Below are 1,153,433 nucleotides of genomic sequence, written 5' to 3'. Positions count from 1 at the left end.
TTAAAAATTACTTAAATTTTACATCTTGGCCTTGAGAAAAATCTGTAAGTAAAAATTCTGAGAACCTGGGAGGGTAGAGCGTTTTCTTCTCCTCTTCCATGCCCAGAAATCTTCGCAGAACACAGTGGTTTGTGTTTCAGCACATGGAGCCTTACCTACCGTCAGGATCCTCCAGTTACAGACAGCCACGGCTGGAAAGGCAGGAGACAGACTCCATCTTGATCATGTTAAGAGAGTTGTGCTGACATTAAACACTTGCGAAGCTTCCTCCTGCATGGCCGAGCCCCTCAGTCGCATCCCCGAAGTGGCTAGCGGGGTGTGCATCCTTCCCCAGACACACAGTTTGTGAACTCTCCTCTGTTTATCTTTTCTGCTTTTGTGCCTCCACTGAATGACTTCCTCCTCGCTGCTCCACGCTGGGAGCTTGGGCTACCATTTGGTTTTGATTAAAACCAGACAGCCCAACTCTGGAGAATTTAGGGAATAAGCTAATGGAAACTGCGAGTATGGCTTTAATTAGCGCATCAATTAATAATAGATGTTAGCTCGTCTTATAATAAGATGTCACAAGCGCAGATCTCAAATCATTTCTGGAAAGAATTCAGACCGGGTTTCTTCCTTTTATGATCCAGAATTCTCCCTTAGGGAAAGTGCAAGGGAGGAAAGGACTGTGGCCTTGGGACATGTAGGTTGTGGCCAGGCCAGTGGGACAGTTTCCTTGTTTACATCAGAGGAACAGGAAATAGCATCTCTCCATTTATCTTGTTCAGTTGAAATTGCTTCCTAATCTTTCCCTTTCACGTTAGTTACATTCAAAGGGTCCATTCTATACCTCTTGGTTACTTAACCAGTTTTTTTTTTTCTCCACTGAGTAGTGATTAGATGAATCCAATTATTGGGTCTATGGGAGAATTGTAGGTTTTTAGCTTGTCAGTCATGGGATGTGGGAGACTAATTCCAATACCCAAGTAAGAAGTAAGTATAACATCACATAATAAGATGCAAGAAATATTAAGCCGGAATATACCAACATCTGTCCTGCTCTCTGAAATTTAAGTGAAGTTTCACTGTTCACCTATATTCTTGGGTGGTCTCAAGTTTTACAAATTCATGGAGATCCTCCAATATCATAACGGCCATCTTCTATTTCTCTCTGAAAACACTATGGAGGTGATAATTCGATGAAGTATGATGCCATAGTCACTGCATCTTTCTTTCCAGGATAACTGAAATATCTCAAAAATAATGGAAAACATGATTTGGAGAAGAGTCGAACAAGAAAGACTTGAGTCATGCACAAACTGGAAAATGAGGCACGTTCTAATATAAATAAACTGGCAAGACTCACTATGGTGGCAAAGGTCTGGAATCCTAATGCGTGGGAGACAAATCAAGAGTCCAGGGTCAGCTTGTTCTACATAGAAAGGCCATGCCAACAAGAAAGAAAGGTGCTCAGTCACTGAAGGGCTTACCACAATGAGTGATCTCGGAACCTGAGGGTGATATCTGGAACTTACCTAAAAATATTTGGGTATGGAGAGATACTCATGTAACTTCAGTATAGGTGAGGCAGAGAAAGCAGAATTCCTGCAGCTCACTGGCTAGCCCTACTTAGTGAGTGCAAGTCCCATCAGAGAGTTTGATTACAAAAAATCTGGAAGTAGCACAGTGACACAAAGGTTTTCCTAGAACATGCACACACAAACACACACACATTCATGTATTCACAGACACCCGCACACACACACACACACACACACACACACACAATAAAAGCTAAAAGGAAAGAATGAACCCAACCTAGATATTTATTCCCCACACAAAATGTTGCCAGAGAGACTTAAAATTGTAGATGAAAAGTGTGTTAGTTAAAAATTGGATTGTTTCGATTATTTAAATTAAACAATCTTCAGTTGTACACAGACAGAAGTCCACTCATATACTCTCCTCTCACCCCTCTTTTCTCTGGTACTAAGGATTGAATTGAGCCCCTCCCACTAGACATGAGCTATAGTCCCAGTCCATCATTCATTCATTATTTAAAGTCTATTTATCCTCATATTTAAATCCTTCCACTGTCTCTGCTCTTCCCAATATTCTTTGTCCTTTTATTTTGTATATAAAGTACTAGGAAATAATTTTCTTCCAGGCATGTGATGGAAAGTGGCCAAGCCTACACTGCAGCCCAGTTCCTCTCCGTCCTGTGCTTTACTTTATCTGCATTAATTGCCTCTCTCGATGTCCACTAATCACTGTGTGAACCTGGGAAGACTTCTTAAATGTTCTGTGTTTCAGCTCTTCCTTAAAAATAGCCAGATTCTACGGAACTCACCAATTGGAGAACAGGACATGGCTTACGTGTGCCTGTGTCTATGTGCTTGTATTTGCTTCTTGAAGGAAAACCGCAGAGCAGAGTGGAGTGTGAACGGACAGGACGGCTCTCTTCTGTCTCTGTCTCTACCCCCACTATGCTATGCATTGGTTGCTCAGGGCCTCAAGAGTGCCCCATCTGTGCTTCTCAGTCAGCCTCCTCATGAATTCCATCATCTCGGGGATGCCATGACCTGGGTTCTCTCTGTCTCTGTGAACATGAACATACCACTCATCCCTGCTCAAATGCATCCGTGGGATGCCCTTTACACTCTCCTCAGTAAGTTTCTACTTAACACCAACTTCTCTTAAAAAAAAAAATCACTCTCATTATCTCTGTATTAGAAGCATTACTTGCTAGGTATTTCATCATATGCGTTTTTCATCTTTAGTTGCCAGGCTCTAAACAACTCCCAGAAGTTATGTTCTCATGAAGACATTTACAAACATGTGTATGAAGACAATGAGCTAACTTCCTCAGTACTCTGTACTGTGTAACGCTTGTAAGAAGAGGTTTAAAACATCTGTTCCCCCTTCTGTTTACAAATCTATACACTTTGCTCTCCTGAAAGTTTGCTCAATTCTCTCTACAAGATCAATTGTAAGACCAGGCACAAGGGCTATTAGAACAAGAAAGCAGACTATCAGGACTGCATCTGGCTCCACAGCTAACCACCATTACTATACAAGGTCCTAAGTATGAATGGTCAGTGCTGTCGGCTTAACAGAACCTACAGTCACCTAGGACTTGGACCTCTGGGCATGCCTGTGGGGTGTTATCTTATTATGACTGACGGGGGAAGACTCGTCTCAGTTGAGGGTAGAACATCCTCTGGGAAGGCAATTCTGGACTGTATAATGAGAGAGAGTGAGCTGAGCACCAAGAATCCTGAGCACAGTGCTCTCTGTTTCTTGACGACTATACAATGGTACCAGCTGCCTCACCTTCTTTCTTTCTTGTCTTCCCTGTCATGAGGCAATAGTTCAGTATCTTGAATGGTGAACCAAAACAAACCCTTCCTCCTTACAGTGGCTATTCCAGGGTCTGTCTGTCTGTCTGTCTGTCTGTCTGTCTGTCTGTCTATCTATCTATCTATCATCTATATATCATCACAGACCCTTTGGCCTATGCAAGACTTATTTTGAGCCTCAGTAACTATCAATTTTAGAAGTCAAGGAATTTGGACCCTGTAAAATGTTTAGACTTTAAGCTGGTATAGTGCTCGCTGACAGGTAAAATTACCTTTATTGTTTAAATTATTCATTTTGATCATTATACCTATCTTTTGGATTTTTTAAAAAGAATCTCTGGCTCTCAAACTTCAAGCTGCATATGTACATATGGAACAATTCTGTTGTAATGAGTGTGAGCTCTTTACAAGGACAAGAAAAGCAGGATTTAAAGAAATTTTCAAACTCTTCATGTAGTCCATTAACTGGAAGGCTTTAGGACTTTTCTAAGTAGACTTACCAAGTTTTATTTCTGTTGAAACTCTCTGAGAACTGTTGCGTGTTCTTCACATACAAGCCAGCATGTCACGTGACACATCTTTTCAATTTTAGGCATCCTAGTAAACATGTCATCATGTAGCTCTCTCCTTTCGGTTTCAATTTGCATTTCTTAATGATGAATGCTGAATTTTTAAATCTATTTTCATGGGCAGCTTCTTTGTTGCGTATTTGTGCATCTTTGATGAAAGTTCCTGTTTGAAGCTTTTGCCTATTTTTATATTTGTTGCTTATTTGTGTGCCTTTGATTAAAGTGCCTGTTCAAAACCTTTGCCTAATTTTAAAATTTGGACAGCCACTTCCCTAATTACTTTGTAAGGAGCCTGTAAATACTCTCCAAGCAGCGGCTACATCAGATTGCAGACTGGCAGATATTGTCCCAATATAGTTGCCTGTTTTCCTTCACACTCTCCCTCTTCCTTTCTCTGTCACACTCTCCTTTGTCCATTCTCCTTCACAAATTCCCTTTTTCATTCTTCTTCACTCTTTCTCTTGGAAGTAGGATTTTCACTTGTAATTTTAATAATGAACATGTTACTTATGCATTTAAAAAATTTTTTATGGATGGCCTCTGCTGTCACAGCAAAGAAATCTGCTTAATTCAAGCTAATAACAATTTCTTGTATATTTCATGCTAGAAATTTTATATTTTGGGGTTTTATGCTTAGGTTTCATGAAAAATGAAAGGTTTCCTTACTTTTGTATGGGATTATGAACCAAAGTTCAATGGAATCAAATAGAAGACCAGGACTTTAACCCACAAACCTATGAACACCTGATTTTCGATAAAGGAGCTAAAAGTATGCAATGGGAAAAAGAGAGCATCTTCAACAAATTGTGCTGGCAAAACTGGATGTCAGTCTGTAGAAGAATGAAAATAGATCCATGTCTATCTCCATGCACAAAACTCAAGTCCAAATGGATTAAAGACCTCAATATCAGTCCAAACACACTGAACCTGATAGAAGAGAAAGTGGGAAGTACTCTACAACACATGGGCACAGGAGAACACTTCCTACGTACAACCCCAGCAGCACAGACATTAAGGGCATCATTGAATAAATGGGACCTCCTGAGACTGAGAAGCTTCTGTAAAGCAAAGGACACTGTCACTAAGACAGAAAGGCAACCCACTGACTGGGAGAAGATCTTCATCAACCCCGCAACTGATAAAGGTCTGATCTCCAAAATATATAAAGAACTCAAGAAACTAGACCATAAAAGGCTAATCAACCCAATTATAAAATGGGACAAGGAGCTGAACAGAGAATTCTCAACAGAAGTTCAAATGGCCAAAAGACACTTAAGGTCATGCTCAACTTCCTTAGCTATCAGGGAAATGCAAATCAAGACAACTTTAAGATACCATCTTACACCTGTCAGAATGGCTAAAATCAAAAACACCAATGATAGCCTTTGCTGGAGAGGTTGTGGAGAAAGGGGTACACTCATCCATTGCTGGTGGGAATGCAAACTTGTGCAACCACTTTGGAAAGCAGTGTGGCGGTTTCTCTGGAAATTCGGGATCAACCTACCCCTGGACCCAGCAATACCACTCTTGGGAATATACCCAAGAGATGCCCTATCATACAACAAAAGTATATGCTCAACTATGTTCATAGCAGCATTGTTTGTAATAGCCAGAACCTGGAAACAACCTAGATGCCCTTCAATGGAAGAATGGATGAAGAAAGTATGGAATATATACATATTAGAGTACTACTCAGCAGTAAAAAACAATGACTTCTTGGATTTTGCATGCAAATGTGCAGAAATAGAAAACACTATCCTGAGTGAGGTAAGCCAGACCCAAAAAGAGGAACATGGGATGTACTCACTCATATTTGGTTTCTAGCCATAAATAAAGGACATTGAGCCTATAATTTGTGATCCTAGAGAAGCTAAATAAGAAGGTGAACCCAAAGAAAAACATATAGACATCCTCCTGGATATTAACCTTCCACAGACGATGAAAGGAGACAGAGACAGAGTCCCACATTGGAGCACCAGACTACAACCCCAAGGTCCAAACCAGGAGCAGAAGGAGAGAGAGCACGAGCAAGGAACTCAGGGCCATGAGGGGTGCACCCACATACTGAGACAAAGGGGATGTTCTTTCGGGAACTCACCAAGGCCAGCTGGACTGGGTCTGAAAAAGCATGGGATAATACCGGACTCACTGAATATAGCTGACATTGAGGACTGCTGAGAAGTCAAGAACAATGGCACTGGGTTTTGATCCTACTGCACATACTGGCTTTGTGGGAGCCTAGGTTGTTTGGATGTTCACCTCAATAGACCTGGAAGGAGGTGGGAGGTCCTTGGACTCCCCACAGGGCAGGGAACCCTGACTGCTCTTCGGGCTGATGAGAGAGGGGGAGTTGATTGGGGGACGGGGAGGGATAGGGGAGGCGGTCATGGGGAAGAGACAGAAATCTTTAATAAATAAATTAATAAAAAAAATCGGTATCTAATTGCTCCTAACTCTCCCGACACTCCTGTTCATAGAATTGTCTTTGCAACTTTGGCAATAACTGAGTAACCAGCTTTATAGAATTCTATTTCTTGACCTTTCCTTCTCTTCAGTTGATCTCCTTGTCCAGCTTTTATGAAACATCAGGCTGTGTCAATCATTATTGCTTTGTAGTTAGTTTCAAATTGACTGCTGCAAGTATTGCAACTCTGATTTTTCTTCTTCAAAATTATTTTGGATGATCCTGGATGGTTGCATTTCTGTAGGAAATCTAAAATGAGCTTATTCACCTCTATAAAAATAGCCTGTAGTAATTTGGTTGAAATTGTCATTAAGATCAATTGACAGCTGACTGACATCAGTGATATTAAATCTTATGTTCCATGAGTACAATGTATTTGTTTTTATTTATGTTTTATTTTGCACAATACTCGTGCCTTTCATGTAAACCTTATATATTTTGTCATGTTTTTCTCTTACTACATTGCACGTTGAGTGTGAGTATAAGTGGTTAGGGGTGTTCACGTTTCTAGTTGTTTACAGATACCACGTAGAAATACAATTCAGTTTTGAATATTGATTAACACTCTGCAAAACTCACCAACCTCAATAACCACTGAACATCTGGATGATGAGCTCTTTGATTGTCATGAACTGTGTAGCACTTAAGTTATTCTGAAAACACTGAAGTTCTCCAAAGGTTGTTTTATTCCCATCACATGAGTTCAAAAATCATCCTAGCATGTATGAGAAAAGCCTTCTCTATGGGTTCTAGTTAGGGCAATATGAGAACCAAAGGAGATCAAGAGGATAAAAATCAGAAAAGAAGAAGTCAAACTCTCACTCTTTGCTGATGATATGATAGTTTACATAGGGACCCCAAAATTTCTACCAAGGAATTTCTATAACTCTTAAATGCCTTCAGTAATGTAGCAGGATACAAGACTAACTTAAAAAAAAGCAGTATCCGTCCTTTACACAGATGATAAATGAACTGAGAAAGAAATCAGAGAAACATCACCCTTCACAATAGCCACAAATAACATAAAATATCTTGGAGTAATTCTAACTAACAAGTGGAAGACCTGTATGACAAAAACTTTAAATCTTTGAAGAAAGACATTGAAGAAGACACCAGAAAATGGAAAGATCTCCCATGCTTTGGGGCATGTAGAATTAACATAATAAAAACAGCAATCTTACCAAAAAGCAATCTACAGATTCAATTCAATTCCCATCAAAATCCCAGCAAAATTCTTCACAGACCTTGAAAGAATAATACTCAACTTCATATGGAAAAGCAAAAAACCCAAGATAGCTAAAATGATCCTGTACAATAAAGGAACTTCTGAAGGCATCACAGCCCCTGACTTCAAACTTTACTACAGAGCTAAAGTACTGAAAACAGCCTGATATTGGCATAAAAACAGACAGGAGGACCAAAGAAATTGAATTGAAGATACAGATATCAATCCACACACCTTTTATGGTCTAGTTTCTTGAGTTCTTTATATATTTTGGAGATCAGACCTTTGTCAGTTGCGGGGTTGGTGAAGATCTTCTCCCAGTCAGTGGGTTCCCTTTTTGTCTTAGTGACAGTGTCCTTTGCTTTACAGAAGCTTCTCAGTCTCAGGAGGTCCCATTTATTCAATGATGCCCTTAATGTCTGTGCTGCTGGGGTTATACGTAGGAAGTGGTCTCCTGTGCCCATGTGTTGATGAAAGGAGACAGAGACAGAGACCCACATTGGAGCACCGGACTGAAATCTCAAGGTCCAAATCAGGAGCAAAAGGAGAGAGAGCACAAGCAAGAAACTCAGGACCCCGAGGGGTGCACCCACACACTGAGATAATGGGGATGTTCTATCGGGAACTCACCAAGGCCAGCTGGCCTGGGTCTGAAAAAGCATGGGATAAAACCGGACTCGCTGACCATAGCAGACAATGAGGACTACTGAGAACTCAAGAACAATGGCAATGGGTTTTTGATCCTACTGCACGTACTGGCTTTGTGGGAGCCTAGGCAGTTTGGATGCTCACCTTACTAGACCGGAATGGAGGTGGGTGGTCCTTGGACTTCCCACAGGGCAGGGAACCCTGATTGCTCTTCGGGCTGACGATAGAGGGGGACTTGATTGGAGGAGGGGGAGGGAAATGGGAGGTGGTGGCGGGGAGGAGGCAGAAATCTTTAATAAATAAATTAATTAATTAAAAAAAGGGCATGGACACAGAAGGGAGGCACTAGTCAGGAAGAGAAAGGTGATCAGTGGGGTGGGGGAGACGGAGGAGGGTAATGGAAGTAGGTATGCTTAAAATACATTATGTATATGACAATACCAATGATATTATTATGTATAATTCATATGTGCTATGAAATACAGAATATAAATATAAATTTTTCTATAACTAAAAAAAAATCCACACACCTATGAACACATAATTTTTGACAAAGAACCTATGAACACATAATTTTTGACAAAGAAGCAAAAATATATGAAATGGAAAAAAAGAAATATTCAACAAATGGTTCTGTCATAACTGGATATCAACATGTAGAAACATGAAAATTGACCCGTATCTATCACCACACACAAATGTCAAGTCCAATGGATCAAATACCTCAATATAATACCAATCACACTGAACCTTATAGAAGAGAAAGTGAGAAGTACACTTGAATGCATTGGCACAGGAGATCACTTAATAAATATAAGTCCAGTAGCACAGACACTGAGAGAAACAATTAATAAATGGGACCTCCTGAAACTGAGAAGTTTCTCTAATGCAAAGGACATGGTCAACAAGACAAAACAACAGCCTACAGAATGGGAAAAGATCTTCGCCAACCCCACATTGGACAAAGGACTGATCTCCAAAATATACAAAAAACAACAACAACAACAACAAAAAAAACCTCAAGAAATTGATCATCAAAAGAACACATAATCCAATAAAAATTGGGGCACAGACCTAAACAGAGAACTCTCAAGAGATGAATCTAAAATGACTGAAAGACACTTAAGGAAATCTTCAACATCCTTAGCCATTAGAGAAATTCAAATCAAAACAACTCTGAGATTCTATCTTATACCTTTAAGAATGGCCAAGATCAAAAACACTGATGACAAATTATGCTGGAGAGGATATGGGATAAAGGGAACACTCCTGCATTGCTGGTGGGAGTGCAAGCTGGTACAACCACTTTGGATATCAGTATGGCGATTTCTCAGAAAATTAGGAAACAACCTACCTCGAGATCCAGCAATACCACTTTTGGGTATATTCCCAAAAGATGCTCAATTATACCACAAGGACATGTGCTCAACTATGTTCATAGCAGCATTATTTGTAATACCAGAACCGGGAAACAACCTAAATGCCCCTCGACTGAAGAATGTATAAGGGAAATGTGGTACATTTACACAATGGAGTACTACACAGCAGAAAAAAAATAATGACATATTGAAATTTGCAGACAAATTGATGGCTCTAGAAAACATCATATTGAGTATGGTATCCCAGACCCAGAAAGACAATTATCATATGTACTCACTCATAAGTGGCTTTTAGACATAAATCAAAGAAAAATCAGCCTACAATTCATAACCCCAGAGAAGCTAGACAACAAAGATGACATTAAGAGAGACATACATAGATCTAATCTACATGGGAAGTAGCAAAAGACAAGCTCTCCTGAGTAAATTGCTAGCATGGGGATTATCGAAGAGGGTAAAAGGGTAGGGGAGAGGTAGGGAGGGGAGCAAAGAAAAATATATAGATCAATAAAAATAATTTTTAAAAAGCCTTTTCTACTTGATAGAAGCCAATGAAGAGCATGATAGAGTTCAACAAGGCAATGGTTAAAGCCAGAGAATGCTCATGATTCATCAAGAAATAGAATGAAGAGAATCAGAAGAAGCATCTGTCTTTAAACAGAGTTGGCTAAATAGACTTATTACCTGCATGCTATTGTATTTAAGCTCTGGTTAGAAAAAAAAAGGTCAATTAAATTAATAGTTTCAAGTGCTTATGAGCAAGATGTGGTGTTGTGAGGGTTTCTAAGGAGAGTTGTTACAACTGTCTTATAAGCTGGTTTCTTTATAAATATTTAGACATTCATGGCATTTGAATTTGCTTTACTTTCCATTTTAGGTAAAGATCATTTTAAGGTTTCTTTTAGAATCCTTATTGCCATAAGTCATAAACTTAACATCTGCTTTGAGGGAAATAGCATCTCAGATGATCCAAACCACATTTAGCCATTGCCATTGTATTTTCCTCACACATTATTCGACCTCTAATCAAACTTAACTTATGCCCAGGGATACTGCAGGGAGAATTGCCGCCAGTGCATTCCAAAGCAGATTCTGAGATCTTGTATTAAGACGGGAGAGATTACTTCCTGCACGGTAGAAGGAAGGGCTACAAGAAGAAGAAACACCTGTCCTGCAAAAAGGCGACCTTCCTGATTCCAGCAAGCAAAGTGGAAGCGGCATCCAGGAATCGATTTTCCTGCATTGTGAATACATATTATCGTCCCATGAAGGAGGAGGTTCATATCATTCTGGCAGCAAACTCAAATCCCAATCCTTGTCATTGTATTCGAACAGGGCATAGTTAATGGCAGAAGGTCAGTGGGGATGGGACGCTGTCAGTAAATCACACTTTAACATCAGATTTAGTAGGTCCTTTGGTGTCTGTCTTTAGTCAGGCTGGATCAGTCGTTTTGATTAGTGTGAGCTATGGAGGAGGAGAATTGGGGTAGCTAGACTACGGGGCTCATCTGCCCAGCCGCATGCTGAGCAGCTGTGATGATATCCTGAGGCTCATAAGACAAGCAAGTCATTATTGCATCTGAGGGATCAAAGGAAAAAGGAAAGACAGAAATACTGCACAGCCTTATTGTTGCTGACTGGTATACACCTTTTTCTCCCCATGTCACATCCCCTAGTCATCTATGGTATTTGTCTACCAAACTTCTAGTGTCCAGAGAGCATCTATTAATACACCAGTTTTTAAGAGGCAATAGAGTTATGAGATAATGCAGAAAGAAATTTACTGCTGAATTGAAGACATTCTTGAAATGCAAACCACAAAGGAAATACCAAGTCGCTTCTCTAAGGGATGGGGGAAATTTGAAGCACAAGAAATTCCATTTCTGGTTTTTGACTTCATTCTCCGAAGACGCTTCTGTGATTCTTGGCTCTGGCTGTGTGTATGCGTGTGCATATGTGTAAGAGCTTATGTGGGTGGGTCTTTCCAGCTACACGTAGAAGACAGTTGAGCCAGACCACATGCCTATGAGTCAAAACTTCAGCCTGCATCTGTCTTAGGCTGTGAAGCTCTGGGTGTGACCTAACAGAACCTGGCAGGTTGTCTCAAGCGTTCTTTCAACACTTGAACCAGAATGCAGTAAATCAGATGACATGTTGTTCCAGATTTTTATTAGTACTCATATTTTAATAAAAAAGGAGGAGTGTGTTCTATGAAGATTTTTTAAAATACAAGAAAAATCTAGCTACAGATCCAAACTATTAAAGTCACAGGATGCATAGCTTACTTGATATTATAAAACTTTATATAAAATATTTGGGCATTAGGTGTGGAATGAACTGTGTCTCCTCCGAACTTCATATGTTGAAGCTGTAGTTTACCAGGTGATACAGTTTCTAGATGGTGTCCTTGAGAGGTAACTTGGTTAAAATGGAGTTGTAAATGTACCCCATGATGGTATTTGTATCCTCATAAGAAAGGGAAGATACTGCCCCACCCAGGACTCTCCTCTGCTATGTAATGACAGTGAGAAGGTGGGTAGATTCTTTGCCATTTACAGATAGTTCTTCACAGAGTTTCCAGTCTTGACATTTGTGAGCAATAAATGTCTTGTCATGCAATTCGCAATGCATCATTATGTTGTAGCTGTCTCAGCACACAAGTACAGAATTTTACACTAAGTCACAGAGTCTGGTGCCAGCCATGCAATGCTTAGTAGTAGTAGTAGGAAGAATGTTAGAGATAACAATGGTGGAGTTTGATTGATTATATCTGCTTTATTACTACCCAGAGGAAGGTCAACTGAGCTAGGATTAAAATTTTATCCTTCATTGTAATGTTAATGAGGCAGGTGATAAAAACAGGAGACATGCTCAACTCAGGGATCTCCAATTAAGATAATTCAAAACATTCTGCACTTATAAGCCTATCATATATTACAAATGCCAAAGAACTGGTGCTTACTTCTTCCAACTTTTAAAACAGGTCCTGTTAATGTCACCTTCACACATGGTAAGTGACCTGTCTAGTCACTCAGCTGGTGAGGGGTGAAACTTCCTCCCTCAGGACCTATGAAAGTTTCCTGGTCTCAGAACAGAAGCTCAACCGTCTCAGCTGACATTTTTCTTGAGACTCTTAAATCTGTGTTTTGATTTATTTGGTTTAACTAGAACTTGAAAAGGCTTCTTTACAATCCATAGAAGGCTTCCTCACCTGATGCCTCTTCCCAGGGTTGTAGGCACTGAGCTACTTTGCTTACTAGATAGAAAAAGAATTTAAAAAAAAAAGAATGGGAAAAGGGGGTGATGGGGAAGGTGACTTTAAAGATGATCAATGTCTATGGCTCCTCTTTATCTATTTCTTTCCTTTTAAATTTGCATGTAATTTAAGTTCTAGAATGAGAAAACCAGTATGAGCCTACACGGGTCTGTAATTTCTCATATTTAGTTATTCAGTGACCACTTCTCTGAGGACTATAGAGAGTGACCGCTTAAACCTGTCAGCAGTCCAGCAGGAAGGATCTACTATATGTTCCTTGGATGGACAAGGGAAGAGAGGCTGGAATGTTCAGTTGACTTGTCCATATTTGCCCCTGGGGATGGTGCATGGGAACCATCAGAGCATAGACTCCTGAATGCCCATTCTCCATGGCTCACTGTTGTATTCCTTGCTGACTTTCTACATTGCCGGCCTCCTCCCAACCATTCTAAATGATTGCACTCAAACTTTCCACAATTTTCTTTACAGCTACTTCAGATGTCCAACATAAACTGCAAGACACAAAAGTGAACAGAAGAAAACAACTATATTTAATGGCTGGTTATTGATGAGCTACACGAAAAGTCCTTTCTGACATGTGCTTGGTCACATAAAAGTGTTAGAAATAAATGGCAGAATAATTGTTAGATAAAGTTGGAGTGTTCAGGAGTACTTGAAATGCCAAGTGCCTTTAATAATCCTTCTATTAGACTACTAATTTGTATGAAGAGAAAAATAAAAGCACTGCAAAGCATCATGGTTGAAGGCAAAGACTGACACGTGAGCTGTGTGTATTGTGTGTGTATAATTAATATCTTATTTATGGCTCTGTTCGCACACACATACACACAAACACACAAACACATTCATATGTGCACAGAGAGAAAGAGAGCGGGATTTAAAGAATCATTAGAAATTCTGGAAAATATTAGAGTCTTGGTGATGGTGTGCTTTGTAATTTCTAAATTTTTCATAGTAAGAACACAATATATTCATAATGAAAGAGTGGAGTTTATTTGACGTTTCATTATTGGCCAAAGGAGTTTAGATATCTGATACAAATATCAAAGAATATTACATTAAATTGAATGATTTTTTGATATATTTATATAGCAAATATATGATATATTTGAAGTGTTTTATAAAATACTTAATGGTAAATTAATCATTGGTAGGGTGGTTTGAATGAGAATGGCCCCCATAGGCTCACATATTTGCATGCCTAGGCTCCAGAGAGTAGAATTGTTGAAAAAGATTAACAGGTGTGGCCTTTTTAGAGAAAGTATGGCTGTGTTGGAAGAACTGTGTCACTGTGGGCAGGCTTTCATGTTTCAAAAATTCTACATTAGATCCACTATCTTTCTCTTTCTCTCTCTCCTCTTTCTCTGCCTCTATTTCTGTCTCTTTGTCTCTCTACGTGTATGTCCCTCTCCCTATCTCTCTCTGTATCTCTGTGTGTCTCTTTCTCTTTCTGCTTGCTGCCTGAGAACCAGAACATAAAGTTCTCAAATACTCCTCTATACCATGACCACCTATCTGCTGCCATGTCTTCCCACCATGATGATAAGGGACCAAGCCTCCAAAACTGTAAGCAAGACCCAATTAAATGCTTTCCTTTATAAGAGCTGCCTTGGGCATGATATCTTTTCACAGCAACAGAACTCCAAGATAATTGGTATTTTTGATACTATTTTTGTGATTAAGACACTTTTTGACTACTTGGAATTTTATCCAATTCTTTGTGGGTCTAATGCCTCCAGATATTTTGCTTGTTGATAGAAATACAGAATCATTGTTTTCAGCAAGAATTTTTTGGACTATGACTACATCCCTACCCATGCTCTATGTTGTTGTGACACTGACATTCAGGTTTATAGTCTACAAACTATTGTTTATATAGATTAGTTTGGAGGAAAGAGACTTATTTTAGCAGCAGTGACAGCAGCAACAGAAAATAGTAAACAACATCTTCCTACTTTCACACCCATGATTCCAGGAGGAGGGAGCCATAGAATGTGATATCTCTATGAGGCGTATATCTGATTTACATCAAGGAAGACTGGAAAGTGTGATTTTATTTGGTGAAAAAATGGCTTCAGTCCAGAGCAATGACAAGGCTAGATCTGATCATAAGGTTGTAAGCATGGAGCTAGATCACAGAATTCAAAACCTAGTTTGAATGAGCTCAGAATAGAGGGCAAAAGATGTGTGTCTTATTGATGAGAGACTGTTTATCACTGTAAATATGGTGGCAGCCCAGAGACGGGACCCTTAAAACGAGGCAGACTAAAGTCTCATGAAATAGACAACTTTATTCAGAGCATCAGACAGTTTCTAGGCTGAGGGGTCAAGAAGAATCACATGAGTAAAACATACAATCAAAGAATAAACAATGTGGAGGGCAAACCGCACACCACGAAAACCTGTTTCTTCATAGAGGCATATAAACAAAAAATAATAGCCAGTTATAATGGATAACCTGAAGTAAACTTAATATTTGATACACTTGGAAGGAGCAGAAAAACACATTCCAAGAGCAATCTACGTTTTTAAAGAAACTGAGGTCACAAGATTCTTGTTTTCTTGGAGTTTTCTGACAAGCACGCCGGATTCCTCTCACAAAATTCTATTCTTGGACTGTGTTCCAACAAAAGGAGAATGAACATCTAAATAACAGACTTTTTTTTTTTTTTGGCATTTAATTGGCACATCTCTCTGTTATGCCGAACATCGGGCAATTGCTGTCCTGTCTTCTTTCACAAGGCCAGAGTTGAGCCCATGTAACGTGGTTTTATTTCACTCTACCATGGAACTCTTGGTTTCAAAACCATGGTCAAATTGTGTACAGTGACCTGGTCCCATTGGTTAGTTTTGGAGGTGAGATAAGGAACACATCATATATGTAGAGGTTCTTTAGTCCTCTCCCTTTAAGTCCTTTGCAACTGTGAAGTGCTATACCATCTGCACTTCAGAAATTATCTCAGAACTCTCAAAATGCTGGTGCAATGTTTCTGTGTTTTTGAAAAACACGTCATAATTGCATATTGTTGGAGATGAGGGAATTTTATGGAAAATCCTCCAAATTATTAACATCTTTCTTGTAAAGAAGCCAACATAGTACAAGAAGGGTTCATGAAAGCTGGGAATGATGCCATTAATTAGATGACATATGTCTACATCTTTAAGCTTCTATTTTAAACACATTAAAGGGGGAAAAAATCTCTGCAAATTTTCAAAAAGTATGAACAGAAACTCATGCTAGACAAGTTCTCATCTATTTTTAGACGAAGGAAATGATTCAAGAAAGTTAAAAACTCTATCTTTCCATTAACAGATAAGCAAGCGCTTCTTTCTCTTTTTATGTGTATATGTATATGACGGGTGTACGTTTATGTGTTTTCCCGTGTATGAGAGCATGTGTGTGGGGGGGTGCACAAGGGATGCATGTGGAGGTGAGAGGCTGACCTCAGTAATCTTTCTTGATGGAATGACTCTTCCATTTTGTCCATGGAGGCATGATCTCTCAGATCCATAGCTCACTATTAGATACATAGTCTCCCTTGCCACTGCCTTTGATAAGGCTGGAATTGCAATACTCACTCAGCTTTCCATGGGTTCTGATTATCCAAGCTCTGGTGCCCAAGTTTGTATGGTAAGTCCTTTAACTGCAGAGTTATGCCAGTCAGAGTATTCTTTTTTTTTGTACCTGTACTTTGTAGTTGTACTTTATACTTGTATTTTATAGTACTGTTTTTGACTGTGTTTTGTGCTTATGTTTGTTTATGTGCTTTGTAGCTGTTTGGTGACTGTGTCTTTTGGTTGTGTTTTGTGACTGTTTTTGTGGTGGTTTCTGTACCTGCATTTTGTAGTCTTGATGTATTTCTGCTTTCCATGCCATCTATAAGAAACTGAAACTCTGTAATGCGTTTTGTTTTTGTAAGATTGAATCAGTTTTGTGCCTCAGTGTACAGGACTATGAGTGACTACACGGAATCTCACTGATTGATAATATGTTCTCCTCTGGAGCATAATAAAACTTCGAAAACTATACAATGGAATGCTGAATATCCCACACCATTCTTCCTATCAAAACTAGCACAATTGCTTTGTGAAATGAGTCATTTTAAAGCAATGGGATGAAGTGTTAATGGAAAAGCTCATCTTGGGTATGAGACCGAGACAGAGTAAGCACTGGGTGGTGGTGTCTACTGACAGTGGTGAAGGGAATAACAGGAGTAGTAACAGAAGGGGTAGACACACATGTCACACATTGCTTACTATGTTCTGTACTCTTGGGTAAGCATATTGAAGCATTTATTTCATTTAGACCTCGCTAATCCATGACACAATAATAAAAATAATACTAGCTTATCACTAGCAGCTGAAAAATGCAGGGATATTAAACACTTATACCCTTATAAGTCCTCTGATGGTGTGGGTCCTCTCGAATGCTGGAATGTGTGAGCAGAGACGCTATGGGATTTACCCAAATATTGATGCTGTTTTGTCCCTACAGTTAAGGAAGGACATTTGCTGATGGAGGTCCCTCAGGAACCTATAGAATACCAAGTTTATAAACATAGGAAACACATAACTAGGATAGGCAAAACACTGAGACTAGCACTGAGTATAAAATATACCAACATTTTAATACTCCTGGGCCTGTGGATCTGGTGAGCACACACTAGTTGAGTGTGTGATGCTTGTTGGTAAATGTGAGCAAATTCTGTCCTCATTTCAGTAATTCTCTTGAAACACGGAGGCAGGATGGGGATAAGTAATCTCATACTCAGATATAGAAACATACAATACTAACATTCACTGAGTAGGTTGACTTTCCATTGACATGGCAAAAAAATACCGGAAGCAATTAACTCCTAAAGAGGGAGATTTTATTTTGAGTCATGGATTCAGAGATTTTAGTCTATGGTCACTTGATCATGTTGCTGTAAAATCATAGTCACACAGTACATTATGGTGGGAGCATATGGCAGAAAAGGCTCACCCTGGCGCATCCAGGAAGCAAAGACAGTGGGAAATGCTTCTTCTCAGGTCATGGCTACAATGACATAGCTTCATAACATTGGGATACCACCTTCTAAAGTTTCTACCAACTACCAATAGTGCCACTGGCTGGTGAGCAAACCTTTTGGTTAAGTGCCTTTGAGCAACATTGTAAATAGAAAGTATAGACTATATTTTACTGAAAGACTTTTGGGTGATCTAGAAAATAGGCAGATCTCCATCTTCCTTCATTGACTCCAACCCTCTGTAGTTGCCATAGTGCACAGGAGTAAGCAGCGCTTGGCAAAATTCCCTTCCCTCTGTGCTCCAGTTATGTGATAACAATGTTACCAACTATATCCTTTTGCCCATAAACGATCAGTCATCTCATAACATTTTCCTCCGTTTTATGATTCCTTCTCACTAAAATGTACATCTTATTTTCTCTGAGTGGTCATTTACATTTGTTTGAATTTCATAAGTAAGGCTTTGCCCTTTAAATCTTGGCAAACTATTATTATTCTGAATAATATTCTGAATAATTTCACCAATGTATCTTACATAAGTAGATTTTAACTAGATTATGGCAACCTTTTAATCCTTTTTTGTTCAATAGACCTGCAAATTGTGTTTTAGCGAGAGCTCAGATGATAAGAGAGAGAGTTGAGAACAGGTTCATAGGCCTCATTCTAATCCCCCACTTTGAGCTGGATGATGCTGTGCCTAGCATTCCCCCATGTTTTCATTTTGAGCCCATACTTTGCTTTAGATGTAATATTAGATCAATATACCCATGATCTTTGTAGAGACTCTTGTGTATGTGATGTGAGGTGAGTGGCACTGTTTTGTTTTGTGTGTGCATGCCCAATTTTTTTTAGAAAGTTACTACAAAGATAACCCTCTCTCCACTGTGTCATTATTTCACATATCTAAAGGATTATTATTTTTTCAAATCTCTTTGTGGTGATATTTTGTTTGTGCTTTCACAAATAAAGCTTGCCTTAAGATCAGAGTGCAGAGCTAGCCACACTAGCTAGCCATAGAGGCCAGGCATTGGTGGCACACACCTTTAATCCTGGGACTCAGGAAACAGAAGCAGATGGATTTTTGTGAGTTCAAGGTCATCCTGGACTAGACAAGATTTAAGCATTTTAAAAGAGAAACAGAGCCAAGTGATGTTGGCTCATGCCTTTAATCCCAGCACTAGGAAGGTGGAGACTGGATGTGATCTGACTGGGCAGAAAGAGGAATAGAAGGATAGAAGGCAGAAGGAGACAGGAGCTCAGCATTCAGTCTGAGGTTTCCTAGAGAGGACATTCATTCTGAAAATTTGTAGGGACAAGATACCCCATTCAGTCTGAGGATTTTGTAGAGATAAGAACTAGTAGCTGACTGCTCTGCTTCCCTGATCTTTCAGCTTTCAGTCCCTAATATCTAACCCAGGTTTTTATTATTAAGACTAATTAGAAATTGGGCTATATCTGTTGGCATCAAAACTAAACTGAATTTTAACAGTATGCTAATTTGCATCCGAATCAACTCTCCTTGGCAACAATGATGCCACTTTTTCTTTTGGTTTCTTATACACCTACACATATAGGAAGTAATTTAGCAAACTGGTCACTTAACTGTCAAACCTAACTATTTGCAAACCAGAAGTCAAATATGAGTTAATAGCCAAAAATGAATCAGCGACATTTTTCATGTCTTCTTGCTCATGGTCTTATTCCTCTTATTTAAAAAAGATATGCATGTATTAGGTACATTTTACACATTATATCATCGTTTGGAACAACTTTAGCTGTGCAGATAATCTACATACAGTAGATTAAACACAGTACTGAAGCAATGAGCAAGAGAATGGGAAGATGAACGCTGAGTGCAGAGATGGGACAAGGTAGAAGCAGACAGTGTGAATGAAGAGATAACAAAACACAGATTAAAATACTGAAAAGTATGGCAGCTGGGGCAGCTCAGAGATGGCATACCATCGTCCATGATTCGTGCTGCTGAGAATAATCACAGAACTTTAACACAGCAGAAAAATCAGCGTTCAAAATGATGAAACGGAAATTTTAGAGATATGCAAAGACCAATCGGTGCATTCTGTTTAACAAGGCGTGGGACCCGCATAGCTTGTTCTGGGAAACTGTGCATTAGCGCACTGGAAAACAATTTCACAGTTTTGTTGGGTAAGCTTTACTACTTGGGGAAATTCACCAGGGCAGCAAATTTCAGACTCTCTGTTCAGTAACACTGTTCGAATGGGGAATTCAATGGAGCCGTTCAGAATGAACACAGAGAAGCCACAGAGTGGGCACCCTAGGGTTCTGCATTGTCAGAACCCACACAGTAAGGATTTGGATTATGGTTCTTTGTTTATTGTATCCTGATGGACAGCCGAGTAGCAACGCATAGTAGGCACTTTCAAAAACGTGTGTGAACTTTGAATAGATGTGTACACAGCTAACTTTAAACCGCAATTCTTATAAAGAATACTGCATTTTAAATGTCCATTTTTAAGAGAACCAACATTTTGATGTCTTGTTTAAATGAGAGAGAACGTTACTGAGAATAAACAGGAAGTTCTTTAAAAAGGAGACTGACTCCCAGTGTTACTCAATGTTTTGTGGCCCAAACTGGGAATCACGGTAGCTTCTTACACTCCCAGATTGCATTGTGATGGATTGTGACACGGTTTATCTTTTTATTCTCCTCTGTTAAAACCTTGCTCTAATGTAAATTCGTTCTGGGATTCTAATGGAGTCTGCTTAATATCCACTGTCAAGGCCAGCTTTAATGCCAGACAGAGAGAACAGCTACTCACATGCCACTAGGGGTGCCAGGGCATTGAATTTAGGATTTGGATAGTAAAATTCTACATCTGGCAGAAAAATTTCTACTAAAAGCCGATTTCATATTTCAACAGTATTATTTGTTTATTATCATTGTTTATGGAATTGAAAACGGTTGTAACTATTATACTGGGATTAGCTGGGTGCCGTGACCCATGCCTGGAATCCCAGCACTTGGGGAATGAAGGTATGAGGATTAGGGGCTCAAATCCATGCTTAGCTAAATAATGAGTTCAAGGCCAGCTTTTGCTACAGAAGATCCTGCCCCTCCTCCCACATAAATTCACCCCCAAACCAAAACCCTGTTGGAATGTTAGTGCCCTGCTATCTTCTCATATATACAAAATGCTTCAAACCTTACAAACACGTTAAACTGTGGGCCACTTTTGCACCTTTACATTTCTTTATTTCTTTACTGTTTATAGACACATTGGGATCCCAGTCAAGCACAACAGTTGGGTTATCACCCAAGTGGTTGGCTTCTAGGATTTGCTAAGGAGAATAGGGAGAGGATGAAGAAAACAATATTATGGTATCTTAGAATTCTTATTGATTTTAAAGTTGAAAATAGTTTTTAAAACTCCATAGAGAATGTCCTATTTATAGGACTCATAGCTGGCTTGATGTATAATGGTTTTCTCATATTGGTCATTAATCTTTATTTCAGCAGTGACCACAGGTCACCATAAATTCTAAAGATTTATGGCACTTCATGGTTTGAAATTATTTGGCAATTTTTGTGCCTAAAGATTAAAAATAGACCAAGAATGTAAAAATTTGTTTTCCTTTGATCATTTGCAATGTTAAATGTTTATGAATATCAATCCTGAAAACTATTTCAATATGCTGGAGTATTTTAGATTATTATGAAAACCTAAGGCACAATCAGATTAGTTCTTGGGTATTGGATTCAACAGGGGAACTTTAAAAAATATTTAGCTGAATTTTACACAACTACATTATGGTACAAATTAAAATGACTTCCCAGTTTCTCATTTATGGTCTAGCGTGAGTCACCAACACACTATTCTGTTATTCTTATAGAACTATCATGAAACTGAAAATTGGCTAGAACTCTGCTCCCTTGGCCTTGAAAAACTCCATTTTGCACCCACTGGTTTTCAAAAAGGAAAACCAGGCATGCCACCAGATGGCATCTTAGGGACAGGGTCTCTGGAATACTATGTCCCAGGTTTCTTTCATTATTCATCTATGCCCTGGCCATGCTTAAGCATGCATGGGCAACCTGTTTATGGCAGTTCTCCAGTTGTTCCTATCCTGGACAGTCCTAGATGCTGGTGTTATTGTCATACCTAAGTTTCCACAGTCTTCCTTTGTGCTGTCTATCCAGCGTTTTTTGGGTCTTCCTCTTCGCCTTATCCCGTGCACTCCTCCAAGCAGTGCTATGTTCGGGTATCTGCCATCATTCATTCTCAAAACATGGCTGAAGTATCTCAGGTGCCGTTGCTGTATCCTGTAGTTTACTTCCTTCTGTAGATGGAAGTGTTTCTTAATATCATAGTTGCATAGCCTATCTCTTCACGTGATACCTAGAATCTTCCTGAGACACGCCATCTCAAGCACATGCAGCCGCTGTTCTGAAGAGTGTTTCATTGTCCAGGTTTCAGAGATGTAAAGAAGGCAGCTCAAGACAAGTGTCTCATAGACTTGCAATTTTGTTGTTGCCATTATGTCTCTTGCTGACCAAACCTTTGCTTGTGCCTGACATGCAGCCTTTGCTATCCCTATCCGCCTCTTGACATCAGAAATAGTTTCCTCCTTTGATCTGAGGTTTCCTCCCAGACAGACAAGGCTGACTGTTTATTTGATGTTCTGACTCTTTTATTACAATGTTAACATCCTTGTGTATCCTTCCCATGTGTTGTATCTCAGTCTTCTCGGTGTTTACTTTCATACCATGGTTTTCACTGACTTCCACCACTCTATTTGCCATGGCCTGCAGCTCATTTGGACTTTCAGCAAGTAGTGCTGTGTCATCAGCAAAACACAAGTTTTTGATTTGCCCACCTACTATTTGCACACCTATTGCCTCATCTCCCAGGGCTGTTGATATTATTAATTCCAGGAATATATTAAACAGTAGTGGTGAGAGGACACATTCCCGCAACACTCCTACAATTGTATTAAACTCACCACTTAGTTCTCCGCAGACTTTGACGGATGCAAAGTATCTATATAGGCATTTTCTAGTATCCTTATGATTTTCTCTAGGTACCTATAGAACCTCATTTTTTCCCAAAGTCCTTTTCATCCAAATACTATCAAATGCCTTCCTGACATTGATGTAACAGACATATAAATCTTTTTTAAATTCTTTGTATTTTTCTGCCAATTAACTCAAAGTGAAGATCTGATCTACTGTGTTCCTGTTAGCTGGGCTTCTGCTAGGATTTCCTCTCTTCTGCCCTTGATCCTTTGCAGGATTATGGAGAAGATCTTGCTGCTCTGGTACAACAAACTAATGCCCTTGTAATTGGAGCATTCCAGCATGTCCTTCTTCTTGTGTATGGGAATTATGACTGAGTGCTTCCATTCTGTGGGAATCACTTCATGTTCCCATATCTCTCTGAAGAGCCTGAAAAACGTGTAGGCTCCTGAGCCTATTTTAGCCACCCCCAGTTCCTCCAATGTGATGTCATCCACTCCCAGAACCCTTCTGTGTTTCACTCTCTTGATAGCTTCCTCTTCCCACTCCTATAAATATTTAATATTTCTTCATCATCTCTGGTGTTCGGGTGGCTGCCAAAGTGTTTCTTGTAGTCTACGCCGACAGCATTAGGGTCATTGTACAGGGTGCCTAAGTACAGTCTCCATATTTGCTTTACTTCCCCTGGTTCTGTTAATAAATGTGATCTTTTAATCAACTAAGTCTGGGGTACATATCTGGCACTTTTCCATCTGATAGCTCTGTAGATAAGATGTATTTTAATATGGAGTGTATCCTCTTAGACCTCTTTGCATATACCTTGTATATACAGCTCTCTCCTTCTTCACTCTTCTTTTGACATCCCTACATGGATAGTTGAGGTGCTTTTCTGCCTGTGGGTTGCCTATTTGTTTGCTCTCTATCTTCCTCTTTTCTTCTGCCAGGTTGATCATCTTGGAAGTAAGTCATTCTACTGGTGTTGCCCTTTTTGCATAACCAAGCGTCTCCTTTGAATCCTCCAGTGTAGCTCTTTTGATTTTCTCCCCTTTGCTTTCTATATTTGTAGAGGGTTGTCTAATGATTTCCCTCATCTTTTTTCCAGTGGTTCTCTTATACTCTCTCCATACAGCTGGGTTCATCAGTTGTTTACAATTGATTGTAGAGTCAGGCTTTCTGGAATACTATATCCCAGGTTTAGGCATTTCATTTTTCATATTTTTCATTAATTGTGCTTTCTGTCATCACTTGGCAAAAACCTCTACAATGCTGTACATTGTTAAAGCATGTCTATATGCTTTCTAAAACAGACATTACATATCTGAAAGTGAAGAAGCTGTTGGAGAAATTCTTTCTTCCTGAATTAACTTGTATATAGTTATAGGTTTCCGGATTAGTTATAACCACATGCTGAATGCCTATACCATGCAATTCTTTAAATTCTCTTGACAAATTAACTCTTTTTTATTTCATTTTGTTTTTTCAAGACAGGATTTATTTGTAGCTTTGGAGCCTGTCCTGGAGCTAGCTCTTGTAAACCAGGCCTCAAACTCACTGATATCTGCCTGCCTCTGCCTCCCGAGTGCTGGGATTAAAGTCTTGTGCCACCTCCACTTGGCAGACGAATTAACTATTGTTATTACATGCCACTGTTCAGTCAGCTGACAGGAGAGTTTCTATTTATATAGTGAGATGCTGGTGATGCAGTCAAAGCCTTGTATTGCTACAGAAGGTGCTTATTTATTGAGTTTATACCTTACATAAATAGCCAGTATCAGTTTATACTGTATGATGAACAACAGAGGTGATTTTCACTTATTTCTGAAGACTCTTTAACTTTTTTTGTTTTGTTTTTTTGAAAGCCAATGAGTTATTGAGCTTGCTTGCAGAACAGGGGTTCAGGATAGTTACAGATAGTTACAGGTGTTGTTGCGCTCACCCCTAAACAACAATATCACTGTAAAGTTTTACCTGATAATGAGATGTTACCTCACTGACATTGTGTCACAAGGTCCCCGATTCTAGAGTCTTAATAATTTATCTGACATTTTAATAGCTTTATGATTATGATTCCAAACTCAGCCTTCAGGTTGTATAAAACGCGTTCTCCCGCTATGAATTCACAGCTTAGGGAGCTGCTTACATCACAAACCACATTTTATAATTATTTAAGAGGCACATGAATGCTTTTGTCTTAGAGACAGCAGAACCTGGGATTGCAAAAAAATTCTATAAACCATTTCTCAGGTCTGAGAAATGATTCCTCTGATTTGTGGTTTCTGCCTTCCAAAGCACTGTGAAAACACTCTGAGGGCACTGTGAGAGCACTGTGAGGGGAGCACTGTGATGAGAGCATTGTGAGGGGAGCACTGTGAGAGCACTGTGAGGAGAGCACTGTGAGGAGAGCACTGTGAGGGGAGCACTATGAGGAGAGCACTGTGAGAAGAGCACTGTGAGAACACAGTGAGAGCACTGTGAGGGGAGCACTGTGAGGAGAGCACTGTGAGGAGAGCATTGTGAGGGGAGCACTGTGAGAGCACTGTGAGGAGAGCATTGTGAGAGCACTGTGAGGAGAGCACTGTGAGGAGAGCACTGTGAGGAGAGCACTGTGAGAGCACTGTGAGGAGAGCACTGTGAGGAGAGCACTGTGAGGAGAGCACTGTGAGGAGAGCACTATGAGAGCACTGTGAGGAGAGCACTGTGAGGAGAGCACTGTGAGGAGAGCACTGTGAGAGCACTGTGAGGAGAGCACTGTGAGGGGAGCACTGTGAGAGCACTATGAGAGTACTGTGAGGGGAGCACTGTGAGGAGAGCACTGTGAGGAGAGCACTGTGAGGAGAGCACTGTGAGGAGAGCACTGTGAGGGGAGCACTATGAGGGGAGCACTGTGAGAGCATTGTGAGGAGAGCACTGTGAGAGCACTGTGAGGGGAGCACTGTGAGGAGAGCACTGTGAGGAGAGCACTGTGAGGAGAGCACTGTGGGAGCATTATGAGAGAGAGCACTGTGCCTCCCTGGCGCTGTGACGACTTTAGGATTTTTTCTCCTGGCAGCTGGGGGTGGACATGCAACCTGAGTTAAAAAGCTTTACAAACCAAGATTGGGAAACCACATGTATTTTATTGCTTGCCGCTGTGGCAAAGTACCAAATCCTAAGACCCAGGCAGAGGTCTTGTGTTTTAGCCCACCGCATGTCTGAGCCCTCTTCTTTCCTGGCTCCTTCCTCCCTTGGCAGATGCTCCCCCAAGTCACTTTGAAGCACTTGCCATTTCCCCAAACACTTTCATATCTCTTCCGTTTTACACCTTTGCGTTCTTGAAATGTCTCTCCTTTTCTGGATGAGATTTCATCGTTTTCAAGACTTTGTCCAAATGTTAACAAGTCTCTAAGTTTTTCTAAAATATCTCATGGTTTAACATTGATTAATCTAAAAAGATCTTATGATTTCTGAGTAGTTATCAGAATATTTTCAAAATTCCAAGGTATTTAAAATAAATGATTTATTGTGAGGAATTAATATCAGCTTGTTTATCATTATCATTTATATACTTATTATTTGTCCACCTAACATGTCATCTATCTATCTATCTATCTCTCTCTCTCTCTCTCTCTCTCTCTATCTATCTATCTATCTATCTATCTATCTATCTATCTATCTATCTATCTTCTAATTTCTGTCATCTATCTATCATCTATTTATTTATATGCATCAATCTATTAAGCTACCTTTCTATACATATCGATCTATCAATCAACATATCTGCCTAATCTATCTATCTATTTCTCATCTATATCTTTGTTTAACATAAATATTTATTATTGTTCTTATAGTTTTTAGGGTTTAATATATCCCTCCCATACCATCCTACACTTTAATAAGCTAGCTTAAGCTAGCTCCCAATTTCTGAAACTTCAGGCTGCTATTCAATATGTCACGTGGCTGAACATAGTTGTGAAAATTTGAGAACAGTAACATTTTCAGAGTATTCAATGAACCAGTACTAAATTGAAATCAAATGTGTAAGGATTCCGAAGAGTTTCTGGCAGTGCTTGTCGGTGTAAGGTCATGTGACTTGACTTCACTTTGGTTGTGGACACACGACATTGTGTTGGTCATGCCATCATGCTATCCAAACCCATGAACGCTGTTTGAAACACTCTGGCTCACATGAAAGATTATTACTGTCCAGATTGAATGTTCTTCTCTATAATGGCTTCATTAACGTAGAACTTTAATATTTTCCTACGGATACTTCCTAGCATGTAAGTATCAAATTAGTATATCTCTCACTGTTTTCTGTTAGAATATTTGATTATAAAACCTGTTTGAGTTGATTCTAAGAGTGCACCACCATACTTACCTCATAATGAACATTTTAACATTCAGGAACTTCACTGATAGTATTTCTGTATATGTCATTCCACGGTGTAGGCTATACATTCAATATTAAGTTGAGTAAATGAAATAGCTTCAAGAGTGAAAAGCAAACAGAAATTTGACAGGTTGTGGTTATGGAACATTGAAATACGAGAGTCAAGACAGAGATTTTTGAAAAGCCTTAAAGCTGTGTGGAATATCAATCATATCTTCAGGACAATAAAAGGAAGAACATTGAAGGCATTTTCACAGATCTTCCTTAGTAATTTCTGTGAAATACTAGGATTGCTAAATTAATCATTTCTTTCTGATATCTATCCTTTATTATAGATTCATCATAGGTATTGAACCGACTTTAACAATTTGTCAAGACAGTGACGTCAGAGTGCTTGCTTCTAAGTAAAGCAAAGTAACTCCCAGTTAAACCCAAATTGATTCATACTCCCATTGCCTGGCATATAGTATATGCTTAATTAACATTGTGAAGTATTTATCTTCATTGCAAGAATAAAATGATGCGTGAATATTATTACTTATTTCAAAAGAGGTTGGCAATAGAAATTTGTAGTGGAGGCTTCAGGGGTCTGATTATCCTGCTCTGCACATATGAAATTTGCAAACTGTGGCTTTATTGGGAACTATGTCCTCAGAACATGCCACCATTTGATAGCATAGAAAACATATAGAACAATTTATTAATAACCAGAGAAAATGTTGGTAAAGCTACATAATATAGTCTGTTAGAGTTCGTTTTATTACCAGTGAATTCTTTGATGAGACGTAGGAAAGATCCCATATTTCTACCAGCAGAAACTCTCTTTTTAAAAAACAATAGGATCTAGGAAAACATGAGCATAGATTCAGTGGGTACAGAATTATGATTACTGAATTAGAGGGACAAGATTGATCTCTGTTACATATCCCTCTCCCACAACCTATAAAACATAAGGACTTTATCTTAATTTCAACTTTTGCCCTTTTCTTGTACTTATAGTTGATGAACTAAATGACTAGTCAGGAAATGAGACTCTACCTATGAAATCTCTTCTCTCTTCAGGGATGGCAGAAAACATCAGGAAAAGCACAAGAAGGAAACAGCATCCTAAAGAGAAACTAGTTTAAATCCGGTTTCTCAGGTAGCTAAAAGGCGGCATCCATATTTGAATAATCAAGCAGAGTGAGGTGGAGTTTGTGAGTGGCTGAAGTCAACAGTGAAGGACGGGAGAGGTTACCATGCTGCAAAATACTCGTTACTTATAAATTCCAAGTCTTTCTTTAGGAGCTCATCTCCCCATGAAAAATTACAAACTATTAGAAAGCCATTCCATGTGAGTTGAAAATCGTTTCAGCACACTCAATAAAGCAGAGGATGAGGTAAGCATATTTAATTTCTTCAACCCTACATCTCTGTTTCCACCATCTGTGCATCTGTATTTCCATGAACTAACCCAGTGAAGTCACACAGAAGCAGTGCTCTGTGCCAAATACATAGAGCTCATGCATGGGACACAACTCATCCCCAAACAGTTGATGTGTTAAGCAGCAGAGGAATTAGGTTTTTAAACCATGTTAAAGGATGTGGTAGAAAAACATCTGGAAAGGAACAGGTTGATTGGAATAGGGCTTCGTGGTTTCAAGAATGGAAGGGCGTACTAAGCCAGTCTCCCAAAGAACCCTAGTAGTGTTACTGCCAAAATAGACAAAGGCGGCTCAGGGATCTAATGCATTTGGCTTTTCTGGGATCACATAAAATCCCAGCACTTAAAGAGACAGGCTAACAATGCATTATCCTTGTTTTCATTTTTTAAATTTTCTATTATTTTCGAAAATGATTATTTAATGACTTGCCTCACAAATATATGTGAAGAGACAGAAACACTGACAGCCATTTAGGAAATAATGATGGTGCTAGTGATGGACTAGGAAGATACTACGTTTAGAGAAACACATCTTCCTCCTTTAAGGCTATACAAAAGTCAGGCAATCAACCATTCTCATGATAGCAATATACAGGCATGGACACAGAAGCAGAATTTTTGTGTGATTTCCTTGAGATATTTACGAGTGATTTAAATTTTAAAATGAATGGTGAAAACAATATATAAAATTTCTAGGGTGCTAAAGAAGGCATGCAATGGTCCCTGGGAATAATGAGAAGAAAGCCTCCTTAGGTAACAATTGAGGATTGTGACATCTTATTTTACCACAGTGAAAATCCTCACAGACAACACATGTACCTATGAACAGACCTGCCCCTCTTGATATCTATGTGAGCATAAATTATTGTTCAAATCTGAAACTGCTGGAAAAAGAGTGTCTTGACATGTCTATTGGATTTGACCAGCTGGTTTATAATTAGATTAGAACTCCAAATTTTACAGGGGGTAACAAGGTGGCTTTTAGGCTTTCATGGGCACTTAACGCTCTTTCAGAAGACCTGAGTTCACCTGTGGGGACCAGAGGAAAACTCAGTGAGTCTATTCTTCCTAGCTTTACGGACTCTGGATGGAGCTCAGGTAAGCAGGCTTCTGTTGTAAGTGTTTTTACCTGCAGAGCCATCGCACTGGTCATTGGTGGTCATTTTTTATCTGAATCATACCTTGTGGGATTTCCTCTGCTCTACCAAATCTTCTTCATTCTCCTCTGGGCTGCTAGGACACCAGTAATCATAGCTGTCATGATTTTTCCCTTGATCCACCTTTCCAGCCTCCTTGGATGGTTCCTCCTCAAAGTCCATCCCTTGGTGTTGTTATTCAGGACTTCTTTGCATCTTATATCCCAAATATGCTCCAACAAATGTTTTCTGTTCAGTGGCTTGGTGGACCAGCTGGCGGCTCATGACTTTGGAAAGTCCACATTGTCCTACAGACCCCTCCTTTGATCTGCAGATCATCCATCGGCATATCTACTTGAAATTCAGGTGTCTCAGTGGCATTTCAGAGGTGTAGTCTCCATTTGGCATTTCTAGTGATTTTGGTGATTTTTTTGTTTTTGTTTTTGGAATATTTTCTAGTTCTATGAATGGAGACTCATTTCTCCTGGCTTCTTATTTCCAACTCTTCATGTTTTCCTATCTCATTCCTAATCCTACCAAGAAATCTTTTAATTTCAAAATGGAAAATGTAACCATTTCCCGTCACTCTCGCTACTATTGTTATGATTGAAGGTACTTATTAACTCTTTCTTGAACTCTGTCTTCTTCTTTGTGCCTTAGCCTTGAATCTTCATTACCATTCCCGACAGGAATCCAGCCACAACAGTCAGAGGCAGCCTATCAGAATGTCGCTCAAATAGCTTAACCGTTTTTTTTTTTTTTAAATGTTCTTCAGAATAAAATTTAAAAGTTTACACTTACAAGGTCCTGTATGATTTGGGGTTCTCACCAACTATCTACTGACAATCTCCATTTCTTTTCATCTCTTTCAGGCCTCAGAGCCTCTCCTTGCTCTTTGCATACGCCTTTCACACTGCCAGCGGTGGAACATTCTGTTCGTGTTCTTTAACTCTTCTCCTCGATGTCCTTTGAGGGGTCCTCTATGAGCCCTATACTTACAATTATGAGACTACTCAGAACTCTCCAGAAGTCTTTGCTACCTAACAGTCTCTAATTTCATTTATTTATCATGCTCATTTTCCATGCCTTAGAATATAAACTCCATGCAGAAGCATCTTTATTATATGCCATAGTAATACACACAGGGGAAATATATTCAAAGAAAATAAATGCATGCCAGCCTTGGGACATAAACTTATTTGAAAAGAAATGGAATGGAGCAAAATTGGGTACTAATAAGCAGGTAGCTTTAATTTTAGCATTTATGACATGTTACATAAATATATATATTTTACTGTGGTAGTTTAAATCAGAAAATCCCCCATAAACACATGTATTTAGGTGTTTGGTCATAACTGTATTATAAGAATTAGGAGGTGCAGCCTTGTTGGAGAAGTCATGTCACTGGGTGTGCGCTTGGAGTTTCAGAAGTCAACACCAGGTCCAGTCTCGCTTTTACTACCTCCTGCATGAGGATTAGGATGTAAGCTCTTAGCTACTGCACCAGTGCTCTGCCTGCCTGCTGCCATGCTCCCAGCCATGATGGTCAAGGACTTACCTTCTGAAACTACAAGCAAGCCCCCAATTAAATGCCTTGTTCATGATGTTTCTTCACAGAAATAGAATAGTAATAAAGACATTTATTTATGTATGTATGGGTACTGTTGGGGTTAGGTAGACAGCATGTGAAATCCACGGCATGAATGAGGAGGTCAGAGGACAATTTGAAGGTGTCAATTTGCTCTTTACACCATGCAGTTCTTAAGAATTGAACTTAGGGTCTCACGTTTGGGGCAAGAGCCTTTATGCTCCGATCAGCCTGCTACTTTCTTGTTTTTGTTTGCTAAATAAGGAAAGACCCAATGATCACTAGAGATTATTTTGTTATGTATTAATGGCTATGTAGAACTATTAGTACAATTTTCCCCTCTGAACACTTAATATGATTTTTCAGCATAATAAAACATTTTATTAAGTTAAAGCTATAACTAAATTATTAAAAAAAAATTTACAAGAGAAGAGAGTGGCCTACCAGGTGACTGTGGCTGCGATATGCAGAGATACAGATGGAGGCAGGGGACAGTGCCTGAAGAAAGAGAAAGGAGACAGATGAAATGTAGGATTAGGGCAATACATGGTGGGGCTCTCTCATGCTCTAAAATAATGCTTCCCTACTTTCAATCTCCTTGGGAATCATCCACGGATAAGTTTCATGCTTTGGATTTTAGTTTAGTTCCTCTGGCTCTGTGATTCCATCCCCTTAAAAATGCAATTTCATCTTAGGTAATCGGATGATTCCTTAAGCCCTGGGCAATGTCCCCTTGGTACAGAATTGCTACCTTGGTTGTCGTCTGAAGGGCTCTAGAAGGCTCAGGTACAGTGGGCATGACAAAGATAGTGCAGGCAGGTCTTTCTCTTCCCCCCGCTTCCCTCTCCATGTAAACTAGATTACATCCTTAAAACTAGCCACCAAAATCTATTCCCTTATTTGGATGCTCCCCTACCCCCAGACAAGGTTTTTCCTTGGAACAGTTGTGGCTGTCCTGGAACTCACTCTGTAGACCACTGGACACTTTTTTATACCAGACTCATTTCTAAGACCAAGGTCCAGTTGTCAAAGTATTGAAGTCCAGCAATCAAAAAGCCCCCTTTTGACTACCCTAATCAACATGCTCAATCCAAACATACCACGAAATTCTGGGCTATTCTAACACAGACCTAATCATTTTTTTCAGATGTGCTTAGGAGATTTAAAATGGATGCTTCTTCTAAAATAGTCAGCTATTTTATGCTATTCAGGTGAAACAATGTAGAATAAATTATGTCCCACATGCAATGTTTTAAAAATTGAGAAAAAACACGTTTTTAAAAACTTTATTTTTGTTTACTTTTATGTGTATGTGTGTGTGTGTGTGCGCATGTGTGATGTGGGATTTCCCTATGTATGCTATGAATATGTTTTTATTGCCATTGGTTAATAAAGAAGCTGTTTCAGCCAATGGCTTCGCAGAGTAAGCCAGGCGGAAATCTGAATACTGATACATATATATATATATATATATATATATATATATATAGAGAGAGAGAGAGAGAGAGAGAGAGAGAGAGAGAAGGCAGAGTCAAGGAGATGCAATGTAGCTGTTAAAGGAGACAGACACAGAAACTTTACCCGGTAAACCACAACCTCCTGGCGATACACAGAATAATAGAAATGAGTTAAATTAAGATGTAAGAGCTAGTTAGGAATACGCCTAAGCTATTGGCCAGAGGGTGTTGTAATTAATATAGTTTCTTGTGTGATAATTCAGGTCTGGGCAGCTGAGAAACAAATGAGCAGTCTCTGCCTACACATGTGTTTGTGAGTCTGGTATGTATGCATGTGTGTGAAGGTGTCTTCAGAAACAAGAAAAGGGTGTCAGATCCTCTAGAGCTTAAATATTGTCACTTGTGCACCACCCCACAAGGGTGGTTGGACCCAATCTGACATCCTTTGGAATAATAGCAAGCACTCTCAGCAGCTGAGCCATCTCTTTAGCTCCCAGATGTATATTTAATTTAATATATTCCAATTCAAAAATAACTTTTAGATTTTATATCTTTTGAGTCACTCAACAAATATTAGGAAAGGAGTATGGAAGAGGGCACTGTTCATACTTCAGATACATTTTCATTTGAATTCACTGTTGTAGTGTTTAAAAAAAACCCTAATATGGAATAAAAAGAAGTAAGTCGACTCCTATTGAAAATATGATAGATAAGATAGATGTTGTCATTCATTTCTTGTGTTTAAAATAATGAGCACACTATGATGCTGTTTAACATATATGACTATAATATAGAATATAGATCTATTCACAAATAACATTTTTAAATCAAATACTATAATTTTATAAGTATATATAACTATACTTTATATATTCTTAAATATAATTCACATATTCTTAAACTGAGGAAGTAACTTTTATGTTTGTATTGGTGACTGTTCAGAGCATTTTTACATATGTAGTTTTGCTAATACTGTGGTTTGACTTTGCAGGCTAGGCAGAAGATAAATGTGAAACTTAGAAATCAGAAAGGCAAAACAGTTTTAAAGAATATATAACTCATAATGGTCTGAAAGTGGATATTAACCAAACTTTCATAGATTAAAACGTCTACTACGATGTGAAAGAAGGTGGAGTCAAAGGCTTCATTATTTGATCAGTGTCTTTATGCCAAAGGTCCCTGAGAGTTGCCTGCCTTCCCACTCTATGAGGACACGGTGTGAAAATACAGCTCCAGAAGCAGAAGTTGGGGCCTCACTGTACTGATTCTTCTGCAACCTTGACCATGAATTGCTAAGCTACTAGAACTGTGAGAAGATTTCTGTTCAGAAGCTGTGCTGTCTGTTTCGGATTGTTTCCAGCCTCAGTCCAATAAGACATGGTTAGGACTTCAACTACTTCAAGCCTATTATCTCTAATTGACCCCAAGTAAAGAAACCCCTATGCCAGTGGTTCTCAGCCTCCGTAATGCTGCGACCCTTTAATACAGTTCCTCATATTGTGATGACCGTAAAACTGTTTCACTGCTACTTCATAACTGTAACTTTACTGTTTACAAATTGTAATTTAAATATCTGATATACAGGATATCCGATATGTGACCCCCAAAGGGGTCACGACCCATAGGTTGAGAACCACAGCCCTGTGTTCAGGCTTTGCTATCTTGGTATTCAGCCTCACCTGGAGCATGTTGCTGCTGTCTCTGTTGCATTATGGGATTCTATATAAGTCAACATGAGGGAAGAAGTAGATTGTAATTCTTTCTTTTTGGAACCACTGGTTTTGGAGAGCTCTCATTTAACTAATCTCAATTAGTTTCTTTCTAGGTTAGCCAACACTTGTGATTTTTAGATCTCTCTGATAACAACTATTGATAGTGCTTTAAGACAGTTCTTCAAAGCATGCAAAGGATGCTTTAGACACCCAAAGTCCACAAGAGAAGGCGAATAACACGTAAAACAAAAATAACATATGGGTGGTATTAATTGCTTCTTACATTTAAGAACATGCTGTGTGTGAATTTGGATCCATTGGATGTCCTTCTTTTCATCCTGGGTGACATTTCCTCCTGTGGCTTGTTATTATAATGCTAACAACATTACATTGTCACAGAAGAGTGATGTTGGGAGGGCAATGGCTTTTACCTCAAGCCTGTTACCTCCAAATGGCCACAAAATGACAAGTGTTTGGTATTTAGGTGGACACTGTCATAAGAAAGGGGCAGACAAAGCAAAAGCAAGCCGACGGAGTCACAGGCATGGGTTTCATGACTTAGGTCTACACCTCTTAGTAAATAAAGGCCTTAGCAAGTTTGTTTCGGTGCATGAAATGGGGCCAGGGAAAAGACAAGAAGCAGCCTCTACGAGTGAGAACAAAGGCTGCTATTGTGAGATCTCAGTAGCATAACATACAAGCTTCAAATCCGAGCTCTGGTCAGTGTGATATAAAGGAAGCACTTCATTAGCTATCGCAGTGCATACCTCAGGCTTGTACCACATGGCGGCCATGCAGCAGGGGCATGGCCGCGAAGAATGAGCTATTCACTTCGCTCTCATAATCTTGCTCTGTTTCAGCTTGTTGGGTTGACAGCTTTCACGCTAAGCATAGCAGGCGCTAGAGAAACAGCCTTACATTCTTCGGTGATATAGTTTGTTTTTGGAAAATTCCTATCTAAAAAAGGAGATAAAATAACTTTCGCCTGTGAGCTCAATATATTACACTATATGTCCTTTCAGAGGGAGGGTCTGTTTTTATGATTACCGCGAACACTTTAATAAAATGATTTTATGGAAAGAGTGGCCTTGGATGAAATTATTTGCAATTTCAATGTTACTCAACCCTATGCAATCATATGAATATTCATTTGGCTGTGAAGGCTTGCTTTTTAAGTAGAAAATTACAGTAAAATGCTTTTGCAAGACATTGAGTGGTAGAAAAGGAATTTTACATAATAGTTTTCAGGAAAACCACTGTGAAGTCCAAGTCCATCATCTAGACCCTCAGATTCCTATAGTTCTCCAAAATAGAAAAGTATATCATTTAAATTCAGATTCAAAGCACCATTTTTGAATTCATTGTATACATCCTTTGTGTTTGGAAGGGAAATGCATTATATTAAGGTTCTTGCATATATTACTTCCTAGATTTGAAGGTATTCTTGAATAGTATTGTGAATTCTTGGGAATCTGATTGCCTTTAAAATCACACAGATTGCTGAGGATCATTCTGGACTTTAAGCACAAGGCAGTGGAGCTAAGGAAGACAGAACTTTATGCGTCGCAGAACAGATTCATCTTGGGTTGCACTTTTAGAATTATTAAAGCAAAGTAGTAAGAATGGTCACACAATTCAAACTCGTGCTTAACCAGTATTTCTTGCTAAATTGCTTTGTTGCCTCTAATTATGGAAATAATTACTTTCAAAGAATTTTTTTTTCAAAAAATTATCTGATAATCGGGTAGAACAATGGGAAATTATTGCTTTAATGCCTAAGATAATTAAATTTTCTGAAATACACCAATCAAGATATCTGAAAAGAACTGCAAGATATTTTTACTTTTATGTGTTTTCCAGTGAGAGCAATGTTTTCTTAACACAATTTCTTACTTGAATCATGAAAGACTAGTAACCACCCTGGGGGCTAGTCAAAAAAGTTTATGATAGAGTCTTCTCCAAAAGCTCCCGTGACCCTATTTATTTATTACTTAGTTTGACTTTTGAGGATTGAACTCAGTGTTTCGTACATATTTGGCTCTCTTATAAGCCACAGACTCACCCAGAAGATATCCTTAATTCACAATTAAGTCTCTATATTTAACAATTCTCATGCCTCTGAGGATACAAGTTGCTAGCAATTTTTATTCTAAATATCTACCCCAAAAGTACACTGCTTAATTATCCTTTAATCTGATTTCCACACAACCCAAATTCTCACATTTCAGTCTTGATCTCTAGCAACTCAGAATTCAGAATGTGACCTTATTTGGAGCCAGGGTCTTTACAGAGATAATCAAATTAAAATAAGGTCAGGAGGTTGTGCCTTAATCTCATATGGCTAACATCCTTGTGAAAAGAGGAATTTGGACATACAGCCATGTGTAGGGAAAGAATACAATGTGGTCATAAAAATGGCTATCTACAAATCAAAAAGAGAGTCTTGGGACAGATCCTTCCTGAAAGCACTTAGAAGAAAACAGTCCTAAAATTACCCTCATTTCATTGATAATTTTTTTTAAAAAAGAGAATTGAAATTATTTTCAGTTTTTCTAAAGACTGAGACAGTCATTGATTTGCCTTGTCCAACTTCAATGTGATGGTGGTTTCTGATTTTTTTTAACTGAAAGAAAACAAAAGAGGTAAAATTAGGAAGTTAAGTCAAATTATTAATTATGAATTGTTGTTATCTCATAAAACATAAAAGAAGACTGGGACATTCAAAATGCCTGGCTCAACATTTTCTTTATTAGTTTGAGGTATAACAGTAACAGGAAAGCAAATTTGTTTCTAAATATTTACTTTAAAATTGAGTATCATGTATTTAAGGATGATGCAAAAATAAAAACCTGTTACATTTTCAGAATTTTACTTAAAATTATTTGTATTCTCTCTGATGCTGAACAGTGGACGTAGGGATGTATATGAGGATGGTGTTCTGTTGAGCAAGACTCCCAGCCCTTAATCTTAGTTTTAAGAATGTAAATCTGGGAAAAGTAAATGATGCACTGAAAATATTAAACCAACATAGATGAGAAGCTTAACAGTTTTCATTGGAATGTTTTTATTAACTTACATGTTTTTCTGAAAGTCTAGCTATTTATCTATTTACACTATCAAAATTTTGCAGTAATATCTCATAGGGTAATTTTGTAAAATGACACCGGTCATTTGACTTCTTGTTTACAAATGTCAAAGCATTTCTAAACAACAAGACATTGTCTATAAATTTTACAAATCAGAACAAAGATAATATCTCATTTAGAAAATGGGGATGTTTTTAAGTTCAAAAATAAGTCACTTACCCTTTGAGGTAATCTTCAGTGAAATTAGATGAGACAATGTAATTAGAGATGACAGAGGTGACTGGCACAGCTTGGTGACACAGTTTGTTAAAATCCTGGAGGACCCAGAGGCAACCTCCAACTCCCAAAACAAAACAAAACAAAACAAAACAAAACAAAACAAAACATCTTTAAGGATCTAAAACCAAGTAGCCAGTCTAACTTGTGGATGTGATTGTATATCTAAAACTTATAGGAATAAAGGCAACAGAAAGAACTTTTTACATATAACATGGGTGACTTGAGAATGCAAAGATGGAACAAGAAAGATGCTTTGCATCCAGAGTCTGAAGATGTTTGCATGTATCTGCTTGTGGTTTCATGTGTTAAAATCCAAAGAACTGTGCACCAACACAATGAAGCCAATTAAATATGATGACTAGAACTATCAAAGCTTAGTACAATCTAAGAACAATTTGGGAAAAGACTGAACATTTTGATATAAAATGAAAACCTTTTAGTTTCATTAAATAAACAGCATAAGTAAATAAAAGGACTTAGGTCACAAAAAAATAAATCAGAATTTCAACAAAAAAAAGGTGTTTTTGAATGCTTTAAAATAACAGAAAAGTAAAAATAAAAGTTCTAAAGTAAAATGGGTAGAAGAAATGTGGTATGGGAAGTCCTTCTGTATATGTATTGCTTTTATTGGTTATTGAATAAGGAAGCTGCTTTGACCTGTGATAGGGCAGGATAGAGCTGGGGGAGGGCGACTATGCTGGGAGAAAGTAGGCAGAGTCGGTGAGAAGCCATGTAGCCACCAGAGGAGACAGACACACCCTGGAACCTTGCTGGTAGGCCACGACCTTGTGCTGACACACAGATTAACAGAAATGGGTTAAGATATAGAGCTAGCTAGCAATATGCCTAAGTGATTGGCCAAGCAGTGTTTTAATTAACACAGTTTCTGTAATTATTTCAGATCTGGTTGGCTGGGAAACAAACAAGCAGCATCCACCCACAGAAATTAATAACAATACACACAACAAAAGTATAAATGATCCTTATGTATATATAAATCTGCTTAACTTCACTAATAATAATAGAGGTTCATATTGCATCAAGATAAAATTAAAGACATGCAAATTGACAAAATCCCACAAAATATAATAAATGATGCATGAGCCATGCTCTGGAATAGGTCTTTTATAGTTTCAGGCTGAAATGTCCAAATGATAGTAGTTACCTAGAGCAATTGGAAAACTACATGTATCTTTAGTCTTCACAACAGTAATCTCACTATTAGGGATCATCTTGGATACACATTGCCAGAGATACAAAGAACAATAAGAAACTTTCCATCAGAATATGGTAATTCCTTACAATGGGAAACAATGTAATTATTGAGAGAAATAAGGAAGGCTATCTGTATGTTGCTTCTGGGTGACACCTTGAATATACTTTTAAGCAGTAAACAGTGTAAAAAGTGTGTAGAAATGTATACTGCTTTCTTTTTCCCAAACCAAACTAAATGATAAATTAATGATTTTTGAAACTATATCTAGTCAAAATAATGATAAGGACTGGATGTGAATGTGGGAGACATCTTGTGTGAAATGCCCTGAGAACATGGTTCTCCTTTATAGCTCCCATTTAGGGAGAGGGGGAAGGAAAAAAGGGGAGGGAGGGAAGGAAGATGGGAGTGTTAGATTTAACATTTGCTGAATATTTGCTAGTGAGATTGGCGAATGTGAGAATGTCTGGAATGACACTGAGTCTCAAGTCAGTAGTTTTCCATTGCCACCAACATAGATACGAACTTGTAAGGGGGAATGACATTAATTCAGAGAAATGAAAAATGCAATTTTTCTTTGTACATTTAGTAAGAGCTGTTTGTATAAATCTGAAGACATGATTCATAAGTTTGTATATAAGTCAGTTTAAGTATAAATAATTCTGTAACATAATTATTGAGACCCTGAACTATTATTTATTGAACTTTCTGGAACTTACATAAATATTTTCTTTCTGTCAATTCCATGAGTGATTTTTTTCATTTCCAGATTAAAAACAAGAAATGTTGAGTGCGTCTTACTGTATTTTACTCCTGTGACTCCTGACTGAGTTTGTGTTTGGTAAAGCCAGCGGAAGTCATCTATGTCCCTTAGTTGTGTATGAAGAGAGTTTGGGATAGAATGGGAGGCTGCAACTCCTTATTGCTCTTTCACTCTGTCTTTCTTGTTTTTTTTTGACTCACTTGAAATGCTCAATTAAGAAAAGAATAATAATCTGCAACATTCTGCTTGTTTACACTTTCTTCCTAATCTCTGAGAAACACAGAATGTGTCATTGCCACCGCTACAGAACAGTTGAAACTTTGTACACTTGGCCCTGATGATTCTCACATGTGAAAGTCAATAGCTACCTACATCTTCCCTTTGGTTTACAGACTGAGAAAAAATATTAGGGACAGAGATTTTCAAACAGAAATACACTGGAACTTCAGTTTGCAATCCAGTTGAAGAGTGTCACATAAAGGACAGCTCCTGTTTTTACAACTCAAACCTTGTCCTTTATCCTCACGAATATTATCTGACAGTGATAATATATTGCAGCAACTCTTCCTTAAACAAGTTATTAAGATGTTAAGATGCCCACAGCTCTTTATAAAGAAATTGATTAATTTTACAATTCTCTATTCAGATTTTCTGCTTCAGAGATAAAGCTATTCCTCTTTTAAACTGAGATAAATTTACATCATTGAAAAAAGAAAACCCAGGTTAGTCTGGGTGTTTAGCAGATTGAAACAATTACAGGGTGCATTGTAATTAAGATAAAGTCCTTGTTCAAGGGGAGGAAATGATGAATTGCATGGAAATATGAATGGGAGAATGAGGGAGAATTTTGAAATAAAAATTTAAAATAAAAATGTTATTTCTGTTAGAAATCCCTTAGAAAATGGGCTGGGGGAAAAAGAATTTGGAAAGTCCTTATCTTTAAAAGAAGGCTGGTCTCATTTTTCAGATGATCTTTGAATATTTCAGACAGTTGACCTTTCTAAAATAAGTCAGTGGGTGAAGACAAAGGGGGAGAGGTGTGAGGGAGGACGGAGGGAATATAACATGAGTTTGGGAGTCCATTTTCTTCTCTTTTTGCCATGTGTAGGTCCCAGGCTTATCGTCAAGCTTGCCAGCGTGGGCCTTAATATGCCAGGCTATCTGGGTCTGCGAGAATGTCGTTTAAAAGGCCTGAATAAAGGAATGTAATACGGGTAAAGGGCTACCTATGTTTGAAGACTGCAGAGGAGGGTACCTGGACTTTCTTAAACTGGAATTATGTATGCCACAAAACCCACTGCCCCTACGTAAATCGATATCCAACACCAGTCTTTATGCACGCTACCAGTCAATTCTTGAGCTGTTGCTTCTGCAGCCTTCAATTCCAAAGACTCAGCTGCACAGCACCCAGAAAAGAACTGGGAAGTCCTTCCTTTGGAAACGTGACTTAAAGGAGTAATAATCATAGCAAGACATACAGAGAGGAGGGCGCTGACCTGGCAGGTGGAGGAAACAACACCTAAGACTGTCGCGGTTTGGGGAAACGGCAAAGTCTTTGGAATCCTGGAGTGACTGCGCATGGGCCCTACCGTACATGTATTTTATACCTTTATACCCGTACTTCTGCTTTTATCCTAAGGCATGAATGCGAACAGCTTCTCTCTTGGCTCTAAGACAGGAATGATTTTGTTGCATACCCTAGCGAGCACTTTCTGTGAAAACTGTCTTCCTGAGGCAAGCCGCACTATTTCTTTCGTCACAGACCACTTGTCTGTCTCTGTGAAACTCACGTGTGTGCATAGCCGGTCTGATCTGGAGGGAAAGGAGTTTGAGGTCTTTTCCCTTGAATCACAGTGTTCTAAACAGCATTCCAGGCAGCCTAGGAGCTGAATAAAAGGGCTGTTGAGCCGGCCCAGGCAGCAGCGGGGGTGTGTGTGTGGGGGGGTGGAGGCAGGAAGCCAACAGAGACTACTCACTGCGCATGACCGGCGCGCGTTGCCATGGCAACCAGAAAAGGCGTACCCGGAAGTCTTGACGGCGGCGCCCAAAGACACCTAAGATCTTGCCCTGTGGGCTCATCTTTATTGATTCCAGGCCCATTTCTAACCAGAACAAAGCAGATGACGAACAGAGTCCGAGGCAATGGGATGGCCATCTACTCAAGAGCCGGGGGACTCAGAAGAGCAAGGAGGCCCGGCCCTGACGGACGTATGCGCTACTCAGCTTTCTGAAGAGATCCTCAGGTCCTGTACTGATGAGGTACTAAGTTCTGGTTCCCTCAGCTCCTCCGGGGAAGAGCAATCCTGTTCCCACAACTCTGAGAGCTCACTGGAGAGTGGGAAGCCGACTACAAGTTCAGGAGAACAAGACGAGCTGCCAGAACGTTCATTCTTACAGAAGGAAGAACATAGGCTGAGTGAAAAGTGGCTCAGCCACATCAAGGGCAAAGGAATTAATTTGGAAAGATACCAACCCCACAATAGACTCCCAACAGAAACTCCTGGGGGATCCGCCGAAGAACTGAATGCCCTCCAGTCTTTTTGTTCTCTTAAAGTAAACCTGATCCACCAGAGAGAAAATTCAAGAGCAAAGAAAAGCCCCAGGCACAAAAGGCTGCCGCTCAGACGGATTGCAGAGACTTCAGAGGTAGACGCTTTCAATTTCACTGTTCCTGATGAACTACTGAGCAGAATCTATTTGAAGAACACGAGGGCGACTCTAGCGCACATAGGGGCGGTTAAGCAGCATGTTTCTTCTCAGTGTCCCACTTGCAACAGCAAAAGGGCAGAGCTGGCTCAGTCTGACTTCCTGAGGCGCAGGAAGACTCTGCTGGAGTCGCTTCTGCTCCAAGAGAAAATAGACGAACACCTTCATACCACAGACTTTCTCACCCGTATTGGAGATGCACATCGGGGCTTCCCCAGGCCTTCAGATGATCCCAAGGTCATTTGGAAGAAAATGACTGAGAAAATTCAGACGGGGAGCCCCAGTTTTGGAAAGGCAGACGCAAAGCAGGTGTAAGATGGGTGTACAAGTACCCTACTGCTCTTCAGCCTACGTATCCAACCAGATGGGAGGCCTAATGGTGATATAGAATGTGCCCAGTCAGGGGATGGTGACTATTAATGATTAATGATAACAATGTGATGTGCGTATACATTCCTGTTGCGTATTTAAGTAATTACCATCGTTTGTAGAGGGAATTTAGAAATTAATGTAAGATTTTCTTTCTCTTCCTTCATGGTGGTCTAAACAATTCCATCCGATATATTTTGTACATTATGGAAAATAATTGGAGTAGCCATCAAGCCTTTATTATGTAGGAGAATGAAAGATCCTGGCAGTTTGGACTGGTGGTTGACAGTACAGAGAGAAAGAAGTAAACTGATGTAAAATAGTAAGGAAACATGAGTGGCTGCTTTTGTTGATGAAATGGCTGTGCGGATTTAATAAAAGCTAAATTTTAAAAAGGCACTAGCATTTTGACTAGGATACTTCCCTGACTGGTGGGTTTGATAATCGAATGAATGATAATTCCCTTAAGACAGTAGGCTGGTTAGTTTCTGTCAACTTGACAAAAATTAGAGTCACCTGGGAAGAGGGAACAATCAAATCAGTTGAGGAACAGCCTCTATCACACTGGCCTATGGGAATGTGGGTGGGGGGTGGTCATTTACTACTGGACTAATATTAATTTGGGAGGGTCTATACCACTGTACCAATGCTGTCCTTGGTCAGATAGTCTTGGGCTGTGTAACACATCAAGCTGACCAAGCTATGGAACATCAACTCAGTAAGTCTATTTTTCCATTCTTTGTGCTTTAGTGCTTTCCAAAAATGTTCTTGCCAGTTCTCTGTACCCCTCCATTGACAATAACCTGTAAGTTAAATAATTTCCTCTTCCAAGCTGGTTTTGCTTAATATTCCCCACCCCCGGCAACAAAAACCTAAACAATGCAGACTTTGGTTCTAGCGAGTGGGACGTTTCTGTGACAGACATGATCGTTTTTCTTGGGACTACCGTGGAAGGCTTTGAGAGCTTTGTGTTAGGAAAGGCCTCTGAGTCTTCAGGGCTTAATGACCTGTTGGGAGAGCTTGTACTATGGATGTGGTGAGAGAGGGCCAATGGTTGGAGGCCGGGCTTATAAAGCTTTAGAGAGAAGCAGAGACTATCAGGGATGCTTATGTGATATTCTGAATCAAGAGGTCAGCTGACATAAATGAGAATCACTTAGGAAGGGACTCTCAATTGAGGAATTGCCTTTATTACACTGGCCTAGGATGGGCATATCCTCAGACCACTTTCTTGATTAATGACCGATGTGGGAAGGCCCAGGTCACTGTGAGTGGTGCCGTCCTTGCGCAGATGGTACTGGGTTGTAACAAAGCAAGCTGAGAAACCCACTGCAAACAAGTCAGTAAGCAGCATTCCTCCATGGTCTTTGCTTCAGTTCCGGCCTTTAAGTCACTGCCTTGTGTTCTTCCCCTCACATCCCTAAATGGTGGATGTAAGCCGAACAAATCCTTTTCCCACCCTATTGTATTTTTTTGTTGTTGTTTTTTTTTTTTTCTCTTTTTTTTGGCTCTTCGAGACAGAGTTTCTCTGTGGTTTTGGAGCCTGTCCTGGAACTAGCTCTTGTAGACCAGGCTGGTCTCGAACTCACAGAGATCCGCCTGCCTCTGCCTCCTGAGTGCTGGGATTAAAGTCGTGTGCCAACACCGCCAGGCTCCTTTTTTTTTTTTTTTTTGTGAGTAATTTTATTCCAGCTAACGGAAGTCCAACACTCCAGACAGGAACACTAGAACATGGCAAATTTGAAGGAACTGGTTGACTATAACCCTTTATATCTAGGTAGTGTGAAATGTATTTGAGACATACATATCGAGAGTGGAAAATAAAACAGGTTATTTATACTACAATCAACAGGAAAGTTCTAGATGTTAGAATTCAAAGGGATTAGTAGGGAAATCATTGGTATGTGGCTGGAAATTGAAGCCACAGATGGGTGAACTTTTCTAGAAGTTAGGATATTAAACAGAAGTAGGGTTATTTCCAGCTTCTGAGAAAAGCCAACCACAAATGACTGGGGAAAATAATCATGTAAAAGTAAAGCAATGAAATAAAGAATATGAATATACACTGAGTGAAATGTTTAATTGCTGGCAGGGAAAAGGGTGAAGCTGAGGGAACACATAAAGTTGTTATAAAAATCCCTTTTTTTTATTTTTTATTTTTTTATTTTATTATTATTTTTTTTTTTTTGGTTTCTCTGTGGCTTTGGAGCCTGGCCTGGAACTAGCTCTGTAGACCAGGCTGGTCTCGAACTCACAGAGATCCGCCTGCCTCTGCCTCCCAAGTGCTGGGATTAAAGGCGTGCGCCACCATCGCCTGGCTAAAAATCCCTTTTGGTCATAATAATTTTGTGAATCTTCTGCTTGCACTAATTTCCAATCTCAGAAAACTGTCATTTTTTTTGAAGATTGCTGTGCTGTGAATGGGGAAATTACATGTATCTTGATAAGTCACATTCATGGTTTTATTTCTTTATAAAAACAATAAATGCTAGCATGGTGGCATTACCCTGAGATTGTTTTCTACATGTCATGTGTCTAACATATTTTTGTGAAAGAGAAATGAGTTTGCAAAGGTTAGCTCACAAGCTTCTGTAGCCAACGCCTTACAGTTTTATACTTTGAACTAAGCCTTACTTTGAGCTAAGCCTTCATTTATGTATAAATGATTTTTTTTTACTGGAAAATGTCTTCTTAGTCATTCATAAATAAGATGGAAAAAGTCATTGCCACTTACATAATAACTTTTCACTTGAAGGCCATATTACATCACACTGTCTCTTTGCCTCTCAATAGACTCACATTTTATACAATCAAAACCTCTGAATAATGTTCCATTTAGAATTTTCTGTAATTAAGGTCAAACTCTCTTCTATTCATCAGCCAATCTAGAAACCCTAAAGTCATCTTTCGTTTCCTCTTGTATAATCATCTCAACAGCACGCTGTTTCCAGCAACACTATCCGATTGGTTCTCTTCAGCATTTTTGACCATAACTGATTTCCCCGCCATTACCTCTCTTTGTGGAACCTTTAACTTTCTACTCCATATTTTTCTACTCTCCATATCTCCCTCCAGGTTTCAGTTATTTTTCTAATGCATGGTTTTTTTTTTAAAAAAAATAATTCTGTTAATTTAAAACAGAACAGCTCATAAGCATCCTCCTGAATATTAAACTTCATCAGGCGATGAAAGGAGACAGAGACAGAGACCCACATTGGAGCACCCGACTGAAATCTCAAGGTCCAAATCAGGAGCAGAAGGAGAGAGAGCACGAGCAAGAAACTCAAGACCGCGAGGGGTGCATCCACACACTGAGACAATGGGGATGTTCTATCGGGAACTCACCAAGGCCAGCTGGCCTGGGTCTGAAAAAGCATGGGATAAAACCGGACTTGCTGAACATAATGGACAATGAGGACTACTGAGAACTCAAGAACAATGGCAATGGGTTTTTGATCCTACTGCACGTACTGGCTTTGTGGGAGCCTAGGCAGTTTGGATGCTCACTTTACTAGACCAGAATGGAGGTGGGTGGTCCTGGGACTTCCCACAGGACAGGGAACCCTGATTGCTCTTCGGGCTGACAATGGAGGGGGACTTTATTGGGGGAGGGGGAGGGAAATGGGAGGCGGTGGCGGGGAGGAGGCAGAAATCTTTAATAAATAAATAAATAAAAAGAAAACAAATAAAACAGAACAGCTCGGATCAACCTGCCTCCATTACAGAAATAGTTCAAACTGATTGATAACTACACAGTGGTTCTTTCCCATCTGACCCACAGTTATCTTTCTAGGCTCTCTCTGCTGTATTCAAGCTTCTCTAAGGATTTGTCTTTCCTCAAGCTTTCCTGTTCTCTGTGCCAATATAATTTACATGTACAGATGTGGGTCATGTAAGCTGATGACTCGTTTTTAGTTAGCTTGCTCTTTATTACTTATTGTAATTTATATATTTTTGTAGTTTTAAGTAAGTACTATGTTTGCATGATCCTAGAGTCAAAGGATATGGAAAGGCTAGGTATGTAGGCTCTCGTCCTCATGACTACCATCCAATCCTGTTCTGCACTAGCCTACAAGTTTTTTGCACTTCCTATGTTTATCTGTCACTGATTTGAGTATACAGCAGCCATCCATCCATCTCAAGATAAGAACCCAAGACAGACTGAATTCAGGGAATTTGGGATTAATGATCTACTAGTAAGGGCAAAAGTATCTATTTTAACTCACAAAAAATTTAGTGTAAAATATTAGCGTGTAGTAGCCTAAGTAGTAATGTTTACCTGTGAACAATTTGGCTTCTTATATGTTCTTCCAATACTGTTTGAGCAAATACAAACACCAATGCTGTTTTGGTATATTGTCTTGTTGTAGTTTTGGTGATTATTGCTAATGGGCTCGGTCCTCAGTCTATGGAACTACTGGAAGATTGTAGAACCTTGATGGTAGGGCCTAGTGGAAAGAAGTTGAACACTGGAACTTTGTCCTTGAAAGGAGTTCTGGGAACTTCCTGTTTCCTTTCATTTCTGAGCCTGAGCCTTGAGTTGATCAATTCGCACCACCGCCATATACTCTGGTCTGATTTGTTACCCCACTATAGTCTTCAAAGCCTCAGGGAAAAAATGGGCTAGGACTGGATGGTTCATGTAGATTTTTTTGTTGAATGTAGAGTGATTCTTAGGAAACCAGTCAGGTAGACTTCTGGTTATGTCTACAAGGGTGTTGACAGAGAGGGGACTTGTATATAGCAGAATAACAGAAGAGGTAAAACCATCCCTATGTGTGGGCATCACCACTCCACAGACTGAACCAAAAAAGAAAAGAAAAGAAACTAAAAAATGAAGTAGAAAAACAGAAAGGCAGCCAGTGTGTGCAAGTTCTATTCCTTCTGAGTGCATTATGTCTGTTCTGCTGTCATCAACCATAGATAGCAGACCAGAGATAGCCTCAGTCTTTCTAGGAAATCTCACCAGCCAGTATATAGGAACATAAAGGCTTTTTTCTTCAAACTCATGTGCATCATTGGTCCTGTTTCTACCGAGACTTTTTCTTTCATTTGTTGAGAAGGTAATGGGTTATCTGTGTCTTCAGTATTCAGAGAGCCATTGTTTGAGCGGTAGAGCAATCTAATAAACCCACTTTTACAATTGCATATGTAACCTATTGGCTCTATTCTTCTAGGGAGTCTTTCCCAAATAAGCCAAAACAAAAACTCCACTCATTCTATTGCTGAATAATTGCCTGTTGTATGTGTAGTTTCCATTGTGTTTAATCTGTTTAATTGCAACAACAATAAGCTTGTGGTTGCTCTTTCATTAACGTAAATAGATCTGTTGTGAATGTGCCCTGTAAGTTTCTATTTAACCACCTGTTCCTCATTTTGTTTTATCTGTTCCTAGTTGTAATCAGGGTCACATGAGCGTGTGTGTGTGGGATCTCTACAAAGAATCAGGGTCTTTGTAAAAAGAGTTAGCTTTAACGTTTGTTAGAAACCGTGAAATGGTTTCCACAAACACAGCTGTATTTTACAGATTTTTCCCTCCAGAGATGCTCAGGTGTTCCAGTCTTCACTCTATTGACAACTCTTGCTTTTTTCATTTAAAAACATTGCAGGCATTTGTAGTGGGTGTGAAATGGTATTTTAATGATCTTTTAATTTTTCTGTTTAAATGTTCAATAATATGGAACAACTTCTCCTTTGCTTAATGGTCATTTGTATATCTATCTTCTTTGGAGAAATGTCTGATCAAATCCTTTAATCAATTAAAATTGGGCTCTTAGTAAATTTTGTTGAATTGTAAGACTTATGTAATTTACTATTAAATTACTCTCACGTATATGACTTGCAAATATATTGTTCTCATTCTGTGGGTTATCTATTTCTCTAGTCTTTTAAGCCCTCTGATGAATAAAACATGTAACTTTTATGAAGTCCAACTTACAATTTTTGTTCACCATTCTTCTGTGTTATATTAAGAATTCATTGCCATATCTAAGGAACTGCAGGTTTCCTTTGCTTTTTCTAATAATAATGGTATAGTTTAGTATCTTATGATGAAGCTTGGAGTTAAATTTGTCACGGCTTGACTGTGAGTCCCAGAATTTATGTGAAGAGGATTTCCTGAATTTGTATGTAAATACTATTTCGAAGTGGTGCTTTGGAGAGTGATTACGATTAGGTGAGTTCTCAAGGTCAAGACCCCTAGAAAGCATCCCTGGCTTTGAGGAAAGGGCTTGTGGTCTTGTCCAACTCAACTTCAGATGTCTTCCAGCCCACTGTAGCACAATCTTTGTGCTGTGGACTGTCCAGCCTACAGAACTACATTCTCATAAAGTATATAGTAAGTCTTAGATTTTTTTTGGGGGGGGGGAGACTAAAAGGTGTGCTCCCATGTGCATTTTTTAAGTTAAATTTTTGTTTATGGGCCCAATTTTATTATTTTACAGCTAGATATTTAGTCTTCTTGGTACCATTCTTACAGCTGGTCTCCTCCATCGTTGTGATTAGTCAACTGTGTAGAGGTGAGGATTTGGTTGTGAACTCTAGGCTATACTCCATTGGTCTCTGAGTCTGTTTTGTGTGTGTGTGCCCATGCACAAAGTTCATATATGTGAGTATGCGTATGTACGTGTCATTCAGAGGACAACCTCTGGAGTTGGTCCTTTTCTTACACCTTTTTTTTTTTGAGATAAGATTCCTTTGTTATTCATTGGTGAATATACAGAGATAGCTGGCCTCCTAGTTTGTGGGGGTTCTCCTGTCTCGACCTCCCACCTTGCCATAAGAGCTCTGGGACTGTAGACATAGGCTCCATACCTGGCTTTACATGCATTCTGCGGATTTGAACTTCAGACCTCACACTTGCATAGCATGCACTTTACACACTGATCCACAGCCCTGTGTCTATCCTTATGCCTGCAGCATGGTGCTTTATTATTAAGTGTGGAGTTACCTTTTAAAGTTAGGAGATGTTCAAGGTTTGATATCAAGAACCATAAAATTGTAAACCATTTCTTTCTAAGATTGTTTTTGCTATTAAGGTTTCTTGAGATTTCATACGATTTTTCAGGTGGATTTCTACCATTTATTGAACTCTCTTTCCTTGCTTTGGACCTATGCAGTTAATTAATACAACAATATTATTGATATTTAATAATAGTAATAATTACTCTATTACAATAATCTTATAATAGAATAAGGTATCTTTAAAAGATTTATTTTTATTATGTTTAATTATGTGTGTATGTGTGTCTATGTGTGGAGTATGTGCATATGAGCTCAGGTATCCTCGGATTTTGAGAGGAGGTATGATCTCCTCTGACACTAGAATTACAAGCATTTTTGAGCTGTGCACAAAAAGTGCTGGGAACAAAACCCAGTTCATCTTTGAAGGCAACACCTGGTAATAACTCCTGAGTTATGTTTTGTCTCCAAGGAGCAAAGTTTAACACTTAAACTGGGAAGAATTTCCCTTAATAAACTAAAAATGAATGAGCATCCTTTCTCCAAAACGTTTGTACCTTTGTCTAGGCGATTCTAGCATACCAAAAATGGTAAGTCCATCAGATCACATGGACAAAAACAATTGATTTTCCTGACATATTAAAAACGTGTCTGGCCACTTGGAATATCATTATACAAATATATTATCTGTATGTTATAATATATGGAGTATACAAAAATATCCTGTCCCCAGAAACAAGCCTTCAGAGTGAACATTTCTAGCATGAAACCCTTGAAACATAAATAAGTGATGTGCAATGACAGAAAGAAGAAACAGCTGCCTCATTCACATTCACATTCAAATCTCAGAATTATTTAGAAACGTGTGGCATGCCTAGTTCAAAACACATATAAATTAAACATGCTGGCTTATTTCTGATGAAGCCTAACATCATATCTCAGACCTTTCTGCAAGGACACGGTGAAGCAGATTACTAATAAACTGGAATTTGGACTCTCTAGGTATGGTCCTTTAATTTTTATCTGGGAGTGACAGATGAGAGGTAGGTACATGTATAGAGTATTTTAGAAATGAGAATGCAAATTGTAGTTCAACTTCTATTCTTAGTTGATAATACTATTTGGAACAGAGAATTCAAATATTTTCCAAATTGCAGTAGACTCAAATACCAGTGAAACTGGAGATAGCAAGGGAGTGGCCTGCATAGTAATAAGGCCTGATTTTGATGAACCCACTGTTTGCTGAGGTATTAATTGAGGCTTAGGAGAAGTATGATGTGGTCCTTTCATTCAAAGCTTCCTTTAGATGCCCAAACTAATAATGCCGTGCTTGCACTGAGAAGATATAAAAAGATTTAATAACTCCAAAATATGGGTTTTGGTGGGTGGGAGGGGTTTGGCAGGCTTTCAAATAGTTCTGGAATGACTTGAAGTCACTGAGACTGGCTTGGCTTTTATTATAGCTGACAGGAGGGGCTAAGATGATTCAATCAAGTGGGCTGTACCTTGCTTGGTTTGAACCTTCTACCAGTATTAACAAAAGCAACATCTTTTTCCTCGGAGATAAAATGGCAGCCTATAGAATGGGAACAGATCTTCACTAACCTCACATCAGACAGAGGGCTGATCTCCAAAATATACTAAGAACTCAAGAAATACGTCATCAAAAATACAAATAATCCAATAAAAAATGAGGTACAGACCTAGACAGAGAACTCTCAACAGACGAGTCTAAAATGGCTGCAAGACTCTTAAGGAAAAGTTTGCCTGACTGAAATGTGCTATGTTTAATTTAGTTAAATTTTAACATGCCATAATGGTGCTCTATGAGGCCAATAGCTTGTGATTGACTTGTGAGGGTAGTAAACGTTCCACTGAACATATTATTCACGAGCCAGTGCTGTGAATTTTGAGATGTGAAATGATTGTTATGGTTACCACTGTATTCCAGGTGGTTAAACGAGGCTTTGCATCATATTTAGTAAGTTCACAAATGTGTAAGTTGAAGTTAAATCACAGCTATTTCTCCAGCAATAGAGTCCTCTGGGTTTTTTTCCTCTCCCAAAGGAGGAAAACTTGGGTACGTTATTGTTGTTATCATTGGCTGGACTAGATAGCCAAAGAGTTGGCCGTGGTTCAAGATACTCTGAAAATGCATAACTGGAACAAGCTCTTGGCAAGAGAGAGAATCTAGAGATAAAATAGTCACCTGAACTTGGTTTATATTTGTTCCCATTGGATCTCATCCATAGTTGTTTGGCTTAAGGAACACAAAAGCAACTTTTTGATAGGCTCTACTGACAGACGTTTTGATGCTACATAGAAAGTCTAAAGATTTCCATTGTTGCTCATTTATAAACCCCAGGTAGTGAGGGCATTCGAGAGAGGGATGGCATTCTCTAATAACTTATCAACTAGCAAGAGTTGGGGAACAAAGAGGTCACCCTTTCCTGTAAATTCTAGAAGGCTCACATTGAGGTCCATCTCATTGCTATGTTTTTGTTTCAGTGGGGGTCCTTGCTGCCCTTGCTGAGCCCACAATGTAGTTTTCATGATCTGTGCAAAGCATGCAGTACCATGGGTTTGGACTTGGGAGGACCTCTCTACTCATGAATCACACTAATGTCATATGGTCTGCAAAGTCATTGTATTATGTCACAAATCCATGGGAACATTGTGGTAATCATGGGGTCTAGAGAACCTAGGATATAAAAGAAAAAGCTTCCAAGGGCTCACAGTGAAGGCATTTGTGTGGGTAGGGAAAGAACCAATAAGGAGCCTCTGTTTTGACACTTGAATGAATTCCAAAGCCTTCTCTTGTAGGGGATGCAGTTTAAAATGGGCCAACTTTTAAGAATATAAGCAGAATTTAGTGAAATTTATGAAAGGAATATGTGCTCTCCAAGATAAAAAGAATCCTAAACGATGCTGGGCTTCTGTAATCATTTGTGGTTTTAAACACATTCATTACTCATCTTTACTTTCTTCATGGGGGAGGATTGGGACCTGAATGTTCCCAAATCATTTTTCTCATTTTTATATTTTATAGTTTTTTGGTTATAATATAGTCACATCACTTCCCCCTTCCCTTTTCTCCCTCCACATCCTTCTACGTATCTTGTTCTCCTTCAAATCTGTGATATTTTCTTTATTGTTTATATTTATATCCATACATACATCTTTATGGATATTCACATGTATGTATTCTTCAATGCATAAATACAACTTTCTAAGTCTGTGTTTTCCTACTTGTATGTATATGTTTCAGGGCTGACCATTTGGTATCTGAATAGCTGAATGTTTTCCTCTTTCCTTGGGAAGACTATTTCTCCTGTTCTTAATATGCCTTAGTTGCCTGTAAGTCCTTGTTTAGGGCTGAGGCCTCAAGAGCGTTCCTCTATTTATGTTAGCATGTCTATTAGCATTAGTCTATGTGTTGTCAACATTTAGGCGGCATGTTGGTGAGACTTCATGTGTGTAGCTTCAGACATTTCCAGGAGTGATAATCTCACAGCAAACTCCCTCTTCCTATCGCTCTTACAATCTTTCCATCCCCTATTCCTCAATGGACCCTGTCCCTAAGTACAGGAGTTGTGTGTCGATGTATCCGTTAGGAGTGAGCAACACAACTGTGTGTTTTTTTATTGCTTGTCGTTTCTATAATTGCTTATGACTGTTACAAAGAGAAGTTTCCCTTATGACGGGCAAGAACTACCCTTTTCTTCCTGCCATTCTATACTGTCATCTCTGAACCTGTGAGTCAAAAGAAGTCTTTTCCCCCATGTTTTTCTCAGACACTCGATCACAGCAACCAATAGACTCAGCAAACTGCCCCTGTCATTGGGGTATATTGGAGCTTACTACCGTAAGTCACTTCATTAGAAAAAAAGATGCTCTTGTCACTCAGGATATTAAAAATGTCTTAGCAATGCCAAGTCAAAGGTCAGTGTTCAAAGCCTAATTACCAAAAGAGAAGGTATGCTCAGAACATATTTCTTAAGGTTCTTAAGAACTCTATAGCAACAACTAGACAAAAACAATATATATTGTTTCCCCCCAAGGCCTCTATAGAATAAGTGGCCAATGCCTTTTTGAGATATATAGCTGTAGGCAGGATAAGAGTTACCATTTTGTGCCTAGCATTAGTCACAGACAATCTGCAGTCCAACATACATGAATCAATCTGACATACACGGTTAGGTCTGGGCCAAGACACACAACCCAGGACCATCTGAAAAGAGGCCCTCATCCACTCCTCTTATGCCAATGGTCAACTTTTGATTTATGTTAATTAAATCTATTTCTGAAGCTTGGTAGGACTTAGCCAATGCAGCACAAAATAGCACAGTGCAAAGCACCCACACACTTGCCAGAGGGCACAGAGCCAGTCAGCAAGCCAGAGCCAATGAAACAAGACCCCCTCAGTGGCAGTGACTGTTGCCTAAATATTCAGCTCACGGTGCCAGTTATTGTTGTCATTGTGTAGAAATGAGATGGCCCCCTTTCAAATGCCAAGCCTGGTGAGTAATACTTGCGGATCAGTGCCTCTTCTCTATCTAACATGGTCGTGTTTAATTTGTCTCAGGCCTTGATGACCTGGTTGGATCTCTATTAAGAAGCTTTAACATTTCACAGTAGGCTTAGAACTCTTTCCTTCCTTCTGACACTCAGTGGAGATTAAAAAGTTTATTAGCATAGAATCAGATTTTGGGGGTTTTGCAAACAGGCTTTGAAAATGACAGGAGGCTAACTTGCCTACATTGTGATGAAGGGTAAGAGTAGGTGAGTTCCTGAGCTGGATCTTGTGTAGTTTCAACACCTCACTAGTGCTGAAGAAGCATCCTGGGTTTCAGTGCCATCTTTCCCAAGATATAAACTACAAGGAAAAGGGAATATGGAGCTGAACAATTATCAGGAATAAAACTGTATTCAGGCTCTTTAAAAACCCTTGCCAGTCTAGCAACTCTTAGTCATGAAATGGGGTGTCTGTCCCCAGGGAGTCTCCTTCCCTCTGAGTCAGATTCCCTAGTCTCCCATTGCTAGTTATTTTCTATAAATCTCTCCTTCAGCTATTCATTTTCTCCTTAGTTACTTATATTTAGAGTTGGGAACTTCAAATAGATAAATTACATTATTTAGAGGGGAAAATGAAGTATTTGGTTCCGAATAGGCATCTAACGGTTAGCTAATTCCAAACGGAACTCTTGAAATTCCATCTAAAACCACTTTTTTTGTCTCCATTTCTGTAAACAGAGTAATTATGTACCCGGGCATTTGGTCTGGACTGTCAGCAAAATCCTGGTATAAACTCTACTCTTTCTCCTTTGAGTTTTTGTTTGTTTTTACTTTACTCAACAGTTAACCCTACATTGTCTTCTAGCAAAATTTACAAATTTGACCCAATAAAATACATTGTATATACATTGTATCTTCCATTCGCCACTATTGTATGAGCCCAGACTATTGCCTTACATGTCCCAGCAGCTCTCTTTCTTAGATTCACAACTCCGCTTACCAGAGGCACTGTGGGCTCTCAGGTCTGAACTCTATCAGGACAAAAATAGACTGACGTGACTTAATTTCGACCTGCTTCTTTTCCCACCTTTTCATCTTCATTCTCTTCAACTTCCTCTTCCTAGCAAGAGGAATATTTATGTTTAGTGTAATTTAAAGCATGCACTTTAAGAGTGACCAGAAGAAAATAGATATGAAACTGAAAATGTGCTTGTTTGTGTATATATGTCGGTATGTGGATATTTACACGTTTGCTTGCATCTCTCTCTCTCTCTCTCTCTCTCTCTCTCTCTCTGGTGTGTGTGTGTAATTCTTAATACTATCAACTCAGAGATTTAATGGAATACTTTGCCTAGATTAGTGTTTCATCATCAGGTATTTTCTACCCATGTCCATGCCCATTTTTCAAGGGTGTTTTTACTAATCTGAAGACATTTTTATGTTTAATTTAAAAATTATAAAATTACTCTTAATTTTGACCTTATAGAATCTCTTGAAACTGGAATCTTAATTGAATCCTTCAAGTTCCTGACATAACTCAAGACAAGAAAACAGATGTGGTCTTTTAGGAAGAAGCCATGGTTTTTTTGGTGGAAGCAGCGAATTTCATTTGTCGCAGGTGAATACAGTAGAGCTTATCTGGGAGACAGAGGCAGAGCTACTCAAGTGAGAAGTGGGGATCTTGCCCAGGGCCACCTTCATACATACCAGTTCTTCACTGGTTGCATCCAAACTTTCTTGAAACTGCACAGATAAATAGTCTTCCTAGCCAATGCCTATTCCCTCCAATTCTCTTTCCAGAGACATTTGTATTGCAGTCTAATGTCCCTTTCTCCCATCTTTGTCTTTTTCTCTCCCACTAGGCTCTTGTACTATGTAACTTCATTTGATACAGCCATGTTTGCAGTACTCTATATGAAACACCTACATTTTCAATTAAAAATGCGTAATTGAGGAACTATTATTTTGGAAACCCTAGGAGACTGTGGGAGACACTGTATTTTACTTCTCAGCTCACTTAAAGGTCCTGGCAATGTTTGTCATCATTTGTTTTGTTGACATTTGAGCTGTAAATACAGCTTAAATACAGTCTCATTTTGAGGAACCAAGGGTAGAAGTTCGACATGCAAATTTTGGGGAATCATAATTCAAACCAGAAAAGGAGGAAATGAAGACAGAGAAATGAAATGCCCACCGTTTTATTTTGGTGAAGTCAGTGTAGAATCTTATTTGAAGAGCTTTTTTTTGCTGCTCACTAGACTTATCTGAGCAGCTTTTAAATTTTGCCTGTGCCTGGGATATCCTTTGAGCTATGACAGTTCTGCTTTTCTGGGCCAGAGAAGCAGGCAGTCACGATTGGTAACAGTGACTTCAGCGCATGGGATTGATTTATAACTGCACCAAAACCCAGCTGTGAAGCAATGTGCTTGAAGGCCAGTTTGGAGGCTTGTTTCGTGTATTCAAGGACTGAGGGAATAATGTTGGGGCTGGAGGGATGCCTCTGCATTCAGGAAAGGAAGAACAAGGACTAGAAAAAGGGGGGGGGGCATAGGAGGAGGAGGGGGAGTATGAGAAGAGATGGAGATGAGGCGGGGGTGTGGATGCTGATTTAAGGTTCAGGCATAACTCTCACCTACTACTCTGGGACCTTGTCTGTGTTCCCCACCATTATGATCATGGATTCACTGTAAGCAAGCCCCAATTAAATGTTTTCTGTTATAAGTCTTGATCATGGTGTCTCTTTACAGAAAAGAATAATAATTCTCTCTTTCTCTTTCTCTCTCTCTCTGTCACACACACACACACACACACACAAACTTAACCACATATACACAAACCCAAGAACATATACTTACATACAGATGTTGTGGAATATCATTTTAAGTGTGCAAAGTCACGTTATATATGTTTATGCTGCAGAGTATTACTTTACTGTGTAAAGGTGTGTCAAGTTTGTTTATGCTGCATTTGTTTAACAATGTAAAGATGTGTGTTTAATTACAAAACGATGAAAAGATGTGTTGTATGTTCACCTTGCCTGCCAAAGGCACCTGATGGCTCTAATAAACAGCTGAATGGCCAGTAGCTAGGCAGGAGAAAGGACAGGCAGGGCTGGTGGGCACAGAGAATAAATGCGAGAAGAAATCTAGGCTTGAGAGAGAAGAGAAAGGAAGAAGAGAGGAGAGAATGAGGGACATGCCTGGGGGTAAGAAGACAGGCAGACCCAGCCGGCCAGACATAAAGAAGCAGTGATATAGAGAGGTAAGGAAGGGAGTAAGCACTGAAGAAAAAGGTAGATAAAGAAAAACAGGTTAATATAAGTTAAAAGAGCTGGCCAGAAATGAGCTAAAGCTAATAGGCCAAGCATTCATAACTAATAATAAGTGTGTGTGTATCATGATTTGGGTGCTTGTTGGTGGCCCAAAAGAAAAAGACTCTCTCTCTCTCTATCTCTATCTCTCTCTCTCTCTCTCTCTCTCTCTCTCTCTCTCTCTCTCTCACGCACGCACGCACGCATGCACGCACGCATATATACACATTCACAAAACCAGCAGGTGGTCACCTGACTACACTGCAAACATTTGTAAGTACAGCTACAACTTCTATTAGAAGAGACAGAAGTTTGTGAGCGATCACTCTGCCAATCCCACATATCTGAAGCAAGAGAGGATTTCACCTTTTAAAGGGTGTGCTTCCATTGTAACTATAGCTAAAACAGAGAGATTGAAAACAGCTGGAATGTGTGTGTATTTTCACCTCCTCCATCTGGAACTTTTGTTTTTGGTTATCACAGACATTTTCCAAACAAGCCTCAGCTGAACAAAATGATAAATGTGGGAAAGACATGCATGCATGTATGGTTTTCTGTTTATTTGAAGAAATTTATAGAACACCAAGGATCGTGTGTTTTCAAATATAAAAGCAAACATTTGAACAGCACAAATAAAGTTGGACTTTGAAGAGTGATGTGACATTTATTTTACATTTTAAATTGAGCTGCCAACTCTTTAATCAGTTGGCCTTGTTTATCTAGAAAGAAGGAATAAAAACTTTAAATTGTTAGAACACTTACACAACCAAATATGTCACATTGTTTGAAGCTTCTATCAGCGTTTCTCTAAGGGTCTTCCTCCACTTTGCTTTTCCCCACTGAACCTGCTGCGGAGAGACACTCGGGTCAAGCCCAGTTATTGCTTTCACATTCTCCCTCTTCTGCTCTATTGGCCTGTGCTTGTATCAATGCGTCCTTCTTTAATAACATTGCCTCTATTGTATAGCAAGTCTCAAATCCTCGATCCTCATAACACAGATCTCCCTTCTCTCTGTGCTCTAGGGATTCAATCAAGGGTCTTGACCTTGCTAAAGAAGCATTTGTATCTGAGCTAGGTCGTCAGATCATTACCTCGCTTTTCCATGGGGCTTAAGAGCTCTGACTTTAAACCCTATCTCTGGCCCAAACCCTAAGTTCTCCTAAATGCAAGGGTAATCTGAATGGCCTTGACATTCCAGCCTAAGGATTGAATAGGAAAGACTAAAAGTAGACCATGGCAAAGAACACTGATGAGCAGTAAGAAGAGACTGGCAGAAATGGCAGAAACAAAATGAATAAACTTTGTGGCAAGGTGGCGAGAAAGGAAAAATTGCTGAGAAGCATGAGCTGCTGGGCGGGGCAGCCAGCAGAGAGTCCTGGCAAGGCTTGGAGAATGAGGAAGAATCTATTATTTAGAATTTTGTGGGTGTCATTGTGGTACATCTTTTGGCCCATTTTAGCTGCAAGCGACAGAAACAGAAGGATGGGAAAAATGAAACCCCAGAGGCAGCGGAGAAATAGGCGGGCTACGTCTCTCCAACATGTGACTACTATATATAAATTCATTCCATTTGTTCATTCCATGGACAAAGCTTGGGAATCTTTAATTGTACTAGATAACACAGCAATTAAATTAAAGTGCATTCCATAAAATGACAGAAAGGGTATCGAGCAAAAGTTCCCATAAAAATCTTGATATCATTTACATTGAACTTTTGGCTCAATGTAAGACAATTCGGAATTTACTGCTAACTTGATCTCAGCAGCTGTTTTCACAGAGACAAGAAATAGAGATCTGGGACTCGTGGTTAAGTGATGTTTATTAGACAAGGAGGGGTGTGGGGGCTGGGGGAGGTCATGGCTACTCTTTGGCTCTACGTTAAGAGAACTTCCTTTGTTTCACGAGGAAGTCCATAGCTTTTGACTGCACTTGAGGAAGGATAGGTTCACCTGCTTAACCAGCTAGACTGTCCTAGAGCAGTTGAGTGGGTGACAGACAGAATCAGATCGCCCTCACATTCCTGTAAGTAAAGCTGTTTTTCACAGTTCTGGACCATATCCATCCAACAGAAAACAATCTGATAGCAATTATGGCTTGCTAGCACACAGTGAGAAGTCAAATACCAGAGCCAACTCTCGCCAAGTCTTTGTGTTTTAACCGCACGATCCATATTCTTCATTAGGCTATCCTTCATCTGTCTAAACAACTGCCTGTTGGCAGTTTATAAAACTTAACTATTCTTAGCCCAGGCAAGGTTATGCATGCTCGGATTATAATAATAAAGTGGAGATGTGTATATATTATTTTTAAAATGCCAATTAAACTAAGCAGCAAAAACCATAACGAAATCCAAAACTGTTTGCAAGGACTGAACATCTATTTAGTACTGCAATAGCAAAGGACACCATATACCCATTTTTTTTTGTTTTTTTTTTTGTTTGTTTTGTTTTTTTTTTTTTTTTTTGTTTTTCGAGACAGGGTTTCTGTGTGGTTTTGGAGCCTGTCCTGGAATTAGCTCTGTAGACCAGGCTGGTCTCGAACTCACAGAGATCCACCTGCCTCTGCCTCCCGAGTGCTGGGATTAAATTTAAGGAGAAAATTTCTGGCAGTTCTGATACTGGCACTTTGTGGGACATTGCAAGTGCTCTCTCCTGGAGACATTCAAACGGAAGCTCACTTGAGCTGAAATGTTGCTTTTCTGAAGAACCCACCAGAAGCTGTATTGCATTGTAAATTATATTGTAAAAATATTTTTAACCTGTATTTATTTTAATTTTTGTGACCCTGAAGACAGTTTCATGTTGGTTGGCTATGTGCACATTTTTTATCTTGTGATTTCTGCTCCTGCTCAATCTTGTATTATGTGGAACAGTTTTGCTTTCTCACAGGCTAGTGAAATTGATTATCTCTTTTTCTCTAACAGATACTATAAGTCTACTTAAAACTTAAAGACTATTAAAATATGAGTAGTCCAATGAATTATTTCTAAAATTAGGAAGAAATAATTCCTTATACTCAGAATTTCAAAATTGTATGTATAGTGGTTTTTTGGGGGGCTGGGTGGGAGGGTACAGATACTGATGTTTATGTAGCATGTGGTTTTCTGTTTTGTGTAGATATATTCTTTTCAAATTGCGAAAGTGGGTATCTTTGTTTGAAAATACTATGGAAACCTTCCTGAAGTTTAAAATAAGCCCAACACATTCTTAAAATTCAAGTGTGTGTGTGTGTGTGTGGGGGGGTGTGTATTATTGGTATAAGTCCTAATAAATGTGCCATTGATTTTTTTGTGTAAACAGCAATCTTGTGATTACACAAGCTAAGATGGTTATGATGTGTCTAGATGTGATACACTTATGAGGTCAGCATTGTTTCTATAAGACTGTTACTGACTGCAGCAATCATATACACTATATGGCTATTTGTGAATTGTGTGTTTATATAGTATTACACATGCATATACAGGCATTGTACTGTTTTGTTTTCTTATTTTTGAATTTTCTTCGTACACATGTAAAAGTAGCTAGGAAATTAAATCTGTAGACTCTTCAGTGATGGCTGTGGGTGACAAAGACATCCTTCATGTGAGCATTGTCGCAATTCTATAGGTGCAAACTGGGATAAAACTAGAACATCGTGACAAAGACTGAAAAATTGAGAGGACATACTGTTGTGGAGATAATCTCAACATATAACAATGATAAAATCTGAATAAAAGTAAACAGGAAACTCAGCCCTAATACAACCAGACCGAAACAACAGAAAACCGCGATGAGCTGTGAAATGCAGGCCTCTTTGGATTGTTATTTTCATGACCATTGCTGTGATTGAATTCTAAAGGGCTGTTTCATTCCTAGTTCATGGCATTTCCTCATCTCCACACTTCCTCTTGTTCTTCCCATTATCTTCCCTCTTCCTTTCCTGCTCCGCTTTGCTTCAGTTCTTCAGTTTCCTGCGCAAATCTTCCCTTATGTCCTTGTGGCATTCACGACATTTTCTTTCCTTCTAGACCCCTTGGCTTTATGTCTCTACTTACGGTCTTTTCAAGTCAGCATTCCAAGCACCTTCAATATTCACTATGGCAAAATGGAGATTGTTGCAAAGGGCTTTCAAGAAATGGAGAAGCCGTCGTCTATTTTAAATTGTGTTCCTTCTGAAATTTCATGTAAAAGATATGGAAGGTCACCGTTTTATCATTTGTTTCAATTAGTATTGACTGATACGGAAATTCCTCTCAAATCTGACTATTGATTGAGACTTAATCCTTAGTCCCTAACTTTTTGTGGATTTGTTTATATCTTAAAAATTTCTTGTGCATGTGTGTGTATGTACATGCATGTGTGCACATGTGCCTTGTTGTTCATGAGATCAGAGGATAACATGTGACATTGACTTCTCTTCCCATCATCTGAGTTCCAGGAATCAAACCCAGGTGGTCGGGCTGGTCTCAAGTGGCCTCACCCACCAAGTCATTTTGCTGGTCTCATTGTGTGCTTTTCACATAGACCCTTCTCCCCATGTGGAGAAAAATGGGTTGTTTGGATTTCTGGTGCTGCCTTCCGGTTCATAGCCGGGTCATCTACATGGAATGATTTATCAGTGTTTGGGAGGTTGTGTTCATTAATGTCCAGTCACAATCATGAGCATTAAGGTCACCAAGAAAAACATACTGGATGTTCCTTGCCTCTCTTCCCCAAACAAAGGCACATTTAGAAGCCGATATTTGTTTCTTACTAAAATCACAAGGGTATTCTTTTTCAAAGCCAGCAGTGTTGTGAATGTCAGGTGTCATTCCCCTGACATATCTGATACAATGTTCATTTTATGGACGTTTATGGGCCATCATAACAACATCAATGATGAAAGTGTTTCTGTAGTATGGAAAAAATAGGAAATCATATAGAAATAACAGTTTTCCATAGTCCTAAAGATGTTTTTCCGTTCAGAATTTTGAATAAGTAGAAATTTCTCCCAATGCTCCATTCTTGTCTTTTAGAAAAGACTGTCCATACATGAGGTGGTTATCAAATGAATACTAAAATTTATCTTTTATGACAAAACTTGAAATATTTTTACAACCATTAAAAAAGCACTTGATAGAAAAAATGTGAGGTGCATACACAGGGTGGGTTGAACAGTGTTGTTTAGTTGAAGAAATCTGGGTCAGAGATACACTGGTAACCACTGGTGATACATATTTAATCATAAACATACCCTTAAATACAGAGATTACTAATTGTAAAAATATGTATCATGAACACAGTGCCAAAATTTGCATGTGTTTTACTGCATTGCAGTGTCTTAAAGATCTTCAACTAGATCAACAGTCGGTATTTTGTGTTTGTTTGTTTAGACTCATAAATGTTAAGTCAACTTAAAGACTGTGCTTATAGTAAGTCGAGAAGGAAATCTAAGATCACATTAGCAGACTAGAATTCTTATTGCTAAATATATCTAGAAATAAAAATAAATAAAGATATGAATCTTTCATGCCATCTACACATTCATACATACCTTCAACTTCTGTAAATTGTTAGGGAAAGACAAATAATTCCCTGAATTAAATGTCTTTAATATATGTACAAATAATGGTCTACTTTGGACTTCATGGCTGAAGTTAGATGACAGTGATACCAGTGACAGACAACAAATACTAAGTATGTTTCAGTAGAGCTCTTGTTTATGCAAATTTTAAGTGGTTGTGTCAAGTCTGAAAGTTGTTCTTTTACATAGAAGAGAAAACAGAACCTCTCAAAGGTGCTTCTGAACTTAATTACTACTCTACCTTCTTAAATTGGCAGGGAGATGATGTTGGGTACAGTTGAGGAAAGATGACCACCCCTGGCATATCTCTTATGGGCTCATGCTTATCCTCACTCAGCCCTCAAGTGGCTTTCATTTCTGCCATAGGCAGCCTGTGCAACTGTCCCAGTTCTGTTCACCCACTTTAACTTAGAGTCCCAGAGACCTTTGTAAAGGCAAATAACACGGTCAGTGTCAAGATACCCGTAGCAGAGGCATAGCTGAGATTCTGAAACTCTTGTGCCTGAATGAAAAATCGCATGCTTAAAGAGGAGATAGAAAACAGAAGGGCTTGCTGGGATTGATGTGGAGTTTCCCTTACTATTAAATTTCCTAGGTACCTCCAGGCTCCTACCAAAGTAACAACATCCTGGAATTAAATACAATCATCTATCACATCCCCACAAATCATAGTTAAGCTCAGAAATTGAAGCTCAACCATTTTTTTCTTAGCAAATATACTGTCACAGCCAAAGTCACAGCTATGCAAATTTTGTGAGCAGATATTACTTTATAGTCATAAACATTGTCCTATAGTGTTAAGTGACTGTAGAGTTTGGGTCACAATATACTTTCAGAACTGAGCTTATAAGTCATGTAATGTAGACACACAGTTTCCTCTTTTCCAATGTTAAATTGTTTGAAAAAAAAGGAACTATTTAGCCATCTTGTGCTCTATAAAAGTCTTCCGTGAAGGACAAGGGAAGTTTGGAGCGTGTGCATATCTTTATATGTCCTTCTGGTCTTCCACTGGTTTTGTGGTTATAGTTGTAGCATTTGTACTGTTGGAAACAAAAGTTCTCATTTAAATTATTGCCATGATTTTAACATTCTAATACAGATCACTGACATTTAACTTCGAAAAGAAATCAATGAAAGATATTTTCAGAGTGCAGTTCAAGTTTTTAGCATAGTTGATATTAGACAATATTACTCGCAAGGTGATATTACAAGAAAGTGTTTTCAGAAGAAATACTCTGTTTAGTTCCTTCCATTAATAATTGTAAACCACCCACTATTTCTGTAAACTCCTGTTTTGGCCATCCTAGTGAGTTATAGCATCATGTGAAATACATGGGTGAGTCACCACTTTATTTCTTGGGCTGTATTTCTCAGGACATCAATTTTACATACTTTAGGCTTTTAAGTCCTGTTAAAATAAACATGTATCATTATAGATACATATGTGTATATAATATGTTGTATGTAGCAGTATTTCACATTGTGACAAGTGTCATGTGTACATGTATAAATAGTGAACAATGAGTATTTGTATAGAATAACAGGTTGTGCAAACAGGTAAATTGTTAACCAGGCAACAACACAAGCTAACATGATAGCTAGAGTGTACACATGGTGAGGGAAGAATTTTTTTTTAATTTAATTCAAGTTTAGCATCTCATTCTTCTTCTGGGTTCCATATAAAATACAATTCCTGCAGGAGACTGAGAAAAAAAAACTTGTAGACACATTCTTATCTATTTTTATTTTGAATTGTTGTATCATATATAAAATAAGAGATGCAGGAGACAGCTAAATTTGGTCACCTTGTTATGGAATGCAGACATGAAAGTATTATTAACAACAAATAATTTTATACACAGAAAATAAAGTATTAAGATTCTAATTGTAACTTTTATTCTGCCACTATTGATCTCCCAATTTAGAAAAATTATTTTCTAAATAAATTTCCAGAGAATTTCTTAACCAAAAAGTGTAGAATTTTAAACAAATAATTAGCACAGAATTTTGTATTTAATTAGAATTATAAAAATGTGAGATATAAAGTAACTCAGAATTATTTAAAAGTAAAATGAGACTATATTTTCATCCCTCCCATTTTCTTGGCTGTGAAAGAGCGGTGTGAAGGATGTTCTACAAATTAGAGCTTGGATCAAGGGCAGCCATTTGTGGAGCAGGCTGAGCTGAGGACACATTGTTGATCCCGCCCATCTCTGTAGGGACTACTTAGACCAAAGTTCAGGCTTTGGACAATTACCCAAGCCAACAGATCTTTTCTTTGAAGAGTTTCCTGGAAAAATAAGATACAGGGGTGTCTGACAAATGATTCCCAGTGTCCCTTTGGAGCAATCTAATAGTTTCATCATTTGTTATGTTTATGAACGCCTAAACCTAAAATTATAAAATCATTCCCCTTGTTCAACTTCAAACTATAGATTGATCAACAAAGTACATTTACATGTTACTTATCCTTAAATAACTCATGATAAAACTTAGCAATGCATTTGTTGCTTTCAAACATTTGCTTCAATAATGTTTGGTAGATGCATCTCTTTCATTTTAATTTTTTTGAGGGCTTCATACATAAATTCTGAATCTACATGACTTCTGCCTCTTCTCCTCTTTTCATCCTTCCAAATTCATGATTTCTTTTAAAATTATTATATATGTGTATGCATGTGTATATATTTACATATATGTCTGTATATACACTCTTTAGAATCTATTTAATGTTTCTTTTCTGTATGCGTATCCAGACTGACTATGTGATATTGGAAAATCACATACTTTTAGAAGCCTCAGAACATGATACATAACTTTTCCTTAGTATAAATCATTACATCAACCTCTCATTACATCAATCAGCTAAAGTTTTGAAAAAAAAGTACATTTTTGTTCTCTTTTGATCTTGGCCACATTATAATTTTAAAACAATTCATTAGTTTGAATAAGAACTGTGAAATTATGTTAAATGAATTTAAAAATATTCTATAGGTTTAATTACTGATAAAAATCTGTACTCTTACTTGTTTCTCCAACTGAATGTATTAGGTAAAATGTTACTAAAATCTTAAATTAACTATCAGAAATAACGAAGAAGTAGCTAAAGTAAATTAACCAAGTAAAAATTCTGAATTAGAAAACAAATATACTGATTTTCAAAAGTTTGCTTCTAGATGAACACAGACAATATAAATACTATGTTATGTGCCATTAAGGTAAAATAAAACAAAACATTTATCAGACACAGAAAGATATCTTTCCAGTTGCAGGAAATATTAAAAATTATACATATGATTATATTAAACTTACATCAATAATTCAATGTACTCAGAGAAAATGAGTATGTCACAGAATTGTGATAAAAGTTATTTAAACACTGGAAAAAAAAAACTGCTAACCCAGTGCCCATGTGATACAGTTGGTAAGAATTTCTTTCTGAAATCACATGTTTCCTTCTATACTTTTAATAGTACTATTCAAAATATTTCAGATGATGAAAATATTTATAATTTCCTTCATAACTTTTTTCATAAGTCTAAGGATGACTTTTGTAAGCACCAAGAATGTATTGGAATGACTATGGAAGTTATTGAAGTCATTCATCCAGATAACTATAGACTGTCTTTTGGAGACATTCACAAGGATTTAAGTACATACACACACACACACACACACTCATATATATGTATATGTATCACAATTCATATATGTATATGTATCATATACTAAATATTTAGGCACTGAGAGATTTGCAAATTATAATGGTAACAAATCTATCAAATTTATATATAAATCTCATCCCAGATGGAAAAGCATCTTCTCTTTTTGTTAAAAATTTACAAGTTGATTGTATGTATATTGGATAAAGCAGTTCTTCAGAAGACCATTTTCCATTTTATATAATTCTTTTTTTTTTTTTTTTTTTTTGATTTTTCGAGACAGGGTTTCTCCGTAGCTTTTGGTTCCTGTTCTGGAACTAGCTCTTGTAGACCAGGCTGGCTTCGAACTCACAGAGATCCACCTGCCTCTGCCTCCCGAGTGCTGGGATTAAAGGCGTGCGCCACCACCGCCCGACTCATTTTATATAATTCTTGATAAAATACTGTCACCGTTGATGGGACCACACACTTGTGCAGCTACTACCAAAACCACTGTGGAGAGTTCTCAAAAGGCTAAAAATGAATCTTCCATATGACCAGCTATACTACTCCCTGCAATATACCCAAAGGATTCATCTTCCTACTCTATAGACATTTGTTTGGCCATTCTCATTGGTCCTCTATTCACAAAAGCTAGCAACCTAGATGTCCTTCAAATGATGAATGGACAGGGCAAATATGGTACAGATATACTATTCCATAAAGAAAACCCAAATCAGGAATTTGTAGGAAATGACTGGGATAGAATATATTAAGCTGAATGAAGTAATCCAGACCCCAAAAGACAAACAACATAGAGGGAGAGTGTGGGAAGAGGGATAAATAATAGTGAAAATGAAAAAAAGGCCACAGAGAAACATTATTTCATCTCTACTAAAAATGAGATGGTGGTCCTCTCCTCAAGAGCCAAGAGGACCTTGGGGTAGGGGAACCAGTGATTGATGAGAGGAAGCCAAGAGACTTTCAGAACAATATAGGCCACTGTGGTTGCCCTTGATTGCTCCCTAGAATTTGAGGGTATGACTCTGGCTGAAGACAGAACTTACTTTGGACAAAGAACTTGGAGAAGTCAAGTTGGATCTGACCTGATCTGGAAGTCTCCCTCCTAGGGACTAACACTCATACCATTCAGAGTGCTGTAAGCTGCCAAAGGAGAAAGAGAGCTAAAATTTCTCTCCAGCTGTAAAGCCTTTGAGCCACAGCAGTGACCAGCCTGGCAAGACACATCCAGGATTGTAATAGTGACACTTATATAATAGTGTAACCAGCGACCACTTGTGTTGGACTCCAGCTTGCTTTCCAGAAGGGGTTAAATCCACACCCTTCATCTCAACTCTCTGTAGCTGGCGAGGTCATGGACCCTGGAGGAGTACCCACTACTGCCACTTTTCCAAACCACTACATTTCCTAATTGTGTTCTAAATACTTATCCTTAAATTCACAGATAAATGGATACCTAGCTTCAACCCTAGTTCTTTTGAAGAAGATGGAGACCTAAGCAGAAATCCACAACTGGTCAAAATGCTCAGAACAACTGACTTTGGGCTGCCCGTCCACAACTGATACTGCTACAATGCAGTCTTAAGATGCACTGTGGAGAGGGAGGCAACAAGATTGCAGGAGACAGAGGAGCAGGACATCTGCTGTGAGATTAGCATCTTTTATTTACAACAGCGAGTTACACCGTGAAATCTTAATGATATGGTCATAGGTAAACAAGATCTTCTTGGTGACAATAGGAGTTGACATGCTGATGTGGATGGGGAAATCTCAATGCCCACTCCTAGATAAAGAGGTACAAGTGTGATTGGTTACTAGTTGCTAAGAAAGGGGGATTCATTCTTCAGAGATGAGCCCCTGAGAGATAATCCAAAACCAAGTGATCAGCTGTAAGTTCATATACACATGAGCTACCTTAAATAGACTCAGGAGGTGTGTGGGTAATGTGTGTGTGTGTGTGTGTGTGTGTGTGTGTGTGTGTGTTGGGAGGGGGTTGGTGAGTAGGGACACAGGAAGAATTGGAGGAGGGAGAATGGAGGGAGAAAGTGATATAGATACAATACTGGCATATGAATTTCTCTAAAAGACACAAAGGTTATTAAAAGCAGAGAGAATCTTGTACTTATGAAGCCTGTATCTGAGTAATGTCTATAATCTGAATATATTAGGCATCATCATATCACTGTTATCAAACATGACTTGTGTGAGATTGAAGACACTGTTTATTCTCTCTACTTGGAGAAACTGTCATAAATGGCAGTGTCCTTGAAGGCATAGCCCCTGTGATTGAATAGTGTCTTAGTTAGGGTTTCTATTGCCGCAACTAAACACCATGACCAAAGAGCAAGTTGGGGAGTAAAGGGTTTGTTAGGCTTATACATAAGCATTGCTGTTCATCACTGAAGGAAGTCAGGATAGGAAGTCAAACAGGGCAGGATTTCAGCAGGGGGAGCTGATGCAGAGGCCATGGAGGGTACTGTTTACTAGCTTATTTCCCATGGCTTGCTCAGCTTACCTTTTTTATGAAACTCAGAATCAGCAGCCCAGGGATGGCAGCACCCACCATGGGCCCATGGGCCCTCCCACATTGATCACTAAATGAGAAAATGCCTTACAGCTGGATCTCAAAGAGCCATTTCCTCAACTGGGGCTCCTTCCTCTGAGGACTCTAGTTTGTGTTATGTTGACACACAAAACCCAGCCAGTGCAACCAGAAAGCAGTTTTCTACATCTAGGAGTTGTACCAAAAATTCCACTCTGAGGAGCTTCACATTATTACCATAGTAACTCTGCTATTTACTCATGAATTTGTGTTGATGTGAGTGTATTCCAAAGACCACCCATTTCTTTAATAGCATTTCAGTTAAGTTGTAAAGTCCTTAAAGGCACAGATTATATAGAATTTCATAAACAAAAGCTTATGAAGAAGCCAGTTAAAGAATTCCTAGTGAAAACTATGACCTAAAGTACCAAAAAACTTTCTCAGTGGACTCTGTAGTCAACACACTACTGAAGGAAACAGCTATCCATGTCTTTTGAATTCCAGTATGTGAGATGAAATTGATGTTTCCCAGGGAGCCTAGCAACACAAAAATTTATGTTGCCTATCAATTTCTAACAGATCCTCAGCAGTCATTCTTTTAGCCCAACCCAGAAAGATGGATCTAGCTGATAAAGGAGCAATATAAAATATAATATTCCTTTACATGTTTGCTTTCTAATAAAAATGATTTGCTTTTCACTTGCTTTGATGCCTTTCAAATCCCCTATAATCAAGGATCTCTTCCATGTAAGCAAATTTGTTTTATCCTAAATCAAAGGAGTTGTCTCTAAAGTAAGGTTCCCCCACATTCATTTTAATTTCACACTGTGTACATAACTTCATTTATGGGCGCTAAGTAGTCAGGGTCTTTATTTTGTATTCATTTGTCTACTTAGAATGTCAATTTATTTTTTAAAAAAACTTCTCCAAATGTAGCTTATTCATTTGACATGCAGTGCTAACTTTAAAATCATAGTTTTCAATTAAATTCTTATGCCTTGATTAAATAGTACTTCTAAACAAATACACTTGGACATATCTAATGTACATATGTATGACTTTTTTCTTTTACATTGTGTGTGTGTGTGTGTGTGTGGTGTATGGTGTACATATTCTTGTGAATGGACCCCCTGGACACTTGGAGTTTAGGGGTTGGGTATTTTCTTCTGCAGCTTTCTGCTTTTTGCCTTGCTAAAGGATCTCTCACTGAACCAGAAGTTTGGATATTCAGCTAGACTGGATGGCTATTAAAATTCATGTCTCATTCTTTGAATGCTGGGGTTATAGGAACCAATCTCTCTTCTTTGTACAGCACACACTCTTACCTACCAGCCATCTCCCTGGCCCATCATACACTTTTAAAAGATGGGTTTTATCCCCTAGGTGCCTGACCTGTCTAGATTCAGGTTCCTGCCCACCCGAGCAGTGTTTGGGAATGGGTTCCGTCTCATGGAATAAGGCTTAAATTCAATCAGATATTGTTTGTATCCACAAGCTTTGTGCCACAAGCACATCTTTCAGGCAGATCATCACGGCAGATGGAAGATTTTGTAGCTGAATAACTCTTTACCCTTCTGCTTTGGTAGCATGCCGTCTGCCTTCCAGAACGATGAACACTAGTCCATTGGGTTGAAGGATAGGTAGGTGCCAGTCTGACTTTTCCATGTTCAATGAATTGTGTAGGAATTGTATTCAGCAATAGAGCTTTACCATCAGTTTGTAGAGAGCAACCAATAGTTTTGGCAATAGCCCAGGGTGTTTGGGAGTTCCTATGGGGCCCCTTTGGCCAGCAACTCAATTAGATGTAACTCATTGCTGGTACTAGAGGGAGGCTTCATTTGATGACCAGAGATACTATCTTATATTTTTGAGTCTAAATTCCAACTTGGGAAAATTATAATTTTAAATATTCTGCCCATTTGAGTTCTTAAACAATAGCACTTCAATTGTAGGGGAAAGAATCCAATTTTGCAAAGATGCTGGGTTTTTTTTTTTTTATATGTAAGTCACCTTTTTCATATTGCAAATATCAGAAAAGAAGCATCTTCCAGTCTGGTTGTTTACTGAAAACACTGCTGCTGTCATCAGTGCGCTTTATTGAAAGGCACAGGTGATGTAGTCCAGACAATTAAAAGACCTTTCTTTGGGTATGAGTCAGTGAATAAAGAAACAAAAGAAAGGGATAAAAGAATAATTCAAGCAAGCATTTTCTGAGAGAGATGACACATTTAATTTTTACTAAAATTTCCATTTTTAGAAAATGTATTTATATATAAGAAGACGATATCATTTGTCAACTGTGCTTGACAGTCAAGAAATAATATTTATATTTCATTTTGCAATTTTTTCCCTCTATATGGCTTCAACAAACCCACCATTTTTCAGAACCAATTGGATTTCAGTTAAAATTAAAGCACGTGACACTGAGTTATAATACCTGTTGATCTCAAATGCAAAAAAAAAAAAAAGCCACATACTCCTCAGTGACTCTTCAAGGCAGAAGAGGAAAGCATAGTGTAAAGTTGAATGTTAAAAACACAATCTGAGTTCAAGTAATTCCAGTCCTGAACCACAATTTACAAAAAGGTAAAAGAATCCAGAAGAACGTGTTAAAATTTATCACAGTACCACAGTCATCAACCTTTAGATATGAAACTTCTAAAACAAAAAACCTGCTTTTCAGTTCTCCACCCAACAAAATGTAGGCAAGAAGAGATAACAAGACTTAAAATTGAATGAATTATCAAATGGGTCTGATGAGGTAACTGAGAACTCTTTTCTGATTCTGATTTCAATGACGGTTTAGAAGGATATGATGTAGCAGGAGAACGTAAATGTCCTTCCTATTCTGAATTTCACAAGATCAAGGCAGGCATTTGTCAAACTGCTGTTCCACACTGCAGCATGACAAAGTGAACAGCTGGATTGCTAGATTGCTAGAGAATTATGTTTCAACACTCATCAATAATAAGACATGGTGTCCAGAATCATTTTGAAACATGTGAACCAGGACAAGTTGAAGGGGCTGCTTGGGGAACAAGGTGGCTTCATCTTGCATGATAATGCTGTTCTTACCACTTCCTTACCACTGCCCTCTTCATTTCTGTATGTGTATAAAATTAATATTTTCTTAGAATATTGAGAAAGATATATTTCCAAGTCACTAGATGAAAGTAATCTTTGGAGTTTGCACCTTACAATTTTGGGAAAGTGTCAAAGGGAGGATGATAGAATTTCTTTTTAAGAGAATTCATTCAGAGAAAAGTTTCTGCCGATAATATTATTTTCAGTTTGTCACCTCAGGCCATCTCCCATAGATAATTCCACTGCTTATAATGCTAGGTTAAAAAAATTAATTAGAGCATACCAGAAAGTACAATTTCTTAAGATTTTTAAGATACATTGGATAATATATTGGATAACACATCTTTTAATACAGCAGGAAAGGGCGTATTAATTCAGTTAAGGAAAATAAATGTGTTAAATCGTTCACATGGTGGGTAGTTTTGTTGATGTAGTTCCAGAATATCTTTTCTGGTAAAAATAAAAGGCATGCTAAGTAATATTTGTAGCTATGTATTTTCTCTGCCATTATTGTCTCTATGGGGAGTTAGGAGGTTGGGCTTCATTACCCCCATTTTCTATGGAAGCATTCATTTATTTAGTGATATCAGACAACATTCATTTATTCACATAGTGATATCAACGTTCATTCATGTTAGACACCAATCATTTCTCCACTAGGAATATTATATATATATATATATATATATATATATATATATATATATATATATATGACATATTGCTCATCATGTGAACATCTTCTTTCATTGCAAGCTCTGAACTATTAAAATAGCATGTTATATACTTGATTTACAGATTTGGCTATTTTAATTAATGATTATCACTAACTTCATACTTTAATATTTTATTTAATATCTCCTATAGGCTACAGATATAGAAGTAGAGGAAAAGTCATTGCATCAAGATGCAATACTTTAATAATTAGGGCATTGGATAATTTGTACAAATATTATCTTTTCTACACACTGATTGTTAAACAGCCTGATTAGTAAAACTCACTGTTTTTATCCTAAGACTTTGTTTAGAATTTCCTATGTGATGTTCAAACAGAAGGGAGGCAGATGAAGAGCAGAGATGGAACACCATAAAGATTAACTTGCTGTAGCATTGTCGCCCTTGCAAACCCGGATAGATAAGGTATTCATTATAAATAAAGGAAGACACAGAGCAAATTTTAATTAGTTATTCTGAAGGGTCCTTGCTCTCTTCATCAAATTGACAATTTAAATCTCCCTAGTATAAATGTTCAAGACCTTTGCCCTGTTTGCGAACAGCTAACCAAGTAAATGCAAGTGATTTTAAATTGGTCTGTGCAATTACTTTAGGGAGGCAAAAATCAGCTTACCCATTAGTGTTATAGGTTGGTGTAAGGAAAAACATGCTTTCCGTTCATCCAATTAGAAAGCAGCCTGCAAGGCAACCGATCATTTTATCTGTACTCTTAACTAAGCAGTTTTGAGTTTTAAAAAAGCTAACCTGGAATTCTGTAAGTCTATTTGGAATGCTTCTTAATTGTTGGAGGAGATAAACGACTTATTGGTAAAGATGAACAAATGCTATGAAAACGTTATGACAAGAAGAAGAATATAAAATTACATTTCTAAATCAATGTAACTACCAGCTTATATAAAGTTTACTTCACAAGAGAAGGAGTCTCAATAGGTCCGGAGTCAAATTCTCCAGCAAAATAATGGCTATGGAATTAAAAAAACAAAACGCAAAATCCAAACATCATCATAATTTAAACCAAATAAATATTTTCAGGGTGAACTATACAGCAGACATCATGTTCTCAAGCTATTTATGAAAGAGCATCAAGCCATGTTGATAGTCAAAATTTCCCTTCTCAATGTGAAAGCATTCCAGGTTTGAGATAAATACAGCTTCAGCCAATGCCAGATAGTGACACAGAATATATCAATTGCATATGTTTGTACTCATTTTGTACATATATATTTCCCTACCTGCAGAATTTATTTTCTTGAGTCAACTATTTTGAGTATTATTTCAGAATATTTCAACACGTAAATTCACTTGGCAATCTGCTGTGCATACTTTTGTTTAAAATGAGTAAAAGAAAAAGATTTACCTGGTTGATCTTCTGTGTTGGTCTGTAGCTGAGTAGAGCAAGTGGACTCCCTGGCAGTGCAAAGCAGTCATGAGTGAGCACAGGAGCCCTTTGAGAGGGCGGGGCTTGTCTCCAGCAGTGAATTCCCCAGGGACTCCAATGCAATCAGAGAATGCTATTGCAGACAATGAGACCATTCTCCATTTGCAGACCCTCGTTTTGTCTTTACTATCTTCTGTGGGTGTATTCATGCCTCGGTGGAACATATAGTTTACTGAAGTTTATGCTGTCAAGAAACCTTAAGCAATTCAGAGCTCAAACGTGTGTGTTTATATCCAGCACAAAGGAAACCTCTTTCCCTTTAAAGATAAGATACGCTGAAATTAGTACTGCATGAAAGGAAAATAAATCTTTATTTTTTTTTAACTTTTCTCATTGTTTATTTCATTACAGGCCAACCCTCCTGCCTCGCCCCCCTCTCCACCCCATTCAGCTGACAAGCAGAAAAAGGCTCCATTCTAAACAGTACAGGCACCATCTGATGGTCTTGGGATTTTCTAAAGGAATGTTTGTGGATGGAAATATCCAGTTTTTGCCTTGGAGGCTCTCGTGGTGGGAGTATTACTCTGTATTATTCTGTAGTTTTGGAGCCACCTTATCCAGTTGGGGCCAGTATTATATGACAGACCTTTCTTTTATATGATGGCTACATTTTGCATTTTCTTCAAAATTGTTCAGAAACTTATCTTGCATTTCTCTATTCCAAATCGTAAAATTTCACTTGATTGCCCAACAGTGCTCATGTCTAACATCTGTACGGTTCCTTTTAGCTGCTGTGGTGAATGCAGTACTTGGGTAACTCAGGAGGAAAACTTTATCAACTCACACTTCTCAGGGCACTACTCAGACCTAGAGTCATGGTATCAGCACCATCTTTCTGAGTGCTCTGACCTAGAATCCGTTCCAGGGCCTTTTAGCCTTGCTGTTTTTTTCTCTTCTTTTTCTTTTTTTCTTGCAATCTTTATATTCTTTGGCTTGTAGTGTGGCATCTGATCTCTCCCTTTACTATTATGCACCATTCTTTTATAAATGCCTGTCTCTGAGTTTTCTCTTTCTTTAAGATGCTGGCCACGCGACTCTGCTGACCTTATTTGAACTTGGTTACTTCTGCAGACTCTGCTTTCAATCAGGGGTACCTTCACAGCAAGGGAAGTTAGAAGTCAGATCTGAAGGGCTGAGTTGGGGGGATAAGAAATACAAATAACAAGGTCCTCCCACTTCTATCTAGGTCCAGGAAGGTGAATTTGGACTGCTCTTCAGTATTGAGAGGGAGGGGGAATGGAGTGGGAGGAGGGGGAGAGGGGGAGGAGAGTGGGGGGAGGGGGCAATGTGTGGGAGGAGGGGGAGGGAAATGGGAAATGGGGAGGAGGTGGAAATTTTAATTAAAAAAGAATAAAATAAATAAATAAAAAAGAAATACAAATAACAGCATTATCTTATACTTGTCTGCATATAAAATGTGTGCTACATATAGCATGGGGATTCCGTCATACATACGACAGATGGAAGAGCTCTGCTCCGCTGTCATTCACGTTTACTCCCCCAAGGCAGAGTGCTCCATTCAGATGAAGTACTCAGAGAACAAAGTCATTTCAATGACATCACCCATAAAACAAAAATGCAAATACTGGTACTCTCAGCTTGATTTCTTGGCTAAGCCTTTTCTCTAAGGCTTGGATGAAGTTTTTTTTTTTTGGTTTTTTTTTTTTTTTTTTTTTTTTTTTTTTGCAGATCTAGTTAGATGATGATGGGGCATTTACCACTCTGCCCATCTTCATTTTCAATCATCTGGAAGGTCGCTATGAGTTCCATTAGAGAAAATGCAGTCATGTTTATTTCCATGGCTGAATGCAGCTCTTGCTAGAATGTTAAATGGAAGCCACTTTAGGATAACAGGAGGAATAGATTTAGTTTATGCGAGTAAAAAATGAGCACATTAGGGAAGGCTACCAGGGTTATAGTCTGACTAAAATAGTAGCAATCAAATGTAGAAAAAGTGATGATGAACTGCCCAAATGAAGAGGAAGTAAGGCGGAGCATCATTAAAGGGAGGTCATGTGACTGTTGAGCCATTGCCTATAGACAGCATCCATACTACAACGTTTGCAGTAAGGCAAGAACACAAAGCCAAGTACTGGAGTGTCTTACTTAAATTCCAAAATTTTAATTTTATTATTACTATTATTGTTGTATTGTGTGTGTGATGTGTATACGGGAATGCATGTGTCACCGAGTGCATGTGGGGGTCAGATAACTACTTTATGGCACCCCTTCTCTCCATCCACCTTTACATGGGATCCAAGGAATGAATTCAGGTCCACAGACTTGATTGGTATGCATTTTACCTACTGAGCCATCTCACCAGCTCAACTTGGAAACTTTCTGTCTTGCTATGAAATGATAATAGCATGACCTGTTTGTGAGGCTTTAGCATACACCAGCTTTTGTCAGTTTCAAAATATCCTAAATATGGAGTTTCCTGTTAATGTGTTGATGGAACTGTCTTGTCTTCAAATTTGGACGAAAACTGTCACTGAATAGGCAGAGGGGTCACAGATCATATGTCTGACAGATCATATGTCAAACAAGCTGGTGTATGTTTTAATTTTATTTTACAAACTATGTGTGAATATCATTCAATTTACCCTAAATTATGGCTTTATAGTTGTAAATATAAATTGTTTTTTAAAGATGATAGTAAGATTCAATATTGAACCCAAACACCAAGGTACATACAAAAAAGTAATCTTATCTCATGCTAGTGAAAAAGTATGAGAGGTAAAGTACAGAAAGCTGTAGGGGTGTAAAATCTAGACCTGCAGAAGGGTCCAGAAGGGTCATATTCCATCTACACATTTCTGCCTTACTTACGTTGTGCACAACAGGGATATACTCATGGGCATGGAATGTGTATCTCATAATATTTTCAAGAAAATAAAAAACATTGATGCGGAAAAATATACAGCCGCAGTAACTTCCAAGGAAACACTAAATATTTCTTTATCAAAAGCTGGTTGTTACTGGAAATGGTGGTGCATGCCTGAATTCCCAACGCCTTGGGGTGGTAGAGGCAGGAGAAGTCCAGTGATATCTTCAGCTATATAGTGAGTTTGGGGCTAACCTGTGCTACATGAACCCTGGTCTCAAACAAAACAAAATAAAAATAAAACAACAACAACAACAACAACAACAACAAAACCAAAACAAAGACAACTTTTAAAACAAACAAACAAAAATCCCTGATACTTAAAAAAAATAAAAAAAGCATTTTTTTATTGAATTCAGTGGAAGTTACTATAGACATTCATGAACTAATGAAAATAAAATCATTCACTTTACTGCGGGAATGTGAGTACAATATTTGCACACTGACAAGTTCAAGTCTTCAGCATAGATGGTCTAAAGAAGGGAGAAATTTTGTTTTTGTTTTTTTCCTAAGAATACAAGTTACTTGGAGGAATATCTGCTATCTAGATTTTCAGAGGGTGGATCCAGCCTTTATCAGTCTTTCCATTGCTGTGACAGATTTCTGAGATTATCAGCAAAAGGTTTTAGACGTTACAATCAACAATTTATCAGATTGTTTGGGGCCTTTAAAGAGACAGCGCTCATGGCAAAAACACTGCTTTTTATGTCCAAGGAAAGGAAGAGAGTTAAAGACCAGGAATTTATAATCCCCTTAAAGGGGAATAGCCAGGGACCCAAAGACTGCCCACTAGGCTCTACCCCTTAAGGTCCCACCACCTTTCAATGGCAGGACACTGAAGGTCACACTTGTAAAGTAGCGGCCTTTGGGAAACACTCAAGGCCCCAGCTGTAGCACACAGATACCAAAGAAGAAATGGGAAACGGGGAGCAGGTGGAAATTTTAATTAAAAAAGAATAAAAAAAAAAAATAAAAAAAAAAAAAAAAAAAAAATACTTGATAAAAATCATCTGTATCCTGCCATCCAGAAACAGTAGGCCTGAATCTCCCAGGAAATGGATGGATAGACGACAGGGAAAGCAAAGTGGTATTTCCTACATTCCTAGGCTTGAGATTTATAACCACCATACTCTTTATGTCTCCTTGCCAGATGGCAGGAGATGCAGAAGAAAATTTACTTCCTTTGTGATACTGAAAGCATCTTCCCTCCTTTGGACAGGTAAAGCTTAAGACTAGATGTGAAATTCAGCCAGGGAGTGGCTTCTGTCTCTCTTGTCCCTACAGGGAAAAAATAAAATGAAGAGTTCCCAGTCAAAAAAAAAAAAAAAAAAAAAAAAAAAAAAAAAAAAAGAATTTCACTCACTGAGGCAGGAGCAATACAACAAGGAAGAGCAAAATCTTTCCGATTTTTTAACTTAGATTCTTATTTTCTTCTTTTTGTTGTACAAAGTTATTACTAAGATGTACATTAGAATTATGAATGACCTTAAGGTAGGAGTAGCCTGCAACACAGAGAAGATTGACTTGCCTCAAGACAATAGACAGGGGCAGTCGGATTATTCCCAATACCTGCAGGATGCTCCTTGAGCTAGAATTTGACCTGGTTCTTCTTCACTTTACCCCTAAGTCCTTGCTGCTATTGTTGCTTCTGGGTCCTGCCACATTGAGCTGAAAGCAGGGCACACGGCAGGGGAACTGTTACTTTTAGACCAGAGCAGCTTCCGTCTAGACTATGGAGCTCCTTGAAAAGATAGGAGGATCTCTAAAATTAACTGCAACAAGAGTAGACTCTGTAGATTTAACCAAAAAGAGAATACATGAAATTGGAAGTAGGAAGAGGAGAGAGATTGGAGGGGAGAGAATGGGGGATGAAGCTGATTGAAATACAGTACACACATGTATGAAATCTTAATAAGAAATAAAAGATTTGAAAATGGATATATGAAATGTTTTAAGCATCGAACTTGTGAGGATAAACTTTCAATTTTAAGAAGAGAAAGGATAAATATGTAAATATATAAAAATTAAATATATAAAATGTCTACATAAAAATGTTCCATCCTAGAATCTAAAATGTTCCTTATTATGCTATGTCACTGTGGAAAAACTACATTTTTTCTTAAATTTACATTATCTTTTAACTTTATAACATAATTATAGAAATGAAGATGAGGTTTTTTATACACTTTTATAGTTACTGAAGCACCATGTCCTTCACGCTTGAATTGGAAAGTACTTCTCAATAACCTGCAAAGTATTGTTTATGAAATCACTGTATTGTATGCCTTGGAAATCCTTTTTCAGCTCAAATACAAATTTACGGTACCATTTAACTGCTCTTCAGTATGGGAATAAATTTTTTTTCCATTTCTGAGTTCTGTGTTGCCATTATATTAAATTACTGTCTAACTGGTTTCCATCTACATTCAAGATTACCTTAATAGAAAATAACATTACTGCCCCAGGTCATTTTTTTCCTCGGATAAGTGGATTAGATACATATATTTTCTTATTGCTCCTTTAGGGAGATTTAATCTGGCAGCAACATTTTTTGTGTTAAACACTGGGTAAGAAGCCTTTCATCCATTACCTTCAGTGGCCAAGGAATACTTAGATGTTAATGGAATTACTTGATTCCATTTTGTACATGGATTAAAATAATCCTGTTTACTCGAAAGTGGAAAACCTTTTTGCATGGTTACCAGCTGCCATTCCGGTTGGGCTGCAACCGTTAGTGTGACAGAAAACACATAGGGTTCCAGAAAAAGCAGCACCTCTGCATGTACCTGGAACAGAAGACTCACAGGGTTCCAGAGGAAGCTGCACCTCTGTGTGTACCTGGAAGAAGTTTATTTTATGTTTGTAAGCAAACATTTTGGAGGCCATCTGAAGTCAAATGTCTTCCTTTGAATGTTAGGGAAAGAGAGCCGATTGTATCACAAACTACCATTGTTTTGTGGAATTTAAACTTTAGTAAGTTTGTTATCCCATCACTGAAGCCCAGTTATTAGAAGCCCTTGTGTCAAGGGACTGGAGAAAACTTTATTATTCCAACGATCCACTCAGTTCCTTCTGGAAAAGTCTACTGGACTAGTTTAATGTTACATGTTTTTGGTTCTTTTTTATTCCTTTATCCAGATTTTATTCACTGTTTCGTTAAAACAGCCTGTTCTCTTTTCCTGACTAGTAGGCACTATTTCGTCCTTAACGCTGCCTGGCCTCCCAGACAGAGGATAGCAAGCTGAATTCAGAAGGGAGGGTACAAAAAAAACTGCATTGGTGTGAATGTCACCCAGCAAAATGGAACCTTACTTGAGAGACTAGCCCCAAATCTGTTTATTCACACACACACACACACGCGGAACATATTTAGAGAACTCTAAAATTTTGAACGAATTCAGACTTCTGCTATTAATTGGTATCTTCTAAAATAATCATAGGAAAACAATCTTAAACGATTTTGTAATTTTTTTCCTTGAAATACTAAAAGAATAAAATTTTATCTAATAAAATGTATTGCATTACACAATTGCAGATATGTTCATGCATGTCTAGATAGTCTATATATCTCCAGAGTAGCTCTATGTATGTACAGTCTCTACACAGTTAAGGCAATTTGGTTTTAACTGTGTTTTTTTTTTTTTTTGGTCTGATTTACTAACTACCTGGAACTTAGAAAGGTTCAATTATTCTACCAGGCAGCTTGTAAGTTGTTCTTGTCTACACCCCTTCACCCATCCTGAGCTTGCAGCTGTCTTTGATCTTAACAATCACGGTATGACTGCAACATTGCAAATAGTCATGTCTGCATTAGGAAAGCTAATGAGTTTTCTAGAAGCCTCATGTAGCTTCCACGATGGAGAAAAGCTACTAGAATTGTTTGACACCATGAAGACTCCTCTGTTTGATGTTGGATGGTGAACAGGTGCGTCCCTAAGCCTCCCTATGCCTGGTGCTGTGAATAGGGAAAAGTAGAGCCTATGAATGTTGGTAGCAGCCTGAGTCGGCTTGCTCCCCACCACAGAGGACACATGTTGGAATTTCTTCTGACAAGGAATGCTTACTGCTTCTTGCAGCAGTTTAATGGTAATCTTCCCGGAAACATATACAACATCCATTTCCTGAAATAACTGTAACGATCATGGTGTTTCCTTTTTCTTTTGGTCAGAGATAGCATCGGCATGTTCAAAAAATGCTGCTTATATTCTACATCAATAAATACCCTATGTGCAGTTTATAATAAAATCATATCAAACACTTGGCAAACCAGGCAATGCATTTCTGTGAAAATGCAGTAGTTTAGGAAGTATTCCAGAAACTTAAGTTCTGGGTCTAAGGATGTATTTTAGTGAGGTTCAAACCCAGCACCACATAAAATTGGCCTAGCTGTGTTTGCCTATAATCACAGAACTCTGAAGACAGGAAGAGAAGAAGTTCAAGGTTATCCTCTGTTTTATGATGTGTTTGAAAAATGAGGCACGGTCTAAAAGAAAAAGGGAGGTAGAGAGAGACAGAGGCAACCAATCAATCAAAACAGACCAGCTTTGCCCTTTAACTAACCTTGAGAAATTAATTTTTTTTTGAGACAGGTTTTCTCTATAGCTTTGGATTCTGTCCTGGAACTAACTCTTGTAGACCAGATTGGCCTTGAGCTCAAAGAGATCCACCCGCCTCTGCCTCCCAAGTGCTGGGATTAAAGATGTGTGCCACCACCGCCTGGCAAGAAATTAATTTTTTAGAGATCCTATTTACTCAGGTAAGATAGGAATTCAACTGTGAGCACTAAATCACAGAAAGCATTTAGCATAATTTCTGGTACACACCAACAGTCCAGTAAATGTAACAAATACTGTCACATTTGCTTGGATATATTCATTCTTACCATGATGCAAATCAATGTATTTACATGTCTCTAGCAATGAACCTATTTCATGTGGGAAATATCTGAATTTCCATTTTCACATGCTATTAATTCAGACAAGTTGCCACTTCAAAATGGTTTACAATCTGGTACATTAGTAGACTAACTGAAGTGTGCGCTTAGATGTTAAAAACACCCTTTGTAGGCAGCTGTCACAAGCTGTATCTTAGGAGTTTCACTCACAATGCTTTGTACAAGTGAATCCCATGGATAGCCTACTAAAGCATGGTCTGAATGGGAGGGAGATGGTGATATTTCTAGGAAGGCAAAGGGTTTCATTTCTGCCCTCTGTGAGGTTAGCTGCATGCTTACTTCATCTAGGAGTGAAGGAAAGCTCACACCCTTCTCTGTGAAATAAATATCAGGTGTCCTGAGAGAAAAGCAATCTATCAGTAGTATTCTGAACCTGATTATCATTTTTAATAATGGGTTGTTTTAAAAAAACAGATAAAAGCATGATTATACATTACACTTTAGCTAGCAGGGTGAAGTGAATGCTGGTGTGTTTAGCTAATGGTTAAATTAATGTTTACTTAGGCACTGAAGGGTTCAGTTACAGCTCAGGGACCATACATTTTAAGGCTGATTTCCTACCCCGCGTCTTTGAAAGAGTTCACAGAAGAAAGGGATCAGCATATGTTTAGTCCATTGACTTAGGATAACAAACAATTGAAAACCTGAAAAAAAAAATCATTCTAAGTACCACTTAAAATAATGAAATCGGCTCTATTTACCACCACATTGAGCAGTAATTTAATTTGCTCTGTTGATGACTCTGGGGCAAAGTTACTTATGAAAATAACTAATCTGCTTTCTGCAGTTATTCCTAGAGGCTTATTTTACCTCCAAACATCCTTTGACAACTCATGTGTTAAGAGTGTAGCTTTACGGGATTTCATCAACAGAATAAAATTTCACAAGCTAGAATGATAGAAAATATTTAACGGTGAGGACATTTTCACTAAAATATTGGGTGGGCATATTGGTGATAATAAAAGGTGATGGGCAGCGCACTTGCGGCTGTAGGTACCTTATGCGTACTGAGATGGGCTGTCACTCTATATAGCCACACAGCAGGCGAGTTGTTATGAGTAACTCTTAACTTTCAGTAAGTAGGTAGCACAGATGTCTGGTTTTTGGCTCAAGACTAAATTAGATGCGGGTACATTAAGGAATGGCTCAGAGTCCGAGGCTGTTCCATCTTGTACAGATGGCACCTGACAGTTTCAATATCATCAGTTTATAGAAGAGGGCAGAAGCTAACAACCTAGCAGTTTGCTAACTCACTCCCACTAAAACTGCACTTTGATTTCAATAGTGCGACATGGGTAGAATATTTGACTTACATGGAAAGCAGAGGGAGTCTTGGAATGTGGTCCTTAGTTACCCACCAGCTTCTCTGACATGATTATATATCATGGGAGGGAGCTTCAGACATGATTGAGTAGCCCTATTTACTGATGTAATCAACCATATCAGCCCAAGAATGAAGAAGGAAGATCAGGGAAGGCAACACCTGGGTGACTTGTTAGAGAGTAGATATTTGTTCCACTTAAATCCAATAGAACCGAGATACTGGCAACTTTATAGCAATGTGGGGCATATTTTATGGTTCATTAAAAAGCTACGTCTAGAAGGCAGTATTGTGGCTGACTTCATCAGTAGAAGCTGTGTCCCGAGTCAAGCACATCCAAGAGAACTTGCCCCCTTCTTAGGAACGTTGACTATTGCTATCAGCATAGGTAGTCAGAAAGAAACAGTGAGTTTTCCCTTCTGTCTTAGTAATCATTAAAACGGACATTGTTTCTCACTATCTTCCTTACTGTCTAACTGGCTAGTTTGAAAAAAAATGTTAACAGGAAAAGGGCACATGGTGGAGAATTTTTATTTTTACTAATACTGTGGATTAGAAAGGAGGAAGCCCTTCTTATAGATTGATGAAAGTCATGCATTGACTAAAACTCCTCAGGCGATATCAATAGTTAAAAATGGAAATGAAATATAGTAGTCATGTAGACAAAAGACACATAAGAAAACCCAGTTCACAGGACTTATGCCACATTGGAGAAGAACAGAGAAAAATCCTACGCCAGAAGTAATGGCAACAGAAATTAATCCAAAAGATATCAACAATTTCCACTATAGCAGAAGTTCATGAATTTCAAACTCAAGAATGAAGTGCTCAAAGTAAAGCGTGAGTGTTCCCTGGGAATAAGGGCACCCTCATTCACCTCATTGCATTCAATACTCCGCAGTTCAAAACATATCAAGAAAAATGTCGTTCTGTGTGGAACATATACGGACATTCCTCTCTTCATTATTCCTCAAGCAATAGTATAGAACTGTAACACTTGTATTTTATGAAGAATTATAAGTAACTTGGAGATGAAGTGCTCAGGAGATTGTATGTCAAGTGCAATGCTTGAATTTTTTTTTCATACGAAGCTTGAGCATCTGTGAGGTTAGTTGTAGTCAGAGATTTATAGAAGCCATCCTTTATAGATGTTGAGGGACCTGTATTAGTTGAAGAAATGAACTAGAAAGTTCAAGGGAGGTGCCATTAAAATGATTCCATCTGACACCATTGACATGAAGTGGGAACAATTAAGGGGGTGTTATCTGAGGAAGTAGAGGAAAGACAAGCTTGAGGAAGATGAAGGAAGAGGGATAAAGAACAACGAGGATGATTTAAAAGCCACAGGGAAACATTATTTTATGTTTCATTAAAATAGAGATAATGTACATATGAGCATATATGTAGACATTTATAAATATTTTAAATGAAGTTATACCACTTGTGGTGATAATGTTCCTCCCAAAGCCATTCTAAACTATCTATACTTACATTCGCAGGTAAGTGTAGCTTTTACCGATCATCAAAGAAGCATCTTTTGAAGCTGAGAAACCGTTACAAAAATCCATAATTGTTTAAAGTGCAAAGAACAGCCGACTGTGAGATGCCAATCCCGGCAGACACATCTGAAGCACAATCTACATCTAAGTCTCCCAGAGCATAGAAGATCAGCACCATCACCAACTCCATTCTAACTATTTGTCCTTATACCCCCAGGAAAGTGTAGCTCTCACCTCTCAAGGAAAATTTTCTTTGCAGCAGATGGAGACCATCACAGTCCGTCAAAATGCAGATTTATGGATCCCAGGCCCAGTGTGCACATCTACAGTACATCTCAAGCACATAAGCGCTACAGAAAAGCACACCAACCGGCCTGAGGCTATTCTCCATGGAAGGGAAGTGGGGATAGCTAACCTCACTCTTCTAACTCACTTGATTCTTTGTTTTTTTTTTTTTTTTTTTTTACTCGAATTAAAATGAGATTAGAAGGAAACAATCCTTCCATGTAGTCCATACTGATGAGAAGAAAGCAGAATGAATTTCAGGAGCATAGTTAGCAGAATGTCCAACCCAATGGAGATGCCAGATGGATTCATAGTCTCTGACACACAATTTCCTCTCTCTAAGAAGAACTGTCTGAGAGGCCTCCTCTGAAATGAAGAATTAGATCTGTAAAGAGCCATAAGCAATTCCCATGATGATGAATATATAATTGTGTTTCAACTCGCAGTGTTTCACAGACTTGAGGACGTGAACACAGGCAAATGCATCAAAGAAGGTATGGACCAGGCATAGATGTTGAAACCATGCGAACAAATGCTTTAAAAAGAGTTTTAAAATTCACCCCTGCCTTATTTTTCATCTGCGGAAATGGAAAGCAAGAAGGCTTGGAAATTTTCCAGGACTGAGCTCCTTCACAGTCAACAATTGGCTCTTAAACTTACAAACTATTTGGAGCATGTGTTTTTCTTTGCTTGTTAGTTTTCCCACACTACAGATTTTCTAGATTTTGCTAATCCAAAGGCCTGGCTCATTTCTCTCTTGGCATCTTCGTGTATTTATTTCCTCCACAGATCAAATTCTCTGTCTAAATTAGTACATTTTTTTTTCTTGAAGAAAAAGGCAAATGCAAAAAAAAGAAAGCATACAAGTGGATCAACATTGCTGGGGCATGAACACAGCTCCAATCTCTTTTTATTTAAAATCATGCTAGAGTTATGGAGGAGAATTAATTTTTGAAAATCACAATTAGCTTCGGTTTGGCTTTTAAAATTTTAATTAAACTGAAATAATTGTTATTGCCTTGGAAACAGATGCACTCAGCTTGAACTATTTGTGGCAAGTGGGGAATAGGGAAAGACCAAAACTCAAAAGAGTTTTTCTTCCTCCCTCCCTCCCTTGCTTTCTTTATTATTTATCCTTTAAAAAATTTCATACATGTATATATATTATCTGTTGTCATAATCCCCCTTATACCACCCTCAAATAAGTTTTCCCTTTCTTGTCTTGGTTCACTGTGGGAAGAGAGAAAAGTTAGGAAATTGTCGGCTATATTAGATGGGGAAGGTGCAAGTGGTTTGGGGAGAATGCCACGGATGGCTGCCAAAGCCTCACTAGTCTGAACCAATCTTAACTCTGGAAAAATTGAAAGCTCCCAGGAGGGAGTGGAAGGGAGAAGTGGATTCTCTCATCCGTAGGCTGATAAACATAGGGCATGAGCCCTTCATAGGGCTTTTATTTGAAATGGCCACTGAAGCTACTTCTTGAAGCTCCTACTTGCTCCCTGAGGGATTTCTGGGGACCCTTATATCTGTCATAACCTCCTTCATCTCATGAGAACTTTGAATGGACAGCCTTAGACCCTATTATATGTGGAACATTGCTTAAATGAAGTATGAAGCATGGGATGTGTTTGTACTTAACAAATTTCATGCTCACATGGGTGTGCGAGCAAAGTCCTAAGAAACCTTCAGGAAGAATTGCAGTTAAATAGGTTAGAAGGCTTGGATTTGCTTCCTAATTGTTAATCACGCAATCACTCTAATCCTCCTTTCCAAATATTTGTTATGAGTTTTCATGGAACAAGAGTGGATGAGGAACAGCTCCCAGCTGGCTAGATTTATGCTAACTTGACAAAAGTTAGAAATATCTGAAAGAATAGAACCTCAGATGAGAAAATGTCTCTACTAGATCCAGTTGTAAGGCATTTTCTTAATTAGTGATTGATGGAAATGGCTTAGCCCATGGTTGGTTGTACCATTCTGGCCTGCTGGTTCTGGTTTCTATAAGGATGCAAACTGAGGAAGCCATGAGGAGCAAGCCAGTAAGAAGCACCGCTCCACGGCCTCTGCATCAGCTCCTGTCTTCAGATTGCTGCCCGGATTGAGTTTCTGTCCTGATTGCCTTCAGTGATGAAGAGTGATATGGAAGGGTAAGTCAAGTATACCCTTTCCTCCTCAAGCAGCTTTGGTCATGGCGTTTCATCACAGCAAGAGTAACCCTAAAGAAAATAAAGAATATCCTGATTGTCCTGATTAAATTAAGTTCAAGTCCAATTGCTAAAAGTAGAAGCTTAGGTTTAGATTTTTGTTTCCATCCAATGATGATATAATTATAGCACATCTATGTGAGATTGTTACCTCTATCATGGAACCAATGATTTCATAAGGAAAATTTTTTTAAAAAAATAACTAGCATGCTATATTTCTGCATTCAGTTTTCTTACCACACAACCTATGTGCTAAAGAGGATTGGGGATTTTCTTCTGCAGAAGCAAGCAAGAACATTTCCAGTGTTCATGGAATTTACTGTACACAGATTAATACTACAAGTGTGTCCACAAACACTCTCAACTCCACCTCCAGGGGTTGACCTTGATGACTCATAAACATGAGTTCTACCCATCGCCACGTGAGCAGTGAGAGCAGTCTATTGTAGTGTTGACTGCTGGCAAAGTTTGCCTCTGATGTTTACATACCCTTATGTCACTACTTGACTTGTTAGCTTTATCGCACCATATAAAAATCTGAAATAATCTGGATTATCAAGTGTTGCCACTTTTGGAATTTCCAGTGTGTGAACAATTGTCTGAGCTAGCCCATTATCATAGTAAACTACTCCACTCCTTTGCTGGGAAAGTGGAAAAAAGAATGATCCGTGGAACTCAGCTTCCCATCTGCCCTCCAAAGGCATGCCCACAATGATCAGAACTCTGCCTACTAGGTCCTGAGTCTTGGGGTTTCTACTACCTAAAAGGAGAACCAAGCTGGGGTCTAAGCCTTTAATACATGGGCCTTTGGGGAACTCTGAGGATATAAATGCACCTCACCTGCTTGAAAGCTTCTTCCTTCCACCTGGAGCCTTTCCTGTACCATAGCATTATTATCAGTCTATAAAATGATTCAAGGACACATATTTTTGTATCTATTACATTAAAAAACCCTAACATTGTCAAAAGGATGGGAAGCTAAATAAGCTAAATGACAGGTAGTTTGTGATTGACACTTTTAGATCAACATCCTTCTTTGGTTATTTCACTATTAGCTAGGAGTGAAGGCTTTCTTCTAATGTTGACTCTGATTCAAAGTGACTGAAGAGCTAATGTACGATTTAACATTTTTATGCTGCCCTGCTAGGCCTTCAGCATTTCAATGACAGATGAAACTCTGGCCAGGTTAAAGAAATCTTAGTCTTAGAATCATAAAACAGTGGGCTCAAGACATACTTTTATCAGCAAAGAGTGTGTTCTTAACTCCAGAATCTTAATCTTCAGACCTCAAACCCGTGAACATTCTCAAGTTCTTCCTCAAAAACACCACTAAATACTGGAATGTAGTTATGGCACTGGAGAAAGAACTCCCAAGCATGATGGCTGTGGCATTCCTGAGTCAAGAGTATTTATCAACAGTAATTTCTATTTTTATAAGTGTCTGGGTCCGTGTGCGTTTACATAAGTTGTTTATTACAGTGGGTCTCTTTGTGTTCTGCCCTGACAAGGGCAGACATAAGACTGTTTCCTTATCTTTTCAGTCTTCATTTGCACTGAGAGCAGGAACTCTGCAACTAATTTCTATAAGTTTCCCAAGTGCTTTTTAATGAAATATTTGTGTGTTCTACATAGAGATGCTCCAATTGTCAGAGTCATATATTGAAATAAGTTTATTCACTTTTATAATGTAAAGTCCTATTAATCAAAACAAAGCAAGTCTTAGCAATTTCAAATATTTAAAGAAAGTCAGTTTTATTATTTTTTCCATAAATGTATAGTAGTACAATTGTTATGAAATGAAACTCTTTACATAACACATTTAATGAATAATTGTGTGCTAGCAATATGGAATATGAAAATATTCAAGGAAAAATTTTAAAAACTGTACTGTGAATGGTTCAAATGTGTCTTACATGCAGAAATGAATTTTCCTGTAGCTCTCATAGTTTCAAGATTGAAAAGGTATTATTTCATAGTGCTGTAAATTTTAAAATGTCTAAAGCTCCTCACATTTGATGTGGTCAGTTTTCAAATATAAGATATTATAAAACATTGATGATTATTATTTGGGCGTCTTATGACCACACAAACCTATATTTATTTATTTGCTTTAAAGGCTTACATGACTTTTTTTTTTAAAATTAGAATGTATCTCACACATAGCACCACATAAAATTAATACAGCCCAAGTCTGTGTCTATTCTCCTAGTCAACTTCTGCTGCTATTTATATATAACTATCTGTGCTGGAGAGGAGCCCACATAGATTTTCTGTAGGCATCTAGACAGGGATAGACTATGCTGCCACTGAATGCAAATAATAATAAGTCCTTGATTTAGCTTAGTCACGAGCTTATTTTCTGCATATCAAATTCTTGACGTACTTCTCTTTCTGTCCAGAGGTCTTGTCTTCTCAGTAGTTATTGATTATGACAGTGTTCTCAGTTATTAATTGCTCGCTATTCTATTTTAGTATATTGCTTTCAGTCCTTCCCATTGAAAAATCAGGAGGTGTTTTTAGACTTAAATCTGAGTCCAGCTACGTGGTTTTCTTTGTCCATTAGGGTTTGGTAGAATGCTATTTTGAGCCTAGGCCTCTGGTGACTTTTGTACTTCTATTGGCTTTCCTGTATCTCCACTGTCACTATGGAAACAGGCTTCTTGGAGGATGAGAAGAACCATATTTGAGGCTAGACTCATGAGAAAAGATCAGGCAGCATATCCCTGTGACATAAGCAAGTCTGAGCCTCATACATGGGCCTGCTTGACAAGACCCCTAGTTCATTTCAATCAGATGCCCACTTTTATAGGAGACTGAGATTTTGTGCTTTATTGTTACACAGCAAAACTAACTGATAAAACTAAAAGGGAAAACTGATCATATTGAAAGGAGGAAAGACTATGTGATTAGTTTCTCAACATAAGTCTTCCACCCCTTACATTCAAATCATTTTAGTGTACTTGCTAGAATGTAAATATGTAATTCACACTCTGGATACACAGAATGAATCAGAATCTTTAGGGAAAGGTATCCAAAAAATGGTAAATATTTGCTATCTAATTAGTTAGGGTAAATATTGGAATTTGAAGTTGCATGGTTTTTCTATTTTAGGTGGTAGCAGCATCCTATTTCCCAGGACAAGTGTCAGAGGGTCACCTCTGGGGAGAATCTCTTGTTATCCTTTGTACATGGTTCCCAGTAAAAAGAGAAAAACAACTCAATGTAAAACATCACGGTAAATGAAAGCTTCTATGTCTGCTTTATAATCTGTATGTTATGTGCTCTAAGTCTTGGTGTGTTTTCTACTGTAGATACATCGGCTGATGAGAGCACACATGCCCTAAAGATGAAGTCCCAGAGGAACTCCCAGTGTTTAAATATTTCAACCCTCTTACATTGTATAAAGACTATTTTCAGTTCTTCATTTCATATACAAGGAATACGGAAAAGACTACATTTTATACTCATAGATGTGACTTTGATGTTGAGATAAACTTCGTTTATTTTTGTTTGAGTGTGGTTCATAAAACCCATGAAGTAGCTATCTGCATGACAGGCTTGGACACAATAAAAATTCACATCAGTTGAACTTCAGGCTATTTATTTCCTTGGATTCTATTAATTAAATTGAATTATAGTATTGTTCCTTCACATCTTGAAATATTAACAGACCCTTTTCTATACTTTTATTTTTATAATTGCAGACAATTGATCATTGTCTGAACTACTGTTTTAGTCAAATTTATTCAGAGACCCAGGGGAAGATTATAAAGAAAATTGCCTTCTATATTTAGAATTATATTATATAATGTATACATTAAATATATAGTTAAAAATATTTGCACATGCATTGTTGTGTGTGTGTGTATGTGTGTGTGTATGACAGTAAGACAGAGTGGAGGAGGGAAGGACGTCAAGTGGGAAATGGCTTATACAATTATTGAAGTTGCAAAGTTTCTACATCTGAGGTGACCATGCTGTAGACCCAGGAGGTGTGCTTTTTAGACCAGTACTTTGTTTGAAAACAGGAAAAAGACAATACACCAGGTTGATGGAAGTCAGAAAGAAAGAAAAACCTCCTATGCTTGGTCCCCTTTTTCCTCCAGTAAATCTACAATGCTTTGGACAATATCCACACAGATCACAGAAGTTAATTGATTTAGTCAATGAACTAATTCAAAAGTTAATATCATCCAGACACATCCTCACTGATACACTCAAAATAATGGTTAAGCAAATGTGTAGGCACTTTATGGTCCAGGCAAACTGAAATGAAAGTCAACATAAAATCATTCCATCTAAAACACACACATATCTATTTTTATGTTTACGCTACATATCCATGTTTGCTAGAGGCAAATGTATCTGAAGTAGACTATGCTCCTATCTGCAAATATAGAAATGTTAGATACTAGAAATGTGGTTTTCAAGCCTCACTGGACATAAATCATCAGAAATAAATGAAAGAAAGGACAGTTAAATTTCTTACTTTTATTTCCAATTTTTACTTTCTAAAAATATTTTTGTGCAGTGACTCTAATAAGATAAAGATCAAAAATTGGCTAGTTCGTAAGGAAGCAATAGACTCAGAGAAAACTGTCATATAAGAATCATGTACCCAGGGCATCTTTGAACACAGAATTCTAATATTTTTGCATCTACTGATTTAGCTTTTCACAATGTCTGTACTCTTTATAAAGTCTAATTGCTTGCAAAGCATAAGCAGGAATGCTGGGTTATGAATTAGATGGAGGAATGGAGGGAATAGCTAAACCTAAGATTTCGGATGAAGCTATCTTTTGCAGGAGGATAAAATTGCTTGCAGAGAGCACAGGCTGCTAAAGGAAAACCCCAATGCCAGATGTGGGCTACCTTTTTATGACTTGTTCATACGGAAGGCCCACGGGGCCACAAAAACAGCACAGGCTGTTGCTACTGCTCTTGATTGTTCGATACGATTATATGGGAACATTTCTTTCTGATGACAGCACACGCTTTGGTTCAGAACACTGAGAAATCAAACTGGAATTGTGCTAGAAGCTTCCTTCCCCCAGGCTGGTTGTCATAGTGCCAAATGATTCTATGCCCCCTGCTGGGGGAGAATTGTCATCAACAGTCTTATGCAGATATAGATCCTGTATGATGTGCATCCAACCTGGCAGGAAAGATGTGCCTTCTGGTGCAATAGTGGCATGACTACTATGGGGGTTAGCACATGCTTTCTGATTGAATTTAAAGTCCACTCCACGTGAACATGGACATAAGGTCATCTAATGGAGTACGGGCAATCTATCATGAGCAACACTCCCGAAGAAAGTGGACTTGCCCTCCATAGCCATCAACTGCTAATAGACCCTCAGTTACAGACAGGTAAGGCTCCATGAGTCTGTCTCTCCTCTGCTGGAATGCTGACTGGCCTGATCTTGACCAGGGCTTGTGTAGGCAGGCATAGCTGCTGTGGGTGCAAAACTGCCCTTATGCTGACAAACTCAGAAGACTCTCTTTTGTAGTGGACCTCTGTCTCTTCAATCATCTCATCCCCTTTGCCGGGATCCTCTTGAGGGCAACAGATTTGACACACATGTGCTGTTTATGTATAAATGAGTATATTCCTATCACTCATTCTCTGTACTCAACCAGGCGTGAGTCTGTGTATTCAGAGTCATCCACTACAAAATGCAGCTTCTTTTCTGAGGAATGAGAGCTGCACTAGCAGATGGGTATAACAATGGGTACTCAGAAGGCAATTTGGTACTAAGTCCGTTTAGCAAAATAATAGGATGTTCTTCTGTAGTGCATATGAGCTCACCAACCAAAGGTTCTTGGCCAGGTTTGTAGTATCAAACATGGGTTCCCTCCTTAAATCCAATTGGAAAGCTGGTTTTATCATGTGTTTTTTGTTTTAGCTGATTACATACTAGTTGGGCAAGTCTGCAAAGGTTTTTCTGTTTTAAAGTAACAAACAGTAAATACTGAAGACTCAATGCATCCTAAGGTCACATGGCCCCTACTACTCAGCCCCATGGCAGCACAAAGATGATAATATGCACAGTTGAAGCTTTCCAAAGACAAAAGTAGCAAAAGAGTAAACAAAGAAACAAAACCCAGCTATTTACAGGAATAGTCTGTAAACTGGATTTGATTCAAGAGTCACAGAGTTGTTGACCACAACCCTGGATGAAAAATCCCTTGTGAAATGTTTGTCTTGCCTGTTTCACTCAAGGACTAGAACTTTTTCTAATTTTTATAATAATGAATTGAATCTTCTCAAGTTTATCTTGATGACTTCTAATTGTATTTTTTGAGGCGGACAGAATATATATTCTGGCAATCTAGTTGTATGACTTAAAAATCTGGTGTAAGACTAGGGTTTGGGAAGAAACAGTGAGGAGTGGTTGGAAAATGACTGTATTTTAATCAGCATCATTTAGTCGCAAATAGGCAGAATCTCAATTTAAAAAAAACAACATATAAATCAAAGCCAAAAAGAGAAAAGAACATTCTTTTTTCACATCAGTTACAAAACAAAACCTAGATATCCAGGCAGAACAAAGCAAAATAGTATTTCTATAGATATGTCCCTACCTTGGGATTTTTTAAAAATTGTTTTTAATTTTTAGTACTTTGTGAATTTGTTTAAAATATTTTGATTTTATTCACTCCTCCACCTCCTCTCACAACTGCTTCTCCTTCTTTACACACAGAACTGTGTCCGCGTTTTGATTTTAACCCAATAATGCCAATTTGTGTGGTATCTTAGTTGAGGTTATAAATAGACTCTCATCGTTGGATGACCTAGATAACAGAGATTATTTGTTCTTTCAGAGTTCTGAGACTAGGGAATCGGAATGAATGGGTTAAGATGTGGGGCCTTTCCTCGGTCTAGTTAATGGTCATTCTCTTACTAGTTCACACTTCTGTGGCAGAGAGGAAGACAGAAGAAGAATGGTCTGAATCTTCTATGGAGTGCAGCAATTTCATCTGGAGTCTCACCCTTACAACCTCATTCCACATAAAAGACCCAACCCCAAATACTGTCACCGAGAGTTCAGCCTAAGAATTACAGGAAGACTATATGGCACCATGAAGCCTCTAATATCACCAGGACGAGTGAAGACGTGTTAGAGAGGCAGGAAAGAAGGAGGAGCAAAGAGATTTTTCTGTTGTTGTGACTTCTGTTTTGTTTCAGATTGGGGTTTTTTGTTTCTGCCTTTGTTATCTTGCTTGGTTACTTTGATTTGCCTCCTTATGTGGGGGTGTGTGGCAGAGATGAGGGGAGGATATAGGGGTACCAGGGATGAGCAGAATTAGGGTGCATAAAGTGAAACTCCCAAAGAGTCAATGAAGAAATTTTAAAAAAGAAAAGAACAACAGGAAGACAAACACTCAGTTCAGAGCACATTATCCTTCCCTTTTAGGTTAACCAATTTTAAGAAATCTGAAAGTAGCCCTCAACACTCCAAAGCTTAGATGTTACATGGTTATCTCATTCAACACTTAATTTTTTAAAAATCAGTGTTTTCAACAAAAGCGGTAATGAAGTCACCTGTTCTAGCTGAAATCAAGCCACCATGCCTTCTACCAAATTGTTTAAAGCGTGGCACAGTGGCCTGATATACTTCACAGACCTAAAATATATTAAATCCTAGCTCAAGCATACAGCATAGAAGTGTGGCGGTAGAAGGGTCAGCAGAGAAAAATCAACTGACACATAGTAAAGTCGGGGAGTGGATAAAGGATGGATGGAAGTAGCCACTGTCTACTCTTCACTGCCACGGGTGGGTGGATACAGCCAGTGTCTAACATCTACTGCCAGGCAATGAATTCATTTTTCATAGACTTACAAATAAACTTCAGGTTAAGTATATTTTAAAAGATTTGTAGTTGAACTATGCTGCAGGGTGATATAGAAAAATCACAGAAATATTCCAAAGATGGGTTCTGCCTCCCACCCTACTTTGTCAGCCTGAACCTGGGAGAACAGGCTCTAAACACGAAGTGGACTAAAGTCTCCTGCAGGAGCCAACTTTATTGAGAGCATCAGGCAATTTGTACCCGAGAGTTAAGGAGAGTCACCTGAGTAAAGCGTACAATCACAACGACAAATTGCATGTGACAAAAACCAAGTTTTTCCATGGAGGCTCATGAATAAAAACAGCTGTGACATCACGCCTATCTGCTCTACCTTGGAGGAGCATGAAAACACATTGTACGTGCTTCTGAAAGACTGAGGTCACAGGACTCTTGTCTTGTTTCTTGGAGTTTTCTCACAAGTTCCCAGAAATCATACACTGCTTCATTCTTGGATCATGTTCCGACAGGATCCATATTCAAGGGTGCTAATTATTCATAAGGTATTAATTTAGTTAACAGTGAGACAATGGCAGAGATGCTCCTCAGCTCACATGATGCTTATTAAACACCTTGGGAAAAACCAGCAGCAAGAATTATATATATTAAAAAAATACTGTTCTGTAAGATGCCAAAATAAAATTCTCTTCTGATAAGCAAATTCCTCCGAAACATGAATTTACAATATTGACAAAATTTAAGTGTTATGCTGACAAAAAATATCAATCTTAGTGAAAGTAAAATAGAGACGTAGCTAGAGTTTGGTTTACACTTGTTCCAGTGGTTACATAGTCCGCATGTTTACATTTATCCCCTGCCTGCTAATAAATATAGGTTTGGAATTAGCTGAGCAATTGGTTCCTTCCATCCTATTCTGTCCTTGCAGCTGTACGCGCCAAGCTCGCCTTCCTAGAATACGATGTCATTCTTTTAGTCCGCACAGGAATAACATCCACCAGATGGTGGCGAGGATACAAGCACGAAACCCAGATGCCAATATTTTCAAAACTTCATTTCTAATGATCTAAGATGAATGCATGCATGTGTCACCATGGCTAGCACTGAACCATATTTGGATTTAAATTGGGGGCAGTTGCACATGTTCTCTAGTCTTCAAATTGCTGGCCACTTAAAATCAGGGAAAGTAGACAGCGAGGACGTGGATCCATCTCAGGCAAACTTATCTGACTAAGAATCATGAAACTCGTGTGTTGGGGCTAAACAGCCATCATAGAACTGCATTTGTAAGCTGACGTTATTTAACAGAAACACATGTGGTGAGACTGGGGAGCCTCAACATATCTTCATGTGATGCCACTTGAAACAGTAAGTTAGTGACAGGATGAGTGAAATAAGTTCAAGAGATGACAGCCCTATTCCACTAGGCCCTGGTGTGAAAATACTGCCGGAATATTATGAAGTTCTGTGCAATAAATACAACATGGAAAAATGACAAAAAAAAAAAAGAGTTTGCTGTAGAAAATAGCAGCTGTGGCATACAGGGAGTGCTCACTACAAACAGAGATTGTTAAACTAGAGCAGAGACTTGGGAAGCACAAAGCATCCCCACAAGCTTGCCATGTGGATGTCTCTGTGAAGACATTAGGGACAGATGTCCTATTAACATAAACTTAAAACACCCTAATATTCATGTTGACTCATTACGAGATGGTCTTTCTTGGAAACCTGCCAACTTCCTGTGCAGGACAAGGAAGAGGAAAGGAAAAGATAGGAATATGGCAGATAGAATATATTCTCTCTATACTTTTATAGTGACCAAACAGGAAATGTAATTAAAATCTACTAGCACCTGTTATTTTTATACTTTGGAGAACCAATCATTTCTTCAATCAGTGTCTTTAACAGTTATGATTACACTCTTCATTTCGCTAATCAATAAAACTTAAAGACATCCCTAATCAATGAAAAACCCAAAGTCTAATTTACCAATGAACATAAAAATAAGTGGCAGCCCCGAATCCCTACAAGAATTTTCAATTCCAAAATTACGCATACTCAGTGTAGGTCTTTTTTTCAAAATGAAGATAGGAAAATTATTTTCCAGCTAAAATTCTATGCCCAGCCAAACTATAAATAAGAATGAGTGCAAAAGAAAAAGCATTTACAAGTGTGTATATTCTCAGAAATTTGGCATGCTATATATCCTGTCTTTGAAGTTTCAGAGAATAATTTTAGCAAAATGAATAAGATAAAGGCATGTTCAGTAAGAAGTGGCTCAATCTCAATGAAATAAGAGAACGTTCTAGATGGTCAGGCAGCAGCACCGGTATACTAGATTAATCCTGAAATAATGTGATTATCTTGGAGAAATCTTTCTATTGAAAATTTGGGAAGTGGAATTTGGGACAGCATACTATCTTATGTTGGGGTATACTGAAGTTGGACATTTGACTTTTATAAGAAAAAAATCATTATCTACAAAGTATGAATATAGAACAATCACTAATAGTGATAATGAAAAGTTATTTTTAGGTCTTCACCAATGACCCATTATAGCGATTAACAAAACCAAGCATATTAAGAATATTGTGAAGACCAGTGATATTAAAGTAAATGGAAAGTGTGTGGAATGAATGCAGTAGAGAAATGGATTCTGCAAGGAATCAAGTCCATATGACCACTAGTGTATCACAGAGGGATGAAACTAGTTATTTAAGTTAGCAACAGTAATTAGGGAAGAATCTGTAGGCAAAGTGATAAAAATAGCAGAGAAGTAGAAATATGTCTTATGTGAACTAATCTCTTCTCTATTATATCGGAAGGTCAGTAGATGATTTCTGTGGTAATTTTAAAAAAGCAGCACATGAGAGAAAACATAATTTTTTTTTAATCGGGGAAAATGAATGGGGAAAGGGGGGAAAGGGAGGGGGAGAAAATGCCTGTCTCTGGGAGGAGTGGCAGAAGAAAAGAGAGAGGGAGAAGTGAAGAGAGAGGGAGAAGGGTAGAGAGAGGGAGAAGGGTAGAGGGAGGGAGAGGGCAGAGAAGAAGAAGAGGGAGAGCCGGGGGGGAAGTGGGCAAGGACCACCTTTTAAAGGATACATAGCGTATGTGCTCAGAAGATGCTTTTTGTCGTTGCAGCTAAGGAAGCGTCCTGTCAGGACCTTAAGGGCAAACCTGTAGAAAGAGACTGCTCTTTTGTTTACTGACCACCCAGAATAATGACACAGAAACTATATTAATTACAGCACTGTTTGGCCTATGAGCTCAGGCTTCTTATTGGCTAGCTCTTATATCTTAAAATAACCCATTTCTAGGTTAGGTTCTGGCAACTGTCTCCTTTGGAAGCTACATGGCATCTCTTTGACTCTGCTTGCTCTTTCTCTATAGTCTTCCAGCCTGGGTATATTCTGTCCTTCCATAGGCCAAAGCAGCTTCTTTAACAAAACATATTCATAGCATACAGAGAGGAATCCCACATCACAGGCCAATACAAACACCTGATATTAAGAGTTTCTATAATTAATACACTGAATGACATGATTCTTAAAACAGATGTCAGTAAGCAGAATGGAGAACATCAAATGGTTCTTGCCTTTGAGAGCAAAATGGAGAAAGGCAGAGATCAGAAAACTAAACCTAAACTCTAATTTTTTCAGAAGTATTTGATTATTGGAAATCACATATATGTTTAAAATATTTTTGGATAGCCATATTTATTTCAAAGTTGTTATTTTATTAGCAGTGCATTTTCTTAACTATTAGCTTTTAGAAATCATTTGTTATAAATTGCTTTTTTGTAACATATTTTTTTTAAATATGTAACTCCAATGATTCCTTAGTAACATTAGAAAAATAGAGACATGATAGCAAGGGCAGCATTGGACAAAAGTACAGAAAAGGTGATGCTACTTTTGATGAACCCAAGCTCACAGGTTTATAACTGATAAAAGGAAACATTGTGCTACTTTTCTGCTATGAGCTTCAGTGGATATTTATCTTATTTGTGTGTTGTTTCTATTGCTAGGCAATAGAGATATTTATACAATTACATCACTGATTTTATTATTATGTTCTGGAAACTTTGATAATAAAAGGAGAACTCATTTCGTTCAGTAAGCTCAATTCAGAACAATTTCAGTTAAAAAAACATTTGGAAGAATCACAGAAGCAACCAGCCAAGAACTAATAAATATCACATGGACAATAAATTGCACAAGATTTGAATATAATCCATTCTTAGTTAGCATCAAATAATTATTCAGTGGTTTGGGATTTCCATTGACCATATACTAAGGATATTTAATATTTGTGATAAATCACATAAATATAAATTAAGTTTACATAATACCTACATACTATTGTTAGTTGAAATAATTTGTATAAAAGCCAAAAGGAGATGATCCTTTTTATTTAAGATTCTTTCTACCATTTGTACCAAGTGGTTAATATTATTGGCACACTCTATATTATAGAGCTCTGATATTGCACAAGCTGGATTGGCACATTCTTGTGTCTTGGCTAATCATAACACTCATGGCTTGTGACTGTGGAAACATGAACTTGACAGAAACCCAAGAACCTCTACATCTCTGAGGGACCAAGTGAAGGAACATGCAGATTCTGAATAAGGATATTTACTTTTTAATAAAATAGTAGGTTTTTATGAAATTTGGACTTCAATTAAATTTCTAGGCATATAACACATGCCCTTGCATCAAGATTTGCTATTTGAAATCCATTTTGATTTGCTTGCCTTGGGAAGCCTTCATAACATCCTCAATCCCCAGATCCATTTCTTTGATTTTGACTTATTTCTTCTTATCGTGACCTGGTCAGCTTCCACTTTTGATCCTTCTATGGAAAATTTATTGGCAATCCTTAGATAATTTTTTCAATGGGTAACAAGATGGAGACCACCCAACATTTGTTCAAGGATGGTTTCTGATTGAATTATCCTTTTAATATGCTTTAGCATATTTGATATAACTATTTTTGCAAGAAAATAGTTGTATATGAGCCTAAAATGTTCAAGTCTCATAAACACCAGATGGCTGTGGAATGGGAAACAAAAGGCATGTTTTAGGATGCTAGTCTGTGCTGCCATATGTTAACTGCATCTTTTATCTCTTTCTGTCATATGGTATCAAATTTTCATTTTTTGTGTATTTTGTAGTAATGTCATTTGGAATGATACCAATCATAATCAAATATTATACAATTTGTTACTATTTCTATATAACTAAATCATTAACCTGAAGTTATGAGATTCATAAAAAAAGGAAGCATTGAGAATTTGACTGATAGAGAAAGAAGGCAATGCTAATGAAGATAAGTTTCTTAGTAAATAAAGAGCACTAGAGAAGTCATCTAAGGGCACATTGAGCTTCTGTGATCCTTTAGGAATGTTGCTAAACTTCCCGCTGTCTTTGGCAAACAAACTTCGCATGTACTCTCCATATACAACACATATGATTGCACACTGGCATTCGGGATGTATTGAAAGGATTCAAGTTAGCAGTGAGACCATCTCAAACACACGTGAACTCATAATTACTATTATTCTTTTTCAGTTTATAATCAAATCTTTAAAATTTAAGCTATTTTTCAGTGTGCAATTCTTATTTACTCTTTCACTATGAGGTCACTGATGACTTGCAACTCTTTCTAGAAGGAACTACCTCTTGATAGTTGGCTCAGTTGTGGTAGTCTACACTAGGTATACCTGTCCACAGAGCTGAAGAAAGTCAAGGGTGCTTGTATGCAATGAACATTTTTATGTACTGTGCATGTGATTTTCTGACTTATTCTGCTCTTAAAATCTGCTTTGCATTTCCTAATTAACTCCAATGTAAAGAATTTCCTTGAGTAAATTATTTTTTAAATAATTAAAAAAACAGTTTAGATAAATGAGACCATTATAAAATTTGTCCAAAATCTCCAGACCACTGCTAAATTTCAGACAAACCGTATCACAGTGAGGCCCATTCCACTTGGAAAGTTATGGATTTAGCTTTAAGTTCAAGTAACAAGTACAAGAGATAAAATGGGTGGCTAAGGAAAGTCTAGAATGGGTTTCTCCATTTAGCTAAATGACTAAATTTATCAGAAAGAATTACAAAACTTTATGTGGAAAGGAAGCAGAAGCAGAATAAAAAATAAGAGCAAGACTGATGAGTCACGTGTCCTTCAGTCCTCAAATGGTTGTGGGCATTTTATGTCTTTTATTGCTTTCTCTAAACATTTTTAAAACATTGGTTAGATTATTTTTGGTAAAGGAGAGAAATAAATTTTAGGAGAGTAGTGGGACCTTTCATCAACAAGCAAATCCTTTTTGTTCTTTAATTGGAAAACTCAAGTAACACAATAAAAAGTTGAATCACACGGAACAGCAAAACTATTTCCAATCGTGTGTCTCTCCCATTTTTATCTTCTTCAAAGGCCTTTAGTGGACACAGGAACACAGCCTCAGTCCTCGTCAGAATGATAGGACAAAGGGATATTGAAAAGGGAAATAAAGAAAACAAACACAGTTCACAGTGTATGCTTCCCTATGCACAGTAGAGCAATCTTGCTAATAGAAATTCTGCCTGGCTCTAAATCAAAGGAGTTAGATAAGCAGTCCCTCCCGCCGCCCTGGGAAAAGGCAGACTGACTTGATTTTGCAATCTTCTCAGAAACTACTGTGGGAATGGCGAGATTACAAACGTGCTAAAGTTTAGGTCAGACGCAGGTCATCCACTCATTTGCACAAACCTTTAATAATCACCTACTATGTGCCGGGGCCTTGGACTATGAATAAAAAGTGCAGTTTCTGACCATAGGAGTCTCCGAGCCCATTGTCGGATGATCTGAAGCTGTGCAAGAGTGCTTTTTGGTAAGCTAGCAACAGGATTATCAAGAGAGCTTGGGTGGGGTGAGGAATGAACAATTCAATTAGATGGTGGGATTTGGGAAGCTCTTTAGCAGCAGAGTTGTAGGTGGTCCTTGAAGAGTAAACAGCGAAGGCAATTTAATAGGGTGGCTGGTGCCGGGTGGGGAGGAACAGGCCTTGACTCGTCAGCATGATTGGGCTTGGGCCACGATCTTCATAAAAAATCAGAGAAACATGCGCACTGACAACAGCAACAACAACCACAGCAAAATCGCCACCTCCAAGCTTCAACTCAATCAAACACTACAACGGCTTCATACGCGTGATTTCATTAACCCTCATGGCATCAGCTGACCGTTAGATATTACCCACATATCAGTAACAAGGAGACCAAATCCTGGAGTTTGGTCATGGCCAATTAAATCCTTATTTGTCTGGGGTGCTGTGATTAGTGTGGTTACTCACTACAGTTGTACAATTTTTAGACTCAGAAAGCCTAGAACCTATCTTGGCTAGCCAGAGAGAACACATCCACAAGTCTCTTTGTTGAGACATGGTCGAACAACATAGCTCAGGATGGCCACCAACATGAACTACCTCTGCTCTCTGCGTACTCAGTTACAGGGGTTTGCCATCACACCTGCCTGCATACATAGTTTTTGTTGCAAAGGAAAGGACAAAAAGCAAATTGAGCTCTGAGCTGGGTGAACCTGAAAAAGTTTCAGAGTCACTAAAACTATGTAATGTGGGCTGAAGCAAACAAACATTTCATGTTGACATTATTTGGCTCAGTAGTTTGTTTTTTCTTAGTGTGCTTAGAGACACTAAGACAGGGTCAACGAATCTGATTCTGTCAATAAAATCACAGTATGGGCAGAGTGCATGAAAAATATAAACAGAAGATGTCTTCAGCTACAGCTTTATTTGCCATGTGACTCTAATAGTGTCATAGCAACACCTGAGTTCAGAGAAAACTTATACTCACCTGTTAGATTAAAGTCCATTAAATATATACATCATGAGACTATTGAATTTGCCATGCACCCAACCGATAACTCTACAAGTTTAGTAATACCCAAAAGGTCAAAACCTTTAAACTGTTCTGACAACATAAACATTGCATTTTCACGTTGTCTTCTTTCCTTTTTAAAAAATTCTCTGAGACCAAGGCACCACACTGTTAAGCTAACCAGTTTTGAGTTTTGAAATTTGAGACTGCTGTTTAAAGGCCATTTTCTAATCATCCGATGATGGTGGAACTTTTGTCTAGTCCAGTGTGATTTAAAGTGGTTACGCAAGCATGTCTCTCTTCTGAAAGATGCTGTGTATGGTGGAAAGCCATGTCTATCCAGGGAAATTGATCCATCATGCCACTGTGTTACTATACCAAGGATGGGGAAGGGGGAGACTATCTATACATAGATGACAGTATGCAGAGGCGAGCTTTGTGGAGGTGTGTGTAGGAAGGAGGCACAAATGGCTGTTTATTTAATGTCCAATTGTGCTGGTTATTTTATTTTTAATTTTTTGATAACTTAGCACAAGCTAGATTTCACTCAGGAAGAGCTACCCTTCATTGAGAAGATACCCTTATCAAGTTGGGCTGTAGGAGTATCTATAAGCATTTTCTTGACTAAAGATTAATGTGGGAGGGCCCAGCCTACTGCGGACAATGCCACTCCTGGGAAACTGGTCCAAGAGGTAGAAGAAAGGTAGAGGAATGGGCACTCAGGAACCTATACAGAGAGCAGCAATCCTTCATGGTCTTCTGCTTTCAGGTTCTAGTTTTGACATCTTAGTCTAGCTTCCTTCAGTGGTGGAGACTGATGGGAGAGGGGAGAGGAGTTATTTGAAATTAAACCTTTTCTCCCCAAACTGGTTTTGATCAGTGTTTTATTCTTGCAATAGAAAACAAATGCATACACCAATCTAATTTTTTTTTTCTTGTTTCTTCCAAAGCCTGTCCCCATCCATCTTTTTGAAAACATCAGATTTCTTTCTATGTTTTCCGGTTTAGTTCTCAGGTGTTCAACTAGACCCTTGGCTCCCAGTGGCCTGCTTGCTCCATCATTGTGCTTCCTTATGAATTCTTAGTTCTTATCTCCCAACATAGCAATGGGATTCTTAAAGAGTCATTGTTAAAAATATTAGGATACTAGGGGAAAATGCATACTTTTCTAAGCCTCTACATGAAGATCATTAGCTGAGTTGGAATATTTTATCTTCTTCTCCCTGCCAAGTTCACAAACAGAGAGATGAAGATTTAAATTGGATTTAACATTCTTCCTTCCAACCATCCATTCATCTACCCGGTAGCTATGTATCCAGCTCTTATGACATAACCAGACACATTCCACATAGTACTAATGGAGTCTCTGACAGCGGAGCCTTTTTATATCTCTTACCATCTCCTTACTAACATGAGCTGCATTATTTTCCTATATAAATGACTCTCCTCATGTCTTCATTAATTATTCTCCCTCCAGCTAATCTTTTTGAGCACCATAGGCCAGCAGTGGGAGATGCTGCTCTGTTAAGTAGGACCAGCCTTTTTGAAACCAGGAAGGGCATCCTTCAGCAGAGATGTGGGGAAACCCAGCACAGACTACAAAAAGAAATAGCATTGCTAGCCTCATCTTCATTGTCATTACCTTTGCCAGGACCAAACAACTTAGCTTTAGCAATGCACTGTGTTCCTGGGATGTCTGGAACTTCACATTTCTGCAGCTTTTTCCTTGTCCGTATAAATTCCAAACGTGGCTCTGGATTGCTCTATCTATACAGCTCTTTTGACAAGAAAGAGGATGCCCACCTCAATTATCGAGGACTCTACAGTTCCTACTGGCTGACTTCCCTCCTGGGCAACTTTAGGGTGGACATAAACAAGACTTTCATCCACTTGCATTGTTTGATCACCAGTCAGATTCACTGCCTGCTCTATGGAGAGGATAAGCGGAGTTCCATGGCTAGCAGGAAGAAGACCACTGGAACCAAGGGTCTCTAATCTACATGAACATCCTTTAATACGAAGGAATAATGAGTGGGAAAAGATACATGCACAGGCAAAATTGTCACTGAAATCGAAGGTCTCCTTCATCTGTAACCTTCCTCCTTCAACTCTGTAGAGATGGGCAGGATACAAGGGGATCTGTGGGATGAACAGAGGACACAGGTAGGAAGCTCTGAAGCAATGCCCCCATGAGGGTGCCCAGCACCTGGCAGGGATGAGAGAACTATGAGACATAGACAGTATGTTGGAACAGCTCTGACTGGTGAATTAGATGGGAGGGCACTGCCTTTTACGTAGTAATTTAGAAAGAGGTACCTGTCACATCTCAAGGCTTCCCATCACGTGGGGACTAGTAGTTCCTAGGTTTTCAGCGGAGGAAGGGAAGAAAAGAAGGCTCACTGGCTTTCTTAGGATCATGGCTCAGAAGAGAAAGATGTTTCTCTCTCCTGCACACTGTTCGTGACTGCCATATGGTGATGTCCTCATTCAATGTGACCAAACCCTCCCAACAACAACTCCACTTTCTGGACGACAACACACATGCTTAGGGAACAGTTCATAGTTTTGTGACAGAAGAAAATGTACACTATGACATGGATCTCAATGTCATTGGGAAGCAATTTCAGTGTTTTCGTTGTGGTTTGCAGATTATTGCCTTATAAGCAACTCCAAAATTTTGTTGAAACCGCAGCATTTGGATGTTTATCCTTAAATGTTCAGAAAGTATAATGGCCTTGGCTGCAAACTAGCTCTCGTTTGGGAATTATTAAGCAATACAACCGAGCAATTCAACCCATCATTTATTGTTTACATCATGTTTATGTGTCTGAAACACACACGAAACAGTACAATGAAGTCATCCTTCAGCTGAAAACAGAAGAGGCTTGTCATAGAGCAGTTCTGACCTGCTTTCACGGGCCACTAAAGCTCATGGGAAACAAACAACGTATCAGCACACCGACTAATGCAAATTTTGTTGACATGGAATAAGATCTCCATAGCCAGTTTGGCACCTCAACGGAAAAATTTCAAAGCCGCTAAAGTGCTCTTAGTTTATCTTATGAAACAGCGCCATCTGGTGGCCAATCTTATATCATCCTTTCATGATATAAATTTGTGCAACTCTTTGAAAATTGTTCACATATAAAATACAGTAATATTATATTAAATAAAGGGTCCGTCACCACCTGGGTCTCAAGGATCTCCTGATCAAGAGAATTCTACCATCTTGTATCAGCATATATAAATTATTTAGTAGGGTCGAGGAGTGTTCGGTCAAACCGCTTTTAGCATGGTGCTATTATGTAAAAAAAATGCTGGACTCCAAGTTCTATCATTGGGGGGAGGGTTGAGTGAGAAAGAGGATGTCGGTTGAGAATTCGAATTATTATCCCTACTGCACAGGGAACGGGGCATGCCCTTGGTGGAACTGAGCCCCTAATGACAAAGCGACGTTCTCATTTACTAAAGAGGCTTGGAATTGTTCTAATTCGAGGAATTAGTAACAGCAGTTCGCACATTCTAACAGAAATATGCGCTGGCGTTCACCCGGAGTGCCTTCCCCCTTCTGATGAATAATCCGTAATTATTTAATCATAATTCTTGTCTGGTTATTCTTGATTTTAAGCTTCTCTGAAAGTCATCCTTGTTTATTTTGTGCATACAACGGGATAATCTTGCTTCTTTGATGTCTCACTTTGCCATGCCATTGGACGCCACCATGTAGCATGCTTCACATTGTCCTGAATTTCTGCTCTAAGGGATGAGGAAACATTTTGACTTTGCAGCAATTAGTTACTTCTCGCACAAAGCTCAGTTCTTTGCTGCGTTCAGTCACATAGGCAGCTAAAAAAAGCACATGGTCCTTTGGTGGCGAAGTTGTCTCTGTCCGGATGAGTTCTCTGGAGGACGGATCACTTGCTTTGTTCCTTGGCATTTAAAATCGTAGTGAAAACCACATAAACAAGGCCCTATTCACTAAGGTGTGGTACTTAGCTTTTGTTTCGTCTGGTCCTAGATTGAAATAAAATCAGGTTTCTTTATTGGCAGTCAAAGACCGGGCTCTGCAAATTTCTCCAAATGGGTATGAACTCTTAGAGAAATGTTTCACAGTTCAAAGATTGGCACCAGAGTCTGGTTTGTCAGGGAAAAAAAAAAAAAAAAAAAAAAAAAAAAAAAAAGGTTTCCTCCATAGTAAAGAGAACGTTTTACTGACTTAAAAATTTCTGCATGGTGTTTTCTACTTTGTTGGGACTAATTGAGTCCTGGCCTTCAGCTGCTATTCCCTGTCTAGAGCCTTCTAATTGAAGTTACTAGAAGCTGTGCTTTGCCTACAGGATCAGAGGATGGGATTTTCACCTGTTGGCCATTGACTGCAGTGTATTTAAGCCTCCATGGTGCTATTAAAGGGGGGCTTTTGGTACCAGTGTTGGAAGGTCTTTGTGTTGGTCTGTCTCTGTGTGTGAAGCTCGTGAACTGGGTTCTTGCGCATAGAGCGCAGATGGGGGGGGGGGGGGGCGCGGCGTGGTGCACGGCACTACTTCCCGTGTCAGGGGAACTGCTGTTGTGCCATTTGCTGGAAGTGACGGGGTTGTCACTGGAGACAAAAAGGCATCAGACCTGCATTAAAAAAAAAAAAAACTGAGTAAAATTTTTGAGCTAAAAATTGCGGCAAACTGCGCACGCCTTTAATCCCAGCACTCGGGAGGCAGAGGCAGGCGGATCTCTGGGAGTTCCAAGCCAGCCTGATCTACAAGCGCTAGTTCCGGCACAGGCACCAAAGCTACAGAGAAACACTGTCTCGAAAAACCAAAAAAAAAAAAAAAAAAAAACCAAAAAACAAAACAAAACAAACAAACAAAAAAACAACAACAAAAAACAGTTAATCACATCCTTTGAATATTCTGATATACTCATTCAACAAGAGCAACGAGGTGGTTCTGAACTAGAAGCCGTTCCAAAATGTATCAGAATATTGAAGAATTGCGGGGCAGTGTGTATTTATGTATTATTATTTGATAAAAGCACGAACCTAGTGTGTTTAAGCTTCCATATATTATCTAGACGATCTTTTTGTCAGTTATAGTTTGGATGCGAACTGTCTGTGAGGTGATTTTTTGGGGAAGAGGTACTGAAAACATGGGGAAGTTAGATCTAATCCGGGGTGCATCCTTAAGGTGCATCCTTCTCTGTGTCCTCTCCCTGTCTTTCTCAACTTGAGAGCTGGCAAATGAGGAAGCACATCCTCTGCCCTATGGTCCTGCCAACATGATGCTCTGCCCGTGTGTGGGGTCAACTAACGTGGACTGAAGCCATGAGCTGAAATAAACCTTTCTTGTAGAATGTCATAAATTTTATGGAGCGAGGAAAAGCCAACTCATGGAGACATCTTAGCTCTTCGCAGTGAAAGCTTGGGACAAGAGACTTGGTGACATTAAGGGCCTAATGTCCCTTAAATTATCTCCCTTCTATCTTGTGTGAAGTTATAACCTTAACCATATATTGATTTAATCATTTTACTTACATTTAAATGTCAAATTATAGTAACTGGATAGTGAGAGTCTGGGACCATGTGTTTTATTCATCTATTTTCTTATACTTAAAAGTGGGAATTGTGCTATTATGTTTTATTATCACCTCCCTTCTTAATACTCCAATGACTTTTGTCTATATTGTTTTATAATACTTATATGATTTAACCTCATATTTTCAATATAAAAGTATGCTGTAGATTTCCCATTTTAAAAGCCTGCTTAAAGTTACTCAGTATTATACCAGCCCCCATTTATGCCTACTTTGACAAGACAGATCTTTCTTTTTTCTAATTTGTTTATTGATTGTGTACACAGTATTCTGCCAGAATGTATGTTTACATGCCAGAAGAGGGCACCAGATCTCATTACAGATGGTTGTGAACCACCATGTGGTTAATGGTAATTGAACCCAGGACCTCTGGAAGAGCAGTCAGTGCCCTTAAGCACTGAGCAATCTCTCAAGGCCCAGAAAAAGGTCTTTTTTAGAGAAAGTAGTTGATAGTTGAAATCTTTGTTGATATCTAGGATATTTTAGTAAAACTGTTAAATGACTCAGTACCCCAGCAGTTTCTTCTACATAAAGAAGATGTCATTTATTTTTAGTGTAGTTATGAAGTCCATGGAAATACTCCTTCATTGCTAATATTCCGAAATAGAGAGATGTGTGTGTGTGTGTGTGTGTGACAGAGAGAGAGAGAGAGAGAGAGAGAGAGAGAGAGAGAGAGAGAGAGAGAGAGAGAGAGAGAGAGCAATTTGTCTTCCTCATTAGTATGAGAGTTTGAAGATTGGGGAGTATATTACCCATTCTTATCCCCAAAAGCTTATAGGAAGGCATGATATATATGTATAGTTTTATATGGATATAATTTCCCAATAACTTGACGTAGTTATGAGAAAAATAATGTCTAATCATTAAGAAAGATATGATTAGGAAAGTGAATATTTTCAAATGTTGAATTTTGATCCCAGTTAAATTCTTACCTAAGAAATATTTCAGTCAAATGCTTTTTCTTTGTTTTCCTAACTAATTGTTTTAATCTTCCAACAAGTCATTAAGCAAGGGAGTGTGTTAAATGTTTACAGAGGTGAACACTGGCTCATGGAGACAGTCTAACTGGACGGAACATCCAGGGTAGGGGTGGATTATCCTCCCATTCAACACTGATCAGAACGAAGTACTCTCTTCAGGCAGAATTGCTAACCACATTGGCTTGTGCTTTAGAAAAATGTATAGAACTTCCTTCTTATTTGTGCTGAGACTTTCAGAAATCAAATTATCTTGGAGTGAAGGGGGGCGTAAAAGAGGTCATGAGAGAAGAAAGCAGGAACTGGGTCCACGCTAATTTATGCAACAGGGAACAGAATTTCAAAGGAAGGAAAGTCTTCATTCAAAAAACTCGCACGAGTTTGCACTCGAGTGTGGCCATAGGCTCTTCCCAGAAACTTAGTAAGTATTTAGGAAACACAGAGTGAACTTTCTGAAATAGTGTGCAAGCCTGCAAGCCATTGCTATCCACAGTTGCCAACAACCCTCCTGCACTCTTCCGCTCCCTCCCTCCTCCTCATTGCTTCATGCATGAACTTACAAACTACAGCTCAGCTTCCATTCTGCAGAATGTTGTATATGCATATACATGTGTTAACACTCACATATACAGATATATAACAATATACACTTTTGTCCTTTGCTTTTTTGACATATTTCTTTGAAATTTATCTATATCAGTGTATATACCAAAGCTTTATTGCTTATTATTGTTGAGAATCAATCATAAACATGTAGATATAGTTAATTATTCTTACATGCGAACTTGGGTAATTTCTCTGTTTTATTTTGGTGTACTAGAACACTATGATATTACTTGATATTCTTTTACACATGATTGTCAGTTTTCTTCATCTGCAATAGAAACATATGTTCACAAAATAACTTCAGTTACTCACTTATACATACTATTTTATTTTTTACAATAAATGGCCTTGACTTGGACCATCAGATTGTTCTTCAGGTTCAGCATCCTAAGAAGAAAGGAACAGGGATCAGAAGAGAAAGAACAGATGTGAGTCCGTTCCACTTTGACTAAAGGTCAGAGAGGTTGAGGTTATTCTTGCTCTCTCAAAGTTGTTGGCAACAGGTTTGTCTACAAACAAGAAATCCTGACCTAGGGTGTGGCTAATTAGTATTTTGAGTAGGGAGTTAGATCTGCTCCAACTTGACCAAAGACCAGAAAATTCAAATCTATTCTTGCTCCTTCAAAGGAGATTGGCAGAAGATTCCAGGGAGTGGTTGCAATATACTTGGTCTAAGGGTATGGCCATGTCTTGTCCACACAACAGAGAACTTGACTGAGGATGCTTAGTTTATTCCTTATATCATGCAAATGAAATCTGTTGCCTCCCAGCTCCTTTTTCGGAGTAGAGTATATAAGCATGTGGAAAATAATTGCAGGCAACTTTAGTACTCACTGAATTTCCCTCCCAGTACTGTTCCGTGTTTCTGTCTTTTATTTCTCTTATATCTCATTCCTTCTGCTTAATAATTCTAATCCTCACCCTCCTACTCTGGAACATGCAAACCCCATCGAGAAAGGACCCTGAAAACATGGAAAGGTTGGGGCCAGAAAGTCTTACACAAGCTGTCTTATGCCAATCAGTCTGTTAATGAGTACCTATCATTTATATAGCTTTCAGGGGGAAATGGGACAGAGTCAGCAGGAAGCTATCACACAATGGGACAAAGTCAGTAGGAAGCTATGCAAGCAATGTTGCACGAAGGGAACATAGGCTATCTCAAGTGTGTCACAGACTGAGTGTTCAATGACTTTGTGACTGACAGCCAGCCAAGCTTGTACCTGCGTTTAGATGAGAAACAAAGTTCCATCCATATACAACAGGGCCTCAGGGAAAGTCCCAGACCTGTCTGACCCCGAACAATGAACAGCAGTCAGCTTCCTGTATCATGCCATTGACATTGGCAGATGAACCAGCCTGACAATGCTATTGATTTGTTTAGTTTGTTTAATTTCTTTCTACCACCTGATGATATTTGGCTTTTTTTAAATTCATAAGCTATGCTTTCTTTCCTTTGCTCTGTGACATTTCCTTCCCTATCACACACATTCACTCATTTTAAAAAGGTAATGAAAGATTCCTTTGCCCTTTGCCTCTGAAGATTTTACATTATGGAGTCAATAAAAGAAGTGCCAGACAAACTAACTATTACTGACATCCAAAATCTGAAGACTGGGACGTGCTGAGAAGACTTTAAGAAGAATCACTGCAGGCAGGGAGGACTGGAGGCAGCCCATGAAATAGTTGAACAGAAAACCTAAAATAAGCAAGCCTGGAAATATGCAGACCTCATTCATGTTTTCTACACTTTGGATTCAGAATGTCCCTAAAAGTCCATTCATGTTAAAGACTTGGTCCTTAGCTTGATGCTATTAGGAAATGCTGAGGCTTAGTAGGACATTTTAAGGCATTGGGGATGTGTCCAGGAAGAGGGCAGTAGGACTCTGTGCCTTCCCATTTCTGTGTTTCCAGTCCCAGCAATGGGAACAATTGGTTCTTTTGCATGTGCCCTGCCAGGAGGCGCTGACTTCTCACAGACTCCAAAGAATAAGGTCAACCAAACAGAGACCCAAACCCACAAAACCATGAACCTGTGAACCTGAGTAAGCCTCTTCTCTTTGTACTTAACTATTTCCATCCTCTCTCACTGTGACAGAAGGCTGAGAAATGCGGATTTTTATCAATGCCTCAGTCTAGTTATATAATCTCATGCAAAGTCACTCCTGACTACACCTATGATAGGTTGTAGGTGGGTACCACCCTCTTTTATGTTTGTAACTATTTAAAAATACCGGGGTTTTTTACTGTTCTGAATGTACAAATGGACATCCTTGAAACACGATGAAAATAAGAGCTTGTTCCACTTACACGAGGAACAAGTGGAGGCAATACTTCCATGACAGTTAATCATAATTGTCAACTCAACAGGAATTAGAATTTATGTTGTGACAAAGTCTCTGGATTGCTCTGTGAGAGATTATCTCAGTTAGGCTAGCTGAGGTGGGAGGTCTCACCTCATGAATGATACCATTCCATGGACTTGGATCCTTGAGAAAGAAACCTGGGTAAAATCCTTCACCCCTCTCTGCTTCTTGACAGTTGACCAAGTATGCCCAGAGGCTCTCTGCTCCTGTGGCCTACCTTCCGTGCCGTGTTGGGCAATTTCTCTTAGAATCAGAAGCCAAAACAAACACTTTTTTTAGAAGTTGCATTTATCAGAAATTTTGTCACAGCAATGAATCAAGTAACTAGTATAATTCTTCATGGAAGAATAAGATGGACTTGACATTGCTCTGTCCTTAACTTGGGTGAATAATAATGACACATGATGATTAATTTTCTATTCTAACCTGACTGTACATAAAATCACATACAAAAGTGGTTCTCATCTTTCCTAATACTGCAACCCTTTAATACAGTTCCTCATACTGCAGTGACCTCCCCCATCATGCAATTATATGTGTTGCTATTTCATAACTATAATTTTGTTGCTGTTATGAATCATAATCTACAGATATGTGTTTTCCAATGGTTTTCGGTGACCACAGGTTGAGAACTGCTGATCTGTAAGATATATCTCTACATATGTATGTCAGAGTCTTTCCAGGGAGATATAAGTGGGGGGACAGCCACACCCTGAATTCATCCCACAGGCTGGATCCCCAAATGGAATCAAAAGAACAATGAAGATAACAAGCTGAACACTGATCTCTCTGCTTTCTGATTATATGATTCACTGTCTGACGCTCTTGCCCTTGTATTATCCTACCATGATGGACTATATTCTGCTTCAAATGGTGAAGCAAAACTGAATATCTCGTTTCTTCATTGTTTCTGGCCAAGTATTTGATCAGAGCAATAAGAAAAATAGCTAACATACAAAACATATGTTTTACCATATGTATAGCTAGAGAGAGCAGAAATCTTAAGTGATAGTTTGAATAATACGGTGAGCCTTCTCACACATCCCCAAGTTTATAGAGCAGTGGTGGGCACTAATTCAGGAGATCTAGAACGTGCACTCACCATACTTAGAATATTGACCCTAGTCTTAAGTTTTTTAAAGATGATTTTTTTTCTGTAATGTTATAATAAAGCTGGTTCATGATAGATGAAACACTTTGCAAATGTATATGGGAAGAAGGCTAGGGTCTCTGTCACTTTTTTATAGGCAAACTATTTTCATAGACAAGCAAGAGTTTGCCTGAAACTTCCCAGAGATTTTTATTCCTCAGTTCCAAAGAACCAATTCATCTGACCACATTTGGCAGATGCTGGGAAGTTACTCTTTATTTTGTACATACTCTGCTGTGACAATGGACAAGGCAAGAGGGGACTGGGATTATCTATGTGTATTAATTTTCTCAATGCCACGATGAATACTCTAAAAAAGCAGCTTGAAGGGTTGATTTCTGTACCTGGGTTAAGAAGGGTACAATCCTCTCCCCCAGTTCTATTTAACATGAGTTTTAACATGCAGCAAAGGCAAGACTTCAGAAATGTAAGGCAGCTAGTTACATTGGATGTCCACAGATAGGAAACACAGTCTCTGTCACTGTATTCATTTTTATTCAGTTGAGTACCTCAGCCTACAGAATGATGCCATTCACACTGAAGGTAGGTCTTTCTTGCTCAATTCAACCTCCCTGCAAATGCCTAGCTTATTCTAAACCCAGTCAAGTTGGCAGTGAAGATTAATCATTACATCAAGAGTCAGCCACTCCAAATATCTATCATATTTTTAAATTTTAAAGTGGTCCTGCTGGTCTATAAGACTCTCCATGGTCTAGCCAAGAGTTACCTCACTGTGTAAACTAACAAAGATTCCTTTAGGGACTTTCCTAGTCCTTCAGATGAATTAGCCTCCTTGTAGTGATTTGAATGTAAAATGTCCCCTATAGGCTCATGTGTCTGCACACTTGAATCCCATTTGATGTAATTGTTTGATGAAGTATTTTAGTTACAGAAATGAGAAAAGTAACTAGTCCACGTGCCTCTACTATACTTGATCGCTTCTTACATATCCTCAGTAGTATTTATTCAGGTTCAATTTACTTTATGAAAATCCCCTCTCCCCATTCTATTTAACATGAATTTTACATCTTTAAAAGTACAGGCGGAGAACCATATAAAATACATGCTGTTTTATTTTTTATATTTGAGAGTGTGACTAATACATTCATATGTATTGTAGCAGGAAAAGCCATGACCTTATACATACTTTTATAGAAAAATTTTTTTTTAAAAAGAAAGTCAAAGGACTCTTAGCAGTACCCTGTTTAGAAGTCATATTCACCACTGTTGAATGGCATCTAAACTCCTTCCTTTGAGACCTACTAAAAAGGAGAATTTAACTATCCAAATAAAATAAATTTGACAGTTTAGCAATTATTAATCACAGAGACTATATTCACATAAACACTCCTGAACCAACTTTCCTAATATGATATCCAAACACATCTACATTGATTCTAATATCTTGTTCAGCTAATGTGTAGGCAGTTATGTGGATGAGACTTTATGGGCAGAGCTTCTTACATTACTGGGAATAACAATCTCATAACCAACTCTGGTTTTCTGACTCTTACAGTCTTTCCATCCTTCACTTCTGCAATAATCCCTCAGCCTTCGATGTGGAAGTTGTTTTGTAGACATACCTATTGGGAGTGGTCTTCACAACTCTGCATTTTGATTGGTTGTGATAATCTGTGATGGACTCTGTCTCCTGCATAGACTCCTCTGGTTTGCACCATTCGAAATATTGCACATAAACAGTTCACCCCCACCCGTTCTTTCAGATGAAAATATACACCCATGCTGAATCTGTTACTTCCTGTCTCATGGTGTCTTCTCCCAAACGCCAATTCCACTCTCCCTCCCTCTCTTCTTCCCTTCCTCTTTCTTTCTTTCTATCCAGTGCCAGGGATGAAACCCTGAGCCTTGTTCTTTCTAGACAAGTGCTTCATTACTGAGCTATCCCAAGCCCTCTTAGAGAAACAGAGCACTGAGACAGTCTAATATGATTAAAATCTAAACTCATTAGCAAGTGAGAGGACAAAAATAACAAAGTATAGTAATTTAGAAAAAAAAACCAGCTGAACATTGTGAAATATTTAGAACTGATAATGGAAAGTAAGAAACAGGGATAGAAATACCACATATATATATATATATATATATATATATATATATATATACTCAATTGTTATATAATGCTCACTGCAGAAATGAATCAAAGAAAAACTAAATGATTTAAAGCTGCCAGGATGAAAAATGGGTTACACAAAGAAGAATCGCAGCTAGATTGATGCTTTTCTTTCTAATAGCAATGAAGGAAGCACAATGCTTCGGAATAATAACTTTAAAGGAGAGAGATAAATTAACTATCAGTAGAGAATGGGAGACTTGGGAAAAATGTTTTGAGGATGAAGGTGAAATAAAAACCATTTCAGACAAATAAAAGCGGAGAATGTTTATTACGGCAGAATATACCTGAGCAACTTTAAGTGAGGGAGTTTCAGGAGAAGAGAAATGACTCACAAGAGAGGAGAGGCAAGCACAGCCAGCTGGAAGGTGGTCCAGGTGTAGGAAGCCTAAATATATAATAACTATATAAATTGATAATGCTGTGTGCTTTGGAATTAAAAGAGAAGACATAAAATATTGGATTTGGGAACTGTGTATTACAGGGCATTGAATAAGATTCCATTTACTGTGCAAAGTTTTGGTTGTTGTTGAAAGGTTTATAAACACTATTGGTATAGCTTGCTTTCCCACAGTGAGATTTGAGGCAAACGTGGAGGATGGGGCAATTCAGTCCTCAGCACGCAGCTGAGAGCCACAGGCGGCAGTATGCTATTTCCTAACAAGTACTTGACATTTTGGTGAGTTCCAGGACTGTGTGTCAAAGTGAAACCTTATCCAGTCTACACTCCATAAGCATCCTGAGGCACTGAGACCTGGGAGTGACTTCTTCCTGGCTCAGGTGTGTGTCTATGTGGGGAGCTGGGTGTCATTTTTCTAATTGCAGTGAGTGCAGGATCTCTAGGGGAGCATTTGCCCTTAGTCAAGGAGCAAACAGAGAAGAGACTATTTTTGGATGGACAATGTGAGGGAAAACCAATAAAAGACACAACAAAGGCTCCTTGCTCCATTTCATGACTTTAAGAAATTAAAATAGACCCCAGCTGTGCTTAGAGCAATTCTGAACCAGAGAACACTGCATATTATGGGAAAACAGAAAGAAAGAAAGAAAGAAAGAAAGAAAGAAAGAAAGAAAGAAAGAAAGAAGAAAACAGAGAGAGAGAGCGAGAGAGCGAGAGAGCGAGAGAGCGAGAGAGCGAGAGCGAGAGAGAGAGAGAGAGAGAGAGAGAGAGAGAGAGAGAGAGAGAAGGAAAAAGAAAGGTAGATCAGACCAAGATTAATCTTTGATCTACCTCTGTATTTGGGGCATGTACCGGAACGCACAATTTGTATTTCCTTGCAGGGCCTCCCCGTTCCAGGTGGTCAGTTTGGTCTGAACGCCTCCCATGGACAGGTGCCTTCTTCCAATTGCTGTCTTGGCACATGCTTGTGGCCTGGCAGTCTCTTCACTTACTTTATTTCCTAAAACTCTATTAAACCCCGACTCAAAGCCCAGACGTTTACTTTCTGATCTACAGAAACAAGTAACTTTGTATCCTATGCTTCAAGGGCAATATAAGCCCTTTAATAACCCAGAAAGGGTTTCATCACCCCCCCCCCCAGTTCTACATTTTCTCATTACCCACGGGATATAAAAAAGAAAAAGGATGCTTTTCACATTGATCTTCTTTGCTCTGAGCAGAATTCAGTCTTTGGTCCTACTTCAGAGACGAGAGCTGGTCCCCACACACCCAACAGTCTTCCTGGAAGCCTAAAAGTTCTCAGTTCACTTTCTGAGCAGCGTCGGGGAAGTGTGCCCCTCAGAGACTCATGTTAATTTGTTAAGTACAAATGTTCAGCTGCCTATCTGCTGGTTATCGGCACTTGCTCTGACAGTAATAGAATTTGCTTTCTATAAATATTCACCTGTAGCTCTCAAGGGAACTTCCTGCCATGAATGGCCTTGGTTTCCTTAGAGGAGACCATCCATCATACAGTGCAAGGAGAAAATAATAATTTCAAGGTAAAAATTTCCAAATCGATGGAACATTTATTTGAATTTTCATTTTCTTCCTTTTTTTTTCTCTCCTTTTCTCTCACCCCTCTTTCTTCTTCTCCCTGAATCCCTTCCTCTCTCCTGCCTTGCCTCTGTTCCTTTCTTGTTACTTCCCCACCCCTCTTCCTTCTCTTTGTTTTTTTTTCTACTTATTCTTTCTCTTTCTTCTCATTTCTCTCCCCTTTAGGATTTAATTCTAACTAGTCAGGTTCTTTACTGGGCTACATCCCAAGTTTCATTTTTCTTTCTTGAACCACAAGATTGCCAGAATTAAATACATTTCTATGAAAAATGTAAAACCTGGATAAAAAGCACAGACCAACGCCATACAGGAAGGTGTATTTTTCTTTTTTTGGTAACTAATACCCTTATTCTTTAACCAATAAAATACAGTTTCTAGGGATCTATTTTGTGAATGGTATGGGCTTCTGAGTTCCACGAAAATCTCTGACAGTGTTATATCTTCATAAACTTGAAATATCTGTCTGCTCAGGAAAAATTTGCTCTTCATTTAGAAATAATTACGAATGTATTAATTAAAGAGTCAGTCATTAAAAAAATCAATGAAAAAATAATAATTTGGCAATACTTTTCCTCCCAGGATGTTTTTTTCATTCTAAAAGTAACAAGGTACAATATATATAAAAATATATTATATACATATATACACAGCCCCATATATATATTTATATATACTGTCACATACATATATGCATATATACAGCATGTACATACATATATACACACATTTATATATAAAGTCTCTCTCTCACACACATACACACACACATATATACATATATATACATATATATATGTTATATATATGCACACAATAAATGGTGCATGTCCAGGTAATCAGTGAATAGTCAAACATAGAAGATTGACAGCACAGTCACATTTTATGAGTGCATTAGAATTTGAATCCCCTTTGATGCCATCTTGACGAATAACATAACAATTTTTCTTGTCTAGTGAATATACTCAAACAGAGTCATTATATACTCAGTGGCAGAGATAGTCATGAAGCTGTATGTATGTGTATGTTGATGTTATACCTAAGAGTGGACTTACATATTCCTGTGTATATGGATTTTCACATGAGTAGTTAGTTAGTCTACTAACTAGTAGTTACAGTGAGTATACCCACTGGTCCTAGAAGCCATGTAAGTTCTCATTGTTCTATTTCCTTGGCATGCTTGGGTGATGCTCTATTGTCCTTGACATGCTTGGGTGATGCCCTATTGTCCTTGACATACTTGAGTGATGCCATATTGTCCTTGGCATGCTTGGGTGATGCCCTATTGTCCTTGACATGCTTGGGTGATGCCATATTGTCCTTGGCATGCTTGTATTTGATCCCACATTTCCCTCTTGAGCTATGGTGATGGATAGATGATAATGGGTCATTAAGGATTTCGTTTGATTTTTTTCTAATAACATCATACTTTCAATTGATAATCTCTTTGTAACTCTTTCTGACTAAGCTATTGGCTATAAGTTTTCTTAATGATGTGTATATTTTCAGGTATTCCAGCTATGAAAATTTTCTTGACTAAATGCTTTGTATTGTGACTTTTATGTGGCATATTTTAATGAAACATTTTTATGTATTCTATATTCAGTTGATATTGTGCTTTAAGGTTAATGATTTTCATATTTTGTTTACAAATCTTTGATTACTTCAAGCCTGGAAAATGGAGAGTATTTCTACATTATCTTCTGAGGATTGTATTGTTTGGGTTTTCTTCCTTAACTTCAGCTCAGTTGGAAATTTTTTGTTTGTTTTTTGATTTTTGTTTTTTGTTTTTTGAGACAGGGTTTCTCTGTGTATCAGCCCTATCGATCCTGGAACTAGCTCTTGTAGACCAGGCTGGCCTCAGACTCACAAAGATTCGCCTACCTCTGCCTCCTGAGTGCTGGGATTGAAGGTACGTTCCACCACTGCCTGGCTTTTAAAACTATTGTTTGATGTTCACTTCTATCTTCTTCTGTACTGATACACAGGTTACAAAAAGTCCTCTGGTTCCCTTATCAGATGACTGGGAAGACTTCAATAAAGGTTTTGTTTTTAAAAAAATGATAGATATGGCAAAAAAGATTGAGAAGCAGTGAGAATTTTCTCTGGTTGGAACTTAAGACAACACTACGTATATGTGCTTGAATTAGCAACATCAATATGAGTTGCAATTATATCAGTTCTACTGAATTATACATATTACTGAATTTAGGTTGCTGTTCTGTTTCTTTTAATGTTTTCTGGTTTATCAGTGCACTGGCTGATACTGTTTGTCAATTTGAGACAAGTCAGAGTCATCAAAGAGGAAGAAGCCTCAGTTGAGGAAACAAGATCCAGCTGTAAGACATTTTCCATGTAGTGATCAGGGAGAAAGGGCTCAGCCCATGGTGGATTGTGCTATTCCTGGGTTAGTGGTCCTAAATTCTATAATGAGGCAGGCTGAGCAAGCCAACGGAAGCAAACCAGTAAGCAGCATACTTCCATGACCTCTGCATCAGCTCCTGCTTCTAGGTTCCATTCCTGCTTGAGTTCCTGTCTTAACTTCTTCCAATGAAGAGAAATTATTTGGAACTATAAGACAAATAACTCCTTTCTTCCCCAACTTGCTTTTTGTCTCATCACAGCAATAGAATCCATAAGACAATCAATTTTCATTACTGAATTCTTTTCTGTAATCAAGAACAATCTGATGTGTTAAGTAAATAATTAAAATTATAATTTTATCAATTAGAATATCTTTGTTCTGATGATTGCAATCTTGTATAAACAGAAATCTTTTAAATAAAAAATATAATTCCTTATGAAGTCAATACTATTTGTTTTGTGAGACCAATGTAGAGTGTGAATTTTAATTAGTGGCTCTACACATTATTTGAAAGGAAATAATTGGAAGAACCAAGCTCATTGAATTCATGGCATTTTACCTTGGTAAAAATCATGAAGAATTTACAAAAAAGGAATTTTAGTAGAAATAATATTAAAGTACTTATTATATGTTAAATCTCTTATGCTCCCATTTTGTTTTGAAGTAACATTTATAAATTAATAATTATTTTGTACATGTATTCTGATTTCTGGGAATATAATTACAACAAAACATAGCTAATATGAGTGATAAATGATTAAATCATAGGTAATTAGAATAAAGATACTGGGAATTTAAAGAATGAAAGATTAAGAATAAAAATAGCTTAGATGTAGACTTTTTAATAAACATTTTAACCAGTAATAGCATCTCAACAATTTTTTTTGTCTTATTAAAAATGATCTGGAAAAATCAAATATTTTGAAATATTTATTTAAAAACACACTTCACTTTTCCAGTATTATAATATTCCGATCTTTTCCCAGTGCTGTTTCCTTGTAAGCCCTGTTCCATGCCTACTTGACCTCAGAAGGGATTATCCATCAAACTGCAATGTGTCTCAAAACAGGCATGAAATATTTCCCTCAAAGTGCGTCTTCTCTCCATCCCTATGTTTAGTTTGAGATTCTAAAGGTCACTGGGTTTTATTGATCATCACACACCATCTCACCTGTTTTCATTGTCCCCCGTGAACACATTCAATGCAGCATTGATGTCACTATAATTTCTGTGCCGTCATCCACTCATTCCCAATCCATTCTTCAATACTGCTGAAGGGATTTGTTTTTAAGATAGCATTTGCATGAGGTCATGTTATGAATACATTTTTTTAATAAGTACATACTGAACATGAGTTGTGGGGTTTTAAAATTTACCCCTGCTCTTAGTAAAATGAGTTGAAGACAAACTATTCCTCGGTGCTGCCTGATGTTAGAGTCTGTGCTGGTTCTGCTTTCTCAAGGGGATCTTTGGTTAATCTGTAATTCTGCACTGTATTCTTTAATTCTATCTGTTATATAACACTGAGGGCAAATTTCTGGCTGTTGAACTGGAGCAGGTGAGAGCAAGTGAGAGAAAAGAGAGAGAGGGAGAGAGAGAGAGAGAGAGAGAGAGAGAGAGAGAGAGAGAGAGAGAGAGAAGGGAGGGAGAAATAGAGAGGGGAAATAGAAGTCAGAGCCAGTAACCATTCTTAATGATCTCAGCACTGCCTTATATGCCAGATTTAATGTTGCCATTCTTCAAAACCAGGAAGTGTATTTCATAGTTAGATAAAAATGCCATCTATTATTTGAAAAGTTGAGAGATTTATGCCTATAAAACCTATAATACAGGGTGCTTGAAAGATAGTTCAGTGGTTAGGAGTTCTGACTGTTCTTCTATAGGACCCAGGTTCAGGTCCCAGCACCCACATGGCAGCTCACAACTGTCTCTAACTCTACTTCCAGGGGATCCGATATTCTCACACAGAGATATATAAAGTCAAAACACCAAGGCACATGAAATAAAAAACGAATCACTAAAATTTTTTAAAGACCTATAATATACATTTCCTTATAGAGATGTTTAAGACCAACTGGGCTGGATAGATAAACCCTATTTCATCTTCCTAGCTGCTGTGATTATGACATTCACTAGCTCTCCTGGTTTGTGAAGGCTTTCTAAGAAATTTTAGGTGCATAATTATGGAGTAGGCAATGTGCCATCAAAATGTGCAAACAAGAGAGCTTGGCCTCAGTTTTGGGATGAGTGCTTGATTTTTTTAAGTAATTTTAATCTTTCTTCTTTCTCGTCTCCAGATTGATTTTGAACCATCAGACTTTAATAAACCTGCCATGAAATTCACTTTCAAATCCTCCCTCTAGAATTTACCTTATTAATGACATTTTTCTGAATTTTGTGTGGGGCTTCTCAATCTGATGTGGTTTATCTCTTGGAATGCTGCTGGGTTCCAGGTGTCCTGTCTTTCTTTTTTCTCACATTCTTACCACCGATACTTACCAGCACTACATACAGCTCACTGAGCTAGCATGTCTGAAAATCCAGGATTCTATTTTTAAAAGAGGCTGATGTGAGGTGTTCCTAGCATCACTGTGATTCCACGCAGGGCCTTGTATCTTTCTCATGTATCGTCAGTGGCTGACAGAGAGATATTTTGGTCTATACTGAGATTCACAGTAGAGACAGTAGAAGTCATAACAAGTTATGATAAAATAGTTTTTAATGAATCATTCTCTTCTACTCTCCCAATTACTGTCAGAAACAGATTCTCTGAGGAAGAACCTCATGAGAATAAAGTAAAGGAGGTTGTCATTATGAAATAGGGGTGCAGAATTTCTTCCCACAATAGGATCCACACTCTCATTACAAGGCTCCGTTTATTAGCTATTTATGTGCTACCAATCATTCAAAATTTTCCTAAATTAGGGTAGAAAATATGACTTTGTCAAATGAACTGTATGATCTTTCAACATTTTTATTGCAAGAAAGTCTTTGGAATCTGTGTTTCAACTGAAGAGCTTATACAAATTTAAGAAGAAAACACAGGAAGGTCATGTTGATTCTGAGAGTGCATGCGTTTTCTTTAAACAAGGCACACAATTACGAGAAGTGATTTGGTTTTGTTCTTGAAAATCAATCCAGTATTTGGAAATCTTTTCCTTACTAACATTTCTAATAGATTTCAAAGAGACAGTACACTTGCATTCTCTCTGTTTCTTCGTCTCTGTCTCTCTCATTCTCCCTCTCCTCTTATGTGTGTATTGAAATAGGGTCTTAAAATATAGTCTATCCTGGCCGTAAACTTGGCATCTCCCTGCCTCAAACTGCCTGCTGCCACTACAGCACCGATGTGGACACACCTCAGTTTTATTCAGGAACAAAGCTTTAAATTTTTTCCATATGCTTATTATATTGGTGTTAATCACAAAAGCTTGTCTAGTCTACCTAGCTAATCTACCTAGCAACAACCATCAACACACTGACAGTGTTACATACTAGCATAACGTTTTGTCACTCATAACATCAGAACTACTGACTGTGAGTAGATATGGGGCAAAAATGTTCCTCCAAGCAATCTTGATCATCCTGTCCCAGAACTTAGAAATCTGACTTCATTTTCTAATTTTCTAATTTTCTTCTAATTTTCTCAAATGTCCATTCAAAATGAGTTTACTGGGAAAAGCTTAAAGAAGAGACGCTTCCATTTTTATCATAATATGCCAACGTTACTTCAGTATTATGTAAACCATCTGAAGTGACTTGAATTTTTGATGAGCAATATTAGATAACAACTTAATGTTATCTAATGTGTTGAGATGCAAATTGCTACATATAGAGTGTACACCTGAAGACAGTCGAGATAAGACATACTTGTTTTTCTTCAACTATGTAAATAAATACTTTCCGTATCTACTGTGAATTCAAACACATCCCATCACTTTCATTCCATTGTCCCTTTTCCAATCAGAACATGAATGTAAAAGAAATGGGATATAGATTCTGTGCTTTTTATTATAAGTTACAATATGCTCCTATTATCTTAAAAGTGCTTTAATATTTTCTCTAATTAGAAAGTATGCTCTAGCCGAGCGATGGTGGCGCACGCCTTTAATCCCAGCACTCGGGAGGCAGAGGCAGGGGGATCTCTGTGAGTTCGAGACCAGCCTGGTCTACAGAGCTAGTTCCAGGACAGGCTCCAAAACTACAGAGAAACCCTGTCTCGAAAAACCAAAAAAAAAAAAAAAAAAAAAAAATAGTATGCTCTACAGATTGTCACTCCAGTTCCTTAGCATCACTCAAAAGTGACCATTCCAAGTCACAGGATCATTTGGGAACAAAGAATATATATATATATATATATATATATATATATATATATATATATATATATGTTGAATGTATGAATGTATTCATTTATTTTACATCCCGATGAAAATTTCCTCTCCTTCCTTTCCTTGCATTCCCTTCCCCACTTCCCTCTTTCCTCTTTCACCCACCCCATCTAATCCTCCCCGTTCCTGTTCAGACAGTGGCAGGCCTCCCGTGGGTATATACAAAGCACAGCTTATCCAGTTGCCATAGGACTAAGATCCTCCCATTGTATTGAGGCTGTGCAACAAAACCCAGAATGAGGAAAAGGTTCCCAAAAGTCAGTCAAAGGGTTAGGGATAGCCCCTGCTTCCACTGCTAGAAGCTGCAAAGTAGACAAGCTACACAACTGTCTCACATGTGTAGAGTGCCTTCGTCGATAGTGGGCAGGCTCCCTGACTGTTGGTATAGACTCTGTGAGCTCAGGTTAGTTGTGTCTGTGGGTTCCCTTGTGATGACCTTGACCCCCCAGCTCCTATAATCCTTCCTCCCTCTCTTCAACAGGATTCCCTGATGTAGGGCCCAATGCTTAGCTGTGGTCTCTACATTTATTTCCATCAGTTACTGGATGAAGCCTCTCTGACGACAATTGGGGTTGTCACCAATCTGTGAGTACAGCAGAATATCATTAGATATCGTTACATTGACTTTTTTTTCCTCCAGTTTTGTTTGGTTGTATCCTAGGTCTCTGAGCCATTTAGCCTCTGGGCCTTGCTATTCCAGGTAGTGTTGAGATGGGCTTGTTCTCATGGAATGGGTCTGAGGCTAGACTAGTCATTGGTTGGTTACTCCCACAATTTCTGTGCCTTCCCTGTTACCTGTCCTCTTTGGGTCTGTGAATTGTAGCTTGGTAATTCTTTACAGCTAATATCCAGTTATAAGTGAGTCCATACCGTGTTTGAATCTCTGAGTCTGGGTTACCTCACTCAGGATGATTTATTTTAATTCCATTCAGTTGACTACAATATTTCTTATTGTCATTGTCATGTTTTTAAAATCTGTGTAATACTCCAATATGTAAATGTACCACATTTGTAAAGTCCATTCTTTGATTGAGAGGCATCTAAGTTGTTTCTAGCTTCTGGCTGTTATGAATAATGCTGCTATGAACATAGTTGAGCAAATGTCCTTGTGGTATGATTAACCATCCTTTGGGTATATGCCCAAGAGTGGTATAGCTGGGTTTTGAAATAGATTCCCAAGTTTCTGATAAATCACTATATTGATTTTCAAAGTGACTGTAAAAGTCTATACTCTCATGAACTGGCTCTTTGGAGTCCATTTCCTATGGAGGGATACCATGTTCAGTCTAGATACAGGAGGGAGGGTCTTGGTCTTGCCCCAAGTGATGTGACAGACATTATTGACTCCCTAAGGGAGGTCTCACCCACACTGAGGAGTAGATGGTGGTGGGGTGGGGAGGAGGTGGGGGGAGTGGAAGGACAGGAGGGAGGGGGAACTGGAATTCATATGTAAAACAAGATTGTTTTAAAAATAAAAAAAAGAAAGGAAGGAAGAAAAAAGTTTGTACTACCACAGCAGTGGAGGAGAGTTCTCATTGATCTACATCCTCTCCAGAATAGGTTGTAAATTGTAATTTTGATCTTAGCCATTCTGACTGATGTAAGATGGAATCTCTCAGAGTTGTTTTGATTTGCATTTCCCTGTTGGCTAAGGATGCTGAACATTTCTTTAAACGTTTCTCTGCCATTTGAGAGTCTTCTGTTGAGAATTCAGTTTGGATCTCTACCCCATTTTAACTGAATTATTTGTTGGTTTGCTTTTTTTTTAGTGTCTAGTTTCTCGAGTTATTTATCTAATTTGGAATTTAGCCCTTGGTTTGATGTGGAGTTGGTGAAGATGTTTTTCCATTCTGCAGGCTGCTGTTTTGTCCTATTGGCAGTGTCTTTTGCTTCACAGAAGCTTTTCAGTTTCAGGAGGTCCCGTTTATTGATTGTTATGGCTTCAAAACTGAGCCTAGAAAAACTGATACACTTGGTGGTGGGTGAACTGAGGGGGTCACTCAAGACAAAGAATTAACAATGGTGCACAGAAGGCACAAGGAATGATGTACTGCAGACCAGGGTTTCAAGGAAAGGAAGTGTTCAGCTGGAATCTTGCTGTCACCTAGATACAATGACGACTTAATTGTGCACTGAATTTAGTTATACGGTGGTCACTGGCGATCTCGATCAATGCCATTTCAATGGAAAGAAATGATTAGAATTCTGTCTTAATAACTTAATAGCAGTAAATGAAGAAAGATTTACTCAACAAATATAAATAATAATTTGAGAAAATTTTGGTAGAAAAAGAACAAAAAACAGCAGGTCCACCGAATGCAGATCACATAGACTTCAGAGAGGTAATATTTGATATGAAGTAATATAAAGATAGGAAAGAAAGAATGAGAACTAGTAGCCTACTAAACAAAGGACAATTGTTGCTGGAGAGATGGGCCTGATACCAGGACTTTGGACTTTAAATTTTAGTGTGGACTCCACTGTGGAGGTTTTGGTTCATAGGCAAGGTGTAGAACCTCTAATTGCATTCCCTAACCTGCCCAAGGGCTGTGCACGATAATTTGATAACCCCTAAACTGGAGCCATTGTGTAGAAAAATTTCCTTTGTATTTTTGTAGAAATATTAGAAAATATAGGTATGCAGTTAGAGGAAAAATTTGAGGGAATTCATAGGAACAGTAGAGAAGCACAGGACAAACTGGAGGGGTTGAATGGGGACAGAACTCACCCACAGCGATAGAAGAGGATGGAAGCATTTGAATAAGTAAGAAGGTAGCAGGTATGATAAGACTTTGGAGAAGTTTTTTGTTTGCCTCAAGTTTCTTGGCTTAGCAGAATTGCAAGTTAGGTCACTAAGATGGAGAATAGAAAAAGAGGGGTTATATGTTTGAGGATAGAGTTGAAGTCCAAACAGTGTTTGGTGGATTTCTTTAAATAGACATTCTTTGCTAAAACAACGCATTTGCTTTGGGCCCTTATACAGAAACACAGAGTTTTTGTTCAATCACTGGGTTTTACTCAATGGTTCTCACTTATTTAAAATATATTTTAGCATTCCAATTTCCTAGGTTTCTATTTCCAACAAAGAGACATCACTATCTTTCTTAGACAGGCCTTGCGGGGTTATTTCCTGTCGAACTATAGCAAATCTAAAACATTAAAGTTCCATAGACCTTGGGGTTTATTCTGGAGACTTGATCTTTGTAATGGGCAGGGACTGCTTCATGCTTGCCTTCAGTGCACACCCATCCCTTCCTCAGTTAGTGAGCGACTGAGTTCTAAGGGGACAGATTTGGAGTATAACTGGGCCCCCAGCTACTGGAACTGTTGTGAGAGGTTTCTAGTTTATTTCCTGGCTGCCCAAGAGCTCAGACCAAAAATAATCACACAGAAACTGTGTTAATTAAATCAGTGCTTGGCTCATTAGCTCTAGCTTCTCATTGGCTAACTCTTACATATAAATTTAACCCATTTCCATTAATTGGAGTATCGCCACATCGCAGTGGCTTACGAGGTAAAGTTCCAGTGTCTGTCACTGTCAGGGCTACATAACTTCTCTCCGACCCCGCCTTCTTCCTCCCAGCATTCAGTTTAGTGTTCCCCACCTAACTCAGTTCTGCCCTGCTATAAGTCCAAAGCAGTTTCTTTATTCATTAAAGCTAATCATAGCATATAGTGGGGAATGCCACATTATGGAACAAGCTAACTGAAAACTGGCCTTAAAAACCAGTGTATTCATGTAATTCTAGATACAGAAAGCAAAGATCAAGAAGTTAGCAGAGTTGTTTCTTGCGAGCTGTGGGAGAGCCCACACAGGGATTTGCAAGCAATCCTTCATTTCCTTGTATATTTGATAGAATCTGATGGCATATTGAACCAGACATCCTGGCTGGTAGCTCTGGTTTTTATTATAGGTTATATTTTACTTTTTGACACATTGTAGGCTGAGATAGTAACTTTCAAGTCTGATTTTCCAGGATATCAAGTGAAGTACTATATTTTCCTTTATGCTGAGTATTTTTCTGGGTTATGTGCCCTTGGATTTATTGGGTGAAGTGCATGTCACGGTTGATGCAGATCACTAAGTTAAAAATCCGTATTAAAGCTAATGGAGAAAGAAGAAAATAACTAAGCGACCATCTCACTTTTAATGAGGAGTTTTTGAAAAGTTCTTATTGCTTTCCTTTGAGCATTCATAAATCAAATCTTTAATGCCCAATTTACAAGTTTAATTGGAAATATTGCAGACTATACTAGCAAGGTATTCCCATTTATAGCAATAACCCAAAGCTATAGGACTGGAGAGAGATTCCAAAGAGAAATATCATTTTAAGAAAACGGTTTTTAAAGCAAAACTATTTTTAATATACAAGAACATATTAAATAAAAAGTAGTCTTTTCCTTGTGTAGGCTGAGGAAACTAGTCCATACTTTTACTCATTGCTGCCAGGAAACAGGCATAATACAGCAAGTGTCTCAGGAAATCTTCTTTGGAGGAGAGCTGCCTAGAAGAGGATTACAGCTACAATGATAAGGAAACAATTGTCACTCACGCAGGAAGTGGAGGGCATTTGGTATTTTTTTTTTGTAGTTTTCACAGTTATTTTAATTTGTTCCTAGACACGTGTGGGCAGATATGATAGGCTGGACATATTCTAAGTGGATTTTCAGGCACAAGGAATGATGCACTGCAAACCAGGGTTTCAAGAAAAGGAAGTAAGTGTTCAGCTGTCATCCAGATGCAATGGTACACTGAATTTAGTCATGCGGTGATAGAAAAGTATTTGAAAACGCCCGGTAGGTGGCAGTCATGCTCTAATTATAAATGAAATATTTCCTACCGTTTCAGTTGGTTGCTGTCATGGGAGAGTATACTGATTTTCTGTTGCTTTTTTTGGTTGCACTGTGTTTTGAGACAGTCTCCATTTGCACTCCTGATAGGCCTGAAATTGATGCCCCTCCTTCAGCTTCCTGAGTGTTAGGATTGCTGTTTATTGTCACAGTTACAGCTTAAAAAACCAAAGAACAACATTTTTTGAAATATATCAAAAATATATGTGATATCAAAAATATCACATATAATAACTTAAGTAATATATATATATATGAGGGGTTTTTAAAGAGGTAAAGAAAAGAGGGATAGTGTAATTATAGTATAATCTCAAAAATAAAATAAATATTTAAGAAAAGGCTAATCCTCAGACAACACAGAATATTAAAATACATAAATGAATGAGCAGATATAGGGTAGAATATGAATTCTACCTTCAGTTACGTGCTTGCTGGTCCTGCAGAAGCAGAATGGTATATGATACATGGTGTAAAATATGTATGATGGATAATCATAATGGCCAACTTGAAAAAGATTTAGAATCACCACGAAAGTCAACCTCTGGGTATATCTGTTAGGGGCATACCTGCTTTTTTTATACTTGGTTAATAAAGGTGAGAATATCCACCATACTGTAGCAGCACCATTCCAATGCCTGGATACATTGTAATAAATAGGAAAAAAAAAACGAAAAAGAAAAAGGGAAAGGCAGGCTGAGAACCTCAGCTTTTGCTTGCCTCACTCTGCTTCTTAAGTGTTGGGGTAACAGGACCAGGTCCCATAACGCTCCTGCCATCAAGGTTTCTCCATCACGATGGACTATATATTCAAACTCTGAGTTAAAATAAAAGCTTCCATTCTTTAAAAAGTAGTAATACACATTGTGCAAAATATTCTCAAGACCAGAAACTATTTTCATATAATGAGTTAGTACTGTATCGGTTGCACTTGAACGATATATTTCTATGAAACCTTGAATGGAAAGGCTCAAGTATACTCTCCTAGGCTCACGTATATGGATATTTAGTTCCCAGTTGGGGCTGCTGTTTGCGGGTAGTTGTGGGACCTTACAAAGGTAGAACAAGGCTTAAGGAAGTATGCCAATGGAGGTGAACTTTGAGCATTTATAACCTGTCTCATTTCCTGTTCTCTCTCTCTGCTTCCTGCGTGTGAATGTAAACATGACTGGTCAGCTTCCTATCTAACCACCATGGCATACCTTTTATGACACAGAGACTCTATTTCTCTACAATAATAAGCTAAAATAAATCCTCTGTTCCTATAGCTACTCTTGGTCATGGTAATTTACTGCAGAAATGGAAGAGTAACCAATAGAGTTTGTTACAAGTGTTAATCATGTAAAGTAATTAAACAAAATTACTGACAATTAGAACACAAAATACTCTATCCTACCCATTATTTACCAAAAAAGATATTAAATGCATCTCTATTCAGATTAGTAACAATTTAGAATTTTGCCTCATTAATGTTAGACCCTACTTGTCAGCTAGAAATAGTTATTGTTTCTAAATCCTCTGAGGAGTGTGGCTGTCTACTAATGGTCCTGTTTTAAATAAAGGAATATTCAACTTGTTTTGGGATGCACATTGATAACTTGCTGTGTATGTTACATATTGGCAGCAAGGCGAGAAAAGATATTCTTAAAGCTTTAACTACATCCTGCTAAATCCCTCAGAAAATCACACCATATAGAAACCATGTGGATCACTCAAAATACTTAAATAGCATGAACACCAACCAATCAGAAGTAATGCTAGCAATAAACAATATCCTTGAGCATGCTGGAACATTCCAGGTGAAGTTTATCCCATATCATAATGATGACGATGATGATGATAATGACGATCCATCTCCTGAATATACTGAAAATAAGACATCGGGGATCCGCATCTATTTGGCAAATGGCAACTCGGGCTAAAATCCAGGCAGGCTCATTTAGTTTTAAACTTCTGTTAAGTGTGGAGGTGCACATCAGACTCCATGTGTTATCATAAGTAACAGTGGTTATTATTTTTTCCGCGGTTTTTGTTGCAAAAGAGAAACTGAAGAACCCACACAAATCCACAAGCCAACTAAATGGCGTTTCATACCCCCAGTCCATTTTCTTCAGCTCCATCAGAGATGGCTGCTTTAATCACAGGGCATTGATACCTAATAGCTTCAGACCCGGGTATTGTTCTGCATCGAGTCACCGTGTTAGCTTTTGTTCTCAAAATTCATGAAAAGTGGCAGCTATTTACCACTGCGACGGGGATTACAATGCCACCACAGAAAATAGAATTTCCGAAAAGAGGAAGTGAACTCTTGTGGGATGTAATAATAATTAGAGAGGCGAGGCTGGTGAGGGAATGGCAGGAGAAACCGTAGGTTTCAGAGGGAGGTGTGCAGCCACATGGTAGGCGACTTCACACTCCCTTTGTTTTCTAACTGAACTCTATTTTCTCATTAGGAGTGTTGAACTTCCTGATCATCAAACATTGCCTTTTCATCTCTTCAAAATGCAAAATAAATCCTTTCTCTTCCTGGGTTTGGCTTAATATTGATTAAACTTGTGGTATTTTCTGGCAGCCGCTGTGCCAGGTAAGCATTTAAAGGTGTTGAATTTTCACTGACTTAAAGTATGCATTCAAGAGATAACTGAGAAAGTGGAAGTGATATACCCACAGGCACAGAAGGAGGTGTTGTTGAGCTCTGTATTCCCATGTTTAACCACTCAGAATGATGACATGACCACAAGTGTCTGCTCTGAGATTATAGCCACAGCTTGATTCTCAGTCTTTGTCTTCCTTCTCTATGAACTTCTATACCTTAGAAACTAGTAACTTGGACAAAACAAGTCTGTAAAAAGTGTCCAATGACATAATGCATGTGTATACCAGTCAGCATTACTCATTTTTTAAATTACAATTTCCATAATGTGCTAAGCATGCAATGCAGAGAACACAAGTGTTTCCGTGAATGTCTCTCAGACAGTCTGTTTCCATTCTCTCGTTAATAACTATTCTGCTGTGTTGTCTTTGATGAGCAGGAGATCTCTTAGCTTATCCTTGCTCTAAAACACTCTATGCACTTGAGGATCTGTTTTCCTTTATTTAAGCTGAACGATCGCCTTAGATTTATCCATTTTGGTGGCTGTGACTTACACCATTTAGACGGTTGGAACCTTTCCAGATTCTTCCCTATGCTCTTCAGTTTCAGCTTTTAGAGACAGACAAACATTCATCATGGTTTCCCTCTTCCCGCTCTTTGACTGGATTTCCAGAGCTCAGCCTGGTCCTTGGGTGTAGATTTCTGTATCTGGTTCCATCAATTACTGGATGAAGACTTGATGATGATAGTTGCGGTATTCACCAATCTGATCACAGGAGAAGGTCAGTTCAAGCATCCTCTCTACCTTATTAGGAGTCTTCGCTGAGGTCATCCTTGTGGATACCTGGGGATTTCTGCAGCACCAGATTTCTCTCTAAACCCATAATGGCTCTGTGTATCAAGATACCTCTTTCATTTTTCTTGCACTCTGTCCTTCCTCCCACTCATCCATCCTGTTCCCTCATATTCTCTTTCCCCCATCCCATTCCCTTTTCTGCCCCCTCTCCGGTTCTTTTCATGAATAATACAAACTTTTTCTACCTAAAAATGTTTCTGTAAGTCTAGAAAACATATCATCATGCTATTACTGTCCCCAGGAAATTGACACATAGCCACAGAGAAAGATAATGTTAAATTTAATTTTTAGTTTTAAATGTTCTTCTTTTCCTTAAGTTTTTACTTGCAACTGTCTTAACTGCTGTTTAGTTCTAGGTCTTTATTGCATAAAAATATAGCGAGGCTGGCAAAAGTCTTCATATTCCTGAATCTAATTTCTTTCTTTAAAGGGCTGGGAAGTTTGATTATGTGAATTCTTAGAGGACTTCCAGGTAGAATTTAAGTATTGAAAATAAAGGCAATGTTTTTAATAATATTATTATTTTGATACATTGAATTTATATTTCACTTCTTTGTAAATAATAGAGCACTTTTTTTCTTTGCAGGTTAATGTAAACCTGCCCCTTCCTTATTCTTTTGTTTATCTTGGAGGCATTCCCACTTATATTTTAGCTCCCTGTGTAGTTTTTAATATTCACTGTAACCTTGATATGTTATTAAGAGTAGGACAGCCTTGGGTATGGCCTCAGGGCTGTAGCAAGGGAAACATCAGAGGTTCTCACTTGAAAGAATCAGGATATTCTCTATTATTTCTGCACTGCAATGATTCTGCCAGAGGGAAGAAGGTCATTATCTCTTGGCAGGATTTTCTTTTTTTTCCCTCCATTTTGTTTCAGCAACTTTACCTTTGAACCCCAGTGACTGAGCCTACAAGTTGGCTAAATCCCTCCGTGACTTTTTATCACATCATATGCAGCCTTCTTTCAAATGCCAGGTCAGGCGCATGTCTCCTTTGATGTCATAGTTGTAAAATGAAAAGTGGTACTTATCTGAGATAGAGCCTCGTCCTACCTTTCCATAAAACTTGATGCTTTACACATACTATTTTTATATTTCTGTAAAAAATAAGGTAGAGTAAGAAGGAGAGATGGGGAATCAGTGTTTGCAACTGCAGAAATCAAGAGACATACGTAGCAGAACGGTGCATTGAAAGGCCATTTCTTTTTCATCTCTGCATCATCAGATAAATTCACCATTCAAGAGATAAATGAGAATGTGGGAGCTATATACCCACAGGCATAGAAGGAGGTGTTGTTGAGCTCCGTATTCCCATGTTTAACCACTCAGAATGACGGCATGACCACAAGAGTCTGCTCTGAGATTATAGCCACAGCTTGATTCTCAGTCTTCGTCTTCCTTCTCTATGAACTTCTATACCTTAGAAACTAGTAACTTGGACAATATAAGTCTGTAAAAGATGTCCAATGACATAATGCATGTGTATACCAGTCAGCATTACTCATTTTTTAAATTACAATTTCCATAATGTCCTATTAAAATCAGCCAGGGAAATGGGTCTGGAATCTTTACAAGGTGTTTTTGTGCTATCAGAATCCACTCCTTGTCACCATACAACACTGTCTCCTTACTGATTTAGGTTTCAAAACAAACACACCTGAGTTATTTAGGAAGGAAGAGTGCCATGACTCATTAACTTGTGTAGTTCGCCATGTTTTGTGCTTCATTTCTTCAGATTTGTGTCTCTAACTGAGTCCTGCTAGTCTGAGATCAAAATGTGAATTTCCCACTACCAAGTTACCAAATTTATAGTTCAAGACTTATGTAATTTTTTAAACTTTCATAGAAATATATGATATCACAGAGCTTATTTTTTTCTCATATGATTTAAAAATGAGTTCTATAAAGAAATGTGTATCTAGTTGAATTGTTTCATATATAGAATTTACTGTTTTCCTAATAATAGACCAATGAAAGTGGGTGGTATGCCTTACAATAAACTTAAGGAATGATATCATAATTTTACTAGCTCTGGTTGGTTGACTAGGTTTACAATATCAGGAATAGTTTCCTTCTTGTTGAAAGGGTCTTAAGTCCACTAGGAGAGTTATTGGTAATGACAGAAAATACACCAATAAAGTACCACTAACATGATTTTCTAATGAACTGAATAGGAAAAACAGCAATAGACATGCCAAAATAGACAAGGGGATGCCTATGTAGCCTCTACCTTGCCTAAAGAATTATAGAAAACTTTACTAAAACATAAATCACACATTAAGCCCCACACACTAATAGTGGGAGACTTAAACCTCCCACACTTACCACTGAACATGTCAGCCCGCCAGAAACTTAACAAATAAGGTAACTAACAGGTGTTATGACTTAAATGACTTAACAGACATCTACAGAAAATTCCATCCAAACATAAAAGAATATACTTTCTTCACAGCACCTCAGGAAACCTTCTCAAAAACTGACCACATATTCAGTAGCAAAGCAAACCTCAACAGATAAAAAAAATGGAATAACTTCATATATCTTATCAGATCATTATGGCTTAAAGTTAGAATTCAGCAACAACACTAATTACGGAAAGCCCACAAACACATGGCAATAATGCTCACCTGAAACAACAATCCATCAAGGAAGAAATAAGAAAGACATAAAAGACTTCCTAAAGTTCAATGAAAATGACCACACAACATACCCAAACTTATGGGACACAATGAAAGCAGTGTTAAGAGTAAAGTTCACAGCACTAAATGCCTACAAAAAGAAGCTGAGAAAATCCCACACTAGCAAGTGAGCAGAACATCTGAAAGCACCAAGGGGGACTAGAATACAGGAAGTAGTCCAATTGAGAGCTGAAATCAGCAAAATAGAAATACAATCAGCAAAGAAAGCAATACAAGAATCAATGAGAGCATTTTTTTGAACAGTTCTACAGAATGCTCAATTTTGTGACCAAACAAGTTTTATATAGTCAAGTTTTAATGTAAAAATGATTCCATTTTTGAGATGACTTAGAAATTACTAAAAGAAAAATAATATATACCTTTCAGGACAAAAATAAAATTTGAAAAAAAATTATCTCTTTACAAACTAAAGGACCCAACATCCCAAGTGAGACATCTTTTATATGACTATCACACAAGGTTCAAGGACATTGTGGAAAAGCAAGCAGAAAGAAAACAAGAGCTGGGAGAATGGTATCCTTTGGACATGTCATGACCCTTGCACTTATGATCTCACAGCACCTATGAATACCTTATTAGGACAAAACTAGTCAATAATCTAGCATAGGCAGGGAAGGCTTTACCAAACTATCACGGAATCATAGGCAATTTAGTTTCTGGGGGAGAGGGGATAATTTTGGGTTGTGTAACTGTTGACAGGCTTCCTGTTCTCATGCATGTAGCAATAATGGGATTCACTATGTTATAAGAAAAAGGACATGAAGGTTGGAGGGGCAAGTGTTAGCATGTTCAGAGACAAAGCAAGGGAGGAATCTGGGGTGAGTAAGCTCAGGATATACTGTAAAAATGTAAAATTACCAAAGGGGTAGATGAAATAAAAAGCAGCTAGGCATGAAAGTTTGTTTTTGTAATCGTAGCCCTCTGGAGGTAGAACCAAGGAAGAACATGAGTTCAAAGCTACATGGTGAGGCCTTTCCTAAAAAAATTAACATCTTCTCAAGACATATAGGCAAAGGAATCCATATTATATCTCTTTATTAAATTTATTAAATGTATGTGAATGTCATGAGTTTTGATGGTATGATGGTTTGAATAGGAATGGTTCCCATAGATTAATGTGTTTCAATGCTTGGCCCATAGGGAACGGCTGTATTAGGACGTGTTGCCTTGTTGGAGTAGGTGTGACTTTAATGAAGGAAGTGTGTCATTGTGGGGCTGGGCTTTGAGGTCTCATATGCTCAAGATATACTCACTATGGCTCACAGAATCCTTCTACTGCCTTTGGATCAAGATGTTACAACTCTCAGCTACTTCTCCAGCACTTTATCTGCCTGTGCTTCTCATCATGATAATGTACTAACCCTCTGAAACTATAAGCCAGCCCCAGTTATATGTTTTCCTTTTTAAGAGTTGCTGTGGTCATGACATCTCTCCACAGCAATAGAAAGCCCAAGTAAGACAAATGGCTACAAGTAGGCACTGGTTTCTCATGCGCACAGTTTATTTATGAATATTCATAGATAACACAAGAACTTAGTGGCCAAATGTGTCATTGTTAGAGGCTTCTGACAGAGCTATTTGAATGAAGCTATATATCTCACAGATATATATTTAGTCATCTTTCTGTAAAGGAACAATATCACCTTCAGCAGACTCAGATGACTTCATACTCTACGTTTTTGAAGCACCATGTCTGCCTCTAGGCAATCTGAAAAGAATCATGAATCTAGTGTGTAAATACTTCACAGCTACTGACCTTTATTTCAATATCAAACAGCTATTTCTACACCATATATATCGTTTTCAAAGCAGTTTTTTTTTGTAAAAGAAAGCTTTTTTATTATTTGATGGAAGAAATTTTTCAATAAATTTTAAATATGAATTTCAGTGACATTGAAGAGTAACTATGAATGTTCTCCTTTCCTGTAGAAAAAAGAGTATTTTGAAATTTTCACCCCAATTGAAGCTACCTCAACATTTAAATATCAAATGTTTTGAACAAATGTACAAATTTTTAGCAAATATAAAAGATAAACAATGCAGTTTATCAGAATCCCATGTATCAAAATTTGTTTTCAAGGATATTGATACTAACACTGAAACTTAATCTTCTGTTACTCTTTATGTTGATTAACAAATAAGTCAGTTAAATACCTGCGTTACAGGGACAGTGGCTCCTTCACTGTGGAACAGAAACCAGGTTTAAATCTATCTATTTTAAATAATCAATGAAGGGATGATCTTTTGTTCCCTGGTGCATTTGGTTAAGAGTACCTGAGTCACCATTCCATAGACCCACTGCTGTCTCTCCATTGCAGTGGTCATTCAGGTGTATTAGCACCTCCTAGAAAGATCCTCTTTTGAAACACCAAAGCATGTAATATTCTTTATACCTCTCCTCTCTCTCTCTCTCTCTCTCTCTCTCTCTCTCTCTCTCTCTCTCTCTCTCCCTCTTTCTTTCCTTTTCTTTATTTCACATCTTTATTTCCTTTGGTAAGTAATATTTGTGTATCTTTAGGGGGCCCGGTATGAGCATTTGATATATCTCACATACGTAGAGTGTGTGAAGATCAATGCAGGATTACTAGCACTTCTATGTCATCAAACTTTTATCATTTCTATGTGTTGGATCTTTGGTTTAGTTATTTTTATTTCCTATATTTTCATAACCAAAAGCTGTCCTACTGTGTTACAGAAATCCAGAACCAATTCTTTTTTCTAATTGTGTGTTGGGTCCCATTTCGACTCCTTTCTATCATTCTCTATCATTCTTAATGTATAGCTAGAGGGTAGTTTCTGCCTCTTATCTCTATATCAGGCTGCCTTACTAATTTTTACAAATGAATGAGACATGTGTTGGGCTTATTTCTCTTAATAATATGGGATGAAGCTTCATCCATGTTGTAGCAATAACAGAACTCTTGCTTTTATACTGATTGATAACATTCCTATAATCCTATACCATATTTTAATTATTCATGTATCTGGTGATGACGGTCATGGGTGAACTACCTTTTGATAACCATAGATGTGCATTTGTCTGTATATATGATTGTTTTGATAAGTACAGGCTTGCATGTGTCTGTTGCTATAAGAGTTTTATTTCACTTGCAGATAATTTATGCTTTCTGAACACTGTTAAGATACAGAAGAATGGATTACACACTGAATATTTGCTTGCCGACAGGCTTCACATATGAAGTGACTGTAGAGACTACAGCTGAAGTTTCAATTTCCTGTCCCATAGAGAAACTGTAGCCACTGTAACATGGTCTTTGCAGCCTCATGGCCCAGCCTTTCTTCCACTCCAGTATTCCCTAAATCTACCGTTCTTAAAAAATTCTCAATGTCCTTAGCTTTAAGTACCTTCAGACAGAGTAAAGTTTCTAAAAGAGAAAGAAGGAACGGTGGAGGAAAGTTTCTTCTAGTCCAGTTTTAAACCAAAGCATAACCAGTGTGGGAGGGAAAGTACTGTTACTGATTACCCGATACAGAGATAACTGACGGGGATCACTCAGCTTTTCCTTACAGCCATCCTATTCTATAGCACATCTGCTCAAGCCTGCACGAACTACACAAAAGCTCATTGTCACCACTGTTTCCAAAGCTTCTTGAAGACTAAGAGTGAGAAACCATGAAGAAAGAAGCTGTTCTTTTATCCTCAATTCTTCTATATTTTCCTATGAATTCAGAACTTCATATATTCACAATGTATTTAGGTTAACCTCTGTTCTCAAGTATGTGAGATAGACAAAGTTTTGCTAATGGAGTTCATGTTTTAGTGTTGTGTCCCGAACAATGATATCTGGATTCTTCTCTTGTGACACACCTATAACCATTGTCCTGAACAATAAGGAGGTAAGACAGTGTTTTGTTCTAATAATAATATCCACCTTTAACATCATTTATGGTTTATCAGAGAAAGAGCTTCCTAATTACTCCACAAATTTCATTTTTGCTGTTAAGAGTTTTTGTCCTAATTTTCACTGCTCATAATTCCAAACCAAGCATATAGTTACTTATCCTCGCACAGAACATTTGAATAGGTTTAAACTTATTAAATAATGCTGGAGTATATATCATTTATCTTGTAGAAATTGGTTGCTTATAAATAAAGAAGCACACTTATTATTTTTCCACTTTAAAATATTTTTTTGTTTTGTTTAGTTTGTGCTAAGTTAAGCACATTCTCTCTTTCTCACATACACAAACACACATGCACACTCAAGAAGTCAGTTTTGTATTGGCCAACTATTCGTGAGCCTGTGATGTGCCTTGGGGTATGGTTAATATACTCAGTGTTGCTCCATTGAAGAAAATTGATCAGAGTAATTATCAATTGCAAGTAACTATTTGGTGAGGGGTGGGGCTGCTTTCTCACTTCTTTGTGTTGGAATTTTGTGTGGTTTGTATCTGTGTGGGTCTTTGCTTGCTGTTGCAATCTTTCTGCCCGCTCTTTCATGAAGATCCTGAGCTTTGGGGCAGCAGTGTGATATGCATTCTCATTTAGGTTTGAATATGCCACCATTTATAACTCTCTGCATGATGACCAGTTGAGGGTCTGTGTTAATTGTCATCTATCATTAGAAAAAACTCTGTAGAAGGTCAAAAAATTAATTGATTGTTCCATGGGTATAGCAATAAGCCACCAGGAGTTGTTTGGATACTATATTCACTTAGCATAATAGTAGTATTATATTTCCCCCTATGGCTGATGATTTATTTAGCAACAAACTTTGCACCCCAGGTGCCAGGCATCGGTTCTATCTGATGGAGCATCCTTATTAAACCCAGTCAAAAAGTGCTTGGTCACTTGTGTAATATTTGTACTGTTGTTGTAGCAGTAGGCATGTCTTGTTAGGCCAGTCATTATTGTAGCACATGAGCTTCACAGTTGGGAGAGACTTTTGTCTTCTGGTAGCATCTACAACAGTATAGAAACTAGTAAGTAGGGAATAAAGCACACAGGTAATTACAGCTTGATTTCTCTATATTCATCACTCAAGTATGTACTGTCTTCAGCAATGGGGTTTGGCCATCAAGTTCTATAAGGTAAACAATAGCAGTGGCAACAACATTCTCTATATTCCTGTTCAAAATAGTGCTTGGATTCTTAGAGCAAAATGGCAAACGAAAGAGGTCAAGAGGATACAACAGAAAAGGAAGAAGTCAAATTCTCCTTTTTTCCCGATGATGTGATTGTATATGTAAAACATCCTAATAAATCCATAAGAAAACTCATACAGATAATCAATACATTGAGCAAAGTAACAGCATACAAAATTAACAAACAAATATATCAGTAGCCTTCTTACAAATGATACACATGCTGAGAAAGGTATCAGGCAAAGACTTCTGTTTACAATAGCCTTAACAATTCTTGGAATATACCTAAAAATTAAAGACCTGTTTGATGAAAACTTTAAGAAATGAAGCAATTGCATTAGTGGTTCACACCTTTAATCCCAGCACTAAGGAGGCAGAGAAAGGTGAATCTCTGTGAATTTGAGGCCAGCCTGGTCTACAGAGACAGTTCTAGAACAGCCAGAAGTGTTACACAGAGAAGTCTTGTCTCTAAAAACCAAGAAAAAGAAGAAGAGAAAGAATAAGAATAAGGGGGCTGGAGAGATGGCTCAGTGGTTAAGAGCACTGCCTGCTCTTCCAAAGGTCCTGAGTTCAATTCCCAGCAACCACATGGTGGCTCACAACCATCTGTAATGAGGTCTGGTGCCCTCTTCTGGCCTGCAGACATACACACAGACAGAATATTGTATACATAATAAATAAATAAATATTTTAAAAAAAAGAATAAGAATAAGAAGAAAGGAAGGAGAAGAAGAAAGCTAAAAAATGAGATTAAAGACAGTACTAGGAAATGTGAAGACCTTCCAATAGGGTTACTATTGTAAAAATAATTATCCTATCAAAAGCAATTTACAGATTCAACATAATCCCTATCAAAATTACAATGAAATTGTTCATAGAAATTGTAAAGAAACCATAAATTTCAAATGGAAACACACAAAAAAATGATACCTAAAACAATCTTGAACAATAAAAGAATTGTCTGAAATCATATGGTTGTAAGTTCTACTACAGAAAAATATTTTAGAAAATGCAGCATGGTATTGGCATAAAAGTAAACATGCCAAACAATAGGATTGAATTGAGAACTGGGATATAAATCCAAGTACCTATGGTCACCTAGTTTTTGACAAAGATGCCAACAATGCACACTAGATAAAAGACAATACCTAAACAATTGGTACTGGTCAAACTGGGGAGATGCATAAAGAAGAATGAAATTAGAACGTAAGTAATTGTAAGTAATCATATTTAAAATAATGATCTGTGGAGTTTTATCTCTGATAATATCCATAATTACCCATGAAACAGTTAAAAGTATTTGCTGTGGAACAATTGTCTTCTACCTTGTAAAGATTTGTCGCTTATATTGCTTTAATAAAATGCTGATTGGCCAGTAGGCAGGCAGGAAATATAGATGGGGCAGAACAGGAGAATTCTGGGAAGAGGAAAGGCTAAGTTTGCAATCATCACCTAGATGCAGAGGAAGTAAATGAGAATGCATCACTGATAAAAGGTACCGAGCCACATGGCTAAAACAGACAAGAATTATGGCTTAATGTAGGATGTAAGAATTAATAAGAAGCCTGAGCTAATAGGACAAACAATTTATTATTAATGCAGGCCTCCATGTGTTTCTTTGGGACTGAATAGCTGCAGGATCGGGCAGGACAGAAACGTCTGGCAACAGGTGTTTCCAAGTCATTATCTTGAATTGAGAAGATATTGCCACTGTTGAATGTTTATTTGGTTAAGAGAACAAAGAGAATGTACGACGAGGCAGAATAATGGCTTTCTAATATATCCATCTTCTAATCTCCAAAAACTTGTCAATATGTTACCCTGCAGGTGTGATTAAGGCAAGGCTCTTAGGACAGGAGGTCACTCTGGAATATGCAGGTGATTCAAGAACAATCCCATGACCCTTCAAAGAGAACAAGGAGGTGAAAAGGAAGATCCTGTAACGGAAGCAGTATCTAGTGATGAGATATAAGCAGGACAAATTCCCAGGTGCTCAAGTGAATATTGCGGGGAGAGAAATGAACATGGCTGCAAAAGCCAAAGAAATGGGTTTTTCCCTGAAATTTACATATGGGAATTCTCAGGATTTCACATAATGAGACTAGTGCCAGACTTCTGGCCCTTCAGAGCTAGGATACAGCAAACTTATGGAGTTTGGAGCCTTGGCATCTTTCTAAAGGTAGTATAAAATGAGGGAAATAAAACTCAGGAATGTGATAGAAATAGCATGCTTAATATTAAAAGTTAAAAAAATAAAAAATTTAAAGTAGTTTTCTCTTTTGAAAAAGAAAATGCTTGAAACTTTCATTTCCGGTGATAAAAATAAAACCCTTTACTGATAGTATACAGGACTCTGAGAACTGAAAAGGAGTAAGGGAAAGTGGCATTAAAAGAATCCAGAGTTGGGAAGTGTGAGCATTTAACATATAATGAACTAGAAAAAAGATAGGTGACCAAGGGCAGTTAATCAGGAACTTGATTAAAAGGTATTCTATGAACTGTGAAAAGATTAGAATTTTATCGGAGACATTTTATCGTATTAATTGTGAGAATGGTATGATTTTTAAAGTACATTCTTAATGAGCTTTATTCTTCCTGAAGCATAGATAATGGATTGGTCAGAAGCAATATTGGGATGGAAAGACACACATTAAAAGGTTGTCAGAGTAATTAGAGTGTTGCTTATGTCTTTGGACTCAGAACAGTGAGGATGAACAGAAAGTTTCCGATTCATGATATGTTCAGAGACTGGAGTGTGCTGGTAAGTGGAGAAAGATGAAAAAGTCAAGGACAACACCAGGTGCCTTGCTTTAAGACACTAAAAGACAGCACTGAGACAGACAAGTTTTGTTACATACACAGAAGGAATTCAGTCTTAAACTTGCACAAGCTGACATGTGCTCTAAACCTTTGGATGGAGAGGAGCATCTTGATTAAAGTGGTGATTAGTGGTGAGTTTCAGGATTGCAGCCGAAGTGTGGAAACTCATAGCATGCTGGGTATATTTGGAATTTTGGAGGATATAAAATGATTTTTGTAGAGAATGATATTAAAAGATGATTAGAAATGACATCAGAAGAAGGGACCCCTGTTTGGGGAGGCTGCTTGTTCATTTTCTGGCCGCCTAGACTCCCAAAATAATCTCACAGAAATCTGTGTTAATTGCAACACTCTTTGGCCAATAGCTTAAGTGTATTGCTAACTAGCTCTTATATCCTAAACTAACCCATCTACATTAATCTGTTCATTACCACTAGTCATGGCCTACCAGCAAAGTTTCAGTGGGCTCCAGTGGAGGCATATCTCTAGCAGCTACATGGCTTCTCTCTAACTCTGCCTACTCTCTCCTCCTCTATCTGCTTGGAATCTCTGATTTGCCCTATTCTGCTAAGCCACTGGCCAAAAAAAGTTTTATTCATTAACCAATAAAAGCAAAACATAGAAGGACTTCCCACACTAGATCACAAAGGTGAACAGCAGAAAAATAAAAGAAAATTGCTTTGTAGGTTTGGAGCATTTGTTAATCACTATGGATTCTTTCCACCATTACTTATTTTTGAGCTACCAATTCCACACGCCTTTGAGACTGAGAAGGAGATGCACCTGATTTACTGGCTTTGATGGTGCAAAGTGACTTCAGGCCTCCGTGGTATTACCGAGGATCTTTGAAGGAGAAACAAATTCAATAGGTAGCATCGATGAAAAACAGCAAACTATGCATGAGAAGATCCATTTAGAGACTTTTACAAAATCAGGACAGAGGTAAAGAGTGCAGAGTTGGTAAGTTTGGATTGGTTTCCAGCTGGTACCACAGCTGTGTGATTTAAGCATTCAGTCAGTAGCCAATTGATATTAAAAGGGTTTGACAAGTGAGGTCACTAAAGAAAGATGGTGTCTGGGTGATTTCAGAGAAATGGGATCATCAACATAGGATGCAAATTCTGGACTTAAAGGCAAAGTCTTTTCTTATAAAAATGAAGAAACCAGGCAGTGGTGGCGCATGCCTTTAATCCCAGCACTCGGGAGGCAGAAGCACGTGGATCTTTATGAGTTTGAGGCCAGCCTGGTCTACGAGAGCTAGTTCCAAAACAGGAACCAAAGCTACAGAGAAACCCTGTCTCAAAATACCCCAATAAAGAAAAATAAAAATGGAAGGGATAGGCCAATGCAAGTTAAAAGGGCTTTGTGTGTTTATTGTAATATTTTGTAAGATATTCTTGTATTGATAGCTTATTTTGGTAAGAGATAAATATGAAGTTGAAGGAGAGGTGATGCAGTCTGGGATGTTATGGAGATTTCAAGTATGTAGAGAAGTTGCTGGGAACTGCTCCCTTGGTGAAGGAGGTGACACAAATTAATGCGAGAGTAAGTTTTTTTTTTTCTTATTTACTCTTTCAGTGTAGAAGGAGACAGAGAGCAATCAGATGTAAGCAGAGTTGGCCTTTATGAAATGTAGTAGTAGAAGTTCAATGAGGGTGAAGTGTGGTGCAGAGACTGCCACTTAGCCCCAAAATCATCACACAGAAACTGTATTAATTAAATCACTGCTTGGTCCATTAGCTCTAGCTTCTTATAGGGTAGCTCTTACATCTTAATCTAAGCCATTTTTATTAATCCGTATATTGTCTCGTGGCCGTGGCTTACTGGGGAAAGTTCTGGCATCTGTCTCCAGCAGGGCTACATGGTTTCTCTCTAACCCTGCCTTCTTTTTCTTAGCATTCAGCTTAATTTTCCCAACCTAGCTCTGTTCCCCTATAGCTCTGCTATAGGCCCCAAGCAGTTTCTTTATTTATCAATGGTAATCATAGCATATAGAGGAAAATCCCACATCACATTTCTTTTTCTGTTTAAATAAAAAAGGAAGTCCCCAGAATCAAATGTCTCCCTGTAATAAAAAATTTCAAAGATAACACAATAATGGACCTAATCCTGACTCTTTGTGAATTTTCCATCTTTATGTGGCTTGATTTTACTCTATTGCTTTTTCTACAAGTTTAATATTTGTTTTATTATTTTTACTCCTTTAATCTATGACTGTCTGTACTCTGACTTTTTAAAGGCCTTGTTTTACATTTATAAAAACATTTACTTTCTTTTTATAACTCTCTGAACTCTTTTTCTTCTCTCTACATACATTTATTCAACACTGTGACCCATTTAGAGGTCTTTTATGTCTGAATCTTTCCTATTGTGTATCGATAATTCTTTACTGTCCAGGAATGCTTCTTAAACTGCCAAGTGCTTCTTAAAACTTAAGCTGCACCATTGCCAGAAGAAATATGATACTTCCTGCTTTTCCTTCCCAGTCTGACATGGTGGAGCTGTTTGCTGCCTCTAAGAGCCATGCTCATAGCCCCATTTTTAGGCACACATCCAGTCTATGTTGCTATTAAGCAAGTTGTAGCACTCTGGTCACAAACACCATTTAAATGCTCTATAGCCAGTCCTCCGAAAAGAGCCAGGGCTGTTTGTGCTGGTGAACCAGGAAGACACCGTTTTATTTACTTATTTTTGGTTGTTTGTTTTGTTTTATTTTTAGAAGCTTCATTGGTCACCACAAGCCCATCTAGAAAAAAATTTTCATGACTACCTAAATCCATGCTTAACTGTTATTTTCTGTCTAGAATTCTTTCTGAGAAAGAAAATCTTTCTCAGATTTTTATGTGGATATAGTTACCCAGGTTGACAGTGACAATAGTGAAGAGGTTAAAAAATCATTTAGAGGGGATATTGAAAGGATATGGTGTGAATTTTTGCTGTATCAGAAAGCACGTAAAGATAGGTTGGGTTGCTAAATTCAAGCAGGAAAATTAAGGGAACTAAAATAAAAGATGCAATTATTTAAGAACTGTGATAGGCATGGAAAATTGTGGTCAGAAAGGTCAAAGGCCACATTGCAGGTAAAGGGCTAACTGGAAAACTAATTAGAGGATAATCAGTGCGAGAAGGTGAGAAAGTGGAGTGCAGCTGAAGGTAGTGGGAGGAAACAGCACAGGATTGCAACCCCAGAATTATGTACTGCCACTAAGGTGGCTACTGAAGTCAAGGGTGGTGGTGATTATGGTGATGATGATGATGGTGATGATGGGGGGTGAAGATGACACAGGAAACAATTATAAAGATTAGAAACTATTGCAAAAGAGGAAAATGGCCAGTGCATAAGCAATGACTCTGAAAGTCTTTCACTTTGAGTTCAAGACACAATTCTCTCTAGGACTTGTTGTTCTCCTGTTGAAAAAACGGAATATAAATGTTACAGGATAGGTGAAAATTGGAGGGGTTGTTAGTGGCTTTTCTTACTGGTGTACCAAATTTTCAGCAAAAAGAAATTTAAGGAAGAAAGGGATTGTTTTGCTCTTATTTTGTTCATAGTGGCAGAGAAAGCACAGTTGGGACTCCAGAATGGTAGGAGCAAGAGATTTAAGTCCTGTGATCAGGAAGCAGAGAGAGAGATGAATGCTGATGGCCCTCTCACTTTCTGCTGTGTATTCAGTCCATACCTTCAGCCCATAGAAAAGATCTGCTCATACTCAGTTAAATCTGTCTGGAAACACCCTCATAGGCTTGCAGAGTTCTAGTGCCTAGATGATTTCACTCAACTAGATAATCAAGACAAACTGTTGCAGAGCTGATTCTGATTTAATCCATAAAGTGAATATAACATTTGGCAAAATAGCAGCCTAACCATTTTCTGAAACTGCCGTCCTAGAATTTTTAGAATTTTTTTTTTTTTTTTGGTCAGAACACTTACCTTGTAATTTTCAGTTTCTAGCAGTCTCGGTGAATTTATATTGATAAAATTTAAGCTGTAAATATTCTCCTATATGCAAAATTGATACATAAGAGTTATGATGCCAGTTTAGACACCCTCTCCTCTATTGCTTAGTTTCTTAGCTGGGGCATCCCTGTGGGTTCTTGGGCATTTTTGTAGAGCCTGGATTCTTTCTAACTCCATAATGGCTTCCTCAATCAAGATATCTCTTTCCTTGCTTTCATATCTATTCCCTATGGATGTAAACCTTTGCTCAACCTAGATTTAGTAGGAAGAGCCTGGGACTTTACACAGGGCAGGGTGCATGGCCCTCTATTAGAATTGGCTGGGGTGGGGTGGGAGGGTCTATGGAGGGAGGGGGAGGGGAGTGGGAGGAGGGGATGGAGTGGAAATTTGGAAGAAAAAAGTTTAAATAAATAAATAAATAAATAAATAAAAGAGTTATGATGCTTTTAACTTTATTCCCAAATCTGTTGCTTTTATGATGTATGTGTGTGGGGAGGGGCAAGACCATATGTTCAGATGGAGTTTGTATCTTTTGAAGAAGGGTAGGGCATGATACAGGAGGAAGAAGAGGAATTTTTGTAGCCCACATCTGGGGTAATGTCACCTGACTGCTAAGCCATTTACAATATAAGCCTTTGGTTTGGGAGACTGAGTGTAGATCCACAAAGACTAATACACTCTGACTATTTGCAAATAACTAAATTGTGCCTTTTAACGCTGAATGTGTTTATTTTGAGTTAGTCATTAAATAAATTATTTTATTAAAGATATAATCTGTTTTTTCCTCAAAAGTCTGTTTCATTTTGCCATTCCCTGTTGTCACTGCCCTCCAGAAAAATTCATACTGACTTTAACAGCAAATGAATTAATAATAAATAAAGTTATTCTAGGAATAAGTTAATATTGATGACAAAGGTATTATCTTTAAAATATGTTTGAGAATGTTTTCCATGCATAAACTCATTTGTTTAAAGTTTTTGGACTGCTTCATTTAATATCTTATAGCAGAAGAAAAATTCACTATGTCAAATCAATTATGTAAAGAAGGTCTTTGTGATAAATACCCTCCCCCCCCAAAAAAAAATCTGTGGAAAAGGAAGAAGCAATATCTCTGCTCAGGTTTCAAAGGTTTGGTGTCACAGCTCCTTAGTTCCACCACTTTGTGTCTGTGGAGAGACAGACTGTCGTGGATGACTGTGGTGCTTGATACGTCAGAGTAACTCAGGAGAGGAGAGATGGGGTAGTTGCTGAGATCACCTGCCACTTTAACACATTATCCCCAATAGCCTTGCTTCCTTCCATCAGGCCCCACAGTTTAAAGTACCATCATTTCCCAATAGTTACTCAATCTGGCCACAAGCCTTCAGTACATAACTTTTGAGGAGGAAATTTAGTATTTGAATGATGATGACTTGGTAAAAAGTAATTCTCAGGGCTTTTGTGGTATTTGGAACAGGTATCACCTCACATTTCCACTAAAGGTACTTCGTATGTTTCTACAGATGCTGAATTTTATGTGAATTAATTAAGTTACATTTATGGTGGGGACAGTGCAGAGATTCAGAAGAAAGCACCACATCCTCAGACAGGTACAGCTGTGTGCGTAGTCAAATTTGTTTGGACTACTCAGTCCATAAAACAGGAACAGTGATAAAACCACAAAAGTTGGGGTGTGCTCAGGAAGCAGGAATGAAAGAACACAGAAATAAATGGAAAGAACATTATATATAAAAATATCATTACTTCTACAATAGAGAATGGGGTGTCCAACTGGCTGGCTTATCACTCACCTCTTGGTCAGCTCCACATAACTTTTTAAAATTTAGGCAAAAAAAAGTTGAATATTTTCCTGTCCTCCTATTTTTAAGACTTAAATTAAACTTCTGCTTGTCTGTCCCTAGCTTTAACTAACATGTGTCTGACTGATAGCAGAAGGTGAGATCGTTCCAATATCTCTTTATAATCTCTCCCCATTACCATTTTAAAACATGTTTCTAAGTTACAGATATTCAATTATAATTCCCTAAAGAAACTTACTTTGGTGGGTTACTAAACACACAGAAGTGCAAATTACTAAATTAATAATGCATGTTAGATACCACAAACAAAAATTTGTCCCTGTAGCCACTAATCTTTTTTAGGTGCATATTTAGTATTAAACAAACTATACTATGCAGTGTCAGCTTGAAATTTTTCTCTTGTTTGGGCTCTGCCTTGAGTTTCCTCCTGGAGGTTGTTAAAGGACCCTAGTTAGTGTTTCATGCTCATTGCGGTTTCTGTGACATATCTGAACTCAACTCAGCCAGAAAACTGTATTGCGAGTGTTGATATCCTATTCCATACTTAGTCGTAAATCTTGGGCAGGACAATTGTATATTTTTCAACATTGCACACAAGATAAAAAAAACCCTTCCCAGAACAAAGGCCAACCTATTCCCAAAAGCAGTGTTGAGACACAGGAAATAAAACAATGCCAGTTTAGCAACAGGGCCTTTCACCTAGAGCCTTCTCTTGACTCTTCCCTGGATGACTGGATGTCTTCCCAGCATGGCAGTTCTACAAAGGTATTTTCATTGCAGAATTATGGGAGCCAGATGGAACTCTCCAATAAGCAAACCAAAACCAAGGTCTTTCCTTCCTTTCTTTGTGTATATTTTAGCATTGCACGCTGCATTGTAGTCTCTACTTCTATCTGCTGATTAATAGTTAAAGAGTAATGCCAGCCCAGATTCACAAGAAGCCAGTAATGAAAAGGAATGAGTTACTGAAATGATATACAGATAATTTTAAACTGCACATATATACACCTAATATATGTATATGTATATGTATGTGTGTATATATATTATGAAGGTCTAATATATATATATGTATATATATTCTTAATAAGCTAGCATTTGCTGTGTTTTAATTGAGTAAGAAATCAAATATTGGATTGAATTATAGAATCACAGGAAGCATCCAGTTATTTCATCATTGATCAATTTCCTAAGAGCGTGGCTTTCATGGTTCACAAAGTAGGAAAAGAAAATGATAAGAAACTCATACACAAATAAGTTTTATGGTCTACCCATGAACAATTTTTGAAGGTCGCGGAGGTTTTCAACATCAAACTAACCTCCTCAGGAATTTCAGTAGAAAGCACGAAATGAAAGGATAGAGCCCGTATGTGACTTATAACGTAGTAGACCAGTCCAAATGAGGAGCAGAAGGAGGGAGAACATGAGCAAGGAAGTCAGGACCGCGAGGGGTGAGTCCACCCACGGAGACGGCAGGGCTGATATAATGGGAGCTCACCAAGGCCAGCTGGACTGGGACTGAACGAGCATGTGATCAAACCCGACTCTCTGAATGTGGCTAACAATGAGGGCTGACTGAGAAGCCAAGGACAGTGGCACTGGGTTTTGATTATTCTGCATGTACTGGCTTTGTGGGAGCCTAGTCTGTTTGGATGCTCACCTTCCTAGACCTGGATGGAGGGGGGAGGACCTTGGACTTCCCACAGAGCAGGGAACCCTGACTGCTCTTAGGACTGGAGAGGGAGCAGGAGGGGGAGTGAGAGGGAAATTTTTAATAAATAAAAAAAGACCAGTTGTTTAAAAACAAGGAGCCAAATAACAACCATAATATGGTACCTGTGGATTTACCATGGTTTGCTTAGTGGCCACTGTGAGGTTAATCTTGTAAATTTACAACAACTGTGTGCATTTCTCTTCATTGTTTTATGTCTTATAAATGTATACATGTACTTGAATCCTATTAGGCTTTTGTTTAGACATTAAAATGTCCATTGCAGTAATAATAACCTAAATTTCAAGAAGAAGAGAGATGTAAGAGAAGAGGTTGCCCATCTTGAATATGAGAGTTTTGAGTCATTGATAGTAAAGTCTACAACTTTCAATGTAGAATGCATTGGAAAAGGAGCAGAGAAAAATATATAGCTCAATAAAAACAATAAAAAATAAAATTAAAAAGAAAAGATCATGTATTTTCTATATACACCAAGAACTTAAAAATATATTAGGATTGGATAATTAGTGATATTCCCTAACATATGGCACACATTTGTATAAGCCATAGCTATTAAAATATCTCTGCCTACAGTAACTCTGACAGTACATACAATACCCGCAGAAACCCTAGCCAGACAAAACCCTAGCACAGAGGAAGGGACATGGGAAGGAATGAATCCAACTACAGATGAGGACCAATTAGTCTTTGATAGCAACCAGGAGAGGAAGAGAGAGGGGTTTTAAACCCACGTGATCCTTTGTAGCTTGATCATCCTAAAGCAGGCCCCGATCTGAAGACTAGCCTTGCAACACAAACTGGATTTGATAGGGAAAACAAATGAAGAAGTCTTCTCAGAACTTCCTGGAAGGGATGGGATAGGATTAGGAGGCCAGTAAGGGGAGGAGCTGAAGAGGGCAAATGTATTTAAGATACGTATATGAAACTGTCAAACAATTAACAGAATATTAAAGACCAAATATCTCTACTAAAACATAATATTCAGCTTTATCTATTGAGATAAGCATTTCACACTAATATTCAGCCTATACAGAGAAAAGTTGGGTCAGAAATTTAATGATGAGTGAGAAAATGTTCCTGATAATAAATTGGGTTTCTCCTATTATTTAGCTTAAACATTATCCTGGAGACACTTTCAATGCTTTAAAAACAAGTCTGACCCCCAGTATTCTGCACACTCTCTTATATTTTTCTTTAAAGTAACTAGACTTGATGGATTTGACTTCACGGAGCATGTCCTGGTTGCTGAAACTTAGAATTAAATCCAAACTATTACAGAAACTCCGAGGACTCCTATCATGTCAGAATGTATACCATAGCAAAGACGGTAATGATGCCATAAATTAAGGTTGTCATAGACCTCCCTAAAGCAGCTCCTAGCTTTAGCAAGATGCACAAGAAAACCACCTGTCAAAGCACTGATATAATTCTAGCGACTCTTCAGAATTCAGTTAGCGAAGGCTTAAATAATAGGAAAAAAATTGCATAGTCTTAGGAAGGAAAATTTCTTGACTCTTACTTGAACTTTCCCAGGTGCATATTTTTAAGTGCAGGAAAGTTTACCGGTTGTCATTTTAACTGGTAGAAATAATTCAGTTTCTCATAATCAAACGCACAGATGCAATTGCTTAACGTCTAATAACTCCTCTGATTGTCAGTTGAGCTTGCTTTATGAGCGTTTGGAAAGGTCATAAGGGAAGCAATTTCTACACTTGGTTTCTCTTAGCAATGGGTCTGCTGCCAGACACAGCCGCCAGAGGGCAGCAAACACAACTGCATTAAGAATGACTCAGCTAAGGGCCCCAGTGGTTTTCTATGGTGCAGCTTTGGCATGAGTTGCTTTTTTAGCCGATTCCCAACTTTTTATACTACTCAATAATTGCAAGTATAAATATTATTATTCCTAAAGCAAAGGTTGTGGTCTAATATATATGTAAGTGGTGATAAAAATAGGGGTAGTGTTTACTGACTGCTACTTTTTGCACTGGATATTGAACCTGGATTCTTTGTGACAGACTTGCCAGGAAGAACATCCATTGCCTAGTGGTGACCTGAAGATTAGGAACCATTTCTGTTTTAATTTACAGTGAGGAGAAATTAGGAAGAGCAATTGATCTTGTTTTCTGGTTACAGCCTGTCAATTGCCCTTATCTACTATAAAAGTTCTTGTCTTTCATAACATTTCTATGAAAGTAAACTGTTTGAATTTAGATTTTGAAGTTAGAACTTGTAATTCCGTAATTTGTTTAAGAATATTATAATTTATTAAGCCATTATTTGATCCAAGTAATTCTTGTCTTATACAATGTCCAGTTTGTGCATTGGTTTAGTACAATATTTGAAATAATTTTTACGATTTGAGGATATTGTGTAACATAGAAAATTCTATGATTAGAGAACAATGTTTTCTTGCAATTTAATTTAGTAATGTCCCTGCAGTTTATTGATCTGGGGACAGAAATTGTTCAATTGAAGTTCATTTCAAGGTATCAGTCATTATGGTAATTTAACACATTTTTCTTCCTAGCTGCCACCTGAAACTTGACATCATACATATGGATAAATGAGAGTAGTTGCTAGCCACAGCAATGTGCTGCTGGTAAATCTCAGGGCTGTGGGGACATTGCTATCCCCAGAGGGCATGTACAGAAGAGTGTCTGTTTTCTTTAAAAATTAATAATAATTTTCTCATTTATTCTACTGGATTATTTAGTTATCCTTCATCCCACGGCAAATTATAATTATTGACTTCTTTTTCACTTTTAAATGGCAATATTGATCATTCAGCAAGAATGCTCTTACTGTATGGTGAACAATCAATTTTAGAACTGAACAATTATAAAAATTATTCTTTTATTTTTGATATTATAATACAATTACATCAATTCCACTTCCCTTTGTTCCCCCGAGACCCTCCTGCATATCCCTCTTTACTTTTTTTTAAATGTATGCCCCCTTTTATTAGTTCTTGTTATGTGCATGTATGTACACTTACATGCATGTATATTCTTCTCTATAACCAGTTTGTTCTCTATAATGCTAACTATCTTTATGTGTTCAGGACTGACCATGCGGTGTTGGGTAACCAATTGGCGGAGGATTTTAAAGGAATGGGAACAAAGACACAATAAAGAGTTCCCGAAGGAAACTTGTATAACATGAAAAGTCAAAACTGCAAACATGGCAAGGAGCGGTAGCATGTTCCTGAATCCCAAGCAAGGGAGCACCATATATCATGCATCAAATGGATGCTCAAGAGATACTGAATCTCTATGTCTTTCAGCGGGATTTCTCACCCTCCTGAAATTGTATGAAGTAAATTTCTGTTGTTCATAAAAAGTCCATTCATGAAGAATGTGAGTTTTTTAAATCCATACTGATGCCTAGTTTTGACATTTGATAAATTATTAGTTTTTATGACTGATATTTTCACTTAACATAATCTCAAGGATCATACCACACGTCACTATTTTATGTCTTTGTTTCTCTGTTCCAACGTGTCACATGTTTTCACTCATTCATTGGTTCTTGACTGTTGTAAATACTCTACTGTGTATGATTGTAGGAAAGTTTGTGTGGGCTTATATGACCAGCTTTCTTGCGTATCTATGTAGGTACAGTATTGCTGTACTATATAGATTTTAATGTATAATGATTGTATAGATTAATGTATATAGATTGTATAGATTGTTTTGTTTGAGAATCTCTCTCTCTCTCTCCCTTTTATACACACACATTTTGGTTTCTCTCTCTACTCTGTCACTACTACCAGTCTTTTTAAAGATTCCTGATTTTAGTTTAACTTTGTGATCCATTTAGTTTTAAGTGTGTGATCAATGAGTTGGAATTATCCATTATAACCTGGTGAGGTCCATTCATCAGTTGTTACATAACTTAAATCAATGTTTGTCTTTCTCCCTGAACCTATCAGTGGAAGATAGTGAGCCCTTTCACCGCCATGCCTGAGTGTTGATTAGATCATTCTTGTCCAGAGTCTGGAGATTATCTGCAACTCCTGTAATTTCATGATTGCAGTGGCTGTGTCTCACCCTCCAAATCAATCAAAGATCTCATTGTAAGAATGGAAAATCTGAGAATAACAGAAAAGAAGATATGATACATGCTAAAAAAATACAGGTACAGATGAGAACTTTCTGAATAAATTTCTGTCATCAGAAAATGTGGCTAACAATGAACAAAGATGACCTCATGAAGCCAGAAGGCTAGTACACAAAACGGAAATGGTCAACAAAATGAAGAGAGAGCCTACAGAACTGGAAGAAATTCTTTGTCAATTATGTATCTCACAGAAGATTAATATCTATAATACATAAAGAATTAAAGAAAAGCAATACACCAAAACCAAGGGACAAACCAATTAAAAGTGGATTACAGATCTGAACAAATATATGAAATATTATGTGAAATATAATTTATTATTATTTTTATGACATAATTCTTTATTGACTCTTTTGTAATTTCACACCATGCACCCCAAGCCCACTCACGTCCCAGTCCCTCCAGATCTGCCCCTCACCCCTGCGGCATTGCCTCCAAAAGAACTCTCATCTAAAAGTAAATAAAAGCAAAACAAGACTAACAAAACAACCACTTTGCTTCTCTGTTTTTCATCATCCTAGTGGCATTGGGAGCTTTGGTGTGTCACACAGGATATCCCTTTGTTCAATCATCCCCGCTCTCAAAATGTTCATTACAATAAGTCATTGGTCTGTTCCAGCCTCTGGCACACCATCATCACCTGACCCTCATTGAAACTCATTTTGGCTCTCCTGCTGCTGCCCTGAGTCACGCGCAATTCTGCGCTTATTTTTCTGCAACACAAGTCCCTTCATGCACTCCAGCAGGTCCCAGATGCGGTAAGATTTTAGGGTGTGCCAAACCAAGTCCCAGGATTTGGATCTGGCTCATAGGTTAGGTCACTAAGACCGCCCTCCTCAGGCGAGCATAAGAGCCAGCTCTTCGAGGTCTATTCCACCTGGGACTGCTCTCCCACATCCATGGTGAGGTGTGGATCCATTCTTCGTGAGTGCAGAGAGCCGGATCTCCCGGTGGGGGCAAAACCAGCTCTCCTGCTGCAGTGTCCAGCAAGGGACAGGGACCAGCTATCCCAGAGCTATCCCAAAGCCAGTGAGGGGTCAGACTAGTTCAACATGGCCCTCAGATTTTAACACACATTTCCCTGTGATAGACTGGGTCATGGACTTGATCACAAACTCCATCTGCAGCAGGAGAGAGTAGAACAGGAAACTTTAGAAGCCACTGTGATCTCTTTAATCATTCAGTTTATTCAAAACTTTCAAAGAGTTTTTAAACACCAAATACCCCATGAATTTCATGAATGAATTGAGCAAAGGTATCTATGTAAAATTTTAAGTCTATTATTTTTATACACTTGCTTCTCTGACTGTTTCCTTTGCTCAGATGTAATAACCCTCCTGAGAACTCTTTGGCAAAATGTGCTCGGGTAACATAACAGCAATTATAATCTAATTTTTAGTTTTTCAATAGAATCACATCACCTGGTCTCTCTATGGTGAGGTGTTTGTGTGACCAACGATACCTGATCAAAACTACCTTTTCAATGATTACCTTTTGTGCTAACTACAGATTCTTGGACTTCAGACTGAAGCTGAGAAAAAAAATGTTTTTAAAATATGGTTCTTTTCAATTTGTTTATGCACACTTGCAAACACTGGTCTTAAATGTTCTGGTTAAATTTTACTCAGCATTCTGAGAAAGAACCAACACATGCCAGCACTGGGAGTTATTCCTCTCCACCTCAATTTTTCCTGTTGTTTCAAACTCAGAAGTGTGTTTGTGTGTGTGTGGAGTCTGACTAGTCAGGACAGCTCAGGTGCTCATTTCAGATGATTTACCACAATATAAGAGATATTTACTGTCTCCAATGACCATTTCTACCATGTAATAACGGACTTTGAAGGATTGCTTCCTTTTTTTTTTTTTTTTTTTTTTTTTTGATTTTCGAGATAGGGTTTCTCCGTAGCTTTTTTTGGTTCCTGTCCTGGAACTAGCTTTTGTAGACGAGGCTGGCCTCGAATTCACAGAGATCCGCCTGCCTCTGCCTCTTTTACTATCTATTCTTTGTCTTGTTATGAATAAATTTCATTATGATGTTCAGGTTCTATGCTAAAGATGTCAGTGCTATACTGGTCTAATCAAGATTGTATCTAAGCTGGGCAGTGGTGGTGCACACCTTTAATCCCAGCGCTTGGGAGGCAGAGGCAGGTGGATCTCTGTGAGTTCGAGGCCAGCCTGGTCTACAAGAGCTAGTTCTGGGACAGGCTCTTAAAAAAAACTACAGTGAAACCCTGTCTCAAAAAAAAAAAAAAAAGGTTTTGTTCTCTTCCTGTTTCTTTTTGTGGTGTGCACACGTATCTTTGCCTTTCCCCTCTTTCTTTCTCTTCTTCTTTTTCTACTCTCTCTCTCTGCCCCCCTTTTCCCTAACCCCCATAACCCCCTAAATAAACATTCAACATGTAAAAAAAAAAGAAAAAAAGATTGTATCTAAACACATACACATACCACACAATTTATCATCTATAATCGGCGGTTCATAATCAAACCAAAGGTAACACAAGGATGATATTGTGCTTTGAACTCTATTTTATTTTGTATATTTGCCATATAACTCTCTAAGGTACATCCTTTTATCACTTCAAGATACCCTTAGCCTTGTTTGAAGTTAGGTGGATAAAGAGAATAGCTCCAAATGGTAAAGCTCAAAGTTTGCACAATTGTGCAGGTTTCAAACATGGTCACACTGTGCTATAAGATGCTTTGGAACAAATCTTTATCCTTCAGTTTCTCATGATGATCAATATATTCAAATACAAAAAATAATTAATGAAAGGGAAGAACACAACATTGGGAGGAATCTATTGATCTTGTTTTCCCTTTCTCGTACGTTGAGATTGTAACAGAACAGCACTAGTTAGGAAAATTATGTTCATGCTTGTGAGTGAGTGGGATAATTTCATTATACTTTTGGATTATAAAACATGATATCTGAATACAAATTAATTTTCTTGGGACTCTGTGATATTGAATATTGTCAACTTGATAAAATCTAGAATAACCCAAGAAACAAACGTCTCTGGACATCTGTGAGAACGTATCTAGATTGGGCTAATGAAACGGGGCAGAACCTCCCCTCTGTGGGTGCAGCCATTCCATGGCCTGGGATACTGCAAAAGCAAAATTGAGAGAGCCAGCTGAGCAGCAGCACCCATCTCTCTCTTTTCTCTGGCTACAGATGTAACGTGACCAGTCAGTTTGTCACCTTGTTGCCATGATTTCCCTGGGAAAATTAACCCTTCCCACTACAAGTTGCTTCTCCTTAGGTATTTGATCATGGCAACAGAGATATAACTAAGATAGTCTCCAAGCTTGCAACATCATATGCAGGCAATGCCAGTTTACTAATGCTACTGTGTGACAATGCTTTAGACCAGCGGTTCCCAACCTATGTGTGGTGACATCTTTCGGTATATCTGATATTTCATTATGATTCATAACAGTAGCAAAATTAGAGATTTGAATAGCAACAAAATAATTTTATGGTCCTGGGTCACCATAACATGAAGAACTGTATTAAGGGGTCACAGAATAAAGAAGGTTAAGAACCACTGCTTTACATTGTCAATTGTTTTTTATTTTTTAAAAAATTCTTTAAACATACATGCTTCCTTTTTTGTTATACCTTTTAAGGAGATGCTTCAGTAACAGAAGAACAAACGTTTGAAGCCTAAATATATCCCTCTGATTTATGAGGCATATAAAAAATGAATGAACAGGGTCTAAGTAACAAGTCAACAAAATAAACAATAGTCCTCAGAGTTGTTCTTAATTCATTCACTGATTAATGGAACAATATTTCAGACACATAAACAAGTCACTCCAAATAAGATCTAAAATGCTTTCTATAAATCTTTTACATTGCAGCCACATAAATTTTGTTCCTTCAGTGTCCAAACCTTCCTGAATAACGGTCTGCATTTCCTGATTTATCTTGACTCAGCTATCAGAGGACAACGATTGTATCATTGTGAACCTGGCTAGTTTTATGTCAACTTGACACAGGGGAGAGTCATTTAGAAAGAGGGACTCTCAATTGAGAAAATGCCTCCACTAGATTGGTCTGTGGGCAAGCCTGTGGGTTATTTTCTTGCTTGATAATTGTTGTGGGTGGGTCAGCTCACTGGGAATGGTACCACTATTGGGAAAGTAGTCCCTGATGGTACAAGGTGGTTGGCTGAACAAACCATGAGCAAAAAGCTAGTAAGCACCACCCCTCAATAGCCTTTATATCAGCTCATGCTATAGGGTTCCCAGGCTTGAGCTCCTGCCCTGATTTCCATTCATCAGGTGGTATGACTGGAGAGCTGCAGGTAAAATAAACTCTTTCCTTCCTGCATTTCTTTGGGTCACGGTATTTTGTCACAGCAATAGAAACTCTGGCTAAGACAACAATCTGATGTATTTCAACTCCCTTTCATTTGACTGCTAGATACACTTACAATGGCTAGACCATTTTCAAAACTTGAATGCATTTAAAATATCTTGGGGCTACTTTTGGTAAGATGGTCACCTTACCAGAAAAATTTAAAGCTAATTTCACAACTAAAGTTTGTAGAAATGAAAATGAAATCAAATGGCTAGTGGTATAGATGACTGTGGATCTCACATCACCCAAAATCATTGATTCTCAACATGTGGGGTTTGACCCTCTTGTGGTTGACTGACCTTTTCACAGGAATCAATATCAGATATCCTGCATATCAGATATTTACATTACAACTCATAACAGTAGTAAAACTACAGTTAGGAAGTAGCAGTGGAAATAATTTTATGACCAGGGTTACCACAACATGAGGAACTATATTAAGGGGTCGGGTCACAGCATTAGTAAGGTTGAGATCCACTGCAAAAATCCCATTGAGGAATAATAAATAATTCAAGTTAGTTTTATTACTTAGAAGTATCATATTGTATGAAAGCTTCCACAATGATCACAATAAAATCTATTAAAAAGGAAATTGTTTTCTTAACACTTTATACTTTGATTGAGTATAATTTTATATGATAAACTAGAATTTTGCTCAGGAAACAAATTGTCAGTTTTAAGAGGCACATATAATAATCATGTGTGTTTTCTGTGTTCACTATATTTCAAAGCAGAATTTAATTGATCTCAAGATTCTAAAATTCAATGCAATATATAAAACCATATTCATGATTTGTCTAGAACAAAAAAGCAATTGTCTAGATTTAGCCTTTTGAGATCACAGTTGGCACATGAGTTGATTCTACCTGACTACATTAGAAGGGCTATGCTTTATCTGGATATGTTGACTTAATCTTTGCTGCTTCTTTTTAAGATGTAGCATCAGTATCATCAGTAAATGGAATACCAGAAACATTGGTAGGAAGAGGAGTGGAAAACAAAGGAATCAGCAGCTAAGCCAGCCCTTTGCTGAGATTTCCAGAAACTCCCCACTGCCTTTGCCAGCTTATTCTTCTGTTTTGTCTCTAGAGTGCTTCTGCCTCCTGTCGCTGTCTCTTCCAGTGTGTCATCTCTGCGACCACTACTGTTCTGAGTGGAGAAGACCTTCTGCTCTCTTAGTCCTTTCAGATTCCTGTGGCTTCTCAAGTCAACCCTGAGATGGCTTGCTGTCCTTTTAGGGGACAAAGTGATTCTTTTTTTCTTTTTTGAAATACCTTTGGCACAGGGCTGGCATTAGCCATAGAGTGGTGATAATGAGTCCCATGACACATTGTACATGAAATGTGATGTTATAGCAATCCGAGGGTAATGATTAAATCTAAAATTTCTAATTCATGTTGAGATGTTAATTCTACTTATCAAATACAAGTACAAAATAGTATTCATTATAGTTAAGAAGTGCAGACATGTAGCATTTATATTACAGTCAGTTGGGATAAATGTAAGTATTCTTGTGCCATGGTTTAACATAAAATATGCTCTACATGAAGGTTCATTTAATGAAAGACTTGTCCCCAGTGCTGGTGCTGTTTTGGGATGTGGTAGAAACTTTAAAAGTTGAGCTTGTTAGGAAAATGTAGATATTTGGGAGGGGCTGAGACTCTGAGAAAAGCTCATCCTTAATTCCATCTTGTGTCTCTCTCTCTATTTCTTGGCCACCTCAAGGTGAAAAACTTTATTCTCTCCTCCTGATTCCATGGAGTTTTGCCTCTTCACAGGCCCATAGCATCCCAACCAAGGACTGAAGCCTCTGACCCCATGAACCACAAGAAACTTGGTCTTACTTTTAAATAAAGGAATAGAAGTGAGAATCAGGCAATTCATGTAAGAAACTTGTGGAATAAGAAGAGAGATAGAAAACCAGGGCACTGCTGTATCCTAGAGATGAATGACTTATGCAATGATACTTCTTATCTCCTTCATCAAGCAGAGCCCAGGTTGAGCAGTCACATGTTGCTCTCAGTGGTTAGAGCCGGATTGATTCACAGTGTGTTGCTCTCTGGGTCCAGACCTGTACTGCAATAGCACGCTACTCTCAATTAGGGTCCAGAGCATGGTTGGAGCAATAGCATGCTGCTGTCATTGTCTACAGCCTGGTTTGAACAGTCCCATGCCACTTTCTAGGTCCAGAGGCTGGGTTGAGCAGTAGCTTGCTGCTCTTAGGCTGTGTTTAGAGATAAATGAAGAAGTAGCTTGCTCATCTCAGGAAGCATCAGAACTTAGAGTATGCAATAGCATACCACATTCTTGGATGCCTGAAAATTTTCAATGGGTTGCAGCTGACCATCATTGCTATGTCTTGATTTTCATGCAATTATATCTCTTGTTGTGCTATTTTGTGTTTATTTGGTGGAACAGAGTGGTAGTTCTGGTAAACCAAGTGCCTGGATTTCAGTTCCCCCAGTTATTCTGAATTCAGTTGTATGTGTTCTTCTAATGTTTTCTTCTTTGGGTTGTTTTGAATTTGCAAATTCAGTTTCTTGCACCTTTTCTTTTCTTTCCAGATTTGGAGGAAAAAAATAGTTGTCTTATGTCGATGTTCAGGGCACTGCTATTGTCAATGCTCTTCACCTTCAAGGGCCTCTTGTCTCTCTGACATTTGTCTCTAACCTTCTCCCATGCAGCAAACATTTGTGGAGCTTGAGAACCAGACTTTGGTTGGTAACGTATTTTTAAGACTCTGAAGTTTAGGCACTGTAATTTATGGCTCTTGTTACTTCAGTCAGATTGCAGATCACCTTCACAAAAATGACGGTGTAGATGTGCTGCAAGCTTGTTTGTCTGAATGAAATTTCCTTCCTCTTAAACATCATTTGCTTTTCCAGGATGGCACCATTTTGGCTTTGGGATATTTATCCTCTGTCACTCCTTATTCTTTCTGTGACAATAAAAAGCATTTTGAGATTTATCTCTATCTATCTTTCACAGAGGTAGATACATAGATTGGCATGTAGTTTACATATCTTTAGTCACAATATAAATAGAATTAGATAATAGGACTTTCTCCAGCCTTTTATTCATAGTGTAATATTTGGTAATACCCTTGATTTCACTACCTCAATTTCCTCACCAGTGATAAGGTGGTATTAGCTGTCAGCCTATTGTGTAAGACTTTTATAAGGGAGGTATATGAGAGAAGAATTTCAAAGCAAGATTGCTATATTCAACTAACTGGTAGTGTATCGTCCCAGATTTGAAGAGTATCTAGGATGGGTATTAAACATAAGATAAATATTAAAGGATTAACAAGATATTCACTCCATTCTTGCACTTCATAGCTGCTAAGAGCCAAAGGCAGTCCTGCACTATGCTTCCTATACAGTTTTTCCTCTGATGATTAATTGCAAACTTGTAGTAAAATTGCAGATTCCTGACTCCCTTTCTGGCTTGCTTAAAACATCCTTCTCATGTGTGTATATGCACTGTAGACGATTATGGCTTTGCTAATGACCCCTGCTAAATTTAATGCTCTGTGGCAGCTTACATGAAAAGTATCTGCTGTTGTGTATTGATCTTCACAAGGAAGGATATCAAACCACTCTACTCCTCTCAGTTTTACTTTCAAGGTCAGCTTGACTGACTTTGAAGATCAAGTTAAACGTTTTGGATTGCTATGTCCTTTTCCATTCCAAATTTCGTTAGTGCTGCAAGGCCATGAGTCTTAGATTCTTTCTCCTACCTGGATCTGTGGGCTCCTTCACCTTTGGAGGCTTTGCTTCTGCATGCCTTCCTGTCTGAAACGCAGTGACTTCTCAGCACTTCTCAGCGCATAGATGGTATTGAAGGTGGGTGTTGTTTGCTTGAATCATTTTCTGTTAGTTGACTAGTTTTAATAGAGGGTTGATTGCACATATAGAAGCACTCTGCAATTTTGTCAGTTTTTTCCTTTTTTTTTTTCTTTTCCTTTTTGGTATTGTTGTTCTATTTCTTCTGTTGTCTAGATCCCAAGAATTCCAAAGTTTTTCTATGTCGATGTCAATGTCATTATTTCATTCATAGGTAGTCTTTTCAAAAACCAGCCCAGAGCCACAGGGTAAGGGAAGGGCACTGGCTTATTCATGTAATTTTAAGCACACATTCCAGATAAATTTAAGTAGTAGTCTTTGTAAACATAATGTTGACTGGAAAGCCAGTTGAAGCAGGAACCCTGACAGCCTCACTTGTACCATGCAGATTTGCATTATTGGGCTATAGGCTTAATACATCAAAGACAACTTTCTTTCCCAGTGCTTTGAATGGGAAAGAAAACACATAATATTTTTAACTTCCTGCTGGCCTTCAGTGCACCATTCTATCCTTTAACCTAGCAAAAGAATCATTTAAATAGATCATCAACCAAGAATAATTTACAGATATTATTTACACTGTGTTTTAACTCAAGAGATTAAAAAAAATAGTCAACAATTATTTTTTTCATTATTAAAATCATGTACACATTTAACAGATAATATTTGATTGTTAGAGTATGGATGGGAGATAGTTTCTATATATAGGGATACTAAAAAGAGCAATATGCAGTTAATGAACATGCTTATAATGCAACATTAGTAAGTTAATCATTTAAAGAAAACCAGGATGGTGACTCAAGTTAATGTATCACTGGATGGCAAAAGCACACTCCCCCTGGAGAGCAGGCAGAAAGAAAGTGGGTTCTGACCTGGGACTCTACTGACTGTCAAGTATATGATATGGAGCAACTGACTACACCATATCCAATGATAGCAGGCTTGATGTGTCAATCAGTTTTAAGTCTTAAAATTTTCCTAACCACACTCCAAATGTCACACACACACTCAATTTAAATGGCTATTATTATTGACATTTAAGGAGAGTTTACATAAAGTATGAAATATCAAATAAGAATATATTTGTATGAGGCTATAGTGTTAGCGAAAGTTATGAATCAGTAATAGGAAAAACATTGAAAAGTTCTCCTAAGAGAATACATGGGTGATGTCACACAGAATTAGGGTGAATTATAAAGGGGACTTAAGAGTGATCAGATGAAGTGCAGAAGTAAAAATAGCAAAGACATGGTGATGAAAAGTTGTCTTAAGTCTTCTTCCATGGCCTTAGATAGTAGAGAAAGAGATTGATCTATCTATGAAGACTTGAAAGATATTTTGGAGAAAACACTTTGAGAAAATAAATCTTGAGGATATATATATATATATATATATATATATATATATATTCAGAGATTCTGAAGTAAGTAGATATCTGCAAATCTACATTAATCAGTTCTGTCTTTTTCCTAGGGCAGAAAATGATTCTAAAGGAGAAAACACGTGATCTCAAATGTCATGGTAAACTTGCTAAGGGCAAATTTCTTGGCAAGCAAACTATAGGCATTTGCTAGCAGAATAGTTAGTATGTATGGGACATCATCCCTGTTTTTCTAGTATCCTTTGCAGCAAAGAAATATAAGACAGGACATATGGATAAGTGTCATAGTAACTCTTTTAGCTGTGTGAGTATCATCACAAATGCAGTGAGTAGTATGTCTCTTTGGGTGTTAGATGTGTGACTTTATAAGTCACTTAGAACACTCATACCTTGCTGGAGGCTCAGAAAATAACTCAAGAATTGTATCTAGGGACTTAAAGCTTTATTTGCTTTCCCCAAATCTCACAATTACTCAAGTTGTTTAAATGCTAAGTAGGATTTAATACTGAGGAAGATCTTTGGTTTGAGTCTGACTTCTCAGTGAAATTATAAATATTCTTTGGATTTGAACATTGCACAGAAACTCACATCAAATGCACAAATTCTAACAGCTCAGAAGTTTTATTGATATTATTGCTTTTATGGCAAGCAAAAGAGATGATGGGATAATATTATAAAAACTTGATTCCAATTTGACTATCTACCATCCACTGTGTGAAACGGGAAAGAAAGAATGGGAATTACTGTGATAAAGTTTCTCGGTGAAATTGGTACGGGATCAATATAGACCCAAGGAATATAGTTACTTTGATAGCCCAGGACTACCAAGAAAAGGGAAAGTTAATTAAAAGCCCTTATCCACCCTCTGTGAGCGTGAATAGCTTTCGTGCAAACAAGACTAATAAGAATAAAAAGAGGTGGCATTAAAACTAAAAGCAGTAAGAACAGATTTTCCAGTATTAGGAAGATACTTATGCTCCCTTGATGGCCCGCAAGGATGCTATGCTCACTTGCTTATGAGTCAGTTATGACAACTAATAACTCAGAAAAATATTCACTGTGCTAGAGACCAGTTTGGGTAACCACAGAGTGGCAGAAGAGTTCTATATATTCAAGCATTAGGATATTTAAAACTCAAATGTCAGAAAAGCCTGTAGAAAAGCATGGAGATGTGTTTGTGGAAATGGTAATCAAACGAGTGTGTTATTATGTTGCTGACTGGAAGCGATTGTTTAAGTTTATTAGTGATTCCCTGAATGACTATAAACTTAACGAGTAAATGCATGTGAATGGTCTCACAACTGGCTGATGTGGGATTCACCTCTGTATGTCATGAATACCATTGGCTAATAAAGAAACTGCTTTGAGCCTATAGCAGAGCAGGGCAGAGCAGAACTAGGTGGGGAAAACTAAACTGAATGCTGTGAGAAAGAGGGTGGAGTCGAGAGAGAAGCCATGGAGCTGCCGCCAGAGACAGATATGCTGGAACTTTGATGGTAGGCCATGAGCCTCATGTTAAAATATAAAACACCGGAAATGGGTTAATTCTAGAGGTAAGAGCTAGCTAGCAATACACTTAAGTGATTGGCCGAGCAGTAATTCAAATAATACAGTTTTTGTGTGATTATTTCAGATGTCTGGGCAGCTGGGAAATGAACAAGCAGCCTCCTACAACAACTGGCAATTAAGAAGCTGTAGTTTTTAGTGGTAGTCAAACTCTAGCATAGATAATGTCCAGGTCCTTGGTGTTTATTTAAAAATAAAGTAAAGGACAGTTAAACACTGTAAAGGAACAAGGAGACTATTCAAAACAAAGCAATAAGACAGATAAAGGGATATGTTGCCAAGATTGACAGTGGGCCACATAAGTGCTGGTACTCAAGGGCCCCAAAGATTGTCTTGAACTTTGTTTTACAGCATTCAAGAGAAAGACTCCGATTACTGAGAACTTAGTTTGGCTGATTCCTATTTTAATTGACAGATTAAGTTATAGAAGCATTTCTCTACTTTTCATATTCTCTCCCATAATGCATCTGATTTTAATCATATGTCTACCCAACTCTGCATAGGCGTAAGATAAAAAATAGAGTTTCCCTAAATGCTCACTTAGAAGACACAGTTGATACGATTCCACACGTATCCAAAACCAGATCAGAAAGGATTAACCTTCTTATTTATTGACTCAGATGTAAAGAGATTATGACTGAATAGAATCTAAGTTTGACTGTTGATAAGAGTGGTTCAGAGAAGGTTGTATGTGTAGGTCAATGCAACTGGGAATTCTTGGCAATGAATGAATTGCTTGTTACATTTTCCAGAAAGGAATATATGAACGTAGGTTTCTCTTTCTTTTTTTCTTTCTTTCTTTCTTTCTTTCTTTCTTTCTTTCTTTCTTTCTTTCTTTCTTCCTTCCTTCCTTCCTTCCTTCCTTCCTTTCTTTCTTTCTTTCTTTCTTTCTTTCTTTCTTTCTTTCTATCTTTTTTGGTGTGTGTGTGCGTGTGTATGCATGTGCATAAACTAGAGATCAACTTATTGTGTCTTTCTCAGCACTCTCTGCCTCTTCAGTTATTTGAGTCAGTCTCTCACTGAATTTGAGCTCATCAATTTGTCAAGATTTTCTGCCCAACTTTCCCCAGGGATGTTCTTCCCTCTGCCTCCCCAACATGAGTATTATATTCACACACAGCCACATTTGTTTTTATGCTGGTTCTGGGGATCAAACAGAGGTCCTCCCACTTAGGAAAAGCACTTTGCCTGCTGAATCATCTCTGTGTCCCAAGAAATTAACTTACTAACTTCAAATTTCTAGTGCATAGATAAGTTTTTCAGTGTATGAGTTGTTCAAAATTTAAATATGTATTCAACTAATGGGTCAACTGAGGCTATACATAACACAAATCACCATTGTCCTACAAAGGATTCCTTTTCATAAACCTGTAAAATGCTTATAAAGCAAATAAAGCTTATCTGTATACCTCAAACAAAGAATGGTTGGTCCTAACCAAAGAAACACAATAATCAAGCTGCATGTCAAATAACTTGATATCTGATGTTTTACTGACTGGAGAGAATCACTGTGCTAGATTCATGTAGGGATCTTTAGAAATATCAGGATAAATTGATAACATGGGTGTGGTGTATAAGAAAAAGAAAACTAGAATCCTTAAATGAAATCCTTGAAAGAGAGGATAGATCTAATAAAAATGGGATGAGGGACAAGAATTTTAGAGACAATTGAGAATGGGAACCAAGCATCCCATCAGAAAGTGTGAGCAGTTTGCCAAAACACCTGCCAACATGTTCATGCAGTTATAGAAAAAGAAAATTCCAGAGTTCAGCATTAAGTTGCCCTCTTGTGTTACCATTTATTGGAATATTTGTTATTCCATTTAAATATAAATCCTAAACAATTATTAACTGTCAATTTGAAGGTAATTATTATAAGAAAATGTTTATAGGCATTATGATATCTTGGAAAAATAGCAGGATAAGAAAGTGTACAATATCAAAATGGATCAGATTTTGACAACACTTGTTGCTCATAAGTCTTCAAGGGTATTTTCTAAGCCCAAAGGAATCTGTATAATATCAGCTGCAGATTTACTGCCTTTTCACAATAATCATTTTGGAAACCCTTGAGAAAAATCCCATTAGTCTGGTTCTGTAGATAGAATGTTTTCTTCAATAACATCAGTTTTCCATATAAATACAGACTTGATGTACTATGGAGCAAATTAACAAGACAGATCATATACTTAGCCATTCATTTTCCTTTTCCACATATTTAATGTTTATTATATAAGCTCCTACAGACTTTAGAGAAATAATTTAAAATATCATTTATGTAATGTAAAGGAAACATCAAACAGGTCTGTTAAAAGCCTATTAAACTGATATTTTGCTACTTTAATCCTGCCCTCTTCCATGCTTGATTTTCAACAAACTAGTTATCCCATGTGTTTCTGTAGTGTATGGTTAGCCTGTCTGTATTCACCAAACTTCCTGTATTTGTAAATTGTTCCTTTTCTGTGATATTAGAGGATTTCTGGCCATTTTGTTTTCACGTACACTTCTTTCTTGTTCTTTATCTTTTCCCTTTGTGAACCTTAGACTATATAAGACCAAGAGCCATGACATCTTCCTGAGACTTTGTTTTCAGCTCTGTAATGTTTTCTCTTTTCTGTTTAGATCACAGTTAGAATTCTTTTATTTATTCTTCTCCTATATATTACATCCTGAGTGTAGTTTCTCTTCCTTCCTCTCCTCCCAGTGTTTCTCATACTTTTATTTCCCCCAGATCCATTTCCCTGAAGAAAAGGGGAGGCCTCCTAGGGTTATCAACCAAAGATGGCATATCAAGTTGCAATAAGATGAGGGACATTCCCTCATACTAAGGCTGGATGAGATAACCCTGTAGGAGGGAAAGGGTCCCAAAAGCTGGCACAAGAGTCAGAGATAGCCCCAATGTCCACAGTAGATTATTTTTAATTCACTTTCTCTATTGTTAATTTCAAAAGTAAAATTTTAAATTCTATTTTTAGAATTTAACTTGTAGAGGTTAACTTACATATTGTGACTTATAGCAGTTAATACATATTTTCTTAGTTTTCTAAGGTTTTCTGTCATTTATATGATGAGACATTTAACTTCTTAGACACATTTGCAAGAGGTGTTTTACAATTCAGAGATGTTTCTTTTGATTCTTAACTTATGTATCTTGATTAATATCCACAATGGTGGGCTTAATACGTTTTATACATGAATATTTTAATATTCCTCATATTTACCTCCAATCATTATTCTCTCATATTTTACCACCTCCTACTCCATCCCCCTAAGTAGTTCACCTCCTACTTCCCTGAAGTAGACTGAAACAGACTTCAAATATGAAAGATAATACATGATGTTTGTCTTTCTGCTGTCAGCTTATTTCACTTAAAGTGTTGGTCTTCTATTCTATGCTCTTTCTTGAAAACAAAATAATTTTGTTCTTTATGAAGAAAAGAGCATTTTGTTTGTATGGGATTCTCTTTCATTTTGTGACAAAAATATGCATCAGAAAAAATCTGGAGCAGAAATCACTTATTCATCTCACAGTCAGAGGGTCATGTTATAGCAAGTGTGTGTGTGTGTGTGTGTGTGTGCACGTGTGCACGTGTGCACATGCCTCACTGTGTGGGTGTGAGCAGAGCAGTGCACACTCTGGTACAAGTGAGATAGGGGAATCCTGGTGTTCTGATAGTTTTCTTCTCTTTTACTTTTTATTCTGCTTAAGCCTGCAGTATTTGTCAATCATTTTTCCTCACTAAACCCTCCCTAAGTATGTCCACTCCCACAGTACAGTGACTATCATCTTCTACATAATTCTAAATTGAGTCGAGCTGACACTATATAGGATTGGCCATAGTGAATTTACACCATATTTTCTTCATGTGTTCTCCTCTTGATGGGTATTTTTTGGCTATTTTGAAAAAGGCTGTAATAAACACGGATGTGCAAGTGTCTCTGTGGTAGGTTAGTTCAGGAGATTTCTGGATGATCTGTTATTTTTAACATTTAGCTCTCTTAATATTTGTTTCTATTGCCTATTTTTGTTTTTAATTAAAATGTTATTATTTGGTAATTTATATGTCAGTACTGTATTTACATTATTCTCAACCCTCTCACCTTCCTCAAATTTATGACCTGTTTAATTATTATTTACACATACACACACATACACACACACACACACACACACCAACCTAGTTCTTTTGCTGTTGTTTGTATGTATATTAGTGATGGCCATTTAGGATTGGGTGCTCTATCAGGGGACTTGTCCATGGAACAAACTGACTCTCCTCTCCACAGTCATTGATTGCCTGTAGCTATTTGTCTAAGCTATTTGTGAAAGATCTCACATCCAGGTTGGCATGCTCACTATGATTGTCCTTATTTTTGGGATTTCATGGATGAAGCTTATCTGACATGTCTAGAAGCTGCTACCCTGCAGCTGATGTTCTGGTCCTCTGACTCTTACAATCTTTCCCACCCTTCTGTGATCTTGCACAAGTCTTGTATAGAGGGGCTGTGTTGCATATGTGCCAGTTGGGATTGAACGTCCCATGCTTAGCTGACTTGTTATCTGAATTTTGATCAGTTTGGAATCTCTGTAATATTCTATATCAATTGAAGAAAGATGTTTCTGTTATGAAAGGTGAGAACTACGTTTATCTGTTGGTATAAGGATAAATATTTAGAATGCCGCTACAAATTTTATCACGTAATAAAAAGGCAGCAGTAGATTTATTTCTCTAGGTTATTGCCTTTGCATCTATCAGTTGTTGGCCTGGTTTACATAACCAGCCATAAATCCCCTCTAATTAAGTGGGTTTTAAGTTCAAATGGAAAACTGATGGTTAACCCCAAGATATTAATATTAGCAGTTATTGCTGCAATTGCACCATTGGGAATATTTTGTCAGATCAGTAATTGTTGTGGCTTATAAACTTTCCAGGTTGGTAGGACTATTGATTTTTTTCTCCCTTGTCAGTTTTCATAGCACCTTTCAGTACTCTGAGAGGTAATCTTCAGGGAAGCAGCCTCTTGGTCAGATACAGCTCAACTTCTCCAAGTCTCATGCCTGAAGTATTTGGTAACTTCAGCACCAGGGTCACAATTTCATTTAAAACAGGAGAACTAAGTCCTAAAATTTCCCAGCATAGTGTTTTGATAGAGTTTGCAATTCATAAAATCAGGTGGTAAATTCTAGACAAAATCTATGGCACTGGGTTGAGGAGATGGTACCGCAAGCTTGAAGAATACTAGGAACTTAATATTGATAACAAGATGCCAGAAGAAAATAGAGCCACAGAGAAAATTCCAGAGACCATCAGATTTGAGTTCACCCTAGTGTCAATCTGTGTGTTTGTGAGGAATCTGTAAGACTGAGAAGTCATGAGCTGAGAGCCTCAGAAGTGTACTACCTCACTGCCACACAAGGAGGGCTGCATAAAGAACCTTGTGTCTGTATGCTAACAGTGAAACATCCTGATCTCTGCAGCAGTAAGGACAATGCCGAGAATGTCCTTGACTCAACTGTGACTCCTAGAATGTCATACACATCATCAGCTTCACAACTTAAAACACATCAAAAGTGTCCAGGAAGTTTATGTTTAGTCCAGAGCAAAGATGAGGAAGATTTGTAGGAAAGCAAAATGCCTGCTGCCCAAATCAGTTAAAATCAGCAGTATTTGACATTTAGTAGAAATATAAAGAAACAAGTGAATAATAACTATAAAATGGAGGGAACCGATCGATTAATAGTGACTACGTGAAACAAAATGAGGCAAAAGGTGCTAGATGAAGAGAACGCATTAGAGATAGTATACTTTTGTGAAAGAAGAGAGCATCTTCACACATGTGTAACTGGGCTTCCCCAAGTAAGGATGTGTGTGCAGAGACCATGTGTGAAGAAATGACTGAAACCTCCCTGCATTTGTTGACAAATACATACCCACAACTGCAGGTTCAAAAAAATCCAAGTATAAAAAATAGCGATATGAAGGCAGGTAATAGCCAGATTGCCCCAAATCAATAAGAATATGACCAATTTTTGTCTAGGAGAGCAGACACAAGCCATGGCAGAATTTTGAAAACATCACTAAGAATGAATGAGAAATTGAGCAACATTTTTCAGTACCTTTAACAAGAGCAACATCTGATAGCTGACTACACTGTATTTAAAAGTCTTTCTAAACATGAAACAAAGCAAAGATTTTTTTTGGCTACATGATAATAATATTTTTTTTTAATTTTTGAGATTATTCCCTTATCTTGCTTCCTACCAAAACTCCCATTGTTCTCTTTCCAAGTCATAGCCTCTTTTTTCTACGCTATTAATGCATGCATATATGTATGTAAATATATATATATATTTCTAAATATAACTCGCTCAGTGTACAGAATGTTTTCAGAGATGATCATTTGGTACTGAATACCTAATTTGTGTGCTCTTCCCTGAGGACAGCTATTTCTCTCACTCTCGGCATTCCCTAGTTACCTGTAGTTCTTTAAAACAGGTATTTTTCAAGAACAATGTATCAACAGAGCTCCCATTAGGATTTGTGCAATTCTGTAGGAGAAGGAAAGTGAGGACAGATTGAAATATATCTTTACAACAGTTTGAAGGGCTTGGAGAAAGAACAACTGTATCAGGACATGGGTTTAGTCATTCGCTAAGAAGATTATGGCAAAGTATACACACTAAGTGATTCGCAAGCACAGAAACTCGGGTTTCCATAGGTTTGGAGGCCTAGACTTAAGTCAGTCATGAAAACATATATACACAAGTAACATTATATGTGTGTGTACATATTCTTTATATTTATATGTACATAAAAATGATTAATGAAATAAAGAGGCCTGGAAACTAAAAGAGAGCAATGAGGAGTGTTTGGATGGGTTTCGAGAAAGGAAAGCAAAGGGAAAAATTATGCAATTGTATTCAATCTCCAAGAGTAAAAGAAATGGTTGTGAAAAATCTCCCAAACCTTAGCTGTACTTTTTAGAGTAAATATTTGGTAATATAAGAGTGTTTTCAGAGAGCAAGCCCTTTCCAACCCTGAACTCACTGCTGGGGATTTTCCAGCTTAAGCCCCTGCAGGTGAAAGGCACAGAAAAAGTGATAGGTAGCTCTTTGTTGTTTGGTTTAAACATTTTTTTTCCAGAAAAAATATAGAAAATACACCCAGATTCTTGTCATCTTAGCTTTTGTGAGATGCTGTGTTTTTCATAAACAGGGCTTATCATTCCTGTTTCTGTATAGCCTGTGACCTTTAGGTATGCCTTCTTGCTTTGGATGTTAAAAACAAAACTATGTACATAATCAACACCATTTCTTATACTTCAAACATTAATAAAAATTTTCTGATAAAAAGGAGAACATCATTGTTTGGAATAGTTTAATCTTAACTAACTTCATTTTCATTAAGACTGTGTCTAGGCTTCCAAGACTACAATATAGACTTTTTGGAGAATAGTAACAAATGCATGACAATATACACATTTTTATTATTTTTTAAGTTTGTTTTAAAGACAATTGTTAAAATATAAGAGCAGCAATATATTCTTACTGTACCTAAGTATTCTGGATGTTATAATTTAAATAATTGTTTCTATGTCTGAAACATTTCAATATAAACCTATGTTTGTGGCTACAGTGATTATTATCTATGCTAGCTATTCTGAGAGATGGAAAAAACCACCTAGCAGGAACCTAGATTTTATATATTATTACCCTTACATATTTTCACATGAGTACATAAGAGTAACAGCAATTTTAAATTTCTTGGGAATAAAAATTTGGCTACTCAAAAATATATGACATCTCGTTTAGTGTTATAATTTAGAAACTCAAAAAGTATGACAGATTTCATGAAAAATGAATTATTTTGGCTCAGTGGTGCTCTTCAGAGAAAGCTCAATGATGCCTATCGAGATTGTGAGAAGAGTTCCCATACTAAGAAAAACATACAAGTAACAATCTCTAAACAAGATTATTATTTCTATTATTTCTCTTTCCAACAATCTCTGTACTAACTAATTCATATGTCTATGTCAATATTAAGTCAATAGTAGGAAGTGGGATAGAAATGATTAATTTTTGAAAAAAATCTTCACTTGAAAAAGTTATCATCTACCTTACAAAAATAATATTGCTTGTCTTCTGAAACAAGTATCATCTAGCATGCAAAGATAATACTACTTGCTTTCTTCATGCCCTCTGGTGCTGTGTGTCTTGTCCACAGTATGTTGGATTTCTCACCCCTAAATGAGAAATAACACACTGAACTTCTTTCATTTAATCACTCAGTCCCAACGTCAAGGTCCTACCCAATTTAACTAAAGGCATCCACCTCTAGAGTGTCCAGTCTGCAATCTGGTTAATGTTTTCTCTGTTCCACAGATTTCTGGAGAAAGAAGATATCCAAGTTCCTTGAACATCTTTAATACTTTTATGAAGATCCAGAGACTGTTTTAGCTTGTTACAGTCTTAAAGGGGAGATCTCAAAAATCTCATGAGAGAATTATTTGACTCCATTGACTTTATCCCAGACTATTCAGGTCAGAACTGCTTAACAGAGGCTAAAAAATGTAAACGCCCTGGGACTACCTGTTCAGCTAAAATTATTAATGATGAAATAAGAAGAAAGAACTTTTCCTGCAAGGCAAGGATAAATTGAGGTCAAAATTAAAATAATTCGGCGTTTATATAAATGTTTCTAAAAGTAGTTTGGAGTGTGTGTGTGTGTGTGCATGTGAGTGTGTGTCTGTGTGTCAGAGATAAACACCAAGTATCTTCCTTTGTTGTTTGACTTAATTTTAAAATAGAATCTCACAGTGCACCTGTAGCTCACCCAGTAGGAAGATTGGCTAGCTAATCAGCAAGTTAAGAGATCTTCCTGTGTCTGCCTCTCAGCTCTGGGATTCCAGGTTCACATCCCAAGCTTTCCTTTCTATGGGATCTAAAATTTCTCATGATTTCAGGGCTTGAGTAACAATGAGTCATCTCCCAAGTAATTACATAGTAATTTTTAGGCTTTGGTGTTCATTTCTTATGTCGTTCTTATCTTAAAAATCAAATTCTTTTTTTTTAACCATCCAAGATCCATCTGTATCCATCAGCTGAAAGATCAGTCAACTGTAATAAGTTCTGTCAATGACCTTATATCACCAACACTGTCACAATGAGAAAGAGAGAATAATAAAACTAAGTTCACAGGTTATTAAGCCAAGTCTGTTCAAACTGAAGAAGGACTGTGGGGTGAAATCTCAAGAGTAGATGAAGAAGCCAATGAGCAGCAGCAGACTGGGTGAGGTCTTCATTACACCGAATGTTGGGACTCTGAGGGAGAGCAGCAGGGAGCTCTCATAGTGATCAGGATCGTGGGTATCCAACAGCTCAAACTTCTGATAGAGCCATCTCTGACTGAACTGTTCACTGCCTGATCATAAGGCACATACTCTATAAATTCATTTCTTTTTATCAGTTTTGTTACAATAAACACTTGCATAGTCCTTCACATTAGAAGTTCACATATAAAACTCAAAATAAGGATTAACTATTCCACTCCTAAAACCGAGAATTTTTTTCCCTAGTACTCAATGTTTTGAATGTCACAGATGTAGTACATGCTTCTGTAAGTGTTTCCTTGAATCATCATGCAATTTACTGAATGCTTTCTATTTCCTCCTTATGAGAAAATGACCTTTGAAGCTTTGGGCACATTTTCCTGTATCTGGGTTGGGATATCTTAAGTAGGGAGAGGGGACGTGTGGAAAGCGAGAAGGAGGGGAAACTGTGGTCAGGATGTGTTGTGTGAGAGAAAAATCTATTTTAAATAAAAAATTAAAAAGAGTAAATTATTTAATGGAATTCTCTTTGCTTTCGTCTTTACTGGGATCCTGCCTACAGTTGGTTCATGTGGGAACGATTAGGAGTTCATTCTTTACCTCACATTGCCTTGTTTCATTGTCATTGTATGGGTAGCCTATGAGGCCATACGTAGCCAGAAGAAGAGGGAAAACATTAAACTAGCAAATTCTGTTTTTATTTTCCTCTTGCAATAGGAACCAAAGTTCTGGAAAAAAGACATTGCATTGCCCTTATTGCCAATTAGAAAATGTGTTTCCATTTGTATATTGCTTCTGGGCAAACAATTCAATAAAATTCCTTGCTTTCTATTTTCCCCTGATCTAGCTTCTGTAATTTTTATGTATCCTACTTGTCGCTAAGTAGTTTACAGTTATGGATCTATATCTTTTATTCTGTCCCATCTTATCCTGATAGCAAATTTTTATTTGTGTTACTTTTTTATTTCACATTAAAACTTTCATAAAACTTATACCATAAGGGCCAAATGCAAAGTCCTTCAATCTCTGAAATTGTTATAGATATGCACTCTACTGCATCCTCAAGCTGTTCTCTCCTCATCTATAATAAATCAAACAATCTTGCATTATCCTTCTTTCAAAATTACTTTAAATAAAATGTTTTTTTTTAAAAAAACTTTACACTAAAAGTATAATAAGGAAGTAAAGTGGTTTTTCAGCTTTAATCTCATGCTTCCTTTGATGATGCAAAATACGCTTTGTCTTTAAAGTAAGGTCAGAAACCAACCAAAGTTTGGAAATGGACATCACCCAGGATTGGGACGTTATTACCCTTGACAGATCCTGAGGCATGTATCACTTGTTAGATCTATTTGACTCAAAATGGCACTGCCACTCCAGAGTAACTAATCTTAGTCATAAGAAGATGAAACCATCTTTCCTAGACTACATGCTGAGAGTCACTCAGATCCTTGAAAGACTCTTTGGTGCCAAAATCTTTTCATAACTCTCCTAATGACCGTGTGAGGTCTTCTAAGGATATTCTTCTTCTCTTCAGTCATGGAAGCCAGTAGCTGATGCCCAAGAATAAAGGTGAGCGATGGAAATAGTGTAACATAGCTACTGTATTTCTAGTTACCCATTCAGCTAAATAATATGGTAAAAAATTATCATACGTGGGACAGCTAAGCACACTTGTGCTATATGAATGTTTACTAGAATGATCTGGGACAATGGGACCACAAGCATGACTTTGACAAATGAATGGATGAATTCTGTCTTTGATAGTGAACTATCAGACCAAATTAAATAGTGGCTAACCAGATCAAACATCTCACTGAAAGCATCTAAAGGCTTGCTGTGAAGTAAAACTCCATTGAATCCTTTAATGAAATAATGACCTGCTGGTCTTGAATAGAAACATCAGATGAGGCTGAAGGGAAAAATGAGAAGTGCCTCGCTTGTGAGACACAAAGCTGAAGATGGATGCTAAAAAGAAGTCCCACACTAGCTCAGAATTGAGTATCATAAAGGGTTATTTATTTAGGGGTAGACTCAGATCACAGTCCTCTACACAAACGGGGAACAGGAACCAAATTCAACAACTGGAAGAGAGAACATTTTACATCAATTTTTATAGTATAAGAGGCCACGCCCAAGTGGGCTGGTATCTTACAGACTATGGGCTGTGAGTGTTAGAGTTCCTACAGCACCAAGCCACGTTTGCCCCTGTTCTGTTTTCATGCTGTGTAGACCCTCTAAGGCTGCTTGCATTCTCTCTTTGCTGACTACTTCCCCTTACTCTCTCTGAATATTTTGTGCTATCAGGTAATAACTGTGTCAGAAAAATTCTAAATACAAATTCTCATCACATTAGAGAGATTTAACAGCATGAAGACAGAATGATTGTACAAGGAATTAGCTTTTCAGAAATATCTAACAGTAATAAAAAAGAATCCTTAGAGCATTTGGGTATGCAAATGAACGAGCAGTATAGATGCCCGAATCACTGGCCTACCATTGCGTACTGGTTATAGAGTTATGAGATATGTCTTTCACATTTCTTTATGTCTATCATTTTCTTTCTGCACCATCCAAAGGCTTCCATAACAAAAGCAAGAAATTGTTAATGGTGGCTACATCTTAGAGAGTGCTATCTCATGAAATCTAGTTATTACACTTTGTGCTTTTTCATCTAAAGACAAAGAAATACTGTAATCAGAGACTGTGCTTTTGTTTCCTGGTCGCCCAGACCTGAATAATCCCACAGAAACTATATTCTCTATATATTGTTTTAGTCGATGCTCCTGATTGACAGATGCCTCCCCCTATTAGGTGTTACTTTCTACTAAAGAAAGCTGCTTTAGCTAAATTAACAAACATTTCTCAAAAAATTCTGTGGCTTCAGTTCCTTAATAAAAAGAAACAAACTAATGGATTGTATCAGAAAAAAAAGGTCCATCTTTTTGTTCTTTGTAAGAAACACTTCATCGTTCCTGATAGACACCTTCTTATGAAGGATAGAAAAATCTATTCCAAAGAATTTTTAATCTATTCTGATAATCTGTTACTTTAAATTAGGTTGTTTAAACAATCTAGGCTTACGACATCTAGATACAATTGAAATGTAGTTTGTCATACAGGGTTCTTTTTGAGTTTCTAATTTATTGTTTTTAAATTTTATTATTATGTACTATTTTATCCTTTTATTGTTCTGTTTCCCAATTAATGCTTTCTTTTACTATAAAATTCCATTCACCACATGACAACCTTTCATGTGCTCACTTTCATTTTCTGCTAACCGTCAATAATATAAAGGCAAGAAGGCTTAGGCAGCTTATATTTAATGAACCTATTTTTTATCAATAGATTTGATGGAACTGTGGGTAATATTTAAAGAACTTGATTTTTGATGGATTTATGAATATTTCTTTTTGTATGAAAGCCTCCCAGTGTATAGTCATAACACCCTAGAGGTGCAGGCAGGAGGTTTAAATGTTAGAAAGTGAGTTCAAGGCAGCAGTCAGGGCTTCAGAGGTGGGCTTATCTAAAACAGCCTCCCCACCCCAAATCAATAATAAAGCAGCAACAGGAATACATTACACAGCCAAACAAACCACCAACTAGCCCCAGACAAATAGCCTAAGGAGGAAAAGCAAAAACAAACAAAACTAAAACATCCCTCCTTTAATATCTACAATATAGAAGCCACTTCCCATTCCACACTTAACTGTGTTCAAGATAACATAAATATTTATTTTTTCTCTATAAAATTTACAACTACCTATAAACAAGAAATAATTTTTATTTTAAAAGAAGAATTTAGTTTAAACTTATTTTTTTTTGTTGGAGGGAATCAAATATTAAATACTAAAGTTTGTCTGATGATTGGATCAAAGTGATTATATGAACAAATATTTTAAATGGTGCTCCCCTGTTCTCCTGAGACTATAACTAATTCCCTCTGTACTATAACTATAGTAAGACATAACTAATTCAAGAGAGGCATTGAGATATTTTTATCTTGGGATTTGCTAGTCACTGCCTAATTTTAACACCATTAATTTTAAAATTAAAATGAGTATTCCTGTTTTTCACAATTATCCAGACTTTTAGCTCAGAGGGATAGACCAAGGCAAGTAAGTTAAAAATGTTTCAAGTAGAACCAGGTTCTACTTGGGAGACTGGAAACAAAAACAGTAACTGATTTAAAAAAAAAAATCTCTATACGTAGAACGACTTCATATTGGCATCAATGGTGACAATTTTCGTACAAAAAATAAGCAAAAAGCAGGCATCTATATAATTTGATCAGGCTTGCACTTTGGAAAATAACATGGAGGTGAGATGCTGTAGAATATTTTTGGAATCCTGACAAATGTGTATGGGTGTGTAAATGGTATGGGTGTGCATTGATGCCACAAGCAGAAGAGCAAGGGAATAAAGGGTAAGAGAAGGACAGAGTATGAAATAAAATTGAGCAAGTGATTGTGAGAATTGGGGCCAAGATATAGATGCAGTTTAGCAGATGAGAGCTTCCCTACTATGTGTAAGGCCCTAGGCTTCATCTTATCCAGCACCTGTGATAGCTGGAACAAGAGCATGAAGTTTAACCATGCAAATAGAAGGAAATTAGAATCCTGTATGGGAGGTGAATGATGTATCTTCACTTGTTGCCATGTGGCTACTATTTCAGTGGGTAACTAAACATTTAGAGGTGTGGACTTTGAGTCCAGAAACTTTTCTAGTGTGTGACATTTTATTTTTTTTGGTTTGTTGTGGGGGTCGCCAGCCATCTCCCAAATAAATCACACATGGAGGCTTATTCTTACTTTTGAATGAAGGTTGGTCTGTTTCATTGATCTGCATGTATGTTGAGGAAGTAGTGAAGGAGACAGGATGCTGCTTTTACATTTTATTTTTTATTCTTATCATTCATATTTCTTCAATTTCTTTCGATGACAATCATGGGCCAGAAACAGGAGGTAAACAGGGCAGCTCTCTTTCCTACGTCTATTTCAGACCAATCTTCACACTTCATTCTATAACAGCAGTTTTAACACATTAAAGTGAAATCTATAATTTATAAATAAAGAGACTCCTAAGCCTCTCCATATAACTGTGCTTAGTAAAATAATTTTCCTTCCTTACATATCTTTTGGCTGGGTATTTTGTTTCAGCAATAAGAAAGGAATTAATGCGGGGGTTAAGTTAAAACTGTATGCCTAAAACCAAAGACTACTCTAACAATATTTAAAGTAAATAGAACATTTTACTTAAATATTTTAGCGGTCCCATTTTTTTTTTAACCAGAAAAATGAACATCACAAATAGAATGAGCAAATGTCCCTGTAGCTGGTCTGAAAACAAACAGAACCATTAATGACTGTTTGACAGCAAGAACTCTAGTCTGTATTTCTCTTTGCTCACTGCTGAGATAAAGTTTTATGGACCATCTTGAAAAATTGATACAATGGCCACAGATATTTTTCCATCACATGCTATTCCCTCAGGTCTTGTCGCACTTGCCATAAAACCATCTTCCCAGACACTTGATATTGCCAACTAAAGTGCTGTTAGGTTTTTATGCCTCTTAGTGATTGCTTCTTCCAACTCCCACTTACTTACTTACTTCTCTCTTTCCTTTACTTTTCTTTGCTTTCTTTCCTTTCTTCCTGCATGTCTGAGAATTGCTGCCCCTTAAATTGAATTTGGGGACAATAGACCATAAAATTTCCCTTTGTCTGAAAAAGCAAATCTCACCAAAAAAAAAAAAAAGATGCTTTGAGGCATTATTTCTAGTAATTAAAAAAAGAAAAATGCAATATTTTGAGATGTTATTTAAATATCAGAGAAAATACTCTTGCTTCTCATTATATGCTTCTTGATTTACATTCTGTATATTACTAAGTCACTGTCAGTTACCTGCTTCTTTTAACATTTAAAACTAATTAGCATTGTAAGTAATCTACCTACAATGTCCTAGGAAATCCTTTAAATACAGTTCAGAAATAAGAGAAGTAACAGCATCTTGTGAATCTGAGTTCCTTATGCTGAGACTCAGATCTCTATCTAGCTTCAGTTTATTTGTGTGGGAGACAAGGTCACTAAAATCAGGAGCTCACTTTTTATAGCGTTTGCAAATAACATTTGAGACTTTATGTCGACATAACTTCAAATATAACACTGACTGAGACTAATTTGAACAAGTCCATTTCATGAATATTATTGCATCTGTACAAAGTCTACGATTATGATAGCTCACAGTAAATACGTCAAAATGTAGGAAATTATGATGTGAATTAAGAAGACTGTTATAAAAGGATTTTTCTTGTTCGCATCCCCGACACTTTTGTTCCTCAGGCCAACTTCACTACATTTGTCCCTTTGCAGGTGAATTGCTTATGGTGCTCTACAAGTATGGCATATTGTCATTTGTCACTATTGTTAATATCTCCTGCACAGTCCCAAGCACCTTCAAGGAACTGTGTTATCTGGATTCCAAACCCTTCTCCCCCTACACCTATTTCATCCCGGAGGATGTCATCATCCACACTGAAAAGTGTTAGGGAACATTATTTTCAGGTGGGTGGCTTTAGTTTACGCTGCATTTGTTCAACTCTGTGAAGATGTGTTTCTGTGACCGTCTAAAATGCCTGATGGTCCTAATAAAGAGGTGAACTGCTAATAACAAGGTAGAAGTGGGCATAGGCAGGGCTGGAAGGCAGAGGGTATAGATAGAAGGAGAAATGAGGAAAAAGAACAAGGGAACAAAGAGAGGAGAACCTCAGGGGCCAACCACCCAGATGCACAGCAAATCATGGAGAAAGAAGTATTAAGAAAGGTATACAGAAATAGAGAGAGATAAAAGCCCAGAGGCAAAAGGTAGTTGGAGTAACATTAGATAAGAAAAACTGGCAAGAAGCAAAACAAGCTATGGCTCAAAAACAGATAAATAAATGAATGATAACCTGAGATGAAGACTTTGATATTCATGTATCATAGAAAGTTAAAAGAAAGGTACTGTCTTGAAAAATGAATTATCATCTAGTTGAGTTTCTCAAATAAGCAAGAGAAAGACAGGATGGTACATTGGTTGCATGGTTCTAACAGGCCTGAGAATGGCAAACACAGGCCCAAACCTGGCTAGCATGTTGCTGACAGGTTTTGCCTTTGACCTATCTCCTCCATTCACTCAACCTTGCTAAAGACCATTGTATTACATTCCTATAGGTAACCAACCACTAAGTTTTATTCCCTTATTGGGCTACTTCCTCCTCCTTAGGCTGACTACTGAGGTCCAGCAATCACAGTATTGAAGTCCAGCAATCAAAAGTCTCATTTTGACTACTCTAGTCAACATGCCCAATAAAAATTAAACACTTCATCCTAACACAAGGTTTCTTTCTTTTCCTTCTATAAATTGTCATTTGTCTCTTCTATGGGTCATACCTGTTTTCTCTCTATTCAGAGGCAGTCCCTTGTCCCTCTTGGGCAAATATCCTTTCCCCTTGTTCCTTTTGCTTCCATTCTTGTCCCTATCTCCTGTCTTTTTCTCTTATTCCTTCCTGCCCGCTGTCCTCCTTGAAGAAGCCCCCCTCCCCCCAGAGCAGGGACTTTTTACTAGATCCTGAAATAGGCACAAACCATACCCAACGACCTGTTGTCAACCAGAAGTTATCCTCCAGGAATGACCATACTCCCTAGAGTTAAACTGACGAAAGTGGGGAAGTGAGGAAATATTAAGGAATGCGGACACGATGTATCATTAATTGAGAATTAATCAGCTCCGGATATTTGAGTCTTGGGAAATAAAAGAAAGAGGTATTTTGAGTAAAAAAAAAACATATTTCATCCTTTCTGTCTTCCTATAGGTCTTTCTTCTTTCCCACTTTTTTTCCCACAATGCAAGCACATCTGTTCCTTAATTTTAAATATGCAATGAGATTATTATAAGATATCAAATGCAAAAGTTAATAGATCTCTGAATCTATCAGATGGAGATTCTCAGGCAAGACAGCTGAGCCCAAGCCCGAGTCACAGAGTCTGTTGCATTCCTGTTACCTTCAATAGAATCAGAAATTTCTACAATCTACCTGTGTTTGTGTAGTGTATTAGCTGTTATCCTAGTATTAATGCCCTTGATGTTGTGCCAAAAAAGGCAAGGAGCTAAATTGAAATAAAGCATAAAGCACTTAACCGTCTTACTCAGCAATCTCTAGTGCTTTTCTTTCAAACAGTGCTAAAACCATCCCCTGTGCATTGTCAAACACATGTGATACAGGTGAGAAATGAGCTTTCCTTAAGAAGTGGGCATGTGGACAAACAATGACTTACTGACTTTGCCTTTAAGCAATACAGGCACTTGCCCACTGTGATAAGTCAAGGCTGGAACTTCATTAATTTACATCCAAAGCTCTGAGCCACTGGAGATGCCATGTGCATATCCCAAGGCTGCAAAGCAACCTGCAGAACTGTATCAGAGAGGGCGGCAATTTTCTGATGCAGTGATAACATCACTTGCTGCCTAGTCGTACTACATAGAGGAACTGCTTTAGGAAATAGGCAACACCTCTAGAGAGAACAGACTGATCCTAATGATAACCAGGCTGATTTGTGAATCACTGTCAAAACAGAAACAAGGAACACAGGAAGGAAGCTCACCATTTTAATGTTCTTATGATATGCTGAAAATGAAAAAAATCAGCAAGCAATTTTGCTGGTCCTCATCATGGGACTCTGATTTAGCCAGGGGAATGGTTCATCTCAGATGGGAACTTTCTCACTGTGCCCTCTTCTCTTTAGATTTTTTTTTTTAATAATAGCATTCTCTGCAGAGATATCTTTAAAAGAAAATCATCTGGGGTTTTGCTGTCTAGAATATGAAAATACTGGTGTTCTAAATGCTGTCTATACTCAGGCAAGAAGGAGTGGACACACACCTGTAATATTACATACTAGGGCCTCCTCCATGGGCCTGGGATTCTATTTGTTATTAGAGTTTATTTTTGTCTTTCCTAGACGACTTTTGAAGTGCAAACTGTTAAATATACTCCTTTCCATATATTGCTCCTACCATAATAGATATTTCTCTTTTCATCAGTTAAGGACATTTCTCTTTTCACCAGCTAAGTGTAAGGAGTGGAAAACACATTATGAACTTCAATTGAAAAAGAATGAATGTAATACAGAAAAGTGGGTGTTTGTGGACTAAAGGGCGAGAGCAAAAAAGGAATCTTTGCAAGACATGTTGTGCCTGCTTCCGAAGCAGTGCCATTAGAGAAACAGCTGTTTCTAAAGTTGCCATCGAAGCTTCACAGGGCAGCAACTCATTCCCCAGCTCCCAAAAGAGCCAAAAAATAATACCTGGAATACCACTAACCTTATACTAATTCATTAAGTTTATTGAACTTTTTAACAGGACGTGAAGGGCTAACTGAAACTGTTTCCAATAGCTTCTTAATATACCTTATTTAACAGTATCACAGTGCATAGCTCAAGCAGGCACTCAACTCGAAATGCTGCTGTTTCATCTTCTTCAGGGCTGGGATTATATGGACGGATCACCACCTACTGATCAAAGTTATTTTTCATACCCAAAGTTTGAGGCCTTGACTTAATTAATGGCTCTATGGGAAGGTCTTTCTTCAATCATCTCTCAAAGTTTCTATAAACAAGGACATTAGTATGGAAAGCACAGCCTTTCAAAAATGGCGGGTAGTTTCTGACAGGTACCTTTTCCTGGAAGGTAAATGAATCTGGGTAAGTAATTTCCCCCAACTTCTGAGCCAGCATAATTCATTTATCTGCACTGCAACAATGGGAGGAACGGGAAAACTAGGATGCAGGTCTCTGGTAGAGACATGTTGCAAGGATTATGGGGGCTTTTTAAAGATTATTTATAACACAGTTAATGAAATGCTGGTGAAGTTTAGGGCATATTTCCTAAGGAAAAAATATTGTATTATAGCAAGGAGTCTCTAGTTTCATCTGTGTAAAATCCAATCTACCAGACATTACACTCTGAATCCTTCACACCCACGTTCAGCATTTCAATTTATCACTTCTATTCAGGGCAAGAATGAGCAAGCAGCTTGAACACTTGGATCATTTGTTCCCTTCCGACACCTAGAGTTTAATAGGCAAGCCTGGGTTGTCTCCAAGGAATAAGTAGTTGTGTATATCACCTGGCGCTGTCTTCTACATTGTGGGTGTGCAATGTACACTCACTGAGGAAATGCTTCAATCAGGAAATTACTTAAGATGAATACATACAGTTTTTTTTTTTTAAAGTATCAAAGTGTTCAGTAAATACTTTCAGCTGAATGAATTTTGTAACATACTGGCCAGGAACCTGGCCATGGCTGTTGCTTCCACAGTGAGCTTCAGGAACAGTTTTCTGCCTACAGATTCACGTGTGAGATTTCTTCATCTTGTTTATTGATGGCACCTGCCGGGTGACTTTCCCCAAGGTTATAGGTCATAATTAATACCCTTAAGCTGGCGAGGTAAAAGAAAACCCATGTTCAACTTGACTTCTCTTATTTAAGTATTCTTCTCTACCCGAGATATGTATTTTAAATGGGCTGTTGATCAATTACTGACGATTTTCCTGCAGGGACAGTATTAACAACGAGTCATCTTTTTTCTTTACCCGCCAAATCTCAACTCCCACATTCACTGCTATTTGTGTTACTACTGCAAAACAAACAAGGATTGAATTTTGGCTACTTTTCTGATTGCTTCGCTTCTTTAGTTTTGCTGAATTATAGATTAGTCAGATAAATTCCTTGTTATTGAGGGCATATCCATTTCATTTTCCTTTATGAAAATTACTGCTCCAATTCCCACCCTAGTGTTAACTTCATACCCATAGAGATATTTTAGAAAGCCTATACTGAAAGAGTTAGGTGTGTGTTTTAAAATCTCCACCTTAAACGAACCCAGGTGCATAGTGTTTCTTTTTCTATGTATCCATGCCTATAATAAACTTCAATTTCAAATTATGTGCAGTAAGAGTCACAAAATAAAATAAAAGAATAATTACATTAAAACTTTACAACACCACTTTAAACTTATCTATTTCTAGAATTTTCTATGTAATGTTTCGAGAACATACTTGATCAAAGGGAACTGAAAGCATGGAAAACAAGATGAAGGATAAGGAGAATTACCATCTAGGTTTATGTAAGTACCATCATAACCATAAATAAGAATATGTGCTAAGCTCCCAATTGTGCCTCTTTATAGTTTAACTCTACCTCGATTTCAAAGCTCTGAGAATCACCTATCTATTCTCTGTCATTATAGTTTTTTAGTGTTTAGGATGCCATATAAATGCAATTGGCTGGTATGCACTTGGAAATTCATTTGCCCAATGAGACTGACATTTGAAATTTCCCAGTGCACAAAGCATACCAGTTAGAGAAAAATAAGAGGAACAGTTTTCTCTGGTCTTGTGACTAAAACTACTTCCATACACCTATTTTCTATGTGTCACAATGACAGTTTATTATTTACGCCATGTAGGAAAGAAAGGAACTAAACCATGAATTATAGGACAGACTTTTAGAGCACTAGGCAGACTCAAGAAAGTACAATGTAGTTGAGTTGAGATATTTCATGGTGGCTTCTGAGTTCTGCTTTGGGGTGCTACAGAGGTTAGGTTACACAAGAAACTTTCCATTAAACTTCCATAGCCAAGCACTGTGGGATGTGAACAAAATGAACACAGGACTTCAAATTAGGAGACTTCTCATCTCTCTTTGAATCTCAAAGGAAGCCATGTTCCCAGTGGGTCAGGGATGGTGGGTGCAGACACAGCAAATCGTTACTGGATGGTTCTGGTTGCAGCAGAAGACCAGATACAGCAAGATATAATCCCCAAATTGAAGCAGTGGTGTGAAAAATATTTCGTGGGTACCTAAATCATTTGGAAAAATATTGGCAACATCTTTTTTGACTTGGTTTCTGAGCTCAGAAACATTAAAATGGACTTTCTCATCTACTGGTAAGTGGAACAATAATGTATTGTTATGTTGAAATATTCTCTTTAGTGTCCAAATTTCTTCTTAGTTGAAAGGGTAAAGGCAATGGAAATCCAAGAACTCTTATTATTAATTATCCTGTAAAGAATGCCACATAAGTTTAAAGTTTCTCCATCTGTAGTGCTAGTGTGAAACAGATAATATACAAATGACAAAGTCACAATATTAAAGATAAAGAGGGAAACAAGACAGTTCTGATTTTATTTTTTAGTTACTTAGGTCCCTATATATCCCAGATCTCAATTTTATCTCATAGTAAGAAATTTGACTAGAGTTATTCAATAGTGTTTGGACTGTCTAATTTATAAAATTTACATATAAAATATAAAAAACAATTTACTCTATCAATTTTAGAAACTGATACTTTATATCATAATCTTTGATCTTGTCTTATAAAATGGTTATAGAGATTATATACAAAGAAATACAAAATAGCTATCACCTTATTGAGAAATGTGTCTCCTAGGCTTGCAGTATTGACATTCTCCTGAGCAGAACACAGGGACAGCTTACCAATGCAATACTAGATTTTAAAGCCCAGTGATAGTTAGATGTCTCCTCATGTGGAATACCCCTCTGTGTGCTGTGAATATGTTTTATTACCATTGGCTGATAAAGAAGCTGCTATGGCCTACGGCAAGGCAGAATATAGCTAGGCAGGAAATCCAAGCAGAGATATAGGCAGAAAGAAGGTGGAGACAGGAGAGATGTCAGTGGCACTAGAGGAGTGAGATGCTAGGGCATTACCAGTAAACCACAAGGCATGTGGCAATACTCAGACTATCAGAAATGGGTTGGTTAATTTATAGGTAGAGCTAGCAAGTAAAAATAATATCAGATAAGGAAGCAGTACAAAACAATAAGTCATAAATCAAGGAATATAGCAAATAAATTGGTGAGAACATCAAGTTTCAGCAAAGTAGGAAATCATCTGCTATACTTTTAAGTAGTTATCTGATGACATCCTTAGGTTTTGGGTTGATGGGTTTATTGTATTTGGAAAATTTTACTTGCTCATCATAAGAATGATAAGTCTTTTATGTAATTATTTAAACACATAAAGAAGGCAAGAAGTTCTTATTCAGGCTGCTTGAGAGACCTCAAGATAATGCTGGCTCTAAATAAGCAACCTCATTCTACGTCGTCAGTCGGCCTTTGAGAATATTTAGCATATGGGTGTTATTTTTTTTGAAACTTCAGTTTGTAGCTACCGTCCAGGCTGCCTGGTTATGAGCACTGACCTTCCTCTGAGTTTGGGTCCTTTGATTCTTTTTCAGTTGGATCCAGTTCCTAACCTCATTTAAATGCACTCATAAGTAGAATTTTTTCTCTTCACTTTTAAAATCCCACCCCAGCCACTACCCGTTTAGCATGACAAGGTGGAAGATTCTGTTGTTAGACACCTTGCCCAGCCCTCACTTACATTAATTTACTCATAATCAAATTATTTCATGGTTTGAAAATTTAATGTATAACTAGAAAGGTTATCGTTGAAATCTTATTCGGTTTGCACTACAAGGAAAGACACTTATTCTGATTTTGATTGGATTATATCATAAAGCTTTTGGATGCCAAATAAGTCATTTATTTGGACGTTTTGAAGGATAAAGATAAATTATATCTGTCTCCCCTCTGAAGTTAATTTTGCAATTGAAAGAATTTTCTATATACTTTTATAGTTTTATTAGCATTTTATAGCATGTTTTATATTTGATAAAACTGCTTTACACTCATTTTAATTAGTTATTTCACATATATACATCAATTAGTTTCTGTAATGAAAAAAGGAAAGTCTAAACGATTTTGAAAAGCAAGATGTCGCATATGCATATAGATAAAGCTTTAATGACTTCCATCTGGGGATATTACCCAGCTTCACAAGTGGTTTTAGAAAAAAAATCATATGAATGACAAATGGATCCTGGTAGCTTCGTCAACTCACCCAGAGGAGCTTGGGATTGCTCAGTATTTAACCAATCTCTAGATTGCTTATGTAAATGAACATACTGGGTGGGGAGCGAAAAGAAAGAAAACCAAGGAATAACATATGTTCATGTTCTGTGCCCAATTTGATAATAAGAGAACCATTTGGTGTTCAAGAATACTAACTTACTGAGTAGCAGACCTGGATTTGGCCATGTAACAGCAGGATGGATCAGAAAGCAAAGGAGGCAAGTTCTCTAAAACTTGCTTCACCCGTGTGTGGTCACTGTGTCAATACTGGCTTCAAAGTTCTGTTTCAAAATTCAAATAAAATCTTTACCGGTATGAAGGGTTCAGCACAGTATGGGAGCTCCCATAGCACTATTTGCATTCATCCAAACATCTTTTTTAAAACAAGCTGTCACTCACTGCATAGCCCAAGCTAGCTTAACTCATCATCTCCTTTCTTCTCCTTTCTTAGTGCTGGACTACAGGTCTTTGCCAGCATTCTATCAATGAAAGCTTCCGTTTTTTTTTTTTTTTTTAGGTTTATGTTATTTTTAATAATGTATACAAGTATGTATCTGTTTGTAAGTTCTGTTCATGTGTTGCTTTCATTGGGTAATAAATAAAGAAATTGCTTTGGACCTGATAGGGCAGAACTTAGGTAGGCAGAGAAGACAGAACTGAATGCTGGGAAGAAGGGCAGAGTGGGAGATGCTATGGATCTTCTGCCTGAGACAGACACTGGTTAGAATCTTGCCAGTAAGCCACAGTCAAGTGGCGATACACAGATTAATAGAAATGGGTTAAATTAAGATGTAAGAATTAGCCAATAAGAAACTAGAGCTAATCTGCCAAGCAGCATTTTAATGAATACAGTTTCTGTGTGGTTATTTTGGGTGTAAGGTAGCCGGGCAGACGGGACAAAGAGCCCCCCTCTCCTTGTAAGAGTAAGTGCACACAATGAAGGAACCTGTGGATGCCAGACAAAGAAGTGAATCTCCTGGAGCTGAAACTATAGGATATCATGAGATCCTTAATGTGGGAACTGGGAACCAAACTCAGATCTTCTGCAAAAACAATGCATGGTCTTAATGGCTGAGTCATGTTGCCAACCTGAGTTTATTTCTTTTATGATGTAACCAGTGTTTTTGCCTTGATCTTAAGTTCTAGTTTTTATAAAAATAGTATTAGAACTGTTTTTAAATGACAAATGATATAGTAACTTTAATGTGTGTTAGAATCCATAAATATAAATTATTCAATATATAGCTCTTACAAAAGGTAGACCCAATCTCTCTGCCAAGAGGCTGTTTTATTTGTCCCATGATTCTAAACTTTCTTGTCTTCCAAATGGTCCAAGTAACCAAACTTGTCTTGTCAGAAAGTATAATTATATTTACAAACACACCTAAATAGGTAGAAATAGATACATGGAAAAGGTTCCAATCTCTTCTGCCTGATAAAATGAGCAGCTGCTCCCTCTTATGAAGGAGAGCAGTGTACGTGACCTAGGAGAGCTATCTTTATTTAGTGTGAGATTGATGGTGTCTTGTTGCCAAATGCAGCCAAGATTTATGTGACTGTCCCATAACTAATTCTTAGTACCATGGTGGTCTTCTAATTTTGCCATTTCTCTATTTTGAAATACAATCAATAATTAAGACCACCATTGGATTAAAGACAAGAATGTGGCTGATGAGCTGAAATCTGTTCCAGTCTAGGCAAGAGCTCATCAGGATCTCTTACATTTTTTTGCTGAATAGTTTTGTACACACGTATTTCTCAGGTTTATGGGGTATCTGGGTTACATAATACATATCACGCTTAGGGAACAAAAGGCTTTTTATTGCTGCTTGTGGTGGTTCTGGGATTTGAACCTTAGATTTTGGGAATGTGAGATAAGCACTGGACTGTAAGGCTCCTTCTTGCCCCTAAGCATATATGTTCTCTTCCATATGATGGCAATAGTCATCAAAGTTACATCCAGTGATGAATCATGAAAAAAACTGGCATTTTGAATTTACTTTTGGATAGCTATATATGATCTGGTTTATCGTGCTTGATTTTTATGTGATTTTACTTCCTTATTTGTAAAGAAACTTTTCTATATTCTATACAAAACCAAGACATAATGCATCCAATTTTTATCTGAAGTATTGTTGCAATAAAGTTGCATCTGCCACTTAAGATAGAAATAGCATAGAGTGAAAACAATAACGTGAATCTTCATCTATCCATAACCAATATTATTTAATGTACTAAGATTGTGCTGGGCACAGTAAAATGTAAATAATTAAGATTCTTCATGCAGAGTGCACATTTGAAACGGATGAAAATGTGTCTGGATGTAGTGCACTGCACTTGCTAATGTTTTTCATCATCACAGGGACCCTTCACGTAAGTCTGTCAGTTGCAATCCTAAAGGAGGTCTTGCCAGGGTTGTTATAGTCCTGGTTGGTATTGATATCCTATTTGTGCATGAACTTCTAGTGTACCTCTGACCTCTATTTGCATCAGACATAGCCTTTCTCATTCTCGTATATGGATCCTGAATGCACAAGTTGACACCTGCCACCGGAAATTGATTTTAGCATTTTGCCAAGTCAGTCTCAGTATTCATTCCCTTGCTGGCCCCGATTGTGCTGTTCTGCTTTTTGTCTCTATAGTTTTGATGATCTCATTTTTCTCTCATCAGTTTTTCTCCTTTCAGTAGAGACATTTACAGTTTATTCTTTTCCACACAACCACTGAAGGATAACAGGAAATGATGGAATGGTCTAAAAATGGACAGGGTGAGAGAATTACAGGAATATTACTTCCTTAAGGTTTTAAGAGAAATGGATAAAGAGTCCTTAAGGATACATTCATAGATATTGGTGGGATATGTGCATTCTTTGACCTTCATATTGAGGAAAAATAACTAACCAAATCCGTGAGAAACACATGTCTCAATTGAACAGTGAAAGTTTGGAATACTTAAGACTCACTCCACATTGAAAGCTTGAAAAGGCTTAATATTTAGGTTTCTTCAGGTGTTATTTCTTGGAGTAGCTCTAATTCCAGGACAAAATTGGATTCCATTGTCATCACTTGGCTAAAACCATCAAGAGACACTAAGACAGAAGACTATGAATATTATTCATAAAAGTCATCAAATAATTATCTATAGACGAAGCACAAGGTGCCTATTTCAACTTTAATTTCATAGAAATAACAATTTTATGTGTTTTACACAGTGTTTTTTATTTGTTTAAATCTTATAATTCTGTAAGTTAGTAATTGATATATTTATGTAGCATCATAAAAGACTAGATTTCTAGAGAGCTGAGCAAAACAGAACTATTTGTCAATTAAAGTATTACTGATTTGATGAAAGAAAAAAATTTTCAAAGAGACTCATTAAGAATTGACCAAAACAGTAAGCCAAGAAATAACATGGAACAAGAATGTTGCAGGTAAATAAATGTAAAGATATTCATCAACAATAACAATCCCTGATAACTGATTAGAAAAAGTGCACATGGACATGGTTCCATAATCATTCCTGGTGTAAAGAACTTTTGAAAAAATGAAAACTTTTCATACATTATGATGTTTGCCTTAGGAAAACAAGAGATTGATATATGGGGTCAAATTTTGAACTAATCTCAAGATTTCATACTCAGCGTGGGTCAGCTGGGTTCCAACTTAGAGAAATTATGCTGAAGTCATAGGAATACACCCCTACCTTTCCATTACTATCCTCCCCTCACACCGTGACACTGATGCTTATAGAATTATTACTATATTTCTTCGGGCTGGAGATTATATTAGCATGGTCCTCATTATTAATCAGGTTCAACACAAGGAAAAGAAGAAAAACTACACAGACCTATAGGTAATCTGAGGATTTATTAACTTATTTATTTCTAGAAACATCCATCCAGTGGTTTGGACATGAATAATTTTGTTTCTCAGTGAACAGGAGGGGAAAGTATCATAATTTTCTTTTCAAGTTCTGTAATATTTAGTATATGGGTTTCTTGAGTTCTAGTGACATTTATATTAAAGGTTTTCAGCACCATTTTGTTGAATTTCTGAATTAAAAATAGGATACATTTACAAGCCATGTGTAGGAATGCTCTTAAGATCATCAGAATGTAATAATGAAGCAGAATCCTGTGAGTGATTGGGAAAACTTACTGAATAATTTTACAGGAGATTATAGAGCTAGTTGTTGACTTAGGAATAATGTCATGCAGAGAACAAATGCAAATAATCTGACCTGGAACTGAACAGAATTACAAGGTATTAACCTGTGAGGTCTGGGCTCATTGCTCTCCAGTCCTTTGTGATATTATTTGATCCTAACTATTCTTCCTATTTAAATGGTTAAATGGTCGAGATGTGAAGTGATTCTTCCAAAGTCTTATCTTGTGTAGTTGTGAAAAATCTAAGGAAATAATACCTGACAGAAGGAAGCGGGTCATTTGGGATGTGTCTTTGTGGCTTGTACCATGTTCTCTGGCACTTTGTTTCTTTTCAGCCATGAGGTCAACAACTTTGGACCTATCTGTCCTATGACATTGGGACTTATGACATGCCAGATAGAATGGAATGGAGGCTGTGGGATCAAACAGCTGAAAAGATAAACAAAATTAACCTTCTCTGTCATATGGACATATGGATCCTCATACATTGTTGCTAGAAATGTAAAGTCATTCATTCAGTATGGAGTCATTATATGCATTGTTCACAAAACTAAAATTAAATCTACCATATATTTAGTTATCCCACTCCTTCTCCTTGATATTTAACCAAAAGGCTCAAAGTCAACCTATCCTAGAGGTGCCTGCACATCAGTAATGCAGCATTACTTACCATACCTAAGATATGCAACCCAGACTAGATGTCCACTAACAGAGAATGAATGGACGAAGGAACTGTATGGATACACAGTGGAGTTTTTTAGCCATAAGGAAGAACAAAGTTATATTGTTTTCAAAATAATGAACACATATAATGGACACAGATAGTAATAAACAAATAATCTAGTCTCAGGAAGACAGATATTGTACATTTTCTTTCATTTGCGGAGATAAAATATTTTATGTAGTTACACAAAAGCATGTATGCATATGTGTTGGGAAATTGGAAGTAAAAGCATCTAGAGGAAGAAAGGGGACTAATGGGAGAGGCAAGGGCCAAGCAGGCAGAGGGTGGGGTGTGCAGAGGGTGTGCTCATTGTACAATACACACCTGCATGAATGATAGCTATGGTTTTCTATTTCTGGGGGATCTTTACCTCTCCTCCCAGACCTGCCATATCTATTCTCTGTGAATTAAATTTTGCACCAACTGTTCATGATGAACGTGCAAAATGCTGTTTCCAGCATTGCATCTAAATATCTTCTTCACGTGTGCTAGTTAAAAGCAGTTAGAAAGAAAGCAAATAGAAAGCGCTAAACTCAGTGCTCCTTTGGGATGATTTGACTAGTGCAGCGAGGAAGTGACCTTCTGAATAGTAATTAAGAAAATACTCCCATTGAAACAAGAAGTGAGAGTAATGCTTTCTTTTATTTTCGCTTTAAAAATCTGTCCCTCTGAAGAGGATGGCACCGGACGGCAGCACGGTATATTTTGCTAATCACTTGGGAGATACACACATACATATACATATACATACATACATACATACATACATACATACATACATACATACATATATATATATATATATATATCAACACCTCCCTGCTTTCTTGAGTCTTTGTGGTTGTTCTCCTGTAAACTTTTTCTCTGAATTGTTGCGTTGATGCTGAAAACAATCCCATGACAAAAATCTCTCTCATATTAAAGACAAGGTCTTATTTCAAACTGAGAAAATAATTAGAAAGCCGACAGGAATTCCTTTGGGTACCATAGTGTTTGTAATGAGAAAATTGAACATCTCTGAAGCCAAAGGGCTTGGCCTTGGGAGCCTGGAAATGCTGTTTCTCTCTCTAGGGCGGGACACAGATGTCTATCATAGCACTTGTGGAACACAGTGCTCTCTTTCCTGCCCTGATATGCCAGTCAGTGCCTTTCTGATGTCTTGCTGCAGTATGTATTAGAGAAACTCCGAAGTCGTAATCCGTTTCAATATGTCTGGAAAAAGTCCAGATACAGGTGCATGAATTAAATCAGTTATTTGTGTATCTCTTCAAGCATGAAGTTCAAACTCACTGGAAGCCACAAATTATATGCTTGAGAGGTTTCTGTAATTTCTGAAAGATATGTACTTGACTGCTGGAAGAAGAGAAAGGACACACAGGAGCCAAGTTCACTCCTGTCTGCTGGCATCTCAGTGATGGCTCAGATAGCATCCCAAGCATAATTCTGAAGGGCAACAGACAAAGCAAGGGAAACAGTGCCATCATTCACTAATCTGAAATGTGCATGTCTATATGTATATATGTATTCTGTCTTAGTAGTCCTGGAAAAGGCCTGTAACTCTATTACATATTAGAATGTACATTTTTTGGAGGGGAGTTATTGTATTTTACCCATAATAGTAAGGAGTTAAGTTCTTGAAAGCAGTTCATTTACCAGCATCCAGGATATTAAAATTTTTAGAAATAATTATGAAATCTAAAAAATAAGATCACACATTCTGCAGAAGAGAGGAAGGAAGGATTGTAGGACCACGTGGTGTCAAAAACACCACAAGAAAACCCACAGAATCAACTAACCTAGAGTCATAGGGGCTCATAAAGATTGGTCCAACAACCAGGGATCCTGCATGGGACTGACTTGGGCCTTCTGCATATATGCTACAGCTGTGTAAGTTGATCTTCCTGTGAGGCCCATAAGAGCAGGGGCTGTCTCTGACTGTGTTGCCTGCTTTTGTGACCATTTCCTCCAAGTGGATTTGCCTCATTCAGCCTTAATAGAAGAGGAGGTGTTCACAAGAGCAGATCCCTTAGCCAATCACTTCTCAAGGCTGTTGTTACACTGGAGATGAGTTATTTTTTTTCTCAGAAACCGTGGGGGAACACAGTTTACTTTACTAAAAGTAAAGAATACTTTTAGTTATGATCATAAAATTTTAAAATATTCTCATCTTCTTCCTCCCGTCCCTCAGTCGCTTTCACACACAGGCACGTGCAGAAGGCAGAGCAAGTAGATTAGATTCTACCGTGTAATTATGAAGGAGGCACTTGGGGAGAAATTAATGTGGGTTGAGAGGAGGCTCAGGCCAGAAAAGATTCCTGGACTGTGATGAGGGGAAGGAGAAGACTTGTTTTTCATGCAACTGTCCTTCCTCTTTTCCTTTCTGTTCCTCCACACTTCTAGCCTGAAAGGATGCTGAGCCAGGAATGCCAGAAAATACAAACAAGGGCTTCTGAGTATCAGAAAAAAATCTCCTCAAAGGTAAAACTAGGATGTTACTAACATTGTATGCTCAAGGATAAAAAATTCATGGGCTGAGAGATACATATAAATCAGTGACTTTTCAAAGTATTTTTAATGTTTTTCAGATTATAGTATATGTATGTCCCCTTCCATTTCTTTTCTCCCTTCCATGTACTCTTCTTTCTCTCTTTCAAATTCATGGTCTCCTATCTTCTTGCGTGTGTGTGTGTGTGTACATATTCCTGATCAATCTATGTGATTTTACTTGCATATATATATATATATATATATATATATATATATATATATATCTCCTTTTAAGAAAATACTTCACCTGTTTAAATACAGGAAATCAGCATAAAAGAAGACAAAGACAACACAGAATTTATCTAGAACTGTTATGAAATAGGAAAGTCAAGCCTGAGCATATGTAGAACTGTCCAGTTCCGGAACCAGATAAATGTTTGTGAAAGGCAGGGAAGCTAGCATGAATTTTCCCTAAGGTGAGCAGCTGATACTTGAGCTTGTGTGAAGCTTCCTAAGGTTCCACCTTTAGTTTACTACAGCTTACATTTAGCTAAAGAGTTATTCACCACCGTTGAGAATGTTTGGCAAAGTGTTTTACCAAAGAGACATGCACACACTGTTGCAAAATTGAATGGAATGTAGTCGTGGTTGAGCCAGCAATGATCTTTCATTAAAGACCTTTCGAGATTTTGTTATGTTTTTCTAGTCTTTCCTAGTGTAGATAAGCTGAAGGCAAGGGTTCTACATTCTTTCTGTGAGCCAAGCCTTAAGCATTCAATTTGTATTTAATCAAATACGGAACACATTACTCCCCCTTTCCTACATTCAATGTATTTCTTTAAGATTTGCTATAACAAAACAATTGTTTTAAGGAATTTCTCAGCAGTGGTTTTCAATTGAAACACTGTTGAAGTGTTTGCGGGTAATACCCTTGAATCAACAACTAATAAAAGTACTTGGATTGTCTGTAGCTATTTTATAGTTAGCTTAAGTAGTTAGTATTATAGATGTGTTAGATATGTCCCTAGTCAAGAGCAACCTGGATTTTTTCTTAGACTACCTGTGATTCTCTTTATCCTCTGACATCACTGCAGCATTCAGATTGTACAGATACCAAAATATTCATACTCTTCAACTGAATTAAATCCTAGGCTTTCCTAATAAATAGGGAAAGACAAAAAAAAAAAAAAAAAAAAACCAGCCAGAGGTGTTAAAAATAATATACATGGCAGATCAGAGTTGAAAATACTGGGATGCCATGTCTGGCAGACGGCTCAGCAGTTAAGAGCACTGGCTGCTCTTCCAGAGGTCTTGAATTCCATTCCCAGCACCCACTTGGCTGTTTACAACTGTCGGTAGCTCCAGTTCTAGAGGATCTGACACCTTCATACAGACATACATACAAGCACAGCACCAGTGCACATAAAATAAGAATAAATAAATCATTAAAAAAGAAAATATGGGGATACGTTCTGAGAATAAAGACTGCATCTTGTCTCTGTGGGCAGAATGTACCTCAGTTGATATACCGTCTCCCCTTTGTGTGTTTCTATTTAACTGGAGAGCTAATGTTTATTTCTAATTTCTTAGCAACACTCTGGCAGCATTGAAGATCAGTGTGGTAAGGAAAAAGACAGATGGAGGGCAACTGAGAGCAATAGAACCTTGTCTGTCCTAGAGTGGTAGGGCACAATTAACGACTGAGCAAAGCCAGGGAGATAGAAACCTTTGGAAACACTTATTCATACAATAACAGTATTCAATTTAGGAGTTTGAATACTTTGAACACTACGATGTAAAGCTGGGGTTCATAGCTGAAGCACTGAGTGGAATTTATTTATGTGGCTAATCTATTTTTTCACTAAAATTTTTTGCTTACCTGACACTTCCATAAGAAAATTAAATGAAAAATTATGTGCAGTCAATAGTTTGTAGCATTTTTTCACATAGGTATAAATTATTGATAAGTACCAGCAAAAGAGGTTTATAAAATAAATTCTGGGAGGAAAAAAAAAGAAGGTTAGAATTACGATTTATTAGTTGTCAGAAGTAGAACAAAGTAAACAACTGTATCCTTCCAGAAGTTCAACTGCAACCACTTTTCTTGAATAAAATACAGTCTATAAATTATAGATACTCAAATACTATTTGAGCCTGATGAGTTTGATGATAAAACTGGAAAACAATTGCTTTGAGTTCTCCAATGGATGGAATAATTAATTTTTATATACTCAATCAGATAGTCATGTGTATTAGTGAATACCTTCCTTTGTAAGGGTCCATAATGGACACGAAGAATTTACTGATACTGATCAAATAGCAGCTCTCTATCAATACATTAGTGCTGTGCATTGTAATGCTTTTGTCTTGATAGTGTATAATATTAAAATATTTATGAAAATTGCCAATCATTTTTATTTAGGAAGCACTAATTTCATTAGTAGAATCACATAGGTAAGTCAGATGTTCAGATAAGCTTTAATGAGCACATAAGGAGATAAGGGTCTCTCTCGATTATAAGATTTTAATTGATAATTGGTTTGCCATACTTTTTTGAATACAGAAGTTAAATCAATTGGATATCGATCTTAATTTCTGAAGATCCTTACACGACAATTTTTATGTCAATTTCTGGAATTTTTTAACAGAAGCTGTTTTATAGTTAATTATAATTTTGCATGAAAGATAACATGAAGCATACATTATATATATGATACATTACACTCATAGGATAACCCTTTTCTTATAGACTACTTATTGATTTAATAGGTGTATATGGTGTGCAACAACCAGCACAAGATATAAGCTGGTCATGTTCACAAATACTTCCCTCTCTATGCCCCAGCACATTTTGTTGTAAACCTTTACATGGATCTGCATAACCAGGTTTTTTTTTGAGTCCTTTCTATCCATATAGATCATAGAAATCAAATGATAATATGCAGATTTCTGGATATTAGTATTTCTCATTTATTCTGATGGAACTGAAATCCATTCAAGGCATTGTGTATGTTGAGTGTGGCCTGCATTGTTTTGCTAGTGCAGTGATAAAACTCTGTGATTAAGAGCAACTTGGGGAGGAAAGGGTTTTTTTAGCTCATGCTCAGACACCATTCCTTCACCAAGGGTAACCAGGTCGGGAACTCAAGCAGGAACCCAGCGGCATGAACTTAGGCAGAAGCCATGGAGGAACACTGCTTATTGGCTTGTGACTAGCTCCGGACTTTAGACAAGGCAGAGCCATGGGTTGGGCCTCTCCACACAAATCATTAATTAAGAAAATGCCCCACAGACTTGTTTTCTGGTCAGTCTTTAGAGGCATTTTCTCTATTGAAGTTGCTCTTCCCAGATAATTCAAGTTTGTGCCAATTCTCAAAAACAACCAGTACAAAGTTGTTCAACCTTGCATTTTATTGACTGCTGTTCTATTTATGTAGATGAAATATTATAATTATTGTACACATACAAATAAAGGTAATAAAAAGCTTTTAAGATGAGGTGTGTTGTTTTATTTTCAAGTGTTTATAGGTTTTAATTTGTCTCTCTGTGCCTAATTTCCAACTTGAAATTATTCTAGCCAGAGAACCCATACCATTATTTCAATGTGGTAAGAGCTTTAATAGCCAGAATAGAATTTATTTGCATGAACAATGAGAAATTGTATGAAACAGTACACATATATTAAAAACAACTGTTTGATTTGGGTCAGATCATGTATCTCTTGATATTCTGGCTACCATTTCTATTAGTTATTAATATGATACACTTGTAAGCTCCCAGCAAAAACTATGGATTTGCTCATTTTTCTCTTGAGCTCTGTCAGTTAGTTTTGCATGTTTTGAGATCTTCTCCAAATGTTGCACAGGTTTTGAATGTTCTGTAGTCCTTGTTAATTCCTCTTGTCAGTATTATGTAGCATGACTCTTTTTCTCTAGATTGTTTTATTTGAAGTCAAATTTACCAGAAGTTTGCATAGCTCTTTCGGTTTTCAAATCAACATTACAACACATATGATTTTATTCCCCTTTACTTGAAAGTGTGTGGACTGTTGACTTTTGAGGTGTTTTATAGAGTCGCACACTGATTGATAGATGCAGGGCATTTCTTTTTCAATAAATAGTGGAAATGCATATTTAGTTTTGTTTTTGACACTAAGTCTTATTTTGTAGCTTAAGCAACCCTGAGGTTTAATCTCTAGCCCAGGCTGGTCTTGAACTTGTGACTCTCTTGCCTCTGCTTACTAAGTACTGGGATTACATGTATCAGTTGCTACACATATCTAGTATTTCTATTGGAATACTGAACTGTGCTGTAAATATTAGACATTTTATCTCCTGTATTCCTCTCTCTCTCTCTCTCTCTCTCTCTCTCTCTCTCTCTCTCTCATATATATATTTGTGAATTATTTAAAGTTTTAAAATTCTATTTATTTATAATGTTTTCCACTTATTTTTCTGTATATTTGGTTTTGTTGCTCTGAACATATAATAAATTATGTGCTTTATTATACTTTATGTTTCCTTATCTAAGCATTAACTTTTTCATTGTTTCATCTGTATTCCTTAAGTTTCAAGATAAATTCTGATAAGTAAATTTCTGTTTGAAAATCTTGTACTAGATGTCCATCTCTAGTGAAAAATAGATGATCTTCGGATAAGAGTTGAGAGATACATTGATGTCAATTTAGGAGAATAATAGAAGTGGATTCTTGCCTATGGTCTATGACGTGTCTAGCCATTATGTTTTGGCCCAGTAGTAGTGCTAATTATGAGTTTCATCTTGTCCAGTGAGACTTAAATCCAATCTGTGGTTGGTTACGTCCCCTGATATTTGCACCTCACTGGGCATGTCTGGCCAGGTCAGTCATTCTGTAACTTTCAAGGTTAAGAGACAGATATAATTGATGACTATTTTCATCATCTGAGAACATGTGTGGTACTGTCCAGCACATGAAAGTTTGTCAGTAAGGCACTTCCACAACAGTACCAGCTAGAGTTTGTCATGGTCTATGTGTTAAACATGTAGTGTGGTCAATAGTAGTGTCTTGACATTAAGGTCTATAAGTTTTTTATAGTTTTTCTGAGTAAGTTCTTTTTTATGGTTTTTAATTTTTATATGTTTCAAAATAATTATTCATCATTGATTACATATTGTTCGGATTCAGTATTTGAAATCATGTTGAGGTAAGTCTGCTGCAGACAGTAGATTATATTTGTTCATGGAAGTTTCGAGTTTAGTAGGAAGGCTTGGCATGACAGGCAAATTACAATTATCTTCTGGATTTCTCTTTCATATTTGGAGCCTGTGTCTCTAAATCTTTATTTTAGCAAGACGTCTGTTATTTAGATTTAGCATACTCTAATGATTTTTTCTAAACATGTCAATTTCTTTCATTGGTGGAAAATCATGGAATATGTAAATAGAGATTTGATTTGTATTCTGAGCATGGAAACTTTAGTTTGTTAAGTGACACAGACTAAGGATTGATCTTAACATCTATTAAGAACTGTAAGAATGGATATCTTGTTAAGTTTGTAAACTTTGTAAACTAATGAGAAAATATTTAGTTATTCACATTTGGTATGATAATTAGAAATCTTTTTCATTTAAATATCCTTCATTAGTTCATTAACTTTCTTTCATTCCTAATTTTCATGAGCTTTATAAAGACATTTTTAATTGAATAAGTATGATTTATGTCAAATACTTTATCAATGTAGATCAAGATTATTGTATGTCTTTCTAATATTTTACATTTTGATATTATATTATAAAAGATTTTTTTTACTTATTTATTTATTTTTATTCTTTTTTAATTAAAATTTCCACCTGCTCCCCATTTCCCATTTCCCTCCCCTCCTCCCAAATATTGCCCTCCCCCCACTTCCCTCCCCCTATCCCCACTCCTCTTCTCCTCCCCCCACTCCATTCCCCCTTCCTCTCGATACTGAAGAGCAGTCCAAATTCCCTGCCCTGCGGGAAGACCAAGGTCCTTCTATCTACGTCCAGAAAGGTGAGCGTCCAAACAGGCTAAGCTCCCACAAAGCCAGTTCATGTATTAGGATCGAAACCTAGTGCCATTGTCCTTGGCTTCTCATCAGTCTTCATTGACCGCCATGCTCAGAGAGTCCGGAATCAACCCATGCTTATTCAGTCCCAGACCAGCTGGCCTTGGTGGGCTCCCAATAAATCAGTTCCACTGTCACAGTGGGTGGGTGCATCCCTCGTGGTCCTGATTTTTTGCTCATGTTCTCCCTCCTTCTGCTCCTCATTTGGACCTTAAGAGCTCAGACCGTTGCTCCAAATTGAGACTCTGTCTCTACCTCGATCCATCGCCAGATGAAGGTTCTAAGGTGATATGCAAGATATTCATCAGTATAGGATAGGGTCATTTCAGGTTCCCTCTCCTTAGTTGCCCAAGGTACCAGCTGGGGACATATTCCTGGACACCTGCGAACCCCTCAAGAGTCAAGTCTCTTGCCAACCCTAAGATGGCTCCCTTAGATAGTATATATACTTCGCTGCTCCCGTATCCATCCTTCCTATATCCCAACCATCCCAATCCTCCGAGCTCCTCCCATCCTCCCCTTCTCATATTTCTCATCCCATTTCCCCTTTGCCCCATGCCACCTCACCCGCAAGTTCCCAGTTTTTGCCCTGGAATCTTGTCTACTTCCCCCTCTCCATGCGGATGACTATATGATTTTCTTTGGGTTCACTTTCTTATTTAGCTTCTATAGGATCACACATTATATGCTTAATGTCTTTTATTTTATGGCTAGAAACCGATTATGAGTGAGTACATCCCATGTTCCTCTTTTTGAGTCTGGGATACCTCACTCAGGATAGTGTTTTCTATTTCCATCCATTTGCACGCAAAATTCGAGAAGTCATTGTTTTTTACTGCTGAGTAGTACTCTAATATGTATATATTCCACACTTTCTTCATCCATTCCTTCATTGAAGGGCATCTAGGTTGTTTCCAGGTTTTGGCTATTACAAACAATGCTGCTATGAACATAGTTGAACAGATACTTTTGTCATTTGATGTGGCATCTCTTGGGTATATTCCCAATAGTGGTATTACTGGATCTTGGGGTAGGTTGATCCCAAATTTCCTGAGAAATCGCCACACTGATTTCCAAAGTGGTTGCACAAGTTTGCATTCCCACCAGCAATGAATGAGTGTGCCTCTTTCTCCACAACCTCTCCAGCAAAGGCTATCATTGGTATTCTTGATTTTAGCCATTCTGACAGGTGTAAGATGGTATCTCAAAGTTGTTTTAATTTGCATTTCCCTTATCGCTAAGGAGGTTGAGCATGACCTTAGGTGTCTTTTGGCCATTTGAATTTCTTCTGTTGAGAATTCTCTGTTCAGATCAGTGCCCCATTTTTTTATTGGGTTCATTAGCATTTTAAAGTTTAGTTTCTTGAGTTCTTTATATATTTTGGTGATCAGACCTTTGTCTGTTGCAGGGTTGGTGAAGATCTTCTCCCAGTCAGTGGGTTGCCTTTTTGTCTTAGTGACAGTGTCCTTTGCTTTACAGAAGCTACTCAGTTTCAGGAGGTCCCATTTATTCAATGTTGCCCTTGTAATGAGCTAATTATGTCTTCTTTGGATAAACCAACATGGTCTTTTCTTTAATCAGCTTTTCTCAACTCTGTCATAAACCTGACAAGAACAAGGAAAGATTATTTTTGCTGGCAGTTTCAATGCGGTCTGTCCATTATGGGAAGAAGACGGGCAGGTTATGAGACAGAGAAAGGGAACATTGGTGTTCTACTTATTATCCACAAGTTTCATTTTTATTCACTTGGGCCCTTTTTTATATCATGGTGCCATTCATCTTTAGTTCAGTTTTTTTTCTCCCCAATTAATCCTCTGGAAATACCATTACAGATTGATTCCGAGATGTTTGTTAATGCCACAGGTGATTTTATTGCTAATCAAATTAAAAGTCCTTAGCCATCATAGTAAGTTTATTTTTAATATAATGCTGCATTTAAGTTATTTTACTTTGGTTGTAGAATTTCAACTGTTCATGGGAGAAACTGTTCTTGCAAATATTTTTTTATTATTTTTATTATCTTTATTTGCTTGTGTGTATCTGTGTATGTATACACATGTGGGTACACACATCTGAGGAAGACAGAGAACAGCTGACAGGAGTTGGTTTACCTTCCATAATGTGGGTCTTGGGCATCAAATTCAAGGTTTCACTCTTGGCAGAAAGTACCTTTACCATCTCACTGGCTCCATTTTACTATTAAAACTACATGTTTATTTAATTTTTATAAATATGTTTTCCTACATATATATATGTGTGTGTGTGTGTGTGTGTGTGTGTGTGTGTATGCAGCATGTACATAAATGATGCCTTCAGAGATCAAAAAAGGGTGGTGGATCCCCTGGAACTGTAATTACAGATGGTTTTGAGCTTCTGTGGGGATGTTGGGAACAGAACACAAGTCTGAAAGAGCAGCACATGCTCTGCCCTCTTAGCTACCAGGTCCATCTTTTAAAGAATTGCCTATTAGAGTACCAACAGTCCATGGAATAAGTTGGGAAGCCCTTCCAGCCTTCAATTTCTGAAATAATATAGCTTGTAGAATGAGATTTATTTATTCATCCAATCTTTGATAGAATCCAGTAGCAATATCTTTATTATTCGCATACTCAGGAGTGCTTTACTACATTGTATGGTAGGTAGGTCTATTTTTAGTTTTTCACGAACCCTGCAAACTGGTTTCGATGGTTACTGTCCTGCTTCATATTTCTGCCACTGTCATATAAGAGTTACTCTCTCCCCTTTATCATCAGCATTTGGTGGTTTTTCTTTGTTTCATGATGCCAACAATTCCAAATAAGTTGAGACGGAATCTAATGGATTTTTATCTTGTAGATCTTGTCAAGCTAAAAGCGTCTAACATTTTTCATGACTTTATTATCTGTTTATACTCCTGAGACTATTGAGCCCATTTGCTCAGTTGTTTTTTGGATTATTTGGCCTTTTATTCTGTTTTGAGTTATTTATATATTCTGAATATCAGATGAATATCTGGAAAAGAATTTTTCCCATGATGTAGGCTCTCTTCACACCAATAACTGTTTCTTTGGTTGTTCCTAAGCTTTTAAATTTCATACAGTTCTATTGCTATTATAATCTTTTCTGAAAGTTCTTGCCTATGACTATGAATTGAAGTGTCTCCTCTGTTTTCTCATATAATCTTGGAAATTTCATGTGTTAAATTAAGGTCTTTGATGAATTTTGAATGGACTTTTGAACATAGTGAGAGGAATATAGTTCCACTTTCTGCAGTGAATATTCTATTTTCTCACACCATTTAGCAACAAGACTTCTTTTCAACATTTTTTGTCACATTTGTTCACTATCCAATAGCCTTAGCTGCATGGGCTCATTTCTTGGTCTGCTATATATAATACTGGTCTACGAGGTATGTGTGTGTGTCATTTGCTATTTTTGTTAGTACTATCATCCTTCTTGATGTCTGATGTAATATTTTAACCCTAATAAAAGTCAGAGGTTAAAAAGGCCAATACAACAGATTACATGAGTATCTGATGTCTCATTTGGGAATATTTTAAAGCTATATTTCATAAACTGAAAAATCTTAAAAGTGGATAAAATCCTTCAATTCTATTACTTTCAAGCTTGTTCAATAGAGTATAAACAACTTATATAAAATGACAGCAAGCAGTGAGATTGAAATGGTAACAAAATTCCCCCAATATGTTATGTTCAACATTATGCAGTTATCACTGATTGTGTCAATCCTTTTAAGAATTTATATTAGTGGCCCTTAAACTATGCTATAAAATCGAAAAGGGGGTTGCTTTTAAACATATTCTACGTCTTCAAAGGCTGTCTTACATTGATTTCAAAACTCAATAAGGACACAATTTAAAAAAATGTATACAACAATTTCCTTGATGAATTTAATAGTGAAATTTCACAACTGGACACCAGGAAGATAGTTCAATAAATCAAGTACATGTTGTATATGCATAGAGTATGAACCTAGGCCCCACCCACATAAATGGTGGTTGCCTAGCTATAGTACAGTCCTGGTAAGTTAGAGGCAGGATGATCCTTAGAGCTTGCTGGCTGGTCTCAATTGTTTCAGAGGAATCAGAGAGACCAGATCCAGTGAAAGATCCTTTCTGAAAATATCAGGAGGAAGGTGAGAGAGGAAGACACTGAGTTCTCTTTTGGCTTCTACATGAACTCAAATACAACACATACAACAAAACACAACACAATACAACACAACACACAACATACACACACACACACACCACTACCATCACCACTTTGAAATCTGAATTCAACAGCACTTTAAAGAAATCATACATGCTGACTGCGTTGGTTTCATTCTTGGGATGCAAAGCTTATTCAAGATATGTAAATCAATAAATATCATACATAATAAAAATAGAAGCAATGATAAAAATCATATGATCATTTCAACCTCATCAGTGGAAGCTTTGCAAAACTGAAGAGGTGGAAGAAGATATTAGAAGACAGAGCAACCTCTGCTCCATATGAATGGGCACAACAGTGGTGTGACAATGGCCATATATCCCAAAGTAACCTAGAGAGTCAATGCCATTCTCACAGAAGCAACAATGACATTCTTCCCCAAAATAGAAATATTTCATGTGAGAGCACTAAAAAAAAAAATGAACAGAAAGAGAAGTCCTGAACAATAAAAAGATACTCATAACATGAAACATATTTTAAAAATATTCCTTAACAATTCATTAGATCTTCAAATAATCTGTTGTAATATCCCTTTTAATATTTGTTTTTCACTAATTTGGCTCTCCTCTTTCTTTTGGATAATGTATCATGTCTATCATGGTTGTTTGTGTTTAAACAATCCTTGGTTTCATTGATCTTTCATGCTCTTTTTCTCCTCACTTCATTCAATTTTAAAATAATATTTATTATTTCTTTCCATAGATTAAATATACCGTGGTGACAAAATTAGGAGGTTCCTGTTGTTGGAGGAAGTGTGTCACAGTGGGGGTGTGCTTTGGTTGCCTGTGCTCAAGCTACACCCAATATGCCACACAATTTTTCCTTCTGCTGCCTATAGATCAAGATGTAGGACTCACTCCTTCTCCACTTTCATGTCTGCCTGAATGCCACCAAGCCCCACAATGATGATAACAGACTAAACCTCTGAAAATGTAAGCCTGTCCGAATAAAATGTTTTCCTATGTAAGAATTGGGTGGTGATGGTGTCTCTTCACAGCAATATAAACCCTAACTAAGACAGCAATTGGTATCAGGGACTGGGATATTGGTGTGATAGCCTTGACGATGTTTCTGTTGGGAGAAATTTGAACTTTGGTACTTTGGGTTAGGGAAGCAGCAGAATGCTTCAAGTTCTGTTTAATGCGTTTTACTAGATGGAACACGGAAGACAATGGTTCTGAGGGTGATTTGAACTGAGAGGCCTGGCTCCAAAGGATTCAGAGGAGAAGAACATTAGTATGTGGCCTAAAGACTGTTCTTGGGATATTTTGGTGATGAATGTGGCTGCTTTTTGCCCTTGTTATAAGAGTCTGCCTGAAGCTAAAGTGAAAAGATTTGGATTAATTCCACTGACAGAGGAAATCTCTAAACATCCTGGCATGGACCCTGTGATGTGTTTGAAAGTGTTAAATAAAGAAGATTTACAATGAAAAGAATAATCTCAACAAGTAAAAACACAAAATGTACAGACTGAGGAGAAAAGTGGAACCAGGAAGTAGAATGAAAGGAAGTCTCGTGTTCAAGGATAAAGAGATTAAGAAGTTAAATAAAGGGAGTAGTGACTTCAGGACACGACCCCACCCAGCTAAGCTTCCAACTTGTGAAAAGGAATTAAAGAATGGCTTAGGTCCATGCATGGTGCCACACACCTTTAATCTCAGTACTCAAGCAGCAGAGGCTGGCAGATCTCTGTTGAAGCCAGCCCGTTTTACAGAATGAGTTACAGGATAGTGAAGGTAACCATTAAAACAGAAAGTTGGTGAAGATGTGACGGAATGAGAAGGACTTGCTCCAGTCCCAGCAAACAGCAGAACTTGGCAGCTTTGTCAATTTGGTTCTGGCTTTGGAGTCAGGGGTAGAAGAAAAGAGTGGTGGGATCTCCCGAAGGAAAGCTGTTATCAGGCATGCCTCAGAGATGTCCCTGAAGGGAGGCCTAGAGACTCCAAGATGCAGGAGATTCTTGCCAAGGGAAGCTTATAACAGGGAATGGACCCAGTGCGAGAGAAAAGAAGTGTGCTGAAGTTAAAAAAGCTGAAAGAAATTGGAGATCTGAAGAGCGTTTTGACGTGTAGATTCAGAATTTGGAGTTTGTCGGGCTGGTTTTCAGTCTTGTTTTGTTCCAGTGTTTCCTCACTATGCTTCCTCCCTTGTCCCCAGGTTAGAATGGTGATGTACCTCCGGTGCCAAAGTATGTTTGAGGTATGTAAACTCCTTTCTGATTTTGATTTTCCAGGGGATTACAGTTAAGAGATTGCATGAATCCTAGAAGAGACTTTGAACTTTTATTTATTTATTTTCCTTTTTATATTACTTAAAAAAATACCAATTCAGATTCCAACTCCCTCCCTTCCTCCCACTCCTCTCCCTTTCTCTCCACAGACCCTCCCCCGACCCCTCCAACCCTAAGGGAGTGCCATGCACTCAGCCCTGTGGAAAGTCCAAGGCCCTCCCTACTACGTCTAAGTTGAGCAAGGTTTACATCCCAAGAGAATAGGATCCCATGAAGCCGGTATATGGAAGTAGAGACACATCCCATTGTCACTCTCAGTGGCCCCTCAATCTGCCCAGCTCATGAACATGCATGCAAAATTTCTCAGTAAAATTCTGGCAAACCTCATCCAAGAACACACCAAAAATCATCCATCATGACCAAGTAGGCTTCATTCCAGAGATGCAGGGCTGGTTCAGCATATGAAAATCAATCAATGTAATCCACCATGTAAATAAACTGAAAGAAAAAAAATATGATCATTTCATTGGATGCAGCCAGAGAGGGTGTTGGAAATCCAGATACTGAGTTACAGATGATCTCAAGAATCACTGTCATAAACATCAAACTCCTTCTCAGGATAGTAACTAGTTACAGTACATGGAGATATACAGAGGATTTCTTTGCCATACTGGCAGGCATACTTGCTTAGCACCCCAGAGTGCTCCTCTTCTAGTAACATCAAATTGACCTGAAAATTTTCTTTTTTAGAAGTGTATGTTCTGGGCTGGGAGGTGGTGGCGCCTGCTTTTAATCCTAGCAATAGGGAGACAGAGGTAAGCAGATCTCTGTGAGTTCGAGGCCAGCCTAGTCTGTAAGAGCTAGTTCTAGGACAGGCTCCAGAGACACCCTGTCTCAAGAAAAGAAAAGAAAACAAACAAACCAAAACCAAAACAACAACAACAACAAAAAAACCAAAAACCAGAAGTGTATATTCTACTATCTTTACTAAAATCCAGGCTACTTATTTAGTTTTTGTCGTGAGCATTGGTCTCAATGCTTTCAAGGAATACTTGGATAATTTAAATAGATGATCAGGTTTTTGGTTGTGATTTTTTAATATCACTTAATATTCACTTAAATAATTACCTGATGTGAGACAATCATCTCCGATTAATCCCTATCATTGGTAAACTTTGTTCTTTTGCTGTTTAACCAAAAGATAATTTTATTTACATTTCAGAAGTTCAGGGTTTTATTGCATCGAAGTTTATGATATCTTTTTTTTCCATTTATTTTTCTTATACTTATTATTTCCTTCTTTTTTAAATTTGCTTTTGTTTTACTAGTCTGACCATTTATTTCATTTGTATGAAAACTTTCTTCTTGCAACACTTGCATGTAGACTGACTTCACATCACCTGAATCAGACCAACTCTGAACAAATCAGAGCTATGGGATTTGTCATTTTTCTTTTGTGCCTTTTGTGCCTGGGATGCTTTAATAATCGTCATAACCTGTTGAAACCTTACCCTGGAAAGTGCAGTTAGAATCAGCTTCAATCCTCGCCTTTCTTGTTTTCACAATCACCCTGTAACGCCATGCTCTTATTTTCCCATGCCACATTATCATGAATTGATTTTGATAATTTAGTAAATAGTAAATGTATCTTATTTCTCCCAATGAAGTATAAATACACCACAGAAAGAGGTGCAGTTACATTCACTTTTCTATCCCCAGAGTCCCTATTAAAATATGGCACATTTGAATTGAGGTTGACCAAGATAAATATATGAAAACTGGAATTTCAAAAGAGCTAAGGAATGAATCATTATAAGTTTGAACCACTTGATTCTAGTATGGATGGAGCAGCTTAAATGGAGGATATTGCTTCTATCCCTTATTTACTTTGTCTGCAATGCAGGCATATTCACATCCACTTCTGATACTAGGGGGAAGACGAGGCTAAGCTGCAAACAGAAGATTCCACCTATTGTCCTTCATGATCTACTAAGAACCATATTTTTGGTGACTGCCCATCTGGAGAAAAGCCATCTTTCTGTCCCCAACTAGGTTGGGAAACTAGGTTCTGTGCCTCTCTAGCAGAGTAGTGATTATTTTCTATTTCATAGTTTACAATCAAAAAGTATCTCATGGGAAAGTGGTCTTCATTTTCACCACACATACATTTAGTTCTTAAAATTTGCCAACATGAGTGACACTTATTTCCTCTCTTTTGACTTCTTCAGTGTTGAGTCATCAAATACAATTGAGCTCTCACAGAGATAAATGGAAATGAACTGTCTGTGGAAAAAGAAGCAAGTTGACAGAAGGAAATTAAATGGAGCAAATATTTCTTTTAGAAATGGTATCTGTTCAGCATATCAGACTTTGAATGACTTGCAGTGGTACATGCTTATTTGAAATATAAAAATTTGCTAAAATAGTTTAAATATGTCTAGTGAATAGTATCTTGAAAACTTTTTCAAGGAATCTTGCTAAGACTAAAGAGGAGATACACAGAAGTGAAATATCAAAAGAGAGTAATAGGTTTCCTACATAATACAACAGATGCTAGTTTGGGGTTTTTAAGAATTACTCTGTAGATTACCGTACTGATAAAACAAGATCAAATGGTGAACAAAAATAATAATCTCTTGGAAGAAATCAAGAGAATAGTAACAAACAGACAAAAATAGTCATAGTAGTCTTCATAGCCATTTCCTGTTTGTACAGGAAAATGAATTTATTCTTATTATTTAAGTGTATTTAATGAGGCAGTACCAATGAAATTTTATTCAAGTGTTATATTGGGTCTTAAATGGTCCACAAAGATTCATAGGTTGAAGTCTTGGTCCCAACCTATGGCTTTTTGGAAATATAGCACCTTAAGGAGGCATGATCTGACAGGATCAATAGGACCATGCTCCTGGAGGGATTAGTGGGATCCTCCCTATTGTATTTGCACTTCCAACTACCACGATCAGGCTCATTTCATCACAAGCTACTCACCGTGCTGTTTCTGCCACCCAATGAAGGAATAAAAGAAATGAGAACACCAATAATTTGAAGGCTCCAAAACTGTGAGCCTAAAATAAACCCGCTCATCTTTTCAGTTATTTCAGGTATGTTGTTATGTAGATAAAGTTAGCACACCAGTCTTGATTCAGATTTTTCTGTTACAAAGTAGGGGATAGATATAACACAGTCTGTTGTATACCAGTATAACATGATGATTTTAAGACATGAACTTTTATGTCTTGAGAAGTAACCAGTTTTTTTTTAAAGTAAGCTTTTATTCATTCTTTGAGGATTTCAAACCCTATATTTAAACGTATTCATTCCTCTATCCCAAAGTTTCTCAAATCATCCTCTACCTACCAATCCAACATCATGTCCTCTCGTCCTCTCTCTCCTTCCCCCCTCCCTCCCTCCCTCCCTCCCTCCCTCCCTCCCTCCCTCCCTCCCTCCCTCTCTCTCTCTCTCTCTCTCTCTCTCTCTCCTTAAAGAAATAAAACAAAAACTAGCAATAAAACATGAAGGATTGTAGTTTTTTTTGGCTGACTACTGTGCATAGGAGCTGTCTTGGACTATAATTGGTAAGCCAGGTGTCACTCAATTGAAGAAAATTAAACTATGTCTTCCAAGAGTAATTAAATAATTAAATGCCAAAAGCTCCTTATCTAAGAAGTGTCTGACTTAATGCCTACTTTCTTTCCTTCCTACTAAGATTTTGTTTAGATTGAGCTTGTGCATAGCCATAGGTTCTTAGCCTCATCGACACAATCAGGTATTGGTTACATCTCACTGAAGTTGCCTAAATCCAATTGAATTGATGGTTGGCTACTTTCCACAGTATTCATGTTACTATTGTATCAATGGGAATATTCTGACAGGCTAATCATTATTGTAGCTCATTCATAGTGAACATAGCTAGGTGAGAATTATAAATACTTTTCTCCTCTTGGAGAATGTATAGCACCTTCTAGCACCACAAAAATTAGCCAGTCAGGTTAAAGATTCTTGTTGTGCACCAGCTGAGTTTCTATATATTCTCGGACCTAATTATATAGTATCCTCAGCAATAGGGTCTTAATATGAAGTTCTGGATAGTAACCAGTAGAATTCTATATAATATATTATTATGTTATATATTAAAACATATTCAACTGTATATATATATATATATATATTTGAAGCTTTTCAGGAGTAGGTATCTATATGCTTTGCTCTTAGTTATTTGTCCCTGTTCTTCCTCCTCTTTCCTCCTCTACCCTGCCACCTCATTCCTCGCTCCATTTTTCAAGAAAATGGAAATAGAATAGAGGATCATAAAAGGATAAAGGGGACAATGGAACAGGAAGGACTTAGTAAGAAGTAATCATTTTTAAAGAGGAAAATTGGTTGATTTTAAAGAAGGATAAAAATGATTTATACTTTGTTATTCAGGGCATATTTTCTCAAATGCAATAAAGTAAGTCTGTTCTGTCATAGCTTATAACTGTCAAGGATTGCTGTAAACATAACATTTAAATGTTCAGAAAAAAATCGAAACTCCTACTACCTATAATTTTTAGACAATTCAGTAGTATTATTAAAACACAACAATTCTGAGAGAATACTTTTCAAATGGTGAATATGTGGTATTGTAATATCATGTGTCACCAAAATTCAACATTCCAGGAGAGATCAAAGTATTTTAAGGTATCAGAGACTTAAAAATTAATTGAATTTTTTTTGCAGATTCTTTACAGAACTCACTGTTCAAGTAATGAGGACGTTATGAGGTTTAGTAGGAAGTCAAAGAAAATACATGATTATGTGAGAAAAGTCTGGTTGTGTAAAGAAAGATTTCCTTCATATATTTCAATGTGCACTATGTAGTCATATAATTAGTGCAAACAATTTAAGAAAATTGTTTTTATCAAAGGCAGAATTTATTTACAAGAATATACAACAATATTGTACAAGTTTAAAAATGGAGTTCTTTGTAATATAAGTATATTTTAAAACATTTATCAGTCTTCCTAATATGGTAAATGCCACTAAAACCTTTATAACCAACATACTTTGGGTAACTCCGTTGTGTTTCCTTTTTAGGTTTATTTATTTTTAATTTGTGTGTATGATTGTTTTGCCTTCACTCACATATGCCCAGCACACATACCTGTGAAATCTCCTGGAACAGGGGCTACAGATGGTCTTGAGCCACCATGTGCTTGCTGGGGATTGAATGTCAGTCCTTTGCCAGAGCAACATATATTCTTAACCACTGAGCCAATGCTCCAGTCCCATTCATCAATAAAGTTTTGAGTTGTTAGGGTCATGAAACAGAATGCTTCTTCAGAACATTAATGTTCTTCATCTGTGAAAACAATCTTGCAGAAGTTCTGCTTATAGTTTGAACCCCTCCCCCAAATAAGGCTCTGAGAGTAACATCAATTGATTTCATAGACTAGGCAAGATTAATTACTATACTCAGTTTTATTTCAGATACGCTGCTATGATCTTTCCTTTTGTGTTGCTGCAATTGTTGTGTTATGATTACTGATACTTTGGCTTATGATCTGTTAGCAAGGAATCTTCATCTGCAAGCCTTACCATTTATTGGTTTGATCATAGCCTTGTTGGCTGCATTATTTTCTTTGACCGGACAGAATACAGTCTCCTACTTCTGGTGATTAGTCAGCTATTAATTTTACAAGGAATCTTGTTAGATCAAGAATAAGTAGAAAGTTGTTTTTCTCTGGTTTGATTCAAGAGTCTCTTCTTGCCATGTGTTATTATCATTGTTTTTCTTCTCTGTGACTAAATAGTTTGAACAATTTTAGTATAGTTATTAACTGTTTGCATTTTCCCTTTATTACCCCCAGTTCAGTACCAACATCCATTTTAAATTACTCAGGTGGCTTTATCAAAGTTTATTTTCTTTCATATCTCTTTCTCTCTCTTTCAACCAACCAACCAACCAACCAACCAATCAATTTAAACCTCTTTTTTTTTCCCTTGCCACCCAAACTCTTATTTTCTGTTATCACCCACAACATGGGCAGCAGTTCTGAAAACATTTCCACTTGTTGTCTGAGGACTCCTGATGTCTTCACTATCTGAGGTTGGCATTTTGGTTATTATTTTATGTATTCTATGCTACATTTTTTCATCGAGTCAGGAAATCACAACTTAATACTCCTGACATTTGATTCCTTCACCTAAGTATTATTTATTTAATTATATCATTATTATACCTCCCAGAGACCACAGAAACAGTTTTATTAATCTTACCCCTGCCTATCATCCTTAAATTTATTCTTATACATTGAAAACAAAGTAATTTTTAAATTATTATTTATGTATTTACAACTCAACCACCGTTTCCACTTCTTTCCCACCTCCCTGTCACTCCTTGAAATCTCCTCTTGCATACCCCCATCCACTCCTCCTCCGTTACTATTTGGTAAAGGCCTGACCTCCCATGGATATCAACAAAACACAGCATATCAAGATCAAGTTGTAGTAAGAATAAGTATTGATATTTGAAAGTACCTATGCTCCTTCCCTGATGCCCAGACAGTTCTATCCCATCTTCCCCCTTCATTCTCCCTGTACCCCCTCCTATCCTTATGTTTTCTTTGCATTCTACCTGCACACACCATCCTATCTCCATATTTATGCTCCATTCTACTTGTACACACCATCATATTCCCATCTCTTCCCTCTATTCTACCTATGTCCACCTTGGTAGTTGTCTCTTTTCTTCTGGTCGATCTGCATACAGCATTGTATTCCCACCTTTTCCCTCCACGCTACCAGCACACCTCATCATACCCCTATGTTTCCTCTCCATTCCGCCTGTCCACACTGTACTATCCCTGTTTTCCCCCTTTAGACTACCTGTGCACACCATAACATTCCCTTCTTTCCTTCTGGTCTACATCTGTGCACCATCCTATCTCTTTCCCCTCTGTTCCTAGTCAGGCGCTGTGTGGATAACATAACCTCCCCCCTCCCCCCACTTGTAAGCGAGAACACATGCTGTTTGCCTTTATACTGCTGAGTGATTTCACTTTATTCCTTTGTGCATGTGTTGACAGCCTGCTCCTCACTGTCACTTTTAATAACCTCTTCAAAGAATTCACTTGACTTCACCATTTCTTCAGCTCGCATATCACTCTAGGAGAAATATTTGTATTTTGATGATTTATAACTCATAGGATTGTTTTTGCATCTCAGGTGGGACTGAAAGGGGCCTAGGCAAGTTTTGACAAAAATTTGATATATAATACAAGAGGACTTGAACTCTGAATGAAAACAAATCAAATCAGCTCTTATATTTTATTCTACTGACAACTATCACAAGTCAAATGTGATTCCTTAGCACTCGGGAGGCAGAGGCAGGCGGATCTCTGGGAGTTTGAGACCAGCCTGGTCTACAAGAGCTAGGTCCGGGACAGGCACTAAAGCTACAGAGAAACCCTGCCTCGAAAAACCAAAAAAAAAAAAAAAAAAGTGATTCCTTGTGAATTTAATTACCTGAAATGTCTCTCTTTGAAACTTGGAATAACAGTTTTGCTTCAGTAATAGTCAGGATATGTTTTTGAAATATGAATTTGTGATTTTCAAATCTTAAGTTCACACTTTGGTTGTCTAATTTTTAAAAATAAAATAGATTATGCAGAGTGAATCTTTGCCAGGAATTACATAATTAACCCAAGATACTTTAAACTGAAATTATAAAGCACTTAAGAAACTAATTTCTTGGAAAGTATTTTAGGCACTCCAGTGTTACCAAGGCTAATTACAATTATGATATTTCCTTAGAATATTGGGTATAATAAGCAAGAACATTTTTATCTAAAACAATATGAGTTCTCATGTTGACTACTGAAGTGCTAATTTCTATAAAAAATAAGAGGGAGAATCTATTACTTTACTCATTATTGTAAAAAAGAAGGATCTTGAGAAGAGGATTTATTTTGACTCATCGTGGGAGGGCTACAGTTCACCACTGGGGATGGGAGAAGACGTGGTGATGTGGCAGGTGGCAGCTGGTCACATAATGTCCTCATTCAAGATGTAGAGCAAGAAGAATCCTGGAGCTTAGCCGTCTTTCTTCTTTCTATTGGGGTTCAGCATCCCAGCCCACAGGATGTTACTGTTCAGATTCTGGGTAAGCAGAAACGTCTTTCTATAAACACATAGAGATGAATTTCCATGATAATTCTAAATCCTGTAAAATTGACAATGAAGATTAATTATCACAAAGAGAAATCTTAGAAATCATTTGTTTTCTAAAGTTTCTTACTCTAAAATAAGGGCTGTGACATTTCAAAAATTTAAAACATCAATTGTTTGCTCAATTCACCTCATGTTGTCTAAGTTTTCATATTTTAAAATCATGTTAAATGTGTAACTGATTATATTTGATCTTTTGTCCATCTATTTCTCAAAATTAAGTTCATCATTATCTAACCAAGATATCTTCTGTGGTTTTTCTTATCTTCAAACATCTCTCCACTTCAACCACACACACACACACACACACACACACACACACACACACACACACAAAGTCCTTTAACATTTTGGGCACTTACCACTATTCATAGTTACTCTTATATAAAAATAGATATTGATCTTTGGAAACTAGAGAAGTAGTGGGTATTACACCCTTAATCTCAGCACTCGGGAGGCAGACAGGCAGATCTCTGTGAGTTCAAGGACAACCTGGTCTACAGAGTGAGTTCTGGGACAGCCAAACATACATAGAGAAACCTAGTCTCAAAAAACTAAAACTTAAAAATAAAAATAAAATAAATAGAATTTAAAATAAAGCCATATAAAGATGAAAATACACAAAAAGTCTGGATACTATATGTTATTATGTAGTCTTTGAATTATTTGCTAGCAGAAGAAGGAATAACAGCTGCTAAAAGATATTTGATTACAAATCCTGCTGGATTAATAGAACATATATATTTTAAAAATGCCTCAATTTTAAAATTTATGTCAAAAGATACATTACTTTGGAGAAGAGATTTTGTTTTTGTTTCTACAGGACAGGAGAGGCTATGGTTCCATTCTGAATTAAGAAAAATCAGGTTTAACCATAAGCTAATTAAGAAGGTGAACCCAAAGAAAAACATTTAGGCGATGAATGGAGACAGAGACAAAGACCCACATTGGAGCACTGGACTGAAATCTCAAGGTCCAAATCAAGAGCAGGAGATAGAGCACGAGCCAGGAACTCAGGACCGCGAGGGGTGCACCCACACACTGAGACAATGGGGATGTTCTATCAGGAACTCACCAAGGCCAGCTGGCCTGGGTCTGAAAAAGCATGGGATAAAACCGGACTTGCTGAACATAATGGACAATGAGGACTACTGAGAACTCAAGAACAGTGGCAATGGGTTTTTGATCCTACTGCACGTACTGGCTTTGTGGGAGCCTAGGCAGTTTGGATGCTCACATTACTAGACCTGGATGGAGGTGGGTGGTCCTTGGACTTCCCACAGGGCAGGGAACCTGGATTATTCTTAGGGATGATGAGGGAGGGGGACTTGATGGGGGAGGGGGAGGGAAATGGGAGGTGGTGGTGGGGAGAAGGCAGAAATCTTTAATAAATAAATAGACAATAAAAAAAAAGAAAAATCAGGTTTGATCAAGGAAGACCCCCTGAGAAATTTCTGATAGCAGTGGATGTCCCAGGTGATCCAACATTTCAGAGGACCTCTGTTGGAGTTTCCCCTGAGTTCTACAAATTTCTATTCATCTCTATATTGAGATTACATTTTATTATATATGTGTGTGCTTTTCTGGCTTTCCCAATATTGTCCCTATAAGTGCCTTTTTTCACAAATGTGTGTATGTTTGTGATATATAATAAATATATATATAATAAGTATATATTTATATACATATGTATATATTTATATATTGATATATATGATTGAATATATGATGTATATGATAAATAGGGTATTTTTATCTAAAAATATATAAATGTATATATAAATTTTGATATTTTGTAGATTCACAAAATATGCAGACTATTCATAGAAACAATCCCAGCACTTGGGAGGCAGAGGCAGGCGGATCTCTGTGAGTTCGAGACCAGACTGGTCTATAGAGCTAGTTCCAGGACAGGCTCCAAAGCCACAGAGAAACCCCGTCTCGAAAAACCAAAAAAAAAAAAAAAAAAAAAAAAAAGAACAAAGTTGAAAATACCATATTCTATGATTTCTGAATATGCCATGAAGCAACAGGTATTGACGCAGCATGGTACAAGCATAAATATATTGGAACAGGCCAATATATATGTAAAGAATGTACAGAAATAAATCTATATATTTTCAGGTAGTAAATACAGCCATTTACAATGAAAAGGAAAACATCTTTAATTAGTGTAGTTGAAAAGCTATATGTCCACACGTGGATGTTAGTAATGAGATGTCTAATATTCATAATAAATGCAATAAACTAAAATTGTATTGAAGTGAAACATGAGATATGAAACTGTGTATCATTTCAAAACAAATGATATAAAACACTATTATAACAAGTGTTGAAAATGTAAAAAATGGAAAGTTATCTCTATGACACTAGTTTGAAGAATCATTTATTGGTGATGTCCTCAAAAATACAGCTAATTAAAACAAAATACTTAAATAAAATTATATTATTAGGAAATAATTTTACACCCCCCCCAGAATAGGCAGAAGTCATCTGCAAACCTAACATCTTATAATGAGTTGCTTTCCACGATAGATAAAGAAATCAAATAATTTATGCAAAATGAAGTGTTTTGAATTCAAAAGTGGGCAAAGAACCAGAATGAACATTTTTTCCACAGAAAATATACAGATGGCCAACATATGTATACAAAATTGTTCTGCATTGCTGCTCTTCAGAGAAATTTAATTTAAACTATAATATGATACAATGTCATATCTTTTACAATAGCTTCTAAAGATATCATGTTATGGTGAGGCTGCGAAGAGAAGGAAAACTTCTTGAATTTCAGTTGGGAAGAAGAATTAAAATACTTGCTATAAACTGCAGACTAGAAACATAATTTTGGTAGTCTGATTGTGTTACAAATAATTCAGGCTGTGTTCCTTTGTTAGAACAACAGAGAAATGCTTTTACTCTCATACTATGCTTTGGAAAGCAGTTATTAAATAACTTCTCTATTTTGAGAATGCAAAACCATCACACATAATACCCAGGTCTTTTGGAACAATGATGGTAATGGAATAGATATGTGGGTTGAAAAAAAAAAAGCTAATGAATGACAAATAATAAAATCAGTAATATGCAGAAAAATGACACAAAGATCTCATAGCACTGCAGGGACCATTGTTCTATATTTTACAGTTGTTTGTGACAAGCATTTCTTAACTTGTTAGGTGTATGGAAGTCTCTGGATAGCAACTTATGTATCCACAGAGAAGGCTGCCTCCAGGGCCTGAGGCTTCATTAGGAATTCTTTTCATTGTTAGATCAATTGTACTCAGTATAGGTGTTGCAAAGTGTTGTATGCATATATTTTCACCCTAACCAATTGATTCCTTAATTAATGTGTTTCTCTCTCATTTATTAATGAATTATTTGGTGAGTTGCCACACAAGTTCTTAGAAATATGGAATTGTATTATTGGGCAAAGTATCTAGACTAGACACTACTCTAGCAGTTTTCTTTCTTGTGTTTAATACAGACATCCACTGGGCATAGAAAGAAGTGATCTATACAGAAATTATGCAATGAAACAGATGTTGAAACTTTTATAATGTGTACTGGTGGGAAGCAGAAGAAAGTCATACCTGTCTCTGGTATAGTATATACCATTTCAGGAAGCCAACTGAAACACAGAATAAAAAATAAACAGGAACAGAAAGATATTTGAATAATATAGAGAAGTACATTAAATCATGAAATATAAATAAATCGTTAAAAGAAAGGCTGAAAGGCTAGGATGGGACTCATCAATGGTTTTAAAGACATAATGAATGTAGATTACAAAAAAATAAATGACACAAAGCCTTTGAATTTAAAAGATCACACTTTCCTTCATTCAAACAGGCTCCAGAAAACCTTTAGAATAGTTATACCAAAAAACTTTTTTTATGTACCCATTACACACACACACACACACACACACACACACACACACACACACACACACATTCGGTCATGCATGCACACAGAGGCAAATATGCACACATTTTCTCTACTGAAAGCCCCTCAGATCACTGAGGCAAACTGTACAAATCATTCATAAGTAAAAATATTCTAGAGTGTTTTGTGGCTTTCTTGAATACTAACCATTGGTTGAGCAGAACCAAAGAAAATCTTGTTATTTGTTGATCGACTGTTGGCTGTATAACTGGAGACTGTGTCATGTATCCAGATGAAGGTCACATTCCCTTGGTTTCAGTGTATTTGAAATACATTATTTAAAAATATAGATTTTTATTTGGAACTAAGGATCTCATTGTTTTAAGTAATAAAAATATAAAAAACAAAGATTTTTCGTATCTTAAAGGTAATTAATTCTGTGCCTCCTTTTTAAAACAACAACAGCAACAAAAAAAAATTAAATATAACTGCATCTTTTCCTTCCTCCAACCCCTCCTGTGCTTCCCCACTTCCTCTATAATTCCAGGCCTCTTTTCTTTTATCATATAAAAATATATAAATGAATACATACATATATAGCATATAAATTTATGAATACATAAATACAGCATTCTGAATCTGTTTAGTGTTTATCATGTGTATATGACTGTAGGCTTGACCACTTGGTATTGGATAACCCATTAAAGGGCTCATTCTTGAGAGAACTGGATAAGGGACAAGTTCTTCGCTCTTAGTATTATTACACTGGTCTGGAGACACACGAAATTTTACAATACTTTTATGTTCCCTAAGCATGTCCATGGATTTTTAAAATGCAAGAACTTGCTACTAAATACGATTCAAACATTTTTGGAGAGCAAACAATTTGCTTAGGAATGAACATACTTGTACTTCCACTTCATAATTTCCCCACCAAGTTATGTAGTGGAAGTCATGTAGAATGAGGCAGGAGTCAGCTCATCACAGAATTTAACTTTTGAAGTTGGCAAGAAGGAAGATCAGAATAAATAAAATGATTCATTAAAAATGCATTTTTTCCTGCATCTGATCTACAGTGGAAAGAAAAGAAAATGAATTTACATCTACTGTATAGATGTACATTATGGGAGACACTATGGGAAGCAGAAAGACAGCTGATTTGTCTGGAGACATCGTAGACCCGCTTTGATATTCATGCAGAGTCCTCATGCAAGCAAATTAAAAATGAAATTCTCCCAGGAGATTTGGGAAGTTGAAGGATGTAGTGAAATAGAGAGGGGGGAAAATGTTAGGTGGATTGTCTAAGAAGTTAGAGGGGATAAAACCTGATGGCTGGAGTGTAAATTTGTAAAATAGGTTGTAAAAATAATTCATCATTTTCTTTTAATTTAGATATCCTCTTATCCTGAAACCATCAGCTTTCCTACTCTTCGGCAAGCAACCTTACACAGAACCATACGTTTGCCAGGTGACATGTATAAGATTTTCATAGTAATCTTAATCAAAATAAGATAGAAGGAAGCAAACAACTCCATCCACATCAACAGAGATTCATAGATAATTCGTGATGTGCACTCACATGTTGTAACCTCATCCATCAGTGAAAGGCAATGTATTACAAGTATAAGTGCCAATAATATATTGAGACAGAAGCAGTCCTCAGAAAACTGTAGGGAACATGATACAATTTCATATAGTCTACTGAAGAAAGATTGGGAAACAGATTGTTTATAAGTAGCAGTGTGTGAGATCAATTTTTTCAAAAACTATTTTGCAAGACAAAGTTGAGAAAATCATTCTCTTCTGGAAAAAGAAGCAAACAGGACAGCAAGGGAGCTCATGGGAGTGATGAATAGCATTGCGTTATTATGTGAGACACTGAATTCAGAGATATAGATTTTATTTTCTGTATAGAAATATATACCTGCGTGTATAACTTGTGACATTACATAATGAAACCACTCAACATATGTTTCAGTTAAAAAGGAAGAAAAATGATAAAAAGCCTGAGATTGCGCTATGACTGGACATGGATAAATCTATGAGTGAGGCATGAAAAGTGAAAAAATTCAATACTAGGGTGTGCTTATAATTTCAAAGAAAGATGGGACTATATTTTCAAAGGACAAAACCATTTCCCAGAGGTTGGTTACACAACGAACCAGCATATTTAATGGTACCAGCGGAGAGATTAGTATTGGATGATAACATGTCAGTAATGAGTAGTGTCAGAAAGAGAGAATCAAGAGACAGGTGGTTGCTGTAGTTCAGTCTGAAGGGAGAAAGTAGGATTCAGTATTAAGATGCACTGGGTAATAAACTGCTGCACCATAGCAGTTCCTGCTGCATAGCTTGGGCTGTCTGCCCATCACAGGCAGCCCTTTTAACCCCCTAGCTACAAACTAAAAATTGTCCAAGAAAGGACAAAAACAAACAAAATGCTACCTTGTTGTGGAATATTCTTTTTTGCACACTGTGAAGATGCGTCTCGGCCATAACATCTTCTGACTGGTCTAACAAAGAGCTAAATGGCCAATAACTAGGACGAATAGGTTAGCCAGGATTTCTGGGTAGAGGGAAAAGGAGACGAGATGAATCTAAGCACAGGAGAGATGACAGAGAACAGGGAGAGGCAACAGGAGATGGAAGATGGAAGACAGACAAAAAAAAAAAACCCACAAGGCAAAATGGAGATTAATATAAATGGTTAAGTTATAGGAGATAATTGGACAAACCTAAGCTATAGGCTGAGCTTTCATAATCAATATTGTTATTAATTATGTCTTTTACTTATACCAGATCAAACCTGGTGACTCTAAACCTTGACGCAATCAAAGAATCCAATCAAGATTGTGTTTTCAGAGCAAATGAATGAGATACCACTGAAAACAGGTAGCCCAGGTGATCCAGCCTCTCAGAGTGCCTCCATTACAGTTTCCTTAGAGTTCTGCATCCAGAAGAGTTTCAAGTCTGCTGACTGTGATGGTCCAGCCTCACTGACTCTGATAGCCAGGATTGTGGATAAGCCTCACGCTTTCCCATTGCACAGAGACTGGGCAACAAATGTTATGATTAGCTCTCCCAGAACTCGACCATTATCCTAAATTTCTCAGAATCTACTAAAGATGCTGTTGCTCCCATACAAAAGAAAGAAGTCTAGAGAAAATGATGTCCACATTCCCAAGAGATGGGCAGGGAGGCTTTGGCCATTTGACAGATTATGAATGTTTGTTATCATTTAGAAGTGTTGGCTATAAATTTTTGGCCATTGTGAGGCAAATAGCTAAACAAAGGAGATAAGATTCACTTATCTCTTTCTGAAGGGAAGAGAGGGGTGTAGTATAGAAATGATAAAATAAATGTGTGGGTTGTTGAGTCTGCTTTTGAACAAAGACTAGTCTCAAATATTTTACATTTGTATGAATTTTTGTATACTGATACAAATTTAAGGTTATGTTTGCTATTGTGCAAATATGTTACTATTCTTGTTTAAGGTATTGTGCCTATGCAGCCCATTTGAAAAGGTAATGTAAAGTTTTAGTCCTTAAAGGATATTTAGGATAATAAAAAAATAAATCCAGCACAGTTTCAATTCTGAATATTTCTTCTACAGATTCTCTTCCACAGAAATTATAGAGAAAATAGGTGATATAGCATTCTGTTGAGATATGTAGTTCCTAACATACTTTACATGGTGAATTGCTACTAAACAACAAATTGCTAACTAATGCTCTATAAAAATACATTGATATAAATCAAAGACACTGTGAAAATGTGTCTTTGCCATGGTGCCTTCTGATAGGTTTAATCAAAAGCTGAATGGCCAATAGACAGGCAGGAAGAGGTTAGGTAGAACTTCTAGACAGAGAGAGAAGGAGAGAAGATGAATCTAGTCACGGGAGAGATGCCACAGAACACAAGAAGGGAACAGGAAGTGAGAGATGAAAGAGGGGTAAAAATGATGAGGAAAAAAATGTAGATTAATATGAATAGATTAAGAACTAGTTATAAGAGCTAGTTGGAAAATTCTATGTTGTAGACTGAGCTTTCATAATTAATAATAAGTCCCCATGTCTTTTTTTTTTTTTGTGAATTGGCAGTCCAAAGAGAAATTCTTCTATATGATCTTAAACTTCCATGAGATAAAACAGAAAAAAAGAAGAAAATATCACTTTTATTTTATTAATGGCCAAAACCCATCAAAAATAAAACACTGAGGCACTTTGAAGGAAAAGGGGGACAAGAAAAACTACATAAAACCCATACATGTGCGTCTGAGGCTGAGTGGCATCAAATTCTCTATTGATTTGTTGATCCCTTAAAATTCTTCACGTCAGTGCTATAATGAGCTTTGAGTTGTATCGATAATTTTTGTTTTATCTCCCCAAACAGAATCCTTCTCTTAATAACTTAGCCATTATCACTAGAAAAAAATACAAGAACTAGAATTCAATTATGTCTAGTTCCTTAGAAATGTCACAGCCCACGGGCAAGTCTTTGCAGTTACTTCTATTGATTTAAAGACACTTTTGTTTATCAATTTCTCAGAACATCTTGCAAGCTGTCTACATGGGTCTCACTACCTTACCAATAGCTTAGTTTCAGGTAACTTTTAATATTACATGCTTTGCTTTCTTTAAAACTGTGTTTTAAATCCAGCACAGTTTCAATTCTGAATATTTCTTCTACAGATTCTCTTCCACAGAAATTGTAGAGAAAATAGGTGACACAGCATTCTGTTGAGATACGTAGTTCCTAACGTACTTTACATGGTGAATTGATACTAAACAACAAATTGCTAACTAATGCTCTATAAAAATGCATTGATATAAATCATTTTCCATTCTGCCCTATTAAAATAATGCTGGCTTCTGGGGTGCCCTGTCTCTGCACATAACTTTAATGCTTTATTTCTTGGACGATTGCCTCCATATATCTTGATAATGCCATGCACTTGTGTGGTTTGTGAAGAGAGTTCCTGCTGATCATAATGACAGATGTTCTTCTCTTACCTTTTGGGAATTTAAAATACAACATATAAATGGTTAAGTATATTTCTTCTGTGGTTGAGTGAGTATGAATCTTCCTTAAGAATCTATAAAATGTGAGGCTCTGAAAAAAGTGCTTAGAGACAAGTGTCCCAAGGCCTCAGAGGCAATTGTCTGCATGATAGAAAAATATGTGAATCTAATCTGGCTTAAGGAAAAGTTTTCAAACAGCTAATACTATCAAAAGAAAGATGACAGTGTCAGGAGTGACATCATACCATAATACAACACATTACACCACATCTTTATATTTACAAAATAATGCCACTCTATTCATAAAAGAATTTCAACAGTGACTTTGTTTAATGGATGCTGAGAAAACAAAAGTTTTCATTTGATATAAAACACTCTTGTGCCAGTGAATAAAAATACAAAAGTTCTTTGTGACCTTTTTATTGACATGAGATACTTACTGTAAGTGCATTTAGTCAATATTCTCAACAACAGGTCATGTGCTTTATAAAGACATAGTAGAATTATGAGCAATGCTAATCTGAGCACTGGAATAATCACTGATAATAACATTTCTTTGTCTAGAGGGCAAGATTAATGTGATGTATAAAGGCAACATTTAGTTACTTAACTTGTTTGTTCAGTTTGAGCATTGTAAGTGGCTCACAAGCCTTCCCCCCCACTACATTTTCAACTTGGATGACAGTTTAACTGATAATCAAACTCTACATCTGTCCTTTCATGGCATTCAAGTAATAGAAATCAACACAAAACAACTTAAATAACAGCATAGGAAAATTAGCGGGGCTTTGTGATTACTTATGTGGAAAATCTAACTCTTGTTTGGAGCATAAAGATGTAGGGGATGTTGTTTTCTTGAAGTTAAACCAAAACCTTCTATCTTGATTGTAGAGGTAAGATAACAATACTGCCTAAGCCTTTCCCAAATGCAGAGGTAGGGAGAAGTTTCACTCCTCGCATGAAAAATCATTTCCATCAAAAATGTACTCCAAGTTCATCAATGGGTCTGTGGCAAATAGGCCACTTCTTTGGCAATCATCTGTTTCTTACCTAAGTATAAACCTTCCTCCTATTGCTCACCTGCTTTGGAGCAGCTCATGAATTTGCTCACACTGCATCATCTCCTTTCACCATCATTGCTCAGGTATTTTGGGTGGGGAGAACAATGGTCTCCTTGCTCTCTGTATTTTTTTAAATGTAACCTTGCCTGTTGTTCCTTCTTTCTCCACAGGCTAAGATTTTCACATTTTTTATTATATAAATGATCCTCTCTTTATGATAGTTCACTTCTTGATATTCTAATTCTGCAGTAGTGTAAAAAGCATACATACTTTAGAGGCTGAGCTTTCAAGCTCTGAATGTAGAGGGAGGCACTCTGACACACTCTTTCAATACTCGGGGATAGGGTCAGCACAATTCCAGTCAGTCTCGGATCTAAAGTAGAAGCATTCTGCATTGTACTCGTGCCTAAGCTTCTATGCTGAGTAAGGGAAAGGGGTATGGTAGGGCTTAGAAATAGCCTCATTCTAAGACCAGAAACACCTTCCCTTTCAACCATTAATACAGTGCTAGGATGCTTCTTATAACAGTGAAAAACACCTAGAACAGACACCACTACTTTCTCTCCCTTCTAATCACTCATACTTGCTACTTATGACTCCTAGCCTAGAGCTGTTCACAGTAGACCAATGACATCAGGTAACTGCTCCTACTGATGCCAGTTTGTTCCCCCAAATCTTTTCTCCTACTTAATCCTTCAGCTCAAAATCAGAAACCTTCTTATCCACATCTTCTTCTATTATCACTGGGGAACTCAATGTTTAGGAAATGATCCTCTTTCACCCATACCTGTATATTCTTTATTAAAAAGTCTCCTTGATCTCATGATTTATTGTTTGATTCTATTCTCTTTGTACTTGATGGATTGGCTATTTTATATCTGATCACCAATAAGAATAGTTGCCTGAAGATAAAATTTATGAAAGTAATCTCTGTGCTTATTCTATTCTTTTACTAGTATGAGCCCTCTACTTCAAATATTGCTTGCAGGCCCCCTCTTCATGTTGCACACACTGCAAAAAACCCTCACAGCTGTGGCCGTTCTTCAAATATTATCTTTTCATTTCAACAGAACCCTCAGTCTTCTTCCTAACATCCTTCCATGTATAACTACCAATTCCCAATCACATTTTAATATTCATATATGGGATTTCCAATTTCATATTAGCATTCAAAGATCACATGCAGGGAGGACTGTCTGGGGAGAAGGGAGGCAGCCAGAATGGTATATGGAGATGGAGGATAGGAATGGAGAAGGACAGTGAATGAGAACTATAAATCCATTATCAAGATGGATCACTTAAAATGTTAATAAAAATGGGGTCATCGGGGAAGGCAGCACTGAGAAGGGATTTGGATAAAGGCATGAGGAGGTGAGAGAGTGAAAACGCTGAGAATGAGAATCTCAGCCATTCAACATCTGCTATTTATATGTATATTTCATTTTTCTTTAATTTTCTCCATGCTATCCCTCAATAACCCTCTCTTCTAAAGCGCTACCCTTCTGTATTAGCCTTCATTCCCTACAGGTGTGAAGACTTCCTTTGTTAAACAGGTAATGCTTGAACATACCAGAGAGATGAGAAGTAGCCAAGCTAGGGAAGAAAATTGCATTTATAGTAAAAAGCAATTTTAAAGGCTGTGTTTCTGGAAATAACCTTATATGCTAAAGAAAGGGATATATAACTGGAGCATTAGGAGAAAGATGGAAACGGTAGGTAAGATTGGAAAGGTGGGCATCTTCCAGCTCCCTTTGGGAAATTTTCTTTTGACTTAAATAAGGAGTTTTCAGCATTTGTAATATTGCTATTTCAGACCTGATAAGACTTAATTGTGGGACCACCCTGTCAATTATAGGTTGTTCAGTCACATAGATAGCCTCTGCAAGATGTCAATGATACTCATCCCTGGCCCCATGAACCATTTAAAATATTTTAAATCATTGCTTTATCTCTCCTTTGAGTTAAAAACAAAAATATAAGCAACAAACAAAGAGACAAAACTTCTGAGAAATTTATTGGAATATTTCAAACAAGGGGACTACATCAGTTGTGTTTACAAGTTACCAGTTTTGCCTTTTTTTATTTTTTTTGAAGAATGAATCATTAAAATCAAAATTAGTGTCAAATAGAAAAAGAGGTCACACCTGTTCTTTAACTGTGGTGTGATGGGTTACAAACCAGTATACTTTGTATGATGGTGGACCGTTCAAATTGTGCTTGAAGTTACTAAAAATTCACTGAGATGTGTATAAGTTATCAGTAAAAATGTCCGGAAGAAGTTGCGTGGAAGGCATGAGCTTAGGGGAGATTTTAAGATTAAGCTAATTAAGTCACAAAACGTAAGGTATCAGAAGTTGTGTTGTCAATAGAATCAGTGAGCAAGGAGCCTTTTGTTTCTTCCAAGTTAAGTACTCTGAAAATTTAGACACATGACCTTACACCAAACTTAACTCAAAATGAACCAAGTAACTGTGTATAAAAACTTTAAATATAAGGCTCTTGAATATACTTCTCTGTGACCTTGTTAATCAATGGCTTCTTTGGTATTAGAAAAACAGTGACAAAGCCAAACAAAAATACATAAATTTTAATGCTTGGAATACTTATTTAAAGTGCTTCAAAGAGTGCTAAGACAAGACAAGACCATACAGTGTATTGGAGAACCCAATAGCAAGCTGTAGCATATGATTAAAGTTTAGACTATAAAAAAATAAAATGAGCCGGGCGGTGGTGGCGTACGCCTTTAATCCCAGCACTCGGGAGGCAGAGGCAGGAGGATCTCTGTGAGTTCGAGGCCAGCCTGGTCTACAAGAGCTAGTTTCAGGACAGGCACCAAAAACTACAGAGAAACCCTGTCTCGAAAATCCAAAAAAAAAAAAATTAAAATAAAATAAAATGATTGGTATAGAGAAATAAAATGAGAGACCCAATTAAAATTAGGCATCAGATTTTAAAATGTCTTTTCACCAAAGATGTTATAAAAGTTGCCAGTAAGCAATAAAATTCTAAAGCTCACCATTATTAGTCACTAGAGAAATTCAAAGCGAGACCTTTGTGAGATGCTACTTCATACCCACTAAGAAAACAGCAAAACATAGATGAACAGTAGCAAGCATTGATAAGGATGTAGGAAGAATGTGTCCTGAACATCAAGTATTGTTGATGTGGACGTGGAATCTGACAATGCCTTTGAAAAATAGCTTGGGATTTTCTGAAGCAATTGTGGATAGGATAATACCATCTACCAATTGTACTTCTAAATACATAGCTAAGATAACTGAAAATACACTTTCATGCAAAGATATAAAAAATATGAACAACATAGATTATGTATAATACTCAGTAAAAAGAAATAAGTAAATACCCACCACATGTAGACAGATAAAAAATGTTTACCCAGATCATCTAATTTTATTCAGAAATCAAATAGAAAGTCATGCTGTTTCATGCTAAAAGAATAGAAGGACCTAAAAATACTGCTAAACAAAAATAATGCTTTATCTCAAAGCCCACATTTGATGTATTTTTATGAAATGTTGAGAATACATAAACTCAAAGAGTGAATTAGTAGATGCCAAAAAGCAAGGAGGACAACAGAGGGAAAATGTCACTAGTGCATAATACATTTATTTTAGGAGGCAATAAAATGCTCTGCAATTAGATAGTGGTGATACTTATACAGGCTTTGTAAATATGATTCAATGAACTGTGTACTTTACAGGGTTTGTCATATGTGATCAATAAAATAGAAGTATTCATGAAGCTCCGGTAAGGCTCTTTGCCTAATGCCCACTCCCGGTTAATGAAAGAGTTATGTAGCAGCGAGAGGGGCTTTTGAACATTAGGTCGATTACAGCACAAGATCAAGTGAAACATAGTGACTCCCTATGTGGCCACAATGAACTCCTAATCACTGATCCTAACATATTTAAATACAGTCATGGACAGAGAAGATTCTGATTTGCCTTTCTCAGAGATGTACTGTGGGAGACAGGACAGTGTCCTCTCCAAAGATGGACTAAAGAGAAATCTAGAGGAGCTGTCTGGAAGGTACTGGTTTTCATGTGCACGGCCACCTGCTCACCATAACCCAGTTCTTTCACATGAATGTGAGCCAAGGAAAACTGAGTTGTTTGTACACAAGGAAAACATATTCATGAGGATAATGAATTTTGTGGACCTGAAACTTTTGAAGAAGACGGGAGGGGTCTGTAGTTTATTATGCATCTGTGGTTGCCCCTGGAATCTTTTCAAATCAGCCAGTGGCCAGGCAGAATTTGTCTCTCAGGAGTCTTCTTAATCTAACAACACAAGATCATAGCTGCCACAAAAGCAGTTTAATAGAAACAGAAATCCCCCCTTGAAATGGATGAGTTGTAGTATTCAAAGATAAAACTTCATCATGTCTAGCTACTATAAACTTAAATAGCTCTCATTCCACCGAGTCTATCATTTCTCTGACATTTACTGTCTTCAATATGGAAGCTTTTATTATTTTGTTTTGTTTTTGTAATGAAAACAACTGTACTATATAAATGTTTTGGTTTGGATATAGTAGCAAAATTAAAAGACATGATGCCTGAAAATTTCCCCAGAATGTTTAGCCATGCACTTATATACCAAACATACTATTTGATTAGTATAAAAAGGAGCAAATAAAAATTGCTACAGATGTGTTGTGCCTTTTTCTAGAATTTTGCTGAATGGATTGTTTTATTATGATGAGTTAGTTAAATAATCCAAAAGCTACTACACACTGAGAAACTTAGATTTGTAAAAAGAAGTGTCCAGGGAGCTAAAATAAAAGCAGATATAAAAACAGACTGAGAGCCTGGCGGTGGTGGCGCACGCCTTTAATCCCAGCACTTGGGAGGCAGAGGCAGGCGGATCTCTGTGAGTTCAAGGCCAGCCTGGTCTAAGAGCTAGTTCCAGGACAGGAACCAAAAAGCCGCGGAGACACCCTGTCTCGAAAAATCCAAACAAAACAAAACAAAACAAAACAACAACAACAAAAAAAACAGACAGAGTAGGCTTGCATGTTCATAAGTAAATTATTCAATTTATTGAATATGGATTACTGTTTTATTATCTGGATTAATATCAGTGCAGTTAATGGGACATTTCAACTCATAAGCATGTAAAAGTCCCCAAACAGAAGCCATACCTAATCATTTTGAACCTCATATCATGGAATCTCACTTAGAGAAATGTGATCTCACATAAATTTTCCTGGTATTTAAATAACTCTTGCAATTTTCTTGTCTTTTCAGTAGAATTCATTCACATTTTAATCAAAATATCTGTTAAAGCCATAGGGAAGGTGATCTAGCAAACATGCACTCCCCTTCTAGTAAATATTAGAAAAGATTATTTGCAATTAAATAAATGCATTTAATATTAGAGGGCCATTCTATATATTCATTTTTTTAAGGAACAGAAATAGTGCAAACTGTTACATTTATCTCATGCAGAAAGCTCAAAGAATCTTTAAAGGAGACCGTACTGTGTTGATCAACTAGTATATTTCTCTCAGTTTATAGTTGGAAATGTTAAATATGTTAACATGAAAATGCACCTTTTAAATAATTACATAAGAGTACTATAATATAAACTGGATAGACTATACTATAATATAAGTTAGAACTTGGAGTCAAGATAATAACCTAGGTCATCTGTTCTAACTTCAGAATTATTTACAGGTGACAAAATGGTGTCAATTTTTGTTGATTTGTTGATTTGACCGGATCATCCAATATCTACCACTTACAGGTTAGTCTATTGCTTATATCTTTATATAATTGAAAAATTAAACCTTCAAAAAGCCCTCTGTTATGTTGAAATATAAGTAATGACATGCAAAACACAGCTTTTCTCTAAACAATGTGAGAGAGATTTTTCCTAAGAGTGTGATAGCTTTAGGGAGCCGTGAAGGCACCATGCTCCATTGTGGAAGAGACAATAAGAACTTTTAAGAATTGTAGAGTGAAAGACAGTCACGCATCAATGCACCTGTCAAACACATTAGGGGAGGCAAGCTATAACTGAGGGAAGTGATCTCTTACATAGGTTTCAGATGTTATAGCAGTTTCTTCTTAGAGTTGGTGGAAGTTAGCTGTCTGCTAAATTTAACAATGCATCCCAAAGTTTAACCTTAAAAATACATCCCAAAGTTGAATCTAGCAGTCACAGCATTTTAGCTCGCGTCAGAAGTGGATATTAAATGACTACTAAAGAACGTAAAAACAGCTCCATGTAACTTTTTCTCTTAACCCACAGCACTCCCTCTTTCCGACTATAATGCTGTGGTGATATTTTGTTTGTTCTTTAACAAATAAAGCTTGCCTGAAGATCAGAGTACAGAACTATCCATACTGATTAGCCATAGAGGCCATGCTGTAGTGGCACACACCTTTACTCGGGAGACAGAGGCAGATGATTCTCTGTGAGTTCATGGCCTCCCTGGGCTACATGAAATTGAGTCTCTCTAAAAGAGAAACACAGCCAAGCAGTGGATTCAAGGAGATGCCATGTAGCTGCCAAAGAAGAAAGATGCCCAGAATTTTTACCAGTAGGTCATAGCCTCATGGCAGCACACAGATGAATAGAAATGGGTTAATTTATATTTAAGAGTTAGCCAGGAATATGACTAAGGTATTGACCAAGATGTGTTGTAATTAATATCACATCTATGTGATTATCTGGGTTTGGACTGTCAGGAGCAAAAGAGCAGTTTCCCCTTACATCTAGAACTTTTACCAGAAACCCCATTTAAAGGGTAAAGACATATACTAAACATTTTGTGTGAACCTGGGATTCCCTGGTTTTACCTTCTCCTATTCAAACTCCCTCTAGGGCATTTCTCTGGACACACTTGTAGTCTCTTACCAAAGGAGAGAGAAAAGAGAAATAGATTGCTAGCATCCTTTTTTTTGAGATGTAACCTGAGAGCTATGAAAACAATGTATAATGCTGAGACCGTTAACTACAACCCCCCCCTAAGGAAGCCCATATCCCTGTTTAGATAGCTTACTGCAATTCTCCATTGAGGTAACATCTCTTAAGGTTTTTAGTCATGTCTCCCTTACTCAATATCTTTTTTTTCTCCTAACTTTTGAATTTAAACCTGTATTAAAACAAATTTAATGAAATTTTCAACTCTACTTTATCACACTAGCTAGGTCAGAAGTTATTTTCTGTATCAAAGCCTCAAATTCTATTTTGGCATGATTCAAGGTTTCTAAAATGTAGGGGAACCCATTAGGTTGCTGAAAATAACAGTATGATTATTTTCTAGACTTTTAAAAACTTATTTATTCATTTGTTTTCATAAATGCTATCTTATCAACCTATCTTGATTTTTGGTGAATAAATATGTACATTTCTTTCTGGGAAAAACAATATAATTTCTTATTTATAGAGGATGCAGATGTTCTACATTTAGCTATTTTTCGAAGAGTGTTTTTTAAATTAGCACACATTATTACCACCAGGGTGTGGGAGATTGTCTGTTCCATCTCACAGTACAGGATGCTTTTGTAAATGAATATGTAATAAACTATCATTACATATTTAACTTCAGTTTTTTTTTTCTCCTGGAAAGTATAATGGTTTGAAGCATCTCAAATGAATGAGTTTCAAAAGATCAGTAAGATACAGGAATGAAGAAAATTATGAGAAAAAATTAAGCCAAAGCAGATTCTCCAAGTAACTAAACTACACCTGATTTTTGTTATGGGCTTGATTCCATTTAACTAGCCTCTCACGCTCTGAGTCATTATGTTAATTATTAGCTTCTTGGAATGATTCTTTCCATTTTTTTCTAGCAATGACCTTATTTTTCTAATATGTACACTATGGTCATTGCTATTAAGTTTACAATGGAGAAATCAGTATGGTGAGAAAATTGCTCTTTGAATTTTTTTTTTTACTTATTTATTTTTATTCTTTTTTAATTAAAATTTCCACCTGCTCCCCATTTCCCATTTCCCTCCCCTCCTCCCAAATATTGCCCTCCCCCCACTTCCCTCCCCCTATCCCCACTCCTCTTCTCCTCCCCCCACTCCATTCCCCCTCCCTCTCGATACTGAAGAGCAGTCCAAATTCCCTGCCCTGCGGGAAGACCAAGGTCCTTCTATCTACGTCCAGAAAGGTGAGCGTCCAAACAGGCTAAGCTCCCACAAAGCCAGATCATGTATTAGGATCGAAACCTAGTGCCATTGTCCTTGGCTTCTCATCAGTCTTCATTGACCGCCATGCTCAGAGAGTCCGGAATCAACCCATGCTTATTCAGTCCCAGACCAGCTGGCCTTGGTGGGCTCCCAATAAATCAGTTCCACTGTCACAGTGGGTGGGTGCATCCCTCGTGGTCCTGATTTTTTGCTCATGTTCTCCCTCCTTCTGCTCCTCATTTGGACCTTAAGAGCTCAGACCGTTGCTCCAAATTGAGACTCTGTCTCTACCTCGATCCATCGCCAGATGAAGGTTCTAAGGTGATATGCAAGATATTCATCAGTATAGGATAGGGTCATTTCAGGTTCCCTCTCCTTAGTTGCCCAAGGTACCAGCTGGGGACATATTCCTGGACACCTGCGAACCCCTCAAGAGTCAAGTCTCTTGCCAACCCTGCTCTTTGAATTTTGAGTGAGTGCCCCACTATAATATGCTCCCACACACAATCAGAATTGTTGTGGTATTGTCTTGAAAATTCCTTTGTGGCGCACGCCTTTAATCCCAGCACTCGGGAGGCAGAGGCAGGAGGATCTCTGTGAGTTCGAGGCCAGCCTGGTCTACAAGAGCTAGTTCCAGGACAGGCACCAAAGCTACAGAGAAACCCTGTCTCGAAAAACCAAAAAAAAAAAAAAAAAAAAAAAAAAAAAAAGAAAATTCCTTTGCAATTCTAACTGAGACACACAGAAAGAAATATGAGGTTGCTAAAGGGGGAAGAGATTCGCAATAGAAGCAAAATCACAAGGACTTTGTTAGAGAAAAAATAAACAAAATAAGATAACCTATCTACCTATCAGATACAGTGAAATAAAATCTATATTGTCTAAGTCTCTGTATCCATGTGAGAAGGTTTTTGTAAGATAACCATAACAGCCATAACAAAATGCTTCATAACTATATTCCACAGAAACTTCAGTCTCCCTCAAATTCATCTGCAATTATGCTGGGAGTTGCCAGGAAGCCTAGGAAGCCACAGGCTTTGCAGTCAATATTTTATTCCTCACATTTCTAGTGCTTTCAGGTTAGATGATAGTTATATTGACAAAAGAAGAGAATTTTACCTTATGCTTCAAATAACCTTTAATTATTATTTTTTTAAACCTGGGATGTTTACCATCTCTACAGTCTTTAATATGCATTATAATGAGCTCCTCCTTCTGAGCAGTGATGTACCTAGTTTCTAGCTTGTGGTTACAGATGTCTTTCAAAAGCTGATGGCTATTTTTTCAATCCACAGTGTTCATTTGTGCTATAAATAGAAATGTTTTATTATACACTTCTCTTATTGAAAAGTTACTCATGGTAAGCAGATGTCAATTCTAAATAATCAGTATTTCAGTAAGTATTTAACAAATCTTATCTATTCAAACTAAAATGCAAGGCATTAGTACACATTGTTAAGTCAAAGACAAAAATCACCCCAGATCCCATGGTACTGATATTTATATAACATTTATAGACAAAGATGAAAATTAAATTAAACAATATATAAAATGTACATGGTGAGAATTAAATGTAAAAAGGAAGTAGGGATTACTTGGGAGGTAAGTCAAGTATTTGAAATCATGTAAGTCACCAAAGACTTGGTTAGAGTATAGTAAACTCATGACTTAGTGGAATAAGCTTTTGAGGTTTTGGGGAAAAACATTTTGAATGAACAGGTTTACAGGTGGTTCAGCTGTGATGGGATTAAGAAAATGAGTCCAACGGTCAGATTGGTTTGGAGAAAGCTGTGGCTGGCAGGTAGGAAAAGAAGATAAATACAAACTATATGCACTAGAGCTCACAGAACTAGGGTAGGATTCCTATACTGAGGGGGACTTAGGATAATTTGAGGGTTTTGAATATAGCGATGATAGGGCTTAAATGAACACAGCTAAATGCAATCTGCATACTCTTTGAATGCAGATCATGAAGGCAAAGCTACAAGCAAAAAAGTCTTTTATGAAACTACTGAAGCAATATGGGTGGAGGATAAAGATGGTTTGGAACATGAATGCAGCAGTCAGGTCCTTAGAAGAAAATCATCCCACACTGGGTTGTAAGCATTATCATGATGTAAAATTCACTGGAGCTTCTTCAAAATGGTTATTTAATTTTCCATTGAGGGATTGACTTTTCAGTAGCAACATTTCCTTTCTTGCAAAACTTGGTATGTGTCGTGGTAAAATCTTTTGATTTTTCTGTGATATCCTTTAACATCAGCACAACTCTTGCTGATTAGTTTGCATTTATTCGCCTGTGTCTTTTACTCTGCCTTGTATACTGTGACTTTTATTTATACCCTAGCATGTCTTCTATTCCAAATATTTGCATTTTCCTGTTTCTTTTATTTTGACTTAGTATACGGTATATAACTTAATATATTTTTTCACATTTTTCTTAAAATAGCCTGTAGAGTTTTATGTGAATATCATTATCTAGTTTTATACTATTACTGCTATACATTTTCTTAATTTTTATCATTAAATGTAGTAAGTATGGGTAAAATAATAAATCTTAAGTGTCCAGTCTATGTAGTTAGAAGTACTATTCTTATAATTGCATAGTGAGTATTTCTTAAGTAAAGGTAAATAAATGAGTGGAATACACAAGTCCTTGTATAGATTTCTAGAGTCCTGGTTGTAGGTAGAGCACAAAAACATCTAAGTAAGAGCTGCTTAAAATATCCATCCCCTGTGTACTTTACACAGATCTTCCCGTGAGAAGGCATTCATGATTAGTCTATCCACGATGCTTTTTATGGGTTATGACTGTGTACAACGAGTCCATAAGTCAACATGGATATGCTCTTACATAAATCATAGCCCCTCAATTACAGTAAAAAAAGACGAGCATGGGAGAATCTACAATGTTGAGAACTCTGAAACTCATGCCTACCTAAAAACAAAATCATCTATGAAAATTGCTTGACTATTTTCCCTTCTCTGGGGACTGGAACTTCCTGAACGATGCTGAACCATACTTCCTCTGCTGCCATTCAATTCACTGGCATGCATCACTCTACCCTCCACAGAATCGAATTCTATTAGGCTATTGTTTTTCTTTATTAGTTCTATCAATCGACTTTTGAATTCAACCACATCATATTCTATTCATGGCTCTGCGGGTTTCTCTGTACTTCAGTTGTGTTTACTTAACTTTCTGGCAAAGTTGAAAGCACTTTCGGTTTAATATTGCAGCCACTTGTACATCTCCTCACTGAACTTGATACACAGAATTTTCTCAATATATTTCCTGTAAGCCTCAAGGTCAGTATTGTTCACACAAAGAACAAATGCCTAGAGAATCGCAGAACTGTTTGGTTCAGCCTTCAACTCTGCTTTGAGGAAAGCAGAGCATTGTGGATTTATGACAACTTATGCAAAGTTGCTTTCAGCACTGTGAAAGGATGTAAATGTGGTGAAAATGGCAATTTAAACAGCAGACACTGCTAGAATACACATCCCTTCTGTTTTCTGATGCTTAAGACCTCAACGGATTGCACAAAATGGAAAATAACCATAAGAGCCCTAATGTGACTGATAGAAAACATCACTTATTTCCCACGGAGAAACCTTTTTTAGAATCTCTGCTAAAGTTAAACATTTTCAAAAAACCCCACAAGGAATGTAGCATAAAAATTGACTTCTTGTGACACCCGTTAAAGGGGGGAAAGGAATATTTTACACCTTGGCAGTGTGAGGAAAACCTGGGAGTGTGACTAAAAGGCAATAAGAAAGGCTCTTCTGTTGGTGCCAACAAAGATTTCACACTCCCGTGTTTGCTGCCAATTCTATTTTAAATTATTGGCCTTCTGCTGTTAGAGAAATAGACGGAATATGTGGTCATGAATACTGTAGCCTTACATGTTGCTGGCAGTAGATATGTTCATTATTTGTAGTCCTCAAAATGATACACAACCATTGTTGTTAAGGGGATGTAAGATATGGAGGAGGAAACAAGGAGAAAATAAGAGGCAGAATTGCCACTTAGCATATTTTGATCTATTATTATAGCACAGTTTATAAAGACAGCATCTTGACTTTCTCCTTTGAAATTGTGCTCTAAAGGAACAGTTGTTTTCCTAGCTTCCTGAATCATTCTATGAAAATATACAATTTTAGGGATTACAGAGTGTCAGCAAGCAAACTGATAAAATATTATCTTCTTATAATATTTAAAATACTCTGATAAAAGTCTTTACCCACACCCCCTCCACATATTTATTTTTTTATTTTTTTATTTTTTTTTATTTTCGAGACAGGGTTTCTCCGTAGCTTTTTTTTTGGTTCCTGTCCTGGAACTAGCTCTTGTAGACCAGGCTGGCCTCGAACGCCCAGAGATCCGCCTGCCTCTGCCTCCCGAGTGCTGGGATTAAAGGCGTGCGCCACCACCGCCCGGCCCTCCACATAATTTTTATATGATGCATGTAAAACAAAATGTAAGCATCTGCAAGATAAGAGTCAAACTTACAAGTCAATAATGTCCTCAGTGGAAACAGGTAGGATTAAGTAATCCTAGCAGTAAGAAGATTTGATCTTTAATCTTACAACTTCTGTACTCATTTTATTTCTTTCTTCCCTCCAAACCCTTCCATGTATTCATTTTTGCTCTCTTTCAACTTCATGGCATACTTTACTTGTATTTACGTTTTCAGGACAGAACATTTGGTACTGGGTAACCGGTTGGTGTGCTCATTCGTAGAGAAGACTTATTTCTGCAGCTCTCCACATTCCTTAGTTGCCTGTAATTCTTTGTTTAGGGTTGAGGCTCTCTTTAGTTCCCTTTAGCATTTCTATTTTTGTCTGTGTTTAGCCCATGTGAGGTAATGTTTGTGAGATTTTATTGGTATAACTTCTACTAAATTTCTAGGAGACACAATCTTACAGAATACTCTCCTTTCTCTGGCTCTTACAAGGTTTCTACCCCTCTCTTTTCCACAGTGATACTTGAGCATTAGGTACAGAAATTATGTATTAGAAGTATCAGTTGAGACTGAGATCTACAACTCTGCATGTTGATTGATTGTGGTTTTCTATTTATTTGTTTGTTTGTTTGTTTGTATTTTGAGACAGGATTTCTCTGTAGCTTTGGAGCCTGTCCTGGAACTAGCTCTTGTAGCCCAGGTTGGCCTCAAACTCACAAAGATCCTCCTCCCTCTGCCTCCTGAGTGTTGGAATTAAAGGCGTTTGCCACTGACACCTGGCAGTTGTGGTTTTCCATAATGATCTGCATCTGTTGCAAATAGCAATTTCTTTAACAAGCGATGAGTACTAAACTTATCTGTGGATGTAAGGACAAATATTTAGAATGTAGATAGGGATTGTACTGGTTTCATAAAGTGCTGGCTCTAGGTTCTTTTAGGTTCTTTTCTGAGATTCATGACTTCCTTAGCCCTAGATAAATGGTTAGTTTTCAAGCACCAGGTACTGTTTCCCTATTAAGAAGGTCTAAAATCCAGTTAGAGAGCTGTTGGTTAAAAGGAGGCATGAATGCTACTATTGTGTACTTAAGGATATAGTGCCCTGCTGGTGTCACTACAGTTCATAGGCTTCATTCCTGAAGAGGACTGTTTGGTTCTTCCTCTCTTTTGGAAGCTCGCATGGTTCCTTCTGGTATCATGCAAAACAGTCTTCAGACGGGGGAATTTCAGGTCAGTTCAAACTCAGGCGCCTCTGGACCCTGTTTCTAAAGCACATGCTGTGTTCACCAGTAGGGACTTGCCTTCCAATCACAGGGTAACCAAAGGAAATAAAAAAGTAGGCAATGTTTTAGGAGTCTCTTGGACAACCCTGACCAAAAACTCAAAAAAGCCTTCTTATTCTTCATGTTGGAGTTTTTGTTAAATAGTCTCTGGCTCTTAGAAGGAACACTGTCAGCTCAGATGAGAAATTTTCTCTTAAATTGTGCATGTATATTTATAGAGACTTGTGTGTATGAGAGTGTTTGAGGGACATAGTTTATAGTAGGTTCCTGATTGCTGTTTCAGATATCTTACAGTTGCTTTTCTCTTTCCTTCTGCTCTTTCTTTCTCCCCCTCCCCTTTATTAATTAGCTCCCCCGCTTTTTCCTTTTCTTCTTTAGAACACTCATACTTTGATATTCCCCTATCTATAGCTTCCCATTCTGCAAAGGTAAAGATCCCCTTTTAATTTCCTTGTTTCTGCAGATACCCCAGGTTATATATTCATATCTGAACATTTAGAGCTAGCAGCCTCAGATTAAAGAGAACACATGATTCTTTCTTTCTAGGTCTGGGTTATCTCACTCAATACGATCTTTTGGACTTTCATCTCCAAAGGTTTCATTTTCAGTTGAAACTGTATGAAATGATGTTGGATACAATATTATTTTCTAGTGATTAAAATTTCATTGAATTTGCATGATTGCTTGGGGGAAGTAATTTCTAGGTGTAGAAATAATAAAGATTGCTTTCAAACATAGTATTTGGTAGAAGGCAAATACAGGAAAATTACCTACATGAGCATTTTTTTCATGTTACAGTGTTGAAATATGATGATGACTGGGGGAAGTTAAGGTTTAATGATTAAAGCAGTGTTTACTTCTGGTTGTATATTAGAGTTTTACATTATGGAAACCCAAACCATTTGATGTCTCCTTTTTGTTCAGTGAAGCAATAATTACTGTTTATTCCATTGTTTTCTCTAGTTGATTGAAAGTGTTTGTTTTATTTCTCTAGGAGTATATTATTATTGAATGCCTTGAGCTTATATGATTTCTCTGAAAGATTCATGTATTTATATATTTTACCCTGAGTCATTCATCTATCTTGTCTAACTTAAAACACTTACTGATTGGTATACCAATTATTTTAGTTTTAACAGACACTTTAATTTCAAACCATCGATTTTGTCCTATCCATGCATCACAGATTTAATAATGACATCCAAACACACTCACATACAAAGTTTTATCCTTCCACATGAATACATTTATTTGAATAGAGAGAGGACTTCTTTAACAGAATACAGAGCCTAGATTAAAAAATATTATCAATGAGTTTGTCTACATTAAACATAAAACTATTTTATTTAAAACCAATTTAACAAATATTTTAAAGGATATACACAATATCTGAAACTGAATTAGTGTCAATAATAGTTTATGAAATATTATATATCTAATATAATTCAAATTGAGACAAATGAACCACGGCTTTGCAAAAGAAAAGCACAAATGTCCTGTTTCTCAGTCTCATTAGTATTAAGCTTGAATAAAAAACATCATTAAATGCATATGACTTCTATTCATACCATTCATGGCAAATATTTACAAGTTATTCACTAATAAGATATTCTAGTATAGAAATACTTAAAAAACACACAACAGGAAATTGCATCCTTTCTTTTTTCCTTTTAGTTAAAGTAAAGATATTAATTTCTCAACAATCTTTATGTCCTCTCTTCAAAGGACTTTATTGATTCCTGTCAGATATTAATTACAATGGACAGGAGTCAAAGTGATAAGGCTAGATTTTAATCGGCAGTATATTTTAATAGGGAGTCAGGTCTGCTGGTGTGTAAAATTAACTTCAGTTTGTAGAGAGGTGACTGGATGCCTAAAATAAGGAAGATTAAGTGGACTACATTATCAGTGGGACATCACTAGTAAGGGAAAGATAAAATACCAGAGGTGGCCAGGGCAACTGAAACAGCTCCAACTAAGTCTGCTGTTTCATAATAATAAATATTAGGGTTGCATTCTCACACAGATTGATCAGCAGGTACCTTTTTGGGGGGTTAATTTCATTCCCCATGGATGTGTACCTAAAAAATGCACATTTAGTAAAAGGAGACTCAGTGTACATTAACGGAACAGTGGGATAATTCAAAATTATAAGCTCTTAAAATGGTAATTGTTTCCATCTCTGATGTGGAAGAGGCAGGGGAATAAAATCATTTATAGTGAGACTCTATAGTTTATTATTTATATAAAATGTCAACCTTTTAATTTGTTATGAAAGAAGAATGTCATTTCTCTTGTATAGTATGAAATTAATCTTTTGATGTATTTGAATCTTCTGCAGAAACAATGAAAACAAGTGCATTAGTTCAGGTTACTATTGCTGTGAGGAGACACCATGATCAACAAGTTGGAGAGAAAAGGATTTATTTGACTTACACCTCCAGCATTTCAGTTTATCACTGAAGAAAGTCACGACAGGAGCTCAAACACGTAGGAACCTGGAGGCAGAAACTGATGCAAAGGCCATGGAGGAGTCCTGGTCATGGCTTGCTCATCCTGTTTCTTATATAGAACCCAGAACCACTAGCTTAGGGGTAGCACTACTCACAATGGGCTGAGCTGTCCCTCATCCATCACTTAAGAAAATGTTCTACAGGCCTGCCTAGAGGCTGATCTTATGGAGGCATTCTTTTTTTTTTGAGGTTCTCTTTTCTCAGATGACTTTAGTTTGTGTCAGGTTGACATATAACTAGTCAGTACAGCAGATAGCTGGAAGAATGAACTGGGAGTGAAGCAAGGCTATGAACATTTAAAGCCTACCACCAGTGACGTATTTCCTCCAGCAAGGCTGTACCTTCTGAAGCGCTCATAGCCTTCCCTAGAATTACCACCAGCTGGCAATACTGTGTTAAATTCCTGAACCAATAGAGGACATTTACCATCCAAACCACAACACTAGTGTTTATTTTTCAGGGAGCCTTGAAAGAAACATGGCAGTCTGTCATTTGCTAAGAACTATTATGCATTTAATTTCCAATGCTCATATTATTTTATAAAATAAATATAATACAACAGATAACAAAACTTGAAGTATTATTAATATTTCTGGGGTCCATATGCTATTTTTATATATTTATACATCATGCAAACTATTTATAAATTCAACCATATACATAGCTTTAAACATTCATTGTTGCTTTTGGTAAAAATGTCTGTATTAATTTTGGTGTTTTTGCACTGTGCTATGCATTATTGTTACTTATAAGCATGTGGAACAACAACATATCTGGAATTAGAGTTAGGGACATGATTGTGAGGCCACCATGTGGGTGCTAAAAATGTAATCCAGGTCCTCTGTAAGAGCAACAAGTGATCACAATTTCTGACCATCTCTCCAGCCTCTTTCAGGTTTTTTTAGGAAGATGATTCTCTATTTTTCTTTCTAGTTAAGCATCTTTTTATATTGGGAATAGGGGGTGCTGGCTCTTGGAACATAGGAAGTTCACAAACCTAACAAAACTCAGGAATATTATGAAAGCTGCAGAACCTCCTAGGCTAATTCCTGATGTTATCTAAGCTGAAAAGGAAGAAACTCTTTGGTGGTGCTGCAATAAATTTATGCAGGGAAATTCAACCAAGCCGCTTTTGTGAGTTGTCAGCTCTGCTGAGTTGAGTTTTGATACATTTGCCTGAATCACTCTTGCTCCTATGAGTAGCTCCTCTCCCTTGATTCTGTAAGTGAACTTATTGGTTTACAAGCTAGATTTGAGTGGAAACAATTTTTATGTCTATTATTACTACCATCTCTTAGAGAATAGACATTTGGTCACATTTTCTCAAGAAAGTCACACAACTTGTCTCCATGCTGTAGTGTTTCATATGGATCTACTACCTTATATTATTGTAAATGGCATGTGCGCTCACTAGTTCCCTTTGCTCTATATACATCTTTAATCTGTTGTGATTTGACTATGAAGTACAGTCATGTAATTTTCTTCTCATGTCTTATTGCTTCAGCTAGTGCTTCAGACACTGTTTTGATAAGGAGTAGGCATAGTGGAGAGCCTTGTCTCATTTCTGATTTTAGCAAGATGACAATATGTTTTTCTCTATTTAGGATGATTTTGGATGTGTGTTATTTATAGTATTTATTATGTTGCTGTATACTTCCCATGGTACTGCTGTTTCTAGGACTTATCATGAGGGCATAGAGGATTTTGTGGAAATCCTTTCCTGTGTCTTTTGGGGATAAGAACCCATTGTTGAATAGATCACATACTTGAGTCATAGAACATGGTGAAATTAAGCTGGTATTGACTTGGAAGGTTCATTTTTCCTGGGTAGTTTTCATATTGCTAGAAAACATTACTATCACTACTGAGAACACTACTGAGAAATGAAAGTATTGATTAATCTCATCCTCTGTGAGTCCTGGGAACAGCGATAACCTGCCTGGCAGTATATGCCCATAATTGCAATAGTGGCATAAATCTCAATGAGTGGCCAATCATGTGCTGGTTTGATTTAAGGTCTGATTTACAGTAGTCAGCTCATAACTAGCATTGATATCTGGTCTAGAGCCTGTGTCTAGAATAGGCCTCCAAAAAACACTTACCAATATTAGTCTGCTGAAGGGTACTCTTCCTAAAGACATTTCATTGTGCACAGAGATTTGTGTGTTTGTTAAACTTACCAGAGAAAGTACCTTCTTCTTGTGGGTGTGGCCATTAACATAGGAACACACAACTAGTCAAGGGAGAGAGAACTAGGGATAGAAGACAGCTAAGTCTGAAGTAGGATATCTATATCATATGTATCCTCCCAGGGCTCAGGGAAGACGGGAAGGGCCAGATGAGGTGGGTGATTACAAGGAAACAGTATTTTCTAGACACGATGGGGCAATTGCACATATGAACTCACTGTAATAATGAGACAATGCACAAGACCCATGAGTGCTCAAGCTAGACAAAATTCTAGCATGGAGAAAGGAGATAGGTACAAAGTCCCAATTCTAGTTTAGGAACTGTTGGTAACTGATATCTGCGAGGAGAGGAAAAATTAGCTCTCTTTAAGGGTGTGGTTACTGGTAGGTCTAAAATGCTCCAGTAGATGGAGACATATCCAAGGGAATAAAGGCAGCACTAATCAGACCCAGTGGATTTTTAAAAACAGTTAACAGGACCATAAAATTCAGTGGGTAGGGAAAGAGGAATGCATCGGAGAGGAGCATATGGTGTAAAACTCTCAAAAACTTAATAAATTAGTTTTAAAGAAGGAGTTCCCCTTACAAATTCATGTATATAATATTGGTGCTGATATTTGAGAGGTACCTTTTTAGAAGATGGGGCCTAGATGGAAGGAAGGGATTATGTCACTGGGAGTGGGCCCTTCATCCTGTTTTGTCCTACATTAACTTTTCCTGTATCTTGTCTTGCCATTATTTTGCGAGCTGCTCAAATCCTCTCACACCGTCTTTACATGTTGGAATGACCCCAATAAACGTCAGATTTATCCTTAGATTATATCCTTCCCTTTCCTCTTCTCACTTCCCACTTGGTTTATCCAGCAACAAAATCCTATGGTATCAGTCCTATGCTGGTTCCACCCACACCACTTACCACCAACATTAGAAATAATGAGAAGGCAGCCATCAATACAAAAAACTGCCATTCAAAAATTATGAGAAATAAAAAAGGTTTAAAAAGATATGTTATGTTTTTGTATCTGTGTGTATGAATACAAAAGCTCTCATTAAAAAATTTGCAGCAACTTGAATACAGCATAGTCTGAGAAATTAATCTAAAATGATTCATTACAGAACCACAAAGATGCCCAAAGCTACATTAAATTGCAATAAGCCTATATTTTGTAAAGCTAACATGTTATTTATTTTAGATAGACTAAGTAAAAGATCATTTGTTAACTACCGAAAATTATTTATTTTATCACTTGGTGCTCAATGGGTTTTCTAAGCCACAAACTCTGAGACTGGCTGGTGGGTATAAGGAGAATGAGGGAATTCATTCAATATATTATTACTTCGGATCGGTGTGGTGATCAGGTCTGTGTACCAATGGATAGACACTGAACTTTAGTGATATTACATGAGACCCCATCACCATTCTTTTCCCCATCCCTGGAAACATGATACCTCTAACTAAAATCAAGATGTCCAACTTTTGTATACTAGTGTCTAACAACCCAAAAATGACATGCCATTTCTCTTTGTCTAAGTCCATTTAGAAAAAAAAACTAACAGGTAGCCATCAGAATCTAGTATTCTCAGAGATACAAAAATAAAGGATTGGCTTTGTCCTAAATATGACACCCGGGAAGCATAGCATGAGTTTTATTGCTATCAAATAGATATGCTGCCCACTTTACCCAAAAGAGCCACTTTAGAACGGATCATTCTCACTCTCTCAAGTAACAAGCAGAGTAAAGACAAATAAGCTTCTAGTGTGTTTTGGTCTCATAAGGAACGGGTCTTTTTGAGGACCTGATATTGATTTCAATTGTTGGAATTTGAATATTTGAATATTTGGTGTTGCTAAATGAGTTCATTGTTGATCCCATTTCATTCATGATTACTCCAGTGAGGCGCAGTTTGCCAATAATGGCCATGATACAGATTGGCTAATAACAATTTGCCAAGTAATTTTGCTTGTTGAATTATTCCATGCCTCTTTTGTCTTGTATGTTCCCTGGTGTGTGTGATCATATAATGTAAGTATCTTACATCCTCAGGTTTTTCTTATCTATTCTGTGTCAGTTGATGCAACTTTAAAAAGTTCCATCCAAGCTTAGATTGCTATAACATATGTGCCATAACGAAGGCTTATGGTGTATGCAATACACGACAATTGGTAAAGTATTCTGAAATTTCATATACTTAGTCCTGGAAGAATTAAAATAAATATGTATGTAGAATAATGCCCCTATGTTGGTATAAAAAGGCAGTGGGTTTTGCAAGAGGATGCATTATTATTAAAGCAACCTGCTATTCCCTAGAAGAGGATTGACCTTCACCCTTTGTATGTGTGATTTGTCCAGCCTCCTGATGAATGAGATATGCAGTAGAATCTTCCACTTTAATTGTTAGGCTTAGCCCTATAAATTATTTTTGCTACAAGGAAAATGAACAGGAATGATTTATACTGCTTATGTACAGACTGGGGACTTTCAGTGTGATTGTGACAGCTGCTTCTGACTTTCTTCTCTTCCAGAACAGTATAGAATATTGTGCTTCTGACTAGACTCATTCCTTCACTCCACTGCAGATTAACATAATTGATTATCAATCTGCCATCCACTCCCATAACACAAAATATTCCATGCTGCTGTTGCTATTGTCTCAAGTCGTTGATAGTTGGGAACTGATTTCCACTGTGGAAAAAAAAAAGAAAAACCTAGCTAAGAAACACTTTGATAGCATAAAAAAAAATCTATGTTAATTATGTTGTCACCAGGTGCCCTATCATTGCACCAGGGAATGAGACCAAATCAGTAGCGAAGTGTTGGCATTTGCCTTTGGCGGGTTGAACATAACAGCCATACCAAAATCATCCTGGATGAGGATCTAACTCCAGCACTGCTAGCACAGCCCCCATCCTGCTGTCAAGGTCCCCTTATCAGTAGGTCCACTGAGAAGCACCAGGATGGCTTACAAAACTAGGGTTCTCTGTGCTTGGTCTTTTGATGGGGAGATTCATCCTGGTGACAGTTCACTGGCTAGCATTGATAAGGGTTGAAAACAATTTTACAGTCTGTTTGTTTGATAGGTCTACAACTCACCTCAAATTCCATTATTAGTTTTCATTTTTTTTCAATTTTCTGACTAACTACTGTCCATTAATCAATAAAAGCATTGCAGACTGCATCTCTTCTTATTTGAAATCGTGAACCCCACTTTCCTAGTGACTGCCAGTTTAAAAAAAAAATCCCGTGCAAAATTTTCTTCAATACCATTTCTGGTGGACTATAGCATGACAGTCTTCCAATTCTGAGTGTTGAAATTTCTGAACAATATTATCTGGTAAACCAAAGTTCATGTTTGTTTTCTTTGATTTCTTCCTTTGTCAAATGGTTATGGGCAAGAATATGATCATTCTCATCTGGTATAGGATAAATACAGTAGTTACAGGTAGAATTGCATTTCTCTCTTGGAAGTGATACAGTTTAATGTGAGTTGATGGTCAAACTGATCAGACATGTTGATGAGAAGAAATGGCAAAACGTTGCAATGTAGTGCACACCCAAGTTCTTCAAGCTCTTCTGCATTTATCTGTGCGTTGCAGACATCCTCAGGCCCAGTCTTCTAAATACCCCCCTTTGCTCCACAGTGAAAAATTGCTAGACTCAGCCTATTCCATGATTCTGTAGATCAGCAAACACCTTACTTACTCTATGCATTTGAGATACATTATTATATGCTATCCACGGTCAACAACTCTATTTTCACTTGGCACAGTACCAAATGACAGGGTGCTTTTCACTTGCAGATGTCTGAGGATAAATGGATTATTCCTAAATGGTAGGGATCTGTGTTATTCATTCTAATGATAAGCCAACTACCAGGACACTTTTGATGTGGCCTAATTATTGAGTCCAAATTTTAGGTCAACTGTTCCTTATCAGGGAATAATTTTTTCTGACTATCAATTGAAACTGTCAAGTTTATGATTGCTAAAGAACCAATAAACACCAAGTTCTTCACAGTGACTGGCACAAGGTCAGCAACTTGCGTTCCCTGATATAGTCTTCCTACTACTAAAATTTACAAATATTTCTCTAGTCCCAGAAAATATTTGATTTCCATTCCATTTTCTTGTGTACATTTACTTTATTAAAGCAAATTGATGTCTTATTAATTCATCCTAATGATAGTCAATTACAGCATTGTCATCAACTTAAATGCTAGTAGTGAGAGATCAGCATGATTTAAGAGACCTTTTGACTTTATTCTGACATTGCTCTTAGGAAAATAAAGGTATACTTTATTGCTGCTGAGAAATGTGAAGATGCTGAATATGTAGTTTTACTGACAGGAGTGAAGAAGAGAACTCTCCTGCATACAAGAGACTGTGTGTATTCATAGCCCTGGAAAAGGCATATCTCCAGCAATATGGAAGTGATTGTTGCTATTAGATGATGAGAAAGTTTTGTGGTGATCTATTGTTCTTTTTGACCTGGCTTGTTTATAGTTGGTGCTGCTGCTGCTGCTGCTGCACAGGCTAACAGGCAATTAAGTTAATTAAGTTACGGTTTCATGGTAAGAATTGCCAGATGTTGTAGCTGATACTAGTCTTAGCATCTGGTCTAGAGCGCAGCTTACTTGCTCTCGTGACAGGAGTTAAACCATTGTTAGTGCTTACTTTTGCAACTCAGCCACGACAGAGCTTTAGAGAGCGATCACCCTGACACCCAAGAATTTCCTGACCTGCTTTGACTGGAGTCTTCACTGATCCTTTGCAGAAGGTAGATGTGTAGATCATTGTGCTTCATGTGTTTAATAGAGATAACCCAACATTTATTGTAGGCTAGGTGTGTAACTCTAGACAAGGAGATATCAGCATACTTTCTTAGTAGCTATAGGCTAGTAAGTCGAATTTCCCCATATCTAAGCAAATAAGGGGAGTTGGGGGTGTAATAATTAGCTGCCCATTTCAAAATGTTTAGCATTGGAAATCTTTCTCTGTTCCTTCAGCGAGCTCACAAATAACCACACAGACTTATTATTAGTTATGAAAGCTTAGCCTTGGTTTAAGCTTGTCCTACTAGTTCTTATATCTTAAACTAAGCTGTTTATTTTGTTGTGTGGCCTGTCATCTCATCTCTCCACTGTTCATGCTGCTTCCTCTTTGTCTAGCCAGTGTTTCCACCTTCTTCCCAGAGTCCTCTCTGCCCTGAAGTCCCACCTATACTTCCTGCCTAGCTATTGGCTGTTCACCTCTCTATTATACCAATCAGAGAAATACATTTTCACATAGTTTACAAATATCTCACAACAGGTTAGTCCATGGCTACTTTATCACAATGCATGGTTACTTCAGAAAGCATCTTGGTGCATGTGTTGGAGGAGAGCTACTTCTCACTTCTGGGTGACAGGAAGCAGAGAGAAGGGAAATTGTAGTTCTCAGTTAGCTTTATCTTTTCTACTTTCATATTATGTTGGCTGACAGCCTATGAGACCATACAACTCATATTTAGTGTGAAAATTCCCATTCACTTAATCCTTTTTGAAAATATATTTCCAGACACAACCACAGATGTCCTTACCATTCTCTAAGGTGGTTCTGTATGCAGTGACCTTTACAATGAAAAAGTAACTATTGTATAAAGTGAAAATAAGAATTCAGGAGCTCACTAATCTCTTACAAATGTTCTTTTTAACACAGTAAAGCAAATATTGAATCATAGTAATTACACACACGCATGATATATATATATATATCACATATATAAATGCAACTATCAAAATCACTTATATTTTATGTCTTCTGGTCTAGTGTAGAGTCCAATCATAGAGTACTTTGAGTCTATTGCTAACAGAAATTGGTGGCATCCAATAATGAATAACACATCTGGTCTATTACTCTTTTCCCCTCAAGTATTTCTATGAACTTCCAGTCTGGTTTATTCAAAATACATTTTGGTAGAGAAATTGAGGAAAAAAAATGACAGGTAAGATGATAACTAACTTGAAAGATGTAGTTTATCACTTATAGTCCTTGAGAAAGGAACACACTATGTACACACAAGGAAGCATCAGAGCTTGGTAGGATGCAGGAAGAGCTGAGGGACTCCGGAAAATAACTTCATTTGTGGTTTTAATAGTAGCATTTAAGACAATATGTACAGGTCTAGGATTGGTATTTTATAACTTTAGTTGGTTCCTGGGTGTAGGAGTTGCCTCTTATTGTCTGGCACCTGATCCAGGGTGTGCAGTTATTGTCATGGACAAAATTTTCCTTCAAAGGAGGTGACTGTATGTGCTCTCAGAATTAATTGGTTTATATTTGCAAATATGCTCCTAATTAAACTGTTGTCTGTGTCGGGAAATGCTTATCCTGGAGGAGTAGTTTTTAGATGTCTAAGCATCAAAATACAGAAAATAAAATAGCTTATTGAACATAAAAAACAAAACAAACAAAAAAACCAATAAGAAAAAATTAACAAAACCAAAGCAAAGCAATATAAATTATCCCAATCCCCCCACACATACACACTGAAAAGCAAATAACAATATAATGTTAAAAATAATAATAATATGTTATATTATTATCAATGATAAAATAAAAATATGATGGTAGTGCATGCCTCTAATTCTAGTACTCAGGAGGCAGAGGCAGGAGGATCTCTGAGTTGGAGGCCAGCCTGTTCGACAAGAGCTAGTTCCAGGACAGATTGGACTGTTAAACAGAGAAACCCTTTCTCACAAAGGAAAGAAAGAAAGAGAAAGAAAGAAAAATAAGAAAGAAAAGATAAGAAAAGAAGAAGAAAGGAAAGTACAGAACATTTTGTGTTCTGCCTTGGGTTATGATGCAGATTCTATATTTTGCTTTACTTTTGTTTAGAGGGAGAGAAATTATGAAATTGGATGTGGAGACAGGTGGATAGGATCTGGAAGAAATTGGGGAGTGGGAAATAATATGTTCATAACACACTGATTAAAAAATTTTAGATAGAAATTATTGCTATAAAAATCAACAATCAAAGCATCAAAATGTTTTATGCAAAGGGAAGCTAGTTCATCCCCGTCGTGAGCAGCACGCACACATTGGAAAGATAACACTTCTGAGAGATGGATTTGAGAAGATTTTGCTGTCTGTGATCTAGCATTTCTAAAACACAGTGTTTTAAATTTCATGTTTCTTTATATTAGTAAGTTATATTTTAGCACATATTTGTTGTTACTGTTTGAGGAATAAGCTTTTAAAAAGATTACTTTATGCTTAGTTGGGCACTCAGGACTCCACTTGTCATTTTCCTTGTTTATGCCCTCTAAGCTAGTCAGAAATAGCCACCTGACTTATAATCTTTACAATCAGGACTGTTGTCATAGCTACCAGTGCTTTAGCCACTTGACCTCCACCCATACAACAACACCATCTCAAGCTGCTGGTAGGGATAATTTGAGTTACAATGCTGCCGCACACCACAGAATTACCAGTGGTACCTACCCCTCAGGAAAGAGGTTGTTTCATCTCTTCTCAAATATATGAGTAGCTCAAAAAAGGAACTTATTTTGATGATTCTAAACCCTGAGAGGTGAGAAGCCTTGCTTCCCATTGCGTCTCAAGTCAGTAACTGTACTAGTCAATGCCTCGACTGGAAAAAAAAAAAAAGTCTCTCACAGCGAGGAAAGTTTAATAAATTGATTTTTGCACAGATGTGGGCAGGATAGAGTGAACGAATGAAGGGATATTGCAGTCTTTAAAATCAACAAAACTGTGTCACCTTCTAACACTTCAGCCCAAAATGGTGAGAGGAAAAGCTAATCTCCAAGCCATGATGTGCGTGAGTGTGGAAAAGGCTCAGACAAGGCCAACAGTCTACTAGAGGTGTACAGCATTTGGCATTGACTCCTCAGAAAGAAAGTCCACACATTTTTCAGATGGCTAAGGATGGCCCTTTAAGCTCTGCTCACAGCCTTCAACTGTTTTTCTAGTCCAAATTTGCTGATTTTGCCTTCCAACAAGAACAGCAAGGCCAAGCCTGTCAAAGCAATATCCCAATTTCTACCACCAATTTCTGTCTTAGTTGTGATATCACAACCAAGGAAATTTATGAACAAAAGCACTTAATTTGGTTTAAGACTTCAGAGTTATCATCCATAATGACTTACCAAAAACATGGGGACAGGAACAGATGTGATCTCATTTCTTGATCTGCAAGATTTCTACAACTATAGCACTTGGTAAATTGACTTTTCTCCAATGGAAGAACATGCTTCCAAGAATATTTGGGAAGCACAAATTTTTCTTGAAGGATTAAGAAAAATGTCACATGGTTGACTAGGTAGGGAAAGTATAGATAAATTAAGCAAGTTAGTTGGGAGAACTGGTGAATATAATCAAGACATATGCTATGAACTATCAGAGAACCAACAAAAACAACAGATTTAAGCAATAAAGCATAATATATGTTCTGTGTTTAATAATGATGATTTTTGATATATATCATTAAAATTCAAAAGACATCTATTCATTTGATTGCCAATAAAGTTTGCATTTTTTTCTGTTGATTACATTCTGAGTTAGGTCTGATTGTGAAGAACAGAGATGTTTATTGTCTTGAACAAACATAGACTTAGAAGAGCCACTGAGGTTTAAATTTTGTATTCTTCATTGTGATCACACAGTGAATATAATAATAATAATAATAATAATAACATATGACCATTAGTATTCAGATGTTTATAAATATGTTTAAATAATTTAGTACAATGGTATTAATACAGGAATACAGGAGTTTACTTTGGGGGCAATTCATAAATGAAGAGTTTATGTAATAACTTGAATATTTGAATTTAGACAGAAAGTTTCTATGTATGACTTAGGAGCTACTTTTAATGTTTTAATCCATAAAGACTCCCGGAATAAAAAGAATAGTTTTAATAGTTTCTTTCTCTTAAATTCCTCTGAATTTTAGAACAACTTTCTTCTGATAGACAAGATGGGTTTTTTGAAAAGTGAATGAGAGTTCAGCATTATTTAATAAAATGGAGTTAAATTCCCAGTTGAAACTCTGTAGAGAGTAAACACAAATGCAGGAACAGAATAAAACTCAGCAAGCTGCCTGGGGCCCTTTGAAATAGAGCAATGCTTGATTTCAGATAATGGCATCAGTGCAATGTGAACCTACACATCAGGCCTAGAGCTGGCTCCCCATAGGAAGTGACTCTTTGCACTTCACTTTCACTTAGACAGACTTTAAAACAACCTGTCAACATGCTAAAGTAGTTTGATCACTGCTTTTAAAAAACAGCCATTGTTTGACCCAATCTCAAGAGTTTCCAAATCTGATAAGAAAATTAACTAAATTAAAACTGGAACACCCAAATTTTTATTGTGAACATTTTTCTCTACTTAGTTAGGAGAAGACCGAGTATGACTGTCTTTCTAACTGGACACACATGGGAACTGCTAGGACCCAATTTTAATATTGACCAAGAACACTGGTTGAATATCCATGGTGTGGTTTAACTAACTTTTCTGTTATTTCACATATTAATGACCACCACCACAGTAGTAGAAATTAAATATTATTAAGTCTTCCTAATTTTTCTGAGAGAGATATCCCAGCATGCATTTGACCTGCATGATTTGTTTACTAGCTTTACTCTCTTTTTGCTTTCTCCTTTTCAGGTTACTCAGACTTGTTCCTCTACAGTGTGCCAATTTTTAGGTTTTGCTTTATGGTTGGATTTGGGGATAATCCACATGTACACATCCTCTTTCAAAGTGCAACGGAAGCCCTTTTCTTGTATTACCCTATGGGATACATGATAGCCACGATTCACATGAATTTTTCTGCTTCGTCTCTCAGAAGGACCTATACGTTTTATAATGACACAGAAATTGTAGAGACTTCCGCACAATCGTCTTTATTGCGGCAGTCTTCTCAATCGCCAGTTACAAGACGAGTCTCGGTACCTGTCAGTGGCCGGCTGGATGGCGAAAATGTGGTGCACTCACATGCTGAAGCTTTATTAGATCTGAAAGAACAAAATTACGGCTTTTATAAGAAAACTAATTAGTGTCCTTGGTGGCTCCCCATTATTGTGATAAAACACCATGACCAAAACCAACATGAGGCATAAGGGGGCTTATTTGGCATAACTTTCTATACTATGGTCTGTCACTGTGGGAAGCCGAGGAAGAACTCAAGGCAGGACCTGGGGGGGGGGGGGGAACTGAAGCAGAAATTAATTACGGAGGGATGCTGCTTTCTAGCTTACTCCCTATGACTTGTTCAGCTTGCTTTTCTATAACATCTAAAACTACCTGTCCAATTCCCCATGAGTGGGAAGGGGTCTCCTATATCATTCACTAACCAAGAAAATGCCAGATACATTTGTCCACAGGCAATCTGTTGGAAGCATTTTCTCATTTGAAATTCCTTTTCAATGGTAAATCTAGTTTGTTTCAAGTTGATAAAAACTAACTAGTACCACTGAGTTCATCACAATAAGAGAAATAATCTAGAGTAATAAAGATAATGTTGTTTCCTTTCTCATATGTAGAATGCACACTTATAAAAAAATAAAATATGAAATTTGAGCAGGGAATATTTGGGAGAAAGGAAAGAGAATAATGGGAGGAGAAAGGGATGCGGATGAAGAATATTAAAGTACAATATGTATATGTATAAAAACATCATAAGCCGGGCAGTGGTGGCGCACGCCTTTAATTCCAGCACTCAGGAGGCAGAGGCAGGTGGATCTCTGTGAGATCGAGGCTAGCCTGGTCTACAAAAGCTAGTTCCAGGACAGGAACCAAAAAAAGCTACGGAGAAACCCTGTCTCGAAAAATCAAAAAAAAAAATCATAATAAAATTCAGTAATGTAAGCTAACAAGGTGCCTAAAACTATGACAGTGTTGAAATGAGAAAATCATTTTGTTAAAAAATTTTCTGTGTTGCGAGAGTGCATAAAAGGTAATTGCTGTTGACAATGTAAAACCCTACAGAAGGCGCCATGGCTTCATAAAGCAATGGCACAGAAATTCACTCAGGTAGAATTTGGGATAAGAGGAAGAGCCACTTGCTTAATCTGGTTGTGTGATGCTTCTATTTGTGTAGTAATAAAAATATCTGTATTGGAGACACAGAAAGCAGCATATATTTATAACAAAATAATTTTCTGAGAAACGCTGTCTCGAAAAACTAAAAAAAAATTAATAATAATTTTCTGAAATTTGTCATAGAACCTTGAACCTACTTGGCATCCCTGTTGTTAGGCTGTCGGTAGACCCTCTAAGTGCCACTTTAACATCAAGCAGCCATGTAGTTTAGTGTGATCAAATACACACACACACACACACACACACACAATTTCCAGTAGTGAAAGTGAGAATGAAGTAGAATTAATTAATATTTATTTTAATTTAATTAACCAATTATCTATTTTGCTGTCAAAATGTGAAGACAGAAAGCACAAGCATTTCAATAACATTATGATATTTATATCCTATTTGAGTACCTCATGTAGTTTTTGAAGGTTATGATATTTATATTTCATATGTCATTGATATTGTACAAATAATTTAAATCCTCTAATTTGATTAAGATTTTAAATGAGTCAAATTAAAGTTACTTTAGACTAACAACCTTGTCAACTATGTTTATAAGCTTGACAGAAGTGCTTGGTCCAGGGCCTAAGAGATGGCTCAGTATTCAAAGCCACTGTGTCCAAGCCTGATGACATGACCTTTATTCCCAGAATTCACATTATGTAAAGTTAGAACCGAGTTTTACAAGTTGTCCTCTGACCTACACACCCACATACACACACAACACACACACACATACACACGCACACACACACACACACACACAGAGAGAGAGAGAGAGAGAGAGAGAGAGAGAGAGAGAGAGAAACTAAAACAAGTAGAAAAAGAAGGTTCTTATTTTGATTGTATCCTAATAGACATGAGAGAATTTTCCAAAATGTGTCATATTCTTGTCACTCAGACAGACAGCCTGCAGTGCATCAGTTTGTTTTTACAACACAGACATGAGGTGTTTTTAAGCATTACATACATGTTTATATATAAAAAAAGCTTTTGTTTGTCTTTTAAAGTCTCAAACAAAATTGTAGCTAAAAAAGTATCCTCTAAATTCCTCAGGCTCCTGCTAGGGGAAGAGGCGCACAGTGGCAATTAGGATGGTTAATCAGCTGGATTTGTCATCTAAAGGGGAAAAATCATTAACAAGACACTGGGTGGCCAATGACAGCTTACATACTTACAAATCACCAACTTGTCAGCTTCTTCGTTTAAAAGGAATCAGTTAAAACTGCTTGGATTTAGTTTTGATCTATGTCACTTTGCCCACAAGGTAGATGTTTGAAGCTTTGTCATGCAGGAAACTTTGATAAAAACCACCCTGTCTAAGATGCACTCACCTCTCTGCACTCCTTTGAGGTCTCATTCAACCTCAGCAGACACTTACAGATTCTTCCACAGCCCCTGGGCAGGGCTCAGTTCTCCCATGTGTCTGTCATACAGTACGAGGATCTATAACGACTCCTCTCAAGATTGTCATGTTCCACCACTGACCTTGGGAAACCAAAGCTTTCATGTGGGAAAGGTAGAAAATGATATAAGTGAAGCACAACACAAACCAAGACAAAATCAACAGTTAACCACACCCATAGCTAAAGGAATGATTTCAATCTTATCAGAGAAGGTTAATATCCACCTTGCAAATGGTCTTATTTTCGATTCTTTCCTTTTCCTTTTTCACTGTTCTGCTGTATTTGTTTTTTGTTTCATACATGTGTATCGTGCATTTAGGTTATAGTAACTTTCAACCCTTTCTCATGTCATTCTCTCTGTAAATACCACTTTTCTCTTTCACACAATTTCTTTCCTCACATTCATGTCTTCTTATATTGTTTTGAGGCCCAGTGAATTTAACAATGGTTTTCTGTTTGGTTTTGGAACTATTTATTCATAGGTGAATGATGAGTTCACTTGATTGGTACACAACTGAAAACAATGACTGTCCTTCAACCAGAACTGTCAATAGCCAGCAGATTAGCAAAGAGGATCTCATGAGTCTTAGTAGATAATTGACCATTGACGAGCACAGATTTCTTCAAGCTTATTGCAGGCCAGAGTGTTTACTACGGCATTGTAGCTGCGTGTACTGTGTCATCTAAACTAGACAGCACTTCGCAGCTCTTCTGCTTGTCTTCTAGATCCTATACAATTTCTGTGCCTTCTTCCATGATGTTTCCAAACTCTTACACAGTCTATTTTAAATCTAGGGTTTTTGGTTAAGCACTGAGCTATCATTTATTCTCAGTAATTTGAATGGCCCTGCGTCTCTGCACCCAGTTCCTTCCATTTGCAAAGAGGCTTCTCTGTTTAAAGCTGGGGGCAGCATTTGTCTCTGGATATACATAAATGTTTAAAAAGCATTTTGGCACCATGATAGTTAGCTAAATAGCAGAACTAAATTTGCCACGGGGCCTAAGACCTCCTCAGCCAAGAGTTTTTGATAATGATAAGAGGACCAGGCATAAATTTCCTTTTGTTGTGTTGAGCTCAAAACTCACCAGAGAATGATGGATACCCCCATATCAGTCTTGCTAGTATTGCAGTGGTTGGTACCTCTTGCCTGCCTAGTATATTGTGTTTATGGAGTTCATAGCTGCCTAAGATTGCTTATGTCTGTCCTTCAGCTGCTTGTGTAGCTTGCCAGTGCTGTGAAAGCTAGTCAGAGGAAGAAAGAATCAGCTGGGCTATAGCTTTTTTTTTTCTCAATACTTTCTTACCAATGTGTATAATGTCTTTTGCAATAGGATCTTATCAACTAGTTCTAATAGGCAACCAGGAAGAATGATAAGAGCCTATATTGTTTTATGGCCCTAGGGACTCCTTGTCTAAAAACTCACAACGAGGTATCTCACATTTGGCAAAAGACTCACAACAAGGTATCTCACATTTGGCACTGAGGTTTTTGTTTAATACCTATAGCTTTCTGAAGCAGCAATATCCAATCCTATGGAGTATCTCACTTTTAACTCTTTCTCATTTTTAAATTTTATATATGTACATATATATATATATATATATATATATATATATATATATATAGGACCAATTAAATACATAATTGGTCCTAGGTTCACATATGACTTCTGTTTTAGTAAGGGTTTCTATTGCTGTGTCTACAGAACTCTTATAAAGGAAAACATTAAAATGGGTTTGGCTTGCATGTTCAGAGGTTTAGTCCATTACCATCATGGTGGGAAGCATGGAAGAGCACCGCCTGACGTGGTGCTGAAGAAGGAGCTGAGAGTTCTGAAACCAGATTCATAAGCATCATGAACAGAGAGACGATGGGCCTGACTTGAGCATTTGAAATCTCAAAGCCCATTCCCAGTAACACACTTCCTCCAACAAGGCCACTAATTCCAACAAGACCAGATCTCCTAATAGTGTCACTCCCTACCAGACTGTGGGGGCCATTTTCTTTCAAACCACTCCAGATTTTAGCAGAATCTTTGTTTTGACATTTTCTCCCCTCATATTCCCTCATCCTCGCTCCCAGTCCTGTGCAAATTTTCTATACCTAGTATCTTCTTCTCTGTTTTCATAATGCATGTGTTCTGTGATACCTCTTCCATTAAATTATCCTCCAAATTAATGGCTTTTTTTATTTCTTAGCTTCTACATATACTCCAAGTTAATCACACAACTGTAAGTATTTGAAGCTAAAATCCACATCTAAGAGAAAACGTGAGGTTTCTCATTTTGGGTCTGAGTTACCTCACTCAGTATGATTTGTTCCATGTCCAGCAATTTACCTGCACACATGATAATGTAATTTTTCTTCACAATGAAACATAATCCCATATGTATCACATTTTCATTCTCCATTATATTAAGTTCCATTGCTGAACTGTGCTGATGAATTTTAACTGTCAGCTTGACACAACTTAGAATCACCTGGGGAGAAAGTCTTAATTAATAGTGAGGAACTCTCTAGACCAGAGTGACCTGTGCACATGTCTGTGGAGGACTGTCTTGATTGCTAATTGGTGTATGAAGACACAGATTTCTGTGAGTGGCACCATTGTCTAGGCTAGGCCTTGAGCTGTTCATGTTATTAATGAAGCAGGAGGCAGAGTGGATGTGTTAGCCTCTCTCTGATCATGACTATAGATGTCATATGACCACTTCTTCTCTCTGATCTCTGTAGATGACATATGGCCATTGCATCCAGCTGCCACCTCTGAAATTTCCCTGCCACGACAAACCATAACATAAAATTGTAAACCAAATAAAAACCCTTCTTCCCCCAAATTTCTTTTTATAGGAAACTTTATCATAGCAACAGAAATGAAGCTAAAATATAAGCTATCGTGAACAAAGCAGCAATGAATGGGGTTGAATATGTCTGTAGTAGGACACAGAAACCTTTGGGCATGTATCCATTGAGACTGGACCCCACAACTCTGCATTTTGATTGCTTGCAAACAACCATTAGATTGAATAACGTTCCGTGCAAATGGATTGGAATAATTAATTAATATTGTGAAAATGGGAAAATGGCCAGTCATAGCTTTTGTGAAGTCCTCTCTCTCTCTCTCTCTCTCTCTCTCTCTCTCTGTCTGTCTGTCTCTCTCTCTGTCTCTCTCTCTCTCTTTCTCCTAAGCTTTCCACAAGAAATTCTCTTCCTCAACTCTAGAAACTTATAAGTGGTAATAGCTTCAAACTATGCCTAGTAACTGCAGCTTCGCTATCTGATTGCTTTAAATTTTCTCCCATTTTCATTTTATTGTGTTAATTGAGAGAATGAACTGTAGTTCTTGACAAGGTCCAACTGACAGATCAACTTGTCATTGGGAAATTCTGGGCAGCAGTAAGTTAATCACTGCTATTAAATCAGTTAAATTGGTAACCATCACATATTTGGCTCCAGAACTTTGGCTCATTTGACTTAGAAACAAACTCTTTTGGATAGAGAATGGGTGATCAGAGCATGGAGGCAGGAAGAAGGGGTTCTGCTGTGAGTTCCTGCAAATGCTGTCATGCTCAATCGTAATCTAGGCAAGCTTGTAAGACATGGGCAAAGGAAAGTAGTAGCGGTCCCCATTTATGTGCTCATTGGAAAGTTGACTTTATGTGAGAAAAGAGGATGAAAATCAAGTATTCTGACAATATTTGATTTTTAGACACATGAGACTGTTTAATGCAAGTGTTGTCATGGTTCCCTACTCCGGCCAGACCTGTATCTTTATGGGAGAATTAATAAGTCACATTGCACAAACTTCCTGTGAAAATAAAATGCAACAACGTAAGCCAAACTTTCGGGACAGGTTACCTCCTCAGATGAGTGGAGCATTAAGTGGAAGCCATTGTTCATCTACTTGGCCTTCACAGACATGTTCATGGTTTAATTAATTGCATGTCCAGTCTAGGCCAATAGTAAAATGTCTAGGAAGACACGCCCTATGAATCTAGGTCTTAGCAACAGTCAAATTCCCTTATTTGGCTTTGCAGCTAGTCTCTTAGTTGGTGATCTCCACAGATTAAATTCATGCATGAAAGCTCTCTAATCAGGGAGTTGGTGCCGCCGGGAGCTTGGAGTATAACTTTGTGAAGTCATGTGGTTTGGTTTGTGATTAGACCTCAAGTTTACTTTTAACTTCCTTGGATGTTTTCTCATTAGAGTCTCTCATATGATTAATTTTAATTTTCTTTCCTGTTTACCTCCTGAGATAGTGTCATAATTCAAATTAAACCTTACAGTAACAGGTTTAATTGAAATTTCAGTAGGTAATAGTGCAAAATACTGCTGTCGAAAAAAATCATACATCTCATTTTTTTCTACATCCATAAATCTTCATTTTATCACTCTTTCCAGCTAAGACATATGCAATAAAATTCATAAGGTATGCATAAAGAAATAATAATTTGTCATTTTATGCACAAATTTGAATGGTAGGACCTATTCACAGACTAAAGATTTGGAGAATCAAAATTACAGTGAAATAACAAGAGTCAGATAATCACAGGAAAGCCGCTTGCTCTAAAAGATGTAAAAAAAAAGTGTTAACTAACATCTACAGTAGAAGAAGAGGGGAGGAAAGATAGTAGAAGGTTGGAAAACCCATTTTTGTGATTTTTGTGAGATCCTTGTTTCTGAGGAATGACAAAAGCCACACCCACAGGATTGTCTAAACATGAGCTGAAAAGGAACAACAGAAACACAGACCCACTAGCATGTACTGGGTAAAGCTTAGGAGGCCACAACCCTGCACAGAAAAGTACAACAGACAACTAAAAAATGTTGATAGTAGAGAAACAGTCTTCTCCATGTTGGTTATCCAATACCAAATGATCAGACCTGAAAAGATATATTCAAGTAGCATTACACAGACTAAGAAAGATGTATTTACCAATCTCTCCCCTCCTTCCACCCTCGCTTCTTTCTCTTTCTCAAAGGTTTCTATATTCAAGAATGCCTTGACCTCCCTATACAAACAAGGATGACTAAAAAAATCTCTGATCCTCCAGTGTCCACTTAAGGGCGGGAATGATGGTATTATGAATGTAATTATATGTATTTATTATGCATGTATGTGTAAACACAGGCATATATAAATACGTTTATGTATATGCACACACACACACACACACACACACACACACACACATATATATATATATATAAAACAATTATCAAAAAAGGATGCTGTGAAGAGCAAAGTGGAAGATATGGGAGGATTTGGAGGGCGAAAAGGGAAGGGGCAGAATGATATATTGTAATTAAAAATAAATAAATAAATAAACCTGCATTTGAGCTTTTGAAGCTAGTTGGCAGTTGGTAAAAGCACTCAAAACAGCTGAGATTATATGTTTCAAATAGGCTGATATTGAAAACTAAGTAAGAGTTTATCATTTGATATAAAAATGGTGCATCATCCACTGACCTCATAAGGGAAGATGGAATAATATAGAACTGTGAAAAAGAAAATGCTCTTTTCTTAGGTTGATCTTCGCCTAGCCAAATCCTGACAGTTACAAAGCAGAGAAATTATATATTTTTTGCATCACTTGCTATAGGATAGAAGGCCTAGAAATTGTTTTTAAATTAGATAATGCTACATGTGTATTATCAGCATGTTATACCAAAAAAAGCTGACTCCACAATTATGTAACACAGTAAGGAATTCAGTTAAAGAGAATGCTTAACTGAAGGTTAGCTAACAATGGTGCAAGAAAGATAAATAGACTTGAATACAGATAGCTGGCTTGTTTAAAGTTCATGTAAAGCAATTTCAACTATACATGTTAAATTCTTGTTTTTCCAGAATGGCCTAACCTTCTGAGGTGGGTCAGCAGTTGCTAGATGTGTTGTATGCTAATGCTTGAACCTTTGATCCAGGAGGACTGCATTCCCCGTTTCCTGATGTTTAATTAACAGCATTGTAGGCAAGGCAGGGTAGATAAACTTGGTTCCTTTAGAACTCTTCCATAGAAACATATTAGGTAGACAGAGAGTTGACCCCTGAAAGACTTGTAGCATGTTGCTTTAGATTACTGCGTGAAGTCTGACTACACAACATTTTACTTGAAAATGGACCATATCTATGATGCTGTCTATAATATGATAATACAGCCAAAAAATTCTAGCATCTGGTAATGTCACATCATAATGTCTTAACAACATAGAACAACATACTATACATGTCTGTGGTAGTTCCAGATGTTTAAAGCATAGCACACTCAACTTTGTATAGTGCACAACATTTATAATGATACAGAGCAGCACTAAGAATTAAATGTAGAACTTTGTATACACTATGAGTGTGATCAACCACTGAGCTGCATCATTGCCTTTTGGTCATTGCTTTAGAGTCTATTTCTTCAACTTAACATTGTTTACTGTGAAGTGTCTGCAAGGATTTGCAAGGGGGTCTTGTTACTGCGGCAGTAGCCACACAGGTTTCATGCTTGCCAAACCACTCAATTGCATCATTTTCTCATGGGTTTTGACTTACTCTCTCACAGATGATGTCTGCCATGCATTGTATAGATCTGTGCCTGACTCTATACATTAACAATTAAATAATTTCAATTCATTTTGTGACTTTCTTCAGCTATAATGGAATTTTACATTTATAATATATTATTTAAAGCTATTTATACCTGTGTATGTAGTTGCTAAATAAGCTTCCTCATTTTAGCAGGTATTTATGGCTTTTTAAATTTCTATATGCATACTAATATTGTCTATAAACAATGATAGTTTTTCCTTTTAAATCTTTTTTATTTAAAAAAATCTTTTTTATTTTAATCTATTCATTATTATTTTAGCATATATTACTTATATTAGTAAAAATTAATTTCCACTTTTTTCTGCTATGGTGCACTTTATATTGGCAGAAACTATAGGTGTTTTTTGATAGAAGCAACACACATAATGAAATGCATTATATATGATATTCAAGTATCATGGAGATTCAAGTAACATGCATTGCATTCATTCAATATTCAACTGATTTTTATAGAGCACAGAATAAAGCATTGAAAATTTAAAGCAAGTAATGGCTTATTTGTGAATCAAACTGACTTATTTGCTATGGAAAAACATAATTTTTTAAAAAAATAAATGGAAATATTATAAGGTTTTAAGTACCATTACTAATATTTAGATGTAATACAATGATTGACTGATAGTAGGAGTATGGCTTTATTTTATTTCCTTCCTTTTTAATTTTTCTTAAAATTTTTATTTATTTATTATTTATTTATTTCTATATTTATGGGACAGACTCTTATTGCATCATCCTGGTTGACCAAGAACTCACTAGTGGAATAGACTGGCTTTGAACTCACAAAGATATGCCTGCCTCTGCCTTTAATGGCAGGATTAAAGTTACCCGCATCATGCCTGGCTGAGCATGGCCTCTTTCTTTAGACTTTGTCGTCATTAGGACAGTCTGGTTTCCTTGCTTCTTCTCACCTGTCAATGTGTACACATGCCTTACATTGATTATAGTTCAGATTCATTGAGACAGAAACATTAATGCAAAAATTAAATGTATAATACATTTATTTCTTTATAGAGAGATTCTGGAAAATATCTAATTTGGAAAGAAATATTGAGTATAATGTGAACCTCAGAGAGAAACTTATGAACTGAAGATTTAGGGCAGATAAAGATTTGGGTCTAAAAAAGGATGCTCCAGATCTGAGGCCTGGGGTACCTCCCATCGAGAAGTTTGATATGAGAGGGGATTTCACAGTTTATGGAAACCACTTGTTTTCCTGAGGAAGAGCATGCTATGGACATGATATGACTCCCCCTCTTTCGTAAAGGAATGTGACTGACTATAGGATTCCTGTAGGGATAATGTGACATTATCTTAAGTATGCTTCCCAAACATGTGAGTTAGGAAAGATGCAGTCGTCTGAATCCATTCCCTTTTATTGTTGGTGTTCTTATTCATGTTCTTCCTGGGAAATGAATTACAGGGGAAATGTACAATGCATAATTACATAAAATCAGTTTAGACTTTGCCCTTCTAAATAGATAAGACATTATTCTCAGGGGAAAAAAAACCAAAAAAAAACTCAAAGCAGTTTCTTGCCTCAGGCCCAGAACCAGCCCCATTTAAAATCATAGCCATTGGCAAATAAGAATGAAAAACACACTATTTTATTTGGAGTCTCATCTGAACATTTAACCAATAATCATATGTGAGTAAATCTGTAGTTTTTTCCAAAGAGGGCTGTAGGAGCCCATAAAAGTGAATTTATTCCACCTTGATTAAAGGTCAGAGAGTTCAGACCTAGTCTTGCTCCTTCAAGGTTACACAACAGGATATTTTGACCTAGGCAACAGGATATTCTGTTCTAGGGTGTGATTACTTGACGTTTGGAGATGTGAGGGGGAAATTATTTGTTTGTTCTTTGTATTCTAGTAAAGATGTCTTTGGCTTTCCCCACTTTTTGTGATTTGAGTATGTAAGAACTTGGAGTAATAAACCTTGGGTAAATCACAGTACTCACTGGATTGAAGAAGGAGCGGTGGGCTGCGCTCTTGATTCTCTCTCTTGTCCCATGTCTATTTCTTTCTTAATCTTCACCCTTCCCTCCGGGTATGGAGGAATAAATTGGGCAGGATCTTAAGAGAGGATTTATTACTCATAGTTTTTCAATGCTTCATCCCACATTTGACAAGGAAGCAACTGTGTTACTTTCATCTCGTGCATAAATGATCATTTATACATCTTTACTTGGAGATGTGGAAAAAATGCCACAGGTTGTCACTTAATGCTAATTATTTTATTATGAAATTATTTTATTATGCTTAACTATTCCTTAAGAGGAAAAACTGCAGGTAAAATAGTATCAGTTGAGATCAAAGGCATTTTACTGATGGCTTTTACAAGGACAAGAATGTGTAACGAGCCGGGCGGTGGTGGCGCACGCCTTTAATCCCAGCACTGGGAGGCAGAGGCAGGCGGATCTCTGTGAGTTCGAGGCCAGCCTGGTCTACAAGAGCTAGTTCCAGGACAGGAACCAAAAGAAAAGAAAAAAAAGAATGTGTAATGACCAAGGGACAATTGTGGAGGAAACCACTCTCATAGAGTGAGAAGCGCCTAGAGAAACCATTGCTAAGGAAGTGGTGAGAGGGACCAGTAGCTGAGCATTCGTTGCAGAAGAACACATTCTCATGCAGTGAGATTGACCAACTGAGAAACAGATCACTTTACCAACATACCTGTTTAGATAACTCATGCGAGTTTTAAAATTCTCTAAACACACAGCTTTCTTTAAGGGTATTTTTCCTGGTCAGGTGATAGACAGGGCCATTTGGGTTTACTTTCAAGGGAGAGAGAAAAGCCTGTGCTTTTGTGCATTGCTCCAAGCTATCAGTATTAACTGAGTCTCAAGAAGCAGGGGCCAAAACTGTATGAGAGTGGTCCAATCTCAGTGACCGTCAGTAGTAGTAAGAGATCATCTATAGAATCAGAACACTTGACTTCAAATTCAGTCACTGAGATTGTTTAGTTGGGTAAGAAAATTTATTACTAAGTATTTTTTGACATATACTGTAAATCTTGTAAAGATTTCCTAAATGTTGTATTATGGGGAAGAAAACAAAAATGATTACAACCAAGTTTCCTCTAGTGGCAAAGATATATCCCCAGGGAATGCTATAGCCTTACATTCTACTCATATGTTTTTGTTGTTTACTTTTTGTGTATTTGTTGAATACTCTGTGTGTGTCTGGCATTGAGTGGAACACAGGGAGATATAAAAAGATTTAAGGCCGATTGGTAAGATTCACGGTAGCCAGTGAGTGGTTTTAAAATTCTTTGGGGAAAAAAAAAAAACAAGAACCCTCTATTACAGAATCTTATCGGTGCTCAGGTGGCCCAAGTACTATTTTTCAGTGTGAAACATGAGGAAACTTCCTAGGGCTTTATAAAAAGTACATTATTTTACCTTCTGAATTTAAAACTAAGTTCATTTCAGTTGTCAACTTTAATATTAAAAGAGAGCACTTTGCTTATCAGAACCAAAGAAGTCATATCACTCTTAAATAAATAACTGTCCATCACATCTATCTTCTCTTCAATCTGATTAAATTCTATTCTCTGAGGATCAACGGATTCTAATATTCCCTTTAAAAAGTCAGAGATTTTATCCTACAGCACGGATGAAATCAAATCCTTTAAGTAACTCCTGCTGAAACATTCCACAGAACATATATCTTGTGTAGAGTATTTCTGGATATTGGAAATACAAAGAGAGTTAAAACTTTATGTGCATGAGGAAAAGCATATTCTCTAAAATTGACTAATGCATAAGGCCATGATTTTTAACTAGTTACTAAAATTTTAATTTATTGCCTATAAATATCATTTTAATGGACTTGAAAATAAATTTTAAAATATATTCACTTACAATCCTTGTAGAAAAAGCTTTATAGTTTACTTTGAGGAAGAATAGGTATCTCAAAGAGTCATATATTTAATTAATAATTTTTTTATAAAAATAACCAGTCTTTAGGACAGTTTTAATACCATCAAGAAACTGAAGGAACCTAGAGAATTTTTAGTACAGCTGTTACAGGAACAAATATCCAAATCAAGTTTTCAAACTTAAATCTAAATTAATGGGCTAACATGTCTCTTTCATCATTACCCCAAGCCCAGAGTGCAGATGAGATAAATCTCAACAAGCACACAACAGCCCTCATCACCGATTTTTGAAATCTATGGAGTAGCTCAACTCCCCTAACCCCCCAAACTCTTTGTGTTTGTGCAGGTATTCTTTCATCTGCTGGCTTCATCACTGACCTTAAAACCCTGCCCCCTGTATAAGTCACAAAGTTGGAATCACACAGTATACAGCTGTGTATAATTGATTTCCTTTAGTAATATTTACTCCATGGCTTTTCATGGTTTGAGAGCTCATCTCTCCCTAGCACTGGACAATATTTAATTGTCTAGATGTAGAACAGTTTATCTTCCACACAGCAAAGACTATGTGAGAGGCTCAAAGTCTTCTTAATCACTAAGAAAGTTGTAACTTAAAGCTTTCAAATTTCCTGTGGAGACAAGACTTTCTCTAGACAAAAAACAAAACAAAAAAAAAAACAAAAAAAAACAAAAAAAAAAAAACAAGTAGAACAAATACTGGAATACATGATGAGGAACATACAATTATAAAAGACACTGAAATTTTCTGTCATCAAATTAGGTACATGTAATGTCTTATTATTCCACCTGCAATGAATGAGAACTTCTCCACTCTACATTCTAACCAACAGCTGGGTTCCATCAGTGTTTCTGACCCTGTGCATTTCAGTAAGAGTATAGAAGCCTAGTACTATAGCACTCACTTGTAGTTTTCCAGTGGCATATGCTGAGGGACACAGTTTCCATAGCATACCCTTCATTCAACAGTTACCATACACAAATCCTCCATTCAAAATTTTACATATGCAAACCTTGTAAGTGGAGACTGTTTTTTTTTTCAGCTGTTGAGACCTGAAACTACATTAATTACAACACTGCTTAGCCAATAGCTTAGACTTATTACTTAAATTAACCCATAATTCTTGTCTGTATTAGCCATGTGGCTTGGTATCTTTTATCAGTGAGGCATTCTCATCAAACTGAACTTTTCCTCTTCCTAAAATTCTCCTCTTTTGGTTGCCCTGCCTGTACTTCCTGCCTGGCTACTGGTCAATCAGTGTTTTATTAAAGCAATATGAGTGACAAATTTTTACAGGGTACAAGACCATTGTCCCACAGCAAAACCCTCCATTCAACATTTCCATATGCAAACCCTCCATTCAACATTTTCATATGCAAACCCTCCATTCAAGATTTTTCATATGCATACATTGCATTCACATACTCTTTCTGGTAATGTGTCTACTGTTCCCAGTAACAGCATTTGATACAAGAGTTCTGGATTGGCCCAACAGCTGTGGCTACTTGATTTTTAATCATTATTATTTAATGTTTTGTGCTAGAGAGATGGCTTAGTGGATAACAGCACTGTCTGCTCTTCCTAAAGGTACTGAGTTCAATTTCCAGCAACAATATGGTGGCTCACAACAATCTGTAATGAGATTTTGTGCCCTCTTGAGGAAGATACCTGGTCAGTAGCACTTATAACTTAGACCATAAAACTAAATATGGACAACTTCAACAGAACTGTCAATTACAGGCTGTCCATGCATGTTTCAGCATTTCCAGGACATAAATTTCATTCATTAATTTCAAATATCACATTTACTTTTTAAATGTTTTTTATTTTTATGGTTTTTATTTAATTTTTTATTTTTTTAATGTTTACTTTTCTTAGAATCCACTGCTCTGCTAACATCACTCACCTATCCTCATATATGGTGTATTTTTCCTACTAAATCTCTTAGCATATTAATCATATTTAATTTAAATTCCTAACCTAGTAATTCCAACTTCCCTGCCATGTCTGAAGCTCTATAGCTTTTGTGTCGCAGTGTGTCCTGCAATTATCTGAAAATAAAATACGATTTAATGAGCACTATAATCAGCACTAGGTTAGTTTCAGGAGATCGATGGTAATGTCTAAGGAGAGAAGAGACATTCCCTAGTCCTATCATTATGTTTGAAGCTTATGTTCTTGAGCTCATTACAAGTGCTTCTTGGGGTTGTTTCCCTCCTTTGGGGGAACAGAATATCTAGAGGTGGCCAGGTTTAGGCATCTCTCTTATCCAGCCAAGTTAGACTCACAAAGCTCTAGGAGGTTAGGCTATGGGAGATGGTTTCTTTGGAGACAACATTTACTAGAAAGAATGGAATACTCTGCTTTTTCCAAATGGTTGCTAGTTCCTACCTATTGGATGCACTGGTAATTTCTGTGGTCTTCACTATATAAATTTTGTGGGGGCCTTGGTTGTAAAACTCACAAAAGCATCATAAGGTTGCTGAACCATACGTTTGCCGGGGGCTTTAGCTCTTAGATTCTGCACACTTGGGACGCAGCCATGTATAAGTTGCAGTTTGGGCTTTTCTAGTCTGAGTCTGGGTAGTGAGTTTCTGCTTCAGTGAGTATTGAGCCTCTGCATCTCTCTTCCTATTTGTCCAGTGTATAGCAGAGTGCTTCTCTGGACAATTCTTGCTTTTCTAGTACATTTAAAAGAAGCTTTCTTCCTGTTATCTAGACAGAGTAATAACAGCTGAAAGCCCTAGCATGATATACTAGAAGTCACAAGTAAGATTTTTTAAAAGTGTGAGTACTTTTGCAAATGTTTGAACATGAGGCTCTAAATTATCCTGCCATATTGAGCAGATGTTCAAATTAATTTTATTCATTCTTTTACTGTTTGCCTATAAAGCAATGTGTTGTAACATACCATGAGGGGGCCCAACTCATGGCTGCTAAATGTGTGTGCATATAAGCAAGTTTATTATTTAATCACATTTCAAAAGGGTTTAAGTAAAAATCATTATTATTTAATTTGTTCCTCCTCATGTATCTGATATGTTCTTTTTTAATTTTCTTTTTACCACAGGCTTATTCTCCTCCAATAAGTGGAAAATTAATTTTATATTTGCCAATATGCTAACATAAGTGTGAAACGAGAATGTATGACGAATCGTGTAAAACTCTAAAACTCTTGGAAATGAGGGTCATACACAGACTTCCCAATTGATGAAATGAAAGAGAAAGCAGACTTTTAAGAGGACAACTCAACATGCAGTGAAGACTGTAAAAATCAAACAGTGTAGAGCTTCATGTAGGGATACCAAATTAGAAGTAATTATGATGAACAATTCCTGTGAATAAGGCAGCTGTGCACTGGAATAGTCATGAGAGAGTTTATGATTTCTGTCTATTAACTTGCCAATTGAAACAGTTTTCTTCCCTTTTATAAATCATGAGTGTTTACCACAATTTACTCAGTTACACAACAATTACTCACAAAATTAATTGGCATTCAGTTGCAATTTCAGCAGTTCGTCTTTGGCATAGTATGACAGAGTGGAGTTAATTAGCAACAATTAAAACAATTTTGTTTACCTTCAGTGCAGTGTTTATGGTGCGGTGTAGGGCTTTACTGTCAACACATCAGACGCAAATATCCGTGTCCCACCTCAAACTGACGAAAAATGAATACAGTACTTTGTGTGTGGGCAGACTTGAGCATGTGGATAAGAACTATTTTGTGTTTGTAAAGAAACAAGTGTGAGAAATATCCTGGGTTTCAACCAGGTGGAAATATTCCAACTACCCACCCTGTCTAGGCAGTGTGGAAACCATGACCGCTGTGATTTAGTTGTGACTGCCTTGGAAAACTATATTTGATGGTATGGAGAAAATAGAAGTACAAACAAATCTCCAAATGTAGGGTAGGGGAGAAAAAGGTTAACTGTGGAAGGGTTCAAGACTGAGACTCCTAGAGCAAAGGATAGGCTAACAAGAAAAGCGTGCGTATGTACTTGATGTGATTTTATATGCCATGGGATGCAGTTCAAGTGTCCTTTGGGCTACCTGAAATGATTTTGTATGCTATGGGATGTAGTCAGAGTTTTCTTTGGTCTGCCATCTCACAAATTATGAGAGGCAGAAGTCTAATTAATTGTCAATGTTTGCCCTTAGTTTAGGCTTGTTCTCAGCCAGCTTTTATAATTTAAGTTAACCCATTTATACTAATCTGTGTACTACCAAGTTGTTACCTTTCTCTCTACTGCCCATCCAGCTTCCCCGTGTCTCATTGGGGACTCTGCCTTTCTTCTTCCCCAAGTCCGCTCTGTCCCTGGAAGTCCTGCCTAAGCTCTTCCTGCCTAGCTATTGGCTGCTGCGCAGCTCTTTGTTAAACCAATTACAGTGACACATCTTTATACAGTGTAAAGAAATATTCTGCAACAATGGGAGACTTCAGAGGTGATGACAAAGACAAATGTGACTTAATGAAAATACAATGTCACCTAATGGGAAGACAAGTGTGACCTCATGGGAATACAATGTAACCTAATAGGAATACAATGTAACCTACTGGAAAGACAATTGTGACCTAATGGGAATAAGATGGGGTGGCAGATTTGATGAGTTTCTCTTTTCCTGTGTTTCCTTTTCTTTATCCTTTGCTCCATTACCCTCTGATACAGGGAGAACACTCACATATGGGAAACGTCAGAGAACACTTTGGTTGGTTGTCTTCTGTCTTAGGGTTTCTATTGCTGTGAAGAGACACTATGACCACTGCAAATCTTATAAAAGAAAACATTTAATTGAGGTGGCCTACATTTTCAGAGGTTTAGTCTTTTATCATCATGGCATGGCGTGGTGGCATGCAGGCAGACACGGTACTGTAGAAGTAACACTTAAGGACAACACAAAGTAAACTGAGATACTGGCTGGTACGTTGAGATCAGAAATCTCAAAGTCCACCTCCACAATGACCCACTTCCTCAAACAAGGCCACATCGACTCCTACAAGGCCACACCACCTAATATACCAGTCCCTTTAGGGACTGTTTTCTTTCAAACCACCACACCATTAACAGAAGAGAGAGGTGAGAGGCTGCTCTCTGTCAATTCTTGAGTTTCTTCAATTTCATAAGCCTCTCCCTTCCCCTTACTCCCTTAAGTATGAGAAAATAATATATTTAGGATCATTTTTTGAGACCCATGACTATAAAACTTCTGAATAAGTCAGGTGGTGGTGGCGCACACCTTTGATCTCAGCACTCAGAAGTCAGAGGCAGGCAGATTTCTGTGAGTGAGAGGCCAGCCTAGTCTGTAAGAGCTAGTTCCAGGACAGGCTTGAGAAACCCTGTCTGAGAGAGAAAGAGAGAGAGAGCGAGAACAGAGAAAGAGAAAAAAGGGTCGCTTTGAATTTGACTCAAACTATGTGTTTTATATATCATGGACAATTAACTAAGAAATGACAAAATTACAAACCACAGAATTCTCACCCCTTAAAAGAGCCAAAGAGATACAGCATGCTATGTAGACATTTGCAGTAGGATCTGAGAGCAGTAGTTAGGATTTATCACATGCATAGATTTGGGGAAATGCGTGTCTATTCCTTTTGGATCATGATCATGGAAGACACAAGAAAAAGTCTGGCTTGGTGAACAGGTGAGGTTGTTGTGGTTACTTAGGGAGCAAGGGTAAAGGTTACTTACAGGAGTATGAATGACTCAGAGACATATCTGGCTGTAAAACCCGTGTACATATTTAGAGCAGACAGAATCTACTTACTTTCAATTGTCTAAATTAAATCCCTTAAGAACTATGAACTAAGAGAATTATTTCTGTATTTTGCACAGAAAGAATTAAGTAAGCCTCTTAGTTTTAATTTGTACTTATGCAAAATATGGTATAATTAAGTATACAGTGAATGGACTAAAACAGAAAAAAGATGAATTTACATATGTTTTCTCAATGCTCCTTTCTGTGTAGACTATTTCATAAGCTTAAACTCAGTCAATATAAACTCTTATAACACATAAAGAAATAAAGAAGTTCAAGCAGCAGGCTCCAGTTAGTTTGTTTTAGGAATTCAAGGAGTAGATCCAAATCACATCAGTGTTTGAGCTAAATATATAAAATGATTTGGTCCTAACACTTAATACACAGACTCATCTCTTGGAGAAATTTTATACCAAGGTATTTGGAAAGGATTGCTCATGGACAACTCCACACCTTTCCCAGTACCCCTCTGTATACCACCAGAGGCTCCTTATATATTTTAATTATTTTAGCAAAATGTCAGTAAGTAGGAGCCAAATGAAACTATTACAAAGTGAATTTCCCTGGAAAGATTATCTGTTAGATCCTGGTTCTGGGCAGCACATCTCAAATTTTCACACATAGATAAGTGTATATTCCTAGATTCAAGAAATGAGAAAGATGGAAAACTTGTCCTTCAGGTTTTGTTATTCTTAAATGGACCATGCCTTGAGTTCTTTAAAATTATTGCTAAAAGTGTACATAGGAAAGAAGTTAGGTTTCATTAAAATATAGATAATGAAGTCTCAATTTCCTTCCATCAAATGAATGACTTATTGGATTCTTTGTACATAACAATCCTTGTTAGGAAATTAACCCAAAATACCAAAGACTACCACTTACAAGTAATACAACAGTATCTTTACTGAGAACACTTATTGTTATAGTTTGAATGGGTTGTCCAAAACTGATATTGAAACTTAATTACTACTGTGATGATGTGAGAGATTAAACTTTGAGACTCATTAGTTTGAGGGGCTCTGACCTCATGACTGGATTAGTGCAATTACATTATGCATAATGCATAACACATTCTGTTGAATTTTACCTTTCTTTTCTTAGACTTGATTTGTATATTTACATATGCTCTCTGTCTATGTGCAAGATGCCTTTCCCTTTCCAATACTTTAATAACAATGACCTCACTAGATGCAGCCTATTGACTTCAGGCTTGTGATCTTGCAGAATAATAAAACAAATACATTTGTATTGCTTATAATTTATCTTGCTTGTTAATAAAACAAGTGTGCTAAGATATTTACAAATTGAATTGGTTAGAAAATGCACGTGAAGGATTTCTCTAGCCAAAATAGGGTTAGCAAAGAGTCACTTGCTTAGTAGTTTCAAGTAATTTACTCAAGAGATCTGTGCTGTGTCATTTACATGACTGAAGTAGCTACATGCTCCTATGACTGTGAAAGTCAGTAACTGCTTAAATTATAGTTAATGGCAAAAGTTGAAGAATCAGAGAACTCCATGGAACCATGGAACGGAATATTCTTTCGAAAGGCCTTAGTGTTCTGTGAATACAGTTGAAAAATTCTAGCCGGGAACTTACTTACTCACTGGAAAGTGTAGGATAAATCACTATAGTGAAGGAGGTGTGCCAGTTTTTTTTTTTTTTTTTTTTTTTTTTTTTTTTTTTTACAACCTAACAGAAATGTAGACATATCTGGGAAGAAGGAGTCTTAATTGAGAAAATACATCCATAAGATTGACTTATAGGGAAGACTGTAGTTCATTTTCCTCACTGGTAGTTGATTAATAGTGGAAGGTATAGTCCATTGTAGAAGGTACCACTACTGGGCAGATGATCCTGGGGTGTATAAGAAAGCAGGTTGGGCAAACCATGAGGGCAAGCCAATAAGCAGCATTTCCATGGACTCGGTGCCAGTTTCTCCGTTAAATTGCTTCCCCCCAATCCCTCAGTGATGGAATGTGACTTGAGAATGTTAAGAAGAAAGAAATCCTGTCCTCCCCAAGTTGTGTTTGGTTATGTGTTTTATCTCAGCAATTTAAAGCTAATCCAGTCAGGATGGAAGATAGAGAAAAGGATAATTAACCCTGTAGTAAGGAGGCTGTTCGTTTCCCAGGTGCCCAGACTCCCAAAATAATCACATAGAAACTATATTATTTAAATCACTGCTTGACCCATTAGCTCTAGATTCTTATTCGGTAACTCTTACAACTTAATTTAACCCATGTCCATTAATCTGTGCATCACCACAAAGTCGTGGCCCTACCAGTAAAGTTTCAGCACATCTGTCTCCAGCGGCAGCTCCATGGCTTCTCCCCGACTCTGCCTTCTTCCTCCCAGAATTCAGTTTATTTTTTCCCTACCTAGCTCTATTCCCTGCACAGGACCTAGACAGTTTCTTTATTAACCAATGGTATTCACAGCACACAGCGGGGAATCCCACATCATAGCCCTTTCTTGCTGAGAGTAAACAGCTGGGGCTTCTGTTTCATTCTCTGTTAAGGAGGAGAAATCATTCAGGAATGGGAGAAAGACCTGGAAACTGAAAAGAAGTAAGGAAACTAAATTAGCTTGAGATCGTTTTTCCAGCTGAATTTTGGAGGGGTTAAATAATGTATGAACCAAAATCTAGCATGCCTGTACAGTGAAAAATTTGTAATAAACAAATCTCTTCCTCAGCCACTGGTTTACCTCTTCTGAGCCTTGAGAGAACCTGAGTGTTAGAGTAGGTGTGTGTTGTAGAAAGAGAGGCTCAAGCATGAAATTAAATTAAATTATTCCCTTTGTTCCTCTGGTTGCATCCTGTATTTTTAAGCTGCTTTGCCTGGGGCAGCTCAGGTAAATATCAGTGTGAATTTGTAAAGAACCAAACTATGCTTTTTAAACCTTTATCTGTATGTAAGTTTATATCTCATCATGAATTTTGAAAATCAAGTTTTATTTTTAAACAAGAACACGTGATTGATAATCAAGGTTTCCCTTTGACCTAAATTTTGTGCTGTGCACAAAAGCATGTGCACAGATTCAGAAGGGTTCAGAATCTTTATGTCATCTATATTGCAACAAACTAGATAATGGAAAGATTCCATTAAGGCCCAGATAACAACTTTCTGTGTCCCCTTTATTGCAATAAATCTCAGAATTATTGCTTGGCTTTGATCTAATGGAGGTGTATCTTTTATGTTTCTTTACTTGTGTTGTGGTTATACTTTAACCTCAGCCTGTTGTAAAGATGTATTCGCAAAAACAGTGTGATACAGGTTATGAAGGATGAATAACTACTCTATTTTATTTGAAAATATTTTTATATTCTGACTATGGTTCTCCCTCCCCCAAGTACTTGCAGATTCTTCCCACTCCACTTTCATCTGAATCCCCACCATTTCTTCCTTTCTTATTAGAAATCACCACTGGATGGAGGTGGGTGGTCCTTGGACCTCCCACAGGGCAGAGAAACCTGCTTGCTCTTTGGGCTGAGGAGGAAGGAAGACTTGATTGGGGGAGGGGGAGGGAATGGGAGGTGGTGGCGGGGAAGAGGCAGAAATCTTTAATAATTAAATTAATTAATTAATAAAAAAATCAGCAAGAAAAAAAAAAGAAATCACCACTGGACATCAAGAAAACCAAGGATCCAAGTTAAAAATGGTACAGATAGAAATAGAATTCTCAAAAGAGGAAATAGAAATGGCTGAGAAGCACTTAAAGAAATGTCTTTAGTCATCAAAATTAAGGAATGCGCAAATCAAAACTACTCTGAGATTTTTGTCTTACCCCAGTCAGACTAGACAAGATAAAAAAAAAAAAAAAACCCAAATGACTCCCCATGCTGGTGAGGATGAAGGGAATACTCATACATTGCTGGAGGAAGTACAAACTTGTACAGTCACTATGGAAATCAGTGGGGTTGCTCCCAAGGAAGCTGAAAACTTCACATCTAGGTAGATAATTCTTGGGCATATATCTAAAGGATATTACATTCTACCACAGAGACCTTTGCTCAGCGATGTTAATTGCTGCTCTATTCACAATAGCCTGAAACCAGAAATGGCCGAGATATCCAGCCATGGATGAATAGATTAAAATATATATATATATGGTATGTTTTCACAGTGGAATATTACTCAGCCACTGAAAATATTGAAATAAAGAATTTTTCCGGTAAATGGATGGAACTAGAAAAAAAAATCATCCAGAAGAAACCCAGATCCCCAAAGAAAAATCTGTTATATGTATTCTCTTATATGTAGATGTTGGCTGTTAAGTCTTAGATATACAAGTTACCATACATATAACCACAGAGGCTAGGTATTAAGTAATGGAGTCAAAGCAAAGGTTGAATCATCGTAGAAAAAGGAAATAGGATAGAGAGTTATCAATGGTTGAGGAGGATTGGATTGGAACAGGAGAGTCAAATGTGGAGAAAGAAGAAAGAGAGAGGTGTGTGAAGGAATAAGGGAAGGGACAGATAAAACTAAACACCATTACCCATTATCAAAGGTGCTCCATTGTATCCCCCAAACAACACAGGCAATTTTCAAGGCCATTGGTTGCTTTTTGCAAACTGATGGTAAGTCCCTATTGCTGAACACACCTACACAACTCATCGAACACAAAAATGCCAAGCTTGTGCCTACTTAGAGCCTTCACCAATACAGACTAGTGTCTTTGGTACTGAGAGGTACTCTGCAGGCTTCCGAATCAGAGAGGTAAACAGCAACCCAGCTACAAACTCTTCTGTCAACAATGACGACCTGCTGTCAACAATGACGACCTGCTTGCAAGATGCGCAAGAGTGATACAAAGCTTATGGGAGATCTATCCTTTTCCCATAGTCTCTTGTTCTATTCTTAACCTCTGTGGTTATACAGACTGCAACTTTTCAAGGACTTAACAATCATATTGGATAATAACCATGCCTAATATCTGAATGAATTTAGGACCCACTCCTCGTGACGGACACTAACCTCAACACTGCTTCCACGTTGATCACAAGAACTTAGAATTGCTAAGCCAGGGACCTATTTTTCTGCTAAAGGTACGTAGTGATAAAATTACTATTAAGAATATTTGGTTCCACTCACAGATCAGTGCTTTTCTCAGCCAGCATCACAGAAGCTCCCTCCTGTGGCTAGACATTCTTAACAGAGTCAGATACCTTGATGTTAAAGGAGGCCACTTGTTGGTTCCTAGTTGCTCAGCCAGAAATAATCACATAGAAACTATATTATACAAAGGGAGTTCCAGGACAGGCTCCAAAGCTACAGAGAAACCCTGTCTCAAAAAAAAAAAAAAATACTGCTAGGCCCATCAGATTTAGCTTCTTATTGGCTAACACGTATATCTTACTTTAACTCATTTCTAGTAATCTGTGTATCGCCACCTGGCTGTGACTTACCAGGTAAAGTTCTGGCAATTGTCTTCAGCGGGGCTCCATGGATTCTCCCTGACTCTGCCTCCTTTATCCCAGCTTTCAGTTTAGTTTTCCCTGCCTATCTAACTTTTGCCTGATCAACAGGCTAAGGCAGTTTTCTTATTCACCAATGGTATTCACAGCATACAGAGGGAAATCCCACATCACCTCGGAACATTTAGTCATATAATAGGATGTCTTCCTCACATTCCTCCCCCCTCAGGGTTCTTTTTTGGGAGGCAGAGTGGTGTGTAGATCAATCTGGAACTGTGTAGTAAAAGTTGTCCTGAGTTGTCAGTCCTATTTTCCCTCCCAAGTTCTAGAAACACAGGAATGTATCATCATATTTAGTTTTTCACACCTTTATGCCTGTGGCAAGAAAAGCATCAGCGTAGAAGAGCATGGCATGCATGGTACAGGGACTCTCTAAGGGTGATGGTAGAAGAACAAAGAGGAGGAGGAAGAAGAGAAGTAGGAGTTGGGAAGAGAGAGAAGAATGGGAAGCGTCAGGGCCATAATAAAGTCTTCAAAGTCACCCCCATAGTTGCATCTTCTTTTTTGAAGTCTGTTTCCTAGTAATCCTTTTTACATGATATCACGAGCAGATTAACCTCTGATAATGTGATGATCAGGTAGGTACTCAGGATCCGTACATCTTCTTTTCAGAGTCTGTTTCCTAGTAATCCTTTTTACATGATGTCATGAGCGGATTAACCACTGATAATGTTATGATCAGGTACTCAGGATCCAAATCACTCCTTAGTAGCTCCAATAGGGCCAAGCTTTATAAACAGGAAGATTTCAAGTGGCATTTCATTTCTTAACTACAATTCTAGAAATTTCTGAACACAAATAGTTTTAATGTGCAATTTTCAAGAAGACAATCAAACATGACATATTTTAGGGATTCTCCATCTAGAACAACAACAACAACAAAAACGCTTTAAATAGGGTTTTGTCATTTCTTCAAGAAGAGGAATGCATCTTCAGGGAAATGAAGGAGGAATGATTGCTTCTGCTTCCAGAGTGTCACTTCTGTTCCAGACTGCTTCATGCCCTTTATTAAGAAGAAAAAAAAACTGAAAACTTTCTAGTATTAAAACAAATCAAATCATTCAGTCAGCTGGGTGGGAACCACATAAGAGCAGCATAGTTGGACTGTTGTTAAAAACAATCCAGACTGTTTTTCCTGCTGCCCATCACAAGGTCACTTCTGTAACTGCAAAGGAAAGGAATATTTTTTTCTCACCAGCAAAAATTCAATTAACTCCTCAGGGACAGCAAGTGGGTGTTCTGTAATCCAATTCCATTCTGACATTATTTTCTGGAGATAGTGGCAGATATGCAGGTTAAGTGCTCAGTGTCAATACTATTCCTCTTTTGAGAATCCAGCCTGAGGCCCCAGGGGAGTTCATGATGCATTTTATCAAACAACTATAAATTAATGCTCTGTAAAATCTTCATTGGGTTGAATTAATTCTCGTGGCTCACAGAACTCAGGGGCATCCTGTTACTTATTTATACTTGAGTATAAGATAAAGAGTTCAGGAGAAGAAATGAGAGTTACAATTAGGAGAAGGAAGTTGTGGGAATGTTTGTAACCTCTCTGGATACATCTCTTCTGGGAGACCATGACTGTTTGTTCATTCAGAATATCTCAAGTCTCTCCTTTTGAGATTTTTCAGAAAGTTTATTGATAGTCATTAGTTTCTTAAATCACTGTCTGTTGAAGATCAACCTTTACTGCCATCTTTCTCCCCCCAAGAGGTTGGGAAATGGGGTTCAAATTTATATTATGCTGTCTGGATCTTTTCTGGGACTACTCCCCATCCTAAGGCAACTTAGAGGGGGTTTGTCCTTTCTGCACAAACAGAGGTTTGTCACATGAGCAATTCCAAATTTTAAGAGTTTGAGAGAGGAGTGGGGGCTAAATTAGATATTTGTGGCATAGTCCTACAGTTGTAAAGCAAAACTAAAAAAATAACAAAACAACCACAAGAAACCCAAAGAGTTTTTAAAGTTGAATTCATTGCTACTGGTGAAGAACACAAAAGACCAAAGGCACACACACACACACACACACACACACACACACACACACACACTCATGCATACATGCAAACATTTTCATAGTAGTACCCCAAATTCTTTTTTCATCAAGTAGAAACAAAATATTATTGGTAGGGAACTAGCTCATCATATCATTTATTTTCCTGACATCTAAATAAAGATTCTCTTTCCCCACTCTGGAAATCAGCAGCCTCTGATGTCATAAAAAGCACAAGTCCCTCACTTTCAGGGTGCTGGATAAGCACTGAAATACAGAGGTGCTTTTACATATAGCTTAATGTCATCATAGCATTTCTCAGTCTTTTCCCTAATTCTTCAGATCATAAAGATATCCGCGTTGTCTTTTAAGATATGCTATGTTCCCATAGGACCACTTCTTACACAGTAAAAGGCTCACAGCAGAGCTGACCTTTCTGTAGATCTCTCATTTTATGCTTGTTAGCAAGTTGTACATTTTTTTAGAGCTATCTTGCTGAGTGCATAAAGGCTGCAGGTCCGTTTTGATGGTTACAGAAGATACATTTCTCCAAAGCAAAGTGACCCTGGTTAACATGAAATACTGGAGAGTCCATACAGGAAGTAAATCTAGCCGGCCCATTCACAGTGATATCTAGTATTAACAGACGCAATGAAAGACAATCATAGGACATATTTCAGCAGAAAAAAAGATGCTTGGACTTATGAATGAAAAGTTAGAATAAGAAATTATGAGGACAGAATTAAAGGCATGGAAATGAATCAGTTTCGGTATTTTATTATTCATGGCCTGATTTGAAATGTCAAGTCTGGAGATACAAAACTATCAGTTCCATTTTACCTCCCTCATGAGGTATCTGTTCTATTGTCTTATTTTACAATGAAATTCAGTATGCTGCACTGCAGTTATACAAACTGAATGCATTGGATTTAATGCATGCTTCTGGTTACTATGCATTTAAATCATCTTAGTCTTCATCACCTTAAGGTCTTTTAGAGTTGGCATTTTTCTCTGTTTTACACACCGCTGTGCCCAGTGCCTAGTGCATTAGGTACACAGTAAATGCTTGCAACATTGGTGCTCTAATTCAGTCTCTCTCAAAGCATAGTTCAAGGACACTGGAGCATTCTTTCAGAGATTAGAAAGTTTTCTGTTAAAAGTGGTTTCACCCACTGTGACAGTGGAACTGATCTATTGGGAGCTCTTCAAGGCCAGCTGGACTGGGACTGAATAAGCATGGGTTGAAACTGGACTCTCTGAACATGGCAGACAATGAAGGCTGATGAGAAGCCAAGGACAATGGCACTAGGTTTCGATCCTAATACATGAACTGGCTTTGTGGGAGCTTAGCCTGTTTGGATGCTCACCTTCCTGGACCTGGATGGAAGTGGGAGGACCTTGGTCTTCCTGTAGGGCAGGGAATTTGGACTGCTCTTCAGTATCGAGAGGGAGGGGGAATGGACTGGGGGGAGGAGAAGAGGAGTGGGGATGGGGGAGGGGAGTGGGGGGAGGGGGCAATGTGTGGGAGGAGGGGAGGGAAATGGGAAACGGGGAGCAGTTGGAAATTTTAATTAAAAAAGAATAAAAAAAAATGAAAAAAAAAAAGAAATTTGAGAGCCATATCATAGTAGAACTGTATTTTAGGTATTTCAGTTCTGCATTACTGATATCATAGAGGGAAATCTTTTATTAAAGTCCTGAGGGACAGTGCTTGCGAAGAGACAATGTCACTCACAGGAAATAACCCACAAGGTTGTAGTTACAGTGAGAAAGTTCTATTGTGTGCCACCCCTAACCTAGCACAGGATCTGCTCTGTGCCTGTATGTGCTCCTAACAGGGGTCCTCTATGAGTCCATATTCCATTTATAAAATCATCTTTTTTAAAAAAAAAAAAAAGTTGGTGAAAAATGCTTTCCATTGCTTATTTTTATTTTCAAATTTTTCTTCATGCTTTTTGTATTTTTATAAGTTGATTATGTGTATATATGTTTGTAAGATATAATGGTTTTTATTTTCATATTTTGCTTCATGCTTTTTGTTTTTTTTACTTTGATTATGTTTATGTGTTTGTAAGTCTCTCACAAAATTACAAATAGAGTGATCATGCTGTCCAGAAATCTGACTACTAGATATGTATCCAAAGAAAAGAAAATGAAATTAATAATCAAAAAGACACAAGCATGCTCATGGTCATTGCAGCACTATTCGCAATGTGCAAGAAATGGAAACAACCTTAGTGTTCATTAGTGGATGGATGGATGGATAAAGAGAATTATATTATATATTCTTTTTCATCGTCATAATATATAAAATCTACATGTATCTCTAAGAAAATAATAAACACTTCAGGATCTCATTCATATATAAATCTACAGATCTTGAGTTCGTAGAATTTGAGTAGGACATTGGCTTGCCGAGGCTGGAAACCCTAGTGTGTAGGCAGGGATGGGAAATGTTGGCCAATATTACCAACGTAATTCTCATGTGTTACTGCACAATAGTGGCATTAGAGATAATTGTAATTAATATACCCCACATTTCCAAAAAGCTGGAAGAAAGAATTTTCAACATTTTAACACAAAGAAATCATGAATATTAGAGGAGATGAATAAAAATGAATTATTTAGGTGCTAATATTTATAAAATTAAAAGTTATAGTATATATATATATATATATATATATATATATATATATATATATATATTTCTAAACTTATCCCTGAATAGTTTACTACTCTCCAGAGGAAGACCACACATACAAGAATATTTGGACTGATAACCAGTGCTGAATGGTTTAAGGAAAACAGAAACAATGATGAATTGCAGGGTGTAAATCAAGGAAGAATTGGAGTTAGTGCTGGGGGATCATGAAACAAACTTGAAACTTTAAAAGAAATGAAGACAAAATTCAACTTTTTCTTAAAAAAATCAAAAACAAAGAAACAAATGATTGTTTAAATTCAGCATTGTTTATTTCCAAAACATATTTATAGCAGTGAAGCCCAGCTTTCCAATTATAGAAATTTTGAGAATGTGCTGAACAATTGCTCTCTTCATAAGGAAATTCTGAGATTGCTTTTCAAAAAGAATGTAGTTTTCAGAGGCCGTGGTTGTCATAATCTATCCTAAGGAAACAAACGTTGTATCAAGTGAAATTTGATTAGGTCTCCTTAATCAAAAATTCCTGCACTCAGTAACTCAATTTATAGTTAAAAGTTCTTGATCTGCACATTATTAATGCTCTTCAATCTTGCTTAAGAATTCTTATTTAAAGTAATTAATCTAGCATCTTATTCCTTCTAAAATTTGGAAATTATTGCCAACTTAATGTGTATAATTTTTAAGATTTAAGCTATGAAAACATATCTCCTCACATTCTTAGAACTATATATATTTTATTAATATAATTAGATAGTACAATATATAGTTTCATCTTTTCAAACTACTCTTTTTTTAAACAGAGTATTACAAAGGATGTACTTCTTTATGAATTCCCTAAGAGATGTCATAATGAATTCTCTTGTAAGTTAATATTTATTCCATATTTTGCCTTTTAAAAAGTTAAGTTTATGGTACTTTGTTTTTATTTTAAACTAGATCTGTGCACACTCTAGGAGCTATTAAGGCACAAATTACGATATCACTCTAAAAAAATCAACAGCTGCTGTCTGTTGAAGTGGGCAAGTGGCTAAAACTTCCCCAAATTTTCTTTATCCAAACTATAATACAGGGATAAAGAGGCAAACACAAAGATCCAGAATATTCACAGATTCTGAAAAGCATACTGAAGGCTATTGCACCACAGGTGAACTCAATTATATGCTTAAAACCCAATGATATTATTTAAAGCATCAAAAGACACTGAACGTGTGAAAGAGCGAAAAGTGAGCATAAGAGACAAAAGCGGAGGTAATTTAAAGGGATGGATAAAGATATATTTATATAGTATATCTATACATACTTTTACTTATAATATATATGCATGCAGGTACTATACATTACAAGTAGGTTCTCTGGTACGAATATATTTAGTGCTGTCTGTATGTTCATGGGTGTTGGAACATCTACCAGAGCATTAAAAATCTCTCAGGGCAAACATTTTCTAAGAAGATGACTCTCCTCATCCTAGCTTCAGACACAAGTGAGATTGCTTGAGCCCCACACTGAACTGTGATGGGATTTTGGCTGCAACTCTTGTGATTGCAGTATCAGCTGATGTGAGTTTATGTGTACAACTATGCTGTGCTGTCATGTCCAGCATGCTATGTACTTTTGTTCTCTCTGGCTCTTACAATCATTATGTCCCCTCTTCTGCAATGATCCCTGAGCCTCTTTGGACGGTATTTCGATATAATGAAAAAGGGCCAGCATGAGATTGCTTGGGAACCTAGTCCTCATTTCATGGACTCTTCTTGGAAGCTCAGATTTTTATTTTAGATAAATAATTCATTCATACATATCCATTTTACTTTGACATATTCATATGTCATATGCTAAGTGGAATGGAAGTCCAAAATAGCTTATGTTTATTTGTCATGTTAAGAATGTAGATCACAGCCGGGCAGTGGTGGCGCATGCCTTTAATCCCAGCACTCGGGAGGCAGAGGCTGGCGGATCTCTGTGAGTTCGAGACCAGCCTGGTCTACAAGAGCTAGTTCCAGGACAGGCTCCAAAACCACAGAGAAACCCTGTCTCGAAAAACTGAAAAAAAAAAAAAAAAAAAGAATGTAGATCACTACATTTAAATTACAATGGTATAATATTTTAGGACTTTGTGTGGTGGCTTGAGATTAACAAAGTCACATTGGGTAAATTCATTTTCTTTTAAGCGTTCAGCTTTCTAGTTAGTTCTTTACTAATATCATCCATATTTGAAAAAAGAGATCTGGTTCATAATTAGATGCCTTGCTAGACAAATATCTTCCCTATTCTCCTAAAATTCTAAGAAATAAGTAAAACTGTATGACAAGTGTAATAGTACAGTTGGTTCAAGTTATTTCAATGCCATTATAGACAAAGAATTAAAAAAAATGCAGTGAGTAAAACAGTGTATTCTATCATGTAATTCTCTCTAAAATATATTAAAACATTTAAACTTACCAGCTAAACCCATGTTTCTCTTTTAAGCTGTTTATGTCAAGGATTTTTTATCTGCAACAAGAAAGTTAAATGACATATTACCTTTAATAAGCCTGTAAAATTATAAAATGTAGGTAATCTTCCTAAGCATACTATTCATGCTATTCATAATGAATAATACAAACATTCCACAATCCATAAGTTAGCAATAAGCAGAGTCTTGAACTCTGGGATAGATAAAGGAGAAAATGTTAGAAGACATGATTATTAGTATCATCAATTTGTCCCTGGTTACCTGTTCACTCTGTGACAGCTTCTAAAATGAACTCACATGATCCTCACACTCAAGTTCTCCTGCCTTGTGAAATTCCTTTCCATTGAGTAATTTGTCTGATAGGTGCACTATTCGAATGTTGGGGGCAGATCACATCCACGTACAAATACAAATTCAATTTAATTGCTATAAATTTGTGAAGCAAAGTTGGGAGACCTTGGACATCTAGATGCATAAGGAAGAAAAGATAGTTATCCAGAAAGAATCACTAAGCTAAGAGAACTATGACTTATCATGACAAATCATCTGCTCAATAAATTTGACTATCTGAACATGTTTATATCTCTACTTAAAAATCAAAAGTGGCTTTGAAGTTGGACAATTTCTATCCTTCTTTAAATCCAAGCATGTTGTTAAAAGAAAAATTCAGAATTTCTGTTTCATATCAGGAGTTGTCTGGTATGGGACAGAAAGAAGAAATAATTTTTTCATTTGGTGTCTCAGATTATAAATAGTTTCATAAACTCATGTACCTATCTATGGCATGAAATCATCTTTCATAGCACAATGACAGCCAGACTAAAAATACAGTAGAAATAAAGGTCTCACAGCACAAATTTTAAAAGAAGTCACCTTTTTCTGCTCAACAAAAGCAAAAAGAAAAAAATGTGCAAGATTTATATAAGGAATAATTTGAAGAAGTTGCTATCATATTTTTGTTACTTGTAGCAAAAGAAATAATGTTAATAAAATAATGAAATCATCATCATATGCCCTGGGAATGCTTAAGCATGCATGGGCAGCCTGTTTATGGCGGTTCTTAAGTTGTCCCTATCCTGGGCAGTCCCAGATGCTTGTGGTATTTTCATACCCAAGGTTCCACAGTCTTCCTTTATGCTGTCTATCCAGTGTGATGTGGGCTTTCCTCTTTGCCTTATCCCATGAACTCCTCCAAGCAGTGCTATTTTCGGGTATCTGCCATTATTCATTCTCATAACGTGGCCAAAGTATCTCAAGCACCATTTCTGTATCCTGTAGTTTACTTCCTTCTGTAGATGGAGATGTTTTCTAATGTCATTGTTGTCCAGCCTATCTCTTCGTGTGACATCTATAATCTTGCTAAGACATGCCATCTCAAACACATTCAGTCGCTGTTCTGAGGAGTGTTTCATCGTCCAAATTTCAGAGTTGTAAAGAAGGCAGCTCAAGACAAGTGTCTCATACGCTTGTAATTTGTGGTTGCTGTTATGTCTCTTGTGACCATACCTTTTCTGGTGCCTAGAATGCATCCCTCTCTATCTCTATCTATCTCTTGACATCTCAAATAGAACTTCTTTGAACTGAGGTTTGAACACTCCAATTATATTTTGGAATATCCTATGACAAATGGAGATTTGAAACCATATTCTGGCCTGTCAGTGACCATTTTAGGTTGGAGTATACATTAAACAGAGCAACACATGTATTAAGACATTGAGACAGGGAAGAGGCATACAGCATCCTAGACCAGAGTAATGTTTATGTAAAATATGAAAATTTGATCGACAGGGAAAAGCCAAGTGGTTTTAGAGCTATAGTGTGGGAAATTAACAATGATCTTTCCCCTCAAATAATGAGCTAAATTACACCATCAGAATCAACAAGACCTACAAGGAGGGTATCTTCAAACTGATCAACAGAATTATGGAAGAAGAGCATAGTTAGGTAGGCAACATAGCTCTTTGGTCCCTTTTAGATAAAGGCACACAAGTATCTTTGAAGATACCATAAAGATGTTCTGCACTACTTCACAGAGTGGCCATTAGCATCAAGCAAAGAAACAAAACAACTGTTTCCATTTGGATACTTCAAAGGACAAAAACATGGCACATCTTTGTAAAATGCATTCCCATTTATCTGAAGGCAAGCCAGCCTGTTCATTGACACAACCCCAAGCCCTATCCTGGTTTCTCATTCAGTGCAGTTGGCAAAGACCTGTCTTGCATTAAAAATCATTATTTATTGCCACAAAACACAGAGTACTTAGAAATTGCTTCAGATATAAATATTCTGCATTTTAAGGTTTTCTTTCATGAAAATTAAGCAGGCCACCAAAGTTGCATATTTCAATAAAAGCAGCAGCAAGAAAGGGAATCACTAGACAGAAAAATCTCAAAAGCCGAATAGCAGAAAATCTTAAGGTAAATATAGACAGTTCCGTCAAGAGGAATGACAAAGCAACACAGAGCAAAACGCATGTTATTGGAACAAAGAAGAAAATGCCTTAGAAAGGATAAAAGTGAACAAAAGTCCATCAAATAACATAATGGATTTGAAAACAGAGTAAAAGAACTTCTCAGAATCTTGGGGTGACAGATTTTGCAGACTGCCCCCCTCAATTCGAGATCCCAGCTGTACTAAATGTTCTGAATAAGAACCCAAAGGAGAAAAAAGAGGAAAGTCAAGAACATTTTCTGGATTGGAAACTAGGCTTGAATCTATATTTGCAGTCTCCTGCTCTTGTCTCATGGGAACATAGAAGATGGACCTGCACTTGATTGTGGTTTGGCGTTATGAGAAAATAGCACTGGATACTGACAGAAGTCAGTTGGCTGCTAGAATGGCAACTAAATTTATTTTCAATGTTTGCTTTGCAAAATGGGTATCATGGGTGTGTGCGAGAAGTCTCTTAAGAGATACACATTTTGATCTGAAGAGGGAGGAAAACAAATTATTTGCCCAAAGGGAGGGAGTCTGTAGGCCTCCACAGAGCAAAAGTTGTAGGTAAAGAGAAATCTGCCTGACATTGAGCTTGGTATTGGCCTTTTCTTGCTTTCAGAGTGACAAACCAGAACTTACAGAATTAAAATCAAAGATCCAAGAATTTGTATGTAACCTTCGGCTTTCCTGGTCGTCCAGGAGGCTTAATGTAGATGCTGGGATTGATAGTCTTCTTAATTGTGTGGGTCAGTTCTTTATAGTAAACCATTCCTCTCTCTCTCTCTCTCTCTCTCTCTCTCTCTCTCTCTCTCTCTCTCTCTCCTTCCTTTCCTCTTCCTCCATTCCTTCCTTTCCTTTCTCCATTCCTCTCTATCAGACATAAAATGTTTCTGGGGAAAAGAAATGTTTTGTTCTCAGAGAGGAAGTGAACAGGAGGAAGAAAGGGAAATAGAGTTGGTTAATTTTATGAGCTAAATTGGATGGACTATGGATTACCAAAATATTAGGTTAAACACTCTTTGTATCAAGAATTTCCGAGTCAGATTGATAACTGAATTAGTAAAGCATATAAAGTAACTTGGTATCCCTGGTACTGGCGGCAGGCAGAGGGTTTATCAATTAGAGAAAGCATAAGCACCCCCATAACTTTCAACTACCCGGCTTTCAAGCTAAGAAATGCCCCACCTCTTGCCCTCCGCCTGGGACTGTCAATCCTGATGGGCCTGATCCCTTTGCATTGTTCTTTGTAGATCTTGAATATTGCCAGTTATCATAACCATTCCAGCCAGTTCCTTATGATAAATCTCTTTGTTCATTTCTGCTCTCTGGTGTATCCAGACTAATATAACAGAGAAATAAACAATAAAACAAAACGATACCATCTCATTACTTTTTATTATATGCACTAAATAGAGAAGATAGTTTGCTATCTAGTCTTAAGCAAGCTCATATATATCTCATATATATTTAGAATTCTGACAAGATATTGACAGACATCCAAAATAACAGGGTACTTGTAATCCACTATCTTCCCTTTTCCACACTCTGAACCAAGAAGTAATGTTAATGCCTATGGTCTCCATCTGAACTTTAGTAGCTTCTTTTAAAAAAAACAATGAAGCAAATAGTTTGTTAAAATTTGACTAACAAATTCTGAAGCTAATATGTGGATGAAGGAATCCTTGGTGTTTTTGTTCATGTTCTCAGTCATCAAATTTATTTCCCTGGAGAAAATAAGCGAAGAAAAATAGATTATGTACTAATGGATTAAAACCTCAAACCACAACAAATAAATTATAACATAACTTTTTAATAATATTGTCAAAATATTTTAGACGTGCCTATAATGACATGCTATGGAGATGTTAATATATGTCAGGTTAGTATTTAGCAATCATGTAGAATTATGCTACACATATCCATGACAGAATTGTTCTTGCAACATTTTATTTATTGCAGAATCTATATTGTTTACTTGGCGAGAAACTAGGAAAACCTTTTGCTGCGACTTTGTTATAGCTCAGTCTTTGACTTCGCAATTTAAAGTGTTGTTCACTGAGATTCAAGAGGTTTCTCAAGGAACAAAATTGCTCTAGACATCGCCCATAAACTTTGTAATATACTGAGCTTCATTTCACCTAAGACCTTAGCTTCCCCGGTAGCTGTTAAGCTTTTCCACTTGATAGAGAAAAGACTTTTGTGGATGGCATCGCCAAAGCTTTCTTTACTTTGTCCTGGAGTGGTTTGGTCCTGTTCCAAGGATTATTGATTATCTTTCCTCCTCTATATCCTCACAAAGAAAGCACATAAGGTAGAGAGGACACCTCCTGAAAAACCAGATTCCTCACAGAGATCATTCTGGTAAGAGATGTGTAGTGTGTGGCTGTATTAACTGAAATGATTTCAGCTTAATAATTATAACTCTGCTTTATTTTATTTTATTTACCAAATAAATGTAGTTAATATGATTTTATGAGAACAAATTAATAAAGGGTGATAACATGATGATGATTTATGGCATCTATTTAATCTCTCTTTGCTACATGTTCCTGTTTGCAATGAAGGCAAATTTGTAGATAATCGAGAACTCGTGAATCTTCTTACACTTGCATCAATAATATTAAGGGTATTTTCAGCACATATAAAGTACAAATTTCTATGAAACTATTAAACTTCAGGCTTCGAAATATCTCCCATGCATGTTTAGTCTCCTTGTTTTAGGGCAGTTGCTTAGCAACGAGTTTCTAAGGCCACACCTGGCTGAAATTTTTCAAAAATAATTTCCTGGATGGTTTTTATTTCTTGTTTCTAATCATTTATCATAGATACATTAATATTTACTCGCTGTGCCTCAGAGAGTAAATTTAGTTTAGCAGTAACACTAATTTTGTTTACTAATTTTTGAACTTGTATGGACTCCTCAGCTTTTTAATTATTCATTCAAAACATCACTTTTTGTTTTATTATGACACTGTTTATTCTCTATTTGTTTTTTCGAGACAAGGGTTTCTGGTTGTCCTGAAACTAGCTCTGTCCTAGAACCAGGCTGGCCTAGAACTCGTAAAGATCAGTCTGCCTCTGCCCCCCAGCCCTGGAATCAAACACATGTGGTACCACACCCAGCACTGTTTACTATCCTAGGAGAAATAGCCAGGTGGTGGTGGTGCAGGCCTTTAATCCCAGAACTTGGGAGGCAGAGGCAGGTGGATCTCTTTAAGTTTAAGGCAAGTCTGGTTAAAAAGAGATAGTTTCAGGACAGGCAACAAAGCTATTCAGGGAAACTGTTTAAAAAAATCACACATACATACATGCATGCATACAGTGTATGCATGCATGTATGTATGTAAAATCCCTGAGTTTTGCATATGCCAAAAGCTTTTATTTAGAGTTCTTATTTATTATTATTATTATTATTGTTATTGTTATTATTGGCTGATGCTGTGTTGTATGAGTGAAAGATAATAACTACAATACTTCAGTATTACTAAGTATAAGTCTTTATGTTTTGAAATTTTAAAAATGTTTAAATTATTTCAGTGTATTGTGTGTGTGTTATGTGTCTGTCTGTGTCTCTTTGTCTGTATATGTGCTGTTTGTGTTTCCCTGTCTCTGTGTCCATGACTGTATATGTATCTTATATGTGTGTGTGTGGTTTGTGTGTTTGAAAGGTAATTGTCAGTGTTTCAGAAACATTGAACTTTGCTTGGTTATAGCCCATGAAGCAGCTCCTAACCAGACAAGACAAACAAGAGCTTTTTTTTTTTTTTTTTTTTTTTTTTATTTCGAGACAGGGTTTCTCTATAGCTTTTTTGGTTCCTGTCCTGGAACTAGCTCTTGTAGACTAGGCTGGCCTAGAACTCACAGAGATCCGCCTGCCTCTGCCTCCCGAGTGCTGGGATTAAAGGCGTGTGCCACCCGCCCTGCAAGAACTTTTATCCCTACCCATCAGTAAAATCTTAGCTTTAAGCTGGAGCTTGTGAAATATAGCCAGATCATCATTTCCACTACTCTTCCATCCATTCTCAAGGACAGCCAGTCTCTTAATATTATATTAAATCTGCAAAGATCCTAAATTCTACTATGTTTCAAAATGTTATTGCTTTTCTAAACTTTTTTATTTTAAAGACATTATTTTCTACATATATAAATTTCTGTGAAAGTTATTTATACATTATTTTAAAGAACTGTACATAGTATTCAAATATGCAGGAGCTGTGGTGTCTTTTCACAATAGCAAACAATACATTTTTGGAAATTACTTTTACAAAATGATGATAATCAACTATGCAAAAATGAAAAAAAATGTATTAGTTATTAACCATAAAAAATCATTTCCTGCAACTCCCAAACACTCCTCCCCTTTTTTGTGGTACTGAATGACTGAAGGGATTTTCTGCCATCAAATGAGGGATAAGGTATGGATATATATATATATATATATATATATATATATATATATATGCGTGTGTGTACATATGTATACATATATGCTTATTTATATAATTATCCTACATCCATACTGTTTGGATGATAACTGATGTATTGATGAACTTCACACTCATTTCTTTGAATTGCTAAGTTGTTTCTAGTTCTTACCATTTAGAAATGCCTATCACAAAATCTACTATTCCCTCTCTACCAACTCACCAACACTGTAACGAAAAAAGCGTGGTGCAGGGTTTATTTTGCAGTGTCCATGTAACATAAGCTGTGTAATACTACAGTTTGTGACTGTGGAGATTTAGGAATAATAAGTGACAGTTCATGCTGGAGAGGATGTAATGCGACGGGAACATTCCTGTATTGCTGATGGGAGGACAAACTTTTCTAGCCACTTTGTAAGTCAGTGTAGTGGTTGCACAGAAAACTGGGTATCAATCTACCAAAAGACCCAGATATACCACTCTTGGGCATATAACCAAGGCTGCTCACTCATACCCCAAGGATGCCTGCTCCACTATGTTCATAGCAGCTTTATTTGTAATAGACTCAACCTGGAAAAAGCCTGGATTACCTTCAACTGAGGAATGGATAAAGAAAATGTGGTACACTTATACAATGGAATATTACTCAGTTATAAAAACAAAATCAAACCAGGAAATTTAAAGGGAAATGGATCGAACTAGAAAACATCGTACTGAGTGAGGTAACCGAGACTGAGAAAGACAAACCTAGTATTTACTCACCCCTAAGTGGATATGAGCTGTAAAACAAAGCATAACGCTGCTACAATTCAGGAGACTAGAGAACAAGGAGGTTTCATGATGGGATGCCTGTATCTCCCTGAGAAGGGGAAATAGAAGAGATTTTGTGAGTGGAATGAGGGCAGGTGGGGATAGGAACATGAATAATCAAATTCGGGTGTTGTGTTGTGGAGGGGTAGATGCTGAAAGAAACAATTAGAATGGGAAACTTTCACGGCCATGTAAAAACCTGGCACAAGGGAATATTCCAGGAATCCACAAGGATGACCCCAGCTAAGTGTCCTAGCAATAGCGGTTATGTAGCCTAAACTGGCCATTTTCTGTGACCAGATTGATGCTAGCCTATCTGTCATCAGAGAGACTTCTTCAAGCAACTGATAGAAACAGAATTCTGACCCACAGCCAAACACTAGGCAGAGTTCAGAAAATCATGCAGAAGAGGGGAAGAATGGATTCTAGGAGCCAGAAGGGTCAATGATACCACAAGAAAATGCACAGAATGAATCAATTAACCTGGGCTCAGAGGGGCTCACAGAGACTGAATTGACAACCAGGGAGCCTGAATGGGACTGACCTACACAGTCTGCATATTTAGCAGTTTTGTAAGTTGACCCTCTTGTGGGACTCCCATAAGAAAAGGAATCACTGCTATTTATTATTGGGAACACTTAACAATTAGAGTTTGGGAAGGCTAACCTTAGAAGCCTTATCCAAATACATTATATTCTTATTTACTTTGGATATTTTATCTACAGTTTATTGATGTATTTTATTGTTAGTTTATTTTTCCTAATGCACACCTTATTTATTAGGAATCCTATTGATCAAAATGTGTGCTGTAGTTTGACACACTTCTAGCAACTGAAATATAAAGGTAGACCAATATTATGGTGACTTTAAGATCTTCTTTGATTCCATGAGACCCATAGTTGGGGGCATTCCTATAATTATTCTGTGTTTCCCACATTTTCCAACAATTCAGTCATGAATCTTATCAGAATAGACAAGCATGAAATGAATTTTCTGCCATGGTTTATGAGCACCAGCAGAGTCCATAGTTCAGTAACAGCAGAAGATGCTGGCACTTGATGCTTAACTTGTTCCTTATATTTAAGGAAGCAAATCCCTTCGTGTGTTATTTTGGAGTTTCAAGGACTATGACTGTCTTAATTTTGGATCAATGGTTTTTCTCTGCTTTAAGTAGATGAATTTTTATTGTTCTTTTTGTTATTTGAAACCATTTACCAAGTTTTATGAATACACTTAGCTATTGTACCATTTATATTATTCTCAAAAAAGATAATGATTTGCATTAATCAAGTAGCTACCATTGTTTAAGACTGAATTAATTTTGATCTGTTTGTTTAATATTTGCTATTGACTATTTAAAGAATTAATTTAAATGGCATTACTGTGTTAATTTTAGAATACTGAAACAAGATTTCTTAATAAAGTCAACCACAGTAAGAAAAAAAACCCTTGTAAACAGTTTTTATTCTGTTACATTTATAAATACTACTAAAAGAATACGTAAGTGACCTACCTATATACATTACAAACAAATTACTAGATTGTCAAATTACATCTTCTCAGAATTATGTTGCAGCTTTCCCACACACTCATTAAATAATCATGGCTTATTTTTTAATTCAAGGAACTTAAATTCAAAAGCTTTGTATAAGAAGATTGCAAAGTAAATAATTTGCTTTTATTTTTATTTTAACTTTTGTGATTATTTTGAGGTCTTTAACAAATACCTACTTAAAATTTTTGAATTTTTATTTCCAATTGACAAATAATTTTGATTATTTATATATTAGAATGTTTCATTTTATTTCATGCACATTGAAAAATAATCATTCCAAGCTTATTATATGTCTTTCAGTTGAAATACATATTGAGACACATATTTTTATATTTTTAAATGAGTAAATTTGAAGTTCCTTCATAACTTTGATATCATATATTAAGAGTCACTGTATTTTGAAGTCAGTGAGAGTGGGTAGAGGAATCCCTGGATACAATTAGTTGAGGTACCTTAAGAGTTCTACTTTGACACACCTGTAATCCAAGCACTAGAAGGAGTTCAAGGCCAGTCTGGTCTACAAAGAATGTTCCAGGATAGCCAGGACCACATAGAGAAACCCCTTCTCAAACATGAAAAAGAAAAAAAAAACCCAAATACATAAAACTTCTACCTCTCATTCCCTTTATATTTTTAAAAAATATGATGGGAACAGCTTCTTTTTTGAGGCCATAGTCGGAGCAGATGAAAGTAGAGAGGGAGGGGGAATGGAGTGGGGGGAAGGGGAGAGGAGTTGGGTTAGGGGGAGAGAAGTGGGAGGAGGAGGGAAATGGGAGGCGGGGAGGAGGCAGAAATTGTTTCAACAAAAAAAGTAAATTAAAAAAAAATAAAAAAATAAAACTACTTTGGAACTTCAAAAAAAAAAAAAAAAAAAAAAAAAGAAAGAAAGAAAAACAAGGAAAGAGGCTACAAAATGATATTTCCTGAGTAGGACAGCAGGACAGTGACATCTCAAACTCACAGCTACTAACACGATCTACACAAGTCAGGCCTGATAGCACTCAGTTATAGATGGGGAGGGGGTTCACTGGGTCTTACCCCTGTCTATGGAACTAGTCACCTCTGAAAGCCTTTAGGAGAAGACAGAATATTACCTTTAATTATATGTTCATTGATTTAAACATGCAAAGTAGGAGAGAATTACAGAGTGTACAAAATACTCAGACCTATTTTGTCTCCAAGGGACTTATTTATACTTGACTGTGGATCAAAATTAAAATGTGAAAGAACAGATATTGCTATGGAATGAGTAAGAGCCAAGCTAGCAGGGAAAAACAAAACATCAAAGTACCAATTGCCAACAAGATGCTGAAAAACTGGAGTTCTCATTCACTATAAGCAGGCTTGAAAAATGGTTTAATACTCCAAGCAAGTATGCATTTAGCACAAAACAGCAGTTGCATTGGAGGAGTTCATAAAAATGTAGAAAACAATGACTATGCAAAGTTTATGGTTATTATTCATGATATGTTTATTTGTAGACAAGCAAATGATAAATAATTAACTTCCCTCTTTATAGCTGTGAATGTGTGGTGTAAAATCCATAGTGGGCAATATTACTCAACAGTTCAAAATACTGGATTAATAATACATGAGAAAACTACAATAGATCAAGGACAAGAATCTGCATTAAATAAAAACCAGTTCTAGACTCATACTGTGTGATTTCATTCAGTCAAGATTGCTGAAATGATGAAATCACAGAAATGGAAATGAAATTACGGGAAGAAAAGGAGTAGTGATGGGTTTGAGGACAAAGGGGAAGTAGAGACAATTTTCCTAGTGAAGAATTGCTTTTTCAGATTGTTACAAAAACGCTCTCAAGGGACAGGTTAGGTAGCACAGAATCAAATAAAAACATTAAGGAAGAAAACCCAGTCAGTAGCTTGAGCATTGAAACACTTTGTAACTTAGCATACATCATTCCTTTGGTAGGACTCCATGAGTTTTCAAAGACAATACGTAAATACATAGGAACCTCAAATGAACCTAAACATTAATCTTAAAAAATCCAAATATTCTTGAGAGAAGACTGTAATAAAAATTAATATTTTATAATATAAATGACTTGAACCAAAAATTAGCAATTCCAAATTATACAAGCAATGGTATTTGTATAAATGTACAGATATGCATATCTATAAGGAAAGGCTGTGAAAGAGAGACTAAGTTTTTTAAAGATACCTAATTGACAGCGAGAAGCATTACTTACTACTGAAATTTGTAATAAATGATGCAATCTGAAGAATATCTTTCTATTCCCCTGTAAACTAAAGCTAAACATTTAAGAAAGTTGGTATAACAGATTACTGATAGATTTTATTCTGTTCATGTAACAACAAGCACAATAATATGCAAATAAAGATAAAGAAGTAGTAGAAATAAAATATTAGGTTCCTTCAAAATTCTAAATATGGTCAATAAAAAGCCATATGATTTTGTATTATTAATTCAGTTTGAAAAAATAGTTTTAACTTCACTGTAAAGATTTTCATTGGCACTTAGCTGATTATTTTGAATAATGGAGGAGTGGGTCATGCTTATAAATTCATAGTATGTTCTGGAATTTATATTATGAGCGAGCAATTTATGTTCATTTTATTCTGATGAATTTTTGCAGTACAGAAACAAATGAAAATATGTTTTCTTCCTGAGAACTTAGAAGTTCTGTGCCTAAAAGTCATAAAAGGTATTCATCTTCCTCACTTAAAGTAAAAAGTGTCACCTCTTGGGCTGGACTGTGCTGTTTGCGGTGACATTTTTAAAGTTTTAAAGTAAACTTATTGTTATCAACTTTAGAAATTGTTCTATCAAATTACTTTTTTTCATCGTTCCTCAAGCTTTTGTAAGACTTACTTGACATACCATAACATACTTCTATTTTTTTCATATTCAAACTTAAGTTCTGTGTATTTTAAAAATCGTAACTGCCTGGATTGCTTCTTAAGCTTTAAATATATTTTTGTATAGTTGTGAACTAATAAATTATCAGCATGGATGAGTAAAGGGGAAAAGGATTGGAAGAAAAGACAGATCTATGAACCTGACTTTGATCTTAAAGTCAGAATTTTGCACAGATATTTTGTGCTTATCAGCGAATTGATTCTAAAGGTAGTAAGGAATGGCCATAACTCAAAACAGTCAGAAAATTTGAGGACATGAATGACTGTATGTACTTTAGTACCTGCTAGGAAAGCACAATAATCATAGTAGTGCAATCCTGGCAAAAGAGTAAGAAAGTCAATCAGTAAAATAGAACATAGAGCACAGAAATAGAATTGTTGGTTGTTCTACCATCAATACTTGACTGTGGATCAAAATTAAAATGTGAAAGAACAGATATTGCTGAAAGAAAACTACAATGAAAATAAGACAAATTTCAATAAAATTGTGTTGAAATTCTATATGAAAAACATAAATTTAGAGACATAATTTACACCTTTCACCAAAATAATTTCAAAATTAATCATGAGCTTAACAATGGACTGTAACCAATGAACTGAAAACAAGTAGGTGAAATTCAAAACTATGAAATTTCTAGAAGAGAACATGGGAAAATATTAGGTGCGAAATCTTTATTAGTGCACTGTCAAGAATAAAATCAATTAAAGAAAACATTTATAAGCCAGGCTTCACTAACATAAAAGTTTTCTGTTGTTTGAAAGATACTAATAAAGAACAAGAAGACAGAACAAAGAAATAAAATTAGAGAATATCTAAAATAATTTATCCAATAAAATTCTCCTACTCGGAACTTTAAAAGTTTAGTAGCAAGAAGATAGTCTACTTAAAGCATTAGATAAATTCCTGAACAACATTCACAAAAAGAGAACAGATACATGTAGCAGCTAAGCACCTACATCGCATATCACCAAATAAATTCAAATTAAAGCAATAGTGAAACACTGCTACGGAACTATCGAAGTGACCAGCATCCAGAATACTGAAAACACAAAAGGTCAACAAACATATTGAAGAACTTCTTTACTCTCAATATGAATGGAAAAGGTGCAGCTGCTTTGGAGAACATGTGTCTCTTACATGACTGACTTACCATATATTGTGTGATAATAAACCTCGGAACTGACAGGTTGTTGGAGCATGGACAGAAGAAATCTGCACTTGGAGTTTTAGAACAGCTTTATCCACAAGTAGTCTTAGGGGAATGGACAAATTTTAATATATATAAACAATGAAGAGTATGAGGAGCTGATTAGAGATGAGTTATCTGGTTAAGGAAAGACATGGAGGAAACAATATGCTTCGAATTTGTTGAAAAGATCAATCTCAAATGCATATAGTAAATTGCAAAAACAAATAATTCTTTTTAAAAGTTTGAAAAAATGAGCATTAAAAGATATAGAAGCAACTCTCCAAGTCAGTGTTTCAAACTGTGGGGTAAAGGGAACACTCCTCCATTGATGGTGGGAGTGCAAATTGGTACAGCCGCATGGACATCATTATGCAAATTTCTCAGAAAATTAGTTTACTTTTTAATTCACATCTGACTAATACACAAAAGTACAAAAGTGTGACATATTAGTAGAGGTGTCCTGTAATATTTTGATAATAAGTATGCTGTAATATCAGGGTATGTACATCTAGGCTCTCAAAAATTTATCAATTTGTCTTGGCAAAGGCAGTCACAATTCTTTCTTTTGCCTTTATATGATGCCCATTCAGATAGGATCACTTTCTCCTACCAACCTGCTGTCTAATAACACTTAATAACTTTTTATTTTATCTAAGTGCATCTTAGTACCCACTGACCAACCATTTTTGTTTTACTTATTTTGCAACAGTGTATTTTGCATTATATATATATATATATATGCTAGAGGGGTGTTTTATTGATGCTAGTATAAATGATAGTCATTAAATTGGTCTTTATGACATGATTGAAAGCTCCTAACCTAAAATTTAATGACCCCATATTTTTTATAAATAAATGTCCATTTGTGACAGTAGTACATAAAATGACAATTTATAAGTTTAAAAGGTTATATCCATTGGAAACATTAATGTATAATCTGATAAAAATGCATAAGGATATTTACATGTATTTGTTATGAGGATTTTTCATGGTGTCCTTTAACAAACTGAACTGATATTGCCTCTATGTTTTCTGGGTATCATTTTTTTTATTATTTACTTTTCTTAGTCCTGTTTTTACACTTTGCATGATGTGTTGCTGGTTTTATAAATCTTATATCAAAGAATTCTCTGTGAGGAGAGGCTATCATTGTAGAACAAAGATCAGAAAATATAGCATATTACTGTGTTTGGCATATTTGTTTGATATAAACATTGAGTGTTTTTATGCCACTTGGTTTGCAGCATTTTTGTTTGGAGCACTTACTTTACCCCCGTTTGCCATTTATGGCTAAATTCAGTACGTGTGTAGATGGTTTTCAATATGTTTGTATTTTCTCTAAAATTATATAAAAATAATGTAAACTTAGGATCTACAAGTGTTAAGATTTACACAAATAGAACCAAATAAATGCCCTCTTCATGATGCCTATTATTCTTGAGGTTTAAATCTTCAAAATAATTTTGAATTAAGGCAGAGCTTGAAGTTTTCTGCTTAATTAATAGGGTGACTAATGTGGATAAGAGTCTCTGTAGTCTACCGTGTGGCCCCAGCTAGATGGTATCCAGATAATAACCACCCAGAAGGAAAGGATGTTCAGATAAGTTTCTTGCCTGTTTAATTTGAATTTTGCCTGGCAAGTCTTCAACGGAAGCTGAAAGGGCTTTACAAAATATACAAGACAGGAAGAAAGGAAAGAAAAGAAATATAGTGTCAGACAAACAGGAACTAAAACGAAGATGGGAAAATGAAGAACTGTCTGGACCTATAAAATAGAACCATATGGGAGCAGTAGATCAGATCCATTCTGTTCCCAGAAAGACAAAAAATCACCTTCACACACATAGTCATGTCAGGAATTCACTGGGGAGGTTAAGTTTCTTTGCTGTTCCTCATGCTGGATCAGGCTGTCCTTTTAATTTGACGTGATAATGCATGTGAGATGCTTAAAATAGTGCATAACATATGCTAAGCATTATGCAAATGTCATCTCTTATCAGGCACAAGAATGCTAAGTGCATGGTGGGTAGGATAATCTGGTTTGAAAACTCTAGGAAGGGAAATATATTCTACATACTATTGCCATATTATTTCCATATCAGAATTACTTACAAAATAATAAATATCACACACACACTTCTAGAAAGACAGATATCTTTCCATATTCTGAACAAAATTAGAAAGAAGATTGTATGCCTCATATCTTATTCTTTCAAACTCTTACAAAAATCATTATTTAAAATTACTACACCGTCTGTTTCCCCAGAGGTGTTTTAATGTAAACAGTATTATCTTTGATGTGTTCTTCTGCTCAGCTAAATGTGACTAGTGAGACTGTCTGGGATTGTATTATTTCCCCCCCTTTAAAATGCCAAACTCCTTTTCCTTTATTAAAAAAACTAACATCATGATTTTTGACAACTGCACATAATGTATAATGTATTGAATGAAAGTTCCATAATTCCTTTGCCTCAATACATTTACAGAAGATTCAACGAGAATTGCCGCATCTTAAAATGCAATATGTATGATATATAAATATTGAACATGGAAATTAGAGTGAGACAATTTTAGGGAGAATAAGCACATTCTTTAATTTTTTGGAGAGTAAGAAATTTTGGCTTAATAAAAACATAAAATTCAGAGTATTCCAGTATGTTATAGTAAATGTCCATTGGTCAATATGTGTTGAAGATTCTGTGATTGAAGTTAGCTCATTTCTAAGTAAGATTAGTCATCTCAATTCTAATCACATTATAGAAATCAGAGCAGCAATAAATGCTTCCTTTAATTTTTTCTGTGTATTTAGATCCCTGAAAGAACTACACAGGTCATATTGCTATTTTAAAAAAATAAATATTATTAACAATTAAATTTAGTATTTCAGATGAGTATGTGTTCCAAACAGATCACAAAATGTAGTATTAGACTAGTACAAAAGTAATCAATGGTTGTTGTAAGGTTGAAATTTGCCTTTTGGTATTAGAATATACTCTTAATAAGTGGTTACACCATACATCATTGTAATACATATTTCTCACTTTGTATTTATTGATAAAGGCTTATTGTTTGCTACTAATTTTATACTATGGGGATGATGTTACACAAAAAGCAATTTTAAGTGAATTTTTTTTAACAAAATTTAATATGGGTCCTAAGGCAGAAGAAAAAGCTTGCATAATCAACACATTTATTACAGGAACTGTGAAGAATTATAATGTGCCATGGTGCTCAAGAAGTTTTGTAACAGACCAGGGTTCTGTGAAGACAAGTAATGCAATAACCAGCTAATGGAAGCCTACAACTGCAGTTGTCAGAGGATCCAAAAAAACCAGTGGGGGCCATCTAACTGTTCTTTATCACTATTAGTAACTAGAATGATGCAAAAGTTTGTTAAGTGGCTGTTCCTTCAACTAATCAAAATATTTTTAAAATAAATTCATAATTTGAAACTGACATCTCTCATATTATTCAACAATGAACCATTCACCTGCACGGAAAAGTGAATTCTGTATGGCAGCTAGTGCTGACCATCATAGAGGTTGGACCAAGAAGTTCCAATGGACTTCTCAGGGTGAAGCTTGTTTCAAAAGAAGGTAACGTTCACTGTTTGCTGCCAGTCAATCTACTTCGGCTCCACATCCCAGGAAAATGATTCATCCGTGAAACACATTCAACAAATTGATGAGATCCACCCCAAATGGCAATGTCTCAGCCAGCTCTGGTCAACAGAAATGGTTGAATTTCCTATAACAATGATGGATTGTATGTTACAAATCAACTTTCTAAAAATGGAACAAATTTGGGTATGAACTTTTTCTCGTCCACCACATTCACCTGATCTTTCAGACTCACTAGCACTTCTTTACTCATTCTGACTACTTTTTTTCCAAGGTTCCATAACCAGAATAATGAAAGAAATGCTTTCCAAGAATTAAGAGAATTCAGGAACACAAATTTATAATACAGGAACTAATAAATTCAATTTTTATTAGTGACTAAATATTGATTATAGTGATTCTATTCTTACTAATAAATATTTGTTTGGATATAACTAAAATTATTTTAAAAATGCAGTTTGAAACTCCAACACTTTTGTAGAAAGTTAATAGAATCTCTTTTTTTGCATTACATGTTCAGGTCTCTTTTACCAAATAATAAGATTAGCAGATATAATTCAACCCATAAACATGAGAAGAATTTATATGCATGCCTAGTTTCCTTTTTATTTGTTCCTGTAAAATGGAGAACGTGGCATGGAGATACAACATCCTACTTACTGCTTTATGCAGTGAGCATGGGAAAACTATTTGGGTTAGGGAAAAGGTTTGGCTTCACTGTTCCAGAAAGAGAAGCTCAAATTATTAGACTAGATAAGAGGACCTACCTAGAACAAATGTACAGACTGAGAAACAATGGGGTCAAGACAGAATCCTACAAGGAAATTGGTACGTGAAAAATAACAGGATAAATATGACACTGTACTCATTTTCAAATTTTTTAGTGTTTGGAATCACAAAGAACACTTTTAGACAGTTGGCATAAATAAAATCTTGTGGGTTCTTTGTCGTAAAAATTAGAAATGAAGAAAGTGAGTTTGACAGAGTGAATAGCTTACAGAAAGTTGAAGGGCAATTAGAAACTGGGTCCCACGTACAGAAAAGACTACTGAGTCAGAACAGAGAATGTTCCCTACTGTTGAAGACAATCGCACACTTTGAATCAAGGGCATGGGGGAATAGCATTGGTACTAAACTAGAAGTCTCCTTCCTGAGCACTAGCTCTAATAGGAGGAGTTATGAAAATTTTCAAAAGAGGGTAACAATCAAATTCTATACCCAGATGTAAAGCCTATGAACTAAACGACGATCAGAATGACATGATATTCTAAAAGTTACACTAGGGGCTCTTATATCTTGAGGGTACTTAGTGTCTACTTAAATGGATTTAAATCTTCATTCCTTGTATTGTAATTCCAGCCAAATACCTATGGCAGGTTAGTTCATGGACCTTAAAAGAAAACCCACTTCTGCCATTCTTTAAAACTGGTATAATTTCTAACTACATTTTAAATATTTATCCTCATACCTATAGATATATGTAGCTCTCACTCCTTATTAAAGGAGTCTCTCTCTCTCTCTCTCTCTCTCTCTCTCTCTCTCTCTCTCTCTCTCTCTTTTAGCTTCCTTTTTTTCAAGGCCTTAGGGAGTGCTGAGGAATTAGGTAAGTATTTGCTCTTTTGGATAATACAATACCCAAATCAGGAAGATTCATGTTAGGAAAAATATATTGGTGGTTCAGTGATGACTGTTATGGTCATATTTCAAAACATTGCAAAAATATGTTAATGATATGATTTAGGACTCTATCCAGTTTATTTTCTTCATTCAATATCTAATTTTGAAGATCATAAATGACATATATATATATATATATATATATAGGAATTCAATTGAAATGAAACTCTCAGCTGTCAATGTTTTCTGGATGCAGAAGAGATTTTACAAAGGTTGATGACATTTATAAAGCACTTTTGCATGGTAAATAATTTTGAATATTTGTAATTTGTAGACTTTACTTGTTAATTGCATAGCTACTTTTTAATGTGATATTTTGATAATGAACTCTACTGGACCAAATTTGTAGAAAACAAATTCATCCATTTAATATTGAAAAGTAAACCAGGTTTTTAAAAGAACAGGTAACAGTTGGATGTTCTGAAGAAACTTTAATGGCAGAGTTATTGACAGAGCTTTAGGCCAAAATCATCCTTTTTTATTTCTCCTTATAAACTAGTTACTAACATTCAAAAAATGGACACAGTGTACCAAAAGTTTTCTTGATGCCTAGATAGCATAAAATAATTTCAAAATGTTGACTATATGACATATGAAAAGAGATTAGAATGTCTTACATACAAATATGTTTTAAAATAATTGTTGATTTTTCCTTGTCTGCTTCTTAAAAAGGCAACAAAAATTTTAAATTACAAAGAATTTGAAGATTTTATTATAGTGTTCAGATATTGAGTGACTATAGTTAAATCTAAATTATGTAATTATAGTAATTAAGACTTGAACAGGCAGAACCTGTCCAATATAGTACATGTTGTATATATAAATTAGTAACAATTTAAGAACCTGAAATGTCACTTGTTGAATTTTAACATATTTGAAACTGATGTCTAGATTTTTTTTTTTTTTTTGGATTTTTCGAGACAGGGTTTCTCCGTAGCTTTTGGTTCCTGTCCTGGAACTAGCTCTTATAGACCAGGCTGCCCTCGAACTCACAGAGATCCGCCTGCCTCTGCCTCCCGAGTGCTGGGTGATGTCTACATTTACATTGGTAGAACTTATGAAAAAAATCACTCAAGTATTTCAAGTTATAGCTCCATCAGTATAGTCATTTCTTTTTCCAGTTTATATGTGTTGTCTTAATTAGTGGTTGAATCTACACCCTAGTAAGACTATTATATATTAAAGTATGATCACTTAGGCTTTCAAGGTGTGTCAGCAAGTATGAGTGCTTGCCACATAGTTTGGATACCTAAGTTTTATCCCAAGAACCAAGAAAGAAGGGGAGAACCAACTCCAGACAGTTATCCTGTGATCTTGTGACCCTCTACACTCAAATAAAATGAAATAAAAGTAAGTAACAAAACAAAACAATAACAACAAAAATATAACTTGAAAATGCATAATTCCATTAACCTATTAAACGCTGTAGCCTAGTCTCACAGTATATGACAGCACCTTGGCAACCAACCCTGATCACCTCACCCCTCTCAATTCCTCTCATATTCTTCTTACCTCCCTATACATATAACTTCATGCTTTCTCTTTATTGCTCTGTCTCTCACAAAAAAGAAAAAATACAGCAAAAATAGAAAAAACTGAATGTTAAAATAATCTAGCAAAAAAAAACTCACAATAAAATGAAAATAACAAAGGAAAACAGTAAGTGTCTGTGTCCACAGGTACACACACATCTCTAAAGAGAAAACCTTGTGTGTTTAACATTCCTGGTTTCCCTAGTGATTATCTGTGCATACAAGTATCCACATGCTTCCTACACAGCTCTATGGTAGCTCAGTGACTCTAGAATATTCCAGAAATGGATGTATAAAATAGTTTCCTAACAAGAACTTAGCAAAAGTAATTAACAATTTGATGTCTTATTTTTAATCTTCATTTCAATAATAAAAATGTAGTTATGTTCGCTAGTAAATTCAAAATAGAAATATTTGCGTTCATTAATAATAGTGTATATTTGGGGTTGGTAGAACATTAAAATTTTATTTCTAAATTATTTGCTTATTAATATTGAAGAATTCTAGAATTTTAGAATCAAATACAAATGTTCTCATTATGTCATAGAATAATATTGAGGGCATTTAGTTATAACATGGGGACAACAACAAGTTGTTCTGGGTATAGACAGAAGTTTCTGTCCTACCTGGTCTCACAACCGTTCAGTCACAAAGAAACACAGAGACCTATATTAATTATAAACTGTTTGGCCTATTAGCTCAGGTTTATTACTCTCTAGCTCTTACAACTTCAATTGGCCCCTAGTTCTTGTTAACATTTAGCCACGTGGTTTGGGTGTGACTGTGAAGCTCCCCTCTGGCACTTGTGTTACTCTGGAGATGCTCACTAATTTCCTTTGCTTCCTTGTGTACAAAATGCAGTTGTGATATAATCTTGTAAGTTCAATATACTGTTATACTCAAGTCAACCTCATTCATAAATTAGATTATAAAGCAAGTTGACTACCAACGTTGACTGTTATTGTGAGAATTTAGACTTTTCCATATTTTTCTTTCTGATATGTCATTTGTCAATGTGTTTACGATTTGCTTCTTATGACAGGGTTTTAAGAACCATATAATAGTTCTGTAAAAGTTAAGACAATGGCTGTCTCTGCTTTATTTTCAGAACACTCCACCCTCCCTTGTTATGAAAGAAGTTGAAAAAGTCTTGGCTCACAATTCATTTCTAGAAAAGACGCTACTTAACTTGAAAGATTTCTAATAGTCAGAGCCTTCATATCCTAAGATTCGACCACAGTCCAATTATTGACTTCAGACAGAAGAAACAAACCAACAAAGCATCTTCAGAAGTCAGTGTGTCATTATCATACCACATATGGGAAACCATAGCGATAGGGCTACTAAAATCAGAACCAATTGAGATCTATTTAAAGTGCATTACCTAAATATGTCATCATCTATTCTATGCAAATAAGACAGAAGGCTATACTTAAAAACACAAGAACCAGGATTAAATCCTATGTAGGAAATTTACCTGCTCATCCTCATGGATATTTGTGATTCTGCACCTGCTGTAAATTGCCTTCTCTTTGGTCTTCATGTGGCCAACCGTCAAACATTCTATTCTCCCAATATATTGATAAGATTCAACAAATGAAGCTTGCCTTCCCAACATCTTTAAGGAGATGAGTGTGACTAAAGTTGGAGCAGTTAGTCCTTCCTGGGTGGTAACACAGGCTCTGCAGAGACTAGCTGTCAGATTCCATGCTAGTAGTGACTCTGTGTCTCCGAGGACTAATGCCAAGCACAGACAAGCAAAAGTTACCAAGTTACTAACACAGCTGTGAGGCCAGGACTCCAACCCTGAAACAAACCAAGCTGTAAAAAAGAAAGGTGGGAAGGAAAGAAAGAAGGAAGTAGCTAGGAAGGGAGGGAGAAAGAGTAAGCACCACAGTAAATCCTTCAGGTAGATTAACTTCACAGCCCCCGAGTTCTGATGATGATAATAGCCTATGGAGTGGTGTGGGCAGCTCTGGGCCTTCCATTTGTTCTAGTTTATCTCATGCTGTGGTCAACTCACACTCAAAAAGAGCAATAATTTTTCTTTGCTGCTAGCTCAGGTCTGAGACTTATGGGCATGAATATATTAGCAACATCTGCCTCTGTTGGAGTTAGGGTTAAGAAAATTACAAGAAATGTCATAAAAAAGGATTATGCTATAAATTTTCTTATTTCCATTCATGTTATGCTTTCCAAGTGTGGAGGGAGATGAGTCAGTAAACACTGAGCAGAAAGATGTTACTCTGTATTCCATGTTTTGAAGCAAGATTAACCAAGGGAAAAGAATAAAACTATCACTTCCTAGACCAAGAAGACAAGTTACAGCCCTGGTAGCCTTATATAAACAGCATCATGTTTTATGACATTTAAGGGGTGCTGCAAGGAAGGAATTATTTCTGATAATATTTTAGTATGCTCTTAAATACTTAGAACAGATTTAGGATATTATTATATTTTAAAAAAAAAACCACAGCCCTTACTCATTTTGGCATATTTTCTACAAAAAAAAGTTACTAAAAAAACCAAGGCCAGTAAGTACACATCTCTGGAGAACCTGCTCAATATGCCATGTGTTATGTGAGTACTTTAAAGATCTCAGATATTTGTGGATAATTACAAATAAAAGCAGTTCTACTAACTACACTCACATTTATTTCTCTATTAGCAGAAAATCTTTCTATGTTTACTTTGGACATTGGATAAGATAAATCAGTCGTGCAAATGGTTTTATAAAATCTTAGAATATATGTGGAGAGAGCATATATAATCTTACATGATTCTACAAGAGACAATGATTTGAAATGAAGAGCGCAAGGAAGCACATCGCCCACTCAAGGCTCTCAGCAATGCAAGGGAATTGTACCAGCACAGGCTCTAAAGGACAAAAACTCAGATTCCAGGCCTATGTGTTTTGTGAGAAGTTTCCACTTCGAGATGCTAAGTGTCTGCCACCTGGGTAAGAAAGTTGATGACTGACAGGCCCTAGATACAATTAGCCAATTTTCTCTCACTCATCAAGGACTAGGAAAATACTTGTTGCTTCTTTAGTCCATTTATTAATTACATATTAATATTACTATTAAACAGTAGTCTCAAGTTAAACAAAATATTCTATGACAGTCTTCACTTGCAACATGACTTGAATCCTAAAACTATGGTGACTCAGTGGCCTGCACATGCATGGGTTCTTGAGGTCAATTCCCAGAACCATAAAATTAAAAAATTCTAATAATTCAAGTAAGCAGCTATAAATTAGTCATCCAAAGAATAATTCACAGATGACATGGACATACTGGTGACCATGCCAATGTGTGCTAGAGAATACCCAACATGGGCTTACTGCTAAATTCCTGCTAATAGTTGAATAAAAGAAATAGTGAGAAAAGCATTCTCATTCAATTCAACCAGCAAGTACCCAATACCCAATTTTTATGAGATATTACCTGTATTATTTAGGACTTAGGTGCATCTGAGAAGAATGGACGCTAATGTTGGTTTCAAGTAGCTATATAATCTTCAATATTTGACTTGCACCAATACCTAGGGATATGTGATTAGGACCCAAGAGAACCAGTCATACAGCTAATGATTTCTTTCTGTGTTGTTTTTGTATCCAGTTCTTTTTATACTATTTTTCTTACTGTGGGAAAAAAACACCAATATTTAAAATTTGAGTTCCTATAATTTTAAAAACATTTGTCTAAAATAATTTGTATAAATTAATAAGTATATATCCAAAACATTTTCAAAGAGGTATATTAAAATACGTTGACTAATGTAGTGTGAATGAAAGGTTTTGTGTGGAATAGTTGGGATACAATGGTGGTCGATGTCTTCTCCAATAGAGTCTTCTCTTTATTTTACTCCTCAGTCATGCTGATCACTCTTTACTGCTTATTTGACTAGATTTATAATCACGTAGAGGAATTCTAGGCTCTCCTGTGAGTATTTTTAATGACATTTAACTGAAGAGGAAAGACCCAACTGATAGAACAATGTGGGTGGCACCATACCGTTTTTTAAGTCCTAGACTAAATAAAATGGGAAAAGATTAGAAAGTGAAAAAAAAAGTACAAGACCATGCTTAGGATCTGTGTTATGGTAATAACTTTCTGTTAATAGAACACCCGAATAAAATGATCTAACAAGAAAAAAATGATCAATAAAAATTACAATTGGCTCATTGTCTAGAGGATCCCATGCATGATTGGCTCTTTGTTTTGGGGACTACGGTGATGCAGAGCACCATTGCAGAAGGTCTTTATAGAAGAAGCTGATGAACTCATGGGAGCCTTGAAACAAGGAAAGATATGAGTATCTTGTGGTCATGATATTCATTCAAGGGCTACTTCTCATCCAACTTCTTCCTATTGGCTTCTATAATAATAATACCTGAAAGTCAAAAACTGGGGACCAAGATAACACCAGGGCCTTTGGGAAACTTGCATCAAATTACAGTTAGATCCTTTTTTCTTTCATCAACCACTCTGGGAGCTTTTCTCACCTGCCTCACAGTTCACTTTGGGTTCTTTCAGCTGTGTTTACTTCATTGTGATAGGGGAAGACACAACACAAATAAATAACAGTCATCCCTCTGGTCTTGTCACATCAAGGTCAATGCTACGTCATGCCTGTGGTGTTAAATCCTATGTCCCTAATTTCCTGTTGCCCACATTGCCCTAATATTTGCTAACACAATTACTCAGCTATTTGCCAGTCAATGAGATGAATCAATAATGAAATGAACACATCTAATTACTTTTTTTTCTGTCATTGGAAAATTGATTTTCATCACAGAAATTAGACTTTCAAGAGTCTTAAAAAGGAAGAGAAGAAATAGTTTTTGCCAGTTTTTCCAAATAAACACATGAACAATTCTCTTGGCTGTTGCATGAATGCTGCATGTTAAATGAGTACAGGTGAAATCACTGTATTTTAATAACAGAATTTGGTTATTGTGTGCATTTGCCAGATGGTATGTGGAATTGGTAAAACCCATGTGTGGCTCTCTAACACAGTAGGTGTGTAAAACATACAACCCATGTTTTAAGAAGACATAATCCTACTTGTCATCTAATATGGACCCTAGGACTCTAGTTTTAGCATAAAGAACTCCATTTTTCTAGGCTAGGTATCTATCAAAACGTCACTGTGAACTATAATTTGCTTTCCATTTATTATATATCCAAACCAGTTCTTCAATCAGTTAGACGTGAAGTTCTGCAGACAACTCTTGCATAGTTGTGTTATTAACAATGGGGAGATTCAGCAAGCTAAGCAAACAATTAAACCAAATAGCTCTGTCAATCATTTTAGTGAAAAAAATTAATGAGTAGCAAAAGAATGCCAACTATATTTAAATGAGTCTTTTCCTAGTTGTGTACAGAGACATGGATGACCAAGAATAACTCAGCTGTCTTTGCATTTTTATAGGATGACAGGATATACTCTCATATTAATAATACATTGTGTTCCTGTCACTTGGTTAGATTAGTCACATCTTTTCAGAGGGTTATCCTCAAGAGATATTTGTAGCTAGATTCAACTTGCTTGTGTGTCTGCAGGTGGCCTGTTTAGAAAAACTGTGAATTTAAAATGGATTATTTTTTATGTAAGAGATAAAAGTTTTGAGTTTCAATCTACTTTCTTTCCCAAGATCTGTTTCTCTAAGAAAAAAGGAAAGGAAAAAAATAAAGAATATTATTGGGTGAGGGCTGACTAGCATTGTGGACTATTTGATTACATTATCTGTATTGGACTCTTCATCATCTTATTTTTACTATTTTCTTAAGGAGGAAGCATTGCAAAGACTCTTTGTTAAATATTACAAACAGTGACTTAGAAAAGGACCCTAGCGTAGATACACCTTTTTATTCTCTTTGCCTGGAAAGTGAAGTGTCCACCAAGAGCATACTTTCAGGTAGACCATCATCTGTGTATATCATGTGGTGATATACAGATTAATAGAAATGGGTTAAATCAAGATGTGAGAGTTAGCTAGTAAGAGGCTAGAACTAATGGGCCAAGCAGTGATTTAATTAATATAATTTCTATGTGGTTATTTCAGGGCTAAGCTAGCTGGGCAGCTGGGATGAACAAGTGGGCCTCTCTCCTACAGCAATGAAAATCATTTTTAAATTTAGCAGCAAACAACCTAAGTTCTTTTCTTTAGGTTGATATATTCTGTGTAAAGTTTAATGTGCATTTTATGATTAAGTGATAGAAAGTAGCAACCTAATCCAATGCAGTCAATAATATTTGTTATTCAAATGTTTTTAAACTTGTCTCTGCATGTATGTGTGTGGCGAGTGATATGCATATATGTGGGACAAGACACTGATATTGAATCTTTCCTTCTACCACTCTCCAACTTGTTTTAAGTCAAAGAATCTCAAGGAATGTGGTGTTCACCAATCTGGTCAGAGGAGCTCGCCAGCAAGGGCAAGAATTCTCCTGCCTCTGCAGTTTGTGATTGCAGTAAGACACTACTGCACCTGGCTTATTTCTTAGTGTGAGTGCTGGACAGCAAAACACAGATTCTTAAACTTGCACCATCTGCATTGTACTATCTACCCCACTCCTCTAAATATTATCCTATGATGCCAATCAATACCAGCATGAAAAGCACACTAAACTTTTGAAAAAATATGTTGTGAGAAAATATGATCTATTAAAGTAAGGAATGCTGGGCTTGGAGATGGAATATGGAATATGGTAAAAGAGAGAAAATATCTGCCACTAAAATTCATGTTTCTAGTCTCTTGAATATAATAACTCCATATTGCCTACATACAATTAAATCTTTTATTTATCACGGAAGCAAAACTAGGTCAATGTATGTCCTGAACAGTTATTTTTAATGGCAATTGTAATAAAGTATTAGATTTTACTTTTCCCTTCCAACCCCAAAACCTATATGGAAAAAGGAACTGAAGGGAGAAGCTTTTGGAAGGAGCAATAGTCAATTAGGCAGTGGCAGGGTTTTGTAAATTTTATGGAAACAATTTTTGATTGGACAGACCTTGGTCTAAGAAAAAGCCCATTGAACTGGAAGGGAAAATGTCCCACTAATGTATTCCGTCCTTGTGATATTCAGCTTGGGAAAGATGAAAATCCTGTGCTGTTACAGTTGTGCGGCATCAGCATGTAAATCAAGCCAACAGCTCGCAACAAGTAGCCAACAGCCATCTGTTTCAAGGCACATATCTTGTTATTAAGCTACGATTGCAATGCCTATAAGCATGATTTGAGTCACCGTTAATTAAACTCAAGATCACATCAATTATAGAGTTCTTCCTATCTAAATATAGGAAAATGATGATCTGGAAGTCCTGAACATGTCACTGTACCAAGTCCCGCCTTCCCTTGTGGTAGTGGCAAGACACTTCCTGAGCATCTACTACATATCCACGACATAGCTTAATGATTGCTTCCAGCTGCATTCTATTTAAGAACAATTGGCCTCATTTGGTTCTAACAAATTTGTTTATTCAAATATCGCCTATAATTCTTCCTGCTCTCTAATTCTCCTTTTATAACTCATGTTAGTTGCATTTCAAACCTGCCACTCTCTTTCAAGACTTTTAATATGTCTTTAATAATTTTTGTTCTTTTATTTCCTTATTCATTTTAGAGCTTAATATTTGCTTGCCCTAAAGTGATGAGTCCCGAGAGTTCTTGAGCTTGAATTTGGAGCTCAATGGCTTTTCACTGTGTCCTGATAGAACTTCCCATGATTCCTAAAAGATCCCAATCTATAACTGTAATGGAAGGCAGCTTGTTGCCTCTCACATCTTTGATTGGCTGGATTTGAAATTAACCTTTTTCTTTGTCCTAACAACTTGACCTTTACTCACTGGTTTTTGTACTCAAAAACGTGAATTTAAATGCAAGACTATTAACTTGTTCAAGAGGTAAATGTGTGTCAACCACATGCTTCCTTATGAGCCTTGTCTAATGAATAGGAACTGTGTACTGGTAGTTTTTAGAACAATGACCTAGGATTTGGAGAGGCAATAATTGCCTCCCAAACAATTTGTAAAATGACCAAGATAATCAAATGCAATGTCCAAACCCAAGAAGTTTCCAGACCTGAAAATAAGAGTGATATATATTGTGTTTACTCTTTTCCATCTTTTGAATCTTTATCCATTAGAAACAAAAATCTCATTAACGTTGAATCATGCTTTCTTCCCAAACATAGTTTCTTTGCCAATGTTCTCTATCTTTCAGATTTTAACTCATGTACTCTTGTTAGTCCTCTTACCCTGCAAAATATGTTTAATCAGCCATGTGTTCTTTCATAGATCCTGTTCTTTATTATTCCCCTTGAGTTTTACACATGCAACTTAGTTGTGATGACTTAGTTTGATCTTCACACCAGTATTTCATAAGGGCAGGAGCAGTTTTAATATATCTTTGTCATTTTAATACAAAGCCTCTCAAGTAACATCTAGTATCATTCACATGCACCATGTATGTATAGAAGGAAGCACACATGGCTTATCTGCATAGCCATGGCTGTTATGGAACTCACTCTGTAGACCAGGCTGGCAACAAACTCAAAGAACTGTCTGTCTCTACTTCTCAAATGCTGGGACATGCATGTGCCATTCTGGCCTTCTGTCTCTTCTTAAAGCAAACAATGTCAACCACTTATCTTCTGAAATAAGAATCTGAACATACCCAAAACCAGAGAGTAGCTAAGAAAATATTTTGGAATGAATAAATAAATACGTATCTTAATGTGTTTAATCTAATCTACAGAAAATGTTGAGCACACTCTTATACACAGATGTAACCTCAACTCTCTGTTAGTGCCTTCTTAGGATAATGCAGAAGAAATGCTAAAAATAATGCAAATATAGTTATACTTACAATAAAAACATCATAAAATTTTTATTTCCTTTTAGTTTAATTATTATTTTGTAATTTCATACATAAACACATTGTATTGAGAGCATATGTTTTCCTACTTCCCACAATTCTTGATGCAAATCCCTTACATGCACCTCTCCAGACACACATCATTTTCAATTTTATGTCTCCTTCTAATATTTTTGAAAGATCCACACAGAGTACAATTAGTGCAGGATATATCCTTATGGCTGTTGAGTGCTATTGACTGAGCATGGATATCAGCCACACTGCTGAAGAAAACTAAACTCTTCCTGTCCCAGTGACCATCAAGTGCCAACAGCTCCTCAACTAAGGGTGAGGCCACATGAACCACTTCTCTTTGCATACTGGAATGTTAAGTGGCTTGAAATTGTACAGGTGTTGTGCTGGCAACCACAGCTAATGCGAGTGTGTGTGTTCAAGGTCCTTGCATTGTCTGAAGACATTATTTTGGAATCTTGTCTGACTTTTGGTTCTTACAATCTTTCTGATCCTTTTTTTGTGATAGTACCTTGAGCTTTGAGGGGTTGTGAGACACAGATGTTTAATTATGGCTGAACACTCCATGATCATTTATTTTAATTATTTTTGAGTCTGTATTCATCCCCATCAGCTGCATAAAGAACCCGCTCTGATGAGAAGAGAGAGTTGCACTAATGGGTGTGTGCCTGGGTAAGTAGTTACAAGGTAGTTTGAAATGTCTTATAATTTTGAATATATAATATTTGATCTTTCTACTCTGTTTTTTTGTGTGTGAGTGTGTTTTCCTTTCATGTATGTCTGTGCATTTCATGGCTATATGGAGGCCAAAAGAGGGTACCATATCTTCTGGGACCAGAATGATTGTGGGCTGCTGTGTGGTTACTGGCACTAAATTCAGGAACCTCTTGACCGCTGAACCATCTTTCCAGCCCCTTGTTTTACTGTAATTCATTTTATTTTTCTTGTTAATAATTTTCTGACTCTTCAGGACACAATTAGTCGCATACTTTCTGAGTTCCAACATTACTGTGAACCATTTCCATCTTAATATTTTAAACACAATTAAACAATTATTATGTTTTTTTTTGTTGTTGTTGTTGTTTTTTTGGTTTTTTTTTGTTTTTTTTTTGTTTTGTTTTTCGAGACAGGGTTTCTCTGTAGCTTTGGTGCCTCTCCCGGAACTAGCTCTTGTAGACCAGGCTGGCCTCGAACTCCCAGAGATCCGCCTGCCTCTGCCTCCCAAGTGCTGGGATTAAAGGCGTGCGCCACCACCGCCCGGCTATAATATCTTTTTTTGTTTTGTTTTGTTTTTTGTTTTTTGTTTTTTTTTTTCGAGACAGGGTTTCTCTGTGGTTTTGGAGCCTGTCCTGGAACTAGCTCTTGTAGACCAGGCTGGTCTCGAACTCACAGAGATCCGCCTGCCTCTGCCTCCCAAGTGCTGGGATTAAAGGCGTGCGCCACCACCGCCCGGCCTAAACAATTATTATGTACCTCTATGTTGTCTACTAAAAAATGCTTAAGTAGAGGGTCTGTTATTAATCACCTTCACAAACTAACATAGTGCCTATAACTTAGGAATACATGAAAAAATCTAACAGTAGTAATTTCTCCTCACATGTAAGGGTATTTAGATTGCCTGAACCCCTAGATCGCACCACAGCGTAGGTGATGCAAGCTTATTGGGTTTTAATACACCCCAAGGTTGGCATATTGTCCCAGAATTAGTCTGATGGTTACATATGCTATATACAGCACATTCTTTGTATCACTGCTGTTTTGTTTTGAGACCCTTATTAAGTCAAATATGGCAATTGACACACTAGGCCTGTTGTGCTGTGTCAATCAGTCCACTTAATAACCTAGCCAGCATCTGCTTGACCAGAAAGCAGGAAAGCGTATAGCAAGGATGTATGTAACAAAGGGAACATTTACACGCCAGACACATTGCGCTGGGTGGTGTACATTACATTACTCAGTACAGTACATCTAGAAATTCTAAATAGTAACCTCTAGAATATTCTGTTTTATCTTTTCAAGATGATTATGCTTTCAGATGATTATATATAAATGAAAATACAAAAAGTGAAATTGTGCATCACTGGTGGTATATCTGTCATCAATACTATGATGGTTTGAATGAGAATGGCTCCCATAGACTCATTTTTGAGTGTTTAGGGGTGGCGTTAGGAGGTGTGGCCTTATTGGAGTACATGTGAAGGAATTTCACTAGGAGTGGAATTTGGAGTTTCAACAGTCCAAGCCAGGCCCAGTAGCTCCCTTCAGCTGCTTGCAGATCCAGATATAGAACTCTCAGCTATCTCTCCAGCGTCATATCTGCCTGGACGCCACCATGCTTTCTGCTATGACGATACTGGACTAAAGCTCTGAACTGTAAGCCAGCCCCAATTAAATGCCTTCTGTTTTAAGAGTCACCATGGTCATAGTGTCTCTTCACAGCAGCCTAACTTTGACTAAAACAAATACCATCATTTCTTTTTCTAATGAATTCCACCCTTATGAAATTTTTAATACAAACTATTTTCTCTTGGACATGCTTTGACTTTTGTTATTATTTCTTTAATTACAGGATATTGTTTAATTCCTTAGTTCATTTTTCTATGTTAGTTTGTTTGTCTAGTCATTTTATGTGTGTAGTATTGTGCTAGGGATACATATGTATATATGGCCTCCTGCCTAAGAAGGCTTAACTCAGAGTCAGTTGTCTTCCTTGATAGCTCTCTACCTTTTTACTATTTATTTACTTATGTGTTGTTTTGTTTGCTTTCTGAAACAGGGTCTCTCATTAAGCCAAAACCTGATTGGATTCTGCATGACTCCCTACTACCCAGGCTCTGTGATCCTGCCTCTGCTTCTCCAGTTCTGACTATTATGTGGGTTCTGATTTTCAGAGATCAGTTTCTCACGTAGACTTAGCCATCTCCACATCCCCTGCCACCTCAGTGACATAGCCCTTTTTCCTAGCTCAGTGACATAGAGACTAGGAAAATAGCTCTTCAAAAACAATTTGTTCTTAAAATAGACCAATGTGAACTTGTCACCTGGTCCAGGGCTCTGTTTTCCTTTATGCAAAGTGCTTGGATGCATTGTGGATCATGCTTTTTCTAGCTCATCTATTAAAAGCCATTAAAACAAAAGGAAGAATAATGATCTGAAGCTGTCTCTGCCCCTAGGACCTTCCGAGGGGACGTGGACCATGAGATGAGTTTCAGCTTTGCTAGTGCTGTAGTGAGCTGTCTGGTGTGGCTCTTAACAGAGCTAATACCACCTTTCACACATGCTTAATTAGATTTGATGTTTTATTTGTCTTCATTAAGAGGCAAATTAATTTTTAATTGAAAAAGAAAAGATTACTGCTCCACTGGATTATTAAAAAGAAGCCAACTTTTTCTTGCATAATTGTATAAGGAAGTTGTCATTAGAAATGATTAATGCCAGGGGCAATAATCTAACACCTGAAAGAAATCTCTTCCCTGGGGAGATAGAAAATATCAAATAGTTACCATTGAGAATTGTTTTATAATTCTTATTATGATGCACTTAGGATTAAAATGACTCCTTACTTTTCTTAAATGTATAAAAACATATTTCATTGTAGTACCTTTAAAGACAACCAGATTAGGTCAAAAGGCACTTAGTAAGACAGTGAACCATTTGTGTTTATTTCTCCCTTCTTTAATTTTTACTTTGTCACACAGCAGAAATGTTTTCATCTACAGCATGATTGAAAATATAAAACCAAGACAAGAAGCATAGTCTCAATTTAAGTACTGTAGAGTCAGGTCTGCAGAGATGGCTCAGCAGTTAAACTTTATTGCAAGTTTTGTTCCTGTCACTCTCATTGAATGGTTCAAAACCACCTCTCAGGGGATCTAATGCCTGCTTCTGATCTCCTCAATACTCACACGCATCGATACACATGAAAAAATAAATAAATCTTAAAAAATACCATACAACCATTCACTAAGAGATAACCATGTAAAATAAGTTGTTTTATAAGTAACTTACAAAGCTTCATGTTGAAGATACATAATGCATGAAAATGAGTAAGCAAAGAAAATATTTATTTTAAACTCATTGACTGAAACATTGCCCATTGTATAAAGATCTAGATGACCTTATAAGCTTCTTGCCCCTGGCACCTGAGTATGCAAATGAAGCACCATCGATGTTCTTGTTCCAAGCAATGATATATTACTGTATGAATCCAACCGCTCACTCCTCCTAGGACATAAATATTCCTTTCCTCCTCCACATAAACAGGTTGTCAACTGACACAGACTTACGGGTGTCTTTTCCCATTGTACTCATGGCCGCTAAGGATCTGCATTTGGCCCTACCGGCGCTAGGTCCATTTCCCCTCCTGACCACTGTGGAATCAGGCAGGGCTTGAGCCTGACCAAAGGCATTTGAGTAAGGTATGAGGATGGAAATTGTTCATCAAAACTTCCACTCCAATGGAAGCATGCCCCTAGGAGAAAAGCTGTCAAATAGAAGCCTATTGGAGGATTTACCTCCTTATTCACATTGCATTATATTAGGTATAATAATTTCTTTGGTTTTAGAGAAATACATTAGACTGAAATGTGAATTCAGAGGCTGGAGAGATGGTTCAGTGGTAAAGGCTCCTGCCATTAAGCCTAAAGATCTGATTTTATTCTGTGGCTTCATTATGGTTGAAGAAGAGAACTAAATACTATGAGTTGTCTTCTAACCTCCACCCATGCTCCTTGTATGCCTACACTACCATAAAAAATTAAATGAAATGTAACAAAAAAGGTGAGTATTTAAGAATTAGTAAAGGTCAGGTGGCTTAGAAATCAAATCACTTGCTGCTTAAGTCTGCAGAGGTGAGTTCCATCCCCGCACTCCATACAACTGTGGGACTAGAAACCACCCTTCTCTAAGCTGTTTGGCCAACTCATGTACTCCATGGCAAGCACATGCTTCCCAACAATACGCAGATAAAATGATAAACAAACAAATAAAGTTTAAAATAAGTAAAGAAGCCAGAAATTGTGTCTATCTTGATCAAAATTAGTGACTGTATTATTTACCCATGCATAAGAATTGCCTTTATGAAGCCTACCATGTCATGGGCTTTATAGATAAAGTATGGAAAGAGCAATACACATTATCATTCATGGAACAGACAATAGAATATCTAAAATTTCTACAGATAATATAATGTCAATCTAACATTCTTTCCTCAAATAACCAAAAGCAACAGAAGGCGAAGAAAATGGATGCCCTTTCCCGTCACCTGCCACCCGTGTCAGACTAGGAAGCTGACTCTCCTCCTTAGCAGCTTCATCACTTAAGAAAGATTTCCCTGCACCTCATCTGGGCAGCACAGTAGAGCTGACCCTACTTACAGAGGCGTTGGTGAATTGGCATCAAGAACATGAGTTTGAGAGATCTTGCCCCAACCCTTCTCTGCCATATGGTGGTGAGACCAGAGGAAGAACTTCCCTGGAGGTAATAAGAGAAGGAGAGCTGTTCCTGCCCCTTCCCAGCTACAAGTCTCAGAAGGGTACCACTGCATCTGGCATCTCATCTGGGCAATATGTGAAAGAGGCGACCCTGAGGGCATGAAAGAAGGAGAACTGGTCCCACCCATTGCTTACTGTTGCAAAGGGTGAACTAGCTAGGGAAATGCCTGGTTGTGAGAATGGAGAATTTGTGGGTTGACCAACCGGGCCCAGATCTAAGGTTATGTTTTGGTACAGCCCAGCATCCACCCCATCTGTGATCTGCTGGAGCCACGTGATGGGTCCTGCAGACCCAAAGCTGCAGAATCTCCACAGGATAACAAGGGTATATCCTAAAGGAGTCCCAGTGAGGGCCCAGTATTGATAATGTAGCAGAAGCAAGACCAATGACTCTTTGCATGAACACTTGCAAGCAAAGATATATGGATGTAAGGATAAGCTGTATGACTCACGGTGTCACATTACAGCTTCTATGACTGATTTTTTTTCTTTTTCTCCTAACTTTTATTTTATTTTACATTGGTTAGACTTTGCAAGGGCAGAGGGAACATGAAGGGATGGGGAGATGAATGGGATTGAGATGGATGATGTGAAAAACACAAAGAATAAATGAAAATAAAGATAAAAATAAATAAATAAATAAATAGAAAGAATAAGAATAATAAAAGAATAAATCTTTTTTTTTAATCAGACTCCAAATTAAAATAACATTCAATGATCTTAATATTCTGATTAAAGGCAGAGGTAGGTGATGAGAACACAAAGAAGAAAAGGATAATACAGACAAGTATGTGAGTTACGTGCCTCCTAATCCTCTTAAATTAAAATTCACAAGTCTTCAGACTCTTTAGACTGACTTGCCCACAGTCTGAGAACAAAGTGACCGCATCAGCACTGTCTGGAAAAAATCACCTGCATTTCCTTCCTTTGGCACCTAGCATTTAAGCCAACAGTTAAACCTTCTAGCTATTTTCACCATTTCTGTAAGGAAAATGGCATATTTTGCTCTGGAAGAGCATCTTGGAGTATATAATTTTAGGGTGTTCAGAATTTCTTGCCCTGAAAGGGTCAGCTTACAGCAAGAGGCTGCCAAACCCTCATTTGCTGTTGATTGGGTGATAGAGCCTGTTTGTGACTTTCTTGGTCAGGTGAAGATGATAACCGCCAGGTTAAGGTGAGAGTTCCTTAGTGTAGATCTCTAGACCCGGCTCTTAGAGGAAGTGATTTAAACAGAACCAATTGCAGTGAGAGACACTGTCTTTCTTTTCTGGAAATTCAGTTACCCAAGGGGCAGGAAGCAACAAGACAGCCAGCATTCAGAAGCTGTGGGTTCAAAAGATATTCCTCTAGATCTGTGTTCATGAATGTTGGTAGGTTTGAAACAAGCTTTTTATTTTTTCTTCTCCAAGGCTTCTTCGATCCATATATGGAAATGAGATATTAACTTCCATCATGAAAGCTATAACTGTTTCTATATGTGCACTCCTTTGACTCTTAGCTTAACTAGGAACTTACCTCCCACTTCTTCATAGTCTGAAACTTAATACACAGCTCACACATGGTGAGTATTGACTACCGGAGACTGACTGTGCGTGTCCTATTTAGGAGAAAGGCCACACTGGCCCTATAGATCTGACAGCCAATGAACACTTGAAAGGGGGTTGTGGGAAACCAACATCTGGAGTAAGGACTCTATGATTTGCCACATTTGCTCTTCTATTTTGAGCAAATTTAAGGAGTTATCTAAGCAATAACACCCCTAGAATAATAAAAAAAGACATAATGGCCTCAAACAACAGGAAATTTTAATAGTCTTATTCATATGAAGTTAAAAGAGAGATATCAAGTCGCACCTAATTTACCAACTTGTTTTTATTTATTATTTTTTTTTAAATTATTTTTATTCTTTTTTAATTAAAATTTCCACCTGTCCCCATTTCCCTCCCCCTCCTCCCAAATATTGCCCCTCCCCCCCACTCCCTTTTCCCCATCCCAACTCCTCTTCTCCTCCCCCCACTCCATTCCCCCTCCCTCTCAATACTGAAGAACAGTACAAATTCCCTGCCCTGCGGGAAGACCAAGGTCCTCCCACTTCTCTCTAGGTCCAGGAAGGTGAGCGTCCAAACAGGCTAAGCTCCCACAAAGCCAGTTCATGTATTAGGATTGAAACCTAGTGCCATTGTCCTTGGCTTCTCATCAGCCTTCATTGTCTGCCATGTTCAGAGAGTCCAGTTTCAACCCATGCTTATTCATTCCAGTCCAGCTGGCTTTGGTGGGCTCCCAATAAATCAGTTCCACTGTCACAGTGGGTGGGTGCACCCCTCATGGTCCTGACTTCCTTGCTCATGTTCTCCCTCCTTCTGCTCCTCATTTGGACCTTAAGAGCTCAGACTGTTGCTCCAAATTGAGTCTCTGTCTCTATCTCGATCCATCGCCAGATGAAGGTTCTAAGGTGATATGTAAGATATTCATCAGTATAGGATAGGATCATTTCAGGTTCCCTCTCCTCAGTTGCCCAAGGTACCAGCTGGGGACATCTCCCTGGACACCTGCAAGCCCCTCTAGAGTCAAGTCTCTTGCCAACCCTAAGATGGCTCCCTTAGTTAGGATATATACTTCGCTGCTCCGGTATCCATCCTTCCTATATCCTAACCATCCCAATCCCTCAAGCTCCTCCCTTCTCACGTTTCTCATCCCATTTCCCCTTAGCCCCAAGCCACCTCACCCGCTAGTTCCCAGTTTTTGCCTGGCAATCTTGTCTACTTCCCCTATCCAGGCGGATGACTATAAGATTTTCTTTGGGTTCACTTTCTTATTTAGCTTCTCTAGGATCACAAATTATATGCTCAATGTCCTTTATTTATGGCTAGAAACCAATTATGAGTGAGTACATCCCAAGTTCCTCTCTTTGGGTCTGGGATACCTCACTCAGGATAGTATTTGTTTCTAAACAAAGGCGCTATGTTGTCTTTGGGACCCACCTACTCTATTATAATCAGTTTTAGTTAATTATTTTAATACACAATGACTCTAGTTCCCAAACATTTACATTATGAAACACTGGCCATTGGGAATTAGGAAAATGTATTCAGAAGTTCAAATTAACACATAATGTACTTCAAAAACAGAAACATCTCAAGTATGCATTAACACTATAAACATGTGATTCTGTTGACTATGAGATGTTACTTGGTAATAAAAACAGTGATAAAGTATTCTATATTTTTTTAAAAAATTATATATGGGTTTTAAAATATGATTAATGAGTAAAAAATAGCAAAAAATTAAAAAGAATTTGCTTTGGATGATACCACAAATGCTCTAGAAAACACCAACTAAACTATGATGACAGAAATACCTATGTATTACAGTGGATACAGTAACTATGGGAATGTGTTGAGATCATAAAACATACTTAGGAAATTGACTATTTAAGGCATTTATTATCTTGACTGCTTTAGTGGTTTCAGAGGTTTATATTTAGTATATATATACATATATATGTATATATAAATGTATATATATATATACTCATTATATTATCTAAGTACCCAAATATTTTAGCATATAAGTTGTACAAGACAGGACTTACTGAGGAAATTGGGAATGTTGGGATCATAGCAGTGGGTAGAAGATGAGGGGAGAGGAAGGGAGGGGAGTTGAGAAAATACATAACTGAGATAGCATTCTTAAATAAACTTATAAAATATATGAGACTAAAATTTAAAACTTGATGAAGCATATGGTCATTTCTAAAGCTGTGGATAAACCACTGAATCATTCAGCATTTAATGAAACATTTTAGCACACTAGATAGAACATTTCGATCTATGAAGAATCTCAATATGAAACTTTGTGTATCTAAGTGTTTTAATAAATCTCTATCCTCCCAATGAAAGTTTCAAATGCAGTTAGTAAAATGCTATGGTTTAATAAGCACTATTTTGGTTTATAGAAGGGAAATTTCATTGATTTCCAATGAGATGGCAAAATGTAGGAGATCAAAGCATCACAATTGGTTTGGAGCAATGTGGTTGAGCAAGCAATAAAATTCTTGTAAAAGTCTCTTTCAGTTTTTAACTCATGATATAGAAACACGATTGCCAATGTGATATACTTTCCAAGCTGTTTAACCAACCAAGTTTGATGGTACATGTCTGTGCACTCAGGAGGCTGAAAGAGACATTGTGTGTTCAAGTGCAGTTTGGGATACTACTGAGATTGTCTCAAAAAACAAACAAACAAACAAACAAACAAACAAACAAACAAACAAAATCCCCTGAACAATACCTCCTCACAAAATATTTATCTGGTCAAGTTGTTAAAAAGTGCTTTACGTTTTTTTTTCAACAACAACAACAAAACCACTCTGATTTCTAGGGGATAACAGTGCCTATGTGAGCAATTGATTAACTGCTAGAAAGAGCATGCAACACAGAACATTTCTAATCATTCACGTTTCATACACTCCCAATGTTCTTTTCCACACATGTCTAAATTAGATGAGTTCTTTTGCTGCTATAACAAATAATACAACTCAGGGAAGTTTTAAACATTTTTAAGTTTTTACACTACAGTTCCGTAAGTGTTTATACTTACTGGTGTAGCTTGATGGAGCTACAGCTCTGCTTTGGATCTCAAAAGACAGACACCAGTTTTTCTTTCAGCCTACCAGTGTATCTTCTTTTTCTGGTGGTGATAGAATTCATTTGCATGGAGCAACCTTTTACAAGATTAACAACTTCGTGTTCCTTCTGTCCTTGCTCACTGTCTGCCCGGGTTCTTATATTCATTCCCTTCATCATCAAAGTCAGAACCAGTATGTTAATCTGTTCTCTGTCTATGCATCTGTGAGATCTATTCTCTATCTCAACTCTATGATTATTCTTTGTGCTGTATCCCTTTGACTCTAGCAAGATAAAGATCCTCTAATTGAAAGAGAAGATCTGATAAGATTCACATAGGTGAAAAAAAATTTTCTTAAATGTATATGTTAAGATTCTTTTATATAGAACATGTCTATGGTCTCAAGTGTTGGACATCTTTATACCTTTACAGGGTGACTTGTCTACTGGGAATGGTGGGGGTTACTAGGCTTTCCAAAATCTTTCTACTCTAGCTTTACCCATCAAGAAATTGTTATTGCTCAATAACCTTTTGATAAACAGAAGTGCAGGAATCAGTGTAACAGTTTTACATATGATACATAAAGGTTTATAACTGGATTTTTCCTAATTATATCAGACTAACCAATGTCACTTTCTCATACTTCTTGTATACCTATTCTAATATACATTTATCAGTCACTAAAGTTTTTCTCACTTCATATGATAAATAAATCAATACAATCTGGATATAATGCTTTCTCAGATCAGTTGCCTAATAAATACTATTTTCATTTCTTTATTAGTGCTCATTAATTTATTTTTAATTATTTCTCTAATTTTTAAAAATCTTATGTGAATAAGCATTTTCCATGCATGTCTGTACATAAATCACATGCTGCTTGCCTTTGTCCATAGAGATCAGAAGAGGATATAGGATCTCCTGAACTGGTGTTATGGGTGGCTTTTATCATAGGAGGGTTCTGGGAGTAGAATCTGAGTCCTCTGTAAGAAAAAAGAGTGATGTCAACTACTGAGACATCTCTCCAGCCCTGTGTATTTTTTAAATGCATATTTGCATTTTTAAATATCTGCATGTCATGTGTGGTTGGGGCATGCATTCATAAATGCAGCTGTCTTTCAGGCTAGGAAAGGATTATAGAATGACAATACAGGCATCATTGTTGGAAATCAAACTCAAGTCTGCTGCAAGAGCAGCAGATAGATACCCAAATGCTGAACTATTTCCTAGTCTCTCTCTTTACCTTATCTAAAGTTCTTCCTGCCTCTCTTTAACCATCTTTGTTAAAAACCCGTGGAAAACATTTTTTCAGGTGTCCATTATGGGACAATTATAGTTCCCATTAACCAATTTCTTTCCTAAAGTAGTCCATCATTTATAGTTTCATCACATATTCAGCTAATACAATTCTGGTCTATTTCTTTGTGTGTTACTGTTGCTATGACAACTTGAATGTGGTAATTCTTCAGAATAAAATAGGAAGCTGCATCACATTCTCCTGAGCCATCTCAGTATTATCCTGAACCTAAGTATCTTTTCAAAAAGGCTCGGGCTGAAGTCAGTTATTCCTTTCTGTAGATATAAGGGTCAGGAACTCTGAGAGGAAAGATGATTTTTACATTAGATATGGAATGTGTGATTATCTATCTTGCACTGACATCTCAGAAGGAAGGAAAAATGGTAATGTAGCTTCCATTTCTACCAGTGGGCAACTATTTCAATATAAAACAAAACACAGTGACACACAGACACAGATATACAAACACACACACAGGTACCAGATACACACACACACACACACACACACACACACACACACACACACACAGAAATTAGGCGGAGTCACAGTTCCTCACCTGGAACTCCAAAGCTCTAACTGCTTTGAAATCAAGAAGCTCCCAAAATTCATGTGACAGTAATATCTAATCCAAATACATTTTAGGAAAAAAGACAATAATACAAATTGATTTGGAGTCTTTATTTATACCTCATTGGCACTGACACAATGTTCTGCAGGAATTTTGGCACTGTTTTTCAAATGCTTTCATAGAATCTGAACAAACTGTATTATGACTTCATAATATCCTTTTAATATGTGGAAGGGAGAGAAAAGCTCAAACTCTGAATCACATCTATATGATGTGGGATTCCCCTCTGTATTCTGTGATTGCAATTAATGACTAATGAAACTGCTTTGGACCTATTACAGGGCAGAATGTAATAGGGGGGAAAAGGCAGAGACAGAGAGAAACCATGTAGCCCAGCCAAAGTGAGATGGAGCTTTACCCTGTAAGCAACAGCCACGTGGCGATTCACAGATTAATAGAAATGTGTTAAATTAAGATGTAAAAGCTAGCCAATAAGAAGCCAGAGTTAATGGGCCAAGCAGTGATTTAATTAATACAGTTTTTGTGTGACTATTTTGGGTCTGAGCTGCCAAGCAGCTGGAACCAACAAACGGTTCTTAAAAAAAAAAAAATTGGTACCCAACGTGATTAACTAAATCCATGTAAAAGCTGGGAGGTCTTAGTGGTGTCGGAGGTCCTTCTGTCTATGCATTGCTTTTATTGGTTTGTAAAAAAAATAAGTGGTTTGTCCTATAGCACGGGAGAAGGAAGGCAGAGTTTGAGATATGTCATAGAGCTACCACTGGGGATAGATGTGCTGAAACTTTGCTGGTAAGCCACGACCTTGTGGTTATGCAGAGATTAATGGAGATGAGATTAGTTAAGATGTGGGAATTAGCCAATAAGAAGCTAGAGCTAAAGGGCCAAACAGTGATTAAATCATTATATGATTTCAAGACAGAATGAGCAAAAAGGAGTTGGATGGCTTTCAAGATTCACTGACAATGGAAGCAGAAAAACAGGACAATACTGAAGGAAGTGATGGGGTTCAGATATTTGTTGTTTAAACAGTTACTCCCTCCCCCGTGGAAAACTTTACATGTTTGAAAGTTAAGGAGAGAAACAAATTCAGAAGAGAGAGGAAGAATGCTCCCGTGTCCTTGAAGATACGATGTAAGACACTGTGTATCCTGAAGAGATGGTTTTGATGGCCTTGGCAGCTGAGACAGGCACAGGAGGCACAGGAGGCAAAGCATGCCAGCTGACGCGATGTTAGCTGGGTACATGTGGATTTTGCTCTGAACCATTTCTAATGCATCGGGGAGATGAAACCAGACCACTGAGAATGGTCGGGCAGCCTGTTGACATTTGAGGAGAAGAGAGAACTGTCTAGCTAAAGGTTCGTGATTCTTATATTATCATCATAATAAAGCCTTTATTCTCTGCTCTTAAGAAATAGGGTATATACATAGGATGCCTTTGGTTAGTCTATTTTGTTAATGATTCTGATCTATAAACTCTAACCTGTCAATTATATCTAGCTTTGCATCAGCATGAAAACACAGAAGTATCTTTGAGAGAAGTTTGGTTAATTCCTGTGCACAGAGCCAAATCCCAATTCTTTTATCTATGATTTTATCCACATAATATGATCTTTCATAGTGAAGGATTCCTTAAACTTTGCTTATGAACATGTATGGATGGATTTATGGGGACAGCTAACCTTTATTTCCCTGCTAACAGAAATACTAGATTGACAGTGTTCTTCGATTCACAGAATATTTAAAGCTGGGAAACACAGGAGATCTTTGCATGTTATAGTGCTTTTATTTCATAAATGATAAAATAGAGTGGAAAAAAAAAGAACTGATAACTTTAAATAAATCCCGGATTTGCTGATGGACTTAAATATAGATTGATATATATGTAGATAGGTTTGCCTTCCTATAATTATTATCTTTTTTCTTAAATTTCTTTCTTCTTCAGGTTTACAATGAAATATTCAATTGCATGATCACATGCTTTATGCAGTCACAAAATTGTTTGCAAGTTATATTAAATATCCAGTGATTTTTGAGAAGAGTGTTCTGCTCTGCAGATGGTACCACTTGTGTGGGTTGAATGGCGACTTTATGTGCAGAGTGTATTCAAACCTGCTGGTATTATAAGCACATTGGAGTCTTTATAAACAACAGAGATACACAGATGCCCAGAGAAGCCATCTGAGGGTGGAACATGAGAAGCGAAACCCAGCCACTGACCGAAAAGTGACAATGTTTGTCAGAGAGAAGAAGCAGGATTTGGGACTCTTTAACACACAGAGTTTCCAGGGCGAGCTAATTTTGTTGGCATCTTGATTACTAGAGCCTCTTAAACTGTGAGTCTATAGCTTTCTCTTGTTTTTGTTTGTTTGTAGCTTTCTGTTGTTTTAAGCCACTCTGTCTGTGGTGTGGATCATGTCATAGAGTCACAGTGGACAGAGACAGATCCTTCAGATGTTCCCCTCCATTTCACACCAAGACTAGAGGATATAGTCTATCGTTATGTGTAGTTCGAGAAAAATGGCCCATAACATGGGAAAGACCATTATTTAACTAGTACCTAATCTATACCAGCAGCTTTTGCCTTAAATGTTTTAGCTCATTCATTGCAAAGCATCAGCATAGTGCCTGCATGTGTCACATAATGTCTTGTAAATGGATTGCTGCAAGGCCAGTCAGTTGGTACAGTGCTCGCTGTGCAAATATGAGGACATAAGTTTGAATAACCAGCACCCAAAGAAAACAAGAACAAAACCTGAGGTTGGCAGTGTGTGCCCGTAATCTTAAATTCAGGCTTGAATGAGAAAGCATAACATAAGCACTGAAGGAAAATCCCTAAATGACAAGTTCCTCTTATAAATTCAAGGGAAGAAGAGAGTGTAAGAAACAAGGAGATCAATTTAGAATTCAAGATACCATTGCAACATTGATGACTGAGCATTTATTCATTTCTAGACATACTTCCAGGACTGAAGAAATGGCTCAGCATTTACAGTCACACACTGCAGAGGATCTGAGTTCTGCTCCTAGCACCTATGTTTGGTAGCACACAAGTGACTTCAGCTCTAACCGCTGGGAATGTGTTGTGTATTTTTCTTATATCCTTTGGCACTACATCCACATGCACAAACCCACACACTGCATCCTTGGGATGATGATGACTGGGGGAAGTGGTATCACTTAAGGTTTTCAGTATTAAACCAGTAACATGACCTCAGAGTTTCCACATGTTTGCTTCTCACTTATTTTCAACCCCAAGAGGTGGCTCTTCCTCCTACAGGATTCAATAGAGTGAACTCACTAGAGTAAAATGTGAGATCTCCATTCTGAATAGCATCAAGTTGTCTGAGTTTGGGTCTGTACTTTAGAGTTTGAGGATCGTATGTCTCTTCATCTTTTATTTACAGAATTGTTTGCCTAGCAGCTCTAAGTATGTTTTTCCTTATGTACTTACTGAACTAGCCACGTTTACAGAACAGAATGCTAGAAATTAAGAATACTGGGAATTCGAGTTAGCAAGGAATTCCTTTATCTGCAGTCCTGATGGATGTATTGTGTTGCAGGTTGAGAAATTCATGACATCCATAATGATTTTTGAAATGGTGCATAGCATGAGTGTGGCCACCCAAAAGTGTAAATATTTACAAAGTTGGCACATTCATTTCTTACTGCTTGGCAGTGGTGCTTTGGCTTCAGTTTAACAATGTGTTCTTTAAGGATTAAAAACTAAGCAAGTATTTCCTGTCACCTAGAATTGTACCATATTGACACCATTCTCATTTTGTCAAGTTATAAATACAAAGCAAAAGAAGAGTATTCGGTAAGAAAGTGCACTAGGAGAAGATGTGAGAGGAGTGTGCACAGGTCTCATGATGGGAACAGTCAACCAAAATAAATCAGCATCAAGTGTTACATGTATTAGCTTGAGTTGATGTCTGTTAGAAAACAAAGCCAAAGGATGTAGAAGGTGAAAATGGTCGCAGGCTAAAATCACATCTAAGTGTGAGCAGCATGTGTGGGTTAGAATTATACTGAGCTTCTACTGTGAAGAGCAACAAATCAGAACTCAATCACTCAGAAAGCAGGGTCAAGGGCAATTCTCATCCTTACATTTTAGCAAATAGTAGGAAGAAAATGATTTTCTGTCATCTAAACACCGGTTTCCAGGAAAGTAAATCAACAACCAGCTTATGAAATGCATTCCAGGAAAAAATATTTGTCCTTGGGATAGTTTTTTTAAAGACTCAGAAAGCTCAAGCTTGGGGAAATTATAGGAAAATAGCTAACAGATGTCAAAAATAAAATCAATCAACAAACCAAAGATTTGGGTAATTGCATTGTAGACAAGTTGACACAAGGTTAATATTTATTGCTTATAATTTGTTTTACAAAATAACAGGCATAAGATAAATAAAGAATGAAGATAAGAGCCACTGTCAGACGAATAAATCATAATATTGGACATAAACAAATCCATCCAGGATGAATGCTGCAGTTCTATTATCTCAGATATTTGGACAGTGGAAGCATTGTACATTCAAAGCCAACCTGGATTTCAAAGTGTGTACAAAGCTAGCTGTCTCCATAGAATAGGACTGGGGATATAGCTCAGTGGCACAGGGCGTGCCTAGTGTGTGATTAGCCCTTATTTGATCACTCGTACTCCAGAAAGAGAAACACAAATCCAGTCAACAAGGTAACAATGGTAAATATACGGGAATGCTGAATAGTGCATAAAGACAACACTGTTAGACATGTGGCATAAAAAAGGGGGAAGGTGTAATTCTTTTGTCGTATGGAAATGAAAAATTCAAACAGGTACTTAGGCTATCACAATTATAAAGCAAAACCAAATATTATAAACTTACAGATAAATGAGTTGCTATGTATTACATAGTATTAGACTTACATCTGGTTATTTGTTCACATAGAGAAACAAGTAAGGATAATGATTTCTGTACAATTTATATTGGATAGTATTAGAATTAAAACAAATGTGAGGGATGATTCGCTTAAATAGCGAAATAAACAAAGAAAAGCAGCAAAAATAGACAGGAATGGCATACTCACTCTATTTTTTAAATGCCTAACTTTTTGTGCAAAAATAAATATATTCATCTGTTGAGTACATTAAAAAAATCAATAGTGAAAGCAGCATAGTATTCCAAAACTCTAGAATTTTCCCCTTTGGGAATGACATTCAGAATTAATATTTCTTCTTTTAATTACATATTTTATTTCTGTAGTCTAATTTTTCATAATAATATATTATTATTATGAAATTTCTCACAACTAGTCCAATCAGTTTTAAATATTTTCTATTACTAAATTACATAAATTAAATCTGAAAATAGTTTTTATTTTGAGGAGATGAAATGAACTTTATTCTGAAATAATATCAATGACCAATAGGAGAGTTCAGTATATAAGATGATTATCCCAAGCTTGTAGATCTGTAGGAACAACTTGACTAAAGGACTCACAAGTTATACTCTGACCTACCCACTCATACTGCAAAAAACAGACACACACACACACACACACACGATGTGGAATTCCTCTCTGCATACTGTGAATATGTTTTATTGCCATTGGCTAATAAAGAAGCTGTTTCAGCCAGTAGCTTAGCAGAATAGAGCAAGGAAGGAATTCCAAGCAGACAGAGGAGGAAAGAAGGTGGAGTCAGAGAGATGCCATGTAGCTGCTGAAGGAAACAGATACCTTCCCCACCCCTAAAATTGTGCCAGTAAACCACGACTCTCATGGTAAAAGACAAAATAATAAAAATGGGTTAATTTAAGGTAAAGGAGTTAGCTAGAAATATGCTTAAACATTGGCATTACAATTAATATAGTTTGTTTGATTATTTCAGGTCTGGGTGGCCGGGAACGAACAGGCAGCCTCTGCCAACAAACTGGCAACAATGTGGGTAACTACCACCACATTAAAACCTGAGAGAGCTTGAAAAGGAATTCTAGACACACACACACACACACACACACACACACACACACACACACAAAGCAGCGTTTAGTGCAGCTTCTTGGTAATGACTTTTTTTTTTCTTTTTTTTTTTAATTCCAGCACTCACTTGGGAGGCAGAGACAGGAGGATCTTTGTGAGTTCAAGGCCCAGCCTGGTCTACAAAAACTAGTTCCAGGACAGGCTCCAAACCTACAGAGAGACCCTGTCTCTAAAAAACCAAGAAAAAAAATGGTTCCCTGGTTCGGGCTGGCAAAATGACTTCTGACTCTTTGGGAAGGTCCGGGATTAAAGGCATGTGCCAGCACTGCCCAGCTCCTGGGAGCCATTTTTTTTTATTTTATTTATTTATTTTTTATTTATTTTTTTTTTAAAGAAGCTGCAGCAGGCTTTGCTGCCAGTGCTAAATCGGGAAGGCCTCTTTAAAAGGAGCTGTGGTGGCCCTGCTCGCGCCAGCAAACAGAGCCCATCAGAAAAGAAAAAAAAAAAATAAGTCACTCTGATTCTTCCTTCTTTCCTTCTCTGATTGCAAAATACTTAATTCTGACTTAATCTTTATTTAGTGTATGGGTCTTTACTTACAGGCACAACATATTAGTATTTAAGACACACAGACATTTTGCACTGTTTAGATCTGTTCTTAGTTGGAATCCAAGGTGCACCTTACTCTTATAAAGAAATAAAAACATTCAAATTGATTACTTAATATTACATGTTGAGAAAAAATAAATTAGATACCATATTCTCAAACCATTGATGTGCTCTTATATTCAAATTAAGAAATAATTTTAGCATTTGAAATATAAAAGGACTTATGGTGAAAATGCATTGCAGTAGGTTTACAAGGTACGTTTAAAGCATTGTGAAGAAGTTTTGAGTACAGAAGGGACTAACAGCAAAGCAAAAAGTTTAAAATTAAGTGTCTTAAAGGTTTTTTTTTTTGATTTCAGTAGAATGTAAGAGTATTCTAAAGTATTAGAAAGTGACAAATAGGAATACTGTTCCCAGAAGAAAGTGTGAAGGACACTTTATGCTAGTGTTAAGTTTTTAACACTTGCTGTATATGGGGTACAGTTGTCGTGCTGGGAATGAACTGCTCCTGTCATCATTTCTGTGCATGTATGAGGAGCATAGACTGCCAAGAAGCAACTCTCATCAAAACTGACTGCAACCTGCAGCCAGTCCAATGTCTCCTCTGTTCTCTCTCCCTCCCTCCCTCCCTCCCTCCCTCCCTCCCTCCCTCCCTCCCTCCCTCCCTCCCTCCCTCCCTCCCTCCCCCCCTCCCTCCCTCCCCCCCCCCCTCTCTCTCTCACACACACACACACACACACACACATCTCCTGGCAATCTGTCTGTCTAGTTTAGTGGTTCTCAACCTTTATAATGCAGTTCCCCTTTAATGCCGTTTCACATGTTGTTGTGACCAACAATTAAAATTATTTCATTGCTATTTCCTAATTGTTATTGTTATGAATCGTAATGCAGATATCCATGTTTTCTGGTGGTCTTAGGTTAACCTGGGAAAGGATCTTTCAACCCACAAAGGGATTGCGATCCACAAAAAGAGAAACACTGGTATAGTTGGTCATGGAGGTAAAATTTGTCCTGAGAGTCTCCTGTTTACTACTATCGCTGTTCTTAACATAACACTGTACTTTTGCTAGAAAAAAATTCTTGGGTTTTGGTAGAAAAAATTTCTTGGGTTTTTGTTGCTGTTTTTTTTTTTTTTGTTGTTTGTTTGTTTGATATTTGTTTCTTAGTTTGTTGTTCCGGGGTGATTTTGCCTTCTTACTTTTTTTAACATTTAAAAATGAAAAGGAAGTAAAAAAAGTCTATTGCTATGTCTGAAAGAAATTTCCAGAAAAATAAAATTTGATGATTAAAGCATGTCTATTACTTGGTAGCAAACAGTAGGATTTTCCTCATAAAGCAGGAGATGTAACACCTGTAGATCATAATATCTGTAATGAAAATGTGAACTCAATAACTGGAGTTAGAAAGTCGGGTGGAAAAGGGGAAATCAGAGGTCAAATGTTTATGCTAGGATAAGAAAAATCAGGATGGCATTTTAGGGGTGGGAGATAGGAATACAGCTGAGATAAAGGAACTCATGATCAGCTCAGTTTTGGTTTTTAATTTTTGAGTTTCAAATATTTGACTTTTAAAATTGACAGTGAGCTAACTCTAATTCATTCATGAAGATTCTTGAGGAATCAGAACGTGCATTGTGTTGCATCTCTAGTCCTAGATCCTAGAGTATATATACCATCCCTCGCCCTGTGTGTCTTCCCACATGCCTGTAGGGATATAGCCCCACCCATTAGGGGCGTGTTCGCCTCGGGCTAATGTTTACGGATAAATCTGCTGGGCGCCCGAGGCGAACACGCCCCCAATGGGTGGGGCTATATCCCTACATATGCCCCAGGATCTAAAACACACATTGCCGTTTCTCACCTACACTTTAGAGGAGCTCCATTTCAGCTCTCTGTCTTTTGCCATGTACAGCCAAATATTTCATTACAGAATTGATTTTACTTTCTCCTCCCTGGACACATCCCATACATACTACCCACCCAGCTGGACAACTGTTAAGTAGTTCTATAAATCTTTGTCCCACTCACTTGCCTCGCCACCATTCAAGGGAGGCATGGATAATTGATGCTGATGTAGTGTTGGCAGAAGATCTATTTCCCCCACCACAAGGAACTTTCCAAGTGTGCTGTTGAGTCCTCCCAACAGTTTCCAAATGATACATGGGAACTTGTGCTATTTAAAGAAGAAAGATTTCTGACAGTTTTAACTTGAGAACAAATCTATGACGAGCAGGTACGGAGTCTTCTTGTCAATGCCTCTCTGCAGCCCTGCAGCAGCTCAGCACCAGACTGCAGTGTGAGATCTCTGAACAAATTTTGTGTTCTCTTCGCTTATTACAATTGAACCACTGATATCACACAGACCTTTATTAGGACACTAGCTGATTTCCATTCGATCTGGCTCTCTGAGTCTCGTCAAGGGCAGGAACTTCATTTCATGGTTGTCTTAATAATAATGTTAGGCATGTCATCCCTTTTACTTTTTAAATATGGAAGCTAAACTGATACAATTGACTTAGTGCCTCCTTCTTGGATTTCTTAATGTAGTCTTAAATAGGATGACAACCAGATTTATGACTGGGGGCATGATCCAGCACTTAGAACAGAGTTGGGATGTGTGTTAAACTCTATTCCTGCTTCATCTTCTGCAATCCATGTGTGGTGTGAAAGATCACATGGCACTTGAGGTCTCAGAATCTCAGAAAAGGCAAATTATGCCTATTCAGGAAGCACCAGCCTCACAAAAATAGTTATCTACCAAGGTAGCTTTTTGTCTCACGTGTTTATTTTATATTACTAATTTGCATGTAAACCTGATATTGTTAAGCATTTACAGAAACAACTCTAGCAGCCTGCTACATAATTTAATCATAGTCAGTTTCTAGAACTAAGAAAAAGCACTTAAAGCCTTGTTAAGCATCTCTAATTGTGTCACTGACATCATTTACGCTTTAAAAATTTTCAGAGTAAATTAAGGATAATGAATCACAAACTTGAATATTATATTTCTGTAACATGAAATAAATCTTAGTAATAAAGGATTGAGTTAGAAGAAAGTCAAAAAGCTGGGCGGTGGTGGCGCACGCCTTTAATCCCAGCACTTGGGAGGCAGAGGCAGGTGGATCTTTGTGAGTTCGAGACCGACCTGGTCTACAAGAGCTAGTTCCTGGACAGGCTCCAAAACCACAGAGAAACCCTGTCTCGGAAAAAAAAAAAAAAAAAAAAAAAAAAAAAAAAAAAAAGAAGAAGAAGAAGAAAGTCAAAAGAGAGTACAACAAATTTTATAATAATCTAACATAAGCTATATCTTGGTTTTAAATGTAAAAGAAAATTTGTATAATTTTAAGACTACAATAGAATTTGTATGTCTTTCCTTTGGAGACGAGATCTTCTGGTCGCTCACTATGAGACTCTCTTTAAAGTGCACTTGAAGTTAAGAATCTTGATGAGCAAGGCAACTTTCACTACTCTACTGTGACAAGTGTTTTACCTGTCTCCAGCTTTAAGAGAATATTCTTCAGTAAACATTTTGTACACAGAGCTATTTGTATTTCCCATCTTCGTATACTTCACAAGGTACTAAGAGCAACTTTGGCTTGGATGCAGTATATTTTTTGTTCTCATGTTTACATTGCCATTATCAATAATGTTCAAGTTCTGTTATATTTTTTGATAAATGCTGTGAAATTATGATTTAATATAAAAACACTATTTTCATTTTCTGAGTTGATGCCAGATACCAGTCCAATATAAGGGAAATGTATGAGTAAGAAGTTTCATTATTGTATAAATAAATAGCATAGTATCTCTGTAATGTGGGAGGAAACCTTCCTGGTACATTTACAATTAAAAATAAGAGGATCCATTGTCTCCAGAAACAAAGATAATTTTAGACCAATTTTTGGCCTTTGGGCCAAAACTGACTGACACTATTTGTATGACAATAACAATTTTCTAATATATCAATGTTTGTATTTGATATCAAGAAACACATTTTATGCCCCTAGTAGGTGAAGATTTTATTATCCAAGAACAAATTATATTGTGTTCAAATCTGGACTAATATTATCTCTGGAAACATGATTGGCATATTTTCTGTCTATTTTGTTGTTCCATCTTTTGTTAAAACAGCATGCTCATTTTTGTTTGAGAGCCAAATGAGAACCTAGTTTTTCTCATGCTTAAAAATTCCAACCTTATATAAAAATAGGGCTAACACTGAATCCAAACATTGCCAGTTATGAATTGTATGTGTGGATAGGTCACTTGAAATCACTAGATTATGAACATGAATAATTGTGGAGATTTTAATGAGCTTTGCAATAATGCTATCAACAAACACTAAACTGTCAGCTATTGCATCTTGCACATATAGTCTCAACACTGAGCATGCAGAAAGCTGGAGGCTCATAAGTTTACAAACAGCTGGATAGGGATTTCCAGGCCACTGTGGGCTATTTATCTTGAACTTATTAACAAAGATACAAGCAAGGACAAACAAATAATTCATTGCCAGGATCATAATAAAGAACTATATTTAGATGGTCAACCTGATTTCATAACAATTCTTGCCAAGCCCCAAAGACTTTTAGAATCACACAAGCATCATAATGAAAGCAAATATCTTTCCCGAAACTCTTAAAAACAAGTTTAAAGAATGACCCTCCAACCTGTGGGTTGTGACCCTTTTAAAAGGGGTTGCATATCAGGTATCATACATGTCAGATATTTACATTATGATTTATAACAGTAGCAAAATTACAGTTATGAAGTAGCAATGAAATAATTTTATGGTTGGGGGTGACCGCAATGTGAGGAACAGCGTTCCAGTGTGTCCGCATTAGGACAGTTGAGAACCACTGCTCCAGAGTGAGTGTCAGTCAGAGTGAGTGTCTTCTTCAGCGGAAGCACATGCTCAGTGAAGCCTTTGTTCCCCTACATGTGTGCATAGGCTTGGCTTCCTCCGGGGATGCCTTGTTTATTCATTAAGCAATACTTTTTCCTTTCTAAATAAACATGTGCATCAAGAAAACTTGAGTTCTAGAAGTAAATACTTAGGACTTTACATCATTTACTGTATTTTGAGGCTCCTTTTGTGTCAGCTTTTACAAATGATACTTGGTCTACATAAACCATGAAAGCATTTATTCATATGTCTTCTGTCATTTTCTTTTTTTAAATTGTAATTTGCCTTTCTCAGTTTTTAGAATTAACTGCAGCGTAGAGCCAGCATTTAATTTTGTTTTGATTTATATTATTTAGGACTTAATTTCCTATGAATTACTATGTTTTATTCCTTGCTGTTCACTGAGTGTTGTTTATATATTATGGATTCTACTATATTTTTTCTGGATACAACCTACATTAAATGAGTTTTGCACATAGTGGAAAAAAAAAAAAAAGAATGACCCTTTCCTTTTTAGTGTGTTTTTGATATGACTTGTTTTATTTATTTGCTTGGTTTTCCTTTGATATTGATTAGGGCTTAGGTTTAATAGTCCATCATGATAAATTCTATGCTGGGATAAGTTTCAAAACTGAGCAAGAAAATAAGTATGAAGCAATAAGCTTGTTATAAAGTACCTCCATTATCTCCCAGAGCTCTGGAAAGATTCAGTGCACATTTTATGGACTCTTGCCTTCTTTACCTTTTTAAACCAAGAGAGTACTAAAACAGCTTCCCCACCATCATAGATCCAGTTGCCCAACCACGATGGGACACAATTCTTGCTAAAAACCAATTAGCTTTCACATAAATGACCAAGAATCCCCCTTTCATCTCTGTCCCTTGATGGCAATGTGGCTTTATCTCTTATAAACCAAAGAGTCCAAGGAAAAGTCTAAATGAAAGAGAGAAACCACTCTGTCTCATTGCTTCATAGAAGTGTGTCCAACAGAAGAGGTATCAGACCTGCTTTTATTTCCTAATTCAGAAACAATTTATGAACCTTTCCAAGGTACCACAATATACTTCAATAGCCAAGCTGTTTAGAAAATTGCTAAGGAAGAAATGCTGATCCCTAGTATGGAGTGACTCCCACTGAGTAATTATGACTTCTGGAGCAAGGAATGTTTTCTGTCTCTTTAAAAATGCCAAAGAGAAGGATGAACAAGTGGTTCTCTATATTGCCCAGTGTAACACAGGGCTTGGAGACAGGTTCATTTGGTCACAGAGTAAAGGCATCATAATATAGCTAACAACATTAGTCTTTTAAGTGACAAGTATCTAAACCTTATGATTTTTAGCACTTACTAAGTGTCTCCTAGGAGTCACACTTACACCAGAAAATTCTGTTTACTACAGAGCGACTTCTGTACCATAAAGAAAGGAAAATGGACGAGTAGTAAATTGCTCTAACCATTTCTCATTGGCATTCCTAACATCACTATATCCTCTTAAATGCAAGGAAGATTGAAAATGTGGTCAATGTGCTTTATGGTTGGCTATATTTTTCCTGGATAAATAACTTGCTTTCTATGAATATTCCTAAGTAAATGAGAACAGCAGGCATAACTCATTAATGATCCTCTTTCATCAAGAACATGCTTTTAATTTTATTAATCCATAAACATGTCTTTTCCTTGTGTGAAAGAAAAATAATATATTGTGTGTCAGAATTCAAACTCAAATACTGGATTTTGAAGAGCAGAAGCTGTGCTAAGAGCCTCAATGTTTGAAAATAATTTACTGTAAATTGACATATCTAAAATTATTAATGGCATAGTGAAGTCTTGTATGGCTAGCCTTGGCTTATGAACTTCCATGAGAGAGGTTGTAGTTCTTTCCTTCTTTGTGATTAATATTTTATAATTTTTTAAATCTAAAACTAATAGGATGTGATTTTGAGGAATAATGTTTCTAGACATTTGATGAAATAACTTTTTAATAAATATCACAGTGATTCTTTGGGGAATGATTTCTGTTTCTATGGTTAGTTTTTAAATGTATTACAGTTTAAAAAATCAAACCAAATTTGTGTTTGAGGTGAAATCTTACATTTAAAATTCAGAAGAAAGATGGACACTTGACAATATTAGCAACTTAAGATGAAATATGATGTTAATTTAAAAATATTGCTAGAATGAACTGCATTGAACTACTTATATGTTGACTCTATTTTTTCTTTTTTCACTCATTCATTAATTCATACTATAGCTATTAGATTATTGTATGCATATTAAGTTCTACAACTAATCAAAACTTTCAAAATAAAAAGTCTTAATTTATTTTTCATACACTCACTGATGTAACTTCAATAATGAAAAGAAGAATAATTTAATGCAGTAACAGACATATCCACAGCAGAGTAGCACAGCATGCAAGAAGGAGTTCAGATATTACACAGGGAGGCTTCACCTCAGCTGCGTGTCAACTGAGACGTCTCCCAGTGAGAGTTAACTAAATGAGCAGAGGGGATAAATTTCTTGTGCATCTTGTGCAGAAACACAGAGAGTTGGTTAAACATATAGTTTCATACATGGAGTAGCGAGCAAGAGCACTTACGGTACTGGTGAGAAACTAGAGAGTCCTCATTTATCCTAGAGTTTGGAATTTTGACACTTAGCAAGGGGATGAGGTAACGGTTAATGCATAGCTAACTATGACTAATTATAAAGAGGTTGACTTAATTATCATGTCTTAAATATATATTTTTTAAAAATGTGGACACAGTCTTTTGATTCAACATGCACAAAAGCTTCGTATCTTTATTTTTTAAAGACAAAGGTACTTGGCACAAGAAGTTTCTTGACCAGGTCTTAGAGTAACAATGATATGATTTATCATCATCAGAAGACAGGATTCTTCATTTTCTGAGGTAAGTTATCAGGGATATGACACATGTATTTTTGCACATTTCTAGTAATTCTATGAGAGTATTGTAAAACATGTTTTGATTATATATACCCCTGCCCTCTCTCTTCCTAGATCCACCCAGTATTCATAATGCCCACCCACTTTGTGACTTCTTGAAAAAAATCCATTTCCCAGCAGCTATCAATTGCCAATAGCTATTTATCTATGTGTGAGACTTTATGACCACTTCCCCTCTCCATGCTAAGATTTTGTCTGATTTGATCTTGTACAGGTCTTGTACGTTGTCACAACCACCATGAATTCAAGTGCATTTTCTCTGATGTTTCTGGAAAATGTTTTCTGGTCATCCACCACCTCTGGTTCATCTCTCCACTCCCTCTTCCGTCATGATCCTTAAGCCTTGGGGGGTTTGTGATGTCGATGTCTTATTTAGGACTGATTATTTCCTTCTCTCTTATTTCCTGAGCTTTCACCACTTGGTCCCCGAGTTAATTGCCATCTACTTCAAAAAGAATCTTCCTTGGTGAGCCTTGAAAACTACAACACCCTATTGAGATAGCAATACACCATAAGGAGTGAGTTTAATAGTATGTCCATTTAGCAGAGTAAAGTTGTTTTATTTCCTAATGTTTATGACCTATCTAACCACAGGTTATTGGTTCTGATAATGATTCAAGGAATAGAACCTGCAGAGTGGAGCTGTAAATCCAGTCAGAAAGTGGTTTGATACTCCCATGACATTTTTGTCACCTTTGCGCCAATATACATATCTTGTCAGTCCTGTCATTATTAACGCTTACAATTTTCACAACTGATAAGACTGATTATTACTTTTCCCCTCCAGTAGTGTGTGTTCTACATTTCATGACTATGTAAGTTAGTCAGTAGGGATTAAGATTCTTGATTAGAACAAGTACTTCATGTTCTATGTTTCAAGTAAATAGTGCCTTCAACAACAGGGTTTTACCATCAAATTTGTACACATTTATTTTCTCGACTATCTTTCTACTTCCAATATGATGTTGAATTATTAATAAGGAATATATACATACATATACATAAATATATAATATATAAAATATATAAATATAAATATATTTATGTATATATCACAGTTGTACATGTGTACGTTTACATATTTTCATATAACTGTAATGGTTGTAGATTTGCGAACATATAGTCTATGGCCAGAATATACTGTGCTTAGTTGTTCAGAAGAAGTCATTTGCCTTGTTCTCTCATTAGACAGAAAGTACTTCTATTGCAAGTGGCAGCTGTTCCTGTCTGCTGTGTAGGAAGTCAAGCATGGAAATGCCCTGTAGACTAGCCATTTCGTCTGCTTTGCTTATAGGAGACACCTGTGAATTACTTTGCTAATTTCTAACTTTTAAATCCGTCTTGGCTCCTACAACTTTTTAATCATTCTACATGCAGTAGAGATTTTATATCAAAGAAACAAATATTGAAGAAAAGGATGCCCTTTCAATTCAGTTAATCCTGATACACAAAAATACTTTGACCTATATTCATTCACAATATGTAAAGTAGAATATTAAGTTGAAATTCTGCTCATGATATTAAAAGGGTAACTTGGAGTAAACTAAATTTAAAGGTTTGAGCAAAGATTGACTCCTGATTCAATCATTCCTAAAACCAGGAGTAGCTCATAGAATTTTAACTCAGATAAAGCTCTTTATTAGAGATTTATCACAAAATCATACAAGGCCATAGTAGAATCCACTCAGTTAATCTTTCCTTTTCTGACTTTTTTCTATCATTCCATTTTATCATCTTCTTTTAGTTTCCTTTAATGCAGCTTTTACTTATTTGTATGTCAGTGTGTATAAAATGTGTGTATTAGGGAAAACTGAACTTAATGATTTTCATTTACTAATAGCTCTAACAGTCTTTCATATATATATATATGAGTAAGGCAGCTTAGTACAAGTAAAAAAAAAAAAAAAACAAACTGCTTTGTTTTTCCCAGAGCAGTGCTTCAATCACATTTCCTCAGCTCTTCATGGCTTTGGCTGATGTGTCTGACAGATCCCGTATGTATGAGTCTGGGTCACATCAGACAACAGATGGTACATTCAGCATTGAAATGCAAAAGAGTTTAATAAGTTGGTCTGTGCAGAGATACAGGTAGGCTTAAGAAGCCAAGGAGAAATCCTGAAGCGTCCAGGGCTTCTCACCAGTGGGCAATATTAAGCTGCTGGCCTTCATATGTCAAAATTGAGAAATGTGATCATGGTCCTGGAAGCAGAAAATTGTAAACAGGTACCCACAGGGGTTGGTAGCACAGGTAAGAAGCAAACTATCCAGCCATGCCCAACAAAGTTGGTATAAGAGGAAGCACTATGTTTAACAGGCAGGATATTCTTTCCTCCATCTCCCAGACCCTATTGCTTCCCGAAATAGATGAACTTAATCAGCAGAGGGTACAGGAACTCAGGCACTGAGGTGAGAAGTAGACAGCCTCATGGTCATGAACAAGACAACAAGAAGAAAAATGTGTTAGAAAATGTAAACATGGAATAAGCATCATAATGCAGCTTTTATCTTTATGAGGTTTATGCAATATTTTCTCTTGAACAAATCAGAGCATCTAATCTCAAACATACAAACATGAATATCCCGTTCAGCGAGTCAGAATTCTCTTTCACTCTGTTAGTATTGTCCCCAATGGCCTCACTATGTATAATCTTTTCCTGTCAGCCAGGAATCTTAGATCATGGAAAAATTGTTCCTAACATTCTTAGAGTGAACCTTCTGCAAGCCTGGCAAACTGCCTAAAACTTTAGTGGTATAGAGAGGTCGGGATGTTGCAATCCAGAGCCAGATTACAATGAATCTGTCGCTATCTTTATTCCCTTACTAAGCACTACTTGCCCACCTCTGTTTCCAGTCTACCATCCCTGAGACTATCAAGTGAAACATTTTGTAATCTATTAATAGACCAACAGCTTCCTTTGTTTTGTTACTATAAAAGTTGATGACACTGTTATCCCATTAGAACATGGAATTTGGGGTTTTCACAAACTGTGATCCTCTTATATTTGACTCCAGAATAAACTCATTTCTACCTCCTTTGAGGTGAGAACTGTGCTTTTTGCATCGACATCCGCATTGTTTTGTCTTCAGTTTTTTCCAGAAAGGGTCCTGTCTAAGGAATAGAGAGAAGTTAGAAGGACAGAGACCTTTTGCTCATTTAATTCTTATTCTTGACCTCATTCAACCAATAAATAGTTCTTATCACAACAAAAGCAAAAGTGATAGACTACTCAGTGGGAGAAAGAGAATTGGATGTGGTGAGCTATGCCCTTGACACAGATCATTACCCTCCACCCGAAGTTCTGAGAAGTTTCTCTGTTTCTGCATTTGCTTTCTTTGAAGATTTTGGTGGATGTCTCTGTGGATTAGCTAACTCTCCCTCTTCCCAAACTCTGTAATGGTAGAAAAGAAAGCAATGCCAGTGATTGATGCTCATGGAAATGTAAAGTGTGACACTTTAAATGCAATTGCTTGTCACCCTGGGGATTTTTCCTCTTTTGCCTGCATTCTTCATGTTCTTACAATTATTTTGTTGAGCAGCTTCTCCTTGAAAACATTTGTGTGCTCTCACCAAATCTCCTGTTAGCCGGTGAGATAAATTCTTTGAGTTTATTTTAGATTTTTTCCATTATCATTTATTTGTGGTACTTTGAATACAGGTCTCCTCTAAAATTTATGTTAATGTATAATTTTCACTGTAATAGTGTTAAGAGATGGGACATGTAATTTCAGAGGTGGAGGTTAGAAAAAGAAGTGAAGAATCACCAATTGCCTTGAAAAGCTCAGAAGCTGGGAATGCCATTTAGTACTGACCCAGTTGAACTCAATGATGAGTCTTTTATATCTTTTATCACATGAGATTTCTCCTAGTTTGCATTTTGTTTCTTCAATAAAACACGAAGCAAACCCAATTTGGGGAGAAAATGGTTTATTTCAGATGTAGTGCACAGTGGATGTCAGTACCTTAAAGTCTGACCCTTGCAACAGGAACCGAATCAAAGACTACAGAGAAACATGATTTTCTGGCTTGCTCAGCTGCCTTTCTTATGTAACTGCTCTGAGCCCTCTCATATCAATTAGAAACCTAGAAAACATCCCCCAGATAGGAGTCTAGGTTAGTCTGATGGAGGCAAATCCTCCATTGAGGATCCCTCTTCTTAAGTATGTCAAATTGGCAAATAAAGCTAACAATGACAGGTGAACAGTGTGTTAGCTGCAGCCAGCCTGCCTTAGCAGCAGTAGTGACGTCATCACCTGCTGTCAGGTGTGGTGCATTTTTAGCATCAGATAAGAACTGTGGTAGGTTGATCCCAAATTTCCTGAGAAACCGCCACACTGCTTTCCATAGTGGTTGCACAAGTTTGCATTCCCACCAGCAATGGATGAGTGTACCCCTTACTCCACATCCTCTCCAGCAAAGGCTATCGTTGGTGTTTTTGATTTTAGCCATTCTGACAGGTGTAAGATGGTATCTCAAAGTTGTTTTGATTTGCATTTCCCCGATTGCTAAGGAGTTGAACATGACCTTAAGTGTCTTTTGGCCATTTGAACTTCTTCTGTTGAGAATTCTCTGTTCAGTTCAGTGCCCCATTTTTTAATTGGGTTAATTAGCATTTTAACATCTAGCTTCTTGAGTTCTTTATATATTTTGGAGATCAGACCTTTGTCTGTTGCAGGGTTGGTGAAGATCTTCTCCCAGTCAGTGGGTTGCCTTTTTGTCTTAGTGACAGTGTCCTTTGCTTTTCAGAAGCTTCTCAGTTTCAGGAGGTCGGGATAAAACCGGACTTGCTGAACAGAGCGGACAATGAGGGCGAGGGCTGCAGAGAAGTCAAGAACAATGGCACTGGGTTTTGATCCTACTGCACATACTGGCTTTGTGGGAGCCTAGGCTGTTTGGATGCTCACCTTACTAGTCCTGGAAGGAGGTGGGAGATCCTTGGACTTCCCACAAGGCAGGGAACCCTGACTCCTCTTTGGGCTGCTGAGGGAGGGAGAGTTGATTGGGGGAGGGGGAGGGAAATGGGAGGCGGTGGCGGGGAGGAGGCAGAAATCTTTAATAAATAATAAAAAAAAGAACTGTGTACTTCAGTACAGAACTTTTGTGCCCCTAAAGGTGTCCATCTGTCACTTTTCCGTCTAGCCCCTTTTTGTTCCTCTCTTGCTCTCTTGCCTGATCTCCCTGTCTCTCTGTTTGTCTGCCTCTCTCATTTGCCCACTCTGAGATGGCCTTTTGCTTTTCTCCTCTGTCCCAATAAACCTCTTACACTAGATTTGTTTCACGTGGCATGTTCTTGTAGCATCATACCTTGGCAAGGCCTGACAAAGGTACCCAGTTTGCTGCTTTATCACGGTTCCCCTAACGAGGGGTGTAATCTGGAAATGATAATACTCTTTAATCATATGAAAATTTTGAGTAGACTATTGCTAAAAAGAATCTGTTAAACGGTTTATAAAATGGCAGAGATATGTATTGAAGCTGGCACAAGGTAACGTATCTCAGGGTTGGAGTCCAAACAATCAATCCCCGAGAGGCCATTGAGTAACTTCTGAAGGTGAATCCTTCCACTTCCAATAGAGACTCCAGGATATTGGAGATGCCAGGGACATTGTTGCAGGCATGGGATGAAGCTGGTTCAAGAGAGAACCCATATGCATGATAGGCAGGTGAGCTGGAAGGCTGTGCCAGCCTATGCCATTTAAAGCCAATTTCATCAATAAATGAGAAAAAAAAAGAAACAAAAGGGAAAGGAAAGGACATTTCCTCCTAGGTATGTCCTTCTCCTAGGTATGTCCTTCTCCGAGGTATGTCGGAGGAGAAAGGTCATTGTCGATTAAAGGGAGAGTCTAGGTCGGGGAGATCTGGGAGAGTCCAGAGTAGACATGACCAGACTGAGATGGACGAAGTAGGAGAGAGGGAGGGGGAGAAAGAGGAGAGAGAGAGGAATGAGGTGCTGCACTCAGCAGGACACAGGTGCAAAAAAGAATAGGCAGCTAAAATGGCTAGATTACAAAGGCCAGAGCTTCTGGGGGAAAGGGGCTCAGCCTCTGGACTGCAGAGTTCAGGGTAAAGGGTGGGGTGTGCCAATTATACCCAATCCCATTTTTTTTGAATAGTAATAAGCATCCAAAAATTCAATTGCTAGTTTACAACCTGTACATTGTTGGGGGGTGGTTCATTTTTAATGATTTTATTAAAGTCTGTTAGTATCTAATAATACATATGACAGATATGTCAGTTGAAATAAAAAATAAAATAGAAATGCCCCAAATCAATGAAAGCAGGTGTTGATTCTTTGACACGTAGTGAACTAATTGGAAGATTGTGGTAGGAAGACAAGGCTAACTTACTAAAATTGGAAATAAATTTTGGACACTAATATTGATTCCATACAAAAAAGTTATTACAGGGGAGTATTGTGAATATATATTGTGGCATCAAAAACTGAGATAGCTGGTAAAAATTACCACTCCTGGAAACACAAATCCTCCACATTCCGGAAGAAGACCACCGTAGCTGCAGCCCACAGGAAGCACACTGTTAGTTCCTGCGTCTTACTTATGATGGTTTTATATGCAAATTTATTCTTATTCCATCTCTCACATCAGTATAAAATATTGGGCAAAGGTCTGCAAATACCTCATTGTGTGACCACCTTCCTGGCAAAGCCTTCTCCTCTTACTTCTTCTAAGCAGAACTCTTCATCTTCAGAACAAAAGCTCTATTAAATTTTCTCTGTGTCCCACTGTCCTGCAGACAAGATTGACTCGGGTTTCTCCTTCAGCATACTGGGCAGAGCCCAGTGATATTTCTGACACCCACAGGAATTCTAATCTCATGATGTGTCTCGCTCCAAGCTTCTGACCCAATTACCTGCTACTGTTCAACTCGGTGGGTGTTAGATTTTTCTTTCTGACATTTCTCCCAATATGGAGACCAGGACTGTGAGTGTATAAAATACAATACAAACAAAATAAACAAAAGTGATTTTCATCTAAGGGCTTTACTATTAGGCTCTCTTAGAAAACAGAAAGGGTTTATTTGAAAATCAATATAAAATGTAACATGTTCGGAGATATCCTTATGTTACTCCATTTTGTGTATAAGCCTTTGTGTTTATCATTGTTTCTCGGGAGGAATACAAAGCAAAGCAGAACCAACACATTCACAACCATTTAAATAGTTTACCACAGGGGAGTTCTCTGTGTTTGATCTTAAATTTTACAGCACTTTGTCCCGAGACCACCCTATTCCTCCCCAGAAGCCCCTATGGATTTTCTCTGATTATGTGAAATCTAAGGTTTTCTGGTGGTTCTGGATTGCTGCATGTTACCTGGGAGCTACTCCCAGAAGTGTGCTCTGAGATTCCATCATGGATCCAGAGAGCAACCAGCTCCTGAGACAAAATCTATTGGTTGCAGGACTTATAGAATTTTGGGATCTGTGAACCCCCCAGATCCTGAATTTCTTGTAAACAACTTGTTTTCCCCTGATCTGAGTGCCTACAGCTGCTCTGAGCACGAGACCCCGAGGAGTTCCTGATGGCAGGAGAATGGTTTCCGGTGGGTTTGACTGGGGCTTGGCTATCAGTTAAGGATCCCTATATAAACTGCCCCTGGATACAATAAAGGGGGCAATCTTGGGGCATTTCTGGCAGCAAGAATGACCTGTGTCTCTGACTCTCTTTGTGTGTTTCAATCTCCAGCCTCTTGCCCACTTCACGAAGTGTATGCTGGCACACAGAGCACAGACCGGCGTGGTGCACTGCAATAGAACTCCTGAAAAATGCATTGCCCACATGTAGTCCAGCCCAGTTTCCCAAGTGCTTGAACTGTGCCTTCATTGATGGACCTGACTCCCAACATTTTCTATAGAATACCCTACTGCCAAATGCTGCTTACAAATAAATATGGGAGGGAGAACATGAGCAAGGAAGTCAGGACCGTGAAGGGTGCTTCTACCCACGGAGACGGTGGAACTGATCTAATGGGAGCTCACCAAAGCCAGCTGGACTGGGTTTGAACGAGCATGTGATCAAACCGGACTTTCTAAATGTGGCTGACAATGAGAATGGACTGAGAAGCCAATGATAATTACACTGGATTTTATTTCTACTGCATGTACTGGGTTTTGGGGAGCCTAGTCTGTTTGGATGCACACCTTCCTAGACCTGGATGGGGGGGAGGGCTTGGACTTCCCACAAGGCAAGACACCCTGACTTCTCTTATGTCTGGAGAATGAGGGGCAGGTGGAGTGAGAGGAGTGGGAGAGAAATGGGAAGATGGGAGGAGGTGGAAATTTTAAATAAATAAATAAAAATAATTTTGACAAAAAAAAAGAATAAAGAATCTGTTTCAGCCAGTGGCTTAGCAGAGTAGTGTTAGGCAGGAAAACTAAACTGAATGATGGGAGAAAAGAAGGCAGAGTCAGCGAGACACCATGGAACTGCCAGGGGAAGAGAGAGTCTCTAGGCTCAGGTCTAGTCTTATCTGGAAGATGTCTCCAGTCCTGAATGTGTGACCTACACAGATTCCCTGCAGACCTGTCCCCTGCTGTTCATATAATAATTCGGTTTTGTGCTCCCAGCTGTTATGGAGCAAATTAGATGATGTCCCAGCTACTGTTCTGATCCTATATATTTCCCTTCGCACTGGAATAAAATACTGAGGCAGTCTTATGAAAACCTGTTTCCATCATACTGGCAAGCCATCTGAATCCTCTTGCCAGGTTCTGCTTCCTCTTCCTGTCTCTTGGACTAGCAGCCAACAATCCCCCAAAAGAGGGAAACCCACATGCCTCCTCGATGCAACTTCTTTAAAACTCCCGAAGTCTGAGGTTTAGCCATTTGTCACTTAGTGAAGATAAATAGGGAAGCTGGCCAACTGCAACTCTACTCTCTGGATTGCTTCAGAACTTGCCCTCCGTGCCTCTCTGTTGAGGTGGTGGTTTTGTAGCCTTACAATATCCTTAGCAATAAATAAGTTTAAGTTGGGATGCTTTCCTGAACCACTTTAGCAAATTACTGAACCTAAAGAAGGGGAAAGGAACTTCTGAACTATAGCCCCTTTCTGGTAGAAGTACTGGGTAACCTGAGTTCTGCTTGTAGGAGAAAGGCATTACAGGACTCAGCTCTTGACCTACGTGGCCTGAGCTCATAACAGTGCTACAGCTGAATTGAATTACAAGATAAACCAGCTGGTGCAAGATGATTGCTTGCTACAGGAATGAGAGAGAAAAAGAAACACACAGAGAAAGATCATACATCTGGTCTCATAAGCAATAGTGTGAATATAGAGAAAACTGCTCATTTTGCTCTCCCTTCCTCTCCCTTCCTTCCTCTGTCTTTCTCTCCCCCCCTCCCAAATCTCCTTTTCAATAATGAACGTGTAAACCAAACCAGACATTATATTACAATGGTTTGCTGGCAAATAGTCTGAGGATCTGAAATAAAAGGATGCAAACAAACATTTGGAACCATTTTTTGAAGGTTAAGTGCAGCCGAGGAGTATACATTATCCTGGAACTGAAAGCCTTCCTTTGTTCTACTTAGGAGTAACATTTGAGAGACGTGCCAGGGTATAGACATTCTATTTTTGCTTTAAATATCTGGAGCAGTTTATAAGAATAAAGAAGAAAAAAGAAAATAATCACTGTTTTCCAGAATTACTCTTCTAATGGATACTGATTTGTTTTTGGAATCAATAAAGAACAATGTCACTTTCAGTGGATTGTAGGGATGAACTGTCCATATGGTTACATAGTAACAACATTAAAGGCTTTTTTTTTCCTCAACTAGACCAGTTCTTTACTGAATATTACAAAAGATAGAAGAAATAAAACATAAAATAGGGATAAATCAACAGAATTTCAGAACATATGAATTATTTACTAATCTCTTGATAAGCAAATTAATCTATTTTTAAATCATTTTTAGGTTCTTAGTTTCACTGGGTGTGAGTTTGAGAGGAAAAATAGAGTGAAGAATTTTTATCAGGTGTACATATTAAACTTAGTTTTATCAGCACATATATTCATGGACATAATATTTATCAGACAACACGTTATTAGAAAGGTCTCCATAAAAGGCTAGGATTCCCACAAACTTTTTTTTTTCCAGGAAGATAAATGAAATGATAGCACCTGAGTTCAGGTCCTCTTTGTTTGACTATCACATTTAATCATGGTTACACAGTAGCACCAAAATCAGGACAAAGTACAAGAATTACATGAGAGATCTTAAATGATATGGGCTCACTGCATGCTTTGTAAGAACTCAGTTCTGATAAAAGAATTCCAATTGCCAAAATTTTGCTGTGTTTCTGCCCAAAAGGCATAGACCTCACCCAAACTAAACAAAAGATACAATCGACTGATTTTTTTGAATAGATATGTTATCTGCAGTTCATATGAAGGAGTCCCTTTAAATAGAAAAATGTTGATTTTTTTTTACATAAAGCAGGATAGAATACAAAAGCACAGCTTTTGTAATTTTGGTAATTTTGCAATTGTACAAACATATTGCATAGTATGTGTAAGAAAATAGTTCCATTTATCATAGATCTATATATACAAGAAAACATTTACATGAAAGTTACAAAACAAAATAAATGAATCGTGGACCTGATTTAAAGAATTGTATAAATAAAGAAACAAACTCCAAACTGTGTATCTCCATTGATTGTAAATGTCCTTGCACACCAATAACCCTGTTTGGCATTTATTTATAAATATTCAAACAAAAGAAATATTAAGACTGGAGACCCAGAAAGAATCACAGTTCATTGTACCTCACATTCTTCCATGTTTGTTATCACTATCCCAAAGTCTGACCCACATCAACTAACACTTTAAAAATAGCCCTCTAGTTGTAGATGTACTTCAAATTAATTATATTTTCCAGAAATATTTTTGGCAAGCAATGAAATTTTAAACCCAAGTAAGTTAATCCATTCTGAGGCCATTTTGGGTGTAGTCTTTATATCCTGGTTTTAAGAACATTGAGGCATTTGTTACATAGGTATAAAAATAGGCAAAGCACACTACTGAAGTGTTCTTTCTAAAACTAAAGCAGCAACTAATGGCTGCAGCTCAGATTCCGGCAAGAGGCATGTTTCCTCCCTTTTGTCATAACCATAACCCTTTTTTTTTCTTTCAAGAAATGAGTAGAAGTAATAGTGGTCTAGAGTTAGATACAATAGAAATTCTGGTCTTTGGTCTTTGACATTTCAATGACTACTAGGCTGCAGTTTAAAGCAATAGCTACAATCGTGTCCAATGAGATCATTCATTAATTTATAATTGGAGATAAATGTGATATTATTTTACTTTTTTTGATAATGACATTCTGCAGTAATCAGTATAACAATGTATGCTAATGTATGCAGCAAATGATTTAATAAATGTCTAAGAAGGGTCACATGAGCAATTCTAATTAGACCAAAGCTACAAGCAGATAAGGTAACAATACCTCAGATGTACAAAACTCAAAAATGAGTTTGGTGATGACAGTTGTATATAGAAAATTGGGCCATTAAATACCTTCAAATATAATTTAATGAGATATTGACATTGTACAGTGTAAACTATAATGCTAACAGCATTATATATATACTCCTGGCTAATGCTACCTTACAAAGATCTACTATGTTTGCAATAAAGAAATTCATTAGAGATATTACTGTACCAATGGTGTGTTTGGAAAATGAAGCACTATCGAATTGAGATATTATAATGGTAGACCATGAAGGGACTTTATAGGTATGAAAATTTAGTACTTGGTTATATTGATAAAAAACCATTTTTTCAAATACCTATGAATTTTAGTTTTATGAAGGACAATACTAACAGCAGTAAGCAGGGTACATATATTTGACAGGTGTTATTTTTAAAGTCCTAAAGCAGTATTTAAAACGAGAGCCACAAACATTCTTCTTCTTAATATTATCCATATCACTGAACACATCGATCAAACATAATTTCCCCAAAGGGAACTGCTGTTCAATTGGTAAGGGCACAAATATGGAGAAAAATAATGGGAAGCTGAGAAGATTTGCTTTTAGACATGGACAAACATCTATTTAAGGAATTGATTATCACAAATTTGAGCATGGCAGAGTCGGATGAACTCAGAAAAAATCATTAAACATCTTAAGAGAATCAGTAGAATTAAGAGATGAACATGGCCACAGAGAACACCTAGCTTAATATACACTTTTCACAGAGAACTATACTGCAGCTAAAATGATTGAGTCTTTCTAAAGAAAATTTACATCATTACATGTAACCAGAACCCAATTTAGAATTTCTACCCATATTTTCAAAGATTTGGGGCACTATAGACTAAGATTTGAAAACTGTAGCATAATTGGACATTGTCAGTGTGTAAACTTAGAGAAATGATTATCTTCCATATTGTAAAACTGATAATTCACAATAAAAATCAAGACGAATAAGTATAGTGCTGAATATTGGAGATACTGATCAAATGGGACATGACATCATGAAAGTATATTTTGTTTGGTTTTTTAGTGTGTTTGGATTGTTTTGTAATTGTTTTTAAATTTCACTACTGAAGTATTATGAACTCAAAGTAGTAATATAAAGCATGTTCTTATATCTCCTTAAGCCCCAGAGAAACTGAACTTTAAAATGCACCTGAGTTTATCCACTTTTAAATCTAATTGAAATGCCAGAAATTTTCCTACTCCAGTTTCTCTTTTTCTTTTCTTGCCTGCAGGAGCTCAACTAGGAGTAACATCATGGCTTTATATGGTCTATATGACACACCTAAAAGTAAAAATAGTTTTTCAGGTGATGTAGAAAAGATAGACTTTGCATCGTTTAAATAAGCTACAGGGATTGTGTGTGTGTGTGTGTGTGTGTTCATTCTGTAAAACTGCATTTGGAAAGCAGTGGATAAATTTGTTCTTCAATTCCTGGACCTTTCTATCATTAAAGAAGCAAGAATTCTCTATTAGGGATTTAAAGACTTTAGAGTTTGTCTTCTAAGTGTCTAATAAAAGCTTATACATTGAGACTCTTGTACCTGAAGGATCTACAACAGTCAAGCAATCATTTCAAGCCATTCATTTAGTACTGTAGAAGGAAGTTATCTACAGCATTCTTTATTTAACAGGTATTTGAACGCTACTTGCACATTCTAAATATTCCACCTTTATGTCTGTACTTCCCAGAATATCTTTAAGTTGAAATTTTTGTCAGCCTTTTGTCTTTCTTTGTTTGTATTTTGTTGTTGTTTTGTTTTCATTTTCTTTTTTTTAATTTTGAGACTCTCTGTATAGCCTGACTGTCCTCGACTTCCCTATGCAGACAATGCTGACCTTAAACTCAGAGATCCTTCTGTTCTGCCTCCCAGGTGCTGGAACTAAAGGTGTGAGCCACCATTTCCAACCGTTCTTTTGTTCTTCACTTCTTTTTTTTCCTCACCATCGTTCCCTCTTGGCATCTTGTGCTATGCAGATAAATTCTTACTGCTCCCCCTTACCATGCAAAATGTATGTCCTTACAACCTGTTAGTGATAGAAGAAGCCTTCAGGGGATGTTTGATTCAATAATTTTGTTGTTTGTAAAGTGGTTGTTGTAAACTGAAACCTCGTGATATTCTCAGATTACCCATTCCAGCCTAATAAATGGATTAGTAAAAGACTTTAGAAACAAGAGAGGAATATGAATTACACGCATTAACACCCTCTGATCATGAAATTCTCTAATTGTTTTAATGTAGCATGGCTAAATTCCTGGCATGGCTCAAATTAATGCCTACTGTCTTTTTCACATAACAATGATCATCACTGCTGGGCGGTGGTGGCACACGCCTTTAATCCCAGCCCTCGGGAGGCAGAGGCAGGCGGATCTCTAAGAGTTCGAGGCCAGCCTGGTCTACAAGAGCTAGTTCCAGGACAGGAACCAAAAGCTACGGAGAAACCCTGTCTCGAAGAAAAAAAAAACAAAAAAAAACCCAAAAACAACAACAACAACAACAAAAAAAAACCAATGATCAGCACCCACGACTATCAAATTTCTTGTCTTATACACTGTGACTCTTTTGCAAAGATTAGTGTGCAAACTTCATATACGAAATTTTGTTAAAAATGAATTAAGCTCTCTGCTATGACTTTTCAAGCAATTATATATCTCAATTTTTATTTTGATATTAATTTACAGATCTTATAATAGCCCCAAAGCACAAGTCCAACACTACCTTAAAAATGATCAAAGTGAAATACCTTACAAAGGATTCTGCAGTGTGTGGAATTTGCTCAGTGATACACAGCCTTGTTTGGTACTAGAAATGCTGGGATTCTGAATGAGATAACTTTGGACAAATAGGTCACGTTGCCAGTTGCATTATCCAATTTTCTCATTTTTGCTACCCAAATTATTTCAACATGTTTCAATCATTTGCTTCACTCTGAGCTATAGAGAACAGAAATTTCAAAGATTCTGCAGTCACATAGTCCTGAAGGGTAACTTCCACTCACCTGCAAAGGATGTGCACAGGTGCAAGAAGGGAATGATGGGAAAATTAAGGACTTACCTTTTCGTCATTAAGTCACCATCGCAAACTAGGAACTCTAAAATGCCAGTTTATACCCTTGTATTCTGTTGGTTTCAAGAATCTGCGTTTAGGAGTACTTTGATGAACGAGTCTATAATCTTCTGCGGTTGTTTATTGGGAACTCGTTAACAAAAATGCACAGTGGGGAATGGAAAGCGCTAGGGTTCATGATGTCACAGTAACTTAACAGTCTAAGAAGAGGGACCAAATGCAAACAGCCAAAGAGAAGCATGACTAGTTTCCTCAACAGAGAAAGCACACATCCGACACTCTTCTGAAGGTTTGACTCTCTACCATTTTCTTTTCTGGAATTTATAACTTAATCACTAACTTTCTTAACTATGAACCTGAAATTAAAAGAAGGACACTAAATGTGAAGATGGTGTCTCAGTGGAAAGTGAACCTGTTCTCAGCATTATGAGTAACATCAATATTTAATTAGAAGCTGATTTAACTTTAGCAGTTAAAACTCAAGTTTAATGTAACTGGAGAAAACAAAAGAGAATCATGAAAACCTAAGGGTCAAGGACACCATGTATATTTTTAGAGATTTCTGATGGGTCCCACACTGTGAGTTTATCCCTCCTATCTTATATCGCAATTGTCCAGATGTTTTGTTAAAAGCAAGTGTGTCACATGCAATAGCCACATAAATATAAGGCCATCCAGATTTGACAAATGACAGCATAATGGCGTTTTTGTTAATTTTGTAAAGATTATATTGCTGAGAGCTTTCAAAATTATCTAATGTACAAAATTCCAGACTTAGTAGACAAAGAGTACCAACACATTGAGTTTAAAGAAACAAAAAAAACTCAGGGATTCTTGTCTTGTTTCATTTAGTTAAAAACCATATATTGAATTTAATTTTTTTAGTAAAGCAAGCATTACATAATGCTTCAGAATTTTAAAATTCGGGGATAAAAGTTTACGTCCAAAAAAGATGAATGGAAAATTGTGCTTCTGGACTGCAGAATTAGTTTTCTGACCGGGGTGGGGTGGGGTGGGTAAGCGTTTCATGTCACCATTGGATTGGGGAATTTCATCTGGGTTATGTGTTCGTGCACAGTTCGTAGCCAGGTTCTGCAAAAAATCTTAAAACTGTGTGCTTCACTCCCCGTAGCAAAGGCACCTAAGTTATTCTCCCTTTCGAGCAAATGTCATGATCCAGGTTTCCTGCTGAAGATGTCTTTCCCACTGCCCAGTGTTGAGTCGGTTGAGTCAGGAGAAGGTGGGCGCCAATCCCTGCTGATTCAGGACCAGTTTGCTCTGTGGTCCATCTGAAGAAGCTCCGCACTGATCACAGGGGAAACCGAGCAAAACCGTGAAGCAGACGGACGGGAACAAAAGGCTATTCTGGTGTGAGGAGGAGAAATCAGTTGCTTCAGCTCCACAAGCAGATGCTGCTGCTGGACTGACAGGTGGAGCCTACCCCAGCTGGAGAAAGGTAGAGTTTGCCATTGGGGCAGACGCACAGTTCATACACTGTCTGTCGAGAATTTGGGGAGGTGGGTGAAGAGGAGAAGGAACCGGTAGGTAGATTTCCCAGCCGGATTGTATCTGCATTTAGAAAAATCTAGGAAGAAAAAGGAAAAAAAAAATTATCTCAATTCATTTCAGCATGGTACCTTCCTCAGAGCCTTGCAGCTTGGTTTGGCAGCAGAGCCTATTGCTCACGGAGTCAACAAAACACCACAACAACAGCGCGCGCGCACACACACACATGCACGCACACACACACACACACACACACACAGCGGGGTGGGGGCAGCAAGAGAGACTGAATGGCTGTAGTAAAGGCTTTCCATTTAGGTTCTTCATCATGTCTTAGAATTATATAGAGAAAGAAGGATACCGTTTGGGCTGACTTTAATGAGGAGGGAGGAAATGAATTAAAAACATACTCCTTTACCAGTCTTTAAAATACTGGTGAGAAAGTGGTAAAAATCCTGTCTAAAACACCCAGAAAAGTCTCATAGTCCAAAGATCAGGTAACCTAGGAAATCCTGAGAACTAACAGATCATTATGCTTGAATTTTCTATTAAACGTTACCCGTTTTCGGCAACTAAGCAACTAATTTTTCAATTTGGGGAGGTATTTCACCTATTTAAAGATTTCTTACCCTGAGTCTTGATTTTGTAACTGCGTGTGTGCGCCCGCACACACAAGTACACCATTGTTCCCATGTGCGTGTCAGATGGCACTAACCACAGTTGGGTGTTGCCTTCCGCCTCTGATCCTGGGGATTGAACTCAGGTCATTAGACTTGACAGAATGTGCCTTTACCCATTAGGTTATCTCACTGGCCCCTAACTTATTCATAGTCATAGACTCCCAAAGCAGACAGGAGGATGACAGAGGAATCGATTTTCTCTTTTCTTGCCCCAGTAATTAGTCTTCGCTGCCATCCACATCCAGGTTACAATTCTCCCTGTCGAGTTATCGTGCTGTTAGGGTGAACTTTCTAGAAATGGGAATGGAACTGTGCTTATCTTGGATTCGACGGTATTTTATAGTTCTCCTCTCATTCCAAACAAAAACTGGATTTTCCCCCAGGTCAAACACCTTAAGTGCCCTACCCTGTTCTCCAACACCATCTGCTGCAACTGATCTTGCGCCTAATTTGGATTTTCCATGATTTAAACAAAGCACATGTCTCAGAGACATTTTATATTTTGTTCTTTCAGTCTGGGGCATTGGTTTAGCATACGTACACGTTTATATATGAAAATTTATAAAATTTCTATATATATATTAACTATATACTTCGGGAATATTTTAACTCATGTAAGTAGGGAATTTTCATTAATAAATCAGTTCACAGGGCGACTGCGATTTTGTCCCATCAGGCAGGGAACATCAGGTAGGAAGACTGAGGTATTTGTGACAACGCCACATTTCTGAGTCTCTCCAGGTGGCAGCATGGACTTGCCCACCTCTTTCTCTTTTGCCAAGGCAGTTACTCTGATACTGTTCACTTTCCAGCTTCCGAAATTGGTATGTCTGCTCTGTATAGCCCATAAAGTCCATCTTCCATCTGCTCGGAAACTGACCCCTGTGTCTAGAATCACACCCCAGAGCTTTGAACTCAGTGCCCCCATCTTCTCTTGAACAAGAATCATCTCATTCATTAATACCTGTCGAAAGCAGTGCTACTTGTCTCCTTGAAAATGTTAATCATTATTTTTTTTAATAAAAATCCTCCCGCACGAATACTCCACCATGCATGGTTGTTGTGTGTTATTGTACTGTGGATGCACTTGTATCTCTATAGCCCTTCATTTACAGTTATGATTCTTGTTTCCTTCCACGTCAAATTTGAAGTTCCTTGCAGCATTGAATCTAAAATGACATTGATTGTCCACAGAATACCCTTGAATTTTCAGTACAATTCTTTCTCTTCGTTTCAACTATTATGTTTAATGCCTGAATACAGGACCTGATGATATGAGGTAGTTTAGAATCTGTCTGAGTGTCGGGGATAACATATTAAATAGTGATCAATTTCTCTTTTGTAGTGCAGTTATTGTAGAACTCAGAAATAAAAACACACCAACATCAAAGTACTTATCCTTTCTTTTGAATTAATTTTTAATCAGATATATGAAAGTATAAAAATGTAGGTTAGTGGATGCTGTGTAATTTTCCACATATGCCTGCACTGTGTAATATTTAGCTCAGGGTATTTAGACACTCAGAGAACATTTTTTAGGTGGATACTTCCCAAATTTTGTCTTCAAGCCTTCTGAAATGTCTACACCATTATTGTTATATATAGTGACCCATTCCGACAACAGAAATATATCCAATATTCTTGTTCCTCTCTGGCTCTAACTTACCACAAACTAATCTATGGAAGAACCATTTTGAAAATTCAAATAGAAAAGGGAAAAGGGATGGTTTTCATTTTAGTGTTTAAAGCTAATGTTGAAGCAACAAGAATTTGGAGGCATATTTCCAACTGCCCTCGGAATGAATACTTCTTCAGTAGAAAATAAAAGGACCTTTCTAAAGCCATTATTTAAGAGTAATCAAGATTTCCAAAACTTGCAATTTCTCATGAAGCGGCTTCTTGTGTCTCATGCCTGAGACATTAAAGCAGAACCTTCAGCAGCCCAGGGTCATCCCTGCTTGGTCACTCACCTCTCCTTCTGTGGACTGCAAGTGCAGTTCCTTCCTGCAGGCAGCCTTGAAGTCACCTGCAGCTGCGCTCACCTGGACTCCACGTGGCGCTTCCATTATCAACGACCTGGTTGGTGATTCAAGCCTAAAGGAAGGCAACATATCAGTTACAAAAGAAAGACAACTCATAATAAACAGTAAAAAGGCATAAGGATTTAACTAATCTTTACACAAAGCCAGCAGGAATCCAAATCCTCACGATGTATTCCAAGGATTACAAACCCAGTTAAGTTTTAGGATATTTTTCATTACTTTATCTATTTTTTGACTCATTATAAAATCTTCATTTGTACTTATCAATTATTTACTCTCTGTATAATAATTTAATAACACTTTCTTATGTTAGTTCTCTTTATCAGGCCCCAAAGTAGGTCATCATGAGTTTGCATGTTTAAATCTTTAATATATTATCAATATTAATGATGAGGCCCTAATAAATAAATTGGCATAATTTAGCGTGTACATATTTTTTAATAAAGGGTTCCAAGTTTGTGAAGATAAAAACCTTAATGAAAATCATTAATATTGCAATCCTTCCAGAGTCCACCCTCAAAATTTTGAGAACTTGAAAATTTTCAAAAGGTGCATTAAAAATGTCAGAAATTAACATAACAAAGATCGCCATTTAACTTGGTGATTGACCTTCACTGGTTTATTGCAATGACTTCAAACTAAAGGAGTCAGTCTGTGGGAGAAAATCAAGGGACTGGGGATAATAATCAGCAGACAGCATCATAGAGTTACAAAACTCCAAGCAGGCAAAGTGGTGGGCACCAGCTGGTTGGTCTCTTTGAGGTTTTCTCTTCTGCTGCGGATGCAGGTGCCACATTTCTTTTCACCTCAGATATCAGAAAAAAGCATCCCGCAATCACAGTCTTTCTGTCATCAGGATCCAGAGTCTCCATTTACCTGAGGCAAGACCCAGAGCTGTTTTGCAGGGAGAACTCCATGAGATGAGTCTCCGAAGTGCAACCGCTCCACAGAGGAACCAAACTTAGAACCTTGAAGGCGGCATTCAAGAGGAGACTCATAATTTAAAAGTGATTTCAACAATTTTAAATATTGGCCTTTTTCCGCCTTCATTAACGAAAACGACTTCTAAACTTTAACTTCTATAGAGATCACTTAAATATCTTCATACTCTCACTGCAGCTGGGTTTTAGCTATACCTCCGTATTGTTATGAATTAAAACAGACCAGAAAATTTGAAAAAAATGAGTCTCATTATCTTAGCAAAATATTTTACTAACCTTTTCCATACATTATCAGAAATATAAAATCTTAATTTTCAAATTGTATTTTACAACCCTTATACAATACACAATAACACCTTGAGTAGCGTATCTGTATAGCCAGTGCCATCTTAGTGTTTCGTTGGATAACAATAACATTATTGAAATCACTCATGGTTGATATAACTGAATCATTTGAATAACAGTCGGATACGAACATACTTAAAATAACTTAATACCTTAAGACAGATTATATATTTTTTATTCATATATTTATTTTATAACCCATCCATAACCTTCCCTCATCTTCCTTCCTACTCCCTTCCCACTCTCATCCTCCACCTCCTCCCATCACCTAATCTCCTCTTCTTCCATCTCTGTCCTGAAGAAGGCAGGTCTCCCATGAGTATCAATAAAACATGGCATACAAATTTGCAGTAAGACTGAGCACATCCCTTGTATTAATGCTGGACAAGGTGACCCAGTATGAGGAATAGGGTTCCAAAAGTAAATATATAACTCCAATGTTCAATAAAAAAAAAAAAACTTGGTACATATATAAGTGAAAAGAAAAACAAATTTTGTCCAGTAATCAACATGATTCAACATATTTATGAAGAGTAGAGTCAAACTTATTTCTCATATAATCAATTTATATGTAAGATTTTCAAAGGCTTTATTTATGCTGTATTTGATGTTTAATAATATAACATTAAATATATTATGTATTCTGAAGGTTTGAAAATTTCTACTTTGATCTTTACTAAGTGATTAATCAGACAATGCTTGTTATATTCACATTTATTTTATGCACCAGATACTCATGCTAAAACTACCTAGAGTACTCTTTATTTAAAGGCTCAGTGTCCAAAATGTGTAAAGATTGGGAGCTCGGGGATATCAGCCAGTGGCAATGCCTCAGTTTCATCTGCTCTGAGTTGACAATTAGCATTTACTTTGCAAAATGAACAAAGTCACACCTGCGTTAAAGTTTCTGTGAACCTGATTGACTTGTTTGAATTTCCATGAGGGTAGAAAGTAGGAATGATACTGATCCAGAGTTAAATGGCCTTGGGTTTTTTTTTTTTCACTCCTTCAGTAGCTACCCACCACCCATTTCTGTGTATGGGCTAACATCATTACGACTATCAGGAAAATCATTTTGGAATTGCCTAGTTTTCCAGCAATACCCAAACTAAGAATGCCATCAGATAGCATCTCTAACAAATGACAGAAATGTCCCCTGGCTGCTGTACCCAGCAGACTGAGTCTTTCACTAATACATTTGAAAAGTGGTTCAAATTTCTTTTATTTATTAACACTACCATGGACAAAATCTCACAAAAGAATTTCCAACATTCAAATACAGCCTTTGGAGGAAGTCTGATTCCATAGTCCCAGGCATGGACACTCATATTTGGTTCAGAAATGTATTTTCCTTCAGATGAAAGATGAGTTTTTTGTTATTGCTAAAAGGTTTCAGTAACATGGCATATGCCAATGTGTGGTAACAAGTGGAAGGACAATATTTTGTGTTCTCTCTCTCTCTTACACACACACACTCCTCAAATATCTCCCCATGACCTTCCAATTTTTTGTTTATCTACTTATTGACCAGAACATCTTCACATATGGCAGAAACTGATAGAAATCATTTGGATTTCCTAAGCTTAAAGACATTTTGAAAAACTAGAGCCATTTTGCCTCAGTGAAATTGATTTTGAACATCCATATAAACGCTAACTGGAGGAAGGAAATGGACAATCATTGTTTACTTCTATCTGATACAGAACTACTTCCTTGATTTGTAGACAGGTAGATACAAAGGGAACCTAATAGAATGGTGAAAAGGGTTCTCAGTGTTCTTCCTAAGATCTGTCATAAATAATGGAATGCCTATTCTTTAGATATCAATGGTCTGTAGAAAAAACGGTAAATGTCTCAGAATAATTGTGTGCACAAGCTTCAACATTCAAAAAACCCAGGAGCAATTCATGGGAAATGAAGTCTGAAGGAAGATTGGCAACCTGTTAAGAGATGGCAGCTTGGGTCTATGAGGCATCCATTGACAAAATACCAACAAAAATGCTTTAGTGCTGAGCAAGCTCTTTGGTACAGTGACTAAAACCGAGGGGAAAATGAATCAGATTTACTGCCTTAGTTTTTGATACTCAGGGCATGAAGTTCAAACTTGTAAATTACATTTTCGGGGAATATTTTTTATCTGAAACAAGACTTTTTTTCTGAAAAGGTTCAATTACTAAATATTTGCATTGATGCATTGCCTGGTATGTTTAAACATTATCAAAATGGTAGAAATTTCACACTAATGCGAAATTCCTTAAGTAATTAAGACTTTGAATTAAATAAGTCTCAATTGTATCCTTTGCTAGTATTGATATAATTAAATGTGAAAATTGTAAAAAAATGCAACTGTTATTAAAATAGCACATTATGTTTTGAATAACAAGCAGCATTTAGACAAGTAATATACACAAAGAATTTAAAAAGAGAATTTAAAGAGTATGTGTGATGAAATTTGCTAGACTAGTTGGAGGATTTCTTGCATTTTTAATTTAATGTCGAACATAATAAGTGGTGGTCGTCAAATATTTCTTAAGCACATGAAAACTAAATCAATCTTAAGCATTTTGATAAGCTTTCCTGAATATGTAGTATAAATTTTTATAGGAAAATATCATGTAATATCATATTAGCCTGATGTATGGGTCCAGACATAAAACATCTCAAATTACCACTGGCCCTATTGTAAATGGGAGATTATTCACTTTTGTGAAAGAACATTTAGAGATGCAGATTATTTTAGTTATCTGCCTTCAGAATTTGTAATTGGATGCTTGACTAATTGGTTGCATGGAACTCTGTCCGGAGTTAGACATTATTTGCTGTATCTTTGTTGCATAGGTAAGAAGCCACTTCTTCATAGACTTTATATCAACAGGGTAATGTCCCTCAAGTATATCACAAGAGGAGTAAAAGTTTTCATATATTGATAATAATAAAACAAACCTTACACTTACTCAAACGTTTCATCACACTTTCCAAAGACATTAGAATGCTTACAATGAGTCCTCATTGTACATTATTGAACAGATAGATTTAGACAAAATTTTCAGGATTTGAAGTAATAGCATTAAAACAAGTCATGTCAGCTTATCAAAATAGAATGAAATTATGCATTTCATTCATATTACTATCTCCCAGGAACTTTTAGAAGCTGGTGCTTCTAGGAGCTAAAATATAAATTCAGGGTAGAAATTCACATAGAAAGACATTCCTTACATTGAACATGTAGATGCAAATTATAGCATCAAGCCAATTACTCCCATAGAGAAACAAAGGAGGAAATTGAAATATAAACTACTGAAACCAAATTATTGTGTGCAAAAGGAAACCAATCTCATGAGTGAATTTCACACAGGTATTAGAGTAAGAAAATATGAATGCTTCAAATGTCAATTGCTGCTGAAATTACTGGTGGTCAGTCAATGTACTCATAGTTTAAAGCATTTTTAAAAACTAAAGGATACAGTTCTCACAGTCTGTAGTTAGATTTTCCCTTCTCTAATAATGGGTTAGCCATATAATTATAGTAGTGTTTTATAAACTAACTTCTAATACTGAAATATTACTGTATAGTTAAACCATAATTATTACACTCATACTAAAAACTAGATGTCCTAATTATCTGTGTGTTACCTAAAACCTACTTAGACATTATGTTGGTTGCTTTATCTCTGGGTTATGCTGCAGGTGCAAGGATCCCTAAGTACCCAAAGTGATCTTGACTAAGCACAATATTAGAGACCTGAACCACTTCTTTTTTTATTTATTTATTAAAGATTTCTGCCTTCTCCCCGCCACCACCTCCCATTTCCCTCCTCCTCCCCCATCAAGTCCCCCTCCTTCATCATCCCTAAGAGTAATCCAGGTTCCCTGCCCTGTGGGAAGTCCAAGGACCACCCACTTCCATCCAGGTCTAGTAAGGTGAGCATCCAAACTGCCTACGCTCCCACAAAGCCAGTACGTGCAGCAGGATCAAAAACCCATTGCCATTGTTCTTGAGTTCTCAGTAGTCCTCATTGTCCATTGTGTTCAGCAAGTTCGGTTTTATCCCATGCTTTTTTCAGACCCAGGCCAGCTGGCCTTGGTGAGTTCCTGATAGAACATCCCCATTGTCTCAGTGTGTGGGTGCACCCCTCGCGGTCCTGAGTTCCTTGCTCGTGCTCTGTCTCCTGCTCTTGATTTGGACCTTGAGATTTCAGTCCAGTGCTCCAATGTTGGTCTTTGTCTCTGTCTCCTTTCATCGCCTAAATGTTTTTCTTTGGGTTCACCTTCTTAATTAGCTTCTCTAGGATCACGCATAATAGGCTCAACGTCCCCTATTCATGGCTAGAAACCAAATATGAGTGAGTACATCCCATGTTCCTCTTTTTGGGTCTGGCTCACCTCACTCAGGATAGTGTTTTCTATTTCCGTCCATTTGCCTGCAAAATTCAGGAAGTCATTGTTTTTTACTGCTGAGTAGTACTCTAATATGTATATATTCCATACTTTCTTCATCCATTCTTCCACTGAAGGGCATCTAGGTTGTTTCCAGGTTCTGGCTATTACAAACAATGCTGCTATGAACATAGTTGAGCATATACTTTTGTTGTATGATAGGGCATTTCTTGGGTATATTTCCAAGAGTGGTATTGCTGGGTTCGGGATCCACCTACCCCTGAACGACTTCCGACAAAGCTGCACTAAGCAGGCCAGAACTGACAGCACACCGCAATTGATACAGTGAAAGAAAACGTAGTTCATAAACAGATCGTTTTACTTGCACGATGATCTCACCTTGACAAGGGCAATGAAGTTATTCAGAGAGTTATTAAAACAGATAATACTGGGATAACTGGATATCTATATAGAAAAGTTAGCTTTAGTCTCTACCATATACTACCATATAGAAATTGAAATCATAAGGTTTTTTGATTTTTGTGGTTGGAGAGAGTGAAAGTGTCACAGGCCAAAGTGTATGGTAATTAGTGAATATTTAAAAGTATGTTTGATAATATTAAATTAAAATGTACTTTCAAAATTACCACCAGTGATGGATATATAATGGACTGGGAAATAATATCTACAACATGATGCATCAGAAATATCTGGTACCAGGACATTTGAAAAAAAGTCTCCCAGTACTTACAGAGTATGTGAACATGTCAGGAATTATACACAGTTGTTGGATAATTGCATGAAAGCATCTCATATTGTTACCTCTTGGATAAGAGCAAACAGAACAGAAAAGCAACATCAGCATGCTCCCTTTGCAATGACTTGAATCAGTATGATTGCTAACACCAAATATTGGTGAGACTAGACAGCCACTGACAATAATCACTTTGGTGGAAAACCATTAAGAAGTTTGGAAAGTTTTTTGGCAATTTGACATAAAGCCTAGCAAGCCGAAATGTCATACACAAATGTGCACATGTGTGTATATGTTTTTGAGTATATATAACATTATAATATTAAATAAAAGTGCACATATGCATATATAATATTGCTTTTATAGTGTTGCATATATACTTTTATCAGTATTTTGCAGTATAGTATTTTTGGCTATAGAAGACCCTAATGTGCAGAAATACTATCTTCAAATAAAACAAATAAGAACTGCAAGTACATTTACAGTTTCTATGAAACCTAGTACAGAAACCAGAAGATATTAAATCCTCATAAAACTCTGTTGAATAAGCTGTACAAATTTACATTTCCAACAACAGTTATTTATTCTCTATTGTATCTTATAAAGACTTATTCTGGAGAACAGACTCATGACTGTGTACTGCTTTATTTACTCAGCCCAAAAGATTTCACTTGCCTGATAAACATTGCATCAGTTAAAAGCACTTCCTGTTGAAAATTGTCAGGAATGTATGTCAAGATCTCAGACACTCTGTTTCAGATTTGAGTACACAGATGAATAATTAAATAGCCCAATTATCACTGTACTTTGTTTCTACTTCAGTTTTGCAATTTAAATTAGAAACACTCATCTTGGGAGTAGTCAGACTATTTTAGCATTAGATGATAAGTCATGCCTATTCAGTGTTAAAGTAACGGATAGTCAGTATAGAAAAAAAAATCAGAAACACCATATACTAGCTATGACTTATTTCGCACTTACACTTGCAAATGTTGAGACATCTGTAGGGCACCTAAAGTCATACGTAGTGCTATTCCTATAGTGATAGACTATAATTGGATGATACAACATACACATCATTACAAAAATTATAGATCCAAAATGATTACCTTAGGACTCAGAAATCAATATGAATGAATTAGTATCTTCTAATATATGCAGTTTATATTTAGGTATATCTTAATTTTGCACATACTGTTGAATGCTGAAGTCAAATTAATTCAACATTTAAATGGGAAAAAAACCATGTATCTTCCCAGAATACTGAAAATATGGATAGCATACATTGCGCATTGCTGAGATCAGATTGAACGCAACTATCTCACAAAGCCTTCACAGCTCCTGCCTGCTGGAAACTGCAAGCCATTTCCTCTAGCTCTCACATATTAATATTTGTGAGCCACCCGCTTTGAAAAGGACACGTGAGTATCTCAAGTATAGCTTAACATACATTGTCCAACATCTTCTCAATCCCACCTTCTGCTCCTAACTTCTAGAGGTCAGCTGGGTTTATATGTGACATGATTGATAATGTAGACTTACTGTATTTGTAAGCTACATTTAGACCAGTCTGCAACAATTGGCATTGATGCCATCCATATGTATCCCAAGGAGACTCTATTTTTTAGATAACATTAATTTAGTCACTGCCACATTATTTAAAGGCATTTTGTTACAATAATTAAAACTGACAACTACCTATAACACTACTACACGTGAGATACATTGTTTTCTGTTATGATATTAAGAATATGCAGAGAGCATGTGGGTCCTGCAAGCCAGGAGTGTGGGGAAGGATCACAGCTGTGCCAAGCATCCTAAATTCCTCCCAGTTATGAATGTGTTTGTGTATGTGTGAGAGACTATGCATATGTATGGACATGTGTGTTACTCATGTGTTGTAGCATATATAGCATGCATTTGCAAGTATATATGTGTGTGTTCACACATACAGATTTGTGCACACACATGTGAAAGCCAGAGAAGAACACTAAATGTTCTGCTTTATAACATATTATTTTATTTCTTGAATAAATGAAGACCCTCGAGACTAAAGTACAATAAAATTTGTTTTAGACACTACCATTAACATTTCTCAAACCCTCTAGTTTTGTATATAATATGGAGTTATTAGCTTGATTAAAATTAAAAATTAAAAATCACATAAAAATTATTACCACCCTCTGGTAATAATTGATAGACTGTTGAAACTGTGTTTCTCAATCAGTCAGAACAAAAGTCACAGAAAATAGCATAAAACTAGGAGATTCTGAATATGTTACTGTAAACATTACTGTTTCTGTACTCAAAGTTTCATCTCATTTTTCAAGTGGGTGACAAGGTAATCTACAGACTATGTAAAAAGACACTTAGACACCAACCCAGCCACAACCCTTCACTTACAATGTGTCCTACCTGAAATATATACTGGAACAATGGTGGTTCAGAGCTTGTGGAAGTGACCAACCAATGTTTGGTTTAACTTACGATTCATGCCTTAAGAGAGAATTCATTGTCTATGATGCCTATGTGGCCATGAATCAGAGACTTGATAGCTCAGTGAACCAAACACAACTGGCAAAACAGAACCAAGCAAACAAGAAAGGAGGAAAGAAGAAAGAAAAATGAAAGAAAAGATAGAAAACAAAGAAATGATTCCTAATGGTATTATGCTATACTTGTAGATATCCATGCCTTATCTATGCCTTATCTAGGTATCATCAGAGAGGTGTCCCCTCCAACAGTAGATGGGAGCCTGGGAGCCAATGCAGAGACGCATAGCCAGTCATGGAGGAACGGGGAGAGAGAGAGAGACACAGACAGAGAGAGACAGAGAGAGACAGAGAGACAGACACAGAGAGAGACAGAGGAGAGAGAGAGACAGAGAGACTAAATTGAATAAATTGGAGGTCTCCATTGGGTCTCTCCCCTCTGAGATCTGGGAACCGTATAAAAGACTGGGAGGAAAGACTGTAGGGGTCAAAGGAGGTGGAGAATACCATGAGAACATGAGCATTGAATCAACTAAACGGGGCTCACAGAGACTGAAGTGGCAAGCAAGGGGCCTGTATGGATCTGCATCGGGTTCTTTGCATGATATGTTGCAGCTGTTAGCTTGGTGTTTTTGTGAGGCTCCTAACAGTGGAAGCAGGTGCATCTCTGACTCTTTCACCTGTTCTTAAGTCTCTTTTCCTTCTATTGGATTGCTTTGTAAAGTCTCAACATGAGGCCTTTCCCCTTGCCTTACTGTATAATGTTTCATTCTGTTTGGTTGACATCTCTTAGAGGCCTGCACTTTCCTGGAGAGGAAATAGGGTTTGTGTGAATCTAGGTAAGAGGAGTGGCTCGGGATGGTGGGAGGCTGTGGTTGAGATGTATTATATGATAGAAAAATCTATTTTCAGTTTTAAAAAATGTCACCTCTATTTTCCATTTTCAACCATTTCTTTGCTTATTAAGTGCCAAAAAAGAGAACAATGATTTTTATGAAATAAAATGTGTGTATCTGCGTCTTTGTGTATGAATGTGTATTTGGTTTTTGTGTTGGTAGCGTATATACTGTTCATCTGCATGTGCACATGTGTTTGCTGACACATACACATTTGTCTACACATGTGTGCAGAAGCCAGAGAAGCACACTGAGTGTTTTGCTTTATCCCTTATTGGTTTATTCCTGTGAGACAGATCCTCTTTTTGAATCTATAATAGGCCAATGGTTAGGAAGTCATAGGATCTTCCTAATTTTCTACCCCACCTGCTGGGAATTCAGTCATATGCTGAGTCATGATTAGCCTCTTTACAGATGCTATTTGGTGCACTCACACCATCTTGTGAGTATTTCAAGGACTCTTCCTGTATAGGATATCTTTCTAAAGTAGGAATCACATGCCTTTTTATTTAAAATCTTACTCAGTTTTCTTAAGAAACCCTATCTCTGGTGCAGCTAACAATAATTATTTTAATATGTAATTTTGTGCCCTTATTGTTGCCTTTTACAAAACCCACTGCAGCAGATACATTTTAGAGTGTAATTTTTCTAATAGATATTAAGTAATCCATCTTGTTTCATCAAATGTTAATTTATTTGTTGAGTTAAGAATATTTGTGCAGTTGTTATGAATATTCTTTCCTTAGACAGAGTGCAGTACTGGGAATATTATACTGAGGTACCATGTCAGGACAAATCACTTCTAGATGTTTCTTGCAATGTTATTTGCTCTGTGTACCATCTACTTCACATGACTTGATCCACTGATATTCTCTCATGGTCTTTCTTCCTCCATTTCCTTTATTCCTGTTTATCTATCTATCTATCTATTTATCTATCTATCATCTATCTATCTATCTATCTATCTATCTATCTATCTATCTATCTATCATCTATATTTGATTTCCCAGGATACCTAATGTAGCCTGTACTCCTCTATACTTTCTTGATAACTGTCCTTTTCATTTTCTCAACTCTCATTAGTACATGTATTTTTGTGTTCGTATCATTTGTCTGGGGGAAATGGAAAAGTTAGAATGACTCATTATCTTGTCTTCAAATATTTGACTACTATGAAGTCATGGAATGTTGATTTACTTTTTCATGTGTAAAAGGTGGTAATTAGTAAGGGGAGGTTTTTTTTTTTGTTGTTGTTCAAGTTCACAGCACTAGCACCATGTTGTTTGTTCAAGTGTCAATGGTGTTCAATAGTGAGAGGAACTGTGACACGGTAGAAGAAGTACTTACCTGAGGTCCTGGGATGGCTCTGCTCTGATGTGAGGTGTTTCCACAGAGTGCCCAAATACTGCTCCTTCAGTTCCTGGAGACACAGGGACACAGCAGTCAGGATAAGCAAATACACACATACACAGTGGCTTTCATCTGATTCCATGTAATATTCTTCCCTCAACTGGAAACATCTTCAAGTCAATGGGAAATGTAACTTCTGAAAAGGACTTCAAGACAGAGCAAGATGAACCAAAGAAGGTGGATTTGAATACTCCATGTTAACTAATTTTAAGATTATTATTACTGCTTTAGATATAGACAAGTCACCTTCTACTCTAATCAAAGAACAAAAGTCCATCTCTTTTGTTGCTTCATTTCACAGCTAAGTGGATTTAGGAAACAGGATAGGCTGAAACACTTAGGTCAGATTTCCCCTATCTCCAAGGGCATGATGAAACTGCTGATGGTGAACTCAGGGCAGACAATGCTCGACATTTACAGACAGGTTTCAAACAGCACTTAGCCACTCTCTACCAGAGAGCTGTGCATAACTCCACAATACTTGGACTGCTGTGGCGTTAAGGCTCTGTCTAAAACTGAGAGCCACATTAATTTGTTTCATGATAGTTGAGTTCATCTGAGGTCATTGTTGTCTGAAGAGGTCAGGGAAACTCTTGTTCAGATAGTCGAGTGACATCTGATCTAACACACTTACTGACTGTTTGATTTTCCAGACTTCTAGAGCTTTGCTGCAATTTGAGTGAGAAAAAAAGTGTTCTTTGCTCTAAAAATGAAGCGAAGTATTTTTTCTTTTAAAGTTATAATGATTAAAATCACTTTGCAAAATAAAATTAATGCAAATGGTGACGTTTTTCGGAGTATACCTTATTCGCTTTGGATCTGTCTCCCTCATATATTTTGATATAACAATATCATGCTTATTTGATAAATGTCATGAGGGCTATATTAATAATACAATGCAGTTCAAAATTTTTCATTGAAGTGTGAACAAATATGACTGTACATACTGTGGCGGGATGTATAAAATGTGTCAATTCTGTGAGCAGGAATGGCATTGTAGGGTAAATTAGAGCAAGGGCTTAAAATATCATAAAATAGCAGATGACATAGGGAATGGATGAGATTTAATTAATGATCTTTTAAAATAAATAGTAAGGCACACCTGGAGGTGGAGTCATGGAGGAAGACAATTTTCAAGGATTAAAATATTATATCCCCAACATTATGACTCAGAGGCAAAATTATTTGTGTTTTGCCATGGTAAGTAAGCTCCTGGATCACAGATTTTACTTCCTGAACTAGAAGCTATTAGTACCCATCTATCTCTGAGCCTTAATAGATAGTTCTCCATGTAAGCAAAACTCTGTAGGAAACATACTGCTTGTTTTTTTTTTTCATGATTTTTAATAATTCAGAACATTCATTTGTTTAAAGGATTTATTCTTTTAATACTTTGATTCTGAAAATAGAAAAATCCTTAATATGGGTCCTAAAAGATAATATAATGATTTCAGCTAAGGTAACTAATAATTCTGTGATTTGACTGAGGGTGGCATTTGAAAGAATATCCCCAGATGCAGATTTACATATCTCAGGGAGAGTGACTGACATTTCAGTATAGACTGTAACATCCTGATAGGATGGCTATCCTTGAGCAAAGTTCAAATGCTAATCTCCACTACTGTGTGATTATGAAAATTTCCTAGACAAGGTGACAGAAATATGATTAGAGAAGAATGACAATATTTATTTTCCAACACTGTTATCAGTACAGAATCTGTATGCATGAAAGCAAAAGTAGAAAACAACCAAAACCGTTTGTTTGTAAGGATTAAATTCAAATTAGTGCAATGAGAAATGGGGGTGGGGAACATAAGAACAAGCACTAAGAAAATCCAGAGAATCATAATGTCAATCTTAAAAAACTCATATCCCACCAAATTGGAAAAATCTAAAAGAGATGGCTAATTTTCTCTTTACATATTACCTACCAAAGTTAAATCAAGATCAGATCAACAATTTAAACTGACCTATAACCCCTAATGAAATAGAAGCAATAATTTAAAAAATCTACCAAACAAATAATAAAATAAATAAAGCCCAGGTGTAGGTGGTTTCAGTGCCAAATTCTCTAAGGCCCCAAGAGAAGGGTTAAAACCAATACTCCTCAAGGTATTTTACAAAAGAGAAACAGAAGGAACACTTCTCAATTTGTTTCATGTGAATAGTTATCCTGATACTGAAACCACATAAGGAACCAACACAAAGAATGAATTATAGACTAATGTCCCTTATGAACCTTTGTACAAAATTTCTCAGAAAAGAAAAACTTGTAAGCTGAATTTAAGAATGCATCAAACAAAATCTTCTACCCTGATCAAGTAGGCTCCGTCCAAGAGATGAAGGGATGGTTCAACATAGAAAAACCTGTCAAGGTAATCTACGATATAAACTGAAAGACAAAAACCACATGATCATGTTTTTAGATGCCCAAAAGGCCTTTGCCAAAATCCAACACCTCTTCATGAAAAAGATCAGCGACATAAGGGATACACCTTAACATAATAAAGTGAGTTTTACAACAAACCCATTGTCCACATCAACCTAAGTAGAAAAAAATCAGTTCCACATAAATCAGGAACAAGGGAAGATTGTATACTTTATCCATATCTATTTAATATAGTACTTAAAGTCTTAGCTAGAGCAATACTAAACTGAAGATCAATGTGATATAATCTGAAAAGGAAGGAGTCAAAATACATGACTGAAACTAAAAATTCTACCAGGAATCTCTTACAGTTGATAAAAACTTTTTACAATGTAGCAGGATACAAAGTTAACTCATAATACGCAAGCCTTCCAATATACAAAGGGACAAACTGACCGAAAAAGAAATCAGGGAAAAATCACCTTTTACAATGGTCTCAAATAATATAAAATAAACTAAATTGCATTGTCAAGCAAGAGAAAGACATACATGATAAAACTTTAAGATATAAAGAAAGAAATAAAAGAAAATATAAAAAGATAGAAAGACCACCCATGTCCATGGATGGGTTTTATTAATATAGAAAAAATAGGTATCAAACCAAAAGAAATCTACAGATTCAGTGTAATTCCCATCAAAATTCTAACATAAATCTTGAAATGATAATTTTCAGCTTTAAACAGAAACATAAAAAACTAAGTATAACTAAAATAATCCTGATTAATAAAAAACTGCTGAAGGCATCACCATCTCCAACCTCAAGTGGTCCTGATACATGTAGAACGAAAATCACAACATTGACCCAGAAGCAGAGACACTGATCAACGGAATCAAACTGAAGACTCAGACTTAGGCAATAGTTAATAATCACTAAAATCATTTTTAGAGATGTCAGATCAAAACTATTCAATCAGGTACTCACTATAACCTTGGGAAATCAAATGCCAAATATTAATTTTCCTTCAATTAGGAATTCTCTCAAGTGTTAGACTGCTATATTTGTCAAATTTCACAGGCAACTGTTCTGTGTTTGAAATAAATAAGAAATCATTTTAATCTAATTTTTATTGCTTTCATGTGTTAGACACTAAATCAATTTGAACATTCAAATAAATTTAAATTGTATTCACATGAATCAAAAACTAAATAAGGCATTGTAAATTTTTTAGAAATGTTATTTGTAATAATTGATCATTATTTATTGGGGCACAGTAAAATTCTATTTGCCTCACTTCAAATATAACATGAACTTACATGACAAACTACAGAAAAATAGTATTATGCTAATTCATATGCATATGAATGTATAAGATGTGTGATAGGATATTATCTTTTATACATCTCTAAAATCACATTCAATGAAATAGAAATAACATTAAAATTAAATGTATCTATTTTTCATCCTCCCTCTCTTCCTCTTCCTCATAAATGAATAGCTGAAATGTTATTCTAAAAGTTATTTGTAATGAAACCTTATGTTTTAGTTTTTAAAAAATCTATTAGTATGGTTTTTGAATAGTTTCACAAACATTTTAAATCGGTCACTTTCAAAACAAACAATGCAAGACAAACATTGGGAACAACGTTCTCATCTTCCCTGAGATTATAAAATCACAAATGACCATGTCATCCATACCCCATACAGGCCACATGCTTAGGCAAAGTTGAATGGTATGAACTCTAATTCTGTGTTTGTATTTTTTAGTTTGGTTTGAAATTTTTCTCTTAATGTTTACTGTTTGATTTTCTTTTCTTGTGTTTTGTTGTTTCTTCACATACACACACACACACTCACAGAGAGAGAGAAGAGACAGAGAGAGAACTTGAGGTAGGGTGGATATGAAGGCGGGGAAGTGGGAAGGGCATAATAAAATATATTGTATAAAAAATTTCATAAAAATTTAAAGGAAAAGAAAATAAAAGCACAAATGCGAGAAAACATGGAGTAGGAATTTAGAAGCTGGAAAAGAAAAGGTATGATTTTTTTTATAAAGCCAGTACCATTCAGCCAACATGTGATTTGAAGATAGTGAAAAATGTTCCAAGCGTCTATCTTGTAAAATTAGAAATAAAGAACAGTTACATAAAAAAGAAATTGAAATATTACCAACAGGGAACTGTGACAACCAATTAGTAATTGCAAAACATACACACAATTCACTCCAAGTTCTATATTTTTCTTTTCTTTTTTTTTTTCCTTCTTCCTCTCTGCCTCCCGTCCCTCTTTTGTAGGAAACAAATCACTGCACTGCTTATGAGGGACAAAATCACGATCCTGGAGAGCTTTTCAACCCACACAAAGTGCATTCATGCAGATGTGTTCAGTTGAAGTTAGGATGAACATTCATTTTCACACGCCGTAGCGAGTTTGTTCCAGGACAGTGGTCAGCAGGATTATGAGGGTTCAGCTGATCCAAGGCTAAAATGAAGTCTTTCTCAATAGGCAACAGACCTTAGAAACTGCAAACTAAACTCATCCCTTCTGTTGTCATTCATTAGCTAGTGCCAAGATTTCAATGTTAATGGCCACTTCAAGGCATGGAGGTTCTGCTGAGGGCTATCTGTGATTTACTAGAATAGTTCAACTCACAGAATGCTCATGTTTCTTCACCTCTAATGTTACCAGAAGATCTGGCCAGTAAGTCAATCAGATCTTAAAGGTCTCAGTCCTGTTGCAGACATGCTTATTCTTGGTCTGGATGTATTGTATAAACAATGGATACCAACATATATAAAATGCATTAGAAACATGAGTGGGCAATAATAAAGGAGACACAAATCTAGTTCCTTCTGTCTGCCACTCAACACAGTATTAAATTCCTGGAAGCAGCTTAACCTGAGATATGATAAGAAGCAACGCTAATAAAACACTCTCTGCACTGAGGAATCAATGAATTACTGCAAATGAGTATTCTCATCAACTGCAAAATTGATACTCCTGGGCTGGAGAGATGGCTCAGAGGTTAAGAGCACTGACTGCTCTTCCAGAGGTCCTGAGTTCAATTCCAGCAACCACATAGTGGCTCACAACCATCTGTAATGAGATCTGGTGCCATCTTCTGGCATGCAGGCATACAGATAGAACACTGTATATATAATAAATAAATTTTTAAAATAATTGATACTCCTGTTCTGAATTAGATCATATGACATTAATTGAATTGTGATAAAGTTCTAACTTTTAAATAATTTGCTGCGCAATATATTTTCAAAATTTTTCTTTCTTGTTCTACTGTTTTTCTTTAAGTACTTTGAAATACCTGACAAACGACATTTATTACATTGAATTTCATATAATACATATTAAGTGGTGAAAATTATTTGATATAGTGACGTGCATTTTAGAGAAAGAAAAGGGAGAATAAAATGATAAAGAAATGTAAGACGTCTTCACAGGAAATGCTTTAAGAGCAAAAGTCATTTCACTAACACATAACATCATGATGCTTATTCACTCACTCTAATATCCATAGTAACCTTCACCATATGCTGCGCCATTACCATGTGCCAGGCATCATGAGAACGTGAATCAGCTCATGATACTTCAAAATAATTACTTCAAACTCAGAATATCCAGAAAGGTCTTATCATTATTACTCTCACATTTTATGGATGAGGAACTGATGCTTGAGATGATAATTACATTCAGAGTTACTGTAGCAGAAAGCATTGCACCTCCAATATGAAAGCACCTGGAAACGAGGATGTTTGAACCCTTCATCACTGTCTAGCCTGAACCTTCCACAGTTCACCTCCTTCCACTTTTACTCCACATGGTAGACATGGTTTCAGGGCACCAAAAATGCCTTTATCAGTCATGTGTTATCATTACTACAGTTTAACTTTTAAATAGCTCTGATTTTAGCTCTTAATGAGTCAGAGTTAAAATTTTCTTTTAAATCTTTAAAAAATATTGTTTGGTTTTCCAGTAATATAAGAAAACTGAGATGGATTTTCAAGTTGCATGTAAGCTCTTTCACTACCAGTGAGTATTGACATTTAATTAGTGTGTTGGTTAGACCTACATTTTGTGCCTTTTTCTATGGAAAGGTTATTGTTAAATACTTGTGTCCAATAACATTTGTTATTTCAGAATTACTAACTCTTATCATAGTGTCTGATTAGTAAAACTATTAGTATCAGTTTCAAATAAAAATTAGTGCTTCAAAAAAATTAGTGTTTCATGGTACCTGGTTATTTAAATTCTTCTTTAGTATAAATTTCATAAGTGATAGAAAACATTAATAATTTTGAAGGTACTGCTTTATAGTGAAATTTTAACTGACATAGATACATAAAGATATGCATATTATGTAATATTAGTGACATTTAATACAAGGAGACCTTATAATATAATTTTTAAATAAGGGGAAACTATCTCTTCAAACTTCATTTCATTATGTTAAAAAACCTTTCTTGAAGATATTTTAAAAATATGTAATATATAAAGGATTTCTGATAATCTTATAATGAAAGGAAAACACAAATATTTTACTTCTATTAAACTATAATATAAAGGTTTTCTGTGGCTGTGTATGGGAGTGTGATAGCTTTGATAAGACTTGAAGGAGACCTCATTTAAGGACCAACCAAAAGTTGGTATTCTCTAAAGGGAATATTGAATAGCAACCCATTAATTTTACTTTTGTTTTAGGATTTTAATATTATTAAGTCACTTAAAATATCCTAAATTTACTCCTTTTTACATGTATGATTATGTCTGTACTTCATGGTTGAGCAGTTGCCCAAGGAGGACAGAAAAGGCCGGAAGATGGTGATAAATCATTTGAGACTGTAGTTTCAGACAGTTGTGAGTCACTATGTTAATGTTGGAAGTAGAACTCATGTTCTATGCTAGAGAAGCACAAACCACTAAGTCATCTCTTTAGCCTCTATTAGGTCTCTTTTTCTTTTGAATGATAGATTTTTTTTAATATTTTGGCCTTTGTTAATGTTTTACCCAAATGCTTAGGATCCAGTAGAGTTTAGTTGCAATTGTTTATGTTACATGTACACCACAAACTCAGTTTTAAAATTACATAAATGGGATATGTAAATGACAAAGCAATTTCTATGTAGTAATGTTACAAAATATATTTTTCCATAAATCCTCTTTGTATAGACTTCACCCATGCTGGAGCACATGGTGTCTTGGTTAGATTTACTATTGCTATAATGAAACACAATGCCCATCACAACTTGGGGAGAAAAGGGTTTATTGAGTTTATACTTTCATATCACTATTCATTACTGAAGGAAGTCACAACAGGAACACAGACAAAGCTGAAACCTGGAGGCAGGAGCTGATACAAAGGCCATGAAGGGTTTAGGCTTACTAGCTTGTTCCCCATGGCATCCTCAGCCTTTTTCTTATAAGACCCAGGGCCACTCATCCAAGGATCGCCCCACCCATAATTGGCTGGACCCTCTCTCATTGATCACTAAGAAATTGTCTTAGGGCTTTGTTTACAGATGATCTTTTGGAGGTATTTTCTTAATTGAGGCTCATTCCTCTCTTAAGATTTTAGCTTGTGACAAGTTGACAAAAAACTAGCCAGTATACATGGTATGTGACAGCTTCAAGTCTATAACACAACACCCAACCCTGAGATTCCTGAGGTGTAAATCTCTTAACTCTTCAGTGGCCTGTAACATCCTTGACTTTTAGAGTCTAGTCATGTGTAATGCTATGTAAGAGAAAAATAAAACATATCTTGTCTAAGTTACTATTTGGTTGATATAAATAAAATTACTTTACAAAAATTAATAATATTTTATTTATTCTTTGACAATTTTATTCATATAAACAATGTATCTCCAACACATCCACCATACTTCAAATTTCTGCCTCCCTTCTTTTGTCCTGAACCACTACCCAAAGAATCCACCTCCTACGTTCATGACATCTTCTATTTTTTATAATCTACAGAGTTTAATTTATGCTGCCCATGCGCACAGAGTTGTGGGTCTATCCACAGAAACATGGCAAAAGAGCAGCACCATGACCTTGAATAAAAACAGTTCCTCCCACAGAAGCCAGAAACTGTCATGGAGTCACTTTATGCCTTCTCCCATTCCCTTCACTTTTAGTCATGGAGGTTTTTAACGACATCAGTTATGTAATAAGAAGTATAAATTTTCATTTGCTATCCATATAGCATTTTCTACTTGTTTATTGTCATTTTCATATTTTGACCTCTGCATTTTATTTTTTACAAGTACTTAACAAAATTAAAACACATGAGAACAGCAATGGCATTCCAAATTATAATTTTAATAGAAATTGCATCTGCAAGATACAAATTTGATCCAGAATTTGTCTTAATTTATTTTTACGTCTCTTTTCTTTATCCAAACCATACATGTTAAACATTAATAAAAATACTACTTAAAAGAAGAAAACTGGGACTGAAAAAAAAATCAAGCTTTCCCTAGTGTCTAAGGCAGAGTAACAGTAACTATGGCCCAACTGCCCAAGGAGATCATGCCCTGTGTCTTTTGTGAATATGTAGATAATGTATTATATGCGTTATGTTTCGTGAGAAATGGGGCTTGGCATATGTAATTCACATTTTTCTTCAGTGAACTAGGAGTATTTTCTGGATGTCCAGGTATCTGATAATCCAAACAGAATAGCACAGTATAACCAGCACCATTGTTCTGTCTAATTTTAGGTCAACATAATACAAGTTAAACTCATTTAGGGGACTATCCCCCAAAGAAAGGCATGTGGGTAAGTGTGTGGTGTATATTCTTGGTTAAAGATCAAGGTGGTAAGTTCTAGGCCACTGTGGATGGTGCTACTTTTTCTGGCTTGGTGACTCTGGGTGCAAACTGAGCAAGCCTTGGAGGGTAAGCTAATACGCACCATTACTTCACCGCTTCTGCATCAGCTCCTGCCTAGAGTTTCTGGCCCCAACTTCTCTGGATGATAGACTACAAATCAGAAGATGAAAAAAAGCTATCTCCTTGAGTTGCTTTTGGTTATAATGTTTTATCACAACAATAGAAACAATTATGATATCATCATATGAACTATTAAAAGGGGTTATTTTCCAGCTGTTGGAAGACAATGAAATAAGAAAAATTTGACAGAAGAGACGCTAAAGAAGACCACATTAAGAAAGAAGTTGAAGACACTCTGCCTGTAGACAGGATTCATTGAAACGTGTAAGAAGCAATGGTATCTTCTAAGATCCATAGCCATCATCCTCTTACCCACAGCAGGCAAGGAAAGAAAGTTATTGTAACAATGGCCACTAAAAGTGTGATGCCTAAGAAATGAAATAATTTATTTATGCTACAGCAAAGTTAATTATATCTTAAAGAATTTCCCTCGTCTAGCACATAAAGGAACTTTGAGCATCAAATGGAATCTGTTGACTATACTGAACAGAGAAGTTCCTTTTTAACAATTTGTAGTTTTAAAATTTGAAATTACTTCAACTATGTAAATTTCTCCTTCCCTTTCCTCCCTCCAACGCACTCCATGAACCTCTCTTTGCGCTATGCTTTCTCTTAAATTCATGGTCTCTATTACATTAACTGTTGAATTGGCAATCTGTATTAACATAATATATGAATAAATTAATATATATAAGCATAATATAATATATGTGTTTATGTATATATATGTATACCTCTAAATATATAAATACAACCTGCTCACAATTATAGGGTCTTTAGCATGCATATGATTTCAGGGCTTATAAATAATCTGGGGAGACAGGTCTTTCCTGGAGTAGGCTATCACATTCCCAGCATTCCTTAGTTGCCTGTAGTTTTTTGTCAGAATTCACATTGCCTTTTCATTATGAATGCTTTCAAGCTTTATAATTAGGCAGCTGCATTTTCAATATTTGCTTTAACAGAATAAAAATAAGAAACATTTCCTTGAGACCTTGGATAAAAATAAACCACAGAACCGTCTGCTAGCAAAGACCTCTGACAAAACAGCTTATTCGTGTTAGTGGCTGTGACTTGCATATGCACTTCAAAACTGGAACTCAATTTCCATTTAGAAGTTTGTAGGGCGTGGTTCCGTGTTGTCTCATGTCTCTGAAGTCTCCATCACCAGGAAGTTTAAGAAACAACTGGAAAGCTGAGATGAGTGATCATGTCAAGTGCATAAACCTCTAATGTGTCACTAGAGGAAATGAAGTGACCACACATCACTTTTCTTAGCACCTGATTTAGTCAGTACTCCCGCAGCTTTTCAGACAAACTACTTTTTTCCTGGGGTCTAAGTGGTACCACGTTCTCAGCATTTGAACAGCTCCGAGGAACAAAAGTCCTGCTTTAGAAAAGACTGGCAGTGAAGCTGACCTTATCACAGTGGGCTAATGCAATAGACAAGAACAGGGAAGTAGAAGCCAGGTAATGAAAGCAAACCAGGAAATATTGATTCCAGCCCAACACACTGTTTAATTTTAAAGACAGTTCCTCAGAAAATTCTTTCATGTGTTGTCAAACAAGCACGGGGACCTGTCTATCTTTCCAATCATTCCATTAGAAACACACAGGGTTGAAACGCTCTTGACTTTGCAGCAAACAGGAGGGCATCGGGAACATGTGGTTGCATTTCTCTCTCCTTCCAGACTGCCACATTTAATCGCTGCCATTTGGAGAACAGAGAGAGCGAGAGATACTTTGTCCTCACTCACTTCTCTCCTGTCTGCTTTCTGCCAACACAAAACAGATGTCTGCGTCCAATTAATCGTTTTCCTCCGACTTGAGGACTTTCACCTTCCCACGTCAGACTCATCTTTTACCTTCCTTTGTTTTCTAGGCTGCTATTGTGCACGGGCTACAAATGAAAGCGCTCCTTGCAGTTGATGGACACAGCCTGAAAGCACCGGATTTGAGTCTGCTGTGTTGAAAGGTTTATGTCCTTTATGTGCTTACAGGGCCTGAGAAGATAATTGCATTAGGTGATATCTAGAGTTCGTAGTCGGGAATACAAAACAAACAGAGTTTTAAAGATTTTATATTTGAACTAGAGTCTAACACCCCCTTTTATCAAGGAATGTCAAGGAATATCAAGAACAGATACACATTTTAGTCACTTTAAGCAAATTACTACCACGCAAAGCTAGGCCATTCAAGAGCAACTTGTTTCCAGATGGGACAGAGCAGGACTTTCTTGTTAAGGCCTTTCTGCTGTGCGGCTCCGCAGGACCTCTGGCTTAAAACTAAGAAGCTGTTCAAATGGGCTGCCAAAACTCTGAAACAATGGTCCACATTCTTTGCCTCTCTCAAATTGCTGTTCTCTTGGTTAGTTAGCTAAACTGTCTGGTCATCTTATATTTTGTGGCAGCAATAGAAAGTTAAAGTAGTCAAGTTCATGTTAGGGCGTGACCTCCAGTGTCTACACACCTATATTCTAAATAAGTTAACTACAATTATGTTAAAACCTATAAGCACCGTGATTTTGTCTCAGATCTATAGTCATTTTGTCTCAGATATACAGACATATCCCCTGTGTAAATCATCCACTTCCTTCTGAAACAAGAGTTCATCAAACATGTCATTATTCATAAAGTGAAAGAAAGTGAGAAAGGTTTCATCTTAATTTTAATTCCTATGGATATTGCTTGAATAGGAAATCTTTCATGCCACCAATTTACAATTCATAGAGATCCTTTGTCACACGTACTTTGAAGTCTTGTCGGAATAGTTACCTAATTTATATGGAGCACCCCGGAGTCCGTGTCTCTTTGTAGTGTTATTTGTCAAAAGACTGGAGCACTGCTTTAAAGTATATGTGAGGGGACCTGCCAATCCCTTGCCTTCATATTGTGTTCTATGCTCGGTCCAATTATCTCTCCTATGCATGTGAAATGATAACCTATATTTGTCTTTGATATTTTCATTTTAGGAGTGTTACAAGCAAGAATAAAGCTATTCTGAAGTTAATATATGGTAGTCTGGTAAAGAAGGAAGGATTTAGCATGAATTTGTATGTGTCTGTTTCTCTGTGTGTTGGGATATGTGTGTGTGTGTGTGTGTATTAGATATACAAAAATGTTGTCTAAGCTCAGTAGGCAGAGAAGCCATACACAAGAAGGGTTGTCTCTGGGGAAACAGGACAATGGACATAGGACCTTCAGATTTGTCACCTTTACTCATATTTTTTATGACAGCTAACTCAGTATTTTTAGTTGATTTGAGTGATACAACTTTATATATATATATATATGTGTGTGTGTGTGTGTGTGTGTGTGTGTATGAGAATTTTAGTCTCTGTTCTCCAACCACAATTAATGACTTTATTTGTAGTTATTTGAAAAGTAGATATATTATAAGATTGGCAACTAGGCTTTTGGGAAGGAAGCCAGAAATTATGTAAAGGAACTTCTATGGAATTTTGTATGCTTTTATTGGGTAAACAACATTGAAAGATCTCCATTACAGTACCTGTGACCTTCAGTTTCTCAGCCCCGATGGTTATCTCATCTTCATCTGCAGAAAACAGCACCCTGCCATCTTCACTTGCTCTCACTTCAAATCGTTTACACTGTGCCTCCACAGCCTCTGCTCCTGAAGTCAGAGGAAAGGTTTCAAAATCAAGCTGGGGTGCAGAACACCATTAGCATACATGATGTTTATAAAATACAACAATACACATAGCATTCATCTCATGCATCTTGGCTGCATGTTTTATATCAGAATGGACATTTTTAAGCTCTCATCCTTTTCAAAAGCCCCCAATTTCACTGAATATTTACAGACTAGATTAAATGGTCATATGTGTTAATTCTAAATGTTTAAGGTTGTTCTAATATAGGGTGCGTACTTAGCCAGAAATAAACACCTGATGTATCCACAAGGCAGACAATGCCTACTTTGATATCTACTGGAGATGAAGATTTGCCATTCATTTCACCTGGCAAGTGAGAGGCAGATGCTCAATAAATGGGACCCAAATGACTCACATCTCTTTGAAGTGCAGACTACAGAACTCAGATTATTCTAAAGAACCAATCCTTTGTGAATCTTAAATTATTCCACATTTCATAGATTTTAGTATAGATATCTTCTTACCATTTAATGCAAATGAATTTAAACCCATTTTATAATTAGTCTTGCAATGGATTTGTTTTCTATATTTTTGATAATTAATTTTCCATACTTTTTTACTTAAAATGTAAGCAACTTAACTACACTACTCTAAACAACTTAACTGTTCCAAAGTATAATTTAAAGTAGAAACAGGAATCCTTCCCATATGCCCCTCCCCACTCTCCTTCAAATTCATTGCCTCTTTTTAATAATATATAACATAATAATCTATATATTGGGGCTGGAGAGATGGCTCAATGGTTAAGAGCATTGCCTGCTCCTCCAAAGGTCCTGAGTTCAATTCCCAGCAACTACGTGGTGGCTCACAATCATCTGTAATGAGATCTGGTGGCCTCTTCAGACATACATACAGATAGAATATGTATACATAATAAATAATTTTTAAAAATCTATATATTATATTTATTACATAAACATATATATTTATACATACACATGTGTGTGTCCACACGTACATACATTCTTAGATATAACCTGTTCAGTCTGTATGATGTTACTCATGTGTATGTTTTCAGGGCAGATGATTTAGCACTGAAAAAACAATTGAGGAGTTAATCCCTCTGGTTAATCCCTCTTCCACTCCCAGATTTCCTCAATTCTTTGTAATTCTTTGTAATGAGGCCTCATGGGCTGTTCTCATCCATGTTGGCATGTTCCTTTGTGTAGTTCTTGTTCAGCTCATGTATGGGTAATCATGTCGGTGAGACTTTATGAGTGTAGTTTCTGATAGTACCATGAGACACGGTCTCACAGCAACTCCCTGATCCTCGGGCGCCTACAATTTTGTCACCTGATCTTTCACAAAACTACCTGTTGCTCTTTACTTTGGTTAAACTCAGAGATAGAAAGTAAGTCCCTGTTGCTGTGGACACTATATACTTGATAAAGAGGCCCTGGAGACTCCTCCTGAGTTGGAACTGTCCTGAATACTGCCTCTCTGAGGACTAGTTTTCATTGTACCAGAAGGTACCAAGCTTCCAAAGGTGAGAGGCAAGCAGTAGTCCTATCTAGCTATGAGGCCTATGAGGTACAACATCTAATATCATAACAGTATAACCCTAAAGGTACAGTAAGTGGCACACATAACTTAGGGCTAATCATTATGTCTCTAATTGAAATAGGATGCATTTAATAGAAGGGAAACCATTCCCGGTATGTAGTGGCATTTTATTTGTATTTTAATACATAAAGCTTGCCTGAAGATCAGAGAGAAAAACAGCTCGTTGGTTAGCCTTATAGTCCTGGCAGTGGTGACACACACCTTTAATCCCAATAGTCACACTAGTTGCCATAGAAATTGGGTGGTGCAAGCCTTTAATTCCAGTGGTGTACAACTTTAATCCAAGCCCTAGAGAGGATTATAAAATGGGAGGAGATAGCCCTCATTCTCACTCTCATTTTTGAGATTCCAGTAGGCAGGATCACCATTTTCATACTGAGGTTGAGGGAAGAGGTCGAGGTAAGAGCAAGTGTCTGGCTGCTTTGCTTTTCTGGTCTTCAGGTTGAACCTAAATACCAGTCTCAGAGCTTCTACAAATTGTGCTACACTGGCACTGGAACTGAGCTAACTACTCAGAGATAGTGAATTCATGGTAATTAGAGGACTATCTATAAGCAAAATTTACCTACCAATCATAATCACTAACAACAATCTATGACCTTTTGTACTTATAGACAGTGTAATTTTCACCTCTCTTTAAGAAAACTTATCTTTGCAACACATGGAAAACCACAATCAATTAAAATCATTTATCTTTTAAAAATAAAACATGTTTTCTTATAAAATTTAAAGATAATACTTAGGTAAATATTGAGGACTTACTGTCCATGATCATCCTCTTGATTTTGTGAATATTATTTTAGGAATTAGTATTCATTTGAATGTTTTGTTATCTAATTATAGTCTAACCTTGTATATTTGCAATCAGCCATTGTTGCACAGTAACTCAACTAAGAGATAGTCAAAACATTGAGGCCAGTGTGTTGACATTTAACTTCTAGGCTTATATATCTCTCTGTGTTTAAATCTGTTTCCAAGAGACTCAGTACACGTGCCTCCTTACAACAGGTACACATTGAGGCTCAATGGTCTGAGAGGCATCATAGAACTTCTACACATAAAACTCTAACAATATGCCATTTTATCATCTTCAGATATACACAATTGCTGAGATAAATTGATTAACAAGTTATATTTAATGGCATAGCCATATACTAGATAACTACACACATATGAAGGCATATGTGCTCTCACAGATTAGTAAGAATTTCCTAGGAATAGTGATTAATGTCTTTATTCAGAGGACACTATACAAATATTAAAATATTATATTGCATGTCACATAAGTTATTGCAAATAAACTATTAGAAATAAGCTATTAGAGACTTTATTAGGTTAGTGCCTGGCTCTGGAAAAGGGAGTTGAAATTTTAATTCATTAACATTAAATGAGCAAAGCCAAATAAGCAAACTGCACAATATTTATGCATGCAGAATAGATGAGATGCATCTAAGTTATAAATTAATGCATGCAAAAAATCATCCAATTGAAAAACAGATATAAAATTAATACTTCAGAGTATACTTTATCCACCATATTAGCATAATTACAGATGGCAGAATTGCAAGCAATTAGCAATGACTTGATAGTAAATAAATGTTTTATATCAGAAAATAATTATATAGCATCACATTTACATGCATTCCTTTTCTTTTCTACAAATGAATAAAAAGCAAAGCTATATAATTGGAGACACAATCAGTAATTGGGACTATCAATGTTTAACATTAAAATATTATAAATTATAATACTGCACTTAGTATTTTTGGTTTCCTATCATTTGCTTGCATCTAGTGTCTTTTTTTCTAAGGAAAGGTCAAGTTGTCCGAAAGTGTGATTGCATTAAGTAGAAAAAGACTATGAGCTACTGTGTTTGCATTTTCTACATTCAATTGAAAAAATACTAAAGCTGGAAATTTTTCTTTGATAAGAACATCTATGGGTGACTAAATAATACAGTTGCAAGAGATTTCTAGGCTCCCTTCAAGACTGATAAAAGAAAACTAAAGAGAGATTTCAGTGGTTATGTCTGCCTGTCTCTGTTATGTCTTTCTCAAATACTGTATGATCTCTTATTGCATCATACATACATCCTTTGAGATTTAATTTTATATGTGGTCAACATGTTCATGTTCTTGGATATCTTTAAGAGATTAGAAACTCCAACAACAAAACAAAACTCAGATTCACAATTCTTCATTCAGAAATTACTGTTTTAAAGTTACTATGTGTACAAATGAAATCTTAAAAACAAAATAATAGCAGCCCAATTATTATGCGGTGGACAAATAAATTCTAAAAACAAAAACAGTTGCAGTCACCATGGCGTTGCAGTGCTTTATAGCTACAGGTATCAAAAGGGCCACAAGGTGAAGAGTGAATGCCATCAAGCTGGCTCAGAGAGAGCATTAACGAACATACCAAGTTCATGTGGGACATGATGCGAGCATGTTGCTTTGAGCTCTGGGAGTAGTACTCCATGGACCTGCTCGGGATTTACAGGTACAAGCGTGCCATCATGGTAATCAAGAGGGTGGGGATACACAACCATTCCAAGAATAAGGGGAAGGAGCTGAGAAACAACCAACTGCCATGAGGAAAGGTGCAATTAAGGACTAACTGACCTTATCTGTTCCTCAGTAAACACTTATGCCCTGTGAGTGTGTAGACGCACATACAGACGCATGCACATACACACATGTGCACACACTGAACACCGTATATACAAAAGTATATATATATATATATATGTGTGTGTGTGTGTGTGTGTGTGTGTGTGTGTGTATGTGCATCTGTGTGTATATATGTATATATATACACACACACACACATTTCTGTGTGTGTATTTTCCTGAACATAAAATGAAAATAAATGTCCAAGTACACATATTCATCAGTATATGTTAAGCTTTGTTTTGTTTTATAGCATGAATGACATTAAAAATATACATGTAAAATGTATACTAGGAACGTCTGTCATAGGGGAAGATACATTAGTAAACAAAGAAGAGCAACCTCAAGCCAGGCTGGAGGGTTCTCTTCTCCAGACTCTGAAGTCTTCAGCATTTGTGATTCTCCTGGGGCCCTGTGAGAGTCATGTTTATCCCTCCTCCCTATAGCTGCTGACCTATGGATTAAGGCCACAGTTGCTCTTTGACTTCCAGGAACTAATATAGCAGTGGGAATACTCAAATTTAGGGGGTTACCTTTATGCTCCTGGTTCTCTTCCTGATAACACCTATCAGCCTTTGTCTAAACCAACAGTCATCAGCCTTTGTCTAAACCAACAGTCTGTATGAAGTTAGGTATTCCCCAGTAAAGGCTTACTTTTTAGTTGTGATGAAGGCCAATATTTGTCACCGTTTGTACCACTTCCTTACCTATAATTCATTATTCACACCTCTTGTTCTCCATTTTTATTTTAAAATCCACTAGGAAGTGGGCTGGCAAGTTGGGTTGTTAAGCACATTTGCTGCTCAAGCAGAGGAATGATATTTGATTCCCAATACGTAAAGGTGACTAGCAACAATCTGTAACTCTAGTTCTGGGGAATATTATGCCATTGCCTGGCCTCCATGGGCACTGCAGACATATAGTGCATTTACAAGGCAACAAAACCTTCACACATATAAAGTAAAAATAGATAAATCTTTAAAAAACCTAAAAATTATGCATATGAAAGTATGCAAATAATTTTACATAGCTCCCACTGGAGGAAATAGCTGCTACTATCAACATTGTTACCTTTCCTTAAGCAAATGTTTCTCCATCCTTGTCTCTGAGAAAACTTTAGTCTGCAGAATTGCTTATATCCATTTTTTCAACCATATATTTTTATGATTTAGAGTTTAGATTTAGAGCATATATTTTAGTTCATTAATATTTTAAAATATGTTTATTTAAACATAATGAATTGACATTTTAACTCCTGGTAAAAATGTTTCTCATCATTCTTTTCTTTCCATTTGTTATTTATGTGTGGTGTGCGCTTTTAAAATGCTTTCTTAGTTGTAATGCCTGAACATAGTTTTATTTCTTGTGTTAACTATACGTTTAAATTTTAATTTAGTTAAGAATTTAATAATTGTTCATTTTGTGTGTATCTCTCTGTCTCCTTTTCTCTCTCTGTCTCCTCTGACTCCCTGTGTATGCACATGTATGAGGCTTATTTAATTCAGAACTCATACCTTCTGAGTTCGAATCACATATTTGAAAAAGGCACTGTCAGTAATCACAAGGTTGTTGCGTGAAAATCTTAGTACTAGGCATGTGTTACTTCACAGGACTCACATATAATGGAAACTACCACAGTGTTGGAAACGGGTTTTATATTCATAATTCCAGGACGGGATATGCAAGCAGAAGTATTATATGGATATGGAAGCAGAAATATCCGGAGTTTAGGTTATTGTAAGAAAGAAGTTGCTGTGGTCCATATTTATAATACAATTAGAAAATTATTTCTGAATTCAAATCATCAGAAATATGAAGGAGACATTGACCTCTCTTTTCCCTAGCAGGCAAGTGGTCCCTGCCTCTTTCAGAACTCCAGGGACTGAAAAGTTGCAAGCAGTCCGATATATTACTGAGCCTAGGATGAGAAGGAAGGACAACCTCAAGGCTTAGGATATGTATTAGACAAAATTTGCATAGATAATTTGTGGTGGGGTCTAAGCTAGAAGAGCATGAAGATTGTACGAGACAATGTGACACAGAAGACAAGGATGTCCCAACACCAGGAACCTTAAGACCACCCTCTTCTACCAATTCTTACACCACCCGTTTCTTACATTTCTCTAAGTTGGCATCTCAGTTTTGTAGAATTGGATTTTGAGAACTGTTTCACATTTGCTGTTCTTTGCATTTGCAATTACACCGTGAAAATCCAGTTGTTGTTTTCTCCCCACAGCCATCGGCAGCCACTAGGTTAGTCAATGGATGGGCTACACATGACCCTGTCCTCACACAAAGAAACGCAAGAAAGGAAAGAAAGACAGGAACGAAAGAAGGGAGGAAGGAAGTCAGAAAGAAAGAAAGAAAGAAAGAAAGAAAGGAAGGAAGGAAGGAAGGAAGGAAGGAAGGAAGGAAGAAAGAAAGAAAGAATAGTGAAAAAAGAAGAAAGAAAGACAAAATAAAGAAAGAAGAAAAAGACAAAAGAAGGCAAGAAGGAAGGAAGTAGGGAGGGAAGGAGGGAGGAATGGCAGTTGTACAGCTGCTGCTTATACGAAGTCTCCATTATTAAAAACACAACTACTTTGGCTCTAGGATCTGAAGAAATCAAACAAAAAAGAAATAGAGTACCTCACTCTGGTGGGTGCTTGTAAAGTCAGAAGGGCCTATGAAGAAGAACACATAAAAGGAATCCCACACTAGCTCAACATTGAGAAATAGATAGCTATTTATTTAGGGGTAGACTCACAAATCAGAATCCGCTGCTTGAGCGGAGATCAGAAACCGGAATCTGCAACTGGAGCAGAGAGGCCGGAAAAGAGGTTGGACACATGCTCGATATGGGCATATATAGTATAAGAGGCCACACCCCAGAGGGCAGGTAATTACTAGCTGTAAGACTCCCTACAGCACCTCCCCCATTTGTTTAAATAAAAAAAGTTGTAAGCCTAATACAAAATTATATACAATAAGAACAAATATACTCAATAGTATCCTATCCTAACTAGTTTAAGTCTTGTATAAGTCATGAGAGGAAAGTAACTACAACTATCTAGTATTCAACCCCATCGAAGTTCTGAGAAAGGAAATATTACTTGAGTAAACAGGAAGTACAATCAAACAACTTCCAAACATGTGCAACAATGACAGAGACAACAGGCTACCTGGGAAAACCAAAAGGCTCTTTTGCAATGTTGAAGCAACCAACTTTGGCTAAAAACTAGAATAACTGACATACCATTTTCAGAGGCAGGAAATTTTTTAAAACTGTCTTATCATGTCTTGGCAAGATATAACACTCCTGCTTATCCATTTCCGGATATTACGTATTTTGTCAGTGGTTGAGGCATGGACATTTCTTTACCCAAAGGCATGTTTTGCCAAGAAGAAAACAAGTTCCAAGAGGTATGTCTTCGGTGCTCAACATTCTCTCAGGAATAAATTGGTGCTGCCAGGAGCACTCGTGTCTCACTTCAGCAGAACCCTAAGTTATTTAAATGTCATATTCTACAGCTCCTTGATGTGGTTGAAGATTACCTATATTTGCAGGATATAATCTCTATGTATCTAAAGAACCTGATTAGTCTAAATATAAATATGACAAACGTAGATGACTATTGATCTATAATCCTTAATATTTATATAACATAAAGACTAAGACTTCATATTAGAATATTATATAATAAACAATCGTGCAACAAATGAGGACAAATGACCTCAAAATATAAACAATGTATAAGTATCTTGATCAGAGGTAGAAACGTACATTGCTATATAATAAATATATGTTAATATATAAAAATATTTTAAACAGAGATAGAAGCATGCATGCATACAATATTCAATGTAATTTAACTTTGTATCAATATACAAATATTTATATCAATGTAATTGCCTATAAATGATAATTCAGAAATATTCACTTTATTACTCACTGTTATTATTAGTGTGAGTAAGCTAATACTAATCTATTATCCCATCCAATTCACCCACCCCTTTTTTTGTAAAGAGGTCCCTGAGATTAAGCAGAGTTTTCAAAAAAAAAACTGTCACTGCCCACCCTCTGGTCACATCCTCTGCATACACTACTATCAACATAACTGGCACAGTGTGCCTGTTAATTCAGTTGTGACACAGCTATTATGATTACATCCAACTGTTTCGTGATTGGATTTAATGTGCACGCCACAGGAAAAATGTCATGTTTTTCAGAAAAAAAAATTCCCATGAGGAGGCATAAAATAAGCAAATTCTTGTAAGTTGGAAACTTAATTTCTATTTGGATGAGTTCGATCCTGCCCTCATAGGTAATTATAAAATTATGTAATGTCCTTTACAGTTTCCCTTTAGCAATTCCTGAAACAAGGTCACATAATTGTGCTGAATAATACCCATGACCATGAATGAGGTCTTCTATAAGATATTTTTCCTCTAGATTTATATTGAATCTAGAAAGTTATCACATCTATTGGTCAAATTGTTTTTATCACTAGAGCTCTGTGATAGGGCCTGAAATCAATGATGGTAAAAGCTCTAGAAATTATCTTATTATTTAGGATTTTAGTGGAATTGCTTTGAGTTTCCCTCCACTTAATTTGATGTTGGCAATTGGCTTGCTGTATATTGCTTTCATTAGAATTAGGTATGTTTCCTGGTATCCCGGATCTCTCCAAGACTTTCATCATGAAGGGATTTTGAATGTATCAAAGACTTTTTAAGCACCCAATGATCGTGTGGATTTCTTCTTTCAGCTTGTTTATATGGTGGATTACATTGACGGATTTCCTTAATGTTGAGCCATCCCTGAAACTCTGGGATGAAGCCTAGTTGGTCAGGGAGGATTATCATATTGTCCTCTTGGATTCAGTTTGCCAATGTGTTTTATGGAGTATTAGGGCATCAATGTTTATGAGTGAAATTTGTTTGCAATTCTCTTTCTTTGTTGAATCTTTGTGTGGTATGGGTATCAGGATAACTGTGGCAGCATAGAAAGAATCTGGTAATGTTTCTACTGTTTATATTTTGTAGAATAATTTGAAGAGTATTGGTATTAGCTCTTCCTTGAAAGCATGGTAGAGTTATGTAAAAATACTATTAACTAATCTGCTTTTCCTCTTTCCTGAAGAGGTAACATCTGTTTTTTCTGTCTCTTTCCCTCCCTCCCTTCTTTCTCTCTTTCTCCCTTCCTTTTTACTAAATAAATTATATCCAAACTCACTCAAAAAAAAAAAAAAAAACTATTGGGTCCTGGACTTTTTTTTTTTCCCATTCTGTTAGCCTATGAATTGAAACCATTGGTATACAGAGATATTAATAACCAAAGATTGTTAATTTTTGTTCTTTCGTTGTTAGTGGTGGCAGTGTCTGTGTATGTGTATTGAGTTTTTATGTGTGTGTATGTGTGTTTGTGTGTTTCAATTCTTTGCATTTTGTTTGTGTGAGATTACCTATTGCCTGTGTTTCTGTGGGTGTAGTTAACTTTCTGAAGCTGGGATTTTCCTTTTTTTGTTGTTGTTGTTGTTTTGTTTTGTTGTTTTTGGGAGATAGGGTTTCACTGTGTGGCCTTGGCTATGCTGGAAATTACTCTGTGAACCATGCTGGGCTCAAACTCACAGAGATTCACCTGTCTCTGCCTCAGGGTACTGTGATTAAATACATGTACCACCACTGTCAGGCTTGCTTTTTCTTTCTCATACCTCTGGAGTGCTGGGGTTGTGGATATTACTTAAATTTGACTGTCATGAAATATCTTGCTTTTGCCACGTATAGCGATTGACAGTTTTACTTGGTATAGTAACTTGGGCTGGCATCTGTGATATCTTAGAGTCTATAAGAAAGCAGTCCAGACCCCTCTGGACTTTAGAGTCTCCATTGAGAAATCAGGTGTGATTCTAATAGGGTCTACCTTTATAGGTTACTTTAAACTTTTAATATTCTTTGTTTGTTCTGTGATTTTAGTGTTTAATTATTATGAGGAAAGAGGTCTTCTTTTTCTGGACCAATCCATTTGGTGTTCTGTAAATTTCTTGGTCCTTTATATGCATGTCCTTTAGGTGCGGCAAATTTTCTTCTATGACTTTGTTAAACATAGTCTCTGGTTTTATGAACTGGGTTTCTTCTCCTTCTTCTCTTCCAATTATTCTTATGTTTGGTCATTCCATAGTGTCCCAGATTTCCTGGATGTTTTTTATTAGAAATTTTTTAGATTTAACATTTCCTTGAACTGATGAATCTATATTTTCTATTGTGTCTTCAACGCCTGAGATTCTGTCTTGCATCTCTTGCATTCTGTTGGTGATGTTTCCATCTGTAATTTCTGTTTGGTTATCCAGATTTGCCATTTCCAGGATTCCCTTTGTGTTTGATTGCTTTTATTTCCATTTTTATGTCTTAAACAGTTTCCTTCACCTGTTTTTCATTGTTGAGTTTTTCTTGGCTTTCTTTGAGGTATTTATTGATTTCTTCCAATTTTTGGTTTTCTTTTCCCCAGTTTCTTTAAGAATGTTTTTCTAATCCTCTTCAAGAACTTCTATTTTCTTCATAATGTCATTTTCTTGTATTTTAGCTGTGTTGGATTGTTTGGGTCTTGCTGTTGTAGGATAGCTGGCATCTGGTACGCCATATTGCCTTTTCTGTTATTAGGCACCCAGATTTGGGATGATTATAGGTATAGGTGTTGATCCCTGCATTTGTCTTTGTTGGGTGGGTGGATTTTTTTCCCTTGTTTTCTCTTTCTTTCTTTTCTTTTTTTTTTTTTTTTGGTTTTCTAGCCTAAATGTCTAAGGATTTTTGGTGATTAGTATGTCTTGAGGTCCTGTGTGGTATCTGCTCTGTCGCTTTTGGGGACTAGCGTTCAGTATATCTGGCTTGGCCTCTGGGAAACCTAAAGTCTTCTTCGGAAGTTTTGGACAAGAATATGGCACCTTGGGGAGGAGGGGTGTAGTCTATGGTCCCTAAATCTACTCTGGCCTCTGGTCTCCAGTATAACTGCAGGGGCTGGGATCTAAGATCCAGCCAGTGATCTGGTAAAGCTTGAAGTTTGCTTTGATGTTTATATGCCTATGTTCCCTAGATCTGGCTTGGACTTTGGTCAAGTAGAAATCTTCTGAAGTTGTAGACCAGATTAGTTGTACCAGGGATACAGTTGCAGTCTGGGGTTGTTGGGCAGACTTAAAGGGTTTTGTGTAATGTGTTCTCTGAGCTTTCCTGGTGAAGCATGGCCTCAGGTAAAGAAGAAGTCTTCCTCCAAAGCAGCAGGCAAGCATAAAATGCCCAGGATTGTGGGGTGAAATTTGGATTTGTTGGAGACATATATAATGTTTTAATATTTTGTTTTTTATAAGCGTTTCTTGATTGTAAAGATAATTGGATATATCACTATTATAACTCAAACATTCTTAAAACTTATAAGGTATAAACATTTTATTATATTTTAATGCATATTTCCTCCTAATTATATCCAGTGTAATTAAGTTAGCTGTGATAGGTATACATTGCAGATATATTCAAGTAATCTTGAAATCTTATTGTACCAGTCAAATTATAAACACCATACCAAATTGTAAATTATTATTCTTAACTTTGGAAATTCATCTCGACAATTCATTGTATAAATATAATGATGATTATTTGTAAGGCATGAATTTATTTACTTTGTCTAATAAAAGAAAACCTTCATAGAAACCATTCCTGGTAGAAATCTGTATTCTTGAAACAGTCACCAAAACATTGCTTTCTTCCCTATGAAATGACTCACAATGTGTTTAAATTGCCATTCAAATATTATAATATAGACACTGATTTATGCTTATTGATACTTTAGGATTTTTAGGTTTCATATAACAACCTATATTGCTATTTAATCTGAATGATTGTAAAGTGTTCTATCTTCTCTATGAAGTTTATTTAGCCTGTAAACATGATTTATGGAGTTGAAGCAAGAGGACTTGTTAATAGGAACAACCTTCAAGGTAAACAATTTAGGAAATTATAAGACTTTGTTATTCTGTCAGCTAATGATAATAAACTGCTTTTCTGAGGTTTTTGTGATATTTTGTTGTGAATGCATTCGCTGATGGTTACATAAATACTTAAAATCCTTTGCTTTGAAAAGCTTAAATTATAGTGCCCAAAGAGGGACCAAAGCCTCTTTAGACTCTAGAGAAACAATGAGGTAGATGTTTGGATTAAAACCTTTGCTTTAAAAACGATCTGGTAGATTTTAATGATTTACTTCAGCAATTCTTTGCTGGTGCTTTGATCCCTGCGGCCAATCGGAAGAACAGATGCTGGAGTCCTCATCTGAAATCATTTTTCACTCTCAATTTGAAATAAAATACTGACATATATTGATTGTGTGGAATAAATGGCTTCTAGGTGATAATTCTATATGAAATGTGCTTTGGTTGTAGTAAATGACTTTCAGTTACTTTTCAGTAATCCCGAGTGCTGGGATTAAAGGCGTGTGCCACCACCGCCCGGCCTTCAGTTATTTTCTTAAGTAAACATACAAAGGGGTTCATTTAGGCTCACTGCTGGGGGGTAATGTGCATCACGGTCAGGAAATTCTGAGGGCAGGAGTATGGTATAGCTGGATAAATGTCTCTAAAGTCAGTAGGAAAGGAGAGATAAATGCAAGCCTTCACTTTAGTTTTCCCTTTTTATTAAGTTAAAGATTTAGATTCATGGAAATTGCTGCCTACAATTCTGTTTTGTCTTCCGCCAACTAACCTAATCTTTAGATTTTCTCATAGACCTGCCCACAGTTTGGTTTCCAAGTATACAACCAGGTTGACAATGAACACCGACCATCGCGCACTCCTTCTAGTCCTCTTTGTCATTCCTTCTGTCATCCTTACATTTCCACATTCCTATTATTTCCCTTTTCAATTCCTGTCCTTTACTTGTTTTCCTAGCTAACAAATATGATAGAAACCATATTCGAGGAAAGATGTGTGTCCAGTTAAGTACGAAGCTATTTCAGACATCATGGAGCTTTTAGTTGGTACCGGTGGCAAAGACCTTAAATACAGTTCCCTGGGATGCTAAGTTAAGAGATGGCAAGTCGAAGCCCTCCGTGGGCTTCAGAGAAAGTGCAATCAAACAGAACAAACAAATTAACAAACCAAGATAAAAAACAAATAAAGGAATAAAAAATAACTAGTGCTGTAGGTTAGTGATGAGTGTATACTTGCCATGGAGGGACCTGGGGGTCTAGTTCTAGTTTCTTAAATAAAAGGAAATAAAAGTTTAAATAGGAGTAGAAATAGCAGAAGGAGGAGGAGGGGAAAGAGGAGGATAAAAAATGAAATCATAGAGATTTTATATAACCACAATGCAAAATCTTTCAACAGCAGAATTTGAATATAAAAGTCATTATATTTAAAAGGGAAGGGATTCATTTTAAAATGCTCCACGAGAAAGCTTAGAAATGATAATGGCAAATTGTGAAATATTTCAAAATGAACAAGAGTTAAGTGTTGTTATCCACAAATTGTAAGAAACTACACTAAATTAGTACTTTCAGTCACATCGACAGTCTCAAATGATTATATTAAAAGTGAAGAAAAACTAAAAAAGCTACTGATCAAACATCTATGTTTAGAAGTTAGAAAATAAATGAAACAAAAAATTAGAAGCAAAATACAACTCTAAAAATGTAGATTATAAATTAATGATGAAGATGAGGGTAGATGTTAATATAATAGAATGCAACTATTGGGACTTATTATCAATGATGATAAAAGTAGATTATTATACCAACTAATAAAGTTCAGCAATCTGATAAACTTGATCACAAAAAGCAGAAGGAAATTAATAAGTATCAGTAATCAACAAAGAGCAGTTGCTATAGATTCTGAAGTGCTAACATAGTCTAAATACATTGTAATAACTTTATATAAGTAAACTGAAATTTTAATTAAGAGAAGTAGATTGTGGTCTCATATAGGTCACTCTTAGGACTTTGAGTATTAACCCAAAGATGATTATAATATTTTTGTGTGATAGGAATATAGGATTGTCATGTTAGTTTTAGGGCTCTAGTGCCACACTAAGTTTCTTTCCTTGTTGCTGCATATTTTCAGTGTTTTGCATATGGTTTGAAGAAAGTTTGTATTTCATTGTCATGTGGATATTTGATTTTTCCAACACCATTTATGAAGAGCCAATACTTTCCTAACACAAGGCCCTCTTGACAACTTCTCACCTAAATCGTTTTCATAAGGAAACAGTTTCTACTGCTTGAATGTTAGATGTGGGTTTTTATTATAATTAAATAGAATTCAAAACCGTGTCCATTAATACATAATTACATCTGATGCCTAAGCAAGAACTTGCTGTGAAAGGAATACTTGAAAATTTAATGAAGAAATTGTTTATAAATTTATACAGGGTGAGAGGTTTTTTATAATTAAAAATTTCACTAGGCGAATTTTTCTTTCAACAGTCTGACTAATACAAAGCTTGGGGAGATAGTGACACAAAATAATATGTTTCTTTCTATTTATTAATGAAAAATGTTTGGAAATAATGTGTCTTCTATATTAAAATGTAAAACCCAACTTAATTATTTCTCTTAGAATGAATAGATCAACCAGTTGTTTTTCTCTTGTGTATGAAATGATTGCCTGTTTTTATTTCGTGAAGCATTTAAGAGTTATGGACATGTAAATTTAAAGGTTCAGCTTTACTTTTTCCTTATAATCATGATATAGCAATATTCTTATACTTCTCAGAATTTTGAATAGCTTCCAATTACTTTTAATATTTAAAAATGTTCATAAAATAATTTTAAAGTGCTCAAATCCTTATATCCCAATCTTTAGAACAGGAGTAAGATGTGGTACACCTGGTGAAGCTGTTGATGTATTTAGGAAAAATTGATACTGTTGATAACAGTAACCTGAGTGTCTGTGGATACAATTTAACTTTATTTTAAAACAACTTACAAAGTGTATTTGCAAGTTTTGCGTTTTCTGGTTATTTTGTTTTTATTGTCTCCATGGTTCATTTTGTTTTTATTGTCTTCACCGCCCTTTTGCTCACAATATGCCCATATAATATCTTTTATAGATTCAGAAGAAAGATCTCCTATTATAATCCAATCTTTCAGTTTTTCTACATATTTCCTTTTATTATTCAATAATGTGGTTTCAATATTTTAGAATCCGTGACAACTTTAGTCCTCAGTTCACCCAGGTAAGGGTAAAAACGAACTAGTGTGACCAAACTTTTCACAACTCTAATAGTAACAAATGCCCCCATAGCTGTCCACCCTTTCCCTGTTTTTAAAATTGACTTTGATGCGTAGTGGATCTAAATAATGGAGAAAGATTTTAAACATAATATCAGAAAATTTGAAAGACTACATGATAAATTCTAAAATATTTTTATTTCTACTCATTTATTTCATATATTTAATGAAGACCTCTCAAACTTAAAAATGTATTTCTGGACAGTTCATACACCTGACTTCTGCCTATTTAGAACTTCTGGAACTTTCCCCCTTAAAACTGGATTTTGTTTATGGCTGAAATGCAGGCATGATAAGACCATGTCTCTCCCATATGGTTGGTCTGCTGCTTTCAAACTTGTAATCTCCACTTTGGGTGGTATTGCTGCTGTTGATGGTGTCTATCCATATAGATTTCAGAATTGAGGGGTACTTTACTTTTTCTTTTTAAGCTTTAATATTCAGTCCAAGACATAGTGGCACATGCCTTTAATTCCAACACTCAGAATGCAGAGGGAGTCAGATGTCTGTGACCTCAAGGCCAAACTTATCTACAGAGTTAGTTCTAGGATAGCCAGGTCTACACAGAGGAATGCCATCTTTAAAAAACAAACAAAAAATAATATTTAATATTCAACTTTACTTCTATTTTCTATTTGCTACTTTCTGTGTGGTATGATGTGGGGTGTGTGTGTGTATGTGTCTAAAAACTCTGAACCATTGTCTCAGTATAATCAGTGAAACTCTACTTCAACTCAATCTTCCTTTTTAACCCTCTAACCCTCTTAAGTGTTGGGATAGTAGATACAATCCCATCATGTGCAGCAACTTTGACCCTTGAGCCAAAATCTCTTGCTTCCGCACTCCACTCTGTCACTGGTAACCAACATTCCATTTTCATTTTTCATGAAGATTTTTTAAATTTTTTAAATTAAGCATGCAAGTAGGAATAAATGGTTTTTTGTTTTCCTGTGGCTAGTTCAACAGAAAACACCAAGATACAGCCCTCCAGATCCAGCCATGCTAGGTTAAATGACATAATTCCTTCCCTTTTAAATGTTGCATAGTATTACACTGTATTACACACACACACACACACACACACACACAATTCATCCTTCATCCACTGGAAGAAACTAAGATTTGTACCGTGCCTTGGATATTGTGAGCAAAAAAGTGCATTATATATATATATATATATATATATATATATATGAATATATGATATATATGAATCATATGTGTATCCTACTGTTAGATTAGAGTATTGCAAATCCACTTTTAGTAGATCTTCTACAGCATTGCATACTCGCAAACTCATTTATATTTCCACCTATATTATATATGTGTTTCTTTCTCCACTATCCACATCAATGTTTTGAACTTTCATTATTTTGACATTAGCTATTCTGGCAGGGCTGAAGTGTTCTCACTGTGCTAATTTTATTTACCTAATGATTAGTGAGGGTCCGCATTTTGATGTATTCCTTGATTATTTATAAGCCTTGTTTTGAAAATTTATATTTCTGGTTTTAATAAATCTATTCTTAATTTTTTTATCCTCCTGCCTCATCTTCCTAAGTTCGTGATCATAGGAATTCCCCACCAAGTCTGTTTTTTTTTTCATTTCATCTTAATGGGACATGATTTAGAACTATAATCATAATCTTGATTTATTTATATGTCACTGTACACATGACTGCAAAATAAATATGTAATTTTGAGCTGTGTACCCATCTCTGACCTGTGACTACATTACTAAAACAGAAGAATATGAACTGAAATATTCAGCTAACAATTTAATGATATCGATCTAACATTATTCAATTGGTTTTACATGCTAAACATCAAAATATACAAAGTTCACGTCTATAAATATGTTTATGTTCATTTGGAAAGCTTTGATTTCATTTATTGTAGTTTTCTGCATCATTGCACAGCCCTGCTCTTTGACTGAAAATATTGTTGACCCCTTTTTAACTATCAAGTAATTAGAGAAAGGCTAACAGAAACATAGGTGACTGACCCAGATCCCATTTAATATAAAATAAATTGTGATGAAAACTTTTTGCCACTCTTGAAAATTATAATTAAGTAAAACCTTAAAAATGCAATCAAGTACAATTGTACTCGTTGAAAGAATTCTGTAAGAGCAAAACATTATCTTGCAAAATCCTTATTGGGTGGTTTTTCACAGTAATGTCTACTATAGTATCATACTGTATTTAGTAGATTATCACACGCAGTGTTAGGAAAGTTTTGTATTTGAAATGAAGATAAAACAATTAAAGAGGAGCTGTTCTGTGCAAATAGTGTTCTGCATGATAATCTCCAGCATATACTCTCATCCAAAGATGGCCACACTCTTATTTATGATTTCTATAAAAAGCAATCTCATTTTAAGTAAATGTAAATAAGTATGTCATTTTAAAAATAACAATTTTATCTCTAATAAAGTTTTAATTTGATTCATAATCTAGTTTTTATTGAGGTCAATGTATACTTATTTTATATCTGCCTGAATTTATTCTGGTATGTTATAACTATATGAAGCTTAATGAGGAAAATCTTATCTTGAACAGCCTGTATTATTATATGCTCCTTTTGATGAATACAGAGTCATCATGGTAATTATGTTTTCACATAGTGATGAAAAGGCAGAGATACAGAAACACAACCAGAACACCAATGTCTTGGACATTGTGGCTCATCATATTTAATAACGATTTGGTCAAACAAATATGCTTCACTTGCAAGCAAGTGTGCTTTTAAAAACCTTACAAGCAGATATTATATAGATGGGGACATTTGACAATATGTGTAAAGATCTTTTGGTGGGAATGTAAGTTATATAAAATTAAGAAGAAAATATCATTTCCAAAAGTATAAAGAGAAATGCATACATAAGGGTCCAAATTATGACCATGCTAAAATATATTACTTAAAATTTATTTGTCTGAGTTATTCCATTTTATCATATGGTATACTGTTAAAGAGATGTTTTGTAAAAATTTCTTAAAAGTTTCAAATTTTGGTCAGGTGGTTGTGGTGCACACCTTTAATCCCAGTACTGGTGTGACAGAGGCAGGTGAACTCTTAGAGTTCAAGGCCAGGCTGGTCTTCAGAATGAGTTTTAGGACAGGCTCCAAAACTAACCAGAGAAACCCTGTCTCCAAAAACAAAACAAAAAAGTTACAAATTTTGAATCACTCATTTTATTCGAGTAATAGGACCTCAATTAATATTTTTATACTTCCACTGAAAGTCCATATAGTCTGAATTAATAAGATATTACAGAAAGGATCAAGAGTAAAATTCTCACCTATTAACTATGTTTCACTAGAGTGCTGAGTTAGATGTTGAAGGCTTATGTGAACATGACTGAAAATAACAAGAAATCATAATTTATTTCATAAAGAAATATTTTCTTCTGGTCAAATGGAATTTGGGGATTCAGCCTTACTCTCCCATTTGAAGCAATATCAAAACAAGAAATATTTAAAACTATGACTTCTAAGAGCTTGATGACAAAAACAAAACAATAGCATGGAGGCCCAAACAAGCTAATAACTCGCATTACTAGTACAGATTCCTGCATTAGGGGTGAGAAAAACCTTCTGACTGTATGAGAAAAAGAAATGAACCAACATAACATTTAAATGAGATAAAAATGTAAGAATGTTATTTAAGAGAGATGAATGAAATTATAAGAAATTTATTGTAAATGGTAGTTAACAGTCTTTGTGAGATTGTTGAAAAATTACTAAGACACAAATAAGGTGATACTCAAGGTTGTACATGCTCAGGCTTTAAACAAGGTTCGTTTTTTTCTCTCATTTAAATTCCCTATCCAGTTTTGAATATGACATAAGAAAACACCATAATTTCATATATAGCCATTGTAAGGACAAAAAGGGGTATCTCTTCTTTGCCTGTGGGTATGTTTTATCCTTTCTCTGAATGCCTCTCTTTCTGTTTACTCTGTGTATAAATTTACATTAAAATAGAATATCTATAGCACATCAAGGCTCAAGGAGACAAAAAGGAAGTGGAGGATGAAAGACTGCAAAAGCCATTTTTCTGGTGAGACTTGGAAAACATACTGTTTTCTGGATGTGACTTCACAATGCCACTACCAAATTTCCAACAACTCATTTTGCCTACGAACAAACTCATTTGGACAAGCCAGTCAATATCCCATAGAGAGAGAGAAAAAAAAAAACAAAAAACTGAACACAACTAGCAATTTTACAAATCAAATATTCTAATAAATTGGAGACATGAAGTAGTAGGTAAAGGGATGGCTGTATAAGCATAAATACTTGAGTTGGATCCCTATCACTCTTGAGAAAAGGTCTGCATGGTGGCACAAATACACATCTTCAGTGCCATCCCGGGGAGCTGAGGAGTGGGACCATGGACAAAGGCTGGAGGATACTTAAGGCATGCTGACAGCCAGAGCAGCCATTTGTGAGCTCCACATTCAGTGAGACCCGGGCACTGAGTCACAAAATATGGGGAAGAGAAATAGAAGGAGTCTTCTGTCACCAGATGCTGAACTCTCCATACCAACATGGGTATGCATAACAAAATATCTGCTTGTCTGTTCATACAAACGCAGACATACAGTAGCACATAATGAAGTCGCTTAAGATAGTCAGATAACATACTATTTGTATTCTTACATGTTAAGTAAAGACAGTAGAGAAATATTAAAATAATTTATTTTTAATTTTTGAACCAACAGAGAAAACTTTGGAGGTGCTGAAAAATCACCTCAATCCATAGCATACCATAGTCTCTCACCTATAGTGAGGGATTTTAGACAGTGCTGACTGGCATTGTATGTTAGTTATACTATAAGGGTTTGGTGTGTTCAGAACCAAGGATGTAGTAAACCTGGCTGAAACAACAAGGGCAAGTACAGAGGGAAACACCTGGGGTTAATTACTTGTGTGATTTCGAATTAGGGGTTGATCATAGTATTGCAGAATGTTCTTGCTATCGCTTTCTGTTTCACTACATTTACATTTAGTTTAACCTAGAGACAAAGAAGCTAGGGTTTAGATGAACTGTTGGTCGTTTGGTCTGAGCTCGAGACTTTAAAATATGTGAGGACAATAGACACTCGTGAGACATGCTGGAATAATGTGTGCAATGCAGTGTTCTCTGGCAGTGATGGGTAGGGGCAGTGAGCCACGGCTGCCGGTGTACTGTAGCTCAGCTATATACTTTGCTAGATTAGTGACAAGATGGATCTTTTTGACCTACAGTTTGGTAAGTTATGAAGGGATTCTCAGGCTGCAACTGCAATCATAATCAAAGGCTCATAAAAATTTAAAACATCAATTAGAAAGTACTTAGAGCAGAATGAATTTATCAGCACTAAGACCAGCCCAAGTCCACATGCATAATGCTTAGCATCTGTTTAAGAAAAGAGAAGAGTCAGAAGTTTATTACTTCAGTTTTCATTCAAAAACAACAGAAAGAGGAGCATATGAGCACATTAAATCCAAAGTTTTAGCAAAAGTGCACTTAGCAAAAAGAGAAACTAAAGTAGAAATCAATGAAATGGAAATGAGAAAAACATGGAAAATATCTATGAGAATATTGAAGGTTTGATAAGCGTTTAGCTAGATTGATAAGAGAAAGAAAATTTGAAACACAAATTTTTGTATCAGATGTTAAGTAAATTGCTTTTGCTACTTATTCAAAAATCAAAAAACTATAAACAAATTATGGCTACAAATTTGATAACACAAATGAAATGAAAAATTTTCTTGAAAGATGCAAAGTACCACAGTTGAGAAAAGATACGTCATTCCATATTCATGAAAGAAGCAAATTTTTACTTAGAGCTTTTTTCCATAGAGTTTTAAGGACTCATTTAAAAGACAAACAACACAATTTAAGAAGATCACCTCCAAATAGTCTATTTTTCACCATGAAAATGATACTTAATAAACCCCATGCAGATGCTCCCCAGATACTAATAGCTAATACAAATTCAATTCAGAAGCAAGGATTACTTATATACACTATTCCTAAAGAGGAAAGGAATGTGTCGACATTTTTTTTTCTACTTGAAGACAGTGGGACAGTGGTTTCAAGCAAATATAGTTGGGTCAGATGGACAACTCAGGGAGGCAAAGGTGCCTGCCCCGCAGCTCTGGCAGCCTGGGTTTAATCTGCAGATCACACATATAGGTAGCCGGAAAAAACTAACTGTACATTATGTCCTCATATCCTTATGCAGACACGGCCTGTGCATCTTCCCCACCAATAAAGTATAAAAGCTCTAAAAAAAAATTAACTACATAGTCCAACACCTACTATCTACCCAAGATAAATGAAAAGTTAAGGGACACACAAAAATTTGCCTACCAACAAGCCTAATTAGCTATATTGAAAACTAAATGTTACACATGGTCATTACCTGTTTAGTGAAGAGTCATGTGATAAAGACATTCAATTGATAGTATTGTCAAATGAAAGTACTAAAATGTTGATTCGTGTTGTAGTAGTGATGCAGCTTATTGATATTTGATTGATTTAAGGAAGTAGGGGAATGGATATGACTAACAAATGGCTACACATGGTGATAAATGTGCTTAAAAGAGGACTGAAGTATTGTAGTTCACCCAAGATTCACTAAAGATATTAACATATATGTTTTAAAAAGTAAATTTTAGCATTTAGTAAATTAAATACATGACATGAAGCAATTGAAAATTTCCCTAAGAAAAAATTAAGACTCAAATGACAAGCCTTATGTAGTCCTAAAATCTCCCCAAATACCACACAGCCATCTCATTAAGATGATCAGCAAGCACAACATGATAACATAAAAACTGAATCAATACAGTTACTCATTAAGGTAATGTAAATTAAAACCAGTATATATTTGCTAGAGTGGCAGAAATTTTTAAAAATATAATGGCTTTATTCTTCTGTGCAGACAGAATGAGTGCAAATGTTCATCTAGGAGGCAGTAAACAGTGTATGTTCCTGGCAAAACAGTTCTGCCATTTGGACTCAGAGGCACTTGTGCTCATCAAATGGAATCAGAATCCATAAGCGTATAGGAGATTTAATTCAGATCAAAAATTATTGTAAAATGGGGAAATGAACTATTCTCCTTTAACTGATGAACAGATAAACAAACCACAGTACAATCAAGAAACAAAATATGCTCAGCAGTAAAAAGGAACAAAGGAATAAAATTGCATACCAGTGCAATAATGTGAATGAGTGCAAATGAATTAAGTGAAACAAAAGAACTCAAACTATACATTGTACAATGACACTCACATCAGTTTCTAGAACTGACGAATCTGTGGGATCAGAGAACTGAGGAAATTCAGGGACATGATAGCTGCCTTGACTATTAAGGGCCTTGAAGATTACTTTTGTTAATCTTTTTGAGATTATAATTACAACATTTTCCCTTTTCTTTCAACAATCATGTATGTATGTATGTCTCCTTCTTTCTTTATTCTTTCTATCTCTACTTATCATCTATCTACCATATGTTTATCATCTATCTATCATCTATAATCATCTGCCATTTATCTACCATCTCTTTCATCTTTCACTATTATTTGCCTCTTATTTCTGTCATCTACTTCCTATGGCCTATAATTTATTAATCTATTTTTCTATCATTATCTATCATTTACCTATCTATCATTTATCTCTACCCTCTGGAAAAAAATCCAAATTATTGTCTATTATATGTTATTCAATATATTAAGCAAAGATTAACCTATAGTCCAAGGTAAAGAAGACTATTTCTTCCTTAAAGAGCTAGTATGCTTTATTGTATCAAAGAGAAAAATACAGTGATATAATAAGAATTTTTGTTGTTTGTAATCTGTGTTTTTAATCCAATTTCCCAGTCATCTTAAAACCAAATCTAATATTCAGTTCCAAATATTGGCATATTGTGGATGAATTGAGTGGTAAATTTTAAAATATTTTTCTTAGCTATGTTATTTCTTTAAAAAAATGCATTTTATCACACCTGATACTTTATATTTCAACAACAAGATTTGGAATCTAGTAGCATGATGCAGCCACTAAGAAATTAAACCACCTAATTTTGCTCATAATAACCTCTTATGAGAATTTCCTCATAGAGAAGTAATTTGAGGTTCAGATAGGTCAAGGAAACTGGTCAAGATTCTTTAGCTAATCACAGATGATATTAAAATTCATTTTCTTGTTAGCTTTCTCCATTCTACCATCTTCTAATTAAATACATTTAAAATTAAAAATATCTTTTTTGGAGAAATAAGTACATTAGGTTTCTAAATAAAGAATGTAACTTTATTTTTTTTTTTTACTTATTTATTTATATTCTTTTTTAATTAAAATTTCCACCTGCTCCCCATTTCCCATTTCCCTCCCCTCCTCCCAAATATTGCCCTCCCCCCACTTCCCTCCCCCTATCCCCACTCCTCTTCTCCTCCCCCCACTCCATTCCCCCTCCCTCTCGATACTGAAGAGCAGTCCAAATTCCCTGCCCTGCGGGAAGACCAAGGTCCTTCTATCTACGTCCAGAAAGGTGAGCGTCCAAACAGGCTAAGCTCCCACAAAGCCAGTTCATGTATTAGGATCGAAACCTAGTGCCATTGTCCTTGGCTTCTCATCAGTCTTCATTGACCGCCATGCTCAGAGAGTCCGGAATCAACCCATGCTTATTCAGTCCCAGACCAGCTGGCCTTGGTGGGCTCCCAATAAATCAGTTCCACTGTCACAGTGGGTGGGTGCATCCCTCGTGGTCCTGATTTTTTGCTCATGTTCTCCCTCCTTCTGCTCCTCATTTGGACCTTAAGAGCTCAGACCGTTGCTCCAAATTGAGACTCTGTCTCTACCTCGATCCATCGCCAGATGAAGGTTCTAAGGTGATATGCAAGATATTCATCAGTATAGGATAGGGTCATTTCAGGTTCCCTCTCCTTAGTTGCCCAGGGTACCAGCTGGGGACATATTCCTGGACACCTGCGAACCCCTCAAGAGTCAAGTCTCTTGCCAACCCTAAGATGGCTCCCTTAGATAGGATATATACTTCGCTGCTCCCGTATCCATCCTTCCTATATCCCAACCATCCCAATCCTCCGAGCTCCTCCCATCCTCCCCTTCTCATATTTCTCATCCCATTTCCCCTTTGCCCCATGCCACCTCACCCGCAAGTTCCCAGTTTTTGCCCTGGAATCTTGTCTACTTCCCCCTCTCCATGCGGATGACTATATGATTTTCTTTGGGTTCACTTTCTTATTTAGCTTCTATAGGGTCACACATTATATGCTTAATGTCTTTTATTTTATGGCTAGAAACCGATTATGAGTGAGTACATCCCATGTTCCTCTTTTTGAGTCTGGGATACCTCACTCAGGATAGTGTTTTCTATTTCCATCCATTTGCACGCAAAATTCGAGAAGTCATTGTTTTTTACTGCTGAGTAGTACTCTAATATGTATATATTCCACACTTTCTTCATCCATTCCTCCATTGAAGGGCATCTAGGTTGTTTCCAGGTTTTGGCTATTACAAACAATGCTGCTATGAACATAGTTGAACAGATACTTTTGTCATTTGATGTGGCATCTCTTGGGTATATTCCCAATAGTGGTATTACTGGATCTTGGGGTAGGTTGATCCCAAATTTCCTGAGGTCATGCTCAACCTCCTTAGCGATAAGGGAAATGCAAATTAAAACAACTTTGAGATACCATCTTACACCTGTCAGAATGGCTAAAATCAAGAACACCAATGATAGCCTTTGCTGGAGAGGTTGTGGAGAAAGAGGCACACTCATTCATTGCTGGTGGGAATGCAAACTTGTGCAACCACTTTGGAAATCAGTGTGGCGATTTCTCAAGAATGTAACTTTAATATTAGATTACAATATAAATTTAAAGTGGGGTGAAAACGAACATTGTTTTCATAGACATTTTGTGTTGATTATCTTTTGTCAACTTGACCCAATAGAGGCACCTGGGAGAAGGGAAACTAAATTGAGGAATTTCCTACACAAGACTGGTATGAGCCCAAGACTATGTGGACATCTTGAAAGGAGATGTCCAAGCTCACTGTAGGTTCTGCCACTCCTGAGTAGGTGATCTTGGATTGTATAAGAAAGAAAGCTGGGCATCAGAGGAAGCAATCCAGCAAACAGCTTTCCTCTATGGTTTGTTTTTTCATTCCTACCTTCAGGTTTCTGCCCCAAGTTCCTGTTTTGACTTCCTCCAGGGACTAACTGATACACGGAAATGTAAGATAAAATTAATCATTTTTCCATAAATTGCTTTTGAACATAGTGTTTATTACAGCAACAGAGAGCAAATTAAAACACATTTCCTAGCTTCAGCAAATTTGACTGTTTATATTATAGTATAATGTAATATAGAAAGTAAAATGTGTGTCATTTAGTCCTACATATTCAGCAAATAATTTGTTTTGAGAACTATGTACCTGTTGCACAGTCTGGCCATAATTCAACACTTTTATACCTTGCTGAATTAAAATAAATAAGTAAATATTATTAAATAATATAATACTTGAATGACCACATAAAATGATTCTTGTAAGATGTTAAAGAAAAAAATCTTAGCAGTTCTAAAAATTTATAGAAAAATTCTGCTATGTCATGGGAAAGATGTAAACCATTTGATATCTAATTTGTAATCATTTTTTAATTACAGTCACATTTTGGAGGATTTGGAAAATATGGCCTTGTGGCTCACAGTGTGACTTTTACTGAAAGTTAACTAACTACCAAACTTTTGCTAGAACCATCGTTGATTCCTGTTCATTTCCATGAATTCATTTCATGTCACTAGCTATCTTTTCTGGATGGTTTCCGATGGTCTCCTGTAACTGATTGAAACATAAATCCATACTCACATACTTCAGGACAGCAAAGCCATTTTATTTCCAGAAACAAGTGGTCTTTGTCCATCTCTGTTCCTCTCATTTTAGAGAATTCTTTTCTGTCTATGCCTTCCAGTGTTTGTATCTCATAACATGGAGATGGTGTGTGATCATAATGAGACAAGCAAATTGTCCAGATTGGCAGGTACCCCCCGGTGATAGGTACCTGTGGCTAAAAATTTATGTATAACTTTGGAACATGAAGGACTCTGTATAAACTTAGTCACTAGTCTTTTGTCTGGCTAATTTTGAGCGACAGTTTATAATAATAATAGCAGAGAAAACAATTTCCACAGAGTCTAGGAGAGGATGGCTACTCAAAACAGTTAATATTTAACATTTTCTATTTTTCTCCTTGGCTTAAATTAGTTTGAGATACAGTCTGGCTTTTTCACCAGAGTATGAAATTAAATGTCAATCAAGTTTCACTTAACTAGTTTCTCAATTTAAATAAGAGATTTGATAACCCTTGATGAAAATGTCTCTTCACTGATTGAGTTTCTTTATAATTAAGAGCTCTGTTCATCATTGTTTTAAAAACTATCCTCTCTGCAGTGAAACATCAGCAAGATCTGCCCCTATCTTTTCTGTCTTAAAAACAGAAATGTTGAATAAATAACATGGAAGTCAGGAAAGAAATTTTATTGCCCAAGATTTGGCCCTTAACATAAAGAAAGGGTTTATGCTTGTGCACATGGAGAAAACATTAGACAGAATTTCTATATTTGAGATTCCTACTCTTTTAAAATAATTCTTATTCAGTTAAAACCCATTTATTTAAAAACCTCCATCCTCAGTATGATTTTCTGCATGTGGGGAAATGGGTATTCCACTATTAAGTTGAAGGGAGATGATCCAACTAAGATGTCTACAAAGAATTTGTGAGCTTGTGTTATAAAATCAAATTTTTTTGATAAAACAGATTATAAAAACAGATTTCTGCCCACCATAGACTGCAAACTTACGTAGTTTTAGAAAAAGATCTCCTCCATCCTAACAGTTTAGCTTTTTTTTTATTATTGAAAAAATTTCCACCTTCTCCCCGCCTCCTATTTCCCTCCCCCTCCCCCCACTCCTTTCCCCCTCCCTCTCCAGTCCTAAGTACAAATGATGGGCAACTCATTCCGGGTAAGACTGGTGCAGCAACACTGAGTGTGAGCTGCTGATGGCAGCAATGAGCACAGTCCCTTTTCCCCTCACAAGATTTTCTTGCCACCGAAAAAGGTGAAATACACTAAAATTTCCTTATACACAGTGGGATGCTCTGTTAATGGCTCCTTCTCACAAAGAGAAAATGAAACTGAATTAAATCTAATCAAGTTTCATTTACTACAAAAGTCTAAATGCCCATATTCACTGTATTTCTAACTAACCATGTTTAGCTTATCATAACAAGGTGCCTTTATTGAACTCCATTATAGTGGAAGTTTGCCAGACAACCAATCAGCTCTATTGAAAGTTTCAGACTCTAAACTTCCATGCTGATTTCAAAGGAGAACAGATAATTCAAAAGAAATATACATAATTAACATGATTAACTAACATTTGAAAACATGGGTATCAGCTTTTAAGACATTAATTGCATTGATTTCAAGTAGAAATCTGGGAGCAGGAAACATTTAAAAGGTGGTAATTTAGGATGCAGTGTGGAAGTGAAATTACTCTAGTACAACGAGAAAATGTCTAAAATGACCACAGGGGTGAAAAAAAACAAAAACAAATGTGAACAGCAAAGAGCAAAACATTAGCAGCTTAAAAAAGAGATAAACAATGACAGCCCACTCCTTATCAAGTAGTCAAAGTGGTCGCTTTGCTTTACTGTACCAAAATCCTTATCAGATTGCAATGGATTTGGATAGTTCCACTCATATTTTATTAGAATGAAGGTGAGTGCTACTATTATTAGAGGTAAATTGTAGTCAAAGTGGTCGCTTTGCTTTAATGTACCAAAATCCTTATCAGATTGCAATGGATTTGGATAGTTGCACTCATATTTTATTAGAATGAAGGTGAGTGTTACTTTTATTAGATTTTATTAATCACATATAGATATTTGTTTGATCTTTAAAATAATTATTAAAAATCAATTTTATAATTCGCTGGAAGTTTATCCCACAAAAAAGTTCTTGTCTTTGCACCAAGCGTTTCCTCCACTGTTGTTAATACTAGTGTTACACATAATAATGGAATTTAATGAGAGGTAGTGGGAAGTGTTTCTCTAACTGTGTACAAAGTGGTTGATTTTAATTGAATAAACAAACAATAGAATGCTGTTTGAACATTTGCATCATGTTTTGTTGAATATATAATAAAAGAGGACATGTTTAGAATACAAAAGTAAAATGATAATATACATTTATATCCAATGAGAACTTAATTTTTATCAACATTGTTACTATTTATGTTTATGTGATAGACAAAATAGAAAGCTCTGTAATGGCTATATAGAATGATGTAGTCAGTGAGTAAATAAGTAGGAAGGATGTCAGTACTGACGCTTTTTGAATTTTGCACATTCATTAAACTGTGTGAGCTACTAAATTATAAATAGCTTAGCCCATATTACAAGATAGAATATTTACAAGAAAAAAACATTAATTTTTATGTGAGGAAATATGTCCTTCCCTCTTTCCTTTTAAGTAAAATGGTTGCTATGTCTTCAAGCTATAAAATAATCATTCAAACTTCTTCTGATACTTGATATGATTTTTTAAAATTATAAACACCATGTTTTGAAAATTTTATCACTATGTCCCTAAGTTATCTACGCTAATCTATAGTGATTTTAAATCATTCAATTTTGACAGGTTTCTTAGATTAGCACTATGTAATATATCCTTTATATTATTCTCAATTACTTCCAATTTATTTAGAATACTTACTTTGTTGTCCCAATTATAGAACGCCATTAGGATAAGTTATACATCACACCTGAGTCTTTGCAATAAACAGTAAATTATTTTTCTCTCTTGAGCATTTCCCAATACAGTCCAGCATCATCGTTATTGCATTTGACAGCATCTGTGGTTTTTGAAATCAGAGAGAAACTCAATTCCGTTTACTAGTACCGTCAATAGCAACAAAACATCTTTGAGAGAACCTTGTTCCCAAAGAGGGCACATGGCTTATCTTTATGGTCTCTTCGTTCTAAATGTATGCCCTGTACTGTGAAAAGGAACGCAGACCTCTGCTTTGGCTTTGATAGGCAGTTGTCATGGTGCTTATTTTGTCACTAGGGGTTGCTGAGGGGCATGGAATGATAAATGCAGCATTCTTTGTGGTGTAGTGCTCCACTTCTGTGGGAGAAAGCCGTTACAGTGTTTGTTTCCTGCAGTAGTAATATCGTCTTCGTATAGGAGTCTTACATCCCTTTCAGTTTTTCTAGTAGCAATCAGGAGTCAGCCATGTTTCCCATCACCCTTTCTCAGATGCTTCAGAGTAAATGGATTTGGTTGAGATGTCTTGTTTCTAGAGTTTCTGAGCATCTATCTAGAAGATAACATTTTGGTAAGACCAAGAATATAATGGCATCCAGGATGCTATTGTACGATGTACGATGCACGATTACTTCTCTGCCATCCAGTGAGACATTGTGATTTCTCCAATAAATTCTAGATCTCAGTCTTGGAAAGGACCAATCAGTCACTTCCTTTAAGTAACCTATATCACTCTGAGGTAACAATGAATAGTTATGCAAGATATTTCTGCATTATTAATTCTTGTTTCTTGAATATTTTGTCTCAGGTCTCATTCCTTTAGCAGGAGGTGTTGTGTACCAGATCGGACAGAGCAGAAGAACACAGTCAAGTCTTAGTATTTCTCCCTCCTCAAACCAACAGGAAGCCACACAGGATATCGCTTTTCCTACATGCATCACCAGAAATAACTTGAAAGTTTCTCTCAGAAGCAAAGGCAAATGGAAAGTTTGAGGGGGGAACTTTCTTCAACCTGTGTGCTAAGACTGACCGCCTCCTTACAAGTGAGCTCTTAATAACCCTGAAAAGAAAAATAGAAATAATAAAGAAAACCTAAAGTAGAAGTTGCCTACAAAGGTACAAGAAGTATAAAGAACTACAAACAGATTAAATCAGAAAAGAAAGTCCCCTCCCACATAATAATCAAAACACTAAATGAATAGAACGAAGAAAGAATACTAAAAGCTGCAAGGATAAAAGACATAGAGGCATGTCAATGCAGATCTGCTGGAGACACATCTGACTTTTCAATGGAGACAGAAGGACTTGGAAAGATGTGCTCTAGACTCTAAGGGACCACAAACCTTAGCGCAGACCACAGTTCCCAGGAAAAATTTCAAACATCACAGATGGAGAAAATAAGTTATTCCATGAAAGAGACAAATTTAAACCGTATCTATCTACAAATCCAGCCCTACAAGGGGTGATAGAAGGAAACTTTCTATCTAAGGGTGTGAACTATATCCTTGAAAACATAGGAAACACATAATCTCACACCAACAAAACCAAAAGAAAGGAAACACACACACATTCCATCACCACCACTGCAACCGCCACCACCAACAAAAACAAAATAACAATAATTAACAACTTTCAGTCATTGATGTCTCTCAATATCAACAGTCTTATTGCCCCCCCCCCCAAAGACACTAACTGGCAGAATGGACGTGAAACTAAAATCTGCCCTGTGAGATGAGAAGGTGAGAAGGTACACAATCTAGAGAGGCCAGAGGTATGATGAAATAAAAGTCAAAAGAGAGACATATAAAGCTATTTTAGATTCAAAGTATAGCACAAGTCACTAATCAGGACCTATGTGCATGTGCTATTTGTGTGCACAAATCAGGGGATGGGATAGGAAAGTGTCATGTGGGTGGGGTGGGGGGAAGCAGGGGAAGGCAGGCAGGGAGAGAAAATAAAAAATACAGATTTTCTCCAATTCTACATTCTGAAGTAGGAATTAATATGTTGTAAAACAATATATAAATTATTAACTTCTTTACCTCCCATGCATGGACACTTGGATATAAAATGACAATTGTTTGATTTCCTAGAGGCACTCAATGTTTAGTACAGTTTGACATTTCCGTTCTCAGCACAGTGTCCAATAAAAGTCAGCATCAACTGTATATTTGGTAAGTAAATGTAAACATTCCAAGACTGTAATAAGTATTCAGTGAGATGAACTAACATGTTTACTTAGCAAATACCAAACACCCTTGCATGTTTTGCTTTATTTAATTCTCAGAACAATTATAGAGGTCTTGAGAGGTCATATGGCTCTTAGTGGGGCCCTTCTTTATAAGGTTAAGTCCGGTTGTCGTGCTTGAGATGCTGTTTAGGTTGATACAATATAGACACTGTTTTTGCTTATGGGATTTTTTTTAATTTCATGGTAATTTTAACTTTTGTGCATAGAAATAACTACTAAGTCAGTCTCCATTCTGCAGCTGACACCACAGAGTGTGCGTTCTTCAAGATTGTCTCTATAGCACACCAAACAAATCACTAATTTTCACTTCCAAAGTTTATAGTTTTGTACTTAAAGCATTTATTCCACTATTTAACTTTTTATACAGACTCAACATGTCTCAATGTCTGTAAGGAATTAAACTTTGAATCTAAGAATATCATTTCTTTTCATTTAAAAGGATATTCCCTTAGTAACATCAAAGGTCATCATCCCTTTTTATTCTATTTTTATAGATACATGAAGTCATCCAGGTTATATCCTTTTTTATTTTTTTATTTATTTATTTGTTTTGGTTTTTCGAGACAGAGTTTCTCTGTGGTTTTGGAGCCTGTCCTGGAACTAGCTCTTGTAGACCAGGCTGGTCTCGAACTCACAGAGATCCGCCTGCCTCTGCCTCCCAAGTGCTGGGATTAAAGGCGTGCGCCACCACCGCCCGGCCTTATATCCTCTTTTAATAGCCTCAATCTGTCCACATCTTACTAATCTTATGTTGTACCAACTATTGTGTCTGTAAATTTTATATGCACATATGGGATTTTCTTAATCATTTTTATTTAGTTTTATTATTATTAGAGTTGCTTCATATTTGTTGGTTAACATAAGGAAAAACTAATAATTATAATAAATAAAATATATATCACAGGATTCGAATTGCTTTTTAGATGTTCAATAAATTCTCATGTGAGATAATTCAATTGATAGAGACATTAAATTCACAATTCATTTTTATGTTCATCTAAACCAGTCACATCTAGAATAATACATTTTTTTTAATCAGCATTAATGAACTATTGGCTTGTTAGAAAACTAAAAGGAAATAATTACCAAACCTTAATGTCCTGTCAGTAACTTGTTATGGGGCCATATGCTATGGGTAATTTAATTGTGCTTAACACCCTGCAGCAATCTCTCAAAGTCATGACCCAGAGAAGCACCTGCTGATGCTGATAAATCATTATAACCCTTAATAAACATAAAATTCTAGACATAAATAGTATGTGAGTTGATCATCCACAACACGTGGTTGTAAGTTAGAACAATAATGAATAAACAAAACTATCTTTTGCTGCTTTAGGACCAAACAATTGTTGAGAAACAACTGTCATATAAATGATAGCATCCAGCCCTTCTGGAACAGTAAGATGTGCTAACACCTTCTTGATAAACTCACTAAGTCATCAAAGCACCCTAAAAGTCAGAAAAAATGTCATGCCATTTATAGTCAGATTCTTGAGACACAGAAAATCTATGAAACTAACTAACCTAAATTCTTTTGTTTTTAAATTGACTTTTATTGAGCTCTCCATTTTTCTCTGACCCAAATTCTATGGTTTATGAATGGTAGCATGAGGTTTAGGATTGTGCAGTTAAACTCCAGAAATCGTTCTCTGATGCATTACTTTTCCTTCTAGGCTGGTAGAAATTAATGTTCAGTTTCTTGAAATATGTTTATAAGATTATCCTTGTATTGTCAGCTGAAGGATAACTTTCAGAATAGCAGTTCAGTTTGTCCTCCCATCCTGCCATCTCAACTTGCTCAGTTCCTTGCATGTGTACACTCAAAAGTGTCCCTTATACCCTTCAGGTTCTCAGCCTTGCTGTATTGTTTCCAAGGAACACAGCCTAAGTCTTCACTATGTGTTCCTTCCTGTGTTAGCTACCTTCTGAGCATCCATTCATTATTCTCTTTCCAATTTACATCAAGAAGCCTATTTTATGAGATACCTAGCCTCTCAAATTTTTTTTTAAAAAATTCAAACCAAGCTGGGCGGTGGTGCCACACACCTTTAATCCCAGCACTCGGGAGGCAGAGGCAGGAGGATCTCTGTGAGTTCGAGGCCAGCCTGGTCTACAAGAGCTAGTTCCAGGACAGGAACCAAAAAGAAACCCTGTCTCGAAAAATTCAAAAAAATAAAAAAATTCAAACCAAACATTGTCCAAATTATTTGCCCATTTGGTCACGCAGAGCCTACTTTGTTATCAGATAAGTTGTCGTATATCACTGTTTCCTCTTAACTCTAATTGTACTTAATAATGGTCCCAGAGTGCATGGCTAATACTGCTAAATGGTCTTTTTCCAAAGGTAGCAATTACAAAGTTATTTTCATTAAATAAAGGGGGTGAACATTCTAACTAAATATTAAAAATTCTTCCAAAGGTTCTCAATAAAATCGATCTTTCTATTAAATTGAGAAAAATGAAAGACAAAAATCAGGCTTGCTTTTCTGTTACACCATTAGCTCTGAAAAAAACATAGTACTGACAGGTAAGGGCTTAGTTAACATAGTGCAGGCACCGATTTCATGTGCTAGTGCATAAGTAGAAACATAATACACATAAAACCCCGTCTTTCATGATTTCATGTAAGTTATACCCTAAGGTTAAGGAAGTAATACAGGACTGACAAGTGGCTTTGGTTCCAGTGTATACTTCTAGCATTGATAACCCTGTGTAATTTCCACCATAATCAGTCACCACCCAGAAAATTTTCTTATGCTATTTCTCTATAGACCAGATACTCCCCCCACTATGTGATGATATCTGCATTTTTTTTCTTTATTTAAAATGCTGTGTGTTGGAGGGTTGTGCTTCAGCGTGGTAATGATGAGGCAGTGCCTACTATGAGGAACTTAGGAGTTCATTGAGGGTGTGCCCTGTAAGGAGACTCAACAAGTCCCTGGAAATCCTAGCTAGTCTTCAGTCACTTTTTGCCATCTCTTTCTGCTATATGACCTATCAATCCTGCGATACTTCTTTCTCAGTAGTGTACCTATCATGAGTCTCCCATAGTAGTAGATTGATGTTGTCACATTGACCTTGAAATTCTATAACCACATGACCTAAGTTAACCTTTGGTGTTTTTATGAAGTTACCCAGAATTGGATATCTTCTTACAGCAATAGTGCCACAAACAATACAGGTATGTATATGAGGTATGGAGAAGGAGATTATGTAGAACTCACATGCTGACCTCCACAGCACATTATTGAAAAGGCATGTAGACTACTCAACCACTTGGAACCAAAATGATTGATCAGAATGACCACTAACGGTATTGTGTTTCATTACATGACAATTTCATATCACTAGCCTTGCAAAAATGTCATGACACATCCAATATGTCCATATAAGAAAAATAGGAATAAATTATTCCATTCCTGAAATTTCCTACAATTTCCCTGACTTAAGACATGTGCAATGTCCTTTTCTATTGAAATTTGTTGTTAAGAAGCTAACCAAACCCTAGTGTCTCACATGTCTCTCGAGAAACCTGTATTCTCTCTTGAGTGTTTTCTCATGCTATAACACAACTTACTCCCAAATTCTTATTTAGTCTTATCCATGAATTATTTCTCTAAGTGTGAAAAGGCCCTTGAAACAAGGGTAGAGGTTTTAGTAGATCTTTTAATACCAATTCAGCTTCTCCCACCAACAATGTTTAGGAGATAATACCTCAGGCTCCTTTCCCCCATGGAAATGCCATATGGCATAACCATGTTTGGCATCTGGCCTAGGGTTCTATCACTTAAAATTCTGAGATAGGATTATTTCAGTGAGTTCAAGCTAACCTTGGATACATTGTGACAGCCTGCCTCCTCAAAACAAACAAAACCCATACACTATAAATTATTTGTTTCATTCAACATAATATACATTTTCCATTGCTGTTAATTAAGGCATACAAGCTCCATAGTACTACAGTGTAACTATGCATTTTATCTAAGGAATATTTGAACAATTGAGTTGTTTTAGAATTTGGACAGATGTAAATACCTATTTAATTTCATTGAACTAACACAAATTTTGATTTAGCCTGTACAAAGATCTAGCAATAGAATTTCCCAGTCACATATTTAAATGTATAGTAAGTAGCCAAAAGTTTTTTAGAGTGCCATTACAAAGGTTGCCAAAGCTTTATGTCCATTCTGTTGGTTACAATTTTTAATAAATTTTATATTTGTAATTACTGTGATTACAATATCTCAAAGCTTTACCGTGTAAATAATTATGCTTAATTTCTTAGTTTAAATTATTGAAGGCTTTATTCCCTAGATATAATGATCTAAACTCCTCTAATATCATTAGGATGCTGAAATATGTTTAAGATCGATTAAAAACTGTTCACTTACCAGGTGTGCAATGAACCTGATAATGAGAAACCCAGGGAATTCCATCAGAGCAATTATGGGAAGAAAAGAATGACTCTTCAGAACTACCCACTATCCTCTGCTCTTGGATTATTTTTATAAATAGTACAACAAGAGAAAAATTTGGTTTCCTATGTTTTATTTATTTGTCCTGAGGGGGTCATGATGGTCTCAAGTCCATTATATAGATAAGAATGATCTGTCTGTTTCCACTGTCCAAGTGCTAGGTTAATGGAGTGTGTGTTCATGGCAAAATATCATTAATTATCATGCTCCAATTGCTTTGTGCTGGGATTAAAGAAGCAGAATACTGATTATACATTACTACACCAATGGATTTGTAAACATTTACAAATCATATAGTAATGGTGTAAAATGAGAACAGAAAGAACCAAATAACCCATGAATAAAAGGTCAAAAAATGTCCTTTCCTCATAAAATTGTTGGATCGTTATCAAAAACAAATACCCAGAATCAGAATGAAATATTCTTGACTTCATTAAAACATACAGGCAAATATCTAGAGATAATAATGCAAAAAGCTTTGCAATGTAATTAAGACCTGCTTTGATATTTTAATTAAGCCATACTAATTCACTTAATGACTTAATGCCGGCCTGTGACTTCAGGATACTTCTAATTGTAGCTGAGGGGGAAGGATATCAAGTCCAAGTCAGTCTGGGCTATCTAAGAACTTTAGGCACAGGACCAGGAAGAAAGAAGAAGGGAAGAAGGGGGAATAGGAGGAGGAAGAAGAGGACGATGAACGTGAAGAGGAGGAGGAGAAAGGGGAAGAGAAGGAGAAGGGGTAAGAAGAGGAAGAGAAACAAGAAGAAGAAGAAGAAGAAGAAGAAGAAGAAGAAGAAGAAGAAGAAGAAGAAGAAGAAGAAGAAGAAGAAGAAGAAGAAGAAGAGCAGGAGTAGGAGGAGGAGGGAGAGGAGGAGGAGGAGGAGGAGGAGGAGGAGGAGGAGGAGGAGGAGGAGGAGGAGGCAGTTGCACCAACAGGGCAAGGATGGGCATGATGATCAGAGGTGGAATGCTTGCCTCCTATGAGCAGAGTTTTGGGTTTGATTCCCAGTCCTACAGACATCACAGAAATGAGAACAGAACTTAAATCTTAGAGAATTCGGATGAAAACTTTCCAATATTGTTTCATTATTGTTAACTGTGTACTATAAAGAGGCAAATAAAAGGAAACAGATGTTCTATTTTCTCCTTTTCCTCTGATCATTTTTTTTCAAATGCCCTTTATTCTTCTGATATACATAATATCTGACTTGGGAATTCTCCAAAACTACCCATAAGAACAACAACAGAAGACCAAAAAGATGACTCAGATGTTAAGAGTGTTCTAGACCTGGATGGAGGTGGGTGGTCCTTGGACCTCCCACAGGGCAGGGAACCCTGATTGCTCTTTGGGCTGATGAGGGAGAAAGATTTGATTGGGGGAGGGGGAGGGAAATGAGAGGCGGTGGCGGGGAAGAGGCAGAAATCTTTAATAAATAAATAAATAAATAAATAAATAAATAAATAAGAGTGTTTGTTGCTCTAGTTAATTTAAACTGGGTTCTTAGCACCTTCACCTGAGACCACACAACTCTCTTTACCTCCAGCTGGAGGAGTTTCTAAGCCTTCTTCAGGCTTCTCAGACATGTGTACATGGGGCATACATTCATAAAACATACACACATATACAGAGAATAAACCAATTAAACAATAGGAAGAATGAAGTATTAGAGAACGGCTACTATAGTTAATAGAGCTATACTAACATAAGTCACATTCACTCCCCAAGGCCTATCCTTCTTTTTATGATTGGCATTTAATAGCACTAACTAGTGATCTGGAAACAATATTCACAGTACCCTCCCAAATGTTATTTAGATACATACACACGTGTGTGTGTGTGTGTGTGTGTGTGTATGTGTGTGTACTATAATCATACATTTGTGAATTTTGTTCACCATTAACTGAATTTCCATAGAATTTTCTATTAAGGAAACCGCACAAAACTGTATATTCAATTAATTATGTGTTGAACACAAATCTTCCTTAAAACTTAGGTCTACAAGGGAAGATTTATTAAAAGCAAAGATTGGCCTAGTGACTAAACTTCAGAAAAATCAATTCTAGTTGCCATGTAGTCACAAGACCTAGTATCAAATCTAAAACATGAAACATAGTAGCATACTTTTGCATTTGGTTATCTTTATTTTTTTTTGTTCCATACAAAGCTTTGTGATTCTTCAACATGCATTTCAGTGCATGTCTTCTCAAAATTTAAGACAGTGAGCTTGAATCATCCTTTGAATAAAACATATTCTATTGTTACAGAGTTTAAAAAAAATCTTATCTGTCTAGCCATTGATTTCTCCATCATTGTAAATTTAGAAATAATTAGTTAGATTATATCTATTCAAATTAGTGTTAATTCTTTTTTTGGAACTACCAGCATCAAGCCTAAAACTGTGTCCTTGTTATTCATGTCTTTTAGCATTACACTTTGCTTCAGTATATTTCCTTTAGCCTTGCTATTTCCTTTACACATATATAATGGTGCTGACATCTGTAGGTACTGGTAATTTGGAGAAATGTGTCACTTATATGATGAGTTGTTAAAGAAGCATCATTTATCACTTGATCCCTTTGCCCTTAGTCCCAAATAGTCAATTTTCTCCTTTGAGAATGATAGATTACCACAGACTATACATTAAAGGTTATGTTCTGATTGAAAAGAGGGTAATTTCAGACTATTTTCTATCAGGGAAGGAATCCACTGACATTTTCTCATATTGTTCACTGATAACCATAGGAGTAGATATCAGTGCCTCTGGAACAATCTTTAGCAAGGTGACATGGAGCACTCCTAAGTGGAGATAGGCTAGCAGACCTGCGGTGATAGATCAAGAGACTGGGGAGCCTGGAAAGACAGAAGACAGAGCTTAAGAAGCAGTCACCAAAACTCTGTATGTTCAACTGTAGCCCAAAAAATTATACCTATTTTCCTGATTCTATGCTTTTATTTTTTTAAGTGATAATTTAACGAATACTTGGGTAAGCCTATCTTTTCTGTTTTAAAATAATACAATTTCAAAAACACTGTGAAAGTTTCACATTACATAAAAATGTGAGTGTCCATGTAACAGTTCAGGATTCACTTTTAAACTTCAGAACTTGAATGTCAGTGTTTTTCCTTCAAGTTCCTTAAATTAAACATCCTAATTTCTAAGCCTATCATCTTGCTCTTGAATATAATAGGCATCTGTTTCCACTTACATCTTTTCCATAATGATTAATTAATTTTAAACTTATTTACATCAACTTAACTAATATTAATAAGTTAATTAAACAATTAATAATGATCAAAATCAACAACACATTAATCACTTAAAGTTAACAGGTAGCATTAAACCTGAATAGATTTCATCTTTGATCTCTTCCCTAAGATTCCCATAACTTATGTTAAAGATAATATGCATTCCTATATGTAGGAAAATGTAGTTGTCCAAGACAATTACAATGTGTCTAAGTCATAGGAAAATAAGCCAAGGACAAAAACCATAAATTTATCACATGAGAGTAATATGTATCCTTCTAATTTTTATCTGTCCTACACCATCTGCAGTCAATTAAATGATTCCCAGGTGTTCATGATAATTGCTGTAACACAAGATTACATGTCACTTTATGGGTCTTTAAATATTTATTATAAAACCTTCATCTACATTTTTCTCATTCATCTAGGCACAAAACATGCTGATGTTTAGTAGCGACACACGAAAAGTTAATTGGCCTCGTTAAATTATTCTGTGGATTAAATTTCAATTAAAATCCTTTTTAAGAGCCAAGAATTGAAAAAAAAAACAGAATATCTAGGATTCTGACTTAGTTTTACATTCTTGACTAAAAAATGCTGCATACATGAACATAAGATGCATGAAAAAGACAAGGTCATTTTTGTTAGGATCACTGAACGTTGAGGAATGTAAGTTATCAGAAGGTTCATCAAACAATTTCCCACACTGAAGGTAAAAAGTAACCTTTTGCTTTTAACGTAGAGGAGAAGAGACATGGAGACAGTCTAGCATAACACGGTTATTTTGTCCATTAGGAACACCCAGAGGTTTGGCCAAGTGCTCAGAATTATTTATGTGTAGACCTACTGAAAATTTTAATCACTAGCATAAATACAACAATACTATATCCCAGGGAACATTGCAAACCTTTCATGGGAACTTTGTATTTTATTTTCTGAATCTATCGTAGGAGGTGCATCCTTGCATTATGTGAATGGGAGGCCGGTGGAGGTTCCTCCATCATCTGGGCCTCACATGGAGAGAATTTAGCCGACCAAATGCGGCTAATTGTTAAACCATATTTCCTTTAAAACTAGAAATTACTCTCTGTAGCATCTTTATATGTAGTACAAATCATATGAATTTACTTGTAATATTATGATTAGTGAAACTGTACATATCTGCACACCTTTTAACAGTTTTTCATTGAACTTATATCTTGAATCTCTATACCAGGTGAGTTATTATTCCTGTCCTGTGAGTTTGATTCGCTCCTAAGAATGCCTAGACAGAAAAGGCAAAAGTCTCTTTAGTCCTCTAAATTAGCCAGAATCATGTCTGCTACAGGAGCTGACTGCCATGACATTTACACTGTGTGGTGTTTAAAACTGCAAGCATGAACTAGAATATTGGGGGAAAACAGACAGAAGAAAGAAGAAAATTGTACTAAATACAAATATCACGTTGTTTACTATCTTGCAAATGGTACCTAGTTTTTTCTTATTGCCATGGAATCTAGCCTATTGAAAAACTCAGGGTCATATTCACACATTAATCACTGATAATAGCTGAAAATGAGAAAATCGGCTCAAAACAGGTATAAAACCACTGCTTTTTATTAATTGGAAATTAGCAATATAGAACGTAGCTAAATAATTCTTGAGAATGACACTAGCAGTGGCCAGAGGCTAATTCTTTCAAAATTCATTTTCCTAATTGATTAAAAATAAAGAAAAAAAAAAACCCAAAAGGTAAGATGCTATTTGAAGCACATGATTGTGGTTGTAAGCACCCCTTAAAAAAAGAAATATCCAGAATGATATTCAAGTTCTTACATGCCAAATTATCTTAATTGTTTCCTCAGATAATGATGCAGACTTGGCATGCTGGCAAGTGTCACTACGTGTATCACACTGTACAAATAGACATTGAAGGTCCTCAAGAGTCACTACTAACATTCAAGTCGGGGGGAGGGGTTACCTAATGTTTTGAAATAATTGTAAATAAGCTCTACTTATTAAGATTCTTCTTTGTTAAACTCGTCAGTTATCTTTCTATTTGAGTCCTTTATGTATAGACTGGATAATGTCACGAGAGAGTGAAAAACCAGTTAGCTTCATCCTCTGCCTTTGTGATTGTTAGACAGGAGTGACCTTAAGCTATAGGATATCTGTCTACCTCCAACACCCAGGTACAAGGATTCAAGATCATTTAATATATTATTACTCTCTATAAGTTAATATGCATTTTATCTTTGTTTATTGGCAGCTACAAAGGAAATTAAAAATAGAGGATTCAACAACAGTGTGCTCAAAACACCAGATTTTAGGTTAGTTTTCTTAATTTAAATGTATTTCTAATTGGCTATATAATTATTCATTAAAATTAAGCATCTTTTCTTTCCCTCTCTTTTTCTCTTTTCTCTCATTTGAATACTATTAATATTACATTGAAAGAGTTTGCAAGAATGGTTAAAATGCATACAAAATATATTCTTTGTATTCCATGCGTAAAAGCATGCAGATGGAATTTGTCTACACACCCTGTAATCAAACAGCTGCTTCATGCCACAGGCAGGAATCATACAACTATTTGACAGTGGATTTTACAATGTGGTCTGTGTGTTTTTAATTTATCTGTTGACAATTCCACTAAGAACCACTTCAGCTATCTTGAATTGAATGAAATAGAAAATTCTATTCTACTAAGTAGCTTTAACTATGAGTAAATATTGACTTGGAGAACGTCCTCATCTTAGAGCCAGTTCTTCAGGTCATCTTATACAATTTCAAAATGATCACAAATTGCCATTGACATTGCCATCAATGGTTTGATGATTTTGGCACACTAACGAATGCATAAAAATATTTTATTCCTTTAATTTTTAGTCAAATTACTTTAAGCCCCCTTTCATTTTTCTATTTGTTATTTAAAACCAAAACAAAACAATCTTTTTTCATTTTAGTACATATTCCAATTCCCACTTCCTCACTTCCTCCCATCCTCTCTGCCTTCCCCCTCACCCCACCCCACTCCCATCCACCCCTCAGAGAGGGTAAGGCACATTGCTTTGAGGAAGGATCAAGGCAGTCCCTATTACAACCATTCTGAGCAAGGTATTCATCCAAAGAGAATGGGTTCCAAAATGCCAATACAAGCACTAGGGATAAATCCTGGTCTCACTGACAGTGGCTTCAGTCTCCCCAGCCATGCAACTGTCACTCACATTTCGAGGGTTAGTTTAGTCCTATGCGAATCCTTCCCTGTCTGGCTGAAGCTGGTGAATTCCCATTAGCTCAGGTAAACTGTTTTAGTGGGTGTCCCCATCATGGTCTTGACCTCTTTGTTCATATTCTTACTTTCACTCTTCGACTGGACTTTGGGAGCTCAGCCCAGTGCTCCGTTGTGAATCTAAGCTCCTTTTCCTAAGTAATCTATTTTAATTTATCACAAAATATGCTATTAGAACAAATAATATATATTTCCCATCAAACTAATTATGTTACTTTATTAAAGCATATAATATATCAAAAATCTTATATTTCTGCAAAGAGGGTAGACATAGTTAATATTCCTACTTATAAATAGTAAATATTTTGTAATTATTATTTCTCTATAATTCAATTAGAAATATTGAAAAAATTAATTTCTCACTAAAATAGGATAATTAATTCCTCAAACTTAACCATCTCCCACTCTGTGAATATCACACGAATAATAGATGATGTAGCTAAATATAGAAATGCAGATAATAGCAATACAAATATGAGTGAAACAATGATAGCATTGTGCGATTTTATCACAGGCCATAAATATCATATCAAAATATTTAACATTACATGCATATCAAATATACATCATTTTATATAGTTACAACTGAGTTTTGATTTGTGTTTTTTTCTTATAAAAATTGATAAAATGTCAATAGCTAAATTAAAATTTATTTGATAACACAAATGAAACCACTTAGGAATGAGGCTTTTTCGCAGTTGTTAGATTGCCTAGCACGACGGAAGCCTTTGGTTAAATCCCTAGCAGTGCTTGCAGCATAAACAGAATGTGAAAGGTGGAGTCAAGAGGTCAAGGGTTCAAGCTTATCCTCAGCTACACAGCTAGTTTGAGGGCAGTCTAATCTATGTGACACCCTATTTCAGAAGGTGAAAGAAGTAAACAAACAGAAGTTCTGGTATTCTTTCTCTTTAATTTGTCTTTCAGATATCAAATCCTTCATATATAATCTTAACAAAAATGTCTGTCAGAAAAAGGAAGTACTAATATTTACTATAGTCAAAAATTTTACAATTGTTTATAGATATGTAATATTCATCAGAAAATACACAATATCAAAGAATATACAAGCATGTGATGCAAGGTACCGCCTGTGTTTTCTAAACCTATTTTGATATACTATGAAAATATTTCAATTAAAATAATACATTTTAAACTTAGGAGTAAAGAATTAGAGAAGGAACACAACTTCACATATTTCAGCTTGACCACAGAATCTAAAATGGAGTAAGACAGAATGAACAGACTTTACCTCCGAACACTCACCGACTGCCAGCTGTCCAGTGAGCTGCCCCAAGTGGTTTCTTGCGTTCACTGTTACATTCCTGTCAGACTGTAAGATGAGTGGACTGTCCTAGGAAACATGCATAAAACACATAAATCAAATCAAAGCATAGCTGCAACAGAGCACATGAAATCATGCTGTACGTGTTATATAAGTTTTCTTGATAAAAAGTAGGCGATTGTCTTAACATTTTCTTGAAGTGGGTAAAGAAATGGTGTCCAAAAATACAATTTTACAATGGATTGGAAAGCATTCGTGTTCATATCCAGGCATTAACCCTCTAATGACAGCATTTTCAATTCTACTGATGCCTCTTAATCAAGAGTATAAGCGACCCTACATCCGCTTTCTTAATGGTATGTAAGCTTGTTGACACAGATTCCATCGAATCCCAATAGGAAATTCTAAGTAAACTGCAGACTTTACTATTAAATGAAATTTCTTCATAACATCCTCCACTGATAACTGTGAGTACTGGTTGATTCAACTCATAAACTTCCTATCTACATTTTTTTTGTTAAAGCTCTTATCCCATGATTAGTTTACTTATTTCTTATTGTATTTACATGCTTGTTTTTTTTTTGTTTACTTGATTGTGTGCAAAATGACAAAATTGTGAAAGTCAGTGGCATATAGCTGCACCACCATCTTTCCTAGTGCAAACAGGAATTTTTTTGCTATGTGTTTATTAAGTAAGAAGCCTACACAATTAATTTTTATTACCTTGTTCAACTTCCTTATGTGGAAATGCTCTGTGAATTGTACAATGACTGAGACAAGGAAGCACAAGTTGTTTTACTGAATATTGTTTGTTTTTGTTTTCTTACATGTGTCCAACTAGATGCTTACCTCAGACTAATTTAGCACATAATAATAGTTCACTGAAGGGAAATACCATTGCCTAAGGATACTTCTTGTATAACTTTCAAATATCTACATCAGACAAGTAACATCATTTATGATCTAAATCAGAGTTAATCATTGATAAATTATGTATCTATTTATTCAAAAATAATTATTATTTATTGTACACAACATGATTTTATAGAGGCTTGGCTCTTTAAGTGATCAAAGCCCAATGACTTCCTTCAAGGAACTTTGAAAATTATAGAAAAACCTCCCTCTGAATTTTCTCTCCATTCCATTTTGTATATAACTTCTACATTACAGGCTTGTTTTATTTTCTTGTTTTAAAGTTGTATTTAGTTTTATGAATATAGCATGATATATTATATCATATTTTTTCTCATCCTTCAGCTCCTTCAGATCTTCTTCATTTCCATACCCATACAATTTCATATTCTTTCTTTTTAAAAAAAGTAAAGAGAAAGAAAAAAATGAAGCCACTGAAAATCAAAGTTTGATTTGTGCTGACCAACTACTTATCATGAGGGCGGAGTCTGCCCTGGAGTATGATTTATATACCTAGTGTCATTCCATTGAAGAAAAGTTATTTTCCCACTTAGAGACTTTTATTTTTAATAGCTTCTTGTCCAGTACAGGGACAAGTGCCAATTTTACTTCGTTCATCTGAGATCTTGTCTGCCTTTAACTTGTACAGGTCACAGTCTCTGTGATTTTCTTATGTGCATCTGCCATGTTTATCTGGAAAATACTGTTTCCTTAAAACTGTCCTCCAACTCTGGCTCTCCTAAAACTGTCTTGTCACTTATTTCCACATAGATTGCTGAGAATCTGTGTGAGGGTAGGGCTATGTTAAAGATATTCCATTTGTGACTAAACACTCCAAAATTTGTCACGCTCTACTCACTGTTCAGCTGTGGGACTCCGTGTTAATTACCATATCCTGCAAGAAGGCCCTCTGGTAAGTGCTGAGTGATACTTTGATCTCTGTATAGGTCATTAGGAGCCAGTTTTTTGCTATGTTCCTTTAGCGGATAATAGTAGTAGATATTCTTATAGGGCTCATGACCTATGTAGTCTCCAGTTCTTGGCCTCACTAACAGTACCACATATGGATTCCATATGTGTCATCTTTCCTGGCAGCTCCATGGCTTCTCCCTAACTCTGCCTCCTTTCTCCCAACATGCCATTTAGTTTTCCCCACCTACCTAATTCTGTCTTATCAACATACCAAGGCAGTTTCTTTATTCATTAACCAATGAAAGCAACGCATAGACAGAAGGACCTCCCACACCAAGGAATATGAATAATTATATATATTCAAACACACACAAACACAATACACACCATGACCACCACTACTGCCATCATCATCAACATCAACAATTAACAAAAAAAAAGTCCAAAAATTTGAAAGAGAGCAAGGAGTATACCTGGGAGGATATGGAGTTAGGAAAAAGAGAGGGGGAATATAGTAATTATAAACTTCAAATATGAAACTAAAGAATACCCAAAGTTAATGAAATGAATGACATGAGATGATGTTGATTATGTAGGGAGAGGGGATACTTAGTCATTACTGGTAGAAGTGCTAACTGTTAGAGCTACTTAGGAAATCATCATGGGAATTCATCGAAAGCTGAAAGTAAATCTACCACATAACACAGCTAAACCACTCTTGAGAATATACCCAAAGAAGTCTTCATCTACTACAGACATACTTGTTCATCAATGCTCACTGACACTCTGTTTATCATAGGAAGTGGAAACATCCTAGTTGTCCAAAACTCATTAATGAATAATGGAAATGTGCTACATCCACAGAGTTGTGATAATTCACCTGCTCTCAAAAAATAATTCAGACAAATAAATCAAATTAGAAACAACCATTCTAAGCAATTCAGAGAATAAAAGACAAATATCATCACGTTTTCTCTTATAGGTATATATTAGCTTTAATGCTTTTGATCTCTGTGTTTCATGTACATGTATTTTATATACAACAACCACCTAAATCCTGAGTATTATGATTTGGTATGTTTTATTTGACCATGCAGGAGGATACATTACAGACATTTCCAAAAGCTCTTGAGGACTCTATGCAAGTATGCAAGGAGATGATACTAAATATACACATATGTGAAATAATTCAAAACTCACAGCACTCATAAATATACCTTAGTGAAATGGGTTTTTCACATGCATACAAACTGAGATTTCACATGATCTTATTTTTAAAACAATTTCAAGAATCTAAAGAATATATTTATTCTGCTAAGATTTTGTTGAACAAAATGGCCATAGATAATTTCACTTTTGGTTTGACACTTATCCAAACTCAGATAATTTAGGTCGAAATGAAGTTTTATTTTTCTATTAAATATGATTAGAAGAAATGATATAATCATATTAAGATATTAAAATAAGAGAAATATTATAACATTAAAATAGAATTAAGTAAAAATATATCTAGTATTTCTCTGTAAGTATAATGGTAACAGACATCCATGTTTGAATACACTAAATTACTTTAAATTAATTACATCATTCCTACCACGTAACATGTGCAAATTCTGTTGACAGTACCTATTGTCCACCAAGTACTGTTTCTGGTAAAGTACTTATACCCAATAAGAACTCTTCAGTATTTGATAAGTACATAGAGTATATTTTTTGTAGCACATATACATATACAAAACAATTACATTCACACTGATAAAATACAATGTGGACATTTTAAAGAGTTCTATAAAAAGCGGCCATTAATTTTAAGGAGAGCAAAGAGGGTTATATGGAAGGGCATTGAAGGGTGAAAGGGAAGGGAGAAATGCTGTACTTAAAATACAATCTTAAAAATAAACATAAAAGAAATATACATTAAATAATAATCTGGATGCAGGAAATAAACCTAAATGTCCCTCATAATTCAAAAGTTGTGAATAATTGATTAGTCAAATTTGAATTTGCATTATTCTTACGTATTTGATATATAGTATTTTGCTTAGATCCATAAAATTTATGAGATTATTTGCTTTCATTTGAATTACTAAACATACTAAAAATGAACACATTGCAATAAAAGTACAACGGAAAGAATAAGATCCTGGTATGTTTAAGTAATGGGCTGTGGAAGTGTTACAAATATTGTAAGGTTTATTGCTGTGTGAAAGATCTTAAGAGGAAAGGAAAGGAAATTTAAAAGGCAACAGTCAACAGGCATTTCATCTGCTCTAATACAGAAATAGATGTGTTAGGACTACATGTTTAATCACTGTGCTTTTTTGTTTATAGGCTGTCAATTCACTTTTACCATCACCATAGGGATCCTATTGAATTTCTATCCCTGGCTCACTTCCTTCCTACTTATTCCACCAAATTTCCTCCCAGAATTAAATCTTTATATCTAGATCAAATTTTGACTATGGTAGCAACAGCAATCTTTGTACTCACTAAAAATATAAACAGAGCTATCAGGGGTGATGAGCAATTTTCTGCAATATACTCATGTGAATAAAATTGCATTATTATGCTGTTCTGATTTTTAAGTTCTGTTAAGCCAATATAGTTGCTGTGAGTACAGCATGTTCACTGGCAAATTACGTGGTGCTTTTTGTTCATAAATGATCAGAGTGATTACTTTCAAGCTAGGACCACCACTTATGCATCTTAGGACAAAATCATAACCTTTTATGCAATATCCACTGAATTCCAAATAAATGCATATATAATGGAAATGATGAGAACCTAGTTGAGTTGTCTAACAAGAATATGATCTTACACTCTATGCAATTGACAAGCCTATTAGTAGGTATATTTTTCTTCATTAATCAACAGTAAAATCATATTATTAACTTTAAAATTATGACATTTAGGTAATGTTACCATAAACAAAGTTTTAATACACATTTCATGTTCTCTTGTGACTTTTTCTTCAAAGGCATCTCTGTGACAAAAATGGTTGCAACTAATATTTTTTTGTATCAATTTTCTTATATAATTTCTTTATGTTTTCTTCTATTCCTGTGCTACAAAACTGAAAACACTAGTCCAGCCTTTGATATTAAAAACAGTCAGAGCACTATCCAATTACATTTTATGATTTCTATAAAAACAAAGGAGAAATATTGTAAGATATTAATCAAGGATCAACAATGATACTATTAGTGCTTTGAAAGAGTTTAAGTAGTCAAGGTGTTTACTGCACACTTCCCTAGCCTAGGAATCTGTTTTTATTAACACATTATGTTAAGCACATGACTGTAAGAATATGCAGCATTTATCAGAATATAAGGAAGAACATACTTCACTTACTCTGCCCAGATTTTCTCACTTAGATTATTTTCAACTCTTTATTCCTGAAAAGATTTTATTTTTAGTTATTCTAGATATTAATGCAATTACATCGTTCTCCTTTACCTTTCCTCCCTTCAAACCTTTCCTTGTATTTCCTGTTACTTTGCTCCAAATCAATTAGTTCTTAAATATTTTCTGTCTTTACTACTAAATAAAATCCCATGTTTGTAAGTAGCACATGTTCATTCTTCACTCCTCAGTAGATGGACATCTAGACTTGTCCATTTCCCAGCTATTATGAATAGAGAAGCAATGAACACAGAGCTGTAGATATCTCTGATGTACAGTATGGATACTTCAAGTACATTTGCAAGGGCAATATAGTGGAACATATCTATGTTTAGCTTTTTGAGGAAACTCCAGATTGTTTTAAATAGAGGTTGGACAAGTTCACATTTCCCCCAGAAGTGAATAAGATTTCCCTCTCTTTATATCCTCAAAAGTATTTAAAATTCTTTTAATTTTTAATATATTGAACATTATTATAGAAATAAGATTAATTCTTAATTTTAATTTGCTTTTTGTCCAATGACTAGCGTCACTAAACATTAAGAAATATACTGGCTATTTGTGTTTCCTCTTTGGAGAGTTTCATCCCATTCTCTATAAATTGTGTTGTTTGCTTTCTCCGTTTGTATTCATCATATTTATACATTTTACACACCAATCCTCTGTCATATGTAGGGTCACCAAGTATGTGACTCATTCTTTGTGCTGTTTATTCACTGTGGTCATGGCTTCATTTTCAGAAAATACTTTCCAATTTCATGAGATCCTACTTGATCAATTACTGACCTTATTTCCCTAATAACGTGAGTCCTTTTCAAAATGCCTTGAGTTGTACCTATATATTTAAGTCTACTCCTGCTTTTAGTATGCAGAGTTCAGCAGTCCAGGCCTAACACTGAGACTCAGATTCATGAGGAATTAACTTTTGTGCATGTCAAAAAAATTATGTAGTTCCATTTTTCTACATGTAGATATCCAGCTCTCATAATACTAGTTTATTAACCGGTTCCTATCTCCAAATGAGTTTTAGACAACTTTGTCAAAAATTAGATAGCTTGGGATTTGTTCCTCTTCTATTTTTTAATTTTTTTTTAATTTGAAATTGTAATTTAATTATGGTATTTCTCCCCATCTCTTTCTTCTGTCAAAACCCTCTTATACACCTTCAAATTTGTGTCATCTTTCACATTTCAATTGCACAGTTATGTGTATGTATATATTCATAAATATAGTCTGTTGAATATATATATATATTCATAAATATAACCTGTTTTTAATATTATGTTGCTTTTTTGGGTATTTTCAGAGCTGACAGTTTGCCACTGGACAATCAATTGGTGTGCTCTTTTCTGGGGAGAAATAACCCTTTGACAGTTTTACTCAGTTGTTCGTAGTATTGTGTTGTTTTAAGGACTCCTAGTCTTTTGCCCATCAAGTTTGTCGTGCTGATTAATTGGGAGCTTGGTAACAGTTTCAGAGGCTTAGCCCATGTCATCATGAAGGAGAGCATGGTGGGACATAGGCAGCCATAGTCTTGGAAAAGTAGCTTAGAGTTCTACATCCTGATCCTCAGGCAGCAGTGAAAGTTGCTGGGAATGGAATTGCCTTTTGAAAACTCAAAGACTACCCCTTGTAACATACTCTAATCATTCAAGTAGTGCTTTACCCAAGTTGACTAAGCAATCAAATAAATGACTTTTATAGAGACCATTTTTATTCCAACCACCACTCTTTATCATTTCTGTTCTTGAGAATATTTTGTGATAAATTACTTTTATTGATTTACTTATGATGAACTATATATCACTGGAAGGAAACAAAATTTATCATAATGAATGAATTTTCAAGGATTCTTGAATTTCACTTGCAAATACTTAAATATATATTATTGTTTATAATATGTTTTTGTGTCTATATTCACCTGGGAAATCAGTTATATTATTTTATTGTTTTTTTATTTTTCTGGTTTTGAATCTGGGTTATGCAGGTTCTTGGAGTTTAGAAGCTTACATTCCTTTTTCTTTTTCTTTAAAAAGAAAAACTTTTTTTTCATTATACATACCAATCCAAGTTCCCACTCTGTCCCCTCCTCCCATTACCTCCACATATCTTCCTATGCCACTCCTTTCCAATCCTCAGAGAGGGTAAGGCACATTGCTTTGGGGAAGGTCCAAGGCCCATTTTACTATATATAGGCCGAGCAAGGTATTATCCAAAGAGAATAGGTTCCCAAAATGGCAGTACAAGTGGTAGGGATAAATCCTGGTGCTACTGCCAGTGTTCTCCCAGTCTGCCCCAGCCATGCACCTGTCAACCACATTCAGAAGGACTAGTATAGTACCACTCAGGAGTAAAAAACAATAACATCTTGAATTTTGCATTCAAATGGATGGAATTAAAAAACACTATCCTGAATGAAGTAACCCAAACACAAAAAGATGAATATGGTATGTACTCTCTCTTAAGTGGATACTTGCTATAAACAAAGGATAATGAACCTATAGTTCATGATCCTAGAGAAGCTAGGTAATAAGAAAAGCATATTTAGATCCACCTGGAAAGTGGAAACAGATAAGATCACCTGAAATTCTTGGAAGTGTGGTGGTTGGGGGAGAAGGGAGGGTGGAGGAGGATGAGGAGGGAGAAAGAGAGGAGTAAGGAGAACTTGAGGAAATGGGAGAGTTGAGAAGGAGGAAGGACAGAGATGAAAGCAGGAAAATAGATATCTTGATTGAGGGAGCCATTATAGGGTTAGCAAGAAACGTGGTTCTAGAGAAATTCCCAGGAATCCACAGGGATGATCCCAGCTAAGACCCTAAGTATTAGAGGAGAGGGGACCCAATCTTGACTTGCCCTGTAGTCAGACTGATGAATATTTTAAATATCACCCGGAGAGGGAACCTGAAATGACCCTATCCTATACTGATGAATATCTTGCATATCACCTTAGAACCTTCATCTGGCGATGGATCGAGATAGAGACAGAGACCCAATCTGGAGCAACGGTCTGAGCTCTTAAGGTCCAAATGAGGAGCAGAAGGAGGGAGAACATGAGCAAGGAAATCAGGACCACGAGGGGTGCACCCACCCACTGTGACAGTGGAACTGATCTATTGGGAGCCCACCAAGGCCAGCTGGACTGGGACTGAATAAGCATGGATTGAAACTGGACTCTCTGAACATGGCGGACAATGAAGTCTGATGAGAAGCCAAGGACAATGGCACTAGGTTTCGATCCCAATACATGAACTGGCTTTGTGGGAGCTTAGCCTGTTTGGATGTTCACCTTCCTGGACCTAGAGAGAAGTGGGAGGACCTTGGTCTTCCCGCAGTGCAGGGAATTTGGACTGCTCTTCATATCGAGAGGGAGGGGGAATGGAGTGGGGGGAGGAGAAGAGGAGTGGGGATAGGGGGAGGGGAGTGAGGGAGGGGCAATATGTGGGAGGAGGGGGAGGGAAATGGGAAACGGGGAGCAGGTGGAATTTTTAATTAAAAAAAGAATAAAAATAAAGAAAGAAAGAAAGAAAGAAAGAAAGAAAGAAAGAAAGAAAGAAAGAGAAAAAAATATCACCATAGAGACTTCATCCAGCAACTGATGGAAACAGAGGCAGAGACCCACATCGGAGCACTGGACTGAGTCCCAAAGTCCAGTTGAAGAGTGAGAGGAGTAAGAATATGAGCAAAGGGGTCAAGACCAGGATGGGTTCAGTCACTAAATCAGTCTACCTGAGCTACTGGGAGCTCACCAACTCCAGCAGGCAGGGAAGAAGAAGCTTACATTTCTATGCTAGCCAATAATATGAGTTTTGTTATTAGTTTTTGAATATCTCATAGAATTCTGCTTGTAATCAATATGGCCAAACGTTTACTTTTAGATGGGGCATTTTAATTTCTAGTTCAGTTTTATTTATTGTTATAAGTTGTTTTGATTATGTATGCCCTCATGGATTTTTTTTACTTTATATGCATCTAGAAATCCAAATGTTTCTTTTAGACTTTGCTTGTTAGTGGAATATTAGTTATTGAGGTATATTCTCACAATTTTCTGCATTTCTTTGGTATATGATTGAATGACTCCTTTTCAATCTCTAATTATTTTAATTTTAGTCTTTTCTCTGTCCATTTGTTGTTCAAGCTAAGGGTCTGATAAACAAGGAACCAAGACTTTGTTTCACTGATTTTAGTACTATTTTTTGTCATTTCTGTGTTACTAATTTTTGTCCTGATCTTAACTATTTTCCTGTCTTTCTCCCCAGTCTACATATATTTATCTAACACTGTGACTCATTAAGAGGTCTTTTTTTTTATCTGAATCAGTATCTCTAATAATTCTCTGACCAAATGAGACTTTTAAGTTATTTATTGCTAAGCAGGCATAGCTAGGAACAACTCTATGATCCTCCCTAGTCCCACAAGGCAGAGGTCCTTTCACTGCCTCTGAGACAGCCAGGTGGGAGCCTCAACTCTGGTAACAAGTTGACCCATACTGCCACTAAGTAACTTGCAGCACGCTGCCCACAAACCACTTTCAATTGCTCAGTCCCCTGAAAGAACCAGAGTTCATGCTGGCAGCACAGACCAGGAAGCCGCTGTTTTGAAACCGTGGCTTTTTGTTTTATTTATTTTATTTTTTCTGCTACCCCTGAATCAGGAGGACCTCTCTTAAAGGTTCCAAAAAGCTCCTACTCACTGCAAGCAAACAGAGTCCATCTGAAAACATAAATACTTTTTTTTTTTAATGGATGTAGTCACCTATGTTGGCGCCAAATGTTGGCAGAGGCTGCTTTGCCTTGCTTCTTCTTGGCTGTGCATGCCCATGCTCCCACTGACAAATTCGTATCTAGAGTGTTGCCGTTGGGAACAGTTTTACCCATTGCTATCAATTATAGAAGATCCTTGGAATCAGCCCATCTCTATATCTTTCAAAGGTTTCAACTCAAGCTTTACCTATAGGTAGCCTTACAGAATGATTTTTCTTTTTTAATGAATAAGGACACTGGATGAAATAAATACTATGTTTCCTCCAAAAATTAAAGATTTATTTAAGTAAGATATTGCTATTTTTTATCAATTAGGTGAACAACAGTACAAGCAGTACCTCTTTTTCTTGGGCAGGATTTTTATCACCAGAGACATATCTTCTTTTATTTCCACTCGAGTCATTGTATCCATTTTCACTGTGGATGTACCTTCAATCTTTCTAGGACATTGCCTTTGTCCTAGCCCCAGGTATCACCTCTGTTCACTCTGCATGTTCAGTTCTACAGATTTGCACTATGCTAGGAAACAAAGTAAGATCCCCATGGCCTGGGTAGAATGTGAATCTATAAAGTGTGTCATAAAGAAGCTTCAGGGCATTTGGTGAAGGTCTTTTGTTACATACAAGTGGATAGACAATCTAAAGACTGCATAAGTGGTTATGATGGGTTTATACATATTTCATCCAGACAAGGTACAGTGACTGTCTGTTTTTAATCAACTAAATTAATGAATTCTTCTGGAATAGAAAAAATAATAATGAGTGTGCACATGTACGGGGGTGGGGAGACAAAAAGGTATAGAGACAAAGAGAGAATCTTAAGAATGTATTTCTATAGGAAAATAAAATTCATCTTTTAGGTATTTAATGAAAGAATCATAATAAAAAAACTTTTCATTAAGTTAGTTTACTTTTCTTCTCATGGAACTTGGCAATTGAGAAAAGTCAGTTTCCAGACTCTAATTTTCACTTTTTAAATGCAACACAGTTAAATGAGTAAGCCAAGTTTCTCAATAAGATGCATGTGCTTTCAACATGATCTTTAATTTCAAGAAGTGAAAGAGATAATGAGTTTTAGATTATTTTTCTTCAGAAATATCTTCATTTATATAGCTAAGTTTTCACCACTTGAAAAAAAATAAGCAAACAGCTTCTCTCTTTCAAACTAAAGTAGGCTCATTAAATCTTCAACTATTTGAAAATGCTAGAGCCAAGTTTTCAGTTTACTTTGCATCTGATTGTATACTGCAACTTATATAGTTTTGTCAGAATACATACATAAAGCATAATATAGAAATCTCTCAAATAAGTAACTTTTTCAAATAGCTACAAATTATAGGAAGTAATAGTAAAACTCTCTCACGGAATATGTGAGATATGTGAAGGTTGAAAATCTGAAGGGCAGACTATTTTATAAGAAGAATGTATTTAAAGTAAATTACTCACTTGCATAAAAATGAGCTAAGATGAATCAAATAAAGAAACTCAGAGTATGGCATATCACAAGAGATGTCCTGTTTACATAAATCATGTGCATATATTTGAACTCTGTTCCTCCTCATGATGAGATCAGTATGTCAAATTGTATATGAGTATCCTTAAAGAAATATAATGAGAAGAAAAGAAAACATCATTTTTCTGAATTTTTAAAAATTTTCTAAATTTTCCTAAAACAAAAATCATTTTGAAATATTTCTCATGACATGAAAGCCAAATCTTCAGACTAGTTTAACATATTATTAGGTTAACCTATAGATGTGTTTATTAGGATACATTTAGCCTCATTCTTTTTATTTTCCATTAAATAGACCAATTATACAACATACCAAAATTTTATTGAACATACAAGAACGAAAAGTTTATAGTCTTGCAACTCAGGCCCTACAATTCAAGTTGCAGCTCATGCCACCTGCCCATCTTGGTAAATTAACTGTATAGTTGGTCACTATAATATCCCAGGTCTAGTTATGGTCATGAAACTCATGGATCTGTCAAGGCTAGTGAGTTCCCAAGAAGCAAACCAGCTTGGTCATACCCACAGCTAAGGACAGATTTGGGTATCAAAGCATGCATGGCAGTGCTGACACAGCTAGGAGGCACATTTGAATGTTGTTTTGGTTACCACTGATTGAAATCACCCTGTTAATCCAATAAAAGAAAATAAATAAACCAACACTGAGTATCTGAAGAATGAACCTACAAACTTTTAATTCTTGGTCTTAAATCAGCCAAGCAAAGGCAATACCAGCAACAGAACCCACCTTCAATTCATCAAAGGCAATTTAGAATCTGATATCAAATAACTCATGCACATAGATTACATCACACAAAACTCAAACAATACAGAGGTTCAAAACTATGTTTTCCCTTAACTACGTACAGCATTAGAAATTTCCTCCAATGAGAACAAACTTGGTTGAACTCAGTACATATATTTTAAAAGAACAATCAAAAATGTATGCAAAGAACTCAAGGAGTTCAGAAAAGACAGGAACAGACACACTGATAATCACAGAAGCTCTGAGTAAAATTGTGAGCAAAACCCAAGAACATGCAAATGTGTCTAACTGACAATTCAGCCTTTGAAAACTGAATTATTTAAAGAGAAAAGGATACTTTAAAAAAACACATGCTCACACAAGACAGAATTAAAAATTAAATAACATAGAGACATCCTGGGAAAGTTTTATCAGTAGACTGGGTCAAAAGAAGGAAGACTATCAGAATTCGAAGAGAATGCAAAGTACTTAAAGGTAGACCACCAAATCAAAGAAAAGAAAACATTTCAGTAAAGCACACAAAGGGAAGATGCAAGAACTTTGAGGCATCACGAAAGGACAAATTTATGAATTACAGACACAAAAGGATCACAACAATTCCAAGTAGACTAGAACAAAAACTCCAAAAATAAGGGAAGTTAACTAAACTCATACAAATACAAGAAGCATACAAAACATCAACTAAATTTAACCAAAAAGAAACTTCCTATGGCATAGCACATTTACATATTAGGTATAGAGAACAAAGTGAAATTACGGAAAATAGTAAGGGACAAACAAGTCACATATAAAGGAAAATCTATGATAATAGCAGCTGACTTCCCAATATGCATGTTAAATGCAGAAGATACTGAAGCAATATACTCAATGTTCTAACATACCACAAATGTTGGCATATCCTACACTTAAGGGTGCAGGGTACCAAGTCAGGACAGCTCTCTGGGCTCCATGCAAAACTAAGGACTCCTTTTCCAGCAGGACTTTCTTCCTACCTGGATAATGTCTCTAGGCTCAGAGTCCTGACCTTATCTGGAAGCTGTCCCTAAGCCTGGGTCTCTCATGCTACACCTTTAACACAAATCTCTACAGACTTCTGCTCTTGCTGTGCATATAATAATTAGGTTTTGGGCTCCCAGCTTATGGTAGGACTATGCTGCCAAATACAAAATTTATGTAATATATATATATATATAGAACATATATCCTATGTATTTCCCCTCACTCTAGAATAATGCTGAGTTGTAACTCTGAAACAGTATCCTGGAAAATGTTTCTGCCATAGTCATAGGTCTTCTACTCCGTTTTCCTTGTGGCCTGGTGGCCAATGAACAACGGGGGGGTGGGGGCAGAGGAAGATCCCACACACAGATGCCAAATCAGTCTATTTTATCCAACAAAGACATCTATCTCAACGGAAAGAGAAAGAAAAACTTTCCATGATATAAACCTTTTAAAAGAATTCATGCACATGGATAAACCAGCCTTACAGAGAAGACCGGAAACAATACTTCGGACAGAAATAAGGAATAAGAATAATTAAGAGACTATAAAGAGAAAACAAAGAAATTTATAATTATTGAAACATAAAATATAACTCATAAGACAACACCAAAGAAATAACAAAATATAATCAATCTATTCACACCTGTCAATAGTAATTTTATATGTTAATTGCCTCACCTCCCTCAATTAAAAACAATAATTGGTTGTATTAATGAAAAAAATTCATCTCTCTGTTATCTACAAAAAATTTATCTCATCTTCAAGAACAAGCCTCAGTTAAAGTGAAAAGAAAAGAAACAAATATTCCAAGCAAATGGGAACCAAGCAGCAGCCATAAATATCCTAGTATCTAACTGCTGGAATCTCTGGCAAAAAGAGTGGGGGCGAGCAGAGCTGGACCTGCCAAACTCTCCCTGTGGCTGAATGGAATGGGGAATGTCATGACCCATGAAAGTCCTAACAGACCAAATCACAACATGGAGAGAACAGTCTCACACCAATATCCACTCTGACCTAGGGAGCTATTGGCAACAGTTGGTTGGTGTGAACATGGTCCATTTTCTCTAAATGTGTAGACCCTCGTAAGTCGACTATACTCAACATATGTGGGAGGCCACACATGCAAGAATATTTGATCAGCACAAACTGGGTTTTGTGGGGAAAAAAGATATTAAGATGTGTGGGAAAGAAAGGTGGGGGTCTGAAAAAATTGAGAAAAGGAACACGGATATAATAAAGTATATTATATGAAATTATCAAGGAATTTTTTGTAAACAACTGAATGCCCCTGTATGTCTTACTGCAGTGCTCCATGACTTTTTTTCTTTTCTGTTCTGGCACTAGAAACTCAGCTCAGGATTTTGCATACAGTGTGCACGGATGTTCTGTGACCGAGCTGCACCCATGGCCGTACTCAAATCACTTTAATTTTAGGCATTGTTCTGTTAACACAAGACTGGTAAGGAGATTTCACAGGACCATGTGCTGTTGTCTTCTTCTGCAGGTTTTGAATAGCTTCATCTAGACCCTAGAATCCAGCAATGCATGTTTTTGCAAGCCAGGCACATTTGCAAGAAAATATTAAACTTTTCTATTGTGCCTCAAAAGAAGCCAGAGAGAAGGTACAAATAGGTAAAATTACACTCTAACAAAAAGCATCTTTTTTTAAAGGTAGTCATTTCCAAACACTGGGTTGCTGACATTTGAATTAGATTCTAGTAGATTCAGAACTCAGTTGTGATAAGAATATGCTTAATATTTAAAAGTATAATTCTATTACATAATGATGTTAGTTTATTGATTCTATATGCTAACTTAATATATTGCTCATGGAAGAGTTCATAAAAGAAGGCTTTTATGACAAATCCCAATTGAAATTTCATTTCCATAAAATTCATCATGAATTTTATCACTCTGATAATTTATATCTTTTACTATTTTTAAAACACTATCTTCCATTAACTCTTAAGTGGTATCTCTAATGAATTTTCTCAATTCGCCACAAAGGGAATGCACATCAGATACGCATTGTAGCTTTTTGTGCTCTCTTTATCTTCTAACTTTATTTCATACTACCTACTTCTTCTATAGTGATGGATGACAGCTAAAGGCTTTACTCTTGTAGCTACTCTCTGTTTAGCTTTAATAGTCATCCTTTAAACCATACATTACAAGATCAGTTTGTTAATATGTATTTTTATTTGGCTACTAATTCAATAATTTTATTTACAAGCACAATAATTTTATAATTTTTAAAATTGCCATTTTATTAAATTTTTCCTTAAACATTAGTTGTCTGAACCTGAAATTTTAATTGCTGAAGTAATCGGATATCCATACTAGTTAATAACTGATTCTCTTGAATTTCAATTCTGGTGTTCAGCCTTTGTTGTTTGTTTAGTTTACAAATGATTTGTGTGAACTCTTTGGAGCCTGGTTTAAGGATAAAGGAAGCGTTCTTGTAGCAAAAGTTTGTATTGACTCCTATGATTTAAAATCAGGTAGTGAAATTCCAAGGAAATAACATATATTTAAGAGGACAGAACAAAGCAAACAAAAACACTGGTTTATTCCTACAATGTTTTTCTGAACTTTGGGCTACTCAGCTGCTCCCCAATCTTAAAAGTTGCAAATGAGAGACCTTACTAAACATGCTTAAGGGAAACTTATTAAAATGCTCATGAATCAGCTTTTATTTCTGGTTTCTTTCTTCACTTTAGACCTCTGGTTTTTCTATTTTCTTTTGCAAATTTAAAAGTTCAATTTTAAAAAGACCTTTTAAAATCCTTGTTGCAAGCAAATTGTCTACATCAATTGATTGCATAATCTTCATTCTGTAAATAGGATAGCATCCCAAATTCTCATTATGTAATATTTTTACAGAAAAAAATGGCCAGGCGGTGGTGGCGCACGCCTTTAATCCCAGCACTCGGGAGGCAGAGGCAGGCAGATCTCTGTGAGTTCGAGGACAGCCTGGTCTACAAGAGCTAGTTCCAGGACAGGAACCAAAAACTACGGAGAAACTCTGTCTCGAAAAATTAAAAAAAAAAAAATAAAGAAAAGAAAAGAAAAAAAAGAAAAAATAAAATAACAGTTCATAAACTAAATAAGTGCCTAAAGTAGAGATGATGGTTGAGAAAAGTAGACATGAAGTACACTACATTCTTTGATATTATGGCATGATGTTAGACAGGAAGAAGGTGTTTGGAAGAGTATGATATTTCTTTTTAGCAATGTCATTTATGTGTGTTTGCCTAGGCATACATATGGGGGAGAGAAATGTAAGGGGGGATTCCATTCTTCTTTGAGCATTTGGATCCATTTCTTAGTTGACATTGAGATCATAGGTAGAAAGATCCATCATTGTTGTCATGTAAAAGCATGGCAAGTTTCATATCACTATTTGGTTTCTAGATAATTTTATCAGTAACACCAATAGTTTATAATGGTATTTTACAGAAATACTAATTGATTTAAACATCTAGTCAACAGTTTTTGTGTGTCTTTAAAGCTAATCCATATTTAAGAGGTATTTTTATTGAGGAAGGATCGATATATCTTTTTATAAAACAAGTCTTTATATTAAAAATAGAAACCAGGACATTTCAAGCATAATAAATTAAATGAGTCAATACTGAATTAAAAAAATGTTCTACCAAAGTAAAGATGTGATGACATATAAGATATTAGGGAACCTTTTCCTAGTTGTAAAATGATGCTTTTATCAATCATTTTGTTACTCATAAAAATATAAAAATCCTGAAATTTTAATATCAGGCAGAGAAATAAAACATAAACAATTCTGCAAAAACTAGTTTTATAAACCAAAATATATCTTAAAGAATGCACTAAAATCTGTAAATAGTACTAAAAGCCTTTTAAAGCATGAAAAATAAGTATGCCCAAGCACTTGCATTTTTGTTTCTGTCTAATACTGAAAAAGGAAACCTTATTTTTAGTTTCTGGGCACTTAAAAAATTCTATAAACTGTTACAAAAATTTTATTGAATGATGAAAAGCAAATTCCTTGGCAAAATAGTTCCCATGATACTAGTGTTGATTTCTTTCAGATGCTAAAATACACTCATTTAATATATATATATATATATATATATATATATATATATATATATATATTTAAAAATTTGGACAAAGTTTATAGTTTTCTGCCATGTCTGTCCTAAACTTCTACCTAGTGGTATTGAAGGCAGGGTTATGTATTAAGGAAAGAGAATTTCTTACAGCATCAAAGTACACGAGGCAGGACTTAGAGTAATTGACTAGAATGGATGAGGTTCAGTTCACAGCACTGGGGAAATACATCAATTGGAATTTAATGAAACGAAATTTGTTTAAACAAGCTTTGTAAAATTATCTTGTTTCATATTCCTCTAAATCTTATTTCATTTCCCATGAAAATTTTACATTTTTGTGTATTTTACTTTTGACTTAAAATATTTGAATCTTATAACTATAGATATTTTACATTAACATAACAATATAAAATATTACCACTTTTATACTACTGTTCCAGTCATATATCAGCATAATGCATGTGTGTTTGTCTGTTTGGAAGAGGAAATATTTGTCTTTTTCTTTTGGAGGTTTTTATAATGCTCGTCCTTCATTATTCTAAATATAGTGGAACTATTCATTGAGAATATAAATTCTGGGGAGATCACACAGATTCAGTCTTTGACAGACTTTAGAATTAAGTAGATATCAATTTGCAAAATGTTCAGAATGACCAACCTCTGCATCTCCAATGAAAAGAGCTGAAGAAGAGCAAGGTGACAGGGAGGTGGGGACTCTGAGCTCCTCTTGTCTGTAATCCCAACTGTGTCATCTTCCTCTTCTGGTTTTTAGAATTCTTGGAGGAATATCCTATACATGTTTCAAAACATGGGAGATGTAAACCTCCACCGTACTTCCTTCTTCATGTCTGTCTTGCTCAGCCCTGTATTCTTTACTGCCTTATTCTTTCTGAATATCAATGCTTGGTAGCAGAAAAGAAGAACTCTCTCAATAATCATGTTGGTCATGATCTTCAGAGGTTTCAGATGATATTCTGAATCCTTGGATCTCTTATTGCCTCATACCCTCCTGGTACGTTGGTAGATGTTTTCATTACTAATATTTACATCACTTTGTCTTTTCTCCACTGCAAAAACACCAAGATGAATCTTTAAATTTATTTTCTCTAATACATGAGATTTTTTTAGACTGGCATACAGGCTGGGGCATACCTAGTAAACAGCGTCTTTCTACCAATAAAAAGTTCAAGGGTCCAGTCATGGTTCATCCCAAAAGGCTGAATGTCTCAGTTGGTCTTCAGTGTATGCCAGAACCCCAAAGCAGATGGGCTGAGTGCCAGTAAAGTGATGGGTTTGCCAGTAAGAGTGAGGGCAAGCAGGCAAAAAACAAAGGCTTCCTGCTTCCATGTCTGTATATAGGTTGGCACCGGAGGAATTGTCCAGAATACAGGTAGATTTTCCCACCTCAAAAATATCTGGATTGGAAGTGGATTTTTCTATTTCAAATTATTTATTTAAGAAAAACCTGCTGGGCGGTGGTGGCGTGTGCCTTTAATCCCAGCACTCGGGAAGCAGAGGCAGGCAGATCTTTGTGAATTCTAGGCCAGCCTGGTCTACAAGAGCTAGTTTCCAGGACAGGTTCCAAAGCCACAGAGAAACCCTGTCTCAAAAAATAAATAAATAAATAAATAAATAAATAAATAAAATAAAAAGAACGAAAAGAAAAAAAAATAAAAAGAAAAACCCCTCAATGTTGTACCCAGCTTCTTGGGTTTTAGTTAATGTAAGATGCAGTCAAAGTTTGCATCCAAGAATAACCACCACAAAGTGTTAAATGGTTTTGAAGATTTTTTTTAAACTGTATCTTTAAAAGTCAGAGAGTTATCAACATTTTCACAGATACTTAGATGAGGAAGAGGATGAGGATAATGATTTCGTTTTGCAGTTTGTTTAGAACAATGCAATCAGATAAGCAGCTAAGATGATGGAAGCAGCTGATAACAAACGCTGATAACTGGTAGCAGGATTATGGATGTGACAAAGGGATAGAAGAGTCAGTGTTCATGAGAATGCAACCTGATGCATAGCTTTTGAAATCAGTGTGGAGAATTCTCAAAGAACTACAAGTGGGTCTACCATAGAACCTGGCTATACAATTTCTTGGCATATATCTAAAGGACTCAACATCCTACCTCACAACTCTTTGCTTAGTCATCTTCATTGCCCTTCTATTCATAATAGCTAGAATAGAGAAGCAACCTAAAATTCCTTTAACTGCTGATTGATAGGAAAATATGGAAGTGAACACACAATTTCATTCAGCTCTAAAGAAGTGAAACCATGAGTTGATGCAACTAAAAAATGTTATCCTCGGTGAGGCCATCTACAACCAGAAAGATAAATGTCACATAATCTCTCTTATTTGTTGATTATAGCTCTGGATCTTTAGATGTGGGAGTATAACCTGAAGTAATATCAGAAACCAGAACCACGAGATATTGGGGAAGGAGTTCTAGGGGGCAGTACAATGGGGGGCACAGGTCTATTAGGGTGGAAGTGAGAAAGTAGGTGTGGCTTTACCTGGGGGGTAACACACACACACACACACACACAGAGAGAGAGAGAGAGAGAGAGAGAGAGAGAGAGAGAAGCAGGGAGGCAGACAGACAGGCACACACACACACACATTCAGTGAAAGAGAGAGAGAGAGAGAGAGAGAGAGAGAGAGAGAGAGAGAGAACGCCAAGGATGTTTGAAAAAGCAATAAAGTAGTATATTGTTTTACGTTTACTGAAAATATGGAACTTAAAATCATTATTTTCAGCTAACCTATTTATGTAAACGGGGTCATTGCACATTGGGTGATCATGTTTTCCCCATATGTCAATGATTATGTAATAGAAATCCCCAGTGTTTTACATGGGATACCTCACTTCAAGCTTTAACAGAATAGTGAAAAAAGTATCTCTAAAGAAGGGAGGCTGGGGCTGGAGAGGTGGCTCAGTGGTTAAGAGCATTGCCTGCGCTTCCAAAGGTCCTGAGTTCAATTCCCAGCAACCACATGGTGGCTCACAACCATCTGTAAAGAGGTCTGGCGCCCTCTTCTGCCTTTAGGCATACACACAAACAGAATATTGTATACATAATAAATAAATAAATATTTAAAAAAAATAAAGAAGGGAGGCTGCTTGACTGCCCCACCCCCATTTCCACCGCCAGAACTTAAGGGTAAGTTCTGAAGATACCGCATTTTTGTGCAGCAGAAGCACTGAATTGGTATTGACCTGGAAGCTCCTCCCTGAGGCCTAATCTATAAGAGAACCTTGAGGGAGCCATTATCGGGCTAGTAGGATACCTGGCACTAGGAAAATTCCCAGGAATCCAGCTAAGAATGACCCCAACTAAGACCCTAATCAGTCGAGGAGAGGGTCTCGAACTGGCCTCGCCCTGTAGTCAGACTAATGACTATCTTAAATGTCACCATAGAAACTTCATCCAGCAACTGATGGAAACAGAGGCAGAGACCCGCAGCAGAATACTGGGCTGAGTTTCCAAAGTTCAGTTGAAGAGAGGGAGGAGTGAGAATATGAACAATGAGGTCAAGACCATGATGGGAACACCTACTGAAACAGTTTACCTGAGCTATGGGAGCTCACCAACTCCAGCTGGACAGGGAAGGAGCCCGCATAGGACCAAGCTAAATACTCTGAATGCGGATGGAAGTTTGATGGCTGGGGTAGACGGCGGGACCACAGACAGTGCTACCAGGATTTATCCCTCGTACTTATACTGACTTTTGGAGCTATTCTATTTGGATGGATACCTTGCTCAGCCTAGATATAGTAGCGAGGGCCTTGGACCTTCCCCAAAACAATGCATCTTACCCTCTCTGAGGAGTGTGGGGCGGGTGTGAAGGGTAGGTCGAAGAAATGAGAGAAAGTGAGTGAGTGGGAACTGGGATTGGCATGTAAAATGAAAAATGATAGTTTTTTCTTTAAAAAAATAAAATAAATTTTATATACAAACACACACACACACACACACACACACACACACACAAGAGCACCTGAAGGTGCTATGCAAGCTGTCAAGGAAGAAAAACAAGGCATTCAGTTGTGGCTTATGTTTCTTAATATCTTTCAGGCAATTTTGTCATCTTAACATGTGACAATTATATATAGAAAGGTGGAAATAAAAAAAAAGAGAGAAGGCTCACCTTATAGGAATTATTAAAGACCATGACCTTATATTCTTCAGGTGGCCAAAGTTGCATCTAATAAGAGACTTCTAAAGTATGTAATATCAATGTAAAAGCAGGAAATGTTTCTAACTTTACAAAGAGCATAGTAAGGAGCCTAAATATCATCCTCTCAGGTCTATGGATTTTTGCTTGGTTGCAAAGTATGCTAGAAGTTAATTTGTATATTCGGACAATTTATACTGAACATTCTATTTTATAATAAAAGTAAATTCTCATGAAGTTTATCAAATTTACCAGAGATAAAACATATTCCTGGCTTATCAGGCAAGTGTATGAATATATGTCCACTAAGAGAATGACATAAGGAGGTGAAAAATCAGACACTTTTATAAAGAAGTCACTAGTTTTACAATGGAAAATTCTATGTAATGTTAAGTTTATGTGTCTCTGCTCTGACAACAGCTGTATTTTTCCTGTTGGTTCTCTTTCACACATACACAACAGGCTGATCTAAGCAAATAGTATAATTATCTATCATAAAACCCTGAACAGAAAGGCCAGGAATCTCTATTTACATTAACATATGGAAGCTAACAGTATTGATTGCAACAAAGAAGGAAGAGTAATATTGTCACTAGAGGCTACAAAATATGAGGCTAGAAGAACAAAGGGAAGCTGGATTGTGTTTGCACAATTAGCTGAGTGGAAAAAATACAGTATTGTATTTTACAACAATAGTTTCTGACAGAGCACTTCATATTTTATAAAGAATTAGAACACTATTCATTCAAAGATTTACAACACAAACTGATGAAAAAAACTTAAGCAATGAGATTTCTGATAATACTAACTTGATTATCATATGTTATACAGGTAGACTAAACCAACACAGTGAATCTAATTCTATGCCCAATGGTAATGCACATATAATGACATATAGTAATGAAAAGGTTGTTTGCACAACAAAGTAAAATGAGCAGAAATTTTAATTACAAGAAAGATAAAAGTGGGTCTTATTTAAACAAATAATCTTAATGTTATTGTCAAAGGTAACAGTTTGATAGTTTATCAGCATGTTATTAAGGGATGTCCTTGTAAATATTTCTGAGGAACTTGACGTTTTATAGATCGCCAATGCTTTCTATCATCTATAATAAGTTGTTTTGCATTTTCCTTAAGAATTTTTACTGAGCAGTGTTTATGATCTCGGTAGAACACCATCAAACAAGCCTGTTCATTTAGAACAATTCTAAGTCAAGCATATTGAGGGAACACTGTTTATATCTATTATGAAATTCTCCTATCAGTAACTTGATCAAAGTAAATTGTTGAGAATTTCAAATTAGTAACTTAATGATGACAAAGAAAAATCATCTCATTCTCAATTTAAGTATTCACTTTCTGGTAGAGTGGCAGTAATTATCATTTGCTCAGTCTATTTCCTGTTTGTGTGAGTACAGGATCTCTCACTAGATCACAGAAATAATGTATTAAAAACAACCTGGAGATTAAGACTGTCAGAGCATCTAAATGCAAGAACTTCAAGAACAGAGTAAAAAGTTATTGAAATCTCAAAGTAAAATATTCCTAATAATAAGGTAAGTATAGTGGGATATTGTTTATTATTCTTCTAAAATTATTTTATTCTTTGAATATTTCATAGACTCTTATTTGATCACATTCAGTCCTTACCTAATCCTGTCAGATATCCACCATCTCTACCTATTTAACTTTGAGTCTTGTTTTTTTTTTTTTCTAAACCAAATTTTGGAGTATTATTGTACAAGCTTGTACAGTCACTATGAAAATCAGTGTGATGACTCTTGAGGAAGCTGAGGATAGGCGTCCTCAGTGAGGTAACCCAGACTTCAAAAGGTTCTGTTATCTTTCTTCTTTGGCAGCTACATGATGTTTCCCTGATTCTGCTTTCTTTGGATTCAGTTTAGTTTTCCCCACGTACCTCTCTTCTGTCTTGCCATAAGCCAAAGAAGCTTCTTTATTAACCAATGGTAATAAAATATATTCACAGTGTACAGAGGGCAATCTCACATCACTCAGTCAAGTTCCTTTCCTTATAATAGGTCAGGAAACTCTGTGGAAAGGGGAGTGAAGATAGCAAGTGGAGATTTTTGACACAGCAGGACTAAGGAAGAACTCCCAGAGACTGTTGCATCACGCACAGGGCCTACATGGGTCTAAGAAGATGGGGTCATAGCATGAGTAGAGAAGTGGCATGATGCCCTGTCTAACCCAGAAGCTTCCTCAAATTGATAACCACTTGGAAATGAAAATTAGTTTTCTCCAATGTGGTCTTCCTGAATGTACACACCACAATTAAGGGCCCATAACTAGTAAATGGCAAACACAAAAAGAACTCAATAGTAATTTTTTTTTGAATTTTTTGCCTACAGTTATTTGGCTTTATTACTGTGATTCTGTTTGATGTTTTTATGACATAATTGCATTTCTCTTTCTGTGTGTGTGTTTGTATTTGTATTTGTGTCTCGTACTTTCTTTTTTCCTGTTCATTTGTTTGTTTTTGCCCTGGCCTGCTTGTTTTCTAAAGAGAAAGAGAGGAAGAGAAGAAAGATTGTAGCTTTTGGCTGCAGGAAGGTGAGGAGGATAATGAAGGAGTTGGGGGAGGGGAACCACAATCAGACTATATTGCAAGAAAAATTTCATTTTCAATAAAAATAAGAAAAAGAGTTTTCAAATGTTAACTCTGTTAACTCACTAGTGTGGGATTTTCCAAATTCTTTATGTAGGCATTTAGTTCTATGAACTTTCCTCTTAACACTGCTTTCATTATGTCTCATAAATTTGGTTATGTTATGTGGCCATTTTCATTTAATTTTAGGGAGTCTTTAATTTCTCCCTTTATTTCTTCCTTGAAGCACTGATGATTCAGTTGAGCATTGTTTATTTCCATGTGTTTGTGGGCTTTCTGGAATTAGTGTTGCTGCTGAATTCTAATTTTAAGCCACGGTGACCTGATAAGATACATTGGGTTATTGCATTTTTTTTCTTTTTGTTGAAGTTTGCTTTGTTACATAGAATGTGATCAAGTTTGAGAAGGTTCCATGAGGTGCTAAGAAGATATATTCTTTTCTGTTTGGGTGGAATATTCGACTGATATCTGTTAAGTTCATTTGAGTCATATCATCTGATAGTTCCCTTATTTCTCAGTTAATTTTCTGTCTGACTCACCTGTCCAGTGGTGAGAGTAGGGTGTTGAAGTCTCCCACTATTAGTGTGTGGAGTTTAATGTATTATTTAAGCTTTAGAGTGTTTCTTTTACATATGAGAGTGCCCTTGTTTTGGGGGCATAGATGTTCAATATTGAGATTTCCTCTTGATGGATTTTTTCCTATGATTAATATTAAATGTCCTTGTCTCTTTTGATTTATTTTAGTTTGAAATCTATTTTGTTAGATATCAGGATAGCTACACCAGCTTAAAAAAAATAAAAAAAGAAAGATTTAAAGTAATTTTTTTTTTGTTTGTTACTGCCATAAGCTAATGAAACACGGAAAGCAGTAAGGTTAAAGAGATGTTACGGTATGGCTTCTGAGTGACACATTTCTTTTGCCATGGATGGTCACAGGAATAGACTAAGCACAATAAAGTAAGCTTGCTTTACTGAAAAATGAACAATGGAGGAACATAATAAAAAATGAGAATCTGAAAGGCTGAAGACTTAATAAAATCATAATATAGGTAAACATTCATTTACAATACCTTCCCTTGCCTTATATTTTTCAATGATCTATGTACAATAGAAAAGTCTATATGTAGGAAATGGTTTACTCTATCTAATACAGTAGCAATTAGCTACAGAGAATTATTGAAGTAATAAATGGGAAAGTTAATTTTACATTTTACTTAATTTTAATTATTTAAAACTTAATATCCACTTTCAGCTAGTACCTTAGTATTAAAAATTACAGCACTAGTAATTCAGAACCATCCATTCTCATACTAAATGAATAAAAGTGTCCATCCTTTAAATTTCATATTTAACTTTAAAAACATTCACTCTTTATCTTAACACTCAATTTTTTCTTATATTTAGTCTTTGCTTTTGCACATATAATCCAGTTTTAAACCTCAAGAAACTTTGAATGAAAAATATAAACATCATTTATCATCAGAAAAGATAGCATGATAAATGGGATAAATCACAGAATTTTTTAAATGAATGCTGTATAGGCCATTTATAGCATTTATTCAAAAAGTAAAGGACATAGAACTCAGATGAAAATGAATTGCAATTGATATAATCTATACAATTAAACATTAACTAGGTCACAAAAAAAAAGAGAAAATGCAAGGCATCCCTTATTGTGACAGCTATATAAGACTCATCTGCATTGACTGCTTAGTTGACTTTTATTTGTTCTTTGTCTTTTTCTGTTTCTCAGAAAAGACTTAATGTAACTGTTTGTTTTTTACTCTTTTGGCTCTTAACACTTTTGGGGACCTACCACCCAGATCCCAAATAAATCACACACAGAGGCTTAATTCTTACTTAACGTGCAAAGCCATATCTTTCTGTAACTTAAAGTATCCCATCTACCTTGTGCCTCTGGACTTTTTCCTTTTATTACTTCCTTATATCTTACTTTCACTCCTACTACCATACTGACTGGGTGGCTGACCTCTAACATCCCCCTCACCTTATCTTGCTCCTTCCTTCTCCTAGATGTCTCTTCCTGTTTATTCTCTTTGCCTGCCAGCCCCGCTTATCCTTTCGCCTTCTTTGCTATTGGCCATTAAGCTCTTTATTGGGTCAATCAGGTGTTTTAGGTAGGCACAGTAACACAGCTTTACAGATTTAAACAAATCCAGCATAATAAACAAAAACAACATATTTTTAAATCATTAAACAAATGTTCCACAGCATAAACAAAGGTAATCCACCTTAAAATAATATGCCACATTTGAATTTATTGAAAACTCATCAATTTTCTAAGAAGACACATTTTCATATATTGTGATTTTATTTCATAAAGATTAACCCGTATCAGGGATCAGCTCGAAATTTCACCATAGCTTTTCATTCTGAGCAGATTTGCATCTAAGTATATTTGAGAATATAAAGTTAATGTCTCTAATACAATTTGGCCCAGTGTATTGACTTAATAAATAATTATACCATTGCTAGGTGTTAAGTGATTCCTGCATTTGCTGTGAGAAGTAATGCTAAGATAAATATTGTGAAGGGCAATTAATATGCAAATCTCTAAAGCCTCAGTACTCATATCCAGATGTGGGATCATGGTAGTTTTCTTGTCTCGGTGCTATATCTGAATTTTTATGAAGTGGCATTGTGCCTGAAGTGTATGTGCACCTGAGCAGGCTATCAGAAGCTGCAATCGCTTTGCATTGCTCACAGGTGTTTTAGGATCTTTTTAGGAGGGCTGCATATTCAATTTCAACTGTAGTTAATCACTAAATGTCAGACTATCACTGGGTCATTGACCTCTGTTCCAGGTATCTCTGACTATAGTAGGAAGAAGTATGAAAATATAGGTAAAAATTAATAAACAGAGTATTAGAACATGACACTATAAGCTTTGTCAACCCCACCACAAACATGATATATTGTTAATGTTACGTTATATTTTTATTACCATATTAATGAATGAAGACTTTTGACTGCACACTTTCCCAGAGTCAGACGGTGCTTGATACTTCAGTGTATTGGAGTATGTTTCTTTTGGGGGGCGGATAGGTAGCTTTTATATAATTTTGAACAATGTATAACTTTACGTGTAGCTGTTCTTTAAATATCTAGTTGTATTTAATATTTTCATTGTGTAAGATAAGATGAAAATTGGCTCTATCTGGAATAAATGTTTTTGATCAAATTTTACAAATTTAATTGAAACACATATGAGCTATGTTGTTTGGACATGTTATGTATTTATTTCTATGTAATTTTAAAGAAATTGTTAGTCCTGAGAACTATCTCAGTAAAAAGTTAAAATTAGCCTACTTAAAACAACTTTTCAGTGTCCCAGTTTAAAAATGAAGAGAAACATTTGAGACCAAAATACAAAAAGGTAAATGGGTATAAGGTAGTCTGATTAATTAAGTAAAGAGATTTTGTGTAGGATTCATAATGTACTGGTTTAAATCCTAATGCTGAAAAAAGTAGGAGAATGTAAAAAGAAAATGTTGCTAAAATACAGCATTTAAAATTCTCTCTGCTTTTTGAGTTTGGGTTCTTAATAACTGGACATTTCACATATTTTTATTAAAATTATACATCTCTTTTGCAACGAGGCATAAAAAACTGTCGTTAATTCAAAGAGATGCTGACAAAATAATTGACCATTTTGCTTTTAACTGTAATGTTTGAATGTGAATATCAAATTAGGAACAAATGAACTTAGCGTCGAATAAGAGTGCTACATAATTTCGAAATTTTTTGAAGGAATATTTTGACCACTAAAGTTTTTAACATGAAAATATTTTTATTGTTAATAATTCATGAAGATTTTAAATTGGAAAATATTCATAAAGAAATTAATAATAATTAAAATGGTTCTCAACCTTCTTAGAGCTGCGACCCTTTAATATAGTTTCTCATGGCATGGTGATCCTCAAACGTAAAAGCTATTTTTGCTGCTGCTTCTCAACTGTAATTTGGCTACTGTTATCTTAATTTGAATATATGACGTACAGGCTATCTGATATGTGACCCCTGCGAAAGAGTCCTTTGACCCCAAAGGGGTCATGATGCACAGGAGGAAACACCACTGGAAATTTTTTTTTCTGGTTCAGTCTCTTGGTGATTTAGGCTTAAACTTAATGATGCTATTTGAATTACAATATATTTATTTCTTTGAAAATAACTTACATTTTCTTTTCCTACTTGTGCATAAAATGTCTGTGGGCTTGAAATTGGGGAGAAGGTTTATTTCCCAGAAATGACTCTCTAGTTCCAAATATTTCTCTTACAGAGGATGCGCTTGCCATTTCCCTGAAAAGCTTTCGTGGCAGCGTTGCTCATTCATTTCCCTGTGACATTACCTGATGCGAGTCACATTAATATTTGGATTTTTGTAAACCAGGATGAAAGCTCCCTTACAGCATCACCTTCATTCTTTATGTTAATTGGCTGAGAATTTTTGTGTAATTATTCTTGTATTTTTAAACAGGAAAATCTAAAGATACAACCTCATAAACAATAAAACCTTAATTTCACACTTTTTCAGTTGCAATCCTTAACAAAGGTAAGAGCAGAGACAATGCTAAATGTAACACAGATATTAAACATGAGGACTGAGCAGAATTGTAATAACATGTCAGGCATGCAGTAATAAATGGTTTTCTTGATATTTTATCTCATGTCAATAACACAGTGAATTGTTTTAAAAGTGTAGATGATACATTTTTATTGTTTTGCATGGGAGAGTGAAATTATTTTAACAGACATGCTTGCAAATTTCTAACAAATAGTTAAGCTTCTCTCATGATGCTATTCATTTGAAACAGCAGTCAGGCTACAATTCTTTAGGGCATCTTTCTTATGTGGAATCCATGCCTCAATATATTCTGTTATTTATTGTGGAGGACCTCCTTGCATAGGTTAAAATCAAGTCGTAAGCACACAATTTCTGGTGCTATACTTTCAAGTGTTAGGAGAGTGAAATATGTTCTAAATATTTGTCATGAAGAAGCAAGGAGTGGGGTCCAGCAGAAAGCGTGTTCTGATCTCAGGTGAGAAACCACCTAGAAAATCCAATGTGATCTAACACCTGCCCATATTCTGCTACTCTTTAGATTGATTATTAATCTGGCAGAGTTGAAAAAGATAGTTGTTTTCCATCAATATTACATTCTATGAAATATTAAGATAGGCATCAGACCCTTGGTTTTAAACTCTGATGTCTTTTAAGTAGAATTAATTGACAACACTGCAAGGGGCTTGACTTCATAACAGAGGCTAAGGCAAAGGAAATGGAAAGCTCTGCAAACTAGTGTCTGTTATTTATTTTTCTTTCTGTCACGATTATGTGAGAGAGACTTCTCTTAATTTCTTCGCCTTGTTAGTGTATTAGAAAATAATCTCCTTCAAATTTTCTCCAAACACATTTCAATTTTGAGTTATGCTCATTAGGAGGTTTCTCAATATTAATTTTCACATTTTACAATATGTCCTTTCTTAATACACTTAGTTGAATCATTATTTAGAATTGTACTCAGGCATTCTAATGGAGCATATTGTTACTTAGACTATAATGCAACTCCAACAAAGATATTAATAATAATCTGAGCAGTATTGTCATCCTGCACTTATTTTCTCCCTAAGGGTTTTGACAAACAACTCTCTTTCTCATTTACTATATCACCACCAGACAATAGAGTTTAAACCAACAGAATGCACCAAGAATTCATCGGACACTCATAAGTGTAGGATTCAACAGGAATCTTTAGTATGAACTGCAAGCTTCTTGACTTCATGCTATAGCACAGAGAACATGGGGTGGCCAAACTATGTGTCTGGGGTTAACTCAATGCTAGGACTCCTGTTATATTTCAGCCAGTGATTCAAACAAATACCAAATTATTTCCGTAGCAAATTCTGAAATCTACCTGCTTGTAATTTTGTAAAACATTAACTGCAGTTCCTCCATTTATTTATTTGTTTGTTTGTTTATTTATTTATTTAAGATTTCTGCCTCCTCCCCGCCACCGCCTCCCATTTCCTTCTCCCTCCTCCAATAAACTCCCCCTCCCTCAGCAGCCCGAAGAGCAGTCAGGGTTCCCTGTCTTGTGGGAAGTCCAAGGATCTCCCACCTCCTTCCAGGTCTAGGAAGGTGAGCATCCAAACAGCCTAGGCTCCCACAAAGCCAGTACGTGCAGTAGGATCAAAACCCAGTGCCATTGTTTTTGACTACTCAGCAGCCCTCATTGTCCGCTATGTTCAGCGAGTCCGGTTTTATCCCATGCCTTTTTTTAGACCCAGTCCAGCTGGCCTTGGTGAGTTCCCGATAGACCATCCCCATTGTCTCAGTGTGTGGGTGCACCCCTCGCGGTCCTGAGTTCCTTGCTCGTGCTCTCTCTCCTTCTGCTCCTCATTTGGGCCTTGGGATTTCAACCAGGTGCTACAATGTGGGTCACTGTCTCTGTCTCCTTTCATCGCCTGATGAATGTTAATATCCAGGAGGATGACTATATGTTTTTTTTTTTTTGTTCACCTTCTTATTTAGCTTCTCTAGGATCACGACTTATAGACTCAATGTCCTTTATGGCTAGAAACCCATTATGAGTGAATACATCCCATGTTCCTCTTTTTGGGTCTGGCTTACCTCACTCAGGATAGTGTTTTCTATTTCCGTCCATTTGCATGCAAAATTCAAGAAGTCATTGTTTTTTACTGCTGAGTAGTACTCTAATATGTAGATATTCTATAATTTCTGCATCCATTCTTCCATTGTACATTTTAATCCCCTCAGTGTAATAACCTCTTCCATGTCTCTTCAGCTAAAACGTAATCAGAACTCAGTGAGTTCTCAGAATACTCTTGGGAAATTGAAAGTTGTTTTTTTTTTTTTTTGGAACATTTAATACAATCAAATGTATCATTCAAAAGCTTCATACACTTGTCTTCCTGTCTCTCTTCATCTTGATGATATGGTTTCTTTTGCATGAAAGGGTGGCTTTATTGCTTTTCTCCCTTTGGTCACACAATATTTCGAGGAGAAATGAATGGGACACTTTAACGTCACTAGTACTGTCTGGGGTATCTCTTCCAGTTGCTGTTGGGTGACTGTTTCCCTTAGTACCAGAGAATCCTTTCTTTCTCTTTTTTTTTCCTTTCTTTCCTTTTTCTTTTCTTTTTTTTGGTTTTTCGAGACAGGTGCCTATCCTGAAACTAGCTCTTATAGAACAGGCGGGCCTCGAGCTCACAGAGATCCACTTGCCTCTGCCTCCCAAGTGCTGGGATAGTTGTGCCACCACCAAACCGGCTCCAAGAGTCCTTTCTATAGGATTTGCATTACCCTTACTGAGATATTCACTTAGATGTCAAAGACATTAAAAGAGCACTCCACATTTTTTATTTGTATGCTAAATTCCAGGAGTGAAACCCTTTCTTCCTTTCAAATGGCTTATGGTGGGAAACACTGAACTCTAGAACTCTGAGATAGTGCAAATCATCACATCCTTAAGTTAAAATGAGTGTTTTACTTCCGTGCCAGAGGTGGGCATGATTCTCCCTTGGAGGGAAGCAGAACATACACATATGTGAAAATATTTCTCTAAAAAATGTCTCTCAAAAGTCCCTGTTTATGTCTGAAAGAAATTAGGAGCGGTGGTAATTATCTGACACCTCATTTTGAAACATTCATTGTAGCTTCACATACTACCTTTCAATGAGGCACGCTTTTACCTCACCTCCAACTGAAAACTTTGATGGACACAATTCTATTAAACCATCTTTTACAGCATCTCAGAGGTCATTTAGCTTTCACGCCAATGCTAAGCAGTGATCAAGGTGTTATTTTATTAAGATGTGATGGTTAATTTAATTTCCGTAACATTTATTCTGACTTTATTTTTCCCTTATGAATTCAACACAAGTATTTCAGCAACCAGGAAGAATGTGCACATGCATACTGCTGCATCCTGCCCTTTCCCTATGTTTTCTATTCCCACTGACTTAGTTCACCTCAAACAACATTGTATAATCATACTCAGTATCAGTTCATCGCTATTATTTATTTATGTATCTGCTTTATTATGTACTAGAGAGTCTATGAATAAATGAGGGAATGGGAGTAGAATGGATTAATAAGTCACCTTATTGGTAGTATGCAGGAAAGAAGAATTTGGGACATACTTTAGTAGACCATCAAAAGTAAATTGTTGGCTATCTAAATTATGTAGCATGGGTTATCGTCATTGATTTTTATCTATTGTAGCAGTCACTAGCAAACAACAACATAGCATCCTCATGGTCAGTTCCTTCCTATTCAACCTTCTGTCCTTTACTATAAAATTGTAGTCATTCAAATGCTATATATATATATTTCTCCTGACCAACTAACCTACGCAGAGTTATTGCTAGAGTCGACTGAAGTTCAAAAATTCTCCAAAGAAAACAGGATTTGCAGAGGCAGGTTAAGAGTTTGCTAAATTGTCTAGGCTGCTGTTTTCCAAACACTGTGTGCGTTCCCAATGTGGTAGACACATACTTGCTTCTAAATACTGTCAAATATTTCAGTTCCTGACTGTGAGACTATGTCATTAACAAATCATAAAAATGAGGCTGGTGTTCTGCCATGAGCTACCTCCACATTGGAATGTGCGATTGTGATACGCTTAATATATGAACAGAACTTCTGGGAGATAGTTGGTAATAGCCCTCAAGGTGTTCTTAAATAGTCTCCTGAACAGATCGCCTAGTAATTGCTCTCATGAAGGCCTGTAATATGACCCTCTCACTCCTAGTAATGGAGTGTGTCAAACAACTGGCTTTGGATCTAAGGCTTGAGCATCTAATGGGAAAATATCTCTGTCAAATATAATCATAGGAAGGTATTACTCCATTTTCTTTTTTAATGTACAATTTAACTTTAACTACCATTGTAGGTTGAAGTCCCCACAAATCAGGATCTAGAATAAAACTCATGTGCTGGTACTTCATTACCAATACAGTGTATCCTTAAGGAGCAGCAAGGAGGGATGTAAAAGCAGAGAGTTTGTTTTAGGCTTAATTTGAGAACTGAAATAAAGGAAGTTTCAAAATAGAACACATATAAATTTTACAAGATATTAAGTAATTTTGAATTTGTGAATTTCAGGCACATGAATTGACATCTTGGAATAAGCCACCCTCTCCTGTTGGATTATCTTTTCTTTTTAATTCATGCTGTAGTGAATAATCTTATTGTGGAAGTTGCCGGAATTAGAAAACCATGTAAATTCACTAGTTTATTCACAAGAGGATAAAAAAATTGAAATTACTTTATTAAGAGCAACATAAAAGTAACTATGGAAGAATAATTCATCAGTATAGATTGTTATCACAGCTTAGCGTTAGACTTAGCTACTTTCCATGAGCAAGTTTTTGCATGTTAAAATCACAAGTATTCTATCAAACAGATTATAGAGGAACATCAACTGTATCATCTCAAAAATTGTTGATAAGTTCCAGTGACCATCACTGTTATATTTACTGATTTTGAGATTTTAGTAAATATTTGTTAGCTCTGACGCCCGACTCATTTTTCATAATAATTTTGTTAACTTAGTTCTATTGGATAATAAAAATCAATGACCACCTTTGTAAACTTATTCTTTAATGTGTACTATATTGTAGTATCTCAGTTTTGGTCATTTGAGTTAGATCTATCCAAACTGCAAATACAATAAACTTTGACTCTTGCCACATGGTTTTTATTTTGAAAATATATTTTTGGATTGCAGAAATCTAGCTTAGAATTTATTTTTCAACCATGTGATTTTTGGTTGTGTTTAAGTTGGATTAAACTTTAATTAAGTGATTAAATAATACAATCCATTTTAATGGTGTAAGCACAGAATGATACACAAAATTTTGAATCACTGTCAATTATAGCAAAATAACTGTGGGTGTTAAAGTGTAATTGTTTACCTGTAAAACCACAAAATAACATATGAATCTTAATAAAAATATAATGAAGAATATTACATTAAAGTCCTAATGTCAAAAACTAGGCAAAAAAAAATCCCTGAAACTTGGTTGATGTTGTATATATTACAACATAGTAGCAAAGAAAAAGTGTGATTAACTGTTTCTGTAACCTCAGGGTAGCATTTTGATCTTCATCTAAGGCTTCTAAATTCCTCTTTAAAATTAAGGAATATGGCTACCAGTAAATTTCCTAAGGGAATAGATTATGTGATATTTTATCATTGGTACTACATACCTAACTCCTTGACATTTGCCCTAAGGACACCAAATATTGCAGAGATCAGTTATTTTTGTCACTTCAATCACAATAACTAGGAAATGAACACAATCTAAATGTTTTTCAAGTTACTAATGTACAATAAAAATGTGGTAAGTATATAGAGTGGAATTTTAATAGGGTATAAAGAAAAGTGAAATCATGAAATTTGCATGTAAAAGGATGTAATAGAAAACTATTATATACTGAGTGGGGTGACCCAAACACAGAAAGATGAATGACACATTATCTCTATTTGTGGATTTTAGATCTGGATCATTAAAGTTTAACTTTGTGTGTATAAGTTCCTGCAGAGATCAGAAATGTATAAATAAACCCTGGGTGTAACAGGAGGGAGGAATTTTGTAGAGGAGGATAAAAAAATGAGAAAAATGGGCTGAGGACTTTAAAAGAAGAAGGAGGGATATAATAAAGAGAAAAGGGGAGGAAGGAGAAATAAAGAAAACTAAAACTGTTTGAAAAAGTCATAGAAAGTATGTTTTTATATACCTAGTTAAAATTATAAAATTGTGTGTGTGTGTGTGTGTGTGTAGTTTAATGGGTGATATAAACAGATGATAATGTGATCCAAAAAGACCCAAAGATTACACAACAAAAACATCATGCCAATCAAGGGAAACCATCCCTTGTTGCTTAGAGGAGTTCAAGAGCCTCCCACAATAGTGTAGGTATTATTATTATTATTAATTATTATTATAGTAGTATTGGTTGGTTCCCCAGCACTGGAGTGGAATTCCCTACAGTTGTGGATCCCATAAACTTCAGACAGAGAACTAGGAAACATTGAGCTGAAACTTACCTGGAAATCTCTTCTTGAGGACAGATTATTAAACTATGGGGAGGTGATATGCAAATTTTCAAGGGAGAAGAGCAGATGTAAGGTCTGTGAACCACAGCTACCTTCAATGATGTAATTGGGCCACTTTAGTGTGGGGGTAAGTAACAGTTCTATAAGTGGATGGATATATGGCCTTCTCAATGGGAAAAAAAATCATGCCTGTTCCTGCAAACCTTGCCAAATATCCATGGATAAAGAGTTCAGAGTTCATAGACTCTAGAGAAGAACTTATTCCTATGGTTTTACAAAACTGTACAATTGCTAATTACATTCTAAATATTTACCCTTTTCCAATAGATAAATGTAGCTTTCACATTTTGGCAAAGAAGCTGCTTTTAGAAACAAATAGAAGCTACTACAACGATCAAAAACATCAAAATTTATAAAAGAAAAAGTGACCATGGGGTGCCTAGCCTCAAATGATACATTTACAATGCAACTTCTATAACTAATTCTTAAGTAAAATCATGGAAGAAAGGAGAAAAGACCGTGAGAACCAAATACCTAGATATATGCTAAGAGATAGGCTTCACAAATGAAATCTCAACAATATCACAAGACAATTGCCTAAATAAGACCTGCGTAATGACCCCCCTTGGCATTGTAATATGAGCAGTGGAAATTGCATCAGAGCACACTTGTAGTTGAATACCCTAGGCAATTAATGGCTTCTGTATACCATAATAACAACACTAAACATACTCATTAAATGTGCATGTGTGTGTGTGTTTGTGTGCATGTCTGTTTGGGGAGGAGAGTCTGTGTGTCCATGTATATGTGCTTGTGTGTTAAAAGGTCATTAGTTTTAGATTAAGCAAGGAGTGAACTGGGAGAGAAAGAGGATGGAAATGAGGTAAACGTAGTACCAATGTTTTAAATTATCAAAACATTAAAAGAAAGGGTAGGTGCTGAAGAGATGTCTCAGTGGTTAAGAACATTTGTTACTCTTGAAGAGAACCAGCTTTGGTTCCTACTAATCACATGATATAACAGCTCTCTGTAATTCCAGTTACAGGAATCTGACACCCCTTATTGGCCCTCATGGGCATTTGGCATGCATCCTGGGCACTTAAGATACATGCAAGCAAAGCACAGAAATACAGAAAAATAAATAAATGTGTTTAAAATTTTAAAAATTACAATTTAGTTATAAACTAAATAGAAATGTAAAGTTCAAATTGTTCTTAATCCTAGCAATTAATTTAGTTCTTTGGCCATCTGGGGTCTAAGCTATTCTTACAATAGTTTCCTTAATCTATTTGTTTGAAATTATAGGAGATAAACAAAGCTTACATCTTGGTTCCTGGAATATTGTTTTTTAATATTTAACAAACCTTTATCTTAAAATATAATCTTCATTTTTTCTTCCTTTCAGTGTAATTATAATAGAGGTTTGGGGGTTTAGCTTTTTTATTTCATCTTTAATGTTATAAGATTCAAAATAAACAACTTCATAAAAATAGAAAATTCTTCATAAGAAAAAGTTATATTTATTTCTTTAAGAAAATCTTAGTTAACCTTATCTATGACAGGGTCCTTTCTCAAGTACCAAAAGTGATATTTTACTTTGAAATATAATCTCTTACAGAAATGTCATAACTAATAACATTCAGACATAAAAAACTGAAAATAATAAACTTTCATTATTTTATCCATTATTTTACAAGTTCATGAATCACTTTTCTGAGCACCTTTGTCCTGATTAGTTTTATGTCACCTTGACAGAAGATATAGTCATTGGGAAAATGAACCCTCAAGTAACAAAATTCTTGTAACACACTGGGTTGTGCACAAACCTGTTAGACATTTTATTTTTATTAACAATTGATCTTGGAGGGCTCAGTTCAATGTGAATTGCTGCTACTCCTAGGCGGGTAGTTCTAACTTATGTAATAAAATAGAGTGAGTAAATCATGGAAATTCAGTAGGCAGAATTCCCCCCCATGGCTTCTGCTTTTAGTTCCTGCCCTAATGTCCCTCACCAATGGCCTATGTTCTGAGAGCTGTAAGATGAAATAAACTCTTCTCTTCATGTTCCTTTTGATTATGGTGTTTTATCACAGCAACAAAAATTCTAAGTAATTAAACCTTAATATATAAAGATAGTACCTTATTATCTACAAGTGACAAATAATGGGGAAATCCAGTAAAAATTTAGACAGCACTAAGGGAAGGGAAATAACACATGCAGAAAACCAAAGGTCAAAGACAGAAATAAACCCCAGGTGCACACAAACTCAGCATGTCTTGAAGAGAGGTGCAAGGCAGGTAATTAGGAAATATTCTGATATTGATGAAGCAAAAGGCAGCTCTGCATATGTTAGCTCCTAAAATAGTCCATGTTTATATTTACGTCATGGAAATATAAAGCAATCTGTTCTAGTGAATACTGTGGATGACATTTAACTTTGCATCAGGGTCAAATTCTTGATCTAGCACTTAATTGTCATGTGACGATAGACAAGGGTTTTTATTTTCTATTTGGAATTCTAGTTCCTTATTTACAAAATGAAACCATGTTCATAATAGTAGTAATATTAAGTAACTTCTTGAAGTTATTAAATCTATACTTAATACATTATATACAACAATTATCAAGCACATATTAATAGAATGTTAGGATTGCTTTTATTTTGTTTCAGTAGTTTTCAAATGAAACAATAGTAGAAAATATTAATACATAAGATGCATACACTTTCAAAATCTTTTTATGATGTTTTATGTTTCTAAATTCAGAGAATAGATCTATCAGCTTCATACCCAAAGGAAAACATCATAATAATTTTTCTCTAAGTTCATTTAGTGGTATGATAATATAAGGTTTCCCACTAACCTTATATAATTAACCAGGTCCATAACCTACCTAGTCTCAGGTTCTTGGCCTTATTTAATGTATAATATGGGTTAAGTCTTACAGAATAGGCATAAATACAAGTTAAAAAGTACAGTTGCTTAGTCCCACAGCATTTATGCAATTATTGTATCAATGTATCTTGCAGCCAGGTGACACTTGTAGCTCACAGGATTTGTTACTGAATGAGATCCATGATTATCTTTCTCTTTCATTGCATCTATAGTTCTCTATATCATTAAGAATATTAGTCATTAGGAAAGAAGCTTCTAGTTGAGTACCAGCTCCATTTCTCCTTATCCAGCAACATAAGGATACGGTGTGTTCAGCAATAAGGTCTAGCAGGTTGTGGAGGAAAACAAATATCACTTGCAATTTCCACTAATGTTCACCAGATGTCTATGGGACCTCTCTGGCCAATGACTGAAAAAATATAGTTCAATCCTGATACTGGCATTTATATTTGGTTGCATGTGATACATTGTTGAGGCACTATCTACCACATTGTTTTGTAACTTCATTTAAATTACTTCTATAAATGTATATATTTTAGGAAGTTTCTAGTGTAACATGTTTCAATATGGATTTCCAAAATGTCTTTTGTGTTAATTAATCCTCTTTGCATTCTCTCCTCTACCTTCTTTTCCAATTTCTCTCCTCCATTTAATCCACATATTCTAATTTCCCTGTCTTTCTATGAAACTATTCTATTTCCCCATTTTTAGAAGATTCTTTATACCAGACTCTGGTTCCATCCAAGCTGCCTAATCTGTGAGTATGTTGTGAATAATAAATACACATGCACACACGCACACAAAATATAGTGTTTAATGTCCATATGTATAAGAATATAAGCAATATGTAATATTCTGGGCATTCTTGGTCTGGGCTGCCCTACAACCTGTGAATTTCATTGTACTGACATTTAACTTATATTTTAATAAATAAAGCTTATCTTAAGATCAGAGACTAAAACAGTCAGTCATATAGACCTTGCAATGATGGCACACAACTTTAATCCGAGTTGCCACACTAGTTAGCCATAGATGTCAGGCAGTGGTGGTGCAAGCCTTTAATCCCACTACTAAAGAGGAATATAAGATGGGAGGAGACAGGACTCAGTTCAGTCTCATTCTGAGGATTCCTAGAGGCAAAAATCACCATTTCAGTTTGAGGTAGAGGTAAGAGTCAATGGCTGGCTGCTTTGTACTCTGATCTTCAAGTTGAACTCCAATATTATTCATGCTACATCTCATTTTTCTTAACAGCTGAAAAATATTCCATGTATCATATTTCCCTAATTTTTGCATCATCTTATGTGCATATATGCTGTTTCTAATCTGGCTATTATGAACAGAAAAGCAATGAACTTGGATGAGCAAATATATCTGCAAGATGGTATATGTATATGTCACAGATTGGTGTAGTTGGATATTATAGCAGATTTCTTTTCAGATATTTGAGGGCTCTCTACATTCATTTCTGAAGTTGCTGTACCAATTTGGCACTCCCACAAGCAATGAATAAATATTCCTAATTCCCTGCATTCATACTAGCAAATGTTATCATTTGTTTAATTAATCTTGGTCATTCTGCTTTGCATAAGACGAAATCTCAAAGTAATTTGAATTTTCATTTTTCTGAAGGCTAATGATGTAAAAAAATGTGTTTCAAAGCTCTTTCGTCTTTCATATTTTGAAAACTTTGTTTAACTCTATACTCTTCTTTTAATTGTGCTATTTATTATCTTGATATTCAGTGTTCTGAATTCTTGGGGTGTTTCTTTTCTTTTTATTTATTTATTTATTATGTATGTATGTATGTAGGTAGGTAGGTAGGTATTTATTTTTGAGACAGGGTATCTCTGCATAGCCCTGTCTGTCATAGAGCTTGCTCTATAGACAAACCTTTGTCTTGAACACAGAGATTTACCTTCATCTTCCTCCCTCGTGCTGGGCAATTTTTATGACAAGTTTTATTTGCCAGGTACATCAGTAATATAAAAACTCAACAAGAAAACAAAAATGCTATTTAATGAGTGTTCTAAACAATCATATACAAACGTCCATCGTTCTGAAATACTTACAGATTGTTCATGAGCATGGGAAAGTGCTATTAGACATCTGGAGATATACCAGTTAAGTCACAAAGAACTTCTACTTCAATTTCTTTAAAATTCTGGTAATAATGATGATGATGATGATGATGATACCTAGAATGTGAAGAGTTGATGATAATGTGCAACATCTAGAATTCTTCTGTATGTTTGACACCGTGTAAAATAAATATAGACTAATAAAAACAATTGAGATGATTACTCTTAAAAATGCTATCTCCTATATACAGTAATTCCTTTGTTAATTATTTGCATTAGTAAAATGAAAATGTCCATTCACTCAAAAACTGTACATCACTATTTGCTATACCAATTTTTTTGTTATTGCAAAAATTCTCTTTTGAATCAATTATGTAAGTGAAGTCCTGGAACACAGTAGGATGCTATGCAGAAACTGAATAAAGATTTATAATATTGATGGCTGCTACAAGATTAATGAATTACAACAGGTGCTTATGTCATATGGTTCCACTATCTATTTTGGAAATGATGTTGTAGCTGCCACACGTAAAAGTAATGGTATGTGAGAATCAGCAAAGCATAATTTACAGCTAAGAGTTTGTCCCTATTTCTTCACTTTCATATAATCTCTCAATTGCTTTATTGGATTTTAAAGTAATAGGTATTTGATGGAAACATCCTGCTTAGTTCTGATCTTGCAGTTCTCTGGAATGGTCTACAAAGACGAGGCATTTTTTTTTTTTTTTTGAGCATGTGCGTATTGCTGATTAGCCAGAATGGCTGGGTAAGGTTGGAAGTTGGCATCCTAGCAGATGCATGACCTAGAGTAAGCTGTTTAGCCTTTGTGAGTTCTGGATTTCTTGGTCTGCATGCTAGAAAAAGAGCAGCAACTGCAAAGAATGTCAGGCAACTAAGGAATGTTTAGAGAGAGAAAAATCATCTCTCCTAGGAAAGAGCACACCAATTGGTTATCCAAAAACAAATTGTCAGCCTTGAAAACACACGTAAAATTAATATTATGCAGATTGAACAGATTGCATTCTGAAATTTACATATATATACATATAAATATGCAATAACAATTAATGAAAAAGGTCCATGAATTTGAAAAACATCAAGTAGGGGCATTTGGGAGTATTTGTCAGAAGAAAATGGAACGGAGAAATGCTGTAATTATATACTCTCTTGAAAATTAGGATACAATTAATCTACTATATTTCAGTCAAGATGAATAAAAATAAATTATAAAGATGCTTATTAATGATAAGGTGATTTTATTTAAGAAAGAATGTGTGTGTGTGTTTATTTGTGTGTGTGTATGTGTGTTACAAATTTAGCTATATTCTGCAGCCATGACAGTAAACTTTTCTTGCTAGGATTTATTTTTATTCTTTACTGAAAATAACCAAAACATTTAGTAAATATTCACTTACTTGCTCTACAATTTTTAATTTGGAGTTAATTTCATCTGTATGAATAGGAAACTGAAGCTATTCAATATCTATATTCAAGCAAACACATATATTTTCCATTATTTACAGACAAAAATTTTGGGTAGCAGGAAGATCCTGTATGAAACAGAAAATAAAATAAAATCAAGATCTGTAAGTTGTTGAAAGGTGTGGATTTTTGAGTAGATGACAATTTGGGAATGTAAAACTACATTACTAAATAAAATATTAATATTTAGTGGATCAAATATTGAGACAGGTAGGATCAATAGGCATTATAAAAATCATCCTAATTTGAGATGTCTTCTGTGAAAAGATGATAGATAAAAATGAGTGGGCACAAATCTTTCTTTGACCGGTGTTTATTTTAATGTAGTATTAAACCAGAATATTAATCTTCATACAGCAATCAATATCAATAATTACTTTACCAATATAACTTTTGTGAGAATAATATGATCTCATAAATTATAAATGGGCTGAAAATAGCAAGAAAAGATGTCCTGTAAACCCTAGTAAACTCATATACCGCCTGTGTTGATACAATTACAAACACAGTATTTCTAACACTTGCACCAATTATTTTAGTAGTCCAGTCTGGTGATATTTTGATTCTACTTTAACAAATAAAGCTTGCATGAAGATCAGAGTACACTAACTAGCCATAGAGGCCAAGCAGTGGTGGCACATACCTTTAATTCCAGCACTCGGGAGACAGAGGGAGAAGGACCTCTGTGAATTTTAGATCACTCTGGTCTACACAAAATTGAATCAATTTAAAACAGAAACAGAACCAAGTGGCGGTGGGTCACACTTTTAATCCCAGCACTAGGGAGGTGGAGACTGGAAGTGATATATCTGGGCAGAGAGAGGAATAGAAGGCTGGAGGAGACAGGAGCTCAGGGTTCAGTCTGTGGTTTCAAAGCCATGGCATTTGGTACAAGGATTCCTAGAGATAGTTATTGGCTGTTCTGTTTCTCTGATCTTTCTGCATTTTTACCCCTATATCTAACTCAGGGATTTTATTATTATGACCAATTATAATTCATGCTACAGTGCAGTAAAGATCCATCATCCCTCATAAATAGGTTCCAAAATCTTTAAATCATATTCCAAGTTCTCTTATAAAACCATGCTAACAAAAGTATAGAAATTGTATCTAATTTTAAATTAAAAAATAAAACTCATCAAATTAAGCAAATTTAGCAAATGTCCATATATTTTAAACAAATTAGAAAAAAACAAAGTTCCATTATTTCTACAGCAAGTATTCATTATAAGTGAATCAAAATATCTTATTGGAGATTTTTACAAAGATGAGGCACATACAAGAAGGTGTGGTGATTGTTACTTGAGTCCTAACTTATGCTGAAATCCAACACATTAAATGCACATTTTAAGAGTCTGGAGACTTGTTTGCAAAAAGAATTACATTATCTAAGCTGCTGTTGTTAAAGGCTGTAATGGGCCAAAATAAAAGTTTGTTTTAAGTACAAATTGGGGGAAGATTACTAGTAATGCAATTCCTAAATTAACAAATACAGAAAAGGAGGAAGCAATGAACCCATACCTTTCAGTTCAAGAAATCTTATGTCATTACATTGATTTAGTACAGAATAAGGACAAAATAGTATCTCTTAGTAATTCTTAGAAGAGCAATAAAATAATAAATTAATAAAATAAAATAAGGATATGATCACTGGTAAAGTATGTATAGGCAAACAGCAGTAGTGGCAAACACATGCAGATACTAGAAGCAATTATCAGTAGATTGATCTGCAATTTTAGTAGGAGCCTTGTCTCTCTCAACAAAAAGGTGCATTTAAATTATAAAAGATTGCTTCATAATTATCCATAGTTTGTATGCTTTCTATGACACTTATTCCAAATACTAAGTGAGGAATTTGATGTGCATCAACTTGCTAGAACTCTAATATGTGAAAACCTATATGTGATTATTTACTTATGACTGAACTTTAATCAAAATAATATCCAAAGATGATTTTTCAATCTTCTTGATACTCGACTGGTTGGAAGCAGTTGTTCCCTATTTACCCTGGAGATAGTCTCCACTATCTATTTCTGGAAACACTACACCCTTGGCTTTCTTATATTACATTGGCTTATATTACTTCTTAGCTGGTCTTTCATTTTTTACTTCTTACCAAGACATTCAACACTACAGTAGCACTTTTTACATTTTCTATTTGCATTCGTTTAGAGTTTCTGTTCAATGTTTAATAACATGTGCAATTATGTCTATTCTCATGTGTATATAAGTATGCATGCATATTAGCATGTAAATTTAAAGCAAATTTATAGAGTTTATCTCTAACATGAAATGTAGATTCATTAAACTGTTTATATATCTATTAGACAGAAAGACTCCAAGATAAGCTCTTAATCTCCCTCTGTTTACATTCACGTTCATATCAATTTCTTCCTACCATACAAATCAAAGCAATGGTGTTATTATATTAAAATCTCTCCGTTTTCATCATAAATATAATTTTCTACTTGATCAAGCTGTACTTTCAAATCTGACTTTCTGATAATTATGCTGATGACAAAGTATTCATCAAAAGCTCCAAAATGCACAGTGCATGTGTTTATCTTTCTATAAATTGAGAATGATAATTATTTAGATGAGCATAATGATAACTTTAATTTTTTAACCCATACTTCATTTTACATTAATTACAATACTGTATTATTAAAATATTATGGGATGGTCTGAAATTTAATTTGCATGTTGAAATTGTGATGATTATAAGGCAGAAGGCTGAATTACAAACTCATGGTTCGAACACAGAAATTAAAATCCAGAGCCCTACAGGACGCTCACAGTCAGTTATAATAAACGTTATACACTCATTAGAATACAAAATTATTTGATCTACCTTGTAAATAAAAGCTTCATGACAAGACTTGGACAGTGAGAATATCAAAAAACATGTTCACGTAGAAGGAGAAATTATTGTGGAGTTGCATCTTTAGACAAAGAACTAAAGGCAACTAAAGATTTCTGGGGGAAGGAGAATTAATTCTACCAGAGATTAGCAACATTGTTGGTTGTCCAGTGCATAGTAGTCAGTGATGAAACCATAAACACATAGACAACAAAACCAGATGCAGCATTGCATTATATATATATATATATATACATACATATATATATATATGTATTTGTTTTGTGTTGGTTTTTGAGACAGGGTTTCTCTGTATAACAGCCCTGGCTGTCTTGGAACTAACTCTTATAGACCAGGCTGTTCTCAAATTAACAGAGTTCTTCTGGGATTAAAGGCATGTGCCACCAGTGCCCGGCAAATATACATTATAATATATATTATAATATATATATATAAACTGTATTGTTCACACATATATGATAGATGAAATGTGTGTGTGTGTGTGTCTGTGTGTGTCGGTAATAAATATAAAAGAGAGGATATCAACTTGACAGTGGGGTCATGGGAATAGTTCGAAGAAGGGTATCTAGAAAGTTTTGGAGGGAGGAAAGGGAGAGGAAAAAAAAAAGATATAATTCTGTTTCAATTAAAATAATTGTTTTAGAAAGCAAAAGATACCCAAGTTACATTCAGAATACAAGAAACTGTACTCTCTTTTATACAAGCAGAAAGGCCAATAAGGAACAGGAGTAGAAACTCATTCACAAAGCTAGTGGGAATCATTAAGTGATTAAACTCATTCACACAGCTAGTAGGACTCATTAAGTGATTACAAAGGGATTTGCAATGCTGCAAAGAAGATGGTAGGAAGAGGTTCTGAACAATGCACAGGGATTCCAGGAAACAGTAAAAGAAACCGTACTTCCAGCTGGGAAGCCAACACAAAATAAAGATAATATTTTTATGAAATCAAATGTACCTATCATTATGCTCCCAGCAGTAATTTTTATGACATTCGATAGATGATGATTAAATCTATCCTGAAAAAAATAATGCATAAATTTCAAAATGTTTTCAGTCCACTGATAGCAAACAACCAACTCTACTAATTGTAAGAGCACCCTTTAAATATAATTTGTGAGTCATTATGGATATATCAATAGAACATAATAGAGAGAAAAAGATATCTGGTAATGAAGTACAGAAGGTTAATGATGGAAACAGACTATTCAGATTATGGTATTGGGATCTATTGACTGTTCATGAAGAGACAGGATTAGATGGAGCTAAGGACAAAAGAAGCGAGGGGAGTATGGGGAAGGTGAGAGGTAAAAAAGAGATAAGGAAGAAGAGTCCCACCTCAGACTGTACACTAAAATTCAGAGAAGTTCCAAATCTATTTCTTCCTCACTACATAACAAATTAATCCACTTGGGTTTTTAATAATTCCAGTAGTTCGTGTGTTCACCAAAGGTCTAACACAAATTACAATCGGCATGGAAAATACAAAGTAGCAAGAGAAATGTCCTGAGATAGTCCAACTACCAGATCTGAGTGCTGCACAGGCCAGATTCTGGATAGATGGATAATCAATAGGACCCATAGAGTAACTTCAACCATGTCCTGGTAAAAGAGATTCAGGGATTTCTCAGACCCACAGATGACAGAGTATATCAGCTTGTATTTCTCTTCCTGCTCATCTCTGCAGCCCAATTTAAAAACTGCATAGTATTTGCATGGCTTAAGATTTCTCAAATAGTAAGTGCTAAATGACTTATTTTAGTATATACATGTATAACAATATTTATCTAAGCTTCATATAATTAATATTATAGTAGAGCAGAGGGATTAAGGTAAATTATAATATCCAAAAGAAGATCTAGAGATCTCTGGGAATTAAAATATTACTGCACATAAAACATAGGAATTATTGAGAACTTTGAATAAATTCACATGGAGAAAATAATTTCACAGAAGAGGAATTCTGGATGACAACTATATATAGTTCAAAGAAAACCACAACATATTTAAATAATCAGAGATACAGAGATGTAAGAAGGATTGCTTCCTCTGAAGTAAAGAACTAGGCAGTATGACTGAAAGCTAGTAGCTAAGCAGAGCCATAAGTATATGCACTATCAACTATTTGAAGTATGAGGCCAGAAGATTTCTGGAAAGAATAGTGTTACCTTCCTCACACTAACCAAACATCACCAGGAAAACAATACTAAAACTATCATGTCACACAAGAACAAAAATTTCTCTGAAAGGGAAAAAGTTAAACCTGATACTTCCCAGATCTCCAGATAAAACATTACATCAACAAAAGGAAAAAAATACCAGTTTGTTTTTTTGACAGTTTATGTCAAGAGTCAATGCAAATATTAATAGACAAATATTTACAAATCTGAAGAAAAGGAAAGTCTCATCACTAATATTCCCAGGAAACAACAAAAGCATCATTCTGACAAATTGATAGTTCAATAAAGAAGAAACAAGCAAATTAGTTAATATTGAATTAAAGCAAGGAGCCATCATAATGCTGAATGCCTACTGGACTGTTCACAGTAAAGAAAACGCTAGTAATAGCTGGGTACCATCTCTAGACCAGAGTGTTCAGGTAATAAAGCAGCAAAGCAGAATGTAAGTAAACTATGACAAAATCTGAATGATATTGTTACAAAGAAATAAAAGTGGGGAAGGAAAACAGATTTGGAAGGCAGTAATCACCTTAAATTACACTGCTGGGAGGTAACAAAAGCTGTGTGATATTAATTATGAAGCTAATGTACCCAACTTATTAATCATATTCATAATCATTAATCCCTAGCCATAAAGACGTTTTCCCACGCTATTATGCTAAAGATATACTTGAGATGTCAATTTTTCAATTGACTTTGTGTTTTTCTGTTAAATTCCATATTAATTTAAAATGGCATGCACATGTTTCAATTTACATATTTATTTTCTTTAGCATTTTACATTTGCAGAAATATAATTAGAGAACTGTGATGATGTTGATTAAATGTTAGGGTGCTATTGATTTTGTTGTTTTCCAGTGTAAAGATATCAGAATGATATATATTATTTGAAATTTGGATTAAATTGTACTACAAAATTCACAGATGTCTCAAAATTAAATATCCAGCTGCAAAATCATAAAGATATTGATGATGATAATAACTTAATTATGAATATATATATATATACACATATATACATAAAGGAAATAGAACCTGAAAAGGGGAGATTAGCTGTGGTACACAAAAGAGACAGAGAAAGAGCTACTCATGATGTTACATAGGCATAAATGTCACTTGTTGTGATAGCCTTGCCCATGTCTTTGTGTATGAACTATAGACAGACTCCAACACAAAAAGCACAAAACTAACGGTAACCAGAAGCATTGGACTCACATACGTGGACTTAGGAAGAGCAGAGCTGTTCATACTTTATTCACTCAGAAGTCTAAAGACTCAAGACTTTGTAGCCTTCCTATCTATATACTGGAGTTAGAATTATCTGGGGGTATCTGCTTACTACTAGCTTGTCATATACCATTTCTGTAAGAAGGAGAAATTTAAGTTCAGATTATTGACTAGGAAAAAAGTAATCAATATAACGTTGTTGTTCAGTTAGTCTCAGATGGTTACAGGCTCAAAAAAACAACACGATATCATTTTGACTGGTTAGATTCAGTAAAAATATATGTTACATGACCACATTAGCATCCTGCACAATTATGTTAAAACGTAATGGTCTTAATTTCCTGATATTCAAATATTTTTCCTAACGTGAGACCTTGTGACTTGAAGATATATGTGAAATATTATCAGGTATGATTTACCTACATTAACTCAAATTACACGGCCTTTTGTTTTCCTTATCTGGGCATTTAACTTCACAAATCTCCAGGAAGTGGTTCAACTGGGAAAATACTGATGAATATTTTTCAAATTTAAAAATTTGTAAAAGGCGTTGAATTCTAAGTATGTTTGTGCTAAATACAAGTTTTGGGGACTGCTTGGAAAGGTTTAATTTGAAAAAAATGAGTATGACAGAAAGTTTTTTGATAATAGAAGATATTTAAAGATGTCTGTAGTAATTGTGTGTGTGTGTGTGTGTGTGTGACAGCAGCTGGAGAGCGGTGAGTATGAGATGTTTCATAGGAAAGTTAACCAAGCCCATGTGTTATCAGATTATGTAATTTAATGTATGTTTGTCTACAGCTTTATTTTCTGTTCAGAAGAAATTTTGTTTTTATGTATAGGATTAAACTCATAAATAACTATAAAAACCACACCATCCCAAGTCCCATTATGGATCCCTGCTTGTCCTCAAACACATGGCAATAATCTTTCATCTGCTGGCTGTGCCGGGGCTACAGACTTGAGCCACCATGTCAAGCTACCTGAAAGTGATTTTAGATCCTTTCAGTTGGCATGATATAAAGAGGCAGCAGGCTGAAATGAATAGGGGAAACATACAAAAGTCAAAGTAATATTATATAAAATTTTCCAGCTTGCGATGAATCTTTTAAGATTTTTTTTAATTTAAACAGTTTTCCTTACCTAAATACTATAGGAATTTGGCAATTTTCTATAAATATGAATATACAGAGATGTATGAGAAGATTGGTCTGGTAGGAAGGTTTAGATGGTGAGGTACTAGACCAGTTGAGGGCCGCACATGGTTGAAGGAGAAACGTGACTCCCAAAATAAGTTCTCAGACCTCAGAGCCACACAGTGAAATGTGCATAAACACACACACACACACACACACACACACACACACACACACACCAAATCACAAATAACTGAAACAAAAAATAGGGGAAGATACCTCCAAGCATATATCTCAAAAAATATAATTAAATTGCGTGTCTACTATTGCTAGCGATCTGTGATCTTCTGACTCTAAGAGATAAGCATTTGAATCAATTCCTACCCTCATTGACTAGAAAATTAAAGTTGAGGAAAATTGTGTGACTGACATCATCAAACAGTGAAATTAATAAGCTTTACAACCAGATAAAACAACTGTATGTACTCAAAGACAAGAGAGTTCCGAGTATTGATTATAAAATAGATATTTTCCTTTAGTTTTTGGTGTATATGTATAGAGAAATCTCCTTTGTATTCTGTTATCAGTCCAGATGTCCATTGTGAACCCTGTGACCACCAGCTCCCGTGCTGCACATGGCTTTGCTTCTTAAATACCAGCAGGCAAAAGATAGAGACACAGAGATGTCCAGTAGCAAATAATGAGGTTGTGAACAAAGATTTCAACTCTCCTTTAGATGACTGACTTTGGAAATGTTTGTGAAGCTGAGATCACTTATTCTAGGCAGTGAGTACAACTGTCACTGTCTCACACGCATAGGTATTCACCATCATATGTGTTCCCTGGCAAATGACACAAATCAGTCTGGGTAACTTTAGAGGTAAGTCACCATTACTGTCTCTGGACTTACTAGTAGAATGCATTTAAAAGAAAAATATATATGTACTCATATCTGTGTGACCACACTTACCCTTTTTTCTAGGTTTAGTATTTTCTGATTTCTATAAGTAAGTTTTAATTTCTTTAATATCACTAAACTACTTAATAGTGACCAGTATAGAAGGTATTGGGGAAATGAATGAATAGCAGAACACACTAATGCGGTCAAGTTTTCATAAATAAAACTAATATCAAATATTAAATAGACATTTTTAAAGGTTAATCATTCAAGGTCAGGCATCAACAAATGTGCCTATTGTTTGATATCTGATTAAAGTCTGTAAAGTAATGTTAAACTAAATTTATGTTACTCAAAGTGTACTCACTAAGTCTATTCAATATTATGGATAGTTCATATATTATAAAAGTTGATAACACAATAATCCTAAGTAAAATTTAAAACAAATCCCTTTCATTCTACTTTCATATTAGTGGCAGAAATCTTAATGAAAATTATCCAAATTTTACCATAAAAATCTCCTAATTATTATTTTGATAAAACTGAGGCATTATTTTACTCTAAAATAATTTTATATGAGACAAATCTGTTTCTGTAACTTTAAATAATAATCTTTTCTTTTTGTCTTAATAAATTAATTTCCATAGATGTGTATCATAAAACATCCTGAGGGATAGGAGATAAACTGATGTCATAGACTATTTGATTCCTTCTAAGTAAAACTCTAAAGTCAAAGTGAGCAATCACTAAGCTAATTCTTTTCTCATTTAGCATGTTGCTATATGTGTAACATAGCATACACCCATACACCTAAAGGATAAATGCTCCAGCATTAGTTAAAATGATAAATTTAATTTCCTTTTACAGACTTCATGCTGTGCCTTGGAAACACATTTATATTTAAGGGGAAATGTATGATACACTGAATCCAAATAATCTATTTGTGCTTCTTGAGAAAACTTATAAATACCTCTTTTGCAAATGCTAACACCACATTTAACTTTGGATGACAGAGGAAGAAAGCAATTCAAAGGCTAAAAGCAGCACAGAGCCTCAGTACAAATGCTCTCTGATTTGCCAATTTGAAGCTAACTTGTTCTATTGTTCTTAAATTGATTCTTTTAGCTTCTTCACATAAGTCTTTAGCTTAAAGAAATTAAATGCAAAGGAAGGGGCTAAGGATATTGGATGCTCCTATGCCGAGTGAAAACATAAACTCTAAATTATCTTAGAGTAAGCCAAAGCCGTATCACATACCTTTCGGGAATGAATTTCTTTCACATACAATGGAAGTAGAAACTCAGATATACCTTCAAGTCGGATTCCCTTCTTGGTGACTCTCAGATTCCCCATACCATCCTACAAGCAATGAAATATAGTTCACTTTTAGGTTAATTAGAGAATGCGTATCTGGCCATTATTTTCTTAGGGCTAAATTGAGAAAACAGTGAGCTCAAATCTATGATGTTTTAAGAAAAGATGAGAGATTGGACTTAAGATCACAGCATTGTGCATGCAACAGAGGGCACTGTTGTTATGAGCAGGGAAGAAGATGGTAAAGAACCTGGTGGGCCTCTTGCTATGATTTATCTATGAATAAATACTTTCTTCATACTTTATATCAACTCTCTACTATACTCTCCTTGTTACCTATTATTCATAGTTTGCAAAGGTCTGATAATATTCTTAAGCATATAAGGCTTATATACATTTATCAACATTTCCATTTGTATGATAACTGTAACAACTAATTAATAATTGGAATCCTGGGGCATCTGAAGAAAAAATCATGAGGAAACACATGTCCTATCTAGCAAACATTTGTCTCTGTAAAAATTTCTATAGTTAAAATGATGTTAATGAGACAGAATTAAATCAGGGTTGTATCAGGAATTTTAGAGAGTGAACCCCATGTATAGTAAGAAAATGGCTATATAAAAATTTTTGAAAATGAATTTAGACAAGAAATGACTGTGAAGGGAGGAAAAATTTTCCTTACAGTGACATTTGAAAAAGAGCTAGCCTTTGCTTCCAGGTCATATATGGATTTTCTCCTTGGGGATATTTGAAGAGAAACAGCTGGGGATTTATGTGTCAAGGCCAAAGCAAGGAACACCTGATTGTTGTGCTAAAGATACTGTTCTTTAGTAACGTTATAAAAGAAGAAATGTAAAGGGCATGTAAACAGCTCACCAACTTGAGATGATTTGTGTGATGATGTGGGATTCCCTTCTGTATACTGTGATTACCATTAACAAATAAAGAGACTTCTTTGGACCTCTAGCAGGGCAGAACTTAGGCAGGGAAAACTAAACTGAATGTCAGAAGAAAGAAGGGCATAGGCAGAGAGAAGCTACAGAGCTGCTGCCAGAGACAGGGCCCTAAGTCTTGAGAAGAGAAAATTGATGACTGTTCACAAATGAAAAATTAGTTTACTCCAATGGAGTCTCACTGTGTACACAAATCACTCTTCAGGCCAGTCCCCATCTCCAGTAATAGATGGACAAGATGAAACAGACGCAGTGGGATGTTTAGAGGGTGCTTGTTTTATAATGCTTTGTTAGGTTGCCACACGCACCCTTACACGTGTTTGCACATATAATATGGTTTCCAACTTTTGTGTTTATGGGATTTCTGTGTGTTCAAACGTAAATTTCTCTGCAACTGTGTGTGTTTCTTGAGCATTTTCTTATACTATTTTTATTTGATTGTTTGTTTTGTGGTATACTGGTTTGTTTCTATTTTATCTATTATATTATTATATGTTATTATTATTATTATTATTATTATTATTATTATTTTAGATGTCTGTATCCTAATGAGAGAGCAAAAAAAATGGTGTGGATTCAGGTGGGTATGGATGATGTGGGATTTCCCTCAGTATGCTGTGATTACCATTGGTAAATAAAGGAACTGCTTTGGACCTATAGCAGAGCTATGGGGAACAGAGCTGGGGAGGGGCATACTGAGATGAATACTGGGAGAAGGGAGGTGGAATTAGAGAGAAGCCATGGAGCCCTGCTGGAGCCAGACAGAACTTCAGCTGGTAAGCCACAGCCATGTGGCAATACACAGATCAATAGAAATGGGTTAAATTAATATGTAAGAGTTAGCCAAAAAGAAGCTAGAGCTAATGGGCCAAGCAGTGATTTAAATAATATAGTTTCTATGTGATTATTTAATTCTGGCCAGCGGGAAGTCACAAGTGGCTCCCTCCTCCAACATATGGAAGTGGGAGTATCCTGAAGGAATTTGGGGAGGAAAAAATCATAATCATAATCATAATATATTATATTAAAATTCATTTTCAAAAAATATTGAAACATTTTTCAAACTTTTCTATGATATATAATCTAAATTACTCTATTGAAAAATAATTTTCTATTACCATGGAAAGAAAATGGTTTCTCAATCACAAAACCATTTAAGAAATGAAGGATGGTAATGTGGTAGGTCAGATAAGCTCACAATCATGTAACATATAGTATAAAATGGGTATTACCAATACATCCTTGAGAATGTAATCAAGAACCAAAGTACACAGAATGTGGCATATGGATGGAAGCATAATATATTTAAATTGTTATAACTCGAACATTACACATGTGAAAGTCCATATAAAATAATTCTGAGCATGGAATCGTTAGAATAAATATATTATCTCTGCAGTTGTGTTCAACAATGGGAAACCACTAGAAGACTCAGTCAGGAAAATAGTTTTATGATACTCTAAAATATATTATGTAGTGTTATTTGAAATCCACAGGAAAGCTGTGCTTAGGATTGTTTTTGCTTCCTGGGAACTACATTAGTGGTTATGACAGCCAAAGATCATGTGCAAACAAATTAGATTAAATGTGTTGGTATCAAAATGAACATTTTATTGGAAAATGGGGCAGCTGCAAATAGTCTTAGGAATTTGCCTTAAATGTAAATAAATAATAATGTTATATTCCCTAAAAATTGTCATCACCAATTGAGGGGCTGAAAGATTTCCACATGTTAATATTTTAATAAGTATATGCCCCCTAAAGGCTCGCTATTTCGTGATTGGCTCTTCCAACTGTGTTTGATAGAATGCCAGAATTAAAACTAGTGATAACAAGGACCCATTTTCAAGAATTTTAGAAATCATTGCATGATATATTTTAACTCAGAAATTTTAATATGCATGAACATATTAAACATGCTGTAGGATAAAGCAGTGTAGTTCGTTCTGCGCACATTTCCTCAGGCACCTCGTCCAACAGGGCCCCTATACATCCACCTCTTCAAGGCGGTCAAATAATATCCCTTTTATACCCTGTGGAAATTCTTGAGTAATCAATTGTATTTTACAAACGATGCCGCCAATCCATCAAATCCTGATGCTCTCCGCCAAAGAACTCCAAGAAAAAAAAAATTAAATGAGTCTTTAGAGTTCGTACATCTCCACAGACATTCCCTGAGAGGTTACATACAGCTTTCCACTCTGCCATAGTTCAGTTATCCTCAAGCACTGGAAGGAGTTGAAAATTACACAGATTTGCCTGTGTAGTGGATGTTACTTCTTATCAGTAAAAGGTCAGAGAGACATGTGGTCCCGAAGATGCTTCTGCTTTATCTCTCTATGAGCATAAATACACACACACACACACACACACACACTTGCACATATATCAGCCATCATAATTTGTTGTGTATCACATCTTACCTTGAACATATTACCATGTATGTGTGTTTACTTCTGGGTTCTTGAACACCAGAGTTTTATACATGTTAAGTTCTCACTCTGTCTCTTGTTCCCATCCCTAGACTTGTAACTTAAGGGCAAGACCTTAAGCAATAGTTAATCCATGGAAGCACTCCTTGAACTAAAGTCTTGTTTAGGAATTCCTTCAAGTCTCCTGAATGTGAAAGTCCATAAAGCCTTAAGTCCACTTAAAGAACTATAAGCAGCTAAGCAATGCTGGGAGTGAAGAAAAAGTTTTCTCCAGGAAAGAACACCGTAAGTGGTTTTACAATACCAAATCGCAAGCCCAGAATAAGCACATATAAATAATATTATACAGATTGAAGTAGTTGTATAGATGTACTTAGAAATATATATAGATATAAAATGTAAGCATTATGTGCATATGATGACAATTAATAAAAAAGAGGATATGAATTTGAAGGAAAGTAGGGAGGGTTACATGGAAATGTTTAGAGGGAAGAAAGGGAAGAACGGGAATGATGCAATAGTATAAAAATGTCTAAAAGTATGAGAAGGTTTATATATGTATATATGCATATGCATATATACATATATAAACATAAATAAATAAAACAGGCTGAGTAAGCAAATAATTAGCAGCCCTCATGGATTTGCACCTCCAGAAAACTTCCCTGCTTAAATTCCTGCCCTCCTCCCTAAGATGGTGGTTGCATGGAATTATATGAATAACTAAACCCTTTCATTTCAAGTTATCTATAGTTATGGTATTTTATCACAATAATAAAATGCATAACCTAAGCAATATGTTTATACTACTCAGATCTAAAATTCCAATAGAAAAGAATGTATAATTTTGTCCTATAGGTAGTAATATTATGAGAATATGTTATCCTGAAAATATAAATAAGCACAAATAAAAACAGTAATACTCTTGGAAGGATATCTTAGTGATCCATCTTTCTCTGAAGGATTTCTAAGACTGGCATTATCCAAAAACTTTTTTCTCCAAAGTTCAAATTCCCTTACTTATTTCTTAAGAACTTAACAACCAAGAAAATCTTCTATGTCTGTCATAGATAGCTCTGCTCTTTCAAGATTTAACATTACTGAGGAAAAACAATCATTATTGATGCCTTGGAAAACCCATATTCTAGCAACAACAAACAGCTCCTCTCCTAGCATGTGACTATATGGTATCGCTCTGAACACCAAGCTTTTTTACTTACTCATTAGACAGTGGGAGTAAGGACATCCCAGGTGCTTTCTTAACTCTCTGTGAATGCAGGATCTGTTTTTCTGAATGAATACTTTTGTTTTTCAACTGATGAAAACATTTTCAAATAAAACATGTCAATATTCACTTCTCCGAACCCACAACCAATGTATGCACAAATGAGAGCTAGTTGTAGTATAAACGGCAGGCTTTGTTATGAATTCTGTTTCAATATTGACTTGTGAAATATTCAAAATGCAGAAAGTATTTAAAATGTAAATAAAGGAAAAAGGAAGGTGAGGTAAGTCGCTACATAGCATACTAAATTTTCTGTAAATTTAAATACCACTCAGAAAATAAAATACAGAAATGAATTATTTCATTGTTCTATTATAATACTGTTGAGATTAGAAGATTAAATTGTAGGGTAATTTACTTAATCCATTATTAGAAGCTTAATCTTCTCCCATGATAAAAACATGACATTGAATCAATGTTCTCCAAATTTGAGTCTGATAATTTAATAAAATCCTGAGATCAAAAGATATAGTGAAATACAAGGATGTATGAGTGAGAATTACAATATTAGGGACACTGCTTAAGTGAATACAGATTCATTTGAAAATCAAATTTTATAATTTCTTTTGTGAAAGATATTTTAACTAACTATATGTCAAATAGGCATAAAGAAATAAAATTAAGCCATGCAGTGGTGGCACACACCTTTAATCCCAGCACTTGGGGGGCAGAGGCAGACGAATCTCTGTGAGTTCAATGCCAGCCTGGTCTACAAGAGCTAGTTCCAAAGCTACGGTGAAACCATGTCTCGAAATCCAAACCAAACAACAACAACAAAAAACCTAACTGATCTTAGAACAAAATATATTGTTAGATAAAAAGTTAGGTAGGATCAGCTGGAGAGATGGCTCAGTGGTTAAGAGCACTAACTGCTCTTCCAGAGGTCCTGAGATCAATTCCCAGCAACCACATGGTGGCTCACAGCCATCTATAATGAGACCTGGTGCCCCCTTCTGGCTTGCGGGCACACATGGAAGGAATGCTGTACACATAATAAATAAATAAATATTTTAACAAAAAAAGAAAAAAATGTTAGGCAGGAAAGCTAAGACAAGAAGTATTTTAAACTATGAAACTATTTTGAGTCAATATGAAAAGGGAGATATCAAATTAACTAACAGATTAGCTATTAGGGTCTAGAGTAATGGACAAAATAGCAATAATTTATTCTGCATTGCAAATATATGTATCTACCTTGCATATGTGTGAAACAAAACCAAAGATAGCTTTAAACTGGTACCTTTTTCCCCCCTCTCTCTAATTACATACTGATTAGACATGATTGTTTACAACAATAGCTTTTGATTCCATCTTAGCAGATGAGTTTTCCATTTTATTTCTTTACTTTCCATAATAAAATGTTTAGCCTAACACCTGCTCAAATAAACAAATCTCTTCTTAATCAATCAAAGAGAATACCAGCTCTCGCTATCTGCCAGAGGCTGGAGTTTACTATCAAAATTCTGCTGAGAGTTATCAAATTATTCTTTTTTGGAAAAAAAGCAGTCTAAGAGAAACACTTTTTCTTTTAGAAACCTACATTCTAGCATTTGATGAAGCCTGGCAGCCAAAAGGCTCCACATTGAGATAATATGAGTACAGCCACAGGCAACATTTCTACACAGAAGGGCACTTCAGTGCTCTGACCAACATTTTATTGAGGATTCCTGTAATAGCCAGCTGCACGCATTTCAGCTACTTTTAAGATTTTTCATAACACTTATATTGAGAATATCTGCTTGTTTCACCATTCAGTGTGTTCTGTATATGAGAACTGTGCTTATCATTTAGTAGTAGGATTCAAATACCGTACACCCCAAAAAACTAGTAATATTTTTCCTTATAATGCTCAAAAATGCATTTTCTTCTTCTTTTGGCTTATCATATTTAGTGTTTAGTTAGTCAAAAATAATGACAATATCTTTCATAATAAACATATTCTTCCATATAATTCAGTGTCTGCTATGGTGATTCAAGTCCAGGCATTTTATACACAAATAATTTCACAACTATTTTTAATGGAAGAATATATGACTACACACGGGTGTGTGTATGTGTATTGTGGAGGCCCAAACATTGTGAGTCTATTCTACCTTGTCTGAATACACTGAAGGTCAGAGAGTTTTAGCTTGCTCAAAAGTCGTTGACATCATCTTTGGCTACACACTCTGACCTAAGGTATGGTTACTTGGGGTTTTGGACATCAAGTCCATAGATGTGAATGTCTCCACACTGACCAAGGGTCAGAGAATTCAAGCATACTTCTGCTCCTTCTTTTGTAATAGGAGGTTTGACCTGGGAAGTGGCTGCCTTCAGGATATTTGGTCTATGGTGGGTTCACTGCCTAAAGAACAATGCCTTTCTCAAGGATTAATCACCTGATGTCACTGTTATTAGGAAAAGTAACTGTTCTGGCTGTCTTTTGCATCATGTTAAGACAGTCTTTTGTCTTCTTCTCCTTTTTGTATGGGGTATAAAAGTGTATGGAGAATTAAACATGGGCAAATTCAGCATTCACTGGTACTCCTTCCTAGCCTATCTTATGTTTCTGTTTTATTATTTTCATTTATGTCTTTCTTCTCTTTACTTATTTTTCTAATCCCCATGCTCTGACCCTTGTTTGTGGTATTCTTGTGGAAGCTCGTCTCTGACATTTTTAGGGGAAGAGCCTATTATTATTATTATGCTAAATGGACATAGTATTAAATAAATTTACAGTGTTTTATGCCAATACTTATAAATTAGGGCATCTCCAGGTCTTCATCGGAGAAGCTTTTTTTCTGAAATAGATGGTGATATACACAGAGATCAACACCTGATCAATATACAGAAAAAAAAGTTTCTAAACCCTGAATAAGATGTCAGTATAGCATGTACCCTGCTGAGAGGCTCAGGGATCATTAGGAAAGGGTTGGAGAAGATGACCTTAAGAGCAAGAGGTGGTAGGTAACTGGAATAAAACAGTATCATCTGATCACAACAGGGAACTTGTACATGTGAACTCACAAAGGCTGTGCTCCAATGCACAAGACTGTGAAACCCTGGCAAAACACCAACAGTGTTCAGAGGTGGGATCTTGTTCCACTCTGGCTCAGTAGCGACTGATAATTGATTGCTGTTGAAAAAAGGAGAATTGCTTTTCTTTAAGGTAGTGACAGCTGTTAAGTGAACCAAGCGTCAGAAAATTGTCCCATACCCAAGATTATTTGGGCAATATAAATTGAGTGGTAAGGGATTAAAAAAAAACAGACAGAAAGCTTGGTGGTGAGGGAGGTGGAGGTGGACCTAAAGATCTATAGGAGTTAAAGATCCATAAAGATCAATATGAACAAAAAATGTAAAATATTCTACCCTCTAGCCAGGGAAGCAGAGAAGCTATCTGCAGATATTCATCACTCCCTCTGCTCCACCAAATCAAACCTGCTAGTCTCATCCTCAGCTCTGCAGAACCCCTGATGAAGCCCCGTACCCATCCCCCACCTATCTCCAGTAAATCACTCAGACATTCCCCTGCTAATATCTCTTCCCCCATTCATTACTTTAGCCCAGACCCCAACTCCATCCAGAATTCTCTGGGAATGAACAAGGCAGTCTGCACAAGAAGGTGGGTAGGCTAGCTGAAGATCTTTAATTCCCCCAGGTCTTGTACCCAACTGCACAACAGAATACTAGCTACAATTTCCTTCCACTCAGACACCAACTCCAGCAGATGCTCCATGGGAACCCACTGGCCACTCAGAGCATGACCTTAGTGTAGAAGACTCACCTACTTAAGCCATAGAACCTGGGCAAGTCAAGCCGGTAGTGCCCAGCTTTCATGGTGCGGGGTGATTCTATGCAGGCTACTGGGGGAGAAGAGTAAACAACAATCTCATTCCGATGGAACTCTGTGAGTAACAGAAGTAACCTGGCAAGATAAGCTCAATGACTCAATAATGGTGTGAACACAATGGACATAACCAACTATTTCCTGGTTAGCTTTCAAAGCCTGCTTTACAAGATACAATTGGGATCTGGTATTTAGTCCATCTGAAATTTTGTGGTTTGCTGTGCTGTAGGCCTTGAGGAGCATCAAATACTATTATTGTGCTAAAGTAATATAATGTTAGATACAATATTAGAGTGTCTCTTAAGTTCTTAACTTGAGTAGTGCATCTCTTTCTTTTCAGAGAAGCATGTTCTTGGAGTAAGTTAATATAGATATCCATAAGTGGTTATTACACTGTTAAAGACTAGAGATTGAGCCATTCCAAGTACGGTTTCCATATCACACTTGTTTCCACATTGTTCAGGGACTGTGAGTGAAGAGAGAACAGAAAGACTGTAACACCTAGAAGCAATGGGTATCTGAATATTAAAATTATTTGCTGTGTATGACAGTCACATTAACTTACAATATTTGTGAGTGCAATCAGAAGATTGCACAAGTTCAAGCCATTCAAAAAAATAGAGAGGGGCTCATGAAGTTCCACCTCTAGTTATGGAGCTATTAGCTATTGTTGGCTGTTCTGGAAAGAGAGAAAGTAGTTGAGAGGCAACCCTTGTTCCAGAAGATGCTCCTATCCCCATACCTCCAAGCACTAAGTGGGTTCCGTGTGTTCAACAGAACAAGAAAGGAAAACAAGTGAGGTTGAAAGAGAAAAGAGGTGAAGGGAATGAGTTGGATCTCCACCCGAACCATAGACGGCATCCTTGTACCTGGTATGAGTGAAAGACAAACAACACTAAGATCCTTCAGCAAAAACCCAGACACATGAAAATTCCCCTATACATAAAAGTTTTAACACTTGAAATTGCATCTGTTGGTGGGAGCGACATGGAAGTTTATGTTTATCTGTTTCTCTGTTGCTATCTATACATATGTATAGTCAGCCTCCTTATCTCTAAGTTACATGCATACAAACCAGGGGGGCTAAATAATATGTAAAATGTTTTCCTCTTTTCTTTGCCTTTGTTCATAAACAATGTAGTACAACAATTCTTTCCTTATCTTTCATATTGCATTATTTCAATAAGTAATTGAGAGCTCAGCTATAAGTTGTATGTAAGCAGTATCTGTTACACTTACAAGAATGGATCCAATCATGGTTTATACAGGGTATCTGCTAATTATCTCCAGACTCAGAGAAAAAAATGTATGTGGGAATTATAGGCGAGAATATCCATATGGAAACATCCAGTTCCAACTGACCCGAGGCTTCATTCCCATCACAGTCTGGTGCTGTGCTTTAGGCTGTGAAATGGGCAGCACTAGTTCTTGTCTTCACCTCTTTTGTCTTGCCAGGTTTCTTAGTTTCTCTTTGCACACTGACAGATGGCCTTCCCAGGATGCTCACTGTAAGCAACAATGCCTTTTCCAACCATCTAGTTCACGGCCTCTCTCCAGTTGTCTGATGGGGGTTAAAGGGTCAAGAGCATCTCTCTGGTTTTCACTTTTTATGTCTCTCTTCAGAATACCCTACCTTCACTCTTGCTGTTAATGGTATACTTAATGCTGTTCTAAGATTTTCTTCTATCCTCTTCCTAGATTTTAGACATCAGATTTTTTTATCTTATTTTGTCATAATACCCTGAACAGCATTGAAATCTTTCTATAATTTTTACTAATAAAATATTTTCAGTTGACAGATATATATATATATATATATATATATATATATATATATACTTACCATATCAAATCATTGACATGTTAATCACCTTTTTTTGGATACTTTTGAAGATCTCTACCCCAATAAATAAGTATTAGAGAAAGCAAAAATGTGAATATTTTTTTATGAGGAAAAAAAGCTACCTTTTTTTTTGTAAATTCTTCCAAATGACAGTTTATATTTAAAATATTTTGTTTTGTTACATTTGTATTGTGTTTGCTGGTTTGTTTTGAGACATATTCTCCCTATATAGCTCAAGGTGGCCTCAAAGGGAATGCTCCTGCATCTGTCTCTCGATTGCTGGTATCACAGATGGGTATCACCATGTTCATTGTATATAATAATCTTAGTTATTGATATGTTCATTGTTTATCCACTTTGATGTTTAACACTGCTTGATTTTAGTTCTCTTGGCTATTCTTTTAGAACCAAACCATGCTTCTGCCCTGCTGTTGGTCTGGTTGTGGAGAGGGATTCTCATATTAATCTCTCTCCAGTATTACTCTGCCCAGAAGATTGTATGACCCATGTATTTAGAGAGGTCCAAACAGGGAACTCTGTCCTTGGCTCTATTGCCTGAAGTCCCACACTGCAGTATTCCATGCTCTTTCCGTGGAACAGCAACGTCCTCATGGCAATTATGTCAAACCACCTCTTCTCTCTGAGAAGTGCTATTCCATTCTTATACCAACATATATTGACCTTGACTTTATTCTCAGTAATATTTCTGGCTAGAAGGTTCCATCTCAAAATCTGTTTCTCAGGGCTCCCAACCTAGAATAATAATTCAGTAGGTAATTACATCACCAGATGTCACATGACTTATGCCTTTCCCCATGAAATTATTTGCTAATGAAAGCCATAAGCATCAGAATGTTGGAGGATTTTTCTATGTTACATAAAAGCTTGAAATTATTGTTACTGCCAACTAGCACTGTGTAGGCCAAGATCATGTGTTTGCTCTGAACCTTTACTCTCTGACATTCTAGCATTCTTCCTCAGAGGCAGTCACGCTGGCTAGGGTTTTTATGGTTGTCTTATATTATAATGTTCACTAAAGTCTATTACTCTAAGGTCCAGCAAAAGAGGCTATCAAAATAAAAGTGTTATCTCAAAAACTAAACAAAAAACTACAAAACAAAAAAGAGTTATGTTGGTAAATATTCCATTACACCGAGATTGCATTTGCATTAATTAAATAAAAGTGAACCTTGGGTCAGGATGCTCAGTTAGTAACTAGTTGACAGAGGTAAACATAGAGCATCAGAGGACATCCAAAGACTTAGAGAAATGGAACGGAAGTAGCCTGGAGAAATTTGGAGTGGCTCAGTTTCTTATGTTTTGGTGGAGCCCTTTGCAAGTTCTACTCAGCCTCTCTGAACTTGCAGGTTAACACCCCAGCCTTTGAATTTGGAGTCTTATTTAGAAATAGAACAAGAGAAATTTAGTTAAACCTACCATCAGCAGCAGAGATAAGACCAGCGCCTGCAGGAAGATAATTCCCCCAAACCTTGATCTCAGAGGCCAGGTCAATAACTGCCAAGACACAGTTGCTGGCTGAAGTAGCAGTAGATTAAGGCACAAGTGTTGTATTGAGGTTAACACAACTGCATTTCTATGTTGATGTATTTTGTATTTTGATACGATGTCAAACCTTGCTGTCACACGTGTGTGCATGTGTGTGTATGTGTGTGTGTGTAAAAAGAAAGGTAACTGCACTTTATGTCATTTTGAACAACTACTTGACTTTATTTTTTGATATATACCTTCCTTATTAATTTTAGTGAGACTATTTTTTCATGCTATATATTCTGATAATAGTTTTCACTCCCCCAATATTGTTTTCAATTTTTCTTTGGCTTTTATTCTATTTCATTTATTTTTCTTTTGTCGAATTTAGGAGAACTCTATTTTATTTTATTTTATTTTATTTTACTATGGCTAGTGGGTTCCATGGAAGCTATCATAGGTCTTATTTCAATGAACTGTATGAATAGCTTGACCAAGCTTATATACACATTTTCTGCTGGCAACTTGTAATAAACTTCATCTTTCTTTTTTTCACCTCCATTTTCTCTGTCATAGTATCAATTTTAAATGTTTATATTACCTTGCTATATCATTTGAGCTTCTATTAAAGAACAATTTACAGGAATATGGGTGAGAAAGATATATATGAATTTATGGAATATAAGACTACATTCAGAACACTTTAATAGCTTCCTGACAAATGCAAAAAGAAAAAATGAAAACATAAAGGACTTTAGGTTATTTTTATAAAAAAGAATATTTTCTGGGGATTATTCAATAATTTCTCCATAGTGTTCATCCAACGCAGTAGCCAGTTAATTTCTCTCCTCCAATGTGGTACAAATTGATGTTTTCCTGCTTGTGTTGCTTGCTGTTTTGTGTTTAGCATACTCATGATGCTGATGAAGACAAACTTGTAGTAGAATCAAGCAATAGATTTCCCACCCACTCAGTAATTTATACGAACATGGGCAAGGTGTTCATTAACTTTTATACCCATGAGTAAATGTAGATAATACCCTCAGCACAGGCTGATCGCAACAATAACTCAAAAAATGCACCAAATTTGTAGCACGATGCTATAAGTAATATCCCTGCAAAGAGTAGGAGCATTTCTTTGTAATATTCTTTAAGCAATGTGGCTGTTTGTAGTAACATTAGCAATTCAGATCTCAGTAATGTTTTCTTTCTATAATTATTAATGCCATTTGTCTTCTACCTGCCATTATTCTTGAAACCAAACCTTTGCTTTAAATCGATAAAAATAAAACATTTCTGAGCAAATCTAGGGTTGCCCTCCCCCGCCCTGCGCCTTTGCCATGCCTTTCTCAGGTCTTTTTGAGTATTTTGTGAAACTCATCATTTATTTTGCAATGTTCACCAAGAAACATGGCAGGTTGTTCAAAAACATAGATTACACCAGCATTTAAATATAGCTCTACATTTACAGTGCTATAAAATCCCTTAACATTTTAATTGTTTCCTCATGACAGATATGTGTGTGTGTATATATATGTATATATATATATAATATATATAATCTTAATATAGAATAAAATACAAACTATTCTAATTCAAAACCTGTTAATTTAAGTAACTGTCCTCAAGGAAATTTACACTATTGCAATTGATTTATGCATCTAATTAATAATCAGCCTCTGTTTCCTATCTTATTATTCACACACACTTGGTATTTAACATTATTCTCCCTACTAATAACGCATTTATCACACTGAACAAGGTCCTTAAATCCTGAATAAATAGCTCTAAAGAAAGATAACAAAATTTAGGCAGTGAAAAATGTAATCCTGCCACACATCTATTGGATTAGATTAGGTTAGGCAAGCACCAAAAATCAAGATAATTATATTCTATTTCATATTGTTTTGCTTTCTAAAATAAACAAAATTGTATTATTCTGTGGGTACTAGCATTTATCTATAAATAAATTCTTGTTTTAGTCAATTATAATGCATCCTAGTATTAGAGTATTAGATTTTAATTTAAAATTACAATTTATTGAACTACATCTACAAATGAGTCAAGATAGAATTTGTTAAGAATTAACTTTAAAGTTAAAAGTAAAATTGAGTAAATAATATTTATACTTCCTTCTAAATCTTAATTTGGAACGGGACCATATTTAATCAAAGCTTAAAAATTAAAGTATGGGTTTATATAAGAAGAGAGAAAGAGGCTAGGTGAATAGAACATGCTTATATAATTTGTTTTTAGGACCAGTCATTCTGGTACACACCTGTGTACAAGAATACACATGATGAAATGAAATGTCAAATTTTCAAAATGGGATGTTAAACTATGGCTAATGTTCATACAACCTACCTTTTTGTGTTAATACTATAAAGTACTTTTTTAACTTTAACAGAGTTAATATAGAAAAGTCAATATAAATATTAATTTATATATGTGAACATATAAAATTATATGCTTTATTTGTTTTTTAAAGTATAATTGAAGAAAAACCTTCAAACTCATTGATACTTCCTTTTGATAAGGCACATAATATATAAGAGTAGTTTAATCAAGCCAGAAATGATGAACTTTCAAACAAAGTGTGTAAGCCTTAGTACACAGGCTGTACTGTATATATATACATATATATATTAACAGAAATATATAGGAAAAAACAGTTCAAGGTTTTTCTTCTGTCCCACATGAAAATATATTGAAGGTACCAATCAATAGTGAATACTAGGTTTGAGTGCCATCTGTCTGTGGAGACAAGTTAAATGGGCTCATGTTTCCAACAAAAGGGTATCAAGGTCCCAACCTCATGAATTTCCTATTGCCAAGGCTAATTCTACAACCTATGACTTTCATGTTATAGTATATTTTATTCCATTCACATCTCACTGTTAACTCTCTTCCTCCAAACTAAATGTACCATGTTTTGAAACAATTGGCTTTGCTGACAAAACACTCTCCTGAATGTGATATAAGTTTTCCAGATATCTGTGAATCATGTTTATTCTATCAACACTCCCAAGTTAACATGAAAAATGGTTTGAAGAATGTGGGCAAGGTCCTGAGTTTGAGATATTGTTCTAAAACAAATCAATTCTATTTCTGTAGGCAAGTTACTTCTGACTCAGTTTCTTCATCTAAAAAGTAATATTAAAAACTGAAGAACATTTCCTCTTGATGCAGATGCTGTGTGAGTTGAAATTTTATTATGAGGTCTATGATAGTTTCCTATCCTCCTTGGCATGTCTACTATCCTTGTTCTTGTTTAGATTTTAGCAAATCAACCCACAAAGAACTAAAGGAAACAAAAAAATTCTCAGAGTGGCAGAAACGGTCTTTCTTAGAAAGGACCACAACAATTGGTTATGCAATGTGATCAATTCTAAATGCATGCATACAGGTAACATTTTACAAACTGAGCAGGTTATATTTAGGAATATAAATGCAGAAACATATACATAAAGTCATTCAGTGACACTTACTGAAAAAAGGGACATGAATTTGAAAGGGAGCAAGGATATGTAACTAGGAGGATGTGGAGGAAGCAAAGCGAAAGAATGATGTAATTATATTGTAATCTGTAAAATAAAAGAAAAAAACTTAAAAGCAGAAATTTATACATCTAAAAATGCTAGTATTAGTCAGTTATTTAACATGTACTTGTAGTTACAAATGAACTCCATCAAAATTAGATATTATTATTCTTATTTCATGACCAACATCAAAAGACATATCTCCTTGTGAATCTACTCTTGGCATCTTCTCTCAATTTCAAATACACTTCAGGGATGTAAATTTGTTTTATGACTCTAATAATTGTCTATCTACTACCTGCAATTCTGTATTCAAGATTCATACATATTATTTGTTTGTTTGTCTTTATTCCTTGCATATAAATATGTATTTTGCATGGGAATCTGATGCCAGTGGAGGTCAAAAAATGGCATTTGGATCCCTTGGAACTGTAGTCATGGCTAGTCTTGAGGTGTCTTTTGGATTCTAGAAACTGAACCTGTGTCTTCTGTAAAAACAGAAGTATTCTTAGCTGCCAAATCTCTTTTTATTCCCAGAACTAGGAGGACCTCAGAACTCTTTTGAAAACACAGTACAGTTTCCATTTGTGCAGCACATGAATCCATGCTGATTCACCATAGGCACCAATAGCTCGTAGAATAATTTCTTGCTCACAGAGCAGCCATTAACTTTGTCATCAGAGCATCTGCGACCACTTAAAAGAGCTGTGTAATATGAGGCCAGTTGATGATTTCTCACAGTAGGAGTAGATATGGAAGAACATAAAGCTATCGCCTGAAATCTCAGACAATCCTTATATCTCCTTTCTACTAATTTGTAATTCAGCCCACACTGCACTTGAGAGGTGACAGAGTACGCAGAATGTGGAAGGTAAACTGATGATGATAGATGTCACTATATAGCTAAAGGGTAGACAGCATCCATGCTGAGATGAGACTTTCTGGTCATCTGATGGGTGGATGGCTTAGGTTCCATTGTGAGTAGATCATTGTTCTGTACATAAGCCCAGTGAATTCAATTATTCTCCATTTTGGGCTTTTTCATATGTTCTCTTTAGCTTCTAAGCTGTATAGAGGAATTGGTAGTTTGTTAGTATCTCACCAGGGAAAGTACAGGCAACAAACAATTCAACATTTCTGAAATGGGTCATGTCATTCCCAGATTGGTATTAGTCATATTTTTAATGAATATACTCACTCACAAGAAAAATAACTTTCCAATTCATAATTTGGGGTCTAATTTTTATCCTCCTTCTCTTTCTGCATCTTTCTCTTGAATGTTTTTTCTCTTCTTAATTTTAAGAAGAGGTCTCACTAAAGTGTCCTGCCTGGTGTTGTTTTCATTCTGAATATCAATCAAGCACTGGACTGTGATCCTCCTGTCTCAGCCTCTCCAGAACCTAGGACAATTGGCCAGCACCATCAGGCATGGCTCAACATACTAATCTTCAAATCTTTGCAGAATACTGATATAGCATATGAAGGAGACACAATAACTGAAGTCAGGTAGAAAGAATAAAATATAACTCAGACATAACCTACATAACTTATTGACACAGAATTTAACTGGTGTCCAGCTAAAACCTTCACCCCTACTGACTAATTATAATTTCTTAAGACTGGTCATAATTTCTTTTGTGACTGAAACAACCTAAAACTTATATTAAATAATTTCCAAGGAATGAATACATTTTCAACACATGAGCGACAGAAATCATATTCACCTGTACATATTTCTCAGCATTGTTTTTCTTCATTTGTGGCAGTGAGCATGGATCATATGATATGTGTAGAGGTCAGAGGAAAACTTTTAGGGATTGGTTCTCTCCTTCTACCATGAGAATTTTAGGACCGGACCCTGGTCATAAGACTTGATAGCAAGCACATTTTACCCACTGGGACATCTCGTTGTTCCATTTCTCTGCATTTTTGCTAGTGCAGCATTGATAATGAATGTTTACTAAAAGTGTTAACAATTATTGATGCATTTTAATTTCAACTTAGAAAGTTAGCATTTTTATTGTTATAGGTGACTCATTTGTCCTAACTCTGTCCTTGAATTAAAATATGCTATTATTACGTCTAACTTACAATGTCAGTCTCTTCCCTGTTTATCGCACATTTTATTCATCCCCACAAGGTATGTACACTTTGTTGGTTTATAAGCCAGAAGCAGATGTTCTGTTATAACCATGTCAGAAACACAAGATAATTTATATCATCAATCAGCAGTAAAACAGAGACACAATTTTATTTGTACTTTAAATTCAGTGCGTATTCTCCATTCTCTTGACTTCAAATGAATTCAAAATTTAATTTTAGGCTATACCAAGCTAGTAACTAGGTTGACTTTTCTTCTGCATGAAGATGAAATCTGTTCCTCAGAGAGAGCAGAAGCTTTTATTCGTTGACAAATACTGGATGATTTCTTTTGCTTTTCTGATAACTTTTGATTTTAGATGTATCATTTTAACATCTCAGTGAAGTTACTTAATTTGACATTTAATTTGTTTCTTTGTAAAATTGTATAGTTATACATGCCATTTTAACAGGGAGATTTGAGAATGATAAACTTAGGAAAATGAATGATCTTTAGAAATTACTAAATACTAGAAAGGTGTAGGAGGCCCTTCTGTATTTTTACTGCTTTCATTGGTTGAATAAAGAAACTGCCTTGGCCTTTCAGTGGGGCAGACTTAGATAGGTGGAGTAGACAGAACCGAATGCTGGGAAGAAGGGCAGTGTGGTAGATGCCATGAATTTCTGGCCTGAGATGGACATAGGTTAGAATCTTGCCAGTAAGCCACAGTCACGTGGTGATACACAGATTTATTAGAAATGGGTTAAATCAAGATGTGAGAGTTAGCCAATAAGAAGTAAGAAATAAAGGGCCAGGTAGTGTTTAAATGAATAAAGTTTCTGTGTAATTATTTCAGGGCAAAGCTAGCTAGGTGGCTGGACACAGCTCGTGGCTCGTCTTTCAACACTGTAAAGTTTTAGGAAAATTGATAAATATATAATTTGATTGTCATTAACAAATCTTTTTTTTCAAGACAGGGTTTCTCTGTAGCTTTTGGAACCTGTCCTGGAACTTGCCATTGTAGACCAGGATATCTTCAAACTCACAGAGATCTGCCTGCCTCTGCCTCCCGAGTGCTGGAATTAAAGCATTTACTACCACCACCAGGTGTCATTAACAAATCTTATCAATTAAAGGTTCTCTTAGGAGCTCCAAGGTCTCAGGACCTGCCAATGTCTTGCATGCTAAGTTTATTTATTTGAGGTAGAATGCAAGAAAGTCTACATTCTAAGTACAAAAGATTTTTATTTACTTATATGCAAATCCATTATGATCAACAAATACAATATTCTTTTCCCAACTCTGATGTAATGTCTGTCTTTGAGGTTGAAGTGTGTTTCCTGTACACAGAAGGATGGATCCTGTTTTTGTATCCATTCTGTTAGCCTGAGTCTTTATATAAGTGAATTGAGACTTTCTCTATGGCTAGATTTATGTATGAGTATTATTTAAATATGATTTTTCATAGAATATCTTGTTTCTTCATCTATGATAATTGAAAGCATTGCTGGGTATATTAGTCTGGGCGAATCTGTGGTATTTAGTGTCTGCAGAAAGTACTTTATTTCAAACCATATCCAAATTTCTCAATCAGTTATACTAATATATAAATATCAACATTCAAATAAAAGAAAAATAAAAAGGAAAATTTTAGTGATAGACTGAAATAATTCTCTGGCATTGACACAAAATTACAGGCAAATGAACCTTAAATAAAGCGAATCACCAATTTATACTTACTGATTTTTTACTCTTTAATTTATTCATCAACTTCTATCACCACTAAACTGTGAGCTGCACACACACATTATCTATGTGTGTCCTCATTTCCCTGTTACCAGTGACAGAACTGTCACTAATTTTGAATGAACATTTCACCAACTGTGCAAAATAATAGATCAATATGCTATAATTATATTATATATTTTATATGATCATTTTCAAATTAGAACTTTTATTCCAAGTGGCTTAAACAAGGAAGAAAGATTTTGTAGATTTCAACTCTAACACACAGCTGTTAACTACCATTACTAAGTAGCCAATGAGACCATCCAAAGGCCAGCTTAGTCCATCATATTTACATTTTCTTTTAAATTCTCATTCATGTGCAAGATGGAGAACTGGAATATTGTATTTGTTGATCATAATGGGATATGCATAAATCAGAGTAATCAATCCATTTTTTTGGTGTGGGTGTATTACACTGTTTGTGTATCTTTGCCTCTCCACAGGTGATAATTGTGTTAAAAATGACCAAACTCTATTGGAAGGGATACGTCATAAGTACAAGAACAGATAGCTTACAATTAATAAATATAATTGTCAAATATATGTCTGGGGCTGAAGTTCAGTGGTGTAGTGTTTCTCACATGGTGACAACCTGTATTCAAAATGGTTTATTACTGAAGCAAACAAAAAATATATATACACCTAACAACATGAGGATAAGAATATAATGGAATTAGAAAATAGGAAGTGATGTATAGTGATATCTAGAATAAAACTGAAAATAATCCTTAACATGGTCACAGATTTTTTTTACTTATATGTGCATGAGATAACAATTAATGAAAGTAACCATTAGTTTTAAAGATAGATATGAGAGGTGTGCTCGAGGTTTTTCAGCTAGAAAAGGGATGGGAGAAATGTATTTCTATTATAATCTCAAAAATAAACATCCTTAGCCATCAGGGAAATGAAAATCAAAACAACTCTGAGATACCATCTTACACCATTCAGAATGGCTAAGATCAAAAACAGTGATGATAGCTTATGCTGGAGATGATGCGGGTAAGGGGAACACTACTCCATTGCTTGTGGGAATGCAAAATTGTACAGCCACTTTGGAAATCAGTATGGCAGTTTCTCAGAAAATTGGGAATCAACCTACTCCAAGATCCAGCAATAACATTCTTGGGAATATACCCAAAGGATGCTCAATCATATTACAAGGACATTTGCTCAACTATGTTCACAGCAGCATTATTTGTAATTGTCAGAACCTGGAAACAACGTAGGTGCCCCTCATCTGAAGAATGGATGAAAAAAATGTGTTGCATTTACACAATGGAGTACTACTCAGTGGGGAAAAGAAGGCATCTTGAAATTTGCATGCAAACGTGCCGCACACACCGCGCCCCAGTGTCTGCGCTCTATGCGCTGGCACCCAGTTCGCGAGCTTTGGGCAAGGGGGCTGGAGGTTAAAATACACAGACACACACAGACAGAGAGACAGAGACATGGGTCATTCTTGAATTCCCCAAGAATGCCCCCTATTGTGTTCAGGGGCAGATTATATAGAGATAGCCACACCCTCACCAAATCAACCAGAAACCACTCTCCTGCCATCAGGAACTCCTGAAGGTCTCGTGCTCAGAGCAGCTGTAGGCACTCAGATCAGGGGATTACAAGAAATTCAGAATCTGGGGTCTCACTTCTCCCAACGTCTCCCCCCTAAATATTTTATAAAACAGAAGACCCTCCTGACCACACAACCTTTTGGTCACTTTGATTGAACTTGTACTCAGGAGAGAGTGACAGTATCTCCTCAGGAGAATACTGGCTTTTAGGGAACACAAGAGAGCAATTTAAGCCTGTAAGACAGGTAGATTCAAATATCCCAGAGACTGTTGGTTCCTCATACTATTTCCCACACACCCTCTTCCCCTCAAGTGAACAGAGGTGAGTGACCATATCAGATTCGGGACTTTTAGGAGTGGCTTTGCCATGACCCCAGGAGCAGTCAGAAACTACTGCTCCTTCAACAGTCCCCTAAATAACATACCCCAGCTGCCATACCCCCGTGTCACATTCATTCTTGTCAGTTGAGTACATGGAAGACACCTTCTGGCTCGTGCACCTCTTTGGCTTCCCTAGCAGCCCAGCTGATCTTGCTTCTGCTAAGTGACCATATGCTGCATTCTCAAGAGTTGTCTGATCTTACACAGAATTCAGAAAGGAATGTCCATGGCAACAGCGTTAAGATCGCCAGCAATAGATATGCCTTCCACCGCAGCCACCTAGCAAAGCTCTGCTCCAGCTGCCTTCTAGCTTCAGCTGCATTCGTTCTGGGTCCAAACTGGTGCTTGAAGCAGAACTCAGGAAAGCAGGCTTGCTGCTCTGCAATCACTGAACTCTTTTCCAAAGCATGATATCCTTTGATCCAAATTCTGAAGTCAAAATACCTTTTTTTTTTATTAAAAAAACATTTTCTGCCTCCTCCCCGCCTCCCATTTCCCTCCCCCTTCTCCCGCCCCTCTCTCCCTCCCCTCACTCCTCTTCTCCTCCCTCTCCAGTCCGAAGAGCAGTCAGGGTTCCCTGACCTGTGGAAAGTCCAAAATACCTTTCTTAGCAGTTCCTAGAATCAAATGTCTTTCTCCAGTCCAGAACACAAAGAAAACACAATAAACATATCACACATCTGTATACATTCTATCTTTTTCCAATACATACGAACCCTCCGGCCAGGGACAACCCTGTTCGTTTACCCCTCTTTCTCAGTTGGATTCCACTTGCTGCCAAACCTAGCGAAGGATGTCAGGATTAACACATATACCCCAATCTACCCTCACCTTCTGAGGGCGACCTCTCAGCATTCCCTAGTTCCTGGTATCTTGGCTGGGACCTCCAATTACCATGCACACTGCGCCCCCGTGTCTGCGCTCTATGCACTGGCACTCAATTCGTGAGCTTCCGGCAAGGGGGATGGAGGTTAAAATACACAGACACACATAGACAGAGAGACAGAGACATGGGTCATTCTTGAATTTCCCAAGAATGCCCCCTTTATTGTGTTCAGATTATATAGAGATAGCCATACCCCCGCCAAATCCACCAGAAACCACTCTCCTGCCATCAGGAACTCCTGAAGGTCTCATGCTCAGAGCAGCTGTAGGCACTCAGATCAGGGGATTACAAGAAATTCAGGATCTGGGGTCTCGCTGCTCCCAACACAAATGAATGTAACTAGGGAAAAAAACCATTTTGAGTGAGGTAATCCAGACTCAGACCCAGAAAGACAAATTCACTCCTTAGTGGAATATTAGACATAAAGCAAAGAATAACCAAACTATAGTCCAAGACCCCAAAGAAGCTAGATAATAAGAAGAACCCTAAGAGAAACACACATGGATCCCCCTGAGAAGAGGAAATAGATAAGAGTCTATGAGAAAACTGGAGCATGGGAGTGGGGGGAGAAAGGAAGGCTGAAGGGGTGGGGGATAGGAGATCATGAGGGGAGAGTATGTTCAAGATGGGTGAAAGACAGAAAAGGAGAGCAAGGAAAGATACATTGATTTAGAGAGCCATTATGGAGCTAAAAAAAAAAAAATCAGGCACTAGGGAAATTCCCAGGAATCCAGAAGGATGACCCAAGCTAAGACACTAAGCAATAGTGGGGAGAGTGCCTGAATTGGCCTTTTCCTGTAATCAGACTTATGAGTACCTTAATTGTCATCACAGAACTTTCATCCAGCCATTGCTAGAAGTAGATGCAGAGATCCATAGTGAAGCACTGTTCTGAGCACCCAAATTTCAGTCGAAGAGAGGGAGGAATGATAATATGAGCAAAGGGGTTTAAGACCATGATGAAGATACCGACTGAAACAGTTTACCTGAGCTAATGGGAGCTCACTGACTATGGACTGACAACAGGTCAACCTACATAGGACAAAGCCAGGCTCTTTGAATGTAGGTAACAGTTGTGTGGCTGGGGCAGTCTGTGTGGCCACTGGCTGTGCAGGCAACTACTTGAACTGGCTTTTGGATCATCCCATTCTTTTTAAGGGATACCTTGCTCAGCCTAGAAATAGTAGGGAGGATCTTGTCCTACCTCACAGTGATGTGCTAGACTTTGTTGACTCCCCATGGAAATCCTTACCTTATTTGAGGAGTAGATGAAATATGGTGTGGGGGAAGGGGGAGTGACCAGAGGAGGGGAGGAAGTGGGAACTGGGTTTGATGTCTAAAATGAGGAAAGATTGACCAAGCCATGGTGGTACATGCCTTTAATCCCAGCACCCCAGAGACAGGCGTATCTCTGTGAGTTCGAGGCCAGCCTGGTCTACAAGACCAGTTCCAAAATAGGCACCAAAACTACAGAGAAACCCTATCTCAAAATACCAAAGAAATAAAATTAAAACAAGATGAGAAAAGATTGCTTTTAAGAAATAATAAATTAAATAATTAAAAATAAAAAGATTAAAATAGAAAAAAATGAAGAAGCAAATGTAGTTCTAAAATTGCAAATCTTTTTACATTAGGATTTGCACCTGAAAATAGTCCATTTTTAAAACAAATCATTGATTGTTATTTATATTTACACTTTTAAAGATAATATACATTATGTGTATAAGTAAATATTTTGATACTTTACAGCATTGAATTATGATTAAGCAATAATTTTAAAGACAATAACAAAATGATATGCATAGTAATGTTTCAGCAATATTTTTTCACAAGAAACACAAAATACTAAATATTAATCTGCCTAAATTTTAATAAGAAATACCAGGTCTCTCATATCTACTGACTATGACAACATGACAATGAATAATTTATTCTTTATTGCTAAATAGTGCCCATGATATGAATCCTGAGCAGCTAATTTAGTATGTAGTCTTTTAAAAAGAAATCGAGGTTGCTTGCATATTGGTGTTGATATTAATAAACTTCATCATTTGCTATATTTCTCTGTGTGCTTCACCTTTTATTGCTTTGGAGTAAATGTCTTAAGTACAGTTTTGTGCAGCTTTTGTCTAAGAAACTATCAAACTAATTTCAGGAATAGCAACTCACTCCCCAATTGTCAGCAAATGTGTGAGCATCTCGATTCTCCCCAGTCTCACTGTCATTGGATGTTACACTGGGTTTTTTGTTTGTTTGCTTTGTCTGTTTGTTCTGATTTTGCCATTGTTTTTAGCCATCCATGCAGCAGAGGAATATTTCATTATGCTCCATTTCTCTGATAGCTACTGATTCTGAACATTTTTTCATAAGCTTATTTATCAATTTTGTACCCTCTGGATTATCTTCTCATCATTTATATATTATCTTTTACACATGTCCAAATGGAATGCGCATTTAGTTGAGGACTTTTGAGAGATCTGAAAATACTGAAATTTTATGACTTCGAAGTTCCCATCGTTTTTCCTTTGACTGTTTTTCTGCATCAAGTCACAAACACACACACATTCATCTTTCTGCCTTCAGTGGTTTCTACTTCTAAGTTGTACATTCCAGTTCACGATTATTTTCATCTACTATTTATCTGGTATGAGGCTTGGGTCAAGGTTTGTTCATTGCTGTTCATAGTCAGGAAAACGCTTGCTCTCCTTCAACTTAATTGTTTATGTAGCTTTGTTGACAGGCAGATAATATTTGTGTAGCTTTCCTTAGACTTCTCTGTTCCCCTTCTTCATTTTTTCATTTTTTTTACTGCTTTTTAATATAATGTATGTACAAACTGTCAAGTGCCTTGTGAGCATAGTATAAACTACATAATAACCTGAATACAATGTATAATATATAGATACCTTATATATAATTTTCTCTCATATGTAGCATATACTAAATAGTGTGATTTCTCTCATATTACCTTTTCAGATTCTTTTAGCCATTATGTATTATATTAGACATTATAAAATTTAGAGCTGGTACCTTGGGCAACTGAGGAGAGGGAACCTGAAATGACCCTATCCTATACTGATGAATATCTTGCATATCACCTTAGAACCTTCATCTGGCGATGGATCGAGATAGAGACAGAGACCCAATTTGGAGCAACGGACTGAGCTCTTAAGGTCCAAATGAAGAGCAGAAGGAGGGAGAACATGAGCAAGGAAGTCAGGACCACGAGGGGTGCACCCACCCACTGTGACAGTGGAACTGATCTATTGGGAGCCCACCAAGGCCAGCTGGACTGGGACTGAATAAGCATGGGTTGAAACCGGACTCTCTGAACAAGGCGGACAATGAAGGCTGATGAGAAGCCAAGGACAATGGCACTAGGTTTCGATCCTAATACATGAACTGGTTTTGTGGGAGCTTAGTCTGTTTGGATGCTCACCTTCCTGGACCTAGATAGAAGTGGGAGGACCTTGGTCTTCCCGCAGGGCAGGGAATTTGGACTGCTCTTCAGTATCGAGAGGGAGGGGGAATGGAGTGGGGGGAGGAGAAGAGGAGTAGGGATAGGGGGAGGGGAGCGGGGGAGGGGCAATATGTGGGAGGAGGGGGAGGGAAATGGGAAACGGGGAGCAGGTGGAATTTTTAATTAAAAAAGAATAAAAATAAATAAAGAAAGAAAAAGAAAAAATGTCACCATAGAAGCTTCATCTAGCAACTGATGGAAACAAGGCAGAGACCCACAGTGGGGCACTGGGCTCAGGTCCCAAAACCCAACTGAGGAATGGGAGGAATGAGAATATATGAACAAGGAGGTCTAGACCTAGGTGCTACTTTTATCTTTATATTTACATCATCTTTTCTCCCTCCTTCTTTCTCTCCCTCCCTCCGTCTGTAACTTTGTCTCTCTCTGTCTCTCTCTGCCTCTCTCTCATTCTCTCTCACACACTCATACACACACACAAACACATACACACACATGCACACACACATCACTTTTATACTGTCTAACTTTTTGCTTTTTCTGTCAAATTTTGCTTTATTATGTAACTTCTTATTTATTGATTTGCAAACATTTTTAGAAAGACCAAATTGCTTAGGTTGTCTACTTACGTTTCTGTATTTGAAAAGTAATGTCAATATGATATACAGTTTCTTTGACAGGCAAAATATGCTCACTGTGAATGTAAAAATGTGTTGATAGTATCTACTCAAAATGGAGATATCTAGATATACACAGCTCAATATGTTATGATGAAAATTTCTAAAATGGTTTTATAGGTACTTCCATTTTTATGTAACTTGAAATGTGGGTGCTCATTTTTCATATAAACGTCAAGGCAACTTTTAAAATGGCAGTCTGCAGATGAGAGAATAGAATGAAATATACTCCACCTAATCTGATTCAAAATGCAAAACCATTGTTTTTAATTTCCATTCTGTTCCACAGCACTAAAGATAGCAGTAACTGATAGTTGCCATATTGCCCCCATGATGTAGGCAGGTTCTCCAATCCTACCTGGAGTATATGAGACCTTTCTTATCATGCGTTTTTATTCTCATCCTTTGTCCACTGACAGTTTTAGACACTGTATGTCTACAGACAGGAAATAAGGGGAAAATATTGACTTTCAGGTAATATACATGATATAAATAAATATATGTATAATAGATGTGAGAAAGTATAAATAACTACTTGTAATGTCTTTTAGGGCATATGCCACTGTAGATTTAGTTTTCTATAAATTTCTTAATAATTCTTGTATATTCAGCGTAAAATGTCTACTGAATATTTTTTTACAGATTTCAAGGAATTTATTCTTTAAATCAGGAAGAACTGGCCTTGTATGGAGTTTTTTTATTCTCTTGAAAGACAATGCTCTTTTTCTAGCAGCTTAAGCCTAGTTTGTGTCATAAAAGGAACTCTGAAAATATAGCTCATGTACATTTCACCTGTTTCTTACTTATTAAAAATTGGCATTTTAGGGACTGAATAGAAGGCTTAGTGGCTAGAAGAATGGGCTGTTCTTGCAGAGGACCCAGGTTCAGTTACCAGCATTCTTATCTTAGCTTGAAATGTTTAGTGCAAGGGATGACAGTCCTCGGCTGGGGCGTCTAGACTATATAAACCAGGGAAAAATAACTGAGTACTAGAAAGTATGTATTTATGACGTTCCTTTCTTGACTGTGAATGCAGTATGACCAGGGCCTTCAGACTTTTGGTGCAGAGACCATAATGAACTATACATCGACTGCTATGCTAAAAATAAGCCTCTTTCTCCTTATGCTGTTTTTATTCAAGTGTTTATCACATCAACGGGGCATGGTAACTAAGGCATAAATATTTGGTTAACTACAAAACAAAAAATTCACTGTTTCCAATGAAAATAAAATATCCTTACCAAGCATTATGTTTGCTTTGAGATATTATTCAAACAATAATAGCAGCCGTAACTACCTACAATGGGAACAACGACACCATTGGATCCCACCCAACTGTATTACTTACAATTGGAACAGATCATTTTGGTGTTATTTAATGTTAATCAGGTATATTTTAAAATCATCTGCTAGTAGTTCAAAATATATTAGAGTCGCATAATATGTAATTTATATGAGAGGGCATATATGAACTAACATTAATTTTAATAAAATAAACATCTATATCATACCCTCTATTTCCTTGACTCAGGTATTATAATAGGAAAGGGAGAGAAAGACTATAAAGTCTGACTTTGTAGGTAAAATCATGGAAACAGTGTGATTCAGACATCATAGGACAGATGCATATATAAACTCACAGCAAAGTAACTATGACAGCGTGGACAAGACCTGTGCAAGCTCAAGCCAGATATAAACTCCAGCATGGAGAGAGAAAGTAGGGGTAAGGTCCCATCTGATCTGAGGCGGTCTTGGCAGTTGATAGCTACTGGGAAAGGAAGAATCAGTTTTTTCAAGACTACAAATGTTGGTAGATCAATCACTATCCAGTGGATGACACAGATCCAAGCTGTATAAACAGCAGAAGTTAATTTTGCAGTGTTTGTTTCTAAAGAAGATGGGTGGATGGGGAAGTAGATGGGCCTAGGAGGAGTAAGAATGAACTGTGTGAATCTGACCAAAATATGTTAGATTTAATTCTCAAAGAACCCATAAAAGTAATTTTAAATTAGTAATTTTAATTTTGCCTAATCTTTATAATCTATTTCTTGCAAGGATTCTATTCAAGTTAATTATGTAGTTCACAGGATGAACCTCACAATATTAACAGGATAAAATAACTCTCGGGAAGAAAATGCAAAGTGACAATTTTCAACATTTGTTTTTATTTATTGAAAAATATGTGTTTTTTTAAATAGATTGAACTAATTGGATGATATATATATGTGTGTTTGTGTGTGTATATAATATGTAGGATATATTGGCCTAAAAACATCAAATATTCTGTAATTAATAATCATAAAAAGACCATATATCAACACATATAGGGGCTTTTCCATTTGATAGCTTAATTAGTTATTGAGTGGTTCAGAATATGTTATGAAATTTAAGGCATAGGAAAAAAAAAGACCAAATATAGACAAATTTAAAAAGTAATTTTTCTAGATGTAGATCTGATTATAGACCAGCATTTACTGAGAACACAATTTAATATGTGTTCAGGTTTAATTAACACTTCCCAGTAATTCAGCATTTTAATTCCCGTTACTGTGACTATAAATCTAATTGCAGAGTTCAGTTGGCTAGTTAGAAGAACCATTCATTCTCTTGAGGTGACATGCTGAAGATAACGGCTTGGCCAAGGAGAAGAAGGAAGGTTACCAATATTGAAGAGTCCCTGAGACAGAAGCACGGGTTACTAAGCTCCACTAGCATCAGAGCTTCATACACAAAGGCGTTTTTAATTTTAGTAGCTCATAAATAGGAGTAGGTACTTGATAGAGACACGTTGCCGAATATTATTCTAATTGGCTTATGTTTTCATAAATATTAAAAGCTAGAAAATATCAGATGCATTGCGTAGCATAATTATTGGCTTGTTGATCTATTCAAAGATTCTGAATGAGAAGGTATGAAGAATATTCATAGAGAAGACTGGGCTACGTCAGGTCCTGGAAGAAGGCGAGAAATGTAGAGAAGGTAATCAGAATGCATTGTGTACATGCATAAAACTAACAAAATCAAATTTTGTTACTAATAGCATGCATAACAAACCATAATTTAAGCAATAAAATTTTGAAACTGATAGAATTAAAGCACACGAATTCTAGTAAAGAGTTAATTAAATATGTGTACACCTGTCAGAAACTTTGGCAGCCATTCTCTACTCTCTCTGTTCCTCCAGGTTTTTTTTTTTTTTTTTTTTTTTTTTTTTTTTTTTTTTTTTTTTTTTTTTTTTTTTTTTTTTTCCCCAAAACAGGCTTTCCTTGTAGCTTTGGAGCTGTCTTGGAACTAGCTCATATAGACCAGGCTGGCCTCAAACTCACAGAGATCCGCCTGCCTCTGCCGCCTGAGTGCTGGAATTAAAGACGTGAGCCACCCCAGCCTGGCTAATTCCCCAGTTTTATCCCCAGCACTAAAGCAGAACACCCTTGGCAGTCTTCCCTGTGATCCTGCTTCCATCTCCTGTGGATCCCTTATCCTCCCCTTCTAATCATCTTCCCCTGATTTATTGTTTTGTTTGGAGTTCCCCAAATCCAGCAGGCACTCCCGGCTACCTCAAGGGCAAGAGATATGTGGAAGGTGGACCAATACCTCCCCTACTGCTCCTGAGATCCAATACCCCCATCTCTACCTCAGCTTTGTAGTTGAAAACTTGCTTGATCACCATCCCCAACAGATCACAAAGACCTTCCCCTCCAACCTTCCTTCCCTCAGTTTATCCCAGTATCTCAGTGTCCAACATCAGCAGGCATTTCCTGTGGATTCACCAGCTGAGCAGGTCAGGAAAACAAGCAACATAACCTGAAAAATCCAGAGAGGAACCATGGAACGAAACACCAAACCAACAAAGACAAATCCAGAAATAAGCACCTAGAATTATGATCACCCCAAACCCAGATGTACAGAAACCACTGTAAAAATAAAATAAATAACAGCCAGGGCAATATGTCCACAGTAGTATCCAGTTATCCTATGACAAGTGGCAACAAATATTGCAACATAGCTGAAGTACATGTAAAAGATCTTAAAATAAACTATATGAAGATGATACAGGTTCTCAAAGAGGAAAAGAATAAATCCCTTAATGAAATCCAGGAAAAAATGAAAAATATTTGAAGAAATGAATAAATCCCTTCAAGAAATCCAAGAAAACACAACAGTTCAATAAATGAATAAAATTGTTCAAGACACAAACTACAGAATCAATAATGAAAACTCAATCCAAAAGGATTTTAGAAATGAAAACTTTATGATTTTAGACAGGAAATACAGAGGAAAGCTTCACTGACAGAATACAAGAAATAGAATTGAGAAACTAGGGATTGATGAAATGATAGAATGAATGGAATTATCTGTCAAAGAAAATGTTAACTTGGAAAGAGCAACAACAAACCCCAAATAAAACAAAAAACAAACAAAATGAAAACAAAGAACATTTTTATTAAAACAACAACAAACTCTTGACATAAAACATCCAAGAAATCTGGAACACTATCAAAAAACAAAATCTAAGAAAAATAGACATAGAGGAAGAGGAATCCTGGCTCAAAGATCCAGAATATATTTTCCACAAAATCAAAGAAGAAAATTTTCTGAACCTAAAGAAGAAGATATCTATTAAGGTCCAGCAAGTGTATAGAACACAAAATCAATTTTACCAAAAAAGAAAGTCTCCTCACCACAAATAAAACATTTAACTTACAGAACAAAGAAAGAATGTTGAAAGCTACAATGGAAAAAGACAAAATAACATAAATGCAGGCTTATTAGTGTTACATCGGACTTCTCAAAGGATACTCAAAAAGTCAGAAGTTCCTGGACAGATATGTTGTAGACTTTATGAGGTCACAGATGCCAGCCAAGACTACTACACACTGCCAATTAATCAATTACCATAGATGGAGAAAACAAAACATTCCATGATAAAGTCAAATTTAAACAATATCTATCTACAAATCCAGCCCTGCAGAAGGCAGTAGAAGGAAAATTCTAAACTAAGCATTTAACCACAGTCATGGAAACACAATAAATGACCACATCATCAAAATCTAAAGAAGCACAAAGACTCAGAGAAACACACACATACCACAACCAGCACAACCACCACAAGAACCACCATTACTACAACAACAAAATATCAGTTACCTTGATACCCAAACCACATAAAAATTAAACAACAAAAAAGAATTTCAGACAAATTTCCCTTATGAACATAAATGCAAAAACTCAATCAAATATTCAAGCCAAATTGAAGAACATATCAAAAAGATTATCTACCATATTCAAATAGCCTTCATCCCAGAAATGCAGGAATGGTTTAACATATAAATATAAATAAATGTAAACCAGCATATAAACAAACTGAAAGAAAAGAATAAAATACATGATCATCTCATTAGATGCAGAAAAGGCCACTGGCAAACTTAAATTTAAAACTGCAGAATCAAACGATATGTTTGGAAAATGAGAATGCAGAAATAATTGCATGCTACTTGAGAGATGCTTTACTGGCTATGCAAAGCTCTTCAATATACTATCCTAAAAGGTGATTCAGATTATGAGCCTTTGGGATTTCCTTAACAATTGGGATTAAACGGGATCAGCCCTATTTTGTTGACTACAGAAGCATCCCTATTTCCCATCCCTAGTTCCTTTTTAATCTGTAGTCTTCTCTACAACTTCTTGAGCATGAGGGTTGCCTGTCAGAGTTCTCAGTTATGTGATTGCAGAAAATTATTGAATCCATGATGGGAGTCATAGAGACCTGTGATTTATATCTGTCCCATTAAAAATGCCGATCTCTGGTGGGTTATTATTGGAAAGAGCCTGGGTACAGTTTGTGACACTGAGTCTTTTCATATGGGATATGACTCTGACTCCAGGTACAAGCTGTCAGAATTTAATTGAATTTTAGAGTATCCAGCTGATGTCTGAGAATTAGCTGATGTAACAAAATATTCGGAGACATTTGATTAAGAAAAGCTGCGAACAAAATTAAGTCCTACATATTAATAGACAAAAGAAAGCTATCATAAGCTAAAAAGACCTTTTACAAGCACAACAGTGTTTCTTTGGCTGTGAAAAAAAAGGCTCTAGGGTAGTACTTGCTATTATTATTTTGCTAAATGGTCAAGTCATCAAATTACTTTCTAAATATTTATGTTTATATCCATGAATCGCTGATTGTATAAGCAGTTTCTTCTCCTTCTCTTTCTCTTTCTCCTTCTTTTTCTCAGAAGACAGTGAAATAGAAAGAGTAAAACTATTTTTTTCAAACGTTCACTTCTAATCCCTAGAGGTGAGCATTGCTAATAATTGGATATGGATGGAGTGTGTGTCCCTGAGGTGAATGAATTGGAGCCATGATTCTTAATGTGCTGAGGTGAGAGGTGATGAGGCCTTTAAGAGATAGAAGATAATGTGATAGTGACAGACATGTCCCCAGAAGAGCTTAATGTGGCTAGTGGGGAACATTTGATCTCTTCAAAGATTGCTGTTATGAAAACCTGAACTTATCCCTGAATTTCACTCTTGCTTTCCCATATTCTGCTTCCATAACTCTACACACCAAAGTGACACATAGTGAATAACACACTGATCAGATTCACTGTCCCTGCCAAGAACTACGAGCAAAATAAATTTGCTTCCTTTCTAAAGTTTTTTAGTCTCAGGTATTTCATTATACCAACCAAACTGGGATAATGCACCTATTTTAAATATTTTGTTGTGTTTCCTAATGATTTCTAATGAATTAATTTTTTAATTACAAAGACTCCTTCCTTGCATGAACCAGAATCATGACAGGATAAGTTCTTGGTGTCCTTCCTAACTGTCTGTGAGACAAACAAGTTTGGTTTTGTGTCATGGACTGATTTTTGCCTTGAATACCTCCAGAATTGGAAGTTTCAAATTATATAAATTCAATGACTGTTGTCTTTGTAATAAGTACAGTTATACTTTTGATCCAGTATTAGCCAGATCCTGCATACACTTTACAAAACAGTACCTGAGAACCCAAAGAATAGAGTTGGAATTAATTTCTAGTTTGAAAGTCATAAGTGTCTTTCAAGTATATATAAGTTCTGTGTACATAAACTAATGTAACACAGCATTAAATAGCTGAAATAATCCACTAAGAGCTAATAGAGAAGGATATGAATTGCTGTCCTTGCTGCCTATTTAGTACAAAGGTGGTTTTGCCATGGTCCATGACACAGCCTTTAAGAAATACAAACATTACAAGTAATTTATAGCCCCAAATTAGAAAGCATAAGTCCTTAAATGCATGAAGGAATCCAAGACTGAGAAGGTATGATTATAAGTGTTGAGACTAATCTGTGGGTTCTTATAACAAGTATTTTCATCATTTATACTAAAGAGTAATTGTGACTTTATTTTCTTAATTGGTAATATTCTTTGGCAAAACATCATTTGAAACCACCTAAAATAAATAAAAGACATGAGATAGTTAAGGAAGGTTGAAATGCATTCATTCTAGCTCATATATAACATTGCCTCACCAAGAATAAAATGTTGGAATTGGAAACAACACAAGCATTTTACTTTACTACTTTATTTATTGGAAAAGAGTCTCACTATAGAGTCACAAATGCCCTCAATCTAATGATTTGTTTGTCTCTTTCTCATATACTGGGATCAAAGTATGTACCACCAAGCCCATATTTAAGGTCACGTTATCATTGAAGAATAAACAGGTAATACCTTCTGACTACCCTGTTACATTTGACTTTAAATAAATACCATAGATGGAAAATTTCTTAACACCTGATTTTTGAGATTCAGATATCTTTATTAGGGAAAAACGGAAAAATTTAAAACAATATTAAAATAGATTATAAAATGTTCAAAATAGGAGAAATTTGCCAAATATCTTTCTCTTTTTATTTTTTTAATTTTATTCTCCCCCTTTATTTAACTGTAGATTCTTTTTTCAACCAATACAATCTGAATACAATTTCCCCTACCTGTATCTTCAGAGTTCCTCCCCGTGTTCTCTTCCAGCTGGACCCCCTCCCTTTATGTCTCTTATTAGAAAAGAACATGTTAATATCCACCAATAAGTGAGTAACCTCACTCAAGATGACTTCTTTCTAGTTCCATCAATTTGACTTCAAATTCCCTGATGTCATTGTTCCAAAAAGTTGGGTAATACTCTGTAAATGTACTACACTTTCATTATTCATGCTTTACTTGAGGGACATCTAGGTTGTTTCCAGGTTCTGAAAAATACTGCTACGAACTTAGCAGAGCAAGTGTTCTTATGGAGTGATTAAGCATCCTTTAATGCCCCAAAGTGGTATAGTTGGGTTTTGAGGTAGATTGATTCCCATTTTTCTGAGAAACCTCTATATTGATTTCCAAAGTGGTTGTACAAGTTTGTGCTTCCCCCAGCAATGGCCATGATGTGCTTAAAATTATTGAAAAATAATCACAGAATTATGAAACTTTTTCAAGTGAAATAGAAGTCGTAGTAAAAAAAGAGCTAAAAAAGAATGAACCTGTAAATATATCCTAGAACACTGACTAAACACTCAGCGTAGTGCTTCTAACTTCATCTTTGATTTTTTTTTTTTTTTTTTTTAAGTTTTTCGAGACAGAGTTTCTCTGTGGTTTTGGAGCCTGTCCTGGAACTAGCTCAGTAGACCAGGCTGGTCTCGAACTCACAGAGATCCACCTGCCTCTGCCTCCCAAGTGCTGAGATTAAAGGCGTGCGCCACCACCGCCCGGCTCATCTTTGATTTTTCTTTTTTTTTTTTAATTCAGTATAATTTTATTCTTTTTTAATTAAAATTTCCAACTGCTCTCCGTTTCCCATTTCCCTCCCCCTCCTCCCACATATTGCCCCCTCCCCCCACTCCCCTCCCCCTATCCCCACTCTTCTTCTCCTCCCCCCACTCCATTCCCCCTCCCTCTCGATACTGAAGAGCAGTCCAAATTCCCTGCCCTACAGGAAGACCAAGGTCCTCGCACTTCTATCTAGGTCCAGGAAGGTGAGCATCCAAACAGGCTAAGCTCCCACAAAGCCAGTTCATGTATTAGGATCGAAACCTAGTGCCATTGTCCTTGGCTTCTCATCAGCCTTCATTGATTTTTATCAGCCTGTTCTGGGTGATGTCTGGATCACTGCAGTCTTAAATGACAGCCACCTGTGTGTTCTGTCAATGTGGTGTCAATGAGCTTTTATCAAACACATTACTTCTGGATACTTGAAAAAACCATCATTACAACGAAAATGTTCAAAGTTCATGAGTCGAAGCTATTTGCTTATTAAATGTATTAAAACTAAGATACTGAAATTTATGTCCATGGAAATAAATGTATGCTTATGAATACAGAGGGTGGCATTTTGAATTTTGCGTATAATTTAGGCTCTGATTACAGTATTTTGATGAATTTTTTCTTACTTTGAATGAAATAAACCCGTATCTTGCAAAATTGGAATGGAATGGGAAGAGAATTATACACTAAAATCCAAGTGTGGGCGATTCTTTTAAAGGGAAAATATTTGAAGTCATATGTTAATATTTGCATAAAATAGTATTTGATGAGAAATAGTGTCCTTTGGAGATTAAAGTTGGAAAACTTTTATATTTCAAAATATGAGTTAGATTTAAATATAATAGTGTTCTCTTTGTAGCAGAACATGCTAAAATTATCTAACAATTTAAAGCATTTAAATATCTGGTTCTAATATTAAATTTAAACATATCAAAAGAGAGTAGCTTTTGCAAAAATATAGAAATTTCATCTCATTTTATTTTGGAATTTTGAGACAAGTTTCCTGAATCATTAGTTACTCTTGAATACACTATGAATTCAAGAATTACTTTGAAACTTTGATCCTCTTGCCTCTCTTTCCAGAGTGCTGGGGTTTTAAGTATGCATTACCACTTGCTGATTGTAAGGTTTCTGGCTCAGAGCTTTTTAGTCAAGTACTCTATCAACCGAATTACACCAATTTTTTTAATTACTAAAATAAATTCAACAGTGTAATAAACTCAATTGAATAGGTAGGCACATACCTTTCTAAATATAGCTAAGGACGCTGAGAATACAGCATGATAACACATGTGTGGTTGCCACACTGGTTACTGCAGAAGCATATTTGTGTAGTCAGACTGATTATACACGATGGAAATAAAGATCTACAATGTACATGAACTGAAATATAGCAGAGTTCCAATATGTGTTTGGGAGAAAATAGAGAATATAGAAGAAAGGATTTTGAAAGTAGGATTGAAATTCTTCAGAATTAAAGAAAAATGTTTATGATGAAAATAGCATATTGTGTTTTAAGTAGAAATAATATAACCAAACTCAAAGTATTTATCAAGTTGAACATGCTAAGCATGAAAGACAGAAATTTTAAACTAAGATCAGAGAAAAGTTGCGTTAAGAAAAGGTATAATAATCTCAAAAAAAATGGTCTTTCCAGTGAAAGAATTACAATGAATACAAACTTACAATAATTTATTTATTCAAGATATTTTTCACTGACTTAGTGAAACCCATAAAACCAATGAAGTAGAAAATAAAAAGCATTTTAGGTTTACTTGGAGTATGTGCCACAATGTTCTCATGGAAAATTAATTCTTTGGGTCATGATTCAAAGCAAGGGAAATCAAGCCTAGAAAGAAAAGCTGCCCAGGCAGAGGAAAGAGAATCCAAGAATCTTGTAAACATCTACCTAGAACTAAGAATTGAATGTAAGATTAAGGGTAAGTATTGACAAAAAAATACCTAAATTCAAAACAAAACAAAAGTGCCCAAAACATCACATCTGTTTTGTGTTTGTCAGCTACCCTTGGGCAAGGTGCCAGGTCTGAGGTGTAGTTGATATATCCAGCAACACTCTATTGGAGAAAACTGATATTTGCTTTTCCTGAAGGTATCAATTAAATACTGCAATGGGCTTTCATAGAAACACTTTTTATGTAAATATTAATATATCCTATATGGTGCATTTTATTATACATATTTAATACTTTATTTGTACCAATAGAACTAAAATGTAAATACATATTATATTTCAAACTATTTTGCGTTTCCCTTCAGTCCAATATCCTCAAATGTATTCATTATATTCAATAATCGCTGTAGGATATCACATGAGTACATATAGCTCCAATAATTGAGCCATGCCTGTCATTGTAAGGCTTGTCTAAAATGCTCATTCATTCATTGATTTAACCAAATCATTGAATCTACTCAGATACTCACTGAGAAAACATCTGTAAGTAAGTGCTCAGCTTTTCAAACTATCCTTGTGGCACTGCAAAGAAATTGAGAACACTTACCGCTGTAGAAGGAGTAGGGACTAAATTTGAGTGAAGAACTAGAAATATCTAATTTTCTTTAAAAAAGTGGACAGGATGATATAAAGAACATGTGGTGACCAGTGTATGGGAACGCTGTGCTAGCCACATGTGGGTGATATGGCAATAGGTATCATGAACATAATTGTCGGGTTTCTTGCATATATATCTGTCTACATACTCAATTTACCTAGTAGTGACATAGAAAGGTTCTTTATCCAGTTGAGAATCTTGACTTTCTCATCTAAAAACTGGCACAATGACAATTCTTACTTCAGACTTGTGAATTACATTAAAAGGCTTAGCAATATAAGGGTCATGAGTTACAGGACAGCTTGGATTACCTACAATGTGAATCAAAAAAGAATGCAAAAATATCAGGCAGGTTTTTATTTTTCATCTTCTTTTTGTTAGAAAGTGACATAGAATTCTACGGTAATTGCTAGCTATAATTATTCATATTTTTCTCCCACACTTTCTATATTTTTTCTGGCTCATTTAATTTGCTTTATGAAAAGCCTCTGAATTAACTCATATTTCCTCTAAGGTTGAGATTCATACATCCGACTTAGAACTGGCAATAATATTAATTCCATAGAAACAGGTGACGAAGATGTGGGAGAAGAAAAAAATGCCAGTCAAGCACACGAGAGGCAATGGATGAATCACAAAGGTTAGCAGGATTTTAACCATTTAGAAAAAGGATCTCCTGATAAAGGACATACTTTTCAAAGTGTCAGAGTCCATATGACACAGAATATATGTATGCTATTGCTAAGAACAACAGTGTCCCATGTTGCATGTGTGGTAACTCTAATTATGGCAACTCTAATAATGGGGAAAAAAAAACACCCATGTGAGGCAAAGCCCTGGTCTTCCTGTACAGGACCCATTTCAAAAAGTGCCTTTCAACATTTTGCTAACCTCACTCTCTTACCCATTCCTAAAAGATTGGAGTAATCCATTGAGTGAACACAACCATAAATTGGAGTGAGAAATGATACAAAGGAAGTATCAAAAAGAAGCTACTGGGTAAAGTTTAGGGATAAACAGATGATATTTGGCTTATAATGCTCATAAGCTTGCTAAAACGGGAGAGATAGCTGACATTTTAACTACTTTTAAATATATCCATCTCTCAAAGATTCTAATGACTTTTAGTGAGAAATGTTCATTTTTAAATGGGTCCTAAGAAATTAAAAGCAGGCTTTGCTTTCAATTTCTTGAATTTATGCATACTTAGAATAAAGGAATTATTTCAAAGGTAGGGCCAGGATATTGGTGTTATTTCTTTCTTTTCCTTGGCAGGTTTGACTCTACCAGTCTGGTTTTCTTTTTTTTTTTAACTTATTAAAAACTATTTTTCTTTATTTTATATAACAACCAGTTTCTTTTTCCCCCTCTCCTTCCATCCCTTCCCCCTTTGCAGCTACCCCCCATTCACTCCTCCCCTTCTCCATTCAGAAAGGAATAGGTCTCCCATGGGCCTGTGCAGGCTGGCTTTCTAACCCTTTATAACACTGTGAGCATCACCTTTAAGATCCAGCCTCAGACACTACCTAAGTCAATTCTCTTCTCTGATTCTTTTGGTTCCTATGAGAGCTGCAATTTGGAGTAAAAGTGAAGACCTCAAGCGGCCATATTTTCTGATTAATAAAATAAGAGATTCTTGAAATGGGTTTTCTATTGCTCTGCAGCCTTATTGTTGCTTGATTAAATTCTACAATAAACAACTGAAAGGGAATTAGGATGGCTGAGCAACCTGTTCATATCATGCTTTAATTTGCAACCAACTCCATGCTGACAACCAAAAGGATGAGATTAGTAAATCTTGGAGACCTTTGTATTTTTGCCCCTTCTTCTCTCTTTTGAGGTAGAACCATTTACTCATGGTTCCCTTATTGAATGCAAGCAGTTGGAAGAATGTTATCACTAAGTCACCAGAATCGTTCCATCTAAGTTCATGTAAAATAAAGATAGTTCACAAGATCAGCCAAAAAGGCCACTTCTAGACTAAGTGCTATACAGCTATCTCTCTGTACAGGCAAAACTATAACCTTGCATGTCCACAGCCCTGACTCTCTGGTTCTGAAAACGACAGAAACTTACTAATGCCCTTGAGCTAGGGACTAGAATTTCTATTCTCCCTGACTTAAAAGAAAAAAAAAAAAGTCCAATTTAATGTCTCAGAGGAAAGTGCACTTGTTACCAAATTGGAGATCTCAGTTATATTCCTGATATCTATATGATGGAAATAAAGAACTGTCAAAAGTTATGTTTTGAACTATTTATGCATGCTATTTTCTAAGTATATGCGTGTGCGTGAGGCACACACATACACACACACAGACAGAGAGAGAGAGAGAAACAGAGAGAAAGACACAGAGAGAAACACAGAGATACAGAAAAATGGAGAGTAAAAAATGAAAATAAACAAATGCAATAACATTTACCTTAAGAAATCAAACACTACGTTAAAGGATGATAAGCTTTTTTTGACTTGAATACAACTTCTATAGCTATGTTAAGGTTTTCAAGTTATTTGAAAAGTCTAGATTTAGTTTTCTCTTATTTAAAATGAGAACACTATGACCTATCTTAGTCTAGTGATCTGTAATATATAAAATACACCGGTCATGGGCTCTGGTTATCCATAGTTCTTTGTCACTACAAAATTTTCTCTTTTTGTTACATGTCCATCCTGGTTTCAAAGATTTTATGTTTGAGCTATCATATGCAATTTTAGATGAGTGTTCATTTTTGCCTGCATTGTCATGGAGAGCAAACTACAATTTCAAAATCAATGGGCTCTTAAGAGAAAAGTAAAATAAATTCCCAGGATTTTTAAAGTGTCTTCATGAAGCACTAAAAAACTCTACAAAGAATTACTTTTGGAGTAAACAGTGAGGTTATTTTTTTTTATTTATAAAGCGTTCAGAGTATTTTATTTAACTGAATTTGTATAGTGGTTGTATATTATTGTTATTAAACTACATGTGATTTAGTTAATAATAATCAGACCAAAACTCTGCATGATACCTGAACTCCAGGCACTCAGTAGTAGATGTCTTGGAAAGCAAACATTCATCCTAAGTCTGGCCAGTGCTAGCCTCTGTACCAATTTCTTTCTATTGAACACAATATGGGCATGGTCTACTTTTCACTCCAACAACCTTAATATCTTAATATAGGTCCTGGTGTTCTCATTTGAAAGAAGAGAAAACTGAGTCTAGAATGCTCAAGTTTTTAAAATTTTTAGAAAGCTACGGAAGTTGTATTAAACTAGAAGGTTGTAGCCCAAATTTAACACTAAAATGACTATTTTCCCACATAAAATTTGCTCATAATGACATACGGTAGTTTTAGTCTTTCTCTGCAATGAACATCAGTAAAACACACTGTTTGTGGTAGATATTTAAGAGCTTCTCAAAGAAGTAAGTTGATTATATTCTCTTTGATGTTTTAAACAGAGTGGTCACACTATAAAGATAACAACTGTCATATACTAAGTATTTCTTGTTCATTAGAGAGAACAGAATTATAATGGAGACAGAAAAAGAAAGCAATAGAGCGGAAGCAAAGAGAGAGGACAAAACAACCACAGAAATAATGAATTGGTGTACTTACCCTGAAAAATATACATCTGTGTCTAATAACTTCTATGTTAATTTAAAATAATTTGTCAATAGTTATCACCAGAAAAACTCAACCCTTCAGTAATGAGCTAGAATCCCTTTTTATGGTAAATCATAATTTGAATCTATGAGCCTAAGTTTCTATAAATAATTCTCAATTTCATTAATCAGTCTGTCTCCAAACAATGTTTACTCTTCTGGAAATTCAAAAGGTCAATTTCCCTCATAGTTTCTCGCTACAGAGTGTGTTATTTAAGCTTTGGAGATTGTATTTGCAATATTTATTTCCGATCCTATGTTTAAAGCAGCTGCAGCTGGAAGTCAAACTGTTAGCCTTGTCAATCCACATCTGTTTCCTCACTGCTTCAAAATCACTGGACCTCGCCAAGAAAGTCTACCTGTCAATTAAAAGCGCTTTGACAGCAATTTAGGAGAAGAGAAAAGGGAATTATGGCAGGTAAACATGTGCTGTGCAAAAAAATGCAAGGGAAAAAACAAAGCAGGCATTGAAGATGAATGAAGGAGACTCAAAAGTGATATATTTGTATCAGGACGAAAAGGCAACAGACAAGAAGAGATTTGTGAGGCAGGCACAGAGAAGCATTTATTTTTGCTCAGATTTTAATTTTACTCTCATATCAAAACAACTATATTTTCACAATGAACTGTACACATTCTTATTTGTTGGGCCCCTAAGTCATGTGTGTCTGCTCAGCATGTAGACACTTGCCACCAAGCATAGCGACCTGAGTATAAGTCTCAGAATCCGTAGAGTGAAAGGCAAAAAACAACTCCCATGCATTTTTCTGACTTCTATACATGGTCCATGCCAACACACTCACACGTGCACACACACAAGCACAATACACACAAACCATTGATCTTCATTTACATAGTATATTTTAATGTTTTCATCATACAAATATCCTACTCAGTGAGTATACAAAGCCATGCTACAGATTGTTTCCTAAAAAACACTCAATAACTGATAAATTGGCCATTTAAATATTAATTCTAACATAATAGCAGCGTATTTTATTAAAAGAGACACCATTTTAATGGCCTTGCAGGTTTCTAGTTTTGAATGAGGTAAAAGAAAATGTCAGAGAGAGATTTATGCAACCCAAGGAGTATTTTCCTTCATATAAATAATGCTAAATGATGAAAATGACATTTAGAATTTTAAATTAGGCAAGGAAATTTACACTTGAGGTTGTCATTTCAGATTAGGGGGTGTACTGTCTGTTTCAGAACCAGGCAGGGTCTTTTGGATGTGTTAATATTGAGGGTTTGTGAGAGCATTTGCCTTGAATCATGAAAAGACATATGGATTTTCTGCCTGTCTCTTTTTCTATGGTGCATTTATATTTTTTTATTTCTGCACCTGGCTCATGGTCCAGGTGTTTTCCTGCTCTCACCCACAGATCCAAGCCTGGCTTTTATCCTGCTCAGTGTGTAACTAACATGCACTCTGACAGGGTATCATTGCTATGAGCAAAGGGAGTCGCCTACATGGGACTAAAGGGGGTTAGGGCGACATTAGTGCCTGCACTCTTCTTTCTGTGTTCTATGTGGTATTGCGGCTGTCACTTTAAGTCCTTTGTGCTTTATAACTGGCCGAATAGCTTCTCCTCCAAGATTTAAGGTTCAGCCTGGACAGCCAGCTGCTTACTCCCAGACAGCACCTCCCCCTCTGCCCTTTGCTCTATTTTCCCCACTAACCTCTACTTCCCTTTCGTCAGTCTCTTAGATTGACTGCAGTTTCTTAGAGTACTCCATCTGACTTGCTTAGTCTTCATTTTATATATCTGTAATTTCCTATGTCGCACTCTCTATATTTAAACACATGGCACGAACTGTGTTGTGGGGATAATGTAGTTCAGCTATACAGAGGAATGTATTTCACTGTTTTAAGACAATGACGTAATTGTTCCTTTATGTATCCCTGACTACTATTTTTCTTACACATATTCAATTAAGATTTAAGTTGTTACACACACATAAAGCTCAATACCACTACAACATATTTTAACTTTGCAACTGTTTTCATTTACTGCAGTATCATTGGCTTGTAGATAATACAATCCTCACACTGGCATTTCAAATTTAGTGGGTAGACTAATATGCTTATAAGACACGGCTTAAGAAACAAGCTAGCCTACATTATGCCTGGTTGATACATTTAAAAATTGGTTAATTAAAGAATTAAATATGAAAAAATGAGGAAATAATTCAGGCTTTAAATTCCTGCTCATAAATCCTGGGATCTTACTGTGCTATACTATATATCTCCACATATTTTGTTACATAAAATGATGAAATATTTGCAAAGTTTTACTTTTGAATAAACTAGAACACTTGAGTACTGTGTCAGTACCTTTTTAACTTTTATGCCATTGGGGTTTTCTATTTAATGGGAACTAAGCTAGTATGGTTAAATATGGGTAGAAGGAGGTTGACACTTAGCAATAACCTAGAATCTCTGTATAAATTTTTTTATAGTCGAGGGAATAGCTGTTTGTAGAAGTCACTGCAAACAGTAGAGCGGGTAATTCAAGAATCCCTCCTTGTATAAACTTAGCCTTAGCTAAATCAGTCACAGGTGTCCATTTTCCTTCAGATCCTTGATCAGACCAAACCAAACCTCCTACACAAGAGCTCAGAATGCAATTTCTTCTGCTTGTATGCCTTTGAAAGTTTGATTTGTTCCTCTAACAAATGACTGCTCATTCTACTGTGTCACAGTGATGTCTGGATATAAAGTGGGGTCCTATCTAGTCATGTTAGCTACTATTTTATTAAAATAGTTTGTGCACAATGTATTATCTCCCATTAAACCAATGTGTGAAATAATTTATCACAAAGCTTACCTCATTGTTATTTTTTGCTGTTAGGATATGAATTCCATGAAATGAAAGATCTCACTGTTTCTTCACTATTGTTGGATTACCAAGTAAAGTACCACAGGACTTGCAGTAGACACTGAAATTTATGGAATGAATGTGACTTTTGAATCAGCATCATGTGAGAATGAATGAGATGTCTCTTATACGATATGAAATGAAAATTAGGCAGAGTTAAATAGAAACAATAATTTTGAACATATTCTATTTAAATATATAGATAAGAATGTTATACTTCAATACAGACCGATTATTATACAAAGTCTTAGACTGTTGGGAAATCTGTCATATAGCGGCTAAGCTCAATGCTTTTTAATTTAAAGAATATTTTATAATAAATACTCTTTAAAATGTTAAAACTCCTATATTATACTATAAATGCAAACCAAAGGTACAGCACATCACCATATCTCTCCATAAGTTAATGAAATAAATGCATAATTCATATGGCATATGCTTAACCTATTGAATAAGACTTGGTAGTGTTGGAATATTAAGAACTAAGGAAAAATCATCAAAAATGAGAAAATGTTCATTAACTACTGGAAGATCAGTGTAAATGATTGAAGTGAGTTCTACTCTTCCATTTTGTATCAATTAAATTAAATTACATTTTTGAAATGGGATCTTCACCTCACTTTTCCCTAAATAGCACTCCTACTTGGTATTTGAATTCCAAGTGTTGGGAAAAGGGACTTCTTGAAGCTCATGTCATTCTCTTCTACTTCTGCTCTCTTAAATAAAACTATCACAGTAGAGAGGTGGCGGAAGAAAGCTAATTAAGGATAAATAATGATATGACCCAATGGATGAGGAGGAAGAATAAAGATACTACTTTAGAAATTGATTGTAATTCATTTCACCCCATAATTCCCAATTTCCTCTTCTATTTCAATAGCCCATCTGGACTTCAGCTAACAGATTCAAAAAACAAGCAAACAACAAAACAAACAAACAAAATAAAAACAAAAAAGGAAAAAAATAAAAAAGAAATAAAGAACATGACCATGGAATTCATCAGTTATAGTGAAGTTATGAAGATTGTGCAAAAGGAATATTTACAAAGCAGTTACTCCTTAGAATTTCTACTCTGGTGCAGAATCATTAACTTTGGAGCATTTAATTAGCTTTAAGACCACAACACTTTTGCAAATTAATTAGCTGCTCAGAGATCTCAGGTAAATGTTCTCCATAGAACTTCCCAGTCCAGAAGTCGTTCTCTATACATCACCCCCATACATTACACTACAAATGTCCAATTGGCCACAAAAAAGATCATATAATCATCTGCATTGTTCTTATAATTCTCTGTATTGTAACAACAGGGCTCCACAGTGCACACTTCTCAAATAGAGGATCATGCATATTTGTTTCCTGACTGTGTCTTTAACATCCTTGACAACAAACCTATGTTGGGGTTAGAACTGACCTTCAGATACTTAAGTGTTGAGCCAGGCTTGGCTGAGCATGCCTAGCACTGGAAGGTAGGAGAAAGAGATCAGGGGTTCAAAGTCAGTTCGGGCTGAATAACACATTGAATCTCATTCTATTCAGACACATTAACTTAAAAGTGATTTTTCTGGATGGATAAAACAGAACCAAAAAAAAAAAAAAACAAAAAACAAAAACAAAACAATATGTGTTTTATGTTACCATGAAGTTCTAATGAACAAAGAGGGCAGTGATGCCAAGAGCGGACCTTACACCTGGACTTAAATCTCCAAGAAGTGATTGCCATCCTTTGTAAAATTCAATCTTTGAAAAACCTTAGGATATTTTTTTTTGTTAGAAACAGCAAAGAAAGAACCAAACATAAATGATTAATGTTTTCATGCTTTGTTTTATTCAATTTCAATCCTTTCTGACTTTTACTTCTTTTTGTTAATTTTGGAAAAGGAGTTCTTATTTTCTTTTAAGATTCTTATCAAAATAAATTTTTGTGATGTGTTCTGTAATAATCCTGTTCAAACCTAAATCTATTTTAGGAATAAGTATTTTTACTCCCCCCCCTTTTATTCTCTCTCTCTCTCTCTCTCTCTCTCTCTCTCTCTCTCTCTCTCTCTCTCCCTCTCTCCCTTGTTCAGAATTGCACCTAGAACTTTATAGGCATTTGGCATTTGGTCAGTGCTAGACTGTAGTCCCAGTCTCTTAAATATTCTTCCTATTAATATTGAAAACACTGATTTGTTAGAATATGCTCAAACTGTGAACTGCTATATGTTCTAAATATAATACCCCCTCCTCTGCTCTCCCTACTTTTCTGACCTTCATACTTCTCTTCTGTAGACCTACAATGGCTTATATCATGCTAACCAAGAGTCAGAACCAAAAGTGAATATTTGTGGGGGTACGGTGTGAATGTGTGTGAGGATAGGCTTATGGGGCTATGTTGTTTTGGGGGATTATGTATTTATTTGTGTGCACATTTGTTTGTATGTGTAGATATATTTATGAGTGTATCTGTGTATGTGTGCGTATCATGCATCAGTGGTGTGGCGGATATGAATGCATGTGAGTGTTTGTGTTTTAGGAATCATTCATTGGAGACCAGAATATTTGCACTATAGTGTTCTATTTCCTTCCAGAACTGTGTACCTTTGTTGGAAAACTGCATTAAATCAATGACCAAACCATCAAACTTTACATTGGTTCCCAATTCTGTGGTTTTAGCATTCATTTAACCTTTGGCATAAGTCATACCCTGTGAAGATAAACTTTTTGATTTTATACAATTTGAAGAAGTTGAATACATGACAATGATATATGTAATGTCAGAAAATGTTTATTATTTAGAAATATGAGACTTGAAATTAATTTCAAAACATTATAAAGAAAGAACAAAACTTGAATATATATATATATATATTATACATATACATGCATTCATAAAATATTTTGGAAGCTGGACATAAAATATAGCTCAGTACTGAGTCCATACCACACACCTATCAAGTCCTTGATGCAATACCTGGCATTGGAGAGAGAGAAAGAGAAAGAGAAAGAGAAAGAGAAAGAAAGAGAAAGAGAATGGGGGGGGAGAAATTAAGGTAAAATACTACGGGAGATACACTTCTAACTTATTATAATTATTTCTAACACATGCACAAACACACTCATATTCATACACAACTATATACACAACACTGATACACATAGACACACTGATATGTACACGAAGAGATACACACTAACACATGCATAACCTCCACACACATATCCACACACAATTACTCACACAAAGATATATATGGAAAGAGAGAGAGAGAATTTTAAACTACAAATTGATTTCGTAATCCTGAATAAAGGATCAGCTCCTCTTAACTCCCTATATATTTCATATATTTTTACTTTAATGCCCTCATGTACTAAAATTGGTCTGTCTCAGGAATAATTAGGATAATATCTTCCTGAAGAGTATTTTCCATTCATTTCCAGAGTCTCCATCTCTTGACCTTCTGACTGATGAAAGACTCAGATGAGGCCTGAGGGATTTTGGTTTATACTCCAGAACCTGCCTTGGAAAATGCTGGTAAAGAATGGGGTGCAATCACCCTGAAATATGAATTTTTTATAATTTTAGTGAGTTTCAAAAATACATTTTATGGTTTCCTTGAATATTAATGTAAGGTATAACAGTAAAACATACCTTGAAAATATTCACGATTCATTCATTTTCAATCATATAAATTACTCAATTACGTAGTAGTAGACAAATCTCCACACGAATATAAAATCCACTTTAATGTTAAACAGTAACAAGTAAAGGTGAGTGTAAGGACAACAGGAAAATGTAGAACAGGCCACCTCAAATCAGACTTGTCAGCACAGGTACAGAATCCTAACTTGTTCACAACACAGAAGAACAACAAGCGGTACTTCTCCAGGCTCAAATGCAACATACTTAAAGGGGGGAATTTAGTCAAGAAGTAAGGAACCATTTAGTTAGTAAAAGATTTGAGGAGATTCATTCTCATCAACTACTATAAAGCCAGTTTGTAATTTGTCACTGGAAGGTTTAACGTAATTGGCAGCCTACTTTGAAATTATTGTTTCTGGAAATGCTGGTTAATGTAGACACTTTACAATTAGGAATGTACTTCAAGGAAATCACTGTTATTCATTTCTTATGCCTTTAATAATATTTTGGAAAATTGTGTTTAATGGAGTGCTTGAAGATTTAGCAAAATTATACTGCTACTTATTTTTATTAATAGAAGATTGTTTTGTGAAGCCCTGAAGTAGAAAATTTCTTTAGTTTTAAAGAAATAACACTTGATTCATTCATTCCTTTGACATTGCTGAGAGAAATAATATTAAATAATGCCTCATAAATAATCACAGTCCATTTAAATACGAATACATTTAATCATATAGGTTACAATTTACATTATAATGATACCTTCAAATAGACATGATTATGTAATACATCAAATACACATGTGTTTGTCACATATTAGACAGACATGTGCATGTAACATATTCATCAGACATGTACTGTCAGAATGTTTCTAAGTGTATAAATTAAAGAGGAAAGTGGCTGAAAATATATTTAAGTAAATGTATATGTCTATCTCAAAATAGGAAACAATTTGAATGATTAATGAATACTTGAAGAAAATGAACTGTCATAAGCTCTGAAGGCAACAAAGAACCATTAACAGGGAAATGTACACAAAAATATAGAAATCTATTCTTCCACACAATAGAATTCCTGTATGTTAGATGACTTCTTTTATGTAAGTCTAGTTTCTCTGTATCTGATTCATTCTTATCACCTTTAAATAACAAAAGAAAAAACTGAATCTGCTAAATGTGTATATTTATTTAACATATATGTAAATTATTTATAGTAATATGTTTTGTTATATATAACTTACAGTGTATATTGTTATGTTATTAATGTATACATATGATACATTGTTTAACACATATACACATTATACACGCATGGTTTTGTTTGAATACTCGGTGAGAAAACATCATATAACATCATAAAGACACAACTAAGAAACACTTTAAATATTTGACAGAAATGTTTGCAGGACTTGCCTGCATAGGATTTCAGCAGATTCTTTGATGGTATTCTGACCAGTGTGGTATGAGAAAATGCAATTGTCCTCGTTCTCATAATCTACTCTTTGCTTGGCTGCTCTACTATAAACAATATACACCATGACAGGTGTATAGTATGTCACCTTGTCACATGTAAAGTATGTCACCACCCAAAGCTGATCTACTAAGAGAAGAGATGCAACCAAAAATTTTGATGTAATGAACAATGGGTAATAACAATAATTAAGCTGCATCCTAGATTTTTACTGGTGCTGACATCATAAAAAAATAGCCGTGTCTCTCTTTTTTTTTTGTTTCCTCTATCTTTGATAGAATGCTGTGGGGGATGGTAGTTAAAGAGGAGTAATCTACTTAAAAATGTATACCTTCTGTAGTTTCTAAGCCAGGAAAGGATTAAACAGGTGAAACCCTTTAACGCAACAAAAAATTATCAGGTCTCACTAATTACGAAGTGTGTGTAAACTTGGCACACCAAATTGTAAGAAGCCCTCCACCACCTAGTAGCTAAGCTGCTAAACTCAGCTGCTAATTTCTGTTTGTACGAGGTTGTTAAAATTGCATGCCCTCACCTCTGTAGGTGTCCCTTTCTTCTTTTTCTCTTTTTTAAGTTATCATGAATACTTTATGATAACCTTATGGGTATGAAGGTCTATTTTAATTTTTTCCACCTCCACTAAAATGAATTGTGCATGTTCTTGAATCTACTTTAGAGTATGCCTCTTAGAAATGTGTCATTCCATATGATTTTGTATAGTTCGTTGAAGTTTGGGGCATGAACGCACCTTAAAACTAATAAAAATCACTGAAGTGTGATTTTTCAAACCTACTCATCCCATATTAAGTCAATAAATATTTCACATCCTTAAAATGTGAGATAATGTCAGGCTGCTTCATGTCAAAAGTCTAATATTCTGTGGGTGAACGTGTGTCATGAGCCCTCCTTAGTTGACTTTTCTTTCATTTTCCTGCATTTTGTGCCACTGTCATTAACAGGATGCTTTCGATAATGCTACCTGTTCTCTGTTGCGTACTCACTTGAGTTTTGTGGCAGAATATGAGGATTGTCTAGAATTCCATGTCAGAATAGTCATTTTCCCTATGTGTGAATTAGTCATCAGATCAATCCATGCATGTGTCTCTGATATTTGGATTCACTAACACATATAGTGCTGAAACTTGAGCATGGACACTAAGACAATATCAGGACAAACTTTATGCACCTCGTCACCCTTCTGGTATCAGATCAAGACATAGGGACTTAGCCGGGCGATGGTGGCGCACGCCTTTAATCCCAGCACTCGGGAGGCAGAGGCAGGTGGATCTCTGTGAGTTCGAGACAAAGCCACAGAGAAACCCTGTCTCGAAAAACCAAAAAAAAAAAAAAAAAAAAAAAAGCCATAGGGACTTAAAGTAGAAGCCTAGATATCTACAAAACTTAGTTATGCAGGACCACAAGTTGATATGGGATTCCCCTCTTTATGCTGTGAATATGTTTTATTACCATTGGTTAATAAGGAAGCTGTTTTGGCCAATGGCTGAGCAGAGTAAAGCCTGGCAAGAAATCTGAAAAGATATATATATATAGAGAGAGAATAAGCGGAGTCAAATAAATGTCATGTAGCATCTGAAGGCAAAAGACCAGAATGCCAGAACTTTACCTGTAGGACACAGACTCATGGTGATACACAGATTAATAGAAATGGGTTAAATTAATATATGAGTTAGCCAGGAATATGCCTAACTTATTGGCCAAGGAATGTTGTGATTAATAAAGTTTCTATGTGATTCTTTGGATATGGTCGGCTGGGAACAAACAAGCAGCTTCTCTTATGAATATTATGTCATTTTTCCTTTTTAAAAATGTTTCTCTGTTACACATTTGCATTATTTTTAAGGAGTTGAGACAGTATTTCACTGTGTGTCCAGTGTATCTGACTGTTTTCTTTGGCTTCTCAAGTACAGCCATTATATGTATGTCTTACCATGTAAACCCCCCTTTTACTTTCTTTAACTCTTTCTTTTTGTACACACATATGCCCTGTCACACACACACACACACACACACACACACACACCTACATTTTATAAAAATAAGAAAAAAAAAGCTTAGTAAAAAATTGTTAGATAAGACTAGAGATATGGCTTAGTGGGCAAAATGCTTGCCATACATGTAGAAGATCTGATTCCTGATGTGCATAAATCACATAAAACCAAATGAGGTAGCACACATGTGTTGTAGAATATTATTTTAAAGTGTGTTATATTTGTGCTCTGAAACAGCTACTCAGTGACGTAAAGATGTGTTACTTTGGTCTATGCTGCGTTTGTTTACCCCTGTGATGCTGTGACTCTTTGCCTATCGAAAACACATGGAGGTCTAATAAAGAGCCAAACGGTCCATAATAAGGCAAGGAAAAGGAAAGGTGGGGCTGGCAGGCTGAGAGTATAAACAGGAGGAGAAATCCAGAGGAAGAAGGGAGAAAAGGAAGGAGCAAGGAGAGGACAAGGAGAGGAGGATGACAGGGACCAGCCACCCAGCCACACAGCAAGCCACCGAAAAGATGGAACATAAGATATACAAAAGAAAAGGAAGACAGGATAATTTAAATTATAAAAAGCTGCCTGGAAACAAGCCAAGCTAAAGCCAGGCATTCATAAGTAAGAATAAAACTCCGTGTGTGTTTGATTTATTTAGGACCTGGGTTGCGGGCTCCCCAAAAGTGCAAAGATTCAAAGGAATTTCTACTTTTCCAACTCTCCCTTTGCTCCCTTTGGAATACGAAGTCAAACACAGGCTACAGGCATGGTAACCATGTGCTCTTTCACTGAAGTATTCCTCAGAACATAAATTTCTGGTTTTAAATTCCATCTTATACCCTGTTTTTTATATTTATTTTTTGAACATTCACCATTATGGGATTGTATCGGCCATAGTTTCAGAACCAGTGAATTGAAATGCTTCAGTGATCCATAAGTAGATGAAAAATACAAACAAAAATCATTCCCCTAGTTTCATGGATGCTGGATAAATGCTTGGTTATTTGCGAAATGGATTCTGTCAGCTCTCTGATTGAATAACGTGTTCTATGGAATCTAGTTTGTTATGTAAATATAAATTTTATGTGCAACACATTGTGACAAGTTTTTGAAAAATATTTTGACAATGTAACAGACATGGCATTTTGTGCTTAAGATTTAGATTAGTATTATTTATTTCTAAAATGTTATTTCTCAGTCTTCAGTTGTATTTTTCAACTCTCCCTTTACAATATAAAAGTAAAAGTGAAGACTTCAGAAGACTAAGATACTAACATTTCAATATGAACTAATTTAAATATAAGGAATACGAAATAATAAAATGAAAAAGTACTCATCAAATATGATTGATTATTTTTCATAAATAACATACTTCAGGTAGTACTGAAAAAGCAAACAGGCCAGTAAAAAAAAAGTGCAAAAGGAAACTTCTCCTTCATGAAGATATATTATAAATTAGTCAATACTATAAAAGACTAAAATACATATTACATCAAATATTACAGAGACTATAAGACAGGTGGGGGTTCTGTGGATAATTAGCAGAGTATGAGAGTCATATAAGGTATGCTGTTGTGCTGTAAGCTTGGTTAACAGCAGGACTCTAGTGATGTTCATAGAAATGTGTCCATTCCCTGGTTGTGTAATCAAGAGAAATGAGACGAGGAAGTCGTGTCATAGAGATATTTGGGACTTGTGACTAATGGAGTTCGTTTACAAGAGGAGATGGCGGCCGAGATGCGAGGGGCTATAAACCTGAAACAGAGCTGTAACTTCTGCTTTAGTGACACTGGGAGTGTTCCTAAGATTGGAAATATAATCAGAAAATGAATAATTAATGCAATCTGGACGGGGCGGTAATGGGAGAAGGCACATAAAGACCATCACACTCTCAAAAGGAGAAGGGAGGTGATAAAAGCTGTCCTCAAGGTGTTGGCCTGGAAGGAATGACTTAAAGAGAGTGCAAAGAAGTGAAAACACATGTCAGGACGAATGAATGAAACGAGAGGAACAAGCTAACATAAGATAAAGTTTCAGGCTTGCATTCATTGTATTTTAGAATTCTTGTTTTCTCTTCCTGAGAATTTGCGTGTGGTCTATGTGTTGTTTCTCATAGTACTGGCTCAGTACTGTATGGAAGCAGCCATTTCTGAGTGAGCAAGAGCGTCAGAAGCAGCTTCAGGACTTCCCAAGTGGGAAGCAGGTGCAGGTGGAAGTTAGTCTCTCTTTGCCAGCATCATGATTCTCATGTGACATCTCTTAGGAATTCATGTTCAAAAGATGGAAGACATTCAGGCTACTAAGTTTTTTGAATGCTTTGGATCAGTACGTTAATTTTCATTGACTAGAAATGCTAGGGAATTTCCAGTTCACCATTCCTTACATTCCTTGGGCACTCTATTCTCTTAAAAGGTCAGAATATTCTTTTGGAAATTCCATCCAATTTTCCCTCTCCAGTTCCTTGGACCTACCATTCTCTGTTAATATGCTTTTAATTATAGGTTTAGGTTAGTCATTTTTTTGTACCACACAAGTAATAATCAAAGAAAGTTGAATATGGATAAAGAATCACAACTAATTTTGGAGTGTGAGGAAGTATAGACAGTCATATTCATATATAGTTACTTACACAAAATACATATACGTTTTTCATATATATGTTTTCTTACACTACTTTATACTTGCTACATATTTTCAATTGATTATTAGCTTAGACACTTTCCAATCAATTATCTTTTTCAGTAATAAAAATGTAAAATTTAAATACTGTTAGACATAATTTTGGGGGTTTATTATTTTATATGTCTAACAAATTCAGTGTAAAATGGGTCTTTTTAAATATATAAACATTTAGAAATTCTACTATCAAGAAAAAATTATGGGCGGTGGTGGCGCACACCTTTAATCCCTGCACTTGGGAGACAGAGGCAGGCGGATCTCTGTGAGTTCGAGACCAGCCTGGTCTACAAGAGCTAGTTCCAGTACAGGCTCCAAAACCACAGAGAAACCCTGTCTCAAAAAAAACAAAACACAAAAAAATATTTATTTATTTTTATTAAGAAATTTTTAATACAATTGTCTTTCATTTTACATAGCTATCCCACCTTCCACTCCTTACCCCTTCTGAGGAGTGGATGGTGGTGGAAGGTAGTATAGAGAGGAAAATGGAGCAGGAAAAGGGGAAGGAGTGGGAACAATAAATTTATTAATAACTACTTTAAAAACTCATACTCTTAAAGATTTTATTTAGTATTTGTTTATCCCAATCTTCAATAGTTTATTTTGAATTTATTATAGGGACTAGAATAAGCTGAAATCAAGTATTCAGATTTGAAAATTAGCAAATGCAGATTTAAACTATTTGCCCTGCTATAGTCATATTTTATTTATGTTTTAATAAATAAAGCTTGCATAAAGATCAGAAGGGCAAAGCTAAACCGCTAGAGGTTAGGCAGTGGTGACACACACCTTTACTTCCAGGTTTTGGGAGACAGAGGCAGATGGATCTCTGTGCGTTCAAGTCTACTCTGGGCTACACAAGATCAATGCAGAAACAAATCCAGGTGGTGGCGCCTCACACCTTTAATCTCAGCACTTGGGAGTCATACGCCTTTCATCTCAGTGCTGGGGAAATATAAAATTGGAGGAGAGAGAAGCTTAGTCTGCTTAGTCTGTGCTCACCCAGTCTTGGTAGTGGTAAACCCTTCTAGTGACTTAGTTGTTTTGCTTTTCTGGTTTTCGGGTTGAACCCCAGTATCTGGGATTTTATTATTATTGCTCCACCACACTCTAACTGTATGTATACTTGAGCAAGGCTGTGGTAGTGCACACATAGAGGAAGCAGGCACAAGAGTAGAAAGCAAGTTGAAGTCTTTACTTTTTTGTCACCATTAATGGATATAGGTCATGTTAAAATTTTAATGTCCTAGATGTATTTAAAATAATTTTAAAGTCTGCTCTGTTTTAACTGTTTCCAAGTCTATAATACAACTTCACAATAACAGGAGGTCACTTGTGAATTACAGAAACACATTTCCTCAGTTTATTGAAAATGCAGAGGCACATTTATTTCCTTCCTAGTAAAGGTACAGGAAAAGCCCCAGCCCTGGGCAAGTGGCTCTGAAGGAACTGCTTTGCCAGTACATCTACGTAAGCATCTTGGAGCGGAATTCATAACTTATGATCTGCTGGACTGATGAGCTGTGAACAGAAACAGAATCAATATGTTGTTGTAGACAGAAATGAATTGAACGTTTTGGAGCATAAACATGTTCTGGGAAGAAGGATTGATGCTACTGGAGCTGTAGATATGATTTCAGCTTAGATACAAATGGAAAAATAAATGATGTTTATTGAGTTAGTTTGTGCCTTTTAAACAAGGACTTAAAACAATAGGAGGGAATGAAAGACAAGCCAGGTGTGGTTGGGTCAGGAAAAGGTGATTGACATGAAGACTATCCAAGGACTTCCAGATAGTACTATTAACCAGAAACAGAAGACATCTAGCAGCATAGCTAGGGCATCATTAACACAACAGCAAATGAGAGTGGAGGAAGCATAAATGGACTAGATTAATTCTGAACATTTTAAAATAGCTACAGGACAGAGACAGAGGCTGGTCCTCAACTATGTGGTCTGGCACAGCTTATGGTTATGATACCCTATTTGTAAGCACAGTCTTTTCAAAAGTAGTTAAGTTAGAGGTCATGAGAGGAGATGGCACCGAATTAACCAGTATATAATGATCAGTGACCAAGGAATAACTGAGTTTCATGTGCATCTGTATGATTTCAACCAACTTACTTGACTTTGGTAAGCACACTTATTTTGTGTATACATTAAGAAATTTCACCACAAAATTTGTAATCTATAAACAGTTACAGTTTTTATTATAGCCAGTATATAATAATCAATATTAATATTTCATTTTGAAATCCCTCCTGAGCTTAATCAACTTCCAAATATAAAATAAAATAAATGTACATCACTCTAGTTTTCAGGGAATTAAAGGAAAGTCATATTTCAAAATTACTTCATGTAGAACACAGTGCCACATATCTGTAATACCACCAATTGAGAGCAAAAGCAAAAAGTTTGTGGGCTCAAAGTCAGCTGGGATACACCTTATCTCCCTTATCTTAAACATCAAAACAAAACCCACGAATAGTTAATGCATTATTTGTTAACTTAAGACATGAAACATTTGGACACCCATCATGTGTGCAATGTGTTGGGAATATATGTTGAAATCAATGCTATTTTCAAGGTATGTTGATGACAAGAACAGAATCATTAAACCTAAATGTGTTTTCAGGGGAAAAAGCCCTCCATTTGGGATAAATAGAGATAACCACCAACTAGTGAGATAAGTTTTAATCAGCATTTGTATAGGAAGAAAGGGCTGCTTGTTGGTTCCTGGCTGCTTAGCCCCAAAATAACCATACAGATACTGTATTAATTAAAATCACTGCTTGGTCCATTAGCTCTAGCTTCTTATTGACTATCTCTTACTTCTTAATTTAACCCATTTCTATTAATCTGTGTATCACCATGTGGCTGTGGCTTATCGACTAAAGTTCCAGTGGCTGTCTCTAGCGGGGTTACATGGCTTCTCTCTGACTTTGCCTCCTCTCTACCAGCATTCCATTTAGTTTTCCTTACCTAGCTCTGTTCTACCCTATCAGGGCAAGCAAGTTTCTTTATACATTAACCATTAAAAGCAACACATAGACAGAAGGACCTCCTACATAATTTCCCCTTTTCTGGTGCCAATTTTTATTAACAGGCCACTTGTTCATCCCGACTTCCCAGAACCAAAATAATCACACAGAAAATACATTAATTAAATCAGTTTGGTCCATTAGCTCTAGCTTCTTATTGGCTAACTCATATATTAATTTAACCCATCTCCATTAATCTTTGTATCACCACGTGACTGTGGCTTACATGGTAAAGTTCTCAGTTCCTGTCTCCTCTGGGCTACTCGGCTTTTCTTTCTGACTCCACCTCCTATCTCCAGCATTCTGCTTAGTTTTCCCTGCCTACCTCTATTCCCTGTGCAGGCCCAAGACAGTTTCTTTATTAACCAATGGTATACAGAGGGGAATCCCACATCACCTCCCCTTTCTGCTTAAATTAAAAGGAAAATTTTAATTTTAACATGATGAAATTATATATAGCAAAATCTGTATCAAGAAAGAATTACAATGTTTATTTTTATCATGACTAAGGAAAATTATATTATTACTATTTATTCTTCACACAAGATTTGTATTATGATCTTTCATGTGTTTTTAGTTTTGTGACAGATAACTGATCTATGTGAAATGTGGTAGCTTCCAACACCTCTCCAACAGTGCTATTTACAGATAATGTGCACTTCCTCTGCACTCCTCTCTCCTCTTATAAAAATAGCAGTCATCCTACAGGCTCTAATACAGCCACAGGTCCAATAGCAGAATGGATTGCTCAAGACTTTGCAAGTTCAGCCACTTGCATAAACAAATCAACAGTTGCTCTATGTTAGCTCTAATTGCCTGAACATATGGATTATTTCTGCGCAAGCTTTTGCTCTCCTGTTTGTATACATATCGCTTCCATTCTAATCACATAAAACATTTCTGCTAAAGTACCATGGCTGGAGGGTAGTTTTTGTAGAGCAACCTCAGACATAAATAAGAAAGCAAGACAAGCATAGCCTGGCCATAATTTCAAAACTATGCATTATAAATATGCAATTTAATTCCTCATGAAGCTAAATATTCACAAGAATGATTGAAGATCCTAGAGTATATGGAGTGTTTTACTGCCAAGAAATAAACAAAAGCTATGAGATTGGTCAAACTAGTTACTGTATAAACATTTACAGACTGACTACATAATTACAAAAGGTTATCTTACTTGTTTAGATATCATAGCTATGATGATACTTGAATGAAGGCAGTAATAGTAACAACATATAATTTTCCCCAAGCCTAAGTAATGGACATGTTTTGGAGAGATGGCTCTCCTTAGTGATGTAGCATGTTTCTCCAACTCCTAATAAAAGGGTTTGTGGCCTTTGAGATTATTTACACTCAAACATTAAATTAAGCTGTTTACATTAAAGTAAGCTAGATAATTGATGTGTTCTGTAAATAGCTTGGCATATAAATCCTAGCATTTATTCTAACAGATAGCCTACTGAAGAGTTTAAGAGCATTAAAATTTAGAAGTTATTAAACCATAAATAATTTTCTTAAATGATCACACATTATAAATAAGTTGTTCCAATTTTATAATTAATGAGTATTTTAGGAACTTACATGGATCAATTTTTCCAAAGATGGATTAGTAATCTCAGACTTCTACATGTTGTGAAGATAAGGTATAGTGGAGTTTATATATGTCTAATTATTAAAAATCAATTCCAGATAACTAAATTCTAGAATGTAACATTTATAAGATCAGTCATTATGGTCACACAAATGTATTATCAGAAGCTTTATTTATCACCTCATATGCTAAAACAAATGCCTTTAAATATGTTGGTCTAATTTTTTCATAGTTCATCTGGTTTTCATATCCAGATTATATTAGCAGTCACTAATTTTCTAGGGAGAAAAGAATTGCTATCTGCTTACATTAGCAAGAGATTAAGGACTGAGGGCTTATGGTTTTCCAACAAATTATATGTTACACCCATTAATATATACGTATATGTATATACATTCGTTACAATGAATAACAAATTAAACAAGAAATAGAAACATGAACACAGGATAAGGTCATTAAACACAGGTTACTTAGCTAAGTGACTGAGTGAGAGATTCAGAAATTGAATCTTAAGAGAAAAAATTCAGAGACACACGTAGGAATTTAAATTCAAGCTAAGTAACTGGGCATAATATCTGATTTTATGTTAGAAGTCATAAATCCAGGATTTCATACTGATTAAAGTAGAGGGGACTCTTACAAAACTAAAGGAGCATGTTTCAGCTAAATAATAATAATAAAGTAAATGTAATTGTTTCCCCTCAGTTTCCTACTGACTCTTCTATATGAATTATGTTCTTTGTCCAGACTGTATCAGACAAATGAACCCATTCTCATGTAAACTACCACCTATCCCAAAATTTGACACTTGAAGGGGTCTCTCACATTCAGTGCCTCATGATCACTGGAAAGCACAGTGAAACCCTTGCTCATTGGAGTTATTAGAGCATATGCTACAGGTCTGATAGTCATTATATCACTTACTGTAAGGAGACATTGCTGTTCCCCTTAATTATGAATAAAAGGGAAAACAAATCTGATCATCACAACAGGGACATCTACCCGCTGACATCTTTTGTTATCTCCCTGGTTTCAATTTTATCAAAGTAATTCTTTCTTCACCCATTTTCAAAACTTATTTCAGAAAGAATATAACTTGTTCTACTAAAGTTTATTACTTAGAATAACAATATAATGTAAGTGAGGGGATGCGATCAAGGGGAAGGAAGACTCATGAAAGGCTCTCTTGAGAATGAATGATTGAAGTGATAGGCTGACTGGATGGAGAGTGATGGAAACAAAAGGGGTAGTAAAGTCATTTTAAACACACAATGAACCAACAGTGATATCAGAACCTAAGAGAGAATAAATGAAAAAAAAATTTCAATCAGCCATTTAAATTTTCCAAGACAAAGTGGGCCACAAGGAGACAGGGATCACTTAAAGGCTGTTAATCTAACCCCAGTACCTGACAAAGACTGGTGCATCTGATTTCAATTAAATAAGTAGATGACAGAAAGGAGCACACAGGGATAGCAGAAGACACTCTATATTCTCAGGCTACTACCCTTATTAACATCTAAAAAGAACAACTAAGTGTAAAAGACTAGTGGAGATGAAGAAAGCTAAAGGCGAAAGAGCAGACCAAACAAAACTTTACATTTTCATTTTCCTGGGTTTACTTGATGTAGTTTAGACTTCAAGATAGAGTACTTCAAATCAGACTGTAGGAAGAAAAAAAAAACATAGCTTAAAATTGCAAATGTGGCCATAAGGACATCAGCTACACGCATGATTCAAACAGCCCAAATCAACCTCTTATACTGCAGATTGGCTATTCTGTTCCCACTGACCTTGCCATTTCAAAACACTTCATTTCAGAATTCAAGGAATTGGTTTAATATAAAATGCATTATTTTCAAATATCACAGCTATAAACACTGACTCATTTTTCCCAGATACTGCTAGTTCTTCAAAGAAAGTTTTTCAATATTCCTTGACATTCTAATCTAAAGAATGCTTATTTTATAAACGAGAACTCTTGCCAATAGCAGTATGTTTAAGAAGACGGATTGGACTCCCTTTTTAAATTTCTTCTTTGCAATAAAATAAAAATTCTTGGACATTACATAAAAGAAATATAATAAGATTCAGAAAGGTGAAGATGAGGTGACAGGGATCACTGGGTTCTCCAATGTGGGAGAATGGGAGAATGACAGAGAGATGCTATGAGCTTCCTCAGCTTGGCTTTTCTTCTAGCCTCATATATTCTATACATGGAAAATTTAAATGATGCTAAAAAACAAAAACAAAAACAAAAAAGGAGAAAAGAAAAGGTTATTGCAAAAGCTTTAGGCCATTACCCTATCGCCCCACTGTCAAACCACAGGGGCCCATTTCATTGCTGCAGCAATAGTTGAGAGCACACCCAAAATTCCACTACAGAATAAAGAGACCATCACCATGGTCCCTGCTGAGTGATGCCAGAGGCTAAAAATAGACATAGTGTTTACCCAGAGCAGAAAATGTTTTTCTCTCATGCCCCTCCTCTTTCTCTCTCTGTCTGTCTCTCTCCCCCACTCCTCTGTTTCTCTGGAGTCTTACAATGGCAGAAAGATTGAGTCTGAGTAAATCCATGCAAATCCTGACCTTATCCCATTATACTTCTCAGGTTCAAATCACGGTTGAATGGAGCAGAGGACATTCCTCATCTGGCAGGATAGTTTCAAAGGCAGACCGACAGATCCACACTTTTATAAAATCATATTCCATTTGTTCACGTTTTGATAGAAAATAAATTCTCATGCCAAGAACCAGGAATGAAAGAGCTAAACAGGAAAACACAACACCGAGAAGCATGAATTTAGTCTTCCCCAGGGATAGGCCCCCTAAGTGGTTATCTAACACTAAGTTGACAGCCCTAAAATCATCTACATATAAGAATCAGCAGGTTGTCTTTAGGCACGTATGAATACAAACATTTAAAAGTTATAATCAAAGAAGAAAACATTTACCAATTTGATAGGGAGTAAAGAAGGAACATTGGAATGGTTTGAGGGAGGGTATATAGGAGGATTTGGAGAGAGGAATGAGAAGAAAGGAAATGTAATTATGTTTTCACTAAGGGATTATTTTGGAGAGCAATGATCAAGTCTTAAATGTAAAGCATAATGACAGTTAAATTTTCCCGAAATTGTCCAAAACTCTGTTTCTCTAAAGTGTAAAAATGACAAAAATTCTTATTTTAATGAGAATTAAAGGGGTGTGGGGAGAATACTAGGGTGGAACCTTGTAAAATATCACTCAGAAAATATAGGGAAATAAAAACCAGCCAGCAGTAATGAAGGGAAATTAAGAGAAGCTGACACAATGACACCTTATTGAAAGTTTGATTTCCCTAATGAGGTGGATTTGAGTGACCTTCAGGTTCTGCAAATCTAAATAACTCCTATAACATACTTATTCAGAAACTTACAGTGACCTAATCTTCCACTTCTTTGTATAAATAACAAAGTGTATGATTTCTGAATTTCATAACAAGAGTATTTTTAGTTTTATAAGATGTTGGTGAGCTATTGTGCAGAGAGATTTTATAAATAACATGTGTATGTGCAGTTTAATGTGTGAAGGTAAGTGCATTGCACACATGTGGACGCTAGAGGGCCATGATGGAGTCTGTTTTTGACTTCCACATTGGTTTTGAGGCAGGGTCTCTCTTATTTTGCCGCTGTGATGCAACTTCAACTCTGGGAGATTCTCCCATCTCCACCTCCCACAGTATGGTGAGATTATAGTTACATGTCACTGTTTCTGCCATTATGAGGATGCTGAGGAACAAAAAATACCAGTTGTATCTGTGCAGCCATTAAGAAAATCAGTGTGATTAAATTTCAGAAAAGTAAAAGTAGGTATATTATATGACCCGACTACACCTCTATTCAACACACATCCAAGGGATTTGTCATCTACCCCGTAGATACCTACTACTCCTAAAACCTCTACTCATTTTCATTGCTGCTCTATTCACAATAGCTCAGACATGGAAATAACCTAATACAACCGAAATAAAGATGCATTCCATATCAACAATGGAATTCTATTTAGATGAAAAGAAAAAAACGGACTCATGAAATTTTCAGGAAATGGACGTAACTAAAGAGTATTACACTGAATGAGGAAAGACAGACCTAGAAAGACAAACACTGCGTGCTCTCTTTTATTTGTGTATCCTAACTGTGGGGTATATTTATAGGGAGAAAGGGAAGGAAGGACAATAATGAGGTAGATGGAGGAAGGAGGATTATATAACACTATATATAAGGATGATCAATAAAGCTAACAGTAATTGAAAAAGCCAGAGGAAAGTACTATTTTAATTACTTAAAAATTCATTTTAGATGGAAAGGTAGATAGATAGATAGAATCATTATATTTGTATGTATATATACATACACACATATATAATTTAAGTGAAGTTACACAACCTAGGATGATAATGTCCTCACCAGGAGCCATAGACTATCTAACATAAACCTTTTGTGACATAATGAGAAACTTCTCTGCTAACTATTGGTGAGGAGTGTACCCAAGACTCCCAAAACAATATAGACTATTATTTTTGCACTTGACTGCCTCACAGAACTTGAAGGCAAAACTTTATTGTTGAATACACAACACACTTTGGATGTAAGACTCCGAGGCATTGATAGAACTGACTTTGTAAGGGCGATTTCTCATAGTGTCCAATGGTGCCATGCAAGGTGGAAGGGAAAAAAATTAATTCTCAGTTCTAGTCAGAATTAAAGCTTATGAACTACAATAGCAAACAGCACAATATTATCCAGATGTGCAATAGTGACCTATATCTCAGGAGTAGCTAACATCCACCTAAAAGAGAGGAATTTGGTGGAATTCATGCTTGGTATTATAAACCCTACTAGTTACCTGCTGCTGGTCAAGCCATAGCACCTAGAGGAGATTTACTACTACAATTTTCTAAAATGGTATAATTTCCAAACTTCTACAATGCAATTTTCAGGCTGAACTGAATCCACTGTGCAAACAAATGTTACACATTTTATAAAAGTAAATAGTATAACAAACACTTTTCTACTTTCTTTATGGTTAAACATTGCCTTGATACCAAATAAGATATACTTGATGTGGAAAAATAACATTACTGATAAAACATATTTTGTATAGACCTGACAAGCTCTAGTAAAAATGCTAGCAAGCAGGATTAGTGATACAAAAACATACATTAAATAAACAGTTTTTCCTTATCTACCAGTCTGCTCCCACATTTTAAAATAATATAATATGTAGTAACAACTGATAAATACAAATTGTATATGTATATTCATGGTGCAGAAAACATACATTTATGATATTATTTTTCAAAAATAGAAATACAGTAGAGGAACTTGAACATTTAAAGAATTCTGGCACTTATTTAATTGATAATTAATGATTATCTTTCTTAAGACATAGATAGGTGTAGGAATGACCATTCTCATAGGTGAAGATATTGTTAAATTTACAGTCTATTAAGTCAGATAAAATCTGAGAGTCACAGAAAGACAAAGACTAAATGTTGCTATGTGTGGACTCCAAAAGTAAATGATCTGGCAGCTCAGGAGAACAGTGCAATAGTGCTTCAGAAGTTTAAAGAGTAGAGGAGAAAACAACTGGCCAACGGGTTCAAAATTTCAGACAGCAGAAACAGCTTTTAGAACTATTGCACAGCAAAATGTGTAGATGCATATTATGTATACATAATATAACTCAATGATTTTTTGCCACATGATTTGCTTTGTTTTGAACCTTTAAAAATAACTTATTTGTTTTTGTTTTATGTGCATTCATGATTTGCCTGTGTCTGTGTGAGTGTGTCAGATCTTGGAGTTACATACAATTGTAAGCTGCCTTGTGGGTGCTGAGATTGTACCTGGGTCTTTTTTCTTATTGTTTTCATTTTAAAGTTTTTATATAATTATTTTGATTTTATGTTTTTAATAAGAGAGTGGGAGGTGAGGACATGAGGAGGATTTGAGGGAAGGGAAATAAGATTAAAATATATATAAAACAAATTTTAACAAAAATATAATATATGCATTTCCAAATTGTTTGTCAGGTTGTTGGAGAACTGTCTGTGCATAATTGTTGGACAAATAGATCAGTTGTTAAGAGCATCTCTACTTGGTAGAGGCCCCGAGTTCAACTCCCAGCACCCATATATAGAATACCACAACCACCTATAACTTCAGTCCCAGAGGATGCTCGCCCTCTGAGCTCCTTGTCACCTGCTTTCACATGCATTTACCCACACCCAGACACACAGGCATGCACAAAATGAGAAATAAAATAAATCTGTAATATTGATAAAAAGGAAAAATTCTTCAAAACAATATGTTAAGGGAAGTCTTTGAAGTACTTGGTATGTTAACTAAATAAATTAGTTTACATTGGATTATAAAGTCTAATGTTTATACTTCAAACATTTATATGACTATGAATTATTAAATTTGGTTTCAAAATTATCTTTATGACTGCATGTTTCTAACACATCAAAATCATCAATATAAAAAGAATAATATATAAAGGCTAGAAGTACTCCCCTTCACATGTAGAAATTTAAAATATGATAACAGGAACATTTAATTGAGAATAAAGATGGATTTTCTAATAAGTTGTTTTAGATCAACTAGTTAAATGTTTGGAAAATGAGAAGAGTTTCCTCATCTTTTCAATTTATAAGAGATAATTCATCAAAATGTGTCAGACAAAACAGTGCTCAGTTGTGGGGACATGACAGTCAGTCCTAACCTCATGACACTGTGTTATTGCTGGCCTAGAAATGAACTGCTCTATCCTAGTCATTAGAATGTTCAGACCTGAGTTATAATTTATACAGTTCCTATGTGGGCTACAGAAACTTAATATGGAACCAGCCATTCTATGGAACCAGCCATTCCTTAAGGGCTGTTGACCTCTTGCTTTGGAATGCCTGAGAGATCCTGGAGGCTTGCAGCTGAGATAAGAATAAGGTAATGGGCTGTGAGGTGGTATCAGCTGTCAATTTGTTTCTGGAAAGCTTGCTGGTTGCTATAGGAAAGGGGTGAAATGGTCCTTTTATTACTATACAGCAAAAAAGTAAGAAACAACTAAGGGAAGTAAAACAACTTCGCTGCCCTGCTGTGGGTTCCAGAGATAACTGTAATACAGACCTTTCTGATGCTGTCTTTGAAACCCCACCTTAACACCCTCTTCAGCATGGCACGCTGTTTAGCTCTGACTGCTATCCTTCTACTAGCAGCAAGAATAAATTCTTTTAATCTAAACTTGAACTGAATCTAATTTTTTTTCTCTTTCCCTGTGGACTAGTGCTACAAAACTACACCCTATATTATACGAAGGAAATGGTAACAGAAAAATCTAGAGATGGTAAAGAAGAAATTGAAACTTTTATGATTGTCATACGGCTAGATTGTCTGCATAAAAATCTTAAAAGCACACACTAAAATTCAGAAATATTATGACATATTTTATAGCCTACTATAAAGTTATAATATAAAAGATAAACATTTATAAATCATATTTTTGATTATTATTACTGCATATAAAACACTAAAATTTTAAGTGTGGTATCAATTATAATCACTAAGTAAAAATGTAAATACATTGTTAAAAATCTATCAGTACTTGGACCCTGAAAAATATAAAACACCATAAAAGGAAGTTTTATATAAATAGGGATAGGGATACAATTAACTCAAAGGAGTGATTGTCTGACACGAACAGAGCTCTGAGTGAGTTCAGTCACCAAACAACATAAACTGGGAATAGTGACACATCTCTGTGATCCAGGCATGTAAGTGAGCAGAGGCAGGTACATTCCAAGTTCAAAGCTACCCTTCCCTACATACTGAGTTGATGACCAGTCTGAGGTACAGGAGATCAAGATCCTCTCTCAAGAACTAAAAATTGAAAAAGGAAATCTGCATAAATGGAACAATATACTACTTCGATAAATTTGAAGTTTAATCAGTAAAATTGAAAACCTTTTCAAAATAATATACTATGATAACAATTTAATGTGATTTCTGTCAAAACCTTAGCAAGAGGTTTTGAGATACTGGCACTATTCTAAAATGTGTGTTCATGTGAAAAGATTTTAGCACAGCTGAAACAGTTTGACCTGGAGGGATAAAGTGGTAGAAGTCAGTCTATTGTGTTTCAAGAACTCTTAATAAGGCTTCTACTATTTGTGGAGCTGTGGTGGTTTAAATAAAAATGGTCCCATATGCTCATGTGGGTGTGGCCTTGTTGGAAGAATTTTGTCATTGGAGGTGGAGCTTCAGGTTTCCGTAATACTTCAATAGAGAGAGTTTCAAGCTCTCTCATGCCAGGCACAGCCCCTCCCCTATGGATTAGGATGTAGCTCCCAGCTACTACTTCAGTGCCATGCATCTTTTGTCAGGACGATAGTAGACTAAGCCTCTGAAACAATCAGCAAACCACCAGCTAAATGTTTTGTTTTGTAAGAGTTGCCTTGGTCATGGTGTCTCTTTACAACAATAGAATAGTGACTAAGACAGGAGGTATAGGGAATATAATTTGATAAGAAACCCTGAAAGAGGCCGGGCGGTGGTAGCGCACGCCTTTAATCCCAGCACTTGGGAGGCAGAGGCAGGTGAATCTCTGTGAGTTCGAGACAGGCTCCAAAGCCACAGAGACACCCTGTCTCGAAAAACCAAAAAAAAAAAAAAAAAAAAAAAGAAACCCTGAAATAGACCTACCCAAAATCTGTCTGCCAATGTACTCAGGTGGTTTGCATTTACAGAGAAATCTAACTAGAAGGAAAATAGCATCATTACAGATAATTTTCATGGGGGGAACTGGTGATCCAAAACCTAACTAAATTAGCAAATTTATTTATAAAGACTTTGACTTGTTTCACATCTTTTGCAAATAGTAATGCATAATTTGTAAATAACAGTTAATAAAAATTAACTTACAAACCGGGCGGTGGTGGCACACGCTTTTAATCCCAGCACTTGAGAGGCAGAGGCAGGTGGATCTCTGGGAGTTCGAGGCCAGCCTGGTCTACAAGAGTTAGTTCCAGGACAGGAACCAAAAAGCTACGGAGAAACCCTGTCTCGAAAATAAAAAAATAAAAAAAATTAACTTACAATGACCTCAAATTAAAGATCTTTGCTCTGCTAAAGACTCTCTTAAAAGCAAGGAAGACAACCCAAGAACCAGTAGAAGTATTTCTAAATGTGCCTAGTGTATATCACATATAATGAACAGCCAGTTTAACCAAGATAGAAATAAAACAAAATATGCAGATCACTCAGCAGACACAGAAGTGAGAAGACTGTTGATAAGAGAAAAGAGCACTTGAGATACGTGTATCCTAAGCCAAGATGGAAATTAACAGCACAGTAGTTGCTCAGAGTGGTGTTGTATGCCTGGAATTTCACCCTCTGGAAATTGAAGTGAGAAAATTCTGGAGAGTTTTGAATCTAGTCTACTCTTTATAGAAAGACTTCCTTCACAAAGAGCTAATAGTAAACCACTGTAATAATTTCAGGCCTACATGAAAGCTAAGTAACAATAGAGAAGAAGGATGTTAAAAAATAAATCCCACACTAGCTCAGAATTGAGTATAATAAAAGGTTATTTATTTAGGGGTAGACTCACAGATCACAATCTTCTGCTCTAACAGGGAACAGCAACTGAATTCAGCAGCCAGGAAAGATGTGTGCTTTATATCTACATATATAGTATAAGAGGCCACGCCAAAGTGGGCAGGTAACTTAAAGGCTACTGGAGGTAGGAATTCCTACAGCATCTCCCCCTTTTGTTTAAATAAGAAAGTTCTAAGCCTAACACAAAGTTATATACAATAAGCACAAATATCAGGCATAAAATTTAGAATTACAACCAGCATAAACAATATCAATCAAGAAACATGTAATAAATGTCTCAATAATTATCTTATCCTCATGTGTTTAAGTCTTGTATAATAAATAACTTGGCCAAGCCATGAGAGGAAAGTTACTACAATTACCTATTCTTCAATGACATTGAAGACTCAAGAAGGGAGAATGCTAGTTAGTTCTTGGCCGCTTAGCTCCAAAATAATCACACAGATACTATATTATATTAAAGATTGCTTGGCCCATTAGCTCTACCTTCTTATTGGCTATCTCTTACATATTAATTTAACCCATTTCTAGTAATATGTGTATTGCCACGTGGCTATGGCTTACCAGCTGAAGTTCTGTTCAGTGGTGCTACATGGTTTCTCTCTACTCCACCTTCCTTCTCCCAACATTCAGTTTAGTTTCCCTGCCTACCTCTGTTCCCTGTGCATGTCAAAGACAGTTTCTTTTTTAACCAATGGTATTCACAGCATTCAGAGGGAAATCCCACATCAGAATAGTGATCACCAAATTCAGGCCAGGAAGAGATTAGTGTCACATTAATCAATGTTTGGAAACTGACAAGACTTCTGTGAAACAGCTCTGGTGATCTTACAATATAAAGCAAGCATTTGCAGGACAAACCTGCCTTTGTATCTCAATATTACTTCCAGAAAAATGAAAGCCTATTATGATTATGGAAGTATGATTTTGCTTTATTAATGTATATAATGACTTCATCAACTATAAAGACAAGCAGAATACACTGTAACTCCTCTTTTGGTGGCTGGCTTAAACAAAATGTGCAGCTGCCCTCATGCACTTTGATACTGCATACATTGCAAAGTATAAATGACTACTACTAAACATCAATGAATTTCTCTAGAGCATATGAACTACCCATATATCCATATCATGGCAGGAAACATGCGTTGGGTAGAAAATCCTGGGCTCCTAAGGTTCAGGGATTAAGAAAGGGGTTCAGTGGGTGACTAGATACTAGAAAGACTTTATGATGGTGACCTACTTCCTTCAGTTAGACCTCACTCCAAAAGAATGCATTCTCATAACACCAACAGAAAATTATGAATCATTTAGTATATTAGTCTTTTAATTTTATTTGAGACCTTGTCTTCTAAATATCTTTTCCATGTAATTGGATCCCTAACCTGGAAACTCAACCATCAATATGTGAATAAATCATTTTAGAACTTCTCTGCCCACATTATCTATGGCTTTGTTTTTAATTCACACACATTTAAGAAACACTTGCCATCACAGAAGATTTATTTTAGTGGTAATTGTGTGAGCAAAATGAAAACTGTGTTTTGATTTGCATTGTGCTGATTCAGGCTGCCCTTGAGTCAGCACACCTGCTGATGGAAATTAAATTCACTCACCACACAAACCAATACAAATGACAGCCATTGTGCTATTATTTTTTCTGAAGTGTAAAGTGAATTCTTTTAAGAGAGAAGCAGTAGTATGAAAAAAAATCCTTCAAATCTTTGTATTTATTATCTTGATTGAAATATGGCTTCCCATTAGTTTCAAAGTGGTTTAGTGGCAAACGATTAAATTCCATGCAAAAGTTTAGATCTTTGAAAATAATGAAATAAGGATAAAAAGTGGAAAGATACATAATTCACTGCCACTACAGTTTTCTAAGAAATACATTTTCCTAGAGATTATGTTTTTATCAAAAAGGTATTCCTCTAAAGTACAAGAATGCTAATCTGTATTAAGTCAAGTAGGATGCAAAATAGTCCACCTGGGCTCATCCAGCCTTACTTAGCAAGCACTTAGGTTCAACTATCTCAGTAATATATTTTATCATACCAGTATGAACCTACCAAAATGAGATTTCTGTTTTTAATCTATTGTATTTATTCTAGAGCTTTTGAACTCCCTGTGATGTTTAGCACAATATAACTATTTAGAAAATAAAATATATAAATATTGAGCCATTTAAATATTTGGCCAATATTAAATTTTAAGTTTCATATAGCCAAACACATAAAAAAGAGTTTCAGATATACCTTATTGAAATACCAGTAATATTAAAGTGTATATTAATAAATCATGAATGTAAATAAATGAATTTTTTCCATGAAAATTTGGTTTATAGCTAAGGAGTCATCCACAGAGAGCTGAAAGCCAAGATGTACCAGGCAGTGTGTTTAATTCCACAACCACTTAGCCCCTTAAGTCTGCAATACCAAATGTTGGCTTGAATTGATCAATTTTTTGTTTTTCTAGTTCTCCCTTTTATTGGGAATCATGTTTATAACTTAGATCTGATATAACCCCCCCCCATAGTCTGTGTATTAAAGGTTGGGTGACTATCTTATGATTGAGAGACCTGACACCATATAGACCTGAGTGGGCAAAAGTTAGGTCATCACTGGATATGGTTCTTTCATGATCATTGGCATTGTAGTACTTGCCTGTCACAGGCTCCCTCTAAGTTGTACATTGCTATCATAGGTTCAAAGTAATAACATTAAGAGGCCAGAGACTTGTACTGCTGAGTCCAGAAACTGAAATAACCATTTTCTCTCCACAAGAATATGTTTGTAAATTATTTTATCACAATTGCAGAAAGCTAATACAAGAGCTTTACAAGACACACACAAAATATTACTCCTATTCTTAAACACCATCTTCGTTCCTGAGAGCCAAAAAGAATATGCACTTAGAGATGAATTTATATAGGTTGGCATAGTCTATAAATGGGGTGAAAGTTAGGAAAGAAAAATCAGGGTGCCGGGCAGTGGCGCACGCCTTTAATCCCAGCACTTGGGAGGCAGAGGCAGGCAGATCTCTGTAAGTTCGAGACCAGCCTGGTCTACAAGAGCTAGTTCCAGGACAGGCTCCAAAACCACAGAGAAACCCTGTCTCGAAAAACCAAAAAAAAAAAAAAATCAGGGTAACCAGTGACAAATATGTTCATGTCATTGAAAAATACAACCTGTATGACACCAGTGACACTTACAACAGTGTGTAGGAGGCATAATACAGATACAAGAAAAACGAGGACTCAGGATCCACTGGCTGCAGTGGTTGCCTGGCAAACAATTAGTCTACATGGGTATTGGTACTATCTAAAGTGAGATTACATGATAAAATCCTGGAAATAAACTGCATAAGAGATCTTTTTTCTGATATTAAAGGACAACCTAACCACAATTATCTGAAAGTTCCAATTTTATCTGAGTTTTGCTCGTGTTGATTTAGAGGGTCCTGTTTGCTTGTTGTCTTCCATCCTCTCTTGTTCTTAGACTCTTCCTGCTTACTTTCTCTTTACAGGGTTCTTGAGGGGAAGGTGATTGTTGGATATATCCTATTTAGGATGAGTGTTCCAAGGTCTATAATTCTCTACAATGAAAATAGTTTGCTCTCCACAAACTGACAGCAAGACCCCATTGCTAAAGACAACACCTACACAACTCATTGAACATGGAGAAGTCAAGCTGGTGCCTACATAGAACCTTCACTACCTATGTCCTAGAGTCTTTTGCATAGGAAGATATTCTGCAAGCTTTCAGAAGAGGATTATAACCAGGCATAATCCTTTCAACTAAAATTGTGTCCTACCTACAAGATATGCTAGGGTAATGGTGACACAAAAATTAATGGAATTACCAACCAAGAACTTGTTTGACTTATGGCCCGCCCTCTCAGGAGATGGAGCTCACATCTGACACTGCTTGGATTATCAAGACTCGGATATTAGATAGCCCAGTGACTTAGGGTAAAACCAAATACTGCTGGTATTAAACAAATAAACAAAGAAACAAACTAAAACTATTGATAAAATAACTCCTCATAATATTGTGTTTCATCCATAGATTAGTGCCTTGTGTATTCATCATCAGAGAAGCTTCCTCCTGCAGCAGATGGGAACAAATATGGAAAAAGAAATCTACTTTCAATTAAGAAAAATAAGGTAGTGGACCTAATATGGACAGCACATGCTTCCCCCAGATAGTCTCTGTCACTAAAGTGAACAGTGTGAATGTAAACACCTTGTGCATGAAGTGGAAAAAAAAGGGTGTGAGCTGTAAAATGTGAAACCATAACATATATAATGCCTTTGTGCCAATATCCTGACAAGGCGTCAGAGAAAAATTACTTAAAGGAGGAAGGATTTATTATGTCTCATACTTTCAAAATCGGTGCTTGATCACCTCTATTTCCCTGGTCTGTGCTGAGGCAGAATATCATGATAATAATATTGGCTGGTAGAAGCTTTTCATTCATGGAAAAGAGGATTCAGAAAGGAAGGAAGGGAGGGACAGAGGGAAGAAGGAAATTGGAGAGGGGAAGGGAATGGGGAAAGATAGAGGTAAGAGAGTGAGAGAGACAGACAGACAGACAGACAGAGACAGACAAGCAGGCAGCAGGCAGAGATCACTAGCTGGCCTACTTTCTCTGTGCCTGCTTCCTGCCACCTCCCACTAATGCCTTCAGTGGCTTAACCTATTGACGAGGTCAGTGTTCTTATGATTCGTTCATTCCCGAAATCCCCCACTCTGAACAGTGTAAGACTTTAACACAACAGTTTGGGGAGCATTTCATATCCAAGCTATAACAGTTTTGTATCTAGGATTATAATCTATTAAATTCCATGGCTTCTTTAGAGAGAAAGGAAATATATTGAAAGTGAAGCTCCATATTTATTATGCCAAGGAAGCAAGGAGGAAATAAAAATCTCTGGCTTTCAGAGAGAAGTGGTGTGTAAAGGTCCAGAAAGGCCCTCTGTGTGTAACGAGTCCAAGATCCATGGTGTCCAAAATCTCAAAAATATCTTTGTGACAAGTTAATACCCCATCGATGAGTGCGGTTTATTTCTCAGCCAGTCTCCCTGGATCCTGTACAGAGAAGCCCTCTGGCGAATCCCTATATGCATACATTGGCCTGTGCCTATGCCTGTCTGATTTCAATCTGCACCAGAGAATTTAAGAAATAAAATTTTAAAATAGGCTTTGTGTTCGGGATAGCTCAACCCAACACAAAGGGTTACAAGGGTTGTGAGTAGCAGTGAATTAACTAAGCAGTTCTGGGAGAAAATGTCTGTACTGAGACATTATCTGTCTAATAGAGAGTGCCCCAATACTTTTGGTAGCAATTTGAAAGCAGCTGCAATTTTAAATGTATCATGTGAAATCACACCCTCCAGTGACCACTGCTATTTTATAGAATCGGACCAGTTCCTTTTATGTAGGAAGAAGTTTAGCAGTCAGTAAAACCACACCACCGTGACCACTTAGATTTTAATTTAACCTATTTTAAGATTCCCAGAAAGTTTAAACCTCTCATCTCTGTCATTATGATGGATTTCTGTGCCATTGCTACAGGGCGAAATCGTTTGCAGACACTCTCTGAAGTGCACACTAAGGACAGAATTACCTGAGCCCTCGCTCTATCTTTCCTGATGTGTGTATTCTTTTCAAGGATACTACAAAAGTGGTATTTCAAATCCCTCTAGCAACATCCACAGAATCATCATGGGGCGTGCGGAATATGGTTGCCTTATGAATATTCATAGCAGCACATGGCCCATTATGATTCAGTGTGCTGTGCAAAATACAGCTGCTTTCCTCTAAGCTCACCAGGAGAGCACAGGGTACTTGTTTTAAGTGGCCTCCAAGGTCAAAACTAGTTAGCTATTTTATAGTTAGAAAATTATCCATCTTGCTGTGCCTGCTTAAGGCTGGATCCCCTTTAATATATCCAGGGATCTACGAAAGTGGCCTTTCCCTTTTTGCTCTAAAATTGACCTATTCAAAGATTAACAAACCAAAAATAGATCCTGTAGAAACCACCCCCAACGTCCTTCATGTTTTCTGTCCTGTGTTCAATTTTATAAACATTTACAATACACAATGAGAAGCTTAGAGATTTTAAAGTAGAAAATTGACCATCAGCTAGTTGCCTACTATTAATAACAGAATGCACTGAGATGTCAAGGTTCTATGGTGCTGAGCAGAAATGGCAACGAATTAATAGGCAGATAACTTACCTTAGACTTTACCTTTTCTGTTTGAAAAAGTTACCTGTCCTTGTCTGGGTTTAGCACAGAAATAAAAAGAATATTAGCTCATCTTTAAATATTAGGAAAAAAATTGGTTTAGTAGGATAGGTATGCAAGATGCAGACTTAGAAAAGAGATGTAGAAGACATGGCTTCTCAAGAAATACAAAGATATCTGAAATTGCAACAGTAAATATAATATCGGATTCAAAAATGAGCAAAGGACTTATATGTCTCATCAAAGATAATTCATAGGTTTTCAGGGAGAGGAAAATATATCAAATATCAATTCATTGAAAATGGAAAAATAAAAACACAAAGCTGAGTGTTCTTTATATGACAAAGATGCTGCACCAATGACATCTCAACAATATAGTTGCATGCATAATACATGCATAAGGACTATATCAGATGGCATGCCCACATCAATAGGGAAATTCCATAAGGCCCCACATCTAGCTGTAGGTCCAACAATTTTTGAAGAGAAATCTATCTTCATGATTGAAGCCCTTAAAAGGTTATCCATATCAATAGTCAGCCCTAAATACATAAACATGTGAACAACAAGAACCGTACTCAATATGTATTATATATATATATATATGCCATATATATGCATTTATGTGTATGTCAGAAGGGTAGTGAGCAGTACTGGATTAATCTAGTATATATATGAGATGCATGCATACATACATATATATCAGTCTCTCGGTGTTTAGTAATAATAATTATAAAAGTGACATGAACTCAAGATAGATTGAGGGCCCATGGGTGGCATTAAAACTTATTTAAGTATATTTTACTCATTTATGAAATTATCAACAATTATAAAATTTAAAAGTATGAAATTCTGGCAACACAAGAGCTATAAAGATGGAGAGCAACGGTGTAGAAATTTTGCTGGTGGGGATACTATGTGGCACAATCATTGTGGAAGATCGGTTCTACTTTTTTACAAAACAAAACTTATACTTAACTTTAGATAATATAAATATTTTTATTTTATCCATTTCATTTGAAACTTCATGTTTAAATAAAATCATGTATATGAAAGTTTAGAGCAGGTGCATTCATAATACTCGCCAGCATTTGAAACTGACAAAGATGTACTCCAGCAGGTCAAAGAATACACTAATATGTATAGAGACAGTAGGACATTATTTTACAGAAATGGGAAATTAGCTGATCAAACAAAGAGAAAAGACTGAAAGGATTTATACTGATAGATAGAAGTGATTCTGATAATTATGTGTATTTTTAAATTTGAACCACAGGTCATTCTGAAAGAGGCAAATGGGTGGAGACAGAGAAAGGTTATTATGTTAGCAGTTGCAGGGAGTTAAACAGGGCTGGGAGTAGAGGTGGCAGTGAGCTGACTCAGCAGAGCACAGAGAATGTTTCTGGTTGTGGAACTCTATGTGTTGAAAGTTAGCTTTATGCACTCATTCAAACCTACAATGTGCTAGCTGAGTTTATGTCAGTCTGAGGCCATTTAGAATCCTTTTTGACCCGTGGGCTAGTCTGTGGTCCATTTTCTTGATTGATGATGTGATATGCCCCAGCCAACTCAGGATGGGGCCTCTAGGTTGCTGGCTCTGGGCACAAAGAATTAGCCTCAGCATGCTATGGGAGCAAGCCAGTATAAAGCATTCCTCCATAGCTACTGCTTTCAGTTCTTGCCTCCAGGTTCCTTTCTTAAGTTGTTACACTACCTCCCTCTGTGATGGAGTATAACCTGAGTTTTGGATGCTTAAAGAAACTTTTTCCTACTCAAATCACTTTTGATCATGGTGTCGTGGCACAATTATCACAGCGATGAAAACCCTCACTAAGATACTCAAATTCTGCTGATTGTATAATACAGAGGAGGCACAAATGCAAACTGCAAAGAGGGAATAGTTATACATTGTCAGCACAGGATCAGGCCAATAGCTAAACTATAACTCTGAGTAGAGTCTGAAAGAGGAGAAGGCTGTGTGGGGTAGGGAATAGAATACATATAGGGTTCTGTATAGCAGTGAAACAAATATTTTTCTAAAAGTACCATTTGCTAATAAAAGAAAGCCAAGAAGCCCAACAGAATATCTTCTTATATTAAATGAAGAACAATCATTCTCAGGTTTAATTTTGAACAAACTTTTGTTACTACCACAATTTTCTATTAATCTTATGAAGAACTTGTGATACAACTTTGCCTATGGATCATATATAAAATTTCCTAATTAAATTTTACTTTAAATCAGTAATCTCTTCAAAATTAATGGGTTTGTTTCAGTTGAGAGAAGCTGTCCCAAAGACTTATTGTACCTGTTTTAATAGTTATAATTCTTTTTGAAAAAAAATTAAATATCTGAGGATAGGTGAAAAGATACATTTTTATTAATTGTTTACATGTATGAATGTTATGTATGCATGCATGTCTGTGTACCAAATACATACCTGGTACCAGTAGGGATCACAAAAGTATGCCAGATTCCATGAACCTGAAGTTACAGATGATTATGAGTAACCATGTAAGTGCTGGGAACAGAACCTGTGCCCTCTGAAAGAGCAGTCAGTGCCCTTAACTTCTAAGCCATCACTTCACATCAGCGATAAACCTTTTAGATTTCTTACTACTTCTTCAAGTATTTTTAACATAAAATTTAATTTTATAACACTGACCAGAGCATATTTCCACATATTTTCTTTTCTGATTTGAGCAACAACATCTGATGTGGGATTCCCCTCTGTATACTGTGAATATGTTTCGTTGGTTAAAGAACATGTTTTATTGGTTAAAAAAGAAGCTGCCTTGGTCTATGACGGGACAGAATATGACCTGGCTGGAAGAGACATAGGGGGAGTAGGTGGAGTCAGAGAGACACTATGTAGCTGCCAAAGGAGACAGATGCCAGAACTTTACTAGTAAGTCACAGCCTTGTGGTCATATAAATACTAATAAAAATGGATTAATTTAAGATGTAAGACCTAGCTAGAAGTGTGCCCGAGCCATTGGACAAATGGCGCTGTAATTAATGTAGTTTCTGTGAGATTATTCTGCTCTGGTCAGCCGGGAAACCAAGAAGCAGTCTCTGCTTACAAACTTCCTTATGTATGGTACATTATTTAAAATAACTCGCATCCTGGAGATGAGAGATTGATAGAAAATTTTATGATATGAGTTTGGCTGAAGGTGATGAAGAGAAAAAACATCGTACGAAAAGAAGCTCCAATAATTCCTCATTTTCTTATTCAAGTTACAGATTTTAAAAGGTGGCAACCAATATTCATTTTCAGTGTGAGTACTAGACAATTTTTCATCCTCTGTGGTACCCTTAGCACATTATTGAAAGATTTTTTATTAAAAATTAACTTTCTAATTGCATTTTGACTTTCACCTATCCCGCTATTTTTCCCAAAGGCATATATATATATATGCTTGTAGAAACTTGATACAAGGGGAACTCCCATGAATCTACAAGGATGACCCTAGGTAAGATTTCTAGCAATCGTGGATAGTTAACCTGATACGGCCATCTCCTCTCATCAGATTAGAAAGCCTTGTCTGGTAACTGACAGAAACAGAAGCAGAGATCCACAGCCAAACAGTGGGCTGAGCCTAGGGAATTCTGTTTAGGAGAGGGAGGAAGGATTGTATGAACCAATGGGAATCAAGGGTCATCCCAAGGAAACCCAGAGAAACAATTAACTTGGGCTCATAGAAGCTCACAGACTATGGACCAACTGCTAGGGAGCCTTCATGGGACCTACCTAGGCTCTTTGCATATGTATGACAGTTGTGTGGCTTGGTTTACTTGTGGGAATCCTAGCAGTGAAAGCAGGGTGTGTCCCTAACACTTTACTTAGCTTCGGGGAACCTGTTACTAATGCTTGGTTGTCTTCCAAGCCTTAGTTCAAGACCAAGCAGCTTAGTCCTACCTTCTTGATATGCCATGCTTTGTTGACTCCCACGGGAGGACTGCCTCTTTCTGAACAGAGGCTGAGGAGGGGTGGTTTGGCAGAGGGAGGGGGAGCAGAAGGGAGGTGGGGGAGGAAATGGGACTGTGGGAAAAGGGAAGCTGTGGTTGGAATGTAAAATAAATTAAGAAAATAATTAATAAAAAAAGGCAGCTGGGAAATATACAGATCTTTCAATATGGAAATATAGCCTGAAATCACTTCCTGTTTGGCTTTATATTCTGACAGCTTCACTATGAATCAACATAATAAAACCACAAATATATTTAATCTTGCACGTGATTCACTCTATAAAATATCAGTGATAATAATAATGTATATTTACTAATTCCAATAGAAACTCCATAAACACGCTAAATGTTTTCTTACTCTAAAAAAGAACCATGGCATAAAGCAATCGCATTTTAAACAACACAATATCCCAGCAGTGCACTTATGAACTTCATAGCTCAACACCCGTGTTTTGGGATGGACACCTCCGGGATGAGCAACATGACCAACATGGTAAGACTTGGCTTCTCTGCAGGAACAGTTCAATACTAACTTTCTTGTGTCCAGAATCCATCCCATGTGAGACACTAACATTTTCCTATGTTCAGGTGCCAGTTTGAAGGAAAATTGGTTACCTCTGGACCACAGCTTCTGTGTGATGACTCTGAGTAAATACTTCTAATATGGTTTCACTGTAGTTTCCTTTATTTCAAAGGGCCAAAGGAAATACTTATTTAGAATAAGAAAAAAACCCACATGACATAAATATCCACAAGCAAAGTCACAAACACCATCTCCAAAACCAACAAAATATTTTTATAATAAAGTAGCTTTCAAGCATGACCATTTCTTCCAACATTTTTTGATCCCGATGTTTTACATAATAATATATTGACTACTAGAGCTCAAGTATTGAATACTGTTGTAGCAATTTACCTCCCAACCTTGAAGTAATTTCTATCAACTTTATTTGTCACCCTGTTACTTCTATTCCTTACTCCATTACTTTCCAATAAAAAACATTCTCTCAGTTCTTTAAATTATAGATAGCCTGAAGGGGACTGTAACTGAAATCAGGGGTCTGTAACTTTGGATTTGTTGTACTGAACTGCTCTATGTCATCCTCCCAAACGTTGTTTGAAGTGTGCTTTTTTAATTGAATGCTGATCTCAAAGGCTTCACTTTCCACGCAATACAACCTGGAATGAGGCGAATGAGCTAGTGGCTTTAAACGGTGGATATGACAATGTCACATTAGCAAGGTTTATAAAGACATATAACCATGGGAGTACCCTCTTAGGACTTGCCCCACAGCCTTGAAATGCTTGTTCAAAGAAAATACCATGACATTTCAACTTCTAAAGCTCCAAGGTCAATCTTCCAATTTGTGTGGCGAGCCGGACATAACAACTTCTGAGCACACTGGTATTAGGTCAGTGAGGCAAAGCAACTTTCCTACAGTGCAGTCATATGTGTCTCTAAAAGTCAGACCTGGGACAGTGTGGAGGCAGTGGTTCATTTCATATTCCCTTCTCAGTGGATGTGTGCTTCAGTGGGAGACATTGTATGACAGACAGAATATGAAGTAGCGTGGGAGAGGAGAATGGTTTCTTCGATGTGGTATGGTTAAAGAGATTACTATAGAGCAACTAGGACCACCATTAAACCCCCCCTTTTTGTACACATCATCTCAGCATGTCTAGCCAGAGATTGGGAGGCTCCTTATGCCTCAAGGCCTATAAAACAGTTTGGAAGGACAAGATTCACCATTTACCGGAAACCACAATTACAAGTGAGCCTGGAGCATCCTGGGAACACGGGGTAACTGATGTAAAAACTTAAAATCACGCTCATTTAAAGTGATGAAGAAGTTGCAGATCTTTCTCGTTTTTTTTTTTTTTTTTTTTTTTGGTAGCCTTTTTGGTGTATTTCTTAATGTGGCTTTTTTCTATTATTGACAATAGATTTCACAACTGATTCTTCACCCTCAGAAAAATAGCACCAATGGTGAAATCTAGGTTTTGCTTTCACAGATTCGTAATCCAAAATGTGATTTATACAGCGCGTCTTTACCTACCTCTAAAACATCTTAAAGCAGGCCTCCATCATTTGTGTTTCTCTCAGCATTACCTCTTGAGTTCCCAGAACAGCTAAGCAAATGCTGCTTTTCCTAAGCCAAAGCTCCAATTTCTCCACCTTTCTCTTACAAAATATTAAAAGGTATAAAAATCTCATGGTCATTTGAATTTCTTCTGTTGAGAATTCTCTGTTCAGATCAGTGCCCCATTTTTTTATTGGGTTCATTAGCATTTTAAAGTTTAGTTTCTTGAGTTCTTTATATATTTTGGTGATCAGACCTTTGTCTGTTGCAGGGTTGGTGAAGATCTTCTCCCAGTCAGTGGGTTGCCTTTTTGTCTTAGTGACAGTGTCCTTTGCTTTACAGAAGCTACTCAGTTTCAGGAGGTCCCATTTATTCAATGTTGCCCTTAATGTCTGTGCTGCTGGGGATAAACGTAGGAAGTGATCTCCTGTACCCATATGTTGTAGAGTACTTCCAACTTTTTCTTCTATCAGGTTCAGTGTGTTCAGACTAATATTGAGGTCTTTAATCCATTTGGACTTGAGTTTTGTGCATGGTGATAGATATGGATCTATTTTCATTCTTCTACACGTTGACAACCAGTTCTGCCAGCACCATTTGTTGAAGATGCTCTCTTTTTTCCATTGAATACTTTTAGCTCCTTTATCAAAAATTAGGTGTTCATAGGAAATGCAAATTAAAACAACTTTGAGATACCATCTTACACCTGTCAGAATGGCTAAAATCAAGAACACCAATGATAGCCTTTGCTGGAGAGGTTGTGGAGAAAGAGGCACACTCATTCATTGCTGGTGGGAATGCAAACTTGTGCAACCACTTTGGAAATCAGTGTGGCGATTTCTCAGGAAATTTGGGATCAACCTACCCCAAGATCCAGTAATACCACTATTGGGAATATACCCAAGAGATGCCACATCAAATGACAAAAGTATCTGTTCAACTATGTTCATAGCAGCATTGTTTGTAATAGCCAAAACCTGGAAACAACCTAGATGCCCTTCAATGGAGGAATGGATGAAGAAAGTGTGGAATATATACATATTAGAGTACTACTCAGCAGTAAAAAACAATGACTTCTCGAATTTTGCGTGCAAATGGATGGAAATAGAAAACACTATCCTGAGTGAGGTATCCCAGACTCAAAAAGAGGAACATGGGATGTACTCACTCATAATCGGTTTCTAGCCATAAAATAAAAGACATTAAGCATATAATGTGTGATCCTATAGAAGCTAAATAAGAAAGTGAACCCAAAGTAAATCATATAGTCATCCGCATGGAGAGGGGGAAGTAGACAAGATTCCAGGGCAAAAACTGGGAACTTGCGGGTGAGGTGGCATGGGGCAAAGGGGAAATGGGATGAGAAATATGAGAAGGGGAGGATGGGAGGAGCTCGGAGGATTGGGATGGTTGGGATATAGGAAGGATGGATACGGGAGCAGCGAAGTATATATCCTATCTAAGGGAGCCATCTTAGGGTTGGCAAGAGACTTGACTCTTGAGGGGTTCGCAGGTGTCCAGGAATATGTCCCCAGCTGGTACCTTGGGCAACTAAGGAGAGGGAACCTGAAATGACCCTATCCTATACTGATGAATATCTTGCATATCACCTTAGAACCTTCATCTGGCGATGGATCGACGTAGAGACAGAGTCTCAATTTGGAGCAACGGTCTGAGCTCTTAAGGTCCAAATGAGGAGCAGAAGGAGGGAGAACATGAGCAAAAAATCAGGACCACGAGGGATGCACCCACCCACTGTGACAGTGGAACTGATTTATTGGGAGCCCACCAAGGCCAGCTGGTCTGGGACTGAATAAGCATGGGTTGATTCCGGACTCTCTGAGCATGGCGGTCAATGAAGACTGATGAGAAGCCAAGGACAATGGCACTAGGTTTCGATCCTAATACATGAACTGGCTTCGTGGGAGCTTAGCCTGTTTGGACGCTCACCTTTCTGGACGTAGATAGAAGGACCTTGGTCTTCCCGCAGGGCAGGGAATTTGGACTGCTCTTCAGTATCGAGAGGGAGGGGGAATGGAGTGGGGGGAGGAGAAGAGGAGTGGGGATAGGGGGAGGGAAGTGGGGGGAGGGCAATATTTGGGAGGAGGGGAGGGAAATGGGAAATGGGGAGCAGGTGGAAATTTTAATTAAAAAAGAATAAAAATAAATAAATAAGTAAAAAAAAAAAAATCTCATGGTCAGGTCTATCAACAGCAATACCTCTGGTCCCCAGTACCAATTTCTGTCATGGCTATTCTTTGATGTTATGCAAAACACTGACCAAATATAAGCTGATAAGGAGAGAGTTTGTTTTACTTTACAGCTTACAGGTCATAATCCATTCAAGTCAAGGGAGGAACTACAGCAGAAGGTATGGAGGAATGCTACTTGCTGGCTTGTTCCCATGGCTTCCTTAGCTTGATTTCTTACATATTTAGGACCTCCTGTCCAGAGATTGTACCCATAGTTGGCTGGGCCTTTCCACATTAATCATTAGTTAGATTCTCCATGGACATTCACACTAGGAACTCTGATAGAGACAATTCTTCAATTAAGTTTCCCTCCTTCCAGATGAATTAGTTTGTGTTGATACCACAAAAACTAAATACAACAGTGTCCAAACAGAAGAAATGTCAAACTCAGACATTCAGGATGTAATATTTGAAACCCTAGCTTATTCTTTCCTGCTTGTCATTTAGGTAACAATTATAAAGTTATCATTGCTTAGCCAGAGTAAACAAGCACTTATGGAAAATATTCTACATTAAAGACACTGGAGAGAATTTGCTAAGACCTATCTGAGATATATGTTGCTCTTACTTTCCAATCAGGAACCCACACAGGAATTTATTCTAAAAGCATTTGAGATTAAGAAGAAAATGCAAATGTATGACATAGTGTGTTGATTGTCAATAATCATAAAACAGCATAGTTGCCTGAACGATTACTCTCTGGAAAGTGGTTGAATTAATTATGGCACATTAGTACAAAGGGGATACTTAGCAGTGTTAAAATGGAAATAAAGACAAGTTCCATTTAAAGACTATCTTGAACTAGGTGGTGGTGGCACATGCCTTTAATTTTAATCCCAGTACTCAGGAGGCAGAAACAAGCAGATCTCTGTGAGTTTGAGGACAGATGGTCTACAGAGGGAGTTCCAGGGCTAAACAGAGAAATCCTGTCTCTAAAAATAAGAGAAACTTAGTCTCTAAAAACCAGAGAGAGAGAGAGAGAGAGAGAGAGAGACTAGTTTAACCTGTAAGATACGTTAAGTGGAATAAAGTGTAAAAGGATCACTGTAGTAGTTTCCCTTTAATGTTAGAGTGACATTTCACATACTGCATGGCTACATTTGTATGAAGATTCTGGAATAATAATAAGTATTCAGAATAATCATATTGTGGTCACCTTTGAGATAACGATATTTCCCATTATGGAACATGAGGTATCTGTTTGATGATGCAAGTTACACCGCGATAATCATTGTGTACTTCTAAATAAATCTATGCAAATTAAACAATTATTATTCATTTTTCTCTTTTCCCAATTCATGGCTTAAAATTTTATTTGTTTCTATCAATCCCACTAGTTTAAATGCCACATTGTTTTTGAATACACACAATGTTCTCATTCATGAATGTTCTATTTCATTTAGCACAAAGATTCCTCAGATGTTTTCAGCAGCGAAATATTTTCTTTAACAGCTAAATAATATTTCACCACATATATCAGCTATTTTTGCCAGTTCATTCTTGGGTAATTTTATTGCTTGTACTTTGTTGCTATCATTCTCAAAACCACAGGTGTATAAATACAACTTCTAGAGCCTGCATCCGAATGCCACATACCTATTCAGACATAAACTTTTCACATTAATTTCCCATTTTATTTTATAATTTTACAGCGCACCTTTTTTACCTTCCTTTGGACAGCACACAGAACTTCCAATTTCTCTGCACTCTTCAGAAAACCCATCAATTCTGTCTTTGTTTTTAACAGTGGTTTTCACTTGCATTCCCCTGATGGGTATGGATGTGCAACACTGTTGACGAACATTCTCTAACGTACTTAGGTATTTCACACTTCTAATCTCATATTTTGCCAATTGTCTTTTTATTCTGCCATCATTGTCTTTTGATGAAAATTAATTAAAAATATTTGCAAGATTCCAACAGTCATTTTCTTTTCTGGTTGTCTATGTGTTTATTGCTGTGTTCAATAACTCAAGATGCAAAAGCAGGAAATGTTTGCCCTATGTTTACTCAAATATATCTATTATTAAAGGTCTTACAATCGGCATATTAATTTTGGGTTAGTTTTTGTTAAACTGTACAGAATATTCTAAACTTCATTCTTTGTCAGATGGACATACAATGGTCCCACCATTATAGCAAGTATCTTTTTGTTTTTACATCTATGTCAAGAAATACTTAGTTATGTGCAGAAGACCCAGTTCTACCTCTTGTTCCTTGCTGCACAGGATGAACTAGCCAGTGCAGTGCTGGAGTGCTCATGCTGGAGGTAAGGATGCTGAAGAGCTGGACGGTGGGGGAGCTGAGCAACCCTGCAACTACGGAGGCCCAGAATCAGGAAAATGAGTTGGCCCACTCCAACATTCCTCCCTGCTGTATGTAGTACCTGAAGAGGTCATACCTCTATATCCAAAGCTGCAGGGTGTCCACAACACAGGGCAACCACAATATTTTTAAGAGAAGTCCCAGTGAGGGCCCAGTACCAATAGTGTAGCAGAAATCAGAGGCCTGTAAGCAGACATTAAACACTTGCAAGTACAGATAATGGACTGAAGGATAGAGTGTGACTTGTATTGTACTACTACAGATTTTTCTTTTTCTTTTTTATTAAATCATAAATTGTACTTTATTTTAATTTTGGGGGGAGATACAAAGGGACTGGGAGATAAGTGGGTTTGAGATGCATGCTGTGAAAGCAGAAAGAATAAATTAAAAGTGAAAACAGTAAACTTTATGAAAAATATGACTTGATATTGTAATGTTTTATCTTAATAACTTCCAATCGTGATCCTAGTTTTAATTGCCAAGTCCACGCCTTCTAGAATTGTGTGATCAGAATCTGCCTAAGGGATTGCCTAGATCAGGATGGCTTGGAGGCATGTATGTGAGGGATTATTCTTATTTATGTATTTATTTAAATATGTTTTTAATTGAAATAGAATTCCATTACTTTTCTCCTCCAGCTTATTCCAGGTACCCTCTTTCCAACTCCTCACATGTTTTTTTCTTTGATTATTATTATTATATCCAGATATCTGCTGTGCAGTGAATTACATTTAAACAATTAGTAATTATCAAAATTATTTCTGCTGAAGAACAAGCATTTCTGTTAACTATAACACATGCCATGATATTTTAGTATCCTCTAAATATACAAATCAATATACTATTGTGCATGGAAATACTAAAGCTATTTTATTAAATACATTATATACAATAAATCTTTCATAGTTTGTATTATCATCAATGATATACTTTTTGCAAATGTGAATATATAAAATAATAAATTTATTTTGAAATTATATACTTTTTGATGTTTTAAAAATATTCCTTTTACATACCAAAGAAAATTCCTGCTCTTTCCCCTTTTCCTCTTCCCCTCACCTCCCCCTTCTTTGTGTAACCGACCTGGCTGTCCTAGAACTCTCTGTAAACTAGGTTGGCCTCAAACTCACAGAGTTCCATTTGTCTCTACCTCCTGAAAGCTGGGATTAAAGGTGTGCACCACTATTGCTCAGGCAAACTGTATACTTTTAATATACAGGATAAATTCTATATTTATCTATGCACTACTCAATGAATAGGCACACACACATGCACAAAACATAGCCACACATTCACATAAAATGAGATCTTAAATATTAGATGATAAACTTCACTGGTCATTATCAAAGGAACATTTTGCACCTATGGTCTTCATAATTCTATCTCAGTGACTAGTTATAATCTTCATTTATATAGAATTTTGAGTTCCTCTCATAAATGGAAAATAAATCATATAAAGTATCTTTATAGGAAAAATTAAGATATATCTATCCATTAGAATGAAAAAAAGAATATTCTGTCTATTGCATTCCACTCTAAAGAACCTGAAGCTATATTCAGAGGCTAAAATACTTAAATTTACTGTTAGATGTGGATTCACACTGAAAATCAATTACTTGTCCTTGACAAACCCTTTTATTATATCCAAATGATTTTAGCCACTAAAAAGATATTGAAAAAATTTTAAAGTCACAGACAGCATTAATCTTGTAAGTGCATCATTCCAAATGTGTGAGATAAATTTGAAAAGGTCAAATCCACTGTGAGTAGGTTGTTCTTTGGATTTCTTTATAGTTGAAGGAGCTGAATGCCAGCTGAGTCAAATATTCAAGCACACAAATTTCTTCCTATTTCCAATGTAGCATCATATGGTTGTTCTATTCAGTATGTTGGTTGCTGTTGTGGATTTAGAAAATGGAATGCTTCATCTTATAAAATGTTATTAGAAAAGAGCTCTAAATCTCATATTTTTAAATGAAAACTTAAAGGGCAAAAGATTATATTAAAGTATATTAAATTTATTTTCATTTTTATCACTCATTCCATTTATGATCACTAGTTTTTAAAACTATGTGTTATAGAACTCAAAGAAAAAAATCATAATATTGATATCAGTATACCATTAAAGAACCATGAAATCATATAAGGAAATAAAATACAGAGGCAGGCGAATCTCTGTGAGTTTAAGGCCAACATGGTCTACAAGGGTTAGTTGCAGAACAGGCTCCAAGGCTCGAAAGCTATAGAGAAACGCAGTCTTGAAAAACCATTAAAAAATGTATAAATGAAATAAGTTAAATTGGCAACAGGGGACTGGTATAGTTAAACAACCAAGGGTGAATTAAAACATATGACTCATGAAAGACAGAACATTTGTTTTGTGCCTCACTGTTCTGAGAAATTGCCTTCTATGACTCTCTATGCACAGACAGGAATAGAAACTTACTGACTCTATGCTAAATTATATTCCATTATACATTTCAAACTTGTAAATGCAGCTGTGACCCTACAGGGCACTAACAGCTCATACTTTGTGGTTTTCTTAGTAATTTCTGTAGAACTGATGTTGCTAGCAAATATTCTCCTCTAATTTATGATTTTTGTGCATTTCGCTTACTCCATTTCATATTTTCTTCATTTCTTTTTTGTTTAAATGTTGTAGACTACCTTAGGGTTATAAAGTATGAACTTATTTATATTTACTATATAAAATATTTCTATATGTAATTTTATATGGATTTTCACTGGTAGGTGACATTTTTATATTAATAAAGGAAAATTCAAAGCTGCTTGTAGAAGAAATTCTTTAAAATAAACTTTGGAATACTGAAGTACCTCAGTCTAAATATATGACTTTATGAGCTCATTAACTAATATTATTCATTGAAATTTAGTATGTACAATTTTAAGCTTCTTGCCATTATGAGTTGTTTTAATACTAGTGACTTTTATTATTCTATTAGTATTCTGAATTCTGTTTGGTAGTATAAGTGACACAATTATCTTCTCTTCTTAAATACTCCCTCAAAATAGCTTTATAATATTTTATTTTCCTTTTAGAGTTGATCACATATCAAAACTGCCTAAAGCAGTATGTGTATCAGGCTAATAAATACTTTAGCTGAGTCTACTACGATGAAAATATTGTTTAATTTCTAAATATTATAATTCTTTTGAATTGCTTTAAATTTTATGATAATAGCATATAATACACCAAGTAATCTTATGTTTAAAAATGTGAAAAGAGAGGTTGAAGATGTAAAAGTGCATCTCAAATTCTTTGACAGTTGCTAGAATGTATTTTACTAAAAAATTTCTTATCATCACCGATCTAGAATCTGTACTCAAATTCCAGGAGATAATATCCCTCTAACAATCTTTTTATTAATATTCCAGAAGTTCCTTCAAGATTACCAGTGCTCAAGAAAGCATTTTATGATGACTTGAAGACATAGATGTATTAGTATGTGAGGAACTACTAGGCTGATGCAATTGAAATGTATGGAACACTGAATGCTGTCTTGATGTGGCAAACAGGAACTCTATGTCTTTAATTTTAAAAAGACAGAATCATAAGGTCATTTTGGAAGACAGTTTGCCACTTTCTGACAAAACCTAGTATACTCTTTTTATATGAATTGATTATTCTGTTCTTTGTGTTTAGTTAACTGAGATAAATTATATCCTCACAAAAGCCTACAGTGAGATAATAGTTATCTTTGTGAATGATTCCCTAAAAGTAGAAGTTATCAAGATTTCCTTTAGATTACTGGGTAAACTGTAACAGTCCAAATAAGTGTAATTTGGTGTATAAAAGAAATGACTTTAACCCCCACTGGCCAGGATTCTCGGTGCTATAAGGTGCATTGCATTCTATCAGAGGAGAAATGTGGGCAGCAGCTCAACTACAAACCCTTCAATCTATAATGGTGCCTTCTACCAAGGTGGGCTAGTGCAACGGTGACACAGAGCTTGTAGGTATAAAGAAATAATAGCTGATTTGATTTAAGGGCCACTCCATGAGATGAAAATCAACTCAACACTGCATGGGTCATAAAGAACCTGAGACTAAGATCAGAATTCAAGTGTAAAACCAAATATTACTCTTCTATGATAGTAACATAGCAATAAAATATTCCCTAATGATATTCTGCTAAATTTTTGGATCAGGACCTTGCTCAACCATGGTTTGAGAGCCTTCCTTCTTCAGAAAGAGGGAAAAGATGCAGAGACCCACAGACAGATAGTATGCAGAGAGTAAGAAAACTCTGTATATCCAGTCCTAAATGAGATGTCTCTATCAACTCCTTTCCCCTGGGGCTCAGGAAACTCTGAATGGAAGTGGAGGCAGGAAATGGGAAGAGCCACAGGGATAGAGGAAACCAAAGAAACAAAGCCTTCCAAACAAAGCAGGACCAAAAGTCATATAAACTCACAGAAATTTAGAAAACAAACACAGGGCCAAGAGAGGTCTAAACCAGATGGGGTCCTAGAGTTGTAAGAAGTGGACATCTGTACCCATTCTTAAACCCAGAAACTATCTCAAATTGATAACTGCTTGCATATGAAAAGTTACTTTCTATAAAAAAAGTCTCACTGAGGAAATAAACTCTTGCTCTTAAGGGTGGTCATGGCCAGTAATAGATGTCTAGTAGTAAACAAATTTAACAGCATTTTTTGAGATTACCTCACTTTCCATCCGAGCTTTTTATTTTATGTTTCTTTCAATTTTATTTTTATTTTTACTTTACATTGTTTTATTTTAATTATTTAATTTCTCTACCCTACAATTTTTTCATTCTTTTTTTTTTTGTGTGTATGTTTTTTTGAGTCAGGGTTTCTCTGTAGCTTTGGAGGCTGTCCTGGAATTAGCTCTTGTAGATTAGCTGGCCTTGAACTCACAGAGATCCACCTGCCTCTGCCTTCTAAGTGCTGGGATTAAAGGCATGCCTCACCACCACCCTCCCCAGGCAAAGTTTGTCATTTTTATGTTATTCCTGAGTGTGCAAATGAATATGTCTCTGCATACATATTTACTTTTGTACCTTTTCTTGGGTTCTTTTCCTTCTCTTTTTTTGCCCTTTTTGTTTCATCTTAATATATTTTAGTTTTCTTTCTACCCCTTAGACTATTCATTTGCACTGTGTTAACATATGTATTGAGAGTGGATTAATAAAAATCTAAATGGTCAATATCTAGGCAAGGGGTATAGATGGAACTGTCATATGGAGAAAGTGCTGGGAAGAAGAAAAGGGAATCACCATCCATGTATTGAGGGAGCAGGATGTGCAGTAGAGAGTACAGGTAACCAAGCCAGGTAAAAGATAATAGATTAAAAGATATGAGTTAATTTAAGTTATAAGAGCTATTTAGAAACAAGCCTAAGCTATAGGACAAACTTTTATAATTAATAGTAACTCTCTGTGTCAGATTTGGGGGTTGTCAGTCCAAAAAAGTTTCCTTCAGTTGTACCTTTGAAGTTGTATTCCCTGGTGTTAATTCTGTTAAAAACGGTAGGGTACATTATTTTGGTAGCTTGTTTTCTGCCTCTCTATTTTTTAAAAAAAAGCAATATTTTGGTCAAAATTTTGAAGGTAAACCACCAACTAGCTGGAGCAACTGGGAAAGATTCCCTTTGTCCGTGACACCTCATTGAGGCGGCATATGTACTTGTGGGGAAAAGACAAGGCAAATTGAACCCAGGGAATCCCTCCACAAACATGTCATAGATAGCAATTGTGGGTTACAACATAAAGTTGAAGAGTAATCATTTAAGTCTTTTTAATAAGAAAAAGTAAAACAAAGACTGTAAGAATCAAGTTAGAATTAAATTGATTTTTTCCTGAAGTTCCTGACCAGAATCCTAAATTCCTCCTATGTTCACAAAAAACCAAAACAGTATTATCTTTCCCTGCTCCACTCACTTCCTTGTTTATCTGAGAGCATTTTTCACTCCTTCTCCCTTTCCTATTATTTTTAAGTCTTCATTGATGTGCAGAGCTCACACTTACTAATGAGACATAAATGATTTGACATCAATTCCTGATGTCCCTGTAACTATATCACTTCACCTCCACATATTCATCCAATTGCTCTCTGTCTATATTATGGATAAACTTCCTTTGCTCCTAAGATCAACTTTCTCCTTGTGGCTATGACCTTCTTCCTGTTAGAGACTCATGGTGAGTGATTGGTCCACAGATACCAATACTTTTCTCCTGCATCAGCAAAATTTCCTTTCTCTACGATACTCTACACAGCCACCCTGTTTGACTGTCAACAGTACCTTGAAGCTCAGTTTGTAACCTAAGTTAGCTGTTCACTCACTAAGTAATAACAGCCAATCACTCATTTAAAGTACCATTCCAGAAGTAACAGGCAAATACGGATTAATTTGATGTAGTATGGTTTGTTTTAAACTTTATTATTAAGGTGAAAAGTCACGTAGAGGCAGAAGTATGATCTCACCAAACCCTACTGAGCACTTCATGGGGGAATGATTAACACAAAGAGATAAAATGATAAAATAGGCTTTTAGCTACTAGCGGCATAGCATAAAAGATCTCAGTGTCACCTAAATACCTCATGCAGAACAGGAATGCTCATAGTTGGAGTTGCTTTGAGTCACTGAATCCAATACGTATCTTTCAGTTCTGATCAGTCCTGTGCCTGGTCACTGTGTAGTACTCTCTGAAATCTAGATATCTCTGTAAAGCCATTTTTAAAGTATAAATGCCTTTCTAATTCATAATCTCATGGTTTCATTCCAAAAACTTCCCTCAATTTTAGTCTAAATAGGAATAAGAAAGTATTCTACTCAAGTCTTATTAACATGCCTACAAGTGTGAACATTTTTTTAATACAATGCACAAAGAACATGCGACCTAATCAGAAAGAAAGTGGATAATGAATGTCACACAGTATGTGATATGGATTGATAACTCTATTTTCCTGTGAATTTCGCTTCCTCCTGCATGTACCCTGTTTGTTACAGATTATAGGTGAGTGATTGGAATCAAACTGTTTTTTTTTTTTCAAACTGTTTCTTTTGTGTTGTGGAATTTATTTTTTTACAGTTGTTAGTTTCTGGGCTGGGGGAGGCATATAATTTGAGGACAGTTTAAAAACCAGTCTATTTCTGTATCCTCAACTGGTTCTTATTTTAATCCTAGAGAGAATTTATTGCCAGGTCCTTTTGAGAATAATGGCCTTACACTTAAATTATAAGTATGTTTTCTCTTCACTTCAGATTTGCATACTATCCCCACATAGACGATAATCTTGTCTGTATAATTCCAGATTGGGTAAGTGTTTCCCAGGCATATTTTTCTTTTCTTTTTAAAATAAAAACATTAATCCAATATATTGTTTTTTTATTCTACTTAAGTTTATTTTATGTTCATTGGTATAAAGGTGTCAGATCCCCTAAAAGTGGAGTTACAGACAGCTGTGAGCTGCCATGTGGGTTCTGGGAATAGAACCTGGGTCCTCTGGAAGAAGCAATCAGTGCTCTTAACCACTGCTCCATCTCGCCAGTCTGCCATTCAATATATTCTGATCATAATTTGACCACCATCAGCCTCTCTTAGATCCTCTTGACCTCACCAATTATGAGCCCACAATGATTAATAATTGCAATGATGGATGTGTTTGTGTAATCTATTTTAATTATCCTTTTCAGACAATAGTAGTTTGTGTTTCCAGAGTACGTAAGGGATAAGATTCCCATTCCTCCATTCTTGAAGAGTTTTAAGAAGTGTACCATCATCTTGCAAAAATAGAATTTCACTTTTTTGAAGCCACTCAAAGACAGTGGAATGTCCTGACTTGAAGAGTCTGGAAAGTTGTATTGACTGTGATCATACGTATATATTTTTGTGTGTGTATGTATGTGTGTGTGAGAGAGAGAGAGAAAGATATAGAGACAGAGAGACAGAGACAGCAAATACATGCATGGACAGATGTACCTTTGCAAGTGCATGTCGAGATAATAAGAATTTGGTGTCTTCCTCTATTACTGTCCACCTTGTTACTGAGATAAGAATCTAAAGGACTTTCTTCCTGAAATCTAAGACTTGACCTGTTAATGTAGGTTGGCTGGCCAATGGACTTTGGATTTGTGTCCAGCTCTTCCGTTTATCAAGGTAACAGCATCAACAGCAGACATTTAATGGGTTTCAGGCCCTCTACTTAATCCTCATCTTGTTATCACCTGCTTCTAGCTCTTTGTGCTACATCAGACAAACATTTCAGACTACTATTAAAAGAAAAGCACTGCTGCACTAATGTTTACTTCATATTACATTTTGAGTAAATATTTGATAACACGTTCTGTATCATGTCATTGTGTGCAAAATAAAACTTTTTACCATTTATTACCTATTGAAAGATCATTGTAACTTTATCTACTCAGCCATGGGAAAGCAGGTGTCTTTAAATTTGTGATTCTCCTCCCTCAGTCTCCTTCTTACTGAGATTACAACTGTGTAACACCATACAAACATGCCATGCTCATGAGAAAAATTTGTATTATTTCTTTATCTCCAGCAATTATTCTATGACACATCAATAAAATTAAATTAAATAAATCCTGATTATATACACTGTTATTCACCAAATCTACAGCTTCAAAGATTTACACTGGTCTAGAACTTAATGTGTATTCTAGGATGTCTTCAGAGACATGGAAACCAATTTTTTTTTTACTTCTCCACTCTTAGAATTGTATATCAGAAATAAAAGTCATACACTAGTCACTAATTATTGAAACTGAATAGAGCATAACTTAATTTCCCCAAATATATTACCCCTTTAAGGCTATTCTCACTATAAAACATTAGAGAAATGCATATAAAATCTTACAGAAGTCGTCCTTTTACTTACAAATTAATTATAAGCAAATTGTTTTAGCAAGGTTATTTCTAAGAAGTGGCAGTTACATTATGAAGAAGAATGAGAATAACTTTAAAAATCCATAATTGTAAGTTATTGCTGTCCTCTTCACTGTGTCATAGCTGGCTTTTTACCAGCTATGAAATTACAAAATACATAAAAATAATCATTGTAAATTAAGCAAGAACTTTCTACATAAAAGGAGCACAATTGTAACTGTACGTAAGTTAATTAAGCTATGTAGTTACTGTGCCTGGTTTATTGTGGTGTGTGATGCTTTTACTTATTTGCATTTTTATAAATAATTAATTAAAAATATAAAGATACAAATATAAAAACGAAACTCCAACTGGCAAAGAAATTTGACAGAAAGAATTAGTATCTTTACAACAAAGACCACACTTATTCATAAGAATTAAGTTAGGTCTGTGTGTGTATGTATTAATGTGTGTTTGTTTGTGTGGTGAGAAGTAAACATGGAACAACTAACAATCTAATTGATTTCTATTTTATTGTGGGCAAATGTATTTACTAATTAATGATGTGGAAAGAAAGCATCATCTTACACAGGAGAGAAAGTGTGTCAATCTGACACCAGGAGGAGACATTCAGGCGCAGTAACAAGTGCATTTCCTAGGATCTCTTAACCGTAAACCACACCTGAGTATGATCCTATCTCCAACATAAATCTACCTGGATTGTAAAAGTAGAATTGCTTCTAAGTATATGACTGCTTGATATATAGTGTTACTTATTATAGGATAGAATTACAGACTTGCTGCATATTTTATCTAGGAAGCAGCAGTGTTCTTTGAGAGCGAAGCTGATTTTCTCAGAACTGCTATTTGAGTTACAGAAAGGCACAGTGCGGAAAGTAATATTTATGTATGCTGTTGCCACACTCTTTCCTTGTGTTTCAGCTCTCATCCCTCTCACTGAAGGGAAAATAAAACCAGTTTTCACATTAAATTTAAATTCACTGAGTCAAAGAGTTTGATCTAATCATCTGATTTGATAGTTATTATAAACCAGGCTGTGTTTGATGTATATTTCAGAAAAAAAAACATGCATTTTTTTGCTGATGTATTTAACCCAACATAACCCCACTATGCTCTTTTATTAATTAAATATTTTATTATTTGACATTTTATAAATTTATGTTGCTTATTTTGATCATATACATCCCAGCTCTTGTCATTTCCTATATCCTTCCTCAACACTTCTTCCCAGTTATATGTCCTTTTTTATTACTTAAATAAAACAACATGCTAGGTTCAATATGTGTTGGCTGTTTGTGAATGGTTTGGAGCGATCCACTGGAGTATGGCTGACAAAGAACAGCTTACTCTCTTACTTCATCAGCAATCAGTTTCTACAGACCCCCAGCTAGGGTGAAGGCTCATTAAACCTTCTCTTCCATGCTTAATACTAAATGGGCTGTGCTTGTGATGTTTTTTATTTTTCAAAAGCAATTACATATGCTGAAAGTTCATGAGGGCAGAGATCCTTCAATGTGTAGAAACACCATTTTGCTATGGTCCTCCATGGCTTCCAGTTCCTACACCTTTTCATCCTCCTCTTCTTGGATAGCCTCAAGCCTTGGGAAGAAAGGGCGATATATCTATTTGTATATTTGCCATTTTTGTCATATTTGTAGTTGAGTATTCCACAGAAACTTTTTCATTGCAATTTGATCAGATGTGAGTTTCTCCATTATCTAATAACTGTTGCATGAAGAAAACTTCTTCAATGAGGTTTTGAGAGTTCCACTAATATATAGACATAGAGATAAAAATTTTTAGGGCAGTTTCATTCTATGCTCACTTAGCAAAATAATAGCAATAAATTCAGCTATGGCCTTTTGAGATCCAATTCCTGAGTATCAAGCCTCTACTATATTTTCTTCTTGTAGAAAAGATGTTAAAAACAATCAGTAAGCAGTTGGCTATCCCATAACATAAATGCCACTATTATACTGATGGTACTCCAATCCTTTATTCAATATCAAGTATCTAGTTACAAATATTATACCATGTAGGGCCTTGTCCATCATGACACATCTCAAGTAATGAACTCCATCCCAACACTTGACAATTTTTTTTTGTTTTTTAAATTAGTTTTGAGACAGAATCTCACTATAAAGTTGAGGATAACACTGAGTTTGCAGATTTCCTGACTCTGACTCCCAAATGCTAGTATATGTATGTTTCACTACATTACTGAGATTAAAGGTATATAATAAATAAAATATTTATTTAAATATTTTATAAAAATAAAATAAAAGGTATAAAGAAATAAAATAATAAATAAAACCACAAGAAAGGTTTGTTTGATTGATTGATTGATCTGGTTCATTTGTATGGTTCTAATTTGTATTTTTCCTGTTTAATTTTTGATTTAAAGTAAGGATGCAAGTTATTAGATAATGTGGCATTCTAAAGATAAATTTTCTTTAGGTGACTCATTGTCTTTGCTGATAAAAAGATTCTATTGGACTTTTTCTGACCATCCATTATGTGAATTTCAGGTTTCAAAGTCAAATGTTCCAGCAGGAAGCAAGTATATTTACCCAATGAGCCATCTCAAAAGCTTCTTATTCTTACAATGAATTTATATTTAAGTGATATATTTTGATAATTTGGGTCATGTTTTACATACTATTATATACAAAAATACTACTATATACACATATGTACTACTTTATATAATACATAACAGGTTCCAGATCAGTCTGGGCTACATAGTGAGACTCATTCTTAAATAATAGATAAGTGTATAAATAAAGGAAGGAAGGGAGGGAGGGAGAGAGGGAGGGAGGGAGGGAGGGAGGAAGGGAGGAAGAAAGAAAAAATGAAGGGAAAATCATGGCTATATATGTTAAATATTAATTATTGTATAAGTATATATTATATATAATTGTATGTATATACATATATAATTCAGTCACTGTAAATGAAAACAGCCTTTTCTATAAATTAATACACATGTCCTAAATATATACAAATATATTCTTGGCTCAGAACATACAATCCTCAAGAGTAAACTATTGTACATCAAGGATGAATACTTTAGAATCTCATGTGATTCGTTATCAGTGTATACTTAAGATTTGTACACAGAGATTTCCAAGGTTCTTTGAAGCTAAGATCTCTAAAGGAAGACTGATTTTTTACAATATATTAAAATGTACTTGGGCCTTAAAGGATTTATGTACATTTCACTGAGAAAGGAATCATGAGATCTTGAAAATGCAAGCGCATTGTACTCCTTACTGGCTAAAACAAAGCTGCTCTCAATATAAACATATTTTGTGTATACATTTAAGCTCGTCTTCAGTACTTGAAATCCTTTTAAATTAAAGGAAGTAAGGAAAAGTTGAGGAAAATGAAAACAGGAAGAGAATATATCAACCTAAGGACTCAATGCTGTATATTGCAAACTGGTGTTGGGGTATTTCTTTAGCATAACATTTTAACAGTTCATCTGAGAGAATATACTTGATAGGATTAATTATAATTTTTTCTGTGTACATAGAAATAATGTTTACATTTTTTAAGAAAATCTAGGTACTATAAATGATCATTATCTACTTAGTTTTATAGTGATAAAATTCTGGCTATTCAAAAATACATTACAATTTCCCCTGTATCATTAAAGCATTTTAAACATTGTACTAGTTTAAAATTGCCACTTGTTCTTGATTTAATATGGGCTAATAGTTGAGATTCGGTGAAAACTGAAAACAGTGCACTTCAGTTGTTAATATCAACAACACAGAGAGCAGTTTATAAAATGAATATCATGAAAATCCTCTTCTATTACTTGAGCTTGTTGGAAAAAAAACAATAAATGTTTAGAGCATAAAATCGGGGATATCTAATGAACTGCTTCCCTAATACTTCCGACTGTTTTCTGGAATTTACAAGTTAATGACAACATGGATAGCAACTGGTGGGGCAAAGCCTAGTCTCATTAAAAACTACATGGGGCTATCTTCCAGTTGCATACTTCTGCAAGACAATGACTCAAAGTGTTGGGAAGCTGTAGACTGAATAGATGCAGTCCATGTGTCCGCATAAGAGATCTGTGTAACATCAGCATAATTATATACTTCCAATTGTCCACACACAGTATGCCTCTCATTTATCCCTTCAATAAAGGTATGCAAGAGACTTGGATTTAATTTTGCCACTGACATCAATGAGTAGATCAACATATTATAATCCCAAAGTCAAAGAATGTTCTAATTATAACAGTAAATAAATTTTAAAAAGATGAAAAAATGAGATAACACTGGACAAACATTTTAAAACATTACTTTCTTTAGTAGGCAACCATCAGAATACTGAGAAGCTAGAATTTAGTGAGGGCCATCAAGGTGGGTCAGGGACTTGGTGTCAAGCTAGAGGACCTGAGTTTGCTCAAAGACGGTAGAGGGAAGGAAAGAACTCCCACAGATGTCCTCTGTATCCATATGTATGACATAGTGTGTGAACATATGGACAGACACACACACTCACAAGGTGATGCAATGTTTTGAAAATATTTTTCTATACGAGAATTTTCTAACTTTTGCTGTACCACAAATTAGTTAATAACACACAAAAAACTTGAGACTGCTAGCCTACTGTGTACTGAAACATTTGTTTAACCTACTTTTAGGAGAGCATTGAAACAATAAAACTTACTTTTCTTAGATTTTTCCCATGCAATCGACTGTTCAACCTATGCTAATGCATAGCTGCAGTTTTAAGTTACGTACGCTTCCATGCCCAGATAATGCATGTGTATTATTTTATGAAATCTGCAAACACAAAAGTTGAAAGTAACTCCCTAAAATCTACCATAAAAGTTAAAAGTAAATATGTATGGCTATTGTTTGATAAACAATGATGATTGTGTTCTAGCTCAGTTGAGATTAGGTTGGAGCTAGCCACTTAATTAATCCCTTGTATAATTCTGTTATATATTTCTGTAAAGTATCCCATTCCTTTCCGATATAATGCTGTCTATGTTGTTCAATGAATAAAAAAGAGAATGAAACCCTTTCTTAGGAGCAAACAGATACAATCAATAACACACAGACACCACTAACACACAAAGGGATATAGGTCACGTACATTTGCATACAGACAGATACATTGGTACAGAAAGCTTTCAACTGGCCAAATATTCAAGCTCACACAATGAAAAGACAAAGAATGGAAGACACAGGGACATGATATCGATAATTCAAATTTGGATCCTCTGTTGGTTAAAGGACTCCAAGGGGAGACCTGCATTTTTTTCTGCAATGTGATACCAATACACTATTAGAGACTTTAAATTAATCACTAATGTTTTATCAAACACACATACACACACACGTCAATGAGCTAAATTCTGTGAAATAATGTGTCTTTCCTGGAGGAGGCTTACATGGGTAGAAGGCCAAACCTATAACAGGAGAAGATATTCGGCAGGTTAACAGGAAGTAAACAAAATGTTTGTTGATACAGGAAATGTATTCAGGTTTAAAAGAATAAACATGTGTTTTGTTATTGAGAAGCTAAGCTCCACTATTTTTTTATATTTCTTATGAGTGCATTATTTGAAATTGATATTAATACCAACAGTATAACTGGCATCTAATTTATGCAATGAAAACATCTATTGATTGGTCCTATGACTGCTAACTTTGTTCATAAGTACTGAATCTCTTTACACAAGTACATGGAATTTTCTCATTTATTTTTGTCTATCGGAGGAGGTTTGAGTTTATGTGAATATGTCACATTGTGCATGGGGACGTTAGAAGACATCATAGGACAGTCAGTTTTCTCCTTTCATGGGGACCAGAAATGTTGAAATCAGGACTTTAGTTTTTTAGCAAGGACCTTTACCTCTGAGCCATACCACACTCCAATTCATCATATTTAAATCACAACATAAATTATACTTTGTGCCATATGTACCTTATATACTCTTTGCTTTTTCATTTATGGCTGTCTTTAGCTTATATGAAAAGCATACTATTGATGGTATTGTCATGCAATCAAAACATCTGTTAGTTATAGGCTAATGTAAAATACTTTCATTCATAATAATTAATATTTTGTGGCATATATAAATATTTAACGGGAAATTTAAACATTATATCCCTACTCTCAAGTTCTAGCCAATAGCGCTTCTTGATGCTCTCTGTCTTCTGAAGCTCTACAAAACCCTTGAGAAGGGAGAACTTTGACTTAATAACTCAGCCATTATTTCTAGTATAAAACCAATGAGAAAACAAAAGGGGCAATAGAGAGCACTCTGGTGCAGAAGTATTCTTGGCACTGTTGAATTAAACATGGCTGGTTGAGGCCATACTGAAAGCGCTGTTTCATGTCTACTCTGCTAAAAAAGAAACATCAGTTCAGATAGAATGGATGATGACCTTTTATTTTTTGAGGTTCTAAACTCAGTATGTGTACTACAGGCATTTAAAACATGCTGCATTTTCAACTTTCATTTCATATCTTTTATCAGTGGTAATGTTTTGTAAAGAGCAGGGCTCTCCCTGCAGTCAGTATCTGACTGTGCAAGGAAATGCGGAAAAATTGATAGTTAAACGTAGCTTTTGAGAACTTTGAATAAAGACATCTTTCCAATTACTTTTAAACACTTCATTCTCTGGAAACTCAGAAGTTCTAAGAAAAATATTTCAGACAGTAGAAAGAAATAGCACATTTTCAAAAATCACTACGATTAATAGGATTTATAGATATTTGAATTTACATTATTTAATAGAATAAATAAGATTCATTTCAAACCATATATATATACTCACATGCACAAACATAGATGCATGCTTATCTTTTATTACCAATCTGAATTTGGTCTTGCTACAATGCATATTTATTTTAGACCAAAGTTGCTATTAATTAAAAAATAGTAACAATTTGTAGATTTTAAAATGCTGTATTGCTAATTTTGTTAATTATTTCCTTTAAATAATGGAGTTTTATCTTCATTTCTATGGGTTGCTTATTTTAGCTTCTCAAAGACAAATTATTCAGAAAGCAAGACCAAACATAGAATTTAGCAAACTGAATTTGTTGACTTCCATTATTTGCCTGATGTAATTTATTCTCTTTAGTAATAAAAATTAAAATCTCAGGGACAGGGTAAAGCTTATATTAATACTTTGTATCTGGCAGTCTGATGTCTATCTCTACAGAGTTAAATCAGGTGTTGGAGAGAAAACCTTCTGTGCCCTGGTCCTTTCCTGACCCTAGAAGTTACTTCTGATAGATAGCTCCCTGGCCCTTTTGAATAACTTCAAAACCAGGGGTGTAATTTCTTTTAATTTCCATCGTATCCACTCTTTTGTACCCTTCAAGTTGAGTATTTAATCCCTTTGAGTCTGTCTCTGTAACGGAGGAAAGTTTTCCATTTCCTACAATTCTCTCTGCTTAATACTCTTGCAACCTTCTTTCCTTTCCGGCACAAAGTCCAGGATACACTCTTACTCTCTGGAACCAGATATCTTTATAGTTCTTCACACCATACCTCTTATTAAACAGTAAAATTTGGGATCAATTTTATTTTATATGTACAAGCTGGATATGAGAAATATCATACAAATATTTACCTAGACACTTAAGTGAGATCAATAAGAGACACTGATATTATTTTATATTTACTATTTTGTGATCTAAAAATAAAATAATAAATTTCATGTTTTTTGATAAAATTCATAATTGTTTTTCAAAGTGTTCAACAAATTCATCAGATCTTTCTTATTTTAAACTTGGTGTATGTGTATATGATCTATGCATATTTTTATCTTGTTTAGATGCATAATGATCAGGGTATATGTACAATGTTTGTGTGTGAGTGCCCATGCCATCATACATTTGAATGTCAGAAGCAAACTTTATGAACATGGTCCTCTTCTAGAAACTACTAATGGGTTCCGAGAATGAGACTCCAGTCACCTGACTTATTTGTCTTGAACCTTTGACTGCTCGGGTATCTTGTTTGACCATCTCAGAAACCTTTACAAGAAAAAAACTTCTGATTTTGGATGATTATGGTTTCTGGTTATAGTTATCAACTTATACATAGATTTTCTTCCTTGTAAACTCATGGTCCAAACACAATACCAAATTTCGCCAAACAATAATTAACATGTATACTAGGTTGAAACATTTTAAAATGGTAACATTGGCTAATGTACAAAACATTACCTTGTATAACATTTATGTGCATGCATGTGAAAAATAATGATGTTAGCAATAAAAATCAACTTGATTAGTTTAGTCTGATATACAACACTTTAAAAATTGCAATTCAGTATCACGAAAGTCAAATACTCTTATGGAAAGAGATCGACTAGTCTTTGACATGTCAATATCTTTCATTCAAAAACACTGAGGTTAACCTTCATATTTAGCTTCTCTAGGATCACAAATTATAGGCTCAATGTCCTTTATTTATGGCTAGAAACCAATTATGAGTGAGTACATCCCATGTTCATCTTTTTGGGTCTGGGTTACCTAACTCAGGATAATGTTTTCTATTTCCATCCATTTGCATGCAAAATTCAAGACCTGGATGGAGGGGGGAGGACCTTGGACTGCTCTTCAGAGGGAGGGGCAATGGAGTGGGGGGAGGGGGGAGGAGGGGGGAGGGGGGAGAGGAGTGGAGGGAGGGAGAGAGCAGGGGGAGGAGGGGGAGGGAAATGGGAGGCGGGGAGGAGGCTGAAATTTTTTCAATAAAAAAATAAAATAAAATAAAAAACTGAGGTTAACCTAATAATTTCACTAGTCAGCAAATTATAAATTTGACAAACTCATCACTAACTCTTTGTTAAATAAACATCTCCACATTCTGCAAAACGTGCTGCCTTTTAGATGAGGATACGCTCTTCACTTGAGTGAATCACTTTTGTGTTCTGCCACTGAATTTTGTCATTTGAGCAGGTATAATTTCAAACCCACTTTTATCTGTTGCTTTATGAACTCTATATCCCAGTTTTATTTTATGTTATGTGTGTGAGCATTTATGCTGCATGCGTGTTTGTGTACCACCTGTGTGTGTGTGTGGTACTGAAGGAGTCCAGAAGAGTGTGTCAACTACTCTGAGACTAGAGTTACAGATAATTGAGAACCACCATGTGGTTGCTGGGAATTGAACTCAGATCCTCTAAAAGAGAAGCCAGTACAATTAACTGCTGAACCATCTCTCCAGATTCAAACTTTCTAGTTTTTTTTTTTTAAAATTCAGATACTAGCTTTGTTTTAAAAGTTATTATAAGCACACATTACACTTACCCTCTAAATATGGAGTAGCTCTGTGCAACTATGTGATTCAGACACAAAGGTACACACTATGCAGGCATGTATACATACAAGGCTGGCATCATTTGCTTGAGCATGTTGAGATCCCAGGAGTGCAGGGTTCGACCTAATTGACGCTATAGTAGAAGCTAAATTCAAACCGTGAGGTGTTTCATAAGTGATGATAATTAATAGAAAGTCAAGTTTCTATGATTTTTTCCCCTGAAAACTTGATATTAGCATCTCATCTTCATGTTTAATTAAGATAGAGGGAGGGAGAAAATTTAACAGGGAATGGAGGGTAATCACTGTGCCAAAAAACACACAGTTGGATTCTCTAGCCTTTAGCAGTCCCCTAATATTCTCAGGCAACCACGTTGTCTTTCACAGCACTAAAGTCCTTATTAAAGATACTATGTTTATTGATTAATTATTACAATAATTAGAACACAGTGCTCCCTGTATATGCGGTAAGTGCAGTGTTTAGGCTCTACATTGGGAGCCCATGAAACAGTACTATGGGCTTAAATTTCCTTGTGAGTCTACTCACAACTTAAAGGCAAAAGGGAATTAAAATAATAGTAGATTATATAAATGATTTGAAACCTGGAAATACGCTTTAGCTATGGCTCTTATCTTCGCATAGAGAGTATCATGTGTCTAAATTTATACGGACTGTTTTACCTGCTGTGGAACCATTAATTCCAGTCTTTATGCACAACCCTTTATGTTAGAAGGAGACTAATAGATGAGGAATGTGTAAAGGAAAGCAATTTCTTCTCAGAAAGAAGCATCAATTGCCTTTCCCAAGGTGAAAAGCCTTAGAGGCCTTTTAAGGCTCATAAAATGTTCAAGTACCTAAATTAGCTGCAATAAATTATGTAGTCTTCAATAAGACTTTACTACCTTATGGACTAAGCATTAAACTCAGAAGGTAATTATACATACATATATATCTTAATAATTTCAACGTATCTGTATGCATCCTAAAATAAGGTCGGAGCATCACTTTTCTCTCTGCTTATAGTTAAATTTAAATAAAGAGAAGTGCAAATATTAACAGATTTGAAGGTGTTATTATTAATGTTTAAACATGCTGCCCTGCTGATGGGAGGATTCAATGCTTACAAATACTGAAATACTTTCAATGTTGTCACATTCAGAGACTTGAGTGACTTTTAATGCAGACGAATAATGCAGAATTTTATAAATACTGGAATGAACATGTCAAATAAAGCAGCTGTATGACACGTAATAGTAATGACAATGACAAAAATAGATCTAACTCTTAAAAAATAGATAGCAAACATAAGCTAAATTCTTAAGTCGATGCTTAGGGTTTTTCCCCCTAGAATGCTGTGCTGAGATATATTCTCTCATGGAGCTCAAGTAGGCAAGGCTGGTTGTCTCTCTAGTTTCAGAATTCCACCTGCCTCTATGCTTTTAAAACAAGAGTCACAAGTGCGTTCCTTTCAAAACCTACATTCCTATCTTTAAATTTTATTTCTTTTATATTTATAAGACCATAATATCATTAGGTCATTTCCTTCTCTTTTACCCCTTCAAACCCTCCTGTATACTTCCCCTTCTCTCTTATAGATTCATTGCCTCTTTTCTCAGCATTTGTTCTCTCTCTCTCTCTCTCTCTCTCTCTCTCTCTCTCTCTCTCTCTCCCTCTCCCTCTCTCTCTCCTCTCTCCTAACTATAACCTGCTCAGTCTATATGTTATTTGCATACATGTTTTCAGAGCTGACTGTTTGGTCTTGGATAACCACTCATTTTACTCTTCTTGAGGAAGACTATTTCTTAGACTCTCAACACCTCTCAGTCGCTCGTCCACACTGTCCTTTTTCACATGAGTTCTAAGTGTTTGGATTGAGGTTCTCATGCCTTTTAAACAAGAATTTAACCAACTAATTTTTCCAGCCCCGTAGTGCTTTTAAGATCTTATTAAAACTTAGACAACACAAATAAATCTTACAAATTAATGCAGAAACAAAACTATTGAGTGTGTGATTAGAAAATTTAACTTCAAAATTATCTCTTATCTATTTATAAGATACAGGACATTTATATTTTAGTAGGAGTAATGTGTAGGTCTTCTTAATAGAACTGTAATATTAAAATTATTTTCTGAATCACTGAATACATTTTACAGGATTTTAGGCAGTAGCCAAATAATTGTGACTAATTTATTCTTTCTAATTTGCTACCAGCTTTTCCCCATGAAAAAATCATTCCCAGAAGAGTTAACAATGTATGCAAAAGTATTTTGGGGAAAGAAAATTCTTTTGCCAACAGTTAGAAAAAAATCAATTTTTTCATTTGATTTGCTTGAATACATTTGGGGTTCACCAACCTAAATATTGCCCTTCATAAACTAAAACAAGAATCAGAATGTTGCGAAAAATGAGCTGATTTTAAACAACATTTAGTTCATTTTCTTTTACAGAATGCATTTATTCAACAACTTCACATCCCAAGAATGTGCATAAGTACTTTGGTGACCTAAGAAGAAAATTAAAAATTTCTGAATCAATTACTCAATATATCTTTGTGCTTAGGACAATATACTGGAACAGAACTTTCTATCTTGAACTAACATATTTCCAGGACAGTAGTAGCCATGGCAATTTAATGACAATCTTTAAACAATGAAAGGCCTTGGAAATTTGACTACAGTTGCCTTTAGCTACTATTGTCCTCATGGCTATACCATATATCAGTTTGTAGTAGTAAAAATACTTTGCTACAACATGAATGAAATTTGTATGACTAATTAGAAATTAGAAGGAGAAAATACAATTTGTATTTTCCTTTGAATAAAGAGGAAGGAAATACTTCTTCCTTCCCTTCACTAAGAGCATTTTACTTACAAAAGATGCAGCTGTAAATTGTTTGTGCTCCTCCTAGATGAATGACAATCTTTTTAAAGGTAAGATGCATTTTGATAGCTTTACAGGTTAAAGACTTGAAATTCACTCAATTTTGGAAGATAAACTACAAGAAGTTGATTCCTTATATATCACTGTAATGTTTTCTCAGTAATGATACTGCTTCTTTCTCTTCTAATCTCCTTTCAACTTCCCTAAAATGCTGATAGACCTCACCATCAAACGAGATTCTATAACTAAAGGTGCATCCTCCATGCCACCTCTAAGTGAAGGAAAGCTGAGAGCAAGTGTTACAAAGTCAGCAAATATTGTTAGATGTTAATCTATTTAGGCTGGTGAATGCAAATATTCCAAACGAAGGACAATCTAAAACAAAACAAAGACACCGTGACTCTAACTTGTCTGTTATATGACCCTAGTTCTTTATAACACATTCCAAATAATTAAATTAAACAAATAATGGAGAGGCCTTAGAAAAGTAATTTAATATTCAATATGATATTAAAACAAATATTTGTTCCAATAAAACAAATGGCATCAACCACCCTCTATGACTTGCCCTGTGTTCCAAGATTATGTAGAAATGGGGTTGAGAAATATTCATAGACAAGTAGCCTGTCAAAAGTGGGGTCTTTTTAATGCTTTGTTTCTTTTGTTCATGTAGAATCATATATATGGAAGGGGACTAGAATTATGGGTGGGACTATTACTCATTCACCACTGGAGCTGCGGATATTACTGCTGCTCAGAAGGAAGAATCATGAGACCGACTCCATGATCTTGTTAAATGGTTATTATACCTTGATATTGTGGGTGGGTCTTAAGCTCCTATCATATAACTACACCTGTTGAAAGTGAAATTCTTATTATAGGGGATATGCTTGTAAGGCTCGGCTGTTTCTGGAAGGTGTCAAGGAATGAATAATATTTTTAAGTGGCCTCTAGGCATCAAGAGATGTTTCACCAACAGAAAGGAAGTTTATTTACTTAAGGTATGTAAACAATTCATTATCTGTAAATTGATGAATGTCAAGCTACAAATAAAATGCATATAAGAAGAGAAATACAAGATCATTTTTATAGATGTAGAAATGGTCTATGACAAGATTGAACTAGCTTTTGAGTAAATACTATGAAGCTTAAGTACTATAAGGAACACAACTTTCCGCGCACCGCGCCCCCTTGTCTGTGCTCTGTGTGCTGGCACCCAGTTCGCAAGGGGCTGGAAGTTAAAATACACAGACACACACAGAGAGACAGCGAATTCCCCAAGAATGCCCCCTTTATTGTGTTCAGTGGCAGATTATATAGAGATAGCCACACCCCAGTCAAACCCACCAGAAACCACTCTCCTGCCATCAGGAACTCCTGAAGGTCTCGTGCTCAGAACAGCTGTAGGCACTCAGATCAGGGGATTACAAGAAATTCAGGATCTGGGGTCTCACTGCTCCCAACAACAACTCACCATAATAAAGGCAACAGTGAACAATAATCTAATGGAATAAAGATCTAAAAGTATTTCCTCGAAAATCAGAAGTGATATGAGTACACAATCCCTTTCTCTTATAAATAATAAAGCATTAGCTAGAGAAATAATGCAAGAAAAAGTAATGAAACACAAAAGGTAGCAAAAAGAAAATGTACAGATGGCATGATTCCATGTTTAAAACACTCCGAAGACTTTGAGAAAACTCAGAGGTCTACCAAATCATAAAAAAGAGATGCCATGACCGGAAAGATGTCTCAGAAGATAAGCACACTGCATGGTTGTCCAGAGGACCAGTGTTTGATTCCCAGCATCGACTTATGATCACAAGCATCTGCGATTCCTGTTTGAGGGGATTTGTTGCCCTCTTCTGAACTCCACAGGCACAGAAGTGTTAGATAGACATAGATGTAGGCAAAACACCGATGCACATTAAAAACAGCAACAACCAAAAATGTGTAACTTATAAGTGGTTCTAAAAAAACTAGAAATAAGCCTAAACAGGTGATGAAAGATGAAAAATAGAATACTAAATAAAGAATTGAAAGGTACTAGAGGATACAAAGCCCCCCAATAATAAATTGCCAGAAAATCTTATGACAATGGCTAAACTACTAAGCTGACGGGCATATTCAATGTGATCTTCATTAAATGTGAGAACTAGAAAAATAGATCCCAAAACTTGTGTGGCAGCATAGAAGTCAGCAAGTGAGCAGGACAACTATAAACAAATAAAATAATTTTTGAGGCATCAAAATACCTAATCTCAAACTGCAGTGCAGAGCCATGATGACAATAGTGCATATAGACATGCAGACTAGTGGAGTAGATACATGACTCATATATACAGTCAGCCACATACTTGTGACAAAGATATCAAAAGCACAAGTTGGAGAGAAGACAGCTGTATAGGCATATGGAGACCCAAAAATGAGAGCCTGTTCTACCTTGTCTGAAGGTCAGAGAGTTTTCGCCTTAATTTTGCTATTTCAAAGTTGTTGACAACAAGGTGTGGCTACAAAACAAGATATCCTGACCTAGATTGTGGTTACTTGGTGTACTGGACATTAAGATGGCCCATATGGACGGATCTGCTCCACCTTGACCACAGGTCAGAGAAATGAAGCATACTTCTGTTTCTTCTTGTGAAATAGTAGGTTTGACCTAGGGAGTGGCTACCTTTAGGATACTTGACCTAGGGTGTGTTCACTGCCCCCAGACATCAAATACTTTTCTCAGGAATTAATGGCTTAGTATCTCAAATACTGAAACAAGTATCTGTTCTGGTTGTCCTCTGCGTTATGTTATAACAGCCTTTGCCTTCTTTCCTCATTTTGCACTGGGGTATTAAAGTTTTCTCATGAAAAATAATCATGAGAGAACTCAGAATGCAAAATTCAATATGCAGGAGGGACTGAGTTGCCCTCCCGGTACTTTCCTAGTCTTTGTGTTTCTTTTTTTATCTCTGTTCTTCCTACCTAATGTTTCTAATATCCATGTCGCTACCCTGGAACAAACCTGCCACAGCTAGGATAGCAACAGATGTCACCACAAAAGGTGGCTCATGATATAGGCATATTTGACATGTAAGTAGACGGCAGAAGGCTACAGAGGAGACATCTAAAACAGAGAATGAGAAATACTACATGTTTTCAATTCTAGGCAGAGTCTAGATTTAAAATATAGACATATAGACATAAAATCATCTGTAGAAGTAGGAAGGAAACTACTTGTGATAAAGAAGAAAACAGGGAATGGGAGGACAATCAGGGTGGGGGGTATAAAGTAAGACACATGATAATTTCAGAAAGAAATCCATTACCTTCGTGCTAACTAGAAAGATAAATGAGAATCCCTTAGTTTTTCTTTCATTTGGTGTTGAAAGGTGGAGATGAATGCATGAACACTCCTTAAGTGATTAACATGCCTCTGTGCAGAGTAGTGCTGGAATTGCACCCAAATTGAAGGCAAAGACAGAAAAAAATTGAAGGTAGAGCTATCAAGCTTTATTCTGCGTTTAGCTACACATCAGGAATCTGTAAGTGGAGAGCCATGCTTTTAGTATAAATACCCTCTATGTCTTTGCAGTGTTCAGAATGAGAAGGAAACAAAAACAAGTATTAAAGAATTTTCGGAGAAAATGGCATAAAGGTACTGTTCTTAATCCAGGTTCTTAAGTCAGATCTTGTAGTCAAGGCAACAAGGTTTGAATACCCTGGATACTGTAGTGACAGGAACCTGACGTGGGAGGTAGGAGCTGAACTTGACTCTTCTAGATAAAAGAACAAGCTCTGTTAATTGCTGAGCTGTTTGTTCAATATCAAGTAATTCCTATCATTGGAGAAACAAACATAGGGACAATCCAGCGAAATGCATCTTTGGATAATTGCCCTTCCTGTATGTAGAGCAAGCTTCAGAGTGCCGCCTACATTAAGGTCTTTGATTTAATTCTGGGATCTTTCCGCATCCTTCACCTCTGCAGTGTCTTCCTCAACAAAAAGTGCATGTATTAATGAAACGTCAGCAAAATTCTAACAAAATCAGAAGAAAATATCTATTATTGCCTATGTCAATATATTTTTGTCATTTTAGTACACTGTTGGGTTAAAGTAATATTTGTTCCTCAGTCACAGAATGAAAGAAAACTTCACAAATAGATATTTTGTTAATAAACTACTGTGTTGTTCAGCTAACCAGACTCATTTGCACACACTGCAGTCTTGACTTTGACTATAATAACCAAGTCTATAAATCTGAGTGCCTGTCTATAGTTCTCTGCAATGCACTCAATTATCGGGGCATGGAATTTAGCCCCAAAGGTGTATAGTTCACGTCTGTCCTTTAAAGACTCGTTCAATTAATGAGAGTACTAGTGACTTGATAGATTTCCTCCCTCAATGCTTCAAAAGATACTTTTAAAAACAATTAATTTCTTCTTGTCCAGCAGCATTTTAGTTAATATATGCAGCTGTATCAATACATCACAATCAATTTACATCTTCCATTAAGGAAATGTGTTGATTTGAATACCCACACCCAGTAAGCATGCTTTGAGTATGGGGGAACCAGAAGGCGCTATTTACTCCAACAACTTTCTTATAGGTATCAGATTTCGTCAATTTCAGAACTGCTGATTTGTAATAGAGTTTAATGCTCAAGTGCTGCGGTCGGGAAAGTCATGATCAGGACATCTTAGAAGCTGTCCTGATGAGAGTGCCATTTTTTTTCCAGAGAAGGAATTTTTACTAGAAAATACAGGTTGTTTACAGTTAGTTTATTTTGCCTATGAACTAGTCAAATTAAAATTTTAGGACATCCTGGCAAAGTGTAGTTTTCACTATTAGAAACATCCTTTAAAGGCTGGTGAGGTAGCTCTAATAATAAGGGCTTTAGTGATATATCAGGATTACATGATAGAAAGAGAAAGTTGACTCCCAAACACCGCTAAAATCCATACAAGTGTTGGTATGCATGTACCTGCATATGTGAGGAAATGTATACACACACACACACACATACACACTTAGACCCTCTCACACACATCATAAAGACACAGATAAAAATAATAACAATAAATAAAATAAAATGACAAGAAAAATATAAGGCATCATGGAATCTGAAAATGATGCGGCAAAATTATACACTGGGTGGTACAAAATATATGTGGACTTGTACGCACACACACACACACACATATATATATATAATTTGTCCCTAATTATATATTATACATACATTATTCCTAATATTTCAAATTCTAATATTCATGGGAAAAATTAGTCCAGGAATATAGCAGAAATTTGAAGATGAGTAGGTGACATCACATTTTGATTTAATGAAAACATCAATAAAGACATATTCCCATGCTGATAAAAACCATTTAATTGTTTCTTAGTTCATAGATTTTTTTTCTGAAACTAATATTATTATACTGATTTATTATAAATGTTTGATAGGAATAAGTGTTATACAAATAATTTACTGAAACTAGTATGTTTCTTGTGCATGTATTCAGACTTATGAAAAATGGTTTCACTCCAATTCTACTAATATATACAACTTAAAAATGAAAAATTGAATAATTAAGCAATAAACAACTTTCTTTTGATAACAGCCTTGTTTTCTGAAAGACTTCTGGAAGAATATTAAGATATTTCATAACTATACACATGAAAATGGTTTGACCGAGTCACTTTTTCTCTGTTGTAAGTACACACATGTTTCCATTTCTTTTGCCAGTTCTGTGCTGAGATCTGTGAACTAAACACCTGGGCTGCCACTAGTTTTTGGCTTCTTTATTTGACCCTGCAACTGATAAATTTGAATGTCTAGGTCATTGTGATGGTTTTATATATGCAAGATAAGTGCTCCTTATGCTTCTATTCTTTTCCTAAATATTTCAATTAATTGTAAGTTATAATATCTAAAGAAGTGCCATTTTACTTTTACATGTTTAGCTCTTATTGACATTTAAGCAGCACAAAGGTTATAAATTGCATGTTGCTTCTGGAATAAAACAATGTCTGCATTGATTTGTTTCTTGATTTCTAATGTTAGAACAAGTTTTAGAATATATTCTGCATCTGTAAAATAACCATAAAAGCATGTACTCTATTTTCTTGTTAATAAGTTTTATTCTAGAAATAATCTTGTCAATGTAATTTAATTTATAACTAATTATACTGAAAATATACAAGAATTTTTATATAAATACACTTCTCTGTAAATTTATGTTTGATTAATGGATTGACTGCATTCTTCTATTTCTAAAATACTTGTGGATGTTGCTTCTGGAAATTAAGGTAAACCATTTGATTTATATTTCTAATAATGGTCTCAGAGTGAGGCAGCTTTTAGGCATGATTAGGAGTATAATTTATTATAAAATATCTTGGTTGTTTTCAATTTGATAAGTAATTTGTTTTGTTTTCCATTAAAGATGAATGGTTCTGAGTGTATTTCAATTTGTTTCTATGTCATTTGTTACTTTTCAATTTGTTCCTGTGTTCTAACAACCTAACAAGAGAGAGTTCTTCAATTTAAGGATGCCAAATTCTCCATAACATGTATTATTATTTACAATTGTGTAAACTAATTTAATAATGACACCAGGTTGTATACTCAAGACGGTACTGGTCTTTTAATACTAAATAACACATATGTGCAAGGAATGGTATAAGAGGTCCATAGAACAAAGACAAGTTGTGAAAACGATCAATTTAATGACAGAAAAGCTAAGGTAGTTCTTTGACCATATGGTCACTGAAATTGGATTCTTAAAGAGACATATTGGTTGCCTGGAGCAACGGCTCTGTAGTGAAGAACACTTTTTGTTCTTACAGAGTCCCAGCACCCACATGGCTGCATACAACGAAATGCAACATTTATTCTAGGACATCTAACACCATGTAGCCATGATATTATGTACAACTTAGCAATAATATATCAAAACAAATGCTAACCTACGTCCCATAACCGAAGTAGCTTACTCATCATTCAGCAAGAATACACACATACATGTGTGTGTCCATAAACTTGTCTTTACCTAATTTTGATGCTTATAAAAATTAATAAGATTTATTGAATGCACGATTAAAAGATAAAGAGGTATGTATATTACAAAAGTAATATACTGTTGTTGTGTGATCAACTTCATTTTCATACTGATGCAGCTCAACTAGATGTAATTTGTAGTCATGTAAAGGTGAATAGTTCCCTCTTAGATCAGCAAAGCAGAAGAGATGAAAGAGATCAATATGGTATCTTGTGATATCTTAGCACAGAAAAACCTAAAATGTGGTATTGGTATATTTATTATTAATCTTCATATTTATCATGACAGTCAATTATACAATGTTACATGAAAGTGAGGATATTTCATTTATTTCAGTTTTCATAGCAGTTGGGAAATGATCTTATAGTTAAAAACTGTTTTTATAAAAAAAAAAAAAAACCACCTGTGATTTGAGGATATTACCAATGGCTGGCATGGTAAGCATCAGTGATAAAACAAGGAAAACACCCTGGATTCTTCTAAATAATTTTGTACTTTTTCAAAATATATTAATATTATTTAATAATGATGTCTGCTTAATTAACACAATTAACTGAAATTTCTACCAGCTTCTTTTGGGGCAATCATTAATCACTTCACATAGGTTATTTTGAAGCATGAAAGGCATCATTAACTATAGTCACACTACTGTGCAATAGAAAGTTGGAACTTATTTCTCCTGTCAATCTACAACTTAGTTGGAAGATTCTAACTTCTTTACCCTCTTTACTCTCTCTAGCCTCTGGTAATCATTCTCCTAGCTGCCTGTGAAGTACTTTATTTTTGCTGCAGTGTCAAAGTCACTTCATTTACCAAATGATTTCAGGCCCATCAATGTTCTTGTACAGGAAGAGAGGTTACCCTTTCCTATGCCTTCATTCAAAATGCATGTTGTTTATATTTCTGTCAAACTGACACAATCTGGTTTTCTGGGAAGGGGAAAATTTGGTTAAGAGAAATGACTCCTATTGGCAAGTCTATGGGGCATTTTCTTGATTAACGACTAATGTGCTAATTATGACCGATAATTAATGCTCACAGTGAATAGTACCACCAAGGGAAAGGTGGTCCTTGGTCGTATTAAGACCAAAGTGTGGGAGAAACCCAGAAATTGGTGTGACTTCAAGATCGCTGCTTCAGTTCTTGACTCCAGATTCCTGTCCTTGACTGACTCCCTTTCTTGGCTTCCCACAATGATGACTGTGACTTGAACAAATGATCCAAGTAAACCTTTTTCTTCCCAAATTGTTGTTGGTCATAGTTTTGTCACAGAAATATAAAACCAAATTGGGAGATATATAAATTTAACACTCCTTCACCGGAAGACAAAGAATCTCTATTTTTAACTGTGCAAACCGAAAATCAACCCCCTTTTTTTCTTCTTGTAATGGTTTACTTTTCATTTGTGTACCTGAAGAACATGTAAGAGAAGTAGTGTCTTGTTCTTGAAAGAATGCAGTCTTCTATTCTCTAAATTTTGGATGCTTGTTTCCTAGTCAGTGTTTATAAAATCCATTTCTTGAGTTGCATTATCCAAGCCTTATTTTCTCCTTCTTTCTTATTGGCAAAAGCTGAAGGGTAAACAAGGCACACCTGGGGGAAACCCATACCTACTTCATCAGGGCACACTTGCTTGGCTCTCTCTGTTTACAAACCCTGTTTTCCTGCTGACTACAGTTTTACTAATCCTCTGACCTCATAAAGCCTTCCAGGAACTGGCTTGCATGAGCAGTGTGAAATCAGATATGCCATATTGTTTAGCATCTGTTCCCAACTCCCCATGAAGTCCTCTTTGCAAAGAGCATAGGGCTGTCAGCTTCAATCACTCCGTAGTAAAACCCAGTAAGATGTGTTAGCCATATCCCGGGATTGCTTTTTATATAATACTACCTGTGAATGGAAGACTTAGATTTATAATTGCAAGGTCTAATTTTGATACGCCTATTTTCAAAAAGCTACATCTAATTTTTGCCCTAATATTATCATGATTGCTTCATGAGATCCGAATGTTAAATATGTCTCCCATCACAAAGAGTACATTTTTACCAGCCATTGTATGTGTACCATAGAAGGCTTACATAATTCTTTTGACATTTACTCCTCGAGCATGCCCATAATCTTTTCTTCATTGCAAACAATAATTAAATTTAAATATATTAGATTCTCTTTGTAGAGACTCATTTCTAAATTGTGTAAAGCACTTTGAAATTAATCCCTCTTTGGATTCCTTATGAGGCTAAATAAAGGAAAACTATTTTGTGAATCATGAAATCGCATTGACTGTATAGTAGATAATGACTGATTTTAGGCTTTCAAAACATAAACAATTTGAATAGTTCAACATCTTTAATCTGCCAAATGTTCAATTTGAGAGATATTAAAATAAATATATTTTTGTGCTCTGTATATAAAGACATTTGTATACTTGTTATAGTATTGCAATAATTATGTGAACACACATAAGCAATTAAATGCTCTTAAAAGGCCTAGGGGTAAAATAAAAATGAAGATGAAATAAATTTCATTAATCTATGATAGATAAATGATTTTTAGTCTTTTATTCCCCAAAGAATTCCAATATGTGTTGCTTATTCAAAAATTACAACTAACTTGAGGTCATTTATCAAGCAAATACAATAGTATTATTTATAATTTTTGTCAGGAAGACTGTTAGTTGACTTTGCCTCACCTTGTTGAGCACTAGTGTTAACTTAATATTCCACCAGCACAGCTTGATTCAGACCTTTTATATTAAATACTATTCTACAGAATAATTTATAGGACAAACTATTTAAAATATTTTAAGATAGAAAACAGATAATTTAGAAATAGTTATCTAGTTAGTTAGTGCTGCAAAGAGGCTCATTATGACATTATTGTGTACTGTCAACTGCAATATTTGAAAAGTACAATCCAATGTATTAATCATACAAATTCCTTAAATGGTTTGGGTATTGTATTTATTGACATAAAATAGCTTCTTCCTACACGTGGTACTTCCTGAAATTTGTAATAGGTGGTTAGTTTGAATAACATTATTCTTAAAAATGCATTTTCATTTTGAAAAAAAACAACTTCTCAAATACCTTGGACACCAGTCACTTAGGTTTCAGAGGAACTTTAGTGTTAAGTATAGTTAAGTGACTACTGGCTGGCACAGTAGCTAACATCATTCAGAGTGTAAACAGAACTCTTTTAACTCCAGGTCCAAACAAAAAAAACACAGACAGCTGAGGATAGAGAAACTATGTTGTAAGCCAGACTTATCATCTGAGAGACTGACTACTGCAGATGGCACTGACTCTAAGGCACTCCAGTAAGGGAAGATACAAGGGCAAGCATGTGTTGGGCCATCCTGGTCCAGGAAGCACAAAAGAAATTTATTCTCTCAGGGATGAAAGATAGTATTGGCTTGATGAGAAAATTGAGATGTCACCTAAAAATTGAAGTTATTGGGGAACAGAGTGTAAGATAGACTGGAGCAAGTCTGCCAGTGTCAAGAAAATAAAAGCAGAAATAGAGCCATGAAAACAAGTAGAGAAGCCATGCTCTCAAGTTCTTTCTTATTTAGCTGCCCAAACTCTCTTGACATTTTAATATTTCAGATGAGTAACTCTTTCTTTTCACTGCAGAATTTCTTTTTTTTTTTTGAGAAGGTAACCTTGCTTTAATTTTATTTAAATGTTACAGAGAAGATACTGTGTATTGAGACATCACCTTATGCCAGTAATGTTAGTTTTTATGTAACAGTTAAAATGGATGTAATTCCAATTTAAGATGAGGACAAAGTGGGGTGTTGTTTCTTAGAACTTGGAGAGTGCTCAGAGCAAACCAGCACTTTTAGTGGGAAACTTGTCTTGACTAGTTTGTCGCTAATTACTGCTAGCTAGACTAGTAGACTGCACTGCAGAATTTCTAAGTAGAACCATGCATTCATCTTTAGTTTTATCATCTTAATTAGGTGCTTTTCAATTCTCCCTTCTTTTCTCTTACCCGTCCGTGATTGATCTAGTCAACATACATTGGCCATGTATACTATGAAAAGAATTTTGCAAACATATGATAATGCAAGCATAATAATAAATAAGAAGCAGTTTTTAATTCTATTTTCTTTTCTAAAGGCCTTCACATTTAGAATAGGGAATTGTTAAATAAAGGGATAGAATGCAAACACAAAGAAGTTCAGTTTTGATCTACAAATAATCTTCTGTCTTAATGAAACAGGAAAAAGAATTAAGTTGAGTAATCTTCCTCCCACAGAGTACAGCCTTAGAGAAGACAATGGTTATGTCTTTTTCAAATCTCAGAGTCCATGACAGAAGTGAACATCTTAGACTGGTGTGACTGGTAGCAATATTTCTCCTGAAAAAGGCTTGATGAGCCTACTAATACTATCTCATTTTGGAAATAAGGTAGATGAAGGAATTGGTTTCTAAGATCATTATTAGCTATTTTAGTTTCTTTATTTCTGCTGCTGTGACAAACATGATAGAAGAAAATGTCTACTGGGCTTAATTCTCCAGGTTACTGTCTATCATATATCAAAGAAACCAAGGCAAAATCGAAGAAAAAAATAAAACATGTAGATGCTTGCTTGCTAGCTTGCTGCCTGTTTTCATTCAGCTTTCTTTACTCTTGCACAGTCCAGTACCCAGTCCATCCATGAAATCATGCCTCCCTTAATCATGGTGGGACTTCCCAATTCAATTTAATCAGTGATGCATTACCCAAGGACCAACAGGCTTTATAATTCCTCAGTGTTACTCTCTTCCTAGATTATTCTAGTGGTATCAAGTCGACAAATTAACCAATACATATAACAAATAAGATACTAAAGTGATAATGAGGTAATCTCTATTCAAGTTGCTTCTTTTTCACTAGGTCTCCTTATGATTAAAAACTCCAAGTAATATTGGATCCCTGTGCTTCTGCATTTGCCCAAACACTAAATATATTCTTTAATAAATTTGCTCACATAAACTGTATAAAGCATTTTATTTAGTGATCAAATTATAATATCAAAGTATCGCATCGTATAATTTAATTTTAAATATATTATTAATACAAATTTCAAATGCTAAGCTTGAATAAATTATTTATTTTTATACCTAATTTTAAAAAGATGTAAGTGACTAAAAAAATTCATTATGCTCCAATAAAAAGGAAGAAAGCAGTATCCTATGAATATACTTCTCTATAAACATCCTTGATTTTATGAAAAAAATAACATTTATTATATGTCATGTAATTAAAGATTTTATTTTGGCTCAGATGTTAATTGAGCCTTCAAGATTTCTCAGAATTTCCTCAAGTGAGGCCACACTGGCATTGAAATATAAAGATATAAAAATATAATCCCTGGGTCGATTAAGAAGGTGTGCTAGACAGTGTGACCAAATTCATCAGTTAAGGTTAAGGTGCATGATGCACACATACAAAATCAGCCAGAAATTTGTGTGCACATATGAAGGTGTATGGAAACTTTGTGTTGTTTTGCCAGACCTTATGAATTAAAAGCAGTTTCTAATAATATCATCATTAGTATTATTCAGAAAAACAGGAAATTTTGGAGGGTAGTAAACTGAAAATGTGTAAATATGGTTAAATAGATCCTACCATTAAAGATATTAAAATATATATCCATGCGGTCCTGGGGAAAATCTTCAATCCCAGAACATCAGAGACAGAGGCAGACAGATCCCTGTCAGTTCAAGACTAGTCTGGTCTACAAGAGCTAGTTCTTGGACAGACACCAAAGCTACACAGAGAAACCCTGACTTGAAGAACCAAAAAAAAAAAAAAAAAAAAAGAAAGAAAGAAAGAAATTAAAATAAAAATTTTAATATAGTCTACAAATTCTATATTTTTGTTACCAAATAATTTTGGCATTTTTAAAATTTTGAATTATAAATACATTTTTCCTTCCATTTCCTCCTTCCAAACTTTACCATATATCTCTCCTTGTTCTTTCAAAGTCATGACCATGTTTTTTATTAACTGTTATTGTGATTATATGTATATACATATATTCATAAGTATATTTTTGAAATGTATATTTTCAAGTGGATCATATGGACATTCTACTGTAATGGAAGACATTAACCATCTCAGTCATCAAATACTAACCTATTTGCAATCAGCATAATTAAAATCACTAAACATTTGATAATAAATTAAGTTAAAAGATATTATCATGAGACTTCAAAAACCAAACAAAAGTCCCCTTCTAGCAAGCGTCTTTGCTCTCGGAGGTGAGAGACCACAGTTTAATTGTAGAAGGGAACTGAAGACTCTTGTGGGCAGAGATCACTGTACTTGGCTATGGTTGATTCATCTTCACATGCTTCAGTGGCTGGACCTGCAAAATGACTGTCCTCTGGATCTGTCTTCATTCTCTGTGATTACTGTTTCCACTGAGTGTTCTGTTTAAGGCTAAAGCCTGCCTGCATTCTCTGCTTCCTCGGGGGACATGATTTTATCCATTTTATTGCCTGACCTATACATCTGGTGCTTCTTAATTCAGACTCTATGATCATACAATATCTTCTAAATCATCTATTAATTTACTTATTATAAATATAGAGTTGCTACTTATTGCCAGGTACTTGTTCATAATTTGTATATATATTAGAAATATTAACAATGTTTATGATTATGGATTCTGTTTTTCAAATATTAATATATATCAAATTATTTTAAATACCACCAATTTAAATAATTATTGATAGTGGAATCAAAGTGACATTGCCTAAAATGATTGTGTTTGCACCTATTTGTGTATGACTTTATAAGTAAATACAATTGAACACATGCATCACATCTAATCAGTATTATTATTGGGTGTTATTGAATCCTTTCCTTGTGCATAGTTATAGCTTCATTTTACATCTTCTTAACCCCCACATCATTCTCCACTAGGGGCTCACACTTTGATGTATCAATTCTACTTGTAAAGATTTAGTTCCGCCATTGAAAACGTACAACCTTTTACATTCAGAGTACAGATGTGCTTAGATTCATTCTCCAAGTCCTTAAACTATATCCCTATTGTTCACGTTCAGTTTCACTTACTAGTACATAAGATTGGGTGTCTGTAATCTTTTAAATGGTAATGTCCCTGAAAAGGTTCTACAAGGTTTGGGATGGCTTTTAGAAATCCCAAAGGGCCTGGGTGGAAAATTCATAGAATTAGACCATACTTTGTTCATGACTTTGCTTTCAGACTCTTCTTTAACTTTGGTTTTGGACACTTTTTAAAAAAATTCCAGTTTTTAAAACTAAGTATGCATCCTAAGGTTTGCTAATTATTTTTCTGCTCACTATAATTGAGAAAATATTCTAAGTCAGAAAAGCAGAGGAATAGGTTGGGAATAAAATGCAATTTGAGCAAGACAAGTATTGTTCATTCGATAAGCATTTATTCATTACTTTCTCTGATCACTATAAAATATCATTGGTGGAACAGCAGTTTGACTATTCATCAAATCAACTATCATTCATATTAAAAATAAATTTTTGGAGTAAACAGGCATAGAGTCAACTTTAAAATTGCAACTTTTATTATATATCTGGTTATATGGCATTATTCTGAAATGCTCTGCAGGCATTTTTGATTACTCTTAGGGAATTACTTAATTACTACAAGTAAGTTTATCAGAAATAATAATCTAATGTTTTGACAAATATTAAAGTGACTTTCTTTTATCATATGTATACTGATAAAAATTTACATCAAAATTTGGTATTAATAGGATATTCTGTGGCAAATTACAACAAATTATAATGGAATAGGAATAAAATACTAATGAGAACACACAGAGATACAAAATGTATTCACAATATTGAATACCTGAGTAATCAAATAGACATTACTGTAGAAAACTTTAAAATTTAATACGTCTCTAGTCATTTGCTTATTAAAAAAACTCACTGGTATGCATCAATGAAAAGTAAACCACTAGCAAATTAGTTCTAGAGAACCTTAGCAATCTAAGCAGAACATTATTCTGATCAAAAGAATTAATATCATTAATAATGCTCTTAAATATATAAGTAAGGTATTTGCAAGAATAAAATGTTATCTAATAATGTTAGTAAGGAAATCATTCATAATCAAGAATGTATGTGTGAAAATAGAAAGTAAATTAGAAAATCTATGCTAAAATTGTCCATAATCTCAAAGGCACATTGATTAATGTGTTATATAACTGTATAGTAACGAAATGAGGATAAATTTACACTATTACACAGGTCATGAAACTCATCTCCCCAAAGTCACATATCTAAGAATAGTTCTTTCCATCTAGAAATTGTCAACTTGCAATTGCTGCTTGAGATGTAGCTCAATTAGAAATATTGGTAATTTCTACAAGCATTAAATAGATTCCCAGTGGGTGAAATTATCTATATTCAGATAATATGATAGTAGCTATTAAAACAACATCAATACATCAATAAAAATGCTCATTATCTTATAATTGGCAGGAATTAACTAATTGCCAAATATTAAATTTCACGTATTACTTTCTGAAGTAAAATATTTAAGAATTATAAAATGTGAATATTATATTAAAAGCATTTGTTAAGCCTGAAACCTTATCCTGCATGAATAATTTTCTCTTTAACTAACTAACTTTTCTGTGATAAGTATAGTATCTAGCTAAACAATGTCTTAAAGATCACAATGCTGACAGAGAGTAGGAAATATTGAAGTATTAGGAGGTTATTTAAGTAAAATCTATTAGTAAACTAGTATAAAGAAGATAAGGGATGCCATAAGGAATATACTAATCTGGGAAAAAGAAACCTGACTTTGTGTCTTGCCATGGTATCTATATCATAAAAACAAATAAAAAACAAAACAAACAAAATCTTCAGTAGCAGTCAGTCTCGAGTTCATGAGTTTTCTCAAGCTTTGTTTAGTTGTCTCTGTAGTCTTTATGGGGCCAAAGTAGACCCTGCATATGTGAGAGACAATGATGAAGCTTGGACTGCCTGAGGGGCCCCTGAGACAGTAGGACCAGGATCTATTCCTGGTGCATGAGCTAGCTTGTAAGAGCCCATTTCCTATGATGGGATGCAGTGGGGAGGTGGTTGGTGCTGCTCCAAATTATGTGCCAGGCTTTGTTGATTCCCCATGGAAGCCTTTACCCATTGGGAGGAGTGGATGGGGGTGGGCTTGGGGGAGATGAAGGAGGGCAGGAGGAGAGTTGGGAGGGAGAACTGTGGTTGGAATATAAAATGAAATTAAAAAATAAAACTTCAACAGGCATTAATCTGGTCTTTGGTATCCATGACAGTTATATTGCTCATTCATCAAAGTTTGCCTCTGAGTTTAAACATCAGGGTCATAAGGTAATACCTGTGGGCTCAACATCAAGAAAAATAATTATTTTAGGTATGATAATAAAATCATATTTATGAGCTTACAGGGATGACAGCCATTTCTCAAACTAAGATAAATTTATGAAATAAAAAAAAAAAAACATTACTCTGTGGTGCACACCTTTAATTCCAGCACTCAGGAAGCAGAGGCAGGTGGATCTCTGAGTTTGAGGCCAGCATAATCTACAAGAATTAGTTCCAGAAAAGGCACCAAAGCTAGAAAGAAACCTTGTCTCAAAAAAACAACAAACCACAAATAAAATAAATTTAAATAATTTTAAAAGCAGGGTTGGGACAGTGAGTGAATCTTTCTCTGTATTTAAGCCAAAGAAGAAAATGATCCATATAAATTTTCTGTAGGAGCAGCATATTTAGCAAAACTGAATAATTTAGTTCAGAGTAGGATCATCTACAAATTTTTCTGTTTTGAAATTCCGTGTATCTCTAGGTATAGAAAGATGAGACAATATATGCATGTAATTTACTCTCATTGTGAGCATTGTCATTACTATTTGCTTTTCTCGTATGTTTTACACTCGCCTTTATTTATTTTAGAATGTTTATCTTGTGCTTCCAACTCACAATTATACTTTAAGAAGAAAATGTTAACAATATGTTCCAAATTTGTTACACAACTTTTGATTTATTTGGGACTTAGCTGATTTTTTAAAAATTTACTCTGTGAAGTATAGCTGTGGTTTAATATGCCAGTCTAGTTAAGTCAGAAGATACAGTCAACTGTTGGTCACCAGGTTCAGTGAAATACACAATTTGTCAAAACACACACACACACATATGATGGAGAGTAATTAAGGATTTATTAACAACTATTGACTTAGGCTTTAAAATGTGCTAGATCAAACAAATGAGAAAGAGTCAAGGTCCAAGGGGACCTTGTTCCTTTGTTTCTGGGTGATAAAAAAAGGAATTTAAAGATAGATTTTGGTGAATAGATATTTAAAATATACACTTAAGCATTAGAATAATTGAAAAAATAAAAACAATGAATTGATGAGTATTGGTATGCCTATGCGTGTCCAGTACAAAAGAGAGAGAGAGACAGACAAATATAATCAGAGTTACAGAGACACATAGAGATACAGAGACAGTCAGATGCTTAGAGATTTAGAGAGAGACAGATACAAAGAAGTAGGGATAGAGACAGATAGACAGAGAGACTTAGATACTTAGAGACTTAGAGAGAGAGAGAGAGAGAGAGAGAGAGAGAGAGAGAGAAAGGGATGAAAAAAAGAATATATGAAAGGAATAAAATGATATTTCTGTATATCAGAAAATCATAAGGATCAAAAGAACAGAACACTATGCAATAACAGAATGAGAAGTGGACAATGTACCATCAGCTGGGGTCATGTAACCAAAGTATTTTTAAATGGAAAAAAGAAACTGAACAACTAACTCAGATATTCACATCTAACTTCCTTGTGTTAAATTCCCTAAAATGTTTTTAAAAACAAGAAGAACAAAAAGAGAGATTTTAAAATTGAAACGAGACAGAAGGTAATTTCCCTATATAATTCGGAAAGTGATTTAAACTGTTTTACATGTCACAACTTCTAAAATCACACCAAAATAAAGGAGAGTGAGAAGCAGGGTCTAACCTAAACTTCATAAATTATGGCATTCTTCCAGGTTTACATCTTGTAGAGGAGCAAGGCAATAAACTCACTTTTGTTTTATTTTCACGTGAGAATTATTGTTTCTAATGGTGGCTGGGCTCAAAGATCAAGTGATGAAAATGAGCTTATCATGAGGATGTTTTCTTACCCTTCATGACTGTGGCCATTGTTCTGCCTGGTTTCCTGATGCCCAGTGCCAGTTAACTCTTGGGTATAAGTTAAGGTTTTATCATAGACAAGGTAGCACAATTGCAGTCCTGACTCACAAAGTTTCGGCCAGGTTCTCTGGATCTTTGTAATCCCAAGTCTTAGCCAAAACTCTTGGAAAAGAATTTTCATTTTGTGTCTCAGCAGTAGTGACCTCATCCAGGGCTTCAGAATGACAATGCAAGTGTTAAAGCTCATCATAATGAACTGATATTTCTTTGCAGCATACAAAGGAAACCTTGTTTCTCCAATATCAAATAGTTATTGCAAAGGATTTAGGGCATTTCCTTATATATTTCTGAACACTTTTCTGGTCTATATTTTTGATGCTATTCTATGTTCATGCTTTTTGGCAGATGTTGGAATCCTCAATAGTCAAGCAGTAGGTAAGACAAACACAAAAGTATTAGTTATTTCCTAATGCTACATAGATTTTCCTCTCATTTCCCCTCATATATGGAGTTGAAAGGACATTGAATAATCCAGGCACCCGACTCTTTTCTTCCTTTTTCTTTACTTTGTAACTTCTACAAGAGCAGTTGAACTTGTCTTTATAGCATTTTCTTTCTTACTACTAGCTTCTCTCCCCATTTCCCCATGCCTTCCCATGCTCTATCAACTAAAGAAGAGTTAAATAAAGGACAGTAGCATGAAAAGTATTTCAACACCACAAAGGAAATACCCTACTATGAAATGGATCACATTTGGCATTGCCATTGATTATACTTGGCCCCTGTAGGATTTGATATGGGAGATGACTATCACAAGGAACTGGATTTGTAAATTCTAAAAAGCTATATCAGATTAAAAGAAGCTAGAACAACAGGATAGATAATGATATAGTTCATCATCAGTGCAGGAGATTGTAGAAATGAAGACCACTACTGTGTAATGGAATATCTGAGACGTTCCCCATAAAATCATACTTTGAAAGTGTGACATCAATTGCTGCTGGTACTGATACGTTGTAGACCTTTCAGGAGATAAAAATCAGTCTGGAAAAATGTTCACGGGAGGTGAACATTTGAGTGCTATACATTGTCCCTGATTCTGTTCTATTCATATGGCGTAATAGTCCACCATGATTTGAATAACATTTGTCATTCATTTTCAGTGCCAGAGGCATGGTTTTTCCACCATGCATTTCTGTCTATTACAGATTGAAATTCTCAACTAAATATAATTAATCAAGAAAGTCTCCCATCCCTTAAATTGTCCTTATCAGATAAGTTTATATAGTAACATAACAGTAACTAGTAAAGGCAGTTAGATATCCTTAGCATCTTCCCTTATGAAGGAATGTACCTCAAAAGTATATTTGAAATAGCTGAAATATGGAGCAAACCTTGGTTACATCAATGAATGGATGGAAAGAAATGGTGCCACATTTATGCAACAGATTACTCTTATGAATTTTTAAAAAATGTATATTAAGTGTATCTGTGTTTTACTTGCATGTGAATCTATCACTCATGTGTACCTGAGACCCTGTAGGCCAGAAGAGAACATAAGATTTTCAGGTATTTAAGTTACAGGTCTGTGTGAGTCACAATCATGTGGGTGCTAGCAATTGAACCCAAGACTCTGGAAAAGCCAATAGTTCTCTTAAGTGCTGAGCAACCTCTCTAACCTCTGCAATAGATTTTTATTCCAACAAGAAGATGAATAAAGTATTGTAGATTTTTTAAAACTATATAAACTAGAGGTAATAAAGCAAATAGGTCAGACACTTTCTCACTCTTAAGAGTCTATGTTGGGCCAGGCAGTGGTGGTGCATGCCTTTAATCCCAGCACTTAGGAGGCAAACCCAGAGGAATCTCTGTGAGTTCAAGGCCAGCCAGGTCTACAGAGATAGTTCCAGGACAGTCTCCAAAGCTAAACAGAGAAACCCTGTCTAAAAACAACAAAAAAACTCTATTTGAAGGTAGAATAATGATTACTAATAATTGAGAAGAGACTCGAGAGGAGTAGAGAGGAGGTTGGATAAATAAATACAAAAGCAAAGTTTTGTAACCAGACTAAGTAGGTGACGGCTGAGTAAAGTTAATAGTAGCCTATTATTTATTTTATTTAGAACAAGGAGAGAAGCCTGCAAAGGCTACAAAGAAACTATACAGCTAGTAAATTTCTAATAGTAGTGATCAGGTGTTTGCAAACAGCTTGCATGTGTTTAATGTAATGATCTAGCTAGTATGTGAGTTAATACAGATCAATCAATTGGTTATTTCCACATTTTTGAAGGTGTTAATGCATATTTTAATTAAAACAGAATCATATCATTTTGCTCTTTCCGTTTCTTCTCTCAGGTCCCTGCCAGGTACCCTCACTCTAACCACCCTCATATGCTTTCAATCTCAAGCTAATTATATCTTTTTCCTCTGTTATTATTGTTACACACACATATATTGGATATGTATGCACAAATATATAAACATGACTTGCTGGACCCCTTTTTGTTGTATATGAGTATATAATTTCAGATCTGACTACTTCCTATTGGGTCACGAATAAGGGGGATTGCTCTGGCTAGTTTTGTGTCAACTTGACACAAATGAAATTCATCTGAGAGGATGGAATCTCAATTAAGAAGACACCTCATAAGATCAGGCTGTAGGCAATCAATTAGGTTGTTTTCCTAATTAGTGATTGATGTGAGAAACACCTCATGATGTGGAGACATCACAATGTGGCAAACACCATGATGAAAAATCATTGTCCTGAGAATTTTAGCTCAACACCTTGGTGACTGAGAGCCAAAATGCTTCATGGTTTATGCATTCTACAGCTAGTTTAGCCCGCACTGACGAAGCATAACTATTTTTAATTATGAATTGGAGTAATTATGAAATTAACGTTTTGGAGTTAGTATGCATGGTAATGAGTTTATTTGTGCGACTTTCATACATACATGCAATCCTACTTAGGTTTTGTTTATCCCCACCTAAAATGTCTGCCTTTGTCTCTCCATTTAGACTCTGATATTCATTTTTCTCCCCTTGCAAAATAGAAACTACTTCCGAGTCCATGCAGGTGCTAACTGGCAAGTGATATTGCTGGTTTATACCAAGCAGACAAAATGCTCAACTAAGAAGCGTAATCTACCAGTAAGCTAGAATTAACCAGACAAGCTCAATAATAATTGGAAAATGGAGAAAACTCACATGACCGGGGTCCAGCGAATACCACCTGCCGGGCAGAGAGAGAGAAAACTAGGGGCAAGCACCTGGATTCTCAGGTCCTTCTTCCTTGGCCCCCGGCGGCCACAACCTAGCCAAATGTGATTGGCTGAGTTTCCCCATTCTCTCTCTCTCTCTCTCTCTCTCTCTCTCTCTCTCTCTCTCTCTCTCTCTCTCTTGTCTAAACAAGATCAAACCAAACCCAATACAACTATATACAATAAGAATAGATACCAAATATAAAATTACAAGCAACAAACAATATTAAGCAAGAAACATATAACAAAAGTTTTACTAAGCATTCTATTTCAAGGAGTCTAAATAATATATTGAGTTTAGCTAAATCATGAGGAGGGTAACTACAATTATCTAATCTTTAACTTCATCAAAGATCTGAGAAGGGAAGTAATATTACTTGAGCAACCAGGAAGTACAAATGAGAAACTCCCCAAATGTGCAACAAATGACAGAGACAACTGACTACCTGGGCAATCACTCAAAGTCTCGTTTGTAATGTTGAGGCAAGGCCTAACATAACTGACATGCCATTTTCAAAGGCAAGAAACTTTTTAGAACTACCTTACCCTGTCTTGGCAGGATAAGACAATCCTGTTTTTATCCATTTACAGATACTCTGTATCTCTGTCAGTGGTCGAGGTACGGGCTTTTCTTTGCCCAAAGGCCAGTTCTGCCAAGAAGAAAACAAGCTCCAAGTGGAGTGCCTTTGTTGCTGAACATTCTCTCGGGAATAGAGTGGTGTTGTCAGGAGTGATTGTGTCTCACTACCACGGAATTCTAGGTTAGATTAAAGGCCATTTTCTATTGCTCTTTGAAGAGGTTGAAGATTATATTATCTATACTAAATATAATCTTTATGTATCTAAAGAACCTGATTATCCTAAATATAAATATGACAAACATAAATGACTTTGATTTATAGTTCTCAATACATATCTAACTTGAAGACTAAGAGAATTAACAACTGGGCAATAAATGAGGACAATGACCTCCAAATGTAAACAATGTATATCATTACATAAACAATATATAAGTATCCTAATCAGAGGTAGAAATGTACATTGCAAAATGGTAAATATATATATCAATACAATATATATCAATACATAAAAATGTTTTAAACAGAGGTAGAAGCATACTCGCATACAATATTCAATATAATTTAACTTTGTAAAAGCTCTGTGCTGCACAGAGAGAGAGAAAACAAGGGGAGGACACCTGGATTCCCAGGTCCTTCTTCCTTGGCCCCAGGCGGCCACACCCTAGCCAAATGTGATTGGCTGAGCTTCCCCATCAGTCAACAGACCATTTTAGAACAGACTTGCCAACCCCAAACCAGGCAGAAGATAGCTGTGTAGAACCCATTAATAATTCCAAAAATTAAACATTAAAACTAGAACTTGAAATCAGGCAAGGGTCTTGTGAAATAGAAATGTAGTTTTAGAAAGAAGAAATATAAATGACCAAACATAGTTGAAAAAAAAAAGATTAGCATCTTAGTCATCAGGAAAATGCAAGTTGTAACTACACTGAGATGATATCTCATCTCATGCTTCATAGTTATTATGAAGAAAATAAATACTGTTGAATGTATGGGGTAGAGAAACCTTTATACGCTGCTGGCAAGAATGGAAATAAGAGAAACTATGAACATTTAAAAAGTTACAAGCATGTATCATATGAATCTAGATGTCTTGATAAATATACCTTCGATTTAAACCATTTTAATAATGTTGAATCACTGACAATCTGACTATTTAGGGCTGCCATGACAGGATCTTTAAAGTCTCTTGCCTTGTGAAAAATAATCTAGGATCTATTTAATGAAATACAAATAAGAAATAATAGCAGCATCTAAAATCTGTTTGTGAATTTTAGTACCACCCTTTGGTATTGCATCCATTTGTATATATGTTAATCTGAATTACGAGTATAATAATAGTAACTGAAATAAAAAGTTATCTTAAGCACAGATAAGTTGGTGCATCAATGGTCACTGATCAGTCTCTGTTCACCAGATGAGCAGGATTTCTATCTGACTGCATGGCAGTTACCCACATAGTATTCTTTTAATATTATATTAGTCACACAGAAGTAGCCACTTTTGAATAAGTGGTAAGTAGTATTTTAAAATGGCAATTGTCTTGTATTGATTAAAGATTGCATATTTAGCTAAAATGCCAAATAATCCTATGTCACCTTCCTTAAGTAATTTCCCAGGATTCAGTCTACTGTTATGCTGAAATACTGTGAATCAAGCTACGAATTCTATGAATAAAAGGTATTGTTCTATTGTGTGCAAGATGACTCAAAAAGGGGGGGGGGAGAGAAAATAAAACCAAAACAAATGAACCAAAATAAAATAAAAAACCAATCTGTTGTGCGGTCTTTAGAGTTCTATTTTCTGCACATGTGCTATGAGAACCTGATCTGCTGTGCAATCTTTAGTTCTGTCTTCTGTGCCTGTGCTGTGAGAAGGGTCCTGCTCCCTATGTTGCCCTCTGAACTTCACAAATATAAATGCAGAGGCCATTCATACAATTTATTGATACATAAATAAATAAAGATTGAAAAAAAATTAAAAATTATTTTGGCATCCAGACAATCCTTTCCCACAGGGCAAGGAACCCTGATTGCTCTTAGGGATGACGAGGGAGGGGGACTTGATGGGGAAGGGGGAGGGAAATGGGAGGTGGTGGCGGGGAGAAGGCAGAAATCTTTAATAAATAAATAAATTTTAAAAAAAGAACTCCAGAGAGCACTATGTGGTTATTTATTAACAAATTGCATTATTAAAATATAATCCCTCCCCCAAAAAAAACCAAAAAAAATGATGTCTATTTCTGATTGTTTATTGTAACTGAATAAATAACAAAGTTAAAAAAAAATTCTTTTGGCTTCTTCTCCCCCAACCTTATATTTTCATGTTGAAAGTAGCAAAATATAGAAAATACATCAATGACATTTTGTCATAAGATGCCACTAATCATTATGTAAAATAAAGTTTTAATATCAAAACTTAATGCAAATGAAGCTCAATGAAATTATTCTTTTATGTGAATAATTATCAAATTATACTTATAAAGTAAAATTTATGAAATATAATTATTCATATCAACATTTATTTTTGTCATGGAATACTTATTAAATTGCTAAATGGGTTTCTACAAATGAAATAGTTCAAAGTTTGTTTTTCAAAATCAAGTTGCCGGAAGCCAGGAACAAAAATAAAAGGATTTTGAAAATCCAGACAACGAATTAAAAAGAATAGTGAATGAATTCCTAATCCAATGCGCCTGATTTACAGAGCGTGTTTTATATTCAAAACTTGAGACAGTTTTGTAATGATTCAGATGCTGTCTGAGCTAGTTTATTTCTCTCTGAGCTTTAGTCTGTGTTGCCAAAGTAGAAAAAGGCAAATGAGAACATTTAAAGCTCACTGATACTTGCAATACAGACATCATAATGTACCCATTTCTCTTCTTTTTCTCATGTATAACCACATGCCGATTACTACCTCTGTCTTTACTTGAAATATAAATTAAACATAACAGTAACTTATTGTAGAAACTCTTCAATGTGTTTTACTGCTTTGACCGAGGCCACTCTTGGGAAAAACAGTGGTCTTGCCCTGGATATCATTTTAAAATACAGTGAAGGCTTAATTTTATCCCCCACTTGTATGTGTGTTTGTGTGTGTGTGTATATGTGAGCACACTTGTGTGTGCATGTGTGTGTGTGTACATGCTTGCCCATGCATGTTAGAGACAATTTGCCCAGTTGTTACTCCCTTCTAGCATGTGTGCCCTGTAGGCCCTTGGCCTTAATAGCAAGTCCCTTAACTGCTGAGCCCCCTTGCTGGTCCCTAAATGACTTTCTCTATCCTTGTTCTCCTGCAGCACACCTTATATTCTAATGACCCTCCCGTTTGACATGGTGCGTACTGTTTATTGTCGCTTTTATAACATCATTTTTATAGCTTATTTCAGAAAAAAAAAATCCTACCACTTAGTAGTTGTTTGAATTGGGATAAAATGACTAAATTTTTCTTTATAAAGCCAGTGAAAGAAAATGTACTCCTGGGCTAAAACTAAGCATGAAAAATTCCATCTGAGAGGGACAATTTGTCAGAAAATTATGAGGAGGTGGAAACAGAGGGCTATAATGGAAGTGGTCCTGCCACATTAACTAAATCATTCACTATCATAAACTCTGTAATAAATCCACACACCACACTTCAGCTGTGCCCCTGCCTGCTGGAGGCACTCACCCGCAGAACAGTCTCTCTCCAGAAGGTGGTGCTCCACCTCACTCCATGGTGAGCACCTTGGGCCATGCACTGAGGAATGAATCAGGAAAATGGAAATGACAGTGTAGAAGGTTCACCAAACTCCAAGATCCTAGCTGAACTTCAGAGGGCTCTCACTGCAATCAGTTGCTTAAAACTCAGGAAGATTACATCCAAGCAGTCCAAAGCATAGACTGTAATCAGCGGCTAAAATGTGCTTTCTGGAAATCACTATATATTTTGTAAAGAAGGTATTAATAAGTGATAATGTCTTATGCATTAGTTGGACCATATATTTACACTAAAAGTGTTAATATTGGATAATAGTTGTAGAAGCCTGAGCTACAGGGCAGGTAAAAAGTCAGATGCAGCCACTTGCATTTGAAATCCAACACTCTTATCAGGGAGATGAGGGAGCCTGAGACAGGAGAATTTGTAGAAGCCTGAGAGCCAAGTTTGCCGGCAGTAAAAGAGAGCCCCACCTCAATGAAGCAGAAAGTGAGAACCAGCTCTCTATAAAGCTGCCCTTGTCTTCCACAGCTCAAAGCACTTTGCATGAACACACTCACACTTTGAAAATATACCACGGGGTTCTAGGCCATGAGACTTCAGAGAACATATCAGCCTTCAGCATCAGCCTTCATCTTCCCAACTGTGTATGATAGAGTTTAGTACATTATGCTGTTCAGTAATCTCTCAGTCTATGAAACACACAGTCTTGACAAATAAACTATATGCTTGTTTAATCTGAACTTTTGGCATCTTAAAATTTACTCTTTTATTTTTAAGTATTATAGCCTATGGGCTATAATTCAGAGCATTCTAAAAATAATTTACAGTACAGTATCACAACCCAGTTCTAATAGCAGCTGTTCTGTCTTCGCAGAAAATGCATCTACCATATGAACTAACCTTATCCTTGCTATAGAAGTTGACAAGAAGGAAATCTTAGACACGCAGAGTCTCAATAAGTAAGAAAATGAGTAAATGGTGAATAAATGTGTATCACTGATAATGTTAACGTGAGTGAACATGACGGCACAAACCTTGTGGGAAGCTTGCTTCATCCATACTGTGACCATGAAAGAAATTTGGAAGGTTTACAATCAAGAACAGATATTCCACTTAGGATCAAAAATAAAATTAACTATTGTATGTTTTAAATGGATTCTAAAGGGGAATTAGGTCTGTGGTAGAAGGACCCAAAGATCTGTGTTTTGACCATCCTAGCTTGGAAAATAAACAGTTTATTGTTAGGAAAATAGTGCTGACCCTTGACAGCATATCTGCTTCTCACAGTTTATAAAGTATTTTAAATACATGACCATTAAATTAGAATTTTATAAGAAATATTTAATACCTTTTTAATATAAAAAGGTATTTCACTCACAAAAATGTACCACATAAAAACAATTTTAATTATTAACCACTAGCAATGCTTGAGCTTAATATTTGTCATTATTCTCAGCTGATAAGTAATTCCTCACATACTATAAAAATTGACTTTAAGCTTTTGAAACAGGGTCACTGGTTTCATACTCGTTAAAGTTCTCTGCAATTAGTAGTAGTATCACTCTCTCAGAGAAGAAGAATCTGGAACTCAAGAGTAGTACAAAGTCACCCTGCTAAGTAGTCAGTCATGGCCTCTTGGTGCAAAGCTAATGACATTAAGTCTTCAAGACATTGTCAGCATCAATTAGGTCAACATATGCATTTACTTACTTATTCACATGCCTTCCTAGAAATTATTTTATCGGCCTTGGATTATTTTATTTCAGATGCATTAGAAAGGATAGAGTTAATTCAGGTGGTCTAGCCTATATCTCTCAGGATGGGTCAAAAAATGACGAAAAACAATAATATCCAATTCAAAGTTGTTAGTGTAATAGTTAGGAAGCACTTTTATTTCTTACTCATTTATTCAACAACTTAGTATAAGGTGCAGTAATATTATATCCATTTCAAAAAGTAAAAAGTTGAGCCACAATTTAATTAAGTGTAACACAGGAAATAGACAGACAGACAGACAGATAGACAAACAGCCAGACAAACAGATACACCAGGAACTAGACTAAGAAAGAAATGTTTGGCTTTGGGACCCATGCTTCTATTGTTATTTTACTGTTATCAACACTTCTCAGTGTTCTAGTTGGTGGAGTCTGGAGTCTAGAATCACACTTATTTTCTCTAGCATCAGGAGGCAGATTTCATATTTCTCGAGGGCTTGTAAACAAATAGGAAAACAAAGGATCCAGGGAGTTGTATAATTTACCAGTGACTGCCAGTCTGTGGAGATAATTACTTCATCTTTTGTCAAGACAGAGGAAGTGTTATTAAAGTATCTGAAATCAAATAAAATACTGTGTGTGTGTGCATGTGTGTGTCTGTGTGTGTGTGCATGTGTATGTGTGTGTGTGTCTGTGTGTGTGCATGTGTATGTGTGTGTGTGTGTGTGTGCAGAAAATTCTCATGTTCACAGTTTCCACTGTTGGAATCTGCATCTAATAAAATCAAAGAATCTATTTTCACAGACAATTATCTTCCTCAAGCACTTTGGAGTTCCGGTAGGGAATAACCATATTTATTCTCCCACCACACAAAATAGTTAGTTTGAGTGAAAGAAAGTCCTGGAGCTATGTCCTTTGTCAAGAGAAGGAGAGGAGATTCCAACTAACACTAAATGGATTGCAGTTTGAAGTAGCTTTCCTAAAGTACTTTTTTATTTCTGCTTTACTGAGAGAAAAAGAGAAGCATTAAATCAGAGATCTCTCTGTAACATAAACTGGATTTTTATTAATCACAAATGTTCAGCCCCATAGAAAATAATACACAGTGTAAATGCCTATCAGAGACAAATATAAGGCACTTTTGCTATATTCTGAGATTTAGTATTCACTACTATGCAAGGGACAGGTGACAAGGGCAGAAAATAGAAGTATATTTTGATCACTAGTCATTAAATACCAATGCAACATATTAAATCCTATCACAAGAATATCCATATGAATAAAGATATGAATTTTAGAAAAAGAAAAAAAGTGTGACAGAAAGGGAGAGAGAAATCAACAGAAATATCAAGAGTAGCCTTGAAATAAGGCATCTGATCTGAGATTTAAGTTTAAGGTTAGTTTCCCTGGTCCTTGTCTCTAAAGTGTTAAATTTGTAATGACAATCAAAAAAAAAAAAAAAACCACTTCAGGAACAAAATTTGGTGTTAAATCTCAAGGTTTTTAGACTTGTAATTTAGTCGCAGTATTTACTTAACCTGGTATCTGTGTACCTCCCATCAATAGTGATCTATGGGGAGGTTTGAAGGATCATCATTTGTGATGGGAAATTAAACAACCAAACAAAAATATTACAAAGTAAACCTACTATTAAGAGGATAAATAATCATGGGAGATTTATTCTGAGAAATTTACAATAGTAAATAGAAAAACTGCATTTTATCCATTCAGGGGTAAGAGCTTTTTGTTCTATAAAAGTTATATTTTGTCTAGAGTGTAGGAACACAATAATAAAAACAAACTAACTGTAATAAATATGATAAGGAAAAAAATAATAAAGCAAATAATAAACCTGTAGTTACTTCAGATTTCAACTTCCAATATAACTGCCTTCATCTTTACATACTAGCTATAATAAAAGATAAAAGAAGATAGAAAATTTCCCTTAAAAGTGATTTGATTTAGAGACTGTGGAGACTACATGAAAATAAGTTTTGCAAGGAAAGAGTAACTAGCAAGAGCATATTGTAGGTGTATTTAGCCTTATCAGATAGATTGATGAGAGTGCTAAAAGCTGTCTCTAGGCTAATGATGAAGACAAAACACTACTGGTCTCAAGAGTGACATGGGAAGAGATGATACTCTAACAATTGATTAAAAAAACCAAAAGGTTTTAAACTTGGAGATGTTTTTATGAATAAATATACATAATATTTATAATCTGAACTGCAGAAGTACTTTAAAGAAATTAAAACATGACAGAGAAATAAGAAATTACTCTATAGCCTAAATCATAAAGTATAAAAAATATCCTGAAATGATTGTTTATCTTGAACTTATATAACATTTAATATTTGAAATAAAGAATAGCAGGTGATGAAGTTTATTTTCAACAAAGTATTTTTACTATTTATTCTGATTTTAGGCATTAAAGGAAAATTCACTTAAGGATTTATGTAAAATGTCTATAAAATATTAATGAGTAAATAAATTTTTAATAAATAACTGTTTAAAAAATAGATAAAACAATAAATAACAAATTCATATCAGATTAAGATAATGGAACCAATATGTAGTATCAGAACGTAGCTATTGGGAGACTACATCAAAATATGAGGAGGATACTAAAAATGCTGCAATTCAGTAACTTGGCTTAATGCTCTATCATTATAAGAATGATTTGAGCATATTCTAAATGTCAAGTAGATGTGGTATTTTGAAAATGACACTAGCAATATATAGATGTTTGAATTATGTATTGCACAGGTCCACTTTAATTCAAAATGACTAAAATACTCAAACCTCTTTTCCTTAGGGCTTCCTTTTAACCAGAATTCATTCAACTAATCATATCACTCTTCAGATATGTATTTGAAAAGTCTACATTAGCTGCTTATTTTAATTATTTTCAAGAGAGCATTATTAGTTTCTCCATCATGAAGTTTATCATTGTGGGATTCCTTTACACTTACTAGGTGGCATTTATAACCTCATTCTTTAAAAAAATATTTGTTATTCATTAGTGATAATTTCATACCTGTATAGAATATATTTTGAATACATTCATCCCCCATCTACCTTTCCAAATTTCCCCATGCCTCATTACTAACTACTTGTCATATCCTATAAAATTATATGACAGGAGATATATATCAACAACTTTCATTGTCATTATTATTAAGATAAATACTTCATGGTTACATAAAGCATTTTCAGTTTTCAAATACAAAGTTGATTTACTTAGAGTGGGATCTGAAGCAAGAAGAGCATTGCGTAAGCTGAAAGACTGTTAGATAGACTTTTTAAGCTCCTTAATTTGTATCGAAGAGTGAAGGTATACCAATTATCTACTGATATCAGCAAAGCCTCTTGCAGCTGGATTCCACTGATCATGGGAAAATGAGATTTACTGCCCCATTTTAACTCAGTCCTATTATTATTAACTCTCAAAGCCAGGAAATTATGATTTTTATCTCTCCTGTTCTTTTCACCCTGCAGTATCAACTCATTTCCTTTGTCTTGGCTTTCTGCTACTGGGCATCTCAATAAGCAGAATGATTTGATTTGTTACCAAATGAGAACTTGGAGTTAATAAGGTCACATCAATCACATGGACCATGAGCTTTACTAGTCATAATGATGTTATTTAACCAACATCATAAAACATGCTCTTGCGTAGACTGGTTCTGATGAAAACACTCTATTTTGAAAACAATAACATATCTACTTTGCTCAAATAAAGAATGTTAACAGGAGCAATCCCCAACATTCCCTGTGTAATGGAAGATAGCAGTTATGAAGAAAATGAATGCATTTTGTATAGACCAGTAAGACTCTCCAAAGAATTTACATGTTACTTTCTGTTCTTTATCTACAACTATGTCTGGTATACACTTGGTAAAGGAAGCCACAACACTGTACTAAGAAAGCAAAGTCTTCACTTTTACTTCTCTATGTGAGAGGATTATAAACTAGCTCAGAGTTTTCAATTGTATTTAACTTAATCTATTCTATTTAAGACTGCAACAATATACAGTGACTTAAATTCCAAATTTCTCTGAAAATTATGACTAACTATATTGGGGCAGATTGGTAATTAGAAATATTATCTTGACACAGTTGTAGCTTCATTTGCATAAGGCCGTATGCAAAACTCAAAAGTTAAAAAAGGACAGTTTTCTATTTTAATACAGGTAAGACCGAGATTTAAACAGTAAATGAAGAAAAGTGCAGTGAATCAAAACAAGACCATGAGAAAAAAGAAAATTATCATTTTTCATTAACCCCAAGACTATGTTGCAATACAGTGGCATTTAAATTTGGACCAACTGGGGATCAAATTATGTAGCTCCATGGGTGCCAGAAACCCTAGGGTTTACAAGAATCCTGAAGACACAGGTGATGCTTTCATTTACAACCCAAGAATGGCTTTGTAGGCCTTTATGTCAGCATGGGACAATGCCTAGGAGTCTGAGGCACGCATCCATGTAATTATGTGGTTAGCATACTTTATAATAAATTTTAAAATGTTCTAGAAGCTAACCTGGCTTGAAGCTAAGCATTCCCACATTGTGCTCCCCTGGACAGAGCAAGACTTTCTAGCGTGGCAGAGATCATCTGCTCTTTCATGAACATTGAAAGATGGCTCTTGATAGAAGAAACCACACTGTTAATTCAAAATAGTTAGAAATAGTATTTATTCTTTCATTAAAAGATATTTAAGCTGCTACTTTAATTCTAATCACATGGTATGTGGGGAAATACTTATACCTCCATAGCAATTATATTTTAATTACATTTTGGCTTAAGATTTTTAATAATAAAATAATATACATTGGTCAGTTCCCCTAACTTGTAAATGCAATTCTTATTATGTAATATATATATATATAACATGAGTATCTTATATTTATATGTAATGCTTATATAATATATACATATATGTTTGATATTATTTGGCTTTGAATTATTGAGGAAATAATTTTGGAAAATACCATTAGTATACATTAGTTTAGCTGGTACTTACTTAAAATACAAGAAAATTTTCTTCAGAGGTTTAAACATGTCATTTACCATGCAATGAATCAATCAATAGTGCAGACACTAGGGAAAGTACAGAGTACAGAATACAAATTCCATGCCCAAATTTTTCGAAACAGCACGAGAAACTAGGCCAGGAAATGGACAATGGTATGTTTTAGATACATTACCAGTAACTCTGAGAGAAAAACTACTTCTCAACCTCATCCCCTACAGAATTCCCTTCCCTGACCTAAGACCATTGATTCCAAAACATTTCTAAAATACATTTTGTTTATTTGTTTTAGAAAAGCATGAAAACACATGAGTTTCCCATTTGCCTAGGTTTTCTCTTTATAGTTTATGTCTATTTTCTGCAACTGTGATGTTTCAGAACAAATGGAATAATTTCTGGGCTTATTTTTCTGTGAATATCGTTTCTTAGTCTGTTATCTGAAACTTTGTTTATCTTGGGTGGTAGGTTATGCCACCTGCCCACCTGGGTTCCGTCTGCACCTGTGGGCAACATCCTACACTGTGACATGATGCTAGGCTCATTCCCACGTGGAGATTGTATTTCAGTGTAGAATACTGCACTAACAAATGAGAAAGGGCTTTTTGTTGTCATCGTTAAGTATCCAGTAGAGTTTAAAAAGTAATAAACAACCAGTCTGATACATGGAATTCAACGAAGTCAAACTAGCCAAATTTAGGTTTCCCTTTTAAAACGTAGGGAATATGAATAAGAAAGTGTAAGTAGCAAGATATACCAACCCGTCTTGAAAGATATCTGAATTGTGTGAGCAAAGACACAACAGACTGGCTTAAAAAAAGTCCTGAAATGTTCAAGTCCTGAGTTTGAAAATATAAACCGAGCTAAGTTAGACCTTTCTAAGATGCCAAGTTTTTCTTATGCTAGTCACATTATAGATTTATTATACAATTCATTAACATGAAACAACAGAATCACTTTGCTATTAAGCTATTACTAACCATAAAATAATTTCACTTCTAGCCTATTTGTATTTCACCTTCTACACACCGAGCACAAGCTCAAAAGAATGGAATGACCTTGACAGGTCAGTTAACTCATGATCCATTTATTACAGGAAAATGTCCATGCCTTAAAGGGCAAATAAAGATAAATATAGAATAACGAACTATTTCAAGAATAATCCAAATGTAATATTTTAGAATATTATTTTTTAAAAGGCTTCTTTTTGTTGTTCAAGTGTAACAAGGATTTATTAATGTTTATTATATAAACACATACTAAGTTGTTTATGAATCAAGCTACTCTTCTATTATTATAATCAAAATTTTCCAGTCCTAAATGACAGGTAGAATATCATATGCACATCAAATATAACTTTGTTCAAAGTAATTCTAAAGTAAAATATATGATAACTTTGGAAACTTAATGGCAAATACTTGTAAAGAATAAAATGAACCATTTGCAGTAGAAAATGACAATAAAGTAAGACCATCTTTGATCCCAAAGCAATAGATGTAAAATCATGGTGGTACTTACCACAGTGAAATTCATAACCTTCAATATCCATATTGTCATGGCTAAGTTAACTATCATGGTAACCAACAGCAGAAGGACAAAGAAGTATAAGCACCTCTTTCGCCATCCATAAATCCCCACAGGGTAAAGTTGTGCATTCTCAGTTCTCTGCAGGTTATTCTGCTGTGTCGCTAGTATATATTGTTCTCGTGTCATCTGGAAAGAAAGAGAGAAAGGAAGAAAGAGAACAGGAGAAAAGGAGGAAGTGATGATGGTGTGAAGGAAGAAGATGGAGGGAGATGTTTGGTGAAGGGAAAGTAGGAAGGCAAGTAAGCACGAAAAGGAAATTAGGGGTGAGGAGAAGAAGGTGAGGGGGTGGTTGAACAAGGTAGGTATGAAGGAAGGGAAGGTGCAAATTTTATAGGGCAGACAAGCAAGGGGAGGGAGTACACAGAGAGGGAGGGAAAAAACAAGGAAGAGGGAGAAGAGAAAGGGAGGAGAGAGAAAGATTAATATTAAGCCAATCTTTAGTTTTTATATTTAAAATGTATAAGTCAGCTTAAAGATAATCAGTGAATACTAATTATTTCTGCGTATTTGAAATGGAACAACAAACCCTCAAATTTTTCTCATCAATGTTATCAGCACAACCTTTCAGTTGACTCCCCCATAAGATACACACTATTTCCAGGCATATCTATTTAATTCTCACAAAGCACTTTTCTTTTTTGAGTCAATGGACTCTCAGAATTGAGTCCTGGGGTCTATGACTCAGCATTTCTATGCATCCCAAGATTCTTTACCTTTCTCTGAAAAGACAGCACATGAATTGCTAAGTGTATATCTTTACATGAAAATATCAGCAGGCTGACAAGAAAGTATGGGAGGAAACCACAACTATATCCCAGAGTACACTGGCATGGATTTAGATATTTTCTAAGTTTCATACCTTTATGTAATAAATTTTGTCCGTATCACCCTCCCATTCCCTCTGCCACGTCCCCCTCCTGCTGACAACTATTCCCCAGCAAGTCCACATCCTAAAGTGTTCTAAAGTATCTGTGACCCACCGAGTTTAATTAGATCTTTTGCTGAAGGGTTGGTAGAGCGTCATCTATTCAAGGGAAATTTATCAATGGACACACCACTGAAGAAAATGGCACTTCCTCCCTTTCACATGCTAATTCACAAAACTTTAATTCAGAACTTTGTTGCTTATTTGAGATATATTGAAATTTGTTGAAAAATATGGACTCTTCAAAGAACCCCAAGTACCACACAATGGAATAATGGTGTGAACAAAAGATAGTTGTGGGAAAGGGAAGATGGTATTTCTTGGTAATAAACGAATTAAGGCATAAAATTATTTTCAAAGGACAATAACTTGCTTATTGCCTTGGAAGCTATAATCAAGGGTAAACAAATCAAAGACAGTTTTCTAAAATAAATCTTAGAAAATAGCATCAGTATCTACTAATAAAATTTTTATCCTTTTAAAATTTTATATATCATGATTTTTGAATAGAAATGTAATAGTTTAACTTATATTTATGTCCCAAACATATTAATTATCATTTGTATTTCAATTAAGAATTAATGAATATTTAAAATAATAGATAATAAATTATACAAAAGATACTGCTTTATAAAATAGCTTACCTATTTTAAAAATAATTTACTATTAACTTTTGTATTATTTATTATCTATTATTTTAAACCTTTATTAATTCTTAATTGAAATATAAAGCAGTAAAAGACTCATTAAGAGTGTCTGCTTCTAACAATTATAAAAATAAATCTAGAATCAAAAACTAAAAAAAGTATCATTGAATTAAGCTTGTCTGTTGTTGATTATCATTTTAACTGGGCAAAGGTATGTTACATTTTTTTATGCTGCAGAATATTACCTTAACTGTGTAAAGGTGAGTAACTTTGGTTTATGCTGCATTTGTTTAATTATATAAAGATGTGTTGCATTTGCTTCTCCTTGGCTGCCTAAGGCACCTGATTGGTCTAATAAGGAAGCTGAGAGGCCAGTACCTAGGCATGAGAAAGATTGGGCGGGGCTGCCAGGAAGAAAGAACAAATAGCAGGAGAAATCTAGGCTCTCCAGAAGGAAGAAAAAGAAAATAGGGAGGAGAGAACAAAGATAAAACGTCCTGGTCAAGAAGCCAGGCAGCCAGACACAGAAATAACAAGAAAATATCTAAACGTAATCAGCCCTACAGCAAAAGGTAAATAAAGAGATACAGGTTTATTTAAGTTTAAAGAGCTAGACAGAAATGTGCCTAAGCTGAAATGAGAAATCAAAACTAATGATAAGTCTTTGTGTCATGATTGTGAGCTGGTTGGTGCCCAAAAAGTCTAGGTATACTTGTCTTTATCTATCTATGGAGTCAGGAGTCTTTTCTGAAATAAGACTTGACACAAATACTTTAGAGCATATACACTACCAAAATACAAAAATACAATATGGTTATGGGTGCCTATTGAAGGTTTTTTTTTTTTTTTTTTTTTTTTTTTTTTTTTTTTTTGCTAAATAGGAAATTCAAGTATTTACAAGTTTAGAAAGCTTTTTGTGACCGAAATAATATGGTATTAGTCATCACAGTAGAAGATATTAACAGCTCACAGCTCCAAAGTTGAATCCTCACACCAGCTGTCTGGACACACTGTCCAATATCTTGGGATTCTATGATCAAGAAAAATAATAGAAATATACTTTCCATTCATTCTGAATTTTCATTCCAACTACCCCCCCCTAAAAATGCAAAGAAATATAGTTTGAGTGTGCCTCATCCAAAATACTTGGGACCAGAAATACTTTTGAATTTTTAATTCAAAAATTAATTTTAATTCAGAAATAAATTTGGAATTTCTGTGACTTTGTAATGTTTGTCTTTATTTATGAAATATGGAATCAATGCCAAGTGTAAACTTTATTGGTACTTCTAATACACTTAATATAGATGAGAAAGCAAATCAAGACATTTTAGTACCCATGTATTGGACTGAGACAGGATTTGAGGTGTAGAATTTTCCACCTTGTTTACCATATTGACTGTAAAATGATCAGTTCGTCCTCCTATTGAAGAGTACAGAGTGAAAGACTGTCACTGTTTCCTGAGAGTCCATCATAGCATAACAAATCTCTGGCGCTTTTACTTATTCTTTTTCTTTGGCAATATGAATTCAATACTCTCAAAAAGAACTCCCCTTCTTTTGGCAACTTAAGCTAATCAGGATTTTCTCTGTCTAGATTTTATACTCCTTTTGCACAACTATCTCGCTTACACAAAAACCATTAGAATCCTTCAAAAGCCTAATCACTCCTAATTTCATAACCCCAAGCATCAATCTTCTTAGGTAAGAAACTGGTATCTCTGAATAAGGTAAAGGGATCTAAGTGATTCTCCCTGTAATTCAAAGCAGAACTACTTTAACTCTGGATTTTTTTCTTTCTCCGAAATAAAATAAAATCACCTTCAAAATTCTAATAATGGAATACAATTGTCATCAAGGCATTTAAAGCTTAAATCAAAGATGTATGGGCAAATCAAACGATATTTTGTGAGTTTTCAATTATTCCATTCAAAGGTGTAAATATATGTTTTCAAGTCTAGTTATTCTCCATGTCTCTTATAAAACAGAGCTCATTGTAAAACAGAAAAGAATGATTAATCAAGAGAAACTTAGCAAGATTCATGACTAATCATGCAACCCTGGGAGATTCTGGTGAAGCGTTTTCAGCTAAATGAGAAAGAAATTACTTAGAGCAACAAAGTCCATTTATTATCTATTCAGAGAGGTAGAGGACTGCAGAAGGGGCTAATCATCTAAACTAGTTTAACATAGGGATAAACTAAGTATCCCAACATATGTATCATGGGTATTAAAGTATTTTGAATAGGTTACCATAATCGGAAACAGAGGTAAAAGTGGCAAAAAGTAGGTTTTAGTTTAATCAAATGTTTATGAATTGACAGTTACTTGCAGGGTTATTTCATTATTTAGACATTTAAGGATTTAATATACTGTGAAAATTATAGTAAAAACAAATAAAAAGTAAGCTGTCAAAAACAACATGATTGAAGAAAATAACTATAATAATACAGGGCAAATTGCAGTCCACATGTATTATATAGTATTAGATATAATACAAAATAATACTCATTGTTAAGATAAATTATAAACATTAAACAAAGATATAGAATGCCTCACAAGGAAGTAACAGAGGAGTCTAAAATTATGAATGTCTTGTAAGAGAGGTTAATTTCTGTAAGCTTTTACAGACTTAGAATGCACTAACTACAAAGTTAAGACTAATCTGACAACTTTTGAGAAACAAGAAGAACAATCACATCAGTTTAGACCTAAGAATGTGGAATCAGTCAGGCTTTGGAGGATTAGCTTGGGATCAATTCAAGTTCACACCCAGCACAAGAGATAAAGAAAGGAAAATAAAAGAGGAAAAGCAATACAGGAGTAAGTCATACTTGTGGTGATAAAATTGGGCTCAAAGAATAACTCACTTGATAGTTGATAAATTGGAAGTGATGACAAAGAACCAGCCACACACTAAGGTCATAAGAAGTATATGCTTATAATAGATAACTCAGTACCTATCCCTTGATCCTAGTCACTAGGATTCTGGTGCTGAGAAACAGACAAGAATAATTGGGAATGGAATTCACTTTACTCAATTTCATTCATCAGGTGCCTGCCTCAGATGCCATAAATCAACCTTGTCTTCATTATTCCTACAGGCTTATTTCTACCAACTTCCTTCACTTAGATGTCAATGCCTTGGACCTAGATCTGTAGGGGGTGGTACAATCTTCAGTTTCATACCCAAATAATTATTCCATTGTTTTCATGAGGTTTGATTATCATTTATAAATGTATATGAAGTAAAGAAGAAACAAGTTAATTCTTTTCAACTGGGATGTCTCTCTCTATAAACAGGAAGAGCGGGAAATATTAGACCTAAATCATATCCATGAGACTAAAGAGAGAAAACAAGGACATTTTCTAACAACTAAGACCATTATTTTAAATTATTAAAACTAACACCAAAACCAATTGAATAATGTTCCATTTTATTACCTACAACGGAGTGGTAATTATATATAAGAAGGACTAAAATATATTACTAAAATGTATGCCATTGTGACATATCCCTCTATCCTCATTATCCTATCTAAGAGGGGGTTGAGACTAGATAAATGGTTGTGAGAACTGATAATTGAAAAAGATAATTGTAGGCCATACCTCTTTATTTTCTGGATTTCCTCATGACATGGAAAAGGAATCCAGGCATTTGATGCACACATATCTACAGCTCTTATAACACACACACACACATACAAACACACAAACACACACCACACATGCAAGTGCACACACACACTCATGTTTTCAAGTTGCATGCAAAACATAGAAAGAATACAGATATTGAGGCCATATATAGGCCAGTGATAATCTGATGATAAAGATAAACATAGAATCAAATCATAGTTAGAAGTAATATTCAGAACTGAAATCATAGTTTTCAGAGTATCACATTTAACAGTTTTATTATACAAATCACATAAACATGGGCTGTAATGTAGAGAATTAAGCATAGGACTGCAAGGAATACATAAATTAGATGCTTATTCTCTACACAACTTTGATTCCATTACTATAAATATAAACGAGACATCTAATTTCTATTCTACCTGTGTTTCCTGTTAAAGGAAAACTGAATATGAGAGAGAAGCATGAGTCTTATGCTAGGTAATTTGGATATTTTTTTTAATGTTGGATTATGAAGACAGCACTGGCAAGCTAAAATAATAATATGCAACATTCTTGCCACCATAAAAAAATTTTATTACAATTATAAAGCCCCAGAAATTCCACTCTGGGAAAACTTATATTTCAGACATCATAATTCATGTTAGTGTCACTGTTCACTGTGTGTCTATGGTGTTAGACTGAGGACTACAGTTGTCTGACTTTGATTCTATCAAGGAGTGGAGCACAGCAGTCTCAATAGATGACTTGACTTCTGTGCTGAGTTAGTAGCAATCCCAGTGCACTCAAATCACGGTTTGTGACCTGGGGCTAGTTACTTAGCTACTGGCTGTTCCATTTTCTCCAATTCTCACATGAATATTACACTGACTTATATAAAGATAATTTGGGAGTTGGAAAGTAGGATGTTAAAGTGCCCTTTTCACTTTAAATAGAAAAAACGAAAAACTTTAAAATTTTTATCTTCTACCTTATAGCTAGTTTTCTCTGGCTTAACTGTTCTATAAGTATTATTATTATTATTATTATTTTTACTGGAGTTAATTGTAAATGGCAGCAGTAAAATACAGTTTTAAGGGCAAAATGCTTGAAGTGTCCAATTTATGTGATTTGAACTTTACACACTAAAAACATTTTTGTTTTTTTCTCCATGAAAATGAGACTCTAAACAGCTACTAATGCAGAGAGAAACTGAAAGCAATACAGTAAAGTCTACTTAGCTTAGCAATTCAAACATATCTCTGCCTATGAGACTTAATTCACAAGGGCACATTTCAATAAAACGGTAGTCAAAAATATGCTGTTTAAGAAAAATATGCATTTATGCTGGTATGTTTTTTTAAGTTATTTTGTGGAAAATATTGGAGTCACTGCTCTATAGTATTAGGAATCAAAGGTCATTGCAGTTGAATTTCAAGAGTTCTGAAAGATAGAGCAGTCAGATTGGTTTCCTCTTGGGGTGGGTAAGAGAAGAATCTTGTCAAATTAAAGAGAAGCCAGAATGGGCACTAAAAGGATGTTTATCTCCAGGCAAATAAATGTTATTAAAATATGAGCATTTCTAAAGGGAAGGCTCAGTAACCTACCATCATGATTGGCTTATCTTGTAAATCCTGAACTCTAAATCAAGCATCATCATTAAACAATTTTCACTCAGAATTCAATTAGGTGAAAATCTAATTTCAGTTTTGATAATTACCTAGCACATCTTTAGTCCTTTAATATGACAGTGGATTTAGTTGTTGAACTTGATGATGGCTGAATTCTTAGATTTTCTTTATTAAAGATAGAAAAAAATGGCCATTAAAGTTACTTTAAAAAATGTCTGAGGTTTTATGATCACTATTTGTTTTATCGGCACCAAGAACTAAAACAACCAAGACAGTCTTATGTACTATTTTTTTTTAAGACTTCAAGCAAGAGTTGCCTGTTGGCAAGGACTATGGCCTCACACAGCATGGGCAGTAGAGACCTGGATGGAGGGGGGAGGGCCTTGGACTGCCCATAGGGCAGGGAACCCTGACTGCTCTTTGGACTGGAGAGGGAGGGGGAGGGGAGTGGGGAGTGGGAAGTGGGGGGAGGGAAAAAGGAGGGGGGGAGGAGGCGAAAATTTTTAAGTAAAAAAAATTAATAAATATATTGCTTTTAAATAAGCTTGCTACTATAAGGTATTTTTAGAAATCAAAATTAAAAAGGTTAAAAATTAAAAAAAAAGAATAATGGGTTAATTCAAGTTGTAAGAGATAGTAAGTAATAAACTTAAGCAATAGGCCAATTAATATAAGCCTCTGTGTGTTTATTTGGGACTGAACATCTGCAGAACTGTGCAGGACAGAAACTTTCATTGACAAATGAATTTGTCAATAACATCCAAATCCCAGTTTCCCTTCTCTCCTCTCATCTCATTTTCTCTTCCCTCCCTTCTCCCCCCTAGTCCACTCCTTTTCTGTTTCTGTTTGGAAAGGGGCTGGCTTGCCATGGGTTTCAGCAAAACATGGCCTATCAAGTTGTTGTAAGACTAAGGTCCTCCCTTTGTATTAAAACTGAGCAAAGCATTCCAGTACGAGAAATAGATGCCCAAGAACCAGCCAAAGCATTAGGTACAGCCCTTCCAGTCATTGTTAGGAGTCCCACAAATAAACCAAGTTACACAACTGACATATATATGTATAGGGCTTAGTTCAGCATCATGCAGGTTCCCTGGTTGTTGGTTCAATCTCTGCAAGGTTAGCTGTTACTGTAAATTTTCTTTTGAAATCCTTGACCCGTCTGGCTTCTACAGTCTTTCCTTCTTCTCTACCATACTTTACTGAAAGTCATTTTTCTATTTTGAGTCAGTAACAATTCAAGGAATAAATGTGCATTATTTGTCTTTTAGACAAAATAAGGTCACTTTAGTAAACATGTCTTAGTATAGCTTTTGCTACTTAAAATGGTTTGGCAGAGATGATCAGGTGGAGAGAATCAAAATATGGCTTAAATTAACATTTTCTTAGGACATTAGTACATATTGATTATCAAAATATAGAAAATAAAAGAATTTGCTTGATAATTGAGGTTTAATTGTCTTTACTGTTTTATCGGTTTATATGTAACAAGCTAGATCGAACTCTTCTCTTTCTGGCCTTTCATGGGGACCATAAAGGAGAACACAGACACACAGACAGATGAGTGGAACCATAAAGGAGATCATGGTCTATGAGATGGGAGATTGCTTTAACCATCATTCCTTATACTAATACAGATAGGCACACCTGTATCATGTATGTAGTTTGCCTTCATACCCATCATACACATCGTTTTATGGTCCCAGTAACCTGACTAGGGAAATACGGGTTGAAAAAGGACAGGTACATTTACAGACACTTGGGGAGAGTATACTCAAGAACCTACTATGTAACAAGCTGGGATCTCAGAGAGCCTATTATCCATAGCAGGAGAGTGTTAGTGGAGTTACTGAAGGTTAGTTTATCTCCCTGAGAGGACAATGTAGGTGAGGAGTCTACAGATGCAGTCAGCCAAGAAGAGGAAGGTGTACTTTCCAGTTTCTTCACACTCTGCCAATATCTGCACAGCAACCAGAGAAAGGCTATGCAAATTCCCATGGGTCTGAGGCCTTGGCCTGAATTACACATTAACTCAGGACTTCATCTTCTCCCTACACAACTACTCAGGGCTTCGTCAAACCAATCCACACAGCAAAGGTAGAAAATAAAAGAGAAATATTGATGACATTTTATCATCTGTTCTGTTCTCCTCCTGTTGTTTTACATCCCAACTTAAGCATACTTTTTGTGTGAGTTTGAAAAGAATAAAAAGATAACAATAGAAACAGTATTGGTTTCTGGCTGTTATACCTAATTTGGGTTTTAAGGTATATTTATAATGTACTCTTGTGATGCTTATTAAAGGCTCACTTGATCATAATTCACTTCTTATTACCTTATATTCAAGCACAGAAGTAATCATAAGATGAAAAATATTTGAAATTTAAATTCACTTTTGGAATATGCCAGGATCACTGCTAGACATTTAGATGGTAACTTATAGGGAGAATTTAGCTGAAGTACAGATGAATCTCAATTCAGTTAAAGTAAAGAATAGACTTTGGGTGTAGTCTATTCTTAGTAACACTTAGTACCACATAGTACCACTTAGTATACTTGTATTGCATTTATGGATTTCATTAAGTAATTTGATGAATATCTGATGGTTGAATGGATGAGTGAATATGTATGTAAAGGGCATGACCCAGGAAAATAGAAACCTATTTTAGGAAAGAGTGAGAGGAAACTGAATCATATGTGACTCAACACAGCAATTTGCAATCATAATAATACTTTTTAATTTTGCAAATTGAAAACATTGTAGGTGTCTCAAGTCATTTATTAATATTGGAACAAATGATCTTGAACCTTTTAGAGACTGTTGTCTTTAAAACCATATATCTAATTGGCATTTCAATTATCATTCCAAGTCCTGGCCCACAATTATTATGGATTAAAAATTTTCTGGGTCACATTAAATTTAAAATTCGGTTAATTCATCAGCATAATATTGCAGATTTATTGTGGCCAAGTCCTGAAAAATCACTGGAGCAAAAACTATTAGCTTTATTAAGGTGCGGAGGTTATAACTAATTCTTGTGTGAATTTGACTTGGGAGACATGAAGAAATGTATACTCACCCTAGAGCATCACAGAAGACATAATGCATGATTCTATCAAAATCCATATTGGCGAAGTCATGTGTTTACTGACATCTCTTACAGAATCATGTGTGAAAGGTGACTTATGGGAGAATGGATGTCTGGAAGACATCTACAGAACTGAGAAATCTACCTTAAGAAGGGAGAGGATTCATGAAAGGTACACCTTGGCACTTCCCGCACAGCTGGACTCTGTTACATTGAGCAATCTCCCTCTCAGCAATTGCTTGCTGATTTAAGAATGTTAGTGAGAGTGCCTTTCAAATCTTTTAACCTTCTCAGCTTCTTAAAGTTTTCTGATATATTAACTTACTAAATTTTCTAATTGTGTTAGCTCCTCAAATCTTTATCCCCTTCCTCCACCAGGAAAAAATAATTACTAGAAATCTTTAGGATCCATAGCCATCTATCTAGCTTATTTTTTATATATACACTTTACTATTCCACGAGTGCATGTGTGCATGTGTGTGTGTGTGTGTTAATGTTAGCATGGTAAGAACTCAATGAAAACCTAAGCTTCAATAAACCAGAAAAACATGAGGAGATGGACAACAGAGTTTCATATGCAGGAAGAAGTTAAGAGATACTCAACCATCTCATTTGAGATACAGTGCAGAGATAGCTCAGGTAGCAGAAAAGAGATCCAAGGTCAAGTGAAACCAGGAACTGAGAGAAGCAGGTTTCCATGGACATGGGAATTTGTGTGTCTCTAAAGAAACATTATTATTTTTCAACCAGACCTCTCACTTCATTTTGCATAGAATGGTTTTCACAGATATATATGATTAAGTTTTTCTTTTTCTTCGTGGTATCTATTGCCTACCTCTGAGTTAAATATTGATTTGCTTAATTTTGGTTCTTTCCATTGAAACTGATGTCATATAAGGACAGGACATGAGTTGTTCACACTTATTACCATGGTATAGAAAAAGTCGATGCTTAATAACATTATAGAATAACTAAATAATGTGGTTTTTGATGCTATTATGCAACTAGCAGATGCTCAATAATATTGGACTGAATTAATTTGTCATTGCTCCTTCATTTTTAAGGCATATACTTTTCAATAATAATATCAAACATAGGTGTTGTGGGAATTCATTCAGCCAATAGCTGGTATCTGGAGGCCAAAGAACGGGGTAGACTCCATAAAGTCTTAATATTTTACTGTCCATTTTACTATATGCTATTATATCATTCTAAACATTTATTTCTTCTTTATTAGTCATTTCCTCATCTGGGTGTAAATTCATTAAAACACATGAATATTAGATGTGTCAATATATACTAATAATTTAGATGTATTTTTATGACTTATTTCTAAATATTTAGGCAATGCAGTAAATTTCTAAAATTTCCAGACTCATAGATTTTGAAAAGGAACACATTATTTGTTGATACAAATATACATCTTTTGAACCTAGAAATCATTGTACAGATTATCTATCCACAATCGGTTCCTCTGTCCTGTGGATGAAACCAGGACTGTATACACATCAGGCAAGCACTACACCTTAGTGTTGCATCTGCCGTTCCATTTTTAGCATGTGGTTTTTCATAGCCCCTTGTTTAGTTCCACAGGCAAAGTTTGTGAAATATGAAGACCCACTCTGTGAAGCTGCAGGTTATGTACAGGCAAGCATAACTTCCAATTGTGTAGTATCCTTAGAAGAGTCAGAAATGGTAAGTACTAGTTAAAATGGTCCCCATGTAAATATAACCATGGAGATAGTAAGTACATCTAACTTAATAGTTTTGGTTGACTGGCATATATGCATTCATAGATAATAAAAGGATTTAAGCGCTGAACTGTTGAATGTGTTTCCCCACAGACAAGCTGACCGGTTGCACCCAACTTCCTGTGGTGGCTCCGTCGGGTCATCATCCATTTGGCTCTGGGATTAGATAGAACCACACAATTTCTTCAAAGATTTGAATGGAGAATGAATTCCCTAATTCTTTCAGTGTATGAGCTGTTTTGTGCCAAAAATCTAAAAAATTGAATATTTATAGAGATTCACCTTTTCAAGAGTCTGAGAGGTCTATACTATAAGTTATAAAGGCCTAATTCTGGCCACTACCTAATGATTATAAAGCCCTTAACCATGTTATAAAGAGGGGAAGGTTTTGATTGTATCACCTGGCTTAAATTAATCTAAATTTCTTCAGCCAAAACCAAGTAAAATATTGGAAGTGTGATTACACACACACACACACATGAAAATATACACAGTCATGTGATGTTTGTTACCTGTTCATTTGATAAATAATCCTTATTTATTAATCATACTATCTTAGATAAAAGTATATTGAATAAATTTGAACATAAATTATAATAAAATTATTTAATTAAAGTAAAACTAATATAAAAGTGAGATATGCAAATTTTTTAAAGTTTATCACTTTAACAAATAGTATAATATTAACTAGATTAATCTTCTAATAGAGAATTAGTTTAAAATCAGCAGCATATTCTCATATCATGTACTTTGTATATCCACAGAAGTGACAACTCTCTCCCAGACACTTTAACTCAGAGCTTGCTTTATAATCCATTAAACTAATGTTTCTATGTTTTTCTGCCAGAACCTGAAACAAATGAAGTAATTTATTACTTACTTGTGCCTACTCAAATAAAGTTCTCTAACATATTAGCCTAGAATCCTTTTTTAGGATGATCACCTTCAAGGGATAGGGACTTCACAAAAGATGTTACTAATGGCAATTGTATGCATTTGCCATATGCCTTATGTCTATGGCCTGGAGTTAGGACAGATGTTGAGGCTGAGAATGATCTCATCCTTACCCAGCCCAGAAAAAAGTCTTATTATTGCCATACTTCTTATTTTAATTGTAATAACAGTGATATTCAGAGAGGTTAGAAAATTTCTCCTACTGCAAATGAGAGAAGATGCAAAAAGTGAGTTAATGCTACAATATCATGTGACCAAGGTAAAGACCATAGCCCAAGCTACTTCTCTTATTTATCCATGACTCCTCTACCTAAATATCAGAATCCCCTTTGTGTAATTAACAGGTCAAACTTCAAGAGAGTTAACAGACCCAAAGTCAAACACATAAACAAATATATTAAGTTTATTTTGATTAATGTCTGTAGATTGATATTGTAGTTATGATGCTATTTAAAATATTGTTCCAATAGTTTTCATGTATTTCTCCTATGTGTAAAATTTGGTCAGTTATATATCTACATACATACACATATATTTATATAATAATGACTATTTCCTCCATTTCCAGGAGTTACATAGCTTGTATCTGTGAATAAATATACAAAAATCTGAATCTGTGCTTCTCCCCCACCAAGACACTGTAAATTGGGCAGTAGGGCAGTAGAGCAATTAACTTCTGTGGCAAATATAATTTTTCTTGTGAGTGAGTAAACATGACACAGAACAGACTTCGCTAACATCCAAAGACATCCATTCTCTCTTACATGAGTTCGCAACTTTTCTTGGTATTTCACATGGAAATCCAGTTTTTTCACTCTAGTAAAAATATTGTTTCTGGGCGGTAGTGGCACACGCCTTTAATCCCAGCACTGGGGAGACAGAGGCAGGTGGATTTCTGTGAGTTCGCTGGCAGCCTGGTCTATTAGTGCTAGTTCCAGGACAGGCACCAAAGCTACTCAGAGAAACCCTGTCTCAACAAAACAAAAATTAAAAACAAACAAAATAAAACCATATTGCTAGCACCTTTCCCAAAAATAAAAAGGAAAAAAAAAAGAAATGTAATATGTGTTTCTGAACTAAAGATAAACTAGATCATGTTGACATATCTTTTGTGGAAATGAATGGTGGAAAGGAAGTGACTTTTAAGGTAAGATTTGGAATTGAAACTAATTTTACTTGAACAGATTGCAAGTATCACATCATTATTAAATTATTAGAAAACTCAGATTAGTGAGATCCACATGTTTCCATTCCTCCATATTTCCACTTGCTGGTCTTTATTTTCTGAGCAGTTTTCTGTTGCTGGAGGTTGAGGGAATGAAGGATGGAGCTCCCACTGTGCTCCTCTAGGTCTCTGTCTCCATCTCTCCCACTGTCTTCTGTGTTATCTCAGTGTATACATACATATGTGTATGTGTTTATTATCTATAGTTGATCATCGAAATAAAAATGAGACGAAGTAAAAAAAAAATTACAACAAACTTTGTAGATATCTCCCGGCAAAAAGTACACTTCCAGTACACCTAGTCAAAAGGAAATTTGCCACATTGTATAATGATTTAAAAAAGGGAGCAAGATTTAAAAATACCATCTCTGATGGGAGACAGTTCACTGAAGACACACGAGGAAGGGGAAAAATTCATATTCCCATTTCAAACTTCATAAGGATGTTTTGTACAAACAGTCAATTAAGATAAGCAGGAGATTTCTCACAATTCAGTAATTCATTCCTAGAGACAAACATCAGAGGAACATCTGTGTTTGAATGCAATTTAACTACTGTCTGTTTTAATAATGGATCTGAAAGGAGAAAAGTTGGAACTGGTCAGATGTCAACAAAACGGAATACTACTAGTATGATCCATCCTAGAAAGAAGTACATAGGAAAACCTGTGAAATTATTTTTTTTACCATGATACCTACATGAATTGAATTTTTTAAAAAAACATTCTAACCTAAAAAAAAAAAAAAGTTAAGTCACTGTAGTTAGTAAGGAAAAAGGACCTAAAGAGAAAGCTGCTAAGTTGTTTATGAACGTTATCATGAAGACAGGCCCTGGGATAAAAAGGGTTAGAATTTTAGTGGCCCAAATCCAGAATTGACAGGCTTGCAATCTTTCATGAAGAACTTACAGGAAACATTGCTGTGCTCTCACACATTCTTGGTTTTTCTTCTTCTTTTTTATTCTTGCATACAACACATGTCAACTGCAGTTTCTCCTTCTTCCATTTGTCCCAGTCCCTTCCCTGCCTCCTTTCTTTCCCAGAACCAGTGACCCGATTTCCCTTCAGAAAAGAGCTGGTGTTCCAGGAATTGCAACAGAACAGGACATTACAAGATGCAATAAGACTAGGCACAAGCTTTCATATCATGGCTGTTGGAGGCAACACACTAGGAGGAAAGGGGGTCCCTTTAGCAACACATGAAACTGTAAATAAAGATGCTTATAACAAACCCCTGCCCTTTTCAGCATAGAGCCTGACCTCAAGACTGCTCCATGAACACAGAGTTGAACACCATATTACCAAGAACCACAGCAGCTCCATCTTGGTAGGTGTGTTAGGGGTTACCGCAAGAGGAAGCTATAAGCTAGCCATGCATAAGCGAGAATAAATAGTGTGGTGTAGTGACCAGCCAGCAAGGAATCTGCAAGGTTGAAGACTAGTGACCCAGTAAGTGGCAGACAGTGGTGGATGGCTTCTAACACAGTAGGTCCAAGACGAAAGGAGTAGGGGTTCTTCAACCACACCCCACTGGGAAGCCAGCATGCGAACATAACAGAATCAGCTCCTAGTTGGAACCATGAAACAGGCACAGTATGTGGGACTCTAACTGGTCAGCTATGAAGATTTCCTCAGTCTCTGTTCCTTGACTGCTCTTAGATACTATTAAAAAATACTCCAACAAAAAAGTTTGCTTACATTTTCCTATCTTGTGGCCACTCTTACTCTTGTGATGTCTTTTCACTCTTTGATATCTCACAATTTAAAGTTTGTTTCCACTTTGTCTATGGATATCCATGTCCTTGATCTACACCAGCATGAAATAACAAAGGAGAACCACTATCTTAGATTTGGGAACTAGTTAACTTTTGGGGCCCTCAGATCTCTGTGTCAAACAACTAAACTATTACCTTTCTCCCCTTTTATAATTTTATTTAAATTTCTTTTCTGTTATCTTATGGCATGTGAGACCATTTACAAATTTACTGCAAGGCTCTAATTTTTTCTTAAAAAATACAATCATTTGTGGCTTTGGATGCCAGCTCAGTCAGTTAAGTGCTTGTCTGGCACACATGAAGCCCTAAATTCAATCTTCCATAATCCACACTTTTTTTAATGCCATGCATGGTAGCAGTCTTGTAATACCAGTAACGGGGAAAAAGAGACAGGTGGCTATCTGGAGCTTACTCGACACCAGCTAGCTTAGTGAACAAATTCTACTCAGTAAGAGGCCCTTTATCCATAATCAATATGAATGTGAACCGAGGAAAGACAAGCCAAGACTGTCCTCTGACCGCCACAGCCACGTTTAGCCTTAGGTTTGCACATATACTTGTGTATATGCAATTGAATAATACACACATACACTCTTCCTACACACACATGCATGCATGTACTTTCATGCACATAGATGCAGTGAGTTGAATGTATTTAAAAATTTCAGAAAGAATATATAAATATATATAGCCTGGAGAAAGAGATTGATATTTGAGAAGCACATTAGGTAATAAATAGAAGAGATTTATGAGTTTGCTGTCCAAAAGGAAAATGTTCTGTGGAGGAGGTGAGATCTCCTAATAGAAGACAGATGCTGGATGCTGATAACACGATTGACACAGAGGATACCTGCATTCACTATAGGACAAGGAGACTCCAATGAGTAAGTGGTCCAAGAACAGTGGTCCAAGATGAGCTCGATGTGAGTATCAGATACTCAGGGACGACTATGAAAGGAAAGATGGTGCTCTGAATAACTTTGGAGAATTACTTCAGGGCTGCTTTGGACATTTCCTGTTTGTAGGTATTTCCTCCTGACTGAAACATTCCTTCTTAGCAAACCGAGGAGACCCACAAGATGTAGAAACAAATAAACTAATAGGATACATAGGCCCCATTTTCCAAGGTTATAAAAACAGTAAACTGTTACTAGGAGAGTTGAGATATTTTTTTTTTTTTTGTGGAGGTGCATGAACATTGTACAGGGAGTGCCAGTGGTGTGGCTTTCTAGTGTCATTATCCATTCTGGAATTGTCTTATTGTTTATGTGACAACCTTCAGACAACCATGATCCTGTAAGTAAACCTCTGTACATATTCCTATAGGTATTCTCTCATCTGTTCTCCTGTAAGTAAGTCCAATAAACTCATAAGGTCTCCAAACTAGATTTGGGTGGAATATTTCCTATGGTCTGTCCTACAAGTCGTAATGTAAACTCATACTGCAAATTTTGGGAAAATAATAAGTATGATGATAAATTATCGAGGATCAGTACTGTTTGGATAATCAGTGAGTAAAGGAACTTGTTGACAAGCTGAGTTGAGTTTGATCTCTAGCATTCATCTAGTCCAAGAAGATAACAGATTCGTGACATCCCAAAGTTATCTTTGCATATACAGAGGACACACACACACATGTTCACATGTGCACACACACAAACATGTGTGAAAAATTGAGGATAAACTTTTTATAGCATGAGAGGCAGTGAAAAAACTTTAAAAGCAGAAAGGTAGCATGAAAATAGAATCTTATTTTTATTTATCAGAAAACATTAGTTTTCTTAGAAGATGGATGTTCCTGGTCATGTCAAGAGTCTGTATTAGCTGACATGAGGTATCTAAGTGCACTATGAAAGGTAGGTCTTGAATGGATGAGAAAATTAGTTGACCCAGGCTTAGACCCAGTATAGATAGTATTTCTCCATGATTTCTCCTTCATATTACTGCATTAAGTTACTGCCTTAAATTCCTGCAATGGTAAATTTCAAGATAAAGGGACCCCTTTCCACCCCATGTTGCCTTTGGTTATGGCGTTTATCACAGCAATGGAAAGCAAACAAGAACAGACACTTAGCGCACATGCATATTATTCACATGTGGTTACTGAATATTTCCATGTCCAAAACTGTTCACCCATAGAATTATATTTAGAAAGAATAGTCTGTTTGATTAAAATACATGTACAATATTACTGTATTTATGAAAAACCGAGGTTATAATGATGTATACTGTATATTTTTATTTTCTCCAGTATCTTTAAATGTCCTGATCCTCTCATTTATTCCTAATGATAATACACAGCCATAAACAGTTTACTGTTGTTATGATAAAATGAAGATTAGTGAGATCAGGTACAAATTATATTTACTACTTGTAGTTAATAGCCTACTAATAGTAATAAGCTGATTTTAGTGTCTGTCTGCTCTGTGGTTACTTGTTTCATACAGCAAGAATAGACTTGTTATTTTTAGTAAATGTTAACTTCTCAAATGCACTTCATATGATTTACAAAACTTAGATTTTATTTTAGTCATTCAAATCCCATTTAACTGTCTCTTAGCAACTTGAAAAATCTTAGTAATGAAATAAATGGAGAGATGGCATTTGCATTTCAATTTTATTTACAAACTCAGTATAATAACTCTAAATTATGTGAAGATTCATTCCTCAGTTTTGTGCTACGCAATTTTGGTAAGGACTCTGTAAGTGACATTCTTCCTGGCTGATCAAGTAAGCATGATTGATCTTTCTCTCCCTTTCACATCTTTTTGTGTTGGAAAGAATCTGCCTGCTCTCCTGTTTGTATGAATACATTTCAAAACAGGGAGGTGTGCATCATGTGTTGTTCAGCCACCACATCCTCAGTGTGCCCTCTCCTCATGTTTTCAATATAATGCTTATCTACCTATATTAGAATCAATCCAGGGGAGTTGCACTGAGCTGTGCCCTATTTCATTCTAATCTGCTAGACTAAAGACACTGTGAAGAACAGGTGCATACAGGCATGCTTGAGGGATTAAGCAAATATCTCCAGGTTGCTGTTATCAGAAGACTGCATTGAGGGATCCATGCATCAGGGATGCAAAATGAGTTGTTAAAAAGGCTGGATTCAAATTCACTTATGCCAGTCTATGCTTTTGTACAGATGAATTAAAAGTGATTTGAGTCAAGTCTCTTGCCAACCCTAAGATGGCTCCCTTAGATAGGATATATACTTCGCTGCTCCCGTATCCACCCTTCCTATATCCCAACCATCCCAATACCCCGAGCTCCTCCCATCCTCCCCTTCTCATGTTTCTCATCCCATTTCCCCTTTGCCCCATGCCACCTCACCCGCAAGTTCCCAGTTTTTGCCCTGCAATCTTGTCTACTTCCCCTCTCCAGGCAGATGACTATACGATTTTCTTTGGGTTCACTTTCTTATTTAGCTTCTCTAGGATCACAAATTATATGCTCAATGTCCTTTATTTATGGCTAGAAACCGATTATGAGTGAGTACATCCCATGTTCCTCTTTTTGGGTCTGGTATACTTGACTCTAGAGGGGTTCGCAGGTGTCCAGGGAGATGTCCCCAGCTGGTACCTTGGGCAACTGAGGAGAGGGAACCTGAAATGATCCTATCCTATACTAATGAATATCTTACATATCACCTTAGAACCTTCATCTGGCAATGGATCGAGGTAGAGACAGAGACTCAATTTGGAGCAACGGTCTGAGCTCTTAAGGCCCAAATGAGGAGCAGAAGGAGGAAGAACATGAGCAAGGAAATCAGGACCACGAGGGATGCACCCATCCACTGTGACAGTGGAACTGATTTATTGGGAGCCCACCAAGGCCAGCTGGTCTGGGACTGAATAAGCATGGGTTGAAACTGGACTCTCTGAGCATGGCGGACAATAAAGGCTGATGAGAAGCCAAGGACAATGGCACTAGGTTTCGAGCCTAATACATGAACTGGCTTTGTGGGAGCTTAGCCTGTTTAGACGCTCACCTTGCTGGACGTAGATAGAAGACCTTCGTCTTCTCGCAGGGCAGAGAATTTGGACTGCTCTTCAGTATCGAGAGGGAGGGGGAATGGTGTGGGGGGAGGAGAAGAGTAGTGGGGATAGGGGGAGGGGGCAATATTTGGGAGGAGGGGAGGGAAATGGGAAACGGGGAGCAGGTGGAAATTTTAATTAAAAAAGAATAAAAAAAAGTGATTTGATCCACAGTAGCTTAGCAAACATACACTTACTGCACGTACCAATACCATCTATTTTCAACACAATGACCTTGATGTGCACTGCAATTAAGTGAACTCTATGGTTCATAGGGGACCAATAAATTATGAGACACATTCACCTTCCTCATCACACTATTTACACTTCACCTGGAAGATCAATGATATCTATTTAATCAAAATTATATCAGCTAGTCAGGGTAAGAATGAATATGTGTGTGTGTGTGTGTGTGTGTGTGTGTGTGTGTGTATGAGAGGCATGCAAATAGCAGATTTGTATAGTAGAGAAATAGAAAAGAAAAGGAACTGATAACCAACAAATCTATCTACCCTATTGCCATTATCTGGTGTAACTCAGTATCAAGTACCTGGGAATCATTTTAACCGTGTGCACATATTAACCCTTTCTCATATGTAGATCTTTGTGCCTGACCTTTGAAGAGGAAGTTGCCTCGAGGCTATCAGGTAAACATAGGTCAACACTAGAGAAGACTCTGCCCTCTTCTCTCCTTCCCAGATACTTGGTTTTCTGAGGATATTCTCTCTGTACCATAGCAACCCATTTCCTCTAGCTATGGAACGGAACAACATAAGTTCTTTCCTCTAGAATTATAATGCAAAGCATATTAATATTTACGGGCTCACTCTCCAGGAACTGGGAGACAGAAAAAGTGAATATGCTTTAGAGTTAAGATGACTATTATGTGAATGACTGCTGATGAGTTCAAGGATATGAAGAAGCCAGTGTTAGAAATCTCACTAATTCATAAAGAGGAAGAAACTGATAATATCAGTGAATCACCTCCAAATAATTATCGCATAAAGACAAACATTTGTGTTCATTAGCCTATGAAAGAAGAACTTGGCACACAAGGGCCCAGAACAGTTCCTAGGAGTTAATATCTTTGAAAGCAAATGGATTATGAAATATTTTTTTACCAAATAATATCAGATTGTACATTTATAACTATTTAATTAACTTCCATTGTTAAAATATATGATTTTTTGCATAGATAACTCTCTTTTGGGATCTACGGATGTGTTCTCTACATTTTGACAAAGTTGTCTAGATTTACTTTACATATTTAAATGGGGTTTTCTTGTTTTGCTTCTAGTAATGTCATTATTTACAAATCACAAACTCACCACAAAGGCTTAAATAATTAATTGTGGTTTTACTTCCTAGCAGCAGAAATAATTGTACTTAGAACATAGTTCAACTCATCATTTCTCATTTACATTCTGTTATCTTAAGTATCAACAAGAAATGTTATGACTCATCACAAATACTTAACACTTTACTTAATGATTTGTCCTTTTAGGGTACAAAGGAATAAATGAGACAGAGTGTGTTTAGGTGAATAGTAAACACATGCTAAAATGTCACATTTGTTTAAAGTCCGAGATATTCTCTCTCTCTCTCTCTCTCTCTCTCTCTCTCTCTCTCTCTCTCTCTTTCTCTGTCCTTTGGGGGATTTTATTTAGAAAAAATAAATTGTTATCCTCTTTCCCCCTGTGTGGTACTGAAATCTGAACATCCATAAGCAGGAGAGAAATCTGGTCCTCATTGTTCTCATTGCTGTGGTTTGGAGTGCTCACCTGATTCTTTTAACAGATTTTGTCTACTTTCTTTAATCTACCTACCAACATCTTAGGAAGACTAATGAAGGATAGAGTTTGTACTCAATTTGTAAAATTGGTTCTACCTGATATGATACTTCTAATCCACTTATTAGAGTCACAAAGCCAAAAACTTTGAAAGCACCAGGGTAAACTTCTTAATATTACATTGAAGTTTCATTTTCTATGATATTTGACTCTTCTATTTGAAGCATGACAAATATTAGGGTTCAATATGAAGACCAGAAGAACAAAGCAGCCAACCACTGGCTCTGACTTTGACCTCAGTCTGACATTGGTGTTCCTGCCCCCAGGAAATTTCAGAATGAGACTAATACTGAGAACTGTCTCCTCCCATTTTATAATCTTCTCTAGTTCTGGGATTAAGACTGTGGACCACCACCGCCTGGTTTCTGTGGCAAGTTAGTGTTGCTACTGGGATTAAGGATGTGTATCATTGTGGCTACTGGGATTAAAGGTGTTGATCATTGCTGCCTGGCCTGTAAAGCTGGCCAGTGTGGCTGTTTTACTTTTCTGATCTTCGGGCAAGCTTTATTTATTATAATATAAATAAAATGCTCCTACATCTATTAGCACAAATTACTTGATACAGACAACTTTTTTAAATAGTAATATTAAAGACTGTGAACATTAAGTCACATCCATATTGCTCATATAATTAGGGATCCGATGAGAACGAGACTTAGATATACAGTTTGTAAGGAAAGTTGGCCTCATCCACAGATGTTTCCAACTCCTTCTGAATACTTGAGTTTTTCTCAGGGATCTCAGCCAGCCTTAAACATGTTGAAAATGCCATTGTGGAATTCGCTATGAGCCCCACTGTGAAAACCATAGAATGTACTAGAGTCGACCAAATAGTTGTACTCAGGGTTCTGTTCAGTAGCCTTTGCATTCTCAGCATTTCCATTGATAAGAGACAATGAAGTTCCTTCACCTCCATAGCTAAGAGACAATGGAGGCAGGGATTTTGATTTGCCATCCTGCAGTCTCAAACCTAATTCCATGCCAAAACGACTATCCAGCTGTTTAGCTTCTAGGATCTGGAGCCAGGTTCTTTGAGGCTGAGTTCCAGCTCTGATGTCTTGATACTTTAATATTGATTATCTACTCAATTTAATTCAAAAGTACGGGTGAGGATAGTTCTAGAGACAATTAATTCCTGACTGCTCCATGCTAATGAATGGGTCTATTTACTGATGGCATTGGGAAGTGGGGGGGAGTTGGGTAAAATGTAGGAAGTGAGGCCTGGATAGATAAAGTAGATAGGTTATTGGGGTATGTCTTTGAAGGCCATGGAAGGTCTTCTCTATCCCTTCTGTCTGTTTCCTTGCTGCCAGAGAGTGAATTGCTGTATTATGGCACACCCTTCTCACAATGGAACGGATACCTCCAAAACCAGAACCACAATACTAATTCCTCCCTTTACATCATTTTCTCAGATATTTGCCAGCAGCAGAAGTCATGGGCGCTACCTTGATATACCCACATATTCTTGATTCCTTTATCTCTGTCAATAAGGACACCAAGAGCTAGTCCCTGTAGGTGGAGCTAAGAGAGAAGGGGGAGGGATGAGAAAATACGACATAAAAGATCTTGTATAATATCTTGGTTAGCTTTTTGTCAAGTTAACACAACCTAGAGTTATTTGAGAAGAGGAAACTTCAATTAAGAAAATACCTCCATCAGATCGATCTGTTAGCAAATCTGTGGACATCTTTATCATTAATAATTGATGTCCGAGTAAGTCTGGGACCTCTGAGGGAGTAGATCTGAGCTAGGAACTCTGCGGGTCCGGGAACATTAGAGTCTGGGACTTCTAAGGAAGTGTACCAGAGTCAGAGACCTTTACGGGACTAAGCCCAGCCAGGGACCTCCACAGAACTGGAGCCAGACCAGGTACATTTACGAAAATAGGGCCTAGGCTGGATCAAGCCTAAGACAGATAACTCCACAGTAGCAGGTGTAAGGAAGCAATAGCTGAGGAAGTAGGCTGGAACAAGAGACCTCTGTAGGTTCAGGCATGAGTCCAGGACTTCCGAAGAAGTAGGCCTGAGTCTGGAACCTCTAATGGAGTAGGCAGGAAGCAGATACCTCTGCAGGCCCAGGCATAAGTCTAGGACCTATGAGGGAGTAAACCTGAGCCAGGACCTTTGTAGGTCTGGTCATGAGTCTGGGATCTCTGAGAAAAGAAACTGGAACCATAGACTTCTGCAGGTCTGGTACACAAATCCGGAACCTGTGAAAGAGGAGGTCAGAGCCAGGATCTCTGCCAGAGCATCCTCAGCAGAAAGAGCCCCAAGTGATCAATCTCACATCAAACGGTTGTAACACTTAGAGCAAAGGCCCTAAATAAAGATACCTTTTTTAACAACACGGGAAGAAAAATGGAGAAAGTGCAAATTATAGGACATTTCAGTGTACTATAGTCATTTTAATTACAATTATCTAAATAAAATTATTGAGAAAATATGATGGAAAACATTATTAAAAATTTCCAAATAAATGAGAACAGCAACAAAACTGAATTCACACAGAAAAAAGAATTAGTAGCAAGACTTGAACTTTTAGAAATCAACTTCATCTATCAACAAATAAATTAAAATAAAACATGGTAGTTTAATTGCCGGGGAAATATCATGGTAAATAATTATTTTTCTATAATTCATTAATTTGCAGTGCAGATGCTTTTAAACAGCCAAAGCAGGTGTGTGGCACAAGGACAGAAAAAGGCTTCTAATGCACAAGTCTGTCCTGATCAATTTGGAGATGCTGTCTGGGGAGATGAATGGAGAGCACTCCTCCTAGGTTCCAGGGGATGGCATGCCATGATTGATTACAGGATAGAAGCCTGACTCACTCAAGTACAATTGCCTCGATCTACCACGCTTTCTTCATTTCAAAGGAGAAGTAAATTAAACATTAGCACCGTCATTTCAGTGGAAAATGTCTTTTCTGAGAACCACAGCTGATGTGTCACACAACCTACATACACACCATACAAGACATAGGCTAGACAGTACGTTTTGTCATACAGGTCTTTCTCCTGTGTGTGATGATGATGATGATGATGATGATGATGATGATGATGATGATGATGTTCTGCTCAGTATCCATTACTGACTGTTATAGTAGGGACCAGCCTCATAAGCTCACTCAAAGCTTTGAGCAGGAGGGATTAGGCTGCTGGACTTGGTATAGGTTAATATACTCTAGATTGCCCAGAGATAAAATGACTCACTAATGACATGCATGGCATTAATTCCAAGCGCAGCTCCGCCAAATGTGGCGCACTTGCCATGACCACAACTGTACATCATACCACGTATCCTGGAAGAGAGGAAGTGAGGAGGGTGTGATAAACACATCAATTTTGTAATAAATTGTGGTAAATCATCAATTTCTGTTTACCCCAATGTAGTTAGTGAGCAAAAAAGAAAAACTCAAGTTTCCTTCCTTAAAAAACCTTCAAATATTCTGTTTCTTATAATACTTCAGAAAATAAAGTATATATACATACACTTGCAATTTTTATATTATAGCATATACTTATAGTGTGGGAAAACTACATTTTCAGGAACTTATACTTCACATTAAACTCCTTTCAATCTAATCATATTCTATAAATTTACCAAAAAATGAAAATATTTCTATTTGGCTTTAAGACTTTCCATGTAATAAAAAGTATTTATTGTTAATCAATGAGCAAATGCCCATTTGTACATCTACTCAGCTATTATCTCCAAATTACTTTACTATCTTTCAAAACAACCTATGAAAAACAGGTACAATATTTACATATTTTGTTTTATTTATTCAGGTTTCCATTCTCCTTTAAAAGACTCAATCTGAGCCTGAAATTATACAATATCCCTTAAATTATATCTGGACCTATATAAAATATTCTCTTTTGTCTCAGCATGACTCTGATAAGATATAAAAGTTCACTTTCCTTTCTTGTTCTCAAGTTATTAATGTCTTATTAATATTTAATATTAATGTTAGTTATGGACTTTGGCTTGAAATGTATGTTTTAGAGTTTGAAGATTTGTATTGCTGAAGTGTGGCTGGCTATAAGACTTTACATCTGAGGGAAAAAATTGAGTATAAAGAAATAAGCACTGAAAATTTGAAGTTGAATAGATCCTAAAGAGGGAAAGGAGGATGTCAACAGGCAAGAGGCATGGTCAACTATGACACTCATGGCCTTTTCATTATGCAGCTGAGAAATACGGGGTAAATGGGCTGTTACTTTATGTTGCAGACTTGAATTAGACTTGGGAGGGATTATATGTCAGGTGAAAGTGTTTAAATTTAATATGTAACATGTTTTTGGGGGGAGTGGTTAAGAGCATTGCCTGCTCTTCCAAAAGTCCTGAGTTCAATTCCCAGCAACCACATGGTGGCTCACAACCATCTATAATGAGGTCTGGTGCCCTCTTCTGGCCTGCAGACATACACACAGATAGAATATTGTATACATAACAAATAAATAAATAAATATTTTAAAAAATTTAATATGAAAACAATTTACACATGTAAAAAGAAGAGAGGAAGAATTAGAGCTGCTAGTAGTCAGATAAACAGTACTAATAATATTACAATATAAATAGAATTTATAAACAAGTGAGGATTTGGGTGTAAGAAAAATAAGACAAGTAAGAAAATTAGGTACTGTGGAGATGGCTCAGTGACTAGAGTATTTGGTGAGTATGAGGATTCAAGTCTCACTACTCGGAAGCAGAGAAGGAGAATCCCAGAATTGGCAAGCCCTGAGTTCAACAAGAGACCATGGCTCCATGAATAACTAAAATAGTCATTGAAGAGACACCTTGGACCAGCCTCTAATCTCTGCATGCACACACTTACATATGCACCCACAGACACTTTTATGAACATGGCACAGCCAGCCGTGAATTCATGAATAAAACTGATTATACTACAATGGATTTTAAGCGAATGGTAAAATCGTGGATTATTTAGAGATAGCCAAGATAAATGTAATTTTTTGTTCAGTATATCTAAAACAAATCCTATAATATAATGGAATTTATGTCCTGGAAATGCTGAAGCATGTATGAGCAGCCCGTATATGGCAGTTCTTTTGAACTTGTCCATATTGGATTTCATGGTCTAAGTTGATGAGTATGACTGAGCAGGTCTCTTTTTCAAGAGGCACCAGATCATATGGTTTTAAGGACCTTTGAAAGAGCAGGCAGTGCTCTTAAGCACTGTGTCATCTCTCCAGCTCCGTATAATAGAATAGAATTTCATAGTTTATAAAGAAAGCAGGTAAAGCCAGTGAATAACTTTTGGGATAAGTGTTGGATTAGACGCTTTTGGGCATAATGTTGTGTGATCAAAATAAATGATTACTAATAGAATACTCATTTATACTTAAAGAAAATAAGCGAGGTGAAATTCACTTAAAGTTTTTTGCTAAACAATTTGTAAGAGTTATGCAACTGAGTTTTCAAAATTCTTGAAACAGATTCATTTTTATCGGTGCGGCCAACAATAGGTGTTTTCAATCTGTGGGTCTGACCTCCACAGGAGTCACATATCAGATAGCCTGCATATCTTATATTTACATTAAGATTCATAAAAGTAGAAAAATTACAGTTATGAAGTATCAAGAAATAACTTTATGGTTGGGCTTCACTATAACGTGAGGAACTATATGAAAAGGTCACAGTGTTAGGAAGGCTGAGTACCACTGGCCTACAGGAAATAGGATAACTCTAATTAACTTAAGTCTCCATGCAAGGAAAAGAATGCTTAAAAGTCACATAATAAGTGTGAAAGAGCTCTGAAAATGTCATGATTTAAGTAACTCATGAACTTAGACACCTTTATCAAAAAGCATCAGCCTTTAATAATGCGGGCAATGAGGAAGCTGCTAAAGATTATCGTTAGCATTTAAAGAACGATTCTTTAAATTCTTATATATATATATATATATATATATATATATATACAGTTATTTCCCCTATCAAATATAAACCAACCTCTCTTATCATTTATGCAAGCACATTCAACTCAGTCCCTCAGTGGCAGCTCAGTTATTGACAGGCCTTTAAATGATTAGACTTCATAATCTTCCTTTTTTTTCTTGTGTTATAATCCTCAAGATCCTTTAAAAGCCCTCTAAAATGATAGCTTCTGATGCCTCTACTGCTTTCTTCTGTCTTTGTTATAAGGATACTGGGGTGGTTTACTAACTCAACATCTCTCATATCGCACATCCTATGATTTCTTTAAACCTTTAATGCTTGCTATTTTTAAAACGATTAAATGCATAGCTGAGTCCAAAAAAAATAATTCTAAAATGTATTTTAGTATGTTTTACTTTATTCTCACCCTGCAAAGGTTATTATCTTTACCAAAAATATTTAAATATATTAAATAACTATGTCAAATCCATGTAAAAATTAAATATATATTTATATGGAAATACCATGTACATCCCATTAATACGCATACCTTTTGTGTTTTTATGTACTAATTAAGTAAGTTAATTGAAAAATAATGTTACAATAGCATGGAACTACATATTAATTTAGAAAGTTGTTATTAAATTTGCCCTATTGAAGTTAAAATTTTTATACTTGATTCTATGCTCTATTTAGAGAGCAAATAAATAAGGAGGGGATACTCTATTCCTGCTTAAAGATGACCTGAATAAGGATGACACCATCAGACATGCTATCATGAATATGGGAAAATCTCATGGCTATACCCCTAAACAAAACTACAGACAACTGTTACTGACAAAGGGGGAAATAGTCATTCTCAGAGACAAGCCCTTTTATATAGCTTACACAATTCCATGTGGTCATCAATGACATCATAAAAGCAACACTAACTGGACTCTGCGGGTTGTGTTTATATTTTTGTGCGTTTATACAGATATAATAAGAATTAAAGAAAAGGGGGACATTAATTTAAAAAGCGATGGTGTACAAGAAAGGGTGGGATGGAAGAAAGGAAGGGCCCTTAAGATTTGATTATATTTGAATTAAAATAAATACAAATCAGCATAAATTGTATACTATTTTCTGTAGATTTCTATAATGGCATATAATTTTAATGTATTTATTACATTTATTTACTCATTACTTATTTGTGCATGGGTCAGGTGTGGGTGCACACATGTCACAGTGAGAACGTGTAGCTCCGAGGACAACATGTAGGAGTCAGGGCTCACCTTCCCTCATCCTGGCCCTAGGAACAGAACACAGAATGAGAGGCAGGCAGAAGTGCTTTTATACACTGAACCATCGCATCAAGATGAAACTACATTATATTTATATAAAGTCTGACATCAGAGGCCTCTACAACTATTAGAAAACAAACCAACTCACATAGTATGCAGAGATCTTACAACTCTCGCGTAAGGTTTATAATTCTATAGGGCATTGCTCCAGACTCTTCTGGGTATGTATTTTTTTAATAAGATACAGGGGTCAGTAGTTTCTTATTGTGATCTATTTTATTGATTGTTTTACAAGTCACACAGTTATATTAAAAACTTTGGAGATATAATTCTAAGAATTTTGACAAATGCCTGTAAATATATGAATACTGTCCCAAAGCGAGAGACCATATCTAAGCTAAAACTTTCTTAGCCCTCTGTAAAACCGCATTCATGGCACCCACAGGCTTGATTTCTGTATCTTGATTTTTTATTGGCTTACTTAAAACCTTCTTCTTTTCATCTTTTTAAAATTATTTTTCTTTTAATTTTTATTTAACTTTTATAGTAAACCCAAGGCTCACACACTAAGCTCATGCCGGTATCTCAATCTCAAGCCCCAACCATGTCCTTATGGTTTCAAATCACCGAAAGTCATCTAAAGAAAAAAACAAAACAACAAAAAAGCTTATGATCCCAGCTTCTTCTTTGTTTTAGTATACATGTTTCTGGAGTTCTTTGGGCAAAGCAGTTTCTTTTTATTGCTAAGTAAAATGAAAAGGAAAATTTGTTTATTCATTCACTAGCTGACAGAAGTTTGGCTTGCTTCCAACTTTTAGTGACTATAAATAAAACTCTTATGAATATTAATATAAATTGTTCTGTATGGATCTATGAATCCATTTCCCTTGGGTAAACATCTAGGAATGCTTCTAGCTTGGCTGCGTTTTAATTGTATATTTAATTTGGTAATAAACAACCAACCCACATCTGTCTTTTTTTTTTTTTAATCTGAAACATCTTTAGTAATGGGAAATGGCCCCAATATTGATGAAAAAAATAACAACAGTGAGAACGCTGAGCACAGACTCATCTTGGTTTGGATACCCTCTATTGGCTCATGCATTTAAACCCTGGGACAAAGTCAGTGGCACTGTTTGAGGAGGTTATAGAACATTTAGAAGGTGGGGTCTGGCTGGCAGAAGTGTGTCACTGAGTTGGACTTTGGGATTTCATAACCTCACCCAATTTTGGTCCTTTTTTTTTTTTTTTGAGTATTGAAAATGCGGTCTTTTGGCTTCTGCTCTTAATGCAAGCTTCCAAGGCTTCCTGTCATTATGTATTCTCTTTGTAATAGGCAGATAAACTTTGGTCATGGTAATCACAACAGTAAAATGACTAATGCAGCCATGCACATTACAGAACTACCTTTGTCTCGGAGCTGTAGAGTCCCTGAGCCTGAGCTAATTTTGAACAGCTTTTAAGTCATCTTTTGCTTATATTATATGTGTGTTTAGAATGCCCTTTTTCTACTTAAGTTCACAGTATAAGGGCATTTTATATATGATTGAACATGACTTAGAGGAAAATTCTGCAGGAAAGTCACATCTCGGAAAAGAAAAATGAACAACTCAGAGCAAGGATCATTCAGTAGGTGATACATATCACAGAGTAAGAAGAGATCTTTCTCTTTATCTCAGTTACTGATAAAAGTTGAAATCATATTCAAAGAGTTAATTATTCTTGGTTGTCTAAAAAAATAAAGAGTACACATTGTATTCAGAGATCTGTTAAAAAAAAACTTTGAGACATCTTTGCTGTTGGATATTTCTTTACACTGTATGAAGATATGTCATTGTGACTGGTGTAATAAAGAGCTGGATAGCCAATAGGTAGGTGGGGGAGAACAGGTGGAACTTTTTGGGAAAGAGAGAACACAGGGAGGAAGGAAGTGCATGACGGACGCCAGGGAAACAGAGGGTGTCAAACATGCAGAACAAAGGAGAGGTAATCCATGTGGCAGAATGCAGATTAATAGAAATAGGCAAATTTAAGTTTAAGAGCTAGCTGAGAAAGTAAATGTAAATGATTAATGAACAGAATAAATAAATGATAGTCAAATTAATTTAAAAGCGTAGGCTAACTTTCTGTATTAGCCATGGTTCTTTGGAGGAGCATGACCTATAAATTACACACACATACACACACACGTATGTGTGTGTGTGTATGTATGTATACATATATGCATGCATGCATGTATGTATGTATGTATGTATGTATGTATGTATTCCAGCTAGTCCAGCAGCTTTTACCAACAGAAGATCTCATAGTTGTTCAAACCATGAGCCTGCTGTCTTATTTAGTCTTCCCTGTAAACCAAAATCCCAACCAAAATCCCAACAGTGTAATCTCTAATGCCAGTGATGGAATGCACTTGCCAGGGAGAGCCAGAGTAAATAAGCAAAGAGAGCAAATTTTCTTATTCCATGCCCTTTACACAGGCTGCCACGGAAAGTGTGGTCCAGATTAATGGTGAATCTTCCTATCTCAAAAGATCCTGATTAAAACTGCATCTTCTCACTTCAAACGATTTAATTAAAAAACAAAATCCTTCGCAGGTGTTCCCATACACTTGAATTTTAGCTAATTCCAGATGTAACCAATTGACCACCAAGAATTGCCATCACATTTTCTTAAAATGAAACAGCACATGACTAACTTATTAAAAGCTCTCAATTGAATAGTAGTGAAGCTTAGAACTAGAGAACTTGCATTGCCTGTGCGATGCTCCGAGTTTGATTTCTCTCACTACAGTGAAAGAAAAGGAAAAAGAAGAGAAACTTGTGTGAATTTGTGTTCCCTTAGAAAAGATCATTTCTAATATGTAGTGGATAAACTATATACGGAGTAGTTAATCACATTCCCAGTGCCAGGTGTGGTTTCCCTCTTGATGAGCAGGTCTGAAGTCCAACTAGAGATTGATGGTCACTGAGAAAGTATGCATGCCACTATTGCACTCTTAGCGTTAGTACCATGCTGGCCATTGATATGGTTCATAAGTGTCATAGCTTGGTGGGACTGTTGGTTGCCTCCATCTTTGTAGCTTGCATGGAACCTTCTGGCATGATGAAACTTGTCCTCAGAGAGGGGCGTTTAGGTCAATTTCAGCTCAGGCATCTCTGTGCTCTGTTTCTGAAGTATATGGTGCCTTTGGAAATTGGGGCTTGCCTCCCACCACTGGGGGGAGGGCAACCTGGGTAACTACTGAGGGAATGTGTAGTCATGGATATAGAAGAGAATCTGAAACTACTAATTTACTAAGTCAGTATAAACTACCAAAAATCTATAAACATTTGTCCTGATTCCCATAGATATCAGTGATCTTCATCTCTCACAAAGAAACTTTTCCCTTCTTTTCTAAAACTTTTAATTTAATTTACCTCCCAATTGCAGTTTCCCATCCCTCCTCTCCTCCTCTTCTCTCCCTCCTGCCTCTCCTCTACTCCATCCACTCCCCCTCTGTCTCCATTAAGAAAGGGCACCACTACCGGCCCCAAGATCCCAGTAATACCACTATTGGGAATATATCCAAGAGATGCCCCATCAAATGACAAAAGTATCTGTTCAACTATGTTCATAGCAGCATTGTTTGTAATAGCCAAAACCTGGAAACAACCTAGATGCCCTTCAATGGAGGAATGGATGAAGAAAGTGTGGAATATATACATATTAGAGTACTACTCAGCAGTAAAAAACAATGACTTCTCGAATTTTGCGTGCAAATGGATGGAAATAGAAGACACTATCCTGAGTGAGGTATCCCAGACCCAAAAAGAGGAACATGGGATGTACTCACTCATAATCGGTTTCTAGCCATAAATAAAAGACATTGAGCATATAATTTGTGATCCTAGAGAAGTTAAATAAGAAAGTGAACCCAAAGAAAATCATATAGTCATCCGCATGGAGAGGGGAAGTAGACAAGATTCCAGGGCAAAAACTGGGAACTTGCGGGTGAGGTGGCATGGGGCAAAGGGGAAATGGGATGAGAAACATGAGAAGGGGAGGATGGGAGGAGCTCGGGGGATTGGGATGGTTGGGATATAGGAAGGGAGGATACGGGAGCAGCGAAGTATATATCCTATCTAAGGGAGCCATCTTAGGATTGGCAAGAGACTTGACTCTAGAGGGGTTCGCAGGTGTCCAGGGAGATGTCCCCAGCTGGTACCTTGGGCAACTAAGGAGAGGGAACCTGAAATGATCCTATCCTATACTGATGAATATCTTGCATATCACCTTAGAACCTTCATCTGGCGATGGATCGAGATAGAGACAGAGTCTCACTTGGAGCAACGGTCTGAGCTCTCAAGGTCCAAATGAGGAGCAGAAGGAGGGAGAACATGAGCAAGGAAATCAGGACCACGAGGGATGCACCCACCCACTGTGACAGTGGAACTGATTTATTGGGAGCCCACCAACGCCAGCTGGTCTGGGACTGAATAAGCATGGGTTGAAACAGGACTCTCTGAGCATGGCGGTCAATGAAGGCTGATGAGAACCCAAGGTCAATGGCACTAGGTTTCGATCCTAACACATGAACCGGCTTTGTGGGAGCTTAGCCTGTTTAGACGCTCACCTTCCTGGACGTAGATAGAAGACCTTCGTCTTCCCGCAGGGCAGAGAATTTGGACTGCTCTTCAGTATCGAGTGGGAGGGGGCATGGGGTGGGGGGAGGAGAAGAGGAGTGGGGATAGGGGGAGGGGAGTGGGGGGAGGGGGCAATATTTGGGAGGAGGGGAGAGGAATGGGAAACGGGGAGCAGGTGGAAATTTTAATTAAAAAAAAATAAGAACTAGTTAATAATAAGTCTGAGCTAAAGGCCAAACCGTTTATAATTAAAAAAAAAAAAAAAAAAAAAGAAAGGGCAGACCTCTCAGGAGCATCAACAAAGCATGGCTCATCAAGTTGACGCAGGACCAAGCTCTTTTCCCTATATCAAGGCTTGCCACGGCAACTCACCATGGGGGATAGGTTCCCAAAATCTAGTTTAAGCACCATGAATCGGTCCTGATCCCACTGGTAGGAGCCCCATGAACAGACCAAGCTACACAAATGTCACATACATTCAGAGGGCCTAGGTTGGTCCAATGCAGGATCCCTTTATATCTTTTTTAGTAGACAGAAGCCACACCACACAAAAAATAAACAACAACAACAACAAAAAACATAAACAAGTGAAAAAACACAACCATTACAATTCCGAGTTGTGGGAGCACAGTCCCAAATGGATGATATTTACAAAACACTCCCACGCCTACGGCTCATAGAACACTGTTGAAGAGGGGGCAGAAAGACTGTAAGAGCTAGCAGTCCATTGAGCTTGCTGTGAGGTTCATCTCACCAACATTAACATTACTGCCCAAGTCTGAGCTGAACAAGGACAGCATCAATGGATGAGACACAAAAAGAGAAAAACCAGTGAGGCTTCCACCATACAGCTGAGGAATACAGGGAGCAGGAGTGATAGACTTCCCCAGGGAAGAGCATATAATTTCGTTATCCAATACGAAATGGTCAGTTTTGAATATTATGACCAAACAGAGACTTGTGCAAAGTTACAAAATACTAAATGACAGGTGTGACTAAAGACAAAGACTTAAGTTCCCCAAACCTTATGTACTTTTTATAAGTAATGACCAAAAGTGATAGAACCATACCTAATAAAATCTCTACAATCTGTGGCTCTATAATCTTATTGTTAAATTTTGGGTATTTCTCTGGCATCTCCAGGGATAGCAATAGCAGCCTATTTATGGACCAGACAGTTTCTTTCCCTAAACTGTCTAACAATTAACTAATTGTGTCCTCTCTAAGTGAACCACTTGCATGTTATTCAGCTAATATTTTCAATTATTATTCTCCTTTGCAGAGTGACTGTGTATTCTCGGTTAAATGTTACTTGAGTTATAAATGTGTTTTTGAAAATTTGCAGGGAACCCTTTAAATTGCCGTTTAGAATATAGAAAAGTTTCATTACCTTTAAAATGGAAATATACAAAGCAGCAGCAGCATCTTGCTGGAGTCATTTCAATATTTGTTTTTCCTTCTTGAGTTCAAATTTGGTGATACACATGATAACATAAGTGGATATTGATATACTCCACTGGTGCTTTCTAACTCATTTCTCCAGTGATGAATGGGAATGAGACCCAAAATTTAAAGTGTTAGCTACAACTGTGCAATTTCCTACATAATTTTAATGCTTGAAAGTTGAATAATTTAGAGATGATAAAGTTTAGCTAATAAAAGTCACTTTGACATCAGTCAACAGGACTTAAGTCAGCATGTCTCTGATCCTGCCGTTTTTGGGCTTTACACTGTCAGTTGTAATTTTACTTCCCTGCTAAGTCGATACAATTATATTACTACAGGGACTTCATTACAGCCACAGGGAAGACAGCAGCTGAGGTATACAATTTTCTTCCTATGAGGCCAGCAATACTAAACCATTATGGGAACAATGGTCTACAAAAGTACCATAAAAGATGCTGTCTTAAATATTGTTATGCCATTAAATCATCCAGTAAAAGATACAAAGTCATTAAAAATTAGGAAAAAAAAATGAAGAGCAGGGAATTTTTTTTTCCATCTGTCTGATTGGGCTGTGGGGGTTGCTATAAATATGATATTTCTAGCTTTTCATTTAAAAGTAATTTAGAGGTTGTTTTATATTGGATCTTTGGAATTTTAGTGTTCACTTTGAAGAATCTAAAATTTATGAGGATTGGATAGGTTGCACATAAATTATTAATGACATGGTTTCTGATTATATACATATAATAGTATAAATTTCAGAATTAGCATTCCTGTCCTCATATTGGTTTCTTATAATGTGGCATTAGAACTTTCCTTTTAGACTCCACTCGAAGAGTATATCCTAAGATTCATATTCATGACTCCATTTTTCACCTTCATGCGAATTTCCTCCTGGTTTTTGGTCAGCTTAGTTTTGTCACTTGAAAATTGTTTTCTATCCATTGGCTTTGAGTAATATGTCTTGTACACATTTTTGGATCTTCAAATACCTACTATATTTTACCAATTCCTTTTACTAAAGAAACCATCAACCAAAACAACATCAAAACAACAAAGAAATTACCATTTTCTTCCAACAAACCAAAGAATAATAATCATAAAACCCCCTTTACACAAAATCCTAAGAAACCTTCATGAAAAGTCTCTGTTTTGTGCTACATCAATGTTCCACTGAATTTTTCTGAGTGGTAATTAGTGATCACATGGTAAGTTCAATTCAGGCATTGAAACATTAGTGACGGAAATAAGCTTGTCCCAAGAAGGTATACAGAGCTCAGTTGAGTTGGCAAATAAATAAATCCCTGAAACACAGGACAATGCACCTCACAGTGTTCTCTAGTCTAATTATGGGATGTATCTATGATTGAATATTTCATTTATCCATTTAGTCAGAGCATCTACAATGTATGAATCTACTACAGGCTTTATTTATTTGTTTCTACCAATGGATTAAGTATAGGAAGACAAAAGCAGATGCCTAGAAGGGTGCAAGAAAAAGACCATTACCAAATGTTTACAGATAAACTTCAGAGCAGAAAAGTCAAAGGCAAGGGATTTTTCCCTTAGTTTTGGAAGGAAAGCAGATCTTCTGATACCTTGCCCTTCAACTTCTTTCTTTCCTTATGATAAGACTATTGATTTGTGTTCATTGAAACCTCTTAGTTATGATCTTTGTCATATTCAGAAATGAATATGCTTCTTTCCAAAAAAAATAAAATAATTTCCTGTGTCCACATACTGTGACCATTTTTTAATTATTATTATTTATTTATTCTTTTTTAATTAAAATTTCCACCTGCTCCCCGTTTCCCATTTCCCTCCCCCTCCTCCCACATATTGCCCCCTCCCTCCACTCCCCTCCCCCTATCCCCACTCCTCTTCTCCTCCCCCCACTCCATTCCACCTCCCTCTCAATACTGAAGAGCAGTCCAAATTCCCTGCCCTGCGGGAAGACCAAGGTCCTCCCACTTCTATCTAGGTCCAGGAAGGTGAGCATCTAAACAGGCTAAGCTCCCACAAAGCCAGTTCATGTATTAGGATCGAAACCTAGTGCCATTGTCCTTGGCTTCTCATCAGCCTTCATTGTCTGCCACGTTCAGAGAGTTCAGTTTCAACCCATGCTTATTCAGTCCCAGTCCAGCTGGCCTTGGTGGGCTCCCAATAGATCAATTCCACTGTCACAGTGGGTGGGTGCACCCCTCGTGGTCCTGACTTCCTTGTTCATGTTCTCCCTCCTTCTGCTCCTCATTTGGACCTTCAGAGCTCAGACCGTTGCTCCAAATTGAGTCTCTGTCTCTATCTCGATCCATTGCCAGATGAAGGTTCTAAGGTGTATATAAGATATTCATCAGTATAGGATAGGGTCATTTCAGGTTCCCTCTCCTCAGTTGCCCAAGGTACCAGCTGGGGACATCTCCGTGGACACCTGTGAGCCCCTCTAGAGTATGTTTGCAGTTCTGAAAGTGCCTGTTTCAAAGCACTGAGATGTCCTGAAGATAAAAAGTTAAACAACCTACATAAGATAAAAGATGAAAAAAATAAAAATTCCATTTTGTTGAACAATAACTGTTTATTGAAGGATATACTGGTGATAATACAATGGACTAGATTTCACTCCTAGATTTCTCCTTCAAGGGAACAAGCGGAATTTGTCAAAAGGGTTATTATTTGATAAGGCAACACTTTAGAGTCTTGATATCTATCAGAATCACTTAGAAAGTTGTTTTCTTAACTGCAGATGGCTGAGTGCCATCATCAGAGTTTAGAATGAGAGTCAAAGAATTTGCATCTTTATAAGATTCTGGAGGATGTTGGCATGGTCCCTCCAGGGAATAACCTTGAAAAGCAGGGATGTAGCAGCAGGAGCATGCTAGTGAGCTGAGTCGAGCTCATAGAGGCATTCAGTCACTTATAGACACTTCTTCTTTGCAGTGGCAATCACCCTCTTTCTTTCTAAATTACACAGCACTGCTGACACATATTTCTATAATACAGCTAGATGAAACTAGATGAACTATTATTTATTAACTTTAGTGAATAATCTTAAGTACAAAACAAATGTTTTGCCAACTAGAATAAGGGATATTTGTTATTTTCTGTCCTCTGTATTTTCTGGTAATAAGCTACAGTTTCACATTATAAATCTGTGGTATGTGAAATTTGTCATGCACAATCTCTAAGTAAGAGCAGTTTAAATCAAAGCATTAAAGTACTCGGCTCCCACATTCAAAAACACAGAATGATCATCATCAATGGGATCTGTGTAACTTTTGCGCACATACACACAGGCACTAGTAAACATTCTGGTAGAATTTTGTCCATGTGTTAGTTTGGTGCAAGGAATTGAACTTAAGTCCTTGCATGTGTAGGTAAGGACTTTACCATGGTGTTATATTCCCAGCCTCACGTCTCATATTTCTTCATATTTTGAAAAGTAACCATGTATGACTATTTATTGGACATGGCCAATAAATATTTACTCCATCTCTTGGCAGGAAACTATGAAGTTGCATGACAATGAGAGAAGATGCAGCCTGCTACTAATCTTTATTGCTGTGTTTGAAAATGATTGAATGGCTCACTCAGATTTTCACAAATTTTAATTGTTGGATAATCCAAACAAATGTCTAAATAGTGAATATTTCCTTGAAGTTGTAACTTGATAAGGTATCAAAACAAGTAAGTCTGTGAGAATGAGTATACCTGCATAAATATAAGTATCCTACAGCCACACCTAGACCCTATTGTACCCCTTCCCTACACTCAGGCAGGCCAAGTTCAGGGCTGCCAGATGAACTGATCCTTAAGGAATACTGTGATTAGAAAATGTGTCTGGACGAAAGAACTCTTTGCTGAAGGCTAGTGACTCTTCTCCATCTCAAAGAGTTACATCAATCAGAAGCTTGTAGACTTTGAGAAACTCTCCAGTCTGACTCCTACTCCACTATCAGAAAGGTGTCAACATCCTTAACTTCTAACTCACTCCCACTATTGATACTCTGTTACCTGGATTTGGTGAGAGATATGTGCAGGAAAACTATGAAAGACAAGATTCTTCCTTCTTTCCTCCCTCCCTCCCTCCCTCCCTCCCTCCCTCCCTCCCTCCCTCCCTCCCTCCTAAAAGTCTCTGTCCTAAAAGTTCACAGAGAAAAATAGTGGCAAAGCTTTTGTTATTAGCACATTAAACTACTATTCTCGCGGTTTTTTAAATTTTATTTATTTTATTTTTCTTTTTTAAAAGGGAAATAAACTATCTTTTGACATTTTATATACCAGTCCCAGTGCCCCCCCCCATCTTCCCATTCCTGCCACATGTCCTCCACCCCATACCCCATCCAATCCTCAGAAAGGGTAAGGCACATTGTTTTGGGGAAGGTTCAAGGCCCTCCCTACTATAACTTGGCAGAGCAAGGTATCCATCCAAAGAGAATAGGAATTCAAAAAGCCAGTATAAGCAGTAGGGATAATTTGTAGTGCCACTGGCAGTGGCCCTCAGTCTGCCCCAGACATATCACTGTCACCCACATTCAGAGGGACTAGTTTGGTCCTATGCTTGTTCCTTCCCAGTCTAGCTGTAGTTGGTAAGCTCCCAGTAGCTCGGGAAAACTATTGCAGTGGGTGAACCCATCATGGTCTTGACCTCTTTTCTTATATTCTCACTCCTCCCACTCTACAACTGGACTTTGGGAGCTCAGTCTAGTGCTCCAATGTGGGTCTCTGCCTCTGTTTCCATCAGTTGCTAGATGAAGATTCTATGGTGAGGTTTAAGATATTTATCAATCTAAATACAGGTCAAGGCCAGTTTAGGCACCCTCTCCTCTGTTGCTTAGGGTCTTATCTGGGGTTATTCTTGTGGATTCCTGGGAATTTCTCTAGTTGTCAGGTTTCTTGCTACTTTCATTGTGGTTCCCGCAATCAAGATATCTCTTTCCTTGCTCTCATCTCTGTCCTTCTTCCATATTGACTATCCCATTCCTCAGGTTCTTTCCCCCCTCCTCTTGTAGCCTCCTCCTCCCCTTCTACTTCTCCCTCCATCCCCCAAGCTCCCAATTTTGTCAGGTGATCTTATCTATTTCCCCTTTCTACGTGTATCTGTGTGTGTTTTTCTTGTTACTTAACTTCTCTGGTATCATGAACTAGAGGCTCACTATCCTTTGCTTTACAGCTAGTATCCCCTTTTAATGAGTACATACCATTTGCATCTTCAACAAATGGTGCTGGCTTAACTGGATGTCAACCTGTAGAAGAATGAAAATATATCCATATCTACCCCCATGCACTGAACTAAAGTCCAAATGGATTAAAGACCTCAATAGAAATCCAACCACACTGAACCTGATAGAAGAGAAAGTGGGAAGTATCCTTTAATGCATGGGCACAGGAGACCACTTCCTGAATAAAACCCCAGAATCATAGACACTGTGAACAACAATAAATAAATGGGACCTCCTGACACTGAGAAGCTTCCGTACAGCAAAGGACACAGCAAATAAGACAAAAGGCCACCTACTAAATGGGAAAAGATATTCACCAATCCCACATCAGACAGACAACTGATCTGTAAAATATATAAAGAACTCAAGAATCTTTTTTTTTAATGAAGTTTTGGGCAGTGGTAGTGCATGTAGTTAATCTAAGCACTTGAGAGGCAGAAGCCTGTAAATCTCTGAGTTCAAGGTCAGCCTGGTTGGTTACAGAGCAAGTTGCAAAATGACCAGTGATACACAGGGAAACCTTGCTTCAAAGACAAAAAATAATAATAAAAATAAGCAAAAGCAAAATAAGAAACAAACAAAAACAGAAACAAATGAATTTCTGTTAATATAACAATTGTACAAAGCTATATATGCATTTCACTGAAGGAAAAAAAAAGCTAAGTTGTCTCATCTATGGAAAAAATAACAGAACCACTCAAAATAAATGGAGGGTGCACATTCAGGAAGTCAAGACAGCTCGTGGCCCTGAACCTCATCAATTCCCAGCGTTGGAATAACAGGCAGTATAAAACGTGCCACCTTCAGATAGATGGACTTCGAATTCTCCAGACAGGTTGAGGTTTTATCTCACTTAGTATCTGTCATAATGATAGGTGGGCATATGCCCAGCAGTGTTTGTAAGCCTTTCATGTTAATGGATTGATAGTCCCAGATACAGCTCTTTATGGCTGACTTCTGGCAAACAGTTTTACAGATGTCTCCCCAATTACAGGATGGCAAAGAGGAAGCCTGCGTTGACTTCATTTTTGTCTAGTGCCTAGGAAGGTATAACCACAAAGGATATCCCCGAGCATACAGGAAGGAAGGCATCAATGCCCTTGGACACAGCATTCCGATAAGAAATAACTTCTTAATCATCCATTCAGAAACTCAATTTCACAATTAACCAATGACAAGGCACCAGCTATGTTTTTATACGTAGGGGTTTCTATGTGTTTTAAAGGACTGTATAACTTTTTTTCTAATAAAGTGTATGTTGCGTATTGTTTCTCCTCTTTGTTAATTAAAGCAGGGTAGTGTAGGAGTTAATAACTATAGTCATTTCATAAACACAAAATTATTGCTGTTGATAAAATATCTGGTTTCCATTAGGAATCAGTAAGTGCCAGAAATCTTTATCCCCCCAAGTGAAAAATAAATACTAAATCATAGTCATGGATTATACAACATTTCAAGCAAATCGCCCTTGCTACACAGGTATCTTCTGATACCACATGTTCAACCCATAAACTGTTAGCAATCTTTAATCTCTCAGGCATATTATGAGATCATCTTATCGATTCTTTTTCATTTATTTTCCTAGAAAGAACTTTTTAAGACTTTAGATTTCTCCTTTCCTTTCTTTAGTCACGTTGGGAGCTTTTCCCCCTTAAACCTTCAGCCCTATCTGATGCTGGGCCTTGGCTTAGATTTTAGCCAGAGGTTCACCTTCTTCTTCTCTCACACTATTAGGCTATTTCTAGTCTCAGGTGTTTCCATAGACACATATATAAGAATCTAGGCCGCCTCTCTCACAATGCTTATTCACTCATATAATCATCGTAGAAATCTTCAAGTCACCAATATCTCCTTCTTACAATATTCAATTTGAAACACACTTTCATTCTCCTACTTTTTAGATTAAGTTTCTTTTAATCTAAATACCATGTAACACATTTACTTTTCTTTGAGGGGGCAGTTCACTGATTCCACCAACATCCCTGCTACTTCGTCATCTTCTTTACACCAACAATAGAAGCAATGCTGGATATTAGAATCTGTGCCATAAGCACATACTCATGCCTTTTGTTCCTCCCACCCAGGCCTTTTTCTGTTACCTTGTTTAAACCTGCCTCAATATTGAAATTAAGTTATTCTGACTGTTCAGCAAAGGAAACCTCAGAGGCAAAGGAGGTAAGACAGATGAATGTTTTAGCTAATCTCACAATTACAATCTTCATTGCTTCCAGATGTAATGACGCGCACATCTTTGAGCCCTGCAATTAGGAGGCAGAGGCAGGTGATGCAATGTAAGTTCAAGGCCAGCTTGGTCTGCATAATGAATTCCAGGACAGTTAGAGCTTCGGAAATGAGAGACCTTATTTCAAAAATAAATCTAATAATAATAATATAACAACAAAAATTAATGTCACTGTCTTTTAGTTTTCTTTCATTGTTCTCTTATGGATATATTCAGCCAAGTGACTTTTGTATGTATGCTTCTTCTCTAATATAACTTTATATTATTTTACTCTTTTGGGAGAATACTTAATAGGTTGGAAAATGGCTTACCAAGCCTCCTTCCTCTCTATCTCAAGACAGACTTTCATCTGAACCTCCTCTTTACTTCCTTTAGTAGATAATACATGTTTGGTTCTCCTTTTCACTAACAATGGGACCCAGTATCTTGTCTGGGTTGGCAGTTGTCTCTCTACATAAAATCTCCTGTAGTCCTACAAACATGCTTCATGTTGGTACTCTTGTGGAAGGAGAACTCTTGGCTTCACAGGGGTGGCACTGTCCTCTACCACCTTTTGCCTCAACTTCATTTCACATGAATGAAAACCTGCAATATACATTTAAAAATTGATGCGAAGAATTTTGATCAATTTGTAATGCTCACATTTTGTTTTAAAGCTCATTATTATTCAAGTTTTATCCTCAGCCATGGAACAAAATATTCCTTCATGCACACATCTTTATTTCATTTGGGGAGCAATCAAGATATTCTTCTTTTAATTTAAATTATACACCAACACTGCCACCCATGTACCTCTGCTATACTGAAAAGCACTACAAGTATCCTACTAAACTTCTGAACCTTCTAAGTACTTTCTCTCCATCCCACCATTCCTGTGTAAAGTAAACACTGTTATAGTTCTACATTTATGAGAGAAACTTTTATGACTTCCAGCTGTGAATGAGAACTTCTAGACTTTGTTTCTTCCCTTGGATATTTTATGAAGTTACAGTGAATTAAGTCACTTAGTTTTATCTATCATAATACCAAAACATAAATGCAAAAACTTCTCATGCATTTATAGGCTTTTATAATTTCTTTTCTATTGAACTATCATGTTAGGAATTTTTAAAATTTTTAATTAGGGTTACATGTGGGAGTCTTTGTTTGGGTATTTACTCAAAATGAGTTCAGGTACTCTCAGAGTACAGAAGAGGGCACTGAAGTCACAGGTAGCCATGTTCTGCCTGAGACAGTTGTTGGGACCTGAACTGAAATTCTCTAAGAAAGCATCAAGCACTGGCAGGGGATGAGCCATCTTCTAGTTCCACTAGCATTGTATGAAATATAGGAGATGGTGCATTCCTGTCTACACTTTCTTGCATCCATGACAATGATTTCCTCTAATGCTTAAGTTTAGATGGCAATTATATGTATGTTAAAATACATTATAATTTGGGATTGATTCATTTAATGCCAATAATAATAAAAATAACTATTCAAAGAATCACTATAAGGTTGACTTCTTGGAGTTGATTTTCTTATTTGAATACAACTTACCATGCCAAGAATATTAGATAGTGTCTGCAATTTTAGTGCTTTGCTGAGGTTATAGGTGAGAGTATCTATCTATCTATCTATCTATCTATCTATCTATCTATCTATCTATCTATCTATCTACCTACCTACCTACCTACCTACCTACCTACCTACCTACCTATCTATCTATCTATCTATCTATCTATCTATCTATCTATCTACCTACCTACTTACCTATTTGCTCAACAGAGCCCATATGAGAAAAATCAATAGGATTGTATGGTATTGTTGTATTTGGAAGAGAAATAGAAGGAAACATCTTTTTTTTTTATGTTTCAGGTCCTCTGCTATTAGATTTACACACACCCCTTAATAAATTCCTCAATCCTTATGATGCTGTCCTATAGAAATTCTGCTTCAGAAAAATTGCTCTCTAGTCATATAGTCAAGAGAAAAAAGACATTTCTTATATACAGACATTCTCCATCAAAAATGTAATGAATTTAAGTGATATGTATGAGGTTCACACAAACTTTGCTTAATTAGCCATGACTGTAGCAAAACACAGGTGAGCCAACTACACATGTTTTAACTTACAATCTCCTGTTTCCTTCAGGACCCTTGGCAAGTTTCAGTCATTCTTTGTAATTACTCTATAAACACAGATGATATTCTCTCACTGATTCTTTTATAAAATAATTTACATGTTTTACATAATACCATCAATTTCTCAGTAGTGGTATTTATTCTGGCAAAATGATTCAGATAATTTGCTGTGCAATCGCAACTGAGAATTCAAGTGAAATTGATCGAGAAAACCACCAACTCCACAACCACAAAACTGTCTTCTGACCACATTCGTGCCGTGTATGCTCACACACACACACACACACACACACACACACCATGATTTGGTACAGTAATAAATTTTAAAACTGTGGTCAATAGCCTTGCTAATAATTTAAGCATCTTGAGAATCACTATTTTAAACAGTGTACCTGTCTTATGTCATGATTACTATTTTTCAGCTAAAGGATTAGTTAGGCATAAAAAAATGTAGTATAAAGGAATCAAGCCACTGTTGAAGGAATGGGTTTGTAGATATACTAAACATAGTAGTATGAGGGTACTGCAATCTGTATGTCAGGTTCAAAGAAATAGAACCCACAGGAATAGGAAGCATTACATCAGCCAGAAAAGATTCAAAGTGACTTTAATTCAGAGTGTTTGTGAGGGTCTCATATTAATGTCACTTAAGACAGGGTTACTTTTAGGAGGTCATCTCAGAGTATCTTTAAAAAAGTCAATCCAAATCTTTCATTTGGAAAATCACTCATTTAGAGATAACACACATTCGACTTTTATAATCCAGAAAAGTATTTGTATATTAGGCACCTAGCTAGCAAAGAGAGAATTAGTGACTCTCAATTCAATACTAACTGAAGGTAACACATTATTTTACAGGAACTTTGAACTGAATCTGTGATATCTCAAGTATGTAGAGTTACAAAGCAAACTATTTTTGAAAATAGACAATTGAACAAACATCAAGGTACAACAATCATTTTCCTTTTTTATTTAGATTTCTTTCTAAACAAATATTTTTATTAAAGATTTTTGAAGGAAGTTAAGCACCAAGTGTCTAAATGAAATGACTGTGACTTCAAGCATTTAACAAAATATTAAGTTAAATAAGCCATTACAGTTATTTTAGGAATTTTAAGTTAAAATTATAAACCTTCATTTAGGTTTTTATTGTCCAATAGAGCAAATGCAATTTGTATATGATTGTCTATTTTTTTTCCACAAGCATAAGATTTGCACCGTTAGAAGACATGATATATATTCTTCATTTGTCATAGAGTCTAAGTGAATATTCAGCATATTTGTGATAAATTCCACCTTTTGATTTAGTTCCCTGAGGTCAGCAATTGAGATCTATCTTTGTTTTCTGCTCTTCATACTAGATTCAATTTGTTGTTACTGTTCAAAATCTAGATGCTGAAGTGATTTATGAAAACATGACCTGCTGTTCCTGTTTTCAAGCTAAGACTACATTATCACTGACATCAGATTATTCTTGTAGGAAGAGAAAAGATAGTGCTAAAAATAATTCCATTTCCTTGCCTATTCAGCAAAACAAAAGCTGAGAAATCATACTGTTTGATTCCTAAACATTATTTATGTCTGCTATTTACTTCAAATGCCTTATCCCTTTAACTCTTAAAATCTTGTGAGATATATAGAAAACATTAATGTTGTATAAGAATGTCATTTTCAGGATGACACAAGGTACAAATTGACTCTTACAGAACAGACATGATAAAACACTTTCATTCTGGCACAAAATTCACTTGATTGTCAGGGGATACCTATAGCATTCTCCTTTGTTGAGAGGAATTGTGGGACCCTGAGTGAGTGAATAATGCCAAGGTGAATATTGACACCTGTCGTGGGTTTACAGATGTGATCCCAATAGGGAAGACAGATTTTTCTCACCTGTGCATTAGTGCTTGAAATATAGAGTCATTTTAACTATTAAGAGACAGCCACATATTTCTGGGAAGAGCATCATATATGGTGTAATAAACTGAGAATGGCGTTGACTTTGCGGGCTCTTATTTTCTACGGACAGGTATGAGACAGCAGAGTTTCAGAAGGACCACATTCCTCCAGGAGACTATAATTAATGCAATGAAATGCCATAATGGAGAGAATAGTGTCTAGATTTAGCTACTTTAAGGGAAGACTATGAGAATGATCTTTAATTAAAGAAAAATATAGCCCAGTGAGAATTGTTTATAACTTCTACCTAACTACATTTTAATGTGGCCTTTGATGTTAGAAAAAGAAATCTGCTTATCAAAGGAAAAAAGAAATACAGAGCTACTGTTTGACCTCTTTAAACTTTTGACTTTCATCTTAGTTCAGAAAAATGCCTTGATCCTAGACTGCTCAATGTCAAAGACCCCAAGAATCAAAATGACTAATAATAAATGTAATAAATGTCAAATGTTTTATTTGAATTATCAAAATGTAATTTAACTCTATTATTACTCTTAGTATGATTTTCTCCCCAATCTTGAAACAAAATTAATTGTTTGTACGTGTTGATTATATCATCAAATTAGTAGTTCAAAATGTTAAACAAAAGAATGTTTGTATTAGCTTTCTTGCAAGTATCTTCTAGCAATGTGAATTCTAAACCTAACAACAAAATATTTTCTCTGCTAGAAATAAAACATGCCCCCCCACAAATATCTTGCACGTCATTGGTTTTACTTGATATGAAGGGAAAATAACTACTTCAAATTTCCATTTCTGGTTCAACCAATGGTTCTTTAAGATGCATTCATTCATAAGCATCATCATGAAGATAAGAGTAGTGCTGTGGAATAATCCTTTTGTACCTGTAAATATTTAATAAAGTATAGGTGTGGTGACCAAACTAAGGATACTGGCATAAAGGACATAGTCAGGAGAGTCACAAAGAGACCCAGAGAAGCAAGATGGGAATGCTGTCCTGAGAAATGGTATCAAGTCATGTGACAAGGCATAGATAAGAAACATGGATTAAATTAAATGTAAGAGTCAGCTAGTATTAAGCCTGAGCTATCAGCCTAGCATTTGTAATTAATACAAGCCTCAGTGTGCTTATTTGGGAGTAATTGCAGGGCAGGAAACTCTGCATAAAAGGTAGGACTGAATACTTGAAATAGGAAACAGAATAGAAAATTTTATTTACCACTAGGAAGAAAATGAATAGTATCCATATTTTCGCTGAACTATAAAAGTAGAGATCCAGTCCTTAAGTCAGTATCTTATACAAACACTGTTTCTACAACAGTATGCTATTATTTGCATTTTATTATATAATTAGGAAGTACCAAAAGATGGGGAAATTATCAATTTATAGTCTAATAGTTCTAGAATTAAACTTCAATCATTCTATTATTTGATGATTTTGTTCCCCCATTCTCTCATTTGTAAAAGTGCATATTAAATTGTTTCACCCAATTTCCTTGGCAAGTTAACAAAATTATAAATGTATACATTAAAAAGTAATCAAATGTTATCGAGCCAAGGAAATAATATTTTATCTCTGGCATTCACTGTAAAAATTAGACATGGCATCTCTTTTTCTCATTAAATTAATTGCCTTCAGATTTTGATTTTTGAGCAGCTATATTTTTTAACCTCTGAACCATGCTCATCAGAAAGAAACATGTCTTCCCCCTTGAGGGCCTATGAAGAACTTAATTTATAACAACATTAATTCAGTTAATTGAATGATTTGATAAATGTTTTTGTCTAAAATAGTCCATTTCCTAACAGATTATTTTGTTCTCTCTAGTCACCGTGACACTCAAGGAGGAGACTTTGGCAGTAGTCATTCACTACACGCATTCTTGAATGCTGTCCAATTCAGAACAAGTCCAACTACCTAATCAAACTGAGTCATTTAAAATACACAGTGTGCAGAAGATGTGGGAATTATAAAACAGAAAGTGTTATTAATTCCAACTTGTGAGATCTATAAGATCAGGAGAAGAAAACAGGCGTGTCTGAGCCTATTTTCTGTTCACATGTTTTGGATTCCTCAATTATCACTGACAAATGAAAGCACACACAATGAACACCCATGTGCTTAGTGTCATTCACAAACACATCTACCAACAATTAGTAGATAATAAGACACAGTGGACTGTTATCCTCCAAACATAATACCTGACATGTAAAGCTCACTGATCATCCTAGGTGCAGTGGTAGCAAGATCGTAAGACCCAGAAGTAGTGAGCTTTTGTAGAAAATCGTTATTTGCTGGACATTAAAGAGCACACGTGAGCTCACAACAGCTGTTTCTTCATGAACAAGAGTTCAGAAAATCGAGTCAATCAAAATGAGTCATGAACTTATAATACCATCACTACCTGAGAAGCTATTGAAAATTTCTGGCTGCTAGGGTTTGGGAAGTTTTCTGTAGTGATGAACCTCCTAAAAGACTACCTGTTTTCCATTCCATGGTCCTATACACTTGCTCACACAGACAGCATTGTGTGGACTCAGTGTCTTAAAAAACAAATAAAAGAAAGAGCAGAAGAGAGGGCATTGAGCTAGACAAACAAAGGAGGAGACGGGAGGAACTGGAGGAGAGGAAATGGATTTGATTAGTATATTCAATGCAATCATTAAATCTACAGTAAAGAATTTTAAAATTGCAGAGTAATCAAATAATTTTGCATTTCAAATAAAGGATAAATAAATTTTAAAAGTTAAAAATTTACAGTATTATTGTGCATGTTAGTTTTGTCAACTTGACACAAACTAAAGTTACCTCGCAAGAAGAGACCACAACTGAGAAATTGCTACATCAGATTGATTTGAGGGCATATGTCTGGCAAATTTCTTTGATATGAGAGGACATTCCAGTGCAGGTAGTCCACTCCTATGTGTGTGTCTTGGTTATTTAAAAAAGCAATCTGAGCAAGAATTAATGACAGAAATGCCATAATTTGAAAGAAAGTAAAGACTATATGGAAAGGTGTGGACAAGAAAAGGGAAAATGATGCAATTATATTATAATCCAAAAAAATTTAAAAAGTAACTTAGAGGAGTAGAGGGACATGAAACTTTAATCAGAATATATTGGATAAAAACATCTATTTTCAGTAAAAGAAAACTAAAATTATTCTAAGGAGAATATATTAACAACTTAGAAAGAAAGGGGTGAAGAAGGGAAAGAAGGAAGGAAAAAGAGTGAGTCATGGAGAACAAGGTAGTAGAGATAGTAGGGAGGAGAAGCCCCTCATATTCTCTGCTTCAGCTTTGCCTCCAGGTTCTTAGGTCTCTTTTCCTCCTGCCTTGCCTCCCCTGATAATGGACTTCTTCACCCAGAAGCATAAGATGAATAACTTGTTTCCTCTTCATGTGGTTTTGGTTCAGGTTTTTATCATGGGATAAGAAACCTAACTAGGTCAGTTATTCTAAAATATTTAAAGACTGAGGACTACTGAGAACTCAAGAACAATGGCAATGGGTTTTTGATCCTACTGCTCATACTGGCTTGGTGGGAGCCTAGGCAGTTTGGATGCTCACCTTACTAGACCTGGATGGAGGTGGGTGGTCCTTGGACTTCCCACAGGGCAGGGAACCCGGATTACTCTTAGGGATGATGAGGGAGGGGGACTTGATGGGGGAGGGGGAGGGAAATGGGAGGTGGTGGCGGGGAGAAGGCAGAAATCTTTAATAAATAAATAAACAATAAAAAATAAAAAATAAAAAAAAAGACTGAAGCTGCCGCGCATCGTGCCCCCGTGTCTGCGCTCTGTGCGCTGGCACTCAGTTCTCAAGCTTCGGGCAAGGGGGCTGGAGGTTAAAATACACAGACACAGACAGAGAGACAACGACACGGTCATCATCAAATTCCCCAAGAACGCCCCCTTTATTGTGTTCAGGGGCAGATTATATAGAGATAGCCACGCCCCAGCCAAACCCACCAGAAACCACTCTCCTGCCATCAGGAACTCCTGAAGGTCTCGTGCTCAGAGCAGCTGTAAACACTCAGATCAGGGGATTACAAGAAATTCAGGATCTGGGGTCTCACTGCTCCCAACATGAAGCTACACATTGAACCGGGATATTTATATAAGAATCACTGTTCTTACCAGAAGAGAAAAAACTTAATTTTCTTAATATTTCCAGTGAGCAATAGAAAAATCATGTGGTTCAAATAAGGAGCACTAAGATTGCACCATCATTGTTCAGTAGCCATAGGAAAAGTACAAGTATATCCTTATACATTCTCACTTGATCGTGTTGAGCACCACAAAGACAATCACATTAAAACGTATCCTAAAGCAATGGTTTCCAAATGTAGCATATCAAAAGTTGCATATGGAAGAAAGAAAACATAGCGGCACATCCTTTTCAATTTAAACTTTTACTTAAAGCCTCTTTAAAATATATGCTAACTGAAAGCAAGCTGGATTTAAACCTGCCATTCGGAAGTTTTGGTCTTTATAATAACCACCCACAAAAGATCTGCCCTTTGTCAAGATCATCGCACTTACAGTAATAGTAAAACTCGTTCAACAATGTATTTGAAGTTGCTTCCAGTGGATATATAACGGGAAAGAAACTCAAAGCAAATAACTCTACTTCAATCTCATTGTCATCATAGAAAAATTGATTCTTGATGCTATTTTTTACAATGATGTGATCAAATATTTGTTTCTTTTATGAAATATTTTTAAACTTCTGATGAATTATGTATAATTTTATTTTTAGACAATGTAATTAGAAGAACTTAATGGTTGCCTCAGTTAAATATAGATTCCATCTGAGATTGAAATAATGTGGAAATCAAATCCTTTTATGATTTGAATAAGCAAGATTTTGCCTATGGCAATATTTTGTTCATTTATTTGCTTTCATATTACCTTATTTCCATATTATACAATGTCAGAGTTATTATTGCAATAAAATAGGATACAGTTTTTGGTGAAAATTACCTTAGAACAGTAAAAAAATTACCAGAATTTCAAGTAATAGTGTCTTTCACCAGATGTTTATAATTTATATCAAGTTCATTTAAAGGATACTATTAGGCACATGATAATATTTTTTCTAGCTAAACTACATTAGACTTGGCATGATCAAAAGTGCTGAGTAAAATATTAAATTCAATTTAAACTTTTGAGCTCCATTTTATTCATTCATAAATACTACATGAGATTGACAGATATGGGAAGAGTGGCAACATGAAATCCAGTATTTAAACTAAGTACAAAAAAGGCCATAATATTGAAAAGATGGAAAAATTCTTCATGGGAGGATTTGAGTAGGAGAAGAGGAAAGGTAATTAATGATATAATAAAATCTCAAAAGATAAAGACTAAATAATAAAATTAATACAGGCTAGCTAGCAAAGTTGACTGTCTTGGTAAAACAGTAGAATGCTGATGATGGTAAACCAGCTGCTTTTTGATTGGATGGAGCATGTTCCACAAAAGAGATTTCATACTTGGTCTTTATATTAAAACTTTCCATTGGAGTTTGATGGTACCATGCGTGAGTACACAAATGAAGGCAATAACTCATTATTTTCATGAATCTGTGAATAGATCATCAACTGTGGGTGATAAATTCCAGATATCTATGCTAGTCATGGTTGACTGTTAATGGCCTCATTATTCTTTAGACAGTACAATTATCTATAGTCCTTGATGATTTTTTGATTGTAATGACTATTGCCAAGAAGGCATTTCTGAACCCTATCTACCATCTTTTAACTCTTACATTCTTCTCACCTTCTCTTTCTAAATGTTCCCTGAGTTTTAGAAAAGATGATATACATGCATACATCTCTCTTTTAGGTATGAACATTCAACCACCACATAGTCTCAGCCCTGAATATAGCATAAATATCTGCATTCACAACAGTTCACTGGAAGGAGAGGTTATTTGATAATGGTAATTATCTGTGAGAAGCTAAGGTCATTGTAGAATTGTGGGCAGAAAGATTATATGAATCAAAGTATTAGAGGCTTTGCTGTGAGATTGTGTCTCTTAGGAATATCAGGAGCTACCCTCATAAAGTCTCACCAATATAAATACCTAAACATGAGATGATAAGGAACAGTGACACTAGACATGCTAAAGTAGATGGAAGAAATTACAGAAAGGCCTTAACCCTAGACAGAAGACTATAGGTACCTAAAGTATATGGAAAAGGGAGGAAGGGTATAACCCAGGGTAGAGCATCGCAGGTGGCTATACGTTTATGAATAGACAGTCTTTAAAACACACATACAGGTAACACTACATATAATGAATCGGTTGCATTTATATGTCTATCTATCTGTCTGTCTGTCTGTCTGTCTGTCTATCTGTCATCTCTTTCGTCTTTTTCTCATTCTGTGTGCATGTGACTGTGTTTAGCATCTATTAACAAAGAGGCCATAAATTCGAAAGTGAGAAAGCAAGGTTACATGGGAGATTTTGGAGGAAGGAAGGGGAAGGGAAGAAAATATGCAATTACATTATAATCCTACAAGATTAAAAAAATAGAAAAAAATGTATTTAAGAGGAAATTCCATATTGTGTCAGTTTAGGTTAAGAAAAGAATTAAATTATTCCAAAGGTCTGTAACCTCCACCACCATTAACTTTGAATGAATATACAATGATTCCTTCAATGGATTATGCAATAAATCAAAAACAAAGAGGTGGTGTACTACTGCCATGGAATTACATCTTTCCTGGAAGGTTGGTATTATCATTCAAAAGTTTCATGTATAGGTAAGACCATCAATAGCTTCTCAACCTCAGAGTGTCTACAGGACATCCAAGCACTATGGAAGAGCAGTCACGGAACCTCAATTTAAGATTGACATAAATATTTTTATATTCAGTCTGAACACAAAATATACACTTTTCTTCCAAAAAGCTTTAAATTTGAGAGACTGAGGTAAACTTTTTTTCCGTTTTTAAAGTATTATTTTCTTCTGTTTCTATAAATGCAACATAGGCTAGGGAGCTGTTTGTGGAAGGAAAATGTGGCTTATAAATGCTATGTTGTTAATAAAAATTCTGAAATATTAGATTCTTAGAGTTGCTTCATACTCCATTTAATATTTATTACCAAAAGTAACAAAAAGCATAAAATCATCTCCTTTACAAAGACAATTAAATAGTCTCCTAAATGATTGCAAGCTAAATTCTAAGGTCATGTCTAAAAGATTATCTACTAGGATCAAGTTGGCTTCATCATAGAGATACAAGAAGGGTTCAATATTTATAAACTGAAAAATGTAATCCACCACACAAGTGGACTCAAGAACAGAAACCATATAATCATATCATTAGATGCAGAAAAGTCATTCAACAAAATAAAACATCCTTACATGATGAAAGTTCTGGAGGATCTAGGAATACAAAGCATTCTTAACATAAGAAATAAATATAAAACCAGACCAGCACCAATGTTTTGATAAATGGAGAAATCAGGATATAATAGGAGTGTTCCAACTCTCTTAAATTCTGTTCAATATAGTATTTAAAATTAAAAAAAAAACTTTTGAAATTACTCAACATATTTACCCATCAAGGAAATTCTAATTAAAACTACTTTGATTATTAGTTTTACACCAACCAAAATGACTAGCATTTATGTAGAATAGAAAACAAAAGTTGGTTAGTTGATGAGAATAAGAAACACCAATGTACTGTTACTGGAAATTCAAAATGGTGCAGCTGTTATGGAAATCAGTGTGGAGGTTTAGAAAACTAGAAGTAAATCTATCATATTATTTACTGCACCACTCTTGACCTAAACCCGAAGTACTCTCTTTTATTATATAAAGACACATGCTCATTCATGTTTATAGCTACTGTAGTAGTAGCAGTTAGGTTACAGAAATACTCTAGATGAATATCTGATGATTGGAAAATGAAGATGTAATATATATATATACAACAAAACTTATTCAGCTGTAAAGAAAAGGGATATTATGAGTTTTACAGTTGAAAGTATGGAATATACATATATTATACTGAGTGAGGTAACCAAGACCCAGAAAGACAAAATCTTAACCATAATTGGATTTTAACATTTGGAATTTTAGATTTGTGTATTTAATTTATTACTTAATAGAACCCAGGAAACTAGAAGATGGTTATTATCATTGTGGAGAAGAAATGGCTGAACAAAGATGATATGAGGGGGGAAATGTGAATAATAACAAATAAGTGTAAGTCTGAAGAGGAATGGATGGGTTGACAGAGAAGATGTTTGGGGGAGGGATAATTGATACTAAGAATGCTTGAAAATGCTCTATGGAAAGCTGCTATTATATGAGCTGCTTAAGTACACACACACACACACACACACACACACACACACACCTTTCAAGGCTTAGAGACTATCATCAAAAAAGCAGTAGAAATATTATACAAGTCAAACGTGGTTGAAGACCAGACCAAAACAGTGTCTTCTAGACTTAATAGGGCATTTTCAATAATTAACTCACAGCAACAGTGGCTGCTTGAACAAGACTTGCCCCATTGCCAACATTCTAGCATGAAATATGAAGAATATTTTTTTTCATGGTTAATTGCTTTGGAGGAAGTTTTCTGTAAAGATGTGGCTTCTTTTAGGACAATTATGCTACTGTGAATAGCCCCAAATTAAGAAGAATATAAACAGCACAAAATGCAACCGATAGTTAATTATATAATAAAAAGAAAGACTATATGAATCTGGGGAGGGATAGAGAGGTAAGGTTCATTTAAGAGTAATTAAGGAGAGAAATTACAATTAATAGATTTAAATTCATGAAATCCTCAAAAATTAAAATAAGAATACTGTATCACAAATTAATAAAATCAAAATGAGTAAATGAGGAATTTACAACCTGCCAAGGCTTTGGATGAGGGCTCAGTAATGCTAAAAATTACGGTTTTATTATTGGTCTTCTCATTAGTTTATCGTAGTAACCCAGGATTAACTTAACTGAGGTCTCTCCAGGTTACTGATGAATCTTTATAAAGTATAAGAGATCTGTTATAAGGTCTCTGTTATCCTGACACTCGATGTGTCAGCATACAGGACTCAAGACTGTCTTTTTCTGGATGAACCATGGGAATAGCTAAACTATATGGAAGAAAGCTCAGTAAAGTTAGGGAGACAGGGGAGAAGCCAAGGTGACCTTGGTGAATTTTCAACAGGCATTAATTACATCCATCATCACATTTAAAGGATGAAAGACTTTTGATTCTGAAATAACCATGGAGGAAACTAGTCACCTGGCAGCTATCTAATCAACTAGACTGACAATAAAAGGTCAGTTTCAGTCAAAATTCCAGAATCAGTAGTGGACACATTAAGCGTACTGCCAATGATGAAAGAGAAGAAATGGGCAGTATCTCTGGACATCTACAGATCAACACTGGCAATACACCTGTTCACAAAACACATCTGACACAGAAAAGAAGGAGTCGGCAGTAGCAGCACAAAGGCAGTCACTGACAATGAACGTTATTGCTGTTCTGTAGAATCCATTCATTTTTCCAGCACCCCTCCTGCCATTACCTTCTTTTTATTTATTTATTTATTCATTAAAGATTTCTGCCTCCTCCCCGCCACCTCCCATTTACTTCCTCCTCCCCCAATCAACTCCCCCTCCCTCAGCAGTCCAAAGAGCAGTCAGGGTTCCCTGCCCTGTGGGAAGTCCAAGGACCTCCCACCTCCTTCCAGGTCTAGTAAGGTGAGCATCCAAACAGCCTAGGCTCCCACAAAGCCAGTACGTGATGTAGGATCAAAACCCAGTGCCATTGTTCTTGACCTCTCAGCAGCCCTCATTGAACCGGACTCTCTGCCATTACCTTCTTGAGTTGGAAAGTTTGCCTCCAACTCTCACTGGAAGAACATGAAAGGAGAAAGATAGGGGAAACTATCTTTCCCTACATAAAAATATTCTATTATGTGAGTTTTGGAGACACACTCTTTCAGGCTCTTAGAGTATTTTCTTCCTAAGTTTCTACTCTTAATTTCATTTTCCTACATCCCACATTATGTCTTCATCATCCATCCTCTGTTTTGCAACATTGACAAAAATGGTAATGAAGATGGTAGCTGTATTGTTTTTGGGTTAGTTTGGGTTTGGATTTGTGTTACAGGATTGTAGTAAGAAGCAAAAGATAAAACATATTACCTTAGCAAATACACACAAACCACAAAGCAAAAATAGGCAAGCTATAATTAATATTAATTGAGTTTATTGGCTTATTTTATTTTTTTAAAGATTAATGCTAGCCTTTTGGGGTTTTATGAATAACACTTTTGTTAAATATTACAATATTTCAGTCTCTACTACTGTGATAAGAAGGATATTTAGTTAAAATGAGTTTGATTTCAGAACTAAGTCTTGGTGATACATGCATGCACAATTTGTGATCTCTCACTTTGTGTTGTATAATCTCATTGTGAATGACTTTCCTTTCTTTTCACTTTTTTGATAAAGGATCTCACTATGTAGCTTTGGCTGTAATGGAACTTTCTATACGGTTAAGATTAGCCTTGCACTCATAGATACCTGCCTACTTCTGTGTCCAGAGTGCTGGAATTCAAGGTATGAGTCCAGCTGAATTTTCACATATAAAAGTATCATTTCTCCAGAAATCATTGACTTTATAAATTTGTCAATATTCCCTGAAAAAAAATAATTGTAACATGTTCATTTCCCTAAAGCAGTCAATATTTTAGAAAATGTAACAAAGTGTATCATGTAAATTTAGGTATATAACAATGTTAAGAATCATAGATGCAAAAAATGAAGATATTTCAATCCCAGGCATCTGAACAGTGAGAATTTATTTGTCTCAATGAATAAGGTTTGCAAATTACGCCTTGGTTTAATTATTAAATTTTGACTATCATTCTGCACACCTAATCTGTTGAACTATGTCCAGAAACAGTTTATATAGAGCTGAGAGTTGTTAGGAAAGCCAAATGATAATTGGTAAGCTTAACTTTGAAATTAGCATCTGTACACCTCAGAGATCTTGATATTTTTTTCTTAACCAGTAGCTACTACTTGAGTCTTATAACTAAAACTTACAGCCTATGATACTTTCTTCAAAGAAGTAGCTTATTTCTATGATTGATATTTTAGGTGAAATTATTATATCAGCAATTTGTTAACAAATTGGTAAATCAACCATTCATAAACAAGGGAATTTAAAATGTATGCATTTAGCAAAGGATATTTATTTTACTCTTTCTTGAAAAACTATGTTCACTATAAAAGTCTTCTAAATGGTAAATGGGAAAACATTTTCTTTCTAAAATTTCTAGTGTTCCAGTTCAAGGCCTATGTGCCATTATGCCCAGCTGCATTTTCACACTGTTTAGAAAAACAATGTGCAAAATTTATTTTATTTTTTAATATATTTCATAAAGCAATATTTCCAGATATAGGTATAACTTCAGAATTCAATACTGTATAAAACTAAAAACATATCAAATAAGTTGCAGGGAACGTGTTTAGTAAGGATGGGAGATATTAGAAGAGATCTTGCCTAATAGACAAACTGAAGATTTGAATTTAATCCCCAACACTGCCAAACAAAAACACAGTATGCTTACAGTCATGTTAGGTGGTCATCTCATAGCCAGCAAGCAAGAAGAAAGAAAAATGGTTTTGTTACAAAAGATTGTTACACATCAGGCAAAGTAACACACCTTGGTATCTATACAGAATGGATACCCTCAATAATAAATGTAAATTCATGTAAATTATTTGGACTTAAAACCTTTGGATATAAGAGAATGCAAGTGATAGAATGAGAAAGGTAAAGTACAGGAGTAGGATTTTATTTGGGAAGGGGCAGAGATTTCAAAACAGACAGTGAGCAAGGAAAGAAGAGTAAACAACCAGAATGTTTGAAAAAGCCCTAAGAAATAATGTTAGTTTATAGTTACCAAAAACTATATGTAATATATATATAATATCAAACATAAATAATATATATATATATGCCTTTAATGAAGTTGTTCTACTTGGGTTAATAATGCTCCCCCAAGAGTCTAGTCTATCAAAACCCAAGCATCAGGCATGAGAAACCTTCATCAGTTGTTAATCAGAGGAGTGAATCTAAGAGACACTCCAGACCGTCCAGGCTCCTAGTGTTGCCCTTTTTGACTCCCTGATATTGAAGGTAATTCCCTATTGTTGAAGACAACACATAATTCAGAGGTAGGACTGGGAAGATTCAAATTGGAATGGACCTAAAAAACAGCCTCCTGAGCTCTAGCTATAATGGCATCAAGAAGCACTATGCAAGCTGCCAAGGAGGGAAGCAATCAATAGTTGTATCAAGCTGTGATGCCTATTAACCACAACAATGACCATTATGGCACAATAACCCTAAGGGTGCAATGATTTTGCTCATATCTTCATGGTAAACAACAGCTGTCTAATTGAACTTAAGGTCTTCACAACAGGAGAGTAATGATTCCTTCTCCCAGAAACCTAGCCAACTACCTGGGGCTAGTGAGGTCACGGATAGAGCACCCCCATACCTCAACATTAGTAGATCAGCATACTTCCTAACTGCATTTAAACACTTACATTTATAACCGCTATATGTATAGCTGTTACTACTCAGCAAAGACTTCTCTTTGCATGAGAAAACTATAACAGAACAAACTGTAGAGATCAATGGATTGTGGTAGCCCAAAGAGAATACCTCGAGAACATGACAGAGTTTACTTAACAGGGATCATATGGGCTCAGAGAGACTAAAGAAGCAAATATGGGGTCTGTAAGGTTTTGTTTCAGTTCCTCTGTTTATATGTTATAGCTATTAGCTTGTTGTTTTGTGAGACCTAACAGTGGAGTGGGTTTGTCTCGGACTATTTGCCTGTTCTTGGGACTCTTTTCCTCTTATTGGGTTGTGTTGCCCACCCTTGATATGAGGGGTTTCACTTTGAATTTTTGGTTGCTGTCTCTTGGAGGACTGAGAGAGGGAAACTGATCAAGATGTATTGTATGAAAGAAGAATCCATTTCCCTTTTTATTTTCAAGTTGTGTTTACATTTGTTCTTCCTCGCATAAGTAATTGGCACTCTTTAATAGTGGAATACTGTTGGGTTCAGTATTGGCAGACCAGCAGTGACTTGCTTAAAATATAATTTTACACCTTTTTATAACTCATGTTTATTGTCCTAGGTGAAGATGACTTTTATGCAGAAATGGCCAGAGACGATGTAACTTTAGCTGCATTTGCCCTCAGAGAACTGTGGGTTTGAAGTGAATGTTTGCGCCCATGTGAATTATGGAAAGTTACAATTCTGCTTTATAGGCATATTTTTTCTATGTGCAGCATTTTCCCTATGCATCACAAAGAATCTATTTTCAGTTCCAAACAAACAAACACTAATGAATCTAAAGTTCAAGGGATACTGCAGAAGAAAAGACTATGAAGGCTAGAAAAGTCAGAAGAAAAGGAGATTGCTGTGAGATTGTGTCTCCTAGAACTGATAGGGAAAACTCACCAATGAAATCTAAACAATATATAAGACCTGAACAATGTTTCCACAAATAAAACTGGTACCTTGGAAGAGAAATTGCATGGGGAACACAGAGAATTACAGATAGTAAAGAATTGCTACGACAAGAAGAATTAGTCCTTCTATGATGAGTCCCCTCTCCAATGCAAAGTGGGTCAACCCTGAAATTATAGATATTCAAACAACAGTAAATGGACTCTGCAGGCCATATTTATGTATTTACGTGTACAAATTTATGAGCTACATCTGTGTGTGTGTGTATCTGTGTGTGTGTGTGTGTATGTGTGTGTGTGCAAAACAATAATAAGGAAAGAAGCCAAGATACTAGATAGTGAATGGGGTAAACACTGGAGAAGTTGAAATGATGGGACATGGGATTGATTGGAGGGATTAAAGGAAAGGATGAATATTATTAATTATATTTTAACTAAAATCAAACTTTAAAAGAAGAATAGAAAACATTGGTAATTCTTAATGTTTGAGAGCAAACCATGTGTTTCATTCAGAGGAGTTTGGGAGAAAAATTAGTTTTCAAGTCTTGGATTTCAAATTCAGATTTCGAAAAGCATTAGCTATGAAACTTAATTTCTCATATGTAAGACCAAGCAAACTTTCTGTTTCTTTTTCCTGAAATATGAAAAGGGGATTTTTAAGAGTTATAGTATGAAGCTGGGATTCATAAGCCATGCGCTTCACACACTGGTCCTAGAATTTGAATAATCCCGAGCAGGATTCTTTTTCCAAGGAATAAATGCAGAATTTTATTGCTAAAGAATGAAGATATTAAACAGCAACAAAGACAAATGAACACAAAAATTTGTAGCACAGAGTGTATTACATCAGCTAGGAGGCCTCAAACAGAGGCAGCACTCTGCCCCATTCCAAAAGTGCATATACTAAAAGATTGCAGTGCGTTACACTCTTAGCTATGGGGCCTCACTGATGGCTCCCAGTGGATATGTGAGATTTTACCTATGCTCCAAATTTAGATTTTAATTTATAATTGCCTTTACAAGCTAGAAGTTTTAATTTTTTTCTTTCCAAAAGGTATACCTTTAATCATTTGTTAATTCTGTGTTATTGAGCAGAATTAATGTAAGGATTATCCATCTATGTTTGGAACCATTCTTATATGAATAATGGATAAAAATGGCTCATTGCAAATGTATGATACTGCCTGTTTGGATAATTAGTAAAGATTGCTCTTCATGGGCCATGAAATGCAGGTAATGTAGACCAAAAGCGCTGAATAAAAATTTCATAATGATATACTTTTGCAAATCCTGTTCCGTTTGTCATTTGTTCAACAGGAACAATTTAATATGTTATTTCTAGCTACCCTTAATTATTGAAAACAAATCTTCTAAATCACAGTGTTCGCACAATTTGCAACTGTATAGTCCATTAGGTGATGTAAATTATATGTAAAACACACTCAGTAATTATACCCTGAGGCAAAGAAAAAGTTTGTGTGATTATTAAGAAAGTGCAAAAGCTACAATAAACTTTAAAGTATCCTTCTAAACCCCTGTTTAAATTGTGAAATTAAATTCAGTGAAAAAGAAAACTGGCCACTATCCCTTAAGATAAGAAATAAAGGAACTAATATAATACAAACTCTGGAGGATGCCACGATTCCCACAACCTTTGCAAGACCAACCACTGAGAGCAAGAGGGAGTTGAAATTGAACTCAGTGCATGTCCACATGGCTGCAGAGGAGACAAGACTTCAGACACAAATGTTAAAAACTCCACCAAATTTTCTTGAATCGTTCTGCAACTTATAAATATTCAGAACTATAAATTATAGAAAAGGTTATGGATAAAAAGTGAAGTTGAAGTATAATCTAAGGAAATTGGTTACCCTCTCTGGAAAAAAAAAAATATCTAGAGTGAAACGAGAGTGATATATCGGACATGAATAGTGTCAACTTATGGTACCCAAAGCTTTAAGAAAGGAAAACTCGGAATTAAGCAAATGCTAGGCTTATCTTGATTTGACACTAAATAAAGTATGTTTCAATACATGAAGATAACATGAACATGACTAATATTTTCATATCAACTGGTTAGTTTTAAACTAAAATAATTAAATATAAAGAATCAGTTCAGTCACTGGCTTCAGTGTGTAAAGCCTACCCATCCTCATTTGAAAATGTATAGTGAATTATGGTATAGACACTAAATGCAAATCTTCAAGAGTAAACTAAATCATTTGGAACAACTATCTTAATATATTTGTTGAGAGCAAGTGTTTTATACAGAAATTGTGCAGATAAACTCGTTTATCTTCAGTTGGAGAGAAAGATTCAACATAAGGGCCAGAAATCAAACAGGCAATGAGTATAATCAAAAAACAAAAAAAGAGATTTCATTTCAGTCAGAGAGAATTTAAGAGTCTAGAATATGCCTGTATGTGCTTTGTGTGTGTGCACATATGTTTTGTGTATTTGTATTTTGGTTCCTTATTTAAAATGCCATGACCTTTTTTCTTGTTTTCTCTGGTTCTCTAATGCTTTACTTTTCCACTGGTATCATCATTCTAAATCCACATTATACCCAGGAGCATGAATGTTAAAAGAATTCTGTTGTATAATTTAACAAATCATGTAATTCATGAAATTACTGCAGTATCAGGCATATGGAAAATTTAATTCAAACTACTTTGTATGGTCCAGGAAAATCATCTAAAACATCTCTACCCAGATGTCAGGCAACCTTTGTAAACAGCCTTGGGAAAGAAGAACTCCTTATTCTATAAGGCAATCAATTGCATTTCCAGGCACCTTTAACTTAGACCAGATACAGAAGGAATCTTCTAAAAATACTGCAGTGGTCACTGAATGATATTGATATTCCACATAAAGAGACTCAAAAATTTTACTGTTAGTAATATAGAAAGCTGCATAATATTTACCTTTATATGCCAGCATAAACCTCAGTTGCTTTCAAGGGTTTTAATAATCTAGGTGGGTGAAAGTAACATGGTTGCCTATACAATGACTTTCTCCTATCTCCAATTAAGTTCATATAGCATTTTTTTTCTGGCTACCTTAATGTATATAGCTTTATTGACATTTCTTCTGTGTGTAAAAGATGTCATGGTAGAGGAGTGTGGTTGATTTTATTTTGAGGTCTTTGATCCATTTGGACTTGAGTTTTGTGCATGGTAATAAACATGGATCTATTTGCATTCTTTTACATGTCAACATTCAGTGATGCCAGCACCTTTTGTTGAAGATGCTTTCTTTTTTTTTTCCATTTTATAATTTTAGCTTCTTTGTCAAAAATCAGAGGTTCTCAGGTTGATATCCAGGACTTCGATTCAATTCTATTGGTCATCCTTTCTGTTTTTATGCCAATATTAGGCTGTTTTCATTACTGTAGCTCTGTAATAGAGTTTGAAGTAGGGGATGGTGATGCCTTCAGAAGTTCCTTTATTGTACAGGATTGTTTTGGTATCCTATTTAATACTCTTTCATGATAAAGAACTTGGAGAAAGCAAGGATACAAGAAACAAACCTAACCATAATAAAGGCAATATGCAGCAAGCCAATAGCAAACATCAAACTAAATGGAGAGAAACTCAAAGCGATCTCATTGAAATCAGGAACAAAACAAGGTTATCCACATAGTACTTGCAGTTCTAATTAAAGCAATAAGACATGTGTGTGTGTGTGTGTGTGTGTGTGTGTGTGTATAACCCCAAAAATTCTACCAGAGAACTCCTACAAACAATAAATACCTTCAGCAATGTAGCAGGGTACAAGATTAACTCAAAATATCAGTAGCCCTCTTATATACAGATTATAAATGGGCTAAGAAAGAAATCAGAGAAACATCACCCTTTACAATAGCCACAAATAACATAGAATATCTTGGTTTTTTATTATTGATTTTTATTGAGCTCTACATTTTTTTTCTCTGCTCCCCTGCCTGCCTCTCCCCTCCCCTTCAACCCTCTCCTAAGGTTTCCATGCTCCCAATTTACTCAGGAGATCTTGTTTTTTTCTACTACCCATGTATGTATATCTCTCCTAGGGTCTTCATTGTTCCCTAAGTTCTCTGGGATTGTGAAACTCTGGCCAAATAATTGGAAGATTTGAATGACAAGAAGCATAAATATTTGAAGAAAGAAATCGAAGAAGACATCAGAATATGGAAAGATCTCTCATGCTCTTGGATAGATAGGATTAACAATGAAAATGGAAATCTTACTAAAAGCAATCTACAAATTCAATGCAATACCCATCAAAATCTCACCAAAATTTTCACAGATCTTGAAAGAACAATACTAGACTTCATATAGCATTTTATTTGATTCTCTCTTCCATAGTCTTTGAATATAGCTTATTATACAGTCATGCTCTGTGGGCTCAAGATAGGGATAATCCAGATATATATGTAAAGAAAACACCTCCACATGAAATACATTCTAAGCAAGATGTATTAATGGAACTTTGTAATAAAAGAAGCTATTACTCTCAACTTCCATTTTAGTATTTAATTTTAGTCACTAAATTCTTTAAGAATGCCAAAAAGTGAGAGAAATTAGGAGATGGCTTTATGCTTGGCATTCCTTTTAAAATGAAGTTAAGAAATATTACATTAGTTTCTGTTATTTATAACTATCAATTATACTAGGATCCTAGAAAATTCCGGTGTGACTGTACAAGTCCTTTTTAAAATTTGGAGAATTATTTTACTGTTCCATGTTCTCACTTTTCTTTTATTCATACCTTTTTATGTCTCTTTTTATTGAAAATATAGTTTTCTCTCATACCATACATTCCACAGGTTTCCTTCCCTTCGCTCCCCCAGCTTCCTTCAGAAAATATCAGACATCCATGAGACAAAAACCAAATATAATAAAACAAGATACAGTAAGACAAGGGGGAAGATATGCCTTTTTTTTTTCTGAGGCTGGACAAAGAAAAGGCGAAAGAGTCAGAGATACCCCCAGTCCTGCTCTTAGGAGTCCCACAAAATACAGCAAGCTGACTGCCATATATATATGCAGAGGGTCTGGTGCTTGCCGCTTCAGTCTCTGTGAACCTATGGGAGCTGGTGCTCTTGGTGAAAAATAAGATTCTATCTACTAGAAAATGCTGAGCTTTATGGTGTACCTTGGATAAATATATTTTGGCCAAAAACCCAAAGCCTCTTGATTCCAAGATCCATACCTTAACCAAAAATGGATTTGAAGTTTAGAGTACAAGAAATAAATGCATAGTGGATAATATAAAGGAAATGTCAAGCAATAGTAATGATGGTAGGTGAGGCTTCAAGAATGAGTAGTGCTTAGTTTTGAGAAGTAAGAGAATGCCAGGTAAGGAGAATATGGAGACAGAAATCGTGAATGACAGAAAAGGTCTTAAATCTGTCTACTACAAAGAAATAGTGTATGTCTGCAAGCATTTGGGACACAAAATGTGGAATGGTTTCTCAGTGCATGTGTATGTACAACTTTAAGGCAATGTTATGTTCACAGGTAAGAGCTTATTCTGTTATTCTAAACTTTTGTTAGAAAAAGGTTTTCAGTTTATCAAATAAAGATCTTTAAGCCCAGATCCACTTGTCCTTTATTTTCATAGTAAAATCATAGTTTTCTATTAGATTTCAAATCATGTACTAATCTCATGGTTTTTCTTTGTCCAGCAAATATTTACAAAACCACTGTTGTGAATGAAACTTTGCTAAAGATACTAAAATCTACCATTATAACGATCATATTTTATAAAATGAGTGATAAGTGCCCTACTGTGCTCGATAGGTACTTTATGGAATTAAGTATAGCAGGGTAAGTTTGAGAGATAATTTGAATAATTAGAAATGAGGTGAATGTAAGCCTTACTATTAGAGTGCCTGATTTGAATCCTGACTCAAAGGACTTGAAGAATTATAAGGAAGAACACAGGCTCAGCAGGGAGGCTGTAAAGCAAGAATATTTCTGTATTCCAAGAAGCACAAAGGACCAGGATGTTGGGAAGATAATATTAGGACAAAACCACACACACACACACAAAAAAAAAAAAACCTGGAGAAGATCAGGAAGCACCCTACATTGATGTACAGTCATCAGTAAGACTGTGTTAGATTCTGTACAAAGAATTTGTGTCATAGAATTGAATTGTAGACAGGCTGATAACAAGATAGGACTTGGGAGGTTCATCAGAAAGAAAATAAAGTATCTCAGGCAAGAGAGGATGCATATATATTCAGAGTAAAGGCCACAAAAAAACACCACGAGATGTAGAGGGCTTAGCCTGTCATAATTTTAAGGTAGAGCACAAAATATGACTATTTGCAGTGAGAGTCTAGGAAAACAAAATAGTCAACGATGAAGCCAAAACTTGGCCAAGGCAAACAGAGAAACCCACTAAGAGTGTATTAAGCTCAAGACAAAATGGAACAGAATATGTCCTGTGTACAAAAAAATAGTTTTGTGGGTTTTTTTTTAATATCTAAGTGGATATAAGAATCTGGATTTTGAGGCTTTTGATCTTTAGATAAAATGTTTTGAGATAGAACTGTGGTTTAGAGGTTTTTTAGGAGATATATCACTGAGTAAAGTTTCAGAGCTTTGTACAAACTCTGAAGAAAATAGGCACCAAGACTCAGCCTCAGAAATCTCCAAAGGGAAGATTCTCAGCAGGAGAGAAACTAGCAAAGGACTGAGATGAAGTACCTGATGAACTTGGAAGTACAGGTTGTCCTAACAGCCAAAAATAAAATGAGTGAAGGAAAAGCAGTACGCAACTATCAAGAACTGCTGACTGTCAAATAAGGTTGTCTTCTGAGAGCAGACTGCATCTAGAATCATCAAGAACCACTTCACAACATCAGTGCTTCTATGGTTCCTGAGGCAAGCCCGTCATCTCTCTTACTACTTCTTTGTACTCTAGCACTGTGATTGAAAGTAGGCATTCTGAGTTCAGATGTAGTGTTCTTTCATCATGAGAGGTAAATCTAAGGAAATCCAGAGAAGCTCATTATTTAGATCAGGTACAATCAAAAGCGTGATAAAAAATAAAAGTTATTGCATAAATATATGACATATAGTTTTTATTTCTTTACGTTTTTGAGATAAGGTATTTGATAACTCAAAATAATTTATAAGCAGAAAAATCATAGGAAAATTGTTTAGGTTACATGACTGGGTAACACTTAAAAGAGAAAATAATGCTGCTATATAAGAATAATTTTTTAAAGTGCATTAGGAATCAAGGGAACTATTAGGAATTTAAATATAACATCATTTATGGATTAACTTGCTTAAATTTTCTAAATAAAATTAGAGAAATATTTTAAAATAAATCATTTTATGTATGTTTTCATAGTTGAGAACTGAAATATAAGCAGCAAATATACTTAATTCTCTTTTTCTTATTTTCCACTTGAGACTAAATGAGTCTAGTCAATATCTTTAACATCATATATGAAAGAATGTATGAGAACTAAAAGGGTTATGCCTTTCCTGACAGCTCTGAGCTCAGAATTCCCTCAGGAAACAAACTGAAACAAGTACTACACTCAGGCATCTTATCAGAGCCCTGTTCATCACCCCTGACCTGATGAACGCCTACAGAACTGAATGAAGACATGTGAATGTAACATGGAAAACAGCCATTCAATACAAAACAAAAATTTACACCAAAATTGAAATGCCAATGAAGTAGCTTTAAAGCCATCTTCTTAGCGTATTAGTTTAGACCAAAACATTATTAGCAAAGGTAAATCCCAAAAATGATGAATGAGTGTTTTTGTAATAAAAGGAAAGATTTTCCTTTGTAATGTAAAACATTCTGTAAGCGTCAAGCATCCTGACAATCCCACACCAAATGAATATGCAGACCTCTGATTAATGAAGGGAGTAAGAGTAATTAATATTTTCTTTCCAGCAGATTGGAGGGGAAAAAAATCAGGCAGAAACCAAAGGTTTTATCAATTCTGTTCTGTCTTTTTTTTCAACATAAACTCAAATACAGTTGTATGTTTTAGTCTCTTTAGCTAATGTATCTGATGTGTTATCAACAGTATGGATAATGTACATTTGTAATATTTTTAGTCTTTGAAAAGAGGATTGCTTTCAGCATGTGTTACCTGTTGGGGTGATGGAATACAGTTGCGGTGTCTGGATCTTACTTTTGCATGCTGATACAGTTAATAACTTAGACGGTAACAGAAAATGTTAAACACCTGATGGTTTGAGTATTCCCAGGATCCTCTGGTCTATTCTCCAGCTATTACTCTGGGACATTTCTGTATAATAGAACTAGACATTTCTAATTGGCCACTGCTTTAGTGCTTTTTAATCTATATTTTCCCTGTAACTTAGCTTATGTTCTAATTAATTCTAACAAGGTCTTAGTCTAGTCCCCGGTGTATGAAATCTATTGTGATTTATAGTATATTTAATACATATGTGCCTCTCTCAGTCTTCATGCACCTACATATGCATTCACTTTGTCTAGTGTGGTGTGTGCACAGGTAAGAGTCCCATGAAAGACACAAGAGTGAAAAGTTGGATTCTGGTCAATGGCTGCTTCTACTGCAATTCTTCAGAATTCTCTAAACGATGTTCATGAATTTTAATTAATTTTAAGGTTTGTGATTTCTAGAAAGTTATATCTCCTGAGTCTTAATATCAATGTGCTATACTAGTTGCTGATAAATTAAATTCTTAGGGCAGTTTAGCATAAAAGTTTGTGGGATTTTCAAATTAAGGTAACCAAGAAATACTGAATTAAAATAAATAATTCTCAGTGTATAGACATATCAAAGGTTTTCCCAAATGCAGATTCATGATAAGAAGAAAACAATTTATAAGGAAACAAATATCATTCTCGTAATTAAACTCCTCCTTATCCTGTGGATAAGGGAGAAATCCAGAAGGCATATAATGTTGAGTCCCAATCCTTAGATATATTCTTTTGTGAAAAGAATGTTGGTCCTGTGAGACAGTTTTTAAAATTGTTAAAAGTTTGTGTTAACATTTGATAAACATGCCTGTCCTCTCTATGCATTGGTTGGCAGTTCACTGATAAGACAGTTGTTAGGACATGGCACATTCTGCAATGGCTCTCTTCTATGTTTGGTTCCATAACTTAACGATAAGTTATTGTTCTTACAGGGGAACTGAAATGGTTGCTAACACACCGCAATACATCTTGATTAGATTGTCTACTATGAAACTTCATAATTGATTACTGTTTTCTTTCTATGGATCATCCTGTGACATTTACAGGAACAGCTTTGCCTGAAACACAGCCACTGGGTGCAGCAAACTAGCTTCTTTTCTTTATTTTGCTGTCTTATATTTATTTTTATGTTTTAGATCAAGCTCAGCATCTTATATATTCTGAGAACGCACTCAGCCACTTCGCTACATTCCGGGCTCAGGCTCCTGTAGAAGGAAAATAGAGTGTCCACAACAATTCATCTTAAGATTGAAGTGGCAGAATATATATATTTTAGGATATAATATTTTTTTGATCCTGTGGTTTGTTTACTTACCACTTTGTGAGCGTAAACTGGGCAGATTGAATGTGAGAGCAAACAGCACTGAAGCTTCATAGCAAATGAAAATTTAAGCTGTCAATATGTGACCAACGCTCACAAGTGCACAGTCTTCGAATACTTCTCAAAGTTTAAATTCTATATACCATAGCAGCATCTTACACAATACTGGCATAGATAAATTACATGGTGTTTCATTCACTTGAAGATGACATTCAAGGCAGCAGAATTATCATAACCTTAAAATGTCAAACCAGAATTCACAGTAGTCTGGAAAACTTAAAAATGAATTGGAATCCATAAATTAATGTGAAATAAAATGAAATGGGTTTAGATAGAACAAAAAGTGTAATTCAATTCACAGGGAAGAGCTGCTCACTATTGTTCCAGCAAATGTTGAACAAATACTGTCTCACAGCCTAAAATTTTAACAAAAAGCCAAAAGATTCACTGAATCAGGATTAAACTTCACTATTAGCTTCTTCTAAATGGTATTTTTCTTTAAAAAAATGAATGGTTAGGATTTATTAATTTAATTATGTGTAGGCACAAGTATCTACATGTAGGTATTCACATTGAATTGAGCCTACAAGGTATCAGTGGTGAGGCAGAGGAATCCGAGGACCTGGAGCTGGAGGGTTAAAGAAGATTCTGGGATCCCTGTCATATTTACTAGGAACAGAACTCAGACCCTCTGATGGGCAACAAGTGCTTTTAACTATGGAGCCGTCTACCCACTCCAGGTGTGGTCTTATATTGCATTTTTAACATCTTACTTTAGGATAGCATTCATTTTATTCTATTCTATTTATTTTTTTTTGAGAAGAGCCTGTGTAGCTCAAATTCACCGTGAATCTGAGGGTGTCCTTGAATTACTGATCTAACTGTGGGAATAGGAGCTGTCTTCAACTCTTTTATTGACCTTTCAGACTCTCCTCCTCTTGACTCACCTTGACTAGCCTCAATATATGGGGAGGGGTTTAGTCTTACTGAAACTTGATATACTTTATCTGTTGATTTTTGTGAGAGAGGTCCCCTTTTCTGAACAGAAATAGAGGAGAAAGATCCTTGCCCTTTTCACATTGCTCTGATTTTAAGTAACCCTATATATAGAGGAGTTCCAAATTGCATTACTAGTCATGGGTCTCTGAATAATTTGACCTGTCTTGTCAGAAATTCATGAAAATGCAACTAAAACCCAACACTGAGGTTATTAATCCTTCTGGACTTAACATTTTAAGTCAATATTTCCTGATTTTCCAAGTCAAATTAATTAAGTCAGAAGGCTTGAAAGGATGCTGAAAATATCTTTGAGTTTTCCCCTTCCTTCCCCATATCTCCACACTCTTTCACATGCTTTTGATTCTGGTGAGTGAAGTTTCTTGAAGTAGTTTTGGTTAAGTATGAATTTAATTTGTCAAAATGCTTTCTTTAACAGATATTTCTCTACAAAATAGGCTATATACTCTGAACATAATTTTATCTTCTTGTGTTTTAACAATATGGTTAATAGTTTCCTTAACCTCTTTCTAGACAAAGAAATCCCATTCCTTAGGCCAGGGAGTATCTCCTCACATTTATTCTGAGCTCTCATCTCAACAGGCACTCAAACACTTCAAAGCAGCAGAGAGCTGAGTACTGTCTCTGTTGACTGACTATAGTTTTTTTTTCCCTGATGAGATTAATCATTTAATGAACAACAATGATATTTTTGATGAATATCTTCTTGCCACCATATAGAAATAAGACCATAAGCCGGGCGGTGGTGGGGCACGCCTTTAATCCCAGCACTCTGGAGGCAGAGGCAGGCGGATCTCTGTGAGTTCGAGGCCAGCCTGGTCTAGAAGAGCTAGTTCCAGGACAGGAACCAAAAAAGCTACGAAGAAACCCTGTCTCGAAAATAAAAAAAAAAAAAAAAAGTGGATATTCAACAAGCATTGCTATTATAAAACAGTTAATGCATTTCTAGGGAAATCTCACAATTCATGTGTTTTCTAGTTTGCTGTTTGTTGTGATTAAATACTCTAAGCAAAAACTAATTGAGGGAATAGGAGGTTGATTTCATCACACTTCAAGGTATCACTATGGGTATGTGCCGATTTCTAACCGAGTCCACAAAAGTACTGGATCCTCTAAAACTTTAGTTACAGGTTGGCATGTAATATCCAACATGGGTGCTAGGAAAAATGGCAAGTACTTTTAATCTCTGATCCACCGCTCAAGTCCTCAGTTACCCTTGCTAGACAACCCTGTTTGGCTAAGACAGCGGACTGGTCCCACCTAGATCACTTATATCACGAATATGGCTTATAGACATGCTCACAGGTCTACCTAATGCAGGTTATCTCTCAACTGAGAGACTCTCTGATGATCTTCTGATGAAGCAGGTTAACAATTGCACTTAACTAGGAGCATTTGCATTATGCCCAAAGGAAAGACTTACTACAGATTCCATATCATAAGGAATAAGATACCAAAGAAAAGTTAGATCCCATTTAATAAAAGCTGGGAAAATAGCTAGTCAGTGAACATTCAGTTAAGAGTCACAGGAGGTAGCAATCCATTTGTCTTACACTAATATATGCTTTCTAAGTGCTATCTGAGAAGGTCCATTAAGAATGACTTTTTCTCAATCTCCCACTATTAGTGATAAGCACACAAATCAAGAGTAATACAAGCTTTTAAGAGCCCTATTCTCAAAAAAAAAAAAAGGAATGCATTACTGAATGGGAATATTAGGAATTATCAAGGGAATAAATCTATCCAGTCTTACTGCTCTTTTATGGTTGTTCTTCTTCAGAAAAAAAAATATTTCACAATATAGCCCAGTAGCCTAGAGTAGCCTAGTGGAAGTAACAGACAGGATAACCTTAGCTAAATTTAAATATTTACTGACTATATATATATATATATATATATATATATGTATAATAATATTCTGTTTTATGTTTATAACTAAAATTTAATTCAAGCACAGGAAAATCATCCAGAATATTGCTCTTTACACATAAGTCTGAAAAAATTCTCAAAATAATGCCCACATCAATCCTATGGTGAGGAAGGAAATGTTTTTCATAAAAAATGTGGTTTTATTTTCAAGTGGAGGAAAATCCCAAAGACATAATGACATTCTGTATTTATAACAGGCCATGGTGAACATCACTGTACTTGAAGAGATAAACTCAGACATTGCCAACAGATAGAAGTCCCTGATTCAACTTAGAAGAGAAAAATAAATGATCAAACCTACTTCATTTTCACTCACGTGAGGAATATTTACTGTTGTAGTAATGCTAAATCTAAAAAAAAATATAAACTCTCCTTTAAAACAATCATTTCTAATCAATTTTATTGGAATCTAAGTTTTTATAAACAATATATGAAGAAATAGTGATCTTGAGAGAATATAGAGATAACAATTATATTGAGCATCCTATTAATCAGAGTATTATGTTTTCTGACACTTGGTGGATGCCTGAAAGGCTGAATCTCATTAATCCCAACAAATGAATGTCTTTTTTTCTCTTAGGTTACCATGTAGCATGCACTTGGCTTCAACTTTGCAGCCTGACATACAGATCTTGCATGAATTTCTTTTTACTTTACAATTTAGTGGAGAGAAGATTCTCTTCTTTCCATATTAAATAAATTAATAAAAAAATTAGGACCTAACATTTTCACCTAAAGCCGGCCCTTTGCAGTTCTCATCTGTCATTCACAAATTTTCGTGACTATTACTCTAGGGATTCAAGACCATTATTTGGTAAATTGAGAAATACCTGAATTCAAGCACTATGATATAAGTCAATGACTAGCTTTGATACTAATTATGGCTGCTAAATATTAAAGAGTGGGTTGTTACAAATATGAATACATATATGCTATATATAAAAATGAAATCTTGGTAATATTTCAAAACAACCTCACAGTACAAAATTGATTCCCATACAGACCGCATTGTAAGAATTTCTTGAGACTATAATATAATTGCATCATTTAATTACCCACTTTCCCTAGGTACTTAGTTATTATTTTTAGAAAACAAAATTAATGTGTGATATAGAAGAATATAATACATATATTAAATGGATGAGAATAATTTATATAACACTATTCTAGGATTTTAGTCATCTCAGAGGTTACAAGTCACTGTACTCTTAATGCTCTTTATCCTTTGTCTCTGGATTTTGAAATAAAGGATTAATTGTATTCAGCATAATGTTCAACATCATTCAGGTGTTATTATCTGCAATATTGACAACACTGTTTTTACTTTAAAGTGTCCAATTTTATGTTCTTTTTTGAATGACCTGAGAGCTATTGCTCTGAAAATCCTGTATAAACAATGAACCCCCCCTTTGGTGCCTTCAGGCTACTAAAATTTTGGAGTAATGTCATCATTTCCAATAATTCTTATACCTACAGGAATAACAATTGCACGTGAATGTATTCTAGTGCAATTCTACTCATTGCAAGCTTGTTAGTAAAAAGGAGCACAGTACAAAATACCAAAGACGATAATAATATTCAGACTAAGCCTAGAACAAAAGCTACCTGCTTCCTATAGGTGAAAAGCTGCAGGTGAAGAACCTGCAAAAGTGACCTACAGAGTCTCTATTTTACTGCTCATTACTCTTGAAATGAAAGAGAGAATTGCTATAGTATGTCGGTACAATTCTCTGGAGAGTGTTTTAATAATGGAAAAATACCAAGAGCATTAACTAATGGTAAAACTCAAATGTGAGTGCTTCATTGTGCTTTGTCAGTTTAGGAGCAGACTGAAAAAATAATGGAATAAAATCACTTAAAGTGTGTATCAGGGCTGTGAAGTTGGCACAGCAGTGAAAAGTGCTACAAGTGAGACAGTCTGAGTTTGACCCTGTACCTCATATAAATCAGCAGGTGTGGTTGCTGGTATCGATAATTACAACACTCCTGGGCTGAGATGGGAGGCAGAGATAGCATGGTTGGATGATATCTTGGGCTCATGGGTCATCTAGCCTGAAATGTAAAGCTCAGGAACAGAAAAACACAAACAAAACAGTAGAGAACCTCTTGAAACATGGTGGAAGGAAAAACCACCTCTAAATACCTCTAAATGTTGTTTATGAACCTACATGTGTGTGCACTTCTCTCTCTCCCACACATACACACACACAGAAGAGGGGGGCACACTCATAGGCACATATAAAAATATCTACTAAATAAAAGAATTTTTATAATATTGGTGGATCAATTAAGTATCACATTAGTATCATTAATATCTTTAACAGCTGTGTGTTTAAATGATTCTTCGTTCATAAAATTTAAATTAAGCACCAACTAAACAAACTAAATACAAAACCACATTATCACCTCATTAGATGCAGAAAAGTCCTCTAGGCAAATCATCATCCCTTCATGATAAAAACCCTAGAGAGACTATGGACACATCCCTCAATATAATAATGACAATATATAGCAGGCCCATAGCCACTATCAACTACAATGTGGAGAAATTAAAATTTTTTTCACTAAAATCAACATAGTTCTTGAAGAGTTAGCTAGACAATGAAGAGTTAGCGGACAATGAAGGCAGATGAGAAGCCAAGGACAATGGCACTAGGCTTCGATCCTAATACATGAACTGGCTTTGTGGGAGCTTAGCCTGTTTAGACGCTCACCTTCCTGGACGTAGATAGAAGACCTTCGTCTTCCCGCAGGGCAGAGAATTTGGACTGCTCTTCAGTATCGAGAGGGAGGGGGAATGGTGTGGGGGGAGGAGAAGAGGAGTGGGGATAGGGGGAGGGGATTGGGGGGAGGGGGCAATATTTGGGAGGAGGGGAGGGAAATGGGAAACGGGGAGCAGGTGGAAATTTTAATTAAAAAAGAATAAAAAATAAATAAAAAGGAAAAAAAATAAAAAAAAATAGATTCAGTAGTACATCATTAAAAGACAGAATCCTGGTGAAACTTTTACCTGATATTGGGTGGACCTCATCTTTGGAGGCCCTGTTACAGTAGGTACAATTACCATGAGCACACTGTTTCCACGGCTATATTATTCTTAGAAGATGGCATTTGGCAGTCCTTATCCAAATCCTTTGCCTCTGAAGCTTTCTTTGGCCCTCTTCCCTCAGTTTTAAAGGAGGTGGCATTTGGCATTAATGTACTTTATGTGACTGAGGTCTCAACCATCTTTATTCTCAGCATCTTTCACAGCTATGAGTCTCCTCATTCATCTGTGTTCACTGCAAACAGAGGTTCCACTAGGTAAGGCCTTCGTATATGGGTATAAAAATAAAATTCGAAGGGAGTTGGTGCTTTGTTAATTTAGCTAAGCAGCCACAGCAGGTTCCAGTTAGAGCCTAAAGACTACTTAGTCACATTGCCTTTTGATGCACTTTCTTATATTAGGCATGGATTCATTCCTGTGGTGTTGGGTTCAAATTTTATCAAATAGTGGTTGGTTATATCACAGCCATGTCATGACTGCACCAAATTCAGATCCTCTTCAAGACCATCAAGTGGTCTTAATCTTTGAACTATTGCTCCAGCCCCAAACTGGTAAATTATTAACGCCTTATGGTTAATGGGCAACCAGATGACTCGTAAAAACCTTTATTGTTTTAGGAGGCCTCTGAAGCTGTCCTGACCAACAATTCCTATAGAGGTATCCTCTAATTGGCATAGGGACCTTTGTTAGTGATTCATTACTGTTAATACCAGAACTGCCTAGCCTTATAGGGTACCTATCTTTTAACACTCTTTTATGTTTTTAATTGGATTTCCAAATAGTATGTTTCTGCATGGCTTTTAAAATATGCTTTTAAATTTGATTAACCCTCCCCACACTCATATTCCATGAAAAAGATGAAGGAATGGCATCTTGCTGTGTTCCCTCTGGTGAACTCAGCAGGCTCTACTGGATAATTCCAAACCCAATACTTTAGAAGTAACCGTAATTAAACAACAAAAAGCATTGGAAATGGAAAAAAAATTTATTCAGAATAAGGAGGCTCATAATGCAATGAAGTTTAATTAAGACATGAGAGGAGTAACCAGGATGCATTATATACACAAATAAAATTATCAAGAAATAAAATTAATTAGGAAACCAAAATAGATTTTAAGTAGTGAAAAACTACAGAACCAGTAAGGAAATAAGAAGCTCAGCCATGCCACTTATAAGGATATTTAATAACACGATTTCAAATCCAGCAGAATGTTGGATATAAAGCAACTCTTTCTTTTGGTCAGTTTTCTAGAAAAGGAATTATTGTCAATTTAATTATCAGAAATGAAACTATTGTATTATTTCTTCTTACTTCATTAAATAATATCATTAAAATAATTTCAAGCATGCTCTTTTATTTTGATGCCAATGGGGCACAAAGAGTAAACCCATTTTAACGTGTTATTTAATTGAATATTTTCTGATAGAAATATGTATCATCTTAAAATTAATCTTGATCAAATAGGTTCTAAAAGCTCCTTATCTTAAATTCTGTTCGTTTGTTTGTTTTTGATGATAATACCATTTGCTTAAAGTATCATGTGAAGAAAAGACTTGGAGGAAATACTAACAAGAAATAGAAGAGAAGGTTATGCACCAAGCAATAACAGAAAATACCTTTAATATTACCTTATACATATCTTGTATTTAGAGAACAAGGATATTTTACACGATCTTTTTTATTCTTGACTAATGGAAAGAGAAAATAATAGCCATCTTTAAAGTATTAGAAATTAGGCATTTAAGGATGAATATTAACTCTTATAATAGACGATGCCTCTATAGGGAAACATTCACAAAGTCAACAGAAATGTCACTAAGGGTTAATCCAGCTGTTCTCTTTGTCTAAAGAGCATTTGAAATTATAATAGAAGACCAGTCATTAAAAACATAAAATTATTGCCGGGCGGTGGTGGCGCACGCCTTTAATCCCAGCACTTGGGAGGCAGAAGCAGGCTGATCTCTGTGAGTTCGAGACCAGCCTGGTCTACAGAGCTAGTTCCAGGACATGCTCCAAAGCCACAGAGAAACCCTGTCTCGAAAACCAAACAAACAAACAAACAAACAAACAAAAAAAAGTAAAAAACATAAAATTATTTATGTGTAACCCAAAGCCAAATCTAATTAGATTGATAAATTTCAAGTGGTTAGTTCCAAATCATATATACAGAAGCAACACTAAAGTAAACAGGAGATTGTATTTACTCATACAGATTCATATGTGTGAATTCATACATATATCTAACAGTAAGAATTTTAAAAAAGGAGCCCGTGAATTTGAGAGAAGGAGTGAGTAAGGGACTAAATAGAAGGTTTTGAATAGAGAAAAGGGAAGAGAGAGATGATTTAATTAAATATTTATTTGAAAAATTAAAATTGTGTGTGAAAATATTTTACTGTAGACAAAAATAGAGTAAAATAATTTCACATGGTGTATCACAAAAAGTCTATCATTTTAATATTAGTCAGAACAAGGGCCTTGAAACAAAAATTAATAAAACTTAAGTTATCCTACAGCATGCTAAAATAGAACTCAGCATGTCTCACTAATTTTGTATACTATGAGAAACACATAGCATAATTTTCCTTGAGTAACATCTTATTGATCGACTGTGACTTTAGGGCTGTTTCCTTTAATCATCTGAGTTTTATATCTTGCTACTCAGAAGAAGGCAAAAGAAAAGGAAACAACGTTTTCTAAACAAAATTGTTCAGGTATTATTCCATTGAATATTTGGTAAGTGTTAATGACCTAATGTCAAGTTATTCCCCCAATTATTAATTATTGGATGTTTAGAAGAAGGAACTTAGTAGAGCTGAGTTGACATTTTATTGTGAGTGTTTTCTCTACAGAAAGGTCAGGGTTCTCCTTTATATCGTATTTGTGAGGAGTTTCCTCTTGACTTTAGTTTATGTTTGGAGGTTGTAGGCAAGGACTACTACATCAATGGCCCACAGTCCACAACCCCAGAGAACCTAGACTACAAAGAGGATCTTAACAGGGAAATATATAAATCTATATAGGAAGGAGAAAAAGAAACGATCTCCTGAGTAAATTGGGAGCATGGGGGTTGTAAAAGAAGGTAGAAAAGGAGAGGGGAAGAAGGGAGAAGAAAATGTGTAGCACAATAAAAACAATAAAACAAATAAACCAGAGCTAAAGGATGTGTCATAACAAGTAAGAAAGAGCATGGAAACAAAGTTAGTATGTTTATGACTTGTACTCTATTTAACCTAGTTCGTTAGTTATTACAGTTCTATTAACATTGAAATAAATGTTAATGATGCAAAGTATAATCAAAGAAATCATACTATGTCTTGTTAATGGTGAAATCTTGAGTACTACAAGTATGCTTAAGAGGATATATATTTATACCAGAATTTAGTACAAATGACTTAAAGCAAAATATATCTTATATTTTATCAAACTATATACTGTATAACACAAATGTAATTAATAAATGCAGATTTATTTAGTGTTTGTAATTATATTTAACCTTAGACAATTTCATGAGTCTGTGTAATTAGCAGCTATTTCTCAGTTCTTCCTTGCCAATAGTAATCACACATATGGCTAAGAATATTACCATAATTAATTTCATCCTGCTAAAGCTTACCTTTAAATCTAAAACATGTGTGAAGTGAGCAAAATATTAATTAGATGTGAACTGATTTTAATAATTTGATCTTATCTATGCAGGAAGGAATTGAGTTTGTAAAATATTGTGGTAACATTTTGGAAAATATTTCAGTATATTATTTATGTAAAAGCACAGTCAAATATTATTTCATAATTGATAGTACTATTCTTAAATAGTACAAGAAAAAAGGAACTTGAACTTACTATTTTTAAAAGATATTTTGGTCAATATGTCTTCAAACTGTAAGTATTTAATTGCTGATATACTACCTGGTCATATCTATTTCTTTTTTTCCTTTGTAAATTGATTTTATAATATAATTGTTATTTATAATTTATGTGTATTTTCTTTTGGCCTGGATGTATTCCTGTGTAACATATGTGTACCCATGCCTGTGGAGGCCAGAAGAGGTTGTCAGTTGTCTGGTCTCCTTTTGCTATCTGAAGAAGTAGAGCACACAGAGAAAAAGTGACACATCAGGGACAAGAATCATTAAATAAGCATGCTCTTTGTCAAAGTAGACATGTCTACAAACTGATCCAAGAATCTCAGTAGAGTTTATGTTAAAGAATGCTTTCAGGAAAGGGATGTGTTAATTTATATATTTGATTCTTAGAGATTAACATATCTTTAATTTCAAACAATATGATAAACAAGTGAATAAATTGTTACATCTGATATTGATAAAGATAGACCAAGCTATCTAGCAATAACAAAGAGACCAATATCTAGACAGTATCAGGATTAAACATGATGAACATCTAGGTTGTATCCACGTAGGCTTCAGGCAGACAGATAATGTCTGCTGTTTATGCCATAGCTTATTGGAGGAGGGTCAAAAGAAGGTCAGAGTCAGAGAGATGCCATATATCCCCACTGGAGACCAGATGCTGGAATTTCAGCTGGTAAGAAACAGTCACGTGGCAATACACAGATTAATAGAAATGGGTTAAATTAATATGCAAGAGTTAGCCAATAAGAAGCTAGAGCTAATGGGCTAAGCAGTGATTTAATTAATATGGTTTCTGTGTGATTATTTCGGTTCTGGGTGCCTGGGATGAACAAGCGGCCTCCATCTCCAACAGTAACTATCACATCTTAATGCACTGCCCTTTTGTTTGTCAGTAGCAGAAAGGGAGATAGTTTACTAAACAACTGACTTGTAATGGCCTCAAAGAAGAACTAAGAGGAGTCCTCTCACATTTCTTTGGCCACAGCTATCTGCACTGCCTCTAACCAACTGTAAAAAAGTCTGAGAAATCAGGGAAGATCAGACACCCAGTACCTGCCAACTACCTCTACTGCGTCAGTTGAATATATTAAGTTATTGATTTACAGCTGTCAAAGTCTTTATGTTATCTAATTGTCTGTATCTTTATGTTTATCAATAATCTAGTGTTCTATCATGGTTTTAAATACTAAATAATAATCAATCATATTTAAAGGCATTTGAAAATTCTTCCGTGTAACTGATCAACAATCACACAGTTGCTAAACATAGCTAATGAGAGTATGTACTATTGTTAATGATGAGGAGTCAGGAACTACACTCTGGTGTTTTCCATTGACCCAGTGATACTAAATTCATTCACTTGCATCCTAGATGCCTCTTTTATAACTAAACAGAAGGAGGGAGGACATGAGCAAGGAAGTCAGGACCGTGAGGGGTGAGTCCACCCACGGACACGGTCTGACTGGTCTAATGGGAGCTCACAAAGGCCAGCTGGACTGGAACTGAACGAGCATGTGATCAAACTGGACTCTCTGAATGTGGCTGACAATGAGGGCTGACTGAGAAGCCAATGATAATGGCACCGGGTTTTGATTCTACTGCATGTACTGGCTTTTTGGGAGGCCTAGTCTGTTTGGATGCACACCTTCCTAGATGGAGTGGGGAGGGCTTTGGACTTCCCACAGGGCAGGGCACCATGACTTCTCTTAGGACTGGAGAGGGGAAGGGAGGGAGTGAGAGGGAAATGGGAGGAGGTGGAAATTTTTAATAAATAAATAAATTAAAAAAAAATAAAGTCACAAATAATCTCACTATGAACTTATTGCTTTTTCTAAAACTAAAAAATATATAATAAATATCAACAAATTATCATCTTTAACTAGAAAACTTCATTGGTATCATTGGTAAGCAATTATTTTAGTTAACTGACTCTAAAAAGGCATAGATTCACAGAAGTTTGAACTGTGATAGCTCAAAAACATCATTTTCTCTACAGAAAGCATTGTTTACACAGGCTTTTATCGCCTATAAAATTAAATCCTTGCTCTACCAATTTGTGCAAGGAATGTCTACAAAAGCACATAAATTACTCATAATTCCAATGTGCCTTTATATTTTTGAGCAAGTAGTCAGCACATAGTAGTTTGTTATATTTGTGTCATGCATTGCTGAATATGTCACCATTATGAATGCAATACATGATTTGGATGGAGGTTTCCTTACTTTAACTATACAATCATCAGGAAGATGGCTCCTGAGACATACTGCACTAATCTCTCATCTATGATGTCAGCAGGGTATTATTCATTCCTGTGTTGTCTTTACAGTGATGGAGAAAATAAGACACAAAGGATTTTGATAAATTCTTTAGATCACAAGAGACACAGTTATAAGCAGATGTTAATTTTGTGTTGAGGCTTTTCATGTATATGACTTAGAAACCCTTTTAAATGGAAAATAAATACTCAAAATTTTATAGAAATGTTTTGAGGAACAGTGATTTGTACCATGATAGGTTAGAAAACAGTACAAAAGAGGCATGTGTTGTGATATAGAATGAAATTCTTCAAGTCCTAGAGAAAGTGAGAAACAAAAAATATAGGATTATTGAATCACTTGTTGAAATTTGGGGCATAGAACAATAACAAATTAAATTAAAAATTGTATATAAAATTCAATGCAGTCTTCAGAGTGCTATGGTGATATATATATATATATATATATATATATATATATATATATATATATATATAATCAGCTCCATTCTGGGTGTTTACACTAAGATTTATAACAGAAATGCAGGAGACAGAGATTGTTCGGTAGTTAATAGCAGTGGTTGCTCTTCCACAGAACTTGAGTTTGGTTTCAAGCACCCACAGGGCAGATGAAGACTATAGGCCTTTCCTAAAAAAATTTTGTTTTTGTTTTTATTGGCAACAAAATTTTATTTGGTAATATTAGAATACATCAAGAAAACTTGTAAAAACATATTCAAATTATAATTCTTTTTTATTTTTATAATTAATATATTTATTGAACAATGAGAACTGAATCCAAAAAATGCATTTTAAAATCTATTAATATAATAGAAAATTTCAAACATTTATACTTTAATTCAGTTCTTTTATTTGAAATTTACACTTCAAATAAGTCTTTTTTTACCTGCTCTACTATGCTCTCTACCTTTGATTCACTTACATTATAGATCAATGAAAATGGAACCCTTCTGTCTATAGTATAGCAGTGATTTGTAGACAGAAGTTTCTGTCCTGCCTGGTCCCACAGCCATTCGGTCCCAAAGAAACACACATAGGTTTATATAAATAATAAAATGTTGTATTATTAGCTCAAGCTTATTATTAACTATCTCTTACAAGTTAAATTAACCCATAATTGTTGTCTATGTCTAGCCATGTAGATTGGTTCCTTTTCCAGTAAGACATTTTCATCTTGCTTCCTCTGCTTCTGACTGGTGACTGACTCTCTGCCTTTCCCCTTCTCAGAAGTCTCTTAGTCTGGTTGTCCCACCTATACTTTCTGCCTGACAACTCTCCAATTAGCATTTTATTAAACTAACATGAGTGACAATCTTTACAGAATAAAGGAGCATTATTCCACAGCAGTGATTAAACACTGCCAGCAATAAAACGTTGACAATTATGATGATCTATTTTTGTTTTCAGCTTGGTTGGATTGAAAAGCCCCTAGGAGATTATTTAAGCACAACCTAGGTGATTTTCTGAGAACTCATATCCCAGACTAGAGGCCAAGGAGGGAATAAAAAGAGGAAAAATTAGGGCAAGTCTAAAGGTTCAATGAATAAAACACTTACCATGTAAGTATGAACTTGATTTTTAATCAATTTAGTCTTTAAAGTCATGCACATAGGGCACACCTATAATCTCAGTTTTCTGTGGCAAGATGGGAGACAGAGATGCAGAAAATCCCACAAAAGCTTGATGGCCAAGTAGCCAGATTTATGCAGCAATGAACATATTGCTACTTTGAAGCTGAATTGACAATTATTGCAAGTATTACTCAGTGACTAGCATAGTAACTACGATTAAAACTGACAGAAAGTTATGCACTCCCCATTCTCACATGCCAAAACAGACAATAAAGATACTGTTTCAAACAGGGTGGAAAACTATATCCAAAAACTGAGGTTGTATTCTGACTGAGTATATAACATAACAGAGAGGGGGAGGGGAGAAAGGGAGAGAGGGAAGAGAGAGAGAGAGAATGTGAGTGAGACAGAGGGAGAGAGAGAAGGAAATGAAAAAAAGGAAAAATAGAAAACACATGCTCTCTCTCTTATCTCCCTAGCCACCATCGTGTCCAATGCTGTAATAAACCACACCTTTTCAGAAGTTGAACGAAAAACTGAATTTTCTCTTTCTTTCAAGTTGACTTGTCAAGTATTAAGTCTTAGTGACTAGAGTAGTAACTTGGTAACAAAAGAGAAAAACAAAACAAAACAAAATAAGAGAATTATGCATTTCCATCTTCACATGCCAAAAAGAAAACCTTGAATTGCTCTTGTCCTGGTCTCCTCTCTCAGATGTCAATACAGACTCTTTCAAGGTGTTCAATTGTAACCTTGCCATCGTTCTTGCTGTTCCCCTTCATATCTCCCAACAAAGGTACGCTCTACTTATTTACTAAGGTAGAAAAGAATGGGGCCAACTGTTTTCCTCATTAGATGGTGGCTTCATCCTATGAGTGCAATGCTTTTCTTCTTGGCCTCATACATTCAGTCTCGCGTCTTTCTCTCAACATTCAACAAGAAACAATGCAATTGTGTTTTTGAGATCGTAATGCTTCTCTCTCCCAATTGATTTTACTATTGCTGTCAATGGAGCTACAGGTTCCTATTGTTTGTTTAATACCATGAGGTTCTGTATGAGATTTCACAGTAGTTAATCTCTTTTATTCTATGAAGCCTCACACTTTGGTGTTCTCATTATTACTCTTTCCCTAGGATTAACTAATCTCTGAGTTCATTGCCATATCCCAATATTAACCCTAAGTCTCAACTCTTCCCATACATCTGGCTGACGTTCTTCTCATTTGGAATTATAAAACTAGAGTTTTACTCATTTTTCACTGTCTACATTCACTACAGTGTATCCAGAGGAGCATGGATTTCTCCCCCCAGTACTTAGAATGTTTAGAATTATGGGAAAAGGTAGGAATGCAGAAATGAAGGAAACAGATAGGAGAAAAGTCTTGAGAACTTTCTTGATGTACTGTAAGCAATTTATACTAAGAAAGCATGCAATGTAAAAACAAATCTGTGGTCATTATTCATTTTCACTAGTCCAGCAGGGAACATTAAAGACTCTGTTTCATACAAGGTAGAAACTAGAAACTAGAACACTCTGTGGTTTTTATTTATCTTATTTGATATACACAGATATAGAGACACTCCACTGAACACTGAACTTTGGGCACGGTATGGCTGTCACACACATGACAGGATTATGATTCCTTCACATAGTCTGCACACTTGTGGGCTCATCAGCATCCTCTGATTAACAGAGAAAGACTTGTACATTGCTACTCCATTTATGGCAAGAAATTAAGTGTTTTATAAACAGTACAAAGCAAGTCAGAATTTTAATTATGTGTAAGGTGACTCTATATTTATTTTTAAGTATCTATAAATATCTTGTGGCCTCCTCACATGAAACCATTCTCTAGTAGGAATTATTCATAATGTAATAAATCCAGATACCTATGTATTGTATCAATAATAAAATAAGGATAATAGTAACTAAAATTATGTTATTTCAAAATTTTTGGAGTCCTCATAGTCACAGTGACAGACCCTACATAGCAATGAGGCCCCAAACAGTTTGTAGTCATTTAAAACAAAAAAAAATTACTAAGATATTGATCTCAGAACTGGTATTATTGTCAACAGTTTTCAGTTAAATCAACCACTTGCTTTGTGTTCCTTGTATTTGACAATGGTTATATACAAAAGACATTTTCAGTGTTACTAATTGTTTTGTCTTCCCTAGCCTTACATCTTCAGTTCCCTACTTCCATACCTCCAGGTATCTCACAATGTAAATTTATTCAGAAATTCAACAAGTTTATATTGGATTCTGTGAAGTGGGTTCTTGGCCCAAATCCAGCAAAACTATTATCTTTGGAATGATGAAATATAATCACAGGGGAACTTGTATGCTCACTGGCAGAGATGAGTCAGACTGTGAGTTACAAGACTAGGGATATCTATGCTCCCAGAAGATGGTGGGAGGCATGGAATCATTCTTCCCCACAGCTCCCGTTAGTAACCATACCTGACAAAAAGTTACAAAGCAAGTTTAAACACTGTATGTGTACAAAAGGTGCTAATGAATGGTAATATGAGAAAATGGCTCTTATAACTGGATTCAGTTAGATCTCTCAGAAGCTCTCAGAAGGGAGGCTCATTTGAGTTTTCCTCTGAATGAGAGAAGTCCATAAAATTGTATTAATGTCAGATGAAATATTAAGTAAACTAGAAGGTCTTACCAAGCAATTAGTCTTAGGATTCTCAAATAAAAAAATAAAGAAAGGAGAAATATAATTATTAAATTAAAAAAGTAAGAACATGATGTTCATGAGAAAATAATTATTTTTTTTGCTCTGTTTTCCCATAAGTGACAAGAAATGGAAATTCCACAGAGTCATTGTTTATTTACTTTGTCATTTTTAGAGTTGCTATGATGAAACACAGTGAGCAAATATGTGGGAAGGAAGGGGTTCATTCAGCTAAATTTTTTTTACCTTGGAGTCCACCTTTGTAGGAATTCAGGGCAGAACTCATATAGGGGAAGTACCTGGAGGCAGGAACTGATGCTGCCATGGATGGAGTCACGCCTCTTACTGGCTTGCATCCCATGACTTGCTCATCCTGATTTCTCACAGAACCCAGGACTACCAGCGTAGGGATAACACTACTCACAATAGGTAGTGTTTGCCACCTCATAGACTCCTGTACAGGCATAAGCTATCTGAATTTGGTATCTGAAAATAACTAGAATAGCGACAGGAGAAGTGTTTAGTGATTAAGACTACTGCTGCTCTTGCAGAGGATTGAAATTGATTCTCAGGATTAACTATGAATGGCTCACAATCATATATGCACATGCATGCACACAAACACACACACACAAATAAAAATAAATCACTTAGACTAATAACTAGAAGAGATCAGAGTATTGACTCATAATCAGATATTTCTATCTATGTGACTATTTCAATTCTAAAAGAATAACTTTTAAAATTAGTTGAAGAAATGTGAACTCTAACCATGTTTTCCTTACAATTAAAATGCACCTTAAAATAAATGCAGTTTGTGAGAATAAATTAATATCTTAACATATGCCATTTTATGGGGCTAAAGGAAAAACATGCCATAACTAAACCTTTTTTGGAATTGGTGAGTGCAAACTTTACAGCAGAATCTGAAATTTTCATTTTTGTTAATATTTGTGGCTAATAATTTTACTTATATTCTGACACCCATAGTTTGTGTACCTTTATATAATGTCTTACCATCAGGTTTCTTCCTGTGAGTTTTAGGATTTACAAAGCATTTAATTGTGATGATTCAATGGAATGGTGCCATTAGAAAAACATAGAGCATATTGCATGTACTTATTAAAGTGAGTTTTCTTTTTTATGAGGTTATATTTTATTTCAAATTGAAACAACACATTCCTTCATGTCATAGTATTATATAGCAGTATTTTTCTTTCACTTAAACATTAAAATCAGCTTTTTATACTTTTATGCATATTCATGTGATCTACACTCATAAACAAGGATGAGTGTAGGTTCCACAGAACTTCCAAATATGGGTCTTGGGAACCTGAACATTGTCTTTTTCAAGAGCAGCAAAAACTTTATAGCCTTTTGAATGATCTCTCCAGCTCCAGAACACATCCTTATTTTTTAATTTTATTTGAACTATATATTTTTATTTAAAAGAAAATTTATGAAATATATTTTATAATGATGGATGTAGCTCACTCTTGATTATTTTGTTTCCTTCTTTAATCTAATGACATTTTATTAGCACCTACATTTTACCTCTGACCCCTAAAGAAAAAACAAACAAAGCAACTTTCCTTGAAAGGAAATTAGAGAATATCAGAAAATAAGAACTCTTTTTTCTTTCATATAAATCAAGAAAATCTTAATGAGATTAGAGTCTACTAATGCAACGTAAAAGAGTTCAGAGAATTAAAAACTATACTTTCCCACTTAAATACACAATGGAGGGAGCTAAGAGGATGTGTTCAAATTCTATCAGCCTTCTTTTCTTTGAATTATTAAGTCAACAGTGTCTAAATATGATTGAAACTCAAAAACAGGCATTGTTGTGTCACTGAGGACAGAGAAGGCATATTCAGTAAAACTGGAAGACAAAGGCCACCCTGCCTCTGAACCATTTCCTATCACAGCTTGTAGATTCGCGTAAATGACATTCAATAACCATAACTATGTTAGAATCCCTTAAGCAGTGGGTCATTCCTTGTTCATTTTGTGCTCAGAAGACTGCTAAAATTGAAATAAAGTATATATATTTAATTAAGTTGCATAGAAGTATAAGGTAGTTAGTAAAGTTCAAAATATTGGATCTAAACCATATGAATTCAAGTAGAAAATAGGAATTTGAGTTGGCAAACAAATGTAGCCTTTGTCTAATCACCATGACTCTATTGAGAATAAGTTTTCCAAATATCAATTGAGTTGACTCTAAAAGAAACTAGCCTGTTACCAACCAGTATACGGGTTATTAGATGAATGAATTCAGAACAGCCCATCATAGACAATCTTTCTACTGATATAAGTTCACATAATTAAAATCAAAGAATGAACATTTTAAATCAGTAATTGTATTGCTTGCATTAATAACCAGGATTGTATTAGCATGGCCACAGTGAATTGTCTGCTCGGAGAACATGTTCAAAGAACGGCTGTTATCATCCCTGCTAAATGGCGAGACCACCCCGGTCCAAAGCTCTCTGCCATATGGATCACAAACAGGCAATCTGCCTCTGGAATCAAATCACTTTGGCCCTCTGCCTGGCACAGGAAGCCTTGGCAAGCTATCTTTAAGATAATTTAGTTTTGAAGGAAGGCAATAAATGACTTTAAAATGGCTTATAATTCCATTAGCACAGTAGATAGCATGTAGTAATTGTTCAATAAATATCAGTTATTTACAATATTATTTTATATAGCAGTATATTGCTATCCTTTGCTCAAATCAAATTTAATTGTGGCTTTATTTTTTTCCTGTAGTCTATTATGGATCTCTAGAATTTAATAAATGGAGCAGAAGGGGGAAAAAAAGGTGCATATGCACATCTCGCTTTTTTTTCATTTAAATGCTTTTGTGTGAATTTCTACTAATAGCCACTTAAGGCTCAAAGACCCTTTAATCTAATTAAATGAACTACAAGATTGAACATATGTGGGTGGTTAGGGTTGAAAAGACTGCACTGCCTCTTACAGCCTCCTACCTATAGACTAGTACCTATAGACTGGTACCTATAGACTGGTACCTATAGACTGGTACCTGTAGACTGGCATTAACAAAGGGAGCAGTCTCAACCTCAGGGGACTCTGTCCTTCTGTCATCAAAGCTTTTGCACTTAGTTCTAATCGGAAAGGAAAAAAATATGTTCTCACTGTAATTTATGCCAAACTTAAGTTGTATCAGTATAGTAACCCTAGCCAAAAGGTTTTGAGGAGGCTATGGAGAACACGCCATCTTCATCATTAAGAGAACAGGGACACCTTCATTATTAAGGCTTGGAAGCAGCAACAGTGAGAAGATGACCCTGACCACTGGGCAAACATCAGGTCTTTTATGCTTTCTATATTTTCCTTAGCAGCTTCTCAGCATCCGATGCTTCGGGCAGATATTCATATGATTTTCAAATGGTCTCACAAATACTTTGCCTACATCCAAATTCCACATAATATCTATCCCATTATGAAAATGTCTGCTGGACATTAAATCCAAAAAATCATAAACAACTCCTCTCCTATAGCTAATTTCCACATTGATTCTTCTGTGGGTCACTGTCAACAACAGGCTATTGAGCTAACAAAACCTAACACATGCTGTAAATTAATTAATATTTCTAATTTGATGGTAACTGGTAACCAGCTAAAGAGAATAACAAAAATATGTCTTTTCAACCTATCAATCGTTTGTCTGCTTTTTAAAAAAACAGCAGGTGTTAAAGGCTGTAAAAAGTAAATCAGAAATAATGTGTCAATTATATCTTATCAGCACACAGATAAGTGCACAAGGATTTTGTCTGGCTTTGAGGGCAGATAAACCAAAACATGTTTATCAGTATTTTGGATTTGATAAAAAAAAAAGGTAGAAGTTATTTTCTCAATAGCCTGATGGAGAGACAAGGACATATCTTTACTTCTAAGATTTGAAAAGAAAAAAAAAAAAAGAAAAGAAAACAGAAAAGAATTGAATTAAAGTATAAGTTTCTGAAAGAAGAAGATAACAAAACTAGGTGCATTTAATCAATCCGTATCCTGCCTCAGAGAACAGAAGTCTATATTACTGCTGAGATCTACAGATTTGGGGGTATTTGTAGCAACTCCTCTGTCTATATTCCTTAAAAAACTAACTCTATCTAAGTACATATGAAACTAATCTTTAATAAACCCTAAAGGCTCTCTCTCTGTGTCTCTCTCTCTCTGTTTGTGTGTGCGTGAGCACACACACATGTTTGAAAAATATTGATATTCATATTTGATTGAAAGAACTGACTGTAATCCCCCCAAAAATTAAGTGGGCACTATTTCCTAAGCTCAACTTTTTAACTTTTCTAAGATTTATAACTTGTAAACAAGATGATCAGATGGACAAATCCCACCCATAAAGTCATTTTCTTGCGTTCTCTTTAGAGCTTCTCATGATGCCATGTATGGCTCACATACATGAAGAGGGAAGTCACAAACACATGGGCTCTTGGTCTTGTGGTATAGGACTCATACATACATGAAAGGAGAAATCACAGCTATATGTGCCCTCAGTCTTCTGTCATCATAAAGGTTCATCACCACACAACAGTACATTTCCAGAAATGTGTTTGTAATGTAACTAAAAAGCATGCAAATGGTAGCAAAATATATTACTTTATGTTTCTCATACTATGTGTGATAACTATTAGTGGTGCCCAGTTTATACCACAAAGATACACCACTTTTTTTAAATTATTTGAGTTATATAATCACAGCATGCTGAATTACCATCACTATTAAGTATATATTTTGTTTATATTGTGTTAGGGTAGAATGTTGTCATTTTAGAATAAATAAAACATAGTTCCTATAAACAAAGCTTAGTCCTGGAGATCCAAACATTTAAATGAGAAGCGAGACAGATAGATAAAAATAATTACCAGTAACTTGCTTTATATTTTTGTATACAAGAGTTGCTTAGCTCTTTTTAAGATATAAAGCTCATAAGGCAGCCATCATTCATTTTTCAAATAAAATTATCATGTCAGTCAGCAAAAATCTAAGTTAAAATCACAGCTATCATTGATTATACAATATCTTGTTCTAATTAAAAAGTGATACCACACTCAATTTCGTTTGACTTTTTTGTTTGTTTTAGTAACTAAGACCTCAGGTTCTTCAGTTTATTAGATCAAAATTTCATGTTAAATATGGGTGTTTGATGCCTTTCTCAAGAAAATTAAGACTTTATGTCCAACATAAACCTATAATCAGCAACTCACTCAATTCTGTTTTCATCTTCATAACTTATTTTAAATATGCAAGGTTTCACTACTCTTTCCATTACAATCATAACATAGACTTTCATTTCTGATAAAAATGATATATTAATACGCTAGGCTGGAATTCTGAGGAATTATGAACATGTGAGAGAGTCGTATACCAGCAAATGAGTTTACCTAGAAAAATTTGCAGGAGGCCAATATCATGTAGTATTTTTATACTGCATTCTTTATGAAATTTTTTTGTTGAGGACTATTTGGAAAATAATGCACAATTTTAATGCATACTAATTCATGATCAACACATTGTTAAAGAATTAAGGCCATGCTCATGCTTTATTACTTATATTTACACTATTATTATTATCTATTCATGCCTCAGTGTTTATGAATAACTGATAGCTTGTCTCCAGATCAACATCTATTTCTTCTCCTTAAGACTCTTTTTATTCTGTTTTCACGAGTAGTTATTTCTCATAAATATGAGAGTTCGTCAGTTGCCTTCTGAGTAATTTACTTAGCATAACCTCTCCCAGGTTCCTTCTCATTATTTCTGATGACAGGATTGCTTTTCTTTTGTTCTGAGTCATGTTTCATTGTGCATATAATTTTTTATTTAAAACAGTTAATCCATCAATAGATAGCTATGATGCTTCTATACCTGGAGTACAGTTAGTAAAGCCACAAAGGGTGGGGATACCTCTTTTTGATACAGATATAAACTCTGAAGTAGGGTTGCTGGGTCCATAGAGAAAACTAGTCAATGCATTATACAGTGAGAGACCTTGGAATACTCCACACTAAGTGGGATGTCTCTCAAATTCTTCCCCTTAGAACTCAGGGAACTCCATAGAGGCAGAGGCAGAAAGAGTGGAAGAGGTGATGGAGGATTTTGAGAAGACAAGCACTCTAAATTAACATGAGAAAAGTTCTCACGAACTTCCAGAGACTAAAGCAGAATTCAAAGGACCTACACTGCCTGTGTGTACCAGGTCCTCTGCATATATACTGTGGCTTCCAGATTAGGATTTATTTTATTTTATTTTATTTTCATTTTTAATGACAACCCCTGTTCCCTCTTCCTCCCCTCCTTCTGCTCTCCTCACCTATCCCACCTACTCCTCGGAGGGGTAAAGCCTCCCTTGGAGAATCAGCAAAGTCTGGCATCCAAGTTGAGGCAGGACCAAGCTCCTCACCCCTGTATCAAGGCTGAGAAAGTTATATCACCATAGGGAATGGCCTCCAAAAGGCCAGTTCATGCAGCTTGGATTAGTCTTGGTCCCACGGCCAGTTCCCCCATCCCAACACATCAAGCCACAAACTGTCACCCACATTCGGATGGCTTAGTAGTCTTATGGGAATGCTGAGTATTGAAATGAGTGGGTTTTGGTTCTTTTTCCTTTTCATGGAATCTATTCCATTTATTGTTTTGTCTTGTTCAACTTCAGTGTGATTTTTTCTTGTTATATTTTATTTAGTTATATTTTAAAATTATTTTCAGAAGCCTATTGTTTTCTAGTGGGAGACAGGAAGTGAGTAGATCTGGGTAAGAATGGAGGTGGGGAAGAACTGTGAGGAGTAGGGGGAGGGGAAACTGTAATCAGCATATATTACATGGATAAAGAATATATTTTCAATAAAAGGAAAAAGAAAAATACTGAGCAAAAAAGATAAAGGGCAGAGATACTATAAATTGCATATGCATTTAAATAAAACATGAGCCAGAGTTTGGTTACTGAAGTGAGTGGGGTAGCATTCATGATTATTGTGTAGCCATAAAATCGTACCTTCAGTTCTAGGTCACAAGACTCTATACTTTAAAGGGCAAATGAAATTGTCCACTGATCTTGAACCAAGTGATTTTAGGTACAATTGGATCTTTCTACATAATCTGGGTTTTATTTAATTTCAATTTTAGTTAGTAGGAAAAAAATTCTATCATGCTGGAAGGAGGAAGACAGTGGTAAGAAAATCGAGTATGAATGAAGACATAGTGTTATCAAAGAGCATATTATTCATAATCCACTGGTAAAATCACATGTATCATGTCCATCAAAGAACACCAAGAGAAAACCCAGTTACCTTCTTTATCATTTACACAATAATCCATTGAGGAATTTTGAGTAACAAAGTTAATCTTGGTACTAATAGTTATAAGGTGGGAAAAATAAACTTCTTTAGTTTGGTACCAAAACTTGATGAAATGTCTCAGTGAAGAGTTTGTAGAGATAAATTACATATATATTTGTTGTGATCTATTAAAGGAAGAAGTATCTTTGTTTATGTAGTTTATTATACATGTTTTCTTTCAATAACAACAACAAAATAAAAGGTATATCCAATTAATTAAAAAAAATGATGGCAAGTCAGTGATAAAACTGGGGTTTACTCAGTTCTTGTTACAGATTCTTTCCTGTGTTAATGATGAAATAACATACATTTTTTAGTGAGTACACAGATTGGAGGCATACGAGCTATTGGACTTGAAGGAGGAAGGCTTTGATTAAAGATACACAGCTATGTGCTCATTCTTCAGCTGGCGCCAACACATTATTCTTCTCGATCTTCAGTTCACCTGGATTTAAGCAACTCATACTTTCCCTGAACCCCTGTTCAGATTCAGGAAGGACCGACTCACCCATCTTTAAGACTTATTTCCTGCATGACTTCTCTAAATGTTGGGAAATGTATAGGTGAGAAACTGATGGGTTCCTCAGTGGTGCAGGGTGATATCAGACATATCAATGCCCTCTTGTGCCCTTCTCTGCAGTGACATTTCATAACAGCGTCAATTTGAGAGTTATAATTTATTTAACAGGCGTCCCTTATCAGGTGTGAAAATAAACCTATGTTTTTAACAGATGGCATGACATAATGTGATTTTAAGTTTTACCCATGAAAGAAAAAATCTTTTACTTTGAAAGGCATTATATATTCCACGATGCCTATTTTAACAAATTACTATGCAGGTTTTTGAAAAGGATTAGAGGGCAGTGCAAACACAATTAAATTTCCTCAAGGAGGACTTCTTTTAGGACTTTTTATTACAAACTCCGCATTAGGGATCCCTACTGTGATAAAGCAGGGATTAGAGAAACTATAATTAAGAAGGTAAACATGAAAACCTATATATTAAGCATGAGTCATTTATAGTCTTTGTATATGATCCCTGCATATTCACCTCCTAATCATATTCATTCTGATAAATTTAGTGATGTAATGGGAGGAAATATACCTTGAATTATCTCTAAGCCAAGTCACATGCAAAAGAAAAATAAAATCCCAGGTCAAATAAATCATCTAATTCTCTTATTACTTATAAATATTAATTGGATGCTGTGTATGCTCATATATTCTATTTCAGGAGTAAGTTTTCTCAGTAGGAACATGTTAACGTGATTAACTTTTAAATGCCCTAACATCCTTTCCTGTGTAAGTTCCTAGCTCTTTCTTGTTTTCTTTCTTTTTTCTTTGATGTGATAAAAAAACCTCAACATAAACAAAGGAGAAAGGCTTTTTGAGTTCATAGTTCAGGATCTGGTACATCGTGGTGGGAAAATTAAGGTAACATGATCTGTCAACATCTTTTCTCCTTGTGTTACAAATGAACGGTGAATGCAAGTTCAGTTTCCCTTCTACACTTATAATGATCCAGGGCTTCAGTTAAGCAATGACATCATACGCAGTGGAGGTTCTTCCTAGTTCAAATCACAGAATCAAGAAAACCTCCCACAAACTTGTTCAGAACCCCATTTTTCAAGTGATTCTTGATCCTATCTAGTCAGCAGTGTTAAACAGTACTGTTTCTTATAACTGGATTTCTAAAACATGAAGACATAGCTACCCTGAAAACTACTTTCAGCATAAATATTGCAGTTCTTACCTGTAGATATAGCTGTGAACTTGTTCCTACTGGAAATGAGAGAAGAGCACTGGATTTAAGATATGTGTGTATTACTAAAAGCTCTTGGAATGTTATTCATCATTTACATCTCTGGAACATCTATTGTCCCAACAGTAACATGTATTAAATAGAAACCACTAACCTCACTTTTAAATACTATATTTTCTATTCAATTAAGCTGCCAACCATGATAATTTTGAATGGATAGCTTTCTAGTAAGATATCATTTCCTAACAAATGAATATTCTACATCTGATATTAAAGTATTTTTATAAGCTTTATTTATGTATTTGTTTATTTATATGTATTTTGATTGCATGCAAGTCTGTGCACTACATACATGAGGTACTTTCAGAGACCAGAGAGGATGTTGAATCTCTTAAGTCTGGAGTTATGAAAGATTATAAACTGCCATGGAGTGCTGGAAACTGGACCTGAGTCTCATGAGAGAGCAACAGTGGTCTTAATAGCTGAGCCATCATCTCTCCATCCCCCAATATCTCATCTGTGATAAACCAACTGTAACATTTGTTAGATGATCAGTTTTACTATTTTAAGAATGTTCTTTGAAGAAAGTTCAGGTATTTAACTTAGAGGAGTTAACTTGATCTAAAGTTCTTTCCTTCTAAGTGTTCACAACATTCCTCACTGAGGGCTATTTGGCTACATCATTCAAGAAGGATTCAAAGGCGAATGAGGAAGTTGCTAGCTCTAATAGCATACAATTCACCTGTGGAAATTCCCTTAAAAGGATCAATAACAAAGGCTTTCTCAGGGAAGAACTAACTGAATGGGAAGAAAGATGCAAGAGAAGCTTTTAGAAATGAATAATCCCATTGTGAAGTGGGTGATGTGTCAGTCATGTGTCATAGAGGTTTCTACCTTCTAAACTTGGACATACCCGTTCCTTCTAGTTTAGCTTCCAAAACTCCTTTAACAATGTCTTTACGTGATATTCTCTCTCTCTCTCTCTCTCTCTCTCTCTCTCTCTCTCCCCCCCCTCTCTCTCCCCCCTCTCTCCCCTCTCTCCATTTTTACCCGTTAACTGAATGAGTAAATGGACTTTTTCAGTGATCACATCATTAAAGGGCAGATAATAACACTTTAGTCTCTCTGGGTCCACAGTGTTTGTAGTGTTCCACTTCGGTTTTATAGAGAGAAAAGAGACAAACAGAAACAAATTAGTTTGCCTGTGTTCAAGCCAAACATAATTTACCAAACACAGACAATGGGAAGAAATTACCCTGAAGGCTTTCTTTTCTCAAGATCCTCTAAATAGGCACTTTTAAAACTGTGATTTGAAAACTCTTATGAAGTTTAGTAACTGAATATGAGTATCACAGAAAAAAAATGTGGCAACATTAAGAGCATCGTGAATTAAGAATAATTCTTAAGGATAAACAATAATTCAAAACCAAGTTTGTATGAATCAGGGGTGTTTCTGGAACAGCTGGCCAGTGCTTCATCATTGCAAGCTACATTCTAAACACACATGCACATTTGAAATGTGTGTGCCCTAACTCCACATGACACAACTGAATTCTCCATTAAATGCTCTAAGATTGAGATGATTGTTTCTTGTGAATTGCAGAGTTTTCACAGAACATACAAAATTCCTTTTCTGATAGAGGCAGAATGTTCTAAATGTGTAAAATAAAGACAATATTTTCCTACATTATTCTTAGCATGTTAGAATATTAGGTGTGAATATTTTCAGTCTGTTTCTCATTTGAATTTCATAAAAATATTTAATAAACGTTGGAACATTGGCTTGAGAATATGAAAGAACTTTCAACAATTCCTAAATGAGCCTTAAACATATTTCTGCCATTTTTATTTCATATTTCTGTTAAGTAGCGTTCTTAGCATTGATGATTACAAGATCAAAATATTAATCGGCTCTGAGACACATTGAAGATGTTTGATCCTGTTATATGAATTACTCAGCAAAGATTTAATGTATTATACAAAAATAAACAAGGACAAGCATATAATTTATATGCAAATATGTTTTTGTCTTTAATAAATTATACGGCTCTATTGAAGCCCGGAGGAAGTAAAGTTCTGAGTGCATGTGATTGTGTGTCATGATCTGGCCCTGTCTAGTTTCAAGGCCTCAGACCCATGAGATACTGGCTGAAGTTCTTCCCAGGTGAGGCTCAAAGCAGTGACAAAGCCTTTCTTTGGGCCAAGTAAGGTTGTCAACGGTATGTACAATTCTGCATATTTACTACTAGTTGACTACTGTGTCCTGAAACAAGCAGCTGCTTCTCCTCCCCCCGAATGTTCATAGCCTGAAACTCTGTGGTACAGAGACAGTCTACTGGGATTAACTCCTCCTATGTGCTGTACCCAACATGCATGCTGAGGTTCCATGTGTGGAATACTTGGTGCTACTACTTCTGAGTCAGCACCACCCACCTGACCCCAGCTTTTCTGTACATATGTCTGTTTGTCTATCCTTTCTTCATTCTCTCACCACCTCTAGTCAGGCTTCAATAACACAAGCCTCGTTGTCCCCAGTTATCAATACTAAAGTTACATTCTATCTAGGAATTATTTGAAATGTATTTCTCTATAATTTGCCAGGTTGTGTTGGAGATGCTGTAAAAAATAAAGAATGAGAGAAAGAAAGATTTTTTTCTATTACTAATTTCTATTTCTAATTTCTAGTACTCTTTTTGTTTTGTTTTGTTTTGTTTTGTTTTTCAAGACAGGGTTTCTCTGTAGCTTTTGGTTCCATTCCTGGAACTAGGTCTTCTAGACCAGACTGGCCTCAAACTCACAGAGATCTGCCTGCCTCTACCTCCTGAGTGCTGGGATTAAAGGCGTGCGCCACCACCGCCTGGCCTCTAGTACTCTTAAATAAGGTCATGAGTGAAAAATTTTTAAAAAGGCTTGAACAAGATTACGTACTTTGAATGTCTTGAGGTGCTACATCTTTTACCACCCTTTATATTAGACCTTACTATCCACTATGTACTCTTGTTATATGTCCGGTCATGCACTACATTGTAGTATATTCATTAAGTTCTGACTTATTTATCTTGTGATGAGAATGGTGTAAATGTCAAAAATATGTACTTATATATGTAATACACTAGTGAACAAGTAAGAATACAACATGGAAAAGTCAAATATTGAATAAAATAGAAGCAAGATTATCTAATTTAGATACTAGGGAAAAAGAATTTGATTAGCTCATGTGCTTAGGTTTAGTCAATCATGATGTCAAAGTCACAGAAAAAGGAACTAGAAGAAACAGGTCACATTATGTCCACAATCAGAAGAAAACGAATGAATGTATTTATAGTAATCATCTTTTTTCCATCCATCTTTATCCAGCCTTACATCCCTTACTTAGGTAATCACAATGGTCAAACTGGTCAGGCTTTAAAACATCAAACTTGCAATCAAGATAATTGCTCACAGATACGCACAGAGTTCTATCTCCAGTTGACTAAATTTTATCAAGTTGGCAATTGTTATTAACCATTCTGACTCCACTCTATGTCAACAACTTGAACATTTCATTTTTAAGCAGTAACTTTCCACTCCTTGCTCTAAAGATTCAAGCTTATCTCATAACATATAGTTCAAAGAGATTCAAATGCCATAATATATAACAATTCCATAACTTTAAAAATCCTGAATCCCTTAAATTTGATTTCCTATAAAAATTCAAGCTGTGTTATTATATTTCAACATATAATAATTGCATGGAATAAAACATACCTACTAAAAATTAGAAGAATTGCTGTCTTTTTTAAATTTATTCTTTTATTGAAAAAATTTTCGCCTCCTCTCTGCCTCCCATTTCCCTCCCCCTCCTCCCCCTCTCCCCCTCTCGCCACCCCTCTTCCCCTCCCCCCACTCCATTCCCCCTCCCTCTCCGATCCTACTGCATGAACTGACTTTGTGGGAGCCTATCCCGTTTGGATGCTCACCTTCCTGGACCTGGATGGAGGGGGGAGGACCTTGGACTTCCCATAGGGCAGGGAATCCGGAATTGCTGTGTCTTGAGGTAGATTATTACTTAATCTGAGAAACTGCCATACTGATTTCCAAAGCAGCTGTACAAGTTTGCATTCCCACCAGCAATGGAGGAGTGTTCCCCTTACTCAACATCCTCTCCCACCTAAGCTGCCATTAGTGTTTTTGATTATATCCATTCTGACAGGTGTAAGATGTTTTCTCGGAGCTGTTTTGATTTTCATTTACTGGATGGATACAGATGTTGAGTAATTCCTTAAGGGTCTTTAAGCTCTTTGAGAGTCCTCTGTTGAGAATTCTCTGTTTCGATCTTTACTCCTTTTTTAAATTTAATATTTTGGTTTTTTGATGTCTGGTTTCCTGAATATTTGTATGCTTTGCCCTTCTCAACCTAGATTCTGGGAAAAGGACGTCCATGGTCCTACTTCAAAGTGACATGATAGACTTTTTTGAATCTTCATGGGAGCCCTCAGCTGAATATTGACTCAAGTAATGATTTTTGTTTGATAAAACATAAAAGAAATAATTGTTGTACTGAGTTTCATTGAAGTACGAGAAAAACTGTGAAATAGAATAAAAGTACAAGCCAAAAACTAAGGGGAGATCCCTCTAAAGGACACATGTGGAAAAAAGAAATTCTACAAAATATGTCACCGCTACAGTCAATGCTAAGGAGGAAACACCAAGGTAGCATCAATATCATACGCAGAGAGAACTTAGTTCAGACCCTTGCAGGCCCCAAGTTTGCTGCTTCAGGTCTGTGAGTCCATAGAAGCCCTGCTTAGCTGATTAGGTTAGCCATGTTCTCCTGGTGTCCTTCTTGCCCTCTGATACCTTTCTTCCATCTCTCCTGCATTGTTTCCAGAACTCTGAGGGGAGATAGCAGATAGACACTACCAATTTATATATATATATATATATATATATATATATATATATATATATATATATATATATTGGTTTTTCGAGACAGGGTTTCTCTGTAGCTTTGGTGCCCGTTCCGGAACTAGCTCTTGTAGACCAGGCTGGCCTCGAACTCCCAGAGATCCGCCTGCCTCTGCCCCCAGAGCGCTGGGATTAAAGGCTTGTGCCACCACCGCCCAGCCCAATTTATACTCTTTCTCACCACACGATGTTTGGTTGTGAATCTCTGCATCCTCTCCCATTTGCTGCCAGAGCGAACCTCTCTGATGACAAATGGACAAGGCACCAAGCTATGAGTGTAGCCAAATAGCACTTGGAATCACCAGAGCATTAAATGTGCTCAAAACCAAAGAGAAGTTGTCAGGGAATAGTTCAGATGATCATAATTATAATTAAATTTGTGATAACAACCTGTTTAATATTTATCACATATCAGGATTTTATATTAACAAAATAATGGCAATTTGTATAAGATGGCCACAACCTTTTAAATAACACTTTAAAATGTTAAAAGAATATCACAAAGAAAAATTATAAAGAAATTTAATCATTATAAAAATAAATACATGAACAAAATTTCATAAAATTAATCCCTGGGGCTTGGAGGATTATCTCTCAGAAAGCCCTTATCTCACAAAGATAATAACCTGTTTACAGATCACTGTAGCCCCTAAATCTGAGTTCAGGGTTATAAACCATAATCCCAGTACTGTGAGGAAGGAGGCAGCCAGATCCCTGGTCTTGATGGCCAGCCAGTTTTACAGAACTGATAAAATTCAGGAACTTAGTAAGAGGCCTTACTTCACAAAGGGAAGGTAAAGAAGTGACTAAGGTAGACACCCATGGTTGACGCCTGGACTCAACATGCATGTACAAACCAGGACATGCAGTCACACAGAAATGCAAAAAATGAAAAAATAATGTTCTTTATATTGAAGGACAAGTGTTTGTCTTAGAAAATAAATATAATGTAGACTACTTTTTACCATAAAAGTGAAAATAGAAAATATATTTTCTTCCCAAATTCACTAAGTCATCTGTTCTACTGTCAAAGAGCTCAATCTTGATTTATGTTGCCTGGACTCTGTGCACTTCAATAGTTGAAAACGGTTCCTAGCATGCACATGGCTCTGGGTTCAGTCACCAGTACTTAAAGTGAAAGTTATTTATATAAAACAATAATGGAAGCTTACAGTCCTTCTACCTTAGATGACTACACTACAAAAAGTAATACAACCCAGGAGTAGAACGTGAGCTAATTTTACCTTCAGAGACATTCAATGGATATTAACACTTGCAAACTTCAGGTCAAATATTGGAGAGATTTTTCTTTTGATCCATGAATTGTTATGTAACTAGAATTCAGCTCCTCTTATAATTCAGTGTATCAGCAACTATAAAACTTAATTTATTCTAAAATTGTACATTTTCCAGTTCTTGACATTGTTGATGTCTCTTAATTTATACATGCTCTATGTTTAAGATAAGGTATGTTTTAGCTCTAATTGTTGTGACTATTTGGTGGTATATATTGAAGCTGTGTATGACAAAGTCTTAAGAGGTGATAAATCACAGCATGCCACTTCTGCACAGGTAAATTAGATGTTTTTCTGATAAGATTATCCATTGATTTGCTTTGTGAAGCGATGATATACATTTTTGAAATAATTGAAAGCCTAAATATATTCATTCCGTTTATAAGGTAATTTTCTCAGATTCTAAGTGATCATTTAACCCACTTACCATAATACTTCTCTTTAAAGATCAGATTGCCTTTTTTGTACTGCATTAAACACTGTAAAAGGAAGCATATGGGGTTGTGCTATCACGGTCCTCCTACCCACCAAGAATTTCATAAGTACTTTCTTTGTGAGTGAAGGATCACTGGGATTTTGTTGTTAGTGGCTATTGCACTTTCTTCTGCTGAACGTGCTGTGGAACATGGAGATGTTTCCACTGTAACAGGAAAGGTCTCCAAGGAGAAGAACACGATAACTTATTTGTTGCTCCTGCTCTTACAGTTGTTTGAAAAAGGGCAGCCTGCCAACCCCCCAGGTGATGGGTGTTGTGTGTTTTGGAGGTCATCCACAAGCTAAAATTTTTCCTCCTTTGTAAGATTTTACTTTAGGCTATAATGAAGTTTTGTGGTTGGTACTGTCAATACTTCATTTACAGCTATACTGACTAAGCAACAAAAAATGTTTTTTTTTCTATTTGAAAATTATCCTGTTGATTATAGGATCACATTATTTCCATCGGAAGCGTCCTTCTTAAAAGGAAAGAATCATGACAGATACTCTTTAAAATAATTCAATGAGTTATTTATTTTATTTAAAATAATTATAATTGATAAATTCCTGTGGCCTTTCAGATAACATTCAGTTTTATGGGTAGGAATCATATATTTACATTCTTATTGAATTATTTCCTTCTAGGCTTCACTCTGATAATTGTTTGTATTCTTTTGTGAATAAACCCACATTCACTTAATCCTGGTACAACTTTTATACATGATTTTGCCCTCAAATATACTCAGAGCTCCCTGTTACATCCTTAATTTTTGTTTCAAATGACATGTTAGAATAAGTAACTTTAAATCTATTTATTTAATAAAGTATTCACAACTGGGACAATTGCTTTATTAAGAATGCCAGATCCATTTTCATCCACTCAACTTTGTGTCCAATGGGGATGTTCTATCAGGAACTCACCAAGGCCAGCTGGCCTGGGTCTGAAAAAGCATGGGATAAAACCGGACTTGCTGAACATAATGGACAATGAGGACTACTGAGAACTCAAGAACAATGGCAATGGGTTTTTGATCCTACTGCACGTACTGGCTTTGTGGGAGCCTAGGCAGTTTGGATGCTCACCTTACTAGACCTGGATGGAGGTGGGTGGTCCTTGGACTTCCCACAGAGCAGGGAACCCGGATTACTCTTAGGGATGATGAGGGAGGGGGACTTGATGGGGGAGGGGGAGGGAAATGGGAGGTGGTGGCGGGGAGAAGGCAGAAATCTTTAATACATAAATAAACAATAAAAAAAGAAATTTAAGACCAGTTTTTGCTGCCTATTTTTGTATGCTAGGAAATGAATAAGGTTTTTTTTTTCAGAGTTGTGGGTCAGTGAATTCTCATAGCTTTACCATTACATGCTAGTAACCTTTGCTCTTGATAACCATCCGAAACTTGACAGTGACAGCCTATTTCAGAAGACAGCACATATTTAAGTCACAGAAATTGGAGAAGTCAAGCTGGTATTGAATCAGGAGTTTCATCTCCACTGACTAGCTTTCATAGCGCTGGAAGAGCTATGCTCACTATTAGAGAACAAAAGTCATCAATAATCTTACACAGTGCCGAACTCTGTGAGCTACAACAATGAGGAGCCTAGCAGAATAGCCCATTTTGTAGAATGATGGCATGAGTAACATTGGAGTAACTAACCACTTTCTGATTGGACTTAAGTCAGACTCTCCAAGATGAAATTCACACCTGCCACCAACATCAGGACAAGACCTCTTGGATGGATAGGTCACACGTCTTAGTGGAGAACATCCTATTATTATTTTGCTGAATGGATATAGTGTTAAATCACTTCATAATGACTTGCCATTAAGAGACAGAGGTATTGAATGACTACAAATAAATTCTGTTTTCTACATGCAGCAGAACCTCTATAGATATGAATTCATAGAGATTTTGATAATATCCAAGAGAATTGTTCAAGGACAATACAGACAAAATCTGAGCATGGAGAGAAATTTTGGCATACTTCTAATTATGGAGGCATTAATTTTGTTACAGCTGGAAGAGGACACATTTGTTTTCTCTAGGAATGTAGTTCTCTTGTGACAACCATGCTCCAGTAGAGACCAGAAAGTCCTAGAACAGGTAGCAGACATTTGTCTTGAGGATTTTTAATTGACACAAAGTTGAGTAGATGAAAAGGGGTCTGGAAATCTTAATAAAGTAATTATCCCAGTGGGGAGCACTTCATTAAATAAATAGATTTAAAGTTACTTAACTTTATTCTAACTTTCTACTAACCAAGAGGTAACTTAATTTGAGTAAATCTCTTTCATAAAGTACTGATGGATATATCTGTGTGTGTGTGTGTGTAAGTAAGTGTGAATATATGTGTATGTCATTCACACAAATTAAAAATTACAAAATGATATATAGTTGAAAATTATCTTCTAGTCAGGTCAAAACTTTAGGACATATTTTGCAATATTTTTATGTAAAACAGTTTAACAGAAGTCATCTCATGTGAAGTCATTGCAAAATTTCTTGTTATCAAAAACAAGCAGTGATTTCTACTATGTTGTCAATTGTTATGTCCTTTTAATATACATCACAGCTTTTACTGAGAAGTATGTGTAGGGGAATTAGTTCTCTTATCTGCTCCTGGTCATCTGTGAAATATGCAAAGGCAATTCCATTGGAATTTAATTCTTAGTTGTGCACCCAGATTTTGTCCATGTTTTGGCATGTGCAATTAGTTATAATTTATAATTGTTCAAAATGAGTAATTTGAAATGTATGGGGAAAATCAACAGTAATTTGATTGTAACATGAGATTCATTTGTTTATAATTGATTTAAACTATCTGAATTTTACACAAATGTAAGCCTCCTAACACTGATGATTTTAGAAGAAATTACATCTTCAAGCAATATTTGTGCTAGGCCACTTTTGTATTCTATAATAAGGAGCTGTCACATGTGAACGGAATAGATAAAGTAATAAAGAACACTACCTGAAGAAATACATTGCTGGTTGCATGTAAATTTGGGTAGACACTACCAATTAAATAGTAAGAATTATAAAGAACATTTATTTTTCATATATTAAGCCGTGTTTAATATGTATCTAAAATATTAAATAAAAGGCCACCTTTCAAGGTGAACAACATTTGATATGCTTACTGTAATTCTTAAGATCAAGTAAATCCTATTAAATATCTGAATTTATTGAATGACACGTGTGATACAAACTGTGTGATGAAAAAGTGGACATAAGTTTGAAAAAGACCAAGGAGGGGTATATAGGAGGACTAGGATGGAGGAAAAGATAGAGGAAAATTATGTAATTATATTAGATTAGTAAAATAAAAAATAAAATTTAAACAAAATATTAGTTGTTATTTGTATTTTTTTTTTTAATTTTAGACGCAGTCTCTTTAAGTAGCTCTGGCTATTCTGAAAGTCAATATGTCTGTGTACACCAGGGTGACCTAAAGGAAGCAAAAATCTGCCTGCCTCTGTCTCCCAAGTGGTGGAATTAAAAACATGTGACTCTAATCCTGGAAAACTAAAAATAAACCAAGAAGCAATTAAATTTAAAAAATGAGAAAAAAGAGCCAAATTATTGAATCATAGTGTTCCTGTAAGACAGTCATTTATTTATTTTAATGTAATGTTACTTAAAATACCTCAGCCAAAACATTCTATATTGAAAATTGATCTACTTCAATTTATATAAATATAATCTTATTTTGGATGTAGTAAATACAATTTTAAAATGTTATAATTTCTATATAATTATAGAATTGAAAATACCACCCTTATCCAAGGCATTGCTCTCACCTAAATTCAAAAATATATTCTACTAGTTTTACTTTATAAAATCAGGGTATTTGAATTTTTGGTTCTATTTATGAACCATTACTTTTTATACAAATTTTTAAAAGCAAGATTAAAGTGATTACACAATATTTATCTACTAGTTCTTCCTAAAAACTCTTGACAAGCTTTAAAAATAACTTAAAAATACATTGTTGAGGCCGGGCGGTGGTGGCGCACGCCTTTAATCCCAGCACTCAGGAGGCAGAGGCAGGCGGATCTTTGGGAGTTCGAGGCCAGCCTGGTCTACAAGAGCTAGTTCCAGGACAGGCACAAAGCTACAGAGAAACCCTGTCTCGAACAACCAAAAAAAAAAACAAAACAAAACAAAAAAATACATTGTTGAAATAAATAAAGGCACTTGAAAATTAGAAAATTCACAACAAATAAAATGAATTTGTGATTAAACAGCAAGAAAATTATGTAGTGTGATTTGAATTTTACAATGTTATTTTTATGTTTGATAATATAATAATGGATTGCTAGTGCTAAGCAATTTATTTATTTATTTATTTGTTTATTTATTTATTTATTTTGGGTTTTTGATACAGGGTTTCTCTGTGTAACATTGGAGTCTATCCTAGAATTCGCTCTGTAAACCAAGCTGGCATCAAACTCACAGAGATCTGCCTCCTGAATGCTGGGATTAAAGGCATCTGCCACCACCACCTGGCTGTGATAATACTTTTATTATGACCTAAAGCCTTATTTCAATGATTTTAGAACATTATTTCAATTGGCAAAAACATTCAAGACATTATTTTTTAAATGTACAAATAAAATTAAGTGACTACAAACACAAATATTCATGAATATTTCAAGAAATCCCAGCACAGCTTACAAATTACTATGAAAACAACAGAACCCCACCCCCAAAGAGCATTGTCTGTGAAATGAAAATACACAAGATAAACTATTTGAGAGTTGGTGCATGAGAAAGAAGGTGAATAAGGAAAATATGTAGGCTGGTCGAGAAAGGAAATAACAAATACAAACCAGAGTGACACAAAAACACATGAAAATATAATTATTTTCATCAGTTTGCAGGCTAACTGAAAAAAGACAAGAAAAAAAATAATTTTGAGCTTTAACTGAAAAGGATCTACCGTATCTCCGGGTCTTTTGGCAAAGCCTCTGGTCTCTCTCCATCTTGACACGCTAGGATGAAACTGGGCAACTTTCTCTGCAGACCGGCCTCTGAATCTCAGGCTGGGCAGGATTCCTGGTGATAACCAGTCAGTGGGCATCAAGTGAACTCGGACTTACTTTGCTGGTGGCTTCGTGAACGACAACTGCCCTCAGGCTGGCTCAGTGGAAGACCTGGGTAGGTGCGTGCTATTCCTCGTGGGTTTTGGCCTCCCTGAAGATAATTCATTGAGAGGTTCCATTGGATTGACAGAGAAAAGCTGTGCAGCTTCATCTTAACATGTCAAGATGATGACTTTTTTCTCTGCACACTGGGTTGGGTTGAGAAGGGAACCTACCAAAGATCATCTTTAGCAACCATTTTAACACAGGAGTCAAACTTGAAAAGAAATGGAAATCTCCAAATGTCAAAAGATAGCAACAAGAGAAATAACAGCCAAACTCAAGCATATTTTCTATCTATTAGAATCCCCAAAGAAGAGGTGAATCTGTGGAAGTCACAGTTGATTTTATAATTTAGTTTGTGAAGTCCTTACTGGTTGACTTCAAAACCTATTTTCAAAAAGAAACCTAATTAGACCTCTGATATGTAACATTTTAGATCTTTATCATATTTTAGTATATCTTAAATATATTTTGCATTATAAATATGACATATAACTTAAATATTACATTCCTAATTAACTTCCAAATGTTACAATTGTTTTTACACTTAAAGAAGCAATAAAAATACAATTTCAAGCTAAAATTTAAGTACTTTAATTTTTCATTTAATTAATACTAACTAATACATATGACCTGACAGTAGTTTGGTACTAATTAACATTGTTGCTCCTTAAAAAAAAAAGGTTCTCATAACTCTTTGCTTGTTTTCAGCAATAATTTTGATGGAGATATATTTGGAGTTTTCTATGATGCTAGGGGTTTTGTTGATTCTATCATAATTACACTCTAGACTTAGTGCATTCTATGACATACAGAAGTGCACCTCTTTACCAGTAGAGATAACTTGTCTTAGAGAAGTCTTTGAATTAAATTGCAATGAGGGACTACTTATTGTTATGCTGCTTGTATCTGTAGTGACATCTTTGCTGTCACTCTCAGTTCTCTAAGACCTAAGGAGAAGAGAGCATACTTATCTGTGGCAAGAGGGACAACTGTTTAAAGTAAGCAGTATGGTTGGAACTGGAAGACATTATGCTAAGTGAAACAAGCTAAACTCAGTATGAATAGTGCCTCATAATGAAAACAAAAACTAAATTAAGTCAAGTAAGAGGCAGACAGCACATTAGCAGGGTCTGTGTTCATGAAGTCGGACCAAAAGTAGAAGTGTGCAGGGGCATCATCAAGTCATCACGTATGTACAAAATTCCATTAATATATTTAATATGAGTTTAAATGAATGCTTTAACACCACTCAATGCTTCCTGAAGGAATGGATAAAGAAATGAATGCTATTGATCTGAACAAAATGGGTGAGAAGAATATAGATGGAGGGGGGAGGACCTTGGACTGTCCCCAGAGCAGGGCACCCTGACTGCTCTTTGGACTGGAGAGGGAGGGGGAGGGGAGTGAGGTGTGGGGGTTGGGGGGAGGGGGAGGGAAAAGGGAGGCAGGGAGGAGGTGGAAATTTTTAAATAAAAAAATTAATAAAAAAAATAAAATAAATTGAAGGGAATTTTAAACAACTCATTAAAAGTGATTTCAGCAAGCAGTAACTGTGTGCCCCAAAATGCACCGCTGTGACTTCATCAGGCATTGACAGTTGTAACATGACCACCCTGATCTCTGGCAAACATAAAGGCACTGATGAAGAGTAACGCATGAATTCTCATATCTCTGTATATGGAGAAATTGTGTCTCAAAACTGATGAAGAATTAAAGATCAGAGCGGTATTACCCTTGAGGAGCACTAAGCACAGACATGACAGAAAGAAAAATTGGAATTATTTAAAAAAATACTTTATAAAACAATGGCGTTCAGTTCTATTTCTGCTCTGTGCTTACAAAAGTACTGCATGAGGAGCTGGAAAGGTGGTGAACTAGTCCCTCTGAATGTGGGTAACAGTTATGTAACTTGGAGAGTCTGTGGTGCTACTGACGGTGAGACCAGAATTTATTCCCGGTGCCTGAACTGACTTTTAAAGCCAAACCCGTATGGAGGGATACCTTACTCAAGCTCAGTACAGTGGGGAAGGTCTTGGTCTTGCCTCAACTTGACATGCCAGACTTTGTTGGTCCCCCATGGAAAGCTTTAACCTTTCTGAGGAGTGAATGGAATTTTGTGGGGAAAGGTGAGGTTGAATGGGAGGGCAGAAGGAGGGAGAACTGTGGTTGGTACATAAAATGAAAAGAAAAAAAACTTTAAAATAAAATAATATAAATACTTGAACCTTGTTAATTGTCTTCTACAGTAGTAACATGTGATATTAAGGTTAAAAGTTATCCTAACCTGCTTATTTCAATTCTCTAGAGAATTCATATTACTCCTAATGTGTTTATGTGTTTCATATAGAAATGATTAGTTTAGTTCTAGTATTCAAGAATTTTTTTTTTTTTTTTTTTTTTTTTTTTTTTTTTTTTTTTTTTTTTGGCTATTGAAACTGCATCTTCCTAAATGCTTGCTTTCTTCCTGGTATAGATGTTGACACTCTATCACAGTGGTAAAAGTGAGTTAGACATTTAATATCCCTTTAAACTAAAGCCTCTCTAAACTGGGTGATTTAATTAACAGATAATTAAATACCAAATATGAGAACTTTGGGGACTAACACATTGAAGCTTTATCAGGATGAAAGATGTTTACATGTTCCACAGAGATTCCTCTCCAACTGAATGAAACTGGGAATTGCAAGCAAAGCAAAGCAAAGCAAGAGTCAGCTGATAACAAGCTGTTCATTAAAGCATTAGCTTCCCTGAGGTTAAAAAAAATGTCAAAATCTCTCGGCTCACACAGTCATAGAAAAATAATTACAGAGCAAAAAGAATGTTGCTTGCCTTTGTAATAAGAGGCCAAATTACTATAAATAATATTCTACATGGTTTGTAGAAAATTTACATTTCTAACCATTTTATTTTACAGCATTTTATTTTATGGGTTTTATCATTATGAATTATCTTTGTTAAAATGGTCTTAGATACTTTCACATTTTTTTCTCCTTTTATTCTGATGAACAACATGGATTATTTGTAGATTTATCTTTTCAAAGTGGAAACGTCTCTGGGAATATAGTGATAAAGTTTAGAAGACAATAAGAAGACAAGAAATATTATCCAGCTTTTTACAGTAAATTAATTGTAACTCAATAATTATTGATATTTCAATGGAGTAAAAAAAACTCCTATGGTTTAGTTGTATGAGTCTTCTGTAATATTGCAGTAGACAGGGAGAAATAAAGTTCTAGAGTATTAATGAATTGTCAATATTATGTAATAATTATAATAAGTAACATTAAAATTCTACTTGTGTCTTTGTTAATATAAAATATGAAAGCTAACTGGATAGCTATGGATCCACGTCATTCAGTTCAATGGTTTGTCATGGATACTGTTTGGTTAGGAGAGAACAATCAAGAGCTAGTTCCAGGACAGGCTCCAAAGCCACAGAGAAACCCTGTCTCAACAAACAAACAAACAAAAAAATTGTCTTTTTCTACACACTAGACATGGATTTGGCAAATCTCTCTGAGCCTTTTCTCCATTTGACATGAAGATAAGAGTCCTCATATGTAGTTCCTATTCATATGACTACCTAGAATATTAAATGAGACAACTGATTTCATTTACTTTCTTTTATTCAGAGGATTGTAATGTAACTATATTTTCTCTTCCCTTTCTTCCCTCCAAACACTCCTATATACCCCTCCTTGGTCCCTTTAAAATTCAAGGCCTCCTTTTTCATTAATTTTTGTTGCATGTATCTTTCTTGCATATATTTAATTATCGATCCTATCTATCTATCTATCTATCTATCTATCTATCTATCTATCTATCATCTATCTATCTATCTATCTATCTATCTATCTATCTATCTATCTTATCCATAATGCTACTCATATGTATGTTTTCAGGGCTGACCATGTGGTATTGCATAAACAATCGGCAGTTCTTTTTGTGGGTGAGGCCTGGCTGACTTTTCTCCATCCTCTCTGGCTATCTATGGCTGTCACCTTTGTTCATGTTTGAGACAATTCATTCAAAACAATCAAGAAAAGCTCCGAATTTATTAGATTACTTATTTTACCAGATTAATTTATTCAGAAAATACTGGAATCTGAATCTCTAGGCTAAGTGCTAATACACACATTTGTACAATTTCCACAGTTAAGTATGTGTGTCCTGATTCTAATGAATATATGACTGTTTAGTGAATTCAATATTTAGCTTCTGTCTTTCTTTTTACTCCATCCCTTGCCCAATGGTTACTTTTGAATATATTTAAAATGTAACTAAGAATTTCTCTTCTTTCTTATAGCCAGTCAGCTCAGCCTGTTATAAATGCTGGAGTTTCTCACACTTCAAATATTACATTATAATACATACCTCTGCCTCCAAAAGTTTGATTTTAAACATCTTATTTTATATTCAACACAACAATGTCTTTTTCCATCTCACCCCAATGCTCCTCAATATCTGATCTTTTTAGAATTCATAATCATTCTCTAGCTTATTCTTTGGTCAAACCCTCTGTTTATTACCACTCCACACACCAAAAAAAAAAAAGTTTTTGCATTTCTGTCGCTGGGTATTTGTTGAATGTTCAATCTGCTGCTGAGAATTGTTTTCATTTTGAAAGGACAACATTTCAAATTTTGCCATGTAACCTTTTAGAATAAATAGCTAGGAAGCCTGAGAAAACCCTTTGCTGTTTAATGACCACTCCATATTCAAGGAATCATCTTCTGAAAGGTCAAACAAAAGGCAGATGTGGTCCTTTTCTTACTAAAAGTAAAATCTTACTGAGTTTTAGGCCTTGGAACGTGATCCAATTTGTTTCCAGGTGAAATTACTACTTATGACCTCCACGAGGTGGAGCATAATTCTGAATGCACTGAGCCCAACAGCTGGTCTCAATCCATGAATGGAGTCTCTGACTGGACAAGATGTTTCTCTTTTCAACTTGTGAAACTTGAGGCTAAGCTTTGGAATACAATGACTTGCAATGTCATAATAAGAATCGTAAGTACTGAAAAACTAACAGCATTTGAATGAAGTTTACTTCATTAAACCCTAATTGACAAACATAGTTTACAGTAGCAAGAGCTCAATAATTAAGAAAACTTGGCGCAAGGGGGAAAATGTTTCTACAGAAATGCTGCTAATTAGTAAACTAAATTGTTATTTTAATTTGCATATGTTTTGCATTCAATATGTGTGAGAAATCACGAGTATTTATGTTATCATTCATATATGACCACAGTTACACTGTTACATGTATATATGTTTATGTGTAGGATTTTAAGTATATGGCATGGGTTTATGTACCTTAACCTTAGGAGGAGGGGTCAAGGTAACACTTCTGTAATCCCCATTATAAATCAGCAATATGCTTTTCTCTTTAAGTTACCCACACAACTGGTAACTTAAGAAAAGGAGATAAAACAAAGAGCAAATGTGATAGCTTCAATATAATCACATGTATTAATCATCATGTGGAGCTGGGAAAATAAAGATAGGTTAATTAGGGAATTCAGAAAATCTTAAAGAATGGATACTCAGCCCAAAAATATTGTAGGGCTATACATATGTTGTAGACAGAATAAAACAACATAATATTACAAAGGTTGAGACAGGGAAGATAAACCAACCCTCCAGTAATCATTAAATGTCTTTGAAATTTAGTTTACATGACTATAGAGGTGAGAAAATTCTTTTTCCCTTTGAACTAAATGGTAATAAAACCACTTAATGACAACAAAATTAGCTTGATATATATTATATGTTGCTGAATATTTGTTTACTCTGTGAGGATGTGTCTTTGCCAAAGCAATTTCTGATTGGTTTAGTACAGAACTTCATGGCCAATAGCTAGGCAGAAAGAAGTTAGTCCGGACTTCCAGGGCCAGAGAGGACTCAGAGAAGAAGAAAGGCAGAGTTTCCAGCCAGACACAGAGGAAGCAGGATGGGAAGTACGGAGTAAACTATCAACCCATGAAAAAGAATGTATAATAAAATATAGGGTGTAAGTTAAGTTATAATAACTAGTTAGGAACAAGCCTAAGCTAATGCTGAGCTATTATAATTAATAATAAGTCTCCATGTCGTTTTTTGTGAGGTGGTACCAAAAAGAAAAATCCATCTACAATTTCCCATAGTTTCCGATTCTTTTTTTTTTTTTTTTGATTTTCGAGACAGGGTTTCTCTGTAGTTTTTGGGTTCCTGTCCTGGAACTAGCTCTTGTAGACCAGGCTGGCCTCGAACTCACAGAGATCCGCCTGCCTCTGCCTCCCGAGTGCTGGGATTAAAGGCGTGCGCCATACTTTCTTCATCCATTCTTCCATTGAAGGACATCTAGGTTGTTTCCAGGTTCTGGCAATTACAAACAATGCTGCTATGAACATAGTTGAGCATATACTTTTGTTGTATGTTTGGGCATCTCTTGGGTATATTCCCAATAGTGGTATTGCTGGGTCAAGAGGTAGGTTGAACCCGACTTTCCTGAGAAACCGCCACACTGCTTTCCAAAGTGGTTGCACAAGTTTGCATTCCCACCAGCAATAAAAAAAAAAAAAAAAAAAAAAAAAAAAAAAAAAACCATTGCCATAGGGGTACACTCATCCATTGCTGGTGGGAATGCAAACTTGTGCAACCACTTTGGAAAGCAGTGTGGCGGTTTCTCAGGAAATTCGGGATCAACCTACCCCTGGAAAAAAAAAAGAGAAAAAAAAAATAAAAAAAAATAAAGGTGTGCGCCACCACCGCCCGGCTAGTTTCCGATTCTTTTGCCTGAATATATACAGAAAATGTTATTGCATGTTCCTAAATTTAGCCCCCATCACATTGCCTGTAGGCAAAGCCTGCAGGGCACTTTTTTTGATTCATGATAGATGTACAGGGACCCAGCTCTTTGGAGGATGTGCCACCCCTGGGCATGTAATTCTAGGTGTTCGGAGAAAGCAGACTGAGCAGGCCAGTAATCAGCATCTTCCAAGGTCCCTTCTTCGGATTTTTTTTTTTTTTGGTTTTTCGAGACAGGGTTTCTCTGTGGTTTTGGAGCCTGTCCTGGAACTAGCTCTGTAGACCAGGCTGGTCTCGAACTCACAGAGATCCACCTGCCTCTGCCTCCCAAGTGCTGGGATTAAAGGCGTGCGCCACCACTGCCAGGCCCTTCTTCGGATTTTGAGTTTCTGTACAGTGCACCCTCAGTGCATGAACTGTAAATGATAAATAAACCTTATGTCCAGAAATTGAAAACAAACTCAAACGATTATCTCAGATTAAATAAATGCAACTGTAATATCCTCCTTCTCTAATCAACTGTCACAGAATCCTGGCACAAACTAGTATAGTATAAAGCAGAAAATTGTTAAACACATGGACACACACACACACACACACGGAATATATTACTAATATTTCAGAATCCAAGTCAGGCAATATACACGGTTGTCTTCCAGGAGCTTGCCACTAGTCTATGTTTCTAGTGGCATTGTTAGAAATGGATAGTAGTTTTATCATGGATTACACTGATGCACACAAATACTCAAACTCACAATCAATTGCATGTGATAAGTATAAATTATTCCTTTGTGACTTCTATGTTGTCTTATGGCCCAGCGAATACTGACGCCCATGGGCATTAAAGCTACCTCAGTCAACCTCCTTGCACCCATTCTTGTGAAAGAAACCAGATATACTTTGTAAGGAATGTCAGTGGAACCATGTCTTAAACTGTTGTGCACTTGGGGCTGAGTTAATTCTTATCTGAATTTTCCCTCTAAAATTTTGTTATGTTTAAATATGACTGAAGTAAAATGATCATGGCCAGTCTCTAGAAATCTTGGTTATGATAAAATTGTATCGACCCAAGTTTCGTTCTTGTCTCTTTGTGGATCTTTTTCTCCCTGCCTGCTGTAAAGCCTGCCTGGGAATCACCACAGTTTATAATTTACCGAATATAATAATATACATAAAAACAACATAAGTAACACTTATTTTAATCAAAGGATGACTGCAGCCACCAAAGTCTATATTCAGAAGGAAATCGTATCAAAGATTAAGGAATAGAAGGAAATAGGGGAAAAACTTAAAAATAATTAGTAAGGAGAAAGAATAGTTAAGGACTGCTAGGTAACTGAAAGACAGTAGCATAAAGAGAATCCCAGGAATGCACAACTAATTCCTTTACATTATCTGCATTTTATATATTTAGCCTCAGATTTAGTTCACTTATTTAAAACTTTTAAATTTAATTTGCTAATAAAATTATAGAAAAAAAGACAGTGGGGACACAGAAACCATAGAGGACAAGACTTAGGCATAAGTTATTCAGGACAAATTTTCATGTGGGGTTTTCCATCAAAGAGAAAGGCAATTGAAAATTGAATGTTATAAGAAAGACACATCACCGAAGGTATTTGCTAAGTGAAATTGTGCAAATGTTGAAAGCTTCCAGAGGAGTTCAGGCTTTTAACTCTCGTTTATATCATTGTGAATCATTTGGGAAGAGATTGGGAAAAGGAACAGACAATGCTTTCGTTGGTGGAAATGGTGAAAGCATTCTGACTTTGAAAATCAATATGCTTTCTTCCACAACTGTTTGTAAGTTCCTGTCTAAATTGATGTGTCATTCTGGCTTCACTAAGACCCTCTGCTCAGTACCTGCCCTACACAGATGGATGAGGACAGGGAGAAACAGCCGCTGAGGTGGCATTGCTGTAATCTTAGCACCACAAATGCTATAAGCCAATGCTGCCGCCAGTAATGCAACTCCACTTCTTTTTCGTTTAAGCCCACACTCTAGCTGAACTAATCCATACATCCTGGTCTTCCAAATTCTGCTTCCTGCTTAGTAAAGTTTTTCCTTTTCTATTTTCACCAAACAAACAAACAAACAAAACACAATCATAGCCGAGTTCACTTCAGCTACTACTATGACACCCATCATATACTGCCTGCAGTAGACTAGAATTCTTACTATTCATAGACAGTCCCTAATCATGAGCCTCAGTGTGAGCCAGGCCCACCCACTTTTATCTGCTCACTCAGTTTGTAAGAAATCTGTACTCTCTTACATGATCACCTTTCTTCCTTATTCCTCTTAAAATATTTAAAACAAAACATTTTTTTCCAAAAATCATGATAGAACAATCTATATTTTACAATGTGATGTTTCTTTGTTATTTTACATACCAACCCCAGTTTCTACTCCCACCCATCTCCCCCCTTCCATTCCACCATCCATTCATCAGAGAGAATACCCTTGGAGAGTATTCAAAGTATGGTTTATGAAGTTGAGGCAGAACTAAGCCCTACTCCCCCTCTCCTTATCAAGATTGAGCAAGGTATCCCATCATAGGAAATGGGCTCCAAAAAGCCAGTTCAGGCACTTGTCCCATTGCCAGAGTGCTGCTCCTCAACAGATAAAGCCACATAACTGTCACCCACATTCAGAGGATCTAGTTTATTATTAGTCTGTTCAATTCTTTTCTCTCCTCTTCTGCATTCTTATTTAGATTCAATGAGTCAACATTTTAGATTCCAAAAATGAATGAGATCATGCAATACTTGTTTTCTCATGTTTGGGTTAAAAGAACATTATCCAGTTTAGCATATCACAGATGAAAGGATTGCATTGTGGTTTTTGGCAAAATAGTATGTCATTATGTGTTTATCGCGAGTTAATCATTCCATCCGTTGACAGACACAGGTTGAATTCATGTTTTGGTGATATAATGCTGCCTCTAACATTGTGATTTTCTCTAGTCCATTCTTGTATTTCCTAGTCCTGAAAGATGACATTTCCAAATTCATCACTAAAGGGTAACTCACACCGATATGCAGAGTATTAAAGTATTAAAACCCTTTTAATGTTCTGAGTCTTATGAAAGGGCAACATTGTTTGCCCAGTTGCTCTAGTGAACCATTATGAAACAAACAAAGCCATTGGATGCGTCCATAAATTCCGCTGCCCTCTTTATATGTGCCTGCATATGTATGTGTCTTTCCATCTACAATCTGATTAGTTCCAATATCTTAGAAGCACTGCCACTACCATCTTGGCGGAGTTATCCATCATTTTCACCTGGATTGATGAAATAGTTTCAAAACAGGTCTTCATAGGTATATTTTAAAAACAATCAGTATAAATTTTAAAATTGTATTATGTTATATAGCTATATCAGTATGAACATTCTCCATGTCCCTATTACAATCAAAACTCAACACAAGGTTATTTTGAATCATAGCTCAATCTAAGAATATTCTTACTTGACCTCCCACTAGCTAGCACTGTTTTCACCATGGCAAGTCCCAAGCGTATTTAGCCAGTATATTTGCTCCCCTCTTCCCCTGGGTGGTTTATTATAGTTCTTTGACTGATTTGACCTTTTCCCCAGGACTCTCCTCAAGCAATGTGCCACACGACATATACTGCTTCTAAGCATTGTAAAAATTATCTATGGAATGCTCCATTTTAAAATGCTGCTGAATTATTTTTCACAATAGCTAATGATGACAGATGTAATTCATAGACACTCTAAGAGAGAGATATCGCTGTTCTACACTGATATGCAGAAGATAATTAATGTGTATTGAATAACTAATTAAATGGCATTGGACATTTTGCAAATAAAAATTCATGTGAATTTCTGAAAGCTTTGTGGACAGTAGCTGGAAAAAGTATCCACTGAATCAGTTAGATAAAATGCTTTAGTGGCTGTGGCCACTTCATAATACTGTTTGATTGAAGAGCCATATCAAGCAATTTGCACTTTTAGTTATTAATCTGAAAACCAAGAATAAAAGAGAGTTGATGAATCATACCAGTTATAGAAAATTACTAATTTAATAAGCAACTCATTAAAATTTGCTATGGTGGCTCAGAAGTTTAATGAGCAGAAATTTTCCCTCTAATTTCTCTAAAGCTGTGAGAGACCAGTAAATTAATATGACACTTTAGTAACAGTGATTTTTTTTCTTACTTTTTCTTCATGAGTTCCTTTATTGTCTCACTAATAGCATCCATTGTACGGTGTATTTGAAATTGCTAAAACAGTACACAGTATATATTAAAACTTGAAAAGTTTTATCTCTATAGAAACTAGACAGGGTTTCTCTGTGGTTTTGGAGCCTGTCCTGGAACTAGCTCTTGTAGACCAGGCTGGACTTGAACTCACAGAGATTCGCCTGCCTCTGCCTCCCGAGTGTATTTTTTTCTTTTATATGTTTTGCTTACATGTTTGTGTACTCCATGCATGCAGTGCCAACATTGGCCAGAAGATGGCATGGATCCCCTGTGTTGTCATGTGGATTCAGGAATCAAAGTCCTATGGAGGAGCTACTGCTCTTCATCGCTGAGCCATCTCTCCAGCCCCATATTCAAAGATCATTAAAATGTGTCTATCTGAGAAAGGTAGGACATCTCTTTCTTTACTATAACACCAAATCCATCTAACCAGTTTTTAAAATTATAACTAATTATTTATTTGTGTACATTAATATCACTCCTAAATCATTATACCATTATACCTCAAAGGAAATATGAAATATTGAGAGTATAGCATTAAGGTCCATCATTACAATCAAAGTGTCTTACTTGTTATTCTACTTGTAAATTTCTTATTTCTTCCATCTCTTGTCAAGTTTTGAAGATGTGTTTGAAACTCCTTGAAAGATGTTTGTGGATGAGAATAGTATTTTCTCAAAATCATATAGTTAAAATAAAGATAGAATTCATTGCATAGCTACAGTCCTAGATAGTTAGATACATCTCTCCAAGGTTCAGTTTCTCAGTATTTAAAATGCATATGTCTGTTAAGGAGAATTGTTACATGGTTCAACTTTATCTATTTTCACTAAGTGCACAAAATATCTTGTTTTCTCCCTATCCAATATCATATATCTGAAATAATAATACATTCTTCCAATCATCAGAAAAAAGTATTTATTATACATAAAATAAACATAATTTCCAATATAATGACAGACACATGAAAATCTTATCATTCAAACACCAGAATAGAATTGAAACAATTTGTCAGTTTTCATTATCAATACTAGCAGAAATGAAACTAAACTGAAAAATCTCCCAAAACTCCCAGTAACTCAATGTTTTAGTAATCTGTCTCTATAATGAATACCTGTGAGAGACAATTTAGGAAACAGAAAACTAGTTTTCTCTCACAGTGTTTGAGGTCCTGTCTCTGATTGGTAATTCTACTGTTCTGACCATTAGCCAGACAGCACATCATATCAGGTAGTGGTTGAGGCAGGGAACAAAGTCTTCGTTCATGACCATGGAGTAAAAGATGAAAAGAAAAATCAATCCTAATGCAACTATACTCTGGAAAAGCACATCCCCAGTGACCTGAAGACCTTCTTGGAAGCCACATACCTATGGCTCCACCACCTGCCATCAGTATCAAGTTAGATGTAGTTCTTTTAACTTAGGCCTTTTGCAATGTTTCTTACCTGAATTTTATACTTGAGACGCACAAGCAGAGAACCTTGTTATAGCAAAGAGATCTCAAAGCATAGATTTTTAGGGTTCCAGAGAGTTCCTAATTAAAATATGGTTCAAAGGTGGTTTTTGAATATTAAGATGGTTTGTGAGTAATATGTAGTAAATAGACACCATATGTCAGATTTTTTAATAAATGAATTAAAAGCAGGCAATGTTTTCAGTGTGTCATGAAAAATGAGGATAATAATCAATGCTTTAGAGTATTGTAAATTTTTTTGTTTTTTCAAGACAAAGTTTCTCTTTAGCTTTAGAGCCTGTCCTAGAACTATTTCTTGTAGACCAGGCTGGCTTTGAATTCACAGAGATCTGTCTGCCTCTGCCTCCTGAGTGCTGGGATTAAAGGCTTTTGCCACCATAGCCTGGCACTTTAGAGCATTTTAGGTTGCCAGTATTTTTTTAAGTAGTGTGTACATGTTTACTTTCCATATGCCTATAAACATTAATCTTCATGTTTGTGTTAGATTTGTAACACTATTTAATATATTAATATAATAATGGGCTTTGTTTTGGATGATGCTTTTAGATTAAATTGCTTGAAGCTGATCAAGCTAAGCTTGACTGGATTGTGAGACTAGGAATAATATCACACAGCTGAAATGCATTTTAGACTTACATTGTCAACTTACAATGGATTTACTAGGACTTAATTTTATCGTAAGTTGAAGAATCTGTATACTTAGAAATATCTTCAATTGCAAATACTTAAACGTATGAATATTAAAATCAGCATTACATGACTGATGATTGAATAGATTAATCCAGGGTTAATTCAGTTGGAAGACCTTTTAAAATATACCTTTATGCCACACAGCAGTAACAAATACCTATTCTGAGAACAAATGGATATGTTATTTTGATAAGAAAGTTAGAATACATAGCTTTAAGATCAATTATATTCATAAAACACTTTCTATACTTGCAAATAGGATCATGAAGAACACACTTTTTTTTGTTGTTGTGGGAGGCTGTTGTTGGTTCTTGGATGCTGAGCCCAGAAATAATCACACAGAAACTACATTATTTAAATCACTACTTGGCCAATCATTAAGCAAATTAATAGCTAGCTCTTATATCTTTGGCTAACCTATTTCTTTTTTTATATGTTTTATCTTATTTTTCTTTACATTTTATATTATTTTTGTTGATTTTATTAAACTATATATTTTTTTTCTGCTCCCCTCTCTTCCTCTCCCCTTCTACCCTCTACAGTGGTCCCCATGCTCCAAATTTACTCAGGAGATCTTATCTTTTTCTATTTCCCATGCAGACTAGATACATGTATGTCTCTCTTAGGGTCCTTATTACTGTCTATGTTTCTCTGGGATTGTGAATTGTAGGCTGTTTTTCTTAGCTTTATGTCTAAAAACCACTTATGAGTGAGTATATATGATATTTGTCTTTCTGGGTCTGTGTTATCTCAATCAATATGATGTTTTCTAGCTCAATTCATTTGCCTGCAAATTTCAAGTTGTCGTTATTTTTTTAATCTGTGTAGTACTCCATTGTGTAAATGTACCACATCTTCCTTATCCATTCTTTGGTCAAGGAGCACTTAGGTTGTCTACAGGTTCTGTCTATGACAAACAGTATTGCTATGAACATAGTTGAGCACATGTGCTTGTGGTATGATTGAGCATCCTTTGGATATATACCCAAAAGTTGTACTGCTGGGTCTTGAGGAAGGTTGTTTTCTAATTTTTTGAGAAATCACCATACTGATATCCAAAGGGGTTGTACCAGTTTGCATACCTACCAGCAATGCAGGAGAGTTTCTTTTATCCAACACCCTCTCCTGCTAAAGTTGTCATCGGTGTTTTTGATTTTGGAAATTCTTATAGATGTAAGATGGAATCTCAGAGGTTTTTTTTTTTTTGATTTGCTTTTCCCTGAAAGCTAAGGATGCTGAACATTTTCTTAAGTGTCTTTCAGTCATTTTAGATTCCTCTGTTGAGAGTTCTTTGTTTAGGTCTATTAATCTGTATATCATCATGTGGCTGTGGCTTACAGAAAATTTCTAGTGCATCTGTCTTTAGTGGAGGCTACATGATGTCACAAAAATCTGTCTTCTTTCTCCCAGCATTCAGTTTAGATTCCCCCGCCCCTGCCTTGCTGTACTCTTCTCTAACATAGGCAACTTCTTTATTCATTAACCAATAAAAGCAGGACATATACAGAAGGACCTCCCAAACCACTTTTAGGGCTTTGAAAGTAGAGATTTCTGATCTTGGCTATGACACATAAATTACATAACTATAATAAAATTAATCTCTCAAGCTTTGTTTTTACTCTATTAATTATCCTTAGTATTATAAGTCTGTCATATATATATTCACATGGAGTTTTTATATTTTCTAAACCTTGACTTAAATTAGTATTTAAATTGAATTCTAACTATAGATTTGATAGCTTTTGTCAATTTGCCACAAACTAGAGTTATCTGAGGACAAGAAAACAAAAGCTCAACCGTGGAATCCCTCCATGAGATTAGCATGTGAGAAAGCCTGTGGAACTTTTTTTTTTTTTATTTCTAATAAGTGTAGAAGGGCCCTGCCCACTGTATCTGGTGTCATATCTAGGTTGTTGGGGTTGAACTGTTTAAGGAAAATAGCTGAACAAGAAAGAGGAATGAGGTTGGTAAGTGGCTTTATCGTGATCTTTGTTTCAATGCCTCAAAGTTCATGCATTGGCTTCCTTCAGTGATGAACTATGATGGAGGTGTAAGCTTAAATAAGGGACTTTCTTTCCATGTTGCTTTTGGTCATATGGTTTATCAGAGCAAGAGACAACAATTTAAAATGGTTTTAAAATGCTATCATATATATATATATATATATACACACACACACACATATATATATCATTGGGGAAAACAAAATAACAAAACAAAATAACAGGTTACAACTATACAATATACAGGTAGTATATGGTTATATGAAATTATGAAAACATAACACATACAGCAACATTAGTAATTCAAAGACAAATGTTTCCTAACCTCACTCATATATAGGTTATTAAATTTTTGATATAAATATAGAAAATATAACAGTGAAGTAAGTAGGCAGGGACAACAAGAAAGGAAGCAAAGAGATGTTAGACAACAGATAAGAATTAAATTGATGAAAGAAATAAAGTCTGGTGTTCTCTGGCATAGTCGGAATGACTGCAAGCAATAATAGTAATCCTTATTTCAAAGCAGAAAAGAAGATTTTAAATGTTTCCTTCAAAAGGAAATGATAAATATTTGAAGTTATACAGCAAATACCTCCATTGAAATATTATATTACATGCTTGGTATGTATACTTACTTTAGGGTGTATTGTGTGTGTCTGTGAGTGTGTGTGTGTGTTTGATGTTCCAGAAATCAGGGTCACTACGGAAACAAATTACACTACAGAATTCAGTGTAGGCTTCTTGAGCTAGAAAAATGAAGACTTATCTCAATCAATCAGAAATTTCCAACAGACACTAACTGGAGACATTAAGACTTCTTCCTTATTATTCTACTGTAAATGTAGTTTCAGTGTGCTGTTTCTAAAAACATGTTACAAATGCATTTCATTCTCATTCCTCAGTGACAGCTTCATCTGGTTTCTTTTGTTGCCTAAAATGTGAAGAAACTGCTGGTTGATCAAATAAATTCTAAAGAGATGTTTTAATGTGCCGGAATTTATCTTTCAACATTTTCACGTTCTTTCACTTAAATTGTATATCAATCTCTTTTTGTACATTGTGTTTTTAACCAAGGCACCAGTAAAGTTACTGTGTTAATTCTAATCTTTTCATAAAGGTACCAGGCTGCAGGATATGAGGCTAAAATTTAAGGCTCATAATTTCAGTGGGGATATTATATTCAAATGAAATTTGAGCAAAATATTAAGGAAAATCACCACTTATTAAGAAACAAATGCTAATTGCTGTCTCTTGGATGGTTATAATTCCCCTTATTTTTACTAGTTTTTTGATAATTTCACACAATGTGTTTTGATCTTATTAATTCCTTCTTCTACATTCTTTTTTTCAGAATTCCACCCAAAGGAGTCCTTTGTTTTGTTTTCTTTGTTTGTTTTTGTGTCCATCAAATACAATTTTTGTTGCCCATATGTTTTTGGAAATGTGACCTTCCACTGAAGCAGATGGAACCAATTCTCTTGGTATGTGCTCCAATGAGTGAAAGAGCATTTCTTTGATTCTAACCCCAATCCATTCTCTTATATAGGTCACTTTAAGACTCAGCACATAAAACATAAGGAAAGATGAAACCCAGAAGTTTTGTTTTCTGCTTATTGGTTTCACTACCAAATTCTGATTTGACACCTGAAAACTCTAAATCTTTAGGTAAACATTACCTTACTTTATTTTCATTCTGTGAAGATTCTTTTGGGTTTTCTATACTGTTGTTGCTAATACAACATTTTCAAGAATAACAGCTTCAATTTGTGACGATGTTCTTTAAACACAAGCCAATTAAAAGACTGCCCAGCACTGCCAAGACACAACACTTTCTCAAGAACAGAACATCTGGGTGACAAATTTATTAATTTGCTAAACTACTAAGTGGGCCTCTCAGTGCTCGTTTTTACTAAAAAGTAATTAACTAGGTACAGTAAAAGGCTCACAGGTCTATTAGAAGTGTTTCCTGGGAATTTAAATAAATTAGCTATGATTAGAACTAATGAAATCTCTACTAATACTAAGTTTAACTGCATCAGTTGCTCAGACAAGATACTTATTATTTTCATAGCAAACTTGAAAGATTAAAAAAATGACCAAGACTAGCAAAGTCAGACTTAAAAGAACCATAGTTTTGTATATTGATTTATATTTACAGATATTTTGATCAACTGTTTAAAATAAAATATTACAGTTTTATGCAACAGTTACTACCACTAACCAAAAAAAAAATAGAAATCAAGTGTGTATAAAGTGAAAGGAATTGGAGAGTGATGACAAGCTAAAATTAGGACACACAGGGACAAATTCTACCTGTCCAGACACCATTGCTTGTATGGTTTCTAATTGAATTATTCTGGACTAATCTTCTGGAATAATATACCAAGAATATTTTTTAAAACTTTTTATTGATTTCATTGAGCCATGTATTTTTTTCCCAGTCCCCTCTCTTCCTCTTCTTTCCCCTTAGACTCTCTTCAATGGTCCCCATGCTCCCAATTTACTCAGGAGATCTTGTCTTTTTCTACTTCCCACATAGATTAGGTCCATGTATGTCTTTCTTAGGGTCCCCATTGTTGTCTAGGTTCTCTGGGATTGTGAATTGTAGGTGGGTTTTTCTTTATGTCTAAAAGCCACTTATGAGTGAGTACATATGACATTTGTCTTTCTGGGTCTGAGTTACCTCACTCAATGTGTTTTCTAGCTCCATCTATTTGCCTGCAAATTTCAAGATGTCATTATTTTTTTTCTGCTGTGTCAAGAGGCATTTAGGTTGTTTCCAGGTTTTGGCTATGACAAACAATGCTAACATGAACAAAGTTGAGCACATGTCCTTGTGGTACAATTGAGCATCCCTTGGGTACATACCCAAAAGTGGTATTACTGGGTCTTGAGGTAGGTTGTTTCCTATTTTTCTCAGAAATCACCATACTGATATTCAAAGGGGCTGTACCACTAAAAGAAAGAATTAATAAATGGGACCTCCTGAAACTGAGAATTTTCTGTAAAGCAAAGGACATGATCAACAAAACAAAATGGTAGCCTACAGAATGGAAAAAGATCTTCACAACCCCACATCAGACAGAGTATATCTCCAAATATACAAAGAAATTGGTCATCAATATAACAAATAAACCAATAAAAAATGGGTTACAGATGTAAACAGACAACTCTCAATAGAGAAATCTAAAATGGCTGAAAGACATCTAAGGAAATGCTCAACATACTTAGCCTTCAGAAAAATGTAAATAAAAACAACCCTGAGATTCCATCTTACACCTGTAAGAATGGCAAAGATCAAAAACACTTGTGACAACTTATGGTTGAGAGGTTGTGGTGTAATGGGAAAACTCCTCCATTGTTGTGGTAGTGCTAACTAGTATATACCAAGAATTTATGTGTCCATGTATTTTGTTTACTCCTGACCATGAAGAGGGGAGTTAACATGGAAATAAAAAATATGATTCTACAGTTACAGTTATTTTCACTGCCCCAGCCTAAAGAAAAATTAATAAATAGTGTATAATAATAAATCACATCCATAGATACCCAGTCCTTCATCAATATAAGCAATAATATCTGTGCTTATTTGGCACAGTGACTGTGGAAAGCCGTCTCATAAAATACTCTTTTATTTGGTACAACCAGTTTCTTAAGGATACTAATAGAGGCAAAAATAAAACAAATAAAGAAAAAGGCAAACAAACAAAAAAAGTCTTACTATTTTCAACCACAATTTAAGAATTAATGAAAATGCTCATAAAATTTTATAAGGAAAAATAACACATCATAGTGAAACTGAAGTAGAAAATTCACTTAAACTTGTAGATTCCATTGAGCCCAAAATTAATAATAGAAGGTATTATAAAACAAACTCATATTATGGAAAGAAATATGCCTTTATTATTTTAGATTAATGCCTTAAATTTTAAAGTTTAAAGCATTATTAATTGATATGCTCCATTTGTAATAGTGTAAACTACCTGTGGTACAGTTTTTTAATTTTTCTTTTGTAGTATGCTTTATTGTATAGATGGCTAGCAGTTATTAACTGAATATACCTAAATTAAAATAATGTTTAAAAATAAAATGTTGTAACCATGAAAGTAAGTCAATAAAATTCACAAAGAGAGAACAGGTGAAAATAATCATGTCATCGGGTTGCACAGCGGAGGAATTAATGAGATTGCAGATGCGTTTGATCTCTTCAGCAGGGAAAGGGGAGTTTCTCCACAGTGGTAGCTGATGCAGATATGTGGCATTTTCTTCTCTTAGAAATGGTCAAATTTTAAGAGGTGTTCACATTTGAGGTGCACAGAAGAATGAACATAGAAGTGAAAAAGAGAGAACAGAAACTAGACATAAAACCAAGAGTTGAAAAAACCAAGAGCCTAGTGCCCTGCTTCCCTGTTATTTGTCGTCATTTGTTTATTTTTGTGATATTGAGGATCAAACCCAAAATACCCTGTATATTAGGCAAGTTCTGACCTCTAACTATGTCATCAATCTGAGATATTTTTGTGAGTTATCTTGAGTTAATATTCAAAGTCATGAACAAAATATATTTTGTCTCATAATGCTTAGTCTGGGCATTTTTTAACCTTTCATTTTGTTTAAAAAATTTGGATTTGAGTAGGTAGGGAGGTGTGGCATATCTGAGAATAGTTGAGGGTGGGGAAATCCTAATAAGAATATATTTTAATGCCAGGCACACACCTTTAATCCCAGCACTCGGGAGGGAGGCAGATACTGGTGGATCTCTGTGAGTTCAAGGCCTGCCTAGTCTACAAGAGCTAGTTCCAGGTCAGGCTCCAAAGCTACAGAGAAACCCTGTTCAAAAAACTAAAAGAAATATATTATATAACAAAAATTATTTTAATAAAAATATCCTTGTACCATTATTTATTTTAATAACTTACAGTTTCATACTTATACTGGTATCATATAGTATGGAAATAAAGACTTTGACTCTACAAAACTGAATGGATATTTATCATTGTTTAGGTGTATTCAAAACTGTTTTGTTTATTAGAGTTATATTTTAAAATTGAGCTAAAATTTTCACAAATGACATACAAAACTAAAAGTATTGGCTTACAAAATTTCATAATTGAGATTATCCAATATTATTCTTTCAATTTTCTTAGATTATAATATTTCCATTGAGTTTATGCAATCTCTCTGCATCAAATAAAATTAATATTGTATCTATTTTTAGGTAAAATTCAGGAAACTTTAAATCACAAACTAAGTTACAACCAGGTGGTGCTCAGTAGCTTAGAAGCTTTACTAGAGCTCGAAGTACTTATTTATTTCAATATTTACCTCATCATTTCAATTAAAGAATTAAATAATTAATATGTAACTAATTATTGTGATATATTTTATAGTATTTATTCTTTTTTTTGATTTCTCATGACAGAGTTCCTCTGTGTAACAGTCTTAGCTCTCCTTAAACTTGCTTTGTAAAGCAGGTTGGCCTTGAACTCAGGGATCTGCTTGCCTTTCCCTCCCAAGTGCTAAAATTAAAGACATGCAGCACCATTACTCAGCTAAAATATATACTTTTAACTGTTTCCCTCCATACAAATGTATTTATATATTTATATTTGTAAACATACATATGGGCATATATATATACATACATATATATATATATATATATATACACAAAAAATGTTGATGACCTTACAAAATAAACATGTTTGTTTCATTTGCAACCTCGAGTTTAGGAGGCTTGAAAGATGTCCCAGTAGGTAAGAGCATTAGCTATTCTTGTAGAGGACAAGGCTCAGTTCTTGTAACGTTTAGTAACTTCAGTTCCAGGGGATTAGACAACCTCTTCTGACCTCTTGGGGCACCAGATTCATACTACATATTGTGCACAGAAATATATCCAAACACTTAAAATAAATTAATTTTTAAAAGTATTTAAAAAGAAAAATTCCATGGCTCATATGAAAAGCAGATCCTGGTCACCATCATACCTAGGATTGCAAAACTGTGAGGTGTAAGACATGAAACTTGTTAAGACTTTCTCACCACTAGACTTGTTCAGGTTTACTGAGGGACTCCATCTCAAGGAAAAATGGCAGGAAATGACAAAAGAGAGCACTCAGCATCTACTTCTGGCCTACACATACATACCGTCATAAAAATGAATACACTTGCACATACATGTGTGCATAAAATCTACACCAAAATGCACACACACATACACACAAAGTGATACTTTATTTTTTATATATTATATATTTTTTTCCTTTTACTGATTCTTTCTGGATTTCACATTATGCATTCTGATCCTGCTTATGTCCCCACCCTTACACATCCACCCTCTGCGACAGCAACCTCTCCCCAAAACAAAACAGAATTTCAAAGGAAAACCTAAAACCAACAAAACAAAAACAGAAAACAGAAAAATCTCATGGTAGCTGCACTATGATCCGCTGAGGCACATAGTTTACCCCTTAGTCTATTTGTCTTTACTTTCAAGAGTTCATTACCACAAGTCATTGGTCTGGTTTCAGCTGCACCACTATCAATGGACTGTGATTGTGGCTCCTCCTGGATTTCCTGTGGCTGTTCTGTTTCACGGAAGTTCTGCTGTTTTGAATCTGTACATTTGTCCCCTTTTGTTTTTTAATTTTGGTTTACAGTTGATGATTTTCATCACTCCTTAAAAACCGAATAACCCATAGCTTGTTGTTAATAGAATAAAACATAAAACAAAAAAGTCACTAAGAGCAAGAGTGACTAACATGTATTAATCATATTTGTGTTTGATTAATATCAGTGTATTTTTTTATTGCAACAGAAACAAAGGCTATAAATAAGTGTCCTAAATAAGTACTAGCAGCTGCTGTGTGTAAATGCCCCTCTGAATTTCAAGGTTATATAGACAGCGATGGCTAAACTCCGTGGTTCATAAGCAATGAACCCTGAATGTTGGGAAATGGGGGTTTAGGAAGGAGGGGTTTCATTTGGGATGAAGGGGACACAAGGGAAGGTATAGGAAGAAAGTCATAAGAATGTGTTATATGCATATATGAAACTGTCAATGAACTAATCTATGTAATAAGAAAAGCTATCAATGAAAAAGGGAGGACAATCTCATTTTGATCTCTCGCTGTCATCATGAATAAGTTAGTGATTGGGCTGGTTTGACCCCTTTATGAAGAAAAACCATTACTAGGGTATTGAAGTACGTTAAAAAGGATGGACTACTGCTCTGGAATAATCCTCCTCTACACTATAAACATGTGCTACTCTCATTGGTTAATAAAAGCTGACAGGTAGGTATCTGGGCAGTAAGTTAGGCAGGAAATTCAAATTGGAAATGATGGGAAGAAGGAGGGCAAAATCAGAGAGACACCAGCCAGCTTCCCAGAAACAGAATGCATAAAAAATGAGGTAACAAGCTATGAGCAACATGACAAAGCATTAATAGAAATATGGGTTAATTTATGTGTAAAAAACCTGAGCTACCAACTGAGTATTTATAAATAATATTAAGTCTGTGTGGTAATTTGGAACCAGGGTGGGGAGTGGGCAGTCAGCACCTGAAAACTGCACCCTACAGACTTCAGACTAATTCTGGGCCTCACATGGACACTTGTTCTTCCTTTTGCTCCTACATCATGGAACAGAAAGAAGGCCTCTAGAGTTCGTATCTCTGTCTTGATTGGTCCATCACTGTAACAGAAATAAACCACTATTCAACATAAATCATCCTGTCATATAAATCTGGAATATTGGTAGAAAATCCTCTTAGATAGGTATAAAATAGTCAAAACAGCCTTAAAATGAACAGACTAACCTTAAGACAATTGCTGTACACAATAGTCCAGAAAATTTGATTAAGTACTACACATAACCAAATGACTTGGTGATGTCTTGACCTTTTTAGGAAGTCAAATCACTTCATCAGAATTTCCCATCATGAAAAATTTGCATTTGAATTATAGCCTTGAATTCTCTGGTCTACCATGATTAATGATAGCCTATAAGTTAGTTAGAAAAGCAACTGCTGGCATTACAGAAATGGACACTTTTTAGAAAATCCTTCTCATTATTTCTTGTCTCTTTCCTTTTCCATTGAAATGCTTCTTTCATTACAGCTTCCTGATATTTAATAAAAATTCATGTACTCAAGAAAGCTCTCTTTGCAGAGTAAATAAGTTATAAATAGCCAAATACTCAAAAGTCTATTACTATGGGAAATACAGGAAACAAGATATACTGTTCAAGGAAAAAATCATAATTTCATTCTCCTTTTCATGCCTGATAAAGCTCATGGTAAAACTCTTGGGTATCTATCACTGGCTATAATTGGATTTATAAAAAATAAAAGTCACAGTAATTGTAGAACTAAAGTACAATAAAATATCCTTTATTTCTGATAAAAAAATCAAATTGAAGAGAGTTAAATGTTACCAATTTTCCATTTTCGAAGAAACCCTTTTAAGAACTTAGTTTTCTTTAAATAAGTTTCTATTGGATTCTGAAGTACACTATGTTAGCATCCTTTAATTACCTTCTATAGACAAATGCCGACCAACTGTGGTTCACAAATGAAGCCTGACTTTCTGATTTATAAAAATTGAGGCAAGATAATGCAGCCATTCTAGTGCTTTGTTATTGTTCTGTCTCCATTGCAGCAAAGATTTTATGTAAGATGACAAAGGATCTACCATGTAACCCATAAATGACGGAACAGTCCCTATATCAACTATATCAACAAAACAAAGGGCAAGTTCTTGGTGTTTTAGCAAATATCTTGAGAAATGTTATAGCTTGACTGTTTTGTACCCTTCAGGCTATCACAAGCTGGAAACTTAGATCCCAGTAGTGCAGTGTATTAAGTAGAGAAAGATTTTAGCACCACCCTCATAAGTGGATGAAAGCCACTGAATAGAATGAACTTGCCTGCCTTGCACTGTGATGCCTGCCAGCAAGTTCAGCCCACGTGAAGTAAAAGGATCTGAAGTTCAAGGTCACCCTAGGTTGCTTAGAAAGATCAAGGCCCATGACACTCTGTTTCTAATAATCTAAAGGGAATGGCAGGGCACAAGAAGGGAAATTGGAAGTGAGATTTTTCTCTTCAGTTATTTCTCCCTCCCCTTTTTATACAATATATTGTTTTCATACAATATATTCTGATCAAGATATCCCCACTCACGACTCCTAGTACCTCCACAACTCCACAACAACACAACCTTTCTCTCTCTTCCAAAAATAAACAGGTAAACAAACAATAACAAAACATAGTAAACATAAAGAGACAGAGAGAGAACAAAAGACACACATGCACATATACCAAAATACATAAAAGCATATTTGGAAACCATACTATAGAAGCAAAAGGCCAGTAATGAAGACATGAAATTAGAAAACAAAGGAATGGGAAAAAATGTCTACAAAATACTGTTGACTTATTTTTCTTCTTCTTCTTTTTTTTTTTTTTGATTCTCTGTATCTAACACATGAGAACACAGTTAGAAAATGTTCATATGCTGGCATATGCTGGTGACTTGAATCTGAACTTTTTTTTTTTTTTTTGGATTTTTGAGACAGGGTTTCTCTGTAGCTTTTTTTTAAAAAAAAAAAAAAAACATGGGTAAGCTCTTTATTAGATCTCCCTATCCCTTAATATTCATTTAAATGATTCCCAAACCACAATTTTCATAACAATAACATCTATAATTACAATGATAGTATGAGTAATAAAACTGATAACAATTCACCAAGTATTTAGCTTATATTGGGAATTATACACGCAGCATGTACTATTTCCCACATCTTTTAGGAAAGCTATATCATTCGCCTTAGTTACAGATGAAGGATCTGAAGAGCAACTTATTTAAATCACTTGAAAATTTTTCCAGGACTAGGAAATGTTGGACCTTAGGTTTCACTTCTAGTGTTTTTTGTTTGTTCTATTATGCTGGCATCATTATACCATACACACAGTATTATATATCACAGTATTATATACACACATTACCGGGTCCTAGTTCACCACCGCCCTGCTGAGCCTGAACTTCTTTAACTCCAGAAACGAAAGAGAAAAAAATTCTGTTCTTAAGTGTCAAGGCGGTTATGTTGTTAGAATGTCACAAAATGAATTTAGTCATGCTCATATGTTCTACATGAGCATTGACTGTTCTACTCACATCTATTAGGATTATGCCAATTAAATTTCTGAAAGTGTCCTTTTCAAGATCTTATCTGTCCATTAAATTGGTGAACCTAAGTCTGCCATTGGTTATTAACATCCTGTCTTGTGTCTTCGGTGCTTGGCATGACTGAATTTCTCTCATTGAGACACTCTTTCTAGACTTAGATACTTCTGTTGCTTGGCAACAAGATCTTATAATCTTCCTTATCATTTGTTTGTCTCACACTAATTTCATTTGGCTTTCATTTCCTTAATCATTTTTACTCATATAACCACATACAGTGATTGCCATGTATTTTTTTGTAATTTCATCTTGTTGCATGGCTTAGAAGATTAGCTATATATAACCTGGAGAATAGACATATTTTGTAATTTTATGTCAGTTCCTCCCCAATATCTATAATTCATTTTCTATCTGCCCAATAGACATTTTACTTGGATGCTCCAATTAACCCCTCAAATAATATAATTTGATACACTGAACAGATATCAAATATAATAAATGTTGATTAAATTTGTGAAATTATGTTATGTTAGTTTGGAAAATCGATGAACTGCTTTGAAAAGTACACTCTAATAATGCTTTCTTTAAGATATAGATAAAAAGGTAGTTGTAGAATTTTAAAATATAAAAAGATACTATGATTATAACTAGATTATAACTAAATAAAAGGACCACATTCTAAATATGAAATATGTTACAATGTGTCACAGACTGGCTTGTTACTCATAATGTTCTTTACTCAGAATCTTTGGAGTACAAATTATAAAAGTATATTAAATAAGAAGATGGATAGCAAATGGACAGACAGACACACAGATGACTAATAGACTTCTTATTCTTTCTACAATGAAGGGCATGATAGATGTTTATTTGCATGAATGAGGAAACAAAATTTATTATATTTTCTTAATACTAATATCAGAACCAGATATGATTTAATCTTTGAGTACACCAAGTGTGAATTCAGTTGAAAACAAGTACATTATTCAAACTTGACTCATTCACAGTGTAAATGTCAAATTCATTCACATTTTTCTTTGTTTCTATTTAACCTGCTAGGTTCAGAAGAAATGTGTGACTGTTGACTCCAAAATAAGAACACCAGAAGAAAACACAGTTTCTTTGCAAATGTGTGTTCACTTGATGATTTCTTTAAACTATTTTATCCCAGGCTAATAGAATACACAAAATGCTATCAAGATGCTTAAATTATGTTCTTATTCTTTCTGGGAGGTATAAAATGGAAAGGGAAAAAAGCAGACGGAACAGAAGAAAAGACTCATTTTTTTTTCCTTTCTCTTCTTTGTATGTAGACCACAATATGTCACCATTTCAACAAACAATCTTAAACAGAACATCTTTCATATTGTAATAACATCTACCAAAATAGTAGGTTACATAAGGATATATGAGTGTGATATTATGTAGGTACTGTGGTCAGTTAATGAGAACACTTGAATCAACTAATGCAGGGAAAAACAACAAAGAAACAAACCATACACACACACACACAAAATGACCTAACGAAACTTACTCCTTGAATTTTTAAGTGTTTACTGAACCTGTGAAAATGGCACTGAAACCATTAGTTAGCATCTGAATGAACAATGATATTTTTAAAGTCCTGATAGAACCAGAAATAAAACTAAAAACTTCTACTTAGACAGTCATTGCATTCTAATATGTGAAATGTGATTTAGGAGAAGTATATTCTATCACAAAGAATTTTCTTCATATATGTGTTTTCTTTGTGTTAATAAGACTATGTGTTTAAATATATATGTGTGTAAATTATGCACATTTATATGTGTTTATCTATTAATATGCATATTAAATATATTATGCAGTATTAAGATCAAACTGAAATACAGCATAATCAAGAAATGAGCTTTCTAAAACTCACAGTCAAGCATGCTCACACACTGGTCACTCCTGTCACCTCTGGTTCACCGCTTTTATGGCAGCACAGGGGTCACTGAAAGTGTGAAAGGATGGTAACAAGTCACCTCTATTAAAAAATAAATGGCCTAACGCAATGAATATTTTATCCTCACTCTTGATAATAAGGAACAATTGCTTAAAGTTAATGAAATCTTGAAAGAAGAGTATTTCAGCTAAATTTTATTGAATGATGGAAACAAAAAAAATACATCATCCTACACATTAATTCTAGCTTGAAAGTGTGATTACAGAGGAAGGTCATTGTTTGACCTTTTACTGAACGTTTGTCCTGTACTGCTACCTAGAAACAATATGAGAAACAGAGGTTAGGATAAGTAAATATGTATGAATAATCTAATACTTTATTCATTTTTAAATATTTCAAATATAAAAGCCAATTTTGGATTTTGGAATATTAAAGATATTAATGAAGGTAATATTACTACTATTACAAGCTTGTGAAATTTATTTTAGGACTTGAAACATGATACAGAGTTAATATTCCTATTTTGTTTCCAAAGAAAACATCTCCAGTCTTGTGTTTGAGGGAGTACTAGTATCGAGAAACTAGTCAGTCTCTTTTAAATCTTTGATGCTAAATTGTGACTAAATTCAGAATGAGAAAACTTGCAGTGGATCATGTCTAAAACATACAACTGAATAACTGAAAAAAGAAAAATTAGTTTAAGGAAATTGAAAAAAAATCACATAGTGTATGCAACTGATCATCGATATATGGTATGTATACACACATACACACATACGGTATCTTAAAAAGGTTTGCAGTAGTCAAATAAGGAAGGTCAGTAAATGTTAACGTACACTAATAAATAGGATATTCCTTGTCAAACTGTAGATATTCAAATAATAGATACTCAAATATTATAGGAATAATTTACAATTTAGAAATTGAAAGTGGAAACATAATTATGAACCCATCATCTGTGACTACCTGCAGGCACATACAATACATGGAGTAAGAGAGAGGCTATGTAGAGCCCCGGGAATCCCACTGGGGAAGAGGTGGGAAGATTGTAAGAATCAGAGTCGTGGTGGACACCAAGAGAACATGATCTTCTGAATGAACAAAGCAAAGCACACAGTGGCTCACAGAGACTGAATCAGCAAGTGCCGATATCTCCTTGGGGACCTCCAATTGCCTCGCACCGCCCCCCCCCCCCCCCCCCCCCCCCGTGTCTGTGCTCTGTGCGCTAGAACCCAATTCGCAAGCTTCGGGCAAGAGGCTGGAGGTTGAGAACACAGACGCAGAGACAGACCAAGACGCAGACATTTTAACACTGATACCAAAGCCCCCAAAATGCCCCCTTTATTGTGTTCAAGGGCAGATTATATAGAGATAGCCACGCCCCAGCCAAACCCACCAGAAACCACTCTCCTGCCATCAGGAACTCCCGTAGGTCTCGTGCTAAGAGCAGCTGTAGGCACTCAGATCAGGGGAAAACAAATTGTTTACAAGAAATTCAGGATCTGGGGTCTCACTGCTCCCAACAAGCAAGTACAGCGCCTACACGAATCTGCACCAGATCCTATGTGTTATATAAACAATTATAGTAGCTATCAGCGTAGTGTATTTATGGGACTCTTGACTGTGAGAATATATGGCTACTGGACTCTTGTACCTGCTCATGGGACTCCTCCCCCTGTTGCGTTGCTGTGTCCAATTTACACCTTATAGTGTTTGCATCATCTTATTATATTTTATTTTATTATATTTGGTTGTTGTCTCATAGAAGCCTATTCTTTTTTAGTGAGAGACATGACCGGAGTAGATATGGAGGGGAGAGGAGGTGAAGAGGAACTGTGAGCAGTATGTTCTATGAGAAAAGAATTGATTTTCAATAAAAGAAAATATTTAAATTAAAAAAAGAAGCAACTGACCAATAAAAAGGACTTGATTTTAAATATAAACAGCAACATATATGAGTTTCAAATACACTATCCTGAGTAAGGAAACTAGTTGAAAGGGGCTACCTACTATGTGCTTCTATTTATGATATTCCAGAAATAGCAAATCTTCCAGGAAAAGATATGGTTGTGTTAGTCAGGAACTGGGTATGGAGAATGCGCAGAGTATGAGGTATAAGGAGAAAACATTCTTACTGTTAGATTAGGAGTCCTGCTCTGAAAGACTGCCTTCCAGGGTTCAGGTCAGAAGTCACAGAACAGTGAAAGGAATTTAGAGTAGCTCTAATGTGAAGGAAACGGCTCATAGCTGTGCTGTTCTGGTCATGTCTCTTTATTGTTCTGCCTCTATTCTAATTCTCCTGTCGTGATTGCAATTCCTCTTAGCTTCTTTGCTTCTCTTACAGGAGACCTGAAGCAATAATAATAATAATAATAATAATAATAATAATAATAATAATAATAATAATATACGCATTACACCACCTTTGGTCAAAAGCACAAAAGGGGAAGTGATAAGTAGCTGAGCCATTTACCATGGATGACAAGATATCAAAGTTTCAGGAGTAAGACTGTTGTGAGAGCCTTGTGAGGCAGTAAGATCAGTGACAAACTTTGAGACAAAGGTCTGTTGCCAGCTAGGAGTGGCAAGCAAAGAATTAACATACTTTATTTCAGGTGCTTTCTGTAGTCACCTTGGTTAGACACCTGTGATTCTGACCTTGTGCATAGCTATAAAGTTTTAAACTTACGATCTCTATAAAGGCCTTTACTCAAGTTTGAACTTGCTCTGTGGTAAAAATGAGCTAGTTGTGTGTGGTTATCACTATTTTCTTGTGTTAGTCTGAGCGAAAAAAACAAGATAGGCTTTTAAGTGTCTACACCCATGTGGAACAATAGATCTAGTTATGAAACATACCCTAGTATTTTTCTATATGACAAAATTATACAGCTAAATGATAAGGCATCTTTCTAACCATCCACACATGTTTATGCCCATAAGATTGGGATGCAAACATGAGATTACATGCACACATTACATGAAAATGAATGGTAATGTTGAGATATCATAGCGGATACTGCATAGATAAAATTACACATGAAAGGGAACAGTTTACAGAGTCAGAGATCCATAAGCTTAACTGATGGGGTACCCCATCAGAGAATTAATTCCTCTAGTGGTTTGACGTCTTAATTATTAATTGCTATAACCTATAATCGCATCATAGTCTGCAATAGCTTTTGACAATCACTTCTGATGCTTTCTGAAATAACAAAATATCCCATTATGATTGTGCCAATGTTCTCCTTGAATATTATTGTTTACATGTTTTTGTTCTCAATTTATAAAGCAGCGAATGAGAGTCCTCAAAAATGTAACTCTTCCAACGGTATACACAAGATAAAATTAGGGACATAGTCACCACCTCAAAAGGGAGGTGGGGGCACTGTGGGAAGAAACAGGTTAGCAGAGAACGAGTGTGAAAGGAGAAGGTAATTAGCAGAGATATGTGATCATAGTATTTTATATGTGCAAAATAGTCTAAATTAGAAGAAATTTAAAGGGCAACTGGTAGAAATTTGTACACAATTTCAAAATCAGGAAAAAACAGTTTCAAAAAGGAGAAATAACAAAATCATAATGCTCATTCATAGGAATATTTTGGAAAAGTAATCAAAAGATTTAGAAATATTTAGATATTTGAAAACTAATGCATTATTAAAATTTATTTAATATATAAACCTGCCTAAGTATCATTTTGCACAAGGCAAACTAATTCAGAAATAATCAAAAATACAATTTCTGTGTGATTATTTTGGGGCTAAGTGGCCAAGAACTAACTAGAACCCTCCCTACTGCAGATAATTCTTTCTCTCTTTTTTTTTTTTTTTTTTTTTTTAGGAAGAATGCATGTATTTGTTTATTGAGTAAATATTTGTTGCATGTCTGTTTTGTTCTGAGTTCATTCTGACATTTTTTTTTAAAGCAACAAAAACAGAGTTTAATGAATTTTTGTTTTACATTTAGTGTTTGATTCACTTTGCACTAATTTTTGTGTATGGTATAAAGTAAAGTACATTTTATTTCACATGTGAATATCCTGCTTTCTCGTATCTTTTATTTAAAAGTCTGTTCTTTTTAAGACTTTTGGCTAGTCATGGTACCCTTTTTGTTTTTTTTGTTTTTTTTTTTTCTTTTACTTATTTATTTATTTTTATTCTTTTTTAATTAAAATTTCCACCTGCTCCCCATTTCCCATTTCCCTCCCCTCCTCCCAAATATTGCCCTCCCCCCACTTCCCTCCCCCTATCCCCACTCCTCTTCTCCTCCCCCCACTCCATTCCCCCTCCCTCTCGATACTGAAGAGCAGTCCAAATTCCCTGCCCTGCAGGAAGACCAAGGTCCTTCTATCTACGTCCAGAAAGGTGAGCGTCCGGGAATGTCCCCCAACACAAGAGAAATAATGTGCTGTGAAAATAACTTATCAAGAATATTTCTGAGAAGTTCCCAACTGAAAATTTCTACAAAAAGTTGAATCAGTAACTAGATATACATCCATATAATAAAATGATAATTAGAAAGTAAAATCTTACACATTTAGAGAGACACATACACATGGCTCCTACTCAAATATTGGATACTTGGTATTTCCATTTACATGAAATTCAAGGACAGTAAGATTAATCCATTGTCTTATAATGCACTGAATTTTACTTATTTGGGGTCAATATAGTCTAGAAAGAGACATGCTAGAATTTACTAAGGTGAGATTTTAATGGTTTTGATCATTGCTACTTGCTGGTATGTACAATTTTCAAAACTCATAGCACTAAATACTGGAATTCTCCAAATTCTATTTTCATATATACATATTGCTAAAGTACTAGGGACTTAGTATCTAAATTCAAGATATTTATAGCATCCTTATATTTTGTAAAAGACGAAACTTGTAAACCTAACCATACTTACAAAATAGAATAAAACAAAACAAAGGAATAAAACTAAAAGGGCAGGAGAGAAAGACTAAAGAATAAAATGAATCTCCAGATAAATGATGGATTTTACAAGGTTACTGGTTTTACAGAAGCAACAGAAAACAAACCAGAAGTAAAAGTTTAAAGAACAGTATTTTAGATATCTAAAATACTAACAAAGCAATTTTAACGCTATGTTATTAAAGTTTTAAGCCACATTTGAAAAAATGAACAAAAATTGGCATTAGGAGTTAAGAGAATAAGAACACAATCCAATCTGCACAAAATGTCACTAGGTAATATTTATTAATATGTCCCATGTGAATGAGGATCTCTAAAGGGAAAAATCCTAGGAAGTTAAATAAATCCTCACAAGGAAACAATACCCAGACAATTGTATTATTATGGTAAATTCCAAATAAGCATCAAAAATAAAGCAACATGCATGTTTCATCCTGATGATTCTAGATTCATTTCTGAGAAAGTGTTTCCATGTGAAAAACTATCACATAACTCTTCTTAATAGTATAGTCACATCTTGAAAAGTCGATTCTCAGCAGCTAATATAGTGATCAAGCTTTAAAACATTATATAATGTGGTCACTAAATCAAATCAAAGATTCAAGATAGGAGCCACATAAGTAAAATTAATTTTATGATTAGCCTTTCTCATTTCCCAAGGGAAATTCTGTTCATATTTATAATAGGAAAAGACACATGAATACTAGCTGTTTTAATATCACCAATGCCAAATCTCTAGGTTTCTTCTGATTTTTTGAGGTTTTATTACTGTCTGTTTTTTTTTTTTTTTTTGTGGTATGTTGAGGAGCCTCATGTTGGTTCCATTCTCTCCTTCTACTCCTTCTACCTTTATGTGGGTTCAGCGACTTGAGCTCAGGTCATCAGAAAGGTGCAGCACACATTTTTACTTTCTTGTCCATCTTGGTGTTCTTAAATTATACTTCTACTCCAATGTTCCCAGAGACTGATATAACCATTCTGAGTCACAACACTGCTTTATGACTGCTAGCAAAGCATTCAGCAGCAGATACTTGGCTCTGATGAACTTACACTACCCTTTAATTTTATAATATTATATACCTTTATATTTTGCAGGGTAAGGACTCACCATTTAGTGTGAAAATTTGGGAGTTGATACCTCTTGAGGAGATAGTTAATAATAAATGAAATCAGGAGAACAAAGGCAGAATCTAAGAGGAATGAGTCTTTGAAGTAAAAGAAAAAAAAATACCAGAGGTGAAGGACAGCATGGACCAGTAGCCTGAAATAATTATGGTGGCATGCATCCCAGCAGATGACATCCTCCTGTCTGTTACTTTGTTGGGCAATTCTAAAAGACTAACTAATATATTTATTTGTAAATATACTTCTACAGTTATTTTAGCTGAATAAAAGTGCTTTATGTATCTTCACATAGCTGTCAGTCTTTGACTGTCGGCATATGAAATGTTCCTCATCATCACAATTGGAAGGGCCATCTTCTGACATATCACAAGAAGTGTTATGATCCACAGGCAATTTCTCAATTTTGATAAATTCATGAATTCAAACAAATATTGATATATGCAAAAACAAATAGAAAAATAAAGGGACCTACTTAGAATATCTAACTCTAAATGGTGAAGAGAGGTAGATGAAATGGCATATGCATTGCATATGCCATTATGAAGTGATGGGGTAAGACTGACAGAAGGATAACAAAAATTATTAAAATTACTAAAACTTATAAAATACTGCTTCTGCATATTAATGCTTCTCTCATACTTAAGTTTTTGTATTGAAGAGACTTTAAAGCATTAATGGTTCTTTTACACTACTGGACTGGGGATACAAATTAGGACCAGCACTAACCTTTGAATTATATGAATCATTTGGTTGACAGGTTTGTCATCTGGAGAGGAGAGCACCAGACACTGGAACTGGGATTGATCACCCAAACCTTCCATGGAATATCATTATGATACTTGCAATCTGGTAATAGTTTCCTCTTTTTGTTTATTACTCAGGACTTCTGCCAGTATCAAAATAAATACCCAAAATTTATTTTAAACAAGAGACCATCAATTTGAAATAGAGCATTGAGGAGTATATGGATTTGGAAAGAGAGAAATGATGTTTTATAATCTCAAAATTAAAAGAACTCCTAAAGGATGATAAAGAAGTATTTGTTGAATTAAAGTCAATAAATGTTTATAAATACAAAATTAACAACCACGTTCAAATGACTGACTTAAGTAATAATGAGAAGTATCAGTCCACTCCTAGTTTCTTTCATCTGGATTATTCTCTTAATACATATCACAGAAAATTAAACACAATTTCTCTTTCTAAGTTGTTCAGCCAATCTGAATGTGACTCCTCTCGACTGTACTTCGGCAAAAGATTCTTTGATTTCTCTTTTTAATAATTCTACACTCATTTTTGCTCATTATGGAGCTAAGTACTCTATGGATCCCACATGGCGAATCCCATGACTATTCCGTTCTCTAGACGCCTAATGGGAACGATGACGCTGAAGTGGGACAAGAGTGCTTAAGACGCCGAGAATTGTAAGGAACCTCAGAGATAACTGTGCCTCAAGTTGAACTTGTGGCGCCTCTTCATTAGACAGAGCGGTGTGCTTCTGTGCTCTAGGTTAGTGTTTGCAGAGTTTCAGTGTCTTCGGATTATTTAAAGGATGGCAGACTCCAATTCTTCTGTGCATGGCACTTATACCCACTAGAACTCACTTTTCAGTCTCGTTGCCCATCCTTGTTCTCAGCTCTCATTCTAATCAAAGAAGACAACGCCTTTGCAGCTCTGCCGAGGAATAACAAAATCTGAAAATATCTCTTTCCCTCCCACTCATGATTCTTCTGGCACTCTATATTTAGCATTCCACTTGCTTGTATCTCAGAACAATAGCCAAAAATATGAACAAATAAACAATCAAAGTAGACAATGATCCTGTCTAGATTAAATAGAATAGTGGTGGAGAAAAAAAATGTTCCGAAGTATTTCACTTCTCGAAGCCTCTGGATGCTAGTGAAGTCTAATCATGTGGCAACATTTCCATCAGTGAAAATGTATGAATGCTAGGCTCCTGCCAATGTATCATAGACATAGTCAAGAAAGCAGAAGACAAAGAGAAAAGTTAGGAAGAATAAATGTGGCTTATTGATATTTTCCAAGAGAATGATTTAGCAAGTTACTTACCACCTTGAAAGAATTCCTTACCAAACAGAGTTTAACATACAGAAGCTGGTGTGCATAACAACAACAACAAAAAAAAACTTTATATGAAAGAGCTTCACATTATTACTTACTTGGAGTGTGAATGAGTCAATGCAATTAGTGGGCCTAGGTTATAAAGGAAGATATAATACAAATTGTTTTTCGAGTTCCACTTCTGTCATGGATCATTTTGGTCGGGTGATGAATTTCTTAGATTTAATTGCCTATTTTAATGTGTAGTTTAAGCACAAGAAGCTAAGCACTGTACTGTTTTCCATGATGATACTGTAATCAGTGATACAGTTGTGATAGCTTAGATACTATTTTTTAAGTTACATCTTAAATTTGACAATTCTAGAAATATATTACTTCTGTGCATTGGGTAGATTATAACTGAAACTGTGCATAGCCTGGAATTCAGTCTTCATTAGGTCTGCCATCTTCCTATACCTAGCAAACAAATCTCCTTTAAGCATGCCATTCACATTCATATCTGTCTACCCAAAATTCATAGATCTCTTGCTACCATGGGTCTCATATTTAGGCTCTTGCTGCTGGAAGATTTTATGAGCCTCAAAACTCTTTCTTCTTTCTTCATGTACTACTTTGCCCTAGTAATTCAAATTCCTGATATGCTTAAGTTGAAAATAAAGATCTGGCATGATTAATTTTCAGTGAATAGTTATATTTTGTAAAAATCCTTCCTTATTTTGTGAGTATTAGTTCCAGCTTGTTTACAGAAATTTCGTAAGTTAATCTCTATAAATGTTATGTATTAATCTCTATGAATACCTATCATAAGGGAAGCTAGAGAATTTCAAGAACAATCATAGTTTTCAAATATTTTGATAAGGAGTCAGTGACCTCAAGGTTAATTTTAAGTCAGTTGTAAAATCTTGATACAAAACAGAATAAGTTAAAAGCAATTTCAAGGCCTTGAAATTATTTGTGTTAAATATAGACTTGTGGCTACTTTATTTCTCTCATCTTAGATAGACACTCAACTCTATAGTGAATCAAAAAATAGAGTGGCATTAAAAAGATTTTTTTTTCTCTGAACTCTTCAGCCCATAAGTCTGTAAATGGAGATGTTGAACCAGTTTTCTCAGCCATTGTGTGTACCATTTATGTTCCTTGAAAAGCCTTTGACATAATAACAGAAGCAGCAATCATGGAAACTGTTACAGATCAAGAAGTCAGAGTAGAGCATTGTAGGGCCCTGACATAAATTTATGGAATAAAACAGCAAATGTTGAAATGCATTGTGATTGCGGTCGTCAGCTCAAAACAAGGTATGACAAGGTTATGCTCCGTTAGAAGCAGTGAATTCCTACAAGTGGGAGTTAAGGCAGAAAAAATTGTGAGCAGAAGACAAAGTATCTGTACAAATAAAATCTGTACCAAACATCATTGTAGTAAGGAAAGTTTAGACTTAAGACTTCAGGATTTTGGAAACTTAAATTTAAGTATACTGTGTTGATTTGATTAATAATTGCCCTGTAGGTTCATACATTTAAATTCATAATTAGCAAAAAGCCTAGAACTGTTTGAAAGGATTAAGAGGTATGACATTGTTGGGGTTTGTTTGAGGGGTATCAAAAGCCCAAGGCAAGCCCGGCACAGTCTCCCTCCAACCCCGATCACTCACTCATCCTGCTTCCTGTGCAGCCGGATGGAGCTCTTATCCAGCTACCAGTTCCAGGGTCCTAAGTGTCCCAATGTGTCAAGTCATGATGGTAATAGACTGGACACCTGAAACCGTAAAGGAGTTCCCAATTCAATGTTTTCTTTTATATATTTATAGTTGCTTTGTGCATGGTGTCTCTTCACGGCAATAGAACCATGACCAAGACATTGAATTCAGTTTAAATGAGGTTCAAAGAGATTCAATAGCAAAATACATGCATTTGCTTTGGAAATTTTGCATACCTTGGTATCTCATTGTGTTATCAAAGAGTTATAGCAATAGCAGGTAACTCAAAACCTCAATTTGTTGTCATATTCTCTTAGTGCATTCAACTTTTGAAATTCAAAGATGTTATCTATATCAACACATTCTCTAAATATTTTTCCTACAAAGCACAAACATCTCTGAAATATATAGTAGATGATTAAGAAGTGCAACATTTTATTCTTTTAACTCTAGAAATAGTTCCACTCAAATTATTTCACCACTTATTATAATATCAAATTTAATAAATTTTAAACAATCACAAAAAAAGATTATGAACACGACTCTTCTCATTTGTCTTGATTTGGAAATGGTTACTCTGGTTCATTAAGTATTTGATTAGTCACTACTTGATATATAAGTTCTAGAGGAACAACACATTCAGAACAGTCAGAAGACAGTGATTAACTTAGTTTAGCCACATAAATACAAGCATAGGGGACATGAACACAGAGGACAGTGACTAAAATCTCTGTCTTTAAAACTCAAAGCTAGGACTCGATATTCTTATGAAAAGTTGAATTTGATTCTTTCATGGAAACATTGCTAATGCCTAGCTCTTCCTCATGCTATCTAGATAAATTGCATATTTTTCTGAATTAGGTATTATATTAAAATAAATATATTTTTTATTTTGTTTGACAGATATTCTTGCTAATATCTATATAGCTAATGTTGACTTGGAACTCACTAGGCATCCAAAGGTGACCGGCAACATTAGAGTCCTTGCCTTTGCCTCTCAGATACTAGAATTACAGGTGCCTACAATTGTATCTGAATTAATATAAGTCTAATACATATTTATCTATTTTTCATTCTATGACAAAACATCCAACAGAAACAGCTTAAGTGGGAGAATATTCATTTTGGCTAATAATTTTAGAGGGTCCTCATGCATTGTCACCTTATAAGAAAGACAGAGTAGAAGACTCTGTTTTCAGAGGTAAGGTCATAAGATGCAGATAGTCATATTATATATGGCCAGGAAGTACAAACCAGACAAAGATATAGTCTTAAAGGCACACTCCTTTACTGTATTACTACCAACAATGGCAATCACCTAAAGACTTCACAGCCTTTAAAAAGTAACATAAATCATGATCAAAATACTCAAAACTAAGCTTATATGGGGCATTTCAGATACAAACAATAACAGTAAACCATGCCACAAAAGCACTATTGATATCTTTTATGCTGTTTAAGAAGCCCGAGGGTAGGAATAGAATCTTCATGAGAAAGAAATTGTTTTGGGGTGATAGCACCAATATATGTGAAGCCATTCCAGAACAAATGGATTAAAATGAGGAAGGAGCAGGGCAAGGGAAATATAGCATATTATTTGGAAATTTTGATAAGTGTATTTTAATACAGAGACTGCAAGCATGTTGAGACATGAAGAAATAACATTTCAAGATTTAATTTCTACCATGAATTCAGTCTATTAGTATCTCTAGTTTTAAAATAATACTGCTAGGTTTTTAATATAATCAGTTATATATATTCTATCTAGCTTTGAGAATCTATACATATTTGTAGAATTTCAACTAAATTATTGCTTGTTCTGGTTTCAGTATTCTAAAAATGTGTCAGCTGATGTAATTAAATTTGGATAATGCGTGCCAGATTCTGCTTAAATGGGAGCTTTTACATATTTGTTAGTCCTTAATCACTTTATTCTTTATTATATTAAGGTTACTTATCTTGAAACACCCCAAAAGCAAACTAGCAACAAGCAAAAATAAATGAATGACACATTTCTTTTGTATTTATTTTTATTGAAAATAGGTTCTTCTCTTTTATAATACATTACAACCACAGTGACACCTCCCTTCCTTACTCCCTGTTCCCTAACCTCCTCTATCTCTCAGACACATGCCCCTTCTGTTTCTCTTTAGAAAAGAACATTTCTTGAAGAAACGAGTTTCTGAGTGACATATCCTCTGTTCAATGGAGATCAAGCAATTTAGTTTCACAAAATTATGTTTCGAAGTTTTAATGAATGAAATTCAAGACTTGGAATCCTAGATGTTCATTGGAAGCACGTTCATATGCCCCATCTTGCTGGTTGTAGTTCTAGGGTTTTTTTTTTTTTCCCACTGAGAACACAACTTTCTTTAGCATGGTCAGTCTTCTGTGGAAGGTGACCTTCATTTGTGCTAATTTTCCATAAAGTACATTAAATAATCCAGCATTTAAAATCTTCCAGGAACACCAAATCAAAAGACACAGATACCTATAACTAGCATAACTATGAATAATACTGCCTAAGAAGTTGACAGACTTCTTCAAGAAGATTTGTGGATTGTGAAAATTTATAAATATGTTAACTGTGGAATATAGCCCAACTCTCATCTGTTAATTTTCCTGGAAATTCCTTAATAGCTCTATTTTATTTACTAATGATCTCTGAATGTGAGGGAGTGGATAGTTGGTGGTATGGTTTACTCGGGAAACTGCAGAATTCCTAAGTAACATGGAAATCTCGGTAGTAAGTACATTTAGGATACATGATAACGGCAAATTAATCTATAAATATTGAATCTTCATAAAGTATAGAGTGCAAAATAAAAATATAGCATATAGGTGACACGTATATATGACACGTATATATACACGTATATATATGTATATGTATAATTTATACCCATGTTCAGTGTTAGACAATACTATATCTAAGTCATCTAACCAGAGATTTTACGTAATTGTAATTCACTTCGAGCTAACATACCCATGCATTCAAACAGACTTTAAGATCAATTACTCTGACTTCCATTTCAGACACTGAGTTCAATTTTCTCTTTTTTTAGTTTCTCTTTTTAAATGAATTCAAGAATAATCCAACAGATGAAGAATATAATTTCATAAATCTACCTAATTCTAAACAAAATTTTACATTTTAAACCTGATCATAATTGTTCAGTTTTAGTATAAATGCTCATTCTTCTATTAGAACAAGACTCCATTTCAGTACAACCATGCATACAATGAAGAAAATAAGTCCTATGGATGGTATGCTAGTAGTTAAATTATTTAAAATTAATCTTCTTACTAAGAGGCAGAACACGGAAAGAGTACTACTAAACACCGGGACGTGAACTCTGTTTATGCTCTACGGGGAATAGCTACATAGTTACTAAAGTGAGCATTGGGAGCTTCCATGTTATCCAATAAAATTCTACCACATCAAAGCATTCGCATGCCACCCACAGGGATGATATGCCATATCCTAATCAGCATACAGTAAGTAGCAGCTGCATGTGCACATGGTCTCCTTTATTCCAGGGCCAGCATACCTGTCAGCCATTTTCCAAGGCAGGTATTTAACAATTACATTTATATTTGACAGTTAAGAAAAGTGGAAGATCATATTACAGTGGAGATCACCGACTGCAACTATCCAGCCTTATGAACCTTAGGTATGGGTTGTTTTCTGCTGTCTCAACTGTAATTTTAAAGTCATCCACTTTGAAACACCTCTTGAAAACGATCTGAAAATCATGCAAATCAAAGATTTGGTGGCATTGGATACTTACCTTCTTAAGCAAGGTAGTGGGAAAGCTTCAAATTGACAGTCCCAGAAGCACAATCTGCACCGGAACTGATGCTGACTTAGTCTGCTCTACACCATGGCCACCTTATTAGCAATCACAGATCTATCCATGAGTAGGATGCATGTTTGTATTTTCCTTCCATTTTGTTTCATAAGCAAGTCCCTCTGGCTGAAGTTCTACTTCACAAACTACCAAAGGAGTTAAGAAATCGCTTTCTTTTTAGTGGGACCCTGTGGATGGCTCATAAACAGACATTTGGTAAGTTGGCAAAATATTGTACTATGAATGTCCACTAATGATGCCCCATTGTTTTTAAATCTCCTTCCCAGTGTGGAGCTGCACTAATTAAGAGCTGACATTGACATAAGTTGAGTTCCTGAGGTGCCACACAGTGAATTTTCGTCAACTCGGTGCAATCTTGGTCACTCAGGGATTGCTAGACTGCTTACAATGTATTATCGATGACATAGGGGAATAAAATTTTATTTCATTAAAGTATTCTCCCCACTTCTTCCTGAGATGATTTGAGTTCCTTCTCAAGAGATATTTTTAATCATCTTGCAAAAGTGCTATACAGATATAATGACATACCAAGCCAGAGAGTCATCATGTTCTCTATACAGCAATTCTTTTGTCAGTAACATGTAGACAACATGGATAATTCATGCTAAAGCATATACGCGGTCCTACAATAAACACCACCCATAAACAATATCTTCAAAGAATAATAGAGGCAGATTTAATTGTGAAATAAAAAGAAAACTGCTAATGGATTTCCTGGTTAATTTTAATAATTAGAAAAACAGAAGTTGAACTTCTGTCTTCACGTTTTAAAATGAGGTGTGTATAATTATTCAGGGGGATCAGCCCAGGGTTGTTTTCTTGCTTTGAGAAGAGTTGAGAGTTTCTTTCTATTGTAGCCAAATCTTCCTGGGAATCACACTGTATTTTGAAAACTGTTCATTGCTACAGGTCTTGCCCTGTAGTCAGACTGATGATTATCTTAAATATCAACATAGAACCTTCATCCAGTAACTAATGGAGAGGCAGAGACCCACATTGGAGCACTGAACTGAGCTCCCAAAGTCCAGGTGAAGAGTGGGAGGAATGAGAATATGAGCAAAGAGGTCAAGACCATGATGGGTTCATCCACTGAAATAGCCTACCTGAGATAATGGGGGCTCACCAACACCAGCCGGACTGGAAAAGGAACAAGCATAGGACCAAACTAATCCCTCTGAAAGTGAGTGACATTTGTATGACTGGGGCAGACTGTGGGGCCACTGGCAGTGACACCAGGATTTATTCCTCCTGCTGTACTGGCTTTTTGGGAGCCTATTCTCTTTGTATGTATACCTTGCTCATCCTAGATATAGTAGGGAGGGCGTTGGACCTTCCTTAAAGCAATGTGCCTTATCCTCTCTGAGGAGGAAATGGAGGGTGGTGTGGGGAAGGGGGGTAAGTGGAGGGAATGGAAGTGCCGAGGGAATGGGAACTTGGATTGGGTATGTATAATGAAAAAAGTTATTTTGTTTTCTTTTTTAAATGAATAAATAAATAAATAAATAGAACTAAATAGATTTTAGGACCATTAACCAAGAAACAAACTACTAATCCTTTTTATGGGGGCTGTTACAAAGAAAGGTTCAAAACCCTTCCTCAAACTGTTCCATTCTGTGTTGTCTCTTCACAATATATGGTGCATTAATCATTTTATATTTTGTAATGGAAAATGTTAACATTCCCAAATTAATTGAAAGGATTTTAGCTTATTTACTGCACAACATTTTATGTCAATAATTAATATGTGTTTTCAATACAAACATGAACATTATTTTACTTCACAGACCACCTAAATGTGTAATTATATTACCTTAATGGTTGTTTTTACAACATTGCTAGACCAGGTCGGCAATAAACCATCTTAGCACCATGTGAAAGATAAAGATATTTTCCTAAATTGCTTTTCCAGAATCACATTTTGAAGGAAAATTAAATGTGGTCTTTGAACACTTTAAATCATTCAATAAAGTCAAAGTATCATTGAGATATGAAAAGACTTAATTATTTTGGTAAATCTTAATTAAATCACCAAAAAATGGAGTACCAACATCACATCCAGTTTTTCCTTACTAACTTGATTTAAACTTCTTTTTCTAAAGCTTCCTTAACACCCATGTAAACTTGATGTTTCATAATTGAAACCAGTCAAACATTCCCATCTGTTCATTTACATATACAGTGTATATAAAGCATAATTATTTATTGATCTCTGATAACAATGCTATTAAAATGATAACTAGATCACTGCATTTAGAGGAATGACTAGATTTAACTGCATAAATATTCATATATTCTAGAGAGGAGACCTGGGTCTAAAGTTTATATACCACACTAACAATCCAAACATGCAATTCAAATAAACCATCTGCAAAACACTGATGATCCATCTGTGCAGATATTTAAACACTGACAACACAGGTGAGCAGTCACCATAAATCCCTCAAATTAAAATGCATAAGCACATATGTGCAGCTCACACACATACACCTCAATCACTGACATTAGTTCTGCACAATTACTAAGCTCGAAATTCAACATTGAAAGTCTAATTGTGAATGCTGCATTTCCTTAGTCTCTTCTCTACAAATAAAGAGGAATTTTTAAGCATCATCCTTCAATAAAACAAAGACCAAGAGGAATAATAAAGTTACACCACCTGTTTACAGCATAGGAAATGTAAGTGAGACAGAGCGGCAGACCGGGCTGTATACTTTATGTAATTGAATATTCACTTTAGTATTTTTCTGTGCTTCTTAATAAACACATATATGCTTTTAAATACTTTGTACTTAGCAAAATGTATAGTCCGTATATTTTATGTAGACACAACCAGGATAAAAATTTCAACTGGTGCTCTGATTCTGTATCTGAAAATTGAATGCAGAGAGATGGATGTTATCAAAGCATATGTTTCTCTTATAAAAGGATGTAAATTACATAAATGTTTAGTTTTTATTTGTTATTACAATATTGAGTTTCTCCCTAAGCATAGAAATTAAAAAGAAATAATGGAAGGTTATTTTTTAAGAATAAAGGACAAGCACTTCAAATTGTTCATGCATTTACTTGGAATCATTTCTCCACAGCTATAGACATCCAACAAGTCCCAGACAGATCACAAAGATTGTTTCAAGAAGCAATCAACACTGAAATATAAATCCAATATTGTCAAACAGTTTATGATACATAATTAGTGACTACAATGTTTGCTTTATATACTATGTTTATCTATTCACTGAGTAGTGATTTAAAGATGGAGTCACAATTTAGTAGGGTACTATGATTTAAACTGATACTAATTCACACACATAGGGTATATATATGCAATAGTATCTTCAATTCCGCTTTTAAAATTTTCTCCTACATGATTATGTGCTTTTCCTGCATTTTTGCATATGCACCTGATAAATATAACTGTTTATTTTTCTCTCTGTTCACATAAGCAGTTGTGTAATCTGTGGTCTAAAATTATGCAGTCATTCATCTGCCTTAGTAATCCTGTGTGTCTATCACCCATGAAGTTACCATGGATGAGGCAGATAGATAAGGATAACACCTAAGGAGATTTATCCTTTATTTCTTTGTCCTGCCCTTCATGCTTGTACTCATTCCTCGACTCCAATGCTACAATCAAAATCTTTTCTCTACCCAAGTCTGCTTTTGTATACTCAATTTATAATGTTATGATTTTCTTACATCTCACTAGCAATTTCTTGCAGAAGGATAATTACTGTTAGAGACAGACGTCACAGACATGTATTCTCACCTGGTGTCTAATTAGAAACTTAATCATTCCTGAGAAATTTGTTTCACCAGTCAATGTGTAAAATTCCACATTAAGAGTTCAAGGCCTTGGATATACTGCAACACTGATGATGTTAAGCTCCCCTTAGACCAAAAAAATGTTTGATAGGTACAAAGTCTAATGCCGCTTAAACTAACATTGAATTGCTCAGCCATCATCAAAGTAGCTTCCTCTGTAGTAGAATGGAATAAATAGAGAGACACACAACTGGACAATGTCCAGAGGGTTTGAGACCTTGGAACACCCGGTTTTAAGTGGAATGTTTCCATCTAATATCTTGGGACCTGGATTAGAATCATTAAGGAATCATGCAATTATTTATTTCAGCTGGGTGTGTGGGAGGGGGTCAGAGGGAAGCATTGGAGCTAGTAGGTATAATGTGGAAAAAAATAAAATACATAGCCTTATTAATATGTGTTTATGCATACAAATAGATGCAAATGAATCCTGTGTTGTGCAAAGATGTTTTAGCAGGAAATTAAGTTATCTCTAGGGACCGAACTGGACATATGTGAAAAGAAACATTCACATTTTGTTTGATTTTTTAAAAGTTCTAGTTGTTTCCAAAAATTTAAAAAGATCACAATCATTTTCTATGTTACCTTAATGTGTTTCTCTTTAATGCTAGTTCTCAAAATTTATTTCTTAAACCTTCATTTGATTTGTGGCTCCTCACAAAAGTCAACCACAGTACATTTGCTATCTCAGGGTAGCTTCAGGAAGTTTATTCCACTAAACATGATGATCTTTCTCTGAAAGCCCAGACTATACTCTTCCACATCATGTCCAATAAACAGCACCTAATGATTTCTTGCTAGGTAAGCTATTAACATTCATGGAGAGTCTATTACTGGAGTTGATTACCTTGTGTATCAAAGTGACAGATCTCCAGCCCTGATGGGAGTATTTCAGCTCCCAAGTACCCATGGCCAATTAATCCCTTATGAATCTGACCAGACTTATCCAGTTGTGACAGCTATGAATGTGTGTCAGCTCTCCTTGATAAAGGACACCACAGTATTTAAACTCACATTAGTATCTGTAGAGAGGCCTTTGCATTATGACTCTAAGGTTATTTTTTTTCTAAAGAAAAAACTTCATAACCACCCCAGTGAGGTATTGGACCAGGATCAACGGAGCACAAACTTAGCTCTGAAGCAAATGCCATTTTTACTTAAAAACTTGTGTTCATAAATGTCATTCAGTGAAAGTCTGTAATGATCGAATAGTGGTTTTGTAGGTAGCAGCAGGGCTTATGTATAACACAAATGCACAATGTGCCTAGAGTTCTCTGTTTCTATGGCAACTACAATCATCTCAAATTGAACAGATTCTGCAAATGAATGATTCTTCTGCTTGTAAATAATGATATTAACTGTAGCTGTTTTCTGACTCTTAGGATATAACCAACGCACAATAAGTTAATCCCTGTGTGTTGTGTTTTTCACTCAATAAATAAAGGAAGAAATCACTACCCAAATCTATTGTATAAATAATTCATGAATGTTGCTGGTTAACAGCTACCCAGGATAGAGGGGTCATGGATCTTGGAGGACAACCTTAAAATACTACTTTACTCTAGCAGCTTAATTTCTAAATATATTCTAAATATTTATCATTATCCCCACAGGTAAGTGGAGGTCTGACCCTCATTGAAAAAACTTCTCTTTGCAACAATGGACACTATTATAGAAAACTAAAGTTGATTAAAATGCATAGTTGTGGAGCCCAGTCAGTCCTAACTGCTATTTGTACAACACAACTCCTGCCCCTAAGGCCCAGGAATTACTACAGAAGAGATGGAGGAAAGACTGGCAGAGGCAGGAAACAGGAAGTTTACTGTGAGATGGTGTCTCCTAGAGATGCCAGAAACTGCATTCATTAGGTCTAACCAATATAGTTACCTAAACATGATCTGAACAAGGAGGAGAACAGTAGACAGGCTATCTAACAGGGAAGGGTAGATCTCAGGAATGTTCATCCCTAGAAAATGATCTATAGCCAAGAAAAGAAAGCTGAGAGCAGGTGAAATCATTTTTACCAGCGAAGATCAGTCCATATGGTTACTAAATACCAAATGTTCACCCCTGACAACACCTATATTCAAGTAACATTATATGGACTGAGAAAGATTCTATTTATATATTTAGGAACACCACACACACACACACATGCACACAAACACAGCAACAGCAGCAGCAGCAACTACAGAAAGAGAAGTCAGAAACTTCATAAAGTTTATAAGTGAGAATAAATTTCTTTTGGTACCAGTGAAGGTTTCAAAGGAGGATAAGAAATGGAGAAATGAAATTATAAGATTATAATCACAAAAATATTTAAATAAAATAAATAAATTTTATTTATAATAAATAAAATAAATTTATTTATTAAAATAAATTTATCATTTTGTGAAGACTAATGGGAATACAAATGATTTTAGTTAATAAAATTATGAAAGTATCTGTCTCCTTTTAAAAGTAGTAGATAGAAATAATAATTGTGGCTATACATATTCTATAATATATTTTAATAGCAAAGTAAATTATTTGAAGGAATTTCTGTAAAGGAATATTTCCTAATTAGTTGACATTGGCATTTGTGAGTCACTTATATCAAAATATCTAGTCTTTGTTCATCTGAAATTCAAAATTCACAAGGGCTGTATTTTCTTATTCACTAAATATGACAAACAGAATAATCCCAATTAATTAGGGAATGTGTCAGAGGGTTGATTTCCACAAGAGGATGTGTGTTCAAAGCGGTATTAAATGTAGTCAAGAAAAGATGGTAGGTGTCAGAGATTCAAGTAGATTATTCTAGTAATGTGAATCTATTATTTTCACAAGATGATTCTCTAATCAATGCCTCTTATCCATTTGTATGTTAAAAATAATTAAATATAGTTCTTCTTTCACCGTGCTTTATGATTTATTTAATATAAGGAAAAGCAAGTTTTAAGAGTTTACAGACACACACACATGCACAAAACAAAACATGCTAACAAAAAATCTGAAAACCATATAAATAAAGATATCATTTCTCTATTAAAATAATCCAGTTGATGTATCAGTATTTAAAATAATACTAAAGGTCTCATTAAAGACTCTTAAGTATTTAACCAATATCAGAAAATACTTTTTATGAAAAACAATTACTCAAAATGCTTGTAGGAAAGTGTAATGTCTTGTTTTGGTCCATCTGCAGATTGTCTCATGAGGAAATACAGATGTTTCTAATACAGAAACACCTCTAACTCCTAAGCCTAAAGTTATCCATAGTTATATGGATAACTATGACCATCCATAGTTATCTTAATGTGTCTGTCATTCCAGCTAAAAAGTCAATCTGCACCAAGTTCACTAACTCATGAAGACACTCCTGCCAGCATAGTTCCAGCAGACTGAAATCCCTAACAGGAAGCTTTCCCCAGAAGGAACCTGATGAGGTAAGTAGAAGCCAAATAAGGGTGAATGCTGCACGAGCATGGAACACTATAAACACCCTTGGGTTTCAGCTGAAAAAGTTCAATATGCAACAGTGATTTCATATGCATATATTCATACTGAGTGCTTGTTTTCTTGATGTTGGAAAATAGCTGAGAATAGAAAATTGGTGGGGGTGCAATTTATTAACTGATACATCCCATTACCAATAATTCTACAAATCTCAGTACAGAAGAATGACTAATTCCATCACATTTGTGAACTATGACATTTTCTTTGCATATGATTTGCACATTAACTGGTTTTTGTTTAGATCAATGCAGTTGAAAGCTATGAAAGAAACTAGTAAGATAAAGAAGATAATATAATAAAAGATTTGTGAAACTCTCACCTTTCTCTTTGTTGTGAGCAGAGACCGATATATGGCAGATTTGCTTTCATAGTACATAGTCAAAAATGCTCATATAGTGAAACAAACAGTCTTGGGGGATGAGATAGTATCTCCTCCCGAACAAGATTTGTTTAATGTCTACTATAAAAGGGAAAATAAAGTCAGCAGCAGAAAGATGACTCACAGTCCTTTGCAAAATATTAAATTTTCTTTGAAGTTGGGGGATAGCTCAGTTGGGAGATGACTTGCCTAACACGCACAAGACCTAAATTTTATCTCAGAACCCACATAAAAAGTTAAGAATGACCGTGAGCACTTGTAATTCTAGTGTTGGGAGACAGGGGCAGGCAATTGCTGAAAGTCATAGGCCAGTAATCCCAGCAGACTTGGGGAAGTCCTAGTAAGTGAAAGCTTCAGTCTAAAAAAAAAAAAAAAAAAAAAAAAAAAAAAGCCGCAGATGACACCTGAGAAATGACACCCAGGGTTGTCCTTGGGCTCCTCTGCTTGCATAGCAGTGTATGAACACATACATAGATACACCTACACACACACCCATGCATTCAGAAAATTCAGCAATGCACACAGCTTATTTTGCATTAACAACATTTCTCAAGATGTCATATTTTAGAGCTGAGGTTTTGTAATATCCTTTTAACATCTTCCCCAGGTAACATATACGCTTCATCTCCAATCTCAACAACATTCTCACTGATATCAGAAGAGTCCTCAAATGCCTTGTTCACAGATAACTGCTACACAACACACTGCAAGTATCTTGAGGAAATGGATTTTGTCTGCTTCTTTACCTCTTCTGGAGTGTTAATTCAGGATGAAGCAAACTGTTAGGACAATTTATCATATGAACTGTTATAGTGACATAGTACAAAGTGCCTTTATTTATGCTGTATCTAGAGATGAGTTCAACCTGTCACCCTCATGAAAGACCTCCTTAGTATATTACTTCTATATAGAGTGAAGGTCTGGAAGAAAAGTCTTCAGGACAGTCTCTAAGGTACAACTGAATAAATAATTTCTAAGTTTAGTTCTTATCTCCAGGTTAAGTATAACTCAACAAATTTATAACTCCTAAGCATGTTTGTGAGAATCCTGGAGATATAGTGTTACAGGGCTATCATGAAGAAGATATCATAACAGCATAATACTTAAGGTAAAGTGAGCATGAATACAAACTAAAAGAAAGTCTTTACTTGCTGGGTCCAGGAAGCAGAAACTTAACCTGTGCTATTACTTCATATAGGTTTGTATGAATGTGAGAGCCTTAAAAACTATGAATCAAAAACAATGAAGCAAAAAAAATCATTCAAAAACGTAATGGATTTATTTATTATGTATACAACATTCTGCCTTGATGTATGCCCACACGCCAGAGGAGGGTGCCAGATCTCAGTACAGATGGTTGTGAGCCACCATGGGGTTGCTGGGAATTGAACTCAGGACCTCTGGAAGAGCAGCCAGTGCTCTTAACCTCTGAGCCATCTCTCCAGCAAATGTAATGGATTTGAGGTGTTTCTGAGGCACTCACCCATGCTACATATTGACTCCAGTGTGCACTATGATGTCACTGAAGCCTTGCTGTTGAACACACAACATGCAAGGTGTGAACTGCAAGTTTCAGTGAGCCATGCAATGCTATTAAGCATGACCCCTAGAGCCCCCACTCACATTTAAGACTATTGTTTTCTACAAGTTGATGTCTTTTTTACTAAACATAAAGTTTTCCACTGATATAAACATAATGATTTGATAATGGAATTCAAGACAGCCAATACTTTCCCACTGCCATTCCTCATCAGGTATCAAATTAGTGCTTCTTAAAATAACAAAAAAAGTTTAGTGTATCTTTGGAAGTTATTATTGTGGAGCATTTGATTTTAAAAAATTGATGTTCTAATGGTTATATTTCATAAAGGAATATTTAGAAACTTTGACCTGAAATTGGGAGAGACCTTACAACAATTTCTGAACATTCCCTAAACCTGCTTTTGACATTTTGTATTATGTATTTATTTTAAAATGTGTTTTCAACATTGAGGATTGTGAAATCAAAACTATGATCAATTTGACAAGGTCTGAAGACATTTCACTTCCTTCTACAGTCTTAAAGTTCAACCAGGTTTTAATTCTTGCTGAAAAATAGCTAATACATCTAGGTTTTTAAAACAGACATTTGATGTAGGAGGTCCGGGACGAGCAAGCCACCCTCCTTGACACACACATTTACCTTCAACTTCAGTAGAATAAAAAATATATCCTAACCAAGAAATTGCTTAAAATAAACTTGATATTTAATTACTGGTAAAGATTAGGTTTATATACTTTAAAAGTAAAAGTCCTCAATAATAGTTTAAGAAGACCCAATTGTAGGTTTATATAGCTTCTTAACAAAGTCATTATACTAAAATTGATTCATAACTTGTAAATGAATGAGACTGAAGAGATGATTGAAAATATGGGTTATATTGTTTGAGTCAAGATAAAATATGTGACATAGTAAAAGAATGAAGAAGGTAGCATTGGATTTGAATGCCCATCATCTCTGATCTGCCTTTGGATGTCTCTTCCTAGTGCTGTCCGTTCCAGAGCCTTGAAAGAACTCATGCCCCAGGAGTCGTATTTATACATAGAAACGAATTTCTAAGTATTAGTTTTTATCAAATGTACAAGGGACATGGTTGATGTCAGGTATGGCAGGGAAGCTATTAGACAGCAAGAGAGTGTTGGAAGAGGGACACAAATATCAAAGCAGAGCAGACAAATCAATCACCTTGAAAAGCTCCCCCAAACCAGACTTAAGATGATGAAAAAGAATCACACTTTCAGAGAAAAAAATGGCACATAGGAATGAATATATAATACTAGAACTTCTAAAAATACCATCTTACACAAAGGCATAAGGAGACGAGATGAGAAAAGGCTGACAGACAACCTCAAAACATAACCCACAAAATCATGTCTTAATTGCAGAAGCAACAGCAGATCCTTAAAAGGTATTCATGTAAGTTACCACGTGTCCAAATAAGTCATCAGTCATAATTGAGTAGTGGAATAAACTTGCATAATGTCTCTTGATGTGATGAAAAAGTAAAAGCTCACCATTGCCTAAAAAGCTTTCCTGTCAAAACCGATCTTCCAGTGCTACTTTATAAAGGAACTGGTTTAATTTTTTCAACCACATCCATTTCCTGTAAAAGTATTGTAGGAGAGTCATGGCTATTCATGAAAGGGACCTCCTGTCACAGTAGTGAGTGGAAAAACAGTACCTTAAGTGGATTTGTAGTAAATAAAAAATACACATGAATAACTAAGTTTTTTGAATAAAATCTAAATATCATTGAGGAAATAGTAATCACATTACTTTTATCTAATATAATAATTTCACAAAACACATGCTAAAATGTTTATAGATAAGAAGACAGGGTCCTTGCCATTTACATAAAATGTACTGTGTGTGCACAAAGTGTATATATATTTTTTAATTATAAAGACTGTCTATTGTATTTTTATTTTCCTATAATCATTGTCCCTATTTTTATTATATGATAAAATAACATTAAATCTCTCTATAAGGGTAGTAGGAATTATCTAGCAACCAGGGATTCAATCTAGTATGAAAGCCTAGGTCTCCAACTCTCTGACACCCCACCATCATTGCATTTCTAGCTAATATCACCCCTACCTAACTTTAGAATCTGCTGTTGATTTCCATTAATTAAGTAGTTACCCCACCAATCAAAAACAGCCCAGTCAAATATTTGAATATACTTCATAACCTTTAAGGGATATGATTCAGAATAAATAGAATGAGATTCATTCTGTGTCAAATGATTGCATTTTAAATTTTCTGAAGCACAAATTTCAGTTATATAAAATATTAATGTATAAATATAACACTTTCGTTTATAATATGACATAGAAATGGGTACTAAAGAGACTCATAACTAAAGTCTTTAAGTATATTTTAATCCTGTTGCTATGAGACTAAAATTTCCCATCCTGTCTGTTCTTATGTATATCACCTTTTGCCATAGACTTCTTGAAAACTGAGAGGCCGAGAGGTAGAGAGCACAAATGTATTAACCTTTATATTTTCTATGGGGCTGACAAGTGTATAGCAAGAAAGAGCCAGTTAAACATAAAGCTACTAAGCAAGAGCCATACAATTGCAATTACCAAAAAACAAAACACTTAATTGAAAAGTATTTTAAAAAAAGAAATGGTATAAACTATTTAAGATTATGATCACAAAGGGAGGAAAATCACAATCACGATGAAGACCAGCTGTCACATGAATGTCTTCCCTCAAACACAGATAAATTTCTTATCAGTGTCTTATCCTGCAAAAAAATGAAACCAAGTTAACGAAAAGGATCAGTACAAAATACTTGAACTTAAGCATTTGTACTGAGAAGACACTGTCAGTTTTATCACAACTGTCAATCTTATATCACTGACTACTTATTGAAAAATGCTGTAATATTCACTTTTAATTAAACTAAGTATGAGAAAATGAATTTCATAGGTATATCTATAATATTGTTTATTAGGAGTGTATGTTATTCTGAGAGAATATTCTATTGAAAGAGTGCATTTGTTTGTTCACAAAATGATCTTTTTAAGAAAAATGAACTTTGTATGTTTAAGGGAGTGAATTCAAAATGCTAGGCAGGAATTTACCATAATCTTTGATCTATAAAAACTCAGTAAGTATTTAGTCAAGAAGAGGATAATAGTTGTTGCATGTTTAAAGCTACAATTTGCATTAATTTAAAATTGTTTTAATAGCAAAAAATTTCTATAGTGAAACAAAAGAAACTTTAAAATACTTGTTTTTTTCAAACATGCACTATTAAAACTCTCCAACTGCAGAAAAAATGTTCAATGTTATAAACTATGATAATTTGTGTTTAAACAATTTCTCACTCTTCCTTCGCTTTGAGTTCCACCTGTCAATATGTGTAATGTATCACCTTGTCTTGGCTTTCATCCAGTCTAAGCTCTGCCTAATGGCATGTGGCTAAGTGAATCTACGGCCTTGGACTCCATTAACTCTACAAGATTCTTTGTGTCCTCAACAATGATTGCTTTCATATTTCTATGAGATAGGATCTTGTTTAACTCAATTCAAATTCTCTATATAGTTCATGCTATTTTGGGACTTCCAAGAATCTTTCTGCCTCCATCTCTTGAATGCTATGATTTAGACATGTGCTAAGATGACCAGAAAAGTGTTTGGAAATTCTAGCATCATCAGTCTCTTCTGTTACTCCCTCTGTGTGTCTCTCTCTGTCTCTCTCTAGGTGAGAAAATGACAGCAAGAAAATAAAGAAAATGAACCTACCAAATAGATCTAACTTCTCATGGAAAATGAAGTCTATCAAAAAAAAAAAAAAAGGCGGGCAGTGGTTGGTGGTGCACGCCTTTAACCCCAGCACTTGGGAGGCAGAGGCAGGCGGATCTCTGTGAGTTCGAGACCAGCCTGGTCTACAAGAGTTAGTTCCAGGACAGGCTCCAAAACCACAGAGAAACCCTGTCTCGAAAAACCAAAAAAAGAAAAAAAAAAAAAAAAAAAAACCCTTTGGAGAATAAGTGGAGAGCAGGTGGAAAAAGATATACAATGATAATGATGAGAATAAAATAATAAAAATAACACTGAATAATGTGAAAATAGTAAGAGACTTTTGAGTCTTTATCAAATCTCTCCCTTCAAAATACATGAATAGATTAATAAGATTTAGAAACACTGTGACACCAGGAAAGATGGATAAATTCAAGGAAATAGCATTTTCCAGACATAAAGGCCTGAGGAGCATATGAACTTCTAGAGACTATGACTGCATTCACAAGAAATGCCCACATTACCACTGAACACAATCCCAGCACACCCCCAACCCTAACCAGGCTATTTACAATAGATATTTTCTGGAAAATGAGAAAATACAATTTTTCCAAAGGGGTATCACTGAGTAAGTCAGCAAGACTTCAGGGTAGGCCACATGCCAAGTAGTGGACCAACACACACACACACACACACAGAAACACACACACACAATAGTGTCTTCACTGAATTTATTATCAATTTAAAGCACTCATATAGGAAGATGTTTCACTAGTTCATGCTAGTTTAGTTTTAATGAGTTCTTATTAATGATGGAAACAAGTGAAAATACTTCTGCAAATATTTAGGTTTCAATAAAAGAGTTTTAATATTAATTATTTTACATGCTCGAACTAGGTTCAGCATATCTTTTGAGTAGTAAGAAAAGAATTTCAGTTACTCTAATGAGCCTTGAATATTATAAAGTATATTTTTCATATATGTGTTATTCACTCTCATATTTTGTGCGAGAACAGATGATACATTCACTTGTTCAAGAAAAAAGCCATACTGGCTGGTTGTGGTGGCTCACACTTTTAATGCCAGTATTTGAGAGAAAAAGGCAGGAGAATCTCTGAGTTAAAGCACAGCCTGGTATACAGAGAGATTTCCAGGGATCCAGACTGCAGAAAGAATCCCTGTACAACCAACCAAACACACACACACACACACACACACACACACACTTAACTAATATTCAATGCCAGAAAAGTGTTATTAGTGAAAAGAATAAGACATTGTATCAACCATCAAGAAAGAGTTCATGGTTCAGCAGATGAGACAGATTCACTGACAGCAACACTGGATGACAAAAGGCATTGTATTAACGACAGAAAGAAATAGACCCAAGCCCGAAGAACCTGGGAAACAATAAAAGCAACAAACAAACAACAACAAAAACCCTAAGTAATACCTTTTAAAATATATCAGATAATTAAAAATATATTACAGAACAAGGCAAACTTTACAGACAAACGGAAGACAATTCCAGAAAAAGAAACAGATTCATAAGAACTCATATATACTCAATAACCTCTCTTTTGAATTAAGCGAACAAAGTATAATGTTAGAGAACCATCAATGTAAGGATGAAATCTGATGTGAACCGTGGATTATAATGTGATGTAAAGATTTGGGACCTTAATCTGTTGAATAACAATGATCACAAGAGGATTTTAAAAAAAATAAGTCAAATTTGAGGAGCTGAGGGCAAGAGTTCAGTGAAGTGAGAAAGAAGATCGAAGAGTTTAAATCATGAATATATAGAGAACCTTGAGCAAGAAAGAGCTCTTTCTCTGAGAATGATGGGAACAAAATCCAGAAATCCCAGGAGTGCAAAGGCACAGAAGACATCCTCAAACATAACATCATAACTGCTGTGAGTCAGATGAGGTATTCATGGGTCTCATTTATTACTTTTTATTTCATCTAAATATTAAACTACTGACTTATAGAGCTATCCTAATAGTGTCTTTCAGTGACTAGATTCTTAGTTTCCATCATGTGTTGGGAGTCACAAATGTTGGTATCCCATGAAACTACTGATAACAACTTCATGATTGTGTAGGAGGGCAGACAGTGTGAAGAACTTGCAAAGCTTTACACCAGTGAGATAGCTCAGTGGATAAAGCCCATTGGCATTGATCTGTATGTAACCTGTGCTTGATTCCCCAAGATACAATAGCTGAAGGAAAAAAGAAGCAATTACTGCACATTGTCCTCTGATGCACAAATCTGTGTGGTATATAGGGATATCTATATACCTACACACAAAAATAAATAAAATGTTTCAAGTAGTAAAATAGCACATTTCATTAGACCACATGTAATGTAAAATAAATGCTGAAATGAAACATAATCAGAAAATGGTAATATATTAAGTATAAAGTTATAATAAAAGCTTATAAATTTAATAGCATCTTCTAAAATCATTTTAAAATAAAGTGAATGTGAGTCACTGTCATATGCTATTTAGGGAATTGCAGATTCCTATACTATTTATTTAACATAAGAATTGTTATCAGAGATGTATACTACACACATACAGTGAGAGAGAGAGAGAGAGAGAGAGAGAGAGAGAGAGAGAGAGAGAGAAGAGAGAAGAGAGAAACACAAAGAAATTCATAACGTTAAAATTTTATACTATAAAGCAACAGGCTAATTACTCAAATAACCAGACTGTTGTATTCATAATTATGGACTGAATTGAACTTCTTGTGGATCACATCCTCTACCATCAACTTAAAATGATATAAGGCAAAACTTTTATTTGCCTTTAAATGAATTATCATGCCAATGTTAGTATTTTCTTGTCAATGAAACTATATGAGTTCTTATCACATATATGAGTTATTTTTAATGGCTGTATAATAAAGTGACATATTATTGGCATATATATTTAAAATGATGAAAAAAATAATTGATCATTATGGTAATGTTTAATCAATGAACTTTCTAAATAAGTTTATAATGAAATGAACTCTGATACAGTGAAGTATTCTCTTCTTTCCATGAAAATGGTGTAAATAGAAAGGGAAGCATAGTATTCTATCATTGAGGAGGGAAATATTTATAATGTTCAGAACCAAATAAAATATTGTAATGAGTTATTTACACAGAGAAAAGTTATGAGTTCCAGAAATGACTAGAATCAATATGCTGTTGTAATAATTGGTAATATTAAAACACCTTAGATATTCTGTTTGATTTCATGTAACAAATTGTAATAGGCATTGGTTTCAATATTTTAAGAAATAATTACTTGGATAAAATGCTTTCTTTCATATTTACTGAAGAGCTAATCCATTACAACTTTAAAATTTCCAAGAAAATTATGATATTTTTCAGCAAGTTTTAAATACTTTTTGGCCCTTCATTCTGGGACATCTGAATTTATTGCTTTTCAAACATAATATTAATTTGTATTTTTCTTCTGTATTCAGTCATGAAAACAAAACAGATGAAAATGAGAAAATCCTTTGGTTTTTTGCTCAGGTTCCTATTACAATCAATAAGAACACTATACATCCAAATGGAGAAAAAAACTAAGCCGCATAGAATCACCATTTCAAACTCTTCTAGCCCCTACTTCAGGAAAGATACTCTATTCTTAGAAAGAGGTTTAACTTTAGAATACATATATCATTAAAAGTCTAAGGTCTCCTAATTTTCCCCTGTACACCCCACATCATGGTGCATTCTAGCAGCCCCAAGGGAGAGAAAAAAAGCATTCTCTAGTGCACAGAACTGTGGGGCTGCTATGGTATTTGTGTTCTTTGAATTAAGCATAAATCAACACAGCTTCCAGGCAAGGGGAAAGAAAAGCTTTTCAACTCACGTGCCTCAGTGTCTCTAAAAAGAAAAACCAAGGTCAAAAGGGACATAAGAGAATTTAAGTTAGGAGAAAAGCAGAAATAACATTAATTGACTGAAAAGAGCAGTTGAAATGCCACCTGGGCATCAATCCCTTTCCACAATTGCTGTGATTAACTAATCAAGTAAACATTATCCAAGTAGTCGAGGTTAACAGAACATGAGCCTCATGAGCCATTAGAATTAATTGACATATTTACAGAGATAAGAATATTTTTCCCATCAACCACTCTGCTAGGACATATTTTACAAGATAAAATAAAGAGCTAGATCAATGAACTGAAGTTTTATACCTGCAGTATCTTATTTTGTTTCCTTTCAGTGTTTATTCTTTTCCACAATTGAAAGGAAGAAATAAATGAAAATTGTTTTGGCAGACCCTCTCAGCTATCTTTTTTATCTCATCTCCAGTACTCTGTGCCAGCCTCTAATCCAGAAACACTTTCTTTCAGGGAACCCCAGTGACCATGATGGTATGAGGATAGAGTAGAAAATTTTCACAATCTGACCTTTCCTCCATTAGAATATCTCTAATCTCACTCTCGGCCCTGTTTAATGCTGCTTACAGATGCCCCTCCTTCTAGCCCAACACCATTCAGCTTTTGGTGTGGATCCCAGATACCTTACATCATGCTATTGTTATTTAGAAATTCAATTAATATTGGATACTCATATTTGTGTCCCTTACTGTCCCTTACTAGAGAATTAATCCAGCGAGTTGGGATTAAATATTTCTCCTCATCTGGACTCTCCCAATGGTTAGGAAATCAGTAACATTGAAATAATTTGTAGAAGTATTTGAGAATTATTATGAATAACATAGATATTTCCCCTTGTCTTAGAAGACCTTTCCAGCTTCCCATGTTGTGCTTCTCTGGCTTTGATATTGCTGAAAGCGCTGAAAGCTCACTGGCTTGTAATGTCATTAATGAACCAATGATCCTCATTAGCACAAAAGCAATGCATATAAGCCAACATGAACTATTGCTATCCTTTCAAAAGCTCCCTAATCTCTTATTATCCTTGATGTTTTGCTTCCTAATTACTTCTTGAATCATCTCATTACCTATTAAGCACTCATTTAATTACATTGAGATACTGGTTATAGTAAGGGGCTTTGAAGGTTTTAATCTTATAGACAAAGAAACTATCATTGTAGTGACTTTGATTCAAACACAAAATGAAAGAAAATACTCAGATTAAAAAAATGCTCAAGGGTGTAGGGACATAGTCATCATTAGAGTAGACTAATTTGTAAAGATAGATGCACAACAACAGGAAAAATGAGCATTAGATTTTGCATTTTCAGCAAAGCCCTCTGCTTCTCAAACATAATGATGCACACAGGTCAGTTGAAGATTTGTTTTAATACTTTTACTATTTGGTACCAAATCCCATTGTGAATATCAGTGAGTCTAGACTATAGGGTCTTTTCAGCACTAAACAGTCAACTGGTAAACTGTGTTCTTCTAAGTTGCAATAGTGAATAATTTGGAAACAGTTGCTTTATATATTTTTACTCACAGTAAAATTGTCTATTATACTCCACACAGAATTATTCACCTGGCTTATATTTTCATATTTTTTTTATATTTTAAGATGAATCTTGATGTGGGATGACCTTCTATATATGTGTTGCTTTCACTGGCTAATTAATAAAGTTGTGTTTTGGCAAACAAAATAAATGCGGCTACCAAGAAGTTGTGCTTGGCTTCCATTTTTGAGGATCTAGAAACTCTCCTTTATTTTTTAAGCTTTTTTAGGTCTTATGTGAATCCATGCCCCACGCTGGGTGCCATTTTTTAAAGGGAGCCTGCTCATTAGTTTCCAGTCTGCCCTGACCTGAATTATTACACAGAAATTAAATTAATTAGAACACTGTTTGACCAATAGCTTAGGAGTTTTCCTACCTACCTCGTATATCTTAAATTAACACATTTCTATTAATCTGTGTATCTCCACAAGGGTGTGGCCTACCGCTAAGTTTCTGGCATCTGCTCCTTTGGCAGCTACATAGCATCTTTCTGATCTGCCTACCCTTCTCTCTCTACATCTCTCTTCAGATTTCCTGCCTAGCTTTACTCTGCTAAGCAATTGGCTGAAACTGCTTTGTTCATTAGCCAATAAAAGCAACACATATACAGAAGGGTGTCACATATCAGAATCTGTGAATGACATGTGTTTGGGGCTCTCTCCCTCCTATTATCTCTGTCTCTGTCTCTCTCTTTCTCCTTTCTATTTCATAGCTCTCATGAGGAAAAGAATAATTAATGTGCCCTTGTTTTATATGTGTTATTATAAACCATAGGTATTATAACATATCAACATATAGAAAGGTATTTAATAATGCATATTAATATAAACACAAGTATCTTAAGTTTAATATTAAAATTTAATATGCAGTATTACAAGTAATGATTTTCATTCTTCTTTGCAAGAATGAAAGAGTGAAGAATGTCTAATAGGTCCACTGTATACCACCAACCGTGACATTGAGCATTATCTACATTGATATAAGTGGGAAAAGACCGTTGTCAAAAGTGACTTTTTCCAAGCCAAGCAAATGCCATCTTGGAAAGTTCACTTACAGCCCGTCCCTTGTAGAAAGTTCATTTAAGCCAGACTTGGACATGGGATCTTGGAAGGAGATTCTTATGTAAGAATCTGGCTGTTCACTACCACCTGACAACTCTGCATATGACCTGTGATGGGCTGAGAGTCTATAGAAGAAAGAGAGATCCAGAACAGGGGCAGTTCTTACACTGCATGCAGTTATGAATAAGCCAACAGCTTTGTGTGTAAGGCCTTTCAGGTTTAGACAGTTGTGGGAGGGATGAAAACATTTCTGTAAATAACTCCTCACCTATGTTCTATAAAAAAAAAATACAGTGATCTTGTGGGTTCCTCCTACATTCTGTAAGAAAACCCAATGATCTCATTGATTTGTCCTATGCTCTGTAAGAAAACTCAATGATCTCAATTCATCTGGAGTGAATGTAGATGAACTCATGCATTTATTTGTTGGTTTTTGAGACCTCGATGAAGGGGTAGACATTGCTCATGTTTAACTACTGGGTGGAAATTTTAGCAACAGATGAGCATCAACAAATAATCTGTTAAGTGGAAGACAACGGATCACATAAAGCTTCAACATGTAGAAAAGATTCATGTAACTGGGTGATGTAAGAAGTCATATGTGATCTTAAACTTATACATCCTTCATCTCACTATGTTCAGCATGGGATAAGAAAATACTATCACATGTACACATTATAGAATGGCTGTGCTTACAAGTCAATAAATTGTGAGAGAGAATGAAAAGGTGAACCCTAAATTCTTTATAAAATTTAAAATGTGATAGTTTGATCATATTTCTTATTTTCTCATTGAAATGTGAAAAAATATCTGAAAAGTAAAAGTGGATACTTTTTCCTTTTGCTAAATTACAAAGTAAATTGAGTGTGAAACTGGCAGAGAGAGACAACTAGCAGGCAAATCAGAGAATAAATTTTGTCTTTTCATATACTCCCTTGGAGAATAGGTAGTAGAGTAAAATATATAACTGAACTTGATGACACCCAAATGTGACATTTGACAGCTTCAGGGAGAGTCAGATATAGTCCAGCTTGTACTGAATGTGTAAGGAGGTAATAAATTTCCCATATGGTGAATCTCTACAGTGCACGCAATGGGTTATTTTACATAGATTAAGTTCCATCAAAGCTGCAGGATGTGAAACACCAAAGCTTCTCAGAATAAATTTACTCTTAAATAATCTAGAAAATGTCACTAAAACTTTAATATTTAGACATGAATTAGAATAACCAAGTACAAAGTATGACTGTATTGTGTCAGAAATCATAACATATACCAATGTTCTATTTAAAATATGACAAGTTGGTTGTTTTAAAAGAAACAAATGGATAACAAATATGTAAGTATCCATTAAATGGTACAGTGAGAAACGATTCTTATCATAAATTAATAATATCAAAAATTACCATAGACCTTTTCAAATACTACAAAATTCCTTCCCGCAACTTTGCTAAAAGAATTTATCATTTTCAGCTTGATAATTCATTCAGTCAGGGTTTGTGTATTCCAATTAGACAATGCGTATTATCTGATGTACTCTGAAGGGCTTCATTACTATTCTAATAAAAGTAATGTGGGAAATGGAGTACATCTATAACCATCACATCATGTGGGGGTGTTCTATGCAAGGTATTTAGAAAGCATGAAACTTTAAATGGTTGTAACTATCTGCATGTCTATGTGCCTGGCACATGTATGAGATTGATGGTTGCTGTGGGACAATGGTCTTGTACCCTGTCATTTGTACTGTTTTAATAAAATGTTGATTGGCCAGTAGTCAGGCAGGAAGTAGAGGCAGGGCGATTAGGCAGGAAGTAGATGCAGGATGACGAGAACCGGAGAATTCTGTGAAGAGGAAAGACTCAGACAACTCAGACTCAGAGAACGCAAGATGAGAATGCTTCACTGATAAAGGCACCAAGCCACGTGACTAACACAGGCAAAAATATTGGATTAATGTAGGATGTAAGGTTTAATAAGAAGCCTGAGCTAGTAGGCCAACTAGTTTATACTTAATGTAAGCCTCTGTGGGTTTCTTTGGGACTGAACGGTTGTAGGACCTGGCAAGACATCTGCCAACAGACAGTGATAATGAAACCAATGTTGCAAAATGCTCACTAAATATGAGTCCAGAACATACAAATGCTTTCTTAACTTTTCTTGTAATATATATATATATATATATATATATATATATATATATATATATAATTTAATGTTTGAAATAACTTCATTTTCCCTCAAAGCAACCAGCACATTTCTTTAAAAATATTATAAATGATATGAGTTCTTAGGACTTTATGAAACTTACAGTTGCACCTTAAAATATATCACTCTTTCATCTAAATTTTAGAACATTATTTCTAAGGAGAGTGTGCTGATAACTCACAGTTTTGAGTGGGTTTCATTATATTCATGAATGATTCAAATTATATGAACAACTATATGTGAAGTTTTTCTTAGAAAAATAGTTTATACTTTTATTAGAAATCTGTGACCCCAGACAATTCCATCATTTCTATGTTCATTGGCATCCACTGCATTCCTTTATGTTAGCATGTTAATTTGTATTCTGTGTCTCTAAACTCAACTAAGGATTTTTGAATAGCATGTAATTATGGTGAAGGATTATTGCTGTACAGTAAAAGTTTCTTTCTAGATTTTATAAAATAGAGGTTGTGAGGGTGTCTTCTTTGTAGAGTAAATAAAACAAGAAAACGTGACCCTCAGTGTTCTCTGAAGAAGAGAAAACATACTGAGTATTGAGAAATCTGAATAACCTGCATTTGCAGGTATTCTAACACTATGATGGATCACAGCAAGTAATATAGAGGATGGACATCCATGCTGAAATTAACATTTTGTTCCATAATCTGGTGGATGGCAGAGAAGGAACGGGAGGAGAAAGAGACAGAAAAAAAAAATGTAAGTGGTATTTTCTGTCCTACCAGCCAGGTCCCAAATAACTACACAGAGACTTTATATTAATTACAAAGTTTGGCTGATATCTTAGGTTTCTTTATTAGCTAGCTTTTATAACTTAATTTAACTCATCTCTCATCTCTATTAATCTATGTGTTGCCCGGAGGCTCATTTACCTCTTGTACTTATTTACCATACTGCTCATTCTGTGTCTTATGGTGTCTTCTTCTCAGACTCCACCTTTCACTTGTCCTCCTAGCATCCTCTTAGTCTGGTTCTGCTGTGTATCTTATCCTCCCCAGCTAAATGCCAGTCAGCTTCTTTATTAAACCTATCGCAATGACATATATTAAGTATGTAAAGGAATATTCCACAGGAAAATATAAAATTTTTCCAGGTAAGCTTACAAGAAGCTAATTAATGGTTCTTAGAAATTCAACTAAACCCCATTAAACATCCATTTTGTTTTTCAGTCTCTGAATAAAGTAGGTCAGAGTTGTTTTATTAAATGTTAATCTAATAAGTTAATAATAATTTATGTGGAATTATTTAATATGTAGCCTGTGATGTATTATTTAATAAAGTTATATAATAATATAATAAATAAGCTAATATTTTACTAAATATTACTAAAATATTAAAGATACTTAAGTATCTTAAATTTACTTTCCTTAGTTTTTTAAACCATTTATTTGATTAAATTATAGTATTTCTGTATCTGGAAGTTGTGTTAACTATATTAAATTTTTCTTTTGAAATGGTACCTTTAACGTATTTAGAAATATTTTTTAAAAAGTCAAATACGTGTTAATAAAATGGATAATCAAGAGTTTTCCTTGACAAAGAAACTGTGAATACAGGTAAATAGGTATTACTTTGAAATTAATGTCCACAGTATTTAGTTTTAACAGCTATCATTTCCTCACTACTCTTCTCCCTTAAAATAAGATTTTCCCCCTTAAAATATGATTTTTTTACAATTTATCAAACTTTTATTTAGCAGTAATATATTAAAATCACTGATTTATCTATTTTACTCACTCAATATTAATAATGTTTTATAAAGAGTGACTATGTTTGCAGAATGTACTACGCTACTTGTTGAGACACTGGGGGAACATATTTAATGTTGTCATACACTGATAGTGATATATTTAACACATAACTTCACTCATTTCAATCCAGATTCCATATCCATAATGTAACAGTTTGTCTACCTGATTGCTGTGAATGCTCTCATGAAGAAAATTCATAGGTTAATTTTATTAATATCTACTAAGCACTACCTTAACGTAAAGTAAGTTGTCAACATCATTAAAGGTAAAAGTCTGTCACCTTAATGAGGAAAATCAGATCTAGTTAAGGTATCCTTTATTTATTGCAGAAGACACAAAATCATGTTGTGTATATCTCTGTGAACATGCTGAACTGTTAAATGAATTTTTAAAATCTTTTTTTCTTAAAATTTATTTATTTATTCATTTGTATCTTGTATGGTTGTAGTATTTCTTGTTCCACACTACTGAATCTAAAGTTCAAATTTCTGTTTTGCAGAAAAAAATACAACATTTTTGTAGTTATAAAAGAATTTACCATGTGAAATCACACAGAACAATTTATTAGAGTTTTGGAATCTGCTGTAAACATGGATAAGAATGCTAATTGTGTATCATATTAGCAGACAAGTGCATTTAGGTGAAATAGTAAGATTAGCATACTGAATGTAATAAAGGGGAACAGAAATAACATGAGCTTTTAAGAACACTACACATGAACCTTCTCATGTTCAGTTGGTCATATTATAAGCTGACAAGAGACATTGTTCAAATACATGCATCCTGTAGATATGGCCATAAATGTTATTATCATCCATTTGATTCAAAAGAGAATGGTGTCTCATCTAATATCAAAGTGAAATGTGCATAAATTTTTCATTTTATTATTTGTTACTAGGGTTTATAAGTGCACAAAATATTATCCAACTTATGGTTGCTATTGTTATAAAGCAATGCCTTGACCTAAAGCAAGCAGGGGAGGAAAGGGTTTGCTGCTTTCCTTTTCATATCACAGCACATATTTTAGAGATGTCAGGGAAGGAACTTAAGCAGGAACCTGTTAATAGGATTCAAGCAGGCATACAGTATAAAGCAGCACACAAGTTATTCTCATAGTAAGCTCAAGACACAACTGCTACTGAGTCTCTTCATTGCATCAGAAATTGTTCAATGATATAAATCTATGCATTCACATTTGTATAGGCAAATGCAATACTGTTACTTCAAGGAAGAAAAGTCAAATATACAACATTTCAGAAGTTTTTGAATGAATACATAACTCAGGTAAGTTCACTCAATAATTTGATTCAACAACTATTTGAAAATGAACAAGAACTTCTGAACTGAAGCAGGTTGTAATTTCGCAGATTATTTTGGCAGGCACTGAATGAAGATAATCCCATTAGTTTATTTAATATGGGTGCACTTTTGAAATTTTGTTGTAGTTCACAAATGTGTGGCTTTTGATATAACATTTCTGAGAAATCTATCTAAAAAGTTAATGGAATAAGCATTAAAATATTAAGCTGTATGAAAATATTTCCTGTTATAATGCTGTAATGTAAAAGTAATCTAGTAAATACTAATTTTCTAAAAATGTTAAAATATTTAGCAAACTAATATATTTCCTTAGTTAGCCTCTCTATGTAAATATATATGCATATTTTTATATGCACACACACATGTCTACAGCTTTTCCAACCCACCTACAAAATATTTTCTGTAAAAAAGATGTCAAAAAATAAAACAATCTGTAGGTGTTCAAGTCGCTCATATCCAGAGATCTAGCATTTCTGTATATTGTAATTTCTTTATTCTCTCAAGTTAACTTAAATCTATTCTAATTTACTTATAGTGCTCAACATGATGTAAAAGTCATATACATGGACATTATACATTATTATTTAGTTAAATATAGTAAATACTTGTACAGATGCATTTCAGGACTTTGTTTTGAATTTTGAGATTACTGGACTTCACATAAGTAGTGGCAATTGAGGTAGAGAGTTGCTGTTTAACATGTGTACATTAAGACAAACAAAAGCATGTATACAAGTAAAAAACATGCATGCACATATATGTACATATGTATATGTACACATTGGAATACTTGATGATTTCACAGTAATTGTATACTTTGCATTATTAAAAAACAAGATATCATCAACTCCTCTCAAAACCATTTTCTTTCACTTTAGAAAATTACCAAGTCTATCGCCTCCTTCAAATCTTCTGCATGATACAAACCTGCACACACTGGTATTCTCTGACAGCTGCAAAACCCCAGAGAATCTTATATGCATTTTACTTTGCGGTTTTGATTCAACTCCCAATAACCTCTGTGAAGCAATAGCAATTCGTTTCATTAAGTAGTCCTCAACCTACGTTAAATTAAATGCCCTGTGGACTTTCTAACTCAAAAACTAGGACACAATAAACTTTCTGTCTTCTTTTCATGGAAATGATACAGAAAGGTTACCTAAATCAGCTCTAGCTAAACTCTTGCAGTGTAAAGACCATGATTTAAAGAGAAGTTAAATGACAGAATAAATAGTGATATGATGCACTTGATAATCACAAGAGTTTATAGAGATGCTCAGCTATATGATAAAACCGGTTCCCAATGAATGCAAACCATTAGATAATGCAGGATTTTATAGATCAAATTCTTTGTCCCCCATGGTCTTAAAATGACAACCTTATATAAAAATAAACAAGGGATATACTTATATTTACACATCAGTGGAACATTGATTTCCCATTAAAATAGAGTATGTAAAATATTATTATGTGCCTCTAAAACATATGATTTAGAACATTTAATAATCATTTTTGTTATTATTGTTCTGGCAGTCTAGCAATATTGAGTAGGCTGACCTTAGAAATAGGCTTCTGCTTCCACCTCCCACGTTCCCCAAAGTGCTAACATGCACAGCTAAATTCTTATTAATGACGGTGAATTTAGAATCTATATACACATACCAATTCATAAATATTCGTAAAATCTTGACATTGTTTTGATTGTTGAAACAGACTTTCTACTCATCTATAAGAAAAACAACTCTTGATGTTAAGGACCTACTTAAAACTTATAATCATTAATTGTCTAAAGGGGCAACTCTCTTCTATCTTATTTATGCTTTGGAGGATAATTGCCTTCATTGTTTATCACGAGGGATGCACCCACCCACTGTGACAGTGGAACTGATTTATTGGGAGCCCACCAAGGCCAGCTGGTCTGGGACTGAATAAGCATGGGTTGATTCCGGACTCTCTGAGCATGGCGGTCAATGAAGACTGATGAGAAGCCAAGGACAATGGCACTAGGTTTCGATCCTAATACATGAACTGGCTTTGTGGGAGCTTAGCCTGTTTGGACGCTCACCTTTCTGGACGTAGATAGAAGGACCTTGGTCTTCCCGCAGGGCAGGGAATTTGGACTGCTCTTCAGTATCGAGAGGGAGGGGGAATGGAGTGGGGGGAGGAGAAGAGGAGTGGGGATAGGGGGAGGGAAGTGGGGGGAGGGCAATATTTGGGAGGAGGGGAGGGAAATGGGAAATGGAGAGCAGGTGGAAATTTTAATTAAAAAAGAATAAAAATAAATAAATAAGTAAAAAAAAAACGATTCAGTAAATGATTTATTTGCACTCATTTTACTTGAGTTATTAGTATCTTACAAAAAGAGATTATTTCTTCCCTTTTTCTGTCCTTCCTTCCATGCTTTCAAGTTGGTGTGGTATTCTTGTTTGCTTTTTATTTTTTGTTCCTTTTGCCTTTTCTCCATGATTTTTCCATTGCTTTGTGTTGTGACACATCCTTGCTCTTGGATCTGGAAGCTGAGTGAGCAGCCTTTCCTTTCACTGCATCATCTCTGTTGGTTGTCACAAGAAGCTTTCTAATTCTACATGTACGTGGTGTGTTAATGTTCTTCAAAAATGTTTCTCCAACTCAGTTTTACTTTGGACACTTAACGCATTGTTACTCCATCACCACTTGAGTGCTATCATATTATAATTACATAATTATAATATAAAATACTTTAAGCAGAATACTTTATGGAGCATGCCATTCTCTCACTCTGCCATTGTTTGCCCTTTTCAGGAAAACTAAGCCATAGTGAACAGTGTTTCAAAAGTTTCAGAACAGCTATCTTTCTCAAGATTTGTTGTTGCCATCTCAAACCATACTTAAAAATATTGAGTTGATTTTCTACTCATTCTGATTGTCATTTAACTCTCACCTTCTTATGAAAATAAATCGAAAAAAGGGGCACAGATGAAAACAATATCCCTAGAAGACCCAGCATTTTGTATTTTGGGCACTTATATATGTGGAGACTGTTATCAGAATACCTGAGAGGGATAGAGGTGATTACATCAACCTCAGCCATGGCACAGCTTCCAGTTTCAGAAAAGCAGCAGTGGAAGCTTGACAAAACCGAAAGAAGAAATCTTCAAACATATGAAGGAAAATGCTTTTCAGATAATAGTACTTTATCTGATGAACTATAAAATCCATTAGGGAGCACCACAATGCCATTTTCAGATGAACATCTTTTTAGATATCTCATCAGATTCTTCTTACTAAGATATGAGAGAAGAGTTTGGTTTTATGAAATCTGGGAGAAAATTTCCCTTATAAAGTAAATAACAAATATGGGATTATACAATAAGGATTTATAAAACTAAGATGGAAGAACTGAATGCTTCATCAAAATGTTGGGGAAGCTCTGGAAAGAAGACTCCAGGGGACAGGTGCTAACTACCTGCCTTGATGACCCAAGTTTCTGAGTTAGATTCCTGGAACCCACATCATAAAAGTAGAGAACCGACTCCCACGTGTTCAGTATCTTCCACAATCATGCCAAGATGCCCCCTCCCTCTCCCTCTCCCTCTGCCTCTCTCTCTCTCCCTCCCCTCCCTCCCTCCCTCTCTCTCTCCCTCTCTCTCTCTCTTTCTCTCTCTCTCTCTCTCTCTCTCTCTCTCTCTCTCTCTCTCTCTCTCTCTCTCACACACACACACACACACAGAGATAAAAAATAAAAGTAGTGTAATGTTTTATGATTTAACATAGAACATCGTTTGATAGAAGTAGTTTTGCATCTGGTGCCTTTCACCATATGGTCATCTGGATCCTGCTCATTTTGAGAATAATAAAAGTTTTAAACTAGACAGATACATCAAATGAAGTAATGTATTAGTTAATTAGTTAATGATGATCCTCTGGTCCTGGACAGTGGGAAGTAAGTTTTATTTTAAAGTAGAGACAATTTGTATTGTATGACAAACACACAAGTTAGCAGAAGGCACTTCCATCTGCCTCGGAGTTAAACTCTAAGATTAATTAAAATATGCTCCTCAGTGCAGTGTCCATATAAAACATTAGATAATCATTATTACTGCTTTGAGGAGTACCCTTATCATTATTTGTGAGATTACTTTTAGAAAACTCTTCTCTTTTATATACAGAATTAAAACTCATAACCTGGATTGGTTATGTCTCTGCCTTCATATACTGACAGAGTTTTATGAGGCTGCGGGTTTGTTGACTAGAACCATACAAGATAAAGAAATCAAATGATGAAACACCATCTTTTCTTACAACAATAAAGAAATGTTGTAAACCCAGTGTCTTACAGGTTCCTTTATCAGAAGTTTCTGTACTCTCCTCAGTGCAACAGTTTGCTATTCTAGAATTCATCCTGCAGAATTCTCAAAGTGTTTATAACACAGGGTTTTGCCACTCAGATGGTCTTCCTAGACAAGCAGACAACTTTTTGTCTTTTTTTGTCCCAAAAGCTCATGTGTTAGAAAACTATTCCTTAGCACAAAGGACTTGGAGTCCAATGAGACCTCGTGAGTGGCACTAGGCTGCTGACACCTCACTGCTCTAGGGATGAATGTCCATCTTTTGAGAGAGGGATAAGAATCCAAGAACTGTTTGATTGTCTAGAAGGTTGATTGGTACAATGTGAGTTTGACTTCCATTATTTGCTGTCTTTAACTTTTAGAATGAAAGTCCTTTAATGCCCTCTGTTCACCTTGTGCCTCCCTCCTCACTAATTTCACTACCAGCATGGACCTTCCAAAACTGGAAAAATCTTTTTAATATAGAACTCAGGGATACATTGTTATTTCACAAAGAAATCAAATTTAGACAAACAGTCAATCTACATTATCTTTGCCTGTACTCTGATCTCCAGAAAAAACAATGCACATAAGGAATGCTTAAGTTACCTCTGAGATCAAGTGAACAAGAATCCAAAAATATTAGAGACAATAATTTTGAAATGGATTAACAGCTTTTGCTGAGCTATCTTGATAAAGCACACCCCCATCACAGAAGACATTATACAATATATGCTATATTTAGAGAACTTAAATGATGCTACAGGAAAACAAGAGTATAGACTAGAGTGTACCCCATGAGCATCTCATTCCCATGTTATTAAGGTTATAGATTACCTCATGATTACTTATGAAGCATACTATCAGAAAACCATTTCTGTTATAAAGTCAAAGATCAGGTAGATCAAATGATTGCTTTATTACTGAAGCTTCTACCAAACATAAAGGACTAAGAATGACTTTATTAGGAAGGTGGGTAGTTGAGGTCTACAGCATTTCCTGATTATATACAAGGATCCATGTTCAATGCAGAATAATTAATTAAAACATTTTATGATTTTTATCGAATCATTTTTGTGGTCCTCAGTGAAAGAAGCTCTAGGAGACACCAAGTTAGAACTGGTTTACTGACACTGTGGTCATTAGAAACTCTTTATTCTTCCATCTTATTAAGAGTCTTTAATCATTGCCCTCAATGATATAATGCAGCTTTAGGACTAGCAAGGGATGTGGAGGTCCAGAGTTAAGAATCCCCTTGCCATCTGAAAAGCTGAAGCACCAAAGTAAGAAAACTGAATTTAAAAGGAGAGGAAGCAATGGTGCAGGCTCAGCTGCTCTAATGGAGATCTAGACACATTGGCATCAAGTAAGTAACATGACTACACTCAGCTGGCAAATGCCACAGAACCTATACAAAACACAATTAGTTCTCTAAAGCTTAGAAAAATAGTGGCGGTTACATTGAAACTGATTATATAAATTTTAATCAGAAAATGAAAATATGTGCCTAGCTTAATTACTGAGAATGACTCTCAGAGAACCCCTGTGTTAATGAAAAGCAAAGGGTGTCACGAAAATGTTAAATATATTAATACAGCATATATACAATCAATTATGTTGTTTCAAATGCAAATACAAAGGAATGTTTAAAGTAATAAAAAGAAAGGTCTGAGATATTCATAATTTCTTTGGTAAAACATTTATATGTTCAGGTAGTGTGTTTTTTCAATTGTTTGTTTTAAGAAAAACTTAACCATAAGCACCCAAGATACATGTCAAGAGGATGTGTATAAATTTAGATTGATTTTTAACATGTTTTCAAGTCACTTAAGGGGGAAAAAGCATATGAAATTTATGAAATTGTTTTACTAGAGGAAAAAAATAGAAGCAAGAAGAGTTCAGAGATGTTGACCGGAAATGATGTATTTTAACTATTTATCAGATCATCGTAGCATAATTTCTATTATATACAGCTAGCCTCTGTCAAAACAATCTGATCTACTATTGAATAAAGTATGCATTTTTTAAAATTTATTTAACTGTGCACTAATAAATAAAAACTTGAAGATATATTGATATTAAAAAGAGCAAGGATCCTGGTCAGTCTAAAAACAAAGTACTGATACAAATATTTGAAGCAAAGAGGAAGAAAAAATTTTCTTAGTAACTAAATTTAGAGTTATTTCTTTAACACAGGGTCTCACTATATAGCCTGGAGATCTGGGTGGCCTAAAGATCACTATATAGATGTACTCAGCTCACAGATATCCACATTAAAGGCCTGTACCACCACATTTGACTTCAAAGTCACTTTTAATAAGTAGTGTTTATTTTCTGCTACCTAATGTGGAATTCTCCTCTGTATGCAATGGATATATTTTATTGCCATGGGTTAATAAAGAAGCTGCTTCCGGCCCATGGCTGAACAGTGTAAAGCCAGGCAGAAAATCCGAACAAAGATGTAGAGAGAGTGTAGGCAGTGTCAAGGAGTTGCCTTGCAGCTGCTGAAGGAGATAGACACCCCATAATATTACTGGTAAATGATGAGCCTCGTGGTAAAATATAAAATGATAGGAATGGGTTAATTTAAGATATAAGAGTTAGTTAATAAGATGCCTGAACTAATAGTCCAAGCAGTGATGTAATTAATATAGTTTCTGTGCGATTATTTGCATGTGTGCGCACGGGAACAGTCTCAGTCTACAGTAACCTTTTAAAAATAACCCAGATATTCAGTGGGTTAGCAATACTGTTGCAATTTATTTTAAAATATCAAGAAGAGAAATTATACAATGCAACAAGACTCCCATAGGACATTTATTGGAAGAGGAGAGAGAAGGAGCAGAGAAGGGGACAGAGAGGGGCATAAAGACCAATCCCTGGGGACAAAGGTAGTAAAAAAAAGTTAGAAGACTCAGACAGAAAGGGAGAGAGAGAGAGAGAGAGAGAGAGAGAGAGAGAGAGAGAGAGAGAGAGAAAGATGAAGTGGGCAAGGCCCGCCTTTTAAAAGGGAATGTAGCAAGTAAGCACAGCAAGTGCTTCTATTGGTTACAACTTAGGACATATCCTGTTAGGACCCCAAAGGCATTTCAAAGGTATTTCAGCAAATACATTCATGAAGGGAAAAGGAAAATATTGGTCAGTTTTAGATATAGAAGTGACAACAAATGAAGTATTTTGAAACCTTAAATATCAAGCTGAGGTTCTAGATATTTAAGAAGCTTTACCTTCAACCTTAACTAATATGAATCCATCTCTGTGCCGGGGACAGCTAGAGTTAGCACGAAGAAAAGAGAAACTAAGATCATTTCCTGTGACTTCCTATAAAAATCTGATGCCACTTATTTTAGGAGTTTCTCAAACTACAGAAGCTAACAAACACTATGAAGCAGAGATTTGCTGTAGGAAATTCTACAACCAGTAGCCTTTAAGTTACCTGCCTACTGGGGCATGGACGCTTATATTATTTATGCCTATGTAAAGCATGTAACTGGCCTCTTTTTCAGCTGCGGAATTTGGTTGCTGTTCTCCATTCCAGCAGAGGATTCTGATTTGTGAGTTTACCCCTAAATAAATAACCATTTATTATTCTCAATTCTGAGCTAGTGTGGGATTTCTTTTAAGCGTCCTTCTTCAGGGATTGCTTTAAGTGCCTGTTTATTTATCTGATAAGCTTCTTGTTGAGCAGTAACAAGAATATAACATAATATATTTAAAGTCACTAGCAGAGAAACTTGGAGAATCAACTTTAGAAGTCTGTCATCACTCCCTTTTACACTGAGAATTTGTAAAAGAAATGTAAGTTTACAGATGTTATACAATTTAAAGTTTGATTAAAAAATGTTCTTATTAGTGTTTAAAAATGAGTTTCAAGTTTTAATCTAATATTCTGTGTAGCATGATTTCTAATTGGTTTTAATAATAAAAAATCCTGAGTCAGATATAGAGGTAAATGTTGAAAAATTGGAGAAGCAGAATAGCAGCTACTAGATTTTTTTCCTTCTACACAATCTTCAAACCTATAAAACACAGGCTAACAGAATGGCTACAAAAACAGCATCCATTCTGCTGCATAAAAGAAACACACATTGACCTCAAAGACAGACATTACCTTAGAGGAAAAGTTTGGGAAAAGAGTTTCCAATCAAATGTAGATAAAAAACAAGCAGGTGTGGCTATCCCAATAACTAACAAAATAGACTTTGAAATGAAATTAATCAAAAGAGATGGAGAGGAACATTTCATACTTATTACAGGAAAAATCCACGATGAAATTTCAATCATGAATATCTATGCCCCAAATAAAGAGCACCCACATATGTAAAAGAAATATCACTAAAGCTTAAATCGCACATCAAACTACACACACTGATAGTCAGAGACTTCAAAACCCCCGTCTTACCAATGGACAGGCCAGATAGATAGAAACTTACCAGAGAAATAAGAGAAGTAACAGATGTCATGATTCAAATGCACTTAACAGACTTCTATAGAACATTTAACCCAAATACAAAAGAATATATATTCTTCTCAACACCTCATGGAAACAACTCTAAAATTGAGCACATACTCAGTAACAAAGCAAACCTCAACAAATAAAAAAAAAAAAACCTGTATCTTATTAGGTCACCCTGGCTTAAAGTTAGAATTCAACAACACTAACTACGGAAGGTCTATAGACTCATGGAAATTGAACAGTGTTCAATTGAATCGCCTCTGAATCAAGGAAGAAATAAAAAAAAGAAACTAAAAACTTCCTAGAATTTAGCAAAAATGAAAGCAAACATACCCAAAACTATGTGGCACTTTGAAAGACATGCTAATAGGAAAGTTCATAGCATTAAGTGCCTACATAAAGTAAGTAGATAAATCTCACACTTCAGCTAAACAGCACACCTAAAAGTTCTAGAACAAAAAGAAGCAGACTCACCCAGGAGGAGTGGATGACAGTAGATTGTTTGGTTCGATATTTTTTGGCTAGACTGACAGCGGGGGAACTGGCCTAAGACTAAACTTAGCCCCCTGAATGTGAGTGGCAGTTGTAAGGCCAGGGCACTCTGTGGGATCACCTGCAGTGGGACCAGGACTTATGCCTACTGTCTGAACTGGTTCTTTGGAGCCCATTCTCTTAGGAGGGATGTCTTGCTCAGCCTGGAAATGGTGGAGAGGGCCTTGATCCTGGCTCAGAGATAGACTTTGTTGACTTTCCATAGGAAACCTTGTCCTCTCAGGGGAGTGGGTGGAGGATGGGGTGGGAGCCAAGGTGAAGCGAGTGGGAGGAAGGTAGAGAGTGGGAACTAGAACTGGCATCTAAAATGAGAAAAGCTTGTTTCTTTTTTAAAAAAAATAAATTTAAAAAATAAGTTATAATTATGATATTGAATTTTTTGTCAAATATGCCTTAATGATTCATATTTTGTGTTCATTTGATTGAATTCAGTTCTTCATTCAATGTCTTCACTATAAGTAAATGTCATACACTGAAATTTACAAGAGCAATCTATTCTATAAAATTCCATTTTCATACCTTTATGTGTATATCACATTATATGTATCATCACATTACTTAGTATAAATAACAAGTAAAAGTGCTAAAAGAAATTTGTAAAGCATCAGTCTAGTAATTTTCTTTATGAAATTAAAGTTCATATAGACAAAGAGACCAGATATGAAACAATCTGCTTGAAATAATATTCTCACAAAGAGACACAATATATTTGAGTTTGTACTTTGCATCATGCTCCAACTTCAAAATTTGTTCTTCTTAGAACATAAGCCAGAGAAGAAAACGTTATTGCTGTAGTTATTGTGTGCATTATATAATTGCATTGAAGAGATTCGGGAAAAGTACATTAAATTGCCATCGTCTCCTCTTCCCAAAGGCACAACCTCTGACTATTGGAACCACAATCCATGATCAAAAGTAGTAATTACTGACTTCAGAACTACATAAAGAGCTATTGGCTGAATTTATTCTCAAAGCTACTGCTTTAATTATTTCTTAGGTGAAGTATTACCCCGGAAATTAATATGTTTTAGTGGAATTACAATGAAAGTATTGCTGTCTTTTCGATTGCGTATAAGCATTTTATGTTTAAATAAATTTAATTATTTTCTTTTTTTATTCTTCAAATGACAAGGACAGCTCTAGCACAGGCTTTAAAATGGCCTTCAGATCCATCTGCTTATTTATTTTACTCAACCTCACTCTTTGATTTAATATGGTTAATCTCCTTCTCTTCTCCTTTAGCCCCTTCTCTTCTGCCAGTCCCCCAGCCCACCCCGATTGCCTCCTCTGCCTCTTTCTCTTTGTTCTCCATTTATACTTCTGAGTCACGAATTTAGATCTGAACTAGGATCTTTATCTGCAACACAAGGATGAGATTCTTCTCTAGATTCTTAGGTAATAATCATAGAAAAAGGCTGTAGGTACAGTAAGAGCACCCCATTGAATAGGGGAATCACTGAAAATTACTAAAACATTTTTGACGAACTCACTGATATGTCTAGAGACTGTTAAACTGTGTAAAACCTAACAAGAATACAAAGAGTTGACAGTGGATGAAAATTCAATTGTCTATTCAGTGTTATGTAAATCCTGCAGTTATTCTGGCCTCTGGAATATACATACTAAAATGCACATGTTTGACAGAAAGGTAACAGTGCAGCCTAGGGTGTGGTTCCAATGAATCTCTCTGGAAAGAATCTCATTCTGAAGTTTAACTCTTCCTAAGATGCTAATTCAGCTGAATTCTTCAACTAATTTGCGACTTCAGTATCTTCGAATCACACCATAACCTAAATGCCTTCCCAATATCATATGGTCTATATGCTGTTAAACTAATAAAGAAATGGAAGCCCCTTGTTATCTGTGGGTATTAACACTAATGAATGACCCAATCGACTCTACAGGCAGTTAAAATGATGATTTTGCCTTCACAGTCCTATGTGTCCTCTGGAAAATTTAACTTGGAATCACCAGGCTGGTCTAGTGAAGATTGAGAGTAAACCATCACAATCTGCAAACCTTCTAAAGTGCCCAAAAACTGACACTGGAGACTAGATTAGAGAGCAGCACCCCACAGATAGAAAAATAATTGACCTGCTATCCACCCTGTTATCTGAGACTGCATAAGTGCATGGTTCTTGCGAAGATTGGGGAAAGCAACGCAGGCTAGCATTTCATTTCTTCTCCGACAAAGTTTCTGGATCTTCAGACAAAAAGAATAAGACAGTAGCGTTTTGAAAGATAAAGAATAGAAGCTTGGATAAAGAGAATTTTACGAAAGAAAAATCTAACCCCTAATCTCTCTTCCAAAGCACAACACAATAGAATTGTTCAGAATGTGATAATCTCTCCCCTTTTCTTGCTTCTGATAATTCTCATTTTAAAGCTAAGATTCAGCAGAGTATAGCAATTTGTTTTATTAACTGAAGCAATTTATCCCCACAAGACAATCTGTCAGTGGTCAATCTTGCTTAATCTTTGATTGCTCTGGGTACTTTGAGAGGACAAGCATGGCTATGTAGACCAGGTTATTCTGTGGAACCATTTATTTACTATAGCAGAGCATCTAGCTTCTCTATTTCTTCCTTCATATTTTTGTTTGTCTGTTCTGAAACAAATAAAAATAAAATGGAAAGAAAATGCTCCATTTCCCCCTTTCTTTATTGTAAAAATGTCAAAAATTAAAATTTTCATTATCTTGAAACATCTTGTGTAATGTGGGTTTTGTTGCTCATTTTGTTTGTTTGCTTGTGACAGGTTTCTGTAGCTTACGCCAGGCTTGAGTTTACTATGAAGCTAAATATGACTTTGAATCCCTAGCCCCCTTGCCTTTTTCTCCTATTTGATGGATTATAAGAACGGGATACCTCATCTTGCTATATATAATAGTGCTCTTGTTGATGAGAGGCTCATACCTGTACATAACGTGTCTTGGTTATATCAGCTCTCCACTGTCCCCTTTCTACTCCCTTCAGAATCCTCCTCCCTGTGTCACATCTCCTTTTCAACTCCATGTTGCATACTTAGTGTTTCCCCTATGTACAGCCCCTCCCCTTCTTTCCCCTCCTCCCCCTCTTTCTCTTTGTTCTTTATTTGTACTTCTGAGTCAGTAGTTTAGATCGGCACATGATTTTTTTTTCTATGTTAGGTTACATTTGTAAACATTGTGTTATAAAAGCTTCTTAGGTCATTCACACTCTTGATTTCTTCATGTGCCGACTTAATGAATTAATGAATTGATTGACTAGCTGACTATTGATTGTTTTAGTCATTTAGAAATATATTTAATGCTGGAAAAATACTATGTAGTTTCCAAACATTGTTTCCATTTGTCTTACAGGTCAATATACTGTTTTGTATCTGTAGGCTGGCTTTATTGATATGACAGAAATGTTTTGCATTACTCAGGAACATTGGGCACTGTAGTTGTACTGATTGATAATACATTTGTTGGTAATTTTCTAGATTTTAATAACTGGAATCTGGTCAATGTGTGCAGCCATTTCTTTAGAGTTCAAGGAGAAGCCAGTAATTTGTCACTTGCTCTGCCTGTTTAGGTACATCTTTCCTCCAGGGCAACTCTACATTTCTCTAAAAGGTTTACTTGTTTCGTTTAAATCACCACTCTTCTTGTTTTTGGTATTTCTGAATAATTGTTTAACTATGTGAGGATGTATTGCATTTGTATATGCTGTACTTGTTTAGATGTGTAAAGATGTGTTACTGTTTCTCTTTGACTGCCAAGCACACCTGATTGACCTAATAAAAAATTGATTAGCCAATATCTAAGCAGAGGAGGGATAAGCAAGGCTTCCAGATAGAGAAAAAAAGGGAGCCAGCCAGTCATGTGCCGGCCAGTCCACCATGCGTCAACCCCTGGTTGGGGCTAGCCAGCCTGTAACCAACCAGTCAGATATGGAAAAAGCAGGAAAGCAGGATGGACTGCACATACATGAGGTAAATAAGCCTTGGGGAAGCACACAGATCAGAAATAAGTTGATTTAAATTTAAAAAATGTTATCTAGAAACAAGTCTAAGCTAAGGTCAAACATTTATAATTAATAAGTCTCTGTTTCACGATTTAGTGACTGGTGGCTCAAGCAAACCAGTTTCATTTGGTAGCCAACATGGGGCACATATTTCTACATAGGGCTTAAGAAAAATCGGGGAGGGAGAAAAGAAAAAGTAAATAAAATGACATGACTTTCTTGTAGTCTAGTGATTATAGCTTATAGAGGTATGACTTTACAGTAGAGGGAGCACTTGACCATCCAGCAATTTAAGTAGAAATAAAAAGATAAGTAAAAACACCTGTCACAGTATAAACACCAAATTCCTAGAGCTGGGGTAGTTAAATGAATCTCTGGTTATACATGTTCACAATTAAACTCAGTTTTCAGCCATGCACGAAGGCAAGATGCCATTTCTCTTGGACTAGAACAGGGTAGAGCCTACTGCCGGTGTTAAACTGCATGGCGAATTTAAGATTTGACTCACATGGCTAGAGTAAGCAGGCCTAAAAAACATTAGGGAAGAAAACATTTAAAGATGAGAAGTGCTCAGGGAGTCTGGATCTTGTATGGGGCTGTGCTGACTTTGAAGTCTTTGAATGCTGATGAGTGAAAGACAGCCGTTGAGAGACATGGGATTCTAAAAGGGTCTCCTGAAATAAACCTACACATACCACATACTTTAAGATTGTTTAAACTTTAAATTGGATTTCAGAAAATGTATTGCATTGAGGGAGAAGTTATGCTTTTGTTTCCAAATGAAAGACTATGGATTCCTTCAAGGTTAATAGAGATCAGGTTTGATCAGGGGAGAACACCTGAAAGTCTTGACTGAAGACGTAAAGAAATAAACCAAGAAAAGCTACAAGGAAGGTGACATATATAATGATCCCTCTACATGGAAACAATTCTAGGATTGAACAAATTTTTCAACCAGTTTTCCCAAGACATGACCATTATCTCAATTTTCTCAGGGTTTCCTGGGGATATCATCGTCCACAGAAAGTAGGAAGAAGTCTAGAGAATATAATACACACATTCCCTAGACTTGGGATTGGTTGTTGCTCATTTGATAGGTTATAGATTAAGTGAGAATGTAGGAATTTAGGATAAAAAGACAACTATAAGCCTCAAATATTTTACATTGGTGTAAATTTTTGTATATTGATACAAATTTAATGTCGTTATTGTTTACACTGTACTTAAGTTTCTACTCTTGTTCAAAGTCAACACGACACAATCCAGACTCCTTGTATATTTCTTATCTTTGAATGCTTTTTCTTTATGTTACTTTATTCATTAAATTCTTTATTTTTAAAACTATTTATTTTTTCTATGACTATTCATGCCCATTTTTTTCTTTCCTAAGTGCTTACACATATTTTTAAACACACTGTAATGAATATGTAACACATTTTAAAATATAATTTGTAATTAAGAAATGCAGGTTAGTAGTCATCTATAATAATCAAATTCAAACTTGTAGTCATGTAATAGGTATATATTCAAGGATAAACATATTTTATAGATATGTGATCTTCAAATACTTCAGACACCTACAGAAGATGACATTTAAGATGTTTAATAATCTAAGACGTTTCATGACAGTGAAACACATCTGCTCCTGTGAGTATCAGTCTACTTCATAAAATGATGATGAGCATCAAAAACCTCCATATGTTGTTTCTTTATGATGATGTGGTATTCTTCTCTGTATGCTATGAACATGTTTTATTACCATTGGTCAGTAGAAGCTGTTTTGGCCTATGGCAAAGCAGTATAGTGCCAGGTTGGATGAGATAAATAGAGAAAGTAGGTGAAGGAGAAGCCACATAGCCAAAGAAGAAAGATGCCAGAACAGAAATTTACTTGGTAAGTCACAGCCTCATGGCTATATACAAATTAATAGAAATGGGTTAATTTAAGATGTAAGAGATATTTAACAAGAAGCCTGAGCTAATAGGCCAAACACTGTTGTAAATAATATAGTTTCTGTGTGATTGTTCATGTTTGGGCAACCAAGAAACAGATGAGCAGCCTCCAGCTACAGGTAAGGCCTCACATTGGAAGTCAACTAAATCTTTTCCATCATCTCCCCTGTGCCTAGGCTGAGCAAGGTATCCCTCCATAGAGAAGGAGCTCCACTAAATCAGTATATGCATGAAAATTAGATCTTTGTGTCACTGCTAGTGGCTCCATATACTGCCCAAACCAAACCATTGTCCCCTGTATTTACGGGATCTAGTTCAATCCTATGTAGGCTCCCTAGTCCTCAGTCCAGAGTCAGTAATTTCCCACTAGGTTGGGTCTGATTCTTTGGGCTTCTCCACAATGGTCTTATCCACTTTGTTGATATTATTCTTCCTCTCTCACTTTGATTGTACTCAAGAAAAGTGATTGATAATTTGCAGAGATCTGCCTGCCTCTATCCCCCAAAGTACTGTGATTAAAGGCATGTGCCACCACTGCCCAGCCTAATGTGTGTTTCCAATGAGTACTTAATTGTGTTATGCTTTCTTGAGGCATGTAAAAACTCATCAATGGTTATAATCTATCAGTGGTAGAACACAGCAACAGGAAAAATAGTTACAAGAAAAAATGGTGATGGCAATAATCATAACTATGTTGAAATGTTAGGGTTTTCTTATCACAGCACTCAGAACAATTGTTATACTGTTAGAGCGCTTGTGAAGATGATGGTACAAACTCTCTTGCCTGGTAAGAGCAATCATCAATCTCCATTATATTCATATTCATTCATATTCATATATGTGTGTGTGTATGTGTATGGAAAAAGAGGTACAGTTAATGTTAAAAACGATCAACTGTATGATTGACAAAGACCAGGGAATGGATTCTTTCACCAAGTTTGAACAAAATTACTTCAAAACTTGACTGTATTTTTGGTAATATTACTGATGAATATCCTCAAATTTATAATCCATGGTAAAAATATCACCTAAAAATGAAACAAAGATTACCTGGACTTAATACAAGTTATTTATTATTAGGGAAGACCAGGAAGCAGCTTAGACATAAGATGGACAAGAACAGATTTACATGGTGCTGCCTACATTATGTATAACATATATTCACTAATGAGTGATAACCTGGTTCTGTCTAATAAGATCCCTTATTGCAGTAGAAGTAAAATTAAATATATTTCATAAAATTCAAATGAATTTAAAATTTTTAATGAAAATAATCATAGTGGTCTCATGAAGAGGGCGTGAAAATGACTCTTCTGGTAATCCTGTGCCTCAAGCTTAGAACAAAACTATGTGGGTATATTGGCTCTTGGAAAACTCTAATAGATTTCAACTCCTCCTTTGAGAGAAACATCAACAGTTCCCACCTTGAGTAATGGTACTTATTCCAATTAAGATGCTAAAGACTGTTACGTTAAATTTTATTCATCTGAATTCAAATACTATTAATTTTTAAATAGTTCTTGTATATTTTCTTTAAGCAACTGTTATCAGTGCATTTTCATTGCATTTCTAAATGTAAATACTCAGTCTGGGCATAATGTTTAGCAAGATAATACCTAATAAATATGTGTAAAGGCTTAGATTTGTTCCTGAGCACCAACTGACCCTGACTAAAGAAAAGTCAATAGATAATCTCTAATTATTTTCCATATATGATGGAATATTATAGAAGATAAAATGTAAATATCATAGTAAGTATAATAATATGCATAGAGTATTTATAAATAGAAAACACTTTAATAATAGTGAAGTAATGTAACAGCAAGATATTCATGTTTTGAAAGGGGAAATAATATGCTAGCATACACCTGTGCTCACATAATTGCTTCTTAAGCAGAAATGCAGCCACGTGGAATTAGCCTGATATCGTAACCAGGCATCCACAGAGTCACATTGAATAAAGTAGTTGCAGGTGGACTAGGGCCAAGCAGTGGAACTTGTCAGCTGGATAGGGAAACACCCTTTTAATGGCATTCGATGATGCAGCTTGTAAAGTTCTAGAAAGACCACACAACACAAGTATGTGACTGCTGGGTAATTAAGTACCCCATGTATGTGTGTGAGTGTACATGTACGTGCGCACACGTGTGTGTGTTATAATTTGGATGGGGTGGGGACATCTGACCTGCTGACTGACACAGATTCAGGAAGGATGAATTCAAAATATAAGATTATCTTCAAATACACTGATAGATTGTCCTGAGCATTGTGGTAGATGATTTGATTTGAAAGTCCCTGCTCCTCAAATGCTTCCACTCAAAGTGAATAAGGAACAAATGCGTTTGTAGATGACCTAAGATAAAGGGGTTCCCTGTACTCCAGGCAGCTGTACTGCATTCTTCTGGAACAGAACAAAAATGAGCTGATAAGTGTGATCGACTGTACAGGAGAAGGTGGTTTGTAACAGAGAGAAAGGGAGAAAAAACTATCCAGTGGCCTTTTCATAATCTCTGTTTGGATTTGCCAAATTTTATGATGTCAGCTTTGTTTCATGCCCTAACAAATCATCAAGAAAACAGGAAGAATAGGCAATCACCTGGAATATTTGGAGATCATCTCCTTTAAACAAAGTACAAAAGAACAGAACTTTCTGTTCCAGTTTATCTGTTCCCCACATACAGAACCTGGAAGGAAACTGTTTTTTTCCCTTGGGTCTTGGTAGTAAGAAGCTGCTTGTTCATCCTGGCCACCCAGAACCAAAATAATCACCCAGAAACGATATTAAGACACTGCTTGGCCCATTAGCTCTAGCTTCTTATTGGATAGCTTTTACATTTTAATTTAACCCATTTCTATTAATCTCTTTATCACCACGAGGTCATGGCCTACCAGCAAAGTTTCAGCACATCTATCTCCAGTGGCTCCATGGTGTCTCTCTGACTCTGCCCTTCTTTCTCTCAGCATTCAGTTCAGGCCTCCTTGCCTACCTAAGTTCTGTCCTATCAACAGGGCAAAGCAGTTTCTTTATTCATTAATGGTAATCACAGCTCACAGAGGGGACTCCCACATCACGTCTTCATTTCCATTCCCTACTAAAGATATTCTCTTTCTCTTTGTAATTTGGTGAAACATCTCAGGAACTACAATAGAAAAAAAAAATATTTTCCTTAACCTGCTTCCCTCTGTCCATTATTGTAATCTGGGGCAATTCTGTAGATGTCTCTGAAATGGCATTTCTCTCAAGTTAATAATGAATTTACTTAAAGTTATGTCACTTGTGCCTGAATAGTTTTACTTCAATCCCCAATCAAAGAAATTCATCTTTCCACGATATGTTCCTATACGTTGGTTTTTCTTATTGTACTCCAGTATTTTGTGTTTTACATAGATGGATGCTACTTATCCCCTCCATAAATAATTGACTACTGATATGATGGGGCATTTGGTATCTTGGACCTATATATAATTTTCAACAAAACGAAAACTTTTCTACTAGATTTTAAAATAAGTATTGTAGTTCCTTTTGGATTTGTTGGTGGAAACTTGTATGGTATTAACCCAGAAGATAGCCTATTTACTCGTGTTTCTTTGCAGCAATATAAATCTAATTGTAGTTCAAACCTGCATACTCTCCCTCCACTCACTGAAACTAAACTGTGTTTATGAAACACAAAAGTTTTTGTAGGATCTTGCCTTTCCCCTGTTTTTACAGCACATCTCAAAGCTTGAAATTCTGCTTTTCTGCTTTTCTAGATCATTAATGAAAGTGTTAATTAAGACGGGGCCCAGGAACAATCCTTGAGGCACCCTGCTAGACACTTGCTCTAATTTAATATCCCACCACTTATCATCACTTAGGTTTGGTGTGCTGAAGCCAGTCTGAGCTTGGCCAAACAACTAAATCTCAGTGAGTCACAGGGAAGCTGGCTGTGTGAATGCATTTGAATTCCTCAGGCTAGAAGTCACTCTTGCTCCATTCTGCGGGAGACTGCTTTATGTAAAGTGCTGGAAAAGAGTTTTCATTGAAATACTAGTCACAAAGCATTAATGTATTGTATTTCTATAATAAGAGTTGTGGAATCGAATCTGATAGTCAATATCTACAGGTTAATGGTTGAGATCAAGTTTCCAAAGACATGCTATATTTTATCCCAACATAAATAGCCTTACATATGTAATTTCAAGCAAAGCATCTGAAATAACAATTCCTTCCCTGGGTAACTCTATTATTCCCCCAGGTCTTGTATTTTAATTAATGCAATCCAATGTCATTAACTCATGGCTCCCATTGCTTATCTTTGTTCCTCATATTTTGTCCCACCCTTCAGTAGGTATCTTAACTTACAATGGCCTATTACACTGCTTAGTGTGACACCTTAAAACCGAAATTTTGACCTCTAGACAGATTATTTTTGGCTAATAAAGAAAAATCATAAATATCTAGTTAATTTCTGAGTTTGCTAAACTATGATATGTCTAGTTTTCTGATGAGAAAAGAAAATAAACAGAAAATACATGCTATGGTACCAAGTGAATTGAGAGGCCATTAAGATATGATGAGTGGTTAGGAAGGCTAATTGGAATTTATAATGCTGACACAAAGATTCAAATGACGTGAGGAAAACGATCCATGATGGGGTCTCTTTAGGCAAAGAGGATATCAAATAAAGAACATGGGTTTATATTTGTTGTTCATATTTATATCAGAGTAGCCAATGCTCTCCTGAGCGATTGAGGACTCTAACCAAAATTTGGCCTGGCTTATTCATTGTTACGTTTTAGAAATCTTTTGTTGATACTTTAGTCAGCCATTGCCTGTGTAATCGTCATGGTGACAAATCTAATTTATATAATGTCCTTCCTTTAATCATTAGGAGCAGTTTTGTGTTCATTCTTATTTGTGTAGTACTTAGTCACATGTGTCCCTAAGAGAAGATATAGAGAGATGTAGGAAAGCAGACGCCAGTGCACTCAGAGATGCCAACAAGGGTTACAGAACAAATGTCAAGTTTGGGCAAGATTGTGGATAACATCAGCAAGGGAAAGCAGATGTTAGAAACCTGACTGGGAATTCTAAACAAAATGTAAGGGCAAAGTTAAGATAAAGCTTCACCTTCCTGGACCTAGATAGAAGTGGGAGGACCTTGGTCTTCCCGCAGGGCAGGGAATTTGGACTGCTCTTCAGTATGGAGAGGGAGGGGCAATATTTGGGAGGAGGGGGAGGGAAATGGGAAATGGGGAGCAGGTGGAAATTTTAATTAAAAAAGAATAAAAATAAATTAAAAAAACAAACCTTCAAATGAGCTGCTTCATACCAAGCAGAGACTCTGGAGAGTTTAAGGAAAATGAATAAACGCACTTGCTTTTGCTCTAGAAGAGTAGACCTACAAAAGGATAGAAGGAGGCTGAGCTCAGGAACAGCTGACAGACTAAAGTAATATTGCAAAGATAGGTCATCGTAATGCTATCATTAAAATAATGCTATCATGACCATCAGGGCATGCAGGAGTAATATTCAAACTGTATTTTTGAGAGTGCAAGTAAAAAGATTGGATTGGGAGGGAGAAAACGGGTAAATGGTAACCACAAAGTTTTAAGCTTGAGTAACTGGGCAAGGAAAGAAAATTCTAGTTTTACTAAGAGAGGGAAAGTTGAGATAGGATCCATTTCTGGAGGCAGATAGGAAGGATTCTGATGACAAATAGGATACTGAAAGTAAATCAAGGGATAATGAGAAAGTATAAATAGATATGTATTGTTACAGTTATACATTTATAACTCAAACTGGTTATCTTTTACAAAATTGTAATAAATATCTGATAGAAATGAATAAAGTAAAGGAAAGATTCATCCCATGTCATGATTTCATAGATTTAGAAGCAGAACACAGTCCTCTTGTTCTGGGCGTGGGTTAGTGCATTACATCAGAAGAGAAAAGCATTGTAGGAATAACTTTTCTCACGGCAGTTAGAAGGAGAGAGAGAGAGAGAGAGAGAGAGAGAGAGAGAGAGAGACAGAGAGAGAGAGAGAGAGAGAGAGAGAGAGAGAGAGAAGTACAGGGAAGGCTAGGGCAGAATAGCATCTCCAAGACATCTTTCCAGTTACCTACATCCTGTCACTTTCTTTTCTACCTCCAAAAGACATCCTCATACTTGGCCCTATCTATAAAAGACTTCCTCTCACTTGATCCTACCTCCAATAGATATCCTCTGATTTGGTCCTACCTCTAAAAGACATCCTCTTACTTTGTTCCACCTCCATAAGTTTCCAGCATTTTTTTTTCTGTGTTACTGCTTCTCTTCAAAGCTATAAACTGGGGAAAGAGCTTCCTTGGTCAGCCACATGCTAAAGGAGTTGATGACACAAAATACCTTTGCTGTTAACTATGGATGGGAAAAATAAATAATAATAGGAATGTGGATATTCAGTTGATTATGTAATACTATAAGCTGTAATAAAATTACAAATAAAATGTAAATAGACATACAACATTATATCAATGAAGCAAAAAATTTAACATCATTCTCACTACTCTGTAACAACTCCATTTATAGCACTATCATTGAAATTTGCATGTCATGAAGTTATGATAAAACGTATTGTCTACTTACTTTGTAGTACTTTATATAATCAGCCAATGATTCACATGCGTTTACTACCACTTCTCAAGTACCACTTTATAATTCACCACAGCCATCCAAAATGGCATGAACCCATTTTTTCTCTCTGCTTTTCACATTATCTCTTAATAACCTCACAAAGGGAGATTCCAAGTGCTTGGAATTATTGAAATCAGCCAAGTGCTCTGTTAATCATTTCTCACTTTACTGAGCCTTACTCACTAGCTTTATCTGTATTGTGTTATTAACTGTAGGCCCTCTTATTACTTTTCAAACTAATCATAACAAAGTCAACCATTTTAATACTCTTAACTAAATTCCTGAAACTATAGTGATTGTCATGAACCCTTCTGAAACCTCACTGTCATCACCCTACCGTGGTGCTTGAGGCAGCTGAGTCATCAGCGAGTCTTCAATGCATGAGTGAGCAACCGCAAGGGCAAAAAGGAAATAGCCTTTTCTTTGTTCCCCTAATACATTGACTGGATCACTGCCAAGCAATCTGCCACGTTGCAGTAAAAATTTCCAAAGAAAAGCCATAGTAGGATCCCTGCACTTTCTGTATTCATGGCACAAGTAATCCAGGGTAACTAAACAAATCTTAATTCTGCATCACTGGAATTTTACAAAGACTTCAAATAATGAGATACATTATTAAAAAAAAGTGAGCATTAGAGTAAAAGATTTTCAATAAAAGATGATTAATATGATTTACAGTCTAAGTACCTACCCCAAATTAAAGCAGACCACACTCAAAAATTTTTAACTCAATAGATATAGATATTAATCAGAGTTCAGGAGAGAACCCTTGCCAACCACTATATGTTAGGAGATAGTACTAAAATTCAAATCACAAACTAATGATAACAAAGGCTATATCTTATTTAAGTGCAAATTAATTATGTTTCAGTGGTAAGAGTGAATTTAAAGGAGGACATCATACCAATGTTCAGTGTCCAATCAGAACTATTGTATTGATTAAATTCTAAGAAACATAAATTTGTACATAGGTAAAGGGTTTATTATTATTATTATTATTATTATTATTATTATTACTCATGTTGTATTATGTAGTACTAGAATCTAAACTCAGCCTCTCATACATATTAGGCAAGTACCATGTCATTGTAAAACATCTAAAATAATTAATAAATATTTAAAAAATGTCACAGAACATGTTGAAGAATAGAACTTTTGGATTTATTGAGTATTAGATGTTTGAATCACCTTTCTCTCTCTGACATAATAAAAAAGAAACAAATCTCATGCTGAAAAGAAGGCCCAATTATTAGAAGCACTGGCTACTCTTGCATAGAACTGGGGCTCCATTCCCAACACCCATATGACAGCTGAAAATTGTACCTTCAGTTCCACAGGATCTGGACACTGTCTTATGGAATATACAGGCATGAGGCATACACATGGTACACACAAATAAACATAAACAAGACACCCATGCAATTAAAGATAAATTAACTTTTGAAAAAGTAAATTATTTGAAATAATAGTATTACTGCACAAGCAGAAAATCAGTGTATAATGTGGGAACAACCATGCCAGGCACACCAACTGAAAATTGACCAAAATGTTCAAATTAGCTGGAAGAAAACACATTAAAATGATTGTGAACTGCATCACATATGTTTTCAAGTTTATGAAGAGGCAAGGAAAATATTTTTAAAAATCTAATTAAATATATAGGGTTCAAAATAACATAATCTGTGAAAAATTTAGAGCATGAAATTGATGCGTATTTTGATATTAAGAAAAAATAAATAGGTTAATGAGAGATCACTAGGGAAAAAGACAAAATAAAATATATAGAGGAAAGATGTTTGCCAGATTAAGCAATTAGGAAGAAAGACCAAAATTTACTAGGAACATGTTTTAAATATAAAGACAGAACTGACAAAAGATTATAGAAAAGGATATGGCATGAATAACTAAATGTCCCCAAAGAGAGAAACGATGGTTATATTAATGTCATGTAAAGTAGAATAGAAAGAAAATACTACCAGGTATAAAAAGAGGACATGCTAGGCTATGTGTTGTGTCCCATGCACTTGGGCAGCCTGATAAACATAATAAGTTCATGGTCAACTTGTCATTGAGACCCTGTCTAATAAAAAGAAATTCTCCACAAAAGGGTCATTTCTTAAGGTCACAGGAGTAAATTAATCTACAAATATTACAACTCTTAATATTCATATGACCAATCATAGAGTGTTAAGATAAGTAATGCATAAATGTAATAACAAAAATATATCCTATAATTGTAATAAAAAATTAACAAACAGCACTATAAGTGATTAACAGTGGGAAAAACATCCTTCACTGTTATTACCAAATTAAAACCGGCTTTCAACCAACATAGCTCATCTCATATACAATGTCTTTACCAGCTGAATACTTGTGCTTCAAAAAGTATTCACTACAAACCTCACTTTTTATCTCAAGACACAAGGTAATTAAGTTAGTAAAACTTAGACCTTACAAGAAGTTACTTCATGAAGATAAATATGAAAGTTCATGAAACAGGAAATAAAACAGTATATATAGAAAAGTATAAAAGCAGGCTCACTAATGGGAAAAAGAAATTCATAACTGGGCCAAATTTTTGAGAGAGAAAAAGAAGAAAATATACATTATCAATGCTAAGAATAAGTAAGGTTATATCATTATTATTTTCAATACAATAATTGAAATATAAATGAAAAATAAATGATATTACAAAACAACCTCAGAACAATAAATTTAAACTTGACACAGATATGGATAAAATAAATTTATTTTAGAGCAGAATTATTAAATTAAAGTTACTGTAGAAGTAAAAGAAAATTTAATAGTTATATATATACATACATACACACACACACACGCACATGGCTTTTGGGAGTTTATTCCTCATACTAAGTTACTTTGCCCTGCTTTAATACAAGAAGAGGTGCTTAGATTTACTCTAACTTGATATGACATGCTTGTTGATACCGATGGGAGGGTTCCCCTTTCTAAAAATAAACAGAGGAGGAGTTGATGGAGAGGTGGTGGGAAGAGGGAATTGAAGGAGATGAATGAGGGAAAATTGATATAAAATAAATGAATAAATTTAATTTAAAAATACATCACACACAATGTCAAAAGTTGTTTTAAGATAAATGTTTTTATGGGAAAAATCAGAAAAATGACTTCACTGATGAACTTATTAAACATTGAAAAAAATGAATTCTACATAAATATCTTCAAAAATTAAGAGTGAATAACTGTTCCTCAGTTTATTAAATATGGTCAGTACTCTCAGTAACATTAACATGATACTGGCACTGTCATAAAAGAATATAGGTAAACATCTTCCATAAACACTAAACATACAAACTGCTTTCTGACCCTGGAGGCCCAAAGCCATTCAGACATTTCCCTTTCCTTTTGGCTGCCCACCAGAACTAGTTGATAAATAAGACCCTGTTACTGAAGACACCATACCTACATTGCAGAATATGGTGAAATTATGCCATAACTGTGCTAGCTATCCCACTAATGGCTATCCTTAATAATGCAAGAAAGTGTTATTTAGACTCCTCGGGTAGAAGCAGGGCTCTTACAAATCTCTTAACCTATGAACTAAAATGTTAATCTTCAGAGCAAGATGTATGCATTGGTGCAACAGCGGCACATCTGTTATGGGGGTAACCATCGCTTACTGTCTGGTTCTGTGGTCTATCCCATGACCTCAAACAGGCCTAACAATCTTAAAACTGAGAACTCAAATTTGAGGACTACTACCATCTTATTAACAATGTAACAAAACTCCAGCACAATTAATGAATTTGCAGAATATAAAGTTGAATCATTAATAGGTGGAACAATTTGGGAAAATCAGAAATACTTCCAGATAAACAGGGACATCTCATACAAAGATCTGGGGCATTCCTTCGAGAAAGGATAATGTGTCAAAAGATGGGGTTGGAAAAACTGGGTATTCTTATACAAGATGAAATTTTATCTTCCACTAGGTAATACCTGGGAATTTATAAGCTAATTTAAGTACTGAAGGTATAAGATTTTTAAGAGAAACTAAAGGATAAAACTTTGTCTTATTACATTTGACAAAGGTTTCTTAGGCAAGGTTTCTAAAACATAGCCTATAAAAGAATTAAACGGACTCCCCAAAATTGAACTTCGATTCTTTGAAAGCTACTGTTAAGAAAGTTTAAATACAACCCTAGAGTGAATGAAGCTCAGGTCACTGTACCAGACAAACCCTTTGCATCTATAAGTATACAGGACTACCAACTCAGTAAGAAGAAACTCAACAATTCACTTAAAACTTCAGTTAAATTCTTAGTTTATTAAGGAATGTATATGAATAGCGAATGGCTAAGCAGAAGAAAAGATCGCTACCCTTATACATGAATAAAACCACAATGAAACGCTACAATGTTTCATGCACAGTGAAATGTATGCATGTTGTAATACTTTTAACTCAGGAAGTATGTCTACTAATGGAGAACATGATAAAAAGTGGACATCATATATATTACAGTGTTAATGTGTAAACTAGTAAATTTATTTTGCAAACAAGTTTTGCTGTGTTCTTAAATGTGAAACACACATCTACTACAAGACCTTTCGTAATTCTCCTTGTAACTTCAGAAAATATAAATATATGAAAGTTCAAGTTTTTCCTCACTATTTCACATGGAAGCACTTTTTCAAATAACCCACAGTTTAGAAAAGTTATGGAGCAGGAAAAGTAAAATTAGAGTTAAAAGAGTAGATGACAGAAAGGAGGTAGAAATACTGGATAAATAATAAAAATCACCCCTTGTGTAAAAAAAATATATGGAAACCTAATATATATATATATATATATATATATATGTTGTGTGTGTGTACATATATACATACACGCACATGATGTTATCCTATAACATAGGAACAGTTACTCCACAAGGCAACCAAAGTTTACATATAAAAAAATTCTCAGTCAGAAATGAAGTTCTTCTCTGGGAGTTATTGACGAGTGATGTCCCACAAACCGCAAACATTTCAGATTATTGCCCATACCATTGGATACCCTCAGAAATTGATGGTATGGCCCTATTTCTAGAACTATGACATGTGTAAACATAAATCATTCAGAAGTTAAGTTTGTATTGAGCTAGAAGCTTCATCACTCCTAGCTGATTTCATAATGCTGGGCTGCAATTGTACTACTGGAAGAGAAAAGAAATCATCGAATCAGTTGTGAATCCTGATGACTACAGTAATAACTGGTCTGACAAGACATGTCCACAGGTACAGTAGTGGCATTACCATATAGAAATAACTAACCAGTTTAAAACCAGATTCAAGTCCCACTCCACAAGGTGCAATACATACCTAGCACCATTATCAGGCCAAGAACCACTGATTAGGCAGGTTATAGACCAGAGGCAAGAATCTCCTACTGTTATCCTCCTAAATGGCATATATTAAATCACTGTCTAATAACTTATCATTATACCCATCGCCCAATGCATTTTCCAGCTCTCACCTGAGAAACATCTACATGCAGTAGATTATAGCTAACATAGAGACCCGCAACTGAGAACAGGAGAATGAAAAATGCTCAGACATAAATGAAAAACATGAACTACACATCTTCCTCCCATGGCTCAGGGATTATGAGGAAGAATAGATGGAAAGAGTCTAAGAGCCAGTGGTGATGGATGACAACAAGGAAACAATATCTTCTGGAGAGAGCAAAGCAGCTAAACATATGAATACACAATGGTTGTGACATATGCAGAAGTCACTCCAACTTCCAGCATAGAGAGGGGAATTGGGAAAGAAACCCAATGTGTTGTCATTGGCAACTATTAGTTACAGGTAGGAGAGAGTAAATTTTTTCTAAAATTGGCCGTCCTGGTGAGTTGATCACCCTAAAATGATCTTTATAGATAAAACAAACAAACAAACAAACAAAAAGCAAAAATAAAAACCTCCTTTAAAGGGTATAAGTTAGGTAGAGAAGAGATTAGACCTGGGAAGAGTTTTATGAGGAGAGAAAACATAGTTAGAATGGGAAGTAGACTCTCAAAGTATTGAAAAAATATTAAAAAGAATAAACTAACTGTGTATGGTAGTGCACACCCATCATCTCAGCACTCAAATGTCAGAGAATGGAAGGTTTCTATAAACTTGAGGCCAGCCATATCTACCTAGAAAATTCCAGTACAGCCAAGGAAAAATAGTGTTACCTTGTCTCAAAAAAACTTCTAAAAATTAATTAGCTAAAAATTTACCAAAATTATACATAAAGTTGATGAATTTAATATTAAAATATTGTTTTAAATTTCAGAACATCACATGCATATATATTAGGCAATGAAATATTGCTCAATAATAAACATTATACATGATCAGTACACAACTTCATGAATTAATCTTAAAATATTCAGGATAAGTGGATAGAATCAGACAATGTAGCTTGGAAAGTAGTATTTATGATATGTAGATATAGAAAAACAAAATGTAACCCAAACTGTCACAATAGAACACATGTATCAGCCTGAAGCTAGAAACTGCCAGGCTTTAGATGAAACACCCTCTGAGGACCTGGTAGAGAAAGCAAATTGCAGGTTTTCTCCAATTTCTTGACTCTTCTTTTCCTCCTAGAATGAAGTTGCTTTCTGCATAAGATAATGGGTTTTAATGATGAAAAACCATGTGTTCTCTAAAATGCACAAAATATCAGAAAAGATTATTATATTTATCTTAATGTATTCTTTTAAATGAGATAATATACTTCAGCAATATACCATTAACCACTTTTATTTCAAATAAAATGTTTCTGGTTCCTAATCTTTCTTGATCAGATTTAAAAATAAATTTTTTTCTTGCAACAATTTCTTTTGAGATTAAAAACACAAATCTGAATAACAGTAGTTTTTACAGTGCTGCAAAATAATTTCTCTCAATATTTGGAGATAGAATAGCTTTACTTATAATACTAGTCAATCATTTGGGAAGCAGGGACACTGCGCCAAGACTTTAAAAATACGGTTTCCAAACCATTGATGAATTTTTAATAGCTGATATAAAATATCCAAAGGCTTTTTTCATTAACATACACCTACTTATAAGAGACTTTGTCTTCCTAAATATGAGGAATATCTTCAGCTGTAACTTCAGGAGAGAAGTGGTCTATCATGTGTGGCTAAATAAAAATTTAATCAAAGTAGAAATTTTATTCGACAAAAGTTGCTGTTAGGCTCATAGTCCTGTAGAAATGCATTGCCAACAATTGTCTGAAAACATTCTAGAATTTAGTTATTTTTCATCTCAATTGAACATATTATTGACTTTTTCCTTCATACCAGATGCCTCCAGTCTTCCCATCAAACATCTTGTCTTTTTCATTTCTGTTCATATTTAGTTTTTGGCAACCACTGCTTGTGTAATTATAATATGTTGGTGCAGGTCCAAAATAGGAAAAATTACAAAATACAAAATTTTCATTTGGCTCACCTCCCAGCCCTGGTGTTTCAGAGGGTAATAGCATTTGTCTCCATCAAAGACTTTCCTAGAGCGCTTCAGTATTTTTCTGGGGTTTTCCTTAGCTCAAATTCTGCTAAACTGATCGCTTCTAAGCATATTGGTAAATTCTTCTCTGGGACTTTGACTTTACCAGTAGTAAGCACCACTGTTAGGACAGCAGATTTGTGTTGCTCAGAATTGCAACCACAATTTCCACCACACCGAACTGTTTCTGAAAACGAGAGATAGTGCCTTCCAGTAACGCCTTTCTCATCATAAATGAAACCAGTGCTCATGTATGATGTCAGCACAGTAATAGTATACATGTATACTATAAAACGTGTCATTTACAATTTGAAATACCCTGTAGATTCTAACTCTCACAAATAATAACAAGTTATTTTCTCTTTATAACATTCAATGTTAAAGAATAAAGAAGAAATCGTAACAGAGGCACTCATGTGGTCCAACACTTGGCTTCTTGGGAGAAAGGGGAGCTTCCAGATAGAGGTTGAATATTAGATTTGTCATCTCACCTGAAGCATGCTGGCCATTCCAGTCCAACACACGCAGTTCCCTTTGAACCTACGCTGGATGGACCCACAAGGTCTCATGTGGTAAAAGGCTAGGACACTTGCTCTTTCTGACCAGGCAGTGCTGTGGCTGATTAATATCCACCCAAAGCCACAATCACCTTCTGATCTGAGGAGCAGGTGACGTAGGGTTTCTGGAGGCTCTTGACAAAGTACGCAAATATAGCGAACAACACGGGATACAAAAGAAAAGAAGAAATCAGTCGCTGAATTGGCTGGATTTTTCCTTTTAAAAATTAAACTTAAATGACTCATCATCACTTGTGACAATGTTGAATAATTAATTATCACACGGGCTTTGCATAAAAACTTATATTATTTCTCAGTGAAAAGTTTATGAAAGGAAAGAACAAGAGATGAAAACACGAGCAAATGCCTATTACAGACAGAATTTAATTTTCTCTCCTATTTCTTCAGCTAAAGCAAACTGATTTATTTATAACAATCAATGATTTTGTGACATTGTAGTTGACTCAAATCCTCCATTCCTCCTTGCCACTAGAGAGCACACTAACTTCCAAGCATTTGTTTTAGGCTGAAAGTCGATTGATCCACAACTTTTCAGTTTTCTAGCAGAAATATTTTGTTTGATTTCCTTGGTTTTTATATATTCTAACTCAATGTACAATAAAGACACTAGCCCAGTTACCAAAATCAGCTAAAATGCATTATTTTCACCTTACTCGTTATATTTATCTCACAATCATCATTATTCAAGAAGTGAATGAAACCGCAAGCATTTTTGCCTTCCACATATTAGGCTCAACAAACAGGTGAAATTTAAGAAATTATTTTAAACATTAACAAAATTATACATTAATTCATATTACAGAAAATAAGTTAATACAAGAAAAGTAGTAAACATATAATCTTAATTTACTTAAGTTTCTCTATTTCTCACCAAGAAAAGAAAGAGCCAAAAATATAAAAGTATACATACAAATTTTGATACTAGTACAATAAATTATAAGTAAACATTTTAATTCATTCAAATATAGATACAATAAATTTAGTACTTTTTACTTTTTGTTTAAAAAATCAGGAAAGTATTTTCCTTATTCTTGCATAGTCTTTCTACATATAATTGTGGCAAAAGTAAAATATCTTAAACCTACACAAGTATCTATGCTAGCAAATGAAACAAACAAAAATTTATTAATTTTTGTTACTTTCTGACATTTTCATTATTTCAGGAATACAGACAAGGATTGTATTTGTTTATCATTTACATTTAATTTGTAGTATATTCTATTCAAATAGACTATATCACTTCTCTCCTTCTTTTCTTTTTTGGAGCCTCTCCCAGCAAATTTTCTCTTGAGACCCTCTCATACCCATTACTTTTAAGACAAAAGCCACTTTTATTAGTATTACTGATGAATATGTGTGTGCACAAACATATATATGAAAGGCTTATTTTCTTTCTCCAGCAGTCATTAGAATAATTTATTTTTATTTATGGTTAAGGGTGTCTTATTTGTCTGTATGTCTGTGCTTCAACTGCTATCAGAGGACAGAAGAGGAGGAGTCAAATCCCCTGGACCAAGAATTCCAAATGGTTTTAGACACCATGTGGGTGCTAGCTATTGGACTCAGGTCCACTGTCAGAGCTACAGTACTTTTAACCACTGAGCCACCTCTCTGATCCCTGCTTCTATCATTTCCGTATGAAGGTAATGTTATCATTGGTCAACCTATATAAAAAGAAAACACATTGGCTGCATCTGTAAGAATTCCAGAATAGGTCTCTTTTCAGCCTTCTTTGTAGTCGATCAAATGCCCTCCATAGTCATATAGATATACAGCTTGTTACTGGGGTCTGGTCAGTTTCTGGAAGTGCTTCTCTTGGAAAGTTCTTTCCTTACTTATCTGGCATCTGTGTATTCCTGGATTCTGCCATAATCACGTTTACAGGTGTCTCTATCCTTGATATGTAACGTACAACTTCTTAACATAGGCTAATTCTTACTCCTCACTAATGGTTTCAAGTTAAAAACAGTACCCTTGTCTGGATGTTTCCTGGTTGTATGTTTTCATGCTGGTCATTTGGTATTGAATAACCAACTGTTGTTCTCTTCCCTGCTTCTTCTTCTCTTAACATCTTTAGTCACCCAGAGTTGTTTGTGTGGGCTTGAGGCTTTTTGGGCTTGGTCCCAATGACTTTGACATATTTATTGGTTTTTGTATTTAGAAATATATATGCCTATACATATATGTGTATAGCAACAAATAATGAAAAATGGAGACCATGGATTTGAAAGAGAGCAAGGAGAGGCAAATGGGAGGGTTGTAGAGCAGCAACCTATAGTTTGCAAACATTTAACAAATCTCTATGTCCAAAAATATTTACATTATGATTTACAGCAGTAGAAAAACTATAGTTATGAAGTAGCAACACATTAATTTTGTGACTGGATGTCACCACACTTGAGGAACTGTATTAAAGAGCTGCAGCATTAGGAAGGTTGAGAACCACTAACTTAAAAGGGAAGGGGAAGTGATAAGGGGTACTTATATTATAATCTCAGAAAATAAAAGAAATAATTGCGTGTACAAGTCAGTTTTTTCTTTCCTGTTTTTGAGCCAGGCTCACATACTGCAGCCCAGCCAGACCTGAAATTCACAACAATCTTATCCCGTCCTTCCAAGTGCTGAGACTGTAGGTGTAAGCCACTGTGCATTGCCTTCTGCCAGTTTCGTAATTTTACTCTTTAGCAAAATGTAGTTGTTTTAATCTTCATTGATTCGATTCCTCTTAAAATTATAGATCTTATAACTGAACCTGCTTTAACTGCATTTACAAGACTCTTACAAGGAATTGAATAAATATTCTTAAATATGAGTAAAAAAAACAAAAAAAGAAATAATTCTTAAAAATTCAGTTGGAAAGAAGGGTTTGGGTGAAAATAGGAGGGGGATAAAATAAAATAATGAGTGATGAAAATGATCTAAGAACTCTGTTAATGTGTGGCAGGGTAAGATTATGAAAGAATAGCTAAAACAATCAGAGCAATAAATACGTGCAGTAGGAACTCCTTCAGTCAGTAGCCTTTAAGATACTAGCCCTCTTGGGTGTGGCCTCTTATACTATAAATGCCAATGTAAAGTGGGCACTTGCTCTCTCTCCCAGCTTCTGGAATCAGTTCCTGTTCCATGTTTATGCAGAAGACTGTGATCTGTGAGTCAACCTCTAAATAAATAACGTTTTATTATACTCAATGCTGAGCTAGTGTGGGATTATGTCACAACTTCCATTATCATTTGATGCCCACGTTGTGCGTCTAATTGCAGGTGGAGGCCACTAGATCATTCCAGGCCACCTAGACTCGAAATAAGCACACAGCAACTGTATTAATTAAATCACTGCTGGATCTATTGCTTAAGTGTTTTTCTAGATAATTCTTGTATCTTAAACTAACCCATTTCCATTAATCTATGTATCACCACATGCTGTGGCTACTGGCAAGTTTCCAGCATGTCTGTCTCCTGTCGAGGTTACATGGTGTCTCACTGACTCCACCTACTTCCTCCTACTATTCAGTTTTGTTTTCCAGCCTAGCTCCATTTCGCTAAGTCACTGGCCAAAACAGCTTCTTTATTAACCAATTGCAATAAAACATATTCAGAACATACAGAGGGGAATCCCACATCAAATAACTATTTTTTTTTCTAAAGTACCACATTTCCCTCTCAGGTTGGAGAATAAATTATAGTCATTTGATTCACCTTATAAACAGCACTGGCTTGGAGGCCTGCTTTTTGCCTCTCATATCTAGGCATTCATATCAACCACGAAGTGGCATTTCCAACACAGACAAACTGAAGCCAAGTCCCAGAAGTTATCAGAAATACTGAAAGGAAGCATATGGTGAGACTGCAGCTGTATTATTGCAAAAACCCACAGAGGCAAGAATCTTAGGAATTTTTCCCAGAAATGTACCCTCCTTGGTTTTCATGATTGTGAAGGCAGTGTGTGCCTTGGAACAAAATGGTCACGTCATGTTCCAAGCAGCCGTGTGATAGTTTTTTGCCAGCATGTAATTCACTTGATAGAATTTGAAGGCTTTCATTTTTGTGACTTACACTCTTGGTGATTTGATATTAGGTTACAATAGGAACAGGCCCAACTTTTTGCCAAGGGCCTCCCTGAATTTTTCAAGAGTTTTCAGGTGATAGCAAACAGCACTCTGCTCCAGTTGCTGACAGTTCAGTTACTGTCTGAAGTACGTAATTTCTCCAGCATTTCTACTTGAAGTGTTTATACTTCTGACCAGCACTTTTAAAAGATGAACTGAAATAAAACATATTGTAAAATGTAGAGAGGAAGATTAAGAATGAGGCTTGTCCTGAAAATATAGCTTTAATTCTAAAATGTTAAGAATTGAGCAATATTTTCACTGACTATTGCTCTTAAAGCATGACTTATCTACATGGACTTTTGCATGATTTGAATTTGCATATGCCATTTCTCTTACTTGATTTCAAATATCCAAGTATGATACACAAATCTTTACAAAAACTTTCCAAGTTATCAAGTTTTTCAAATTTTTGTTTTATCCCTTTCAATAATTTTCCTTTTGTACTGACATTTTGCTTTTTGTGGCCTATCTCTGTGTTTGTTCTATAATATATGGAAATGAAAATCCAAGGGAAAGCTACACTGCATTTGCATTTTGCTGAAAAATTTCAGGGGATGTGTATACATGTATGTCATGGGAAGGGATGGGCCTTTCTATTCCAACATGCGGTAATAAGTTGCGTGAACCTCAGAGAAAAACATAGTTGCCTGCTGTAGTAAATAGTTACACATCAAGTTGTACCTGTTGTCTGTGATATCTCATCCTTCAACTAATAAGACTTAAGAGGTCACAATCAACAGTCATTGACTGAAAAGTAGCTCTCCATTTACCTTTCTCCGTACTTAGAAACCTTACTGTAAGAACAAGTTTCATGTATATAATGGCAATCACTACTAAAATGCAAGATCCCCAAGAAGAACCTGAGCTATTTTCAATTCTTAACAATAGCCCATTATTGCTAACCAGCTCATTTTCAAGAAAGCACCAGCTAGCAATGACTCAGTCCAAGAAAATACTCAAGCAGACTGTGTAGAGAAAACAGGCGGCATAGGGTGTAGGAAGCCTGGCAGCTGGAAGTCATCAGAGAACTAAGGAAGGAGAGCCAAGAAGGGTGGGGAGCATGTGCACTGCTCAGCAGCCTGAGAGTAATCTGATCTGGCAGCCTGGGTCTTTGCAAGTATATTTCATACTTACGTAGCAGCAACTTTTGTGTAAAACCAGTTCCCCCTTAAATTAGTTAGACATATATCCTTTGTGTTGGATGGAGGATGGAGGGTGACTGAACCTGATCACAAAGTACAAACTTTAATTCAGAATCTCCTGCCGTATTGAAATGCAAGGATGGGCTTAAAGATTTGTCAATTGCTTTACATAGCCTTTGCACTTTCTCAATGTGTGGTTTCACTGGACAAGAGTCACCTTTGGTCCAGTCAATTCTGTAATAATGCAATAACCATAGCCTTCTTTTAGGGTGGAGACAGTCACTACAGTTTCCTCAGCTTGGGCAGCTCAGTGGTCTTGCAACAATGTATTCGTTAGCCTGTGCTCAGATGATATGATCCTAAATTTGTCCTAGTACACTGCTGATTCTCTCTTGAATTTTCTAACAGTTTTATATTTCAATGTGCTATTTCTTTTGAAAAGACAATGGTCATTTTCATGGACATATGAGTTATACCTATTACAGAAAGATTCAAACAAATCTGTAAGGTAATTTCAGCAGCAAGAACATATGACATCTAAATTTAGAGTAAGAGTATGTTTTCATTAACAACTGAAATTTCTATACAATGAGGAAAACTTGTTTATGAGAACCATAAATGATAAAATAATCCAATGAATGTCCACTGACACATTTTCCTTATGTTAACAAGTCATACTGAAAATGATGACGTAGACATGGAGAGCTATGAAAATCCATCATTCCCTTTTGTGACAGTCTGCTCTTTATTCATGAAAAGAAGTTTGTTAGTAGCATGTACATATATTATCAATTGAAACAGAAAGTGTAGAACGAGATTTGTGCAGCAATTTTGCTGTTCTGTTAAGTCTGAAACACACATGCATATAGATGCTATAAGTATTTAATCATATATATCAGTGATTTCTGCTTAGCAGTTAAATGTTCATATAAATTAATTTGAATTTGACATTATGATATATAAAGATGAGTGGCAATATTTATAAAATGATTTGAAATATTAAATTTTTTTGGCATGGAGTAAGTTTAAATAGCAAATCAAAACACCTTGATTAGTTCAGAGAGTACCTTCTGAAAGAAAGGGAAGGGTGGTTGTTTAGGAGCCTTGATTTTGAACCGGGGTGTTTTTGCTTTCATTTTTCAGTGGGATTTACAAATTTTGTTCTTTGTACTTGTAGATTATGCTCCAAAATTCACAGGTCATATGTGATGTTCAGGAAGACTATCAATATATCATCACATCTATGGTGAGGGCTAGAAGATCATTTAAATAAATCTTATGATTTGAAGCAAGGCTGTGAAAACCTGTCATTTTTCTGGTGGTAACTTCCCTCTGACATGACTCCTCCCACTTCCACCATTGCAGGTTTGTATTTTGCAGACTGATGACTTTTTTACAGTGTTATCCTTATATATCTCTATGTGGCTATGGCCCCAATGGGAAAAATGTAGAACATAGTGTCCATGAATAATTTTGAATGAACAAATTATATGAGAAGGCTAGCCAAATAGAAACAATCTTAAAATTATATAAAGAAATGAGACTGACAGTTCTTTTGTTCTGTAAAAAGTAAGGTCTATGATGATAGCATCTTTCATTTATATAAAAATAGTAAGTATCCACAGTGAAAAACATTTCTTGAACATTCTTTCCAGTTTGCTCTTAGCATAACGTGACTATTAAGGAAAGCCTGTAATGAGAAGAACTGGCATGGCGATTTCATTAGTTTCTATTGGCCTTTCCTCTCTTTATTACCAATGAGAGCAGAAAGGAATCTGCCTTCCCAGCCAACATCTCTGCTGCAGGATGCAGGAGCCCATCATCAGAGACACCAGACTCAGGGAGGGATGTTTCCACCATGCAAAGCAACAGAGCTCTTGCTCCCTCCATCTGCTCTAGCAGACTCATTACAAGGCTGACTCTGAACTCCTACTATCATTTCAAGCCAGAAGGAGATAATGAGAAAGGCTGTTCATTGAACTCACAAAGATCTTATTCTTTATTGAGATAATTGAGGAGCTAAGATTTGAGGTCATCACTGGAATCTTCATCTCACACATTTAAAATACCAGAAATACCAACTTGCCCGTGTTTGCCCTGCCAGGGTCTGATGTGTAGAATTTCCACTGTGTACCTCCCATCTTCCGACAGGGCTATCCCTGCAGATAGCCTTGCTGCCTAGCGGTGGTGATATGATTCTCATAGGTAATCTAACTAGTGAAATCTCTATTTTTAACACTGAATCAGTGACTGAGTCACCCAAGAACTAGAGAAAAATAGCACTGATCCTCTTAGCAAATACCAGGTCTTTCTAACTTTAAAGTATCTGAACAGAGAAATCACCTACCCTGAGGAAAGATTTTTCTCTACTGGGTGAAGTCTTCTGTAGGTCAAGTGTTGCTGATGATGCCAGCTTAAGAACCTGCTCTAGGAGGGGAATGACAACCCTCCTGGATAAGGCTAAGTAGATGGAATAACCCACATGATTCACAGACTTACTTGTACATACAGAAATATGCTAATGAAGTCATCAGGTAAATGCTATTTTTGATGAGTAAAGACACATTTCTTTTGCTCCACATGACCATTTTGCTCTTCTTAAGATGACACTCTGCCCAGTACAAAGTATTTCCTAAGATATTTAAGAAGTTACAAATTATCAGTAGAAAGCCTATGATAAGAACACGGGCTTCTCTTTGGCTTCTCCTATTCATAACAACAAAATCCTTATAGTGAAAATGGTTTACTATTTCAACACATTCTTGAACTAATGTATTATCTGGAAATCAAGAACAAAAATGCATTTGTATCCTAGAAGGGAGATGTAAAGAGTTTCTTACCCTTTCCTTATTACCCCAACCAACTTCAACTTTTTTTGTCATCTTCTTATTTTAGCCTAGTTTTGCCACATAGGAAAATTTCTCCCCCATAACCTTAACCTAAGTAGCTTAGTGAAAACTGTGAGATTACTAAATAGGGAGATGAACCCATAGCTGAACATCCTATTTAACACTACAAATGTCGTATAAAGATGCAGGGATATGATTTTGATATGCAGAATACTCAGTCATATATGATCAAACATGTACTCATGTGAGTATTATCACAAAGCCCACCATCTTCCTTCTTAAAATTACTTAATGAAAATTAACATCTGCCCATCTCACCTGAAACTAGAGTCTTGGTGACTTGCGTTGATAAATGAATGAACTACAAAAAAAAAAATGATGTTACTTAGTTGTAGAATTTACACAAAAGTCATAAAATAGCAAAAACTAGAGACATGAACAATGAATGAAATTCTACCACATTAAAAAGAAAATTTCTCCAATCCTAGACTCTAATCAAATGAGTTGAAACAGTTTATTTTCTTTTGTAGTACAATACTTATCTCCCAGTGAGAAGAAAAGTCTCAAAGATATATTCAAGACAATGGGAAACAAATTATGGAAATTGCTTGTAGATTATGCATTGTTCTTCACCATAATACATAGCTCAAAATATAGTTTTTGCATTTACATTATAGAACTAGAAATTTTAATTTATATTTACTATTCTGTTTACAACTTTACCAACTTAAAACATGGAGATGTATTAACAAATGCCATAAATCTTAGTGATAGACAGAGAATACATACAGTTTCCCACTCAGGTTCCTTTTGCAAGGTATGGATGTCCAGTCCTCCTATATTCAATCTGAAGGCCTGCTTGTCTCTTTTACATTTGCCATAGCCCCTACTTGGGTGATAGGAAGATTCTATCCTTCCCTAGTGTATGAAAATCTGCTCCCTGCCTTCCTTCCCTAAGCTGGAACTGTAGCACGCGTATTTTTTTTTAACTGAGATTTTTGAGAGACTTCTACCTGTTATCTTTGTTAGAAATTTTTCCTGTATTTCTCATATTAGTTAAGAAATAAATATCATCATAGTATTTAAATGGAAAAAGTGTTTAATATTTCCTGCTGCCTTAAAGTTTATTTATTCTCCTTGGCATTTGTATTCCTTATACTTGTCATTTTTTACAAATGATTATTGATTTCCCTCCCTCGCTTTCCCTGATTTACCTTCCTTAGTCCTTCTCAGCCACTTATTTCCTCCTATTTAACTTTCCACTCATACATCCCAGCCACCCGACATTTCCCCTCGGTCCACTCCTGCCAGTCCTCCCCCACCCCAACTTCCAGGCTTCCACAGACTCACTGCTCCTCTGATGGAGGAAGGTCATTGGTTAAATAATAAAGAAACTGCCTAGGCCCATTTATAGGCCAAACCTTAGGTGGGTGGAGTAAACAGAAGAGAATGCTGGGAGAAAGAAGCCGAGTGAGGAGTCGCCATGATTCTCCCACTCCAGACAGACGCAGGTTAAGATCCTCCCTGGTAAGCCAGCTCGTGGGGCTACACAGAATATTAGAAATGGGTTAGATCAATATATAAGAGCTAGCCAATAAGAGGCTGGAGTTAATGGGCCAAGCAGTGTTTAAAAGAATACAGTTTCCGTGTAATTATTTCGGGGCATAAGCTAGCCATGCGGGGGGCTGGGTGCCGGGGACGCAGCCCCGCCGCCCTTATTACAACAGAGTGGCACCCAACGTGCTAATGAACTCCACGTAAAACCTGAGAGGGCTTGAAAAGGAGAGAGAGAAAATTTTACACTCCTCCATTTCCTTTCAGAAAAGTAGAGCCTCTCAGATATATCACATGAATGGCATAGCAGGTTAAAAGGCACAAACCCTCATGTCAAGCCTGGACTGAGCACACAAGTATGAAGAAAAGAATCACAAGACAGGGTAAAAGAGTCAGAGATGCCCCCACTCCCACTATTAGGCATCCAACAAAAAAGAATTTACATAGGCATAATATATAGGCAAAGGACCTAAGTAAGACCCATAGAAGGTTTGTAACTGTTCCTTCATTTTCTGTGAGCTCCTACTAGCCCTCCTTAACTGATTCTTGGGTTGTCCTGGATCCCTCTGTCTTCTAAAATCCCTCATTCTCCTCTTTGGTTGGCTCTATATTCCAGTTTAACACTGTTCTGACTCTGAACAAACTTTTTACCTAGTGATGGTCCTAGTGACTTTGACATTTTTCTTCTATGTGTGTTTCTGCTTCCTCAAACGTTGCCTGCCCCGTCTCTTTGTAATGGTACTCAAAACTTCATTGACTTAATTTCTTCTTTCTCTGTGATCAGAAAAAGGAGCACAATGAACTCTTAGGAAGTTCCCGATTTGTAGATGCAGATACCAAGGTGAGTTAACTCTGGCCACCTGAAGGATGTGGCACATCTGTTTGTCCTTTGAATGCACACACTGGCATCTTTCATTTCATATACTCTTACTTATTTTGGAACCCACTGGATAGTGATGTTCAGAAGGTGTTCCTCAGAAATGACTTCTGCGGCATGGAGCCGTGGTCTTGCCGTTTCACGTGCACTTGGTGAGGAAGCTAATTGAAGGAATCATCTGGTGAAACACTTGTAAAAGGAGAATTCTTTTGCAAAGCAAATATTAACTGTTAATTTATATTAAAATATGCCAATGGTAGTGCTTACCACCAAGAAGTTCTTAAGGGACTACTCTGTGTAAAGTGTTTCTCCAAGCACCTAACTCAAAAAAATTGCTCTTTCTGGAGAAAAATGCATTGCTGATGATTTAAGATGTTAATTTTGATTTTATTTTATAGAAGAATGTTAATAAAATTCTATTTGCTTTCTGACTTAAACCTTGCAGCATAAAGTTAGGAAAAGAATTTCCACAGGTAGCATACTAATATTAAATTTCCTCTGTTTCAGGCAAAATGCAATAAAATATTCCTATGATTAAAATAAAGGATGTTGTGTTGCTATTTCTGTCTCTTTAAATTTGGGGCATCATTTTGGCACTTTCTCCTCTGCCTGAGTAACGATAATTTTTTTAAAAAAAGGACTGTAGTTAACTGTATTATTGGTTTTAAAATAATTCCTTTCCCAGGTATAAATGAGATGAATTTTTCCTATAGATTTAGAATTAAAGTTGTTATTTCTCTTTGGTTAATTTAGTATCAACTCTCAGAATTCAATAACAAACATTATTATTATTTTGATATTCTAATTGTAAAGAAGAAAAGGCATACTCAGTCTAATCTTATTGGTTCCTATTCTTCTAAAGACATAATACACCAGCTTCAGAATTTCCATATATACTACACTTGGATGTTGCAAACTCCCTGGCATACTGAAGACTATTCTGTGGGAAGAGAGATGATGAGATACAGGAATAGAGCAGAGGAAGGATGCTCCTAGCTGCTGCCTGCATGTCAGCTAGTACCATGACCATTTACTTATTCAATTTACTTACCAAGCAGTGAACTTTCTATAGCTTTCACTTTTATATTGCTACTATACTAAATGAGTAGAATAAGAATTAATGAAGAGACTAAATCAGGCGGCTGACTGCCTTTTACAAAATTATTTAATTTACATCTAAATATTGTTTTACATAGACCAAATCAAGTCTTTTAGAAGGTATTGGCAATGAGCACAGTGTGAAGCTATAGAAGCTATAATATTTGTAATCTGCTATGCAAATATCATTTCATAAGGAACCTCAAGGCTCCACAGTTTTAGTATCTGAAATATCATAATATAACACCTCATCTACTGCTTTTCCAAGATATTCACAAGTATCTCTAGTGCTGTCTATAAATGTAAGTATTTTTGTTATAAAATGTATGCTATTAATATCTAGAATGGCTGAAGAAACACATTATTTAATTGGAATTACACCCTGGTTATAGAATCAGCCTCTTTCATGAAAATGAAACGTAGGCCTCGGGGAAAGAAGTCTCTTCATCCCTGATTAGCAGAGTAGAATTTAGAGATGTGCAAGGCATTTTTTATAAAACACAATGTGTGCATAACTGCCTCTTAGACCCCAGTATAACCAGAGGGCACTGAATATCCTTACATTTCAACCAAATGTCCTTACTTTTCTTGAAAATACCACATAAAGATGAAGTAGAGAAAACTATAAATTACTTTATGCAGCTAATGAGCTGGTTTCAGCCTTCTAGGCTAAGGTCTTGTTATCTCAGTCACTTTAAAAAATCACTCTGCCTCTTAGCATGCCAGCCTGACTGTAGTAGAACATGAAAAACATAAAATAAAATTTGTTTTTTATATTTTGGCTTTGGAGCCTACCCTTTAACGTCTGAGCCATCTCTCCTGTCTAAAATTTGTCTTTTAAAACTACTAAAATTTGCAGGGATGAAGTGTGCTGGTCTTGGGAATCAGATTCAATGAAAACATCAATTTTTACTTGAATAGCTGTCTTTAAACATTTGATCAATTAGATGAATTAGGAATGATTTCAGAGATCAGGTAGATTTCTGACCTAAGTTACAGTCTGTCAAAGTTAGGCTAACTTTTTTAGGAGCTGTTTTAATATAGTGCCTAAATAATGGGGCAAGGATATAACATAAGGTAAGATGCTTCTAGTGAAAGACATGGTCAAGTCTGGTTCACGACTTAAAGACCAGCATTGCTTTACTGTGAGACTGAGATAAAAATCCTGATAACCCTTAAAGGCTGTTCTACCTTCCTTACAATGGCTGTGCATTTAGCACTAGAGGCCCAAGGGCTCAGGCCATAGCCTAGAGGGAATTCAGTCTCCAGAGACAATGATTCTGTTGCTGCCTTTAAAAGCAGTTTTATCTAAATCTCTATCATTTTAATAAAACTCAAGATTCAAAGGTTAGGGTGAAAACCTACAAACTCAGAGAGGTAGAGTAGCAACTGGCTAACTTTCTCTCTTCATTGGCGTCCTGGAAGCCTCTCTCCTTACACATGCCCCAAGTAAAAACAAAACAAAACAAAACCCTATGCTCTGCTCCTCCTTGTTACTTCCTGTCAACTAGCTGCTAACGCCACCTCTCTGAGCTCAGGTTAATTTTATTTATTTAACACAAATGCAATACATCTTAACATCGTTAAAGAAATGCAGCCTAAACAAATGTAGCACAGTTTAGCCAAGTTAAGGACATATTTTACAACACAAAAGACTATTTTTTTTAATGTTATAAGATAAAAATGTCATAAATGGACAAATATTAGAGGCATATACAAATTTAACCTCATTACTATAATAAAGAATAACTATTTTGTCCCATATTTCATAGTTGTCATCATATTGAGTTGTTGATTGCATCTAAGATATTCTATGGGTTATAGATTTCACTACTGATCTTAAATGACCTCAGAATGCATAACTATCCCTAGAAAATGACTTTCTGGAATTCTGATAGATTCAAAAGAAATACAAGTGTTCCTCGTTAAAGATCAAGAGGAGTGGTTTCTCAGGGGTCAATTTAGAAAAGCTCACGGGTGAATTAGACTAACTTCAGAACAGAAATTCTACCTTTAGTCTAGGCTAGAGCTCAGCCCTAGGCCAGGTAAGATGAGATGAAGTGGGTTTTCACAGTTATTCTATGAGTGACCTTCAGCTACCATGGCTTGGTCTGCATTCATTCACATATTCTTTAAAGGACACTGCCTTAGCATTAACAACACTAGGTGTGATGCATCCTTAATTAGGAAAAGAAACTCAGAATGGAGCTTATATTTTAGGTCAGTGACATTTACAAATTCTATTGCTATCATTTATTTTCTTCTTCCTGGCTCCTGAATCTACTAGAAATCTATAACTCAATTAAAAATAAAGACTGCGTGATTGTCTGTGGTGTTATCAAAGTCATAAAGGTTAGCGACAAATAGGAAAAAAATAATGATAAATGCCAAATGTGAGAAAGCACAGTGTCTAGATATATTCTCTAACATAGAATTGTTTGAGAACTCAGCTATCTGTGGAAGTCTAGCTCCATTTCCTTACGGAAATGATCCTCTGCAATGTGATCTTTCAGTTCTCCCCGGAAGGAGTTCATTTATTTCAACACCTTTATGCAGAAATTGTTCTTATTACAACCACTCTGCCAATCCTGCTACACTGCTTAATTAGACATAATGACTTACTGGGAACTTTCAAAAAGTCAATTGTCCCAAGCCTCTGTGTTCTATGGGACTTGGCACATCATTCTTCCATGGACTCTCATAGAAACACCTCTCTATAGACTAACTGCAATTTTATAAACAGAAATGTTTACAAATAAAATTGCCTAAATAGGCTTTTTACAAAGCAACACAAATTACTTTTCAACTTTGACTAAATGGATCACAGTGAGGAAAGAAAATAGACATAATTTTTCTTTTGTTTTAATTAGATGTCTCTCTTGGTATGTATTGCTTTTATTGGTTAGTGAATAAAGTTGCTTTAAGTCAATGGCTTAACAGAGTAAAGCCATGTGGGAAATACAAACAGAGTTGTAGAGAGAGAGAGAGAGTAGGCAGTCAGGGAGAAGCCATGTAGCTGCTGCAGGAGACCGACACCTCTACCAGCGCCCACCAAAACTTTGCTGGTAGGCCACTACCTTGTGTTGATGCACAGATTTATGGAGATGGGTTAGTTTAGGATATCAGAGCTATCTGTAAAATATGCTTAAGCTATTGGCCAAACAATATTACAAATAATATGTTTTCTGTGAGATTATCTGGTCTGAGCAGCCGGGAATGAATGAACAGCCCCTGAATATATATATTGCTTTTTTATGACATCTTATCCAGACTGAATTGGTAAACTTCCTCAGTGACAACAATGGGGACCACTTGCACATCTGTCATGCACAATTTCCAATGAATGTATACAAGACTCGTTCATTGGAAATGGAATTAAAAGTTTTAAAAAGAATGTATTTCTCCCCTATAAGATAGAATCTCAAAATGACACACCAGATATCTGACTTTGATATTTTATTTCTATTTCTCTTCATCAGTCATCAGCAGCCTATTTACTACTGTGAAACAAATTTCAGATGTAACTAAATCCCCAAAGCAATTGATTTGGGGAATATGATGTTACACTGGTTGAACCTGACCTACTTAAGTGAACCAGTCTTTCAAAGGAATATAGCTCTACTAGGAAAAATCCAAAGCACAAGAAAGTATCTCAGTCCTTTGTTGCTGCTATAAACTAAGATTGGATAAGTTTAGCAACAGCAACAACAATGAAATCATTTTATTCTCAACTTATTTCTATCAGTCCTGGAGATTGCGCTATGTAAATTCAAGTTCAGTTTAAGGGTTTGCTAAGGGCCTAATCATCTTCCAAGTTTAGAGAGGAAACATATTTCATTCCCTAGAAGTTTCCAGTTTCTGGTTATGATAAACAAAGCTCCTATGAACATAGTTGAGCACATATTCTTGTGGCACAAGGACCCTAAGAGAGACATACACGATCTAATCTACATGGGAAGTAGTAAAAGACAAGAACCCTGATAAATTGGGATCATGGTTACCTTGGGAGAGGGTTGAAGGGGAAAGGAGAGGTAGGGAGGGGAATAGAGAAAAATGTGGAACTCAATAAAAGTAACAATAATAATAATAAATTAATTAAAAAAGAAATAGGAGATGGAAATTCTTTTGTAAGTTGAAAAAGGCAAGAATGGAGTTTAGTCCCAGGAAACTGGAAACAAGATGCCACTGAAAGCAGGCAGAGAGAGGACTTTACAGCTCATAAATAAGTTCTGCTACACGTATATAAATTCAGAAGAGAACTCCACAGTCCAAATTAAGAATGCGTTCTATCAACACTTCAGTTTTGATGACATAAGAGCCTAAAATGATAGGCCATTTCAAATCTATCCATTTTTGATCTATCCACTGAGTTGATAATGGTTGTTAATTTAAGACGCTGTGTGTGCTGTGCTTTTCTTATAAGGTAATCCAGGAAAGCACAGGGCAAAAAGACACAAAATGCAGCCTAGTAGCTACAGATAGGTAGATCACAGGGTTACATTACAACAGAACATTGTGTGACATTAAAAGAGTAAGGGATGTAACCACCATAAAGCAGGACTGACTAGCATGGCACAGCTGACCTGGCTTCATTACCTTCTCTGTGTGATTAGCCTTACAAACTGGAAGGCTGAAAGCACATACTGCATGTAATGTCCCATCAGAATAACCCATATAGGGCTACAAAATGGAATAATCCTACTCCAGGAAAATTCTGATACATCCCTGGAATCCCTTATGCTGTCTCTGAGTTAAATGATGAAAATTCTTTCCTCAATTTGAGTTCACACAGTAAGCAAACTTTGCAAAAGTCAGTGATGCTTCTATCCTGAGAAGGTCTGCATGCAACACTTAGTGGGTGCTGTGGCTTGGTGTAAACTCCTATCTGATCCTTACTGATTCTTACCTCTGTATTGCTTCCTTGGAGGTGACAATAGCCTGGAAACACTGGGTAGAGGTTTTATTCTGCTCACCTTATTTGTTTTACCTTCCACCATTAGAAACAATAGAAAGCCAAAACATGAATAATGTGGCTGAACCGAGAACTAGCCTTTTAGGTTGATGAAATTTGGGGCCCTATAATGAAACACAAACAATGTGTGCAACATTAACAAATATATATATATATATATATATATATATATATATATATATATATATATTGATATAAAAAGCCTAAGAAGTTTATGCCAGTTTACTACATGATTGTAGTTAGGAATCAAAAAATAAAATGTCACATATTAATATAGCCAATAAAACTCTATAGTTTCTTCATTTGAGAAATGAGGAGTTAGGACCAGTTATCTCCAGAATTTATTTCAAGTCAAGGGTCCAAAATTTAAGTAACTGGAGAGTAACTGTACGTGCCATGATAGAGAGAAAAAGAATAGTAGTCAGAAAAAGAGAAAATACGTTGGATTAAGTTCTAGCTTTATAACAAACAAGAGGCACAGTCTTGAGAGAACTATTTTATATTGGGACACTCATTCTATTGTTTGGAAAATAAAACAACATTATTCTAGCCTAAAGCTCTTTGCAAAGATCAAAAGGGTTCTTCTGGGAGTTGACATTCAGAAGGGCAGAATGATAAATTCTCCCGTTCTCCCAACTATAGCAATGTAGTACAACTAATGCAGACAAACCTCTTCAGAACTCTTGGAATCAACAAGAGTGAAGAGTGTCCATGTCCTCTCAACCCTGGAATTCTTAGAATTCTTAAAGCAAGTAACAATTTGGTTAAACATTTAGATGTTGTAATTTCCAGGATAATAGAAAATTCATAGGACAGACTAATCAGTAGTTAAAGAAGTAAATACATGGCAGTAATGTGAAAATGATTAAAATAGGAATTTATAATCCAAGGGATGCAGGAAAAGTTTGAACAAGTTTTAAGAAAGAAGATAAAAATAATTTCCAAGTACTTAACTTAACCTTCCTTCTGAAACGAGGAAAAGTTTAATACTCAGAACTAATTAGAAGCAAATCAAGTTAAATATTGAAAGATCATAAAGGTTTGTCTTCACACACATATGCACAGGCACCGACATGAACACATGCAAACACACACACAGCTATTTTTACACATTAGCAATGGACACTTTATAAAATTAGTGAAAGTATACCTTTAATAATAAAAGTAATACAATACACAAAATAAGTTAAGCAAGAAGTTCAAAACTGAAAAGGGTGTCATACTTAATGAAAATCAGTAAATATCCTGAAAGTTCTGACATTACTGTGAGATACTGTAAATTAAAAGACAAAATATTCATTTAAGTATGATGCATATTAAGGTATCAGATCTTAAAGCTGATGTTCATAGTTAGATAATAACTTTTAATATCCCATAATCTATTTTAACAGTTTGCCAGAAATTTATAAACATCAAAATAGACAATTTTTCTTTAAAAGTCTTCCAACTCTCAGTTTTAAAACCAAGTATAAATTATAGCAAACAGGACAATATAGTACTGGCATTAAGATACACACACAGGTGAATAGAATAGAATTAGAAAGCATTTCTGCACCATTATAAATTGATGCATTTCTTAAGAAAAAACAATGAAGTGAATTATAATTCTAGCAACTTGCCATGATTCTAGTGATTCAAAGTCTCTTTCAGTTGGCATTACACTTATGAAGTTTCGTTCCTACTTTGACCATGAATTTGGGAGCTTTTACTGATTCAGAACTGAGACAGAACCTTTTCTCAACATCTGCAGGACAGTGGTTCTCAATCTTCCTAAGGCTATAACACTTTAATACAGTTCCTCAGGTGGTGGTGGCCCCCAACCATAAAATCATTTTGTTGCTATTTCAGTACTATAATTTTACTACTGTTACAAATTGTAATGTTAATATCAAATATGCAGGATATCTGGTATGTGATTCCTCTGAAAGGATCATGTGACCCACAAAGGGATCGTGACCCATAGGTTGGGAGTTCTACTCCAGGAGAACAAGCAGAAGAGGAGTCTGCCTTCCAAATGATTGGCTTCTGTGCTCCATGCGCTAAGTAGACAAGCTGTAATCTAAGTGCACACTGTTCTTCACTGGAACAAATAAAACACCCTCACAAAAGCAGGGGCAGGTTTTTACATGAAATTGAAGCTAGTTGTTTCTACTACTAGTTGAAGCAGAGCAGTTGTTTCTACTCCTCTTTTTCTTTAGGGTTAACCTCAATTCTAAATAGATACTTAGTATCGATTAGTATAAAGTTTTCTAAAATAGTCTCATTTTAAGAACCTGCTGTATTTTAGATAAATGCAACCTAGAACATCCCTAGAGTTAGCAGATATATTTCCTGTGATAAATCATAATGAGGAATTCCAACAGAGGAAGAAGGGGGTGATTTGGGCATCAAGGGAGATTTGCATGTTTTATTAACCAGATGAGGGTCCTGAGCAGCACAGTAGATCTGATACAGTTTGCATTTGCCCTGCATTCTTGGATTCATTGGGCTTGAGGAGAGATGACCTCTATGCAATATCAAAGTTGAATGTTAATGTCTTCCCCATTGGTGTGACAATGTAAAGGATGCTGTTGAATGAAGAAACACATTGATATGGAATCAATTTCAGAAGATCTGTGCCACGATCAATAGGAGGAGCAGAGCAAATGAAATCACTAAGTAGAATGATTTCCATATGGCTTGGTACGAAAAAAAAAAAACCGAAAACTAAATAAAGAATCTCGAAAGCTATGCCCCACCAATAATGCAGCTTACAGAAAACATTAGCAATAAAAAAGAGGAGAGAGATTTCTGCTTCAACCAAAAGAAAAAGAGGTTCAAAGAGCAACTGACCTGAGTGCACTGCTAAGGAAGGTCAAGCAACTCCAGCACTGTGAACTACACATTTTTTTACATAGGGGAGATTAGGTGTTGTTTTTGGAGATTAGGTGTGTTGTGTTGCTAATTTTTGTAATTAGGAAAAGAAACGAGTTCATGGCTAAAAGAAATTTCATCTTGTAAAAATAGTCAGAGAGATAAAATGAATAGGTCATGTAAATCTTGATCACATATATAGCAATATATATAACTAGATTAATTATATATATAGTTATAATATATAATAAATATATATATATATTGCTAGATATAAATAACTAGATTAATTATTTAATGCTTTAAAGGGAGCAGAGGAAGATGCCCTAGAACTACAGTTCACTGAGAGTTGCTTTAATTGGATGCTGGGAGATAACTCTGGTACATTCACAAAAATCCTTCAGTTGCCTCTCATAAGGTATTAGTTTACATTACATAACATTAGAGTACACACCAGTCATTTGCTAAAAGCGTATGATGGTTAAGTCTGAGCATTTGCTATTATATAGTGCTTACCTCTAAAATCCTTTATTTCACTCATGAGAACACAAGAAATATTCCAAAACACTGTGAACATATTTGTTGATACTAATTCTAATAATAAAAGCTTTTCTCTATATGGCTCTGTGAAACAGTTTTGTCACCTAACTGCAATGAAGAACTTGGAGAAGGGGTTATTGCATTTACAGTTTTAGGAAGTTTTAGCTCAGTTTTGGACTTTTGATGAGACACTGCATTATAGCATATACACATGGCTAGGCAGATTTGTCATCTGAGAGTTGATCGTGGAAGGTACCAGAGACATGTATTCTCTTTCACAGACCCAAGCACCTCTCATAAGGCTAGGCCTTTAAAGGTCCACAGTACATAACAACAGCACTGATTAGAATATTATTTTCAGCTATGTTTCTTTTGTTTACACTTCATTTGATTAACTGTGAAGCTGTGATTCTTGTCTAAAACACCTGATGGTCCTAATAAACAGATGAATGGCAAGGATAGGTTAGGCTAGCAGATAGAACTATAAAAGAAGTGGGGAGGAGAACAAATAACAAGAGAACAAGGAGAAGAGGACATCAAGGGCCAGGCATCCAGCTACACAGCAAGCTACACAAAAAGAAGTAGCAAAAGGTATACAGGAATAGAGAAAGATAAAAGCCCAGAGGCAAAAAATAGTTGGGATAATATAAATTAAGAAAAGCTAGCAAGAAACAAGCCAAGCTAAGGCCAGGCATTCATAACTAAAAATAAGCGTCTGTGTGTGATTTATTTCAGAGCTGGGTGTCAGACCCCTCAAAAAGCCAAAAGAATAAAACAAAACATAACAGATTTGAGAACCAAGTCTTTGGGGATCATCAAACATTAAAACTACAACAGCATCATTGATTTATAATAATTATCGATGACACAGTGTCCCAGTCATTGGTACATTCATCGTATTTTGTTTACAAGCAGATTAGCTACTCTATTCTTTTCTCTATATTTTTGATTTACAGTGACACTCGTCCACTCAATATACCCTGTCACTGGTTATGTTCTCAAGACAATAGACTCTGAGGAGGAACTGGTATGAAAGAATATTTATTGGACTTGCCCCAAGGAAAGAAGGGAGTGGAAGGAAACAAATCTGGGTAGACAAAAGTACAGCCGAGATGTAGAACTTTGAACTCTCAAACAAGAAGAAGAATTCCACATTCGTCAAGGCTCATTAGAGTCTTTCTACACTGTCCTCGTGGCTGGGACTCTATATCGTAATCACTGTCTGTCACTGGATAAGAGGTCTTGAGCAAATTGGCTTTCTCTGTTGGAGGCAACACTTGGCACCTGATATTTGATAATTATCTTAGCTTATATGACGGTGTTGTAGTAATTCCTTATAAGGACATTTGAATAAACCACTGGATAAATTTTTTATGTATTTAATTACATAAAATGCATTGTGGTATTCTTTTTTTGTTCTACCAACTTCCAACGTATCTCTACCAGATTTATCTTTATTGATAGTAGCACATCATTTTCTTCTTACCCAGCATATATTAGGATATCAACTAAATAATTGAACTGAACTGTTATGGAGCCAACCATTTGTTTGATCATCCTTAAATATCATATGGGGAGTTTAGCAAAAACTAATTACTCTTGATCATTAGACAGACTGATTTAAAAGACCAAGGCAAGAGATAATTTGCAGCATCAGGTTGAATAAACAATCATGGTGTTTTGCTAAGAGTCTGATTAATTCTAAATATAAATGTCTTGTTTAGTATGCACCATACTGTGTGCAGGCAATGTGCACTTTTCCTTAAGTGCTTTTTGAGCTAGTCAGGTTCTTCACACATAGGCTGAGTGTACTGTAAAACATACATAGACATCAAGTTTAGGAGTAATGGTCACCTAATAAACTTATAAATCTGTAATCCAAAATTACTGTAAGACAAATTAACTACTTCTTTCAACAGTATACTAGAAATCAGTATGATTTTCAGTCTTGTGTGATTTTTTTTTCTTGATAGGAGAATGGTAAAACTAATAGAGTGGGTATCAACTTTTGCTAGGCATTTTGTCTATATTATATTTTAGTTTATTTTAAAGAAAACCTGAACTCCACGTAGAAACGAAGTTTTGTTCATGGTATTTAAAGGTCAATTTTCAGACAAAAAAAAAACTGACAATCTCCAAATATATCACAAAATGTATAAAACCCTGTAACTCCCTTAGGTAGTAAAATATGATTAGATAGTTAGGATCTCTGTAAATGTCATCATTTTTGGTATCTATTTTTTTCATTTATTTTATGTTACAAATGAACTTCACAGTCTATCTAATAGTAAACGAAAAAATGCCAAGCTTGATTCTTCACTACTCTGTCTCTTCAGTGTCCTTGCTCTGCAATATTTAACACGCAGCACATCCATCTCCAGATGGGCTCCCCCTCACCTCTGACATCTACATGACCTTTGCTTTTCTACAAGGTCAGAGAATTTTTCATCCTCAGCCTTGACTTCTCCCTTCTCTCAGGAAATCTCAATTTGCATTGTTTATATGCATTAGAATCTCACCTTTTGTGGAAATCTTTACTCATATTCAGTACTTGAATTTACATATCAAATGGATTAAGTGTTTCTAACATAGATTTCCACAGTGGCGGCAACTTTCCTTAATGTTTTCCCTTGGTAACACATAACGCTCTCTACTTATTATGTTCATGTATTTATTTGTTACATGGAGAAAGAAGATAAATTTGTTCAGCTCCATATCTTTGGAAGCAGCATAGTGCTTGATTTATAGAAAAGTAAATTAAGGACCACCTGGTTGCAGTCCAAGCACTATATCATTACCTATAGGTTATGCATATATGCTAACAATATTTATAATTTCAGGGTTCTTTGCCTTGATTTCTGAATGTGCTACAAATTCCATTGTGCAAAACATACAATTGACTAGATCAGGCCTTTCTTTGATTAAAAAAAAAGTCAAAACAAGAGGAAGGATCTTCTCAATATATGTTCACTTCTGACCTTTTTTATACAACTAAAACAAAGAAAATTAAAGGTCCTTGTCTTGGATCTGATGTGGCCTTGCTGTCTCACCTGAAACCCTTAGGCAGGAGGAGATTTTGTTATAATATTCCACAGCAGGGCTTGCCACATCAAAGAAGCCTATTAAATACAGGACTGATTTTAATATACAGTATTAAGAAATCCAAGCAAATGCTATGGTTATCTTGTTGGTTTTAATTAGTATTTTTTAAAGAAATAGTTGCAGACTATTATGAATAATGCTGCTATGAACATAATTGAGCAAGTGTCCTTGAGGTATGATTGAGTACCCTTTCGGTATATACCCAAGAGTGGTATTGCTGCATCTTGAGATAGATTGATTCCTAATTATCTTAGAAACTTGATTTTCTAAGTGACTGTACAAATTTGCACTCCCACCAACAGTGGAGGAGTGTTCCCCTTACTCCATATCCTGTTCAAAATAAGCTATCATCAGTGTTTTTGATCTTAGCCATTCTGACAGGAGTAAGATCGTATCTTGGAGTTGGTTTGACTTGCATTTCCCTGATGAAAAAGGATGTTGAGCAATTCCTTATATGTCTTTCAGCCATTTGAAATTCTTCTATGAATTCTCTGTTTAGATATGTACTTCATTTTAAAAATTGTATTATTTGGTATTTTAATGTCTTGTTTTTTGATTTCTTTAAATATTTTGAAGATCAGCCGAGTTGGTTAAGATCTTTTCCCGTTCTGTAGGCTGTTATTTTGTCTTATTGACAGTGTCCTTTGCCTTACATAAGCATCTCAGTTTTAGGAAGTTCCATTAATTGCTGTTCTGAGTATATGTTCTATTGGTGTTATATTTAGGAAATTGTCTCCTGTGCCATTGCATTCAAGACTACTTCCCATTTTCTTGTCTATCAAATTCAGTATAACTCATTTTATGTTGAGATCTTTGATCCACTTGAACTTATGCTTGTGCAGGGCTATAGATATAGAGCTATTTTCAATCGTATTCACAAGAGCCAGAAAATGAAAACAACCTAGATGCCTCTCACCAAAGAACGGATAAAGAAAATGTGCTGTATGTATACAATGGTGTATTACTCAGTGGTAAAAACAAAACAAAACAATGACATCATAAAATTTTCAGACAAATAAATGGAACCTGAAAAACATCATCTTGAGTGAGGTAACCCAGACCCAGAAAGACAAACATGGTGTGTACCCATTCATAAGTGGATATTATATGTAAAGCAAAGGACAACCAGGCTGCAATCCACAGCCCCAGAGAAGCTAGGTAATAAGAAGTGACTCATAGAAGCCCCTGGGAAGGAGAAATCCATGAGATCTCCTGGGTAAATTGGGAGGGGGGAGGGGGAAGAGTGGAGGGAATGAGAATTGGAACATGAGTCATCTGGATGGTCCAGTTGACAGAAGAACAGATAGGGAGAGCAACGAAAGAGATATCTTGATAGAGGGAGTGGTATTGAGGTAGAGAAAAACCTGGTATCAGGAAAATTCCCAGAAAACTACAAGAATGACTTCAGGTAGGAGTATTAGCAATAGTGGAGAGGGTGTCTGAAGTGGTCTTCTGTAATCAGATTGGTGACTACCATAATAGTCATCATAGAACCTTCATCCAGTAACTGATGGAGGCAGGCATTGGAAATCTAAGCACTGGGCTGAACTCCTGGAGTCCATCTGAAGAGACTGAGGGGGGATTATGTGAGCAAGGGGCCTGGGAGGTCAAGCTCATGCTGGTGAAACTTACAGGGAGAACTGACTAGAGCTCTTGGGAGTTCATGGACTCCAGACTGACAGCTAGGAGCCTGCATGGGACTGGCCTAGGCTCTCTGATTGTGCAATTGTGGGTGACAGATGTGGAGCTTGGTCTGTTTGTGGGGCTCCTAGCAGTGGTACCAGGATCTGTCCCTGGTTCATGAGCTGACTTTTTGGCACCCATTCCCTATGGTGGAATGCCTTGCTCAGCCTTGATGCAGGGGGAGGGGTTTGGACTGCCTCAACTTGTTATGCCAGGTTTTGTAGTTGACTACCCATGGGAGACCTTACACTTTCTGAGGAGTGGGTTGCTGCGGGGAGGGAGTGTAGAAAGGAGTTGGGAAAAGGAAACAGGAGGAGAGGAGGCAGGAGAAACTGTGGTTGGTATGTACAGAAAATTAAAACAAAATTAAAATAAAAAAGAGACAGTCGCAGGATATTTTTTTTTTGCTGTGTTTCTAGAACAGTGTAGCTCATTACACTAATATCAGGCAGTGTGTGGAAGAAGAGATAAATTTACTGAACTTTATTCATGTCTTATTTTTTGTCTATGTGAATACAGCAGAAACAAAATGACTTTGCACTTATCTCTGTGGTAGGTCAGAGGGTCTTTTAGAAATATGCCGAGGAATGGTATAATGGTATAATTAGACCATACAGTAGCTCAATTTTTAATAATTCTAAAACCCTGTCTACTGATTTCCACAATGGCTATTGCAGTTTATACCTTCACCAGCACCTAAGAAGGGCACCTCTATCCCATCTATAGCCTCACTATAGCCTCACTCTTTAGCCTTTGCTGTTGTTTATTTTCCCCTCTGACTTGTTGGAGTTGGAATCGCAAAATGGTTTAAATTTTTACTTCCCTGGTGACTAAAGGATCTTAATGCTAAAAGAAAAATAAACAAATAAATATTTATTGTCCATGTCTTTCTTTGAGAACTGCCGGTTTATTTCATTAGCCCACTTGTTCAAAGACAGGAGGTTGTATTGTTTGGATGTTTTCTTTTTCTTTTTTTATTCTTTTGTTATGTGTAATTTTTTCTTATATGGAGATCCTAGGTTTTAAAAAATATTTTACTATTGAAAAATTCCATACATATATGCAATGTATTCCAGATCTTGATTCCACTATAAATATATATATATATATATATATATATATATATATATATATATATATAGAGAGAGAGAGAGAGAGAGAGAGAGAGAGCAATGGGAAGGGAATAAACTATGAGACTAAGAAGAGGGAACAAGAGAACAAGAGGAGCTGGGGTGGGAAGAAGGGAAAAAATGATTGTGACAGATGAGGAAATGGGAATGTTCAACAGGAGAAGGGCATAGAGAAGAAAGGGAAGAATAAACTAAAACAAATTTATGTGGAAACAAGTAATAATAATAAAACCTAATATATGTATGCTAAAATAATATCTTTTAAAACCTATGAAAAATGTTATTTTTTCTTTTCTACTAATTGTTAAAATTACTTTACTATATTTTGGTAACTTAATTTTTATATAAACATAAATAAAACTATGAATACCAACAAAGTTAGCAAAAACATTATTCACACATACTATTACAATCTATATATTAGAATTTCAGCATATTGCTTTTGAATTCACCTCCTTGCAAGAAAACTTACATTGCTTATATTATTTTAAACTTTTTGTTTGAAATTTCTTCTGTTTACATTACCTTCTCTGAAAATATAGTTTTATTTACTGTGAATAACTGCACCTTTTGAAATGAAACTTTAGTATTGAACAGTTTTTTGATTATTTTCTATAATTTTTTTACAACTAGAAATTTCCCATCTCTTAAGAAATACTTGTTGGGGCCTTATGTGTACTAAGTATTGTTTATATTAATACCAAAGTAAACAACAAAGAAGTCAAATTTTTTGCCCTCATAGGACTTAGGTCATACTTTAAAAATGAAAAACTGTACATGATAATGTAATATTTGACACATTAGAGAGGAATGCTAAAAAGGGTGGCAGGAAAGGAAATGTCTGAAATGGTCAAACATTAGATTGAGATGCTCAGAGATCTCCCTGCTATGAGTATTTAAGCAAACCCCACATTGTGGGATGGATTTACTGAAAAAGAGAAAGGACATTTTAAGGAAAAGCATAATCAAATTCAGAGAATTCCTGTCTTGTTCAAGAAACAGAAAGAAAACACACACACACACACAGTTTTCTGAATAGGAATCATTATTAAGAAGAGCATGATGGTTTGGTCTACATCAAGGGATCTTCTTTCGATCCCCAAACTTTCACAGTCCCGTTTGCAATGCACTTAGGGACAAATGGTTAGCTCCCATGCCCATGGAAATAGATTCTAAGACCTCTGACCTACAGTGTTAAATCTAGAGAAGATGGTGCTGGAGAAGCTACACAAGAAGAGAATAGGAAGATAACTGTGACCAGAGTACTTCAGAGACTGGAGAGAGACATGGTTAATTCTGAATTTATTGCCATATCAAATATATGTTAGAAGTAGATAATGAGGGCCCTGGTGAAATGATTCATTGGGTTAGTAATCTTGCCTCTAATCCTGGCAACATGAATTTAATCCCCCCAAATCCATAAGGCCCATGAATTGTCTTCTGACCTCATATGTGCACTATGACATGCCCACCCCACATATAGATGAAGAAAGGAAGGGAGGGAGAGATGGAGGGGGAAAGGGAAGGAGGGAAGAAAAAGAAAATAGTAGAATCTAGTGTGATGCCAAGCTTTTGCATTTGAGCAGCTTAAGACAGCATGCTCTATTTATGAGATGGTCGGGTTTTGAGACAAGCAGGTTGCCCGGGACATTACCATTCTTTTAGCTCTTTCCATTTGATATCCAAGTATTGATGCTAAATAGGCAATGAAATGAACTTATCTGGAATTCAAAAAAGTTCTGAATAGTGGTACAATTCTTCATCACACAGATTAATTTTTTTTGTTTGTTTTTTTTGTTTGTTTGTTTGTTTTTCGAAACAGGGTTTCTCTGTGGTTTTGGAGCCTGTCCTGGAACTAGCTCTTGTAGACCAGGCTGGTCTTGAACTCACAGAGATCCACTTGCCTCTGCCTCCCAAGTGCTGGGATTAAAGGCGTGCGCCACCACTGCCCGGCTACAGATTAAATTTTAAATCAATGTGTTTACTTACATATATCTCTATAGTTTCATCTTTTTCTTTCAATAATAACTCTTCATAAGATATTGAGTTTGGAAATTCTGACTCAATCATTCAAAATGTCTTCCCAAACACTGTGCCTATTTCAATTTTCTGTATAGATAATCATCTCACATATTTTATATGTTAATTTAAATACAAATTACATACATATATACATATATAAATACAGTTTTCACTTGTATTTTAAAATTCTTTGCATAATTGCTGAACATATGTTTGGTTAGAAATCCAATGGAAATGATTCCATCAAAACCAGTAAAATCTACTAAAATATACAGATATAGGTATAAATTTGCACATATGCATAAATATGCAGACAATCATGTTGCAAACTTAAAGAGTTTTGGTAGAGTGCATGAAAGGTATAGAAAGATCAACAGTTTTGGCCTAGATAAAAAATAGAGTTCTAGCTGGGTGGTGGTGGTACAGGCCTTTAATCCCAGCACTCGGGAGGTGGAGGCAGGTTCTACAAGAGCTAGTTCCAGGACAGGCTCCAAAGCTACCGAGAAGCCCTGTCTTGAAAAAAACAAGAAAAAATAAATAGAGTTTTAAATATTTAAGTAATGATTAAAAAAATAAAATACTGAAAAACTGTCAGCCATTTAATTGTAAAAATGCAGGTTTTTTCATAACCTTTCAAAAGCAACTAACAAAAGTATTTTTCTGTTTGGAAACTGATTTTGAGTCTGTTTAAAATAGATTTTAATAAGGCTGCATAATAAAGAAATACTTACTCAGTTTAACATACAATTATATTTAAAAACTAAAGCAAAGGGTGGTATACCAACTGCAAACTATATAACTTTACTGACAAGACCTATCCCTTATTTAAATTAGTATATAGTAAAGCAAATATCACCAACTAGATAAAATGAGAGAACTAAGCAAATAATGTAATGTACTTATTTTATGCTATTTAAATAATATGACATTTTACATTCTAATAAACACAAGATATGTAATTAGTTTACTATGTCAAAGTGTAACCAAATTTTTTAGTTGGAAAATCTTCGGCACCAGTTCCTTTAGTTGAGTCAATCCTTTTCTAGAACTGTGCAGTACCAGATAGAGTCTCTTATTTGTCTTCCTCAAAAGTATAGTAGTAAAATTAAGCATAATTATACATACATATAATCTTACTAAGGTGGAGAAGGATAATGATTTGAGGCCAGTCTGGGGTACATAGCTTGACTCTGTGTGTGTGTGTGTGTGTGTGTGTGTGTGTATAAATAACTTAAGGAATGAACTAAATAATCATACAAATAACAGTATTTTACCATGTAAATTTATTTTTAACATATCATTATGGCTATGGTTTACCATATTATTTAAAATAGCAAGGCACCTTATTATAAAACCTTTCTCCTGATAAAAATTGGTATTCATTTCAGACAATCATCTAATGCATTCAAAGTATTATTTAGCACATTTGTCTACTTTCACGCTGTGCACAAATTAGTGTGCCTTTTTTGACTTCCCCAAACTCTTTCCTCCACCCCAATAATTTTCCTTAGAATGCTTACAATCAGTATAATTTTGATATCTATTGTACATTCTTCTGCTTCAATTTAAATCACTTAATTCATGCCACCTCTGATTCAAAGGAAAAATGTCAACATTACAAAATATCCTCATAATATCAATATGTGGTATACATAGCAAGAAACTATTTGTGATTTACACCCCATCAGCTTTCTTTCTCCAAACTCAGCTTTATTTAGAGAACACTGGCAATAAATGGAAGATTGATAAAAATCCCAGAGAAAGGACACCATTTCAATGTGATGTTTTAAAATGTGTATTTAATAATATACTCTTAATTTTAATGTTACAAAGGTAATTAGAAAATCCTGAGAGAGGCCAGACAGTTCATGGAACCTGTTTTATATTAATTATTAGCTTTCTGTGTTGACAATAATCATATGCAAAAATCAACAATGGGGAGATGTAAAGAATAACAGTTGGGGTAAGAGATTAAACTTGTCTCCAAGTGCTCATCTGCAAAGCAATGAGAATAAGGTCCCCAAAATCCATAAACATGAGGTGAGTACTAACTCAGAAAAATAGGAATGTTTCGAAGATACATGTTGATTCACAACATTAATATAATCCTTTCAAAGAAGTTTGTATTTCCAGTCAGAATTTATTACATTTTTTTATTTCTTAGTGTTTTTTGATGTCCAAACAATTTTTAGACACTTGAGGGAGACTGTACCCTTCTTTTTCTGAGACTTCTCCATTATGGTGATATGTTTTCAAATAGAGCTTTGGTGTCCAGTTAATGTGTTATGTTTAGACAGCTGCTGGATTTGAGAACACCATAGCATATGGAACCTTATTTTTCTACTGATGACTCTGTCATCCAATTCTATGATAAAATGTGTAAATTAAAGAGATTGAATCTTCCTGCAATGAAATATAAAAAATAATTTAATTATTCTGTTAGTTTAATTCTATAAAACATAATTGTAAAATATGGATAGTGTGAGGGAGACAGAGAATATGCCTCATTAAAAATGAACAATATAGAAATATTAAAAATTGCAAAGAATCTACACCACCTTTCTTTTTTGGGTAAAGTCAACACACTGTTTCTTACAAAATCAAAGTTAAATGTTTATTTGGTTTATCATTCATTATCCTAATAAGGTTCACATTGCTTAATCTTACATGTTAACTGAAGAATTGTACTACATAAAAAAATAAGTTATTTCCACATAGATTTATATTTGAACTTAGGAAAATATTTGAAGTATAATATTTTAGTACTTTTATGATGAATTTGGAATTTTACTATTAAGTCATTAATTTATATGTATCTTTTCCATGTCTTGTGAATCATATTGTCTTCTTTTTTGCAAAAATCATGAGGAAGATGGCCTATCCCGCCACTTACAAACATAGTATCATGTAATCTTAAAATCTTGATGTTACTCAGTGGTAATTTCAGTTTTTACATCCCAAGAAAAAGTCCTAGTCCATTTTTGATTATAATGAAGTTATTGTTCTTGTGGTCAGTTTAATGACAGAAATTCCCAGTTGAGCTCTGTGAATATGCTGCTTGCTTGGAAAATAACTACAAAAACGGGGTTGAGGTCATTCATGGTATTTTCCGAGATTATCCAAGTCGGTATGGATTATTTACATAAACCCTTAAAACTGGAAAAAAAAAACTTTAAGGTCAGAGAAAAAAAGTAATTTGACGGCTTTGATCAAAGCTATAGCTGGCTTTAAAGATGGAGGATGTTTTTAAATATGGAAAACTGTGGGAAGTTTGACTCATCAGTAGATTAAAAAAAATAAAGTTTAGGAAGGGAAGAATTTATTTTGGCCTATTGTCCAGATTGTACAGCCATGCATAGTCCAGATTGTACAATGCATTGTATAGTCATGACAGTGAAAATACCAGGGTAGCAATGCAGTAACTGCCCCAATTTCTCTGTTCTATACAGTCCTGGATCTCAACCCATAGAATGATGCTACTGTTGACATTCAGGCATTATGCTGGCCTGCCCTCAGGGTCCTCAACTGCAGTCATTGAGAGCACTCCTTGTGCGCATGTGCTTGTTAGGATTCAGGGTCTTGGCGAGGTCTGTTATCAGCCAGAGCCACTCACTGTGAGCATGTACTATAGTTATATCCCTTCATGAAAGGCCAAACTTTCTCACCCCCCCTTTCTCTTTTCCTGCCCAGCTCCAGAAATTTGTCTGTCTCTTTTCCATCCATATCTGTGTTTCTCCCCCATCCCCCGCCCCCAGCAGCTGGCCAACAACAACAGCCCCAATCATTCAAGGCAGCTCTTCGTACATCACTTAACATTAACTAGAGAATCCCTTACAGCCTCATAGATGATTCTAGAGCCCATCAAACTGGCAGTGTTAACCATCACAGCTTCCGTCTATGGAGTGCGGAAAGGGTTTCTTTTAGTCTCGGTATCAATTGTATTTGGCCTAGTGAGATCTCTGCCATGCTTCTGACCAAGAAGCATAGGGAAATGATCCCACATGGTTTCAAATCACTACACTTGGGCCAAATTTTTACAACAGCAATAGAAAAGATGGAAACTTTAAAAAAAATCTTATTTTTATGTTTTAGAAGAAATTGTATCATATTTTATCGGTATTTATACTAAACTGTGAAGAATTAGTAACTTCCATCTGATCACATAACTTTGCTGCATACGTGTATAAATATTATTATCACCTGTTAAGGAAGGATCTGAATGAGTAGCGCATAAGCAATACTAAGAATCATGCTGTGACGAATCTGTGCTCAAACGATGATAATATGATAATTATAATTGTGCAACTACAAATATCACAAAAATCCGTAAAACATGGTAAGTAAAGTACTTCCCCGTTTTTCGCTACCGTAGAGAAATAAAACAAGACCTTGGTAATCATTTATTCATAAGACTGTGGTATTTTTGTATAGTATTAAAACTCGGAAAGACATACTGAGTGATTTTCTCTTCAGTTGCTTTCATTCTTCTATCACATGGCTCTTTCCCCGCCTTTTGCTTTTACGCATTTTGCCAGACCCTGCACTGTAAAGCCTTATCATGAGTATCTGCATGAGAAGGAACTGGTAGTTGAGTTGAGCTGTCTTTTATAAAGGACTCAAGTCACTCCACAGAAAATAAGGAAAACCTTTAACACATGTAGATTTATAAAGCTTCCATCCATGCTATGCTTCTGAGTTCTAAGACTCAAAAAATTCAAGTATAAAACATTCATTGAACACAAGAGATATGGAACTGCCCCGTCTTACCCAGCCTTTGTCTAGAAAATATTAATGTTCAAATAAAGAAATACTGTCAGAAATATTCTTAAGCCACTACAGTTAAAGATATGGATGACTGTCCTAGATGCTGAATTGGGTGTCTTTAAATAACATGCTTCAAAAATACACCCATTCATTATTAGAATGTAAATGGTACAAGTTTAAGGGAAGAGCTTGTCTCTACTTTTCCACTTCTTAATAAAAATTAAAAGAGCCGGGCCATGGCAGCTCATGCTTTTAATCCTAGCACATGGGAGGCAGGCTGAGGCAGGTGAGTCTGGCTAAATTTAAGGCCAGATTGGTCTACAAAACTAGTTCCTAGAAAGCCCGGATGGAAAATGGAAAATACGCCCCCCCGCCACAAAAAAAAATGGATAAATTTAATATTTTGGAGGAGTAAATAAACTAAATCGATTAATTAGAACATGCTCTAACATAATTAGTAATGTGAGGGATACAGAATATTCTAATTCTCCTTGAAAACATATCAACTCTTTTACCAGTACAATAAAAAATATCAAAGTTTTTTCAATCTCTCTAGGTTTTTAAAACCATAAAAAAGGAAAATAACAGGGTCAATAGCATTATTTTGACAGGGCTACTGAAGAAAAGAAACGAGATATTCATTCATTCCCACTATGAATCCCAGCTATCCTCACACATCCTACTTCCTCAGAGTTGTGAAGGGTAGAATTACAATTATGTGTTACCACAATCATGCTATGTGAATATTTTAAGGTAAAGTCTCTATCTAAGTCAACAAAATTATGGTTAACAACTTATTAATGAAAAATATATGTGATATTCTTCTGGATGTTTTTGTTTAAAATATGCAAAGAGTAAAAACTACAGTGTAGGGAATATAAATAGATGCATTATTCTACACAGAATCAACCTATAGCTTTATTTCTCTGATGTACCCCTTATACTTTATGTAACATCCTGCAGAACAACACACTGCAACTTGGGATAATGCCTTCTTTTAGTTTTAACAGAATTAACCTTTCTTCAGTGTGTATACATTGAAGAAGTTACCAAAATGTCTCCATAGTTTATTCCATTTTATAGATCTAATTAGAATCTATTGACATTTTTATTTTTCATCATTTAAGTCACAATTCCTGGAAGATGATAAACATTTGGGTCTTATTAAGACATGAAGAATATACCTTTGAACATTGTACTGCTGTATAACAGAGAAGTAGTTCCACGCATTAAAATATATTTGCTTGTGTGTCTATATCTCTTCTTATCTGTATCTGATTGATTCACAAGTATGTCTTCTCAATCTCTTCCTATTCATTTCTGTTTATTCATATTATACTTGAAAAATGGATATATTTGAGTATATCCTTCTGGATACTATAGTGGCCACAATGGGGTAAAGTAGTTTTAGAGGATAAGTATTCTCCTTTCTCGAGAGGCATACAAAGTACTGATAAAGAAAGACACTAGCTCCAGTGTGGTGAACCTCACTAGCCAGGCATACCATCCTTCTCTCAAGTTAACCGCAGCGCCCGAGTTTCAGCTAGAATATTCTACAAAGAAAGAGGCTGAGTGACAGCAATCTGTGACTTTCTCTGTGGCTCCTGGCTTCAGCCTCTTCCTTCTACTCAGGACAGTCCTGCCTCAGCCACTATATTCTAAAGAAGCATTTGAAGTGTCTTCAAAGATAAAGCTGAAGCACACCTCCCTTCAGACACAGGTGTGGGAAGTACCCCAGTGATTAAATGTGTTCATGTATGTTAGTGATGATGCTGTCACTTATGAATTTTTTAAGATAAAAGTGAATTAGATGAAAATACTTGAATAAAATATGTGCAAGTCAAAAAAAAAAAAAAAAGAAAGACGCAGGATCATACTGAAGAGAAAAACCAAAAACAAACACGGTTCATATTTGTAAACTGTATCTTCTGGCAAGGCACACTGAAGAAGCAAATTTTGAGCTGAGTTTAAATGAAGGGGTGGAGGAATCCAAAGAGCAATAGGAAGAAGTATTTCTGTACTGAGAACAGACTGGGCCACGAGGAAGCAATATGCAGGGACAGCTGAGAATGCATCTGATTATCAGGAAGCAAGCAATGTGGGTTATCAAGGAAGATTTGGCATGCCACTGATAAACAATTGGCACTATTCTGAGCATTGAGAAACAATTGATATGATTAGGTTATGATCTTAAAATAATCTCTTGGTTTCAGCATGAAGAATAAATTGAAATTGCAAAAATAATGCAAAACACTGCAGTTGGATTTGTGTGACAGAAATAGACATGAAACAATTTCAGAATATGTATGAGTTAGAATCAAAAAGATTGTTAAATGGATTACATAGGAGATGTGAGGGAGAGTCAAATTTAAGAATAATTCTCTGTCATCTGGTGTAATATCAGGAGTAGAAATATCAGTTGCAGGACAGTTAATGCTGCTGTGGACTAGCTTATCATATGTACAATAATGATTTAGAGTTTGGAAATGACAGTGAAGCTAAATGTATGAAATATATTCATGATAATTGTAGGTAGTGACATAATGGATATAGGAGTGAAACATGAAATTCATTCTAGAGAAACAAATGCGGTATAACTTTAGCTCATAATAATTCCCTCCATTGTAATGAGGAAACTGCAGTATATGGAGACAAATATGCCAAACTGACCAGGTAAATTTGAATGGGATGGTACTTCTCAGCAACATTTCTGTTATTTTAAAAAGAAGGAGCTATTTTCTTTATAAAGGAATTGTAATTGCATTCCTAAAGTGACTTACTGGTGTCATAAAACAGAGAAAAATAAAAAATAGTGCTCATGTGAAATCTTCATCCGCACTGGTTAGCATTCACGCTCTGGAAGATGCTATGTGTGCTACTGGAAGATGTCAACTCTGAGAACTACAGTAATGATCAACCTGTCAAGACATGCAAACTGGTGCAATAGCGGCATGGATGTTCAGGTAGTAACCAACCGTTTTCTGATTGGACTTCAGTCTTGATTTACAAGTTGGAATATGCAGTTTGAACCTTTTGGGGCCAAAAATCTGGTGGATAAGTCATGGGCCCTAGAGGAAAGCCTAACTCTATCACTCTGCTGAAAAGGTAGATTACAGGGACTTCTAATGATTTTTGATCATATGTACAGATTATTACACCTTTAAAACCTCATTAAGAGAAGCATCTTTTTGGTAAAGATGACAAATAACCAGAAAAACTACAAGTGTTCAGGGCACAAACACACACAAAAAAATTTAAAAAGGGAGTAAAATGAAATGAGAGGTTACAGAGCCAATTGCAATGGATGACTACAAGGAAACATATTTTTTTTGGAGGGGGGTCACAGCAGGGCAGATGGCCATATGAGTTTGCAGTTCCTATTCTATCATGCACAAATCCCTTGCATAATCAACCTAAACAAAATCTTAGTTTGACAACATGAGGTAAAAAATGAAGGCTTAAACTTATCTAAGTAAGTACTGACAACTGAAAGTTGCTATGAGATAAATATTTGATTTCTTTTAAAGATACAATCCTTGGTGGATTGACCATACACTAGCTGAATCCACACATCCAAGAATATATGGGCAGCACCAATCATACTTGCTGGGTTTAAAGGTAACAAGAACACAACATTGAGAGGATTGTGAAGGATAGTGGCAATAAGAGATTAGTCAAAGGATTTGTTAATATGATTGAAACTCTTTGCACAGAGTATAAATTAAATAACGAAGAGAAAGAATCCTTTTTAATTCAGACTTTTATAAAATAAAATTAAATATTAGGAGAAGTTGTTAGATAAAATGTTCTGTAATTCTTACAACAACTTACTATCTCAGCTTATACTTTCAGTTCTCTTTTTTCTATAGCCTGCTCCCCAATCTGCTAGTCCCCTTTCTCTCTTCCTTTCTCAGTCCATCCAGTATTCATAAAGCAACTAGGACATTTTGAAGATACATAAGATGAATAAAAGATTTCTGACCCTAAGGTTGCATAGACCAGTTAAAAAAGTTTTGTTCACCATAACAAAAGAGCAAAATAGAGGAGTTAAAGATAGCTCTAAGCTCCACAAAACTCCTTCACTCTATTTCCACGATAAAAAAAAATAATAATCCTCTGGATATAGCCTCTTTAACATTCTATAGCATTCCTGGCTCCAGCAAAGCTTCTGTGGTTTCCATCTTCTCCTTCATCATGGAGTAATACCTGATCCAGAACACAGATTCTGTTCACTGGTAAAATTGTGTTCTTTTAACTTGGAATATATATTTGCAAAGATGTGTAGTAGAGTCACTTCAGGGAAGATGGAATAGAAGAAAAGAGGAAGAAGGAAGGAAGGGATGAAAGAAAAAGTGATGAGAGGAAGGAAGGAACAAAAGATCCAGCAGAGAGAGCAAGGAGATGAGACAAGACATGTTGAAAATTATATTATATTAAATATAATATCAAATTAAATAGATAAAGTTTTTCTTGCCGATGGCCTGTTATTAATCAGAGCACAGACAGAGTTTCTGCTGTGAAAAGCTATGATATGGTACATTGTCCACATTTTTTGAAAGACCATTCAATGAACCATATTATTCTACAGTTACTACTTAGAAGACATACTTTATCTCTTCTATTTTAAATATTAAAGCCATTCTCCACATTTATTCAAGCCAAAAGTGATATTTTGTGATATTCAACTATCAGCCAATAAAAACACCAGCTAACACAAAAAACTTTGATTCCAAAACAACCTGGATCATATCTTAATTGAATGCCTTGATTGTACCTATTAACTCATACATATTAGTCAACTTATTTATAAGTGTTGAAATATTGAAGGCCATTCATCTCAGACTTAATATTAAATTCATTTTCTATTTAGAACAATGAAGCTCACCTTGAAATTTGCTTCTACATAATTTACTTCTACATAGGAATAGTATATAAAAGATATGTTATCACTGAAGTCAGGTAAAAACAAAAATACAAGTTAAATTCACTCAATAGTTATAGCCAGTTAATGTGATTTCTCCCCATTGGATAACATATTTGAATGCTTGGTCCCCATTTAGTAAAACTAGTTGGGAAGGATTAGGAGGTGTGGTCTTATTGGAGGAGGTTCATTACCTTACATGGCCTTTGAGGTTTTAAAAGCATTGACTATTCCATGTAGTTACCTCTCCCTAGTACTTATGGATCAATGTAAGCTCTCAGGTATTGCTCCAGTGCCATGGCACCAGTCTGCCTGGAGATGTGATCCCAGCCATGATAGTCATGGACTCACTCTCTGAATCTCTCAGTCCTTCTTTAAATATTTCCCTTTCATCATTGTGCTTTGTCACAGCAGAAGAAAATCATGAATAGCATTGCATATTTTCCAAATTTTTAAAGGAAAGATAAAAATTTCGGATCCTCCCTTTAAAAGACACCTCCCACAGTGGCACCTTATAGGAATATTAAAAATGGACTTTTACGTTTTATTTGTATGATTTTATTCTGAATGAAAAGTTTGGAGATCAGTAATATTTTTCTCTAGAAAATATTATCTAAATATCTCCCAGTACAAGGTTTGAAATACAATTTGCCAATACCATGGTTGTCATTATAAGAAATTTCTCAAAGAAACTTTTGATTATTCATACTCAAAATCTTGGCACAGTTTGAGCATACCTATAAGTTCAAGTGAATGTGTGGACTGTGAAATCTGGGAATCAATTTGCAATTTATAGCTAGGAGAAACTTCTATCATATAGCTAATAAACTCTAAATGTAGGAAACAAACACACACACACACACAAAAACTGAACTAAAATGTCCCCCAGTGATGACTCACTGGTGATGACAACTTTGTGAGGAGCTGAATGAGCAGAAATAATCTGACCATTATTCAAAGCTGAATCTTTCAAACAAGACTGATGAGTCACGACACTCAAGGTCATTGGTTATTTAGGACCTGAGAGAATTTCCTGTGACGATAAGAAGACAAGACACAGGCAGAATACAATGTAGTAATATAAAAATTTCCTTTTGACAATAGGGCATTGAGAGTTGCCACTAACAGTGTACCTGCTTTAAAATTCAAATACCGTTAGTCAGAATTGTACTTTAAGGATAATGTAAATGCAGTGTAGGAAGGACTAGAGATTACTGATGCAGATCATGTGAAGATGTCATCAAGCTGTGCAAGCAATGTGCCAGACACACACAAATAGTGTGCTCAGAAGATCGTACATATTAAACAAATGATACACTTTTAGTTTACTCATGTGAACGAGATGGAGCCATAGAACCATACATGAGAAGAAAGTCTCTATAATCAGTGAAAATAAAACCAAATCAAGCACAGAATGTTAATTGTTCTTTACATGTAATAGCAAGAATAAATACTGCTCTTCAAATTTCAGGAGGAATCAAAGGCAATCATTAATTGATATAGCCTAACTTTAGATTAATAATAATATTGATAAAGGTACCTTATTTCAAAATTGTTTGCTCAGTAAATGGCTAAGAATACATTTGATTGACTGATGACCTACTTCATTTTGTATGTCTGGCAGGACACGACAAAAGATTTACAAAACCCAGACCTGCCATTTTAATTCTGGATGGCTTATATCCAAGCCAATGGCCCACCTCCATCTCTTCCCTTCTTCCACCCAATGTCTGTTTTCTCAATTTTTTACTGGTTTACCTAATCTTCTGTATTAGTCTTTTTTATTTTTAATTTGTTTTTAGGAGAATATTTTATTTCTGTTGCTTACACTAACTTTGAAGAAAAATAGTTCAGGCTGTCCTCAAACTTGCAATGCTCCTCAGTCTTATTATTACACACTCATAGCTGTTTTTAATTTCCACTGCCATGGCTATTTTTCTGTTCTCTGAGTGAACACTTCCTTTTAGCATTTCCAGGCTCTTTTATACCAGGGAAGATTGTAGGGTTGCACCAACATGCCCTGCTAGGGTAATTTTAATGAACTGTAACTTTTAAAAGCCTGACAGGACAACAAACAGAAAGTGTAAGTGAGGTATTATGGTGCCTGTTAAGAAGTGTTTCAAATTATTTAATTATTTGCACTATTTATTGAAGAATAAGAAAGTAAATAAAAAAATACCAAGATGAGAATTAGAAGATATGAGCCATTAAAATCATTAAAAATTAGAAAAGTTTCAAATAGTCTTAACAAAGAAAGATATTGTCCGAGGAAACAGAATTTGGAAGATTTATACCCATGCAAGTCAGCTTAATATGGCTATAGCAAATGATTAAGGTAAATCAGGGTATGGTGAAGAAAGGCAGAAGAGTTCATTCTGTTCTGGTGTTGGTCTTTGGACCTGGTGACTTTTGGACCTGTTCATAGGCAACTCATCATCAGGAAGACCACAAGAAAAAGCCAAACTGTCCACCTCAGGTTAGGATGAAGAGAAAAAGAGGAACAGTCCAACACCAGTCCTCCAACAGTGCCAAACCAGGGTCCGAGACTTTAACACAGGGCCCTTAAGTTCCCATTCTAAGTCGAAAGTCTATTCATAACCTTAGTTATTAGTTACTGTGCAATTGGGAGTCAGTTTAGGGTTAGTAGGTGAACTCCATACTAGAGAAGGAGATGACCTAGAAATGATAGAAAGTACACATGTAGGACGTAGGCAAACGACAAAATATTTAAATATACACAATACACAGAAATTTTAAAAAGATATACCAAACACAAGTTTATCCTTTTTCTGTTAGTTAGCAAAATTTTAAACCAGGAATTTTTAAACTGTTCAATAGTAAGTAATATATGGTGAAATGACTTTTTGGTATCTAGAACAATAATAACAACAACAAAATCCCAAAGTTAACATTATTAATTTTTAAAATAGTCAAAGATGTCTTCAATCATTGCACCTTAATAATTCTGTGAATATACTTATCATTAAAGACATTAAAGACACATGAAAAAGAAAACTATGTAGTTTAAACTGTTGCTCTCTGTTTTCCCTGAAAATAGAAACTGCTGATATTATAAAATAATTCATTTTTTGAATACAGCCTTGTGTGCAATCATGTGTGTATATACATGTATGTGCATGTGTATGTGTGTGTGCCTGTGTCACACCACACAAGTGGAAGTGAAAAGACCTTGCAGGAATTGCTTCTCTCTACATTATATCAGGTCTGAAGAAGGGAAGTCCATTTTCCAACAACCTTCCCTGCTATATCATCTCAAGGAACCAAGAAAAGGTTTCGTAAAACTCTCACCCCAAATCACATAATTTATAAAGAAAAAAATAAAATTCTACTTATTCCAAATTAAATTCTTTTTTATCTATCAAAAACTTGATAGACAAATTTTAGTATAAATGAGTTTTCTTAGAGTAGTATATCAGGTATTTAGTTTTGTGAAATAATCAAAACATGACCTCTACTCATGGAGCTCTCTTGCTTAACCAAGAGTGAAATTTAAAGCTTAAATTTTCTCATATAAATAAAACACACACAAAAATAGCATCCTTATGCACATGTGCGCACCTTCATATGAATATTTACATTGGAAGCACGTTCCTGAAGAAGATACTGTGTCTGCCTAAGAAGAAAGAGGGGTGATGTAAAGGACATGGTTCGAGTATAAAATACAAATTTTAGAAGGCAAAGAAATGGTTTTCAAAGATGCGTGTTTCTGTATATCATTCCCTAAGTTTAATTAAAATCTGCAATTCTTTGTTATAATAATAAAGAAAATAAAAGACTAATTATATATTAAAGAGATTAGTTCTAAATTCCTTTGTATAAGACCTATAATTTCTAGCAGTATGTTTTAAAATGTCCCCTATGACTTTATATAAAGAATGAATTGTGCAAGTCAGAAAAATAATTATAAATACATAATGAAATTCCAACATAGAAAATGAATATTTTATAAATAATACTTATCAAATATTGTTAAAATAGATAACTTTTAAACAAATAGGTACAAAGTTTACAAAAAAGAAAATTTCTGAAAAACAGATTTGTATTTACCCACTGATTACAGTCAAGTTATGTTGAATACTGAATTCTGTGCAGGTATACACGGTCAAACGTCCTTTTTATCTGCTTCATTGTTTTCAAATGAGGAAAATTTACATTGTTTCACATAATGTTTAATATAAAAACAATTTTATGGCTGATAAATGGTTTTAATTTCATTATGATAAAAACCTCAAATACGCCAGGCAATGGTGGCACACGCCTTTAATCCCAGCACTCGGGAGGCAGAGGCAGGCGGATCTCTGTGAGTTTGAGACCAGCCTGGTCTACAGAGCTAGTTCCAGGACAGGCTCCAAAGCCACAGAGAAACCCTGTCTCAAAAAAAGAAAAAAAACCACAAATACTTGAACTAAAACTAAAATGCCTCTTCAGTCTTCAATACTAAGAATACATAACTTGGAATGATGATTGGGGCACAGAGACACACAGGCTACTGCTCAGAGACCAACAGGAAGCCTCCAGTACATGTGCAATGTTTTTTTCTAGTCATAGAGAATGGTCCTTCGCCTACCTTGGGTAATACTGAAAAGACATCACCTTCTATGTATACACATCACAGGAGAATCAGCACAACACTAAATCAGAGAACACTGTCACTATGGACTGAGTCTGTTTTCAATACATTCATTGCAGAAAAAATTTATATTTCTGCCACTCAGAGAATTTATAGTAATTCAATAACCTTAAATTAATTATGTCTATCTCATAAACAACTCAAAATGCCCCATAAAATTTTCATTCACTTTTTTCTTTTCCTTAGGAGTATGATGTTAGCTTTATACATGTCAGTGACTCATTGAAATATAAATCATCTGTCTATAAAATCACAATAATTTTGTTTATGGAGACACCTTCATAATACAATGCTCATTATTTTTCAATGTATCTCCTTGGTATGTAAATTTAAATATTTATAAGTATTGTTTCAATATGACTATGACCTCATATAGCCATCAGCAAACACTCTCTCCATAGCTTTTGTCTTTAATAAGAATAAAAACCTTTGTGTCCCATTAGGATATAGTTTCCCTCTCTCTGTTCTGGGATCTAACTCAACCTTATGTTGGCCAATAGGTGAATATCAGGATGATAGAGAGTATTAGTTATTAAAAATCAGTAAAAATGAAGAAAGTTTCAGTCATATAGGGACAGTCTTCTACCATATCGGGGCATAATCATAAGACACCAAATTTAGAAAGATGCATGCCTGTGCTAATCCACTTGTTTTGATTATAACAAATTCCTGAATGAAGTCAGAAACTATCTTTTCTAAAACAAGGTTTTTAAAACAATGCTCATATATTCCAACCCCTATAGCAAAATATTACCAGTTTCAAATAATGTTTAAACTGAATATCTCTTGGAGGGCACAGATATAAAATATAAAGGAAACTTGTAATTTATCCAATAAATATTTATCTGTGGTCATCATAAAAAGTACTGTGGTTATGCTGTAGTCCCCATAAAGCTGGGCTCCTTTAATCTATTTGATGAACAAGAAAAGTCAGGAATGATCAAGTCACAGATTTGTATCTTGATTCAGAGAAGAGGGTCTCTGAATTTAATCACACATGCTCACTTACATGAGTATTTACACAACTCTCTCTTCAGTACCAAACTCTGCCCCTGCTAAAATTTGGACACATGCACATAGGAGCAAAGCTAAATGATCTCAAAAGGTTACATGTGAATATATATGTATATGTGTGTGTGTCTAGCAATAATGTTTAGAGAAGACAACATACATTTGTGAGGGGGATGCAGAATTGGAAAGGGGAGAGATAGGGACCTGAGTGATATAGATACAATGCTCATCTATGAAATTCATTAAAATCTACTAAAAATTATAATTTTTTATACTCTGAAGCACCAAAAATTGTACTGCATTTACATGAGACACACTGGCTACTGATTTTACAAGTCCATCATCATGTTCTCTAAAGTTTTATTGTAGGTAAGATCATCACCATAATTTAATTCATAAAATTCTAAGGACAAGGTTCATAAACTTTTTTATCAGTTTCTGGTAACAGAAAACACAATGCTTGATGTAAAATATAAGCTTTACTCATGAGTCAATTTTTCCAGAACAAGAAGTTTAAAAATCAGTTATGTGGTCTTGATTGCATATCACATCAAATTTATAGGATTAATTCATAATACAGTTAATCAATTTACATTGTCTCAGGCTATTCCCTTAGATCAATTATTTTAACTTTTAAGTAACAGACACAAAAGCGAAGAAGCATTGTTATAGGCACTCACATGCCTCCCAGAAATAAATTGTTAATTCTGAAAACTATTGAAGAATTCATTGAATCCAATAACCTAATCACCAAAATTTTCTTTTCAACAATCTCTTATTTTATTTTTAAATAATATTTTACTTATTCTTTGACAATATAATGCAATATGTAATTGATGACATATTGTTATCAATATTCTTCATTTCATCTCCTCCAGGATGTCCCTGATAACAGTCATCCTTCCTTCCCATCTCTACCCAGATGCCTTCCTGCTGCGCACCGCGCCCTCCGTGTCTGCGCTCTGGAGGTTAAAATATACAGACACCACACAGACAGAGAGACAGCGACAGGGGTCATCCTTGAATTCCCCAAGAATGCCCCCTTTATTGTGCTCGCAGATTATATAGAGATAGCCACGCCCCAGCCAAACCCACCAGAAACCACTCTCCTGCTATCAGGAACTCCTGAAGGTCTCCTGCTTGGAGCAGCTGTAGGCACTCAGATCAGGGAATTACAAGAAATACAGGATCTGGGGTCTCACTGCTCCCAACACCTCCCCACTACTTAACCCTCTCACCTTTATAGTCTCTCCTTCTCTTAAAAAACAAAAACAGTAAAGTTAAATTAAAAATAAAATCTTGGTGTCCAGTCTGTTATAGTTGACTACTTCTGATCATGATGCTTTCTTTGGAGTATGATTAATAAATCCAATAGTTCTCATTTTTAAGAGTTATGTTTCTTTGTTTTGCAATTCATTGCCTTACAAAGTAATTGATCATATTTTAATATTATAATACCTTTTTATTTATCAATTGGAATCTGTCTGAAAATGTATTTACTTTTTTCAACTTCTAATGATACCTTCTAAATTTTCCTATGTGTGACTTAATTACATTCAACAGTATTTTCATGAAACTTTATTTATTATTATTTTTTATGTTAGTATGACTTAATTATTATTTTAATATTTTATATAAATAAGTCTAAGAAATTATTTACTAAAATATGTTCAAATTTTAGGTTAGACATATGACAGATTTTATCATAGGACAAGGTATTACACAATTAAACCAAATGAAATTAGTAATACTGTCCCCTCCTCTGGATATTTTTTGTCCATCTAATGCTTTGCAATGTCCCTCAATTCAGCCATTTGTAAACCACTAAGATTTCATATGTTCTCAGACAAAGTCGATCTACAGTGGCCGCACATTTTAGGCCATGCACTCTAGTATCATCCAAAAGCTGTACTCTGCTTTTTAATAACCACTCTACCCCATTAATTTATGGTCTTCTGACATTCAATTCACCTCTACAATTTTTTTTTTACCTAAAATTATGAATCAAGATTTATTTAGATTTTGGGTGAGGTTCTTTTCTAAAGAGTTCTGCTGATATCTACTGAAGTCTCTGATAGCATGGTAGGAGTTTCTTATCCTTTTGACACACAATAACCAGCGTATCTTCTAGTGGTTTCCATTGTTTTGTGCTCATATGGTTACCCGAGAAGCAAAGGAAGGTTCTAGGGAGAAACCTCAGTTGGTAAAATGCCCGCCACATAAGCATGAGGATCTGAGTTGAGTTTGGGTCCCAGCATTGAGAGGGTAAGGATGACCTTGGGGCCCCAATGACATATTCTGCCCACCCTCTCTTCCTATCTCTTGTGTGTATGGTGTGTGTGTGTGTGTGTGTGTGTGTGTATGGAGGGCAGCAGTTGAGATCAGCTGTCTTGGTTGTTTTCAATCCCAGCATCCTGTTTTGAGATTGGGTTTCCACTGAACCTGAGGTTCACAGACTGGCTAGACTGGCGTGCCAGTGAGCCCTAGAGATTTTTTTCGCTTTGTCTCCTCAAAGCTGGGCTTACAGACGCATCAGGATTTTATGAAGGTGCTGGGACCCAAACTCAGATCCTCATGCTTGTGTGGCAGGCATTTCACCTCTACAATTTTAAAACCTAAACTTCACTTGAAGTTCTCTGAGGTTTACTAATTGACTGTTGTATCTAAAAATAATAATTTAAAATTCACTTTACTTTTTTAATATTTTGCTTTAAGATATATTATTTCAAAGAAAAAAACTATTGGGCACTATTCATTCTTTTTCAAACTTCCATCATTTTCAAAATCAAAGTTTATTCTTCTATGTACTCATTTTAATTTTTGATAAATGTTGGTAAAGATAAACTCCCAATATGATATTACAGTATCTCTCTATCTTACAATGATGTTTGCACAAACACATAAGAATATATTTTTCCTGCTTATTAAAAGCATTACACAGCAAATATTAACATTTCGTACTAAAATTTTCAAAACTATGCCTCAAAAATATGTAAAGTTTTCCTCTGGAAATTTTAATATAGGGTTCTAGTCCCTCTTTTGTGAGAATGTGATATTTTATGAATGATACCAGCCATTGCAAAGATAGGTTGATAGCCTGGGCTGTTGGTTCCTTACAGAACTTGATTAATAATGCTTCTAATTTATATTTTATTTGTCTGTCACTATTGTGGAAATGATAATGGTGGCATCTGAAAAATCAGGGAGTTTCTTTATGCTGTCACTTCACTGTTTTCATTTAAAGATGAGAACATTTTTAGGAAGTGAAAAATAGACTATGTCAAAGTAGGTCTCAGCAATAGTTAATATTGATTTTCCTTGATAGGATCCAGAACCGACAGAGACAGTCCTCTGAGCATGCCTGTGATAGGTTAGTGAGATTAGATTATATTCAGTGGTAAGACATACTTTAATGATGGGTGCTATATTTCAACAGACTGAAGAACTGGGTTGAATATAAAGGTAAAAGCAAGCTGACCACAAATCAATCTCTCTCTCTCTCTCTCTCTCTCTCTCCTATCTGTAATGCAATGTCAGCAGCTGCTTCTAGTGCCTGCCAAGATGAAGTCACAATGGCTGACTGTATCCAGCAACCATGAGCCAGAGTAAAGGTTTCTTTCCTTAGGGTGCTTTTGTCAGGAATTTGAATACAGTCTGTGATTGAGCCACAAATTTAAAGAAGATATGACAAAAATGTCCAGTAATAGATGGTCTATGGCTGATGCGGAGACTTATCATTGGTTATAGCATTGAGAACAAGTATCTTGCATTTCAAATTCTGAGTGGGACATTTATAGTAAGGGCTGCACAGCAAAGGTTGTAAGGAAAACAGGAAGGAATTAAAGAGTCAATATATACCTATACATACATACGTGTGTGTGTGTGTGTGTGTGTGTGTGTGTTGGTGTACAGAGAGAAAGCAGGAGAAAGATATAAGGACGTGAAGTTGTAACAGGTAAGTGTTGGGCATGGCTCGTGTGTAGGTGGAAAAAATGGTGGTTGAATATGATCCAAGTATATTACCTACATGCTTGAAATTCTCAAAAATTAAATAAAATTTTATAAGTGCAGCAACACTGAATGGACTCAAGAGGTTGATAGTTTTATGACTATTTCTTTATATGTTAAAATAACAATGGTGAGGAAGAGACTGCCATGCATTTTTTAGGGTAGAGGCATGGAAGGGGTAAAAGTAGAGAAGGGCAGTAGAAATGATGTAAATATATTTTGACTAAAAATTTAAAAATAATTGGCAATATATAGTAGGAAAACTATTTTAAATTTTGTAAGAATGAAGCCGCTATCTTGTGAGTAGTAAATTGGTCTTACTTTCATTATAATAATACAAGTTAAATGGGTTTTTCTACATGTATGATTTGTGTTTTGACTAAATGATGGGATAGAAGTACTTATCCTGTCTTCATTAGACATGACATATTCTGACTCTTCGACACATAGCAAGTTCAGTTTCATGCTTTCATAGGGTTGGCAGTTCTGCACATGAATCCTACCAGACGCAACCTCATTCCAGCATGAAGAGGCTTCAAAAAGGAATTGGCCCATAAATTTTCCCTTTGGAAGAAAAAAAAATGTTATCTTTCTTCAGCATACAAATATTTAAATTTTATTTGTTAATACATGCTTATAACTATGCATATTTTAGAATATAGATTTTAATGCATCATTTCACATTTAGACAAACAACATTTGCACACGTCAAACAAAGAGGACATAAGAAGGAATATGACACAGATGTTTCCAAATTGTCAGGGTGACTTGCTTGTCAAATCGTATTTCTAACTCATGTACCATGTCTGTCAAGACAGAACAGTGTAGAGATACGCTGGAAGTCAGCACTCACCTGAGAAAGACCAAAGAAAAGTGTCATAAATGATGACACACTGATAGAGCTTGGTGGAGGTTTGGCATATCACTATTTGTCAGAACCTACAACTTCCAAAAATTGATGAAAAATGAAAGTTGTCTTGAATATGATTTCAACAGCAAATGAGATTCATCCTTCTATCTCTTAGAGGACCATCTGCAATGTTTCTTATTGCATTAGATTTGGTGCTAAATTTTCCATGAGCTCCATTAAAAACATAGCTAACGCCCAACACTGGAAGAGTCAATCAAATAGTTACTTTCACATTCTTGTCTTGGTTATAGTGAACTGCTCTATTTTCTGAAGATACTATGAAAAATTTAAATAATGAATGTGCTTTTAAATAAATGTGATCACTGTAACGGACTGGATAGAAAAGCAGACGACTGAAAGTGTGTATGTGTTGGCAAATATCGTCATGAACCATATTTAGTTTAATTAATAATAGGGAAAATAGTTTCCAAATATTTTAAGGCATTCTTTAATAGGCAAGGTTTCTAAACTAAATAGCTAGGGATGAGGTATAGGAGGAGTTGTAGGAAGGAAAGAAAAGAGAAAAAAAATGATATAATTCTATTTTTGTTTAAAGATATTTGTATGAATCTAAAATGAAAATATAATTATCCAATTAATGCAGAAATTGTATGGGAATCAAGTGTACAAGTGTACACTCAGTCTTGAAATCTGAATTTTCCAATGCAGTGCTTTCTACATGTCTTTCTGAAAACCACATGGTCTTTTTTTTTTAAAGCTCTAAATATGTGGTAACTACTTTCTTAATGTTTCATTTTTATCTTTGTACACTATTGACAGCAAAGGTAAACATAACAGTAACATTGATATTAACGTATCTTATAATTGTTTTAATGAGAAGCATTCATCATACAGGCTTAAACATGTTTCATGAGAACATGCTACACAATAGTCTGACACAAGTCTGCAACAGGTGGGGAGCATAGAAAGTCTCTCTTGCTGCCTCAGGCTGCATTATACTTGATCCAATTTTTATAACATTAAATAAAATGCCATTTTCTTTGTGCATAAGTTTAATAAAGAATAAATCTGTAAAATTTTGAATTTAATAACAAATGCCAAATCATTTCTAATTAGAAATCTAATTTAATGGCACCAGGCAGGAATAGCAACAAGCATTTCTTTTTCTAAGTGACTTGAAAATCAATACAGATTCTCATTCAATTGGGGTGATAAAAGTGAAGTTTCCTTGGTTCAGAGCCATTCCCGGAAATCTGATTTACAAAAGTGTCAAAAGACTAGAACAACCAAGTTTGTAGAAAAACATAAAAAATAATTTCTACATGAGGATGTCCTTGCTAATTTTCATTTTTAAGCCAAACTTATTCCATTGATTTGTGTGTGCATGCACATATACAGTTTACTGTGGCTGTGCACATGCCACAACGTGCATGTTTAAGTCAGAGAACAACTTTTAGAAGTCTCTTCTCTCCATCCATCATACGGATACTGGGGTTCGAAGTCAAGTCATTAGGTTTTGTAGAAAATACCTTTACATACTGAGCCATCTCACTGGCTGAGTACCAATGTATTTTTTTTTAATATTTAAAGATTATTTATTCATTTACATACAAACCAAAGTTCCCCCTCCCTTCCCTCCTGCTCCACTCCTACCCCCTCCCCAATCCACCCACCATTCACAGTTCCAAAAGGGAAAATAGAAAAAAAAATGGCCAGAGAAATGGTTTAGCTCTTTAAAAAGGCAGCCACCACTCTGAGAAACTAGGTTTGATACTCAGAACACATTTGGCCCTTCCTAACAGTTCCAGGTCATCCTTTGCCCTCTTCTGGCCACTAGAGAAACTGCATGTATGTAGTATACAGACATTCATGCAAACAAAATATCCATACAGACAAAATATTGAAAATATTAGAAAAAATAGAAAAGGATAAAGGAAAGATCACTGCTACAGTACTTAATAAGGAACTGAAGATTGATCATAGCTTTATTATTGTGTGTCTGAGAACTGAAGCCCTGGCCTCACATCTGCAAGTCAAGCATTCTACCACTGAGCTACGTCTTACTTCTGAGACAATGTTTCATACTAGGTAAATCTATTCTGAGAAATTAAGTAAACTACAGTAATTTCCATATTGAATGTTTGCATTCATATGGTACACTTGGTATATAATGGGAATTAACTGAAGTTATGAACAAAAGTCAAATAATAAAATAGCAGCGGGTATATCTTTGAGTCCTCTTCAAGGCCCTCTCGACATCCTTCACAATGGATAGTATGTTTTCTTCCCATCAGGCTGACATGTGTCTATGCTCCTCGAGACATCTGCATGGTCTTATGTTGGGAGAAGTTTCACTATGGACTAGAACAACATGGCTAAATAATAAAGGCTATTTGTCAAGCATTGCTTGGAAGCAGGTAAAACACTGAGCAGGGCTACAGTGATGTATATTGAGTTATTTTAGTTACAGTACCTCCTACTAGGATGGTAATTTGAAATCTAAACAAGAAAAATCTTCAATAACTAGGACACGTAGAACAATTATAAAATACTTACATTCAAATATATTCCAACAGTCTTATCAAATGAATAGATAAAACTAGGGGAAGTTGGATTTCGCCAGAAACATTAATTGTGCCTCTGTACAATTTCAGAAGACAAATTTCTCTCTGTGCATACTGGGGAGCTCTTTAGGCAACTATGATACCTGCACTTCAGACACATCACATTCTAGAAGAATCTGCTTCGTGGTTGGGCATTAGCCCAACTGTCTCTCTGTGAGGCTCTGAGGTTTGTCACTCAGGCCTTTGCAAGGACAAGACTGGTGGAAAGGCAGCGACATTCAAACTAAGCATGATGCGTGTTTGCTGCCTCTCATGTGTTTCTTGCTCCAGTACAGCAGTTCTTTCTCAGCCTGGGAAAATTCTTTGCATATATCCTACTGTTTCCCTATCTCCTTATCCTAAAAGCTTAGAGACATAACAAGTATGATTAGCTAGAAGAGTTTTAAAAGTTCCATCTGTCTTACATAAAAAGCACAATACAAGGATAGCTATGAAAATTAAAATCTACTTGAACATGTGTATCAGTTATTGAGGTAAATTAACTGGAGAGTCTGAGCACTCTTAAAAAATAAAACCTTCAATCTAAGAATCTTAATAAACTCTAGATAATTTTGTTCTGTAGCAAATTGGACAAGAAGTTATATTTAAAAGGTGCGACTATATTTTGCATTTAAATTATAAAGTTAAAACGTGATATGTTGATATACCTAAAGACCTATACAGATCAAAAATGTATTTGCATATTAGGCAGCTTTCAGAAATTTGTAACAACATGGAATCACTGGTATATAAACAATTGATCAAATATTTACAATCTTTGCTATCCTGACTAATACCTTAGAATGATGAAATATGTATAAACAGAAATATGTAAATGCCATTTAAGCATTACTTACAGATCCCCAAAAGACAATATTTATCATTGCTCCATTTATAAAGGTTTGCTTACACTGGGTAGAAAATCTACCAGAATATAATTAATTTGAAGAATGAAGAGAGATGTTTTAAGAACAATATCAAATAATGCTTAAAATTTGGAAAAGTCATTGTATTTTTTTATATCTACCAATGACTTCACCATGTGAGCAAGTCATATCTGCCATCAGAAACTATTCAGTTTTAAAAGCCTCTGTTTCCCACGTGAATTTATGTCTCAATAAGCTCTTCTTTAAAACCAAAAAACACTTGAGGATAAAAGCATAATCTATGAGATGGTGTCACAAATTTAAAAACATTTTAGCTGGGCAGTGGTGGCACATGTCTTTAATCCCAGAACTTGTGAGGCAAAGACAGTCATATCTCTGTGAGTTCCAGGTCATCCTGAAAATATTATTTGATATGCTCATTATTCCTATTATTGTACATATGTAACATAGGTCTATTGTCACGAGTACACGTATTCATCTGAGACATATTACAGAATCATGAATAATTTCTTTTTTTTTTTTTTTTTTGGTTTTTCGAGACAGGGTTTCTCTGTGGTTTTGGAGCCTGTCCTGGAACTAGCTCTTGTAGACCAGGCTGGTCTCGAACTCACAGAGATCCGCCTGCCTCTGCCTCCCGAGTGCTGGGATTAAAGGCGTGCGCCACCACCGCCCGGCTCAGAATCATGAATAATTTCTAAAGAAAAATTTATAGGTCTCAGAGGGCAGGGTTGGACATTGAGTTGCTCAGGAATCTACAGCCAGATTTGTGTATAAAAATGTAATTCAATGTCAGGGAAAAAAATGTCACACTCAAAATTTGACTTTCCACTTAGCAATAAAATTTGTGAGTGGTCATCACTACTTAGATGGCTTGGCTATATCAAGCTCATTAGGGAAAACGTGCCTTGGTGTAGGTAGCTGGTATAGCTCTTAGCTAACCAGCACAAACAGCACACACATTACCAAGCAAATCCCTCACTGCCTGATTCATCAGTCATAATTTATCAGCTTTGTGGGAGCAAGTGGGCTCACGGCCATGTGATGACTGTGACCAATTTTACATAATGCCCTGCGGGCAATAATAATAAAAAGTGAAAAAGTGAAGATTCTGAAAACAAAGAGGTAGTCCATTTAAGAGTGCAAGTCTTACATGCTGCCGTGCGATTATTTCCTCTAGTCTTATTATAACTTTAGCCAAATAGAAGGAAAATCTACTGATGAAATCCTGACTGTAAAATGCATTCCTAAATCCAAGTTTGTTTGTTTTCTTTTATTGCAAAGTTTAATCAATAACAGCACTGGGTCAGAGAAACTGTTCAAATAAACCGTATTATATAATACTGTAATCAGGTTCTTTATTTTAGTTTTTAACTAAGTGAGACGTCTTTCAGGGAGACATATTCTGGTTATCTATTAATTCCCAGGAAAGGCCTTTTGTTGAAAAATGACCAGCACAATGCAGATTTGTGTCAGCTCGAAACAATTTGTGAATAGATCACTTACATTTCACCTTATTTCCATATATAAGAACTCCCGCAAAAATCTCACTAGGGCTAAAAAGAAAGAAGTAAAATAAAGGTCATGCATTCTTATGTGTGCATTTGTCTGATGCATACACATTCTGACTGCATTTGAAAAGAACAAAAGCATTGATATATTTTTCTTTCTACTTGGTGTCATCTGTACTTTTATTACACATTAAACTAATTAGGAAGTGAATATAACATCGTAAATAAAAATGAATAATGAAGTAACAGTAAAACATTTGCTTGAATATTGGCATTTCAGGGAACTGTCAGTTCTATCAGCTCACATTACACTTCCTTGTCAAGACAGTAAGGTAATTATAATGATACTTGCTATTATTTCATTTAAGCATGATAAATATATTCATTAAATGGACCTCAAAAACTGTCCTCTTGGAAACCCAAATGCATACTAGAGCCAGAGTTTTTATTAACATGATTGCTTAGTTTTGTACTTCAGATTCAGAAAAAAAAAATGCAGTGAGTTCTCAGGAGGCATTTGAGGTGAAGCGTCTGTGTCCCTTCTTCCCCGTTTCCTGTAAGGAAGACTGTAGATGATTACAATGCCTCTATGCGATGCAACAGCAGCAGAAATCAGGATCACCATGGTAACATTTGTTGACTTTGTCCTGCCAGTTCAAGGAATAAGGCCTGCAGTTCCAGGTGGTGTAAGTTAAGCACAGCTTTCTCTCTTGATACAGAGCATAGCTTACATGTATCTCCCTAAATACTGAGAGTCTCTCACAGCACCATTTAAAAAGCAACATCATTTAGTTTTCTCAAGAATGCTAAGAGGTATCATTACATTCGTTAGAAATGGGGAGTCTTCATTTGAAGCTTAGGGATATTTGATTATAGACAAAATAAATAATAGTGAACATTCAATAAAATGAAGCAATTTAATGGATCATTTTGAAAAATCAATTCTTTATTTTTACAGTTTCACCATACACATTTTTTATTCTAATTTTCAGCCAATAATTGTGGCTCTTAATATATTTGGAGAACACTTCATTGTTGTTCTGGAAGGCACAGAAGCCTCAACACCACCTTTGGTATTCTGGCTACATCTGGGGCTGTAGTTGTATGGGGTCATAAATACAGGCCATAACACTGAAAGAAAAAAAAATGAGGGGTATATGGAAAGTTTTGGAGGGAATGATGTGATTACAGTATAGTCTTAAAATATAAAAGAATAAAAAAAATAGGTAGAGCTGTCTTCAGCAAATCACATCAGGCTCTCTCTCTTTAAGAACAGCATGCAGTGCATGCTTGGTGCCAAAAGACAGCTAGGCAAATTTTATTAAGACGTTTTGACAACTGTGACTTCACACACAAATGTGATTAATCAACATGGAAGCAGCATATGCTTTGGTTAGCAACATAGACCTCAAAGGAAGACTGGGCATTCCAAATCTTTCCTGCTGTGCTATCTCTGAGACCTCCAGTGTTATTTGATCTTTTTTATGTGGCATTGAGAATAATTGTGAATTATATCCGTATGAAGTTATTGTCATTATTCAAAGAATTCTTATTTTAAAGTACTTAGAACAGAGCATTTATCCTTGGTAATACTTAAATTTTCTAAATAAAATTATCACAGATGACAATATGGTGCATGCTGTGTCTTGTTTCCATCCTGAAAAAAAAACATAAATAAAAGTAGAACAATGCCATGAATCTTATTGCTTTTGGTAGACTATTTATGCTTTCAAAAGTAAATGAATTAAGCAATAACTTTGATTGTATTGTAGCCTATGAGTGTTGGAACAGGTTTTCCTCTCTGTTGGATAGCTTGTCAGTTACTTAGAGTAGAGCCTCAGAACATCACCACAACCCAAAGCAAAGTGGTACTATAATAAGACACAAAAATGCAGCTGATGATTCATGGGCCACCTGCCAGCAAAGCAGTCACATCACACATCCACTGTCAGGAGAAAAAAGATATCTGGACAACCTTGCTCAAAGGGCTGCTATTATGATAAGTTCTGAACTGAATGCAAACCTGAATATAAAGGAAGGAAACAGTCTATTGAAGTGGTGGTGTGAACAGCATAGAGATCAGATGAACCTCCTTTCAATTGTTTAAAGAATAACTCATAATATGGGAATCAGAAGAGAACTTATGAATCTAGGACATGAGGGGACTCGGACCAAGAAATAGTAGAGAGAAGGCTATCAAAATCTTTGAATAGAGTCCCAGGGAAGGCTGATAAGCAAAAAGGTATCAACACAGAATTAAAGACTCTCCCTTAACACAGAGAACAAGGTGAACAGAATCCAAGTTGCACAGTAAAACAATTTAACTTTGATAAGGTTTGATCATTAGAATATTTACATTACACCTAACAGGCTTCATTAACTCTACATACTTGAGAATTTATTTTCCAAGAGAATCTGAGTGATGGGTTCTAAAAGACTCGTGGTTGTGATATTTGCCTCAACTGAAAAAAGAGACTCAGCAGTTAGGTTGGTAGACTATAGGCAATTGCCTCTTGTGTCAGAATAACCCACTTCCAACTACTTATGACTATTTGGAAACAGTCATATTCACGTACTGTAACTTCTAACATGCCTAAAGGCCATGAGGGTCTCAAGCACACAGTGAAAGGGTTTAGGGTTCCTCCAAATTTAGCTTTTAATTTTCTTTTAGGACGGTCCTCCATGAGCATGCCCAGACACAGACCATAATCCCCACAAGAAGGGGTCTACTTCAGACCCCAGATAATCTATGGTGTGGTAGAGGATTTCCTGAATAGTAAACATGTTCAGTTCAGATGAAAAATCAGACACCTGATTATGTCCTCATGATCCAGTGATCTTAGAAAATTTCTTCATTGCAAATGGAGAAAGAAGTAATGGCTACCTAAAAAGTAACTTTGAGGATTAGATTGTATAATGCTGGTACGTAGTATTAAAAAAAAAAAAAAAAACAGTTATGTGCTCTCTCATTCTCTCAATCCACTTGTGTTATAGACAACTATCTCCAATAAGCATCTCATTCTCAGACCAACACCTTGAATCATCTAGTCACACCATCAAAGTGCAAACAAAGCAGGCAGGATTTGTTTTCAAATGAGTTACACTTGCCTCTGACATTATTTTCTGTACAAAGGGTCAGAACCAGTTAGAGCATTCCAGTATCCTTTGTTCAACTAAAAATAATCCTTTAAAAGTTAGGAGACAGAATGATCAAATGATATAATCAATTGGACTATTAATTTGAACATGGGGGCCAGAAAGATGGCACCGCAGGTAAGAGTACTTGCTTCCGCTGCAGAATCCTGGGGCATGGTGGCTCATAACAGTCTGTAACTCCAGTTACAGGAAATCTAATGACTTCTACTGGCCTAGAAGACATGAATGTGCAAGTGGGACATAGACATACATGCAGCAAAGCAACCACACACAAAAATAAATAAAATGAAATTAAAACATCACACTATCTGTAAGCTTTTCCTTTTCTAAACATTATCAATCCATGAAAATATATTTTATGCGAAACTAAGCAATTATAAAATTTTTGATGACTTAGAAACATTCAACTCACAATTTCATCATTTCACTATTGTTGAATCTATTTTCCTTAGTAACATCATGTTGATGAAACTTGGAGTGAAGCCAAGTGCTACTTAATCCCTGCTGTGACTGCTGTACTTCAAATACCCCTTAGTCAGCCGGAGACCTTGGTGGACCAGATGTGTGATACATAACAGCTTGAAAAATGAAAAGAATGCAAAGAGACTCATTACAAATGTTGTTTGTGGTAAACTTATAACTGGGGTATACCATTTGGTTCTTGCTCACGAGGTTTCATACCATATATTTCACACAGCTGGATTAAATACAGTTAGTCAGAAATCCTACCCACTTATTTAAAACAGCACCTATCCCATTAAACATATTTGTCTTCTGAACAAAAACTATATGTACTCAGTCAATATAATTTGAAGACACAGCAAATGAAGTGAATATAGGCTTTTTCAACTTCAAGAGTTCCCAAACAAGTTAATTAGAACTTTTCTTTCATAATTTAAAAGTATAAAATTTTAAACCATAGGTTCATTAGGGCTATTCCCTAGAACCTTGTATGATAATAATATAGGCAATGTATGATTATCATCTAAATTATAAAAATTTATGTCCTCATGATAAAATAACTCAAAAGTAACAAAAATGTACTAAATATGGAGAAGAAGAAGGGAGAAAGCACACTGAAAAGAAGTGAACTGAGGACCCAGTTGCCACAATTCAAAAAAAGAGCAACACAGTTTCTGGGAGGGGGTTATTTATTACTCATGATTATGAATTTTGATTCAACCAAGAAGGATGAATGAAATATTTTCTTCACTTTCCCACACAGGTTATATTAGCTGTCATAATGAATTGAGCTTCTACACATGTCCCTTATCTTGGTTTTGGGTTTGGGTCTTTTTCCTAACTGTATGTTTGAAAGGACATTTTCTAATACGAGAAGAACTACGAGAGTAACTAAAATTGTCTAGTTACTCTAGAATTCAAGTTTGGTTGATTCTCATTTTTCTTAAAACTACAAAATCATGTTAGTGTCTAGAAAAGTTGGTGACTGAACATCCTCTCATCCATCCTTGACTTGACAGAATTTGTTCTGTTACCTATTATGTTGTTTCTATTACAAATAAGTAGATTTTACTCAAATGCACATATTTGGCTCCCTTAATAACTACAGATTTTTTTTTAAAAAAAAAGACAAATTTGTCTGGATGCATTCCTCAGATCACAAGGGCAGCAGAGGCTGGCTTCAAGGAGATGTCATATAAATGTGATAGCAATACTGTTTTAGTTTTACCCATCATTCTCTAAATAGTTTCAGAAAGGCATATTATACAGCAAGTAAAAGTTATTTCTTTTGTGATCCTGAACAAAAGTCTCAGTAGGCTTATATTAAATTTGTCTCTTTCTATTCAATGTATTTAAAATAATTTAACTTAAATACATTTAAATAATTTTGTCATATTGTATGCATGCATGCTTCTATCTATGCTTAAGATATTTTGCATATTGGTGCAATTTTAGCATTTCTTTTTCATATTGCTCTATACATTTCTACCTTTGATTAAGGTACTTATATATTATTGACATTTTAAGGTCATTGTTCTCATTTGGTTCCCATTTTTAAAGATTGTTTAATTTTTTAACACGAAGTCTTAGTCTTTAAGCAATATAGGTGTTAAGAATTACAGATAGTCATCCATATTTGTCATACTTATAGTTAGACTAGCCAGTTTCTTTAGATACATGTTATATTTCACGTGGATAGGTAATCTTCAAACACTTCAAAGAACTATAGAATATGACATCCAAATCACTTAGGGTTCTGTTGATGAGAGATACTATTGCTCCTGGCACCACCATCTATTCCCTAGATAATGTTGGGCACCAAAGACACTCCACTTAGAGCTTGTATTTTTCTTGGCAAAACTGACCTTTGGTCAAAGAACTGCCTCTGCCTTGACCACTGACAAAATACATGATGTCCAGACTGGACAAGCAGAATATAAGCAAAAAGACTACTAAACCTTGCCAAGACAGGGTAAAACAGTTTTTCAAATTTCCCTGCCTCTGAAAATGGTCTGTGAGTTACTTTGGGCCTTAGCCAAAGTTAGTTGCCCCAACATTGCAAATGAGACTTTGGGTATTTCCTAGGTAGTCAGTTGTCTCTGTCATTTCTTGCACATTTGTAAGTTACTTGATTACACTTCTGCTTACTCAAGTAGTATTATTTCCATATTCAGTTCTTTGATGGGTTGAACACTAGATAGTCATAGTTACTTTCTTCTCATGACTTAGCCAAGTCAATTTTAATGTCCTTCGGATAGGATAATTATTAAAACACTTAGCATCTGTTTCTTATTTGATGTTGTTCATGCTGGTTGTAATTCTAATTTTGAAGTATCATTCTGTTTCTTATTTTTTTCTGGACAATACTTGATATCTGTTCGTATTGTATATAGTTTTTTTTTTTTAATTAGGCTTAGAACTCTCTTATTTAGACAAAAGGGGGAGATACTGTGGGAACTATTTTAGCCAATAGTCTTTAAGATATCAGCCCATTTTGGGCTTGGTCTCAAGTACTATAAATGAAACAAAAAGCAGGCATAGGCCTCTTGGCTGCTAGATTTGTTCCCAGTTCCCAGAGCATTCAGAGGACTGGAGATCACTACTCATTCTGTGAGTTTAACCCCAGATTTTTTTTAAAAAAAAAAAAAAAAAAAAAAAAAAAAAAAAAAAAAAACTTTGCTATACTCTTTCGAGGCTATTGTGGAACTCGTTTGTATGCCAACAATCTTCTGACCTCATAAGAGATTTTTTAATTGTGTCTTTGCATTTGAAATGATTTGAGAAGACAACTTTCTCACAGAGGTAAACAGGTACTCCAGTTTTATTTAATTCTAGATGTACTCAAGTTGACAGAAAAGATCAGTCATCATAATCGATAAGGGAGGGGAAATTAATCTTTCCTGGAATGAGCCCTCTATTTGGTTATTCATTGCCAAATGATCATATTCATATAAGCAATCTTAAAGAGACTCAGCAGAATATATATATATATATTCTAAGAAAAAGACCATCAATTTGAGTATGTATGAGGAAGTAAGAGGGTGAAATCAGAGGTTCCAGAGGGAGGAAAGACAGTGGTAAATGATATAATTCTATTTTAATCTTTGAAAAACTGGTGGGAGGAAGAAAAATAACAATGAAAATACAATTAGAAATAAGAAAGGGTTCAAGTCTTATTTGAGGGGACTGCTGAAATGATTTCATTGTAATGGTTCCATATCTTGTAATATGATAGCATATCAAAAAGACATGCAATAATTTGATGTAAGAAAAAATGCAGAGCATTTCATTTAAGAATTAAAATATTTTTTGACTCAATGGTCTTTCTGTCAACAATCAATGCATTATCCATAAATGGAGGCAGGGTTTCCTGAGTCATGACAGAATGGAGCAGAATAGGTGTAGGCATTTTACTAGTGTCACATTTGATGGCTTTTAGACATCCCCAGAACCTCAGCATAAGTGAAATATTCTTCAGTAAAAATCAACTTCTTCCCTTGGCCTCAACTAAGAGGTGGCCATGTGTGGTTCTTCCAGCACTGGTTGGATGCCTTTACCTAAGGCACTTACAGGAATTAGTCCTCCTTAGGGCTCACCACTGCCTTCTTTGCTGTGAGAAAATATGTATGAAAGCCCTGTCCCACGTGCATTTATCATCTGCCAGGGATTCTCTGAGTAATAAATAAATTAATACCAGTGACACAACTGCAGATAGAAGACTGACTCCATAGAACTTATAACCACTAATATTGTTGGGATGATCACAAGGCTTGGGATTTCCAATTCAGTTATTCATTCTCCCCCCCCCTCCTCATTTATCTTTACTTATTTATTGTTCTTTTGGTTTTCTGAGACAAGGTTTCTCTGTCTAATAGCCCTGGCTGTCCTGGAACTCACTATGTAGAAAAGGCTGGCCTCTAACTTACAGAGATCCACCTCACCTGCTGCCTGAGTGCTAGGATTAAAGGCATGTGCCACCAGTGCCTGGTTCCAATTTATCCTCAATGCAGAAATGTTTCTTGTGCTACTGACTATGTCTATGTTACATAGACATTTTATAATCTGGAGAGCATTCTTATAGCCTGGAGAGCAGTAGAATAATTGACTAATGATATGAGTTACCATTAAAGGGAAGACAAATAAAACAAAATCAAAACTCTGACCAGAACAGGAAAATACACATTACCTGATATATGAAATTTACTTATCACCATTATTTTGCCTTCAATTTAGTCTTAAGTACACTATTAAAGAGTACAAAACCTGAGGAATAATTCATTCATACAGTTTTTGTTCTTTTCAATTCTCAATATCAGAAAAGAATTTCTCATTATTTTTAATAATAAGAAAATCATTATTCAAATTAACACTGAAATATAGAATCACAATAAATTCTAAAGGTCTAAGAGGTTTGAAGATATTTCTTCACTTAGAAATTGTAACCACGTAAGCATTGTACTGCCTGAAGATTTTATTTAATATAAAGAGAGTTGTATTTATTTAAATATGGAGTAATGAGTGTCTAACCTGCCTATTAAACCATCTGACATATACATATTTTCCCAATCCCAAATGTCTACCTTTAAAAGGAAGTTGACTATATCCAATTTGTGAATGCACACTTCAAAATGTCCCGAGTGTAAAAAGACTGTACGGCTTATATAAAGAGAGACAGGTTTGCTATAGATAAGAGGAGACTGAATGGTTATTAGGCTAAGAAAGCCCACATACCAAATTTATAGTCTCACCCACACGCATGGTGGGGTTTTAACCTTGACAATGTTAGTAAAACAATAAAACAAATATTCTCTAAACAGCAGCAGATCTGAAACATCAGCAAGCAAACCCATCTATCATAGAAGGGTAGGTCTCGAAAGACACATGATTACAAACAAAAGAATATGTTGACCTATCCTAATGTTTCTAAAGAAGCAAGCATACATAATAGACCCCATTATTGTTTTTCAAAATCAAATTTGGGGATCTGCTTTGGCATGATTATTTATATGAAAATAGTTAAAAATCACCTTGGATGACATTCCCAGTGGACTGAGGGTTTGAACTCAGTACTTCACAGTTAATTAACATCTTTAGTGGCCAGTAAAGGCAGTGACTCAATGTTATGAGTATGTGGAATTTGGCACAAGCAATTGTTCATCATTATTTCAGCAGAATGTCAAATACAAGATAGGACTTAGAGTTGATGTCTGTCATGGATTAAATAATTATGGCCAGGAACCTATCTGCTGGTATTTTTAAACAACAGTTTTTCACTGTTTTGAGTATGCGTTTTTAGTATTATTTCCTGGCACCAGAGCTAAATCTGGGAATCCCTGCAAATTGGGTAAAGGTTAATTTAGACACTTAGAGGTGTTTGGAGTCTCAGTGCTGTTCTTTATTAGCCTGGGAATTATTCATAAACCAGAGGAGTTTAAGAATTAAAGGTAATTTGCTTGCATGAATCATTTGCTCAATTTTCTCAAATTTTTTTTCATTCTCTCAGGTCTGAAAGTGATGAGGTTTTTATGTAGAGCATTCTGATAAGATATTGGCTGCATGACTCCCTTCACCATCTAAAGTTAATTTTCCCTCAAATGTTTGTGGGTTCTTGATCACACAATCTGCACAGCTCATTTAATGTCAGCCACATAGCTGGAGAAAGTCGCATTGTATTTACATATCATTCGTAGGAAAATGTCACAAAATCCAAGGCATTTTATGCATTTTTAGTAAATTTTGTTATTTCTGTTTATCCTGAGTTCTTACAATATTTTGTTTGAACAATACATAATTATAATGATGCAGCATTTTTAAATGAGATTGATCTTGGTCCTTGGGTTTATTTTGTAACTGTCCTAGCAAAGCATCTGCATGTTCTTCTTGTTCCCTTAACACCATGACTGGATAATCCAGGAGCAATAACCGAGTGGCATGCAGCCTCGACAAAACATTCTGGAAATCCAATGTTTATTCATTAAAAATCTAATTAATATTGAACATATCAGTGTGAGCTATGCATACTCTTAGATCACTTTCTTTTTATATTTATTTATTTATGTTTATTTGATATTTTTAAAAAAGAGAACAAACCATCTTTTTTTTCATTTTATATACCATTCTCAGTTCCCAATCTTTCTTCTCCTCCCAATCCCTCCACCTGCCCCCCCCCCCCCCATTCATCCCCAATCTGCTCCTCAGAAAGGATAAGACACATTGCTTTGGGGAAGGACCAAGGCCCCCCTACTATATCTAGACTGAGCAAAATATCCATATAAAGAGAATGGTTCCTGAAAAGCCAGTAAAAGCAGTAGGAATAAATACTGGTACCACTGCTAGTCACCCCCACAGTCGGCCCCAGCCATGCAACTGTCACCCAAATTCAGAAGATCTAGTTTGGTCCTATGTTGGTTCCTTCCCAGCTGGAGTTGGTGAGCTCACATTAGCTCAGGTAAAAGTTTCGGTGGGTGTATTCATCATGGTCTTGATCTCTTTGCTCATATTCTCATTCTTCCACTCTTCAGCTGGACTTTGGGAGCTAGGCCAGTGTTCCAGTGTGGGTCTCTGCCCTGTTTTTATCAGTTGCTGGATAAAGGTTCTATAATGACATTTAAGATATTCATCAATCTGATTACAGAGCAAGGCCAGTTCAGGCACCCTCCTCTGTTGCTTAGGGTCTTAGTTAAGATCATCCTTGTGGATTTCTGGAAATTTCTCTAGTGCCAGGTTTATTGCTAGTCCCATAATGGCTACCTCGAAATCTTTTGTTTTGCTCTTATCTCTGCCCTTTCTCCATCTCGTTCTCTCAAGTTCTCCTTCCTCTTCCCATTTTCTCCTCCTCTTCAACTCTACACTCTTCTTCTTCCTTCCCTTCTACCCCCACCCCCATGCTTGCAATTTTATCAGGTGATCTTGTCTGTTTCCCCTTCCCAGGTGGATCTATATGAGGGTTCACTGTGTTACTTAGCCTCTCTAGGCATGTTCTACAGGTTCAATATCTTTTGCTTTACAGGTAGTGTCTACCTATGAGTGAGTACACACCATGTTCATCTTTCTGGGTCTGAGTAACCTCACTCAAAATGTTTTTATTTCTAGTTCCATCAATTTTCATGCAAATTTCAAGATGCTGTTGCTTTTTACTGCTGACTAGCAGTATTACTCCGTTGTGTAAATATACCACATTTTCTTTATCTACTCATCATTTGAGGGGCATCTAGGTTGTTTCCAGGTTCTAGCTATTAAATTAATGCTGTTATGATCATTTTCAAATATTCCATTTGAATATTAAATAAATGCTTGTGACCTAAGATGATGGAATACTGTAAAATCAATATAATATGCAACATTTTAATTAAAAATCATTAAAATTGGTTTTTTCATGGTAATAATATTTTCTTGAATTTCTTTAGTAAGTAATTTCCCGAAATTCTAATTGACTTTTCTGAATAAACTGCTGGTTTGGGCTTTTTTTATTTACATTTTTGCAAAAGTTGCAAAAGTTCCCAGTTTGCTTCTAGTTTTCTTCCATTAAACTATAATATAATATTCTTTATTCATATCAAAGAAAAAAAGTTGTTTACACCCTCATATAACTGATAGAATACCAAAATATCTCTGTATCAAGCTGCAAGGGATGCAATAGAGTTGACTCTTCATGCGCTATAGTCTGAGTGGAGAATTTGGCATTCCAAAATATCAGTTAGTTAATTGTAAGAAGTAGAGGGCAATGAAAGGAGCAGTATTTCATATTAGCAACGAAAAGAAAAAGTGCAGGACTGTGCAATGTGGTTAAATGAGAGTAGACAGACAGGAATAAAAGAAGTGAGAAGGGGTTTATATGGAACCAGTTCTGAGACAGATGGATGACATACCAGAAGAGGGTGATGATCTTGGCAGGATTACAGACAAGAGGGACCCAAAGCTGTGCTATCCTAACGCCACTTAAACTGTTCTCATCACAGATGAATAGATTTTTCTGAACATTTTGTAAATGATTTCTACTTAATTCTAAGGACAATAATTATGAACAATTATGTGTGATCTTCCCATACTTCACTTCATCCACATGGAACTCTGGCCAACTGTATTATTTGGACAGGACTTGTTCATGTAGATACATTTTATCTGATGCTGACAGAACTGTTTTAGGTATTGTAATAATTAATTTGATATAATGTTTTTTTAATTATTTAATTATTTCTAAGTAATTGCATGTGCTACTATTGAACACTAATTAATATCTATCAACTTTTATATACAAATTAAACATCTTGATATCCTAATAGAACACAAAACATCTTCCAAGCCGGGCGGTGGTGGCGCATGCCTTTAATCCCAGCACTTGGGAGGCAGAGGCAGGCGGATCTTTGTGAGTTCGAGACCAGCCTGGTCTACAAGAGCTAGTTCCAGGACAGGCTCCAAAACCACAGAGAAACCCTGTCTCAAAAAAAAAAAAAATCTTCCAAGTTTTTGCTAATTTTCTGGATTTTATCTGTTTTTATTCTCATATACTATATCCTGATGATGGTTTTCCCTTCATATTTTCCTCACAGTTCCTCCTTACTTCCCCTCTCATTCAGGTCCACTCCCTTTTGGTCTCACATGAGAGAGCAAGTAGGCTTTTAATGGATAATAATAAAATATAACGTAATAAACAAATGCTAAAACATCAGAGTTGGGCAAAACAAACAAATAGAAGGAAAAGAGCCCAAAAGAAGGCACAAGAATAAAATAACTACTTGGTATCACATTCAGGAATCCTATAAATACACTAAACTCCATGTCATAATATGCTGTGGGAAAATGCTCTTGTACACACTAAAGATTTATCACTTGTATTGGTTTAATAAAACACTGACTGGCCTATAGCAAGGCAGGAACTATAGCCATGGTGACATACTAGGTGAATTCTGGGAAGAGGAAAGGCATAGACATAGTCATCAGCTAACCACAGAGGAAGCAAGATGAGAATGCTTTACTGAGAAAAGGTACCAAGTCATGTGGCGAAACATAGACAAGAATCATGGGTTAAGTTGTAAGAGCAGTTAGCAATAAGCCTGAGCAACAGGCCAAATAGTTTATAATTAATATAAACCTCAGTGTGTTTATTTGGGACTGAACAGTTGCAGGGCCAGAAAGGACAGAAACTTCTGTCTACAAAAACATGCATGCCAAGGACCTTATATGGACCATGCAGGCCCTGTGCATGCTGCTGCAGTCTCTCTGAGTTCATCTGAACGTTGATAAGGTTGATTTATAAAGCCTTGTTTCCTTAGCGTCCTCCATCCTCTCTGGCTCTTACTGCACTTCCCCTTCGAGTGAAGTTCTCTCAGTGCTGAGGGAAGGAATTTGTAGAAACATATGACTTAGGGCTGAGTGATCTAAGATATCTTATTATCAGCACAATGATTGGCCATGGGTTTCTAATGTTAATGCTACCCATATAAAGGACAATGTAAAAACTTGAGTTAAATAGAAAGTATCAGGTAATGAAAGATTATGAAATTTTATACACACACACAATGTCATAAACTTGAGCAATATTGTTGCTTCATTTAAATATATTCCCACCAAGAAAAAACATAGGTCCAGATGGTTTTTCAGGTCAGCTTAGTTCTAGCAAACATTCAAGACACAAATAATTCCAACCTTGTACCAATTCAACCATAAGTAACATATTTTGGATCTAAAAATGCTGTAACTTTTAAAAATCACTTTAAAAAGAATGACCACCTTAACCCATGAATGTGTGTATATATATACTTTCTATAAGAAGCATTTTACCAAGCAACTATTTTGCTCATTTTATTTTTAAAGTTTATATAATAAATTCACAAATAAATACGTATTTTAGGTGATTAAATTTATATACTGAATAATTGGAGGCATAGTTAATGCATAGCACGGAGAAAATACCTGTGTATATTATTAAGATTTTAAAGACATAGTATTAAATTACTGAAAACATTAACCCTGAAAGTTAAGTCATTTTTTAACATGTCAGTAATAAAAACTATAAAGGTATCTGTTTAAAATCAGTAAAAACAAACTGAGTTTGATGATACATGTTTACATTAATCATATTGGAGTCAGGGAACTTATTTGGTGAGAAGGTGGTACAGGACTTGTGGGCATGGCCAACCAACGTCTGGTTTATCTTGAGGTACAAACCACTAGAGAGAGCCTATACCCCACACAGCCTGGATGGGCAGCAAAGACTGGATACTTAGAGACCTATACTAGGTCATGATCAGGGAGGCTTCCTCCAGCAGCAGTTGAATATGAGTGCCTAGATGTACAGTCAGACACTGCAGAAATAAAGAGTCTAACATGAAGGTCTCCATAGGGTCCAAAGGCTCAGAGATTCAGAACCCAGCAGAAGATCATGAAGAAAGATTGGAGGAGTCAGAAGAAATGGACGACACCAAGATAACATGGCCCAGAATCAACTAAGCAGAGCTCACACAGGCTCATAGGGACGCATGGGTTTCTGCAGGGTTCTGCAACAGGTCCTCTGTACATATGTTATACTGTTAGCTTGGTATTTTGCTAAGACTCCTAACTCTTTTGCTTGCCTTTCAGACTGTTTTTCTTCTGATGGTTTGCGTCATTCAGCCTCAATATGAGGACTTATGCCTTTTCGTTGCATCTTTTTTGTTCTCTTTTGCTATCTTCTCTTGGAGGCCTGCACTTTTCTGAAAAGGAAATGGAGGGTATGTTTATTTGGGAGAGGAGTGAGAGGCAGCCAGAACCTAAAATAAAAGGGAAACTATGCCTGGGATACATTTCATGAGAAATGTATCTATTTTCAATTTAAAAGAAGGAAAATCCTACTTAGAAATGTTTTCTCTGATTTCAAATGATTTAGAAAAGTAGATCGACTATTTAGAATATTTTATTAAACAATATTGAAAACAAAACAAATTGCAACCTTGAACTAGCTTCTAATAACCATTTCAAAGTTGTTTTGTTTCTTTCTATAAATAATTAGTACCTGTCAGTTACAAATGTTAAAATTCATCTCTTATTTACCATGTACTCACATAATTTCTTTTGTTTTACATCACATTTTAGGAAACTGTAATGGGAATGTTAAACATCTGCTTATTTCACTGTGTCTCCATCCAGCTGTGCTCAGAGCAGACATTACTAATAGAGTATGATTTTCTCCTGCATGGAGCCTATCCTGCTTTGGTGACCTCCAGTAGGCACCTCAACTCTAGCAAAATAGGACCAAATCAAACAGTAGCTACTCCACCAAGGCAATCAGCTTCAGCCAGCACCCCACACAGGCATCTCATTAAAGAACTATGGGGTCTCACCAGGTTCTTTAATCCTTTCCAGAATTTATATTATGATTTATCACTACATCAACCTTATATGTTCTCAGCCAATTTAGATGAGATTCCAGTAAACACTGAGGGCTAAAAGAGGCATTTGAGCTTAACTTAAGCCGAGCTTTGTCAAAATAACTATCAGTTGGATTTTGCAAGCTAAAGTTTCTTGAATCCCAAATTACCTTGTGAAGATATCTAAGTCTGCAGTTAAATTTAAGAAATAAAAATTTAAAAAACCACCTAGGATCTCTAAGAACCTACAACCATGTTCTCAACACATTTTCCAAAGTATGGTCAAAGTTCACATTTATAAAAATATAATTGTTAGGAATCCATGAGTTCCAAGTTTTGTATGTCACAGAATAACACAGACAGACAGACACACACACACACAAACACACATACGCTGAAACAAATTTAGTGAAAAATGAAGGACAACAAAGTTTTTACATATAAAGTTAAACAAAATATAATAAAACTAATAAATTAAACAATTTTCTCTGAATTAATTAAATGATACTCTAAACTTAAAATCATTATCATCTTTTGAAACTGGACAACTGACAAATTGCTATCATATTGATCCTATGGACATATTTAGTTTTGCTAAAATCCAGCAAAAATTTATCACTAATCCAGAGATACATTTCATGTGAAGATATAAATGTTCCAGGTAATATAAAAATTGTAATCACTGAAGTGATGTACTCTTTACAATATCCATTTTGTTTACTTCTTGACTACAGCTGTTTCCTAAAATTTAAATTTTAAAGTTGACTTCAACTCAAAGAGTCATTACTTCTGTCTCTTTCAAGTTAAATAAGACACGAATGGTGTGGTACTGATGGAGAAACACGTATGTGAGTGCATGTGCACTTACACAGTAGACACCTACCAGAATTGGGTCAATTATGTAATTATGTAACCTTTATTTTCATTACTAATGTCCACAAAGTACAACTGTAATAATTTTTGAAATTCGGAGATGCCAAGGAGAAGCTAAAAATGCTTCTTTTATTAGAAGAGGTGAAATTCTCAAATTAAGGAAAGAAATATATTATACATAATCACTAAGATTTACTTTGAGGGCAAACTGGTGAAACTGAGAGAAAGGAAAAAGAAATTCTCTTTAGGATGGCTACCCAGTTGTTCATGGCTAATAGAAATATAGAAAGTGAAACCATGCATAATATGTGGGCAGAATATTAAAGACATGGAAAATATAATTTAAAAAGAGATAATAAAATGAGAGAAAAATTTTGCAACACATATGATCCAAAGAGAATCACATTGCCAATAACTGGACTTGTGATCCTCTTAAGAAGAAAGAACTCATACTTACACCATGACCTTAGCCCACTGCATGAGGCTGGTGAGATCGTGAACCCTAGAGGAGAACCTACTCCTGTCCTTTCCCCAAACCACTGCAATTTCTACCTGCATTCTAAATATTCATCCTCATCCTCACACAGAAGTGTAGTGCTCAGCCCTCACCAAAGAAGCTTCTTTTGGCTACAGGTGGAGGTCATTACAGAAAGCCACAAGTGGTCAAATTGCAGAGATCAACAAACTGTGGGGTGCCTTTCCCCTGGCAACACTTTTGTAAATTACAGTTAATCTATATACTTAAGTCTTAGGGAACATCACAGAAGAGGTGCCAGAAATAATGTAAGGCTCAGAGGGCCAGAACAACTGCTATGAGATAGGTTATTATTTAAAAAAAAATAATATGGAAAGCCAAAAATTTGAGGGCTAGGATGGTAGCATAGGTAGCTCTTATATTTCATAGAAGGGGAAGTGAGGAGCGATTGTGATCAAATCACTTTTATGAAATTCTCAAAATATTAATAAAATATATCATAAATTATACATTTATGTTAAGCATATCAATGGATTTTATGAGTTAAGGAGAAATATAAATATTTAAATAAATATAAAAATTTCAAGTAATAAAGTAATAAAAATGGAAATAAAAATTTCAGCTTTCAAAGCTGTCTAAGCCACGGAAACAATTATTGACCATTATTTAGGCAAAGAGAACAAAAAAAATCAGTGTGATGACATGAGGCTTTCATATATGCATTGTGAGTAGATGTAGAATATATTACAATAATATATAATAAATAATATATAATAATAATTACGTTAGGAATTATTTCATCTTTGGGAAACTATCCTATTGTTTTAAAAGTGGTAGCACAAATGAATTTATAATTAAGGCTATTAATAGAAGCATTGTTTACTGAGGAAGGAAAGAATAAGCAGATAATAAGAAATTAAATGATCATTATAATATCCTGAAATTATTTGTATAATTAGTAGAAAACTATAAGTTACAAAGAAGCATTTAAAGTATGTTTCAACCTTTACTGCTGCTATTAAAATTCTGACATAATATGAAGAAACTATGGGATATGAAGCAAATATTTTAGCTCTATAATGTATATTTATATGAAATATGCTTTTGACAATGACCATGAAAGTTAAAAGTAGTATAAAAAAGTTACAATAAAAATTGCCCAAATTGCACAAAGTAGTATTTGTTTCTAAATAAAATATGCTACCTTGTGTTTTAGTACGTGTTTAATATCCTATTATTGGTTTTTATCACTAGGAAATCCAGGTAGCAGACACAGCTTGTGCTTAGGCAGTTTCTATAGAAACTTGTTATGCTGCTGAGTAGTGTCTGGTTACAGGGCCTTGCTCCAGATCTTAGGGTATGAGAACATAGGTGAGATGCTTCGCAGGACAGGCAGAGACTCAACCAAGTGAGACACATAAAAATCAGGATGCTAATATATTAATTTAAATATAATTTTCAGTAGAATAAAATCACAATTGTATCTTATTGATAGTGAAGCATAACAGTGACTATTATTTTAATTGTCTGGAGAAATTAGAATATAAAAATAGTATATAATTAGTAGTAATTACCAAATAGTTGTTGTGATTTTAATAGACTAGAGAAACTGAAATCCAAAGTTTTTCTAAAAGATGACATCAATGGGAAATAAGATCATGACTCAAATGATGACCTGATGCCTAAATGATCATAATCATATATATGTATGTATGTGTACACAAATGTGTGTGTGTGTGTGATATAACCTGCCATCATTTGACCAAGAATGGCACCTATGGGATATTGTCTTTGAATACTCAGCCCACAGTTAGTAGCACTGATTGGGAAGGATTAGGTGGCGTGGTGTGGTCTTGTTGGAAGAGATATGCCACTGGGTATGGGCACTGAAGTTTCAAAAGACTCAACCATTCTCAGTGGCCTCTTGATACATACTGTTGTGGATGAAGATGTAGGCTTGCAGCTCTTTCTTTACTCCCCCATTATGGACTGTAATGATCTGAAACCATAAGCCAAAGGCTCTCTCCTGTAAGTTGCCTTGCCCAAGGTGGTTTATCATAGCAACAGAAAACTGACTACGACACATTACCACATTACCAAGGTCAGAATTCTTTCATGTAACTGAGGCCATTTGCCAATAACACTGATTGATGCTGTGGTTTTCTTACACTTTTAAAGGAGAAGCTATCTTCTATTCCTCGTTTTAAGATTCTTATGGGCACTTTCTTGTTCTTTCCTACACACTGATAACAGACTATATTACAAGTCTTCAGAGAATGTTGTTTAACACATGTACCCATATTTTTAGATTGATTGTTGAATCATGACTCCTTTTTCCAGACATATTCAACTCTTATATCTTCTAACCAAGAAAAATAAAACATTATTTACAATAAATTGTCAAAGTATGGTAATATTTCAATAGGATTCACAGAATACAGCAAAAGTGATTCACAGCATTGCATTCAAAATACTTTTACTGCTCCCCCGACTCTAAATCTCGGCTATTTAAGTGTCGCCGAGGGATCCATTGTCAAAGATATAAAGAAGAACCTCTGAATGAGTTTGGAAACAGCATTTTAAAATGGGACTATTTACTTGAAAGGAATAAAAAAAAAATGGTACTTTAATCTTCTGCCTTAAGTCTGTAGCAGAATGCCCGGCAAACCGCTTCTGTTGCTCCAAGTCTACCAAACAGGCACTAAACGATACTAAGCGCTCACCATTCTGGCCTCCGAACTCGTGATCCTCCTGCCTCTGCCTCCTTCAGCAAATCCTACCGGCGTGCGCCACCACAACCGGCACCATTCTGAATCCAAGTACTAATACTTTGAAATGACAAAATGTTTAGTCTCCATAGGGATGTGCAGGCACCCACGTGGGGCTTTTTGACCTCCTCTAGAGGGAATCCAGGTGGCAGAAATTCTATCTCTCTCTTACCCTGCCAGTTCAATGAGAAACGAAGGGAAAAGCTACTGCATTTGTTATCTAAATGAGAATCAGAAAAAATTAGGTCTTCTTTGCCAGCTTTTTTGAATCTTCTAGGGTCTATAGTCTGAAGCTCATTGGCTTTGCTACCTTTTGGCAAATTTCAGTGACTCTTGTGACTTATTTTTTTTTTAATTTTTTTTATTCTTTTTTAATTAAAATTTCCACCTGCTCCCCGTTTCCCATTTCCCTCCCCTCCTCCCAAATATTGCCCCCTCCCCCCAGTCCCCTCCCCCTATCCCCACTCTTCTTCTCCTCCCCCCACACCATTCCCCCTCCCTCTCGATACTGGAGAGCAGTCCAAATTCTCTGCCCTGCGGGAAGACGAAGGTCTTCTATCTATGTCCAGGACTTATTATAGCAACTTTCTTTAATAGTTTATAACCCATTGTCTGTTCAGAGACAATAGAATTAATCCTATTTTCATCTAGAATTCTAACTTACTCCATAATAATTCCCAAAGAAAAGTAAATCATTAAACAAACTAATGATGTCATGGGCCATGCGCCCAGGAAAATTACAAGACAATGCTATCCTTATTATTCAAATATTCTCCACTATTTCACCTCTTTATGATCATTTTACCAGCAATATATGCTTTTTCTTACCATAACTTAATCATAACTTTATTGTATACAAGCATGAAATCTCTGGATAAATACTACACACTTAATATCATATTTGTGACCATGCTTTTCACATTGTGATGTATATTCAAGTATAATGTATCTACTACATTTTTAGATCCAAAGAAGACAAAGTGATGGGATATGAAACAATTTTTAAAGGTAAGTAATTTTTGGATGAGTATTTTAATCCACGAATGAATGAAATCAGAAAAAAGTATCATAATGTAAATAATACAAAAAGGCTTGCTGACAGAATTGGATTAAAGAGAGATTTTGAGGGGAGCAGGAGAAGAGAGAGCTCAGTGATTAACAACACTTCTACAGGATATAAATCCTGGTCCCATGGTCAGTAGCCCCACAGACTGCTTTGGTTCTCCCTCAAAGTGATGTGCCTGACTTTGTTGAGTCCTCCTGGGAAGCCTTACCCTCTCTGAGGATTTCATATGGGTGGGGTCGGGTAAAGGTGAGAGGAGTGAGAGAAGAAGGAGTGGGAACTGGGATTAGTATGTAGAATGGGAAATGATTGCTTTAAAAACAAATAAATAAATAGCATCAAGTCTGGGCTCTATCACCTACATAAAATCTCACATTGTTTATAATTCCAATTCCTCAGATTTGACCTTGGCTGCCACCAGACATGCACATATTCCAAATACATGCAAACAGGCAAAATACTTATGAGCATAATATAAAACACATAAATATAAAAAATCTGATTATGAACTGAAAATTTTATTAATAATATAATACAGTCTTAATATGAGTTTTTCAAATATTTCTATTCAATGGAATATTTTTACCGCCGAGTCTGGAAGCCTTCTCTTAAAAGAATTGTGCTTCTGCTTGCTTCTAGCTAAGAGAGGCCATCCGAGAAAATGTTGCTGCCAAAAAGCCATGATTAACTCTGTTCTTTTCTGTCTGAACTTTCTCAGATTTTACGTGGATATAGTCGACAGCATTGGCACATCTATCTGTTGGGGGAGGCTGCCCAGACTGCCAAAATAATCACACAGAAACTATGTTATTTGCAATACTGTTTGGCCAATAGTTTAAGCTTATTTCTGAATTACTCTTATACTTTAAATTAACCCATTTCTATTAATCTGTGTATTTCCACATGGCTGTGACTTACTGGCAAGGTTCTGGCCAGGTTACTGGCACGTCTGTCCCTGGTGGCGGCTAGATGGTTTCTTTCTGACTTTTTAAGCTGCTTGGAACTCCTGCCTTGCCCTATTCTTCTAAGACACTGGCCAAACCATATTTGTTAATTAACTAAAGAACACATATACAGATGGATTTCTCACACCAATTCTCTATTTAGGGAAGTACTTACCAAGGCTCATTTTCTCATACTTTGCTAATCCAAAGGTATACCACAGTGCTGGCTGCGCTTGTCATTTACAGCAGGTCACTTTTGCAAATTATTCTGTTTCTCTATCTGTTTCCAGTATTAACACATGCATTTTGGGGCTCAACATCTCACTTATAAACTTCCTGGTAAGAATTGAAGTTTCTTTTTTTTTCTTTTTCTTTTTCTTTTATTTTTTATTTTTTGATTTCTGCTGCATACCCATCTCAGTGAATGTTCTTATATTAAGCCAGCATAAACATCAGATAACAAGAATTGGACCCCTTCATACTGAAACATGAATCTTTAAGAGATTTGTATTTCTGCTCCTTTCTATAGTATTTAAGGATATAAAATAAACTGAGAAAACAAAGCAAATACTTTGGTATGTTTTTATTAAAATTCCTCTCTAGGATAAAAAAGCCACCTCAACCACATCACTCTACAGTTTGATTGAACTTTGAGTAGAGATAGTTCTGTATATCTCAATAGTGACAGTGCAAGTGTTTGAGGAAGGACAAATTGATCTTGCCACAAGATGAAGAAATGGTACCAGGACAGAAGTAAATATCTTGGAAGCCATTCAAATTCCCTAATGGACCATTAGCAAACACTGAGAGGTACAGCTTTTGATTTGGGTGGATGACAATGCTTTTATTCAGTGGCTAAAACCAGAGAGATAAATCCTGGCATTGCACTGCACCAGAATAAACATACCACACTATTGTTTGTTTTTTCTTAAAATTCTGCATTTTCTCTGATGTGGATAACCCTTACAAGACTTAAAACTCTTAGAATTTTACTCTTTGCATCTCCATAGAAAAGTGTCATGGAAATGGACTGGGAGGAGTGACTCAAGAGTTAACATGGCTTTGAAAGTGTCCTCTATATAAAAGGTCTTTATATTGTTCCTAAAAGCACAGTGACTCTGCAATGCAAATAAGTTTTAGGAGACAGAGCAAGAGCAAATATCATTAAGTATTTTGTTCTCTGTGTTTAATCCATTATAGATGATACTTGGAAGAGACGCACAGAATATGATACCATCTCACAATTATACTCTAACTTTAATATATGAGACATTAAGGTACCTGATTTCACATCAATTCTTCTACAAGCACAGCATTAATATTTTAATAAACCATTTGCTTTGCCTCGTGGGCAGCTACTGCAGAACGAGAATATTTGTATAAAATTTATCATATTAAATTTGAAAATCTGATGATGTGAGTTGATGCAATTATCTTAGTTTTTCCTTTCTCCCCTAGAGCTGTATCTAACGGTACCTGATGCTATTTAGAAAGTATTTTTGTGCTGTTTAGAAAACTAAACTTCTGAGACCTCTCTTTCACAGATGAGATAAAAGAGAATCCTACCATTACCACAAGAGTTTATCAGGTATAGTATCAGAAGAGTTAAACTCTTATTAGGGGTTATCTTGAGATGATCCATGATAAAATTTGCTTAATGCAAATATATAGGAAAATATCACTCCCCTTTTTCTTCTTTATGTTCTTATTCAATATTTACTAGTTGTTTGAGATTTAAACCATGTTAGAGACAAACTCTAAACTTGATAAAATTAAGTGTTAACTTTCGACCACTGTAAAATCAATGACTATAATTTAAGAGACTACTTAAATAATAAAAATTATTCTCTCCACTTCAAAACAAATCTAATGTTTGTGCAAATCGAAAAATGTGGACGAATGATTTTTCCCACTTTACCTTTCTCACATGAGAAGAAAAAGCAACCCAAAGTCACCCTTTTATAAACCTGCTTCCCTTTGTCTCTTTATATTTTGCGATTTTAAACATTTTATGCATTCTCTCATGTGTGAGTGTGCATGCTTGTGTACACATGTGTATTGTATGGCACGTGATTGAAAATGCCCACACAGGCTAGAAGAAGGTATTGATTCCCTGACTAAAGATACAAGAGATTGTGAGCTGCCCAACTTGAACACTAAGAAGCAAACTCTCATTCTCCCAAGAACAACAATTGACCTCAACTACTGAGAAATCTCTTTAGTCTGTGTACTGTGGTTTTTAAAAGCAGATAGTATGCTATCTCTCTTACTTTCCTCACACCATATTTATTCTTTAACTTGCTCCCTATGTTTTCTTTATTTTCTCCTCAATGAAATGGTTCCTGTTTAAATCTCTATCTACTGATAACTCTACATATTAGACAGATGCTTCCATCGTTACATTGTTTTTGTTCTTGAACATGTTTCACTGGGTCATATTACAGAGCTCCAACAGATTCTCTTCTTCTGACTTCTCTGAGAAGATAGCCAGCATGTAGGTGTTTTGCTCATTTTTATGTTTCTTTTCTATCTTACTATATATTTCAAATTTTACTTTGTTTTAGATTTTTCCTGTTCCAATGTCTTTTAAAAGTATGAATTTCTTAAATTATTCTTTTTTTTATAGTTTTGAACTTGCTTCATTATCAATACAGAATACAAAATCTAATGTTGAAGGGAGATTTCTTGTTTCAAGATATACTCACACTAGCAAGACTAAACATTAGCAAAGTTTTATATAATCTGATAGGAACTGTAAGTGCTAACAGTCATGCTTGAGATGCATTAACAGTTGCTGCAGAAGAAAGCTGATTTATGTAAGAGACACTGATGACAACCCTTGATAAATGTTTAGGAACTATTTGTCATACTATACAATTTGTGAAAGATGGGATTACAACTGTGCTAAGCAAACAAAAATTTAAAGATACTTTTTTTTTATCAGATTCCACATTATATAGTGTTCACAAGTGTAAGAATTTTTTTAACAGAAGTAACATACACTATCTATAATAAAATGCCTTACTAAATGATTCTGGGTCTAAGCATTCTTTATGGTACAGGGGGTGCCTTGGTGTTGGTGCGATACGATAAAATCAAAGAATTTCTCAACATTTATATTGGAGGTAGTTCATCAGGAGATTAAATTGAGACTATGCATATTTCTAATGTAAAAAACATGAAAATTACATAGCTGCCATTTGTATATATTTTGATAGTGTGTTACTACTGTCAATGTCTTTTACAGTGTTTATTCTGCAATAAAGAAAATACTTTTTCAAGATTTTAGCATTAAAAGTCAGAACAAAATGGGTTTCTTCCCACTTAGACCCAGAATCATTTAGTAAGGCATTTTATTATAGATAGTGTATGTTACTACTGTTAAATTATTCTTAATTTGTGGATTACTGATCTTATCTATGTCTCATGATCCCAGAGTGAGTTCATAGATATGCACTCATGATTTTAAAATGCATAGATGAGGAATAGATAGATAGATAGATAGATAGATAGATAGATAGATAGATAATAGACAGACAGACAGACAGATAGATGATAGGTGGATAGATGTTAGATAGATAGGCATGTAGGTAGATGGATGAATGAGTAGATGGATGGATAGATAGATAATATAGATAAATGGATAAACAGACAGAGAGAATTGATAGATAACAGACAGACAGATCCATAAAGTGTCTTTTCCTAATTGATATATGCTCATAATACTTTTCTCACAGTTGCAATTTCTGTAATTTGTAATTTGAAACTCAAACTTAACTGAGAAAAACAACTAGTATATTATATTATATTATATTATATTATATATATATATATATATTGCCAAGGTTGGAGTACAATCTGGGCTTTACCATTTCCTCTCAAATATGTGAGTGCATTTAATATTAAATAACTCCTTTAAATAAAATTAGTACTAGGTGTGATGAAGTATGTAGCAGAATATGCTGAACAGATTATCTAGACAAATATAAATGCTTTTGCATTTGTGATGTAGAAGGAATGTAGGAAAACTTAAAAAAAGATAGAACAGGAGTCAGAACTAAGCACATGTTTCTTTAAAAGAATAATCTTCAATATATGTATTGGGAAAGGAGTTACTCTGCAGAAGGGAAGATTGATCTCGCTGCACATGACTGATTTGTCGAGAACATGGAGATTTATTATTATAAGAAGTTATTACTTTAGGAAATTGAAGATAAAATCAATACTTCCAAAGATCATAAAACCCTGGCATGAATTGAACACTGAAGGCAAGATATTTTATTGGTACATTAGGGCATTTGTATTTGAGGAACTGTAGAGGTCATTTTGTTGGCATTCTTCATTTTAATATTGGTTTAGATAAATTGGTTTCTTTATATCATTTCTGAGTTTTTAACACTATATGTTACTTTGTATTTACTTACAAAGATTGTTTTTGCTGTTGTTGTATTACTATGATAATGAAACCAAGACAGTTCTGGAAAGAAGCTCATTACATGCACTTTCTCAGGGTGTGGTTGTACATGCTTTCAGTCCCAGCAACTCATGAGGCAGAGGCAAGCACTTATCTATGAATGTAAGACCAACCGGGACTGCATCACAAGTCCCAGGACATAAATATCTTTTCTCAGGAAAATGAGTGTCCATACAGGTAATATAATAATTCCTCATAAAAACCAAAAATCATGTTTCATCCAAAAATAATATAAGGACGTTTATTAAAATATGATAAGTTAATGTTCTTCATTCATTCTAAACCACTCATTTTTAATGAAAATAAATGCAAGCTAGGTCTTTCTCGTGAAATAAAGTATATGAGAAGACATCAAGTTTTCTTAGCATTTTATCTTTTCCAAATACTGCATCTGTTTCCCTATTAAAACCTTTCAAAACATACTCAGTAAACAAGAATTCACATAATTCTAACAAGTCTTAAAACATTGGAACTTCCTCTGTTGATTTTGCTGAGATTAATTCCATCTTCTGGTACACCCAGTAAATAGTCACTTTATGACTTATCTTGCAGATGATTAAAAATGAGATAAGAATAATAAATGTAAGAGATAAGTGTAATAATAAATGTAAGAGGGTAAGGCGCATTGCTGTGGGGAAGGTTCAAGGCCCTCTCTACTATTTCTATGCTGAGCATGGTATCCATCAAAGAGAATGGGTTACCAAAAAGCCAAAACAAGCAGTAAGGATGACTCCTGGTACCACTGCCAATGGCCCCTCAATCTTCCCCAGCCATATAACTGTTACTTACATTCAGAGGGCCTAGTTTGGTCCTATGATGGTTTCTTCTCTGTCCGGCTAGAGTTGGTGAGCTCCCATTAGGTCAGGTAAACTATAACAGTTGCTGTCCCCATCATGGTCTTGACTTCTTTGCTCATATTCTCACTCCTTCAACTGGACTTTGGCAGCTCAGTCCAGTGCTCTAATGCTGAACTCTGCCTCTCTTTCCATCAGTTGTTGGATGAAGGTTCTATGATGGCATTTGAGATATTCATCAATCTGACTACAGGGCAAGGCCAGTTCAGCATCCTCTCCATTATTTCTTAGGGTCTTATCTGAAGTCATCCTTGTGGATTCCTGCGAATTTCTCTAGTGTCAGGTTTCTTGTTAGCCCCATAATGGCTCCATCAATCAAAATATTCCTTTCCTTGCTCTCATGTCTGTCCTTCCTCCATCTCGACTATCCTGTTCCCTCAAGTTATCCTCCCCAACTCCCCTTCTCCCTTCTTCTTCCCTTTCTGCCCAAAGGTGGTTGTTAACTCATAAGTTAAGTAACCTTTAGCTTTGATAAATTTAAAGTATATTGATATTATATCAAGTTTATATTTCTTAGCTTTTACAATTTACTGAATTAGTAGGCATATTAGATTGACGTTAAAAGTCCTGATTTGATATTTACAAAGTGTTCCTATCATTTCTTAGCCCTATAAAAGTGGTCATTTTCTTTAAGCAAATTTCTGGATGTTAAAAATGAAATGAGTTCCTCATGGTGGCAATCCACAAAAGAGCTGCAAGTCCCTAGATCATAGGTTGTCTGACTCCAATATTTTACTATTTTGGGTACCACAGTTCTAGAAAATACTATGTACATAGTTGGGTAAAAAAAATGAGAAGAATATGATGAAAGAATTACTTACTGCTTCCCAGGTATCAGTAAGTTTGCTTCAGTTTTTTTTTTTTCCTGATCTCAAAAAAAAAAAAAATATATATATATATATATATATATATATATATATATATATATATATATGACAGTCTATAAGGACTCAGGAGGTAGTCTTCATGACACCAGCTCTGGTAAAATAGCACTATGAAAAAAATACTAAGCCGGGCAATGGTGGCGCACGCCTTTAATCCCAGCACTCGGGAGGCAGAGGCAGGTGGATCTTTGTGAGTTCAAGACCAGCCTGGTCTACAAGAGCTAGTTCCAGGACAGGCTCCAAAACCACAGAGAAACCCTGTCTCAAAAAAAAAAAAAAAAAAAAAGAACACCACTCTAAAGCCAGATGCCCTTGTCCTCAATGCTTCTTTACCACGTACACACCATTTTGCTTTAGTCTCTTTCTAACTCCCAGGTTTCCCATTTGTAACATATGGAGAATAATATTTTCTCTAGAATATTAAATATGAGAATTAAATAAACACATACCAATTGTTAAGAGTTTAGAACAGCACATAATTTGATATGTAATAAACATGAAAATTAAATAAACACATACCAGTTAAGAGTTTAGAACACTCTTTGATATGTAACACAAGGAAATGTTCATAATTACTGCATCATAATTTCAGTTTTCATCATTTAATATAATAATTATATTAAACATGAAGCTCATTCTTACTAGCAATACATAGGCCTTTAAGTGAGAGACACAGGATTCCTAACAGTTTTTGTTTCACTATTGTTTTATAGTACCACTGGTGAGTTTACTGCTGAGTTAAGTAAATGCTTTGTGTAGCATATGGGAGTTACATGATAGATACAATGGTGTTGGACAAATAGAATTTATGCCTTAATATGCTCTTGACATGATACTTGATTTAGCCTTAAAAAAACAAGAACTTTACTCTTCTGGGTACAATAAAATGTACAGTCTGTGCATGTTTTTTATAAATATAAAAGATTCATTAGGGGCTGCAAATATGGCTTGGTGAAAGATCTCTCGATTAACCTATGGGAATCACTGAGATGAATCCCCAGTTTTGCCAAAATAAAATAAGAAAATATCTCATTAATTTATTATATGAAGTTTTCTTTGATTTGCTATTATTTGCCAAGTACAGTGCTGGATATTTAAGGTGCAAGTTTTTAGTATTAACATAAAATGAAATAAAAATTGTCATTAAGTTTGAGATTCCATACAACTAAGACAGTGCATCTAGATATGCAGATGGCCCTCAACTGCCTTCCAAGGTCTATGAAGCACATGTGGGCCTGTTTTCTCACTGAGAAGTGTGGGCCCTGAGGCCTGTTGTAGCCAGTGTAAGAAGATGCAGAAGTCATGTAATTTAGCTTTCCACAACTACAGCTTCAAATTCTGAAGTTGACAGCCAATAAACTACTTTCTGTGCTGAGATTATATAATCAGAACTGTAGCACATCTAATAAAAACACAGAGACAGAAATTAGGGTTCAACCTGAAAACCAGAAAAAAAAAGCAGCCATGTTACTAGAGAAGTCTTACCTGTGCCAAGGCTGGGCAACTCTAAACTAAGCAGCCTAAGCCTTTCCCTCCCTCCATTTTCTATTTCCTCTAGTGCTGGCATTAAAGGAATGTGACTCCCTAGGAGTGGGATTAAAGGTATGAGCCACCACCACCTAGATTTGTTTCTGCACTGATCTTGTGTAGCTCAGAGTATCCTTGAACACACAAAGATCCATCTGTCTGTCTCCCAAATCCTGGGATTAAAGGTGTGTCACCATTACCTGACCTCTAATAGCTTTAGTTTTGCCTCTGGTCTTCAGGCAAGATTTATTTATTAAAGTACACATAATATACCACTGTACAGAACTCATGTAAATTACAGGTGTGTAAGCATATGTATATAATAGCAGTGATAAGGAGACATAGGCAGGAGTTTGAGGCGACAATTCTTGCTGGACAAGCCAATCTAGCCAATACAATGGTGAATCCCAGGTTCAAGGAGAGATCATATCTCAAATAAAAGCAATAGAGGGAGACATGTGAAGTCAATTTCTAACCCCCAAATGCACTGTGCATGGGTGTATACCCCCCAAGGGTGCATATGTATGTTTATAATACATGCAAATCAAAAGCAACACTAAATAAAACAAAAAAATTCTTGAACTTTTTTGTGAGATTCTACGTATGACTCCTCTCAGTCCTTTTCACTCACTACTCCTTGAAAGCATGATGGAATAACGACTATAACTTGTAACAGTTTCAACAGCTCACAATGAAATCATGTATTCTTTTATAATTCCACAGCTTAATGCTGACAAGCCCATGTGAGCTTTGGAGGGAATCTTCTCCAGATCTTCCACAGATAGAACTGACATCTTCAGTGTTGGCTGGACCTTAAGGTAAAATGGATGGAATGAAGTGTTCCTGTTCTTGACTAAAAAACTGATGGAAACAGAGTGTGTTGTACCATCATTGTTCTGATAGTGAGCTGTCACAGTCTATTAGAATAAAAACAAGATCTCCTGAGTAAATTGGGAGCATGGGCAACTTAAGGGAGGGTTGATGGGGAGGGAAAAGGCAGGGAAGGGAGCAGAGAAAATGTAGAGCTCAATAAACATCAATTTAAAAAAAAAAAAAGAAACCTAATCCATAGACGTGTAAAAGCCTATAAACAAGGGATTTCCCAACAGGTGCTCTTTTGTGCTATTACTATGTAACTGAATAAACACAACATTTTTTCATAGTTTTACTTTATGTGTAATTAAGAGTCTCAGAAAAAACATGGGATAAAACCGGACTCGCTGAACATAATGGACAATGAGGACTACTAAGAACTCAAGAGCAATGGCAATGGTTTTTTTTTTAATTAATGAATTTATTTAATTATTAAAGATTTCTGCCTCTTCCCTGCCACCACCTCCCATTCCCTCCCCCTCCCCAAATCAAGTCTTCCTCCCTCCTCAGCCCAAAGAGCAAGCAGGTTTCTCTGCCCTGTGGGAGGTCCAAGGACCACCCACCTCCACCCAGGTCTATTAAGGTGAGCATCCAAACTACCTGGGCTCCCACAAAGCCATTACGTGCAATAGGATCAAGAACCCATTGCCATTGTTCTTCAGTTCTCAGTAGTCCTCATTGTCCGTTATGTTCAGCGAGGCCGGTTTTGTCCCACGCTTTTTCAGACCCCGGCCAGCTGGCCTTGGTGAGTTCCCGATAGAACATCCCCATTGCCTCAGTGTGTGGGTGCACCCCTCGCGGTCCTGAGTTCCTTGCTCGTGCTCTCTCTCCTTCTGCTCCTCCTTTGGATCGTGAGACTTCAGTCCAGTGCTCCAATGTTGGTCTCTGTCTCTGTCTTCTTTCATCGCCTGATGAAGGTTAATATTCAGGAGGACGCTTATATGTTTTTCTTTGGGTTCACCTTCTTATTTAGCTTCTCTAGAATCACGAATTATAGACCGTAAAAGGTTAATCAATCCAATTATAAAATGGGGCACTGAGCTGAACAGAGACTTTTCAACAGAAGAAGTTCAAATGGCCAAAAGACACTTAAGATCGTGCTCAACTTCCTTAGCAATCAGGGAAATGCAAATCAAGACAACATTAAGATACCATCTTACACCTGTCAGAATGGCTAAAATCAAAAACACCAATGATAGCCTCTGCTGGAGAGGTTGTGGAGAAAGGGGCACTCTCATCCATTGCTGGTGGGAATGCAAACTTGTGCAACCACTTTGGAAAGCAGTGTGGCGGTTTTTCAGGAAAGTCGGGTTCAACCTACCTCTCAACCCAGCAATACCACTATTGGGAATATACCCAAGAGATGCCCAAACATACAACAAAAGTATATGCTCAACTATGTTCATAGCAGCATTGTTTGTAATAGCCAGAACCTGGAAACAACCTAGATGCCCTTCAATGGAAGAATGGATGAAGAAAGTATGGAATATATACATATTAGAGTACTACTCAGCAGTAAAAAACAATGACTTCTTGAATTTTGCATACAAATGGACGGAAATAGAAAACACTATCCTGAGTGAGTTAAGCCAGACCCAAAAAGAGGAACATGGGATGTACTCACTCATATTTGGTTTCTAGGCAATGGGTTTTTGATCCTACTGCATGTACTGGCTTTGTGGGAGCCTAGGCAGTTTGGATGCTCACCTTCCTAGACCTGGATGGAGGTGGGTGGTCCTTGGACTTCCCACAGGGCAGGGAACCTGGATTACTCTTAGGGATGACAAGGGAGGGGGACTTAATGGGGGAAGGGGAGGGAAATGGGAGGTGGTGGCAGGGAGAAGGCAGAAATCTTTAATAAATAAATAAATTAATTAATTAAAAAAAAGACAAAAAAAAGAGTCTCAGAAATTTAAAGAGCCTTTTGGTACTCCTAAGTCATGACCCAACTATCTTCATATTTAATGGCCATTCCCGTTTTCTCTACGATGGATCAACAATGCATTCATCTCCAAACACTGTCATATAGAAGTTTTAAGAAACCTCATTTCTTGTGAGCTCATTCTTTGTCTCATCCTTACATTGTCAAGAACAACCACAGTAATATGCTTAGCTGTCTTGTGTTTTCCATATCATCTTGGTCTTCTCTATGAGCCTACTGATTTGTCATTCCAAATACCCTGGTTATCAGCTACAGGTTGGAGCCTATTCATTGAGAGAATATGCTGTGAGAATCATTGTACATCTCTCTTCCAACATTCTTGTAACTATATAATTGCTCAGCGAAGTGACAATTCAGTGATAGTGAACATCTCCATGTTTTGGATAATAAGATTTTTTTATTACAAAATGGCTTTATCATTAGTGTGTGAACATTCATGCTGTTCTATATTTGCATTAATGTTTACACTGTCACTATTATTCAGTCTTTCCAATCTGTTAGAGGTATAATCATGTTAGTATGTGTTACATTTTTGTTTTCCTAATTACAACAGAGTTTAATTAACAGTTGAGTGACATGTATACTCTCACTTTCTAAGTATTTTTAAGAGTTGTTAATCGATCTGAGGTTCCCTTATTTGATTAAGAAAAGCTTTCTCAGTATTTATACATAATATAAATTTCAGTTTTGAATTATGTACAAGCCTAAAATCCTCTATAAGTTTTAGCATTACCTATACCTTTTTCAGATTGAAATTTATTTTGGCTGTTTTTGATTGATTGTTTTACACAAATAGAGACTGAACCAAGTCTCGGAGACACTAAACAAATGCTGTTTCTTTGGGTTCTATCCTACCATTCACCAATTAGCAGTTGTAAATGTAATTAAATTTCATGTGTTTATGTCTGTATGTGATATATTTGCATGGTACACTCGTGCCACAACATCTATGTGGAAGGAAGTCAGAGGATAAATTGGATATCAGTCTTTAACTTCTACAGGGTATTCTGTTGTTTGCCATATTGCTGTGTTTGATAGGCTAGGTCCCTCTACTTATGCATCAAGAACTTTGCCCACTAATCCATCTCTCAAGGCCCAAATTTTAATTTTAATGTTGTTGAACATATCAGTGCTATCCAAATGTGAATGGGGCTTTTCTAAAACCCATATAATTTTAATATATTGACATTTAGAAATGACTTGAAATTCTTTAGTGCTTAATGTGGATCATTAATTTAAAGCGACTTTTCTCAGAATCTCAATATCTATAATCCAAATTTTGTGTATTTTTCACAAATATGCAATATTGTTTATAGACTGTAATTCAGGAACTATTAAATTTATTGTTTAGATGTTTGCAGTTTAACTGTTTTAGTGTTTGTCACACAAGGTTGCAAATAGAAGAAAAATGCAAGATGGACTGTAAATTTCATCCACAGAATATATTATGTTAGTTAGAAACAACATTATTAACATGGTTAGTTCTTAGTAAATTTTATACCTGTATATTATGAATTCTGTTTACCATGTACTTACACACTATTTTCTCTCCCTCTCTCCCTTCATCTCCACCCATTCATTTCTAAGTGCTTTTTCCTTCCTGGCTATTATTTATAGTGCCTGGAAATGCTGGGCAGGTTACTGGGGAAGAAAAGACATGGACAATGTTTCCAAGGTAATAATACTGAGTCTAAGATACTCACCTGCTAAGCAACAAACCCACTCCGTGACTAAAATCCTCTGCCATAAAACGTATTATTTGAGGAATACAAGTTATGTAAAGGCAATCGGGAAATGTCGTTTATCTTTCATTGTTTTTTCAGATTTCTACAGTAAAATATGTATAGAGTGTAAGCTCACGCACAAGGCTAACATATTATCTTCATGTTGCTAAGTTAATAAAATAGTAATATGTTTCTACTGTTTGACTTTTAGGAAGGATGGTAATAATTATTTTGTATTACTTTGGTTTAATTACATGTGTTTTTAAATTGAGAGTGAATATTTTCCTCAGGTATATATATATATCTGTAAACAAACATAAAATTGTGCACATACATGTATGTCTATTTATAATTAAGGAAAATGAACCACAAATCCTCATGTTTACAATACAGGAAAATATAATAATTTTAAAGCTGTTTGTGATTAAAATAATTTTAAGGATAGTAAGAAAATTACTTTGAAAAAAAAGAAAATTACTTTGATAACTACCTGCAAAGCTATCTTTTCATAAAATTAACTATAATTGTTATTGTTAAATACTTTCTGTGAATATGGAAAATTTTATCTATATTTTAATGTAACTAAGCAGGCAAACATGCAACAGATGGTGAGCTCTTCCAGTTAAATTCATGTATAGTACATAAGCATTCAAAATGCAAATATAATTAAATTTTAGCATCTCAAACATTACAGTTACAACAAAACTTTAGTGGTGAATATATTCAAAAGAACTTCAAAATGTTTAGGTAAGTTTATACATATTTACATTATGTAGATTTATTTTATAAAATGTACTTCAACTGAATTTTAATATTTTCACATTAAATCATTTAATTCTCTTTATTTTGAGAAATTATTTTGACAAAGGTATACATTTTGTATTTCATATACATATCCACTTTGCAGCTCTGAATTTTATATAATACTTATATAATTTTCAATGAGATAAAACTATCTTGCTTCCCATGTTTCATTGAAATAAACTGCTCACTTTATTACATATATAATGTCTGGATACATTGACTTATAGCCTCTCAGTTTATGTATGTTTATAGCAATTATTTAAAGACTGTTTCAAATGATATCACATCTCAAATCCAACATAAATATTGTAAATAAAATTTATAGTATGAAATGATCTTATTTTCATGTTGGAGGCTATAATTGAACACATATAATTCTAACTGCTTGTTGCACTGAAACCTAATATTTGTATAGTGTGTAGTTATTCATTTATCAAAGGAAATAACAACAGTACTGACTGAAAAAAATCTCATGTCAATGGTTGAGTAACTCATTATCACACTTTAACATTCTGAATCAACAATCCTAAGAAAATAAACAACAGCATTCCAAAGTCACAAACCAGTTTGTCATATACATATTCATTTTTAGTGTAGCATGTTACTCATGTGTTTTAAATATTCTTTAATGTGTTTTAAATATTCTTTCAGGTGAAGTTGGATAAGCTTAATTTGAATCGTTAGCTTTTGTTTTCTTACATTTTTGTGAACAAAACCCATACTAGTTTATTTTTTATTATCAATAGTGTTTTTTTAATCCAGAAAAAAAATAGTAATGTAAATTTGCCGAGATATTTGAATTAAACGACTCAAACTACTAGCCTTCTTTAAAAGATTTAATATTGTATCTGAACAACATTTTCCTGAATGAATAAAAATATTTGTGATAAATTTTTCTAGTGGATTATTCAGCAAACCAAAAGGATGCGAAGGCCTGACATGTAGGTCATGAGTTAAAGGTGCTTATTGCTTCTGCATAGGATCTGGGTTTAGTTCTCAGCACCTATGGCACACAAATACCTGTAATTCCAAGAACTCTAAACCCCTCTTCTGACATCTGTGGACACTTCACGCAAGTACACAGCACTTCCACACAGATACACATGTGTACATAACAAAAATAAAATAAAAAGCAAGCATTTAACTCTATTAATCGCCTATCTCTGAAATTTCTTGGTGCTACCATTGGTTGATTACTTTGGATTCCAACAGTCAATCAGAAGTGTAGTTTCAAAATAATAACACAGAGACTTATTATTAATTTTAAATACTCAGCTGGTAGCTTAGTCTTGTTTTCACCTAGCTCTTATAACTTAAATTAACCAATTTCTATTAATCTATGTGTTGCCTTTAGGTTTGTTTACCTCATCTTTTTACTACCCTTCCTACTCTGCATCTCATTCCATCTCCTGCTGACTCTATCCTTCTATCCAGCATTCTCTCTGCCCCCACAATTCTGCCTAGCTATTGGCCAATCATCTTTTTATTAACAATGAGAGCAATACATCTTTACAGTGTACAGAAGGATTATTCTGCAGCACAGAAATCTCTCCAGATTTACCATTTTTACCACTATTCCAGTATCCATTACTGCAAAAGAAGGCACATAATGACGAAGACAAGAAGTGAAGCCTGAAATACATGTCAAAACTATAATATGAGGTAAAGACTCTGCAGCATTCTTAGAGCATTAGCCCCTATATCCATAGCTGTTTGGTAGCACTTCTCCAATAACAATACATGTTTTCCAACTAACGGAAGCATTGTAGAGACTCTACTTATGTATTGTAAGCAATTGGGTCAGTTGCTTTTACAATTCATTCTACAATTTTCTTGGCTTAATCATTTGCTTTCAGATCCCTAGTTAAGGTACTCAGCGTATGAGTAGCTTCTACTAGTATTCTTTGTTGGATTTCAAATGTTTAAGAAGATACTGCTGAAAGCAGAAGCTATCACTTGAGACTGTGATTCAAAGAAAATATTTCCAGTCAAATCTTCACTGTCTGAGAGTGATGCAAAGAATGAACATTTTGAACTCCACCCAAAGCAGTTGAAGAACATGATCTTCACATTCAATCTTGAATATCACCCCCCCCCTTGTGTCTGCTAGCACATACAGATGCCAGAGTACTAGGTGACATGATGTGCAATACCAGGACATAAAAGAACTAATTTATCTTTATAACAGAAAATTGAGACATCTATGTGAAATACTCCAGATGCACTATATTATGTGATTAATCACAGGCCATAAATACAGTACTACTTTGTCTAGACTAAAGAAATACCAAAAGAAGATCACTTATAGAGTATCAACCAGTGGTTATTATTGTCTAATATGTTAATTATATAAATTAGTAATAGTACTTAGTAGACTCTAAAGCAAGTTTATTGCTAAGAATAGAGAATCATGTGGCACCTGAGCAAATTTTATTCTATTCAAAACAGAACACATTGCTTTTCTATTTTAAGAAAAAGAAACAAATTGGAAATACACACACACACATATATATATACACATTTACACAAACATATACACACCATGGGAATATACCATACACACACACACATGAGCACACACATGCAAACACACACATATACACATGTACCTCAGACATATCTACACAAGTGACTATACCACACACACACATGTGCACACACAGCAAACACACACACCATACACATACACAAAGCACACACACATACATGCATGCACACACACACACACACATACACATATTTTGAAAAATCACTTTTATCAGAGGAGAAAATGTTTGTCCTTCCGAGAGTATTCTATTATTAGCTGACCATGTTAGGTCTAAGTTGCTTGGCAGCCAGGTGAGAATCAATGTTTCAGTGATGCCTGAACTGCACTGATTTATGCCTTTTAATCTCTGTGTGCATTTTGTCCATTAATACTCTTAAAGAATCTGCTGACCTTTCCAGTTCCATCACTTTTCTTTCATCAAAGTTTTTTGATTAGTAAGTCCTTCCAAATTCTAAGAACCATCCTAGATTCAAATGTACTTACAGCAAATGCTAAATGCAAGAACAGTGAACTTCTCTGGGAAACGTAAGAAAATATAATTGCTTCTCAATGTAAAAGTTAAAAGATAAGGAACAGCTGTAGAAGGACACAAAATAAATTACACATGCCACCATGGGATGGCCAAAAGCAATAATGGAGAGGTTCCCTTTAAACTCCAATTAGTACAAGTAGGTGGGTAGTTTGAGTAACACAGTGGACTTCTTGGAATTTCTGTTCCATGCTGATTTCCTAGTTTTAGTCATAAGCTATAAAACTCATCTTACAATTTACTCAGGCTCCTAAGTACTCACTACCCACTTTCAAAAATAACTTTTATATTAACCTTCAATTCATTTCTATATGCTTCTTTTCTGACTTTCAAGACCACATATTAAACATCATGAATATAGACTCAAAGAAGTGCAAAAGAAAGAGGAGGTGAGAAAAAAATGTTTATCTTTTAACATCAAAGAAGACATTGAAATCTCTCAATGATATGTTAGCCGTATGGCCACCAGGTTTGACCTTATTTTCCTTCTTCTGAATTTTCCTTAAAGTATGGAGCTTTCTTATAAAGACCACAGTTTGTACATACAGGCAAACTACTTTACATAGAGCACCCTGAGTTTATGAAAAGACATGACACCTCAAGTTAACAGTCATTGCCTTTCCTGAATAGGATTACAAAGAAAGGCAAAAATCATATATAGGCTATCACATTTATAAATGCTGGGGCAATCTATGCACACAAAATAAATTAACATTCTATTTTTATCTGTTGATAATTTAAATGCCATAGAATTCTCAAAATAATACTAGGAAAATACATTGAATTATCTAATTTGAGCATTTATTGATATATTTTATTTGTGAACTACACAAATATTTTCCACTTTAAAGATGCAGAAATCCACTTTAGTATATTTGGCATGGCAGCTACGTAAGAACAGTAATACAGTCACTAATCATTTAAGTAAATGCTAGGTCGACTGGATTTTATGTAAAAGATTGACACAGAGATTATTGTTTAAATAGAAGGATTAAAAAATAATAAGGGCAAAGCAAAGCCTGATTTTTGAACTTGGGTAAGTATTCCTCAGAAATATATCCATCAGAGACAAGATGGGCAGCCCAAGAGAGTAATTTCTGCCATGTATTGTGAGAACAGTTTGTTCTTTTCAATTGCAGACACACAGAAAAGCGAAAATTCACGTAAAAATATTGCCAGCAACAGAGGATAAGCCCTGTTCTAGTAAAAAAAAAAAAAAAGTTTCCTCAGGGTTTGATTTAGGCAAAACTGTGGAGTAGGAGGCAGAACCAGACAAGAGTGGGGGAAATTCTTGGACTTAAAGGTTTGGTTTTATTGAATTTTTGAAAAAAAACAAAAACATGGCCATATAAATTTGGCCAAGACTTAATTTCTTATAGTTTAGCTTGATTGTTGTAAGACTAAGTAGGTCTGAATCTCCTAAGAAGTAATTACAAGACACCTGCAATGTGAATCTATCTTTGGAACTGAACACACCCACATGACACTTTGTACTGCAAGTGAGTAACTGTTTCTAAATCCTAGTGAACATTCGGCTTGGTGTTTCATTACCTAATGCCTCAAGACACCATCTAACCCATAATTCCAGAATTGACTCATGATCTGGTACTGTATGTAAAACTTTTCTTTACATATTTTTTTACTACATTAAAATTCGACAGCACTGGTTAGCTGCATAATGGTTTACATTTCTGGTAGAAATTTAGTTCAGTCAACAAACAACATTGCATTGTGTTATATTCAGGGAAAGCGGTAATACACAGAAATAACAAAGTGAAAATGGATTGGGAAATTTCACATTTTTGAAAATGTGAACTCCTAACGAGGTATAAGGGTTTTCTCCAAATATTTAAAAGAGTATCGTTCTGAAATTCAAGTTCAATATAGAAGAGCTAACTCTTTAAAGAAATGTAGAGAAAATACTTGCACATGGTTTTGCTCACAGCCTCAATCAAATTCTGCTTACTACTTAAGGAAGAACGAACAGGTTCTGTCGTCTTCAATTCTCATAGTGTCCTTTAAATTAATTCATTTATTTTTATTATATTCAGAAGTCAAATGTTTTACTTATTATATTTTCAGCTCAGGAAAAAAATGACTTTAAACTTATTTAGTATTGTCCCTATCTGACACATAGCACATAGGTTTGCTAAAGGTTATGAGTACATCAAACCCTTCTTTAATTCCTATGCAAAGGTTACAGAACCAAGAATAAAATAAATTAATCCCATAAACTACACAATGAAAAGAATAGAATAAGCACATCTTTCTGTTTATTAACAGTTTTGGCTCAACACAAGTCCCCTCCACATTCTTTATGTCAGAGACTCTGTCACTCTTAGAAGGATTTGATCATCAAAAGTTACTGTCGTGATCTAGCCATTGTTTTTAAGTTGTAGTACAACATGTAAATCTATCACAATAAACCTATAGAAAAAATCTTATTTTTATTTTATGACATCATGAAGCATAAAAAGATATTGTCCTAATATACATCTATGAGTTTTGTTCACTTCTAATTTCTTTCTTGGATTCCTCAAAAAGCTTCTGAAAAAAGTTTAACTCCAAGCCTATGTCTTTATAGTTTCATATATGTATTGTGATTGTACTGTTTTTCTCTAAATTACATGAAAACAAATTGGAGAAGCATTTGCATGTGAGAATTCAATTAAAAAAAACTCTGAGTATGAACAGGAGCTTGGGAGTATAGGGTGCAGATTAGGAAGAAAGATGCTGTGAATTTAGCTCCCAATCTGCAATGACATGGCCCTGAGAACTGATCCTGAATTGGCAAAGTGAAATGATCCTTCAAAATCCTACAGTTGAGAAATATTGGATATAATTGCTTTTCCATAGAGCAGCTCCCTGAAGTTCAGATCAGACTCTAGAATTATTATCGAGGGGCTGTTAGGTTCTAGTAAGTCCCAGCTCTCAGGAACTGGCATTGATTCCTCAAGGAAGGATTTGTGAAATACCACAACACCTACTACTCATGAGAAAGTGAGGGAGAACGTGATGCCATCCCTATAATAACACACATATTTAGTGTCTTTCAAACTAAGTGAAGTTTGCAATGCTAAGGCCCCTCACATTTCACAGGGGAGTAGAAATTAATGGCTCACTGACTTTTATCACATCTTCCGTCTTGCACACCCAATAGAAAACTCATTTTTATCTATTCTTCTTGAAGCAATATTTGAGTAAACCAAATCTGGTTTTGGAGATACAGAAATAACAATATGTCAGGACCATCTACATTTTTGAGATGATCCTTTGAGGACATTATTCTATGGCCACGGTTGCCCAAAGACAAGAAGTCACTAACTATTTTAACTTGACATGATTGTGAATCTTATTCTTTGAGATCTCTTCCTTAATATTGCATCTAAATTTGCTCTACCCAAAGCATCAGGTAAGATAATTAATTTCAGCTGAGCTATGACAGTACACACCTTTAATCCCAGCACTCGGGAGGCAGAGGCAGGCAGATCTCTGTGAGTTTGAGGCCACCCTGGTCTACAGAGCTAGTTCCACGACTGGCACCTTAGCTACTAGGAAACCCTGTCTCACAAAAAAGATATTTAATTTCTAAAGTATAATCTATAATGCCTTTACTGAGTTTTTAATCTCCTTACTCCAGCTGGTCCTCCCTCTAGCACAGCACCTCCGTTGCCTCTGGTTACTGTGCTCTTTCCCTATTTTCCATGCTATGTTATATTCGTTTTGCTGCTAACTTCACCAAACTTTTTATCTCTTGCATCAAATGCCCTTTGGGTCACTTATGGGATGGAGTCTTTCTCTGATTTATGTCACTATTCAATTAACATCTGATACACCATCAGGGAATTAACACTATCCAATCATAGTAGACATGTATTCCCCAGATTTCAAACAAAATACTAAAGATAACCTTGAAATGATAACAAAGAATTCATAACTTAAATTTGTATGTCCACAGCAAACAACTAAGGAACTTCAAGGAGGTCAGTTGATCTTTGCTGGAGTTGGCCACTCCCCTCACATAGCTTCTTCCACTCTATCATTTCCAATCATGAATATATTTAGGAAGCTTTGTTATGAAATGAAAATGCACCACAATGTATCCATCGTGTATAGAATTTATTTCAATAGAATTGAGTCCAACTCAGACAAGACATTATAGTAAGCATAAATATAAAATATATAAATTTATAAGTCTCCACAGATTTGTTAAAATTATTGTGCACCTCTAAAGAATGAATTATTCTCAGAATCTGCACTTCATATTACTCTTGCCTTCAATATATTCCAGTGATTTGTAGTATTTTGTCTTGATACTATCAAACAGATAGTTCACCACATAATATTATATATTATAGTATGATTTTGTGACAGATTGATTAAAATCACCTGAATAGATCTCCTGGGAACATTGAGAATCTCAGCATTTTATGTCAACTTCTAACTTAGATTTATAGGCAGACATCCTGATTTAAAAAAAAGAAGTATCTGTAAAAATTTGATATAAACTATGAAATAAACCCAAACTGATGATTTTAGTTAACATGCCACTAAATATTTATTTTATAGATGATAATAGACTACAGGAGATAAGAATATCATATTACATTCACTAGGGATGTGAACAATATGATATTCCCTGTTAAACCAGGCAATAGATTTGTAAAATGTAGTCTCAATGCTATACAAAATATTTGTGTAATATATTGAGAAAAAATGAACAAAAATAAGTAATAATAGTTTGGCAAAACAAAATTGGCACCAGAAAGACATTCCTAGTAAAAAGGACTCCTCCCAAAGTTAGAGTAAAATATTGTTGGTTGTGATTCATAAGCAGTTCAAGGCATAAAAATCTCAGTTTGTGATTTAACTTGTAGTTCTACTCTTGGTAATGATTGGGAGCCAAGCATTTCATAGCTGAAGAAATTCTAAATATATTCATTTAGGGACATAAATTGTATCTTACAATACCTTTTTTTCTCACAAGTACTATTGTCCTGTTCAAATTAAATGTAGAAAATTTCAGTGTACACTCTTCCATTGGGCAAATTCAGCAGAATTTCTTTTTTCTGCTCTTTATTGTTTTATTTGTTATTTTTGACACGATTATGGAAGACAAAAAAAAACCTAGTGTAAGAAAAGTATGAGTGAATTATGTATTAAACTAAAATGATTAACTGTCAAGTGTTAAAAACAGGTGTGGGAAGGAAAATATTCTCACGGAGGATGATATTGTACAGCCATTAATATGTAATACATTTTTGCAATTTCATAATGTTGAATCACACACACACATATGTGTAGTTTTCATTTTTTTAAAAAATTATTACATTTTTCTTATGTTCTATAAAATTTATTCATCATAGTATTTTTTTTGATTCTCTGAAAAAAGTTGATTTCTTACTGCTGAATGCCATTTTGAGAAATAAGATTGATTTTGTTTAACAATCATTCATCTAAATGTTGCTATCACTAGTTCTGGTATGACTTTGTATCCATATGACTATATATGTAAATCGCAATATCTGCTGATTCTTGTATTTAAAATGACATATATATTGGCCATCGTTACACTGAAAAACAAATTTAGTAGACAAAAAGTAACAGCAAGGGCTGGAGAGATGGCTCAGTGGTTAAGAGCACTGACTGCTCTTCCAGAAGTCATGAGTTCAATTCCCAGCAACCACATGGTGGCTTACAGCCATCTATAATGAGACCTGGCTCCCCCTTCTGGCTTGTGGGCACACATGGAAGGAATGCTGTATACATAATAAATAAATAAATATTTTTAAAAAAAAAGTAACAGCAAGTAATGTACTTTCTATCTCATCAAATTAAGGGAGCCCAAGTAGGCTTTACTATTTCACCATGCTCCTGTTTGGCATGTGCCAGAGTTATTCTCTAGTTTTGAAGATGCCCATCTATGTCCACTTTAAGGAAAGAGAAGAGCATACCCAATTGTCTCCAGTGTGTTTTATTTGTTTATTTGTTTATCAGAAAGTTTGTAATGTGTCTTTATATTGCTAACACAACAAATTATACCGATAAATTTAAAATGGTAAGCCAAACTTGTATTTGTGGGTTACATCCCATTCAGTTATTACATATTTTGAATTTTGTAAAAAAAAAAATTCTGTGGATTCTGTGACTATTTTCATGAGGCATATTGAACTATAATTTTCTTTCTGCTTTGCATATCTTGACTTTATAAGCCAAATTATATTTTCTTCCTTTAAAATTTTTGTGAAGCTCATATATTGAATTCATATTATTTCTTCCTAAATTACATATTTACTCAGTGAAATTAAACAAATTGTATTATTTCACAATAGATATTAGAAATGCTTAGCATAAAACTATTCAAAATAGCCTGTTAATTTTCTCTATTTCTGTTGTTATATTTCCATTTTCAATCCTGATAAATGTAATGATTTCTGACATTTCTCTCCCCTTTTCCTAATTAATCTAACTTTTTGTATGACCAAAATATTTTACTATATATTTTACTTTCTTCTCTTTGTGTATTCACCTTTTAAAAGCTTTTTATTAATTTTATTTTATTAAAATATAATTATGTGATTTCCTCTCCACTCGTCTCCTCCCAAAGTGAGTTCTTTAAGCAGCTCAGTTTAAACGTTGTTGTTTAAGCAAGACTGGTGAGCCCCACCTATATGTTATCTTGTTCCTTCTTGGTCTACTTCTCTTTGCTCTCCCTTTTCCCTTTCTGTTCCTACTACGGCTACCTTATAATTCTTTATCATTCTGGTTCATCATCTCGATAATCTTGCTTGCTGCACATCTCTACATTGTCTTTGTAACTGCATTAGGGTTCGCTGTAATCATCATTAACTTATTACATTCTAGATTAAAGAAATGTTATGACTTTTAATGCAGTTTAAGAGGAAAGACATAGTGTGTGCCTACATATCCACCACTAGTCATTATACTCTTGTCATATATTTTAGTTATATATATATATATATATATATATATATATATATATATATATATATATATCATACTCTCCACAGAACATTGCTAATAATGACATTTGAATAGTCAATATTGCTTTAGAGAAATGTGCAAAATAATGGAGTATTTTGCATATCCACACATTTGCTCATCATTTCCACTCTTGTTCATTGCTGTAGATATATTTTCCTTTCTATAACTGTTGTCCTTATGTTTGTTCATGCGATAATTTATTCCCGATTCTAAATATGAACACTAACTTGTTCTGTATCAGATATTTGAACACTCCCAAATGATATTTGTTTTATGTTTCAAATACTGTACCTAAAAAAAAGTGTTAATCCTTTTGAGCCATGCTTTATTTGATTAAAATGAAGGAAGACCAAATAGACATAATGATTCCTAACATTTAGACAAGAAGTTTTGTGTACTCTATCCAAGACAAAATAAATCACGATTTTATTCCATTTGGCAGATGGAAAGAAGCACAACTCTTAGCTCTACATAAATATTAGATATTATTACTTATCATTGTTCTAGGAATTCCTCTCCTCAAATTTACACAAATGTGTATCGATCAAGCTGCACATTGAAGGGGTATCCCTCTATTTTTTCAGTCTCTCTCTGAAAATGCTTCCTAGAAATTCCAACAGTTTTGTTTCCCTTAGACTGCAGTTTCTCAAGCCCAGGCATCTCTCTGGTCTCTTGACTCTCTTTGTACTGTTCTTCAGCTTTGGAGCTTATTCAGGGAACCAAAGAACATTAACAAAATAAACAATTTATTTAGCCTTCAGTCTCTCGGGAACCAGTACCTTTCACTGCCTTGCACATTGACTTTAAAATTATTATTTTATATTTGTCTATTATTTTTGCTTTAACTCACAAAGTTCATTTGGTTCGTGTTATATCACACTATGTAAAAGACAAAAATGAGGTTACTGGTCTATTATTTTTCTTCTGTAGGAGGAGTGAAGATTATCAGTTTTATAGATATTTATTGTATCCTTTCTTTTTTGGGTACTAATTGGGATCCTCATTCAGCCAATGGCCTTTAAGAGGCTGGACCAAGTTGGGCATGACTTTGTGTACCAAAAAGTACGCCTCTGCATCTCTCTGCATCTCTCTCTCTCTCTCTCTCTCTCTCTCTCTCTCTCTCTCTCTCTCTCCACTCTCATACCTGGATGCTATATTCTGTTCCTGTTCACCATTGTGATTTCTGATACCCCCCCTTAAATAAAGAACGTCCCATTCTACTCTATTCAGAGCTAGTTTGGAATTACTTTATTTGCACTCCTCTTTATGTGGCCACCGAACATGGGAATGAGTCCACATTTACAGGGAGTCCATGTTTATGGGGACTCACCTGTAAGTTCACCTCCCCAAGCCCCCAGAGCGTTCTCCTGTTGGTCAGCCTAAGCACATTTCTTGCCCATGGCCCACCTGCTGCCTCCTTGTACACTGACCTTCCCTGCCTGCCGCAAGCTGCATTTTTTTTTTCACACGGTGATACCCGCAGCATTATTATATCTGCAGGCTGCACACAATGTGACTTGTGACGGATAGAAAGCTTTGTTTTTTGGGTTTTTTGTTTTGTTTTGTTTTGTTTTTTTCTAATTTTGACCACCAGAATCTCTCTCCATGTACAGAATCGCTTTAATTGTTCTTAAATTTGTCACACAAAGCATATTTGTTATTATATAAACAGGGAAACTGTATGCTGGTCACATCTTTCTTTTGTCTCTCTGACATGGGATTGCAAATGTGTCTCCTGCTGGCCAACAAAGATTATTACACCCCATTTCACTGAAATTTCCAAAATGAGGTAAGTAAATTAATAAATTTGAAAGCTATATAATTACAGACAATATTACCATTGAGAAATTTAATAACCATTTTGCTTACAGTGTAGATGGTATTCTTCAAGGCTAATGTGATTTTTCTTATACATCCATTTATTTGATTTTGAGGGTTAGCTTTTGTTTTTCATATTGTATTCTTAAGAAAACTGGTTTAATAACAGAGCCAAGAACAAGGTACATTTAGAAATGATAGTCTTCATAGACTAATAATGAACAAATGGCTGAAAAAATAAAACCATTGAAAAGGATAACATTATTTGTCAGACAAGATTCAATCCATGTAAGGCAGTGCTGAGAAATTATCTGAAAAATTCATACTGTTGAATTTAGCAATTAAAATCTGTTAGGTTAATGAATAGGGTATCTCTCAATCAAGGCAATATGCACACCATCCAAATAACATCCAAAGAAGAGACGTTAAGCTTACTGGACAAATTTTATACCTTGGAATCATATGTGCAGAATAAGCACCAGAAGCTAAATGAATCAATGAGGACACTAGAACTATATACAAAACAGGAGATTCAGACTTTACAAAGGGAGTGCTAAAAAGAATTGAAACAATTGAGAAAATTATTGACCTGATGAGCAGGGAGAGAAGGTACAGGAACGGAATTTTCGTTCGTCAATGTGTGTCAGAGGCAGGGATGGCTTATTCAGGGTTCTAGCTACTTATACAGTCATCTCTTTCAGAATACTGTTGACAAGACCCAAGGCAGGGTGTGTAGCAAAGAATCATTCTACCACTAACTTATATCTACTGCCTGATATACTGGATTCTGTATGGAAAAACAAGATTATCTTGTCTAACAGACTTTAATGACTGGTACTCTGGGTGAAAAAATAATTTGACTATCTCTATTACTGTGATGAAAAAGACGAATAAAACAACTTGGGGCTATTTTGTCATACATGTCCTTATCATGATTGATCATGAAGACAAGTCAGGAGAGAAGGCAGAAACCTTGATGCAGGAATTGAAGCAGAGGCTGTGTAGGAATGCTGCTTACTGTCTTACTCACACAGTTTCCTTACATTGTTTCGTATACCACTCAGGACTACCTGACCATGTTCCACATCAATCATTAATCCAGAAAATACCCCAAAGACTTATTTATGGACCAATCTAATGGATGCCTTTTTTAAATTGTGGTTCCTCTTCCTTGGTGACTCTAGTTTTTCCAAGTTGAACAACAACAAAAAAATGTGAACATGCTTTGGTCTTGTTCAAGGTTCTGGTTAAATGTATATCTAATATAGTTAACTTAGAAACTTTAGAGTGTTTTGAGACCATGCATTTTCATCATTGATTAACCTATGTGATTCTGAAAAGAGATTTTCTCAAACTGAGCACTTGAAAATAGAATGTTCCAGGCATTTGCCAATTGTTGTTTTAAGAGCATTTACCTGTTTCGCATTTCCCTGGGCATAACTGGATAAGTATGTCTCTGTATCATTGTCTGAACCATATTTTCATCTGCAATAGTTCCAGAACTATTTAATCCATTTTTTATTTAAAAGTAACTTTACACATATTTATGATCTTGAAACAGCCTTTTCTTTATCATTGGTTTTCTTTATAAATATAAATACTAGTTAATGATAAATTATAGTCTGAAAGTTACTCATAAGATAATTTGGTTTGCTATTAGTTTTATGTAATTTTATAAAGCAAACTATTTTCCACTTTTTGATACTTTTGTATGAGTCAACGTTCTTGTATAGATATATACCATAAAGCATGGATTGAATTTAAAGTATTTTGGTGAGAAAATGTAAACTTGAAAAGAGACAAGGTACCAGCTCTAGTAATATATTTTTGCTCAACATATCTAAAATATTATCATCTTAAAATATAGTCAACACAAAGTAAATAGCAAAGTTATACATTCTATTTTAATAGTAAAAAATCAAAACACAGTATGGGTTTAAATTTATTTAATTGTTGGACTCTGGACCCATAAATAGACAAAGTATGCATAGAATTCTGACCAGTCATTAATTTATATTTTATATCGTAACACATCTCGATTACACTGATTACTTTTTAAGAACTCAATTGTTATGTCAGGCTATTACCTACACTGTATGATATGGTATGTCTAGATAATCATTTTGAGAGAAATTTTAATAACAGTAGAAACATATTTTCTCAGCCTTCTACAAGACCACAATTTATTCTAATGAATGATCAGATTTATAAAATAAGGACCTTAAAAAGGTGAATAAAGCATCGTTCTGAATGGATTCATACAAAAACAACATCCATTTGAATTTCCATAAGATATGATTATCTTAGTCCTTCATAAAATATCCATACTTGGTTTTACTGAAACCAGTACTACTTCCAGTTATTTAAATTGAAATGGCATGCCAGGTAGTGTTGATGAATGCCTTTAATTCCAGCACTTGGAGGCCATAGGCAGGCAGATCTATGTGATATTGAAGCCAGCCTGGTCTACAGAGTGAGTGCCAGGACAGGCTCCAAAGCTACACAGGGAAAGCTTGTCTTGAAATACAAACAAACAAACAAATAAATAAATAGTATGATATGCCTATATTGAAGACTGTTAGTCATTGGGTATAGAGTAATATAAAATAACCCCGACTCTCTTATCAAATTTATATGTGTGTACTTGTATTGTGTATGCACTGAATTCATATATGAGTGCGTATGTGGAAACCAGATTTCAATATTAGGTGTCTTACACTACTGTTCTGCAGCTTAGTGCATTTCTGAGTTAGTTTATATTTTAATTTGAGGACTTCACATGTAAGTATACCATTTCATCCTCTCTACTCCTGTTTTCCTTCTCTAACTCCTCTCATGAACCACAAATTGTCTCCTCTCAAATTCATGATTTTTTCTTCATATAAATATGAAAAGAGAGAAGAGAAAGACAGAGAGAAAGAGACAGAGAGAGAGAGACAGAGAGAGAGACAGAGAGAGAGACAGAGAGAGAGAAATTAGTTTTGCCTTTATTTTCATGTGTTTAAAGCTGACTGCTTAGGTCAGGAGTCCTTTCCTTGATGATGATGATGATGATGATGATGATGATGTTAATGATGATGAGGAGGAAGAGGAGGAGGAGGAGGAGGAAGAAAGAAAGAAAGAAAGAAAGAAAGAAAGAAAGAAAGAAAGAAAGAAAGAGAAAGAAAGAAAGAAAGAAAGGAGATGGGATAGAGAGAAGAAAGGAAGGACAAAAGAATGAAAGAAAGGAAAAAAGAAAAAGAATAAAATGGTTCTCCTTCCCTCAGAAGCTCTTTATTGCATCAAAGAAGCTTCTTTGTGGGAGATAAAAAATATTAGAGAGAATTATATCAAACAAATGTGGAAAATAGGTGGTCATGTAAGTCTTGTTACAAATGGGGTCTCTATAGCAAAACACACTCATTGTTTTGAGTACACAAGTGTTCAACAAGACACTTGAGTCTCTCTCTCTCTCTCTCTCTCTCTCTCTCTCTCTCTCTCTCTCTCTCTCTCTCTTCCTCCTTCCTTCTCTATCTTCCCCCTCCTCCTCCCTCTCTCCCTTATTCCTTTCCCTCCCACAATTCTCACCCTTCTCTGTGTTCTACCTACATTACTGTTATAGACCTGCACATTATTAATATTAGGACACTGTTTTACCCATGGGTGTAGGGGAACCAAGTTTTTCTGCTTACATGGCAAACACTTTTCCTACTGAGTGATCTTCCAGTCACAGATACACCAATTTTTATGAGTAACACTCTTATGCCTGAATTCCTTCATTGACTATAAAAATAACTTTTATTGCTTCAAAATATGCTTTGAAAATAAAGTGAAATGAAAAGGTGTAAATATGCAAAATATAAAAATTAGAAGGTAATCTATAGAATCTAGAAATAAAATGAATATTTTAAGCTAATGAAGCTATCTTTAACGTTTTCCTGCACTTGATCAACCTAAGTACCTTTCTTTCTGACTGGTACCTCACTCTTCTTCCAGATTTACTTTAGGCAACTTTTAATTCTTCATCCCTTTTCTGCTCTTGGATGTATATTTCTTTATAGAAATCTTGCCCCCTTTTCAGCTCATAACCACATTTCTCAAAAATGTAGTAGTACCAGTTATTTGAAGCTCTGATTTCATGGTAGACTGTAACCAGCTCTCATCACGGGAGTCTCAAGTAACTATTTGTCTCACCGGTAGAAGCTGTGGGCACAATGCTGGGGGTATAAAAGTATCACAGAGATTTTATTTCTGCTCTGAGTAAAGATAATGGCCAAACATAGATGGCCCTTCACACCTCAGCACTATACATCCCTTCACCCTGAAATCTGTATCCTCATTTCATCTAGAAGTTGTGCTCAGTCTAGCTCTACCCTCTTCTATCATGAACTTTTCAAATATAGGCTCCATCTATACTTCCATTTACTTTTCTGTCTTTGGCAGCACATAAGCGAAATTTTCCCACCAGCTGATAGAAATACAGATTTTAATCATTAAGCATTGCCATCTGTCACAATTCATTCTTCATAAGGCAGTCACCACACAACCAAATCTCTGAGAGAAGCAAACATGACATTGTGGGATTTTCTCCTAGATTTTCTGATGTTTGTAGAAGAGATAAGGGTACCACTGTAAGAGTTCCTAACTTAGAGTAGTGAGGACATTATGTGAGGTGGCCTCTTTATCTACTATATGCCTTTAGTTTCATTTTACTTACATTTACTTTGATGAAATATCAGTACATTTCTGTTTATTTTGATGGTTTCTTACATCCAATGTATTGGAATTATATTCATTCCATGTGATCATCTGTTCCCCCTTTAACTGCTCTCTGAACCTTTTGTTTTTCATCTAATCATCTAATGGATACATTATTAGAAAAAGTAAAATTTCTTTCTCAGCAACTATTAACAATCATTAACCCCTCAAGAACAGATGGAGTCCATATTCTTTGCAGAGTTCCTATTGGTTATCCACACTAACCAAGTGAATCCATGTTTTTTTGTTTGTTTCTGTTTAATTCATATCAGTTTTATAGTCCTAATATGAAATGCTACATTTTGTAAGTCTGATGTGGAGTTTCACATTTGCAAGAGGAAATGAATTAGAAAATATTCCCTGAGGGTAAAAACGATGTGCAATTTCCCTCCACCTATAAAGCAGCTGCTGGCAGCCCTTGCTGACTTGCAAATCATTAGCAAATGCTTCAGCACATCTTTTTACTTGTTGACATTGTGCAAAGTCAGCTCTTGAACTGCCTGTGACTGCTACAATCATGATTGGCTCTTCAAATTTTTATTGTAGAAAATGATATTAGAAGTATAAACTAGACAATGTTTGATTCTACCTTTACAAATTTTTACTCTCTTAAAAACAACAAAAAAAACTTTATGTGTTATATGTAATGATGTTGAATATTCATCTGCTGTCTCAAAATTAGAGATGTCAAAGCACCACCTTTTTCATCAAGCTACACCCAGAAAGAGGAAGAGCTAATATGATGAGCATCTGCCAGGAGCTAATGCATTGATTCACACACTCCTATAAACATAATCACCAATAATACTTGTTCAGCTCCCCAAGCCTAGGATACCACTTATACCAATTACATACCAATGACTGTTGGAGATACGCAGTTTGTGACTTTTTGAAGCTCCAAGTTATACTTTGATACTAAGAGGTGTACCATAGTAGGAACCAATATACTTAAATTCTGTGCTTAGTATCATGATTTCATGAGATTTCTTACCACCATGCTGTGAGGTATAATTCTGCTATAAGTTATAGTCTATAAATACTATATTGAAAAAACACTTGGAAAGAAAATAACTTTTTTAAACTAGATGATTAAAAATGATGAATGATGAGGAGATTCAATGAAAATGAAAAGAGTTGTTTCGTGTCTATGTTCTAGTTAACACAGTGTTTGGATTAGTTGACTGGAACTTGAAATTCCCATACATTTGAAGTGGGAAATGAATCATCAGGGTGTCTTTTTATTATATCTCTAAGTGTTGAGTCCCCAAAAAGACCATATTGAGAACAACTGCTTTATCTAAACGACAAGTGTCTGACCATCCTCATCAAAGGATATTGAAAAGTATCTTCCTTGTTTCAATCAAAAAAAATTAAAAGCTATAAAGTAATGTCATATACAATCTGAAAAATTCACAATAAAGTCCACATTCATCTCTATGAAAGGAAAGGAGACTGACTGCTTCAATCTCGCACTGAAATATCAGCTTTGCACTATTAGCATTGAATACTCAGCTTGAGTTAAGAGGTGCCAGAGTGTTGGGAGCAGTGACACCCCAGATCCTGAATTTCTTGTAATCCCCTGATCTGAGTACCTACAGCTGTTCTGAGCATGAGACCTTCAGGAGTTCCTGATGGCAGGAGAGTTGTTTCATGCTGGGGCATGGTTATCTCTATATAATCTGCCCTGAACACAATAAAGGGGGCGTTCTTGGGGAATTCAAGGATGATCCGTGTCACTGTCTCTGTGTGTCTGTATATTTTAACCCCAACCCCTTGCCCGAAGCTGGGTAACTGGGTTCAAGCGCACCGAGTGCAGACACGGGGGCACGGTGCACGAAACCAGAGTGTCTTTAAAAACCCATTATACACTGCAAAAATGCAATAAATAATTTAAAAAAAGAGGGAGGGGGGGGAGAACATATAGGAGCAGTATCTGACATTTCTGACATTTATTTTTATGTCTAAGACAGGGAAGAACATATGGTTCAAAGATAATACACTAGATGTCCCAAACTACCATGAGTAAGGAAATGCTGGAATTTCTGTTAGGATGTGATATATTTTTACCTTATTGGTAATAAGTTTCTTTACTCCTTCCTGTTAGTTTAGACCCATTTCCATCTTTTCAATGATTAATAAAACTCATATACAAATTCTTAAATGTTAATCTTCCCACTTTTTAAATGTTACTGCTAAACTAGTAACATTCACCTTCCTTAGGTATCTGACTTGTGACTTACTGTATCTATCCAAGCACTATGTTAGCCTGCTATAAATACTTCAGATATAGTTATCTCTATGTCCCTTTCAAAAATTCTGCTTCTAGGTATGAGGCTTCTGATGACAAAAGAAAGGTCAAAACACATCTTAATGAAAGAAGTATGAGTCTAGTGAGCAAGATGACCACTTCACCATTTCCCGAACACTATAAAATAGATACATAGTGCAATAATGGTACAGGTGGAGCTTATACCACTTTCTCCAGTGGTAATCTTGGGTTAAATGCTTCTCTTACTTTAAATTCATGATTAGAGAACATCTTCACTAATTTCACTTGGAAAGTTAAGAATCATAAAACACTACACGAAGGCCAAATTTAGCCCCTAACCTACCATCTGCAGTGACTTAAATTTTCTTTTAAATGTGGTTGAGATATATTATTGCATTTAAGATTAATGTGGTCTAAGATTATTTGCCATTATCACTTTCTTCATGCAAACTATATTTCAAATACATTAAGACATCTGGGGATAATTGATCCAACCAATTCTAGATATTTATGCTTTCTCTCTTGTACCCATGTTAATAAAAATTTAACATATAGAATGTGTTTAATAGGTATGATATATTATATATATTAAACACACACAAGTTTTTCTGACAATCTTGGGTGCAGAAACATAAGTTAAACTTCTGTGCTTGAAAATTTATTAATGGCAGTGATTGTATCTTTTTCAACATTAAGTTTCCACACTGCCCCTCCATATATATATATATATATATATATATATATATATATATATATATATATGTGGCAATGTGTACTCTACTAGGCACTGTGTCTCCCATATAAAGAATAGAGACTGGTAATAGAAAGTCATCACAAAATGAATAACTGCTAAGTCAGTGACCTGCTTACCTTGCACCAAGCACTGAACAGGTATTTAATACTAACACTTATTTTATCCCTGGTTTTAAACAGCATCTCTTTAGTACTTGTAGCAGAAATATTATTTTTTTTCATCCAGGTCTTCTTAATATCGCTTGCTTTTTTATAATGAGAGTTTCTTCTTTGCAGAGCACAATAGAAAGTGTTTTATATGTTGTTTCATTTAAGCTTAATGACATAATCATTTGCATATTAAACAGAGAAGAATAAAGAGAGGACAAAAGTATAAAAATACAGAAAGTTTGCCTGAAGCTTTATGGTGTTCTCAGAAGACTTTGGTAGAGTGCATAGCTTTGAACCAAGGTCAACCTTGATGCCCGAGCCCTCTCCCCTACATTTTAAAATAACAAAATCTCTATGTTCTTAAAATGTGCATTGGCAATGAATATCAAGTACACAATAGTCTAATTCTTGTCCTTTAAAAATCAATAAAATATATTGTACATGTATGGGTGTATATCTCGTGTAATCATTGCTGGTTTTCATGTGTTTAGCAGGATTTCACTTACAACATGCAGCTCAACTCCTAAGGTTGACCTAATATTTGCAACATTCTTTCTCTCAGTTATTCTACACAAATTCTGTTTCACATGTACTTCCCTCATTTTAGACATTCCACTTATTTTAAGTTTAACTTACTATTGAAACTTATATCTTCTTGTCTTTCCTTTGCCCTCCCACAAGAATGCGTCAGCGTGGCCCTGTATACCAGCTTCTATAGCTGGTATCTATGTTTGAGTTTTCTGCCTGGGCTCTAGCTGCCAGGTTATCTGAAGCATGTCTCCAGATCTTTGCTTTCTCAGTACATTTTATGGAAATAAGCCCTATATTTAATAAAGTAGGGCTTTGTGTTCACCTATTCTTTTGTAACACCGAGGGATCCAAATGAATCAATTACTTGTTTCCTGCCATGAATGAATCCTATTTCCTCACAATTACAGCAGTAAAAAGATAATAAAAGGGATTAAAACATTATCAGTTATAAAATGGCACTAATGGCATAAAATGGCAAAGGATAGGAAGGAGACTATTAGGAGGGCAGAGTAGGGAGAAGTAAAGAGGGGGAAGGATGAGAATAGCCAAAGATTAAGGTATACTTGTAAAACACTGTTTTTATGAACTCCACCACCACAAGCAGGTAATAGACCCCTATCAAGTATCATTATATTTTGTAGGACAAACATCAATATATTAAAGCTTATCCTGGTTGGTTTTTGGAATCACTCAATTGTACATTCAAGCACATCTGTATGAAATTATTTGCATCTATATTTCAAAAATCAGGACCTAGAAAACTTGTAGTCCCTAAAAACTAAATGTTCTAGAAGAAAATTGGAGGTAATTCAGGATGCTTATATAACCCCTTTTGGAAACTTAATGGATATGCTCTTTCTGCTGGACTAATTTAGTCTCTCTTTTCAATGTTAGTAGCTACCTCATTATCTGTTTTGAAAAAAAAATCACTTTAGGGAATGAATGACGCCGACCTTAAGTGTAGCCTTTATTGTAGAAGATTTTTTTAGTGCTCTTGACTCTTAGACAGTGCTGATAATACCAGCACCTACAATACAAAACCAGCCCATTTATATTTTTCTGTGTGAGAGACTCTCAACTTACGTATTTCTAGATAGTTTATTCTGGTTATTAGCTTGTGAATAAGTAGTAGTAGTCTGAGGAAAGTGGGAAAAAATAGCCTTAAAGTAAACCTAGCGATTGGATGGTACATTGGAAGACTTGGAACAATGGATTTCATACATCTAGTCTCTATTAATATCTTCCCTATATTTATTATGCTAAACACAAAGCATATTTGGAAAATATTTTTGAAATTTATAAGTTCATTTCCTGCTACACCAGTATGTTCAATGCGTCTAATGATGTAGAAAGGTTTAGTAGAATCTATACGGGAGTAAGTACATGAAGTCTTGAAATTTCTCGTGGCTAGACATGGGTATCCTGTGGAATGTTTGGGTATATTGTAGGACATAAGGAAAGAACAGCCTCACTAATTTAAAAGGCAATTTCTTGTCTTGGTCCTATTGTTCCCACCCACTCAAGAGTATTTTTTAACTAGATGAGACATTGAGACACAGAACACAGCCTAGCAGCAAATACATGAGAAGAAAGCCACTTCTCATAGACCAATATAGCCTGGATAGACCAGTAAAAAGTGAGCCATTACATCTTTACAGTTTAATTTGTATTAGAAGTATGAGGTATCATTATTTATCTATAATTACTCAAATAAGTGTCAAACATCTAATTTGCCATCTATCTAGCTATGCATGTGTGCATTGTTGACATTCTCACATCCTAAAGTTTTCTTCTCAACTACACCTCTATTTCTCCCAACATCTCATTACTTAACAGCCTGATAACTTCAGTGGAACCACAATGATGCACAAAGATTCCTAGACAAAGCTGCCCAATTTCAAGTCTTATACAAATATGATTTGAATAAAGCTGCCTACTATACTCATTCATCTGCCGTTGATTTTCACCTGGTCTAAAGAAAATAGAAAGTATTCTAATATAGAAAGAAAGCTTTCTGATCGTTTCCTATAAAATCTCCTTAGCCAAGCAGCTCACACACCTTCTCTTCCAGTAAAGCATGCCCATTTTTCTCAACCCCAAATTAAATTGGTTTCTTAAGATTTTGCAAGTTGTATTATCATTTGAATGTAAGTCGCAACCCTATTTTTATCTTCCACCTGCATTAAAATGATGCATAAATGAAAGGAGTAAAATTCAGGTTTGTTTTAGACGCACTCCTGTGACTCACTGAGTGGGGAATGACCCAGTAAAATCTTACTGCCTCATGAAGCTAAGTTAATTCTGCAGGTTTTCTCCATGCGAAGGATAGAGGAATCCAGGATATGTTTCTCCTGAAAAATCACCAGCATTGAATTTCTTTAACTATTTAATAGGGCATTAAAAACTTAAATTAGAGTAATATTTCTTTATCTATTTTTTATGTCAAAAATACGGTGACTTGCAGTCATGTAATACAAAATTAGTTAGCTCCAATTAGCATTATTATTAAATACGGTTATGAACAGTGCATAGATACACAAACATAAAAGACATAAATGCATAATGATAAACCATTCTTACATATTCTAGTAAGTAAGGCCCACCAATTCTTTCCAACACAATATGTTTTCTATTTGGAAATGTAACAGCTGGGGGAGGGTTATTCTCTGTTTGAAAAACAGCATTTGAATGATGAGATAGCAGCTCAATGGTAGAGCACCTGCTTTACATGTACTGAAATGCTGGCTTGAGCCTGGGGCAGGCTCTGAAGAGGAAGAAGAAGGGGAATGAGGAGGAAGACTAGGGCAGTAGTGGAAAAAGGACAGAAAATATCACTTTAAATGAAGGTGATTTTGTGTGAAAATAAAAGTAAGAACGAACAGAGTATTTGTAGCTTGAAAATAGGGTTGTGCTTCATCACCTCCAGTGACCGGGTGAAAAACTAGCCAATATTCAATATATCCATGAGCAGGATCTTTAATTGCATGTAAAGCTAAGATTAAAACTTACTTCATAATTTGTAAAATGTGTAATTTAAAGGAAACTCTTTAATTTCATTGAAACTTATATTTTTCTACTCCTATAGAGTTTGAAATACTAATGACTTTCTCAGAAGGCTATAAAAAGAGTGTGATGTGATAATATTTGTTGAAATATTCAATATGATGCTCAAAAGGTTAATTGCTAATTTCTCATCCCTTCTCAGAGAGAATAGGGTAATAAAATTCTCTGAACAGTCTGTGGAGTCATTGCTTTGTTCCACTATGGAGAGTTCCAGTCATCAAAACTTGGGGACATCTGGAAATGGCTCTCCATCTTCTCATGTCCCTGTGTTGACCTTTTGAAGATACACCATTATTTAAAACCATTTTGACTTCGCAGAATGTAACTCAGGCTGAACTATGGAAAGTCTTGAAGGCATTGATTGTTACAATGTAAGTGCTCAACATAATAGGGCCTCCATTGCTACAAAGAATTAAAACACAACTTAGAATTGAGGGCATTATTCTTGGTTTCTCAAAGTCAAGATAGAATTGTGAGAGACACTGAAGCTGGTAGATATGGTGTACAAATGTAGCTCTAACATGTGGATCCAATAATTAAAAGACACTATCTCATCCTTATCACTTTATTAACTGTTTCCTGTTCTTCTTTCTATTCCTCACACAGCTGTTAAGGACCACAGATAGTGGTGACAAATGGGTCAGGGAGAATCTCAGCCCCTCAGAGAAGGCGCTTATTTCCTGTGTCTTTGTTTCTATAAAACATCAGAGTGAAAATATGCCACAGGGTTGTTATGAAAATTAAATAAATCAATCCATGCTAACAATTCTCAGAACATATTAAGTATTATGTAAGTGACAATGCTTATTTCCTGTATTCTTTGATGCCATAAATTATGAAATGCCCACAACAGTCCTCTGAGATAAGTTTAATTATTATAATTTTGAAAGCATGAAGCTAGGGAAAGTTAGTTGCATTTCTGAAACAAGACAAACAGCAAAGCACAACTTTGAGACTCATTTCTGTACAGACTTCGTTTCTTCATATTTTAAAATTCATTCTAAACATTGACCAGTTTTGTATGTCAAAGTTTTCTTCTTTAGCATCTTTACATAGTTAACCCAACAAAATTAGGTTTTATTAGAAACACATCATGAAGTGTTCTTTAATGCATATTCCTTCTTTTATTGTTTTTATTTTTTTTAAGAATTAGACTAAATGTTGTGGTAGGGATAAGTGTTTCTCATGAGCTCAGGTTCTAGAGGGTTGGTTCCCAGATTTGAATGTTAATGATCATAGATACGTTAATGATCACACCTTTTATAGTGTAGCTTACTAAGAAGAAATTAGGCATGTACTTGAAAGGGATATTCAAAATGAGAACATCTCTCTTCCACAAGATAAGCAACTTTCTCCACCCACACAGTGATGTGTTGTAGTACACCAACTGACTGTGGCATAAAATCTCCAAAACCATGAGCCAAAGCTAACAGTTTTCCTCCTGTGAAATGACTTCGCCCAGGTGCTTACAGCCTGAACCCAGCACACTGGATCTCTGACTTACAATGTCACATGTGAGTGGAGAAGATTTTAATTATTTGTCCAACTTGTAATTCCGCTGTTGTCAAATTAACTTCAAGAGCATCCCTCCTTTTATTAAAGTAATTGTACAGATAAGGATGCATATAGAATTATGTAAGGTATCCACATGGACAATATTCAAACCAGTATTGTTTCATTTTTATTTTCCAATCCTCTTGAATTATATTGAGGTAGGATCACCTGTAATTTCACCTCTAATGATTTTACCTGTAATGATTTCACTTTTATTGCTTTCACCTGTAATGTTTTCTGCATGATTGGGGATACATAACTCCAATCCCATTATGATGCATAAAAAGTAAAAGTCCATTGATATAATAGACTACTATTCACATTTCCAAGGATATTTTGCTAAATTGCACATTTTTATAAATTTTATAAATTTTAGAGTTTTTTCATGTCTCTTATTTTTATTTACAAATTTTCATTTCTCCATTTGTTTGCTAAGAAAACAATTATGCGTGGAGGCTGGAAGTTGCCTCAGTGGTTCCAAGTGTTTGCTCTGTAATGAGAACCTGAGATTGAGCCCCAGCACCCACTGTAGCAAGCAAGGCTTCCCACAAGTGCCTGCAACTCCAGCTGTACCACAAATTTACACGAGCATATGTATAAACATACTCACACCCTCAATCACACAATACATGCCCACAAACACAAATAATTATCTGAAATGTATATTTTTAGTCTTCAGAGTACCATGAAACTGAGTTTTGCTGCTCTTGTTGTTGAGAAATATCTACACTGTCATTTGAAAATAGATTGTGAGTTGTTGGAAGTCTATGGATTTATCTATGTGATCTAGCAATTTATTTATAGTCAGGGTAACTTTTTGATAATAAGTACATTTCTACTAATATAATTTGAATTATACTGATTTAAATACCAACATAATAATGTTGGTATTTTATCTCATACTCTTCCAGAATAATTTTGCATTAAACAAAAATTAAATTTCTCTTATTAGAGCATATATTTACTTTTAGATTTCTAGTTAGTACAGTATTGGATTTTGTGTTCTGAGTTTTCCACAGTATTATTTCTTTCTATTAGCTTATAGAAAGTTTAAATGTTTGGGTTGCTTGTTGAAATTTCTGAATACATCATATATGGAATTCAGAAGGACAATGTTGACCTCTTTTCCTTCCAAAATATCAGGGTTCTTTCTTTGGCAGTGGTGTCCATTGCATTATATTTTCTTTCATTCCAAGCCTTCACTTATTGAAAAATAAGTAAATATTCAATGTTCAAATATGAAAATCAATTTGTGTGAATACATTTTGCAACTTACACTGTCTCTACCTGTAGACAAGTAATATATTAAAACTGAAGGAAAATTATATCACTTTGCCTTTTTTTGTATTCTCCCTTGGGACAGAAGAATAAAGTATCTACAATTGTACAGCTTCCCTAAGCTGGTGACAGCATTAGCCTGCTCCCAGACTGTTTTCTGTGTGGAAAGGCTCATCTTTATGTTTTCTTTCACCAAAAGAGAAAAGACAATATTGCACTCTTTCTCAAACCCAAATTATACACAAGGAGTCAACTTATTTCAGGCCACTTTCCATCATGGGAGGAGCAAAGGGGACTAAAACTTTATGAGAAAACTAGGGACTCAAATGTCCAGAGAGTTAGAGCCTGACCTCAATGTCTTGAATTGCAATTCAAAGTAAACAGAAAGCTGTTCAGTATGCAGAATGTGCGCTTAATGTATTCCATTCCGTTCACTGCCAGAAGTGAATTGTTGCATTGTGTGCAAGTCAAAGATCCAGGAGGGATTCAGGGATGGAATGTGTGGAGGGCATCACAGTAGCCCATCTAGGGCATCAGGAAAAAAATAATACAGACAGTATTGCAAGGCCAGGTAGCTGAATCACAGCCTGAAACATCACTGAAATATAAAGCCTCCTTGTAAGCTCTTAGAATTATTTATGAACAATAAAACTTTAAGTCAAAAAATAAGTGAAATTCTCTCAATTAAATAAATGCAAGAGAGGAAGAAGGAAAAAAACTGAGGACTTTTGGACTTTGATGAAATAACCAAGCACTGTGATGTTCTAAAATAAACAGAACAGTGGGATCTGAATTAGAAAGAAACTGCATTAAATACAATAGGATAAAATTATTTTTGTTTTATACTGTGAACTATAATCAATAAAATGGTAGTATTGCTCTGTTAAATAAGTGTATTATTGGCGTTTTTATAGTAAATTGCAGAAAATGTATTCTTACATACAGAAAAAAATTATCTCCTAGGATACAAAGTTAAATGGAGGCCACTGTGAAGAGATGTATAAGTTTTACTTCCACTGTTTCTTGCACAGTCCTATGAAATGTTTGGTCATGCTGTTCAAATCCATGGAGGTAATTAGACGTCTAAAATTCTGATTGTACAATGATCTAGATTTCATTAACTATGATTCCCTTTGGGTAATATAAACTTTTAAACAGTGTTTCAGTCTGTATAGTACAAATACCAAACTATTTATTCAGTGATTTTACATTAGAGATAAGTAACCTGAAATTTCTTTTTTTTTTTTTTTTTTTTTTTTTTTTGGTTTTTCGAGACAGGGTTTCTCTGTGGTTTTGGAGCCTGTCCTGTAACTAGCTCTTGTAGACCAGGCTGGTCTCGAACTCACAGAGATCCGCCTGCCTCTGCCTCCCGAGTGCTGGGATTAAAGGCGTGCGCCACCACCGCCCGGCCGTAACCTGAAATTTCATGAAGAAATTATTGTAAGTGAAAGATGACCATTTTTCATATTTTATATCTTTATTTGTATATTTATGAATATTTGTGTGGGTTTCTCTGTGTGTTTACAGGTGTCATAGAGATCAAAGATGTTGGATCCCTGGACTAGAGTTCGAGGCACCTGTGAGCCTCCAAAAGTAGATTCTGTGAACCGAACTCACATCTGCTGGGGCAGTGGTTCTCAATCTTCCTAATCCTGCAACCCTTTAACACATATCCCTCAACCATAACAGTAATGTTGCCACAGTTATGGATCATAATGTAAATAATTATGGAAAAAGAGGTTTGCCCAAAGAGTTACCAACCACAATTGAGAGCCACTGATCAAGAAGAACAGTGTATACTCACAGTTGACCCATCTCTCTCCCTGGCCTAAGGTAACAATTTTTCATATGATTCTTTCCCAGGCAATTGAGATACAGATGTAGAGGGCAAACTTTCACAATCTGTTTAAATGATGAAATCTATTTGAATTGTACATTAATTAGTACATCGTTTTATTACGCAGTATAGTGGAACATCTGCTATCAACACTGCTGTTTTACACAGATGTTTAAAACTGATGAATATGTAGGTACAATTATAAATGTTAATTGATGGACAATAATAACATAACTTCTTTAAAATAGTATTTTAAAATGTATTTATTTTATACTTCAATGTCGGAAGGTCAAGTTTTAATCCCATTTTACATTGGAATAGTATATTAAAGACTAATATTCTATTAGTGAAAAATGACTGTAATTAGGAATGTGTGCTTGTACAGTTGGTGGAGTTTTTGTCTATATGTCTAAAGGTTATGAAATTGAAAAACTGTCTTATTTATAAGAATATATAAAGAGTTTTCAAGTGGAACTTGATATATCATGTAGGCCAAAATATTAATGTTTTCCAATGAAGGGTTTGTGCAGAAGAGGAAATGTTCAAAAGAGGAATAAAAGTATTCAATCATCAATATACTATTCATAAAGTCAAGACAATAATATATCACCTCTTACATAATTTAGTTATTGCACAGCCCATTTTTTTTTTTTATTTTTCATCGCTGAGAGCAAAGCTGAAGGCCATGAGCTTCTGAGGCAGTTGCTATACTATTGAATTAAGTCCCTGACCTCTATGATACATCCTATGTAATTACTTAGTTCCACTCACCTGCCAAAATTCGGTACTCGGGAAATAATTTGCTAATATTACTACACCTAAATACTACAGACATTGCATTAAGCAAATATTGATGCTGTTAACATTTCAGTTAGACTGCACAAAAATCCCATTGGTAATTACTTTCTGCTAATATATTTTCATTTTTAACTTACATACCCAGGCATTTCTCTCTAGAATATGATAAAACTATACCAAAAGTCCTTTAGGACTATAGCCTTTGATCATGGATGTCTTTATTGTAAGAGACTTACCTGCATTATTAATTTTCACAATCTAATTAAATCAAAACCATTTACACTTTTAATTTGAAATTGTATTGCTTCTTAATTAACCAAATGGAGGATAAGGTAATTAATTTTCAGGAAACAATTTTACTGCATAAAGTTAAATATCAATTAATATGTGTATTAAATTGCCAGAAGTGTTTTGAAAAATTAATTTGTTCCTAAACTTTCAGAGCAGTAGAAATTTCATCACTGTAGTCTCAATGTCAGGCAATTCACAAATAAAACACAGAGTGAATATAATTACAATAATCATTGAGAACATAATTACATTTCTGTTTATCAATTCTTCTTTGAGTGTTCCGTCTTAATTTTAAGGTATAGGTAGGCAAACCTATGACTACTAATTTTTATAAATATAAATCACAATGTAAAAGTATTATTTAAGGTGATATTTGTCACTCCATCCATTCTACAGAAAAGCAAAATCTGTGTCATCAGAAAAGTGGAACTAGTTTATCTGGCAAAATGATAAAATCTATAATTTATAAGTGTTAATAGAAACAAACATTCCACCTTCACAAAATCATCTGTAGAAAAACAGAACAACTTCCCAACAATGCTGCCCCATCTTCCAAAAATATAATCTACTTTCTATAGTGAATAGTGTTTAAATAAAACCAAAAATGGGAACATTGCTTACTTAGAATCCAAAGATGAGTATAGATTTGCATTACCCAATACCTGTCCTTGCTTCTCTTTACTCTTTTTATTATAACATTTATTACTTGCATATATATATATATTTTGTATTTTGTTTCCTTTTCTCTAAGGTATAATTCACCATATTTAAAATAAACTTTTTGCTTCTCTATAGCTAGTAAAATTATTTTAATACCCTTTAAATACACCACAATGAACAAAAATTAAAATACAACTATTATTCTAACATGTGTCCAGAGAATTTCTCAGCTACATTTCCTAGGTTTTTCAGTGTATCTTAATACAAATGTTTGTTGCCAAAAGTAAAATATACAGTAAAGAAATCTTAATTTTGAAATGGTTTTGTAAGAAATATGATAGGATAACAGTTTGCATATTTGAACTAATTTTAACTTTTTGTTTATTCTAAATATGGGAAAAATTTCCCAAGTCTATGTACTTATTGAATCACAATATTCAAGGCAGAGAGGTTTCCATAAGTGGTAACAAAATACTAATTGCTTAAAATAGATTTTCAAGAAAGTATTTTGTCATTCCATTGGCTTTTAATACTGTCCTGGACTCTTTCCAGGGAATCAGACAGTTGAACTGCAGATTTACATTGCTCCCTCCTGCCCACCAACTCCAATCCCTTAGCCTATTCACAGCTCTGATACATACCACCATCCGTGTTCTCTACCTCAACTTTGGGCCTCATCTTCAAATAATCACACAAATTTTTCTCTTCCAAACTTCCCTCCCCACCAGTCCTGATATCCCAGCTCCCATCTCCAGCAGGCATTCCCAAGAACGCCATAGCCAACCTGCCAGAGAAGCAAGTAGGCCAGCAAAGTAGGAAAGCTAGTTTTAGATTTCCCTCCTTTTTCCCTTCCACATCCAATCCCTGATCTGAGTGAAAGTCTCAAGTAGATTAGGCAGAAAGCATTAGGAGCAAAGGCAGGTAAATATACATGAGACACCCAGCCTTGAGAGGAATAAGTAGGTCAGAGGACCTGGGACAAAGTTAGGGTGCAGAGAGCAATGGGATTGAGCAAACCACTTGTTGAAGGGATGGAAGGTGGGACTATGTATATATTTGCCAGTATTTGGGGCTTTTCCCCCTCTTCATATGGGAAATTGTTAGAGACAGATTTGGGTAGTTCATGATATCACCTCACCTGGATTTCAATGTGATGACTGTAAATGTTGTCTTAATTTTACACTAATAATGAGCCTAGTCATGATTGGTCTTTGGTTTGCAGTCATTCCAGCTGAGAACCTAAGGCATAACCTTGATCTGTCTGTAGTGAGAATCTATCAGACCCTGAGTGTATTTAATTTATAGTTCCCAAGGTATATTCTCACTGTGTGTAGGTTTTAGTTTATATTAAAGTAAATTCATACCTAACTTTCAATGAACAGAAAACATTTTCTGGCCTCTTCATATAATATATCCTATCATTGGCTAATATGAATCTCGTATGTCTTCAAATATTGCTCAGTCACTCAGTAATATTATATTTATTCACATGGTACTAAAGATCCACAAGGTAAGTGAACTGCACATTGTGTATGTGTGTTTGAATATGTGCATTTGTGTGTGTGTAATGTAGTGTAGTATATATCTGTGTAATTCACTATTATGCCTACAACACCTAGATTAATGCATAGCATATCCCTTTTAAATATTCAATATATACTTCTTGAAAGAATACATTTATGTTATCCCTTGTATAAAATTCTGAGGAGGCTCTTTATGTTTTTAGAAAACTTCCAAGCTTCAGTTTTTCATGTAATGTACAACTAAATCTTAAAATAATAAACTAGAGTAATCTTTCATATTTATTGGAAGCTTTTTCTAGGATTTTTATCTAATGTGAGCAGTTGTCTTGTGGATTAAACATCAAAAAAGAACAAAAAGGAGAAAGCAGGTGGGCTCAGGAAATGAGAAATTAAATACCACAATCATATACTATACAAATAGGTAGTGAGAAGTGACAAAAATCAATAAAGAAGACCATCAGTGACCTGTGGTCCACATTGTTGTTTTTAATCAAAACATGAATGATATATCAATATAGTTTACATATCTCTCCATGGTATCATTGTGAGGAATGGATTACCAGGATGAGAGATAAAAGACATGAACAGTACATAACTTGGGGACTATTCAGAGAGTAAAGAAACTGAGTGATAACAAAAGATGGTGAAAGAATAAAGATTAAAAGAAAATGTTTTTAAAATTAGGCACAAAATTTGAGGGAGTAGCCAACCACTGCTAGAGTTGATTAAAGGACCACTCCAAGAGAAGGAGCCCATAACCAATAGTTTAGATAATCAAGTATTAGAAACTAGATAGTCTAGATACTAACAGTAAAACCAAATACTTCTTGTCAAAAAAAGTATCAATAAATTTACTACTAATGATATTCTGATTTATGTATCTATCAGTGTTTTTCCCAGTCATCATCAGAGAGGCTTCCTCCATCAGCAGATGGGAAAAGATGCAAAGACCAGCTAGATATTACACACAGAGAGTCTCAATGAGAGTTCTCCATCAAATCCTTCCCCTCAAAGCTCACGGAGCCCTGCTGAAGAGGAGGCAGAAAGATTGCAAGAGCCAGAGGTGGTGGAGGATGCCAGGAAAACAAGGCCGTCTGAATCAATTAAACAGGACACATATGAGCTCACATAGAATGAAGCAGCAAGCACAGGCCTCCATGAGTTTGTACCAGGTTATCTACATATTTATTATTGCTATTAGCTTAGTATTTTTATGGGACTTCTGACTGTGAGAATGAGTAGGTCTCTGACTCTTACACCAGCTCTTAGGACAGTTTTCCTCCTGTTGGATTGTCATGTCCAACGTTGGTATGATAGTTTTTGCTTCATCTTATGTTATGCCATCCTTGTTTATTTTTAGAAGCCTGTTCTTTTCTAATGAGAGACAGATAGGGAGTGAATCTGGATGTAAGGGGTGGTAGGAGGAACTGGGAGGAGTAGAGGAAGGACAAACTATAATCCGGATATATTTCATGAGAAAATAATCTATTTTCTTTAAGAGGGAAAAAATATGAGGACTACTGAGAACTGAAGAACAATGGCAATGGGTTCTTGATCCTATTGCATGTAATGGCTTTGTGGGAGCCCAGGTAGTTTGGATGCTCACCTTAATAGACCTGGATGGAGGTGGGTGGTCCTTGGACCTCCCACAGGGCAGAGAAACCTGCTTGCTCTTTGGGCTGAGGAGGAAGGAAGACTTGATTGGGGGAGGGGGAGGGAATGGGAGGTGGTGGCGGGGAAGAGGCAGAAATCTTTAATAATTAAATTAATTAATTAATAAAAAAATCAGCAAGAAAAAAAATAAATAAAAAAAAAGAAAAAAAAAAGAAAAAATAAAGATTGAAATACTCATTCATACAAAAGTTCAGGCTTGAGATTTGAACAACAGCAAACTATTTCTAGATTTTAAAACATTCATTTTTCTCTCACATGTGCTTAGATAACTGGTACAGTCACAAAGGTGTGACTACCGTGATACTTCTCACTACACTCATGGTCTTAAAAACGTCTAGCAGATTTTCTAAGTCACAGTTAAGTTAAAAAGTACAAAAACGACACGGGGAGTAGTCTCCTGGACCTCTCTATTCTCAATAACAAAGTCTTACACCATCCCAACACGACACTGAAAAATGCTCTGTGTCAAGCAATAACTCGCCGAAGTGTGCTTCTCTGTGTATTGCAATTATTTAAAACTCACTTAGCAAGATTTAGAGACAATGCATCTTCTTCCCTAGGTTTGTAACTGGTATGTTATCAGTTTAGACTCAATTATATTCATGCCAATCGATACCATCATAACTGCTATAAGGAATGAGGCATTTACTGTTCATATTCATCTGCAACTGTGTAGGTGTGGTGGGATTTCTCTTTTCTAAGTCCTTTTCTATCACTTCTTTTTTTTTCTTATTAGACTTGAATCCACCTTTATAATTCTGATGTTTATGGCTCAAGATTTCATTATTATTACATACTTTACAGGCATTCTCTTTCAGTATAGTCATGTAGTGTGAGCACCTTCACTTTATCTCTCTCTTCTGATATCTCTTGACTCCACTTCTACCTCTCCCTCTCTCTGTCTGTCTCTGTCTCTCTCTCTCACACACACACATACACACACAAACACATACCATACACATTCACTGCTATATTTTCTTTGTGTTGTTTGTGTGACTACATTCATGTTTGCTTATGTGTACATGTATAGACTTGAACCTGCATATGTGTGTAGGTGGATATAGAATAAGAGCAGTTGAAGGACACTATGTAGCTACCAAAGGAACAGCATGCTGCACCGGTAAGCCACAACCTCATGGCGATACACAGATTAATAGAAATGGGTTAATTTAATGTGTAGGAGCTAGCTAGGAATACACCTAAGTCACTGGCCAAACATTGCTGTAATTGATATAGTTTCTATGTGAAAAGAAAGCACAATGACCATCTACAGAAGACAGAGTACAACTTCAGGTATTATTCATCAGCATTCAACACACTTCCTTAAGACAGAATATATAATGACCTAGAATTCACCAAACACACTAGGCAGCAGAACAGTGAGGCACAAGGATAGACCTATTCTGTCTGTTTTAAGAGTTGAGATTACAAACACACACTTATATGATGATATTTTTATATGAGTTCTTTCTTTTAGTTCATGTGTCCATGCATGCAAAATGAGCACTTTAATACTTGGCTGTCTCCCCATTACTCCATTTACTTATTTATTGGGAGAATAATGCTGACTTCTAGATTTCTTTAAAATTATTAAGACTTTAGTCAGTGATGAAATATTATTCTTGTTTAAAACTCATGTAAATGCTTTAATGGATTACTACAGCAAGTGGCTAAGAGTAGTTTCCATAAACCTTTCCAATGAAGCATGCATTATCCCATTTGAAGAAAAGTTTTATTGAAGCGGTAAGAACATCTTGGTATACAAGTAGCACAGTTTTGTAAATGGATGAATTACTAAGAAAGATTAAAGCAGAAATACATTAGCATGCAGTTCCCCTTTATCGTGGTGAAATTTATGCAAAGATCATACAATACAGCTGCTATGCTTCACGTGAAAGTTAATTAGATGTTATTAATATGTGATGATATTAATCAGGATCCTCAGCTTGCGATTATTTTCTGCACCAGTATCTATGAGGCATCATTATGCTCAAGATTTGTGCTCTTAGAAATTGTACCTATCATGTCTCCACTTTCAACATGTGAGGTAAAGAAATGAAACATCCCAATTGTGTTCCCTCTCTTTTGTCAAAAATACCAGAAAGATTCAGAAAAGGAACAGAGCAGCCACTAAATGACTGTACCTATTTCAAACACAATAGGAAGGGAATGTGGGCTGTGAAAAATCATTAATACTTAAAGACCAAAAAGCATTAACCTAGAGAGAGAGGTTTGAGGGAGTATACTTGGGTAAACATCTTTTCTAGACTACTCAGAAGAAAACAGTTAAAAACTGTTGATGGTAAAACAGGCTTGGTTAACTTAGATAAAACCATTTCTTTTCCTTCATGAAAATATAAATACACATTAATGAAAAATTACTTCTAGATAAACTGAAAGGTTGTGATTATAATATCTCTAATGAGAAAAATTATTTGTTGCCTATATCTACTCTCAGGTAAGTTATTGTAAAAGGCAATAGCAAGGCATGACTAATTACACAGAGGGTGTGTATTCCCATTTAATTCTTAAAGAAATTAACTTCATGGCCCTTTAAGGATCTTCTTTACTAAGGAAGTTGATGTTTCACACAGTTTTCTTTCAGATGTAAGAAAGGAATTTTACTAGGTTTATATCACTATAGAAAGACAATTATTATTATTATTATGAATCTTCTTTGGCATAGATTTCCAGTTATAATTTACAACAAGGATGTAGATGCCGTCATACATGAAATATACTTTTACACTCAAACTCAGTTCTAGTCTCTGTATAACTTGATTTTGTCTTTTGAATCATTGTTTTCCAAAACCATGCAGACTGGTCATAAACTTTTACAGTTAAGAAATTTGCCTCTTTTCTTTTAGAATTGCTAATATCATAGGCAGTAACTAACACATTCAGCTTTTGTTATCATTGTAAGATTAAATAATGATATTCTAAAGGTAGACATCATCCTCGCCATCAGTCCTGGTTATTGAGCATAAGGGTTTATTAATGAACCAATGGTTTATTGATTAGAGGGAATTTAGCTAGGTGGGGTGGTTCATACCTGTAATTTCAGCATCCAGGAGGCTGAGGCAGAAGTACCCTTATGATTATGAGACCATCCTGGGTACACAGTGAGTCTCGGATTATTCTGAACTGAAGTTGAGGCTCTATGTCAAAAAATAGCAAAAAGTATTATTAATTTTATAATCTTGAGTAAGTGTTGGTACATATGTTAGGAAACTGACCAGTTTCTTCAAATGAAACTTGTGTTGCTTATGGAATTGAAGGAATTAAGGAAGTCCTTCAATTAAATAATTGAAAGAGGTAATTAAAGTGGACTCTAAACCAACCTGACTGATACTGGATATTAATAAACAAATTCACCCATAAGATAAGTATATGAGTACACTCAATAGATCACGTGAAGTGGCTTTCTGTGTTTCTCTATGTGTATCCAGAGATAGAGGCCTCAAAAGATCATATTAACAAAACTCCTTAAACCTATGGCCCCAGGTCCCTGGAAAACCAAAAGTGATTCTTTCTGTTACAGCAACTCCAGTAAGCTCAAAATATAGCCAATGCTATTAAAAACAGACCAGCTTCAAACTCATCCCAGTAATGCAGGTGAGAAGCAGAAAAGAAAATGAATCTTAGACAGCAACTCTAGCTATGTTACAGCGCATGGAGCTTGGTGCCAGAAAAGCTTGCTGCTAAAAGATGTTCAATCATACTACAAAGACATTTGTTCAACTATGTTCATTGCAGCATTATTTGTAACTGCCAGAACCCGGAAACAACCTAGAAGTCCTCAACCAAAGAATGGATGAAGAACCATAGAATGGATTAAGAAAATGTGATACATTTACACAGTAGAGTACTACTCAGGGAAAAACAAACAAACAAACAAACAATGACATCTTTAAATTTGCACACAAATGGATGGAACTAGCAAACACCATCCTGAGTGAGGCAACCCTGATCCAGAAAGATGAACATGGTATGTACTCACCCCTAAGTGGATACTAAATATAAACAAAGGATATTGAGCCTATAGTTCATGATCCTAGAGAAGCTAAGTAACAAGGTAAACCTAAGAAAAGCATATATAGACCCACCTGGAAAGTCGAAATAGACAAGTTTGCCTGAAAAAAAAAAATGGGAACATAGGGTGGAGGAGAAGGGAGGATGGAAGGGCAAGAGGAGAGAAGAAGGGGGGGGGAATTTAGAAAACAGGATAGTGGAGATGGAGAAAGAACAGAGATGAGAGCAAGGAAAGAGGTATTATGATTGAGGGAGCCATTATGGGACTAGCAAGAAACCTGGCTCTAGAGAAATTCCCAGGAATCCATAAGGATGACCCCAGCTAAGACCCTAAGCAATAGAGCAGAGGGTGCCTGAACTGTCCTTGCCCTGTAGTCAGAAGGATGAATATCTTAAATATCACCATAGAACCTGCATTCAGCAAGTGATGGAAACAGAGGAAGAATCCCACAGAGGAGCACAGGACTGAGCTGCCAAAGTCCAGTTGAAGAGTGGGAGGAGTGAGAATATTAGCAAAGAGGTCAAGACCATGATGGGTTCACCCACTGAAACAGTCTTCCTGAACTAATGGGAGCTCACCAACACCAGCTGGATATGGAAGGAACAAGCATAGGACCAAACTAGACCCTCTGAATGTTGGTGACAGTTACTTGGCTGGGGCAAAATGTGGGGCCACTGGCATGGCACTAGAATTTATTCCTACTCCTTGTACTAGCTTTTAGGAAACCCATTCTCTTTGGATGGATACCTTGTTCAGCCTAGATATAGTAGGGAGGGTCATGGACCTTCCCCAAAGCAATGTGCCTTACCCTCTCTGGGAAGTGGTGGGGTAGAGTGGTCAGTGGAGGGAATCGGAGAAGGGGAGGGAATGGGAATTTGGATTGAAATGTATAGTGAAAAAAGATTGTTTTCTTTTTTAAAACAGTTAAGTAGTGTTGATTTCTCCTACTTTTATTTAGTTGTTTTTTTTTCTCTTCTCCTTCCCACATAATATTTGGTTACCTACAAGATTGCTTAGGATTTTTATAGGAATTTTGCCAAACATATGTGCCAATTTAGGAAAAACTAACATTTTTAATATGTTGAGTTTTTCAATCCATAAATATGTCTTTTTATTGATATGACCTAATTTGAATTTTTCATTAGTATTTAGTCATTTTAAAATACAAGTCCTATATATGATTTCCTTAAAAAATAATTAGTCCTGCAGTATTAGTAAAGAAAGAAAAATGGCATATATATGTGTGTATATAGATAGATTATAGATACAGATAAAGATATATATGTTAAATATAGGACATATATCATGAATTGTAAATTGACTTTATTACTACTTACATTTTCCATTTTTGTAATAACCATGAAAAAAGAAAACAACTGGAAGGAGGAGTTAATTTAGTCTCAGAGCTTGACGAGATAGTCAATCATATCAAGGTATTCATGGATATAAGTATGTATATAGCTGGTCACACTGTTCCTGCAGTCAGGCACCGAAGAAAGGTGAACGATAAAATTCTGCTAACTTTCTTCCTTTTTATGTAGACAAAGGATGTATTCCCTATACAGCTAAATCTTTTCAGAAAAAGTCTCAAAGGTGTGTTTCCATGGTGATACTAAATATCCAGCAAAGTCAACAATGAGCATTAATGATCATATATACATGAAAGTAGAGGCAAAGTTATTTGGGAAAAAAAGAAGTAGATTAGGTAAATATCTATAGCACATTCAATACATGAATAAAACATTTTTATGAAACTGGTCAGTGTGTTCAATATATGTACATGAATAAAAAATCAGTTTCAATGAATTTGAAAACGAAAAATTTTAGCGTCTACCTTCACCCTCTGGCCTCTGATTGATGGAGGAATTTTGCCTTTTGCGAGTGAAGCATCTCAGTTTTAGCAGAATTTTGTTTATTATACTGTGATTTAAACAATTGATGGTAATATTGATAATTATTATTCATCGAGCTTTACTATAATCACATAGCATTACTATTATCATTCCGAAAACATTGAAATGAGAGCCCAGAGAAATGAACAGATTGCTGCTGGTTGTCTACTTTTTAAAAAGTCAAAACTTTACAGAACCAGACCATGTAACTTCTTTTAAATCTAACTTAAAAGAAGTCAATAGAGTTAGAGAGTTTATAAAGGACAAAACAAATAAATCCATTCTTTTCAGAATTGATGGGCAGAGTTTCCTTGGAAGTGGTACACAGATAGGATAAACAATGACTAACAAGGCACAGAGAATAATCACAGACACAGAGTCACGGCTTTGGAATACCAAAACCATTGACAACATTAAGTCAAGAACTAAAATGTGTTATAAAAAAGAAGAGAAAAACAGAACTGAAAGATAGTCATTTTTATTTGTTAAGAAGTATTTATTATAACACATTTATTAAGAAGTATTTTTGACAGAATTTGCAACTTCAAGCAAAGATGAAACAGTAAGAACTTGACTAACGTATGTTTTATTTGTATGGTTAGGGTGCCTGAAAGAAAAGATGTCTGAATCAACTCTGGGATTAGCCTAGAAACAGGAAACAGTTTCCAGATGGCAATAACAGGTTGTTGTAAGTTCCATGAAACACTAGGAAACTTCGAGGGGAAGCAAGCAGAAGAGTACTGCAAAGGAATATCATCCCAAGGACACACACATCCCTTTCAATGCCTTGTGCATCCGTCTCAGGCCACTGCTTCCCTTTACATTTTGTCCATTTAAATGAATCTAGTACAATCACTGACACAACAAATGTTCTCTCCTGCACCAAGAGATATTCCTTACCATTCAAGGGTAATTATCTTGTAGAAACAGATGTGTGTCAAGTGCTTCAACTCTTTGCTTAAATGATTGCTAGCCAGATAGGGCATATACAAGAGTACACTAAGTTGCACTAACACGGAATTGATACTTTGTTGTTCTAATAAATGGTTTATTATATTTAGGTATGACCCTTGTTTCCGTAATCTCTCCAAGACCTTTATCATAAAGTGGTGTTGAATTTTGTCGAATGCTTTTTCAGCATCTAATGAAATGATCATATGTTTTTTTCATTCAGTTTATTTATATGGTGGATAACATTGATAGATTTGCGTATGTTGAACAAGCCCTGCATCTCTGGGATGAAACCTGCTTGATCTTAATGGATAATTTTTCTAATATGTTCTTGGATTCGGTTTGCCAGTATTTTATTGAGAATTTTTGCGTTGATGTTCATAAGTAATATAGGCCTGTAATTCTCTTTCTTGGTTGGGTCTTTGTGTGGTTTTGGTATCAGGGTAACTGTAGCTTCATAAAAGGAGTTTGGCAATGACTCTTCTGTTTCTATATTGTGCAACACATTAAGGAGTATAGGTATTAGCTCTTCTTGGAAGTTCTGGTAGAATTCTGCATTGAAACCATCTGGTCCTGGGCTTTTTTTGGAAGGGAGATTTTTGATAACAGTTTCTAATTCTTCGTGACTAACAGGTCTATTTAGATCGTTTACCTGGTCTTGGTTTAGCTTTGGTATATGGTACTTATCTAAAAAAATGTCCATTTCTTTTGAAGTTTCCAGTTTTGTGGCATACAGGCTCTTGTAGTAAGATCTAATGATTCTCTGAATTTCCTCTGTGTCTGTGGTTATGTCCCCCTTTTCATTTCTGATCTTATTTATTTGCGTGTTCTCTCTCTGTCGTTTAATTAGTTTGGATAGGGGTTTGTGGATCTTGTTGATTTTCTCCAAGAACCAACTTTTTGTTTCATTGATTCTTTGGACTGTTTTCTGTTTCTATTTTGTTGATTTCCACCCTCAGTTTGATTATTTCCAGTCTTCTACTCCTCCTGGGCACATCTGCTTCCTTTTTTGTAGAGCTTTCAGGTGTGCTGTTAAGTCCCTAATGTATGCTTTCTCCGTTTTCTTTAAGTGGGCACTTAGTGCTATGAACTTTCCTCTTAGCAAGCACTGCTTTCATCGTGTCCCACAGGTTTGAGTATGCTGTCTCTTTGTTTTCATTAAAATCACGGAAGACTTTAATTTCTTTCTTAATTTCTTCCTTGACCCAGGTGTGGTTCAGTAGTTGACTGTTCAGTTTCCATGAGTTTGTCGGCTTTCTGGGGATAGCATTGTTGTTGCCTTCTAACTTTAATCCGTGGTGATATGATAAGACACAAAAAGCTATTTACAGCAAGCCGACAGCTAACATTAAATTAAACGGAAAAAAACTCAAAGTCATCCCACTAAAATCAGGAATACAACAAGGATGTCCTCTCTCTCCATACCTCTTCAATATAGTTCTTGAAGTTCTAGCAATAGCAACAAGACAACATAAGGGGATCAAGGGGATTCGTATTGGAAAGGAAGAAGTTAAGCTTTCGTTATTTGCAGATGATATGATAGTATACATAAGCTACCCAAAAACTCTACCAAAGAACTCCTACAGCTGATAAATACCTTTGGTAATGTGGCAGGATACAAGATCAGCTCCAAAAATTCAGTTGCCTTCCTATACACTAAGAATAAGGAAGCAGAGAGGGAAATCAGAGAAGCATCACCTTTCATGATAGCCACAAATAGCATAAAATATCTTGGGGTAACTCTGACCAAGGAAGTGAAAGATCTATTTGACAAGAACTTTAAGTCTTTGAAGAAAGAAATTGAAGAGGACACCAGAAAATGGAAGGATCTCCCTTGCTCTTGGATTGGGAGGATCAACATAGTAAAAATGGCAATTCTACGAAAACCATTCTATAGATTCAATGCAATCCCCATCAAAATCCCATCAAAATTCTTCACAGATCTGGAGAAGACAATAATCAACTTTATATGGAAAACCAAAAAACCAGGATAGCCAAAACAATCTTATACAATAAAGGATCGTCAGGAGGCATTACCATCCCTGACTTCAAACTCTATTACAGAGCTACAGTATTGAAAACAATTTGGTATTGGCATAAAAACAGAGAAGTTGACCAATGGAATCGAATAGAAGACCCTGACTTTAGCCCACAAACCTATGAACACCTGATTTTCGATAAAGGAGCTAAAAGTATACAATGGAAAAAAGAGAGCATCTTCAACAAATTGTGCTGGCAAAACTGGATGTCAATCTGTAGAAGAATGAAAATAGATCCATATATATCACCATGCACAAAACTCAAGTCCAAATGGATTAAAGACCTCAATATCAGTCCGAACACACTGAACCTGATGGAAGAGAAAGTGGGAAGTACTCTACAACACATGGGCACAGGAGACCACTTCCTACGTATAACCCCAGCAGCACAGACACTAAGGGCATCATTGAACAAATGGGACCTCCTGAGACTGAGAAGCTTCTGTAAAGCAAAGGACACTGTCACTAAGACAAAAAGGCAACCCACTGACTGGGAGAAGATCTTCACCAACCCCACAACTGACAAAGGTCTGATCTCCAAAATATATAAAGAACTCAAGAAACTAGACTGTAAAAAACTAATCAACCCAATTATAAAATGGGGCACTGAGCTGGACAGAGAATTCTCAACAGAAGAAGTTCAAATGGCCAAAAGACACTTAAGATCATGCTCAACTTCCTTAGCGATCAGGGAAATGCAAATCAAGACAACTTTAAGATACCATCTTACACCTGTCAGAATGGCTAAAATAAAAAACACCAATGATAGCCTCTGTTGGAGAGGTTGTGGAGAAAGGGGTACACTCATCCATTGCTGGTGGGAATGCAAACTTGTGCAACCACTTTGGAAAGCAGTATGGCGGTTTCTCAGGAAATTCGGGATCAACCTACCCCTGGACCCAGCAATACCACTCTTGGGAATATACCCAAGAGATGCCCTATCATACAACAAAAGTATATGCTCAACTATGTTCACAGCAGCATTGTTTGTAATAGCCAGAACCTGGAAACAATCTAGATGCCCTTCAATGGAAGAATGGATGAAGAAAGTATGGAATATATACATATTAGAGTACTACTCAGCAGTAAAAAACAATGACTTCTTGAATTTTGCATACAAATGGACGGAAATAGAAAACACTATCCTGAGTGAGGTAAGCCAGACCCAAAAAGAGGAACATGGGATGTACTCACTCATATTTGGTTTCTAGCCATAAATAAAGGACATTGAGCCTATAATTCATGATCCTAGAGAAGCTAAATAAGTAGGTGAACCCAAAGAAAAACATATAAGCATCCTCCTGAATATTAACCTTCATCAGGCGATGGAAGGAGACAGAGACCCACATTGGAGCACCGGACTGAAATCTCAAGGTCCAAATCAGGAGCAGAAGAAGAGAGAGCACAAGCAAAGAACTCGAGACCGTGAGGGGTGCACCTACACACTGAGACAATGGGGATGTTCTATCGGGTACTCTCCAAGGCCAGGTGGCCTGGGTCTGAAAAAGCATGGGGTAAAACCGGACTCGCTGAACATAATGGACAATGAGGACTGCTGAGAAGTCAAGAACAATGACACTTGGTTTTTGATCCTACCGCATGTACTGGCTTTGTGGGAGCCTAGTCAGTTTGGATGCTCACCTTACTAGACCTGGATGGAGGTGGGTGGTCCTTGGAATTCCCACAGGACAGGGAACCCTGATTGCTCTTTGGGCTGATGAGGGAGGGAGACTTAATCGGGGGAGGGGGAGGGAAATGGGAGGCAGTGGAGGGGAAGAGGCAGAAATCTTTAAGAAATAAATAAATAAATAAATAAATAAATAATAAAAAGAAAAAAAAGAATAAATAAATAAAATATGATTGACAGAATAAAAAAATGGTTTATCTGAATCACTGGAAAGTAAGTAAGGAAAACTCAGCGTTCAAGCGGTAGAAAGTGGCATAATGTACCTATAATTAGGGCAAATTGTACAAACTAATTATGTTGTAGAACTCTTTGATAAATGAGATCAGTTGTCCACTGTTCTTAATATTTCAATAGTGGGATGAGAGGTGGTTCAAAGGGATGGTAATTCCCGAACAAGCATATAGACCTGACTTCAGATCCCAATCCAGTCAAACTTTTAAACTCTAGGTACATCAAGAAACTCTGAATCAAAATAACAATAACAAATGAAAATAATAAATGTAGAGAATAATAAAAGAAGAAACCAGACATCATCTTGAGGACCCCACATGCAGACACACACAGAAGTGTATGCCCACACATGAGCATATAAAACCTCACTCTAATATTCAAATATAATCTCTAATAACTACCTAAAATATGTAATTGGTGTGATTATTAATTAATAAAACCCTCAGGAAATCTAGTAATATAAAATACAGATTGCTTGTAATATATCTCATACAAATCAGTAATTCTTCAATAGATTATGGGTTTAATGAGCTGAAGTGTTGAGAATCTAGGATGTAGTTAAACTACATGTGGAAACAGAATGCTAGCCTTACAAATAGTATACAACAAGGAATCCCCACGTGACTATGGGAATGAAATGATTATTTTTAACATATGCTTCCATGTAGTTCAAGTGCAGATTCTCAGTGCTACCTTCCCTCGTTCTTTTCTGATTTAGCCTTTCTGAAGAGGTAGGTTAGAACAACTTTCTCCAAACACTCCCCAGAACTTGCTCCTGGTGTGTGTTTGTGCACTCGAGTTGAGCATAAGATTTCTCTACTGTGATCCTTTAAGGTAGCCTTTGACTGAATGCTAGAGGGGATGGGATTTCATTGGGAAAGGAGCCTTCACTCACTACTTAGTATTACTTTTACTGAGAGAATGCATGCAATTCTCCACAAAAAGTAGCAGTTTCTGACTTTGCTAGGCACAGGCATTTTCCGAAGGATGAAGTCTTCATTGTAACGTTGTTTACACGCTTAAGTAATGTATAATGTTTAGAAATAAGGAAGTGATATTCCTGGTAGATCCCAGACTCTGTAACTGACTTTCTCTCCCAGAAACCAGGCTATGTTCCTGCATTCTGTTACTTAGAACAAGACCTGATAATTTGCTGAGACTAAAGTCTCAATGGGAAAAGTAAATCACCCTCTGCCCTTTGCCTGCCAGACAGGTGTATAGTGCTACTTACTGCCTGCTTTCCTGTCAGGTAGGTTAGGTCCCACTAAGTTATATGGTGTAAAATTTTCTGCCGCCCCTGAAAACCTCTGAGAGTCATTTGCTCAGGGAATTTGAAGTCTCATTTCTTTAGATTGTATCATGCTAGAAATGGCAGCCATCTCTCTAAAGTTGCTCTGCTCCAGGTTTTAAAAATGAAGGTTTTATTCCCCCCCCCCCCACAAATCAAGGCCACCATACTGGCTACTACATGCTGTTGAATCTCTCCCATTGGTCTTCCTCACCAGACCTGCTGGCTCATAGTCATTGTAAGACTTTGGCTCCTAATAAAATACATTCTAGAGGGTAATCTTTTGTCAGCACCTTCTCCAAACATGCATTTTAAAATATGGCAATTATACCTGCATATTCAGATTTTTTAACATAAAAGATAGTCCCTGTTCCTATTCTACAGCCTCATAATTCATTATATCTACATTTTCTCACAGCATTGGAACCCCCCGACGATTCTGTTTTTAAATCCTCAGGGTATCAACTCAGGAGTTATAGCACAACCACTGAATTTTGACTAATATTCATACTTCTTTCCTACTCTCCAAGAGAAGAAATGCAAGCTATAGAACTGCCAAGAACAATTTACATCCCAGAGTGCAGGAAACTTTATCTAATATCAAGGGAACACTATAGGCTAATATCAAGGGAACACTGCAGAGAGATACAGTGTATTCCTGAATGTTCCATAATATTTAGCTATATGGTAAGAGGATTCAGGCAGAGCTTCACTCGAACAGCTGAACAGTTCTGGAGGTTACCAAAGAATGACCAGGGACTTCAACAGAGAATAATGCAATAAACATTGCTATGTTTGTACTGGGCACTAAAAAAAATACATACCATAGACATGTCTGGGGTCCTTCTTAGAATACTATACCATATTTTATAAATTATAAATAGACAGTAGAAATTGTTTCATCTGTATCTCTCCTCTTTCCCACATACCTAAGTTTAAATATAAAAGTATAATCAAAACTGGGAATATCAGTGGTAGAATCAACCTAGGCTATGCCACTATTACAGAAGATATTGCTAATGACATGATAAGTTTAGAAAGGTCAAATAGTTAAATTTTCATGATTCATTATCAGAGAATTTAATTTTGATGACAGAAGTCCCTATTCCATTGTACATTATGTGTAGAAATTAAAAATATAACATACCATAGCAGTTATTTCCAGAAGCCTAAAATGTCACGCTACAATATTACATCTAAACCTTATAAGATCAGAACAATTTTATTTTAGGAACCTGGTAGTAACATTAAAAAAAAAGACTAGTTAAGGCTTTGGATAGTATGTTTAAATATCAGTGAGCATTCATCTTGGTTTTGAAGATTCTAAAATCAAGAATACACAAAGTGTAGTTATATAGCTGAATTCTTTAGAGACAGTATGGTAAAAAAAAAATGTCTGTTTTAGAGACAGAATGTGGGGATATGAATCCTGACTTAAATTGAAGCACATACAGTCCTGTAATAAGTTAACATAAAATGTTGTAAACATGATTCCAGGTGTATTTTCGGTTTGAGAACATTATCACTGCTGCAATTATTTTGCCAATATTTGGCATCCTGACAAGTCTTGGTGCTGAAGCAGAACATGAGATTATCGAAATTCTTCTATCCCATGGTACAGCTCAGGAAAAGGAGACCATGAGTTCATAGGCACAGAGAGAATACATTGCCAAGGAACTTTCAAAGCACAATTTAGTTTTGATTCAGATATCCAATGAAGCTGGGATAGTACATGATTATGATCATTTGTCTACCCTACCAAAAAAACATAGTAGCTAAGCACTGTCCAAAGTAACAATAAAACAAATGTCAAGAATTAGCAAATTTGAAGTAAAGACAGAAACATTTAGGACTCTATAGGGCTTGCATTTCTTCTGAGATTGGACAAAAGATTCACTTTTTGGAAAAAACAAAACCAAAGCCAAAATCACAAGTAAGGATCTGTGATAAGATTTTCTTTTAATCTATATATATTTTCATAGATAAGTCAGAAAATGTTAATTATGATTATTCTAGTCTGTTTTCATAAAATATAATATTGGAACTTGTCCCATTAGGGAATTTTAAATATGCTATTTTACATATCTTTGCAATTCAAAAGACACTGGTGAAGTGTTGACCTTTGTATACTAAAACATCAAAGGGTAAAATGACCTACCATTCATTTGAAGGAACAAATTATGTTACTTTTCAAAGAAAGGAAACGATAATTCTTCAGACTAAGAAGGAACTGTTGCATGTTGTTTATATAAATGTATCAACAAGATTGACAAAAAATAAAAATAAAACATTGACTAAAGGAAAAGTGTCCTATTGTATAAAAGCAATCAGCATTTCTAAGGAGTAGGGAATGGCCCTACCTTAAAACACAACACACAAACAATATAAAACTCCTTTTTATAACAACCAGACAAACAAAATGTTCTAAATGTTAACATTTCCACCTCAAGTACCAAAGCATATTTAAACAAGAAACTGATTTCCTGGATTAAGATGATATTTTATTGATGTGGTATGTGTTCATGTGTGTTCTAGTGTGTAGAGACTATATGTGTATGTGCACACAGACACGCATCTGGAGGGCTAAGGTCTATACCTGGTATATGTCTGTATTATTTTCAGTTTACTATGTTTTATTTTGATGTCAAATTACAAAAAAAATAATACAAAATGTGGTGTTAAAATAAAACAGTTAAATTTAGTTCTGGAAATTTTCTGAGATTTAAAAAAAATACTTTAGGATTTTTTTAACTCAATTTAAGCAATGTAATTCTACAAACTATGATTCTAATTTTTCATGGTTAGTGGTATACTGAGAAGTAAATCAGAAACCAAAGTTAGAGCAACAATCTCTCTGGCATGAGATAAATGGATTCTGGTCTTGGCATTCATTTACTGCTAATATTAAATATATTTCTGTTTCTCATTCTTTGTCTACAGAATTCTTACAAATGAGTATTAAATTCATGTTATTTTTATTATTATGAATTTGTGTTATTTTGTTTCACTTTTATTTCTTATAGAATGTTTCAAATTTTAATAAAGACACGGTATATTTTTAAAAAATCATAGTTGGGAAAAAACTTCAAAGGCTACTTAACTGTACTTCCTTGACGCAATATTTTAATTGCTAAATGTAAAACCCGAGAAAAAACATATAGGCTATCAAAGAAGTAGTGGGGCAGAAGAGGAATTAAAGCTGAAAATGGACATGTTTCTGCAATAAACAAAATATTATTGGTTACTTTTTTATTTTATTTTTGAACACCATAATATAATCACTTCTCCCTTTCATTTTATCCCTTTTACTTTTCCATATACCATCCCTGTTCTCAAAACGATAATTAGGCATAAGCCATCCCCAGTGTAGATTTGAGAACCACATTAACAGGTCAACAGCTTTGTCACTAGAGGCATATTGTACTGTTTGTATTTACATACCCTATTATAAACCATATAATGTCCTTCTTAAGGTAAATATTTATTTTTGAATGATCTTGAATTATATTCAAGAGATTGTCAATTTTAGATGTTCATGCCCATCTGTTTAGCTCAATGTATAATTGGAAGCCATACCACCATCAGGTGAGGCTGATAAGAGGTTCCCAGGTGAAAAAAAGATCAACTTAATAAAAACCATATAGATAATCAATCCTAAGAGAAAGATTCTGAGTCTGAAGGAAACTCTGAGGCACTTGCATTTTAATTCCTGGAATGCACTCACCACTCTTTCAGAACTCTGTATAGTTAGCAGATTCATAGTGTGAGTAGATGATATTTCCTTTAAAGATAAGCCATTGCATATTCCTCTTTTATTCTTAAAATAATTGGACTAATGCATCTTAAAATAATTCTATCCATGGATAATTACACAGCCAAGCTTAAAAAACACAGCACATTTTGAAAAGTCTTCCTTTTTTTTCATTTAAGTCATAAAAGATCTTTTGCACTCCATTTGAGAGACAATATATTAGCTTATTTTTGACTTAATTTATTTTATAAAGGTAGCTGATATTATTTCAGAAAGGAATTGTTACCTCCTAACAACAAGAATAGTGTTAGTTTGTTGTTCTTAACATTAAGAAAAATTGGCCTTGAAATTCAGATTCTACTTGAAAAGTATAAACTATTTTCTCTAAAGAAAAAGTGGAAAGAAGACTACTTCTCAAGCAAATAACTCATAAATGGTTGCTTTATTTCTATTTAAGTAATTCTTAACTCATTATTTTAGTATTTATTCTATTGATAACTCAGAAATATTTAAACAGCATTATTAGTTTCTACAATTTTACTGAACTGTAGGACTCTAGTACAACCATTAAATAGAAACATGCAAGGAAAATATTACATATTTCAGAATTACACTAAATAAGTATTATGCAGGAATATATATGTATAATAGAATAACTATTGTACAGGATCCATTTCTTAATTTTAATTTATAAAAGTTAAGACTATTTATAGCTGTGCACTGTATCTTTGGGGAATTGGCTTTCTTAATGTAGACAATGGCTTCAAGTACTGATGATACTCAAACCTAGAAACAGACATTTCCACTGTATATCCCTTGTTAAGTATAATGTTTGTTCCACCTTAGTTGAGCACTAAACATAAAATGTGATGGTAAAACTGTGGGAGCCGAGAACGCAGGCCATTTGCCACATTTGTCTGAAGGTCCTAGTAGCCATGGGACTAACTGGTGCAATTGGCACCGTCCTAAAAGAATGTGGTCGCCTAGCTCCTTTGATAGTAAAGCAAATCTGGCGCCATCCAGAGTCTCAGGATATGCTAATGTGGTTCTGCTCCTTCTGCTGTAATCATGAGGTCACCTGGGGAAGAGGTGTTTTCAGCCTACTTGACCAAATGGACATAAGCAAGAGGAGACTTAAGTATCCCCCCCACACACACTCACAGCTACCTAGGAAACAGAATGCTAATGAGGCTTTTGTTACCTCCCTCCCTCATCAGTTTAAGTTGATATAAAAGCAGTGTGAAAAATAAATGCAGGTGAATTTCAGGATCTGAATAATCCCTGAAGCTCCCTCCTGATACTGTTGTGTGAATTGTGTCTTCATTTTTCCCACGCCTCTATGCTGGTAAACTGGTTTTATTGTTTGAAATTTACAAATAGATGTATCCCTGGCATAGTATACTCTGCATAATTCTGCATACAATTTTTAAAACTTTTCTTATGAATTCCATACCTTTCATCTTTTCTTTAAAAGAAGCATTTTGTGTTTGTTTTGGCAATCCTAATCCTGGTATTATGGCTTTGAACCTTGAATGCCTTATTTAAAATATGGAACAACATAATTATAAACACAGCGGTACCCTGGCAATGGGTCTGCCAGGAAAGCTGCTAGAAGGAGGGTAAGATGCGAGCATGGCTATGCCAGACCACTGCTCCGATGACACTAGGGGGAACACAGACAGAACTCATCACAATAATTACCAGAGCTGCAATTCTAAACTTGAGTTTGGTTAAGTCTGGATATTTCCTTCAATATTTCCTGATGTTGGCTTCAAGCCATTAAACACATAGAGACACACACAAAAGTAAAATTTAATATGTGGGTGCACCCCTCGCCCACACACTGAGGCAATGGGGATGTTCTATCGGGAACTCACCAAGGCCAGCTGGCCGGGGACTGAAAAAGCATGGGACAAAACCGGTCTCGCTGAACATAATGGACAATGAGGACTACTGAGAACTGAAGAACAATGGCAATGGGTTCTTGATCCTATTGCATGTAATGGCTTTGTGGGAGCCCAGGTAGTTTGGATGCTCACCTTAATAGACCTGGATGGAGGTGGGTGGTCCTTGGACCTCCCACAGGGCAGAGAAACCTGCTTGCTCTTTGGGCTGAGGAGGAAGGAAGACTTGATTGGGGGAGGGGGAGGGAATGGGAGGTGGTGGCGGGGAAGAGGCAGAAATCTTTAATAATTTAATTAATTAATTAATAAAAAATCAAAAAAAATTAATATGTGTAATACTGCATTTATATTCATATTTGCACCCATTTTCAAGAAGGTCTAATTTAATATATGATAAAGATTTCAGTTGGGACATTAATTCACTAAGTTATTAAAATTATCCTTTTAAATAATTGCAATTAATTGCATTTATATACTGCAATGACCATGTAGGAGGTGGTTGGAATAAAACTTATGACAGGCTGATGAGAAATCCAGGACTGGCCTTCCAGGAAATCAGCAGGAACTTAGATGGAAAACTCAGAGCTGCAAAGTTAAAGTCTGGTCTGTATTCACATAGGGATTGTCATAAGTCTATATTGCATAGAAAGCACTGTAGCAGTGGGAGTCTTATCTGCCAGAAAGTCCTGGTTATGCCACTTGGGCTAACATAGACCCTATGCCAAAGATAATTTACAAGATGTCATTCCCTATGCATAGTAATTTTTAAAAGTAATTCTTTTTGTACACCTGAGTGGCACAGAAGCCCATGTCCTGCCATCTATACCTGTACAGTTCTTTACCTAAGATACAACTATGTATTCACCAGTGAATCACAAGCAACCGAGGGCTAGAAATATCATGAGCATCTTTTTTTGAGTAAAAAAAAAAACCACAAAATCAATAACATATTCACTTGCCCTACACATTCACACACACCGAGAGAGAGACAGAGAGACAGACAGAGAGAGAGAGAGAGAGAGAGAGAGAGAGAGAGAGAGAGAGAGAATTTAAATTGTCCTAACTCTGATCTCAAGTTTACTGTAGGGGTATCCTAGGCTGAATTGGTCTAATGCTGTATCCTGGGTATTACAGGCATGTGTTATCATGTAATCCTGAGATTATAGGCATGTGCTATCCTTCTCATGTTTCAATGGACTTTCTTTCTCTTCTTTCCTTCCTTTCTAAATTACATTCTTTGTCTTTTCAAAGTTGAATAGAATTGAAAATGACATTTCAGGTTTCTCTAAGAAATGTCTTCAAGTTTTGAATGAATGGCTTACAAAACAGTTCAATGACCATGGGGGGGGGGATATATAATATATATATATATAGTGGTAAGATAGCTGTTTTGGATATGCAAATCCTGGGTTCAAGCCTCAAGATTAGTAACAAAACAAGTAAAAATTTTTATCAACAGTGTTCCTCTAAATACTCAAATTTAAGAAGAAAAGGAAGAAGATAAGTTGGGATCCCCCAAATTGTTGTTATATGTAAATATAAATTAGGCAAAAGCCAAAATTTCTCAAAAAAGTATCTAAAAGTAGTCATTCATTAGAGCCCATGAAGCAGTGACAATTACATGATAATGTAAGTCATTATATATCCAAATTTTTATACTAGATTTTAAAACAAACTACATCAATTTTGAACAAATGTGTATTTCATCTTAGTAACGTCTAAATATTACTAAACATTTTGTCAAAGACTATTACATAATGGTCTATCACTATGTTCTTTGCAAAAAATACATTTTTGTTACCATTGAAAATATTTTATGCAAAATATTTTTGATAAAATTAAATCAAAGTTACATTGGATATGAAATATAATAACATAAGTGATATTGACACTAATAAAAACAAAACATATTTTAAAGTACACATATATGATAAATTCATTCTGATCTCATATATCTGCAGTGATTACTAACAGGAAACTAACCAAGCAAAACATTGATATCTCTAATTGCCATACGTTGTGGTTTTATAGAAAATGGCCCCCAAAGAGAGTGAAAGTATTAGGAGGTGTGGCCTTGCTGGAATAGCTGTGGCCTTGGAGGAAGTGTGTTACTGTGGAGGCAGGCTTTGGGGTCTCATATATGCTCAAGATACCACCCAGTGTCTTAACTCACTTCCTGTTTCCTGCCTATCAACATGGCTATCAGCTCCAGCACCATGTCTGCCTACATGCCACTATGTTGTACTGTGATGATAATAGACTAAATCTCTTAAAATATAAACCACCCCAATTAAATGTCTTTCCTTTATAAGAGTTGCTATATCTCTTTACTGCAAGCAGAAACCTAAGACAGCATACATGCTTGTATCTGCTTTTGAAGTTGCATTTAAAATTCCCTGTATATTACCTTATTTTATTGTCAGAATTCTATTGAAGCTTATCTTTTCCTGAACTAATGGATTGTGTTTAGAGAGATATTTTCTAATTATTACCCATATTTTATTAATCTGGCAGGTGAAAGTCTGAATTAATATTGATTCTTTCCTTTATAAAAACTGTGTAAACACATTTGTAATGCCTGAGATGGCATTTAGTTTTATTTCATTGTTAATTATCATGCGACATCTAGGCTTTTCAAAGTCATATTTTCCTGAGGTACATATTTTAAAAAGCTAGCTTAAAGAAATTGTGACTGGTGCCAACTTCCTAGAAACGGGATGCATTTTTAGGGGACTAAGTTTTAGTTTAAATTTCAAAATGAAAGACAGTGTGCACTAGAGAAAAAAAAGTCACACATGGCATAGTAGTTTTTTTTCTTTGAAACAGGAGCCAACTTATCTGTCATATTTAATTATTATATGCACAGATGAATCGCTTTGAGATATGAAAATCTAGATTGTGTGGATTATCTCAATACATTTCTCTTTGGGGCTACTGAAATAAAATTCATAGTTATGAACCCTTATGAACAAGAAAGCAGATTGAAAATAAAATGATCTGAATAATGGAATCATAAAGTTGCTATGGTGGAAAGAACTTCTTTGAAAATGTATTTTATTCTCATGAATTGAAGTGGGTGCATTTAATCTTTCCCTTACCATCTATAATACAAAGAAATATGTAGCCTCAAACAGCTCCTCAAAGGCACTTGAAAATTACTTAATACCAATTTCCTTTCCTTAATATACTCCTTCCCTTCCTCCTTCTTACCTCCCTCTCCTTCCCTCCTGCTCTTCGCGTCCTTTCTTTTTCCTGACTGGTTTCTGATCCAGTGATTCTCATATATGCATATTTTCAGAAAATTGATGCCTTGGAAAAAGAGAAAAGCTAACTTAAAACATTCACAGAATAAAACCAGAATCAGAACTGGCATGTCTTTTTTTTCAAATTTTTATCAGCATACTTGCCAGCTCAATGCATTTGGGACAATACTTTAAACTTAGTGATACTTAGATTTCCTCATTGCAGGATTACTCAAAAGGTGTAAAACATAAAGAGCATCTACAATGTTACAACCTGAAAAAGAAAACTAGAAGTTACTGTTAAGGATAGATATAAACACACTTTAAAGTTACCTTGACCAGACAGACTGGAATTGGCTAATGATGCATGTTTGCGGAATGTTCATATAGAAAGCAGCCACATTTTACTAGAATAGTTATCTCATGCATGCAAATGCTTTGCTGTCACTTTTGTTTAGTGGTTTGGTTTGGTTTTAGAAAGGACGTGTGTTTCATCAGACAGTATCACACAGCATGGTCCAGGCTGGTCAGGAACTTTCTCTATAGGCCCTGCTCTTCTTGAAATCCCAGGAATCCTCCTACACTGTACTCCTAAGTACTAATGCTATGTACTGTACTGTGACTACAGATGAGAACCACCTTAACCAAATAATTCTAATTCATAATCACGATGGCTCCAGAAGAAACAAAGTTTATCAGGAAGCCTCATTTGGGGATGAATCCTCAACAAGGCAAAGCTTTGTTTCTCAAGTGTAGTTCAAATGACAACAATATTGGTTTGCTCCAATAACTCACTTTGGGAATGATAAAAGTTAATGATGCTAAAAGAGATTGGTCTCAAAAATGTCTTCTAGGATGTAACATAATAACCCAGGGGCTATGCATCATTGATGTGATTTGCTGAAACTACCAGTGTTCATAGAATTTCATGTAAAACAGTGAAGAAATGGCCCAACGTCCCTGTTCACAAACTGGTCTGAATCTACGAAGGCTACAGCAGGTGGCTATAACGAGTCCTGCAGGGTGCTGACTCTGGAAAATGGTTTATGGAAAGATACATATTCAAATGGTACTTTTGCTTTGCTCAGAAAAGGTGGCTTTCACATATGCTTTCTTGTAGAGGAAAGCTGATTGTGATGTCTTTCTTCAGTGAGCATACAAGTAAGCTCTTCTTATGCTTACCGCTGAGTGTGTCTCAGTGTGGCTGTTCTAATTAGTTTAACTTTCCAATGTGCTTAAGATTCAGATTCAGGGCAGAAGCTACCTGATCCTGGAGTCAACTGTCTATAGCATTTGCCCACTCAACACATGTTCCTTCCATGATTCCTCAGCTAAAAGCAGGTCCATAAGCTATGCTTTCCAAGCACAGTCACACCAATATTGTAGGTAGTTCTCTGACATACTGTACATATTGATTTAGGAAAGAGTTCCTTCTTGTTAGGGACAAGCATAGGAATATGCTCGCAATTCTTTGGTACAATTAATCTTATGCAATGATTAAATGTGATTTTTTTCCAGTTACTGCAATAAAGCAGTAGTGACCTCCAGTGCTATTATTTTGTAGTCTTCCACTGGATTCCCAGTTTGCCCATGCTTTTGACACTCTGACATTCTACAAATGACACCCATCCAACAGTTAACAAAGTTTCTGCTCACTTGCATGTCTCAGAAGGATCCTGTCTTTGGAGTAGGTGAATACATCAGTACCAGAGTAGAAATAGCTGTGCCCCCTTCCTATCACACTGTCAGTGCATTCACAAAACCATGCCCTGTGCGATATATAGAAGACAGACAGAGAAAATAAAGCAGTCTCATCCATGGGGTTAGACAATAGATGTGTCCATTATATGGGTAGAATTAATCTGGCTGATGAAAAGGATCAAGACCCCACTATTCAATAACTGTTTCATAAAATATTCTTCAGTGCACTTGAAAATATTTGAAAAAAATATTTGTTTGAAAAAAATCAGTCTCTGGTTGCAAGCCTGGATTTGAGTTTGTTTCTAAAACTTGACATCAGAATCACTTATTTTCACCTCTCTGGGATTCAGTCATTTCATCAGCATGGAAATGAAAAATAAAATGTCCCTTTATGGACCTCTAGCTAAGACCAACTGAAAATAATCACTGTTCCTACATCAGAGGATTTGGGTGTAAGATTTTATTTCCCCCTTTTTAAATTAAAAATAGATTAATTTCTCATACAATATATTCTGATTACAGTTTCCATTCCCAGTTTCTCCACACCTCCCTTGCACTCGGGATCTACTCCTTTTGTATTTCTCATTTAAAAAGAGCAGACTTCTAAGAGATAGCAATCAAACAGTACAAAATAAAATATAAGATAAAGCAAAACCCATCACATCATCACATTGAAGTTGGACAAGGCAAATCAACAGAAGGAAAAGATGCCCCCAAGAGAAGACATGAGAATCAGAGATCCACTCCTTCACATACCCATCAGTCCCATAAAAATATTGAACTGAATGCTATACTATATACACAGAGGACCTGGTGCAAACCCATTCAGGTCATCTTCTTGCTGTAGCAGTTTCTGTGGGTTCATATGAGCTTTGCTCAGTAAGTTAAAAAAGAGGCAATGATTTGTCATGATAACCTATGGTTTGTGGAGGGAAAGAGCAGAAGTTGAAATCAGCAGATTTCTGACACTTCCCAGAGCTAGGAGAGTTCAGTGTGTGTTATGAAGATAAGAATGCTTGGGAAGTAGAGGGCGCTGTTAACTTTTGGCTGATTTCCTATGGGAACATTAAAGCTCTTTATGGAGGTGAGTTCTGCTGGGCTACAGAAGGACTTACTGTCACATGGATTCTCCTTCAAAGCTAAGGAAGTTCCATGAGAGTAGTTCTTCCTATTTTAGCCCCACCTCTCCTATTTATGGAAAGGGCCTGACTCATGATTGTTAACATCAGAAGATGCTAATATGGGTAGACAGCATTCTCGAGTCTGCTGTCCATGTCTGCTTGGCTTGAGAAGGGATGCTTTCTCTGCTGTTCATGTATGTGTTTAAGTGAAATACAGGTTGGGCTTGGGTCAAATGATTTCAGCTCAGCCTGGAAGCAGATGTATAAAAGAAATCTCACTGGGACACTACAAGTAAGCCATGTCCTTCTATCTAGATTTGATCAGCAATAAACCTGGCATTTGTAGGTTCAATTACCTGTGTCTAGAAACTCTCTTACAACAGAATTAGACCTCATGCCTATCTGTAAGGGGAAGTCAAGAAGCAAGTATTCTACCTAGGATATATTAGGCTTCAAGGCAGTTGGCTATTTCAAGTAGGCACATAGGGATAATACTGAATTTAGGGTAGACATTAGTAGCAAACAGGATAATAATTGTTCGTATATAAAAATGCAAAAATCTGGATGTGCCATTTTTACATGAAAGTATATTTCAGGGATATTTGGCATAAATCAAATGAATTATAGCAACAATGGTTAAAAGAACTGTACTTCTTTCCTGAACAAGATTAGATTCTCCAAAGTGGATCTGTGTCACCAGCCCTAAATCAAGATCTCTCTGAGTCATGCTACCCTAGCAGGTCTTTTGGGGTACTTCATGAGAGACTCTCCACTAGCGATTCATCCTGGCTTGCTCAAGGCAACTGATTTGATACAGATAGAATTCAATTAGAATCCCACACACTTCACCTCTGACTCATCTAAGGTGCTCATTGTCATAGTAATTGAAGACATCTGTCCTACTGAACAATGCAGGAACAAGCTTGTACAGTTCAATCAACCACTGAAAAAATCACTACCTCCTGTCAAGTTGAGCTAAGAATGAAGGCTGGAGACTGAGTCAAATGTCTTTATAAGAAATGTTGAAGCATGCTCTCTATGGTCCTTGCTGCCATTATTTATTGATTAAAATGCATTGATTGTCAGTTCGTAATCAGATTCCATTATTATGCATGACTTAATAATATTAAATGAAATAATAGAACATATTTGTTTTCCAACAGAATGGTTTCCAATTTATCTTATCATAAGATATTCCTTTTTTTTTCATGGTCAGTATCATTCCTGTTCAATTATTAGGTAAATGTTACCATAAAAAGTGGGAACTAATTAACACAGCAGTGATTGTTTACAATATTCATAAATGCTTAGGCATTAAATATCATTATAAATATTAATAAATTTTATTGAAACTTAAAAATTTAGTTAAAATATGATCTGATTAGTTAATACAAGAAAGTATGATATTATTTTTAATAAAACTATACATGAAAAATACAGAATTATACTAGGTTCTCTTTATAATTTTTTATTAGAATGGTTAAATCTATCTACATATTAGTTTTGTTAGGTAGCATAAGTGTAAAACCTTTGACTTTATCAACTCAATGATTAAAATGATTGGGTTTTAATTTTAGTAAAAATTTTAAAATAGTCAAAAAATTAGAAGCTATTTTATTTCTAAAATTGTTCATATAAAAATGTGGTACATTTACACAGTGGTGTATTACTCATCTGTTAAGAACAAGAACATTAAGAAATCTGAAGGCAAATAAATAGGTTGAACTAGAAAAAAGTCATCTTGAGTGAGGAAACCCAGACCAAGAAAAATATGTACTCACGATATATTGATATTAGCTGCAAAATAAATGGTAACTATGCTACAAACCACAGACCCAGAGATATTAGGTAGCAAGAAGGGTTCTTGTGGGTACACCCAGATCTTGTGGGAAAAGAAATAGATTTTGTGCGTGGACTGAGTGCAGGTGTGGATGGGTACATGAGCAATCAGTTGGGGAGGGTAAAGAGGGGTAGAGTTCTGAGGGGTACCACTCACTGGTGGGTGGCATTTTGGGGTTCAGTGGAAGCCAAACACAAGGAAATCTACCAAGGGTCTATGGTGAGGACCCCAGATTAAACTCCTAGTCATAGAACACAAGTAGCCAGAACAGGACATTTGTGATCAGCCTGGTGCCTGAACCAATTGTCATCAGAGAGGCATTATCCAGCAGCTGATCTAGACAGATGCAGAAACCCACAAGCAAACAGCAGAGATTGGGAATCCTGAAGAAGTGGGGGAGATATGGGTGTAAGAGCCAGAGGGGTCAAGGGCACCACAAGAAAACTCGCAGAATCATCTAAACTGGAATCAATAATAAGGGAGCCTGCATGAGCTTGACCCTGGCACTCCGCATATATATGACAGGTGTGTATCTTGGTCCTCTTATGTGACTCCTAACAGCAGGAACAGGGGTTGTTTCTGACTCTTATACTTGCTATTTAGACCCTACACTTCATTCTGGGTCATTTTGCCCAGACTTAAGATGGGAAAGCGCTCAGTCTTACTGCATTTGATATATCATGTTTTATCGATACTCATGGGAGACTTGTCCTTTCTTGGATGAAGACAGAAGAAGAGGGGATGGGAGAGAGGGAGTGAGGGATAGGGGGTGGATAGGGGAGGAATTGGGAGGAGAGAATGAGGGGTAGGCTGCAGCTGGGATGTAAAATAGATGAACAAAAAGAATAACAATTAAAAAATATTTGTCCCCAACTCCTATTCTCACCCCTGGAACTTCTTTCCTTCTTGCCAATTGACATGCATTTGGTGTTGCTCCTCTGGCAATTGTTAGAGTTGTCCTGACACAACATAGGCATCCTCTCAATGTCCCTTGCTTTTGTCATTGTTTTATTAAAATATATCCATTGTCTGTTAACAAAAAATAATAACTTTAACTTCTGAATTAATCTCACTTAAACTCTATTACTGTGCATGAATGGATGGTATTAAATAAGATGATGGACATTCTTATTTTGAAAAATGAGTTATAATTTATTTTAATTGTAAAGTTCTACATTTTCATTAAAGTCGGTATTCTATCTGTCAAGTTCTTATCTAATGTATGTTAATAAGCAATGTAGCTGAGACAGGTCTACTTCAATCGTGAGAACTGCATATAATATCGTTGTTTCAGATATGAAAAGTCCCGTGAAATTCTCATGTGTTGATGGCTTTTTTTCTGAAGTTTATGGTGTTAGTGAAAGGTGATAAGGTATATAGGCACTAACTTCGTTAGTGGGATAATGTACTCTGAGTTCATATTATACAAGACATTATGAGTTGATCCTGGGCAGGGCAAGGTGACTGAAGGGGTGCCTTTGAGAGTGGGAACTTGGTTCTGGCTCACTGTTTGTATCTTGGTCCTGTTCGTCTCATTCTCCTAGTTGCTAGCAGGGAATTAGCTTCACTACGTCACACCCTGTTCACTATGGTTTTCTGCCTCACTTATCATGGTCTTAATGATCTAAAACTCATTATCATAAATAAATAAGTCTTCCTCCAAGTCATTCCCCCTACATACTAGGTCATAATGATGAAATCCAGATGACATATGCTAGTAATTCTATGGATTTAACGTTTTAACATCTCATCTCCTTCTGTCTCTATAACCTTTCCAAGAAAGACCCCCTGGTGACCCCAATTTACAGATGCATGACAATGAAAGGAAAATGTAAACATGTATACAAATTAAATTTATATTTTAATCTTTACAACAATATCATATCCTGGCTCTGGAAGTACAATACATGGTTTCACAAGGAGATAGACTCAAAACTTTCAAAGCAACTGGGTCAACACAACATTGGAAATTCCAAGTTTTACTATGACATTTGCAGGATATGCTGCATTAGACATAAGTGAATTTTTAGCATTTTGAGTGTCTTTCCATTTTGCTGGGACAGAAAGGAACTAAAATATTAAATAACATTGTGAATGTCTCAGTCAGTAAGTTATTATTTTAAGAGTAAAATGTATTGAAATTTACATTGAATTCTATTGGTGAAATTTACTAAGATATTTTATAAATCAAACAAAATTTCATTTATCTTTACATACAATCAGTATGTCAAATAACAAGAGGCAGAAATATAGAAATAATAACAATAACTTCCAGTGGCTTCTCACAATTACAAAACAAATCTAAGTGTTTATTACTTGACATTCAAAAATTTTGAGCAAAGCTTCTACTTTCCACATTTAATCCATGAGCAATATAAGTAAGGACTCACCTTTGAGCATCTTAAGGTTCACAACCTCACATAGTAAAGCCATAGGTTCAGACAGAAATCCTACACAGGTAAAGTAGATAAGATTTATTGACTATACACTAAATGACCCATGACTATTGTGGCCTTTGTTTTTCAATGATTGGAATAATTACCCAATCAGCTATCATTTTTTTCCAGAATGCAGTAACAGTTATTTCTTTCTGCAACCAACTGTCATCTGTTTCTATTCTATAAGCTACAAAAACATATCATCAAATTTCTTGAAAACAGAACATGAAATAGAACACATAGCATGTGAGGGTATTTTTATGATATTGATCAAGTTCATAAATTTTGTACATAATCCAAAGACATAATTATCAATAATTATGAAGGATATTAAAGTGAACTGTGCAATATGGTAGAAGGTAAAAAATTCTACAGAAAAAAAAGGAATAATTCAAGCAGGGTAACTAGCACTAAGATACTGTGAATACAGAAGAAGTAATTTTCTGGGGCATTGGCGTAGGTGGTCAAAGCCCTTAGCATCAACAGAAGTAGATCCAAAAAAAATATGGGAAGATCCTGAAGTATCATGCTTGAGTTTCAAAGCAAATGCTTAAACAAGATCTAAAAAAAAATGTTGGAACAAGATAGTGATGAAATAATACTTGCTAGAACCCACTGAATAGTAATAATAATAATATCTAGATTAAATTGAATATTTATGTGAGAGAATTTCATGATTAAATTTTGCCTAATAGTATTGTCTAAATTTATTAGGATCAGATCATATTCTGGGCCTATTCTAAGAAATTTCATATTAAATTTAAGATAAATATAAGCAGACAAAATATAATATGAGCTTTATTATACCTGCTAAAAATCTCTCTTCTTTCTTTTTTTTTTTTTTTTTTTTTTTTTTTGGATTTTTCGAGACAGGGTTTCTCCGTGGCTTTTGGTTCCTGTCTTGGAACTAGCTCTTCTAGACCAGGCTGGCCTCGAACTCACAGAGATCCGCCTGCCTCTGCCTCCCGAGTGCTGGGATTAAAGGTGTGCGCCACCACCGCCCGGCTTTCTCTTCATTTTTAAAGAAATATTGTATATGGTTTATATTATATATAATATATTTTACATAATATAGAATTCCATCTTGTATAAATATATTATATAGTTTATATGTTATATAGATATATTATTTATATATATACTTAGAGATAGCTCTGTGTGTGTGTGTAGTTTCTTTTTCTTTTTTCTTTTTGGTTTTTCACTTCTGAACACAATTTTTTATTGATTTTTTAGCTCTACATAAAGCAAAGAAAACCAGCCCACAAATTACAATCCCAGAGAACCTAGACAACAATGAGGACCCTAAGAGAGACATACATGGATCTAATCTACATGGGAAGAAGAAAAAGACAAAATCTACTGAGTAAATGTGAAGGATAGGGACATTGGAAGAGACTTGAAGGGCAGGGGAGTAGCAGAGAGGGGAGCAGAGAAAAAAATGTAGTTTCTTTTTCTAATCGAGCAAAGAGAGTCTTATCTTTACATAATTTTGGTGTGGGAGGTCCTTCTGTCTGTGTGTCGCTTTCGTAGTTTAATGAATAAAAATATTTCCTTGGCCTGTTGATAGGGAAGAAGTTAGGTAGGCGGGAACAGTTAGGCACAATGCTGGGAGAAGGAAGGTCGGGAGAGAGACACCATGAAGCTGCCAGAGTCAGACATGCTGAATCTTTCCCACTAAGCCACTCCCACGTGGCGATATATAGATTAATAGAAATGGATTAAATTAATGTAAGAGTTAGCCAATAAGAAGCTAGAGCTAATAGGCCAAACAGTGATTTAATTAATGCAGTTTCTGTGTGATTATTTCGGTTCTGGGCAGCCAGGATGAACTATCAGGCCTCCTCCTACACAATTTGATCTTTACATATTTTCTTTTCTTCCTTCTACAGTTACACAGAGTATAAAAAAGCAAACCTTTCTCACTTAGCTATATTTTTCTTGTGCCAGTTGAGAAGACTCTTAAGAACAGGAACATGTTTATCTCTGACTTTTTTGCCTTTTTTGGGACTATGCTCATATGAGTTCCCTTGTCAAGACTCAATACGAGGGTGCCTTATCTTACCACTATTTGCTGTTTTGTGAAGTTTGGATGCCATCTTTGAAGGCCTTTTCTTTTCTGAATGGGAATGGAGGAGCAGTGGATCTGGGGAGAAAAGAATGTGTCTCTTCCTAGATAAATAAAAAACATAAAATTTAATTATCAAATGACATATTTTCTTTTGAGGCCATTGATCTTGCAAAGCAAAGTAGTCTATTTGTTTGGTTTCTTTAATAATGTAGTATGTGAGTTTAAATAAGAGATGTCCCCTACAGGATCATGAGTCTTTCTCTATATTTGGTCCTGAGCTGATGGTAATGTTTTTTAATGTTGTTTTTTAGGCAGTACATCCTCCTTGGAAGCAGTGAGCTTCTAGGATTATCCCACTTAGACCGTAGAACAAAGCTCAGTTTCCTGTTCTATTTGAGATCTTTATTACTCAAACAGAAAGAAGTAAGTTGCATCTGTTGTACAGTTCTGTCTTATGGAACTAGCCTCTACCATGCCTTCTCCTCCAAAATGGACTGTGTACCTTAAACTGTGACCCAGAATAAACCCTCTTTCCTTAAGTTGTTTCTTTGGGACCTTTACTTATATTAAATAGAAAATTAGCTATTTCAGGACTTGTAGGAAGAATTTGGAATTTTTATTATTATACCAAATTCAATTTGAATAATCGAAGCTTTCCATTAGGTAGTCCAATAAAGTAGAAAATTTTCAGATTACTTGCTTTATCTTCAAAATATTTTAAAAATGTTCTTAATGTTTCTAGAAAAAAAATGAAGCTATGATAAGAAGAAACTATTTTCTGAACATCCTACAATTTTTTATTTGTTTTCAAGCACTGCCATTTCATAAGAGGGAAGAACTTTAAATTTTCAATGATTAGGAGATTTTGTTATAACTTTGCAGTGGTTATTTTCCAGAAAGGAGAAAAACAAAAATCACAGATAAAGATTAAAAGAAGGAAAAAAAAAAAGAGAAAGAAACACAGACAAAAATCTGCCATTGTTTATCAATGTAAATCAGGGACAAGTTCAAACAAAAGTACAATGATTTTCATTTCTATATATTGTCAACCGTGTTGTCCAGCTGTTCGCAGATACCACCCCAGCACGGTGCACAGCTGTGACACAGATGGGAATGGATTGCCAATCAGAACTTGGCTTGAGAAATCCGTAGCCCTAACCATTCCCTGATAAAGCCTCTGTGTCAGTCTGCTTCCGTTATTGTCTGCTGGAATAAGCATAGACCGTACCACTAAAGACATTATACACATCTCCATTAGATTTAGTTATACATTATTTTAGAATAATGAAAAGCTCCAGACTTCTTTCATCTCTCATTGAGACACTAGTGGAGTAGACATATGATATAGAGTATGGCAGAGATTTATAACAGGTCCCTGGTGTTTCATTCAGTCATCAGAAGTTTTATTGATGGTCATTTCTCTTAGCTCTTTGGCAAAGGAAATTGGTTCTGTTCTAAGGGATGGAGGCAGCTCCCAATGAGAGACTTCACAGAAGAGCATGGTTGCTGTGGTTATTGTTTAAAGACGGAATGAAATCTGGTCTCCCTGATGGTCATTGTCTATAAGACATAAAAATGGCCACTTTCAGGAGATTTTAGTGCTCTTTAAAACTCACACCCTTCAGCCATCATTGTTGTTAAATATTTTTTTAATCCTTCACTTAAGGCACTGCAGTGTGCACCTACATTTTATAATTCCAAGATATCCAAATAAAGGAGTCCATTCTCCCTTCTAGAAAGCATTAGAGTTTTCTTCAAATACTATCGAACAACTCCATGTTTTATTTTATACAAATTATATATGGTTTTATGTATTTTAGTTAAAATATATTTTAGTTAAAATCACAATTTATCCAAGATTAAATTTAAAAATAGAATGAAAATTCTACCTTGTACATGATTATGGAACTCTACTTTGAAAGCTCATAACAGAAGTCGTGTAAAACTTAATTCATTATGAGTAAAATTTTCCTTCTCAAGAATATTCTATGGTATCTTCTTGTAATAATACTTATATTTGAAGATAAGAGAAATCATGGACAATGAAGTATCATTTCATCCGTAGACAAACGGCATTACAAGATATAAAGTTGAGGCCTGGAATATGCCTTAACCAGACAGTATCTTCCGATTACAAATCATTAAATCTTTTGTCTATATTTAATCAGCATCCTCATTTTTACCCCATGAGCTGAAAATAAATATGTTTTACTACGATTTTTAATACAGAAAACAGAAAAGGCAGCATAACTATCACGTAAATTTTAAGATGCAGGATGCAGATTATGTTTGAGATATGTTTAGTATTCTGAATTTGATACCATCCTTAATATGTGATTATTACATCTATTGTGCATGAAACCCATGAAAGACTAATTCTTAACACTTATATATTGAGGTGAAATTAGAAAAGACATAGAAATCTATGTATCTTGTCAAAAATACACATATAGTAAATAAAGTGGGGACAGGGTTTGAACCCATTTGTTTTCTGACTTTAGTATCCCCTTTCCTCAACATTATTCAGTAGGACTATGATTGCTTTGTTCTACTTATAGAGTACTTAAGAGATTATAATAATCCTTATTTAACTAGTCAAACACTAAGGACTTAAATTATATATATATATATATATACATCATAATTTAGGATGAAGCTTGTTCCTGACCTTACCCTAATATCTGTACAGCTTTAATGATGTTTAAAAACTCATGGAGTCTCTTTGCCTTTTAAGGGTCTATAACTCATCACTTTCATCATAATCATTCTATCCTAATAAAGGTACTTGTTGTATAAGTCCGTTTGGTTACTTTGGTATAGTGGGTAAAATATGAACCCTGGAAATGATGTGAAAATTTGCACATGCAGTGACCTCAACTCATTTGTTTTCTAGATGCATGGGGAAGGTGCTTCTTTTCTTTATAATGTTAGGATTTGAGTATCAAACCCAAGGATTACAATATTCTTTTTCACAGATTAGTGACATCAAATCAGGTGGGATGCTTTAAAAAAAATCTTATTTTACATACCAATTCTAGTTCCCTCTCCCTCCTGTCCTCCTACCCCCTCCACCTTCTCTCCACCCCACTATCCATCCTCTCTTCAGAGAAGGGGAGTCAACAAAGTCTGTCACATCACTGTATCTAGGCTGAGCAAGGTATCCCTCACTGCCCTTCCCCTGTAATCCTGAAAATCACACTTCCTATGCAGAATTCAAATTTTCTGAATGAGTCTAAATTTTTTTTAAAAAAAGCATTTGTCTGCATTCTGATAAGCCAAACAAGACATAACTATCTGTTTACCAATGCCTAAGAAAAGATGATACTGTAAATATCTCACAGTAGAAATTTCTGTGGATAAAACCTTTATTTACAGATAATCTAGACATGATTCATATGCTATTTAAACTTATGAGCAAGCACTATTCCATGAACAGAAAATATTTATCACCTTACTTTAATTGTCTTGGACTTTCTGGAAACCAATTGTTAGAATAGAAAAGAATTGAAATATGATTGAATGCTACTTAAAACTAGAACTTTTCAGAAAAAAATCAGATATGTAGGGTCATCTTTGTGGAAAAGTTTTGCATCTGAGTAAGTTTTAAAATACATATAATGGGCTTTTTGATTGTAGAGTTTTTCATGGAAAGTATGTGTATATGTCTGTATGTGCATATATGTGTTTGTGTGCTTTTATGTGTGCATGTGTTTGTGTATGTGTGCATGCATATATGTGTATATGTGTGTATTTGTTAATGTGTTTGTGTATTTGTGTTTGTGTACATGTATGTTACAAGGAGAGGGTCCATTGCTTATCACGTTGCCCGGCTAGCTTACACCTGAAATAACCACACAGAAATGTATTCATTAAAACACTACTTGGCCCATTAGCTCTATTTCTTCTGACTAATTCTTACATGTAAGTTTAACTCACTTCTATTAATCTGTGTTTCATTGCCATGTGAATGAGGTATACCGGCAAGATTCTAACTGTGTCTCTCTCAGGCAGGAGATTCATGGCGTCTCTCACTCTGCCCTTTTTTTCCAGCATTCAGTTCTGTCTTCTCAGCCTACCTAAGTCCTGCCCTATCAGGCCTAAAGCAGTTTCTTTATTCATTAGCAAATGAAAGCAACACATGAACAGTCGAACCTCCTACACCACATGTATGAGTCTATGTGCATGTATGCATGCATGCATATTTGTATATGTATATGTGTAATTGTGACTGTGTTTTTATGTATATATATGTGTGTATGTATGTATGTATTTGTGTATATATGTGTGCATATGTTTGTGTATGAATTCATGTATATATGTGTGTGGTTCGATACATATATGTATGTCTATGTGCATGTATGTGTGTGCACATGCATCTATGTATGTGTATGTGTCTATTTGTGGTGTGTGTTTGTGTATGTGTAAGAGTGCATGTATGTGTCTGTATGTTTATGTGTGTCCATATATGTGTGCACGTGTATGTGTACATGCATATATGTGTACATTTGTGTGTATTTGTGTGTGTATGTTTTTTTTTGTGTGTGTGTGTGTATTTATACCCATGTGCAAAATACCTTACTGGTAAATTAACCTGAGCTTTCTTAATCAAATCAAGGCACCTTTTGTTGCATGACAAGTGCAAGTTGAAAACAATCCTCAGTGAATTTTTACTTTTTTCCATTTACTCCATGAACAAAAAAAAATACATTGTTATTTGAGGACTTAGAGAGCAATCTAGAAATCCCTTGTCCATTGTAGAATAATAACAGAAACACTGAAGCCAATTTTTGTTTTGTTACAAGTTTATCAATTTTTGATTATGCTTTCACTGTTTTGAGTAGCAGCATTTCAAGCCAAAGCCGTTATAATCTATTTCAACACACCAAAGCTATCATCATGCTCTCGGAAAATAATGGCTTCCATGCGATGGTTATAATAGATCATCCTGAATTAGAAATCCTTTATGTAGTCGCTTTCAAAGCAAGCGAGTGATCTGAAATGGAATGCATGTCTCTTTGTTCCATTCAGTGTCATAGAGTTTCAATTCAAAAATAGTTTCCTAAGTACTAATCCTGGGCCAGGCACTGTTCTTAGTATGAGTGGCAAGAAAAGATCAAAGCCATGGTGTTGGAACCCTATTCTCTTGTTAAGGAGATGGACAAAAAATCACAGCACAGAGTGATCTGTGCAGCATCAATGATGTACACAAGGTATAGAAATAACACGGATGTTTCAGTAATCTCCATGAGGAATTAGTCCCCAAATTAGAGACAATATACAAAACAGTATTTAGGAGGGATTCTGAAGGTTGAATAAGAGTTTTCCTAACACCAAAAGCATTCTTTTTCCATTATCCATAGTTCGAGTTCTATCTTCAGCTAATATACAGTGAAAATGTTTCCAACTTATAGTGATAAAATGTAGTGATTTTAAAATAATGTTGTGACCATTTTAACAGCACTTTAAGATTCCAAATTTTTATGGTAATGGACCAAAACTTTTCGAGATCAGTCTTCATGTAAAGGAGTAGATTTTAGCTGTTCAAAGTGCCCAGGTGATTAAAAGAAATACTAAGGGCTGTAAAGCCTGAACAAAATGAAAGATCAATATCATCTGATATGCTGACCTCCCTCGTCTCCCTTACATTAAACATTTATTGAATACCTGCCATATCCAGGGAACCATCCCAAGCTCATAGAATCTCAAGGTAACTCTCATTTGCGAGTTTAATGTGTGGTCAGGAGGAGAATTTTCATAGGGTGATGATGTGGTGACACTGACTCTGTTGAGAGGCACAGTCAGGAGGAATGCGACCCAAAGAATGGAGAGCCACACAGGGCTTCCTGGGAGAAGGCCGTCCATATAAGGATAAAGGGAAAAACTCAGACTGGACAACTGCAGGAAAGGCTACGTCTGATGCCAGTATCAACAGATTGAACAATACTATAAAGAGATGTAGTCTCTGGAGCATCATTCAGGAAAGAAACCCACTTTTTATTTCAGATCATCAAAATTTACCACCTCCAGAGCATTTTTTATTTAAAGGTATAAATTATGTCATTTAGAACACCCTATTAGAAAAAGAATTCTTAAATTCAATCTGTTTGAATGTAGCTTTAGTTTAGATAGCATATTTGGGTCTTTAGTCTTAGTGGATGAAGCTGTTAATTTATGAAATAATCTTAAAGTGGCTTTAATAATCTTAAAATGCGTTTACTACTATTTACAATTACAACACGGTCTTTGGGGTTGGCCGGTGCATTTCAACTAGAGGATCCAAAGATATTATAGAAATATTGTCATATTTTATTCAACGGTCTTCCCCTTTTCAGCAGATAAAGAGTGTTGAATCTGAACCTAGTCCACTAAGAAGCTGTTTATTTTGCATTAAGCTAAGATCTGAGAAAACAAAATCCATAATGTCAATGATGGCTAATGCTTGTTGAGACCTTACAACATTTTCTCCACCGCCGAAGAGCTTTACATGTATTAATTCATTCAATTGTCACTAGGCAGTCAACAAGTAAACTTAAGTTCCCCGGCCACTGAGGACCTCACTGGCATTTTATTTTAGGAAAAGAGCTCTTGTCAGCATTGAAAAGAGTCTCCTTGTCAATGATCATTGCTTCATTATTCACGGGATAATGTCATCTATATCAGTTATGCTCTAAAAAGCAAGAATAAATATTTAAATGTTGTGGGTGCAACCAGTCAACAGGAAACACAGCGATGTTATAATTTGTCCTTTGACATGATAACTTTGAGCTGCTCAGACTTCTTTTTAATTGTTTTAATATGACGTCACTCTAAAACTTCTGCATGCCATTTTCACTGTCTACACACTCTGTGAATGTATTCTAAATGCACCACACATTCACCCGGCTTCATTTTGGTATACGATACATGGAGAAAGAGTATGATTGGGAGTTTCATGAGTTCAAATTCCAAACTTTGTATCTAAAATGGACCTTACTAAAATAATATTAATTTGATATTCTCTTTAAATCACAAGAAGGAGCACTGGGCTATGCAGCACTCAAATTTCACAGAAGTATCAATCAGTAATCATTCCTGAGCACAAAAGCTAAGGGGGCTGAACAGAAATAGACTCATGTGGATTTCATGGACATAGGGACTATGCTTTGATCCATGACAGACCCTATGTATGAAAGTGGCTCCATAAAATTATAACAACTTTCAAATTGTTTTATTTAATATTAATATATACATATAATTATGACCAAATTCACCCCCATTTTTTCCTTTCTAATTTTCCTCTATCCTAACTGCCTCTTTCCCCTCCCATATTTATGTTGCTTTCTATTTCCATTCTCTTAGAACCATTGAATCCATTTAGTGCTACTTGCAAGGCATGAGTGCCTGACCATCTGTTAGAACATGGGAGGTTTCTTGGTGACTTTATTCCTGACTCTTCTTCCCTTAGCAGTCACCAATTTTCAATAGTCCTCAGACAGGAGTGGGGCTACATAATCCCATTCCCCATTTCATTCTTGGATTTTGGTTGACTTGACCTTGTGTAAGACTTCTATATGCAGTTACAGCCCCTATTAGCTCATGTGTGTGACTGATCTACCATGTCTAATAAGTACTCCTGCACAGTGATTATCAACTATTGGAGATTACAATAATTCTGTCTTCTGCAGTGAGGATTTCTGATCCTTGGGGAACAGACATAAGGTTATTCCCATTAAGACTGAGGATTCCAGTTGTAAGTCAATTACTATTTAATGCAAAGGGGATCTTATCCGATGAGTGTTGAGAGATGATCTAATCTATAGGCATAATGAAATGTCTTTAGGAGTCAGTCAATAGTGTGGCCCATAAGCAGAGTATCAATAGCAGGTTCTTCTCTAGTGGCTAATATCTTTCTAGACACAGATTTTAGGTACTGTGCCAAATATAGGTTCTATCTTGTGGAACAGATCTTAAGTCCAATAAGAAAGGAAAACATTCATGAAAATATTGCACCAGTGGGCATATCTTACCAGATGAGTAGTTGTTGTGACTCCTAGGCTTTCCATCTGGTAAAACTGCTGATAATTTTTCTTCCCCTGTATCATAAAAAAACCTTCCTGCACTATGAAAGCTATCCAGGTGAAATAAAGATTCCAGTTCAATATCAGCTTAATTTCTCCATGTCCTGTGGTGTTGTAAGCATTAAGGTCTTACAATCAAGTTCTGCAGGGTAACCAAGGGCAATGACAGTAGCCTTTACTGTTTTAGTGGTGGGTCTATGGGAGGCCATTGACCAGCTCAAAAAGAGGAAACCATGCCTGGCACTGAACTTTGATTTGACATCCCATGGTGTCTTATCACTTCACTATTGCAGAGTAACTCAATTTAAACCCTATTAACATATGTTGGTATATGCATATGTACATGTATTTTAAGAAGTTTTTATGGTAAGTTTCCATAAGGCAATTTTAAAGGTCTTTAATTTTAATTATCCACCCCTATTCTCTACTAAGTCCCCCAATTTCACACCCCATTTGACCCTTCTTATTGCATCTTTCTCCATTTCCTCTCCCCCTTCTGTCTTGAAATCCTCTCAAGTAGACCCTTATTAGTTTACTGCCTTCTAGTATTAGGTCTGCCCATTCAAACACACATGTCTAAAGATTAAAAGCTGGCATTCATATCTGAGAGAGCACATGTGGCATTTGTCTTTCTGAATCTTGGTTACCTCCCTCACATGATTATTTCCAGATTCATTCATTCCTTAACATCATAGCACAAAGACAATGATATTGCTAAACTATTTGTGTAGATGCTGATTTAAACAAATCACTACATTCCAAGTCTATAAAAATATAGCACATATTATTCTGTAAATATTTAATACCTGAAAATAATTGTACTTATGACAAATGTCTATTATCACCACATATATTTACTATACCTAGCTTTTATATCATTTTAGAGCATTCTTCTCTTATCTATACATAAAAATTTACTTTCAAGTGGTGTGACACATTATGCTTGGAGCACCTTCATATACCTCATGTTTATCATTCCCTGATTACCAAGAGGCCACATAGAGTGACTGACCTACTCCTTACTGATTTGGGTAAAACCACACTATGGAACTCCCACTGTGATAAAATCACCCTATCTAGTATTTCTCAGAACATAGTCCTGCTGTTAAGTAATACATTATTATGTGAAAAAAATGTATTTGAAGAAGGTCAGAAATAGAGATTTAAGAGACAAACAACCCTTTCTCAACTGCAAACCCTGCCCACCAGGAAAAGTAGAGGCAATTGAGTTACAGATTTTGTCTTTCACTTCAACTCCATGCCTGTGCCACTGAAATCCCTCATTATAGAAGCAAAGTCCAGGCAGATTCTTGCAGCAATAGATCTCACACTACCTCTGAGGAATCTAGCTACTAGATAAGCATTTATTCCTGCATGCTACAGAATGAATTCAGTAGATAAAATCTTCAAATTACTTTTTATAGTTCCACTGCCCAATAGAGTATCTACAGTTCCATGTATGAGATTAGAATATAACATATAGCATTCTAAATTAGTTTCTTCACATCAACTTTAATGTCAGGCTGGCCACGGGCTCCCAGTCAGTCCCATGACTAGGAGCCCAAGATTCAGGATTACACTAGAAGGCCATAGTACTAAGCAAGTGTTCTCATACACAGACATGTAATTCTAGAGATAAAAAGTATGGTAAGTGATATTATTTGGTTACAATGGTGCTCTTGTGCTGGAAATTTGACCCTTTTCTGGTAGAGTCACTCATTGAGAGGTGATAGGTCATAAGGACCCTGACCTCATCAGTGGATCAAACCATTGATGAACCACTAACTCATGCTATTCTTTACAGTTAGCAAGATATAGACCAAGTTAGAAAAAGGTAGGTCCCTGGGGTCTTTTTTGGCATTCTCCACACCCTCTCAGTGCCCAAGAACTTTATCTCATCTTTTCTAGCTTCTTTGGGCTGACAATTTCCCGCTACCAAGCATCCCTGATAACATATTTTTTCTTCACATGGAGGTCAAAAGAATGGAACAAGCTTTCTCTAGTTTGTATTTTTTGAAACTATGAGTCAAATTAAAACTTGCTTCTTAAGTTGTTCCTCTTGAATGTTTATCACATCATTGAAAATCTGACTAGCACAGAAAAAAAAATGGCTCTGGAAATTGAATACTGCTGTTATTGCAACTGACCATATCATGTGGAAGTTTCAGAAATTGGTTTACAAGAAATTTTAAAAGTCTAGTGTGTTGTATGCAAATCCTAATAATCAATTTGATAGGATCTCAGAGAAGCAGATGTTGAAGGAATACTATTAAATTTTCTTTGTTATACAAAGAGATCTATAAATTAAAGGCAAATGCTATCAAACTATACTGATATTTTTTTTCTTAAAATACAAAGAAACTAGCATAAAATTTGTATGGAACCAGGAGACTTAGCCTAACAGGAAAATGGAAGAGAAAAAAAAGCTGAGATATAAATCTACACATTAATAGTCAGTTTAATTTTGACAAAACTTCTGAGAGCATGCAGTAGGGAAAGGGATCATAGCTCAAGGTAATAAACAGTAGGGTAATAGAGGAAAACAGAGTTTTATTCAGGAAGGAGCCCCAAATATACATAAGATGCTACAACATATGCAGACATACATACAACACATAGACACATGCACACAGACAAATATGCATGTATGTATATATACACATACAAACACACAGACAAACAATGGCAAAGGATTAGGAAAACATTTCCCCAAAGAAAACATACTATTCCATTTAAGTATATTAAAATATACTCATATTTTAATACATTAATGAATATTAGTAAAATACAATAAATAAAATTTATATTTCCTGACCTTATTTAAAAGTAATAAAATTGTTTATATTATTTAAATGTTAAAACTTATGTATACTGATCGTTTTTTGATAAAAATCAATTAAATATATGTTTATCATAATCTTTAAAGTATTAATTACTCTGAGAACTAGATATTTAAATTTTAGTTATAATGTATACCTATTTTGTGTAAATACATATATTTCGTGATAAATTTGGATTTTATACTTAGTATATAACATTATTTTCATATTACAAAATTTTAATGTATTCTAAACCCTATATTATACACTCTTTAAAGCCATGCACTATGTCTCTATTTTAATTTTAACTTTACGTGTTTGATGCATTTATTTGCCAAAAAGTAAACAATCAGCATGCAGTTGAAGATCTTAAGAATGTAATTTAGTATCACATAGGTGAAGTGATTCTGTCATTCTGTTCACACATGAGCTGCAATGTGCGTTCATATAGAAAGAAACTTATTCAAAGATAAATGTGTAGATCCAGTTGAGTTAATAGACATCTCAGTAATGGTGCTTTAAAGAAAGCAATAGTTTAGAACCATATTATACTATCCATTATTAGTATCACAGAAACTTAATTCAAATTTTGTAAATTCAATATATTCATGACTATATGAGTCATTATTAGAATAAAAGAAAACTATTTAAATTGCTTTTATAAGTACATTAAATATATTCAAAATTATGTAAGGATACTTGGTAGGTTTCAAATAGTAAACTATAATAGTCATAATATATAATTGCTTCAAAATGTGCATAAACAGAATAGAAATTCAGCTTTTAAATTGTCATATAAGAAAACCTATATCTTCAAGTAATGATAAACGTAGCTCTATCATACTCCCCCGCTTTGTTGTTTTAAAAACCATTTGTTTTGATTGGTGGTATCTATCTATTCAAGTTTGAGATTAGCCCTATGGCGGTCTGAGAGTTCAGAAACACATGGTCAAAAATTACACCACACACACACACACACACACACACACACAATGTTAGTTCAGAAGAGGGTACAGATTCCCTGGGGCTGGAGTCACGAACCATTGGAAGCTGTCTAATCTGGACACTAGGAACCAACTCAGGTGTTCTGCAACACAAGGAGGAATTCTTAACTTCTAAGCCATCACTCCAGCCCCAATCATAATATTTTATACAGACTTCTTTACATGACTTTCTTCTTTATATGTTTTAAATTAAGTACTTAATTTTGGATGGCAATTATGCAGTTATGCACATACATTGAGTCAATCAGACAATGATGTAAAAGCCATCCTCATCAGTTTGAAACAGTTGTCTTGGAAATGTACACACTGACTTTAAACATTCTGTGGATTTTCTTGCTTGAAAACAAGGATAAACCTATTTTATTTTAAGATCTAAGTATGTATGAACAAAAAGTTTTCCAGATGGACGATCCTTGAAGGAGGAGCCCTGGATGGCCCCGATTCCAACATCAGTGAAGTATGTATTCTGGCCATTTAAAATCCAAAAACTATAGTACATGAAAGAACTAGCCAAAGGGACCAAGAACAGGCACATCAGAACAGATTCTGCTTATTTTTAGCTGCTACTTTGAAACGCCCCTAAATATGCTCTCAGCTGTGACACTGAGTCAGTGCTGCACATACATTATATGGAAACTGGTAAATGGAGATTAGTGTTTAAGTTAATGTCTATAGGCCTTGGGTTTACTTTTGACTCAGCTTTTCCTGTTAGTTTATTTGGGGCATGATGAAAGAATGTTGATTTTGTGAGGATGGACATTGGTGTACAAAAGATAGTGAGGATTCTGCCTTCCGTCCGACTTCACGGTTCAAGTTTGTAACCTGGGTATTCAAAGGGTACAGGTAGGCGTTCAAGGTCGGTCTGAACCACACATTGAATTCAAGGCCATGATGTATTAATGAGGCTCATTGAGGAGGGGAGTAAGAAAGTGGGTAGAGAAAGAGAGACACATAGGCAGGAGAGAGAATTAGAGAAAGACACAAACAGAGACAGATAAGAAAAATGAAAAATGGGAGAAGGATGGGGAGGAGGAGGAAGGGCAGGAAATAATTCTGACATTATGACAATCTTTTACACGTCGATCACCAATATAAAATCTACTCACCATCTACATTTTAAAAACCCTTCATTTCTTTGGATGTTCTCTGTTGAAGGAAGGAAAGAAAAGCAGAGCCCAACTCAGCACCAGTTTCCTTCCTGGGTGCCTCTCTTCCTGGATCTACAGCCTACAGGTCTCTCCCTCTCTGGGATTCACACTTTCACAGTTAACAATGCTTTATATCAGACCACAGAATGGGGTGTTGCCAAGCCTGCTGTAGCACTGCAAAGTAATCTACCCCCAATGTGTCACAAACCAATTCCCTTGTGTTTGTTTATTATATTCCCTCAAAATTAGGAAGATTTGATTTTTCCCAAAAATGACTAACAAATACATATTTTATAAGTGACATATCAAATCCAAACCCAGATCATAATACAGGTAGATGCATTGCTACCTTTAAAGTCTGCATCTCTACTGAAAATTCTAGGTATCCCTTTCTTTTAGAACTACTAACTTGTGCCAAAATATTTATAGACACAAGGTGATGCTTAATATACTGAGAAACCCTGCTTCAGACCTGGAAAAATGATATTTGCTATTACACTACTTTCTCTTTTCTATATGAGACAAGGTTTTTCTCAGTCACACCATGTCTCCAGTTTGAGAAGCAAGAAGAAAATACAGCTTTGTTTCATCTAAAGACATAGCATGTTTTATTTTATTAGATGTTTGATGCAATGCCCTCTACAAAGGACGGGTGTCAGTGGTTTCTCAGAGGCTGATCTGTGCTTCCCTATTAAATACTTGGCTACTTGTGCTAATTTCCATCACCACTTGACACTTAACCCATGATGCACATTGCCATGGTAACACACTCCAACTGCTGATATTTTTCAATGACTTCCCAACCTTTAGTTTGCAGGCCTGAGATTTTCATTTACTAAAAAGGACAGGAAAATTTTTTAAATCTCTTTTTATAAAAATTGAACAATATTTTTTTAAATCTCTTTAAGTAGAAGATTGTGGAAGTTTCCAAAGATACTCCAAGGTTGGGAAAGTCATATGAATAGTTGGATTGACTCTATTAATTTTCTTGGTGGTTTATATTCTATATAATTTTCAATTATTTTTATTCTTAGATAAATTCATACTAGTCTATTTCAAATGACTTATCACATAGATAATTGACATCAAACATGAAAGCATAGCCTGCTTTTGAATGTATTTAAATAAACCATGTTTTTCTGACATAATAAAATGAAGGTAAATTAAATAACAAAAGGAAAAGAAAAGGATGCTTTAATAGGTTGAAATGTATTTAAAAATAGCATATAAACTTATTTAAAATACAAAAGAAATTAAAGTACATTTTCTAAAGTATAATGATCTACCTTAAAGTTGAAAATAATTTATTAGCAAGTGTTTCCTCGGGAGGAAACACTTTTTTTTTTTTTTTGATTTTCGAGACAGGATTTCTCCGAAGCTTTTGGTTCCTGTCCTTGAACTAGCTCTTGTAGACCAGGCTGGCCTCAAACTCACAGAGATCCGCCTGCCTCTGCCTCCCAAGAGCTGGGATTAAAGGCGTGCCCCACGACCGCCTGGCAACACTTTTGTTCTTTAGAGTGATAATGAGACAATATTTCATGCAACAAGCTGGTTTGTCAGAAAATTCAAACAATACCTATTTCAATGAATTGTGATGCTCAATGTTATGGCAAAAAGAGCACTTCATTTGTATGTTAATTAATAAAGCTTGCCTGAAGACCAAAGAGTAAAATAGCCCCATTAGTCAGCCTTACCGACCAGGTGATAATGGTAATACACACTTTTAATCCCAGTAGTACCACTAGTTGCCATAGTAACCAGGCAGTACATGCCTTTAATATCTGAGGTGCATGCCTTTAATCCCAACCCTAGAGGGTATTATAAAACAGGAGGAGACAACTCTCAGGCATAGTTTCATTCTGAGATTTCTGGAGGCAGTATCACCATTTTGGATGAGATAGAGGTAAGAACCAGCAACTGGCTGTTTTACTTTTTGGATCTTCAGGTTGATCCCTGAGCTTTTGGCTTTTGTTAATAGTGCTTCAATTCAAGACTCTATTTTCCTGAGATTAAATTGCAACATTGTTTTCTTCTCTTTCCTCACTCTAAATCTTCCCATATACCCATTCCCAATCTCTTTCAAATTTATTGCCTCTTTTTTCACTAATTGTTATTGAAGAGAGAGAGAAATATATATCCAAAGTTATTTATTTAATTGAGATGCACTTTCTGTAATCTAGTCTGAAACAAAACTGCCACAACTTGCTATTACAATATATTATATTCATAGCATTGCAAGCTATTATTTCACGCAATTAAAGAGTCTAGGATTATCTTCACAAATATACTCACTCTGAATTTTATCTCCAAAGTAGTTCTGTTTTCATAAGAGATTGGTTTCTTATGTCACCTATTTATGTAATATTACTTATATGTAAGATATTCATCAGTATAGGATAGGATCATTTCAGGTTCCCTCTCCTCAGTTGCCAAAGGTACCAGCTGGGGACATCTCCCTGGACACCTGCAAGCCCCTCTAGAGTCAAGTCTCTTGCCAACCCTAAGATGGCTCCCTTAGTTAGGATATATACTTCGCTGCTCCCATATCCACCCTTCCTATATCCCAACCATCCCAATCCCTCAAGCTCCTCCCATCCTCCCCTTCTCACGTTTCTCATCCCATTTCCTCTTAGCCCCAAGCCACCTCACCCGCAAGTTCCCAGTTTTTGCCCGGCAATCTTGTCTACTTCCCCTATCCAGGCGGATGACTATACGATTTTCTTTGGGTTCACTTTCTTATTTAGCTTCTCTAGGATCACAAATTATATGCTCAATGTCCTTTATTTATGGCTAGAAACCAATTATGAGTGAGTACATCCCATGTTCCTCTTTTGGGGTCTGGGATACCTCACTCAGGATAGCGTTTTCTATTTCCATCCATTTGCATGCAAAATTCGAGAAGTCATTGTTTTACCGCTGAGTAGTACTCTAATATGTATATATTCCACACTTTCTTCATCCATTCATTATGCAGTAAGGGCTGACTGTTTGACACTGGATAACCAGTTGCTGTGCTCTTCCCTGTAGAAAAATCACCTCTCCTGCTTCCAGCTTTCCTCGGTTGCCTGTAGTTTTTTGTGTAGAGATGAGGTCTTGTGGGATTTTCACCACTGTCTGCTGTTCATTTGTGCCATCCCGGTTCAGTTCTTCATGTGAAAGCCCCACACACTGAGTAGTGAAACACCATTCAGCTGTGCTTTCAAAGGGCAAAGCTGGCAACATTATCAGGTGGTGTGCCTGTGGCCCCTGTCCACCTGCTCCTACAGGACTCTCCCCTGGAAACAGTGTGATCAATACGCCAGTCCTCCTCCCACAATTCCAAGCACTCCAGACAACTCAATCTCTGTGCCTTCATATTACTGCAATGCTGATTTATGCAATAAAGCTTTTATTTATACCTTTGTCTATATCATGTATATATTCTCAGAAGTATGCAATTGAAAACCAAATGATAGACTAGATTAAAAACAATTTTTGCTTTGCACATGTCCTTTTTGTAGTAGCACACTGTTTAGCCTGGCTTTTTATCAGTTCAACCCTGTATGTCTTCCCATTTCTATTAAGTCAGTTAGATTTCAAAAATCACTTTGCATTGTGGTTTATTGACTTATTAATTGTCCCACTGGGAAAATAGAAATTCTTTGGTAAGCATCGGTTATGTAATTTTCTATTAAGCCCTTGATAGATTCATCTGATTCTTTTTATTCAATGTAATTCATTTACAAGTACATTAAAATAGATGATTATTCACTTTCTTGCAGAAAGGTATATGGAATCATAATTTATTGGGTAAACAAATGAAACTCTAAATATTTCTGAAAATCTTTCATTAACAAAAGGAAGTTTGTTAATTATTGAAATTTGTGTTTAGTTTAGAAAATGTTGGCTGAGATTCTTGTTGTATGAAAATCACTCACCTAGGAGGTGTGAGATTGAAAAAAAATTATAATGATAATTAGGAGTTAATGATGATTAGGGGTTAATTAATCTCCACATGGTCTCAGAAAGTTTGGTTAGGCTAAAGAAACCGATCTCTTATGAAAACAGAACTACTTTGGAGATAAAATTCAGAATGAGTTTATTTGTGGAGATAATCCTAGACTCTTTTTTTTTTTTTTTTTTTTTTGGTTTTTCGAGACAGGATTTCTCTGTAGCTTTGGTGCCTGTTCCAGAACTAGCTCTTGTATACCAGGCTGGCCTCAAACTCACAGAGATCCGCCTGCCTCTGCCTCCCGAGTGCTCGGATTAAAAGCATGTGCCACCACCGCCCGGCAATCCTAGACTCTTTAATTGCATGAAATAATAGCTTGCAATGCTATGAATATAATATATTGTAATAGCAAGTTGTGGCAGTTGTTTCAGACTAGATTACAGAAAGTGCATCTCAATTAAATAAATAACTTTGGATTCATGGCTTTTGGGCTCACATAAGATATTGGACATACCTGTTGGATATTAGATGTGTAACTGGTGTGCACAAGAAATATTTAGAGGTTTTACATTTATTTACTGTTGCATATTGCACTTAAAGTTAATACATATAATAGAGCCATCAATAGAAGACCACATGCCCAGATTTTACTTCAAGGCAAAACATATAGCAAACATATCTTGACAGTGACAAAGCATACTACAAGCATGCTGCAACTAAGATAGATTTAGAGACTTGAACATTTTGCAGAATCAACAGAAAGAAAGCCTTTTGTGAGCAGTTATTTATAATGTGTGAGTGAAATATCTTTGTTATATAATATAACATAATAATCTATAATATATACATACATACATACATCCTCCTGAAAGGAAATTATAACAACGCTCTATAGACAGGTGCAAGGATAAATGAAGTTGGTTGTGCAAGTGTTGATATTTTTAGTCTCATGTTGTCACGTTTGCCTACATGCTCTTTAACTCAGTAACACTCAACTCTTCTTTTCTTTCATATGAATCGCAGTACTTTGAGTGCAAGCTTGAAATGAGACCAGTAGCTAGTTGAGTGACGGAGTAATTTCCCAATGTCATGCTTGTGCATATCACTTAATTTCAATTATCTATGCTTGTTTGTGTTTATATCTTGCCCTTTCAGACAGGCAACCAGAATGACTGCATTGATATGTACCCTGGTGCTCTGCTCCCCTGACAAAACTGATTCTCTGACTAGAGTTGAAGGCTCCTTCCATCAGCCAAATTGATTGCAACTGACATTTGACAAAGTGGCTAATCAGAGCAGTCGTCAGTTCCCTTCAGTGCCGAAGCTCCACAATCAGACAGACTCTCATTGGCCAAAGAGACACCAAATTGGAAAAAGAAAAGGACCAGGAATAGTCTACAGCACACTCAATAAGGAGATGAACTAACATCCAGACACAAGTCAATAGATGTTATCCCTGCATTAAATGTTTCTTAACACAAATGCTTGTGAATTGCAGTCTTTAATATCCAACTTTGTAGTAATTCCATATAAACCTCATTCTCAAAAATAAATTCTTTAATAGGCCTATTCACCTTGAACGAGGTGCTGAGTCTTGGTTTCAATCTGATATTCACTGTAAAAGTAAGATTATGTTAGTGTATTATAGTGCTTCATTTATTTGTTTGTTTGCTTATTTATGCATCTATTTATTTATCTGAAACAAGGTCTCATGTATCCCCTGCTGGATCAGTTTCTACCTGAAGTTGCATGGATTATAGAAATATACCCTATCTCATTTGCTGGGGCCTACGAAAGTTATCCAGGGTCTCATTTATGCTAAATAAGTAGATCATGACCTGAGCTCCATCACCATTCCAGAATACACTTAATAAAAGCTAAAGTAAAGCATGTGTATACTATACTTAAAATTGGTACTTTTCATATATATAGTAACTCACAAAAATTCATAAATACTGGAAGTACAATTATTAGGTTTATTAGTATGAAGAATTAGTCGAAGTATAATTTCCCATCAACTAAATGAAAATGGAAGATAACTCCAAAAAATCAACTATCATTTATTTCCTTCCTGATTTACATCCATAGATCTTTTGTATTCCTTACTTTTCAATAAATGGCACCCATTATAAATCTTATGATTAATTTGGTTGCTTAAAGTATTCCAAATATGTTTCCCTGAATTTGCCTTAGTTTCCCTTTGCTTTGATCCTTTCATTTTTGAGCATTATATTATTTTACAGTGTAAAAAGACTTAATTCTTCTGGCCCAGGGAAAGAGTAATGGTTTCTATGACTGGAGAATGGTGTCAAAAACTGGAATCAGAGTGACAGATCTGTTCATTGCTGTTGATGTGTGATTGCTCAAGGGGTCTCTCAGGAGGCAGAGCAAGGATACAGATAACAGAGACAAGAATACAGAAACAGATGTTAATATTGTTACAATTAATCGCATGTCCTGGGGTGTATGTTATTCTTCCCCATTTATTTGTTATTTGCAAGTCTGTCTTTTAATATTGAGGAAATATACTTCTTACTCTTAGTTTCACTGATTTAAAAGAAAAAGAACATTAAAACATAGTAATTTACACTACTCTTAATATCTAGAGCCATAAATCTCTTAAATAAGAACTTAATATTTAAAAATAATTCATTTTATATAAAACATTTACTCACAAATGTAAGTGGAAAATATATTTTCTTTGTTCATAGATATTGATGTATCTACTGTCCCTTTTGTCTTCAGCCTTAATAGGTTTATTTTTATGGATCTTTATATATATGAAAATAAAATAAAATTATGCTAGCCATATTATTTTTCTAAATGGTGATCATTTAGCATTTTTAAAGGTCTATAGATTTTTGGACAAAAGCACTAACCACGTACTCAACATTCCTATTATCATTTTTAATATTTCCCTTGTCCCGTAAGTTCTACTTGTGTCTTTTCCAAGGTTAATTCTATTTTCAAGGGGAAAAGTGTGCAGAACTCTTTCTCCGTAGATTTCTCTTTCATATATTTCTTGAGAGTGTATTTCATTGTTGTTTATGTGTGGGCTTGAATGAAAGTCAATATTTGGACATCAAAGACTTTTGACATGAAAATAAAAATAAATTATATCCAAAAATATTTATAATTTGTGAAGACTAAAGGCTGTTTCTTAAATGTATGAAGAAACACCTCAAAAATGCTATTGAGTATACAAAAAGTTTTGCACTATGACTTATTTCATTAAAATCTTACAATATTTTTCTTTCATACAAAATTAACAAAGGTCAAATAATTTTACTGAAATTTAGGTATGGAAGCAATATTTTTGAAGCATTTTTCTAAAATATTCAGTTTCCCTAAATCTCCAAAGTGCTTTTTAAATATTCAAGGTACTCAGGTATGATATCTAAAATATCAAAACTGTGGGCTCCAATTAATTAAAAAATTGAATGTTGTTTTATTCCACCAAGGAGGAATGAGGGTGTAGTTACACTCAAAAATAAATCATAATTCAACAGTATAAAAAGTTCAATGATTGAAGTATTGGACCTAAAATCTTATTGGCTCTAATGGACTTATTTCTCCAGCTCTACCATATGTAACACAAAAAGATTTTATCAGGGACACAAGCGAACTCCATTCCCGATTTCCTTGGTAGTTATCATAGTTACTAGTATTTTTAATATTCTTGATCTCTGTACAACTGGGCTGTATATTTAAAGATAGTCTTTCCTGTGGTATCTTTAGGCATTCTAACACTACAGCATGGTTTCAACCTTCAACTTTGTTTTACGGTCCTTCATTCCTGGGACTTCTACTGCAATGGAGACTACCTTCACCACTGGCCTCTCCTGAGCTCTATAAACGTCAGGACGCAGCTGCTCTCAGTGACATTTTTTGTCTTCAAAATCAGTACCATCCGGGAGACCTTTTCACATTCCCACGTTCGCCTGCCATCACAGTGTACACCCTTGGGCTCTTGTGAACCACAGCTTCTGTATGCTGACCCTTAGGAAATGCTTCCCAGAAGACTTTTCCTCAATGATACTGGTCCCCTCTTAATCACATCTGACATTTCAGTCCTCACTAATTAGCAGCTGTTGTCTCAGCAAAGCAAACATCTCTTCTTAGCAGTTCTAGTACCTTGTTAATGGAAGCTGACTCTTCAGTTCCATCTGAATCACATAGTCTTAATATAAAATATAGCATCAATGACACCAGTAGAGTCTTTGCTTCTCTCTGAAACTTCACAAGTTAGGCCTTTACTCTCTGCATCATTCTCAAAATTCTTAGCATCCAAGATCCTGCAGATTAGCCCATTAAGCTCACAGCACTCATTGACTTTCCTCGTACAGAATTCCAAAACTCCTACAAACTTTTCCGAAACAGCATGGCAAGGTCTATCAGAGCAATAATCTACTCCATGGTCCAAATTTCTGACTTAGAGTTTGTATTACTGTGATAAAATATCATGAAGCAAAGCAAATTGGGGAGGAGAGGGTTTACTTAGTTAATTTGCTCTCCCACATCAAGTCCATCACTGAAGGAAGTCAGAGGAAAAACTCAAGATAAGAACCTGGAAGCCAGAACTGAAGCACAAGCCATAGGGAGAGCTGCCTAAGGCCTTACTCCCTGAGGCTTCCTCAGATTGCTTTCTTATACACTCGGTACCATCTGTGAATTGATGACAGAATCTGCAATGGGCAGGGTTTTCTCTCATAAATCACTTATTAAGAAAAGTCCCCAGAGGATTTCTTACAGACAAATCTGCCTGGATCATTTTTTCTACTGAGGTATATTCTTCCTCAGTTATTCTAGCTTCTGTCAAATCATCAAAAGAGCTGCCATGGAAGGTTATTGATGAGTGATTTTTAAAATATTTTCCACAGAGATGCCAATGACAAATTTTGTAAGACAACCTTTTGTGAAGGGAAGACCCAATAATGGAAGCTGAATTAGAGTGAATGAAGATAGATATCTCGTGGGACTTGGAAGGAGGCATGCTATCACAACAATATGTTGATTCTGAGTAGTAAAGTTAACAAGAGTTAAGGAAAGAATAGGTGTTGCTTCATTTGATTGCTAGGTAAGAGTTACTATTGTATTTGTGCATGATTATGGAAAAGCTTTAGAGAAAATTTTCTCTCCATTTTCATTATATACCAAATAGCCCCATTTTGGGGAATTGAATATCACTTATAATATGTTATGAAGTCAATAAACATCATACATGTGTAGTTCAATAACTCATTGACATTCAATTAATAGAGTATCTATCATGGTGGTGTTTTAGGTTTGATAGTCACATTACTGACAATTACTTTCTTCTCCAAGTGTTTCTCTAACCCATGATGAGTCAAGCAAGCCTCCAAGAGTGGGTCTGACTCAAAGGGAACAGTTCATCTGGTCCAAACGATCTGCAGGACAGAAAGAACAAACACTAGGGAGGATCCATGGGATGGAGAGTAAACAAGAAATAGTAAACAGTCTCTACCAACCTGGACTTTTGCTCAACATGTGAACTTTAGTATTAGTGATAGTATTAGTGATGATCCAACAAAGATCATCAAGAAGACCTTGAGAAGCTGTGCTTGCTAAGCTCTTCTGACTCAGTCACATGCTTGTGATGCTCAATAAAGCCTGGGAGCAAAACAGATCGCTGCCCTTGAGTTATGTTTCCATTCACAAACCCTGGCTGATGCTCTGGGCTTAGTTCCTTAGGCCTTTGAATTTCCATATATCTGAAAGCTTTGCTTCCTTTGACTTGTCTTGTTCCAACAATCTCTGCCATCTTTTATTTTTCTAATAACTAAATCTTTCATTTGAATGAAATAAACTGATGTTGGAGCTTGATAACCACTTGCAATGATGAGATGCCCTTCTGCTGTTCATTTTGAAAACTATTTTTAAAAATGCACATCAGCAGATCTTTGTCCCTGAGCAATTTAAATCCTCTCTGAAGGGATTAGCCTGAAATGTCTTTTTTCGTAGAACAGTCCTTTCAGACCCTTACCCTGAGCTCAGATCCGGCCTTGTTATTCATATAACACTAATCACAAGGACTCTTTCCTTCCAGACTCTTATATCTAAGCGTCCTTTGTGCCTTTCACTGTGGACATGATTTCTTCCTATCATCTTGTTTTTTCCCATAGACTTTTCTGAGCAGAATTGAGAAGAACATGCTATTGTATTGTGCTCTATTATGAATATTAATGAGGAAAAATAATGACTTACCTTTCTATATGTATTATATTATAATGCTGCAGCTTGATGATAGGAACTTATATTTTGTCATCTTACCACAATGCCAAACCCAGTGAAAAATAAACAATAGAGTCAAGCAAAGGAGAGCAAAACAAAACAAAATAATCCAACAACCCCAAAAAGAAGTTAAATAATAAATAAATGGAAGCAAATCTGTTTTCTGTTTACTTTGTCTTAATATGACAAATTAAAGTAAAAATGACAGTATCTAAACCAGAAACAATATACCATATTTCTTATTTTATAATCTTCTATTAATCTGAACACTTTTCTTCTCTCCTTAATAGATTACCCTGTCATATTCACAGCTGGCCAACAGAAACTTTGCAAAATTTGATGTCTATGCAGGTTAATGGTGAGCTAAAACGCCAGCATTCTTATGCCTCTGCTCCATTAAACCCACCATCCTGGTGACTTGGACTGTGTAAAATTTATTTTTAAGAAGCACCCAGATTGTGCCAGGGTCAGCAAAACAGTACCTGTTAGTCATCACGGACCCAGCTCAGCTCGTGGAGCTATTGCTCAGCATACTGACAGGCAAGGCTTCTGACAAACAAGCTGAAGGTGAAGGACAAACGTGTAAACGGTGGAATAGAGCCATGTAACCGCCACCCTGCCAGATTGGGTGTATGAGGCTCTAAGGATGCAAGGTCACACAGCCAACTGTCCTGATGGGAGTGTGGTCTGCAGTGCCCTTAATTGGATGTACATGCTTTGGCATCGCTGTGCCCTTATTAGCTCCATGTGGGCTGATCAGCACTAGGCGGGAGCACAGCACTTTCAGGGTAGGAGCATATGGGAAGTGCAGATGTTCCAAAGGTGGCTTCACACCACAAGCAGCCAGTGCACCTCCTTAATGAATTAACATAGCTTCTCTTGATCAAGAATAAACAGGAAGCATCTAAATGAATTCTTCTTGGTGAATGGTTCTAGTAGCTTCACTTTCAAAGACAAGTGACTTTCTTCTCTTATTGGGCATCATGACTGTAAAAATCGTAATGTTCCTGAAGCCCATAAACACTTTATGACTAAAAGAAAAGATCATCAGTAGTATTAATAAGATAGATAAGCAAAGATTCTCCAGGTAGGCCAAGTTAAAACAATCCAAATAGCCCCAGACTTTATATGTGTGTGTGTGTGTATGTGTGTATTTATATACATATACATATATATTATCTTTATATTAAAAAATTCATGAAGCATCTATAGCAAATTAGAAATATTGAAGGATAATGGATACAAACAACTGAAGGTCTAAAATAGTATTTACTTTCTTTTTGTTTTTAAATGATTTCTCTAAGACACTCAAAGAAAGTGGTACTGTTACATTTTAGTGGAAATAGTGCATCAGTAATTAACAAGAAAATTTTACATAGTGATAATGCCTTAACAAAAGCAAACCCAAGTAATATGTGCTGTACATACTATTTTGGGTTTTTGTTTTAGAAAGAGTGAAAATACACATTATGTTGTATATTGTTAGACTTCAGGTTTGTCCTTTTTCATACTCAGGTTTGATATGAAAAAGATGGCCCAGTCCCTGGAGAGATAGTTCAGTGGTTAAGTGCGCTGGCTGTTCTTCCAGAGGACCAGGGTTCAATTCCCAGCACCCACATGGTAACTCTGGTTCCAGGGGACTAGACCCCATCATGTAGACATATATGTAGGCAAAACACCAATGTACATAAATTAAAAATAAATCTTAAAAAGAAAACTGATGTGGGATGCCCCTCGGTATGTTGTGAATATGTTTAATTAACATTGGTTAATAAAAAAGTTTTCTTTGGCCTATGGCAGGGCAGAATACAGCTAGGCAAGCAAGCCAAACTGAATGCAGGGAGAAAGAAGGCAGAATTGTGAGAGAAGACAAATGTGAGGTAACAAGCCACAAGCTTCATGGTAAACTATAGACTACTAGAAATGGGTTAAGATATAAGAGCTAGTTAGTAATAATCTTGAGGTAATAGGCCAAACATTTTGTAATTAATATTAAGCATCAGATTGGTTATCCAGGAAATGGTGGGTGTAAGAAAAATGTCTACTTAGAGGAAAAAAAGAAAAAGAAAAAAATGGCCCAGCTGGGAGCATGCCACCCACAAACAGAAACAGGAAGCTGAAATAAACTCAATTGTATTCTTTGTTTGTTTGTTTGTTTTTTGTTGTAATTTGAGACAGGTTTTCTGTGTAGCTTTGGAGCCTATCCTGGGACTAGCTCTTGTACACTACGCTGCGCTGGTCTTTAACTCAAAGAGATCCACCTGCCTCTGCCTCCAGAGTGCTTGAATTAAAGGCATGTGCCACCACAGCCTAGCCTCGACTATATTTTATTTGTAATTAACAAAGAAAGAATTAGGAATCATTGTGGCAGCTATGATTGTTTCAGTTGGTTTTCCTATCCAGGTACAATTTCTGTACTTTATTGTTGGCACTGCATGAAACAGATATAACATGAGCTTTTGCTTATAATAGTAAATTCTACCATATGAGTTAAAACAATTTAATTATCTACATACTTGATATTTACCAAAATTTTAACAGATTTTCCAAACACATTTAAGTGCTATCTGATGAAAATTATCAGATAATCTTTTAATCCACTTCCTATGTCCTTGGAGCGCACCCACTCAGATATTTCCTTCTGTTTATTCTCAACAGATCCTTGATGGTTCTAGAACATCCTGTCAACATCTCTGTTGTGGGATTGCATTTCGTAGTTCCCATGTCTTCTTTTGACAAAAATCGAATGCCAAATAATGTTCACCAAACACAGACATTGCAGCAATTTGTTAAATTTTCTTTATACATCTGCAACTCAAAATTGGTTGATTGCCAACAGTATAGCATCATTTATAGTGTTTTTTATTATCAGACACAAAAAACATAAGAAACTATATTTTCAATTTGAAAGGAGAATATGCATCATATTTGCATAAAATATATTGCAAAAGATATATTGCCATAAATTTTGAATTATAGTTTATTTAAAATGGCACTTTGCTTCATATATTTGCATCTTTATCTAATCATTTTATCAAAATACCAATTTCTGTCATTCTCAAAATATTATTAATAAGTTTAAAATGCCTATGCTTGTTACTTTTTATTTTCTATTTTGTAGCTTTTTTAAGGAATTAGATAATTTTAAGTTAACAAAATGGTAGTTTATATAATTAACAGCAAAATGTTATATTGAATGTTATCTATGATGGAGCAAATAACCTGAGTTTATACTTAAAATTAATTGTCAATATTAAATTTTACTAAAATTTAATCTTCCTACATTACTGATTATTTCTAATTTTTATTTGTATAGCTTAATTCTCAACATATATGATCAGAATAAAAGCATATGATTAGTAAATAATTAGCTTGTAAACCCGTTAGTATGTTATAAGTAGTTAATATGAATGCCTTCCTTAGATAGATCAGAGGGTTCCTGATTTATGTAACAAGCATTTTCCAAGGCATTCTCACTTTAAGGGCAAATCAGCTTCTTTGTGTTCCTCCTACCAAACCAGGCGAAAGTAGAATAGAACAATACATATTGAGAGAGGCAACAGCTTAGCTCTGAGGACCCCTAGAGGAGACTTCTTACAGCGAATGCTAACTACCCACACTGTTGTGAGCTCTTTATCAGCATCATCATGGGCATATGTCTGCAATATGCAACCTTTAATAAGAGAAATATTCTTCTTTGGAGACAATGAGCAGATTTGTATGTTTTCCTTGTGATCTATATTTTGTGGACATTTCTCCTCTGAACAGAGTTCTATTGCCTTTTCTGTTATTTTACCAAGCACTTAAATTAGGTAAATTTAGGCTAAGAAAAACATCTCCTAGGCAATAAGTCCTAAAATCAACACCTCCAGAAGATCATTGGATACTCCACGGCAACATTATGAATAACTTTTCTTTCCAACACTATTGAGAAAGCAAAATCTTTAAAGCCTCTATACTACATTGTGACTGTCTTGATGCTGACTTTGCACATAAGTACAGCTCATTACTTTACCACATAACATTACCACTCATCTTTAGAAATTATTGTTAAGAATCTACATTTAATAAAATGCTTTATTATTTATTATTGTAGCACCAGTGAAAGAATACAAGCAATCTTATCCAAGTAATGATGCAAATAATATGAGCTAAAGTCATAAAGAAAATCAGAAAATAAAGACATTTCTATGATGATGGCATCATATGAGGCTGTGATGAAAACTTAGTAAAGTGCCTCTCATGCACTATGTAGACCTGATTTCACATCTCCAATAGTCATGCAGACCCAGGCACAGTAGCTGGCATATGAAGTCCAGGGTTGTGAACTAGAGTTTAACGTATTCTGGAAACTTATTAGCCATCCACTTAATCAAATCAACTAAGTCTAGATTCGGTGAGTAATCAGGTCTCGAAAAGCTGAGTGATAGGAAGGGTATACTTCTATAGAAGTAGTTGGCCAGAAAGATCTCGTTGAGACATCCATTCTATTGGCTATTTCCGAAGCTATCGTTTGCCCTAAGAACTTGCCGGCAAGAACCTGTTACTGAAGATGCTATATACTTGAATCATAAAACATGAAAATAAAACTAGTATTAACCTGTAACCTTCATCATTACTAGACAGTTTCCATTATGTTGAAACGTATTATATACACTACCAGAAGATAAAAGTAGTAACCAATTATACCTAACTTTGAACCTGGTGCTCTACACTAAATGACTGGACTGACGAGTTATTATCACCATGAAATAGTGGCATAAATATCAGAGAAATAACCAATCACTGTTTGACTGTATTTATTTAGGTCCCACTCCACTAGACGAAATCTACCCCTGGTACCATTATTTGCCCACTAACTTATGACTAGACAGTTTATGGATCTTAGTAGAGAGTCCATGTCTATTATTTGCTAAATGGACATTGTATTAAACTGACTCCTAATAATTTCTCATTGTACCCTTTGATCAGTGCATTTCTCTACCTTCGCCAGAAAACCTCCTATTTTCAGTAAAAGGTGATTAATATAGAGACCAGAACTGCAGAAGATACAGAGAATAAAAGACAGCAGAATAATTGCCCCTAAGTGAAACACATATATTATACAAAAGTACTCCAAAAGCTCAGAAGAGGGATTGGAAAGATTGTAAGAGCCAGAAGAAGTGAATAACTACAAGAATACATGGTATTAGGACACAGCAGGCAAACTAAATGCCAGGTATCTCACAGACAGTTCACGCTCCACCAATTTCTCCCACATATGAACGGCCTAGTTTGGTCCCATGGGGGTTTCACAGTTGTCGGTCTAACTTCTAAAGAACAAATAAAACTAAGGTGTAGGCTAAGGAATTCAGAAAGATACTGAGTTCAAACTAACATCATACACATGTACATACACTCACACAATTACGTAGCACACAGACACACATACAAACATACATACATTTTTGAACTGAAATTTAGGGCTTATAACAAAAACTATTGCATCAAGAAACTTTTTTGATACCATGTTTCTCTAAAAAGAGGCTCATCACCTCATTTTCAAAATAATCGTGGCATTCTGGTTTTGCTGTTTAATTTTTATGAATTTGGCACAAAGATAGATATATCTATGAAAAAGGAATCTCAACTGAAGAAACATATCCATCACGTTGGCATGCGGTATGTCTGTGAGTCATTTTTATTTTACTTGTTAACTGATGTAGGAGGGTCATACAACTGTGCCTACTGCCGTTCTTGAGCAGGTTGGCCTGGGCTATGTAAGATAGGTCAGGAGAGCAAGAGGTAAGAAGCATTCTTCCATATTTTTGTGTCCATTTCATTTCTTGTATGGATGTTTTTACCTTGAGTTTCTGCCTTGAATACCCTTGATGGTGGACCCTTTCATTCTTCAAGTTGTCTTTGGTTCTAGTGCTTATCAGAGCAACATAAATATAAGTAGAACACTAGTTAATTTAAAGCATAAAATACATCAAATTTAGTTCATGCAGGAAGCATGTAAATAGATCTATATCATTCGTGTGTGTGTGTTACTTATTCCGATATGAAAGGATCACACTTAGGAAATCTCCACATTCTGAGGAGATTCCATAGTATATGAATTTGCTCATATTTAAAATAATAAATTTAAATTTTCTAGTAACAGTTTAGTTTGTAAAAAGTTTTAATATTTTGAAATTAAAATATAATTGTATCATTTCCTCCTTCTCTCTCCTCCCTCCATGTTTTCCAATGCACCATGCCTTTTATATCTCACAAATTCATGACCTCTATTTTTTATTTTGCACACACCTATACATATCTACCAGCTGCTCCTTTGCTTATATTGTTACCTGTATGTATATGATTTCAGAGACAGTAACTTGGGAATAGACAACTTAGTCTGGGGGCATGCCTCATGGGAAGAGTGTTTCATTTCTACTTCTCTCAACATTGCTAGGTACATAGCCTATATTTCTTTGTCAAAAGCAGAAGCCTCCTGTGATTTCCTTCTTCCACATCAGCATGTCTATTGGTGTTGTGCTTGTTCAAGTCTTCTTTAGGCGCTCTGGGTAGAGCTTCCCTCACACTTCAAGGAGAAAAAATCTCAGAACAAACTTTCTGTTTCTCTGGCTCCTACCATATTACTGCCCCTCTTCCACTATTTTCCCTGAGCTTTAGGTGGAGTAGTATTGTCCATGTACCAGTTTTAAAATATAAAGACCTCAGATTACAGAAAGTGAAAAAGAAATAGTTATTATTAACATATATAAAAATGATCAAATTTTATTTCAAAATTGTACACAATGAAAGTTTAAGCAAGGTGATTATTTTGCATAGATTAATTCTCCTATTAAATATATTACTGCACATATGTGTATGTGGTATATATACATGTTTGTGTGTTTGAGTGAATATTAAGTCTATGTAGCACTGTGCAAGAATTTCACTCTCTATAGTGGTCCTCAAATGAAATTCCAGTGCTTGGTTATTGTACATATTTGTGCCGCTATTACAATAGTGGCCACATGTTGCTTGGCAGATTGGTATTTTGGTTCTTTTGTTCACAGCTGGTGAACACATTTGATGAGTTTTCTTCCTAATACCCTTCAGAGTACCCCTATCAGCTTCTGAGCCTAAGAAAGATAGCAAGCAAGGAAGAAGTTTCTAGAATGTTACAACTTGATTCTCTTTTATACTGTAACATAGATACTTGATTTCTTCAGCAATAGAATTTTATCAATGAGTTCTGGTGAACAAAAAAATAATGACAAGAGCCTATATTATTTGGGGGCCACTGGGTACTCCTAGTCCAACACCTCATAAAGAGGAATCACACACATGACACAGAGAGTTTTATTTAATAAATCTTGACTTTTGGTGATAGCGATATAACACTTTTAACTTTAGTTTTTCATATAATTCGAAGAGAAACACATCAGGCAAAGCTACTATTTTGAGTTTAAATTGAAATGGTGAAATTGAATGCTTCAATTTGAATTGTAGAATAATTTTAAATGACATCTCGTGTGTACTATAACAATCCTAAAGTTCAGAATCCTCTGTAGTTAGTATAGGTTGGTAAAGGTGCAGAAGAGCAAAATGTGTTAAAGGACACTCAGTTTCTGCTTTTCTATGAATACTTAAGAATGAGACCAAAACTCATAGAATACTGCATAGTGGGATTCATCAAAGAACAAGATAACAAGAATGTCAATACTTAAAAAATTACTTTCATCATATTTAAAGATGGTTTAAAGACATTGAGCAACATTTCCGCATTTGCTTTTAAAAATGATTGTAGAGAAGAAATCAAAAGTAAACTTTCTCCAGTCCAAGAACAAAGAAGTATCATTGTTTAGTGAATGTATTCCTACAGGTATCCTGAATTTCACTTTTTTTTTCTTTAGAGTCTTTTGGGATTAAAATAAGGGGCTAGGAAAATTACTATAATGCATTAACAATCTAAACTATGATATCCCAGTGAGAACAACAACGTGTAATATCCACACTCGCAACACCAGAACGTGATTGCTTTGTTGATTGCTTATATTGTCCCTGTTCTGGTAGGATAATTTTGCAGAGCATTTAAAAAAGGTTACAAACATAATAATTTCTTACGAGAAAAAAAAAACTGTTACATTAACAAGAAAGCAACAATATTGTTTCAAAAACAATTTAAGAAAATTCTACTGACAAATCACTTTGCAATAATTTAAGTTTTATTACAACGAAAGATAGCCCTACTTATTTGGTTTTGACCATCAACAGTCTCTTAAAAATCCATTTGCATATGCAGTTCCTTTTAATGCACTTCAACTTCTGCCATATCTGTAGCATCTTCATTAATCAGAAATGACTTCAGACATTGTTTTTTCAAACACTTAAATTACTTTTATACACATAGTAATTTACAAGGACCAGTGAATCAGGCTATGTAACTGGTTATGGCTACAGTAATATCAAAGAACCTGAGACAATATTCATATGAGGTCATGGAGTATTTCCACTTAAATCTAAACCATTAGAATTTTTTTAAATTAGTTTACTGAAATTTCTATCAAGAAAGAATTTAAAATGCTTCACATTTTGAATTTCAGCACAGTTGCCTTTTGCCTTGATCTGAGATGTTACAAACACACAATTTATATTAAAGTTATTTTATTTTTTCTGATTTTTATTCTGGTCCATATAGTATATGTCAGGACTTCAACTAGACTCAGATTTGCTCCATTGTAAGACACACCCTCCAGTTTGCCTCATGCATCATCTCTGTAACTATTTTTAAAACCCACCGTTGCCCTGTGATTTTCAACTCCACAAATTATATTCTCAAAATTTTCTTTGTGGCCGGGCGGTGGTGGCACACGCCATTAATCCCAGCACTCGGGAGGCAGAGGCAGGGGGATCTCTGTGAGTTTGAGGCCAGCCTGGTCTACAAGAGCTAGTTCCAGGACAGGCTCCAAAGCTACAGAGAAATGCTGTCTCGAAAAACAAAAACAAAAAAAAAAAAAAAAAAAAAATTTCTTTGTGACTCTAACTATATTAACATTTTACTTAAAGATTCTAAACTCAGATATTTGGGTGGTTATTAAATAATCGACATTAATTCAAAAGTAAAAATGTATAAATACATGAAACATAATTCATCATTTAATTCCTTAGGCCTCCATGAATGGATGTTCCTATCTTCTGTTATCAATTACTAAATGTTCATTTTAATATTTTCTTTATTCACCTATACATACATAAATGTATCCTACTCAATATTTTATGTTCATTTTTATCACTGTGTTGATAAAAATTAGTAGTAGCAGTTTGCCTGAAGCAAAGGCCTCTATTTTGAGATCTGCATTTTGTTTACAGCCATCTTAAAGTTCACAAGTAAGATATTCACCTTTGCAATCAAGTTCTGGACCTAGGACATTAGCCTAGTGAGACATCCAGACACCAGGCTTTTAGAAAACATTAGCATTTTCCTTTGTTAGTCAACAATCACAGATGCTCAGTATTTACCTATCAAGTAGGGATGTCTCCAGGCATGCCAGCTGTCCTGACACCCTTTCCTTCCCACCTTGTCCATTTGCTATACAACAGCTTCTGAGAAATAATAAACCGGGTGGTTTGATCAGAAATACTCTCTTGCCGTCATTTCTTGTGTCTCTTGCTCTTCCATTCCTCTCTCCTAGGTTTGTCAGGGACCACCGTTCTCATCCCGCTGGCCAGAATAGTAGTTAATTTTATCTTTATTTTTCCTATGCTACCTAAATGGTTATCAACTTTCCATATCTCCAGTCTTGATTTCTTAAGATTGACTCTATACAACACCAGTGTAAGAAAAATACAGATTAAAAAAAAAATACAGATATTATGTCAACCATTCAGGTCAGAACACTGATCAAATCTTGGCCTTCTTGACATCAACACACAGTTCTTAACTTTTGTAATATGAGTCAAATGCTACTATAATCCAAATAGTACAGGCACCCATACACACCCAACCAGATAGAATTTCCCCAATTATTGATCATTCTTCTTTGCTTGTGACTGGCTTTGTGTTACTTTCTACTTTGGTTTTGCCAGATTTTCTAATGCACAAGTGAATTTTATCACTAACTTTTGGGTTTCTTTTCAAGGTATATTGTAGATGGAGCTGTGGGCCGGCCTGGGAGCTGCGGGCTGTGTTCCTGCCGCCCCAGCTCCTGATAGCCTGGCTAGCTTATGCCCCAAAATAACGACACATAAATTGTATTCATTTAAACCCTGCTTGGCCCATTTCTATTCATGTGTGTAGCACCCCAAGGTGCGCTTACCGGGAAGATTCTAGCCTACGTCCATCCTGGGTTGGAGCTTCATCGCATCTGCCCCAGAGAGCAGAGCTATGAGTCTGAGCTTACTTCCTCTTCCTCCCAGCATTCTGTTCTGTTTACTCCACCTACCTATATTCTAACCTATGAGGGCCAAGCAGTTTCTTTATTTTTTAACCAATGACCTTCCTCCATCAGCATATTTTAAATACCCATTCTAGGTAAAGATTTTCTTTCTCTGATACATCAGGGTTAGTAATAAACCTTCACTTAGTTTATAAATTTTGTGCCATTATTTCCCATATGATATTACAAATACTGAAATATTTATCTAATTTTATGAATAAGTCTTGAAAATCAAAATGTCTATGTCTACTAACCTAATACTTTATAGCACTAACATATGGTAGTGGAATAATTTTGAATGATTAGATATTTTACACACATTTACTCACATTACACATATCATAACTAAAATTGGTGTTGTTCAAACTTTATTCTAACACGTTTGTGTATTTTTTTTTACTCTCCTGTAACTTCTAGATTATTTTTAGACTCACATTTCTCTTCTTTCATAGTATGACAATTGTTATGAGAAATTAACATGAAAATCTTATTTTTCTTCATTTGAAAATTTTGTTTGATATATTATATATTTATGTAATGAATTTTAGTCATTTTATCCCTTTCTCCTTTCTTATTTCAGTCTTTGAAACACAGTTTTCCAATAAGTCTTCAAATTACATGGCATCTTTTCATATTTGATTCTCTACAGTCAGTTAAAATTTTTTCCTTGATCATAGGTTATATTTATCTAGATAATATTCTCTGAAATAAGCTTTATAGTTGGGTTTTTATTTTCAGGTTTATTTACATTTAACTTAGCCTTTTAGGATTCTTCTAATAGTTTTTATGATTTTTTCTTGTTCTATTTTGGATCTTTATGTATCTTAAATTTAAAATAAAGATATGTTTTAAATTTAAAATGTCCTATAAAGATATTCAATTACTTCTACTTCCATTTAGAAATAATCTTTATACACTGAATATGTTACTTTTCTAATTTTGACTTTCTTTTTTTAAAAAATGCATCCCTGTGCTTTTTGACTATCTTATTTCTATAATGTAATTCCAAATTCTATAATCCAGCCTCTCACTTGAATTTTAATCCATAAAAATTTGACACTAAGCCTAATAAAATATCACTAAGGTTTATTATAGATGGGAGGCAGTAATGTTTCTCTCTGTAGCAAAAAATATCTTGCACATACAAGAAAATATATCTCCCTCAAAAGTAACATCTCTATACATGTCTCCATTTGTTGACGACTTTGGTCAATATGTCTAATCAGTATCTAAATAAAAATAACATCTGTATAGTACTAAAGGAAAAGAACGATATCTGATATGTTATCAGTCACACACAACATTTCTAATGCTAAATATGTATAGTGAGTTATGTATAAATGTCTATAATTTAACAATCAGAAATGGTTATGCCTGCTTAAGTAATTTTGTCAGACTTGGTGTCTTACCCTTGAATTCCCAGAGTCAGAAGCATGAGTGTTGAGGAACACTGTGAGTTTGAGGCAGGCCTGGGATACATAATAATCTCTAGGCTGCTTCTCACTACTAAATGAAATCTTGTTGAGAGGGGAGGGAGGTTGGAGCAGCTGAGGGGTGGAGAGAGGGACAACTTCTGTTGAGATGTAATATATGAGAGAATAATAAATAAATAATCACTGAGCCTACTTCTTACTTCCTGCATGTGCACACTCTTGTGTACCCCTAGTGATTCTTGATGGGAAGACCCTACTGCTAAAGTTACCAAAGCTCTGAGTTACGAAAATGGAGAAATGAAACTGGCACAGATCTGGAAGATTCAACTCTATCATGTAGCTGTCATAATGTTGAAGTTTTGAGCTACTCACTTTGAAATGAAAAGTAATTCGCGGTCTTACCTAGCTGCGAACCCGTGAACCACACAACCTACTGACCTGACAAAATATTACCCACCAGTGTAGATGCGACATAAACGTTATGAGAGCCACTAACCATTTTCTAATCGGATTTAAGATTTGATCCACAAAAGGAAATCTCATACTTTACAGAGTTAACTGTTCCAAAACTCCATAGCTGCCTATGCCACGGGCACTAGGGGAAAACCTAATATTATAATTCTGTTAAATGGTCACAGTAAGAAACTGGTACCCGCCGGGCTGTGGTGGTGCAGGCCTTTAATCCCAGCATTTGGGAGGCAGAGGCAGGCAGAGCTCTGATTTCTGTGAGTTCGAAGCCAGCCTGATCTACAAGAGCTAGTTCCAGGACAGGCTCCAAAGCCACATAGAAACCCTGACTCTAAAAACAAACATACAAACAAACAAACAAAGAAAAAACAAAACAAACAAACAAAAACCAGAAACTGGTCCCCTAATTTTACATCTTCATACCTGAACGTTTATACATTTATCAAGGTAGCTTTTTTTTTTTTTTTAGAGCAGATGGTGATTAATGCAGAGTACCCAAACTAGTAACTTGCCGAAAATACAATACAGTGGGGGTATTTAGCTACAAATGGAACATGTACTTCATACTCCTCTCCCCCAAAAGTAGGAGAGATGATCGCAGAAGAGGGGAGAGAACGATTGTAAGACCCATAGGTCTTATATGTCTATAGTGGAACAGCATTTGTAAGATGTGACAGCATATTTACACACGAACTCAGAGCAGTGTGATTGCAAGCATAAGACTTACAAGAGGCCAATATGGACAAAATTCAACATGGATGGGGAAGGGCTCATGAAGCCCATTCCCAGCTGAGGAACTATTGGCGACTGAGGGCTGTTTGAGGAAGAAAGAGTCAGTTTTCTTCGCGGGTACAACAGAACCTGAGAGGCCACACATGCTCTTGTAGATTACCCTAGGTTTCTGATTGCCATGTCAAAGAGATTTAAATTTATAGGACTATCAACCTGGCTAAACAATATTCCAATTCAGTATCTTTCTGCAATGTTCTCCAGTAACAAAGAATTTCAGTTAATATTAAAGTTAATAGATGAAGCAATTTATTAAACACTTCCTGATGTCACAGACTATGCTAAATGTTTGGATTTATTATCTTGTTTAATTCCATATAATCTAAGAAATAGTCCATTTGGGCTACTGTTATAAGTGAGAACATTAATATTCAGGGATTTCATATAATTTATCATAAATCACACAGCTAGAAAGCTTGCTATGCTGTGTTTATAATTACGCTCTTTCAAAGAATATTCCTTTGTATGCAATGTTTGTAAAGAATATCTGAAATATAATATGCAAACTTGAGAATAATGAACTAATTTTATAAGAAGAAGGTATTCATTTGTCACAATATTTGAAGACATATTAACTTAATTTAATATATTTTCCTAATTTATTGAATTTTTTACTTAAACTTCTTTTTATTATTCACCATCAGCCTACTAAAAGTAACAAGGCAGAACCTGAATATAGATAGTTGTTAATTTCTTTGGGTCCAGAATTCCCTATAGTCTCAAATTTACGTGTTCCTATTGTTAGCATTGGTACTCTCATTTTTCAGCTTTTGTATTTATTTTTATTAAACTGTAGAACAAAATACAATGAAAGCTCTATCCAGAAAAATTAAATGCTATTTAATAAAAAGATATGACCAAGACTGAAGTGTACTCACAGACAGAACCAGGGCAGATGATTCCTTCTTCATACTTTGGGTAAAATCCATATGATCCAAATACATAGTGATAAAGTTTTTATGTAATAAATTATGACATCCAGATTTTGGAAGGCATGTTGCTTGATGTCGCACATTAAATATCATCTATAAGGCTTAACAAAAATTTGTCAATATCCAATTGATATTATTTTGCCCTAATTTGCAAACGTTCATCTTTTTTTTCTGACATTCTTTTCGGTTGAAGCAACACAGAAGTTAACTTAGCCTAGCTATTTTGGAACAGAAATCTCTGGCTACTTTTCCTGTGCCCCCTGTTAACTTCAGTGTGACTTCCTATTAGAATAATTCCTTTTATATCACTGAAAATAGGAGGGTGGAAATGGAACCCAGACCTCTCCCATGCTGGGTTATTGCCTTCTCACAGAGTCTTTCTAGCCCTTTAGATTTGGGATCACTGTCTTTTCCGTTGTACTATTTATATCTATTAGTCACAGAATTCAAATTTTATTTCAAACTCATTGTCATCTCTAACATCTGCATGTATTTGGGGCATCTTGGCATATTATTAACACGAGTCACTTAACCGCAATTATAAAAACAGCAGCTGTCCTTTTGTCAGTTTTCATTGTCAATATGATTGGGTTTATAATCACCTTGGTGATGTAGAAACATCCCCAGATGCCTCTGTGAGGGCTTTTCCAGGCATGCTTGAGACACTGAACTAAGACCTATTTGCAAATGTACATGATGCCAAGAAAAGGAAAAGAGGACAGCTGAGTACTGACATTACCCTTCTTCCCCTTGCCCTCTAAGAACTTTACGCTTCTGCTTCACTACATTTTAACACGATGATACACTGCATCATCTGACATTAAGAGCTCAATTACATCTTTCTTTCTTTAAGTTATCTCCACTGAATTCATTATTATAATAAACAAAAGGTAACTTACACTCATCCCCTCCGGGATTGCTGATATAAATAGTAAACGATGCATTTACAACCCCAAATGTAGGCCTTTCTTGTGTCTAATGTGCATGAAACTTGTGCTTCTAGCTGGGGATATATGTATCTCAGTGGGTATAATGCTTGCCTGTCATAAATTTCTGGGTTCAATCTCCAGTACTGCTTAAAACAAGGAGTTATGGTACATGCCTCTATTTTCAACACTAGAAATTTAGAGGAAGAAAGATAAGTAATTCAAAATTCTGTTTGCCTACTGACTACATAGAAAGGGTTCTATAAACCTGGAATAATGATATTCTGTCTCAAAATATCATCTATTTTGTATAAGCCATCCCTTTATATGCACATATGTATTTCACATTATGTGATTCTTGATCAGGCATGTGTGATGTGGGATGCCCTTCTATATATGTGCTGCTTCCATTGGTTTATGAAAGCTCTTTTGGCCAGTGGCTTAGCAGAGTAAAGCCAGGCAGGACTGAGACAGAGAGAGAAGAGACTAGGCAGAGTAAAGGAGAAAGATGCCAGAATATTACCAGTAAGGCACAGCCTCAGGGTAAAATATAAAATAATAGAAATGGGTTAATTTGAGATGTAAGAGCTAGCTAGGAATATGCCTAAGCTGTTGGCCAGTGTTGTAATTAGTTTTGTGCAATTATTCAGGTCTGGATGTCTATGAATGAAAGCACACATGTACATATGGCTAAGGTATCTATCTATACATACATAAACAGTCATATGCACCTGGGTGAAAAGACAGAAAGAGGAACCAATTCAGTGCTTTCAGTGTTTAGCTTCTCTACTTGCCAGTACTTAGCAAAACTGTCAACACATAGACAGACTCTTCCTAGTGTGACATGAGAAGTTGCTTTCCTTTCTGTACGACACACCGCTCTGTACTAAGTCTCCAAAGAAAGACACTACAAGTTTTGATTATCCAAGTAGTTTTTGCTCACAGCAAGCTTCAAAGAACTCCTCTGGTAACCATAATTACAATTTCGAAATCACTGCAATACATAAATAATTGCATTGAAAATTATAAACAGTAGCTCCATTTTTATTATATCCTGCAAGCTTAATTGTAAGCTTCTCTTCCCTAAACCCATCTTTTTATGTAAGGGTAAATGGAGACAGCATCCATACCTGCATCTTTATTTCTTTGTTCTATTCTCTGATAATAGGCAGCTGGTATTTTGAGGACATGAAAATTTTCTTGTAGCAGCAAGACATTTATAAACTTAAAATTGGAATGAAGATGTCATAATTTACTAGTACTTGAGTTTAAGGTAATAGACTTAGTTGCGCTAACAATGAATGTCTAAGTACTCAGAGGAAAGAATGTTAGTAGTACAAATTGCATCGGGCCCATGGGCTTTCAAGAAGACTTTGAAATCCTTTAGCTTGCATATGAAAATTTATTGCAAATGGATTTTTTCCAGCATAGGGATGTTACTTAAAGAGCAATTCAAGGCTCAGTGTGATATTTAGATTTAATATTTTACAAGCTTTACAGTTAACTTATTTTAACTCCTTGAAATTCAAATGTAATATAGTCTTCTAGCAGAATGGGTATATCAGTCATCTAACTGTTGGTTTTAAAGATCAACACAGTAAGTAGTAAAGCGGAAAAAGAACAGGATTTGCTTCTTAATCATTGAGATTCTCCCATAGATATTCTTGTTGACAAAAATTGCCCCAACCAAACTACAAATACTTATCCAAATGGAGAAGGAACAAAATACATCTTTCTTATTAAGGATAGGATATGAATGTAGCATGTAAGTGTCAGGTTCCCAACCTAGGAGATAACTAAAAAGACATTCATATTTCCCATTATTAATACTTATGTTTCATAATGGAAAAACCCATCTTGTCATAAAAACTTGACTCATAGAAAATGTGCATCTCATCCTAGATATGGGGAAGAGGGCCTTGGTCCTGTCTCAGGTGATATGACAGGCTTTGTTGACTCCCCATGGGAGGTTTCATCCTCTCTGAGGAATGGATGGGTAGTGGGGTGGGGGGGGGGAAATCAGGGGAACAGGAGTAGGGGAAAGAAAGGGACCTAGGGTTGATAAGTAAAATAAAAAAAGAAAAAGAAAATGTGCATCTCACCAAAGTGAAACTTAATTTTAAATTAAATTAAACATTTTTCCATCTTTTCTCCTCCTATGCAGCCAGCTATTCCCATAAATGTCAAACCGTAATTTTAGTGGCCACAAGATCTGTCTTGAACAATGAAGTTCAACTCAAGGACTATAGAAAAATTCCAGTTTTTCGCACAAAATGCAATCTTGTATTATTTTCTAAGAGGAGCCCATTATTGATACACCAGACTCTTCCCTGAAGAAAAAGGCACTTAAAGGGAATGCCTGGAAAAAAAATTCAAAAGAAGCCAACTGTCAAATTCCAGTGAGCCATCAGCAATACCATGGCCAAGAAGAATAGGAAACCAGAAGTTAGAAAATCTCAGAGAGAATCAGCTATCAGCACTGCAAAGAAGCAAAAAGGGCTGAGAGAGCAAGTAAGAAGAATAAACTGCTGCAGCGAAGGCTCTCACAAACACGAGAAGCAAGCAAGACTATAAAACCACTCCTGAGTTGGCAGATAATGCCAAACTGGTCAATCAAACTTTTAAATTAATATCCATCTATGAAAAGAAAAGAAGGAAAAACAAGAAAAAAAACAAATGCAGGGAGGAAGGAAAGAAGGAAGGAAAGACGGAATTGAGTGACATAAAGGGAAAATTTAGAAGCTAAGGCAGAAAGAGTGCCAAGAATTCAAGGTCAGTCTGTTCTATAGGGTTAAGATATTTTTTATTTTCTTTAAAGATGCATTTATAGCTTAAGCCACTCAATTCCTAGATTTGTTATAATATTTTTTAAAGTTTAAAAGTATAGTAAAACCCACAGCAAAATCCTATTACAGCTGACCCATATCTTCCTGCTGTGGCATTCTGAATTCTTCACTTGTCATGATTTTCTCTACACAGATGATTGTGAGAAAGCTTTTACCTTGTCTTAAATATACAACTCCTCAACATCCTCATCATGACTTACACCATAACATAAGGCTAAATATTAATTTTGTTGCTCTTTTTGTTAAGCTGTATAAAAGTCAGATATGGAAAACTAAGTGTGTGATAGAGGTCAGGGAACCGAGGAAGGAAATGTATCAAGACTAGTAAAACCCTGAATGGACTAAAGATCACAATTGAAACTTGAAAAAGAAAATATAAGCATTCAAGGGTAAGAATGAAAAGTCATTATAATAAAACACACATGCTTGATAATTGTACTAGGTAGGTTATATTATGAAAATAAACCAAACTCCATGTACACAGTGGTCATCTTTCAATCCAAACACATACATATTATACCATGAAATGCAAAATTCATTCTAGAAGATGATATATAAATCTTAATTTTTTTCCCCAGGACCCACCAAAAGCTTCAAAACTGTATTCTGAATTATAATCCCCAAAGATGCAGCTCTAAAGTGTCTGAGAGTGATGTTGTAAACCACTGAAGCTAAGTGTGTTATGCTAAGATCTGACGAGGGAGAGCCATCTTAAAGACGGTGTTATATTCTGTTTCTTGCAACATTATCAAGACTTGTCCTCAAGTGAGCATCCTAAAAGGATCACAGACCACACAGGGTGGTGTTATTGACTGAACAGAGGTAGGAGACAGCAACTATATTGGCCACTCTGGGACTTTTTTGTGTACTACAGGTGTTTTTAATTCAGAAAAAGACTCCTTTATAGCTGTCTTAATAATTAAATCATCCTCACAACAGCCAATAAGAAACAGACAATATTGCTTTCCCATACTTTCAGTTTCTAGTAGAAACCTAATTGTGATTTTTTAAAGTATGTATTGAGTGAATGCATTGTTACTTTTCTTATTGCTAAAACAAAATAACCGCCAAAGCTAACTTAAGTGATAAATCCTGTGCTTGTGTTTACTGCACCATGTAGTCTATCACAGGGAGAGGGGAGTCAAAGGGACAGGACCTTGAGACAGATCACATTCCATCCACAGTAAGGAAGTAGAGATAGATTAATGTTAGTGTTCATTTCAGTTTCTGCTTTTCACTCATCTCAGAAACATACCCAAAGATCTAAGTTGATCTTTCGACTTAACCAACCAAACCTAGAAAGTTCCTCAAATATAGAACCAGATGCCCCAGATACTCTCAAGCTGACAATCATTATTAACCAACACAATGACAGAGAATTACAAAGTGAAAAGAGAGAGAAACACAGAGAGACAGAGAGTAAATATATTACATTGTTTATTATTGCTGAATAATAATTCATAGCGATTGACTGTAGGATACTAATAAATCACGACAACTTGAAATGGTCAATTTCACATACTATCTTGGCTATTTTGTGGTGCTTAGAAAATGCATTGATCTTTATCACGTGGGTGGGAATTATTCAAACTCTTGAGTTCTGGTGCAGAGACTTGAGTTTGCTGTATAAGGAAGATTTTACCTCATAAATTAAAAACCAGAAACTCTCTGATGTTCCCCATGTCTTCAGTTTTATACCTGCAATCTTCCACAATTCTATAAACTAACATCTGAAAATATTTCTGTTCACATGCTCTCTTTCTCTATTCTCTGTCTATTGCACTATATTCCCCCTCTAACAAGAGAGAGATATCTAAACACACACACACACACACACACACACACATCTCCAAAGCAAAGACACTCTCCATTACTTTATAGTAACAGTTTATATCCAGCGTTCCTTAATATAGTACATAGGAATTAGTTGTTTAATCCATTTATCGCTCTTCCCCTCCTCTCCTGCTAAGAACTTTCCTTTGCCATCTAAAAGTGATATTTTTCTCCAAATTATGGAATAACTTTTAAATATGGACCTATGTCCATATTATGTCCTTTAATTATGATAGGAAATATATGCTTTTACAGTTACTAATTGAATTAGGCAGTTTCTCACCCTGCAGCATGCCAACTCTGTCCTCAATCTACTGATGTTATGTGCTGATTGGCCCATTACTCAGTGTTACAAGTCAGTCTTTGGAACAGATTGGAAATGTCTGAGAACACACTCAGCACTGAACCCAATAGTTGGCCAAGATAGCCTAAATAAATACTACATTAGTTTGTTGAATAGCCATAGCTTTTCAGATTTAATTTAAAGATTTTGGCAAAAAGTTCCACAGAATCCCAGGGAAATTAACATTTAGTTTGAAGTCATCTTTCAGAACTGAACTATGCAAAATAATACATTTTTTAATGACATGTAGCTTCAATGTTCAGCATTTAGACAAAAAATATAAACTATCATGAACACTTAGAGATAGGTTTCTAGGCTAAGAAATCCATTCCCCAGATTTTGTATGAATCTGAATAATTTAGGAATAGCACTTATTTAAATTCAAAAATACCATCCATTTTTAAAATGTCTTGACATTTTATAGGGTCGTTTACTTTTAAAGCATACTGAAATTTAAGAAGGAGATGATTATGATGATAGCCTCTGTAAGTATCTTTGGAAAGTAACATAGTAATATAACTAGGTGGGTTATTTCTAGCCGTACACAGAACCCTCAACTTATCAAATGAGAAAACTAAAGCCAGAGGACTTCAGAGATGTCACCAAATGTGCCACTCCAGTCAATGAGTGTCTGCTCTAGCTCTCTGCCTTGCAGAGTTCCATCTAGTTCCCTCTCTTGACAGTTTGACCCGATGTCTTTTGCTTACTCAAGACACTACCACAAGCTATTGACACCTACAAAGGCAATTATACAAATGCTTTCAGTGTCAAATACAAAAAAGGCAAGAGCTTCTAACTTTTTACATATATTGGTAATTAGAGATGTTTTCCTGATATGAAGTCTAATTCAGAAAAATAATTTTGTCTACTAGCAAGCATTATAGAGCAATTAATGTATTAATGAATCATTAAACATTAGACAGAAATATGAATAATTTGATATATTCCAACCAAAAGGAAATTTTCAACATATTTTAGATTAGACACGTATTGATTCTTCTATAGGACAGGTATTGCATAGGGATGAAGTATTAAGACATGGCCTTTGCACTGTGTTTTACCATAAAATACTAAAATTATGAACTCATATATCATATAGAAAATACATATCCTTTTTCTCTCCCCAAATCAAGTGGAAACACATCAAATATTTGGCCATTTTATGATTTACATTGTTGTTTGTTTTTGCCAGTTGTGGCAACTTTTCAGAACTTTGGGGAAACTGAGTCATTATAACAAGGAAAGAAGCAATAAAAAGAGAAATCTAATTCCAGATGGTTGTGAGCCCAGTGTGGTTGCTTGGAATTGAACTCAGGACCTATGGAAGAGCAGTCAGTGTCTTTGATCCCTGAGCCAAGAAATGAGAATGAGGAAAGAGATATTTTGATTGAGAGAGTCATTAATGGGCTAGAAACAAAACTGGTTCTAGAGAAATTCCCAGAAATACACAAGTATTACCCCAGTTAAGACCTTAAGCAATAGAGGAGAGGGTGCCTGAACTGGCCTTGCCCTGTAGTCAGACTGATTAATATCTTAAATATCACCATAGAACCTTCATCAAGCAACTGATGAAAATAGACGCGAAGACCTGTATCAGAGCACTGTACTAAGCTTCCAAAGTCCAGTTTTAGAGTTGGAGTAGTAAAAATATTAGCAAAGAGGTCAATACCGTGATGGATACACTCACTGAAACAGTTCACCTGAGCTAATGGGAACTCATCAACTCCAGCTGGACAGGGAAGGAACCCGCATGAGTCCAAACTAGTTCTGCTGAATGTGGCTGACAGTTGTATGACTGGGGAAGACTGTGGAGCCACTGGCAATGGCACCAGGATTTATCCCTACTGCTTATACTGACATTTTGGGAACCTATTCTCTTTGGATGGATACTTTGCTCAGCCTAGATATATTAGGGAGGGCCTTGGACCTTCCCCAAAACAGTGTGTCTTACCCTCTCTGAGGAGTGAATCAGGGGTGGGGTAGGGTGATAGGTAGAGGGAATGGGGGGAGAGGAGGGAGTGGGAACTGGGATTGGTATTTGAAATGCAAAAATATAGTTAGTTTTCTCTTTAAAAAAATTTAAAAAGGAAAATCTATATACAAGAGAGCTCTGGGTGCATGTGGTGACCAGAAAGCAATTGGAAGAAGACAGAGTCAGAAAAGAGAAGTGGGGAGCAATGAGGAAATGAGAATGAGAGGGGAAAAGGGATGAGCAATGTGATCACAGAGAGAGGGAGAGACAGAGACAGAGAGAATGGTTAGTAGCAGGAGTCACAAAGAAAGATATCTAGAGGAAAATGGACAGCAGAAGCTCACATACTGCTTAGAATTCAGTGACCACATAATTCTACCTCACGCTCAACCTATCACCATTTTCTCCCCACTCAGGAGGAAGGCTAACTTTTAGCTTCAGTTCTCTGTCTTTCTTCATGTGATCCACTCTAACCTTTCTCTAAGTTTTAGGTTGCCTCTTTTCTGCCTTTCATCATACCTATCACCAGCACAAAAAAAAACCAAAAAAAAAAACAAAAAACACACACACACACACACACACACACAGACAAGAGACAGAATGTGATCAGAATGTGATCTTAGGTCAACTACGCTGTGGAACTACTTTGGGAGATCAGTAAATATCTACCCTTCACTTTGCCTGCCTACCCATTCTCTATACAAGTCCAACCATGCTGTTGACCGAAACTCCATTCTCTGTCCTGAACCCGTGTCCTCTCAAAGCTCTTTTTCTGTGTCTTACAGAGAGGAAAATATGGAATAATCTCTTCCACTGCTACCTCCCAAAAAGGAACATCATTTGGCAAAGATTTTCTTAGAAAATGCCTCATTTCAATCAATTGGGAGTTTAAAAGCTATGAGATTTGACAAGTTGCATATTCCTACATAATTATAACATGTCTCCTGCAGAGTTTTAAGCTAGGAAGCCAAATGCAAAGTGATTTTAGCAACTTGAAATGTTAAATTGCTTGTTTGGAATGTTCCTTATGGAGACTGTTGTGTAATGAAATGGATTCTTTTAATAAAAGGAAAAGTCAGAAGTTCACTCAATGGATTTTAGGATCCATTTGACCCAATGCTATTGCATCATTAATAGGCATTAAATGGCTTCCAAGTTAAATACACTTACAGAAATCACTTAAAAATAAGAATATGACAAGAAATAAATTAAAGCAATTGAGCTGTTAGCATTAAACACACCCATGGATTTGAATTTAAGTGCCTTGTATGGATTCGCAATAGTTATAGCTGTAATTTGGAATGCTGTGGTTGGCACAATTTCCACTATAAAATAATAAAAATAAGAGGTTACTGCAAGAATTGGATTATCATAAGCATTAGATAATTTGCCTATTAAAATATCATGGTATGGCCCAGCAGACAGCAGCCAACAAAAGAAACAGTTCTTGTGTGTGCACAGGACAAAGAAAAATTTCCTTCTTTCTCGTTTACCAGCACCATTACGACATCATCTGTTTCCATCATCATCATCATCATTATCTTCCTTCTATGCTCTGCTGCAATAACTGTCTCAAGTTTCACTTTGAACTTTAGTGGGATTCTCAAGAAAAGCTATATATTTTGTATGACTTCTCTTGGTTGAAAATGTTCCAAATCACTGACTGTCAACGTGTTAGTTGTCACCTCTTTGGGGGCCAGATGACCCTTTCACAGGGGTCGCCTAGGATCATCAGAATACACAAATATATACATTATTATTTTTTACATAATTCTTTTTTGCTGCCTGACTTCCACAAAGTTATCAGATGGGTATGGTATTCTTCAAATATGGTGTCTTCTAGATTTTTTACTTTAATCTTAGAGGTGGATCCTTTTGTATACTAAGATAGGAATTTCCATTATCCATATATCACTATTTACTAATTGCTCATAAGTATATCCTTTGGTTATATATCCAACAGCCTTTTGCTTATACTTTAATACTTTATAAACATTCGGCTTGCTTTGGTCTAAACCAGTGTTTCTCAACATGTTGGTTGTGACCTCTTCAAGGGTCAAATGATCCCTTCACAAGGGTTGCCTAAGATCATTGGAAAACACAAATATTTATATGATGATTTTTAACACTAGCAAAATTACTGTTATGAGGTAGCAATGAAAATAATTTGAAGGTTGGAGGTCGCCACAAAATGAGGAATTTTATTTAAGGGTCACAGCATCAGGAATGTGGGGAGTGACTGGAACTCTATACTTTTTCTTGGGAGACATACAGGCCTGGTTCTGTTCTCTATTATTTTACAGTTAACTATAAAAATAGCTTATTATTTCTGTTGCACAAACTATAGATAGCTATTATTTTCTGTATGTCTGAGAAGATAAAATCTCCTTTAAAAATCATTAGTTTGTTGGAAAATGACTCTATTAAAAACAATGGAAATTTTCAGAATATTTTAGTATCTTGTTTCTGAGTATTCACCTATTTCTAAAACTTTTTCTTGCATTGTTCAATTGTGTTCTGATCCATGGTATTATTGTTTTTATTCAGAAATTATTACCAGAGTGGGCATTTGTTGCATGTATCTTCTCTTTCAATTCTCTGACTGTTCATTTATGTACAATTTCTTCTATACTCTTTCTTCCAGTAGTCTTCTTCACAAATCCTCCATCACTTCTTTTGTTATTGAGCTTATTTACTTTTGTGTGTCCTCTTTTTGAAGATAGTTTTCAATTTCTTCTAATCTTTTTTTTTGCAGAGTGAGGTTACATATTTATTTAGTGAACTATGGAGGGGAAAGAGAGAAGGAGGAAAGAGCAGAGAGGCAGAGAGAGATAGAGATAGATAGATAGATAGATAGATAGATAGATAGATAGATAGATAGATAGATAGATAGATAGATAGATAGATAGATACATAGATAGATAGATAGATAGATAGATAGATAGATAGATAGATAGATAGATAGATAGATAGATGATAGACAGACAGACAGACAGATAGACAATTCCTTTTAATCTTTAATGGGATATTTGTGGCAGAGGCAAACAATAACTTCTGACCATGCTCTGGAAGAGAGTCAGTGACAACCCTAATGATACACAATGTCTATTATGGATGTGAGTCTTAGAACATTTTTATCAAACTCTCCAGGACAGTTCACAATGCCACACCACAGAACCCTTCTTAATCCATCATTACTCAATGTCTGTGCACAGAAGAGTGTACAGAGCAGGCCAATCATGTGATAATTCTGATCCAAAGAGCAGGATATGAGATAGGTTGGATTGTACTCTTCTTCCATACTAGAGCATCCCTATTGGAGAATCAAAACCTTTGAAGAGATGATAAAGATTAAAAGAAACCACTGATGTGGGCCCTAATATACTGATTGATTTCTTCCTAATAGAGATTAAAACATATTTACGAAGATGCAGAGGGAAACTATACTTGGCAAGAGGGTACACAAAGGACCCTGCTAACATTTCCCCTTGAACTTGCAACCTCCAGAATCATCAGAAAATAAATCTCTACTACTTTATTCAAGTTCCATGATATTTTCCAGGTGGACCCTAGAAAATAAATGCACTATTCTTCCTAAAAGTTACTTTCCACTTTAATTTCCAATTTACTGTATCATATCCTGAGGCCTTATCACAACCAAAAATAGACTTCATTGTCCTTGTAGGGCTTTCCTCATTTACTAAGTTTTGGGGTTAAAAGTCTACAATTTTGTTAAAAGTTGAATTTTTATTACAATCTCATATTCTTGCAGATGTAGTTTAATTTCAGATTATAAAGGGAAGGTAAACATTCCCTATTTACAGTTGTAAAGTTAGAAGGATAGAAATGCTTTGGTTTTGGTTTTCTGTGTTTGCTTCATTTTCAAATATCTTAGTTGTTTATCTTATAAATAAATATAACTTGTGAAAGATAGCTGGGAGAAAACAAACCTGAACTGGGGAACATAAAATAGAGAAGGGTAAAGTTGGAAAAATAAATAAAAATATGGACTGTTACTATTACCTTTAAAAATTAGACATAAGATATCTAGGAAATGTTGAACCTCTGTATAATAAATAGTATTCAGGTAGTGATAGAACGTGCCTTTAATCACAGCACTCAGAGGCAGAAGCAGGCCGGATCTACAGAATGAGTTCTAGAAAAGCCAGTACTGTCACACAGAGAAACCCTGTTTCGAAAAACCAAACAACAACAACAAAATGTGAAAAGGATGCTAATGTCTACAGTCTTTTCCTTTTTTTAGGGTTTTAGGATCAGGTAGCCTCACAGACTAACATAGAAAAGGCAATTTACTCTGTGTATCCAGGACAGCGAATGCACCAGACAGGTTCAGTAGGAAAAGAAAGATGAAAAAGCAAGAATCCTCAGAAAATATTGACTGCTAAGAAGTAGAGAGCTGGAGAGAGAGAACAAAAATATATACCATTATTTCCTGGATGAATTGAAGAAATACAGTACCTCACACACTTGGTTAGATTTATAACTTTTGATATTCCTGTATCTCAACTAGAATATACTTCACTTAAGGATGAATACCGTATTTTAAATACTTTATGTATTTTTCAGAAACGAAGTATTTTAGACTTTGTTTGAGTCTTTCTCCTAGAATACTGTTACCCTCCATAGGTGTTCAATACCTATATCTTAACCCATTAACATCTGTTTATACATAGACAATGCAGAACAAATCCAAAAAATTAGAAAGGATGGATCCATATAGAAGGAGGGGGAGGTAACAGAAGGTAATTTCCAAATTCCCGAATTATATAAATAACCAAATCCATTACTGAAGCAGACCAAGAGAAATGTCTGTTCCTATCATACTCTGGGACACATGTCACAGAGTATGTAAATGTTCAGTGCAGAGTCACAGCAGGGTGAGCTGGAAGTAGAAATTAGGTTTCAATACTTATTTGTCTAAAATTTGCATCTATTATTCCTGAGAAGACCTTTGTTTCCACGGGGTTGCTCATTTGTACCTTCTTATCAAGTCAATATGACCTAAAGAACCATTAAGCGGGCTCTAATTGAATAAAGCAACAGTTCCTTCATTATTGCTCAGTTGACTTTCTGTCATTAATGAAAATGACCTTACTTTGAAAAGCTGACTTTGAAGATCATTATAGATGAGATGACGACTCAGACAGTACTTAACGTTCTGGCATGCTTTTTCAACACTGGAGATCATAGCGCTAGATTTCACAGTCTGTTTTAAGCTTATTTATTCATCTGATTTATTTTCACATACAAAGTAGTGTTTGAGAACGAGAACATTCTCATAGCTATCGCGTATGGACTAATCTAATAGGTAAAATTTCTGCCATTATAAGTAGAAGGACAAATCTTAACACTAAGAAAAGTAAATTAGATTAATAGATGTCACTGACGATTTTCAAGTATGCTATAAGGGAAAGGAAGCTGTATAATATAACTATTCCTATCGATTGTACACCTTTGTCCAGTTAACTACAAATATATTGATCTGCTTTGTTATAAATGCTAAAAAATAATAGTTTTGTACTTTCTAGGCAACAATTAACATACAATCAACCATTTTTATTTAGCAAAAAAAGAGCATTACTAATTTTATGCATATAATTTATCCAGTCTAAATTTTCCTCATTAAAATAAAATGGGTAAATTATGTTCCTTATAATAATCTCCTTGGTATCCTTTTTACCTAGTATGGCCTTTATTCAGATACTATGCTCATACGTAAGCAGATATAATGATACAGTAGTATTATGACTGTTTTCTGTTATAATGTTTCTAAAGTTTAATTTTTTATATGAAATTCTGGATGTTTCATGGTCCTTGACTCTTCCAATTGCTTTGTCTCAGTTCTTTGTAGTCAGTGATCAGTAAAAGAGTCACAAAACAATTTCATAATCACAAGCACACCAATATCTAGGGTTACATGGCTTGTCTCTGCTAAGCCATTTTCTGTTAAGAAGAATGCAGGTTCTGGATGGCATGTGAGTATTTATCTTCTGCTCTGTGCTCTCCCTGGTTCCCTTCCTGTGGTCTTTAAAAGCAACATGGAGGCTTTATTCTCATGTTGAGCATTTATGACGGATGTTCATGATGCTTCCCAAACACTTCTAAAATTGAGGTAATATGAATTTATTAAATACTTAAACCTTTGATGAACTATGATATGACAGTCCAAAGATATTTGATAAATACAACTGTTTATTCAAATAAGTAAAATAAATGTGTGACCTTACCAAATAAGCTATTGATAGCAAAGAAGATCACAATACTGGAGGCCTTCCTAAGAAAATATGGTCTATGTCTGAAGCATATTTTTGGTTACTAACCTAAAATACCATGTGAATTTCACTTCGAAGATACACCAATGTGTGACATTTATAAGTTGAATATAGACTTTGTGTTGTAACCACATGAAATGCTTCTCTTCTTTCTTTAGCTCTTTTGGCAATGTAAGTGTAATTCACGGACAGCATTTATAATTATGTGCTCAATCTCCAAATCACAAGAGACCAAGTCATCTGATAGATATACATTACCTAATTTTATCCACAAAATGCTCCCTGGAGATCTTTGCAATCAATTATCTCGGTTTTGATAAAGAAAAATGAGATTTTCAGAGGTTAAATAACTTAGACAAATCAATTTATCATCCCCAATCTTTGGTTTCCATTTCTGAAAAAGATGAAGATTTAAATTTTCAGTAGAGGTATTATCAATTTCAGGAATTTATGAGGGTACTAAATAGGATATGTGTCAATATTTGCTCAGGAATTTTAATTAATGTAATTTCTTCACCCTGGCAAAAAATAATTCCTGATACCTTATAACTATAAACTTTGAGGAGAATATATGCTACTTCATGTGTGAGTACTACTATAGCTACCAACATTGGTTCCCAGTATTTTTCTCTCTTATCTATATAATTCCCCAAGTTTAAATTAATTATTCTCCCCAAAAAGGACTTTTTTCACAAAAGTCAACACATTCTTTATTATATTATATTATATTATATTATATTATATTATATTATTATATTATATTATATATAAATGAGGTAAGTCTGTGCCATTCTTGTCTATGTAGACACCCAGCAATTCCTACCCTACTATAAGATGTACTGATCACAAATGATTCAAAATGGGAGGTTTTAATTTCCTATCTAGTTGCTGATCTAAAATGAAATTATATTCCCCTGTAAAAATAAAATCCCTTACATATATTTTATTAAGTCTGTTTTTAGAGCCCAGTAATCTTAGGAAATATGAGTTGTTTGCAATGATATTGAATAATCAAATGTAAACTTAGTAAGAGTCTATAGGGAAAAAAACGCCAGTAGATGAGGCAGGTTGAAGATGGTGTGTTATAACAAACAAAATAGTAATGTCTCGGGGCCTCTGAAAGATAACTTATCCTACAGTGTTTCAGCAGTGAAACTGTGTTCAGATATCAGAAAAACATCTTTTCATACTCTTAAAAATACACTACAGCCGTGAAAGGCACATGAAAGTTTAAAACTGTGCATGTACCTTAGTCCTCTCGTTTCCTCTCTGGCAGACTTTGTGCGTCTCTGCTTCTGAGTTGATTCCACACCCACTGAAAAACAATTATTTGGATGCACACACTACATCATTTAATCATACTATTCTTTGATCCATCTTCACATGCACTAGCCAAATAAGAATCCAAAAAATAAAAATAAAAAAAATAAAAATAAAAATAAAAACTCCTTCCCCAAATCTCTCCTATATGTAGGCTCTCAATCATTTTTGGATTACAGGGATACTCTCTACCTCTCTCTGAAGGACTTTATTTTCTGTGTGTCCTTTCTTTGTGGAGAATTATTATTATGACCAATAATAATTATTATGATCAATTATTCTACCAGCTAGATGAAATCCAACCACACAAGTGAATGTCTAAATTTTGGATCTTGCATATTTCCTAGTAAGAATGAGGTATTTTTTAGTCGTCTTATGGCAAGCACTGGAGATAAGGAATGATATTATTATATTTATATTATTATATTTAATAAGGCCTTAGACAGAAGAATGTGAGTTTTGGATTCCAAATGGGACTCATTGCATGCTATATAGGCCTTTCTTCAGTTAGTTGATATGTTAAATTGAATTAGTCACTAATAATTACCATAACAAAACTAATGAACTTGTACAAATTCATAAAATCAGGATGTTTATTTAGCACATACATCAGGACACTCAAAGAAAGTGATATCCTCTGAGCTCTGTGATGACCACAATGTAAATGAACATAGTAAAAATCACACAGGAAGCCAAGAAGAAAGGGAATAGCCACACTTACTCTGTTATCAGCCACCTCTTGTGAGAAATCATTCAAGTACCTTAATTCCTCCCAAGGTCTATGTCTCTTGCACTTCCATGAACTGCCTCCTTTGCCCTAGTTCTTAAATGTCTTCCTACATCTTAAAATCATGATACTCAGGACTGTTTCTAAGCCATGATCTCTGAAGGGACATTCAGTCAAGCCATAGCAAAAACACAGCATTTGTGCTTCTACTGTCTCAGGAGTTTACAATGAGTTTTAAATCTCACTAAATAAAATAGCCTTAGAAAGTACATGTGGCCAACACATCATTCCTCAAAACCGTTAACTCGTGATCCCGCTAAGTGTAGTAAAGTCCACCCATCAAAAACTCAGGGGTGTTTTGTCTGAGGCTGAGAGACCACAACTCTTTGTTTTTCATCACACTTTGATGTAAACGTGGAGAAATCTAGATGGGAGGTATCACTGCTAATATACCTACTGTAAAGACAGAATTAGGACAGGTTCTCCAAAACTCAAGGTTGCCTTTTCTCTATGCATTGCTTTCAGCATACTTTGATAATATTGGTGGTTAAGATAAATTCTGGCAGCAAAGCACATTTTGGTGGTTTCAAGGGATTTTTGGATGAAGTTATGGTCAGTGGCTTGTCTTTAGAGAAAATTTCTTATACAGGGTACATGAAATAACTCATTAGGAAAAAAACAGCATTAGTTTAGTGATATGGATTTTACTTTCAGATGTACTGATGTAAATTTCCTCTCATTTAAGATTCAACTAAGCTTATAACACACTAAAACTCAAAAGCTTAGAAAATGGTACTGAAGATGAGAATCGAGATGTTAAATTAAAATGTCATTTTCTTCAAGCAAGATGTTGGTATTCCTATGATATGTATTTGTGAAATTTCTTGCAACTTACCATATAAATTAGCATTAGACATTCTTCTGGACCTTTTTTCTAACACTGACTGGGATAATAAATTGTTTTGGTCACTTAAATTACCATAACAAAAACAAACGAGCTTAGGTGTCAACATAAAGGGATGTTTATATAGCTCACATTTAGGCCACTAGTGTCAGCTGAGCTCTGATGACCTCAATGCAGATGGACACAGAAAAGATCACACAGGAAACCAAAGAAGGTTTCTAATTTCTAGTTACTAACCTTACTACAGAGTTTATGTGACATCTTTTTTCTCATCTCATGTTCATGCAGCAGGGAAAATATAAAAGAAAGACAGTAATATCCACAATATTTACTGTACTTCTCATATATTTCTTAAAAAAACACTCTCACCGAATACAGAAATGATCTCACATTAGAATGCCATTTTCTGAGTATGCACATTCTGTCCAATGCCTGTGATATTTCATGCACGTTGTTTTGATTATATTATTGATCAGTCATGTTTTACACAAGGAAATTAGGTAAGAAACATATTTTACTTTGTACATTCAATAAGCTTATATTGTGATGTGAGCTCTCCCAACTATGGCTTAAGAATAAGTTACTTAAGCAAAACTTAAAATTCAATTGCTCTTTTCCAATTATTGTGAAATTCTATTTAAATGTGTTATTTTTAAAATATGAACATACCTTTTCTGTAACCATTTCAGAAAAGTCTGTTCTATTTTTTTGTTACAAAATGATTTTGGTTCTCTTTCTTCAATAAAGATCAATTGCAATATATATTTCACAAAATGGAAACATTATGGAATAAATTTTAGAGACAAGATTTTTTTAGATATAATGAATAATATTTTCATAAAATATCCATTAGAAACAAAACAGGAGCATAAGAGGGCCACCGTCTAAAAAACACAGAGCCAAGAAAGAATATTGCTCTGTCTTGATACATGAATGTCCCTTTTTCCTTATATGCTATATCATGCTCTTTGAAGTGCATGTCATGAAACATACATATCAGTCTTATAGATCAGCCCAAGATTTAAGGGTGCAGTGCCTCCAAGCCTTCGTCCAAGTACAGTCAATGGCATAGCTTTGCTTCATGTGGCATCTGCAACAATAATCATAAGCTAAAGATATTTTACCTTTAGCTTTTCTTTTGTAAGTTATGGGGAATTGAAAGATGGCACTTAGAAAAAGTTTTTATTTACTCTTCTAGTTATTAAAAACCTTTGATCTATACTTGTGTCCATGTAAGTCACTCGCAGGAAATGTACTTCATTGTCATTACCAATAGAAGAAAAATGTTAAAGGCACTGAAAACTCGCCTTTAAAATGTTGGTTATTTACCATAGATTTATATTATAAATATTTAGTCTATATCAACAAAACTAATGATATAATCTGTATATATTTTGCTGTTTCTTTTGCTTATTTTTTATTTAATTTTTTGTAACAGTCTCAATATGTAAACCAGGCTGGTTTTGAACTTAAAATCCACTGGTCCCATCTTCCCACATACTGGGATTGCTGGAATATACCACCATACAAAACTACAGATAGACTGTTCAATAATTTGACGTAATCATTCATATATAAAACCCATAGTTAGAGGATATTTATTCCTTTAATTTAGCTATCTCCTTTTAGTCTATTGTTAGAACAAGTGGATTATATATGAGCAGATATTCTAACGAGCATAATATTCATTTGACTATTTCTCCTGCCTGACTAGAACTTAGACAACTAAAATTTAATTATTGAATTAAATTAATACATACTTTTTAATGACTGTTTTAGTCAGTGTATTAGTAACTTGTCTTATTGCTTTGAGAAAATATCTGACAAATATGACTTTCAGGGGGAAGCATTTTTTTTTATTTATAGTTTGAGAAGAAAAGTCACTCACTGTAGGGGGAGTCTTGACAGGAAACTCTGATGTGGTTGATAATACTCTTTCTATAGTTAGGGATCAGAAAGTGCCAACTCATTTTGTGACTCACTTGGTTGTTCATACTCTTTCTGCAGTCAGAGAGCAGAAAGTGCTAACTCATGGTGTGATTCACTTGACTGATCACACTCTTTCTGTAGTCAGGAAGAAGAAAGTGTAACTTGTGGTGTGACTCGCTTGGCCAATCACACTCTTCCTGTAGTCAGGAAGCAGAAAGTGTTGACTTGTGGTGTGACTCACTTTCTTCCTTTTAATCTAGTCTAAATCCCCAATCCATGAAACGGATCTACCTATAGTCACAGTGAGTTTTCCTACTCTACTTACCTACTCTAAGTAATTCCTCACAGGTATACCAAGAAGCTTGATTATTAATAATTCTAGATTCAGTCATTGGCAATTTTATCCATCACAGCCAGTATCACATATTATTGATGTGATAAAAATAACTAAGAATTTAATGAAGGACAAACTGATTCTGGTTCAGAGTTTGAAAGGTAATCAACCTATGATAGACATGAAGTCAGGAACACTGGAATGGCCCACAGAGTTAAAATGTTGCAGAGAGTGAGCAGAGATTGACTGCATTTCTTATTTTCTTTCCTTTTTGTTCTACAGCCTCTGGAGTGAAGTAGTTCACACTCTGGGGAGGCATCTCCAGCTTGGTTAATTCTTCATGAAAACACCTGTTAGAAACAAGCATTCATACTATGTTGATCTAAGCACTTCATAGATCAGTTAGATGGTAACCCAGATTAACATTCCCAGGGTTGGGAGTAGAGTCCAGTTACTAACATGCTTGATGAACACGGAGAAAGTCCTTAATTTGATCCCACACTGCATGCATCAAGCACTGAAGTAGATGCCAGGAAGGAAAGACAGGAGGACAAGAACTTTAAGGTAAACCTTGGCAATTTGAGGCTGGTCTGAGGTATGTGAAGCCCTCTCTAAAAATATAAACAAAACCAGACAGCATCCTCTAAAATTTCCAAGACTGACACACATCATTCTCTTCTTCATTTTTAAAATACATGACAAAAAATAATTTTTAACTAGTAGTGATATTCCTTCAATAAAGAACACTTTACTTTTGTCAAATTTATAGTAAGATTGAGAAGTAAAACAGAATATAACTGAGAATTCTGGCTTTAAGTTCCTCATAAACATGACTCTGTGACTTTTGATGTATTTGTCCTTAAATGAAATGCTTAATCTCTGTGGGTCGAATTCTCACCCACAAGTATATTGCCAAGAACTGAGGCAATAGACAGAAAGTGCTTACAGCAGTGGCTTACACTTAGGGAGTACTTAATAATATTAGGCATTGTATTTTATCAGCACAGCTGTCAAAATTTGGGACTGCTGGTTTAATTTGTGGATGAAGTTATTGCTGAGTGAATTCGTATTTTGTTCAGAGGAGAATTAATAAGGAAGGAACAATTCAGCTTTTAGATATTGTTTGACAAAATATGGGACACACATATGGCATTTGCTAATACAGTTCTCACCCCACCTAAATTCAAAGTCTGTGGACTAATGCGATAAAGAAAACTGTTTGAAATTTATATTTGGACTCATATCTCATTACTCAACATTTTCTTATTGCTGACTTTTCATTTATAGCCAGAGTACATTTAAAATGGAAATCTATTTCTCAGGGAAAAATATTGGCTGAATTTTACAGTTTGCAGGCAAAGGTCATAAGGTCATAATATCCTTAAGAAGAAAATGCAATTTATCACAATTTCCCATTTATTCAAATACTAAGCCAAAGATGATAAGACATGTAGTGATGACATACAGAAAATACATATTTCAGTCAAACCATATGCCTATTCTTAAAATTAACACCCTTAAATGTAGTTCTCAAGACAAGTCAGTGTCTATGGATTTCTCCACATTTGGACATCATGGTGATATCTGGCAATAAATCTTATTAGCAAAACTCAGTAGGGGATGGGGGACCTTTAAGCCCCACCCTAAAAAGATCTTACGAGGTAGTAAACAGGAGGTACTGAGTCCAAACCAATGCCTACACCTCAGAAACACAGTTCAGACTTAAGTGTGCCCTAAAAGAGCTCTCATCTTAGTAATTAAGTAGAAGATTAAGAGACAGAAAAACTGATTAATCAGGACTTTAGTATGGAAGAGCTTAAACGGAGGCCAAGAAGGAAGGAAAACCCAAGGGTTGCTAAAATGCAAACAGACGGTTAACAGTGTATAGGTCAGTAACAGACCTGGCTGGGGACTAATCACACCAACACCAGTTTTCCTCCCCTTTGCATCTTCATGCCAAAGAGGTACAAAAGACTCTGAACAGTAAAAAAGGTTGCATAGTTAATTTAAGAGACTAGAAAATTAAGAGTGAATTTCCAGGGGATGCGACAAGTGTCCAAAGTAAATCTGAACATCTTCATTGAGGATGACAGGTGACCTCATATTTTCCGTGAATAATTAAGGCTGATTACTTTGATTCTGCATGTTCAATTTGTGACATCTACTTGATTGACAATGACACAGTTAGAAGAGAAAATAGTGTTATTCTAATAACTGTTTTCATATTAGAGTGTTTGGCTTAATTACCATAGACATATTTGAATTGATAGGGTAGCCATTTTTCTTAAGGAGTTCTTGCTTTTTTTAACCCTTTTCAACAAAGGTGGGCAGGAGGATAGTTATACACAGTCAATACATTTTCTGACCAAGATAATTAAATAAAAGGTTCTTCCAAATATAGGGAAAATAGGTAATATTTTTCAATATTTTAAAAAATTATTTATTTTACTTTTTGAGATTATTGTTTAACTACACCATTACCCTCTACTCTTTCCTCCCTTCAAATATTCCCATATATGCCTCCTAGCTCTTTTTCTAATTCATGTCCAATTTTCCTTGCCTATTGTTACAAAACACACACACACACAAACACACACACACACTGCTAAATAGATAATCACAACAAGCTCTTTGTTAGACATCATATACTTCAGACACAGGGCCGAGAGGCTCCTGACCTGGAAAGGATTCAGTAATTTTTACATTTGCTTTCCTTTAATTAAATCCTCACCATTCCAGAAGAATGGTGAGGATTTAATTACAATTACATACTGAGATGTGACACTTTCAATAGATATGCTGCAAATTTTATCTGATATATGCTTCAAGTACACTTGAATTAAAATCCAAATATACATTATAAATCAGAATTGCTGGATCACTTCATGAAAGATCATATCTGAATTCTGGCATGAATCTTTCAAGATACCTGCCAGATATGAAATTCAAAATCTTTAGACAAGGATTGGAGAAAGGCACACTCAGTAAAACACTAGTCACACATGCATGTGGACCTGAGTTTACAATTTTTCAACACATCTAAAAATCCCTGAACAGTGGCACATGCCTATAACATCACAAATTGGGGAGCAGACATAACAGAACACATGAAGGTCTTTGGTTAGGCAGTACAGCAGAATCTGTGAGGTTCGAGTTCACTGAGTAACAATGCCTCAATTAGAAATAAATAATAAACTAATATATAAAACCAGCAACAATAATGGAAAGGCATTTGATATGTGTCAACTTCTGACCCACATCTGTCCACATTAGCAGATGCACCACATGTATGCACACAGCCCCATGCTAGCAAATACACATCTTTAAAAAAGGTAATGCTATCATTATTACTCACCCCACTACAATGTAGGCCCACAGCCATAAATATTCATTACTGTGCAAACAGTCATCCAAAGACCACTGTTTATACCCAAGACCTGAAGATTGTGTATATAAAAAGTAGCATAATTTGATCAGTAAACTTACCAAACTTACAGTCATAGTATATAAATACCATGAGGCTTAGTAAATGTCACCTTAGAAAGTATTCTAATTTTCTAATATTTGATATGAACACCGGACTCAGTGACAACTATGAGCTGCTATCTCCAGTCCTAATTTTAACATTGTTAACTGTTCCACCTGGATTAGTAGGCTCAATCCTTAGAAAACTGAATCTAACACGGGATACAATAACTATTGCTTTCCAGTTTTCAGTGGTTACATGAAAATGTGTCTTTACTTCTACTGCTGAACCACTAAAGGATGCTCATTTAGTGTTTACCATTATTTGGAAGTGAGAAATAATTTAATGAAATATAGCCAGCTTGTGAATTGAAGGAGAAAAGGGAAAGGAGAAAAAAAAAATCTCATTTGCATATGCTGAATGAATATTCATTGTTTTTCATGCAGAGAAGAGAAATAAATTCTTCAAGATGCTTTGTACAATGACATCTGGATACTTGAGAACTAAAAGACACCTGCCAATGGTAAATTCATTTTATCAATCTTCTTAATATGATTCTTAATGCAAAAAATGTAAGGACTAGGAAAACTACATTTCTTTTTTAATTGCTTTAGGCCATATCTTAATTTCTGTGTATTATAAATTAACCAAGCTGTAAAATCCATTTCACAAGAAGAGAATTGACACAGGCATTACTATGTTTCAGAAAGGAAAATCAGTCAGAGATTTCAAGGAACCAGTTTCTAGTTCTTGAATTGTACTGCTAATAGCAAATAAAGACATTTAAACAAAACTTAACCGTCTACAGAATATTGTTTGAAGACTAAAGATCACTAGCAGTCACACATCACACATGTTACACAGGGGTACTTACTATCACATTGTCCAGGGACTATCACACCTTTCTTTGTAGTTGCTTTGACTTTTTGTTGTTGTTTTTTTGTTTGTTTGTTTGTTTTTGTTTTTGTAGGTGAGTAAGCCTTTGTCAGAAAAAAAAAATCCCTACTTAAAATCTCAAACAGGCCTTGGTAGTTCATGCTCTTTGGTAATAATAAAAATCCAATAAACACTTCTCTGTGACTTGAAAAAGTATTAGGCTTTCTTAGACCGAGGTAACATCATATACCATGTTTGTATTGGTTTATGTTAGAGCCCTTGCTAGCTCTCACAGAACTTCATGTATGTACAAACCTAAGTGGTGGCTCCTGTGTGAGCTCTGAGTCATAATATTCGCCTCCAGAAACTGAAGGTGAGTCATCTAAGTCCATAGAAGGGGATGTTTGATAGATCAATTCAGAACTGTGCTTTCATATTCTATCCGGCACCAGGAGAGTGTTGTATTTCATATTTTACACACACAGAGCCAAAGTTCACATTTTGGTGGCATGTTCAGCATAATTATTGCTTAAAATGGAAACCAGAGCTTATTTTCTATTAATTTTACCAGTGATAATACTCCTGTAGGAAAAGTAAATATCTGTAATATTAATTGAGATGCATAATTTCCTAATTTTGTATTTGCTTTAAATTAGAAGTTGATTTTTCTTCCTCTGTTGGGAAATTGTAGCCTAGTACCACAAACTTATTGTGCCTTAAAATGAAAAGTTGTGCTTCATTGTATTATTTTATCCTTCTGGTCAATTAATTTGAGGTAATTTGATATGGTAACCAAAAAGAAAATTTGAAAATTGATCTCAGAATTTTCAGCTCTCTGAAAAATGGTCTTTTCATTAAACATTCTGCATATATATTTCATGCATTAATTAAGATGTGAACTTAGAAGAATATAAAAACATTTCATTGTCAATGATTAATATTTTAGTATCTCATGCCTACTAGAGCCTTTATTTAGCAACATAAAAAAGTGCACAACACATAGGTAGGAGAGATCTCTTCTTCAACTAAAATTTTGATACCTATGTAAAAACCAGGCTGATTTACAATACTAACTAATGCAAAACACAAGAGATGAAAAATAATAAATTAAGGACAGGACAGTTGGATGGAATATGACATGCATCTCCTTTTCTTTTGGAGAATCTCTGAAGAGATGTCTGAGCTGGAACCAACAGACATGAAAAAGCTTATCTTATGTAATGAGTTATAAAAAGAAAAAAGAAACAGACATAAAAATGCAGTTAATTAAAGAAAGACTAGAACATTCCAAACACATGGAAGGAACTGAGGTGGCAACACTGTACATAGGAGTGGAACCTGAACTAAACCAGGATCTCAGTTCTCACACTGTTTACACCATCAGCTCTGCAGAGTAAATCTGTAAGACTCACTTGTCCTGTAAACACATTATGAGAAAAATGTTTTCATCACAAGTTATGTCGAATTTTCATCCATTTAGTATACTTTCCATTTGTATCTTACTAGGTTTATTTTTACATTTGTAAATTATTGTTTAATACTTTAAATGCATTTTAGCTATTTATTTTATTTTAGGCAATAAAAAACTAGATCCTTAACTACATAGGACTTCATGTGTTTTTGCAAAATAAATATCCACTCTCCACAATCTCCCAACTTTTTCTGTTACCATGTAAAGCTCACTAGACTGAAAATCCCTGTCAACTCTCATGACACTTAGGTGTCCTATGCATAAGTTTTGAAGGGAGCAAGCAAAGTTTACACAGGATAAGGGCAATCACGGTTTACATTTCAAACCTTTTTAATTTTTAATGAATTGCAATTTCAGAGCTGACAAATCAAACACAAAATAAATTTATTCTTAGAGACTCAATAATTTGTATTCCTAGGAAAATCTAACTGAAACTATGGCACCTCTGTAAAAATCAGGCTGATTTTCAATAATAACCAAGTTTTGTCATAATAAAATTTATTTTGTGAACTAAATTTAAAGCTGATAAACTGATTCTGGAGATTTAACACCTCCGTACTTTGGCCAATTAATTCTTAACTGACTTTGAGAGGTGTGGCAAGAGACAGAGTGTGCACTGCCTTTCAGCAATGTCAACTTAACATCAGGAGCTTTATTCAGTAGTTGAGGAAACAAACTCAGCTGGCTCCTCTCATAAGAGGAATAATTCATTTCGCTCCAAGAGCATTTGTGAACTGAAAAATCATACAATCAATTCCCAAACTTGAACACTCTCTGCTTTACAAGGAGGAACTTCTGGCAATGCTGGGAGGGCCATAGGCAAAAACCAGAATTGTCCCAAGCAGACATGAATGTATAATCTTTTAAAAATGAAAAGTATGCCTAGAAAGCCTTTGGTCTTACACTTTATAGTGTGAAAGACATTAAGCTATATTAATTATAAACATCCTTATGAAGCAGCATAAAGCATACTATGTTCTTCTAATATAAAAAATAAAAATCACCCAGAAGATAACAAAGGAAAAAAATTTATATGATGTTAGGATTAAGATAATGCTTTAGACATAAAACCAATAACAAACTTAAACTATAAAAGGGAAGAACACATTTTAGGTTAAATTAAAAATATATTCTCTATAATAAATATCGAAAAGGAAATATGAAAGGCAATGTATGGTGATGGGAGAAAGTATTGCAAGCCACACATCTAACATAAACCTCTAAAGTGAATCCTCCATTTAAAGTCAATAACCAAAAGAAACAGCATTGAAAATTGAGTTCACTATATGAAGAAATGACTATAATGGCTATAATTGAAACAATTGACAATCACAAATCCTACAGGGGAAGCAAAAAGTAATCTTCATTCATCACTGAAAGCTGATGTCATGGGAATTGATAAAAGAATACTTGAAGATAATTGGTAAATTTTTATAGATCTGAATTTACAAATGAGCTTCTGCTGTAGGAAGTCCTACAGCCAGTAGTTGCCTGTCCATTGGGACGTGGCTTCTTATACTATTTATGCCTATGTAGACAATGTGTCCAGCCTCTCTTCAGTTACTGATCTCCATTCTAGCAGAGGATTCTGATTTGTGAGTCCACCCCTAAATAAATAACCATCTATTTCTCAATTCTGATCTAGTGTGGGATTTCTTCTAAGAATTCTTATTCAAGCTTCCAATTTAACCCAGCAATTAATGAATCTATCAGTTAAGTGCCAAAATGATCAGAACAAAAAAAAATATCCACAGAATCATCAACTCACCAAGGTTTTCCTTTATTTATAACTATCCAGACTTGGAAACACCAATCAATATACTGTGTAAAATGATATCATTATTCCCTATTCCTTCTTGCTGCCTGCCATGTTTCACCCCAATCCAACGTGTTCTTCGACATTGGAATTAACAGCAAGTATCTGGTCTATGTCTCCTTCAAGCTGTTTGCGGACAAAATCCCAAAGACAGCAGAAAAAAAATTCATGTTCTGGGAATTGGAGATAAAGGATTGGGTTAAGATTTCTCCTTTCAGAGAATTATTTCAGGGTTTATGTGCCATGGTGGTGACTTCACATGCCATGATGGCATTGTAGGCGAGCCCATCTCTGGGGAAAAATTTGAGGATGAGAACTTCATCCTGAAGCATGCAGGCCCTGCCATCTTATCCATGGCAAATCCTGAACTGAACACAAATGATTCCTCGTGTTTTCATCTACGCCACAAGACTGAGTGACTGGATGGCAAATGTGGGCTTTATGGAGGAGAAAGGAGTAATGAACATTGTAGAAACAATAGAGGCTTTAGGTACAGAAAGACAAGACCAACAAGAGGATCACATTGGTACCTGTGAAAAACTCTAACCCTTTTGACTTGGTTGAATTTTTAACTACCAGACGGTTTTTTTCTGTAGTTCAAGAACCCCCAAGCCATATGCTTGCAATATTCCATAATATCACCTCTCACTGACGTTTTGGCTTCTATAGCTTCTTCATTCCCCTCCAAGTCTATCTGGATTGCAGAGTTAAGTCCATGGTTATGAAAAAGATCATAATAAGAAAAATATTTACAAGGTGTACCACATATGTCATTACATATCACTCAGCAATAAGAAGAAAACTGTATATACCACTCTTGGACATATGCCTAAAAGACTCCACATCTTACTACAGAGAAGCTTGCTCACCCATGCTTAAGGTTGCTCTATTCATAATAGTCATAAATTGGGCTGGAGAGTTGTCTCAGTGGTTAAGAGTGCTTGTTCTTTCACAGGGCCCAGGTTCTATTCCCAGTACCCATATGGAAGCTTACTACGTCCTTGGTCAGCAGGCATTCATGTAGTCCAAAACACTCACACACACACACACATACACACACACACACACACACAAATAAGAGTAAAATAAATCTAAATAAATCCATGGCAAGATAAGAACTAATGAGGAGGCTCCCACATTCTCTCTGGGATGGTGAGAGGAACTTGCAGACTTACGGCTTGGAGTTCCCCTCAGCTCTTGAGGACCACAGTTACAGTACAGGAGCAGAGAGCTGGTTCTCCCATGGGATCAGTGGAGCTGCTGGTGACTCTGTCTTGTAGTCATTGTACATGGATTTGATTTAATAAAATAAAACAGTCCTAAAGATTCTTACTTTACTAATGGTTAAGGTTACTGAAGTGTTTTTGAGGCATGGCTTAGGATTTTTTTATTTCTCCTACTGAGAACTGTCTGCTCATAAAAGGTACAATGCAGTACTCATCTTGATGAGCATTTGTGCACACACATGTTATATATGCAAGAATACTTTCTGTGTATTCTGCCAGGCATGCTAACCCACAGGGCTCTTCTGTCTTCACTTCCGATTGCAACATGGGAACAGTAGGTTAGAGCCGCCAGCTGCTTCAGATTTTACACAGGTCCTGAGAATCTGAACTCCCACCTACATGATTGTATGGCAAATCCTTTATCCACTGAGCCTCCTCCTTGGTCCATGGAACTTTGTTTTTTAAGTAAAAAGAAACTAAGGAATGTAGGCAAAGAATAGACAGAAGAATATTAATCTGGCTTAAGTATAAAGTCAGATGTGCCCTAGTGTAAGAAATTAAGGAAAATAATACAAAGAGGATCAAAGGTTAAAATTATGAAATCTAAAATTAATAAGAGATAAACTGAAAAAAAGTTGGCTTATTAAATAGGCTAAATATTCCTAGGGTACTGAGAAAAATAAAAGGAAAGCAGGCTACACATTAAGAAAATATAATATCCAATTAGAGACGTAAAATGCATAAATACAAAGAAAATAGAACACATTGTAACCATTGTGTACTGAGTGTCAGAAACTCTACACAAAAAGCAACACAGACAGTGGAAATATTCCTTTTAGGCTGCAATATTAAGGGTAAGATAAGAATGACTTGGCATTTTCATGATTTGTTTTAAAATCTGGACAATCCTATTTCTTGCCCAGAGTAACCTTTCTAGTGCTTCTCTAACAGAGATGAGCTGTTCCCACTTCTCAATTAGGAAATTGTCAGGAGTGTTATTATGATTTTGTCTCAACCTGTCAATTCTTTCTCAATTTAATACTCTATTTCTGGGGTCAGCCTCCAAACAATTCCCTGGGAGTCTGACTTTCCATCTAGGCCACCCAGAGATTAATTATGTAATATAGTATCTTTTTACAGTATCTCTGTTATTACAGGCTGGTCTTGGGAGCAATTGGCATTTGAAGGGACATGTTTGAACCAATAAATGGAGGTTACAGAGGCACTTTCAAAATCATATATCAGTTACTGATCTGTGAGAGGGAAAGGACATAGGAACATATTTGATGTGTATGTGTAGCCAATGCTTTCTAAAAAGAATTTGAGCAAAGACAGTTATTCATATATTTAGAGAGTGTTAAAAGTATAAAATAAATTATCTTGAGCAATTTTAACCATTTGAAATGGCAAAGAGAGAGTGTTCTGTGTGCTCTTCCCAAAATGTTTCTATAAACATTTTATTAAGGAATTGATGTTGATATAGGCTAGCTAATAACAATATATTAACATCTCTCAATTTGAGCTTAGCAAGTGTAAGTTCTGATTCAAACTGCCACCCAATTAAAACTTTTCTGTTTTGTAGTCACAAATAGCAGGTAAATACAAATGAATTCTTTGCAAACACTTTTTGTCTTAGACAGAAAATGAGCAGTGGTTGTTGCTGTTCTTGAGATATCACCAAACTGTCATCAGATGTTTGAAATTGTTTTTCCTTTATGTCCCAACGAAATGAAAAAGCCTATTTTATCAAATTATTACTAATTGCTTGTCATTTCAAACTCTTTTGCCAACCCGATATTGTTTAATTACCACCTTTGCTATGAAATTATTTTCTGTTATCAGCCATTCATATTCATATGAAAAAAGTTTGTACATGCCTTTGAACATTTTCCTATTAATTAGGTGTTTGCTATTGGCTGCAAGTATTCTTTGTGTATTAAATTAACGAAGACTATTGACACTCACTTCCTTGACTTTGTTCGTTAGTTTTCTACTGCAATTGTTCCTAATTATGGTCAAATTCCCCAGTCTTACAAATCGCTTCTCAGTTTTATATTTATAGCTTAAAAACATGTGACAAGTTCCCAGAAACAATTTTTAAAAGAAATCAAAACATTTTATTTTATTTTATCGTCTATTTTTATTTTATGTGCACATTTTGCCTTCATGTGTATCTGTGTGAAGGTGTCAGAACTTTTGAAGAAGGAATTGCCAACAGTTGTGAGATGATACGTGGGTACTGGGAATTGAACCCTGGTCCACTGGTAGAGCAGTCAGTTCTCTTAACTGCTAAGCCATCTCTCCCACCCAAGGCATTTTACTTTATACCCTTTACTTTTTATTCACTATTTTGCTGTAGCATAAAAGTAAAATTTTACTTTAACATTTTGCTAAAACTTGGCCAATCTTTTCACATAATTACTTAGTATTCCATTTTTATCATATATGTAAACATTTATTTGGAATGATTTCCAGATAATCTTGAATAGCTTTAATGTATTACTTCTTTGAGTAGCAATTTCAAACTTTACAAATTATAATGAGATTGTACTATATTTTAATGACAATGATAATTATCTGTCTCCTTTCATTATACATGTTATTTGCAAAACTCCAAATGCTTGATTTTTTTTCATATTAACATTGATAAAACTTTAATATTGTAAAGCTGCTACAGATGTTCATGAATTGGTTTTGAGGTGATAGTTTTGTTGATGTGTTTAAGCATGCATATATGCATATATATGCTTGGATAAAATTACTCTCACATCAAAAATCTCAGTTATATGTCTCAATTAAAACATAAATTTATCTTCTGTAATTTTTTCTAGGATGTATGATCCACATAGAATGAATATTTGTAAATTATTTTGATATTATGAATGGAAATTTTCCATCTACTATATTTATTACATATGAACTATTAACTTATTATTTTTCATAATTTAAAAGACAAAATTTTACTAAAATTTCTTACTTTATTACAGTTATATCTGTATCGGTGTTTCTTAGACTTTCCATATATATCATACAAAAGATCAAAAAATCTCACTAACACACGGTATCTAACCCCATTCATCTTTTTCTCTCATCTCACTGTGGAGGTGAAATTCTCTAGCAATTTTACACTAATAGTAGTAAAAAATAGTCACCATTCTCATTTCCAACTCTTCTTTGAAATCTCTATTATAATTATTATGAGGTTTTTGTGTGCCAGGGGAAAAATCTATGCCTTTCTTTCTAGCGCATTAATATTTTTGCTAAGATTTCTGAACTTAAAATATGATGCTATCATTTTCCCCTTTAACTTTCCTTATTTTAGCCCCTCCCATGCCCACTTGCTCTCCCTTTTTCAATTGCATGGCCTTTTGCCTCTTTTTCTGTGGTGTGTGTGTGTGTGTGTGTGTGTGTGTGTGTGTTAGCGTGAATTTCATTTATATGTTCTGGAATTTTGCCTTGATATATGGCAAAGATCTAAACTTGTGTTTCTAACAGGTACAATAAGATTTTATCACATGGTTTTTTGTTTTGCTTTGTTTCTATTGTTGTTTTTTTGTTATTGTTTTGTTTTTGTTTGTTTGCATTCAAGACAGGGGTTTTATATGTAACAGCAACTATGTAGATCAGTTTAGCATCAAACTCAGAGGTATGCCTGTCTCTGCCTACTGAGTACTCACTCTTATGATGTGTTGATATTTTACCAGAGCCTGATATGTAAGTTTATAATTTTATAGGTAGCTATTCAGAGGTAACCGTAGATTACTTTTTCTCATATAGTTTTTATAGATTTATCATTCTCTCTGTAATAAAAGTTCTAGCCTGACAGTGGTAATACACACCTTTAATCCCAGCACTCGGGAGGCAGAGGCAGGCGGATCTCTGTGAGTTCGAGACCAGCCTGGTCTACAAGAGCTAGTTCCAGGACAGGCTCCAAAACCACAGAGAAACCCTGTCTCGAAAAACCAAAAAAAAAAAAAAAGAAAGAAAGAAAGAAAGAAAGAAAGAAAAGAAAAAAGAGAGGCTGAAATGTTCTATAAGATTATTTCTGAACTGTTACAACCTTTCTTTGGACAGGGACAGTCTGAATTGCACATAGTTCTCTACACTCTACCGTTTTTAGATAATTTGCTTGAACACACTGAGCTGTTCTGGGTACTTCTCCTCTTTGAAAAGATTCCCCATTTTGTACAAGGCCATGTGTGTCTTCTGAGTTTAATTTTCTGGTACTTATGTCCACTTAGAAATTTCCATTTTATTCACTCTTTGTACTTGGACAGACATAAATAAAGCATAATTATAGAAGCCATTTAATTTCCTCTTTAGCTGTGAGTATCCTATTTCATTCCCAATCCATATGTTTGTTGAACTCTCAGAAATACCACTAGTTGTCTTTTCTTTGCCCCATCCCTTGCCTCGAGAAAATGCTTTTTACCAACTCTACATTTTATTATATTTTCATTTTATTTTCAATATTTTATTACTTCTATTTCCTATAAGTACTTATCATTGCTGTACTTACAACTTTAAATTTGAAGTTCTAATTGATCTGTCAAATGACCTTTTACTGGAAATACATATCTTGAACATGCATTTTTCAAGTGTTTTAATGGACAACACACTCCAGAAAAGGTATTTTATGGCAGAGGAGATTAAGCACAAGGCTGCTCACTGCTAAGGCTGCCGTTTTGTGCTGAATGTCCTGAGGGCTGAAAGGAAAAAAAAATATATCTGTAATCCCTTTTCTGCCTAGCAGTTGGAAAGCTCTGCAAATGAAGGGAAATGGTTCTTGAACGTTTGGTAACGTATATCTATATATCCAACAAGCAACCAAGAGCAGCTATCCTGTGGACTCAGGATGCAAAGTAGGTAAGAAAAAGAATTCTAAAACAAATTGATGTATGAAACAAAAAAAGTGTTTGTTCTTACCAAGGTTTAAAAAGGCAGCTTGGATTTCCAGTCCCAGGGATACACCTACTACATCTGAGACCCTTATTTATACCTTAGTTTCTTCAATATGCATTGCAAACAAAGAAATCATTTAAAAATCAAAAGATGAATAGAAACCGTTATTATGAATGCAGTTTACATTTTATTTTATTTTATTATTATTATTATTTTTTTTTTTTTTTTTTTTTTGGTTTTTCAAGACAGGGTTTCTCTGTAGCTTTGGTGCCCGTCCTGGAACTTGCTCTTGTAGACCAGGCTGGCCTCGAACTCACAGAGATCCGCCTGACTCTGCCTCCCGAGTGCTGGGATTAAAGGCGTGCGCCACCACCGCCTGACTACAGTTTACATTTTAAAGTGCATACATTACTATGTTCCCTGGCGTAAGCTCAAGGAATGAACACTACATGGAATGCTTTTCTCATTTTGATGGAACCAGAAAATAAGCCTAGTGTCTACTATACTTAATGTATAGCTACAGATATAGGCTTAGAATTAGAAATGACTAAACAAGAGAAAACAAGTGAACAAAAGTAAATAAAAAGATGTATTGGACTTCAATTTCCTCCACTTTGATGGCTGTTAATAAGGAACTTGGCCAAAGTTATACATGATTAGAAGTAAATATAACTGAAAAGTCGTGAAGGCAAGAAAGAATCAAAGCCTTTAGCACCTAGCAAAGGAAACAGCTTGATGTTCTTGATGTTCTTGGCAATGTGAGCAAAGCTGCATCCTGCAGAAACAGGAGCAGAAAGTGATGCCTCCTCCATTTCTTCCATTGTTTTTAGGGGCTTCCAGAGTCTCTGGGTCCGTGATTTTTATAAGTTCATTTAATCTGAGTATTTTGAGCATGGCTGAGCAAGAGGAAAAATATGTTTACTACAAATTGACCATGAAATACTAAGACATTAGTGACACAGCAATTTGTTTATAGTGATGGACAGATATAAGAGTAAATCTGATTGATTTCGAAGGAAAGCTACATTGCAAGCAATTCGATGACACAATCAGATAAGTACTAGAGCAGTTAGAACTTATTGAAAGATGCAGTCCATCAGGGAAACACAAACAAACCACACTACTTCCAAGATGTCAATGTAAGTGCTCAACTGTTACAGACCAAATCAATGAATGCATATGAGACACTTATGCACACAGCAGGTCCTATATGCAGGTTAGTTTTTATTATCATTGCTATTGTTATAATTCTTAAAATCACTGGACATTTGAAACTCATATGATTATTCTTATAACATCTGGAGACTTTTATTGGAAGAGAGCTTGGCCTGCTAGAAGCCCAGCATTTTATTTATTCAGATGCGATATCTTTGTGAGCTCTAATCATTTATTAAAGCTATGTATTAGCTACTAATACTTGTTAGCTTAGAAACATGAACCAGCCCTTGCTTTCATGAAAAGCGTTGCTTATATGATCAATACACAGGGGAGGTGAAGTGATTCATATGTCCTATCCTTCCAATGGCTTGTTACGTGGTTGTCATTAAAATAGTTCTTCAAAGAAATGTAGGCTAGCTTAAAATCAAAACATTTCCATGGTATAACAATACTCAGTCACAAATGAACAGCGGAATGTCTGCACAAAAGGAATCACAATTACCAAATGGATTAAAATATTAATGACTGTAAGAATTTAAATAGATGTGAGAAATAGCACTGGTTGAACTAAGCTGGAGATCATGCCAACATCAATTGCTCCCTCTGCAACAAGCCAGAGACTGAATAACTAAGGTCCTGAAGACATATGGTGTGGGTTGAAAATGTTAAATTGGCTATTGCTCTCTGAAACAGTCCCAGGCAATACACGAACAAGTTAGAGGCTGTGCTCCATCAAGGCATTATTTAAGGAGACATCATATGACCAAACTAGGTTTACAGACCATAATTTGCTAACATCTGTACCACAGTCATAAAACAGTGCTCAATTTCACAATCTAGGTATTATGCATCTAGTTATTTAAAATTTAATCTTTATGGCCCACAACCTTACAACCAGGGGAGAACTGGTCCAGAGGACATAGGTGTAGAAGAGATGGCTCTGTTCCTCACCCAAAGAAGTGGCCCCAGTGACCTGGACTAAACAGTTCAGCTTCCACCCAGGCCCACATCCAGGGGCTTGGGCTGGCCCACCCTAACATCTACCCTGTTGGAGCCCATGAAAGGATTGAACTATACAATGATATCTGCAGGATCTCCATGAGTCAGGATAGCAATGGGTTACCCAAGATGGTTTTACTGAGGACCCAGTAATGATGGTGTACCAGAAACTAGACACCTTGTACAAGACCAATGACTTATTACAATGAATAATTGCAAGTAAGGCTGATTGAATAAAAGGATACACTGTGACAAACCATGACTCTCAATGCCACTAAGACAAATGAAGAGATGTTGTGGAGATGGGAAAGATGGAGGAGCAAAAAGATTTACTGTTTGATTTTTTTTGCTAGTTTGTTTGGTTGATTGGTTTGCTTTAGTTTTATTTTTTTTTAAATTTTGGGGGTATACTGCAAAGATGAGGGCCAGATATAAGGGAACTTGGATATGAGAAGAATTGGGGTACATGAAGTAAAATTCAGAAAGAAGCAATAGAGATTATGTTTCAAAAAAAAGGTAATCTCTAATAGAAAACAGAAGAATGTAACCTCATTAGAGAATTAGTATGAACATTTTTCTCAACAGTATATTCCATATATATGTGGATCAGATTAGAATACAAAAGTTATGAGTTTTGCACAAATCTTTTTGTAAACATTCTCTACTGATACATCAAAATAACGAAATCTTAAATTGGCATTAAGTATCCAAAACTAAATTTTCTCCATATGTAATACAACTCAACAAGACACAGGTAAATGTTTAGAAATACAGATAAAAATGGCTTTGGATCAACTTAGAAATGCGGAGCAGATGTTATGAAAACTCCTTTGGCTGAGTGACAAACCCTACTCCATTAAAACTCATTACATGATTGCCTCTTAATAACTCTGATCTAAGAGCAGGCTGACAGGAAGAGAGAAGGATGCATTACTGGAAGTGATGCTCAAAGAACACCAATGGTAGAGCAAAGAAAGAAGTAAAGTTCTCAGCTTTATACCAATGGATCCCACTTGTTTGCTCTATGTTGAAACATTTTTGTTTAATACTGCATCATTTTTCTCATTGCCAAAATGTCAGCAGCTTATTATAAGGGGACTTAAAACCTACAAATGGCTTAGGCATGGATGTCAAATAACAGTAGAATTTATTGTTTAAGAAACTAACGGCCCTTTGCAGTACAGTATAAAACCCTAATGCAGCAGAAGCTTCCTAAAATGCATACATTTATGAAGGTGATTTAAAGGAAATTCTCAAATAATGGGGAAGAAAGAGCTCCAACTGGACATCTCTTGTCACCAAAAGAAGTTTCCAATACCAGGAGTGGTTTACATCTAATTGAGCTGTTAGCCGATTGGGTCTCATGAGAATCAACAAGAAACTCATGCTGATGCAAAGACTATATAGGTTGCTCTCCACAAAATGCCAGCAAGGCCTCATTGCTAAAGGCAGCATCTATATAACTCATTTACCATAGACAGGGCAAGCTCATGCCTACATAGAGCCCTTACCCCTACCTGTTAGCTTCTTTGATATAGGAAGGTACTCTACATGCTACCAATGGAGAAATATAAACACCAACTCAGTCACAAAATCCTGCATCAACAATGGTCTCCTGCCTGCAAGATATGCTAGGACAATGGTGGCCAAAAGATTGTGGGAGTAACCACCCAACATCCAATTTGACTTAAGGCCCATTCCATCATGGAATCTATACAAAAAATGGCTTGGGTGGCCAAGAACCTGACATAAGATAGCTCAGAGACCTAGGGTTAAACCAAATACTACTGGTCTAAAGAAAAAGGAAACACACACACACATACAAATGAACACTGAAACGACATTTTGCTGAACTCATAGATCAGTATAAAGCTCAGCCACTATCAAAGAAGCTTTGTCTTGAAGCAAATGGGAACAAATATAGAGACCCACAGCCAGATAGTATATTGAATACTCAGCCCTAAATAGGATGTCGCCATCTAATCCCTCTTTTTTTTTTTTTTTTAATCATCTAATCCCTCTTTTTAGAGCTCAGGAAACCCTCTGGAAAAGAAGGCAGAAATAATGTGAATCCAAAAGGGAGGAAAGACTCTAAGAAAACAAGTTCTGCCGCAGGCCCTCTGGGTGTACATCATGGCTTCCTGAGTATACATTATGGAATTCCTAGGTGTGTGAGAGAGTGTGTCTCTGATTCTTGTGCCTTCTCTGGGACTCTTTTATTTCTGTTTATTCTATTGCAATGTGTTAGACTTTATTTTAACTTATTATATTTTATAAAATGCTATTATTATCCCTTAGAAGCTTGTTTTCAAATGAGAGACAGAAAGGGAGTGGATCTGTATGGGATGGGAGGAAAGGAGAAGGTGGGAGGAGTAGAAGTAGGGAAAATCATAATCAGGATATATTATATGAGAAAAATATATCACCAGTAAAAGGAAAAAATCAAAGAAAGAAAAGAAATAATTCAGATATAATCACAAACACATACTATTCATAAGAGTATAACTTTAAGGGTACAAAGTGCATTTTTTTCTTCTACATGGGTCATTATAAGATAGACATGCTCATAAATTTTCATGGTATCATTCAGTCTGCCTCATCCAAAAGCAGTCATAGTAATGCTAAAGTCCAATTTCTATGAAATTGCACTTTCTAACAATCTATTTCAGTTATTTCACCTATTATATAATGTGTACTATCTGTTATTAATTTACATGGCCATGATTGGTTTTGTTTTTCATTTCTGGGGACCAAAGTCAAGATTTTGTTTGTGAATACAAAGCTATCATTCCACCACCCAGACAGATTTTGACCCTTTACTGTTCCCTTATCCAATTTCTTTAACCTAGAGATCAAATATCTATGATGGGGAAATAGAAGAAAATAAGAAGTTATGACTATAATCTCTGGATTGAAATGTATAAATTGTGTAACATTATATGGTTTACAACTTTCCTGAATATTTCAGCGCTAAGACATAGGAAATAATCCTTAATCTATTTTTTCCACATGTTTATTACGAGAATCTCACAAGATGTCAGACTTAAAAATAGGTGAAATGCTGAGGAACGATGCCCAAAAATGGGTTATTATTATTTCCTATCCCATCATTTATATAAAAAATACAAAACTTGATGATTTAAGAGCTCAAGAAAAAAACCCTTGCCACTTTTATAAACAATGATACATAAACTGTAGACCAGAACTAAGACCAAAGATCACCAGGTAGGATTCAGTCTCCAGATAAACCCTAGATAGTAATAATTACATCCAGCATGGAAGGGCAGAATTTCCAAAACTATGAATTGTCCACTTGCTTCAGCAGATTCTCATGCTGTACTTTGTTATTTAGGAGAGAATTAAAAGCTCCAAGACTCATTAAAATAAGAGGTTTACATACTACACAACAAGTTTTATATAGAGAATGAAACAACTAATGTTGGGAGCAGTGAGGCCCCAGATCCTGAATTTCTTGTAATCCCCTGATCTGAGTGCCTACAGCCACTCTGAGCACGAGACCTTCAGGAGTTCCTGATGGCAGGAGAGTGGTTTCTGGTGGGGTTGGCTGGGGCGTGGCTATCTCTATATAATCTGCCCCTGAACACAATAAAGGGGGCATTCTTGGGGAATTCAAGGATGACCCGTGTCGCTGTCTCTCTGTCTGTGTGTGTCTGTGTATTTTAACCTCCAGCCCCTTGTCTGAAGCTCGCGAACTGGGTGCCAGCGCACAGACCGCAGACACGGGGGCGCGGTGTGCGGCAAACTAAGTCATAAAATATTTTGACATCTGAAATTCAATCAATAAATCAGGAGTTTGAAGGTATCTTATTTGTCTGATTACAATATAACAAGGGTTAAGGCCTTTAAAAACACACACGTGCATTTTATATATAAAATATTAAGATACTACATACATAGTATCTGTGAGTGTGTGTGTGTGTGTGTGTGTGTGTGTGTGTGTATGAGAGAGGGAGAGGGAGGGAGAGGGAGAATGGCAATTGTAAGCTACATCAGTAGATGATTCACAGGGTCTTTTTTCCAATCATTAACTGGTCAATTGCAAATAGCACTGAAACTATGGTGTCAGAAGTACATTACAGAAGGACTATCCCTCACCCCCAACCTGATATTCATGAGTATGTATTTGAAAAAGGCATCCTAAGTATAAGCCTTCCTATTATGACAGGTTATTATCCCCATATGACAACCTTGAAGATCAGCTTCAAATACCTGCTATGGCAATGGTTTTTAAAGCAAGTTTAGATATATACCAGATGAAATCATGCGTGTGATAGAAAGAAAAGTCTGCGACTTTATTCTTGACATGCCCTTTCTAAATTATAAACTAGACTTATTCACTCCAGTTCACTGCTATATTTAAGAAACTATTGAGCAATTGCATATGCAAAAATTATAATTTGATGTTTTTTCAGGGGTGCATTTTATGTTTAAGCTTTAGTCTTATCTTCCTTTCTGCGTGCAATGAACCATTTATTATATTCTACATATTCTAAATAAAGCAAAGCTATTAGAAATAACAATAAGTAATAATACACTTTTACTAGAGTAAACAGCTTAAAATAGCAAACAATTCCTCTGAATGCCATCTTCATATTATGTTAAAAAGTACCCTAAGCATATTAAAATCAGGTTAGAATATTTTTAGATTAGAAGACAGCTATGTTTTCCACTTGTTGCCATGTATCTCGGTCTTTATTGACACGGTTCTATGTGTCTTTTTGTCGGTGACCATATATTCTGCCCTTAGAAGTGGTACCCCGTTCTACACCATCTTTAGGTTCCATCTTCGCTCATCATGATCCTGAATTTTCTCCATCTCCTCATCATATCTCTGGTCCACCTTTATTTATTTATTAACAAAGTTTTCTGATCCTGGTGAAGAAAAGTAAACACCAAATCACATTTTATGCATTTTTTAAAAAATCCCTATGTTTTTATATAAGATCATCTAATTGCAAGAGGCTGTGTGTGAGCACATTTGGAGTTGCTAGAATTTCATACAATTATAGTTTACCTTCATGACTACTAAATGAGTTTTATGATATCTTATACCTGTGGGATTTTACTCCAATATTATCACATATGTAGTCTCAGTATGAGGATATATTTGCCTCCAACTAGATTAATTGATTAATCTAAGTCATTTAATACTACTGTTATCAAAGAATTTTCTTTTTAAAGTGGCACTAAGTTTCAGATGTATAGAAAAGCTTATCTTTGTTCTTCAATTTACCAATCGTCTCCATCTATACATTGATAGTGTTAGCAACGTGGTATTAAAGTTGGAAAATCCTGTCTATTGATGCAGTAGATAAAGATTTCTACAAAGCCTAAGTTCTGCCCTCTGAGATAATGAATTGGCATGCTAGGCACATCACCCTGCCTTGAGTTTATCTCACGAAGCTATTATCTCTTCCATTTCTATACTATATAGTCAGAACAGTTTCAAAGAAGAGATTTGCAGTTGCTTTCCCAAATTCTTTTAAACTCCGTAGCATTAAATCACAGTCCTATTTGTTTTATTTGAATACTTGGCAAGACAATTTCTTCTTAACGATATTGTGGTGGTAACTCTCAACCCTGGGAACTAATCCAAATAATAGCCTCAGAAGATGGCCTGCTTCGGTCTCTAATCTAAAGCATCACTACCCTGACAGCAGCCCTCCTGGGAATCCTGTCAGATTTCATTTATCTGAACATACTGGATAAGTGAAGCAGCGGATAAGTGCTCTGAAATAACCACTTTCTCCACATTTTCACCGGGTTGCCACAATGATTGTGTAATGGGTATATAAGCCAGTTAATAAGAACCCTCACTGAATCTATAATACAATTCCATCTGAGTCTCATTTGGTTACTGTAAGCCATCTTCTCAATTGAAAGCTATTTGATAGCTACACAAACCAGTAGCACAGGAAAAGTATCCCATTTCTTCGCATCTCACCAGGAACCCTCTTTCTCAGTCCCAGAGCTCCCTAATCTCTTTTAATAAAGGACAGCAAATGACATTACTTACAGGACTAGAAAGTACATTGGCTGTTGGCCCATAATTAACACATTCTGGAGCCCTTCATTGTAACTTCAGAGGTTATAAGATGTGGCATGAAGTAAATTATCCTCCCTAATATCAAAACGAATCATTGAACACCGGAGTCAATCCTGGTGGGAAAAATCCCTAAGCATAAGATGATTTACTAACCTCTTTGTTGAGGAAGGAAAACCAATGAACAATCTGTGTATAAACAATAAGGTAGAAATTTATGGTACAGGAAATGTGTGCACGAAGCATTAGATTGTACCCTCAAGGAATTGACAAAATCAGTCTCTAGAAAGATTATTGGCCTATACCAGAGGTAGATCAGAGGTAGTTCATTGAAAAATTAGGGTAAGTTGTAAATGTTCACATTTAATGTAATATATATATATATATATATATGGAGTTTGAAGTATTTTGACTATATTATTAAAAATAAAACTCACAGAAACAAACAGTTATGACTATCAATCATTAAGAGCATCTTGTAGCTTAATTTCCTCTCCAAAGTTATCACATGATTCGCAAGATTCTTCACCTTTGACCCACTGAAAACCAGACACATGGAGAAGGGACAGGGCCTCTAGTTCTCTGTTAGGCTGGGAAATAATTCTTTTTGTTATCTGGAAAAGCTGAGCTGCCAAAGTGAGTAGTATTATGGTCTGTAGCTTACAGTGTACAGTGAAATTAAATCGACCCAAACACATCCCTCCCCAAAATCTTCCAGCAGATATCTGTCACCCAGTAGCTATCTGGTACGACACTACAACTTTAATATTAAAGTTTCTGAGGTTCGGTGCCCTTCTGCTGTTACATGAGAATCATAGGTATAGCACAGATGTCAACCTTCATAATAATCTCATTTTGCAATAATTTTTAACTTTAGGTATCCCTGTAAGTTTCTTCCAAGTCAATTTCTCAAAACAAAACCAGCAGACGCCACCACTCATTTGGCTCTTTCTCCTTGGGAAATACAAGGAAATGTGTTTTAAAGATGCTTTTTATTTATTCTCATTAATTATCATAGTAAGGACTTCTTTATGAAATTTAATTGATATCTTTTTTGATAACATTTTACTGTATCTTTTATGTAATATTTTTTCTAGGGAAACATGTTTCACCTGACATTCCATATTTTAAGTTCCATACCCCCTGATTTGGCTAAAAACTGAAAATTGGTACAAAATACTGTATCTTCATTAAGCATGTATATTTATTTCTATCTCTGTGTATGTATGTATATTATTTGCATATTGCTGGTATATTTTGGTTCCAACTTTGGATTCTCTGTGGGGTTTTTGTATCTGTGCATGTGTATGTATGTATGTGTGTTTGTCTTTGTATGTTTTTGAATGAGCATGTGTGCGGTTTTTTTTTAAAATAGAGAAACAGTTGTGTAAGAGTGATCAGAATATATTATATGTAAAATATAATATGCAGTAATGTATTGTGGGACACATGGTTTTATGTGTGTTTGTGTGAATGTTTGCAGGAGAGAGAATTTGTGTATATGTGTGTGATTGCATTTGTATGTGTGTGCATCTTTGTGTGTGAATGTGCATGTGAGTATGTTTTTGACTGTATGAGTGTGTGTGAGGATGTATATATATATGTGTGTGTGTGTGTGTGTGTGTGTGTAAAAGAAGTGTGTGTGTGTGTTCATGCAGAGGCCAAGAGTAATGTTGATTTTTTTCCTTTAAACTGATTTGTATTCATTATTTATCTTTCTTTTCTTAATGAAAAATACTTTTCATATAATATATTCTGATCATTCTTGTCCACCCAACTCTCTAAAAAACAAAAAAAATCAGAAAATTCACACACATTCACACACCCTTTAACTAATAAATACAGGAAGACAGACACAAATACATAAACAAACTCACAGAGAATCCAAAGTTAAACCAAAATATACAAGCAAAAGACCAAAAAGATAAAGTTTTTTAAAATGTTCCAATAAAGCAGTATGAGACAGCAATCTACAAAAATATCATTGAGTTCATATTCATTTTGTGTTAGTAGCCTCAGTAGTAGTAGCCTCAAACTACTACTGATCCTGGGGTCTATTCTGAAGTATAATTAAATCCAGTGAATTTTCTTGGGAGAAAACTCTTTTCTTTTGCAAGTGGGCACCAATTACAGATAGGTCGTTAGTTAAGGATGTTCACTTCCCTCTCTCATTGATGGAGGTTAGTCTGACTTTAAGCTGTGCAGCCTTGTATGTGTTGAGGGTCTTTCTTAACCATCCTCTACTTGATACATTGAAGGAGAGTTTATCATTTTAAGCCAAAGTTTGCCAACTTTCTACTCTATCAAATTAGCTTGCTCTAGGAATTCTATGTCTCTATCTCCTGGGTTCTAGAATTACAGACAGGCTGCTGTAGTAGGTATGTGGGTATGTGGCTTCTGGTTAGGTCAACTCTGGCCTGCACACTTAGGTAGTAAATCTCTTACCTACTGATCAATTTTTTTCAGCCCCTAGACTGTTTTCCCTTGCCATTATTCCTCAGAAACTCTATAACATAACAATTACTTATAATGCACATGCATTTTATTGTGATAAGTCATATAGAAACGATTTCAAGTGTGCAGGAGCATGTGAGGGAGTTATATGCAAACACTGCACTATTTTATGAGAGATTTGAATATTTGAAATTTTTTTCATCCACAGAAATTTCTGGAGCCAATGCACAAACCATACTGAGGCAGAACTATTTTCAGTAATATTTTGCTTTATAACAATAAAATAGTTTTAGAATTACAGACTATGTCAGTTACAAAATTTCCTAAGTAATCTAAAAGGTTAAAATAAATTAAAATTCTTCAGCTAGTTGATGTAGAGAATATCAACATCCTAATGATCTTATTATATTATCTTCTCATTTATTTAATAAATATTTGATTGCTACCTTATAAGGTACAGAATCTCCTAAGAAAAACAGATAAACACTCTTGCTCTCAGGTTCTGTCATTAGAAATAGAAAATGTCCTGGAAGTAGAGAATGCATAGGAATTGTAGTTAGGCAGAATAGAAGAATGGTTAGCCATTGAATCACAGTGAATAGAATGAAATAACATTATAGAAATAACATTATAAAAATCCATAAGGGCAAAGGCAACAACGTTCTAGGCAAAATATTTGTCATGTGACAACAGAATAACGCACCAAAGTTTAAAGATTTAAAAATATTAGTTAATTAAGTTATAATAGCTAGTTAGAAACAAACCTAAACTAAAGACCTAGCTTTCATAAGTAATAAGTTTCCATGTGACTATTTGTGAGCTGACAGCCGAAAGAAAAGTTTTGACAACACATGTATATGTCATAAGAAAAAAAACGTGGTTACCCTTGGGAAACAATTTTTGGCAAGGGAGAAATTAATATTATGGAAATTTAGATGACAAACCTTAATTATTGATGTACTGCAATGGTTTATTACAACCCAGCTATGCACTTCAACTCAGTTATGGTTGTGCAGATGAACAGTTCTGAACAAGTAGATGCTGTATGAAATGCCAAGGCAACTCTCCTAACTATGAATAGTCATGGATTAATTTAAAATAGAAAATAATTTGAAAATAAGCTTTCTTGAAATCTAAACTATGGTGAATGTCTATTCATTTGAAGGTTTCCTCTTCACTTGCAAAGCAACGTGCCAAGATATCAGCCACGCTCCTCATCCTCAGCCAGCTCTGACTAGTTCTGTGGTTGCACTGTTGCTTTTATGCCAATTCAATATTTTTTTTAAATTATTAGGAGCTGAACACTGGCAAGGAATGCCAAGAGGGAAAAATAAGATCAAACAATATGAATGGGCTTTAGTTCTAATGCATTCATTACCAAGAGAATGCAATTATGATCTTTAAAAATGAGTAGTCATTTACATGAAAGAAACCCACAAATTTTTTTTTCCAAAGGAAATCTGAACAAAATTTTATTTAGTGCTCTAAGATTTCGGCACTGTCCTTGGAAAAAATCTAAATCAAGTGTAAAATAGAAACAATATTAACTAATGGTAATGTAATTGTTGGTTTAATAAAATATACTCAAATATTCTATTTTCTGAAAGTTGGTATTATAATGCTGAACTAAAATGAATCTGCAAGAATTCATATTTATGCTATGAATGTTAACCTTTTTTTCTAATATCTTTGTCTGGCAGGTACATTTTAATTTATAAATTACTTCTTTTAATACTTCCTTCAATTAAATAAAGGTGGCCAGGTGGTAGCGTGCAAACCTTTAATCCCAGCACTTAGGAGACAGAGGTAGGTGGATCTCTACAAGTTCGAGGCCAACCTGGTTTACAACAGCAAGTTTCAGGATAACTAGGATTGTAACACAGAGAAGCCCTGTCTTTAAAAACCAAATTAAATAATAAAATAAAATAAAGGTAATTGAAATACACACTAAAGTATTGGCAATATTTTACTTTTAAAAAGAAAGAAAATTATTTGGATGTAATTGCTATTTTGTGGTGATGTTCACCTTAACTTTCTACACTCATTTCTGCTTATGTATCTGAGACTACCCACATTCCCTTCTGATCTAGGTGCTGGGGTTCTGAATGGTACCTTCTTCCTGGAAAAGGCTTAGTCATCCTCAAAGGAATACATTTACAATGACCTCCTTGTGAAACTTCTCTGATGCCCTCATGAAGAATTAATGACTCTTGTTTCTGATCCCATCAAGCATTCTTATTATACCTTTGACTGTAAGTTCAAAGCTAACTGCAAAACACCATGTCTAAAGTAGCTACGTTGTTTCTGTCATCAACTATAATCTTAAAATATCAACCTCAGTAGGTATACAGATGTGATAGTTACATGAATATATTTAGATAAATAAGACCTATACATATATATTCATCAGTTCATGTCTAAGAGGCCATAATATATCACCGTTCATTCCTGTGATGCAATGATCATAGTGCTTGTACTGTTATTTGGTTTTCAAAAGTCTATAAGTGATGGATAGCACAGTAAATAGCAATAGTAATATGCTAATGAGATTATCAATACCCTCATATACCCACTTTCTGTTGCTAAAGAGGTTGAGTACATAAAAGAAAAGTTTACTTGTTCCCTAGTTGTAGATGTTAAGGGTATGGTGTCCATACCAACTGGGCTCCAATAGGGATTTTATGGAAAGTGGCATGTGATTGAGCACATCCCGGGGGTGATAGATTGCATGGTAATATGGTAGAAAGATTAAAAAGACATACATCACTTCTGTACAATGAAATGCCCCTTTGGGATCTAACACAGGTCCCATTGTTGAGGACTGGCCTTAGAGCAGTCTCTTCAACAACCGTAAGAACTCCTTCTGCACTTTATCTCTTAGAGGTTCTATACCTCTACCTGACACATATGGGGACCATATTTCCTATAGATGAACTTGCGAGGCCACATTCAAAGCATAATGATGATGCAGAATTTAAAATTCTACATATATATTAACTAAGAGCAACAGATCTAAGGGACATTTATGTCTGTAGAGTTACGATTCCCAGTAAGAAAAAATATTCCTAAAAGCTTAGATTTATAAAATTCATTGCTTCTTATTCTATAGAATAAAAAATCATTAAAACAAACTTTTACTAATTAATTTAATAAGCACTTATTGATAAGTTATCAATGGGTACTGAACAAGGGGAAATCCTGGGCAGACAAATAAGAACATTGCACCATCTATTCTCAAGAATAATTTGTGCAGTTTGGTAGACAAGAAGGATCTACGAACAACTAACGCTGAGTGGCAGTAAGTTTATGCCACACTAAAGGTACAAAAATGATACTAGAAAACTAATCTAGGGAGCTTCAGATATGCCATATGCAATCCACCATGGAATACAAGAAGCAAACAATGCGAAAGAAGGTTCTTTATGGCATGTCCCAGGGTTAAGGATGACTTAAAAATGAGGAATTTATGGAAGTAAATCTAAAGTTGATCATAGAGAAACACCATCTCTATTTTTGGAAAGCTCCTTCAACTATAACATGAAGGAAAATCAGGATTGAGAAGAGTCACAGGGCAGAGAGCAAGCCTTGCTCAGGATCTAAGGAGAAAAATCCTCAGATGGCATTTGCACCACATGCAAATGTCTAAACATGTTGTAAGGTCTAAATTATACAACATTTTAATTTTTTGAAATTTGCAATCTTCAATGGAATAATGTTCAATTTAAATTTTTTTAACAACACATGTTTTCAGTTACCTAGTCTTTTCATTTTAAGTGTGTTTATTTATCGTTTCAGATTATAATGTAAGTGCAACAGTTCACCCTTCCCTCCAGACCTTACCATGTACCCCCTCAAGCTTTCAGGGCCTCTTTTTCACTAATTTTTTTGCATGCATATATGCATCAATTAACACTCATCATATGGCACCATATCTAGATCTATAGGGTTGTTAATGATCCCTAAACACAAGCTTCATCCACTAAGATTTTATGTTGATAAAGAAATGTATGCTTAATATAAAATACCACAGTAAAGATTTAAGCACTATTATAAATAAATGATAAAATATGAGTGAGCATTCAGATGAGAAATCTAAAGAACAGCCATATGCCTTTTTACATACATTTGGAATTTGAATGCAATATTTCAAGGTTGACTAGACCAACTATAGAGGGCAGTTCTGAGGTTATTGGAGTCTCTGAATTCATCCTTGGGAGCTTTAATATGCAGGATCAGGAACATAATGTTTTCTTCCTATACACAAAACTTTCACAATATTCTTCTGAAATAATAATATAAAACCGAGTTTTTTTCCATCTCATTGCATTTATATTTATATATTATGAGTACTTCTTGGATATTTAAATAAATTTAAAATTGCCCATAGAAAGTAAATGGCAAACCACATGCAATTCATTTACCAAAGTCTGTGTTGCATATAAACAGTATATTCACGATTTGAAAGAAAATATAATTCAATATTCATATTAATGCTATCAACACAGGAAAAATAGAAATTTAAAGTAAAGAAACACAGAATCTAACTTTTACATTCTCAATTTTGACATGTAATTTTTCAACCCTTACAATCCTCTAAAATAGCTATTTATATTCTATTTTCTTCCTAAATTTAACTATGCGTTTTCCCATATGAAACTCAGAAAGCTGACCTACAAAACAAAAAGAAATTTCAGGGAAATGACAGAGGCCCAAGATACACGAGGCTATTATTCAAGCTGAAAATAAGTCTGTTTTTTTTTTTAATAATAGACCCTCCTTTTAAATATAGTATGTGCCAGGATCTGCCTGCTCTCTTGTTTTGTGCATGCCACCATGGCCCCTAGCCTACAAGAGCTGAACCACTTTCGAGATACAGAGTCTATGGTCATTCTCACCCACTGGAAAACAGAAAAGTCCCTGCTCATGCTCTCAATCTTACATCTGATTTCTTAATTCAGCTATACTTAGATGCTCTAAGTGTAAATTGTATCTTATTTCAGAAAGTAGTGTCTTCCCCACACAAACGTCAAAATTTGGATTTTGAACATGTCTCTGTACCCTTTCTCTGAGGTTTAAATCCCAGCCCCATCCTGAGATCCTGCTGCCTAAGGTAATCATCCTTATGCAAACATTTTTGCTGGGCAACTGGCACTCTTAGACTCCCTTGCTTTGAGCTCTCTCCTGTGCCTCTAGAACCTAAGATTCGTCCTCAAAATTCTGTCACCAAAGCCCACTCTTTTGTACTACCTACTACTGTCAGAACCGTGTGATATTGGGGTAGGTGGGTGGACATTATTGTGAAGATTAAGACATCCTTCATTTCTCCTTCTAGAAATGACTTATTGAAAACATACTTCCCCCATAAAAACATTAACAGGAATCACACACGCTCTTGTTATCTATCCCAGACCGTCCAAGTATTAGTTCTGTGCATTATCTATGTCTAACAGATCAGTCATTGAAAAAACAATGCTTATTAACCAAACTTTGTTTCCATAATTCTCGCCTTCCCTCAGGCCTCCAAATTGGCCCCACCTGCATACATAGCTCACTCTTGGCTACTTTGAAGAATAAAGTGATAGTGGTAAACACTATCAAGTCTATGGTCAGATAAAACCACTTTTCCTTAACTTCTAAGACTGGTTGATCCCAGTCTTGCTTTGAACCCTGTGAAAGGAAAGCCCTTGTTGATGAAGCCTGGATATGAGCAGGTAGAGATCTCCTTGCTGTTTCACTATGTATTACAATATTCCTTTAGCTTGCTCTTGCCATAAGTCATCCTTATGGTTGTCTGTACTTGAGGTTTCCTTTGTTTTGTTTGACTCCAGTCAATAAACTTTCTACCTATATAGCTAAGGAGGCTGGGCTCCTTGAACTTACAGTAGCTCTGTCTCTTATCTTCACTAATCACACCTCATTTTACATGTGGCTTTCCAACTATACCTAGAGAATGTTCTGCAGGTCTATTAAACACACAAAAAAAATTTAAATCTTGAAAATCTTTATACTGCCAGTTATTGGCATTCAGTTCATAATTTTTGATTAGTCAAAAATTGAAAGTAACAATATACAATGGAATTCTTTTCACAAAATCTTCATCCAAGATGCCCTGGACTCATTGCCACCAAATTTTACTATCTTATACATTTGGATTAAGAGGTCTAAGAATTGAAAGTAAATTAGCAGATATTCCAAGCAAAAAAAGAAACAAAGTGAAAAACATCTGAGTCTCAATGCTTGTGAGGAATATTGATTGCTATCCATGTCTGAGCCACACCCATAAAAACGCACCAGCATGACTTCCCAAACGTGAACTGAACCAGAATGATACCAAAGGACATGCCAAAGTGGATTAGGAAAAGTCTACAAGGCCTCAACCCTATACAAAGAACTCTAGAAAAATGAAGAAAGCTAGGAACAGAAGTGGTTACCCACATGGAAGAGCGCAATTGGTTTCCCAATGCCAACTGTCAGTCCTGAAAATATCCACAGAAATAACCTTATATGAACTAAACAGGTCATATTTAAGAATATATATATATATATACAAAAGTGTATGAGTTAAAGAAAAATTAGTGAATAAAAAAGAGACCATAAATTTGATGAAGAATAGAGAAGGGTATTGAGAGGGTTTGAAGGTAAGAAAGGGAAGACAAAAACGCCGTGATCTCAAAAATTCAAAACAAAAATGTATCATTGTATCATTCAAATATAAAGTTGGAAAAGCTTTGAGAATGCAAGCTTTGCTTCAGATAAATTCAGAGATATATTTCTTTAAAAAAAAATCACAGTTCTCCCTAAAATTTCTTTGTAAAAATGGCATTACTTTAATTCTCTTTTCAGGAAGTTGCTAGGCTCAAATGGCATAGAAAACACCTGGGAAGCAGCCAGCATACCTTTGTGGCATTGCCTCTGCTGGGGCTTGTCTTGCAAAGTCAGATAAATATACTTGCAAATATGCATCATACATATACATATGCATGTAGTTAGTAATCTTGGTATGTTAAAAAGATTGGTAATGCACACAGCATGACTAAGCAGGCCAAGGCATGAATTGTTCTTGCCTCTCTACCCATCATGAGGCATCACCTTCTGATTGACACTGATGTTGCCTGAAATGATGACGGAATACCTGAAGGAGAAGGTAACTTTCCCCCCACTCAACCCTCCTTGTTTATAAAGGTTCCTGGCAGGCTGCATAGACTGAGCCTTCTGTAGGCAGAGAGGAGGTGCTGAGGCACTTGCACACTATTTTTGCGATTAAAAGCTCCAGTTTAGGAACTAGAGACATAGCTAATGAGTAGAGTGCTTGCTGTGCCACCAAATCTACTTGAATTATGATGCCCAGCCACCTATGCAGAAGTGTGTGCAAAGGCAAGCATCTGCAGCCCCAGTGCTGAGGTCGGAGGCAAGAAAAGTTCAGGAGCATTTGAAGGGAGCACACTGAACAAGCCACACAGATAACAACAACTAACCAACACATAGCAGGAAGGTATGTCCCGTGTAATCAGTAAACAAACGCTCCAGGGAGCTAAAGTGCGCTGTGATAAACAGGTCTTTGAAAAGTTTCTCATCTCAGGAGGGTGAAGTTTCTTTTGTGAAAGAAATACTTCACTTCTGCTAAATTATTACTGGTTAATTTGTTTAAATTTCTATCAATGTCGGTTACTTTAAAAATAAATGACATAATATGTTTACGTCAATCCTGTTGAAAATCTTTTCTATAGATGTCAAAGTAAATAATTGTAAACACTAGAATCAGTGGTTATATGCCAAAATTGTGCACACTGCCTAAAATCACATTGTTAAGACTTTTGAACATTCATAACATTTCTACAGGAAAGATCTAAATGACAAAGTCATTTGTAAATATATCAAGATGAAGATAGTTTTACTACTTAATATGTTTCAACATCTTTCCATCTGTTTTACAATTGTTGATTGAGTGTTATCTGCCAATCATGGTAAGGTCTTCAAAAATGAATGAGTCAAGATGTTTGCAATTTCCAAATCTTTCTTAAAATAAAATATGCATACAAAGTAAATGCCAGAATTCACATTTAAATGTATGAAAGTTGATCACTAATAAATACTATTCATATGGAGCCAGTATAAATAATACCTTAGGAAGCACTAGATCCTTCTCATTAATATGACCACATATGTTATTTATATGTTTCATGTCCAAAATGAGTTAACTAGATATGTTCTAATTCTCTTTGGTTTTTATTTGTTTTGTTGGTTTTGTATTTTAGCTTGCTTCTTAGTTTTAACATTTTAGCCAAACTTCAAATTAACTCCACATTTCGATAGATTGTCAAGTATATCAGCATTGTACTTTTTAAAACATTTATGAACTTCTAGGTTTATACAAAAAAAAAACACTTTAAAGGGAACAAATTTTTCATCAATGGAATATTACCTTCTCATTAAAACATTGTTACTGGAAGTGACTGGACCAAGCTGCATTCATCATATGCAACACCAAGGGACAAACTCTTGCATTACCTTGTAGAGTCAGCCATGAGCCTGGCACTGAAAATGCCCTAAAATTATTTTCACTTGAACCAAGTTTTGAAAAGGCAAAGATTTGCTTTGCCTGAAAGAACTCTTAGTGCTTCATCTTTTTAAATTTTAATCTGTCCTACTTTATGACAAGACATTAGCTAATACTCTTTTATGAAATGAATGCCTTGATGTTAATTACCAAGCAACTCTTTCATTTGTAATAAAGCTAAGCAATTTAACACCTTCCATTCACTTTCTAGAACAAATGCATAATCATATTTCTTTTAGTGCATTGGTGGAAGTACATAAAAGCCCTGGAAATTGTTCATTTTGCTTACATGAAGCTGTTAGCCTCACTAATTATAAGTCATTGTTTTGCTATTATTTTTTTCATACAATTTCTTTCAACATTGCAATTGATTTAGCAAGAACTATACACACTTGGGAGCGGCTAAAGAAGGAAAGAGACTCAACGGTAATTGGAAAGCATGCTCTATGTCTGCTCATTCCTCAGACCCACTGCACGATTCCCTCCCTTGTCCGTAGGTATCTGGATAATGGCTGTCTTTCTGTGTTCACTGTACCTAATTGCTCATGAAGATACTCATTGTCTCCCTGTGGTGGTTTGAAAGGAATGGCCCCCAATGGGAGTGGCACTATTAAGATGTATGACCTTGTTGGAGCAGAAATGGCCTTGTTGAAGAAAGTGTGTCACTGTGGGAGTGGGCTTTCAGGACTTCTATGCTTAACCTATGCCCAGTGTTACAGATCACCTGTTACCTACAGATCAAGCCGTAGAACTCTCAGCTGCTTCTCCAACCACCTGCCATAATGAGAATGGACTAAACCTTTGAATTGTAATCCCCCTAATTAAATATTTTCCTTTATGAGAGTTGCAATGTTTGTGGTCTTTTCACAGCAATAGAAACACTAAGACATTCCCTGTCTTCTCTTCTACCAAGGCTTCCTGTCCTCGGGATCTGGATGCCATAATTTGAATGTCACTACCAAAACTTCCAAATTTAATTTGCAATGGGAGGTGGTATGAGATGAAATAAGGTGTAAATGTTATATCAAGCCTTATGAGTTCTGCCCTTGTGAGTAAATTTACATTCACCCATAGAATAATGAACTAAGAGTAAATGGTTTGCCTCCTGGGTTCTACACTACATTCCTGTTAAGCATTGACTCGAGTATGTATTCCTCTTGCCATATGATGTCCTGTGTTGTTTCAGGTCCCTCAAAATATCCCTCCAGCAATAAGAGTTTCATGACACCGGCCTCTAAATCTTGAACTATGAGTTGAACAGGAACCAATTATAAATAGTATCTTGGTTAGGTTGGAAATTTGTGTCCACTTATCAGTGCTAGGATTTTGACTGATTTAACTTGTACAGTCTCACATATGCTGTCACAGTGTCTATGAAGTCCCAACTGTGTCAACCCTGTTGTGTCTGATAGAAGCTGTTATCTTGGAGTCATCTGCCATGTCTGACTATTGTAAAATGTATGCTAGTTCCCTGAGCCTTGAGGGAGGAGTTTGATGAAAATATCTCAATGCTGAGTGTTTCAAAGTTGCCTAGTCTCCATACAGTCAAATTGTGGATGTCTATATTAATTTCTACCTACTGTAAATTCTGCTGAGCAGTGAGTGATGAACTGATTTATGGATATAGCAGTGTACCATTAGGAGTCACTTCATTGCTATGTTCCTTTACCAGAATAATAATAGTAGATTTTCCATTAGGGTCCACAAGCTATTTAGTCTCGGGTCCTTGGCTACTTTAGCAATGTCAAATATGGATTCCAACTCATGGGGTGAGCCTTTAATCCAATCAGAATATTTTTGGATACTTCCAAATCTTTTGTGCCAAAATTGTTCCTCTAGTATATCTTACAGGCAAGTGTCCATTTCAGGTTGCAAGGTTAGTATCTTGGTGAAATAAAGATTACTTTTCTCCTCTAGTAGAATTCCAGAGGGACCATCATCCATCCCCATGAATGCTAGGTAGCAAGGGTAAAGCTTCATCAGCTAAATTTCTTCATGTTCAATGGCATAATCAAAAATAGGCCCTTACAATCAGGTTATAGAGACTAACCAATAGCCTTGACAATAACTTGGAATATTTGGGCAGAAGGTCATCTGTAGGACACCTTTGGCCAAGGACTCAACAATTTATAACCCATTCATGGCACTGGAAATTTTAGTTGGTGCCATAAATTGTGAAATTATGAGATCTGAAAGGAAATGGATATAATTAGAAACAATTATCCTGAAGGGGGTATCACAGACCCAAAAGATAAATATTGTATGTTTTCCCTTATATTGCTCTGTACCTTTAATAAATTAAAGGAACTAAAAACACAGTCAAAGAAACAGATCTAAATAAAAAGTTTCTAATAGAAGAATAAAAATGATTAGTAAATACCTCAAAAAGTGCATATCATCCTTAGCAACTAAGACAATGCAAATTAAAACAACTTCAAGATTCCAATTCAACTCAATCAGTATCAACAATACAACTGACAAAAAATACTTAGTGAGGTTGTGGTTAAAGAGGAATCCACATTCACTGTTGGAAGAAAGGCAATTTGATTCAGCCACACTAGAAGTCAATATAGAAAAATGTCAAAAAGAAATCTGAAAGTAAATATAAAATGTGACCCATCTCTGTAATTCCTGGGAATATGACCAAGCGACTAGACATCGTATTCCATAGACACTTGCTCAGCAATGTTAATAGTTTCCCTATTCACAACAGCTAGGAAATAGAAACAACCTAAATGCCCTTAAATAGATAAATAGGTAATGAAAATGTGGCAAATATATACAATGCAGTACTATTCACTGATAAAGAAAAATGAAGTCGCTATATTTGCAGGTAAGGAAAAGGACTTAGAGAAGATTTTAAGTGACTTAGAGGACAAAAGCTTCACGCTCTGTCTCATCTGTGGTTACTGGCTTCAAATCCTCAGATGGAATTATATAACCTCAGGTAACCACTGAAACGTGGAAAGTATAGAGGGACCGTAAAGTTGAGGGGGGATAACAGGACACTGATAATATAAAGTGGGAAGCAGAATAATAAGGAAAAGGGGAGGTTAATAGATAATGTGGTACAATTAACACCAAGGTTATGCAATGAATTCTAAAGGAGCCATATTATAGTCTGTTTACCAAAAATCATACACTAAACATATAAGTGAATAGATAGGCAGATAGACAGATATATTAATATATATTTTAAAGGAAGTTAAGCCATCTGGCCTGGCAATTCTTCCCACAAGAACCACAGAGAAACAAACAAACAAGTAAGCAAAAACCAGTACCAGGGACTAGAATCATCCTTTTGAAGAGTTGGTCAGGGAAGTCTCAGTGACTCCACAAACAACATAGATTTTAATGTAGTCCTTGCTTATCCCTCAGGCTTGAGGGTAGGAATTTATTGCTGAATATACCACATATTTAGGACACAGGGCTCAGATGATTAAACCTGAATTTAATCTGAAAACCTCTTTCCTGTAGTCTACCTTTCATGGTTCCAGAAAATACACAAGTTATCAAGGGAAAAAAAAGCAGTTAACTAGTTCTACCCATCTACAATACCTATAAATGATAACAATTAAATAGCATGGTAAACTTAAATATACATATATACGTATATACACATACTTTACATTTACACATAAATAATTTATATAGCTTATAACTTTAATATAATTTCTATAACTTATAAATTATATATATATATATGAGTGGTATTTACATGTCAGTGGCAATCTAGTTGCCTAATTGAACTTACAGCCCACTCAACAGGAGAAAACCATGCCTTATACTGAAAACCTAGCCAGCTTCCTAAACCGTAGAATAGAACCTAACAGTTAGCATCACTTTAGGAGACCAAAATAGCTCTTGATTGTCTTCTAAAACTTAGACTTATCCTCATAGAACAGTTAGCTACCACCTCTCATCAAAGGAGCTTCTCAGTGTAGCAATTGAAGACAATCATGGAGAATTACTATTGGACACAGTGCAGAAATCAATGGATCATGAAGAATCCAAACCCTGGTGGATACATCTCTATCACAGAGCCTGCACCTGTTGCTCAGGGAACATCCTGGAATGGGGGCATAAAGATGGTAGGAGCCAGAATACCAGAAAGTCTCTTGTGGGACATTCACTCCTTAAAATGGGTTGTAAAGAAGAGAGAAGCAACAACAACATCATGGATATGCTAATGTGGGAGGGGAAAGGTTTTCCTGGGCCCCACCGCCAGACAGAGAACTATGGGCGCAACTGTTGATTAAAGGAAAGGAGAATAGGTCTCTCCCAGCCGTGAGACTCCTCATTGCTTAACTAATATGGAACTACAGAGGGGTCAGCCTTGAAACCATACACACAAACAACAAAAACAGACTCAACATCATTAATACATAATTTTATTATATATTTACTATATAAATATATATAATTAGGTGGTTATACGTTTTGTGTGCATGTTTATAAAAAATATAGTCGAAGAGAAAGAAGCTACCAACTTGAGAGTCGAGGGACATAGAAGAGGGATTTGAGGGAGGTTAACTGAGAGGAGCTGGCAGGAGAAAAGGAAAAATGGAAGTGTGCCATTTTATTTCAATTAAAAACATTAATTAATAGCTAAGTTTGAAAAGCAGCAGTAGATGTGAAATCCTTTCCGAGTCTCCTCTTACTATTTGTTATATTGACTTGCTGAGCCCATGCTATCCTCATAACTTTTTTTTTTCTTTCTTTCTTTTTTGTTTTTTCGAGACAGGGTTTCTCTGTAGCTTTGGTGCCCGTCCCGGAACTAGCTCTTGTAGACCAGGCAGGCCTCGAACTCCCAGAGATCCGCCTGCCTCTACCTCCCGAGTGCTGGGATTGACTTTTTAAAACACTCTTCTTTACAGATTGCTTTTTCCTAATTGCTGCATCAGCTCTATCTGCAGTTTCACTCATGAGAAAAGAAAAAAAGAAAAAAAAAAAAAACTAACAGCAGCAACAAAACATCTACCACCTTACCATGCAGAAAGATTTTTTTCTGTGCTTTGTTTCAATGCGTGAGTTAAATGTAACTGCCAAGCGCACCGCGCCACTGTTGTCTGAGCTCTGTGCGCTGGCACCCAGTTTGCCAGCTTCGGGCAAGGAAAGGGAGCTGGAGGTTAAAATACACAAACATTTTTTTTTTTTTTTTTTGACAGTGACACGGGTCATCCTTGAATTCCCCAAGAATGCCCCCTTTATTGTGGTCAGGGGCAGATTATATAGAGATAGCCACGCCCCAGCCAAACCCACCAGAAACCACTCTCCTGCCATCAGGAACTCCTGAAGGTCTCAGGCTTGGAGCAGCTGTAGGCACTGAGATCAGGGGTTTACAAGAAATTCAGGATCTGGGGACTCACTGCTCCCAACATGTAACTCCAAGAGCAAAACAAACTTCAGTGCTTCACATCAAATTAAGACAAGATAGACTGTATCCAAGGGATTGGCAGCTGAGTCTGTATTATCTCTGTGCAGGAAAGGGACATGGTTGGATTCTTAATTACAAATTTCAGTGGACAGTATTAATATCAACGTTTGGAAAAGTTAATAATTTCCCTTTCTAATTTTCCATAAAAAAATCTATTTTTTAGCAAGAGTAGAATAGGACATCTATTCCAAGTCTCTGTTATTTAATACTATCAATGAAAATAAAACCAATCTAGGAAATTAATATTAAGCATATTAGATTTGGCAGCTTTATCTTTTAAGCATGTGCTGATTAACATCTACAATATACTTGATTAAGGCAGATGACTGAGGCCAATTAATTTTGTATTTCGCCTTTGTGAGGATATTTCATAAATATTTTAGCATCTTTTTAAATCAGCCTTATTATCTGCATTTATACTGCTTTTCCATTTATAGTAAGATGAAAACTAGAGAGAGAGTCATCCTGGCATCAGCTGAGACAGCTTTGGGTAATGTTGTCTCGCAGTCTTACCTGAGGCATTAAAGTGTTGGAGCACGGGGAATATTGGATACAGGGTTTATTTTGTAACTTTGAATATTTGGTTTTAAACCCTTAAAGACAAACTCAATTATACCTCTTCATTTCTCAATGACAGGGATATGGTGTGGAGTCTGTCATTAGACAATTTCACCTTTTATGAGCATCGCTGAGAATACTTACAAAAGTTGGCTAAGATATTATTAAATGCATAATCTGACTATGCCATAAGTGAAACAGGAGGCCCATGACTAAACAAAATTTTGTTATGTGGCACACGACTTACGTAGTCAATGAATTCCTAGAGAATCCAATTTATATTATGTGTCAAAGCCATGCCTATGAAGAGTCATAGTCTCTAAGCAGAAAGTCTTTACAGATATAAGTAAAAGGTTTCTAAACAATATTAAAGTACATTTATTTTTTTCATTTTCAGAATAAAATTTGTTCAATTTTAAGATATTACTTGAAACAGAAAACTTATAGTATGGCTATATAATAAGAATGAAAACACTCGTAACATAACACACTCCTCTTGGGATATATGTGCACCACTGAAGGACTTATACCTAATTGTATATCATACAAGTAAAACCTCTATGAAATATTTTTATAGAAAGTTTTATGGATGATGCTTTTAAAATCATATTCTTAAACCTGAAAAAGTCCAAAAGTGAACACCTATGTTAGAACTCTTAATATATAAATATGCTTTTTGAGTCTTGCTGGGGGTTTGTGTGCAGTTTCTTTAAAATACATAAGAGCATGAAACAATTTTATTCAATGTCTGGTTATCTTTTTGGATAGACAGTACTATAAACTGTATTTTTAGAAAATTTTACTGCCGGAGTTTGAACCAGACTTCATTGAGACACTTAGCTTATAAATGCCCAGCATGTGGTCTCATACCAATTTCAGGTTTGGAAAAGTCAATGGTCTGGTGATTGACTCATTCCAAATTAGAGATAAATTATGGTTCTGAAGATTCAATGTACTGTTTATTTTTCTGTTCTATTAGGTGAATTGAACATTTCCTAGATGCAACTATTTTAACAATATTTTCTCCCAGAAATACAACTGAAAACTTTCAGATAAATAAACACTTCAAAGGAAGCAGATCTGCTTCAATTGAATCATTTTCACTGATTTGGTATTTTAATCTAGTTTTCATTCGAAAGCAGAGCTATGTGGTGACAGATCATAGGAATATGACATTCCATAATTCTTCCATTTACAATTTCCAAGCATATGAAGGAAACAAAGTTACCTTGTCAAAAAGATTCAGCAGCTTATTAAAATGTGCAGAAATCTGTGTATACTGTTTTCTAAACATTTACCAACTCTATAAGATGGGCTGCATGCAAATGAAAAATGCTGTCAGCATTGTTACAGTACAGGAGGCAGCTTCTAGGAATCCTGGTCACTCCCTGAACCATAGCTCCTTATTTTTGGTGGAATGAATAGCCTTACAAAATAAGGCATAGAATGTTTACTCTCTTTCCATGTTCATTATGCAGGGCCAGGATAGCTTCAATATGATTTATCTCGATCACTGCCTTATAACTTAAAAATAAGAGCATTGTGTGGCTCATACTTTAAACCATCTTGGAAAACATCTTAGGGTCTAGACATTTGCATGTGCTCTCGTCTATGTAGCAGGTGTCAGTCACATTCACACAAGATAAGTAACATCCCCTCACGGAAGTGTTATTTCTGATTGGTAAATGGAATGAATGGAGGAACTCATTTGGGAAGTACAGCCAGAGTAGTGTCTTTGCCTTAGGAGGTGGAATCAAAAGGAAGATTTGAACTGAAGGCATAGAAGACAGAGTTTAAAACAGAAATGTATAATCTAAGTTAGATTAAGAAAATTCCAGGTAGATAAATCAAATTGTTTTGTACCATCATTATAGACATATCTACCATTAGATAAACTTGCATTTATGCTGAGGTTAAGCAGGACCAATGTTGAATATTTTGCTTTTCTACATATGTTTCCCAATACTTTCCTTCCAGCCCAACAAATGAGGTAAATAAGCATCTGTATGAACAAAACATACAGTGGTCATGTTTCCTGAGAGTTAAGCTGTCCCCTGGTATGTGCTTTTAAATGAGAGAATTATCACCAAACCCAAATAATGATCCACTTCCTTGTACAAAGCTCTCTATGCTAATGCTTCCTACTTTTTCTGAATGAAAGATTTATAGGGCTTTGGGAGATGCCTCAGTTGGGAAAGTACCTGTAATGCAAACAAGAAGACCTAAGTTTTCTGATTCTCAGAATGCGTGTCAAATTTAGTCCTGCTAGCACAAGGTCCAGGCTGTAGAAGTAAAGATAGGTGGATCTCCAGAGCTCATGGGCTAGTAAACCTAGGCAATCAGTGAACAGCAGGTTCAGTGACAGACTATGTTTCAAAATAAATAAATAAAGCGGAATACGGTAGAATAACGCACATGATATCAGCTTTCAGTCTCTGTATGGATAATGGTCAGGAAGAAAGTTAAACAAAGGAGATTAGATCCAGAGTTCTTGTTTTGAAAAGAAAAAAAAAAAAAAGGAAAGTTATGTGGGATAATGCTCTTGTACCCTGTAAAGATTGGTCATTTGTATTGGTTTAATAAAACACTGATTGGTCAGTAGCCAGTCAGGAAGCATAGGTGGGGTGACCAGACTAAGAGAATTCTGGGAAAAGGAAAGACTCAGTCTTCAATCATCAGCCCAAAGCAGAGGAAGCAAGATGAGAATGTTACACAGAGGAAAGATACCAAGACATGTGGCTAAATATAGATAAGAATTATAGGTTAATTTACATTGTAGGAGCTAGTTAATAATACTCCTGAGCTAATAGACTAATCAGTTTATAATTAATACAAGCCACTGTGTTTTTTTTCTGGGGGGGGTACTGAAGAGCTTCAGGACTAAGTAGGACAGAAACTTCCTTCTACATACATGTTTATACACACACCAAAACATATATAGGCATGTACACACAAAGGCATATATGCAGAAAACACATAAATAAGTAAATAATCAGTAGAAAGCCTTGCAAATAATCAATACCAAATCTACTGTGGGGAAAGTGAAGAGACCTACTGTACTGTTTACACATTAGGTATGCTGTCCCTAAATCGTCAGGAATAAAAAGAAAAAAACCTCACCAGAGTGTCATAAAGATGTTACTATTTACTCATAAAGAAGTCAGTTTTCCTTATTTAAATTTTCACTGTTTCTGTCAATGAATTTGTTTTTAATAAATACAGTTTGTGATGTGGATTTTAGGTTTATGACATATTATTTTGGAATTTATATTAGAGACTATAAAATAGTATTGAAGATCCTCTTTGTTATTAAAGATATCCTAGAAATGACCATGTTATAATCACTGAAATTGCACCATAATGTGTCACATTCTAGCAATCACTGTAATAGTCATTACTACTTTGAGCTGATTAAATCCTAAGGCAGGTTTTAGCAGAAAATTTCAGTATTACTGTTTATGTGTTAACCTGGTAGGTAGTCTATGGTTTAAGATCTTACTTAGAACCTTTGAACAATATAAAAACAGCAGGAGCTAAATATAGTGGTATTCTTGAGTACTTTTTCTCCCTGGGTAGATTTAATCTATATAAAATTCAATATCCTGGTCTTTAAGTAAGTAGAAATAATTTTCACCATTAAGAATTAAGTAAAATAGTATATACTAAGAATTGACCACCTATTAGTGATTCAGCAAATGTGACGTGCCAACTAATTTTACTACTATTAATTCTAAAAGTCCAAATATTATGTCACTGCCCTCCCTATAATGATTTTATAAATATTTAAATAACATAAATAACCATATGATTTATGTCCTCCATCAGTAGTGGTGTATATATATCTTCATTAGCTTCAGAGGGTAGCTTTTGTTTACTCTGAACTTTACCTGTTATCTGTCAAGGACAGTTCACACAACCTGTCTGTATCCCAAATTACATCTATTTCTATGTTCTGGGTTATACTCAGCAGAGTGGAAATTGAGTGTGAAGAGAAACACAAGTCTTTTGTCAGTCATTGCCATGATGAGTTGTATAGAACTGCAGAAGTAATAACCACCCAATTAGTAACAAGAAGCTGACATAGCATTGATCTAAAGGTCTATTTAAGCAATAAAGAAGGTGTGGTACAGAAATGAATGTGTAGGAGGTAGGAAATTACACACCTCCATTTCTTCTAAGGCTTCTTGGTAGTGAAAAAAGTTCTGAGGTCCTAGCAAGACTTCTGCCTGTGCAAACATTCCAGCAGGCAGGTGCTTGTGTTGATCTCTGCAATGATCTCTGTGTACTGGGTGATGTACCATTGATGACTGTGTGTAGGGAGCTGCCAGGATTAAGGAAGTGAGAGGAGGGAGTGAGGAAGAAAAAAAATCTATTTGAAAATTCAACTTTGAACTAAGAGAGACAATTTTATGAAGTCTTTCTATGAGATGTCAGCACCTTAGATAATACATCATCATGAGTATTTTTTTATTAAGTTTTATATTTAAGATGTGAAAATAGATTTATTTGATGTGGGAGTCCCCTCTGTGTGCTGTGATTACCATTAATGAATAAGGAAACTGCCTTGGCCTGTTGATAGGGCAGAACTTTTTGCTCCAGTCATCATGCCTGCTGCTTGCTACCATGCCCCTCCCCCCACTATAACAAACTACTGTCTTTAACATAAGCCTAATTTAATTCTCCTACAAGTTTCCCTGACCATGACATTTTGTTACAGCAAAGTAATTAATAGAATGTGGGATGTTGGTACATTTTTGTAGATTTGATTCTTTATATGTCAAATTGGAAGATTCCAATGCCCCAGCGTGTTCCTTTTAAGCCCATTAAATTCAGGATGATATTAAGGAAAACGACACAATTTTGCTTGAGAGTAGGGATTACATCATATTTATTCATTCAAAGCATACCTTGTATGCCGTCTATGGTGCAGAGTTGTCTGAGTTGAGTTAGTACAGTGGTAGATAAATTATAAGCATGTGAAGCCACAGTAGCATCTTGCTAGTCTGGAAAGTGGTACTGCACCTCTGCTGCCCACCACCTGCCAATCAACCTGGCAAAGATTTCAGATATGCCAACCTTCACCTGCATCCCTGTCTTATTTACAAAAATAGGACAACTTCAAACGGTAAGAAATTACCAGGAATAGGTGGGGTTGGGAAGGGGGGGGAAAGCGAGGAGGGAGCAGGAGAAGAGAGAGTGGGAACAGTTGAAGGTGTGTAAAAATGAATAAAAAAAATTAAAAAATTAAAGTTAAAAAATAAAAATTCTGATTTTTCCACCACTTACTAAAAAATACTATTCATTAGATTAATAAGTAGATTATGATGAGGTTGTATTGTCCTACAATATTTCATGACTAATTACTTTCCTTTGCTAGGTACATTTTCAGTTGCTAAGGAACCAGATATCACAGCCATGGCTATCAACAGAACCATATGTGTATAATGTAAGAATAATTATGAGACAGCTCCTGAAAAAATGTAAGCCATGGACATTAGAAGTAAGGAGAAGTTAATTAGCTCACCTGTTTCAAACACAACATAAAGTCTGATTGCCCCCACAAGGAATATTTATCTGGGAAGGACCTTATATATTAGTATACCATTCTGCTTCTCTAGACAGTAAAACTCTAGCCCATAGACGTTTAAATGCTTTTCTACTAAAGGAATATATGATCATACTTGTATAGAAAGCAGAGTGATGTCTCTAAGACACAACAAGGTAAGTATACTAGGAAGCAGAAATAGAACGTGCTCAGAAAAACAAAAGGGGGCTGGGTAGTAGTGGTGCACACCTATAATCCCTGCACTCAGGAGACAGAGGCAGGCAGATTTCTGAGTTTGAGGTCAGTCTGGTCTACAGAGTAGGGTTCAGGACAGCCAGAGATACACAGAGAAACCCTGTCTTGAAAAACAAAAGAAAACCAGTAGGGGAAATATTGCACTCATCATATTCTAGTCTCTAGTTCTGAAGGGGTATACTGGGTAGAGCTGATTCATAAGAATTTAATCCAGCACCCTTTACATAATGTTTGTTATAAATTACATTTTTCTGAAAACCATAACTAATTTTAAAGATATTTAATTTAATAATGCTGTCACTACATCTGATACTTGTTGACTTCTCTTAATATTATCAGTATAATCTGCTACTTATCTGTATCATTATGTTACTTGGACTTAATATAATATGCACTTCATTTCTTCTGTCAAGGTACCATGAAACATTAGCTGTCAGCATCTTTGACTTAGTGAAATAAAAAGTGATATGTAATCAGAAAATCGATTTCCACAGGGTTGATGTCACAGTTTTTGGCAGTCTTATATATAAACTACTTCAAAAGTATTGCTGTATTTTTTCCTCCATTTCATTTTGTTCTTTACTGTACAGATCTATACAGCTTTAAAACTACTCCTGTTATTTTTTATATTTCATGATACTTTAAACATTGACTTCTTCCCTTTTTAAAGGCATGTATTTTCAACGCAGCATGTTTAGAAAGTGGCTCTGCAATGTTATTCCATTTATTTATTTACTTATTTATTTTATTTATTGAGACATGCTTTGCCTTTGTAGAAATATGATTCATCTCAATAGGCTGACATCCATCCTCTTAGAAGTAATTAGCTTCTGTCAGTTTCCAGTGTCACTAACTACACATGGAGGTTCGCTCATCTTAATTATTTCTTTGCCTAGCATTTTCTAGTGCGCTGCACCCACTGTTCCATTAAAGCCCACATTTCACCCTCTGTTTATAATCTCTACATTCACGGGGAGTTTTTCAAAGCAATAGAAATCAGATTTGTTTAACATGACCAATACCTGTGACCAGTAAACTCTCCTCTCAGTTTTCACATACTGTGTTGTACTAGATTTTCAAATTTCTGCACAGGGTCACTGGATATCTGTTGGTCAAGTGTGGCCATCTCTCGTCAGGATTTCTGACATCTCTGTGAAGGTGTGCTAATTACACATTCTCTTTTCTGCCTGTTTTGATTGGCTGTTAAGTTAGGTGATCCAGTGATAAAGCTAACCAAACATATCACAAAAAATTAAATATAAGTTAATAAGAAATTATTCTCAGAGATAGAAAGCTGTCAGTAAAGTTACATTAAAGAGAGTGAAAGTATAGTGAGGGAGACCAAGCTAGGATGCCACTGATTCCTTTGAAAACCCAGATCTGCTAAATGGAAAACAGGAGTGATGAAGCTTCTTCTTTCTTTCCTCCTAGAGAATGACAATAGAGATACACAGATGTGATGAGGCAGAAAATACCTAAACAACATAGCTGAGAAATGTGTCACTCCTGCAAGATAAAAGACATGTTTTTATTCCTCTGCCTGCTCAGAATTGAATCAAATAACAAAATGAAATAAACAGATAAACAGAAGGTTAGAGGCAGGACCATGGAGCTGAAGCATCTTCTCTGTCAACTCCATCTGTTCCATTGGTGCCTGTGAATTCATGAAGATTTAGGAAGCTTACAAACACTGAAAAACTTGAAATCTGTGATGGAAAAGGATGTAGAAAAATAACTAAGTGAAGTATTTGAAAGAAACATTAGATCTGGTTGTGAAAGGGGATTATACTATAACCAAAGAAGAAAAGAACTTACTCTTACGCCGTGTTCACAGGAAAATGACAGCATTGCATACAAGGTTTTTATATATGCAAGAATATACAATCATACTTTGTTCTTTGGAATACAAAAGAACTCAATTTTTAACATTTCAGGATCAAAGTTCTTGAAAAAATGAGAAATATAGTTAGCTGAGTACTTTGTTTACTTTGAATTACAGTTTTGGAGAATTTTGCCCAATTTTTTTTCTATGTATGAATATAATAACTAAAGGTTCTTTAGGGTTGAAAGAAACTTTAGGTAGAAAAAGAATATAAAACAACTACTCATTTGCATTACAGTTCTCAGAGTATTATTTTTCTTTTAAATTATATATGAATTAATTTGGAATGAAACTGTATAAAAGCAATAACAAATGCATGAAATTCTAAGTTATTCTTTAATATCTGCTTATTTATTATCTTAATAAATGTCATTTTGTTGGAATATCATACGTTAATTCAATTCAATTAAAACTGCACAGCAATATAAGAGAAACACAATTAATCACCCCAAAAGTTCTAACATAGATTCTCAGGAAAAAATAATACATCAAGTGTTCTTCGGTAGATAATTTCCCTGTGAGTCTGTGAGAAACAGTAGTCATTAAACTTAATCTAGATAATCTTGAAGCTGTCTCTCAACTCTGAGGTTAGAAATTATCCAATGTGTGTGTCTGTTTTCAATGTTCATTGCTGAAACAGTGTACCTAATACATGAGCGTTGTTGGTTGAACAATAATTTTAAGCTCGATCCAGCTAAACTCTGGAGCCCCAGAATCTGCTTCAGACATTGGTGAGTTGATGTCTCTCGCTCCCTGACCTACCCTCATCTCTCACAAAAATAGAAAAGGAAAATACAAAACATGAAAAGAAAGAAATTGGGGGAAGAAACCTCATGTCCCGGGTTGGATTTGTGTTGTTGGGTAAAATAAAGCCCTGCAAAGAACACTTAAGAAAAAAAGCCCTATCAGAAGCTCTTCCACAATTCCCCTTGACTGCAGGGGAGCCACCCAGACGGGACCCCAGCACAGACAGATACTGGGAAATGATGGAGTTCTGCTCTCAGAGAGATATTTTGATGTGGAAGGTAGAAATTGTGAAGAAGTATTAATTTTCTCATATAATATGTAACATAAATTACTGGTCTTTTAACTCCTGAACAGACTTTATAAGATGTGCCCTGCATTTTCATTTACTCATAATAGATTTAGGCTTCTTCGCCTTGCTTTTGGCAAAGAAGTGACTGTCTAAGTAGGGGGACCAGAAGACCTACTTTGACCCTTCATTCTAATTTATGGTTGTGTTTTTTCATTCTCAGAACAGTCCTGAATTGGCTTATAATCACAGTGTCTCTTATACCAAGGTCAATAGCAAGGCCACATTTTGGAACGGTTTTCTACTTGACTAATTCTTTGCATCAATACATTTGTAAAATTAATCACGAGCATTACTACCTTTTAAATAAGTGCATACAGCATCTCTCTCTCATTTTGACAACAACAATGAAGTGAATAATTGGAGACAATAGTAGCTGGGACAAGCTGAAGTTTTGATAATCATTATACTGACACAACACACTGAGTTGAGTATTCCATCAATGGTCAGTGAGCTTTATTTTAAAGAAGAGATGCTTAGATGCCAGCCTTGATTTGTGTTCATTTCCTGCCTTCCCATAAAAGTATGCTAAGGGGCCGGGCAGTGGTAGCGCATGCCTTTAATCCCAGCACTCGGGAGGCAGAGGCAGGCAGATCTCTGGGAGTTCGAGGCCAGCCTGGTCTACAAGAGTTAGTTCCGGAAGGGCACCAAAGCTACAGAGAAACCCTGTCTCGAAAAACAAAACAAAGAAACAAACAAACAAAACAAACAAAAAAAAGTATGCTAAGGGTGTTGCCCTGTGACCCCACGTGTTATAGCATGACCACTTCCTCCATAATTAATTACCAATCCAAAGGTTAAAGCAGTTTTCTCAGGAGTTGGAAGAATGACAGTGTGCTCCCTTAATATCCTGTGTCTCTTATCAGTCAACAACTTTTGCCTGACTAGTACAACTGCTGAATTCACTATATTCTTGAGCCTCAATTATAATGTGGTTGGTAGGTGAGAAGACATCAGTAATGTTCCAATTTCAAGAGTTTGTCAAGAGGCAGGATGGCTTGTTCGCCCAGCAAGCCTAGATGTTTGAGTTATAAACAAATTTCACACATAAGCTATTACAAAAATTGACTGTTGGATGCCATAACAAGATTAACTCCCAACATGTTAGGTTCCAGGAAAGGGGATTGAGAAGTAACCGTATCAGTGTGTGTCTTATCAAAACCTGACAGAGGATGGAAGAAGGTGGTTGAGAGAGAGAGGTGGCCAGGGAGGAAGAGGGAGAAAGAGCTAATTAGGCAATAAACTCACACCTGCACTAGAACCAGGGGCATTATCAAACATACAGCATGCATGCATCATTCCATAAAAACCAAAGCAAAACGAATACAGCAAGTGCTCCAAGCAGAACAGAGATGGGCTCTGGTACATCATTGTAAGAAGGAAAACAAGGAAATTCTCAGCATCCCTCAATAGTCCCTGCATTAAGGAAGTAATCAGTGGTCATAGACACCGCATTCTATCTCAGAATGGAAAAGTTCTCAAAGCTAAATTGAAAAGAGGAGCAATTATTTTCTAATTGCCATTGTTCGGTCAATAACACATTAATTATGGTGATCTTTAATGATGATCCCAGTTCCCATTAGAGAGACAGTCAATAGGCAATAAGACGGTGCTGAAATTTAACAATTCATTGGTCACTATGGTACTCTCATGCCACCATATAAATTGTTTACAAGACAGAAAATATAACTTAACTTCTTAAAATTGTGTCCACACGATAGAATATTCAGCACACTTTTATAGACCAACCATGACAGGTTGAAAAATATCTAGAGAAGGGGGAGAAGTCAGTCTCCTCTAGCCCCTATATTTTTTTATTTTCCCAATTTCTTGAGGTTCTAGTTAATTTAATATGCTCCAGAAATCCTCTCAGTTTAGAAAGCAATTTTAAGATGTGGATGAAATCAACATTGAAATATCACTTTTCATTTGTCATAGAGAAGTGTAAAATGTTTGTAGGAGCCAACTGCATCAAGGTTGGGGAAGGGAGGCACCCCCAAAGAATGTTCACATTTTGAAATGTATATTCCTGACTCAGCTATTCCACTTCTAAAAATACACACTATGAGACAAAATAGACACTATCAGACAAAATATATATATTATTGTATCTTTTTGCTAATAACAAATAGCTAGAAACTAAAGGGGAAAAAGATATTAACAGGAATCTGGAAAGATGGAACACTTTTTGAAGATATACAGAAGAGCCATTAAAACAATTATATGCCTGATTTGAATATATTGAAAAATACTGTAGTATGTTGGAAGATTAAAAAGCTATAAAGTAAGCACTCATAAAAAACATTCATTAGGAAAAGTCTTGAAGTATAGGTATGAAGTATAATACATGAAATGATATATAATGTCCAGTGAAAATCATAAATGCCTTTACTAATAAATTTAAAAATTGCTAAATAATAAAATAGTCATTATACCTATGCCTAAATATATAGTTACAATTCTCATAACTGTACTATACTTAAGTCTGCTGGTCATTTATAGCAATGATGTTCTTAACCAACAGAACTAACTAGATAGTCATAACAACTCATTTGATGGATGAACTAGATCATTCAGAAGAGCCCCTTTTCAAAATCCCAGTATCTTTCATTCTATTAATCATAGTAAAATCTAAATGAACTCATTCTCATCATCTGGCCAATTCATATATAACCATTCCTATTTCTAACACACAAACACAGTTATGGACAAAAGATTCAGTTGTGCTAATGACAGACCCTGTCTCTGAGATTTTTTGCAGATTTGTTCTTCGATTCTCAACAAAGTAGATGGAAGTTATAGGAACACTGAATTTATAAAGTAATAAATAAGTAAATTACCTAAAAATAACACCACTTTTGCAATTCAAACATTAATTTTCCATGAGAGTGCTAGTTTTATAATTCTCAGACCACTCCTGGCTTTAAAATAATCTTCTGTGGTAGAGCCTATTCATCCATGCGTAAACCATATCTACTAGGAAAAAAATGTGAAATGCTAAGAAAAATGACATTAAACAGACCTTATCTTTGAAATTGTAGTTGGTTTGAAATATATCCCTTACAAAATAAAAATCCAAACATTATGGAGAATTTAAATTATTTTCATTTCTTCTTGAAGAATCCCTTGTGCACCTATGTTTATTTGTTGGTTGATTTGTTAAGGATGAGGAGTCCTCAGGTAGATTGGAAGTATATAGACATCTAATAACGAAGGGTCTCAAGCTGTTAGAAGTGCAGATCAGGGTGTAAAAATCACAGAAAATGAGCTACTTTTCTAACAGTAGAAGAATAAATCAAGACAATAACTTCTGCTGAATGATGAGCTAAGTGAGTTCTTTCAGGAAGAAAATATATACACATAACAAAAAATGCCCTTTGAAAGTCTCAGGCTTAGAATACCTGGAATTATAGGATAAGACACAGAAGTCAGCAGCATGGATAAAGCTCAGTAGGAAAGAAGCCAAGGGGGAGAACATGCTGGAACAGCAAGACCTAGTTTAAGAACATCCTGAGGTATAGCAAGATCATATATTTGCAATCTCCCAACATCAGAATTAAAAGCATCAAGAAAGAACTACAATGGAGGCAGAATGTTGTATACATAATAAATAAATAAAATCTTTAAAAAAATACATGGTAGTATAACAAGAGAAACAATCATCAGCATGTTAGAAAATTATAATGCACAGGATGAAGAAAAAAAGAAAAAAAATATAAATTACTGTTATATAGGAGGACTTCACTTTTCAATTAATTTAACTTCTCTGCTTAAGAGTATTATTGAGGCTGTCCATAGTGTACAAATACACACACACACATACACACACACACACCTACACACAAACATGTACACACACATGGATTGTACTCATAACACTATTCAGTATTTCAATTATGAACAAGTTCGAGCAAAATATTTACTCTTCCTGAGTATCTAGGATCAATTAATCAAGTAGTATTCAATATTACAGTGTTTGACAGCACATGTATTAAAAATTAAGTCCTGCTTGAGTCACAAATGAAAGATGATCAAATTCTACTGAGAACGTTGGAGAACACAGCCATCCATTGATATCTACTTGAGGAGACTTGCTTTGAAAGTTGAACTGCAAGCAATTTCTAATGAAAGCTAGGAGTATTTTATAATTCAAATAAGACCATTGCCAACCTAGTGCTCCTGTATTTATATTCTGCCAGAATTTGCATAAAAGCTACAGTCCCTTAGGGAAAACTTTGCAATGCCTTGCCAAAATCCATAAAAACATTCTTATATTGACCCAGGAATTCCACCTTCTGGACTCTCCTTTAGTTAGACAGTCTCGCAGTAACACAACAGATGGATTCACAAAAATGTTAAACACAGCCATGTTTACCAACCAGCTGTCATAACTGATCCAAAAGTTTGGCTTGAAAAACAATAGTTCGTCTATAACAAGAAGGTTCTTTGCCAACAGCAAAATGGCACATAAAAATATACAACATATTTAAAATGTATGTATGATGTATGATAAGAGTTGTCAGTGTTTACCAGGCAACATACACCATAAAATGTGTTAAGAAAAACATGTATGCTTTTATAAACAAAGAGAGGTGTATAAATGATGATTGAAAAAAGCCATCCAAAAGAGGGAATTAAAACAACAGGTGTACAGTGGCATGCTGAGGTTGTGACCATGGGTGAATATTGGAAAACAAAGAAGAAAATCAGAAACACAGTAAAATCCAGAGAAAGACAATAGCATGGTAGGAGAAATCTACCCAGGCTTCACAGCTAAGGAAAGCCAATTGTCCCCTTTACTGGGATGAACAAGAATCTCTCATCAGAGATCCTGGCAATGCTAACTGGGAGCCTAGCTAGATGTGCAAAGCAAAAGCAATAGTTAACATAGAAATTCATTTTAAAAAGTTATCAAAATGCAAGGAATAAGTGTCAGTATGATGTTAATCTACAAATGGGACACATATCACTCCCCCCTCAGTGTAGAGTAGGGGAAGGGAAGAACAGTGCTTTGTGGGTGTGACAGGACCACTACATTCATCAGCTCATAGCAGTGATTGTTGTCTACACAAAAACTGCCCACCATCCCGGTAGTCAGTATTCTAGCATGGAATGAGGAGGGGCTCATGATCGCCCAGTCCTGAGGATCTATTGGTCTATTGACAGTTAATGACTTCTTGGAGAAAAAGAGTCAGTTTTCTTCAAGGGTGAGGTCCATGGTAGGTTAAGCATGCTCCAGTGGATGGAGCATATGAGTATATGGGCACCAGAATCTGGAATTGATGAGTTACCAAAAGAAAGGAAAAAAAAGGATACAATGTTAGGAGAAAGTGGGAAATGGAGGTGAATCTGAGAGAGATGTGGGGGAAGTCTGGGACAAATGATTAAAATATAATGTATAAAATTCTAAATGATTAATAAAATTATTATGTTAAAAACAATGAATGCAAGTCAAAAGCATTTTATCTTGAGCCATCAGCATGGTTTAGTGGGTAAGGTTACACACCAACAAATCTGATGACCTGAGTTCAGTCCCCGGTACCTATAAGACAGAAGAGAACAAACTCCCACAGTTGTTCACAATTGTCCACAATTGTCCTTTCACTTTCACATGTGCACTGTGGCACATGTGTATCATAACACACGCGCTTGTATGCTCATAAACAAACAAACAAATGAACAAGTAAATATTAACTTTTATTTAAAGGGTATCATGTATCAAACCAGGTTTCCTTTCAAATAATAAAAAAAGAATAACCCAAGATAATCAGGAAGTGGGGAAATTGATGACATCAGACCAGATTTTGTGATCATCACAGGAGTCCCCATCCAAAAAAAGAGATGTAGTTATCATCATGATAGCTTGATGTCAAAACTCAAATCCCGCCGGGCGGTGGTGGCGCACGCCTTTAATCCCAGCACTTGGGAGGCAGAGGCAGGCGGATCTCTGTGAGTTCGAGACCAGCCTGGTCTACAAGAGCTAGTTCCAGGACAGGCTCCAAAACCACAGAGAAACCCTGTCTCGAAAAACCAAAAAAAAAAAAAAAAACAAAAAAAAAAACAAAAAAAAACTCAAATCCCACTAGACCAGTAAGTACTCAAAAGATATGCTAAAGAACATCAAATGTCATCAGTGCAAAAAGACACCGAACTACAAAGAAAAATATAATCACAAATGAGACAATGGAAAAAATAGTCAAAACAAATAGAAGAAAATAAACAATTTAAGAGACACACAGGAGACTAAAACTTGACTCCTATTTTCCATCCTGTACAAACCTCACTTAAAATACACTGAAGACCATATTGTTAGTTCTGAAATTCTGAATTTCTAGAGGAGGTATTTCAAGACTGTGGAAAAGGCAATAGTTTTCTGTATAGAACTCCCAGAGCACTGAAAACAGAAGCCAAACCTGGCATATGGGACTATATCAAATTAAGGAGATGAGTGCATTAAAAGGGGAAATGATCCATAGAGCAAAGAAAAAACCCTCGGGTGAAATAAAATACTTGCTAGCAATTCCTCTGATCAAGGGCTAATATTTAGAGTATACAAAGAACTCAGGAAACAGCCTTTACCAAAAAGTGATCTCTCTTTAAAAATTAGCAAATTACCCAAATGTGTCCTTCTCAATTGAAGAAATACAAGTGAACAGTAAACTTGTGAGATTATTGGTATCTTTTCAGCTATCAGCAAAATGCTTATCAAACTTTAAAGAGACAACAGATCAGTGTAGAATGGCTAGTAATAAGGATTTAATAAAAAAAAAATAAACACTGGCAGGGATGAAAAAAAAAAGGAATGGGTACACCTTGTTAGCAATTCCGTAAATTAGTACAGTCATTATGGAAAACAGTGTGGTTTCCCCATATACCTGAAAATAGAACTACTAAATGATCTAATTACCTAACTCCTAGAAATGCATACAACCAAATTAAGTCAGCACACAGAAATGACGTCTGCATAGCAGTTTATTTGGGCATTATTCACAATAGTTAGCTATCCACCAATAGAAGTATGGATGTATTGATTGAGGAAACATGGCAAGTATGCATAATAGAGTACTATCAAGCTATGACCGAGAATAAATCTTACCATTTGTAGCAAAACAGATGTAACTAGAGAACATCATTCAGCAAAATAAATCACATGTACAGCTGCATGAATATCTCGTTTCCCTTCAGATATTGGGGGAGGAGCACAGGAAGCCACAACTGCTTCAAAACAAAACAGTGATTATTATGAATTAGGAAGTGTGCCCGGGTAAACTATTACATAGATAAAACAAAGAGAAATTCTAAAACATTGACAAACATTTCTAAATAGTATGTTTATAAGTAACTATGTTTCGTTGAGTTTTATAATTTCCTTCACTGAGTTATATACACTTTTCATGGAAAAATAAATTAATCAAAATCCTCAAGAATTTATTTTTATAGTTTTAATTATGTGTATGCAAATGTGTCTCTGAGTGAAGGTGCCTATGGAGACCATGGGCTTTGGATCTCCTGCAGTTACAGTTATAGGAAATTGTAAGTCATCCTGACCTGGGTGCTAGGTATAAAACATGGGTCCTCTGGAAGAGCAGTAAGTGCTCATAGCAGCTAAACTATCTTTTTAGCCCAAAATTAATCAAAATCTCAATTCATTCATAAGCTAATGAAGTTAGCATCTGTTTTCAGTGCTATGGGAGTTCTATCCAGAAGACTATTACCTTTTCCATAGTGTTTTAAATTCAAAGAATAAAGGTGCTCAAAGACTGAAGTTTTATTCCACCTGGTACATTAAATTAGAGTTGAATTAATGATCCCCATAAATAAACACTGGGGATTGTTACCTGTCCTAAAAACATTCTTCAAATTTGTCACAGAAAAGATTCAATTTTTTCTGTTTAATGAAACAATAACCCACTCAGAAACCCCACGTGTAAGAAACCACAAATTTCCTGAGTTTCAGTTTCACTATTGTCCACTATCTTTGTTTTTGTGTTTCTGTCTTGAAATGAGAGAAACACTTTCCTGGCTCCTTGGATTAATAGTATTTTAAGGAAAGTCCTTCTCTTACGTATTGTTTTCTGAGACTTCCTCATGATGACCTCCTCCTCCAAGGCGATGCACATATAGACACAATCATCCTGAATGAGCTACTTAACATTATAGATCACTGTGCTCCTAGCACTTCTTTGGAGTTGTCTATACTTCACTGGGAGAGCTTGCATAGAAGGAGCTTTCCTCTGGAAGACTCATTCAACCCACCCAGCCTTCTCTAAGATTTACAAACGAAGCAATGCTTTCCCTGCAAGATTACTAGTCTTAATGTCTCTCCCTCTCAGGGCTCAGTGTCTTTTCTGTCTCCATTCCATGTCTGTCATTGTGGTCCTGACTCTGGGATCACCACTGTCAATGCATTATTTCTTTGTATATATAATTGGTGTGATCCTTTCATTAGTTTGGGTAAATGTAAAGAGAGGGTAAATGCACCCTCTCTTTACATTTTATCCTCCTTAATTGATGTGTCTTATTTATTTTTTCATTTTCTGTATTTTATATCAATGCTCCTACTTTTCTGCAAAAGACTGAACGTTTAATCCTGATATATCAGAGCATCCATTTTCTCCTTTACATTATTTTTCTACTAGATTTCTCTCTATGTTAATTTTCCTCCATCCTTCCCCGCCCCATCCTTGAATGCAAAAACTTCTCTATTAAATCTTAATTTTCTCTCATCTTTTTTATAGAATATAAGCTCCATAGCTCTGTTCTACAAAGCCAGTATTTGCATGCATTTCTTACATGCATGTAACAATAAATATGAAATTACTGCTATAACTTATGATATGTATATGGGTTATAAAGAGTTACTCAATATTTAATCTGCAATGTACATAAGATGACTTAATATTATACATGAGTAAGGTGAAGAAAAGCATATTTCTGTTTTATGTTAAAACCTATTGGAGAATATTCAAGATACTAAGAGTCATAATTCTTCTCATTTAGAAATTCACTTGAAGCTTATATTTCATTTGGAATTCATAATTCATATAGAATCTACCTTGATGAGGTCTTTGAATTAAAAATAGTGAGGGCCATAAGGCCCTAGGGCTACACAATAAGAAAAGAGAAATTTAAATTTAGAGTATCTGGATGGCAGGTTTAGAGTGGAAGGAAGACTATTATGGGGACTATTAAGGAGGCTAACGATGACAAAGGTGCCTAGAGAGTGAGTCGAGAAAGACCATGCAAAGGCTGATCCCAAGAAGACCCAGATCCACCTTGACTGGGTCAGAGCAACATCTGGGACTATTGACTTCTTACATTGAATTTGAAGTAATTCCCTGTCCTGGATTCTTCACTTTACCTAAAATTGCTAAAATCTATAATGGTAGGTTGACTCCAATCTATGCTCACTAAATATCTAAGCTTCTGAAGAAAGAATGGGATCATAGCAACTATAAGTGGAATAATAAAGATAGATTCATGAAAAGTTTGGCGTATTTATTGGTAAGATATTCACAACAAGATAATTGGCCATCTTAAACATTTGGACTGCTTGATTCACCAAGCACACACAATATTGTGCAAGCAATCTCAAATACTTATCATCTTGTAAAATAAAAATTCTGATTGATATATTAAGTAACATTCTATGAATTGAACTTTACATATATCTCAAATGAATACAGTCATGCAGCATTTGTCTCTTTTGGCTGTTTATTCTACTTGGCATGAGACTGTTAATGAAACATGAATCAGTTTTATTCCTTTATAGGACTGAATATTTATTTCTTATAGTTATTATGATATTTTCTTAATCCATTTGCCTACATATATAGCAGTTTTATTACTTTTACATTTTAGCTGTTGTGAATAATTTTGTGACAAAGACATAACCAAAATCAAAGTCCCGAATTGATTGGCCATTATCATAAACTGACAAAACCTCATGATCCTGTTCTTTAAAACTGCCTATTAGGCTCCCAATTTACTCAGAAGATCTTGTCTTTTTCTACTTCCCATGTAGATTAGATCTATGTAAATCTCTCTTAGTGTCCTCATTGTTGTCTAAGTTCTCTGGGATTGTGGTTTGTAGGCTGACTTTCTTTGCTTTATGTTTAAAATTGGGAGCATAGGAACCTTGGGGCAGGGTTGAAGTGGGGAGGGGAAAGAAAGGGAGGGGAGCAGAGAAAAACGAAGAGCTCAATAAAAAAATCAATAAAAAAAACCTGCCAATTATGAAAGAAGGGAAATTCAGCCATGCAAGATAAACTTTCAGCAGTTTTCTTGTTATATACAGTCATCCCTCAGCTTGTCTTAACCTTAAAAAAACTTTTTTATGTAATATCTTTACCTTGAGATGGACACCCACCTCTATTTAAACATAATCAGGAGCCTCAAGATTGGTATGTCATAATTAACCTTAAGATCTTTCCACTTGCAATCTGCAAAGCAGAACTGCCCTTGACCATTAACCACAGCTTTATTTTCACCTCTCTGACAAAGTAAATTATTTCATATTTTACTCCTGATTTTGTTTCTTCACTGGCAAATCTTATGTTTGACATCTTCAAATTCTAATCTTGTACCATCCAGCTCTATTAGCCTGAGACATCACCGTTTCTTTCTCGAGTCAGGCACAACCCAGCAGCACAGTCTTGTGTCCCAAGAGGACCCACTTTCAAAGGACTAACCACCGTGAAAGTTAGATGCTCAGTATTATTCTCTAAACACAATATAGAAAACAGAATTTGGACCTTGTTCTGCCTTTTCCCTGCTTAGCAAATTAAAGAAATTAGTTTTAAATGAATGAAGTTCTGGTGTCTTTGCTCAATCCTTCAATAATATTCCTCCAAGGGCTATAAATCTTGAAAATTTCTCTTGATCCTTCTATGGTCTTTTAGCAGCCCTTCTCTGAATTTCCTACTCTTTGCTCTCCTCACCTCGGTCAACCACATTGACTTCTGCTCTTTGATGAGGCATAATAGTCTACCCCAACATTTGGGTTTTTTTTTCCTTATCCCTCATAACAGATCTTCAAGATATCTCTACATAGCAATATTTAAAATAGCAAGTCTCTCATTTCCTTAAATAACAATCCTGTGTTTGCTTTTTCCACAATACATTGTACCTATTTTTCTAAGATGCATGTCCTAATACCAGGAATGACCAGAATACCAACTGTTTGCCACACTGCTTTATCCTCAGCAGCAAGCAATATCAAGAACTTGGTAAGAGTAAAAAATTTTTCTGTTGACTGAGTTAGATGCACAAATGAGAGAAAATAAAAATTCACTAATTAACACGGAGTATAAAATTTTGTAGTAAAACATACATCATCAGAAGTTCAAAAAGTAGAAATGATGTGGAATAATCTTTTTGTACACTGTGAAGATGTCTTTGCCAAAGTGATTTCTGGTTGGTATAATAAAGAGCTAAATACAGAATTACTAGACAGGAAGAGATAAGGTAGGACTCTGGGCAGAAAGAAAAGGAGATGAATCTCGTCATAGGAGGGAGCCAGAGGAGATGGAGAGAAAGCAGGACGACATGCAGAAGCTGAGGTAAAAGCCACAAACTACATAACAGCAGATAGTTTAATAGAAATAAATTACTTTAAATTGTAAGAGTTAGATAGAAACAAACCTAAGCTAAGGCTGAGCATTCATAATTAATAATAAGTGTCTGTGTCATGATTTGGGGGCTGGCAGTCCAAGAAAGTCATCTACATAAAAACTAATGTCAACTAACTTGGTAGTTGGATAAATATATCATTCAAATTGCTAGCACTTAAGAAATTATGAAGAAAGAAAAAAAACTAAACTTATTTGACTAAGTGATTCTAGAAATTTGTTGCAAAAATAAAACATTCACCTGTTTGATGGGCATGCAAAAAACACAAAATGTTTCAGTTGCTAAATCGAAATGAGGGAAACATATTACTACACATGTTAAAGTCAAGAAAGGACACACATCCCCCAACTGAAAGCAAGAGCATTATAAAAGAAATCCCATCATGGGAGGAATGAGATAATACAATAAATCAGTTTCTTTAAGAAGCATAATCTTCTCGATACTGAAGAGCAGTCCAAATTCTCTGCCCTGCGGGAAGACGAAGGTCTTCTATCTATGTCCAGGAAGGTGAGCGTCTAAACAGGCTAAGCTCCCACAAAGCCAGTTCATGTATTAGGATCGAAACCTAGTGCCATTGTCCTTGGCTTCTCATCAGCCTTCATTGTCCGCCATGCTCAGAGAGTCCAGTTTCAACCCCTGCTTATTCAGTCCCAGACCAGCTGGCCGGGGAGCAGGTGGAAATTTTAATTAAAAAAGAATAAAAATAAAAATAAAAGAAAGTAGCATAATCTTATACTTCCAGCAAATCTTAGGTGGAATGAGGACATTTATAACATTGTGTATATCTTGTTTTATAAAATCACAAGAGCAAAAGTTTTCTTAGAATTGGTCAATTATATACAACAGACTTAAGGAACTTTTAAAAAAAATAAAATAGAAACTAAGCCAGCCACAGATCTGGTTAGGTGCCGCTTCAGCCCTGGGAAGAGGCAGTAAGTGGAGTAACTGGGGAACACTGCATTCAAGATATATTAGAGTGAACCTTTTTATTAGCACAAATTGCTTGTAAATTACCACCACAGACAGTGATGTATACTTTAACTTCAAGGCTCAGGGATAAGTACTCTTTCCTGACTACTTTGGAATTTCCATATGCTTTGATGCTTGGTCAAATGAGTCCAGTGAACAAGATCCCCAAGGCTTCAACTTTTCACAAGTTATATGAAAGACCTCAGACTTTAATGTCCACACCCCAGTCCACAGATGCCTTGTGATTTTGGTGAAAAACTGGAAAGCCCTGCCTCTTAAATACAGACACTAAAGACTCCTTACTTCCTCTTTGCTCATTCTATTCTCCATGGAATTTATTAGGTCTTTATGGAATCTTGGTGCTGTCATTGAGAACAGCAGTTCTCAACCTGTGTGCTACAACACCTTTGAGGATTGAATGCCACTTTCACAAGGATCACAAATCAGATATGCTGCATATCAGATATTTATAGTATGATTCGAACTAGTAGAAAAATCATAGTTATAAAGTAGCAATGAAAATAATTATATGGTTGGCTTCATCACAACATTTGATACTATACTAAAGATCACAGCATTAAGAAGGTTGAGAGCTCCTGCTCTAGACATTTCAAGTATTATGTGGTGAATACTTATCAGTGAAATATCATTAATATTTCCAAAAATATTTCTCAATAATAGTACAATATAAAGTCTGTGTGACTATGTTAAAATGAAGATGAGAATGAAAAAGAAAGCAGATGGAAAACCTGACTTTTTAATCCATTGTTTCAAAACAACTTGCTCTGGTATATTATCAATCCTTGTTCTGATTTGGAAAAGATGGGCATAGAATGCAGGACTTTTGTCATATTTGTGTGGTAATATGAGTTCTTGCTATTTCCTGGGGTTCCTATCAGTCACCTCTAAAAGCAACAGGAGAGATGTTTTACCAGAATTACATAAACAATGTCCTTTAATTTGAACTATTTAACTCTAAGATATCTCAGTCTATGAGCTTCCAATGTAGTCATACAACAGTTCTAAGTTCCTTACATAAAGAAAAATAAACAAAAAGTTGTATGTTGACTGTGCAAATGATTCATAATGAAGATAAGTTTAATAAACTGAAAAATATCCTCTAATAATCCCTAAGACAAATAAGAGGTGCCATGACCTAATCCTATGAGATGCTTTGGAAAAGTGAAACTGACAGAATTTAGATTATTTGGAGGTGATATGTACTCTTAACATTCTAAGCAACATATCGATTATGCAAAATATATTTAGAAATATAATGACACACTCTGTGATTCTTTGAAATACAAATACTTAATAATCTCCAGCCCCAGCAACAATAGAAGTACTTTGCCTAATAGAAAGATAAGGAGAAAGACCTCCAGAAATTTCCCTGTTGCAGCTGCCTCTCTGGATGCAGATATAATTTGCTATTTACTCTTTTAATTGAAAAGGGATAAAGTGGGCTTTGAGGTAATTAGTTTCTCTGTATTATCATAATCAACAAAGTATATTTTAAAGTCTTAAAGTAAAAAAGAGATTTTGTAGGGTGAAAGGATATAGTATTGATTCCCAGCGGAATTGTTGTCTCTGGGAAGAAATTATTCAGACTTGAGTAGCTGGAAATAGATCTATAAAGATGAATACCTTTCATTTTGTATACCATTTTGCTTAATCTCATCAAGCACAAGAGATAACAGGCTTGTGTTCTCACAACAGGGAGACACCAGGTGATTGGTCAGTTGTCTTTCAGGGACTCTGGGCTCTGCTAATCAGTCTTAAACAGAAGAGAGTTTTTCCTTACTTATGGATTAGAGTGGGTAGTTTATAAACTTCCCATTGGGTTCAGATTTTTCTTCAGCAATGAAGTTAGGAACTAAGATTTCACTGTGAACTCCAAAGACTTTTGTGCTTTCTGTGCTTGTGAATAGGTGAGTCCTGGGTCTTCTTCCCTGATGAACAGGAAAAATACCAATTGTTGTCTATGATTTACTTATAGTCTATGATATTCTGAGTATGGAATATTATGTCTTGTCCTGAACTCTATGAACTCATAGTAAAATTTTTATTCAATTCCATCTCTAGCCAGGGACAACCGTATTTTCATTCCCCACCTAGTCTTGACCATCTAGATAGCTTGTAATCTATAGTCAAAGAGGACACTAAAACAAATCTACTACACACTGAATTTCTTTCATTATTTTAACAAGTGGGAGAGAGACCTGTACCTCTTTCTCATGTGTATGTGTGAGTGTGTGTGAGAGGGAGAGAGAGAGGGAGGAGAGAGAAGGAGAGAGGGAAAGTGCATGTGTTTGTGTGTATTGTGTGCACATGTGTGTGTGAAAGAGATATGGGGGAAAGAGAGAGGGATAGAAAGTGTGTGCCTCTGTGTGTGTGTGTGTGTGTGTGTACACGTATCTGGGTGTATGTATGTGTGTTGTCTGTGTGTGTAAGGAAAATGAACTAGTATCTCTAAACTGAGGATGTCTATACCAAAAAAAAAAAAACAATTGCAACATGAAATTAATTACAGGGAATATGAAAAAAGTAGTTATTTAGCATTCTATTTTGTTTAGTTTAAAGGAAAAATAATTTTATGTATTTTGTAACAAAATGCAAGTCAAATAACTATACCTGACTCAAGGACAGACACTGAATGAAGACCTGAAAAACTAAACAAACTGAAATTTTTCTAGGTCTCATAATCCTAGTTTGTAAAATATTAAAACAATGTTTAAAGCTTTTCTTCTAATCTGGGATGTGTAGCTAATGGAACATGAAAGAAACACCTGACCAGATCTTACAGCAGAGCCCATCTCAGACAAGTAGCTTCAATCTTGGAGTCTGTTCAAATGTTTTTCCTGGAACAGGATTTTACATTTGCTGAAATGCAAAGAAGTGCTTTCACGGGATATTTAATCACTTCAGAACACTTGGCCAGAGAAAATGATACAACAATACAGATACAGATTTGACCTGTTCTCTCTCTCTCTCTCTCTCTCTCTCTCTCTCTCTCTCTCTCTCTCTCTCCCTGTCTCTCATGTGTGCATGTGTGTGTATCAACACATGCAGTAGCACACCAACCAGTCTATGTGCCAGGGAGCCCAGAAGGAAGTCAGAGGACAATTTTTCAAGAGTCAGTTTTCTCCTTCCCCCATATAGGGTCTGAGGACTGAACTCAAGTTTACAGATGTGTCAGTGAGTGTGTCTGTCTACTAAGCAACCTTAGTGATCAAAAGATTAGATTTCAAATTAAGTATCAAATAAAAGGCAACATACAAGAAAAATATACATAAAGAGAGAAAAAAAATGACTTCTTTTAAACTTTACATCATGCCTCCCTATCCCGCCCATTCCTTCAAACTTCCACAAAATAAAACAATATAAAATTTAAGAGAAAAAAAAGGAAAAAAGTGAAGAAAGTGAATGTCTAGTCATGGAAGCTGCAGTGTGACACAGTGAGTCATACAGTAAACTCCTTTATCCTCTCCTTTTTACGTGCAGGAGATCATTGTAAAGAATCATTGGTCTGATTCTAGGATGCTAATCACTGTCATACATTTGACTCTGGGCCCTCACATGGACTCTCCCTGGACCTCCTGCTACTGACCTGTGTCATGCAGAACCTGCAGCCTTGGATCCTCAGGATTGAAACCCCCCCCACACACACACATACACACAATACATACTGTGGGTTTTCCAGCAGAGCACAGATCAGTGGATGTTGGGATGGGTCAACACATAGCCCTGGTTCTAAGCCTGGATAGATGCAGGGTTGGGCCAGCTCTCCTCTGTCTTCACCACCAGAGTGAGCTCTCCAGCACTGCCCTGGTTAGTTCATCCCTTGCAGTGATGACCAATAGGCAGGGCCAATTCTCCAGCTTTGGTATCCTTAGGGTCAGTTTTCCCACAGCTACACTTTCTAAGCCAGCTCTATTGTGTTTCCCAGGCAAGGTGTGGGGGGTCACACAGAGTGCTGCAGCTGATGAGGGGTAGGCAAAGCTCTCTTCCTCCTATGACCTCAGAACTAGCTCTTCTACCTGCCTCAGGTGTTGATGGGGGAGGGGTATATCTCTGCTCCCCCCCCCCCATGTTGCCACATGACAGATGAGTGATGCAGACAGCTCTCCCATGCTCACAATATCGGGGCTGTCTCACCAACACCTTGCCAACAGGGTCAGTTCAACTGTGCTGCCCAGGTGAGGTGCAGGGTTCATTTTCCTGATTCCCCACTAATCATCTGTCACGTGGTTGGGGGAAAATGCCCCCTTTACCATTTGCCCCTCACTGCCTGCAACAGACAAGGGAGCTGACCCTCCCCTTACCATCTGTGACCATCAGGAAAGCAGAGCCGTTCCTCACCTGGGCAATAGAGTAGAGCTGACCCTATTGGTAGAGACTCTGATGAGCTAGCCCTGAGTGTGTGAGAGAGGGATAACTGACCACACCTCCATCATCTGCAGAGGTGAGGGCAAGGGAATGTTGCCCTCCCCCCTTGCCCTTGCCACCTGTGGTGGGCAAAGGAGCCAATCCTCTCCTTACACAGCAGGCGGGGATGCGTGCAAATTGAATGCAAAATGACACAAGGTCTTTTGATGAAGAACATATTAATTATGTAAAATATACCTACATGAATTTTGAAAACAATTTAAATGAATGACTGAAAGAAAGAAATTCTACTTTTTTTTACTAGTCATATTAAAATGAAGATTTAAGCTAGCCATGATTTTGGCATGCTACAGTTATAACATATCAACCAGTAGTTTAGTTAAACAGTTAAAATTCAGAGGCTTTAGTTCTGCCCAACTTCTGCATTGGAGCAGCAAATTTACTCTCTAGTGACAAACTGAGAAAACCTAACCATAAATTATTGGCTCCTTTGGCTGCATAATGGTGTGATCTTTCCTTTTCAAATTTCACGTACCAAATGTTATCTTTTTAATTTTAAGTTAATGATTCATAATTCTATGGAAGATTTTGACACCAATAAACATTTTGCATTTCCTAGCAAGAGATCAAGTTAAAAAGACTAAAACACATCTGTGTTTAAATAGTCTAACAAATGGACATACCAAGTTTTTCTTCAAAAAGTCAAACTTCTAAACATTATATCAATATTAAATGTACTATAGAAATACCCAAATAATATTTCACGAAGAATTATTATGTAACATAACTCACATTAGTGAATAATCAAACTCCAATGATTGAACAGTAAACTAAAAGAGATTAACAAATAAAAATTCTCTGCACAAAGTAATATCATATTTTTCTCAGACAAAAAATCTCTACTTTTTAAAAAATGCCATATGTTGGCAGCACTGAGTCTTGCAATGCTGACTATAAGGGATTAACTTGGAAGTGATTATTTTTCTTTCCACAGATTGCAAACTCAAGGTTCTTAAGTTTATTTCATTAAGTCAAATATGAGGCTCAGTTAAAATCAATGGTGATTCAGAATCAAAACATGCTTATGAAATAAAGAATCCAACGTGACAAACAGGTGTTATTTTGGTATGCTCCAGTCGCTAAATTAATATATGTGATAGAATGTGGAGAAATGTCCCTTTCACAGCAGATAATGGGTAAGGAAAGAGATGCCAAGGCCCCATATGGACTAAAATGCATCCTCTAGGAACTGGAGGAAGCCTCATCTCAATTGGTACCCAATTAGATGAGAAACTAACAAGTGATTCAGCAATTTCCTTCATCCAGTGCCATTCTATAAAGCAAGACTTTATTTTATCCTATCTATTAATGCTAATTAAAAGAGGTGATTATTTCATAAGGAAAAGTGAAGAAATTTAATATTGAGATGGAAGTCATTATAGCAGATTTTATATGAGGAAATGACAAAAGAGATTTGGGAAATGTTGACAGACTTATTAACTGATTAATTTGGAAAAATAAACTGATGAAGGTCAGTATTCAGAGCAAGAAACAGGTCTTATTGTGTAGTGTGAAAACATTAGCCTTCTAAATTTAAGATAAGGTCTCACACAATATGTCATTTTGTTCTCCACAAACAAGGAGCTGAGGCATCTCTCCTTGTGAGTCATCGTCCTGTCCTGTTATTCTCCGAGACACTGTAATAGCAGCCTTTGCAAACCTTTCAGGTGTGGAAGTTCCTGTCCTCTGTGTATATACTTATGGCATCTGTGAAACCATGTATTTTAATCCTCAAATTTAGCTTCGCCATGTATCTGCTACAGTATGAAGTACCGCCCTCTTCCCAGAACTCCACTCAGGCCCTGTGCTTGAGACCCGAGCTTTCTCCATGTTCCATCCAACCACTCTCTTCTGAACTCCCTACCACCAAATCTGAGCATTTACCTTCATAATAAGGAGCCTAGGGGATCTCTTTAGCTTACCGTGGAATATATTCAAGCACTTTTCCTTTCTCCTGCCCCTCCAGGGCATCCTCTACAGTCACTTCAATACATAATGACTTGAGCAAGCTGATGGCCAGAAAAACTTCTATAATTTTAATGTTTAACTGAGGATACGACACGAAAGGGGAAAAAATGAGGAAGAGACATAAATGTTCTAGAAACTATATATTTTACTTAAATATATAAAAAACCTCTACATTCAAAAATCCAGTATGTATTTTTAAGTGTAAAATAATGTATCAGTGCTAACTTGGACTTAAAGTTGTGTTCAAAAATATAGGAAAATTGTATGTGACTTTGACATTTGCCTACACCGGGATACCAATACTACCTTTCTGCTAACATGTTTATGTACTATATTGATAAACTACAAATTAGATCTATGGACATAAATGTGGGAAGAATAGTTTGTTTTGCTTTGCTAGGGACAAGAATTCAGAAACAAAGGAACTTAAAATAATAAATTCCAACTGTCTTGAGATATACCCAAATACTCTAGAAATATAAGGTGTAAATGATAGCGATTGATCTTTTAAGGTATTTTTTATTACTAATTTGATAGTGACCTAACAATAAGATAATGAAAGAAAACCTCAATTGATTTGGTTCTGGTAGAAACAAAAAAAAGAAATATGGATGAACAAAAACATTCTCTCTCCATTAAACCTCTTTCCCTAACTCATTCCCTTCAAGAGAAAACATAATTAAAAAAAAAAAGAGATGTGGGAGAAAAGACCAGAGTCATCGTATGCTTTTGTTATTAGATCGCAGAACTTCAGTTTTGATATCTTATAAGCAATCACCTCAAAGTAAGCACTAAAAGGTTCTCAGAATTCTAGATGTTCTGATAGCTATAAGCCAAGAAACCAAAAGTGACAAGTAATTGTCATCATTTCGGGACTGTGAACAGCCTGCAATTCACGTGGAGAAATGCATTATTCCAGGTCTTAAATGACTGGAAGTATGTACACAGCCATTGCTTTGTGAAGTAATTTATGACTGAGGGAGAAAATGAGTAGTGTTTTGGTGTCACCCTAAGGGGAAAAAAAAGTGACAGCCTCAACAGTGTAATTCTGCAATTTAATCAGAGGAGAATGACAAGAAATCAAGTAGGGGTGGTGAAATAAAAACAGATTTAGAAAGCACCTAACAGGATCATTAGCAAGCCTAAGAGGAGAGAACTCTTCTAACAGCATGTGACAAGGTCAAAAGCAAACACAAACAGTGTGTGCCCCATACAGTAGCCCTGCAAAGTTCAGAACAGCTGAACTCTTGGGGTCCAGATTACATGGGCAGCCACTGGTATTCATATACCCACTCAGCAGTGGGCTGGATAGGCATCACACATTTTTCACGACATAAAGCAATTCCCTTCTCCAGATCTCTATTATTCTTCCGGTAGGCAGTCATGTATTTAAACAAACCGTTGCTAGAAAGCCAGCGCTGATGGTGATCACACGGAAAATACGCCATTCTCTAGACTAACAGAACTGAAATCATGCTGTAACCAGACAGATATGTTACAGAGTTTCCCGATATCATTTAAGTGATTCCAACGTGCAGAAAGCGATGGTCAACACAGGCACATGAAAGGACTCTGTTTTAGCTTTGACACCAGCTACCGCAGATATGTAATGCTTTTGTAAGAATTTCAATTATGTTAGCATAGTGATGTGCTGACCTGATAAGCCCTTTATGGAATATTATTTACAGTATTATGTGCTTTGAAGTCCAGAAATGTGCTGAACTATTTAGACTGAAAATTATCCTCCATCAGCTCTTTTATTTTTTGCTCTGTTTTATGTAAATTCAGTTCAACAAAAGCAACACTCACTCTGATCTGAAGATAAGAGTGATCACAAATTTAACGGATATGCAAATACTAAGTTAGAAAAGAGAACAAGACAGGATACCAAAACATAACCTATATCTAATACTAAGCTAAATGGCAAAAGAATTGTAAGCAAATAAAGGTAAGAGATAAGTTCACCTTCACACAGCACTATTAACTTCCCTACAAGAACATTATTAGCTTTGAAAAAAAGTCACTTGGCAAAAAGTCAAAAATGGAAACAAATTTAATAAATTTTAACAGGACATTGTTATCATCATAATTTCATTTCAGTCCAAAACTCCCATTTTGTATACATACATGCCCCAATTTGTCTACTGAATAGTGAAACATTATATATATATATATATATATATATATATATATATATTATCAATAATAATTTTAAATAGTTACTGCACAAAATAGAAAAAGTTATTAAATCATTATCATCACTTTGTGCCTTAAATATCACCAATTATCTAGCCTTTATAATTATAATTCCTTTTCATTCAACAATAGTTCAAAATGAAAATATGACACAAATACCTAAGTCTAAAATAAAGTGTATACAAGAGCTTGGATGTCCAAGTAAGATAGTATCAATGTACATAAGATCAACTAAAGTCTTTATACAGAAAGGTTATGTTCCACATATTATCATCAAGATGGGTGCATAAACAAATTTTGCTTTAGCTTTTATACTGGCTATTAAAAATATATAAAACTATTGAAGTGATTTCCATTACGCTAGCAAGTTGATGTAGTAAATTACTGAAATTCAGGCTGACCTTGAACTCAAATAGCTAAGGACATCATAAATTTCTGATCCTCCTGCTGTTCCACCTCTAGAATACTGGGTTATAGGCATGTGCCACCATGCCCACTTTATGAAGTACTCGGGATCAAGTCTACGGTTACCCTCTTATGAGGCAAGTACTCCCAACTGAGATGCATTAATTTTTAATACTGTTTTCACTATAGATTCTACTGTTTAACTTGGCCTAAAGTCATATTTTTGATCCATCACATTTTCATATGCTACAATAAAATTTTTGAGACGCTATGGAATATTTTTTAAAAAGATAATCTTCAATAGTTACTCAGACATAAATAATACTAACTAGTTGTTATATGAGGTTGATAGCCATATATGTATCTGTTTGTGTTTGAATATATTTCTTTTTTTTTTTTTTTTTTTTTTTTTTTTTTTTTTTGGTTTTTCGAGCCAGGGTTTCTCTGTGGCTTTGGAGCCTGTCCTGGAACTAGCTCTGTAGACCAGGCTGGTCTCGAACTCACAGAGATCCGCCTGCCTCTGCCTCCCGAGTGCTGGGATTAAAGGCGTGCGCCACCACGCCCGGCTTGAATATATTTCTTAACTCCATAAGGTGAAAAATAAACAAAAATCGTTAGGTTATAGGAAGAAAAATCAAAAATACATTGTTTCCTGTTTCCACTCTCTTGATGGTTTATTCTAATGTTTTCATTGTTTCAAACTGCAAATTATGTCCTTTCAATACAGCTCATTCAAAACAAATTCTCAATGGAGAGCATGGAACCCACAGCATAGCACATTTCAATATTCCCCTGTTCTGAACACACTCCTTAAAATGCGAAACAAAATCATTTCAGACATCTGAAATTAATGGAACACCTAGTCTCAACATAGGACTCCCATTTTGATATTTTATTCACCATCAAGTATAACCAGTAATATGTACCTCACTAACAGTTCACAGGTGTGTAGCCATGTTTGGGTAATATCCTACATTTCTCTTCTCTTGTTGCCACCCATAATTCATTCAATAAACAACAGGGTTCACTAAGAAGCACGGTCCATGTATGAACTGGCTTTTTTATTGCTGAGATTAGGTGTATGTTGAGTAGCACAATGCAAGTGAGAAGTATCTGAGAGAAGCAAGTTAATTACAATTATCGGGAGACTCTTAACTCTCAAATTGGGAAGGGTATCCAAGGATTATTTTTTTTGGAAAGAGCTTGGCCATGTCTTGAGGAGTCACAAAAGCAAAGGATCTTGGCCGTCCTGTTACATTTATATGATTAAAGAAATATGCTGAAAGAGACATTAGAAATTGACATTATGAAATATAATGTACTAAACCTTGGAAAACTCAGAGCCATCTCCGACTTCATGTAGTCTTTTGGATCATTTTTAATGTTAATCATTACAGGGCTCAATTTAGACATGAAAGTCAAGTGGACTGAGATTAAACCAAAGAAGTCCGATAGTGTATTATTTAGGTTGCCATTTGAAAATAACAAACAATTATTAATATCTGTGTTATTCTTTGTAATCTATATTTCTTATGAAATCTTGGGATTAAATTGTATATAGATAACTTTCTTGGTTATTTTTCTTCCTCAGAATTTTTAATCTAAATAAAGAAGGGCTTATTTACTGGGTACTTAAAAGCAGGGTAAATATCAATTTCCATATAGATCACATATACACACATATCTATTTTTCATCATGCGCTATAATTTCTTTCAATTATTTTTTCAATTAAAACCTGATATATTCTTTGATAAACAGTTAAAGTGCTTGATTCTCTTTATCATGTTTGCTTTTGAAAGAGAATTACGATTCTAAATTCTTCATCATCCCACGACACATAACACAGTAATTGGTTTTATATGCATTTGTTACAGAGCAGTGCTTCTCAAACTCTAGATTGTGTCTCCTTTGTGGGGCAAATGACCCTTTCACAGGGATCACATATCAGCTATCCTGCGTATGAGAAATTTGCATTACAGTTCATAACAGTAGCAAAATTACAGTTATGAAGTAGCAACAAAGATAATTTTATGGTTGGAGATAACCTCAACATAAGAACTGTGTTAAAGGGTCACAGCATTAGGAAGGTTGAGAAGCACTTTTATATAGACTTTACGTAGGAAATTAAAACATTTTCATGAAATCTAGCAAACTAGAAAATACAATTATATAAAAAGTTAAGCAAATACCCAAGATAAAAAAATAATAAAAACATTATTATTTAGTATTGGGAAAACTAAAACACGTACATCTACATTTCCTCTAACACAAGGCATCCCATTTTGAAGTATAAAATTCTTTAGTGAAGTGTTTCAATTTAGAGAGCAGGACTGAAAATGAATTATGCCAGTTTACCCTCTGTTTCCCGTTGCTTTCCTGAACTCTGTAGTCCTGCTTCATGACTACAGTGACCATCTTATCCTTCCTGCCATCCACTCACCCCAGGTCTCCTGCACTCGGATTCAGTAGACTCAGGCCATGGGAGTCAGCAGACGGAGCCAGTAGGAGGTAAGGCAGGAGACGAGACTGCTTCCTCTTCACCCACCACCTTCTTGTTTTGGTGTTCTAGAAGCCGCCGTCATCTGTCCAGTCTACTCCAGGTTTTTGGTAATGATGAGTAATGTTGATTCTTCCTCTCCATTTCAGCCTTGTAATGGTTTCCAGCTGTTTCTAATCTTTGTCTGTTTCAACATTCCTTGTTGATTCCCTTTAAATAGTCCCTTTGCTAAGATCTCATCAAAATTCTAGCTAAGTGCACCATCTGTTTCCTGCCTAGAACCCTGAGCAGCAAGTGAAAATTAAAATTGGAGAGTCAAAGGGCAATTTCTTGTCAAATGCCCTTCCAAAGAGACCAACCCTTTATTCCCATGAGTATGTAAGTCACCCAGCTCCTCAGAGCAGTCAGTAGGAACACAATAACATTTTAATTAAAGACTAGGTAAACCTCATTAATTCTCTGAAGCAAAGTTCTTCATGTGAGCACTACATAATGAGGAGAAAGAAATCCGAAGAAACGCTGGACTTAAAGTCTGCATGTCGAGGGATATTTGCTTTTCAGAAAAATTTTACTTGGTTTATGAAAAGGTTTTCAATAATCATTAGGTGACTATCATACTATCTAACATTAATTTTATATAGGCTCCTATTTTTAAAGTACTCCTTTTATGTACCTATTGACTTTAAAGAGATTTTATTAATAATTTACATCTGTATTTCTTGATATTGATATCTATATGACATGTCTCTATATACCTATCTCTAGATAGTTGATAGATGACAGGTAAAATAGCTGATAGATAGATAGATAGATAGATAGATAGATAGATAGATAGATAGATAGATAGTAGATAAGAAGATAGATAGATAGATCGATAGATAGTAGATAAGAAGATAGATAGATAGATAGATAGATAGATAGATAGATAGATAATCAGATAGATAGTTTGCTATTGATTCTCAAAGGATAGTAAGTGTGGAAGAGAGCCAGAAGAAGGTAAATGCAGTACCAGTGATAGAAAAGAGGCTGAAAATTGTGTTGCTGATGCTACACAAGGCATTCTAGTATCTGAGTCCCATGTTTTCCTTTGCTTCCAATTGTGCAGTCCAACATTATAGTTGTAAGCCATGTGACATAATGACATCTATATGACTTAAAGTTAGAACTCCAGTTCCTTAGTCACATAAACCACATTTCATAGGCTAGTGGTTGTCATACTGAACAGTACAAGATATATCTCCTATGACGATTGCAGAGAGAACCTTGCTTGGCAAATTGTTTGATTAGGATTAAATATCTTTGCATTTTGATGTTTTCATTTTTGTTTTTCCAGCCTCAACCCAGTTTTCCAGTTATGATTTAAATGCATATACCTTTAAAGGGTGGAAAGAGAGACAGAGAGAGCATCCTATTATCAGCTTCCATGTCAGCTAATCTGTGGTTGAAAACAACATGGCATGAAGATCCCTGGAATCCCCATAACAAAGGATGAGGAATTGATTCTTTTATTTTTAATTATATGTATATATGTATATTTGTTTTAAGTATATATGAGAGTTGTCTGCATGGGTATCTTGCACCACATGAATGCCTGTTCACCATGCAGACCAGATCAAAATGTCAGATTCCCTGGAACTGGAGGTACAGAGTACCATGAACTTCCATATGAGTTCAGGAAATCAAACCTGGGTCCACTTGGAAAGCAACAGGTACTCCTAGCTCCTAAGCCATCTCTCCAGCCTCACAAAACTTAATTTTTAGGTGATTTGTCATTGAACAAGCTCAAACTGCTATCATAAATGAAGAGGAGAGAAAATATTGGAAAAATATTTAGTTACTTTTTCTATAGTGATGGGTTCTATACTTGAATTTTATTTTTGAGCAAATAATTTTCTTCCATATGGTATATAGCATTGGAGATCATTTATATTATTTAAATAAATGAGCATTTAGAATTAAGAGAACTACAGTGGCTGCCTTGGAATCTGTAGGTGTTTGGGAATTTTTTTGGATTTAGTCACATGATATGTCTAACAAGATTAGTATTATCTTAGAAAATGTTTTGCATAGAGAAATTCAAGTTTCAATTTGGAACATTGCTTGAGTGTTAAATTCTTTTTCTTATTCAAAAGGAAAAGAAAAAGACCATGATGGGAGACCCATATAAAGAGTTGTCCTAAGTGAGCTCCCTCTGGACTAACATGGAGGGAACCTACATATGACCAAACTAAAGCCCTCTGAATGTGAGTGACAGATGGGGGGGGGGGGGGCAGTCTTTGCAGCCAATGGCAGTTGAACCTGGATTTATCCTGAGTGATTGAACTGGCTTTTGGGAGCCCATTCTTTTTGGAGGGATCCCTTGCTTAGCCTAAATATAGAGGAGAGGGCCTTAGTCCTGCCCAAAAGTGATTGTCAGACTTTGTTGACCCCTCATGGGAAGGCTTTACCACTTTGGGGAGTCTATAGGGGTGGAGTGGGAGAAAGGTGGGGGGAGCTGGAGGAGAGAAGGAAGTGAGATCGGGATAGGTATGTAAAGTGAGAAAAGATAGTTTTTAAAAAATAAATAAACTAATGTAATATTTAAAAAAAAAAAAACATTTCCTTAGCAAACAGCTTATTATACCTGACATCATTTCTAAGGAAATTCTGTCAAACTTTAACTTGGATCTAGAATGTTAAAACTGGGATCTAAGCTTGGCAGTGTTGTGAGGTAATGCAGACTAACAGATGGAACCTAAGAGCAGTCCTGACTCATGGGGCAGCATGCTCCCCTTGCTTCCCTAAAGGAATTATAGGCCCATCCTCTCTCACTTCCCAGCTACAGTTTAAGTGGGGGTTCCCAGGCATAATATACAAAAGCAATAAGGACATTCTCGCATTCAAGCACAACTAAATCTCTTTTTTTGTTTGTTTGGTTTGGTTTTAGTTTTATTGTCGTTGTTTGCTTGCTTTTTGGGTTTTTTTTTTAACTTATTTATTTATTTTTATTCTTTTTTAATTAAAATTTCCACCTGCTCCCCATTTCCCATTTCCCTCCCCTCCTCCCAAATATTGCCCTCCCCCCACTTCCCTCCCCCTATCCCCACTCCTCTTCTCCTCCCCCCACTCCATTACCCCTCCCTCTCGATACTGAAGAGCAGTCCAAATTCCCTGCCCTGCGGGAAGACCAAGGTCCTTCTATCTACGTCCAGAAAGGTGAGCGTCCAAACAGGCTAAGCTCCCACAAAGCCAGTTCATGTATTAGGATCGAAACCTAGTGCCATTGTCCTTGGCTTCTCATCAGTCTTCATTGACCGCCATGCTCAGAGAGTCCGGAATCAACCCATGCTTATTCAGTCCCAGACCAGCTGGCCTTGGTGGGCTCCCAATAAATTAGTTCCACTGTCACAGTGGGTGGGTGCATCCCTGACCTCAAACTCTATTACAGAGCCTCAGTATTGAAAACAGTTTGGTATTGGCATAAAAACAGAGAAGTCGACCAATGGAACCGAGTAGAAGACCCTGATTTTAACCCACAAACCTATGAACACCTAATTTTTGATAAAGGAGCTAAAAGTATTCAATGGAAAAAAGAGAGCATCTTCAACAAATGGTGCTGGCAGAACTGGTTGTCAACGTGTAGAAGAATGAAAATAGATCCATATCTATCACCATGCACAAAACTCAAGTCCAAATGGATTAAAGACCTCAATATTAGTCTGAACACACTGAACCTGATAGAAGAAAAAGTTGGAAGTACTCTACAACATATGGGTACAGGAGATCACTTCCTACGTTTATCCCCAGCAGCACAGACATTAAGGGCAACATTGAATAAATGGGACCTCCTGAAACTGAGTAGCTTCTGTAAAGCAAAGGACACTGTCACTAAGACAAAAAGGCAACCCACTGACTGGGAGAAGATCTTCACCAACCCTGCTTTTTGGGTTTTTGAGACAAGGTTTCTCTATAGCTTTGGAGCCTGTCCTGGAACTAGCTGTAGTAGACCAGGCTGGCATCGAACTCATGAAGATCTGCCTGCCTCTGCCTCCCAAGTTAAAAGATTAAAGGCGTGTTTCAACACCAACCGGAGACTTAATCCCTTTTGAAGCGTTGTAAAACAATAAGAAAGAACAAATTCACACAGTAATAAGATTTTTTCCCAATATATTTAAGTATTATAAGATTATTTGACTTCAGCATATTTCTACAAAGTAATTCATCAACCTGGAATTTAAATGAAAAAAAAATCTGCACATATTTCAATCAAATAAATCAAGGAAAGATTCTGAGAACACGACTGTCACTAACAATGCATGCCTGTTTCTCTATACCTGTGAGCTTTTAAACTGAGTCAGTTCCTAGGCATCTACTAACGGAGGATTGTCCTGTATAGATACATTCTCTAACATATTTTACAATGTCCTCCTTGGTATATCTATCGATCCAAGTTAGCTAGAGATGAGCATAGAATTGTCAGATGACAATTGAAGAAATAAATTAATTTCACTACGGAAAAAAAAATGTTGTCTTCCTTTTTCCCATGTGGTAGTAGTCACAAAGTATGTGAGAACCATTCTGCTTTGTTTTGCTCATTGGTGTGACTCATTTAGCATTCCCTACAAAGAACAGCTTTAAATATGAGAAACAGTCTTCAAGGAAAAGTCCTGTTGTGCTTGTTTAAAGAAACAGATAAGAATCATTCGTACTTAACAGAATTTATTTGCGTATAAACAATTAAGGTGCTGGAGTTTTCCAATCTGCCATTCTCACATGAAGAGCATCCGCTCAGTCTGTTATCTTATTTATGTTTTCTTGCTTCCTGTAGGATATGCATTGTCATGATGCATCATGAAGTATTAAATTGGAAAAATCTGGAAGAAGGCCCAAGTGATGTAGTAATGTTTATCCACCACAACAGACCCCCTTTACCATCCACACCCTCGTCACTAGAATAATCATGAGTTATCAGGAATCCATGAATCGATCTCTCAGAGAATGGTTGGCAGCACAGCACATAAGAGGAAATATTATAATAATTGGTGATTAAAAGAGGCTTAAGGAGTTGCTATTGTTTTTCATTAATTTAAACCAATAGGTATCGCTACAGGACATTTTTTTTCTGTATAGGAGGTCTATACAGAAGACATCCTTGCTTGCATGGAAAAGGAAATTAACTTGCATTTGAAAAGAAAGTCAATATTGTGAGAGAGCAGCTAGAACTAAGAACAAAAATTTGATGAGGGCCTAAGCAAGGACTTTTATTTGTTTATTAGATTAACAGGCTTAGTTCACAAAGGCAAGAACCATTTACCATAGGACTCATGACTTGATGAGAGAATGATTTTCCCCCAAGAAAAGCCTCCTTCAAACATTTTATTCTCATGTTTTGAAGGGAAATCTTTCTTCGAAAATGATTCACTGACACCCACATCGTCAAAGCTAAAGCTCTCCTTACGGACTCGTAACTGCAGTTCTCTTGTCAGAATGCTTCAGGAGGACCTCATGAGCTTTTCGAAGTGAACCTGTTAACATCTTCAGGATGTTCTTCTGTTCATCTCCAGCTTGCCTTTCACTGGCCTCCTGTGCCCCACCTACTTGGCATTCAGGTTCATGACAAGCTAGTTTCAATGATCTCCTAGCTCACCTACAAACCTACCTTCATTCCCCGACACTCTTCCTAAACATGGAAGCATCACAAGGGTCTTCCCACCCAACTCTGCACAAACCAAGCCCTTTTACCCGGTGTCTATTTGAAATCCCATCTGTGTACTCATCGTCTACTCCCAACATCATATCACCAGCAGGAAAGTTCTTTCTCCTTTGCTTATTTATTCCTTTACTTCAGCCGATTAAGGCCACAAGTAACTCCAACTTCAGAGTGTTCTGTGGGCCATGTTCTTATTGTATCCTCAACCCCTCTGGCTCCTTCCTCTCCCCACTTCCATGGGATTCCCTGAGCTTCATCAAGTGTTTAGCTGTGGGTCTCTACATCTGTTCCCATCAGTTGCGGGATTAAGTCTCTCTGATGATGATTATGTTAGTCTCTGGCCTTTGAGTATAGCAGAACATCGCTAGGAATCATTTCATTGGCTCTTTTTCTCTAGTTTCATTTGACTGTGTCCCAGGTTATCCAGTCTCTGGTTTCTGGAAATCCAGGTAGTGTCAGGCATGGGTTCCCTCTTATGCCATGGGCCTCAAGCTCGACCAGTAATTGCTTAGCCACCCCCACAAATTCTGTACCACTTTAATCCCAGAACATCTTGTAGGCAGGACAAATTGTAGGTTGAAGGTTTTGTGGCTGGGTTCATGTTTTAGTGCCACCACTGGAAGCCTTGCCTAGTTAGAGGAGGTTGCCCGTTAAGGCTCTGTATCGCCCATTACTAGGGATTTTCGCTAAGGTCATCCTCATAGATTCCAGAGAGATTCCAGTGCCACTAGGTTTCCAAAAGAGTATAGTATGTATGGATTTATTCTACTGATCCAATCTGATTCCTATTGTATTATTATTTATTTTAGTGTTATTTTATTTAACTCAAGAATAAAATTAAAACTTCCATATATACTTCAATATAACAATAATTATACCAAGTCAAATAAATTAACTATACAGTGAGTGTAAGAATAATAATTTATTATATATGAATTTATTGGTCCAGGATAATTATGGCCACAAAACTCATTCATTGATCTCCTGTACCTTTAAGAAACAAGCTCTGTCCACTCCCAGTTTCTCTCTCTCTTCTAAACAGGTAGATCTGTCTCTCTCTTCCCCTACCTTCCCTCTCCTCTCTCTTTCTCTTCTCCCTACCCTTCCAATAAACTCTATACACCCCAAACTCATCCTTTGAACTATAAAAATATAATTTAAATAAATTAACTGTGCACACATGAGAAAATCAAAAAAAAATGTGATCTAGTGCTTAATGAATTTCATTTCATCTCCAAAAGAAAATATTTGGTGCTCATTTCATATTCTCAAGAACACCTAACCCAGGCAGGTAAACTAAGCATAACAAATGATGCGGAAAATATGTGTGACCAAGCTACTACTTAAGGGATTTGAACTCAACTATAAACTTGAAAATGTAAATTGTATTTAACCTTGAAAGCAACTTCATTCAAGGTTTTTGATGTTTAAAAAAACATTATTATTTTGAACCATAGATGCTAGAATTCAAACTTTTACTAGACAGTATTTCAATTCACTGTTATCATCAAACTATCTAACTGACCATCATATGAAAGTAGGGTACTTGTGATTTAAAGAAAACAGATAACCCAGCATGCAAAATCACCATGTTGAGAAAGGGACTAATAGGATTGTTACGTATAGAAACTGAGGTTTGTGTACAAAGAATATCCTTAGAATAACAGTACTTGAAAAATGTCGTTGTATTTGCAAATAGGACTAGAGCCTTTTTAAAATTTATGACAGCATCAAAATTATCCATTTAATTATACAAAATGACTATAAATTAATAAAGGTTAAAACATGACGCAGAGGAAATTTTTTTTTTATCTCCCTACACTCCAAGACTGATGTTGAAGTGCACATTTGCTAAATGTAAAGTTCAGTTTGAGTTAGAGAGAGCCTTGGATGGACAAATTGGCACAGTTCTTTCATAAAATAAGTAACAGTAAAATTAGCAACAAAGAGTTGTGATGGTCATTAAATAGTTAATGTCTATACACTACTCAGAATTTTATAATAATAGATATATAATAAAGGAATCTATAAGAGAGAAATTTGATGGAAGTGTTTATTATTATATTACTCTGGTCTTTGCTATGCCACCATAACCTCCCCTCCAAAACAGAGCAACTTTAAAGTAATATTGGCTCACATACTATTTCTCTGTAAAAGCTGCTCCAAATCCCTGTACTCATATAGATAGTTGCCTTGGAGACATCCTCTCATACCTTTTGCTAGTCAAAGTTTCTGAAGCTGAGAGGCATACAACTTTAGTGCTTTAAAATCATGTTTTGGTGAACAACGTGGGAAGAAGATTGAAAGTGAATACTAATTGATCTTTAAATATATCTGAATGCTAAATCAACTTTGGAAATCCTGGCATGTTTCAGTAAACCTAATATGCTAGAGAGATATCTAGAAAAGAAGATTGGCATCATTCCATTTGCATATCTTCAAGTCATCGTGACTAAGCATCTATTAAAAATTTGCCTCCCTCACTCTATTTTGCAACATTGAAATTTGAATCTCCAGATTTTTTTCAGTATTTGGAAATCTACATCTCAGAATCAATGCTTAATGGTTACTGGCACTGCTCAGCAAATCAACAGATTGAATACAAAATAAATCAGCCACACAACCAGGAAGTTCCATGACGCTCTCTTATTTGGGACTTCTATAGTTTCTAAAATTATCAATTCTATTCAAATCTTCTGCTCTCTTGCAGTTAACTTCAGAGAGATTTTTGAGCTGCTTTGAGGAAATTCTGCTCAGTTTTGTATCCTTGTGGTCTGTCATTCCAAAGAAATAAAAATAGGCTGAACTGCTTTGCTTTGTTTTTCAGAAGTACATATGCAGAGGAGAAAAAAAAAGGACTTTCCAAAGGTGTACTAAAATAAAATCCCTACATAAATAGATTCGCACCAGGAACATGTTTTACATGGTGATAGAACTGGGACTCTTTGCTACTAATGAAGCTGATTTAATCTCATCCACTGAGTCCTGTTCCTTTAAACAGTGCGCATTGAATGTGACATTTGAAATGGGCGATATGGCTGTCGGAAGCTTAAACAGGCCCCCAACAGTGCTTGGTGGGAGAAGCTGATTTCCCATATGTAAATCTTCCCTGCATTCAACAGTACGGTACATTTGAAGACTCAATTTCCCTTGGCAACTAGAAGTAGACATTAGGACGGCTTTCACAAAGGCCACTCAGTAAAAGCATGAGTTGTCAGAAACATGGAAGAGGGTTTGACTATGCACCGAAAAGAGTTTTGTCAAGGAAAGAGCAGAACAGTGAACCATGTAGGTTCAAGATAGTCCAAATGATATTTCACAAGCATCGCTGTGCACATTGTTAACAAACTTGGGCTGATTTCCTATTGTTTGAACATCTACTGAGTATTGTCTGTGTGCCAAGAACTATTTTAAGCATTTTCTGTATAAAATCATTGAATTCTTATTTAAAAAAAAAACAAAAAACTTACAGAGTAAGATTTTTGGAATGGTACTTTGCAGATGGCAAAAAATCATCATCAAAGAAAAGAGAAAGCAAAAATCACGTGTTTCATATTACAGTTGTTTCTGTAGTGCCCTCAAGCAGCAAACAGACAAGCTGAGAACTTGAGCTCATGGTGCCACATTCCTGTCGCTCACATTCTTTTTTTTTTTTTTTTTTTTTTTTTTTTTTTTGGTTATTCGAGACAGGGTTTCTCTGTAGTTTTGGAGCCTGTCCTGGAACTCCATTTGTAGACCAGGCTGGCCTCGAACTCACAGAGATCCGCCTGCCTCTGCCTCCCGAGTGCTGGGATTAAAGGCGTGCGCCACCACCACCCAGCATCGCTCACATTCTTAAAACTCTCATTGATTAAACATCTCCGCAATCCCACATCTGGCTGAGATTTTGATGGCTAGTAATGCCCTGTCAAAGTCTCCAGGAGCAAGTTCATTTAGACAAAACTTTCTGCTGGTGACAGCATGTGACCAATGAAATCTGAAATCTTGCTTAAACAGAGGAAGATCTACTTCATTTAAGGACAAAATGTAGGCAGGGCCTGGTGAAGCATGTCTTAATCCCAGCATTCAAGAAGCAGAGGAAGAGGATCTGTGTGAGCTCCAGGCATGACCGGTTGACATAGTATATGCCAGGCCAGTCAAAGCTACATAGTGAGGCATTGTATAAAAATAAAAACTTAAAGTAAGCAATTGTTATTTCTCTTCAAATTGTTATTTTCAACATCTCCCCATGGTAGCATTATAAGAGGGGGAAAACTGGGCCAAAGTTCTCAGTGGTATTCTTCTGAACAATATTGCTTGGCAGAGTGCATATTCCCCTACTTGTAAAATGAGACGAAACTATTTTCACTTTGCCTACAATAAAATCAGGGCCATTAACATTTAATGTTTTCTGTGTTGACCCTTATGTAAAAATATTTTTCTCAAGCAGAGTTTTAAACAAGCATAACTATTTATGCATAAATACTTATCCTTAACTGTCTTTTAGTATTTCATCCCTAAGGGTTACTGCAGGAAGTGTCTACATGCCCCCACCCCACTTATCTGAGCACACACACACTGAACTCCCTTTGATGCATTAAACCCATCATGAAAACCAGGTAATCACCAGACTATCGTGCAATGCCCTCCTACAAGTGTGACGTGGCCGTTATCCCTCAGACCGTCAACATCATTGATAGCTATGATTATCTGAGGAAGAAGTGTACAAAACAGTGCTATTAACTTCCTGTCACAGAGGTGGGAAGGTGCTCATGAGGCTAAATAAAAGCTAAATTGTGTAAGGAGAGGGTCTCATAAGGCCGTCCCACTTGTATGGTTTAGAAAAGAATAAGGATAGTTGAGAATTGTTGGGGGAGAGAGTTCTTGAAACTTGACTATCTCCAAGATTTATAGACAGTTAACAGCTGTGAGGGAAACTGGGGGTTTTTTTCAGTGATATCTATGTCCGTAAGTTTCTCAGGCTCCTTTAGGAAAATCCACTTAAACTCATTGACTTATCAAGTAAGATGTAAGATGAACTATTTATCAGTTGGCTGTTGGGGACCTATCAGGGAAGAATATACATTTGTTCATCAATCTGCAAGAAGCTCCCAGAACAAAATGTCAAACCAATACTGCATTCTATGATGTATACAAGAGATAGAACGATATATCCCCTTCAGTAACATGCCTAACCCTATATCAGATAATCTGCATGTATTCACCTTCCCTGGCAAATCAGTGGACATGTTATTGATGCTCAGATGAGGAGATTATTCAGGATAATCCCAGTGGCTCCAGAGTAATAACAAGAGTTCTCATAGGATAATGAAGAAATTTAGAAGAACACTGGATTCCAAAGGGAGAGAATATAAAGGTGGAAGCAGAGAAGACAGAGAGAATGAAGGACAGGAGATTGATTGATTGATTGATTGTTTAAGAGAACACTGTCTTTATTGGATGAGAGGAACTCAGGAATGCTCGATAGCCTTTGGAGGATGAAGAAGGTGAAGAAGAATGTATTCTCCTCAAAAGAAACAGAAGAAATTTGTAGTCATGATGAAAATTAATTATAGCCAAGTGAAGCCCATTTGGACATATGAGCTGATACTATAAAATAATAAATTGAAAGTGTTTAAAGAAGTAACTTTGTGGTATGTTTCAGCCACAGTAAGGAACTACTATATTTGGAAAATACTGTAGCTTATGATATAGATTCCTAACAAATACAAAGGCTAATTTTAAAAATGACTTTAAAACAAATTTCCTACCATCCTTTCTTACCATCTATGTCAGCCTAATAAACTACTACTGTGCAATGAGATCTATAGAACATGAATCAGCTTTTCATAGCATAGGAACCACAGAACCACAGAGAACATTTATATTCTGAGAAATTGAATAAAACTGCTATCCCCCCTCATCATTTTATGGGTACCCATATGTTTTCCCGGGATACATGTGCCCCTGCCAGGTTACCTATAATCCTGACGATGACATGCAGGATCTGTGATCACTCCTACAATGTCAGGCAATTGATTTCTAATATTTCTTCACCCTCGACCTTCAAAACCCTTTGTGCTGACTGGGGATGCAAAGGAATCTCTTGTCTACAGTCTCTTGTCTCAGCTCTTGACAAAATTACTCTACATCTTTGTTCTGAACCATGCCTCCTTTTGTCTCCTGCAATCTTCTTTGCTGTTGTGATCAGCTGCCTCTTTGACAATGCTAAAATAAAGCATCATATTTTTACCACTTTGGTGACAAGATTGCAAGCTTGATTAGAGCTCAAATCCTGTCAATGTGCCAACACAGTTGAAGTTCTTCAGTAACACAATTAAACATCTTTCTGAAAGATTATTCTGAAGTCCAAATTCAAGCACAACATTTGAACTGATGGCTACAGCTCACTTTTCACCTCAAAGATTTTAGCAGCCACATGCTGAGGTGAATTTATAACAAGTCATTTAAAAGTTCTAATTACCACAATACAATCTAAGCAAATATATTCTTTTATATATTCATGATAGATTTTGAAAATTTGGGCTCACTTTTATTGTCTCAATGCCAGAACTTCAAACAACTCCACTACTATTAGAGAGTCTATGTTTTAACTTCAACTTAATTTCTGAAGAGAAAATATATTGAGTTTAAATGTATGTTTGAAATTTTCTTATATATTCATTTAACTCAAGAGATGCCCCCAAATGATAATCAGATATGTGTAGTAAAGAGTTTTAAAATTACTTTTAAAATAACTTATTACTTAATATTAACCCACTTTAAGTTCTGAAGCTCTAATTGTCAACAACATTATAAAAGTAAATGAAGAAAGTGAATGTGTGTCAAGATACCCCACTGAAGATGTGCATGTCTTTAGGTGCAGTCAGCTTGGAGTAACTGTGTACGCAGAAGCTAGACTACACGAAACATCACAAAGGAGTTATGGATGCAATACCCTTGGGCCCTGAAATTTCCCAAATATTTTAGATTCAATGTTTTATGGAAAAATGAGTGATAATTGTTCAGTTGACTACAATATACAATGAAGCATCCAAAAACTTAGTAGCCACACACAACTGAAACTTTATTTCCCCTTAATTATGTGGGCCACAGTTTGTCTTTCTGCTAGTATTGCTAGGGCTCACTCTGGTAGCTTCATCTACCTGACAAATAACACAGGACAACGGACTGGCATTGTCCCTGGATAGCTGCTCCAACATATTAGTGTTACTCCATCTCCATATGGCTTCCTCACTCTCGTACAGTGGTACTCAATCTTCCAAATGTTGCGACCCTTTCATACAGCATTTTTTCTTCATGTTGTGCTGACCCAACCATAATATAATTTCATTGCTACCTCATAACCATAATTTTGCTACTTTTATGAATTATAATTAAACATCTTATATGTTCCCTTGAAGGATTGTGACCCATACATTGAAGACCACTGCTCTAGTAGAATAAGGAAGTTCTTTTCATAATGGTGAGACAGCAGCTTCTCAACAGTGCAAAGCGCAGCACTTTGAAGTCTCTGTGAACAAACTCTGTCTGTTTGTAAAGGAATGATGCTGTAATCTTAGTCAAAGGGAGTCACAAGTCAAGCTATGACTTATGATGGAGGAACTCAAGCTTCTAAGCAGGATGAACTTACCCCAGCTACACAAGCTACACAGTGTGTTTCAAGCTTGCAAGGAGATGTTACTTTTGAAAAGTCCTGTTCTGAAAATTACTCTCAGAAAACAGAGAGCAGAGCCCAAATTAAGCATTGTCATGACTCTCTGAATGAATCACTTTAATATTTTCTGTAGAATAGATATGAATGCTTCTTTTTAAAGAACAAAATACATAATACTTCCTTCATGCAGGGCACCTTTTGCTGCAGAATGTGGCAAGGAAAACATTAAATAATTGATAATCTTTTGAAAGACACTCTGAAGTATAACATGATATAACTGAAAATAAGAATATGGTATAGAAAAGATTGCAATCTTCCCTGTTAGAAATCTCCCCCGTAAATCACTAAACCTGAGGCAGGAAAAGAATTTATTTTAACCCATCAGTTACTTGATGGAGCTTAGTGAGAAGCAGACATACACCAAACTGCCACAGTGCCAACATTCACAGAATGCCAGGACTCACCTCGCCCTACTGCTAGATTCAGAGGCAACTATCTTACCAGAAGAGGAGGGCACAGAAGTAGCTATTTAAGGTGACTGTATTTTAAACAAGAATAATACAGTAGAACAAGTCGAGTGTCAATTTTCAGTTACTTAATCTGTTTTACATAGGAGATTATAAATATATGTATGTATAAATACTAATATGCATGTATGAATATATTTACATGGATAATGCAGAAATATAATTCTAAATCTGAACACAGACTGAAGTGCTTGAGACCGGAAATGTTTCAGTTTTTTTCAGATTTTTGCTTGTTTGCATGTGCGTAATGAGAAGTCCTAGGGTAAGGATGCAAGAGAAATCCTGAAATTCGTTCATATTTACTAGGCACCTCATACATGTAATATGAAATAATTTTGTGTGATGCATTAAAAGGTTAATCACTTTATAAGTACATCCAATTTTTCATCCATTAAATCATAAGAAAATGTCACTGTGTTATTATTTTGGTGCTCAAAATATTTGATACATGGAGAATTTCTGAGCTTGAATGTTTTATGTTAATATTCAACTTGTAATAATGGTGTGTGTCTGTGTTATAGAAAGTGAACTAGAAAATAGCATATATACCACAATTACAAATATTTAAACATAGATTAACATTTAGCAGAAAAACTAATCAAGCTTAGGTCAAAGTTCTAACATTGAAATTTTTAATTTTTAATTCATTTTTACATTGAAAATAGATTCTTTTCTCATACATTATGTCCTGATTATAGTTTTCTCTCCCTTTATACCTCTCAATTCCTCTTCACCTCAGCTCCCCTCCAGGTCTACTCCCTTTTTGTCTCTTATTAGAAAAGAACAGTCTCCCATGAGAAAACAACCAAACATGACAAAATAAAATATAATAAGATGAAGCAAATCTATCATATTGAATCATACTGAAGCTGGATATGACAACTCAAAAGGAAAGGAGTCCTAAGAGCTGGCACAAGAGTCAGAGACTCACAGTCAAATTCCCATAAAAATACTAAGCTAATAGCTATAATATATACACAGAAGACTTTGTATAGACCCATGTAGGCCCTGTGCTTGCTGCTTCAATCTATGTGAGCTCATATGTGCTTTGATTCATTGATTCAGAGTGGTATGTTCTTTTGGAGGGGACAGAGATCTCTGTTTTAGTCTCTCTCTCATAATTCTGAGCACTACATGGTGGCACACATGAACTGTATAATTCTAGGTCCTGGTATCTGACTCCCTCTTCTGGTATCCATAGGCAACAGACATGCACATGGTACATAGACATACATGCATCTAAAAGACTAATACAAATCAATCTTTTAGGAAGAAAGTTTCTTATAGTTTCACGTATACTAAATATACATATTGACTTCCACAAAGTTTTCTAGATTATCAGTCTGATGAGATACTGTTAAAATTTAATGCAGGAATGTTTTTAAAAAGTCACATTAATCTGCTCTTTGTTTAAGCAGTATTATGAAAATAATTTATTGTGTGTTTTATTTTTAAAAGTATTTAAGGGAATGCACAGCAAGAAGAAGCAGAATGAAAATTCATTAGATGTTACTGATGTATGATTTAGAAAAACACTTTATTCTTTAATTGCATTTTGCATTCCGACCACAGTTCTCCCCAGCTCCTCCCACTGCCCCTCGCCTCCCCCTAACCCACCTTCCATCCACTTCTCCCAACAGGGAAGGGCTCCCATGGGGAATCAACAAAGTCTGGCACATTAAGTTCAGCAAAAAGGAACTATCTTAATATGCCTTAATAACAATAATGACAATGATGGTCACATTATTCAATACACCATGAGACAACTTATGTCACTATGTTAATTCAGTATAGTTGAGGGGAACAAGATAGAATTTCATTATTAATGTAACATGCGACTCATATGTTATACCTCATGTAGCTTTCTGTCAACAAATCACCCGAGAGTCATATGTGGATATCAAGAAAAAATATTCGTGTTTGTGGGCAATTGACACAATCTGAAATGTACACTTAGTACAATGTAACAAGACACGCGTGTTTTCTCCTATGCATTCTAATATCTGAGTTGTCTAAATGTTGCCCCATGAATTCCCTCTGCTAAAACTAGGTATTGATGGTTTTTAGGTTGTTTTTTAGAAACCCTGTTATCTAGAAATGTTACTCATGATGCTTGTACTTTGAAAGAACTTGGAGTGAATTTTCTCCTGTATCATTCATTCACTCCTTCATTCATTCCTCATCTCTTCATTAATTTATCAGCTTAAGTGATTTCGACAATATTGTAGCCACAGCATTACTTCTTCTTAATGTGCTTCTTAAATACTTCTATCATGTCAGTGATAACAAAAAACAAAAAAAACCGAAGCTCATTTCACTCCTACCTTGATGCAATTCCCTCAACAATTAAAGTAATTTAATCCCCATTAAATACAGAAGTTATTTCTGTCTAGTGTTTAATTTTTTTAATCTTTTAAATTTGTGTAATAAAGTTGAACAACACCATTACTTATGAGACTGGAATGATCCATGTGTTCTCAAAATCTTTGTCACTCTGAAATACTCTGGAGTCATAGCTAATAATGACTTCCAGTCAGCAGGGAAAGCAGGGAGGAAATTATGGATTTCACTTGGAATTTAGAAAGCTTATTAATAGATATTCTTTATAAACAAGAAATGAACCAGTTGGTGCCCCTGTACAGGCAAGAACATACAAATCTAATTTGCTTCTACCTGTCAATAGTAGTGAAGTGGAAAACAGCTGTTATCTCCATGAACTGTTTCCTAAGCCACTACTGAAGGATAACGATTAGGACATCTTTGTTATAAGTTATAGAACAAATGGAAATTGTGATTCTTGGTTTAACTAAATGAAAACTGTAAACTATTGTAAATGCATCTATTTCATCTCTATCCAGCTAACCCCCAAAGTGATGAAACAGCCAATTAGCACATAAGTAGGAAGCTTTGTGGCGAAGAAGGATAGCACCTTCCTGATTACATGATATCACTATATTTGCTTTCTCTAATTAAGATAATTATTTATTTAAATGACCAACTGTAGAAATATACATCTTATCAACGTAGGATAAACTATCTGGGCAAATGCATGATGGTTTTTATTAAGTTCCAGTACCAAATCGTCTGAGGGTGTAAATGATGCACTGTGTGTTAGGGGCTGTTAAGGTTCTGAGATTTAAATGAATCAGCTCTTATTCTTGGGTCTAAAAATTTGACAAATTCAGTTAGAACCTCATTAGAATTCTGCCTGGGCTTCTGCTCTGCAGCTTTCCCCTCACCCCCTGTAATGACAGAAACCCCTACAGGGTATCAGAGGGGATCTCGCTGCTTGGCTGTGAGCATGAGAAAGTTGGCAAAGGGCTGAGCTTCAGAAAGCCCAATAGCAGATACCATGCATTTCCCAGAAGAGTGTCAAGGGTGATACAGACAGCCTGATGGTATGATGGGTAAAAAATCCCTGCAAATTCAAGCTGCCCTAGTTGCCCCTTCAAACACATTCCTGGCAGATGTAGTCATTCCTTTCCACCTTGTCAGAGCTCACTCAATTTGTTAGTGAGCAGAGTGTATCAGAAACGGAAGTTCTCTTTAAAAGTTCCCTAACTAAGGGAACAATCATTATCTTTCAGAAATGAGAAAATATGCATAGGAGAGAATACACTTAGCTGAGGTGCATATCCACAACTGGCTGACGCCAGATTCCTCCTGTCAATAACACTCCCCTCCCCAGGCCCACTCTAAACCCACATGTCACACTTAGGATAAAAATCATAATTAAAATTACAACCTAAATACAAATTTACAGCCTAAATTTGCAAATTTTTAAGTGTGATATTGTAGAAATTTCTAGACATTATTTTCCTTTGAGTCTGTATTGGCAACAACAAAGTTTGGCATCTCCACTTCCAAAATATTCTCAACTAAATCCGCTTCATTAATATGTATAGGGAGGGGGGCTTTGGTACAGGTATGTTTGGGTGGGTGAATAAATGCTTGCATATAAACTTCTGTGTGGAGAGCAGAGGGCTCCTCAAGTGTCTCTCCTCAGGTGCTTTTCAGAAACTTTATAGCAGCCAGCTTCCCACCTCTCTGTGTCTGAGATCACAAATACACAGGGCCACAACCAGATGTCTACTGTGATGCTGGGGATATAAACACTAGTCCTCAAACTTGTGAGGTAGCCTAGCAACTGCATCATTGTACCGGTCCTATGTCCACTTTAAAGGGAATGGAACTATATATCCAACAAACAGCTGTTCGTGATTCAAGATTTCTTCATATTTAATCATCTACAATCACAATTAGTCCTCACAACAACCCAGTGAGCTAGTAGAAAGAGCAGCATCATTTCTGTGTGAGGAAATTTTCTTAGAGAAACTTTACTTGTTTAAAGACACACAGTTGCAAAGCCCAAGTTGGAGGCCAAGACCAAACCTCAGTAAGTCACCTGAGTTCGTCTTTTTGGTCCTGTGTCTAGGCCTTCTGCCAGGAGTGAGTCAGTGGTTCATGAAGGAACTATAGTCCCTTCTTTAGCTCATGAGGAAGGTGTGTCTGGCCTTTGCAGTTATGTAAATAATAAAAAAACACATATTGCAGCTCATAAAAATCTGTATTCCTTTTTTATTTTTGTTAACATAATTGAAAATTCAGTTACAGTGAAAACATTTTCCCAGCAGAGTCACTGTCATTATTTGTCCCAAAACATCTCACTTTCTTCATTAGCCAAGAGCTATGTACCAACATGTCAAGATAAATGACTCCACTTGCATGTACTATATTCTAAAGGCTTGATTCATAAATGTAGGTACATTATTTCTCTTTATGCATAATTAAAATAATTAGGAATATTTTTCCCAGCTCAACTATTCTTGATACCAGTGATGTCCACCTTAACTCCAGAAATATGTCACAACAATATTAAAATGCAATATCATCAAACATAACAATGACAGAGTCCAAGATCCTGGCTAAATCCTTAAAGTAAAGAAAAATTTCAAGTACAAGACTCTTCCATTTATCATTTGTCTACAAAATAGCGATCTTGACTAAAATCTTCCAATATCCTGACATTTTCACATAGTTCCGAGTGTTAGAAGTTTATATTATTTAAACATAAGATTAAAATCATTTGAACAAGTTTACAATACTAACAAAATTAGTGCAAAGGCATAACGCAACTCGTAACTATCCCTACCTACCCACCCAAACACATCACGAAAAACGATCCTCCTGCCTGTGGCACTGTGCTTTATTTCACTTGCCTGGAACTGTGTGCTCCATCCCATGATCTGAAATAATATTGGTTTACTATAAGTATTTTTATCAAAGTTCAAGCAAATGTATGTTGTGAAAATTCCTAGACATTCTTTTGCCTTTAATTTCTGTTGTCACAGGGGAAAACAAAACCTATGGAGAAGAGACTTTTATTTGGCTTCTCAATTCTACCAATGCTAAGCTTAAGCTTACAAATGCCTTGATGGAACTGTTGTTGTACAATGTATATTGCTATTAGTCTCAGAACAAATAAAATGCACTGGGCTGATGTAAAACAAGAGCTTGGCTTTAAAGATTTAACTATAGAGCAAGAAGGACATTGATTCTTCATGCAAATGCCACAGGCTACTTTTACTTAAATTGGTTTTGGTTTTGCTAACTCGAGTGATTTTTTTAATAGAGGAACTTGATCTCCATATGTCATGTAGTTATTTTATCAAGTGATGGAAATAGTAAAAATAAAAGTTGGAATGATTGAAGTGCCAAGGTTCTGTAGAGCAACCTTCAGGAAAGTCATAAAATATGTATAATTAGGATGAAATATTACTTGCAAGGCATGTTTTAGGATCTATAATTCTCATTTTCATCGAAAGAAATATCCAAGAAATCACAATGATTTGAGAACAAGCAAAAGCAGTGCACTATAATTTTATAATGATTTGCCGTAGAAACAGAATTCAAATGATATTTAATTTATATACAGTTTTGGTATCAAAACTTAAGTATATGTTGTTATTAAAACCCTTTGGCCTTCCACCCTCCCTTGTTCCCCCACCTCCATGCTCCCAATTTTTTCAGGTGATATTGTCTATTTCGACCTTCCAAATGGATCTATACATGTTTTTTTTGGGGGGGGGTTCACCTTATTATTTAGCTTCTATAGGATCGTGACCTATAGGTTCAGTGTCCTTTGTATATAGCTAGTACCCACTTATGAGTGAGTACATACCATATTCATCCTTTTGAGTCTGGGTTGTCTCACTCAGGATAGTGTTTTCTAATTCCATCCATTTGCATGCAAAATTCAAGATGTCATTGTTTTTTACCACTGAGTAGTACTCTAATATGTAAATGTGCCACATTTTCTTTATCCATTATTCAGTTGAGAAGCATCTAGTTTGTTTCTAGGTTCTGGTTATTACAAATAATGCTACTATGAACATAGATGAACAAATGTAGTTCATTTGTAGTATGATTTAGCATCTTTTGAGTATACGCCCAAGAGTGGTATTGCTGGATCCTTAGGTAGGTTGTTTTCCAATTTTCTGAGAAACCGCCATATAGATTTCCAAAGTCGTTGTACAAGTTTGCATTCCCACCAGGAGTGGATGAGTGTTCCCCGTTACTCCACATCCTCTCCAGCATAAACTATCATTGATGTTTTTGATCTTAGCCATTCTGACAGGTGTAAGATGGTATATCAGAGTTGTTTTGATTTGCATTTCCCTGATAGCTAAGGAGGTTGAACATTTTCTTAAGTATCTTTTGGCCGTTTGAGTTTCTTCTGTTGAGAACTGTCTGTTTAGTCCCATACTCCATTTTTAATTGGGTTATTTAGAGGGTGGAAGGAGAAGAGGAGGGGGAAAGAGGAAGGATGAGGCAAACTTGAGGGAATGGGATAGATGAGATGGAGGAAAGACAGAGATAATAGCAAGGAAAGATATATCTTGATTGATTGAGGGAGCCATTATAGTTTTAGCAGAAACCTGGCTCTAGATAAGTTTTCAGGAATCCACAAGGATGACCCTAGCTATGACCATAAGCCATAGAGGAGAGGGAGGCCCCGATCTTAATTTGCCCTGTAGCCAGACTGATGAATATCTTAAGTTTCAGCCTAGAACCTTCATCTGGCAACTGATGGAAACAGAGGCAGAAACCTATTTCAGAGCACTAGACTGAGCTCCCAAAGTCCAGTTGAAGAGTGGGAGGAATGAGAATATGAGCAAAGAGGTCAAGACCATGATGGGTTCACTCACTGAAACAGTCTACCTGAGCTAATGGGAGCTCACCAACTCCAGCTGGACTGGGAAGGAACAAGACTAGGACCAAACTCATCTCTGAATGTTGTTGATTGTTGCATGACTGGAAGAGACTGAGGGCCACTAGCAGTGGCACCAGGACTTATCCCTATTGCATATACTGGCTTTTGGGGAACTTATTCTCTTTGAATGTATACCTTGCTCAACCTAGATATAGGTAGAGTGCCTTGGACCTTCCACAAAGCAATGTGCATTACCCTCTCTGAGGATTGGATGGGAGTGGAGTGCAAGGTTGGATGGAGGGAATGGAAGAGGGGGAGGGAGTGGGAACTTGGATTGGTATTTTTTAAAAATATAAAAAAATAAAATATAAAAAAAAAACCCTTTGGGCCTATAATTTGCTACTATCCATTGAAAATATTTCTCATTTTATTTTTGCTTTTGCTTTGTATTTATTATACATAAAGAGGGGAAATATAGTCACCCAGATTATTAATTTCTCAGATCATGATCACTCAAAGCCGTTGTCTATATCACATTTAAATTTCTCTTCTTCTGATCACCTTATGTCTTTTTGTTGCTAAAGATTATTAGAGAAAAGCTTGAAGAGACTGTAACTCATGGATTTTCTTCATTTATTTATTTGTTTATTTATTTATTTATTCAGCACATTCAAAGTTCACATTGAAGCTCCAGACTAGAAACAACAAGAAAAAAGTTTGGAAAGTTAGAATGTTTACCATATTAATAATATCTTACAGTTATGTGGACTTCAACTACTAAGTAGAGTTCATAACCTATATGAATTTAAAAAACAAAAGGGATAAATAATTTTTCCTACAGAAGATTCAAATAGCAGGCTTTCAGAACTGAACTCCACCCTACTGGCTGAGTTGGTGGTTAGCAGTAGGAAGGGGATTCTTGGAAAGATGCCAACAGAGGTATCAGCATTTCACGAAAGTGGTGACTGATCCCATTACACTGGAGCTGAGGGTCCTTTTGAGAAGAAAAGTAAGAATAGAACGGTAGACTGCTCTTTCATCAGGGAGAGCCTAATGAGTCACTGAAGAGAATTCTTTCCGATATTAGAGGCAGCTAAGATTTTATTTATGATGGCATAATGAAAGTGGCACTTTAGAAATAAGTACTTGTCTTTGATGCAAGGGAAGAATAGAAATTAGAATGAAATCTAGAAGGAAGATACCACCTAACAGGTTTCTGCAATAACACAAACATCTAATATGAACTTAATAAAAGGCTTAAGAAAACAGATAGAACAAAAGACTAAGGCTGCCTTTGGGCCTTTAAAATATGAGAATATTGAAGCTACTAAACATATTAGTCAAAAAGGTAAGTGGTGGGTGGCCTTCAGGAGCCAGTATCCATTTTTCTGGCACTTTATAGTGAATTTTTATATCTATAATCATCAGGGATATACATCTATAGTTTTGTTAAGATTTGTTGTTGCTTTTCTTGTGTCTTTACTTAGTTTTGGTATTAGAGTAATACTGGTTTCATAGGAGGAGTTCTGGAATATTTTGTCTATTTATAGTTTTTCTTTAACTATTTTTTAAAAAACTACTAGTTCTGTCTGGGTGAGGGTGATTTACACCTTTAATCCCAGCACTCGGGAGGCAGAGGCAGATGCATCTCTGTGAATTCGAAGCCAACACCTTCTTATGGGCTCTGTGTGTGCACTCAAACATACACTTGAGTGTACATGGACACATACACACAGAGAAAGACTAATAAAACATAAGCAACCTAAATAAATTGTTCTAAGTCAAAAGAACTCTGCCTAGGGTTTTATATTTCACTATCAATGAGATTTCTATGCTTATCATAATAATAAAATAATTTTATGAAACATAATAAAACTTAGAGCAAAAAATAGAGTATAAATTAAGGAAATTGTCAGAATTGACTACATAAATGCACATTTACTTACAATTTTTGCTCATTTAAAGTTATAGAGGGAAAAGTTGCCAGGCGGTCATGGCGCAGGCCTTTAATCCCAGCACTCAGGAGGCAGAGGCAGGCGGATCTCTGTGAATTCAAGGCCAGCTTGGTCTACAAGAGCTAGTTCCAGGACTGGCTCCAAAAACAACAAAGAGAAACCCTGCCTCCAAATAAAGAGAAAAGTTAAAGAATAAATTTAAAGAAATATGTAATTGTTATTAAATATATTTAAACACTGTTTATTTAGAGATAACATATAATTTTGGTTAAATTAATATAGTTCTTAAAGTTCTAATTATTGCAGCAAAAGTAACTCAATGTCTAAAAGTACTTATTAGATAGCTTTTAGAAATTTTGGTTTTAAGGTATAAACTAAATATAGAGAGAATACAAATAAAATATTTCCTTTAAGAAATTGCACAAACCCATGTACATATGTTATAGAAAAATTCAGATTTTTCTCCAGAGAAACACTTGAATATGTCCAAATAAAATATTTCTTTTCTAATTGTAAAAAATTATTTTCTACTAAAAATACTTTATTATTTATCATAAGACTAATTATATAACACTCTATTACAATTCCTCCATACTCTGTTATTATTAGCTGTCACGGATAAAAATACAAATCTCAATTTCTAAGAATTCTTAAATGTCATATTGTTGTATAAACATAAATTTTATACAATACAGAAATGTCTCATTTGAATATATAATTAATTTTCGAATGACTACTATATTGAAAAGTGAGAGTAACATAACATTAACCACATAATTTCTCTATCCTACATATCTTGAGAAGACAGTGAATCCATAGTTTATAATTACTAGAAGTCTTTACTAAAAGGAGAGGAACATTTTCTAATTTCCCAGGCTGGCAAGTACTTATTGACAAAGAAAACTAGTTAAGCATTATAGATTTAGATATTTTTAACAAAGAAGTAGTGGGTTCCTTTTGTAGAGTCAGCTATACTGTGACTCAAAAGAATCCAGTTTTAAACTCACCTGCCGCAAGTGTGTTATTTGGAAAGATGCCCATGTTTAATTCCTCTGACTTCTGGAAGCTCTACCGCATTCACTTTAGTCTTTTATACTTCCTTTAGTTTCTCCCTGTTGTTGATTTCATTCTTATTTGAGAAGAAATTCACACCTGCATGTAATGTGTTTTTATTAAAATCTACCCCCATTCCATTTCCTTTGATTCCTCCCCTTTTTCTCCTACCACCCTTCCTCCTTCCTAACTTCATTTCTTCTCTCTTTTCTTTAAAAAAAGCCACTGAGTCCACTTAACGCTGTTATATATGCATGGCTGTATGGCCCTGTATTGGAGCACTGATAGCCTTTCAGAGACTTCATTTTGAAGAAAACTTACCCCGCCCCCAGCAGCTACTAATTGCCAATAGCTTCTCAGCAAGGAGTTGGGCTCCTTCCCCTTGCAGAATGGAATTGTGTCTGGTTTGATTTCAGGCAGGTTTTCTACATGCAATCCTAGAAGTTGTGAGTCCATTCCCAATTTTACATACCAAGTGATACCAGGTGACATACATATTGTCTACCTTTCAAAGGAAAACTGAAACACAGAAACTGGCATTAAAATCATCCTCAGTGAGTAAATCAAGTGAAGAATTGAACACAAACGCAGTTAGTTCTTTTTCCTAAATTTTAAAGTAATTATTATAAAACAAACGGGAGTTATGATTTTTATTTTGTTTTTTTAATAAAAGGACATGCAAAATAATAGTGTCAAAAACATTTACCTTAGCCGGGCGGTGGTGACGCACGCCTTTAATCCCAGCACTTGGGAAGCAGAGGCAGGCTTCCAAACTCTGTGAGTTCGAGACCAGCCTGGTCTACAAGAGCTAGTTCCAGGACAGGCTCCAAAACCATAGAGAAACCCTGTCTTGAAAAACCAAAAAAAACAAAAAAAAAACAAAAACAAAAACAAACAAACAAACAAACATATACCTTAGTACCTTAGCCAAGCTATTCTCTTATTTAAATCATTTCAGAAGCTGCTTTACGGGAAATTCCATAATCCCAATACCATTTCTTTCATTAAATGTTTTGGATGTTAATACTCATTGAGGTTTATTTGACTGTTTTAATTTTAACTCAACCAACTTTAATGTGTCTGTGAGTATAAGTCATTTAAATAATACCTAGTATATTAGCTAATCAAAATTAAATTTGAAATCCAAAACCTCTGTGCAGCTCCTAATTGCTTCTTAGGTTTTGCCAGAATATTTTCTCATGCCAGACATGCACGTCTTTCTATGCAATCTCACCCTGGCTCCCTGCATAGTAAGGAGCTCACATTATAATTTATCTTCCTAAGGGAGGAATATTCCTTGTAGAGGTCATATTTAAGAAACATCAGACATGAATTTTGAACACTTTGACTTCACTTCCCCTTTCCAAGATAATTGCCCATCCAGGCTGCTGAAGGAGCAATTTTAAGGATATAATCTGGCAATCGGTCTTTAGAGATGCTACAAGCAAATGAAAACAGCAGACTCAATAAGAAAGGAAGAGCAGGTGTTCCTTCAATTAGACGGAAAAGAGAAGTTTCAGATAATGAGACTATGATGAAAACTATTGGAGGATACAACATATAAAACACAATGTTGAGCTTGATTCTCTTCCCACATGCTCATCTGCATGCGTCTTTAATTAAATGAGCAAGTTAGTTTGCATCTTTTAACATTCAATCTCAAAACAAGTCCCTCTTTTCATCTTTAAGTAATGACAATGTAGATTGCTGAATATGTAAAACACTATAAGAAATTAGTTTACAAGTCTCTTACTTAACTGAAGTGGATTGCAGCATCTCATGGCTATCAAAGACACAACAAACATCACCTTTGCTCATAAAATATTGAATATGTGAATGCTATGCTCCTGTATGATATTATGCAGACTTTGTGAAAGTACTTCTACACAGATCGCCTGTGTTTTCTTTTATGTTAATATGCATTGATAAGGTATCCCCAAAAGAAAGTTGATTAATGCCCCCCAAAATAACGTTACCCAAATAAAACAATTAGATTTTTTTTTTTTTTGGCTTTTTCGAGACAGGGTTTCTCCATAGCTTTTGGTTTCTGTCCTGGAACTAGCTCTTGTAGACCAGGCTGGCCTCGAACTCTCAGAGCTTCACTAGCCATACATAGATGAAGCTCATTTTTTAAATGAAAAGTTTTGAGTCATCTCTGTGTAAATTAAAGGAGTGATGGAATAGTACAAACTGCAATCCAGTGATAGAAATGTTAATTTTCCTACCTTCTACTTCAGTGTCAAGAAAAGTATATTTGCCAGTGCCCTGAGCCTTCTTTCATCACCAGATCACCTTCTCTGTCATTGCTAGTTCAGGTAAGATTAGCGTGATGTAACAGCAGATCTCAGGAATAGCACATCTACTATACGATGCTTTGCTCTCAACTGATTTCATTCTCTGTTACTGTGGTTGAAAAAGAGGGCATTTCCATTTTGAAGAAAATGTACTTTTATCTTCTAATTTAGTTTATTCCAAAATAACTTCAAAGCTAAGAATAACAGCACCATATAGATTCTGTAAAAACATACTGAATTTCCAGAAAATTATCAAGAGGACTATACACATATTCCTGCTCTTAACAACTCACCGTTAAAAAGAAAATAAATAGAAAAGATTTGGTTACATTCCTTCAGAATGTCAAGTACCTTTAAACAAGTACAAACACAAGATATGCTCACCTTAGTCACAACTTCAGTAGAAACAGTTCCCAGCAGCCAGAGTGGCAGAGCTGAGAGAAACAAAACCACGCCTTCTTGCTTGGTTTCTTTTCTAGCCTGCTATAATAAAGGGGAAGAAAGATTTTTGGCTACAGTTACAGCTAAATATGGAATCAAGGCAAGAGAAATTGCACAGGAAAGATTCCTACTGGCAAGTTCAAAGTATTTGGTTGGCAGAGTGGCACAGACAGATACTGTCAACTTTTCAGACATCACGTCTTGCTTCTGTATTTACATTTTCACAAAATCATCAGGTTAAGAAAAACTGGTCAGTGTAGTAGCTGGCATTGTTTACTATAAAGTAGATATGGGAGTTATACTAACTAAATGATCATTTATTTTTAAAATGTCAGTGATAATTTTCATTTGAGTTCCGTAACCAAAAGCAGGACTTAGCAATACAAACTCTGCCAAGCAGGGAAAGAGACTTGGTTCCGGTCTCAAATCTCAGACTGGACCAACAAGCAAGACCCACCAGGACCTAGACCATTTCTTTGAGTTTTTGTTTGTTTGTTTTCAGGAATTACTTTCCACTAAGAGTTTTTTAATGGAAGCATATATAGCAGAATTTGTCTGCTTTGGCAAACCAAAAGATAAACGTATCTCACATAATCTTCATAGGCAAAGCAAAGTCGTTAGCAATAAAGCTTAATAAGCAAAGGCTCTATGAATTGCAAAAAGATAAATGTACAGCCAACATACAGAATTAGTTTTAATTTGGTAAATATACACACAGCAAATACCATGATGCTGGAATGGAGGAAACACCTTGGGAGGTAAGAACTGGAAGAAAAGGATGTCAAGATTGTCTTTGGCTACCTAGTAAGTTCAAGGTCAGCCTGTCCCAAAAATTCATAACTAGATAAGCAAAATCCCTGAAAAATATAACTCATTTGTCATGCTGTATAAAGATATTCTAATACAAGGTCCTTTTATACTAAGAGTTCTCTGTTTCTCTGTGGGATGAGAAATTTATTTTTAGTATGCAACTTTTCTTAAGTTCCTTGTGGAAGACATAAAAATTTTAAATATCTCCTGCTCTTGGGCTCTTTTCCTCCTATTGGGTTGCCTCTATCTGAGTGAGTGTTGTTGCCTTATCTCATTTGTATCTTGTTTTGTCCTGCTTTGCTGTTAGCTCTTGGAAGCCTGTTCTTTTCTAAAGAGGAAATGGAGGGAGAGCAGATCTGGGTGAGGAGGGAGATTGGTGGTGGAGGGGGTGTTAGGAGGAGTGTAGGGAAGGGACTCTGTGGTCAGGTTGTGTGTAAGAGAATAACCTATTTTCAATTAAAAAAATTAAAATATCTCTAAAAAACAGCATTTCTAAAAGAATTTATATAAAAGTTATTTGAGAGCTGTATATGGTAAAGCAGATAATGTGCCCTATTAAAAATAATAAAATACCAAATGTGAGACTAGTTGAGCACAAAAGTAGTTAAACTTGGTGAGATGTGAAATTAGATTTTAATGCATGCAAAACACATTCCAATGCGTATTTTTAGGTGGGAGCTGATTGACTTTTCTTGATGTTTAAAATTAAAAGCTGCCTTTAGGCAGTTAAGAACCTTTGGAGAGCATTTGATATTGCTAAACTCAAGCACTTAGGTTTAGTCCTACCACGGAGCTATGCAAAGACCAAAGTCTCATCCTTGGACACATTTCAGGGTGGCTGTGTGCCAGTTCTGTCCCACAGAGCAAGTTCATCAAACTCTCTTCCCAGGTGAACCCACCTCCACATACTATGGGAAATGTGTTCTTTTTTCTATACCCTCTTCATGTTTTACTCATCCTCCTTGGCCCTCTTGAACAGTATTTAACGATAATAATGGAATAATAACTAATACATGGATAGATGATTCTTTGCTAAACATTGATGACTATAGTCAATAACTATCTTACTAGGGTCCTGTAATCTACATGGAGAAGGTATAATTGCTAGTCTAAATTTACCCTTGAAGTAAATGACATTTAGAAATGCTAACTATCACATCAAAAGTCACACAGCTCAAAAGGGGATTCTGCAATGAACTCGTGTCTCTGTAGCTCTATAACTGAGCAAAAATAAAGAAGCCTTATAATTGGAATCTCAAAAGCTGCATTACTTTTCTCTGTCAATGGGTAGATGACAGCTCATTTTGCTCTCATGTTCTTCATGAGTTAAAAGAAGTTTTTAAAACTCCCTATGCTGAAATTACACTTTACTCAATAACCACATATTGAATGCTTTAATACAAGATACTTGTCTAGGTAGGAGAATATCAGCATAATATATAATAGTCATTGTTCACTACTTAAATTCATTTGTTCAGTGTTTAACAGTCTATGGATTTTACTCAAAGATCATATGTATGGATTATTGTCATGATATGTCTTTTTACAAATTTCTCTTTTATGGATTTAAGACAGTTTGCCTTGATAAGTTCTTTAGAGCCACGGAAGCATGTAATTTGAAGAAAAGACAAATTAACAATCTTGATTGTATGACCTAGGTTAAATATATTGTTAATAGTACAACGCACCGACTCTGATGCTTTGTGTGTGGAATTCCAGCTGTAGATTCCGCTTTCCCATGCTATCGTTTATCTCGTATAATTTACTGGTCCAGAATAATAAGTGCCAAATTCAATCATGGTCATCCGGGAAGGACATACTTTGCTTTTCATGACTCTCAGATTGTGGTGGGATTTAATTTAGGATGTTGTGTCTTTATTCATATCATACTAAGTGTCTTATGAAAGAGCACCAGTATTATGAGGAGCCAGAGTAGGTCACTGATTGATATGAATGTTGAATCATATCAGCCTCATCTAAATGAATGTTGAATGAAACAAGAGGTTTAACAGAGAAGAAAGCTGTGCTGGACATACAAACTATTTGTATGACATATTTGTATTGATATCATGATGACTTTGTATAAGAGGAAAACACAGTAAGGTCTGTATTGGAAAGCAATTTTCATCCAAGGTAATTAACTCAACAAATGTTCATCAAATGCAAACTATTTCAAAGACATTTTAGTTGTCCAGGATGAATATTTTTTCAAGTCTAAACTTAATCTAATCAGGCAGTGGTGGCAGGCAGATTTCTCTGAGTTTGAGGCCAGTCTGGTCTACAAGAGCTCATTCCAAGACAGGCTCCAAAGATACAAAGAAACCCTGCCTCAAAAAAATAAAATAAAATCAAGTGTAAAATTAATCTAGGTTAGTTAGAAAATGATTATATAAGCAAAAGCATTTTGTCTATTAATTGCACGTCTATGCAATATCATTGTAATAATGGATACAAAAAGACCTTAAGATCACTTAGAGACCAAATAACAAGCAAGTGCCTTAAAATATATTTAGCAATCAAAATCAGAGAGAAATCACACGACTCAGTATCTAAACGATATGATAAACCTGGAAGTTTTTGAGAAATTAGCATATGTAAAAGTGGCATTTCCAAAAAAAAATGAGGGAAGATAAAATGAATCAAATAGAAATGAATTTTATCAAAATATAGTATAAGCACATATAAAAACATCATAGTTAACCCCTTTATATAATTAATATATACTAATAAAATACAATTGGTTCACTTTATAATTTGTTTAGATAAATTGATACTAATGTACATACAGTCCCACTCCAATCTGTCTGCTCTCTAGTTCTCTTCCGTTAAATGTAAGGATGACACATAAAATAGCAAGCATATTTTCCTTAACACTGGTCTTTTACTGGAACGGCTAACTGGACCAACAGGAGAGAGAATATAGATAGAATGATTCTATTCCTAAGACTAATCCTCTAGGCAATTTTTATTAGAACAAGTCAAGAGCTAAGCATTTAGTTTCTGAAATATACAGACACAACTAGAGTAGAAGGTCTTAGAAAACTGAATAAACATTTTAGATAGCAATTGTATTTTCTCCAGGAATTCAAAGTCAATATTTGTGTTTGAATATGTTGTGTACGTGTGTTTGTGTGTATGTATATGTGGGTATGTGTTTTGCGGATTAGTCTGTATGTGAATGTGTATAAATAAATTACAAAAGAAGCATTATTCTTTGAAAGAAAAGCAGCGGTTTTTAACCAACAATTAAAAGCAATGAAGGCATAAAGAAAAGATAGGTAAAGTTGATCATTGCTGGTGTTCAATTTCAGTTGTAAATGACTAGATCTTAATAAGCATGTAGTATAGGAACCCTCCAATCTAAAATAATTATCAAAATTTGAGTCAGTTGGGGAACCTGTTTTCTCTCTGAAGGCAAGATATTATAGAATCCTAACTATACCACCACATGAGTTACTTTCCATTTTATAAACACCGAGAGTCTACCTTATAATACCTAAAATTCTCCTAGCCTGTGGCTAATATAAAATTGAGTTAAAACAGGATTGCTTGTCTCTAATTTTAGAAAACAGACTCACAGGTTTGGACTCTAGAAAATAATCTCAATGAAGGCCATGTATTACAAAAACCAAAACAAAATTCTAAAACTCTGCTATGTAATGGGATTTTGCAATAAGAAAACTCACAGCCACAAAAATAATTTCTACAGTGTCTTGGCGTACAACACTTCAGAACTTGGACACAGGAACTCAAAGAGGAAATTTTTCCACCTGCCCAAAAACTTCTTGTGCCATCACCCAATGGTAATGAGCTTCAAAAAAACCTGGATATAAGTAACTAATGATTACTCATTAGCAGTAGGTACTATGTATGCCTCATTTAACTCATCTGTTGGACTAAGTAACAAGCAAACCAAAGACCAAGCTAAAAAGAATAATATTTCTTCCCACAATAAAAAACTCCAGTCTTCCTTCAATTACTGCCAAAATGTCAACAAAAATTAACAAATATATTTTGTAATTAAAAATTTTTTTAAAAAAATCCATAAAAAGCAAGAAAATAAACCTAATGGACAGGTATGGGACAAGCTGGGGGAAACTGTTCGTGCTTTAAGAAAACTCAGAACATATAACATTATTGACTGTATGCTGTTCTTAAAGTCATATTTAACATGCCTTAGAAGAATATTTATTATGTAAGGCTAGAGAGACATCTCAGCAGTTAAGAGCACTGGCTATTCTTCCAAGGGATAAGGTTTTAATTTCCAACACCTACATGTGGTTCAAGGTGGATTATACCTCCAATCCCAGAGGAATATGCCACTCTCTTCTGGCCTCCACCATTGTTAAAGGTACATAGTACACAGATATACATGCAGGCAAAACACCCGTACATATTAAATTCATTTTTAAAATGTTTATAAAAGTATTATACAGCAGACTCCACTCTCTTTCTCACTCACTCTCTATTCTCTCATTCTCTCTGACTCCACAGCTAACCTAAAATGTATGGTGCAGTGTACAATGTGTAGGAATACAAAGGAAGAAAAGAATTGTATCTTCCTCAGGTTATTGATCAGTAAGCAGAAAATCCATTGGCAAAGAACTAGAAATGTGTTCCAGCAAGTGCATAGGCAGTATTATAAGACACAGAGAGGAAATTCATGATCAAGAAGAAATGAATTATTTAGTGAAGTTTAGGAGCTGAGAACATCCCAGGGATGCGCAATGTCAACATTGTGCTGACTATGCTGTATCATGCTGAAGTGTGGAAATTAAAACAAATTATCAAAAGAGAATAAAAAATAAACTTTAAACAGATAAGAAATGGACTATTTTTTTATTCTTAAACGAATATGTACAAATGTAGAATTGTGGGGAGCTTGGGCATAAGCTACTTGAGGCTAGACAAAGAAGTAGGAAAATCATAGATAGGCTATTCGCCCTTCTTGCCAATCATTCTCATAGTACATTGCAGTTGTCCTTAGCATTCATCTTCCATCAGAATTCTACTTTGTTCTATGAACATCTATATTACTTTATGCCAATAAGGCACATGACCACTGCCATAGAACACACAATAAATTCTAGCTTCTACTAAGGAAATGTATAAAATAAGGAACTAGCAGAAGAGGTTTATTTGGAGTCAGTTATATTTCAAACCCAATGCCTGGAATCACTGACAATCTTCCAGAATAACCTTGCTGCTGACTTAGCTAACTAAGTGTGTTGGCAAAGGATCTTTAGCCCAATTTAAGAAGACAAAGCTCTCAAATTTTCAGAAACACATAATAATTTTAACAGTAAGGACCTTGATTATTATGCCTAAAACATAGAAAATCAGCTAAGCAAATTGCCAAGGTTTAGGTCTTTGTGAAGTTTGATACAAGAATTTCATCAAAACCATAAATTAAAATTGATAATCATATTCAAAGAGTATGTAGGTTTTTTTTTTAAACTTCAATTTGATCAGTCTTGTCAAAGCTGATAATTGGCTGCTGTTAGGACTAGTTTCCAGAGATCATCTTTTCTTCCTTTTATAAAACACCCTCAGGCATTTCCAGAAATGTCGAAATCCTTTTCTACCAAGACTCAGGGCCAGCCTTTGTGCTGCAATATCTAGTCTGTCCAAACTTACTTCGAGTTAACTCATTTAAAATTAAAAAAGAAGAAAAGATTGTATAAATCTCTTAGCAGGGATTCGGACCCAGTTCCTTAGAGTAATCTCATTTTTCATACATTCCGTTTGCTGCAGTGACCACCAGCACTACAAGAGCTCTACACATGATTCTCAGGAGAGGCTACGACAAATGAGGGGCTGTGAAGAAGTCTCATCGGAGACAATGAGAGGTTAAAGGGTGTGTTGAAACACGGAAAACTAGAGGATGGTACTGAGGACACGCCTCTGATGGAGTTCTTATACTAAATAGGTAGTGAAACATCTAGACAGAACTTTCTAAAAGATTACCTAACTCCGTGGCATGGACCGAGAAGCTCAAGTGTGAGTTGGGAACTAACTGTTCCTTCCTGGCTGCTATCACTTTGTAGCTACCTTCAGTCATCCAAGATTACCTACCAACAGTGTGCAAGGAGGAAGAACAACTGAGCAAGGACTAACTCCAAGAACACAGAAGTGTTAGAGAACGAACATGGAAGGCTTTTATAAAAGATTCTGAAAATGACAGGTCAGATCGTTAAGAATCCCTATTATTCATACACATTTGAAAATATTATACTGTCAAACCCTCAATAAGAATTCAATGGTGTATATGCCAGAGCTCAAAGACTTATACCCAATAATCTTACAATGGATCATATGTCTTTTAATGTAAAATTTATACATTGGATCATTTAAATCAAGGAGGAGAATATAACAGAGAAAGATGTTTGGTGGAATAGGAGCAATGTTTATTCTGTTCGTTTTTGCAGTGACTTAGAATCATTCTCTTTGAGAGAAAATGTAAGCTCCAGTAAACATTTGTATTTTTTCACTGACTTTTCAGCTTATTGTCTTGCTGGATTTAAACTCAACTACTATTTGTCAATAACTTAACAAGTAGAAAATGCTCTTTCAGTCTTTGAATTCTGATTTTTTTCTGTGTATGCTGGAAAGGAATTTCATAACATTGAAAGATTACCGTTTACAAATTTAGTAAATAGCTTATCTCACTAAGCATGGAAGACAGAAATCTTAGTCTAAACGTGTTTTCAGATGATGATATAATGGCAGAAGTCTATTTATGTCAGAGTAAAATACATTACTTCTGTATTATCTATAGAACTTTAACATTCCTGCTTTTCCAATTGTCCTCTCAGAAGTTTCCAAAACCCACTAGAAGTATATATGAAATGCATTTTAGTCAAAGTAGTCACAACTTGTATTCAAATGTTAGACATTCTGAAGTCAGGTGCCTTGGAAGTGACTTGGAAGTGTATGAAATATACTCTGCTCCATTATCACATGACAAAAAATATGTTCACCTGATTCCACTTTGTGTCGCATATTACGTAATTATTAAATGCCCATGACTTTTTTCTGGAATGATTTAACAAAAGGCCTTATCATTAAGAGAACAAACATGGAACTGTTCATGCTTTGAACCATGACTCACTCACATACGAACTTGGAAAAAAGTTGATGAGATGAAATAAAACCTAACTGTCTCTGTTGCCTAGAGAAATCAATGGATCAAAACATCAATTTTACAAAGTGGCTTTGAAAACAAACAAAATGCTGAGTTAGATGGGCTTTTTTAGTTTAACTTCTCATTAAACAATGTCTCCATACCAGATAAAAGTGAGGAGCCTTCTAATTTCATAGATTTGGCAATATGAGCGATTATTCTTCACAAAAGCCAAATTTGAAAGCAATGAAAAGTGAAACAGTGACTAATATCAGAATAAATTTGAATTAAAATGGTCCCAAAAATCAGTGTTACTGATCAGACTGTCAGTCCAAGGGCACACAAGGTTTCACTTTCTTTCAAAGAGGCTCAGAAGTTCCTGAACTATTCACAGTGAGATCCTGCATGTGGTATACCTGATAGGCACAGCGTTCTTATTTAACCTCTGTGACTCCAGTTGTAGCTTCTGAAAAGTAAGAAAATTCTTAGAGGGCTGAAGCCTTTTGTAAGAAATGTATAATACCACAGCATGTTTTATATGATTAAAAACTTACACATCACATAGTCACTGCAATTTCAAGTATGTATACATTTGTTTATAGCACTTATTCTTTAAAGTATTTACAACGAGAAAAAAACAATCTGTATTCTGTCCCCAATGGTTAGATTGAGATCCACGTAGTTGTTAAAATGGAAATAAAAATAAGACTTTAGGGTAAATGCAAAAAGTATTAAAGTCAGCTATTAAACACTGTAGTTTTAGGACAAACATCAATTCTTAATGTTAAATCCCAAGCAGCTGCTTAGGAGAAGTGAAACTTACTCTGTCTTTAAGACTATATAAAATATCTCATCCATCTGAGGGAGAGGTATAAAGCTCAAATACAATTCTATAAATCTTGAGGTAAGCAATCTATTTCCTTGGATTAGCTTTTTCCTCGGTTTGAGGTTTTTAAAACACTGAGATGCACTGAGTCAATGCCGACTCCTAGAATCTCCAAGAGGAAGTATTTTCCCACTCACGACTTTGTTTTCATATTTCATGTTTCATAAGATCACTCTTGCCCATGGAAGCTGATATTTTTGCTTCTACCCAAGAAAGTTTCAAGGCAGTTTTTTATATTAGGTATGTAATACCTTTCTTCCATAGGAGGATATGAGATTACCAACAAATGTGAAAATTAGAAAATGATCATATGTGAGCTAGTATTTGAGTATACATGCCCTGAGCGAAGATAAATATAGTACTTTTATGACTTTCACTGCGTTAAGGTTTTCACTTCTAATTTTTTTCAGCTGTAACCCAGAATGTTTATGGCTGCTAGCCATTATTAATATCAATGAGGCAAAGACTAAGCAGGGTGCTTGTACTAGGGTAAGAAACATAATGCAATCTGGTTTCCCATCCTTCTCTGAAGTTCATACCAGCTTCATACTGTGGACTTCTTGTCATACAAGCAGTCATACCATAGTAATGACAGGCACAGAACTGCTTTGAGAAAAGCATCTTCAAAAGGATGCCAACCATCAGCACTGTTGGTGGAAAGAAAGTCATCTAAGAAGTGATGCTCCTTCAATAGAAAATGTGTGGTATGCATGTAGTCAATCTGCTTGACCTAGAAATACTCAGACTAAAAAGTTTTAGAAAATGCCCTCAGAAAGCATTATTGAATATCGATCTTTCATGAACATAAAAGACATGTCTTTCTGAAATAATATGCTACTACGCTTTTATGAGTTTATACATATGTGACTTTTTAAAAATTAGTGAAAATGTTAAGAAAAAATTATGTCAAGAGCTGAAATCAAATTTATTTTATAGTCATGTATTTAACTGTATTAAATATGAAGAATTTCTAAGGAGATCTTTAGCTTCATTGTAAATTAAGTCATCTAGTGTTCATTTTCACAATTCTGCTTTATCATAAATCTAAGTGCATGATAATTCACATTTGTGTGTGTGTATATTAATTTTAAGGCAAACTGAATGTACAAAAGCTGAGGTAAAAACCCTTGTTGCAAGTTGAATTCAGTTTATGATCTTTAACAAATTCAAAATTGGTAGTAAGTTGATAAGTAAAATAATGGAAAAATATATCAATTTATATAATTTATAAAGGAACTAATTTTTTACAGTTGTTTAAGGTTATGAAACATCATCTTTTTACTACGTATTATCTATCATTTAAAAAAACTTTTTGAGATAAAGTTTCATGTAGTCTGGCTGCTCTAAAATGTACCGTGTACCTGAGGATGACTTGACCTTCCAATTCTCCTGCATCTACCTCCCAATGACTGGGATTATTGGCATTTGCACATACATAGGCCTCTATCACTTACTCTTGGGCTTCACTACTGCATGTCAAACTAAAAATAATGTAGCCCAAAGATTGGGGATGAACATAAAGTTTCTTTTCTAAAGGTATGTAGAGTGAAGAGCTACTCTGTATGAAAAGTAAACACGTTGATTGCAGCTCAAATGTCACCATTCACATTGGAAACAAGAATGTCAGAGAAAATCCTTTACTCCATGAACAACACCTTCCAAACATCTCTGGAGTTTAAACTATATGCAATAGCATGGATTTCAGAAACAGAAGACGTAGAACACTGTCACTAATGCATTTTTCATTAACCGTTTGATTCTGAACACTTCATTTTTCTGAACTACAGTTTTAAACTCCCAAATAAGCAGCTGATAGCATATAAATGGTTTGATGTTCAAATGAAATATTTGAATGATGGAAACAGTTATGTTAAATTTATTTGTTTGAAAACAATTTTCTTTGAAGAAGATGCAGACATGTCATTTTCAAAAAGTGCAGGTAGCCATAGACTCGTAGACCAGAGAATTGAGAGAGCAGATGTTCATGAGGTTTCTACCTTCTGCTTTTCCATCTTCCAGTTCTAGGCAGTGTGTCTGTTGAATTGTGAACTAAGAGCAAGCAGAATAGGTAACAGTCCTAACCAGTGGTACTTCTGATTTACTAATTAAATACTGGAATTATTTTGAATGAACTTTTAAAGAAATTATTCAGCCACCAGTAAGAAAGACTAGAAGAAAACACTCCAGTGAACCCAGTTCCCAACCCTAGCATTCTCTACCCTACTAAAGCTGAGAACTGGGATGTCTGTGAGCCCTGCCCGCAGAGCTGCCTCTAGTGTGCGAATGAGCCAGGATTTGAACTGTATCTGGTTGTGCGACTGTATCATTGCAACCTAAACCATATAACCAAGCAAGGCTTCCAATGCAGCTATATGCAAACTGAGTGCTTAGGGACTTTTGGATATCTCTGGGTTCTAATATTGAGACTGAACATTTCAATTAGCAGCAAAGTCTTTATTTTAGCCCCTCTTTCTCTGATAGCCATTGCCCTGGAAGTCAGAGTCTTTTACTTTTAAAGATTTTTAAAATTTTCATCTTGGCTTAGAAGCATTTTGTGTTACCAACCTAACATCACAAATATATAGCCATGACTTATAGTATTTTTGTAGCCAACCTACAAAAACTTACTTAGGCATATATCAAGACAACTCCCAAGACACAGTTTTGCTGTTGCTGTGTGTGTGTGTAATATTTAGAACATGAGGATTGTGATGTGTTTCGGAGAAATACTCATCCTTAAATTTGTCATTTTTCTTTTTTTGGTTAGCTTAGAATTCTCTATTTGCTCTGATTGAAAATCTAGGATCTCCCTTTACTCCTAATATTCATCCAAAACGGATACAGCCAAAGAAAAACACATATACTAGTAAAATTAACATATTAAAATCTACCTTTATTTAATGAGGTAGCATTGACTTTGAGACATTCAAAGGCTAAAAATAATCTTAAAAACATGGGTAGTTTTTAAATATTAAGCTTATAAATTTTTATATATGAACATTTGCCCATCAAATCAGTCAAATTGTAAATGCATATACTCAAAAAATCCATAGAGATCTGAAGTAAAGCAAATGCTCATTTTCTTTATTACCTTAAATCTATAAGCCTGCTGAATTGCATTTTAGCTGAAATCCCAATACTGTATGAGAAATAAGTAACTAAATATCATATAAAAGGAATGCTCCAAAAAATGCACACTGATTTATTGTCTTACAACATTAAGCCATCTTGCAGAGCCATTATTTTGAGTCCATAAATCTTGAAATATTCTTTTTACCACTACTTCAAGTCTTGATGTATCTCTGGTAAAGCCCAGAGATCAGCAAAGCTATAATAGCCAGTAGAAACTTGGGATCTGAGCTTACTAATGACAGCAATTGACGGACACTTCTCAAATTGACTATACAATTCCCAACAGCAGTTTCTTCCTAATTCTCTTTCTGTCAATACTAAGTATGTCTCTTCCTTAAAGTTAAACCATAAATAATGTTTAACTTATATTAAAGTTTATTTCATTTATATTAACTACATTTCTGGATTTTTTTTTTAAAAAATCAACATTATAATCCCCAAGACTCACATGGTAAAACTGAGTCCTGTAAGTTGTTCTCTGACCTTTATTGACAGGAAGGCTGCTTGTTAGTTTCGGACTGCTCGGTCCCAAAATAATCACACAATAACTATATTATTTAAATCACCACATGGCCCATTAGCTCTAGTTTCTTATCGACTAACTATTACATCTTAAGCAATACTCCATTAATCTGTGTTTCACCACAAGGTCCTGGCTTACCAGGAAAGTTTCAACATGTCTGTCTCCTGGGCCAGCTCCATGGCTTCTTCTCACTCCACCCTCTTTTGTTCCCAGCATTCAGCTTAGTTTTCCCCACCTAGCTCTGTTCTCCTATAGCTCTGCTATAGGCCCAAAGCAGTTCCTTTATTATCAATGGTAATCACAGCATAGAGAGGGAAATCCCACATCAGACCTCCGCATGTTCACCCTGGAATTCACAAGCCATACCCCCTGACACACACACACACACACACACACACACGCGTGCGCGCGTATACACAGAATAAATAAGGAATTTAATGACAAAAGATTCAAAAGAACAAATGGTAATTCCTAAGCATGACAGAGATGGGAGAGTTTCACTCTTCAATTATCAAACCACTTACTGAAATACCCTATATCTATCCTTATTCAGAAATTTTAATTTTGGATTAACAATAACATATATATATGTGTGTGTTTATGAAATATATATATATCTAGTTCATGATGTTTTGATGTATGTATACATAGTAAAATAACTAAATCTTAAATAATAAATTACATATATTATATTTTATAAAATATAAACATAAATTTCAAATGTCTCATCATAAAAATGAGATAAGAAACATGAATTAGCTTGATATTAAACACATAATTTTAAAACACCATGTTGTTTCCCATAAAGGCCTACAATTATTATTTATTAATTAAAACAATATTAACTTTAAAAGTCAAAGTTAATTGCTACTAAATCTCTGGTTAGTTCTTTTTATCAAAAAGTTGTAATCGGATATAACTGAAGAGAAATTACATCTCCTGAAGATGTGAAAGAAGTCAAATAAGCCACTGTTAACATATATGTTTCTTATTCTTAACTAAAAAGTGTGAATATAAAAAGCAAGTTGCTAAAAATATGACATGTGTTGGAGAGTACTATTTTTCACTATGGAATGACTAACATAAAAATACCTCCTACTTACACTCTTGCAAAGCCTCCCACACTGCAGCAAACTCCACTTTTCTGGGCTGAGTGTCTTATTGATGAAACAAAAAAATCATTTTTAGAACTCATCTAAGTGCCAGCTCTCTTATTTGATGTGATTGTAGACAAATGTACTATGGTGTTTGGTACAGACTGCTGCGTCTTGGAATGAACCACTTGTTTAAATGGATACGAGTTTTTGCTGGGCAATCATTTCCTTCCCATACAGTACTTTGATAATGGCCTAATTGTATCATTCTGGGAGGGCTTTGCCTTGCCTATATAGGTCAAGTTTCAAGTTCTTAGCTGACGAAATTGTGCTCAATTTAAAGAGATAACATTAAGCAACTGTAGCCTATCTTTATTATATTATAAAAACAATTAAATTATCCTTATTAAAGAGTTTGTTTATTCATAGCAGGATAAGCTAAATAGTTTACTATTTTGTTCTTAGAAAAGAATTTTAAAATAGAAGCACTGTTCTCGGGCTATTCCAAGAGTAGAAAATTTTGTTTTGACGTCTAACCAGTTTTCTCCTTAAAGAGAATTTAAAAAGAAATAAGTAAACATTTAAATTAAACATCATTGTAAAACTGTACTATAGTCTTGGAGGTTTTCATTTTTCCGATCCTCAAGCAAAAATCAAATTATTCAAGAATGGATTATTAGCACTTTAAAGCTTAACTTTTTATATGTCAATACAAGAAAATAGAATTTGTCTTAAAACTCAATGCTCAAATTCTTTATCCTTATTCATTATCCTCAGTGTAATATATTTTAACATGGGTACTCTGGGCATCAGTGGTGCTCTGTTCTGTGATGTAAGATAAGCTTATTGAGACGGAGAAACAGTGTAGCTCAATATAAGTCAGAATTAATATTAACATGTCAACTAGGCAGAGGCACTCAGTACCCTGTAACTAGAACTATTCCAGGGCTGACGATCCTCTTTCTAATATCAATATTTATTAACTCCCATATTTCCAAAGCAACAGCCCATATTCTAGGTTGTTTGATGTTGTCTCTCCTTTAAAACAAATACTGAGGCAAAATCCAGAGCCAAGTTTATATATTCAAAAAGAAACAGATCAAAGGGAAAAGAACAAACCACAACTCTTCGGCTGGGAACTGGATCCCTTTTCACCACTGGTTTGTTTCATCAGCGACATGTATGTAAAACAGAAGAGGAAAATAATCTTGCCTTCATTAGCAAGCTTTACACGCATAACTTTTGCTCAATTATCCACCAATAAATACTTTAATGTGCATGCAATATTTATGATAATGATAGCAATGATTTCATATCTAATTATTGAAGCTAAATTTTAGTATTTCAAGTTAGGCCAGAAAACTTTATTTACTTTGCAGCATATAGTAAATACCATTGCCCACACTCATAGCACAAATATGTACATGTACATAGGTATTTTTGTCAAATGACATAAAAACAATTTACCCTGAAATAAAGATGATGAGTAACACAATATCCCTTTCTTAAAACCTGAGCTTGACAGCTGTATCTAATGATCCTGATGATTTAACAGTGAGCTAGATTAGATTATTATATTATTCCATACATTTGTTTTGTTTTTTCTAATCCCTGCAAACATCTTCCAGTACTTTAAAGCATCCTCAAAACTAAAGTTTATGTAGTTTTCCCTTAGTAAAATTATCATTAGAATGGATGGGTTAAAAGAGGAAAAGTCAAAACAGCAAATACAGCTCCCAAATAAGTGTGTCTTCAGCATTTTTAATCCTTTTCCTCTCCTCATCACAATGGGGTCTTCTTGTATAAAGCCATCATAGAATAACTTGAACCGAAGTAACCTGAGAAACCCCAGTCAGTGGGTGCTCCTGTAAGAAAGGGATCCATCCCAACAAGCGATGTCACCACAGACCACATGATTTTCAGAGGTTAAATATTCCAAAGGTAGGGTCAAAAGCTGACAACACAGATTTACGGATACATCAACTGTTTCCTAGTGAGGCTTGACCACACTGCCTTGCTTGTCAGCTTTGACCCTCATAGAACTATGACCCTTTTACAACTTTTTACCATCCTCAATAGAACTTTTCTCTTAGCATGCCTCATTTGTCATCAATACTCTCTGCACCAAAGCCTTCTAGTTCTCTACCCATGACTTCCCAATGGCACAGTCTAGTGCACGGTGGCTGTGAGAATCAAAAGCTAGGGTATAGTAGCATTAAACTTAAGTTGTGGTCATTGAGTAACACCAGACAAAAGTTTTCACAAATGGGCATGCTGTTGTTGTTCCTATTAACAATGTAGTGTCTGTGTGTTCGGGAATTCATCATTAGGAACCTAAGGGGTGTTATGGGGAATGATAGCTCAAATCGTGTAAGAAAATGTTCTCCTCTGTTCTATACCCTATTGTTAGCAAAAAAATAAAAATTAGCAAGTACCCAGCTCTTTATATTATACACATCACGTTCCTGTGTTCTTTTTAAGTAAAGCCAACTCCCTCTCCTGAAATACAAGGGTGTTTGGGGATGGCAGCAAGTGATTAAGTCAAATACAAGGCCATGTGTCCTGTCTTGATACAATACAGAGGTAACAGGACTTTTCCATCCAGGCCAAGGTCTATTGATTGTGACCTTGGCCAAGGCACAGAAACTTGTTTGCTAACTTTAACTAGAACATTAGATCTGCCTCTTGCCCACTTCAAGTCCTCCAAGGAACCCAGGAGCTTGGATTGAAGTGGTGTCTAAGATGTCTTCAAGCAGCCCAGACTCCCTGGAGCTACATACACAGGCAGTCACCAGAGGGCTCTAAGTTCTACCAGTTTCTTTCCTCTTGTGGCTCGGGAATCACTAGGAGACATGAGGACCCACTGCAATGCACACGCTTAGTGACTCATAGGGAGAAGGTAGGCTGCAGGGGATTTCCCAGCCCTGAGCCAGCCTATTCAGCAAACCCATTTCCCTGACTCTTCTTAGCAAACCTCTCTCTACTGGTCAGGTTTTCCCTATCAGGTAGGGATATTCGGAAAAGCCCTTACCTGGACAAAGTCCTAACGTGTAAATCTCTAACAAAAAAAATACCCCCAAGAAGAATGGTAGTGTTCAAAATGCCTGGAGAAAGAGTAGGATGGATAAATACATACGTACATATGTATGTATGTACGTACGCATGTATGTATGTATGTATGTATGTACATATATAATTATTTAATGCTCCAGAATCTCTTCTTTTCAGCATTATCATCTACAAGTGAGCGGGACATTTAAACTATTTTGCGATTTGTTCATTTTAAAGTTCTTTCTTTCTTTTTACACCGGCCCTGCAGACAGAGATACCCACCAGCAGAGTGGTAAATTGGTGACCTAAGTGCTTTTGGGCCACTTAAGTTAGGGCTGGGAAGAGGAAGGGACAAAAGGACAGGCACTACATGGGGTGCAGCAACAGACCGAAATGGGGGTCTCGGACCCGGGAGGCTGGGCGGGGAGGGGCGCCCCGCCTTCTCCAGACTTGCTTCCACCGGCGTCTCCCCTTCCCCAGTTCCTCAGACTCGGCCTGGTTACAGGATTAGGAAGTCTGTCTGTACAGCTGGTGAAGACAGGCCAGCAGGGGACCCCTAAGTCGCTCCTCTCGCCCTCGCTCCGCAATAATTACCACCCCTTCGCGCCCAAGGCAATGACCATCAAGAGAGAAATGGTGTGGGCGGCGGTGGGAGGAAGGGTCTCTGCCTACTGGTGGCCACAAACACCGATGTGCTGCGAATTTGCGAACGGAAACAGGCTGTTTCGGGTGTCGCGCGGGGGCAGGAATGGGACAGGAGAGCGACGAGAGGGGACCAGAGGCAAAGTGGCCGCGCATCTCGGACAACTTTGCCGGGAAAGCGGGCGACCTCGACTAGAGATAGGGCGGCCTCCACCTCCGCGGACCACGTCCGGACACCGAAGAGCCCCGGGTCCTATAGTCCAGATGCCACTGTCACCCGAGAGGAGAGCACCGGGTGGCCTCCAGCGGGAGCAACCACGCGGAGGGCAGCCCCGCGCGGGAGGGCAAGGGACAGCCGCCTGCGTCTCCGCGGCCCTGGGAGGGCGCTGCGCCGGGGGATACCCCGCCCCAGATGCCCCCTTGCCGTCCCGCGGGACCGGCGACTACTCCAGCGACGCCGAGAAGCCGCGAGCAGAGCCCGGGATGCTAGCGGGCAGAGCGGAAAGCCAGCGCCGCAGCCGCAGGACCACGTACCTTGAGCTCCTGGATGTCCAGGTCCGTGGATCTATCCATGGAGCGAAACTAAAGGAAGTGGAGAGGAACCGGCCAAGTTGCTCCCCGAACCGATCTAGTCTTTTAGTTTCCAGCTGAAACTCAGCTTTATCCTCCTCCAAGCCCTGGCAGCTTCTCTCAGTCTCATTCTCCGTGGTCTCGCCGCCTCCGCCGGTTAAAAAATAATATAAACAAATAAATACTAATGGTAATTCACTTTGTTTTTACTTCTTCAAAGATTTAGGGACAGGTGATATTTACCGCGGTCCAACACGGCTCAGTCGAATCAGGCAGAGGAGGTTTAAAAAAAATTCCACTCTATTTCAGATTATTTCTTCTTCTGCAATAAGCTTAGAAACCAGCGAGTTGCTGCATCCCAAGAAAAAAAGCTGCTTCCCTGGACAGCATCATGCGGCAAAATTCAAGCAAATGTGTTGAAACTGGAGAGAAGAGTATGTGATAAAAGCCTTCCTCCGTCAGGCATACTCTGCTAGCTAATCTAGCACGCTGTGAGTCCCAGACATTAGCAATCATCAATTTCCCTGGCAAGATAACCGAATCCCCGAAGTCCTGCATAGACTTAAAAAATGTCTTGTAGCTAAGAGGTTTTTCTCTCAGTGGGGAAAAAGACGTTAACAAAGTCTGAAGGGACCGTTCTCCTTTGAAGGTTATGCTAAAAGAGTTGAGAGAATAGGAGGTGTCTCCCACAGAGAAAAAAGAGGGAGAGAAGAGAGAGGGAGACAGCAATTTTCCTCCCGCTTTGCTGTTTTACTGGCCTTCACCACCAGGTGACTGACTTCACTTCTCCCTTCCCACAGCCAACACTAAGGGGATTTCTCTCATCTGTCAAAAAGCAACATTTCCTCTTCAGACAAATACAGTCGCTGGGTCTTAAAGACTGCCCTCTGTCCGGAATCTACTAGGTGACAGGCATTTTAATTCAATTCTGCTCTTCCAGCGTCTTGCTCGGAAAAGCACTGGGAGACACAGGCTTGCATGTATCGTTTCCATCCAATTAGATCTCGGCCGTAGCCAATTAGATCTTAGCTGTTTAAATGTCAGGTTGCTTTTGCCTTAAATACTAATTTTTTAAATGATGAGAAGTACGATTGCTAAAGATTTCTTACCACGATTTACCTCATGGTAATGTAGGTTTTCTGCCGGTTCTTTAAATTAATTCTAACAGGTCAATGTATCGCACTTGTAATCTGTAAATATGGAGGTAGGGGCTACTTGGCTTCATTTACATTTTCTAGTGTAAACACCTTGATTGATTTTAAGGGATCCAGTCTCCCTCTATTGTGGCATATAAAAATCTCAAACTTAAAAAAAGAGCAATATAGATTCTTTTATTTTGAATATATATATATATATATATATATATATATATATATATATATATCCTTTGAAAAATAATAGATGGGCCTCCATCTACTCTTTGGACTCCCCCTCTAACTTCATTTTTATACTTCTCCACTGCTGAGTTCCAGTCACCTGGTCTACCTCTGCAGGTGCCATTTCCTCTCCTTTAAGCTAATCCATGCTTTTGCCTCCCCGTCCAGACATCTCTTTCCTCCTCTGACTCTGTATGTTTATCATTGTCCTGTTTCAATCTAATGCCACTTTCTCGAAAAAGATTTTTCTGCGGGTAAGTCCCTTGGCTATTCTCTTTGGTAATTGTGTTACAACGGAACTCCAATTTATCATTATTGCATTTATGCATTGATTATCTGTTTGATTGTGTGACTTCCTCAATAACCGGTCTGGTCCTCAGGTATTTTCTGTACTAGTCTGATTCACCAGTACATCGAGCGTCCAGCAGATGGTAAGCAGACAAATGTGCAATAAGTAGATAAAAAAAATATGTGTAAGACAACTTTAAGATGGGAATTCTAATACCTAAAAAAACCTGAATTTTCCCTTTCTCCCTTCATCCCCACTAAAATCTCTCTCTCTCTCTCTCTCTCTCTCTCTCTCTCTCTCTCTCTCTCTCTCTCTCTCTCTCTTTCTCCCTCTTCCTCCAGCTAGTCTGCAGCTAAGCCTGCAGGCTTAACTTTATCACTAGCATGCTGGGTTCCTTACATGTTTATCAAAACCATCTTTCTTCTTTGACTTCTGCCTACAGCCTTCAGAGATAACATCAAATACCCAATAGTCCATAATTAGTGGGCTGAACATCAAATCTGAAAATGAATATTACATGTCCTGTTTACATAATTATCTTACATAATATATGATGTAAAAAAATAAAGTTGCACATTGCCAGCACATGAACTTATATAAAACATAACTCCTTAAAGAGCTGCTTTTCTAGAAAGTACCGGTGATTCAACATGAAAAAAATGATAATAATTCTTAATTCAGAACTTTCATATGAAGTACTATTATATCCCCCTATAAAATAGTGTCTAATTTTAGAAAAGAATAAAACAAGATGATGTATATGAATGTATTATCAGACATTAAGAGGATTTTTGTACTTGTAATGATAATGTGTACCTTGAGGATGATGATGATTATTGTATTATATATAATATATGCTAGAAATTTTATCATTCTATGATACTATTCTACTTACCAACAAAGATATTTAAATTGCATTTTAAAAACACATGTATGGTCATAGGTAGGTATGTGCATTATGAGCACATATATAATAACTTCATTTTTAGTGAGTTTGAAATTCTGAACAAAGTATGTTCAACACTTGATGTTGGTCCAACCTCCATTTTCATGAGCTACAGAAACTATTGGTGACCTCTAAATCAACTACATGTTACATCTAATTAAATGTTGATGTTGCCAAAGACTATTGAGTCTTTAATGACTAACATGAATTTCCACATGAACTCATTTAACTACCTCTTACTAAAACTCAAACAATGATAGTTGATTTTTAAAAAGGCTGCAATTTGCTATGATATATTTATATTACATTTTGAGACAATCAAAATTTTGTTCCACTTATTCTGAGTAATAACTAGATGAAGCAACTATCTGAAAACTGAATTGACTTGATACTTAAAATCAGGCAAGGCAAGATGGAGGATGTAAAATTAAAAAGTCATAATTTCTAGATGTCCTAAATCACAACTCCAAAAATAAGACAGCTCCCCATGATGGTGAAGGAAAGATAACCCTGGTACGTAACAGAACATCTAAAGGGTACATCATTCAATTTAGCAAAGATGTGCAATCCAAAAACAAACTGCACAGAGTGATTACAATACCCAAGAAAGAGGAAGACAGTGTGAAAACACCTGCAGGTCCTGAGATTTTACAATTGAGGTTCACTCATCCATAGACACATTCATCAATGTCACCTCCAACCATAGGTTTCAAAGCAGATGTATACCTGCCATCATGAGCATCTTTAAATTACAAAAGTAGGCTACCTGTAAATCAATATGCTTTTTTCCAGTCAGCAATATAATTCTTATTCATCTGTGTTGTAAAATCACTTACAGAGTTTTAAATTTTGTAAGCCCTTATACTCCTTTCTTCAAACCCTTTTGCTAAATTTGCAATTTTATGCTTTTATTTGGATTTTCATGCTGCATTATATAGCAAGGCAATATTTTATTTCCGTGTTTTGAAATTATTAAAAAGAGAGGCAATGCATTATGATTTATTAAAATATACTATTAAATATCTTGTTTTTACAGGTTCCTCATTTTATGTGTACTGATCAGCAATTTTATTCAAATTATTATTACAGAAGGGATTAGTTTATAATCATGTTATTTTTCCATGATGTTTTAAAAATTATATTATATATATGGTACTAGTTACTTTAACTTTGCATAAGCCACGTATAATACTATGAGGATTTAGAAGAAAATAAATTAAGTAAGCTAGTGATATTGATTTGGATAAAAATTATCCTTCATCTATCTCCCAAAATTAATCATTTCTGATTATAGCATAGACATATATTTTAAGAGAAAACAATGCTAAAACTAAGTTAATTTCTGTTAGCTTTTAAGACAGATCTCATATATATATTCTAATTTTTTCTCTAAAAGAAATAAAGAAAATATAATTAGTACCTCAGGTGCAAATAAAAAGCAAAAATAAATGAGAAAGAAAAAACAAAGCAAATGAAAATGTAGGAACAGAGATAATCCAGCTGGAAGGCAAAATAAAGATAAAATGTGCAATTGAAGCCACCAAAATGCTGAGAATGGGAAAATGTTTCTTTCCTTTTATATTGACAAAGGTGTCTTTGCAATGATTATAGTCAACTGGTAAACCAGATGATTTTCAAAGTACCTGAGTCATGAGAGGACTTATGCTTCGCACAGCACAGATTATAGGAGTCTACAAAGATGGCAGAATATTTCTCTTTAAACTTACAAAGTCTGAAGATTAATATTAGCAGCCTTACAAGTATATCAGAAAAACTATCATTTATTTGAGCTATGAATCATGAACACTGGTAATTATAGTTTGCAAACCTACTTCAAAAGGCAAAACCTGTAGAGCATATGAAATAGAAACATTGCAAGTCTGCACACATGGGCAAGCTAGGACAAACAGAATGATTAGAATGGAATTAAAATTAGTGGCATATGAATTTAACATAGTGAGAATTTAACATAGTGGCAAAGTGAAAACTGATGTTAGCCCACATCAAAGAGTGTGAAGTCAGAATTATGAAAGCACAAGTAAATGAAAAAAAATGCTCTCAAAACATCTATTCAAAATGACTATTGATTTTAATTGCCCATTTCTCTGAAAAAAATACATGCCAAATAAAATGCATTACTAAAAACAACAACAAAAACAACTCCATTTTGAGATGAACAACTTTACTATTAAAAAGTAATAAAAACTGGACCAATCTCGTTATGACATAAAAGGTCTTTTGGTTTGTTATTATAGTGACTATATAAGATTGGTTTGTTTCGTTTAAATATCAGGTCAATTATTCTGCAAACG

The 1,153,433-nt window shown here is 35.8% G+C and overlaps 2 protein-coding genes and 1 non-coding gene across 3 annotated transcripts; 2 read left to right on the top strand and 1 right to left on the bottom strand.

The window, feature by feature from the left end:
* The first annotated feature begins 41,965 nt into the window (after positions 1–41,965).
* On the top strand, positions 41,966–45,457 carry C20H8orf48 (chromosome 20 C8orf48 homolog). Its single transcript, XM_057752644.1, has one exon. The coding sequence runs from the start codon at positions 42,077–42,079 to the stop codon at positions 42,953–42,955; it is 879 nt and encodes a 292-aa protein (XP_057608627.1). The 5' UTR covers positions 41,966–42,076; the 3' UTR covers positions 42,956–45,457.
* A 178,985-nt stretch (positions 45,458–224,442) lies between these two features.
* LOC130863283 (small nucleolar RNA SNORA76) lies at positions 224,443–224,580 on the top strand. Its single transcript, XR_009055712.1, has one exon. It is a non-coding gene; the product is annotated as a small nucleolar RNA SNORA76 (small nucleolar RNA).
* A 134,848-nt stretch (positions 224,581–359,428) lies between these two features.
* Sgcz (sarcoglycan zeta) lies at positions 359,429–1,149,183 on the bottom strand. Its single transcript, XM_057752704.1, has 8 exons — positions 1,148,475–1,149,183; positions 622,151–622,345; positions 481,908–482,009; positions 430,578–430,665; positions 386,569–386,691; positions 373,662–373,734; positions 362,438–362,561; positions 359,429–359,869 (listed from the first exon to the last, which is right to left on the bottom strand). Exons 1-8 carry the CDS (start codon positions 1,148,511–1,148,513, stop codon positions 359,678–359,680), a joined length of 936 nt encoding a protein of 311 aa, XP_057608687.1. The 5' UTR covers positions 1,148,514–1,149,183; the 3' UTR covers positions 359,429–359,677.
* Between the last annotated feature and the right edge of the window lie 4,250 nt (positions 1,149,184–1,153,433).

The sequence above is a fragment of the Chionomys nivalis genome, chromosome 20, assembly GCF_950005125.1.
Source record: "Chionomys nivalis chromosome 20, mChiNiv1.1, whole genome shotgun sequence".
NCBI lineage: Eukaryota > Metazoa > Chordata > Mammalia > Rodentia > Cricetidae > Chionomys > Chionomys nivalis.
This window is presented reverse-complemented; position numbering and strand designations above follow the sequence as displayed.

Coding starts and splice junctions, on each gene's coding strand:
- C20H8orf48 (XM_057752644.1), top strand. CDS start 42,077: ATGGGATGGCCATCTACTCAAGAGCCGGGGGACTCAGAAGAGCAAGGA.
- Sgcz (XM_057752704.1), bottom strand. CDS start 1,148,513: ATGGATAGATCCACGGACCTGGACATCCAGGAGCTCAAG. Junction 373,735..386,568: donor TGAGAAACTGAAGGTCACAG/GTACTGTAATGG, acceptor CTGTGTCTCCAG/GAACTGAAGGAGCAGTATTT. Junction 359,870..362,437: donor TGCAGTCCACAGAAGGAGAG/GTGAGTGACCAA, acceptor TTTTCTTCCTAG/ATTTTTCTAAATGCAGATAC.